Genomic DNA, 1,153,433 nt, shown 5'->3' on the forward strand with positions numbered 1-1,153,433 from the left:
GAGAAATGGAAATAAAAACAAAAATCAACAAATGGGACCTAATGAAACTTAAAAGCTTTTGCACAGCAAAGGAAACCATAAACAAGACGAAAAGACAGCCCTCAGAATGGGAGAAAATATTTGCAAATGAAGCAACTGACAAAGGATTAATCTCCAAAATATACAAACAACTCATGCAGCTCAATATCAAAAAAACAAACAACCCAATCCAAAAATGGGCAGAAGACCTAAATCGACATTTCTCCAAAGAAGATATACAGATTGCCAACATACATACACATGAAAGGATGCTCAACATCACTAATCATTAGAGAAATGTAAATCAAAACTTCAGTGAAGTATCCCCTCACACCAGTCAGAATGGCCATCATCAAAAAATCTACAAACAATAAATGCTGGTGTGGGTGTGGAGAAAAGGGAACCATCTTGCACTGTTGGTGGAAACATAAATTGATACAGCCACTATGGAGAACAGTATGGGGGTTCCTTAAAAAACTAAAAATAGAACTACCATATGACCCAACAATACCACTACTGGGCATATATGATGAGAAAACCATAATTCAAAAAGAGTCATGTACCACAATGGTCATTGCAGCACTATTTACAATCACCAGGACATGGAAGCAACCTAAGTGTCCGTCAACAGATGAATGGATAAAGAAAATGTGGCACATATGTACAATGGAATATTACTCAGACATAAAAAAAATGAAATTAATTTATTTGTAGTGAGGTGGATGGACCTAGAGTCTGTGATACAGAATGAAGTAAGTCAGAAAGAGAAAAACAAATACTGTATGCTAATGCATATATATGGAATCTAAACACAAAAAGAAAAAATGGTTCTGATGAAACTAGGGGCAGGGTAGGAATAAAGACGCAGACGTAGAGAATGGGCTTGAGGACACGGGGAGGGGGTTGTGTAAGCTGGGACGAAGTTAGAGAGTAGCATTGACATATATACAGTACCAAATGTAAAATAGATACCTAGTGGGAAGGAGCTGCACTGCACAGGGACATCAGCTGGGTGCTGTGTGACCACCTAGAGGTGTGGGGTAGAGAGGGTTTGGGGGAGATGCAAAAGGGAGGGCATATTTAGATATATGTACACATATAGCTATTTCGCTTTTTTATACAGCAGAAACTAACAAAACATTGTAAAGCAATTGTACTCCAATAAAGATGATAAAAAAAAATAAATGTCCTAAAGGCTTTTGCAGTGTTTTTTCAGAAAAGACTAGACAAGGGGAGAATCCTCATGAGATGCGGTACAAGTGGGGGTCAGGCGGGTCCAGAAAAGAGCAGCTGGGGCTGTCAGTGAACTGTGCTCCCAAGCAGGAGACGTGAACAAAGCATATTCTTGGCTGCCACAGTCCATCCTGAGAAACGCCCGCAACTACTTCCACAAATTATCTCTTCCCTTGTGTTTCTTGTGGGCTTCTTTTCCTGAGCAGTCTTAGAAGAGAGCAGTTACTGGGATGAACTACCAGTCTCATCAATGGCCTTGGTCTCAGAGCACAAATGGTACTCTTTCTCCCACTATCCATTCTAAATGCCCTCAAGCTTTGCCATCACCTTGGCAGGTCTTGATGCCTTCCCTGGTGACGTGATCCAAACTGTCATCCCTACAGAGTCTGAGGCCTCAGTAATAATGAGCTTTGCAAGTTGGAGTTTCTGCATGTATCAATTCACAGTTACAATGCTGCAAAGATTTACCAGAGTCTCTCAGTGGACCACCTGTGATCCACACATCCTCTCCCTACTCTGTAGTGTACCAGCAGCCCTAGATTCTCTGCTCATCAGGGCCAACTACCCCTGAGAAGATGGTGATTCTTCTTTATATCTGCTGATCCCTGGACACGAGAAATCCAGATTACTCTGGGGGCAGGTCAATAAATTATAGTTCTTACAGTTCTTAGGGCACCAGGACTTTTAGCCATGAGAGCCCAGAGTTAGAAGATGGGGTGCAATAGTACTTTTGAGTTCTCTTTTGGCCAAGGGGATTAGGGTAGTTTAAGAGGTTTCCACTTGGCTTTCCCTACCATATAAATGTGAAGGACATGATGCAGAGGTTATTCTGACTGTCTAATACGGCAATACCAGTTATAAATGACAACTGGTGAGTCCACACATGTGATTTGGATTTGGAAATGGCTCAGCCCTGGGAAATGAAAGGGGAAAAGGCGTCATGACTTTTTACTGGGGAGACATTCCTGGGGCCCCTGCTCCTCCTTCTTCTGGCTCTAAAACCTCAGTGGTGATCTTTCCTGCTGCCTGTCCACTTCACCCTGAGGCACACCATGCTCTCTTAATCCTCTGCACAATGCCATGCTGCTCGGGCCCCTGGGTGTCCCTCTGATCTTGCCAGTTGTCCTAGTACTTCCGGGCCCTGTGTGCATCGGTGAGGGGAATGATTACCCCTGCCCTCTGTGACTGGGCGATGGGAGAGGGGAGTGATCATCATTTCCCTGCCTATTATGAGCCTAGCTGTGTGATCCTCTCTCCTACTATTATCCCTGGCCCGACCCATAGTGATACCCAGGCTGTTCTCACTAGCATGTGGCCTTGGTGAAAGGGGTGTAGTCTGAGCCCTTCACTGGAGAATAACCCTCCACTGCCCTTGTGGCCTTTCACAATCCATCCATTCCTGTGAGCCTCTTCCCTCAGCCCTCACTCCTTCCTCTGAGTCTACCAGGCAACTCAGGCACTCCTGCTTCAGCAGTGGCTCCTCATTCCTCCAGGCTTCTAAGAGCCACCTCTCAGCCAATTTGACCTCACCCTCTGGGGTATTTTCCAGAGTATCAAGTCCTATGTCCTGAGATGCACCCCTAAGTTAATGAATCCTCAAGTATCCAGTCTTACATCCCAGCCCCCTTGACCAAGTACCCTCAGTACCCCCCTGGTTCCTGCAGGTACATGCTTACCTATGAGGAGTACTTATAGCTCATTTGGTATATACTCTCCATTCCTTTTAGGCACGGCGACTTCTCAGCAAAGTTATGTAGGGATTTTACAGTAGTTATAGGTCTGTCATCTAGGAGAAGGGGAGGGGTCACCCCTAAAGCAGATGCCCATTAGCTTGCAGGGCCAAGGCCTCTGCAGTCTCCCAGCACGGGAAAGACTAACCCTATCCCTAACCCTAACACTAACCCTGCCAGCTCTGAGCAGGGAAGGGGGCTGATTCTGCAGCTCAGGGGCTTCCACATCAGTGTCCCCATCCTGTGGTTTACAGTCCTGGGTTTTCTTAGCAGAATGAGCTTTTAAATGTCATCAGAGCTTTGAGCCTAATTATTAGAACCCCAGTCCTGCTCAGGCATCAGATATTTCACTGTAGGAGATAAAGCCCTCTTCGTAAGCTACCAAAGACACATGAAAGAAATTTATTGAGGATGAAGGAAAAAATGGAGGAAGCCAGAGAAGGTAGGGCACCTTCAGATGTGTCTGTAAGAAGGTAAACCCCAGTGCAGTGCACAAGAAGCTTGCCTAGGACAGTGAGGAGATCCTCTAGCTGCAGTCATGTTTTTAAAAAGTCCCACATCTTGCAGAATGGGCCTGTGTTAGTACCTCTTCTGTGCCAGTTGGCTGGGTACAGCCCTCCAGAGATGTGGTTCAAACAGAGGGGTAGATCCAGAAGGGTAGCGTCTGAGGCCGTGAGCCTTGCCCTCCCTCCATCAGCAAGGCCACCACAAACACATTTTCCAGGCTCCCTATTCAGCCCCTGGAAAGCACTGGTGGGATACTGGTAGGAGACAGGGGTGCCAAGGGATTGTCCTCCCTTTCTTTTACTTTTGGCTGACTTTCCACCAGCAGCTGCAGCTCTTTTGTGGTTTCATTTCCCAGGAGACAGCCCCTCTGTCTGTGGCCCCAGAGATTTCTGGGTGGCCCCTGTCTGGTTCTGGGCTGCACGAGGGAACTCTGTCTTCTGTGCTTGCAATGGGCTTTGCTGTAAGGGTGTTGTGGGTTCCTGCCTCATTGTCTCCAGGTTCAGTCACTGTTCTCTCTTCGGCTTCACAGTTTTTCCATCATCTGAATAATCAGTTTCTTTTACTCAGTTTCTCATGATTTGAAGAGTTAAAGTGGTTTCTATTTGCCTACTTGAACCCTAACTGATAGAACTAGGAATAAATAATTTAAAAACCCACATCACTTTCATAAAATAATATCTTTTTTCTTTATATCTAGCTTTCAGAAAATATGAATATTATAATTTTCTTTTAAGACATTCCTAAATTAATATATTAAACTTATTATCAATTTCAAGGATATTATTTCCTTATAACTTATATTTCTAATTAACATGTTCTCAAAATCACAGCAAAAATGAGTTAAGAAAGAACAAAAATATTAACTTCCATAAAACATGTTTAATTACTTAGAGACATATAATTCTAATTCTATATTGCTGATCCTGACATTTAAAAAAATTGTTAATTAGTCTAAAACTAAATCAATACACATACATTACAAAATAGAAATGTGTATTAATTTAGATATTTTTCTTCCCTACTTATTGAATTTTCAAGCCAATAGGTATGGGTAATAAAAAGGTCAATGATGCATTTAAAATTGTTAATGCCTTTTTTAAGGGACTGTCCAGATACAGATTTATCTACCAGATAGACTCACGTTCACCACTTAGACTGAACTATAATGAACACATTTATCTGTATCTTGAACTCTACTGATACGTTTGACTAGACAAATAACCTTTCTCAGTGTCTCTGATCAGTCTGCATTTCGGGCTTTATCTGTTCAAGACTTGCACAGTTTAACCTCATCTGTGATAAAGAGTTTTTTCAACACACACAAGAAAAGGGAGGGGGGAGAGGAAAAAAAAGAAAATAGAGTCAGTGGACATGGAGATTTTCTTTGCAATTTTACCTTATAAACTTACTTATTTGATACATCAGGGAAAAGTTACATAAATAATTGATTTTACAAATTACCTCAACTCTGTGGTCTTGTCTCCAGGACCTTGGCATCCACCTTGGGGGTCCCTCCCCAGTTTTTTTTGGCCGTGCCTGAACCCATACCAAGACCTAATCATTTAAGCTCCCCATTGGATTCTAGAGAGAGTGTGTCCCAGTTGTCATCTAGCATCTAGTTGGGATGTTTCCCTACTCATATCCTTAATAAATTCTCTATTACAATTGATTCAATACATGGTAAACTGATTGGTTGTCCCCTGATACAGGATAAGAGGATAAGCATGAAAACCAAGAGGTCTTTGAAGACCTCAGAGAATTTCTACCTCTAAGATAATATTCACAGTCTTCTGATACATGAAGCATTTGGAAACTCTTGAATTTTTCTTAAATCAAAAAAGTCTAAAAGTTGTTGGGAATACCAACAACTTTTTATTAGGTAGAACCATATGAAATTGCAGATATTTGACAATTTGGGGCCTAAAAAATAGCAATTTCAAAAAGTTCAACAAAATCGTTTCCTAAAAGCTGAAACAAAATCACCTAAGAACATCTGTTGAGCAAGGGAAACTTTACAGACATATGAAATTACCTAATGTCATTTATAAAATAAAGACAGTCATCAGAAGTCTGTAATCTGTGTGAATTCATAGATTTCCCAAAGCATCAACATTTTCTCTCCACTCCCTGGTGACCTAGCAGGATTGCAGGGTCCACGTGCCTATAGAATTACAGCAGACCAACCCAAGTTCAGAGTCCTTTCATACTGACCACTCCGCTTATAGCAACAATGTACCAATTATGCAGAAAGAAGTCCGAGTACTTTTCCTGGGTTATCACCAGCCAGTCTACATTTTAACAATTCAGTTGTCAGAGCTAGCCTTTTGTTCACTTGGAAAGAAAAGGGTATTGACCTGACGATTTCTAAGGTAATTTTCATTCTATAAAAATGATTCATTGTATGATTCTATTCTTGAGAAGTGGCTTTCCTGGCAACTTGTAACCTGTTTCCACTTCTTGAAGCATTCTTCTGAACTAAATTCTTAACTTAATTAGAGTACAATCAATTTTGTATGTGATTCCCACAATTATATAAAACCTGTTAGTCTGACTTTGTTACTGTATCATTACAAAAGGTTTCTTTTGTGAATATGTAACCTTGAAATGCTTGTTCAAATCGTTTTTTTGCTAGATTTTATGCACTTAAATCATACATAAAAACTAGCACACCGATTTGAACAAACACTGCAGGGTTATAAATTTAAGTTTAAGCTGGCCGTCTTGGTCTGTTTCTCTATCCCTCTTATTTGCACAGTTCACTGAGGAACATGTTTCCACCTGCAGCCTATGAAGATGCTGTTCACGTGTCTACACTCACTGGCGGAAGCCTGAAGACCTGACCCACCTGCGACCAGCACTACCTCGGCCACGGCCAAAGCCCAGGGACTCTGCACTGCCGGGGTCGCTCTGGCCCTCCTGCCACTGTGACTAGGACTCCACTGCTCGAGAATGACCCAGAAATCCAGATGTGCTCATTGCTCCTGCTTCTCCTGGAGGCACACCAGAAGCAGAAAAAAATCGCTTTCACTTCAAACCTTTTGTACTCAGACCAGAACTTCCCACTAGCAGATGGTAACTGGGAGTCAGTTGTCAAGGGAATCTGGGTATGTGGTTTGCTGGCTTCCAGCCTCCTGTTCAGCAAAAAGAATGGAAGGATGGGAATGAATCTGAGAGCCAGTAAGGACCTGATGATTTAACTCTATATCTCTTGACCATTTATTTTTACCATTGTACCCATATTAATCTCTCATACACAGAATACAGAAGCACTTCATGCTTTTAACCTAATAAGGCAAGTATTCTTTGTACAAATTAATTTGCTCTCAGATAAAGGGGAAATACAAGGACACAGAAGTTTCCATACTCATCTCTGTGTGATGTTAATTTCTTTTCTAGTTCATTCAATATCCATCCTTTGTATTCAGCAAACTAAAGCTTACATTATACTATGAAATACAACCAACAGTCTTTACATAAAAGAGTAGGTGGATACCAAACGTAAAATAGATAGCTAGCGGGAAGCAACTGCATAGCACAGGGAGATCAGCTCTGTGCTTTGTGACCACCTAGAGGGGTGGGATAGGGAGGGTGGGAGGGAGGGAGATGCAAGAGGGAAGTGATATGGGAACATATGTATATGTATAACTGATTCACTTTGTTATAAAGCAGAAACTAACACACAATTGTAAAGCAATTATACTCCAATAAAGATGTTAAAAAAAAAGTGATATAAAACTCTATAAACTATGCAATAACAATTTCGTAGGTTAAAATTTCTTATATGCAAATTATCACAGGGAAAAATAACCAAAAGGAAATATGTGAAATATTAGCAGTGGTTATGATTCTTGATATGAGATTATTGGTGATTTTTATGTGTTTTCTTGTATATTCCTGCATTTCTGAAATTTTTATAATGGAATGTAAATAATAAAATCACTTATCTATTAAAAAAAAGAGTAGGTGGAAGTGAAAGAAAAAATAAATCAGTTAATGAATATTCAAGATGCATACATATAACATACATTAAAATTACGGATACATAAACAATATGCAAGCAAGAAAATGTGAATAGATGCTACTATTCTCTTTTCTACAAATGGTTACCTTGTCACACTTGACATTAATAACTATAAACATAGGTGCAGAGAGAGACAGACTGACAGAAATGGAAATGGATATGAGATGAAGACCAGAAAGCATAAACACTTAAACATTAAGAGGTATTTACTAATCAGTGGCTTGAGAGCCAGTGAACTTTTTTTTTTTTCCCTCCACAAACTAGTTTAAGAATCTGGACCAAAACGATGCATATGAGCAGATACATGCAGCATTTCTCACACTGTTTCAGAAGATTCACTGACCCTCTGACAGCCATCAACCCACTATACATTTTCTACGATGATCAGTTATTATTTTTCTAACAAGAGAAAACTAAGTAAGATCCTCTTAAGAAGAAAAGGAAAGGCAGCTTACTTGGTAATAGGGAAATTTTCTATACTTCTAGGAAAAGAAAACAACAAAATCTTTCTAAGATTAAAATAGCCACATAATCTCAAAATTATTTTATTTTAAAACCTCAGATTATTTAAAAAATGAGTAGATAGTCACTTCCTTTAAACAAGTTCAGGGGACCTATGATCTGTTCATGAGTACTACATCATCTTTGTAACATTGTGAATTTTGTTTCTTAGGTAGTGTAAAACCAAACTCAAATAATTCACTCAAAATACTTTATAATAACTCAAAAATATTCCATAAAGATATCGTATCTTCTTTAGTTTACTGGCTCATTTGGGAAACCATTTTGCATTGCAAGTTAGCAAATACATGGAGCCTCAGGTGTGGGAAGAATAAAAACAATTATTTTCTTGTGTATAGTAACATTTTAGTGATTAATATCTGATATATTTAGAAGTATAGTTTCAATTTTCTTTGAAAATGCAGATCAAGCTTTTTTGCCAGAGGAGTTTTCTATTCAATATTTCCCTTTTCTTCAGATTCTGTAGAAGGCTTTATCACTATGTATCTTCCCAGTATTTCTTCAGCTATGCTCCTTTAATCATCAAATAGGGATTGAATTTGTTCAAACTCATACATACTGTATGTAATTCAATTGACTGGTAATGATATTGATGCTACTTAAGAATATTCTATGTCACTAAATTAAGGGAGAAAAGTAATGACCTGAAAGTTAGTATCCAATGAAAAATTAATCACACATTATTTATTTGATTTAATATGCAATCTTGAATAAGTTAATTGCATTGGCTTTTTACTGTTTTCAAAATATTTCAGGAGGTAGAAAGGAAGATGGAGTGAAATAAAGTGAAGTAAAACTAAAATTTAATTAGTGTAGGTTTATACTAATTTTAACTTTAGTCAAATACCTAAAATTCAAATAAGAAAAACATCTAATTCAGATAATGCAATTAATTCCTTATAAACCTAGTTTAACAATTTTGTCATTATTAACGTTCAGCCTTTTTCCTCCTTGAGTTCTACCTCATTTTTTTTAGTCTATTACTTGCTTTTCAGGTGTCTGCTTTTAACCAGGAACTGATGTTTTCTCAGGTATCAGGACAGAAGCTGTTTGTGTTGGTAATAACTCAGTCCTCTTCTGGGGATCACTCAGGCACATGCATAATTCATGAGCAGAGCTTTACAGAAACAAATTCTGCAACAGTATTTCAGGGTCCCCAACATTTCCAATTATATTTCCTCCTTTTATTCCTGAGAATTCTAGAAGGTTACCTTTTGTAAGTTGAGAACCATGTTTCTATATTTTGACATTAGTTATGGAACCAAACATGACACGTTCCCCAGTGGGTGCCAAGCAAATATTTGCAAGTGTAAAAATTTGAGGAATCTCCATTTAGACCAGTTACCTCAGTGGACCTCTCCACGCAGAAATAATTTTATTGTTTATCTGCACGCATATCTGTTACTGTCTGTCCTTTCTTTGAATTATCTTAGTTGTTATACTGAAGTTCTGAATCTATCACATAGATTAGATTGTACAGCATTGTTAGAATCTTATATAAATTTCTTTCTGGTATGTTAGCCTTTTTTTCTCTAACACAATTACAGACAGGAATGTTAGCCATGCTCTTCAGTAACCTCCTATAGTACCTAAAACATATTTTCTCATTGAACATAAGGGGAGAAACTGAATAAGGAAGCCAAAGGCATAAGTGATCCCAGATATTTATTCAGCCCATGTTTATTGAACACCTACTTGATGTGAGACACTATGCTTTTGATGTTGGCCTTCAAAGCAGAATAAAACAGAAACACTGACCTCATGGAGCACTGTCTATAGATGCAGACAGGAATTCACACCAAAAGTCAACATTCCAGACAATCAGCTACAGGAGAGGGAAACACAAGATGCAATAGAAAGAACGGGTGATTGTGTGAAAGGCAGAGTAAGTAAGAACTTGACAGAGTATGAGGCTAGAGTCTGGACTTCAGTTCAATAGAGAGTTCATATGATTACTTTTACTTATATAAAATAATCCCTAGCTAATTGGTAATAAGTCCCATTTATGTACATTGTTTTACCAATGTGAAAGAATATTCATTGTTAAAGCTATATCTATACCAAATGCAACAACACAGTTGAGGACAATTAGAGAACTTTTACATATTAGTTTTCTCATGAAAAGAAAACCTAATAATATAGCTAAAATAGGAGTACATTCTTATTTCAAGAGCAAATTTATTTATCAATTTGTTTTTAATCCTACCCACAAAGCAGCACAAGGAGGACTATTTTCATGGCTGCCCAAACCTGGCTGCCTTAGAGACTTTTTCTGCTTCTTTTCACTAGTTTGCAGCTGTTGGCATCATCGATGAACTGTATATTCACTTAGTAACCTTATTCCCAAGCTGCTTTCACGTGGTGAGGAACAGTTGAATATCATCCCTGAAATAGTTCTGGGACACGTAAAATCTCATAATCAGGGACCTATTAGTTCCAGGTTATAAAGAGAAAAGGAAGCCCCCTACTTCAACCTACCACAGTTCCAAAAACCTATTTAATTAATTGTCCTAGAAATAACCCGCCCATAGCTGTCAATGGCAGCATAAATTCCCTTCAGTTGAAACCCAACTGCCCACACACAAGTTTTCCTATATCCTCAAGATAATCATGATAGAAACTGACATGCACACACTTCTTAAATGAAAAGTATCCATTCTCCTTAGTCTCTGTTTCCTTTATACTCATAATTATCATATCTTGACAAACTGGAATTATAACCTTGTGCCACAAAATTTAGTTCCTACTAAATTTTAAGCCACAAAAGTTTGAGATGGGATCAGTTGCACAGTTGACTTAAGCCACAAAATCTTAAGCCACAAAAATTTAGTTCCTACTCACCCAACAAAAGTGGGTCTTTCTTATATACACACTTATTCTTCTGTGTTTTCCATGATTTAAGAAGCTACCTATTTTTTAAAAACCTAAACACATTATCTAATGTTAAAATCAATTTTTGTTTCTATGAAAATTTTCACTTTGGTCTTTTACTGAGTTTATTTTAGATAAAATAATGTACTTTCTTTGTACATTGAATAGGACTATGATTCACTTACATACACAGCCACTTTCAGATTTTGACTCCTCAAAACCCGCAGATCATTTAGTTCACTTAATTAATGTGGTGCCTGGTACATTTAAATATTTACTATTTTACCTTTCCGATGGAATTGTTTTAAGATTTTATTTTTATTTATTGATATGTTAGCTACTCAGATCTTGATGCTGTATATGGAGTAAACCTAGTATACTTATTTATTTATTGTGATAGATTGAAGATGCTGACAGATGGATGCTAATTCCCCATCCCTTGAAACCAGGGTGCCTTGTGACTTACTTGTCAATAGAATGCAGAGAAAGTGGTGTCCTGGGAGTCTGGGGCCACATCACAAACAGACTTTTAGGAGCACTTGTTTTTTGTATATCATCTTGGAAGCCAGCTGTCATGAAGGAGCGCAATGACTCTAAACTACCGTGATGTGACAAGCACAAGTGGAGATTCTCTAAAGGATGAGACACCAAGTGGAGGGTGGGGGGTCAGAGAGGGAGAGAATGAGAGAGAGAGATTGAGAGAGAGAGAGAGAGAGAGAGAGAGAGAGAGAGAGAGAGAGAGAGAGATGCACACACACAGAAGCCAAAGAGTTCTGAGGCTCAGAGATGCGAGTGAAACAGCCATCTTGGGAGAGGACCCTACTGCCCCAGCTGATTCCTTCAGGATCAAAGGTCAACTGTGCAACTAATCCCATCTCAAACTTCTGACCCCTGAAACTGTAAACAAAATAAGATGGATGTTTCAAGCACTAAACATTGGGATGATTTGTTATTGAACAATAGAGGAATAATATATTCATTCATTCAATAAATACATTCAAAATATTACTGCATTCTGGGTAATACAAAAATGACCATGTCAAAATACAGCAAAATCCCTAGTCTTAAATGAAAATATTGACACCCTAGTACTGACAATAATGATAGGTAAAGAAATGGTTACACAGTTGTCTGCTAAGAGCAATATTAGAGAAATGTACAGAGTATAACAGGAGAAGAGATGAAAACAGATCTTGTAAGTGGGAGGTGGGGATGAGGTGAAGAATCAGAGAAAGAGACAGTCAAATTAGCCCTTGTGTGGTTTTTCTTTTCTGGTATGTTTCTGGTTTTGTTTTGTTTTGTTTTTTAATTCCTTCCAATTTTATTGAGATATAATTGCCATACAGCACTATATAAGTTTAAGGTGTGCAGCATAATGATTTGACTTGCACGCACCATGAAATGATTAGCACAGTAAGTTTAGTGAGCATCCATCATCTCATATACAAAAGTAAAGAAATAGAAAAAAATTATTTTCCTCGTGATAACTCTTAAGATTTACTCTCTTAACGACTTTCATATATAACATACACCAGTGTTAATTACATTTATCATGCTGCACGTTACATCCCTAGTACTTACTTATCTTATTTCAGGAAGTTTGTAACTTTTGATCAACTTCATCCAATTTCCCCTCCCCCCAGCTCCTGCCTCTGGTAACCACAAATCTGATCTCTTTTTCTATGAGTTTGTCTGTTTGTGTTTTTGAAGTATAATTGAACTACAACACTATGTTAATTCCTGGTACACAGCATAGTGATTCAATACTTCTATACATTTCAAAATGATCACAATGATAAGTCTAGTTATCATCTGTTGCCATACATAAATATTATGTAATTATTGATTATATTACCCACACTGTACATTTCACACTATGACTCATTTATTTTGTAACTTAAAGTTTGTACCTCTTAATCTCCCTCACATTTCTTTCACCCCTTATCCTCCTCCCCTCTGGCAATCACCTGTTTGTTCTTTGTACCTATAACTCTGTCTGTTTAGTTATGTTTGCTCATTTTTTCTTATTTTTCAGATTTCACATGTAAGTGAAATCATACAGTATTTGTCTTTCTCTGCCTTATTTCACTTATCAAAATACCTGCTAGGTCCATTCATGTTATTGTAAATGACAAGATTTCATTCTTTTTTATGGTTGAATAATATTCCATTGTGTATATCTTCTTTATACATTCACCTATTGATGGGCACTTAGGTTGCTTCCATATCTAGACTATTGTAAATAATGCTGCAATGAACATAAGGGTTCATATATCTTTTCTAATTAGTGTTTTTGTTTTTTTTTGAATAAATAACCAGGAGTGGAATTGCTGGAACTATTCTAATTTTTTGAGGAATTTCCATACTTTTTTCCATAGTGGTTGCATCAATTTACATTCCCACCAATGGTGCATGAAGATACTCTTTTCTCCACATTCTCATCAACATTTGTTATTTGTTGTCTTGTTGATGATAGCCATTCTAACAGATGTGATATCTCATTGTGGTTTTGATTTGCATTTCTCTGCTGATTAGCGATATTGAGCACTTTTAATGTGCCTGTTGGCCATCTGTATGTCTTCTTTGGAAAAATGTCTATTCAGATCCTCTGCTCATTTTTTAATTGTTTTTTTTTTGTTTTTTTTGGTGGTGGTTATTATTATTTTTTTTAATGTTGAGTGGTATAAGTTATTTGTATACTTTGGATATTAACCTCTTATCAGATATATTGTTTGCAAATATATTTTGCCATTCAGTAGGTGTTTTTTTTTTTGTTTTGTGGATAGTTTCCTTCCTGCAAAAAACCTTTTTAGCTTGATGTAGTCCCATTTGTTTATTTTCACTTTTGTTTCCCTTGCTTGAGGAGACAGATCCATAAAATATTACTGAGACAAATGTCAAAGAGCTACTGCCTATGTTTTATTCTAGGATTTTTATGGTTTCCAGTCTTACATTTAAGTCTTTAACCTACTTTAAGTATACCTTTGTATATGGTGTGAGAAAGTAGTCCAATATTGTTCTTTTATATGTGGCTGTCCAGTTTTCCCAACACCATTTATTGACATTGAAGAGACTGCCTTTTCCTCATTGTATATGCTAGTCTTTTTTGTTATAGATTAATGGACCATAAGTGTGTGGGTTCATTTCCGGGCTCTATCTGTTCCATTCATCTATGTGTCTGTTTTTTTGTGCCAGTGCCATACTGTTTTGATTACTGTAGCTTTGTAATATAGTTTAAAATCAGGATGCATGATACCTCCAAATGTGTTCTTTTCTCTTAAGATTATTTTGGCTATTCAGAGACTTCTGTGTTTCAATAAAAAGTTTAGAATTATTTGTTCTGTTTCTGTGAAAAATGCCACTGGTATTTTGCTAAAGATTGCATTGAATCTGTAGATTGCCTTGAATAGTATGGTCATCTTAACAATATTAATTCTTTCAATCTATGAACATGGTATATCTTTCCATCTGTGTTGTCTTCAATTTCTTTCATCAGTGTCTTGTGGGTTTCTGAGTACAGGTCTTTTACCTCCTTAGGTAGTTTTATTCCTAGGTATTATATTCTTTTTTATGAGATTATAAATGAGATTGTTTTCTTAATTTCTCTTTCTGATATTTTGTTTTTAGTGCATAGAAATGCAATTGATTTCTGTATATTAATTTTGTATCCTGCAACTTTACCAAATTTATTGATGAGTTCTGGTAGTGTTTTGGTGGCTTCTGGGCTCTTGTATATTAATGGGAATCCTTTATATAGATAAAGGAGGCAAGGGCACTTTAGGGATAGGGGATAGCCTAGAAAGGGAAAATAACACATGCTTCATTGTTGTATCAGTGAGATGGTTTAGTATATATACACAGCATTATGTGCACAGGGGGAATGGTGGGAGCAGAGTTTGAAGGAATAGAAAATGTGATAATTATGAAGGGCCTTGTGGACCATAAATAGAATCCTGTAGGTAACAGAGAGTTTTTAAAGGATTTTAAAAGCAGTCTAACCACTATAACAAATAGATCCCCAAATATTTGACAGTTCAACCACAAGTATATTTCTTGCTCACTTGAAAAGACCATTTCCTCCAAGGCAGAGCTAAATTAACTAGGATCGGAAAGCCAGCAGTGGGGTGGTGCTCTGCTCCACAGTCCTCACAGACCCACAGTGATGTAAATTCAATTTCCTGAACACATTATGTAAAGGTCAGTATCGGGGTCCAAACCTAGCAGTCAGAAAAGAAAGAGTATGGTGAATCAAATCTGCAATTCTTTGTGAGCCATGCCTGGAAAGGCACATATCACTTCTACCCACCACCCACATTTCCCTGGTTGGAGGTCAGTCGTAGGACCACCCGTAAACAAAGAGGGTCTGGAAAATGTAGTCTAGCCAGATGCCCTTTTATGATCAGCCTCTTTCATAAGGGTAAAATCAACTAGTTAAATGTGGAGAAGTATGACAGGAAAGATGTTCAGCATGACAGAGTCTCACTTGGGCAATTTTGTGGGTACTTATGTTTTTTAATTAGAATAAGAAATATAGAAAGGAAATATCATCTACAGGTTTTACTTTGAGTGGATGATGTTAACAACAACAAAAGGTTCTATCACAGCTCAATTTTTCTTTCAGGTAAAAAACCTCAAACTTTGAGGGGTAAAGTAAATTCTCTAAGATTATTAATGCTATTAAATGACAGGTCAGGGACCCAAGACATATTTCATTTTATAGCTCACATCTTTAACTGCAAACACAACCTCTAAGTTAGAATATTCAGAAAACAACTATAAATAGTATTATAAAGCTCAAGAAACTCTGGATATAAATTTGCATGTCATGAGAACCCAGAGAATATTTGAAACTGGGCTTATTTCTGACCTTGCTAATGGACAGTGTACAGATAAATAAGGTGACCAAAGAAAATCTGCTAAGATGAATCTCAGTCCTGGGCCTGGACCACAGCTACACCGTGGCCTGGGTGAAGAAGAAGTTGACAAGACACATAAGAACCACTGGCCTTTACGTAAATGAACCCATCTACGAAACAGAAACTGACTCACAGACATAGAGAACAGATTTGTGGTTGCCAAGGGGGAGAGGGAATGAGGGAGGGAAGTATTGGAAGTTAGGGATTAGCAGATGCAAACTATTTTGTATAGGATGGATAAACAACAAGGTTGTTGTATAGCACAGGGAACTATTGATATATTCAATTTCCTGAGATAAACCATAATGGAAAATAACATAAAAAAGGATGTATATAACTGAATCACTTTGCTGTATAGCAGAAATTAACACAATGTCATAAATCAACTATACTTCATTAAAAAAAATCACAGAAATTAAAAAAAAAAGAACCATTGGCCTTTGAAAGCTGAGAGAGGAGTCAGAGGAGCCTCTAAATTTGGGAAACCCAATGCTATCACTTCTAAACCAAGGGAGCTCTGGGAGGCGGGAGGCTAACAGTCTCCATAAACGTAGCTCTCAAATCCCCAAGTCAGAGTGTAAGTTAATGACCGACTAGGAATACTGAAAACAAAGAACTCAACTATTTCCACAAAAGTCATTCCTGTCCTAGCAAGGAGCTTTCCCCAAGCACTAAAACATGCCCATAAAATTTATGTCTTATTGCTTCATCTTACATCAGGTTAACTACCAAATAGTATCATGTTTGCCTTGTAAGCTTCCACTATCTTTCCATGTAGGTTATGACCGAGACCACTGTCTGTTCACAAAGCCTGTGTCCTCTCCTTCCCGAGCCCACAGTGTGGCTGTGTCCCCAGACTCCTTGCATGTGGCTGAGTGCCCTGTGAGCCAACATGATACAAGCCTGACCCATAAATACCTTCTACCTTTATGTGTGGTATCTCCCTTTGTGATCTTCCTCCATTCACTAACCTTACATATCTGATTCCAAGATCCTAGAGGATGTCAGAGCCCCAACATGAAAAGAGTTATGTAAACAAGTCTACTGAAATATAAACAAGAAACACACTCTTATGCAATGACATCGAGGGCTGTTTGTTACAACAACTAATGTTACCTTAATTAATCATAGAAAAGATGGTGAAAATTCTTACAGCACAGACATGAAGGCAGATGGGATTTTTAAATAAGATTGAACATGTCACATTGTAAGTTCTGTGGGCTTTAGCCATTTATTATATTCCCAAATTTAGGCATCTGCACTTACAATCTGCCCTCCTAGCCTAACTAACTCTGCAGAAAACATTGAAGTGGATAGCAGGGGAGCACAAAGCCATGGATAAGAGAAAGGAATATGAGAGGTGAGAAGAAAAAGGGGGGCAGTGGCACAAAAGCCAAGGAAGAGTAGGACTTGAAGGAGATAAGAGTAACCCCCAGAGTCAAATGCCACAGTGTAACAGGTAGGTAAAAAAACTTGATATTACCAGTTAAAGTCATGAGTGCCAAAACAATCAATGCAGAAAATACTTAGTACTTAGAGTGTGCCAGAGAGCTGAGGGAGATAAGGACTGAAATTCTTAGAGACTGCGGTTCTAGAGGAGTGGCTATTAATGAGAGCTTAGTTGAGGTAGATTACATTTGATTGTGGATTTATTGAGCACAAAAGATGTGAACACAGCAGGATAAAGGGATAAAGGGTGATGGGGTAGACAGAGTGTATAAACTGATAAAAAGCCAGGTACCCAGAGCACGCTGAAGGAAGAAGAGTGATATGAGGTGAGGTCAGAGATAAGAGATGGGCCAGATCACACAACACTCTGTAAATCAGGATAAGGATTGGGGGCATTTACAAGTATGATAAGAAACCATTAGAGGGCTTAAATTGTTCTTTTTTTCTTTAAGTACTTGTCTTTCTCTACTTTCACAGTTTTAAGTAATATTGGTCAGTTATTTTTAAGAAGTCTCTTGATTTGGGCTTATTTGATGTTTCCTCATGATTAAATTTAGGTTATTCATTTTTGGCAAGAACATTACAAAGTGATATGATTCCCTGAGAAGACAGAGGCAACAAATGGAAAGTCCATGAGGTCATAATGTCTTAGTGCTGGTGATGTCAGCTTTGATTACCTGTTTAGGTGGTGTCACAACCTAGTCGAAGCAAGAGACAGAAAATATATAATAATCTGATCAGGGAGAGTTTATTATGGAGGATTATTAACTAATGGCAAATTGGAGTAATTGGAGATTGCCAATAAGAGAGAATGCTAAAGAACAGAGGAACCACAGATACAGGGCAGCCATCACTCTTAGTACTTATGAAGTGCTCAGGATTCAGTGCTGATACAGAGCACCCAAGGGAGGAGCAGATCTGGCGAGGACCCTTTCCAGGGCTGAGACAGAGGCCTGTTTGGAGAAGATATGGTTGCGCCCTTACTAAGATCTGTACTGAAGGAGCACTCTGGAATATGCCTTTTGGAGTTCCAGAGGAAGCTGCCCATGGGGAGGTGCTACACGGTGGAACCTATGCAGAGCCACCTGAGAGGGTTTGGGAGACCCTACATGGGTCATGCCAGGCCAGTGACACTTAACAGAGAAACCAGTTGAGGGAGTAGAGGTGATGCTGGCCTCTGCAAGCTGCAGGAGCCATGCAGGGACACGCCAGAGGAAGGGCACCATGAGAACAGAGTCAGAAGAGCAGGCTTCCCATCCTGCCAGCCACCAAGGAGAAACATGATAGCATCCAGCTAGGATCTCAGGGCACCTGATGAAGGGCAGGTTTGGCGCTCAGATGTGATACATAGGCACTGGAAGAGGTTTCATCTCACAGTTTCTTCACTAGACAGTAACTATTTTTCTCTTTGTTATTAATAAATACCTTGTGGAAAGGTATGTTGAGATTATACAGATATGCATGTATGAATTTTAGCCTATGATTAAATTAGTGATTATTAGTGATTCTTGCCTGAATAATTGTTATGGTGCTAATTCCCAAATGTTTATGTATTACTTCCATAATCTTTTCTACATTTATTATTTTAAAAATTTTTGGTAAGGAAGAGCTGTCAGTCTCCCCCATTTGTTATTGTGTTTATTTATTTATTTATATGAATATGAAATCATGAATAATTATTTAATTATATGAGTTAAAATATATTGCTCTCATTTTATTTAGCTGCTCAGATTCTCTCGGATTTGACCACTGAGAGCTCCTTCAAGGAGACTCTGATTCCTCTGACATACTTCATTTTTCTGTTCTGCATCATCTTGCATTTTCCCTACCACAGCTCTGGCAACAGCCTTCTCCTCAAAGAACCTTGCATTACTTTTAGTAAAAAATCTTATTTAGAAACCAAAATCTGAGTGTGTCCTCACTGTTACTGAAGTGACATTTCCCAATAAGCACACAAACCTAAAAAATACTTTTATGTATATATAAATGTACACATATCTATATCTATTTATATATGTGTGTGTATATACAAATATGTATACAGACATATATATATATATCAAATATATGTATATATATCAAATCACTTTTGTTTGTTTAAATATTGGAAAGATATATGCAATTTTAAAGACAAAGGGGAAGGTCATTTAAAATGTAAATTTTAGGGATTTTGGCAGGGGCTTGAACCAAGATGGCAGAGTAAAAGGATGTGCTCTCACTCCCTCTTGTGAGAACACCAAAATCACAACTACTGCTGGACAATCATTGACAGGAAGATACTGGAACTCACCAAAAAAGATACTCCACATCCAAAGACAAAGGAGAAGCCAAAATGAGATGGTAGGAGGGGCACAATCACAGTAAAATCAAATCCCATAACTGCTGGGTGGGTGACTCACAGACTGGAGAACACTTATACCACAGAAGCCCACCCACTGGAGTGAAGGTTCTGAGCCTCATGTCAGGCTTCCCAACCTGGGGGTCCGGCAATGGGAGGAGGAATTCCTAGAGAATCAGACTTTGAAGGCTAGTGGGATTTGATTGCAGGACTTCAACAGAAGTGGGGGGAATAGAGACTCCACTCTTGGAGGGCACATACAAAATAGTGTGTGCATCGGGACACAGGAGAAGGAGCAGTGACCCCAGGGGAGACTGAACCAGACCTACCTGCTAGTGTTGGAGGGTCTCCTGCAGAGGCAGGGGGTGGCGGTGGCTCACCATGGGAACAAGGACACTGGCAGCAGAAGTTCTGAGAAGTACTCCTTGGTGTGAGCCCTCCCAGAGTCTACCATTAGCCCCACCAAAGAGCCCAGGTAGCCTCCAGTGTTGGGTTGCCTCAGACTAAACAACAAACAGGGAGGGAACCCAGCCCCACCCATCAGCAGTCAAGCAGATTAAAGTTTTACTGAGCTCTTCCCACCAGAGCCACAGTCAGCTCTACCCACCACCAGTCCCTCTCATCAGGAATCTTGCACAAGCCTCTTAGATAGCCTCATCCACCAGAGGGCAGACAGCAGAAGCAAGAAGAACTACAATCCTGCAGCCTGTGGAACAAAAACAACATTCACAGAAAGATAGACAAGAGGAAAAGGCAGAGGGCTATGTACCAGATGAAGGAACAAGAAAAAACCCCAGAAAAACAACTAAATGAAGTGGAGATAGGCAACATTCCAGAAAAAGAATTCTGAATGATGATAGTGAAGATGATACAGGACCTCGGAAAAACAATGGAGGCAAAGATCGAGAAGATGCAAGAAATGTTTAACAAAGACCTAGAAGAATTAAAGAACAAACAAACAGAGATGAACAATACAATAACTGAAATGTAAACTACACTACAAGGAATCAATAGTAGAATAACTGAGGCAGAAGAATGTATAAGTGACCTGGAAGACAGAATAGTGGAATTCCCTGCTGCGGAACAGAAAAAAGAAAAAAGAATGAAAAGAAATGAAGACAGCCTAAGAGACCTCTGGGACAACATTAAATGCAACAACATTCGCATTATGGCGGCCCCAGAAGGAGAAGAGAGAGAGAAAGGACCAGAGAAAATATTTCAAGAGATCATAGTTGAAAAATTCCCAAACATGGGAAAGGAAATAGCCACCCAAGTCCAGGAAACGCAGCAAGTCCCATACAGGATAAACCCAAGGAGAAACACACCAAGACACAAAGTAATCAAATTGGCAAAATTTAAAGACAAAGAAAAATTATTGAAAGCATCAAGGGAAAAATGACAAATAACATACAAGGGAACTCCCATAAGGTTAACAGCTGATTTCTCAGCAGAAACTCTGCAAGCCAGAAGGGAGTGGCAGGACATATTTGAAGTGATGAAAGGGAAGAACCTACAACCAAGATTACTCTACCTGGCAAGGATCTCATTCAGATTAAATGGAGAAATCAAAAGCTTTACAGACAAGCAAGAGTTAAGAGAATTCAGCACCACCAAACCGGCTTAACAACAAATGCTAAAGGAACTTCTTTAAGTGGGAAACACAAGAGAAGAAAAGGACCTACAAAAACAAACCCAAAACAATTAAGAAAATGGTCATAGGAACATACATATTGATAATTACGTTAAATGTGAATGGATTAAATGCTCCAACCAAAAGACACAGGCTTGCTGATTGGATACAAAAACAAGCCCCATATATATGCTGTCTAAACATAGGAAGAACACTCTTTGACATAAATCACAGCAAGATCTTTTTTGATCCACCTCCTAGAGTAATGGAAATAAAAACAAAAATAAACAAATGGGACCTAATGAAACTTCAAAGCTTTTGCAAAGCAAAGGAAACCATAAACAAGATGAAAAGACAGCCCTCAGAAAGGGAGAAAATATTTGCAAATGAATCATCTGACAAAGGATTAATCTCCAAAATATATAAACAGCTCATTCAGCTCAATATTAAAATAACAAACAACCCAATCCAAAAATGGGAAGACCTAAATAGACATTTCTCCAAAGAAGACATGCAGATGGCCAAGAAGCACATGAAAAGCTGCTCAACATCACTAATTATTAGAGAAATGCAAATCAAAACTACAATGAGGTATCACCTCTCACCAGTTAGAATGGACATCATCAGAAAATCTACAAACAACAAATGCTGGAGAGGGTGTGGGGAAAAGGGAACCCTCTTGCACTGTTGGTGAGAATGTAAGTTGATACAGCCACTATGGAGAACAGTATGGAGGTTCCTTAAAAAACTAAAAATAAAATTACCATATGATCCAGCAATCCCAATACTGGGCGTATACCCAGAGAAAACCATAATTCAAAAAGACACATGGTGAGAGAGTGGCATGGACATATATACACTACCAAACATAAAATAGATAGCTAGTGGGAAGCAACCGCATAGCACAGGGAGATCAGCTCTGTGCTTTGTGACCCTCTGGGGGGTGGGATGGGGAGGGTGGGAGAGAGGGAGATGCAGAAGGGAGGAGATGTGGGAACATATGTATATGTATGACTGATTCACTTTGTTATAGAGCAGAAACTAACACACCATTGTAAAGCAATTATACTCCAATAAAGATGTTAAAAAAAAAAAAAAAAAGACATACGCACCCCAGTGTTCATTGCAGCACTATTTACAATAGCCAGGTCATGGAAGCAACCTAAATGTCCATCAACAGACGAATGGGTAAAGAAGAAGTGGTACATATATACAATGGAATATTACTCAGCCATAAAAAGGAACAAAATTGGGTTATTTGTTGAGACGTGGATGGATATAGAGACTGTCATTCAGAGTGAAGTAAGTCAGAAAGAGAAAAACAATTATCATATATTAACGCATGTATGTGGAACCTAGAAAAATGGTACAGATGAACTGGTTTGCAGGGCAGAAGTTGAGACACAGATGTAGAGAACAAACGTATGGACATGAAGGGGGGAAAACCGCGGGGCGGTGGTTGTGGTGGTGTGATGAATTGGGCGATTGGGACTGATATGTATACACTGATGTGTATAAAACTGATGATGAATAAGAACCTGCTGTATAAAAAATTAAATTAAATTAAATTAAAAATTTTTTAAAAAACAGATTAATAACAATTTATCTTATATTAACTATCTACTCAATTAAAGTTTTTAAAAATGTATAGGAAAAATACTAAGGGAAGAAACTATCCCAACACTATGTAAAGTGTCCAAAATTAAAATTATTTTGTACATAATTTGTACAACTTTTGTTATATTTATATTTAAGCATTTAATAATTTTAAGGCTATTGAAAGTGATATATTTTATGATTTTATTTTTAATTACCTGTTGCTTATATATAGAAATACAATTGATTTTGTGTATATTGCTCATATATTCCACAACACTGCTAAACTCATTTTTGAGATCTAGTAGGATTTTTGTACTTTCTATAGGATTTTCTATATAACTGACTATGTTACCTGCAACAAAAGGCAGATTTACTTCTTACTTTCAAATTTAGATGCATTTTATTGAACTTACATATATACTGTATTTTATGGTAAATTATGTTGGTTTTTCAAATGTTAAACTGATTCTGAACTACTGTGATAAACCTCAAAAGATAGTATAATATATTAAGCTTTTGATATATTTTTAATATGATTTGCTAAGATTTTGCTTTACAATTACATCTATGAACATGAAAAATAAAATAAAAGAAAAGAAAATGTAAATTTTAAACTGTAAACTGTAAAACTAGCTTATATTGTGGGCATTGATTTTTAGCCTTTCACCATGAGCATAGCTCTTATTTTTAAAGTGTTTCGTGAGAATCAATGGACCAATGTCTACAAAGCCACCATAAAGCTGAGGACTTGTTTGTTGTTTACAGTGAGTTTGTGTTCTTTCCATGCATTCTCAACTATTTGGCTGTTCCTGGGAGGTTTCTGGATCAAAATCTGTGCAACCTGCTCTAAACTGTTTAGAGGTGAAACCTAATAGTTCATAGTAGGTGCTAAAGCAGTCATGGATGTTCCAAAAATCTCTCCATGGCAGACACCACTTCTTGCCTTGAAGAATTTCATGCAGGAAAAAGCCATAAACCAAACAACACCACCAATATAAAACCCTAATGCAGGGATGGCCCATGTGTGGCAGCCCCTCTCTCAGCTCTCCTCTGCCAGGAGACCTGCTGACACAGCGACCTGCTTCCTCACACTGAGTAGAGCTGTGATAGCAGAACCATTCTTGGTACAGCCGTCGCTACTATATTTTCCCACAACAACAGGATTGAATAAGTAATTTAAATGAAAGTAAATTTGCCAATCATGCTTGAGATCAATGGTTCTCAGTCTTGTCCACGTGCTAGAAGCACCTGACAGTCACCTGTCAACCTTGTCTGCCGGACTTCAGTGTTCCAGGCTGTGGCCTGGGCATCACTGTATTTTAGAACTCCCTGGGTGAGTCTAATATGTAGCCTGAAAAGCCTGAGATGGACTTCCCCAGTAAACACAGCCTGTGCTAACCTTCATTCAGAGAAGTTTAATTCTTCTCCCTACTGCCACTGCAGCTGCTCCTGCAGTGCAAAGACTTTGCTTCTCCCACAAGACATTGTTCCTGCCAGCAACCGTGACACCACCTCAGCAGACATGGAGCAGCCCACCCAGCTGTGAGGGCCCTCACAGAGGTGGGTGACAGAATGAAAACCTCCTGGCCTTTGCACTCACTGTTTCTAAAGTTATTTTTTACGTTAATTAGTCTATATTAGTGTCTCTTTACATACATAAAAATCTGGCTCCTTATTAACAGAAAGTAGAGATACCACCTAGTCTGTTTCCTTCATTTTACAGAAAAAAATATATTAAATATCAGAGCTATTGATGATTTTTCAAAGGTAACAAACTTGACAGTGGCAAAGCTTAGTTAAGAATTCAGTCCCCTTCTCTTAATCCCAGGATGGTGGTTTTCTAGGTTAAATATTTCTTTTCTTTTTTTCTTTTTTAAAATTTCTTTTCTTTTTTCCTTTTTTTAATTTAAATATTGTTGACATAAAATATTATGATAAGTTACAAGTGTATAATATAGTGATTCACAATTTTAAAGATTATAATCCATTTATAGTTATTATAAAATATTGGTATGTTCCATGTGTTATACAATATATCCCTGTAGCTTATTTTATATATAGTAGTTTGTACCTCTTAATCCTCTATCCCTATATCACCCCTCCCCTCTTTCCCTCTCTCCACTGGTAACCACTGGTTTGTTCTCTATATCTGTCTGTCTCTTTTTGTTATATTCACTAGTTTGTTGTATTTTTTAGATTTCACATATAAGTGATATCATACAGTATTTGCCTTTCTCTGTCTCATGTATTTCATTTAGCATGATACCCTCCAGTTCCATCCATGCTGGGTCAAATTTCAAATAGCCAAAACAATCTTGAGAAAGAAAAATGGAGCTAAAGGAATCAGGCTCCCTGACTTCAGACTATACTACCAAGCTACAGTAATCAAAACAGTATGGTACTGGCACAAAAACAGACACATAGATCAATGGAACAAGTTACAAAGCCCAGAAATAATCCCATGCACCAGGACTTCCCTGGTGACACAGTGGTTAAGAATCCATCTGCCAATGCAGCGAACATGGGTTTGATCCCTGTTCTGGGAAGATCCCACATGCTGCAGAGCAACTAAGCCCATGCACCACAACTACTGAGCCTGATCTCTAGAGCCCATGAGCCACAACTACTGAGCCTGCATGCCACAACTAATGAAGCCCGTGAGCCTAGACCCCATGCTCCTCAACAAGAGAAGCCACCACAATGAGAAGGCCACACACCGCAATGAAGAGTAGCCCCTGTTCGTCACAACTAGAGAAAACCCACATGCAGCAACGTAGACCCAATGCAACCAAAAATAAAAATAAAACCCACGCACCTATGGTCAATTAATCTATGACAAAGGAGACAAGAATATACAATGGAGAAAAGTCAGTCAGAAAAGTCAGTCTCTTCAGTAAGTGGTTCTGGGAAAACTGGACAGCTACATGTAAATGAATGGAATTAGAACATTCTCTAAACCAACATAAAACAAAAATAAACTCAAAATGGATTAAAGACCTAAATGTAAGCCCAGATACTATAAAACTCCTAGAAGAAAACACAGGCAGAACACTCTTTGACATAAATCATAGCAATGTTTTTTTGGATCTGTCTCTTAAAGCAAAAGAAATAAAAGCAAAAATAAACAAATGGGATCTAATTAAACTTAAAAGCTTTTGCACACCATAAGTTAAATATTTCTTAAAACTACATTAGCCATCATTGTTTATTGCAAATAGTAAAAACTAAACCATAGGCCACTTTTATTATAGTCTGATACAATCTTCAAACAAATAGTAACAAACACCACTTGCTAATTTAGCAAGAAGATCCTAAGTTAAAAAGTGATCTAGTCAGAAGGTTTATTTTCTTTCCCCAAAATACTAACTGACTTACAGTACTAATGAGAACAGGAAAGTTGTACCATTACCCTTGTTGTTAATTTCCCATGTCTCATTGAGACTCTTTCTTTTGAACTTTGACAAATTTCTCTGAACTTCTAAGTTTACTGAGACACAGTCTCATCTCCAGAATACATTGCCCTGGAAAATAATAATGATACTCTTGCTAATAATTGGCTGCATGAATTCAGCAAAGACTAGAGACGTGATAGATCTGAAAACAAAAGAAAACATAAAACAAGAATAAACCCAAACTTAGGGAACTAATGGGGATGGTACAACTTAACTAAGTATTTTATTAGTATTCAAATTAGAAGTGTATTTTCATGTAAAACCAAAACCACTGAAATAAATACCAAAAAATAATGGATTGATTTTTAAAAGGCATCCTTAGGAGAAATTTATTATAGTAAGACTTCCATGATGATATCACTTACAACCATACAGAGTCATATCACAAAGTTCAAATTATATTCAGAGATTAATATCAATGTACAACAAAAGCTTGACATAAAACAGTCAGTGCATGAGACACTAATAAATGTTAACCTTCTGTTAGATCATCATATTAAAATTGTCATTGTAGCCATAAATAAGTATTCTGTAAATAAGTATGCTTTCTGTACAAGGTTAGAATTCTTGTTTAAAACTGTTAACAATAACTTTATAGTGACAATATTAACACTGAAATAAAAATCTTTATTATTCTTCAGATGTTTCAAACCTAGATTTAGGCCCATCCATCCAGCATTGCTGATAGGCAGACAAAATATAAAAACATACATAAAAGATGGCAATAATATATAATAATAACAATAATATATATGATGTCAAAGGACCTGCCTTGGATATTTATTTTTAATGAAAATTTGTAGATAAATAGATGGAGAGGAGAAAAAAATGATTAAAATTAAATAAAAAAGAATAATGATTTCAATAAATTTTCATGTTTGGGAGGTAGTATGGTATAATCAAAGGAAAAACTTAGCTCTCTTATTAGCTAGCACTATAGTCTTAAGCAAATCTTAATATTTGGGAAGTATATGTACTTCATCAAGGATATGAAATGCAGCTTAATGCAGTATGAATTTGCAGGATGAATAGAAGGACTTCCTGTCCTTTCAAATATTGAAATATCAAGTTGTTGTAGTGTTTACTGTTTCAAAATGCTGTGTTTTCTCTTTTGCGTTAAACTTTGCCTTATCCTTGGCAGCCCTTCTTGAAAAAAGGAAAGTTCTCTGCATAAGCCAGGAATTCAACTGATGCGTGCTTCCAGACAGGAAGTGATTCCTGGGTGGAAAATTTCCTCAAGGAATACAGAATGAGAATACCACACCTCCAAAGAAGGAAAGAACATCTAACAATGGAAAAATATGTTAAAAAGAAGATGGAGAACATCTAAGACATCTCTAGTAAATTTGTCCAGGACACACTTATTCCTCAGAAAGCATGTTGCTTGAGGTAGAGAATATGTTCTTTGCTGTGGTTTAGTTGAGGTTGTTCTAGAATTGAGTTAAGCAGAAACCAGATCGTGTTCTGAACATATTTGAACATGTGATATTCAGCTCTATTAATTTCATTAAAATATATTGACTTTAAAATTAAAGCAACTGTATTTCAACTAAAGGAAAGATGTGTTTTGAATTTTATTTTATTTACTTATTATTTTATATATATATATATTTTTATACAGCAAGTTCTTATTAGTCATCCATTTTATACACATCAGTGTATACATGTCAATCCCAATCTCCTGGAAAGACATATTTTAAGAAGGAAGTAAAGCATACAAATATATATGGACAGATAAAAAAATAGTTAAAAGTAGAAACAGAAAAAAATGTCTACCTTGAAGCATTTTCTCACCACTTAAAAATCTTCTGCTATTACCATATTTCTGAGATAATAGATCTCCTCAGAATAGGATTTCAAAGAGATAAAAAGTCATTAACCCTTTATTATAACACTGCCAAGCTTCTTGAAACACATATCCTTATTTTAAATGAACTTGGCCCTATACATTTTCAACCTGTGAAATAATAGAGCAGCATGTAAAAGTGATGCAGCAGCATCTAAAAAGAAGCTGGAACCTGTGCTACCCAAGCTGGCAAGACAAGAATATCACCAACACCCACAGAAGCGTTGGGGGTAAGGTTGTGGAATATAGCACATCCCACTTCTGAAATTTTGATATAAATGGTATATTATTCCAAACAGAGAACCTCAGGAATCAAGACGTTTAGGTTGGAATATCTGCTCTAAAGGTCACTGTGGGGTCTGCAAATGTGAATATACATGAATGACATGATTTGGGGACCAGTACATAGGAGTTTGAAAATACTAATCATATGTGTGCACTTTGTAACAATTTACAACAGTAAGTCTTACCTGGAAAGTCTTGATAATGTAAGGATGCTGCCAAAATATCTACTTTGAATATTTGTTTTTAACAGAGATGGGTAGATTCAAAACAAGACAAAGAGGATAAATGAGTGGCTATTTCAATAAAAGTTCATGTTTCCAAGATAGTATGGTCCAAGTGAAAGAAAAAAGAAAAAGTCAGCTTTGTCATTATTTAACAGTGCAATATAAAGTGGAATGCCTCATTTGGGAAAATCTGTGCTGTAACCATGACATAAACAACTCAAAATGATTTAGCCATTCTCTGTGATCCCTCGCTCTGAAAAACTGGTTAAATGCCAACTTTTGATCTTTCAGTCCTACTGAATAGAAAAGTCTTCCATATCCCAGGAGTCAGTTTCACTTGTTCTGACCTAAAGATAAAAGAGTAGGTGTCCAGATGTCAAGGCTATGAGGATATTTTACACTTATATCAGGACCCGGCATTAAGTCAACCTGACCAGTCCAGAGTACCCGTCCTGCTTTCTCACAGCCTGAATAGTCCAGGTGACACAGTATATTGTCTCCTCCCTTGCCACTTCTTGAAACTGTTCATCACCTCTGATGATTGGGCAATAAAGGTACATCGTTCCGCTATTTGAGGTCCCCTCCAATTACAAACGTCTGCATGAAGAGGCACTCAAGCCACCATCCTAAATTACAGGTTGGCATTTGCATAAATTGTATTCTTTGCTTTTAGATTTTATCTAGTGACAAGGAACAAACATATATTCAAGTTTACTTTATTGCCTCTAATAAGAAGAGCACAATACGATGGTGCAGCTAAATGTAGAGAGATATAAGGTGAACTGACAGCTCTCAGGCCCCCAGATGCGGGATCTTCCTCGTCTGGTCTCTTAAGTCATCAGATCACAATGACTGATGCACCTGCCCCTGCTACATCAACTCTCTGAAGAGAGGGCTGAAGAGACTGCCTCTTTGGGCAAAATAGTCCAGGCTCTTCTTATTGAAGCCCAGGTGCTCAAGCATGTTATCTCAACATCCTGAGGACCAAATAATTAGTAAACAACCCATAATAAGAACAGAAGAGTGTGTTTTAATCAGTAAGCAATCTATATTAAGAATAGAAGAGCAAATTGAGGACTATAGCCTGAGAAGCAGCTTCTCTGTCTGAGGAACTGCTCCAAAGAGGGAGAGGAGGATCCAGTATATACATGATTTTTTTTTTGGCTAGGAAATACCTGTAGTCAAGCACACCTCTTGGTAAAATATTAGTGCTAGTCACAAAGAACAGACATCTCAAATTAATAATTTTAGTACATTTCTGTGTACAGGAAGATGCAAGGATCTGAGGTCACTGAAATTCTTCCTGAGGTATCCATCTTAACTAGCCAGGAGCTGTTTATTTCAAGAGCACAGAATGCCTCATCCTTTTTCTCGCCGGAATTCCCCTCACAGCACACTCTTGGTGGACTACTGCAGTGGGGTGCAACTTAATCCTTTGTATAATTGAATGGTGGGCAACGTTCTTTTCTTTATTGGTTAAAACAGATGTACAATACATGTTTGACCATCCATAGGATGGGCTGTTTTAGTGAGCATAAAGTTCATGCCAAATCATGTAAAAGCCAGAATGACTTCCCCTTACCTCAATATGTGAAAATTTCTTCCATCAACTCAATTACCTGAAAGCATTCTAATTTAATCCAGTTCTCAACATTGGAAAAAAATTCGGTTTTGGTGAGAGTTTACTAATTAGACAGGAGCCTCGCAATCATCTAAAAGGAGTTACATTGCCTGCTACTTCAAGCCCAGGAAAAGCCAAAGGCAAGAGAGATTTTCCCAGGATTTTGTGCAAGCTACAGAGTAAAGACATTAAATACTATTTTGTGTATGGCTTAAATAACTATAACTTTGACAACACCCACCCTGATCATGTCCTGGAAAAGTGACAGCTGGGATTTTATGATGCCATGTGAAGGAATGGAAGTGAAGTTGATCTTAGCGCATCAGAAGAGACCCCAGAGACGACCAAAGCTGGGGTGGGTGTCCTGGGTTGGGAAGGTGGGGCTGGAGGGTAGAGTGCAGAAGATGCAAAATATTGAATGGAGGAAAGACAGCTCTTAGCTACTGCCACACATATGTTTTCTCTTTATTCTCAACATTAATCTTGAAAAAAAAATCTAACTTAACCATTTTCTACAGGGAAAAAAATGGAGAAAACCCAAAACTCTGATATTAGAGGATTGATTAAAATAATACTGATGCATACACAATGAAATTGTATAGCTATTAAATACCTTTGTAGAGCCATACTTTACTATGAAAACATATTCATGATATATTCATTAGTCCATAAATGCAGATTATATAAGAGTAAATACAATATAATATTTTGGAAAATATTTTTAGGTATACACAACTTACAATTGTCTAAAAATATTTTAAAATGTACAGAACATATAGCAGTAATTTTTTTCATTGTGGAATTATACCTGTTTTTATCTTTTTTTTAGCTTCTTTAGACTCAAAGAACTTTTGATTTAAGGAAATAGACCTTTGTACAACTTGTTTTTATTGTAAGAGGCATATCAATTTTCCTATGGGAGCTCACAGTACTCTAGGGGAGTCTGTCAAACAATACGATCAGCATAGACTATAATAATAGAACAAGGTCAACAATGGAGCCCAGACAGTGTGCCCTTACAGAGGGGAGAACTAATTCTGGCTTGGTGGGTCAGAAATGGACTCACCTAGGAAGTGACTCCAAATTGAAACAAATGTAGAGGTGCTTTGCAAAAGATGTTTATACTGACAAAGTATTTAGAAAGAGCTTTCTGGTGGTCCTTCTTTGAACAAGACAAAATTAATAGATGATTAAAAGAACTGATTCTTATTCAAGGTAAACGCTACAGTTCATTAAAGCAATCCATTTATCACAACCACGTTAATATTATATTTAAATGCAAGGATGAATTCTTAAGCAATAATGATATACTAGACATAAAATGTAATATCACTTCAGTAAATTAGATGGTGGAATTTATCAGTTTGAGTTTATAAATACTATATATATCCAAGTGTAAACTGACAAATAGGCTGATGATAGGATCATTAAGTAATAAAACTGGGGATAAGAAAGACCTGAAAACCTGCAATGGAATTCAGAAATGACTGTTTCAAGACTGTATCTCTTAGTCCTACATATAATTTTTTTTTCTAGATTTTATTTATTTATTTATTTTTTAATCAGTCATCAATTTTATACACATCAGTGTATACATGTCAATCCCAATCGCCCAATTCAGCACACCACCATCCCCACCCCACTGCGGTTCTCCCCCCTTGGTGTCCATACGTCTGTTCTCTACATCTGTGTCTCAACTTCTGCCCTGCAAACTGGTTCATCTGTACCATTTTTCTAGGTTCCACATACATGCGTTAATATACGATATTTGTTTTTCATCTTTCTGACTTAACTTCACTCTGTATGACAGTCTCTGGATCCATCCACGTCTCAACAAATGACTCAATTTCGTTCCTTTTTATGGCTGAGTAATATTCCATTGTATATATGTACCACTTCATCTTTATCCATTCGTCTGTCGATGGGCATTTAGGTTGCTTCCATGACCTGGCTATTGTAAATAGTGCTGCAATGAACACTGGGGTGCATGTGTCTTTTTGAAATACGGTTTTCTCTGGGTATATGCCCAGTAGTGGGATGGCTGGATCATATGGTAATTCTATTTTTAGTTTTTTAAGGAACCTCCATATTGTTCTCCATAGTGGCTGTATCAATTTACATTCCCAGCAACAGTGCAAGAGGGTTCCCTTTTCCCCACACTCTCCAGCATTTGTTGTTTGTAGATTTTCTGATGGTGTCCATTCTAACTGGTGTGAGGTGATACCTCACTGTAGTTTTGATTTGCATTTCTCTAATAATTAGTGATGTTGAGCATCTTTTCATGAGCTTCTTGGCCATCTGTATGTCTTCTTTGGAGAAATGTCTATTTCAGTCTTCTGCCCATTTTTGGATTGGGTTGTTTCTTTCTTTAATATTGAGCTGCATGAGTTGTTTATATATTTTGGAGATTAATCCTTTGTTCGTTGATTCATTTGCAAATATTTTCTCCCATTCTGAGGGTTGTCTTTTCGTCTTGTTTATGGATTCCTTTGCTGTGCAAAAGCTTTGAAATTTCATTAGGTCTCATTTGTTTATTTTTGTTTTTATTTCCATTACTCTAGGAGGTGGATCAAAAAAGATCTTACTGTGATTTATGTCAAAGAGTGTTCTGCCTATGTTTTCCTCTAAGAGTTTTATAGTGTCTGGTCTTACATTTAGGTCTCGAATTCATTTTGAGTTTATTTTTGTGTATGGTGTTAGGGAGTATTCTAATTTCATTCTTTTACATGTAGCTGTCCAGTTTTCCCAGCATCACTTATTGAAGAGACTCTTTTCTCCATTGTATATCTTTGCCTCCTTTGTCATAGATTAGTTGACCATAGGTGTGTGGGTTTATCTCTGGGCTTTCTATCTCGTTCCATTGATCTATGTTTCTGTTTTTGTGCCAGTACCATACTGTCTTGGTTACTGTAGCTTTGTAGTATAGTCTGAAGTCAGGGAGCCTGATTCTGCAGCTTGTTTTTTTTTCCCTGAAGACTGCTTTGGCTATTCAGGGTCTTTTGTGTCTCCACACAAATTTTAAGATGATTTGTTCTAGTTCCGTAAAAAATTCCATTGGTAATTTGATAGGGATTGCATTGAATCTGTAGATTGCTTTGGGTAGTATAGTCATTTTCACAATATTGATTCTTCCAATCCAAGAACATGGTATGTCTCTCCATCTGTTGGTATCATCTGTAATTTCTTTCATCAGTGTCTTATAGTTTTCTGCATACAGCTCTTTTGTCTCCCTAGGTAGGTTTATTGCTAGGTATTTTATTCTTTTTATTGCAATGGTAAATGGGAGTGTTTCCATAATTTCTCTTTCAGATTTTTAATCATTAGTGTATAGGAATGCAAGAGATTTCTGTGCATTAATTTTGTAACCTGCAACTTTACCAAATTCATTGATTAGCTCTAGTAGTTTTCTGGTGGCATTTTTAGGATTCTCTATGTATAGTATCATGTCATCTGCAAACAGTGACAGTTTTACTTCTTCTTTTCCAATTTGTATTCCTTTTATTTCTTTTTCTTCTCTGATTGCCATGGCTAGGACTTCCAAAACTATGTTGAATAATAATGGTGAGAGTGGACATTCTTGTCTCGTTCCTGATCTTAGAGGAAATGATTTCAGTTTTTCACCGTTGAGAATGATGTTTGCTGTGGGTTTGGCGTATATGTCCTTTATTATGTTGAGGTAGTTTCCCTCTAGGCCCACTTTCTGGAGAGTTTTGATCATAAATCGGTGTTGAATTTTGTCAAAAGCTTTTTCTGCATCTATTGAGATGATCATATGGTTTTTATTCTTCAATTTGTTAATATGGTGTATCACATTGATTGATTTGCGTATATTGAAGAATCCTTGCATCCTTGGGATAAATCCCACATGATCGTGGTGTATGATCCTTTTAATGTGCTGTTGGATTCTGTTTGCTAGTATTTTGCTGAGGATTTTTGCATCTATATTCATCCGTGATATTGGTCTGTAATTTTCTTTTTTGTAGTATCTTTGTCTGGTTTTGGTATCAGGGTGATGGTGGCCTCAAGAATGAGTTTGGGAGTGTTCCTTTCTCTGCAATTTTTTGGAAGAGTTTGAGAAGGATGGGTGGTAGCTCTTCTCTAAATGTTTGATAGAATTCACCTGTGAAGCCATCTGGTCCTGGACTTTTGTTTGTTGGAAGGTTTTTAATCACAGTTTCAATTTCATTACTTGTGATTGGTCTGATCATATTTTCTGTTTCTTCCTGGTTCAGTCTTGGAAGGTTATACCTTTCTAAGAATTTGTCCATTTCTTCCACATTGTCCATTTTATTGGCAGAGAGTTGCTTGTAGTAGTCTCTTAGGATGCTTTGTATTTCTGCGGTGTCTATTGTAACTTCTCCCTTTTCATTTCTAATTTTATTGATTTGACTCCTCTCCCTCTTTTTTCTTGATGAGTCTGGCTAATGGCTTATCAATTTTGTTTATCTTCTCAAAGAACCAGCTTTTAGTTTTATTGATCTTTGCTATTGTTTTCTTTGTTTCTATTTCATTTATTTCTGCTCTGATCTTTATGATTTATCTCCTTCTGGTAACTTTGGGTTTTGTTTGTTCTTCTTTCTCTAGTTCCCTTAAGTGTAAGGTTAGATTGTTTATATGAGATTTTTCTTGTTTCTTTAGGTAGGCTTGTATACCTATAAACTTCCCTCTTGGAACTGCTTTTGCTGCATCCCGTAGGTTTTGGATCGTCGTGTTTTCATTGTCATTTGTCTCTAGGTATTTCTTTATTTCCTCTTTGATTTCTTCAGTGGTCTCTTGGTTATTTAGTAACGTATTGTTTAGCCTCCATGTGTTTGTGCTTTTCACATTTTTTTCCCTGTAATTCATTTCTAATCTCATAGCGTTGTGGTCAGAAAAGATGCTTGATATGATTTCAATTTTCTTAAATTTACTGAGGCTTGATTTGTGACCCAATATGTGATCTATCCTGGAGAATGTTCCATGCACACTTGAGAAGAAAGTGTAATCTGCTGTTTTTTTATGGAATGTCTAATAAATATCAACTAAATCTATCTGGTCTATTGTGCCATTTAAAGCTTCTGTTTCCTTATTTATTTTCATTTTGGATGATCTGCCCATTGGTGTAAGTGAGGTGTCAAAGTCCCCCACTATTATTGTGTTAATGTTGATTTCCTCTTTTATAGCTGTTAGCAGTTGCCTTATGTATTGAGGTGCTCCTATGTTGGGTGAATATATATTTATAATTGTTATATCTTCTTCTTGGATTGATCTCTTGATCATTATGTAGTGTCCTTCCTTATCTCCTGTAACATTCTTTATTTTAAAGTCTATTTTATCTGATATGAGTATAGCTACTCCAGCTTTCTTTTGATTTCCATTTGCATGGAATATCTTTTTCCATCCCCTCACGTTCAGTCTGTATGTGTCCCTAGGTCTGAAGTGGGTTTCTTGTAGACAGCATATATATGGGTCTTGTTTTTGTATCCAATCAGCAAGCCTGTGTCTTTTGGTTGGAGCATTTAATCCATTCACGTTTAAGGTAATTATCTATATGTATGTTCCTATGACCATTTTCTTAATTGTTTTGGGTTTGTTTTTGTAGGTCCTTTTCTTCTCTTGTGTTTCCCACTAAGAGAAGTTCCTTTAGTATTTGTTGTAGAGCTGGTTTGGTGGTGCTGAATTCTCTTAGCTTTTGCTTGTCTGTAAAGCGTTTGATTTCTCCATCAAATCTAAATGAGATCCTTGCCGGGTAGAGTAATCTTGGTTGTTGGTTCTTCCCTTTCATCCCTTTAAGTATATCATGCCACTCCCTTCTGGCTTGTAGAGTTTCTGCTGAGAAATCAGCTGTTAACCTTATGGGAGTTCCCTTGTATGTTATTTGTCATTTTTCCTTGCTGCTTTCAATAATTTTTCTTTGTCTTTAATTTTTGCCAATTTGATTACTATGGTTCTCGGTGTGTTTCTCCTTGGATTTATCCTGTATGGGACTTGCTGCATTTCCTGGACTTGGGTGGCTATTTCCTTTCCCATGTTAGGGAAGTTTTTGTCTATAATCTTTTCAAATATTTTCTCTGGTCCTTTCTCTCTCTCTTCTCCTTCTGAGACCCCTATAATGTGAATGTTGTTGCGTTTAATGTTGTCCCAGAGGTCTCTTAGGCTGTCTTCATTTCGTTTCATTCTTTTTTCTTTAGTCTGTTCCACAGCAGTGAATTCCACCATTCTGTCTTCCAGGTCACTTATCCGTTCTTCTGCCTCAGTTATTCTGCTATTGATTCCTTCTAGTGTAGTTTTCATTTCAGTTATTGTATTGTTCATCTCTGTTTGTTCTTTAATTCTTCTAGGTCTTTGTTAAACATTTCTTGCATCTTCTCGATCTTTGCCTCCATTCTTATTCCGAGGTCCTGGATCATCTTCACTATCATTATTCTGAATTCTTTTTCTGGAAGGCTGCCTATCTCCACTTCATTTAGTTGTTTTTCTAGGGTTTTATCTTGTTCCTTCATCTGGTATATAGCACTCTGCCTTTTCATCTTGTCTATCTTTCTGTGAATGTTTTTGTTCCACAGGCTGCAGGATTGTTGTTTTTCTTGCTTCTGCTGTCTGCCCTCTGGTGGTTGAGGCTATCTAAGAGGTTTAATGGGAGGCTCTGGTGGTGGGTAGAGCTGACCGCTGCTGTCATGGTCAGAGCTCAGTGAAACTTTAATCCACTTGACTGTTGATGGGTGGGGCTGGTTATTCCTACATACAATTTTACATATATGAACATATGTATTAACTTTAAAATTACTATTTTAAATTAACATTTCTTAAAATAAAGATGTCTATGAAATGTGCGGGTATAAGGTGAAAATTAAAGGCCCCTGATATCTAAGTTCTAGCTCTTGGAAGTACCATCACTGCCAATTTTAGGGGGTATTTTTAATATATTTTCTATGGATATACATATGCATGTACATATGAAACAGAAACACAAACACAGTTGCATAAATTCATCTAAACAAATAGGATTCTGTAGTACATGCATTCTGTCACATTTGTCAGTGATTAGCAGCTTCTTAACAATAAGTATTATAGAACACATTCTATAAGGATCCTTTGGATCTGTCTCCCTACTTTTTAATGGCAGTTTGTATGAATTTGCCAGGCCCCCTTCCCCTTGTTACCACAGGGCTTGTGCCCTGCCTCAAATATCTCCTCCTCAGAGTCCTTCCTTGGCTTCCCTGTCTAACACAGGCTACCCATCTCCCCGGCCATGCTCCTAAATTTTGTTTTCTTCATAGCATGTATTACAATCTGATATGTATGTGAACATGTACATAGATGTATTTACTCATTACTCATTCATTTTCCATGACCCCCACTAATGTATATTTTTATCTTGTTCACTTTGGATTACAAAGCCTGGCTAATAAGAACTAAACTTGGCATAAAACAGACAATAATTACTTACTGAGTAAATGACCAAATTCAGTTACCTTAAGTAAATATTCTTCCTCGTTTTCATGGGATTACAAATAATACCAGAATTAACATTTTTATTATTTCTACAATTCAAATACATGTGTAAAAAAATCCCCAGGAGTTAATTGACTAGATTAAAGAATAAGTACATTTTTTAAACATCTTTATTGGAGTAAAATTGCTTTACAATGGTGTGTTAGTTTCTGCTTTATAACAAAGTGAATCAGCTATACATATACATATATCCCCATGTCTCCTCCCTCTTGTGTCTCCCTCCCACCCTCCTTATCCCACCCCTCTAGGTGGTCACAAAACACTGAGCTGATCTCCCTGTGCTATGTAGCTGCTTCCCACTAGCTCTCTATTTTACATCTGGTAGTGTATATATGTCCATGCCATTCTCTCACTTAATCCCAGCTTACTTTTCCCCACAACTCTGTGTCCCCAAGTCCATTCTCTACATCTGCATCTTTATTCCTGCCCTGCTGTCCTGCCCCTAGGTTCTTCAGAACCTTTTTTTTTTTTTTAGATTCCATATATATGTGTTAGCATACAGTATTTATTTTTCTCTTTCTGACTTACTTCACTCTGTATGACAGACTCTAAGTCCATCCACCTCACTACAAATAACTCAATTTTGTTTCTTTTTATGGCTGAGTAATATTCCATTGTATTTATGTGCCACATCTTCTTTATCCAAGGAATAAGTACATTTTAAAATGGTGATAAACATTGCAGTCTGAAATTCACAACAGTATGTACTCTCACCAACAGCATGTGAGAGGGGTTATTTCTTGGTACCCTGGATGAAACTCATTACTATCAAATATCTTAATCTCTGCCTATCTGATAAATAAAAAATGATATCTCCTGGTTATTGATACTTATGTTGACTTTATTATCATAAACTTACACATTTTTCCATATATTTATTTTTCTGTGACCTCCATGTACACATTCTTTGACTATTTATCTTTTGAGTTATTAGTCTTTTTCTCACTAATTCACAAAAGCTGTTCATGCATTAAAGAAATTCTCCCTTAGTTAACCATGTGAATTGATTAATTTTACCAGATTTTTTCTTTTCATTTGAAAGTTCCTATGTGATTATTTTCCCATACACCTGTTTAAAATTTATGTATGCAAACATATCATTAGCCCCTAAGCTATTTTCTGTGTTTTGCTTTAAATTATTTTTTTAGGGTCAAACCAGATCCTATTAACTAAAAATGATACACATTTTTATGTGTATGAACAAATCCAGTCATATCCAGGAATAAAATAAAATAGACTTCATAAATGCAAATATGAAAATTAAAAGAAAAATGAGGTGAGAAAATAAGCCCTTGAAATAATAATTCATAATAAATTTAAAAGTCTTGGGTTTTTTGAGAGTGGTTTAGAATTAAGAGTATGAAATTTAGTAGTGTTTAAAATTTAAGTTCTTTTTTTCACAAGTAAAATTAGATAATCTGTATGTACGAATTTTTTAAGCTTACTATTTCCTCAAGAGAAATTTAGGAGAAAAAAATAGAACTTTAAAACCTGAGAGAAAAAAAAAAATATCCTAGAAGTCATGTGGCTTAGAGATGGTACAGAGAGTGCACTCAGGACAGTTTTGAGCAAGTAGCTTATTTATATCCTTAGTTAATCCACAAAGTTTTTACATGGCTTGTAAAAACACATCCAACAAAACAGTAAAACATAAATAAAATATCAGGACCAGGGAAACATAAAGTCCATAAATTTGTATCTAATATCCCAAAAAGTCAAAAAAAAAAAAGAAAAGGGAAATTTGTTAGTTACCTAGTTTTCATTATCATAATCATCAGGGAAATACAAATCAAAACCACAATGAGATATCACTTCAAACCCATCAGAATGGTTGCAGTAAAAAAAGGCAAGAAATAATAAGTGTTGTTGAGGATGTGGAAAAAAAGAAACACTGGTGCACTGTTGGTAGAAATATAAATTGTTGTAGCCACTATGGAAAACAAGATGGAGGATCCTCAAAAAATTAAAAATAGAGCTACTAAATGATCCAGCAATTCCACTGCTGGGTATTTATCTGAAGAAAATGAAAACACTGATTCTAAAAGATATATACACCCCAATGTTCATTGCAGTATTATTCACAATAGAGAAGAAATGGAAACAGTCTAAGTGTCCATCAACAGATTAACAGATAAAGAAGATGTGGTATAGATATACGAAGGAATATTACTCAGCCATAAAAATAGTGTTACCTTCCCATTTTCAATAACGTGGATGGACCTAGAGGTTATTATGCTAAGTGAAATAAGTCAGACAAAGACAAATATCATATGATTTTTCTTACATGGGGAATCTAAAAAACAAAACAAATGAAGAACCATAATAAAACAGAAACAGACTCATAGATACAGAGAACAAACTGATGGTTGCCAGAGGGGATAAGGAGGTGGATGGGTGAAATAGGTGAAAAGGATTAAGAGTCACAAACTTCCAGTTATAAAATAAATAATCATGGGGATTATATTAGTCAATATAGTCAATATATTATTGACTATATTCTCAGCATAGAGATAATGTCATGGCAAAAACACTAAAAAGATTTATGAGGACTACATCTTAAATGTAGAAAATACATGTACTACATTATATTCTCTATACTGAGAATATAGTCAATAATACTGTAATAACTTTGTATGGTGACAAATGGTAACTATACTTACAGTGGTGATTATTTTTTAATGTATAAAAATATTGAATCAATATGTTGTACACATGCAACTAATATAAGATTGTAAACCAATTATACTTTAATTTTAAAAGAAATAAAGTTTTTAAAATAAAAAATAAAAATAATTAAAACTTTTTTGGTAGATATGAAACGTGTAGTTTTTGAGTTGCAACTTAAACTTTTAACATTAGTCACACATGTAGTTGCCTCCAGTACTAGTTTAAGAATTTAGCTCTATCTATACCTGTGAGATGGCACGTCACCTCCCACATTGTTCAGTTCATCATTGATTCATGTTTTCCTTTATCCCTGACAGATGGCTGGCCACTGCTGCCCACATGGAGTTCATAGTCTAGTCAGGAACACAGAGTCCTCAGAGATGAGTAAAACATACAGGGGGAGCTTGGAGTTTAAACAGAACTGGAATAACAGGAAAGGTTTGCTTGCAAAATGGAATTTAAACTGACTCTGAAAAATGTGTACAAATTGTCAAGGTTAAAGAAAAAGGAAAGATGATTATTTCTCTGTATGATTATAAAATGAAGACAATTTCAATACACATTGAAAGCATGCAAATTCAAATAGGTTCATGTTTTGATCCAATAGGTAGAATCAGGCTTTTCTATAAGTTTTCTTATATTCAATAGACCCACAATATTTTCTAGATGTTTTTGATAAATTGAATTAGTATTTTTAAATAGAAAATTGCAACATATAAAATTCTACTTGTATAAAAGTCTCATTATTTTGATTGTTCTTCCTGTGAAGAGATTTAGTTGCTGACACTGAAGATCCTGAAGCCCAGACAGGACGCCCTGTGGAAACTCTGTCAGGTCACTGATTTCACGTCCTTCACTGCAGTTCTGACTCCTTGAAATCATCTTTATTAAGTTGATTATTTGTCTCCTACATAACACACAATTTAAAAAGGCAGAAATTTACAATGGTGTTCAGCATTGCTTAATATATGTCTGCTGACTAAATAGATGGATTCAGAGGTTCATGATATAAATTTAAGTAGATAATTTTAAGAAGGGAAAAAAGTCAAGGTCAGAACTTGGTATAGGAAAGGAAGATGTCATGTCCCCTGGCAGGTAATTAATCACTAAAACGTTATTTTTATGGCTGCTTCCGATAGTTGCAATATCACTGGCATGCATTTTTTTAATTGAAGTATAGTTAACTTCCAAAGTTATATTTGTTTTATGTATACAGATAGTAATTTGATATATTTATAGATTATACTCCATATAAAGTTATTATAAAATATTGACTATATTCCTTGTGTTGAACACTCCATCATTGTAACTTATTTATTTTATAGCTAGTAGTTTATACCTCTCCTTTACTTATTTTTCCCTTGTCTCACCCCTCTTCTCCCTGGTAATCACTAGTTCATTCTTTTTGTCTATGAGTCGGTTTCTGTTTTGTTATTTTGTTTGTATGCTATATTTTTCAAATTCCACATATGTGAAAACATACCATATTTGCCTTTTTCTGTCTGACTTATTTCACTAACATGATACCCTCCAGATTCATCCATGTTGCTGCAAATGGCTAAATTACATTCTTTTCTATGGCTGAGTAACATTGCATTGTGTGTGTGTGTGCGTGTGTGTGTAACATCTTTATCCATTCATCTGTTGATGGATGCTTAGGTTATTTCCATTTCTTTGCTATTGTAAATAATGCTGCAATGAACATTGGGGTGCATATATCATTTCAAATGAATGTTTTTGTTTTCTTCAGGTAAATATCCAGCAGTGGTTTTTATTGATTGCTGTGACTAGGACTTGTAATACTTTGTTAAATAGAAATGGTGTGAATTAGGCATCCTTGTCTTTTTCCCCATCTTAGAGGAAAAGTTTTCAGCTTTTCATCGCTGAGTGGGTTTTTCATAAATGGCCTTTATTATGCTGAGATATGTTCCCTATACACAAACTTTGTTGAAAGTTTTTATTATGAATTGATATTGAATTTTGTCAAATGCTTTTTCTGCATCTATTGAGATGATTATGTGATTTTTATCCTTTGTTTTGTTAATGTGGTGTTTCATGTTGATTAATTCGTAAATATAGCAACATCTTTCCATCCTTGGAATAAAGGCCACTTTACCATGATGTGTGATCTTTCTTTATATTGTTGAATTTGGTTTCTAATATTTCATTGAGGATTTTTCATCCTTGTTCATCAGGGGTATTCGTCTGTAATTTTCTTTTTTTATAGTGTCTTTGTCTGGTTTTGGTATCAGGGCAATGCTGGCCTCATAGTTTGAGCTTGGAAGTGTTCCCTCTTCTTTGATATTTTAACTCTTTTTTTAAATGTTTGGTAGAATTCCCCTGTGAAGCTATCTGTCCAGGACTTTTGTTGGTTGGGAGTTTTTGGATTACTGATTCAAGCTCAGTACAAGCAAAATGTCTGTTCATTTTTTTCACTTCTTCCTATTCAGTCTTGGAATATTGTATCTTTCTAAGAATTTATACATTTCTTCTATTTTGTCCAATTTGTTGGCATATAATAGCTTGTAGTATTCTCTTATGATTGCTTGTATTTTCGTGATATTGATTGTAACTTCTCTTTCATTTATAATTTTGTTTACTTGGGCCTTTTTTTTTTTTAAAGAGTCTGGCTAATGGTTTTTTCAATTTTGTTTATCTTATCAAAAAACGATCTCTTAGTTTCATTGATCTTTTCCTTTTTTTTTTTTGGTCTCTATTTTATTTATGTCTGCTCTATCTTTGTTATTTCCAAGTTTCTGCTGACCTAGGGCTTTGTTTGTTCTTCTTTTTCTAATGCCTTTAGATGGAAAATTAGATTGTTCATTTGAGGTTTTCCTTGTTTCTTGAGGAATGCCTGTATCACTATAAACTTCCCTCTTAGAACTGCTTTTGCTGTGTCCCATAGATTTTGTAAAGTTGTGTTTCTACTTTCATTTACCTCAATATATTTTCTGATTTCTTCATTTACCCATTGGTTGTTTTGTAGCATATTGTTTAGCCTCCATGTGTTTGTGTTTTTTGCAGTTTTTTTTTTCTTGTAATTGATTTCTAATCTCAGAAAAGATGCTTGATATGATTTCAATTTTCTTAAAGTTACTGAGACTTATTTCATGGCCTAGCATGAGATCTATCCTGGAGAAAGTTCCGTGTGCACTTGAAAAGGATGTGTATTCTGCTGGATGGAATCTACTGTATATATCTATTAAGTCCATCTGGTATAATGTGTCATTAGATCATGTTTCCTTTTTCATTTTTCTCTCTAGATTATCTATGCATTGATGTAAGTGGGGTGTTAACCCCTCCTATTATTGTATTACTCTCAATTTCTCCCTTTATGTCTGTTAATATTTGGTTTATGTGCTCCTATATTAGGTACATATATATTTACAAATGTTATTACAACATTTGTAAACATTACAAATGTTATATCCTCTTCTTGGATTGACCCCTTTATCATTATATAATGGCCTTCTTTGTCTTTTGTTGTAGATTTTGTTTTAAGGACTATTTTGTATTATATAAGTATTGAATGCAGATTTCTTTTCATTTCCATTTGCATGAATTATCTTTTTTTTTCTATCTCCTTCCTTTCAGTCTGTGGGTATCCTTAGAACTGAAGTGTCTTGTAGACAGCATATAGATGGGTCTTGTGTTTGTTTTTTTTTTTTTTTTAAATCCATTCAGCCACCTATGTCTTTTGATTGGAGCATTTAGTCCATTTACATTTAAAGTGATTATTGCTAGGTATCTACTTATTTGTTACTTGTTTTCTAGTTGTTTTTGTAGTTCTTCTCTCTTCATTTCTTTTGGTCTCTCCCCTTGTGCACTGATGACTTTCTTTGGTGTTATATTTAGGTTCCTTTCCTTTGTTTTTTGAGCATCTATTGTGGGCTTTTGATTTGTGGCTACCATGAGGTTCACATATATTGACCTATAACTATATCTACTTATTTTAAACTGTTAGACATTTAAGGTCAAACACATTCTAAAAGCTCTACATTTTTTTACTCCCCTTCCCCCCTGTTTTATGTTTTCTTGTCATATTTTACATCTTTATGTCTATCCCTTAACTATTTATTGTAATTATAGTTGATTTTACAATTTTTGTCTGTTAACCTTGTGCTAGCTTATTTAAATGCTTGATCCACTGCCTTTACTATATATTTACCTTTACCAGTGAGATTTTCCCCTTCATATATTTTCTTATTTCTTGTTATGGTCTTTTATTTTTCACTAAAAGAAAACCCTTGAACATTTCTAGTAAGACCAGTTTAGTGGTGATGAACTCTTTCAGTTTTGCGTATTTGGTAAACTCTTTATCTTTCTTTCAATTCTGAATGATGGTCTTGCCCTGTAAAGTATTCTTGGTTGTAGATTTTTTTCCTTTCAGCAATTTAAATATTTCATACCACTCCTTTCTGGCTTATAAAGGGTCTGCTAAAAAATCAGTTTATATCCTTATGAGTGTTCCCCTGTATGTGACTCTTTGTTTTTCTCTTGTTGCCTTTAAAATTCTCTCTTTAAACTTGCTGTTTTAATTATGACATGTCTTGTTGTGAATCTCTTTGGGCTCATCTTCTTGGGGACTTTCTGTGTTTCTTGGATGTGGATATCTGTTTCCTTTTTCAGGTTAGGGAAGTTTATAGTCATAATTTCATCAAATACATTTTCTGCCCCTTTCTCTCTCTTCTCCTTCTAGGACCCTTATAATGCAAATGTTAGTATTCTTTATGCTGTCCCAGAGGTCCCTTAAACTATTCTCGTTAATTTTTTTTTTCCTTTTGTTGTTTTGATTGGGTGATTTACACTATTCTATCTTCCAGGTCACTATGTATTCCTCTATATAATCTAATCTGCTATTAATTCCTTCTAGTGTAATTTTCATTTCAGTTATTGTATTCTTCAGCTCTTATTGGTTTTTTTATGGTTTTATAAAACTTTTATTTTAGTAATATGATTGCACGTTTGTGTGTATATATTTATGCATGTTACACATATGTTTGTAATGGGTCACAATGTGAAATAAATAAAATAACCATTACTGTAAATTGAGGTAAAAATTTTTGAAAGTTGCTTCTCCAAGCCCCCCCTCCTTCCAAATTACTGTCTTTTAGCTTCTCTTATAAAAAGTTCAGAAGCTACTAACAGATATGATCAAAAGCATTTAATTCCTTAAAATGGATCTGGGGAATTTCCCAGGGTTCTTGTGATGGAGAGTGTTTAAGGAAGTCATCAAGATCGCAGGTATAAAACATTTTCCTTCAAACGTGGTTAGGGCTCTCTCTGAAGTAAACAGTGTAGGGCTGTGGAACATTTTCTCAGGTACTGCACATTGGCAGTTACAGGGGAACTGTAAGTGTGTATATCATGAATGACATGTTCATGTTGAGCTCCACTTCCCAGTTATTGCAGTCAAGATATAGTTAGATGAGATATAAACCTTAAAGCATATACCTCAGTTTCCTGCTCTGATATCCTGGCTTACTGAAACAATAGATCATTGTGCATAAACATAATGAATCACACTTATCACGAGGATAAAGCAAAGTTGCTGAAGCAAAGGTAACCTCTGCTTCTTGTAGTGGATGAAATTGAAGATTTGAGGCTTGCAGGATAAACACCCAGTTTTCCCCTCCTTGCTCCCGTCATCGTCTTTCCCCCGCTCTTTACACAAGCAGAGTGGTAGTTTTGCTTCTTGACCCTGATTGGTTATTTTTTATATTTTCTAGATTTTTGTTGAAGTTCTCACTGTGTTCATCTATTCTTTTTCCTTGTCCAGTGAGCATTTTTATTACTGTTACTTCATCAGGTAAATTATTTATTTCCATTTTATTAGGATTTTTCTGGGGTTTTATCTTGTTCTTTCATTTGAAACATATTCCTCTGTCTTCTCATTTTGTTTGACTTTCTCTCTTTGTCTCTATGAAATTCGGTGAAACAGTTACTTATCCCAGTCTTGAAGGTGTGTCCTTGTGTGGGAGGGTCCCTATGCAGTCTGCTGTGCCCAGTGGTTTTGGTGGGAGAACTGGATCTGAAGTGAGCATTGGCCTCCTCTTCTCCCAGGATGAGCTGCCAGCCACTGCCTTGGTGGGAGGTTTGGTTGGAGTCGAGGAAATAGAGCTGGTGTCCAGTATGAGTGGGGGCTTCTTCTGGGCTTGATGGCAGTTGCTGCCCTGCAGGGGGCAGGCTGGGGCCCAAGGGGCTGGAGCAGGAGCCCTGAGGGTGTTGGCCTTCTCCCTGGCAAGATGTCTGTTTCCACCTTGGTTGGGAGAAGGAGAGGCCTGAGGGGCTGCAGCTGCAGTTCTGAGCCAGCTTTGCACGTGTCTGTGTAGACCTTGCAGGCAAGGATGGACAGCAGTCTAATCCAAGCCTTTGTGAAATACCCTATGATTTCTATGGAGCAAATAAAGATGAGGAGCTTGGTGAGACCTTGCCACAGGACTGATTCTCACAGGGCCACCTCCCTATCTTGGGGAAACTGCCACAAGGCTGTTTCCACTCAATGTCCCTAGTTTCAGTTGAGCACAGGACTTTCTACCATAACCTTCTTTATGGTAAAATTGTAGCTTTAACACCCCTTGGCTTGGAGTTTAGAGCTGATTCTTCAGTGACAGAGTGACCACTGCCTGTTTTCTGGCACCTTCAGTTTGATGTCTTCCTGTGGGACTTAGGACACAGGGAGTTGACACCATGCTGATCTTCCAGTCACTGTAAGTAATAAACAGTCTGGATGCATCTGGGACACCATATCCTTACTGGCCAGCTTCACTCAAGAGGGGAAAGGCAAACTAGCAGCTGAAGTAGTGGTTCTTGCAGCCCAGGTATCCATCACATTGCTGCCTAGGAACGGCTTCATCACTTCATAGTTTATAGTCAGCAAAAGAGTTACCCTAGGTCCAGCTCCTTCTGCCTGCTTGGACATGGTAACCAAGCTGTAGATTTTTAATGTCCTGGAATTTAAACTGGATGCTCCAACAATTAATATCCACTTCTGATGTGTCCCTTTTCCCCTTGGACATTACAGGGTGGCCCTCTGGTCTTGAGTTACACTTGGAGAGTAGGACAGTGTATTGTGGAAACCTCATCCTCCCCTGACATCTGGTTACTGCCTGAAGTACTCATGCATATATGCATAAAAATGACTTATCTCTGTTTTCCATTCTGCGCTCCATCTTGCATTAAACAAACTTTGCTATTGAGTTTTTTGTGTACATTGATTCCCTGGTCTCTCTTACTTTGGTATCATAATGAAATACACTATACATTTCAAAGATCTGCCTCTTCTAACAGTGTAGTGGTTCTTATATGTCTTTACAATTGTCACAGCATGAGAAATGTACAATTGTCACAGCATGAGAAATGTACAAATATACCACAGAATTTAAATTATCTAAAAATATATCATATATGCAAATATTAGAGCTTTCAGATTCTGTATTTTGACAAGGTTCAAAGACTAACATATCTTAATGGGTATTTCACTGTTCTTTCTAAATCCACTGAGTGTGCAAAAAGTATTAAAGATAACAATTTTGCTTCAATCACTACATTTGTAGTTTTCAACAAAAGAAGAGAAAGGACAGCATATCATGCCAGACAGGCTGTCCTGGCAGTACCTTGACAAGTGTGAAGAAGGAATATAACAAGATCCTAAGACTCTTGTTTATACCTAACACAAAATCACTCTTCTCTAAGAATATTGTCATGCATTTGTTTAAAAATATATGCATTCTGATTAAAATAGTTATATACTTTATATCTATTTACTGTTTATATATAAATAGAATAAGTAAAGATCATATTTAATCATTATATCAAGTATATAACATGGTTAGCTAAATTACATGATAGATGGTCAACCATTACATGACATGTACATCAAATAAGTAATTATATTGAAAAATGCTTATCTTATAAAGTGATAAAGAGTGATACTAAATACAGTATGATCCAAATATATAGATTTAATCCATAGATATAGATACACAAATATAGAGTAAAACCTGTACAGAAATTTATCTAGCTGTTACTAGCTGTTAATTGTGCTACCTTGAAGAAGGAGTACTAAGAAGTGAGTGATTTTTAAATTTCTTGTCTAATATTTTTCTTTCTAAAGAATACTTTCTAAAATTTCTAAACACTTTCTAAAATTTGCAAGCAATAAAATTATTCTCCCCTTCCCCCTTCTCCTTTTACTTCTTTTCTTCTTTTGATATAGTGCTCTATGAGTTTTAACACATACATAGATGCTGGTAAACACCATCACTAAAAGACTACAGAACAATTCCACACCCCAAAGAATTCCCTTTTCCTACCCCTTTGCACTCAGGCCTTCTTTCTACTTCTGATCCCTGATGACTACTAACCTGTTCTCTGCTCCTATAGCTTTGACTTTTCCAGAATGTCAAGGAAATGGGTAACATCATTTTTACTTCTATCTTAAGTTTTCTTATTGTTTCAAATTAAGAAATGAGGTTTCTGCAGAATTATTTATCTATGAAATGATTATTTTCTAATGAGTGATTACTGGATTCATAACTGTTTATTCAATGTGTATGTCTTTTAATTGTTTCATATGTATTTCAAATTTCTTTCCAGGAATTTAGCATCAACCTTTGCCTCTACCTTTAGTGTACAAGGATGCTCATCTAAAAAAAATGCTTTGTTATCATGGATTGAAAATGTGATAGGTAAAAATTACATTTTGTTCACTTGATTTTGTTTTTTTTTTTCATTATCAATTTGTTGGATTTTATTCTAAGCATGTTAATAGCCATGCACATTTTCTTTTGTATGACTCTTTGTTCGTGTCTTTTGCTCACACCTTCTAGGATATTAGTGATATTTTTAATTATTATCTTTTAGAAATTCCTTAAAAATAAGAGGATTAACTCTCTGCCAGTTCTCTTTATGGCAAAATGTTTCCGACTTTAAACCAATTGTTCTGGTTCTTTGTAAATCCTACTGATTTTATTTTAATGAATATCTTCCCTATCTCAACATCAGTTAAATATTCCTCTGTACTTTTATTTTGAAAAAAAAGCAATTATATATTTTCCTTAATAGATCAAAGGGTAGGTTACTGGATTTTGTTCCTTTTGGTTTAGTCAGTGTTCACTTGGCTGTTTGTAGATCTATATTACACCCCAGGTTAAAGTATCCGATTCCCAGTCCTCTGCAATTCACCCTCTGTACTAGGCCAGTTCTTAGAGCTGATGGAAAGTTCAGTCTAGCAGCCTCTGTCAGCCACTGTTAATTGCCTTCCCTCTCTCCCCTCACTTTTCTCGAAAAAATTATTTCTTTTTTTTCCAGACAGGCAATGTGATCGACCCTAAATAATGATGAATCATTAAGATAGTCATGATGGTATTAATTGATTTCCCAACTTCTCTTGGAATAATGTAGCTGTATGACCCAGTTAGAATTGCCAGGTGAAGTACAGGATGTCCAGTTAAATTTGAATCTAAGATAAACAATTACTAATTTTTATGTCCGTCCCAAATATTACATTGGACATACTTATAGTAAACATTGGTTGTAGTTAATATGAAATTCAAATTTAACTGGGACCCTTATAATTTTATTTGCAAGATCTGATGCAAACCTACACTCAGTTCTGGCTAGTGAAACCTAATGGAAAGTCTGTTGGGATTTCTGGGAAAGTCTTGCTTTTCTAATAAAAAGTTCACATAAGACTGGTTTTTCTTTTGCCCCATTCTTGAATGTAGATACAATGGATGTTTAATAGCCATCTTGTGAGGAATGTTACCACCACAAGCTTTAGGAATGAAAGCCACCAACTGAGGAGGCATTTTGGAAGCTACCTGAGGCTGGGTCTCTGGCATCAGAGGCACTAGACCCTGACTCCCAAATTTTTTTCTTCATAAGAAAAATAGCTCCTATTTAGTGAAACCATTGTAAGTTGGATTTTTTTGTATTTTAAGTTGAATGCAGTTCTAATGGTCACATACTCCTTGGGGACTATTTCTTTCTCTTTCTACACCAAGACTGCTTTGCTTGTATGATAATAAATACAATCATTCATTCATTCAGTGACCACATTGTAAGCACCAACTTTTTGTTTGGAAAGCACTGATTCACTCTACCACTCTCCCAACCTCTGCCAGTTATTTTCCAAGATGGTGCAAAGTATAGAAGGTTGATGAAGTTAAAAGCATACTTCAAATTCTTCAAAAAACATTAGCCACATACCAGATGCAATATTTGAGTCAGGGATCAGAGAATAGGGAATTTATAGTGTATCCTCCTACTTTTGTTCGAGACTTATTTTTGTTCATGATTCTTTGACATGAACTAAAATATATGTGGTCTCTGGTGAATTTTCCAGTTCAGTATTTTGCTCTTTAAAGGGGTGAAAATTTTTCCTTAATTCTGGGAACAGGCCCTCAGTCATGGCTTTTGGTAGTGTGACTTTTTGTCACTCACCATTTTGAGCATCATTTCACAAATTTAATGGGAACTCAAGATAGACTGTCTCAGGAGACACTAGGCAATGCTATTTAAGAATAGACATTCCTATTCTTGAAAAATTTGACATAGTAGTCCACCAGTCATGACTCTGTTGCTGAGAAATTTTGCATCCATGTTTTAGTGAAAGGTAACTCCTTCTAGGAAGTTTTTTGAGTGTCACAGGTTTTGGGCCCTGCTGTGTACTGAGGAAAGACGTGTAGGAAATCGTGAACAAAGCACAGCCAATTAACTTCAATCCCAACCAGATAATTTTCCAAAAACATAAATCTAAGTACTAATTTGATTAGTATTTTAAATACTATATTCAAAATACATTTTATATTTATCTTAAAAGTATATAAGAATGCCAACTACTTACAAGACGATCAATAAACTCTTTAGTAACTGAGAGAAATTTATGGCAAATTAATATACTGATATTTACATCATGTTGATTACTTGAAGAATTGGTTTCTGAGGAAATCTAATAATTATATGTCATACGTTTGGTGATTTCAAAGCTGTATTTAGCTTTTCAATTCCTACTCGTTAAAAAAAAAAATACATCTTTTTCAAGTGAGGTTACTCAAGCTTTATTGTTAATGGTAGTATAATGGCTTAAAAGCATAAACTGTGTGTGGTAGGCTGAATAATGGATCCCCTAAAATGTCCATTTGCCAATTCCTGGAACCTATGAGTGCTACCTTACATGGCAACAGAGACTTGGCAGATACGGTCAAGCTGAAGATCTTGAGTGAGGAGATTGTACTAGATTATGCAGGTAGACCTGATGTAATCACAGGGATGCTTATAAGAAGAAGGTGAAGGACCAAATGGATGGAGGTGATGTAAAGACAGAAGCAGAGATTTGAGATGCTACATTCCTAGCTTTGAAGATGGAGGAAGGGGCTACAGGCCAGGTAATGCAATGGATGTGGTTGCAAAAGCTAGAAAGACAAAGAAGCTTCTTTTCCCCTAGAACCTCCAAACAGAAAGAGTGTCACCAGGCTGACACCATAGATAAATCCCTGTCACATTTCTTACCCCCATAACTGTTCGATAATAAAGGTGTGTTGTATTAATCCACTGAGTTTGTGGTAATTTGTTATAGGAGCCACAGGAAACTAATAGGTGAAAATTGCTTCTATTGTATCACAATGTTTCAGGAAAAACAAAAGTGGGTGATTGGGACAGAAAGTCTGTGTGATAGAAACGAATCGCTAGGATGGGTATACAAAAGACATAAAAAGGGAATTAGTCTAGATGTTCATTTAACAAACCTTTTAGTACCCAGGAGAAAGAAAAACTAATAGCAGTGAGTAAAAAAAATGACATCATGAGTAAAAAAAATGACATCATGAGTAAAACTGTCTGATTTAATGTTAGTAACATAGGTTTTAAAGAAGAAATTTTTCCCCAATAAACACCCCCACCACCATTTTTCAGCCCCGCCTTTCCATTTCTCAGACTCCTGAGGTATCTAGTACAATACAGGTATTCAGGAAATGTTAGTCTCTTTCAACCCAGTTATAGATTCTGAAGATATTTCCTTGTTATAAGAAATATATCCTTAGTCTCAAAATAAATCTAAAATAATTTAACTAATGCATCTTGGATATGTTGAACACAACCCAATTGACATGTTGCTCATTATATATATATGAATAGTTTGCACTAGCAATTATTTAAAAGAGAAATACTACAACTGAAATTAGTGTTGCCAATGTATCTTATTTACAGAAATTCTCAAATTGTTTGCTTTTTCATTAAATTTAACTCTAGTATAAAATCGTGATGGGTACATGCTTATAATCTTTACAAAATAAACTCTCAAAGTTGTTTTAGAAGTCTTCCTAAATGTGTTTTTAAAAATAACCTTCAAATCATATCTTTCTGTCATATAATTCAAGACCAAATGAGCATTGGCAAACATTGCAAAAGAATACCATGCCAGCATCAGTGAAATGGAAGTGCCTTAAATCCAAACGCATTTGGCACTGATCATCCTAGGAGCTTTCTGCAGTTCACTGGTGCAACATTTCATTATGCAGTTCTAGAATATTTTATAACATTAAAATTTTTAAAATCCTCCCACCCAACCCTTGACATAGAGTGAGAACCAGTTTCAGTCTCTCCCCTTCCCCTAGGCATGGTGATTACATGAGGTTGATGACCTGGCCAATAGATCAGTCTATCACAGAGATTTACACATTAGATCTGATGGGGGCAGATTTCTATCTTTTTCTGTTGTTGCAAAATTGTTTGCTATTATAATTGCCTCTTTCCCCCCCATCTTTATTGAGATATACTTGACAAACAACATTGTTTAAGTTTAAGGTGTACAACATAATGATTTGGTACTTGTGTATATCTTTAAATGATTACCACAATACAATTACTTAACACATCCCTCACATCACTTGGTTACAATTAATTTCTTTGTAGTGAGAACTTTTAGGACCTACTCTCTTAGCAATTTTCAAATATACGATTCAGTATTGTTAACTCTAGGGATGTAATGTAACCATGCTGTACATTACATCCCCAGATTTAGTCATCTTATAACTGGAAGTTTGTACCCTTTGACTACCTTTACCCATTTCCCATATCCCCTCACCACCCCTGGCTCTCTGCTAATCTGGTAACCACTAATCTGCTCTCTGCTTCTTGTGACTTCTTGTTGTTATTGTTTGTTTGTTTGTTTGTTTAGATTTCACATATACATGTGATCATGCAGCATTTGTCTTTCTCTGACTTATTTCACTAAGCATAATGCCCTCAAAGTCCATCCATGTTGTCACAAATGGCAGGATTTCTTTCTCTTTTATGGCTGAACAATATCCATAATTTCTTCTTTACCTATTCATCCACTGATGGACATGTAGGTTGTTTCCATGCCTTGGTTATTGTAAACAATGATGCAATGAACTTGGAGGTGCAGATATCTCTGAGATAATAATTCATTTTCTTCAGATTTATACAAAGAAGTGGAATTGCTGGATCATATAGTAGTTCTATTTTTTATTTTCTGAGGAAACTCTATATTGTTTTTTATAGTAGTTTTACCAGTTTCCAATCCCACCAACAGTGCACAAGTATTCCCTCTTCTCCATATCTTCTCCAGCACTTTTCTCTTTCTGATGACAGCCATTCTGACAGGTGTGAGGTGACTGTGGGTTTGATTTGAATTTCCTTGATGATTAATTATGATTTGTTGACCTTTTCTTGTACCTGGTGATTTTCTTCAAACTTGGACATCAGAATGATTCTGCATTTTAATGCATACTATTCTCCAGAATCATATCCTTCTTTTCATGTATCTGTTGGCCATTTGAATATCTTCTTTGGAAAAATTATATTCAGGTCATTTACCCTTTTTTGAAAGTAGATTGGTTTTTTGGTTTGTTTGTTTGCTTGCTTGCTTGTGAACTGTATAAGTTTCTTATTTTGGACATTAATTATTCATCAGCTATGTGGTTTGCAAATATTTTCTCAGGCTGCCTTTTCATTTTGTTGATTGTTTCTTCTGCTGTGCAGAAGCTTTTAAGTTTGATGTAGTCCCACATGTCGATTTTTGCTTTTATTTTTTTTGCTTTTGGTGTCATAGCCATAAAACCATAACCAAGACCAGTGCCAAGGAATTTTTCCCTATGTTTTCTTCTAGGAGTTTAATGCCTTCAGATCTTACATTTAAGTCTTTAATCCATTTTGAGTTAATTTTTGTGTATGATGTAATATAGGGGTCCAGTTTCATTCTTTTGCATGTAAATATCCTGTTTTCCCAGTAGCATTTATTGAATAGATTATCTTTTCTTCACTGAGTATTCTTGGCTCACTTGTTGAATATTAGTTGACAATATATGTACAAGTTTCCTTCTGGACTATTGATTTTGTTCCATTGGTCTTTGTGTTAGTATTTATGCCAATGCCATACTGTTTTGATTACTATAGCTTTGTAAAAATAGTTTTAAATCAGATAGTGTCATGCTCTGGCTTTGTTCTTCTTTCTCAAGATTGCTTTGGCTATTTGAGGTCCTTTATGGTTCCATACAATTTTTAGAATTGTTTCTTCTATTTCTGTAAAAACTGCCATTGAAATCTTGATAGGAATTGCATTGAATCTATAGATGGTTTTGGGTAGTACATTTTAATAACATTAATTCTTCCAATCTACAAAATGGTATATCTTTCCATTTATTTGTGTTTTCTTCAATTTCTTTCATCAGTGTTTTATAGTTTTCAGTATACAGATCTTTCATTTCTTTGTTAGACTTATTCTGAATACTTTATTGTTTTGAATGCTATTGTAAGTGGGATTGCTTTCTTTCTTTTTCAGATAGATCATTGTTAGTGTACAGAAATGCAACTGTTTTTGTGTGTTGATTTTGTATTCTGCAACTTTACTGAATTCATTGATTAGTTCTAACAGGTTTTTGATGGAATCTTTAGGATTTTCTATATATAAAATCAGGTCATCTGCAAACAGTGTCTCTGTCTATTTTACTTTTTTGTCCATTTTATATGTCTTTCACATATTTTTCTTGCCTGGTGGCTCTGGCTGGAACTTCCAGTACCATGTATGTAGGAGGGGGCAGAGTGGGCACCCTTGTCTTGTCTTCCTGATCTTACGGAAGAAACTTTCAAACTTTATCATTAAATTTGATGTTAGCCATGGGCTTGCCATATGATCATCCTGCCTTTTAGATCCAAGAGACAACACATTCTCCTTTAAGAGTAACCTCATCTAAATTGAATTTCTGTGATTGACATTCAAAGTGTCTGTCTGATGAACCCATCCCTTTTATTATATTGTTTTTAGGCTACTCTGATTAATCACTTCATATTTTCAGTACTTCTGTGACTTAAAATTCACTTTCTTCAAATATGTCCCACTGCCTTAAAATATATAAACATCTTATGATACAATTTTAATATCAAAATATCATTTCTTACATGAAGTTATTCCTGATTCTTGTAGTTACAAACTAACCTTTCTAGGAACTCATGGCTGGTGATCCTCTTCAAACATGGACTTGCAGAAGTATACTTCGTCCTGCATCTTAATGTCTCCTATTCTCCAGAATCCATACCCTTCTTATTTATATTCAATTCCCTCTCAAAAATGCTTCTTAAAAACTTTATTAATATTAATGTGTGAGTAAATGATTGTCAGTTATAGTGTTATTAGTAAAGTGGTGTTTTTAGATTTAAAATGATCTGAATGATAAGCATAAGCTGTTAAGTTCTAAAAGTAGAAGTTTAGGTATTAGCAAAAAGTGACAGTGATGTCATGGGCTTCTAAGGTATAATGCCATGATTGGCTTTCTTAAATCACTTCTTGTGTGAAATACAAAAATTAAATAGTGTATTATAGGTGTCTTGTAACAGAATAGTCTTTAGATAAACTCAGAGATACCTGAAATATTTGTAGATGTTTAAATATCACAACTGAATTGGTATGTGTGGCAAAGATTTCATATTCTTACAGTTATCATTCTAAAACATAGTCATGTGTATGACAACCCTAAAACTTAAATCTTTAAATGGTCTTCTAGGTTTAAGATGAAAAAAATAAACACAACTCTTTTTTTCCGTAACTCTAACAGATAACAAGAGGAATGAAAAAGAGAAATAGAAATTATCTTAATAAAAGAAAAAACAGATATAGAATATATATATATATATCCTGTTGTAGTAAAAAACAACACAGGGATGAGGATGAGTGCCCAACAACATGTGTGCTGGTGCAGACGTCAGGCAGATATGCTGGGACACGCTTCTCAAAGGTAGAGGGCTATCCTGAGGGAAATGTCAGTGTTACCTTCCTTGGAAAAGCATAATCCTTTCAGAGATGAGAACTGCTGTGGAAACTTCCCTCACATAGATTACAAGGGGGACTGAGGTGACTAAGGAAATCCACCATCTTTACAACTGCATGTAAGTTTGCAAGGAAACCTGTGGGTGTGAAGCGACAAAAGAGTGTGTGGGGAAAAGGTGTATTACCTACAAATGAAAGTCAAGTAAGAAGCATATATGTGTTTGAATGCATGCAAACACTGTAGAAAAGCTGAGGATTATATAATTAACAGTGTGCTGTGGAGCTAAGGAATTAGAGGTGGAAGAAACCAGATGCCTCATGGGCAGTGGGAAATCGACAGGCACTGAGAAAGATTAATTTCACTAAACGAGGCACAATTATGAAGAACCACAATAACTTTTAAAATGTGTAAGCATTTTCAATATATATATATGTACATATCTAAAATAATTATATATACAAATATTTATTATTATTATACATAATGATTATATATTAATTATTCTATAATTATTAATATTATTCTAGATATTATTATTATGTATTAGTTACTCTATAATTATATATAATATGTAATATTATATAATATTATTTATAATAATATATAATAATTATAAAATAATACATTATATTATATATTATATGATAATTTATATAATATTATATAAAATAAAATATAAAAATATAATATATATTAGTATAGATTATATTATATATAATATTAAAGTATAGATTATATTATATATATTATTTCATAAATAATATATAGAATTTTATAGTACATATAATATATAGTATAACATATATTATACTAAACAAATCTTATGCAAATTTATGTTATATAAAAATAAAACATAATATGATGATATATTATATAATATATAATTATATAATAATATATATTAAATTTATATCATATAGTTATAAATATTTTTATAAATATATTATATAAATTATATTTATATAATTTATTTTTATATAAAAATTTATTTATATGTATAAATTTATATGTATAAATTTTAATATATTTATATATCATATATAAATATATATCTGTATAATATAATATATATTATAATATATTTTTATATATTTATATGAATATAAATTGTGTGTATTATTTATAAAATATATAATATTAATAATATATATTATATATTACATTACAGATAATATCAATTCTGTATATAAACGTATAATCATATACATAATTATTTATAAGTATTTATAATATGTAAATAGAAATATATATACTTATTTATATTTGTAAATATAAATAAATATATATATTTATGTACTATAAATATTTGGCATATTTTATATGCATAAATATATATAATACATATAATTATATACAATAATAATATATATTATATATAATTAATATAATTATATATTGTTATATTATATTATATAAAATATTATTATATAATATATTACATTATAATATCATGTAATATATAATATATGAAAAATATTATAATAATGTATTATAATATATAATATATTACATAAATAATATATAATATATATTATTTATAAAATTTTATTAATAACATATAATATTAATAACATATAATTACATTTATATGTAGCCTATATTATAATAAATGTAATACACAAAAATATTATGTAAAATAATATATAATTTAATAATTAGGTATATAATATATTATTATATAAAATAGATATTACATAATAACTATATATTATATATAATAATTTATATTGATTTATATTATATAACACAAATAAATATAATTATATATTATATATAATATGATATATTATACTTAATATATAAAAATAAAAATATAATCTATAATCTTTAATATATAATATATGATATATAGTATGTATTGTATATTATAAGTATTATATATTATAAAACATAATAATATTATAATAATATAATGTATGAATTTTATATATTTATTTTTTATATATTATATAATATATATTTTAATGTTTTATATAAGTACAAAATATACAATGTAATATGTAAATATATTATATATTATATTACTATATACATTATGTATGTTATATAATGTATTACATTCATATAATATATTACATTATAATTTATATTATATATAATATTATTATATAAAATATAAAAAATAACGTTATATATAATACAATTTTTTATATAATATTATATATAGTAATAATTATGAATTATATGTATATCTCTAAAATAATTGCATCAAAAATCATGCAGAGGACTAAGACCTCGCAAGCTGTGCGGCATGGTCAAATAAGAAAATAATATCGTGAAGCAAAAAGTTGTTTTTAAGGGCCTATAATAGACTGAATTAGAAAATAATAAAACCTAAATAACCCTATTGCTTATATTAAACTAATTGATGTAGTTCAACTAAGCATAGAATTTACATTTTCCAGGTATACATAAAAGAGTCAGAGTATTTGAGAAAAAAGTAAAAATTGAAAACATTAAAAATGCTATATGAGGTGCAGAGTCAAGGTGGCAGAGTGGGAATACATGGAGTTCATGTCTCCCTTCAGGTCGGGCATCTGCTGGACACTGGTTTGGGAACTCGATGCCCGAGGAAATGGGAGGAACCCCCAAGCAAACCAGTAGGACATGGGGGGACTGACATGGGAGAAGTGGAGGCCAGATAATACCTGCACCCCGGAGGGGTAGCTGGGGAGTGGAGGGGTTCCCACGCCTGGAGGGACCCTTGGGGGCTCACATCAGGAGGGAGTGCACCCTGCCCAATCAGCCAGGGAGGACTGCCAGGCTCTCAGGCCAGGTCCTAAACCCTCAGTGGCCCCCTCTGGGCCATGTTAATCCTGAGGGTGTAGGACGGAGGCTGGGGGAGAACAGGAGATGCAGACGGGAGGGACCCTCCAGGACCAGAGGAGAGGGAGAGGAGCAGAGGGCGTTTGCCCTGCTTGCTCAGGCCCAGGAAGCCTGCTGGGCTCCCAGGTGGAGCTCCCCACCCTCTGAGAACGGAGACACACCTGAGTCACTTCAGTTGAGCCTAAGCCCCAACCTCCAAATTCCCCAGGGCCTTTTCCATGTTTGTGGGTTCTAAGCGTAGGCTCCTCTCACCACACAAACCCTGTCCCTGCTTAGGCCCCACCCTCCAAAACCAAGGTCTTTTCCACCTTTTTTTTCCCCTTCTCCTCGTTTTTACTATTATGGTTCTGTTTTACCTTCCAGTTTGTTTTTTCATCTATATTTTTATTTTTATATACTTTCTAATGTATCTCTTAGTTTCCTAGTCTAATTTTATGTTTTACTCTTTGTTATTGTTCTCTCTCTTTTTTTTTGGCCACCCTGCATGGCTTGCAGGATCTTGGTTCATGAGCCGGGGGTTGGGTCGAAGCTCCTGCGGTGGGAGCTCCAAGTCCGAACCACTGGGCTAAAAGAGAACCTCAGACCCCAGGGAATATTCATCAGAGTGAGGTCTTCTGGAGGTCCTCATCTTGGCACCAAGACCTGGCTCTACCCAGCAGCCTACAAACTCCAGTGTTGGAAACCTCAGGCCAAACAACAAGTAAGACAGGAATACAATTCCACCCATCAAAAAAAGAAAAATGAGATGGCAAAAAAATATGTCACAGATGAAGGAGCAAGGTAAAAACCTACAAGACCAAATAAATGAAGAGGAAATAGACAATCTACCTGGAAAAGAATTCAGAGTAGTGATAGTAAAGATGATCCAGAATCTTGGAAATAAATGGAGGCACGGATTGAGAAAATAAAAGAAATGTTTAACAAAGATCTAGAAGAACTAAAGAACAAACAAACAGAGATGAACAACACAATAACTGAAATGAAAAATACACAAGAGGGAATCAATAACAGAATAACTGAGGAAGAATAACGAATAAGTGAGCTGGAAGACAAAATAGTGGAAATAACTGCTGAGGAGCAGAATAATAAAAAAAGAATGAAAAGAATTGAAGACAACTTCAGAGACTTCTGGGACAACACTAAGAACACCAACATTCAAATTATAAGAGTCGCAGAAAAAGAAGAGAAAAAGAGAAGGTCTGAGAAAATAGTTGAAGAGATTATAGTGGAAAACTTCCCTAACAAGGGAAAGGAAATAGTCACCCAAGTCCAGGAAGTGCAGAGAGTCCCATACAGGATAAACCCTAAGAGAAACACACCAAGACTCATATTAATCAAACTAATAGAAAATTAAATACAAATAAAAAATATTAAAAGCATCAAGGGAAAAATGGCAACATACAAAGGAATCCCTATAAGGTTATCAGCTGAATTTTCAGCAGAAACTCTGCAGGCCAGAAGGGAGTGGCAGGATATACTTAAAGTGATGAAGGAATAACCTACAACAAAGATTACTCTACCCAGCAAGGATCTCATTCAGATTTGGAAGAGAAATCAAAAGATTTTCAGACAAGCACAAGCTAAGAGAATTCTACACCACCAAACCAGCTTTACAACGAATGCTAAAGAAATTTCTCTAGGCAGGAAACACAAGAGAAGAAAAAGACCCACAAAATAAACACAAAACAATTAAGAAAATGGTGATAGGAAATATATATCGAAAATAACCTTGAATGTAAATGGATTAAATGCCCCAACCAAAAGAAACAAACTGCTGAATGATAAAAAAACAAGACACATATATATGCTGTCTACAAGAGACCCACTTCAGACCTAGGGACACATACAAACTGAAAGTGAAGGGATAGAAAAAGATATTCCATGCAAACGGAAATCAAATAAAGCTGGAGTAGCAATACTTGTATCAGATAAAGCAGACTTTAAAATAAAGACTGTTACAAAAGATGAGGAAGGACACTACATAATAATCAAGGGGGCTTCCCTGGTGGCGCAATGGTTGGGAGTCTGCCTGCTAATGCAGGGGACACGGGTTCGAGCCCTGGTCTGGGAGGATCCCACATGCTGCAGAGCAGCTGGGCCCGTGAGCCACAACTGCTGAGCCTGCACGTCTGGAGCCTGTGCTCCACAGCGGGAAAGGCTGCGACAATGAGAGGCCCACGCACCGTGATGAAGAGTGGCCCCCACTCGCCGCAACTAGAGAAAGCCCTTGCACAGAAACGAAGACCCAACACAGCCATAAATTAATTAATTAATTAAAAAAAATAATCAAGGGATCAATCCAAGGAGAAGATATAACAATTATAAATGTTTATGTACCCAATATAGGAGCACCTGAATACATAAGGAAAATGCTAACAACCATGAAAGGGGAAATCGACAGTAACACAATAATAGTAGGGGACTTTAACACCCCACTTACACCAATGGACAGATCATCCAAACAGAAAATAAATAAGGAAACACAAGCTTGAAATGACACAAGTGACCAGATAGATTTAATTGATATTTATAGAACACTCCACCTGAAATTGGCAGAATACACTTTCATCTCAAGTGCACATGGAACATTCTCCAGGATAGATCACATCTTGGGTCACAAATCAAGCCTTGGAAAATTTAAGAAAATTGAAATTTTATCAAGCATCTTTTCTGACCACAACGCTATGAGATTAGAAATCAATTACAGGAAAAAAAAAAAAAACCTGTAAAAAAGACACATACATGGCCTCGGAGAGAAGCTGGCGGAAGAGTAAGACGCGGAGATCACCTTCCTTCCCACAAATACAGTAGAAATACATCTACACGTGGAACTACTCCTACAGAACACCCACTGAATGCTGGCAGAAAACGTCAGACCTCCCAAAAGGCAAGAAACTCCCCCACGTACTTGGGTAGGGCAAAAGAAAAAAGAAATAACAGAGACAAAAGAATAGGGACGGGACCTGCACCAGTGGGAGGGAGCCGTGAAGGAGGAAAGGTTTCCATGCGCTAGGAATCCCCTTCGCGGGCAGAGACTGCGGGTGGCAGGGGGGGAAGCTTCGGAGCCACGGAGGAGAGCGCAGCCACAGGGGTGCGGAGGGCAAAGCAGAGAGACTCCCGCACAGAGGCTTGACGCTGAGCAGCACTCACCAGCCCAGGAGGCTTGTCTGCTCCCCCGCAGGGGCGGGTGGGGCTGGGAGCTGAGGCTCGGCTTCGGTCGCAGGGAGAGGACTGGGGTGGGCGGCGTGAACACAGCCTGAAGGGGTTAGCATACCACAGCTAGCCGGGAGGGAGTCCGGAAAAAGTCTGCAGCTGCCGAGGAGGCAAGAGACTTTTTCTTCCCTCTTTGTTTCCTGGTGCTCGAGGAGAGGGGATTCAGAGCGCTGCCTAAACGAGCTCCAGAGATGGGCGCAAGCCGCGGCTATCAACGCGGATCCCACAGCAACAGGGGCGCAGAGGAAAAAATGGAGAGATTCCCGCACAGAGGCTCGGCGCCGAGCAGCACTCAGCAGCCCAAGAGGCTTGTCTGCTCACCCGCTGGGGCGGGCAGGGCTGGGAGCTGAGGCTCGGGCTTCGGTCTGATCTCTGATCACAGGGAGAGGACTGGGGTTGGCTGCGTGAACACAGCCTGAAGGGGTTAGCGCACCACAGCTGGCTGGGAGGGAGACCGGGAAAAAGTCTGCAGCTGCCAAAGAGGCAAGAGACTTTTTCTTGCCTCATTGTTTTGCGGCGAGCAAGGAGAGGGGATTCAAAGCGCCGCCTAAACGAACTCCAGAGATGGGCGCGAGCCACGGTGATCAGCACGGGCCCCAGAGACGGGCGTGAGACACTAAGGCTGCTGCTGCCACCACCAAAAAGCCTGTGTGTGAGCACAGGTCACTCTCCACACCACCCCTCCCAGGAGCCAGTGCAGCCCGCCACTGCCAGGGTCCCGTGATCCAGGAACAACTTTCCCGGAAGAACGCACGGCATGCCTCAGGCTGGTGCAACGTCACGCAGGCCTCTGCTGCTGCAGGTTCGCCCCGCCTCCTATGCACCCCTCCCTCCCCCCTGCCTGAGTGAGCCAGAGCCCCCGAAGCAGCTGCTCCTTTAACCCCGTTCTGTCTGGGCAAGGAACAGACGCCCTCAGGCGACCTACACACAGAGGCGGGTCCAAATCCAAAGCTGAACCCCGGGAGCTGTGCGAACAAAGAGAAAGGGAAATCTCTCCTAGCAGGCTCAGAAGCAGCGGATTAAAACTCCACAAACAACTTGATGTGCCTGCATCTGTTGAATACCAGAATAGACAACGAATCATCCCAAATTCAAGAGGTGGACTTTGGGAGCAGGATATATTAATTTTTCCCCTTTTCTTTTTTTTTGTGAGTGTATATGTATATGCTTCTGGGTGAGATTTTGTCTGTATAGCTTTGCTTTATAATAGCTTTATTTTACTTCACTATATTATATCCCCTTTCTTTCTTTCTATTTTTTCTCCCTTTTACTCTGAGCCATGTGGATGAAAGGCTCTTGGTGCTCCAGCCAGGCATCAGGGCTGTGCCTCTGAGGTGGGAGAGCCAACTTCAGGACACTGGTCCACAAGAGACCTCCCAGCTCCACGTAATACCAAACGGCAAAAATCTATCAGAGATCTCCATCTCAACATCAAGACCCAGCTTCACTCAACGACCAGCAAGCTACAGTGCTGGACACCCTATACCAAACAACTAGCAAGACAGGAACACAGCCCCATCCATTAGCAGAGAGGCTGCCTAAAATCATAATAAGGCCACAGACACCCCAAAATACACCACCAGACGTGGACGTGCCCACCAGAAAGACAAGATCCAGCCTCATCCACCAGAACTCAGACACTAGTCCCCTCCACCAGGAAGCCTACACAACCCACTGAATCAACCTTAGCCACTGGGGACAGATACCAAAAACAATGGGAACTACGAACCTGCAGCCTGTGAAAAGGAGACCCCAAACACAGTAAGATAAGCAAAATGAGACGACAGAAAAACACACAGCAGATGAAGGAGCAGGGTCAAAACACACCAGACCTAACAAATGAAGAGGAAATAGGTAGTCTACCTGAAAAATAATTCAGAATAATGATAGTAAGGATGATCTAAAATCTTTGAAATAGAATAGACAAAATGCAAGAAACATTTAACAAGGACGTAGAAGAACTAAAGAGGAACCAAGCAATGATGAAAAACACAATAAATGAAATTAAAAATACTCTAGATGGGATCAATAGCAGAATAACTGAGGCAGAAGAACGGATAAGTGACCTGGAAGATAAAATGGTGGAAATAACTACTGCAGAGCAGAATAAAGAAAAAAGAATGAAAAGAACTGAGGACAGTCTCAAAGACCTCTGGGACAACATTAAATGCACCAACATTCGAATTATAGGGGTTCCAGAAGAAGAAGAGAAAAAGAAAGGGACTGAGAAAATATTTGAAGAGATTATAGTTGAAAACTTCCCTAATATGGGAAAGGAAATAGTTAATCAAGTCCTGGAAGCACAGAGAGTCCCATACAGGATAAACCCAAGGAGAAACACGCCAAGACACATATTAATCAAACTGTCAAAAATTAAATATAAGGAAAACATATTAAAGGCAGCAAGGGAAAAAAAACAAATAACACACAAGGGAATCCCCATAAGGTTAACATCTGATCTTTCAGCAGAAACTCTGCAAGCCAGAAGGGAGTGGCAGGATATACTTAAAGTCATGAAGGAGAAAAACCTACAACCAAGATTACTCTACCCAGCAAGGACCTCATTCAGATTTGATGGAGAAATTAAAATCTTTACAGACAAGCAAAAGCTAAGAGAGTTCAGCACCACCAAACCAGCTTTACAACAACTGCTAAAGGAAATTCTCTAGGCAAGAAACACAAGAGAAGGAAAACACCTACAATAACAAACCCAAAACATTTAAGAAAATGGGAATAGGAACATACATATCGATAATTACCTTGAATGTAAATGGATTAAATGCTCCCACCAAAAGATACAGACTGGCTGAATGGATACAAAAACAAGACCCATATATATGCTGTCTACAAGAGACCCACTTCAGACCTAGGGACACATACAGACTGAAAGTGAGGGGATGGAAAAAGATATTCCATGCAAATGGAAATCAAAAGAAAGCTGGAGTAGCAATTCTCATATCAGACAAAATAGACTTTAAAATAAAGACTATTACAAGAGACAAAGAAGGGCACTATATAATGATCAAGGGATCAATCCAAGAGGAAGGTAAAACAATTGTAAATATTTATGCATCCAACATAGGAGCACCTCAATACGTAAGGCAAATACTAACAGCCATAAAAGGGGAAATCGACAGCAACACAATCATAGTAGGGGACTTTAACACCCCACTTTCACCAATGGGCAGATCATCCAAAATGAAAATAAATAAAGAAACACAAGCTTTAAATAATACATTAAACACAATGGACTTAATTGATATTTATAGGACATTCCACCCAAAAACAACAGAATACACATTTTTCTCAAGTGCTCATGGAACATTCTCCAGGATAGATCATATCTTGGGTCACAAATCAAGCCTTGGTAAATTTAAGAAAATTGAAGTTGTATCAAGTATCTTTTCCGACCACAACGCTATGAGACTAGATATCAATTACAGGAAAAGATCTGTAAAAAATACAAACACATGGAGGCTACACAATACACTACTTAATAACGAAGTGATCACTGAAGAAATCAAAAGGGAAATCAAAAAATACCTAGAAACAAATGACAATGGAGACACGATGACCCAAAACCTATGGGACGCAGCCAAAGCAGTGCTAAGAGGGAAATTTATAGCAAACAAGCCTACCTCAAGAAACAGGAAACATCTCGAATAAACAACCTAACCTTGCACCTAAAGCAATTAGAGAAAGAAGAACAAAAAACCCCCAAAGTTAGCAGAAGGAAAGAAATCATAATGATCAGGTCAGAAATAAATGAAAAAGAAATTAAGGAGACAATAGCAAAAATCAATGAAACTAAAAGCTGGTTCTTTGAGAAGATAAACAAAATTGATAAACCATTAGCCAGACTCATCAAGAGAAAAAGGGAGAAGACTCAAATCAATAGAATTGGAAATGAAAAAGGAGAAGTAACCACTGACACTGCAGAAATACAAACAATCTTGAGAGAGATTACTACAAGCAACTCTATGCCAATAAAATGGAAAACCTGGAAGAAATGGACACATTCTTAGAAATGCACAACCTACCGAGACTGAACCAGGAAGAAATAGAAAATATGAACAGACCAATCACAAGCACTGAAATTGAAACTGTGATTAAAAACCTTCCAACAAACAAAAACCCAGGACCAGATGGCTTCACAGGTGAATTCTATCAAACATTTAGAGAAGAGCTAACACCTATCCTTCTCAACCTCTTCCAAAATATTGCAGAGGGAGGAACACTCCCAAACTCATTCTACGAGGCCACCATCACCCTGATACCAAAACCAGACAAAGATGTCACAAAGAAAGAAAACTACAGGCCAATATCACTGATGAACATAGATGCAAAAATCCTCAACAAAATACTAGCAAACAGAATCCTACAGCACATTAAAAGGATCATACACCATGATCAAGTGGGGTTTATCCCAGGAATGCAAGGATTCTTCAATATACGCAAATCAATCAATGTGATACACCATATTAACAAATTGAAGGAGAAAAACCATATGATCATCTCAATAGATGTAGAGAAAGCTTTCGACAAAATTAAACACCCATTTATGATAAAAGCCCTCCAGAAAGTAGGCATAGAGGGAACTTTCCTCAACATAATAAAGGCCATATATGACAAACCCACAGCCAACATTGTCCTCAATGATGAAAAACCATTTCCACTAAGATCAGGAACAAGACAAGGTTGCCCACTCTCACCACTATTATTCAACATAGATTTGGAAGTTTTAGCCACAGCAATCAGAGAAGAAAAAGAAATAAAAGGAATCCAAATTGGAAAAGAAGAAGTAAAGCTGTCACTGTTCACAGATGACATGATACTATACATAGAGAATCCTAAAGATGCTACCAGAAAACTCCTAGAGCTAATCAATGAATTTGGTAAAGTAGCAGGATACAAAATTAATGCACAGAAATCTCTTGCATTTCTATACACTAATGACGAAAAATCTGAAAGTGAAATTAAGAAAACTCTGCCGTTTACCATTGCAACAAAAAGAATAAAACATCTAGGAATAAACCTACCTAAGGAGACAAAAGATCTGTATGCAGAAAATTATGACACTGATGAAAGAAATTAAAGATGATACAAATAGATGGAGAGATATCCCATGTTCTTGGATTGGAAGAATCAACATTGTGAAAATGACTCTACTACCCAAAGCAATCTACAGATTCAATGCAATCCATATCAAACTACCACTGGCATTTTTCACAGAACTAGAACAAAAAATTTCACAATTTGTATGGAAACACAAAAGACCCCAAATAGCCAAAGCAATCTTGAGAACGAAAAATGGAGCTGGGGGAATCAGGCTCCCTGTCTTCAGACTATATTACAAAGCTACAGTAATCAAGACAGTTTGGTACTGGCACAAAAACAGAAATATAGATCAATGGAACAGGATAGAAAGCCCAGAGATAAACCCATGCACATATGGCCACCTTATCTTTGATAAAGGAGGCAAGCATATACAGTGGAGAAAAGACAGCCTCTTCAATAAGTGGTGCTGGGAAAATTGGACAGGTGCATGTAAAAGTATGAAATTAGAACACTCCCTGACACCATACACAAAAATAAACTCAAAATGGATTAAAGACCTAAGTGTAAGGCCAGACACTATCAAACTCTTAGAGGAAAACATAGGCAGAACACTCTATGACATACATCATAGCAAGATTCTTTTTGACCCAACTCCTAGAGAAATGGAAATAAGAACACAAATAAACAAATGGGACCTAATGAAACTTAAAAGCTTTTGCACAGCAAAGGAAACCATAAACAAGACCAAAAGACAACCATCAGAATGGGAGAAAATATTTGCAAATGAAGCAACTGACAAAGGATTAATCTCCAAGATTTACAAGCAGCTCATGCAGCTCAATAACAAAAAAACGAACAGCCCAATCCAAAAATGGGCAGAAGACCTAAATAGACATTTCTCCAAAGAAGATATACAGATTGCCAACAGACCCATGAAAGAATGCTCAACATCATTAATCATTAGAGAAATGCAAATCAAAACTACAATGAGATATCATCTCACACCGGTCAGAATGGCCATCATCAAAAAATCTAGAAACAATAAATGCTGGAGAGGGTGTGGAGAAAAGGGAACCCTCTTGCACTGTTGGTGGGAATGTAAATTGATACAGCCACTATGGAGAACAGTATGGAGGTTCCTTAAAAAACTACAAATAGAACTACCATACGACCCAGTAATCCCACTACTGGGCATATACCCTGAGAAAACCATAGTTCAAAAAGAGTCATGTACCAAAATGTTCATTGCAGCTCTATTTACAATAGCCAGGACATGGAAGCAACCTAAATGTCCATCGACAGATGAAGGGATAAAGAAGATGTGGCACATATATATAATGGAATATTACTCAGTCATAAAAAGAAATGAAATGGAGGTATTTGTAATGAGGTGGATGGAGTTAGAGTCTGTCATACAGAGTGAAGTAAGTCAGAAAGAGAAAAACAAATACCGTATGCTAACACATATATATGGAATCTAAGGAAAAAAAAAAAAAAGGCCATGAAGAACCTAGTGGCAAGATGGGAAAAAAGACACAGACCTACTAAGGAATGGACTTGAGGATATGGGGAGGGGTAGGGGTGAGATGTGACAGGGTGAGAGAATGTCATGGACATATATACACTACCAAATGTAAAATAGATAGCTAGTGGGAAGCAGCCGCATAGCACAGGGAGATCAGCTTGGTGCTTTGTGACCACCTAGAGGGGTGGGATGGGGAGGGTGGGGGGGAGGGAGATGCAAGAGGGAAGAGATATGGGAACATATGTATATGTATAACTGATTCACTTTGTTATAAAGCAGAAACTAACACACCATTGTAAAGCAAGTATACTTCAATAAAGATGTTTAAAAAAAAACACTAAAAATGCAAACCAATTAGAAGATACTATTTAAATATTCTCAACTTAATACTTCACTTTCTAAGAACATATCAATGGCTAAATTAAAAACAAACCAATATCCAGAAGCAGCTTTTCCCTGGAAAAGTATGACTTGCTTTCCTAAGGAGGCTAGAGACTTGGGCCTCTGGATGTAAAATATTATGAACAGGGATTTCCCTGGTGGCACAGTGGTTAAGAATCCGCCTGCCAGTGCAGGGGACATGGGTTCGATCCCTCCTCCAGGAAGATCCCAGATGCCATGGAGCAACAAAGCCTGTGCACCACAACTACTGAGCCTGTGCTCTAGAGCCCGCGAGCTACAACTACTGAAGCCCACACACCTAGAGCCCGTGCTCCACAACAAGAGAAGCCACCGCAAAGAGAAGTCCGTGCACCACAACAAAGAGTAGCCCCCACTCGCCGCAACTAGAGAAAGCCCACACACAGCAACGAAGACCCAACGCAGCCAAAACTTAATTAATTAATTAATTAAAAAAATTATAAACAAAAAGGATGATCTCAAGAAATTGGAACCCTCATGCATTGCTGGTGGGAATATAAAATGGTACAGCCACTGTGGAAAACATTTTGGCCAGTCCTTAAAATATTAAACATAGAGTTGCTGTATGACTAGAAGTTCCACTCCTAGGCATACACCCAAGAGAAATGAAAACATACATCCAACCAACAACTTGTATGTGAATGTTCACAGCATCATCCATAACAGCCAAAAAGTGGAAATTACCCAAATGTCCATCAATTGATGTAAAGATAAGTAAACAGAATCTTATTTGCTAGGAAAAGGACATATGCTATAACACAGATGAACCATCAAAATATTATGCTAAGCAAAAGAAGCCAGTCAGATGCACATATTATATGATTCCATTTACATGAAATGCCTGGGACAAGCAAATATATAGAGACAGAAAATAGATTAGTGGTTGCATAGGGATGGGAGGGCTGGGAAAGCGGGTGGGGGGGTGACTGCTAATAGATATGGAGTTTCTTTTTAGGGTGTCGAAAATGTTCTAAAATTGATTATGGTGATAGCTGTATAACTCAATATACTAAAACCCATTAAATTATACACTTTAAATGGGTGAATAATATGGTATGTGAATTATTTCTCAATAAAGGTATTTTTAGAAAGGGGGAAAAAAAAAACACACACACACATACATGGAGCCTAAACAGTGCACTATTAAATAACCAAGAGATCACTGAAGAAATCAAAGAAGAAATGAAAGAAGACAGAGAAACAAATGACAACAAAAACAAGACGACCAAAAACCTATGGAACTCAGCAAAAGCAATTCTAAGAGGGAAGCTTATAGCAATTCAATCTCACCTCAAGAAAAAGAAAAATCTCAAATAAAAATCTAACCCTACACTGAAAGCAACTAGAGAACGAAGAACAAAGAAAACCCAAGATCAGTAGAAGGAAAGAAATCACCAAGATCAGAGCAGAAATAAATGAAATATAAATGAAGGAAACAATAACAAAGATCAATAAAACTAAAAGATGGTTCTTTGAGAAGATAAACAAAATTGATAAATCCTTAGACAGACTCATCAAGAAAAAAAGGGAGAGGACATAAATCAATAATTTTATGAAATGAAAACGGAGAAATCGCAACTGACACCACACGAATACAAAGGATTATAAGAGACAACCACAAATGACTATATGCCAATAAAATGGACAACCACAAATAATGGACAAATTCTTGGAAAGGTACCATTTTCCAAGACTGAACCAGGAAGAATTAGAAAATATAAACAGACCTTTCACCAGTAATGAAATTGAAAATGTAATTAAAAATCTTCCAAAAAACAAAAGCCCAGGACCAGATGGCTTCACAGGCAAATTCTATCAAACATTTAGAGAAGAGCTAACACCCATCCTTCTCAAACTCTTCCAAAAAATTGCAGAGGGAGGAACACTCTCAAATTCATTCTATGAAGCCACCATCACCCTGATACCAAAACCAGAAAAATATATCACCAAAAAAGAATATTATAGACCAATTTCACTGATGAACTTAGATGCAAAAATCCTGAACAAAATAATAGCAAACAGAATCCAACAACATATTAAAAGGGTCATATGCCATCAAATGGGATTTATCCCAGGGATGCAAAGATTCATCAATATATGCGAATCAATGTGATACACTATATTAACAAATTAAGGAATAAAAACCATATGATCATCTCAATAGATGTGGAAGAATCTTTCAACAATATTCAAGACCAATTTATGATAAAGACTCTCCAGAAAATGGGCATAGAGGGAACCTATCTCAACATAATAAAGGCCATATATGAAAAACCCACAGCAAACGTCATACTCAACGGTGAAAAACTGAAAACATTTCCACTAAGATCAGGAACAAGATAAGGATGTCCACTCTCACCAGTATTATTCAACATAGTTTTGGAAGTCCTAGCCAATCAGAGAAGGAAAAGAAATAAAAGGAATACAAATGGAAAAGAAGAAGTAAAACTGTCACTGTTTGCAAATGACATGATACTATACATAGAAAATCCTAAAGATGCCACTAGAAAACTGCTTGAACCAATCAATGAATTTGGTAAGGTTTCAGGATACAAAATTAATGCACAGAAATCCCTGGCATTCCTATTCACTAACAAGGAAAAATCAGAAATAGAAATTAAAACAATTCCATTTACCATTGCAACAAAAAGAATAAAATACCTAGGAATAAACCTATCTAAGGAGGCAAAAGGCTTGTACTCAGAAAACTATAAAACACTGATGAAAGAAATCAAAAATGACATAAACAGATGGAGAAACATACCATGTTCTTGGATTAGAAGAATCAATATTGTGAAAATGACTATACTACCCAAAGCAATCTACAGATTCAATGCAATCTCTATCAAACTACCAATGGCATTCTTCACAGAAGTAGAACAAACAATTTTACAATTCATATGGAAACACACATACCCCAAATAGCCAAATCAATCTTGAGAAAGAAAAATGGAGCTGGAGGAATCAGGCCACCTGACTTTAAACTGTCCTACAAAGCTACAGTAATCAAGACAGTATGGTACTGGCACAAAAACAGAAATATAGATCAATGGTACAGGAGAGAAAGCCCAGAGATAAACCCACACACATATAGTCACCTAATTTATGACAGAGGAGGCAAGGACAAACAATGGCGAAAAGACAACCTCTTCAATAAGTGGTGCTGGGAAAACTGGACAGCTACATGTAAAAGAATGAGATTAGAATAGTCCCTATAAAACTCTTAGAAGAAAACATAGGAAAAAGACTCTTTGACATAACCACAGCAAGTTCTTTTTTGACCCACATTCTAGAGTAACGGAAATAAAAACAGAAATAAAAAAAGGGACCTAATGAAACTTAAAAGCTTTGGCACAGCAAAGGAAACCATAAACAAGATGAAAAGACAACACTCAGAATGGGAGAAGATATTTGCAAATGAAACAACAGACAAAGGATTAATCTCCAAAATATACAAACAGTTGATGGAGCTCAATATCAAAAAAACAAACAACCCAATTAAAAAATGGGTTGAAGATCTAAATAGATATTTCACCAAAGAAGATATACAGATGACCAAGAGGCCCATGAAAAGATGCTCAGCATCACTAATTATTAGAGAAATGCAAATCAAAACTACAATGAGGTATCACCTCACACCAGGCAGAATGGCCATTATCAAAACATCTACAAACAATAAATGCTGGAAAGGGTGTGGTGAAAAGAGAACCCTCCCACACTGTTGGTAGGAATGTAAATTGATACAACCACAATGGAGAACAGTATGGAGGTTCCTTAAAAAAGTATAAATAGAACTACCATATGACCCAGCGATCCCACTACTGGGCATATACCCTGAGAAAAGCATAATTCAAAAAGAGACATGTAGCAGCATGTTCATCACAGCACTATTTACAATAGACAGGACATGGAACCAACCTAAATGTCCATCGACAAATGAATGGATAAAGAAGATGTGGCACATGTATACAATGGAATATTAGTCAGCTATAAAAAGAAATGAAGTTGAGTTATTTGTAGTGAGTTGGATGGACCTAGAGTCTGTCATACAGAGTGAAGTCAGAAAGAGAAAAACAAATACCGTATGCTAATGCATATATATGGAATCTAAAAAAAAAAAAAAATGGTTCTGATGAACCTAGTGGCAAGGCAGGAATAAAGACATAGACATAGAGAATGGACTTGAGGACATGGAGGTTGGGGGAGGGGGAAGCTGGGGCGAAGTGAGAGAAGCATCGACATATACACACTACCAACTGGAAAATAGATAGCTAGTGGGAAGCAGCAGCATAGCACAGGGAGATCAGCTTGGTGCTTTGTGATGACCTAGAGGAGTGGGATAGGGAGGCTGGGAGGGAGGCTCAAGAGGGAGGGGATATAGGGATATATGTATGCATATTGCTGATCCACTTTGTTGTACAACAGAAACTAACACAGCATTGTGAAGCAAGTATACCCTAATAAAGAAGTATTTTTTAAAAAAAGAAAAAAATACTACAAATATGCTTTGCTTATAATGTAAAAAAAACCAACAAATTAGTCAGAAAATCAGTAAGACAAGGAAAAAATGAATAATTCATATGCTTATATTACTTCTCACTTCTCTCTACCTTTACTTCAAAATGTAAATTTTAATATTTAATACTTTTCAGGGGAAATTGTTGTGTGAGAAAACAAGGTGTAGTGTAGTGTTTTGCTTTACATGTTTATAATATGCTACAATATGTTTAAAAGGGGAACATAATTACATAGATATCCTTGTATATGCATAGCCATTTCTGAAATTATGTATCAGATTTGTAATTTGGGGACAATTAACTTGGCGAAGTGGGGAAATAGTAAGATGATACCTTTCTGTTGAATTTTTTACCATTTGCCTATGAAACCTATTACATATTTAACAAGTTCTAAAAGGTTGGTAGAACTATTTTATGATATGTTATAAGACGAACATATGTGGAAGGCATACAGGAAAGTGTTGGCTGTTGTTATCTGCTTAGTGGGATTTTAAACATTTATTTCTCATTTATGTTTTTTGGTATTTTATGTTTTAACCAAAAAGTATACATCACATTTACAATTAGAAAGACCAATTATAAATCTTCTTCCATTTTGGAAAACAGTAACAAGGCTATCTTGAGATGCTGTCCCATAGCCTCTGGGGACATTTTTAAATACCTGAATGTAGCATTCAAGGCCTTTCATAATGCCATCCCATTTTGTATGCCCAGCATTAATTCCTGCCTTATATGCCTCAGCACCCTATATTTAGCAAAGATTCCTGCCTCAACTCCTCATAGTTCATTTATAGCTTCATGCCATTTTTCATGTTTTTCTTTCTGCATAGAATAAATTAATAATTGTCTTTTCCTTTACTGATGATCAACTCCCCTCATTTTAAAGTTTCATTTAAATGTTACCTTAGTGATATTTACAGGTAAAACTAATTACTACCTCTGCTGATTTCCTTAATAATAGTAGAATTAAATCCATATATCTCATACGATACTGTGCAGTGTGTGTGTGTGTGTATGTATAGGAAAGAGAGAGAGAACAAAATAGATGAATGATCATTCCATTGAGTCCTTGTCCCCAGTCTAATAAAAAACATTGAGTTGAGACTGGACATACTCAAATTTAAACTTTCCCAAGTTATGAACAAATCTGTTTGCTCAAACAGTTAGATGAGATGGTAATAACCTGACTTCCTGACAGCCTGTTATTGAGTTTTTGACTGTGATGATGAAATTAGAAGTTTTCCTGAGATAAGCAGATGTGGAAATCTAGAGATGGTTTTTAACCAGATCCTATATTTGCTAGTATAGAGGGATTCACTCCAAAAGTCCAACAAAACTGTTTCTCAAATAAGCCACAATTACTTCTGAAAACTTTGATAGGAGTTAGCCTAAAAGCTGATTCATAATGAGTCAGCTCATTAATTTCTTCATTTGGACACCAATATTATAAGCATTAAAAAAGATGACAAATTGTGGGCTATATTTAGAAGAATAAAAACTCTATCATGAATTTAAATGAATAACTTACTTTTGGTCATTCATTTTAATGCCAAAGGATATTTCATATGGCTTCCATGGTGTTCTAATTTAAAAATTATATGTACAACATGATGAGTATAGCTAACACTGCTATATTATATACAGGAAAGTTAAGAGAGTAAATACTAAAACTTCTCTTCATGGTGAGAAATTGTTTTCCTTTCTTCTCTTCTTCATTTTTGTTGTAACTATGTGAAATGATAGAGGTTAACTGAACCTATTGGTAATCATTTTGTAATACATGTAAATCAAACCATCATGCTGTACACTTTAAACTTATACAGTGATGTATGTCAATTACTTTTCAGTAAAACTGGGAAAAACTACATCACTTCTTTATTAGTCAATAATAACTTTTTTGTTTGGAATTTCTAGGGGATTTCAGTTTTGAGATGTAGTTTTATTAAAATAAATAGAGCTCTATTTCCAAATATTTTTTTAATTGAAATTTTAGCATGTCTAGGTTATTCTGGAATTCTGAATGAATAATTTGGGTTAGAGTCTAGCAATCTTGTTACCCTGTGCAAGATATCGAAGTCCTGAACCTCAACTACTCATGATAAAATAATAGTAATCACCTCACATGGTGCTTGTTAATGATTTCAAAGTTGATGGTGCAATAATGATCCCTATATTGAGCTTCTATTTTACTTTACTCCTTTGGGCGGGGGAGTAAAAGGATTTAAGGCTTAATTATTTATGATTCAAATGCTGAGCTAAAATCTGTGCAAAATATTTACAGAATCAGTGTTCAGTGTCTCAAATGGTAATGCATGCACAATTGAAAACAAATTTGATTGATTACTTAATAACAAAGCAGTTCTACTTTTGATAATGGTGTAGTGACTTGTATGACACATCCATTTATAGACAGAAATTTAAAACTGTGGGAAAATATGAAAAAAATACCTCCTGAAAATATCTAAATATCTAAATCAAGCAGAACTGAAGGGTAGATGATTCTTGAAACAGGGATTTTCACTCGGTGATATTTGAATTTATGTGACTTTTCTCTTCATACAGTGTGGGGTAGCCTGAATATAAGCAGAAAGTCAGAGTCCAACTAGTTTGCAAAGGTTAGGCCAGAGTTCAGATTTATCAAAGGAATTAAAATATCAGGGGGCTATTGGCAAAAGAGTATCCACAGAAAGGACAGCCTCAAAACTTGTGTATACACTTTGTCTACCTCCTTGGTTTGTCCATAAACTATGTGTACAGAGCAGAGTATTAAAGGTGCTCTGCAGACAGCAATGGATGGAAGCTTAAAAGCACTGAACAGAGATTTTACCTGCTTCCTCACTGCAGAAGAGACAGAGTTTAGTTAAGTCCAGCCAAATTAACTACCTGATAGAATAAAACTCAACAGCCTTCAAAGGAAGCTAACTGAACTCAGAGTGTCTACAATTTACTATTCAGTGTCCAGTTACCAAAATAAAACAAACAAAACACGGAACATGTGAATTAGAAGGAATATAAGACAAGTAGATAAGAGAAAAAGTGATCAATAGTAACCAAAGTTGAAATTACACAAATATTGAAGTTGAAATTAAGAAACAAGACCTTCAAAGCAGCAATTATAAAAACATTTGAACTTAAAGAGAAATATTGTGGTAAAAAAATAAGCAGATTGAGAATCTCAGCAGAGAAATATAAACCATTAAAAAAAACTAATTGAAATTATAAAACTAAAAAGTAAAGTATATGAAATGGAACAAGACCTCCCTCAGTGGCCTTAAAAACCTCGTGGAGATGGAAACAAAAAGGGGTGAGTGAGCTTGGGAATACAGCAATAGAAATTATCCTTCCTGAAGGACAGAAAGGAAAACACAAGATTTCTAAGCAGTGAATAGAGCCTCAGTGACCTGTCAGGCAACAGCAAGCAGTAAAATATATGTGCAAAAATGATCCCCAAAATAAGAGAGAGACACAGAAAGAGAAGGGAGAGAAGAGAGGAGGGGAGGGGAGGAGAGAATATCAAATATGACAAAATGTAAGCAGTTGGTCAACTGGAGTTTAGGTTTTTTAGGATTTTTTTACCCTGTTCTTGCAATTTTTCCATAAGTTTGAAATTACATAAAAAGAAAAAACAACTACAAGCAAAAAATTTTTTTTCATGCTGCTTTTATTTCCTTCTTTTTAACTAAATTGCGGTTTAAAAATTTGATTCACCTCTATAGTAAGTCAACACCTTTGGGCTATGTAATGACACTTTAGAACAAATTAAATGAGAGTATTTATGGTAATGGTTAAAAATTCAATTAAGGAAAAGTCTAACATCTATATAATGCATTATGGCAAGCTAATGATTCACACTGATAATAATCTTAGAGCGAGACTAATCTTTCCATAACTTTATTTCCAAAGGAAGAGTAATATAGAAAACAAAGACAAAGGTTTAATTAAGTCTTAAAAATAGATTCTGAAAAAGTAACTGCATTTGCTAACTAATTTGTAATGCAGAAAGCTGTTCTATTGAGAGCAATATTAAATAAATATACTTTTAGTGGGTCAAGGGCCTAAGGCTTTATTTTTCCAGATTTAGACCTACATCTTGTGAGAGTTTGGCTAATTTTAAAGAAAATCAAGAATCTGAATTTGGGTCAGATTTCTCAAGGATATTGCAAAGCAGAGCCTTTGTTTTTCTTGTATACTTTATGCAGAGTCATACCCTCTCAAACGTGAATTCACACACATGCAACTGGAGGGCCAGAAATGTTAACCCATTCTGATACAGAAAAATGATTTTCTTGAAGTTAACAGATTTATTTCTCTGAGAGCATTTTAAAGCAAATGAAGACCTGCAAAGTGTTGAGAATAACAATTTTCTCTAATTTAGGCAGCCATGTTTTCAAAAGAATACTTTCTTATTGATATGTAAAGTATGTTTAAAATTATAGGTAATTTATAAATTTAAGATAGTGGTATGAAAACTATAGTAGTAGTATTGTACAGCATTAATGTTAATAGGTTTATTAGCTTAATTTATAAATATGATTATATATAAGTCAAAACAACAGTCTATACAAGTGTAAATGTGAAAATGAAGGAAATAATTTATAATGTAATAAAATGAGTTTTATCTAAATTTTCCAGTTTTTAATGTGTTTTGAATTATACAAATTATAGCTAAATATGTACTTTTTAAAAAATGTCAAATTATACAGAAAATATAGAACAGAAAGTCTGCCTTCACTGTAACCTACATGTACTTTATTTTTTCTCCAGATATAAACATTGCTAATGTGTTTGTTTTTGTTTTTACAGACCTAAATTATGTTAAGATTTTACTCATGAATATATATGCATATACATTTACATATTTTCCCTTAATGAAAACTACTAAATATTATTGTGAAACTTGTCTTTCAACTTATAATATACCCATGGCATATATATCCTAATATTCATAGAATAAGTCCATGTCTATATGCTTTTCTTTAAAATTATTGCTCAGTATTTCACTGTGCATATACTACATTTGTTATCATTCCTCAAAGAGGGAAATATAAGTTATATACAATTTTAACTACTACAAACGTGGATGCAATGAAGGTACTTGTTCATAAATTCATTGAGTCCAGGTGAATTGCATGATCAAAGGTTTTGATAGATATTGAAAAACTGACTTCAAAAGAATTATTGATTTACAATCCCAACAGTAGCATTGAAGGTGCCATTTGCCATTCCTTTTGCAACAATGATTATGTTAAAACTGTTCACTATCCTAAAAGATCAAATAATAATATCATATTGAAATAATTTGCATTTTCCTGTGATTGAGTATTATTATTATTATTTTTTTTAATTTTATTTATTTATTTATTTATTTATTTTTGGCTGTGTTGGGTCTTTGTTTCTGTGCGAGGGCTTTCTCCAGTTGCGGCGAGCGGGGGCCACTCTTCATCGTGGTGCGTGGGCCTCTCACCGCCGTGGCCTCTCTTGTTGTGGAGCACAGGCTCCAGACATGCAGGCTCAGTAGCTGTGGCTCACGGGCCCAGTTGCTCCGCGGCATGTGGGATCCTCCCAGACCAGGGCTCGAACCCGTGTCCCCCGCATTAGCAGGCAGACTCTCAACCACTGCACCACCAGGGAAGCCCTGATTGAGTATTATTAATACTGATTTTTTTCTTTCCCAAATTTTTGTTTTTCTTTTTAAGACATCTTTCTATAATACTCTTACTTTGTTCTCATTGCGTTTTAAAAGTTGTCTTTAGTCAGTCTTTAGTTAGAATTTATTTTCCTACACTATTGGTGGAGTTCATGATAGTCGATGATGAAAAAAAATAAAAGCCTAATATTTAAATATTGTCAGACATTAATAATAATGGCGAACTCTAGAAAATTGACCATGAGTTTACTTTTTTTTTTTAACATCTTTATTGGAGTATAATTGCTTTACAATGGTGTGCTAGTTTCTGCTGCATAACAAAGTGAACCAGCTATATGTATACATACATCCCCATATCTCCTCCCTCTTGCATCTTCCTCCCACACTCCCTATCCCACCCCTCTAGGTGGACACAAAGCACCGAGCTGATCACCCTGTGCTATGCGGCTGCTTCCCACTAGCTATCTATTTCAAATTTGGTAGTATATATATGTCCACGCCACTCTCTCACTTTGTCCCAGCTTACCATTTCCCCCTCCATGTCTTCAAGTCCATTCTTTATGTCTGCATCTTTATTCCTGTCCTGCACCTAGGTTCTTCAGAAACTTTTTTTGTTTGTTTGTTTTAGATTCCATATATATGTGTTAGCATACAGTATATATTTTTCTCTTTCTGACTTACTTCACTCTGTATGACAGTCTCTAGGTCTATCCACCTCACTACAAATAACTCAATTTCGTTTCCATTTATGGATGAGTAATATTCCATTATATATATGTGTCACATCTTCTTTATCCATTCATCTGTCGATAGACACCTAGGTTGCTTCCATGTCCTGGCTATTGTAAATAGAGCTGCAATGAACATTGTGGTACATGACTCTTTTTGAATTATGGCTTTCTCAGGGTATATGCCCAGTAGTGGGATTGCTGGGTCATATGGTAGTTCTAGTTTTAGTTTTTAAAGGAAACTCCATACTGTTCTCTACAGTGGTTCTATCAATTTACATTTCAACCAACAGAGCAAGAGGGTTCCCTTTTCTCCACACTCCCTCCAATATGTATTGTTTGTAGATTTTTTGATGATGACCATTCTGACCAGTGTGAGGTGATACCTCATTGTAGTTTTGATTTGCATTTCTCTAATGATTAGTGATGTTGAGCATACTTTCATGTGTTGGTTGGCAATCTGTATATCTTCTTTGGAGAAATGTCTATTTAGGTCTTCTGCCCATTTTTGGATTGGGTTTTTTGTTTTTTTGATATTGAGCTGCATGAGCTGCTTGTATATTTTGGAGACTAATCCTTTGTCAGTTGCTTCATTTGCTAATATTTTCTCCCATTCTCAGGGTTGTCTTTTTGTATTGTTATGGTTTCCTTTGCTATGCAAAAGCTTTTAAGTTTCATTAGATCCCATTTGTTAATTTTCGTTTTTATTTCCATTTCTCTAGGAGGTGGGTCAAAAAGGATCTTGCTATGATTTATGTCATGGAGTGTTCTACCTATGTTTTCCACTAAGAGTTTTATAGTGTCTGACCTTATATTTAGGTCTTTAATCCACTTTGAGTTTATTTTTATGTACAGAGTTAGGGAGTAGTCTAATTTCATTCTTTTATATGTAGCTGTCCAGTTTTCCCAGCACCATTTATTGAAGAGGCTGTCTTTTCTCCATTGTATATTCTTGCCTCCTTTGTCAAAAATAAGGTGACCATATGTGCATGGGTTTATCTCTGGGCTTTCTATCTTGTTCCATTGATCTATATTTCTGTTTTTGTGCTGGTACCATACTGTCTTGATTACTGTAACTTTGTAGTATAGTCTGAAGTCAGGGAGCCTGATTCCTCCAGCTCCATTTTTCTTTCTCAAGATTGCTTTGGCTATTTGGGGTCTTTTGTGTTGTCATACCAATTGTGAAATGTTTTGTTCTAGTTCTATGAAAAATGCAATTCGTAGTTTGATAGGGATTGCATTGAATCTGTAGATTTCTTTGGTAGTATAGTCATTTTCACAATGTTGATTCGTCCAATACATGAACATGGTATATCTCTCCATCTGTTTGTGTCATCTTTAATTTCTTTCATCAGTGTCTTATAGTTTTCTGCATACAGGTCTTTTGTCTCTTTAGGTAGGTTTATTCCTAGGTATGTTATTCTTTTTGTTGCAATGGTAAATTGGAGTGTTTCCTTAATTTCTCTTTCAGATTTTTCATCATTAGTGTATAAGAATGCAAGAGGTTTCTGTGCATTAATTTTGTATCCTGCTACTTTATCAAATTCATTGGTTAGCTCTAGTAGTTTTCTGGTGGCATCTTTAGGATTCTCTATGTATAGTATCATGTCATCTGCAAACAGTGACAGTTTTACTTCTTCTTTTCTGATTAGGATTCCTTTTATTTCTTTTCCTTCTCTGATTGCTGTGGCTAAAACTTCCAGAACTATGTTGAATAATACTGGTGAGAATGGGCAACTTTGTCTTGTTCCTGATCTTAGTGGAAATAGTTTCAGTTTTTCACCTTTGAGAACAATGTTGGCTGTGGGTTTGTCATATATGGCCTTTTTTATGTTGAGGTAAGTTCCCTCTATGCCTACTTTCTGGAGGGCTTTTTATCATAAATGGATGTTGAATTTTGTCAAAAGCTTTTTCTGCATCTATTGAGATGATCATATGGTTTTTCACCTTCAGTTTGTTAATATGGTTTATCACATTGATTGATTTGCATATATTGAAGAATCCTTGCATTCCTGGGATAAACCCCACTTAATCGTGGTGTATGATCCTTTTAATGTGCTGTTGGATTCTGTTTGCTAGTATTTTGTTGAAGATTTTTGTATCTATGTTCGTCACTGAAATTGGCCTGTAATTTTCTTTTTTTGTGTGGCATCTTTGTCTGGTTTTGGTATCAGGGTGATGATAACTCATAAAATGAGTTGGGGAGTGTTCTTCCTTCTGCTATTATTTGGAAGAGTTTGAGAAGATAGGTGTTAGCTCTTCTCTAAATGTTGGATAGAATTCTCCTGTGAAGCCATCTGGTCCTGGACTTTTGTTTGTTGGAAGATTTTTAATCACAGTTTCAATTTCAGTGATTGTGATTGGTCTGTTTATATTTTGTATTTCCTCCTGGTTCACTCTCAGAAGGTTGTGCTTTTCTAAGAATTTTTCCATTTCTTCCAGGTTGTCAATTTTATTGGCATAGAGTTTCTTGTAATAATCTTTCATGATCCTTTGTATTTCTGCAGTGTCAGTTGTTACTTCTCCTTTTTCATTTCTAATTCTATTGATTTGAGTCTTCTCCCTTTTTTTCTTCATGAGTCTGGCTAATGGTTTATGAATTTTGCTTATCTTATCAAAGAACCAGCTTTTAGTTTTATTGATCTTTGTGTTTGTTTCCTTCATTTCTTTTTCATTTATTTCTGCTCTGATCTTTATGATTTCTTTCCTTCTGCTAACTTTGGGCTTTTTTTGTTCCTCTTTCTCTAATTGCTTTAAGTGTAAGGTTAGGTTGTTTATTTGAGATGTTTTTTGTTTCCTGAGGTAGGATTGTATTGCTATAAACTTCCCTCTTATAAGTACTTTTGCTGCATCCCATAGGTTTTGGATTGTCATGTTTTCATTGTCATTTGTTTCTAGGTAATTTTTTATTTCCTCTTTCATTTCTTCAGTGATCTCTTGGTTATTTTGTAGTGTATTGTTTAACCTCCATATGTTGACATTTTTACAGTTTTTTTCCTGTAATTGTTATCTAATCTCATAGCGTTGTGGTTGGAAAAGATACTTGATACAATTTCAATTTTCTTAAATTTACCAAGGCTTGATTTGTGACCCAAGATATGATCTCTCCTGGAGAATGTTCCATGAGCACTTGAGAAGAAGTGTAATCTGCTGTTTTTGGATGGAATGTTGTATAAATATCAATTAAGTCTATCTGGTCTCTAGTGTCATTTAAAGCTTGTGTTTCCTTTTTTATTTTCATTTTGGATGATCTGTCCATTGGTGAAAGTAGGGTGTTAAAGTCCCCTACTATTACTGTGTTGCTGTTGATTTCCCCTTTTATGGCTGTTAGCATTTGCCTTATGTATTGAGGTGCTCCTATGTTGGGTGCATAAATATTTTCAATTGTTATATCTTCTTCTTTGATTGATCCCTTGGTCATTGTGTAGTGTCCTTCTTTTTCTCTTGTAATAGTCTTTATTTTAAAGTCTATTTTGTCTGATATGAGAATTGCTACTCCAGCTTTCTTTTGATTTCCATTTGCATGGAATATCTTTTTCCATCCCCTCACTTTCAGTCTGTATGTGTCCTTAGGTCTGAAGTGGGTCTCTAGTAGACAGCATATGTTCAGGTCTTGTTTTTGTATGCATTCAGCCTGTCTATGTCTTTTGGTGGGAGCATTTAATCCATTTACATTAAAGGTAGTTATCGATATGTATGTTCATATAACCATTTTCCTAATTGTTTGGGGTTTGTTATTGTAATTCATTTCCTTCTCTTGTGTTTCTTTTTTTTTTTTTTAAGAAATTCACGTTCTTTTTATTTATTTATTTGTTTATGGCTGTGTTGGGTCTTCGTTTCTGTGTGAGGGCTTTCTCTAGTTGTGGCAAGCGGGGACCACTCTTCATCGTGGTGCATGGGCCACTGACTATCGCAGCCTCTCTTGTTGCAGAGCACAGGCTCCAGACATGCAGGCTCAGTAATTGTGGGTCACGCACCCAGTTGCTCTGTGGCATGTGGGATCTTCCCAGAGCAGGGCTCGAACCCATGTCCCCTGCATTGGCAGGCAGACTCTCAACCACTGTGCCACCAAGGAAGCCCCTCTCTTGTGTTTCTTGCCTAGAGAAGTTCCTTTAACATTTGTTGTAGAGCTCGTTTGGTGGTACTGAATTCTAGCTTTTGCTTATCTGTAAAGGTTTTAATTCCTCCGTCGAATCTGAATGAGATCCTTGCTTGGTAGAGTAATCTTGGTTGTAGGTTTTTCCTTTTCATCACTTTAAATATGTCCTGCCACTCTCTTCTAGCTTGCAGAGTTGCTGCTGAATGATCAGCTGTTAACCTTATTGGGATTCCCTTGTATGTTAATTGTTGCTTTTCCCTTGGTGCTTTTAATATTTTTCCTTGTATTAATTTTTGATAGTTTGATTAATATGTATCTTGGCATGTTTCTCCTTGGATTTATCCTGTATGGGAACCTCTGAGTTTCCTGGACTTGATTGACTATTTCCTTACCCATATTATGGAAGTTTTGAACTATAATCTCTTCAAATATTTTCTCAGACCATTTCTTTTTCTCTTCTTCATCTGGGACCCCTATGATTCAAATGTTGGTGTGCTTCATGTTGTCCCAGAGGTCTCTGAGATTGCCCTCAATTCTTTTCATTCTTTTTTCTTTATTCTGCTCTGTGGTAGTTATTTCCACTAATTTATCTTCCAGGTCACTTATCTGTTCTTCTGCCTCAATTATTCTGCTATTGATTCCTTCTAGAGAATTTTTTTTTTTATAATCTAAGATTTTTTTTAAATTAATTAACCAGTTTATTTTTTTATGGCTGTGTTGGGTCCTCGTTTCTGTGCAAGGGCTTTCTCTAGTTGTGGCAAGTGGGGGGCACTCTTCATCGTGGTGCATGGGCCTCTTACTATCGCGGCCTCTCTTGTTGCGGAACACAGGCCCCAGACATACAGGCTCAGTAGTTTTGGCTCACGGGCCCAGTTGCCCCACGGCATGTGGGATCTTCCCAGACCAGGGCTCGAACCCATGTCCCCTGCATTGGCAGGCAGACTCTCAACCACTGCGCCACCAGGGAAGCACTAGAGAATTTTAAATTTTATTTATTGTTTTGTTCATCATTGTTTGTTTGCTCTTTGGTTCTTCTAGCTTCTTGTTAAACGTTTCTTGTACTTTCTCCATTCTATTTCCAAGATTTTGGATCATCTTTACTAACATTACTCTGAATTCTTTTTCAGGTAGACTGCCTATTTCCTCTTCATTTGTTTCGTCTCATGGGTTTTTACCTTGCTCCTTCATCTGCTGTGTATTTCTCTGTCTTCTCATTTTGCTTAACTTACTGTGTTTGGGGTCTCCATTTCACAGGCTGCAGTTTTGTAGTTCCCATTGTTTTTGGTGTCTGCTCCGAGTGAGTAAGGTTGGTTCAGCAGGTTGTGTAGGTTTTCTGGTGTAGGGGACTGGTGCTTCTGTTCTGGTGGATGAGGCTGGATCTTGTCTTTCTGGTGGACAGGACCACATCCGGTGGTGTGTTTTGGGGTGTCTGTGAATTTACTATGATTTTAGGCAGCTTCTCTGCTAATGGATGGGGTTGTGTTCCTGTCTTGCTAGTTGTTTGGCATAGGGTGTCCAGCACTGTAGCTTGCTCGTTGTTGAGTGGAGCTGGGTCTTAGCATTGAGATGGAGATCTCTGGGAGAGCTTTTGCTATGTGATATTACATGGGACCAGGAGGTCTCTGGTTGAGCAATGTCCTGAACTCAGCTCTCCCACCTCAGAGACTCAGGCCTGACACCCGGCCAGAGCACCAAGACCCTGTCAGCCACACGGCTCAAAAGAAAAGGGAGGGAAAAAAAAATGAAAGAAAAATAAGTAAATAAATAAAATAAAATTATTATGATATAAAAATTAAAAAAATTAAGAAAAAGAAAGAGAGAAAGAAAGAAGAGAGCAACCAAGCCAAAAAACAAATCCTCCAATGATAACAAGCACTAAATCTATACTAAAAAAAAAAACAAAACAAACAAACAAAAAAGGGAACCCTACGACAAATGGCAAAATCAAAGCTATACAGACAAATCACACAAAGAAGCATACATATGCACACACACAAAAAGAGAAAATGGAAAAAAAAAAACACATATATGTATAAAATAAAAAAAGGAGGCGAGCAACCAAATCAATAAACAAATCTACCAATGATAATAAACTCTAAATGCTAAACTAAGATAAACATAAAACCAGAAGCAGATTAGATACAGAAAGCAAACCCCTAATCTACAGTTGCTCCCAAAGTCCACTGCCTCAATTTTGTGATGATTCATTGTTTATTCAGGTATTCCAAAGATGCAGTGTACATCAAGTTGATTGTGAAGATTTAATCCATTGCTCCTAAGGGTGCTGGGAGAAATTTCCCTTTCTATTATTTTTTCACACAGCTCCTGGGGTTCACCTTTGGATTTGGCCCTGCCTCTGCATGTAGGTCACCTGAGGGCTTCTGTTCCCCACCCAGACAGGACGGGATTAAAGGAGCAGCTAATTAGGGAGCTCTTGCTCACTCAGGCTGGGGGGAGGGAAGGGTATGGAATGCGGGGCAAGCCTGCGGTGGTAGAGGCTGGCATTATGTTGCAACAGCCTGAGGCATGCCGTTTGTTCTCCCGGGGAAGTTGTCCTTGGATCACGGGACCCTGGCAGTGGTGGGCTGCACAAGCTCCCGGGAGGGGAGGTATGGATAGTGACCTGTGCTTGCACACAGGCTTCTTGTCGGCTATAACAGCAGCTTTAGTGTTTCATGCCTGTCTCTGATGCCCATGCTGATAGCTGCAGCTTATGCCCATCTCTGGAACTTGTTTAGGTGGTGCTCTGAATCCCCTCTCCTCACGCAGCCCAAAACAATGGCCTCTTGCCTCTTAGGCAGGCACAGAGTTTTTCCCAGACTCCCTCCCAGGTAGCTATGGTGCACTAGCCCCCTTCAGGCTGTGATCATGCAGCCCCCAGTCCTCTGCCTGGGATCTGAACTCTGAAGCCTGAGCCTCAGCACCCAGTCAGCACCTGCCCCAGCAGGTGAGCAGACAAGCCTCTCAGGCTGGTGAGTGCTGGTTGGCACCAATCCTCTGTGCAGGAATCTCTCTGCTTTGCCCTCTGCACCCCTGTTGCTGTGCTTTCCTCTGTGGTTCTGAAGCTTCCCCCTCACCCACCCACTGTCTCTGCCAGTGAAGGGCCTTCCTAGTGTGTGGAAACTTTTCCTTCACAGCTCCGTCCCCGAGATGCAGGTGCCATCCCTATTCTTTCGTCTCTGTTTTTCCTTTTTTCTTTTGCCTTACCCAGGTACATGGGGAGTTTCTTGCCTTTTGGGAATTCTGAGTTCTTCTGCCAGCGTTCAGTAGGTGTTCTGTAGGAGTTGTTCCACATGTAGGTGTAGTTTTGATGTATTTGTGGGGAGGAAGGTGATCTCCATGTCTTACTGCTCCACCATCTTGAAGACACCCCCCAAGTTTACTTTTATAATCCTGAACTGAGACACTGACCTAGGGATGTGATAGGCACCCTTAACCCTGAATGGAAAATCTCGAGCAGGGCAATAAACTCAGTATGTATGAAAGTAGTTGTGTTGGTTTCTGTGGTTTTCACTGGGCAAAGCATAGACAGGTTTCTTTTCTTTCTCTTTCTTTCTTTCTTTTTATTAGATTACCAGTTTATTATGTAAGGATACAACTCAGGGACTGCCAAATGGAAGAGATGCAGAGGGCAGAGTGTGTGGAGCTTCCCTGCCCTTTCTGGGTGTGACACTCTCTTGCACCTCCACATGGTCACCAACCAGGAAGCTCCAGAGAGATTTCATCAGACTCTCCAAGGGGCTCCAAATCACAGAAGCTTATCACTGTTTGGAATCAAATATGCAAATATTCTCACAGTTTATAATATGTGACTCATCTAACCTTGATTCTAAACCAGACAAAATGATACAAAAAAGAAAAATTATAGAAAAATATGACTCATGAACATAAACACAAAAACCTTAAAATATCTTTATACAGAACCCACCCATACCTTAGAGACAGTGTACCATGATAAAGTTCAATTAATCCCGGAATTCAGTAGTTGAGTAGTGGGAAATTAGGAAATGTCATTCCCACACTAATAGGCAAATATGGTAACATGAATATACTAGAAACCTTTGGAAATATTATCAATCAAATGACAAAAGTCTACTATTTCCACTTTTATTCAACCTGGGAAGTCTTAGTCAGTACAGTAAAACAAGGAGGAAAAAAAGGATTGATGCTCAAGATTATCATTATTTGCAGATGTTTTGGTTATTTGCATATAAAACATGACAAAAAGCTCTAAATAAATTATTGGAATTAATAATTGAGCAACTAATAACTGAGTAAGTTTACTGGAGGAAAAATTAAGTATACAAAACTAGTGTTTTTATTTACTAGAATCAAATGGGAAATATAATTATACAGGATGTCATTTTTAATAGAATATCTGAGAAAAATCTAGTTTCTACACAAGCATAATTACATTCTTATAATATTTTGAAAATGTGAAAAAAAGACTATTTAAAAGATCTCATCAAAGAAATTACATGTGTCATGATGAAGTTGATGCCTATGATTATACACATAAATATCTACATAAAATAGTGCTGATCAACAAGTTAATGGCAGTTATCTCTCGTTACTAAGATTTCAAGTGATTTTTACTTTATTACTCATATTACTATCTATTCAATTTTCTCATAAATTTACTTTTACTATATATATAATTAAAAACTAAAAATAGGTATAATATCATTATTAAAAAAGCAAAATTCAAAAACCTGCAAGGTGCACGAAAATATGTTTGTCATCATGTTACAGTGATTTTTTTTTAACTAAAGCAGTTACTGTGGTTAAATGATTGTTTATGACAAACACTGCAGTTTACATCATTCTGAAAATAAATTTGTTCCCAAGAAAATGAGCTAATTCTCCTCATCTTACTTTAAATTTGATCTGTTCCAGAAATCACTTCAGAGAATGGCATACATAAGAGAAACAGAGCAAAGTCCTTTGTAAGCCAAAAACAGTGAGTTCACTGATGAGGGGAGAGTGAATATCAGAGGAACTGTCATGAAGGTAGTGGCATTTAAGCTGGGATGTGGATAGAATTTGAGGAGTCATCTGTGAGGAATAGGTAATTGATGCTTTTAGGGTCCTGTCAAGGAAGAGTAAAGAAAAGATAGCCCAGCATGGAAACCTAGATAATATCAAATTTAAGAAGACCTAAAGAAGATATATATAGAGAGAGAAGATTAGTAAAAGAGTCCTCTGTGGAAGAAAAACATGTCATGAACAGGGAGTGGTGTCAGTTGCAGATGTAAGAAGACTTATGGGGCCCCATCCATACTTTTAGCCACAGTCCCTTCAGTGTCCGCTGGGGAATTTCCAGTGCCAAAGCCTTTTGCTCAAGCCATTCGACATGTGTTCATGACAGGCTGAAGTGTTCGTGAATTAACATCTGGACTGGTCCTTCCATTAGTCCTCACTTCATACCTGTTGGGGGGTTGGTGTATATATACCTCAGTTCTCTCCCCTCTTGGGTGAATAATTCCAAGACATGCATTCTACACTACCTCCCCAAATTTCTCCATGTGTGAATTCTCATTGCCAGTGTTGGATGGTTTAATGATTCACACTTTAGTGGCTCCCTTCCCTTCCTTGTCTTAGGTTCCCATTCCCCTGCCAGGGTTTCTTCCTCTTCCCACGTAAACCACTTGCACTTGAATCCTTGTCTCAAGATCTTCTTCTGGGGGAACCCACACCAAATCAGCAAAAAGTTGGCAAATAAACAGTAAGGACTGACTTAGGAGAGGTGCAAAAGTTGACAATTTGCAGGTAGTTATTTGCCAGAAGAGAGCTTTTTCAGATGTCAATTTTTAAGTCTAGTGTTGAACTGTAAACTATTCAAGTGAGTAAGTGGGAAGGAAGTGGTGGAAACACAATAGAGCAGGGGTCCCCAACCCCGGGGGCTATGGACTGATACTGGTCCATGGCCTGTTAGGAACCTGGCTGCACAGCAGTAGGTGAGTGGCAGGCAAGCGAGTGAAGCTTCATCTGTATTTACAGCCACTCCCCATTGCTCGCATTACCTCCTGAGCTCTGCCTCTTGTCAGATCAGAGGTGGCATTAGATTCTCATAGGAGCATGACCCCTACTGTGAACTGTGCATGCAAGGGATCTAGGTTGTGTGGTCCTTATGAGAATCTAATGCCTGATGATAGAGGTGGAGCTCAGGCTGTGATGCTAGCACTAGGGAGTGGCTTCAAATACAGATTATCACTAGCAGAGAGGTTTGACTGCATAGAGACCATAATAAATCAATTGCTTGCAGACTCATATCAAAACCCTATCAATGAGTGGCAAGTGAAAACAAGCTCAGGTTTCCCACTGATTCTGCATTATGGTGAGTTGTATAATTATTTCATTATATATTACAATGTAATAATAATAGAAATAAAGTGCACAATAAATGTAATGCGCTTGAATCATCCTGAAACCATCCCCAACCCCCACCACGCCCCAGTCCATGGAAAAAGTGTCTTCCATGAAACCGGTTCCTGGTGCCAAAAGGGTTGGGGACTGCTGCAATAGAGGATATCTTGGAAAAGTCTGTGAGTGAAAAGAGGAAAATATTGGGAAAACTACCTTGCCACTCAAGACTCTGTGTTGAATGTGACAGACATAGCTGACTCCACATCAGACCACGTGACCCTCCTCTGTAGTGCATGTAAATAACAAAATATATCCAGTTCTCAACTGAATTTACAGTTGGTGACTGAGGCCAATTTGTTTTCAGATACTAGTACTACAAGCCCATGAAACAAGGAGGATGTGGACAGTGAGTGTGGACAGAAAGTGCTGGGAGAACACACAAAATCATTCTCAAAGCCTCGGAATAGAGTGTGGGTGTTAGAAATGGTGGGTCAATTTTAAAGTGTAATGTTAACCAGAGATTTTGTAACAGAAATTCTTTTGTAAGCCAGAGATGCTGCAGGTAAGGCACACTCAAAACTGGTTGAAATAGTAGCTATGGAAAATCTGAAAAGAAGCAACTTACCTTTTTGACATAAACCAGTACACTAGTGGTCCTGTGTGTGGTAGGGAGGGTTTGCTTCTCACAATTAATATTTTAAGACACACCTATATCTTAGACTCTTAGGAAAAATACACAGGAAATGGCTCATTGTATATGAAGATAAATGTAGATAAATGAAGTAACTGGATTCTGACAGATGGCTTATCCTCCTCCCTGTCTTACAGCTTCAAATGTGCTTGTTGAAAAGAAATTACCTGAAATAGTACAATCCACAATTTGCATAATGCAATGCATTGAAGCCATGGCTCATTGCTAATGTCTCTTCCACATCACTCTTAGAATCGTGGCTCTGGTGTCGCTATTTCCTTTTTGACGACTGATATTTATCCAGGGTAGTCCACTGCTATGCAATCTGGTTGGCTTAACCTTATCCCATCAGCAGTAATTTGGACTAAGTGTGTGGGAAATGAGGTCACACTTACAGGGGTCTCAGAGGTAAGGAGTCTGCTTTAAAGTATGTAAAAATAATGTGAGATGAAATAAGCCTTTTCAAGATACACTTTAATAAGCTCCATCCTTTGAAATATCCATGAGGGACTTACACTCCTGAAAATTGCCTGTCTGGAATAGAGCAGTGTAGCCTCTTAACACTGTCCTTTTGTGATAGGTAATTTCAGATTATTGCCTCTGTATAATCACGAGGATTCTCTAGGAGAAAATGAATATTCTGTAATCATGCAGCAGGGCTGAATGAAGCAGAATTTTTTACCTTTGTGAAATGAACCACTTCAAGTAAGTTTTCTCTAAATCCTTGACATAGTCAAAGTGAATAGCGAAATATTATTTTCAATGGCTTCAAACTCTGTAAAGGATAACATTACACCAGAAATGATTGAGTGTGACTTACCAACTCTGAGAAACAGCTGAAAAAAAATATAAGGACACATTTAAAGCTGGTTTCAGTCCTGGCTCCTCATTTGCTTTGATGTTGGGGCTGAGTTTAAAAGCCTTTTAAAGGAGACTCTGGTTTGTGCCTTAAGGGCACAGCAAGGATGAAAATGGAGACAACTAGAGAAAATGAACAGACTTCAAAGAAAATGAAATACTCTTGTCACTTTAAAATGTCACTTGATTTCAGGGATCCTATTTACCATCATTTAACACCCAGAAAAGAGTATGACTTATTAAAATATTACCAGCTTAAGCAGAAATCTTGTAAATTGACAAGAGATCTTACTTAACCACATAGCCTAGAGTGCAGTGCTTTTTACATACTAGTTGATGCCTTATTTTGGCAATAACATTCAATCCTAGATTGCTTTAAGAAGAACTACAAAAATGTAAATTACCGAGACTTGATTTGGTCTTATTGCCTTAGCTAAGTTACAACACTTAAACTTAAAATATATAGCTGCTGGAGCAAATTAATACTGTTAATTTGCATATCCAAGAGCCTTTGCATAGTACTCCTCTCTTAACTAATAGATTAGCCTGTCAAACTCGTGAGGCTGTTTAAATAGTGAACTGGATTGAAATTGGTGCCTTCAAAAACGTTTCAAATTTTTCTTGAGCACCATATCCAGTTTGAATTCTGTCTTTTATCCTTTACTAGTTTCCCTCCCTAATGAACAGAAGACAAGGACTATTTGGTATCATATGACACAATTTAAATAGAAAGTAATGTCTTAAATTGGCATAATAAAATTTTAGAAGTGATTGTATACTCATAAAATGATTCTATCATGTATTTAAATACAGCAGAAAGCAAGCCTAGAATACATATTTGCAAAGAGGGTATAAGAAAATATCTACCAGAGAAGATTCATAGCACATTATATAGTTGGAATAAAAGAAAAGGTATTATTTACTTGATACCAATATTAATTTTCCTAAACTTCAAGTTTTTGATTTTGATTTTGATATTACTTGGTTTTTCAAATAAATAACAAGAATAGTTAATACTGAAAAAATGAATAGTTTATTACAAATTATGAAATGATACTAGCTGGATATACAATTATATACGGCTTACAAAATTAAAGGCAAATGTAGGTATATGTGCAATCGATGCAGAAAAAGAAAGAAAAAAGCATGAGGATAACCAACATAAAATGCACAATCTGGTAACCCAAATTTAATCTTCTGTAATATTTATTTAACTTTTCTTCATAAAACCTATCAATATTAAGGTTCTTATTTTTCTTTTGAAAACTTGAAAAATTACCTCAGGATTTGTTATTTTACAAATTTAGTATTAGCATTTACACAGGACATTACTCCCCTTCTATTAACACCACCAATATATAGGAGGGAAATTTGAGGACAATGTCATTATTATTGAAATAAGTGTATGGCCATACCTGGTGACTCCTTTGTGAGGAAGAATGCAATATCCATGAGAGCTTATTGTCATGCACTATCTGTAAATGGTTATTTAGAGATATGTAGCAGAATCAACCTTGACACAGGTAAGATGTTGAACTTCATTTTAGAGTTCCAATGATTTTAGTACCCAAACCAGCTGAGTTCACCTTAAACAAATTCTAACAAGATAAGAGGGAAAAGTGAGACAATTGGTCCTTCACTGAGAGGCTTTACATATAGTTGCAAGCTCCAGTTTTAAAATATGTTATCTAATGCACCTGGGTCTCCAAAGTGTAATTATTTCTTATAGTTACCTTCTTCTTGAAGGGCAAAATGGCCATTGAACTTTTTATCCTTCAACTAATTATTCTCCTCATCGTTTTTGGTGCTAACTTATCTCTTTGAACACTATTTCATGTCTATAATCAAACACCTGGATCCTCGCGAGGCTAGGATATCTCAACTCCTATTTTTAATTGAATATCAACATGTTTTCTGCTGTGGGAAGGGTGTACAGTTTCAGTAGAAATGATTTAAGAATGAAAGAGGGTATTTACCTTTTTTTTTTTTTTTTTTTAACATCACTCCTGTCCTCCTGCCAGAGTTGCATATTCCTTATTCAAAGGCATGACTGGGAAATTCAACTAATGAGACACTGTGGTATATTCTCAAAGTAAAAATCAAGTAAGATTATCAGAGTGCATCAACCCATGACTGTTTGTATAGGCTCTTATTGCCTTTAGTGAGAACTTCTACTCTCAGCAATGGGAAACTTGATTCTAGAAGAAATGTCACCACCTGTACTGCCTGCCTCTCTTGCTTCTGCTCTACCCTGAATGTACATGTGAGATTGTTGAAATAACACCAACTGAAGACACACCCGGAAACTCTGAGAACCCCACTTTCCCTGCACTTTCAGAAAACACTAGTAAAAGAAGTCAAGGATGAATGCTTGATACCACATGCAATATCCAGCATCAATAGTGGCTGGAAATGAGCCTGGTGTCTCTTGAAAGCTGGATATCATGGTTAGGGTACTGGTTTATGTCATCACCTAAAACAGTCTATTTGCATAAACAAATTTATAGTGGTAACCATTGATAAAACACTGACTGCTCATATATTTATTTATAATTTTCAAAATAAGCTATATGTTAGTTTATTTCAACTTTATAGCCTGTGTGTAAATTACTTATGAGCAAACTGAAACCCAATAAAACTAGGTAATGTGTTCAATTCACAACCCTTAGGAAGTACCAGAACAAGGTGGGCTCCCAGGTCTCACGGACCCTCAAAAGAGGCCTGGCCAGCTTCCCAGAAGCATCACTTCAGGGACCTGATGGCAGGTTGGTTCTGCCTCTGCTTCTGCAGGACAGCCAGGAGACAAAGCTGAGGGGTGGGAGTGCATGCAATGGCAGGGCCAAGAAAACAGAAACAAGGGCCTTTCTATCACAGCTTGATCTTTCTCTAGACACCTGACACTTTCAGGGACAGAGATTTCTTTCCTTTGAAAAGCAATAATCCCATTGTTGAAAAGTCTAATTATGAGAAAATTTTTCTTTTTACTGAGCAGAAATATTATCTAAATGAGCAAGTCTTATATTGACTATTATTAAAGAATTAAGAACATAATGTTTAATGTGAATTCAATAATGAATTCCTTTGCTATTCAAGATACAACAGTATTGGTACTTCACTGTGATGTCTTAACTAAAAGTAGGGGTTCAATTCAATGAAATAAACACTATCCATGTCTTTGTAAAAAGTGCTTTGAAATATGCAAAAATAAACTAAGAGTAAACGGTAAGAAAAGAAACAATCAGTTAGTGTTTTCCCTCAATTATTATCTAACTTAAACAAACCTTGAAGAGACATAAGATGACAGTAAAAATTGTGGCTGCAAATTTAACAAATGTCCATATATGCTGTTGGTTAATTTTAGATATCCAACTGTAAAAATTAATAATCATTAACTCAATTAAAATAGAGTCAAGAGGACAGAAAGGGGACCTCTCTTGCCCTAAGATGACAGCAGAGACCAACAGGATGAAGAAAGACTCCTCTCCTTGCCTGGGAAGAGTTCAGCCAATGGGAGACAGTCCTGACAGAAACAATTTTGAGGGTTCCAAACCTCATCAGGACCCTAAAATTGCCTCTCTGCAAGGTAACATTTTAAGATTAACTGAGGCAAACAAATGATTAAAGATAAAATAGCTTCCAAGAGATTGTTACAAATCTGAGTACTTCAGGCACCTTGAACCAGGTTTTCCAATGTCCACCCAGTTCTCAGTGATGGGGCTCTGAGGAACCACAGGGATTCTCCCCAACCCTCCCTCTTACTTGGCCCAGAGAAACATTTTTCCAGATTGAGGATGAATCTCTTCCAGTCCTGACACCAGAGCCGCACTCTCAGGGTTCAACCCCCCTACTGTCCAGCAGCCCCTACCTTGGAGAACTAAAACAGTTGAAATAGTGGAGATCTCTAAAGAACCTCAAGAGGTTTCTGTTTCTCAACTTAGTCTCTTTTGTTTAGGTCCTTTTCTTCTTGGTTCCTATCCATTTCTTAGGCCGAGATGTAGAAAATTATCATGCCAGAATGTCTTTCTCCCAAAAGCAGGAGGTAATTCTAGAAGTTGACAGTAGTCATCAAGTAACCAACCAGGTGAATTAAATGATACTTTGACACATTTTATTTGCTCTGTCTCTGACAATACTACAGCAGATTCTGGAGACTCTTGTCATTTGTCCTTCTTGAATCAGCTACCACCCTCCTAAGGGAAAAAAATCTCCAAATGATGTTGGCAAATTTTACAGAGCACCTCCCATCAAGATTCAAATAGATCCTCAAAACCTCTCCCCAGAATTAATCAATACCCTATAGTCAAGTTAAATTAAAGAATCTCTTCAAGGTATAAATTCCATAATAGAAGACTACAAGGCTCAAGGTCTCATTGTCCCTTGTACTATTTCCTGTATTTCTCCTGTTTTACTGGTGACAAAACCTAAAACCTAAGGGCTGATGTTGGAGGTTTGTCCAGTACCTGCAAGAAATAGACAAACACTGTTATCCCTCGACACCCTGTAGTCCCTAACCCTCATATGTTATTAACATCCATTCCCACCCGAAGTAAATTCCTTACTGTAATTGATTTATCCAGTGTGTTCCTTAGTATTCCAGTTGATGAAGCTAGCCAGTACCTTTTTGCCTTCACTTGGGAAGGAAAAAATATTCACCTGGACCATAATGTCTCAGGGTTTTACTGAGAGTTATTTCTCATAAATCCTGAAGACTGATCTGGGTGACATAAAGTTCCCTAGAGTTTCCACTGTGTTGCAGTATGTGGGTGATTTGCTTCTTTGTTTTCATTCTCAAGCCCCCTCACAGGAAGATGACATCCACTTGCTAAAGATCTTAGCCTTAAAGGGACATAAGCTTGCCAAGGAAAAATTGCAGTTTGCCCAAACCCAAGTTTGATATTTAAGGCATCTGATATCATAGCAAGGACTACATGTAGGTTCAGATAGGCTTCATGGTGTCCTAAGTTTTCCAAAACCCCAAAACAAGTGCCAACCATGAGGTTTTCTTGGGTTAGTGGGTTATTGCTGAAATTGGATTCCAAATTTCACTCTTATGGCCAAACCTCTGCATGTTTCACTAAAGAACAATACTCCCAGCTGAGTTTTACGAGAAGAACCAGATAATGTACCATGTAAGACCTTAGAGAAGTGTTCGATGAACCTGTCTGCCCTTGGCCATCCTAGTTATCAGATTCTCTTTTCTCCTTTGTATATGAAAAGGAAGGGAATGCCCTTGGGGTACTCAACCCAAAACTTGAGGAGTACCATCAACTCATAGGGTTTAATAGCCAGCAGCTGGAGCCTGTGGCACAGGGATCCCCTTTGCCTTGGATCCATGCTTTTTGGTTAAGGCTGCCAAGAAAATCTTTGAGGGATGTTTTTTAACCATTTTTGTACCTCATACAGTAGAAGCTCTCCTGAATTCTCATTACGCTGAACATTTCTCAGTCAGCCACCTCACCTCCTATGAAGTCTTTTTGTTAACTGGTCCTTACATAACTTTTTTACATTACAATAACCTTAACCCTAACACTCTTCTCCCTTCTGTCACCAAGTCAGTACCTAACCACTGCTTAACACTGATACATCATCTCTTGACTCCTTGTGATGATCTGCAGGAAATGCCTTCAGGTAATGCTGACTTCTGGTTCACTGATGGTTCTTATTTAAAATGTGACAATGGCACATATCCTGGACATGCTTGTTCAACTCCCTTTGATGTTGTTGAGGCAGCACCTTTAACTATGGTTACTTTGGCCCAACAGGCTCAATTATACACTGTTACATGGGTTTGTAGTTTAGCCAAGTGCAAAACTGCCAATATATTAAGTATGCTTTCAAGAGTAACTCATGATTTTGGATGTTACTGAAGCAATGTGGCTTCCTTACTTTCAGCAGAAATAAAACTTTAAATGGCTCTTATGTTCAGGAATTAATGGGTGAAATACTTTTACTTGTCACTTAAACTATTATTAAGATTCCAGGGCATTCTAAATTTGAATTTCTTGAAGCTAAGGGAAATCAACTTGCTGACATTTCCACAATGAATATTACCCTTAAAGTAACCAACAGCAGCTAAATCTCTGTCATGGTCCAAAAAGATATTTCCCCAAAGGACAACTTAGGAAAAAACTGGCTAAAGAATCCAACAATTGACCTCAGAAAAGGAAAAACAAGAATAAAAATTCAACAACTGCTGACTTGTTAAAGAGAGAAAGTTCTGGTTTGGACAAAATAGCAACCCAGTTTTCCCAGAGATTCTAAAATTCCCACTCCTCACTGCCTTACATGCATTAAACCATTGGTCTACTGACAAAATGACAGCCTTCATGAATCAGTGCTGATGGGGAAACATTAACAAGGCCACAAAAACTGCCTACATCATTTGTCCCACTCGTCCAAAATATAATGAAGGGAAGCCTGTTAGTACTGCTCCCTGAAATTTTAAGCTACCTAATGGACCATTCAAAGTCTGGCAAATGGATTTAATATAACTTCCTCCTATCATAGATATAAAAAATTTTAGTCATGGTCTGTATGTTTACACACTTGAGTGAAGCTTTTTCTGTTCTGTGGCTACTGCCTATTTTGTGGTTAAAGTCCTTTTGGAAACGGTTTTCCCTACCTGGGAAACTCCTCTCAAACTTCATATGACAGAGACTCCATTTTACTGGTCAGGTACTTTGACAAGTCTGTGCTATTTGGCTGGTTTTACAACACTTTCACTGCACTTACCACACTCAATCTCTGGTTTAGTTGAATGCAATGACAACATTTTCAAGACTCAGTTGGCAAAGTTTGTAGAGGCCCTCCAAATTCTTTGGCCGAAAGCATTGCCATTGGTCCTTCTAAATCTCAGATCCATCCCTTTTGAAACTCATAAACTCTCAGCCTTTGAGATAGTGACAGGATATCTAATGCACTTGGCTCCTGCCTCTTTTGACCCACAACTGATAAAAGGAGAGATACTCCAACATTGCAAAGGCCTAATTGCTTCTATTAAAAATAATCTTGTTTTGGCAGAGCAATCTTTCCACAGTGTGTTCTCAGGAGAATAAGACCTTAATCATCACACCTTGGAGATTTCATCTATTGGAAAAGATACACACCTCCATTAGAACTCTCTTCAACCTCACTGTCAAATATTGCTAACAAACCTTTTTGTTGCCAAACTCCAGTGAATAGACTCTTGGATTCACACAACCCATCTATAGAAAGCACCAAATCCTGACTGGACCTGCACATCATTTGGTCATCTGAAAATAAAATTTTTCTAGAATTGAAGCAGACAACATCTGATGAGACAGCTTTCCCAAGATGTCCAGACCAGGCTTGTTGGAAGTTTGTCATCAAAGTTTTGATGATGTCATAATGCTTTAGAGAACCTCCAATGTCTATGAACTTGATGACATATGAACTTTAGATTAAAAGTACCTAAGAACTCTCCCTTCTACTCCTTCTTGTTACTTAAATGTAGTCTCAATATGTTTCCAATTGAGGGGAAAAAAACAATTGAAACTGGAAAACCAGGCTCTTGATCAGAAATGCCTTCAGAGAAAGATCTAGATCAAAAGGCAGAAATGTAAACATTAATAAACAGAAACCGCAATTAAAATAGAGTTGGGAGTGCAGAAAGGGGAGCTCTCACGCCCTACAATGTTAGCAGAGCCCAACAGGAAGAAGAAAAACTTCCTCTTCTTCCTTGGACTGGCAAGAGCTCAACCAATAAGAGACTGTCACAACTTAGCCAGTGAAAAGCCACTGTAGTTTGGACTCTCAAGTCTTCTAATTGACTCTTTGTTTACTATAGCCCTCCCAACTTCCTTTTTTTCTCTATTTAAAAAAGTTCCCTTTCCCCTTCTGCGCAGGCACTTACATGTAGCTTGCCATGGTTGCAGACCCATTTTTGCTGGAGAAATAACTGGCAGTCTATTTGTTTTAGGTCAACATAACACAAAGATGTCAAATAGTCACTTTCTTGTCAAAGAATAAGTGTCATTACCTACTCCCAAACAGAAAGTCAATACAATTTAGTCTGAAGTCATTTGGAGAATATTGGGTAGATTACAAACCACAGGATGTCTGTACTTTAGGCTAAAGCAAATCTTTATATATATCTTTAATCTGCTTTTTATTTTTAGAAACCCTGTTCTATTGATTAGCTCTTCACTCACTTGAATCTACAGACTCTACTCATTTCTTCCTGTCAAAGCAAAAAATGCACTCACAAAGATAAACAGGTAAGGAAAATTTTCATCAAGGCTAATGCAATAGAGAAAAGAGATCAAAACACACTGTTAACTCTGCTGAAACAATGAACATGATAGTTTTTAGGAACTGGGATAGGAGGATTATAGGCCATCTACATTTGCTAATTGAACTTACCCAAAGGAAAAGTAAAGTTTCTGATATCATCAGGATAGAAAGTACTTTTATAACTTGAAGCAGGACCCATCAGTTATCTTCCAAACCTCCCTCAGAGACTGGGAAACAGGGTGCTATCTTCCCTGGTGATTACATTTCAAAAGGATTGTTCCCAGGTCCTTGAGAGACAGTCCTGGGTTATAAAACTAGCAGGAGGCTTTTAAAAATATTTATATGTCAAAGGGGCAGAGAAAAAATGTGCAATTACAACTTTTCTCAAATAAATGCACTAAGAAAAGGGAGACCTAGAAACAAGAAGAAACCTCTCTAAGTTTTAGTCAAGCTGAGGTGAATACTATGGCTAACTACAGATGCATGTGTTTTCCTTCTTATAACAGCAAATAAACAAATAAAACAAATCATAAATCCTTATTTAATTCCTCATCTTCCTTTTCCTATGCGAATGTGTAGTGTAACTAAGTGGTCTGCTCTGACAGAAAGGTTTAGTCAATTTTACTATTGTTCACAGTTCTCTACAGACAATGCAAAATCATAGCCAGAATGCCTTCTCCACCAACTACCTCTTTACATCTATTCTATTCCCCTATTTCTTGCTTTTCCTTCCCAGCCAAACACCTTGAAAGTATTTTCTATGATCAGTGTATTTGCTTCTTCATTGAAATTATACTATCCTACTGAATTTGCTTTTTTCAGTCACCAAAAATTGAATTATTTGTAAATCCAGTTGGTATTTTATAGTTCTTATCTTGTGTATTCTCTTAGATGCATTTGGCAGTCTGATATCATACATCTCTGGCTCTCCTGTTACTCTTGTCTACATCTTATCCTCTTTGGTGATCCCTTTTTCCTCTGTCAGGTCTTTAAATGCCCTTGTTTCTCTTTCAAAATCTCTTGTCTTTCACCTTGAAATATTCTCTGGGCAACCATAGTCCTCCTCATAGACTTATGTACATCCATATTATGACGACTGCAAACTGTAATTCTAGCCCATGTCTCTTTTATAAGCTTTAGGCTCATACCCCTAACTCCATTCTAAATATCTCCCTTAGCTATCCCAAGGAAATCTTAAAGTCAATAAAACAGAAAAAGTCAACTTGTTCCAATTCTACTATTTTCCCAAGCTGAAAACCCAAGAGCCAACCTCAATTTATTTTATCTCTCATTTCAGATTTAGTTAACTAGAAACTTTTACATCATTTCAGTTATACATATCTTGGACCTATCCACTTCTTTCAATCTCCCATGTTATTTTCTATCAAATTCAGGGCACCACATATCTCATGTGAGTTATCATAATCTCCAAAGCCAGCAGCTCTGTGTAGGCAGTAAAATTATCCTTTTTCAATCAAGGCTGTGTTCTGTTCTTAGCACATTGCCCAGGACAAAATAAGAATTTCATAGATATTTATTAACTAAGTGACTGAAGGTAAACCTGATATTTTCTTGTTTTAATCAAAAGGAAACATGGATTTTGAATCTTTTCAATGATTACTTGAATGGTTTATTTAGAATCCAAAGTTACATGCCATATGTATTGAATAGATAACTAGTAACTAACTTCTGAATCAACTGCACACTTATCTGTTTCACATTACACCAAAACATGTAATAAGTTAATAAGTCCACACCCTCACCAGCAAGTAGGTCTGAGCCATACTGTGCTCCATACTTCAATTATCTGTGTGACACACCACCTTAACTTATTAAAACAAAAACTATTTTATTATATTATGTGATTTTATGAATTGACTGGGCTCGCTTGGGAAGTTCTTCTTCTCCACAAATTGTCACCTGGGTTGCAGTCATCTGGAAGCAATGCTGGGCCAGAATATCCAAGGTAGATTACTCACAATAGCTGTTGGCTATTGACTGGGAGTTCAGCTGGGGCTGCCTGGGGCTATTCCTACATTACATCACGACAGTGGTTTCCAAGTGCATAAAAGTAGAAGCTCCCAGACCTTATTAAGCTTTATGCTCAGAATTGGCTGAGCATTACTTACTCCCCATACTGTATTGATTAAAACAGGTCACGTGGCCAGCACAGACTTAAGAGAAAAAAACTATACAATTATGTGTATACTGAGAGGCTTAGTTTATTGGGTGTTACCAAAGTAGCAGGCTAGCACAATTTATTGACTTGGAGCAAGTCCAGTGTTTATGAAGGGCCAACAAACCACAGCTTCCTTGCATCTCCACATTTGACCACAATACGCAATTGATTTTCTGTCTTCTATACCATTTAACATAATAGTTTCCTATAAAAGCTTGTATTCAGATTACTGGGATACTGACACTCTCCAGAAACCTTACCAGATTTTTCTTCTTAGGGGCAAGAATCTTCTCTATTATTGTTGTCTTAAATATCTTTATTGAGATCTAATTCACATATAATAAAATTCACCTATCAAAAGTGTACAGTTAGATAATTTTATTATTTTCACACAACTGTGTTACCATCACCACAATCTATATCTAGAATATTTTCATCACCCTACAAATGTACCTTTTAGCAGTCACTCTTCATTCCTTTGCCTTTTAGTCCTAGGCAACCACTAATCTACATTCTCTTTCTATAGGTTTCCCTGTTCAATACATTTCATATAAGTGGAATCATAAAATATGTTGGTGTTTTAACTCGTTTCTTTAAATTAAAATATTTTTTCAATGTTGACCTATGTTATAGCATGTATTAAAACTCTATTCCTTTTTATTGCCAAGTAAAACTCTCTTTTGTATTGTTGTTTATCCATTCATGAGTTGATAGTCATTTTGGTTGTTTCCACATTTTAGTTGTTATGAATAATGCTGTTTTAAACGTTCATGCATACATATTTGTGTGGACATGTGTTTTTTTCTTTTTCTTGGATGAATACCTAAGAGTACTTGGTCATATGTTAAACTAATGTGTAACTTTTGAGGAAATGCCAAACTTTTTTTTTTTTCCAAAGTGGCTGTACTCTTTTACAATTCCACCAGCAATGAACGAGGGTCCTTGTTTCTCCACGTCCTCAATAAGATGTGTTATTGCTTATCTTTTATTTTTTTTTAATTATGCCCATCTAAATGGGTATGGAGTTGTATCTCATTGTGGTTTTCATTTGCATTTCCCTAATGACTAAAGATGTTGAACTTCTTTTCATGTGCTTACTGGTCATTTGTATATATTCTTTGAAGCAATATTTGTTCAAATCCTTTGCCCATAGTGAATTGGATGACATATTTTTATTACTGAAAAGTAAGAGTTTTTTATATAATCTGGATACAGTTGTTATCAGACATAGGAGTTGCAAATATATTCTCCCATTGCATGGGTTACCTTTTCATTAGTCCTAACCATTCATTTTATTTTATTTTATTAATTTTACTAAGGGATAGTTGATATACAAAAAAACACACAATTTAATGTATACCTCTTGCTGAGTTTGAACATATGGATACTTCCATGATACCATCACCACAACCATCTATTCAAAAGATCATGTGGATTTTATTTTTTATTCTTTAATATGGTGTATTACATAGGTTGATTTTCAGATGTTAAAACAATATTGCATTTCTGGGACAAATTCTATTTAGTAGTGGTGTTTAATCCTCTTTAGATGTTCATTACTTTGGTTTACTGATATTTTGTTGAGGATGTTTGCATCTATATTCATAAGAGATATTCATCTTTAGTTTTCATTTCTTGTGATGTCTTTTTCTGGTTTTAGTGTCAAAATAAAACTGGCTTCATATAATGAATTTGAAAGTCTTTCCTCCTCTTTTATTTTTTGAAAAGGTTTGTGAGTAATTGTTATTAATTCTTCTTTACATGTTTGGTAGAATTCATGAATAAAGTCACCTGGACCTGTGACTTTTCTTTGTGGAAAGATTTTTAAATCACCAATTCAGCTTCTTTACTTGTTATAAGTCTATTCATATTTTCTATCTCTTCTTAAGTCAGTTTTGGTAGTGTCTTTCTAGGAATTTTTCCATTTTATCTCAATTACTTAATTTAAAAAAGTTGTTCATGGCATTCCCTTAGAATTCTTATTTCTTTAATGTCAGTATGGCTTTCACTCCTTTAATCCTTGTTTTAGTAATTTGAGTTCTTTCTCTCTCTTACTCTCTCTCTCTTTCTCCTTCAGTCTAGCTAAAGTTTTTAAATTTGGTTGATCTTTTCTAAAACTAAACACTGATTTGGTTGATTTTTTTCTTTTTTTAGTCTCATTTATTCTCACTCCAATTTAATTATTTCTTCCCTTCTTTCTGTTTCATTTCGTTATTATTTGTTCTTTTCCTAGTTTCTTAAGGTGGAAATTTATGTTACTGATATGAAATTTTCTAAATAGCCATCTACAACTACAAATTTCCTTCTGAGCACTGCTTTAGCTGCATCTCATAAGTTTTGGTGTATTGTATTTGAGTTTTCTTTCATCTCAAAATTATTTCTATTTTCCCTTGTGATTTATTCTTAGACATATTGATTATTTAGGAGACTGGTTTAATTTCTAAATAATTGTGAATTTCCAAAATTTCCTTCTGTATTTTTTTCTAATTTAATTTCACCGTGGTCATAAACATACTTTGTGTGATTCCCATTCTTTTAAAGTCTATCAAAGCATGTCTGATAGCCTGGTAAATGGTTTACCCTGGAGAATGTTCCATATGCACTTGAATATGGTATGCTTTTGTTGTGTTCTACAAATGTCTGTTAGGTCTAGTTTGTTTAAAATGTTGTTCAAATCCTTCATTTTCTTGTTGATTTTCTGTCTAGTTGTTCTATCCATTATTGAAAGTAGAATATTGAAGACTTCAACTCTTATTGTTAAATTATTTATTTTTCCCTTTCACTCTGTCAGTTTTTGCTTCATGTATCTTTGGCTCTATTTTTACATACATGCATGTTTGTAAGTGTTATATTTTCCTGCTGGAGTTATCCTTATTTCACATAAAATTTCACTCTTTATTTCCTGTAACATTTTTTTGTTTGAAAATTTATTTTGTCTCATATTAGTATAGCTATTCCAAATTTCTTGTGGCTTACTGTTTGTGTGATATCTTTTTCCATCTTTTTTCTATATGTGAGTCTATTATTGTATTCATTTATTTTGTTAATCTTATTTTAAATTTATTTTTTCTTGAAAGAAAGATTCTTTAAATTCTACAGCGCTTTACAATTTTCAAAAGTTTCACACACATGATTTCACATAATCTCATAATAACCCCTTTTTCTCTCCCCTACCCCTATCGTGCCTTTCCCCCTCCCTGTCCCCACTGGTAACCACTAGCTTGTTCTCTGCATCTGTGAATCCACTTCTTTGAATCTAAATTGTCTCCTGTAGGCAGCATATAGTTGGATCTTTATTTTTTCATTGTGTCTAATAATCTGTCCCTTTCGACTGGATTGTTTAGTCCATTCACAGTTAATGTTATTATTGATAAGATTGAATTTACATCTGCCATTTTGGGTTTTGTTTTCTATATATGTCTCAGGTCTTTTGTGTTCCTAGGTCCCTCCTTTACTATTTTATTTTGGATTAAGTGAATATTCTCTAGTGCAACATTTAGATTCCTTTGATGAGTTTTTCAATATATTAAAAAAATTATTTTTAGTGGTTTCTGCAGGACTTACAATATACACCTCAATTTATAAATATCAACTTAATATTTATATGAAATTAATTCTAGTGAAATATAGAAATTTTACTCTTATAATGCTCCAACTACTCTTTCTTGTTTTTTACTATTATTGTTACACAGTTGACCCTTGAACAACATGAGTTTGAACTGTGTGAGTCCACTTATACACAGGATTTTTTCAACAGTAAATAGTATGGTACTACACAATTGGCAGTTGTTAAACCCACGAATGCAGAACCACAGATACAGAGGCAGACTATAAGTTATATGTGACTTTTTGACTGCGTGGAGTGTCAGTGCCCCTAAGCACTGCATTTTACCCAATTACTTTTTCAATAAGTCAAAAAAGGAAAGTAAGGAAATATGTAGTTATACTATTCTCTGCAATTAGTCACATAATTTCCATTACCAGTACTCTTTTGTTTTTTTTTATATGGATTTCAATTACATGCAAAACATTAGTTTTAAAACTCAGTCATACTGATATTATTATTTAAATGGATACTATTTTGAAAAAATATTCAGCTTAATATCCTACTATATAATGGATAAAATTTTTCCTTTTCTAAAGGTCTAGTTGATTTTGGTTATGATCTATGTTTTTTACAAGAGAAGAATGTCTTATTTATTTTCATGTCTTATTTATTTTCAATTAGGTAGATAGTGGAAGAGAAATAGGGTTTGAAATGCCTGGAGCTTGAACTGATCTGCAGAAGGCCTCCCAAATTACATGTGAAAGTAATTTGATGACAGTTCTAAATATTTACCTGTTATGGCAACCAGTGAGCTGTTAAGGTGAAAGTAACTTTCTAAACTATCAATAGTAAGAAACAAATTTTGATCAATTATGCTAGAGAAAAATTACTTTTTATTCTTTCAACTTGTTACCTTAATGAACAAGCTGTCAAAGTCTGCAGCCAACAAATGTAGAAAAATTGAAATATTATTAAGAGGATAGATTAGGTGGTTAAATAATTAAAATGTTGGGGGATTTTTTTCTAGATTTTGTGATGATCTGGATGCTTATCAGCTTCAAAATTTGTATTTTGTGAAATATTTTCTCATTTTATATAAACATTCCATTTTGTGCCTATTGTGTTCTTTTGTGTAAGTAGGGTATGGGAAATCATATGAGCTTCACGCCCCATAAAACCTAGATCTGCTGCTTCCTGACCATCTTCCTTCACACCTTTTGCTTTAACCCTTCTTTGACCAACTTCCCCTACCCTGCCACCAACAACTCCCAAACAGAAACCCCTGGGGTGAAAGAGGATAATCTCAAAGCCAGAAGAATCTATTAACTCTGTAGTAACCCAAAAATGCTTAGATTATGAGGTTGTTTTTCTCTGGGCCCAGGAATGATTAACCAGGATAGACATTTGGGGGTCACCCTTGGTGTTTGCTATTAAATCCCACCGCATTCTAACATTTCTATTATAAATGCCTGGAATTGAAATGGAATTATTCAGATTAGTTATGGAGATTTTCTAAAATTAATCTCTTTCCCTTTATCTCAATTCCTCTAGCTAATCTAGGGGTCACTGACATCAGAGAGTCAATGTTCCCCTTCTCTAGCAAAGACAATTTAAGTCTATATGCTTGCAGTTCCATAAATTAAAATTTCTCCCAAAAAAGGCAAAATAAAAGGTGTGTTTTCAAATTCTTCTTGAGAAAACTCACCTTTCCCCTTTTTCATATTGTGCCCTATTTTCTTCTAGAAAAATAAATGAATCAGTGCTCATAAGAAGTTACTTATGCACTTTTTATACTATATTCGGCTTTCTATCTTCCATTTTAGTTATAAATCAAATTGACTAAATTTTCTAATTATTGTATAAATTAATTGAGGACAGAGAGGCTATCTAGATTCTTCAAAAATACTAAGAGGTCAGAAATATTTATTAAGATATGAATTATAAGTTGATTGTTCCCAATGTTCGTATGATCAGTCTGTGGGATTACTCTTTGGTTACTCAGTGTTGATTACATATTTACATTCAATGTGAGAAAATGTTGGTTCTTGGCTTTATTGAATTATTTCTCTTTTACTCTGAGAATATTCATTCTATTTTGAATTCGTTTTGATTTTAAGGATTTTTTTATCTTTATTTTTTAGTTATTTTGTTGATTTAAACATTATTAAATATATAGGGATTTTTTTTAAAAGACAAGCTAGAGGACAAAATAATAAATATGATCCAATATTTTTCTACCACAATTTTTACCAAAAGAAATGAAATCTTTGTAATAACTGTTTAATAACTTCATAAAACATTATTTATAAAATATATTAAAATATTATTTTATAAACAATTCTAGTTATATGTTTTGTTAAAATATAACAAAATAGCATATAACCTATATAATAAAAAAATTAACTTTAAAACAGCTAACAAAGTTATACTAGATACTAAAACTGTCAGATAATATGATATTTCTGTAAGTATATTACCAATTTAATGCACATTTCACCAGAGAATTAAATAAATGAGATTGATAATGTGTTCTTAGGACAATTTCCCAGTTGAAGTGTCATAGTGAACATAAATTTGGTCTCTGTTTGCTAACAATCAATTAGCCCTTAAGCCACATTGATGCTAAGTCTATTGTAAATACTACAAAGTCATCAAACTGACGGTGAAGTTTAGTTCCTGAGAAACTCAGGAAAATCTGATGTTTTGAATTGATAATTCTGTTGCATATTTTTAGAAATTAATTGGGTTTGAGTAAAATGCAGATAAAAATATTTGAAGAGCTTCTATTAAAATTTTATTAATCAATCAAAATGTTTTTAACTTAACAGCACTGCCCAAGCATCAAATTCTTGAATTCTGTCTTTAACAATGCTTCCTGCTTTATTTTTATATGTCTTTCAAGAATTTCTTTGCTTTAACAAAAACTTCAAGTCCTGCAAGTGCATGCTGTCACCACTTTCTTGCAATTCCAAGGAGAGGGGGAGATATTCTCTCAGTTTGTTCTTCTGCCTAAGTTAATTTTCAGTCTTTCTTTCCAGCTCAGGTATCTCTTTCTCCAAGATTGTGTCTTCTGACTTTCATTCCTTCTGACCACTTGCAACCCTTTAACCACTTATTTACAAATGAGTGGTGCACTGCTTCTTTAATATTCCTATGGCTCCATACTTCTCCATGTCTGAGTGAGGACACACATATTTTGCATCTTAATCACCATTTTCCGTATTGCAGGTTTCCTGCACCAGCACTAGCTCTGTCTCTGATTTTGACATCATCAAGATTTCCAAAACCTATTTCTTTTCCCTTAGTTTTTATCCACTTTGCCTCCCTACTCTCCCTCATGGCTTGGATCACTTTCACAAATCTTCACGCCTCAAACCCTGCCTACCTCACACATTTACCTTGCTGCATCCCCTGAAAAATCTCCCGATTAGCACTATGATCTGACTTCAATATATACAATACCTAAAAGATTGAGTAACTGCTGGGGGGAAAATAACATAACCGTGTAGGTCAGAACCATTGCAAATCTAGAGTCTTTAACCTCCGCCGAATCCTCTGTGTTCTTTGAAAATCCTTTTGTGTCTTACTGAGTCCACTATTTCATTCTTTCTCTTCGGTCATCTCCCCAGGCTTTGCCTTTTTCTTAAGTCTTTTCACAACTCACCCCACTTATTTTCGGTAGACTTCTTGGCTTTTTTCTCTAGCTCTAAATGCTTGGGTTAAATTGAATTCATTAGCCATGAACTCCTTTAAGTTCAAAATCATAATAACAAAGTTGACAAATTTGCTATAATATTCCTTCCTTTCATTTAGTCTCTGAGAAAAAGCACCCCTTCTCCTCTTCAATTCAACCAGTTCATCTCCAAAATATAGCTTCTTAATATCACTTTAATCCCTCTCATCTGCCCCATCTTCTCTTCTGCTACTTAGTGCATTATTTTTAGCCTTCTAAGTGCTTTTCTTGTACCTAGTGTCTCACCCCATCCTCTCAACCAATTCATTCTCTACATCACTGTCACAGAGATCTTTCTAAAATACAGATCTGATGTCATTCTTTGATCAAAATTCTTAATGTCTTCTCTTTAACTTTGTTCACAATCCAAATGTCTTAGCCTCACTAGTCAGTCCTGTCATGAGTTTGGCTCATCGCACAACTATCCTCCAGCTACACTCAACCTCTTGCATTTCTGATATGTTTTATATTCTCTTGTGTTTGTGTTTTTGGGTTTTATTTTGTTTCATTTCATGCCTTTGTCCATGTTGCTTCCTCTGCCTGGAAGGCTTTCTCCCTGAAAAAATTCTTTATGTAATTCAAAGTTTGCCTGATCTATAACATTTGACTGGACAACCTTTCTTCCAACAAACAATCCAGTCCACTATTTTTGGTGTCACACTCCTCTTTGTCCCCAATAACATTTTTCTTACATTCTGCCTTTTGTCTGTGTAGTGGGGGGTACAGACAGCCTCATTTGCCCAAGATCACACAAACATTACATACAAAAAGCTTTTCCCAAAATTAGTTTATTGATAACCATGAAACCACCTTACTTTTTTTTTAAACATCCTATACAAAACAATGCTAAAGTTGTCTTACTATGTCATTAACATTTAGGGCAAAATAAACAGTATCAGATAGCACATGCTACAGTGTCACATTTATTTTGTGTGATTGTTGTATTTTATTAAGTGGTAGACATTATTGAACAACATACCTAATACTATCAATCTTACCCTGGGTGTAAAGGACTGTGTTGAAATGTATTTAATCTGTTGGTATGTGGTTGTTAATGAGACCCTCTTTAAAGGATGATTTGAAAAGTATGTTTAGATATTTCATTATAGACACAGGAAAATGCTTATCATTTAAAATCATTTATCTTATTCTTGTTCATTCATTTATTCATTCCCTCAATATATACTTATGGAACATCCAGTAGGTGCTAGGCACTGTGTTAGTTGATGGTTACATGTTGGTTACATAAAATAATTATGGTTCTGGCTTCATGATATTTATAGTCCTTACTTTTGCCATTCCAGTTACAAATACAGTGACAAGATATACCAGATGAGTAGACAATAGGCATTTCTGATCTAATATAACCATTTACAAGTATATGATAGACAAAGACATACTAACTCATGTCAACACTTGACTGGAGTTGGAAGTAACACTTCCATTGGATTTCTCCACACACATCCATTTTGCTGATTAGGATCCTTATTATAAGCATATCCACCTTATAGAAAAATGAAACTTTTAGTCAATATCCTAGGTCAGAAAAAGTGTAGCCATCTTCTGTTTACAAACAAAGGAAGAAAATAACCATTTTCATACACTGTCATGAGTCAGTGTATTACCCGTTCTCATATGCTACCCCATTTCATAGAGCAGACTTGCTACTTGTATTCTTGCACTCGTTTTACAGACAAAGGTTCAAATATTCTGAAAAGATATATGTATGTTTCTGAACAGTACACGTCCAATAACTATTAGTGCCAGAATTTTAATTCAGGACAGAACCCTTTCTATTACCTAGCTGCTATATGATTACCAACATGAAGATTGAACAGGTTTTCATCTGACCAAGGACACATCACAATCAAACAATTTCTTCTGAAGAAGCATCTGTAGAGTAGTAAACCAGCACATCAAGGAATTAGTGTGAGAAAGCTTATTTTCCTTCAAGAAAACCACATTCTAGAGTTATCAAAAAATAAAATGTGTGCAAGTGTCAATATGAGTATCTCAGTCCTCAGTAGGTAGGACAACTGAGAAGGAATTGCACTTTGAACAGAAGAAGCAGTATTACCTAGTGGAGATGTCAATGGGAAAAGTGTAATAGATGAAGATGAATGTCCATCTGATAGATTCTCATGACTAGTTGCCAGGGAGGATTATTTCTGGAAAAAAATACTGCACTGGATGAATTAGCATCAAGATCTAGTCCTCATACTTTTAGAATTATTTTGTAGGCATTTAAGCCCTCAGACTTATCCATGAAGGTTTCTTTTCCTGCTTTAGAGCATGGATAAACTACCACAAGATCAACTTACATCATCTCTATGTTCCTAAAATGTTCTGTGAGTTTTAAATTGATCCTAATTGAAAAGTAACAGAGATTTCTTTTTGAAGACCTAGGATTGGCTTTTTTGGAATCCGTATTTGTATAAATATGCTTCTTAAAATGATTTCAAACTTAAACAACTTGTTTTTATTTCTTATAAGGGAAAGGGATTAGAAAGGTCTGTACATAGTTAGAAAATCCTTATGGTCATTCCTTGGTTTATTATTCAACAATTTTTGAGTATCTATTTTGTACCAGATTCTGGCATGTGCTAAGAATATATAAATGCACAAATGGTTCCTGCCTTCATGGAGTAGCAATCTAAGGGAAAATACACTTGACAATTAGTGTTTTAAAAATACCTTAAAAATGATACAAATGAATTTATATACAAAACAGAAATAGACCCACAGACATAGAAAATAAACTTATGATTACCAAAGGTGAAAGGGGAAGGAGGGATCAATTAGGAGTTTGGGATTAACAGATACACACTACTATATATAAAACAGATAAACAACAAGGACCTACCATATAGCACAGGGAACTATACTCAATATTTTGTAATAATCTATAAGGGAAAATAATCTGAAAAAGAATATATATATATTATAAAATATATAAATATTTTATATTATATATGTATTATATATATATATATATATATATATATATATAACTGAATCACTTTGCTGTACACTTGAAACTAACACAACATTGTAAACCAACTAGACTTCAATAAAGAAATAAAATTTAAAGAAAAAAATATTCAGGAAGAGCAAACAGCTAGTGCAAAGGCCCTAAGTAGCAATATGCATGGTGTTACCATTTGTGAACTATTCCTGAATTAGAAAATTTTAACCTTGAGAGCTTATCTCTTATGAAATTACTAGCACCTCTAGACCCTCTCCCAAATAAAGTAACTCAAACTCGTAAAAAAAAAAAAAATACAGATATGTGATCTTCTTCCAAAATATGTGCTGCCAATATAAATCTTAATAGAAGATTAATTAATTTGCTGTTGATTATTCTAAGGTGAGACTGACATTAAAGGGAATTTAAAACTTCTTGCAGATCTTCTGGAGCTGCTATTGTCAAACACTTGTTAGAAGTATAGAACTGTTTATTCTCTATACTGAAAATCTCTCAGTTTTGCTTTCATTGTACCCTGATCTGGTAATAGCACCTATATTTTCTGTAAGCAGTTTCTACTCTTGCATTCCACATAGGCTCAGTGGCTGTCAATCAAAATACCTATGTTCTTTTCCCAAGAAGTAGACAAGGGGCACAGACCAGAACAATTTAAGTCTCTTTTCAGAGCATTTTAATCTTGAATCAAAGGACATAAAAATACAGATTAGTTAGAGCTGATTTGTCTACTGCAACAGGACCATAAGGAAAAAGCCCATCTAAACTGCAGCTTATATTTTCCTGTTGTGGCTCTGGGTTCTGAACAGTAGTCTCCCCTTTAACTGTGGCTTCACTTTCCATGGTTTCAGTTACCCACTGTCACCAGCAGTCTGAAAATATTAAGTGGAAAATTCCAGAAATAAACAATTCATAAGTTTTAAATTCTGCCATTCTAAGTAGTGTAATAAAATCTCACACCATCCTGCTTCATCTCAGCCAGAATCTGAATCATCCTCTATTCAGTGTATCCACACTGTATACACTACCGGCCATTAGTCACTTAGTAGCAGGCTCATTTGTCAGACTGACTGTCAAGGTATCTCAGTGCTCGTGTTCAAGTAAACATTATTTTACTTAATACTGGCCCCAAAGTGCAAGAAGTGATGATGGCAATTTGAGTATTCCAAAAAGCAGCTGGAAAGTTCTTCCTTAAGTAAAAAGGTGAAAGTTCTTGACTTAATAGAGAGAGAAGAAAAATTGTATGTGGAGATTACTAAGATCTACAGTAAGAATGAATCTTCTATGTGTGAAATTGTGAAGGAAAAAGAAATTTGTGAAAGAAATTCTGCACCTCCTACTTCAAAGATTGTGGCCACAGTTTGAGATAAGTGCTTAACCATGGAAAAGGCATTAAATATGTACAATAAGATGTTTGGAGACAGGCCACATTCACATAATTTTTATTACAGTACATTGCCATAATTATTCTATTGTATCATTAGCTATTGTTGTTAATCTCTTACCATATCTAATTTATAAATTAAATTTTATCTTAGTTATGTATGTATAGGAAAAACATAGTTTATATGGCATTCAGTAGTATTCAGAGTTTCAGGCCTCCATTGGGGGTCTTGGAACTTATCCCCAGCAGATAAGGGGGAGTACTGTGTTTTCCTCAGTCAAGCCCTACCCTAGGTTCTGGGGGTAAAATGGTGAACAAACAGATGTGGTCTTTGCTTCATCATGCAGATGTTTATCAAAAAATCTCAAAAATGAATTAACCATAAACTGAGGTAAATAGAACCAAAAAAGGATTGGGATTGAGCATAGCAGTTAGGTGCTTGTTTTAGTCAATATTGTGTAAAACCTCAAGACTTTCCTCCCCATCTTTCTTGCTAAGTGGTATTTTTGAGATTTGTTGAGAATTATGGTTTAATTTAATTATATAGGTAGATACACATGAACTCAAATGTCCAACTGTGTTATATATTTCAGATACCTTAAAATAGTATATATGGAACAGGCATGGTCTGTTGCATCCTTGTGCTTTGAGTTCTCAGTGTGTATAAATGAATGACAGCAATTAAATCTCCTTCAAAATGATTTTGCAAGTGATAAAGACTCTCCCCTTGACCAACTTCAGACAGGCTTCTCTGAGCTCTCTTTTTGACTAAGCCGTGTCCTTGGGCCTGCCTAACCCATTTGTAGCAAAAATCCTGCTAAATCAGTTTAGTAAGAATCCCCCACTCTTGATATCTGAACACCTTCTGTATCTGATCACCCTTGATATCTGATCACAGAGGCTGGCCTTCAGCAAGAATCCTGTGAGGTCGGTTTAGCAAGAATCCCCCACCCTTGATGTCTCCTCTTGGTAACTTTCCACCCACTGACCCTCTCGCTCTACGCTCTGGTTGCATCCCATAGCAGTCTCTACTGAATTTGGAGTTGAGACCAAGCTCTCTCTCTCATTGTAATAGTCCTGGTAAAGTCTTTCTTACCAGAAGTGTCAGAATAGCTTTTTCTTTAACATGTGCCATTGACTTTAGGCAACTCATTCACCCACTGTTACTTTTCCACTCTTGCCCTTGAAAATAAAGATAATCTAATCATGCAAATCATGAGATTTGAAATTATGAAATATCTTTCTTTGTTTTAAATAGCATAGTTTGTACTTATTCTGAAAATTAATTTAACAAAAGGTTAATACTTAATGTAGATGCCTTTAACATATATCATGTATGACCTGTGTATAAATATTTAATCTGAATTCAACAATTTGTAGCAGATAAAGTATGAACTGAATCTAATCAATTCCATTTATATAGGCATCCTGAAACCAAATAGATAAATTATTTTTTAAAACATATCCTGACTAGTTTTCATTTATCTGACCATTATATAGACAGGGTTTATATAAGTGCCAACAATAATGAATTTATTATTGACCTTGAATAGAGTCTCATTTATTTTAACCTTTATTGATTTGTATATCAGCAACTATGTGGAATAATTTTAACATGTATTTTTCTATGCTTGTGTAAAAAGACACCTCAGAAACTATATATTATTATTTTACCTCATCTGAACTGTGTGTGCATATGTCAGACGAAGAACCTTTGATTTTTTTTGAAGTGTTGGCATTAGAATTATTATTTTATTATTTGACTTGTGCACATGTACACATGTAGACACTAATAAGGGAATCCTTAAGGTTAAAATAATCTATAAAAAACTTTTTAAAAAATTTAGATCATGGATTGAAAGCAAAACAATTGAAAATAAAATGCTATATTTATTTTTTCTGACAATCTGTGGCACTCTTTTCCAGCTCAGTGAATTTTTTAAAGGTGTATATATCATTTATGAAATAAAGTACAATTTTATCCATCTATTTCTGCTGAAGAACCCAGAGAAGCTTGTCTAAACATTATTTCATTTACCCAATTGTCAACTTACATTTTATTACCAAATTTTTATCATATGGCAAGGGTGACATTTTAACTCTTAGTTGATAAATTATTTAAAACATGTTTTTCTAGAATCATTACTTTTCAGGAATTTTAAAGTCAGTCATGGATAAAATGAAAGAAAACAATAATTACAAATTAACCAAACTCACCCTTTTGATAGATAAACACATGATTTGATAGATACATGTCCATTTTCACCAGCAGCTTACTTCATATCTAGACTCCACTTACAGGTCTCTAAGTCTGAATTCCTACCATGTAATTTATGTTCTCATTTAATATAAGTTCTCTCTAACTGATTCCTTGCACAACTTATGTTACCCCCTAAACCCCCACTTGTCCTTCTCCATTCTTATACTTATCACATATTTTGTCAAATAAAATCTTTGATAAAGTGTTAGAAGTGGACCACTGATGGTGTTCTCTCCAACTGACTTTTTTTCTTATAAGTTTGAGGGCTCTACCTCAGCCAAACAAAATTATTTGTTATGGACACAAAATTGCACTCTAAGTTTATGAAGTTATTAATCTACTTTCATTTATAATTCTAACTAATATTGACCCCCAAAGCATCTTTCCAGACTAGCCCCTGTGTGACTTTTGACTTGAATGAGCTCCTGAATCTCAGTGTACCTCCGTACCCCCAAGTGTGGTCCTCCAGAATGTGCAGCATTGAGAAAAAAGGAAACTAATAAGTACACTAATTTAAATTTAATTATGCACATGGTAAGAATAACATTTAATTTCAATCCTGAATTAAGAGAACAGATGACAGACATTCTCAAGAACATCTGTCATCCACTGTGATTTATTTTACTACAAAGTGTTTCTGCATTTATAAAGAGTGGCCACTGGGTGCTGCAGGTACCCACTCAAGTCTGAGTCCCTGCCCTGTGCAGATATTCCATCGGTGATAAAAACAATCAGGGAGATCAGCTTGGTGCTTTGTTACCATCTAGAGGGGTGGGATAGGGAGGGTGGGAGGAAGTCGCAAGAGGGAGGGGATATGGGGATATATGTATACATATAGATGATTCACTTTGTTATACAGCAGAAACCAATACAACATTGTAAAGCAATTATACTCCAATAAAGATGTTAACAATAAAATAAAATAAAAATAAATATGAATATTGATCATTTAAAAGCAGAAGAATAAAATATATTCTTTAGCAAATATCAAGAAAAGCACTTGCCTTAGCATCTATGTATCTTATTGTCTGTATTGTTTACTGATATTTACACTTGAATACTTTATATGAGATAACTTATTCCCTTTCTTAGGATGAGAAGTATGGGGTAGTGGTTATTTTCATTTTAAATATAAAGGAAATCAAGGCACAGAGTTTACTTCATGTATTAAACTAATGATAGAGACCACCCTGGAATTTCTATCTCCTGACTGAGAAGAGAACTATTTCCATTGTCTTTTTCTTTGTGATATAGTCTTAGACTTGACAAAACCTCTACATTCAATCAAATAATAAGTGACATAATTGTAGGTGCCACTACATACCAACTAAATAGAATCAGTGAGCTTCAGTTAAGCAAACGTATTTCAAATAAGACCAGAACTAGTATTCTCAACAAGTCAAATTAATAAACAAGAAATTAGATTCATTAAGACCCTACTTCTGTTCACTTGTCTCTGAGATTAGCAGATTGCCAGTTGGTGCCAGATTGAGCCAGTTGGTAAGACAGGCATTCATCTCTTCAATGAAGCTTCCCTCTGCTTGCAGGTGTCTAATCGGTTTTCCATGAAACTGGAGGAAAACTTGTAATTCCAGCCTCGTTTTCCTTAAGAATCCTTCATAAACCGTACCCCTGTAATTTATTTTCACCTGCCTCTATACTCATCATGCTTCTTATTCTGAAATATCCCTTTTCCAAGACAACTCCAATTTCTCTTCATTCATGATGCCTTCTACAAATCTCAAATTGGAAATAATTTCTTCCTTATTTGTAATCCCACAGGATTTTGTTTACAGATCTAATTATAATATTAAGGTATGTATTTCTTTCTGTTTCACAATTAGGCATTTTTTTTCCACATGTCTTTCTCTCCAACAATTGATATATTGAATTACTTATTCATTCATTTACAAGTGTCTGATGAGTACCTACTATGAGCTCAGGACTGCTCTAGGCCCTAAGAATAAAATAGTGAACAAAACAAAATCCCAACCTTCATGGAGTTTACGAGGATGTAGTTTAGGCAGAGAATACTACATTTGCCAGAGACACATGGTATGGAAAATGTAAAGGAGGCTAAAAGAATAGAAAGTGATTACAACCCAAGTAAACAGACTCTCTGTTGGGGAGAGAGGTGAGCAGAGGTCTGAGTGCCCAGAGCAGAGGGGTCATGTTCTATCTGAGAAAGGAGAGAGAGATCCCAACAGGGGAACAGTGCTGCAAAGTCTGGGGCAGAAGTGAACTTGGCCACCGGACTTGGAAGGAGGCAAGTTCAGAGAACGGGGGGAAATGATATCTTATCATAAGGCCTTATCTTCTCATATTGTTGGTGGGTTTTACACAGAGTAATACTCAAAGGTAATGCAATATAGTGATTTGGGGGATGCAAAATCTCTTTTGAATTGAATTTCATCTCCTTCTTCGTTTAATGACCTTGAGCATATTGCTTAGCCTGAGGCTTGGGGTCTTCCTTAAATCAAGGTTTTCATTTTCTATTTGAAAACTTTATATTAAGATCATCTATTAAGAAAAAAGAGATAAGTTAAAAAGGTAAATTCTCATAGAAAACAAATGTATATTTAGGATAAATTGTTGAGTAGAACTTTTTTCCTAAAATAAACATTATAAAGCACATTAATACTCAAAAATCAGACAGTTGTTTTCTTATTTTAACTGGTCAAACTCCTTAGAGAACCTAGCTCCTTTCTGCACTGAAAATCAGCTCCAACAGCAGCTTTCTCTGCTCTGAGGAGCAATGTTCTTGCCTCCATCAGGAAAAAAGGAACTCATTCATCTGGACTCTAATTTTTCCCCTTTCAATTTGATCGGCATTAAATTCTGAGGTTGACTCTTTCCACTTTAATTCTAAAGACAATTGAAGAAGATAAATTCATAGACTTTTTAATGATGGCCATTCTGACTGTTATGAGGTGGTACGTCATTGTAGTTTTGATTTGCATTTCTCTAATAATTAGCAATGTTGAGCATCATTTCATGTGCCTGTTGGCCATCCATATGTCTTCTTTAGAGAAATGTCTATTAAGATCTTCTGCCCATTTTTTTTTAATTGGGTTGTTTCTTTTTTGATATTGAGCTCTATGAGTTGTTTGTATATTTTGGAAATCAATCCCTTGTCGGTCACATTATTTACAAATATTTTTTCCCATTCTGTAGGTTGTCTTTTTATTTTGTTTATGGTTTCTTTTTCTGTGCAAAAGTTTTTAAGCTTAGTTAGGTCTCATTTGTTTATTTGTTTTTATTTCCATTACTCTGGCAGATCCAAAAATATATTGCTGCAAGTTATGTCAAAGAGTGTTCTGCCTATATTTTCATCCAGGAGTTTTATAGTATCCAGTCTTAATCTGTTATCCATTTTGAGTCTACTTTTGTGTGTGGTCTTAGAGAAAAAGTCTACAAATAATAAATGCTGGAGAGTGTGTGGAGAGAAGGGAACCCTCCTACACTGTTGGTGAGAATGTAAATTGATACAGCCACTATGGAGAACAATATGGAGGTTCCTTAAAAAACTAAAAGTAGAGCTACAATATGATCCAGCAATCCCACTCCTGAGCATACATCTGGAGGAAACCATAATTCAAAAAGATGCATGCACCCCATGTTCATTGCAGCACTGTTTATAATAGCCAGGGCATGGAAGAAACCTAGGTGTCCATTGACAGAGGAATGGATAAAGAAGATGTGGTACATATATACAATGGAATGTTATTCAGCCATGAAAAAGAATGAAATAATGCCATTTGCAACAACATGGATGGACCTAGAGATTATCATACTAAGTGAAGTAAGTAAGCCAAAGAAAGACAAATATCATATGATACCACTTATACGTGGAATCTAAAAAAAATGATACAAATGAACTTATTTACAAAACAGAAATAGACTCCTTGACATAGAAAACAAACTTATGGTTACCAAAGTGGAGCGGGAGAGAGGGATAAATGTGGAGTTTGGGATTAAAATATACACACTACCGTATGTAAAATAGATAACCAACAAGGACCTACTATATAGCACAGGGAACTATACACAATATCTTGTAATAACCTATAATGAGAGAGACTGTATAAAAAGCGTATATATATATTTACTATATATATGTATAACTGAATCACTTTACTGTACACCTGAAACTAACACAACATTATAAATCAACTATATTTCAATAAATTTTTTTTAAAAAAGCAAAAGTTTAATTCAAATGATGTAAACTACCAGTTGACAAACATGCTCTGAAACATTAACATTGCCTAATTAATTATGAGTTTGGGGATGAATTTCTAAATTCACCTCCTACTAACACCCTCTTTCTTCCCTTCCCTTGTGCCTCTCTACCCTGGAAAACATAGCTTGTTTCTTTATCCCTCTGTGGGTTTAGTTACTGTCCTTTGGCACTCTATTTTCCCTTTACCTCATCTCTTCTTTGAAAATTCCTAATGTCATTAATTTCAGAAAACAACATTACAACCTCTGTACAGTCTTCCCTCACCACTTCACCCCCCATTAGAATGAATCAGATATCAATATCTGCAATGTTCCCTTATCATTTTATAGAACATAATATTCTACTACTCCTTATGCCATGATAAAATTATTGGTTTACAGTTTACAACCCTCCACTGGATTGCAAAACTCTCAAAGACAGAAACAATGTGTTATTAAATTTTGTAACCCTGGAAGAGAACCCAGTGAGAGATACATGGTAGAGATGAAAATTATTATTGGATTAATTGTACCTTAAATAGAACAGTATTTCTTTTGGAACTAGAGAATTTCCCCTCTGTAAATTACTTAGGCAACTATCTCTATTCTCAAAAGCAAAAAAAAAAAAAAGTTTACCTATCTGTAATATGTTGGCAGATAATTCTGCCTTTCTTTACCTAGAGTTTATCTCACCTTCTTAATTCTCTACCATCTGCTTGTAAACATACTTCCATCCACTGAGTCAGCCAAAGGCACTCTATGTCATAAAAATACTTGCTAAGATGTCAGCAATCATCTCCTGAGGGGAATGGTCCTTATATATCTCTCAACTTTGGTAGTTGTCCCAAGTGGTCTTGTATTATAATTTTTTATGTAGAGTAGAACTCGAAACTTCTGATAGATTTTATGCCTCTTAAAGTTAGAAATTGTGTCATACTCTTTGTATCATTCCTTGTATCCAATACATGCTTTGCATAAGGAAGATAATTAATACATATATCTTGAATGAGTGAATAAGTATACATAGGTAAGGCTATATTACAAATAGATATTTATTACTATCTATTTATAACTATCATTTATTCTTTTTTTTGTTTGTTTTGGTCATGCCATGCGGCATGCGAGATCTTAGTCCCCTGACCAGGAATCGAACCCTTCAGTGGAAGCGAGGAGTCTTAACCACTGGACGGCCAGGAAAGTTCTTATTTATAACTATCTTTTAAAGTAGCTATTCGTTTGTAGTGACTTTACCCCAAAGCTGTGAGAAAGAAGGACACTAGTCTTCAGTAGCGTTGGGCAAAATATTCTCTGAAAGCCAGTTCCTGACTACTGCCTGATTTTTCACTGCCCACTGGCCAAGAACATTTTTTACATTTTTAAAATTGGTTTAAACATAATAAAAAAAAGAATGTTTTATGCCACATGAAAATTACATGAAATTAAAATTTCAGTGCCCATAAATAAAGTTTTATTGGATAACAGCTGCACTCATTTATTTGGACATTGTCTATGGCTGCATTCGTATTAGAACAACAAACTTGAGTAGTTGTAAATGTGTGGCCAATAAAGCCAAAAATATTTACTATCGTTCCCTTTATAGGAAAAGTTCGGTGACTCCCTTCACAAAAGAACAAAAGCAAAACAAACACAAATAAAGCAAAGTTGAATATGATAATATTTGCGATCTTCATTCACAGCCTACTTTTCTAATCATTTCTCTAACCTTTCAGTAATGTGACCCCATATTTTACAGAACTAGAGTTTTCTAATCCACATATACTGGTGATGTGTAGACTTTACTTACCAGGGATTAAAATGTACTTGTACATTAAAATATACTCAAATACACATATGTACACAATCAATGAAGAGTAGGAATTGGGAGAATCATGGGGCAATGTTTATGCTGGGATCTACTGACCTGGAGGGGTGTATCAAGCCAGCACAGAATTTAATAATTTTGATTATATGTACAAGTAAGAGCTAATATTTAAAATGCTGAAACATTGATTTTAATTATTATTGGATTAATTGTACCTTAATCCAATTAGCTTTATCAGAGCTAATGTGTTCATGCTCCTCTTGAATTTTGAATGAGAACACTTCTAAGTTCTATTTGATCATTTTAATAAAAGAAGTTACAAAGAATTTACTGTGCTTCTTAAAATCCAAAGTCCCTCATTTGTCTAAAACATATAATTCTGATTTTGTCCATTTCTTTGAAGACAAAGTCAATGAAGAAATTTTGATTGGTATTTAACAAGAATCTTACAATAAAATAAACTGAATTTCTCCTTTAAAACAATACGAAGTTAAATAAATGCACTCATTTTAGTGACTACTTTTCTTTTCCACAACAGGGGCATCTCCCAATAATTTCTTTGCTCAGAAGTCTAGGAGTCTAAGCAGCTAAATTTATGAACAAAAGGAAACACTTAAGCCACAGAGCTAAGTGGATCATTTCCTCTCTTAGCGATCACATTGCTAATGGAGTCTCAACTTCCAGTGATGAACTGTATAACTTTTGCCAAGTTAAAGATTGCATGTATCCTGGTTTGCACAGCTGATGTGTCAGGGAGGGTCTACCACTAGTCCATTTGTGTGTGTGTGTGTATTGAATGAAGAGGTTTACCAACATATTCACCTGAATTGATATTTTCTGTTGCCTTACAACAGGCATCAGTTAAAGGTAATTATTTCAAAGCTAGTGCATATGAAAGTATCAACAATACCACTCACTATTTGCCAACATTCAGACCCAGAGCATACTTTTAATGCAATCAGATTGATTTCAGACGCACACAGCAGCTTGCAGCAAGCAGCAGCGAGCAGTAGCTGGAAGCAAGATCTTGGTTCCCCAGACCGGGAGTCCTAACCACTAGACCACAGGGGACAGCAGCTAGGGCCTGGACCCCTAGTTCTTGCCTGCCTTGTCAGGAAAGAATTCAGGCGAGGAAGCAGAAGGTAAAGAGAAAAATAAAAAGTTTATTGGAAAAGCAAAGTACATGCAGAAAGATGCATGGGCAAACTCAGAGAGAGAGAGAGTTGCGTCTTTGGGAAGTTTAAATCCTTTATAAGGGGGCAGTTTTCTGGGTCTTTGTCTCCCTTCTGTCCAATCATCTTGCTTTGTGCCCCCTGGCTAATCTGTCTCAGGACCTTCCCTTTAGGTGCACACACACCTCTCAGCCACGATGGACCCTGACGTGAAGGCATCTGGGAGAAGCAAGAGTCACCATGGCCTGAAGTTGTCCCCTGACATTTGACTCCCAAGGAGAATTTCTGTTCATATGTAGTGTTTCCCTTGCCCCAATGAGGTGGGGAGTGGAGATCCCTTGATCCTTTACTCAAACAAGGTTTTGCCCCTCTTTGATCTGGCCATGACTCTTACCTTAAGGCCTCCACAAGAGACAAAACTTGGCTATTTACCATGTGGCTGTCATTGCTTCCATTTCAGAGAGCAAACAGGAGGCTGATTTTAAACATCTAACCTGAAGCCCACCTATCTCCTGTCTCAGGAAATGCAAACAGGAGGCTAGTTGTAAGTGTCCGGCCTGAAGTCCACTTTTTCCTGCCCCATGAAATGTAAACAGAAGGCCAGTTGTAAATGTCTAACCTGGAGCCCATCTATCTCCTACCTCAAGTTGTCTATGACAGTGTTAGCTTCCTTCTTGAACTTATATACATGTCCTACATTCTCTCAGTACCTCTGGTGTACCTGATGCAAACTTCTAGCTATCAAAGATATCTTTGATATTCTTCACCCCAGTTCATCTTGTGACAAAATACACCAGCCAAAAGTACTTTACCTTTTATTATGTGACAACACATACATTCATTTATTAAAATTTTCATACCATCAGATGGCTTTTGAGGAGGAATTAGAATGAATTATAGGCCATACCTACAATAGGTTAAAACACACAAGTATATTAAAATAGAACATGAGTAATCAGGATAAATCTGTAATAATTTATTAGGTAATGATGAGAAATTAAGAAGAATTACTTAACATTTCTGAAAATTCCAAGGTGTTACAATTAGAATTCTCACCTTATGATTGGTCACACTTTGTGAAAGTGGTGCCCTCAAAATTTATAAAGTTAGTTAATTTTGTGAGGCATTGTGGTTTAGAACAAATGGTGCCCTAGTATCAATCTCATTGTCAATTGAATCACTTGGAAAACACTCTACTCCTTTACCATTGTCTGACTCTCTCTATTTAATGAAGCTGGATAATTTAATTTTTAAGGTCCTATTCATCCACACCAAATAGTCTTAATATGTACAATGGTAGAATTACATATATTTTAATATTAAAAAAATAACTAAAGTTCAGTATCAGAAACAAAGTCTTTTTAAAAGTCTATTTATCCCATGTTACACTGATTAAATAGTATTATCAAAGAGATGTCTGTAATATTATATAAACCCATTCAAATTTTATTTTCTAAAATTCATCTTTAAGTATAATGTACCAAACAAGCACATTCTCTTTCCAAACAAATAAGTAAATAAATAAATAAAAACAAAAATTAACCAATCAAAACTAACAAAATGAAACAGACAAAAGAAAAAGTCTCTGGAGGAAGACCATTGAAGGGGAAGGAGGAAGAGGAGGAGATATCGATAATAGCCTGATATTGATAGATATTGCTCCTCATATTCTCTTTAAAATGTCTTAAGATGATGACCATACAGATTGGCAGTCTACACAGAAGTGTAAATTACCCAAACTGAGATGAGCAGAAGAACTGTCCAGATGAGCCCATCCCAAATTGCCATCCCACAGAATCATGAGCTAATAAATGGTTGTTGCTTTAAGCAGTTAAGTTTTTGGTGTGTCTTGTTACACAGAAAAGGCATAACTATAACACAAGCCCAGAGCTTTCTCTTTCTACCTATCCTCACTCCCAAGTAGAACAAGAGACAACATTGTCACAGGAATGTTTAACTTATTTACATTGACTCTAGCTAAATCGGGGAGCAATAAAATAAATAGATCTGCCTCCTTAACCTCTAAGTCTTAAAATTTTTCTGCTCATTTCAGGGTTTTTTTTTTTTATTTGTTTAGATCCCAAATGCATTTCTTCATCACCTAATTTATAGTTCACTGTACAATTTTTTTCCTAATGCCACCCCAATTCTGCTTCTATCTCATTTCTTCCTCCAAGTGGTTCTCTACCCATTATTTTCTTCATCATATTATTAATCTCACAAGGACCAGAACCTAATCAGTTGGACATTCCTAAGGGGTATTTGTATAGTTTTGTGTTAACTTGAATATCATGCCAAACTTTTTTATTTTGTTACCTTACTTTACTCTCTCATGCTCTTAAAAAAAAACCAACAACAACAAAGCATTCTTTAGTCCTCAGTTCTTTATGTTGTTAGAATCCTCCCAAACATTCCCTGAATTAGATTTTCAACTAATTAGTGTGAAAAATATTAATGTGTGCAAAATATCATTAACAACAATCAGTATGAAAAAGATTATTGAATATATGCAACCCAATAATTAGACTTTTTTCAAAACATCTAACCAGTTGCTCCAACACAAATTTTTTTTAAATCATCTTCTGTCAACTGAGAAAATGCTAACCTTATTATAAGGTAAATTCCCAAACTGACTTGAATTTGTTTCTGTATTTTCCCATTCAGTTCCTATCCACAACCCAACTAGTCCTATTAGATAGAAATTGTTTTAATTATTCTGTTGTTAAATCAATTTCAACATCTTCTAGAGTTTAATTGTCCCACTTGATTATGCTTCTTTTCCAGCATCTAAGTGACTCCTTTCATAAGTTAATTTTTTTTTTTTTTTTTTTTTAAAGATTTATTGATCGATTGATTGATTGATTACTATGTTGGGTCTTCGTTTCTGTGCTAGGGCTTTCTCTAGTTGTGGCAAGCGGGGGCCACTCTTCATCGCGGTGCGCGGGCCTCTCACTATCGCAGCCTCTCTTGTTGCGGAGCACAGGCTCCAGACGCGCAGGCTCAGTAGTTGTGGCTCACGGGCCTAGTTGCTCCGTGGCATGTGGGATCTTCCCAGACCAGGGCTCGAACCCGTGTCCCCTGCATTGGCAGGCAGATTCTCAACCACTGCGCCACCAGGGAAGCCCCATAAGTTAATTTTTTCTGAAAAATTTCTACTATTTGTCAAGTTCCACAATAATCATCTTGGCACTTTGATTGAGACTGTTTTGAATATTATAGAACAATTTAGGGAAACCAAATCATGGGATTATCTTCATAGATACTAGAAAAGGCATTTGATTAAAATCAACTCCCATTTATGTTGTCATGCATAAAATAGGATTTTATGGATATTCCCTTAACATAGTAAAATGTGCATCACTCAGTGTAGTTGCTAGCATGTTATTTAGTGAGGAAGTAACAGAAACTTTCTTGCTAAGTCAACAAAAAGATTTAAAAAAATCAATTCTCTGTCTTACTATTTAACATTTAGTTGAAGACTTTAGCCAATGGAATTAAACAAGAGGAAACAATTATAGATTACAGATTTTTAAATTATAAGGTTCAGGTTAAAAAGAGTTAAGAGGTATATTCCCTTATATCAGCCATCACAATTTGTGTATACTTGGTTGACAAAATCTAAAAAACATATAAGACAATCGTGGAAATGTGAACACTGATGATATTTAGAAAAGTATCTTAATACTTTGTGATAAAATAATTACAAATCTTTGAATTTAGAGATAGACTCTGAAATATTTTCAGATAAAATGATGTGATATCTCAAATGTCCTGCAAAGTAGTCTGGGATGAGGGAAGAGAAAGTGTGTACAGATAAGACATGACTGGCCAAGTGTTAATTGCCAGAGTTGGGTACTATACACTGAATATACTGTTCTCTCTAATGTTCCACATGTTTGAAGTCCATCATAAAAATATATGCATGTTTATTCATATTTTACTCAGCTTTTCTTTGCTTATAAAGATTTAACTCTTCTCAGAAAACAATATAGTCACCACTCTATCCCCTCTTTATGCACCTTCAGTGGTTTCCTTGCAGTTTGTTTTCTTGAAGTTTCTGTATTGATTGGCTATATAAAGATGACAGGAAGGGAGAAAGGTTAGAAGAGAGTAAACTAACAGAATCTGACAAGTTCACGGATCAGAGGGGCTGGGAAGACATAATAAATAAACATCTGCACAACTTTCTGGTTGAAATAGATCCAGTGATTCACAATTCAAAAGTTGACGGGTGTTTCTACCTTTTTCTCAGTTGGTCTCTACTCCTAAGTTGAATTCTGAAGGTACCACAGTGTGAAATTTGGAAGCAGAGACCTTTACAATGTTTAGTTTTATAACCAGCATATCAGTAACATATTGATATGTTACTAATATCATTCTGTTTGGGAAGTTGGCTCCTCTGTTGGCTCCATAAAAATACACTCTCAGTAAATTTGCTCACTTAGTAAATTTTCTGAAGGTTTTGAAATCATGAAAATCAAATTATAGAGCAAAATAATCTTCTGTGATATTACTGACTACACACTTCTCATATTTCCATCACACCCCTCATATTTGTGTCCTCTCTCCAGAAAAACTGATATTTTTTTTTCCTATCAGCAAAGTATTTCTTCCCATGTTCAGACCCTGGGGACTTATATTCTATCAAGAAGTCTTGCAAATAATCACTTAAACTGATTATTCTACACTACTGTATATAGAAGAATTATTTTTGATCAGATTGACCCAAAGTTACATCAGAATGAATTAGGGCAAATTCTGCTGATACAAAGTAGAAATGCAGAGGCAGACTGGTCCTGACATGAATAAATGAGTAAATTCATAGAGATAATGGGATTGGAGACAACATTTAATTAATTCCTCATCATTTATATGAAGACGACAAAGTTTATAAAAAAAAAAAAAAACTCTTGCCTATGGTCACAGAGTTGGTGACAAAGTCAAATCTAGAAGATTGCTGAAATCATGTTCCAAAATGCTTTCTACTGTGTTGCCTTTAGTATCAAAAGACATACCTTTCTCTGCTTGTGAAAAAGCCATATTTTATAAGGCAGAATATTTTCTCACTCAGGTACAACTTTCCTTGAAGTATGAATTAAATAGCTATTGAGAAACATAGCCAAGTCCAGTTTCCATACCAGAAATTACAGTTCCTCTTCTTTTCAGACTAGATAGATAATCAGGTTGAAAAGGCCCATGGATAGTGAAATTTGACAGAAGGCAGAAGGGAAATTTTGAAAGGTAAAATTGAAATGGCAGATTTTTTAGAAATGATGTGCAAAAATGTGCATGTGTATGTCTGTGTGTGTCTGTGTGTGTGTGTGTGTATGTGATGGAGCAGATTGATTTCTTTATTTAAGGTTATCTATATGTGAGGATTTACATGAGATAATAATTGAAAAGAAAATTATGGTAAGAGCAACAGAGCTTTTAGCTATATTGTCAATTACTATACTTGAATATATAATCAATAAGCTAAAAGTCATCTTATTTTAAAACATATGTAGTCATTAGAATGAAACAAATCCCCCATTGTTATATTTTTTTAAAAGGGGAACATAGAGGTAGTTTTCAGTAAGCAAATGTGGGTAATATCCTTAAGTCAGGTGTTCATAAATTGTGATGCATGTCAAAAGCCCCTTGGAAGGTTTTTAAAGCACCTATGCCTGCCACTCTGCATCTACTGTCTCAAAAGATCTGCAGTGAAGTCCAAGAAAGTTCCCCAGATGATTCGATGCACGATGCACAACTCACATTAAGACCAGTCCCTACTGCAATGTTCATGATGAGCTCTGTTGATCTACTGACCAGAGAAGATGTTTCAGGCCCCACTCACTCATTGTCGGCCACTTGATGACCGCTGGTGCCCACACAGCCACCTCTGCAGGTGCTGAGTGATACAGGACAGATGTCTACTAACAAAGTCCCAAAGCCTGGGGATTTTTCTCTTGAAGGAATTTTTCTTTATCTTCATATTAGGACTTTCAGATAATCTAGTTACTCCTTTGTGTTTATTCAGAGTAATCTGATCACTCCAAAGAAGTGTAAATAGAATTGATTGATTAAAGATGCTCAGGAAAAAGCTGATATGGTGAGGAAATAAAACAAATTGACCAAAAAATCTAACATTAAATAAATATGATCTAGGAAAACAAAAGAAAATTTATAGAAACTAACCGAAATCAACTAATGACAATTTCATAGTGCTTCACTTACGGTTGTTATCTATCAAAATACTGATTACTATCTTAAAGTAATAGCATGAGTAAATAAATAATAGTTCACTTAAATTTTGTGTTCATTTGGATCTTCCTAATACAAATGGTAAACTATGAACAATGAATTTTTAATTTTTTTATTATATAAAATTACCAAAGTACCAAAAATAAAGAATAGTACCTATCCCTGATTGATTAATTGATTGATTGCCCATAGGGTTGAACTCAGTCTCCAGCCCCCACTCCCTTCCCTGGAGGTCTGGCTGACATCAACCAGCACTGAGACTATGGAGCTTGCAGCATCTTTGCTGCTGCATTATACAATACACTGTGCAACCTACACAGCTCAGGTGGCAGGGGATGGGAGTCTTACAAGCTCTAGATGTCTGATCCTAGCCTCTTAGCCTCTATCCAAATCACTAGCTGACCAGTAAACTGAACTACGCAAAGGAAACCCCTCAAGGGACAAATATATAAAGTGGGAGTATATATATATATATATATATATACACACACATATATATAAGCTTATATATTATACATATATATATACATATACATATATGTATATATACACATGAATGATTATATATTGTAAAGGCGATAGTTTTACATTTAAGTTCAGACAAGTCAATAAAAATAAAATCCCTTGGAAGAATAACACAAAACCCATTGTAGATAAGACTGCTATGTCTTATCTATAATGTTCAGTTTTCAACCAAAAATAAGTAAGCCTATGAAGAAATAGGAAAGTGTAACCAAAATTCATGAAAATAAAAGGATTCAATAGAAATTGATTGGACTCCAGTGTTGATTTTAGCTCACAAAAGCATCAAAGCAGCTGTCATAAATATGTTCAGAGAATTAAATAATATGCTAATGACGAGATACAAATAATACATAACCATAGAGGAATGGAAACTATAATAAGAACAAATTGGAAATTATAGGGTTGAGAAGTATAACAATTTAAATGAAAAGTTTACTAGCTGGGACCTATATAAAGCAAACGGTGGCACACATGGCCCCCAGTCAGTGAGTCATGGATGGACGGATGAAATATAAAGTTTGCTTTTTGTAGGAAGGAAATTTATCATTCCTCTTCTTGAGGCAATGTTCCCTGTGGAAGAACCTTGGTATAATTCCTTATGTTGACCTTGTAATCATCTGTAACATATTTAACAGCTCTGTGCCCTTTTCCTTATCTCCTCAAAAAGTAAAGTGATAATATTATTAAACTGTCTTGTAATTTATTTGGTGAGAATAAAGAAATGATCTATACCAAACTCTTTGTTAGTATAATGAAGCATCTTAAAGTTAAGTACTGTGATAAATACTTCTGATTGTGATGAGAGAGTATATGAAAGTGTTAGTAAAAAGGTACAGCTCTCTAGAAAAATCCTACAGACAAAACTCTCTAAAAAATAAAGATTGCTGTTTATAACCATTACCTAACCATACCTTTAGTGTAAAAAACTGCTAAAATATTTTAATTTCACTCTTTCTCTATTCCAGGATTCCAGAGTCAAGTGTAGGTAGGATAATACTTAGACATGGGATAATTTCATCAACAGCACAACGTTTGGTCAAATCAGCTTCCTGAATTTTCTAACTCCCCCAACTCTTCCCATTCATACACACCAAGGGACATATACAACAGGTACATACGAAAAATTTTCATTTTTCTATAATGAACATACAAAGACATCATTATTAACACAAGGCTTTTAGTTCCATTCATTGTTCCTTATGGTAGAAACACTTAAGTTGTAACATACTAAACACATTTTTTCATAAATATGAGTTTTAAGGAAGTTTTACATATGCTGTTAAAAATGATAGTTACCAATTCAAGCTTAAAGTCTGGGGATATGTGTTTCTTCTTCATAATGAGAATTCAATATAATGACAGGGAGGTATAATTTTTAAAGATATATATTCATAACAAAAAGTAAATGAGAGATATTATTCAGTGAGATTTCTATCAAACTTCCAGAAAAAGAAAAGCTGATGGAAGAGTGTTGACTCGTGAAGCAAATGGAAAGAAATCGTATGTAGAACAATATGCAGAAGACAATACATCCAAAGAAGGGACAATCTGTAGCAGAAGCTGCTAATCTCCACCAGTATCCATTCTGCCTTTCTTCTTTTTTCTAACTGGAGACACTGACATTCAGCCTCCAATTCTTAGCAAGGAATGTGGCTCAGCTACAGTTACCCATCCCAGCTTCCCCTGAATACACCCAGGTGACTGGATTCAGACCAATGGGATGTGAGCAGAATCTGATGTGTAAAACTCCAGGGTCAAACTCTTGAAAAGAAAAATGATTGCATTCTATTTCCTCTTTCCCTTTTTAGATTGGCAGGCAAGTGGCAACAACTAAAGGAGTGCCTTGCCCCAAGACACAATTTACGTGGCAAGTGTAGCAAAGTCAGTCCAAAAGCTGGGGCGTCTATGGATAATGTGAGGATAGGCCTTGTGCTACCCACAGGCCCCTGGTCTTTATGTTAAGAAAGAAATTAATTTATCTTTATTTAAAAGAATGTATTTTGGAGAGTCTTTGTTAAAGCAGTTTAGTTTTTATCCTAACCAATATACCATTTTAACTGACACACTCACAGAGAGGCTCCAGACCATGAGCAGGTAATGAGAAACTGGGCTGAAAACAGAGTATTATTTTAAAATTTTTAAATAGAAAATTGTTCCCCCTCCCTTCACCTCAATAAAATCCCTTTTCCCATAGAAGAGAAAATGAAGTGCTACTCTCTTTGGAAAGCAGACCCTCTCTCAGGGAAGAAATAGGACAGTTTAGTTTAGATTTATCCAGGGCAAGAATTAAGGTGAGTTGAGTGAGAGTGAGTGTGTCCAACTAAGGCAAGTAAAGATTTGGATCCAGTCTTTATTAAAAATATTGATATTTTTCCATCATGGATTTTGGCTTAATTTTGATTTTAACAAATATTGCATTAAAATTATTTTGATTACTGAGTTTTTCGTCACCACCCTAAATTCTGAGCCAGAGGCAATGCCTCACTCATCCCACTCTAGTTCCAGCCAAGGTTTTATCAACCTGGTTCTCCCTATAAATCAGCAGGGAAGATGTCTTCCAGCGTTAAAAATGGCTTACTGACAGCTAACCTTCTGCATATTCTGATAGTTGACAAGCTCGATAAAAATGCACAAAGCTATCAATTTCCTAACTTTTTTGTTTTTAATCATTTTTTTATTTTTATCAGAATTGTGCAAATATTTTCAAAACCAGATACTACCAATAGTTTCTGTCTAAATAATTTAGATACGAATATTTCTTTTTTTAAATTAATTAGTTAATTAATTTCTTTTTCATTTATTTTTTTAACATCTTTATTGGAGTATAATTGCTTTACAATGGTGTGTTAGTTTTTGCTTTATAACAAAGTGAATCAGCTATACATATACATATATCCCCATATCCCTTCCCTCTTGCATCTCCCTCACTCCCACCCTCCCTATCCTACCCCTCTAGGTGGTCACAAAGCACCGAGCTGATCTCCTTGTGCTATACAGCTGCTTCCCACTAGCTATCGGTTTTACATTCGGTAGTGTGTATATGCCCATGCCACTCTCTCACTTTGTCCCAGCTTACCCTTCCCCATCCCCGTGTCCACAAGTCCATTCTCTAGTAGGTCTGCGTCTTTTTTCCCATCCTGCCCCTAGGTTCTTCAGAACCATTTTTTTTTAATTCCATATATATGTGTTAGCATACGGTATTTGTTTTTCTCTTTCTGACTTACTTCGCTCTGTATGACAGATTCTAGGTCCATCCACCTCACTACAAATAACTCAATTTTGTTTATTTTTATGGCTGAGTAATATTGCATTGTATATATGTGCCACATCTTCTTTATCCATTCATCTGTCAATGGACACTTAGGTTACTTCTATGTCCTGGCTATTGTAAATAGTGCTGCAGTGAACATTGTGGTATATGATTCTTTTTGAATTATGGTTTTCTCAGGGTATATGACCAGTAGTGGGATTGCTGGGTCATATGGTAGTTCTAGTTTTAGTTTTTTAAGGAACCTCCGTACTGTTCTCCATAGTGGCTATATCAATTTACATTCCCACCAGCAGTGCAAGAGGGTTCCCTTTTCTCCACACCCTCTCAAGCATTTATTGTTTGCAGATTTTTTGATGATGGCCATTCTGACTGGTGTGAGGTGATAGCTCATTGTAGTTTTGATTTGCATTTCTCTAATGATTAATGATGTTGAGCATTCTTTCATGTGTTTGTTGGCAATCTGTATATCTTCTTTGGAGAAATGTCTATTTAGGTCTTCTGCCCATTTTTGGATTGGGTTTTTTGTTTTTTTGATATTGAGCTGCATGAGTTTCTTGTATGTTTTGGAGATTAATCCTTTGTCAGTTGCTTCATTTGCAAATATTTTCTCCCATTATGAGAGGGTAGTCTTTCATCTTGCTTATGGTTTCCTTTGCTGTGCAAAAGCTTTTAAGTTTCATTAGGTTCCATTTGTTGATTTTTGTTGTTATTTCCATTTCTCTAGGAGGTGGGTCAAAAAGGATCTTGCTCTGATTTATGTCATAGAGTGTTCTGCCTATGTTTTCCTCTAAGAGTTTTATAGTGTCTGGTCTTACATTTATGTCTGTAATCCATTTTGAGTTTATTTTTGTGTATGGTGTTAGGGAGTGTTCTAATTTCATTCTTTTACATGTAGCTGTCCAGTTTTCCCAGCACCACTTATTGAAGAGGCTGTCTTTTCTCCATTGTATATTCTTGCCTCCTTTATCAAAAATAAGGTGACCATATGTGTATGGGTTTATCTCTGGGCTTTCAATCCTGTCCCATTGATCTATATTTCTGTTTTTGTGCCAGTACCATATTGTCTTGATTACTGTAGCTTTGTAGTATAGTCTGAAGTCAGGGAGCCTGATTCCTCCAGCTCTGTTTTTCCTTCTCAAGATTGCTTTTGCTATTTGGGGTCTTTTGTGTTTCCATACATATTGTGAAATTTTTTGTTCTAGTTCTGTGAAAAATGCCAGTCTTAGTTTGATAGGGATTGCATTGAATCTGTAGATTGCTTTGGGTAGTATAGTCATTTTCACAATGTTGATTCTTCCAATCCAAGAACATGGTATATCTCTCCATCTTGGATACCAATATTTCTTATTTATCAATTTTAGCTAGATTCTACTGATTTTTTTCTTCAATAATTATAGGAAATTCAGCTACCCTATACCCATTAAAACCCTTTGTTCTCTACCCTACATCCCAATACTCTAAATACAGTTGTACTATATTTTTGTTTAAATAGTCAATATTTATTATTTTACTGTATGAACATCTTTCATATAGTAAATTCAGTTGAATTTCAGTTGAACTGAATAACATAAAAAAATTTTGTTTCTTTTTCTTTAAAACCATGTATTTGTTTTTCTCTGTTTTTCATTTTCATAGTTTTCTCTGTCTTTACTGAATGGTAGGTGAAAGGCATATTTCTTGAGTTCTTGAATCTGTAGAATTTATTAATTTTAAATTCATATTTGAATAATGCTCTAACACATTATAGATTTCTAGAGTGAAAATTATTTTCCCACAGAATTTTGAGGGTAGTATCTCCCAATTTTTCACCCAAAGTATCTGTTGACAATGTAGATGCCATTCTTATTCCCATTTTTTTTTTTTATATTACCCAAACATTTTTCCTGCTTGGAGGTTTTAGATTTTCCTTTATTTTTTGCTATTGTTGTAAAATTTTATGATGATATGCCTTTGATGTGGATTTTCATTACTACTCTGTACATTTTAGGAACACTTTCAGTTCTGAAAAATGTCCTTGTACAATTTATTTTTTGATATTTTCCTACTCACCATTTTCTTATATGTCTTTTCTTATCACAACTAGTTTGATATTGAACTTCTTTTTATTTACCCCTAATTTTGTTTATTTTTATACTCAGTATTTTCTTTTGGGGACTACTTTTGGGGAGACTTCCTGGAAATTTTCTTGAAACTCTTCTATTTAATATTTAATTTTTAATATCTCAGGAATAACTTTCAAAAATACATTATTACCCTCTATTGTTCTCATTTTATATATTTTTCTTTTTTAGAGAAGTAATATTTCTCTAAGGATATTCACAATAGTATCTTTGAAGTTTTCTTCAACTCTGTGCATTGAATTTATATTTTCCAAATTTATTTTCTCTTACTGTTTATTTTGATTTTTGTGTGTGTGTGTTGAAGAACTTTCCAAATCTGGTGATCCTTGATTCTCTGCTTTTATTTCAGAGGGAAACACTAAAATTTTAAGTAGTATTTCTATTTATAGAGTATGTATAAATACAGAAAATGCTTCTTGATTGATAAATATGTTGGTTAGTGTGCCTTAGTTACAGAGTAATTAGAGCTTTTTCTTGAGCAAAAATATTCTTCTGGAACATATTCTTCTCCCCAAGAGAAAACTTTATTTTTTGGTAAGGTGGGTATGGGCTGAATAGTGGTTTATCAGGCTGCTTGAGTTTTAGAAGAAGAGCAAGAGAAGGGCCTTGTGAGTCTCACATTAATGTAATTTTTATTTATCTGTTTTTATTTCAGTCAGGTACTTCATCTTTATGCTTTTCTACACTGGTGTCTCCAAGTAGGGAGTTCTTCTGGTTTGTTTTGCAAGAGAATAAATTTCTTGTAGGAATTTTCAATTTCTTGCAGAAATTGAAAAGATAAATATTTAAAGTCTGATTACCACATAAAACTAGATTTTTTGTTAACTATTCTTAAGTGTGAATGGAGCTAAAGTATTATTACACATAGAATGGGAATCTATATGTTCCATAATCCCTGTTGCTTACTTTTAACATATCTATGCTTGTATACATATAAAGCGGAATTCATATAGACAGCAAACAGTTGGGTTTAGCTTATAAATTTGACAATCCTTGCCTTTCATTCAGTTAAGAGTTTCATATTTAATGAAACTATCAAAATAATGTCAATATTTTTCCTTTTAGTTGTCCAACCAGTTATTTTTCTTTCTATATTTCTTCTTTTCCTTCCTTAATTGACTTATTTTTAATTATTTTTCTTCAAATATTGGTTTATTGGTAATAATTTTTGGGAATTTTTAGTTTTGATCTAGGGTTCACAAAATATGTCTACAACTTACTGCAACCTCAGTGCGGGAGGAAGAAATTTTCCTCTACCTTCCTATGTTCTTCTGGCTGATCTAAGAATTAAACTGACATGAGACAAATAAGAAAAAATTCAAACAAAAGTTTAATAATATGTATACATGGGAGAGACCAGGAAAACTGAGTAACTTGTCAAAATAGCTGATATCCTCACCTTAAATACCATCTTCAGGCAAAGAGAAAGAAGATGTTGGGGTAGTGGTTTGAGACGTCAGAGGGGAAGAAGGCAATTCACATGGAGGTGGAAAAGCAAAGGTTTGGTAAACAAATGTCTGCTGGGCCCTGCAGAGACAATGGGGCACAGAAAGGAATTTTAACAAACAGACTTTGTTAGGTTCCTCCCTATCTACACACCTAGTTCATCTATGGTGATAGCTTCCTTCCTGTACAGGCCTTCTGTGTACATTCTTTAGGCAGTTAGTGGGAAGGTCAAAGTTTCTTTCTTTTGGGCCGTGATTGTTTTCAGCTCAAAATAATCCATATGCCAAAGAGATATTTCGGGGTTGAAATATTGTTCACCTAAACCTCCATTCAAGAAAATTTTTACCACTTTATATATAGTGTAAGAGCCTTTGAAGAGGATTTTACATTTCCTTTCTTCTATTCCTTTTGCTTCTGTTGTCAAACATTTTGTGTCTACATAGTTATAATCCCTATAATAAATTATTATTTTCATTTAGCTACTCAATTATCTTGTAAAGAGGTCAAAAATACAAAAATTTGAGGGTTTTGGTATATCACACATTTTTATCATACCCTGTGGTTATTTCTTACTGTGGATTAAAATTTCCATTTGGGAACATATTTCTTTTGTCTGAAAAAATTCCTTTAACGTTCCTTTTATTAAGGTCATATGATAATAAGTTCTTGTTTGCCTGAAAAATTTTTCATTACACCTTCATTTTGAAGGTGGTTTTGGTGACCATACACTTCTGGGTTGAAAAGAACCCCCTTCCCATTATCTTAAAGATGTTGCCCCATTTTCTATTGTTTTTCATAATTTCAGATGAGAGGTCTGCTCTCATAATGATATTTGTTGATTTTTTCTCTGGTTAACTTCAAGATTTTCTTCTATTCTCACCCTTTTCTTCCATATATGTTGGACTATTTGATACAGTTCCATGGTTTTTGTTTTTCTGTTCTGCTTTTTATCTCATTTATTTTCCATTTTGTGCTTCATTTTAGGTAATTTCCAAAATAACTAGAAATTTAAAAGAATTACCTGCTGTTTCCATTTGACTTTTTTATGGTTTCCCATATGTTAATTTATGTTGTCCAACTTTCCACTAGATCTCTTAACATATTAATCATACAGAATACAGCTCTCATGAGACTTATGAAAGAATATTTTTAGTTATTTGAAGAAATATTAAAAATGTGATTAAATATATGAATAAACATTTAAATGAATTAAGAAATAAATGAATAAACAATATGATTATCATATTCAGAGTAAAAGAAAGATAGGTGAAAATCAGTAAAATGGTTTTGATTTTGCAATGGTAATAATGCAAAAATACATGAAATAGCAAAAACTGAGCACAGAAAAAGGATTGAAATTACCAAATATAAGTTCCTGAAGTGTACATGCAAATGTGTATGTGTGTGTGTGTTTGTGTGTGTGTGTGTGTGTGTATCTCAGGTCACTTTTCTTTATGGATGTGAATTTTCTACCTTTTCAAGACCTAAAGTAAATCATTTTATTAAAATAGGCAAAGTGTAGTAGAGGGATGTACATGTTTTTAAAACAAAAGTACATGCTTTTCAAATAAATATGATTAAGTTATTCAAACTCTGATGTATAGTTTTCTCATTTGTAGAATGAAGGCAAAATGGTCATAGAGTTGTGTTTTGAGTCAGAGAGATAACAAATGCCAAGAACCTAAAAGAACCTGAAACATTGAAGCTACTCAACATGTTGTAGCTGTTTTTTTTTGGGGGGGGGGTGGGTTTACATTCTGTAGGTACATTGTAGGTATATTGAAAAATAATAAAATTTAAACTCATATGTTGATTTTATTTTATCAACCATTTTTTTAAACATCTTTATTGGAGTATAATTGCTTTACAATGGTGTGTTTCTGCTTTATAACAAAGTGAATCAGCTATAGATATACATATGTCATATCAACTAGTTTTGTAATCTTGAGATGCATATTTAATTTTAATGACTTTTTCATAAAATAAAATATATATATGTATTTTATCATGTTACTGTGGGTGTTAGAAAAATATACTTAAAAGGCCTAAAATGCCTATCAGTAAACAATTTTAAAAAGTGGTTATTGTTCTCATTAGTAAGTAGTACTGTAACTATCACTGCTTATTAAAACCATCTGTTCATATTCAGGAACCATTTCTTAAACATTAAACCAATGTTTACTTTTTTCCCTCATAAGGCTTCTAAAAGTTTTTCAAAAATATATGTTGTTTCTAATATTTTGCTCTTTGCACTAAAATTATTGTCAAACTGAAGTTTATGTGCCTGATGCACAAGGAAGACAAACAAAGCAAAAAGTCAGTTTGTAGCAAAAAAAAAAAATGTTTATTGTAAGAACCAAGCAAGGAGAATGGGTGGCTTGTGCTGAAAAGACCCAAACTCCCCAGTGGCTTCTAGACAAGGGTTTTTAGAGACACTGTTAGGGGAAAGGGTCATAGGATGTGTGAACAGCTCATGGACCTTCGTCTAATTGGTTGGTGGTGAGGTAATAGGGTGATGTTTCTGTAATCTCAACCTTCCAATTCCTACAATTCTGGGGTCTACATGCTTGTGGTCAGCATGTAGTCACCATCCTCCACTGGGTGGGGGTCTTAGTTTCTGCAGAACAACTCAAAGGTATGCATCAAGTTGTTATCTACCTCACTTCAGGAGGAACTAGGAGTCCTGTGATCATATTGTCATAATCATTCACTGTTTGAGCCTGTTCTTTGCAACTTGGGGAAGGCCTAGGAGACTGAAGACTTTTTTCTCTACTAGCAAGAAACAGGGGACATGGAGGGGCTTTTGTACCCAGGAGAGCCCTGCAGTGTCCTGCTCTGCTCAGTTTCAAAATTTCAGTAATTCATGTTTCATGTCATTCATTTTACTCCTAGCTATTGCTCTCTAATGTTGTAAGGGAGCAAAATTTTCCACTCCAAAATGTGTCTCTTTGTCATGATGACTTATTTAGGCTGATTATTTTTCAAAAACAGAAGACCCAAGAAGTCTTTTTTTTTTTTTAGCCTACCCCTTAGCTGCCTAACAGGATTTAGATAGAGGGTCTGTTCCTTGAATAGAGCTATTGCCAGAGATACATGAAAAGAATATGGGCTGGGTGTGGTAGGGGGAACTCTTCGAGATCAGAGTCCACTCTGGGTACCATTGTCTCTGTCTGACCCAGGGAATATTTGTCACCAAACATTTGCTTTTTCACCTTCATGTCAATTGTCTTCCTCTGCTCTGAAGTCCCAAACCACTACCCCAGCTTCCTCTTTCTCTTTAACTGAAGATGGTATTTAAGGTGAGGACTTCAGCCACTTTGGTGAGTTACCCAGTTTTCCTGGGTTTCTCCCACGTACGTGTGTTATTAAGTTTTTTTGGTATTTTTCTGTTAATCTGTCTCAATCAATTAATTCTTAGACCAGCCAGAAGAATGTATAAGGGTAGAGGAGAATTTCTTCCCTTCCCCACATATACATGTTATTAAATTTCTGGGTTTTTTCTCCTGTTAATCTATCTTTTATTACCAGGGGTGGGGAGTGAGCTCAGCCAAGAATCTAGAAGGGTAGAGAGAAGATTATTTTTCCTTCCCTACATACCTGTACCACACAGATTCTGTTGCTAATTGTCGACTGAAAGAAAAATGCACAACATAAAAGTTGTGAGTTAAATTTTATTCAAGGACCACACTGTGGAATATAGCCTGGGAATAAGCCTCTCAGATAGCTCTGAGGTGGTAAGGGAGGAGCCAGGATATATATATGAGTTTTTTGCTGGAAAAAAAAACATGTAGTTGAATACCAAAAGATTACTGCTAATCAGAAAGGACATACACCTCAGGTTAATGATTTTAGTGCTTTTCTATGTATGGGAAGATGCAAGAGTCTGGGCTCATTGAAATTATTCCTTAGATATGCATCTTATCTAGGGCCAGTATAGCTAAAGCACAGAATGTTTCCTGTTTTTTCTCCATCCTGAATTCCTCTCAGGGTGTACTGTCAGTGGGCAACTGCAGTAGCTGAAGGCTTGTTCCTTGTAGAACTTGAATGATGTGCAACATTCTTTGTTTACATAATCATGACAGCAAATACTGAGAGTTTCTTTTTATTAATTTTATTAATACATTTAACTCAAATCTTGTTTAGTTGTAAACTTTTTTACCAGTTATAAAAACATGTGCATAATTACAAACTTTATGTTCAGACAGGAAAAATAAGCTCAAATCATACCATATCACTATAGTTACAACTGCTTGTTATATGAGAAAATTAAAACAATGTGCATAAATTACTGCAAATTTATTTCCCTTTCCAGGGTCATGTTTTCACTACCAAACGGAGTGAGTATTCACTAGAATAGAATAGCCTTGGGGAAAATACATATAATTGTCCTAATTCTACTTCCAGGGATAAGTTTTAAACCTCCTAAAATATATAATGTTCATAATTATCTTGTGTTTTGTTTCATGTAAGTTTTTGAAGTTGAACTTTTTAAATGTGAAAATATTTCTGTAAACTACTTTACAAATAGCTTAACAAGATAAGAAATTAATGAGCATTAAAGCCACTTAAATTTATTTGAGCCATCTCTGGGGGTTTTTTTGGGGAGGGTCTAAATTTTTATTTTGATTTTTTCTGTATTAAGTAATTACTTATCACAAAAGCTTTTTAATATGCTTATATAAAATATAATTATATATAATAACAAATCAAAATTATATATTCAGATATGTTCTGATTAAAAGTAGAGCTGAATATTTTATGATGAGAAAGAACTAAACAGAACTTTTATTTACTAAAAACTCCTTACTGAAGTAGCTGCATTTTGGTTCTGTTGAAAGTAATCACTTGACCTTTTCTAAAACATCCAATTTTCCATGTGAACAAAGAGAAGAAAATGGATGTGTGCTCCTACTTCTCACTAGCAGTCCCTTAAAGCAATGTTATTTCTGACTCCAGAACTTGTGCTATGTATCTCCACAATGGTTCAACTGTTATTTCTTTGATTTTTTCCTAGAACGAATATTCAAGACCCTTTAATTCACATGAAACAACCAACCATTCAACATATATTTTTTATGAATAAGATATATATCTATATAAAAAATAAGCTCATCCTCAAAATGAATTATACTTCGCTATATTTTAACTTTGGAATTATCCCTAGTAATCATGTTTGAGATTTATTTTCTTCTAAAGGGCTATGGGATTGCAAAACACTTTTTATGTATAGATTATTTAATATCTCATTTTAATCAAACTAGTAGTTATCATAGACTCATAGATTTCCAATAAGTAATAAATTAACTTATATAAAAATTATATTTATTTGAAACTTCATTGGAAATAAGCTATGTCATCTTAAAATTTTAATTTTTTTTGTATTTTAACTGGCTAATGGTGAAATTCTTTTGACAGTGAAAGAACAGCATGTGATTAAATCAATATTCTTTGCCATCATCCATTTCCAGGACCTGTTTAATATGAAAATTAAAGATTGAATAATACATTTTCCCTTCATTTAGTTTTCTTTATGTGATCTTGTTACATATCCACCTGTATGATCCAAACATCATGAAGTGTGTGTGTGTGTGTGTGTGTGTGTGCTTGTGTGTCTGTGAAGAAGAAGATAAAGAAGAAGAAGGAGAAGGAGAGGGGAGGAGGAGGAGGAGAGGAAGGAAGGAAGGAAAGAAGGAAGGAAGGAAAAGATATAGATACAATGAAACAGAAAAATCAGAAACAGTGAGAAACACAGAGAGACAGAAACAAGAAAAATAAGAAGCTTTCACTAATGTTTCTCAGAATGTCTGTCTCTACAGAGTTTTCCCTTCCCTCTATGGGTATAAGGTCTTGGCAGTTGAAAAAGGCGGCACTATTCATAAAAGTTCAGAGGGTCGCCCTGGAGTCAGACTACCAGGTAGTAATCTCAATTCTGCCATGTATTAACCATACAACCTCGAATAAGCTTTTTTGCCATTCCAAACCTCGGGTTCATCATATGTAAAGCGGGCGAAATATGGTACCTGCTTTCTTTATGATAATAAATGGATATAGCTTGTAAAATGCTCAGCAGAACACCTGATATAAGGTAAGTGTTCAAAGACTATATTATTATTATTATTACAGCACATAAAAGGGATAAATATGAATCCTTGGTGTTTTAATCAAATGACAAATTTTATGTATAAGAAGTACACTTTTAACCAAAATAAATGGAAAACAATTCCACATCTACACTAATACATGGACAAGTAATTAATAAATATTATATCTGTAATTATTTGGACTTCACAAATTTTATGAAAGGTAATCCCAGCTTCCATTTAATGGTATTACAAACCATTATAGCTCCTGAAAAGTTTCAGTCTTCTTTTCATAGATTATCTTGAATTTAGAACTCTGTAAACCTACTAAAATGAGTAGTTGCAATAAACCCCAAATAAAAAAAGAAAGTTGATTTTTATATGTAGTTGTTGGATATATGTAAATATATATATATATATATATATATATATATATATATATATATATCAGTTTAGTTTTGAACAATATTTGTTAGAAACATACATTTAGTTTTGAAATATAAGGCATAAAATATTTTGTATAAAGTAGTTATATACCTGAAAAAAAGTTGAAGATTCTTTTGGTTTGTGATAATAAGATTCTTCCCATAACTTACAAAACTAAATTCAAGTAACTGAGCATAATTTCAAAAGAAGGAATACCATCCAATTATCCGCTCACTCACTCTCGCTGCTCTGACTCCACATTGCTGTTTAAATGCAGTGCTGTTTAAATGCAGTTTGCATAAGACCATCCAGACTGAAGTCTACATTAATTTCTGCATCTTGACCCACAAACACACTTGTCCATATCCTGAACTTGAATAGAAGCCAATGATCTGCCTACAATCTTTGTCCTTCTTCAAATAATAAAAAAAGGCTGAAGCAGAGATTATGAAAAGGATAAATATATTTCATGTCCACTTGCTCCCCATGCATAATATTGGATAGGACAACCCAGACTTAGGATTTTAACAGCATAAAATAAAGGTCACTAACTAAGCAGAACTCCAGAATAATACAATGAAAACACTCTGTCGATCTTTAAAATGGAATTGCCCATGTATTTTGAGTCTATTAGTTGAGGACAAATTTTGGAGTTAATTTGAAGAGTTTGCAAGAATCAGAATTAACACTCAGAAGAAATTTGGATGGTTTTTAGAGACAAAATTTCTATCTTTTGCTATGATTTGAATTTTTAACTGAATAAATGAAAACGATATTATTGGATATAAGCCAATGAGAGAAGAATTTAAGATGTATGAGTTTTAAATATTTTTATCTCCAGATTGAGTAGTTTAGAACTCATATGCAAGATATTGCTTTGCTTGCTCAACTCATGACCTACATTTTAGCCTACTTTTAAAGGTTTTATGCCCCACATAATATGTTTTGAGATCTGGGGTGGAATTTCTAACAGCCATCTATATTTTTTCACTTCCCTCACCTTTATCCCATCTCATGTTTGGGTTCTACACACCAATATTCTCTTCCACCGTAGATATTTAGGAAAATAGTTTTCCACAGGAATATAGGATGATTACTTTCCTTTCACCAACATACAGACAGGCTGAGAAAAATTATCCTTTTCTATTCTCACTATGCATTTCTTGCTTTTAGCACATTTTGTTACAATAATAGATTTTCTCATCTATTTTTCTTTACTAGTTCATGAGTTCATTGAAAGAAGGTATTGTTACTTGTCCATCTCACAATAGTCAGCACATAGCATTGTGTGTGGTATTGTACTAAGAATCCAATCTATATTTAAAATGATGAATAAGTGAATGAGTGAGGACATGACATGAGTATAAAGGGAGAAAATAATGGAAAGCCACATTTTTCACAGGAAGTATTTAGGAAGAGAATTTTAAGTACTGTTTGTGTCTTTAATTTTTGCAGAGACAAAAATAGACTAATTTACAGTTCACTCTTACCTCTTAAGATTTTCCCTGCCTTCACAAAATCTCTTGGAACTTGCCATATATTATGGCTTAGTATAATGGATGAGTTCCAATAATTGGATTGGTTAGAAAAATGGTGAATAAGTAGATGCCTTTACCAATAGTTCTTGTTAAGATAAATGGATTGCTATATTTTTTGTTGTTTCTGTCTTTTCGGGTTTCTTTCCCATTATCATATACAATATAGGACCTGTTTAATCAATGACATGTTTTTAAGGTTCAAGTCAATGGAGAAGCATAAGAAAATCAATTTTTAAATTTATAATTCATGACTCAGGCTGGAACACTGTTCTTGGTTACAGCTTTTTCTTTATGATGTTAACTAATTGGTACTATCAGAGGGCATGTAACAATTATTTTTGGTTTCTGTCTGTTGATTCCAATAAAATAGAAGTTGAGCACAGTGAAGTTTCACTATTTGGTTGTCAAAACATAGCGTAATGTTATTAAATAAGCTATGGTTAATTATGCATCATTTTAAATCAAACCCTTAATGTGACTAGAGCTTAGCTCACAGGCTTAGCCATGAGTATTGTTTGATATCAAAGCTCTAAATCATCAGGTAAATTTCTAAAGCTTCATTTGTTTGGGTACTTTAGGAGAGTACAGGAAAAATAAGATCAGCTGTGAGATACTCAAAATTCAGGCAACTTTTGAACTCATCACATGTTGACATTTTCTTATTTATTTAGGCATTAAGAAATCATAGTAGAAACCATGAATTAGTGTTGAAATTAGCCATATTCAATAGTTAATTTAAAACTTTGAGGGGATAACCAACTCTGTAGTGAGTTTACTTTTTTTTCACATTTGGTGTAATAAATAACACTTATACATATATTTAGTTTAACATTTTTATATACCTTAGTTTTTTTTTTTTCAAGTTAAAATCAATGATTATGTATTTTCTTAGTTCATGATCACTGAGTTGAAAGAATTGCTGAGAGCAGGGTTTCCAGATAAAATACAAGACACCCATTTAAATTTGATTTTCAGATGATCAAGGAATAATTTTTTAGGATAAGTATGTATGTAATATTTGGAAATACTTGTAAAAATTGATCATTTTTCTGAAATTCAAATTTAAATTGGAATCATATTTTTAATTGTTAAATCTGGCAACTCTAGGCATGAGTTATCTTAGAATGCATTATAACAGATAATTACTAGATCTTTTATTACCTTCAGAATAACCTACTCTCTTAAAACTATGAGCATCAAGCACCATCATACTCTTTCTGATGCCTAAGGGCAGTATATGAGAAGTTGTTCCATGATCTTCAGAATATTTGGAAATTATTGTGTCCTACAATTAGGCAGGAGGAGAAGGAAAAGAAGTGAATTGATGGTTAGGGTTGGGGTTATGCAGATATAGTACAGTGTGTTTATCTTTGAGGCAGCAGTTTAATAGAATGTATTGGAAAATTCTGCTAAAACGCTAAAACTAGAACACTCTTTGTATAGAAAAGAGTTTAACCTTTCCCCAAAGATGTCCTTGGCTTTTTTCCTTGGCTTTTGGGAAATAATCTCTAAGTCCCTGAAATGTCATGTCTGATAAGAGTATGTTTGCCTGGAGGCCTTGGGCCAACCAGATATTACCAATATGATTGTTGGTGTGGCTCAAATCCTAAACCCTAAATGTGACACAAGTTGGGAGCTATGGGTCTTGAGGGATCTGCTAACCTCCTAAGGAGCTGGAGACTGATTAGGTAAGACTGAAGTAAGCCACTTGGACAGTCAACCAGGCTTATGTAATGGAACCCCAATAAAAACTCTGGACATTACAACTTAGGTGAACTTCCCTGTCTGGAAGTACTCCATGTGTGTTGTCATATGTTGTTTCCAAGATCATTACCATTGTTTATACTCCATGAGGAAAGGACATTTGGAAGCTCCGTGTTTGGAACCCTCCTGGAGTTTACCTTTCTTCCCTTGGATGCCTTTAATCTGTATTCTTTTCCTGAAATACGTTGTAACCACAAGCATAACATCAGAGTTCTGTGAGTACTTCTAGCAAATTTTCAAAATTGAGAGTGCTTTTAAGAACTCCCGAACATGCACTTGAAGATGGTCTTATGTGGTCTGTACCCTCAAACTTTGTAGTTGGCTAATTCTTGCACCATTCATTTTGTTTTATCTATAAAATAATATCAATTAGTTTAGTAAAAAAAAAAAACTTTTCAAAAACAAAATAAATACCAAAAGGAGGTGAACTAATTTTATGCTAGTTATCTACTGCTGCATAATAAACCAGATCAAAATTTTGTGGCTTGAAACATTTTATTACCTCTCACAATTTTGTGGGTTGAGTGAACTCAGCTAGGAGTCTCCCTCTTTCCATGAGACCACCCTGGGCTCACGTACAGCATGGTGGCCAAGGTGGTCAGACCTCCTACAGTGGGCTGACATCCCCCCAGAGCAAGTGTTCTAAGACCTCAGCAGAAGTGGCTAGGCTTCTTATGACACAGCATCAATTGTTCTGCACTTTTTTGGTAAAAATTTAGTCATATTGCCAGTCCTAATTCAAAGGGAGTTGTCTACACAGGAGTATAAATACTGGAAGACATCATTCACTGGGTGACCATTTTTGAGACCATAACAAAGTATTCAGTGTTACATCAGGAAAACAACTGTCCACCTGTAATTAGCAAAACACCAAAATTATTTTTATTTCTTTTTCAAAATAATGGATGCAAGTTTACCAAATATTAGCAAATTGAATTTAGCTGTACATTGAAATAATAATATGACAGACACATAAGTCTTATTCAGAGAACACATGGATAGTTCAATTTTAAAATGTTAGACTCCATTGAGATTTGAGGGGGGGAAACATTGTAATCAACACAACAAATGCTCCTGTCTCCACAAAATTGATAAGGTTCAAAATTTGGAAAGGGAGGGCATTTAACAAGCTAGGAATAGGACAGAACTGTGATAGCCAGATAAAAATGCATAAATATCAAAAGATTTTCAATAAAATACAAATGTTTTCTACCAAATCAAAGATAGAAAAATAAACCTATACAATTTCAAGCAGAAACTTGAAAAGAATTTTTACGGATTAAAAAACAGAAATGGCCCACATAAAAGTTAAACGTTCAACCTCATAAGAAACGAAGGGAGATACAAAGTAAAACCCCATGTAAGTGCTATTTCTCATCTACTGCTTGACAAAATTTTTTAAATCGGAAAATATAAAACTTTGTTGAAGATATAGAATACCAGAAACACTCACCCACTGCCGCTGGAGTTGAAGAATGGAATATGACCGATTTGAAAAGCATTTTTGGCATCACCTCATAAAATTCACCCTTAGACTTGTGGCTCCCAAAGTGGTGCACGAAGGAATCATCCGGAGATCTTTATAAGCTTCTGGTTCCTGGCTCCACCTCTAGCCAGTCTGATTTAATTGATGAGATGTGGGCGTTGGGAGTTTTGGAAGCTCCCCAGGCGATTCTAAGGTGCAATGTTGTTTGGGAAGCACAGCCATTCTCTACAATGCAGGACCTACGCTATCGATCACGTAACTTAGAAAATCTCTCTCACATGTGTACCAGGACATTTACAAGAGTCAAGAGTAACAATGGTCATGATAGCAAAATACTGAAAACAATCAGAATGTACATCAATCTAGAATGGATAAATCATAGTGGAATATTCAATAAAACAGAAAAAAATAAAATAAAAGCTCATGCATATTAATGCATGATTGTCAGAAGCATAATTTGGAGTGAAGGAAGTCTGTCTTAGAAGATAAACACAACATGATTCCCAGTTATATGGTGTCTAAAGTACACAATACTTGATAGAGTTTTAGTTACGGATGCATAATTGGATACTGAAGGAGATAGAAAATGTGGGAGGAACGAGTATAGTTTTCAAGATGGTGGTTGATTTGAGGAGGAGGGAAAAAAGGAAGTGGTCAGGGAGTGGATGCTGGAAGCTGCATTTAATGTTCTATGCTGTGACTTGGTTGTAGGTACACAGCTGTTTATTTTATTGTTGCTCTTTACCTCTATTTCAGGTTTTATACACTTTAGTATGCTAGCTGTATTTTACAATAATTTAAAAATATATTAATGTAGAGATTTTAAACAAGAGAATGAATAACAGATTGTTCATGTAATAACCATCACTCAGGCTATTGAGAGAAGACTATGGGGGTGATGTGTCAAGTGTGAAGACAAATAATGAATAGAGAACTGTTGCAAAAGCTGATAAGGGATTGTGCCCTTAAGACGAGGACAATTATAGCGAGGTCTAAGAGTCATAGATGGATTAGGAGGTACTCAGGATTTAGTGATTCAGAAAATGGAGCAGAAGGGGATGGCAGGGAGGGAGAATGGAAAGTCAAGGTGTCTCTCAGGTTTCTAAGTTGAATCACAAGGACACTGATGTTCTTGTTAAGGTGGGAAACCACAGGTGGAATAAAGGTCTTCACCGTTAAGTGCAAAGGTCATGCTCTTGTGGGCACGTTCAGTTAGACCCGACTGACTCTCACCTACGTTCAGGTGTGAAAAGAGAGATATAAAGGCTAGGTCTCAGGAGAAAGTGCTGAGTCAGGTGCATTTTTGAGGGTCGTCAGTGTATAGATACTAAATGTATTTGTGGCTAAAAGAGAGATTTCATAGGATAATGTAAAGTGAGAAGACAAGTTCTAAGGAAGCAAATATAGAAGTCTGGGCAATGAACACTGAGAAGACATGCTAGAGAACTAAAAAGAAATAACCCCAATGAAGTGTTTGGATAATAAGGGGACAGTAAATACTGCCATGTATCATCAGAAATCACTTTTACCTATTACACATCAAGCTGGTTTAAAAAAATTAAAATCTATGTTAGCCTAGGGCTGATACAAGCCAGTGGTTAAAAAACAAGAAGCATTTTGTCATGATTTTTGTTTAAAATAAAGAACCCTGTCACTGACAATATGAAAATCTATAAACATACTTTATCAATGTATAAAACTAAGCATGAGCTATTTATTTACCAGTCAAGAATTTTAAGGAAATAAGAAAACATAGTGATTGCATAGCCCTTTTATGAATCCTTTAAGTATTTCCATGGCACATTTTTTAAAATTATCGAGTTTTATTGAAAGCACTAAAATTTCAACATACCTAGTCTGTCACTGACATTGTGGAATAAAAGCAGGACACCTATAGTCGTTTTCCTTTCAAATACGAATTCCCTAAATATTTGAAAGTGAAATGAAGGTAACCTCATAGTTCTGAAGGTCAGAAGTTCAATGGGTCTCACTGGGCTTAATAAAGGTATTTGGCAAGGCTGTGTTCTTTCCAGGAGGCACTAGGGAGAATCCTTTTCTTTGTCTTTTCCACCTTCTAGAGGCTGATCATATTCCTTGGCTTGTGGCTTCCTTCTTCAACTTCAAAGCCAGTAATGTTTCATCTGTCTGATCTCATTTCTTTTTTTTTTTTAATGTTTATTTATTTATTTATTTTCTTATTTGTCATCCAGTTTATACACATCAGTGTATACATGTCAATCCCAATCTCCCAATTCAACACACCCCCACCGCCTGCCACTTTCCCCCCTTAGTGTCCATACCTTTTTTCTCTACTTCCATGTCTCAATTTCTACTCTGCAAACCAGTTCATTTGTACCATTTTCTAGGTTCCACATATATGTGTTTCACATAAATACACAATATTTGTTTTTCTCTATCTGACTTACTTCACTCTGTATGACAGTCTCTACATGCATCCACATCTCTACAAATGACCCAATTTCGTTCCTTTTTATGGCTGAGTAATATTCCATTGTATATATGCACCACAACTTCTTTATCCATTCGTCTGTCGATGGGCATTTAGGTTGCTTCCATGACCTAGCTATTGTAAATAGTGCTGCAATGAACACTGGGGTGCTTGTGTCTTTTTGAATTATGGTTTTCTCTGGGTATATGCCCAGTACTGGGATTTTGGGGTCATACAATAATTCTATTTTTAGTTCTTTAAGGAACATCCCAAATGTTCTCCATAGTGGCTGTATCAATTTACATTCCCACCAACAGTGCAAGAGGGTTCCCTTTTCTCCACAACCTCTCCAGCATTTGTTATTTGTAGATTTTCTGATGATGTCCATTCTAACTGGTGTGAGGTGATATCTCATGGTAGTTTTGATTTGAATTTCTCTAATAATTAGTGATGTTGAGCAGCTTTTCATGTGCTTCTTGGCCATCTGTATGTCTTCTTTGGAGAAATGTCTATTTAGGTCTTCTGCTCTTTTTGGATTGGGTTGTTTGTTTTTTAATATTGAGCTGCATGAGCTGCTTACATATTTTGGAGATTAATCCTTTGTCCATTGATTCATTTGCAAATATTTTCTCCCATTCCTAGGGTTGTCTTTTCATCTTGTTTATGGTCTCCTTTACTGTGCAAAAGCTTTTAAGTTTCATCAGCTTCCATTTGTTTATTTTTGTCTTTATTTCCATTACTGTAGGAGGTGGACCAAAAAATATCTTGCTGTGATTTATGTCAAAGAGTGTTCTTCCTATGTTTTCCTCTAAGAGTTTTATAGTGCCTGGTCCTACATTTAGCTCTCTAATCCATTTTGAGTTTATTTTTGTGTATGGTGTTAGGGAGTGTTCTAATTTCATTCTTTTACATGTAGCTGTCCAGTTTTCCCAGCACCACTTATTGAAGAGATTGTCTTTCCTCCATTGTGTACCCTTGCCACCTTTGTCATAGATTAGTTGACCATAGGTGCGTGGGTTTATCTCTAGGCTTTCTATCCTATTCCATTGATCTATATTTCTGTTTTTGTGCCAGTACCATATTGTCGTGATTATTGTAGCTTTGTAGTATAGTCTGAAGTCAGGGAGTCTGATTCCTCCAGCTCCGTTTTTTCCCTCAATACTGCTTTGTCTATTCGGGTCTTTGTGTCTCCATACAAATTTGAAGATTTTTTGTTCTAGTTCTGTAAAAAATGCCTTTGGTAATTTGATACAGATTGCATTGAATCTGTAGATTACTTTGGGTAGTATAGTCATTTTCACAATATTGATTCTTCCAATCCAAGAACATGGGTTATCTCTCCATCTGTTGGTATCATCTTTAATTTCTTTCATCAGTATGTTATAGTTTTCTGCATACAGGTCTTTTGTCTCCCTAGGTAGGTTTATTCCTAGGTATTCTTTCCTTTTTGTTGCAACGGTAAATGGGAGTGTTTCCTTAATTTCTCTTTCAGATTTTTCATCATTAGTGTATAGGAATGCAAGAGATTTTTGTGCATTAATTTTGTATCCTGCTACTTTACCAAATCATTGATTAGCTCTAGTAGTTTTCTGGTGGCATCTTTAGGATTCTCTATGTATAGTGTCATGTCATCTGCAAACAGTGACAGTTTTACTTCTGCTTTTCCAATTTGTGTTCCTTTTGTTTCTTTTTCTTCTCTGATTGCTGTGGCTAGGACTTCCAAAATTATGTTGAATAATAGTGGTGAGAGTGGACATCTTTGTCTTGTTCCTGATCTTAGAGGAAATGCTTTCAGTTTTTCACCGTTGAGAATGATGTTTGCTGTAAGCTTGTCATATATGGCTTTTATTACGTTGAAATAGGTTCCCTCTACGCCTAGTTTCTGGAGAGTTTTGATGATAAATCGGTGTTGAATTTTGTCAAAAACTTTTTCTGCATCTATTGAGATGATCATACGGTTTTTATTCTTCAATTTGTTAATATAGTGTATCACATTGATTTATTTGTGTATATTGAAGAATCCTTGCATCTCTCAGATAAATCCCACATGATCATGTTGTATGATCCTTTTAATGTGCTGTTTGATTCTGTTTGCTAGTATTTCGTTGAGGATTTTTGCATCTATATTCATCAGTGATATTGGTCTGTAATTTTCTTTTTTTGTAGTATCTTTGTCTGGTTTTGTTATCAGGGTGGTTGTGGCCTCATAGAATGAGTTTGGGAGTGTTCCTTCCTCTGTAATTTGATAGAATTCACCTGTGAAGCCATCTGGTCCTGGATCTTTGTTTGTTGGAAGATTCTTAATCACAGTTTCAATTTCATTACTTGTGATTGGTCTGTTCATATTTTCTATTTCTTCCTTGTTCAGTCTTGGAAAGTTATACCTTTCTAAGAATTTGTCCATTTCTTCCAGGTTGTCTAGTTTATTGGCATGGAGTTGCTTGTAGTAGTCTCTTAGGATGCCTTGTGTTTCTGCAGTGTCTGTTGTCACTTCTCCTTTTTCATTTCTAATATTATTGATTTGAGTCCTCTCCCTCTTTTTCTTGATGAGTCTGGCTAATGGTTTATCAATTTTGTTTACCTTCTCAAAGAACCAGTTTTTAGTTTTATTGATATTTGCTCTTGTTTTCTTTGTTTCTATTTCATTTATTTCTTCTCTGATCTTTATGATTTCTTTCCTTCTGCTACCTTTGAGTTTTGTTTGTTCTTCTTTCTCTAGTTCCTTTAGGTGTAACGTTACATTGTTTATTTGGGGTTTTTCTTGTTTCTTGATGTAGTCTTTTATAGCTATAAACTTCCCTCTTAGAATTGCTTTTGCTGCATCCCATAGGTTTTGGATCATCATGTTTTCATTGTCATTTGTCTCTAGGTATTTTTTGATTTCCTCTTTGATTTCTTCAGTGATCTCTTGGTTATTTAGTAATGTGTTGTTTAGCCTCCCTGTGTTTGTGTTTTTTACATTTTTTTCCCTGTAATTGATTTCTAATCTCATAGCATTCTGGTCAGAAAAGAAGCTTGATATGATTTCAATTTTCTTAAATTTACTGAGGCTTGATTTGTGATGGAAGATGTGATCTATCCTGGAGAATGTTCTGTGCTCACTTGAGAAGAAAGTGTAATCTGCTGTTTTTGGATGAAATGTCCTATAAATATCAATTAAATCTATCTGGTCTATTGTGTCATTTAAAGCTTGTGTTTCCTTATTAATTATCTGTTGGGATGATCTGTCCATTGATGTAAGTGAGGTATTAAAGTCCCCCACTATTATTTTGTTACTGTCGATTTCCTCTTTTACAGCTGTTAGCATTTGCCTTATGTATTGATGTGCTCCTGTGTTGGGTGCATAAATATTTACAATTGTTATATCTTCTTCTTGGATTGATCCCTTGATCATTATGTAGTGTCCTTTCTTGTTCTTGTAACATTCTTTATTTTAAAATCTATTTTATCTGATATGGGTATTGCTACTCCAGCTTTCTTTTGATTTCCACTTGCATGGAATACCTTTTTCCATCCCCTCACTCAGTCTGTATGTGTCCCTAGGTCTGAAGTGGGTCTCTTGTAGACAGCATATATATGGGTCTTGTTTTTATATCCATTCAGAAAGCCTGTGTCTTTTTGTTAGAGTATTTAATCCATTCACGTTTAAAGTAATTATCGATATGTATGTTCCTATTACCATTTTCTAAATTGTTTTGGGTTTGTTTTTGTAGGTCCTTTACTTCTCTTGTGTTTCCCACTTAGAAAAGTTCCTTTAGCATTTGTTGCAGAGCTGGTTTGGTGGTGCTGAATTCTCTTAGCTTTTGCTTGTCTGTAAAGCTTTTGATTTCTCCATCAATTCTGAATTAGATCCTTGCTGGGTAGAGTAATCTTGGTTGTAGGTTCTTCCCTTTCATCACTTTAAGTATATCATGCCACTCCCTTCTGGCTTGTAGAGTTTCTGCTGAGAAATCAGCTGTTAACCTTATGGGAGTTCCCTTGTATGCTATTTGTCATTTTTCCCTTGCTGCTTTCAGTAATTTTTCTTTGTCTTTAATTTTTGCCAATTTGATTACTATGTGTCTCGGCATGTTTCTCCTTGGGTTTATTCTGTATGGGACTCGCTGCACTTCCTGGACTTGGGTGACTATTTCCTTTCCCATGTTAGGGAAGGTTTTGACTCTAATCTCTACAAATATTTTCTCGATTTCTCGAAATTGTTTACAGTATAACGAATGCATTTGTTTCCTTCATGAATTTTAAATACAAGCAGAATAATAATCACATTTTTTTCTGGCAACAGTAGCAGTTCAGTAGGTAAGTGGCTTGATCACATTTGTCTGTATTAGTAACGCATGCAAGCAGCTTCAATACCCGCCTCGGCACCCGGTCTGGCCTCGGGCTCCTACAAGGTCCCTGTGTACGGGTCCTCCGGTCTCCCCTCTGCGGCCGGCGTCGCGGGCCGGCTGCTGCTGGCGCTGCCCTGCTCAAAGGGCTGCGGGGGGCTCTGGCCCTCAGCGGGCAGCGGCTCGGGTGTGGCCACCTCCTGGACGACCAAGCTGGCGCCGTCAGCCTCCGAGCCAGCCTCGACGGTGGGGTTGGTGGAGGCGCCCAGGTCGACATTCACAGCGTCAGTTCTCAGAGCCACGATGCTGGCGGCATTGCCCCGCCGCTCAGCGTAGATGCGCTGCTCAAACACCTGCACAGTGGCGGGCAGGAACTTGGGGTCCAGGGGTGTGCTGGCGACTGAGGAGCCCATGACCATGCGGTACATCTCCACACCCTCGGGCAGCATGGACTTGATCTTGGGCAGCCAGCGCTTGCGGACGTGGCGGGCGTTGGTGCACATGTCTGCGGCGATCACGTTCATCTCACTCTCCTTGAAGCTGGGGGCGAAGTTCTGACAGTACAGTTTCACAGTGTTCAGGACACGGCTGTCCAGCGGCTTACGGCTCGGGTCACTGGTGGATGAGCGAATGCCCGTGCCACAGCTGTTGGCCAGCGTGTTCCTGTTGAAGAAGGTGGTGAGGAGGTGCCGCAGCAGAACCTTGTGCTTCACCCCTGCACAGAGGTGGCAGTTCATCAGTTGCCCACGCATGATGTAGATGCCAGAGCCTGCCACCAGCTCCAGCTTCTCGCCGGGGTCCCCCTTGGAGTAGAGCTTGGGGTTGCAGCGGTACCCGATCTGGCTGATGAGGCTGGCGGGCAGGGCCACCAGTTTGTGGCGGATGAAGACGCAGGAACGGCTTTCCAGCAGCACAGGCTCCGGCTTATCTTGCACTGCATAGCTGCCCGTGGCCTTGATGTACATCTGGCCGTACTGCTCCTCCACCATGGTGTCGTAGGCCTCGTCATCTTCTTCGTCCTCCTCGTTGTGGTAGGAGGTGGGGCTGTCGGTGGTGAGCAGGCTGCTGGCCCCTGGGCTGGTCCGCTCCCCCTGGGAGTACTGCGCCTGCTGGATGCTGGGGATGAGGGTGGCCAGGCTGGGCACCCCATAGTAGGAAACCCGGGGCAGCTTGAGAGGGGCCGTGCCTGCCGCCACTGCGGGGCCCATCGCCACCATCGCGCCATCCCAGGGCCCCATCTCCAGCGGGCGCTTGGGGGCCAGGCCTGGGCCTGCGGCCAGCGGCAGCTCCATGGCTTCGTGCTTGACACGGGTTAGCAGCGGGATGGGCACGGAGGGGGACACGACGTAGGGTGGCGCGGCGGTGACTGGCTGCAGCTGGTTGCAGGGGCTCTGGGGCTCGGAGCTGACGTCCTCAATCATAGCGGTCTGCGAGTCGCAGTGGGGTGAGCTCACCTTGAACATGAGGTCCGTGCCACACTCCATGATGTGCTGGATCTGCAGGAAGCCGGCCGTGTACATGACCACGAGCTGCTCGCTGGCCTCCATGGTCAGCCTGCCCGTGTAGCAGAAGGACAGGATCTGCTGGAAGCAGGCGGGCGGCACAGTGCCCGGCAGCTCGAAGGCGTTCTTGCTGTTGCCGCTGAACAGGTCACAGAAGTAGAGGCTGCTGGCAGCCAGGACGGCCCGATGGGCCTTGAAGGCCTGGCCCTTGACCACAATGGACACATCGCAGTAGAGGTCCAGCAGACGCTGCTCGTTGAGGCAGCCGAGCACGGTGTTCCCGAAGTTGGGGATCTCGATGTGCAGCATCTGCGACATGGCGGGCGGGGGTGGCGGGTGGGCCTCAGACTCTCAGTGCGGGAGCGGTCGAGCGGGGCACATCTGCGGGCACCGGCCTGGTCCGGCCTGCAGCAGGAAGTGCTCCAGCGGCCCGGCGCTCCGGCTCACATGGACTTTCTCTCTCTTCTCTTTCTGGGACCCCTATAATGCGAATGTTGTTGCATTTAATGTTGTCCGAGAGGTCTCTTAGGCTGTCTTTATTTCTTTTCATTCTTTTTTCTTTATTCTGTTCTGTAGCAGTGAATTCCACCATTCTGTCTTCCAGGTCACTTATCTGTTCTGCTTCAGTTATTCTGCTATTGATTCCTTCTAGTGTATTTTTCATTTCAGTTATTGTATTGTTCATCTCTGTTTGTTTATTCTTTAATTTTTCTATGTCTTTGTTAAACATTTCTTGCATCTTCTCGATCTTTGCCTCCATTCTTTTTCTGAGGTCCTAGATCATCTTCACTATCATTATTCAGAATTCTTTTTCTGGAACGTTGCCTATCTCCACTTCATTTAGTTGTTTTTCTGAGGTCTTATCTTGTTCCTTCATCTGGTACATAGCCCTCTGCCTTTTCCTCTTGTCTATCTTTCTGTGAATGTGGTTTTTGTTTCACAGGCTGCAGGATTGTAGTTCTTCTTGTTTCTGCTTTCTGCCCTCTGGTGTATGAGGCTATCTAAGAGGCTTGTGCAAGTTTCCTGATGGGCGGGACTGGTGGTGGGTGGAGCTGACTGTGGCTCTGGTGGGCAGAGCTCAGTAAAACTTTAATCCACTTGACTGCTGATGGGTGGGTCTGGGTTCCCTCCCTTTTGTTGTTTGGCCTGAGGGGACCCAAAACTGGAGCCTACCTGGGCTTTTTGGAGGTGCTAATGGCAGACTCTGGGAGGGCTCACGCCAAGGAGTACTTCCCAGAACTTCTGCCACCAGTGTCCGTGTCCCTTGTTGAGCCACAGCTGCCCCCCACCTCTTCAGGAGACCCTCCAACACTAGCAGGTTCAGTCTCCTATGGGGTCACTGCTCCTTCCCCTGGGTCCTGACGTGCACACTATTTTGTGTGTGCCCTCCAAGTGTGGAGTCTCTGTTTCCCCCAGTCCTGCCGAAGTCCTGCAATCAAATCCCACTAGCCTTCAAAGTCTGATTCTCTAGGAATTCCTCCTCCCATTGCCAGACCCCCAGGTTGGGAAGCCTGACATGTGGCTCAGAACCTTCACTCCAGTTACTTGACTTCTGTGGTATTAGTGTTCTTCAGTTTGTTAGTCACCCACCCGTCAGTTATTGGATTTGGTTTTATTGTGATAGTGCCCCTCCTACTGTCTCATTGCGGCTTCTCCTTTGTCTTTGCATGTGGGTATCTTTTTGGTGAGTTCCAGTGTCTTCCTGTTGATGATTGTTCAGCAGTTAGTTGTGATTCTGGTGTTCTCGAAAGAGGGAGTGAGAACATGTCCTTCTACTCCTCCATCTCGAGCCAGTCACCAAAATTAGTTTTAAATGAAGTTAAAATAAGGATTTTTTTACACACACACACAACCTGAGAGACTATGTAACTAGCAGAGTCTCACTGAAAGAATTTTAAAATGAGTAATTTGGCTAGAGAGAAAATAATCCCACATGGAGACACTGATCAGAAAGATTGATAAGTGTGTTGCCAAATTAAATAAGCATTGACTAAGACAATGAAAATAATGTCATATAGGTGAGATTCAAGTAACAAAAAACCAAGATAGATTTAAATACTGGAAAATGTTAGTATGTAATTTGGGATAGAGTATTTAGAATTAAAACATTCTAGGGTGATTATACTTTTCTAGAGAAGAAAGAGATATTAACTTCAATATTGATGTGTGCTAATCTAGCATAAAATCAATAAAAGAATAAGTGTATTATTTCCAAATATATGGAAAAGAGAAATAGAATGTGAAAATTTACTCAACTGATCCCAATGATGTTGAGAAAAGGAAAAAGAGAGATCCAAATAGAAAGTATGAGACAGAATAAGAGAGAGTATATATAAAGGTCTAAGTGTTCTAGCTAAAAGCAAAGATTTTCAGCCCAGCAATATGTTGTTTAAAAAAGACACACATAAAATATTAGTATTCCAAAATATTAATGAGATTTAAAATTCAAAAATTTAACCAACAAATGTAAACAATAAAAAAGTGTGTAACTATAATAATCTCAAATATGATAGACTTTAAAGAAAAGTCATTACTAAAGATGAAATAATCACCAAAAGTTTTTTTCAAAAATTTCAATTCAGCAGAAAATTATAACAAATCAAAATGTGTATGACTTATTAACATACCATATTATATAACACATAAAGAAAAACCTGAAAGAATTATGGGGAGAAGTAGCTAATTCACCAACATAGTGTGAGATTTTAACATACTTTCTAGGTAAGTGGCAGACTTGGTAAGTGGACAAAAATTAGTGAGAATTTAGGAGAATTATACAAGTTTGAGCTAAAGGACTAATGCAAAATTCCACTTAAAGAGTTGACAATACAAAGTATTTTCAAGAAAATACAAAAATTAAGAAAAATAATTTTTTTTAAATACAAAATATGATTATTTGAAATATGTTTGAAAGACAATATTTGGCCAGAATTGGAATGTAAGTATATAAATGCGAGAGTGTAGAGTACCATTATCTCATTTTTATGACCTTAAAAAATTAGTGCCACTCAGTGATCGTCTTTATCTCAAGAGTAGAAAAGTATAAAAGTATAACTTAACCCATATTCTGATGATGTAAAGCTGACTAAGAATAAACCAAGTAGGAATTTGTAAAATTCTGTGTAAATCAACAGCCATAGAAGACACTGAAAAAGTTAAGAAATCACCTCCTAAAATGGCTCTGGGACAGACATTTTTAAACTTTCTAGAAATAGAAAACTTACATGATACTCGTGGTAAAGCATCAAAAGAGGGAATATTATGCAAATTAGTGCTAAAACTGACAATGAGAACAGAAAAGACAAGCAGCACAGATTAATGACAGCAAGTTTCAGGTCTCACTCCAACTCTGATTTTTTTAGTAGTAGCTTCTGACAAGTATTATGTAAATAATGAATCATTACCCTCATTTGCTTTCTCCAATTAGAATATCTGCCATGTACACATGTGGCTCTACAGATGATGGCATTTCCCATTCTTGCTATAAAAAACTATTTGGAAATAACACATGGATGTAAATTTCCATATAACATCATCAGAATCAATTTCAGAAGAAAATAATCAACTACTATGATTAAGATGTGCTCACTCCAGGAATCAAAGAATGACATTATCTTGGGAAATCTATTAATATAATTTATCATATCAACAGATCCAAAAAGGAAACCATGTAAGTCTCTCAAATGATGGTATAAATTTAACAAATTTTCCTGATAAAGGCCACCTAAAATTAAATGTAATGGGAGAATCTTTCCTTAATATGATGAAAATTTTCTGCTATAACCTAACAGCCAGTGTTGTATTTTGTTGGGAAACTCTGCTGGTGTTACCACTACCAGCATCATATTTTATTTGTACGTGTTCTGTTTTGTTCCATTTTAGAAGTTCTATCCAATGCAATAGACATAAAATCGAATTAAGTGACAACTTTTGGAATCAAAGAAGGAACAAAATCATCATTCAAGTAGAAGTTATAATGCAAAAGTTTATTTTAGCAAGAGGAATCAAAACATGAAATAGCTAACAATAGCCCTAACTATAAATGTTTAGACTTCTTCTAGTTGTGCCGCAGAGAATGGGAAAGATATTGTCTCATGATAACAAAAAAAACATGAACAAATAATAACTATACTAGTTTATGTGGCCAGCAAGAGCAGGAGACACAAGAAAACCTTGAAGAATTTAATTGCAGAGAAAAAGAAGCCTTCCTGATGTGAGTAATAGGAGCTACAACTTCCACACCCAGGACAGACATTTGTGCTTCCAGGTTACTTGAGAGGTGGCCCTGCCCTGGAGCATCTTTGCAGGGACAAACAGAAACCAGCTGAGTCCTAGATGAGGTGTGGGTAGGCATAATGGAACACAATTAGGATAAGCCCAGATGCAAAAGCAAATCAAATGGCCAAACCATTCTTTCTCTACACACACACTCAGATTTTACCAAGAAAGGTCCATGGCAGGGTAGGGGTACAGGACAGCAGAGAGAAATTTCTTAATCCCACACATTCTCAGGGTGTTTGACTCCAGGGCTTGGCCAGAGTTGAAATGTAAGGTGAACAAAAACCATGTCACACTGCTGCCCCTGCACAGTCCAGCTGTACCACGAACACAGGTGAACTCACTCCAGCCTCAGCTCAGTTGAGGAAGAATCAGAATGATCAGCTGTCACCCTAACCACCTGACAGAGAAAAGAGCTTGTATTATTAGGAAAAGAAAACAAACAAAAAAATATTATCCCCAAATATTGCTGCATTGCACAAACTATTCCTAAATTTCATGGCTTAAAACACCAACAATTTTATTATATCTCACAATATATGAATATGAAGTTTTACATGAACTGGGCCTTGTAGGCAGATAAATGTAAAGAAACAAAAACAAAAACAAAAGAAATCTGCAAAAGAAAGCTCTAGATTTATGCACAAAGACGTGATGATAATTGCGCTTTTGCAAAATCGTTCAAAATTCCTAGCTGGAATATTAAAAATGTATTACCAGTTTAAATTAGGAGTCTCGATTCATTGATGAAAATAATTATGTTTAGTTTTTCTGCAAAGGCCACCACTAAGCTCTCTATAGCTGTCTCTTTCCTCTGTTTGGCATATCTTAGCCCAAGCCCGTAAAATTTAATTACTTTAGTTATGAAAAGAGTTTCATTTCAGTAATTAAAACTTGTGTCTTGTTCATTTAAATGCTTAAATTTCACATTTGACTCCAAACACTCCTTGTCCCCGTTGCCAGCCCTGTCAGGCTGAGCACCATGGGGCTGGAGAGGGCGTGGTCTTCCCCTTCCACCAGTGTCCCCAGTTCTCTTCCTCCTTGGGGCCGGGAGGAGGGGTGCACAGGCACTTCTTTGGGTGTTGGTGCCTGTTGACAGGACAATGTGCGTAGTCCCAGGCCTCACACGTGGAGGATGCTGAGGGTGTTGTGGTGACAATTCTGGTTGTTATTATTTCTCTGCCTACTAGTTACTGGTTCTTTGTTCCTTTCATATTTTGTGGTCCTAATGCCGTCTCCTGTGGGTGCATTTGCTGGTTCATCAACGGACTGGATCTTCCCACACATGATCTGCTGGCCTGGGAGAGCCTCTTGAAATGCAACCTCTTCTTTTCTCTCCCCCTCCAGGCCTTGCTGCAGGCCGTGTACCCCACAGTCTGGGACAGCTGAGGTCCTGTCCCAGGAGCTGGCCCTCTTGGAGATATTGGCAAGAATGTCTAAGACGCTGCAACCATGCAAAAGGTCCACTGGACCCATGGAAGGTATTTACCTTTGCTACGATAAGTGGAGGGGGTCTAGGCTCTAATTTCAGCTGTCTCCTCTCTCTGTGCACTAGTAGCAGAAGAAACTGAGCTATCTTCCTGACTCAGCAGTTTCCTAATAAGAGGGCATCACTTATTGGAGCTTAGGAAAAACATGCTTCAGGCATTTTCTAGTGAAGCAGTTGGAAGGAAAGGCATGGATGCTGGTTGATATATAACTATATTCTTATAAAGAACACATATCCTCGTTCCCGGTTTACTTTTTTTTTTTTAATTTTTAAAATTTATTTATATTGGAGTATAGTTGATTTACAATGTTGTGTTAGTTTCAGATGTACAGCAGAGTGATTCTTTTATACATATATACATTATTTTTCAGATTCTTTTCCCATATAGGTTATTACAGAGTACTGAGTAGAGTTCCCTGTGCTATACAATACAGGGATTGTTGTTGATTATCTATTTTATATATAGTAGTGTGTATATGTTAATCCCAACCTCCTAATTTATCCCTCCCCCAACCTTTCCCCTTTGGTAACTATAAAATTTTTTTCTATGTCTGTACTTACTGTATTTCTTCATAGTTCAACAAAAGAGTCTAATCTCTTTCCTATACCAGGGAGCACAAGACTTTTATATGAAGATCCAGGTATTCTTCTGATTCTGGAACTTCAGTATCTGTACATTAATCACTGCATGATTTGAGTTAGCCACCCTCCCACACCCACCGAAAACATGGATCTCAACCAGTACCACCTTACAACCACATATAAGTGTACCTTTGTGTTGGAGATTCCTGAAAATAGGGTTATGTTATCTATGGGATTTTCTATCCTCTGCAATAATCTATAACCACAAAATGTATGCAAACCTGTATCTTAGAGTATTTCATATTGTCAGGGATGATATGGGGCCATTCTACCCAAAGAGATGAATGGCTAGTGTTCCTTTGGGGTCATTTTCAGTTGCATAGTTGACATTTCAGCATAAATAAAATATTCAATGTAGCATGAAAGGTGCAAATTAGTATTGGTAATAGCTCTGGCATCAGTTATATTAATATCATTTTCTGAAGTTATTATCTCATACAAAATTCTCTTGAGAAAGACAAAGAGTGAGCTATATAATTACATAAAATATAGGCATCTTACAGTTGCTTCCTGTGATGGCTCTTAAAATGATTGCTCTCCATGTGAATATTTTAAGTTGTAACTATCTAGTTAGAAATACTCAGGTGTAGTAAATTTAAAAGTTTATTCCATCTACTGTAACTCAAACAAATCACACCAGCAGCTAAGCAAAGGAAAAGTATTCAGAAGTTTAAATCATAGTGAAGGAAAACATACCTTTTCAGTATGTTAGTGCTTTCTGAACTTCTCAGATTGACAGATTGTCATCACCACACCTATGTCTCTAAGGAACAGGGCTGGTTTTCTCATTGTCACAGAGAAGAAAAGTGGTTTTCTGGTAGTAACACTAGCATTTCTGCCATCTCTTAACACCAAATTTGAAACAAATGGAACACAACATCCTATAATTTTCCAAAAAACGTCACCAGAGATGCGACACCATCTTAAATTACTGTCAGCACTATTCCCGGAACTGATGGCTTACTGTGGAGGTGCGAGCTGGAGATGAAGTTCTCTCACCATGACGGCAACACTTGGGATTCTGGGAACTTTCAATATCCTGATTATCACTACATACCAAAAAAAAAAAAAAAGCAAAACCTAATAAGCAAACAAAACTTTTGAGTATTAAAGAAGGTTTATGTTTCTTTTCTTACAAAGGGAAATCTATAACATAATATATGTTATATTATTATCAATCACATCCTCATGGTTATAAGAATAGTTAGCTAACACTCCACTGTAATGAGATTATTTTCTTTATAAGTTGAATTCTATTATAGCAAACCTTACCTTTGTCTGACAGATAACTAATTACAGAGCACAGTGTCTCACACCATTCCATTCCCCAAATAATCTGTGAGACAAGGGGTTTTCCCATTCTATAAAGAAGGATTTCAAACATACAAATGTTATTCACCTTATTTCAGATCACGTAGTTAGTAACTCTTTGGCAGGTAACTTGAAATTAGGTCCACTTCAGAATTAGTATCAATACCTTTTCTCATGTACCACGGTTATATCCACAGCACGAAGGGACGAAGGATATACCTCTCAAGGTTTCAACCAAACACAGACAGAGGACTTGGACTTTGGAAAACATGTATATGCTGGCTTTTGAACAAATGTTTTTGAAAACATTGAAAAATCATGTGTTGGTTTCATTAGGGAAGCACCTGTATGAACTACTGGCCATCAAAAACAAAGGCAGAAATGTTGATGATGGATACACTTTCATTATTCATTGCCCAGAGCATGAGACTGAAACACAATCTGAAGCCAGGTTTCACATGTGTGACTGTCTCATTTAGGATAACTCTATTTCTGCTTTGTCATTGCTACTTATGGCCTGTAATATCTGATTACAATGTCTCAGAAAAAAAGAATCAAGAGAAATATACATTCTGCTTGCAGAGACTTGCAGATTTATTTTTCTTTAATTCAATAAGTAATTCAAGTTATATATAGAACTCCAAAAACCAGGCTCTTAGGAGTAACAAACTGTCTAAAATGGCAAATCAGAAAAGGGTGTTATTATTTGATTTACTATCTCATCAACACTTACAACACTGCACTGATTAATGAGGAAGCTAATAGGAACCAAGGAACTCAAGACAGGAAGATAATTCTGTCTAGAGTGCTGTTCCCAAGTATCACACCAGGAGATAGCAGCTTTGGTGTTTCAGTGGGCATTAGCTATCTGCTGTCTAACCAAGGAGGATGAAGACCAGCTTTGTGATCTCGAGTCACAACCACCCCTTAATTTCCTCTCTCTCTTATTATATTATGAGACCATAATAGAAAACAGATTTTTTAAGTAAATAAAATTTAAGCAATAGTGTCAGAGAGGAAATTGGCAACTACTTAACCATTTTCTTTCAGCCCTGAAATTATTTTAAGGGTACCTTCCAATTATAGTATAAACCTTACTTGGACAATAAAGCCATATGGTTCTTCTGAAAATAATTTGCCAGTGGCCCTGGATACTATAATCAGCACCAAATGTTAGGGAAATCTTGAAATAATGATGTCTTGGGAGGTAGTCAATATCCTGACATTGAACAAATAAATGCTTACTTCCATTTAGCTTTGCTTTCAAACCAATCTCAAGCCTGGCAGGCAAGATGAGGGCAAATGGCAAAAGGAAGTACATTTTGAGCAAATAATAACTGGGACATAACAACAGTGAGAGCCAGGACTAGAGGGTGCAGCCACTGGAAATGAGAAAGCTCAGTTTGAGCTAAATTATGTGGCCATCCATGGGACACATTAGGGCTCAGCCTTTGAAGATGAATCCCCATGAGTCACCATCAGCACCTCTGCGCACAGGTCCACCTTTGAGCAGATAGGGAAAGTGCAAGTCTTGTAAATACTCAATGAGAGTGGTGGCTGTTGGACTGTGAAACATGAATTGCAGTCAGTAAGCAGCTATGTGGATATGGTCCTGTACCTTTGAAACTGCAAATGGACCTCCATTACCATATTGGAACTTAAGATCATTTTTGAGAGCCAGGGCTTTGTGTGAACATTGAATCAAAGGGACCATAAATAAGCAATAATACCTTGTCTTAATGGAAGGTCAGGACTAAAAACCATATTATAAACTGTAATTATAGCATCCACTGAACATACCCATATTTTGTGACTCATTGCCCGACCCTTGTGATAGCCACATTTATTTAATAATGGTCTCTAGTTTATTGATGTTATGTTTTATTTGGATAATTATAGGGTTAGTTCATCTCATTATAAATTATGTGCAAATAGTCCTATCAAAGTACTCCAAACACTCTGGTGACAGATGGTATGTAAATGAACAAAGTAAAAAATAAATATTTTTCATTAACCTGGTAACAGGACAGGCATATTGTGTGGTAGGCATTCTGGAAAAACTCAGTTTGATTGGCCAAAAATGTTGTCACTTAACTTGAAAAGGAAAATTATAATAATGCATTTTTATTGCAGACGTTTACTCAAGAATAACAATTCCATATCTATTGAGGGTGTGGAGGTTTCTGTGATGAAGGTGGGACCTTCATTGTTACCTGTATTTATAGGGGGAAAAAAGTGGTTACATGGGAATTGCAAACCTCTCACATAGTGCTGTTGATTACAGTAAGGTATTAATGCTTTTATTTTACCTGTTGTAATATTTCTAATTCACAATGTAGCCAACTCTTTCAACAGAACTAAACTTGCAGTCAGAAGACCTCATGTACAAAATGGACATAATAATAATAAACACCTCCCAGTATAAAGATTAAACAAAATAATGCACATTAAAATGTTTTAAAATTATATGTATTACTTAGAAGTAAAGCTTTCTATGGACCACACCATATTTCAAGTCATTAAACCTGAACTTCTCTCCTTTTTTTTATCTGCATATAGCTGAAATATATTGAAGTGCAATTTATCTATGATGAAATACACATATTTTAAATGTATAGTACCCTGAGTTTTTAAAATGTATATCATTTAACCAACTTAAAAGTCAATATAAAGGAAATTATCATATAATAAATTTTCCTTGTTCCATTTTCTGACATTCTCCACCCACCTCCCCCTTTCAAGAGGCCACTGATGTTCTTATTTATATTACCAGAACTTAGTTTTTCTATTCTGGAACTTCATATAAATGCAGTTATATGGTATATGCCTGGCTTTTTTCACTTAGCATAATTTCTTGTTATCACTAGCACAATATGGAAGGAAAGCTGAAATATTCATTTTTTGAAATCCATGGAGTTTCAAACCTCCAGGAAACACTCTGGACTATGGTAAAATATTATTTGTATTTACTTTTCATTTTTATAGCATTTCTAATCTATGGTATAGCTAACTCTATACAGTGAACTGATCTTGAAGCCAAAGAACTAGGTTTTGTCATTTAGTAGCTAAATGGTATTGTGCAGTGATTTAAATTCTCTACAACTCAGTTTCCTTATATATAATATGGAGATGATAATAGTAAAAAAGGTTCAGTGCTTTAGTAAAGATTAATAACAATGTATATAAAATGCAAGACTTCTGGGTTTTGCTTAGCATATAGAAAACAGATAACCTACAAAAATCATAACTTTCCTTCAAACCATCAGAGGGGTCAGGTCGTAGGGAAATTAACCAGTCTGTTATCCAAGGCAGACAATTTCATGTGGAAGAAGGGCATGAGTGCTGGCTTATATAAGGCAGACCATGGAGGAAAGTGAAGCTTCCATACAAGGGGGGAAAGAATTCAGCTAAAACTTTTAATGAATACAAAAGGCTCTGTGTGGGCTCATGTCAGAGTTTAGAAGTTCTGTACACTGAAGACATACAGAAGTTTGCATTCATTCAGTGCCTCCTCTACATGAAAAAAGTGACAGTATGATGGTTGACCCAAGAAACTGCCCCGATTTTGAAGGTTTAGAGGAATAGAGTATTTGTCACCTTGGGAAACCCCACTTGGATCCTAATTTTCTACAGAACAAAGCCTTCATCTTCTGGGGGAAGGGCAGCAAACACTACCCTAAGACACATGTGAAGACCCATTGTTTCTGAAGAGGAGAATAGGGAAAACCTCCCTATCCTTGAGAAAGGAACAAGAAATCATCCTGAGCCCAGACCATCAGAAATTTTGTACAGCTGAAGGATGGACTATTATTTCAAAAGCCCCACCATGAAGACACACAGACACAGCACCTGCTTAAGACAGAGACTGGACCAGGACATCAGAGCAGATCCCTACTTTGCAATGCCAGGTTAGCAAGCACCAAGAAAGCTGGCATCAGCTGTTAGTTCCGGGAAGTAGCAAATGTTTGGAAAGAGTTCAGGAAGAGTGAAGATGAAATAGGAAGACAGAGCAAATTTTCCAGCAACCAAGTCCTCACTCTAAATATAAGGTAAAAGTGGAGGAATTTGAGGCTGGAAGTGCACTAAGAGTAACTATAGCAACAACAAAACCCCAAACCACTTCAACATATGACTAGATTGATTCTACCCTCATAGTTAGAAAGAGGTATGGCTGTTTCCAGATTAGAAAATAACTTATTTCTGTCACTATTATCACATACCCAATGGCTAAAATTCAACAACAACAACAAAAAAAATGATACACAAAATGGAAAGATAAACAACCCACTGGAAAGAAAAACAGATTGAGAGGTCACCCAGATGTTGGAAGCTTCGACAAAAAAATGTTAAATAAACATAATTATTGTGTTAAAGTATCTGGTGGAAAAGATATAGAATGTGCAATAGAAGATGTGTAATGTCAGGAGAAAGATGGAAACTACAAGAAAGAGTCCATTTGATATGCTAGGAAAAAATATGGTAACAGAGATGAATAATGCCCTCAACTAACTCATCAGTATATGGGACACAGACTTGGATTGGATAGAAACAGTGAACTTGAAGGAAGGTCAATAGGAATTGCTCAAACTGAAACACAAAGAGAGGTAAGAGAGACAGGCGGGGGTGAGGAGGGGATTAAGAGGGAACAGAGTATAATAAAGTTGTAGGACAATATGAAATGGTCTAACATATGTATAATTAGGATCTCAGAAGGAAAAGAGAAAGAGTAGAGAAAAAAATTTGAAGTGATAATGGAGAATAGTTGAAGTAATAATGACCAAGAATGATACAATAATAATGGAGGACACTAGCTATAGCTCTAACCTCAGAGAATTCCAAACAGGATGAGTATACACACACTCATATTCAAAGAACAGAAAACTAAAAGTAAAGACGAAATCTTGAAGGTATCCAGAGAAAATGAACACATTACATACAGAGAAACAACAAGATTAAATATATAGCAAACATTGTTTCAGAAAATATACAAGCAGGAAGAAAATTGTTTGGTATCTTTTAAAGAACAAAAAAGAAACAACTTTCAATACAGAAAAACAAACTTCAATATAGAATTGTAATCCAGGGACAACCTCTTTTCAAAGTAAAGGAGAAGTAAAAGAGTTTCTAAAAAATTAACAGCTGAGAGAATTTATTACAGGTATATCTGCATTGCAAGAAATGTTCAAAGTTCTGCAAGCGGAAGAAATATATGAAACAGAAACTTGAATCTGCATAAATGAACATCCAGAATATATAAAGACCTCTTACAACTCAATAAGATTAAAGTAAAACCCTCGTTAATAAAATAGACAAAAAGTTTAAAAAGACATTCAAATGTGTGAATGGCAAACAGGTACATGAAACGTCGTTAAGATTCATTAGCCATTAGGGTAATGGAAATTAATTTAAAGCACATGAGATACCACTACACACTAATGAAAATATCAAGTGTTGGAGAGGAGGTAGAATATTTGGAAATCTCAAATATAGCTGATGGGCTATATTTGGACACTTAAAAACATTTGGACGTTTCTTACATAAAGTCAAAATCAGACATTCCATATGATCCCGAGTTTACTTTAGGAAAATGAAAACATATGTTCACACAACGATTTGTATATGAATATTCATAGCAGTTTTATACATAAAAGTCCCCAACTGGAAACAACCCAAGTGTTCACCAACAAATAAATGGCTAAAAAATTTCTGGTATATTAGCCCAATAGGATATCTCTCAAAACCAAAAGAATGAATATTGATATATGCAACAGCCTTAATGAAATTCTAAATTATTTTGCAGAAAAACAGAAGCAACACACATAAGATTTCATACTGTGTGTAAACATATACATGAAACTGTAGGAAAGAAAAAGTCTGATCTATAGTGAAAGAAAGCATATTAATAGCTGCCTGGTGGTAGGTGGTGATCGTTTAGGAAATGGCATGAAATAACTATATATGGTGATAGAAATGTTCTATATCTTGACTGCCATGCTATTTATATTGGTATATAACTTGTCAAAACTCATCAAAATGTATACCTTATATAATGCATTTCATTGTATTTAAATTATGCTTCATAAAATTGGTTTTAAGAAAAGAATGCCAATTTTGGAAGAATTCAATTTAAGGGATAATTTTGATCTGATAAAGGAGGTTCTAAAAATCTGGGTTTCATGGAAATATGAGCTTAGGTATGACAATTATATTTTTAACTCCAATTTAAATATTGGAAAACTTCCTAAATTCTTTAAACATTAATTTCTCTAGGGTCACACAGCAGATGAAGTACAAGCAGTTCATCAAGTATTTAGAGGTTACTAAGAGTGATTGCAAGGAACCGATTGAAGATGTGAGAGAATGACATTTATTATTTTGGGATGTCTAGCTCAAATAATTTATCGCTATTTTAAAAGTCTTCTTAATCATCTACATTTAGGAAAACATTTCAATATCAATTGAATCAAAATAAATAAAAATATTTAATTAATCAAAACTCTGCCATATCTAATATTTTGTCACTTGATGTTTTGTGAGTAAACTACTGCTCATGGACCAAATCCAACTTATTCCCTGTTTTTGTAAGTAAAGTTTTATTGGATCACAGCCACACCCATTCATTTACATAGTGTTGATGTCTACTTTGCATTACGACAGTAGAGTTTAGTATGTGCAACAGAGATTATGTGATCCACAAAACTTAAAATATTCATTATCTCGCTCTTTACAGGAAAAGTTTGTCATATAGAATATATATTTTTATATAGTTATAACTATATAACTATTTGTTCTATCTATGATTTAAGACAAAATATTGTGTGATGGTTGACAATCTGATCTCTAGAATCATATAGCCTAATTTTGCTTCCCAGCTGCCCATAGACTATTTAACCTCTGTGACTTTCAGGTTTCCTCTCTATAGATGGTGAATATCATCGCACCTAACTCATAGAGATGTTGTGAAGCTTTACCTAGTTAATACATATTAGCTACTTAGAGCAGTGACTGGCAATAATGTCAAATAACTGTTAGCTAATGTCATCACCATTATCACCACCACCATCATCATCATTGAGAGTATGATACTGTCAAGAATAGGTCAACTAAATTTTCAAAAACTAAAGGTCTTATAAAATGTATGATAGTGATGATGATGATGAAGAGAAAACATAAAATTAAGATACTGCTTTTCATTTTGGAATATAATTATCAATTTAAAATTTACTATATTTTATTTTAGTTATTTATGTATATACTTTTTATTTCCTATTAGATTTTATGTTCCTTGATAACTGGAAAGTTTTTTAAACAGACTTTTTTTTTTTTTTAAGGAACTCCTTTATTTATTTATTTATTTATTTATTTATTTTTGGCTGTGTTGGGTCTTCGTTTCTGTGCGAGGGCTTTCTCTAGCTGTGGCAAGTGGGGGCCACTCTTCATCGCGGTGCGCGGGCCTCTCACTATCCCGGCCTCTCTTGTTGCGGAGCACAGGCTCCAGCCTCTCACTATCCCGGCCTCTCTTGTTGCGGAGCACAGGCTCCAGACGCGCAGGCTCAGTAGTTGTGGCTCACGGGCTTAATTGCTCCGCGGCATGTGGGATCTTCCCAGACCAGGGCTCGAACACATGTCCCCTGCATTGGCAGGCAGATTCTCAACCACTGCGCCACCAGGGAAGCCCAATAACTGGAAAGTTTTTAACTGCCAAAGTTGAGCAGTTCTATGCAAGTAGGTAGTGGTTATTCAGTATTTATTGGCTGACTAACAAATAAATGAAGTAATTGTCACTATTTATAGCACAGAACATTGGAAATGAAGCATCATTCATGTTTAACAGAAAGTTAATTGGAATAACTAGCTATTTTTAATTAAGCACATTTCTCAGTTACTTAAATCTTTTGGAAGCATTGAACTTAACTGTGATACAAAGGGATTACTTCTGTTGGGGACATGAATTAAGATATATTTGTTTGTGTTTAATTAGATGAGGACATTTACAAATAAGAACTTCACTGAATTCAAATTACAATCCTATTAAAAAGCAAACATTGAATTTTCTTCTTAGGATCATAAAAGAGTGATCATCCCATTGATCTCTAAGTTGAAAGGTATTTTCTTATCAGTGCAGTTCCTCATTTTGCTACTAATTTGGTGAGGTGAATAGAGTAAATTCAATAAATTTCCAAAAAGGGCTTTAAAACACTTTGTTAAAAATTTCTCCAAAGGATAAGAAAGTTACATTTTCTTCTTTTTTCTAGTAAAATACAATAGATGTCTTTCTGCTCTTCATTTTGATGATTTATGCTCAAAGATAGTGGAAGAGATATTTCCATAAAATATTCTGCATTAGTAGAAGATAGTAACTAGTTGATTCATATACTAATTCATATGAAGTTAGTCTTCTGCGGTGAAAATTTGTTCTGTACTTGCTGCCCACTTGGGAACACAATGTGCCACTCCTGATTGCACAGTAAGAGTATATACATATTGATTTGCAACAGTCAATACCATGGTAACATATGAGTGTTCACTCTTTCGTATAAAACAATTACACTTTGAAATAATCTTTTGAGAAAACTGGAAGGCATTGAAGTGAATGTATTTTTGAGTATAATGTTCTGTGCTAGTGAAAAAGGTAAGAGACCAATGCCTATAATCTCAAAAATATTCTGTGTAGTAAAATGAGAGACATCTTCAATATTCTGATATTTGCTAACTGATGGGAAAAAAAGGTAGTGTATATTTCTTACACAGACACTGAGAGCGTATGGAGATAACTGAAGTAAAGACCAAAATGGGTTCGGTTGTGACAGATGAGAATTCATTATTTGAAATACAAAGCAGATGAAAGAGAAACCTAACAGAGGTCTCATTGAACATTTAAAATTATAAAAATGACATCAACAATGCATAGGAACACAGTGATTCAAAAATTAACAAGCTAATTTAAAAGTAAGTGTCGGTTAGACCCTATCAGTCAGTAAGTGTCAGTTAGAGCCTATCAGTCATGGACATTGAGATACTTTGTATTTTTTATTTTATAAGAGGATATGAAAAATATTTCAGTAAAATGTTTTTAATAAGGAAATTATATCTGTACATCACTGCTGTGTTCTATTAATTAGAATAAAGTATTGAAGGAAAAATCATTAGTGAAATTGCTAGTAGAATAATAAGTTAAACCATCTATCTTATTAATTATCTTTCCAAAAATTTAACTTCCCACTAATTTATGATAAGAAATATCCTCATGTATATAGTGCATTTTGCATATATATATACATGTATATAATGCACATATACATACATATGAATGTGTCTGTGTATGTATGCATTACTATGAGAAGTGTGAGGTCTGTAAGCTGTACAGTATTTTTTTTTTTTTTTTGCTATACAGTAGGTTATTAGTTATCTATTTTATTTTTTTTGAATTTTATCTTATTTTATATTTTGTACAGCAGGTTCTTATTAGTTATCTATTTTATACATATTAGTGTATATGTATCAATCCCAATCTCGAAATTCATCCCCCCCTGCAGCTGTCCCCTGTTGGTGTCCACACGTTTGTTTTCTACATCTGTGCCTCTATTTCTGTCTTGCAAACTGGTTCATCTGTACCATTTTTCTAGATTCCACATATATGCGTTAATATACGATACTTGTTTTTCTCTTTCTGACATATTTCACTCTGTATGACACTCTCTAGGTCCATCCACGTCTCTTCAAATGACCCAATTTCGTTCCTTTTTATGGCTGAGAAATATTCTTTATATATATGTACCACATCTTCTTTATCCATTCGTCTGTCGATGGGCATCTAGGTTGCTTCCATGACTTGGCTATTGTAAATAGTGCTGCAATAAACATTGGGGTGCATGTGTCTTTTTGAATTATGGATTTCTCTCAGTATATGCCCAGTACTGGGATTTTGGGGTCATACAATAATCCTATTTTTAGTTTCTTAAGGAACCTCCATACTGTTCTCCATAGTGGCTGTATCAATTTACATTCCCACCAACAGTGCAAGAGGTTTCCCTTTTCTCCACACCCTCTCCAGCATATATTGTTTGTAGATTTTCAGATGATGCCCATTCTAACCAGTGTGAGGTGATACCTCATTGTAGTTTTGATTTGCATTTCTCTAATAATTAGTGAGGTTGAGCAGCTTTTCATGTGTCTCTTGGACATCTGTATGTCTTCTTTGGAGAAATGTCTATTTAGGTTTTCTGCCCATTTTTTGATTGGGTTGTTTGTTTTTTTGATATTGAACTGCATGAGTTGTTTATATATTTAGGAGATTAATCCTTTGTTTGTTGATTCATTTGCAAATATTTTCTCCCATTCTGAGGGTTTTCTTTTCGTCTTGTTTATATCTTCCTTTGCTGTGCAAAAGCTCTTAAGTTTCATTAGGTCCCATTTGTTTATTTTTGTTTTTATTTCCATTACTCTAAGAGGCGGGTCAAAAAATATCTTGCTGTGGTTTTTGTCAAAGAGTGTTCTTCCTATGTTTACCTCTAAGAGTTTGATAGTGTCTAGTATTACATTTAGGTCTTTAATCCATTTTGAGTTTATTTTTGTGTATGGAGTTAGGGAGTGTTCTAATTTCATTCTTTTATATGTAGCTGTCCAGTTTTCCCAGCACCACTTATTGAAGAGATTCTCTTTCCTCCATTGTATACCCTTGCCACCTTTGTCATAGATTAGTTGACCATAGGTGTGTGGGTTTATCTCTGAGCTTTCTATACTGTTCCATTGATCTATATTTCTGTTTTTGTGCCAGTACCATATTGTCATGATTATTGTAGCTTTGTAGTATAGTCTGAAGTCAGGGAGTCTGATTCTTCCAGCTCCGTTTTTTCCCTCAAGATAGTTTTGGCTATTCAGGGTCTTTTGTGTCTCCATACAAATTTTAAAATTTTTTCTTCTAGTTCTGTAAAAAATGCCATTGGTAATTTGATGGGGATTGCACTGAATCTGTAGATTGCTTTGGGTAGTACAGTCATTTTCACAATATTGATTCTTCCAATTCAAGAACATGGTATATCTCTCCAACTGTATGTATCATCTTTGATTTATTTCATCAAAGAAAGATGATGTTTTCTGAGTACAGGTCTTTTACCTCCTTAGGTAGATTTATTCCTAGGTATTTTATTCTTTTTGTTGCAATGGTAAATGGGAGTGTTTCCTTAATTTCTCTTTCTGATTTTCATTGTTAGTGTATAGAAATACCAGAGATCTGTGCATTAATTCTGTATCCTGCAACTTTAGCAAATTCATTGATGAGCTCTAGAAGTTTTCTGGTGGCAATGTTAGGTTTATCTATGTATAGTATCATTTCATCTGCAAACAGTGACACTTTTACTTCTTCTTTTCCAGTTCGTATTACTTTTATTTTTTTCCCTCTCTGATTCCCGTGGCTAGGACTTACAAAACTATGTTGAATGATATTGGTGAGACTGGACATCCTTGTCTTGTTCCTGATCTTAGAGGAAATGTTTTCAGTTTTCCACCATTGAGAATGAGGTTTGCTGTGGGTCTGTCATATATGGTCTTTATTATGTTGAGGTATGTTCCCTCTTTGCCCACTTTATGGAGAGTTTTTATCATAAATGGGTGTTGAATTTTGTCAAAAGCTTTTTCTTCACCTATTGAGATGATCATATGGATTTTATCCTTCAATTTGTTAATATGGTATATCACATTGATTGATTTGCATATATTGAAGGCTCCTTGCATCCATGGGATAAATCCACCTTGATCATGGTGGATGATCCTTTTAATGTGTTGTTGGATTCTGTTTGTTAGTATTTTGTTGAGGATTTTTGCATCTATATTCATCAGTGATATTGGTCTGTAGTTTTTTTTTGTAGTATCTTTGTCTGGGTTTGGTATCAGGGTGATGGTGGCCTTGTAGAAGGAGTTTGGGAATGTTCCTTCCTCTGCATGTTTTGGAAGAGTTTGAGAAGGATGGGTGTTAGCTCTTCTCTAAATGTTTGCTGGAATTCACCTGTGAAGCCATCTGATCCTGGACTTTTTTTTTATTGGAAGATTTTTAATCACAATTTCAAGTTCATTACTTGTGATTGGTCTGTTCATATTTTCTATTTCTTCCTGGTTCAGTCTTGGAAGGTTTCTAAGAATTTGTCCATTTCTTCCAGGTTGTCCATTTTATTGGCATAGAGTTGCTTGCAGTAGTCTCTTAGGATGCTTTGTATTTGTGCAGTGTCGGCTGTAATTTCTCCTTTTTCATTTCTAATTTTATTGATTTGAATCCTCTCCCTCTTTTTCTTGATGAGTCTGGCTGAAGGTTTATCAATTTTGTTTATCTTCTCAAAGAACCAGCTTTTAGTTGTATTGCTCTTTGCTCTTGTTTTCTTTGTTTCTGTTTCATTTATTTTTGTTCTGATCTTTATGATTTCTTTCCTTCTGCTACCTTTGGGTTTAGTTTGTTCTTCTTTCTCTAGTTCTTTTAGGTATAAGTTTAGAGTGTTTAGTTGAGATTTTTCTTGTTTCTTAAGGTAAGATTGCATTGCTATAAACTTCCGTCTTAGAACTGATTTTGCTGCAATCCCATAGGTTTTGGATTGTCATGTTTTCATTGTCATTTGTCTCTAGGTATTTTTTGATTTCCTCTTTGATTTCTTCAGCAATCTCTTGGTTATTTAGTACTATATTGTTTAGCCTCCATGTGTTTGTGTTTTTTACGTTTTATTCCCTGTAATTTATTTCTAATCTCATAACGTTTTGGTCAGAATACATGCCTGATATGATTTCAATTTTCTTAAATTTACCAAGGCTTGATCTGTGACGCAAGATGTGATCTATCCTGGAGAATGTTTCGTGTGTACTTGAGAGGAAAGTGCAATCTGCTGTTTTTGGATGGAATGTCCTATGAATAGCAATGAAATCTATCTGGTCTCTTGTGTCATTTAAAGCTTTCGTTTCCTTATTAATTTTCTGTCTGGATGATCTGTCCATTGGTGTAAGTCAGGTGTTAAAGTCCCCCACCAGTACTGTGTTACTGTAGTTTCCTCTTTTATAGCTGTTAGCATTTGCCTTATGTATTGAGGTGCTCCTATGTTGGGTGCATATATATTTACAATTGTTATATCTTCTTGGAATGATCCCCTTGATCATTCCTTGTCTCTTGTAACATTCCTTAAAGTCTATTTTATCTGATAATGAGTATTTCTACTCCAGCTTTCTTTTGATTTCCATTTGCATGGAATATCATTTTTCATTCCCTCACTTTCAGTCTGTATGTGTCCCTAGGCCTGAAGTGGGTCTCTTGTAGACAGCATATACATGGATCTTGCTTTTGTATCTATTCAGCAAGCCTGTGTCTTTTGGTTGGAGCATTTAATCCATTCACGTTTAAGGTAATTATCAATATGTATGTTCCTATTACCATTTCTTAATTGTTTTGGGTTTGTTTTTGTAGGTCCTTTTCTTCTCTTGTGTTTCCCACTTAAAGAAGTTCCTTTAGCCTTTGTTGTAGAGCTGGTTTGGTGGTGCTGAATTCTCTTAGCTTTTGCTTGTCTGTAAAGCTTTTGATTTCTCCATTGAATCTGAATGAGATCCTTGCTGGGTAGAGTAATCTTGGTTGTAGGTTCTTCCCTTTCATCACTTTAAGTATATCATGCCACTCCCTTCTGGCTTGTAGAGTTTCTGCTGAGAAATCAGCTGTTAACCTTATGGGAGTTCCCTTGTATGTTATTTGTCATTTTTCCCTTGCTACTTTCAATAATTTTTCTTTGTCTTTAATTTTTGCCACTTTGATTACTATGTGTCTCTGTGTGTTTCTCCTTGGGTTTATCCTATATGGGACTCACTGCACTTCCTGGACCTGGGTGGCTATTTCCTTTCCCATGTTAGGGAAATTTTTTTCTATAATCTCTTCAATTATTTTCTCAGGTCCTTTCCCTCTCTCTTCTCCTTCTGGTACCCCTATAATCTGAATGTTGCTGCATTTAATGTCCCAGAAGTCTCTTAGGCTGTCTTCTCTTCTTTTCATTCTTTTTTCTTTATTCTGTTCTGTGGCAGTAAATTCCGTCATTCTGTCTTTCAGGTCACTTATTCGTTCTTCTGCCTCATTATTCTGCTATTGATTCCTTCTAGTGTAGTTTTAATTTCAGTTATTGTATTGTTCATCTCTGTTTGTTTATTCTTTAATTCTTCTAGGTCTTTGTTAAACATTTCTTGCATCTTCTCCATCTTTGCCTCCATTCTTTTTCTGAGGTCCTGGATCATCTTCACTGTCCTTATTCTGAATTCTTTTTCTTGAAAGTTGCCTATCTCCACTTCATTTATTTGTTCTTCTGGGGTTTTATCTTGTTCCTTCATCTGGGGCATAGTCCTGTGCCTTTTCATGTTGTCTCTCTTTCTGTGAATGTGGTTTTTGTTCCACAGGCTGCAGGAATGTAGTTCTTCTTGCTTCTGCCATCTGCCCTCTGGTGGTTGAGGCTATCTAAGAGGTTTGTGCAAGCTTCCTGATGGGAGGGACTGGTGGTATGTAGAGCTGGGTGTTGCTCTGGCAGGCAGAGTTCAGTAAAACTTTAATCTGCTTGTCTGCTGATGGGTGGTGCTGGGTTCCCTCTGTGTTGGTTTTTTGGCCTGAGGAGATCCAGCACTGGAGTCCACAGGCTCCTTAGTGGGGCTAATGGTGGGCTCCGAGAGGGCTCATGCCAAGGAGTACTTCGCAGAACTTCTGCTGCCTGTGTCCTTGTCCCCATGGTGAGTTATAGCCACCCCCACCCCTGCAGGAGACCCTCCAATACTAGCAGGTAGGTCTGATTCATTCTCCTATGTGGTCACTGCTCCTTCCCCCTGGGTCCTGATGTACACACTACTTTGTGTGTGCCCTCCAAGAGTGGAGTCTCTGTTTCCTCCAGTTCTGTTGAAGTCCTGCAATCAAATCCTGCTAGCCTTCGAAGTCTGATTCTCTGGGAATTCCTCCTCCCATTGCCAGACCCCCAGGTTGGGAAGCCTGATGTGGGGCTCAGAACTTTCTCTCCAGTGGGTGGACTTCTGTGGTATAATTGTTCTCCAGTTTGTGAGTCACCCACCCAGCTTTTATGGGATTTGACTTTATTGTGATTGTGCCCTTCTTACTATCTCATTGTGGCTTCTCCTTTGTCTTTGGATGTGGGGTATCTTTTTGGTGAGTTCCAGTGTCTTCCTGTCATTGATTGTTCAGCAGGTAGTTGTGATTCTGGTGCTCTCGCAAGAGGGAATGAGTGCATGTCCTTCTACTCCACCATCTTGAACCAATCTCTGTAAAGTATAATATTATGTTATCATTATGTTAATTCTGAAATGTTCATTCCACTTGGATATCAGGTCCAGCTACACCTATGCCTATGGATGTTAGAATTGTTTTACTTCTAATATCTCCACTTTTACAATTCTGCTCTGAAGACAATATTCATAGCTCCACCTCTTAACTAACTGCCTACTTGATCTTTGACCAGCTATAAGCAGCATTTACCCTTCCCTATCCCTACTATTGTAATCTCTGAGCCTCTTCCAGACCTTGGCTTCTGTCCCTAGAACCTGGATTTCCCTGATCATCGTGTGTGTGTGTGTGTGTGTGTGTGTGTGTGTGTGTTGGGGTGTGTGTGGGGTTTGTCATCCTAAGCTCCCAAGCACTCTTAATATCACCATAAAATAATCTTCTTTGACTCAAGAAGAACCTGCTATTTTCTTAACCATCTTTAAATTGATCTCTACTTGATTTATTACATTGTTCACAATGTCTTTAAAGTCTTCTAAATAATAAAAATAATAACAGAAAACAGTTCCATATTGCCCACGATGGGCTAGACATAGTTGTAATCCCCTTACACATGTATTAACTCACTCAAAGCTCACAGAAACAGAGGTGCTTGAGTGGGAGGATTTTCTGGAAAAGGATCAAGTCTTATAAATGCTGGAAAAGAAAGTAATGATGTCTTTTAATGTGCCTTTCTGTCCCACTTTTCAATGAAATTTCTCTGTAAAGTCAATTATCTTCTCTCATCAACCCCATTCAATAGTTTTTAAATATATAATTCCTGAGTACCCTCAAAAATGTCATATTTGATCAGACTTCCTTCTGACATTCTTTCTTTGCTTTGCTTCTCTAACATTGCTTTGATTTAGCTCTTCCCATTTTCTTGTTATTCTCCTTCTCTCACACCCAACAGAAGGGCATTCTAGCATTTATGCTCTGATCCAGGGGATTGGCGTGGACTTCCCTCATGAATGTGTTCCCTGCCCTCAGCTCACCTCTCAGAGACAGTTCAGAGCATCTTCAGACTCATCCTGGCTGTTGCTGTCCCCTTCATGTGCCTGTCTTTCAGCATTCTGCCTCAGGCATTCCCAGAATTAGGTAGTTAACTCAGGAAGCAGCCCAGAAATTCAACAAGAGTTACCCTCTGGGAGCTATCCTCTACCAATGGTTTAGACGGTTATAGGAACTAGTAGCTAAATACTCTAGCCTCTGGCTTTTAGGTGGAGAATTCTAGGAGATAATTTTTATGTTTCTTGCAAGTCCTGGTGGAACTGAATCCTATTATTTACAACAATGACCTTGATAATGCTTTTCCTTCTTCCCTGCCCAACATTTCCTATTCCCTCTTTCCTGCTTCCTGGGCTCATCTTCCAAATAAATGACCTGCATTAGTCTTTGTCTTCTGCTCTCAAGAGAATGGAAACTAAGTTAAACAGATATATGTTTTGTAAGGTATGGCACATTGAGAATTGAGAAGGGGAGCCCTCTTTAAAGAAAAGAACAAAAAAGTTTAGTTTTACAAATTTTCCAAAAAATGTGACCATGTGAAGATATTCCTAGGGACCTGTCCATGGCCTTGGAAGGGGTCCATGCAAGTGATGAGCTCAAAATCTTAAGCATCACTAACTTCTTGGCATATGCCTGTCATCTTTGTCTATGACTTTTCCCTCTTGACGCTCTCCTCCTTCACAGGGTTAGCTGTTATTTCTGTGTGTCTTTTATCTCATTCTGAGCTAAAAATCTACACATATAATGCCATACTGGACACACTATCCTGATTATCATCTTGGGACTTCAAACATAATGTGCCCAAACTAAACACATTTTCTTTCTTAGGTTCTTTTGTACCAAATCTTAATATTTGGCCCCTCCCTCCTTATATGCATTTTTTATGCAAAAGTGTTCTTTAAATGACTCATCCCATTTCCAGTACTATCCTTACTAACATAAGTTCCTAATACCTCTTGTCTGAATTTTTAAATATTCCTTAGCATAGACTATATGCTAATTGAAGTCACCATTTAGAACATGGCCAGACACCAGTGCAGGCAGCACACTGCTTGCAGGTAAATGTTTCTTCTGTGTGATTCTAATCATATTATTTATTTTCTTATATATCTTTAGGTCTTCCCACTACTGAAATTTTAAATATCAATCTCCAGCTCTGTCATCTATCTATCTATCTATCTATCTAATCTATGAAAAGCTGAATTGGAAGAAAAAGAAGGAAAACATTTCTAAGGCCAGAAACAATAAGAAAAGGTAAAACCAGAAAAGTCAAGGGTTTGCCCCCAAATTGTGTGATTGGTAAACAGAAGATTTAGAATTTAATGCAACCATGTTGGCCTCAGAGATGTACTCTTCACTCTTACGCTACTACTTTAATTAAACACCATTGAAAGATAATTAGTTATTTGGAAGTTATATCTGAAGAAATTATACAGCACATAGGATATTGAGACAAAAGTACAGACATAAGAAAGAGATAATCAACAGTTTCGCCATGAGCTATCTAGCTATGTCTTTCTTTTTATTTTTCCTGATTGATATTTGTCGGGTTTCCTGAATCTGAGAAATGGTACTTTCATTTACTCTGTTTAAGAGTTTAATATGTGTTTGGAGAAGTTAGTGGGGCCAAGTGTACTGGTGCCTGATTCTGTCTAGGGCCTGATTGCAAATGTAAGAAGACTTGGTTGACTACAGAGTGAGGGAGGAGAGGGGAGATACTGCTGCACTGGAATTGCCTGGCTCCTGGAAATTGTCCAGAGAAAATACCTGAGAGTTTTCCATGGATCAGAGGCGAGTGAGGAAGGAAAGATAACCCGAGGCCAATTTCCACCCTCTAAGAAGGTTTCCAGAGAAGGAGCGGCAACTTAGGAAGGAGTGGAGTGAAATTATGAAGGAGGATGCAGGAAATGCATGCCCTGCATTCCATTATGTGCAGTCAGACATCACAAGCAGGGCCCTAAAGAAACTTTGAAAGTATCCACGAGGAAAAAAAGTCATCTTTAAATATACATCAGACTCAGAGAACACAAATCCATCTTAGAAACTTATCAACCTGTGTAAGAACATTCCTTCCCACTTAATTCAGCTCCCTCTTCCTTATGGGACCTGGTTTGAAACCACAGTTAGTGGGCTTAGAGGGAGAAGGAAAAGTGGGAGGCACCCTCCAACCCACATCAAAGGGCCAGCAGAGGAGTGAGGGAGGAAAGGAGTGAATTTATCTAACTGATAAAGTTAAATTTAAATTAAAGACTGTGCTGGGTCTTAAATAACTACTGGTTTTTCTATTGCCTAACATTAATTAGGAAGGTCATAGTATATGAGTGAAAGGATACTGGAAATAAAACAAAGTTCCTTTTACAAATCGATCCTATATGTTCATCTTATTCAACATACAAGATACATATAAGAAATTGATTTTTGGTCTAATATATTTAACCTTAATATTAAAAGAGACTCATTTATTTAACTGCCTAATCAACATACACAAGATATTCACACCTTGTGGAAGATGAATTTATTTTCTTATCTGAAAATGTCTTTTACTTTAGAATGATTGGACCAAATTTTGTCATGTGATCACATTAAAGGATCAATACCTTTAATCAGGAAAATGTCAAGTACTGGTTTGCTTAAAACTGGAATCCTGTATCTGGCAAGGAGTAAAGTGCTAACGTAATTGATTATGACTAATTGGTATCAGTCTTAAAGTGAAAGTGGAGCCAGCTTCCAGGATGTCAGATGGGCTAGCTGGGGAACAGAGAAATATAGGAATCAAAGCAGCATTATGACATCAGGAGGACCAGAGAAATGGATGCTATGAACAGTCGACAGGATTCACCTTACTCTTTTGTAAAATATTTTGGATCCATTAAAATTCTGCCCATTTCTCATCCAATATCTATCTCTAGTCTAAATACAGTTGACCCTTGAACAGTGCAGGGTTAGGGGTGGCCAACACTCTGCACAGCCAAAAATCTATGTATAACTTACAGCTAACCCTCCGTATACATGGTTTCCACATCCATTGTGTAGCACTGTAGTATTTACTATTGAAAAAATCCACAGATGAGTGGAACCGTGCAGTTCAAACCCATGTTCAAGGGTCAACTGTATATCTTCTCACTCTATGCACCATTAATATATTAGTCTAAGCCACCTTCAGCTCTGCCTCTCCTTAATTGCAATTCCTTGCCTTTTATCTCAAGCTGCTCTCTTCTATTTTTTTGTTGTTGTTACATTTAGTTGTTGCTGTTGTTGCAGTTGTAGGATCCATTCTTTATGGAAAATGTGCTGTGTGCTATTACATAAAAACTAAGGAGAACTATATTAACTAAATTCTTTCTCTTTCTCTTTCTCTTTAGATTTACCATATTCTTCACCTTAATTGTATTGATTTCCCATTCTCCATCCCTTGACTTTTAGTCATATCCATATAGATAGATATAGATAGATACAGATATAGATACATACATATTTATATATACATATGCCATGGTGGTTCCTTCCTTATTATTACCCATCTGTGACTCAAGTCAGCCACTTCCTGAACAGTAGTGTGGAGGGCAGACATCTGGTGACAGCCACGACTTTAGTTCAGGATTGTTGTCTGGAGCACTAAGTCTCTTCTGCCCATTATCCTTCAAGACATGGCCACTCTGGGTTGTTTATATTCAGCTGGTTGATATGACACATAACAAAGCCCCTTCGTTCATGTAGTCTTCATGTTATGATAACTGTTTTTTTTCCCTCCATTGTTGCAATTCATTTTGGCAGTCTCCTTCAGTAAATAACTGTCTCAAATTTTAAAATCTGATGACTGTTATAGTCTCTCCTTCAGTTCTAATTTCCGCTGCATTTATAATGTGCCAAACTGAGGCAAAACCCATATTTCCTCTATGACCACCCGTCTCTGTGTTAGAGCCACTGGACACACCTCTTAGAAACCTGATGTATATGATTAGGGACTTCTTAACCCCCTCTTGCCTCCTCATATCTAAGGAAGTACAGGTAAGCTCTTCATGTCCCTCTATATTTTGGTGTTAATTTCAGCATACTTGACAGTGTTTTTAATATAATTTATGCTTTGAGGTTATGATCTCTTTTCGATTTCATTAAAGAAAGTTTTCTTTGTTTATATTTTGTTCTTTTTATTTTATTTGAGAGGAGTCAATGGACACAAAGAAAGTAAAAATATCTTCATATTGTCAAGTTTAGATCTGCATTTATAATTACTTTTTAGTACCAGTTAAGATTTTTTAATAGTACTTTTTTAAATAGTGATTTTTTTAAACTAATATGATCAGGTTTTCACAAAATTTCTTTTATCCTGTTGGAAACAAGTATGGACTTAGCTGCAATTCATACAAATGCTCATCTTCAAAGGGATTTTCTATGTTATAGCAGAGAAAAGTGTCTCAAATAAAATACTATCTAGGGAGCTGTACTTAAAATTTGGCTTTAAAATCCCATTTTTTTCCTTCTTTAAAGGTCTTTCCTTAAAGATGTATTTACTTGGCTGAAATATGACTGGAGAGTTACAGCTAATTCATGCAGGAAAATGTGTAGTTCAGCTTTATAAATATTCAAGACAGTAATAATGGGAAGAAATATAGAGAACACCTTACATCTTATTAGTGGTACGTGGTTCTTTTTACCTTATGCTACATATTAGATACCTTTTAGTAGGTATCTAAGGAAAAGAAGAAAAGTAGAAAGTATTTTCCTTTGCAAAAATATAAAATGAATCCTAGTGTTTCCATTTTTGCATGTTTATATGTTCCTTGTGTTCTGAGGATTTATATGGAGAAAACGTTATGTTCCATTTTTGACAGAAGACTTACATTTTTGAATCTCCATGTTCCATTTGAAAAAGCTGTCGCTTATAGCACTTTTTGTACATCCTGAATTTCTAAATGTAGATCACCAAATAAAATTCTTTGCAATTTAACTTAGATGATATATATTAGAGCCTTGTTCTAGTATGCTTTATTATTGTTTTTGATAAAAAAAATATTTTTTCTCAAAGGGCATCCAAGAGGAATAAATTACTGAATTGCCAAAATTATTTCCTTATAAGGTAGTCCTGATACATGGATTCTAAAGGTATAGGAGGCTCCAGTATGATTCTTATTTAATGACAGTTCTAGTGTTGCTGTCATCTATTAGAATGTTGTAACTAACAAGGCTACTTTCCTTTCTACAAGAGAGAAAGTGTGCTCATTTTATGTTTACAGGCTTGATCCTGCTTTCAGTTCAGCTTCCTCCTTTCACAAGAACCATCCCAGCTCAGATCACTAACATGCCAGCTTGGTCTTACTGTTGCTATGGTTTCCCAGAAGCGATTGGCTATGCCCTGTTTCTTGAAATTATGCTTAGGCATGTCCTCATAGAATTTTATCTTTCTACCATGATTTTGGCTGTTCTCAGTTTTGCATAAAGCAGTAATCCATTTTTACACTGACTTTCTTTGACTGCAGCAGAATTGAATGTCCCAAAGATCTCACTGGCTCAGGATTTGTGGGGACTCGTCGTGTTTTTTTTTGTTGTTGTTGTTGTTTTTTAACATCTTTATTGGAGTATAATTGCTTTACAATGGTGTGTTAGTTTCTGCTTTATACACATTGCCAACAAACACATGAAAGAATGCTCAGCATCATTAATCATTAGAGAAATGCAAATCAAAACTACAATGAAATATCATCTCACACCAGTCAGAATGGCCATCATCAAAGAATCTACAAACAATAAATGCTGTAGAGGGTGTGGAGAAAAGGGAACCCTCTTGCACTGTTGGTGGAAATGTAAATTGATACAGCCACTATGAAGAACAGTATGGAGGTTCCTTAAAAAACTAAAAATAAAACTACCATTGACCCAGCAATCTCACTGCTGGGAATATACCCTGAGAAAACCATAATTCAAAAAGAGTCATGTACCACAATGTTCATTGCAGCTCTATTTACAATAGCCGGGACTCGTCTTGTTAATGGCAGACCCTAGGCTTGTGATACCCCTACTGCTCATTGACTTGAGCAAACGGCATGATCCCTGAATCTGTTTTAATGCGACATACTATTTACCTAAGATGCGTCTCAATGGTGACACAGCTGTTGGTTGCATCTAAGGGTTTACGCTGCTTTCACTGTGACCTGGTGGAAGAACTGACATTTCACATTTGCGAAAATCTACGCCTTACTGTCAAATTACAAATCGCACACTACAGCCGCGCTGGGGCCAGTAGCTCCGCCAAAGAGAATTTTGCTCTGTTAGTGTCGTACTTTGCCAGTTACCCTTTCTGGGAACATGCTGGCTTTATTCTGTTCTCTGTTTCTTGAATGGCATGCTGTTTAATGATATTTTGCCAAAATAATAACATTCAATAATCATTTTTTATTTTTTCATCTCCAATAAAGTTCTTAGGCTGTGATGCAATCTCTCACTTTGATGGACTTCAGACTCATTATTGAATAACAATCCCTAAACATTCATTAAAGTAAGATCCTTTTAAAGAGAAGTACAGAATCAAAGGAAAGAGGAGAGTTATGATTTTGACTTTTTAAATCAGATGATTTAATTCTTTAAATTATTTTTTTCTACCCAAAGTTAATTTTTACATGGTACTCTTGGCAACGGTGAAGAATAAAGGGAAAAAACAGTGAGGACACAGGGGAAGTAATAGGATAATTAGACATCATATGAATGTATATACTCACATTCTTTGCATATATACATTCAAATTGAAACCTTAAAAATAATTAGCTAAGACATTTTTCTTACTCTCAAATACATCTATCTCCAATTAATGCTCAACCACTCCTCAGGAGTATCTTAGAATTAAATTTAAGAGACTAGTTTCGGATGTGGAGAGACAGAATTACAATCCCTATGTTCTTTAATTTGGCCATGACTAGGAAGTATAACTTATCATTGGTTAATAAAATCCTTAAAAGAATAGTAGACTTTTGACATAGGTAATTTGAGTGGGCAACCCACAAGCTAGACAGTTAATTTTGTTGAAGAACGGTTTAAAAAGAGGTTAGATATATTTACTTTTACCTTAAATTTTAAGTTAAATTTAAATACATTCTGTATCTGGGAATCATAAATTTGAGTTTCCATGTAAGTCCATTTGTTAATCATGGCAAAGAATTTTCCTGGAATGTTGAAAACGTTAGTCTTAAAATTGTCAAGAATTATTGATTTGTAACCTGTAGAGGATGTTAATTATAAGAAATCACATTTATTAGGATATTTGTTATATAAAACTATATTTACTCACTTAAAGTTTTAAACCATGTTTCTATAAAGGGCACATTTTCACCACATCCTTGGTGATAAATTAGCTCAATTTAGCTGTAACAAAACCAATCTGTATAAAAAGACAGTACAGAATTTCTTTCAAGTAGAAACATGGTTAAAGTTTTATTTCTCTTCCTAGAATATAATTACTAGTAAAATAAAAAGATGAGTAAAATAAAGATGGCCTTGAAAATGACATAGATTTTCCATTTGTGATCATGTAGGGTTTTGAGAATATTCAACTGGACAAGGGCACCAACCAAGGACTGACTACCTCCTAAGACTCAAAATCTCAGCATCATTACTGTTACTGTTGATAAATTCCTGTCAATAATGTTGCTTTTATGGTGTACCACATTTTGTGTTATTTTATCCACACTTCCCTTCCTTTACAGTGTTGAGTCTATGTGGTGTATAACAAACAATTTGGAGTCGGAAGTATCAGACTATAGGCTCATTCTGCCACTTGCATACTCTGTGGCCTCACTTTAATTTTCTGATTTTCTGTTACCTCTGAAATGAAGAAGGATTTTGTAAGAATCAAATAGCGGAAATTTTTGACAAAGATTTTAAAAACCTGAGTGCTGTTAATTTAGTGGTAGGCTTATCTCATGGTTTCTGAGAACGGCATGAATTCTGAAGTTGAAACTATCTTCTTCAAGAACACAAGACCATATTTATTTTACTCTAGATATGAGAAACACTCCCTTAATCACTACAGAAAATGTATGAAATCAAGACAAATGAATATAACCATTTTAAGAGGAAAAATACATTTTTTCTTCAAAAAATTTTCTTTGTCCATTTGCAAGCCATTTTCTGCTTTTATTTCAAAGCTCTCAACATAACCCACTATTTTGTGAATTTTAATTGTTTTAGCTTAAACACATTTCTCTTCATCAGAGTAACCCACAGTCATTATAATGACATAAAATATAAATAAAATGTAAATAAGCTGAAAGACAACCTTTTATTTTGGAAAGACTATGGACTGGAGAGTCCAACAGATTTGGGCTCAAATATCAATATGTCTATTTTCTTACTCTGAACTGTGGGGAAAATTATTAAATGATTTTGTTTCACAATTTCCTAATTATATGATAAGGACAATAATATCTATTTTTCCAAAATATTCTGTGTGAGTGATATGAGATAACACATGTAAACTGTCTTCCATAGTGCATGGCACATAAATGTTTCATAAATGACAGCTTTTGTCATCAGAAGACCCCGATTCCTCATGGGATCACTGTTAATAATCTTATTTCTTTGCTTAACATTTTAAAGGTAATTTTTAGTTATAATAAAATCAGAAAATTTACCTTTGGGATAAAACCTAAAGGTTATCAATCCTCCAAACTTTCTTTTCATATTATGTGCCTGCTTAGTCTTTTAGTTTACAGTTTCACGTAACTATTGCTTAAAGAACAGTTCCTAGGCATTTTTACCTTCTAGATAAGATTTTGTCTCAATTTCATATTCAGAATGTGGAGCCCATGGTTAGATACACTATACCTTACGTGGTTGGACTCATGAACATTAGGATGGAACTAATCTCTCTGTTTCTATTAGTATAAGTTCTTTTTCACCTTCCACTTTCAACTTCACAACCACAAGAGAGTGACTTCTGGTTATGCTTAAATTCCACTGAAGCATCACCGGTTCTCACCTAATATCTATGTTTTAAATTACAAATATAAGTACAAAATTTTATACCTATTTTTTTTTAATACCTATTCTCAATAAACTTTATCTGCCCTGTTTAAGCTCATTATTCTAGCCTAATTTCATAGACTTTTCTTCTGATCCTGTCAGTGAATATTTTAACAATCCATCCTGTTTTGTAGCATTGACTGAATGCTTTATATATCTTTAGAAATATTTTTACTTTTAAAAAAGTTAAATAGAATAAAACTAGTACATAATCTTATAGTACACACCTTGAGCAATTTCTCCAGGTTGATAACATTGAATTAATAAATACTCTGAGTTGTACAATATATCCTTGTAGCTTATTTTATACATAGTAGTTTGTATCTTTTAATCCCCTACCGCTATATCACCACTCCCCCTTTCTCTCTCCCCACTGGTAACCACTGGTTTGTTCTCTATATCTTTGAGCCTGCTTCTTTTCTGTTATATTTACTAGTTTTATTGTATTTTTTAGATTCCACAGATAAGTGATATCATACAATATTTGTCTTTCTCTGTCTGACTTATTTCACTTAGTAAAATGCTGCCTAAGTCCATCCATGTTGCTGCAAATGGCAAAATTTCATTCTTTATTTTATGGCTGAGTAGTATTCCATTGTATATTTGTACCATATCTTCTATATCCATTCATCTGTTGATGGACACTTAGGTTGCTTCCATGTCTTGGCAATTGTAAATAATACTGCTATGAGCATTGGGGTCCATATATTTTTTTGAATTAATCTTTTTGTTTTCTTCGAGTATATACCCAGGAGTGGGATTGCTGGGAGTAATACTTTAGATTAAAAGGGGCCAAATGAAGAATCAGGAAAATAAATTTTAAGGCAGAGAAAACAATGCAAAGACCCTGGACAGAAAATATTTTATCTTTTCTGGAATGGGATAAAAACCCAGGTGACTAAGATGTGGTAAACAGGGAAAGAGCAGCATAAGGTGAAGTTGAAGATGTAGTCAGGAGTCAAATCACCAAGAGACTGAAGGCTTCTGAGGAGGAGATTATATTTTACTGTGTAAATTGGGCTCAATTAATGGGCAATGATATGGTGATCATAGCAATTTTTTTTATTGGAGTATAGTTGCTTTACAATATTGTGTTTATACTGTAAGCAAAGTGAATCATCTATATGTATACATATATCCCCTCTTTTTTGGATTTCCTTCTCATTTAGGTCACCAGAGAGTATTGAGAAGAGTTCCCTGTGCTATACAGTAGGTTCTCATTAGTTATCTATTTTATACATAGTATCAATAGTGTATATATGTCAATCCCAATCTCCCAATTCATCCCCCCCCCTTGGTATCCATACGTTTGTTCTCTACATCTGTGTCTCTATTTCTGCTTTGTAAATAAGATTGTATATACTAATTTTTTTCAGATTCCACACATATGTGTTAATATACAATATTTGTTTTTCTCTTTATAACTTACTTCACTCTGTGTGACAGTCTCTAGGTCCATCCATGGCCCAGTTTCATTCCTTTTTATGGCTGAGTAATATTCCATTGTATATATGTATTACCACATCATAGCATTTTAAAGTGATTGCCATAAACAGAGAGAACTGGTAGAATGCCCAGAAGAAGGAGGAGGAGGAGGAGGATGGTAGTAGAGGAGGGGGAAGGGAAGAGGGGAAGGAGAGGAGGAGGAGGAAAGACTAGTTAGGACCATTCATGTTATTCCAATGAAGGTATAATGAATGCATGATTTTAGTTCAATTTGCTCACGAGAAAACATGCATCAGTTACAAAATGACTGAATCTTTAAAAATAATTCATAAATATGCTGAATGATCAATATACTGAATGGTCAATTTGCCAAATTTACCAATTTACTGGAAAACATTACTTATTCATAAAGTTTAAAGATATTTTGTTGAAATGGATAGTTTTAATGAACTTTGAAGATTTCTGAGATGTTTTAGCCAAGCAATTTGTTTTGTTATTTTTATATTTATTTTATTCTTCATTTTTTATGAGCCATTTCACTCTGGCAGCCAAAATCTAGTGTTTTCCTGATTGTTTTACCAATCTCTGGTTTGGGAATGAGAAGTGTCTGTATTTTCAATGACCAGTCCTGGACATATATTCAATATTGGGACTTTCAAATGAAAGAGTGATTTTCTACTTTTCAATATATTTAGTCACAAATTCATTAATAAGCTCAATCAAGTTAATGTTTGAGAATTTCTTAAGGACTGAAATGTGAATCACTCTTAAAATAGACATTTAAATAAACGTATACAAATTCACTGCAAAACAAATGAAGTAAGATTTAGCAGTATTAAAACTACTGTGAATCAACTCAGAGACAATCTTAAAAATTCTCAAAATCTCTTGAAACCATCCATGCACTACAATATGTTGGAAACTATATAAATACTTAATATAAAAGTGCTTCAGTGAATTTGCATTTTTGATTACTGGATTTTTATGTATTGGCTTTCAGACAATTGATTTCATGTTAATTTGTTTATTTTAAAAAAAAACAAGGTTTTGGTGAATTGTTCATTTGACTTGAACTCTGATAGTGGCAGGTAAAGTAGAGGGGAGTGGATATGGATGCTCTGTTGGAGAGACAACGAGATTTGAACCTGGGCTGGATTTGAAGGACAAGAAGAGAGGAGAGGTCGATGATCTCTCTTGATGATCTCTGCAGGTTGGGATTTGGGGACAAGGTGAGTGCTAGCACTATTCACTGAACTGGGGAAGATTGGGTGCAGCCAGGTCTGCTGGCAAAGGGGAAGGAATATTTCTAAGCTAATATTTTTTATACTCTTAAAATGCTGATATAATAACCATGTAGGAGGATATGCCAGCCTGGGTCTAACAGGAGTTGTCAGAATATGAATGGTGATTATAACCAAGAATAGGAGGTGAAGAAAGAGACACCTAGGGTTCACTTCTGAGGCTTGCCAACATTTAGATTGTGTGTAGAAGTAACATAGCTGGAAAAGGAGTCTAAAAGGAGTAGCCAGTGTGATTTGCTGCTGCAAAAAATAAGAGAGTTTTATAAGAAGGGTAGAGTTGTCAAGTGTATCCTATAAAATAGGAGGGTTTTATCCACACCATCCCCTTTGACTCCCCACTTCCCTTTTTTAAAGTTTCCACTTTATTCTTCATGCTTTCTACACTTCGTTTTATAAATCCATACATTCATTAACCACATGTGTGCATACGTACACACACTGTGCACATGTGTGACTATGTCTATATTCTACTTCATTCTTAATAACGAGCTCTTTTACGGCAGGCATTCTGTCATTCATCTGTATATGCCCAGCACCATATCTGGAAAATACAAAGTGCTCAGAAATATTTGTTGAATTGCATCGAATTATTTCTAATAAGAACTTCATCTCAGTCACCATCAAGATATAAATATAAATACTGATGAAACATGTAAGTGTATCTTGCATATTCAAGCCAAATCCAAGAGTATAATTTAATCCTTACTGGGCATTTTAATCTCCACACTTGAAAACCAGTATAATTTGTTTTGATGGTGCACACATTATTTCTTTTTTGTTTATCTCTAAGTTTATTTCTTTGACTTTTTATGAACTTCACTTGAAACCAGACAGTTAACTCACAAATGCTTTTCTCAGAGCAGAAAATTTGCAAAAAGCCACGTCTGCTTGGTACACCAGCTACTGATCTAAAACTTCGACCTGTACCTGTTGGGCTAAAATTGATTTTACTCATCTTTGCATATGTCATCAAGATCAGCATGCATTTTGAACCATTACTTAAGATTTTGTTAAGAAATGTTGGAAATTGCAGCCTGTGAGAATGATTGGTTTTCTGAAAAGCTTCTCTGCTCATTTGCACATAGACAAAGGCCGTGTGTAAGCTCCTCAACAAAGCTATAAACCTGGTGTTATGCCATCATATAAGCAAAAATCCTAGAGATTTGTTTAGTCCTGAGATTGAAATAGTCACTGAAACAATGTAAATGGACATGAGTTCCATTCTGTGAACTAACATAATAAAATAATAGAAGAATGTAGCCTACTTTAAGTGAGAAAAATTTTTTAAATCAAAATAAAATGGAAATGTGTCGCCAAAATTAGTAAGCATATTCCAAAGGATCCGTGTTTAAATTGGCCTTAAATGTAAATCTACCTGCAATCAATTTTCTACCACTTCAACATCATTTTTCAGGGTTATATTATCATAAACTACAGAATATCAGCATTAAGATGAATCTTCAAAGTCCTATCTGACTCAAAGGAGGAAAGCCATAGGATGTGAGGCAATATTGGGGGAAGGGATTGGGGAAAGCTGTGTTCCTGTATCAACCTACATTTTTTTACTACGAAACCACAGGCTTTTCAAAGAAAAGATGAACATTTTCATCCCAAACTAGTTCAGTACCTTGAAGGTTCCCAATAGATAATAATATAATTGCTAGATGATACTCTGCTTTTAGTTAGACTCAAAATTCAGGTAACAACAACAAAAACTCCTTTGTCATGTATTATATGACTAGTAATAGCAGCATATCAACCTAATATTAAAATTGGCCTTCACTGCCTAACTGTGCCCTGGCAGAAATGAGGAAGTAGTCCAGGGGCATACTGCTGAGAATTCAAAAACTGGCATTTGAAATTGATCAACCAGAAAGAGCACCATTCACAGTTATTTTTGAGATATTTCAATTGTTGATGTTTATTCCTCATCTTTTCATATGAATTTTGCAAAACAAAAGGAGCAATTCATTCAAGGTGGGCAAAATAGAAACCAAATTTTATTTTATTATCTTTAAAGTATGAATCATCTATAATAACTCTCATTAGCGCTAATGGAAATTTGCACATAATAAATCCTTTAGGTGCCTGGAGAATGTACCACAGCTCTTTTAAACTGTTTGGTGCTTTTACCTCTGGGTCTCTCAGAAGTGATGAGCCATCACATACAGTGTTCCTGGAAAGGAATAGGAAGATAATTAGAGTATCTCCAGTTTTCTGCTTTTTCATGTAACTGTCATTTTTTCTCCCAGAAGTGCATGCATATGTATCCTCATACACCTACACAATTAGACTTTAGAAGAGCTCAGAAAAAAAAAATACACTGGATCACGTGAGGAAGACTATGGTTATTAGTTATGAAAATCTTACAAGAACTTTCTAAAAGTATAATTACAGTTGGTTATAAAAAAGTCTAGAGAATGTTATTTATACCTTTAAGTACATATGTCTGTTGAACTTCATTTTTTAAAATTTATTTATTTTATCTATTTAATTTTGTCTGTATTGGGTCTTTGTTGCTGCGCGCAGGCTTTCTCTAGTTGCGGCGAGTGGGGGTTACTCTTTGTTGTGGTGTGCGGGCTTCTCATTGCAGTGGCTTCTCCTATTGCAGAGCACGGGCTCTAGGCACGCGGGCTTCAGTATTTGTGGCACGTGGGCTCAGTAGTTGTGGTGCATGGGCTTAGTTGCTCCACGGCATGTGGGAATCTTCCCAGACCAGGGCTTGAACCTGTGTCCCCTGCAATGGCAGGCAGATTCTTAACCACTGTGACACCAGGGAAGCCCTGTCTGTTGAATTAAAAAGACCATTTTGCTTAATTAGCTTAAAATAGAAAAAAAAAAAATCTCCCACGATGAAAGTCATAATTTAGTGCATTCATTTTTTACTTTATAGGAAAATTCAATATAATCTAGTTTTTACTCACAAGTTAGGTCTGGGTCCATACACACAAATTGCTTTGGTTGATTTGTCAAGTGAGTGACAAAAAACTGATTCATAAGGAATGAATTTGATATGGCAAGAAATGTCTTGAGCCTGACAATGCTGAATTTCTTCATTTAGAACACACTACATTTTTTCCATTTCTTTTTTAGTATAATAGAATATACAAAACATAAAATTTACCGTTTAATCATTTTTAACTGTACAGTTCAGTGTCACTAAATACATTCATATTGTTATACAATGATCACTGCCGTCTACCTCAAAAACGCTTTTCATCTTATAAAACTAAAAACTCTATATCCATTAAAAACTAACTTCAAATTCCCACCTCCCCAGCACCTGGCAACCATCATTCTATAGGGTGGGCCAAAAAGTGCGTTTGGTTTTTTAAGTAAAAAAAGACACATTTTTCATTTTCACCAAGAACTTTATTGACCAACGTATTCACCCTTTTGTTCTACTACCTTCTGACATTTTTCAGGCAACTTCATAATTCCATCTCCCCAAACTTTTTATCTTTTTGAGCAAAGAACTCTTCCAGGTGCCTTTTACAGTCTTTCAGGGAATTGAAATTTTTTCCATTAAGAGAAATTTGTAAAGACTGAAATCAATGGAAATCCGAAGGTGCAATGTCTGGTGAACACAGTGAATGAATCAGAATTCCCAGCGAAGCTGTAGCAGTTTTTGCCTCGTCATGAAAGAAACATGTGGTCTTGTGTTATCCTGATGGAAGATTATGCATTTTCTGTTGACTAATTCTGGATGCTTTTCGTCGAGTGCCACTTTCAGTTGGTCTAATTGGCAGCAGTACTTATTGGAATTAATCGTTTGTTTTTTCCGGAAGGAACTCATAATACAGGACTCCCTTCCAATCTCACCATATACACAACACCACCTTCTTAGCATGAAGACCAGCCTTTGGTGTGGTTGGTGGTGGTTCATTTCGCTTGCCCCACGATCTCTTCCATTCCACATTATTGTACAGTATCCACTTTTCATCACCTGTTACAGTTTGTTTAAAAATGGAACGTTTTCATTACGTTTCAGTAGAGAATCGCATGAGGAAATATGGTCAAGAAGGTTTTTTTCACTTATGTGGAACCGAAACATCAAAGCGATTCACATAACCAAGCTGATGCAAATGATTTTCAGTGCTTGATTTGGATATTTTTGAGTACGTCGGCTATGTCCTGAGTGGTATGACATTGATTGTTCTCAATTATGGTTTCAGTTTGATAGCTATCAATTACAACTGGTCTACCGGACCGTGCAGCATCGTTCAGTGAGAAATCTCCAGCATGAAACTTTGCAAACCACATTTGACACGTTCGATCAGTCACAGCACCTTCTCCATACACTGCACAAATCTTTTATTGCATTTTCAATTGCGTTTTTACCTTTCTTGAAATAATAAACCACAATATGGCAAAAATGTTGCTTTTTTCTTCCATATTCAATATTAAAATGGTTACACAAAAATTCACCAATTTTGATGTCTTTTTTTAAATGCACACGGATATGACAGCTGTCACATACAATCTAATAAAATTGTTTTGAATGAAGTTAAAGACTACTAAGTGCTACTAGAGCCATCTTATGGAAAAAACTGAATGAAGCTTTTGGCCCACCCAATACTTTTGTCTCTATGAATGACTACTCTAGGGACCTCAAATAAGTGGAATCATATAGTATTTGTGTTTTTGTAACTGGCTTATTTCACTTACTATAATATCCTCAAGGTTCATTCACTTTCAACATGTGTCAAAATTTCCCTCTTTTTTATGGCTGAATGATATTCCATTGTATGTGTATATCACATTTTCTATATCTATTTATCCATTGACGGACATGTGGGTTGCTACCACCTTTGAGCTATTGTGAATAGTGATGCATGGATGATGTCAAATTATCTTGTTGAGACCCTGCTTTCAATTATTTTGAATGTATACTCAGAAGTCAAATTGCTGGATCATATGGAAATTCTATTTTCTAGTTGTTTGAGGAACAGCCATACTTTTCCACAGTGGCTGCACCATTTTATATTCCCACTAACAGTGCACAAGGGTTCTAATTCTTCAGCATCCTTGCTGACAATTCTTATTTTCTGTTTTTTTCATAGTAGCCATTAGTAGTCTTCCTAATGGGTATGGGGTGGTATCTCATTGTGTGTTTGATTTGTATTTCCCTAATAATTAGTCATGTTGAGCATCTTTTCATGAGGAGCCCCTAGATTTTTAAGCTCCTCTATTTCCCCAACAATTTTATACCTATAGGGTTTAAAAATTAACTGTGTTTAATTTTTCATCTTATTCATGGGTACTATGTCCTCCTCTTAACTCTTCATTGTTTGTACTGAGCACTCTCATTTCAGAGTTTGCTGTAGTCCATATGTAATTGTTTCAGCTTTTCCCATTGTCTAGAGGTTTTATTCTGTGATAAATTAAGTAAAAAGGTAATATTATAACTATGATCACATTATGGTATTCATTTTTATTGACAGAGTTTTTTCCTAATGGTTATAAAGGCCTTTATTCATAAACTTAATGAATCTAAATCTGAACTTCTGATCTTTCCTAATAAGCCTGCCCCGCCTACAATCTTCCTCAGTATAGCATCTCAGTTCCTCCAATGGAGATCTATTAAGTAACACGATTACAGAATATAGGATACGAGTCAGGGCTTTGAAATTAGAGTGATTTGTTTACAATCCTTGTCTCACATCTTAATAGAAATCGGACTGTGGAGAACTCATTAACTTCTTCAAGCTTAAGTCTCCTCAGGTGTAAATGGGGTAGGAACAGAACCTTCTAGGCCCTGCTCTGAACAGATATGCTGCACTAATACTGACTACAAGCTCGACATATTTTTCAAATATTTAAAGACAGCTCCCATAGCAGTTATTCCGTTGTCTGGATTAAAAAATGTTGATAAATTTCAAATTTTCTAAAATTTCAGAATGTGTATTTCCTCCTCAAGAGAAGACTTCAAGTGTTGAGGAGGTACAAAGATAATTAACCCATATATATATGGGTTATATATCCCAAGTTCATATATCCCAAGATTGTATCAGAAAATACAGCATCATATTTTTAACCAAGATAATGTTAAATATGAGAGACTAAGGAGAAAAAGAATGGAAGTGAAGATATCAGTCAGACAAGAAGTGGTAACAATATTTCAACTGAGAATTAATAAGTCCTACGCAAAAGAAATGGAGAAGTAGGGATGTATTTGAAGAAGAGGACTATACTGAACAGGACTTGCAGGCGACGTTACTTGGGGAATGGGGAGAGGCGGACTCACTGGGCGCGTCTGCGCATGCGTCTCGCTAGTGACGCTCTGAGCAGAAGAGAGAAGAAGGAGCCTTGACAGATTTGGGAAGCACCAAATGCCCTCGTTTTGCCCTCACCGAGTTTGACGTGCTGAAAAAACATCTGGGAAGAGGGCTGCACGGCTTTGAACCTGGGGGAGATACAGGGGTCAGAAGACAGACTTGGCAGGCGCGAATGTGCAGGGAAGATAGGAGAAAATGAGTAGGAAAGAAGCAAAAGATAAGCGAAGCAGAGATAAGCCCAGGATGAATTTAGTGATAAAGAAGAGACACTGGAAACAAGAAAAACAGTTGACAGAGAGGCCCCCAGGCATCAGGAGAAAACACTGTCACACAAGATGAGAGAGAAAAGAGTGTCAAGACAGAGGAAGTGGGGGAAAATGCAATGATATAAATACTGAGAGACATGAAGATTGATTAAAAGATATTTGAAATCAGTAACCAAATGCAGTAACTCTGCAACGAAGTTCAGTAGAGATAGAAGCCAAAGTGCTGGAATTTAAGAATGTCTTAATTTTTATATTTATATCCATCTTTATTGCTGACTGGGATACTGTAAATAATCCATGCCCTAGATAACACTAGACACATTTCAAAATTACATTTCTTCAAGACACTGAAATAATCCGCCAGATTTCTAATGTTTTGTTTGGGAATACTATGACTCTATAAATATCCCGTATATGTATGATCTCTCTGCCATGAGTATGTAAAATATGGGATAATCACCTTATTTTAAGCAAAAATGATCGCCAAATTGTTATGGTATAAGAAACTTTAAACATATACACACTACCATATATAAAATAGATAATCAATAAGGGCCTACTGTATAACACAGGGAACTATACTCAATACTCTGTAATAACCTATACTGGAAAAGAATCTGAAAAAGAATGGATATATGTATACGTATAGCTGAATCACTTAGCTGTACACCTGAAACTAACACAACATTGTAAATCAACTATACTCCAATAGAAAGTTAAAAATTTTTAAAAAGAAACTTTACTGGGAATGTTTCTATTGATTAAGAAGCATAGGATATTTAATAATATGTCCAATATACACACAAAAACTTGCTATGTTCCTTTTGTACATTGTATTCTTTTTTCCCAAAATAGCCAATTACAGTATAGAAAGTAAGCTTAGCAAAATCTCAGATCCTACTGGGCATAGAGATGAGATGCTGGTGCCTTGGGTTTAAAGAAGTGTTGCAGGCAGGTGCTTTTAGGATGAAAAGCTGACAAAGTACTGGGCTTTTAGAACACAGGGTGGGCAAGATTATTCCGGGATCCTACATGCAGTTCGATGCAACCCTGGGAGTCTTGGGAAACAAATGCCAGCTGTTATCATCACAGAGCGGACTGGACCTCAGACCATCTTTAGTCCTTGCCACATTATCTGGGACAATGATGACCTGGAATGGTCCATTTTGCAGGCTCTATTTTAGGCCTGACCTGCACTTTAGTTTATATCTTAAGAAACAACTGATTAGGTGGCTTTGGACACAATCAGTTCTGAAATGAGGATTTACCAGTTCTTGGAAAATAATGGACTTTTTGTAGGCCCAACTACAAACTTTCATAAAAATTCTAAAATCAAAGATAAGGTGGTAAAAATTGTGCTTTTATTTTTTTTAATTACTTAAAAAACTTTTTTTTATTGGAGTATAATTGCTTTACAATGTTGTGTTGGTCTCTGCTGTACAACAAAGTAAATCAGCTATATGTATACATATATCCCCTCCCTCTTGGACAAGTAACAATATCCATGACTACTTGACTATAAACAAAAAATTGTGGCATTGTCTCAGTCTGCTCAGCCTGCTATTACAAAATATCACACAATGGTTGATTTAAAAAACAGACATTTATCGTCTCACAATTCTGAGGCTCTTGAGGTCCAAGATGAAGGTGCCAGCAGGGCTGGTTTCTGGTGAGACCTCTCTTCCTGGCTTGAGGAGCTGCCTTCTTACTGTGCCTCACATGGCCTTTCCTCTGTGTGCTTGGAGAGAGAGATATTCCCAGGGTTGCTTCCTCTTCTTATAAGTACCCCAGTACAATCGGATTAGGACCCCATCCTTTTGACCTCATTTAACCTGAAATAATCCGTAAAGGCCCTATCTCCATACACAGTCACATTGGGGGCTTGGGTTTCTACATACGGATTTTGGGCGACACAGTTCAGTCCATAACAGGTGAGATCCATCTGATATAGAACTGCTTTCTGACAAGAATGGGAAGTTTCAAAGATTAGTAAGCTTTCTTCTACATGACTTGTTAAGTAAAAATCTGGATAAAAGAGAGGCTAATAATTAAAATATATTTATAAAAATATTCCATTGCCTTAGGCATACTGTCACCATGACCTAATTCATCTTTAGTCAAAACATATAAAATTACTGATTTGAATTGTTTCTGATACAAATGGTAAATAGATAATAGCAATGATAGATTGTAAACATTTAAATAGGATTTATGTATTAAGTGGGGGAGTTAACTTTCAAGTATTTGTAATTCAGTCTCTAGTTAAACAAGAAGTCAGATAAGAAAATCCGTGGTGTAGTGTAATGCTTCCCTGATAATAACGCATTCTCCCCACATTACAGATTAGTGTTTACTATATCCCTTTAAAAAGCATTACACACAGGAAAATTCCTTTTTATTAGTATGTCAGTTCAAATCCACCTGTAATTTTAATAGATATTTTAATGTTTACTTTTTAATAAAGCTATTTATTTCCCATTAAACTAGATAACTCAAAAGCTTAAAAATAAGATTACATGCATATTTCTTTCAAATATGTTCAATGACAATAAAATGATATTTAAATACACTAGTAATGCTTGCTAACAAATCTTTCGGTGGAAAAGTCATTAGTCAAAATGAGTAACTGGTTTGGAATTCCAGTGACCATGGCAGTTTTCTAGTAGCAAAAATTATTTTAAAAACAATATTTAATACTAAAAAAAAATATATATATATATATACACATATATGCACATATACAAAGTCATAAAAGGAAACAGCAAAATTATCTATAAACCCATCACCAGACAATTTATATTAATTTGTTAAAATGAAAGTTAAAAGTCCATAAAATTAGAAAATTTAGCAAATAACAGGTAAAACGCTCTCTATCTCAAAGCCACACCCATTTTCTCTTCCAGACATAGCCACTTTAAGAATTTCTTGTGTTATATTACATTTTGTTATACATAGGAGTATATTAATTTGAAATATGTGAATATGAAACATATTAATTTGAAACATTTGAAACATATGAAATAATTGTTGACCAGCAGTTTTATGTGACTCAAACTAATATGTGTGATTTATATCTTGTTTTTAATTTAATAATACATTTTAAAGTTTTTTATTTTAGAGTTCTTTCTATATTAGAAAATATACTCTGTTTAGATTAAAAATTATTATTCAGATACAATAGATTTAATTTGACTGATGCTTTTTGATGAAAATTTATGGTTCTTCTTGCTAATACTACCTTTATAGATGTATCTTATATATGCATACATACATGTCTATAATCAAACTCCTAGTAGTGAAACAGTTGTATCAAAATGATGCAAATTTTTAATTTTTATAGATACGCTCAAATTACCCCTGAAAGCTTTTATAGTACTTTACACTATAACAAACCCATAAAAATGTTCCCCCATCATACACACACACCTTTGCCAGAATCAGGTATTATTTATGATTGATAGAAACTAGTAGCTTGTTTCTTTAGTTATGAGATTTAACATTTTTTCATATTTATTCATTTAACATTTGTGTTTCTATTTCCCTTTCAGTGCATTATCTATACATTTACTTTGCTCCCTTTTGTTTTCTTATTGATTTGTATAACATTGATTTTCATAACTACTTGTAAACTCCCTTAAAAGGTAATTGTTGATTCATTTATCATGTATCTTATAATTTTTCTGATTTTGTTTTTCACCACTCTAACGTCACAAATAAATTTATCCAGACTTGCTTCTAGAAATCATGGGGTCATTATAATATTCAATCTTTGATCCATCTGGAATTTATTTGGTTATAGAGGTGAAGTTGATGTTTAGCTTTATATTTCTTTCCAAAAAGTCTGTCATCACTATTGTAAATGGCCCATCATTCTGTCAACACACACCTCACCAAATTCTCCCATTGTTTTACATAGCTTTTTTTAACTTGATGATCTTAGGTTTTCCAAGTAAACAAGTATATCACAAATGATGATAATCTTAGCAGAGAAACACTGACAGTATAAAAAAAAAGAAGTTTGAGAGATAAAAAATAGCATTAATTCCATGATGATGATTGAATTCTCCAGGAAAGAAAATTTATTAAATGTGTAGGTCTAAAGATTAACCTTTGGAGAATACCAAATATCATTTTATATTTAATATTTAAGGTCAGGTAAACAATTAACATAGAAGTTTCTCTCATAGGGGTAGGAAGAGAATCATGAGAGTATATTGTCCCATAAGTCAGAGAACTTTAAAAAGTGAAAATTGAGACAAAAACACTAAAACTGGCAAGAGAGCAATTTGGATTCAGTTACATGCACAAAATCCACATTAGAGAAGATCAAGGATGAAATGGTATGTGTAAAGGATGTCTGAGTTTTTAGATTATTCTTTCCAGAAGTTTGAGATGAAAAGAAAAAAGAGAAAAATAACACAAATCATCTGTGAGTCAAGCAAAGATATTTTAAATCTGAATTGAGACCTTGTGCAATTTTAAAGGCAAAAGAGAAACCAGAGGAAAGGCAGTGGGTGAATGAGAGAGTGTGAGAGCAGCCCCCAGAAGTCAGGAAAGATCAAAAGCCCTGGTGTCACTATGATTTTGAGGAAAATAGGGGCAAGCTAAGGACAGAACACCAAAATCAAATATGTTCTCCTATTACACAGGGTTAAGTCAGGCATTTGGAAGACTCTGAAACAACCAACCTGAAAATTAGCTGAATGACAACAAAAGTGATTCAAGTGTGAGTGTAAATAAATATTCTAACAAAGTCTAAAAAATATCAATATTACTTACTAATTATGCATAAATCTCATTGGAGAAATAGCAAAATTTTAAAAGAAAACATTTGAAGTGTTTCAAATGGGAATTTAGGCAAAATTAAGACCAAAATTTAAACATATGAGTGCTGTAAAAACACAGAGGGGAATGTCAATTAACCTACACCTGTGCGTATGAACTCTTTCCTCAGAAATCAAATTATGAAGAGTAAGGACCCTGCACTTATCTCTAGGCAACTGCCATTCATTTATAGGCTGTTAAGTCATAGATTTTGATAAAATTCCTTTTATCAGTAAATATATTCAGGCATCTACACCTATTAGAACATTTTCATATTCTTTGTGGACACTAACTTTGTGGACCTTTACTTCTTCCTAGTGTGCATGTGTGTGTGTGTGTGTACATAATATGTATATATGTATTATATGTATATATATTATATATATTACTTATATACAGTATATCAGAAAATAAAAATCCATCGTAAATATGTCCCAAAAGGGTCTTTTAGAAAATGTATTTTCTGAAATAATATGGCATTCCTCTTTTATGCAGAATAAACTTAAACATTAATGGTGACTTTCATGTAATCTTGGCAAAGCAATTTTAAATAAATATTTCTTTTTTTTGTTTGCAATCTTTGGATAAATAATTTAAATTTCCCTATATTCTATATTAGGTAATATTTATTGTACTTTGATTGGATTGAAAACTGATTTTATTGCTCTATTTCTTGATCATTTCAAAGTAATTTTCAGAGTCTAACTGAACAGACACATCTTATTAGTCTTTCCCTGAGCTGTAATAATTTAAACAATCCTATTTGTACTTAAATACAAAGGAAAATTCAATCTAAAAGAGAAATGTAGCAAGTCAAAAGGCCACTATATCTTAGGAATTATATTTCCCCAAATCTGAGTGGCATTTAATTAGAGGCAGAAAAAAAAAACAGACAATGAGAAACTTGGTAGCATTATCCCTTATATTTGGCAATACTTGCCATAAATTTAAGCTGTATCCTGAATTAAATTTGCTGTTGCTTTCAATTCTCCATAGATCAGTATAAGCTCTCCATTTGTTATAGTTTGTGAATCCCTTGAAGGAGACTAAGAGAAAACAGGGGACATTGATGTATCCAAGTATATGAACACGTCATCCTTCATAATTTTATATTTGAAATAAAATATACTACGTGTATTCTTGAGTGTGTCTTTATATCAAGTTCTTGAATGTAAAATAACTCTACTCTTGGTCTTTAACCACTTTCATGATGCTGGAATTTTGAAATGTAACAGAATGTACCCCCCCCCCCCACGATTAAAGCTTTATCCTGGGATTGCAGCAATTCAGTCACATCTTCAGGCTCCACTTCTAATTCTAGTTCTCATGCCATCTCCACCACATCTGCAGTTACCTCCTTCACTGAAGTCTTGAATCCCTTAAAGTCATCCATGAGGGCTGGAATCACCTTCTTCCAAACTCCTGTTAATGTTGATATTTTGACCTCCTCCCATGAATTATGAATGTTCTTCATGGCATCTAGAATAATGAATTCTTTCCAGAAGGTTTTCAATTTACTTTGCCCAAATCCATCAGAGGAATCACTGTCTATGGCAGCTGTAGCCTTAAAAAATGTATTTCTGAAATAATGAGACCTGAAAGTAAAAAATTACTCCTTGATCCAGGGGCTATGGAATGGATGTTGTGTTATTAGACAATAAAAACAACATGAATTTAGTTGTAGATCTCTATCAGAGCTCTTGGGTGACCAGGTTCATTTTCAATGAGCAGTAATATTTTGAAAACATTCTTTTTTCTGAGCAGTAGGTCTCAAGAGGGGGCTCAAAATATTCAGTAAACCATGTTGTAAACAGATGAGCTGTCCTCTATGCTTTGTTTTTCCATTTATAGAACAGAGGAAGAGTAGAATTAGCATAACTCTGAAGGGCCCTGGGATTTTCAGGATGGTAAATGAGCATTAGCTTCAACTTGAAGTCACCAGCTGCATTAGCCCCAGTGAGAGAATCAACCTGTCCTTTGAAGTTTTGAAGCCAGGCATTGATTTCTCCTCTCCAGTTATGAAAGTCCTAGATGGCATCTTCTTCCAACAGAAAGCTTTCTCACCTACATTGAAAATCTGTTGTTTAGTGGAGCCACCTTCATGAATTATCTTCACTAGATCTTCTGGATAACTTGCTGCATCTTCTACATCAGCACTTACTGCTTCACCTTGCACATTTATGTTATGGAGATGGCTTCTTTTTCTGCTCACTTCAAACTTCTGCAGTTTCCTCATCTCTCTCAACCTTCATAGAATTGAAGGCAGTTAGGGCCTTGCTCTGGGTTAGGCTTTGGCTTAAGGGAATATTGTGGCTGGTGTGATCTTCTATCTAGACACTAAAACTTTCCCCATATCAGCAATAAGGTTGTTTAATTTTCTTATCATTCATATGTTCACTGCAGTAGCACTTTTAATTTCCTTCAAGAACTTTTCCTTTGCATTCACAGCTTGGCTAACTCTTTGGTACAGGCCTAGCTTTCAGCCTGTCTTGGCTTTTAACATGCCTTCCTCACTAAGCTTAATTATTGCTAGCTTTTGATTTTAAGTGAGAAATGTGAAACTCTTCCTTTCATTTGAACACTTAGAGGCCATTGTAGGGTTATTAATTGGCCTGATTTTAATACTGTTGTGTCTTTGGGAATAGGGAGGCCCAAGGAGAGGGAGAAAGATGGGGGAATGGCCTGTTGGTGGAGCAGTCAGAACACACACAGCATTCCTTAAGTGCATTATCTTATATGGGTATTGTTCACGACATCCCAAAACAATTACACCAGTAACAACAAAGATCACTGATCACAGTGCACCATAACAAATATAATAATAATGAAAAAGCTTTAAATATTGGAAAAATTACCAAAATGTGACACAGAGACATGAAGTGAGAAATGCTGTTAGAAAAATGACACCAATAGACTTGCTTTAGGAAGGGTTGCCACAAACCTTCAACTTGTAAAAAAAAAAAAAAGCAGTATCTGCGAAGCCCAGTAAAACGAATTATGGCTGTACTAAAAGTAAAAACCCTTTGAGTAACGAATCATTTTGTACGTTTCATGTTTTGTTGGACACATTTCAAATTATGGAGGAACTGAAACTTTTACAAGTTTCAATTACCAACAAGAATAATTTTGGACAAAATAAAACATTATTGAAGCAAACTTTTATTTCATAAAGAATCAAAGGGTTATTTAATCCTAGGTACTTTTGTTTGATTATTACTGATTTTGGCTAATGAACGAGAAATTAGTAGAGAGAAAATAAAGGAGTACAAAGTGTATGCCAGACTTAAGAAATACCAAGATGAGAAAGACGCATGGTTTATCTAATCAAATGTTCCAAGCACACTTGATGGCAAGGATGTTTGCCTGGAGGGCAATATTCTTCATGAAAATAATATTTAAATAAATATATGCTACTTTATTCATTTCTTATAAGTCATTGTAAGTCATTCTTCTATGTATTTTTCAAATTCTCCTTGAACCTATTAATATTTTCAACTTGTATCACAGCTTTAACAGATTCCACACACTGATTCAAGCCAATCAAATCCAAATAATATTTACCAAGTGCTTATGATAAACCAGTCTCTATTCTGGGCAGTGTCATACACAGATATAACAGTAGCCTCTGCCTTAAGAAAGTAGACTGACATAAACACTGTTAAAAAGAGTGTGATGAAACATGGTAATTTTACACAAAATTGTCACAGGAGCCCTGAAGAGGAGCACTTACCTGTGACAGTAGGGCTAGAGATGGCTTTTAGTGAGAAAAGACTGTAAGAAAACAAGGGAAATCTAGGCAGTTAGAAGAGAGGGGAGATGCTGGAAGAATGGAAATTCCAAGCAGAGAAGAAAGCGTGATTAAAAAGCAGAGGGCAGCATGAATCAGCTGGGCTGAGCACAACTGACAGTCCAAGTTTGCTGAAAGAAAACCATTCTCAACCTGCACCAAGGAAAGAACAGTATTTCTAATCTCTTAGGATTTGATAACTAAAAAAACTATGGCTGCTTTTTCTTTTGAGTTAGACATCTTAAAAAAATATAACCTTTTAGAACAGCAGTCATGATAAGTATAATAATAATTACATATAATATAGACATATGTAATATAATATATAATAACATAAATATAACATAATATGTATATCATATTATATTATATATCATAATATGTAATACTATATAATAACATTTGTTGAAGTCTTGCACCAAGTACTTTGCATCTATCTTCCAATTTTACCCTCACCAAATCATTTGAATTAGCTAGTATTACCAGCCCCATTTTACAGAATGAAGAAGTAAAAACAAAGGAATAAACTTATTTGTCCAAGTTCTTATAGTTATGAAGTATTGGAATCTAGATCATTTTAGGTGCCTTCCCTGAACACTTGAACTTTCTCTGTACCATTCTGAGGTAATAATTAACCTTTCACTAATTGCATTTTCAAGCAAAGAACTTTTTAACAGATGAATTTTCAGTCTTAAGGAATTGCTTGTCATTTGCTCTGTTCTCCAGAATGACATGGAATTTTCTATGGAAAAAATAGCAACCCCATTTGTCACTGATTTTCTTTGAGGAAGAATGATTTGCTCCCCAAAGTTTTTTAACTCCCTAACTCACTTTTTATCACTTTCTAAACTACCATTATCTGTCAAGTCATGCATGAGTAGATCACAGTTATGATATTTTAAAATTTGTTCTGTCTTCCCTCTTTGAACTGGCAAGTTTCTCTCCAAAAGTGGATGCACTTTTTCTGATTTTTTGAAGATTATATATTATATACCTAGTCCTAAAACAACATCATTACTTACTCTTAACCTTGATTAAACTAAGCTTGTATTCTGAAACTACACTACATATTTTTCCCTTGAGCACAGACAAAATTAGTGTTAATTTGTATTGTTCTTAATTTGTTTTTCTACTTTTAGAATCTTTGAATTATATTCTGATATTTAAAGAGAGAACTATATCAACAACTTAAGAAACTTCCCTTTGATTTGTTATAATTAAATCCTACCCAGTCCCATCCAAATTCCTTTTTCCTTTTCTCAACTTTTCTCCATTAAATCAAAAACACTTATTGTGTGTGAGGCCTTTACCTTATGCTGTAAGCTTATATTGTATTATTTCATAAGGTATTTTCATTTTGAAACTTGAGAGAAATTTATTTTTATTATTGTGAAAAAAATATGATTTTCTTTAAATGTTTGACACAAATAATGGCATCATGTTATAAAAATGAAATCCTGGTTGAGCTTAAAAATATCCATTCTCCATTTATCCCTCATCCAAATCCTTAATGTCTGATGTCATTAACCTGAATTACCTATCTCTTTTGACCAGGGACTCATTTATAAATGATAGTGTGAAAAAATAATCACTTGAAGAACTCACTGAACTTAAACTTATCTAGCTCCAACCTAGAGTGCTGGGGTGGAGTACAAGAACATCTGTACCAAACTTCATTATAAAATACTAAAGAAGAGGGGTCCTTAGGCTACATTTAAGAATCACTGCATCAGATACTACAAAACACATTCACACAGCTATACTTTTGCTAGGGCAGTTCTCTGACACATCTTCCCTGGAAGCTCACAAAACTTATTTATTTTAAAATAATTTTATTGAGGTAAAAATTTACATACAGTAAGGTACATTCATTATAAGAATACTATTCAAGGTATTTTGGTAAATTTATTAAATCGTGGTAATCATTATCACCATCCAACTTTAGGATATGTCCATTACCCAAAAAGTTTCTTTATGCCCTTTTGAGTCTGCTATTTGCTTTCTGTCTCAATGTTTTTCCTTTCTCTGGGCATTTCATATAAATGGAATCATTCACTGTGTGATTTTTTTTGTCTGGTTTCTTTGACTCAGCATAAAGATTTGAGATCTACCTATGTTATATTATGTGTCCGTGGTTAGTTCCTTTTCATTGATGAATAGTATTCCATTGTGTGGATTTACTATATTTTAAAAACATATATTCACCAATAGACATTTGAATTGTTTCAAGTTTTTGGCTATCATGAACATGATGGTTTATATATGAGTCCATGTGGACATTATGTTTTTATTTTTCTTAGGTACCTTCACATAATTTGTTTTTAAAACCAGCTATCCAATATTCAAATATTTTATTTCCAGAATCAAAATGATAGTCACAATATTTTATTCTGCAGAGTTTATTTACATGTATAGTTTATGTTACATTATGTATACAGTAGTTCTCTAATCCAAACTTCATGTTTCCCTCTTTCTTAAGTAACAGAATTTTAATTTTTTACTAAGTACATTGTCACTGAATCAAGACTTCCCAAATTGCATTGCAGTTAAATGTGGCCATGTGATTTAAGTTCCAGCCAGAGTGGTAACTAGACATGCTGTTAGGAATTTGGGGGAAGATGCTTAGGGCAAGTTTACTTAAGCTTGGAGGGACAGCTACTTACAATTATACCTTTATGATCCTTTCAGTCTTCAATGATGATATAATTTCTGGGATACCAGCAGACATCTTGGTCCCTAAAGTAACCTAGAAGATAGAAGCCTTGTGTTTGGATAGAACAAAAAATAGGAGTTGGATCCCTGCCAAGTTGGAGAGACCAGACCACAAGAACACCATCACTTCCAACACCAGTTACAAATGCAGGGGTCTCCAAGATCACTCTTTGGCTAGATACTTTGCCAGAAGGAGTCCCAAACCTCACTGAAAGCTCATGGTTATGGCATATTACAGTTAAAGTGTACAGATTAAAATCAGCACAAGGAAGAGGCACACAGGACAGACCCCAGGCAAGTTCCAAACACCTGGGCTTCCAGCTGCCAGTATTTTGTCCTCTCCTGATGGAGTTGTAGATGGTATTGCCCTCCCAGGTGTGATGTGTGACAAGATGCATGGGGTATTCCAACCAGGAAGTTCACCAGAGCCTTGGTGTCAGAGTATTAACAAGGACTGGATGATGTAAACTTTGTTGAACACCCATGTGGCCGACTTCAGGCCCCAATTCTTTTGGAAGTCCACTGATAGCACATGACCCAATGCCCCCACATCACTGTGTTCATATCTGGTCTGACCCAAGGTCCCCAACCTAAATCATATCCTTATTTGTATGACACAAATATCTCAGTCTAAATCACATTATCACATATGACTGGTCCAAAATCCTGAGACAAACAAAGGCATTTCTATCAGGCAGAGTATTCTGACTGCTTAGAAATTACCTACCAGGAGCCAAAGAAAAAAGCCAGACCTCTCTCTTGCCAAATTCTTTACTACAGATACTGTCTACTACAGAGACTTTACTCTGATGTCAACATAAAGCTACCATAATATATCTGGACTGCCTATATCCAGGCTTTCTCAACATGAGAGATTTTCATCATATTTATGCCATTTTTGTGGAACAGATTTTTTTGCCTTATTCAGCCAAACTTCATACTGAACAACAAACATGGAAATATGTAACATTAGGTAAAACAGAGAATAGAATACACTCTATAACTTCTTCCTAAGAATATATAAAATAATTAAGAAGAATGAATAGCATATAAAAAACTATGTTTTATCAGAGGATATACAACTGTTGTGATTGCATGAAATTATATAATTACAGAATAGGTATCCAAATGTAAAAATGTTATGTAAAAAAAGAACTAAAGAATGTATAACAACAACATTATATAGAAGGGAGACAAAATGCAGTTACATATACCAATAAATAAACACTGTTAAGAAGTAGGTGATAATTTTGAAAATTTCCATGTCAAATGAAATTATTCTTTAACCAAGAGAAGGCACTGAAATGGCACAGGTGGTTTGTACGTGTTGGAGAGGAATTGCCACTATAGTTCTCAAATTACCAATCACAGTGAAAGATGCTACAAAACTTTTCCCTACCTTTTGGATGATCAAGAGATTCAATAACCAAATGGGCTATAATTTCAAACTAAGAATGAGAATACGATCTATAATAAATTTCTGGCACAGAAGATGGTATACAGGATGCATTTGCATGCAACAGAAATTTAACAATAGTATTTTGACAAAATAGTGGTTTATATTTATCAGTTATAAGAAATTTTCAAGTAGGCTGTCCAGAGTTGTATAAATTGCCTAAGTAAATAAGCAAAGATTCTGATTTATTCAAGCTTCTTGTTCCACTTTCCCAGACATGTGCATTTGTCTCAGTGATTCAAGATGACTGATCTACCTCGAGAACTTGGTTCAATGTCCCAGGCATAGAAAAGGGAAAAGGACAGAGAACAAAGGACACAGGATGGCTAAGACGTTCTTCTTTATTAAAGAAACTGTGTTCCTGGAATTTTGTTCTCAGTATACACCTGTTGCACATAGCAAAGTCCCAGACCCACCCCTTGCTCCAAGGCAGTCTAGAGTTGCAATCATTTTCATTAGTCATGTTGCCTTAAACAAGAAAAGCAGACAAAAGATATTAATTAGGAAACAAGTAAGGTCTTGTTTCTTCTGTCGCAAGAAAAGACAGAGGGTGGATGTAGAATCTGGTCTTAGTGAATTTAGAAGATAGTCAAACAGAAATGATTTTTCATCATGTCATTTATATACTATTTCTACATATTTTGGTAACATTATGAGTCAAATATGAAATGAACTGAGCCAAATCAATATTATTTAACCAAAAATGTGCTATTTTTCTTACTGTCTTATAAAGATATAAAATAAAAAGCAAATGTTCCAAAAATATATTTAGTTCCCTCATGGAACATAATATTTTGCCAATGCATGTTAAAATAGCAATGATATAAATGTAGAGACTACTATTTTATTAAATTTTATGCTTTTGTAACTTTATTTCAAATAACCTGTTTCTGATATCAAGATAGATATTTATTCTCAATATGTTGTAAGTAACCAAAACTTAACACAAATATGTAAAAAAATATCAGATTTGTTTATAGATCATTTTTGTTATTATGAATAATATAACAGTATTTATATGATCATTCATAAAATTTCTATTTAAAACTTATCTTACAGAGTAAAGTGAGATGAAATGAAAGCAGAAAAATCATATGATATTCTTCTCTGCGATTTTAATGTTTTTAGAATCTTTCTGCTAAAAGCTGAGAAATTATAACTCAGCTAATGTCAAATTTGTCTCTTATATGAAGGTTTTCCTCTCTGTATGCATATTGTAACTTTCATGATTATTAAACACTAGTGTCTTTCTTGTTAAATAACAATATTTTAACCTCTGAAAAAATTTCAAAACATTTATGTCAGAGATGCTTCTTAAGGGACTTCCCTGGTGGCACAGAGGATAAGACTCTGCGCTCCCACTGCAGGGGGCCTGGGTTCGATCCCTGGTCAGGGAACTAGATCCCACATGCATGCTGCAACTAAGAGTTCGCATACCACAACTAAAGAGCCAGCGGGCCACAACTAAGGGTGCACGTGCTGCAACTAAGGAGCCCACCTGCCGCAACTAAGACCTGGTGCAACCAAATAAATTTTAAAAATTAAAAATAAAAAAATAAAACAGCTAAAAAAAAGGAGGGCCTTCATAATTTAAAATAATATTTCTTAGAATTATTATATATTGTCCTGACTTAGGACACAGTGAATATAAGTAAATATTTTCTCTTTTTAAAGCAAATTTTTATTTTGGGATAATTTTAGATTTACAGAAAAGTTGCAAAGATAGTAAAATTAGTTCCTGTATACCTCACACCCACTGTCCCCCATTTTAACATCTTACATTTCTATGGTGCTTTTGTCAGAACTAAGAAACCATATTAGTACATTACTATTAAATAAACTCCAGACTTTATTTGGATTTTACCAGTTGTTTCATTAATGTCCTCTTTCTTTACCAGGATTAAATTCAAGGTAACGCAGTGCATTTAATTATTATATCTCCCCACTACCCTCTGGTCTGCGGCAAGGCTGTGGCAGTTTTGATGAGCCCTGTCTTTGTATCCTGTGGAATGTTCCCCAGTCTAGGTTTGTCTGATGTTTTTCCTATGCTTAGCTTGGGGTTATAGTCTTTGGGAAAAGAACAACACAGAGGTGAGGTGCTTTTCTTGTCACATTGCATTGGGGGTACCTGCTAACTACACGGTACCACTCATGGTGCTGGACTTCATCACTTGGTCGAGGCAGTGTCTGCGAGCTTTCCCCACTTTAAAGCCACTGCTCTTCCCTTTCCTTCCTCAATCGTTTGAAAGTGAGTTATTAAGTCCATCCCACCCTCCTGGAGGGGAGTGTATTTACACATATGATTTTGAATTCATATGTAAGAAAGATTTGTATTTTCTTTCCCCTTTATTTATTCAATGTAAGTATGATCTTGATGGCAAAATTTTTCTTCATATTATGTATTATACAATATGTTAATTTTAGAATATTACATGATCTATCAGTCAGGGTTCTCCAGGGAAGCAGAACAAGTAAGATAATAAATATACCTACACATATATATATATATGCTTATATACATATACACACATACCTATGCATAATGAGAGAGCATTAGTTCAAGGAATAGGCTCACGTAACTATGGGGGCTGGCAAGTCTGAAACAGGGTGGCAGGCAGGCTGTAATTTCTTGATCAGGAGTTGATGCTACAGCCTTGAGGCAGAATTTCATCTTTGGGAAAGCTTAGTTCTTGCTTTCAAATGATTGGATGAAGCCCACCCACATTGTCCAGAATAATCTCCTTTACTTGGGGTCAGCTGATTGTAGATGTTAACCATATTTGCAAAATACTTTCACAGCAACACCCAGACCTGTGTGCAGTTGTGTAACTGGGAACTATAACAACATGACACATAAAACTAACCATCACAGTGCATGATGGGTGAAATTTGTGTTCACAGAAAGGAAGACACTGGTGCTAGTTTTCAGTTTTCTCCTCCTAAAGTAAGCTTAAATTAACTTTATTTCCTATCATTTGCCGTTTTGAACAAACAGATAAACCAATCAGAGAAAATATGTAGTAAGGCTGTACATCTGGGCAAATAGACTTTGATCAGTTTCTGAAAAAGAAAAAAAATTGTTTTAACTATTACAACAAAGGCAGAAACAACTGTTGTCTCTTAGCCTAGGTCCCCACAAAGCAGAGCCTGAGAGAGTGGCCCATGTGTGGTTTATGGGGAATGTAATCTTAGCGGGAAGAGTGAGGGACAGGTGAGTAAAAGGGAAGCGGTGAGAATCCAAGCACATGTGCCCTGAGGAGGCAAATGCCTGGACTGACAGGTGGTCAATGCCGCAAGACCTTCTGAAGAATCCTATATTCTGAGTGCCTCAGAATTGACTTCCACTGCCTGTTGGTCTAGGGTGGCCATGCTGGCCAATGTCCCATGAGGGTTTCTACAGGCCAGGCAGGAGGTGAGAGGGTCTGTGCAGGCCTGGCCGGGTTTGGGAGGGCGCGTTGCCAGGCTGGGCTGCAAGAAACCAGACACACTCTTGGGTTTTGTGGTCATGGTCAAAAACTCATCCCCACTGTCCATCTACTTCAGTGTCGGTAGAAAACCTGTGTCATTAAAAATATTCTCTTTAAATCTCACAAGCAAACACGACCACTTCCTGATTAGCTCTGGTAGACTTTCAGGGCCAGAATAGACACGGACTGGCTGGAGAGATATATTTTTCAAGTGCTAAAATAATGAAGCCATTTTCTCCAGACATTTGAGGATTCATTATTTCAGCCCAGAGCATGGCTGCCCTGTTAAGTCTCCTGTCTCTAGGGTCCCTCTCTTCCAATACCTACTGTATCTTCTGTTTATTGCATTTATTTTGAACAAATTGATGCATCTTACTGTAGTGGTTTTGGTAACATTAGAACTAAGTTTGAGCCTCAGCACGCTGCTTTCAACATTTGGATAATTCCCAGAACTTATTTATCAACTTGTAGTGTTCCTCTCTGTGAGACATAAACTATTAATTTTATTTTTCTAATATCTTTGTTGATAATTCCCATGGTCTACTGAATCACAGGACCCCAATATAATAAAATTTCAAAACCACTTGCTTTAAAAATTAACTCCTCTTTCTTGGCTTGACATGTTGCCCGTGAGCCATTGGTCATGAATATGTCCTGCATACATTTTTTTCTTTTTAATTCAAGAAATTTAGAATTTCAACAAACATTTTAACAAATATTTTCTCTGAAAAATAATACTATAAATGAAAGACTCCTACACATATAATTACCAAGAAATGGCAATTAGAATGAAGAGGACTGAGTCAGCTTTAAACATACTGCAAAAGCATAAACTCAAGTTATGTACCTTTCTTATTTGTCCATCTCTTGTCAAGTGGGAAATTTTTTCCTTAATATATTTATAATTATGTTTTCTGGATTCCTCTGGTTCTCACCAAAATAACTCTGCAAATGTTTCAGGGAATTGTCAGTATTTCAGACAAATTGGCTGATTAATAATGGCAACAAAATCCGTTGTGTATCAGCCACATGCCTTTGTGCTATGTGCTTCACATCCACTACTTCACCCCCCTCACAAAGACCCAGTTAGCAGATGAGGACACTGAGTCTAGTCCAGTGACCTTGCTTGTCCAGGAGCACCGAGTCAATAAGAGTAAAGTAAAGTTTTGTCTCTCTCCATAATCAATGTGGCAAACCTAATTTCAGAGACTTCCAGAGATTGGCACAACCTAATGATATTTTCCATTTCGGCCTGATACACATAATCTTCTCCACTTTACTACTTTGTGCATTTCTCACATCAGGGTTTCTAAGCTTTACAGCCTTGACAAAAGCTTCTGTAACTTTCTCACAGCCTCAAGTCTCTCTTAATGGAAACACACATAGTCCCCTTTCTTGTTTAACCACGGTGGAGAATGTATCCTCTCTCCCTCTCTCTGTTGACCATCACCACCATGGCCACCCCCCACTTCTTTACTACTTCTGTCTCCTCTCCCACAGTCTCTCACCTGTAAGCTTAATTGCTTTCTTTTCTAGTTTCTCTCCGTTCTTCCACATAAAAACATGCTTAAATATCTCCTATTCTTTGCTTTATGCTGTTTTGAAACTGATGCAATTTAAACATTTGTTTAAAAAACACTCTTTTTAGGATTGGATCAGTGGTGAGAAGGAGACTGAGCCTTTCAATTAAGATACCTGTGGTCCCAGCTGCACGGAAGTAAGGATTGAGGCTGGGGAAGACCTGAACTGGCCAAAGTCATAAAAACAAAGTGGCGTTTAGACTGTAGAGGAAAGGACAGGGTTGTTTTAGATTGAGGAGATAGAATGGGCAGAGGAGGATTGGTTCTGGTGACATAGGAGGTAGATGAGCCCCTGGGCTGAGCAGCTGGAGTTCGTCAAGCAGAATAAATTGGAGCTTTGTTTTCCCTGGACACTCCAAGGACAAAGTTAATGGCAGGAGCTGAGCTCTGCTGGTGTAAAGAGATAAGATGACCACATCTGTCACTCCTGAAGTAAAGGAAACCTCCCAACTGGACACGTGCAGGAAGGCTCTTCAGAGGTTAGAAAAGGAGGGGGTGCTACCCCATAAAATGTGTTGTCTATCTCCCCTAGGCCTCTGTGCTGGAATCCATCTTGGCAAAAAGATGTGCACACATATCAGGTAGGGCCCTAGGACAGGTCAGGTGTGGGAAAGAAGCAAGATAATTGGCCAGAGGAGAACAAAGACCTGGAAGAACTGCCCCATATAAATGATTTAACCACCTCTTTACTGCACTTCTCCTCATTAGAGAGGATGCCCACACATTTTCTCTCCTGGTGTGTATTTCTGCCTTGCTCTGTCTTAAATAAATAAACTGTTTCTCTGTGTGCTCTCCCACATGTTGTGCTGTGTCTCTAATAATAAACTTTGTACCTGTTTTTACAGGTTTTACCTCCTTGAAACATTCTTGTTTTCAAATTGAGGCAAGATCCAGGGCAGCTTTGCTTCTAGCATCTCGCCCCTGGTGGTCTAGTGGCTAGGATTCCTGGTTTTCATCCAGGCTACCCAGGTTCAATTCCTGGGCAGGGAACTAAGATCCTACTTTAGGACTGTTTACTGCTATCTCTCCAAGGTCAATGGCAAGTCCAGCAGATGGTAAAGTCATTAACCTTTATTAGCAGAGAAAGAAAAATTGGGCTTAATTCACAGCAGAGCTTCAAATTCTATCCAAGGAAGAGCTAAGCTAGGCCCTTGATGATGAAGGAAAGCAATGAAATGATGTTTCTAAAAGATGTTTCAGCTGAGAGTGAGAGGAAGAGACTGTAGTGGAGAAAATCTAGAGACAGAAATACTGGCGGAAATATGTAGAAATCCAGCTGATGTGGGAGCTAGGCTGGTAGTTTTTGAAGTAAAGCTAAAAATGATTCAGCAAATATTGTGGTGGAAACAGAAGGAAAACCAAATACCTAAATTGATACTGGATGGAGAGGTGTACAGGCGGGATGCAATAAATATAATAAAAAATAATTCCAAAATCTCAAGGATGGATATTAATCCTGGATATTAAAAACCTGGATATTAATATCCTTGCAGGATGGAATAATTCTGTGGGAGGAGGTCAAAGAAAAGTATTCACCGTCACATTTCTGAAAGCTGGAGGACTTCTCAAGTTCTCAGAAAAAAACAAGATTTGGTATCCAAAGATCAGTTTCATTGTAGTTTATTTTTTAATTAAAATTCTAGGGGCATACACATTAAAATGTGGAAATCATTTCAGGTTGTAATGCATTTAAATGCACTTAATTTGTGTAAATCACTTCTGTATTCAAATAGTTGACCTTTTGTGACTAGATCAATAGTCTCAAGGTGATCTTTAAATATCAGCCTCATTTTCTGGATATCATTTTTTAACTTTCTAATCAACTTAATTTTTTTTAACTGTTACAAAATTAATCTAAGAAAATGCAGACCTGTTGTATCATGATCTCTGCTACTTACATATTTCTTTTTTTCCCGAACTTGTGTTTGGATCCTGATCCCAGTGACTGACCCTGACATGTGCATACAGGTAGAATCCAACATTGAAATATCTGATTAAGAGAGGAATATATCAACGCAAGCCATGGACTCAGCTATTCACTATTAGACTCACCAGGAATGTTTTCCTGTCTCTTATCTGGAATCCTGTACCACTTTTCCTTTTTATCACTTGCTATTCATTAGTGTATTATTTATTGAGCACTATTAACTCAGGAGTAACACAGTACTTTGGGAGATTATATCCTAGTGTCCAGAAACTGACAATAACTAAGAGGGTAAGTAAGCAAATTAATAGTGAATGAATGAAAGAATAAATGGTGTGATTTCTGATTATGGAAGCTGCTATGAAGACAACAATAATGGTTGTGATAGAGAAATATGTGGAGAGAGAAGTGGTCAGGGAATACCTTTCTGAAGACATGACTTTTGAGACAAGATTGAAGAATTAAAGAGCTGACTACAAGACAAGGGAAGAGTATCCCAGCAAGAGAAACTAAGAATTAAATGCTGAAACTATAAAACTCTCAGAACATAGGAACAAATCTGCATGACCTTGGATTTTGGCAAAGGGTTCCTAGGCATAACAACACACGTACAAACAACAAATGGAAAAAAAAATTAGATAAATTGAATTCCATCAAAATTAAAACTTTCATGCTGCAAAATGAGGTAGGATATAGATAGGCCTCGGGGTAACCTGCTGCAGCCGGTTTCATGCACTCCTTCTGAGATAAACTACCAAAAGAAATGATTTGCCCTGTTTGGATGAAGGACAAAAGCAGCCAACCGCAGTCCCTCATTTCTGTGGTGGAGAGGATTTCCCAGCCTGACACATGCGCAGAAGGGGTCTCGAGTTACCCACTAGTAACCTTGGCTACATTGTAATATCATTATAACATCATTAGCATTGCGGTTTTTGACCCCCACCCCTCGCCCCCATGGGTTTCTTAGGTGCTCACGGAAAAGATTCAAAACAGCACCTGGTGCCTGGTGGAAGCCCAAATAAGGAATACAGATGACTGGAAAGACTGAAATTTGGGTAATTTAGAAATATGCTATGAGCTAACTAGACTCAGACAAAATTATCTTGCAAGTTTAACCCCTTAGCTACTAATTCCAAAAGAGAGAGGATACAAAGGCAGACCTGAAGTGGATTGGCTTCTGCCATATATTTGTGGAGTGAGGACCAGTCATACTAAGAGAATAGAACGGATCCAAAGGCAGATCAGCACTGTTACTTCCATGATATGGCCCCGGGTTGGGGTATGGTGATGGCAGGGAGTGGGGCTTTTTAAAGGTACATTTCTTACCTCCCTACCTCAGCCCTGGAGATGCTGGCATACATCTTAGATGTAAAGGGTGGCTCAGCATATAGGTTGACAGGTTTTACTGCATTGCCAGGCTCCTATTATCTATATGATGTATAGTATTAGAGTGGAAATAAATGTAATGCAAGTTGTTACTAAAAGGTCTGCATTAATTTTTGTGGAGCACGTATTGAGACTATGGCTGAGGTAATATTAAATCAACACTAGCTACAAAGCACCAATGAGGTTTCCATGAGAAGAGAAATAATAATAAAGCTTTGCATTTGTATAACATTTGATAGATTTCCACCTGCAGTTACATAACTGAGCTCATTTAATCTTCACAACAGCCCTGTAATCTAGGCAAAATAGCTATTACACTATTTTAATATTTTGCAAGTTGGCTAATTCATCTGTCAAAGTTTACTAAGTAAATAAGCAATAACTTTTTGAGTACATGCCTTGTGATCTGTCCATGGTACCACAGTTGTTCCCTGTAGCAGGTAGAACAGGTTTGGAGGGAAATGTATGCTGTACCCATTACTGGCTGGCAAGACCCCCATACCTTCACTGCAACTGATATTTTCTGTTTCCATATCTTAGGGTTCTATTAAAGCAATAACCTAAGGAAAGATGTCCTAGGGCAACTATCAGAGGAGACACATAAATAACCAGAATATTATCAAGGCATGGAATTCCCTAATACCTCATTTAATTTTTTAAAATCCCCAGATACAGTCCTCTTTAAACTACTAATGCCAAAATCCAGCATTGATATTAGGCTTTCTGTAACTTGAAGAGATTTACTGTGATTATGGAACTGTCAATGATATACTGAAGTTTAGGGAGAGCTTCATAAGGTAACTTCAAGTGATTAGTTAATTAGTGTTCATGTTTTTTAACCTTTGTTGCTCTTTCACAGTTGAATATTAATAAGTGAGAGCTGCAGCACTCAACTGTAAGCTTCATTAATAATTAACTTATAGTCAATAAATAGATGACAATCTTTAGGGGCTCTAGTAATTTCTAAATCTGTTATTGAAATAAGTAAACTAAGTTAATTACATTTACAAAATTTATCACTATGGGTCTTTTTTCTTTGCCTACAATCTAATTGTAACAAACAATATGAATTTACTATTTTCACTGGGTCATTAAACATTATAAATTAAAATTTAATTTTAGCACTGTATTTTAGGATTGGCTAAATATTTATTACTGAAACCAATAACTCTTAGAAACATTTAGAAGGTCATGTACATATTAAATTGTTAGTTCCTTAAAAGTAAAATGCATGCCTTTGGTATATTTGTAGTCTCAGCACTGACTACGTGCCTGGCAGGTAGAAAGTGTTGAATAAATGTTTAGTAAATTGAATTGAAAGCAATGAATTACTAGATTCAAAAAGTTAGAGGTATGACTTTAGATTATAAAAAGTACAGTATTCCAACTAAAAATAAATTGAATCAGAAAATAAGTAACCATTAATGGTTAGCGATATGCAGCTATATATCTGTACAAATCTTTTCCTTTCCTTTAAAGTCATAATTGAAAATCATCTTGTAAATAGTAAAATCCTATTGAAAAGCTAAGTTTTATTCAACTTTTATTATGCATTGCTTTCCCTAGTGAACAGTGTGTTTCTTAATACTGAGAACTGTGATTGATCTATGGGTGTAGATTTGGCTTCTCTGGGCTAAGCTCCTATAGCAAAATTTACTTCCCTCCACAGATCACTCCACAGAATAAACGCACACAAGAATTGCACATTAGAATACCATTCCAAGAAGTCAAGGATTGATGTTTGTTTTTTCAGTATTGTATACTCAAGGCCTTGTAAATATCTGGCATAAAATAGACAATAAATATCTGTACAACATCAAAGTTATAAAAATATTAATACAGATAATTTTGCAGTTTATATCATCTCCTATATTAGTATGTATCAAGGGTATATCACTACATTATAGCATTTATTGAGTCACCATTCTGTGTAGAAAATTGAATTATACACTTGGAGACAAAAACAAAAGAAATATTTTATAATGAAGTTAAAATAAAGCTTATGAAATTACTTAAAAGTTTTATTTGACCAGATGTTTTGACATTTGCTAAACATAATGTAAATTGATTCTTTGTCTTTCACCCACTTCCAATAGAACTGACTATAAAAAATTTTTTTAAACCCTAAATCAAATATTTTTGGATTCCAAGGCTGTATCTGGTTTATACACAGTTGTGTGCTGTGATTCACTCCGCTACTCCTGGGGCGTTCTTTAGAGTCTGGAAAAACTTCTCCCTTTTCTTCTCCCTTAAATCTCAAGACAAGCAAACAGTACAATACAAGGAAAAGCTGGTATTGGTGCACAGAACTTTACTTACCGAAAGTGAACTAAGCACAACCCTGGCAGTGGTGCGTTGTGTCTTCCTGTGGTGTTTGCATCTATGGCTGAGGTTTGCGTGGAGCCGCAGGTGCTGGTGACCCTCTAGAGGTCGTTCTGTGCACAGGACCCTGAGCTCCGCATTCACAACACCCACGGCAAAGGGTGACCACATTCTACCCTTGGGTCAAATACCTCACTTTGGGGCTAGGAAGAAAATGAACCAAATGAACCAAATTTTTATTTAGTGTAGAAAAAAAGTTATGAGTTATGATTGTCAATACACCAACGTCTTCATATTCACACAAATGCTTGCTGGAATTGTATAAAGCAAAAATAACAAATTTATTAAATATAAGGAAAATTTTTAACCATGACTTGAATATCTCAGACAGATACCAAGGGGACGTGTAAAATCTCTGTTTGGGGTCCATCATATTTAGAAATAGCTAAGTAAATCTCTTAGAAATATAAGGTCCCAAAATATTAATTTTCTTGTGTCTTTTTTTTTTTTTTTAAGGTTTTCAGCCTCATATTACTGCTTTTGCCTCTCACCCAAGCTAAGACAGTTTGCAGCTGGTCTCTGAGTTGCTAATTTCTCAATTACAAAGAGTCCCAAATAGAGCTTCTGAAATAATGTTGCATTCAATTTCACAAACCACATTTATTGCAGAGGCTACTTCGAGGGCAGTAAACTAGACAGGAGGGGGCAGCCTGCAGTCCTGAGGAAACACCTCTGGGAACAAAAAAGAACAATCCTTAGACCTGGGCAGCTATGATGTCAAAATAAGTAATTTTTCAGAGTATGGAAGTGATCTGGGAGCTCAATCCCAGAAAGAAGAGTACGAAACAGGAAACAGAAAAAACTGGGAAAACTCCACTGGGCCCAGGATGTCTATTTGAATTGGTGAATTAAAAATTATAGTATGGACTTCAGAATCCCCTAGGAAAATATTCATCATAAGAAAAGAGGTTCTGCATATAGCACAGTCCATGTGAGTGACTTTCTGGTCCAATTCTGAGTGTCGGGGGTGGGGCAGTGAATCATGAGAGCGGGTCCATTGACATCGAATCAAGAAAGGCGTCCTCATTTCCTCCAAATGCTTTGTGCAAACACAGTCACGCAGATGCAGGTGGCTGGGGGTGTTGGCATTAAGAGAAAAATGACTTATGAATTAACAAACTAAAGTAGATGTGCAGACAGTGGTAGCCCCACCTCAGGGAAACCAAGAGGATTTGCTCACAAAACCTGTGTGAGCTCACAGTTCAGAGGGAAGACCCGGGGGTGGTTGAGGTGTGATTCCTTCGCTCCTGAAACTGTTATTTATTCTGGGAGAGGTTTTCTTCCCTCTCAAGATTTCAGCCTGTCTGTGCAATTCTAGGATTTGTATTTCTATCCCTGATTTGTAAAATGCATTTTCAACTGCATAATAACTGCTCTACCTGTGTGACCTACTTGTACCTTGAAATCAGCAGGAGCAAACCCAAATTTATTGCTTTGGCTACAAAAGCAGCAACTCCTGGTGACTTGTGTGTTTTGATTAATGGCATGAGCAGTCTCTGACTTATCCAGAATGAGACCTCTGAGACATCTCTGACTCTTTCCTATTTCCACTTGATAAGTTAAAAAATCCTCAGTTACCTCCAAAATGGCTTTTAGTTCTGCATTCTGCTTTTAGTTTCCCTCCTCCCACCATGGTTTAATTACACTGTTGGTGACGACAACAGCTGTGACTATTTGGTGAGTAAGGTGACTTACCATCTGCAATCCTCAACTAGTCCAAAAGGGAGGTACTGCGTGTGGTTTTTCTTTTCCATATGAGGAAAGTGGTCCTCAAAGAGATTTAATAATTTGCTTAAAGTAACCAAGTAATAAACAATGGAGTTGAGGTAGGAGGTAGATGGGCCCCTGGGCTGAGCAGCTGGAGTTTGTCAAGCGGAGCAAATTGGAGTTTATTTCCCCCAACACTTCAAGGATAAAGTTAATGGCAGGAGCATAGAGGAGCTGAGCTCTGCTGGAGTAAAAAGATAAGATGACCACATCTTCCATTCTTGAGGTCACAGAGACCTCCCCAACTACACATGTGCAAAAAGCCTCCTTGGAGGTCAAAAAGGGAGGGGACACTAGCTCATAATAAGTTCTGTCAATCTCCCAGAGGCCCCCTCTCTGGAATCCAGCTTGGCTAAAAGATGCGTGCGCATGTCGGAAAGGGCCCTGGGTCAGGTCAGATGTGTTAAGTGAAGCAAGATGATTGGCCAGAGGAAAACAAAGACCCAGAAAAACTGCCCCCATATAAGTGATTTAAATCACCTCTCTGGTGTGCCCTTCATTAGGGAGGACTCCTGCACTCTTCTCTGGGTGTGTATTGCTGCTTTGCTCCTGCTCTAAATAGACTGCTTTTTTGTTCTCTTTGCATGTACTGTGCTTCCAATAAACTCTGTGACTGCTTTATAATATCTCTTTGTGAAATTCTTTCCCCAAAGAAGACAAGGGCCGAGGTCTTCTCACCTGCTGACATCAGTGTCAGGAGTTGAGTGACAACAGCCCAGCTCCAGAGACCCAAATCTTACACATGTGCTCACCTGCCTTCCACAGAGACATTTAAACAGACTCCTGCCTGCATCCTGTCCTCTGGCACAGTCACTCTCAACACTGATTTATCCTAAACTTGCTGTCAGAAAAATTTTGTGATAATGTGAAACTCCAAGTATGTCAGCCTCACTTAGAAGTCATGACGGCTGTCTATTGCCTACACAGTTAGGTAAAACTCTCCTCTCTGCAATTCCAGAACTTTCATGTTTTGTCCATAATCTGCAGTTTTCTCCTTATTACTTTCTGTTTTTCCCACCTAACAATTCCTAAACAATCTCTGTAATTTTTCTGATACCATGGCTCAGTGCCTGTAGTTCCTTCTATCTTGATTGCCACCCTATTGATTTCCTCCTAAGTCTTTAAAGACATTTTGAAATGAAATCATAATGATTAATATGTTCCTGATAAAACCTTTGTAGGGGGACATTCTGTCTCTTGGGCCCCTGTTGTACTTGGTCTCTGCATCACTAAAATCCCTTAACTCAGTTTCATGGTAGTCACTTGTGCAGGGGTACTATTCAATTTATCAGAGAACAAATTCCTTAACACCAGAACTTGGCCTTACTAGTCATTTCCATCTTTATTTTACACAATGATTAATTAAACAGCTAATGAATGATATACTGAATCAGACTGAGCTGATAGAAGGGTGAGGGAAAGGTGTCTGATGTGGGAAATAACTGAGCGGAGGTGAAGAGCAGCAAGGCCAAGAGAAATGGTAACGTTTAAAGGAGGCTGGAGTCATAAGTGGCATAGAGGCTCCAAGGCAGGAAGGGCAGGGCAGTGATGCAGCCCTATCCTGGTACGGTCCTGGGCAATGTCAGTTGTAGGCTGGAGGAAAAGTGCAATTAGTGGGTGATGCTACCAGGATGTTCTGTGGCAGTACAAAGAGTGTTTGTTAGGCCGGAGATATTTTGAGGGAAAAACAGAAATATGTGAAACTCACACCAGATGGCTTAATTTTCCAATAAATTGCCAACAAAGCCATCTTCTGGGGTTAAAGAAGAAAGAGTAAGTTCATGACTGAGGGAGAAGGGAACACGTTTACAGTATCTTCTATGGGGAAGGAGATAAGAATCCAACAAAAATGAATGAAAATATTGATCTACAGCAATGAGACCCACCTGAAGGAAGGTACAGTCAATCCTAGTGAACCCAGTCAACATGATTTTCTTACTTTTATCCAAACACTTAGACATTACAACAGTTAAGAAACATTTTACCATATAACACTACAAAAAATTGCATAGAAACAGTTAATGTTGGATGTAGATTTTTAATAAATAAGGTGGAGGTGTGTGTGTGTGTGCATGTGTGTACACACACACAGTCAATTTTTGTACTATATTGTTAATTTTATTAAATAGTGTATTTTATAGAGGTAAGATTTTTATGTGCATACATATTAATTAAATATATAATACCATTAAATTATATATTTTAATTAGTATAAGCATATACATACAGTAATTAAATGCCAAATTGCAGATGAGAGGAGAAAGCAACTAATATAATGACAATTCTAAAAAATATTATGTTAATATTCAAATGCAGCTGCTTGTAATGAAAATAAGTCTATTTGACTAGGAAGGTAATGATTCAAATAGCTTAAAATGTTACCATTTTTTTACAATAAAAAGCTATCTTCTTACTTAATGATCACAACTTCCTCCTGAACATGAATTTGTTGTTTGTTTTCTATCTTCTACAAGCTTTCTTTCAATTTAACAATATACACTTTAATTTTTATAAAACTATTTTCTATATCATATGATTACATCTTTTTTGTAAATAATACCCACACCTGCATATAACAAACATTGATCAGACGGGTCAGTGAGTACTTCTCTTCACCAGCAAATCAACAAGATCTTTATACTATATAATATTTTTTGAAGGTCATTTATATTGAAATGAACTTCCAGGCTTTTAGCCCTTGCTCTCTTATTTTATCATGGCTCTAATTGGGGATAGCAATGCTTTGCCCCTTCCTATTTTAAGTAGGCAAATTAAGAAGTGTTCTAGCTCTGCAGCTCAGTAAGTCAGCCTAAAATCAACCATATATTAATCTTACTGACTTTAGGCCCAAGTTCTATTAACTAAATATCTGTCCTATTGCTTGTGACTAATCCTTTGTCTTTTGTATTAATTTTTTCAATCTTTCATTCATATTTGCTGGTACATACCCTATGACAGCCACTGAATTGAGCCCACACAGAGAAAAGATACATGGGATTCCCTGCCCTGAGAAGGAAACAGGAGAGACCAACCTGCAATTTTGTCAGGGCCCCTCCATTCCTGCCTTCAGGTGATAAACTTGGTTGCCCAGGTCCTTCTCAACCCAGGACCAGAATTTTGACAGTTGATGAGAGTGAGACACTGGATGAGGTGTAAATTGATGAGTAGCAAGAGCACAGATCAGGTTAACAGGTTGGCCTTAGAGAGGAGGAAGGACAGAGTTAGAATCTATATTTGATTTAATAATAATAACAACATTGCAGATTGCTTCCTAGATTCCAAACCCTGCTCTAAGCATTTAATGCATTAACTCAGTCATTTCTCACAAAATTGCCCTGAGGTAGGAGTTATTATTCACATTTTAAAGATGAGGAAACTGAGATCCAAAGAAGAATTGCTCAAGGTCACAATCAATAAGTGTAATAAGTGGTGGACTCAGATGAAAACCCTGACAGTCCAGAAATGACTAAACTTCAGAGGGAACAGAATGTAGAGATGAGAGTAGCGTTGCGAGGGGTGGAATTTTAGTGAAGAAGGAACTGCAATGGGGAGAGGTGATAAGAAGCTGGGCCTGTATGTTCACATTGCTTTTTACCATCGTTGTTCACCGAGTCCTCTGCTCCCTTCTGAACACGACAAATGGTTTCTACAGTCCTGGAATGATGTCGGTAAATGAAGTGTCATTGGAACAATATTCCTGGGTATTTATTTGAGATACAGAAAAATGGCTCAAATGTATTCTCTGCAGCCAAGATTTTAAAATGTTAAGGAACTATATAAAGTGTTTAATTGTGCACATAAAATAAAAATTGGATTAGAAACTGAATTAATTGATGGTTCACTAGTGAATTAAGTGAAATTGAATTAAAGTGAGTTAAGTATTGATTTTGAATACTTTAAGAATGAGAAACTAGTTCACATTTGAATTTGATATGAGGCATACCTTACATAAAAAGCAGTCTTTTATCAAGAGAAATAATATAAGATTAATAGAAGTAATTCTTAGTTTAATGAGCGCTAAAGAGGCATCACTTGGTTGAGATAGGACACCAGTTCACCACTGTGGAGAAATGGTAACATAGTAACAATTGTAACAAAATATTGATGACATTCAAAGGACAAGGAAATAGGGAATTAAGAGAAACCAAAGAGCTTTAATTTTTTTTTTAATTTTATTATGACTTCCTCTTGCTTAAGATGGTGACAATGATAGAAGCCAGAAAATGGATCGTTTGAAACCCACATTGAAAAGTTTGAACAACTGGAAAATGTAAAGGTGGGAAATGGCAGGTGATCAGATTTGAATTAAAATGAGAAAAACAATCCCATTATTTCTAAAGAATTGGATGGACTGACAGACAGAATAGAGCTGGGAAACAGGGAGTATTCAGGAGGTTATGACAAAGCATTAGGAAGCACAGTGACAGCATTAATTAAGACGGTGGCAGTAGTATGTTGAACAGGAAGCAATAAATATGTAACATATTAAATGTAGAATCTACAGAATCGGTGGCCACCTGGAACGGTGAGGTGAGAGACAGGAGAGTCAAACGCAGTCACCAGGGCTCACGTGGACCGAGGGATGCCTGTCAGCATCTCTGCTAGACTCTCTCAGTGCCCTTGCAAAGCCACTTCGCTCTGTACTCTGAGAAGCTGACCTGTGCAAACTGCTCCACACTCTCCCTTGCCTTTGGCCTCTGGTTTAGATTTATCCCATAGGCAGAAGAAAGGAGGATGGAAGAGAGTGAGGTCAGTGTATCTCCAGGAAGCCTTCTCAGCCAGATCCTCCCCCAAGGGACTAGGTTTAGTGACAGCTCTGCTGTTACTGGCCTAGGATTATTACACTGTTTATTGTGGCCTCCTCATATGCCACCAAATCTCTGTAAATAACCCCTTTGAATATAAACATTCTTTAAATTTTTCTAATTTGTTTGCCATCCACTTCTGTTGGGACACTGACTGAAATGGGTATATTCAGTTTTTTATTTTAAAATTTTAATTGTAGAATTCTGCTTTCCACCAAGATGAAGAAAGAGGGAGTAGATTTATCCTGCTGCTAAAACAATAAAAAATTGAAAAATGAAAAATCAGGTAGTGATGAACAATGACCCCCAAGAGATAGAAAACAGAAAAGGTGAATTCTGTGATTACTCCAACATTTTGACTCCTGTGACGGAGCTTCTAAGCCAAGGCACAGAGAGAGCAGCCACTGGAGATGGAGGTGACAGTGTGGAGACATCAAGGACACTAGAGTTCACAAGGCAGAACACTTAGAGGAGACCTGCAGAGGGTCCCCCTCAAGTCTTCAACAGAAAGCCGAATAACCCACACATGTGAGGAGAATACCCAGGGGCTGGGGAAAGAATCATCTGGAAGTATTAAAGGGACCAGTGCCCCACATCCAGGAGGACCAATAACAGTGCTCATTCCAACCAACCAGACTGAAAAAAAACCTCATAATTTATAGGATATTGGGTAGAGTACTCAGGAAGTCTCACCCCGGAAATGGAGAATAAGTAGTCCCAGATTTAGCAATGCTCCAGAACCACCTGACAAAGTGTAGAAGAAGAAAAAAATAAGCAGGGAAAGGAAAAAAAAAGAATATGGAAAAACAGAAAAGGACTAGCAAGAAGGTAGATATAAGCCCAAATATATTGATGATTAAATTAAACATAAATGGTGTAATTATTCCAATTGTCAGAGACAATAAAATCATAAGACCCAACTTTATGCTGTCTATAAGTAACCCAACTTTAAAATTAAGAAATGTTGAAAGTGAAACTATGAAAACCTTAATCATAAGACATCTATAGCAGCAACACTGCATTATCATTTCATAATGATAATGATAAAGGAGTCAACTTATCAACAGGCTATGAAAACCCTAAATGTGTATGAAATTGAACAATTGAACGTCGAAGTATCTGAAGAATAACTTATAGAGCTTAATGTATCACATTTCCTTCCCATTTATCTATCTATCTATCTATCATCTCATAGATATCCATTTATCATATCTGTATAGATAAATAGGTAGATAGATGATAGATAGATAGATAGATAGAGGATAGATATACATTTATCACACCTAGATGTAATATATATCTCCAATATCACATATATAGCACACATCCCAATCCACCCAACAACAACCCAGGGAATATTAACAGAAATAGAACTTATGCTTAGAAATAAAATGTGCCTCAACAAATTTAATATGATTTACATCATAGTACATTCTCTATCATAACAAAATCAATTTAGAAATCAATAGCAGAAAAATATCCCAATAATCTTCAAATATTTGGAATGTAAATAACACACTTCATTATAATTCATGAGTAGAATTTGAAGTAAGTTATAAATAATAGGAATTAAATGAAAATGACAGCTCAGTATACACAATTAGCAGTGATACTATTCAGTAAGATTCAATTAGAGCACTGCTTTGTAGTATTTATAACTTCAATGTTTATATTAGAAAAAATAAAGCTCTAAAATCAATAATATGAACAAAACTTTGAACACACACTTCACAAACAAAGGTACACAAGTGGCCTATAAACATATAAAAATGCTCAACCTCATTTGTTAACAGGAAATGTAAATTTAAATACATACAATGCTACTACCCTTTCATTAAAATGGCTAAGATTAAAAAGAATGACAATATCAAGTGTTGACAAGGATTTGGAGTACCTAGAATTCTCATACATAGCTGGCAGGAATGTAAAATTGTACAAACCACTTTATTAAATGCTTTGCCATTCTCTTACAAAGTTAAAAACTTACCATTTTATGAGAAATTCTACTTGTAGGAATATATCCTATAGAAATGAAAATACATGTTGACATAAAAACTTGTACATGGATCTCATACCAGCTTTATTCATAATAGTAAAGTACTGGAAATAACCCAAGCATCCTACAACAGGTGAATGGGAAACCAAATTGTGGTATAAGGAAGTAGGAGCAAAGAAAGGAATAAAGTACTGATATATCCAATTATATGAACAAATTCTATGTTGATCTGGAGAAATAAAATACAGTGAATTATGTAATTTATAATTCAATGCATATAAAATTTTAGAAAAGGCAATAAACTTATCAAACTACATTCAAAATGAGTGAATTTGCTTGTATGTAAATTTTACTTCAATAAAGTTGATGTAAAACAACAACAAAAACATTGAAATAACATATTTGAAGTGCCAGGGGAAAGAACCCCGCCAATGTTGAGTACCATATTCACTGACATATCTTTTAAGAATAAAGACAATAAATAGTTTCAAATAAACACATATAGATGATTTGCATTAAAAGAAATACTGATGGAATTTTTAGCTAGAGAAAAATAGTTCCACAAAGAAACATTTAAATGTGTGATAAGATACTATTGATCAATCAGGTAGATAAATAAATCATAAATTTATATTCATACAATAATTTAATAAGATTCAAAACATAGAGAAAAAATAGAACTAAAAATATAAAGGTAATTATCCACAATCTTAGTGAGAATTGTAACATAACTCTCCCAAGAGCTTATAGAACAAACTGATAAGAAAAATAGTAAGAATACAAATGACTTGAACAAAATTGACATAATATTTATAGAATACTGAAACCAACAATAAGCATTCACAAATTTTGTAAGAATACATGGAATCTTACCAAAGAACCATAAGCTAAGTAATGTTACCATAAATAAATTTCACAGGATTGGATTAATTCAGAGTGTGTGCCCATTTTTTATTTGTTTTTTATTTCTTCAGCTTTATTGAATTATACATGACACATAACATCATATAAGATAAAGGTGTGACAATTTCATACACATATATTTTGCACAGTGATGACCACAATAGCATTAGTTAACACATCTCTCACCTCACATAATTATTTTGTGTGTGGTGAGAACATTTACCATTTGCTCTCTCAGCAACTTTCAAATATATAACAGTATTGTTAACCATAGTCACACAGCTACTACATCCCCATAAATTATTCATCTTATAACTGGAAGTTTTTCCCTTTGATCAACATCTCCTAATTTTCCCTACCCCAAGCCCCTACCACCATTCTAGTCTCCTTTTCCATGCGTTTGGCTTCTTTTAGATTCTCTGTGTAAATGTGATCATACAGCATCTGTCTTTCCCTGTCGGACTTATCTCACTCAGCATAATGCCCTCAAGGCCCATCCATATTGTCTCAAATGGCAGGATTTCCTTCCTTAAAAAGCTGAATAGTATTAGATTATATATATTTTATATTTTAATATACAATTTAAATATATTTTATATTTAAGAAGACATTCTTTCCACGCCTTAACTAAGGTGAATAATGCTGAAATGAACGTGGGGGGTGTAGATATCTCTTCAATACACTATTTTTAACTGAGAAGTGGAATTGCTGGGTCTTATGATAGCTCTATTTTTAATGTTTTGGGGAACATCCATACTCTTTTTCACAGCGACTGCACCAACTTACATTCCCACCAACAGTGCATAGGGTTCCCTTTTCTCCACACCCTCACCAACACTGGTTGTTGAAACCAGTGTTGAAACTGGTAGTTGTGGGTTAAATCCATTCCACTTGCTTTCGCTAATCAAGGTTTTAAGACTTGCCTATCCACCAGGCTGCACGGAGCCTAAACAATAAGATCTTTGTCTAAGTTATTTTCTGGGAACTTGGCTTAGCTCTATCTAGTTTGAGCTGAGCCAGTTAAGACTGGATGGGATCGCCCACCCTCCAACTGGGCATGTGCTCCAGGACCTTTTGCCATCAGAGGCCTGTAGCTTAGTTACACCTGCACAAAATGACCATCACCACACCTGTTTCCAATCCCCTTTCCCCAGGCTCCCCACACTCCCGCTTCAGGCTGCCCTGATTCTTACTTGTCATCGCATAAATACCCTGAGCCCCTTGCCTTCAGGAAGCAGTTTTGAGATTTGTTCTCCAATCTCCTTGCTTGGCTGCCTTTCGAATATTCGAATGCTCTCTTTGTTGCAAACCTTGGTGTCTCAGCGTTTTGGCTTGCTGTGAGTCAGGCAACAAACATGGTTCAGTGACATTATTTCTTGTTTTGTGGTAATAGCCATTCTGACAGGTGTGAGGTGATGTCTCACTGTGGTTTTGATTGGCATTATCCTGATGATGAGTGATGTTGAGCATCTCTTCATGTACCTGTTGGCCATCTGTATGTCTTCTTTGAAAAAATGTCTATTTAGATCCTGTTTCCAGTTTTTAATCAGATTGTTTGTTTTTGCACTGAGTCATATGAGTTCCATATATATTTTGGGCCCTGGGCCTTGGATAAGCTGGGCTGGAAAACCCGGCCCTGGTTTCCACAGCCAGGACTAAGGTCTGCAGACTTGGCTCTGGAGGCATGGATGGATGTGTCTCCTGCCAGGTACCTGGGTGGGCTGGACTGCTCCTTGACCATGACTGGAGGGGTTGGAGCCTAGCGTAGAGCTCATCAGGGTCTCCTGAGGCGTAGGTGTGAGCATCCTCCACTGGGTCCCTGTGCTGGCAGGACTGCCCGTGGACTTGGCTGTGAGGGAGCAGGAGCCTGTTACAGGTCACTTTCAGGATCCCTGGGACATAGGTGGGAGTATCTCCTGACAAGTCCCCATGCCAGGAGGACTGTACGCAGACTGTGGCAGAGATTGGCTAGAACCCAGTACAGGGACTTTCCAGAAATACGTACATACATTCACCAAAAGACAATCAAAAGAATGGTAATAGCAGAACAATTTTTAGTAGCCTCAAGCTGAACTTCCCAAATATCCATCAAGAAGGGAACTTGGGGGGCTTCCCTGGTGGCGCAATGGTTGAGAATCTGCCTGCCAATGCAGGGGACACGGGTTCGAGCCCTGGTCTGGGAAGATCCCACATGCCGCGGAGCAACTAGGCCCGTGAGCCACAATTGCTGAGCCTGCGCATCTGGAGCCTGTGCTCTGCAAAGGGAGAGGCCGCGATAGTGAGAGGCCCGCGCACCGCGATGAAGAGTGGCCCCCACTTGCTGCAACTGGAGAAAGCCCTCACACAGAAACGAAGACCCAACACAGCCAAAAATAAATATAAAAAAAGGGAACTTGGCATATTTAAATAATGCAATATTATACAGAAATAAGAATGATTGATCAATTGTTACACAAAACATGGAGGACATTTAAAAACATAATATTAGAAACAATATTGTAAATATATTGCAAACATAAGGAACGAGATATAAAAATTGTTTGATTTAAATTTTTAAAACTCGCATACTACTCTATAATATTAGAAAAAAGAATTATGGTTGCCAGGAGCTGGGTGGGAGGGATGATTAGGCAGAGCACATAGGATTTTTAGGGCAGTGAAAACACTCCATGATACTATAATGATGGATTCATGTAGTTATACATTTGTCCAAACCCACAGAGTGTACAACACCAATACTGAACTGTAATGCAAACTATGGAATTTGGGTGATTATGATGTGTCAGCGTAGGTTCATCAATTGTAACAAAGGTAGCACTGTGATGGGGATGCTGATAATGGGGGAGGCTATACATGTGTGGGGGCACTGGGTGTATGGGAAATCTGTGTTCCCTCCTCTCAATTTTGTGAACTAAAACTGCTCTAAAAAAAATAAAAAATCGTTATTAAAAAAAAAAGAAATGGAGGCTCATTTGGAAATATCTCTCAATATTTTAAATATCTATTTTCTGCTGATAGGAAATTACGTTAGATATATGTTCATATACATAAAAAATGACTTAACGTACCCTGTTTATATTAATAAGATATTGAAAACATCCTAAATGTGCATCAGTAGGTGTGTGGCTAAGACACTCATATGTGCTCACCAATATCATTTTACTCTTGGTCACACTATTTTTTTATTCTCCCTATTATTAAACGAGGCATGTGGCTGAGTCTGTGGGTCAGCGGAATGTGGGCAGAGGTGATGTGCTGGATTCCTAAACGCTCCACCCCTCTATCTATATACAGGTATTTAAAACACAGTGCCCTGTGGGCAGGGGAAGTGGATAAATGAGGGTGTTGGAATAAATGACTATAAAATTACAACAACAATATTATATAAATCATTAAACTTTATATTCTCTCTCAAGTTAAGTAAATTAACTGTTGTTTTTTAAGTTTTCAGTAATAGGTATTGCATTTTATGTAATGCCTTTCCAGCTTATATTTGTTTATTTTTTCCAATGATACATTGTATTGAATTACTATTAATCCTTTTTCTAAAAATATAACTGTAGTAATCACTACTACTACTAATAATAAACAAATATTGAACTCTTACAATTTTCCAGACACTGTCTTAAGTGTTTAACCGTATTAACCAACCTAAATGTTCACAACACTTGTCTGAGATACATAACGTTAGCCCTATGTCATGGATCAGGAAAGTGAGGCATGGCAAGTTTCATTAACTTGACAGAGTTAAATATCCATTAAGTAGCTGAGCTAGTCTTCAAATCCTCTCTTAAACACAGATTTATATTTTCTCTTATTATACTACCTTTGCATGCCTGAGAATTAATCTCACTTGATGAATAGAAAATATTTTAATATAGTGATGAGTATATTTGCTTATGTTTAACTTATGATTTTTACATTTTTGTCTACAACTGGAATTGAGGTATTAAAAATAAAGTTTTGGTTCACTAATATTCTTAAAATGATGGCAGTCCCCTATTTCTTACTGTGAAATATGTGGTACAGAATATGAATAATGCTGCTCTAGGAAAGGGGATTGAACTCACTTGTATAACACCCTCAGACTGGAAATTTCAGGAGGTAATTCTTCAAATCATTTTCATCCTCTTACCTCACTATCCTTTGTTCAGATTGTGAAATTCCTTGTGCCACATTTGGTAAAATATATTTTCGCATAGAATTATTCTGAACTTATATTTTTGTAACTAGAAAAAGTAGAATTTGTTTGCTGATATTCTAGAAACTTTCTCTGTGAAATAATAATTTTTTTATCTGACCTGTAAATTGACCTTAACTTATTTGAAAGGGTATCCAGTGTGGGACTACAGTGTTCTGCTTTAATAAAGCTTTTATCTACCTTCATAGAGTAAACATAATTATTTTATATACTTAAGCCTCCCAGGATATTATGTTTTATATTAACACATAAGGATATATTACTATCAGTCTACTGTATTAAAATTTTAACTGTAAACTACATGTTGTATGCGATATAGGATTTAATTTTAAACTGAAAATTACTTTTTATTGAGATTTTAAAATGAATTTCTGTATTTCCAATTAGGAATATTTTCTTTAGAACTAAAAAGAAAATATATCTAAATGTCAGACAATTAGAAAAACATTTAAAAAATATCTATCAAACTTAAATAGCTGTCATACTTAAAAGGAATGCCTATGTACATTAATTGTATTTTTACAGGTGTCTCTCAAAGTTTCCTTTTATTCCCAATGCATTAAAATATACCAAAAGATAGCAGTGAACTCTAATTCTGTTTACTTGAAAAATATTGTAATTTCTGTTTTGATCAAAATAATAAGTTCCTGTAAGATGTACCTATTTTCAGAAAAAGCACCTCACCAGACACAAAATCTGCTGGCACCTTGATCTTAGAATTCCAGCCTCCAGAACTGTGGGAAATAAATGCTTGCTGTTTTTTTAAAAAAAAAAGTATTAATAAGATAAATTAATAGAAAAAATGAGAACATGGGGAAACAACTGTACTAAGAAAAAGACTACAATTATTACCAAACAGTAATGTAACTTCAAGTATACAAAATAAAAATGTCTATCTGGAAGTTTGGGGTCAACATTGGATAAATCAGGGGTTAAATTTGGGAGAGGGTAAGGGATGCTAAGTAACCTTTGTTCAAGAGGGAAATGCAGAATCCCCAGGTGTCAAGCCATGGGCCTCTCTTATTCCCTCAATACTAGCAAGAACGAAGCCTGGAACTTGCCTCTCAATTAATTAATATGGACACAGCAAGGAAGGTGCAGATGAAAAAAGGCTACCTGTCACAGAAAGTGTGTAGTTTCCTAATTTAAAATAGAGGGTAGAATAGGAGGGGGATGGCCTCATGGAACCCCAAATAAGTTAGAAAACATCATTGGGAAGGAAAAGTACAGAATGGGAGGAGGGTGGGTAAAGGGTTGCTCTAATTGTTCAGGAGTCCGCTGGACCAGGGTTCTTGGCCTCCTTAACCAATAGAAATTGATCAGAGGCCTGGCAAGAAATTCAGGCAAGGCTTTATTGGGGCGCCTGCTGCAACAGGGGGAAGTGAGAACAAGTTCGGGTTCCCTTGCTCACTCCCCAAGGGGAGCGAGCAGGTTCCTTACATGGGGTGAGGGTAGGGGTGTGTCCAGGGGTCGGGTCAGAGGGGTGGCTTAGGTGGTTTGCCCACCCCTTTGGTGGTGTTGAGTGCAGGGGGAATGTGCAGTACCCTGCTTTTGCTCCCAACACCCTGCTTTTGCTCCCAGCTCTTCAGAATTGGTAGTTGGGTCTGGGTTATTTTTTGGTCTCTTTGTATTTTGTTGTCCATAATTTGACCCAACTGAGCATGCATGCAGTCGTTTTGAGTCCCTTATAGTTTCTTTGTATTTTGTTGCTTGAGGACACTTTTGTCCAGGTGCAAACACTGCAGCAAAGTGTCCCAGGTCCCAGGTCCCAGCCTGTCTCAAAAAGACCTCATTTAGAGTTAAAATGATTGGGTTTTCAATATACAATGTACAAATATGCCAACTGAGTGCAATGTGAAGACCACATATAAAGATACATAATTTATTTGATATTAAATTTTTGTGTATTATTCTCACACAACCATTAGCAGTGAACTATATATCAAGTAAGTTCATGAACAGTGAAGCTTGTTTTTGTCGACTTAGAGATACAGCATACACATACTGACAGCCTTCACTTGAATACAGTTGTGTGTGTGTATGTTTATTACTTTCACTGGGATATGAACTCTTTAAAGTAACGAACAATTAATTTCTCTTTTGTATCCACTCATCACTTAGTGCAAATCCTTTCATATAATGAGTTTCCAACGACTGTAAGAGTGATATAGTTTGTGTTTTGATATAACCTCTTTACATTTGCATCTAATACTTAGGACAAGCAGTTTGCATGATGGTTTACACTATATATATATCGATATATCTATATATATATATATCTATATATATCTCACAATACCTGAACTCCAGGACACTGAGCAATTGACATGCTAAAGAAAAGCAGGACACTTTAAAAAGAAGGAATCTAGGGGAAAGAACTCTCTATATCACTAAATTATTATTTTTTCTATAAAAATGTATTACAGCCTCTCCCCGGGAGATGCACTGTCATCTCTCTTGGCTGGAATTGGCAGCGCCCTTTTATTTACTCCTCTTACTTCTCATTTAAATATCATGCACTAGAGTGTCACTCCTGATTTTACTACTTTGTACTGCTTATGGGCTTTTTTTCAACTCATTTAAAAGGCATTATGCTTCGATAATGGCCTGTTTAAAGATGGAATAAAATTATGATTTTTTTAAACTTCAATTTAATCAATGCCAGAGGCTACCAGAGATATAGGGCTTCTCATGAAAAGTTCTACTCTAGTTGAACTCTTTATATATTGTTCTTTATCAGAAACTTTGCAGAGTATATATACATGAATATGTGTGAATAAATATGTAAATATATTTGCAAAAGTAATTTTCATCATTATAGCTAATTGGCATTGATAGAATCTTGGAATTTGTTTGGCTTTATTTATAGGATTCACATACAAAAATGAAGCACTTTTTAGTAGTAAGGACTCAGGCCTTGGGATTTGGCAGATCTAGCTTCGAATTCTTGTTCTGCTTTTTTTCTGGCTATGTAACGTTGGTGACATTACTTAACTTCTCTGAGTTACCCATCTGGAAAATGATGATGACAGGCTCTATGACTAAGGTCTGAGTTAGATAACATTGTAAATCACTAGCCTTCAAAAACATTAGTATTCCCCTTAGAGAAAAATGAGAGAAGTTACTGGTCTAAATATAGGTCCTCTTGTCTTTTTTTTCCCTCTCTAGAATATATAACAACCAAAAGAAAATGACATGTTTGTACAGCAACTTAATCTACTTATGAGTGACATAAAGAGAAAAAACAAAAACAAAAACCCAGGTTCAGTGAGAATTCCTAAACTGGCTATAGATCTACTGGTAAAATTATAAATAATTATGAATTTTATAATGCATTTAACAAATATGTTCATTTCTGAAAGTATATGTATGTGTCTGTGTATTATATATATATATATATATATATATATAGCTTGATGAATTTAGCACAGATTTAAAATAAACATGAAGGAAGAACTTACTACTTCTGAAATGTATCCAAAGTGAAGTCTTTATTTGCCCCCCTCGCTTCATCCCCACTCAGGGATGGTGACACCATCTACCAAGTGGTTTCTCATGCACTTGTCTGTATTAGTGGTGACATTTCTAGTCCCCTCACCTTGCCGTATCCAGTCTACTGATAAGCCGTTTTGTTCTCTGCCTCCAGAATATACCTTGAATATTTCCTTTTCTCTCTGCATCCACTGCCATTATAGAACAAGCCACTGTCATCTCCCATTTGAACTGTTACATCAATCTCCTGGATGAGGTATTGGCTGCAAAACCAGAAACACCCAAAGTAACCAGTGTTTTTAAAAAGTCAGTTGTTTCCTCCCTAAGATAAAAGAAACATAGAGTTAAGTAGCCCAGAGCTGCCACAAGTTCTACGAAGCTGCCACAGAGCCCAGTTGCTTCCTGTGCACCATGTAGGTGCAATCCTCCAGCTCCTCATCCATGAGGAAGGCCAGAGCTCCAGCCAGGCTAGCAGCAGTGTGAGGACAGAGGGCAGAAGGACACCCCCCTTTTCTTTACGGACTACTTAAAAGTACACATGACACTTCAATTTGTGGCTACATTGGCCAGAAATTAATCCCACAGGTCACTAGTTCCAAGGGGGCCTGGAAAATGTCTTGAAGTCAATGTGATCAGCTAATAGCTGCGGTTGCTTCTATCTGGTTCTTGTCTCCCCCCCAACATAAGGCTGTAGGATGCTCCAACTATGCTCCCAGGTATCTAGGTATGTACTAAAGTACCTCCCACACAGTGTGCCTTAGCACAGGGGTCCCCAACCCCGGGCCTCAGTCGGGTATTGGTCTGCAGCCTGTTAGGAACTGTGCTGCATAGCAGGAGGTGAGCGCCGGGCAAGCCAGCAAAGCTTCATCTGCCGCTCCCCATCGCTCGCATTACCGCCTGAACCGTCCCCCACAACAACGTCCGTGGAAAAGTTGTCTACCGCTAAACCGGTCCCTGGTGCCAAAAAGGTTGGGGACTGCTGCCTTAGCACACACTGTGTTCTCTGCTCAGAGGCTTCTAATTCCATTCCTCCCCTGATAACGCCTTATCTTTCAGGCTTTACTCTAGTATCACTTCTTTGGATAGATTTTCTCTGAAAATCCAATTAAAGTTGCCTCCTTCTATCACCCCCTTGTTCCTCTCTCTCAGAGAACCCAGTTTTGTCCTTGATGACACTAATTACCAATGACATTTATGTATTTGTTATTTTTCTTGATTTCTCTCTACCTTATCCACTAGTCTAAAACAGTGGTCCCCAACCCTTTTGGCACCAGGGACCAGTTTCGTGGAAGACAATTTTTCCATGGACGGGAGGGGGCGGGGCGTGGGGGGGAAGGGAGGGATGGTTCAGGTGGTACTGTGAGCGATGGGGAGTGGTGGTGAGGTGAGCGGCAGATGGAGCTTCCTTCGATCTCCAGCCACTCACCTCCTGCTGTGTGGCCTGGTTCCTAACAGGCCGCAGACCCAGTACTGGTTTGCGTCCCCAGGGTTGGGGACCCCTGGTGTAAAAGATCTATAAGGGTGGAGACTATGTTTCTTTTTTCTCAGTGTACAATGCATGATACACAGTAGATGCCCAATAAGTATTAGCAAGAAAAAATGAAAAGGAAAAAAGGAAGGGATTAAGGAAAGAAGATAGAAAGTATAAGTTCTTTCAAAAACCCAGGGGTGCTAACCTTTATGGAATGCTTGCTGGTTTGCCTTTTATCTTCCTCTTAGTCATTTTTCCATTTTTTGGTCTCACAGTTACAGTTCAGAAAAAAGTACATTCAGTTCAATATTCACTGAGTGAATAATTTGCTCTTACCTGTGAAAACAATCAGAATTGATCTTAAAATATTGTTTTGAAATCCATATCCACTGGATTCAACTCTCCAAGTGAAAATGAAACAGGTAAATCGAAATTTTATAAATCATGTTTAGATACTGCCTCCCAAGAAAATACTCTGCATACCTTTTGGAATCATGCTTATGGGTCAAGACTAACAGACTTCTCTGCAAGTCCAAGAACAGAAATATAGGGATTAAATTCATGAATGTCTTATAAAGTGCCCTGTCTGCTACTATAATTGTTTGTAAGGAAGTAAAATACTTTAAAAGACCTTTTGCCTGTACAGTAATGAACGTGAAAGTATTCTGCTGAATATAAAATCACTTACTTTTCCTAGAAATCAATCCAATTGGTTGAATACCTGCATACCTTATGAAAGTTTGTCAATCCTAAACATCTCTCTTAAACTTGCTTTGTGTTCCATTGTCAATAGTCATGTTTTGCCTTTCACCAAATGACACTTTTATCTTCAGTAATGACTATAAAAAACTAATTGAAGCCAATATTCATCCTGAATAACATTAGATTGCTCTTAGTGCTCTTAGCTATCCCCGTCTTTAATTTTATTTAAAGATTTTTTTTCATATGATGTTGGTATACCATTTGGATTTTTATCAGTTTTTTTTGTTGCATTTATCAATCTGGTTTCACGTGTTCTTTTGGTTTGCCTTGCAGGAAATTTAAATTTATCCTCATTTTACTTTCTACAAGCTGTCTTTGAGACTTCAGTCCTTTTTCTTTTTAACCTATGCCAAAGAACACTTTATAGACATTGGTGAAACAGTGCATTGCCAATCCTTTTAGCTGAGTTATATTTTATTTTTAATGAAAGATTATTAGTATTCATGTGAGAATATTATATATTTTGAATTCAGTCACATTTCCATTTGGCTGCTTTGTAGAAATAATTTTTCTTTTTATGGAGGACTTATCAGAGAATTTTAAGACAGGAAAAAGCCTTTGAAAGCCATTACCCTGCCCCCAGGAAATGAATACTTTTTTGATGTAATGGTCATATCATACATAAAAATTATTTTCACCTAAAAAGAAGACAATTCTTCATTGACTAATTCTTTAAAAATGGCTAATTGTGTAGTAAATTTCTACAACTGCTATTTTAAAAGGAATAATTGAGCCAACATAATTATTGTATTACTTTTCTTTGGAAAGAAATAAGCGGGTAATTCACACATAAGTGTTTTGAACTTTTAGTGAGATTTGTAAAGTTGCTTAAAAAGTTTGGTAATTTGTGGCCAAATTAATTAATTCAATTCATGCTATGACAAAGGCTACATGATGTAAGTATGGCTGTCCATGGCTAGCTAGTAAACTGGGGTTTGCATAAGATACTTTGAGGTTATTTTTGGTCATATCTAGATTTTTTTTTTTTTAATTCCCACTATTTAGGGGTAATTTAATGATATTTTTTAATAAACTCATTTATTTTTATTTATTTATTTTTGGCTGCGTTGGGTCTTTGTTGCTGCACATGGGCTTTCTCTAGTTGCCGCGAGTGGGGGCTACTCTTCTTTGCAGAGCACGGGATCTAGGTGCATGGGCTTCAGTAGTTGTGGCTTGCGGGCTCTAGAGCGCAGGCTCAGTAGTTGTGGAGCATGGGCTTAGTTGCTCGACAGCATGTGGGGTCTTCCCGAACCAGGGATCAAACCCGTGTCCCCTGCATTGGCAGGTGGATTCTTAATCACTGCCCCATTAGGGAAGCCCCATATCTAGATTTTTCTGTTTTTTTAAAATTTTATTTTGAAGTAATTTCAGATTTCCAGAAAAGTGCTAAAATAATAGAGAAAATTCCAACATACCCTTCATCCAATTTCTTCAAATGTTAATATTTTACCTCATTTGCTCTATCACTTTATCATTTTTTCTCTATCTTTGTCTCTCCTTCTCCCTTTTTCTGTATATACATGTATGTACATATATTTTTCCTTAATTATTTGAAAGTTACATACACGATGCCCTTTTATCCCTTAAATACTTTATGTTCAAAACACAGACATTCACTTGTATAATCACAATACCATTAGCAAAATCTGTAAACTAAAAGAATAGACCTTATTCACATTTTGCCAATTATCCCATCACTGTCCTTTATGGTAAAAAATAAATATAAAATAAAAACAAAATCTTGTCCAGGATCCAATCTAGGATTACACTTTGTGTTTAGTTGCCATGTATCGAGATACTTTTCACAATACTTATTAGCTCCTTCCTGGTTGAGTGGTCATGATACCACCCAACATCTTACACAATGTCTGTGTCTTTGATTTTTTTATTTGTTGTCTCTCCTGTGTTGGGCTGATGAAATCTCGGCTCTGGAACTGTGTTTTCTAATTTCATTATCATTCTTTTCAAGTGGCTCACACCTGCTTTATAAGAACTATTTTATACAGTAGGATTTCATAATGAATGTTTCCTGTATGGTAATATCGTTTAATATGAGAGACCAGGATGATTTAAAAAATTACACCAAACAAGCATCTGCAGTATTTTAAAAACTTGAATGGAATGATATTCTCTTAAAGTACTATTTCAATATCCTTTCTATGACTGTTTTTTAAAAAATCCCTCCAACTGAAATTGAATCCACTCTTTTTTCCCTTGTTTTAATCATGATATAAAACAATTGCTTATACCTCTATGTCTGTGGCAGAAGTTTTAGTGTACTTAAAGACTGTTTTTATTAAATCATCTCTTAGTCTTCATCTATTTATTTTATACTAAATACAACAGACATCAGATCTTTATTTGCTGTGTATGAAAAATATTTTACTGATGTGATTTTTTTACCTTAATATATTGATCTCCAGAACTAATCAAAAATGAGCTACAATTCAACAATTCAAAGATTTAACTTTAAGAAGACAGTCAATAAATTTCACCTTGGAACAAAAGCTTCCTTTCCCTTCCCCAAAACACAGTGACTGCTCCTCGGGTGCTGTCAAGGCCAGCACAAGTGTGTCAGTGCAGTGACTGTCCACAGAGATACAACAAGATGAACTGGTCAGTTTTCCAAATAGAGATAATTTCAACATCAGAAATGGTTTGAATTGTTAGGTCACTTTAGAATTAAGAAGAGCTTACATTTTTGAGGATTCAGAATAGCAGTATTCCAAACACAGTAGTAAGCTTTCAACAAATATCAGTTCCTTTGTCTCTCTTCTTCTGCCCTTTAATTATACAGTTGTATCAGCTTAAATCCCATACAATATGCTAATTTTAAAGCTTTGCAATCAGAAAACACTTTTTTCATACACACACACACACACACACACACACACACACACAGATATATAGGCCAGCTTTGAATGGAGACTATTCATTTTGTGCTGTGGTATATTAGCATATAGCATCAGTTTTGGCTCTGAACACACTATATATGATAGATTTTTTATTGCACATGCTACTACTTCTTGGTTGTCAACAGAGCCAACTCTCCATTCCCTTCCCTCCTTGCAACCCTAAAACATATCATGGAAGTTATGACTGAAATTAATAGAAATATTAAAGCAGCAACTTCCATGTAATGGGCTCTGTCAAGCTCTTCAGTAGGTGAAAATGAGTCAGTATTTTGGTCCTTCATTATACGCTGTCCTAGAGTCATTACATAAATTATTGGACTGCTACAATTTTATTAACCCATAGTTCTCATTGTGAGTTCTACTAATCCTTGGAGTAAGTAGGTTAGTGTGGTATCCCTATAGTTGATGAGAACTCTGAAATAGAAACTGCATGTTTTACTTGATAATACAGTTTGGGTATTTTTTTATTAGGGTGCAAAGATAAGCCTGATTAAATGCCCTGCAGCATGGCCTTACCTATAAGTGTTTGTGAAAGTATTGAATTAACTACAGGACATATTCTACAGTGCATGCCTTATTCATCCTTCAAAACCAAATTTGGTTTGTGCAAAATTTTCCATAATATCCCGTTGTTGAAATTATAGTGCAGTAAATGGAATGTCATTGAAAAAAAGCCTTTCAGGACTAGAACTCATGATTAAAATAAGATAAATCTTTATCTAAGATATATGAATCAATTCAGTGGTGAGTTTGGTTAAGTTATTTACACCATTAGAAGAGGAGGTAGTCTTACCAGTAATTATAATTTATTCATGTATAGGCACATAATACTCTCAATTCAACATGATCTATAGAAGGCTCTCAATTTATTTATACTTATGTTTATTAAATTTTTGCATTATTAAGGTTGCTCTGAGAAAATCCACTAAACAGTTGTGGCAACTATTAAATATTTATATGTGAAGTAAATGGAGAACACACAGTGACATAGAGTCATCTACTGAAAACACATGAATTTGATGCTGGATAAGTGTATGTGTAGGGCACTTGGAGAATCTGCCTTTATTCAGCCATATCCTGTTTGGAAGTAAGCAATATTTGTGAGTCAGTTCTGAAGCATATTGATTATTAAGGGCCAATGTAGCTTCAATATTTTTATTCTATAATGTCCATCATGTGTTAAATATACAAACTATCCTAAAGATTAGATTAACATTCTTTTTCTTTTAATTTTTTAAAGATACATAAATGCACTTTTTTTTTTCCTGTTAGAATGCATTTTAGGCTTGCTGAGTGTTTACCTGAGAAAATAAAATTATAAATATTTCCTGATAATAAGTAAGAAAAGTAAAAGTTAGCTAGCTTACCATATTTATTAATGATCTGGATATCCAGAGACACTGTATGATAAAGTCACCCCTTGGACAGCTCTCCATGGTATCTCCTTAGTGCACCTTTAATCACTGGAAAACAGGACTGTGAATGGATAATGTAAATGCTGTTGCTGGACAGAACAAGAGTTACTGCATTTTTTGATTCATGAAACTGGATTTGTGCATGTCCCCCATCAGCACCGTATGCTTTAGATTAAAAGGCTTGGTAGGCTAGTCAGTTCCAGGAGTAAGCCAAGCTCTTTCAGATCACATGGCTTTTGCATGGGCAAACCCAGCTGCCTGGAATGCCTTTCTCTGTTCATTTTACACAGATAGCTCCTTCCTTTCCACTAGATTTTGCTTTAAATGCCAACTCCTGAGCAAGACTGCATGTCTATCCTGGCAAAAAAATGAGACCTTCCCTTATTCTCTTCCTTAACTCCTTGCTTGGTTCCCTCTTGGCCTTTATTGCAGCCAGCAATTACCTGTTATCTTGTGTATTTGGTTTTGTCTTTCCCCATTTGAAAATCATCTCTATGATGACAGAGCATGAATGTCTGTAGCTCATTCACCAATTTTTCTCCAATTTCTCCCTAGGCTCTTTTCAGCATTCAGTAAACATTATTGAATGCATACATGCATAAATAAATTAAATATTTAATGCACAAAAAGGTAGGCTAAAGCAGTGTAAATGGTACCTAACAGACTTGAATTTTAATATCAACTTTAGCATTAACTAGTTTAATGCTAAATTTTTTTCGTGTGATGAGAACTTAAGATCTCCTCTCTTATCAACTTTTAACTATGCAATACGGTATTACTAACTGTAGTCATCATGCTATATATGACATCCCTAGGACTTACGTATTTTATAACTGGAAGCTTGTACCTTTTGACCACGTTCACACATTTTGGCCACCCCCCATCACAAGGTACTCTTATAGGCCTAGGGTAACAACATTGTAGGGAACACAGATCATTTTAAAGTGTTATATTTTTTATATAGGAAAGCTCTTAATTAAAAAAAAATTCCTGAAGAAATGTGATTTTTTTCCTACAGTCAAAAAACAAAATTATCAATGAGTCGTGGTTCTCACAGCTTATTTCATGAACTTTTAACATTCCTATCACATGTGTTAGTGACATAGTCCCTTCCCATTGGTCACGCGGTAGCATATACTCAGCTTCTGGGTGGGGTGAAGGTGACTAGTGCCAAATGAGGTCATATTTGTTACTTCTGGGTCACTGAGCTTCTCTGTCTCTGTCTTAGTTTCCACAACTATAAAACAAAGAAAGTAATACTTATGCCTGTGTTTTTCAGACTGCTTCCGTAAGGACAAATTGAGATAATGGATGTCAAGGCATGTTAAATTTTTTAAAAAATATATAAGTAAGAGATAATCTCCAACCTTACCTTGAAAAATAAATAAGAAAAAAATTAATACAGTAAGAGAACTTGGAAAAGTTTCAGCATGCTTTATTTGTAGGAAAATTAGCCTCCATTTTTTCCACAAACAAAAATGGTGGGGGAGCGGTGAATTGGAAAATGATTGTTTATGAAAAGAGACGGTAGAAAGATTGTTCTGTAGTATCTGAAGCACGGAAGCTGCATTTTCATGCCCCATTTGTAAAAGAAGGATGGGCAGTGTTGGTGATACCGGAGGGTTTAACTATCCTTTAAAACAGAAGTGGAATAGATACAAAGTAGCCCAGCAGCAACACCTGGTGAAAGAGAATGTTACATCCTAAATAAAGGAGAAAGGGGGAAATTGGAGCAACCGTAGTTACCTGTTTTCTAGTCTCTTCCTTCTTCCACATGTTTTCCTAATTCCTTCACAAACTTATTGATTATGTTGCTTTTTAGTTTTAAAATTCAGCCCCCTCCCAGAATCCCTCCCATAGATAGGGATTGGGGGAGGAGGCATGGATGGAGGACAACCAGAACTACGTCAATACCCCAATGATTGTACAGGGGAGGCGTGTTGCTGTGCAACAATACAGCCCGGGAGCCGCTTTATTTGTTTATCAATGAACATTCTACTGCGTCCCTGCGATGTAGGACAGGCTCATTGGAAATACCAGCCGCCGATCACATGCAGTCTTCATTATATTTCCAGGCCGGATGCACAGCTGATTCCTGCACACTGGAGTGCGTCTGAGCTGCAGGACGGAGAGGAGACACCTGTGCCTTAGCGACGCAGGTAAAGTCCCATCTACCTTCCCGAGGCTTTCCCCGGTGCTCTCCCGTCCCCTGCGCGCGCCCTCCTCACCCCCATCGGCCCTCCCGTCTTGGACCCTAGCTTCTCTGTTCAACCGGTAATTTTCCCGCTCTCTCTCGGCACCTCAGCAGAAGACAAGGAGGGCTCCACACAACTGGGCATGCTTAATAACCAGGGAGGGCTCTGGCTGTGAGAAGAAAGCGCTTGCACCTTCCGCGCTCCCCTCCCCTCTCCTGCTGCCTCCTGCCACTCAGGCGACCCGACTTGCGGCGAGGTCCAGTGAGGGCCCGCGGTCTCGCGGGGTCCCACCTCTCGCGGTACCCTCTCCAATCAGCGTTGGGCAGAGGCGGGACGCGCCCTGTGCCCGCCTCTCCAGTTCAGGCTGCTGGTACGAGCCGGGCTGGGCGCGAGCGAGGGACTGAGGCAGTACGGGTCGGGAGGCGCGGGGCCGCGCAGCCCGACGGCGGGGGCGGGCGCGGCGCGGGACCGGAGAGGGCGCCAGACCCCGGGCCGCGGCGGAGGGAGGAGGGAGGCGGGAGGAGGAGGCGGGAGGAGGGAGGCGGGAGGAGGGAGGCGGGCGGCGGGCGGCGGGCGGCGGGCGAGCAGGGCTGCCGGCGACCTGCGTCCGAGCGCGCGGAGCCCTGCGCCTGGCCGGGGTCGGTCCGAAGTCCGCGCTATGGAAGAGGAGAAATACTTGCCTGAGCTGATGGCAGAAAAAGATAGCCTGGATCCATCTTTTGTGCACGCCTCGCGCCTGCTAGCCGAAGGTAGGACTTGCTCCCCAGGTGGACACAGACAGCTGGCCCCTGTCACCGCAGCGGGGTTCGGGGAGCGGAGTTGGGGAGGACGCCCGCCTCCTTCGCGGAGACTGTCCCCTACGGTGCTCGACCCAGAGCTGCGGACAGAGCAGGTCCCCGGGCGGCGGATGCTCCCTCTCTCCCTCCGCAGCTGAATTTGGGGAGCCCGGAGCTGCGAGCTCTGTGGCGATGGAGACGTGCCCGGTTAGGATCTTTGATGGAGAGACGTGAGGAGCTACGCGGTCCACTGGGATATCTTCACTCTGCAGAGGGAAGGGAAATCAATTTCGAGTGAATAGTGATCAATGTAGTGTTTTAAGAGCTTCTTAGCTACAAATCAGCATTTCATTTCTTTTTCTTTTTCTTTCTTTATTTCTTTCTGTCTTTCTTTCTTTTCTTTCTTTCCTTTTCTTTCTTTTTTGTTCTTTTTCTTTCTTCTGCTTGGTAAGCGATTTTGATGTTCTTTAGTCTAATTACAGTCTTTCCTATGGAAAGTCTTAGAATTAACCTAGATTAAATTCTGCGTGTTCTTTTATGTTTGTGAACGTGGAAGAGGCTAAAGTGCTTATCGGTTTATTTGAAGTGTGATGATTGCGTGCTCTGGGAGATGCTGATCCCTGGGAACGCTCCACAGTTGATCAACTGTTTTACCAAGTGTGCATTTTCTTTTGTGTACCTGTAATGTTAAAAGAGATTTCATTCCCAGAGGAACAGAAATGTCTTGTCTTTTGCGTTCTTTTGAAAGGTCGTTTAAACACACACACACACACACACACACACACGAACATGAACTTTTGTATGACAGAAGTATTAACCAAATTACTTCATTTATCTTCAAATAATGCTGTCTAACTGCTAAAGGTACTCAAGATATCTGTAGCAGTCTACACCTGTCTTTTTTAAAACAACTCTAGATTTTTTTTTTCTTGATGAATGCCTCATTAATAATAAACTGCTTCATCATCAAATTGACTACAATGCAGTTTTGTAGCTTAGGTTCTTATGAACTTACCTATAGTAAAACTAAAAGTAACAATTTTCTCTTCCTCAGCCCTTAAGCATTAAAGGAAATGTTTTCTTTTTCGAGATTTAGTTGTACATGGAAGGAAAAATTCTAATCCTCCATGTATGAGTCAAATAGTCATTAGGTTTATTTAAATGTTTTATTGATGGATTATTATTTAGAAAAATAAAGTGTCAGGTGTTTTTCTATTTTGTATACTAAGTAATTAAGAAAAGCTTTATAATTGAAATATTGAATGTGTGAAACAACTAAACTTTTTCAGGGAACAAGTTGGTTTTATAGAGGATTTAGGACAGAAAATGCAATCATGCTTACTACTTTCTTGGTTACTGAATGAAAAAAAAAAAAAAAATAGAACCTGAAGTTGAAAATGAAAGTCAATTAAAAAATTAAACTCTCCCTCTACTCTATTAAAAAATAAAGATAACTACATAAAAATAATAGGAATATTGTAAGTTACTGGGTAAATAAATGATTAAGATTGTTCAAAATGATTAAAAATGCGGTTAAAAGTCTTCTTAAATCATTTACTTCAATATATTTTCCAGAAGTGCCTTCATTTAGCTGATAATGCTTTAAAATGGAAAAAAGTTACACATTGATCATTTTCTCAGACCTGCTAATTGGACTTCTTTTGGGGACAGCAGACTTGATTAATTCATCAGTCATTAATGAGAGTTAGTGTACTGAAAACTGCCAAACTACAGCAATGTGTGTGAGGAGCCCTAAATAGAGAGTGCAAGTATTTCTGCAGCTGGTAAAACAGTCAGAGAAGGCGTTGCACCTGGTTCCTTAACATTTTTTTTTTCCTCAGGAACTTCATTTCTTGATACTTAGGAACATGTTCCTATGTACTTTGTAATTTAATTTTTTCCCAGTAGGGGGAAGCATGTTCTGCTTCTGTAAAGAATTAGGAGGAAAAAGCTCCTAAATAGAGAGAAAAACATCTAAGTAAGAAACAGAGAGAGGTGTCCAAATTTCAGAGGAATCATAATGAGGAAAAGAGGATGGAGGAGGTGATGATAATAATCTTGAGTATATAAAGAGATAGGCCAAAAGAGACACAAGACTTAAATTCTCTAATTGTACCTGAGGCTCTTTATATGTGCTTATTGAAGAGTGTCCTTTTGAATCTCTAATAAACCTTAACATACATTTTACATTATAGATCTTTCATTATCTTTTCAAAGGCCATCTGCCTAGATTCTTAAGTCTTGTTTCGGATCTCTATAGGAGAGTGTTGTTGAGATAATTTTATTTCTCACCCCTGGAAATGTACTGATTGAAGGCAGCAGCTATAAATAAACCTGACACAGATGTTCATTTGGAAAGAAGGTGCTCAGTGAAGTACATTTCAGCCAGCACTGTGCAGACCGTCTCAAGACTGAGTGAGTAATAAAAATGATCCAGATGCTTCAGTTCTTCGGAATGATTTTCTGGAAGCTAATACATACAAGGGCAGTGATGTAAACCAATGAGCTTTCACAGTGATTTATTTTGCTTTTTTGATTGGTGGTAGATGCAAATCAGTGCTCAATTGTGACTACTTCACTTAGAATTGAAGGCCATAGGGTTAAAAGTGCTAGTTTGTTGGTTATTTTGTTATTTTTGTTGTAGTTTGTTATTTCACTTGTTCCTGCTGTGTACTTTCAGTAGGAATGATTCTGAGAAAGTTAAAGGAAGAGCCCAAACATTTTATGTATTGTGTTGTTACTTAGAAAAATCTTGAATACTGTGGTTTGAAGAGTATAATATGTTTAAGTAGTTAAAATAATTTTCTTCTGTGATTATAATATTGTTTAATTACCTATTTGTATGGAAGGTGCTTTGGAGTATGATAAAACAGCAAATTCAGCATGATCCTTGAAGTTCCACTCAGCCTCTGAATTTGCTTGCCAGATGAAATTAGACGAGGTTATTTATATCTGTGATACTGCTGGGAAGTGCACTAAACTGTGAATCCAGATACCTGGATTTTAATTCCACTTTTGCCTAAACTGAATCTTGGTAAATTTCCCTTCCCTGGGCCAGTTTCCTTGTCTCTCAAATTGAGGAGTTGGACTAGATTTCTTTGTAATTCTAATGAAGTCTGCGACTACTGCTGATGCAAAGGAGTGGTGTTTGTGTATTCAGAATACCAAAATCAGTGGCTGAATATTTTGGAAACTTTTTTCATTCTTTCTTAGTTTAATGATTAATAATACATTTATTGCATTATAATGCAATTTGAAGCATAAACATTATTTTGGGCACTGGGGACAGATTTATGTTTTTACGTTTACTGAACCATTCTCAAGGCTTGGGAGCTAAAAATGTATATGCATGGAAATATTCTTGTTTGCAGTAAAGCATGCCTGTCTGCTGATATAGAGCTGTTCAAATTTATAGATTCAATTATGACGATTCCATACCTTTAAGAGGATTAATAAATTCTTGTCCAATTGAGAGTGTTTTGGGTTCTCTGGCTGGCAAGATTTCCTAACCTGAATTCTTCACAAATATTGGTAGATTCATCATTGTTTTGATTGACTGATCATATGATGAAGTCAAATATTGCCAAATATCCCAACAGTTCAAGGGATTTTTAAAAAACTCTGGGTGCTTTTTTCAAATTTTGGTGAAAAGCTTGCCCTTCCATCTAGGATTGGCCTGTTTGCAGGTGTGGATGAATGAGAGGAACATGGATTAATAATTTATCACAAATGCTGACTGTAGTGATTTAACTACATTTAAATTTTCAGTAAGGATCATTTTTAAACTCAGAATGTATTCCTTGAAATATTTTCCATAAAACATGGTGAGTTCTTAAGTTAAAGAAAGGTATTGGTATAATGTCTAAAACCAACTTCTGATAAAAAATAGTATTCATGTGACTTTTCCTTTGATTGATGTAATCTCTTTTCTCTCCCAATAAATTTGGGATAATCTTATTTATGTTTCTTAAATAAAAACAAAAATTGGCAAAAAAAAACCCTAAAACTAAGTTAAAGGTACCTTTGATCTGCAGTTAAAACACATTTATCATACAGTGGAGAAATTCTGCTTTAGCAAACAAAACACTTGGGATGGAGTGTTGACACCCCTGCCAACTGTGAAATAAAGGATATTTCATTTATTTCCTTTCTGATTCTCAGTTTCTTCACCTGTAAAACAGCAAAACGAATATCCACCAGCCAGGGTTCTTTTAAAGTTAAAAAATGCTGTTTGTGACTATGTAAGCTGTATTTTAAAATAGGAATTTTTGTACAACTAAAACAAAAACATAAGCAGAAATTCTACAAATATAAGATGATGCTTTTAAGACTTTCCTTAATGTTTTAATGGCATTGTGGACTTGACCTCAACTTGAAGCTTGATTTTGTAATAAAATGAGCACTGACTTAACTCTCTGAATCACTGCTGAGTGAAATTTGAACTCATACACCAAATTATGAAATAAATTATCAATCTTATAAAAGATGATTCCAACGAGAGATTTTAAAATATCGTGTTCCCTCCGTCAGTGGTCGGTCACTTGCCCGTGTCTGACTTGAGCCTGGTTAGCCCAGGACCTGGGTCTCTCGAGGCTCATTCCACACCTGCTTGGCCTCCTCATCAGGCCACATGTCCGTCACTCTGGGCAGCTGGCTTCATCCTCCTTTTCATCAAGGGAAGTGGATCTCTGTCTTCCGAAGTTCTTCAGCCTCCTACCACTTAAAAAATTCCATAGTCCTTTCATTCCCAGAGGGTGAAATTAATTGTTTTGTTCAAGGCTGACTTGTTCACAGCATCCTTAATCCCAGCACCCATCATCCCCTCCAGGTCTGGCCTATTATTGTATCCTTTCTTCAGTAGTTCCAACGTCTTCCTCCCCAGCTTTCCTTGGAGCAGCCTGTAAACATGATTCAATCGGAATCACTTAAAAAAAATAGAATACTTGTTTCACTTGCTGAAAGTAATAAAAATAACCTCTCTTGACAATTTTTCTCCTTTGTTTCCTTCAAGTTTCTGATGCCATGAGTCCATACAGCTGCTCACTTTCTCAATTTACCTTCCACAGGTCCTCCATCTCGCTGCAGTCCTCATCATTGTCTTGAAACCAGAGGCTCCTGTGAGAATCATCTAATTGCCAAATCCAGTAAAATGTGTCTGACCTCTCATCAGGGCACTTGGCTGCACTTTCCACTATTGTTCTTCTCCCAATTTCTTGGCTTCTCCCTTGGTTTACAAGCACTACACACTGTTGGTTTTTCTCTTCTGTCTCTATTACCAGTGCTCACCATCCTCCCTCTCTCTCCTCCCCACCCCAACACGTACACCCTGTCAGAGTGGTTCATTCAAGATCAGAGTATGACCATGTCACGCCTTTAAATGCTATTGTCATAGGCAGGCCACCTCTGACAGCAGGCCAGCAGAGGGAGGGGGTGCTGCCTGCCTGGATGCTTCTGGGGCAGGGAGAGTCCAGGCTCCCCCAGGCGCCTAGGGGAGGGAGGGAGGGGCCCCTTGTTGCTGTTCCTGTGTGGTCTTTAGTGACACCGAGAGGGGTGGGGAGGAGTTCCAGCAGGAGTGAAAGATTCTCTGACACCCCCTGGCTTGGAGGGGAGAGGATGCATTGGTCCTGCTCCTGAGGGTGGACATCCGGGTCTCCACGTGGCCTCTGTCCCCACTGCCGGTGGTATGGAAGCGCTGTTGCCTAGTCAGTCCCCCTGCCTCCCCCCAGAGGGAAGGGGTGCCCCTTCACAGTGGAGAGAGGCTGGACGCCCAGGCTCCCTATTTAATTTTTCTTGATGGGGGTGAGCGTGAGACACCGGTTTTTGGGTTTGGTTTTGTTTTCTGTGTTGTTTGGCTGGGGAAGGATGTTTGTTGTCTAAAAGTTTTCTGTCTTGCAAGGTTGCCCTCTTTCTAGTCCTGTGGCTGGGGAAGGATGTTTGTTGTCTAAAAGTTTTCTGTCTTGCAAGGTTGCCCTCTTTCTAGTCCTGTGGCTGGAGAGAGCAGGCTTTGCTTGAGCCTTTTTTTGGTCTCCTTCTGTTGATGTTCCTGGGTTTCCAACCTTTCCAGCTCCCACTTTGGCATATATGAAACACAAGAAAAACTAGCAAAACCACTGCCTGAGTCACATGGTACCCAGCCAGCCTGCCTTCTTCCTGCCCCCTTCCACAAAGTGTTCTGTGTTTATTTTATATATAATATCCAGTCTCCATTCATTTGTGTTTTAATTTATTTCTTTATAAGATTTTCTTTTGAAGGCAGGTTCAGTCTTGTACATTAATATTTCATTATGTAAGAATGAGCATGACCAGGATAAATCCATCTGGATAATGGACACAATATCTGATCAAAATTTTTGGTTTCTATTAAGTATACAATCTAGATTGGAGCTCTGTGTTCCCATGGCAGCTGTAGAAGGAGGGAAGTTTTAGAGATGGTTTTTAGAAACCCTTGGAGATGACTCTCTAGTGTCACCAGCCTTTCCTGTGTCCTTATTTGTTTGAACATTTGATTTGATCCCTTTTCTTGTCTGAATACAGATTATAAGAAATGTAGCTTAATCGGAATTATATCCTGACACCAGTTGGTTTCTTTAAATGGTGAATTTCAATAAAATAAGTATGATATAGAAATATATATATTTTTAAAAATAATAGAGTACTGGTTAATAGCTGATCTTCCAAAGGAATGTTAGCAGATACCCATGTTATATGACTTCTTCATTTTCTCCAGTGGAGAGTTCTGAAATAATTGCATGTTTTATTTGTCAAAAAGTTGAGAGGTCACAGCCAAGTATCTTGTTGCACAATTGTTTTTAACTGTTTTGGGAAGCAAATCATTTGTAGTGTGTCCTCCATTGCTTACCTTACCCTCAGGAGCACTACTTCCAAAAAATTTTTGCAGTAGAGAGAGATAATAAACATTCAAGAACACCTGAATGACAAAGTTTTCGGTCCTTTACTATAGATGCACTTATAGTTTAGCTACAGTTTGGGGGATGAGTCCTGTGGGGCAAGGACTCAATGACCCTTGACTATGTGATCGCACGTGCCCTTGAATGTGAGTTGGTAACACCGGTCCTCAGTATGTGTTATTGGTATATGAAGAGGTATCAGATGTTATAACAGTGCATGGTAAGAGCTGCTGGGGTTTACAGACTGCTGGTGTCACAGAGATTCCGAGGAAGTCACGGTGATTGTAGATCTTCATTCTCAGGGTCACTTTGTCAACATTGGTGAGGAGATACTCTTTGTCACGCAGTGTACTGGATGCTGACACGCCTACCACAATGCATCCACTCGCCAATCCTATGAGATAGTTACTAGCATTACCCTATCTTACAAATGAGAAAAATTAAGAATTAGAGAAGTTAATTTATCTCAGATCACACAGCAAATAAATTATAAAGCTGAAACCCAGGCTTTCTTACCCAGAGGCAGGTGTACTGGTTACAGCATCCTCTCTCCCGTGGGAGAGACACTGCTTCAGGCAAGCTTTGCAGGAAGGTCAGATATTAACATGCAAAGTACTTTGAGGAGATCAGCGTGGTGGTCATCATTCACTTCTGAAATATGTTCCTGAATGCAAGTATTGGATGAATTCTTCCACAGCGTCTTTAAATAAGTATAGTATATAAAAGGCAAATACATTTATAAATGGGGAAATTTACCTTAGTACAGAATTGGGTTCAGGATTATCGAGGGAGCCTACATTTTCAGTGTCTTGCATCGACTGTTGTTTCTGAGGGAGTTTAGTGGTGAGATGGTGAAGAGCAGGAGAACACTTTTTTTTCTTTTTTTGGATCCAAAAGAGGGATTGGAGAACTTTGTGTGATTTGCTGAGACTTTTTCTTTCCATGTTTTTTTTTAAGAGAACTGCTTACATTTGCCAAATTCTTCTAGGAAGGAAGAACAACCATAGGTCCTCTCTTGTGTCTTGAGGGAGTGTCGGTTTTGTTTAAAATTTGGGAGTTGAGTAGAGTTCACATGTGGTCAGAAACTGAGAACCGGTTTCACCAGCATGGCCTGAGTCAAATGTTATCTATAGGTAATGAGGCTTTAGGATTTAATGACTTTGAAACAGATTGGTCTGTATTATTACACTTTTATCAGGAATGGCACAGTTGATGCCCATTTCCTTCAAAACATTGAAGATTAGATTTTACCTTCTAATAGAAAAGCAGAATGAACATGTTTTCTCTCGGGTATAGCTATTTTTAGCAGGTTCATTGTATGTCAGAAAATGATAGACCCTGATGCAACTCAGGAGACAGAGCCTCAGTGATGGAAACTCAGTAGAGGCTGAAGGAGAAGAAATCTGTTCATTTTGAGAAGAAAGGGATGACTAGAGTAATAGCTGCTTTTCTTGAACATATACTGTGGGTCACGTCCTTACATTATATCCAAAAAGGCAGGTAATATTGTCCCTATATTATGGGAAAGATAAAGAGGCAGATTAGAGGATAACCTAATCCATTTGGATTTTTTAAGTAATAAATCAGAGGTTAAGTAAATGTCCAACTATAATGTGAAAGTCTCAGAAAGCAACCATTAAACATTGAAACACTAAACAGTATTGCAGAATATGACTTGTTTAAGGAAATACCAAGATCTTGCTTTGAACAACTTTTAGGAGAGTTAAATATCTGTTACTAGAGAATTTGTTTCCTTTAAAATAATTTTCTTTAGGAAATTTAAGGAATTTGATTTTTAGAAATTTGATTTACGTGTAGCAATATACTCATTGTATAAAAGAAGACTATAAAATGAAAACAATAACATGAATACAAAACAGAATACAGTTCTTACTGTATATTTAAGCATGTAAATGTGAGTGTTAAATTGAATTAAGTATCATCCATATCTCCACATAGTCTGTTTTTCTTCTTAGAAGCCAAAAACTAGAAGCTGCCTTTTTATCCATCTAAGATCTGGTGCAAGAGGGGGCCTTTAAGGAATTGTGTGAAGATGAAAGTCATTTGATGTGCTGAGGCAGATGGCAATTTATTATATGTGATTGTTTTGGAATGGACTTCTTGAGGATAGATGTCTCTGTAGTAAGCTAGTATTCTGAAATTAGTGAAAGATTGGAAATTATATCATATCCATATAAGGAAAATCTGGTAGAAGAAAGCGTTATGATAATTAAAAGCCATTTAATGGAATTAGATGAGGTGATACGTATTCAGAATGAAGTACAATAAGCCAAATGGTTTCTCTTTGAGTAAATGAGCAGACTGTATGTGTGTGTGTGTGTGTGTGTGTGTGTGTGTGTGTGTGTGAAGCATATACGAAACAGGTGATAAATAAGAAACAGTACAGACTTGGTCCAATTGGTTGCTATTATCTGTTCTCTGTATTACTATCTGAGACCTACTTTTAGGTGGAGGAGAGGACAGAGTTACAGGCAATTAAATATGCAATCTCCATAGGATCTGAGAAATGCAACGACAAGGCAAATAGTTGATGCTTTAGGAGCCCACAGAGATCATGGGCGGCCTCAGTGGGAAGGGCCATGTTAGTTGAGATCTAACACAGAAGTAGGATATGGTGGAGATTCAGTGAAGAAGGGGTTATAATCTGGGAGAATCATACATGGATACAGCAAACATCTCCAAAGCCTGAAAAGAAAGAGAACATTTTTTTGAATAGGTAGAAGTTAAGTGTGATATTATGATTTACAATAAGATATCTATCTATCTATCTATCTATCTATCTATCTATCTATCTATCTATCTATCTATCTATCTATCTATTTGATCATCTTACCTGTTTCTGGCCAGAGCTCCTAAAACTCTTGATATTTCCTAAGTGAAGAGAGCTGTAAAGGTGCCTTTTGTAATATAAATAAGGTGACTTTTTGAAAAGCCCCTAGGTAACTTAAAGATGGGGGCTGGTTGCCAGGAGACCCAACTGGTAATTAGAGGGTAGGAACTTTCAGTCCTACCTCTCCTTCCCACCCCCCAGACCTTTGGGGAGAGGGGCTAGAGCTTGAATCAGTTGCCAGTCGCCAGTGATTTAATCATCCGTGCCTATGTAATGAAACCTTGATAATAACATAGAAGGACTGGATTCAGATTTCTTCCAGATTGGTAGCACGTGGAGATCTAGGGAGAATGCTGAGCTCCGAAAAGGCTTGGAAGCACTGCGCTCTTTTCCAGACCTGCTCTGTGCATCTCTTCCACCCGGCTGTTCCTGAGTGTATCACTGTAATAAACAGATGTTCTAGTAAGATGCTTCTCTGAGTTCTGTGAGCTTCTCTAGCAAATTAATTGTCCCCAAGGAGAGGGGGGGCCATGCGAACCTCTGGTTTACAACCAGTAGGTTAGAAGTACAAGTAACAGCCTGGACTTGCAACTGTCATCTGAAGCACAAGAAAGGGGTCGTTGGAATTGGGTCGAGGAACCCAACAGATTAAATATGCTTGGAAAATACAGTAAAAGAGAAAGCATGTAGAAAAGTGGGTCTAAAGAGAATGGTAAACGCTTATCACACATGTCTTGTAAACTATGTTAAGAAGTTTAGAGTTGTCGACTGTAAAAACTGCACAATCTAAAAGAACATTTATATAAAGTTGAAGAAAAAAGTGATTTATGATAATAGAAATCAGAATAGTGGTTGCCAAAGGAATGCAGAGTCATGGTAAAGCTGTATAAGGAGAGTCTCTGGGCTGATGGAAATGTTCTCTATTCTTGTCAAGAGCCCTGCATATACAGCTTATACAGTTATCACAACTCATCAAATTGTAAACCTAAAAACTGCATTTCACGATTCATAAGATTTGCCTCAATTTTTTTTAAAAAAACAAAGTGGAGTAAAGAAAAGAATCTTCATTGATTTCTGCTGTTGGATAAATACTGCAGGTAAACTTGCAGAGGATTCATGAGATGATTGATGATTGATCCGTGGTATAGTTGACAAGAGCCTGTGTCATAGATGAGGAAGCAAAGGCTCAAACAGATTTAGAAATTGGCCCAGAGTCACAAAGCAGCCAAATGGCAGATCTAGGAATCAAACACTAGTGTTTTGACATCACCTACTGTGTTCTTTCTGTTATAACAGTAGCTCTCAAATAATTTTTATCACATTCCAGGGTAAGAAATACCACACACACACACATACACACACACACACACACACACACACACACACAAATAAGTGTTTCATAAAGTAATGCTTAACCTTAAAATAAATAATTAAAGTTTTGCATATGCAAATGTCTTCTTTCAGATCCAACATAGTTAAAATTTCCTCCAGTGCCAAAACAAATCTTGGAAAGATAATACATACATCTTTTCACACTACAATGTCAATTAGTTTGGAGAAATGCTCATAATACAAGCTTAAAGGATCTAAATGTCCAGCACATTCTGGTGCCCATCTCATGCTCACTGTGGATCACTGATCAGAATGGAGGCAGTAAATTTCTACATTGACTGTAGAATCACAAATTCATGGGGAAAATGTATCAAGAAGGTGGCAGTGGTCAACGAAGTCACATGTGACAACAAGTCCTAAGAACCCTCAAAGAAAAAAGTAGGTGCATGCGATAGATGCGGGATTAGGAAAGACTCAGAAGCTCAAAGAGTATGCACTCTTCCTTCTTCTTAAGTTCAGCATAGTCTTGAAAGTTATCCATGTTGCTACATTTATCAAGTTTATTTTTCCTTGCTGAGTAATGTTCCATTGTATCAATATCTCACAATTTGATTATCCAGTCTCTTGTGAATGGACATCTGGGCTGTTTTCAGGGATAGCTTATTATGCTTATTATGAATAGGCTGCTATGAATGTTCATGTGCAAGATTTTTGTGGACATGCATTCTCTTTACATAAAACAGAATTGCTGGGTCTTAGAATGTGTGTGTGTGTGTGTGTGTGTGTGTGTGTGTGTATGTGTATATATGGTAAACCTTATTTATATTATATGGGATTGCAAAATAATTTCCTAAAGTGGTTGCACTGTTTTATCTCTCAGCAGCATTGTATGAATACTCTGGTGGTTCTACTTGCTTGCCAGTACCTGAAGTTCTCAGTCTTAACAACAGCTATTCTAGTATTTCAAGTGGTAACTTATTGTAGTTTTTGTTTGTTTGTTTGTTTGAATCTTTTTTAAATTTTATTTTTTTATTGAGTTATAGTTGATTTACAATGTTGTGTTCGTTTCTGATGTACAGCAAAGTGTTTCAGTTATTTTTATATTTTTTTTTCAGATTTTTTTTCTATTATAGGTTATTACAAGATACTGAGTATAGTTCCCTGTGCTATACAGTAGGTCCTTGTTGGTTATCTATTTCATACATAGTAGTGTGTATATGTGAATCCCAAACTCCTAATTTATCCCCCCCTTTCCCCTTTTAATATGCAATTCCTTGATGATTAATGATGTTGAACATGTTTTCAAATGCTTTTTGGCCATTTGTATCTGTTATCTTACTTGAAACAATTGGTTAGAATACTGACAAACTTTTAATTGGATTGTTGGTCTTTTTATTGTTGGTGGAGTAATTTGTATATTCTGGATTTGCATCCTTTGTGAAGTATACATACTGCAAATATTTTCTCCCAATATGTGGCTTAGCTTTTCATTTTCTTAAGTGTCTTTTGAAGAGCAGAAGCTAATTTTTTTCTGAAGTCTAATTCATTGTTTTTTTTCTTATACTTTAGTGTTGTGTCCTCCCTAGGAAATCTTTGCCTACCTCAAAGTCACAAAGGGTCTTCTCAATATTTTTTTCTAGAGGCTTTATGGTTTTAGCTTTTAAGTATAGGTTTATGACACATCTTGAGGTAACTTTTGTATATGGTGTCAAGATAGGGTCAAAGTTCTTATTTTTTTTTAAGATTTAAATATCCAGTATCATTTACTGAAAAGATTTTCTTTTGCTCATTATCATGTTTAAAGTGTTAAAAGATATAGTATAGTGTTTAAGCACATAAAATCTAGAGAAATAAAGATCATAGTGTCTAAGTATATGTGAACTGTCTGCAATATTGACCCTCAGTATGTTTATTACAATACAAAGGGAACAATGGCTGCCTTAGAATGATTAAGCATGACATGTTTTTCGACTGTGCTTTAAAATTATATATAGCTATATGAATTTTTTGCCATTTCCTCAGAATTTAGAACATAATCTTTTAAGAACATTATGAATACCCTTTCCTTACTGTAACTGAGGAGGAGACTAGCCATCCCAGAGGCCTTGAAGTTTACTGACTCTGACAAGGACAGCATTCTTTCAATAAAGTAGTAAGGTACTTGCTGCTACTCAGCAGTAGTGATATCTAGTAAAATTTGAACAATTGCCCTGTCCTCACTAGCAAAGTAGGTTCTAGAATCACAAAATAGTGGGTAAAGTAGATGCATTAAACATTTTATTTAAAAAAAGACCATGTAATTTTAGATAGTAGGTTATATGCTTTTTCTATTTTTGCAGGTAAAAAATATATTGTACAGAAACAATACACTGTACAGAATTGACAGACCTACCCTGGGTAAAATAGGTACACCTGCAGATGAACAACTGGGACCAACATCTCCATCCACAGTGATAGCCCATTGATACCTCTTGATCATCAGTGGCATATTAAGAGCCAGCATCGCAATTACCCTGAAATGTGACATAGTTTTGGAAACTGCCCGAGGGCATAAGTGACTGGTGACTTTAGATTAATCCCTAAAGCACAGGTACCATACCACTATGATTTCGTAAACACGCAGGTGCCCATCGTGTCAACACTAATAGCCAAAAAGAAGATTTAACAATGATCCAGACTGACACAGTACATCAGTGCTGGATTCTGACAAGGTAATTCTTGGGGGAAGGCTACTCCCTGAAGGGAAATGGTTGTGCTCTGGGTTTTAGAAATAGGGATGTAGTGGACAATTTCTGTTTGGATCTGGACAAGAAGTAAAATGAATTTACATGCCATCAAGTGAGATAGCCTTGTGAAGTACTGAAGTCTGTTCCTATGGGGGTATTTAAAACCTCCTATAGAAAATTGAGAAAAGGAAAAATAACTATTTTGTTTTTCTCAAAAGATATATGTTGATACTTCCTTGGAAATGGAAGTTTGGATTAGATGATTTATGAATATCAATTTTATCCCATATTTTAAAAATTTCATAGTATCGGACAATATTTCTTTATTTACCATAAAGGAAAACTGCTTTTGAAATTTGTCTGAACATGAAATGTTAGAGTGTATGATTTATGTTAAATAATAGTTTATAGATATATTTAAATCCCTGAAAGAAAATGCCTTTTTTATATATGTATCAGACTTTCACAATATTAGTTTTAAGATCCACATTAGGTGAATAAGGAGAGAAAAAAAGTCTCTAAAGTGTCTGATGTTTACTGTTAGTAGCTCATTTTGACCACTTCCAATTAGAAATGAAAAAATAAGTACAACTTTCTTAGATGCAATTCACTTTCTAGTTCCTGATGACTGGTATCATATAATTGATGTTTCACAAGACTCCCTAAGTTTGTTTTGACCCATATTCTCTTAAAACCCTGACCCGCTTCTTCAGGGCACTGAATTACTCACCCTTGTTCACTTGGCTGCTGCCAAAGGGATCAGAGCAGCCACCCGACTTTTTCTGGTGAGAAATTGGCATTAAAGGAAAGAGGTCACCCAGTTTGGGTTGGTTCCTGGTACAGGGGAAAAGTAGACTCTAAGGTTGCAAGTCTGTTCTTCAGAACAAAACAGATACACAGACTGAGGCCATTCCAAGGAGGTCTTTCCAGGGCCCCAGCTAACCTTACTTCCTTGAGAAGCCCCAGGATTTTTCCAAGATACACACTTTTCTGATAATTATTTAAGGTGGCTCTGATTGTTTATGTTATTTGCAACCAAAATAACTTTGACTAAGGGAAAACAGAACTGATCTTAGGATAATAGCAATCTTTTTTTTTTCCTCCCTCCCTCCCTCCCTCCCTCCCTTCCTTCCTTCCTTCTTCCCTCCCTCCCTCCCTTCCTTCCTTATATAGCAGGTTCTTATTAGTTATCTATTTTATACATATTAGTGTATATATGTCAATCCCAATCTCCAAATTCATCCCACCACCATCACCCCCCTACCCTGCGCTTTCCCCCTTTGGTGTCCATACATTTGTTCTCTACGTCTGTGTCTCTGTTTTTGCCTTGTAAACTGGTTCATCTGTACCATTTTTCTAGATTCCACATATATGCGTTAATATACGATATTTGTTTATCTCTTTCTGACTTACTTCACTCTGTATGAAAGTCTCTAGGTCCGTCAACGTCTCTATAGATGACCCAATTTCATTCCTTTTTATGGCTGAGTAATATTCCATTGTATATATGTACCACATCTTCTTTATCCATTCGTCTGTCAGTGGGCATTTAGGTTGCTTCCATGACCTGGCTATTGTAAATAGTGCTGCAATGAACATTGGGGTGCATGACTCTTTTTTTTTTTTTTTTAATTTAACCTTACTTCCTATTTTAGAAAATATAGTTTTTACACATAATTTAAGCAAAATGATGTAAGCAAGCATAAAAATATGAAGTTCAGCGTGAGTATACTATTTTGTTGAACAAGTTGGGCGCACAGAAAATAATGAGAAAAGAACCTGAACCTTTTCTATCACTCTCCATTTATCTTATTCTGCAAGATGAATTTTTCCCTGTCTTTCTAGAAGAAAACTAGGGCACATTCTATATTCTTCTGATGATTCTCAAATAATAAAAGAGATTTTTAGGCACTTCTAGTGATAAAGACAACTTGAGTTCAATAATTAACATGCATCTTTATTCTGGCTTGTTGTTTTCAACTCCTTGGTTGATGCCTAGATATCTGGAGGTACACCTCTAGGTGCTTTCTATTGAGGTTTCTCCTCCCCTTAGCAAGCTGTCTTGAAGAGTTCTATGCAACCCATGCTAACTCCCTACAGTTCATAGCTCTTACCTGGTACATGGGGTATGTGTTCTAAGCAACCTTTAAATTAGCTTTATTTTGTTTTCAGAAAAGCATACACAACAAATTCTCATGATATTCATTAGGATAGGCTAAACTGCTATAAAAATGACTCAAAAGTATAATGGCTTAACACAAAATTAGTTTATTTCTTATTCACATAACCATTCAAGGTTTTGGGTTTTTTTTTAAGACTTGAGGATGACTCTTTTCCAATCATTCAGTCAAAACCCAGTCATTCCTTTGGGGGCTCCAACAGCATCATAGGGTGTTGCCATGGAGGGTGCCTTGTTGAGATTGGCTCACCACACCCAGGTTCTAGCAGGGAAAAAAGTGAAAGAGAATAAATAGGAAGGAGACTTTTTAAAGTCCTAGACCAGAAACACAACAAAGATCACTTTTTCTCATATTTCATTGTTAGGAATTTAATTATATGGGCATCCCTAAACTGCAGTAGGGCTGGAAAGCATAGTCTGTTGCTGAACCAAGAAGTGTAAGAACAGATACCTCTACTACCAACAATCTTAGTGCTTTATAAAGTATATTTCAGAAAAGTTCAAACATTGATACAAGTAAGGAATGTAGTATAATAAACCTTAATGTATACAGTTTGAAAACATACAGCATTGTGTCAATCTTATGTAATTTAGTCTCTGTCCACTTTTTAAACACAGATCTAACATTATCTCTTTTCACCCATAATACTTCTGTATCTGTCTCTAATCTTTCATGGATTTCCTTTTGAATATATCATTACTATGTAAATTCTCTCAAAAATTAATAATTTAATTATCAGCAACTAATAACAAACCCATATTTAAATTTATCTGATTGGGGAGACCAACTTTGGATATAGACTGTGAAATGGGGGTTGTTGCAGAAATTAACTCGGGATTGAGAAATATAGAAATGGTCACTTTGTGGCCACTTATAGAAGTTTATATATACTTTTGTATCTTGTATTCCTGCAAAGACAGACTAGCAGCATTCAGTAGACTAATGTCAAGATTCTTACAGGGAAACTGTAAGAAAAGCAGGTTCCCAGGTTCTAATTCTGGATATTTGCTTCTGTAAGTCTACGTTGAAGTCTGGGAATAATTAATTCTAACAAGTGCATGACTCTTTTTGAATTACGGTTTTCTCTGGGTGTATGCCCAGTAGTGGGATTGCTGGGTCATACTGTAGTTCTATTTTTAGTTTTTTAAGGAACTTCATACTGTTCTTCATAGTATCTGTATCAATTTACATTCCTACCAACAGTGCAAGAGGGTTCCTTTTCTCCACGCCCTCTCCAGCATTTGTTGTTTTTAGATTTTCTGATGATGCCCATTCTAACTGGTGTGAGGTGATACCTCATTGTAGTTTTGATTTGCATTTCTCTAATAATTAGTGATGATGAGCAGCTTTTCATGTGCCTCTTGGCCATCTGTATGTCTTCTTTGGAGAAATGTCTATTTAGGTCTTCTGTCCATTTTTGGATTGGGTTGTTCGTTTCTTTAATATTGAGCTGCATGAGCTGTTTATGTATTTTGGAGATTAATCCTTTGTCCATTGATTCATTTGCAAATATTTTCTCCCATTCTGAAGGTTGTCTTTTCATCTTGTTTATAGTTTCCTTTGCTGTGCAAAAGCTTTTAAGTTTCATTAGGTCCCATTTGTTTATTTTTGTTTTTATTTCCATTTCTAGAGGAAGTGGATCAAAAAAGATCTTGCTATGATTTATGTCCAAGAGTGTTCTTCCTATGTTTTCCTCTAAGAGTTTTATAGTGACCGGTGTTACATTTAGGTCTTTAATCCATTTTGAGTTTATTTTTGTGTATGGTGTTAAGGAGTGTTCTACTTTCATTCTTTTACATATAGCTGTCCAGTTATCCCAGCACCACTTATTGAAGAGACTGTCTTTTCTCCATGGTATATCTTCGCCACGTTTGTCATAGATTAGTTGACCATAGGTGCGTGGGTTTATCTCTGAGCTTTCTATCCTGTTCCATTTATCTATATTTCTGCTTTTGTGCCAGTACCATATTGTCTTGATCACTGTAGCTTTGTAGTATTGTCTGAAGTCAGGGAGTATTATTCCTCCAGCTCCGTTTTTTTCCCTCAAGATTGTTTTGGCTATTCAGGGTCTTTTTTGTCTCCATACAAATTTTAAGATTTTTTGTTCTAATTCTGTAAAAAATGCCATTGGTAATTTGATAGGGATTGCACTGAATCTGTAGATTGCTTTGGGTACTATAGTCATTTTCACAGTATTGAATCTTGCAATCCAAGAACATGGTATATCTCTACATCTGTTTGTGTCATCTTTGATTTCTTTCATCAGTGTCTTATAGTTTTCTGAGTACAGGTCTTTTGCCTCCTAAGGTAGGTTTATTCTTAGGTATTTTATTCTTTTTGATGCAATGGTAAATGGGATTGTTTCTTGAATTTCTCTTTCTGAGCTTTCATTGTTAGTGTATAGAAATGCACCAGATTTCTGTGTATTAATTTTGTATCCTGCAACTTTACCAAATTCATTGATGAGCTCTAGTAGTTTTCTGGTAGCATCTTTAGGCTTTTCTGTATACAATAGCATGTCATCTGCAAACAGTGACAGTTTAACTTCTTCTTTTCCAATTTGCGTTCCTTTTACTTCTTTTTCTTCTCTAATTGCCATATCTAGGACTTCCAAAAGTATGTTGAATAAAAGTGGCAAGAGTGGACATCCTTGTCTTGTTCCTGATCCTACAGGAAGTGCTTTCAGCTTTTCACCATTGAGTATGATGTTAGCTGTAGGTTTGTTTTATATGGCCTTTATTGTGTTAAGGTAGGTTCCCTCTATGCCTACTTTCTGGAGAGTTTTTATCATAAATAGGTGGTGAATTTTATCAAAAGCTTTTTCTGCAGCTATTGAGATGATTATATGGTTTTTATTTTTCAATTTATTGATGTAGTGTATCACACTGATTGATTTGTGGATATTGAATAATCCTTGCATCCTTGGGATAAATCCCACTTGATCATGGTATATGGTCCTTTTAATGTATTGTTGGATTCGGATTGCTAGTATTTTGTTGAGGATTTTTGCATGTATATTTGTCAGTGATATTGGCCTGTAATTTCTTTTTTTGTGTGGTATCTGTCTGGTTTTGGTGTCAGTGTGGTGGTTGGCCTCATAGAATGAATTTGGGAGTTTTCCTTCCTCTGCAATTTTTTTGAACAATTTCAGAAGAATGGGTGTTAGTTCTTCTCCAAATATTTAATAGAATTCACCTGTGAAGCCATTGGGTCCTGGACTTCTGTTTGTTGGAAGTTTTTAAATCACAGGTTCAATTTCAGTGCTTGTGATTGGTCTGTTCATATTTTCTATTTCTTCCTGGTTCAGTCTTTGGAGATTGTACCTTTCTAACAATCTGTCCATTTCTTCCAGGGCATCCATTTTATTGGCATACAGTTGCTTGTACTAGTCTCTTATGGTCCTTTGTATTTCTGTGGTGTCAGTTGTTACTTCTCCTTTTTCATTTCTAATTCCACTGATTTGAGTCTTCTCCCCCCCCCCCTTTTTTTTTAACATCTTCACTGAAGTATAATTGCTTTACAATGGTGTGTTAGTTTCTGCTTTATAACAAAGTGAATCAGTTATACATATACATATGTTCCCATATCTCTTCCCTCTTGCATCTCCCTCCCTCCCACCTTCCCTATCCCACCCCTCTAGGTGGTCACAAAGCACCGAGCTGATCTCCCTGTGCTATGCAGCTGCTTCCCACTAGCTATCTATTTTACATTTGGTAGTGTATATATGTCCATGACACTCTCTCACTCTGTCACATCTCACCCCTCCCCCTCCCCATATCCTCAAGTCCATTGTCTAGTAAGTCTGTGTCTTTATTCCCGTCTTGCGACTGGGTTCTTCATGGCCTTTTTTTTTTTTTTCTCCTTAGATTCCGTATATATGTGTTAGCATACTGTATTTGTTTTTCTCTTTCTAACTTACTTCACTCTGTATGACAGAATCTAACTCCATCCACCTCATTACAAATACCTCCATTTCATTTCTTTTTATGGCTGAGTAATATTGCATTGTATATATGTGCCACATCTTCTTTATCCATTCATCTGATGATGGACACTTAGGTTGCTTCCATGTCCTGGCTATTGTAAATAGAGCTGCAATGAACATTTTGGTACATGACTCTTTTTGAACTATGGTTTTCTCAGGGTATATGCCCAGTAGTGGGATTGCTGGGTCGTATGGTAGTTCTATTTGTAGTTTTTTAAGGAACCTCCATACTGTTCTCCATAGTGGCTGTATCAATTTACATTCCCACCAACAGTGCAAGAGGGTTCCCTTTTCTCCACACCCTCTCCAGCATTTATTGTTTCTAGATTTTTTGATGATGGCCATTCTGACCGGTGTGAGATGATATCTCATTGTAGTTTTGATTTGCATTTCTCTAATGATTAATGATGTTGAGCATTCTTTCATGTGTTTGTTGGCAATCTGTATATCTTCTTTGGAGAAATGTCTATTTAGGTCTTCTGCCCATTTTTGGATTGGGTTGTTCGTTTTTTTGTTATTGAGCTGCATGAGCTGCTTGTAAATCTTGGAGATTAATCCTTTGTCAGTTGTTTCATTTGCAAATATTTTCTCCCATTCTGAGGGTTGTCTTTTGGTCTTGTTTATAGTTTCCTTTGCTGTGCAAAAGCTTTTAAGTTTCATTAGGTCCCATTTGTTTATTTTTGTTTTTATTTCCATTTCTCTAGGAGCTGGGTCAAAAAGGATCTTGCTGTGATTTATGTCATAGAGTGATCTGCCTATGTTTTCCTCTAAGAGTTTGATAGTGTCTGGCCTTACACTTAGGTCTTTAATCCATTTTGAGTTTATTTTTGTGTATGGTGTCAGGGAGTGTTCTAATTTCATACTTTTACATGTAGCTGTCCAGTTTTCCCAGCACCACTTATTGAAGAGGCTGTCTTTTCTCCACTGTATATGCTTGCCTCCTTTATCAAAGATAAGGTGACCATATGTGTGTGGGTTTATCTCTGGGCTTTCTATCCTGTTCCATTGATCTATATTTCTGTTTTTGTGCCAGTACCAAACTGTCTTGATTACTGTAGCTTTGTAATATAGTCTGAGGTCAGGGAGCCTGATTCCTCCAGCTCCATTTTTCGTTCTCAAGATTGCTTTGGCTATTTGGGGTCTTTTGTGTTTCCATACAAATTGTGAAATTTTTTGTTCTAGTTCTGTGAAAAATGCCAGGGGTAGTTTGATAGGGATTGCATTGAATCTGTAGATTGCTTTGTGTAGTAGAGTCATTTTCACAATGTTGATTCTTCCAATCCAAGAACATGGTATATCTCTCCATCTATTTGTATCATCTTTAATTTCTTTTATCAGTGTCTTATAATTTTCTGCATACAGGTCTTTTGTCTCCTTAGGTAGGTTTATTCCTAGATATTTTATTCTTTTTGTTGCAATGGTAAATGGGAGTGTTTTCTTAATTTCACTTTCAGATTTTTCGTCATTAGTGTATAAAAATGCAAGAGATTTCTGTGCATTAATTTTGTATCCTGCTACTTTACCAAATTCATTGATTAGCTGTAGTAGTTTTCTGGTAGCATCTTTAGGATTCTCTATGTATAGTATCATGTCATCTGCAAACAGTGACAGCTTTACTTCTTCTTTTCGTATTTGGATTCCTTTTATTTCTTTTTTTCTCTGATTGCTGTGGCTAACACTTCCAAAACTATGTTGAATAATAGTGGTGAGAGTGGGCAACCTTGACTTGTTCCTGATCTTAGTGGAAATGGTTTCACTTTTTCACCATTGAGGACAATGTTGGCTGTGGGTTTGTCATATATGGCCTTTATTATGTTGAAGAAAGTTCCCTCTGTGCCTACTTTCTGCAGGGCTTTTATCATAAATGGGTGTTGAATTTTGTTGAAAGCTTTCTCTGCATCTATTGAGATGATCATATGGTTTTTCTCCTTCAATTTGTTAATATGGTGTATCACGTTGATTGATTTGCGTATATTGAAGAATCCTTGCATTCCTGGGGTAAACCCCACTTGATCATGGTGTATGATCCTTTTAATGTGCTGTTGGGTTCTGTTTGCTAGTATTTTGTTGAGGATTTTTGCATCGATGTTCATCAGTGATATTGGCCTGTAGTTTTCTTTCTTTGTGACATCTCTGTCTGGTGTTGGTATCAGGGTGATGGTGGCCTCGTAGAATGAGTTGGGGAGTGTTCCTCCCTCTGCAATATTTTGGAAGAGTTTGAGAAGGATAGGTGTTAGCTCTTCTCTAAATGTTTGAATAGAATTCGCCTGTGAAGCCATCTGGTCCTGGGCTTTTGTTTGCTGGAAGATTTTTAATCACAGTTTCAATTTCAGTGCTTGTGATTGGTCTGTTCATAGTTTCTATTTCTTCCTGGTTCAGTCTCGGCAGGTTGTGCATTTCTAAGAATCTGTCCATTTCTTCCAGGTTGTCCATTTTATTGGCATAGAGTTGCTTGTAGTAATCTCTCATGATCCTTTGTATTTCTGCAGTGTCAGTGGTTACTTCTCCTTTTTCATTTCTAATTCTATTGATTTGAGTCTTCTCCCTTTTTCTCTTGATGAGTCTGGCTAATGGTTTATCAATTTTGTTTATCTTCTCAAAGAACGATCTTTTAGTTTCATTGATTTTTGCTATTGTTTCCTTCATTTCTTTTTCATTTATTTCTGATGTGATCTTTACGATTTCTTTCCTTCTGCTAGCTTTGGGGTTTTTTTGTTCTTCTTTTTCTAATTGCTTCAGGTGCAAGTTTAGGTTGTTTATTAGAGATGTTTCCTGTTTCTTGAGGTAGGCTTGTATTGCTATAAACTTCCCTCTTAGCACTGCTTTTGCTGCGTCCCATAGGTTTTGGGTCGTTGTGTCTCCATTGTCATTTGTTTCTAGGTATTTTTTGATTTCCCCTTGGATTTCTTCAGTGATCACTTCGTTATTAAATAGTGTATTGTGTAGCCTCCATGTGTTTTATTTTTTACAGATCTTTTCCTGTAATTGATATCTAGTCTCATAGCGTTGTGGTCGGAAAAGATACTTGATACGATTTCAATTTTCTTAAATTTACCAAGGCTTGATTTGTGACCCAAGATATGATCTATCCTGGAGAATGTTCCATGAGCACTTGAGAAAAATGTGTATTCTGTTGTTTTTGGGTGGACTGTCCTATAAATATCAATTAAGTCCATCTTGTTTAATGTATCATTTAAAGCTTGTATTTCCTTATTTATTTTCATTTTGGATGATCTGTTCATTGGTGAAAGTGGGGTGTTAAAGTCCCCTACTATGATTGTGTTACTGTCGATTTCCCCTTTTATGGCTGTTAGTATTTGCCTTATGTATTGAGGTGCTCCTATGTTGGGTGCATAAATATTTACAATTGTTATACCTTCCTCTTGGATCGATCCCTTGATCATTATATAGTGTCCTTCTTTGTCTCTTGTAATAGTCTTTATTTTAAAGTCTATTTTGTCTGATATGAGAATTGCTACTCCAGCTTTCTTTAGATTTCCATTTGCATGGAATATCTTTTTCCATCCCCTCACTTTCAGTCTGTATGTGTCTCTAAGTCTGAAGTGGGTCTCTTGTAGACAGCATATATATGGGTCTTGTTTTTGTATCCATTCAGCCAGTCTGTGTCTTTTGGTGGGAGCATTTAATCCATTTACATTTAAGGTAATTATCGATATGTATGTTCCTCTTCCCATTTTCTTAAATGTTTTGGGTTTGTTATTGCAGTTGTTTTCCTTCTCTTGTGTTTCTTGCCTAGAGAAGTTCCTTTAGCATTTGTTGTAAATCTGGTTTGGTGGTGCTGAACTCTCAGCTTTTGCTTGTGTGTAAAGGTTTTAATTTCTCCATCAAATCTGAATGAGATCCTTGCTGGGTAGAGTAATCTTGGTTGTAGGTTTTTCTCCTTCATCACTTTAAGTATATCCTGCCACTCCCTTCTGGCTTGCAGAGTTTCTGCTGAAAGATCAGCTGTTAACCTTATGGGGATTCCCTTGTGTGTTATTTGTTGTTTTTCCCGTGCTGCTTTTAATATGTTTTCTTTATATTTAATTTTTGACAGTTTGATTAACATGTGTCTTGGCGTGTTTCTCCTTGGATTTATCCTGTATGGGACTCTCTGTGCTTCCAGGACTTGATTAACTATTTCCTTTCCCATATTAGGGAAGTTTTCAACTATAATCTCTTCCAATATTTTCTGAGTCCCTTTCTTTTTCTCTTCGTCTTCTGGGACCCCTATAATTCGAATGTTGGTGTGTTTAATGGTGTTCCAGAGGTCTCTGAGACTGTCATCAGTTCTTTTCATTCTTTTTTCTTTATTCTGCTCTGCAGTAGTTATTTCCACCATTTTATCTTCCAGGTCACTTATCCGTTCTTCTGCCTCAGTTATTCTGCTATTGATCCCATCTAGAGTATTTTTAATTTCATTTATTGTGTTTTTCATCATTGCTTGGTTCCTCTTTAGTTCTTCTACGTCCTTGTTAAATGTTTCTTGCATTTTGTCTATTCTATTTCCAAGATTTTGGATCATCCTTACTATCATTATTCTGAATTCTTTTTCAGGTAGACTGCCTATTTCCTCTTCATTTGTTACGTCTGGTGTGTTTTGACCCTGCTCCTTCATCTGCTGTGTGTTTTTCTGTCATCTCATTTTGCTTATCTTACTGTGTTTGGGATCTCCTTTTCACAGGCTGCAGGTTTGTAGTTTCCGTTGCTTTTGGTGTCTGTCCCCAGTGGGTAAGGTTGGTTCAGTGGGTTGTGTAGGCCTCCTGGTGGAGGGAACTAGTGCCTGTGTTCTGGTGGATGAGGCTGGATCTTGTCTTTCTCGTGGTCACGTCCACGTCTGGTGGTGTATTTTGGGGTGTCTGTGACCTTATTATGATTTTAGGCAGCCTCTCTGCTAATGGATGGGGCTGTGTTCCTGTCTTGCTAGTTGTTTGGCATAGGGTGTCCAGCACTGTAGCTTGCTGGTCGTTGAGTGAAGCTGGGTCTTAATGTTGAGATGGAGATCTCTGAGAGATTTTCGCCATTTGGTATTATGTGGAGTTGGGAGGTCTCTTGTGGACCAGTGTCCTGAAGTTGGCTCTCCCACCTCAGAGGCACAGCCCTGATTCCTGGCTGGGGCACCAAGAGCCTTTCATCCACACGGCTCAGAGTACAAGGGAGAAAAAATAGAAAGAAAGAAAGAAAGAGGATAAAATATAGTGAAGTAAAATAAAGCTATTATAAAGCAAAGCTATACAGACAAAATCTCACCCAGAAGCATATACATATACACTCACAAAAAAAGGAAAAGGGAAAAAATTAATATATCCTGCTCCCAAAGTCCACCTCCTGAATTTGGGATGATTTGTTGTCTATTCTGGTATTCAACAGATGCAGGCCCATCAAGTTGCTTGTGGAGTTTTAATCCGCTGCTTCTGAGGCTGCTGGGAGAGATTTCCCTTTCTCTTCTTTGTTCACACAGCTCCCGGGGTTCAGCTTTGGATTTGGACCTGCCTCTGCGTGTAGGTGGCCTGAGGGCATCTGTTCCCCGCCCAGACAGAACAGGGTTAAAGGAGCAGCTGCTTCGGGGGCTCTGGCTCCCTCAGGCCGGGGGAGGGAGGGGTACAGATGTGGGGTGAGCCTGCGGTGGCAGAGGCCGGCGTGACGTTGCACCAGCCCGAGGCGCGCCCTGTGTTCTCCCGGGGAAGTTGTCCCCGGATCACGGGAGCCTGGCCGTGGCGGGCTGCACCGGCTCCCGGGAGAGGCAGTGTGGATAGTGACCTGTGCTCGCACACAGGCTTTTTGGTGGTGGCAGCAGCAGCCTTAGCGTCTCATGCCCGTCTCTGGGGTCCGCGCTGATCGCCGTGGCTCGCGCCCGTCTCTGGAGTTCATTTAGGCGGCACTCTGAATCCCCTCTCCTTGCGCGCCGTGAAACAAAGAGGCAAGAAAAAGTCTCTTGCCTCTTCGGCAGCTGCAGACTTTTTCCCGGACTCCCTCCCAGCCAGCTGTGGTGCGCTAACCCCTTCAGGCTGTGTTCAAGCCGCCAACTCCAGTCCTCTCCCTGTGCTCCGACCGAAGCCGGAGCCTCAGCTGCCAGCCCCCGCCCGCCCCGGCGGGTGAGCAGACAAGTCTCTCGGGCTGGTGAGTGCTGGTCGGCACCGATCCTCTGTGTGGGAATCTCTCCGCTTTGCCCTCTGCGTCCCTGTTGCTGTGGGGTCCGCGCTGATAGCCGCGGCTCGTGCCTGTCTCTGGAGCTCGTTTAGACGGTGCTGTGAATCCCCTCTCTCGAGCACCAGGAAACAAAGAGGGAAGAAAAAGTCTCTTGCCTCTTTGGCAGCTGCAGACTTTTTCCCGGACTCCTTCCCAGCCAGCTGGGGTGCGCTAACCCCTTCAGGCTGTGTTCATGCCGCCTACCCCAGTCCTCTCCCTGCAATCCGACCGAAACCCGAGCCTCAGCTCCCAGCCCCCACCCGCCCCAGCGGATGAGCAGACAAGCCTCTTGGGCTGATGAGTGCTGCTCAGCGCAGAGCCGCTGTGCGGGAATCTCTCTGCTTTGCCCTCCGCACCCCTGTGGCTGCTCTCTCCTCTGTGGCTCCGAAGCTTCCCCCCTCTGCCACCCGCAGTCTCCGCCCACGAAGGGGCTTCCTAGTGTGTGGAAACCTTTCCTCCTTCACAGCTCCCTCCCACTGGTGCAGGTCCCATTCCTATTCTTTTGTCTCTGTTATTTCTTTTTTCGTTTGCCCTACCCAAGTACGTGGGGTATTTCTTGGCTTTTGGGAGGTCTGACGTTTTCTGCCAGGATTCAGTGGGTGTTCTGTAGGAGCAGTTCCACGTGTAGATGTATTTCTGATGTATCTGTGGGAAGGAAGGTGATCTCCGTGTGTTACTCTTCCGCCATCTTGCCCTATCCTCCCTTTTTTTCCTGATGAGTTTGGCTAATGGTTTATCAATTTTGTTTACCTTCTTAAAGAACCAGCTTTTAGCTTTATTGATCTTTGCTATTGTTTCCTTCATTTCTTTTTAATTTATTTCTGATCTGATCTTTATGATTTCTTTCCTTCTACTAACTTTAGGTTTGGTTTGTTCTTCTTTCTCTAGTTGCTTTAGGTGTAAGGTTAGGTTGTTTATTTGAGATTTTTCTTGTTTCCTGAGGTGAGATTGTATTGCTATAAACTTCCCTCTTAGAACTGCTTTTGCTGTGTCCCATACGTTTTGAATCATTGTGCTTTCATTTACATTTGTCTGTAGGTATTTTTTGATTTCCTCTTGATTTCTTCAGTGATCCATTTGTTGTTTAGTAGCATACTGTTTAGCCTCCACGTGTTTGTGTTTTTACAGTTTTTTTCTTATAGTTTATTTCTAATCTCATAGCATTGTGGTCAGGAAATATGCTTGATATTATTTCAATTTTCTTTAATTTACTGAGGCTTGCTTTGTGGCCCAGCATGTGGCCAGTCCTGAAGAAAGTTCCATATGCACTTGAGAAGAATGTGTATTCTGCTGCTTTTGGATGGATTGCTCTATAAATATCAGTTAAGTCCAGCTGGTCTAGTGTGTCATTTAATACCTGAATTTCCTTATTGATTTTCTGTCTGGATGATCTGCCCTTTGATGAAAATGGAGTGTTAAAATCCCCCACTGTTATTGTGTTTCTCCCTCTATGGTTGTTAGTATTTGCCTTATATATTGCGGTGCTCCTATGTTGGTACATATGTATTTACCATTGTTATATCTTCTTCTTGAATTGATTCCTTGATCATTATGTAGTGTCCTTCTTTGTCTCTTATAACAGCCTTTATTTTAAAGTCTATTGTCTGATTTGAGTATTGCTACTCCAGCTTTCTTTTGATTTCCATTTGCATGGAATACCTTCTTCCATCTCCTCACTTTTGGTCTATATGTGTCCCTACGTATGAAGTGGTTCCCTTGTAGACAACATATATATGGGTCTTGTTTTTGTATCCATTCAGCCAGTGTATATCTTTGGTTGGAGCATTTAATCCATTTACATTTAAGGTAATTATCGATATGTAAGTTCCTATTGCCGTTTTCTTAATTGGTTTGGGTTTGCTTTTGTAGGTCTTCTTCCTTCCCTTCCTCTTGTGTTCTCTTATCTTGTGGTTTGATGACCATCTTTAGCGTTGTGTGTGGGTTGCTTTTTGTTTTTTGTGTGTGTATCTATTGTAGTTTTTGGGTTTGCTGTTCCCATGAGTTTTTGATATAGTAGTCTATATATGTACAACGTTGTTTTACGTTGCTGTTCTCTTTCCCACTTAGAGGAGTTCCTTTAGTATTTGTCGCAATGCTGGTCTGGTGGTGCTGAATTCTTTTAGCTTTTGCTTGTCTGTAAAGCTTTTGATTTCTTCAAATCTGAATGAGAGCCTTGCTGGGTAGAGTATTCTTGGTTGCAGCTTCTTCCTTTTCATCACTTTAAATATATCATGCTTCTCCCTTCTGGCCTGCAGAGTTTCTGCTGAGAAATCAGTTGATAACCTTATGGGAGTTCCCTTGTACGTTATTTGTCATTTTTCCCTTGTTTCTTTTAATATTGTTTCTTTGTCTTTAATTTTTATCAGTTTGATTACTGTCTGTCTTTGTGTGTTCCTCCTTGGGTTTATCCTTCCTGGTTCTCTCTGCACTTCCTGGATTTGGGTGACAGGTTCCTTTCCCATGTTAGGGAAGTCTTCAGCTATTATCTCTCCAAATGTTTTCTCAGGTCCTTTCTCTGTCTCTTCTCCTTCTGGGACCCCTATAATGCAAATGTTGGTGAAGTTAATGCTGTCCCAGAGGTCTCTTAGACTGTCTTCATTTCTTTTCATTCTTTTTCCTTTAGTTTGTTCTGTGGCAGTGATTTCCACCATTCTGTCTTCCTGGTCACTTATCCATTCTTTTGCCTCAGTTATTCTGCTACTGATTCTTTCTAGAGTATTTTTCATTTCAGTTATTGTATTGTTCATTTCCATTTGTCTGTTCTTCAGTTCTTCTAGTTCTTTGTTAAACATTTCTTGCATCTTCTCAGCCCTTGTCTCCATTCTTTTTCTGAGATTCTGGATCATCTTCACTCTCATTATTCTGAATCCTTTTTCTGGAAGGTTGGCTATCTCCTCTTCACTTAGTTGTTTTTTGGGGTTTAATCTTGTTCCTTCATCTGGGACATAATCCTCTGCCATTTCATTTTGTCTACCTTTCTGTGATTTTGGTTTCCCTTCTGCAGGCTGCAAGATTGTAGTTCTTCTTGTTTCTGCTGTCTGCCCTTTGGTGGATGAGGCTATCTAAGAGGCTTCCTGATGGGAGGGACTGGTCGTGGGTAGAGCTGGGTCTTGTCTCTTTGGTGGGCAGGACCATGGTCAGTAAAACTTTAATCCACTTGTCTGGTCATGGGTGGGGCTGTGTTCCTTCCCTGTTAGTTGTTTGGCCTGAGGTGATCCAGCACTGGAACATACAGGCTGTTTTGTGGGGCTAATGGTGGCCTCCGGGAGGGCTCACTCCAATGAGTACTTCCCAGAACTGCTGCTGCCAGTGTCTTTGCCCCCCCCCAGTGAGCCACAGCTGCCCCCAGCCTCTGCAGGAGACCCTCCAACACTAGCAGGTAGGTCTGGCCCAGTCTCTTATGGGGTCACTGCTTTTTTCCTCTGGATCCTGGTGCGCACGAGACTTTGTGTGCACCCTTCAAGAGTGGAGTTTCTGTTTCCCCCAGTCCTGTGGAAGTCCTGTGAGCAAACCCCTCTGGCCTTCACAGCCAATTTCTCTGGGGACTTCTCCTCCCATTGCCGGACTCCCAGACTCGAAAGCCCAACATGGGGCTCAGAACGTCCACTTCAGTGGGAGAACTTCTGTGGTATAATTGTTTTCCAGTTTGTGGGTCACCCACACAGCAGGTATAGCATTTGATTTTATTGCTATTGTGCCCCTCCTACTGTCTCATTGTGGCTTCTCCTTTGTCTTTGGATGTAGGGTATCTTTTTTGGTAGGTTCCAGAATTTTTTTTTTGACGGTTGTTCAGCAGTTGGTTGTGATTCCAGTGTTCTCATAAGAAGGGGTGAACACACACCATTCTACACCCTGATTTTAGGTGATTTTAGAGAATACATATTGTTAACATCATTCCATTTCTTCATCTGGATATCCAATTAAGTTGTCATATGAAGTCAGGTTTACATTAAGTGAGGAATAATATCATGGTGATGTTTTCTGATTGCATTATGTATGTAACTATGTATCTGAGTGTACTTTTTGAGAAGAAAGCTTCCCTTGGTGCTTTTATATGTAGTAAGAAGGACAGTGATGTCCTGTGATTTTCATTCTGAGGGTTCAGATTATATCTCTGAAATTAATTTCCGACTTGAGCAGTTTTGAACAACTCAGCTTATTAGTGCATGAATTCATTATAAATGTTACTCTATAGGCAGGATGTAAAACCAATGAGGGAAGGCCATTTCACTCAAGGCTTGGTGCAAATCTTTTAAAGTATTGAATATGAGTGATAGTTAAGATAACAATAGATATTATTATTTAAAGAAATCTTGTTTCACAAGTTAAAGAAACCATTAGTTATATACATTTGTAAAGTTATGTTATAGAGAGTAGTTGAAAAAATTATGTGTGTATTTGCAGTGGTTTGAAAGATGCAGTTGTATTTTTAAATGCTAAAATATGAAAACAATTGGTATTAATTATTCTAGTTGGAATCAAGACATCATTTTGCTAAACAAAAATACATGTTGCTTTCACTGCAGTGGACCTTAGTCATGTGTGAGTAATGGTTGGTTGAGACAAAATGCAGCAACTCTTGTTTTAAAACATATTTTCAATAAATATAATTGATAATTTGTGTAATGGAAAAGAAGAGTTGATATTACAACAGCCTTCTAAATCCTAAAAATACCTAAAAGAGACTGTGCATTTTTAAGCATAAAAAACATTCTACATCTTGTGCTGAATTATACATTTGTAAGAAATGTTATAAAATTACTGTAGAAAGTAGATTAGATCTTTTTCCAATGGAAATTTCATTTCATTTAATGTGCTTTTAAAAATTAGGTTGAAGAAAATATACTTACCACAAGTGTTGTAGAAGATGCAGATATAAAATTCTGTTACTAATGAGCCCTTTCTTTGCAATTTCTTGGCAAATACAGTGTATGGCATTGTATGAGTATCAGGTTTCTTTCATATAATTTTTTTTTTTTTTGATGTGGACCGTTTTTTTAAAGTCTTTCTTTTTTTTTTTTTTTTTTTTTTTGGCTGTGTTGGGTCTTCGTTTCTGTGCGAGGGCTTTCTCTAGTTGCGGCGAGCGGGGGCCACTCTTCATCACGGTGCGCGGGCCTCTCACTGTCGTGGCCTCTCCCGTTGTGGAGCACAGGCTCCAGATGCGCAGGCTCAGTAGTTGTGGCTCACGGGCCTAGTTGCTCCGTGGCATGTGGGATCTTCCCAGACCAGGGCTCGAACCCGTGTCCCCTGCACTGGCAGGCGGATTCTCAACCACTGCACCACCAGAGAAGCCCTTAAAGTCTTTTTTGAATTTCTTACAATATTGCTTCCATTTTATGTTTTGGTTTTTTGGCCATGAGGCATGTGGGATCTTAGCTCCCTGACCAGGGATCAAGCCCACACCCCCTGCATTGGAAGGCAAAGTCTCAAACACTGGACTGCTAGGGAAGTCCCTCTTTCATATAATTTTTATGTTTACACTCATGGTCAAATTTTGATCTCTTTTTTTCCCCCTTGTTTTGTTGAGATATGATTGACATTCAGCACTGTATAAGTTTAAGGTGTACAGCATAATGATTTGACTTACATTCATCGTGAAATGATTATCACAGTTAGTTTAGTGAACGATCATCTCATATAAGTACAAAGATAAATAGAAAAAAAAAATTTTCTTTTCATGAGAACTCTTAGGATTTACTCTCAACAATTTTCATATATCACATACAGCAGTGTTATTTATATGTATCATGTTGTACATTACATCCCTAGTATTTATTTATCTTATAACTTTGATCACCTTTATCCAGTTCCCCCTCTCCCTACCCTGTTCCTCTGGTAACCACAAATTTGATCTCTTTTTCTGTGAGTTTGTTTGTTTGCTTTTGAAGTATAATTGACCTACAAGCTCCTGTTACATGATGTAGTGATTCAGTGTTTCTGTATATTTAAAAATGATGACCAAGGTGAGTCTAGTTACCATCTGTCACCATACGAAGGTATTAAGTAATTACTGACTATATTCCCCACTCTGTACATTTCATACCTGTGACTCATTTATTTTGTAACTGGAAGTTTGTGCCCCCTAATCTCCCTCACCAATTTCTCTCTTTCCCCACCTCCCTCCCCTCTTGCAGCTACCTGTTTGTTCTCTGTATCTATGACCTTGCTTCCATTTTGCTATATTCATTCATTTGTTGTTTTTTTTTTTTTAATTCCACATATAAATGAAATCATACAGTATTTGTCTTTCTCTGTCAGAACTTATTTCACATAGCATGATACCCTCTAGGTCCATCCATGTTGTCCCAAATGGCAAAATTACATATTTTTTATGAATAAATAATATTCCATTGTGTATTTATGCCACTTCTTCTTTATCCATTCATCTATTGACGGACACTTACGTTGCTTTCATATCTTGGCTATTGTAAATAATGCTACTATGAACATAGGGGTCCATATATCTTTTCAAATGAGTGTTTTTGATTTTTTCAGGTAAATATCCAGGAGTGGAATTTCTGGATCATATGGTAGTTCTATTTTTAATTTTTTGAAGACCCTCCATACTGTTTTCCACAGTGGCTGCACCAATTTACATTCCCACCATCAGTGCACAAGGGTTCCCTTTTCTCCACATCCTCGCCAACATTCGTTATCTGTAGACTTTTTGATGACGGCCATTATGAAAGGTGTGAGGTGGTATCTCATGGTGGTTTTGATTTGCATTTACCTGATGATTAGTGATGCTGAGCATCTTTTCATGTACCTGTTGACCATGTGTATGTCTTCTTTGGAAAAATCCCTTGCCTGAGGAGACAGAGCCAAAAAAAAAAATACTGCTAAGACCAAGGGAAAGAGTGTATTGCCTGTGTGTTCTTCTAGAAGTTTTATGGTTTCACGTTTTACATTTAAATCTTTAATCCATTTTGAGTTTATTTGTGTGCATGGTATGAGAGAGTAGTCCAGGTTGATTCTTTTGCATGTAGCTGTCCAATTTTCTCAACACTATTTATTGAAGAGGCTGCCTTTTCCCCATCATGTATTCTTGCCTCCTTTGTTGTAGATTAATTGACTCTTTTAGTGTGGCTTCATTTCTGGACTCTATTCGGTTCCATTGATTTATGTGTCTGTTGTTGTGCCAGTATCATACCGTTTTGATTACTGTAGCTCTGTGGTTTACTTTGAAATCAGGGAGCATGATACCTTCAGCTTTGTTCTTTTTTCTCAAGATTGCTTTGGCTGTTTAGGGGTAGAGAAAAATCTCATTGCCACATAAGCATTTTCAGAATTATCCAATTTATAAGCTATTTAGTACTCCATGTACAAGATAGCAATAAAGATCTTAGAATTAATATTTATTGGATTAAAATACTAAATCCAGACATTCTTATACTATTAGCCAATTACCTGTGGTGTAGATGGGTAATATATGATTTTAAAATGTTATTTCTTGCAGTCTCATCTGATTTATTTAAAATGGTAACAAAGAAAATTGCTTGCTTTCTGCTTTAAGAACACTTGCTGTCTAAATCTGCAGTAATGGAAAATGGTTCATTCATCTTTCTTCTTCTGAGGCCTCCTCACTTTTAGCTGCATTAGTAGCATTGTGTAGAACATACATACATTTCCTTAGTTGTAACTCATTGTGCATAATGACTTTTGGTATCATTTTAGTAACACGTTTCTAATACTGTAAAATGGAGCTAACTAGTTGCGACTCATTGAGACAGGTGGGCTTCTATCAAATGGAAAAACTGCTGCTGCTGCTAATTCTGATCTTCCAGCTTAGAACTGGTGAGCAGGTCTGTGGAGCTGGAGCATAGAGGCACCTGTGGAACAGGTGAGACCAGAGAAGCTGACAGGGACAAAGTCATGAAGAAATTTATGCCCTAATGAGTTGAACATTTATTCTTTTAGTAAAAAGGAGCAATTATAGATCTTAAGTCAAGAGCAAAATTATTAATGTGTTTAAATCTACTTAAACACTGCTACTTAAATAACTTTAGCACATTAATTTGGAATCTCTTCTATTTTTCACATGAAAAGCTAGCAGTATGGACTAATAAGAGCAAGTGTTTCTGTTTTTTTTTTTTTTTTTAAATTTATTTCTTTATTTATTTATTGGGTGCATTGGGTCTTCGTTCCTGTGCGAGGGCTTTCTCTAGTTGCGGCGAGCGGGGGGCCACTCTTCATCGCGGTGCGCGGGCCTCTCACTGTCGCGGCCTCTCTTGTTGCGGAGCACAGGCTCCAGACGTGCAGGCTCAGTAGTTGTGGCTCACGGGCCCAGTTGCTCCGCGGCATGTGGGATCTTCCCAGACCAGGGCTCGAACCCGTGTCCCCTGCATTGGCAGGCAGATTCTCAACCACTGCGCCACCAGGGAAGCCCCAGTGTTTCTGTTTTGTAGCCTAGAATTAGATGTATTGCCAGTGTCTAGCTTTCAGAAGGAGAGAACTCTGGTTGTGAGAAAAGGAAATAAACTCCTTAAAATAGGATACTGGAAAACAAAAGCTACACTAACTCTGTTATGAATTGTCACTAAATTACTTTTTCTCATAAAGTATTTCTTAATTTTGTCTGGTTCTGAAAAATTTATTTAGGTATTATGCTGACTCATTATAATTAAAATAAAGGTGGTAAAGCAATAGAAGTGGAAATGCTCAGACCTAAAAATTGAGGAGAACTTTTCACATGATCAGTTTTGCCACAGAGAGGTTGAGACTGTTCTTAAAATGAATTTCCTGTAGAATATAGTTTCCAAGTCAGTCTTAGAAGGGGTCGCTGGCCATTTCAGATGAAAAGGCCAGATACCTTTTCTCTGGACAGGAGAAGAGAAGCAGAGATTAAGGGCTGGGTGGATAACTGCGTGAGGGCAGGGTAGCATCTTCATTTTCTTTGAAGCACTGGAAATGACAGACAGTGTGGTTGGTGTGTCTTAGCAAGAGGCAGAAGGTGGCTACCACTGAGTTACATTCAGTCTAAACACACAGCTTATCTCAGGCTCCTCTGACAATCAGATTTGGGTAATGGGACCAAGAATTGTATTTGATGAGAAAGTCATTCTTCCCTTTTTTCCAGAAGCACAATGTATATAAATCTGAGTTTTTATAAGATTAAGGTTCATATTACTTTGAGCCTCAAACGGAGCTTTGCAAGATCCATAGCAGTGTTTGCATCTCATTGACGTTGGAGCCCAGGCCAGAGAGGCCACACTCGGCCTGCACCTCAGACCCTCTGGACAGTGCAGCCCCTGTTCCCTGCCAAGCACTGCAGGGTCTTCCTGAGGGCAGCTGAGCAGCCCGGTCACTCACCCACACTGACAGGTAGCAGACTCCCTTGTGTGATGTTGACCCCTTCGAGCTGCCTTGGAAATTAGACTTCATAGGCAGTGTGCCCCTGACATAAATATTGGACTGTGTACACCAGAAGTTCTCTCTGAATACTGGAATTATCCATGTTTACTTTCATTATATTTTTAGTAATTCCCAAATTTTCTAGTGACCGTGTATTTTTTTTAGAATCAGAAAAGTATTCTTAGATATTCAAGCTTTGAGCTGGTGCTTGAAACACATCCAGGTCCCCTTCCTCATCTGTTGGAGCAGAGACTGCTTCTCTCCTGGGCTGTGCTTTGGTACCTGGGACCTTGAAAAAAGATCCACTTCCCCATTGCTCCTTTTCTCCTCTGAAAGGAGACATTAAACCTGATCACCTAAGATCCATTTCTGCCCTCACACTGGTACCGTCCAGGATGCTGCCTTACCTGAGAGGTTACCCTGATGGGACGTGGGAGAGCAGAGCCACCTGCCCAGGGCCACCAGTGGGAACACCACTCATGTCCATAAATTATTTGCTAACCATTTAAACCTGCCTTAGGCTTGAGGCCAAGCCAGGTCATCCCAGGGATTACAGAGCAGAAAAGTTTCTTGTAATCAGGTAAAGACTAGGAGATGGGTGTGAGTTAAGCTTCTGGGAAGAAGCAAGATGCTTGCTCCATGGCTTAATTGTTTCAAAAAAAAAAGCTTGTTAGAGACCAGGTTGAGTAAGAGGTTTGAAACTCTTGAGCAGATCAGGAAAAGAGGGGGAATATGCTTGCTCATCAGCAAGAAAAATGTGGTCCTGATCTTATTTAGTGGGGAAATAAGCCAAGGGTTGAGGAGGATAAACTGCCTGAAGGTTTTCTGGCACTAACTTAATATTCACAGTGAGGTTTCAAAATAAATATGACTTATTAAAGGACAAATAAGAATTGGTAGTAACAGATTCAAATGTCTATTGTAGGAGGGTTAATTGCCTCACATTTCTATAAAATTTATCTGCTTTCATATTTATTTCAAATATTCTGACCTTTGATAGTTTTAATAGATCCAAACAGATAATACACTATTTGCAAAACAGAGAAGGCAATTAGCATATGAAACATTGGTTATGTGCAGGTCAGTGTTCTAGTGCTTCACATTTCCTTAAGCCATGTAATAGCCCGACAGGAGGGTTGGTGATGGGGAGATGCACTTTGTTGGTGCTCTTTGTGGAGGAGAGTGCTACACCTAGTGGTTAAGATTGGGACTGAGATCCAGACGCCGGTGTTCAGATCCCAGTGGCTCTGCTTACACTCTGTGTAACCTTGGAGAAAATTCTTATCATTCTGCATGTCTCATTTTCTCTTCTGTAAAATGGAAATTATACTTGACCTGACACTTGTGGTAGTTCTGAGGGTAGATCCGTCTGCATCACTGATAAAGCGCATGATGCATGGGACACGTCTGGTGAAGTAGCTGCTGCTTCCCCTCCCCACAACCTTGTTATTACTCATCTGTACAACAGCCTCGTTAGGTGGATACTTTCCTAGCCCCATTTGGAGAGACTGAGAGTTAAAGAACATAAATAACTAGGCTACAGTTGCCCAATTTATCTGAATCCAGTATGTTCCGTCCTTATATCCATATTGCTTCTCCTCTTGTGCATCCTGAGTGCACAGAAATGACTGCTTTGGCCCCTTCCCCTGACTGCTGGATTAGCATTGCTGCCCCTCTGGCAGTTGTGGAGAAAAAATAAATTAAGTTCTTCAAAAGTAGATGCAGGTAAGAAACTGGGCCAAACAGTAACAGACGGTTCCCTCTGGTTACCCAGCCAGAGGTGCCCCCTGTAGCTGCTGTTGAAAGTCTAAGAGTCTTCTTCAGTTTTTTAATCTGTCAGTGCAGGATTTTATTAAAGATTCAGTTTACCAATTTAATTTAACCATGTTGTATAAAAGTTTGTAGGATGGTTTTACCTGGGATAGTATAGTAGGATGCCCTGTATATACCAGGATATAGGAATACACTCCAAAAAGAGCTTGATAAGGATTCACAGGCAAACAATGATTGTTTCTACAGGATTTTTTTTTTAAAGCATGAGGAATAAGAGTAAATGAACTATGGCATGGTTGTTAAGAGGGTTTAAAAGAAAACAAGCTTGGCTTGAAGTGCCTGGTTTTGACTCCCTGCCCTGCAGTGGCTGAGTGCATGGCCTGGTTGTTGACCTGCCTTTCTTAGTGTCTTATCTGTAACATGGATACACAAATAGTATCTATTTCATGATGTTAAATAAGCTTATATCAATCACCAGTTAGAATAATGTTGGTACTCATTTAGCACCCAGGAAACGGTGGCCTTTTCTGCTTATTTTCCTCTTACATATCATATGGACCTCTGACTCCCAGACCAAAACTATAGCCTGGAAGTATTAACACCTTCTAGATTAAATAGAACTCTCTGGGCTACCTTGGAAAATAATTAACATTCATCATTTCTCTGAGAACGTGCATTCTAGGTTTCCAGTTATGGATGTATGAGAGGACTTGAAGATGATCCGTTTGCCATTTGGAAACTGCCTGTTTATTGTTCTTATTTTATAAAGCTGCCTTGTGCAGCAATTACATCTGCATGGCGTTGAGTGGAGTTGACCTTCGCTTTGAGTCTCAGGATTAGGTCATGACTCACTATGCAGACTTGAAAATTCGTGGGGAAAATAACAACAATAACTTTTTGTTATTGTTTTGTTATTGTAAGTCCTAACAGTTATTTAGGACTTACAGTACACCAAATAGTCTGTTAACACTTTATACGCATTATCAGTTTAACAATAATTTGATGGTAGTGTTATGACTGCCCTTTCATGGTCCCTCTGTAATCCAGCTGCTTTCAGAGTCTTCAGGCACGTGGCTGTGGAAGGAACTGCAGCAGCTGAGTCACAGCCTCTCTGGCCCTGTCCTCCTCTCGTCTAACTTTACACCACGTTTGTTCCACAGCTCATGATTGTCCAGCAGCACTGGTTTCCTTTCTCTTCCTTGAGCAGCTGTTGGTTCTTTCCTGTCTTAGGACCTTTGCCCTATTTACTTTTCTGGGGAGCTTTGCCCCCAGAGCTCTGCACTCCCTTTCCTCACTCTTGCCTCAGCTCAGAGTGGCTGTCCAGGGCCAGCTTAAATCAGGGAGTCTCCTGCCTGACCCTCCTCTGTCCCATTCCCATCTTTTCTGCTATTGAAAACATTTGTCATGAACTTAAACTATTAACTTATGTCTATCCTTACTGCCCTGTTGTCTCATTTGATGCATTGTAAATTCCATGACTGCAGAATTCTTTCTTGCTCTGTATCTGGGAAAGTACTTGGCATATGCTAAGCCTACGAATATTTGTGGAATGAATGATTGGATGCAGTTTCGAAAGGTTACAAAATGTGTTTGTCATCCTGGAGCTGGTGAAGAGGCAGAACTCAGTATATTTGAGTCTGAGCCCACTGCCCTCCAAGGTAACAGGACATCAAATGCCTGATCGGCAACTGGAACAAAACTGTAAAAGTTATAATGTAGTAGATTTTCCACATTTGTTTCATTTTCTCACCCTTTTGCAAGGAGGTAATGCCATGTTTGGGTTCCTCTTGCACCTCTTACCTCCCAGATGTGCGTTTCTGTGACAGTGGTGCTTTGGGTCAGTGCTTGTGTTGAGGGTTGGGCTTCTTACCTGTGCTGTTCTGCACAGGTGCTTACTGGTAGGAGGATGTGCCACGCGGAACCCTCTGGGATCCGGTCCCAGGACGATGTGTGTGCAGGAAAAAACATGCCCACAGTTAACCAGAAAGAACAAAGTTTTATTATCTCAGAAATATAATGCTAATTACAGTAGTTTATAAGTCTAGCTTTCAAGTCATTTAAAATAGTTTAAGAAAAGGTGAGAAGGCATTTGGGTGTCAGAATTGGGTGAAAATATGGACTCCAGGGACACAAACTACAATAATTACAAATTAGTACAAGATATCTTATTTGTAAGAATTACTACAAATAAATTAAGGTGATAATAGGATTATTCTTCTCTTCTTCCTCCTCCTCCTCCTCCTCTTCCTTTTCCTTCTTCTGTGTGTCAATTTTATTTATCCATATTATAGATAATTTTTTTAAGGAAATGGAACCTGAGTGTCAAACAGCTTTCAAGCTGTACATCCTGCAGTTTTATTCAAGAGGGAGAAAGAGAGAGAGAGACAGAGACAGAGACAGAGACAGAGAGAGAGAGAGAGAGAGAGAGATTACCTTAATAATTTTTCTGATCCCCAAAACAAAAAATTCCCAGAGAAGGGTACAATGACCCCACTTTGGCTCTGCCAGCTCTTTCCAGTGGAGGGGCAGGAGAACAATGGTAACTATCTCATATTTTTGTGTGTCCATTATTTTGTTTGAATGTGCATAAATGATGTACATTTCATGTGTAAGCATACATAAAGTAAAAAACCTCCTGGTTAAAATGTGAAGATAGTCTTGCTACTTGAAAGCAGTGCTGTGTGCCAAACAATCCTGGGAATGGTGTTGTGGAAAGAAAACTAGAATATATTCACTGGCCTCAAAAATCTCATAATGAATTTTGGGGTACATAAAACATACAAGAATCAACAGCCATTAAACCATTAATAAAAAGAGCATAATGTTATATATGCTGTTCATGGTGTATATATAAATATATATATATATATTTAATATTTTTAGATAAGGAGAGGAAGCCATGAAAATGTCCACAGACAGATGAATGGATAAAGATGTGGTACAAATATATACAATGGAATATTACTCAGCCATAAAAAAAGGAAATAATGTCATTTGCAGCAACATGGATGGACCTAGAGATTATCATATTAAATGAAGTAAGCCAGACAGAGAAAGACATATATCATATGATATCACTTATATGTGGAATCTAAAAAAAAAATGATACAAATGAACTTATTTACAAAACAGAAACAGATTTACAGACACGGAAAAGAAACTTATGGTTGCCAAAGAGGAAATGTTGGAGGGAGGGATAAATTAGGAGTTTGGGATTAACATATACACACTACTATATATAAAATAGAAAATCAACAAGGACCTACTGTATAGTACATGAAACTCTACTCAATATACTGTAATAACCTATATGGGAAAAGAATCTGAAAAAGAATGGATATATGTATAACTGAACCACTTTTCTCTACACCCGTAACTAACACAACATTGTAAATCAACTACACTCCAATATAAAATAAAAATTAAATTACAAAATTAAACAGGAGAAAAACCACCCAAGGTTCCATTTTAAGACTGTTACTCATAATATGTTTACATGTGCCATTCTAGTTGCTTTATCATTTTTTTTATAGTTGTGATCATATTTTATGTACACTTTTTGGTTTGTTGTTATTATTTCATACTTTAAGTATAGAGATTCAAAGTATCAACAGCCCAACCATGAGAAGACAAAAGGTAACTGGAACATTTTATTTTTTTTTATTTATATTTTCTAAAATTTTATTGAAGAAAGTGATTCAGTTATATATATATATATATATATATTCTTTTTCATATTCTTTTCCATTATGGTTTATCACAGGATATTGAATATAGTTCCCTGTGCTATACAGTAGGGCCTTGTTTATCCATCCTATATATAATAGTTTGTGTCTGCTAATCCCAAACTCCCAATCCATTCCTCCCCCACCCCTCCCCCTTGGAAACCGCAAGTTCATTCTTTATATCTGGAACATTTTATGAGGCCTTCCTTTGAACTGGGTTTTTAAGAAACTGAATATTTTAACCAGAGAGAAGAGGAACATTCTCGCCATTTGTTTTCTTTTAAGTCATCAGTAGTATTGTCAGTGTTTAAAGTCATTTTAACTTTCTATATGAAACTTTGGGACAAATCAAAAATAAAATCTGTGAATAAATATTGAATTGATTCATCCAGAGGATATTAGGCACTATGATTAATGCAAAGATATCTTACATAGGCCCTGGTCTCAAAGAGTTTATAATCAGTTTGGTTGGAAATGATAAAACTGGTAAAAAAAATTCCAATTTCTACAATAAGATTTAAATAATTTGTTCAAAGTAATGAGAAGGCATACTAGAAGTTGGTATTTATTAATAAATGAATGAAAGCATTTGAGTCTGAAATAGTCAGGAAAAGTTTTATTTAAAGAGGCGAGATTCTTTTAAGGGATGAGCAGAGAGGAGCAGCCATGTCTCTGGCTGGCATGGTGCTACGATGGGAGCAGAGTTGCCCTGAAAGCAGGAAGCGCAGCTGCGAACCCGACCCTGCGACACTCCCCAGAGGGTGTCTGGGGCTCAGCATTGTGTGGTGGCATCAAGCAATGAATATGATCTTTATTGTTTGTCAGAGCCTATTAGAAATATCAAAACCTGAGGGGATGAACACATTTCTAAGACATTTATTACACCTCTCCTCTTATGAATTCAGTTGATAAGTATTATTATGTGAGGTGCTGAGCCAAGAGTGTCCTCCTTGGTAACAGGTAAGCTATTCAGCGATGTTCACAATGTCCCACTTTGAGATATTATAAATGGTAATGGAATCGGAATTTAAATTACTTTGAATGTTTAGTCTTCCATAGGAATCTTAATATTCTCACAACTTTAAATATTTTTATTCTCTTCCCTTTTAAACTACATTTAATGTTTTCTTTCTTAATAATTGTGAATTTTAAGTAAAAAGGTGATGCCCTGCATGGGTGCAGGAAACATCTATTTTTTTTTTTTTTGAAAATGATTTCCATAATGTGTGATTTCATCAAATTTAAAGTGTTAAGTGTTTATGTAGGTAAGGGTTTTAGTACCTGGAGTTGTTATGAAGTAGGCATCCTCTAACCCATCTGTGAGGATTAATTGTATTTCTTCATTGGCATCTGTGTTTTTTAAAACCCCTGAGCTTCCTTGGCTATTTCTACTGACCTAATATTCTATTACTCAATGAAACATAGACTTGTCATAAGAGTAGGAACTTTGGACTCAAGACTCTCTAGGTTTGAATCTAGGCTTGTCACTTATGAGCTACATGGCAGTTGCAAGCCTGTCTGTGCCTTAGTTTCCTTATTTGTGAAAAGAAGGTACATATATCAAAGGTCTGTCTTAAGAATTAAATGAGCAAATAGTTATTAAGCTGGAGCACTTGGTAAATGCTTCTTTTGTTTGTTTAATGAAAAAAATAAATGCACAAAGCAAATGCCAATCCATGTGCCATGTGTTCTATTAACATTCTATTTTAAAATAATTTCAAACTTAATAGGGGAGTTGTAAAAATGAAAATAGTACAAGAAACACAAGTATACCCTTTATCCAAATTCACATGTTTTTAACATGTATCATGTCTCTTTACCCCTACATAGTTTACTGCATATTATCCTGGATTAGGGACATTCTGTTCCATAACTACAGTTCGGTTGTCAACCTCAATAATTGAAATTTGATGTAGTGCTCTTATGTCATCTGTCATTCTTTATATACTTGTCTCTGTGGACACAGTAATGTTCTTTATAGCCTTTCCTCCTCCAGGACAGGGTCCAGTTGAGGGTCAGGTGTTCAGTTGAAGAGGTCTGTCTCTTCAGTCTCCTTTATCCAGAACATTTCCATAGCCTGTCTTTGTCTTTTATGACTGACATTTTGAAGAATACAGTGCCACCAGCCCTGCCTTAAAAATGGAATCTTCCTTGTTTACTGTACAATTATTTTTTTCTCCCTTGCAGCCAATAAGCAGTCTGTGGCTGACACACTTCAGGGTCCCTCTAGATTTGACATCCATTGATAACTCACGTCTGATAAAATCTTTACTATGATGATTAAATAATGATCATTTTCCAAGTCTAGCAGTACCTCCACATATACCAGCCATGCTTCAGCATGCTACAGAAAGCCAGAGACCTCATCCTCCTTTTTTCTGTCTACCCTCCTATAGCCGAAATTCGGCCTCTGTATATCAGTACCGAATTGAATCTCAGAGACAGAGTTTTGGGCGAAGTAGAAAAGAATAGCTTTATTGCTTTGCCAGGCAAAGGAGGCCACAGTGGGCTAATGCCCTCAAGACTGTGTGTTCTGCCCCAGAGGGGTTAGTGAGGAGTCTTACAGTGTTCAAGGTACAGTGTTCAAGGTACAGGGCGTGGTCAGCTCGTGGACACTCTTCTGATTGGCTGGTGGTGAGGTAAGTGGGAGTCAGCATCATCAACCTTCTGGTTCCAGCCATCTGGGGTATTTGTGCTTGTGGGCAGCATAGTTAACTTCTCCCACCTGGTGGGGGTATCAGTATCTGCAAAACAGCTCAAAGATATTGTTACGTGTATCCCTTGAGGGGGAACCAGGACCCTGCCCCAAGGCTGCACTATTGTTTCTCTTAACTGTTCCTCCCTTTTCTCTGCATCCCCTCCCTTCCCTGATTAGCAACTGTTTGAACCTGCTCCTTGGACCTCAGGGAAGGTCATGGAGGCTGAATGAAACCTATTTCCTGTAATCAAGAAAATGGAGAACACAGAAAGGCTTTTGTGCCCAGGAGCCCCACAGGGTTCTGGTCGGTTTCCCTCCCTCCCTCCCTTCCTATATGAACTCTATTTTTCCACATTTGAAATCAGTTTTTATATATTTCCTAAATTAAGTTATAGAATTCCTCATTAGAAATTATCTATTTAAATGAAATTATAAGATACTTGTCTAATTATACTTAGATAAATTAAGGCTAGTTGTGTTCTGAAGTTTGCATTTTATGGTTTTGTTTACCGAGGGTATCACCAAGAGAGGACATTATGTACATGCCCAAACAAGTCTGAGTGTGCTTTATAATTACAGTGTTTCATCAACAGTGGCTGATCTAGAGGAAGTACTTTGGCCTCTTTTATAACTAAACCTTTATTCATCGGACAGGAGAATCAGTGTGCATTTTATATTCCCTGGGGTTGACTTTTGAAGGTTTTCTGGTGGCAGACCTTTGCCTCTGGAACCATTCCATTTATTATCTTAAGCAATAACAGAAGTATTTTCTTCTAATTTAATCCTAGTCCTCAGTGCAAGAATAGAGTGCTATAGTTAATAAAAAGGTCATTAAAAGACAACATGTGAGTAAACTTGGTACCTCAGTGGAACTTCTGAACATCAGAGGAGACTGCCTCTTTGAATGTGAACTTTAATTAAATAAATTTATCATATTATTTATTTGAGGCAAGGCTTTTTTATGGAAATGTGCAGCGTGGACATAATCATTAGTAGAGAGTGGAAGAGCATGTTCTTTTCATAAATTTGAAAGCTACATTTCTGAATTATTCCACATGGAAAATAAGCTCTTGATAGAGAAATAGAACATGTGTAATGTATTGGTTTGTACATGGACAACAAGATGGCAATTTTCAATTTGGGTTAAATGTCAGCCTGCTTCCCACAAACTGTAGGGGAGTGTGAAGTGAAAATGAAACTTTGGTTTTATTTTATTATAATATATATTTCCTAAATAGGTGATTGTCATATACTCTTATTTTTATAATATATTTATTTATAAGTTGAGGGATGAGAAAAATAGACAAATTAATATTTTTCCAATATTGCATGGTTGCTTTTGAAAAATTAAGAGTATCTGTTAACTATATCATTATTTAAATAAGATTTTAGTGCATTAATATGTGTGTTTTATGACAAATGTAATGTTCGGTGTATTTCCTTAGAAATTGACATTAAAAGTAAATTTCGAGGGGAAGATGGCGGCGCTGGGGGAGCACGCGTGTTGGGCCACGCGACCGTTGCTGCCGGTGGTGCAGGCTTGGGAACTCGACGCGCGGCGCAGCCCCGTGAAAGTGGTGTTTCCATTAGGTCAGGTCGTGGAACGGAAGCCCGGTCCCGGGAAGCAGCCTCGGAAGGCGGCGGCAGAGACCGGTCCCCGCGAGCAGCGACTGAAGTAGTCGCGTCAGGTGCCCCCATCCCAGACCCCCAGCACCTGAGAAGAGTCGGGGCTTCGCTATGATAAGGCTTTCCCTGGAGACAAAAGGCTGAGCAGTGTGATGACAGTAGTTAAGTCCAGGCCATTTCGGGAAAAGCAAGGGAAGATCCTGTTGGAAGGTCATAGGCTGATTGCAGATGCTCTCAAGGCTGGTGCTGTGCCCAAAGTTTTCTTCTTTAGCCATCTGGAATACATAAAGGAGCTGCCCATTGAGAAGCTGAAAGGTGTTAGGGTCATTAAGGTGAAATTTGAGGATATCAAGGATTGGTCCGACCTAGTAACACCACAAGGAATAATGGGGATTTTGCCAAACCTGACCACGTTAAGATGACATACCCAGAGACTCAGCTTCCCCACACACTGCCCATATTGTTGATTTGTGACAATCTCCGTGACCCTGGGAACCTGGGGACAATTCTGCGATCTGCTGCTGGCGTAGGCTGCAGCAAAGTGTTACTAACCAAAGGCTGTGTGGATGCCTGGGAACCCAAAGTGCTGCGGGCAGGTATGGGTGCACATTTCCAAGTGCCCATCATCAGCAGCCTGGACTGGGAAGCAGTGCCCAACTACCTGCCCACAGACACCCGCGTCTACGTGGCTGACAACTGTGGCCTTTACACGCAGGCCCAGGCCCAGATGTCTAATAAGGCCAGTAACTACGGCTGGGTATGTGACCGACGACCCCTAAAATTTCACAAGTATGAGGAGGAGGAAGCGAATCTAGAAAGTGCAGCCAATAAAGGCTGGCTCCCTGAACTTGAGGCCCAGAGTTACGACTCAGACTGGACAGAGGCACCTGCAGCTGTGGTGATAGGTGGGGAGACCAGCGGCATAAGCCTGGAGTCCCTGCAGTTGGCTGAGAGCACGGGAGGCAGGAGGCTGCTGATCCCTATCGTGCCCGGTGTGGACAGCCTGAACTCGGCCATGGCTGCGAGCATCCTGCTCTTTGAAGGGAAAAGACAACTGCGGGTGAGGGCGGAACACTTGAGCAGGGACGGGAGTTGCCACTGAGAGGGGACGTGGAAGCCAGTCCTCAGTTTTAGGTTGTCTCTGTGGTTATTGGAAAATTAAGAACTTCCCTGACTTTCTGCTTAGCCTCAAAAATAACAAAGGTCAAAATTCCTCCTGAGATTTCCATCTTCCCACCGACTTTTATATATGTGTGTATATGTACATGTGTGTGTGGGTGAGAGAGAGACAACATAAGTAAATGCTCCTCATGGCTGTATGTTTTTAAAAATTGTCCACCAGGGAGCATCTTTGTGCCCAGAAAGTTGCTGAGAGCATCACCTTGGGGAGGGAGGACCCCTCCCTCCACAGCTGGGGGTGCTCTGCAGTCATGGAGCACTGGTTAGAGGCCGGCCTTGGTCACTCACTCCTGTGATCATTGGTCAATGGAAATTAAACCCCTGTGAAGTGTAGACCAGCAGATTACATTAAAACGTTTTATTTCAGTGTGGTCAGTGGGTCTCAATGCCTGTCTTTTCATCTTTGGCCTAGTGATGAGGACATTGCTAAGAGATTAATGACCCAGGAAGCTGAGGGCTACAGGTGATGGCGTTCAGTAGCTGGCTCTTCTTTTGGCTTGGCTGTTTTAATCTCTGTGATTGTTAATTCAGACCATGACTTAAACACTGTTTATGTATGACACAATTTTTTTCCCCCATTTCTGGTGGAAGAGCTGAATTCATCAGGTGGTATTACACCTTCTTAGCACCTCTGCAGATATCTTTTTGAGAACTTGGTTCAGAAAAGGAGGAAACAGTTCTTAAATCTTCAGCTTAATCCTGCATCTGTCAGCAAAGCTGTACCCTTTTTACTAGCTTCCTGCTATTAGTCCTACTTTGTATAACACTTTTGGTTAAATGTAATGACTTAATTGTTTACATTAATCCCCCATCCTGCATAAACAGAACTGTTAGGAGAATGCCACTGTTCCCGGAGGCTGTGTGAACAAAGGCTCCTGTGAGGGGAGAGGCTGAGGTTCTGAGGATGAGAGCTTGGGGCCCTTGAGCCCACAACTCTGCAGCAAGACCCTGCTGGTCTTCTCTCAAACCCCCAGGGGACCAGGGCAAGCTGGATCCTTACTTACCAAGTGCCAGCGGGATGTAGCCAGGGACACGAGGGCAAAGGCAGATGGTAATCGCTGTGTGTGTAAGTCACTGTGTGTGTGTGAGGTGGGATGGTGGGAACTAGAGTATGGGACCTAGTTCAAGCAGTGCTTTCACAACCACAGTGAATATGGTTGGAGTTGAGGACAAAGACACTAGCAGTGTAGTGTCACCACGTCCCTTCCATATAGTGGCCCCTGTCATGTTTGGGGTTCCTTGGGAGCCCTTCAGCTGCTCATCACAGGGAGGTCCAATGAGTTGCAGCATGCCCAAGATGAACCATGGACCCCTCCCTCCCCCCTTGGCTCGCCCAGCTCCCTGGTAAGACCAAAAGGTCACGCATGACCGTGCCCCAAGTTGTGCCCCGGTGGGATTGCTTTGTTATGTTTGAGGGGAGGGGTTTTTAAAGGAACACTCTCTTTGCTTGGCTGTGCTTTCTCAGGCTGACTGGCCAGAAGCTGCTCTGGTGTCCCACTCTGGTCTGGGGCTGCCCAGGGCCCCACACAGATGTTGGGTGACAGTGGCCCCCAGAATGTTCTTGAGACTCTCCATCCCCCATCAGCTTTTAAAAAGTAGAAAAGCCCACAGCCTTTATGCTGTGTTGAGCCCACAAAGGCTGGGGCCCTCTGCCAGCTTCACAGCTATAATGCCCGTCACACCAGCAGGTGAAATTGGTGGCGGTGGACACCGGAGAACCATACTACTCTATTGACAGTCTCCCAACACGTTGGAAAAGTGCTAAAGAAACACGTCACTAAAAAGAGGCTCGCAGAAACTAACAAACACACCATTGTAAAGCAATTATACTCCAATAAAGATTTTAAAAAATCAAAAAATAAAAAGAGGCTCATGCCTTTTCAGCATAAAAAAAAAAAAAAAAGTAACTTTTAGGTTGAGGTGGCCCTCAGTGCTTTTCCCAATGTACTTTATGGTGTGCTTTACTGAATCTGCTGAGGGAGGCATCCAGGTTGAGATCTCCCTTAAGGATATATAGATGTCCTGTATTTTTGATCATTGTGACTACAAATAAATGTGTAGTGACATGTGCATATATAAATAATTATGGCAATTAAGTAATAGTGGAACATTTTCACTGAGAAATTTTATACATTTAACCTATCAGTTACTTTAGAAAATTTATATAAAAATGGCTGAATGGACATGTTTAAAGCTTTCTTCCTTTCTTTCTTCTTTCCTTCCTTCCCTCTTTTATTCTCTCTGACAGTGATGGGTGATGGGAAGCATTTGGGTTTGTTTGTTTTATTTTATGAAGCCTTTGATCTTTTTGCATATTTCACTTTTTATTATGAAAAATTTCCAGCATATACAAAGGTATAGAGAGCATCATGTACTGAATCTCTAACATCCGTTACCCAACTTCAGCAGTTATTAACCCTTGGCCACTCTTGATTCATCTATACCTCCACCTTTTAATCTTTTAAAACAGATTTTTCAGCACTGAGTTATAAAAGATTGATGTCTCAATTTTTCTACAAACATTTTCTGCTAAATGTACATGTTCAAATGTAAAGGATTATTTATCCAAAAATGTTACATTCACGAATGCCAGCAGTGAAGCTAGTTTTGTTCTGTCTTCTCTCTCTATCCCAAGTCCTCAAATTTACACACCCCCACTCTCTTCCGAACACTCCTTATGGTCTATTTAGTAGATTTCAGTTCTCCTGTGTTCGTTTCCCCTGTGGTACAGCGTGCTTACTTTGTGATTATTTTGTAGTATGTCTTTTGCCCTTTGGGGTTTTCCTCAAACTAAAATCAAGCAATTCAGTTGAGCTCTGTATCAGTTCCTTGAAGTTGAAGATATAATGCCATCAATAAAAATGAGACTGGAGCAAATATCTTGCTTGGTCCATGTTTAAAAAAATTTCCTTCTTTGTATTAGTAGTTTTAGCTAATTCTATTAATTACACATGCCCTTGTGTTAGTAACTACCTTTTTAAAAAAAAAAAATCATAGAGATAATGGAAGGTAGCATAGATGCAACCATAATTTATGGTAATCTGATTAACTTTGTCCTGTGACTACAAACCAGCTACAAAGTGAAGCTAACAGCTCTAATGCAGGCCAATAACTGAGAATTATTAATTTCGTGTAACTTATTTCCCAGTTAGCAGTTCTATCTGAAAATAATTTAGACACTGAGATTTGAAGTTGTGTATTCGTTTCAGGATAATATTCCATTAGAGAAAATATAACGGAAGACTCATTTTACAACACTGTAGGAAAGCTTTTCTTCATCTTCACTGAAACTTTACTGAATTTGAAAAATGGAGTTATTCTCTGTGGAGTTCTTCAAATAGGAATTAATACCTTACCTACAGCCTCTTTATTGACAAAAGGAATGATGGTATTGTAATTGACTACAATTATTTATTTAGTGGTATTAGCTAAAATTTTTTAAGCACTGATTTTGTACCAATTACTATGCATAGTGCTTATACCTTTTGTCTGTTTTCATAGTGAGAATTGTTCTGTGAAATAGGAATAATCCTTTGCTTTCTTTTTCAAATGAGGACTTTGAGTTATGGAGAACGTAGGGTAAAGTTAGTGAGTAGAACAGCAAGGTCTAGAATCCAGGCTTGCAGACCCCAGTAGTCTGCATTCTAAATAACTCCGTTATGCATAATATAATATTTGTAAAATATTTAATGCAGTTGATTTCTCTAAGATATTCCATATTATTTTAGTATAATTCTATAAAATTTTCTCTTTTCCCTTTCAAAGATAGAAATTTCTTGTTTGTGTTAATGATTTGAAATGTAAGCATATGCTCTTTTTGGTGTAATCAGTACTGTAATATTCATGGAAATAGAACCTAAACTTCATAGTAGAGTTTTGGCCCTAGTGGGTCGATTTTAAAATGTACCAGAAATGTTCAGCACAATGCTGCCGTGTGGCTGTTTCCTAAGCTTTTAGAGGAAATCTCTCTCCCTTCTCTCCCAGGAGATAGTTTCTGTGTATGAATGTGTTTGGCAATTGATAGCCAGCCTTCATCTTTATAAAGAGTTGGGTTTTTTTTGTTGTTGTTTTTTTTAGTTATCTCAACCAAATCTTTTGGCCTAGTACTCAGTGGTCTACAAATTTCCTCAGAAAAACTTAATTCTCCATCAGTCAATTATCTAGTGTTGCCACTTTTTATGACTTGCCTGATCAATTATGTTTCTTTTACTTAAAAAAAATGCTTTATATTTGATTAAAATTGAAATCATTTGAGGGGGCCATGACAGTATAATATTTTGCTTTACCAAACTAGGAACAATATTTCAAAAATCAGAAGTCACTAAGCTATGTATAGATATAGTTCCCCAGAAAGCTTCATTAAAGATACATGAGGGTTCATTTTTCTTTTCCTACTTTGTCAGCATTTGAAAATGGCTCTACATCTTTCTTCTGAAAGCTGACTTTGATTAAATGCCCTATGTACAATGCACTGAAAAGTTTCTTACTTTGTAAAACAGGATATATAAAGTTGTATGCTGTAGATTGCAAAGAACAAGAACAGAATTCCTGTTACACATCTTTCCAGTCCAGCTGATAAGAAAATCTGGGAAGCCACACTTGGAAAATGAACTGTTTAGGGTAGAAAAGAGAGGGGAGTAGAGGTTTTTCTTATACAGGTTTCTCCAGTTTATTTTAGCTGAGAGAGTACGTTTTTGAAGGTGCCAAATCACATCACTCCAGCTAGCTTATGTAACTTGCTGAATAATCAAAAAGTTCTTGTCCATATCATGGATCTGTTGAGCCTGGCAATGATTCTTTGTCCTGGTCCTCTGGGTGTTACACTCCCTTGTCCTCTTTTGCAGGCAGTTCACTATAACAAGAACCCGTTATTGTAATAGTCATTCCTCCACTTTGGTGAAACTTGTTTTTACAGATCAGATAGGTTAATAATAGCTTATGGTGGCAATTTTCACACTTATCTTTATGTATCAAATAATTAATTATACTAAGATTTGTAAAGTCTCCAATTACAGCATATTTTTTAGCCATGAGTCAGTCCATCTATGTGTATATGTGTATGTGAATGTTGTGACTGTCATATTTCTAGAAATTCTTCTCAACAGAGAGGTATTGGCACATAATTTCTAGTTTGTATTTAAAATATAGACTGACTCTTAAGATGTAAATAGACATTGAGCTGATTCTTGCCAGCAGTTATTTCAATAATCACATATATTTAGGACAGAGCTTTGCTTTCAACTGAAAGTGCTTAAAGTAGAACAGAAATGAAATCAAATGTAATTATTTGATGTTGAGTTTTCTAAAGAGTTTGGCCACAGTTTTGAATTGAGAGGAACTACACTGAAAACAATATTCAATAAAGTATCTTTTAGAGCAGTGAGGCTAAGATTTTCTTTGTGAAACCTGCATAGGATTAGAACATTCAATTAGAATTTCCTTTTTAAGATATCTGGGCCACAGAGATGACATTTATGAGATTAAAATGCTAGAAAATCAACAAAAAAAAATGTGTTTAAAAATAACCAAGAATGGCAAAAACAAAGAGAACACAGCCTTCTTGTAAACAGTAACAGGATGAGGAACATTTCTCAATTGCCCTTCCCACCCTGTGTTCAGATATTTGGTAATCAGTCCTCAGAAACCCTTCCAGCTGCATGAATATGTTGGCTGTTTTTAGTTTTCTAGTACATGAGGATCTTGGGAAGAAGCCTTAGAACTCATAAAATGCCATAATTCCCATCGCCTCCTGAGCAGAAAGCCACCTTTACTTCCTTGGTGTGAGCAAGGGTTGGACTGGGCCATGCGGCCCAGGGGACTGCAGACCCAAGGCTGTGAGGTGCAGATATTGTCTGGCTGGCTTTGCCCATTAGTCCACTGAATAGGCACAGACAGATCCAGATGCGAGGGCTGAAACATGGCAAGGCAAGTGCCAACTGCTGCGTTCCATAGAGATCACATTCAGAGACATGGGGTTTGTATGCAAGTAGGCCCAGTTCAGAGATCTGTAATGGAGATCTTCAGAAACAGATGAAATCTGTTGATTAGTCTATTTCTACTAATCAATCTACAGTGGGACACTGGATTGATAACATGGCCACTCAGTTCACCTACCCACTTAGATGTTGGCTGTCAGAAAAAAACATGTCTTTCTTTTTGAAAAAAAAAATATTAGAATACAGTTGACTTACAATATTATATTAGTTTCAGGTATACAACATGGTGATTCATTATTTTTATAGATTACACACCATGCAAAGTTATAAAATATTGACTATGTTTCCAGTGCAACATATTTCTTCTTTATACCTGAGCTATGCTTCCCCTGAGGTCTAGATCATTGTCTTTAATTTATTCTCAAAATAGTCTTTTAATCACCACTTAACAATGCCTCTGTGCTTCCTTTATTACCATAGTGTTGACATGTTACCCTTCCCTCACTGCTTTCTCTGCCTTTGATTTTTAAGACAGATTGAGTCTTTGCGGAGATGTATCAGGCAGCTGGATTTCAAATGCTTTTAAATTCTTTTTAAAAACCACAGCTGCTTAACAATGGAAGGAGCCATTTAAAAATAGACTAATCCAATCCAACTTTCCTTGAACTTATGCTCTTTATTTTATATATAGTATATATGTTTTATATTTTATATATATTATATTATATATATAAAATAAAGAGCAAAAGTTTGTATATAAAATAAAGCATAAGTTATATATATAAAGACATTCCTAACATAGAAAAGTATGGAAATATTTCAACTTGTATCTATGCTAGCTAGCAAAACCCAACACAAGAAACTGGTAAAGCAAACCAAAAGGATAATTTCATGTATAAATTTAGATGGAAAACCCATCTTTTTAAAAGTAGCAGGTGAGGGGATTCCTGGGACTTGAGATGACAGAGTAGGAGGATGTGGAGTTCACGTCTCCTCACAACTAGGACACCTACAAGGTGCTGGTGGGGGACCATGGACACCTAAGGGGATGGGAGGAATCCCCATGTGACCAGGTAGGGCATGGGGGGGAAAAGGAGGGGGTAGGAAAAGTGGAAGTGGGACGGGACCAGTGCCCCTGAGGGGTGGCTGGGGGGGGTGGGGTTTCCACACTGGGAGGGTCCCACTCACTGCGGGGGGATTGGCAGAGATGGAGAGGGACCTTCAGGGGATTGAGGGACCAGAGGGGAATGTGGCCAGATTCTCCCCCACCAGCTCGACCCCCAGTGAGCCTGCTGTGGTCCTGGGACTGAACCCCCACCCCTGGGCCCCCTCCAGCTGCGTGGGTCCTGGGCCTGAGCCCCAACCACCCCCCCAGGCCTCTTCCTGCTGTGTGGGTCCCCCAGCCTGAGCCCCGCACCCCCAGGGCCTCCTCTGGCCGAGTGGATCCAGACGGGCTGAGCGGCACTCCCCTCCAAGGCTTACTCTCGCTTTGCTGGCCCCTGCGGGCAAGCCTGCAGAGGCCTGCGCCCCAGCTGGCCTGCATGGGCACGTGTGCTCTGGGCCAGCTTCAGGAACAGACATTGGTGAAAGGAACACACACAGAGGTGAGGCTGACACAGTGGCTCCAGATACCTACCTAGAGGTATTGGAGGCCTACTGGGGAGGTGGGGGTAGGCTGTAGCTCACCATGGGGGCAAGGACACTGAGAGTGGAGGCACCAGGGAATTTTTTTTTTTAATTTTTTGATTTTTATTTATTTTCATTTTTTTAAACTTTAATTTTTATTCTCTTCTTTTTTCTTTTTTTATTTGCTGTGGTGATTGTGTTTTGTTGTTTCATTTTTCTTGTTATTTTTTCTAATATATTTTTATTTTTCTAATTTTATTTTGTTTATTTTTATTTGTTTTTTTAATTTTAAAATGTTGTTTTGATGTCATCTTTTATTTAAAGCAGCTTTCCCAAGCTAAAGGATACCTTCCCTGGGTCATGATTTGACATAGGATCAGACTCTTCTCTCAAATTGGTCATTATTAAGTGACTTGTAACCTTAATTACTGGAAAATTTCTCTCAGCAGCAATGATATTGTTCATGGTGTTTTTGTTGAACTAAATCAATTACAACCAAATTATTTCTAAGCCTTACAAAATATATGAGACTCATATTCAATGTCTAGTTATAGATAAAGGCACAAAAATTATTCAATGGAATGTAAGGTTTAATTAGGTGGAACTTTAGGACCAATGAGAGGCTGAGTATTATATTGGTTAACAGTGTGAGCTCTTCCAGGCATTTGGGGCTTGTATCCTGACTCTGCAAGGTTTTAAATAATCTTTTTGTCTACTTGTTAATCAGTACAGATGCATTCGCCATTTTAACAATCAGTATACAAGCTCAGAACATACCACTCTGTACTGGAAACCTTTACGTACATCTGGATTTGTAAAGCTTCTCCTCTGCAGGAGCTGCTTTCTTCATATTCCATCTCCTTGTCCAGGGCTTAGTCTCCACATGGCACTTACTTAGAGGTCAGTAAATATTTTTGGAATGAAGTCATGAATAAATGCTGAAGGTAAATAACTAATGGTTTCTCTTTTCTCTTAAAGTTGTATGTGGAGTAACTTCAGAAGTCAAGAGAGGAGTCTAAAGGAAAATAGAAAAGTCTTACCCATGTAAAAGAATGTGAAATAAAAGCTTGTCTTGCCTTTTAGCTTTTTTTTTTCTTTTAACATCTTTATTGGAGTATAATTGCTTTACAATGATGTGTTAGTTTCTGCTGTACAACAAAGTTAATCAGCTATATGTATACATATAACCCCATATCCCCTCCCTCTTGTGCCTCCCTCCCACCCTCCCTATCCCACCCTTCTAGGTGGTCACAAAGAACCGAGCTGATCTCCCTGTGATATGCAGCTGCTTACCACTCGCTAGCTATTTTACATTTGGTCGTGTATACATGTCAATGCTACTCTCTTACTTCATCCCAGCTTACCCTCCCACCCCTGCCCTGTGTCTTCAAGTCCATTCTCTATGTCTGCGTGTTTATTCCTGTCCTACCATTAGGTTCATCCGAACCTTTTTTTTTTTTTTTTTAGATTCCGTATATATGCTTTAGCGTACGGTATTTGTTTTTCCCTTTCTGACTTCACTCTGTATGACAGACTATACATCCATCCAACTCACTACAAATAACTCAATTTTGTTTCTTTTTGTGACTGAGTAATATTCCGTTGTATATATGTGCCACATATTCTTTATCCATTCATCTATTGTTGAACATTTAGGTTGCTTCCATGTCCTGGCTATTGTAAATAGTGCTGCAAAGAACATTGTGGTACATGTCTCTTTTTGAATTATGGTTTTCTCAGGGTATATGCCCAGTAGTGGGATTGCTGGGTCATATGGTAGTTTTAATTTTAGTTTTTTAAGGAATCTCAACACTGTTCTCCATAGTGGCAGTATCAATTTACATTCCCACCAACAGTGCAAGAGGGTTCCCTTTTCTCCACACTTTCTCCAGCATTTATTGTTTGTAGATTTTTTGATGATGTCCATTCTGACTGGTGTGAGGTGATACCTCATTGTAGTTTTGATTTGCATTTCTCTAATGATTAGTGAGGTTGAGCTTCCTTTCTTGTGTTTGTTGGCAATCTGTATATCTTCTTTGGAGAAATGTCTATTTAGGCCTGCCCATTTTTTGATTGGGTTCTTTGTTTTTTTGATATTGAGCTGCATGAGCTGCTTGAATACTTTGGAGATTAATCCTCCGTCAGTTGCTTTGTTTGCAAATATTTTCTCCCATTCTGAGTGTTTTCTTTTCGTCTTGTTTATGATTTCCTTTGCTGTGCAAAAGCTTTTAAGTTTCATTAGGTCCCATTTGTTTATTTGTGTTTTTATTTCCATTTCTCTAGGGGCTGGGTCAGAAAGGATCTTGCTGTGATTTATGTCGTAGAGTGTTCTGCCTATGTTTTCCTCTAAGAGTTTGACAGTGTCTGGCCTTACATTTAGGTCTTTAATCCATTTTGAGTTTATTTTTGTGTATGGTGTGAGGAAGGATTCTAATTTCATTCTTTTACATGTAGCTGTCCAGTTTTCCCAGCACCACTTATTGAAGAGGCTGTCTTTTCTCCATTGTATATTCTTGCCTCCTTTGTCAAAGATAAGGTGACCATATGTGCGTGGGTTTATCTCTGGGCTTTCTATCCTGTTCTGCTGATCTATATTTCTGTTTTTGTGCCAGTACCATACTGTCTTGATTACTGTAGCTCTGTAGTATAATCTGAAGTCAGGGAGCCTTATTCCTCCAGCTCCGTTTTTCCTTCTCAAGATTGCTTTGGGGTCTTTTGTGTTCCCATACAGAGTGTAAAATTTTTTGTTCTAGTTCTGTGAAAAATGCCATTGGTAGTTTGATAGGGACTGCACTGAATCTGTAGATTGCTTTGGGTAGTATAGTCATTTTCACAATGTTGATTCTTCCAATCCAAGAACATGGTATATCTCTCCATCTGTTTGTGTCATCTTTGATTTCTTTCATCAGCATCTTATAGTTTTCTGAGTACAGGTCTTTTGTGTCCTTAGGTAGGTTTATTCCTAGGTATTTTATTCTTTTTGTTGCAATGGTAAATGGGAGTGTTTGCTTAATTTCTTTTTCCGATTCTCCATTGTTAGTGTATAGGAATGCAAGAGATTTCTGTGCATTAATTTTGTATCCTGCTACTTTACCAAATTCATTGATATATTTTCTTCTTGGCTTGATCCTTTGATCATTATGTAGTGTCCTTCTTTGTCTCTTGTGTCCTATTTTGTCTAATATGAGAATTGGTACTCCAGCTTTCTTTTGATTTCCATTTACGTGGAATATCTTTTTCCATTCCCTCACTTTTAGTCTGTATGTGTTTCTAGGTCTGAAATGGGTCTCTTGTAGACAGCATATATATGGGTCTTGTTTTCATATTCCCTCAGCCAGTCTGTGTCTTTTGGTTGGAGCATTTAATCCATTTACATTTAAGGTAGTTATCAATATGTATGTTCCTATTACCATTTTCTTAATTGTTTTGGGTTTCTTTTTGTAGGTCTTTTTCTCCTCTTATGTTTTCTGCCTAGAGAAGTTCCTTCAGCATTTGTGGTAAAGCTGGTTTGGTGGTGCTGAATTCTCTTAATTTTTGCATGTCTGTAAAACTTGATTTCTCTGTCAAATCTGAATGAGATCCTTGCAGGGTAGAGTAATCTTGGTTGTAGGTTTTTCCCTTTCATAAGTTTAAATATGTCCTGCTACTCCTTTCTGGCTTGCTGAGTTTCTGCTGAAAGAGCAGCTGTTAACTTTCCGGGGATTCCCTTGTATGTTATTTGTTGATTTTCCCTTGCTGCTTTTAGTATTTTTTCTTTGTAGTTAAGTTTTGATAGTTTGATTAATATGTGTCTTGGCATGTTTCTCCTTGGGTTTATCCTATATGGTAGTCTCTGCACTTTCTGGACTCTATTGACTATTTCCTTTCCCAAGTTAGGGAAGTTTTTGAGCATAATCTCTTCAGTTATTTTCTCAGACCCTTTCTTTTTCTCTTCTTCTTCTGGGACCCCTATAATTTGAATGTTGGTATGCTTAATGTTGTCCCAGAGGTCTCTGAGACTGTCCTCAATTCTTCTCATTCTATTTTTTTTTATTCTGCTCTGTAGCAGTTATTTCCTTTCTGTCTTCCAGGTCACTTATTCCAGGTCACTTATTCTTCTGCCTGTTATTCTGCTATTGATTCCTTCTAGAGTATTTTTAATTTCATTTATTGTTTTGTTCATCATTGTTTGTTTGCTCTTTAGTTCTTCTAGGTCCTTGTTAAATATTTCTCGTATTTTCTCCATTCTATTTCCAATATTTTGGATCATCTTTACTATCATTACTCTTAATTCTTTTTCAGGTAGACTGCCTATTTCCTCTTCATTTGCTTGGTCTAGTGGGTTTTTACCTTGCTCGTTCATGTGCTGCATATTTCTCTGTCTTCCCATTTTGTTTAACTTACTGTGTTTGGGGTCTTCTTTTTGCAGGCTGCAGGTTCATAGTTCCTCTTACTTCTGGTGTCTGCGCCCAGTGGGTGAGGTTGATTTGGTGGCTTGTGTAGACTTCCTGGTGGGGGTGACTGGTGTGTGTGTTCTGGTGGGTGGGGCTGGATCTTGTCCCACTGGTGGGCAGGGCCACGTCTGTTGCTGTGTTTTGGGGTGTCTGTGAAATCAGTATGAGTTTAGGCATCCTGTCTGCTAATGCGTGGGGTTGTGTTCTTGTCTTGGTAGTTGTTGGCATGGGGCGTCCAGCACTGGAGGTTGCTGTCCTTTGGGTGGAGCTGGGTCTTAGTGTTGAGACAGAGATCTCTGGGAGAGCTCTTGCTGATTAATATTACGTGGGGTGGGTAGGCCTCTGGTGGTCCAACGTCCTGGACTCAGCTCTCCCACCTCGGGGGCTCAGGCCCTACACCCGGCTGGAGCACCAAGACCCTGCCAGCTGCACAACACAGAAGAAAAGGAAGAAAAAAAACGAACAGACAGAACCCTAAACCAAATGGTAAAAGCAAAACTGAACAGACAAAATCACACAAAGAAACAGACACACTCACAAAAAGAAAAAAAAAAAAAGGAAGAGAGCAACCAAACCAATAAAGAAACCCACAAATGAAAACAAACACTAAAAACTAAACTAAGATAAACATAAAACCAAAAACAAATCAAACACAGAAAGCGAACTCCAAGTCCACAGTTGCCCCCAAAGTCCACTGCCTCAACTTTGGGAACAATCGTTGTCTGTTCAGGTATTCCACAGATGCAGAGTTTACCAAGCCAACTTCAGGGATTTAATCCACTGCTCCTGAGGCTGCACGGAGACATTTCTCTTTCTCTTCTTTGTTCACACAGCTCCTGCGGTTCAGCTTTGGTTTTGGCCCCACCTCTGCTTGTAGACCGCCCTACAAGGCGTCTGTTCCCTAACCAGACAGGAAGGGTTTAAAACAATGGCTGATTAGGGCTTTCTTACTCAGGCCAGGGAGAGGGAGGGGTATGGTAGTCACAACTGGGAGTGTCTGCGGTGGCAGAGGCTGGCATGAAGTTGCAACAGCCTGAGACATGCTTTGTGTTCTCCTGGGGAAGTTGGCCCTGGATCACAAGACCCTGGCAGTAGCTTGCTGCACAAACTCCCAAGAGGGTGTGGATAGTGACCTGCACTTGCACACAGGACCCTTTGTGGCAGCGGTGGCAGTGGTAGCGGTAGAGATCCGTGCCTGCCTCTGGGGTCTGAGATGATAGCCGCAGCTTGCGCCCATCTCTGGAGCTTGCTTAGGTGGTGCTCTGCTGTCTGTGGGCAAATGGATCAGGAAGCACCTCTCATTGCACACCCCGAAACAATGGTCTCTTGCCTATTAGGCAGGTCCAGACTTTTTCCTGGACTCCCTCCCTGCTAGCTGTGGCACACTAGCCCCTTTCAGGCTGTCTTCATGTAGCCAACCCCAGTCCTCTCCCTGGGCTCTGACCTCTGAAGCCTGAGCCTCAGCTTGCAGCCTTCACCTGCCCTGGCAGGGGAGCAGACAAGCATCTCAGGCTGGTGAGTGCTGGTGAGCACTGATTCTCTGTGTGGGAATCTCTCTGCTTTCCCCTCTACACCCATATTGCTGCACTCTTTTCTGTGGCTCCAAAGCTCACCCCTCCCCTTCTGAGCCAGTGAGGGGGCTTCCTAGTGTATGGAAATTTACCTCCTTCATAGCTCCCCCCCAGAGGCACAGGTCTAGTCCCTATTCCTTTGTCTCTCTCTCTTTTTTTTTTTTTTTTTTTTTGCCCTACCCAGGTTCGTGGGGATTTTCTGGCCTATTTGGAAGTCTGAGGTCTTCTGCCAGCGTTCAGTAGGTGTCCTGTAGGAGTTGTTCCACATGCAGATGTATTCTTGATATACTTATGGGGAGGAAGGTGATCTCCACGTCTTACTCCTCCACCATCTTGAAGGTCGCTTCTTATTTTGTTTTCTATTGTTTGTTATTTTTCAGCTCTTTTCTGTTTGTTGCTTTTTTTAAATTTTGCTGTGTCATGTGGCTTGCCGGGTCTTGGTTCTCAGACCTGAGATTGCACCTGAGGTCCTGTGGTGGGAGCGCCGAGTCCAAGCTCCTGGACTAACAGAGAACTTCAGGTCCCAGGGAATATTAATATTCCTGGTATATGAAGTTCTCCCGGAGGTCCTCATCTCGATACCAAGACCTGGCTTCACCCAACTGCCTGCAAAATCCAGTGCTGGATGCCTATGCCCAAACAACTAGCGACACAACCCCACCAGTAACACAGCCCCTCCTATCAAAAAAAAAAAAAAAATGATGACAAAAAATACATTACAGATAAAGGAGCAAGGTACAAATCTAGAAGACCAAATAAATGAAGAGGAAATAGGCAACCTACCTGAAAAAGAATTCAGAGTAATGATAGTAAAGATGATCCAAAATATCAGAAATAGAATGGAGGCATAGAGCGAGAAAATATGAATAATGTTTAACAAGGACCTAGAAGAACTAAGGAACAAACAGTGTTGAACAGCAAAATAATAGAAACGAAAACTACACCAGAAGGAATCAATAGCAGAATATCTGAGGCAGAAGAACTAATAAGTGACCTGGAAGATAGAATGGTGGAAATAACTGCTGAGGAGCAGAATAAAGAAAAAAAAGAATGAAAAGAAATGAGGACAGTCTGAGAGACATCTGGGACAACATTAAGCACACCAACATTTGGATTATATGCATCCCAGAAGAAGAATTGAAAAAGAAAGGGTCTGAGAAAATATTTGAAGAGATTATACTTGAAAAGTTCCCTAACATGGGAAAGGAAATAGTCAATCAAGTCAGGAAGTGCAGAGAGTCCCATACAGAATAAATCCAAGGAGAAACATGCCGAGACACATATTAATCAAACTAACAAAAATTAAATTCAAAGAAAAAATGTTAAAAGCATCAAGGGAAACAAAAAATAACATACAAGGGAATCCCCATAAGGTCATTAGCTGATTTTTCAACAGAAACTCTGCAGGCCAGAAGGGAGTGGTAGGAAATATTTAAAGTAAGGAAATGGAAGAACCTACAACCAAGATTACCCATGAAGGATCTCATCCAGATTTGATGGAGAAATCAAAAGCTTTACAGACAAGCAAAATGTAAGAGAATTCAGCACTGCCAAACCAGCTTTACAACAAATGCTAAAGGAACTTCTTTAGGCAGGAACACAAGAGAAGAAAAAGACCTACAAAAACTAACCCAAAACAATAAGGAAGAAGGTAATAGGAACATACATATCGATAGCTACCTTAAATGTAAATGGATTAAATGTTCCAATCAAAAGACACAGACTGACTGAATGGATACAAAAACAAAACCCGTGTATATACTGTCTACAAGACACCCACTTCAGACCTAGAAACACATACAGACTGAGAGTGAGAGGACGGAAAAAGATATTCCATGCAAATGGAAATCAAAAGAAAGCTGGAGTAGCAATTCTCATATCAGATAAACTAGACTTTAAAGTAAAGACTTACAAGAGACAAGGAAGGACACTGCATAATGATCAAGGGATCAATCCAAGAAGAAGATATAACAACTGTAAATATTTATGCACCCAACATAGGAGCACTTCAGTACATGAGGCAAATGCTAACAGCCATAAAAGGGGAAATTGACAGTAACACAGTAACAATGAGGGACTTTAACACCCCACATACACCAATGGACAGATCATTCAGGCAGAAAAGAAATAAGGAAGCACAAGCTTTAAGTGACACAAAAGACCAATATACTTAATTGATATTTCTAGGACATTCCATCCAAAAACAACAGAATACACTTTCTTCTCAAGTGCACATGGAACATTCTCCAGGATAGATCACTTCTTGTTTCACAAATCGAACCTTGGTAAATTTAAGAAAATTGAAATTGTATCAAGTATCTTTTCTGACCACAACACTATAAGACTAGATATCAATTAATGAAAAAACAAACTGTAAAAAATACAAACACCTGGAGGCTAAACAATATGGTACTAAATAACCAAGAGATCACTGAAGAAATCAAAGAGGAAATGAAACAATACCTAGAAATGACAATGGAAACATGATGACCCAAAGCATATGGGATGCAGCAAAAGCAGTTCTAACAGGGAAGTTTATAGCAATACAATCCTACCTCAAGAAACAAGAAAAATCTCAAATAAACAACCTAATCTTACACCTAAAGCAACTAGAGAAAGAAGAACAAACAAAACCGAAAGTTAGTATATGGAAAGAAATCATAAAAATCGGAGGAGGATTAAATGAAATAGAAAGGAAGAAAACAATAGCAAAAATCAATTAAACTAAAAGCTGGTTCTTTGAGAAGATAAACAAAATTGATAAATCAGACTCATCAAGACAAAAAACGGGAGAATATTCAAATCAATAACATTAAAAGTGAAAAAGGAGAAATTACAATTGACACTGCAGAAATACAAAGGATCATAAGTGACTACTACAAGCAGCTATATGCCAATAAAATGGACAACCTGGAAGAAATGGACAAATTTTTAGAAAGCTACAACCTTCCAAGATTGAACTAGAAGAAATAGAAAATATGACCAGACCAGTCACAAGTAATGAAATTGAAACTGTGATTAAAAAACTCCTAACAAACAAAAGTCCAGGATGAAATGGCTTCACAGGTGAATTCTATCAAACATTTAGAGAGGAGCTAACACCCATCCTTCTCAAATTCTTCCAGAAACTTACAGAGCAAGGAACACTCCCAAGCTCATTCTACAAAGGCACAATCACCCTGATACCAAAACCAGACAAAGATGTCAGAAAAAAAGAAAATTACAGACCAATATCACTGATGAACATCGTTGCAGAAATCCTCAACGAAATTCTAGCAAACTGAATCCAACAACACATTAAAAGGATCATACAGCATGATCAAGTGAGACTTATCCCAGGCATGCAAGTATTCTTCAATATATGCAAATCAATCAATGTGATAACACCATATTGACAAATTAAAGAATAAAAGCTATATGATCATCTCAATAGATGCAGAAAAAGCTTTTGACAAAATTCAACACCCATTTATGATAAAAACTCTCCAGAATATGGGCATAGAGGAAACATACCTCAACATAATAAAGGCCATATAAAACAAACCTACAGCCAACAGGTCAATGGTGAAAAGCTGAAAGCATTATCTCTAAAATCAGGAATAAGACAAGGATGTCCACTCTCACCACTATTATTGAACATAGTTTTGGAAGTCCTAGCTATGGCAATCAGAGAAGAAAAAGAAAGAAAAGGAATCCAAATTGGAAAAAAAGTAAAACTGTCACTGTTTGCAGATGACATGATATTATACATAGAAGATCCTAAAGATGCTACCAGAAATTTTCTGTAGCCAATCAATGAATTTGGTAAAGTTGCAGGATACAAAATTAATGCAGAGCAATCTCATGAATTTCTATGCACTAACAACGAAAGATCAGAAAGAGAAATTCAAGAAACAATCCCATACACCACTGCAACAAAAAGAATAAAATACCTAGGAATAAACCTACCTAAGGAGGTAAAACACCTGTATTCAGAAAACTATAAAACACTGATGAAAGAAATAAAAATGACACAAACAGATGGAGAGATATACCACATTCTTGGATTGGAAGAATCGTGTATTATGAAAATGACTATACTACCCAAAGCAATCTACCGATTCAGGGCAGTCCCTATCAAATTACCAATGCCATTTTTCACAGAATTAGAAGGAAAATTTTTACAATTTATATGGAAACACAAAAGACCCCGAATAGCCAAAGCAATCTTGAGAAAGGAAAACAGAGCTGGAGGAATCGAGCTCCCTGACTTCAGACTATACTACAAAGCTACAGTCATCAAGACAGTATGGTACTGACACAGAAACAGAAATATAGATCAGTGGAACAGGATAGAAAGCCCAGGGATAAACCCATGCACATATGGTCACCTTATCTTTGATAAAGGAGGCAAGAATATACAATGAAGAAAAGACAGCCTCTTCAGTAAGTGGTGCTGCCAAAACTGGACAGCTCCATGTAAAAGAATGAAATTAGAATACTTCATAACACCATACACAAAAATAAACTCAAAATGGATTAAAGACCTAAATGTAAAATCAGACACTATAAAACAGAGGAAACATAGGAAGAGCACTCTTTGAGATAAATCACAGCAAGATCTTTTTTGACCCACCTCCTAAAGTAATGAAAATGAAAACAAAAATTAACAACTGGGACCTAATTAAACTTAATAGCTTTTGCACAGTAAAGAAAACCATAAATGAGAGGAAAAGAAAACCCTCAGAATGGGAGAAAATATTTGCAAATGCAGCAACTGATGAGAGATTAATGCCCAAAATATACATACAGCTCATGCAACTCAACATGAGAAAAACAAACAACCCAATCAAAAATGGTCAGAAGTCCTAAATAGTCATTTCACCAAAGAAGACATACAGATGGCAAAGTGGCACATCAAAAGATGCTCAACATTACTAATAATAAGAGAAATGCTAATCAAAACTACAGTGACGTCTTACCTCACACCAGTTAGAATGGGCATCATTAGAAAATCTATAAACATTAAATGTTGGAGACGGTGTGGCCAAAAGGGAATCCTCTTCCACTCTTTGTGGGAATGTAAATTGATAATGCCACTATAGAGAACAGTATGGCAGTTCCTTAGAAAACTAAAAATAGAACTACCATATGACACAGCAGTCCCAGTACTGGGTATATAACCAGAGAAAACCATAATTGAAAAGGACACATGCACCCCAATATTTTTGCAGCACTAATTAGAATAGCCAGGACATGGAAGCAACCTAAGTGTCCATCGACAGATGAACGGATAAAGAAGATGCGGTGCATATTGATATATACAATAGAATATTACTCAGCCATAAAAAGGAATGAAATTGGGTCACTTGTAGAGATGTGGATGGACCTACAATCTGTCACACAGAGTGAAGTAAGTCAGAAAGAGCAAAACTAATATTGTATATTAACGCATATATGCGGAATCTAGGGAAATGGTACAGATGAACCTATTTGTAGGGCAGGAATAGAGACACAGACGTAGAATATGGACATGCAGACAAGGTGGGGGGGAAGGGGAGGTGGGATGAGTTGGGAGATTGGGATTGAAATATATACACTACCATGTGTAATACAGATAGCCTTGGGAACCTGCTGTATAGCACAAGGAGCTCAGCTTGGTGCTCTCTGGTGACATAGATGGGTGGGATGGGGGTGGGAGGGAGGGGATATATGTATACATATAGCTGATTCTCTTCATTGTACAGCAGAACCTAAGACAACATTGTAAAGCAACTATACCCCAATTAAAAGAAAAATAGCAGGTGACAGGAACAAAGAATGTTTTGTTTCTGTTTTGTTCCAGGAATGACAGTGTGATTCATAAATTAGAAGTTAACGATTCATATAATTTATCACACTAATTGATTAAAGGGGAAAAGAATACATGGAATACTTTCAAAAACTCGAAAAAGGTATTCAAAAAACTGTAATGGATTCTTAGTGCACTGTGCATAGGAGACTTCCTTCATCTGCTAGACTCACAACTACCATTTGGTGAACGTCTGTTGTGTCAAGCATTTTACATACCTGGCATTTTGCTTACCTCCTAACCCATCCTCCCAGCAGTCTGGCGAGGTCAGCAATGGTATCTTTATTTTATATGCAAAGACCAAAAGGATTATGCATTGAGAGGTGAGGTCTGAACCCACAGAGTCTGACCCCAAAGTCCATACTTTGCCATTAGTCCCTTATTATAGCACTTCTGTTCCTGGTAGGTAAATTTTTTTCTATGCCATTAGAATGCGTGTTTTTTAAATTTTATTTTTCAGATAGTTATTATGTCTTATTTTCAAGTCTGCTGAACATTGTGCTTTTCTTACACTTCAGAGTAAAGGTGAAATCTAAGAAGACCACTCTGGAGGGTGGACCTCTCAGTATAATCACCTCTCACTTCTGCAGTTGGTTTTCAAGCCCGATTCGCAGCCGGATTGTCTTCACGTTAGGTTTCTATGTTGAGGCTACTGAGTCTTAGAGACTACTATATTGGAGTAATATTTACATATAAATTTGAAGTTGATCCACAAGTACATGTAACTGCATCATGTCAATCTTTACCAAGAATTCTCTGACCATTGTAGAAGCGCATAGAAACTGAATGTTTCCTACCTTAAAAAACACTAAAATTTTCTTAAAAAAACTAAGCTGTATATAGATGTGTATTGCTAGAGCCACTTGTCTGTGCCCATGCAGGTAGCACTGCATCTTGTATTTCGGCCACTGTGTCACTTCCCTTTACTTTCAGACTTGGGGACTGAACTGAGGCATAGCTCACAGAATGGAAAGGTGTTTCTGAAAAAATGATCTGAGTACACACACTGCTTCTTCCAGATCTTTCATCATTCTGTGAGGGTTACGGTTGTGGCACCTGACAGAGTGTATAAAAGCAAAGAAGCATGTCCTGTAAGCGAACATGCAGGCCGGCTTTGGATTGGATTTTAAATCGTGTCGATGCCATAAGGGCAGATGTCTTTAAAGAAACAAGAAAGGCACTGGTTCTGAGAGAGAGTGCACTGTTCGGTTCTCTACTTGTGAGGATGTGATTTATAAAAGAGACGTAGTTTTCTTTTTTCTTCAGTGCGATGGAGGTTGACTCTGTTTTGGAATAAAATTTAGTCTGTTAACTCCTAGAAAAAACGCTCTTTTTAACAGACTTTTCTTCTTTGCTCTATTATCTCCTATTTAAATTCAGTAACTACCATTCCTCTAGAGGTTTGGTTCTCAGCTGGGGGTGCTGTTCCCTCCAGGGGCCATTGACTGTGTCTGGAGACTTTTTATTTGTCCCAGCGGGGGTGGGCGGGTGGGGTGGGGTGGTTGCTACTGGCACCTGGTAGGTAGAGCCCAGGGATGCTGCTAAATATGCCAGAACCACAACAAAATACTACCGTCCCAGAACGTCAGGAGTGGAGAAGTCCTGCTCAAAAATGTATTCTGATTTTTAATTTCAGTAAGTGGGGAAGAAGGGATCATCAAGAAAAAAGAATAACGTGACTAAAAATTTTGGTAGTCAGGGCTGTTTTTGTCTTTCTGCTGCACTTGGCTCCCAAATCTGAGATTCTATTGATAAATAATCATGATAATGATTGCTAACAGTTTTTGAGCAATAACTACGTGCCAGACACCATAACAAACGTTTCATCATCCCCATTTGCAAGTAAAAATTAGACACACAGTATTTTAGTAATTTATCTAAAGTTACATTCTTAGTTAATGGTGGGACTGAGATTGTGCTCTTAACCACGATGGCATGCTGCCTCTCTGGTTACAGATACCTGCCTTCGACATTCATATTCGTGATAACAGCACTGTTAGAAGAAAATCACACAGAATTGTGTGTACTAGTACAGGTGTAAATATATTTTCCAACCTCAGCTGGTTTACTTAGTAACCAGTTTATTTTATTTTTTCCTTCTATTTTCAGATGAACTATTTAGTGCCTTCAGCACTTTCCTAAAATTTATGCAGAGCTTCTTAGTTCAGATATATGACCTTATACCTTTGTCATAGGGAAAAAAAAAAAAAAAAGGAAAAAAAAAAACAGTTATTGGGGTTTTCTATTAATTCTTGATGAGCATCTTCTTTTGCATCCTATGTGATGTGTAGTCTCATCTTCATCTTTAGTTTTTCCTCATAAAGTTACCATGAAGATACTAAGAAGTTAACAAAGCTTAAGCTTCAGGGTCTGTCTTTTATATGTTCTTTTCAAAGACTCTGGTAGGGCCCCTAGCAACATGTTCCTATGGTTTTATTATTTTATAAATTTTCTGAAATAAGATGATTTTACTTTATCCTTTCAACAATTTTTTATTCTGAAATATGTCAAACCTACAGAAAGACACAGCAAGAAAAACACCCATATAGGGGAAAAGGTGCTGATCTAAGTAACTGGACACAAGTGCAGCCTATAAGATCGAAGGCAGAAGCAACTGCACACGAGTGCTGTGTTCTCTTGATGAAGGTGTGTGATGGAGACAGGTTCACACTTCTGAAACCAGTCGTGTGCTGGGATCGGACTGTGGGGTCAGTCTGTGGGGGCGGGGATGGGACCATGATGCTCGCTGTTGGATGAGAGGCTGCAGACACGAGAGGGGAGATGGCCAGGATGATCCCAGGGCAACAGATTCAGGTGAAGCCATAGTATGAACGCATGTTTGGTATAGTATATATGATGTTACATTCTGTTAGATTACATAGATGGCTTTTAAAACATTTTTTATTGAACTATAGTTGATTTACAATGTTGTGCTAATTTCTGCTGCACAGCAGAGTGATTCAATCATACATATATATATTCTTTTCTAAATATTCTTTTCCATTATCGTTTCTCACAAGATATTGAATATAGTTTCTTGTGGTATACAGTAAGACCTTGTTATTTATCCATACTATATATAATAGTTTGCATCTGTTAATCCCAAACTCCCAATCCATCCCTACCCCCAGCCCCCTTCCCCTTGGCAACCACCAGTCTGTTCTCTATGACTGTGATTCTGTTTCTGTTTCATAAATAAGTTCCTTTGTGCCATATTTTAGATTCCACATATAAGTGACATTGTAGGGCACTTGTCTTTCTCTGTCTGACTTACTTCACTTAGTATGATAATCACTAGGTCCACCCATGTTGCTGCAGATGGCACTATTTTGTTCTTTTTTTGGCTGAGTAATATTCCATTGTATATGGCTTTATATGTGTTGTATATACACAATTAATATACACACATGTATTTCCTTGCTCTGTCTGCTGAGCCTAGAAGAAGTGACACCCCAAGAGTGTGAGCATACTCAGTACCCAGATTCTGCTTTTTAATACATTTCTGCTTATTATAAAAGAAACCAGGGTCCTTGGAGAAATTGCTTGTTGTAGGACTGGGGCAGGATATATAGCAGGTGAGCCTGATCATCTTGTAGTTCAAGAAAGTAAGGAAGTTCTTTTTAAAAAAAAGCCCACAATGACAGGAATATGTCAAAATGACACAGGAGCCCATTGAGGGAACTCCCAACAGCAATCTGGAGCAATTTGAGTAAAGAAATAAATGAAGCAGTGTTGGATTATAACCCCAAATATAAAATAAATATCTGTGAGTCCACACTGACATAATTGATAAATAATTAAATGGGGAAAACACACGAATGTCCTGTGCAAGAGAATTCCAAATAGTTTATGCAGATACTTGGCCCTCAAGGAGGAAAGAAGTGAAGCAAACTCCTCTCTTAAGTGTGGGCTGTGAATGATAACTTCCTTCCAAAGAGCACAGTATGGAGGGAGGAAAAGAGTAATTTCCCAGTGAAGAAATCTGACAGATGCTACCTCAGCTGGGTAATCAGGGTCAACATCAGTTGAGGTAAGTTCTGTTGATAGTATGTATTCTTGTTATAAGGTGATGAGAATGTCATTTCACCCTAACACATATCACCCCACTCTAATCATGAGGAAAACATCAGGCAAATGCCAACTGGGGGTATTTTACAAAACATCTGACTAGTACCTCTCAAAACTGTCAAGGTCATCAAGGAAAGAAAGAAAATCTGAGAAAATAGCACAACCAGGAGAAGCCTAAGGAGACCGACAACTAAATGTAATGTACTGTCCTGGATGGGATCCTGAAACAGAAAAAGGACATTAGGCAAAAACTAAGGAATCAAAGCATGGATTTTAGTTGATAATAGTGAATCAGTTTTGGTGCATTAATGGTGACAAATGTGTTATACTAATAGAAGAAGTTAGTTAAAAAAATGAGCGAAACTGGGTGTATGATATGTAGGAGCTGTCCTACCTTCACACCTTTTCTACACTAAATCTATTCTAAAATAATATGTTTAAAAAGTTGAAAAAATATACCTGTCATCTGGATTTGTGCTCTGAATATGTGTGTTAGAACGTGTGTGGGTATAAGTGTTTTTGTGAACTATTTGAAGGTAAGTTACTGACCTCAAGACAATTACCCTCCCCTCACCACTGCAGCATGTACTCCTGAGAGCAAGGACATTCTACATGGCAGTACCACTATCAACACAGAGAAACTCAACATTGATTCAATAGTATGTAATTCATACAGTTTATTTTAAAAGAGTAGGATGGAATCAAGGCTCATGTATTTCATTTGGTTGAAATGTCTCTTTAACCCCCTTTATTCTGAGTTCCCTTGCCTTCTTTGTCTTTCATAACACTGAATTTGTTTAACAGTTCATTTCAGTTATCTTATTGTATCCTTACGTTTTTTGGATGGTCTACTTATGATTAGATACAGGTTAAACTTTTTTGGCAAAATACTACATAGGAGATGTGAATTTCTCGTGGTGTCACAGTAGAAGGCACATGATTTCAATTCATCCCATTATTGCTTCTGCTAAGTTTCTTCACTTGATTAAGGTGCTGCAGGTATATTAATTTAAAATAATATTTCCCCACTGTAATTCATAAGTAATCTCTGGGACTGTAGTTTGGGACTGTATATATACATATCCTATTACTACAAATCGTTTACCCGATGGTCTTAGCATGCATTGATGATCATTGCATAAATCATTTATTACTTTGGCTCTTTTATAATTCTGTCATTTTTTTCTACATTTAGTAACTTGAAATCTTCTTTAAATAAGAGCTTTCCCTTCCCTCTTAAACTTGTATTTGGGTATTTTTGTGATTTCATGAATAATTTCTGTTTCCCATTTTATACTCAGTTCCTTCCATTGTTCTCTTTCTATTCAAGTCGTCCCGAGTTTGGCCAGTAGGAGCCATGTGCACTAGAAGACATTTGTGGCTCACTTTTTGTACTTTATCCACTAGAACCCTGGAATCAAACATTTCTCTAAAAATATTAGGATTTTCTCTAATTTATTTTAGAAATAAAATTCAGGGTGATGGGTCTGTTTATTGTTACTGGGGTGACTTTTAGGGTACATAGCTGTGAAATGCACACGTGTATACATGCACATGTCTGCATCAGACACATATTTGAATATATACATGTGTGTCTATGTGTATTAAAATAACAGGAGATCATTTTCACAGTTGTAATTCAAATCCAACAATTCAGAGTTCACACCCCATTCCCCCATTTCATGCCTGTGTCTGCCTCCTCCCACAGTGAAAGTTCTGCTTCCCCAAACATCAGTATATGTACTCATTTGCTCTGTACTTAAGTGTATATGAACTAGTTGCAGAATTTCTACACTGATGTCACTGTCTACTAATTTTAAAAGCCCTACTAGTCAAAGTTAAAATTACTTGTGTGACAATAAAGGAAAATACCCTTGAAGAAAGACCACATTGATAGAAAACCGGGCCCAGACCAAGATGCAGCCCTGCAACGAGGGCAGACCTGGGCTTCATCACTGCTCTGTGCCCTCAAAACAAAACAAAACAAAAAACCCCACAGAGGAAGCCACGGCAACTCTTGCCTCTGCCAGAATTCCTGCTTGGAAATCCCCAACAAAAAGCGGGGTAACAGCCCACCCTGAGGACTTGCGACCAGGCTGTAAAGGTCACCACCCACCCCCTTAGAGTCTTCCAGTGGTGGCTTCTGGGGTTTTGACTTTAAACGCCCCACCACCTCTTCACCTCCAGGGAGGTACTTACTACAGCCCAAGGCTATACATCCCCAGTTTGCAAACCTGCAAACAGTAAAGCTGCCCTTTTTGTTTCAAGACCACCCGGATTCATTTCCGGGTTTTATTTCTAATTTTAGGACGACCCTTGGCAGTTCTTTTTATTCCTACTGTATATCTAAGAAAGGCAGATTATGAGAACACTGTATCTAAAGTAGCTTGAATTATTTCTATGTGTGGTTATGTTTATGTTATTAAATTTGATATCCTATGAGGCATATTTGTTTCTTTGTATGAGATTTTAAATTTTTCATTTTTAATTGATTTTAAACCATGTAAAACACTGATTCCTATAGTTCTGTGTCATCGAGAATATCATCTAAGTTGAACATACAGCATTAGCTTTTGGGTTCTGGTTTCTTTCATTTAGAAAAACACATTTAAGTTCCATCCCTGTTTTGCATGAATCGGTAGTTTGTTCCTTTCTGTTGCTGAGTTGTGTTCCATGATATGGATGCATCACAGCCTGTTTATTCATTTGCCTACATTTTGTCCGGTTTTCTGCAATAGTGAATAAATCACTCTAGATATTTTCTTATAGGTGTTTGTTTGAACATAAGTTTTCATTTTACTTGGGTAAGTACCATGGAGTGTCTTTGTAACTTTAGAAGAAACTTCCAAACTTTCCAGACAATTTTTTTTTTGTAATTTAATCAACTTATTCATTTTGTTCCTTTCTTAGTTGATGACCTAAAAATATTATGTCTAATGAAGTGCTTTTCCTTTATAAAATGACACTATATCTTCTGAGAAAATATGTAAGAACTAAAATCAAGACACAAAAAATGACTTTTTTTGGAGTAGGTTGAAAATAACTGTGCTAACATATTCATTTGAGATTCATAACCAAAAAAGACTTTGTTCTTTTTTTTCTAAAGGCAAATCTATGACTTTTCTAAAAGTGAGAAATGAGAAAAAAAGGATAAAACAAAATAGACACAACATTCTTGTGTCAGGTCAGGGAAGGAGACAGTTGGTGCCAAAGGAGCATTGAAGATTTTGATGACATTAATGTCTATTTTTTCTATCGAACAGAATGTGGCTATTGAGTTAGACTTTAGAAACTAGCACTTTTCACTTTAACACAATGTTTTTAAATTAAAAAGCATTTCATTGTGTCCCCAGTACATGGCATATAAAAAGTGCTCAGTAAATATTTGTTTGCTGAATTAATACATTATTTGATTCACTTGTATTGACTTCTACATATGCAAGTTTCTTAGTCTTCACAAGAGAAATGTGTTGTAGTTAGTAATAAACCTATATTTCACGCAGGGAGAAATAGGACCTATGGGAAGTCCAATCTCTTGCCCAAGGTTACCCAATTAGTATGTAGCAAACTGGGATTCATATCCAGTCTGTATCTGGAACCTTTTTTCTCCAAACCATAGGAGCTAGTTTAGGAGATTGGTGACCTGGGACTCTAATCTTAATGTTGCTATTTATCAGTCAAACTATTTTGAGCCAGACATTTAACTTAACTGCGTTTTATGCATTATTTTATATTCATAAAATTAGAGATTTGGAATACATATATAATTTCTAAAAAAAACCCAACTGCCTCCAAAATTATGTAGTCATATAAGAGATAAACCTGTCTTTAAATATTTACAATGCTTACATGTATATGGTGTGAGTCATGATTGAATTCTTTGTTTTGTTCATTAGAACATAATCTAATCCACAGTGAATTCCTTATATATAAAATACTTATCTCCAACTTACTTTTTAAAAATTATATAAGTTTCAGGTGTACAGCATTATAATTTGACATGTTTCCAACTAAGTTTTTATCCTGGCGATCACTGCATAACAAAGTGCACACATGGTAGGGAACAGCTGTCGTTGCTGGTAGTCTGTGGTGTAACCCTGGACCTCTGTGGACTCCGCCTCTGGAAGTGGACTCACGGATCTTGTTCATGAACCTGTGAATGCTCAGCCCATCCACCCTTGTTTCATCCAGATCGATTTCCCATGGGATGGACCTCTTTGTGAAGCTCCATGTAGGTTAACAAGCACATTTAACTAACGGACTCAAACTGAATTCTCCAACCTGGCCCCATCAAAAAAGGTAGTATTTTGATCTTTTTTATCATCTTTATTTAGTGCTCCTCTTGATTGTAACTGAGCATGGAAGAAAGGTGCTGTGTTTTGAGGATCCCATGGAGATCCAACAGGACTTGACTTCATGATGATTATAGGCAGTTATCAACCTGGAAGCTAGATTCTGGTCATATGTCACTGCTGTTGACTAGATTTTTTAAAACAATGCTGTTCTTAAAGACACCATATATTAAGTTTCTTTTAAATGTTAAAAACTTAACAGCTAACTGTATTGATTGGATATGAAAAAGTGAATCTTCAGTTTCTGTGATATTGATAGCTTTTGGAGAAACTATTAAATTCCCATTTTAGACTTTCAGGAGTCTAGAAACATTGAGACAATAACAGGTGGAGGGACTGAGGAGGAGACTGTTGGGTGGGGATGTTGCCTCTAGCCCATTATGTCTTCTTTCCAGGAGAAGCCAGAACTTGCTCTGGTATATGAGCCTCTTTCACATAGTTCTGCGTTTATGAGGAAGCCACTCTTCTCACTAGCTTCAAGGCTGGATCTCAGTTAATCTAAATCAGTTATCATATGACACTTTCCTAGCAACTGTGGGCAACCTAATATATTCCAATAAAACTGAAAGGAAGGATTATGGTCATGGTTCCCAGAGGGGTTTCTTTCTCTTTATGTAAGATGTGGCAAGGAGCCAGGACTGTTAAGTGTTTCTCTTTGGTTTGGTGGCAAAGCAGGGAAAATTAAGTTCTCTGTGACCTAGTTCTGCTTTCTTGGTAGACTCTAGTCCCTGCTGGCTTGCTTTAATTCTTGATATCTTAATATATCAAATACTCAATTTCCTTATTGAAACTCAATTGAGTTTGTTTTCTGTTACTATAAGCTAAAACCAACCTAATTGATTCTTTTAATTTTTTTAGTTTCTTTTTTATTGAAGTATAGTTGATATACAAAATTGTGTTAGTTTAGGTGTACAGCAAAGTGATTCAGTTTATGTATATATACATATATATGTATATGTATAAAAGAATATTTTTCAGATTCTTTCCATTATAGGTTATTACAAGATATTGAATATAGTTCCCTGTGCTATACAGTAGGTCCTTGTTTATCTGTTTTATATATAGTAGTGTGTGTGTGTTAATCCCAAACTTCCAGTTTATCCCCCTCTTCCCCTTTGGTAACCGTAAGTTTGTTTTCTATGTCTGTGAGTCTATTTCTGTTTTGTAAATAAGTTCATTTGTACTATTTTTTAGATTCCACATATAAGTGATGTCATGTAATATTTGTCTTTGTCTGACTTACTTTACTTAGTATGATAGTCTCTAGATCCATCCATGTTGCTGCAAATAGCATTATTTCATTCTATTTTATGGCTGAGTAATATTGCATTGTGTGTGCATGTATACATATATATATACATATGTACACACATATATATATACATCTATCTTCTATCTATGTATCTATGTATCTATCTATGTATCTATCTATCTATCTAATCTATCTATCTCACATCTTCTTTAACAATTCATCTGTTGATGGACACTTAGGTTGCTTCCATATCTTGGCTATTGTAAATAGTGCTGCTATGATCATTCAGGTGCATGTATCTTCTCGAATTAGAGTTTTCTCCGGATATGTGCCCAGGAGTGGGATTGCTGGATCATATGCTAATTCCATGTTAGTTTTTAAGGAACCTCCATACTGTTCTCCATAGTGGCTGCATTCCCACCAACAATGTAGGAGGATTCCCTTTTCTCCACATCCTCTCCAGCATTTATTGTTTGTAGATTTTTTATGATGGCCATTCTGACTGGTATGAGGTGATACTTCATGGTAGTTTTGATTTGCATTGCTCTAATAATTAGCAATCCTAAACATCTCTTCATGCACCTGTTAGCCATCTGTATGGCTTTGGGAAAATGTGTATTTAGATCTTCTGCCCATTTTTTAATTGGGTTTGGTATTTTTTGATACTAAGCTATATGAGCTATTTGTATATTTTGGAAATTAATTCCTTATCAATTGCATGGTTTGCAAATATTTTCTTCCATTCTGTAGATTGTCTTTTTGTTTTGTTTATGGTTTCCTTTGCTGTGCAAAAACTTTTAAGTTTAATTAGGTCTCATTTGTTTATTTTTGCTTTTGTTTCCATTAATCTAGGAGATGACTCCAAAAAAAAATATTGCTGCAATTTGTATCAAAGAGCATTCTGTCTGTGTTTTTCTCTAGGAGTTTTATAGTTTTATAGTATCTGGTCTTACATTTAGGTCTTTAATCCATTTTGAGTTTATTTTTGTGTATGGTGTTAGAGAATATTCTAATCTCATTTTTTTACATGTAACTGTCCAGTTTTCCCAGCACCACTTATTGAAGAGGCTGTCTTTTCTCCATTGTATATTCTTGCCTCCTTTTACATAGATTAATGGACCATAGGTGCATAGGTTTGTTTCTGTTCTCTATCCTGTTCCATTGATCTATGTATCTGTTTTTGTGCCATACTGCTTTGATGACTGTAACCTTGTAGTATAGTCTGAAATCAGGGGACCTGATTCCTCCTCTCCATTTTTCTTTCTCAAGATTGCTTTGGCTATTTGGGATCTTTTGTGTTTACACACAAATTTAAAAATTATTTGTTCTAGTTCTGTGAAAATGCCATTGATAATTTGATAGGGATTGCACTGAATCTGTAGATTTCCTTGGGTAGTATGTTTTAATGACATAAATTCTTCCAACCTAACTGATTCTTATAAGACATTTTGATAGAAAAAGTTTCAGAATAAAAAACAGAGTAACAGAAAAAAAAAACAGAGCAAAAGAAAATAGGAATCTATTTTCCTGGCTCAGTCTGAGGAGGTACAATTAGATAAAATATTGAGCACAGTGTAGTCTTTGGGATTCTGGTGTGCAGGTTTCAGTTATGTGTGCCTGTTTCAAGTAAGTTTGTATAAATTTCAGGTGTGTGTGTGTGTGTGTGTGTTTCAGATTATGTTTTGTTTCAGTTCGAAAGTGACTGGTACATTCTCCTGTTTTGAACTCACTTTCCTTAATTGCATAATTGGGCAATGGCTTGGTCAAAAGAATATACCTGCATACCTTTGAGATACTGTGGGTTCAGATCCAGACTACCACAATAAAGCAAATATCACAGTAAAGTGTGTGAAATGAATGTTTTGGTTTCCTAGTGCAGATAAGTTATGTTTATACTATACTGTAGTCTATTAAGTGGGCAATAGTGTTATCTCTAAGAAAATGTACACTTAATTATAAAAAATACTTTACTGCTACCTGAGCCTTCAGCAAGTCCTAATCTTTTTGCTGGTGGAGGTTCTTGCCTCCATGTTGATGGCTGCTGACTGATTAGGGTGGTGCTTGCTGAAGGTTGGGCTGGTTGCTGCAATTTGTTAAAATAAGACAACAGTAAAGTTTGCCATATTGATTGCCTCTTCCTTTCATGAATGATTTCTCTGTAACATTTTACCCACAGTAGAAAATCTTTCAAAATTGGAGTAAATCTTCTCAAAACCTGCCACTGCTTTATCAACTAAGCTTATGTAATATTCCAAATCCTTTGTTGTCATTTCAGCAGTCTAAATGACGTCTTCACAGGAGTAGATTCCATCTTAAGAAATCACTTTCTTTGCTCATCCATAAGAAGCACCTCCTCATCTGTTCAAGTTTTATCACGAGATTGAAGCAATTAAGTTACAACTTCTGGCTCCACTTGGAATTCTAGTTCTCTTGCTGTTTCTACCACATCTGCAATTACTTCCTCCACTGAAGTCTTGAACCCCTCAAAGTCATCCATGAAGGCTGGAATCAACTTCTTCCAAACTCCTGTTAATGTTGATGTTTTGACCTCTTCCCATGAATCACGGATGTTCTTAATGGCTTCCATAGTGGTGAATCCTTTCCAGAAGGATGTCAATTCACTTTGCCCAGATCCATCAGAGGAATCACCATCTATGGCAGCTATAGCCTTATGAAATGTTTTTCTTAAATAATAAGACTTGACAGTTGAAATTAAACCTTGATTCATGGGCTGCAGGATAAATATTGCGTTAGCAGACATGAAAATGACATGAATGAATCTCACTACATCTCCATCAGAGCTCTTGAGTTCCCCGGTTCATTGTCAATGAGCACTAACATTTTGAAAGAATTCTTTTTTTTCTAAGCAGTAGGTCTAAACAGTGGGCTCAAAGTATTCAGTAAACCATGTTGTAAACAGATGTGCTGTCATGTAGGCTTTGTTGTTCCATTTATAAAACACAGAAAGAGTAGATTTAGCATAATTCTGAAGGGCCCTAGGATTTTTTAAATGAGCGTTGGCTTCAACTTGAAGTCACCAGCTGCATGAGCCCCTAACAAGAGATTCAGCCTGTCCTTTGAAGCTTTGAAGCTGGGCATTGACTTCTCCTCCCCAGCTATGAAAGTCCTAGATGGCATCTTCTTCCAAGAGAAACCTTTTTCATTTACATTGAAAATCTGTTGTTTGGTGCAGACACCTTCATGAATTCTCTTAGGAATTATCTTCTGGACAACTTGCTGCATCTTCTACATTAGTACTTGCTGCTTCACCTTGCACTTTTATGTCATGGGGACAGCTTCTCTCCTTAAACCACATGAACCAATCTCTGCTAGATTCAGACTTTTCTTCTGCAGCTTCCTCACCTCTCTCAGCCTTCACAGAATTGAGGAGAGTTAGGGCCTTGCTCTGGATTAGGCTTTGGCTTAAGGGAATGTTGTGACTGGTTTGATCTTCTACCTAGACTACTAAAACTTTCTCCGTATCAGCAGCAAGGCTGTTTCACTTCTTTATTATTCATGTGTTCACTGGAGTAGCACTTTAGTTTCCTGAAAGAACTTTTTTGCATTCACAGTTTGGCTAACTGTTTTCCCTAGCTTTTGGCCTATCTCTGCTTTCAACATGCCTTCCTCAATAAGCTTAGTTATAACTTTTCATTTAAAGTGAGTGACGTGCAACTATTCCTTTCACTTGAATACTTGGAGACCATTGTAGGGTTATTAATTGGCCTAATTGCAATATTGTTGTGTGTCTCAGAATAGGGAGGCCCGAGGAGAGGGAGAGAGACAGGGGGCCAGTCAGTGGTGCAGTCAGAACACACACAACATTTATCAATTAATTTCACCATCTTAAATGGACGTGGTTCCTGATGTCCCAAAACAATTAGACTAGTAATGTCAAAGACCACTGATTGCAGATCACCATAACAAATATAAAAATAAAGAAAAATTTGAAATATTGTGAGAATTACCAAAATGTGACTCAGAGGAAGTGAGTAAATACTGTTGGAAAAATGACATCAATAAACTTGCTGGACACGAAGCTCAATTAAAGGGGGTTTGCTTGTAATCCTTTCCCTCGATACATACTGAGATTTTGTCTGATGAAAATTCTTCTCAGTTACATGCAGACTGGACAATTAGACTTATTTACTTATTCAACAGCTACTTGTTAAGTGACAAAATTTACCGGGTACTATTTTGAGCACTGAAAATAGAGGTCTTAGCAAGATAGATACAGTTCTTTTCTTCATGGAACTTATAGTCTAGATCCACACAAATGCTCTGAATTACAATGTTATAGTTCCTGTACTGTTCATGTCAGTTTGAAATTTAAGTAAAAATCAAACCATTCTCTCCTTTCTAGGAATAATGATTTGACCCAATAATTTCTTTTCTTCATAAATAAAAATGACAGTGTAACCCACATTCAATAGTGTAATCACCTTCACAGAATACAGCAAAGGAATACATTAGAAAGACAAATTATTTAAAACATATGAATCTAGGGAACTGTGTATTAATTTGTTACTATGAACAATGATGGATTAATGTTTATAAGTAATATTTTAATGGTGCACCATAAGAGTCGATCAAGAGGCAATCAGGACGGATGGCATCCTGAGTCCATCAGCACTAGGTCAGCCATTCAATCCACCTTTTCTCAAAGAAACACAGCCAGGAAATGCTCCCAGAGAAAGCCAGTTCTTTAGAAAGCAAAAACAAAAGGAAAAGTGAAAGATATTAAAGGTGTTCCTTGGAAATTAAAATATACTACAAGCAATATTTTATAATATTTGCCAATTAGTTTCCAGGTGCACCTAGATATACATAATTTATTAGGCTGGATGCTAAATACAGTTGGTGATTTCATTTTTCTTACTGTTGAATATTCTTGGCATGTTTGATATTGGTGGGGAAATTTTTAATTTGTGCTTATGTTTGGACCTCCCAAACTGACTGGGCTATGAGCCTTTGTCCGTGTGGAGCCTGGATTATTCTGTGACTTAGAACAGCATTTTGATTTCCTTTGACACAACTCCCAGTCAATTACAGTCATCACACATTTGTATGAGCTGCTGATTGTATGGTGGTTAGGGTATTGGGCTACTCAGAGAAGCAAAATAATCAAACCTATCAGGCCCTTAACATGTATAGTTGTTAAATATCTGATTGTAGCAGTATTGCCTGATTTAGTCAAACTGAAATATAGTAGTTTGAGTTTTTAATTGATCTCTGGATTCTGAGTTGATCTTTCTTTTCCTTTATTTTCAGAAAGTTTTGGAGAATAGTGAATTGAGTAAATATAGTATTTATACACTGATTAAAATATAATGATCAGGAATTTCTTTTAAGTGCTAGGAGCTATTCTAATCACTTTCTTCATAGTAAATGTCCTTAATTTGCTTTAATGTGGCAGAGCTAGGATTTGATCTGGCTCTAAATTCAGTGATGGTCATTACAGTGCTATATGGCTATAGTTATTCAAAACGATCTTTCTTAAGAAGAAAGATAGTTGTCTATTACAAACTGGAAATCCCAGCTGAATCTTGGAGTTTCAGTTGTTTTTTTGTTTTTTTTTTTTTTTAACAATTTCCTTATGTTTTAATTCTAACAACTTTACCAATTTAGAGAGTCTGCGAGTCACTTAATGGTGTGTGAACTTTGCAGATATTTCATTCTTGGGCTTCTTTTATCTGCTGTTGTATTTGTCATTTAATTTCCTGCTAAATTAGCTTCAAAATTGACCAAAAACCATTTTATGTTGTCTTATGAAACATTTTGCTTTAATAATTTATAGACTTGCCAAAAATAAAAGGGGAATTGAAATTAATGTAATATATGAAGATAAAGCAAACTAGGCTCTTTCAGGTCTTCATATTGAAGGACACAGATGCATCCAGATTTTCAGCGAGGAGTGAGTTTGTCCTCTGCCAACATACCAATTTCAGAATCATGGTTTCTAGGCATACATAGAGGACATCTCCAGATCTCATGAAGATCATTAGGTTTCTAATGCCAATGTGTAAAATATGAAAAAAAAATTTAAATCCCTATTTAAATGAACATATTCCAAATTGACAGAATAATCATATTTCCTCTCCTAATCAAATATATGATTAAAAGATTCTTTCATGGAAGTGTGAATAGTAATTATAAAATTATATCATAAAATAAAATTGTATCTAAGTAAAATTATGTGAAGTCTACAGACAATAAGTATATCCTAATCTTTATACCTTAAAGTTTTGACAAATTTAAAATTTTAATTCCTTATTTAAGGATGATCTCCATCCAGTCTAGAAAACATGAACGAAAACAACACAATGAATGTCACACAGAGATCAGAGGGGTGAGAAAACCCTGCTGAATTGATCAGATTAGATGAGGGTTTCTCAGTGTGGTACTATTGACTTTTTGGGCTAGGTGAGTCTGTTCTATGTATTATAGAACATTTAGCAGGTTGCCTGTCTTCTACTGGATTTGGTGGCATCAGTCTCAGTTATGAAGGAAAAAATACCTCTGGGGGGGGGGGCGGTAAAATCACCCTCAACTGAGAATTACTAGATTTGCCAGTATTAAAGAGAGTATCAAAACCAAGAATAAGAATAGCCCAAATGGAGGTGATGGGCAAGCCACCAGGAAATGTTGTTTTTATAGTGATATATCAGATATGGGTATCTTTGAGTATGCAAATTTTTCTTCTGTTGATATTTGGGTAGTGAATTATTTTATCATTTCATTCTTTGGCGTTATAACTCAGATACTATGTCACAAAATGACACATAGCTGATTTTTAGACACTAACAGTAAAAACTTAAGCCATGCTTCCATTCCTAAACACTGCACACTTCAAAAATTTTTTTCTTTAGACACTATACTCTTTACTTCATATGTAATCTCAGAGATGGATTGGACTGACTCATGATTAAATATTATGTAGAGATAAATTCTAATGTCAGAATGTAAGGAGAAAATTGTGTATGTCAAAATAATTTTTAAAATCCATAGAATGGTGCCATGTTGAAAAATGATATTCAGTCTCTCAGTGAGTCCTACACTTTTCAACAATATTAGGGAACAGTTAGCCAATTCTTCATGTGAATACCAGATGAAAGAGTTATGTTTAGAAAGTCATATTCACATGCATACCTACACCCTTCACACACACACACACACACCAGAGTGTGCACACATGCATGCATACCACAGCCATGCATATTTGCAAAGTACTAATGTTATGAGAAGCAAACCCATTTCTACTACCTCTCACACAGTTTCAAATTTTACATTTTTTATTATTCAGTTGAAAATGTTTTCTAATCTCCATTGTGAAATCTTTAGGCAATGGCTTATGAAGTATATTTCTTAATTTCCAAATATGCAGGGATTTCTAGTTATTTTATTATTTTGTTATTTGTTTCTAACTTAATTATATTATAGTAATAGACTGCAAACTGTATTATTTCTATTTGTTAAAATTTGTAAAAATTAGTTGTTAGCCCAGTAAAGGGTCAATTTTGTAAATTTGTCAACTTTTAGTGTGTGGTTGAATAGAATATTCTTTTAGCAACATCAATATAAATTAGTGTTTTATATGCCCATAAGTTTAAATTTCTAACTATTTTGCTCAAAGTACTGATTCCCTTTTTTTTTTCTTATTGATCTGTCAGTTATTGAGATGAATCAAGTTTAACTGCAGCTGTGATAGTGGATTTTTCTGTTTTCTCTTATATATAGCACTATCAGTTTTTGCTTTGTCTATGTTGAGGCCATGCAATTAAGTGTTTATTAATTTAGGAGCTTTTTATCTTTCTGATTAAGCCTATCACAATGAAGTGACTTTTAATCTAGTTTTTCTTATGTGCCTTTGTGATATTAGCAAGGCTATTCCAGCTTTCTTTTCTTTTAGGGTGTGTGTAGTATGTCTTCATACATACATCTCTTTATTTCCACTGTTCTGTTTCCTTAATATGTGTTTTTTATAAACAGCAAATAATTGTGTTTCTTTCTAATCCAACAATCTTCTTCTTTAAATTGGAGCTTTAATTTCATTTCTATTAAAAGTAATCACCAATATATTTGCTTTGAAATCTATTATAATCTAAATGCTTTCTATATGTCTTACTTCTTTGAAGTCACTATATTTTTTCATGAATTATTTTTCCTTGATTATTTTATTATTCCCTTTTTACTGTGTTGGAAACCTATATATTCTTATGGTGTTCTTTCTTCCATTGCTCTAGAAACTGCAATATATAATTTTTAAAGTTGGATGATTAGCATAGTCTAATGTTAATTGCTAATTCCACTCTTCTCTTGAACATAAGTTTCTTAGAACACTTCAAATCCATTTATCCCTCTGGGCTTATATGCCACTTTTATTGTATGAGTTATTCATGTATGTATGCACACATGTATTTTACATATGTGTCTATATAAATAAGTGTATATAGATGTGTACATGTGTGTTTGTGTGTGTATATATTGCCTGTTTATATATGTGTATTCATGTCTACATATATTTATTTATGTTTATATAAAATCCACAGTAAAATCTTGTTATCATTTTGTAAAGATGATGAGTCATTTGGATTTCCCCCTGTAGCTACTATTTGTGCTGCTCTGCTTTTTGTCATTTCATGTTTGCACTTTCATCTGAGGTCATTTTTCTTCTGAAGAATACTCAATACTTCAGTTGCTTGTGTTTGCAAATACTCAGTTTGGTTTCGACTGATTGGTCTTTATGTTACCTTCATTTTTGGAGGATATATTTTTATTTGGTATAGACTTATAGGTTGCTAGTTATTTTCCTTCACATATTTGGAGACATCATTCAGCTGTGCTCTGACCTGCATTGCTGTTTTTGAGAACTTATCTGTCAGTTTATCTCATGATCCCCTCCAGTACATCTTTTTTTCTCTAATTACTTATACTATATTCTCTTTATCTTTAATTTTGCTACTTCATGTTGACATAATCAGACATAAGTTTATTTTTATTTATCTTTCTTGGGATTGATAGGAATATTGAATGTGTGGGTTGATGTGTATCATCTGTTTTGGAAACCTCTTAGCCATTATTTCTTCATTTTTTGCTTTTACTTCATTTTCTCTTTTCTCACTGGTACTTCAATTAAGTTTATATTAAACCCTTCCTTCTGCTTTTTATATCTCTTATACTCTCATATAATTTTTCTTTTTTTCCCTCATGCTTCCTTCTGTATTTTATTATTGAATATTTATATTCTGAATATTCTCTTTGAAATTTTTAAATATTACCAATTCTTGTCTGAATTTTTTAGTTCCAGATTTCATCTCCATAAATATGGATATTTATGACATATGACATAAATATGAATATTTGTCTTTTCTTATAATTTTCATTGCTGTACTTCTTATGAGTCTGTGCCTATTTCTATAGTTTGTGTTCTGTTCATATTGTCTTTATCTGTGTACATGATTTTATTTGTTGCTGGATGTTGTTATTTAAAAATTACTTGAAGAAATCAGTATTTTTCTAGGATGATGATGTCTTATTCCAAAGAAGATATTCCTTTTCTCTGTCAGGTGCCCAGGATACTAGATATTCAGAAATCACGTTAGTCATATTTTGGGGCCTGAGGTTTTTCTGGACTCCCCAGACGACTAGTGTCCTGGCTTCCACGCATTCTTTGAGTGTTCCCTTACTCCTTTTCCCCTTTACCCACCCTGATTCCACATTTTGTCCGTGTAGCTCAAGAGACAATCAGCCTGGTTCCTGTGTGGTCTCTTCTGTGTTGGCAGATGCCCCAAGGGCCAAAGCAAACCTAAATGCTAGACCGACCGCTTCAGATTTCACCCTTCTGTTGGATGTGGGCCTAGAAATTCTTCTCTCTCTCATTAGACTTTTAAGATTTTGTAAGTCTTAAATCCGGTAGGAGGATTGATTCAAGTTATCCAGTCTGCTATTTGTAAAAGCAGAATCCTTCTCCCAATACCAGTAAGTAATACATTTTAAAACTTCATTTACTTAAACTTTCCAGATTCTATATTTTGATACTTTATGCTTCTATGTTACTATATTTTTTTCCTTCGGCTTTTAAAAAATAAGTCCTTATGATTATGGGAAGCAAGTTATATTTCCATGTTACATATTTTGGACAATATGACACATTCTTTTAGAATCAAACTGTCTAATCAAGACATTAGTTGGTCACTCTTATAGAAAATGTAACTTAAATGTCATTTTACTTATGAGCCTATATCCAAATACTCTAGCTCATTTTTTGTTCTCTGCTCTCTTGGTACTTCACTAATTCCTCTTATCACATTTACCACATTGTATTACAATTATGTGTTTGGAAATAGCTCTTCAATAATAAAGACTGAATACTGTTAATATGTGTATCCACAGAGCCTACCACATCATCTGGGATTTAGTAAGTGCACGATAAATATTTAAATATATTAAAATTTTACTTCTAAGTCAGAAATATTAATTGAGAATAATGTGACATGACATCAAAAATTAAAAAAATCCTCTGAATATAAAAACCAGAAACCAGTTATTAAAGGCTCCTTTATTTTTTTAAGCATTATTTTTTTCTGCTCCTTTGAATATAGGGTTGATTGATCAAAAATAATCTCACTATCATTTAGCATGTGATGTTAGGTTTGTGAGAGAGTCTCACCTCTCTTTTGAAAAAGGCATAGAAACATTTCTTCTTCTGCATTATTTAAGTACGTGTATTATTCTCTTTGAATTGATTCCATGTTCAGAATAAATAACAGTGTAGGAGAGATGTTGAAGATAACAAGAACATAGTCTTAAATTTTGTTCTTTGACACCTTATTTTTTTTTAAATCAGATGATCTCTTTTTGAGAAGATATGAAGACCTTCAGGACATATAGTTTCCATAGTCTGTTAGTCCACCTACTCTTGATTTCAGCCCTTATAACCACTGTCACAGGTTTTAGGTCCCTGATTTTAATAATACCACTTGGCTCTCCAGGGACTAAAAACTAAAGCTGTCTGGACAAATGTGTCCAGGTGCAGACTTCAGGCTTCTTATATCCGGCCAAGGCTTAGGAATCCAGGCTTTAAGTCTACTCAGATATGCTTTGTTCTGCTTGAAATCTCCTCTTCTTCCACTGGGAGAAAAACTGCAAGTGCTGAATAAGAAAAAGGAAAGAAGGAAGAAAAAGAAATATGTTCAAATTCTTGGAAGAAAGTAGATCAAGCCTTAGCTATGTTACTTTTGCTTTGCTTCCCAAGACCACCATCATTGCACTGCATCATTATAGTAATTTACGGAACTTCAGTCTCCCAGAGACCTTTTGAGTAAATAGATTTTAAATGCTTAGGGTGTGTTTTCAGCCCTTTTAGTTTCCTAACCGTTAAATGATCTACTGCTTTTATTACATATAAACATTTCTGTGTATTTCATAAGAATTTTAAGTTTTATGATAAAACAGATTAGATATGTTGAGAGATTTTAAAGGTCCACAGAATAAATCATTGTGTCAATAGTTTTATTTAGAAGTATCACTCAACTTTATTCTTGATCACATTGTTCAACATTTTGTTGAATGATTCCAAATTGTCATTGAATATTTTATGTAGCAGTGTAGATGTTTTTATGTACAGTGATCCTAGTACTTGAAAGTCAGCTTTTCTGAAGGTTTTTGGTATTTAAAGGTAAAATAGTATTTGGGGGGTTGTTGATGAAAGTGATGAAAGCTTTAAGCCCTTCAAGTTTGGAAGAAATGGAACTGAATGAAAATAAGTGGAAATTGATTATTGTGATTTGTGAGGGGTGGGAGGAAAGTATATGTGACCAGTACCTATTGTCCAGCTAAATTTTGCTGCTGTGGGTGAAATCTGAGAGTGGCAGAGACTTGCTGCTCAGCCAGTTTTCTCTTTCTGGGCACTCAGACAAAAAGAGAAAACTACCTTTCTGCATCTCCCTTTCAGATAAGCTGCAGTCCTGTGAATGAATTCTGGTTAAAAGGATGTGAGTGAAAATGATGTCACCATTTCCAGGCGTGCTTCTGGCCCTTCTTCAGTGCCTTCAGTTAGCTGCTTCTCTTTGTTATGCTCAGGGTTAATTTTTTGTTACCTGAGGGAGGACTGTTCTGTATGACCTTATCCAACCATTACCACCAGTCAACATTTGTATAGGTTTATAATTTACCTAAGTTACCATTTTCAGAAAGTTTTAGTCTCTGAAATGTCCTATTATGACAGCTTTCTAGAGTGCCAGAATGAAATTGGAAATAGTCACGGCAAGGGCTGTTAATTTCAAATAATAAGGCACAGTTGTTTGTGGAACCATTGTTGGGGAGATGTTGCTGGAGGTCACAATCCTATTTGGTATGAAAAGATCCCATAATATATTAAATTTTCATACCTGCATTTCTATAATCATGAGTGATGCTGCTAATGTGATATATAATCCTTTTCTGCATGTGGCAGAATGGTATAAAATGTATATAGTGGAGTTAAAAAAATAAAGCATATCAACAGTCCAACAGTAGTATTTTTTGCACAAGGAAATTTTGCCATGGATGCATTTTCTGCAGTATAAATCAAATCTCAAAGTAAACAAGTGAAACATCAAAAGGCAAAAAACAGAATTTGAGCTTTCAGAGAGAAAGATCTGCAAGGGATAGAAGGCAAGGCTGTCCAGTTTGCTGTGGACAGAATCTCACAGTTGATACTTATTTTCTAAATACATTTTATTCTTATATTAAATACCAAAGTGTTTCATCATTACTCGTGTCTCTTGGACTAAAACCTATTTATGAAAACAAACACACATGCAGTAGAATAAGAAGTTTAAGGCATTTATTTTCTATTACAAAAAGGATATTATTTCCCAGTCTCGTTTCATCTCTGAAATATTATGACTACAATCTGGCTTCTTTTTTCTGTATGATTCTATTAAATCTGTTCTATCAAGGGTCAGTTCTTCCCTTGATAATTTTATATATTGGGTTGGCCAAAAAGTTTGTTCGTTTTTTTCCCGTAAGATGGCTCTTGTAGCACTTAGTTGTTTTTAACTTCATTCAAAACAATTTTGTTAGATTGTACGTGACAGCTGTCATATCAGCAAGCATATAAAAAGAGACTTATCAAAATTGGTGAATTTTTGTGTAGCCATTTTAATGTTGAAGATGGAAGAAAACATTTTCACCATATTATGCTTTATTATTTCAAGAAAGGTAAAAATGCAACTGAAATGCAAAAAAGGTTTGTGCAGTATATGGAGAAGGTGCTGTGACGGATCGAACATGTCAAAAGTGGTTTGCGAAGTTTCGTGCTGGAGATTTCTCGCTGAACGATGCTCCACAGTTGATAGTGATCAAATCGAGACATTAATTGAGAACAGTCAGCGTTATACCACGCAAGAGATAGCCAACATACTCAAAATGTACAAATCAAGCATTGAAAATCATTTGCACCAGCTTGGTTATGTGAATCGCTTTGATGTTTGGGTTCTACATAAGTTAAGCGAAAAAAAACTTCTTGACCATATTTCTGCATGTGATTCTCTACTTAAATGTAATGAAAACGTTCCGTTTTTAAAACAAATTATGACGGGTGATGAAAAGTGGATACTGTACAATAATGTGGAACAGAAGAGATCGTGGGGCAAGCAAAATGAACCACCACCAACCACACCAAAAGCCAGTCTTCATCCAAAGAAGGTGATGCTGTGTATATGGTTGGGTTGGAAGGGAGTCCTCTATTATGAGCTCCTTCAGGAAAATCAAACAATTAATTCCAACAAGTACTGCTCCCAGTTAGACCAACTGAAAGCAGCACGGGACAAAAAGCACCTGGAATTAGTCAACAGAAAATGCATAATCTTCCATCAGAATAACATAATACTGCATGTTTCTTTATGACCAAGCAAAAACTGTTACAGCTTGGCTGGGAAGTTCTGATGCATCTGCCATATTCACCAGACATTGCACCTTCGAATTTCCATTTATTTAGGTCTTTACAAAATTCTCTTAATCGAAAGAATTTCAATTCCCGGGAAGACTGTAAAAGGCAACTGGAACAGTTCTTTGCTCAAAAAGATAAAGAGTTTTGGGAAGATGGAATTATGAAGTTGCCTGAAAAATGGCAGAAGCTAGTGGAGCAAAAGGGTGAATACGCTGTTCAATAAAGTTCTTGGTGAAAATGAAAAATGTGTCTTTTATGTTTACTTTAGAACCAAAGGCACTTTTTGGCCAACCCAATATATAGTATTTTCTTTTAAAATAATTTAATGTTCCGGGATGATTTTATTTGATGAGGAATACACATTATCTGTTTTGATAACAACTAACTGATGTTTACAAGGATTCAGATGCTTAATTTATGACATAAGTTTGTTTTTTGGAGTTACCCCAATATAAGAGTTAAACTGAAGAGTATCTTTTAGAACTGTGTGTGTTTGTGCATATGTGTATTTAGAGAAAGAGAGAAAGAATTTAGTTTGGGTTTGAAATTTGCAAGTGTTTTTTTTGTTTGTTTTTTGTTTTTTTTGAGTATTCATTGTAGATGGAACTTGGTAGTGCTTGAGAGCAGCGGTCCCCAACCTTTTTTGGCACCAGGAACCAGTTTCATGGAAGACAATTTTTCCATGGACCGGGGAGGTGGGTGAATGGTTTGGGCGGTAATGCGAGTGATGGGAAGTGGGAGATGAAGCTTTGCTTGCTCTCCCACCGCTCACCTCCTGCTGTGTGGCCTGGTTCCTAACAGGCCGAGGACTGGTACCAGTCTGCGGACTGGGGTTTGGGGGACCCCTGCTTTAGAGTATTGTTAAGAAAAGTTCAGTGACTTTGTGACCTGTACCTGTTTCTGACTTTCTCCTCTGTCTTTATTTTAGAGACTAATTCTGGCAGAGTTTCTTAACCTCATCTTTAAAATCATTGAAAAAAAATCGGTGATTATGTTGTTGTTTGTGGATCAGTGTTAAGTTAACCATGCCTGTTCATGTTTCTCTGATAAAGTAATTTGTCTTGTGAATATTTCTTAATTGGAAGCACGTGAAGAAATATAACATTTCTAGAAAAGAGATAATCTATTCGCTGATGATTTTAAGAATACTAAAATAATATGCTTTAAGTTTTCTATAGTGACTAGCACCTGTTAAGTGTTTATCAGGAATTTATTATTTAACCAGAGAATTATTAGGAATATCATCTCTATTTTCTACTATTCCACCCAATAAAGTGGGTGGTCTGAGGTTCTTTGATAATAATTTTTCTTAACAGATAAATAAAAGCCAAACTATTTTCAATATTTCTTGCTTATGAGATATTAGCTCTAAATAGCACTTTGTATACTATTCTCAGTATCTGATGGTATGGTGGTAGTTAGTGAGTGTGTGAATGTGTGTATATGTACATGCATTCCATGTACATATGGGGTGTGTAAGACCTTATACCATACTTTGAGGAATGCTCTGTAAATCACCAAAAATGAAGCTCATCCACTTTCACAAAATACATGATCTGCCTCTGTCTTACTCTGTCTTTGACTCTTGTCTTCAAATCTTCCCTTTTAACTTTTTCTCACATATCAGGAAAGGAGAGTGGCAGGGGTGAGAGGTGTTGAAAACACTTTTTGCTCTTCCTACCCTGAGAGAGATGTTGAAAACACTTTTTGCCTTTTCTACTTCCTCCTGTCGAAACTCCAGTGTCTTTTACAATAATCTTTGCACGGAATGCTCCTCAGACTATAGAGATGGCATTATGTTTAGCCATTTAAAATAATTAAGTTTTTGTTATTAACGTGTTTATATATATATATATATATATATATATATATATATATATATATAAATTTAGATAGTCTAAATTTATAGTATGGCTTACAGAGTCCTTTAATTTGTTTTTATTCACTGATATGTCCCAATCACCTTGAACAACGTCTGTCACATAATAGATAGTCAATGTTTGTTGAATATACAAAATCTTGTTTGAAATGCGGATGCATAGATAAAAGTTTGACTGTAGCAACTGTGGGATTATTTAATCTTTTTCCATTCTGCTTTGCTTACTTGTATGTTATTCTTTTTCTACTGATAACATACTTATTACATATATAGTATAGATGTTTTATGTATGTGTGGGTAGGTGGATACATAGTTAAATATCATTAGGTGGAAGTTTATAGCCTTGACTTGTTAAATGGTGCATATGCCAACACACTGCCTTGCATGTCTGGATGTGGAGAAGACAGACCAACAGCAGTGTGTCTACATATGAAGTGAGGACAGGAAGTCAGTAGGGAAACAATGCCATCTGTCCATCCATCCATCCATCCATCTCTCTCTATTATGTGTCTGTGTATCAATCATATATCTATTTCTATGTATCTGTGATTGTATTATGTAGCATAACGCTTCTTATCTCATACTTGAATATGGATATATCATACTTGAATATACTTGCATGTATATTTGTATCCTGAAAATATTTTGAAAAGACACTGGAAAGACTGAGTAATGCCTTTCATATAAAGGGATAAAGAGATAAAAGATCAGGGGAGTTGCCACATTTCTATGCTTTTGAGGTACCCACAGATTATGAAGTTGAATTGAGTGGTCAATTATTAGTCAAAGTTGGTATGAGAATCTGAAGAACACAGTTTCTGAAAATTTAAGGGCAAAATTCTTATTCACTGATATTTGAGAAATGGTATAACTGTATTATAATAGTATTTCCAGCTATAATCAAATGCATGTACTAGTGTGAAGTGTATAATTGGAATAAACACAAGCCCTATACTACTTAGTATGGATTTATTTTTAAGTAAAGTTACTTTCACATATTGCTGGAAAACTACATCTTAAATAACAAATACTTATTGCATGTGCATTTAAGTAACTATGTAGAGTTTTTGACCCAAAGGGTTATTTAAAGATGACTTCTTGGATATCTATAAGAAAAAATATTTCTAAAATCAAGAAGATAGATTACACATCCTTGAAACATTTATGTCTTTAATTTTATGAAAGTGCATAACTTTGAAATGTGTGAACATTGATATTGCTGAACATTGGCTGTCTTTTATAGAAATAGTCTTCTCTCCACTAGCTTAAGGCGTTAAAGCACAAATGACTTTATAATAGTAACTAGTGTTTTAAGGTTATAGGATAAAATGTTTTATTCTTCTAATCCATTTGTCCAAAGCAAAAGTGAAAGTTTGATTCAAAAATTAATTCAGTTTTGTTAAAGGCATGAATTTTTCTACGTGTAGTTCATTGTGTTCTATTATTTATACTAGCTAGATGCCATTTATGTGGTGTCTTAAAGTATCTTGGACATTTTAATATGAACTGCACACTTTTGTTCTAAGCATCTTAACATTCACAACCCTTTCTTACAACTTTCAAAATGTCTTTCAACAGTCTGCCACATCTGCCACATTTTAATTATACCTTTTCTGTTCTATTTTTATATAAACTTCTTTCATCTGTTTATATAAGCTTTAGAAGTTTTATCTCTACTCTAAAATCTGTATTTATAAATTCATGTACTTTGTCCTTACTAGACACACTAGAGAGCTTTCTTTTCTTTTTTTTTTTTTTGAATTTTATTTTATTTATTTTTTATACAGCAGGTTCTTATTAGTTATCCATTTTATACATATTAGTGTATATATGTCAATCCCAATCTCCCAATTCATCACACCACCACCACCACCCCACTACTTTCCCCCCTTGGTGTCCATATGTTTGTTCTCTACATCTGTGTCTCTATTTCTGCCCTGCTTTCATGTTTATTAGTCTGAAAGACGGGGCTCAAGAAAGCTCATTTTTAATGCTTAGTGTGATAAATAGTCGAATTGGCTATACATGTCTTACTAGAATAGTAAACTCCTTCTGGACCCATTTTCTTAGAAGCAGTGTTCTCAGAGTAATATTAAGGAACAGTTCCTGTAAATGATTGGACATGTATTATGTATGATACCAGTTAGAATTCATGCTGATTTGACTGTACCACAGGAAAATACAGGTTTTTAGAAATACTGTTTGATCTATGTTCACAATAGAGTATATAAGTTGTAACTTGATATTATGGTGTATATCTTTATCACATTTGCCTCAAATTGTGATGGCATTTTAGGGAAAACATAAGACTGTCAATTTAGCTTACATATCCAAGGGACCTTGAAATTACCTGTATATGACAAATTCATTTATTATCATCTAATACCTTATTTTTGATTGAAATGTTCATGTTCTGAATCTTTGTTTTGAATTTTTCTCATAAGATTAAAAGCTTAAGTAGGTGCTCTAATTATTGTACAAATTCTTTTGTCATTGTGATTTTTATCCTGCTTGGTAAAATGCAAGAAGACAAAGTAGATTATAGAATGACCAACATGGTTCCATCTTAATTAACCCTGAGCCAGAGGGGCCCTGCTCTGAGTGCTTTGCTCTGTGGAAGCCCCCTGTGGTTCTCCTCTGGCTGTACCTCCCCCTGTGGCAAGGAGCCTCATAGGACCAAATTGTTGTGCCCATGTAGAGCTGACGCCCCCACCCCCATTTTCTAGAACATATTCTAGACACACCTGAAACACCCAAATCCCTGCCCATTTGACCCCATACCCACTTCTAGGGCCTATTTAAATATATTTCTTGGGACTGTCTTCCTGAGGGCAGACCTCATTGCTAGTGTATGAAAATCTAGCCTGAAGGTTTCCAAGGAATGGCTACATTCAGGGGATGTATGGCTGGAGCTTGGTAGTGTGGGCTGGGTGTCTCTCTTCCCATAGACAGACCACGCCACTGGGTGCATACCCCGAGCCTAAAGAGTGTGTGCAGAGGATGTATGGTGGAGCTTGGTGGTGTGGGCTGAGTGTCCATCTTTCTAAGGACAGACCATACCACAGATGTGCCCACCCCAGACCTAAAGAATTCTAAGATATGGCTCTGTGCAATTTGGTTGGGTGGGATGGATGTCCACACAGATGTGGGCTTCACCTTGTGGTACTGGATAGAGCAGAGAGTAACCTGGCTCTTCCCATGCCATCTGTTCTCGCACAGAACTTGAAGGAGTCTGAGGCATCTAAATTCCATCAGGTCTTTCACCTAAGTGTAAGTCTACTGATTAGGAACTAATGAATACTAATACCAATATTAAGTTGGAAGGCTATTTGTCATTGTAGAAGAATAGAACTTGTTTTATTTAACTCTTTGTTAACTTGGTTTATAACTTTTAAATATTTAGCCTTATGGTATAAGGGCTCCTATTTGCACAATTACTACAGGCCCTGCAAATGGTAAGAGTTGGTCTAGACAGACGTTCCAAATTTCATTTTATGAAAACAATATTCACTTTTCATTAAAGACTTGAGTTCTTTTTATTTACATAATTATAGATCCTACATGGAGCTTTGAGGTCACTTGGTCCACTCCCCTACCTAGAATGGAAGATCACTTTGTAGAATCCATGACAGATGCTTATTCGATCTCTGTTGTAATATTTTTAGACACAGTCAACAACATGCAAAGCATTGTTCCTAATTATTTCATTAATTTAAATTAAAAATAATTTCTAATGTTCAGTCCTGTTCTTTTTCCCCCCAATTTGTTCATATGAAATAGAGCTAAGTGGCTGTACTGTCCAGCCTAAACCAGGGAATCAGTGCTCAGGCACCCTTTTCTGTTCTAAGACTTTCCTCTGGGGATGAGAATTCATGGATTTTTCTTAGTTGGACTGTGCACACTTTATATATTTTTATACATGCCATTCATTTTTATATTCATTCAGTGAAGATTTATTGAATATCCATTGCCCAAGGGCATTTTTTCTTTCTTTAGCTCAGAAAAGATTTTCAGAGTGCTGTCATTATTTCACAATAATAATTTCAATTTTACTAGATAAAAATATAATATGTGCTCTATAACAAAATGTATTTATTTTTCTAGGGGAGAACTTTGGTGACTAAGAAATTTCTGATTCAGTCTTCTTTCTTAAATTTATTTTATTAAAAACGTTACTGATTTGGAAGAATAATGTAGTGATACTCTCTTCTAAAGAATGTGTGGTGGGAAACAAAGATTGTTAAGAGAATGTAAATATCAAAATGTAATTGATGTAGAAAATCCTGAGGCATCTACACGAAAATATTAGAACTGATTAAAAAAATACAGCAAGGTTACAGGACACAAGATTATACACAAATAAATTGTATTTCTGTGTCAGAGATGAATGATCCAAAATGAAATTAAGAAAATAATTCCATTTACAGAATAAATTATTTAGGATTGAGTTTGACAAAAGAAGTCTAAGGAATGTATGAAATTACAAAGCATTCTTGAAAGACATTAAAGGAGACCTAAACATAGGGAAATGCATCCCATGTCTGTGATTTGAAAGACTAAATATTATTAAGATGACAAAATTCCTTGATTGACATACAAATTCTTTGCAATTCCTATCAAAATTCCAGCTGCTTTCTTTCATACACTGGCAAACTAATCCAAAAATTCATATGGGAATCCAAGAGACCTAAATAGCCAAAACAGTCATGAAAAAGATGTACAAATTTGGAAAACTCATACTTCCTGATTTCAAAACTTACTACAAACTGATGAAATCAAGACAGCGTAGTATTGGCAATGTGGTATTGACATAAGGATAGACAGATAAATCAATAGAATAGATTTGAAAATGCAGAAATAGATCTTCACACTATAGATTCTTAAGAAGGGTGCCAAGAACATTCAGTGTGGAACAATAGTCCTTTTGATAAATGGTGGTGGGGCAAGTGGATATCTACATGCAGCAAAATGAAGTTGGACCCCTACCTCACAACATATACAGAAAATTAATTCAACATAGATCACAGACCTAAATGTAAGAACTGAAATTATAAAATTCTATGGGAATAAATCTTTTTGACCATTAGTTAGGCAATCGTTTCTTAGATATGACATAAAAGTTAGGTGACAAAAAAGGAGAAAAATTGGACTACATAAAAATTAAAACTTCTGTGGTACAAATGATACCATCAAGGAAGTGAAAAGAAAACACAGAATAGGAGAAAATATTTTCAAATTACTGTGTATCCAAGAATGTAAGGAAACCTTACAACTCAATATGAAAAGACTATTAATTTAATTAAAAATAGGCAATGGATTAGAGTACACATTTCTCCATAGAATATATGCAAATTACCAGTAATCACATTAAAAGATGTCAACATAGTTAGTTATTAAAAGTGCAAATCAAAATCAGAATGAGATACAACTTCATACACACTACGATGGCTAAAATAAGATAGACAATAACAAGTGTTGGATGTTAATATGATGCAGTAACTTTGGAAAGCAGTTTGGCGATTGTTCAGAATGTTAAGCATATAGAAACTGTATGACTGAGTTAATTCCACCCCTAGGAATCTATTCAAGAGAACTAAAAGCAAATATCCACACAAAAACTGGTACACAAATGCTCAAAACAACACTAGATATTTTATCAAAAATGTAGAAACAACCTAAATTCCCATCAGCTGATGAATGGGGTAAAAAAAGTAAGATGTATACATACAGTAGAATATTATTTGGCTGTAGAAAGGAATGAAGTACTGATACACGCTACAACATGAATGAACCTCAAGAATGATATGCTAAGTGAAACAAGCGAGGCACAACAGGCCGCATGGTGTGTGATTCCATTTGTGTGGAAAGTTCAGAAGAGGCAAGTCCATAGAGATAGAATTCTATAGTTTATCATGACAAGCTATGCCGTTTGTGAGACCTATGGAATCAAGCCTACCTTGAGATGAAATTCAGGCTGAGTAGCAACCAGACACTGGCCCCTTTCTTTTAGGTCCAGGGATGGTTTCATTCCTCAAGGATTTACTGCTTTATTTGCGAGGAGAGGCAGAGGAAGGCAGACTCAAAGAATAAAACTTTTCTCACTGCATCTAAAGAAGAGCAGCCAGAGACAGGCCTTTGTGTGAATTTGTTCAGCACCACGCCATGGTGATCAGAGGCCCTTCATAAGATATGGCCAGTCTGTTTTATCAGAGCTGCATGGGGATAACTAAAAAGAGGAATAGGAAGAACAAATGGAAAGTAGAATGGATCCAAGATGCTAAAAAAAAACATTATCTTTAACTACTGTAGAAATTTTATTTTCTAATATAGCCCTTGATTATTTACCCTTGATTCATTATAGGAGTTTCCCTCTTTATTAGTTGGGTAAAGATGACTGGGGTAAAGGGAAAAGGTTGGTAAAGTTTTGCTAAAGATTGGAAATCACCACAAACACCAAGCCCATAAATTATATCCTAGCTAATTTCAAAACAATCCAACAAGGTAGGGGTTTATATATATACATATATGTGTGTGTATATATATATATATTTATATATATATATTTATATATATGTATATACATATATATATTTATATATATGCATATATGGAATCTCGGAATTTCTTCTATATACCAGTGTCATAATTGGGTACCATTTGCATATATTATTCAGCAAGATCAATGCTCCTAAGGAAGATCGGTTCCCAGTTTATTATTTGTGCCATTCATAAATACTGCAAATGTATTTAATAAACTTCTGAATTTGGTTTACATAAGTATGGCTTATTGAAATATATAGGTAAGACATTAGGAATGGTATGAAAAACAATAAAATAAAATATTCACTGTGATACTTGGAATCATAAGCCATTGGATAGTTAGCACTTGAGCACAGAGTGTTACTTCTTCTCTCTCCCAGTGACTTACACACAGTAAGACACTCTCTGTAACATTTGCTAAGTGATGAAAGCATTGGATGAAGAAACTGTGCCCTGGAGCAGATGAATGTGAAGCAGGTCATACTCAGTTCTATTTAAATGCTTTTTTTCTGTCGACATGTTAGGAATTTTTAACTCCAGTGAATAATAGCCCACCTTTATTCAATTCAGGAAAATTAAACACAAGGAGTGCCTGATGTAATTAGGCTTTTAAACATCTTGAAAATAAATGAAAACCAATTTAAGCACACCTGGGTGTAGTATTTCTGTAAAATTAGTCAAAATGGTGAATATATTCTGATTTAGATAATTATCACAGTAAAAGTAGGCTCAGAAAAAGTATTTTAATTTGAACCAAACAGTGCAGCTTGAGCAGCTGATTTTAAATTTGTTGTTTTCTTTTTATTAAGATGGTGTATCCCAAGATACCTTTGGCAAGAGTAAAGTCTCTCATTTTTTCCCACAAACATAGGACATATGTTCTACTCAAGCTTTAGAAATATAGTTGAATATGAATATGAGAAAATCAGAAATAAATTATTAATGACTTCAGACTGCTCCCACATAACATTAGTAATTCACTGGAAAAAAATCAAATATATTGAGTAAAAAAGACCATCTTGAGAGCTTATTTTTCAATATTTTTTTATATGAAAAATTATATGCATTACATGTCAACTCAAAAGTTTCAGCCAACTTTCTAAACTACAACCAAAATTATAGCTAAACAGCAACATATAGTAACAAGATCATGTTTGGTTGTAAAATGCTTAAAATATCACCTAATGTTTACTACACAATAAGGGTGTAAAAAGTAGTTGTTTTGAATGCTCATCCCATCCTTTAGATGTCAGTCCCTTTTCCCTTAGGCTTTCAAACATGTACATTCAAACATGAGATTAAAACCACTCCAGATTATAAAAATTATTGTATTGCATTTTGTGGGAATAAATATGAATTATAAAATGTTGTGTTTTGTGGAAATAAATACGAGTTTTCCCATGTAAGCAATGATCTAAAAATCATTTTATTGACAGGCACATATACTGTATGAAGTTTTTGACTTAAATACCAAGAGACATTTTTTCTAGAAAAACTTATTTGGACAGTCTGATGAGTAGTTCAATTTTGAGTTTATAGTTGATCGTTTATTGTAATGGGTGCTGGGAATAAAAAATAATAATAAATGTTATATGGTCTCTGGCCTCAAGGAGGTCACAGTTTAATGGTGGCAAACAGTTGTAAATAGAACAGTACAAAGTGATTAAAAGTGCTGTATTTAAAAAGTACAAAGTGTTAAGGGAGACCCAGGATGGGATAGTCATGCAAGATGAGTGTTCAAGCTTTTAAAAACAAGAGAGTAGCCCTCCACCAATCAGAGGACACAGGAGGGATCAGGAGTGGCAAACTAACGACTTTGGAAGCATGCAGTCTGCTTAGGGTCTGAGCAAGGATGGAATGCTGTGAGACAACACTAGACTGTGGCCAGAGACAAGAAAGGAATGGCTGATTGATTACTAGTGACAGGAAAAAATTAAGAATTTAACTTTCAGGCAGCAAGAAGCAGGTACTTGTCAGTGCAGTGACACTCATTCAACCAACAAAGAAAATCTGAATGCTCAGTAGAGCCAGGGAATAAACATGACACAAATACCATACTGCTATACAAAAGGGGAATGTGTAAGGCTCAGATCTATGTTTTAAAAAGCTAGCTGGGATGTGAAAGATAAGTCATGCATGGTCTTCAAGGAAACTAGTTTAAAGTCTGCTGCCACAGGTGGAAGTGGATGGAAAGGGTCTGGAGTAGTGGAGAGCCCCTGAGTGGAGGCTGGGGTTGAGGGGCCCCAGTGGGACCAAGGGGACTCGGCGACTGTTGCCTGCACAGTGAGGAGGGCCAGGCAGCAGCTCATGGGTAATGGCTAAGATCCGTGTTCTTCTTGTTCTAGGGTGACCAGAAAGAATAGGCTTTAGAGTTAAGGTGAATTCAGTTAAAGTTTCAAGTGTCTTGGAAATTTTAGGGTGGAAATGTCAAGTCAGAAGTTTTAGAACTCAGAAAGGTAGTTTGGGCTCAATGTCTGAAAAAGTGAAAGGTGGTTGATGCGGATGGTCGTCAATGCAGATGGTGATTTTTTGTTGATGGCCATTCTGATCTGTGTGAGGTGATACTTCACTGTAGTTTTGATTTACATTTCTCTAATAATTAGTGATGTTGAGCATCTTTTCATGTGTTCTCCTTTTTTTATTTCCTTTAAGTGTAAAGATTGTTTTTTTGAGCTCTTTCTTGTTTTTTGAGGTAGGTCTGTATTGCTGTGAACTTCCCTCTTAGTACACCTTTTCTGTATTTCATAGATTTTTGTTATGTCACATTTTCATTTTCATTTGTCTCCAGGTACTTTTTAATTTCTCCTTTGATTTCTTCATTGACCCAGTAGTTGTACAGTAGCATGTTGTTCAGTCTCCACATATTTGTGATTTTTACAGTTTTCTTCTTGTAGTTGATTTGTACTTTCATAACATTTTCATTGGAAAAGAAGTTTGATCTGATTTCAGTCCTCCTTAATTTATTGAGACTTGTTTTGAGTCCCAGCATATGGTCTATCCTTGAGAAAGTTTCATGTGTCCTTGACAAGAGTGTGTATTCTGCTGTATTTGGATGGAATGTGCTGTACAAATCTACCAAATCCATGGGGTCTAATGTTTCATCTAAGGTCACTCTTTCCTTGTTGACTTTCCGTCTGGATGATCTATCCATTGATGTAAGTGGGGTGTTAAATTTCCTTACTATTATTGTGTTGCTGTCAATTTCTTCCTTTATGTCTGTTAATAATTGTTTATATATTTTGGTGCTCCTTTTTAGGTATATATATATATTTATCATTTTTATGTCTTCTTAATGAATTGTCTAGAGTTTTAGTTTTGTAAAATGAAGAAGTTATGGAGATCTGTTGCACAATAATGTGAATGTACTTATCATTACTGAGCTATACACTTAAAAATGATTAAAATGATAAATAATGTTATGTAGTTTTTACCATAATAAAGAGAATACCTTCTTACTATACCTTCCATCTGACTTAAACCAATGAGTGAAGTTGTGCAAGGTGCATACAGGCATACCAACATTTAACTCTCTTGTAATCTCCACATAATCCTATGGTGTACTGTGGTGATAGCCACTAAAACTAAGTTAGTGAATGCTAAAATAAATCCTTGAATCTATCTACCTATCTAAATATCTATCTGTCTATATCTTAACACATAAACAGTGAAAGAAAAACAAAAATATTAAAATCTTTGTAGTTTAACATTTTTTAACAAAATTAAGCTTTCTTTTATGTATTATGTTTTTCCAATAATATGGAAGCCAAATTTAAATAGAGACTGTATAAAAAAGTAACTATATAAAATGACTCAACATCTCTGTAAAAAACTGATCAGTTATTGCCGGATGATAATCAGTGCCTTTCCATCTTTATGGATACCTATATTGTCTGAACATTACAAAATGAATATGTATTAATTATGAAGTAAAAAAAGAATTACTTTAAAAATTTACAAAATGCATTATTTTCCATGGTTTTAAAACCAGGCAAGTTTGGTATATACCACTTTGTGACTATACAGTCGAGAAGTGCAATGACTGATCTATTAGTCATATATTAATAGATACATCAGGGAAGACAAGATAATTCCCTGAAAACTATCAGAAGGGCAAAATAAATATAAAAAATTTTAAGGAAAACATAAAGATGGCCAAGAGGCACATGAAAAGATGCTCAACATCATTAATTACTAGAGAAATGTAAATCAGAACTACAATGGCTTCACACTGGTCAGAATGGCCATCATCAAAATATTCACAAACAATAAATACTGGAGAGGATATGGAGAAAAGGGAACCCTCTTGCACTGTTGGTGGTAATGTAAATTGATATAGCCAATATGGAGAACAGTATGGAGGTTCCTTAAAAAACTAAAAATAGAACTACCATATGACCCAGCAATCCCACTACTGGGCATATACCCTGAGAAAACTATAATTCAAAAAGACACATGCACCCCAGTGTTCATTGCAGCACTATTTACAATAGGACATGGAAGCAACTTAAATGTCCATCCACAGATGAATGGATAAAGAAGATGTACATATATACAATGGAAAATTACTCAGCCATTAAAAGGAAGAAAATTGGGTCATTTGTAGAGACGTGGATGGACCTAGAGACTGTCATACAGAGTGAAGTAAGTCAGACACAAAAAGACAAATATTGTATATTAATGCATATATGTGAAATCTAGAAAAATGGCACAGATGAACGTGTTTGCAAAGCAGAAATAGAGACACAGACATAAAGAACAAATGTATGGACTCCAAGGGGGAAAAGGGGATGGGATGCATTGGGGGACTGGGATTGACATATATACACTACTATGTATAAATTAGATAACTAATGAGAATGATGCTGTATAGCATCGAACTCTACTCGATGTTCTGTGGTGACCTAAATGGGAAGGAAATCCAAAAAGGAGGGGATATATGTATGCATATAGCTGATTCACTTCGCTATACAGAAGAAACTAACAAAATATTGTCAAGCAACTATACCCCAATTAAAAGAAAAAAAAAGAAAAGAAGTTTTTAAAGGAAAGTATAGAAATTAACAGAAAAAGCAGTGGAAATGGTATTTCATCCAGCCCCATTTCTTGATGGAAAAGTTGTTGGAATTAATCATCAAGTGATCAAATTTCAAATGTCTAAAAATGCCTAAGTGGTAGTTTTGTAGAGAGCAAATAATGTCAGACAAATTTAATTTATTTCTATGACAGAGTGACAAAGATAAACCAATAGGGATTGCATTGAATCTGTACATTGCCTTGGCTATTATAGTCATTTTGACAATATAATAATACCATGTTCTTCCAATCCAAGAACATGGTATATCTTTTCATCTGTTTGTGTTGTCTTTTATTTCTTTCATCAGCATCTTATAGCTTTTGGAGTACAGGTCTTTTGTCTCCTTAGGTAGGTTTATTCCTAGGTATTTTTTGTTTTTGATTAGATGGTAAATGGGATTGTTTCTTGAATTTCTCTTTCTGATCTTTCATTGCTAGTGTATAGAAATGCAAAAGATTTCTGTGTATTAATTTTGTATCCTGCAACTTTACCAAATTCATTGATGAGTTCTAGTAGTTTTCTGGCAGCATCTTTAGGATTTTCTATTTATAGTATCATGTCATCTGCAAACAGTGACAGTTTCACTTCATCTTTTCCAATTTGGATTCTTTTTATTTCTTTTTCTTCTATTATTTCCATGGCTAGGATTTCCAAGACTATGTTGAATAAAAGTGACAAGAGTGGACATCCTTGTCTTGTTCCTGATCCTAAAAGAACTGCTTTCAGCTTTTCACCATTGAGTATGATGTTAGCTATAGGCTTGTCATATATGGCCTTTATTATGTTGAGGTATGTTCCCTGTATAACTTTCTAGAGAGTTTTTATCATAAATGGGTGTTGAATTTTTTCAAAAGTCTTGTTTGCATCTGTTGAAATGAACATATCATTTTTACTCTTCAGTTTCTTGATGTGGTGTATCACACTGATTGATTTGTGGATATTGAAAAATTCTCACATCCCCAGGATAAATCGCACTTGATCATGGTGTATGATCCTTTTAATGTTTTGTTGGATTCAGATTGCTAATATTTTGTTGATGAATTTTCATGTTCATCAGTAATATTGGCCTATAATTTTCTTTTTTTGTGGTATCTTTGTCTGGTTTTGGTACCACGGTGATGGAGCTTGGGAGTGTTCCTTCCTCTGCAGTTTTTTGGAATACTTTCAGAAGGATGGGTGTTAGCTCTTCTCTCAATATTTCATAGACTTCACCTGTGAAGCCATCTGGTCCTGGACTTTTGTTTGTCGAGAGTTTTTTAATCACGAATTCAATTTCTGTTCATTTTTTCTATTTCTTCTGGATTCAGTCTTGGGAGATTGTACCTTTCTAAGAATTTGTCCATTTCTTCCAGGTTGTTCATTTTATTAGCCTATAGTTGCTTGTAGTAGTCTCTTATGATCCTTTGTATTTCTGTGGCAAATAAATTAATTTTAAAAAGGAAGGAAGGATAAATAGTGTACATTTGCTTAAAAAATATTCAGGACTTCCCTGGTGGTGCAGTGGTTAAGAATCTGCCTGCCAGTGCAGGGGACATGGGTTAGAGCCCTCATCTGGGAAGATCCCACATGCCACAGAGCAACTAAGCCCATGCACCAGAACTACTGAGGCTGCACTCTAGAGCCAACAAGCCACAACTACTGAGCCTGTATGCCACAACTACTGAAGCCCACGCACCTAGAGCCCATGCTCCGCAACAAGAGAAGCCTGTGCACCACAAGAGAAGCCCATGAACCACAATGAAGAGTAGCCCCCATTCGCCACAACTAGAGAAAGCCCACACACAGCAATGAAGACCCAATGCAGACAAAAATTAATAACTAAATAAATAATATTCATTTTGGGAAGATTCTCATAAGGATAAATTAGTATTTCCTCTTAAACATCTATGTAGGTAATTTCATGTTGATGAATATGAATGATAGCATTTACAGATTTAATCCTTTATGTGACTTTTCTGTGACCCCCCTTTTTAATTGGATTTAAGTTTGTTAGAATATAAAATAGCATACTGTTTATCTCTACTACCCTGTTTTAGATAATGGATGATTTCTATTTTCAATTATTTTTCCTTAGGAACAATTCTGACTAAAAACAAAACATTTAACGTTAAAATATATTTGTTCTATTCATTGCTCCTAGGAAATTTATGTTTGCTTAGATATTTTAAATAATGAAAGGGAATATTCTTTCTCAGATTTTGCTTGAAGATGTTAAAAGTTAATTAAATGCATCCTTTGTTTCACAGAAGACAGTCGTATCTTCGGTCATTGCTTTTTGGTGTTAGTTGATATAGATCATTGTACAGACAGTACAGTAGCATAGCTTTCAGTCCTTTTATAAAGGTTCTTCAAAATCTTATTTAAGAAGGGGAGTGATAAGAATAGTTAGTGTATTTATGATGACTTCTCATTTCATTTAATGTTTTTCTTGTGAATTTTTTTCAGAAATTGAAAAATTTCAAGGTTCTGATGGAAAAAAGGAAGATGAAGAAAAGAAATATCTTGATGTCATCAGCAACAAAAACATAAAGCTCTCAGAAAGGGTATTGATTCCTGTCAAACAGTATCCAAAGGTACTGCAATATATGCTTTGTTCTCATAGAATTAAGAAAAAATTGATAAAAATAAGACGATGTTTTATTCATTGTCTTTCATGAAATAAATGTAAAGCTTCATTTTATTAATATATACAAATATATGATGCTGACATAGAAAAAGGAAAACACTTTGAAAGTACAATAATTTTCAACTGATGGCTGTATTTTTATTCTGTGAATATGGGAAGCATAACTAGATATTTTAATCATTTATTTAACATGTAAATAGTTCGACAATTTGATTTTTCAAATATGCACACTCAATAATGTTTTGGTTCATGTTAAAATGCATATTCTTATTACAAAAGGGAGTAGAATTAATGCTACTGTCAATATACAGCATTAGCCAAACAGCAGAGAATTATTATATTTAGGAAGGTAATATAGTCTTTATTAGACCCTTGGATTGTAATCTCTAGTCTTCTATATTCAGAGTCCATTTATATAATGATTATGATAGTATTTTCTTGAAAATACTTTTTCACTAGACACTTTGTCATCAAGTGATATTTTTATCAGCAGAATCATGATTATAAAATATAACATTTCAATAGCATGGTTTCATTACTTATATTCATAAATTCCAATGGTTGAAAGCAGTTTCTTTCTTTTTTTTTTTCCAAGTAAATTAACTAAGCAAAAAAAAAAAGGAAACTCAAAGATTTAAGCTGGTAATTAACTTTCTGAAGAGTGTATCCGAAGCAAAGACCATATAATTATCCTAATAATAAAGATTACAGAAATAAATGCTGTAGTTTACCAATTGTCTTCTAATATGATAAAGTTTAGTAAATACAATTAAGTAGAAGGTTGTGTTTATAATTATTTCAAACAGAATAAGCTGTTACAGCACATCAAACCATAAAATTTAACTTTCAGATGAGGTGTTTTGGGCATACACGTTTTGGGTTTCTGTGTTTATTTTGAGCTAGACTTACACTATTGCAAGATAGGTACATTCAATAGATATATATTTATAATTTAAGTTTCATGAAATTTACTTTACAATTATGTTTTAAAATATTAAATTGGGCTGTCATGGAAATGTACATGAAAAGTTTTACTTAGTAATGAAATATGGTAGAAATATGATGGGGTATTGTGTCTTTTTTAAGGAACCTGGTTAATTAAACCGTTAGAGTCTAGATGGAGTACAGGTTCCTTCTTTAAATCATATATTTAAATATTACATAACTTGATACTTTTTCTCAGAAAAATGCTTGTCTATTCTTTGGATATGAGAAAGCTCATGATAGACTCAGTATCTGCTTCTCAATAAAATGCAGCTCTATATCTCTGACCAAGTTGTGTTGGCAGTTCAAGTCCTGATAGCTCTCCAAGTGATGGTGTGAGTGATGTTATGCTGAATATTACAGTAGTAGTTTACACTTGATTCATAATGATGACTACTGAAACAAGAATATTTTATGGTGTCTAATTTTTGTGTGAGATTTAATTTCATAATTTATAGGAAGACTTTTAAACAACAAAACCACCTATTATTCATATTGAAATAAACCATGTCTCACTAGCAAATTATTGTACCCCCTTGAATTTTTAGAATCACAGAATGCTTAAGCTGAGACTAATCTTGGAAATCACAGAATACATAAAACTTCTATTTTACAGATGTGGTAACTAATTATGACTTGCTCATAAAAAATTCACAACTAATTGTGAATTGCTCAAAGAAATAATCTTTGCTCTAGATGGAATGCTTCACGAGGCTGCTGTTATTTTAAATTCTTCATTTTTTGTGAACCATTACATTTTTAACTTGACTAAAAATGCTCACATTTTGCATGACTTTTTCATGTAAAGTGTGGAAGAAAGTTAAAACCTATAGCTCCTAATGATTAATAGTTTTATGGAGTATTATCAAATAACAATTTATGCCTTATAAAATGTACCATTTTTATGAATATAGTGAATATAATGCCAAACTGCTTTATTTATTATGGTGATGTGCATTTCATACATCTAATTATCACACACAGAGAACTCTTAGAGCCCTTTTACAGAAAAAGAATACTGAGAAACACAATCATCTATCAAGTTGACCTACATTTATTTTTGCTTGTTTTTATACTATAACAATAAAATTAAAATCAACGTTTTGAAAACAATATTTAATTTCAAAAGTGTTTCTCTCCTGCTGACTGAATATCTGTGGTGTTAAGACTATAATCTCTAATCTTGAGCCGTATTTGCTGTGCATTTGTGAGCTGTAACACGTGTAGTGTGGTATGATCCTGTGAACTGTTGAGCAGGACACAACAGTATGGGTTCAAGGTTTACTCTTTTAAAATAAAAAGTGATGCACCCTTCAGGGGTCCATTGGGGAAAGGCCTGCCTCCCACGTGTTCTCCCACAGTTGTCCCGCCCTTGATGCCTGCTGTGTGGACTGACAGTCCATGTGGTGATGACATCATCCTCTCCAACAAAGAGTAATACAGAATTATGGGAATTCTTGAGGAAATGACCTCATCCCGATTTTATTACTTGACTTTTTTTTTTCTTTTTTAATTTTTATTTATTTATTTATTTATTTATGGCTGTGTTGGGTCTTCGTCTCTGTGCGAGGGCTTTCTCTAGTTGTGGCAAGTGGGGGCCACTCTTCATCGCGGTGCGCGGGCCTCTCACTATCACGGCCTCTCTTGTTGCGGAGCACAGGCCCCAGAGGCGCAAGCTCAGTAATTGTGGCTCACAGGCCCAGCTGCTCCGTGGCATGTGGGATCTTCCCAGACCAGGGCTCGAACCCGTGTCCCCTGCATTGGCAGGCAGATTCTCAACCACTGCGCCACCAGGGAAGCCCTATTACTTGACTTTTTTCAGACAGATTTTGTTTCAATTAGTCTCTAATTTAAGTTAATTTGCTGACTTAATTGAGTAATTCAAGGAACTGAGAGAAGTTTAAGATTTAAATTATAGAAAATATAAGAATACTTTTCACACACATTAGGAATGATTTATCTAGTGTTTTGTGGTTAATCACTTAATTTGGAGGGAAAAAGCCATATTAAATTATTTTAATGGACAGTTTTTGTTTTCATTTTTTTGTTTTTTTTTGTAACAAGATTAGTAAATAAATAGACTTTGTATATCTATTGTTTACATTTGCAAATGTTTTAGAATCAGAGCGATTATGTCTTGATGGTCAAATCTCTAAGGAGGCAACGTGGTCAGTATGTTCCTCTACAATCCTGAGATTAGTGTGGAAAACTCACCACCTTTAACATTAGTTCTTTCTCCCTGAATCCACACACATGGCACTTTATAGTCCAATATACATTTATTTTTTTCAAATTTGGATACTTCCAACTCTTATGCATATCATAATCAGAATCAGTTTACAGTCTCTAACAGGCCAGTGGTGGTTGTAACTCACTGTTTTTGTCTGTAAACTTTGCACATGTGAATTTGGTCATGGCTTCTTATATTGAGTTGTTTGTAGTGTTGGAAATATGTGTATTGAGTTTAGTTGCTTTTGAAAGTGTATTAGGGCATTATGATTTAGTGTTGACATGCTAGGAGATTACATATACAGAAAAAGAAGAGAACTGTAGCTTGGGGCATAAATTTGATATTAATGAAGACAGTTTTCTTCCTTGCAAGAAGCAGAACAAAGAATGCCAAAATTTCTTGGTCCTCGACAAACAAGTGCCTTACAGGACATAAGAAACTAAGATACTCATAATGTTGGCTGCTGTGTTCTGTTTTGTTCTGCTAGAAGGATGACTATCACAAGCAGGCATCCATGCAGAAGGATGCCCATCACAAGCATGGGCACAGTGAGGAGGGTCAGAGGATGGGGCTGTACTGCCTCCACCTGCTGGAGACCTGCCTGTTGCTATCATACCTATTTGTCCATCTGGGCAATTCAACCTCTTAGTGTCTTTTAAAAATACTTTTTTGATGTTGCCTTTAGAATCCTCTGAAATACATCAGACATTTTCTTCAATTAAATTTGCCCCAAGGCCCACTTTTTATTTCTCAACCCAAGTTACTGCCAACTTTTTAAAGCAATAAATTGCCGGGAGCATAAATCGGCCCCCCAAATTTGGCCCCTTTTAAGATCAAATGCAGCCATGTCCCCCTGTGCTGCTTTTGAAATCAATTCCTTATGTAGATTAATGCAGAAAATTAAAGTTCCAAAATATGTTCAAAAGCACCTTCTGTGCCTGGTTGGAAGCACTCTCCACAGCCTGGCATGTCCTCCCACAAATCTTGTTTCCTTCTCTGTACTTTGAAAGATGAAAACCAAAACCTGTTATTTTTTCTAACTTTGTAAGTAATTATCAGAGCATTTAAGAATGGTTAATAGGATGATGAGTTAAGATGGCAGAGGAGTAGGAGGAGGTGGAGTTCATCTCTCTCTCCACGGATGCATCAGGAATACAACTATAGATGCAACAGTTCTCACAGAACACTGGCTGAATGCTAGACCTTGGACAACAGAAAGGACTATAAATATCCTTGCATAACTGGATATGACAAAAAAAAGAAGGTAAAAGGAGGAGGAGAGGAATTGGGACAGGACCTGCACCCCGTGGTTGGGAAGCTGAAGCAGAGGAGAGATTCCCAGATTCGGGGAAACCCCTCTCTGACAGGGAAATCAATTGGGACAGAAGGGAAGCATTTAAGGCTGTTGGAAGAGGGTGAGCGGCTCATCTGTGGCAGATGGAACAGAGTCAGAACTACACAGAGAGTGCGTACTGCGGCCCTACGTGCCCCGGACTGGGACGTGTGTTCACAGGTGTGCAAGGGGGCTGGGAGCTGGAGCATGGGGATTAGAGAACAGGCCTGGGGCGAGAACTGCTGTTGGCTGTGGGAAGACAGACTGAGGGGACAGGAGGGAGGAAATCTGCAGCAGGGAATGCCTACAGAGGAAGACCGGACTGCCATGGAAGCAGGTGCTACTGCTGAGTCACACACAGGGGGAGGAGCCACTATTGTAGCCTCTCTCTCCCCTCATGCTGGCACCTGCTGGTGGACAATAAAAGAAGCCCTCTCAGGGCCGGCCCTCGCATGCCTGCTGCCGGGCACCAAAAATAGCCCGGCCAGGGTCAGCCCTCACGTGCCTTATGCCGGGTGCCAGAAAAGGCCCTCACTAGGGCCATATCTCTTGCGCCCATGGTCACTGGCTTCCCTGCACATTTGGCACCACTAGGGCTCCTGCCATCCAAGCAGTCATACCACCTCTGCACCTGGTCCTCACTGGGGCAGACCCACGAGCTCCAAGACATCCTCAAGACCAGACTCCTGTGGGTGGACTACACAGAGAGGTGGGGATAAAACCAAAGCTGAACCCCAGGGATGGGGCGACTAAGAAAGAGGATTGAAAATCTTTCCATGAGCTATACAAACTGCAGATTAAATCCCCATGATCAGCTAGACCCTACGTCTATCCAATATCTGAGTAGACAATGAGTGTTCCCACAAATGAAAACAGACTATCTCTGGCAGCTGTGGACATTGGGGACAAGCACACACAGGAATTGGGCCACATCAGAGTCTGAGTGGTCCCCACAGGGCCCACAGCAGGTCCAGAGACCAGCCCAGAGGCAGAGGAGGGCCTCCTGGGGAGGCAGAGGTGGGCTGTGGCTCATGGCGTGTGCAAGGACAATTAACAGCTGAGATCCCAGGGAAACATAATTATTACTATTACTTTTATTATGTTTTGATTAATTCTCTTCTTGGTTCTGGCTTTTTTTTTAGTTTATTTTGGGGGGTGGTCTTCACGTTTTATAACATTTAAAAAAAATTTTTTTTAATTAATTAACTTATTTATTTATTTTTGGCTGTGTTGGGTCTTCGTTTCTGTGCGAGGGCTTTCTCTAGTTGTGGCAAGCAGGGGCCACTCTTCATCGCGGTGCGCGGGTCTCTCACTATCGTGGCCTCTCTTGTTGTGGAGCACAGGCTCCAGACGCACAGGCTCAGTAGTTGTGGCTCACGGGCCTAGTTGCTCCGCGGCATGTGGGATCTTCCCAGACCAGGGCTCGAACCCGTGTCCCCTGCATTGGCAGGCAGATTCCCAACCACTGCGCCACCAAAGACGCCCCTAAATTTTTTTATATATTTCTGTTTTCACTTTTATGTTGTTCTGTGTTCTTTTCCCTCATTTTTTCCCTTCTTTTTCTTTCATATATTTTGTATTTTTAAAAAGAATTTCCATTTCTACTTTCCTTTTCTGTTGTTCTGTGTTTTTTCCCTTTTTTAAAAATTATTTTTATCGGTTTGTTCTGTTTCTTTGCTTTATTCTTCAGTTGGCACACTTCTTTGGTTTTGTTTTTAGGTTTTGTGTTTTTGTTAGTTTTGATTCTAATTGTTTGATTTCGTTTTTAGGTTCTTCAGTTTCTCTGATCTCTTGCTTTTTTTGTTTCTGTTTTGTTTTGTTTCTGTTTTTGTTTGGTTCTGATTTTGTTTCTTTTGCATGTGCGTGTGTTTCCTTGTTTCTGTTGTTGATTGTTTGATTCTGTTTTTACCATTTGTCTGGGGCCTTGTTTGTCTTTTTTTTTCCCCTTTCTTTTACTTTAATATATTTTTTATTTTATTTTTTTACATTTCTATTTCTATGTTGCTTTTCTGTTGTTCTGTCTTTCCCCTTTTTTTTTAAATCGTTTTTGTCGCTTTGTTTTGTTTCTTTGCTTCATTCTTCCATTGGCACTCTGCTCTGGTTTGGTTTTCTGGTTTTGTGTTTTTGTCACTTTTCTTTTTAATGGTTTGATTTCGTTCTTGGGTTCGTTTGTCTTGTTGTTCTCTTGCTTTTTGTTTTATTTGGCTCTGTTTCTTTTGTGTGTGTGTGTGTTTCCTTGTTTCTGTTTTTGTTTGTTTGATTTTACTTTTTACCATTTGTCTGGGGTTTTGTTAATCTTTTAAAAAATTTTTTTAATCACCTTTATTGCCAGGATGAGTGACTTGCAGGGTCTTGGTTCCCTGACTGGAAGTTGGGCCTGAGGCTCCAGGGTGAAAGCACTGAGTCCAGGACACTGGAACACGAGAGAATTCCCTGCCCTAGGGAAGATTAATCACCGAGTGCTTTTGCAGAGACCTCTATCTGAATCCAAGACCCAGCTCCACCCAACTGCCTGCAGCTCCCAGGGCTGGACGCCTCCCACCAAACAACAAACAAGACAGGAACACAAAACCATGCATCAGCATACAGACGACCTAAAGTCATACTAAGCTCACAGACACCCCAAAACATACCACCTGACACAGCCCTGCTCATCAGAGGGAAAAGGCTCAGCTCCATCCACTAGAATGCAGGCACCAGTCCCTCCCATCAGGAAGCCTAGGCAAGCCACTGGACCAACCTCACTACTGGGGGCAGAGAACAGAAGCAAGAGGAACTACAACCCTACAGCTGAGGGATAGTATACCTCAAATACTGTAAATTAGACGACATGAGAAGACAGGGAAATATCTTGCAGGCAAAGGAGCAAGATAAAAACCCACAACACCAAATAAATGCAGAGGAAATAGGCAAACTACTAAAGAGAGTAAATATGAACCAAAATCTCGGAAATAGACTAGAGAAAATACAAGAAACTTTTAACACGAACCAAGAAGAACTAAAGAGCGAACAAACAGTAATGAACAAAACAGTAACTGAAATTAAAAATACTCTAGAAGGAATCAATAGCAGAATAACTGAGGTAGAAGAATGGGTAAGTGAGCTGGAAGATAGAATGGTGGAAATCACTGCTGCAGAGCAGAATAAAGAAAAAAGAATGAAAAGAATTGAGGACAGTCTCAGAGACCTCTGGGACAATATTAAGCACACCAACCTTTAAATTATAGGCGTCCCAGAAGAATAATTTAAAAAGAAAGGGTCTGAGAAAATATTTGAAGAGATTATAGTTGAAAACTTTCCCAACACGGGAAAGGAAATAATCAGTCAAGTTCAGGAAGTGAAGAGAGTGCCATACAGGATAAACCCAAGGAGAAACACGCCAAGGCACATATTAATCAAACTAACAAAAATTAAACAAAATGAAAAAATACTGAAAGCAGCAAGGGAAAAGCAACAAATAATATACAAGGGAATCCGCATAAGGATAACAGCTGATCTTTCAGCAGAAGCTCTGCAGGCCAGAGGGGAGTGGAAGGATATATTTAAAGTGATGAAAGGGAAAAACCTATAACCAAGATTCCTCTACCCAGCAAGGATCTCATTCAGATTCGATGGAAAAATCAAAAGCTTTACAGACAAGCAAAAGCTAAGAGAATTCAGCACCACCAAACCAGCTTTACAACAAATGCTAAAGGAACTTCTCTAGGCAGGAAACACAAGAGAAGGAAAAATTCTACAAAAACAAACCCCAAAAATTAAGAAAATAAAAGGAACATATATATCAATAACTACCTTAAATGTAAATGGATTAAATGCTCCAACCAAAAGTCACAGACTGGCTGAATGGATACAAAAACAAGACCCATATATGTGCTGTCTACAAGAGACCCACTTCAGACCTAGGGACACGTACGAGCTGAAAGTGAGGTGATGGAAAAAGATACTCCATGAAAATGGAAACCAAAAGAAAGCTGGAGCAGCAATTATCATATCAGACAAAAGAGACTTTGAAATAAAGACTGTTACAAGAGACAACAAAGGACACTATGTAATGATCAAGGGATCAATCCAAGAAGAAGACATAACGATTGTAAATATTTATGCACCCAACATAAGAGCACCTCAATACATAAGGCAAATGCTAACAGCCATAAAAGGGGAAATCGACAGTAATACAATAATAGTAGGGGACTTTAACACCCCATTTACGCCAATGGACAAATCATCAAAAATGAAAACAAATACGGAAACAAAAGCTTTAAATGACACATTAGAACAAATGGACTTGATTGATATTTACAGGACATTCCATCCAAAAACAACAGAGTACACTTTCTTCTCAAATGCACATGGAACATTCTCCACGAGAGATCACATCTTGGGTCACAAATCAAGCCTTGGTATGTTTAAGAAAATTGAAATCGTATAAAGCATCTTTTCTGACCACAACACTATGAGACTAGATATCAGTTACAGGGAAAAAAACTGTGATAAATACAAGCACATGTAGGCTAAACAATACGATACTAAATAACCAAGAGATCATTGAAGAAATCAAAGAGGAAATCAAAAAATACCTAGAAACAAATGACAATGAAAACATGACTACCCCAAACCTATGGGATGCAGCAAAAGCCGTTCTAGTAGGGAAGTTTATAGCAATACAATCCTACCTCAAAAAAACAAGAAAAATCTCAAATAAACAGCCTAACCTTACACCTAAAGCAATTAGAGAAAGAAGAACAAAAAGAAAAAACCCCAAAATTAGCAGAAGGAAAGAAATCATAAAAATCAGATCAGAAATCAATGAAAAAGAAATGATGGAAACGATAGCAAAGATCAATAAAACCAGAAGCTGGTTCTTTGATAAGAAAACAAAATTGATAAACCATTTCAGACTCATCACAAAAACAAGGGAGAAGACTCAAATCAACAGAATGAGAAATGAAAAAGGAGAAGTAACAAATGACACTGCAGAAATACAAAGGATCATAAAAGATGACTACAAGCAACTATATGACAATAAAATGGACAACCTGGAATATATGGACAAATTCTTAGAAATGTACAAGCTTCAAGGACTGAACCAGGAAGAAATAGAAACTATGAACAGATCAATCAAAAGCACTGAAATTGAAACTGTGATTACAAATCTTCCAACAAACAAAAGCCCAGAGCCAGATGGCTTCACAGGTGAATTCTATCAAACATACAGTGAAGAGCTAACACTTATCCTTCTCAAACTCTTCCAAAATATAACAAGGGAGGAACACTCCCAAACTCATTCTATGAGGTCACCATCACCCTGATACCAAAACCAGACAAAGATGTCACGGAAAAAGAAAATTATAGACCAATATCACTGATGAAGAGAAATGCAAAAATCCTCAACAAAATACTAACAAACAGAATCCAACAGCACATTAAATAGATCATATACCATGATCAAGTGGGGTTTATCCCAGGAATGCAAGAATTCTTCAATATATGCAAATCAATCACTGTGATACACCATATTAACAAATTGAAGAATAAAAACCATTTGATCATCTCAATAGATGCAGAAAAAGCTTTCGACAAAATTCAACACCCATTTATGATAAAAACTCTCCAGAAAGTGGGCATAGAGGGAACCGACCTCAACATAATAAAAACCATATATGACAAAACCCACTGCCAACATCATTCTCAGTGGTGAAAAACTGAAAGCATTTCCTCTAAAATCAGGAACAAAACAAGGATGTCCACTCTCACCACTTTTATTCACGTAGTTTTGGAAGTCCTAGCTATGGCATTCAGAGAAGAAAAAGAAATAAAAGCAATCCAAACTGGAAAAGAAGCAGTAAAACTGTCACTGTTTGCAGATGACATGACACTATACTTAGAAAATCCTAAAGTGGCCACCAGAAAACTACTAGAGGTAATCAGTGAATTTGGTAAATTTTCAGGATACAAAATTAATGCACAGAAATCTCTTGCATTCCTATACATTAACAACAAAAAGTCAGAAATAAAAATTAAGGAAACACTCCCATTTACCATTGCAATAAAAAGAATAAAATACCTAGGAATAATCCTACCTAAGGAGGCAACAGACCTGTATGCAGAAAACTATGACACTGATGAAAGAAATTAAAGATGATGCAAGCAGATAGAGAGATATACCATGTTCTTGGATAGGAAGAATCAACATTGTGAAAATGACTATACTACCCAAAGCAATCTACAGATTCACTGCGGTCCCTATCAAACTACCAATGGCATTTCTCACAGAACTAGAACAAAAAAATTCACAATTTATAGGGAAACACAAAAGACCCCGAATAGCCAAACCAATATTGAGAAAGAAAAACGGAGCTGGAGGAATCAGGCTCCCTGACTTCAGAGTATACTACAAAGCTACAGTAATCAAGACAGTATGGTACTGGCAGAAAAACAGAAATATAGATCAATTGAAAAGGACAGAAAGCCCAGAGATAAACCCACATACATATGGTCACCTTATCTTTGATAAAGGAGGCAAGAATATACAATGGAGAAACGAAAGCCTCTTCACTAAGTGGTGCTGGGCAGCTACATGTAAAAGAATGAAATTAGAACACATCCTAACACCATACACAAAAATAAACTAAAAATGGATTAAAGACTTAAATGTAAGGTCAGACACCATAAAACTCTTAGAGGAAAACATAGACAGAACACTCTATGACATAAATCACAGCAAGATCCTTTTTGACCCACCTCCTAGAGTAATGGAAATAAAAACAAAAATAAGCAAATGGGACCTAATGAAACTTAAAATCTTTTGCACAGCAAGGGAACCATAAACAAGATGAAAAGAAAACCCTCAGAATGGAAGAAAATATTTGCAAACAAAGCAACTGACAAAGTATTAATCTCCAAAATATTCAAGCAGTTCATGCAGCTCAATATCAAAAAACAAACAACCCAATCCAAAAATGGGCAGAAGACCTAAATAGACATTTCTCCGAAGAAGATATACAGATTGCCAACAAACACATGAAAAGATGCTCAACATCACTAATCATTAGAGAAATGCAAATCAAAAGCACAATGTGGTATCACCTCACACCGGTCAGAATGACCATCATCAAAAAATCTACGAGCAATAAATGCTGGAAATGGTGGGGAGAAAAGGGAACCCTCCTGCACTCTTGGTCGAATATAAATTGATACAGCCACTATGGAGAACAGTATGGAGGTTCCTTAACGAACTAAAACTAGAACTACCATATGACCCAGCAATCCCACTACTGGGCATATACCCTGAGAAAACCATAATTCAAAAAGAATCATGTACCACAATGTTCATTGCAACAGTATTTACAATAGCCAGGACATGGAAGCAACCTAAGTGTCCATTGACAGATGAACAGATAAAGAGGAAGTGGCACATACATACAATGGAATATTACTCAGCCATAAAAGGAAATGAAATTGAGTTATTTATAGTGAGGTGGATGGACCTAGAGTCTGTCATACAGAGTGAAGTAAGTCAGAAAGAGAAAAACAAATACCATATGCTAACACTTATATGTGGAATCTAAAAAGAAAATTAAAAAAATTCTGAAGAACCTAGGGGCAGTACAGGAATAAAGACGCAGACATAGAGAATGGACTTGAGGACACGTGGAGGGGAAGGGTAAGCTGGGACGAAGTGAGAGAGTGGCATTGACATATATACACTACCAAATATAAAATAGATAGCAAGTGGGAAGCAACCACATAGCACAGGGATATCAGCTTGGTGCTTTATGACTACCTAGAGGGGTCGGATAGGGAGGGTGGGAGGGAGCTACAAGAGGGTGGGTATATGGTGTTATATGTATACGTAAAGCTGATTCACTTTGTTATACAGCAGAAACTAACACAGCATTGTAAAGCAATTATACTCCAACAAAGATGTTAAAAAAAAAAAAGAATGGTTAATAGAGACCCACGGTTACTAACTGTGGAAACTATGACACTTCAAAACCAGCATTACCACTTACAATCTTGGAAACATCTCTCTATTTTTCTAAGCAATGTGGTTTTCTAAAAGCCACTCTGTAGCTTATATATTAAGCTTGTTTTATCTTTACCAGAGACCACTTCATAGCATTGCTTGCTTTTTATTTTTCTAAAGGAAATGGAAAAGAGGATTTGATGGGCTTTGTGATTTCAGTTTCATTCATATCTGTTTCCTAATCTCTCACCTGTGAATTTAAATCTCAGTTGAGAAAATAATGACACTCCTAGAAATGTCACATTTTTTTATGAGAAAGAAAATAATTCCAAAGTGCTTGTACAATGCATTCTCTTTGATAGATTGGCACCTGAAATAACCATGTTTTCCAGAAAAATTTAGAAATTTGCCGAGGTATTCTGTCTAGTACTTATGTTTTCCAATGACTTTTTTTAAATTAATTAATTAATTTATTTATTTTTGGCTGTGTTGGGTCTTCATTTCTGTGCTAGGGCTTTCTCTAGTTGCCATGAGCGGGGGCCACTCTTCACTGCGGTGCGCAGGCCTCTCACTGTCATGGCCTCTCTTGTTGCGGAGCACAGGCTCCAGACGCGCAGGCTCAGTAGTTGTGGCTCATGGGCCCAGTTGCTCCGCAGCATGTGGGATCTTCCCAGACCAGGGCTCGAACCCATGTCCCCTGCATTGGCAGGCAGATTCTCAACCACTGCACCACCAGGGAAGCCCCCAATGACTTTTTTTATTAATGTCTATCCCATGTATTTAAATAGTATTTTTCCATTTAACACTTAAACTTTTTTTTGTCTCCAGTGACCCATATGTTCCTAATCCTGAATTGTATGTGTTTCTCTCCCCATCCTTTTTCAGGAGTTCAGCACACCCTTGCAAAATGTGTGTTCACACTTCCCCAAACGATCTAACCTTCTTTTCTAGGTCTAGACCCCCTAGGGGATCTTCAGTCTGTTTTAACGTGCTGTTTCTGTCCCACCAGTTTATTTCACACTCACCTTCAACTGAAATACTGGGAACTACTTCAAATGGATCATTAAAATGCTATTGCCTTTTGAAATGTGTCCAAACATGTATCCTTGCTCAAGGGTCCGTTGAGAGCCAAAAGATCTTCTACCTCATACCCCTTCTTTAATCTTGCCATTCTTTATTTACTTGTTTGTTCATTTGTTTGTTTAATTCAGTGAGCCTTCAATAAGTTTCTCTACACCCATTAGAGCATAGATGGCCCTTCTGCTGTTTATTTTGTTGTTGCAGTAGAAATGGATTTTTATATAGATAGATCTTCAAGAGAGTAGAGGAGAAAGATCACTATTAAAATCGAGAGGCACAACATTATCAGTTGAATGGATTCCCATATTATTACTGACCTCGAAGGACATATTGACATATGGAACCAAATTAATTTGATATAAATTCAAGCACTATAATATACCTTGAGAATAGCAGGAAAAAAACTTCCTCTGGAAAGGTTACAGGAAATAGAAATTAATGCATCTCCTCCCCACCTCCAGAAAGGTCTAGAGAAGGGATTATTGTTACTTATAATACTAAGTTAAGACCTGACTACAACCACCTTTTTGAAAGAAATTTAGAATCATGTAGAAAAATTGTGAGTGACTTTTATTTACTTTTTCAAATTTAAGTAATTGTTAAAAGAAATTTGTGTAACACATTTAGATTTCTACCATTTTATAAGTAATTTTCTTAAAATACATGGATTTCACAAGTATATCACAAAAATAAACACTACAATTCAATTATGAATATCAACGCAAAAACTTAAAAATATTACCAAATGTTGTGTATCAGTATTCAAAGCACCATTATTCACAATTGCCAAAATACAGAAACAACTCAGATGTCCTCAGCTGATGCACAGATAAACTAAATGTGGTGTATACACACAGTGGAATATTATTTGGCTGTAAGGAACAATGAAATTTGGATGCATGTTACAACATGGATGAATATTGAAAACATCATGTTAATAAGGATAATAAGCGAGACACAAAAGAACAAATATTTTATGATTTCACTTATGAAAGGTACTTAGAACAGGCACATTCATAGGTACAGAAAGTGGAATTGAGGTCACCCGGGGCTGTGGAGAGAGAAGAATGGAGAGTTATTGTTTAATAGATATAGAGTTTCTCTTTGGGATGATGAAAAATTCTGGAAATGGATGTGGTGATGGTTGCACATTGTGAATGTACTTAATGCCACTCAATTACACATTTAAAAATAGTTAAAATGGTAAATTTTATGTTGTATATATTTTATTGCAATAAAAATAATGTTACAAAAATATTACCAAACGAATTTCAATAGCACATTACAAGCAAAATAACTTACACACAAATGTAGTTTTATTACAGGAATGCAAGACTGGTTTAGTACTTTAAAACATTTTTTAAAAATTATCGAATTTCAGGATCAAATCAGGCATTTGGTAACATCAATTTTCCATTCCTCATGAAATGACATGAACATATATAATGAGTGTATATTTGAAATCATTGTGAAGAAATTGTTTATTCATTAATTGTTAGGGAACTAGTGAGGCACTTAGGGCAAAAGAAAATAAAGACTAAATCCCTAACCCATCTTTTGCACCAGCATAAATCTCAATGGGGTCTAAGATTAAATTTTTTTAAAAAGTACTGGAATAAATTATGAGAAATTTATTTTATAATATTTGAGGGGAAAACATTTCTAAGAAAGATGGAAAATACTTGAAGCCATAAGTAAATGATTAAAATATTTTACACCATAAAACTAAAACTTCTGTATAAGCAAAAATAATGATGATGATTACCAAAATAAAAAGTCACAATCAAAATGCTAAACTGGCATGGCTATTTGAGAAATATTTGAAACACATGACAGACAGTTCATTTTATTTTTATGTAATGGTCCTACTTTTTCTAATTGAAGAAGAAGCCAGTGATACCAACACAGTTGTCATACATATACTGTTTAAAGCAAATAGAAAAAACCCTGAACCTCACTTATCAGAAAAATCAAGTTAAGATGAATTTGAAATGCTTCTCTCCTCTAGCAGACTGACAAAAAAAGTTTGATTATAACCAATACTAATGGTGTTAGAGTATGGGGGAATAATACACTCTGTAAACTGCTGCTCAGAGCATGGAGATGCAGCCATTTTAGGGAGCAGTTTTGCAAAATCAATGAAAATCACAAAGGCATAGACTTTTGGAATCAGTTGGATATCTAGCAATTTATTTTAGAGTTAATATATTTGCACAGATATATGCTGTTAAGTGAAAGTATAAAAGATTTTAGTTTATTTCTCGAGCATAAAAAGGATATATTTATATTAAATATGTATACTTATGTATATAAGATGATAGACAGAGATAGATAATAAGGAAACAGTAGGAGGCCCTTTTCCATTGCAGGCTCTTTTGTGCTCTCTGAATTAGTTATACTAACGTGTTATTTTCCTAGTAAGAAAGATATTTTTAAAATAGTTTGGGCTAATTGAAAACATTTAAAATAGGAAAAACATTGTTTCTACTTAAAATCTTTTTCCTAGATAGAGAAACAAATAATAAAAACTAAGGATTATGGAATGTTTTTATATATATCAGACACTGTATATTTTTTACATATACTAAATCATTTGTCACAAAAATCCTAGTAATTCTATCCTTCCCATTTTACAGACAAACTGAGTTTCAGAAGCACTCATGTGCCAAAATCACATTATTAGGAAACAGCTGATCAGGATTCCTATCCAGCAACTCTGATTTCACGGCCTGTTGTCTTTACCTGTTTATACTGTGTGGTTCTATTATTACACTGTGAGCAAACGACATCTTAAAACATACAATAGAAAATTTGACCCCAAGCATGACTCATCGAAATCTAGTACAAACTTAAAAAACAGATGAAAATATTATTTTTATGAAAAAGATCATACACTCCTTTTTCTGGTTTATGTGTAGATATAGTGCTTAAATGAAGAGTATAGCCTAAAACTCAAGTTTAGAGGAATAACTAAAGCATCATAAGATAGTCCTTCAGTCTGGGACCTCACGCCTAGAGAATTAAGGTTTTTGTGTGTACCCACTGTATATGAAACACCCAGCAAAGCACAGTGAATGTTTTTATTCCCTCAAGAACACTGGGTGAGTTCTGAAGAAGAGACTATGGTTTAAAAACATTTAAGGAACTTTCCTAAAGCCACACAATATTTCAGTGATAGTGTTAAAGCTGGAGCTCAGGTCTGCTAGCACCAGAGCCTCTCTTCTTTGAATTAAACCATTGTTGTGATTCACTTTATTTTATATGAAGAGACATTGAGATAATTTTGGACACAGACAGCTAAGATTGCAAAGGTTCACAGATGGAAAAGCAGATGTCTTTTTCCTCTGGTGTTAAGTGAGGCAGAAATGATAGGCTCATTAGTTGGAGTATATCTCATAGTTTCTATGGTCTAATCTTCTACTCAATTTAGGAATCATTTCTACAATATCTGTGATACTCATCAGCCTGTCTACAAATACCTCTAGTTATTAAAAAGAAAGTTCACTGCATCATAATACAGTTGAATCTAATAATTAGACATTGCTGTTCAATTTCTTTTTCTCATTGAAATATGATCTTTATCCCTTAAAGTTGCTATTAGTCCTGGTTCTGCCTTCTGTGTCACTAGAGAACCCACTTGAAATACTTGAACCATGGTCTTGCTTGAACTATCATTGACACGTTGTCTTCGTTTGGTTTCTGGACACCATAATTTATATTTTTCTCCTGTTAGAAAAGTGGTTCCATTTCTCAGCCTCCTCTGCTGTTTTGTGCTTTTCCACACAACTTCATAATGTTGGAGTCCCTAGGATTGTCCACAGTGCTCTGCTCTGTCTGCACTCACAACCCCTTAGTCCTCTGTGGCATAGTTTTATGTGGGAATGGCTTTATATGGCCAACGATCCAGCCAGGACTGCTCTCCAAGACTTCTATATGGAGCTGCCTACTTGACATCACCACGTGGATGTCTAGAGAGCCCAGGTTCAGTTGGTATTCTTCTCACCCTGCGTGTCCTTCACCTGTCACCTACCTGTCTCAGTTGTTGGCAATACCATCCTTTTACTTGGTCAAGTCGGAAACTGTGGAGTCCTCCTTGACTCCTCTCTTTCTCCCACACATCCTCAAAATACATCGAGAGTCAAAGAGCTCACACCCTCTCCACTGCAATTACTCTGGCCTGGGTCCTCATCTTCTCTTGCCTGGACCACTGTGATGGCCTCCTAACTGATCTGCTTCTACACATGCCTTCACCTCTCCCTACCCAGAGACTCACAGTCCCTTTACCCTTCTCTAGCTTTTTTTCATAGCATGTATCACCTTCTAGTGTATTTCATAATTTTCTTAATTGTTATTTTTATGGTTTTTCCACACTAGAATGTCAACTGCAAAATGCCAAGTCTCGTCTTTCTCGATCAGTCATGTGTCCCAGTCACCTAGAACTATGCCTGGCACACAGTTAGGTAGGTGGTTAATAAATATTTGCCGAGTGGATATAGAGTAATTACACAGCTTCTGCTCGAAGACACTCTTACTGGAGGAAACGCAGTTACTGTAGAGTGATCCAGAACAAGGACCTCCCTGTTCTCACCTGTTGCCTCTTACAGAATTTTCAGGGGACCCATCACAATGGTTGCAGTGACATCACAAGTCCTCTGGAAGAGACTCCTGTATCACTGTTCTCATCCCAGCCTCAGTGCTAATCTTAGCAGAGAGTCCAAGTACAAGAAGAAAGCAATTACAGTGAAAATTTTACTCAATTCTAATGTCTAGATAATCGGTTACTTCACTTTAGCATATTTTCTAATTAAAATGAAGTTAAAAGGTTAACTCAAATTAGTTTCAAGTTATTTCTGAATATCATGTTTTATTAATTATCCATTTTTAGTAAGTGCAGTATATTAAACATTATTTGACCTTTTACAAAAGAGCCTACAAGGCCTCCACATCATTGTTCTAAATATTAATTCTTATCAATTCATTGTCGTTCAGGATATATGCATTGGATCTATGTGGTAGTCACTTACTTGACTCATAAATGTAAAATTAAAAAGATGCTTTCACTGGTCTCAGGGAGTCCTGAAATAGATTTAAACAGTTGTTCTAAAGTGGCTTCATACTAGGATGAATCCAGAAGTTTCGGGACTGTGTTAGATCGTCTTTAACAATTTTTGTTAAATTTTAAATATTTATTTATTTATTTTTATTTATTTATGGCTGTGTCGGGTCTTCGTTTCTGTGCGAGGGCTTTCTCTAGTTGCGGCAAGTGGGGACCACTCTTCATCGCGGTGCGCGGGCCTCTCACTATCGCGGCCTCTCTTGTTGGGAGCACAGGCTCCAGACGCGCAGGCTCAGTAGTTGTGGCGCACGGGCCCAGTTGCTCCGCGGCATGTGGGATCTTCCCAGACCAGAGCTCGAACCCGTGTCCCCTGCATTGGCAGGCAGATTCTCAACCACTGCGCCACCAGGGAAGCCCAATTTTTGTTAAATTTTAGAGGCTAAAGCATGAAAAGGAGGCAAGGTTATAGAAAAGCTAGACCATTATTTGAAAAACACAGCAGAGAAGAGAAAGAGAGCTTGGGTATTATTTGGGGTGTAGAGTTAAGTGGTGCAGAGGGTAGGATCAGGGTAATATTTATCTTACTGTCAAATCCTCTCAATAGAGAAACCTTTATTTATATGGTTGTTTTTTCATCTTGGTAATGTTCAGGCCTGGCTGCTTCTTCTGTAGGGTTTCTCTGTTTCTGGAAAGAAATCTGTATGGATATATTAAGATGTAGAATTTCTTGAGATGCTAAAGATTGCTGTGAGGAGACAGTATAATATAATGGGAAAATAATAGAATTTTGACCCAGATAGACCTAAGTGTGAATCACAGTTTTACTTTTATTCACCTATGACCATGCAAATCTCCATTAATGCTTTCATCATCAAAGTTTTTCAGCTGCAACATGAGTGTCATCATATGCTTGGAGGTTTCATCAGGAATACATGAGAATATGTGTTCATAGTTGGCATAATATCAGCACACAGTGGAAGCTTGTATAGGTATAACCACTGAGTAATTATCAGTTTCTTCTTTTGTTCCACTTAATAATACTCTTCTTTGGTGTGGAAGCACCTACCCTTTGCCAGGCTCTGTGTATGTGTGATAAAACAGAGAGATCGACTTATTTCCCTGAGAGTTCGGTAACTTCATTCCTGAAAGGGAGAACAATAAATACATTAATAAAAATAGAGATAAGGTGATTGGAAGGGGATTACAATTATATTGGTGGTAATACAAGTTTTTATTTGTTGACTTTACTATGTGTCAAACAGTATTTTCTGTGATTTATATTATTACCTGATTTATGCCACTTAATATTCTGTGGAATATGTACTATACAGAGGAGGAAATTTAGGCACAGATAAAATTAAATTGTTCAAAGTTACATAGACACTTAATAATGAACCAAGACTGAAGAAAAAGAGAAAGCTTAGGCATGAAAGTTATCTTCAATATCTACAATGTTTATTTACAAGGTAAATTTCATCCTTGCTTATTTAAATACAATTCTAAAGCATTCTTAATGTATATCCCTCCTCCTTATTCAGTGTTTGGGATTTGAGATTGAAATTTGTGAAATGTCATAAATTGAAAAATGAATATTTTATGTGTAATATTAAATTATCAAATGAATGTTTAAATAAACCATATTGTATTTTACATATTAGATTTTTTACTCATAGTTATATACCACATTGTGTTAAAACATGTGAGTACACCCCCGACAATATATTTTGTTTACTTCCTGTGTTGCCATCTGAAGACACATCTCTGAGAAGTAGAAATTAGAGCTAGAGCTGTTGCTAGTCTATTTTTAATTTCATGTACTAACTAACTGAGAGTGAAGAGCTCTGTGTTTCAGTTACTTGGATGTTTGGCACATGGTTCCAGAACTATGCAGCAAGTGCTGAAGCCTCACAGAATTCTTCATTATTACTTGTGCCAATAGTAACTTTGCTTCATTAGTATGATAGGCTGTATAATATGAAATTAGAAATCATAACCCGTGTTGGGCTTAGCTTACCTCATTTTTATTTTCTTCTTTTAGAGTAAGGTATTATATTTAACCTAATGGGAAAATTGTCAATTTCATGGTGTCATAAAAAGTTGCAAAATAAACATTTGGAAGAGTAACTCTCGTTGCCAAAAGAACTGATAACATTTTTTGTTTTGTTGTATGAATTCAGCAATAGAATCTAGCAAAATGCTTAGAAGAGTATTTCCCTTTCTACACTCTGATTTATTGCAATTCAAATAGAATACTAATGTTAGGTCAAAAGTGGAATTTATATTTTAAGGTAAAGTTGTAATGAGGAAAATTTAATTTATGAAGTGGCCCACCTGAATTTTCTCAAATTAAAAAAAAAATGCTCAGATTTATGAAAACTTCTGCAAGTTTTGGTTATCTTTTGGGGTCTAATTTCAAAGTCTTGAAATAGTTTTTTATTTTACAGTTTCATACTAATTGTGCAGTTGACTTTATTATCAACATTTGATCATGTACCCCATTATTTGATCTTGCTTTAGGTCAATCTGAATCTACTGAACTAGTTAAAGAAATGTTTTATTGTAAGATTCAATGTAGTCTTCAAAAATTCTCTCTGAAATTGACTATTAAAATGTGTAACTTTGGAGTTGATAAAAAAATTATAGTATAAGACTCAAAAAAAGCACATAGTTTATTGGAACTTGGGAAACATTTTTCAAATGTTTGTCATTTTTATATTCGTGTCACAGATGGTTTGAAATTATTAAAATCTTTACATGCAGTGATTCTGTACCTCAGCTGTCAGATATAATTGCGTTGATGGCATTATTAAGAACCTTTTATTGTTTAGTATGTATAGAATTGTTTCTGGCTATACCCTGGGAAAGGTATGGGGAAAGGCATTAAATTAACATACAACATTTTGCTGCCAACCAATATGTTGTCTAAGTAGACAGAGAAATTGCTGCAACCATATTTCACACGTGTGCAAAGAAGGTTGATCCCATTATGTCCTCTGAAATTATGACAGGATTTTCCTCCAATACACACCAGTGGGATACAGCACTCTAATCTTCACAAAAATGGAAATATTATGCAGAAACTATCTCTATTTTTCCCCATTTCCGTCCTTGCAAATGACTTACTTGAACTCTTGTCTTTCTGTAAATTGTGGAAGACAGATCTGGGAAGAGCTTGTTCTGTGCTTCTAAAAACAACCATATGAGGAAAATTGTTTTCTATTATGTGAACAGTGTTCATGCATTAAGGAAAAATAATAGCTTAACAATGAAGCTGAATAAAAAGATGCATGTGCATTTTGCTACTCTGGGCAGTGTAGGGAAGAGAGCCAGACCTAGTGGCCTTGAATTCTGCAAATGAGGCAGGACATGCAGACCTTGTGGTCTCCACCCAGGTCCCCTCTATGGCTCCATCCTGTTCTCTGACACTTTCCTGCCCCACGATCTTCAGGACCATGCTTTTACTGATGACTTTCAATCCTTAACTTCATCAGATATCTTTTCTTGATCTCCAGATTTATGTATTCATTATTTGACAGCTTCACCTGAATATTCCAGAGACAACCCAACCTCAGCAAGACAAAAACTAATGCTCTTTTCATTAGAATCTGCTCTCACTCTTTTGCTCCTGTTTCAAGAATGACACACCCATCCTCCTTGTTGCAAAGATAGAAATTTGGGTAGCATCTTCAACTCTTGCTTTGACTTTCCAGTCACCAAATCTTGTATATTCTTACCTCCTAAACACAGTTCAAATACATTCATGTTTCCCCAGCCCCACTGCCACCCCTTCTTTCAGGCTACCGTCAGCCTTGACATCCATTTCTACAAGAGTCTTCTGATGTGTTTTGCAGAATTCAGTCTTTCACTTTCTGATGCATTCTTCACAAAGGATTTTGAGTAAGTATTTTTAGACAATTTCATTCTCCTGCATAAGAACTTTCAGAGTTTCTCCACTGCCTAAATCCAGTCTCCATGCTACTTCTTGTATGATTTGAATAGTTCACTTTCCCTTGAATCCTGCCATCATCCTGCTTCTATCTCTTGTATATTTGTGGCAGGATTAATCCTCAAAACTCAAAGTTTGTGTGGTTATATAACCAAAATAGAAATAAAATAAAGATGTGTGGTCTTGTACTTTTGAAACAGTGAGCCTTCATTTGACATTCTTCTCCTCAACATTATTTGTGATACTCTTACCATTTTATGTTTTTTGTTCCCATGATCTTATTTTAACCCCTTTCCTATGAACCCTTAATTCTATTTTTTTGTCTTTGTTTTCCTTCACTTATTAAGATGGATAGGAGAAACTGAGGGGATACTAAGAAATGAACCTTCTACAAAGAGAAAATTAGCAGAGATTGAGAGAACATGTAAGTCAGAACCCTGCTTCTTTTTAATATACAGGCTAAACACCAGGGCTTGTATTTGCTATTTTTAAATTAAATTTTGATATATTCTCAAAATATTCTGGATAGAAGTCCTATAAGGTCACTTTGGTGAAATAGTTTCAGGGCTTTTCATTCCCCTTTTCTTCTATTCAGACCTAGGTTAGAAAGCAACGCAACAGATGAAATAAGGCAGGAGAAAATGGGACTGGAAGAGGGCAATAGCAGGAGATAACACGGGCAGAATTCCAGTGCTGTGAGGGGTGGCGTGTCCTGGAGCCCAGGCATGTATGTCCCACCTCTTTCTTGTCCAGGAAGTGCTGTAGTCATTTTACCACCAAGATGACCAACCCAGTGATAAAGGAAACTTCTGCTAGGGAAAAAAAGAAGCCAAATGCCCAGGACTCTTGTACCCCAAACTCCTTAAGAAAGGTCTGTTTTGTGACTTGAGGGTAGTTGGGTGGGAATATGATGAAGCAGGATGCCTGGGAGAAATTTGAGGTTGTTGCCTGTAAAGTTATGGTATCAATGCTTCAGGTACAGTCTGGATGGAGGATTTCTGGTGGTTGCAAAAGAATCTCCCTGAGCCTATCCTCATGGTTCAAGAGGACAGGTTGTAATTGTGCCAAAGGAGGGCTGAGTGGGTGTGACAGCAGCTGCTCTCAGTTCCCGGATGTTCTGCCCAGCACATTGTGATGTAAGTATGGCCCTTGGAGAAAACACCGATCATCTTTTATTAATTTCTCCCATGTTTTAAAATAATATTAACAAAAATAAATATTAGAATGAACATTTACATCATTTCTCTTTAATCGCATCCTCTTTAAAAAAGGGGAACTGTAATGTGTTCACTTATGTGTGGAATCTAAAAAATAAAACAAACAACTATAACAAAACAGAAACAGACTCACAAGATACAGAGAACAAACTAGTGGTTACCAGAGTGGGGCGGGGGGAGTGGTGGTGGAAATTGGTCAAGGGGATTAAGAAGGACAAACTACTGGGTGTAAGACAAATAAATTCCAAGAATGTAATGTTCAGCATGGGGAATGTAGTCAATATTTCATAGTAACTTTATATGCAGTATAATCTATAAGATATCAAATTACATGCTCTATACCCAAAACTAATATAATATTGTAACTAAACTATACTTCAATTAAAAAAAAAAGGGAGATTATCTATCTCATTGGCTGTTGTGAGGATTAAATAAGGTAAACACAAAATTGTGCGTGGTTCTTACCCTGTGCTTTTCTCAGAGCCTTGCATTACGATTTTATCACAGCACCAACCATAGCACAACGCAAAAAGAAAGTGCTCTTTTGCTATTTGAGATGAAATATACATGGACTCCCAAAATATGATTCTCTATACTCATTTTTTATTACTAAGCAGATTTTTTTTAAACAATAAACAAGCATTAAGGACTTTCATCATTTGCTCAGCTTTAGAATTGGACAAGCAAATTTGGATTTGAAATTTCATTGTGTTCTGTTTAAAACACTAAGCAGGTAATTCCCTAATGTTCAGTTCATTCATAGTTTGTGGTAATGAATTTAAGACTTGTAAGAGAGTGAAACTCATCTTTGAGACAGGACCTTAAAATGTGAAGTTTAATGTTTATCGTATCGAGTGAGCTATAAACAGTGAAATCCCGTTTCCCAGTCCAGGGTTTCCCTGTCAAGCCCTTCATTCACATACATAATCACTAGTGAGCCCAAGCCCCATGCTACTGGGTGGACCCAGGGCTTTTTACTTTTACCCTGCTATGTTCATGGGCTCTAAATATGCAGTTTAAATAACTTGTTGTGGGCTGAAGATATTAATTTGTTTATCTCAGATCTGAGTTACATTCCTTGAGGTTGCTTGTCATGCACATGTTACTTCTCAGTCATTCCCCAGAAGTAACATGTGGAGGACACCCCCGGTACCACTCACAGCCATTCTGTGCAAGCAGGCAGATGGCAAAGGAATCAGTGAATACAGAAAGGAACTGAGGTCAGGACTTGATTATGGATTTTCCATCATCATTTCTAATTATATTTTAGACAGTCTCCGATGAAAATGCTACATCTTTGACTTTTTAAATAACTTGATTAAGTGAGTAGTCGTATATCACACTAAGAAGAGTTTTTATGTCATTTATATATTTTCTTGGGAGTCAACAGATTATTAAGTAAATAAAATAATGCCTTTCTAAAGCAAGATACTCAACTCCATTTGTTTTAATATGCATGAGAACTAACATTTAGTGAATTCTTATTGAGTGCCAGGCACTGTGCTAACTGCTTTAACTTGTGTTGTCTCAATTAAGCCTCACAGAAATCCCATGTGGTAAGTCTTATTATTATTCCCATTCAACAGATGAGGACACAAGGCATAGAGAAGGAAAATATGTTGCCTAATCATATAGCTATCGAGATATGGATGTAGGTCTCAAACCCAGGCACTTGGCTCCAGTCCACATGTTTATATTAGCTGCTCTATACAGTTGTACACAGTTTTCATCTCTTCTTTTTATCCATATGATTAATATTTGTGGCATAAAATATATTTGATATATTTTAAATATGTGCATGCACATGCACAAACCATCTTCTTGTGCTAACTGGGACTTCAGTTCTCCCCCCATCAGCATGAGTGTCCTGCTGTCACTTTCTTCAGTGTTTGTTTAGATGACTTGTGTCTCCAAGATGTGTGTCATTGTCCATCTTAGATTATATAGGCCTGGAGAAGACCAAATAGCATTTTTCTTTTCTATAACCTTAGAAATCTTTTTCTTCTTGTTTAAGATAATTTCTAAAGGAAGCCCTGTTCATCACTGGAGAAGAAAATCTTAAATCTAGAAGCAACCCTATTGTTTATTTTTTTAAAAAGCAGTATTTCAGTAATATTCCCAGAGAGAAAAAGATTAATTCTGGGACTGTGATTGTGAAACATAGAAATAGATGGGTTTTATGAGGCAGTATGTGAATTCTATTTGTTTTTTGTGCTAGATGAAGGGAAAGTATCTATTGACTGTATAATAAGGGGCAAGTCTGACATAGTAAGTTCCATTTTTTTTAATTTTAGCTATTAGTATTTTTTTAATGGAAGTAGAGTTGATTTACAATGTTGTGTTAAGATAGTAAGTTCTTATACCCAATTTAGAGATGAGAAAACCCAGACTAAGGGAAATTAATTAAATATCTTGGGATTCCATCAATACTGTGTAGCTAAACCAGAATGTGAGGGCCTGAGTCCAGAGCCCATCTGTGCTCCCTCCCCTCCCCTGCTGCCTTGTAAGGAAAGATGCAGGTGAAATCACTGCAGGGGATGGGGGGTGGGGGCAGAATGAAAGTTACCCAGTGAAGCTGAAAAATTGTTCTAGGAAAATTGAGACCAAATTAAGATCAAGCATGAATGAATTATAAAGATGTATTATCTTTATCTGATGTAAGAATAAGATAGAGATCTGTCAGTTGCTTACAGAACTATAAATTAAAATCATTAACACACTGATTTGATGTCTCCTTTATTAAAAAAAAAAAACAAAAAAAACTGGGTTCTGGGAATAGAAAGACTTCTAAGACCAGCCCTAGATCCTAAAGGACTAACAAACTCCTTGTGAGAAAAGCAGCTTATACACTGAAGCAAAATACCCAAGTAAGTGAAGAGAGAGGAACCAGCATTTTTTATTTGGGTGCTTTGAAAATTGTTCATTTAGAGCAAATACTTTTCTAAATAATTCAGATTTCAATCTTTAGTGGAACATCATTTGGAAAGAAAGGGCAAATTATGGTTTGTTGTTTAGGTACTGAAATGGGACTGCTCTGAATGCAAATATTGCTCTAGCACAGATGCAGGCAAGGGGCTGCCCTTCCCATGTCAGTGACCTGTGCCCATCTCTAAGACAGGGAAAAAGTAGCACCAACCTCATAGGCTTTTCTTTTCTTTTCTTTAGTTATAAATTAAATGAGAAAATGCATATCAAACATTTAACACAACTTCTAGACTGGTAAGCAAGCTCCCAATGTGTGTTGTAATTTCTAAAGACATTTTAAACATCTTCCAAGCATGATCTCTGTATCAACTGCCACATGGTGGCAGCACACATATCACCAGGGCCATTGCTGACCAGCCACATTTACTCCCCTACATGTGAGCCTGGAAGGTGGCCTCAAATGAAGCAGCCCAGCATAGCTGGTTTGAATGTACTGTTTCCCCTTTTCTAGGCAGCGGTTGAAGATGCTGCCCCGACCCCAGGGGGGAGCTGTTTCTACCATGGATATGGAGTGGAGAAAGGAAGATTAGTGTGGATTCAGGATGGACTGCATGCCAGCCACAGAGCTAAATGCTTCTCATCTGTTGTCTCATTCAGTCTTTTTAACAATTTATGTTGTAAACACTATAACTTCACTTTACATGTGAAAGAGAAAAATTGAATTCAGTTGAGTTAGATAGATTGCTTACCATCAGTGCTAGGACATGTTAGATGTAAAAGGTTAGAACACAGCTTTATCTAACTTAACAAGCCTGTAGGGGTGAAAGTGCTGGTGGTAGGTTGCCTTTATCACAGTGTACCTTTAATGGAGGTTATTTTTTTAATCCTTTTTTTTCTTTTTTTACTATTACTTATTCAGTAAGTTCTTACATGCTGCACCATGTTATACTTAGCTTTACAAGAATCGATGTTTGTTGAATTCTTAGAAAGTGCTTTATTTGTATTATATCAGTTATATTTCCCATAAGTTAATGTATTTAATAAATATTTGTCAAGAAAATTATTTTTGCCATGTACTACGTTAGACAGTGGAACTACAAATACCAGTAGTAATACTTGTTTTTTAAATACGTTTCCTTGAAAGAGCTTTCTGCTTGGGAAATAGACAGGTAAGCAGACCCTACAGCACAGTGTGGACCACAGGTGAGCTGCAGGGGGTTGGAAACATGGAAGGTAGCCCCAGTGCAGGACTCCAGAGTAAGCAAAGGCTCCTCAGAGGGTCTGAAAGGGATTTAAGACATTGGTGAATTAACATGTGCAGAGGGAGGGACAGGGGAGAGGCAGTGATGAAGGGGTAAGATTCTTCTGGATGTCACAAGTGAACACCCAGAGGCCTGTTGGTGCTGTGATGTTAAAGCAACTTTGACTGAAAAGAGAGGATTTACCTTTTTTAGTTCTCACAATGGCCCCTGTGCTTACTTATGTTGTCACACTTACCACACTGCATGCACTGTGAACCTCTGTTAACGTACAGTTTCTTGTCTCCAGGACTTGTGGGCTTCTCAAGGCTAAGGATGCCCTTTACCTCCTTCCTCTTAGTGCTGAGCAGGGTCCATGCTCATAAGGGGCAGTGAGCTGTGCCTTGGTGGATTAATTTATGTCCATGTCATGGGCCTTGCTGTTTATATTGGTAAATGATAAGAACTAGAGGTTTAGTCTATGGTCAGAGAATAGACTGTTTAAAAAGAGGACACCAGGATATTGTTTTTTTTTTTTTTTGTATATTGGCTATAATCAAAAAATATGCCCCAAGATAATGCTGTTACAAACAACTTTTTATTAATTTCCAAAGTCAATTTATGAAGTCAGTCTGTTCTGTAAATGTTAATATAAAAAATGTATCTAAACCCATTTACCATGAATGAATAGTAATTACAATTCCAGTTTGCTTTCTTCAGAACATTTAACGTTTTCTTTATATGCTGTGGAGCCTGTCTGTCCTTGTTTATTTTCTCCTAGTTCCACAATGGTAACACTTGTAAGAACTTTTTGTTAGCCTTTCACATGCAGGCTTTTAGTGCTGAAATGAATTACTTAGTCACCAGATGTTTGACCTCCTCAGACACCAGGAATAGGGAAAAGCAAAGAACCCTTGGTGTAAAGAAAAAAGATGCTATCAGCATTATCACACACAGACACACCCCTTCTTAACAGGACACTGTAAGTGATTAATCATTACATTTATCATCCCCTCCAGACACTGCACTTTCCATATTATCCTGAGACCCTCTCAGAAACGTTGGCACTTCCTAGGGTTTGAGAATTATTTGAGTTCTTTGTTGTTATGCATCCCTCTTTTAACATAGTATTACTGTAAAAGACCTTTGAGTAGCAGCTTTTTTTGTGGTGTCCTGAAAGAGTCACAGCTACAGCCTTACCTAATTGAAAAAAGAAGAAACCCTGATGGAACTGAACAAAGTGAAATTAAGCAACATCCAATGACCAGTGACTTAAGGGAAGTGGGATATTTTCTCTTTCTCTCTCTTTTTAGAAAATACAATGTAATTTATAAGATAAGAAAATACTAGCTTACTAAACATACTGCTATTTTTGGCAGATTTAAGGAAGATCTTCTGCTTAGTACAATATTTCTGGGAAGAGGTAGAAAAAAAATCATGCTTACTTCAGATTGGGCCATCTCCAAAGTCTTTGAATCACTAGGATCGATTGTTCTTGGGAACTTGAGGCAACATAGTGCAAACCTCTAAACTCACGGGACTAGACAACTCCATAGGCAAGAATAACTGACAGATGCCCGAAGTGTAATCGCTGAGGAGGAACCAATCTGAGGGCTAGATAAGTGTGCATATGGTCTTGTGACTGTCCTTTTGTAGGTCTTATGTTGTAAAGCATTTTTAATAGGAAGAGATCTCAGTAGTCGAGTGTAAATATAACTGCTTGGGGTGTGCACTTGTGCATAAAAATGTAGCCTTTTACGGTGGGAACATGCCCAAATTCACTACTAAAAGGCTGGGGGCCCTTAACCAGTGGAGAACACTATGCTTAATCATTATACAAAAAATTTTGTATCTGCATTTGAATTTGTCTACTGATATTTGAAAAAGTTAGCATTGTCATAGATGTGTAGACATGTCATTTTTCTTAACCCTTGAATAGGGGCTGGTACAGAGGAGATAAATTGTGCTTCTCTGCTACAGGGGCACAGTGCTGTGCTCAGTCCCGTGCTGAATTACAGTAATCAATTTGGAAATACTTGTGAAAGGTGTAATTATGATTTAGCAGACAGCTTTCTTTTGGTCACTTCACACATGTTGACACATAAATGGAGTTTTTGTGCATGTGCCCCCTTTACTTTTTTTTAAGGATAACAATTGATTACTCTGTGGATAAGAGACATTGGCAGTAAAATGAAAGCATTGTAATAGAGGATATATTTTAAAGGAATGTGAATCAAGTCTGTAGAAACTTATGTATAAGCCGTACTTCCAAGTTGAATAAAACATGTAAGGGAAGCTTTAAACCTTTTTATTTTCTTCTTTTAAAATCTATTTATAAAGTAGTTACTTAAAGGCAAGACTTAATGAAGTAAGGAATAGCTGAGAAAACAGGCAGTAAGCAGTGATTTCTTCAAAGTTTTGTTTTGTTTAGGTGATTTGGGACACTGGTCATCCAAGGTACAACTTTGGATGACCTAAGAATTTAGGGAGAGATTTTGGAAACTGTGAGATAATGAGGAAAGTTTAAAAACTTCAGAGGACTATTTTCTTTTTCTGGGAAGTATTAATTCATAACAATCAATGACTCTCTGAGGGTAGTAGCCATACAATTTTGCCTTGTGGGTCAAATAAAGGAGAAGTTACATGATAATTTTCAAGGGGAGAAGTATGCATATGGAATATCTGAGAACAGAGATGTGGTAGAGACCCAGAAAAAACAGGCACCGGTTTCATTATTTCATCAACATAATTACTACCAAACCCCATTTGAGTATCCTTTTCTGGCTTAAAAATATGGAAACTGAAGGGAAGATGAGTTTCTGAATAGGATGGAAGAAATAATGCAAAATTGACTCTCCAAAACCAAAAGCAGTACAGTGAGAGGAAGGTCCCAGATGTGAGAGCCTGGAGAGGGAAAGGATAAACTAGGAAGGGAAAAAAGAGAGAACACTGCACCATAGATGCTGCATGGTAAGTAGGAGTTTCCTTTTTTCTAATTTTAATTTTTATTGGAGTATAGTTGATTTACAATGTTGTGTTAGTTTCAGATGTACAACAAAGTGAATCAGTTATACATATACATATATCCACTCTTTTTTAGATTCTTTTCCCATATAGGCCATTACAGTGTGTTGAGTTCCCTGTGCTATACTGTAGGACCTTGTTAGTTATCTATTTTTTATATAGTAGTGTCTATATGTCAACCCCAATCTCCCAATTTATCTCTCCCCCCTCACACACTGGTAACCATAAGTTTGTTTTCTACATCTGTGATTCTACTTCTGTTTTGTAAATAAGTTCAGTTGTACCCTTTTTGTAGATTCTACGTATAAGGGATATCATATGATATTTGTCTTTCTCTGTCTGACTTACTTCACTCTATGAAAGTCTCTAGGTCCACCCATGTTGATGCAAATGGCATTATTTTGTTCTTTTTTATGACTGAGTAATATTCCATTGTATATATGTACCACAACTTCTTTATCCATTCCTCTGTTGATAGACATTTATTGTTTCCATGTCTTGGCTATTGTAAATAGTGCTACAGTGAACATTGGGGTGCATGCATATTTTCAAATTATGGTTTTCTCTGGGTATATGCTGAGGAGTGGGATTGCTGTGTCAAATGGTAGTTTTATTTTTAGTTTTTTGAGGAACCTCCATACTGTCCTCTACAGTGGTTGTACCAATTTACATTCCCACCAAAAGTGTAGGCGGGTTCCCTTTTCGCCACACCCTCTCCAGCATTTACTGTTTGTAGATTTTTTGATGATGGCCATTCTGACTGGTGTGAGGTGACACCTCATTGTAGTTTTTTGTTTTTTTAAATTTATTTATTTATTTATTTATTATTTTTGGCTGTGTTGGGTCTTTGTTTCTGTGCGAGGGCTTTCTCTAGTTGTGGCAAGCGGGGGCCACTCTTCATCGTGGTGTGCGGGCCTCTCACTATCGCAGCCTCTCTTGTTGCAGAGCACAGACTCCAGACACGCAGGCTCAGTAGTTGTGGCTCACGGGCCCAGTTGCCCCGCAGCATGTGAGATCTTCCCAGACCAGGGCTTGAACCCGTGTCCCCTGCATTGGCAGGCAGATTCTCAACCACTGAGCCACCAGGGAAGCCCCTCATAGTAGTTTTGATTTGAATTTCTTTAATAATTAGTGATGTTGAGCATCTTTTCATGTGCTGTTTGGCCATCTGTATGTCTTCTTCAGAGAAATGTCTATTTAGATCTCCCACCCATTTTTTGATTGGGTTGTATATTTTTTGATATTGAGTGGCATGAGCTGTTTCTATATTTTGGAGATTAATCCCTTGTCAGTTGCTTCATTTGCAAATATTTTCTCCCATTCTCAGGGTTGTCTTTTTGTTTTGTTTATGGTTTCCATTGCTATGCAAAAGCTTTTAAGTTTAATTAGACCCATTTATTTATTTTTGTTATTTTCATTACTCTAGGAGGTAGATCAAAAAAGATCTTGCTGAAATTTATATCAAATAGTGTTCTGCCTATGTTTTCTTCTAAGAGTTTCTGGCCTTACATTTATGTCTTTAATACATTTTGAGTTTTTTTGTGTGTACGGTGTTAGGAGGTGTTCTAATTTCACTCTTTTACATGTAGCTGTCCAGTTTTCCCAGCATCACTTATTGAAGAGACTGTCTTTTCTCCATTGTATATTCGTACCTCCTTTGTCATAGATTAGGTGACCATAGGTGCGTGCGTTTATCTCTGGACTTTCTATCCTGTTCCATTGATCTATATTTCCCTTTTTGTTCCAGTACCATACTGTTTTGATTACTGTAGCTTTGTAATATAATCTGATGTCAGGGAGCCTGATTCCTCTTGCTGCGTATTTTCTTTCTCAAGGTTGCTTTGGCTATTTTGGGTCTTTTGTGGTTCCATACAATTTGTGAAATTTTTTGTTCTAGTTCTGTAAAAAATGCCATTGGTAATTTGATAGGGATTGCATTGAATCTTTAGATTGCTTTGGGTAGTATAGTCATTTTCACAATATTGATTCTTCCTATCCAAGAATGTGGTATATCTCTCCATCTGTTTGTGTCAACTTTGTTTATTTTCATCAGTATCTTATAGTTTTCTGAGTACAGGTTTTTGCGTCCTTAGGTAGGTTTATTCCTATCTATTTTATTTTATTTTTTGATGCAATGATAAATGGGATTGTTTCCTTAATTTCTCTTTCTGATCTTTTGTTGTTAGTATATAGGAATGCAAGAGCTTTCTGTAAATTAATTTTTTATCCTGCAACTTTACCTAATTCATTGGTAAGCTCTAGTAGTTTTCTGGTAGCATCTTTAGGATTTTTTATGTGTAGCATCATGTCATCTGCAAACAGTGACAGTTTTTTTGTTTTTTTGTTTTTTTAACATCTTTATTGGAGTATAATTGCTTTACAATGGTGTGTTAGTTTCTACTTGATAACAAAGTGAATCAGTTATACATAAACATATATCCCCATATCGCTTCTCTCTTGCAACTCCCTCCCTCCCACCCTCCCTATCCCACCTCTCTAGGTGGTCACAAAGAACCGAGCTAATCTGCCTGTCCTATGCGGCTGCTTCCCACTAGCTGTCTATTTTACATTTGGTAGTGTATATATGTCCATGCCACTCTCACTTAGTCCCAGCTTACCCTTCCCCCTCCCCATATCCTCAAGTCCATTCTCTAGTAGTTCTGCGTCTTTATACTTGTCTTGCCCCTAGGTTCTTCAGGACCTTTTTTTTTTTTTTTCTTAGATTCCATATATATGTGTTAGCATACAGTATTTGTTTTTCTCTTTCTGACTTACTTCACTCTGTATGACAGATTCTCTGTCCATCCACCTCACTACAAATAACTCAATTTCGTTTCTTTTTATGGCTGAGTAATATTCCATTGTACAATGTGCCACATCTTCTTTATCCATTCATCCATTGATGGACACTTAGGATGCTTCCATGTCCTGGCTATTGTAAATAGAGCTGCAATGAACATTTTGGTACATGACTCTTTTTGAATTATGGTTTTCTCAGGGTATATACCCAGTAGTGGGATTGCTGGGTTGTATGGTAGTTCCATTTTTGGTTTTTTAAGGAACCTCCATACTGTTCTCCATAGTGGCTGTATCAATTTACATTCCCACCAACAACACAAGAGGGTTCCCTTTTCTCCACACCCTCTCCCGCTTTATTATTTGTAGATTTTTTGATGATGGCCATTCTGACCGATGTGAGATGATATCTCATTGTAGTTTTCTAATGATTAATGTTGTTGAGCATTCTTTCATGTGTTTGTTGGCAATCTGTATATCTTCTTTGGAGAAATGTCTATTTAGGTCTTCTGCCCATTTTTGGATTGGGTTGTTTGTTTTTATGATATTGAGCTGCATGAGCTGTTTGTAAATTTTGGAGATTAAGCCTTTGTCAGTTGCTTCATTTGCAAATATTTTCTCCCATTCTGAGGGTTGTCTTTTGGTCTTATTTATGGTTTCCTTTGCTGTGTAAAAGATTTTAAGTTTCATTAGGTCCTATTTGTTTATTTTTTTTTTAATTTCCATTTCTCTAGGAGGTGGGTCAAAAAGGATCTTGCTGTGATTTATGTCATGGAGTGTTCTGCCTATGTTTTCCTCTAAGACTTTAATAGTGTCTGGCCTTACATTTAGGTCTTTAATCCATTTTGAGTTTATTTTTGTGTATGGTGTTAGGGAGTGTTCTAATTTCTTTTACATGTAGCTGTCCAGTTTTCCCAGCACCACTTACTGAAGAGGCTGTCTTTTCTCCACTGTATATTCTTGCCTCCTTTATCAAAGGTAAGGTGAACATATGTGCGTGGGTTTATCTCTGGGCTTTGTATCCTGTTCTATTGATCTATATTTCTGCTTTTGTGCCAGTACCATACTGTCTTGATTACTGAACAGTGACAGTTTAACTTCTTCTTTCCAGTTTGTATTCCTTTTATTTCTTTTTCTTCTCTGATTGCCTAGGACTTCCAAGACTGTGTTGAATAATAGTGGCAAGAGTGGACATCCTTGTCTTCTTCCTGATCTTAGAGGAAATGTTTTCAGTTTTTTACCATTGAGTATGATGTTTGCTTGGGTTTGTCATATATGGCCTTTATTATCTTGAGTAGTAGAAGGTGTTTTGTTCAAAGGAAATAATATTTGTTGCTATGGGCTGAATTGTGTCTCCCCCAAATGTATATGTTGAAGCCCTAACCCTAATTATCTCAGATGTGACTACAGATCTTCCTCAACTTACAATGGGGTTACTTTCCAATAAACCAAACCATCATATGATGAATATATCATATGTTGAAAATGCATTTACTACATCTAACCTGCTGAACATCATAGCTTAACCCAGCCTGCCTTAAACATACTCAGAACACTTACATTAGCCTACACTTGGGTAAAAGCATCTAAGCAAAGCCTATTTTATAATAAAGTGTTGAATATCTCATGTTATTTATTGAATACTGTGCTGAAAGTAAAAAAAAAAAACAGAGTGGTTGTCTTGGTTCAGAATGGTTATAAAGTGTATCCGTTGTTTACCCTGACCATGTACCTGACTGGGAGCTCCAGCTCGCTGCCACTGCCCAGCATCATGAGAATATAAAATGGGTGGATTTTATATCAATAGCCTAGGAAAAGAGCAGAATTTAAAATCTGAAGTATGGTTTCTACTGAATGCATGTCACTTTCACAACATTGTAGAGTCAGAAAGTCATAAATTGAACCATTGTAAGTTGGGGGCTGTGTTTGGAGAGAGAACCCTAAAGAGGTGATTAAGTTACAAAGACCATTAGGGTGGGCTCTAATTCAGTCTGACTGGTGTCCCTATAAGAAGAGTAAATTTCAATTAACAAGAGTTGCCAGGGATTTATGCACATAGAGGTTTATTGGCCCTGTGAGGGCAGTGAGAATGCGGCTTACTGTAAACCAAAGACAGAGGCTTCAGAAGAAACCAATCCTGACAACAACATGATCTTGGACTTCTGGCCTCCAGAACTGTGAGAAGATAAATTTCTGTTGTTTAAACCACCAAGTCTGTGGTATTTTGTTATGGAAGCCCTAGCAAACTAATACATGTGTCCTCCACAAACCAATTTCATTTGGGAAGAATTAAATACTAGTTAGAAGAGTGCAGGGTGGAGTGATGGGATAAAGAGGAGAAGGAGAATGGTGATGATCACACAAGACTACAAATGTACTAGAAATGATTAAATTGTATACATTAAATGGGTGAATTTTATGATATGTAAATATACGTCAATAAACCTGTTTGGAAAAGATTATAACTAAGACTACAATCTCTTTCAGAAGATAGAAGCAGAGAGACTACTTCCTAACTCATTCTATGAGGCCAACATGACCTAATACAAAAGCCAGACAAAGACATTACAAGAAAGGAAAATTACAGACCAGTATCTGTTGTGAACATAGATGTAAAAATCCTTAACAAATTATTAGCAAATCAAATCTGAAAAAAAAAAAAAGGAATTATACACTATGGCCCAATGGGAGTTATCTTAGGTGTGCAAGGCTGGTTCAGCATTTGAAAATCAGTTAATGTAATCCATTACATCACCATACTAAAAATGAAAAATTACATGATCAAATTAATAAATGTAGAAAAAACGTTTGACAAAAGCCAATAACCACTCATGATTAAAAACTCAGTAAGATGAGGTACATGGTGAGGATGTCCCCTCCCATCACTCCTTTTCAAAGCTGTACTAGAAGCCCTTGTTAATGGACTAAGGCAAGAGAAGAAAATAGAAGGTATACAGATTGGGAAGAAAGACATAAAATTGTCTTTATTCACAGATATCATAATCATCTATTGGTGATTATGTAGAAAATCCAGAAGCATTGACAAAAAAAACTCTTTAACAAGCAATTAGAGGAAGATTGCAGGATACAAGATTAATATACAAAAGTCAGTTGCATACCTATCTACCAATAATGAACAAGTGGAATTTAGAATTAAAAATGCAATACCATTTACATTACCACCTCCCAAAAGTAAATACTTAGGTATAAATTTAACAAAATACAACATCTCTATGAGGAAAACTACAAGACTCTCATGAACAAAATCAAATAAGGTGAAATAAATAACTTGAAAGATAATCCACATTCATGGATAGGAAGACTCAATATTGTCAAGATGTCAGCCCTTCCCAACTCAATTTATAGGTTCAATACAATCTCAATCTAAATCCCAGCAAGTTATTTTATGGATATCTACAACTTTTTCTAAAGTTTATATGGAGAGGCAAAAGACTCAGAAAAGCCAACACAATATTGAAGGAGAAGAACAAAGTTGGAAGACTGATACTACCTGACTTCAAGACTTACTATAAAACTACAGTGATCAGGACAGTGTGGTATTGACAAAAGGTTAGACAAATAGGTCAACTGAATAGCATAGAGAACCCAGAAATAGATCCCCATAAATATAGTCAACTGACCTTTGACAGGAACAAAGGCAATACAATGGAGCAAAGATACTCTCTTCAACAAATGGTGCTGGTAAAACTGGATGTCCACATCCAGAAAAATCAATCTAGACACAGACCATACACCCTTCACAAAAATTAACTAAAAATATAAAATGCAGAACTATAAAAATCCTAGAAGATAACATAGGAAAAAATTTAGATGACCTTGGGTATGGTGATGACTTTTAAGAAAAGACACCAAAGCATGATCCATGAAAGAAATAATTAGTAAGCTGGACCTCAATAAAATTAAAAACTACTCTGTGAAAGACAGTATCAAGAGACTTAGAAGACAAGTTACAAAATGGGAGAAAATATTGTAAAAGACACATCTGATAAATCTGAAATATAAAAATAACACTTAAAACTTAAGAATAAGAAAGCAACCCATTTAAAACATGGACGAGGACCTTAAAGAGATCTCAACAGAGAAGATAAACAGGTGCCAAATAAACATATGAAAAAATGATTCACATCATACGTCATCATAGAAATGCAAATTAAAACAACAATTAAAAATACTACAACACATCTATTAGAATGGCCAGAATCAAGAACACTGACAACATGCACTGCTATAGAAGATGTGGAGCAACAGTATCACTCACTTGCTGATGGGAATGCAAAATGGTATGGCCACTTTGGAAGATAGTTTGGTGTTTTCTTACAAAACTAAATATAGTCTTACCGTATGCTCCAAGTGTCATGTTCCTTGATATTTACCCAAAGGAGCTGAAAACTTAAATCCACACAAAAACCTTCACACAGATGTTTATAGAAGTTTTATTCATAATTGACAAAACTTGGAAGTAACCAAGATGTTCTTTGGTAGATGAATGGATAAGCTGTGGTATGTCTAGACAATGGAATATTACTCAACACTACAAAGAAATAAGCTATCAAGTTATGAAAAGACATGGAGGAAACAAATGTATATTAGTGAAATAAACCAATCTGAAAAGGCTTCGTGCTGTATGATTCCAACTACATGACATCCTGAAAAATGCAAAACTGTGAAGATAGGAAAAAGATCAGTGGTTGAAGGAGCTGGGTGGGAGGGGTGATTAGGCAGAGTACAGAGGATTTTTAGCGCAGTGGAAGTACTCTATATTATACGCTAATGAGTGATTCATGTCATTTATGTTTGTCAGAACCCATAGAATGTATACAAGAGTGAACTGTAAACCGTGGACTTTGGGTGATTACGATGTGTAGGTTTATCTGTTGAAACAAGCATACCATCTGGTGGGAATGTTGACAATGGGAGAGGCTATGCATGTGTGAGGCAGGGGGTATATAGGAAATCTCTGTACCTCCCTCTCAATTCTATGGTAAATCTAATACACTCTAAAAAAAATAGTTAAAAATAAAAACCTATGGTCCTTGTTTCATGCACTGATGGATCAGTCTAGAAAAGTGGAGAAATAGACCCAAGTATGTGTGAGAATTTACAATGTGAGAATTTGGCATGTCAAATTCTTTGTAAGAAATATTTTATTTAACAAATAACGTAGCTGAAGTAGAAATAGTTATTTTGTCTCATACCTTATTCCAGTATAACTTAGTGTATTGAAAATTTAAATACAAAAAATTGTATATTTTCTAGTCTAGATTGAATATTTTAGTAGAGTGAAGGCCTCCAAGAATCTTAAGGTCAGATCTCATAATGAAAAAAGAATGTTTTGAGGATTTCTGCATTAAAATAGTAATGATATAAACAAAATAGAAATAAAAATACTTTAACATATGAAAGGAACTCTTACAAATCAGTAATAAAAATGAAATCCATAGTTGAAAACAGAAAGAAATACAAATTAATATAAACTACATTATGATGCAGGAATGAACAACTCCCTAATCCCAGTGTGATAATACATCGAAGCTTATTTTTCTTCCTATTACCTATCTATTATTGGTAGGCCAGTGGGGGGGTGGGGGTTGAGGTTGCTTATTATGGTCACTCATGAACTCAAACTGACAGAGGTTCCATGTGACCCACAATCCCATGATCACCAGGGCAGGAGGAAGGCAACACAGTGAATCACACACTGGATCTAAAAGCTTCTGCCTGGTAGTGACATTTCTTCTGTTCATAGTTAATTGACTAAAGTGCCACACAAGGCCCAGCCTAGCTACCCAGGAATCAGTGTGTACAGTGTATGCCTAGAAGGAGCTAGACTATTTCTTAGCACCTCTAATGACCACTACAAGAGCCATTCAGGCAATTGGAAAACATACTAATACCTATAAGTAGATGAAACAAGTGCTTAGCCTTATTAATAATGAAAGTAATGCAAACTAAAGAGAACTCAAATGTTAATTAAGTTGGCAACAGTAAAATGAAAGTTAAAACCCAGGTTTGGTAAAATATGTACAGTAGTATATTTATGTATGGTTGGTAGAAATGCTAATTGGAACACTTTTTGATGGGCCACACTGATACATTTAAAAGATTTTTAATGAGAAAAAGAACATAATTAAACAATGGCAAATAGGTGGATGTATAAAGGTGTTCATCACAATCTTTTTTAAAATAAAAAATATGAATAGCCAAGATGTTTAGGAAATTTGATAAATTATGATATAGCTCTCAAAAGAAAAATTATAAACTTATCAAAATAATACTATAGTTCTGTATTTATTGACAGAGAAAGTTCATGACAATGTATTTTTAAATGTAAACAGTAGGTTACACAGTACCTTACATGGAACTTCTTGTAAACATTCAGGCAGCCACATTATCACATTTAGGCTGTAACAGTAGATACCAAAAAGATAACTGATTTTCATTTTGTTATTTAAAAACTGCATATGGATTTTTATATTCAGTATTATGTCATTAATTAACATTAGTGATATAATTAATATGTCCTTCACTGTAATAATTATTCCGTGTAATTGAACATCCCTGTTGAAACCCTTGAAGTTCAACTTTTTTCTGTCTCTGCTCTCTCCAACACATCACATTATGTTTATTGTCATGGCCAAAAATACCACTTGCATAGACTATAGAAAAATTGATTCTATTGTTTGAGTCTCATCTCTTTTTGTATGTCCCTCATTATCTCAAACACAATATGCGCAGCCCTACCCTACACAAATAGCCTTCCTCCATATTTATTACTTCTGGTTATGGCACTTCTAGCCTTCCTGTTGCATGATCCAGATATTTGGATTTTATTCTTGACACCCTCTTCTTTCTGAACCCTCGCAGTGGGTTCTTCAATATAGTTAAATTATACTTCTTCAATATAGTTAAATTTATCCATTTCTCTCCACCCATTCTGAGATCTTATTTGTACTAATCTTCTAATTTTTACTAATGCAACAGCTGTGCTCCCAGCTTCCAGTCTTGCTCCCGTTCTCATCCAATTTTCAGGTAGTATTCAGGTGATCTTTTAAAAATATAAATCCAATCATGAATACTGCTTAAAACAATCTGATGGCTTCCCATCAGATAGGAAATATCCTTAGTGCTCCACAAGGTATATTACCTGGTCTCCCTTCCTAACTTCACAGACATGCCGCTTCCCTTACATTGTTCTTCATGCACTGCACATTCGGTTACATGCAATCTCATCTCAGAGCCTAACATACCCTGCATCTTCTTATTGGCATATTCTTTTCATGTTGCTTACCATACCTAAAAACTGCTTATCCGTGAGATATTAGGTTAAATGGTATTTTTCCAAAGAACCTGTTCTTAAATCCTCCAAACTAAATCAGGTAGTGTCTTTCAAAAAAATGAGAGTAAATATTGATTGGTAAGATGAAACTCAGATCCAAATAACAGTAAATCTTAAAGAGCATGTAGCCATTTCACATGAACATTGTCCCCTAGAACATAGAAAATACATATCCAGATATCAGGGAAGCTTGCAGATAAGACTGCTGAGCCACCATCAGTGTTTGTTGGAGAAAAGAGACATAAGTATTAAGAGTTCTGAGGGATTCAAGATGGGTAAATGCCTACTAATTTTCATAAAACATTAGAGTATGCTTTTTATAAAACTACTAACTGGTTGACCTGAATGCTACTTTGAAAGGATTTATTGTTTAAAAATGCATATTTTGCTAATAACTAAAACAGGAAAAAAGTATAATTAGAAATAACCAGCATGGGTTTCTAAATGTAAATCATGTCAAGCTAACTTTTTAGGCAGGAAAATATGGTAGACTTAACATTCTTGTTTTATGAGAGGCATTTTACTAATTCCTTCATGATATAATAGAGAAATATAGAACACAGGTAAAAGTAACTAAGAGGATTGGTACCTGGTTGAAATAATGTACCTGGTTATTTTTTTTTTAAAGATTTATTGATTGATTGATTGATTGCTATGTTTGGTCTTCGTTTCTGTGCTAGGGCTTTCTCTAGTTGCAGCAAGCGAGGGCCACTCTTCATCGCGGTGCGCGGGCCTCTCACTATTGTGGCCTCTCTTGTTGCGGAGCACAGGCTCCAGACGCGCAGGCTCAGTAGTTGTGGCTCACGGGCCCAGTTGCTCCGCGTGGCATGTGGGATCCTCCCAGACCAGGGCTCGAACCCATGTCCCCTGCATTAGCAGGCAGATTCTCAACCACTGCACCACTAGCAAAGCCCCTGTACCTGTTTTTTTTGTTTTTTGTTTTTTGTTTTAATGATGCTAGAGTCGATTCCACATCTCACTCTTGTTTTTTGGTTTTTTTAAAATTTTATTTATTTATTTATTTATTTTTGGCTGTGTTGGGTCCTCGTTTCTGTGCGAGGGCTTCCTCTAGTTGCGGCAAGTGGGGGCCACTCTTCATCGCAGTGCGCGGGCCTCTCACTATCGCGGCCTCTCTTGTTGTGGAGCACAGGCTCCAGACGCGCAGGCTCAGCAATTGTGGCTCACCGGCCCAGTTGCTCCACGGCATGTGGGATCCTCCCAGGCCAGGGCTCGAACCTCTGTCCCCTGCATTGGCAGGCGGACTCTCAACCACTGCGCCACCAGGGAAGCCCCTGTACCTGGTTTTAATTGTCAGTTTTGAAAGACATGTTTAGTGGTGTGCGGTGGACATACGGGTGTTAACTTTATCACTGGTTCATATGAGGCACTAAGAGTAGGCTCACCACACTTTGTTGTTGGCTTTTTCGATGGCAGTTGTATTGACTAATTGAATTTAGATCTATGTTTTGTATCTTAAAAAGGGATAACTATAAGGACATGTATTTTGTTCCCAATAGAGTTTTCAGAAGTACTGTCTATATAAATCCATATTGTGTGACAGCTTTAAAAGCAGCAAGCTATTCAGAATAAGTGAGACAGTAATTCTATTCTGCATTAATCAGACTCTTAGAATATTACATTCTGTTCTAAACCTGTCGTTCGAAAATAGAGGGAAAAGAATAGTACCCTGAAACTTACCAGACGAAAATGACTGTTATACGATTGAGAATTGCTCAAAATCACCTCCTAAGAAGAAAGTGCATTGGAACTGGGAATTTACCCTCTCTGTCTCTCTGTCTCTGTCTCTATCTCTCTCTATATATAACGTTTTCCTAGATGCATTTCACCACCTGCTTGTTTGTAATATGTAGATATTTCGTTACAGAACTTCAGAATACAGTTCTTTTAAAAATTATAAACATACAGCTGATAGAAGCTTTAGCATCCATCTATTACTTCCTAAGTTCATGGGCATAGTTTATCCTGACCTAAAGTAGTCCTATTTCCTCTTAACTTGAAATTTCTTCAAACATTCTTGTTGCTTATTCCATTGTGGTGTTCTAGATGTTTACTTAAGTTTACAGCGGTACTGATATTTACTTAAAAATAATCATATTCCACATTTTTGATGGAAAATACACCCATATTTATATATAAAACAAACACCTTGGTTAGGTACTTAGAAGAGCTAATAGTGTTTATGGACAGTAGTATTAAAGAGTTCACTCTACCAAAAATTTCTTTGGAATGAGCCTACTTCCTGAGACTTGTATCCTCTAAATTAATCTGGATTCTTGTAGAGCATATGCAGGTTTAGATGATTGGAATTTAAATCAAAGAATAATTTTAGGTCAATTAGAACAGATATGTTCAGAGACATATTTTTGGATGTTTTAAAATACAGATAGAATTGCCTTTGCAATTTGAGGCTAAGATCTGAGGTCTAAAGTTTGAAATTAATATTTTAAGCACAACTTAGCTTACCCCCATATGATAGTAATAATGGTAATAAAATATAATCACTACCTACTCTACAAAAAGGGTGAACTTTTACTGTCTCTGTTCCAGGTGGAATATTTTTTCTTGTTTTGAAAGCTGAACCTTTGTAATGTTCATAGTTAAAAAAAAAAAAAAAAAAAAAAAGCTTATCTGTATGGAAAACACCAAATAAACAATAGTATAAACTTTTGACTACCTGACTAGCTAAAACTACATGACTACATAGATAGACTGGTAAAATGTAAGAATGAGATCATAATACCTGCCATACAACACCAAACATTTCAGATATATGACTATCCAAGAGCAGATGATTACACTCCATCCAGTACGTTGCAACGTTGTCCTACTTGAAGAATCTTCAAATAGCTACTTGAGGCCTTTCTCTCAGTCCAGACACAGATCATGTCAGAGGTGCCAAGGGATTAATGACTTTGGTAGCAGCCCCTTGCCAATGACAAAAGGTGTTGGGGACAATTACCGAGTTTCTTCACTTCTTGGGTGGATAACCCTGAGGGATGGTCTACACTGTTTCACAGAAGTCCCAAGGGGATTGAGCCGCAGTTGCTCACAGCAGTAACCTGATGAGTTAGGCCTTTTCTTGGCCTTCTTCACTTCCTTTTCTCACTTCCTCACTTCCCTAGTTCATCCTGGAATTCCCTCCCAGATGGCCCACTCACACTGCACCTTTTGTCTCAGAGTCGGCATTTAGGGCAGGCCAGCCTGAGACAGCTGCTTATTGATGTTCTCATGGAAATCCAGGTAAATAGATCCCAAGAGATGCAAGGTTGCAAAATTGTACATTCAGGGAATGTTAACCAGCAATCTTTCAGGCAACAAGACACATTTTACCCATCAAAGCACAAATAGAAGCGTAAAACAAAACAACAACTAAACAGGAGGAAGGCAGCAGTTTTTAAAAAAAATCATATTCCAATTTTATATCCTCTTTGTGTAGACCTTGGCCTTTGCCAACTGGAAACCTAGCTACATTTACCCACTGCTATCTTACAATATCTTGACAGATCAACCCCTCTTGCTTGCCCTCATCCATACTATTCTTTCTGTAATTCCTGCAAATTGAGTACAATCAGAAGAAAAGTGTAGAAGTTCTACAGAAGAGGAAGGTAGTCGAGATGCAAAAAGCCCTAGGATTGGTGGTTGTCATTTTTCTTTCTCTACTTTTGATGAGTTAAATATGGACTATGTAAAATTACTCAGGGGTATTTCCCACTCCATGTATTGTTTGATAAAGCATCAGGAAAGGCAAAAATTTTAGCCCAGGGAAATCACACTGGAAAATATGCTTCAGATACAATAAATTTAACTAAGAGCTTTGCACATCAGCTTTGCTTCTAACTTAAGATCTAAGGGTAGAATTATTTTAGTACCCACGTAAATGAAAGGCACCAAAGGAAATCCACCTACCCTATCTGTTAACATGTGCCAGAGTAATGCATGGGATTATGTTTTATGTGCTCATAAAACAAACAGATAAGTAAATAAAAAATTAGAGATTGTTTGCATATTTATATCAAGACTGGCTATATAAAATACGATTATCATGAAGCCTATGATACAGTTCTTTAAAAATACTAAAAATGGTTATGCATAAGAAAAAGATATTTTGGGGAAAAGGAGACTTGCAACAGTAAATAGAAGAAACATTAGAAGCATCCACTGCACTGAACTTCAGTCCTGTTTTGTTGAGAAAGCCAGTGCCATCAGGCAGGATCTTCCTCATCTACCCCCTTCTCTAAAACCTAAGGCCGACTCCTTCCTCTGTCACATAGGGTGAAGTTTATTCTTCCCTGCCTAATTTCAAATCACAATTTTTTTTTTTTTTTTTTGCCAATTCTCACATCATCCGTTAATCTCCTCTAGAGCCTTGTTTTGTTATTATTATTTGTCAGTATCACATTTTCTATGGGCCTTTCCCTTTTAGTCAATATAGATATCTAATCTCTTCCATTTTAAAAAGGAAGTATACACCTAACTGTTGTCTAATATCTTTCCCCTCTTTCTTGTTTAGCTTTACAAAATAATTCTATTCCCACTGTGTTCAGTTCTATACTGCCATTAATTTCCCTGTTCACTTCATTTTGACTTTCATGCTCATTTCTGCCTTATTCAAGACTGTTCCACACTTTTGAAAATGTTTTGCATTCCTTGATCCTGTGAATTAAACTTCAGTAGTTCTGACAATCAGAAAACACTGATTTTCAAATTCAAATTTCCAATGTCCCCGATGTAACAGTATCTTCCCTGATTGTAAATCACTGTTCTTTCAAAACTGTTCCCTTAGATCGTCAGCATCATTCTAATTTTAAACACCAATAGAATTTCTTCCTATGCAAGACTTCCATGCTCCATCATACACAGTTAAGCTCAATCTACTTTTTAAAACTTTATATTTCCTTCAATTCTAAAACACTGCATTTACCAGTTTCTCCTTAATACTTTTATGGGTTTCCTGTTTGCCTTTTTTCCCTCTATCTGGCCCTTAAATATCAGTGTTCATCAGAGTTTCATTCTTAATCTGTAGCATCTGACACTTTACACTACTAGTGGTCCTTAATGTTTTTGGTTTTAATTTGTACATCTGTTTGAGATTCTATTGATATATATGGACATTTTGTCCTGACAAGATAAATGAGTGGATGGTAACGTGTATATTACAGAAGCACAAGGAGTTATACATATATTTCAGAAGGCTTGTGAATTCTATGAGTCCCATTAATGGACTTTTGATGAAGAACTCTTAACTACCCAGAATTTTCTGTCATTTCTTTCCATGTTTATTAAAGAAGTCTCCCAACTGTCCCTGCTTCTAGTCTTGCCCCACAAATGTATTCTCTGCTCAGCTGCCAGAATTATTTATCTAAAATGGAAATCTGCTTGCAATATCTGAGCTTCTTCATATCATGTAGGATGTTTCCCATTATTTGTATGCTACCCATCTTTCCTACCTCATCCCTTTTCATTTCCTGCATATAAATATTTTTCATTGTGTGACTGCTACAGACCAGAAACTATATCAATTATTTCACCTTATTTCTAAATATTGTATCATTTTTACATATTATTAAGAGATTGGGAATTCTTCATGGAAACTACAGAAAGCTAGGAGCTTAAGAAAAATATGGAAGAAAAGATTTAAAGAAAAAGATTTTCTGGAAATTTTGTGTGTTTATAATTATGGAATAAGATGAATAGACCATGGAGTTTGGGTTATTTTTTATTTATATCCAGACACTTAAAATATTCTAAATGAATATTTGAAAGTAAATATGATGAGCCAGGGGAAGATAGCTGTTGCAAAGGTGAAATCCCACATGGCAAAGTTGAGAGGTGGAACTAGCATTAGGGGCAGAGGCAGAGCATAAACCATCCGCAGGGGAGCTGGGCTAATGGCAGCTCTCACTGTGATTGCTATTTAGTGAGTGGTTTGACGTGTGTCATGTTACTCTAATGGTTTAAAAGTCATTCATTTGTAATAATCTATAATGGAATATTATCTGCAAAAATATTGAATCACTATGCTGTACACCTGAAACTAATGCAATATTATAAATCAATTAACTTTAATAAAAAATAAATAAATAAAAGTCAATGACCTTGTCATTGTTCTCATCAGTTTCTAATCACTCTGATTAAGTGTACATTGTACTGTAGAATGAGAACTACGTAGATTGAATCAATCTTAGGAGATGGGGCAATAAAGTGTAGCCTCAGAATTTAGTTATATTTCTTCCAGACTTGTCAATATATATAAATGATAAAAAACTTTTAAACTCAAATTAACAAAGTCATTTTTATAAAGTAATATATATTCTCTTTATTGCCTTTCTAGTGGCATCTAGTGAAACATTGTTTTTGAAAATTCTTGTCAAGGATTTTTTAAAAGTAATAAAATCTAAAGATTTTAAATACTAAGTTTTCAAATTGTTGTCCATCTTTTAAAAAAGTCAATTTGTTTTTAGCACTGTCTTTTTCAGGATTAAAAGAGCAGCATTGCATTTTCTGAGGGAAAAGTGCACAGCAAACAGTTACTTATGACTTGCCAGTGGCCATTTTATGCACTGCCTTGGAATAATTTAATATCAATTTTGCACTCTTCTTGTAAAAACATGCTTTCAGGTTGTTAAGATAAAACATTAACTATGCAGGTTTGTTTATATTTGACCTTATACTTTGTTGTAATGGCAACACATATAGTTTTTGATGACATATCTCCATTTTCCTTAAATTTTTCTTGAGGGAGTAATCTGTATCAGTAATATCTGCAAAGTATAATGGGTTCGTAAATTCTAGTTTACAGTCAATTTCACACAGAACCATTTCTAGGTTTAATCAACCTCCTAGATGGTCTTGACAAGCTTCAGTTATCCTGTTATTTCTTTTGTTTGGCAACAGACTGCTATTTTAGGATTAAGTGAAAATGCAATATGAGCAACTCACTCTAGAATCACTTTTTTTTTATTAGCCTTTGAATTGGTGAAAGTAGTAAGAGGTAATATTTTTGGTTGAATTTTGCATAAGTAGAAATTTAGAGGCCCACTTGCTTTACAAATAACAAGAATTTCACATAAATCACAGTTGATAGTCTAATTTTCTCCTGAAATATGGATCTTTTAATATTGGTTTTATTGCAGGCTCTTATCAATATTGGTTTTATTGCAGAAGTGGCGCTGCATCTTCTAGTTATCTGATTAGTCAAAAGAGCAAATTCATTCCAAGGGCATAACTGTTGAAAAACGGATGCAATTACAGAATAATTGGAGCTTGTCAAAATCACCTAGATGGCTGGAGAAGAGGCTCCGATAACCTTTATGCATACAGTATTTGGAGTCAAGCAGACAGAAGGTTATTGAGTGCCTTTGCATGCTATTGCTTTGGCTCTAAGTCTTATTCAGAACATGGTGATCAATCATGGTTGTGCTCCTGGGTCATAGAAGTGTCAGCCCACAAGTCTGTCAACTGTGGGCCTGGCCAGTGAGGGAACAGGACATGAGCAGGTGAACATGGCAGCAAAACCAGCATGCAGGGTGACAAACATGGCAGGACAACACATTGTAGATATTCAATGTGATTTGAAGATCCCAGCTGAATAAATCCCATTGAACAACAATTGTACTGCTTAGAGGAAACTGCACATTTAGCTATGGGAACATCAGGATATGAATCCAAACATTTAAAATACTTTATTAAACCTTAGGTCCACGTTTCTAAAGTGGCAGCTCATGAAGTGCATGTTCAATCCTCATAGTATTTAAGAAACAGGAATTAGTGGGCAGCATTTCAACCTGGGTATTTCACATAGAAAACCTATTGAATTAAAATTTTATTTTATGAAAAAATTGGAAAAGAGAATACTACTGGGCTTTTGTAGCCTGAGGTTACTAATCAGTTGGTGAGACATAGTGACTCTTTCCTTAGATAGGCTGTGCCCCCTCCGGTCTGCCCAAGTCTCCATCACTCTCTGTTGTTCACTGACTCTGAGGCCAAATATCAGTTGTCATTTAATATAAATCTTGCAGTGCTTTTTGATTTATACCTGGCTAACATGCTTACCATGAGTTAATCCCCGGAAGATTGTCTGCTTTAGATGCCAGAAATCTAGAAGATGAAACAATCAGTCACAAAATCTGAGCATTACATTGATTTTAGAAAGACCTGAAAGTCTATCAGGTGAGGTTTAGCATCCAGGGGCTCCAGCCAGACAGTGGGGAAGGAGAGGAGCACATTTCAAATAGGAAGGCCAGGCCGACTTTGCCGGTGCCATTAGTAAGTTCTTACACGTGTCACCAAAGAGCTATGAGCTTTGCCTCAGGGAACAGACTAAAAGACTCTGTGTCTATATTGCTGTGCTTTTAAAGTGACTGGCAACCATTTGCCAGGCAGGAACAAGAAATCTCACATGATTGTGGTTTTTCACTGTGGTAACCACTCAATGACATTTTAACATTAGTGATAGTCTTACACTGTAATTGTTTTTCTAATTTTTTTTCCTAGGGGAGAAAAAAATCAAAGCCTTAACATCATCAAATCAATTCTACTACCTAAGCAAAAGCAAACGCTATTACTTATGCAGTACTCATACAAAATTAAGGTAATCTTGAATACATTATAATGGATTAAACATATTTATATAGTAATGGAATGGTGCTGAATATTTAGTTATAATGAGTTCCTCATACTTAAAGGAGCATATCTCCTAATTGGGAATCATTTAGTGAAACTCCCTCTTATTAAGCTATATGATTTGAATAAAATCTTTCAGCTGCCTTAGTTCCATTTTCACGTATTGTCATGAGATTTAGTCCACAAGCATTGACAAACTATGGCCCATGTATCAAATTCATGGCCTGTTTTGGTAAAGTTTTATTAGAGTATAACCATACCCATTTGTTTATGTATTGTCTACAGTTATTTTGTGTTACAACAAGAGTTGAGTAATTCCAAGAGACCATGTGATCTGAAAAGCCCCAAATATTTGCTGTCTGGCCCTTTACAGAAAATAAAATGTTGATCCATACCTTAGATACTCAATTACTTTTCATGAGCAAATCAGACCAAAGCAGGCCATGCTAATCTGGTTCAAAACTATTTTCATCTCATGTTAAGATGCATGATTTCTGGTCTTGATGCAGGAATTTATGGGAAATCTCTAAAACCCATTAGAAGGGAAGAGAATAAGAAACTTGGTCCTTTTTAAACACATTACAATAGTTGGCATAATGAAAATAATACTACTGTGTTTTATGTTTCTACTAGTTATCTTTCTTGAAACATAAACATAACGTTGAATAAGTTAACATGGTGACAGATTTAGCATCTTAAATCGGGCTAAAACTGTAGAAGAGTCCCCATTAGTACCTTCTGGATTTTTCAGATACTCAGGTTTCAACTATGGTGGCTGCCTGCAGTTGATTTAAAGTACTCCATTGAAAGAGTTGCTCTCAGACTAGCTGCATCAGAACCACCTGGGGAGCTTGGACAGATGCCTGGGCTCCACCCTCAGAATTTCTGATTCAGTAGGGCTGGGGGAGGGCCAAGAATGTGCATTTCTAACAAGTTCCCCAGTGACGCTGATTCAGCAGCTTGGTTTAGGGGCCATACTTTGATAATCACAACATTAAGATATTTGCTCAGTGATGAGAAAATAAGGAATGTTCTACTTGATATATTCACTTGTATATTTTGTTATAAGAATGCTTTTAGATGACAAATAGATTAATCATTTAAAGCAAAGGAAAGAAGCTTTAAAGCAACAGTGAAAACTTGAGTCTGAATCCTGGCTCTCTCATGTATTCATCAGCCAATTAAAATCTCAGTTTTCTCATAATTAAATAGTGGAGATGAATTTCTACCTACCTTAAAGGGTTATTTTGAACAATTATTGATTATTTAGTGATATGAAAATTACTGTTAAAAAGGTAAGACTTTTACAAACATTTCAAGAATATTAGCTAGTTATTAGAAATGTCATTCACCAAAATAAGCTGGATCATTTCACTGATTTCTATTCACATCTGTCTACTTCAGCTTATCCCCAGTGTCTCATTAATGAACAGGTGTGATTTGCATCATTAGAATCTTCCAAGCACTCATTCAGAACACAATCCACCTTAAAAAGAGTAAGCTGTTTATAGAAGCTGAGATAATGTACTGGACATCTTGTATGTATGACATAGGTCTCCTGTTTAACTTCTCCATCCCCACTCTTGACTGGTCTCCTCCCTCTTCTCTGCTATGAAAGACTGGTGGACATAGACCACATCAACAGCCTTCTATGGCTTCTGGCTTCCTGTTGGTTTCCACCATTCAGGACCCCAGCAGGAAATCAGAAGCAGGGGGAGGATGGAGAAGAAGGTGAGGATCACTACTGCCTTGGTTTTTCTCTGTGACATTTCCTCAGGATGGCTTTGCTCCTCTCATGGAAGCCTGGTCTGCAGCCCTCCCTCTCCTGCTCAACTCTGCTCCCTCCTCCCTTCAGACCTGATGGAGGTAGAGCTTCCAGGGTACTACAGGCTCCATGCAGAGACTCACTTGTGCCACCCCTATATGCTACTTTTATCTTTTTAAATAGCACTTTTGCAAGTAAGCCCTCTTTGAATTATCACAATTTCAGTGGATCTTGTTAGGATCCTAAGTAATAATAACCCCTCATGATGATCTAATGAAGTAAATATTATTCTAACATTTTACAGATGAGGAAACTGAGGCTTCAGGAAAAGGCAGTGTCTAGATTCAAACTCCGAAGTGTGCATCACCCTGATACCAAAACCAGACAACTCTTAACTCCAAAGTGTGCAGTCTTTCTGGTCTTAAAGTTTCTCAAATGTTGGTATATAGGAGGATTACTTGGTGAATTTGTAAAACATATTGATTAGTAAGCTCTGTCAGACTCCCTCTTGAGAAAGAACTGGAATCACAACTAACTGCTGAACAATCATCAACAGGAAGACACTGGAACTCACCAAAAAAGATACCCCACATCCAAAGACAAAAGAGAAGCCACAGTGAGATGGTAGGAGGGGTGTGATCACAATAAAATCAAATCCCATACCTGCTGGGTGGGTGACTCACAAACTGGAGAACAATTATACCACAGAAGTCCACTCACTGGAGTGAAGGTCTACCCACTGGAGTGAAGGCTCTGAGCCCCACATCAGGCTTCCTAACCTGGGGGTCCAGCAACAGGAGGAGGAATCCCCAAAGAATCAGACTTTAAGGCCAGCAGGATTTGATTGCAGGACTTGAACAAGACTGGGGGAAACAGAAACTCCACACTTGGAGGTCACACACAAAGTAGTGTGCACACCAGGACCCAGGAGGAAGGAGCAGTGACCCCATAGGAGACTGAACCAGACCTACCTGCTAGTGTTAGAGGGTCTCCTGCAGAGGCAAGGGGTGGCTGTGGCTCACCATGGGGACAAGAACACTGGCAGCAGAAGTTCTGGGAAGCACTCATCAGCCCTCCCAGAGTCCACCATTAGCCCCACCAAAGAGCATGTAAGCTCCACTGCTGGGTTGCCTAAAGCCAAACAACCAACAGGGATGGAACTTATCACCACCCATCAACAGACAAGTGGATTAAAGTTTTACTGAGCTCTGCCCACCAGAGCAACACCCAGCTCTACCCACTACCAGTCCCTCCCATCAGGAAGCTTGCACAAGCCTTTTAGGTAGCCTCATCCACCAGAGGGAAGACAGCAGAAGCAAGAAGAACTACAATCCTGCAGCCTGTGGAACAAAAACCACAATCGCAGAAAGATAGACAAAATGAAAAGGCAGAGGACTATGTCCCAGATGAAGGAACAAGATAAAACCTCAGAAAAATAACTAAACAAAGTGGAGATAGGCAACCTGCCAGAAAAAGAATTCAGAATAATTATAGTGAAGATGATCCAGAACCTCAGAAAAAGAATGGAGGCAAAGATGTCAGAAATGTTTAACAAAGACCTAGAACAATTAAAGAACAAACAAACAGATAGGAACAATACAATAACTGAAATGAAAAATACACAAGAAGGAATCAATAGCAGGATAACTGAGTCAGAAGAACGGATAAGTGACCTGGAAGACAGAATGGTGGCAATCACTGCCACAGAACAGAATAAAGAAAAAAGAATGAAAAGGCATGAAGACAGCCTAAGAGACCTCGAGGACAACATTCAACGCACCAACATTTACATTATAGGGGTCCCAGAAGGAGAAGAGAGCGAGAAAGGAGCTGAGAAAATATTTGAAGAGACTAAAGTTGAAATCTTCCCTGACATGGGAAAGGAAATAGCTATCCAAATCCAGGAAATGCAGAGACTTCCAGGCAGGATAAACCCAAGGAGAAACACGCCAAGACACATAGTAATCAAATTGACAAAAATTAAAGACAAAGAAAAATTATTAAAAGCAACAAGGGTAAAACGACAAATAACATACAAGGGAACTCTCTTAAGATTAACAGCTGATTTCTCCACAGGAACTCTGCAAGCCAGAAGGGAGTGGCACAATGTATTTAAAGTGATGAAAGGGAAGAAGCTACAACCAAGTATACTCTACCCAACAAGGATCACCTTCAGATTCGACAGAGAAATCAAAAGCTTTACAAAAAAAGCAAAAACTAAGAGAATTTAGCACCACCAAACCATCTCTACAACAAATGCTAAGGGAACTTCTCTAAGTGTGAAACACAAGAAAAGAAAAAGACCTACAAAAACAAACCCAAAACAATTAAGAAAATGGTGATAGGAACATACATATCGATAATTACCTTAAATGTGACTGGATTAAACACTCCAACCAAAATACACAGACTGGCTGAATGGGTACAAAAACAAGACCCATATATATGCTGTCTACAAGAGACCCACTTCAGACCTAGGGACACATACAAATTGAAAGTGAGGGGATGGAAAAAGATATTCCATGCAAATGGAAATCAAAAAAAAGCTGGAGTAGCAATACTCATATCAGATAAAATAGATTTTAAAATAAAGAATGTTACAAGAGACAAGGACACTACATAATGATCAAGGGATCAATCCAAGAGGAAGATATAACAATTATGGATATATATGCTCCCAACATAGGATCACCTCAATACATATGGCAAATACTAACAGCTATAAAAGAGGAAATCGACAGTAACCCAGTAATAATGTGGGACTTTAACACTTCACTTGCTCCAATGGACAGATCATCCAGACAAAAAATTAATAAGGAAACAAAAGCTTTAAATGACACAATAGATCAGATGGATTTAATTGATATTTATAGGACATTCCATCCATAAACAGCAGATTACACTTTCTTCTCAAGTGCACATGGAACTTTCTCCAGGATAGATCACATCTTGGGTCACAAATCAAGCCTCAGTAAATTTAAGAAAATTGAAATTGTATCAAACATCTTTTCTGACCACAACGCTATGAGATTAGAAATAAATTACACACACGAAAAACATAAAAACATAAACACATGGAGGCTAAACAATACATTACTGAATAACCAAGAGATCACTGAAGAAATCAAAGAGGAAATCAAAAAAATACCTTGAGACAAATGACAAAAAAACCCTACAATGATGCAAAACCTATGGGATGCAGCAAAAGCACTTCTAAGAGGAAAGTTTTTTTTTTCTTTAATTGGAGTATAATTGCTTTACAATGGTGTGTTAGTTTCTGCTTTATAACAAAGTGAATCAGCTATACATATACATATATTCCCATATCTCTTCCCTATTGTGTCTCCCTCCCTCCCACCATCCCTATCCCACCCCTCTAGGTGGTCACAAAGCACAGAGCTGATCTCCCTGTGCTATGCGGCTGCTTCCCACTAGCTATCAATTTTACATTTGGTAGTGTATATATGTCCATGCCACTCTCTCTATAGGATGCAGCAAAAGCTCTTCTAAGAGAAGATTTTAACAATACAGTCCTACCTCAAAAAACAAGAAAAATCTCAAATAAACAATCTAAGCTTACATGTAAAGGAACTAGAGAAAGAAGAACAAACAAAACCCAAAGTTAGTAAAAAGAAAGAAATCATAAAGATCAGAGCAGAAATAAATGAAATAGAAATAAAGAAAACAATAGCTATGATCAGTAAAACTAATAGCTGGTTCTTTGAGAAGATAAACAAAATTGATAAACCTTTAGCCAGACTCATCAAGTAAAAGAGAGAGAAGAGTCAAATCAATAAAATTAGAAGTGAATAAGAAGTTACAATGGACACCACAGAAATACAAAGCATCATAAGAGACTACTAAAAGCAACTATATGCCAATAAAATGGGCAACCTGGAAGAAATGGACAAATTCTTAGAAAGGTATAACCTTCCAAGAATGAACCAAGAAGAAATAGAAAATATGAACAGACAAATCACAGGCACTGAAATTGAAACTGTGATTAAAAACCTTCCAACAAACAAAAGTCCAGGACCAGATGGCTTCACAGGTGAATTCTATCAAACATTTAGAGAAGAGCTAACACCCATCCTTCTCAAACTCTTACAAAAAATTGCCAAGGAAGCAACACTCCCAAACTCATTCTACAAGGCCACCATCACCCTGATACCAAAACCAGACAAACATACTATAAAAAAGAAAAATACAGACCAACATCACTGATGAATATAGATGCAAAAATTCTCAACAAAATACTAGCAAACCCGATCCAACAACACATTAAAAGGATCATGCACCATGATCAAGTGGGATTTACCCCAGGGATGCAAGGATTCTTCAATATACGCAAATCAATCAATGTGATATAACATATTAAGAAATTGAAAAATAAAAACCATATGATCATCTCAATAGATGCAGAAAAAGCTTTAGGCAAAATTCAACACCGATTTATGATAAAAACTCTCCAGAAAGTCGGCATAGAGGGAACCTACCTCAACATAATAAGTCCATATATGACAAACCCACAGCAAACATCATTCTTAATGGTGAAAATCTGACAGCATTTCCTCTAAGATCAGGAACAAGACAAGGCTGTCCACTCTTGCTACTATTATTCAACATAGTTTTGGAAGTCCTAGCCTTGGCAATCAGAGAAGAAAATGAAATAAAACCAATATGAATTGGAAAAGAAGAAATAAAACCGTCACTGTTTGCAGATGACATGATACTATACATAGAAAGTCCTAAAGATGCCACCAGAAAACGACTAGAGCTAATCAATGAATTTGGTAAAGTTACAGGATACAAAATTAATTCAGAGATATCTCTTGCATTCCTGTATATTAACAATGAAAGCTCAGAAAGAGAAATTAAGGAAACAATCCCATTCACCATTGCAACAAAACGAATAAAATACCTAGGAATAAATCTACTTAAGGAGGTAAAAGACCTGTACTCAGAAAACTGTAAGACACTGATGAAAGAAATCAAAGATGACACAAACAGATGGAGAGATATACCATGTTCTTGGATTGGAAGAATCAATATTGTGAAAATGACTGTACTACTCCAAGCAATCTACAGAGTCAGTGCAATCTCTCTCAAATTACCAATGGCATTTTTTACAGAACTAGAACAAAAAATCTTAAAATTTTCATGGAGACACAAAAGATACCAAATAGCCAAAGTAATCTTGAAAAAAAAAAAAAAAAAAGGAACTGGAGGAATCAGACTCCCTGACTTCAGACTATACTACAAAGCTACAGTAATGAAGACAATATAATACTGGCACAAAAACAGAAATATATATCAATGGAACAGGATAAAAAGCCCAGAGAGAAACCCATGCACCTATAGTCAACTAATCTATGACAAAGGAGGCATGGATATACAATGGAGTAAAGACAGTCTCTTCAATAAGTGGTGCTGTGAAACCTGGACAGCTACATGTAAAAGACTGAAATCAGAACACTCCCTAACACCATACTCAAAAATAAACTCAAAATGGATTAAAGACCTAAATGTAAGACTGGACACTATAAAACTCTTAAAGGAAAACATAGGAAGAACACTCTTTGACATAATCCCAGCAAGAATTTTTTTGACCCACCTGCTAGAGAAATGGAAATAAAAACAAAAATAAACAAATGGGACCTAATGAAACTTAAAAACTTTTGCACAGCAACGGAAACCATTAGTGAGACAAAAAGGCAACCCTCAGAATGGAAAAAAATATTTGCAAATGACAAGAGATTTATCTCCAAAATATACAAACAGCTCATGCAGCTCAATGTCAAAAAAAAACAAACAACCCAATCAAAAAATGGGTGGAAGACCTAAACATTTCTGCAAAGAAGACACACATATGGCCAAGAGGCACATGAAAAGCTGCTCAACATCACTAATTATTAGAGAAATGCAAATCAAAACTACAGTGAGGTGTCACCTCCCACCAGTTAGAATGGGAATCATCAGAAAATCTACAAACAATAAATGCTGGAGAGGGTGTGGAGGAAAGGGAACCCTCTTGCACTGTTGGTAGGAATGTAAATTGATACAGCCACTGTAAAGGACAGTATGGAGGTTCCTTAAAAAGCTAAAAATAGTATTACCCTATGACCCAGCAATCCCAGTACTGGGCATATACCCAGAGAAAACCATAATTCCAAAAGAGACATGCACCCCAGTGTTCACTGCAGCACTGTTTACAATAGCCAGGTCATGGAAGCAACCTAAATGGCCATCGACAGATGAATGGATAAAGAAGATTTGGTACATAGATACAATACAATATTACTCAGCCATAAAAATGAACTGAACTGGGTCATTTGTAGAGACATGGATGGACCTAAAGACTGTCATATAGAGTGAAGTATGTCAGAAAGAGAAAAAAACAAATATCATATATTAATGCATATATGTGGAATCTAGAAAAATGGTACAGATGAACCAGTTTGCAAGGCAAAAATAGAGACACTGATGTAGAGAACAAAGTATGGACACCAAGCGGAGAAAGTGGGGGGTGGGGATGAATTGGGAGATTGGGATTAACCTATATACACTAATATGTATAAAATAGATAACTAATAAGAGCCTGCTGCATAGCACAGGTTACTCCACTTCACTGTACAGTAGAAACTAACACAACTTTGTAAAACAACTATACCCCAATAAAAAAAAATTAAAAAAATGAAATAAAAAATTAATTAATTAAAGTAAACTGCATCAACAAGAATTTTGATTCTAGTATATAGGATAAATTTTAGAAACCTGTATCTTAAAACAAGCCCAGGTCTTTTTCTGTAAATGATAATATTAATAATATTAATCTCATTATATTTATAAATACCACTAGTAATTAACATTTGTTATGTCCTCAATTAGCTGGTATCTTCATAAAAGTCATAATGAAGAATATATCATTGTTACCCTCTTTTTACAGATCAAGAACTGATGAATAGAGAATTTAAGTAACTTGCCTCAAATTATATACCTCAGTGCATGGATCAGGTATCTGGTTATGAGCCCAGGCTCTAGAATACCTCACTATGCAACTGACCTTTGACCATTCTTAGTGAACTGCAGCAAACTACCAATAGGTTCCCAACCTCACTGCCTCTCAGTTTTCTCACTAATCACATATGTCTAGTTATATAAAGGGAATGATTTCACCATGGTTATGGCCCTGTATTCCTAGTTTACCTCTTCATGCCAAGGGCTGTGAAAGGAATAATACCACGTGCTTTTGGTTTTTTGTTTGTTAATTTTAATGGACAGAGTTGTAACTCTTCTAAGCATTTTGGCATTAAACAATGATGAGCATAAGTGATGAAGCTAGTTTCTTTATACCTGGATTTAGTAGTTATGGACAGATGTGTCCAGTATTAAAATGGACAGGTGTTTTTTCAACTAATTACATACAAAGAATCTCAGCTAATTTTTCTGTTTTGAAATATCATAGTAAACATCTGGAACATTGACTTCAGGTGATAATAATAATTTAGTTCTATATTCCCAACTTTCCAGGGTAGTGTTTCCCTAAAACTCTAGAATGCCCATTGTCCAATAGAACTTCCTGTGATTATGGAAATGTTCTGTCTGTGCTGTCACATTTATTAGTCACTAGCTATGGGTGGCTTTTGAGCACTTGAAATATGGCTAGTGTAAATGAGGAACTGAATTTCTAATGTTACTTAATTTCAATGAATTTAAATTTAAATAGTCACATGTGACTAGTGGCCATCATATTGGGTAGCACAGTTCTAGAAAGCTCATTTAACAGCATTCTTTGTTCACTGCTTCTTTAGTTGACATATTTAAATAATATTTTTAATTGAGTTGTGTTCTTTTTAAATTTGGAAGAGGTTAAGATATCTAATTCATTAACAAGATTTAGACCTTCTTCATTAATGGCTCTCTTTTACTGCTATTTAAACTTAACCCAGTGCAGCAAAAATGTAGTTGGTTTATGTATTCAGTGTCTAATGACTTATTATTTTTTTGATCCTGTGTTATATTTTTTATGACTACATTTTTTTTCCACATTGGAACTTTCCTTTCTGTAGCTGTGATGGATGCTGTCACAGTACTTCAATATTTGAGCAGTCCCCCATGAAATTGTGACAGTTGCCTATTAAGAATGCAGTGCAATGTGTCTTCCATAAATCTTTAATCAAGTATATAACTTGTTGTGGGGTTTTAATAAAGTTGTAAACATAGGAAATTTAAAGCCATCATTTCAAACTATTTTAATCCATAAAACATAGAAAAGTGGTTGTTATTTTATCCATCTGCAGCAAAGTAGAGTAATTTTAACAGGCCTTGGAATAAATACATTGAATATGACACACATTTTTCAGTTGAGTTTGACATCCAACTTCATGAATAAAAAAAAAGCCCTATTTATCATGAAGTGATAGTCACACACATCATATTTATCATATCTATAAAGGAATAAGTTATTTTCTGAAACTCTTGTCTCATTATGTAATAATTATATAAAGTAATTATAATCTTGTTAGGTATATAAGCAGACTATAACTACTTCAAATTTGTCTTTAATTTTATATTAAGTTTTATATTATATTTATATAATTGTTGGCTGGGATGTGGTTTTAAAACATTGATGTTCTTAATGTGTCCTTATAATTATTTTCATCTGGAGGAAGTTATTAATTCTGTCATGCTGATAAAAATCTACATTAGAGATATATTTAGAAAGATATAAATCTTAAATTTATCAAGCTGATTGAAAAAATTAATGCAGTTCATTTATCAAACAAATTTGAAAGGTAGTTATTATTTTAATAAACTATGATACTTCATTCTTTATGAAGGGCAATATTTAAGAGAAATTTGCAGTCTTTGCCTTAAGTAGTGTCTAACTCCTAAAAATCATCTCTCCTGCATTTCCAGTAAAATAGTCCATAAAACACATCACTAAAGAGACAGTCTTACACAGTGAATAATTGGTCTCATAATCCATCTATATCCAGAATCACAGAAATCTTTTTACCAACTACAAGGACAAAGGAAGTAGATTGAAATGTGCAGTAACAGGAATCCCCACGCAGCCCTGTGAAGCACTGATCACATCCCCATTTAACAGCTGGGGAGATGGGAGCACAGGGTTGTTTGCCCAGGGTCCTTCAGGGAGTAGGGAGCAGAGCATGATTTGAACCTAGTTTGGCTATGAGTTCGTCCCCTTAACCACAACTCAATGTAAATACTTAACTGTCTACAGTGTCCCTACCCTGAGGGAAACTGTAGACTAACAGGAGAGAATAGATTTGTAAGCATTTAAATGCAGAGAAGTTACTGGTTATAGGTCAGACTTATGTAAGCTGATATAAAAGAATCAAAGAAAAAGTTGCTAATTTTATAAAAGGTGGGGAGGAGATAAGAGAGAAACTTTTTTTTTGTTTTTGTTTTTTTGCTTTTTAAAAAAATGTTAGTGATTAACTATTTTCAGTGGCTTCTCAGTACAACCCATGGGGCCTGGCAGAGCCTAGGCATGTAATAATTTCAGATTGAATAAATGAATTAATCAGTCAATGAATCGATTAGTGAATGAGAGACTTTACAGAAAATCATAACCAGAGTGTTCAAGGGGTCTTGAAATGTTATGAGGAAACTGGAAATATTAGGCTTAAAATAAAAATAACCTTCTTACTAGTAAAAAACTTTTAGATAATTGAAAACAGGGTAGATTTGTCTTGTATGACCTCAGAGGGCAAAAGCAGGACAAATTAGTAGAAATTACAACACAGCAAATTTGACATAAAATAAAAGAGACTTACCTAAGAGTCATTCCCATTTGCATCTTAATTTATGAAATGGAAGAAACCTTAGTAAAATAAAACTTCAGTTCTTTTCAAATTGCATATATTTTAGACCATCAGTTTGTAACCTACTAATATATTAGTGAGGTTTTAGAGTAAGAATTTTTATTTGACCATTCAGAGATAAATTGGTCAGTTTTAAGTGCTTCGTTTGTCTCTCAAGTGCTTAAAAATGTTTTAATGCATAAGGGTGAGTTTAATAATGTTAGAGAACACAGTCACTTTGGAAGACAGTTTGGCAATCTTTCAAAACTGAACATCCTCCTACCATACAATCCAGCAATCACACTCCTTGTCATTTACCTAAAGGGGTTGAAAACTTATGTCCACAGAAAAACCTGCACATGGAGGTTGGTAGCAGCTTTATTCATAATTGTCAAAATGTGGAAGCAACCAGGATGTCCTTCAGTAAGTAAATGGATAAATAAATTGTGGTACAGGTAGACAATTGAATACTATTTAGTGCTAAAAAAAAAAAGAGCTATCAAGCCATGAAAAAAATTGGAAGAAACGTAAATACATGTTACTAAGTGAAAGAATCCAATCTGACATCTGTATGATTCCAGCTATATGACATTCTGGAAAAGGCAAAACTATGGAGGCAACAACAAGATCAATAGTTTCCAGGAGTTGGTGGAGGAGAGGGAAGGATGAATAGGTGGAGCACAGAGGATTTTTAGGACTGAAAATACTCCATATAATACTATAATGATGGATACCTGTCATTATATATTTGCTAAAATTCATAGAATGTGCAAGACCCCAACTAGCCAAAGCAATCTTGAGAAAGAACAAAGCTAGAGGCATCATACTTCCAGATTTCAAACTGTATTACAAAGCTATAGTAATCAAAATAATGTGGTATTGACATGTAAACAGACATGTCACTCAAAGGAACAGAATAAAGATCTCAGAAATAAACCCATGGATATATGGTCAGTTAATTTATGACAAAGATGCCAAGAATTTGTAATGAGGAAAGAAGTTTCTTCAATAAATGAATGGTGTTGGGAAAACTGGATAACCATATGCAAAAGAATGAAACTGGACCTCTATCTCACACCATAAACAAAAATCAACTCAAATGGGATTAATGACTTGAACATAAAACCTGAAACCATAAAACTCCTAGAAGAAAACATATGGGGTAAGCAACTTGACATCTATCTTGGCAATAACTTTCTGGATTTGACACCAAAAAGAAAGGTAACCAAGGAAACATATATAAGTGGGACTACATCAAGCTAAGAAGCTCTGTAAAGCAAAGAAAATAATTTTAAAAAATGAAAAATGAAAAGAAAAACTGGGTAGAGCATCTGAATAGACATTTTTTTCTAAAGGAGATATGCATATGGCCAACAGGTACATGAAAGATGCTCAACATCACTAATCACCAAAGAAATGCAAATCAAACCACAGTGAGATATCAGCTCACAGTTGTTTTAGAAGGGCTATCATGAAAAAGCCAAGAGATAACAAGTGTTGGTGAGGATGTGGAAAAAAAGGAACACTTGTGCATTGTTGGTGGGAATGTAAATTGGTTCTGCCGATATGGAAAGCAGTATGGAGTGTCCTTAAAAAGTTACAAATAGAACTACTATATGATCCAGCAATTCCACTTCTGGATGTTTATTCAAAGGGAATGAAATCAGGATATGTAAGAGATAGCTGCCTTCCCACATTGCAGCATTTATTCACAATAGCCAACATATGAAAACAGCCTAAGTATCTGTATAAGGATGAATGAATAAAGAAGATGTGGTATATGTACACAATTGAATATTATTCAACCATGAGAAAGTAGAAAATCCTCCTATGTGCAACAATATGAATGGACCTCAAGGGCATCATGCTAAGTGAAATTAGCCAGACAGAGAAAAACAAATACTGCATGGTATCACTTCTAGGTGGAACCTTAAAAAAAAAGTCAAACTCATAGATACAGAGAGTAGTAAAGTGGTTGCCAGAGGCTGGTGGGTGGGGGAAATAAGGGAGAAATTGGTAAAAGGATACAAACTTTCAGCTATAAGTAAGTTCTGAGGATCTAATGCAAAGCCTAGTGATTAGTTGCTAACACTGTATTAGATAATTGAAATTTGCTAAAAGTAGAACTGACATGTTCTCACACTCCAAAAAAAGATTACAAAAAGTAAAAATAAAAACAAATAATGTTAAAGGTTTGTTTTTTATTTCTTTTGAAAAACCATGTTCCAAGGGGAGGTTCAATACACAAGTCACTGGTACACAGGAACACTGGTAGCACGAATATTTCTATTTTAGAAATATTTCCAGCATATACATGTCATTATGCATATGTTTTCATTCTGTTTCAGTACCTTAGGTTTTGCATCTTTAATTGCATCAGAATAAGGTGACTCCCTTCTTACCCTCCCTCTACTCTAAACCCCACCAAATGAAACCCCTCTGTTTAGAGTTAATAGGTCCCCAATTAACATACATCTCCTCACCATATTGTGAAAGATGCCCCAGCACTATTTCATGACTCGCTCATTCAGTCATGCAGAGGAAGGCTAATTTGCCAAAAGGGACAAAAGGGAAGGGATAGGAACAGGGAACTCAAGGTGTAAAGGCTGTGCATATTCCCTAGTTGTTAGGCCAGGGAAACCCATTTATAAAGTTAAAGAAATCAGGGTTCCAAAGCTAGTTTGGCAGATTTTCTCTTTGATGGAAGAAATAGCAAAAGAGCAACCTCAGGGATTCCAAAAAAGATAAGAGAAAGCGAGGGAATCTGTTTAGCTCCATGAAGAATGGAAAACTTTGTGATGTGGGAGAAGAGAAGAGTTTTTCATAGAAGAGGTATTATTCTTAGAAAGGAGGCAAAATATGCCAGAGGTCTGTAAATAGTGACTGGTTTATCAAAGTACCTTATGTGATTGTTGTCAAAGTTAGGGTAATATTAAATACTCTTGAACTGTGAATAGACAGTTTATGAATCAGAGGAGAGGAGTGATGCAAAATAAACTATAAAGACAAATGCATTTATGGCTAACAGACGACTTACACAAAACCATTTTTAACCAAATCAAATCCTTTATGGATATCAAAGCTTATGTGGATATCACATATCAAATGTCAGTGCTAGATTTAAACACAGTGACCATTATTCTTTATAATTACTGAACATCTATATGTAATACTGAAAAACATGCTCTGAGAGAAAAAAAAGTCCAATCCCTGACCTTAAAGAGTTGCCTGCTTTGAAACAAGGGGGCACATACAGACTTACAGTGCAGTCCGGTGTGGTGGCTGCCAGGCACAGAAGAGACCATGATGAGGCGTAGGGGTCAGGAAAGATTTTGTAATAGAATTGATCCTTAAATTGAGCAAGTTTTTATGGAATTAAGAGAAGGACATTCCAGGAAAAAGGAAAGATGTGAATAAGGCATGATACAGGTTTGCATACTGAGAAACTCCAAGTGTTTTTTGGCTCACAGCACAGAGTTCCAAGTGGTGTAAGTTCAGAGAAATACTTGAGAGAGTGGGGGATGACCACCAAGTCACACAAGAGCCATGTATTCATCTCTAAAAAGCTTGGACTTTCTCTTACAGGTAATGCGGAGTCATGGGCAACTTCTATCTTATAGGAAGTTGCAAATTGCTTGATATTGGTGCTCAGGATTGAGGTTCCAGGTAAACACTTACTGTGTGACACTTGAAGCCAAGGAAGTGAACAAAGTCACTCAGGTGGCCATGCTCATCCCTGGAGATACTGATATTTAGAATCTCCAACTCTTTACAAACAATCAGGTAAGATGAGAACAGAAAAGTGTCCATCAAATTTAGCAATTTGGAAATCACTTGTAACCTTTGCCAAAGCAGTTTAAACACACACACACTCCAAAGGGCACGTACAAAAATCAATGAATTCGTGTGATATTTTATCTACCCCGCATCTTATCAAGACTCAAAAGGGCAATTGTTTTACAAAGAACATAATGTCTTGGTTTGTATTTTAATTAATAAATGCAAATCTGCCAACGAAATAGAACATAACAACAATAACAAAAGGAACAGTGTTTATAAATGCCCACAGGATGGAGACTACGGGGTGTTGTCAAATAACACCGTGGGATTTGCATGCCTGAACGCAAGCGTATAAAATGCAGGGCATTGGGAGGTGCTATCATTGATAAGGTTCAAATGTTCTTTTTTGTGGCCTAATGCTCCTTAAAGAGTTAAACACAACTTTGAGCAAATGTAATTTATTGAGTGGTGTGCAATGTAAAAAATATTATGGCATCAATAATTCTAAGGCATTAGGGGTCTGGCTATACTGTTTTTCTAAAAAGAAAGAATTTAAAGGTTCAGGATAAATCCGTAGCATGTTTTAGAAAACTTAAAAATTTAGAGTTTATCCTCAGATAGTTTGATGATGCTGATGAAGCTGCCCTTACTTAAAATGTGTGCCATTCACCGGTAGTGGACGCTGGTGTTTTAAGAGAATAAAGGGTAAGGACAGATGGACTGTATCATTGGAGCCTGGAAATAGCCTCACAAAATACGAAATTTGCTAATTAAAAAAATAATTTCTCTGCAGTTTTGAAAGTTGACCAGTCACTTGCAGAAAGCAAGCCAATACATATATAAACAGGTAGCTTCTTTTACCTCTGGCTGATTCTGCTATTCTATTTTTAGTGAAAGACTATTTCACAACTGTAAGATTAACTAGGCTCACGGGGGTGCTTAAGACTGTGTAGTTTGGCTTTCATCTTACCTTTGCCATTTGGCTTTCTGACCTTGGAGAAGTTGCTTACCCTCTCTAAGCTTCAATAAATCTGTCTGAAAATCGAGATAACAGTAGCAGCTGCACCCAGCAGCACATTCTAATTATGACATTGGGAGTAGTAAGCCTGGTGTGAGTGGGACCATTTGTGTGTCAGGTGCTCAGCAGAATATCAACATGGTAGCCTTTGACCCTCTTCTCCGTGACCTCATGTTGTGGATACCCTTAACATAAAAATTAATTGTGTTTTTTTATTCAAACTCATTCTTACTTGGAGTAAAACAGACTTTTGAAGTAAATCAGACTGCAGTCAGAACATTAATTTTGGAATGCAAAATTTACATCTATTTGTGGATATTTTTAAAACAAGGGAGAAACTGTGGTAATTCAGAATTATTTTAATACTCTGATGGAACCACTCCCATACTTAATGATTGCAAATAGATTGACAATTGAGAAATATTTTCAAAAGGCATATATGAATATTTTCTATTAAACATTTATCTATGTAAAAGGATTATAGATCTGGAAATTGCTAAATATTGAATGCAGTGTTTCCTCAATATTAAATTTTTTCAAATTTTAAATTTTTTTCAAAAAATTAATATAATTACATGTTACAATCATGATGGACTTATTGTAGGTTTTTTGTTTGTTTAATTAAGATTAGTAAGATTGAAGTGGTTGAGAATTCAGATTCTGAATCCAATGTGCAGTAGTTCAACTCCCTTCATTCCTTGTCTGAAAATTGACATAATAAGATTGTTAATGAGTTAAAATGGTAAAATGCTTAGAACAATGACTGATATATGATGATAATGCATATTAAATGTAAGGTGTCATTGTCATTATCAATAATACCAAGACTTACAACTTGCATCATTTAGATCATAATATAATTAGGTGATGAATAATATTTATACAGAGTTGTAGGCTTTTAATTTAATACACTTTATGATTGATACTATTGCCATCTTATTTCTCAAATAAAGAAAAAAATAGGCTCAGAAATGTTTAGTGACATGCTCATCATCACAAAACTATTACATTGTAGAAGTAGGTCGTGAAAACATGCTATTTTTCACTTTAGTCAACTCACAATGGAAGAAAAAAAGTCTTACTAACTCATTATTTATTTTCCTTTATGGAAAGTAAATGCTTCTTGCAAGTAACATTTGATTTGGTCACTGAAGCACTTTATGGGCCCTCATTAATTCCACAGAGTTGGAATCTTTACAAGTTTTTTTCATTTGTTTTTTATCCAGATTTATTTAGATATATATGACATATAACATTGTGTAAGTTTAAGGTGTACAACATTTTGATTTGATGCACTTATGTTTTTCAAAATGATTACCACGGTAGCATTGGTTAACACTTCCATCACTTCACGCAATTATTGTTTCTTTTTTGTGGTGAGAAAATTTAAGATCTACACTCTTTGGCAACTTTCAGATATTTAATACAGTATTGTTAATTATAAGCACCATGCTGAACATTAAATCCCCAGAACTTATTCTTTTATAACTGGAAGTTTGTGCCCTTTGACTGACATCTCCCCATTTCTGCACCCCCAGCCCCTGGCAACCACCATTCTCCTCTGTTTTTATGAGTTGAGCTTCTTTAGATTCCACATATAATTGATGTCATACAGTTCTTGTCTTTCTCTGTCTCACTTATTTCACTTAACATAATGCCCTCCAGGTTCATCCATGCTGTCACAAATGGCAGGGTTTCCTTATTTCTCATGGCTGAATAATATTCAGTTGTGTGTTTGTGTATGCATGTGTGTGTATCACATCTTTATCTAATCATTCCTGAATGGACACTTAGCTTGTTTCTATATCTTGGCTATTGTGAATAATGCTACAATGAACATGGGAGTGCAGATATCTCTTAAATATCCTGGTTTCATTTCCTTTGGATATACAGCCAGAGTTAGATCACTAGTTCTATTTTTATTTTTTGAGGAACATCCATACTGTTTTTCGTGTCTGCACCAATTTACACTCCCATCAACAGTGCACAAGTGTTTCTTTTCTCCATACCCTTATCAATACTTTCTATTTCTTGCCTTTTTGTGATAAATCATTCTAACAGGTGTGAGATGGTATCTCACAGTGGCTTTGATTAGCATTTCTTTGATGATTAGTGATGTTGAGCATCTTTTCATATACCTGTTGGCCATTTGGATGTCTTCTTTGGAAAAATGTCTGTTTAGGTCCTCTGCCCATTTTTTTAAATAGAATTCTTTTCTGTTGTTTTTTTGCTGTTGAGTTGGATGAGTTCTTTATACAATTTGAATATTAATCCCTTAAAAGATATATGATTTGCAAATATTTTCTCCCGTTCTGTAGGTTCCCTTTTCACTTTGTTGATTATTTCTTTTGCTGTGCATAAGCCTTGTAGTTTGATATAGTCCCACTTGTTTATTTTTGCTTTTGTTGCCTTTACTTTTGGTGTCAGTTCAAAAAATAATTGCCAAGATCAAAATCAAGTTGTTTACCCTGTATGTTTTCTTCAGGAGTTTTATGGTTTCAGGTTGTATGTTAAGACTTTAATACATTTTTTAGTTAATTTTTGTGTATGATGTAAGGTACGGGTCCAACTTCATTCTTCTGCATGTAATTATCCAATTTTTTCATCATCATTTATTGAAGAGACTAACCTTTCCTCACTGAGTATTTTTGGCTCCTCTGTCAAATATTAGTTGACCGTTTATGGAAGGGTTTATTTCTGGGCGTTTGGTTCTGTTCCATTGGTCTTTGTGTGTATTTTTATGCCAGTCCCATAATCTTCATTACTACAGCTTTGTGGTATAGTTTGATATCAGGGATTGTGATGCATCCAGCTTTGTTCTTTCTTAAGGTTGCTTTGGCTATTCAGGGTCTTTAGTAATTCCATACCAACTTTAGGATTGTTTACTCCAGTTTTGTCAAAAATGCCATTGGTAATTTGATAGGGATTGCATTAAATCTGTAGATTGATTTGGGTAGTATGGACATATTAACATTATTATTTTTTCCAATCCATGAAAACAGTATCTCTTTCCACCTGTTTGTTATCTTCAGTTTCTTTCATCTGCATCTTATAGTTTTCATAATACAGGTCTTTCACCTCCTTCATTAAAGTTTATTACTAGGTATTTTATTCTTTTTGATGCAATTGTAAATGAGATTGTTTTCTTAATTTCTCTTTCTGATAGTTTCTTATTAGTGTATAGAAACAACAGATTTCTGTATATTGATTTTTGTAGGCTTCAACTTTACTGAATTCATTTATTAGTTTTAACAGTTGTTTTGGTGGAGTCTTTAGCGTTTTCCATATATGAGATCATGTCCTATACTAACAGAGACAGTTTTATTTCTTCCTTTCAAATTTGGATGTCTTTTATTTCTTTTTCTTGCCTAATTGCTCTGTCTAGTACTTCCAGTACTATGTTGAATAGAAGTGTTAAGAGTGGGTATCCTTGTCATGTTCCTGATCCTAGAGGAAAAGCTTTCAACCTTTCATTGTTGAGTATGATGTTAGCTGTGAGCTTGTCATATGTGGCCTTTATTATGTTGAGGTACATTCCCTTTATACCCATTTTGTTGAGAGTGTTTATCACAAATGAATGTTGAGTTTCAGCAAAAGATTTTTCTGCATCTATTGAGATGATCATATATTTTTATCCTTTAATCCTTTATTTTGTTAATGTGGTGCATCATATTGATTGATTTGCATATGCTGAACCACCCTTGCATACCAGGGATAAATCCAATTTGATCATGGTGTATGATCCTTTTAATTTAATGCTGAAATCAGTTTGCTTATATTTTTGAGAATTTTTGAATTTATATTCACCAGGTGTATTGGGCTGTAATTTTCTTTTTCTCTAATGTCTTACCTGAAGTGAGTTTGGAAGTGTTCCCTCCTCTTCAAATTTTTGGAAGAGTTGAGAAGGATTGACATTAATTCTTCTTTAAATGTGTGGTAGAATTCACCAGAGAAACCATCTGGTCCTGGGATTTTCTGTGTTGAGAGGTTTTTGATTGCTGAATCAATATCCTTACTAGTAATTGTTTTTTTAGATTTTCTATTTTTTCATGATTCAATTTGGTAGCTTGTATTTTTCTAGGAATTTGTCCATTTCTTCTAGGTTATCCATTTTGTTGGTGTATCATTGTCATAGTAGTCTCTTATGATCGTTAGTGTTTCTGTGGGTAAGGTTATAATATTGATATATCTTGTATGTTTTCATATCTGTTTTTATTTCAGTATTCTTCCTTTTCTTGCTTAATCTAGCTAAAAGTTGGTCAAAATTTTTTATCTTAAAAAAAATAGCTCTTAGTTTTATCAATCTTATCTATTAGTTTTCTGCTCTCTATTTCATTTATTTCTGCTTTGATGTTTGCTATTTCCTTTCTTCTGGTCTTTTTGAGATTTTTGTTGTTGTTCTTTTTCTAGTTTCTTTGGATATAAAGTTAGGGACTTTTCTGAGATCTTTCCTTTTTCTTAATGTAGGTGTTTATTGCTATAACCTTATTTCTTAGAACTGCTTTTGCTACATCCCATTGGTATGTTGTGTTTTCATTGTCATTTATTTCTAGATATTTTTGATTTCCCTTTTGATTTCTTCTCTTACCTATCTATTGTTCAGATGTGTGTGTGTGTGTGTTAATTTCCATGTATTTGTGAATTTTTAGCTTTTCCTCTATTATTAATTTCTAGTTTATAATATTGTGGTCAGAAAACATACTTGGTATGATTTCAGTCTTCTTAAATTTGCTAAGACTTATTTTGTTACCTATCATTGATCTATTCTGCAGGATGTTTCCTGTGGACTTGAAAAGAATGTATATTCTGCAGCTGCTGGATGGAATGTTCTGTATACATTGTTAGGGCCATTTGGTTAAAAGTCTGGTTCAAACCCATTGTTTCCTTGTGGATTTTGTGCCTGGATGGCCCAGGCACTGTTCAAATTGGTATATTAAAGTCTCCTACTCTTATTTTATTGTTGTTTATTTCTCCCTTCAGATCTGTTAGTATTTGATTAATATGTTTAGGTACTTTGATGTTGGGTACATATATATTGATATTTATAGTTGTAAAAGCTTCTTGATTATTGACCCTATTTTCAGTATATAATGACCTTCTTTGTCTCTTGTTATTGTTTTTGGCTTAAAGTCTGTTTTACCTTATATAAGTATAGCTACTTTTGCACTCTTTTAACTTCCACTTGCTTAGAATATGTTTTTTCACACATTCATTTTGATCCTATGTGTTCCTTAAAGTTGAAGTGAGTCCTTGGTAGACTTCATATAATCATGTCTTTTTAAAAATATCCATCCAGCCACTCTATGCTTTTTGATCTGGGAATTCAATCCATTTATATTCAGAGTATTTATTGATATGCTATGGACTTACTAATGTCATATCATTGTTCTCTGGCCATTTTATAACTCCCTTGTTCCTTCTTTTCTCTCTTGCTGCCTTTCTTTGTGAACTGATAATTTTCCATAGTGGTATTCTTGGAGTACCTTCTTTTGGTCATTTGTATGTCTACTGTAAATTTTTGCTTTGTGGTTACCATGAGGCTTATATAAACAATTTATAGATATTACAGTCTATTTTATGCTGATAACATCTTAATTTAACTACTCTTTTACTCCCCCCTTTATGTTTTTAATGTCACAATTTACCTTTTGAAAAATATTTTGTATTCATTAACAAATTATTGTAGCTGTGGGTATATTTAATACTCTTTTCCTTCAAACTTTATACTAGATTTAAGTGGTTAACACTACCATATTACAATATATTGTATTCTGAATTTTGCTACTTAGTTACCTTTATCAGTGTGTCATATTTTCCCTATATTTTCATGTTACTAATTTGCATCCTTTCCTTTCATCTTGAAGAACTCCTTTTTAGCATTTTTTGTAATGCATGTCTAGTGGTGATGAACTCTCTCAGCTTTTCTCTGGGAAAGTCTTTATCTCTTCTTCATTTCTGAAGGATAACTTTGCTGGATAAAGTATTCTTGGATGGCAGTTTTTCCTTTCAGCACTTTGAATATATTATCCTACATTCTCCAGGTCTGTAAGTTTTCTGCTCAGACATCTACTGATAGCCTTATTGTGGTCCTTTTTAAATTACAAGCTTCTTTTCTTTTGCTGTTTTTAAGATTCTCTCTTTGTCTTTGATTTTTTACAATTCTTATTTGAATGCTTCTTAGAGAGGATGTCTTTCAGTTGATTTCATTTGTTGACCTATGAGCTTCATGAACTTGGGTGTCTAAATTTCTCCTCAGATTTGGGAAGTTCTCAGCCATTATTTCATTAGATAATCTTTCTGCACTCCCCGGCCTCTATTCTTCTGGACGTCCAACAATTCTCAAATTCTTTGTATACCATAGTTCATATAGGCTTTGTTTACTCTTTTTCATTCTTATTCCTTTGTTCTCCTCTGGCTGGATAATTTCAAAGTTTCTATCCTCTAAATCATAGATTCTTTCTTCTGCTTCATCCATTATGATGTTGATGTTCTCTATTGTATTTTTTTTATTGGTTAGATGGGAAAATTCTTTTTTTTTCCCACTTTTATTAAGATATAATTGCCATACAGTACTGTATAAATTTGTGTGTGGCATAATGACTTTATTAACATACATCATAAAATGATTATCACAGTAAGTTTAGTGAAAAGCTATCATTTCATATAGATACAAAATTCAGGAAATAGAAAAAATTTTCCTTGTGATGAGAGCTCTTAGGATAACAACTGTCATATCTAACATAAAACTGTTTATATTTATCATGTTGTACATTGCGTCCCTAGGAGTTATTTATCTATAACTGGAAGTCTGTACCTTTTGACCACCTTCCTCTAGTTCCCCCTCCCCTACCACCCTCTCTGTTGCATTTTTCATTTCATTCATTGTGTTCTTCAGCTCCAAAATTTCTATTTGGTTCTTTTTTATGATTTCTATCTTTCTGTTAAACATCTCATTTTGTGCATGTATTGTTTTCCTGTTTTTGTTAGCTAATTGAGTTTTGTTAAACAGCTATTTTAAATTCATTATCAGGTAAATTGCAGATATCTATGTCTTTCAGATTGGTTACTAGAGGATTATTGTGTTCCTTTGGTGTGTCATGTTTCCTTGATTTTTTTTATGTTTCTCGAAATCTTGCATTGCTGGCTTTTCATTTGAAGTAGTAGTCACCTCCCTCCTAATCTTTACTAACAGCCTTTCAGGAGAGAAATTTCTTCCATCAATCTTGCCAGAGATTCTGAGGCTTTCTCAGTTGTTCTATGGATACACTTGTTCCACTTTTCTTGCTCCCTTTGTGGTAGAATTCTTTAGCTTGTATGTCTTCTGTTGATCCTGCAATACAACAGACCAGGTGCTGATGGCCTCCTTTTCTTTTCCCACAGGTGGTGCTAGAGTTCAAGTCTGTGGTGTCTCCCTGGCCTGCAGATCCAGGCCGGCTTTCTGCACTTCTTCACTAGTCATCTGTCAAATCTCTCTGACCACCACTGCTGGGAGTGGGTACAGGGAGCCGGCCATGATGTGGGTGTGTGTGTGGGCAAGATGTGCAGAGGGCCATTTAGGGGGCTCTGCAAGTGAAGCATCCCCAGTGACCTGTGGGCAGAGTCTTGATGGAATCCATGACACAGTTGATAGGATCCACATCCCTTTAATACCCTCCTAGAGCCCTTCTGTCACTCTCTCAGCTTCATTCTGCCCCCAGTAATCCAGCTCATAGTTCAGTACTCTGGATGAGGTAAGAGAAATGGGCTTCTCTGGCAGCATCCTGCACAGCTGGAGAAGTCAGCTGCTCACTCACACTCTGTCATTTCCCTTCATGGGAGAAATCATGGGGTAATAAGTTCTCTCTTGGTCCTGAGCTGTGCCGCCTTGGAGGGGTGATGCAGGTAAATTCAAACTGTTTCTCCTACCCACTCCAGTGCAATAGAATTGTATTTCTTTTCTTCAGTGGTGTGCTGGAACTTCTCTGCTGAAACACCTGTACTTCCACAAAGGCTCTTTCGTCTGTGGGTTTGTCTAAAACAGTGTTTTCCAGAGGCTCCTGCACCATGGCTGAGAAGGGTTAGAGTCAGTTCAGGGGCCACTGCAGAATCTCCAGTGGGAGCCAAGGTCTGTATGCCTATACAGGGAGGGGAAGGGGACCCTTGGCATATGGCACTAAATCCACAGCTCCCACAATGGAGGACAGGATGAACGATGTCTTATTCAGGCATGATGCTCCACAGAGTAGGAGTCATTACCAGTTGTTTAAACTGTGATCATGTTGGAGTTTGGGATTTGCAAATTCCCTGTTAGTGAATATATTTTGCCAGATCTCTGATCCTTTGTCAGGTAGCTTTTCTCAGCTGTTAAATACCAAATATCTAAAGTGTTTCACACATTTTAAAAAGTCTCTAGAGAGGGTCAAATGTCTACAATATTACTCAGTTATGAGCACAGAAGCTGTGTAATCTTTTTTAAAAACAGCATTTGCAGAAATATGAAAGGATGGCTATATTTTTTATCTCCACATAAAAACAACTTGCCATGATGATCTGAAAGAGTTTAGAGCAAAATGAAGCAAAATTTTTATTATACACTTTTAATATTTAACATTAAGCTTAAATGTATATCCCTAAAACCATTTTTCCAAATTAATATTTTGTAATTCAGGTTGCTCAGGGATTCATTATGTATTAGATCTTGGCTGCCCTGAGTTTATATAGAAGTTAATGTATTCCATGAAGCATTTGTTCAAACAGAGCTTGAATATTGCATGTGCTTAAAAAATGTCCATTCCTAATTTAAGGATTCTCCTAGATTTAGTGTGTAAGGTACCATTCTTGTAGTGGCACAATTCTCTTGTATTAAATCCCAAATGATATATTTGGGGCAATCCATCCACTGGACAGCTTTGTTGACTGTAACCAAATAATCTCAAAGCATTTTTATATGCCATGCATAAGAAATAAATAGTACTTAAGAAGAACTGATAACTAACTGTATAGGTAGGTGGGTGTTTGGATAGATGGACGAATGGATGGATATAGAGATAGCCATCACAACTTTGGCTCATGTTTTAGTTTTTCTGTGAAATATTTCCACTTATATCAGAATTCCAGAGAAGATCTCTGGCTAAAGATAATTTTGAAGCACGAGCTGCTCTGTTATTCTAAAAATATATTGCACTACTTTGCTAAAGGCATAGAATCTGCTGATTTTTCTGGTGGTCAGTCATTCTTGTTTGTCACCACAAAGTAGTTCTATATGAGTGAGATAAAATACACAGGAAGCTTACAGAGTAATTTAGCATATTGTTAGGTTTTGCTACCATCCTTTCATTATACAATTCTTTTCATTTTTGGAAAGGATCATTGTGTAAGACATGGAGTTGATTTTATTACCTTTTTCTATTTAAGTTCCTGCCTTCTATTTAAGTTCCTCTCCTCCTCATGGGGACTCAGTGAACAGATCTGCTGATGTATAAATCCCAGTGGAGATGCCCTGTTTATTTAGTGTTGCCTGAATCTTTTGTGTCCAAAGGGTTTCTTCTGGTTCTGTTGCACCACTGTGATATTTTAATATTCTTAGGTAGAGATAGAGATGACTCAAGCCACAAAAATGATCAAACATACAGTAAAATTATTTGACCCATCAAAGTTTCTATAATTTATTTCTCCCATTATGGGGAAATCTATCAGATTTGGGAATTATAGAATTTTTTCCCCAATATTGTGAAGAAATATTGGAAGTGTAAATGACAAAATTTGGTAGTGCTGGCTCAGTTTTAACTAAAGTCTCTCACATTTATAATCATGATACAATATATGAGATGAGATTTAAAGTGAATAATAGGTCTATCGAGGCACCTAGCCTTTATTACTCCACAGGTTTAAACTGTATACTTAATTATTCACATGGCAATTATAAAGTAATTTCTGATAAATCAGTGTGTCTCAAAGTATGGTTCCTGGGCCAGTAGCATCAGCTTCACCTGGAAACGTATTAGAAATGCAAGTACCCTATAAACTCAGGCCTCCAAAGTCAGAATCTCCGTGGTTGACCTCCAGAACTCTGTTTATGAACAAACTCTCCAGTTGAGAACCACTGTAATAAATCATCTAATTTACCAAAGGAAAATTAGGTATGATATCTGAAGTGTCTAAATTTCTTAAGCACACTGTCCAATTTAACAGAATACATGTGGGACCTCACCATTAAATGATTTTATATAAGTTATACCATGACAGAGGCAACACATAGAACAGACATTCAAAAATATTTAATGAATGAATGAACTAATTCTATGCAGACCTAGTTCATGTAGGTTTGATAGTAGTATACTAATTTCAGAATCTAAAAAAGGATCCAATAGTCTGCATATTTAAATGCTATTATCTATATTTAAAGGAAGTGTTCATACATTACATATTTTTTACTAAAATGGCAATAAACATAGATCTGTCTGTAAATTCTAGATGTGTAAATAGATGCTTTAACTTCTAAAAGAAGCATAAAATATCCACAAATTATACTGTATGAAAATACAATAGAATTAAATTGCAACAGCTGATCTGATCCTGAACTTGGTCTTCCCAAGTTGTAAGCAATTGCTACAGTTCTTTAGCATCACAGAAGTAAAAAATTACTTCATATATTTAATGGTGTTATTATAAAGATCTACTATATTAGAAGCAAGTTCTAAATTTTATCATAAAAATATTAGTTCAGTAAGCTGTTAAAATGTGCTTTACATTTTTCTCTTTTATTTTTAACAGTTTTATTGAGGTAAAATTGACATACCTACAATAAACTGTACATGTATAACATGTACAACTTGTTCAGTTTTTACATATGTATACACCAGTGAAACCATCACTAAAATCAAGATAATGACCTTCAACCCCCACATTCTCTTGTTCATAACATTCCATTGTGGCCCTTCACGCCCACCCCTCACTGCTCACTTTGTCTGTAGGCAACTCCTGTTCTGTTTTCAGTTGCTCTGCATTAGTTAGTACATCCTCAAAATGTATATACACGGAATCATACGGTATGTGAACTTTGGGGTGGGAAGTCTTCTTTTTGACTTCTTTCACTCAAAATAATTATTTTGAAATTCATCCATCTTCTATTATGTAATAGTAAGTCATGACTTATTGATGAACATCTGGGCTGTCCAGGTTTGGCTATTACAAATACAGCTGCTTTGAACATTAGTGTGCAATCTTTGTATGGGCACAGACATTGATTTCTTTTGGGTAATTAACTAAGATTTGAATGCCTGAGTTGTATGGAAGCTATACGTTGGCATTTTAAGAAACCATTAAATTATTTTCCAGAGTGATTGTATCATTTTATATTTCCATCAGCAGTATACAGGAGTTCCTCCACATCATCACCAACACTTGGTATGGTCATTCCTTTTAATTTTAACCATTCTACTCAGTGAGTAGTGGCATCACACTGTGGGTTTAATTTACAATTCCACAGTGACTGATGATATAGAACATCTTTTCACATGCTAATTTGTCATCTGTATATCTTTTAGATGGCCATCTGTTCAGATTTTTTTCCTGTTATTTAAATTGTATTGCTTTCTTATTATTGAATATTGAACTTTCTTTACATATACTGTATATAAGTTCTTTATTAGATATATGCTTTGAATATATTTTCTCTCAGTCTCTGACTTATCTTTTTATCCTCTTACATTAGTTTCTTCTGAAGAGCAGAAATTTTAATTTTGATGAAATCTAATTTATCTATGCATCATTGTTTTGTTTTGGTTTTATATCTAAGAAATATTTTCTCAACCCAAGGTCACAGATTTTCTCATTATGTTTTCCTCTAAAAGTTTTAAAGTCTTAAGTTTAACATCAGGTATATGATCCATTTTTAGTTAATTCCTATATGTGATATAAAGTTTAGATAGAAATTCTTTTTTCTTCTCTTTTCCTTTCTTCCTTTCTCCCTTGCTTCCCTCCTCCTTACTTTCCTCCCTCCCTCCTTCCCCCCATTTTTTTGCAAATAGATATCAAATGTTTCCAGCACCTTTTGTTGAAAAGACTATCCTTGCTCCACTAAATTGACCTTAAACCTTTTTGAAAAAGCAGTTGTCTATATATGTGTAGATTTGTTCCTAAACTCTCTATTTTGTTCTCTTGATTTGTCTATCTTGGCATCTATATCGTAAGCCTCAAAATAAATAGTCTTTTCTGTCTGACTTTGTTCTTCCTTTTCAAAGTTGTTTTGGATATTCCAGTTCCTTTGAATTTCCAGAAAAAAAAGCTTGCTGGGGTTTTTATTGGGATTATGTTGAATCTGTAGATGAATGTAGATGATATAGATTTGGGAAAATTAACATCTTAAAAATATTAAGTCGGGCTTCCCTGGTGGCACAGTGGTTGAGAATCTGCCTGCCAATGCAGGGGACACGGGTTCGAGCCCTGGTCTGGGAGGATCCCACATGCTGCGGAGCAACTAGGCCCGTGAGCCACAATTACTGAGCCTGCGCGTCTGGAGCCTGTGCTCTGCAACAAGAAAGGCCACGCTAGTGAGAGGCCCGCGCACCGCGATGAAGAGTGGCCCCCGCTTGCCGCAACTAGAGAAAGCCCTTGCACAGAAACGAAGACCCAACTCAGCCAAAAAAAATAAATAAATAAATAATAAAAATAAAGGTGTTCCTTAAAAAAAAAATTGGGTCTTCTGAGTTTTGAACACAATACATCTTTCCATTTATGTAAACCTTCTTTATTTTTCCTCAGCAATATTTTGTAGTTCTCTATGTATTTTGTCAAATTTACATCTTAGTATTTATTATTTTGGATGCAATTTTAAGTGATATTTTTAATTTCAGTTTTCTATTGTTCATTGCCACTATACAAATGCAAATTTTTGTATAATGATCTTAAATCCTGTAACCTTGCTAATCTCACCTATTGGTAGCTATTTTGTAGATTCCATTGGATTTTCTACACAATTGGCCATATCATCTCTGTATAAAAAGTTTTACTTCTGTTTTCCAATCTGAATGTCTTTCTTTTTATTAACCTGATCTCACTGGCTAGAACCTCCAGGACAAGATAGAGTAGAAGTGGTGAAATCAGACATCCTGTACATTACCTCTTACTCCACTAAGTGTTATATTAGCTGTAGAATTTTGGAAGATTCCCTTTAGATGACTGAGGAATTTTCTCCTCTTCCTAATTTGGTGATCATTATTTTACCAGGAATGGATGTTGGATTTACTCAAATATTTTTTCATCTTGATGAGATGATTGGAATGATTACATAGTTTCTCTTTTTTAGATTATTACTATGATTAATTACATTGATTCATTTTCAAATGTTAAAACAGCCTTGCATTTCTGGGGTAAAAAGCCCTTAGTTATTTTTAAAAATATATTGTTGGTTCCTATTAGCTAAAATATTGTTTACAAGTTTTGAATTTATGTTCATGAGGCATATTGATCTGAGTTTTCTTATAATATTGTTGTCTATTTATGGGATCAGGGTAATGCTGGCCTGATGGAATGAGTTGGAAATATTTTTGCCCTTCTTCAATTTTCTGGAAGAGTTTGTGTATAATCAGTATTATTTCCTCCATAAATGTTTGATAGAATTCTCCAGTGAAGCCATCTTGACTTAGGGTTTTATTTTTTATAAAAAAAAATTAGCTAAAAAATACTATTCTTCAGTTGATAGAAGACTATACAAATTATCACGTTCTTCTTGATGAGATTATTTGAAAGGAATTTGTCCATTTCTTCTACATTGTCAAATTTATAGGCACAACATTGTTTATAATATTTCTTTATTTTCCTTTAAATATCTCTAGATTCTGTAATGATGTTACTTCTTTTATTCCTTCAATTTATAATTTGTACCTACTTCCTTTTTTCCTGACCAGTGTATCTGTAGGTTTATCACTTTTATTGTTCTTCAAACAGAACCACATCTTTGTTTCATTGATTTTTTTCTATTATTATGATCTTTTCCTTTTTATTTTATTTAATTCCACTCTGACATTTTTCCTGCTGTTTACTTTGGGTGTAATTTGTTCTTTTTCCAGTTTCTTAACCTGGAACCTGAGGTTGTTGCTTTGAGACCTTTCTGTTTTACTATAGGCACATACTGACATCACTTCCCCTGAAGGGTTGCTTTGGTGAGACCCCACAGATCTAGATTTGTTGAGTTTTTATTTTCATTTCATTTAGTTAGGAATACTTTCTTTTTTCTCTTTGGATTATATTTTGACCCATATGTTATATAGAAATGTGTTATTTATTTTTCAAATATTGGGGATAATCAAAATGTCTTTCTGGTACTGATAAACAGTTTAATTCCATTGTGGTTAGAGAACATACTTTGAATGACTTGAATCATTTTAAGTTTAATGAGACTTGAAAAATGGTCACACCATGGTCTATCTTGGTAAATTTTCCATGTATACTTGGAAAGAATATGTGCTGTTGTTGGATAGAGTGTTCAAAAGACGTCAGTTAGGTTGGAGTGGTTGGTAGCTTTGTTCAAGTCTTCTAGTTTCTTACTGATTTTTGAACCATTAGTATTTTTGTTTAAGCAATCAATTTTTTTTTTAAGTTATTTAAATAATAAAGATCTTCTGTATTTTCCCATATGGATACAATCCCCAATGCTCCTCATTTCTTTATGTAGACCTATATTTCCCCATGGTACCATTTTTCTTTTGCCTGGAGGCCATCCTTTATAGCTCTGGTAATATCAACATTTCTGTTGATGAACATTTTCAGTATGTCAGAAATGACTTTATTTCACCTACATTCTTAGGAAATACTTCACTTTGTATAGAATTCTAGATTGTCAGTTTTGTTTTTATTCAAGACTTTGAAAGTCTTGTTTCATTTTCTCCTCACTTGATGTATTTCTGATGAGAAATGTGCTGTTATCCTTATTGTTTGCTGCAACATTTTTTAATTGTCTGACTGCTTTAAAATTTTCTCTTTATCACTGGTTTGAGCAATTCAATTTTGTTGTACCTTGGTGTAGTTTTCTCCATGTTTCTGGTGTTTGGTGAGCAATGAACTTCTTGCCTTTTGGGCTTATACTTTTAACGGATTTGGAAAAATAATACCTTCAAAATTTTTTTGTCCACCTTGGGTACTTCAGTTACATAAATATTTGGGCTCTTGAAGTTATCTCATAGTTCACTGATACTCTTTTAATTTATTTTTAATTTTTTCTTGCTGTGTTTCATTTTAGATACAGTAGCCCTCCTTTATCTGCCAGGTGGAAACATTCCAAGATGCCCTGTGGATGCCTGAAACTGCATAGGTACATACATACCTATGATACAGTTTAATTTATAAATTAGACATAGAGATTAACAATAAAAACTATAATAAAATAGAACAGTTATAAAAATATGTTGTAATGAAAGTTATGTGAGGGTGGTCTCTCTCTCAAAAATCTTTTTGTACATATTTAAGACCTTTTCCATCTTAATTTAAGCACTTGTGCACTGTGGCCATAACTTCTGCAGTTTGAGGTATGACAGCAAAAATAGCATGAATTCTTTTTCCTTCTTCACAAATTCACAGATAGAGGATACATTCTTACCATAGATCTTAGAAACTTTAGCATACGACTTTTTTTTTTTTTTCCTTATTAAGTTGATTTTCACCTTTTCACTTAAAGGAAGTACTTTAAGGCTTCTCTTGCATATTTGGATTACTAGCATCACTACTCTTGTGCTTTGAGGTCATTATTAAGTAAAATAAGTCTTACTTGAACACAAGCACTGCAGTATCATGACAGTCAATCTGATAACCAAGATGACTACTAAGTAATTAAAGGGCAGGTAGTGTATACAGCTTGGATATGCTGGACAAAGAGATGATTCACATCATGGGTAGGATGGAGTAATTACACTACTCAGAATGACATGCAATTTAATGCTTATGAATTGTTTATTTCTGTAATTTTCCATTTAATTTTCAGACTGCATTTGACTGCAGGTAACTGAAACTGGAGAAAGTGAAACCGTGAAAAATGGAGGATTACTGTCATTTCTATTGCTATGTCTTCAAGTTCACTAATTTCTTGCTCTGCAGTGTTTAATCTGTCACTCATCCCATCCAGTGTATTTTTCATCCCAAGTATTTTAGCTTTCATCTCTCAAAGTTCTTTGGGTCTTCTTAAAATCTTCTATATCTAAATTTTTGGACATGTGGACTAACTGTTTTCATGTCCTTGTCTGTTGATTCCATCATCTGTATTAGTTTTGGGTCCATTTCATTTGATTGATAGTTCTCCTAATAATGGATCATGTTTTCTTGCTTCTTTGCATGCTTGGTAATTTTTGGTTGGATGCCAGATTATAAATTTAATTTTGTTGGGTTTTGGATATTTTTATATTGCTATAAATATCCTGGAGCTTTTTTTCTGAGCTGCAGTTGAGCTATTTGGAGACAGTCTGATTCTTTCAGGTTTTGCTTTAATGGTGTGTCTTGGAGCAGTGCTCAGTTTAGGGCTAATTATTCTCCACTGCTGAGGCACAATCTTCCTGGGTACTATACCCAATACATGTGAATTTTTAGTTTTTCCAAGCTGACTCATGGCAACAAGCACTATTCCCAGCCCTGTGTCAGTGTTGGGCACTGTTCCCTTTAATCCTTTCAGGTGTTTGTTTTCCTCACCTTAGGTGATTTCCTGGCATTCATTTGCTAATCAGTATTATGCTGAATCTTGAGGGGATGCTCTGCAGAGCTTAATGCTCTCTTGTAGTACAGCCTTCTCTTCTCCAGCACTCTCCTGTGAATTCTAGCTGCTTTGGTCTCCCTGGACTCTCAGCTTTGTCTCTTACACTCAGGGAATGCATTACATTCTGCCTGGATTCCCTTCTTACCTCACTCCCTAAGACCCTGGCAAGCAGTAAACTGGGAAATAATTGGGCTTCACCTAATTTATTTCTTATTTCTCAGGGATCTTTCCTTTATTACCCAATAAATGATATCTTAAAAAGTGTTTTTTTCCCCCTTCATATACTTTTTCTAATTTATTTTTGGTAGTTTCAGTCAGGAGAGTAAATCCAATCCTGGTTTCTCTGTCTTGCCTGGAACTTGAAAAGCCACCTTCTTTAACTTTAATTTTTCACGGGGCTTTCCCATCTAAAATCATCTTGTTTGATATGTAAGAAAACTCCTATTTGAGACACCAAAACCTGTATAGCATTTTTATTTGCATAGCTCATTTTGATGTATCGTATATTACGCAACCGCTCAAAGTTTGCTCAGTTTTACTGGTTTAAGTTGACCTTACATGGCATATTTCAAAATTACATTTCTTTCAATGGTTGGAAGTGAGTAGTTTTGGATTTTTTTCTCATAGAAGACCAGACACTATTATTAGTAGTTTATCTCTGTGTACAATCTCATTAAATTATACTAGAAAAGGTTAAAATTATTGGCTGAATAAATTTAGTTCAAATGAGCAAGTATTATTTTGCACTTGTGTTATCTCTGCATTTGTGTTTGGTTGTTATTCTGTTAACTGATATCTTTATATTACTATTTGTTTCAATTATTTTATTTATTTTAGAAACATTCGAATCAAACCAAGATATACTTATTTTTAAATAATCTATTGTTTAATGATGTAATCTCTAAAAATAAAAATTAAATAGGATCATATATAACATATTAACCACTCAATTATAGGTATTTAAATATTGCAATGGGTTTTGGAGAATCCCTTTAATTATATTCAAAATTTGTGGATTTATTAATTGATAAGGTTAAAGGATCCTACATTTTTAGGACCTATTAAATAATTACTATTAGAATATAGTGCTTTACTATTATTTTATAAACGTAATTAGAAAATTAAGTGTAGGCAACATTAGATTTAGTTATTTTAATGTTGCTGAGAACCTGGGACAATGACATCACTAGTGCATTTGCTCGTATTTCAGGCCTTTTGGACTCAGGGAAAACGTTCCATTAACATGAGTAAACCTCATGGCAGGGTTGTAATGCTTGTGTGTGCCTTTAAGGAGTGTAAGAATATCAAGTTATATCAATATGATTGTTTCTTTGACTTTTTAAAGATACGTGGAATAAAAAGTAATATAGAAACAAAAAAGAAAAGCCATGTGGCCCTTGCATTGAGTTTTAGGTCCTTAATGTATGAAATGTATGAATTTTTTATACATTTTTATGTGTGAAAATGAACATCCCCTCAGTTAATATGTCCAAAACTGAATTCACGATCTTCTACTCAACCCCAAAATTTCCTTTACTCTTTATTCTTACATTTGCTCAGCCTGGAACAACTTTGATCACTCTTTCTCTCACATCCCACATTGGTCAGTCCAGAAATCCCACTAGCTCTACCTTTAGTCCACATGAGGAATCTGACCATTTCCCTATGGCCACCAGCCTTGTCTGAACTCTCTGCTCCTCGTCAGGATTCTTGCAATGGTCTCTTAATTCATCTCCTTGCTCTTTTCCTGTACGTCTACATTTATTCACAACACAGCAGTCAAAGTGATCTTTTAGAGTGGAGTGTTTCTTTCCTCTGCTCAAAACCTGCAGAAGTCTCTGATTCACTTCATAAAAGCCCAAGACCTCACAATTGTCTAGAAAGCCCGTGAGGTCTGCTTCAAGTTCACTCCCTTCCTCTGAGTCCATTGCCTTGCAAGGCATGTGCTTGTTGGCATTTTGTAGTATTACCTGAACTGGTCATTGAATCTGGGTAGGGTGATAACTTTTAGGACAGGGTTATATTAGGTATAAATTTGGTGATTTTGATTGTGGGAACTTAAGTTTTCATACCTTGTATGTTTTTCTTTTTTTTTTAATTAATAGCTACTTTATTTATTTATTTATTTACTTACTTATTTTTAGCTGTGTTGGGTCTTCGTTTCATGCGAGGGCTTTCTCTAGTTGCGAAAGCGGGGGCCACTCTTCATCGTGGTGCGGGAGACACTCTTCATCGTGGTGCGCGGGCCTCTCACTATTGCGGCCCCTCCCATTGCGGGGCACAGGCTCCAGACGCGCAGGCTCAGCAGTTGTGGCTCACGGGCCCAGTTGCTCTGCGGCATGTAGGATCCTCCCAGACCAGGGCTCGAACCCGTGTCCCCTGCATTAGCAGGCAGATTCTCAACCACTGCGCCACCAGGGAAGCCCCATACCTTGTATTTTTTATTTTTCCTACATTATAAATAAAAATCAACTGCCTGATCAACTACCTGAAACTTTCAAGCTCAAGGCCACATTATGAATGAGCTGTAGTTCTCTTTTTGCTGTAAAAATGATTTTTAAATCCATACTCTTCCAGGCACTAGAGATAGATTTTCCGCCTGTGAGCCTAATTAGAAGACTGCTCTGAGTGGTACATTCCCATCCTCATCAATATGTTAGTCTTTTAAAAAATCTACGGCTGTGACACAAGAGCCTTCATCTGTTTCTTTAGAGGACAAATATTTATTTTGCACCTGTTATGCAACAGAGGTAGATGGCTGGGTGAGCAAAATAAAATTCATGCCCTCAGATATTTTATATTCTTATAGGCTATAATGACAGTAGTCAAATTGTTATAGAAATATTTAGCTATAGGGGTTTTGATGGATTTTATCACCAGGACCTAGTCTCATCTAGAAAGTCAGATAGAACTTCTGTGGGAAAGTGAGATTTGAACTGAGGTCTGAAATGTGAGAATGATATAAGCCTGCAAAGCCTAGGAGGGGTGAGGTGGCCAGATAGAAACAGCAGTGGGGGTCCTGAAACTAGAAGGTGCGTGGGAACTGGAAATGGCTAGTGTGGCTGGAGAGCAAAGAGCAGTGAAGGGCGAGAGGTTAGAGACAGATGAGGGGGACTGTGACCCTCGTAGGTGGGATTAAGGATTGAAGTCTCCATTCTTATACTTTTGGAGATTTTTTGTAGGGGAGTGATATTTATTCTTTAAAAGGTAGTAACACTGAAAGCCATGTGTGTTACAGATTTTAAAAGGGAGAGAATGAACGTGATAAAACTGGCTAGCAGGCCAATCCAGTGTGCCAGGAAGAGATGGTGGTTCTTGGGTTAGGGCGGTGATGGTGGAGATGGATAAAAGTGAAAGGGGCTTAGACGTATATGAGAAAAAATCAGCAGGATTGAATATTGCTGCAAAATAGATATTTCAGGAAGGATTTGTAGGTTTGGACCTTCACAACTACATGGTATGTGGGTTGTAAGACATTTTACTGCATTATAGATTATTGGAAAAGAAGCATTTTCAGCTGCTTATGAGTTCTGGTTTAGATATGCTGAATTTAGACTCTTGAAAATGAAAGTTGGAGATGGCCATTGGCAAAGGGAAATTCATACCTGGAGTTCAGAATAGAAGATTCTACTGAAAATGTAAGTTTGTGGTCATCAGCACATAGATGGTAATTTAAAATCATTGACATAGACAAAATGACCTGTTATTGAGTGTTTTCACTCAATAGAATGAAAGAATGTCCAGACTAATGGTTTATTCTGTTGTAAATATGAAAATTCTCTAAACTGCTCTTCCTACAAATTCTGAGCTTATTGTATTAATTCATATTCCATTTTATGAGTGTAAACTTCTTTCAATGTTTTGTAAATCTGGACTTTTGAGATAATATCTTATGTGAGGAACAGGCAAGCATTGAGCATGTCTGTTCTGTTATTGATGGTATAATACACATGATGACCCTGAGGAGGAGTCTTTTAGGAAAAGTATACACTTGTTTGTGATATTCACTAACTTTTCCTAGGCTTTTAAAAGGTATTGAAGCAATAATTAATATTTGCCTATGTGGAAACTTAGTATAAACCTTTGTTTTTTCTAGAATCTTAAATAATAATTCTCTTTAGTGTCATGATCTGTATGAAGAGTTTTGTTTTGTTTTGGTGTGGAGGAAGGAGGAGTAGTGCAGATGAAATTATAATTTTCAGATGGGCAAAGCAGAAGTGTTTAGCTTATCTTCTTTTGAATTTGAACTTTAATGACTGGACTCTGTTTCTGATGATTTGAACAGGTACCCTTTCTCCCCCTACCACACCCAATACCCACATACACTACATACACTGTAGATACCAGATACATATTCATTTTCTTGTATTCCTATTATATCTTTGTTGTTTTGTTGACAGAAATTTAGTAGGGACCTTAAGAGAAAATTGTATAATTGGCCCAATTCTCTCCTGGCAGAAAGAGTCATGTAAACATAATTTTTCCATTTATTTCTCCTCATCATCCATGGTGATGGCTGGGGTACCTTGGAGAAAACCAGGACTCTATGGCCTAGAATTTCAGAGTGTCAGTTGTGGTATTGAAATGTAGTATTTACTTTCTTTCTCCATCAACTTCCATATAGAAGTTAGCTGGTCATCTCTTCAGACTTGGGTCCTTATCAACGTATTCATTTTTCTGTCTTTAAATAAGAGAATATCAGTTTATTCTCAGCTTTAAAAAATGTGGATCTGCCCTTAGCAACCTAGACTACTTGAATTCCAGGGTTCTGTCAGATAGTAAAACCTCAAACTTATTGATATTTAATGGTTATTGAAAGCTTAGATGGGAGGAATGGTGTTTATAGAGAATTTCCTGAAGCTTATCCATTCATGTAGAAACTCCGACTCTCCAAATGGTGCCATCAATCCTTTCAAAATTAACCTGCCTGATGGTCCCAAGTGGTTTTATCTAAACTAATACCTGAATGAAAACTAGAGGGAGGAAAGGGGGCATTCTTCATTTTATCCTTATCCAGCATTCATATGTCTTACATATTAACTGCTAATTGGTCCTAAAAGTAGAATTTCTTTTTCTGCAATGGAAATTAAATGATTGTCTTGCCCTTCCAATGCATTTTTCACTTTTGTCTATAAATTACAGTCAGAGAAGAGTGATTAAGATAAAGGTCATTTATAAATTCATATCTATTCCAGAGAAAGAAGGTTTTAGGAAAACACATAATAAGAGAGGCAGAATTGCAATGTAATATTATGTTCCCTTGAATCAGGTAGATAATTTTTTAAATTAATAAACCTTATGTTTTAGAACAATTTTAGGTTCACAGTAAAACTGAACAGAAAGTACAGATAATTCCTCTATACCCCCTGTCAGGTAAGCATTTTTGATTAGCATGAACTATCTGTTTTTCCCATGGGCAGAAGCCAGAGGGGAAATAAAACAAAATAAATAACATACATTAGTTCTTACCATACCAACTTTATAGGAAACTTTAGTATCTAGTGAAGTTGCTTTGTGTAACATTTTGACTCAGTCATGACCATACTTTCCAATGTCAGTGAGATGAAATAAAACACTGGAAGCTGATCACCTATTCGGAGATGTTTAATTTCCTTTAAGTTATTATCTATTTCCAGGTTGTGTTCATCAAATCATTCTCAAGAATATGATTCTACAGCCCTTTTTGTGGTTACAAATGCCATTTGGGTGAGTTATGCAGTGAGGTGTCAAGGGCCAAACCCCAAATCCACTGAGTCTGACCTGTGGGGAATGAACAAGGCAGCCTCAGGTCCTGGGAGCAGTACAGGACTGTTGGAATCAGAGTGGGCCCCGCAAAAAAGAAAACAAACAAATGAAAAGCAAAAATCCCCAGAGAACACAGGAAGCAAGACTTTAGGAATGTGTGATTGGACGTGACCTGAGGGCAGCAACCACAGGCCTTGCCATCAAGGAGGGTAATTTAATGCTGTCTTTGCAGTGGGCTCTCTACACAACTTTCCCCTGCACATACCTAGGGGCTTCTTGATTTACTGAGATTTCATTAATCCAGAACCTAGATAACAATTATAATTAATATGCAGTGTGCATTGGAAAGCACTGTTCTTAATTTTTTACATCTAATCCTCATAACAAACCACAGTGTTATTATTAACCTTGAGTTCTGGGTGAAGAAATGGCTGTGTGTGTGTGTGTGTGTGTGTGTGTGTTGGGGGCATAAGTGATTTGTTCAAGGACTAAAGAAGCAGAGTTAGAATTGGACCCAAGTCATCTGGCTCCAGCATGTGTAATTTTCACCTCTGTACTCTGAGATGATGTGTAAATCTTGGTACTTTTTCTGATGAAAAATTAGTATCAATTATTAATTGGTAATTCTGACAGCTGACTTGCAACCATGAATTGCAATCATATGGGCTATTAAGTAATTTTAGAAAGACATAGTATGCTGGAAAGAAAATGAAAAATGTCAATAACTTCTATTACCATGGAATGAGTGACTTATCTAAGTAAATTAATTTGATAACTTTCTATTAAATGCCGAGGGAATTACACTTTCGAATTCTATTACTTTTATTTCTCTTTTGAGTAGCAGCAAGGTGATTAAATAATTATTGATGTTTCATGCTAAAATTATTAGAAAAATTATAATTCTTTATGTGTGTTATACAACCTAACTAAAAAGTGTAGAGTGTTATGATACAATTACATGATTAGCATCTATGTGTATGAACTCAGTGACCGCTGAGTTCAATTCTAGCTCCAAGGTTTTACAAACACACTTATAAGGTCCCCACCCCAATAGTAAACTTAACTGCACTGGTCAATGAGATCAGGGCTAAGGTCGTGCCTGTCCTTTTAGATGGTGCTGGGCTCTCCACGCACCCAAACAGGTACCCACATGTTTCTGCAGCTACTTTCCCCCGGCAGTGCAGCAGCTGGGTTGCAGTGAAGGAAGTGACATGTCTGCCATCCCCAATTACTGTGTCACCTGTAGGTTATGGGAATGATATTATGCCTGTGGTAACTTTATTTCTCATAGGAGAACCTGCCATTCTAACCCTACTGAGTGATACTTAAAGTGCTCATTGGTCAGCATTCTTTGTGACACTTGCTAAAATCATGTACCTGATGTTTTCCCCTTCATTTATGTGAGTTTGAAATAAAATTGAAGTCAGTAACCTAGAACTTTGAGTTCCTTGGAGAAAATGTCCATTTAAATGCAGGCTAACATTTGTAATGTGCATTCTATTTTAGTAACTTCTATTTCTTTTCAAATCAGACTCTTGGTTAATAAAACTGGTGCCTCTCTTCTCTCTGGCACAAAAACATATTCAGGTCTCTTTGGAGCATCACGCAGGGCCGGACTGGCACTCAGTAAATGTTGAGCAGTAGCTTTCCTGCATCCATGGGGTTCACTCGCAGACACAGTCTTGCTCATTATACAATTTATGCACCAAAAGGAGGTGTGCTTTGCCATCGAATTATCTGCCAATGTAATGCGCTCACACTGCCAAGCACAGAGTTGTTGACTAATATCTATTAGTTGATAATGATTGTAAACTTCTTTTGCTTTCTTGAGATAAATGAACAATAACTATCTTTAGAACCAACCACACTTGAGGCCTTAGAATTAGCAACTATGAGAAGTATATGATCTCATTAACAATCCTAACCTTCTCAGAACCCTCCTACACTGTTAGTGGGAATGTAAATTGATACAAACACTATGGAGAAAAGTATGGAGGTTCCTTAAAAAACTAAATATAGAGCTACCATATGATCCTGCAATCCCACTCCTGGACATATACCTGGAGAAAACCATAATGTGAAAATTTACATGCACCCCAATGTTCATTGCAGCACTATTCACAATAGCCAAGACATGGAAGCAACCTAAGTGTCCATTGACAGATGAATGGATAAAGATGTGGTATATTTATACAATGGAATATTATTCAGCCATAAAAAGAATGAAATAATGCCATTTGCAGCAAGATGGATGCATCTAGAGATTAACATACTAAGTGAAGTAAGTCAGAGAAAGACAAATATTATATAATATCACTTATATGTGGAATCTAAAAAAATGATACAAATTAAGTTATTTACAAAACAGAAACAGTCTCATAGACTTCAAAAAGAAACTTATGGTTACCAAAGGGGAAACATGGGAGGGGAGGGATAAATTAGAAGTTTGGAATTAACATATACACACTACTATATATAAAATAGATAATTGACAAGGAGCTACTGTATAGCACAGGGAACTATACTCAATATTCTGTAATGCCTATATGGGAAAAGAATCTGAAAAAGAATGGATATATGTATACATATAACTGAATCACTTTGCTGTACACCTGCAACTAACACAACATTGTAAATCAACTATAAGCCAATATAAAATAAAAAAGTAAAGTAGAAAAGTAGATAAACAACAAGGTCTTACTGTATAGCACAGGGAACTATATCCAATATCCTGTAGTGGGCCATGATGGAAGGGATTATGAAAAAGAACATGTATATATGTATATAATTGAATCACTTTTCTGTACCCCAGAAACTAATACAACATTGTAAATCAACTATACTTCATTTAAAAAAAATTTTAAATCTCTAACTTTTTCAAGGATTAATTTCTTGAGTACAGTTAAGGAGATATTTCTTTAAATAGTTCCTCTTGATATCCGCTCAAATCTCAAAGTATTCAAAAAAGGATTTTCTGGTTGTTCTTGTTTTGCTGTTGTTTTTGTTGTTGTCTTTGATTGACTGTCACTTCTTCACCTCTTATACCATCACCTCCTAACACCAGACGTCTCCCATGTTTCCCCCTAGAGGAGTTCTGTCCTGGCCACCACAGGCTTCCACTATTCTGGGAGCCGTTTCCATCCACATGGCACTTCAGCCAACAGGAGGCTGCCAGGTTCCTTGATCACTCCTGTTTATTCTACCCCAGAACTCATGGCTAAACCTGTAACTGCTCCCCATCTTTTTTATTGAACTCATATATACACATTCACAAACATAATCACTGTAAAGAGTTAAATAAAATGTAGACACGGAAAACTACACAAAACAAATATATTGCTCTGTGAATTATTGTTACTGAAACCTTGTACTTACCACTCAGCTTGAGAAATAGAATTTTGCTAGAATCTGTTCACGTATCACATTCCAATCAAAATCGCCTACCTTCCACCAAATTAACCACTATTCTGAATTTTGTAGTAATTTTTCTTTATTTTATACTTATTACTTTCTTGTAATTCTTTATAGTTTTATTACTCAAATTAATGGGCAAGGTTTTCTCCCTGTCTTTTTCTTATAATTTAATTGTTGAGGAGGACTATTTCATCTGCAGTTTCTCACAGCTGAGTTTTGTTGCTTACATGCTTCTGGTACAGTCTACACATTCCTCTGACTTCCTTACTTTTGCTCATTGATGGTTAGATGTAGGAATTTTACCAGACTCAGGTGTAAGCCCTTCGGCAGGTCAGTACCTGCTGTGCAGTGTGGTGGTATGGCTCCTTGTTTTTGTGATGTCAGCAGTTGTTGGTACCCAATGCCTGAATCTATTAATTCACTGGGGAATGCAAATAGGTAATTTGTTAAATCTATCAATGCTTTTTATTATTAACTGGAATTATATTATAAATAAATGATTCTACTTATCCACAATTTTACAGAATAAGTGCTTCATTCTTTCATTTTTATAACAGTTTTCAAGATAAGGAATTGATTCCCTATCATTTGTCAAAGTCGGCAAATTCATTTATTTTAAAATATCTTTATGGACTCTTGGATTAAAATATACTTGAAGGGTTTCAATACATTACAGTTTTCACCCCACTGAAGCTCAGATTATTCCATTTTAGGCCAGGGAGAGTTTTGTTTGGTTTATAAGTTGCTTTCTGAGTTCTTTGGACATCACCTTAGTAGCTGTTGTTAACTTCCCCATTATCTACTATTACAAGAATTACAGTGTTCTCTACCCATCTTGTTGATTTTCCACCCCAAAACATGCTATTTGTCCAATAAGCTCTGATTTATTTTAGTGGAAGATGGTGTACAACACAACATTCTTGGTGCCGGGGATACCCATATGTTGGTTATCATTTCTGGGACTTTTTAATAGACAAACACTGAACACTGGACAGAGCACAGACTACCTAGTGTGAACATCTCATGAGTTTCCACTGATACCCTCAACTCAAGCCAGGACTGTGGGATCTTTGCTTAACTTCTATGTTACATCAAGATAATATCCACACACAAAGCTTGATTCTTCAGGAGCATCCCGTATGGTGGACAGATTTTAACATGACCCCCAGTGACCCTGCCTTCTGCTGTGCATCCTCTTTGCCTTGACTGTGAGACTTGTTTGTAATCAATATAAACAGCAAAGGTGGTGGGGCTTCACTTCTGCGATTGCGTCTTGTAACGTAAGATGCAGTCTTCTTAGCAGGCTTGCTTTAGAGACTCTCTTACAGGCTTGATTAAATAAGTGACCATGATGAGGAAGCCAGGAGGCAGGGAACACTGGGTGGTTTCTAGGAACTGAGGTGTCCTCTAGAAGCAGAGGGTGCCTTCTGGCTGACAGCAAAAAAAAAAAAACTTACCAGTTTTATAGCTGCAAAGAATTGACTGCTGCTGCTGACCACGGGACTGTGTAAGAGGCTCCTTCCCTAGTCAAGCCTTCAAGATTAGAGCCCAGCTGTGGCCAAATAATTGTAGTCTTATGAGCCACTAAACAGAGGATCCAGTTGTCATGCCTGGACTTCTGTCCACAGAAACTGAGATAATAGAGGCTTTGTTTTAAGCCTCTATACTTCTGTGGTAGTTTGTTATGTAGCAGTGCAAGACTAATACATCCCCAGACGGACTTACTTGCTTTATCCCAAATGACATATCCAATAGTCTTAGGATAACAATTCTAATACTACCTGCCAGTTTGATTATTGCAAATAGTAACAAATAAATAAAAAGAAATCATATGCTCTTTCCTGATCCCAACATATTTTGAAATAGTTGTACTATACCTACATCGTCAGAGGATATAGCCATTACACAGTTTACTTTCTGCTCTCTTAACTCTTGTGGAGAACCAAGTTCTACATGTAACTATCTATTTAATACTCACTACCAATTCTTATCAATGACTCATTCTTCATTTTGGTTATCCAAAATTACTTCGCCATGGGTTTTTCAGGAAGTGCTTACATGTTAAGTTCTTACATTTTGATAACCTGTGATAATGGCCTTTATGCTTGAAAATTTTGCTAGATATTAAATCCTTGGCTCATTTTTTTAAGTATATTAAATATGTTACTATATTGTCTTCTGGTATAAAGTGTTGCTGTTGAAAAGCCTCATGATAATCTCATTGTCCTTCCCTTATACATTGCTCTTGACTGGATGGCCAAAGGACTTTTTTTAAAGTTCTGTAATTTTATTAAGACATTTTAATATTGATTGTTTTGGGTTGATATTCTCAGGTACATGGCATGCACTTCTAATATGTAGTAGCTTTACTTGCTTTTATCTTAGAAAAATTTTCTAGAATTACAATTTTTAATATTTACTCCATTCTATTGTTTTGGTTTTGTTCTTCAAGGAACCTTATCATTCCATTTGAATCTTTATGTATCTTCAATATTTACCACTTTCTGTTGTTTTATTTTATCTCATTTTTCAATTCTTTGTGATCTATTTTAAGTGTTTCATCTTTACCTTTTATTTTTCTTAAGGCATTATCTATTGTGTTAATTCATCTTTTTGTTCTTTCAAGATTAGTACAAATATAAAATTTTTCTCTTTTATTTCTAATTCTTTATTCTTTTCTTATTTTTGAATTTTTCTAATTCTGATTTATTGTCAACTCTAATATGATTTTATTAAGGTCTTTTAGGTTATTTGAAATAGTAGAATACAATTTTGATATGTTTTGTGGCCATATGTTTTTGGCATGCTTTTATCATTTGTAGGAACCTTATATGGATCTGTATTCTCTTTTTGAGTCATAATAACTGCATGAGATTTGACTCTGGTCCTTTTCTGTTGCTCATTTACATGTGAATTCATATTTTTCTCATCTTTTAGAGAGAGACATGGTTCATGCATGTTTTCTAAATTCACAGTCCCTATTCTGTTTTTTTTTACCCAGTAAAACAATATGATATATTGCTTTTGTGATTTCCTAGCTTTCATTCCTTCTCTATCTTTTAACTTTTCTTTTTTGGTTTGTACTGTCACTTTTCTGTTCTAATGCTGATTCCATTCTTGGTAATTTTTCCTCAGTGTGATACTCTCTCCTGAAAGGAATCCCTGACTGGTCAATTTTGAGAGGTTATAGGGGCTACAAATACTCCTCAGAACTTACAGTGGATGCCCTATACCCACCTGCTATTGGACTGGGAAAAGCTCATTTTTGACTCGATCTCAAATTGGCCTGCCATGTTTTCCACCTGTATTTTGACCATTTGACTATTTGGGGGTTCTCCTGTTTTCAGGGTTGCTCCTCTCTTCCTCATCCTGAACAGATGCTGACCCCAGACAGGTCACAGACATTTATGTGCTGTGGTTCTTGGAGAATTTATGTTACCTAGTTTTGCTGTGAGTGTTTCCTAGTGTTTTAAGATTTGCATCTAGTTGTCCAGTGTGTATTTAGCAGAGCATCAAAGGAGATTTCAACACTAGGCCACCACCACTGCCTCCACCTCCTCAAAATTCTCTGCTTTATCTCTTATATCTAAAACCCAAATTTCTCAATTTTCTCCTACACATTCTCTATAACTTTACATCTCCCGTTGTTTCACTTCATTAAATATTTTCTTCAGCTAGATCAAATCTTCAAGTCTCTCCACTCCTTTCTATTTTTTATTTCTCAAACTCCCTTTCTATGTAGTCAGAATCCTGGGATTAATCCATCACTTTGAAATATGCAGTAGTGCTGTTGTTTCTCTAGTTTCTTGCCCTTTTTTTCTGAACAATCCCTATCAAAGTTCCATTTGTATTTTAAGCTAATGTTCATGCTTCTTTATCTATGTATCTGTCTATATTTATATCTATATCTATCAAGCATCACTGAAAATTGGCAAATGTGGTTGACAGACACCATTAGAGACATAATTTCCAAACTCTTTCAAACATCAAGGGTTGAGTTTTTAATGTGTGTTGATAATTCTTCTATTTATCTCCATTTAGCATCTTTTCAAATTATCCATAGCAAATTCTAAATCATCATGAGTCTTCAAAAGCTCTGTAACCACTCCTTTCAACTATTAATGGATCACATTTTTCACTAATTCCCAAAGAAAATAGACACTATCAGATTTTATTTCTTTTCATTATTTCTGACCCAAACTTTATTAAAATATATTCTTTTTTCCTTCACGACCCTCCTTTTCAATGTTCCCCTTGCATGCATTTTCAATATGTAATACCATTCCATGACCATGCAGCCTTAGGGTAACCCTAACTCTAACTCTACCCCTCATTTTCTATTTATATCCAACTCATTGCCATACTCAAGGCCTTTACCTCTCATTATTCTACTGAAAGTACATTCCTCAGTATCTACCTTAGTTTCCTAAGAGCTAGGTTCAGTGGGCTTCACAGCACTTTGATTGTGTTTAATATGAGATTTTACTTCACTTATTATATTAAATCCTTTATTTTTAAAAAAAGTCAAAGTGTAGTTCATTTACAGTATTGTTAGTTTCAGGTGTACAGCAAAATGATTCAGTTATATATATTTATATATTTTTTCAGATTATTTCCATTATAGGTTATTACAAGATATTGAATATATTTCCCTGTGCTATACAGTAAATCCTTGTTGCTTATCTATTTTATGCTTGTTAATCCCATATTCCATACTCCTAATTTACCCCTTCAATCCTTCCTTTCCCCTTTGGTAAACATAAGTTTGTTTACTTCTATAGATTCAGTAATTTTAATTGTGTATTAAATGTAAAGGAACTGGGATTTTCTGTAGCATGTATTTCCATTAACTTTCCCCCTTTTTGAAACTCTTTTTGTTTACGTAGCATAACTCTTCCCCTCCTTCCTATTCCTTTTCAATTCCCTTTGATACCACTTTCTCTTCCACTTTTACCCCTATCCCACAGCACTGTGATGATCCTCAGTCTTCTTTCTTGTGCCTTTTATGTTCTCTCTTGTTCATCCACTGAATGTGTGCCATTTTTTCCTATCCACATTCTTCATTGCCTTATTTCAGAGCTTCATCATATCTGGCTAACACAGTTTTCCCTAACAAGCCTCATGACCTTTTGTGTCTCAAATAAATAATATGACTATTTCTTAAGCACCATAATATTTTTACTATATCACACCTAATAGGTCTTTAATACAGGATGGCTAGGTACTGGAGAGTACTTCAGAATCCTAAAGAATAGAGTAATACCTAAATTTTAAATTTCTAGAAACTTCATAATATGCAGATCATTTTATGACCCCATTTTATTGTTAGTTGTTTGAGCTTCATGTGTATGTACTTAAATGTTTTGCTGTAGTGATTTTTATATCACTTTACACGTGATAAAAGAATTCAGAACTCACTGAATCAGTTATCTTTCTTGAATGAAAAGGGAAAATAGTTGTAGTTTAATTTGTCATAAAAATCATGTTTCTGTGATGTATGAAATAAATTTAATGAGCCATTTAATAGGAGTGCTTTTCTCAGTTGAAGGATATTTTGAGAAATATGAGAAATCATGATAAATCCACATAATACTTCATTAATACTATTTATAGAAAACATATTTGTCATTAATGATGCAACATGAATAATTTCATGCACTTTTTCAGTCTTTGTTATTAGCCCAGAATAATTATGAATTAGCCCAGAATAATTATGTTGATTCCAGAGAAACCTTTAAGTGAATACTACCCCTTCTATTTCTTGCCATTTTAATCATGTGTTGGAGACACTCGTATAAACATCTTTCATATTTCCAGAATTGGGCTCTGAGTTCAGATCTGAAAATTCTCCTGTCTCTCTGTTGTTTCTCCGGGAAAATGTTACTCACCACAGGGTTCTCTCCTGGGTGCATGCGGCAAGGTGTCGTGACTTTTTTCTTTACTGACTCCATCATGGAGCTCTGCTTTATTCCATCCAGATGTGGGAAAATGTCTGTCACCACATCTGGTGGAGCTTTATCACCAGAACTCTCCAGCATCGTTGGGTAATGTTGATTCTCCAAAAATCTCGGTTTTTTGTATGTGGTCTCTTGTTCTTCAAAAGCTAAAAGCCAGTCCATGAGGGTGAGCAGACCTCAAATCATCTGCTTCATTTTCCTCCTCTTTTTCACAAATCATCCTCCCCACTCTTTCAGCCAAGCATTATTTAAATAGATACCAGAAGTAGATAGGAAGCCTTTGCAGCTCCCATTGTCCAGTCTCTTTAGATTTGCACCGTATGGGACCATATAGCCACACAGAAATCTGTACTACCTGGGGAAGTACAAGAAAGGAATAGCAAAATATTTGCTTTATATCCTTCTCTAACATATGACAAATAAGAATGAGTTCTATTTAGCATGGAATTTGGTCCATGATTACATTATTATTTCTACATCTTTCTTGATGATATCCATTTTTATCTTCCTAATAGTCTCCAATAGGGCAATGTTAAATTTGGCAAACAACTAATGTGTGAAGCACTTTGGTGACAGACCATTTCAAGCCTATAAAATATAAGCCTCTGTATAATAAATAGTTTACCACTGGGAATCTACATTTTTTTCTGGCTTCTTTTGATTTCAAGTGACAGAAATTCAACTTGGACTAGCTTCATCATAAGGAGATTTAATAGGAGGATTCTGAGGGTGTCTTGCCTACTTGAGGGAAGATTGAACATTCAAATTTTAGGACATGGAAGGATCAAGCTGGGCCTCAGGAACACCTAGTAGGCAGGACTCAAGCAGCATGAGGGTTCACTGTTCTTCTACCTTGGCTACTCTTAGCTCTGAGTTTCATATTTAGAACTCTCACTAGAGGATCTCCTACCCAACTTCAGCCTAAAAAAAATCCCAAGAAAGAGCCATGACTGGCATGGATTAGGTCAAGTGCTTACCCCTGTATAATTCAAATGTGCAAAGGTAGATGTGGTAACGACATAATATGAAATAGTCCCCCCAAAGGAGTTTCCGACATAGAGTAAAGAGGGAGAAGTGTATTCACCAGAAATTGTTAATGTTTATCCTTTATCTTTCTTTTTTTTTTTTTCTAACCCAGACCAGGACAGACACGCTTCTTATAATTAAAAATGCAAAATATCCCTAGCAGTGTTTCTTCTATATGCAGTAAATTGGGTTATTAACACACACACACACACACACACATTATATTAACTTCCTCAATAAACTAGAGATATTTTTTCCCTTTTCTTTGCCTGAAGATTGATTTTAACAATCTTTCATGGTTTATTTAGTAACTTTTCTTAGAGAAGAAGTCAGATTGACAGGCAGCAATCCAGCTCCAGTCCTGGAATTCCATTATCTTCCGCTTAAGGGATGAGTCTGACTTTGATTCAGTCACCTCCTTTAGTAGCTGTTTTAATGGTAAATGATTAATTCACATTGGTCATAGAACTATTTTATTTCATTCTAAATTATTAGATGAACACCCTCTGGTGTTTGTGATTTATGGAAATATTGAAATTTAATTTCTTGAGTTATTTATTTCCAACAATGGCAATAGCAGTTTCTATTTATTCTTGACATTTTGCTTATACTAGATACTTATATCTGATTCTACATAAAAAAGGAGAAATTATAAGTAACTTTAAATATATAATCTAAAATTTATTTTTCTTCATTTCCTCCTAAAAAGTATATGAAAATTTATAAACATCTAAAATCTTAGCAATAAACATCCTGATAGTAGCTACAAATAAGAAGAGATAAATGAAAAAAACAAAGGAACACTTTGATTGTATGGTCTTGCATTATTAGTAATGATGATATTTCTATAAAAATATGTTCCAGCTTGAATAACTTGTTGAAACACTTTACCATTTAATACATTTAGCTGATTTTGTAAAGTCTTTCCTTTCCTTGATCTCTAATTTCATTCCCAATTTCATTCTTTCTCACTCAGTTCTAGTTTTACATAGTTCCATTTAAGAAGCTTCAGTAAATTTTTGTTCCCTCGAATTTCTCTCTTTGATAGCTTATGTTTTTCAAAATTTTAAAATTTACTGTTTAGATACAATTTCAATATACAAGAAAAATATTTTTGCTCATTGTACAATATTAGGAAAACATTTTAATCCTCCCTGCTCTTCAAGCATGAAGCCTTACGTTTTTCTAGAATCTTTTCCAAACCTCTCCAACTGGATATGATCTCATTTAAGTTCTTCTTTTGCCCTAGGGAACTCTATTTTTACATTCCTTTTTCAATTATTTTGCTTTATTCCTTAGCACATCTCTGGATAAATGTGACGTAGTCGTCTATTAACTGAAAGCCTTGTTTAGGCATAGGTTTGAAAAATACATCAACTTTACATTTGGTCAGATTCTCAAAAGAAGCACACTCAAAGGTGCACACTTAAAGGTGGTGGTTGACAGGAGATTATTGAAGGGGATGTTTACAAAGTGTGGTCCGTGTTAAGGGAAGCTAACAAGGAATGGTGAGATGTCCAGGGATAGTAACAGTGAGGAGCCTTGCTACTCCCAAAACTAAAGGGCTAAGGAAAGAGACATTCAGCTACAGAGGAGCCACCAGACAGGAGCTGTGTCCAATAACAGAGGAACAGAGTCACTGCCAAACCAATGCGCAGCAAGGAGGAAACCAGGAAAGTAAGCCCTCCAATTTCTCTGTCCTACCCTGCAGTTACTTGAGTTGTATCTTATTGAGCAAATCTAACCAGATGCCAAAGGGAAGGAGCATGGAGACACCTGGCTCCACAGAGAATCTTGAGGGCACAGCGCAGGATAGAAAAGGAGAGGCAGGGGATCTGAATGGACACGTGCAGAACATCCAGAACAATAGGTAATGGACAGCATCTCAGTACAGGTTATTGCAACAAAGTATAACCATCAAGTCACTGCTTAAGATTTATTCCATACTTGATTGAAAGAAACAATATCTTGGATGCTACATTACAGGACTTTTGGCTCAGTTATACATCTATAAAATCTATATGCTATCTCTAAATTAATGCCCATAATTACAAAGACCATATTTTCTTGAACCCTCATGCCAATAGAATAAATGTCCTTGAAATGTTCTTTGATATTATTCCACCAGAGCCTGGGTTCATTACTTAACAACTCCATGCCAGCACTGTCTGTAAAATAAAACTTCCTCAGAGTTTTGGCCTAAAAATTAAATAAGATAATTAATATAAAGCATTTAGCATGCCTACAAGATTTCTAACTCTTATTCTGGTGATTATTGATTTAAATAAAGCCATCCTTTTTTGCATGTTCCTTTTTTCTATTCAGCATTCAACTTTGGCACTTTAACATTTGCATATTCAAGTGGGAAACCTTTACAAGCTAGTAATAAACCAATATAAGAAAATATAATCACACAAAGTAATTAAGGAAAAATGTAAAATTATATGCATTTTAGTCTTATCAATTTAGGAATTTTTATCCTTATTTATTTATATTATTTATTTTTTTCCATTTTTTTATTGAAATATAATTGATGTTCAATATTTTATGTTACAGGTATACAATACAGTGATGCACAATTTTTAAAGGTTATATTCCATTTATAGTTGTTACAAAATATTGGCTGTATTCCCTGTGTTGTACAATATATCCTTGTAGCTTATTTTATACATAGTTGTTTGCACCTCTTAATCCCCTGCCCCTATATTTCCCCTCCTGCCTTCCCTCTCCCACTGGTAACCACTGGTTCATTCTCTATATCTGTGAGTCTGCTTCTTTTTTGTTACATTCACTAGTTTGTTGTATTTTTTAGATTCCACATATAAGTCAAGTCATACAATATTTGTCTTTCTCTGACTTACTTCACTTAGCATAACACCCTCCAAGTCCATCCATGTTGCTGCAAGTGGCAAAATGTCATTCTTTTTTATGGCTGAGTAGTATTCCATTGTATATATATATATATATATATATATATAGCACATCTTCTTTATCCATTCATCTGTTGATGGGCACTTAGGTTGCTTCCATATCTTGGCTGTTGTAAATTATCCTACTATGAACATTGGGGTGCATGTATCCTTTCAAATTAGTGTTTCAGTTTTTTTTTTTTTTTTGATATATACCAAGGAGTGGAATTGCTGAGTCATACGGTGCTTCTATTTTTAGGTTTTTGAGAAAACTCCATACTGTTTTCCGAAGTGGCTGCACCATTTACATTCCCACCAGCAGTGTACAGGGGTTCCCTTTTCTCCATATTTTCACCAACATTTGTTATTTGTCTTCTTTTAGATGATGGCCATTCTGACAGATGTGAGGTGATATCTCATTGCAGTTTTGATTTGCATTGCCCTGATGATTAGTGATGTTAAGCATCTTCTCATGTGCCTGTTGGCCATCGGCATTTCCTCTTTGGAAAAATATCTATTCAGTTCTTCTGTCCATTTTTAATTGGGTTGTTTGTTTTTTTGATGTTGAGTTGTATGAGCTGTTTATCTATGCTGAATATTTAACCCCTTATTGGTCATATCATTTGCAAATATTTTCTCCCGTTCAGTAGGTTGTCTCTTCGTTTTGCTTATCATTTCCTTTGCTGTGCAAAAGCTTTTAAGTTTAATGAGATCTCATTTGTTTATTTTTGCTTTTATTTCATTTGCTTTAGGAGATGGATCCAAAAACATATTGCTACAATTTATGTCAAAGAGTGTTCTGCCTATGCTTTCCTCTAGGAGTTTTACGGTTTCTGGTCTTATACTTAGGTCTTTAACTCATTTTGAATTTATTTTTGTATATGGTGTTAGAGAATGTTCTAAGTTCATTCTTTTACATGTAGTTGTCCAGTTTTCCCAGCACCACTTATTGAAGAGTAAAGCCATCCTTTTTTAATGGTCATATTCTACATGAATGGTTAATGGGTTAATCTGTAAATAATAGTATATCAAATGTATTAAAATATCCACCTTCTATTTAAAACAAGAGAGAAAAAACATAGCATACTAAATAAAAGTATAGTGAAACATATATCCTTACACAGGAAAACCCAAGATCTACTTTCTTCACAGTGGACAGACTGTTCTGGATTGTAGAGAATCACTGCTTGTGCTTATTAGTTCATGATTTAAAGCAATTATGTTCAGATGTGCTGGGCAGAATTTTACTACAGACTTTGCCACATGGATTATCATCCTCTTGCAAGTCAGTTGAGAATGCAGTTTGCCTATGGGGAAGTAAGATGTGATGATAAAGATTTTGAGAAGAAATTGGTTAAAAAATATAGCTGGCTTTTTCTCCATGAGCTAGTCTCTCAACAATGACATACAAAAATGTTCCCCTTTAGTAGCAAATGCAAAAAATATTGACTGCTTCTAAAGTATGTCATTTGCCATTTTGCATCAAAGCACTTTAAAACCTTTTAATACCATGGAAGTAGAAACTAAAGTACATTAAATATATTTTCCGTGGTATAATTTTCTTCAAAATATTAGATCTTAGGTATAGAATAATTATTACATCTCATGCACACTTTCATGAATTTAGTAAACTTTCCTTTCAATTCCTGTCATGACTTCTATGGTATAAATGATAACTTTTTAAGAAATGTTAAATCTCTTATGGTATAAATTATAACATTTTAAGAAATGTTAAATCATAAGAAATGATCCTTTTTTTGTTTCCTCTGATAAAGAGTAAATTATAAATTAAGATACTTTACTTTTAAAAGTCAAATAATCATCAGTTTTAATCTTTGTTTTGGAGAAAATTGTTAAAAAATTTTCACCTACATAGGGATGAAATCATATTTGTGGGTTTTAAAACTTGATAATTTAAGTAATCAAAACCACTTTACATGTTTAATAATATAAATAAGCTCTAAATCTCTGATAAACCTGTGAACCTCTGATAAATATGTTAAGAAACTTGACAAAAGAAACCACACACATACTCCTCAAAATAACATTTTTTATAACATTGTTCATTACTTGTATATTATTTTATTGTTGTCATTGGATTCAAAAGCATGGTCAATTTCTAAACTTCAGTCACTTGGAATTCACATTTAGGCTGCTTTATGTTCATAAAATATGCCAAGGCATTATGTGGTCAGAGTGAATTGCAAAACTGCTGTAGACTACTTTAGGTAATTTTACAAAGGAGGCATCATGTAAATATTCTTCCAGCATTTACTGAGTAATTTTGTTGAAAACAACAAAAAATGCCATTGTAATTATTTTAGACATAATTATGTATGCATGGTCAAATGCTTTATCCCTTATGTTGTAAAAGTATTGATACTTAGAGAAACAAACATTTTATTATTATTTTTAATCAGAGGAGGCACTATACCTATTGATATTGTGCCTTCCTCATGTATTCCATTTGTGCCCCAATCTTACATTGCTTTATGATGTATTATTTCTCTTGCTAGATTATCACTTATTCACTCAACAATTCATTTCTTCCTTCAATTTATTTAATAGAGTACCTACTATGTATTGAGCTGCCAGACATCAATTTGGTCAATTAGGACAATTCTGAAGGTAACTGAGTCAAACTGAAGGTAACAATCATGTCTGTATGGTGTTTAAAGGGGAAGAACAAAGAAGCTGGGATTACTCATCATCTTGTGACCTTTCTGTTTCATTTTATTTATTTATTTATTTATTTATTTATTTATTTATTTATGGCTGAGTTGAGTTTTTGTTGCTCTGTGTGGGCTTTCTCTAGTTGTGGCGAGTGGGGCATACTCTTCTTTGTGTTGCGCAGGCTTCTCATTGTGGTAGCTTCTCTTTGTTGTGGAGCATGGGCTCTAGGTGCGTGGGCTTCAGTAGTTGTGGTACTCGGGCCCAGTAGTTGTGGTTCACAGGCTCTAGAGCGCAGGCTCAGGGCTTGTGGCACACTGGCTTAGCTGCTCCGAGGCAGGTGGGATCTTCCTGGCGAGGGCTTGAACCGGTGTACCCTGCGTTGGCAGGCGGATTCTTAACCACTGTGCCACCAGCAAAGTCCCATCTGTTTCATTTCTTAATAACTTAATCTCAGTTTCAAGAGTCAGGATATCTCTGATATATGATTCTCTGGCCAGGTGGTCCATGGTCTGGGGGTCTGTGAGCTCATCTTGCCCTGGAGAAGCAACCCGAGTTTGTACATGAATGATGAAATGTGATGATACAACAGCAATTTTAGTCACCTGATGCTGGATGATTAGTGGTCATTGAGCACAGGACTGAGGTCAGAGGGGACAAGCAAGGAAATAAAGTTTTGGATGGAGATTAATCACAAACTCGGTAAGGGAACTCAGTTTTAGGGGGACTCCTTTGAGGGTACACCCTGAGGAGTCTGCTCACAGCACCCAATCCTTTAACTAATGTTGATCAAAGTGATGGTATTTAATGAGTAAATGAAAAAAAAATTAACATTTTTCTTCACTCTACTACTGAATTAATATCTAACCTTAGGAATTAAGGCATATCCTTTTAGGATGGTTGGAATTATGTTGTATACAGTAAAATACTAAGCAATACAATAGGTGATTTTTAGGCAGCCTAAACCTTGAAAAAACTAGATACCAGCCCAGAAACTGAAAAACAGTTGGCTATTTAACTATATTTAAGTTGAAAATAAATGTATAATTAGAATGGAATGTAGGCTTCATAGGGTCAAGGAACTTTGTTTTATGCCCTTCTCCATTCCTCGTGCCTGGCACATAGTAGATGTTCAATAAAGTCTTCTTGAATGATTATGTCCTCATCAATCATAAGCTCATATACTGACTTCATGACATTGTGTGGAGAAGAAGAAGACTTGTAAAGAACAAACATCACTACTTTGGACATGTAAATGCAGTTTGTAAGAGACATATGTGACACTTTCAGGATTCTATACAATGGCGCCACTGTGGTTTATTTAAAGATTTTTTAAATTCTGAAATATAAGAATATAGCAAGTATTAAGCTTTTATTTCTGTGACTATTTAAAAGGCCAAAGAAGTATCTGTTAAGTAATTAAATGTGCAAAGATTTGGATGAGAGAAGAATTATGTACCTATGTGTCACTGTGCTGAGAAAACATTTAGTCATCATGACTCTATGGCAGTCTCATCTGTGTGATGCTCTAGAAACAGTTTTTATTGGCAGTTGTACACGCTGAACAAATTAGGGTTTGGGTTTGAATCGTAGTAGTGATTATGATTAGGGCTATTAATGTTGATACTTTTCACTAAATAATAAGAGTTTTAAATGAATCTTTTCAAATAAAAATACCTTGAGCTTGGGGAAGGTGCCCTTAGAGTTGTATAAATATGGGAAAGATGGGCTCAGGAGACATTTCCAGACACTCCACACAGGATGAAAAACATTTAAAACATTACCAAATGCACTTTAGTTGTCTATGAAAGGAGACTATGATTTGCACATACAAGTGCTCAAACATATTGAAGGATTATTTATAGCAGAACTAATGGGACATTAATTGTATGTGTTTACATTTTAAAAATTCATGTTCAATTTTTATCAGCATGTTCTCAAGTTTTTTTGCCATTTCTATGAAACCCAAACCATTATGTAAACTATGGTGTGACTTTAACATACATCATGTTATTTTGAAACTTGAGACAAATACTGATTAAGCACAAGGTAAACCCCACCAACACATATTAAAGGACCCACATGTTTATAGTTGATATAGATGGATTCCTTTTCTCCAGCTGTGTATGCTTCCTTCAAATTCAAGTACTTCCTTCTGAAATAGGATTGTTTGATCTTATGACAAGCAAGAGTAATTGAATATGAAAAAGAATGTATACGTGTATATATTCTCTATCATATTCTTTTCCGTTATGGTTTATCACAGGATTTTGAATATAGTTCCCTGTGCTATACAGTAGGACCTTATTGTTTATCCATTCTATAATACCAGTTTGCATTTGCTAATCCCAAACTCCCACTCCTACCTCTCCCACCCTCTCCCCCTTGGCAACCACCAGTCTATTCTCTTTGTCGCTGATTCTGTTTCTGTTTCATAAATAGGTTCATTTGTGTCATATTTTAGATTCCACATATAAGTGATATCATATGGTATTTATCTTTCTCTTTCTGACTTACTCCACTTAGTATGATAATCTCTAGTTGCATCCATGTTGCTGCAAATAGCATTATTTCCTTCTTTTTTATGGCTGAGTAGTATTCCATTTTACATATGTACCCCATCTTCTTTATCCATTCATCTGTTGATGTACATTTAGTTTGTTTCCAAATGTCTTGGCTATTGTGAATAGTGCTGCTATGAACATAGGGGTGCATGTATCTTTTTGAATTATAGTTTTGTCTGGATATGCACAGGAGTGGGATTGCTGGATCATATGGTAATTCTATTTTTAGTCTTCTGAGGAACATCCAGACTGTTTTCCACAGTGGCTGTACCAACTTACACTCCCACCAACAGTGTAGGAGGGTCACCTTTTCTCTACACCCTCTCCAGCATTTGCTGTTTGTAGACTTTTTAATGATGGCCATTCTGAATGGTGTTAGGTGGTACCTCATTGTAGTTTTCATTTGCATTTCTCTAACAATTAATGATGTTGAGCATCTTTTCGTGTGCCTATTGGACGTCTGTATTTCTTCTTTGGAGAAATGTCTCTTTAGGTCTTCTGCCCATTTTTTTATTGGGTTGTTTGTTTTTTTGTTGTCTACTCGTATGAGCTGTTTGTATATTTTGGAAATTAAGCCTTTGTCAGTTGCATCATTTGCAAATATTTTCTCCCATTCTTTAGGTTGTCTTTTCACTTTGTTTATGGTTTCTTTTGCTGTGCAGAAGCTTGTAAGTTGATTAGGTGCCATTTGTTTATTTTTGGTTTTATTTCTATTGCCTTGGGAGACTGACCTAAGAAACCATTTGTACTATTTATGTCAGAGAATGTTATGCCTATGTTCTCTTCTAAGAGTTTAATGGTGTCATGTCTTATGTTTAAATCTTTAAGCCATTTTGAGTTTATTTTTGTGTATGGTGAGAGGGCATGTTCTAACTTCATTGATTTACATGCAGCTGTCCAACTTTCCCAACACCACTTGCTGAAGAGACTTTTTCCCATTGTATATTCTTGCCTCCTTTGTCAAATATTAATTGACTGTAGGTGTGTGGGTTTATTTCTGGGCTCTCTATTCTGTTCCATTGATCTGTATGTCTGTTTCTGTGCCAATACCACACCGTTTTGATTACTGTAGCTTTGTAGTATTGTCTGAAGTCTGTAATAGCTATGCCTCCTGCTTTGTTCTTTTTCTACAGGATTGCCTTAGCAATTCTGGGTCTTTTATAGTTCCATATGAACTTTAGTATTATTTGTTCTAGTTCTGTGAAAAAGGTCATGGATAATTTGATAGGGCTCATATTAAATCTGTAGATAGCTTTGGGTAGTATGGCCATTTTAACAATATTAATTCTTCTAATCCAAGAGCATGTCATATATTTTCATTTCTTTGAATCATCTTCAGTTTCCTTTATTAATGTTTTTTAGTTCTCAGTGTATAAGTCTTTCACTTCCTTGGGGAGGTTTATTCCTGACTATTTTATTTTTTGTGTTGCAATTTTAAAATGTATTGTTTTTTACATTCCCTTTCTGATATTTCATTGTTAGTGTAAATCAACGCAAATGATTTCTGTATGTTAACCTTGTATCCTGCTACCTTGCTGAATTCGTTTATCAGTTCTAGTAGTTTTTGTGTGGAGTCTTTAGGGTTTTCTATATATAGTATCATACCATTTCATATAATGACAATTTTACCTCTTCCCTTCCAATTTGGATACCTTTTATTTGTTCTTCTTGTCTGATAAATATGATTGACAAGCCTCTGGCCAGGCTCACCAAGAAGAAAAGAGAGAGAACACAAACAAAATAAGAAACGAAAAAGGAGACATAACAACTGATAACACAGAATTACAAAAAAATAAGGGAATACTATGAACAATTATATGCCAACAAATTTGACAACCTAGAAGAAATGGACAAGTTGCCAGAAACATACAGCCCAACAAAATTGAATCAAGAAGAAATAGATAATTTGAACAGAACAGTCACTAGAACTGAAATAGAATCTGTAATTTTAAAAATCCCTACAAACAAAAGTCCAAGACCAGACAGCTTCACAGATGAATTCTACCAAACATACAAAGAAGAACTTATACTGATCCTTCTCAAACTCTTCCAGAAAGTTGAATAGGAGGGAGCACTCCCAAGGACATTCTGTGAAGCCACCATCACCCTGATACCAAAACCAGACAAAGACACCACCAAAAAAGAAAATTACAGGCCAATATCTTTGATGACTATAGATGGAAAAATTCTCAACAAAATATTAGCAAACCAAATCCAACAACACAAAAAAAAGTCATACACCATGACCACGTGTTATTCATCCCAAGTTCACAAGGACAGTTCAACATACGCAGATCAATCAATGTGATACACCACATTAACAAAAGAAAAGTCAAAAACCACATGATCATCTTAATAGATGCAGAAAAACATTTGACAGAATTCAACATCCATTCATGACAAAAACTCTTACCAAAGTGGGGATAGAGGGAACATATCTCAAAATAATAAAAGCTATTTATGACAAACCCACTGCCAATATAATACTCAATGGTGAAAAGTTGAAAGCCTTTCCGCTAAAATCTGGAACAAGACAAGGATGCCCACTCTCACCACTTCTATAAAACATTCTTATTTTTCTTCCCTATATTCTTGAATACTCATCATTGTCTATTTTGTTAAATTGAAAGTAGTTTTCTTTGATAGAGTCCTCTGTAAATTCCAAATGGTGTTATTTAATTCTACAGACATAGTTTGATATTTTTGTGATTGAATAAATCTCTATTCCCTTGATTACCAATGTTCTTTGATGATTGCTGTGGTGAGTACCTGAAATGTTGTCTCTTCCTGTCTATTTATACAAGAAGGCTATTTTTTGATCTGCAACTCTTATCTCTCTTTGTGCAGTCTGCCCCCAATTGCTTTACTTTTTTTTAACAGCAGCAAGCACAAGGATGGACTACTAAACACTGATTTAATGCTGAGTTCCCAAAGCGCAGAACAGCAGCTCTGTGAAGTCTTATCAGTTAAGAAGGGGATTCATCCCCAAATCAGGATTAGGATGGAGATAAAAATAGTGTTGAGGTATGAACAGATGAGGACAAGAGGAATTTGAGGATCAGGAGGTGAGGGCATTCGAGTCCAGCTGTGTCCTATGAAAGAAGAAGAAGGAGCAGGGGTGGCATCAGGAGACTCTTCACAAGTGGCCAGATGGCCAGCACTGCCCTTTGTAACAAAGCAGGTGTAGGCATGGTGCCCACAAAGGGGAAAACTAGATGAGGTGCAACACCTCTCCTAGTTGAGAAGGAATAGAGTTGCTGGAATTAGTTTATAAACAGGTGACTAGAAAAATGCCACTTGTGAACAGGTTTATTTCATCCAAGTATTGGTCAGATATTATTAATCATGAGGAAACATATTAATAATAAGGAAAGAGTAAATGGGAGTCTATAGATAAGACATTCTAGGGTATCCTGGTTGAATTAGTAAATTTTGAAATATGTATGCCCAATATTATTAAATTTATATTCACCTGATTTAAAACTGTTCTTGGATTCACTCTGTTAAAAATGTTCCTAAAATATTTTTCTTAAAGTGTCCCTAGTTTTATGATAAACACTTGCTTTGCCCCAAATTATGTTCTTTCTATTAATTTTACTCGACACAGTTTAAATTTTTGCTTTTGGAAAAAAAAATAAAAATCTGATTAAAATGCTCAAAAGAATTTTTGAATATAAAATTATTACAAAACAACAGCTTAATGACTTCAACATTAATCATAAATGAATATTACATACACAAATTTAATTTTCTTAAAACACATGTGGATAAAATACTTTGAAATTATTTGAAGATTTTTTTTTTTAATAAATTTATTTATTTATTTATTTATTTTTGGCTATGTTGGGTCTTCATTTCTGTGTGAGGGCTTTCTCCAGTTGTGGCAAGCGGGAGTCACTCTTCATTGCGGTGCACGGGCCACTCACTATCGCAGCCTCTCTTGTTGCGGAGCACAGGCTCCAGACGCGCAGGCTCAGTAGTTGTGGCTCACGGGCCTAGCCTCTGCGCGGCATGTGGGATCTTCCCGGACCAGGGCACGAACCCGTGTCCCCTGCATTGGCAGGTGGATTCCTAACCACTGCACCACCAGGGAAGCCCATTTGAAGATATTTTACATACTGAAAACACTATTGAGTGTTCACTCTATTGAGTCTTAAGACTCTAGAGATTCCCAAGTTACCAAATTGCAGCTAAATATTGAAGGCACTGTTGTGTAGTTCTTGAGTTATTTTCTGTGTATAAAAGAGATTTGCTCTAACAAAAAGGTTAGGACCAACTGTTGTCAGCGAACTGACCATACACCTGTCATGATTATGTCACTTGGCTTTGTGTGAAGGGGGACTGCACATAGACTGAAAGCAGAGGAATGACAATGTCTTGTCAGAACACAACTCTTCTACTGGCTATTTTCAGAACTAATGTAAAAATAAATTTCCAAAACCTAAGCGCAAGTTCAAAAATATGTGATCAGCTTCACGATTACTTCTGATGTGTTAAAATCTCGAACAGAAATGGTGTCCAGTCTTTCCTGAAAACAAGTCCACTTGAGCGAGGAAGAGGGAGAGATGTGGGCTGGCAGTGTTCTTTGTGGGAGTTTGGAGGGAGGCGCCCTGGTTGTGGTGTAGGCAGCCCCTTCTTGCCACCCCACGTGCATGCGCTATGAGCTCATCCACGTGGGGGACTCAGCAGAGTGTGCTTGGTACATGGTGAACCTTCAAAAAAGATTGATTGTAGCAAGTAATAGAGATCAATAGTTAAAACAATATAATACATAATAAATACAAAAAATAAAATATTAACAATATAAAAATAATAAAAGAATTAAGGATTACCAAAGTCAAACTTCACTAGAGGTGTCAGGTACAATTACAATCTACTGAAACAATAATAATGTAATAATAGCCTATATTTGTCGAGCTCTTATTGTGCATGTATTATTATTTTTATTATCTCTATTTACAGATAAGAAAAATGAAGCTTAGGGGAATGTAAGCAATATAGCCAAATTGGTACAGCTAGTGAATTTACAAACCCACGAAATCGGGCTTCAGAACCACGCTCGTAAGCATTGTGCTCTACATATTCACTGATGTTGGGGCATTTTTACTTATCCAAATAATAGTTGTGTATTAGAAAAAGTCCTCTGAGCCAGTCCCCAGTGTTGGCTCTAAAAACCCCAGATATTAGGGAAGAGATGAAATCACTTCAGGAAATTTCAACTATGATTAAAAAAAAAAAAATACTTTTTACCAAAAGCAAATGGTAGATTGTACATTTATAAATTATAAAAACACATTAAAAGAAGAACTGATTGCTTTAAACAGTTACATAATTAATGTTAATCAAGAAACATATTTTCTGTTAGTTTGTGAAATTAAATCCCTGATTATACAACATATTCATTCTGTTGGATGTTTGTGTTCTATTCCAAAAAGTAGAGTTTGTGAAAGAATTAAAGGGGATGTCTCTCTTACAGCTTCAGGACAATTTGGTTTCAAATTGGACATTGGTTAAAAATAAAGCTACTGTATTGAAAGAGATGTTGAAAAATGTGTCACAATAATCAATGCAGAGGACAAACTTCTGAGAGTTGGGACTATGTATATATTTTGTCAATAACCTGTCTTCAGCCAAGACTGCCTGAAATGCTACCTCTTCCTTTCAGGTCAAAAGCATCCCAATGGAGACATCACTTTGAGTGCTTTGGTATTTTTGAATTTGAAGTTTTGCTACTACCTGCAAAGGGACAAGAAGGTTCTGTAACAGAGTACTAGAAGTTCGATCAAATTTTACTCAACTGGATTGCTCTATTTGATTTCATTTAAAAGTTATACAATAGTCAACGGATTCAAAGTATATGTATAATTTTCGAGTAGAGTGTGAAAAAATAAAATGAACACTCATGAACCTCTAAGTTACAGTCTAAAATATTACCTATTGCTTTGACACGACCTGTTTGTTTCCCTTTGATCACATTCCCTACTATCCATTCCCAGAGTTACTAAGATCTTGAAGTTTGTGTTTATTATTACACCTGTTATTTAAAAATTGGATGTACAACTCATGCATATATTCATAATTAAAATATTATTGAACTTTGCTTGTTGAGTTTTATAAAAACAGTGTCATATGTCTAGAGCTTGAATTTTTCACTCAAAGTTTTATTTCTAGAATTTGTTCATGAGATTTCATATAGTTATGGGTAATTTGTGTTCACTGCTGTAAATATTCCACTATGGGTATGTGACAATGTACTTATTCATTTGTATCAGTCATTGTTCTGATGGGAAAATAGAATCCACTCTCTACATAATAGTTATAATGTGTAATTCAGGACTGACATGACTCTTGGAAGATGAGGGAAGGGACATTAGGAAGGCTGCCACCAGGGGACGTGAAGATCTGAGCCCCACGCCTGCCAGGACCTGGAACTGGGCCTGTGCAGCAGTCTGTGGGGCTGCCGTATCAACAGAGTAGGACTCATGTGGAGGTCAGTAAGCAGCCATGTCTGACCGCCATGATTTGCCAGGAGTAATGGACTGCAGTTCATGTTCACCTTCTAAATCTCATGCAACCTTCTGTCATTGGCAGAATCCAGCACCAAAGGAAGCACATCGTAAGGAATCCTATGCACGTGTCTGAGGTGTGGACACGTGTTGGTGTGGTGTCCAGGTGAGGGCACATCACCACTGAATTGATGTTTTTCCCCAGTTATTTTTGTTCCTACAAGCCTTGAGACTTTGAACATTCTTGTACACATGCTAAGATTTCTCTAGAGAATATACCTGGGAATGGGTATGCTGAGGCATGGGTTAAATGCATTTACAGATTTACAGGATGATGCCAGCAGGGTTGTACTTACTCACAGTCCTACAAGCAGTGTATATGTGTCTCTGTGGCTCCACATTCTGGTCAGTGTTTGGTTTCTGACTCCTTATTTCTACCACCATAGTGTGTGTAAAATGGGATTTCACTGTGGTCTTAATTTGATTTTTGTTTAACTGTTAATAAGGTTGAATATTCACACTTTTTCTTTGGCCGTTCTCTTCCTTCTTCATGATTATATCTATTATCTTTTGTTTGTCTTTTCCTTACAGTTTTATACTTAGGATTGTAAACTAATGATTTATTGTTAACATATAATGTAAATAGTCTCCAAATTTGTGACATATTTTTTGCCTTTCTTATGGTATATTTTAATGAACAGATATTCTTAATTTAATCAAGCTTTTATTTTACTCTTAGCATATATTTACATCTTGTTTTAGAACTCTTAGACATTATTTCCTTATAATGTCTCTTATAAGGAAATTCTAAAATTTGCCTTTCAGGCCTAAGTCTATAATCCATCTGTATTTATTTTTTTGCTATGGTGTACAAAGCAATTTCACTATTCTTGTTATGGAGAGGCTGTTATGCTCTACATTAGACAGTTTCTTCTTTCCTTAGTATATTAGTTTTCTACTGTTGCTGTAACAATTACCACAAACTTAGTGGCTTAAACCACCACAGAGTTGTGTACAATCTCCCAAGACTGAACCAGGAAGAATGCAATGGTAAATGGGATTGTTCCCTTAATTTCTCTTTCTGATATTTCATTGTTAGTGCATAGAAATGCAAAGATTTCTGTATATTAATTTTGTTGCCCTTTAACTTTATGGAATTCATTGTTGAGCTCTAGTAGTTTTCTGGTGGCATCTTTAGGATTTTCTATGTATAGTATCATGTCATCTGGAAACAGTGACAGTTTTACTTTTTCCTTTCCAATTTGGATTCTTTCTATTTCCTTTTCTTCTCTGGTTGCTGTGGCTGGGACTTCCAAAACTAGGTTGAATAAAAGTGGTGAGAGTGGGCATCCTGATCTTAGAGGGAATGATTTCAGCTTTTCACCTTTAAATATGATGTTATTAGGTGTGGGTTTGTCATATGTGGCCTTTTATTATGTATGTGGCACTTTTGTTGAAAATCAGTTTGACCATCTAAGCATGGTCTTTCTGAACTTTATATTGTTCTGTTTACCTTACTTGCCTATAGATATGGCAATCCACACTCCAGTACAGCACTGAATAGATGTGGTAAGAACAGGTATCTTGACTTTATCCTGGATTTAGGGGAAAAGCATTTAATCTTTTACCATTAAATGTGGTTTATTTCTTACTCTGGGATCACGGGCTTAAAAAATAGAATAACTCTGATTTAGAAGACAGTTACCTAATTTTACTTTTCTCTGTTTCATGTGCCCAACATAGTTTTTAGTGCAATTTAAGCCTTTTGTATTTTTAAAATTAATGAGTGAGTGATTGCCTGAGTCATTTGGTGTGGTGCTGTTCCTTTAGTAGCTGGCAACATACTCTGATAATTGTTTTTAGTTCCCTTGTTTTTAACCATATTTTGGGATTATTAAACAAATTAGATACGTTCCCCCACCCCCAGAATTTTCCATTTAGGCAAACAGTTTTGTATATATACTCTATCTAGCATTTTAAACTTTTCTGTATGTGTTCACATCTTTTATTTGCTGATGCTTAGAACAACTCTTTAACATAGAGAAGGTAAGATTGAAGAACAGTTGAATCTCTTTATTTCCCATCATGAAATTTGGAATGGAATGTTATGGGCATAGACAATACTTATCAAACATAAAAATTAAATTTTACTTTTAAAAAAATTTAAAATATTAACTTTTGCAATTTTGAATGTGCATAGACATGTTAAAATTGTTTTTTATTTCAGTAATCTGATTGGAGAGAAAAAGCCTTTAAAAATTTTGTAAACCCTAGTGCTTCTCCCTAATTTCATTCTTGAGTAATTTATTTATCTATGTGATTATATGAGTAAATGATATGTTCAAAATATTGCTGACTTTGGCATTCCTTTGGAAAGAAACGTCTTTTTTTAAATTTATTTATTTATTTATTTTTGGCTGTGTTGGGTCTTCGTTTCTGTGCGAGGGCTTTCTTTGGTTGTGGCGAGCGGGGGCCACTCTTCATCGCGGTGTGCGGGCCTCTCACTGTCGTGGCCTGTCTTGTTGGGGAGCACAGGCTCCAGACGCGCAGGCTCAGTAGTTGTGGCTCACGGGCCCAGTTGCTCCGCGGCATGTGGGATCTTCCCAGACCAGGGCTCGAACCCGTGTGCCCTGCATTGGCAGGCAGATTCTCAACCACTGCGCCACCAGGGAAGCCCAAGAAACGTCTTTTTAAAAGTGGATCTGATCTTAGAGGTCTGAGATGGTTTTCTCTGTGTGTGTGTGTGTTTGGGTATGTGAATGCCATAACTCTCTTCTCCATGGTAAAGACTGAAAAACCCATAGCCCATCAGTTATGCTTCGTGTAAATTATTACTTTTCTCTACTTAAAACAGACATTCTATTGATTTTGTTTCCTAGTTCAATTTTGTGGGGAAATTGCTTGGACCAAGAGGAAACTCCTTGAAGAGGCTACAGGAAGAAACAGGTGCTAAAATGTCTATCCTGGGCAAAGGATCAATGAGAGATAAAGCAAAGGTATGAACTTTGAATTTGATACTTAACACACACAGGGAGTTACCTGTAACAGGAGGGCCACATTTACAAGCACATATGAGCTGTCCTCCAATTATTTCCCATGAATTTTACCCTTTGGGACTACTCTGTTGCACTTTCTGATGTCTCCTCTATTTTCATAAAAATCAATTACTGGTCTTTTTCTCCCAAAACATGTAATTCTGTATTTTTATTCTTTTCAGTCCTCTGTGTAGGTTGCTGTCAAATCTTTTCATTTTTTTCTGTGTCCTCCGTAGGATGTTTCTATATGTGTGTGCTCATTTTCCTTAATTCCTTGACTGGATTCTTGTTCTTTCTTCAGCTGTATCGCCTGATCCCATCCACTGTATCATTCCCTCATTTTATCCCTCTACTCTATTTCATTCAGATCCTCTTACCTAAAGCAATTTCAAATACTTATCTGAAAATCTAAGAGAATTTCACTTATTTTTTGAAATGCTTCAGTGATATTAAACAACTCACCTAATCCCCAAAGAAAAATAAGCTAAAAATTATTATCAACTTGGATATTTGAAGTGATTTATTTTGCATCTGAACTATATCATTTTCCCATTTTCTAAAGTGATAGCAATTTTCTCTGTGTTAGTATTCTGTGTTAAAATAACTATTTATAGAGATTTATTCAAAAAATATCTATGTCTGTACTTTCATATATGCTTTAATTTTTTTTTTTTTTTGTTATATGTTCTCCAGATATCTCAAAGACTTACAACAGAAACTTCATTTTTCATGCTTTTATTCTCTCACACATTCTTTAAGATTTAGATTAGGCAGGGTCTTCTGAACCCTTGTGATAGGCTTACTTAACCATAAAACATAAAACATATTTTACTGAAATTTGCTGTTTCTCTCATTAAACTGTTAGCTTCCATGGGCCAGAGAAATATCCTAGTCAGCTTTGCATACCCAGAGTCACTGTGTAGTCTCTCCATATTTTTTTTTAAAGCAAATAGGTGTATATTTTTCATTCCCATGTATTTGGACATTTTTTCCTGTTGATATTGGATTCTTTTTTTCCTGTGAGCATGTTAGGTACCAGCATAAGTATTTGAAAATCTAGCAAGAAAAAAATTTGGTTCTATTAAGTTTCCATTAGGTTTAATTTACTGATATTACCCGTTAATTAAAGTCCTGTTTCTATATTGATTACTTTTTGGGTGATCCATCGTGTTTGTTTCTGCTTTGAGTATTTTCATTGCTCCTTTAAAAAATGAAAACATTTAATAGCAACAACATCAAAAATAATGTATTCCACTATAAAATATGCTTTTTAGAATGTAGATAAGACTTTAACTGCTAAGGACAACATGGCTGAAATAAAACCACAGACACGGGTGTGAAAAAATTTACCTTAGTAAACACTTGCTTAAAATAAAAATAAATCCTAGGTAAAACTTTTATTGCTATGCTGCTATTTTGCTTCTCTGCCACGTGACCTGAACAGAAAGGAATATTTTATGTGATTTTATATTTCTAGCAAATAAGTAAAACTCATCTGATTCTGCAGTGGAAGTGTATATGTGTGTCTGTGTGTATTTATAGAGTGACACAGGCATATATTCCTGCATTAATTACAAAAATATTTGTAATTATTTACAAATAATACATTATGTATCACACTATGTGTCACTGCAGTTCTAGTTCACAGTAATGATTGTGAGAAAAAAATTTCCTCCTGGAGTTTGCATTCCAGTGGGAGAGACAGACAATAAATAAGTGAATAAATAAATTTTCTACTTTCAGGAGTTGATAATTGTTATGGATTAAAATAAAACAGAGGAAGGGAAAATAGGTTAATGATGGGAGTAGTGGTTTGGTATGATGATTAAGTAGAGAACTGGATTATGAGAAGGAACCAACCCAAGAAAAATCAGAATGAGAGAGAATGCAAGTGTGATGGCTCTGAAGGAGAATCTGTGTCTTTATAACTATCCTGGCAACTGTAACCATATTTTTGTTTATAACCATACTTATTCCCATTTAGTTACCACCCAATTTCTTTGCTGGCCTTCATAGAAAAATTATTTGAGAATGTTATTTGCAATCAGTTGCTCTCATCCATCCTTTTTTAAAATTTAAAATTTTAATTTATTAATAACGTTGACTGTTGCATGCATTTATTGGCTAATTGTATCACTTCTTTTTAAAGTCTCCTAATCTTGCCTTTTTTTTTCCCCTTTCAGTTTTATTGAGATACAATTGACATACAAGACTGTATAAGTTTAAGTTGTACAGGATAATGATTTGACTTACATACATCATGAAATAATGATCACAATAAGTTAAGTGAGCATTCATCATCTCATAGATATAAAAGGAGATAAAGAAAAATTATTTTTTCCTTGTGGTGAGAACTCTTAGGATTAATGCTCTTCGCATTCCTGTGTATCATACAGCAGTGTTATTAGCTACAGTCATCATGTTGAACATTTCATCCTGAGTACTTATTTGTCTTACAACTGGGAGTCTGTACCTATGACCACCTTCCTACAGTTCTCCCTCCCCCAACCCCGTGCCTCTGGTAACCACAAATCTGATCTATTTTTCTAGGTGTTTGTTTTGTTTGTTTTTGAAGTATAATTGACCTGAAACACTGTTAGTTCCTGGGACACAACATAGAAATTCCATATTTCTATATATTTCAAAATGATCACAACAATAAGTTACCATCTGTCACCACACAAAGATGTGACATAATTATTGACTATATTCCCCACACTGTACATTTCATACCTGTGACTCATTTATTTTATAACTGGGAGTTTGTGCCTCTTTATCTCCCTCACCTATTTCTCTCCACTCTCCCCTCCCTGCTCTCTGGCATCTGCCTGTTTGTTCTCTGTATCTATGACTCTGTTTCTGTTTGTTATGTTTGTTCATTTGTTTTGATTTTTAGATTCCATATGTAAGTGAAATCATATGGTATTTGTCTATCTCTATTTTACTTAGCATAATACCCTCTAGGTCCATCCATGTTGTTACAAATGGCAAGATTTCATTTTTTTAATAGCTGAGTAATATTACACTATATATCTATATCTATATCTATATACCACATCTTTATCTATTCATCTATTGATGAGCACTTAGGTTGCTTCCCATATCTTGGCTGTTGCTCAATAATGCTGCTATGAACATTAAGGTGCATGTATATTTTTGAATTAGTGTTTTTGTTTTCTTTGGAAAAATACCCAGGAGTGGAATTCCTGCATCATATGATAGTTCTATTTTTAATGTTTTGAAGAAACACCATACTGTTTTCCATAGTGGCTGCACCAATTTACATTCCCACCAACAGTGCAGGTCCACTCTCATTCATTCTTCATTGTCTCCTCCTCAGTTCCTGTGACTGGATCCTCTTCTTCCTGCAGACCTCCAAGCCCAGGACTTGGTCTTCAGACTTCTTTCTTCCCTTCATGATCTCATTCAATCTGTGTACATCCAGCTCCCAGTCTCTCCCGCAGGTTCTAGATTCATGTGTTCAACTACACACTCAACATGTCTATGTGAATGTCTAATAGGCATTGAAATATAGTTGTCCAAACACACATGTACAAATATGTAAATGTATGTGTATATTTATACACACAGGTGTGTATATATATATGAATGAAATATATATGTATTAATTATTTACCTACATGTATGGCATTTATATACTTACCTATATATGAAGTACAATATAAACACATATACAGAGAAAGAGAGAGAGAGAGAGATTGAAAGAATAAGAGAGATACCTTTGCTGACTTTTAGGGCCCCAGTGAATACGCTATGAGCCATGGAGTCTCAAGATTTAAGGATACCTTCTCTTTTTGTCTTGTGTTTGTTCAAAAGCAAATCTCATAGAAATAGGAAATGAAAAACAGCACATATTCAATTGAGTGGTACTTGGTAGCTCAAGCCTACAAAGGTTAGTTGTGTTTATTTAAAGTTTATATCAGCAGGCATTAAGGAGATCAACACAAAACTGCAAGTCTGTTTTTCACATTCTATTGAATGAAAAAATAAATAAATGCCTGAAGCATCACTAGGTGCCCCTTCTGCACCCACCAGCAAAGCCTGGGCCCACAACCTGCCCCTCAGGCCCAGCGTCAGGCACCTGCCTTTGTAGACAAATGTGTTTGTTTAATAGCCTTGTTTGCAGTGACTAGCTTGCCTCAACTTTCTAGGAAATAATGCAGATCATTTTTCTGTATTGGTTATGCTGTTAAGGTGCTACACAATGTATGTCTTAAACTTGAGCTTTTCTTTATGATAAAAGGAGATATTTGGATAGTTACCTAAGTCAGGACAAAATAACTATGCAAGAATATTTCTTCCATCTCTGCTGCACGCTCAACTACAGGTGAAATATTAGGCTTCATAGAAGATATTATTAGACATGACTCAAGCCTTCACAGAACTTTTAATTAAATTAAACATCCTGATCTAACACTTCCTTAAAAAAAAAAATAACTTAAGAAAGTATAAATCTTTGAATTAGTAGGTGGAAAGAATGATATGGAAAACAGTTCTTGTGGTCTAGTGTAGTAAGAATATTCTAACAAGTTTAATGTTTTTATTTGTGTTATTTTGTTTTTGACTCTGGCAGAGAAACACTCATTTTAGTTTAGTTACACCTAGCCAATAACTCTATAAGCAGAGGAAGGAAACAAAAACCAAAACAAAACAAAATGCAGTAATATCCAGTAGCAAAACCCTACCTTATATTTCATTCCCATACTGGTCAGATCCCAGAATATGTCAACTCACATTATAAAAAAAAAAAAAAAATCCAGGAATTCTTGAATAGAAGATAACTTTTCAATTGTGATGATAAAAGGTATTCTCAGAGAAATCTAGAAAGTAAAAATATACAGTGTGTTTGCAATATTTCAAAATACTTCAGGAAATTAACTGGCAGTTCAGAAATTTCTTTGAAGTCTGAGTCCTCCAAGCAGCATATGGCCTGTTCTCAGTAACCGCACGGCTTCCAGCCTCACCAGCAGTTGCTTCTGTGAAATCTTGAGGGGAACCATGGTGCTTTGGATAAAGTGCTGCTATTTTTAGTGATACTGATGGCAGAGATTGTTGAGGGAGAACAGAGGAGGCAGTGGTTCTAAACGCTTATCTTTGAAAAGAGTGAGAAACAAACATGTTATCGCCAGGAAAAACGGTTAGGAGAGGTTAAGGAAAATCAAAGCCTGAACACATGCAGGTAAGTGAGGAAACAGGAGGAAAGCAAATTTCTTGCATAGGTATTCAGTGTCCTTAAGTGGAAATCACAAATGACCAGGTTGCCAATAAATTTTGTTGTAATGAAAGATATTTTGGCATTTTTATTAATAAGCTTTGTTGAAATTACGGGGTGTGGTCTTAAAACATGCAAGTGATTATATTTTTAAAGTGAAGTGCTGTTTGGTAGAGTTTTATTTGAAAATGTGTGATCATTCTGAAGGCAAACCTTTCTCTCTTTGATGTGCTAATACCATGAGCAGTTTCTATTTTATACTCTATCTTCTGTGTTTGGTGATGGCTACTTTAGTAAATCCTTTTGGATTTCACGGCAAGATTGATTTTCATCAACAATAAAATCAACTAAAACCTTCAAAGTGGTGCTGCTTGCCTGGTGGGCAATGTGGGTGCAAACCCCGGGCCCAGTGTCCTTCCCCTGTTTGGCTTCTGGGCTGAGACTCACATCAAACCTCAAATCCTACAGTACAGGGGTGACACCATGCTCACTGCTTGTCAGCCAGGCTGGGACTGTAAACTCCTCTTTCAACTTGGTAATATCCCCAACAACAAAGCAGTTTGTAATCCCACAAAATCAAGAGTCTGGACACTCTGACTTTAATTTTAGCTCTGCCCCCACTCTGATTTTAATTTTAGCTCTGCCCCTAATAAACTGCACAGTAAATCAACAACATTTCTTTCTCAGCCTCCTTCCTGCAGAAAAGAATGCCTAGCCCATCTTGGCTTCCGAACAGAGATAGAGGAATATGCATACTTTGCTTAAATATCACTTGAGTGTGTGAAGGACAAGGAATGTATCATAAGTTATAGATAGGTGCAATTTTATTTTGTATTTATTCTCTGCATTCTTCTGTTTCTCTGATCTGAATTCTGAGAAGTTGGAGAACCAGACTAAAAGCCTCCCCTTAACAGTAGCATATGTGAGAAGGAACATTGTATTACAAATACCTATTTTGTGAGGACGCAATGAAACTTGTGTTTCAATGGTAACCAATACAAGGTTATTTCAACCTATTTTGGATTCCAAGTGACCAAACAATTAAAATAGTTAGATTTGAGTTGAAGAGTGAACTGTATCATGATGTTAGTGAGAAATGATATTTTCATATTAACATCTTCAACTCTCTTATATATAAATAGTCTGTCATTCACTGTACTGTGCTTTGACCTTGGAATGAAAAACAAAGCCATAAATCTGTCCAGGTTCAATTCTTCATAAGCTGGTATTGACTGAAAAAAAAAATTGCACAACCTAAAAGTTGAGAATTATGCTTTATTCAGTGGACAAACTGAGGACTTAAGCCCAAGAGTCAGCCTTTCAGACATCTCTGAGGGACCATTCTGAAGAGGTAAGGGAGGAGCCAGGCTATGTGGGAGTTTTTGCAACAAAAACCAGGTAGTTGGAACATCAAAAGATTACTGTTAACTAAAGTAAAACCAGACCTCTCAAGTTAATGAATTTATCAATCGTCTATGTATGGAAAGATACAAGAGTCTGGGCTCAATGAAATTATTCCTTTGATATGCACCTTAACTATCTAGGGCCAATATCCTGTTTTTTCCATCCTGAGTCCCATCAGGATGCACAGTCGGGAGCGGCTGCAGTGGCTGATGGCTTGATGGCCGCACATCCTTTGTTTACTGATATGGCAGGTGACATTCTTTGTCCACCCTGGAATGACAGAGCCTGATGTGGTGATGTTTTATGTACTGTGAATCAAAGTTATATATTATTTTGAATTGTTAATTTCATCTAGGCTAACTTTATTCACAACTAGACCAATTTATAGATTTATTTTATAATTTTTGTAGTTAAGACCTGCTATTTGAAAACTTTCAAGGACCTAATGTCTCAGCCATAAACCAAGGATTATACATTTTTAATGTTACTAGTGCAGTCATTTTCCCTCCATTGTCACTTGTCGCTTGTTATTGGGACAACACTTGCTTCCCACGAGGAGTGAAATGAGGGAATCACAGAATCAAAATTTCTCACACCATGCTGCAGGATTTTTAAAAATGTATTAAGCTATTTAAAAATAGAATGTATGAAGATGGAGAAATTTCTAGACATTTCACATTTTATAAACCAGAATTATAATGATATGTATGTTTTCTACTACTGAGGAAGGCCTATCTTTTTGTCTTGAGCTGTACTCTCCACCTCAAAATATTACAACCAAAATTCAAATGAGATTTACTCCATATAGAAAGGGAATATTTAAAATTCCACATTCTGTGGCTCTTCTAAAGATGGCTGCAAAATCTTTGACACTGCTTTTAGAGAGAGATGCATAGGGTCTAATTTGCTTCCCCTTGAGTCTGGGTGTTTTAGTGACCTGCTTGTAACCACAGAGGAGGGGTTGTACCCGGATTTCTGAGCGGAAGGGGATTCAGTGCTCCTCCCGCCTCATTTGCAAGAACACCCCCTCTTGGAGCTCTAAGCTGCCTGGTGAGGATGCTGACAATCCTGAGTCTGCCTTGCAGGTGCCAGTGGGAAGTCCCAGAGGAGCTCAGCCTTTGCCTCATCGTGGTCCAGGCCCTGGAGGTGCACATAAGGCGCCCAACAGATGATGGCAGCGGTCACTGCGGCCCGAGTCCTCCTGTCTGCAGCCCCAGAATCTGGAAGCAGATACAAGTTATCCCCGTTGTGCTCTGTCTAAATCCCTCATCCACAGAATCCATGCACAAAAATAGAATGGTTAGTTATGCAACACTAGATAACTGCAACACATTCGTACTACTTTATATATAAAATTAAATGATTTTCAACTCTGTTAGCCATTTTCCAAATACTAGATTTGTTCTCTTGTTGTGTTTCTACTGTCCTCTCATGGCAATTATTACAGACTTTGATAATTTCTGAGTTTTTGTGTGGGTTTGTTTGTTTGGTTTTTCGCCTGTTTGTTTGTTTTTTTTTTTATCTTTTTCTTTGTTCTGTTTGCTTTTACTTGCAATTTATTTTGAATTTGTTCAAGCATATTAGTGTTTTATCTCAAAGTTGCCAGTAAAGGAAAAGGCTTCCAAGAAAGCCAATTTAGTGATTTCTTCTTGGTAGGGGCATTTTATGAGGGACCAGACACAAAAACAGAATGTTCTAGTTAAAAAGTATTAGGCTAGTCATAAAGCTGGTTTAAGGCCTTTGCACTTTTGAATATCTGGTTTAATAAAACCAGATAAAGTTAATTGGGTAGGTAATTCTAATTTCTCTGTAAGCCTTCTTAATTTTATTACAACCTGACAAAGCAAGTGCTCTGGCATTTTATCAGTGATGCTAGATGGTTCTCAGAAGGGGAAGTAAATTGCACCCTACTGAAAGTATTGCCCCAGACCAAGATTGGGACAGTTTTCTTTCTTAGTCCCTCTTTTTGACCAAGTTGAATCATTGAAGATTTGTCTTAGCCAAGAAAGGGACCATTGACATTTTTTGTGCTGAGAACCTTAACCGAGTTTGTTGCTTTCTCATTCATTTCCTATATTTTTTATAAATGGTAGAATTTAGACATGGGATCAAGTTATGCAAATGGATGCATCATTATGCATCATTATGATTATCTGCAATATCTGTACCCTTTGATGTTATTTCTTTTTTACTAATTTCCTATATTAGATAAGAATTTCTCAGCAGAATCCTAGGGTGATTCTGTGTACTGGTATACATTTATATATTATTAGTATACTTTATATCATTTAGTGCTATATATATATTATATATTTAGTGATCTATCTCCCTGTATGGTGAGAAATGGGTAAACTGGGTTTTTTGTTATATGTATAAATATATTTTAAATATCAATATTCACTTTACTTTTTCACATTGGACCCTATCTTTGCTTTGCCCACATACCTAGTAACCAAGGTAGTAGACCCAGATGAATATATCACTGCTTTAATAAAACTGGATATAAGAAAGAAAAATTTCCTAAATAGTTTTATTTTGCTCATTGTAAGACATAACACATTTTTAATTTTATGTATTTAACCTCTTAGAAAAGCCTTTGATGAAAAGGTTGTTGTTGTTATTTGCATGTTTTTAGAAAGATGCTGTTAAATGTTTGTTTTAAGTTATTGAAACTTGACCCCAATACAAGCCATTTTCTTTGAAGAGAAACTTGGACAACTTGTTCTAGCACAGCTTGGGGAATCTGGAGATAGAGTTGAGAGGATAATGGGCCCAGAGTGGGCATGCTAGAGAGACATGCTGCACTTAAGTGCACTATTGGCACTAATTCAGGTTCTGAATTTCATTAGTTGCTGTGATGTTTATTTGACTTAGTATTCTTTCTCCTTGTTAGTTTTTGAACTTCCTAAGTCATTCAAAAGTTGAACAGTAATTTTATCAGTCATAAATATCTGAGTATTCCTTATCTGAGTAGAATTGTCATGAATACCAGAAAACTTGTTTGAACAATAAAATAGTAGAGAGCTCTGTTTTCTGGCTGTAGTTACTGATGCGATAGAGCCCACAGAAAGACAAAGAAGTCAACAGCTCCTCAGTCTAACGAATAACAACATTTCTGAGCTCACTTTTGTCTCCTGTGTGTATCGGTTCAAAAAGTCTAAGGAAGTCAAAAGGACTAAGGAAAATGAAATGCCAAGGATACAAAAGAAATTATATATTGTTGATGAAAAATTAATCAATCAATATAAGAAAGAAATGGAAAATTTTATTAGTGCCAAATTGAGAATTATAACCCAGGGACAGCACCTCAGAAAGCTCCAAGAACTGTTCCGCCCATTCGAGGTCAAAACACAGTTATATTAGGTTTCTGAGACAGAGGGCTGTACATTAAATGACGTATTATTGACAGAGTACACACAATTCAGGTCTAAGCATTATTGTGGTGGGTCACACCACAAACCTAAGAAGGAATATTATATTTTCAGTTGTCTCTTTGGTGCTGGGAAAATGTTGTTCTTTATGGTTGAGCAGGTATTTCTGCTGATGGGGGAGATCTGGTCAATGCCTAATGTAGATATACAATGCACAGTACAGGGGAGAGAGGAGACCAAAGGGCAGAGAACATTTTTTATGTTTAAATTTTTCTTGTCTTGCCATAAAATATGAATTTTATTTCACAATATTTTGCTATGAACATAATCAATTGTACCATGGACTTTTTGCAGCCAAGACAATGTTTTGTACACTTGCAGGGATGCAGTCACAAGACATTCTCTGTCACCAGCACTTAAGCTAGTTTCAGGAGCAAGCATACCTAATGTCAATAAATGAAACACTTTCATGTAATTTTTCTTAATATCTAATTATCACAAATCACCTACGCTCCTTATAAATATATTTATTTTTTAAATGTTATCTGCAAAGATATGTTTTGCTTTGTATATTTTTTGTTCAAATGGAGCATTTGCTTTGAAAATACTAATGTTTAATTTTGTTGCTTTTTGAGGTCAGAGTTTTGAGATAGACTGTAAACTGGTGTGCCCGTGTTCTTCCCTGTGGTTTACACCAGAGGAGGCACCCCTAACCTATATGAATATAATTGTTAACATCTACATCTACAATTCTAGCATTGCTACTGGGTTAAAAAAAAAAGGAAACAAAACATGGCCCATGATTAAGAGAATTTGGAATGTCTCCAAAAGCTTTAATATTTACATTTCTAAGCTTATAATGCCCTCTATTTCCTGCTTCCTCTTTCTCAATAGTAGGCTTATTGTTTTCTCTTTTTCTCTTCCCTTTTTTATGTTTGCATATTTTGAAAAATATTTTATTTCCATCATTTGGCACTTCTAAAGCATTTTGAATGTTTTCCCCAGTCTTTCTTAATTTTCTTATTTTCATTTAACTACCTTTAAAAATCATTTTTAAGCCAAAATAATTGAAAAGTCAGAATAATTTCTCCAGCATTTGAATCCTGAACAACTCTCATTTCTGTTTTCTTGAATATTACTAAAATGTGTGAGAGATGTTTACTTCCTCAGCACCACCACCATTATAGCATTTACTTAAATAAAACTATTTAAATTAACTGTGTAATTTGTAGTCACCCCTACAATCCAGGAGTACAAATGGGAAAGAATAAGATAGTAGCCATCAACTGAGCAGATATAGATTAACTCATTGTGCTGAGTTAATATTTTCAAGATTCTGATTCTATACGTTTTAGATTAAAACTTTTTATCCACACTTTATTTAATAATAATAATAGCAATAATAATCCAAAAGAAAGTATGTGGAAACTTTTACTATGATTTTCATTTATCTTAAGGAAGATTCATAAAATGAGTAAGGCAAAACGATGTTTTGCTGGTAATTCTATGGCTTTAACATAATAATTTGGGACAAAATAATTAAACCTGATCAACCCTTAAAAATGTAATGATGACTGTGAGGCCGTGTTAGTTCCATTCAGCAGGTCGGAGGTATAACCGGTCTTCCGTGTCGTAGGTGCACATGCACATGGTACATCAGCTCATTGAGTCTTAAAGTTGGCAGTGAAGATACAGATACTAGTTTAACTCACTCATTTTTATAGCCTAGATATATCATTGCCCAAGAGACAGTAATTTGCCTGAGACTGCTGGAAAATTACAAGGAAATATTTAATTACTAGATGTAAAAAAGAGAACATAAACGTGAGGACCAATTTCATTAATATATCTTGCTGTAACTAGCATGTTAGTATCAAGGAACCATATCATTGGAAAAAATGGACTTTACTATGTTTTCTTAAACTATTACATCCAAAATAAATAAGTAGAAAATATATCCGAATTACTTTAAATAACATAAAATTACCTGTAGGATATAGGTGATTGATTTGAACATGGTTCTTTCTCAGGATCTGGCCTCTATAAAATTGAGTAGTTTCGATATACTTTATTTATGAAAACGCCACGATCCATCCTCTGTCCTGTTTATCACTCCCTGTGTGCATTCCAGTGCAAAGGAGAGAGGAACACGCTGTGCTTGGGATGCCGAGTCAGCAGCCTGTACCCTGGGGTTTGGTGGGTCGTCTGCATTTAGTGACAACACGTGCAAAAAGTGAGGTCACCACTGGGAAGCTCTAGCCCCGTCCTCAGGGGAGGATGAGGGGCAGTCTGGGCTCCCCTGGGAAATCTTCCAGAATCTGGCGCCCAGAGCTTCCTTTTTAGGAGGAGAGAGTGTTTCTCATTTCTTCATTCTTACAGAGTTTTATAGGTTAGGAAATTGATCACAATGTATTTTACTGCCCATGTAATGGAGAATTTCTTCCACATTCCTATAAATTATTGTTAAAATTATAAGCCAAAACTGTCATTTTAGTTCAGACATTTTCCTTAACCATTGGTTTTATTAAAACCACCAGGGCTAGATCATTATACTTTTTCTGCCTTACTTTTATGAAGATGTAACTTATGTACATGGAAATCTACTACTTTTAAGCATACAAATGTATATGTAGTCACGCTTGTATTATCACAGTCAAGATAAAGAACATTTTTGTCACACCAAAAATTTCCTTTGGGCCCCACTGCACCTCTGGTCTCTGGTCACCAATGATCTGCTTTCTGTTACTATCAGCTTGCCTTTTCCTAGAATTTCATGAATTGATTTATACAGTATATAGACTTGCTCCCGCATTCTTTCACTGAAAATAATGCTTTTTGAGGATTATCCATGTTGTTGCCTGTATCAAGAATTTGCTCTTTTACATCACTGAAAATTTTCCATTGTGTGGCTACACCAATTTGTTTATCCATTCTTTTTTTGATGGTAATTTAGATTGTTCATAGTTTGGGGTATTATAAATAAGGCTGATATGAAGATTCCCATATAAGTCTTTGCATGGATATATAATGTCACAGTAGAAAATTTGGGAATTATTCATCAAAACTTAAAGCACAGGACTCTAATATCATCTTTTTCATTAATGTAGTACAGTATATTTTTCACAGGATTATACATTTTTTAGAAAATTAGAAGTACTCCTAATATATTGGTTGTATATTTACTCTTTGATTTTTTGGTGTGGTTTACATGCCATTAGTAACAACAATTATTTCTATGAAAGAATTTTTTTATTATTCATTTTTTGTTCTGGAAATAATCATTTCTAAATTAAGTTTTGAGAGAATATTTTTCCAGCAATGCCCTGTTAGGATACCAAATTTCAGAAGCAAATTGGAGATTCTGATTCCCTAGCCAGAGAGATTAGATTTGTTAGATAAATGAAGCCATCTGCATCAGTTTAAATAGTTCTACCAAATTGATTCATGAAGTGTCTAATATTTCCATGTAATTAGCAGTGGCATTTTCAAAATTCGATAACTCAGAAGAAAATTTAACCTTCTCTGAAGAATTGCACTCTAGGGTTGATACTTTAGAAAATTATATTGTTCTAAGGGAATACTCACCAAAGGATTACATCAGACTTTGAACAGATACTGCAAGATCCCTGTTTCATTGATGGTGCAGCAGAGTGGGGATATGGAAAGGCTTCTTTCCTCCCACCCATCTGATGTGAGAGCAGATTTCCCATTTCTCAGCTGACAGGTTAGTAGTGGATCTCTTGTGGCTGTTCCAGAAAAAATTCTGCCTTCCCTTTTCTCCTCTGCTGTAAAATTAACTCTAGTCCTTAAGTTCAATGTTTATTTTTTTCTTGTGACTCCAAGGAGTATTTTCCTCTAATGGAAATTGAAGGATTTATTCCAGAAGATAATATCTGTGTTTCTCTCTCACTCAAAGAATTTTCTTACTAAAGTATTTTATATCTACATATACATATTCACCTAGAAATAAATAAAAATGCAAAATCTATGTATAATATTAATAGAATTTTATCTATGTCATTGTAATCTATTAGTTTAATATCTCATATGATTGCTTTACTAGGGAAAACCCAGGAGATTGATTTATTATGAAAATGCACAAGTCTGTTAATATGCCATACTCACTTCTGTTTTATCTTTGCTGCTTAGAGTTCTGATTTTTTTCTCCCTTGTGCTGTGTTTGTTGTTCTGATGCAGATTAACAACTCAGCTCTTTTATGTGATGGAGGACAGATGTACTTAGATAGTTAATCGGGGGAGTGTTTGTCTTCTATGGCATATTGCATGGAGTTACAAGTTAATTTCTAAATCTAGTTATGTTTCCTTATAATGTTACTTATTCATGAAATTGGGGGACATTATAGTAGATGACAGCATAGTTTATTTGATTAGAAAATATTTGCTACATTTTGTAAATCAGTTTCATAGAGGATGTTAGATAAATTGGGTGTATCTTAAAAGTTATTTGAAGGTTTTCTTCAGTGCTATACATCATCGTGTTAAAATATAACAACAAAAAAACTCCTCTTCCCCAAATGTCGAGTAATGCATGCCAGTTGATCATATTAATGTTGGAAAATGAGTATTATCACTATCCCTAATATTTTATTGCACCTGTTACTAAAATTTGGTTATGTATTTTTATATTTTTAACATTATTCAATTAGGTGTTATCAAAAATTATGTTTGGTTAATATATAAAATTTCTAAAATATATGGGACTATTATGCATACTTAGTGGAATTATACTATTAGTGACTATGGTTAACTTTTTAGGATTTTCTAACTCATTGGTTTAAGGACATTATTTGACAGATCCATATGCACATAAAAATCTTACAATTTTTATTGTTTGTCCAAATATTTTAACAGAATTCTAGTTGTAGTTCAGAAAAAGTAACTTCAAAACACAAGAGAAAAATAAAAAGTCATCATTTCTCAATCTTAGTTATCTTGAAGACATGCTGTTAGTACCCTAAGACAAAGGATCTTGTGGATTTGTGGATTGTCCCATGTGTGTGTGACAAGCAAATTTTCACATCTGCCAAACTGATTAGTTGAGAGTTGAACATTGATTTATTTAAGCAGGTTATTTGCTGATGCCTTTAAGAAAATAAGTTGCCAATAAGCATTACTAGTTTGACATTGTGCACGCATACCCACAAGCATTCAAATGTGCTCTGATATTTTTTAAAAAGTATGTTAAAAGTATGTGACTGGAAGATTTGACCAAAGATATATGGTGAATCTAAACATATATGGAAATTAGTGGCTCTAGAGTAAATGTAGATTTTTACATTGCATAACTAATCATATAATAACCAAAAGAATATTACAGTTACTACATAAGTAGGCACATAGAGTCCACATAAAACAAGCAGTTCATTTTCAGATTAACCGTACAGTCAGCAAAGGGTCAAATCTGTCCACATACATACAGATTACACTTTAAGGTATTGGGTTCTCAAATATTTTCATTGAAATACCCTGTTCAAAGAAGAATTGAAAATAGATTTAAGTCTTATCCAGATTTTGCCATGCACAGCTCAGTTTTGTTTCAAATTTGCAGTTTTGTACAGTATTTTAAAAAATAAAATATATATTACATTTACATCATATTTCTCTGATTACTTAATTTTAAGATAGGTACTTATCGAATATAATTGGCACTAAAAATACAAGCTACAGTTTTTCCTATGGTTTTATGAACTTAATAATGTTCTTCAACACATTCTACCTACACAGACCACTGCAGTCAGCTTTGAATCCTCACTGCATTCATATTGCAAGAGAAAAAAAAGTATTCAGTGGGCTACTTATTTCCAAAGCAAGTAGTTATTTCTTAAGCTCTAGTGTACTAGACTTTTCTGTGGTATCTGGTATTCTAGGCTAGTCACTATTTTATTTTCACTTTATATATATATATAAAGTGAAAATAAAATAGAGAGAGAGAGAGCGTACTTCTGATATGGAAAGACTTTTCATATGTGCTGGTCATTCAGCAGTTAATTTTAGAAGAAGACAAAAATACACACTAAAAGTTTAAATTCTTCTTGAGGTATGTGGATATTAAAGGAAATAAGTAATATATGTAAAGAGAAAACAAAACAAAAAAAAGAGGTCAAATAAGGTAGAAAAACCAAAATACTCACAAACAAATGACCATCTATACCAAAACTGACAGTTACCCTTCACAAACCCCAAAATACAAGTGGATGGGGATAAATCAATGAAAGCTTCCAGATCCTTGTGCTATCAACATTTGTGTGGGAAAAGCAGAAAAAAGGCAGTGTGGTATCTGATGGCACAAGAACAGGAACATCCCAAAATAATAGTATTACTTCAGGTAAATCTAAGAACAGAAGCTGAAACCACGCCATGTTCTTAGACCTCAATTTATGGGTAAAATCACTGGGTTCACTTCAAGATCTGAACAACCTGGAAAAGTCTAGGTCCTATGAACTCTTGAAATTCTAAGGCAGAGCTAGACAATGAAACTTCTGGGAATTACCCCAAACTGAGCCAGGGAGAAAAAACCGGGGCAAAATAAATGGAATATTGAAATTAAAGGGGTCATTGAGAGAGAAGGCATATCTCAGAAAGCAAGAGGCTATATTTATTATCCCTTTGGAAAAGTAACAAAAGGGGGAGTGGTCGTCCTTACCCCACTTACTAAAAAGTAAAGAAAGACTCATTTCACTTAAAAATTAGCAACAGAAAAAGACTTGGCTAAATTTCATATGAAGTTATTTTAAGGAAAGGATGATGAAGCTTCAAAATGAAAGTGAAACAGAAAGACATGCACACAAAACAAAACATGTAATCTCATATTTAATGGCAAGCTAAAAAAAAGAAGTATGAAATAACTCAGAAATAGAAAACCTCAAATTGATTTAATTGGGGAAAATAGAAATTCAAAAAGAAAGGTAATAGGACCAATGAAAGAAATATAAATAAACATAAAATGAATTTCAGAAATAAAGAGTAAATTAAGAGAAATAAAAATGCAACTAAAGACAAATGGTAATGTCTTAAATTCAAATATAAGTGGAGAAAGAGATGATTAGAATTTGAGAGGATGATGTGTATAGAATACAAGCAAGGAAATCCACCATATGTATAATAGGAGTTCTCAAAGACAAATAAACAAACAAAACAAAGGAACAGAGTAAAAAGCTATAATGGAATAAAATTTTAAAATTTCCCAGAACTTAAAGCAAGACTTGAGCCTACATATATAGAAAGTGCTCACCATGTACTTAGGAAAATTGACCATAAGGTATTAGACATATTCTAATAAAAACAAACTTAACATAAAGTCTTTGAGCATGCAGGTAAAAATACCAAATAACTTATAAGGGGGCAAAAAAAAAAAAAAAATCAGACTATCTCAGCAATGGTTTTTGCCAGAGAGAATCAAATAATTTATATAAGATACTTAAAGAAAGATAATGTGAACCAGGAATTTTTGTTCAGCCATACTGACCTTTATACATAAAAGCCTTCAATTGTTAGTAATAAGCAAGAACCATGGGAATATTTTTCCCATAAGTCATTTCTGAGTAATTTACTACAGAGGCCAAATGTAATGTGTTTATTGAGTTATCTCCATGGCACATTGCTAAGTGGTAAAGCACAGTTGAAAAAAGTCTGTATGCATTTCTATCATTTACATAAGAAAGGTGGAGTGTAAATATAAATAATTAAATATAAATTTTGAGCTCAAAACACTAGTCATAATAGAAATTAGGAAATCTGTTTTCTTCAGGGTTAGGTCTGTAGGTCTCAGGAGCCAACTTCAATGGTTCCCTCTGCACAATTTGAGCATCATTAAGGACAATAATTCCAGTGAATTGAAATACATCAAATATTCTTCATTCCATGGTAGAAGCATACAATGCCACCTAATGAAAAATACTAGCTAGAAAGTTGAGTCTGTTTTTTATCTAGGCTTTCGATATAATTTTAATGGAAAGTACAGGAGAGGAAAAAACATGTTAAGCAGCACAACAGTGATATAATAAAAGCTGTACTGTCACAAGCCTGCAGGGAAGAAGTGTCTTGGCATCTCCTACAAGAACAGAAGTGTGAGGAAGTAAAAGAGCTTGAGAGGCAACCTAGAAATGAAAGAGACTTAGGAAACATTTGAACCAATCACAATGCATGCACCTAATTTCAATCCTCATATTAAGGAACAAAGTATAGAAAATTATAGTTGGATAAATGAATACTAACTTGATACTTGTTAAATAAAAGCTTTATTGATGATTTTTATAGATGATAACAGTATTGGGGTTATGTTTTTTGTTAAGTTTCTATTCTTTAGGAATATGTACTAAAATAGAGATATACTTTTTAAGAAAAGTAATGTAGCTATATGGAAGAACAATTTTTCTTTATCCCAAAATAAGGTTATAAGCAATTTCTAAGTTAAAAAATAGTTAAAAAGAGTATTTCATAAAATACTCTCAGAGATGAAAAGACACCAATATCTTTAAAGGCACTTTCATGGTATATTAAAAGTTAGGAAGAGCAAACTTGTAAACAATTGATAATATTTAATTTGAGAAAATAGTGATTGAGGGAAACACGCAAAATTGAAAAATGATGTCTGAGACAGTATTTTAGAAAAATTGTATGCCATTGACAGACTGTCTCTTAGAATGTAAGACTGAGACAAGCACCCATCAAATTTAATTCCAGTTTCACTAAGTACATGATATTGACAATATTGGCAAATTTAGAGAAATTTGCTCATTAGATTGATTTTCTTCTGATTATTAGATATGAATATGGTTAATTTTTAATACTTCATTGTTATTTGTAAAATAAATTTTTATTTATTCTTTAGTTTAATTGTTATTTTTCTGGCTTTCTTTACATCTAGACGGATGGAGAGAGAGTTTCTGAATTATTTGTACTGATAGTGTCCCAGGTTTCTATTTGTTGTGTTATTGGTCCTTGTGAGGATCATGATAAATACTTTTAACATACTTTAGTGGGTTACTATTACAAGAAATTTTACATTGCCACAATTGAGACAGCATTTACTTTAAATTACATTACAGGGCTACAATCAAATAGAATGATGAAAAAATAAAAGTTCCAAGCAGCAGTTCTTTAGAGCCCAGAGAAATTAGATTCTTTGATAATCCAAAAAGAAGATGAACAGGATTTAGATAACTAAGCAAGATCTTTTTGACTGTAATATCATTGTTAAAGATTAATGATATATCTTTTTAAAAGACTGATGTCTATAAATTATTTTATCTTGATAAATTTCTATAGTAGTATATTTTACTTTCAACATGTATCTATAGTGAATCATTTTAATTTTAAAGTTATGAACTTGGCATAGAAATGACAAAATTGTAATAATTTATGGTTTCCTTAAAAAATTATTCAGAGGAATTTTCAGTCTGTGCTTCAGCTACCTTGCATGTGCTCAGAAATTGAATGGAAAACGATGTTATAAAAAAATAAAACGCATATTTTCCAAGTAAATGTTTAAGAATAGTGTTGATAAATTGTTAATAATATTCATTTTGTTGTCCTAGAACATTAAGATCTAGTTCCTTTGTGCATTACAATCACATGTCAATACTATAATTACTACTACTACTACTACTACTACTACTACTACTACTACTACTACTACTACTACTACACTAATATTCATGGTCTCTGTACAGACCTTAACATTTAAATGAGATGATCAACGGGTGGAGTGGAAGGTAAATACTATAAATTCTGTTTTGAATTTTTATGAGGATGACATTAATTTTTTCTAAAATAATATGTTAATTCAAATTATATACATGCATAGCATCTTTGTATTTTCTTACATAAAGAGTGCATGTTCAACAAATTAGAGAGGTATGTGATCAAAAAACTTTAGAAAATAATGGTCTGATGCCTTAAAGATGCAAACAACTACATAGATGCTAAAAAAGTAATGGTATATTTTAAAGTACAATAGAATGTAAGGTGAAAAAATCTTGTTCTTTGTTTTTAGCCATATTTATATTTTAAGAATTTAAAAATTCGGATATGCAAATAATAATAATTGTATAAAATATTCTCAAACTTACTAGGATTGTAGTCTTACTCCCTTCATTCACATTGTAAATATTGCTGATGAAAACTTAGTTTACATAATGGTGCAAAATGTTGTGGAAACCATAAATTTATTTCCTTTGACAGTTTTTGTTGTTACTTTACTGTAGTGGTAAATATATTATAATAAACATAATATCTCTTTAGTCTCTTAAAAACATCAAATCTTTACTTATTTAGGACCATACGTTTGTTTTCTATGTCTGTGAGTCTGTTTCTGTTTTGTAAATAAGTTCAATTGTACTATTTTTCTAGATTCCACATATAAATGATATCATATGATATTTGTCTTTCTCTTTCTGATTTGTTTCACTTAGTATGATAATCTCCAGGTCCATCCATGTTGCTGCATATGGCATTATCTTATTCTTCTTTATGGCTGAGTAATATTCCATTGTATAAACATACCACATCTTCTTTATCGATGGACATTTAAGTTCTTTCCGTGTCTTGGCTATTGTAAATAGTGCTGCTGTGAACATCAGTGTGCATGTATTTTTTCATCTTCTTTGGATATATGCCCAGGAGTGGGATTGCTGGATCATATGGTAACTATTTTTAGTTTCTTATGAAACCTCCATACTGTTTTCCATAGTGTCTGCACCAATTTACACTCCTACCAACAGTGTAGGAGGGTTCACTTTTATCCACACCCTCTCCAGCATTTATTATTTGTAGACTTTTTAATGATGGCCATTCTGACTGGTGTGAGGTGATACCTCACTGTAATTTTGATATGCGTTTCTCTAATAATTATCAATGATGAGCATCTTTTCATGTGCTTGTTGGCCATCTGTATGTCTTCTTTGGAGAAATGTCTATTTAGGTCTTCTGCCTATTTTTTGATTTGATTGTTTGGGTTTTGTTTTTGTTTGTTTATTTGCTTTTTGATATTGAGCTGTATGAGCTGTTTGTATATTTTGGAAATTAATCCCTTATTTGTATCATAGTTTGGAGATATTTCCCCCCAATTCATAGGTTAACATATTTTGTTGTTGTTGTTATCATATGACATGATGAGATGACAGAAAAACAAGAAAAACCAAAAAACTTGATTTCTACAATAAAACAAGCATTATCTCATAGGATAAATTTTTATATCATGCATATACTATAGAAAGATTACATTGATGAAGGAAGAAGCCATAAATTTCTTGAATTGGACTTTCTGTTGAAGTTTGGTTGTTGCTTATGTTGAATTAGAAATTAGAAGCTGAGGTAATAATCCAAAGAAGATAATAAAATTAATTAACATAGCAAATAGTTAAAATAGCAAAAAATTCTAATGAAAAATTACAACTGAAAATAAAGAAAGCAACATGTAAAAAATAATTTAAGTTGTCTTTATAATCTTAATTATTATTATTTTTTTTTGATACAGTATACAAATAATTCACCCAGAATTTCTTCACCTACTAACATGATCAATAAACTGTGCTAACTTGTGGTTACCTAGAAATTGAAACACAGCAAAATAAACATATTCTCTAAATTTACTATTTGAATACAGACAGATTGATTAAATCAAATAGGCCTTTTGCCTTTGGCAAACCTGAGGATATTTTAGAATACAATAAATTCCCACTGCAGTTGGCTAATTAAACATTTTTATTTCAGGAAGAGAAATTTCTTTACCAACCCCAATGGGAAATCTGTTTCCAAGGTGAAACCCTAACAAATTGATTGAGAATTTTTTCAGACCTGATGTAGCACATGAATAAATTTTGGTTTTCCTCATAGAGTATTTGTCTTACTCTTTTCTGAGTATCATTTATCTGTTTCCTTCAAGAGCCCTCCCTTCTTCAGAAAATTTTATTGTTATTTCCCTTAAATCCATTTGAAAATCTTCCTTTTCCTTCCAGAGACTCTAATTTTATCTCTGTACTATCAATAGGACTAAAATGACTCTTAAAGGAATTATATGATGTGCTATGTTAACCCATTTTAGAATTTCACTTGTTTGCATCTACATTTTAACCTTCAAAATGAAAGGGTAGTATAGTAATGCATTTAAGGTGACATCATTTTGGTCACATTAATAAGTATGACTTTGGTTGGCAAGTAGATGACTGCTATTCGTCATGACTCATTTTCCTGTCACACACATGCTATTTCAATAGATTGAGAACCTCACATCTTCTATATATACAGTGTAAATCATAAATTCTTCAGTGCTGCATTTTATTTTCTTATAAGTTGTGGGATACTATTCTTCATAGAGAAATTATGGGTGAACTTTCTGGGTCTTCTTATTTCAGTGTTGGCAAGGTGCATTTTTATCTTTCAAATTAAATTATTTTAAAATAATTGGTAATATTGAGGTGAATTGTATATTTTTCTAGTATTCTTGTTTTCCTTAATGCATATATTCTCTTTTAATTTTGAAAAAGCACATTAAATTTCTTTACAAATTAATTAGTATCAGTAGTCAGTAGAACAATATATGATATAAAGTTTTTTCTTTTTTAAAGAGGGAGTTTGCAAACATGAAAGATTATTCTTTAATTTCACATGACTTTAGTTATAAATCCAAATTTGACAATGCTATTGAAGTATCTTTGATTTTCCTGAGAAAATTGGAAGGGCAAAATTTCATTTTAAGAATATGATTAAGAAAGACCAGAAGACAATATAAGCAAATGGTCATTTTGATGTCTATAAACAGTGTTCTAAATTAGACAGTGAAATAAGCACTGGCTCAAGGGATTCATTTTCCCAGAACAGATAAAGTAAATTCTCATATGTTAACTGGACATAGCATCTGACAGTTCAACAAAAACAACTTGTCAGTTTAAAAATAGAATGTACAGGAGGAAGAAGGTATCTGCGACCACTTTGGCTTATGCAGTGAATAGCCATTAAATTTGATTTAAATAAAATGAACTTATCTTCATATTCAGAATTATCCAAACCTTTTGACTGCATTATCCACTTTCAGTCAGCTCCTATGTAAACGAGTAGCTCTATCTTTATTTAAAGTGACAGTACACTCATGTAATCATATTTGTATACACTACTGAGACCATGACTAAAAAAGAGAATAAATATATAGAGGTAGAGAGTGATAAATCCCTTCAATAAAGTTTTTCAGTCCACTGACCAGAAGTAATTAATAAAGAAGTTTTGCTAAGGAAAAATATAATTATATGACCCTTAATATACCACTAAATCAATTTTATATAATATTTTGTGTTTTAGGAATTATCCTTCTGATTATATGCACTTACTCAAGCTCCAATCTACTTCAATCCATATAACAACATCCAAGGAATGAGTGAAAAATTTAAACAAAGTTTGCAAATCATTTCACTGAAATAATACATGAGATGATTTAGTAAGCAAACAGCACTCTAGATAGTAGCACATATTGGTGTGACATGCTCAAGAAGTCATGGAATGTATAATGTAACTCAAGAGCAGATTCTGATAAGTTAAAGATGTTTACTGTATACCCCAAAACAACCACAAAAGTAATAAAATAGAGTTAGGTCCAATAAGCCAACCAAAGATGTGAGATAGAATCAAAAACAAATAATCAATTAATCCTAATGTAGGAAGAAAAAGAAGTGAAAGGGAACAAATAACAGATGGGATAAATAGAAAACTAATAATATGATAGATTTAAACCTAAACATATCAATACTCACACTAATGTAAATGGTCTAAACACCCCAATTAAAAGGTAGAGATTGTCAAGTTGGATAAAAACACAGGTCCCAACTATATAATTTTTACAAGAAACACACTTTAAAAATGAAAAACAAATAGTTAAAAGTAAAAGAACGGGGAAAGATATGCTAACATCAATCAAAAGGAGGCTGGAGTGGCTATGTTAATATCAGATAACTTAGATTTCATATAAAATAATATTATCAAGGATAAAGGTAGTCATTTTTTTAATAATAAAGGGGTCAATTCATCAAGAGGACATAACAATTCTAAACTTTATGCACCTAATCACACACTTTCAAAAATACATAAAGCAAAAACTGTTGCTAGTTCAATGAGAAATGGACAAATCCACAGTTGAGAAATACCCTTTCAGTAATTTACAGAATATATTAGTATGCTAGAACATACAGTCAGAAAGAATTGACCTAATTAACATTTATAGAAATATTTCTCCCTACTAACAGCAGAATATACATTCTTCTCTCAAGTATACACAGGATATTTACCAAAAAATAAATAAATAATACACCATATTCTGCTCAAAAAACAATTCTCAATAAACTTACAAAGATTCAAGTGTTAAAAGGATGTTATTTGACCAAAATGGAATTAAGTTAGAAATCAATAATGAAAAATCTCTGTAAAAAGTCCCAAATATTTGACCATTAAATACACACCTTTGAATGCTGCATGGGTTAAAGAAGGAAGAAAAGGACTTTACCTATGACATTTTTCACAGATCTAGAACAAATAATCCTAAAATTTATATGGAACCACAATAGACCCCAAATTGCCAAAGCAATCTTGAGAAAAAAGAGCAAAGCTGGATGTATCATGCTTTCTGGCTTCAGACTATGCTACAAACCAGAAATAAACCCACACACTTATGGCCCATTAGTCTACAACAAAGTAGGCAAGAATATACAGTAGAGAAAAGACAGGTTTCTTCAATAAGTGGTGCTGGAAAAACTGGACAGCTACATGTAAAAGAATGAAAGTAGAACATTTTCTCACACTGTGTGCAAAAATAAACTCAAAATGAAAGGCAACCTATTGAATCTGAGAAGGTATTTGCAAACAATATAAGGGGTTGATGTCCAAAATATATAAAAATCTCATATAACTCCATATCAAAATGGGCAGAGGACATGAATAGACATTTTTCCAAAGAAGACATCTAGATGGCCAACAGGCACATAAAAAGATGCTCAACATTACTAATCATCAGGGAAATGCAAATCAAAACCACAATGAGATACAACTTCACACCTGTTGGGATGGCTGTTATCAAAAAGACAAGAAAGGACAAGTGTTGGTGAGGATGTGGAGAAAAGGGAATCCTCCCTCGTGGACTCTTCTTGGGATTGTAAATTGATTCAGCCACTATGGAAAACGGTATGGAGTTTTCTCAAAAAATTAAAAACAGAACTACCATATGATCCAGGAATTCAAATTCTGGGTGTGTATCCAAAGGAGAGAAAATCTGTATCTTTAAGTGATATTTGCACCTCCATGTTCATTGCCACATTATTTACAATATCCAAGATTAGGAAACAGCATTAAGTGTCTATGGATGGATGAATGGATAAAGAAAATGCAACATATATACATATATAACATATATATGTATACTTGAATATTATTCAGCCACAAAAAAAGAAGGAAATCCTGCCATTTGCAACATGGATAACCCTTGAGGGCATTATGCTAAGTGAAATAAGTCAGACAGAGGAAAACAAAAACCATATGATTTCACTTATATGTGAGATCTAAAGAACTAAACAAGTGAACACTTGAAACAAAAGAGAAACAGATTCATAGATACAGAGAACAAACTGGAAGTTGTCAGAGTGGAGGGGGTGGGGGGATGAATAAAATAGTTGAAAGGAATTAATAGGTACAATCTTCCATCAACAAAATAAATGTCACAGGGATGTAATGTACATAGAGGGAATACAGTCAATAATATCATACCAACTTTGTATGGTGATGTACAGTAACTGGTCTTATTGTGGTGATCATTTCATAATGTAAAAAAATATCAATTCACTATGTTGTACACCTGGAACTAATATATTATTGTATGTTGATTATAATGCAATAAAAAAGTTAGATAACCTGATAGCCCTTTATCAACGAAGGAATTTTACTTTTTACTAAAAAGCTTTCCCCCAAAACTCTATGCCCAAATGGCTTCACTGGTGAATTCTACTAATCAAATAAGAAAAAATATAATATCAATTCTACACTAACTCTGTCAGAATATTGAAGATAAAGGAATATTTCCCTATCCATGCTATGAGGCCAGCATTACCCTGATACTAAAACCAGAAAAAGACATTAATAGGACACATACATATGATAATCTCAATAGATCCATAAAAAGCATTGACAAAATCCAACACTCATTCCTTCTAAAAATACTTCTATTCCTACTAAAAGTTGGAATAGAAGCAAACATTCTCAAACTTATGAAAGACTTCTATCTAAAACCTGGAGTTAACATTATACTTAATCCTGAAAGACTGAATACTTTCTACCAAGTTAGGAACAAGATAGGATGTCTGCTCCCACCACTTCTATTCAACATTGTGTAGGAGGTTCTGGCCAATGCAGTAGGTCAAGACTATTGAATTAAAGGCATCCAGATTGGAAAGGAAGAAGTAAAACTGTCTTTATTTAAGGACAACATGATTGATTGGCTTCGAGAAAATCTATTGGAATATTTTTTTTTTAAATCAACTAAAACAAATAAGTTAGCAAGATTTCAAGATATACAATATACAAAAGTCATTTTCTGTATTCTTGCAAAAAACAATTCAGATATTTAACTTAGGAAACATATTTTTTACAATAGTATCATAAATTAAAAATACTTAGGACTAAATCTTGAAGGAGCTGTATATTGAAAATTACATTGCTCAGATAAATTAAGGAAAACATAAATAAATAAAAAAATATACTGTCTGCGGGTAAAAAAACTCAATATTGTTAAGAGATCAATGTCCCAAAAATGATCTGTAAAATATTAAGCTACTGAGTTATAATTTTTGGACCATCTATATATTATTTTTTAAATATCAATTATATATAAGTTCCTTCCACCAATTGACAAAATTTTTATCTCTGACACTACTGAACTTTAAGGATGAAGACACAAAAAGTTAATTTATAGTAAATAGACAGTAACAAATAATCCATTTTAATATATATAACATTATAGTCATTGAAGATGCTGATTTGTAGTGGTATTTATTTTCAGTTGTTGTAACCATGATGTTTCTAGTGGAAATGAGCACTAGACTTATATAGATTCATTTTTAGGATTAATAAGTACTAGAATAAAATCATGCCTTTTCATAACTTGCAGTAGAGAAGTTTTAATGTCATATTTGTAAGAAGCAAATTGGCGTATTAAAAATAGCTATGATTTTGCCCTCTATAATTATATAACTCAAATCAAATTAATGTTCTGAACATTCTAACACTTAGGAAGTGTTTGCTATTTTTCCACTTATTTACTTTGTAGAAGAAAAATGTTATACTCTACACAAAGCAGATTTTAATACTGATTTATATGGATTTTCCTTCTGGTAAAAATAAAAATCCCATTTGATAGTGATTTTTCAGTTTGTGCCACTCTTGTTGCTAGATAGAGATACCACCTATCCGAATATAACATTTTTCTATGACATTTCCTCTCATTAGTCTCTATTTCAGAGTTTTTTAAGAGGTAGTTCCGAGAAAATAAATGGGTAGTTTTTTTTTCCCCTCATATAACAGTCTTGTTTGAATTTTGAGGATTGTGGAAGAAGATTTTAAAATTCCATTTCAGATTTACATTTCCACTATGAAATGTTGTGCTCATAGTTAAAACGTTTTAATACTTCTTATAGACTGTGTCATGTTTTGGTGGCAAATCTTGGGGGATCATTCTTTTTTGTCATGTAATCAGTTTCTGTCTAGAGCAGTTTGTACCCTCCTGTAAGTTTCCAAGGTGTTGCTGACAATCACCACTGTCATGTGACTTTGGGCAGAACTTCTAGGTGTGGTCCATCAATTGCAAGATTAGGGAAAGGCTTTGCTGTTGGCTTTGCTTTTGTGTGTTAGTTTGGTTCATTTGCTGTACCTTATAAAAAAGAAATCAGTGTTAGAAAGTGAGATGAGATTAGAGAATGAAAATTATTTGATAGAGAAATACAGGTAAATTGGTTCCACCAATATACAGTTGTTTTCACATGATTGTTTTGTTGTGATTTGTTGAATATTTCTTATTGCGACAAATTCTTTCAAGTAGTAAAATGTGAGTAAGAGAAAGGAAGGCTCTACTCTGAATTCATATAATGTTGGGGTCAGAGACACTGCCTTAGACCAAGGCTGACATTTACTGAGAACACACTTCTGGCCACCGTTTATGGCCAGAGTGTCTGGATTACTCAGTGTCCAGGAGCATTTAGTGAGTACACATCACTGATTGCTCATTACCCATGCTCTACTGGCCCTTAAGTACTTTAAATGTTGCTCTTGATCAGACATTCCCTGTTAGGTATAATATATATGTTTATAGTGTGAACATTCTATATATATAATTATATATAAATATATATCTTCTTCTCACCTAGGTAGTTTATTGGGCCTTTGCCAAAGCCATCAGTTACAAGTATTTTCTAAACCCTTAGTATATAGGCAACAATATGTTCAATGCTCTTATATTTCTGCTAGTATGACCAGGAGTAAGTTTTCTACAGCAGCACATGGATACAAATAACTGAGCCGCCCAAATTATTTCCAGAAATTATTAATGTGATGAAATGTTTAAAAATAGTTGAATTTGATCACCTCTACTTCATTCTACCATTAAATATACCCTTGTGTTGTAAGTTGAAATTCCCCAGTATAAGCCAGTAGAACCACTGGAAACTAAAATATCTGGGGGTGGAGGAAGGGGGAAAGAAAAAGAAAAGATCCTTTTTGAGAAAGACTCTTGAGTTGTCACTATTTGTGTTCTTCCTTTCTGGGTCTGGCTATTTATATTAATGATTGACTTACAGACATACTTGAAAGTCTAAACCTGATTGAGGGGTGACCACCTTGGGGGACTTTGGCTAATGACTAAGCATAAATGGCACTGTCAACCTTTGCTGCCACAGGAATGAAATCATTGAAATCATCAGGGCAAGAGAGAAAGCCTAACAGTTTAGCCTGTGTGATTCAAGAGGGTAGGCAGAGGGGGAGGGACAGATTGGGAGTTTGGGATTGACATGTACCCACTGCTATATTTAAAATAGATAACCAACAAGCACTCACTGTATAGCACAGGGAACTCTGCTCAATATTCTGTAATAAGGTTATTATTAAAGAAAAGAATTTGAAAAAGAATAGATACATGTATATGTATAACTGAATCCAATATAAAATTAAAATTTAGAAAAAGAAGGAATGCTAATTGTACTTGCCTTAAGAGAAACTCAGAAATGACATGAAATCCATCTAATTTTCTGACCTATGGATAATAGTTCTGGCTGTCATCAGGAGGGTTGAAAAATATAAAGGCTTTCCCTATGTTTTCAAGCATTTTAAAACTAGATGGAACTGATGTTTTTGCCATCTGTGTGGGCTCCTCTGTGTGTGTCCGAGTACCTGACCATGAAGCTGGAGGTGTGGCAGGTGAGTGGGGACACAAAGCTTTCTAGGTTTTGTCTGCAGCTCTGGAAATTGTCACTGCATTAGAAGGGAGATCACAGGACCTTTGGATGAAAGACTGATTATGAACTATCCTGATTTTGATAAGATGTTTTTTACCAGAAGAATGTGGACTACATAGGGCTGGTTAAAATAAAGTGGGGCAGGGCATGAAAACACTGCAACCGACATAATCCATGTGCCCAAGCCTGCATCACTTTTCCTTTACATCTTGCAAAGCTAAGTGGACCAAGATGTGGGTTCTAGGTGAACTCTAGAGATTTCAAGTTGCGTGACTTTAAAAATATTTTTTAAACCACTAGGCCTCAGTGACTTTGTATACATCCAATTGCATAAACAGGACTATTTTCTAACTCTGTAATGTTCTCATAGGCATTCTATGTGTGTACTAATCTATAATTTTAGCAGCTTAAATATCATTGAATTAGTTACATAATAATTAGTCAATTATGTAAGTTTGAAAGACACAGAAAACGGAAAAGAATCACTTAAATGTGCCCTTGTTGAGTCTGTGTCTAGCATGGTCCACCCTGCGTGCGTCTCATGGCTGTGATGATGTGTTGTCATAAACATTTCTAGCCTTCGTGGAGTACATTCTAGGTGTGTTCTGCCAAAACAGAAGTTCACAGTAAGAAAACTGAGATTGGGAGACTAAAGGAGAGTAGATTTGCAGATACATCTTTGTGTATTATTAAGAATCTTCCTAAATGAAACCAGATTCTCATTATTTTCTTGTACCATGTGATTTATATAATTCATTAAACGTATGACAGTCTTATGACCAGGTACCAAAAATAGTTACATTCAAATGAAAATATTTCATGTATTGTATGACTAGACAGAATTAAAATCTAAGATTTTTCCATTCAGGAAAGAAGTAATTTTAGAATCCAAATTAAGTACTGAATATCATTTAAGAATAAGGGATTATTCAGTTCACCTTTGTTATGCTAGTAAAATTAGTTAGATTTCATGTTACATAAATTACAATTTTAGGTCTTTCAATTACCATATGAATTAAATTATCTTTTTTTCCCTTTTATTCTGTCACTCGTGCTCTCTCTAGCCAATAATATTATAAATGTTCAAAAGGAAACAGTCTAGACATCCAGGAAACTTAACTGTCATATAGTTATTCACAGAACTATTTGGAGCTTGCATTTTGACAAATTGTAGGCTTCCCTTGATAAAATTAAAACCCCAATTAAAAGATTGAATAAAAAAGCCTATCCAGAAGGAAAACCCCCTTCTATCCCTACAAGGACATGAAGCAAGATCTTCTAGTACATTTATCCTTTATTCATGAGAAACTATAAGGAAGAAATTAAGTATAATTGATCCTTATTAAACATACTGGAAATGAATATATTGAAAACTGGGAAAAAAAACTGTATAGAACTCATTGAGAGTGGAGATATCACCTAAGAATTATATGGAGATATAAGTAATACTTGTTTTATTAAAGTACATTTGCAATTAGTACACACACCATGCATTTAATCCCATGTTTTAACAGTATTTTCTTTAAAGTATTAATCATCAGTTTCATTTATATCTCACTGCAACAATCCACTTATTTTTCCAGATCTTTCAATCAAAACTCTGTAGTGCGGCTCTGGGCCCACGTGACAGCTCTGTAACCTGGGCAGTAGGCCAGCCATGGAGTCCTTTATTCCTTCTCATGGGACCTGCTGCCTCCCTGGACTGCTCCTGGTTTTGAAACCTTACTCTGCCACTTGCTGCATCAGTGAGCTTTGGTGGCATCTTTAGTATTTTGTGCTCATGCAAATGGGGGCGGTTCCAGCTTGGTGATACCGTGGGAAGGTGCCCAGCGATAAGCAGAGCACTGCCAGCAGAGACTGCCAACCGCACTGAGTTACTATAGGGTGTAGACAAGATAACATTTGTAAAAGTGCTTAGAACAACGTCTATCTGAGGGTCAGTTCATAATAAAAGTCGTGTCATCATTGTCGTTGTTAGAATCCTGAGAAGTTCGGACATTTGAAGTAGCTGGGGCAACACACGAGGCCCCTGTCATCAGAGACGGGGTAAAAATGACTCCAAGCAGCTTCTTCTGTGGTTACTTTGAACTTCAAACATTGGTTAAAAATGTAATGCATTTCTTGAATCTCAGAAATATTTTGGTAAGGAAAGAGGAAGACAGATTTTATTGGAGGAGTCTCAGGTGTTTTGTAGGTGTTAAGTATAGGCTAACAGGAGTTTGGCTTCTTGCTGTTAATGTTAAAAAATTTTTTAAAGACACGGATTGTCAAAATATGACAGGTGACATGTTGACTCACTCTACACCCTATTCAAGACCCTTCTGTCTGGAGGCTTAAAAGTCAACCAGTCTTTCACAGACTCCCTTGCAGCAGTGAGCTCAGTTCTTCCAGTCAGATCCACCCTGGAGCTAGGCATGGGGGCAGCTGTGGGCAGGAGGTGGATGTCCTGCAGGGGTGGGGTGAGGGCTCTGACCTGGGGGTTGGCTGTGGAAGGACTCTGGCGATCCCTTGTGAGTGTGGTCAGGGCTGGGTGGTGGACAGCAGTGGCAGTTTCACCAGGACAGTCCTGCAGTGAGCTGGGCGTTGTTCTGGCTGCTTGCTCCTCACTGGGGTAGCTGACCCTTCTAGAGAACCAGTGATGTAGCTACCACCTGCTTAAGAACCACTTTGCAGTAAACCATCTGGAATGCTGATAATGAAGCTGCTGAAATTTGCCATCTATGTGTGTATCTATCTATCAGTCATCTATCTATAAATATAGATGGGGTCCTATTGACAATTTAAAATTAAGATATGTATGTGATAAAAGTAATTTTCACTCAAAATAAACACTTGATTCTATTATGGCTTTAATTAATTGAAACTATTATTAACATTCACTATATGAGCTATAGCTTTTTAATTATATTCAAAACTAGAACCCTTCCCTAAACAAATCAATGTGTTTTAAAAATACTTTCAATTGCTGAATGTTTAGATCATGTTTTTTATTTCTCTTTAAAATAGTTCTATTATGAAATTGATGTTTTAACCTGAATTATCCAGATTATTTAAGTATCTACTTTGAGTTGAAAACTAACCAATATATCTTTAAATGAAAACAATTCATCTTTAAGATACAAATTTTTGGCCCCAAATTTTTCTCTTTTTTGCTTCCTTGGTATGCTTTCAACCTGTCCTCCCATCCTAAACCCCGTTTCTACACCCCATCATTACAACATTCTTCTTTGGTTATCTCTACATCTACGCAGATCTGTTTTCTATTTTAGTCCACTACTATTCATCAAATGTTTCATTTGTAATGTTTAAATTAATTCCTTCTAAACTATATTAATATGTTATATTTTACAAAACAAGTTTATTAAATTAATCTTTAAGTCTACTCCTTAAATACTGTAATAATAACAGTAACTAATGTCTATCATTTGTTTTTTCTGTGTCAGGGACTATGCTATGTGTGTATAATCCAGTTTAATCCTCAGAACCCTGTATGAAATGTTCCCATTACACAACATGTGAAAATTGAGCCTTAGAAAGGTTTAGAAAGTTAGCCATGGCCACCAACTAGTAAGTGGTAGAACTATACTATTTTTTATAATACTACTACTAAATTATTAATAACATAGATAAATAGGCTTTGCTCTGATTTTAAATTGTACTAAATGCATCATTTTGGGATCCTTCTTCCACAACACCATCCTACATTTCTTTAGTGGATACTTATAGAGAACTTACTGTGTTCCACTAATACTCTGGAATGTAGATGCTGGAGACATTACCAGGACAGAACAAACAACTTCCCTGCTTTCACTGAACTTACTTCTATTTAGAGGTGTTGGAAGCAAAAGAAAATAGACAAGCAAGCAAATGGACTAGAAAGCACACCAAGTTGTAGTAAGTGCTCATGTAGGTAATGGAAGTCAGGTGATGTGATAGGGATGCTCTATTTAGGGGAAAGGTCTTTAGGAAAGACCTCTCTGAGGTTTGGCACTGAAGGGTGAGATACCAGCCTGACTCATAAGAAGGAGTCAGCACCTGAGGGTCAGGAACAGACCATTCCAGGTAGAGGAAGAGCTAAAGCAAAGACCAAAAAGGAAGGTACATGCTTGGTGTGTCTGGGACACTTAAACTTTCCTTGAATGTAGTGGATAAAGAGGGAAGTGTTACAAGATGAGGTCAGGACATTAGCAAGGCTGAGGTCAAGTAGGATGTTTAAGCCAGAAAGAAGAGTTTGGAATAAAAATGTTATATGAGCCCAAAGATCTGGGGACAAGTCAGTTCCTTGTTCAAGTCAAGAAACATTTATTAGATGTCATTTTCTATTTTCTTATTTTATGTGAATATCCCCTACCACTTTCTTCCTTTATGTTTATGTAAATATTGTCCTAAATCTGTTGCTACATCCTTTTAAATCTGTGCTACTCTTAGAAACAGTTCTAACAACTTTATATTTGCTGAACTCATTTTCTCATAATACATTTGAGAAAGTTTATGAAGGGAATGCAAATAATAAACTAAAACAAATAGTAATAAATGATATATAACTAACATTTACTGAGCACTTAATATGTGTCAGGCATTGCTACAAGTGCTTGGGAAGTCTGTTACCAAATTTAGTCATTACAACAGTCTTAAAATGTAACTTCTAATAAAAATAAGAAATCAAGACCAGGAAGCTAAAGGAGCAAGTGTGTGAGTCAAGAGTATTATTGGTGTCACTGTCACTGGACCAAATGTGGAACTGAGTATCCAGTAATATATTTGGCATAATTCTTCCGGTCAAAAAGGAGAAAACAGTTCTTCAAGGGGGACAAATACTTTCCTAGTACTATATAATAAAAGGATTTTCCCACATGAAGTATTATTTAGGGAGTATTGTATCACCATATTTCATTGATTTTTAACATGCATATTCACATTTCCACATTTCTAATTGATGAATATTACAGTCATGAAAAAGCAAGCAGCAGTCATGATATAGTTGTTATTATCCATGGGCTTCAAAACTTGCAGAATGTGTGTTTGGAAGAAAGCCCTGGGGACAGCAGCGAAGCAGTCTTTTAGGAAATGCTGAGTCATCAAACATTCCTGATGGCACAATGAGCACACCATGTGGTGGGATAGACACATCGATGGCCCCTGTTCTTCCCCTTCTCTACATGCACTCCGTCTGTGATGTCACTCTGCAGTGCCTTCCCATGGTGGGGGTGTTAGCCTGCCCCCACCTTAGCACTGGACCCTTGTTTTGACTAGTGGAGAATTAGTGTACATGATGCAAACAGAGGCTTGAGAAGGAGCTGTTCTCTTTTTTTTTTTTTTGTCGAATTTATTTTTTTTTTTTAACACCTTTATCTTTATTGGAGTATAATTGCTTTACAATGGTGTGTTAGTTTTTGCTGTATAACAAAGTGAATCAGCTGTACATATACATATATCCCCATATCTCCTCCCTCTTGCATCTCCCTCCAACCCTCCCTATCCCACCCCTCTAGGTAGTCACAAAGCACCGAGCTGATCTCCCTGTGCTATGCAGCTGCTTCCCACTAGTTATCTATTTTACATTTGGTAGTGTATATATGTCCATGCCACTCTCTCACTTTGTCCCAGCTTACCCTTCCCCCTCCCCGTGTCCTCAAGTCCATTCTCTAGTAGGTCTGCGTCTTTATTCCCGTCCTGCCCCTAGGTTCTTCATGACCTTTTTTTTTTACACTCCATATATATATGTGTCAGCATACGGTATTTGTTTTTCTCTTTCTGACTTACTTCACTCTGTATGACAGACTCTAGGTCCATCCACCTCACTACAAATAAGAGGAGCTGTTCTCTTGCATATACACCAGCAATGTGAGAACTTTCCTAGTGTAGCCTGAGGGAAGATGAGACATGTGGAGATGACACACACACACACTCAAAGCCAATCTCTACCAGCCAGTAGCCAGCTGACCCCAGACATCTAAGTAAACCTAACCAATATCAGCCAAGTCAACTAGCCAGCACCCAGCTGACTACAGATGCACAAGCAGCAAAGGTTTACTGTTGTATGCCTTTGAGTTTTGTGCAGTTTGTTATTCAGCAAAAGCTAACTGATACTTATGGGGAAAAAAACAGAGTACAATGATTCTGAGTTGAAAAGTTATTCACAAAATTCATCTCTGAATGTGAAAAAGTTTTGGGAATACCTTAACCACTTTATTTTGTTAATATTGAAATTTTTGCATTTGTACAAATCTGATTAAAACAAATCTGTCTAAATAAATCTAAAAGGGCTCTGTCAATAATATAAAATAAAAATTCTGAGGAGGAAGAAAGCAATGTTTTGAGGTTCAACTGCAGCATTTTTTTCTTTTTTAGTGGTGCATTAAACATAGGTGGACCTTACAATTGATAGTACCCTTATATTATTATATGTAAGAGTGTGATTGTGTCACATATGTTTCTTACCCTGAAAAGTAGGGGCCATCTCATATGTATTATTGGATTAATCAGACCTAGCCTTGTGACTAGCACATAATTTAGTGAATAAATATTATCCATTTGTTTCTAGAGGACAAGAACCTTACTTATAGATTAATTAGCGAGCTCTCCTCACTGTCACTATCCCTTTCCACACGATTGAATGGACTTCAGTGTTAAAGTAAAAAGTTATCAATTATCTCATCTCCTATTAATACAGCAGGATGATATGAGTCATAGGAAGATTTTGGAGATTGACAGAAAAATTAATTTTAATTATTTCAAGATATAGTTTATTGGATATTAATTTTAATATGAATAGAAATAAGTTTACTTTGTATCTGGAAAATCACTAAAAAAGCACTATCATGAAATGCTTGTTACTGGTTGAATGTCACTAGGCTACATAATTGTTTACTTTCAGTGTTTATTTTCATGTGTATTGTGTCATTGCTTTGTAATGTTGATTCTTAGTATAGTGTCTGTGTTTGTCAACAGTGTCACTTGATTTTTCATGACAGGTTTGGTCAGCATTGAAGGAAGATAAATCCATTTCCACCTGACTCGTTCTGCATTCTAGGTGCTCCTTGAGTTCGGCATCCTGTTACGATCAATTGTAATCATTTCCTTCACACCAGCCTAGTTGCACATTTTTAGGAGGAACTGTAAATTATCAAAACATTACTTTCCTTATATGCTGGCTTATTATCTAATAATGAGCTCTTGACTGGAAGCCACAAAGTGAAGAACCGCATGGGTAAATCAAAAACACAGAACTTTAAAGTGAGAATCTATAATAACAGGGGCAGGTGGATTTATTTTTGGAACACTGGAGGTGGAGTTAAATACTCCATTTTCTTTGTTTATAGGTTTTTCTTCATTATTTTTAAACAGGTGAATTTCAAAAATACAGTTATTTGTGATACGTGCTGTGTAATAGTTTAACAGAACTCATGTATTAATACTTAATGAAAACTAGTAAAAATATTTGTTCATCTTTGTCCTTTGTCATGTCTTCCTATGTGTTGATTTACAATTATCAATCAAATTTTATATATACATTTGTTAATAAAATATTTCACTTTTTTGCATAAGCTTAAGAATCAGCTATATTAGATACATATTAATTTTCAAGAAGGACTTTGATTACTTTTTAAAAGAGGTCTAGAGACTGTTAGATTTAATATAAAGTTAATTACACATAAGATTAAGAAAATTCTACTTTCTCATTCTATGAGGTCATGAGTTCTATTGTAACGCACAATGATTGATGCAATTGATCTGGACTGCTTTTAGGGAAAAATTATGTGAAGTCAAAAGTCTCCAAAATGACAGCTTTGCAGGTGATGGTTTAGGAAGTGATATTCCTGACCTTCACTGTCCCAATGCTCACCATACCAGGCCTTCCAGACCATTGCAATTCCTAATGTCTCCATTAAGCCTTGTACAGCATTCTACCTACTTTGATTTTTACCTCCTATACATTTCTGTTCACTTAAAGGTACTGTCACATAGTAGTTTCCTTGTTATAATTTTATTTTGTCACTCATTCATTTTACATAATTTTTAAAGTAAAGCTGTAAGCTTCTAGATGACAAAGGTTATGTTTTAGATGTATGTATTATATAGCAACTCGTCAGAAAGAAGCAGCTGTATTTAATGTGTGAAAGAAGAGAGATATATACCCTTTTTTAGGCTTGGCCTTATGGGATAGGTGGCTGCTAGTCAGAGAATGTTAACTCTGCAGTTTTATTACAGAGGTCTTCCAATTTTATCTACTTTCCCAGGTTGTGAATAATTATGATAACGAATCTTTAATATTGCACTTAGGTAATTGTGTAGGCGTATCCTTTACTCCTTACAAGAGTGTGATGAGGTGGGAATCATTGCACTATTTTACAGAGAAGGAATTTGAGGATTTTTGAAACGTTAACTTGTCACATGTCAAGTTATAACTACTGGATGGCAGATCTGGGACTTAAAATCAGGTGTGTTTAAGTGCAGAGGTGTGTTCTTAATCCACTATAAGTCTTGTCAGTATAGCCCTCTATGCTGATACAAAAAGTTTGGTAAATCAGAATGGAAATTCATTACTTTAAACTGGGAAATTTAAACTTTCAAGTTTTCAGTATTGTATTTTGTGTAGCATGTACATTTTATGATTGCATCTGAGGGAAAAGGAAAGTTTTCAGCAAAACACTCCATAGGAGGTAGACTCGTTTTTATCAGTTTCAATTTTAGGGGCTTAACATTTGATGATTCCATTCCTAAGTCAAGCACCATATGCTATTTAGAAATGCAATTCCGCTCTGTATTGATTATAGTTCAAATTTATAGACTTGTAATAAAGATAAGGATAACCATAACAGTTAATTATTGAGCACTATTGTAAATTCTGTACACATATTTCTTTTACTCCTTACAAAATTTCTAGTGAGATAGTTACTATAACTATACTCATTTCCAATAAGCAAGTTAGTCTAAAATATATAAGGTAAGTTACTCAAGCTTAAAAAACATTCCTTTTAAGTGGAAAAACTGAAGCATTTGACACGTTTTATTATACCTTGCTAAGGCAAGTGCAATAAAAATCTAGCTAAAAATCTATATTTTATTTGCTTTAGGTGACCCTAAATGTAAGCAATATTGTCTTAAATGAGAACTTTTGTGATGAAACAAATAGTAAAATTGTATGATATTTCAATCAGAATGTATAATTTTTTCAACTATCTCATTTGAAGAGCTCCGTGTCTATTTATAGTCAATGCTTGGCATTTGTTAATGCAAAATTAGGAATTTATTTCTGCCTGGTATTTACTTTTGCAGGTATTCTCTACTGGATTTTGTCATTGCACGGTAGAGTTAGCACAACATGTATATTTTAGTTTCATTGTTTCTCCAGCATCAAATATGTTTTTAGGAATATGATAAATATATGAAGACATAAATTGGCAAATTTTTTATTTTTAATGTATGATATTAAAGGTTTGACTTAAAGAAAAGCGTCACCACTGATTGAGCATTCAGTTTTCAGCCGCTAAACTTACCTGCAATGAATTTTAGTTGATATTCCCTAAAGAGTTGAAGATGTAGTGTGTGTTTGTTCCTTATTAACATAGCTGTATGTTTTAATGGTTTTCTACAGAATGTTAATTATATGTTTCACTTTCTATTTTTGAAAGGTAATAAATAATTCAACAAGTTAAAATTTCATGAGACCATAAGCATACATAAAATGTGGTCTGTGGCATCAATTTTCATACAACTGATGAGTTAGGCAGAGAAGAAAATTTATGAATTTTTTAAAAACATGTAAAGTATGTACATGACAAAAAAAATTAGAGTTGTAAACAACAAAACAATCTTCCTCTGACTCTTTGAATCTACCTGTCCTGCAGATATAATTATAAAATCTGGACAAAATACTAAAAGAGAAACTATAGTAGTTCCCCCTTATCTGTAGGGGATACACTCCAAGACCCCCAGTGGAGGCCTGAAACTGTACCAAACTCTGTATATACTATGTTTTTTCCAACACACACATGCCTATGGTAAAGTTTAGTTTATAAAGCAGGAACAGTAAGAGATTAACAACAATAACTAATAATAAAATAGAACAATTATGACAGTATACTGTAAAGAATGTTATGTGAATGTAGTCTCTCTCTCTTAAAATATCTTATTGTACAAATTTAATGCCTTTTTCATCTTTCTTGGTAAGGAGGTTCCCAATTCCCATGGCTACAGTGGAGGAAATGGCAGCAGAAAATTAGCCTATCTATCAAAGAAATAACCTCTATTTTGTCTTATATTCCTATAGATATACAAGTTTTATTTTGATTAACATTGCCTTTCATAACCCTTTCCATGTTTTTTTTTTCTTTCAATGTTATTGTATTGTAATATTTTGGTTGGGTTTCTTGTAATATCACAAAGCTGGATTTTTTTTTATTTAACACAATCTGACAATTCCTGCCTTGTAATTTGGGGTTTTATATTATTTATGTTCATTGTATGTTTAAACCCTTCTATCATTATTCTTAGTTATCTTGATTTGTTTTCCCTTATTTCACTTCATTCCTTTTTTGTCTTCTTTTAAATTTCAACTAGGAATTTTTTATTATTCAATTTTTCCAAAGTGTATTTGAAAATTATATACTCTATATCAAACTCTATTAGTTACCTTTGAAATGCTTATTATGCCCACTTAACAGATAAAGTTAATATTTTAACTCCATTCATAAACAATAAAAGGAATTAAGGACACTTCAATATTGCCTGCTGAATCTATATTTTACAGGTTCCAGTATTTTAGTTCTGTGGGGGGGGGGGGGGCGGCGGGGGAGGGTGTTCTAAACCATCTTTTAGGCATTATTATTATTGTTGTCATTGTTGTAATGTTTGATTAGATTTACCAATATGTTTACATATTTCTGCTCATTCCTCCTTGCATCTCTGGCCTTCATTTTAAGATCATTTCCTACTTCTTGAAGTATATTTTCAGCAATTCCTTGGAAACATTATTGGTGGAGGCTTAGTTTTCATTCACCTGAAAATGTTTATCTTGATTACCTTTATGCAAGATAATTTTTTGCGTGCATAATTTTAGATTGACCACTTTTTACTCTCAGAATTTCAAAGTTGTTATTATATTTCTCTCTGGCTTATATCGTTGCCTTTAAGAAGTATGTGTTGATCTAGCTGTATTTTGTGCAGAAGTAATAATCTTTTATCCCACTCTGGCTACTTTCCAGAAGCTTTTTTTCTCTCTTCTTTAGTTTCACTACTGTATATTTAGAGTGGACATCTTTTATTTATCTTGCATATGATTCATTTTGACTCCTGAATTATATCTAAGATATTATCAACCTTTTGAATGTTTCTTCTTCCTCATTCTGTTTTCTCCTTTGGACACTACAATCAGACGTGGGCTAGACTGTCTCACTCTGTACTCCATCTCTCTTAATCCTGCTTTCAAATTTTTCATCTCTGTGTTGTATTTGGGATAATTTCTTCGGTGTCTGGTTATTTCTTAAGATGTGTCTCATCGGTTTTTTTTTAATTGAAGTGTAATTAACATATAGCATTATATTAGCTTCAGGTGTACAACCTAATGATTCAATATTTGCATATATTGTGAAATGATCACCACAATAAATATAGTTAACATCCATCACTACACATAGTTGCAGATTATTTTTCTTGTTATAAGAACTTCTAAGCTGTACTCTCTTAGCAACTTTCAAATATTCAATACAGTATTAATAACTATAGTCACCATGCTGCACATCATATCCCCATGATTTATTTATTTTACAACTGAAAGTTTGTACCTTTTGATTCCCTTCACACATTTGGCCCATTCCTTCACCTCTGGCAACCTGTTCCTTGTATCTATTAGGTTTTTTTTTTTTTTTCACATATAAGTGAGAGCATATGTTGTCTTTCATATTGTTTTATCCATTCATTCTTGCTTCCATATATATTGGTTATTGTAAATAATGCTGTAATGAACATAGGGGTGCATATATTGCACCCCTATGCAATAACTTTTCACTTTAGTATTTTTAGTTTTGTCAGAAAAATACCCAGCAGTGAAAGTACTGGATCATATTGTGGTTACATTTTTAATTTTTTGAGAAAACTCCTTATTGTTGTCCACAGTGGCTGCACCAATTTACATTCCCACCAACAGTGCACAAGGATTCCCTTTTCTCCACATCCTCATCAAGACTTGTTATTTCTTGTCTTTTTGATAAGAGCCATTCTGACAGGTGTGAAATGTTGCTCCTCTGTGGTATTTATTTGCACTTTCTTGATGATTAGTAATGTTGAGCATCTTTTCATATACCCGTAGCCATCTATATATCCTCTTTGGAAAAATATCTGTTCAGATCTTCTGCCCATTTTTAAGTTGTATTGTTTGGTTTATTGTTATTGAGTTCTATGAGTAATTTATATAATCTGGATATTAATCCCTTATCACCTATATGATTTGCGAATATTTTCTCCCATTTGGTAGGTTATTTTTTTTATTTTGCTGATGGGTTTCTTTGCTGTGCAGAAGATTTTTAGTTTGATGTAGTCCCACTTCAATTTATTTTTGCTTCTGTTGCCTTTGCGTTTGGAATCAGATCCAAAATATCATTGCAAAGACTGATGTAAAGGAGCATACTCCCTATGTTTTCCTCTAGGAGTTTTATGATTTCAGGTTTCATATTCAAGTCTTTAATCCATTTGTTTTAATTTTTGTGTGTGGTATAAGATAGTGCTTTAGTTTCATTCATTTGCATGTGGTTGTCTAGTTTTCCCAACACCATTTATTGAAGAGACTGTCTTCTCATTGTATATACTTGGCTCCTGTGTCATAAGTTAATATGGGGACTTATTTCTGGGCTCTATATTCTGTTCCATTGATCTGTGTGTCTATTTTTATGTCAATACCATACTTTTATGATTAATATAGCTTTGTAATATTGTTTGAAATAAAGGAACATGATACCTTCAGCTTTATTCTTCTTTCTCAAGATTGCTTTGCTTATTTGGGGTTTTTGTCTTCCACACAAATTTTAGGATTTTTGGTTCTATTTCTGTGGAAAATGCCATTGGAATTTTCATTAGGGATTGCATTGAATCTGCAGATTGCTTTGGGTAGGAAAGCAGTATTACAATAGTAATATTATAACAATATTAACTCTTCCAATTCATGAGCATAGAATATCTTTCCACTTATTTATGTCTCCTTCAGTTTTTTTCATCAGTGTCTTATAGTTTTCAGGATTTGGATCTTTCACCTCCTTAGTTTAAAGTTATTCCCAGATATTTTATTCTTTTTGATATAATTATAAATGGGATTGTTTTCTTGATTTATCTTTCTGATAGTTTGTTATTAGTGTATAGAAATGCAACAGATTTCTGTATACTGATTTTGTATCCTGCAATTTTACTGAATTCATTTATTAATTCTAATAGTTTTCTGGTGGAGTCTTTAGGGTTTTCTCTATATATTATGTCATCTGCAAATAATGATAGTTTTATTTCTTCTTTTCAAATTTGGATGCCTGTCTTGTCTAATTCCTGAGGCTAGGACTTCAATACTATGTTGACTGAAAATGGCAAGCATGGGCATCCTTATCTTATTCTGGATCTTAGAGGGAAAGCTTTTAGCTTTTCACCTTTGAGGATGTTATCTGTGAGCTTGTCGTATATGGCCTTTTTCATGTTGAGGTACATTTCTTGTATCCCCGGAATAAATCAAACTTGATCATGGTTTATGATCCTGTTAATGGTGAATTCAACTTGCTAATATTTTCTTGAGGAATTTTGCATCCATGTTCTCAGGAATATTAGCCTATAATCTTATTTTCTTGTGGTGTCCTTGTCTAATTTTGGTATCAGGGTAATGCTGGCCTCCTAAAGTGAGTTTGGAAGTGTTTTCCCTCCTTGTCTGTTTTTTGAAAGTGTTTGAGAAAGATTGATATTAACTCTTCTTTGAACATTTGGTAGAGGTCTCCAGTGAAACTCTCTGGTACCAGACTTCTCTGTTTGTTGGGAGGTTTTTGATTACTGATTTAATCTCCTTACTGGTAATCAGTCTGTTCAGATTTTCTGTTTCTTCATGATTCAGTCTTTGATGGTTATATATTTCTAGGAATTTATCCATTTCTTTCAGGTTGTCCAATTTGTTGTAAAATTGTTCATAATAGTCTATAATGATCCTTTGTATTTATGCAATGTCAGTTGTAATGTCTCCTCTTTCATTTCTGATTTTATTTATTTGAGTCCTCTCTCTCTCTCTCTCTCTCTTTCTGCTTCTGGCTAAAGGTTTGTTGATTCATTGATATTTTCAGGGAACCAGATCTTAGTTTCATTGATCTTTTCTATGTCTTTTTAGTCTGTATTTCATTTACTTCTGCTCTGCTTTTTGTTATTTCCTTCCTTCTACTGACTTTGGGCTTTGTTTATTCATCTTTTTCTAATTCCTTGAGGTATAGAGTTAGGTTGTTATTTGAGATTTTTCTTGTTTCTTGAGGTAGGCATTTATTGCTATGAACTTTCCTCTTAGTTGGTATGTAGTATTTCCATTTTCATTTGTCTCAAGGTATTTTTTTATTTCTCTTTTGATTTCTTCATTGAGCCATTTGTTTGTTCAGTAGCATTTTGCTTAATCTTTACATATTTGTGAAATGTTTCAGTTTTCTTCTTGTAATTGATTTCTAGTTTCATACTGCTTTTGTTGGAAAAGAGTATTGATATGATCTCAATCTTCGTAAATTTGTTAAGGCTTGTTTTGTGGCATGACTATGATCTATCCTGGAGAACCTTCCATGTGCACTTGAGAAGAATGTGTATTCTGTTGCTTTTGGACAAAATGCTCTGTGTATGTCAGTTAAGTTCATCTGTTCTAACATGTCATTTAAGGCCAGTGTTTCATATTGATTTTACGTCTGGACATCCACTGATATAAGTGGAATATTAAGGTAACCTAATAGCATTACGTTGCTGTCTATTTCTCCTTTAGGTCTGTTAATATTTGCTTCATACATTTTGGTGCTTCTATGTTGGGTGCATAAATATTTACAAATCTTTTGTTGGATTGACCCCTTTATCACAATGTAATGCCCTTCTTTGTCTCTCATTAAAGTCTTTGTTTTAAAGTCTACTTTTATATAAATATAACCATCACAGATTTCTTTTGCTTTCCATTTGCATGGAATATCTTTTTTCATCCCTTCTCTTTCAGTCTATATGTGTTCTTATGTGTGAAGTGAATCTCTTGTAGGCAGCATAATATCTGCATCTTGTTTGGTTTTTTTTTTAACCTATTCAGCCATTCTATGTCTTCAGATTAGAGAATTAGTCCATTTACATGTAAAGTAATTATTGATAGGTGTGTACTTATTGCCATTTTGTTAAATGTTTTCTGGCAGTTTTGTATGTCCTCTTTTCCTTTCTTATTCTCTTGCTCTTTTTGTGTTTTGATGACTTTCTTTATTGGAATGCTTAGATTCCTTTCTCATTATCTTAGTGTTTGCCTTGTGGTTACCACAAAGCTTTTATATATTATAAACTTATATTTATAATGGTCTTATATGTATATTGTCCATACTCAGTCTAAAGCTCTACAGTTTTCTCTCCCCCCCCATTTTATGTTTTTGATGTTACTTTTTTTTATCTTGATACTCTTTAACTTATTATTGTAATTAGAGATATTTTTACTACTTTAACTATATATTTACCTTTTTCAGTGGGATTTATACTTCCATATGTTTTCTTGTTACTAATTAGCCCCTTTTCTTTTCAACCTAAAAAAGTTTCTTTAACACTTCTTGTAAGACTAGTTTAATGGTGATGAACTCCTTCAGGTTTTGCTTGTCAAGAAAACTATCTTTCCTTCAAATCTGAGTAACTTTGTCAAGTAGAGTATTTTTTGGTTGGAAGTTTTTTGTTTTGTTTTGTTTCCTGTTGGCACTTTCCATATATCATGCCACTTCTATCTGGCTTCAAAGCTTTTGCTAAAAAATCTGCTGGTAGTATGATGGGGGTTCTCTTGTATGCAACAAGTTGCTTTTTCTTGCAACTTTTAAGATTTTTCTCCTTGTCTTTAACTTTTGAGATTTTTTTAATAATGTGTCTTGATGTGGACCTGTTTGGATTCATCTTGTTTAGAACTCTCTGGGCTTCCTGGATCTAGATGTCTGTTTTCTTCCCCAGTTTAGGGAAGTTTTCAGACATTATTTCTTTAAATAAGTTTTCTGCCCCTTTCTCTCTCTCTTTTCCCTCTAGGACTCCTATAATGCAAATGTTAGTTTACTTGACGTTGTCCCATAAGTCTCTTAAGTTATCTTTACTTTAAAAAATATACCTTTTCTTTTTGCTGCTCTAATTGGGTGAGTTCTTCTGCCCTGCCTTTTAGTTCATTGATCCCTTCTCTTGCTTCATCTAGTCTGCTGTTGACACCTCTAGTGTATTTTTCATTTCAGTAATTGTATTCTTTAGCTCTGTGACTTCTGTCTGCTACTTTCTTGTATTTTTAATCTCTTTGTTAAAGTTCTCACTGTGTTCATCTCCCAATTTCATGAGCATCTTTATGACTATTCCTTTTAATTTTTTATGAGGTAAATTACTTGTCTCCATTTAATTAAGGCTTTTTTGAGGTTTTATCTTATTCTTTCATTTGGAACATATCTTCTTTCTTTATATTTATTGACTTCATGTGTTTGTTTCTATGCATTAAATGAAACAGCCAGGTTTGTAGGATTGGTCTTGTATAGAAGATGAAGCTTATCATTCAACCCTGCTTTAGCTCTTGGTTGTCTCTCAAACCTATGTGATTATCCAAACAGCCTATTTAAGTGTAATATCTCCCAGTAGTTGAGGGTATGCTAAGACAGTCAGTGTGCCAAAGCATAGGATCTCAGTCAGCACCCAGATTTAAGCTGATTGGAAGCCAGATCCTCAGGCAGCAGCTTTTAAAGAATGCAAATATTTGATATCCCCTGGGTGACAGTCAGTAAAATTGGGGCAGCAGACAAGTGTGTGAGCTCCTTTTTGGAAGATACTACTTAGCTGTAGTGAGGCAGACGGAGAGCACAAAGATGGCATCCTCTGGCCTGTGTTCCTGGAGGACACCCCCTTAGCCTCTAGATGTGTGTTAAAGCTGAAGCCTGCCCTTCAGACCTAAGCTCCAGGACAGGCAAGTAGTTCTCTTTCACAGAAAGGCTGGGGGTGTGTTTCAGGCTGCTGTCTGTGCAGTGCCCTGGGGTGGCAGCCAACCAAGAACTGTCTCTTCAATTGTTATAGTCCTGTGGGACCCAAGATCATAGGGACCCCTGACCACTAGAGCCAGGCAATCAAGAGGTATTCCCTGGGAAGCAGCTACAAAAAAAACACACACCATTCATAAAATCTGGGGCTCCAGACATGTGTAAGAGCTTCCCTCTAAGAGATTCTGGTACTCGTGTGTAGCAGAGGGAAAGCACAAAGAGAGTACCTCCACTCTGAGGTCTCAGGAAAGTTTACAGTCAGCCCTTAGGTGTGTGTTTAATTGAAAGCCTGTCCCTCGGGCTGCAGCTATGATAAAAAGCTCTTCTTTTTTCATCTCCTTGTGTCTCTGTGCTGCATTTGGGTTAATTTCTTCAGTATCTACTTATCTCTTAAACTATGTCTCATCTTTTTTTGTTTTTAAAGGAACATTTATGTATTTATTTATTGGCTGCATTGGGTCTTTGTTGCTGTACACGGGCTTTCTCTAGTTGCGGCAACTGGGGACTACTCGTCATTGTGGTGCACGGGCTCCTCATTGTAGTGGCTTCTCTTGTTATGGAACAAAGACTCTAGGCACACAGGCTTCAGTAGTTGTGGCACATGGGCTCAGTAGTTGTGGCTCATGGGCTCAGTAGTTGTGGTTCGTGGGCTCTAGAGGGCAGGCTCAGTAGTTGTGGCACACGGGCTTAGTTGCTGTGTGGCATGTGAGATCTTCCCGGACCATGGCTCAAACCGATGTCCCCTGCATTGGCAGGCAGATTCTTAACTACTGCGCCACCAGGGAAGTCTGCTGTGTCTCATCTTTAGATTGCTTTATCAATTGAGTTTTAAATTTCAGCAATTTTACTTTTTTATTTCTAAAAGTTCTATTTTGTGATTTTTAAATCTGCTTTATCATTGTTTATTTTTTAACCCATATGTATGGTTTTCTTTTTATCTTCATATTTTATATTTAGGATATTACAAAATATAGTTATTTTATATTCTTATTGATAATAGATCTAAAAACTGTTGTTTTTATATGTATTTTTTCAAACTCACTTGCAATAGCTTATTTTTTGTATGTTTTCAATATTTAATTGAATTAAGTTCTTGGTAATTAAAGAGTTTCCCTCCTTTCTACTAAGCATATAAATGTATTGAAAATTATGACTGTTGTTATTTCTATGAGGACAATTCATGTTTTAGGGAGACAGTTCTTCAAAATAACTAACCCTTCATACTGCCAAAGCGTATTAGGATGATTTGGTTTTATTTTTTCATAGTAGAAGTAAATTATAATGTTCCCTTTTATAAAAAGTGTAGATTATTGTAGTCGCTTCAAAATGATAATGGTAGTAGTAGAAATAGTAATACAAATGAAAACGTTAATAATAACAATAATGTCAATGTGTGGAAATTATATTTGAATATATAACTTATTATCTTCATTGATGTAGCCCTTTTTACAAATGTAACTTTTGTTAATTAGGAAGAAGAGTGGATTCAAAAACAATTTACTTGATGTTTCAGCTGAGGACACATAGTTGAAAAAAGTGATGTCTTGTAATCCCCCCCACCTCCGCCCAGTTTTAATATAAGTAACTAAATTGTTCATGAAGAATCTCCAAAGTGATTTTACCACCCTTAAGTCATTTTCAAACTCGATATAAAGGAGGTGAGAAATCAATAAACAAGATATTTGCTTTAAAAAAAATTTACTATATTTGCAGACAAAGCCCTACTGATTAATCCCCATTACTATCAGATTTATGCACCAATAACATTAAGAAATTGTAATCAGACCTTCAAATCTCTTAAGTGAATTTTGAAAATGAAAGTGTTTTGCCTTTGCTTAAATTAAAGAAAAAGACAGACACAATTCTCAACCATGGATGTGAAAGACTTTCTACTCAAACTGTTTTGATTTAACTAATAAGAATTATATTTTAATTGGATAAGTGATTTTTTTTCCTTTTCCACCATATAAACTCCATTTATGTGGTTACAAAGTTTATTAATTGTGTTAGAAGTAGCTCGATGTTGTCTAATATTCATAATAATTCTACATTGGTAATGTTGACTTAACTAAAAAAATTATAAAAGGGTGGTATTGTAGGAACAAAGAGTGATATATTTTGCTACGAACACATCCTACATATAACAACTGATAGATTGTTGTAAATTGGGAAGAACATCAGCAAACATCAATTCCATCAACATTTACTAAGTTGTGCTTTTCTTATTGTTGATTTTAAATCAATGCTCTCCATTACATCTATTTCCATAGTTACATGAAAAAAATTAATATAATTTTTTATAGAGAAGTCAGGTCAGAGGCGAATATGGCTAGCACTATGAATGTTGCATTGTAGATAATCCATATTAATAGATATACATGTTAGCTCAGTGAACCTACCTGAATGACTATTATTTTATTCACTGACAACATCTGGAATAATTACTCTCTCCAGAGTGGTATTTTATTTTAAATTAGTATGTTATCCTTCATATCGTCAAAGTAAGCAAGTTTCTAACATCCAAAGACTATTTAGAATGATAATATGATGGGTAAGAGGGCTAGTACCCTAGTAAAACTATCAAGTGTTCCATCACATTCATTTTCTTAATTTTTTAATTCCTTTTGGATTGGGGGAATTTCTTTTTTAACATGATTTTGCTTTGTTGTTATCATCTTTATGTTTTAATACATTTGATTTTTTTTTTTTTTTAATTCACAAATACTTGGAGGAAACCCCCACTTGGAGACAGTGTTATTAAGATAGGCAAGGACTCTTGTCTTAATTTACAGTATGACTACATACAATGGAAAATAAGTTAGAAAATCAGTGAAAAATGAGTGTAATTTAGCCAAAAAGTAAAGGGAGAAGATTTTGTATACTTTAGGTTTATCCGTGAAAACGTTTACATGTGAGTAGGTGATAGGATGTAGCACACACACTAAATTCTCAAAATGGTTTTGTTACAAAATTTTACTTGTCTCGATTTTTCTTCTTACATAAGTCATTATCTTGAAAATATTTTATAGAATCTCATATTTTAATATAATATATAGGATATAAAAAAACTAACAGGAAAATTAAATTATAAGAAATTTTATTTATAATGTAATTTCTTTGTGTCTGACTAAAGTATTATATAACACACAAAAAGAACATAAATTAAATGAGACTTTTATAATAGCAATTTATATTTCCTTCTTTGCAATTGTTACTGAATCAATACAATTTTAAAATAATTTTAATGATTGTTACATTGTTTAACTATATATTATAATTTAAATTTTCAGATAAATAATTTATTTCAAAATAAAATAAAAGATGTATTATTTAATAGGTTAAAATAGAGATGTTTCTATAAAAGAGGAAATTAGATAAAGCTAATTTTATAACCCCTATTATCATAGTAATTATTATAGACAGAAATGGTAGAAAAGACAGGTATTTATGGTATTTAATTAGTATATTTGAAGATACATTTTTATCAGAAAAATTCACCAATGCCAACTGAGTAACAGATATTTTAAAATATCTTAGTTCTTACTTTATTCATTATTTCTAGTAATAGCAATGAACAAAGAAGAGCACTCACACCCGATAGAATCATTTCCTTTTACACATGATCCATCTTTTAATACTAGAAAATTTGGGGGACTCATGAAGAAAAATATCAAACATCTTCAGTTAAATTAAAAAAAAAAAATCACTGTGGTGACTAAGCTTCTTAATGCCAATAAAGGAAACTTAGTAGCAAAAATGAACGGTTTCCATAGTCTTCATTTTCTGATTACTGAAGGCAAATGTTCTGTTGGGTAAACACCTTACAGAGGTCAGGGAGCATTACACCTCCTATGCTTCCTCTAAAGTTAGTACAGTGCCATAACGTGGTAAAATTTAATTTTCTTTTTGTTCTACTTCACAAGTTCACTTGCTTCTTTTAAATAATTTCTCAAGCCATCTCTCTTCAACCTAAGGATGAAATAGACGTGTTAACAATCCAAAAACTTTTCACCTCTGACATTTGTTCACCCCAGTGTCATTTTAGTTCATCTTCGGTATGTGTCATTAATGTTTGCATGGATCCCAATGGCCATGTTTCATGGAAAGGCCAAATTTTAAAGTAATGTGAAGAGAGTTTATGAATGACTTGCATTACATTCAGAAGTGAACGTATTCACCAAAATTTAATTGCTACTACTGAATCTTGCTTTGTTGTTACTGTTGGGAATCTCGGTTTCCTGTAATTTTTTTCCACTCTGGGCAATTTCAAGTTTGCCTTTTTGTACTACTCTCTCAAAATTATGTGTTATTTTGAAATGTGTTTAATTTTTTCTAATATATTCAGTGTTTCTAACCATACCTCACAGTAAGAGGAGCCCCAATATATAAAAAAAAAATTTATATCCTCAACTTAAGAAATAGATTTCCTTAGTGATCCTCCATTCATAGAAAATAGTGTGTTTATCTACTTTGTTGAAACTCTGGGTACCTCTGGTTGTTTTTATACTTTAAATCAGAGGTTACTGACCCATTAACTTCACTAATTAGGCTGAAGCCTAATTTTCATGTTCTTTAAGGAATTTGCCCTTGAGTTGCTCATCTACTTTTACATTTCACTGATCATTTAAATTGTCCTTCTCAAGTATGGTGACCAAAACAAAAATAAAGCCAAAATGGATTAAAGACCTAAATGTAAGGCCAGACACTATAAAACTTTTAGAGGAAAACATAGACAGAACACTCTATGACATAATCACAGCAAGATCCTTTTTGACCCACCTCCTAGAGAAATGGAAATAAAAACAAAAGTAAACAAATGGGACCTAATGAAACTTAAAAGCTTTTGCACAGCAAAGGAAACCATAAACAAGACGAAAAGACAACCCTCAGAATGGGAGAAAATATTTGCAAATGAAGCAACTGACAAAGGATTAATCTCCAAAACATACAAGCAGCTCACGCAGCTCAATATCAAAAAAACAAACAACCCAATCCAAAAATGAGCAGAAGACCTAAATAGACATTTCTCCAAAGAAGATATACAGATTGCCAACAAACACATGAAAGAATGCTCAGCATCACTAATCATTAGAGAAATGCAAATCAATACTACAATGAGGTATCACCTCACACGGGTCAGAATGGCCATCATCAAAAAATCTAGAAACAATAAATGCTGGAGAGGGTGTGGAGAAAAGGGAACACTCTTGCACTGTTAGTGGGAATGTAAATTGACACAGCCACTATGGAGAACAGTGTGGAGGTTCCTTAAAAAACTAAAAACAGAACTACCATACGACCCAGCAATCCCACTACTGGGCATATACCCTGAGAAAACCATAATTCAAAAAGAGTCATGTACCACAATGTTCATTGCAGCTCTATTTACAATAGACAGGACCTGGAAGCAACCTAAGTGTCCATTGACAGATGAATGGATAAAGAAGATGTGGCACATATATACAATGGAATATTACTCAGCCATAAAAAGAAATGACATTGAGTTATTTGTAGTGAGGTGAATGGACCTAGAGTCTGTCATACAGAGTGAAGTAAGTCAGAAAGAGAAAAACAAATACCGTATGCTAACACATATATATGGAATCTAAAAAAAAAAAAAAATGCTTCTGAAGAACTTAGGGGCAGGACAAGAATAAAGACGCAGACATTGAGAATGGCCTTGAGGACACGGGGAAGGGGAAGGGTAAGCTGGGACGAAGTGAGAGAGTGGCATGGACTTACATATGCTACCAAATGTAAAATAGATAGCTAGTGGGAAGCAGCCGCATAGCACAGGGAGATCATCTCGGTGCTTTGTGACCACCTAGATGGGTGGGATAGGGAGGGTGGGAGGGAGATGTAAGAGGGAGGAGATATGGGGATATATGTATATGTATAGCTGATTCAATTTGTTATAAAGCAGAAACTAACACGCCAGTGTAAAGCAATTATACTCCAATAAAGATGTTAAAAAAACACACACAATAAACTACTCCAATTGTATTCTGACTGAAACCAAAAAGAAAGTTTGCCTCTCAAACACCATATATCATTCTTCATGCATAGATGTTACTTCTCCAGTCAAAATTCCCCTTGATTTTTTTCTTTTTAAAAAAATGTATTCCTCTTATGTCAATTGAATATGCTTCCACTGAAGTTTAGACAGATTTAATGGTACCAGTTTCATACTAGTCAAATTTACTTTTATTTTTGCTATTGAAAGACCATGCTTTCCCAAACTTGAACCACTTGAAAATTGTTAGACTTATATTTGACCTTTTACAAAGACACTGATTAAATCTCATAAATCTGTAGGATGCTTGATTTGATACTTTCCTCTTCCTTTCCTATCATTCCATTGTTCAATATCAAATTTGTAGTAAGTAGCCTTTCCATTTAATTCTAGAGCCCACTGTTGCTCATTCTTTTAGCAATAGTGTAATTATGGGGAATGGTAAAAGGTTTTGCACCTCCATTCCAAATCTAATGAAGCTAATACTTTTTTGAAATCTGTGTTGAGAAGGATTCTGAGGTTGCATCTGAGCTTAGCAGGAAAAATTGAGATCAATTAATGAAGTTTATGATGGCTGGGTAACTGGGGAAATGGTAGCAAATGCTTCCCAAAGATGTCCACATCTTAATCCCAGAAACTGTAAACATGTTACCTTACATTTTAAAGGAGACTTTGCAAATATAATTAAAGATCTTGAGATGATGGGAATATGCTAGATATCCAAGTGGACCCAGTGTAATCACAAGGGTCCAAATAAGGGAGAGATAGGGGACTAAGAGTTAACAAAAGTGAATTTAGACGTGGAATGAAGACGTGAAGATAGAATCAGAGGTCGGAGTGATACGCTTTAAAGACAGAAGAAGGAGACAAGCCAAGGAAAGCAAGCAGCCTCTAGAACATGGGAAAGGCAGGAAAACATTTCTCCCCTGAAGTCTCCAGAAGGAATGCAGCCCTGCTGACACATTAATTTAAGATTTCTGGCATCAAGAACCTTATGAGAATAAATTTGTATTGTTTTAAGCCACTAAGTTTGTGGTAATGTGTTACACAAGTCATAAGAAACTAATATAATAATATATAATTGAAACAAGTTTTATCAAATTATACTAAGTGTATGTGTGTGTGTGTACTTTTTTTTAACTTATCAAACTTTATCAAATCTGGCATGCTCTTTGATATTATTATTCGATTGTACTTCATTCTATTTCATTTTTAAAGTGTCAATTGAAACCCAATAAGTTGATGTCATTTATTGCAGTTTGATAAAACTAAGTTTATTTTCTTAAATTTAGTTTTTTGTTATAAGTCATACTGAATCTTAAGATTTGTTAGGTATTTAATCTCAGATCCATAAGTCCTACTATTTTCTAAAAATGGCACATTTTTTAAAAATTCTTAATTCTTAATATTCAGTATTTATGCCAGTAAAAGTGGACTTTCAAAGTTGCATATCTCATTTTGCAAGCACATCTTCCATAAATGTAACTTTTCTGGACTGAGTCATAAGGTCCAAATGATGTATTTACTTACTAAAAATATTTTAAAGTATTAATTTGCACAGAAGCCATGCTATACAATGACTAAATAGGTGTGGAATAAAATGGTCATGAACCTTATAATCATAGAACATATATTTTAGTGAGAATTAAAAACTGCTTCCTTTATAGATATTTTAAATTTTTTAGCTTTTATTTGCATTTTACCTCTATTACAACTTAGATTTATATCATCTCTCCATTAGCTAAAGTTTTATTGGTGTTCATCTTGCTTTTGTGTTTGTCATTTATGAGAAAATAATTACTTAATGTCCTTTGATTTCTACCATAATATAAGGGACATCTAATTTTTAATTTTGTTTTTAATAATAAAGATCTAATATTTTTTATTTTATTGGTATAGAGTTTTTGTCAAATAGACACCACAGTGAAGTCAATGGGCAGAAAAAAAAAAACAAAAATCAAACAAAAAGGGCTTCCCTGGTGGCGCAGTGGTTAGGAATCCGCCTGCCAATGCAGGGGACACGGGTTCATGCCCCGGTCCGGGAAGATCCCACATGCCACGGAGCAGCTAGGCCCGTGAGCCACAACTACTGAGCTGGCGCGTCTGGAGCCTGTGCTCCGCAACAAGAGAGGCCGCGGCAGTGATAGGCCCGTGCACCGCGATGAAGAGTGGCCCCCGCTTGCCGCAACTGGAGAAAGCCCTCGCACAGAAATGAAGACCCAACACAGCCAAAAATAAATAAATAACTTTAAAAAAAAAAAAAAAATCAAACAAAAAAAAAACAACTCTGAAAAGAAAATGTAGCTTTCATTGATTTAATAGGTTTATTGTTTTTAACTGGCTTTAAAATTCAGTTTGTTCTAGTATTACCAAAGCCTTCTTGGGCTAATGATTTATTACCTGATTTGAGTTGGTTGACTGAAATCCATGTAATATATGGTATAATAAAAAAAAATGTAATTTTGAGCACTTTAGAGACCAGTAGTAAGATTTAGAAGGGCCATTCCTTTGGGCTCATAAACACAACATGTGTATAAAGGAAAGGGTTATACTGAAAATATCTTTAAATTATATCAACATTGTTGCTCATAATAATGGTGCTTGGCCACATTTTAAGTTATAGAAGAGGTTCCACACATAACAAATGTCAATTCCAGTAACTATGCAAATTTAATTGGAATCTTTATGAGAGTGCTTGTTTGCTAATACAGAAAGAAAATATTGCATTTCTGGAGGCACTTTTTAAAAAATCACTTAAGAATGCTTTTATTTGGCTGGGAGGTGGTTGATCTAGATATAATAGAAAAGTTAACTATGGAAATTGGTGGCCAGACATTTATACTAATGTAAAGGTGTCAGATCACTTACCAGGTCAAGTTATAAGATTAGTTTAGTTTTTTTTTTTTTAATTTAATGAATACTTTCAAATTGATCTATAATTTGCCTTAGGCAAGAAAGAATTTTAGTCAGTACAAATGCATAAATGTAAGTTCAGAAACAAAATAGATGAGAAGATGTAGTAAAAAAAACATAGATTCTGGAAATATGACTAAGCCTAAAGCTGGTTAGATGCAGTTAAAAAATACATATGTACACACATATGTTTATATATGATATAGTTATACTTAGATGAACATATAGAAATTGATATGAATTTGAGGTGAATTTTGAAGTAGGAAAGTTCAAGAGAAGGAAAATGGTGTCCATTTTATCCTGTAGTCTGCAGATCAATTTTGAATGGACCTAAATTTTTATTTTTATATTTTTATAATCAAGGTGGACTGTTTAATTCTTGGCATAAATTTTGAAAGCACAAAAGTGAAGACAAACATAATATATTTTAAAAACATGCCAGAAAAGAATACCAAAACTGTGTTTTCTGGAAATTCTATAAATGTAGTTTGGTTTGATACCATGACCTCAAAAAATAAAGGTCAATAAAGAAATTTGTTTTTCATTCTGGGAAGGAAACCCTCTGTCAAATTTGGCATGTTTGGCCAATTTGGTTTTGTCCATAACGTAGAGAAGAAATTGAGTATTATTTAAAACAAAAATATAGATCCTCTGACCAAAAAAAATCAATATTTGCTGGAGGAAATTGGAAGTCTTCCAGAAACTTTTGACTAGAATCTTTCAGGAGTGTAAGAAATAGTGATGCCAAAAATCTTGGCTGTCTGTGCACCAATGCCAAATAGAAATATGGAGATATGGAGACAGAGTTTTGGAGGAAAAGAGAGAATAGCTTTATATTTTACCAGGCAAAGAGGGAATACAGTAGGCTAGCACCTCAAGAACTGTGCCCCCTTCCCTGGGGAATCAGGAGAGGTCTTAGAGGTGGAGCTCAAAATCTGGGGTAGGTGATACGTATCAAAGTAGTGAAGGTCTTGCATTTTTCTTCCTCTTGCATGTTTTCAAAACAGTCACAGCTGGTGTCAGACAGCCAGGTAATTGGGCCTGGCAGCCTGGTATTTGGGTCCATTCATCTCTGGGTTATCGGCCTGCGACCTTCTTTCTGAAATGCAGAGCACTACAAAGGGTGATTTGCTACAAGGGATTACAGGGAGTGTAAACACGAGGTGCAGGATGTAATTCACATGGGATCAGAGAATGTTAGGGGCAGGATGTAATTGACACAGAGTTAGGGAGTGGTAGGTGCATGATGTAATTCACATAGTGTTACAGAGTGTTAGAGGTTAGCTTTGTGAAGGACAAATCTAGTTACAGACACTACAGACTAGTAACAGTTAAAACAAATCTAGGATTTATTAACTCGTTCAGGCCAGTTTATGTTGTTTCCATAGCCTGCCCATGGTTCCTTTATTTTCCTTGTTTGTCAGAAAAGAAAAAAACCAAAAACCTTATTTCTGTTTGCTGCAACATGACAAGGACAGAGGGGCTTGTACACTGTTTCAATAGCAACAATATATTATAGGTAAAAGTTGTCAATGAAGTATGATTACAAAATGGTTGATTGAAGTACTTATTCAATGAATTAACCCAATTGCTTTTCATTCTTTAAAACTGTTAAACTGCTTTAATGACTTATTTCACTCGTGCGTGATCTTTCAGAATACTTTGAAGTTTTCAATGAGTCTCTTCACGCAAGTTTTTAATTTAACTAAATATATTGAAGAGTAAATATGTTTTGTTTCTAGTACCACTGTGTACACAATAAATTGTTTTATGTTAATTTATACCTATAATTCAGTTTTTAAATTAATTATGATTACTGTATCTCCAAACTGAGTTACTCTGTCAAACATGATCCTAGTCGATTTGGGGCTCCAACTTCTATGTCCAGAGGATTCTTCTTACATATTTTTAGGAACAGTTAATGCTTTCTGAATGTGCTATCATCATTTGTCTCTTCTGTAATTCTGAGCTAATCTTGTGGAAGAATGCTGTCCATATTTGGAACATGACTGTCATTGTAGCTTAGGAAAAGAACATATACCCTGCTCTGGGAGTTAGTGAGGAGAAGGCCTTGAGAGAATATTCTCCAGAGTCAGTGATATATGTTGCCTCTCATTATACCTTGAAGGGCTTTGTTGAGGGTTAAGAGGATTCATAGATTGTTGAACCCTCAAAGTGCTAATCTAATGGATTGGTGTTAAATTGGAAGAAGTCCTAAACTGAGGCAAGATAATTTCATCAGAGGACTTAGATGGGAATGTCAATATCATGCTCACCAAACGTGCAAGAGATAGAACTTGCAGAGAAATGTTTGGGACAGACATGTGCAGATAAAACTTGAATAATGGGCTGTATTTGACTGATTCTTTTGATTAAAATTTTTTACAGCTAATTTCAAAATGTCAATGATGTTACTTGTGACCATTCAGCAACACATGTGAGATTGTTCTGGAGGTCTCTGTTAACTACAAGTTAAAGAGGGGTCAATGGTAGGACTACCTGTCTTATCTGGTATTTACATACCTTTTCACCCAGAGCCAATAGAATGATAATTATTTTCCCTCTACTGCAAAAAATAACACTTTTTAAAAACAACTTTATTGGAGTAAAATTGCTTTACAATGTTGTGTTAGTTTCTGCTGTATAAGAAAGTAAATCAGCTATATGTATACATATATCCTCATATTCCCTCCCTCTTGCGTCTCCCTCCCACCCTCCCTATCCCACCCATCTAGGTGGTCACAAAGCACCGAGATGATCTCCCTGTGCTATGCAGCTGCTTCCCACTAGCTATGTATTTTACATTTGGTAGTGTATATATGTCAATGGTACTCTCTTACTTCGTCCCAGCTTACATTTCCCCCTCCCTGTGTTCTCAAGTCCATTCTCTATGTCTGTGTCTTTATCCCTGTCCTGCCCCTAGGTTCATCAGAACCATTTTTTTTTTTTTTTAGATTCCATATATATGAGTTAGCATACGGTACCTGTTTTTCTCTTTCTGAGTTACTTCACTCTGTATGACAGAATCTAGGTCCATCCATCTCACTACAAATAACTCAATATCGTTTCTTTTTATAGCTGAGTAATATTCCATTGTATATACGTGCAACATCTTCTTTATCCATTCATCTATTGATGGACACCTAGGTTGCTTCCATGTCTTGGCAATTATAAATAGTGCTGCAATGAACATTATGTTACATGAATCTTTTTGAATTATGGTTATCTCAGGGTATATGCCCAGTAGTGGGATTGCTGTGTCATATAGTAGATCTATTTTTAGTTTTTTAAGGAACTACCATACTGTTTTCCATAGTGGCTGTATCAATTTACATTCCCACCAACAGTGCAAGAGGATTCCCTTTTCCCCGCACCCTCTCCACCATTTAATTTTGTAGATTTTTTGATGATGACCATTCTGACTGGTGTGAGGTGATAACTCATTGTAGTTTTGACTTGCATTTCTCTAATGATTAGTGATGTTGAGCATCCTTTCATGTGTTTGTTGGCAATCTGTATATGTTCTTTGAAGAAATGTCTGTTTAGGTCTTCTGCCCATTTTTAGATTGGGTCGTTTGTTTTTTTGATATTGAGCTGCGTGAGCTGCTTGTATATTTTGGAGATTAATCCTTTGTCGGTTGCTTCGTTTGCAAATACTTTCTCCCGTTCTGAGGGTTGTCTTTTCATCTTGTTTATGGTTTCCTTTGCTATGCAAAAGCTTTTAAGTTTCATTAAGTCCCATTTGTGTATTTTTGTTTTTATTTCCATTTCTCTAGGAGGTGGGTCAAAAAGGATCTTTCTGTAATTTATGTCATAGAGTGTTCTGCCTATGTTTTCCTCTAAGAGTTTGATAGTGTCTGGCTTTACATTTAGGTATTTAATCCATTTTGAGTTTATTTTTGTGTATTGTGTTAAGGAGTGTTCTAATTTCATTCTTTTACATATAGCTGTCCAGTTTTCCCAACACCACCTATTGAAGAGGCTGTCTTTTCTCCATTGTATATTCTTGCCTCCTTTATCAAAGATAAGGTGACCATATGTACATGGATTTATCTCTGGGCTTTCTATCCTATTCCATTTATCTATATTTCTGTTTTTGTGCCAGTACCATACTGTCTTGATTACTGTACCTTTGTAGGGTAGCCTGAAGTCAGGAAGCCTGATTCCTCCAGCTCCATTTTTCTTTCTCAAGATTGTTTTGACTATTCGGGGTCTTTTGTGTTTCCATACAAATTGTGTAATTTTTTGTTCTAGTTCTGTGAAAAATACCATTGGTAGTTTGATTGGGATTGCGTTGAATCTGTAGATTGCTTTAGGTAGTATAGTCATTTTCACAATGTTGATTCTTCCTATCCAAGAACATGGTATATCTCTCCAACTGTTTGTATCATCTTTAATTTCATTCATCACTGTCTTATAATTTTCTGCTTACAGGTCTTTTGTCTCCTTAGGTAGGGTTATTACTAGGTATTTTATTCTTTTTGTTGCAATGGTAAATGAGAGTGTTTCCTTAATTTCTCTTCCAGATTTTTCATCATTAGTGTATAAAAATGCAAGAGATTTCTGTGCATTAATTTTGTATCCTGCTACTTTACCAGATTCATTGATTAGCTCTAGCAGTTTTTTGGTAGCATCTTCAGGATACTCTATGTATAGTATCATGTCATCTGCAAACAGTGACAACTTTTCTTCTTTTCTGATTTGGATTCCTTTTATTTCTTTTTCTTCTCTGATTGCTGTGGTAACACTTCCAAAACTATGTTGAATAATATGGTGAGAGTGGGCAACTTTGTCTTGCTCTTGGTCTTAGTGGAAATGGTTTCAGTTTTTCACCATTGAGAACGATGTTGGCTGTGGGTTTATCATATACGGCCTTTATTATGTTGAGGTAGGTTCCCTGTATGCCTACCTTCTGGAGAGTTTTTTATCATAAATGGGTGTGGAATTGTGTCGAAAGCTTTCTATGCATCTATTGAGATTATCATATGGTTTTTATCCCTCAATTTGTTAATATGGTGTATAACACTGATTGATTTGTGTATATTGAAGAATCCTTACATTCCTGGGATAAACCCCACTTGATCATGGTGTATGATCCTTTAATGTGTTGTTGGATTCTGTTTGCTAGTATTATGTTGAGGATTTTTGCATCTGTGTTCACCAGTGATATTGGCCTGTAGGTTTTTTTTTTTTGTGACATCTTTCTCTGGTTTTGGTATCAGGGTGATGATGGTCTTGTCAAATGAGTTTGGGAGTGTTCCTCCCTCTGCTATATTTTGGAAGAGTTTGAGAAAAATAGGTGTTATCTCTTCTCTAAATGTTTGATAAAATTCGCCTGTGAAGCCATCTGGTCCTGGGCTTTTGTTTGATGGAAGATTTTTAACCACAGTTTCAATTTCAGTGCTTGTGATTGGTCTGTTTATATTTTCTATTTCTTCCTGGTTCAGTCTCGGAAGGTTGTGCTTTTCTGAGAATTTTTCCATATATTCCAGGTTGTCCAACTTATTGGCATAGAGTTGCTTGTAGTAATATGTCATGATCCTTTGTGTTTCTGCAGTGTCAGTTGTTACTTCTCCTTTTTCATTTCTAATTCTGTTGATTTGAGTCTTCTCCCTTTTTTTCCTGATGAGTCTGGCTAATGGTTTATCAATTTTGTTTATCTTCTCAAAGAACCATGTTTTAGTTTTATTGCTCGTGCTATTGTTTCCTTCATTTCTTTTTCATTTATTTCTGATCTCATCTTTATGATTTCTTTCCTTCTGCTAACTTTGGGGTTTTTTATTCTTCTTTCTCTAATTGCTTTAGGTGTAAGGTTAGGTTGTTTACTTGAGTGTTTTCTTGTTCCTTGAGGTAGGATCATATTACTATAAACTTCCCTCTTAACACTGCTTTTGCTGTATCCCATAGGCTTTGGGTCGTCGTGTTTTCATTGTCGTTTGTTTCTAGGTATTTTTTAATTTCCTCTTTGATTTCTTCAGTGATCTCTTGGTTATTTAGTAGTGTACTATTTAGCTTCCATGTGTTTGTATTTTTTTACAGATTTTTTCCTGTAATTGACATCTTGTCTCATAGTGCTGTGGTTGGAAAAGATACTTGACACAATTTCAATTTTCTTAAGTTTATCAAGGCTTGATTTGTGACCTGGAGAATATTCCATGAGCACTTGAGAATAAAGTGTATTCTGTTGTCTCTGGAGGGAATGTTGTATAAATATCAATTAAGTCCACCTTGTTCAATGTGTCATTTAAAGCTTTTGTTTCCTTATTTATTTTCATTTTGGATGATCTGTCCACTGGTCAAAGTGGGGTGTTAAAGTCCCCTACTATGATTGTGTTACTGTCAATTTCCTCTTTTATGGCTGTTAGCATTTGCTTTATATATTGAGGTGCTCCTATGTTGGGTGCATAAATATTTTCAATTATTATATCTTCTTCTTTGATTTATCCTTTGGTCATTATGTAGTGTCCTTCTTTTTCTCTTGTAATAGTCTTTATTTTAAAGTCTATTTTGTCTGATATGAGAATTGCTACTCCAGTTTTCTTTTGATTTCGATTTGCATGGAATATCTTTTTCCATCCCCTCATTTTCAGTCTGTATGTGTCCCTAGGTCTGAAGTGGGTCTCTGGTAGACAGCATATGTACAGGTTTTATTTTTGTATCCATTCAGCCATTCTATGTTTTTTAGTTGGAGCATTTAATCCATTTACGTTTGAGATAATTATCAATATGTATGTTCATATTTCCATTTTATTACTTGTTTGGGGTTTGTTTTTGTAGGTATTTTCCTCCTCTTGTGTTTACTGCCTAGAGAAGTTCCTTTAGCATTTGTTGTAAAGCTGGTTTGGTGGTGCTGAACTCTCTCAGCTTTTGCTTGTCTCTAAAGGTTTTAATTTCTCCGTCAATTCTGAATGAGATCCTTGCTGGGTAGAGTACTCTTGGTTGTAGGTTTCTCTCTTTCATCACTTTAAATATGTCCTGCCACTCCCTTCTGGCTTGCAGAGTTTCTGCTGAAAGATCAGCTGTTAACCTAATGGAGATTCCCTTATATGTTATTTGTTGCTTTTCCCTTGCTCTTTTAATATTTTCTCTTTTTTTCTCTGTGATAAAATAACACTTTTTAAAAAATGTAGACAGTTTTACAAGCTACACTTTAGGAAGAATATTAGCAATAAAATAAAATTTTATTTACTTAATAATTCAAAGGCTACATAATAAAGAGATACTAAATTCTGTGTGACTCAAGAGAGCAAAAATAGCAGTAGATAGAAGTTTAAAATTCTAGCTTTCCACTTGATCTAGAGAACTTGTTAAGAAACAGGGGTGCCCTGAATTGAATAATTTGCTTTTACAGAGGTCAAGCATTTCCATTTTGCTCCCTACTAACCGTTCCTTGATATAATACAATCCAAAACATAAAGTGAATACCTAGTTTTCTAATATGAAACTCCGGGGGAGGAGGGGGAAGATATTTAGCAAACTTGATTATAAAAACTTAGGAATATACCTTAAAATAGCCAAATATTCACTTGTAGCATAAAACTAAATTGCATACAGAGACATAGTTCCTACTCATTTTATATGTTTAAAGTCTTTAATCAGAGTTTTGACATCAGTATGTTAAAACTGCTTTCCTTAGCTCATCATTTTCATTCTCATGTAAATTATTTGTGATACAACACTTTTTGAATTTCTATATGATGCTCTAATAGGAAATTTTATCCCAAATGACAGATAGCCTTTTATAACGCATTAAAACATTTTTTACCTTTGCCCTCTAAGGAAATTAAACATGATAGCATTGCATTTAAACATGATAGCATTGCATTTAAACACGATCTTTTTTTTTTTTTTGAAAATAATAATTTTTTACTGCAGCCTGAAAACTTAATTTTGAAACTAAAAATGTTTACAATACAGAAATGACACATTTTTTTAAAACATCTTTATTGAAGTATAATTGCCTTACAATGGTGTGTTAGCTTCTGCTTTATAACAAAGTGAATCAGTTATACATATACAATATGTTCCCATTTCTCTTCCCTCTTGCATCTCCCTCCCTCCCACCCTCCCCGTCCCACCCCTCTAGGTGGTCACAAAGCGCGGCTGCTTCCCACTAGCTATCTATTTTACATTTGGTAGTGTATATATGTCCATGACACTCTCTTACCCTGTCACATCTCACCCCACCCCCTCCCCATATCCTCAAGTCCATTCTCTAGTAGGTCTGTGTCTTTATTCCCATTTTGCCACTAGGTTCTTCATGGCCTTTTTTTTTTTTTTTTCCTTAGATTCCGTATATATGTGTTAGCATACTGTATTTGTTTTTCTCTTTCTGACTTACTTCACATAGTCAACTGTGAGATCATATCTCCAGAAATAATTACACGTGTGCTCGATTTCTTTGTCTCCTTTATTTTTTGACCCTTATTGTTAGGTGACCTATAAGTATCTCAAGCTAGCATGCATTGATGGAAGTCTTTATAGAGTAATGTATCTTCCACAGACAATTTTATTTTAAATAAAGCAACTTATAAAGCCCCATGTAACATGAGAGCTTGAAAGACGTGAATTGAAGGCACCCCTCTATTTACAGATTGTTAATTGTTGGGGAGAAGGATTATAAGTCAACTTAAAACCAGGCAGATCCAGCATTTCATAAACTGCCTGCTGAATTTTTTCCTCCAAAACGCGGCACTAACTGACATGACCCTCCTCACATACCCTCATGTCCCAGCCTGGATGAGAGAAGTGAAGTCCAGTCCCCGGCCATGACCACAGGGCCTGACTCTCCACATCAGGTCACGCTGCCTCCTTGCACACCTGCCTCCAGGCCTTTGCTGTGAGTCCTAAGGTAGACCATCTAATCTAATGTATCGCCCAAACTTGAATGCTCTGGAGAGTGAAAGGAGGTGCTATAAATTATTGGGTGAAGACAGTGGTGAGCCTGGGCTTTCTAAGGCAAACAGGTATGTGAGATCACATTCATGACACTCCTTCCCCTTGGGTCTGTGAGCCCTTCTCATTTTCAAATCCCAGCCATCCTTTAAAACACAGCTCAATCAATGGCTGTTCTATAATGCTTTGTAGGCTATGAAAGTAGACATTAAATATGTTGAAAAGTAAAGCAAAACTAGTCACTTCTAGTCTGAAGTCCTCTTTTTCTAATGTTTTTAAATGTTATATTAGCAATTTTATCACTTGAAAACTGAAAAGACTTTACTGTTCTAATCTTCTCAATGAATTGCAGCTTTTGCAATATATCTGGCTACTTTCACAAAATTCAGAGACAAAGCCTCTCCTTCCCTAAAGAGACAACACACACATATCCACTGCAAAAACATCTCTCCTTGTTTAGATGCTTTCCCCATAGTCTCTGAGGCCCTGTATTTTTTGCTTAAATCTTCTACCTCAGACCTCGTTTGCCTTTACTTTCCACTTCATTCTCTACATTCAGGCTACCCTGGCTCTCTCTCTGCGCCTCAGATGTGCCAACATTTCCTGCCTGCAGCACTTGCTCTGGCTCTTCACTTTGCTCCTATACCCCACACCCCCTCCAGCTCTGTGCCATCAGCACCAAGCTTGGAGAAGTCCCCTGACCACCTGACCCAGATAATACTCTACCCTTCCTGACTCCTCCCACCCTTCTCTTTTGTTTCTTTTATTGCATTTATAATGTGAGATATACATATACATTTTTCATCCTTTCATTTTCTGTCCCCTTCCACTAGAATGTGAGCAGATTGGCTTTGGTTACTTCTGTGTCCCAACGTTGGACTAGAGCTCCCACGGTGGAAGGCCAGTAAACATTGTTGAATGAATCCCCATGTCCAGGAATAAACTCCTATAACTTTTCTTCTATCTCTGTCGCTTACCAGAATTTATTAAGTGTAGATGCCTTCTCTCTCCATGGAAACAGTGAACTCTCTGAGATTGGGATCTGCCCCCAAACTCTTAGCACAGAGCCTTCACATAAAGATGTATTTTAAATATTTATTACTTAAATAAATGAATATGTATGTTAGTGACTATTTAGAGCAGAACCACCAATGCAATCTTTCTTGATATTTATTTTTCAGAAAAATCCAGTTTGTCTCAAAAGGGGAATAATAAAGTATTCTTAAATGAGTGATTCGATTTCCTCTTGCCAGAGTCAGCCTCTGTCGTGCTTTGAGAGGTGAATTCTATCTCAGTGTCCACTCTCATCCTAAACAGGGCCTTGAAGATTGGGGTGACTGAACCCTTTCATTGTCCCTCTTGGCAGAAATCTTCCTTTGAGAATTGAGGTCTTATTAGAATTCTGGTGACTGCTGAGAGCAGGGAACTTGTAACTGACCTGGTACCTTTCCTTGAGTTCCCGAAGAAGAGTTTCTTGCTGCACCCAAAGCCTCTGCATTCCTGCTGGCTAGTTCCTCTAACAGCTGGCAGTGAGGTAAACAGCAAAAGAATCCAGGTCAGAATCCAGCCTTATTTTTGTGATATGGGATAAGATGATCATCAGCTGTGGGCTTGACAGTGATGATGGAGCCAAGTGTCTGAGTCAATCCATTTTCTTAAATGTTGTCTGCCTAATTGAAATAGTCCTTCGTTTCCTTATAAGTTGAGATGCTGGTAATGTTAACCTATAATGAGCCTTAAATAGATCACAGGTCGGGAAATCCCTGGTATAGTCCCAGCATCTTGTGGATAGTCAATATATGTTCTTCTTTCCCCCCCCCCAAAGATTCTTAACTAGCAATGTTAGCACCAAGGGCAAGACGGCTAAATATATACTCTCACTTCACACTATATATATGTATATACTCTGTGTGTGTGTGTGTGTTTGTGTGTGTGTGTGTGTGTGTGTGTGGTTGAAAGAGTGGAGTGCCATTGTAGCCCCCCTGCCCTTGACCTGTGTTCTCTAGATGTTTTCATCCTTGCTGACTCCACAACCATGGACATGCTTGCTCTTGGGCTAGCAGGGGCAGGGAGGGGTCTGCACTGAGAAGAGATTGCAATAAAACTTTGCAGATTCTATTCATTTTTTTTTTTTTTTTTTTAGAAATTCAAGTTCTTTTATTTATTTATTTATTTATTTATTTATTTATGACTGTATTGAGTCTTCGTTTTTGTGCGAGGGCTTTCTCTAGTTGCGGCAAGTGGGGACCACTCTTCATCGCGGTGCGCGGGCCTCTCACCATCGCAGCCTCTCTTGTTGCGGAGCACAAGCTCCAGACGCGCAGGCTCAGTAATTGTGGCTCACGGGCCCAGTTGCTCCGTGGCATGTGGGATCTTCCCAGACCAGGGCTCGAACCCGTGTCCCCTGCATTGGCAGGAAGATTCTCAACCACTGCGCCACCAGGGAAGCCCTATTCATATTTTTATATCCATCCTCTATCAGTGCTATAGGACAAACACTAGTTCTTCAAACTGTTATAATTCCACTTTTCTGTTTATGCAGCATCCAAAGATGCTTGTTGCCCTGAGGTAAAGAAAGAGTGAGTCTAAAGCCACTTAAACTTAGGTAGGTAGTTCTGAAAGGTTTTCAGATGTTACCTTGAAAATAACAATTATCAGGGTTTGTGAGGGAAAAGTTCCTCTCCATGAAATGGTATTTTCTGGGTGATATGAAGCAGAATATGCACTGATCAATATAAAGTGTCATGAGCAGTCCAAGTCCAGGTCCTTAGCTCCTTACTCTTCTTTATAATTTTTCCAAAAACATCAATTTCACAGACTTTAAGAAAAAAATTGCAAAAAGGTTTTCCACATCCAAGAGAAGTTTGGTAGTAGCTCCAGTGCCATATGCTCAAGTTCAAATTCCTGGTTAACAGCAGCACTTGGAAGTTAGTTGCAGAGGGCACATGTACACCCTCCCTCCACTGTGCTCTGACTCTTACATCTTCCAGGAGGCTCTGGTAGTGGGTTTGTATTTTCCAGTACTGACAGAACATTCTGTAAGTCTATAAAAATGAAACAGAGATGAACTCATCAGGAAAAAGGTTTATACAGTTAGCATTCACTTACTACAAGTGTAGTCTTTCCATGTAATTGAATTCTTTGAAGAATATAAAAATATCCCTACTCTTCCCATCCTTTTGTCAAGAGTATAAAAGCAACTTTCCTCTTAGACATTATGAAGTACATTTTTGCTAAAACAATGTGAAGGACAGAAAGGGAAAATGAAGGTATGATAAGACATTACAACATCTAAAAGATCAAATTCTTATGTCCCCTACCCGCCTTGGAAAGTATTTATTATCAGGTAACAGAAAAGAAAACTTAACCGTTTATTTGACTAAAACAATTAATATAAAAGTATATAGAGATTATACATTTTATTAAGATTTAGATATGATCTAAGAAGCACACTTATGTATACTCTGCCCTAATCCATCCCCCCACCTACAATCACACACACACACACATACACACACACGATGCCTACAGAAAAACACTTTGTGTTAGAGGAACCATGAAACCAAATGTTCTGATGGAGGATACTATCAATATTAGTAATATAATACCAAATATTTATGATATAATCATATTTAGAAGGTGTCACAATTAAGGTTCTGTTGAGCAATCATTTCCGTGTTGCCGTCTGTGTGGAGTCTGGATGAATACGTTTGTTCTGAACCTTGAAAGAAGAACAAAGGTCCACAGGGGTTTGAAAGCAGGTGATGATTTCAAAGAAAGGTGAGGATTTTCTAGTGAGTGGAAAACAATGTCTGCAGAGGGCATGCAGAAGATGAAGCTGGTGAGCGCAGCCAGCACCAGACTAAAAAGCCCTGCAATGCCATGTTGAAATTGTTGAATTTTAAGTAAATAAGTTATCAGCAGAGGCTTGTAAGCAGGAACTAGTATGATCTGGAAAACTTTTTTAGTGGCAACAATATATATTCTTCTGTTCATGGCATTCACTGACCTTGAGACCATGTTGTAAATTTGGATGCCCTTTCACACTGATACCAGGTGTATTCTAGTTGCTGGTTAGCCACTTTATAGGTCCTAGTGGTGTTTGCTTCTCAGTCTGGCTGCTTGATGAACAGCATAATGCATTTGTCCAAAGTAAAGCCTTCCATACCCTATCTTCAAGGGCCAAGTTGGCCTGTGTGCTGCCTTGCCTTCCAGGGAGTTGGGGGGGAGGGCAGCATCTCTAGAGTCTGCTGAACGTCTTCAGCAGCTTTCATGGCCTTTCTGTTGTTGTTGTTATTATTTTTTTCTCCTCTGGCTTCAGCACCCTTGTCAGAGCTGTTTGGTATCCTATTACTGTCTCCTCTACAAACATGAATGGTTGTGTATGATGACCTCCCCCAAATTGATAATACCCCTCTGGTTTCTTTCAGAACCAGGCATTTGGCTTGTTGCTCCCTGCCAACTGGGATTCACTAGTACTTGCTTTTTCATCATTGGCTGGCAGTGAAGACTTGCCCTTTCAGCATCATAAGGCTCAGAAGCATCTCTGGCCCTATCTACCGGGTGAAAGGTGACTGTACTGAGATCACCTTACCAGCTCACTAGTTGTCTTCACTTCTTAATTTATTCATAGGTTTCTTTTCAGCACACTTTTCTTCCAGGGCCCTATTCCAATTCAAAAGATGCTTGTCCAGGTTTTATTTAAGCCTTGTCATCCTTGAGGATGCCTCTTCTTAAAATGGGAAACAGGATACAGGTATCCTAAGAATCCACATGCCAAGTAAAGTGATTTGTACAATACTTTCCATCTTTACCCATGTCTTGCTAAGAATCCTTTGTTTTGCTTTTTGCTTTAGTCAGCATACACTCAGGAGAGTTTAAGTTCTCATGAATTCTAGACTACTGAGCCTTCTTGGAAATAGGCCTTGTCTTTTTCAATGGTGAAAAATTTTAAACAGACCAATTCCAGGTAGTCTAAACATTTTATTTTTTGGAAGAGCATAATAAATCCCATAATTTATAGTGGAATAGTTAAAATAATGAATTGTCACCTTATGACATCATCAGCATCCATGGCCCTGGGAGCTGTAAAGTCAGGCAGTTCTTGGTGTTCCAGAAGGGCTCCAGAAGGCCCTGGATCATTTCTGGGGTAGTAATCAAAAAGATGCGCTTGGCACAGGGCCTGGTACATACTTGTTGGCAAACATATTATCCTTGTTTCTACTGATAAATTTGAAACATTATAGATGAGAAGTTCATTGCCAGTTGTGTTTTTTCCCTTTGTAGATCAAGTTCTAGAGGCTTGTAAGAGTTTTTTGTTGTTGTTCATTTGTTCACTTGCTTGCTTTTGTTTTGTTAAAATTCAGGGATTTTCCTGAGATATACCTCAGTATGGCTCTTTTTCTCTTCAGTTCAGGACAGAATTAGGTGAGCTCTTATGCAGGCTACAAAATTTTTTCTTCTATTATTTGTTTACTTTTGTACCTTATGTTCTGTTTTCTCCTTTTGCAATTCTTATTATTTACATATCAGCTTTCCTGGATCTATCCTCCATGTTGTTGATATTTCCTTCATGATCTTTATCTATTCTTGTACTTTTCTTTGCATTTAATCTTTTTGTACAAAAGTTCTGATTTCAATCATTCTCTCCTTAATTTATTCTACTGAATTGTTGTTTTGCTTTGAGTTCCCCTGGAAGAGGATGCTTTGGAAAGATTTAGTTATGTGAAGTTTATGTGGAAGGTAATCTCTGGAAACCTTGGTAGAGGAGTGAGGAAGTAAAATAAGAAAATGAAGGAAACCCATATAACATTCATTCTCAAACAGGTTAAAGGCATATCTCTGCTTATGCACAGAGCAGTTGCTTTAGTGCAACTGATAAGCTTCGTTTGAAGCAGCTGAAGCCCAGCAGTTGATCTTAAGCAACTGAACTTAAGCAACTCTAAGAAAGGAGAACATGCCTGTCACCCCATCTAAGGATGGAGTAGGCTGGGGTGTTTATAAGCCAACTCTCCCCAGTCACTAGTTGAGAACTGCTCCTTAGAGGGTTGACTCCCTGGTATTTCCTCCCTGCTCTGTGCTTAAGCAGTGCTATCCCTCAAGATCAGACCAAGCCTCTGGCAAGAAGATAAATAAATGCTGGTTGCATGAAGATAATAAAGCAAGTGGATATGGGCAGAGTATCAACAACATCTGTTACAAGGAGTATTGGGGGAATATAATTAATAACAAAAAATCTTCTCCCAGCCCAGAATCGTTCTACAAAAAGGATTCTTTTTCTAGAGAAGAAGATAGTTTTGTTATTGAATAAGCATTAAATCTGAATGTGATGGACATCATGGACCATTCACTAAGAGATGAAAAGACAGGAAGAAATGTCACCCTTTAATAGACAAGCAGATACAAACTATTACATACTTGTTCTCAAAGTAAACAATAAGTAACCCTCAAGTAAGAGGTCTTGCTCAACAGCACTGTCACACAGAGTGAAACCTAACTTCACCTGGTTGGCTTCATCCAAGGAGAAAACAAACTTCATATATCTTTATGACAGGAGGTAATTTTGCAACTTGGAGCAAGGCCCCCACCAAAGTTAGGCTCCTACCCCCCAACAGAAACTGGGAGGTAGAGGTGTTATCTATCTTTTATTATATATACATTTATTTAATTTATTTATTATTTTTGGGGGGGCTGCATTGGGTCTTCGTTGCTGCATGTGGGCTTTCTCTAGTTGCAGCGAGCAGGCGCTACTCTTCATTGTGGTGCACGGGCTTCTCATTGCAGTGGTTTCTCTTGTTGTGGAGCATGGGCTCTAGGCACACGGGCTTCAGAAATTGTGTCACGTGGGCTCAATAGTTGTGGCTCACAGGCTGTAGAGCACAGGCTCAGTAGTTGTGACGCACTGGCTTAGTTGCTCTGCGGCATGTGGGATCTCCCTGTACCAGGGCTTGAACCCGTGTCCCCTGCATTGGCAGACAGATTCTTAACCACTGTGCCACCAGGGAAGTCCCGGGTGTTATCTGTCTTGAGCTTTGCGTTTCAAAGGTGCATCCACATCCTTGAGAAAGACATTCCTAGATCATAAAGCGTACAAAAGGCCTATCTTATGTCTTCCAAAGAATTTATGTACTTTTTCAAAGAGAGGAGAAAGTACTTACAAGTTTTCAAAAGTAAATGCTCTGAAAAACTAATAAATAAATAAATAAAGCAAATGCTCTGAGAAAAAGGAATGAGGGAAATCTCTTCCCTTATTTTCAATGGGAAGAATTGTCTCACTTTTAATTTGTATTTGTTTTTACCTTGGAAATCACGTCTTTTTAAACCATGAAATATTTGTGCCTGCATTTTATTTCCTCAACTGTTGACCAAAATGTGTTTATTCAAGTGTTCTGCTTTCTCTTCCTGCAATTCAGTTGACTTGTGTTCAGTGACATGTGTTCAGATGTTCTGCCTGACTTTCCTGTCTATGGCTGCGAGTATTGCATGTTATTTTTATTTGTCAACTTAGATATGGTTGTCAAAATCAGACAGTGATGAAGTCCTTTAAATAGTGAGTGGAAGACAAAGTGATTACCACCCCTGTGGGCCTCTGATCCCTGGTTTCCAGGATTTCTTCCAGCCTCAAAGCAAAGCATGCGGAACCTACTTCTTGGTTACTTCTCTGCTGTTGAGGTCAGGGAGAACCATTACACTCACAAGTCCTTCCTCCACGAAGTCCAGATCTCTGACACCAGGCTCTTCCCCGGCATCCACTCCCCTCTTTCTGTGTCTCACCACTGGTCTCCAACGCCGCTCTACAAGTGCTTTCATGTCCCCGTAACAGTGGATTTGGAAAGGCAGATGCTAAAGAAGCATATTTAGGTAACTGTGTTCCCAGATCATTCTATGCCCATAAAATAAATGTTTGTATCTTAGTTATTAAGCAAATGGCTTTTAAATTAAATGTCCTTTATTTGTAAATTCAGGAGTTTGACCTGTGATCAAGCCTTCTTATAGGTTTCATTACATCAAGATTGATGACCTTTATTCCCTTGAATAGTGAAATAGCCCTTTTATTGTATTGAGACACTCCTCATTGTTTTGGACAAAACCTCTTCAGAGTTTGAAAAGTCAGACCATCCTTGATATTCCCTAGAGTAATGATTTGATTGTCCTGAACTGAGAGTCATACCCTCTAGTAAAACCTCAACTTCCAAATTCAAGCATAAAGAATCTTCTCTTTGGCACTATCTACCTCTCTGATTTCAAAATCCTGAACTACTTTTTAAAATACTATTCTTAGTCCCATTGATGCTTCTGGTTCTTCACTCTTCATGAATCTAGAAAGTGTTACATTGGGTGTGGAGCTCTGACAAGATTACCCTCCAGAGCAGACTCTTTGGGGCATGGATTCTGTAACCTGGGAGAGTTCTTGCCCATTCAGCCCAGTAGAGCAGGGAGTTGCAGGTGAAGGCGACAGGAACCTGAGAGGCTCTTCGGGATCAGCCGTTGCTTCTCTACCACATACTTATGTAGATGCATTTGTACAAAATCCCTTTGTGAGGATAAATTTTGGACAAAAGAATGTACATAAAAAGAATTCCCACATATGTGTATTTAAAAATGCTTTTAAATTCGTGATTCAGACAAATCCCATTCAGTCCAAGGTACAAATAATAAATGTGTTTCTATTTGAATTTCTTGATCGAGAAAGCTGTGCAGACAATAGACTTTTTTTTTTTTTTTTCTGAAGAGGATTTATGTTAAAAGAAAGTTCCCTGGGACATTAAGAGGAAAAAACCTGCAAAAAGCACTCTAATAAAGTATAACTCTTAGGATAAAATATGACAAGAATAATTGTTAAAGTAAAAACCAAAGTGTAAAACTTGCATGTACTCTCTATTATGTGTTTTCAACATTTCTTTTTATTATTTAGCTTATTCATGGCACTGGAAGAGCTCCTGGGAGAATAATTGGGATCTCTGAATACATTGAATTTTTTAATTCATATTTAATTTTTACATTGCTTTGAACCTTAGATATTTAGCGTAATAATATTTGGCAATAGTCATGTTTGACTAGTGTTATTATTGTTATTAGTATCATCATTTTACCACTGAGGAATCAGAAGCTCAAAATAGTGAGGTCACTTGCCCAAATTTATACAGTATTGAGGGGAAGAGCTGGGATTTTAATCCTGGTCATCACAATCAGAATCTGGCCTGTCAAAGCTAATATTAAATGTGCCCTTTAAAGGTTATATGGTCTATCTGACAATAAATTTATGATTCATTTGAAAGTTAAAATTCAAGAAAGTACACATGGTGATTTTAATTTTTTCTTCTTCTGAAACACGTGAGCTCTTTGGCTTAGAGTAATTTTCAAATATACGATCTCTTGGAGCAAAGTTGTACATTTAAACTAACTTAATAATAAGTAAACCACCATCGAACTGATGCACTGTTGGTTATATCAAAGTAATATGTAATTTGAAACTTTTGTAATTATATTCTGTCAAGTGAATTTAATGTTCACAATAAATATCAATTAATGTGAGAGTGTGGCTTTGGAGTTGACACAGCAAATTTAAATCCCTTACTTAACTGCAGCCAAGTTCCTTTGCTCCTTTGAGAGAAGAGCTTTAGCTTTTTGAGTGTTTATAGTGCGTCAGGCACTGTACAGGTAATTTATACACACTACCTCATTTCCTCTTTACATGAGAGATCTAGAGTTCCCTTTTTTGTAAACTGAGAAACTGAATCTCAAAAAATGAGTAACTTTCTTCAAATACTGCAGATAATGAATATCAGGGCTGTTAAATCTAGATCTCTCTGACTCTAAGACCCTTTTTCACTTTTCACTGCTCTCTGCTGCTTCCAACGCCCACCTAAGGAACCTATGAAGAGTAAATGACATAATATGTGTAAAATACACAGTAGTAGCCCGTTGTAGATGTTCAGAGATTAAAATGAATAGTTGCCATTTTGAATTTTGAGTTTTCTTAATAATATACTTTAGAAGACACTCTTTTGGAAAGTAACATTTTCTGATACCAAAGTTATGACTGGCAGGATGAGGACGCCTGTGAAGGGAAGTCACGTGACATTTTAAAGCCATGAGAAACCTCACGTGGCATCACATCTAATGTCCTCTGTTGTTTTTGGTTTGGTGAGCTTGTGGAACATTCTCATATCTGTAATTTCTGTACATAAACAGGTCTAAGTTGAGCTGATGTGGTTGAATGAGGTGGGAGAGGTCCAAGGTGGTCCATGAGACCCCAAAGAAACTGGGGCCACAAGAGCAAACTGCTGAGTTTGCAGTTAGGAGTGGAGCCATGACTAGAAGAGCCATTACACTCAACACCTTCTACAACCTGGTCCAAGGTGTTTTCCTGGACCCAGGGCTACAGAAGAGTATGTACAGGAAAGCACTGGATGGTATTTGTTCATAGGATTCTTGAAATATTTTCCCCTATACATAGAGGGTAATACAAAAAAATATCCCAGTCTCTAAGATGGTGGCAGTTGTTGTCTGGACTCCACTTTAAAGGTTGCTAAGGTTGAGTCCTGGGTGGGTGCAAAGAGTTGGAATAGCCTAATAATAACAAATGCAACTGCTAATCACATTATCCAATAAGGTGGCAAGCCACAGGAGGGACTAGATAGGATGGGTCACTGTCAAAAATGTAGCTTATTCTACCTTGTTCATGAGCAGCACTGAGTTACAAGCTTTTGTTGTTTTACTTATACAGACTGTGTTGGTTCTTATAATCACAGAACAAATACTGGATGTGGTGCAAACTGCAATTGCATAATTATTTGATTACAAAATAAATTATCACTGAATACTCATATATATGATCTATACATTGTTATTCATTTAATGAGACATATTGAATGTAATAATAATTTGGAGACATTTTTCCTAAGCTAAAAAGAAAATCATATTAGTTCATTCCAATCCAAGGTCTCAGGACAGTAAATGGCTGATCATTAAAAAAAAAACCTTAGCACGACAGTAGAGTAAAGATATGGTGCTATGATAGAAGAAAAATGCAGCGTGACTTTCACCCTTGGGTAATTCATTCATCAAGAGTTTATTCAGTATCTTCCACACGTCCTATCTGATATACTTGTATATAAAAAATAATTTTGGGGGATGAGAAAATGATAAAACAGACATGCATAAGGATAAATTATGAAATAGAATGATGATGCTATAATGGATCAAGGGACAAAATATTGTGAAAAAAACATAATGAAGGAATTAATGTAATTACACAAGCAATTTATGATACAGTAAAATCTCTCTTAACCTACATGTTTTTGGTCTGGAAGTTTTTTGATAATGAAAATAAAGGTTAAAGGGAAATTACAAAAAATATTATAAAGTGCAATAACAGTAACGAATACAACAGTTATGAACAACCTTGGGAACAAATACCACTGGATAACAGTCAGGTTATCTTGGACATTATCTTAAATATTTATCTGGGAGTAAATATTTTATAAATCTAGTGAGTCAGTTAAGTGGGTGAGAGTAAAGACTACTTCTCCTGTAATTAGCTATTTAAGAAAAAACAACATGTATATAGCATCACTTACTATGTATACATTAAGATGAACACATAGGGGTGCTTACAAAATGATGAGTAGAGAACTCAGGTCAAGATGGGGGAGTAAGAAGATGCAAAGCTCACCTCCCCCGACAAACACATGAAAGATATATCTACATGTGAAACAATTCTCACTGAAAACTGGCATAAATACTGCTATACAAATAAGGCTGTAAGAAAGATAGATACATAATTGGCTAGGAAGGGAAAAGAAGTAATCAGGTCAGGACTGGTGCTGCTGGGAGGGGACTCAGAGGAAAATGGAGATAACACGGGTGGACACCTGCCCTGGGGAGTGACTGGTAAGAGCCACAGACTGGGCATCCCAGCCCAGGAGTCTGACACAGGGAAGATAAGTACCTTGGTTGATTGGAGGGCTGGTGGGACTAAGGATGGCTGAGGGAAGCCTGGACTCTGTTCTTGAGGAGGACGGGAATGGTTGCTTGCTCCCAGAGCAGGGCAGAGAGGGCAAATCAAAACCTTGAATCATGACTGCCCTGGTGTGCACCCCAGGATGAGCCAAGTGAACACTCCAGCACTGTTTGCTTCACATTACAGCTCCACACTGGAACAAGGCTGCCATGACTGAGGTTAAGCTTGGCCATGAGATGCTGTAGCAGATAAAACCCTAAGAAGCATCTGAGCAGGGAGGGGCCAACCATTACTGGAGATTGCACACATGGTGCATCAGAGGCAGATAAGAGCTCTGGTGGTCAGACCACCACACCTTGTGCTCCCGCCTTTGCCAAATACCCACACCAGTGCCTCTTGCTTCAGCACCGTTCCCCTCTGGGGTGAGGGTACTGATGCTGGGAAGGGGAAGAGCAAACACTTAAAGGGAACTGAGCTGGCCTGGACTTGACCCTCAGGGTTTCTGCTCCAGTAGCTTGGGATATGACCATGCCCACAATAGGGCAAAGATAGCCACTAAGCAGAGGGGAAGTCTCAGTTCACACCTGGCTCTGGCCCTAGCCCTTCCATCTCCAGGCCCACCTCCTACCAAGGTCATAGCTGCCAGCACTACCCAAGGAAAGACGTGACTTGTATTCATGTCAAACCCAGCTCTCCTAAGAAAGTCACTGGGCACAAACAAGACTGTATAGGGACACTCCCACTTAAGGACACCCCTTCAAGACCACAATAGGTAACTGTTTCACCTGAATTCATAGAGATAGAGAAAGATAAACAAAATGAGAAGACAGAGGAATTTGTCTCAATTGAAAGGGCAAGAGAAAACCCCTGGAAAATAACTAAAGAAACAGAAATAAAAGATTTATCTTTTATGAAGATAAAGAGTTCAAAGTATTAGTAATAAGAATAATAACTGAATTAAAGAAAAGAATAGATAAACACAGCGAGAATTTTAACAGGGAACTAGAACATATAAAAAAGAACAAGTCAGAACTGAAGAATATAATAACTGAAATGAAAAACACAGTAGAAGGCATGAATAGCAGACTAGGTGACACGGAAGAATGCATAAGTGATCTGGAATATAAAATAATGGAAATCACCCAATCAGAACAGTAAAAGACAAATTTTTAAAAATGAAAAAAAATTTAAAGGATCTTTGAGATAATAAAATGTGTACCAGCATTTGCATCATGTGAGTCCCAGAAAGAGAAGAGAGAAGGGGTTCGAAAATGTGTTTAATGAAATTATGGCTGAAAACTTCCGAAGTCTAAAGGAGACAGATATCCAGGTACAGGAAGCACAGAGAGTCCCAAACAAGATGAACCCAAACAGATCCACACCAAGACATAGGGTGGCTCATTGGATAAAAAAAGCAACATAATCCATTTACATGCTTCTTACAAGAGGCTCATTTCAGATTTAAAGACACATACTGACTGAAAGTGAGGGAGTTTACATGAAAGATATTCCATGAAAAATGAAACAATAAGAAAGTGGAGGTAGCAATACTCATACCAGACAAAATAGACTTTAAAACAAAGTCTATACAAAATACAAAGACGGTCATTATATTTAGAATGATGAAGGGATCAATACAGGAAAAGGGTATTATACTCATTAACACATATGCACTCAATACAGGAGCACCTAAATATATAAAGCAATCATTAACAGACATGAAGTGAGAAATTGGCAACAATGCAATAATAGTAGGGGACTTAATCACCCCACTTATATTGATGTACAGATCATCTAGACATAAAATCAATAAGGCAACACTGGTGTTAAATAACACAACAAACCAGTTGGACTTAATAGATACCTATAGGACATTCCATCCAAAAACAGCAGAATATACATTCTTTTCAAGTGCACGTGGAACACTCTCCAGTATAGATCACATGCTAGGCCAAAAAGTGAGTCTCAACAAATTTAAGAAGATAGAAATTATATAAAGCCTTTTTTTTTTTTTTTACCACAATGGTATGAAATTAAAGATCAATTATTGGAAGAAAAATGGGAAAAGCACAAACACAAAGAGACTAAACAACATGCTACTAAAAACCAGTGGGTCAATGAAGAAATTAAAGCGATAATCAGAAACTACCTGGAGACAAATGCAAATGTAAACACAACTTTCCAAAATCTATGGGATACAACAAAGGCAGTTCTAAGAGGGACATTCATAGAGATACAGGCTTACCTCAAGAAACAAGAAAAATCTGAAATAAACAACCTAAACTTCCTTAAAGGGATTAGTAAAAGAACAAAAAAAAAAGTCCCAAATCAGCAGAAGGAAAGAAAAAATAAAGATCAGAGAGGAAATCATTAAAATAGAGACTAAAAAACAATTAAAAAAATCAGTGAAACCAAGAGCTGTTTCTTTGAAAAGATAAACAATTTATAAACCTCTAGCCAGTCTCACCAAGAAGAAGAGAGAGGACTCAAATAAATAAAATATGAAAGAGGAGAAATAACAACTGATATCATAGAGATACCAAAAAAAAATCATAAGAGAATACTGCAAACAGTTATATGCCAACAAATTGGACAACCTAGAAGAAATGGACACATTTCTAGACACATACAACCTTCCAAGACTGAATCACGAAGAAATAATAGACAATCTGAACAGAACAGTCACTTAGTAGTGAAATCGATTTTGTAATAAAAAAAATTCCAGCAAACAAAAGCCCAGGACTGATGGCTTCACAGGGGAATTCTACCAAACATATAAATAAGAGCTAATATCTATCTTTCTCAAACTATTCCAAAAAACTGAAGAAGATGGAGCACTCCCAAATTCATTCTACAAGGCCACCATTACCCTGATACCAAAACCAGATACACTACAAAAATTAAAGAAAATTACAAGCCAGTATCTCTGATGAATATAGAAGCAAAAATCCTCAACAAAATGTTAGCAACCCAACTCCAACACTATATAAAAAGGATCATACACCATAATCATGTGGGATTTATTCCAGGGATACAAGGATGGTTCATTATTTACAAATCAATCAGTGTGATACACCACATTAACGAAAGGAAGGATAAAAATCACATCATCTCAGTAGACAAGAAAAAAGCATTTGACAAAATTCAACATCCAATCATGATAAAATCTGTAATCAAAGTTGGTATAGAGTGAACATATCTCAACATAATAAAAACCATTTTTAACAAACCCATAGCTAACATCACACTCAATGGTGAAAAGCTGAAAACTTTCCTCTAAAATCAGGCACAAGACAAGACAAGGAACAAGTGATGAGAGTGGCCCACTCTCACCACTTGTATTTAACATAGCATTGGAATTCTAGTCACAGCAGTCAGACAAGAAAAAGAAATAAGAGGCATTCAGATTGGAAGGGAAGAAGTAAAAATGTCACTATTTGCAGATGACATGATGCTATATATAGAAAAACTCTAAAGTCTCCACCAAAAAACTATTAGATCTAATAAATGAATTCACTAAGGTTGCAGGATAAAATATACACGTCTGTTGCTTTTTTGTACACTAAAAATGAACTTTCAGAAAGAGAAATTAAGGAAATAGTCCGATTTACAGTCACAGTATAAAGAATAAAATACCTGAGAATATACTTAATGAAAAAAGTGAAATACCTATACTCTGAAAATTATAAAATATTGATGAAGGAATTTGAAAATAATACAAAGAAATGTAAAGATACCACATCTTCTTGGATCGGAAGACTTAATATTGTTGAAATGTCCATACTACCCAAAGCAATCTACAGATTTAATGAAATCCCTATCAAAATACCCATGGCATTTTTCACAGATCTAGAACAAATAATCCTAAAATTTATATGGAACCATAAAACCAAATTGCCATAGCAAACTTGAGAAAAAAGAACCGGCTAGAGGTATTATGTTTCCTGACTTCAGACTATGCCATGAAGCTATAGTAATCAAAACAACATAGTACCGGCACAAAACCAGACACAGAGCAATGGAACAGAATAGAGAGCCCAGGACTAAACCCATGCACTTATGATCTAGTAATCTACAACAAAAGAAGCAAGAATATACAATGGAGAAAGGACAGCCTCTTCAATAAGTGATGCCAAGAAAACTGGACAGCTTCATACATAAAATTGAAATTAGGACAATTCCTCGCACCATATACAAAAATAAACTCAAAATGGACTAAAAACCTAAATATAATATCAGAACCCATAAAACTCCCAGAAGAGAACATAGGCAGAACACTCTTTGACATAAATTGTAGCAATAGTTTTTGGATCTGTCTCCTAAGGTAAAAGAAATAAAAGCAAAATGAAACAAATGGGACTTAATCAAACTTAAAACTTTTGTACAGCAAAGGAACCCACTGTCAATTGAAAAGACAATCTACTGAATGGGAGAAAATATTTGCAAATGATATGATGGATAAGAGGTTAATATCCAAAATTTATAACCAGTTCACACAACTCAATATAAAAAAAAAAAAAAAAAAACCCAAAGAACTCAATTAAAAATGGCAGAAGATCTGAATAGACACTTTTCCAAAGAAGATATACAGATGGCCTATAGGCACATGAAAAAATGCTCAATATCACCAATCATCAGAGAAATTCAAATCAAAACCACCATGAGATATCACTTCACACCTGTCAGAATGGCTATCATCAAAAAGTCAACAAATAATGAATGTTGGTGAAGATGACAAAGTAGAACCCTTGTACACTGTTGGTATGACTATAAATTGGTGCAACCACTATGGAAAACAGTATGAAGTTTCCTCAGAAAGTTAAAAATAAAACTACCATATGATTCAGCAATTCCACTCCTGGGTATATATCAAAAGAAAATGGAAACACTAATTAGAAAAGATACATGTACCCCAGTGTTCATAGCAGCATTATTTACAATAGCCAAGACATGGAAGCAACCTAAATGTCATCAACAGATGAATGGATAAAGAAGATGTGGTATATATAATGGAATATTACATGGCCATAAAAATAATGCAACTGCCTTTTGCAACACTGTGGATGACCCTAGAGAGTACCATGCTTAATGAAATAAGTCAGGCAGAGAAAGCCAAATACTCATATCACTTATATGTGGAACCTAAAAAATGAAACACATGAATGTAGATACGAATGTATATAACAAAACAGAAACATACAGATATAGAGAATAAACTAGTGGCTACAATTGGGGGAAGGGACAGGGGCAGGGGTGAGATAGGGGTATAGGATAAAGAGACACAAACTACTATGTATAAAATAAATAAGCAATAAGGATATATTGTACACAACAGGAAAATATAACTATTATTTTGTAATAACTTTAAATGGAGTATAACCTATAAAAATATTAAATCACTATATTGTACACCTGAAAATATAATATTTTCAATTAACTATACTTCAATTAAAGAAATGGTGAGTAGGACATCAACTCACTTACTTAGGTGTTCTCTCTGCTGTTGGTGTTGGTGACTTTCAGGAGACTATGGAAGGACAAAACAAAATCTGGAGTAGCACAAAGGAGGAATACATGGTCTACATCAAATTATGAACAATTTATAGCATATTCTAAAAAAATTACCCAAAGCAGGTGACTGTTCTTCTTAATTTGACAAAATGTAAACATTTTCTTTCACTAAAATCCCACTTTAAACAGCACTCTATTTGTGTGTGTGTTTATGTGATTTTAAAGGGTCATTCCAAGTAACAAATAATGATCACCACTGAGACTTCTAAGGATAGTAGGGCCAAATAACTGTCGTCCCCTTTATTTCATTGAGCTCCATAATGAACTGGACATATAAGCTTGGGAATTAGCACTCAGTAACTAAATTACTCTGTTTAATAGAGGTGAAAATAACTTGAAATTCCCTAGGAAATTCCAGGTCGGAGGACAGAGTAATAACAAAAATTAGAGACAGAAGAGAAAAAATTAAAATTGTGTAATGAAGCAGGGAAGGGCTTGGGGAGAAGAGAAGGAGGATTTTTTTTTGAGCTGTCTGTAATGAGATTATCATAACAATGATACAATGTGACCTCTTTGCTTTCTGCCCCTCTGATATTTTAAATGAAGTCAGTGTCACCCATAAATGATTTTTAGAGTGGATCTTATAGGATGTTTTAAGAAATTTTGAGTGTTATGTTAAAATTTGCAGTTGGCAAATCCAGGAACCAAATGGCTTCACCAAAGTGCAAGAGGACATCTAATCCTGTGTCCTATTTTGGGGAATTTGTCTTGAATCATCTGAACTAAGATAAACTACCTAGTTGTGAGCTGACTTGAGTGTCTACCTCAGAATAGAATTCGGGGTGGCGGGTCCTAACCATCCTGCCCTTGCTGTTGGGCAAACTGTTCAAGAAAATAGAAAATAACCCATCCTGAAGCACATCTGTTTTAAGGATACAACATCAATATCCATGCGAAATTGTGTAAACTAATCTGAGCTCAACCTTCAAATTTTAGATGAATGCCTTCTTTGGAACTGGCAGTTACAGACACAGAGTTAGGGAGTTACAGACACAGAGTTAGTGATGTGAGATCACTAGCATTTTTAGGTAAGCTCTTCATAAAATAGGAGGTGAGTGAGAACCTTGAAAATAATAGTTTCGCCCAGCACTAATGACACACAGTTACCAAGGAAGCAGAATCTTTGCGGGAGGGAAAGGAAATTCACGGCATATGTGCTTGGTGGATCAAGACCTGTAAACTGGGGCTTCCCTGGTGGCTCAGTGGTTGAGAATCTGCCTTCCAATGCAGGGGCCACGGGTTCAAGCCCTGGTCTGGGAAGATCCCACGTGCCATGGAGCAGCTGGGCCCGTGAGCCACAATTACTGAGCCTGAGCGTCTGGAGCCTGTGCTCTGCAGCAAGAGAGGTGGCGATAGTGAGTGGCCCACGCACCGCGATGAAGAGTGGCCCCCGCTTGCCACAACTAGAGAAAGCCCTCGCACAGAAACGAAGACCCAACACAGCCATAAGTAAATAAATAAACAAATACTTAAAAAAAAATAATAAAGACCTGTAACCTGCTCTAGGGCACAGTGCAGGGCACAGTGCTACATAGGACTGGATACCAGGAAAGTGTAGTGTCTTCTAGAAACTAGAGATATCCATGGTATATGGATGTATAAAATGTTTACTTACACTTAAGTACCTGTACAGGCAATACACCTATACTGATTAAGAACTTGACCTTCGTTATGAGATTAACTGGATCCTATTCTCTGATTAATAGTCTGTATAACTCTGGATAAGTTTCTCTCTCTGTGCCATAGTCCCCTCATCAGTAAGATGAGGGGAACAATATTATCTAGCATATAATTATGCAGATAAAATTAGATAATCCATGGAAAGTACTCTGCGTACCTATAACCTAAGAAGTAATACCAAAATTATGACTTCTATTCCATTACTGGTATTGTTTTAAAAAGTGACTTGAAGAAAATATACTAAAAATGCTAACAGTATATCTTGAATTGTATGATTGTTGAGTAAAAAAATACATTTGTAATTGTTGAGATTTTTTTCGAAGTTTTCTTCATTGAACATGCTATTTTGAATTAAGAGGAAATTTCCCTAGCTGTCAAATTATTTCCAAGTCAGAAATATTCTTTTGTAGAAGACAAAATACAAATGATAATTCCTAAGAGAAAATTTCCTTTAAAATCCTTTTAACAATTAAATACATGAATGCAATTCAAATTAGACTCTCTTTAGTGCTGTGCTATTCTCTAAAAAATAAGTGATAAAAACTGATATGTTTTGCTTATAGTTTACCTTAAGGTTAGCATGGGTTAGAGTACTTGGGGATATGTAACACCAGATTTGTTATTCCCTAATGACCTTGTGTAAACAATTTCTAATGTTTAGCAACTAATAATTTTACTTAAAATAATTAGCTTGTGATTCCTTTGTAATAGCTAAACATCACGAATTATCCTCTGAAGGTCAGTGGCTAAAGTAAATGCCCTCAGTGGAATACATATGCCTTATACATGGAAGACTAAATAAAATTGACTGAGTGTCCAGTCTTTTAAAATGGAATTTTGAATCACGTCAAGTAGATTCACATTCTGGTGTGTGCATCTTACATTCTTTTGATTTATTCTCTCTTCCCTTTTCCATGTCTTTATTAGATGGAGATCCAATGTTCCTAGTGTTAAATTTGGAATGATTCATTTCAGTTTACACCTAAGATTTTTCTAGCATTTCTAAATTCTTAATCTTTTTCTTTACTCTTCTTGCTATTGTGTGCCTGTTCTAACTAGTGTAAGCTTCCAGGGCACATGATCTTTGTTACGAAACATGCAAGATATGATGGGGCAGAAACATGAAAACACTACCACTCAGTTCATAATTGACTTACTAGGTAATGTGTTTATTACAAAGATAAACATTTTTCCAATAATATATTTGGAACTCTTGTTCAAGAAATACCTCAAGAGACTATTAAATTACTATAAATATACTTACTGGTGTCCAGGCCCTTGTGCTTTTCAGGATGGCTGTGATGTCTGCTTATATTCAAATGCAACTTGGAGCTTTATATTATAAATCCAACCAGGGTGTAAAGTATTGTTTTTGAAAATAAAATCTGAACATTCTGGCAGACACTGGCTAGCTATTCATCAAAATTAGATATAATAATCAAGTGTCATTTTAACTCGCCCTGAATGAGTACTGAATGACAAAGACAGCTCGTAATCAAGCAATATCCATTCTCACTGTTTTCTGTCATAAACGAAGCCCTCTCATTTTAGGTGGCCTCATGGCTGCTCGGTCTGAATCCACATACAGAGCCTCCATTGCATCCAGGGCCACCATGTGACCATGCTCTTGCCAAAGACACGTCAGCAGAGTTGATATATGAAGCCTCTGGTACATGTCCTTGAAAGGAAACTTTTTGCTGTCCACACTTTCTTTTTTCCACGGAGTGGAATCCAGAAGTTGTGATAAACAGCCTCCTTCATCAACACATATGAGAGGAACATCTTAGGGGCTGGAGAAGGGTGCGGAGAAAGACCACCTGCTCCTCCAGCCACCTGTAGCCACAGACTCTTACGTTAAAGAGAAATAACTCTTCTTCTTGTTTGAGCCACATTTATTTTGGTCCCTGTTGAAAAAGACAAACATTATTTTATTTTATTTATTTATTTTTCTTTTTTAAAAAAATATTTATTTATTGTTAGTTGCACCGGGTCTTAGTTGCAGCACATGGGCTCCTTAGTTGTGGCAGGTGGGCTCCTTAGTTGCAGCTCCAGGGTTCCTTTAGTTGCAGCTCACCAGCTCCTTTGTTGAGGCACGTGGGCTCCTTAGTTGTGGCATGCAAACTCTTAGTTGCGGCATGCATGTGGGATCTAGTTCCCTGACCAGGGATCGAACCCGGGCCCCCTGCATTGGGAGTGTGGAGTCTTATCCACTGTGCCACCAAGGAAGTCCCTCTCTTTCTTTTTTACAGGATATTTTTACTGGGTATAGAATTCTTGGTTGACATTTTTTTCATTCAGCACTTTGAAATGTGAATCCACTGCCTTCTGACCTCCACGGTATCTGATGGGAAATCAGCTGTTAATCTTATTGAGTATCACTTGTATGTGATGAGTCACTTTTCTCTTGATGCTTTCAAGTTTCTTTTTTTTTTTTTTTGACAGTTTCAATGTGATATGCCTAGGTGTGAATCTCCCTGCATTTATCCCACTTGGAGTTTGTTGTGCTTCTTGGATGTGTAGATTAATGTTTTTCAGTAAATTTGGGTAGGTTTGGGCCATTATTTCTTCATATATTCCTTCTGCTATTTTCTCTCTCCTCTCACTCTTCCTATTATGCATATGTGGGTACACTTGGTGTCCCACATGTCTCTAAGGCTCTGTTCAATTTTCTTCATCCTTTTTTCTTTCTATTCCTCACACTGAATAATTTCAACTGACCTATCTTGAAGTTTGCTGATCCTTTCTCTGCTTGTTCAAATCTGTTATAGAGACCCTCTAGTGAATTTTTCATTTTCATTGTGGTACTTCATCGTTTCTAGTTGGTTCTTTTGTTAAATAATTTCTTCTCTTTGATATTCTGTATTTGGTGAAGCATTCTTATGCCCTCCTTTAGTTCTTTAGATACAGCTTCCTGAAAGTCTTTGAACATATTTAAAATAGTGGATTTAAATCTTTATGTAGTAAATTCAATGTCTCAGCTTCTTCAGGGACAGTTTCTACTGCTTTTTCTTGTGTATGGGTCAGATTTTCTACTTTATTTGCATGTCTCTAAATTTTTATTGAAAAAACAGACATGTTAGATAATACTGATATAACATGGCAACTCTAGAAATCAGATCCTCTCTCCTCCCCAGGGTTTGTTATTGCTGCTTGTTGCTATTGTTTGTCTAATTATTTTTCAGAGTTACTAAACCTGTACTAATTAGTTTCTGAACCAACTCTGTAGTTTATATTCTTTGTTGTGTATAGCCACTGAAACCTTTACTTGGTTAGCTTAGTGATTAGCTAATGACTGGACAAGGATCTCCTTAAATATCTAGAACTAATAAATCTCTTAGTATTTACTGAGGAGCTGTGTGTGTGTGTGTGTGTGTGTGTGTGTGTGTGTGTGTGTTGGGGCATACCTTAAACACTCAGCCAGGAGGTTTACAACTCTCCCTTAACCTTCACTTCCTGCCTGCACTGAGCCTGAAGTAAGCCAGAAGTGAGAGCTTAGGACATTCTCATGTCTTTCTTTCTTTCTTTTCTTTTCTTTTTTAATAAATTTATTTTATTTATTTATTTATTTTTGGCTGTGTTGGGTCTTCATTGCTGTGCACAGGCTTTCTCTAGTTGCAGCGAGTGGGAGTTACTCTTTGTTGTGGTGCGCGGGCTTCTCATTGAGGTGGCTTCTCTTTGTTGCTGAGCACAGGCTCCAGGGTGCACGGACACAGTAGCTGTGGCTCGCAGGCTCCAGAGTGCAGCCTCAGTAGTTGGGGCGCACGGGCTTAGTTGCTCCGCGGCATGTGGGATCTTCCCAGACCAGGGCTTGAACCCGTGTCCCCTGCACTGGCAGGTGGATTTTTTTAAAAATTATTTTATTTTATTTTTGGCTGCATTGGGTCTTCATTGCTGTATGTGGGCTTTTCTCTGGTTGTGGCGAGAGGGGGCTACTCTTCGTTGTGGTGCACAGGCTTCTCACTGTGGTGGCTTTTCTTGTTGGGAGCACGGGCTCTAGGCATGTGGGCTTCAGTAGTGGTGGCACACGGGCTCAGTAGTTGTGGCTCCTGGGCTCTAGAGTGCAGGCTCAGTAGTTGTGGCACACGGGCTTTGTTGCTCTGCGGCATGTGGGATCTTCCTGGATCAGGGCTCAAACCTGTGTCTCCTGCATTGGCAGGTGGATTCTTAACCACTGTGCCACCAGGGAAGCCCTGACAGGTGCATTCTTAACCACTGCGCCACCAGGGAAGTCCCTCAGGTCTTTCTTAAGTATGTGTACTACCCTACACATTTGTGGCCTTCAAGATTCCTAATAATGTGTCAGAGCTTGTCAAAGCCCCTAGGGACATCTCATTCCTCAGCTTTTCCTTTTAAGCTTTTGGGTTAGTACTGTTGTTTGCCCAAGTGTTATCTATCACTTCAGACAGACACAACATTTGCCTGTAATTGTTTTTGACAAACAACTCTGGTGAGAGACTTTTAGCACTGGGTGACCTCCAGGTCAAGACAAACCTATGGGGTGGACTGTTTTAGGAAACCACCAGATAGGTTAAATAATGACAATTCTTTGGGCATGAGGCTTTGAAAGAACTCCAGCTTTGTTCTGCTCCCTCCAGTATTAGGAGTATGGGCTATTTTTCAAGGCTACTGCTAAGCTGGAGAGGAAATGGTGGGGCTAGGACAAGCTAAAATACCATAGGATTCATTATTTTTACCACGATTCAGCTCTTTTTCTTGAATAAATGCTCCTCTGATTGCTGTACACCTTTGGTTACTTTCCAGAGTTCTAAGAAATCTTATTCTAACCATTTTGGCCAGTTTTAGGGTTGCTTTTATGGAGGGGATATTTTCAAATGCACTTACTCCACTATTTTTGCTGATGTCACTCTGGATGCCAGGGCTGTTTTTGTAAATGAGTTTTGCTGGAATACAGCCATGCTCATTCATTTATACTGTCTTTAGTTGCTTTCATGATAATGGCAGAGATGAGTAGTTGTGACAGAAACCAGATGGCCCACAAAGCCTAAAATATTTACTTTTTGGTCTTTTCAGAAAAACCTGTGGCTGAGATGAACTTGTTGTAGTTCTCATAGACCAGGGTCTGCATGTTGCTGTCTAGAGCCCGGATCTGCCACACCATGTCCGTCTCACTGTCCATCAGCTGGGCCAGTGGGCACTCTCTTCGCAGCTTGTCCAGATACACTTCCGGGTCGAAGTGCACCCCATTGAGATCTGTAGGGTCCAAGGGGTTCGGCCCCGCAGGGCGCCCCGCCGCCTCTACCTCCGAGAGGCCGTAATAAAGCTTCAGCATCCCGTGCACCTTCTGCCGACGCTCCGGAGCCTCCGCTTCGGGCCGCTCTGAGGAGTCCCCAGGTCCAGAGCCCGGGCCACGTCCTGCGGCTGCCACCGCCATGGCTCCAAGTGCAGCCCACAGGCGTGAGCACAAACATTATTTTAAAATACTACTTGAGAAATTGGAAATAATATTTATTACCATTATTATATTAAATTCATATGGCATTTTTTAGTATACAAAATATTCTTCAATTTTATCAAAACTCACAAAATTCTTTGAGGTACATACTATTATCTTAACTTCACATATGAAGAAACTAAAGCTTGGGAAATTTTGCTTTGTCAGAAGTCATCCCCAGGAGCAAGGGCAAATATAGCACCTTTGAAGTTATGAGTCTGGTTTTGAAAATAACCAGCAGTAGCTCATGGGAGGTTCCGCTGTGGTAACTTTGGTTCTCTGAAGTCTTTATCAGAGCTGTCCCCTACTGCACTGAGTCCTGGCTCCAGTCCTGACTCACTCTTGACCTTAAAGAAGTTGATTAATCTCTGAAGACTTCAGTTTCCTCATACGCTTATATAAAGTTTGATTGGGGGGGGTGGATGTTGGGAAAAAGGAAAATGTGTTTTTAAATAGAAAGCTGCATTTTTCATGAACAACAGCCTATTGGTTCTACTGCAAAGATATCTCATCTGGCTCATTTTGAGAGTCTGAAGTCAAGTGTTATAATTCTGATCTCAACGCCACACCTCCAGTGGCAGACCTTATTAAATTTGGCTGGTAAGTAGCCCTTAATAACCAGCAGAAAACCAGCTGAGGAAGTATTGAGAAGTATCAGAATTGGACATTAAGAGAAACCTTTTTAATAAAAGTAAATACTCTAGTTAGGTAGAGAATGTATGCCTAGGAAAGTAAGAGTGTATTCCCGGGCTGACAAGTATTGCTGTGAGAGAGATTTGAGTAGGTGAGGGAGGCACAGCAAAACAAGCAGGCCTTTCCATCTCTTTTATGGATCCTCCATGTGTTGAAATGATGGGCATTTCTAATCAGATAAACACTTTAACATGGGTCATACAGTTAACTCATATGAAATAGATAGCAAATTTGCTTTTGTTTATGCAGTTTAGGTGTATTCATGTTACACTTCCAATTTCATCCACACATAAAACTAAAAATTACTTTAAAAATTTTTATCCTTTGAAATTTAGTGAAACAATTGCTAGTTTGGGAGGAGGAGAGTCAAGAAAGATAAAATATAATTAATATTATTTATATTAATTTTAAACTGAATTTGCTTCCTTGAAATCCAAATGCAAATCTTGTTGCAAAATGAGCTGGGTTTGAACCCCAACTTTGCTGAGGTTACTTAAAGTCTTTTAAACTCAATTTCCTAATCTGAATTATGTGAATACTGTTCAAGGTTATTGTGAGATTGGAGATGTGTGTAAAACACCTAACACACGTGAGCAAAGTACATGGATCAGACGCTGATCTGCTCAGCATCTGAACTGAATTAATCAGGCCTCAGTAATGACTTGGGTGCAGTACTAACAAAAAATCTGAGGGTATGTAGCTCACGCAGAATCAAGGCCAACATAATGCTTAACAGCCATGCCTTTAATATACTCCTCTATACTGACCAAAGTGAGGCAGCCAAGATAGCGAAGTGGTGGGTAGGAGCCGGATGATGACCTATGCCCGTGGGCACGAGGCTGGGAGAGAAGCCTCGGTTTTGCTCACTTTCATGGGGAATGAGTAACCTTTTCACCACTTCTCAAAAAGTATCTAGAAAATCCTGGTTCTCTTAAAGAGCAGTGGTCATCTTAGTTTTATTATCTGCAAATGATTACTTGTCTGGCACAAAAACAATCCTTTCCTTCCAGTGGAGTCCACTGAGAAGTTAATGGCATTTCTGGCACTTCTTTTCAGGGATTTAGCATTTTTATTTAGCTGATTAAAATGTGGTGTAGATGATAATCATGCCAGATTTTTTTTTAACATCTTTATTGGAGTATAATTGCTTTACAACGTTGTGTTAGTTTCTGCTGTATAACAAAGTGGATCAGCTATACATATACTTATATCCCCATATCCCCACCTCTAGGTTGTCACAAAGCACTGAGCTGATCTCCCTGTGCTATGCAGTTGCTTCCCACTAGCTATCTATTTTACGTTTGGTAGTGTATATATGTCAATGCTACTCTCTCACTTCGTCCCAGCTTACACTGCCCCCTCCCTGTGTCCTCAAGTCCGTTCTCTACATCTGTGTCTTTATTCCTGTCCTGCCCCTATGTCCATCAGAACCTTTTTTTTTTTTTTTTCGATTCCATATATATGTGTTAGCATACGGTAATTGTTACAATGGAATATTACTCAGCCATAAAAAGAAACAAAATTGAGTTATTTGTAGTGAGGTGGATGGACCCAGAGTCTGTCATACAGAGTGAAGTAAGTCAGAAAGAGAAAAACAAATGCCAGATTTTTTTTTAAAGAATCATTCAAACACTCAAAAATGGCTTGTACCAGATTTTTATTTCTCAAAGGGTTTCTACTAAGGGAAGATTTGCTTAGATTATGCCCTCTGTCATCTTCTCAGTAAATGTTAAATCAATGCAAAATGAGTGGATTTGTATTTCTAAAAATAACCTTTTTCACAGGAAGAAGAACTAAGGAAGAGTGGGGAAGCCAAATATGCACACTTGAGTGATGAACTTCATGTATTAATTGAAGTGTTTGCTCCACCTGGGGAAGCTTATTCACGTATGAGTCATGCATTGGAAGAGATCAAAAAATTTCTGGTTCCCGTAAGTGCTTTTCATTTTTACAAAGACGTTTCTCATCAGTTTCTATTAAAAAATGTGCCTTTGATTTTCACTGACTTTTTAGAAAAGAAACATATTGCAGACTAATTATCTGTAGAGTTGATATGAAGGTAAAAATTAAAAAGAATACAAAAGCACTTAGCACAGGACCTGGTGCCACATAATGGTGGTTTGGAAGCAGCATTTGTCTTCAGTACACTGCATGCCATGCACCCACTTGTAGCCATGAAGAATAAGACAGTTAACACATAAACACAAATACGTAACTGAAGATGTATACTTTTCTCTTGTGTCTTATTTACTTGGTAGTTGACATGTATTGTTCATAATTTTTAATTAGTAGAGAATATCTTCAGGTAGAGTGGACGGGGAAAAAGATTAAACATAATATGTGTAACAAGACAACAATAGTGTTTGAAAAATATCAAATGTATTTTATGCAATAGTATGTCAGGTGCTGGCTCATTATAAAACATAATGTAAAATAATCAATACTAATAAAACTAGACATTTGTTGACATCACACAAAAATTGGAAAAATAAACTCATTGCACTATATGAGGGAAACAGAGAACGCTCATATAGAAAGGGAGCAAATTCAGAGTTGCATACTGAATGGAATTCTCTACTGATTTTCTAAGAAATAGAGGAAGGTTAAATGAATGAAGCTTTCCTAAAGGTCGACAATTTAGCATTCCAGGAAGAGGTTATTCGAATAAAAATCTTGGCATCAGCCCTGGAGCTGGGAATAAGATAATTAGAAGAGAATGCTGAGTAAAGTTTTCTGGATTGCCCTGGCAGGAGTCTTCAGTGGACAGAGAAAGAGAGAATAGCTAAGATTAATCTGTGCAATGAAGAAACACTGTACATTTCTAAACTAAGCAATAAACTCAGAGGAAATGGTGGGTAAGATTCATTGATTGGCAGTGATTTTGAGAATGGGGAAAACACCCAGAGAATTTCAGAATGGAAAAGCGTCAAAATCTAACCACATAATCTATTTATATGCCCAGTTTTAAAATTTCTGTCGAGACAAGGTTATAGAATAATCCCATACCACTCTGATTATTCCATAACTTTATATGCACACAGAATTTCTGCACAATTTATTATCTGGTACTTATCTGAACACTTCCCTAAATAGATCCCATGTTTCTTAAGAATGAGAATGCTATGTTCTCTCTTCCTTTTGCTTCTGAACTAAATGCCTGGTGCTGTTGGGTAAACCGTTTTACTATGTTTAGCTCAGACCAGACCTCTGGTGATCTAGGTGGTATAGAAAAAGGCTAGGACTGCCTACATTACTAACTCATTTTGTGATTATAGACAAGTCAGTTAAATTCTCAGAACTTTAGCTTATTCATCTTTAAAAAGAAGGTAATAATAATAGACTGACCTCTGTCATAAGTATTGTGAATATTAGATGGGGTAAGGCATATGAAAGGACATAGAAAATTATAAAGCACTATATATATTTTTTATTTTATATATTATATATAAGTAAATTGGTGTTTTAAATCTATCTTATTATTATAGTAGATAAAATCTTGGAATGACTTTTTGAGGTGAAATACGTAAGATGAAATACTATCTCACTACATAGATTTTAGACCTAGGCTGTACGCTAGGTTAACCTTATTTTATTATAAATACCAGTAATACATCTCGCTTACTTCTTAGACCCCTTGATACTTGTAATCATTTCATTTGTATCTTCTCCACTGAAATATATGCTCTATGAGGGCAGGGCTGGCAGTGTCTCTCGTATTCCCATCATTTAGAGTCATACCTGGCACAATAAGCATTTGTTTGATAGACTGACTGAGGGAGTGTCTGGGGGTGATGCAGGGCATTAAAACCTCATCTGGGTGAGGTCTGGGGAATAGTACCCTACAATCAAGATGCTCTCCCTAAACAGATATAGATGGAGACAGAAAATGGAAAACCTTCCTTTGACCAGTGTGACCTGTTCCTGTTGCCTCTTGGCTTTATCTCTGCCCATCCAACAGCTCCTCACTATGCATCAAACACCCCAGGCTCCTTCTTCACTAAGGGCCTTTGAAGATTCTTCTCCAAAATATTGACACAGCCATCTCCTTGTCATTCAGGTCTCAACTTACATGGTAACATTGCAGGAAATTCTTCCCTCACTGCACAGTCTAAAGTAACCTCCTTATATTTGTACAGCCCTACTATATTTTGCCCACGATACCACCAGACACCCGATTTAACACTGTGATTCACTGTCCCATCATGCCCTGACCATCTTCACTTATTTATTTTCCTCATAGCTCTTAACAGCTTCATATGTACTATATATATATATATATATATATATATATATATGTATTTACTTATTTATTGTTGGTTTCCCTGTAAAATATGTGTCATGAGGACAGGGATTGTTGTATCATTTCACTGCTTTATTCTCCCACTTTGAACTATGCCAAGCACATAGGAAGCATTTAATAAATATTTTTTGCTATGAATGAATAAGTTTTTTAAAAATAAATACTCTGATAACTCTCAATGTTGAATTAGTAAATTTTACAGTCAATGAATGCCATTCTACTTGGTAAATTTTTCCCATTTGCCTTGCTGGCCTCAGCACCAAGCAAAGGATGGCAGCTTCATTCATCACCAGAACCACAAGGGGCAAAAATTAACTGTCAGTTCTTTTTCTTTTATATGAAATCACTTGGTAATTCAGGTTTATTTTGACATTTATATTGAAGTCCATAGAAATGCTCACATATCAGGATATTAATATTTACAAACATCACAGGTGAAGAACTATACCAAGTAAGAGGCAAACTAGAACAACATAGAAAGCTAATGTCGAATAGTACGGAGGTCCACTGACATCTAATTCCTCTACACAATGAAGCGTCTTTCCATGGTTAGAACATTCATCTTCCTCTATGTTATCCACCATCTACCCAACTTGTCCTACAATGGGCTGTGATCGTCTAAGACTGCCGACAGTAGAACATACAACTCCTCATGAAATGTCTGAATGATGTCAGATGTTGGAAAACAATACAGTTTTAGTACTTCAAGTGATTTGTTAAGACAAATGAATGATTATTGCCATGGGAAAAATTTCCAGCTTGGTGGTTTCCATTCAGTCCTATCAAAACAAGTAGAGTGGCAGGTCAATAAAACATCAATAACTTGAACCCTGCTAATTTAATTTAATTTAATTTAATTTAATTTAATTTAATTTAAACATCTTTATTGGAGTATAATTGCTTTACAATGGTGTGTTAGTTTCTGCTTTATAACAAAGTGAATCAGCTATACGTATACATATATCCCCATATCTCCTCCCTCTTGCGTCTCCCTCCCACCCTCCCTATCCCACCCCTCTAGGTGGTCACAAAGCACCGAGCTGATCTCCCTGTGCTATGTGGCTGCTTCCCACTAGCTATCGGTTTTACATTTGGTAGTGTATATATGTCCATGCCACTCTCTCACTTCGTCCCAGCTTACCCTTCCCCCTCCCCATGTCCTCAAGTCCATTCTCTACGTCTACATCTTTATTCCTGTCCTGCCCTTAGGTTCTTCAGAACCTTTTTTTTTTTTTTTTTTTTTTAGATTCCATATATATGTGTTAGCATACGGTATTTGTTTTACTCTTTCTGACTTACTTTACTCTGTATGACAGACTCTGGGTCCTTCCACCTCACTACAAATAACTCAATTTCGTTTCTTTTTATGGCCGAGTAATATTCCATTGTATATATGTGCCACATCTTCTTTATCCATTCACCTGTCGATGGACACTTAGGTTGCTTCCATGTCCTGGCTATTGTAAATAGAGCTGCAATGAACATTGTGGTACATGACTCTTTTTGAATTATGGTTTTCTCAGGGTATATGCCCAGTAGTGGGATTGCTGGTGAATGCTGTTAATTTTAAATCTTTAATGCTTTGAGAAGGTGCTATATTAAAGTTTTCCTTATATTAGCTAATTTGTCTTGCAAATACAGATTAGAAGTGTCAAATAAATTATTTGACAAATAATGACAAAAGAGCTATAAAATCCTAAACTAATAATGTGAATGCCCTTCTCTTCCCTTTATAAGCTGTGAAGGTAAACAAGTATTGTCATTATTATATTTTGTAACACTCCTTTTTTTATAGTTCAAGCACTAGGACTGCCACAGAAGGCTTTGCAGACTGTGCCTTGCACAATGTTAGGGGCGACATTTATTAATACATCATAGTTTGTGAATGGGACTCCCTGGTATCCCCAAATACAACTTCCCTTTTTCCAACCCTAGTCAGCAGATTACCTTAAAATAATGGCTATATTGAATTTTCCTAAATTGGCTGACTCTCACCTGCAATTAAGTTGAATTAGTAAGTTTTACTAATGCTGAATGATTAAATCATGATTAAAACAAAATACACTATCTCATAATCAGGACTTATGAAGCCTTCAGCAAAATTCTGCCCATTGAATGTGAATTTGTACATCCTTTAGTAAAAAAAGATGAAAAGAGGAGTTTCCACACAAACAAGAAATTAGATTTAGGTCACAGTAACACATAGATTACTTTGTTACCTCCTTAAGAGTTAGTTACTGACAGAATTAAGAGATCACAACACTCATTTCTACCAACTCTGCCATGGATGGCCTCAGACTTTCCCAGGGGGGCATGTGACCCAGCACTGTGGGATTATCAGAGTCTATTGAACGGGAAAAGTAGTATTTGTCCTGCCTGAGTTGTCTCTAATGATCATCACTAAAGGTCTGTACCATTTAAAGAAAAGATGTGTGTGTGCGTGTATCAGATCTCAACAAAAACACTTTCCTATAGAAAACTAGCCAATCCAGAGGGACAGTCCCAACCCCCCATGTTTAGTTCCTCCTAAATGCCAGAAAGGAAAACATGCTGTTTGAAGCATTTTTATGTCAATTATAGTAACACCAAAAGTGGCGTGGATACTCACACACACACACATATATATATAACTTTTATACTTATGTAAAGTTTTATATCTGTGTGTGTGTGTGTGTGTGTGTGTGTGTGTCAGTGTCTGTGTCCTTTGTTAGTCCTATCAGTCTCACGTACATGACTTTAAGTCAATTCAACACAGAAAATAATGGTTCATTCCAGGTTATTTCTCTCCTGCATTAGATTCGATAAATATCTTGGACACAGATGTGATTCTTGAAATGGGCCAGTTAGGGCATATTATATAATTTCAAGTTTGAAATATTAGAAACCTATATAAGAAACCTACCAAGAGTGTGACTACGGAGGAAAAGTAAAACTCTTTTCCTCCTTATGGTAAAAGCAAATAGAGGACATTCTTGCTTTCTGTTCTTCAAAGACTGTTCAAAGACTGTAATCCTAGCTTTGAAATGGGAAAATGACACTGACTGCTAACAGCAATCATACAGGAAAGTAAGTAGACATAAGGAAAATAGAAAAGAAAAGCAGGATATTTTCACTCTTGGAGATGGAAGAAGATCTAGACTTTCATGCACTGAAAACATTTTTATAATGTTTTAAAAGATTATAAACATAAGAATGTTTAGAAATAGATGTAATATAAATGTATAGAAATTCATGCTATGATTTGATTAAAAAGTGAAAATTTGGTCGGAGGCTTTTATGCAGGTGAAAAGAATATAAGGAAAACAATGTATTAAATAAAAACCCACCAGCCAGCAAAAGCAATATTGATAAGTGTCAAGACCACAAGTTACGCATGCCACAACTACTGAGCCCGCTCACCTAGAGCCCATGCTCCGAAACAAGAGAAGCCACCACAGTGAGAAGCCTGTGCACTGCAAAGAAGAGTAACCCCCACTCGTGGCAACTAGAGAAAGACTGCGCGCAGCAGTGAAGACCCAACACAGTCAAAATAAATAAATAAATAAATTTTTTAAAAATTAAAAAAAAAAAGACCACAAGTTGGGGCATGGCAGATACATTTTGTCTGGGGATGGAAGGAGTTCACAATGTAAGGCAACAACATCCGGCAGGCAAGAGAGTGATCAGGTACAGAGTAAAACAATAACATCCAGTGCAGAGGGGGAAACAGAACCTGGATGTCATTCCTTCATTGTTGTGGTGGTTGTTAAAATGTTGTCAAGATTTTCCTCGGATTTCTATCTTCAAAACTAGTGAATTCCCTTTTCTTTCCCATAATTAACTATAGTCTAATAGTGTGTTAGCTAAGAGCACTAAGCACAAGCCATGCATTTGTGTAATTATTACTTGCACAGAAATGTTTCCTGTATTGCTATAGCACTATGATCATATTCTGATTTTACTTGCAAAATTTTATAATCATCTAATATTGAGTATTTCTTCTTATCTGATAAGTTGTAATAGATAATACAGGGCAATGACTTTAAAAGAATTAAAATTATTACTAGTTCTTAGAATAGAGCTAATAATAATAATTAGTAACAATATGACATTATTATTATTATTATTATTATTATTATTATTATTATTGACACCCAAGGCCACTTTAGCATTGTTAATTGATTGACATAACCTGAAAGACAGAAGAAAGAAACAGTGGATTCTGTGAGTGTGATTTTTCTACAAACCCTAATAAAAGTGTTGTCTTACTCCTCTCCAGTACAGATAATCAAAAGTTCACTTTATGAATCTAGGGTCAGGATGTGATCATCTGCTTTCTATTTAAGAAACAATTTATCATTAATTATCTCTGGTCTCATTTGATGCCACTGTTCTGAATTCTCTAAGGCTACTCTTCATGAGCCTTGATTGCTTTTTAGATGCTGAGCATTATTCTCCCATTTCTACTAGCACCTTGATTTCATTTTGATGAGTTACTTCTTCTGCATTAACTGACGTTATAATCAAAAGAACTGCTTTTGCAATTCCATATGTAGTCATTAACATGAAGGTTTAGTAGCATTCCTAAAAAGTTATCTTTGTTGTTACAGATTGTAGTTCCTAAGGATACAGTTTTGATCTCCAAGGGGAGAATCTCACCTCTTAATTTTATAGGATTTTAGTGTTAAGGAAAGTCTTAGAGGATCAATAGAATGTATATTATATTCAAAACTTTACTGAATGCTAATCCTGCCAAATGCATAAGTACATAATAAACACATGTCAACACTGACCCTGAAAATACTTTTATAGATGGACAAAAAGAATCATGATTACTGAAGAATTTGGTCCAAAGAAAGGGAACAAGGCAGAAAAGTAGCTCAATAATCAGAATCTGTTAAACAAAATATATAAATTTTAACTGAGCAAATCATTCAAATAAGTAAAATAAATGGTGCTAATTAATGAAAGATGAAAGGTTTGTTTAAATAAGTAACATAAATGGTACAAGGCAAACAGTTTGTTTAAATTCAAGGAATATTTCTGAGCAACAAATGTATGCCAAGCACAATTTTAGCAATTTGTATTACATCAGCCACTGCCCTTGTAGAATTTAAGAACCAGAAAATTGTTTTCAAGATTTGAAAGATAAATATTATGGAGAAATATTGCAGAGAGAGTTGGAAATGGGAGACCAAATTGGAGAATGAGGACAGTATGGACAATAGTGATGATAGATCAGGCAACACTGATCAAACAGAAAGTTATTTCTAGAGTCAAGAAAAATCAACTGTTGACAAAGACTACTGCCATACAGACAATGGTGAGTTATTCACTGAGACAGAAAGTGAAAAGAGAGAAGTTGGTGGGGAGGCAGAGAAAGAGAGTGTTTTGATTAGCTTCTTGACAGTGTTGATGACCCACTATTTCATATTGAAAACATATATTTTCACGCAACAAGAAAAACTTACAGAGAATACCATATTTTAAAACTGATTATTTTTGCAAAATTATGTATTCCTGAAATGTGTCTTCAACTTCTGTTTTTACAATTAGTTCTTACTTTTTAAAGAGCTTATCTTGCAGCTCCACAAGATACAATGTAAGCTTATTTTGAATTGCTCTTCCTTGATTAACTGATCTCAGTTTGCTGTTCTGAAGCTTCTTTCAGCAAGCTACAATGGGAAATGTTTGATTCCTCCAGACAGTATTCAACCTAGATATCCAGGGAACTTGGAAGAGTCCTCATTCCTCCAAGAAATGTATCTTCTATCTCATCTCTAATTCTTGCTTTTTGTCCCTTTCTCAGCCTATTCTACCCAATCACTCTACGTAGTGTATGTAAGGATGCATATATAATTCCTTAAAATACAAGTACAAATGGCTTACTAGATAGTCTGTACTCAATATGGTACAAACTGGAATTGGTTTTATTTTTCTATAACCACTGTCCTTCTCCCTTATTCATTGCCAACAGTTTGAGCAAATCACATAGCTTTATGCTCATTCTCCTTTAAGAAGAGTCTTAATTTACACAATGTAGGTTTTAAGTCCAGTCAGTTCCAATTTATGATTTCAAGGTCAAATCCAGTTCAAAGCTCCCCTCATCCCTGAATGTATGGCTTGGGGTGTAGCGGTGGTGAAGGAGCTGTGAGCTGCTCATTCAGCTCCTGCCACTGTCTCCACCCCTCAGGGTCTGGTACTCCTGGAACTTTGTGGATGGTCTTGGCAGGTGGGGTAGAAGATGTTAAGAAATTGGAGAAAGATGGGCTGTAAAACTCGCCCTGTAATAACCTGGTTAGTTCGGTTGGTTGGTTGGAGTTGTACTTCACATACTTTCCTCTGATGGGCTATTTGGATGATAGGCTACGGAATTGTTGTTGATCATCAAATATTACTTGTCTTCCTCTCAGCCAAATGAGCTCAGGGAGCAGTTCAGCTTCTCACAGCGCAGTGCTTTCCCTTCTCTCAGTACCTCTGGCTGCAGGTCTGCCTTCCTCCTGCTCCCAGCACTGCAGGTGAGCTTTGTCCTTTCTCTCTGAGCACCTGTAAGTTTACTGCACCTGTCCCTAGCGTTGAAGGATTTCACCAGGATCCGCGCAGGCCTCGCCCTTTCCTCATTTGCCCACGGGGCCGTTGGTGAGCTCTTTCCACTGGCAGTGTTAGGTCTTTCTTTCAGGAAAATCCTCTCCCCATTATTTGTATATTTTCTCTATATGTTTTCCTTTTTTTCTTCTTTGGTAACTCCTATTACTTCCGGCAAGTCTCCTGGATCTTTCTTCAAATAATCTTTTTCTAATAGTTTCTATCTTCTTATCATTTTAGTCATGTGTTCCAGGCCACCAAAAACGTGGTGAGAACCTAAAAAATGTCATTTTGTTCTCCAGTCTCCCATCACTTTCACGGACTTGAAGGCTTACCCATTCTGGTCCTTCTTGGCCTCCCCACCAGAGAGAATAGACATACTCCAGTGGGTCTGTAGCAGCTTTCCACTTGGATGAAGTTTAGATCTGTGCAAGCCAAACTCTTTCCCAAATATCCACTCCACCATGACCATTCTGAGTTTTCCAACACCGGGTTTCACGTACTCACTCAGCCCACAGGCGATAAAAGGCCAGTCCAGTCAATTCTGTTAGCTAAGCCTCTCAGAGGTTTCAAGGCCTGACGTACACATAAGCTTCTGAGGATGTCAGCATTTATTTCCCCCAAAATGCACTGCTACTTTAAAGCTGGTAAAGAAAGAGAAGGGAGCTGCATTTAAGTCACTATCTTCCCAGAATTACTGTCTTCCACAGTTAGTTTAGTTTAATGAAATCACTTTTTACTTAGCATGTGGAAAAAAGCATCCAAAGTAAGTTTATAGATACCATAGCTTTTAAATTTTAACTTTGTGTATCATGCAACACTTCTAAGATAAGTACTTTATTTTGTGACAAATTATGTATTTAAAATAAAATAATAGAACTTTCCACAGAGAAAAAGCATAACATTCCATGAACATCTACCTCTGTAAAGACTAGATACACAGTTGTTTCCATATGTTTTGTATAGATGTTGCCAATTTGATATGCACAAGTTCTAATGGAGGTGTTTCCCTAATGGCAGAATTATTATGATAACCTATTTGGGAATTCAGAGCATTCATGTAAGTGATAAATTTCTCAGTAACAATTCCTATTTGCCATTAATAGCCAATTCTGAGGGTAAAATTAACTTTAATATGTTTTTCACTAGAAAAGTTAGAATGCTAGTGGTTTATTTCTGCTCTCTTTGTATACCTTCCACCTGTAGATTTTTCTTTAGGGAAGGGACAGTGTGTTGGTTTAGAATCTCTGACCCGCTAGGCAATATGGTGGGTGGCTTATAGGCATTACCTTTTGGTACCCTCACAAGTCTGGGAAGGATGTGCAGTGCTCATCACATAGATGAGGATACCAAGGCTGAGCACCAGCTGTAGCTACACAAGCATCCAGTGCAGCAAGGCCCACCTGATGTGACAGCCCAGGGCTTTCTCACTTTGGATAATAAAAGCAGAATAGAATGTCTAAGATTTGATCTGGTTAAACATCTGTATTTAATTACAAATCTGTTGATAAGTGACATAAACTAGATTTAAATAAAACATAGGAAATACTACCTTTGCATATTTTCATTTGGTATTTACCATTTGGTATTTACCAAGATCAATATGATAAATAATTACCAGAAGCTAATAATTTGCTGTTGTAAAAATGCTAATATTACATGGCAATTTTTAAGTCTATCTTCAAATCCTGATGTTTGGCAGAGATTTCTCTTAATAATGATCTCTTTCCCTATTTTGTTTAGAGTTTCCCTTAGGGACTGCCAAAATAATGAATATATACCACTGGTTATTCTCAGGAATAAAAACAAAGTGCTGTTTGAAATTACCATTCTGCTGCTTCATGAAGGGACCTCTTACCTGAGTAAACGAAGTTACAGATTTAACCAGTGTTCACTATGGGGAGGGCTGTTCTTTTTAATTTAGACCCTTTGAGAAGTGATTCATTTAGATTAGATCATAAAACCATTTACAAATAAGTAAACAAATGGGGGTGGGGGAGAGAGAGATGGAGAGTCAGAGATTCAGGCTGGAGGCAGATTCTTGAGGAAATCCTAATCAGGAAAAACAGTGATAAGGCCTCACAAAGAACTGCATCCTGTGTGGTCCCGGGCACCGAAGGGAATCCCAGAAGTACTTCGAACATGAAAACGCCCTGCCTCTCTGTGTGCCTGGCCACTTCTCCATGTCTCATTTACCAACCACGCCCCTCCTCCCCCCACTTCTGCTCCCACAGGCTTCCTGACCCCCTCCCAAGCTTGTTTTTCCTTCAGGATGACGCTCCCTCTCTCTCTGCCCCTTGGATCTCCTTTCCGCTGTGACTCTCACTGTGCCCCTTATTCTCATTCTGCATGTATCTGTGATTACTGATTCAAAGAGCACAGCTTTGAAAATTGACTTAAATATCAAAGCACTTTCAAATAAAAGGTAATCTTTTTCTGCCTCATATTTCACTGATACACTGTTACCATAAGGTATTTCTTTCTTCACTTTTTTCTCCCTTTCTTCCTTCTTTCTTAAATTTCAGTGGAGGCATTTATCTATTGATTTCTTGTAAACATAGGGGAGACAAATCCTACAGTAGTCTAATAATTCAAACATAGCACAAAATTACAATTATAACTTCATATATGTTGCTATATTTGTATGACTTTAACTGAACAGGATAGTTCTTTTTTTTTTATAACATCGTTATTGAAGTAAAATTGCTTTACAATGGTGTGTTAGTTTCTGCTTTATAACAAAGTGAATCAGTTATACATATACATATGTTCCCATATCTCTGCCTTCTTGTGTCTCCCTCCCTCCCACCCTCCCTATCCCACCCCTCTAGGTGGTCACAAAGCACCGAGCTGATCACCCTGTGCTATGCGACTGCTTCCCACTAGCTATCTATTTTACATTTAGTAGTGTATATATGTCCATGCCACTCTCTCACCCTGTCACATCTTACCCTTCCCCCTCCCCATATCCCCAAGTCCATTCTCTAGTAGGTCTGTGTCTTTTTTCCAGTCTTGCCACTAGGTTCTTCATGACCTTTTTTTTTTTTTTTCTTAGAATCCATATATATGTGTCAGAATACTGTATTTGTTTTTCTCTTTCTGACTTACTTCACTCTGTATGACAGACTCTAACTCCATCCACCTCACTACAAATACCTCCATTTCGTTTCTTTGTATGGCTGAGTAATATTCCATTGTATATATGTGCCACATCTTCTTTATCCATTCATCCGATGATGGACACTTAGGTTGCTTCCATGTCCTGGCTATTGTAAATAGAGCTGCAATGAACATTTTGGTACATAACTCTTTTTGAATTATGGTTTTCTCAGGGTATCATATACCCAGTAGTGGGATTGCTGGGTCGTATGGTAATTCTATTTTTAGTTTTTTAAGGAACCTCCATACTGTTCTCCATAGTGGCTGTATCAATTTACATTCCCACTAACAGTGCAAGAGTGTTCCCTTTTCTCCACACCCTCTCCAGCATTTATTGTTTCTAGATTTTTTGATGATGGCCATTCTGACTGGTGTGAGACGATATCTCATTGTAGTTTTGATTTGCATTTCTCTAATGATTAATGATGTTGAGCATTCTTTCATGTGTCTGTTGGCAGTCTGTATATCTTCTCTGGAGAAATGTCTATTTAGGTCTTCTGCCCATTTTTGGATTGGGTTGTGTGTTTTTTTGTTACTGAGCTGCATGAGCTGCTTGTAAATCTTGGAGATTAATCCTTTGTCAGTTGCTTCATTTGCAAATATTTTCTCCCATTCTGAGGGTTGTCTTTTGGTTTTGTTTATGGTTTCCTTTGCTGTGCAAAAGCTTTTAAGTTTCATTAGGTCCCATTTGTTTATTTGTGTTTTTATTTCCATTTCTCTAGGAGCTGGGTCAAAAAGGATCTTGCTGTGATTTATGTCATAGAGTATTCTGCCTATGTTTTCCTATAAGAGTTTGATAGTGTCTGACCTTACATTTAGGTCTTTAATCCATTTTGAGTTTATTTTTGTATATGGTGTTAGGGAGTGTTCTAATTTCATACTTTTACATGTACCTGTCCAGTTTTCCCAACACCACTTATTGAAGAGGCTGTCTTTTCTCCACTGTTTATGCTTGCCTCCTTTATCAAAGATAAGGTGACCATATGTGTGTGGGTTTATCTCTGGGCTTTCTATCCTGTTCCATTGATCTATGTTTCTGTTTTTGTGCCAGTACCAAACTGTCTTGATTACTGTAGCTTTGTAATATAGTCTGAAGTCAGGGAGCCTGATTCCTCCAGCTCCATTTTTCATTCTCAAGATTGCTTTGGCTATTCGGGGTCTTTTGTGTTTCCATACAAATTGTGAAATTTTTTGTTCTAGATCTGTGATAAATGCCAGTGGTAGTTTGATAGGGATTGCATTGAATCTGTAGATTGCTTTGGGTAGTAGAGTCATTTTCACAATGTTGATTCTTCCAATCCAAGAACATGGCATATCTCTCCATCTATTTGTTTCATCTTTAATTTCTTTCATCAGTGTCTTATACTTTTCTGCATACAGGTCTTTTGTCTCCTTACGTAGGTTTATTCCTAGATATTTTATTCTTTTTGTTGCAATGGTAAACGGGAGTGTTTTCTTAATTTCAATTTCAGAATTTTCACCATTAATGTATAGGAATGCAAGATACTTCTGTGCATTAATTTTGTATCCTGCTACTTTACCAAATTCATTGATTAGCTCTAGGAGTTTTCTGGTAGCATCTTTAGGATTCTCTATGTATAGTATCATGTCATCTGCAAACAGTGACAGCTTTACTTCTTCTTTTCTGATTTGGATTCCTTTTATTTCTTTTTCTTCTCTGATTGTTGTGGCTAACACTTCCAAAACTATGTTGAATAATAGTGGTGAGAGTGGGCAACCTTGTCTTGTTCCTGATCTTAGTGGAAATGGTTTCAGTTTTTCACCATTGAGAATAATGTTGGCTGTGGGTTTGTTATATATGGCCTTTATTATGTTGAAAAAGTTCCCTCTATGCCTACTTTCTGCAGGGCTTTTATCATAAATGGGTGTTGAATTTTGTCAAAAGTTTTTTCTGCATCTATTGAGATGATCATATGGTTTTTCTTCTTCAATTTGTTAATATGATGTATCATGTTGATTAATTTGCGTATATTGAAGAATCCTTGCATTCCTGGAATAAACCCCACGTGATCATGGTGTATGATCCTTTTAATGTGCTGTTGGATTCTGTTTGCTAGTATTTTGTTGAGGATTTTTGCATCTATGTTCATCAGTGATATTGGCCTATAGTTTTCTTTCTTTGGGACATCTTTGTCTGGTTTTGGTATCAGGGTGATGGTGGCCTCGTAGAATGAGTTGGGGAGTGTTCCTCTCTCTGCAATATTTTGGAAGAGTTTGAGAAGGATAGGTGTTAGTTCTTCTCTAAATGTTTGATAGAATTCGCCTGTGAAGCCATCTGGTCCTGGGCTTTTGTTTGTTGGAAGATTTTTAATCACAGTTTCAATTTCAATCCTTGTGATTGGTCTGTTCATATTTTCTATTTCTTCCTGGTTCAGTCTTGGCAGTTTGTGCATATCTAAGAATTTGTCCATTTCTTCCAGGTTGTCCATTTTATTGGCATATAGTTGCTTGTAGTAATATCTCATGATCGTTTGTATTTCTGCAGTATCAGTGGTTACTTCTCCTTTTTCATTTCTAATTCTATTGATTTGAGTCTTCTCCCTTTTTCTCTTGATGAATCTGGCTAATGGTTTATGAATTTTGTTTATCTTCTCAAAGAACCAGCTTTTAGTTTTATTGATCTTTGCTATTGTCTCCCTCATTTCTTTTTCATTTATTTCTGATCTGATCTTTATGATTTTTTTACTTCTGCTAGCTTTGGGGTTTTTTTGTTCTTCTTTCTCTAATTGCTTTAGGTGCAAGGTTAGGTTGTTTATTCGAGATGTTTCCTGTCTCTTGATGTAGGCTTCTATTGCTATAAACTTCCCTCTTAGAACTGTTTTGCTGCATCCCATAGGTTTTGGGTCGTCGTGTCTCCATTGTCATTTGTTTCTAGGTATTTTTTGATTTCCCCTAGGATTTCTTCAGTGATCACTTCGTTATTAAGTAGTGTACTGTGTAGCCTCCATGTGTTTGTATTTTTTACAGATCTTTTCCTGTAATTGATAACTAGTCTCATAGCATTGTGGTTGGGAAAGATACTTGATACGATTTCAATTTTCTTATATTTACCAAGGCTTGATTTGTGACCCAAGATATGATCTATCCTGGAGAATGTTCTATGAGCACTTGAGAAAAATGTGTATTCTGTTGTTTTTGGGTGGAATGTCCTATAAATATCAATTAAGTCCATCTTGTTTAATGTATCATTTAAAGCTTGTGTTTCCTTATTTATTTTCATTTTGGATGATCTGTCCATTGGTGAAAGTGGGGTGTTAAAGTCCCCCACTATGATTGTGTTACTGTTGATTTCCCCTTTTATGGCTGTTAGTATTTGCCTTATGTATTGAGGTGCTCCTATGTTGGGTGCATAAGTATTTACAATTGTTATACCTTCATCTTGGATCGATCCCTTGATCATTATATAGTGTCCTTCTTTGTCTCTTGTAATAGTCTTTATTTTAAAGTCTATTTTGTCTGATATGAGAATTGCTACTCCAGCTTTCTTTTGATTTCCATTTGCATGGAATATCTTTTTCCATCCCCTCACTTTCAGTCTGTATGTGTCCCTAGGTCTGAAGTGGGTCTCTTGTAGACAGCATATATATGGGTCTTGTTTTTGTTTCCATTCATCCAGTCTGTGTCTTTTGGTGGGAGCATTTAATCCATTTACATTTAAGGTAATTATCGATATGTATGTTCCTATTCCCATTTTCTTAAATGTTTTGGGTTTCTTATTGTAGGTGTTTTCCTTCTCTTGTGTTTCTTGCCTAGAGAAGTTTCTTTAGCATTTGTTGTAAAGCTGGTTTGGTGGTGCTGAACTCTCTCAGCTTTCGCCTTCTGTAAAGGTTTTAATTTCTCCATCAAATCTGAATGAGATTCTTGCTGGGTAGAGTAATCTTGGTTGTAGGTTTTTCTCCTCCATCACTTTAAGTATATCCTGCCACTCCCTTCTGGCTTGCAGAGTTTCTGCTGAAAGATCAGATGTTAACCTTATGGGGATTCCCTTGTGTGTTATTTGTTGTTTTTCCCTTGCTGCTTTTAATATGTTTTCTTTATATTTAATTTTTGATAGTTTGATTAATATGTGTCTTGGCGTGTTTCTCCTTGGATTTATCCTGTATGGGACTCTCTGTGCTTTCAGGACTTGATTAACTATTTCCTTTCCCATAATAGGGAAGTTTTCAACTATAATCTCTTCAAATATTTTCTCAGTCCCTTTCTTTTTCTCTTCTTCTGGGACCCCTATAATTCGAATGTTGGTGTGTTTAATGTTGTCCCAGAGGTCTCTGAGACTGTCCTCAGTTCTTTTCATTCTTTTTTCTTTATTCTGCTCTGCACTAGTTATTTCCACTATTTTATCTTCCAGGTCACTTATCCGTTCTGCCTCCTTTATTCTGCTATTGATCCCTTCTAGAGTATTTTTAATTTCATTTATTGTATTTTTCATCATTGCTTGGTTCCTCTTTAGTTCTTCTACATCCTTGTTAAATGTTTCTTTTATTTTGTCTATTCTATTTCCAAGATTTTGGGTCTTTACTCTCATTATTCTGAATTCTTTTTCAGGTAGACTGCCTATTTCCTCTTCATTTGTTAGGTCTGGTGTGTTTTGACCCCTGCTCCTTCATCTGCTGTGTGTTTTTCTGTCATCTCATTTTGCTTATCTTACTGTGTTTGGGGTCTCCTTTTCACTGGCTGCAGGTTCGTAGTTCCTTTTGTTTTTGGTATCTGTCCCCAGTGGGTAAGGTTGGTTCAGTGGGTTGTGTAGGCTTCCTGGTGGAGGGGACTATTGCCTGTGTTCTGGTGGATGAGGCTGGATCTTGTCTTTCTTGTGGGCACGTCCACGTCTGGTGGTATGTTTTGGGGGGTCTGTGGCCTTATTATAATTTTAGGCAGCCTCTCTTCTAATGTATGGTGCTGTGTTCCTGTCTTTCTAGTTGTTTGGCATAGGGTATCCAGCACTGTAGCTTGCTGGTCATTGAGTGAAGCTGGGTCTTGATGTTGAGATGGAGATCTCTGAGAGATTTTCACCGTTTGGTATTACATGGAGCTGGGAGGTCTCTTGTGGACCAGTGTCCTGAAGTTGGCTCTCCCACCTCAGAGGCACAGCCCTGATGCCTGGCTGGAGCATCAAGAGCCTTTCATCCACACTGCTCAGAATAAAAGGGAGAAAAATTAGAAAGAAAGAAAGAGGATAAAATAAAATAAAATAAAGCTATTATAATAAAAAATAAGAAAAAAAATATTAGAAAAAGTTTATTAGAAATAAATATTTTTTACTTTTTTAAAATAAATTTATTATTTTTTTATAATAAAAAGTAAGAAAAAAATTAAGAAAAAATTTATTAAGAAAAAAAATTAATTTTTTAAAATAAAAATAAAAAACTTATTAAGAAAAAATTTTTAATTTTTTAAAATAAAAAATAAGGAAAAAATTATTAAGAGAAAAGTTTGTAATAAAAAAATTTTTTTAAGTTAAAAAAAAAACAAGAAAAAAACGGACGGACCGAACCCTAGGATAAATAGTGAAAGCAAAGCTATACAGACAAAATCTCCCCCAGAAGCATATACATATACAGTCACAAAAAAAGGAAAAGGGGAAAAATTAATATATCCTGCTCCCAAAGTCCACCTCCTGAATTTGGGATGATTCGTTGTCTATTCAGGTATTTAACAGATGCAGGTACATTAAGTTGTTTGTGGAGCTTTAATCCGCTGCTTCTGAGTCTGCTGGGAGATATTTCCCTTTCTCTTCTTTGTTCGTACAGCTCCGGGGGTTCAGCTTTGGATTTGGACCCTCCTCTGCGTGTAGGTCGCCTGAGAGCGTCTGTTCTTCGCTCACACAGGATGGGGTTAAAGGAGCATATGATTCGGGGGCTGTGGCTCACTCAGGCCAGGGGGAGGGAGGGGTACGGATGCGGGGAGAGCCTGCGGCGGCAGAGGCCAGTGTGATGTTGCAGCAGCCTGAGGTGTGCCATGCGTTCTCCCGGGGAAGTTGTCCCTGGATCACGGGAGCCTGGCAGTGGCGGGCTGCACAGGCTCCCGGGAGGGGCGGTGTGGATAGTGACCTGTGCTTGCACACAGGCTTCTTGGTGGTGGCAGCAGCAGCCTTAGCGTCTCATGCCCGTCTCTGGGGTCCACGCTGATAGCCGCGTCTCGCGCCCGTCTCTGGAGCTCATTTAGGCGGCGCTCTGTATCCCCTCTCCTTGCGCACCGCGAAACAAAGAGGCAAGAAAAAGTCTCTTGCCTCTTCGGCAGCTGCAGACTTTTTCCCAGACTCTCTCCCGGCTAGCTGTGGTGTGCTAACCCCTTCAGGCTGTGTTCACGCCGCCAACCCCAGTCCTCTCCCTGCGATCCGACCAAAGCCCAAGCCTCAGCTCCCAGCCCCGCCCGCCCCGGCGGGTGAGCAGACAAGCCTCTCGGGCTGGTGAGTGCTGGTCGGCACCAATCCTCTGTGCGGGAGTCTCTCCGCTTTGCCCTCCGCACCCCTGTGGCTGTGCTCTCCTCCGTGGTTCCGAAGCTTCCCCCCTCTGCCACCCACAGTCTCTGCCCGCAAAGGGGCTTCCTAGTGCCTGGAAACCTTTCCTCCTTCACGGCTCCCTCCCACTGGCGCAGGTCCCATCCCTATTCTTTTGTCTCTGTTATTTCTTTTTTCTTTTGCCCTACCCAAGTACGGGGGGAGTTTCTTGCCTTTTGGGAGGTCTGACGTCTTCTGCCAGCGTTCAGTGGGTGTTCTGTAGGAGCAGTTCCACGTGTAGATGTATTTCTACTGTATCTCTGGGAAGGAAGGTGATCTCCGCGTCTTACTCTTCTGCCATCTTGCCCCTACTCTCTATCTTCTTAAATGAATGAATATTTTACCTTATGATGAGGTAATTTTACGACCAAACTGTAATTCATTACATTTCAGCATAATTCTCACTTCCAAATTTCATTTTAAGCAGGATACAAATGCTATATCAAGTTATTACATTTAGAAAGTACTTTATCCAGAGATTTATTTTCCCTCAATATCAATCATAAGACTTTGAGCAGGAGTAAAATTCTGTATACGCTGCATAAATGTGAAGTTTTACTGACTGTTGCCAACTGACCCTAAACTTCTTATCTAAGTAATAAAATCAGGAAATGTAGTTCACTATAAAAATATACACGAGTGAAGAAACTTGACTGTGGGTCGTCTATTACACTTTAGATTACTTTATTGCAGTCACTCAAACCTCCACATCATTGGAAGTGATTCTCTAAACATTATCCCTCAGAATATTGGGAGCCCCATTGCTCTCTAATCTCCTCCCAAGAAAATGCCTTAACATTCTCTATAATAGGAAAGTTTTCCTGCAGTCCAGAACATCCATAATTTAAATTGTACCTGTTACTTATTTCTGGTTCTTTGGGAATAAAAATAATTGTATAATATTATAATGAAAGAAATGCTTCCATGTATTGGTGATCGGAGTGACTGTTTTTAGGATATTATTAGGATATTAGATTTTCCACAACTCACATCCAACCAATCTGGAAAACATCCATCCCCCCTTGCTTTGTGGCCTCTACTTACATGAATCAAGGATGGGGTTACAGGGGCAAAGGTAACTGCAGAAAATAATGTTGACCTGAAAACTAAACATCTCTCCAAATCCCTCTTGACTTTTATTATCTGAGTGTAAATACTCAGAAATAGGAAAAGAGCAGGAGGCCTGATGTCCTCCTGTGCTCCTCCCAAGCCTGGCTCCAGGCCACACTGCAGCAGCCTGGAATCTGGGCCCTCTTGCCTCCTCTTAAGCCCTTCAAGGCTCCACAGGCATAAGGGCATGATTGGTCTGGGGGCAGATGTTTCAAGGGCCGTGGACCTGAACCTGGCTGCTTGCATATGGTGAACCCTAAGCCCTCACAGAAGGGTATGGAAAAACCCTCTGAGCTCTTATCATTTGATTTCAGCATTTTCCCTATATTTTTTTCCATCTCAGCTCTAGGTAGTAAACATCAAACTCCCCTTTACCAAAGAGCAACAAGTCTTAACTTACACTCCTCAGCCAAGTGCTGCAATTAACAAATTCTCTGCAGTTATCCATTGATATTCCTGAATTACTTATAATATAATGCAATATAAGTTAAACATTAAAATATCTAAATATGTCTAGGTATCCAGATGTTTACTCATGTGTAGAACAAAATGTACACATATTTGACTAAAGATTTTTTTATCCTGTTGACAGACTCTATTTTTGCCTAAACACCTGTGTAGAAATCTGCTCAAGTGGTTTTCTTTTGAAGCATTTTTCTGCCACTGCTATGTAGCTCATTCATCTGTTATTTATGTCAAAATCACTTGAAAGCTGGACCAACACAATGATTGCTTAATTTATTTTTTTAGGTAACACAATGTCTATAAATCACATTAGCTAATTGTTCCTCAGAAGTTACTTTTAAAAAATTTCAAAAATCCAATCACAACAACTAATAATAGGTTGTTAATTTCAAGGAAGAAAAAAATTTTATCTTTTAGAAATAGTCAGTCTACTTTCAGAATCAAATTAAAATTTGATCAATATGCTAGTGCAGGTCTAATATGCTGGAGAGAAGTGCAAGTGACAGTGGATGTATTATTTGCACATGTATATGTCCCCTTTCCCCTGGAAACCCAGCTCCCTGAAGTCAGAAATCAGAGTTAGATTATACTTTACAAGCCCCGTGCTGCCTGATACACCTACATGCACTGTCTGCCTCAGTAAATATTGATTGATGGAAGTAGCCTCTTGCAATGTGAAAGGTTAAAAATGTTTAACTGAATTTTTATGTTTACCAGAAATTCTTGTACAACAACATATGTATATATGATATGTGTGGGTTTCTAAAGAGCAGTGTTACCCCTCTATAACACCAATTTTGATACAGTGAACCCTAAGTAATAGACTTTTCAGGTTCACTCTTGATTTTTTTCTATAAATGGATCCATGTGGTAATGAACTGCAGTACAAGGAGGTTTGGCATTTTGTGTTGCAGTGTGTTCAGAGGGAAAGGAGTACATTTCTGGATCTGAATCATAGTCTGTCTTTAGATAACATTACATTTCATAAAGTCAACTGAAAAAAATAAAATTGGCCATTCCATAGGGCAAAGTATGAGATTCTTAAAAGCTGTCTGGAGGAAACAAAGTTTTCTCAGGCTTACTTTTTAACATATTGCTAAAAAATTATTCTAACTTATAGATCACAAGTGTGGTTATCAAGAAGAAACCTTTCACTTGGATTTATCAAGGCTCATATACAGGCTTTCACTTCAAAATGTGGAGGATGAGGGGGGGCCTGTAAAATTCTGCAGACTGTGTGCCCCAATCAGACTACATTAGGGAACTCTCTTAATTTAAGAGGTTAGAAGACCATTTTGCAAAATATTTCGTGAAACATTCATTCTACACAGTGGTATATGGGAAAAGAAAAGGTTAGAAGGGCCCTTTGGTCACTTAAGTTTAGAAAATGCTGCCTTCAGTATTTCTTTTTAGAGATTCACACCCAAATTACTATTTTAAAGGCTCTGAGGGGTCCCGAAGCTTCACTAACTTTTTAACCCTATTTGCAATATTTATTTGACCAAGTATCCCTTTGTTTAGGAAATTATCTCGCTTATTCTCAGCACACTTCAGAAAATATTATATAAGTATCTTTGCTTATGGAAAGTGAGTCCTTACAAAAATTGTATTTCTCTCATCCTGAAATTTCTGTATTCTCAGGTGTTCTCTTAGATTCATAACATATTACATAACACTAAGTGCCATAATTTAGCATCAACTTAGACCATCTCATCTCATGCTCAGAACATAGTCTTAGGTAAAACAGATTGACATGGGACATTCTCTACTTGTGCACATATTTGACTGCATCAGTGTCCCCTTCAAGCATCTTTACTGCCATGCTTTATTTCACTATTAAGTAGCAACCAACTCAAGTGGTATTTGATAATCAACGAGTCTGCTGCTATCTTTGTGAGAAATAAGAACAGATTGATTAACAAATATGTTTACCATTGAGAATCTTTTCTCTTTAATCATACCTGTCTCCAAAACAACAGTTATGCATCTGATTTTCATAAAATTAGCATGTTATTTTATTGTCACAACCTAAGAGTTACCTGGCCTAAATAACTGGCATTATTTTTTGTCATAAAACAGAGATGAACATCAATAATTTTTGGCATATATCCATAATATTTATCATAAATAACATTATTTTCTGATGATAAAAATAGACCCCCCCATATCATAAACATATTTAACTGTGGGTAATTTACTAGATTTTCCCAATGTAGTAGTTGTACTTTTACAGTAATTGAAAACTAAAATTCACAAGCAAATGTAGATAAACAGACACCTTTGCAAAAGCTTGACACCTCCCACAAAAAATCTGACCTCCTGGGGCCTGCAGCCCATGGATTAGGAACGACTGCAGTGGTGCACAGAACTGGGGGCATGCGTGTTATGTCGTCTGTGTTATAACAGCAGTTTCCTGAGGATAGTCTTGGAGGTGCCCGCAGTTACTGCCTCCTCACAAGCTGATTGAGACTTGAGGTCATGTTTCTTTCTACCAAGACAGGCATCCTAAGGAGACCCCTTATTTCTTTTACTGCCATTTATCATCCCTATTAATTCTTCTGTAAATCAGTGATAACCCAAACTAGCCCTCCGTCAGTACATAGACCAGCTTTTTTGAACTTAACTGTAAACTTTCAAAACATATGGTTATACCTTTGACTGGCAACACAACAGACCTGCCCTTCAGATTCTGCCTGATCCTGCCCAATTCCTATCAAAGCTTAGTTGTGAGACATAATGTTTACTGAAGATTGTCTATAAGGTATAGACAATCTGGCCTTTAGATCATAAATAAAGTCATAAATTACTATTCCTGGAGTGATTTCCATGGATCAGAGACCCTAGTAGGTTCTCAGCAAAGAATACACACACACACACACACACACATATGTATATATGTATATACATATACACACATATTTGTGTATGATCACAGAGTAATATTTTATAAGAAAGCCCTATAAAATTGCTATTGTAGTTATTGTATTTATTCTATGGCCTCCACATAATCTATTTGCAACATAGCAGCCAGAATGATCCATTTTAAACTGTCAGCAGTTAATATGAATCCTGCGCTCAAAGCCCTACAATGGCCCCTGCTTCGAGCCGAGTCAAAGAATTTATTATGGCCTTCAGGACCCTCTTGACCTCATGCTCTGTGATTTCCCCATTCCCTCTGCCTCAGCCACTCTAACTTTTGCTCTTTACCTTTGTTCAGGCTGTTCTTCTTTTTGAAACCCACTCCCCTTATTTCAGCATCATAGACTTCCTCATGTTTTGCAAATCTGTGTTCAGATGTTTTACTTTTTCCAATGAATCTTCCCAAAACCCTTCTTGAAACTTCATCTTTCTTCCCCTGCTGGCTCTCCTGATCCCCTTACCCTGCTATATTGTCTTATCTTTTTATAAAGAACTCGTCACCTTCTAAACCACCTTATAATTTGCTTAATTATTGGGTCTATTGTTTATTATCTGTCTTCCTTTACTAGAATGCAAGATCCAGTGATCCCTGTCTGTTTTATTTATTGACTGTCACCAGAGACAAGAGAAATGCCTGGCTCATGATATGCACTCAGTAAATAATTGCCAAAGAATCATTGAATGAAAATTTATTGTAGGGCTGTTGATGCAGCATTAATATAATGTTCACCTGCTTCAGAACCCATAAGGAAAATTCCCCTCAGGTTTCTCTTTAACCATGACAGTGGCCACTTCCAAGTTATGGACTGACTTGAGTCCAGGCTGGGGAATAATGGAAGGTTAAAAAAGCAGAAAACTCCCCCACCAGTTCAGTGTCATTTCACATTCTCCCCCAACATTCATGACGCTTTCTGGAGTCCTTAAATAACTGCTTCACACACGGCACAGGGAGAGACAATGGAGAGCCTGCTGATCCCATCTGACTTGAGCCAGAATCTCTCAACGTGTTTTTTCTGCTCTTTACCTCATTGAGATCAAGTCTTTTGACTCAAAATTTGCTCTCAAATATATATAACACTTATCAAAAATAAACTTCTATAGAAGGAAGAAAATTGGTCATTTTCATACAGCAAATTTATTTAAATGTTTAGAATAGTTTACCTGTAGCTGAATTTTGCTGTTGTGATTTTATGGAGGCATAATGCTTCTTGCTGAACTGTTGCAGCTCTGACCTTTTATATTTACTTTATAAAACGCATCAGTGTAAGCTAGTCATGTTTTTATTGGTCTGAGGTTCAATGTGTATATTGCTTCTGAATTATCCCACTTAATTTGACCACAGCAATGCTGTTGAAAACCTCAAACTGCACATAATTGTGATTATTAGCAATCAGTTACTTGATTATAAAAACTCCCTGCTTAAATGCAATTTTCCCCATGCTGCTTCACAAATATAAATTAGAAAAGCATCTTAATATGCTTATTTGTAATTTTTCCAAAAACGAATAGAATGTGATCAATGCTTATGGTCTTTTTAATATCCTTTAGATAATTATGCTTTAACATTTTGTAATAGTGAACCACAACCAATTTCCAAAGATTTCACTTTTCCTTTTATAGGGTATTCTTTCACGACATAACAATTATCATGGTGTGCAGATGATTTTTTTCAGGAAACACTGGCTTATAAAGATCTTAAGTTTTTTAGCAAATATTTATTTGTTTCTTTTTAAAAACACATATTCAGTGGAAGTTTACCCACATTATTCTGACTCTGAATTTTACTTATAATAAACAGTCAAACTACTTTCAAAATTATAAAGACCATCTCTAAGAATGTTGCCCAATGTTATATGTCCAATATATATATTAATATGTTCTTCTTCTAAATTAGCATTTTCAGCATGAAATAATAATTGACAGATTAATAGAATCAGTTGTATTAGTTTGAATGCATGCACCATTTGCCCAGTTGTAAATGAACTGAAAGTATAACTTTAAGTTACAGATTTTTTTGTCTTACCCCGATATAGAATTTAGTTGGTGTCTGCTGATTATCCTGAGCTATTGCAATAGTTTTTGAGTGACGCTACCATAAACCCTTTCTGGAATGGGTAGTTCTTGCTAGTTGTTCCAGTATCAGTAGAAAGATACAGGTCTGAAGAGACCGGGGCAGAAGAACTGGAAGATATCCAGGGTTTATAGAGTTAAGGGCCACCGATGGTCAGGAAAGATAACCAGACTAAGTGAGAGAGAATAGGAACTCTAGATCCAAGCAGGAAAGTAGGTTTCAGAGACCAGGAGATCAGCTTAGACAAAAAAATGCGTTAATGGAGGCTATAAAGAGGATGCTTCTGAGCCCTGGGATCATCACAGAGAGCCGTGAAGCCAAGTCAGGGGCCTGCATGGTGCAGAAAAACACTTGATAACAGAGTCACAAAATTAAGCATTCATTCTGTTCTCTACATTTATCAACCAATCTTGATAGTGACATAGTGTTTTCTGAGACAAGGGATTCTAATGTTTGGTGTTTTTTAAATGAAATGGGAACTAAGTCTTGAATCAACTGAAAAGGCAAAACCTATACCAAGCTGGAATATGTGAGCCCAGAGGTGGGGAGTCGAGAAGTTCCTAACCGTGACATTTACACATAGTTTTTTATTATAGAGCTAAGGTTTACTTTTTTATTTTAATTTTCCTACTATTAAAGCTGCCATTGAAAGCAGACTTGATTTCTGCGGTGAATCTTATACTGTACTACATTTGACCTAACCCATAACTGTCCTCACATTTTTGTTTGCACTTGGCAGAGTCTACTTTCTGTTACATTTTATTCTTAATTCTGTTATATAAGAATAGTAGAAATATCAAGAAAATAGACTGTATAATCTCATGAAACCCTTATTGACTTTCCCATTGACTTTTCCAATTTCCCTGCAGAAATTGTTTCTATCGGTATTTTAATTTTATGTGAGCTGAATGACAGGAAGTAAAGAGATTTCAGCAGATGGTTGCCACAAACTACATACCACATTTCAGAAATGGTCTACAGAACTCTGCAGCTTGGCAGTGTGTGGTGGATCATTTTACTGCCTGTTAATGCCAAAAGAAATCTGTGTTTTTCCATTTCATTTATTGTCTGACTTTATTAAGAGCTACCAAATTTGATTTACTTATTTTTGATGTATCCATAATATTTAAATTCAAGAAGTTTTGCAAGTCAATATTTCTTATTTGCATTAACTGAAATTTCGTGACATTTAAGATTAAATATTTAAAGAAACTAGTGATAGCTTTAAATATGATTTTCAATAGGCAGTCCTTAAATGCAGGTAGTTGAAAGCATTGGCAAGTGATGTGGTTACTAACAGTATGCTGTTATATTTTTAATCTAAATCAATATTTCCATTCTTAAGGATCTCATCCAATAACTCCCTGTGAAGTAGGAGGCAGTGTGTATTACCTGTTAAGTGTAAAGGCAGAGATGTTGGGTCAGAAGACTGCGGAGATGTAAAAAACTTGAAATACTTGTGGACAGTAGGAGATACTAGGAAAACCCTAAAACATTTGAAGAACCAGATGCTGTTGGGTGGCATTAGGTGAGGTTATTGTGGCACCATTGATGTTGAAGTGTGTCTTCCTGTAGCTCTGTCTGTCCTTCCAGCTGCCACATCAACCTGAGTGTGGATGCTAAGGGATAGAGATTTGTACTGGCCCAGAGTTGGGTTTGTGTTAGGTGGATTTGAGGTAGAGACAAGAGCCAAGAAAGTTGAAAGCATTGTCAAGGTCATGGTTTGAGTTACAGATCATGGGGTCAAAGCTCAACAGAGGAGGGATGTAAAGCAGAAGGCAGGAGCGTTACAATAAAGAGAAGAAATTAGAATAGGGTTTTAAATTTTAAGAAAAGAACAATGCTGTAGAAGTAAGAACACCTAAGACAGGATAGGAACAAACTTGTAAACAAGAATGATGGAGCTTAAATGGAGTGTTTAACAAGTGAATGGAGTAATACAAGGTCAAGTGTTTAACCATAAGAATGTGTGTTGAAGTGGAACAGAAGTAGAGAGCACTGTGGTCAGATTGTCATATGGCTATTTGAAATCTTTTGTATTAGTGAATGTTTTGTTGGAATAGGCCAAACTTTAAAGTCACAAATGAAAGAATACATCTACAAGGCTTATGAAAACAGCATATGAAAAAATGTTGCCAAATGGCCTTCTCCTTAAGAGTGTGGGCGTTTTTAACCCACCAAACAGCAACCTAATTGTTGGATGCAACACTGCTGAGGATGGAGGACACCTACTCCTCTTTGTGACCCTGACAGATGCAACATGTGCAGAAATATCCTACACTAACTGGATTGCAGAGAAAGGGAGCCAGGTTTCAGTTAAGAAAATGGAACTTTTGTCCAAGAGAATACAGGGTATTTTGTTCAGTTGTGGCTTTTTTTGCACATGGAAACTGTATACAGAGAACAAGACAAAATGACTTAGGTGTGAATACAGAAGTCAGAGGCTGAATTAGGGACAAAAACCATAAAAACATCAGGAGTGAGGGTGGGGGCTGGGGTAGTTTACAGTAATAATGACGACGGCAAAAAGATCTAACAGCTCCTGAATGCTTGCTCTGTGTAATGTGCTTAACTCAGACCTCACAACAATCAGATGACGTGTTGTTTTGAACTGTAAAATGTGTTGAACTGAGACCAGAGAGTTATAGAGGTTTCTGCACACAGCTAATGTGTGAAGAAGCAGGAGATTGGTGGAGTGGACTTCTGTTTGCAATCAAAGACACAGGGGTGTGTGGACCATGGTGGACTTAATGGTCCCATGATTTTTTTGATGTTTTTAAATGCTACCCTTATTAACCCTTGGTGGACTTCCCTTGGTGTATGTGTGAAGAGAGTGGAAAGGGCTGGGTAGAGTGCTATGGTCTGTCCCTGAGCCCTTTCTGTGGCTCTAATAATGGTTGTAGTGCTGCGCAGCCTAGAGAAAGTGCAGGAGTGCTGGTGGGGTGTGGGGGGGGGGGGGCGACTGCACACCATGTCACTACTCTGCCCCTGAGATCAACCAAGTGCAAGAGACAAGCTCTTCTGATTCCAATTTGGTCAGTGAATCATATGTTCCACAGTTTACATCCTATGATGGCCTCTAAATGTACTAGTTAATGTTACACAGTAAAAGTCATTAACGTAGATTCATGAGAATCAGAATTACATATACTGGAAAAATTTACATATAATGTGGGCTATTCTTTTGTTTTTATTGGAGTATAGTTGATTTACAATATTGTGTTAGTTTCAGGTGTACAGCAAAGAGATTCAGTTATAAGTATATGTGTATATCTGTTCTTTTCCAGATTCTTTTCCCTTATAGGTCATTACAAAATATAGTTCTCTGTGTTATACAGTAGGTCCTTGTTGGTTATCTATTTTATATATAGTAGTGTGTATATGTTAATCCCAAACTCCTAATTTATCCCTCCCCTGCTTCCCCTTTGATAACCATAGTTTGTTTTATATGTCTGTGGGTCTATTTCTGTTTTGTAAATAAGTTCATTTGTATCATTTTTTTAGATTCATATAACGATATCATATGATGTTTATCTGGATTACTTCACTTAATATGATCATCTCTAGGTCCATCCATGTTGCTGCAAATGGCATTATTTTATTCTTTTGTTATGTCTGAGCAATATTCCATTGTATGTATATACCACATCTTCTTTATCCATTCATCTGTCTATTTTTAGTTTTTTAACTAAAAGTGGAATTACTATATGATCCAGCAATCCCACTCCTGGGCACATGACCAGACAAAACTATAATTCAAAAAGATACATGCACCCCTATGTTCATAGCAGTACTATTCACAGTAGCCAAGACATGGAAACAGCCTAAATTGTCCATCCATGTTGCTGCCATTTGCAGCAACTGGTGGTTAACAAGCAGGAGGGAGTTGGGGGAGGGTTGGAGTGGGAGGTTGGGTTTAGCAGATGTAAGCTATTATATATAGGATGGATAAACAAAAGGTCCTACTGTATAGCACAGGGAATTATATTCAATATCTTATGATAAATCATAATCGAAAAGAATATATAAAAAGAATGTATATATATGTATAACTGAATTGCTTTGCTGTACAGCAGAAATTAACACAACATTGTAAATCATCTATACTTCAATTTTAAAATAGATAAATAAATAAATAAATAAATAAATATTTAAAGTTTTTTACAGAACCTCCATACTGTTCTCCATAGTAGATGCACCAATTTATATTCCCACCAACAGTGGAGGAGGGTTCCCTTTTCTCCACACCCTCTCCAGCAGTTACTATTTGTATACATTTTGATAATGGTCTTTCTGACCGTGTGAGGTGATACCTCATTGTAGTTTTGATTTGCATTTCTCTAATAATTAGTGACGCTGAACACCCTTTCATGTGCCTTCTGGTTATCTGTATGTCTTCTCTGGAGGAATGTCTAGGTCTTCTGCCCATTTTTTGATTGGGTTTTTTGTTTTTTGATATTGAGTTGTGTGAGCTGTTTGTATATTTAGGAGAGTAATCCCTTTCGGTCACATCATTTGCAATTATTTTCTCCCATTCTGTAGGTTATCTTTTTGTTTTGTTTATGGTTTCCTTTGCTATGCAAAAGCTTTTAAGTTTAGTTAGGTAGGTCCCATTCGTTTGTTTTTGTTTTTATTTCCATTACTCTAGAAGATGGATCAAAAAAGATATTGCTGCAATTTGTGTCAAAGAGTGTTCTGCCTATGTTTTCCTCTAGGAATTTTATAGTATCCAGTTTTACATTTATGTCTTTAACCCATTTTGAGTTTATTTTTGTGTATGGTGTTAGAGATTGTTTTAATTTCATCCTTTTACATGTAGCTGTGCAGTTTTCCCAGCACCACTTATTGAAGAGATTGTCTCTTCTCCATTGTATATTCTTGCTTCCTTTGTTATAGATTAATTGACCATAGGTACATGGGTCTATTTCTGGGCTTTCTGTCCTGTTCCATTGATCTATATTTCTGTTTCTGTGCCAGTACCATACTGTTTTGATATACTGTAGCTTTGTAGTATAGTCTGAAGTCAGGGAGCCTGATTCTTCCAGCTCTGTTTTTCTTTCTCAAGATTGCTTTGTTTATTCAGGGTCTTTTGTGTTCCCATACATGTGTGCTATGCTTTCAACATATAATAAGAGCATGTTAAGAGCATGAATTCTGGACTGCCCACCTTCAAACCCTTGCTCCTTTGCTTACTGGCAATGACTGTGGGTGAAGCTAACTTCATGATTGTGGGTGAAGGATAACTGTTCTTCATCTTCTGTAAATTGAGGATAATTATAGGGCTGACCTCATAGGATCTTTCTGAGCATTTAGATAGGTGTTGGGCATGTAAAAGTATTCAGTAAATACTAGTGCTTATTATTTACATTATTATTTATATATCTATCTATTCACACACATGCACACATGCACACACACACTCCCCTATGGGCTGAGTTCTCAAACTAAAATTAAAAGTGATCACTTAAGACAGTGCCAGAACTTGGCAGGTATTTCTGAAAACAGTGATGCACCACTGAAGTCTTTCTCAGTGTTTTGTCTGATGGCACTCACTCTCTCTAAATGCTTGTGGATCCTCTCTCTACCAGAATATTTCTCTGTTACTGTTCGACAGACCTTGATTTTGTGGCAACTTTGTCCTGATGTCTTGTTTATTCACTGTGGTGTTTCCATCACCATCTGTTTCCTTTCCTGGCCCATTTTTTTCAGTCTAGAAACTTGTTGTAGGCCTTCTTTAAGTTAGTTGTTCAGAGCTTTCTTTCCTCTCTGCTAGCTGTAGAGTTAACTGTGGTATCTTGCTTGGGTTTTATTTGCTTGTGGCCCATGCCCTTCCCCTCACTCTTCCTGACTCAGCCTTTAAATTTGTTCTATCTCTACCAGCACTTGTATCTTATAAGAAGGCAGAGAGTTTGTGTCACTATATCTCTCCAATAATATCCATAATATGTTTTGATTTCTAGAACCTGGGTGGGTCAGGTCATATGCCTTTCGTATTCCTATAGAAGAATGAATTTCATGAACACAAAGAGGGAGCTTCATTTTTTACAATTTTATGGCTGAGAACAGTACTTAATTGTTCTAGTAGCCTGTTTTTTCTGTTGGCAGCTGAAGGGCATCATTGTCATCAGACACAAAAGCAGCTCTGTCAAAAAGCTAGCAATATTAAGTGAAATTCTACACTTTCTGTCAAAGCTGAGCTGGCATAACACAATTTTTTAAATTGTAATGATATCCCAAACTTTCAATGGACCTTTTTAAATTTAGATGGTTCTATGTCAGCATGTATTAGTGCATGTGTAGAGGAGGGATAGGGACAATTGCAAAAATACTTGCATCCCAACTTTTATTTTTCTAATGCTTCTCAGTATGTATACCAAGCATTTACTGTATTTTTTAAAACCCACAAAATTGTTTGAAAAGTCACACTGGATTGGTCAAAGTAAGAATATATGGAGTCTGAATGGTATCACTTAAGCTGTGATTTCCTCACCTTTAAAACAGAAGTGATGTGTAACAGGAACTAACATAGTGTTGTATGTCAATTATACTTCATAAGGAAACAAACAAAGACTCATACACAAAGAGACTATATTTGTGTCTACCAGAGGCAGGGAAGTAGGGGGAGGGGAAATTGGGTGAAAGCGGTCAAAGGTACAATCTTCCAGTTATGAGATAAATATGTACTAGGGGTATAATATACAACATGATAATTAACATTGCTCTATGTTATATATGAAAGTTAGGAGAGTAAATCCTAAGACTTCTCATCACAAGAAAAATAAATTGCTTCTATTTCTTTAATGTTGTACCTATATAAGATGATGGATTTTCACTAAACTTACTGTGATAATCATTTCATGATGCATGTAGTCAAATTATGTTGTACACCTTAGACTTACACAGTGTTGTATGTCAACTATATCTCAATAAAACTGGAAGAATAAAACAGAAATGATAATAACTTTCCTACCTTTCATTGAGCCATTGTGAATCTCCAGTTACCTAATATATACGAAAATATTTTGAAAATACTAGATAAATATAAGATTTCATATTGAATGAAATATATAACACATTTTGGAAATTTGCTAAGTTATAATACCAGATATGAACAGGTTTTTTTTTAACTTTGAGTCTATGTCATTATTTATTTTATTTTATACTGAGGTAACATTGGTTTACAACATTATATGTTTCATGTATACATTATAAATCTGCTTCTGTATACACTACAGTGTGCTCACCACTAAAAATTTAGTTTCCATCTGTCACCATACTGTTGATCATTTTACCCATTTTGTCCTCCACGCTGCCCCTTCCCCTCTAGTAACCACTACTACTCTCTACTCTGTATCTACATGCTTGTTTTGGTTTGTTTTATTTTATTCATTTACTTTGTTTTTTGGTTTGTTTTTGATAGTCCATGTATGAGTGAAATCATATGGCATTAGTCTTTCTAGTTCAGACTTTTTTCACTTACCACAATACCCTCAAGGTCCATACATGTTGTAGCAAATGGAAGATTTCATCTTTTTATGGCTGAGTAATATTCAATTATATATATCATATCTTCTTGATCTATTCATCTGTTGATAGACATATAGGTTGTTTCCATATCTTGACTACTGTAAAGAATGCAGCATAGGAGTGCATACATCTTTTTGAATTAGTGTTTAAGTATTCTTCAGATAAATACCCAGAAGTGGGATATCTGGGTCATAGAGTAGTTTTATTCTTAATTTTTTGAGGAACCTCCATACTGTTTTCCACAATGGAACAGAAATGGGAACCAAGAAATAAACTTACACATACATGGACAATTAATTTATGACAGTGGAGCAAAGACCATACAATGGAGAATAGATAGTCTCTTCAATAAATGGTGTTGGGAAAACTGAATAACTACATGCAAAAAAAAAGAAAAAAAAAGGAAAAGGAACTAGAAGACTATCTCATACCATACACAGAAATCAACCCAAAATGGATTAAATGTTTGAATATGAGACCTAAAGCCATAAAATTCCTAGAAAAAAACATGTGCAGTATGTTCTTTGACATTGGTCTTAACAATATCTTTCAAGGTATGTCTCCTCAGGCAAAGGAACAAAAACAAAAATGAACAAATGGGATGACATCAAGCTAAAAGCTTTTGCAAAGCAAAGGAAACCATCAAGAAAATGAAAAGACAACCAAATGAATGAGGAGATATTTGCAAATCATATATCCAATAAAGGGTCAATATCCAAAATAGATAAAGAATTCATGCAGGAGGGAGCTTCAAGATGGCAGAAAAGTAAGATGTGGAGATCACCTTCCTCCCCACAAATACATCAGAAATACATCTACATGCTGAACAACCCCTACAGAACACCTACTGTATGCTGGCAGAAGACCTCAGACCTCCCAAAAGGCAAGAATCTCCCCACGTACCTGGGTAGGGCAAAAGAAAAAGGAAAAAACAGAGACGAAAGAATAGGGACAGGACCTGCACCAGTGGGAGGGAGCTGTGAAGGGGGAAAGGTTTCCACACAATAGGAAGCCCCTTCACAGGCAGAGACTGCAGGTGGACGAGGGGGGAAGCTTTGGAGCTATGGAGGAGAGCACAGCAAAAGGGGTTCGGAGGGCAAAGCGGAGAGATTCCCGCACAGAGGATCGGTGCTGACCAGCACTCACCAGCCCGAGAGGCTTGTCTGCTCACCCACCGGGACGGGTTGGGGCTAGGAGCTGAGGCTCTGGCTTCAGAGGTCGGATCCCAGGGAGAGGACTGGGGTTGACTGTGTGAACACAGCCTGAAGGGGGCTAGTGCACCACAGCTAGCCAGGAGTGTGTCTAGAAAATGATCTGGAGCTGCCGAAGAGGCAAAAGACTTTTTCTTGCCTCTTTGTTTTGCAGTACGCAAGGAGAGGGAATTAAGAGAGGCGCTTAAACGAGCTCAAGAGATGGGTGTGAGCCACGGCTATCAGCGCGGACCCCAGAGATGGGCATGAAATGCTAAGGCTGCTGCTACAGCCACCAAGAAGCCTGTGTGCAAGCACAGGTCACTATCTGCACCTCCCCTCCTGGGAGCTGTGCAGCCCGCCACTGCCAGGGTCCTGTGATTCAGGGACAACTTCCCAGGGAGAACACATGGTGCCTCAGGCTGTTGCAATGTCATGCGGTCCTCTGCTGCCACAGGCTCACCCCGCATTCCGTACCCCTCCCTCCACCCAGCCTGAATGAGCCAGAGCCCCCTAATCAACTGCTCCTTTAGCCCCGTCCTTTCTGAGCGGGAACAGATGCCCTCAGGCAACCTACACACAGAAGCGGGGCCAAATCCAAAACTGAACACCAGCTTCTTCCAAAGCTGTGGGAACAAAAAAGAGAAAGGGAAATCTCTCCCAGCAGCCTCAGAAGCAGCGGATTAAATTTCCACAATCAACTTGATATACCCTGCATCTGTGGAATACCTGAATAGACAACGAATCATCCCAAATTGAGGTGGTGGACTTTGGGAGCAACGATATATATTTTTTCCCCCGTTTTCTCTTTTTCCGTGTGGATGACAGGGTCTTGGTGCTCCAGCCGTGAGTCAGGGCTGTGCCTCTGAGGGGGGGAGAACCGAGATCAAGACATTGGTACACCAGAGACCTTCCAGCTCCATGTAATATCAAACTGTGAAAATCTCCAAGAGATCTCCATCTCAATGCCAAGACCCAGCTTCACTCAATGACCAGCAAGCTACAGTGCTAGACACCCTATGCCAAACAACTAGCAAGACAGGAACACGACCCCACCCATTAACAGAGAGGCTGCCTAAAGTCATAATAAGGTCACAGACACCCCAAAACACACCACCAGATGTGAAACTGTCCACCAGAAAGACAAGATCCAGCCTCATTCACCAGAACATAGGCACTAGTCCCCTCCACCAGGAAGCCTACACAACACACTGAACAAACCTTAGCCACTGGGGACAGACACCAAAAACAATGGGAACTAGAAACCTGCAGCCTGCAAAAAGGAGACCCCAAACACAGTAATTTAAGCAAAATGAGAAGACAGAGAAACACACAGCAGATGAAGGAGCAAGGTAAAAAATGCACCAGACCTAACAAATGAAGAGGAAATAAGCAGTCTACTTGAAAAAGAATTCAGAATAATGATAGTAAAGATGATCCAAAATCTTGGAAACAGAATGGAGAAAATACAAGAAACATTTAACAAGGACCTAGAAGAACTAAAGAGCAAACAAACAATGATGAACAACACAATAAATGAAATTAAAAATTCTCTAGAAGGAATCGAGAGCAGAATAACTGAGGCAGAAGAACAGATAAGTGACCTGGAAGATAAAATAGTGGAAATAACTACTACAGAGGAGAATAAAGAAAAAAGAATGAACAGATTTGAGGACAGCCTGAGAGACCTCTAGGACAATATTAAATGCACCAACATTTGAATTATTGGGGTCACAGAAGATAAAGAGAAAAAGAAAGGGACAGAGAAAATATTAATAATTACCTTGAATGTAAACGGATTATATTCTCCAACCAAAAGACATAGACTGGCTGAATGGATACAAAAATAAGACCCGTATATATGCAGTCTACAAGAGACTCACTTCAGACCTTGGGACACATACAGACTGAAAGTGAGGGCATGGAAAAAGATATTCCATGCAAATGGAAATCAAAAGAAAGCTGGAGTAGCAATTCTCATAACAGACAAAAGAGACTTTACAACAAAGACTATTACAGGAGACAAAGAAGGACGCTACATAATGATCAAGGGATTAATCCAAGAAGAAGATGTAACAGTTGTAAATATTTATGCACCCAACACAGGACCACCTCAATACATAAGGCAAATACTAACAGCCATAAAAGGGGAAATCGAGAGTAACACAATCATTGTAGGGGACTTTAACACCCCACTTTCAACAATGGACAGATCATCCAAAATGAAAATAAAAAAGGAAACACAAGCTTTAAATGATACATTAAACAAGATGGACTTAATTGATATTTATAGCACATTCCATCCAAACACAACAGAATACACTTTCTTCTCAAGTGCTCATGGAACATTTTCCAGTATAGATCATATCTTGGGTCACAAATCAAGCCTCGGTAAATTTAAGGAAAGTGAAATTGTACCAAGTATCTTTTCCGACCACAACACTATGAGCCTAGATATCAATTACATGAAAAAATCTGTAAAAAATACAAACGCTTGGAGGCTAAACAATACACTACTTAATAACAAAGAGATCACTGAAGAAATCAAAGAGGAAATAAAAAAATACCTAGAAACAAATGACAATGAAAACACGATGGCCCAAAACCTCTGGGATGCAGCAAAAGCAGTTCTAAGAGGGAAGATTATGGCAATACAAGCCTACCTTAAGAAAGAAGAAACATCTCAAATAAACAACCTAAATTTACACCTAAAGCAGTTAAAGAAAGAAGAACAAAAAAACCCGAAAGTTAGCAGAAGGAAAGAAATCATAAATATCAGACCAGAAATAAATGAAAAAGAAATGATGGAAACAATAGCAAAGATCAATAAAACTAAAAGCTGGTTCTTTGAGATGATAGGCAAAATTGATAAACCATTAGCCAGACTCATCAAGAAAAAAGGGAGAAGACTCAAATCAATAGAATTAGAAATGAAAAAGGAGAAGTAACAACTGACACTGCAGAAATACAAAGGATCATGAGAGATTACTACAAGCAACTATACGCCAATAAAATGGACAACCTGGAAGAAATGGACAAATTCTTAGAAAAGCACAACGTTCTGAGACTGAACCAGGAACATGTAGAAAATATAAACAGACAAATCACAAACACTGAAATTGAGACTGTGATTAAAATCTTCCAACAAAAAAAAGCCCAGGACCAGATAGCTTTACAGGTGAATTCTATCAAACATTAAGAGAAGAGCTAACACCTATCCTTCTCAAACTCTTCCAAAATATTGCAGAGGGAGGAACACTCCCAAACTCATTCTACGAGGCCACCATCACCCTGATACCAAAACCAGACAAAGATGTCACAAAGAAAGAAAACTACAGGCCAATATCACTGATGAACATAGATGCAAAAATCCTCAACAAAATACTAGCAAACAGAATCCAACAGCACATTAAAAGGATCATACACCATGATCAAGTGGGGTTTATACCAGGAATGCAAGGATTCTTCAATATACACAAATCAATCAATGTGATACACCATATTAACAAATTGAAGAATAAAAACCATATGATCATCTCAATAGATGCAGAGAAAGCTTTTGACAAAATTCAACACCGATTTATGATAAAAGCCCTGCCGAAAGTAGGCATAGAGGGAACTTACCTCAACATAATAAAGACCATATATGACAAACCCACAGCAAACATCATCCTCAATGGTGAAAAACTGAAACCATTTCCACTAAGATCAGGAAAAAGACAAGGTTGCCCACTCTCACCACTATTATTCAACACTGTTTTGGAAGTTTTAGCCACATCAATCAGAGAAGAAAAAGAAATAAAAAGAATCCAAATCGGGAAAGGAGAAGTAAAGCTGTCACTCTTTGCAGATGACATGATACTATGCATAGATAATCCTAAAGACTGTACCAGAAAAGTACTAGAACTAAACAATGAATTTGATAAAGTAGCAGGATACAAAATTAATGCACAGAAATCTCTTGCATTCTTATACACTAATGATGAAAAATCTGAAAGTGAAATTAAGGAAACACTCCTATTTACCACTGCAATAAAAATAATAAAATACCTAGGAATAAACCTACCTAAGGAGACAAAAGACCTGTATGCGGAGAAATATAAGACACTGATGAAAGAAATTAAAGATGATACAAAAATGTGGAGAGATTTACCATGTTCTTGGATTGGAAGAATCAACATTGTGAAAATGACTATACTATCCAAAGCAACCTATACATTCAGTGCAATCCCTATCAAACTACCAATGGCATTTTTCTCAGAACTAGAACAAAATATTTCACAATGTATGGAAACACAAAAAATCCCAAATAGCCAAAGCAATCTTGAGAAAGAACAACGGAGCTGGAGGAATCAGGATCCCTGACTTCAGACTATACTACAAATCTATAGTAATCAAAACAGTATGGTACTGGCACAAAAACAGAAATATAGATCAATGGAACAGGAGAGAAAACCCAGAGATGAACCCAAGCACATATGGTCACCTTATTTTTGATAATGGAGGCAAGAATATACAATGGAGAAGAGACAGCCTCTTCAATAAGTGGTGCTGGGAAAACTGGACAGCTACATGTAAAAGAATGAAATTAGAACACTTCCTAACACCATACAGAAAAATAAACTCAAAATGGATTAAAGACCTAAATGTAAGGCCAGACACTATCAAACTCTTAGAGGAAAACATAGGCAGAACACTCTATGATGTAAATCACAGCAAGAATCTTTTTGACCCACCTCCTAGAGAAATGGAAATAAAAACAAAAATAAACAAATGGGACCTAATAAAACTTAAAAGCTTTTTCACAGCAACGGAAATCATAAACAAGACTAACAGACAACCCTCAGAATGGGAGAAAATATTTGCAAATGAAGCAACTGACAAAGGATTAATCTCCAAAATATACAAGTAGCTCATGCACCTCAATATCAAAAAATCAAACAAGCCAATCCAAAAATGGGCAGAAGATGTAAATAGACATTTCTCCAAAGAAGATATACAGATTACCAACAAACACATGAAAGAATGCTCAACCTCATTAATCACTAGAGAAATGCAAATCAAAACTACAATGAGGGCTTCTCTGGTGGTGCAGTGGTTGAGAATCTGCCTGCTAATGCAGGGGACACGGGCTCGAGCCCTGGTCTGGGAAGATCCCACATGTCACGGAGCAACGAGGCCCATGAGCCACAACTACTGAGCCTGCGCATCTGGAGCCTGTGCTCTGCAACAAGAGAGGCCATGATAGTGAGAGGCCCGCACACCGCAATGAAGAGTGGCCCCCGCTTGCTGCAACTAGAGGAAGGCCTCACACAGAAACGAAGACCCAACACAGCCAAAGTAAAAAAATAAAATAAAATAAATAATAATTAAAGGTGCTAATAATTAAAAAAAAAACCTTTAAAAAAAAAAACTACAATGAGATATCATCTCACACCAGTCAGAATGGCCATCATCAAAAAATCTACAAACAATAAATGCTGGAGAGGGTGTGGAGAAAAGGGAACACTCTTGCACTGTTGGTGGGAATGTAAATTGATACAGCCACTATGGAGAACAGTATGGAGGTTCCTTAAAAAACTAAAAATAGAACTACCATACGACCCAGCAATCCCACTACTGGGCATATACCTTGAGAAAACCATAATTCAAAAAAGTCATGTATCAAAATGTTCATTGCAGCTCTATTCATTGCAGCTTCCTATTTACAGTTAGGAAGCAACCTAATTGTCCATCGACAGATGAATGGATAAAGAGATGTGGCACATATATACAGTGAAATATTACTCATCCATAAAAAGAAATGAAATTGAGTTATTTGTAGTGAGGTGGATGAACCTATAATCTGTCATACAGAGTGAAGTAAGTCAGAAAAAGAAAAACAAATACCATATGCTGACACATATATATGGAATTTAAAAAAAAAAGTTCATGAAGAACCCAGGGGCAGGGCGGGAATAAAGACACAGACCTACTGGAGAATGGACTTGAGGACACAAGAGGGGGAAGGGTAAGCTGGGACAAAGTGAGAGAGTGGCATGGACATATATACACTACCAAATGTAAAACCGATAGCTGGTGGGAAGCAGCTGCATAGCACAGGGAGATCAGCTCAGTGCGTTGTGACCATGTAGAGGGGTGGGATAAGGAATGTGGGAAGGAGGGAGATGCAAGAGGGAAAAGATATGGAGATATATGTGTAAGTATAGCTGATTCAGTTTGTTATTAGACAGAAACTAACACAGCATTGTAAAGCAATTATACTCCAATAAAGATGTTAAAAAATTTAAAAAAATTCATACAATTCAACAACAACAAAAAACAAACAACCTGTTTAAAAAATGGGCAGAGGAGCACTCTCAGTACTTCTACTCAACCTAATATTGGAAGTCCTAGCCACAGCAATCAGACAAGAAAAAGAAGTGAAGGGCATCCAAATTGGAAGGCAAGAGGTAAAACTGTCACTATTTGCAGATGACATGATACTTTATGTAGAGAACTCTAAAACCTCCACACAAAAATGATTAGAATAAATGAATTCAGCAAGGTAGCAGGATACAAGATTAATATACAGAAATCTGTTGCATTTCTTTACACTAATAATGAAACATCAGAAGAGAGTAAAAAAAAAATCTCATGGAATAGTCTATGAACTTATAAAAATAATATTGAAACAGTAATTACTAACTTTGAATTTGTGTTCAGTGCATGCAATGAATAGTCTTGAAAGTCCAAATTGAGAAAATTAAAAAAATATATTATCATAGCAAGATGATAGAAAAAAGATTAGGTAGAAAATTCAGAAATGTTTTATGATTCCTGTCTTCAATGTATTGACCCCATTGTCCCTAGTCAGGTAACCCTCACTGTGCTTCTGACTTGTGTATCTCCCAGTTTGCCTCTGCAATACAGTGTTTTTAACTGAAAAGCTCTCATAATTAATGCTTTAAAAATAATTTAAGTCATCACTCAAAGGTGAAAAGATGGAACAAATGCTCTGCTTATATATTTTTATGATTAGTTGTTAATAAAAATGAACTGGAAAATGTTTATGGAGTCTTATGAATTTTGCCTTAGTCATAATCATCAAAAACATTGATGGCAGTCAATTATACTATTATACTATAATTACACCATTATAGTATAATATAGCATTGTTGGAACTCTCCAATGCAATGTGTTGGGTATAATTACAGAATTCTGGTAAACAGAATTGGTCTAAGGAGCAGTTTTCTTTGATTATAGAGGTAATGTTTTACTTCACTTTAGCAAGGCTGTTTGAACTGCAAAAACTATAATTATAGAGCCTCTCTAATGTGTGTTTTAAACTTCTCTGATGGTATGCCAAAAAAAAAAAAATCCTCAATAAGGGAGTGAAGGATTACTCATATAGACACTGATGTGGTAAACACCTTTTATTCACTTCAGGTTAAACTGTGCATTTTAAACATGGCTATAGATAGCTCTGTAAAGGTCACTTTATGGCCACTAACCCAAGATTGGTGCATCCTGTAAAGGTATTCAGTAATTTACGCTGTATGCTGATTTTCTAATCCTACCTTTGAATGTCTTAAAGTACCCTCCTCAGAAGCTAATACAGTGAAGGAACTGGTGAGTGGGCATGGAAGGATGTTGTACAAATGCCCTGTATTCTTGACCATTATGTTAGGAAGCAAGTTTTCAAGTATCTTCTTAAGAAATGCCTTGATGAAAAAAAAAAGCAATATTAGACCATTTTTAGTACAATGCTAGTACAGAAAAAAAAAGTTAATTTTTAAAAACTAAAATGTGCTGTTTTGCATGTCAATTAAAGTGATTGGTAGATTGATAACTATAAATTATCCAGTCACTCCCTCACCCCCCAATATTTTGGAGATCCTTGTTAAAGTCCCTCCAAAGCCCTCTTCTCCAAAGGGATTTACTTCCTGTTTGCACATGGAACCATTTTTCAATTTCAAGTCTACATTTTTAGGGCATCAAAGACACTTTGTCTACAGTAATTTTCTTAGTATGAAAAACTGCCCCCAGTACAGGTTAATTGATATAAAACAAAGTTTCTCTTACTCACTTTTGCCCATTTTTGAATAATGCTTACAGTTTTGTACTTTCAGATAAAAAAGCATAGAACAAAGCAGAAATAGCATGAATTTGCTACAAATCTCCATGCCACCTCATGCCTTATGCTTGTCTGGGGGAAAAACCCAAAAGACATGGACAGCTTACCTCTGGGCCTTCGTGTATGCCTGTGATAATTGTTACTTCAGTCATCCCAAATTTGTGCCTGGCAATATTAGTGAGATTTCATTACAAACATCACTAGAATTAACCTGAGTACCCAGCATATTTAAGCGTATATATCTATAAACAAAGAACTACAATGGTACAAAAAAAATGACAGTGGAACTCAGATTCCTTCCCTTCTCTAAGGAGCAGTGACATTCAGCCTCACCTCAAGGGAAAATCAACTTAAAGGAAATATCACTTAAAATCCTCAAGGGATGTCTTGTCTTATATACTTTAAGTCTTGTAAAGACAAATGATCCTATCCCAGAGAGGGGAATAAACCAAAAGCTGAAATAAATAAAGATGAGACAGCTTCATAGAGAATATGCACTTTCCTAACAGTGTGAAGTATATTAACACAGAATTCAGAACTGCATCAACATCATTGATTGATCAGGGGAACAGACAGTAGCTCTATCTATATGGAGAAAAATATCTAGGATTAAGAGTTTTGGAACATCTGGATGTAAACTTTTACTGAGCGTTTAAACACTCTACTACCTTAATTCTGTAAATTCATTTCCTAACATCTGTTTCAGAAGGAAGTTGATGATATCAGTAGTGATTACTATACGATCATTTACACCAGAGCAATATATTGAATTTTCAACATCAGCATTTACTGTTAAATAGCAAGCCATTCAACACTTGGAGATGTACTGCATCCAAGGGAAGAGAATTAAGATACAACAAAATAGAATTTTCACACAGAGAGTCTTTCCTGACAGTATATCAGCTGTCATCCAATGAGCTTGCCAAAGACAGCTATTCTCCAAGATACGAGAGTTTTCAGTCACACAGCCACCCACCTTCCTGCTGATTCTGTTACTAGGCTTCTTATTTTGAAAGAAATAGCAACATTAACAACCACCAGTGTGTTTGATTCCTTTCTGGATGTTCAACTGTAATAGAACACTACATTTTGGTTTTGAATATTGTGTTGATAAACCTTCTGCTAACTCAAGAAATTGAGTTTTTTTTTTAACAATTCAAGAAATTGTCCTTTTAAACAATTAAACTAGCTATAGGGCTTCCCTGGTGGTGCAGTGGTTAAGAATCCGCCTACCAATGCAGGGGACATGGGTTCAAGCCCTGGTCTGGGAAGATCCCACATAGTGCGGAGCAACTAAGCCCATTCATCACAACTACTGAGCCTGCGCTCTAGACCCCGCAAGCCACAACTACTGAACCTGTGTGCCACAACTACTGAAGCCTACATACCTAGAGCACATGCTCTGCAACAAAAGAAGCCACTGCAATGAGAAGACTGCACATCGCAATGAAGAGTAGCCCCAGCTTGCCACAACTACAGAAATATCGTGCAGCTACAAAGACCCAGTGCAGCCAAAAATAAATTAATTAAAAAAAAAAAGCTAGCTATAGGTAATATTGCCATTTCTATTTCAAGTTTAAAACATGAGGTAGAAGAATGGTTGATAAAACAATTTATAGGCATTTTTGCCTTTAGAAAGATATAGTTAAACCTGAAAAATATTTATACCTGAGAATGTAAATAAATTGTTGGGGGTATGGATTATTCTTTTAAGATGTAGTCTAAATAATTTAATATAAATATACAAAAACATTGGACTGCATAATTGTGAAATATTACCTATAGATTCCTAACAGATTGATCTCAACTTTCCTATCTGAGACAATGTCTTTCACTAAGGGAAGGTCATTCCGTGTGTCCACCTTTTTTTTTTCTTTTTGGAGGTCAAAAGAAATTTATTTGGAATTTGACATGGGGAAGTTTGTCAAACATATCAAAATGTTTAAAACACATAGTCAAATAGAATTATAGGTCAATGTGAAACAATACTTATTCATTCAACCATCATGACAATAGAAGATTTTTAAGGCAAGACAGATCATTAGAAGGCAAAGAAACTCACAACCTATTATGAAAAGTAATTCAACTTTCCAAAACTTTGTTCTCTTAAAAGAGAGAGAACAATAAAATACAGAGCTGCAGCAGCCCACCCTCAATAACAAAGTTCATTTACTTAATTAAATGTGTGTGTGTCCACTTTTAAAAACATAAAATATATAGTACAAAGAACACAGGAATATTAATCAATGTGACTTTTAGGGATATAGGGGACAAATAAACCTCCCTCTCTCCTCCTCCTGAGTTCAAAACAGATTGAGAATCAAGTTGCAAGTTAAAATACCACCAGCTTTATTTAAGACAAATTGTGTGGCTTGAAATCTTCAGCCGAAAGGGCTTGATAATATTCACCCCTAATTGAACAGAATTACCACCTATTCTGTGCGGCAGTAGAACAATCCCATACTTCCCCTGAGGAATATGCTTCTGGCCATGTGGAGAGGTGAGGCTGTCCCCTGGAGGAAGGCTGGCTCTCAACAGAGGGAAAGAAGAAAGGGCTGAGCCACAGTCTAGCTCTATCTCACAAATCAGCTAAGTCACTGTACCTCTCAAGGTGGTGGAGGGTGGAAAGACCAGGAATTTTCTTCTTACTGAGGACGTTCCTCATGGAACCATGAAAAGTGGGGCATGAGGGCTTGCTGCACTGTTATTCTCACCACCACTATCAACACTAACACCAAAACCACCTTTTTGTGAGGGCTTATAATGTGTGATATATGAACTGCTTATCATGCATTATCTCTAACTTAATCCTCACAGTGACACTTTATGGCAAGAATTAGAATCTCCATTTTACAAAAAAATTAATTGGATGACAAAGTGGGAAATTGCTCAGAGATGCATAGATGGTTGGATATGCTAGACTCATCCCTTCTATTCTTTAATTGCCAGGATGACACTTCTGTAACTTAAAGAAATGGCAATCAAATGGCAAAAGTATAAATATATTTTTAACATTGACTAGTATTTTCTTCAGCTAAAAAAGAGAACTATGGATTTTAAATCACTCTTTCAATGTTACTGGTTATAAAAATACAATGTTACAGGGGCTTCCCTCATGGCGCAGTGGTTGAGAATCTGCCTGCCAATGCAGGGGACACGGGTTTGAGCCCTGGTATGGAAAGATCCCACATACAGCGGAGCAACTGGGCCCGTGAGCCACAACTACTGAGCCTGCGCATATGAAGCCTGTGCTCCGCAACAAGAGAGGCCGCGATAGTGAGAGGCCCGCGCACCGCGATGAAGAGTAGCCCCCGCTTGCCGCAACTAGAGAAAGTCCGCGCACAGAAATGAAGACCCAACACAGCTAAAAATAAATAAATAAATAAATAAAATTTAAAAAAAAATACAATGATACAAATCACACAGATAGAATAATGAATAAATATCTTTTAAAAGTTGTCTCAAAGACTATTTAACTAGCTACATATATCATTTATCTGTACAAATGTCCTGATACTTGCTTGCATTTTATATAATTAGTGTTTCTTATAGACATTTGCCTTCCCAGAATAGTTTCTTCCCAAGTATCTTTGCAGTATAAAATTTAACTAAGTGCAAGCCTTCAGAGCCTTTGTTTTCTTTAATATTGTTCTTAGGTGAATTACTAGAAAATTATTTTCTCTGCATTTCTATGCAATATGCATTACATATTGTGATTTAGGATACTCATGTATACTAACATGAAATAAAATTTCCATAATACATATGCTTACTGTTTGCACTGTACACCAAAAATTCACATTTTCCTTCTTCATTCTTTATTTCATTCTTTATTTAAAATGCTTGTCAAAACTCACCAGTTTGGATTTCTGATTAGCTCTTGATGTATGACCCACACTGTCCTGGACTGCAATGTTTTTTTGTCCATTAGGGACTCTTGGCTGCAAAGTCAAATGTCACATTCTCCCTTCACTTTCCACTCATGTTTTGCCCCCTACCGAAAAACTCATTTGTTCATTCACAATCTCTCTGCCTCATACTACAGAACTCAATTCAACCAGTATTTTGTGAGCTTTTCACTTTTTCTGGGACTGTGTCAGGAACTGAATCCATCAGAAGAATTGTCGATGTCTGTGTCCTGGGAGTGAGAAATGAATTGTGCAGTGTTGCTAATAGTGAGATTGGGTTACCTTGTGCAGCCTTTTCCAAATTGAGTTCTGTCGATATTTCCTTTGCCAATCCCCATTAACTGACACGAGAGCACCTAACTCAATTTTGCAGATGTCTTATATTAGATTGTAGTAGGAAATAGATGACTGTCAACTGTCTAATGTCAGTGGGTAAGTTTTAACCAACAAAGACTGACATAGAGTTTTAGCTTGAAGTTTTGGTGAAATCATCCTTGATTTTTCTTTTTCTTTATAACATCTTTATTGGAATATAATTGCTTTACAATAGTGTGTTAGTTTCTGCTTTATAACAAAGTGAATCAGTTATACATATACATATGTTCCCATATCTCTTCCCTTTTGCATCTCCCTCCCTCCCACCCACCCTATCCCACCCCTCTAGGTGGTCACAAAGCACGAGCTGATCTCCCTGTGCTATGCAGCTGCTTCTCACTAGCTATCTATTTTACGTTTGGTAGTGTATACATGTCCATGCCACTCTCTCACTTTGTCACAGCTTACCCTCCCCCCTCCCCATATCCTCAAGTCCATTATCTAGTAGGACTGTGTCTTTACTCCTGTTTGGCCCCTAGGTTCTTCATGACCTTTTCTTTTTTTTTTTTTCTTAGATTCCATATATATGTGTTAGCATACAGTATTTGTTTTTCTCTTTCTGACTTACTTCACTCTGTATGACAGACTCTAGGTCAATCCACCTCACTGCAAATAACTCCATTTCATTTCTTTTTATGGCTGAGTAATATTCCATTGTATATATGTGCCACATCTTCTTTATCCATTCCTCTGTTGATGGACACTTAGGTTGCTTCTATGTCCTGGCTATTGTAAATAGAGCTGCAATGAACATTTTGGTACATGACTCTTTTTGAATTATGGTTTTCTCAGGGTATATGCCCAGTAGTGGGATTGCTGGGTCGTATGGTAGTTCTATTTTTAGTTTCTTAGGGAACCTCCATACTGTTCTCCATAGTGGCTGTATCAATTTACATTCCCACCAACAGTGCAAGAGGGTTCCCTTTCCTCCACATCCTCTCCAGCATTTATTGTTTGTAGATTTTTTGATGATGGCCATTCTGACCGGTGTGAGACGATATCTCATTGTAGTTTTGATTTGCGTTTCTCTAATGATTAATGATGTTGAGCATTCTTTCATGTATTTGTTGGCAATCGGTATACCTTCTTTGGAGAAATGTCTATTTACATCTTCTGCCTATTTTTGGATTGGCTTGTTTGATTTTTTGATATTGAGCTGCATGAGCTGCTTGTAAATTTTGGAGATTAATCCTTTGTCAGTTGCTTCACTTGCAAAAATTTTCTCCCGTTCTGAGGGGAAAAGAAGAAGTAAAGCTTTCACTGTTTGCAGATGACACGATACTATACATAGAGAATCCTAAAGATGCTACCAGAAAACTACTAGAGCTAATCAATGAATTTGGTAAAGTAGCAGGATACAAAATTAATGCACAGAAATCTCTGGCATTCCTATACACTAATGATGAAAAATCTGTAAGTGAAATTAAGAAAACACTCCCATTTACCATTGCAACAAAAAGAATAAAATATCTAGGAATAAACCTACCTAAGGAGCCAAAGACCTGTATGCAGAAAATTATAGGACGCTGATGAAAGAAATTAAAGATGATACAGATAGATGGAGAGATGTACCATGTTCTTGGATTGGAAGAATCAACATTGTGAAAATGAGTCTACTACCCAAAGCAATCTACAGATTCAATGCAATCTTTATCAAACTACCACTAGCATTTTTCACAGAACTAGAACAAAAAATTTCACAATTTGTATGGAAATGCAAAAGACCCCAAATAGCCAAAGCAATGATGAGAAAGAAAAACGGAGCTGGAAGAATCAGGATCCCTGACTTCAGACTATACTGCAAAGCTACAGTAATCAAGACAGTATGGTACCAGCACAAAAACAGAAATATAGATCAATGGAACAGGATAGAAAGCCCAGAGATAAACCCACGCACATATGGTCACTTTATCTTTGATAAAGTAGGCAGGAATATATAGTGGAGAAAAGACAGCCTCTTCAATAAGTGGTGCTGGGAAAACTGGACAGGTACATGTAAAAGTATGAAATTAGAACACTCCCTAACACCATACACAAAAATAAACTCAAAACGGATTAAAGACCTAAATGTAAGGCCAGACACTATCAAACTCTTAGAGGAAAACATAGGCAGAACACTCTATGACATAAATCACAGCAAGATCCTTTTTGACCCACCTCCTAGAGAATTGGAAATAAAAACACAAATAAAGAAATGGGACCTAATGAAACTTAAAAGCTTTTGCACAGCAAAGGAAACCATAAACATCCTTGATTTTTGATCCCCTTTAATTTGGTTTGATATATAATTCTAGGGTGAAAATGGAACACAATTTTAAAAGACTGGGTATCTCTGTTGGATTTTTATCCATTTGCCCACTCCATATCCATTCACCTTTCTTTTCTTCTCTGTTCTAAGACTAGGAAGGCTGAATCTTGTACCTATCTAACTTCCTAGCTCTCTGGCTTAGGTGGGGTGCCCGAGTTTGGCCAGGGAGAGGCAATAGCAGGGGTGCAGAAGGTGGCAGTGAGAGGTCTGGATGTTTCACCCATTTGTCCTCCTTGCTCTGGAGCTATGTGTCTACTAGTACCTACATACCCCCAGGACTAAATATCCACTGGGAAGTACCCGCTCCATGGTTTCAACATCCCTGTAGCTACTTCCTCCCCTGTTCCTTCAGTACCAGAGATGGTCATGTCTTGCCATGTTGCTGGATTCAGAATGGCTTATCCTTTCCAGCCCATGCATCTCCAAATAGCCTTTTCATTAAAATCTCTTCATGTGAACCATCTAAGTGAATGTTTTGTTCTTGTTAGGGTTTGATTCACACAGTATTTATTTTTTTTCTCTTTAAGTTAAAAAAATTGGCTTAAAGCATTTTAGGATAGGCTTGACTTTAGTACAATCTTCTGCGCTATTTGAAAGCAACTGAGAAAGAATTAGTCCTAGATGGCATCATGGGTGATCTGAGGCTTTACCTCATTTTGCTCTTAAGAACCAGTTTTTATCTTTACTGTTCTATCTTAAAACATGAAAGGAGAGGGGCAAAGAGGTAATTCTTAAAATGTGGAGTCCATGCATTTTTATATGTGATATTTTTCTATTATGATAATGTTAATGGAATTTAAGCTAAGTGGTTAATCTAATGGACATCAGTGTGCACCTAAGTTATAATAAGTACAGAGGTGTTGTATAAACATGTTTATAATGTCTAGTTGTTTTAAATGTAGTAGAGAGCATTGATTCTGTGATCTGTAAGTATATTTCTGAATTGTGTCTGATAATCTATGTCTGGTTATTTTATCTGCCTAACTTGTTTCCTAGTACCTTTGTAAAAGGATTAGCCAGCATCATCTCTCCTCTCTCTCTCTGTCTCTTTCTCTCTGTTGGTGTGTACCTGTATGCTTAAGCACTCACACACATATAAAGCATTAATGTGATTTCTACAGGCAGATTTACCAGTTCTTTAATTACCTACATTGTACCATTCCGCATGCAATTTTAGTCCTTTTCTAAGTGAAAAGTCATTTTTGTATAAATAACTGGTTATTATTATGGATCATAAATGGATTGCATGTATTATGTTAACGATTCTAGGAATCCTATCTTGTCTTTTCATGTTTTATGCTTGATAGTATCAATTCTTTTTATTTACACCTAACATATTTCTGTTTATTTTGAAAGGTATTATTTGGCTTAATTTTTTTTAATAGATCTTTATTGAAGTATAATTGCTTCACAATACTGTGTTAATTTCTGTTGCACAACAAAGCAAATCAGCCATATGCATAAACATGTCCTCATATCCCCTCCCTCTTGAGCATCCCTCCCATCCTCCCTATCCCACCCCTCTAGGTCACTGCAAAGCGCTGAGCTGATCTCCCTGTGCTATGCTGCTGCTTCCCACCATCCAACTATATTACATTCAGTAGTGTATATATGTTGATGCTACTCTCACTTACCACCAACTTCCCCCTCCCATCCCATGTCCTCAAGTCCATTCTCTATGTCTACCTCTTTATTCCTGCCCTGCAACTAGGTTCATCAGTACCTTTTTTTTTTTAGATTCCATATATATGTGTTAGCATATGGTATTTGTTTTTCTCTTTCTGACTTCACTCTGTATGACAGACTCTAGGTCCACCCACCTCACTACAAATAACTCAATTTCATTTCTTTTTATGGCTGAGTAATATTCCATTATATATATGTGCCACATCTTCTTTATCCATTCATCTGTGGATGGACATTTAGGTTGGTTCCACATCCTGGCTATTGTAAATAGTTCTGCAATGAACATTGTGTTACATGTCTCTTCTTGAATTATGGTTTTCTCAGGGTATATGCCCAGTAATGGAATTGCTGGGTCATATGGTAGTTCTATTTTTATTTTTTTTAAAGGAACCTCCATACTGTTTTCCATAGTGGTTGTATCAATTTACATTCCCACCAACAGGGCAGGAGGGTTCCCTTTTCACCACACCCTTTCCATCATTTATTGTTTCTAGATTTTTTGATAATGGTCATTCTAACCAGCGTGAGGTGATACCTCATTGTAGTTTTGATTTGCATTTCTCTAATAATTACTGATGTCGAGCATCTTTTCATGTACCTCTTAGCCATCTGTATGTCTTCCTTGGTGAAGTGTCTCTTTAGGTCTTGCACCCATTTTTTAACTGGATTGTTTTTTTGTTATTGAGAAAGAAAATTAAAATCAAGGAAAGACATTTAAAATTAAATCCATGGAAATTAGGTATCCAAGGAACAAAGAGAAACACATTGCAAAGAAAATGCTTCTAAATAAATAAAATTTAACTTGCAAATATTTCTGTGTGTACTTGGGTATGCAATCAAAAATATGTGGTATCTTGCTACAAAATATAAACAAAGCTTGAAGGAATGGAGAAGCTGACAGGGAACAAGAAGTGGTGTACATTCTGTCTTCTGGCTAGTTTAGCACATTATTCAGTACAATAAATATTTGAACATAATTATTTCTTGTGAAAATAATGTTTGTAAAATTTTAGCAAAGAATATTCCAAATAAGGCAATCCTGTTTTATTTTCATGAAATATACTCATTTAAAAAATATGGTTTTATAGTTTTGAGATGTTTAGTGAAAGTTATTCATAATTAATAAACTATTACTATTAAAAATAAACTTTAGCAAGAAAATTTTCTTGTGTGCATTTTTATGATCTATATTGTTCCATATAGGTGTTTCATATGGGTAATACATTCATCTTGGGGGAACATTTACTTATCAATACACTATTATCACAGACCTTTCTATTACCGTCTTATAATATCAAACATTTTTCACAGTTATATTGAGATGTAATTGACATACAACACTGTATAAGTTTAAGGCATACAGTATAACTATTTGACCTACATACATCATGAAATGATTACCACAATAGGTTTAATTAAGATCCATCATCTATAATCTATAATCTGCCTCACATATTTCTTTCCTCCCAATCCCCCTCCCCTCTGACAATCACCTGTTTGTTCTCTGTATCTATGACTCTATTTCTGTTTAGTTATGTTTGTTCACTTGCTTGATTTTTAGAGTCCATGTGTAAGTGAAATCATACAATATTTGTCTTTCTCTGTCTGACTTATTTTACTTAGCAAAATACCCTCTAGGTCCGTCCATGTTGTTACAAATGCCAAGATTTCATTCTTTTTTATGGCTGAGTAATATTCCATTATATATATATATATATATATATATATATATATATATATATATATATATTTAACTTCCTTTATCCAACCATCTATTGATAGGAACTAAGACTGCTTCCATACCTTGGCTCTTGTAAATAATGCTGCAATGAATATAAGGGTGCATATATCTTTTTGAATTAGTGTTTTTGTTTTCTTTGGTTAAATACCCAGGAGTGGAATTGCTGGATCATGTGGCAGTTCTATTTTTAATTTTTTGAGGACCCTCCATACTGTTTTCTATAGTGGCTGCACTACTTACTTTCCCACCAACAGTGAAGGAGGTTTCCTTTTCTCTATATCCTCACCAACACTTATATTTGTCTTTTTGATAATAGCCATTCTGACAGGGGTGAGTTAATATTTTATCGTGATTTTTATATGCATTTTCCTAATAATGAGTGATGTTGAGCATCTTTTCATGTGCCTGTTGGCCATCTCTATGTCTTCTTTGGAAAAATATCTATGTAAGTCCTCTACCCATATTCTAATCAGATTGTTTTTTGATGATGAGTTGTATGATTTCCTTATATATTCTGGATACTAATCCCTTATTGGGTATATCATTTGCAAATATGTTTTCTCATTCATAGGCAGCCTTTTTGTTTCATTGATTGTTTCCTGCGATGGTCCAGCCACCGCAGGGAGTCTTCCAGGTCCCGACGGAGAGGGGTAAGGGACTGAATAGCACCACGAGTATGTGTTCAGAAGGACCAAGACAACTGATAGTTGCAAGGCACTTTATTTAGAATTTACTGAATCTAATATAGACAGAAGAGGAACTCATTATTAAACAATGAACCCATAGAATTTCTTATCGTCTCAGTTCAGTCACCATCGTGGACGTCAACAAGTTTACAATAACTATCCTTGAACATTATCTTCCCTTAACCAGGCACACACACAGCCCCCAGCCATAAGGAACAACCAGGACTCTCAGCTCCCTGAGGTCTCCTGGCTTGAGATAGCTTTGCTAATCTCTTTTACATTCCTCAGGCCTGGGGAAAAGAGTGCATTCCAAGTCAAGGGTAAAGGCTTTGCTTTCTGTGAGAAACATACTGTCTCCTCCAGGAGTTACCTCTGGCTAAGACTGCATGCTTCCCACAGTTTCCTTCACTGTGCAAAAGCTTTTTAGTTTGATTAGGTCCCATTTGCTTATTTTTGCTTTTGTTTCCCTTGCCTGAGGAGACAGAGCGAAAAAAATATTGTTAAGACTAATGTCAGAGTGCCTACTGCCTATGTTTTCTCCTTGTAGTTCTATATTTTCAGGTCTTACATTCAAGTTTCTAATCCATCTTGAGTTTACTTTTGCATATGGTGTAAGATAGTGATTCAGATTCATTCTTTTGCATGTAGCTGTCCAGTTTTCCCAACACCATTTTCTGAAGAAACTTTCTTTTCCCCATTGTATTGTATAGTCTTGCCTCCTTTGTCATAGATTAATTGTCCATATGAGCCTGGGTTTATGTCTGGGCTCTCTATTCACCATTGATATATGTATCTGTTTTGTGCCAGTCCCATACTGTTTTGATTACTATATAGCTTTGTAGTATAGTTTGAAGTCAAGGAGTGTGACACCTCCAGTTTTGTTCTTTCTCAAGATTGCTTTGGCCATTTGGGGTCTTTGGTGATTCCATACAAATTTTAGGATTAGTTTTTCCAGTTCTGTGAAAAATGCCATTGGTATTTTGATAGGGATGGCATTGAATCTGTATATTGCTTTGGGTAGTATGGACATTTTAACAATGCTAATTTTTCTATCCATGAACATGGTATAACTTTCTGTTTATTTTTGTTGTCTTTAATTTCTTTAATCAATTTCTTAGTTTTCATACTATAAGCCTTACACCTCCTTGATTAAATTTATTCCTAGTTATTTTATTCTTACTGATGCAATTATAAATGGGATTATTTTCTTAATCTCTCTTTCTGACAGTTTGTTATTAGTGTATATAAATGCAACAGATTGTATATTAGTTTTGTGTCCTGCAAATTTGCTGAATTCATTTATTAGTTCTAGTAGCTTTTTTGGTGCAATCTTTAAGGTTTCTCATATATGTAGTATCATCTGCTAATAGTGACAGTTTTACTTCTTCCTTTCCAATTTGGATGACTTTTATTTCTTTTCTCATCTAATTACCATGGCTAGGACTGCCAATACTATGTTGAATAGAAACAGTAAGAGTGGACATCTTTGTCTTGTGCTGGATCTTAAAGGAAGAGCTTTAGGTTTTCACCACTGAGTATGATGTTAGCTGTGGGTTTGTCATATATGGCCTTTATTGTGTTAAACATAATTATATGTTCCCTCTATACACACTTTATTGAGAGTTTTTATCATAAATGGGTGTTGAATTTTGTCAAATGCTCTTTCTGTATATATTGAGATATCATATTGATTTTATCCTCTGTTTTTTTAATGTGGTGTATCATGGTTCATTCAATCTTAATGCATTGTTCAGAATATGAATAATATTGAGGATTTAGCAACATTGAAGCAAACAATTTTACTCAGGGAATTTGTCCTCACTTTGCAGAATAATGTGCTAATTACTATTATGGTATTGTAAAACCTCAAGTATCATATTCTGTGAATGTATATTTTTAGGTAATAAAATATTAATCATTCCTGGCTATTCTGACAGTCTCCAACACAATGTGTTGTGCAAGAACAGCCTCTGAAGAACTCCCTGTTTAGACATATAATCTCCCTTTCTCCAGTTGCCCCTGCACTTTCTCTCACCTTTTTTCTTTGCTGATCCCCACAGAGTTAATCTTCTACTACCTGGATACTTCTCAACCATTATCTCCCTTCCTCTCTTGTCCTATTGCTAGCTGAGAACAAAATTGACAGAGGTGAGACTGACAATGGCAATAGGAAAAAGAAGGATAAATAAACTTTATAAACATCTCTCATTCAAAATCCACTGATTTTTGCTTAGTTCCAGGGATCATGAATCTTAGGCAACATTTATTATCTCATGTCCTCTCTTCAGAGGTCTGTTCATTAACCTCAGTTTTCAAGAGTCTACCTAAATTCCTTTAATGAAAAAATATGGTCTTAGGAAACAAAAGAAAAAGAGATATGACATGCCCATGAGAGTTTACTCAATCTTCTATGCTTTTTCTCAATCTCCTGAATCTTTGCTGCAGTAAATCTGAAAGAATTTCTGAATTCCAAGTTTCTATCACCCAATTTGGGAATTCTGAGGGTATTTCCATATATATGTATATATGGAAACACAGCGTTTGGCAACTTGAAATTAAAATTATTTTATTTTCCAAGACAATAAATTCTGGGATTCTTAATCAGCTTTCTATTAATCAAGAAAAATTACCTTTGTAAAGTCAAGAAGAAATTTCAATAAATAGGTCCATTCTATGCAGGACTGCACAATTTATAGAGAAAAGAGAATCTTCCTCTTTCATTAGGTGGTACTTGTTAGATATGTTTCTGTATGTCCTTGAGAAGCAATTGTGACCAGTATATATTCTATGATGGCTTATACCGATGGGATATCTCACTTCTTTGTAAGATTCAAGAATTGGTTAGTCTGCAATGCTCCCTCAAAAGCATGAAATTTTAATATTTAAAACGATTACTAGAAAGGTGAGCATATAAAAATGCTTGAATCAACTTCTTTGATTTTATATAAAATCTATGTATCTATTTATATATATATCCTCATAGATATATAGATACTTGTCCAAATAAAAGTTTTTAAGTCTGACATTCAGATTTTTTTTGTTTTTTTGGGTAGTATTATTATTTTGGCCTTTATAAAACTTTCAACCTTTATAAAAAGTTCAGTTACTTGAAAGTTTCAACAAATGACTATCAAAGGCTTATGTATCTGTGATCATAAGCTTTATGTCAAACTTTACCCCTGTTATATGATAATATATAAAGGAATCAAACCATATTTTCTTATAGTGATTTCCAATGAAGATCCATATGGGTGGTATTTTAGGCAAAACTTTTAGTAATTTTTAGAGTATATTTTTACCATTATAAAGAAAAATATTTTTTTGTTTGTGTGCAGTAGGATTGAATTCTTTGGTGATTCATATTATTATGTAAAATTGAGAGGTATGTATTTCAGATATGCAAAAGAGTAGCTTCTTTGAAACAAAAGTTGTCAGAAGATTATTTCCATCCACCTGAGAAAATTGCATGTATTAATTTTGAATGATCTTTCTTTGATCTTTTTAAGTTTAACACTGAACTGAAGCAAAACTACTGAAGCCTGGTACTTAGCTTCCTCCAGGCAACTCATGAAATAACTTGCTTAAATTAACTCCCCCTTTACTTGCTTTCATTATGATTCTCCTTTTTTTTCTCTCTATACATATTCTCATTAAACTTACAGTCACTAGTCATCTTCCTTTAAGTGTTTTATGGAGTCCATTATCACCTGCCAATTCATTCAGAAAGTCCACGTTGGTACACAATGTTGAAATTACTTTCTTTTAGCATTTCCTATAAGAATTGCCAATTATAAGAACCTGGCTGTTTCTCAACACTTCTGTGTTCATTGTCTTTACAAATAAAAATGTCAAGCTATAGGATGTTAGATTTGGGGAGGAGAGGGTTAAGAAATCAAATAATCTTGATCTTTGTTTAGTGGATGAGAAGACCAAAAAACCCAGAGAAATGATGTTTAAATTCATGCAAAAAGTTAATACAAATAACAGCTTCATCCAACAATTTTGAAGATATATCTATTTATAGTAAATGTAGGTTAATGTGTTTAAATATTTGTTAAAGGACAGTTATATTATTTTTAGACTGTTAGTTTTCTGCTTGTCAACAAATTTGTATTCACAGTGTGGTTTTGTTATATTTCATGATAACCTGCAAGAACTTAGCAACATCAAGGAGTCTTGACAAATTAATCGATTTTGAGTGAGTAATTTTCTCTCTCCTTGTGACGCATTCCAACTTGCTGAAATCTTCCCCGTACCTCACTCTCAATAAGTTGAATGTGAATGATTGAGGGGGTGTTAATAACCCTCAGGTATCCAGATGGTAGAAAATGGCCTTTGGGCAGACTCTTGCTATATTGCTATTAACATGACTAAGTGATAGAAATTAGGTAAAATGTTTTCTAAGCCAAATTCATGCAGGTAGAAAAACTGATGTTAGCTTTTGATATTGGCCTAGAGCCACACATGTTAAAGACAGCTATGAGGAATCAATCTGAAGGACTTGCTTGTAAGCTATAACTACAGTAAAATTAGAATCTTCTCTCAAAGTTGTTTTTCTGATAATTACTTGAAAGAAAAAACTTTACAATCACTCGAGTCAGATAAAATATGACATCAATAGGGTACATATTTTTAACATTTAAGATTAATTTTAAAACTTACTTTCAACACTTTTAAAAATAACAAATACAATTGGATATTGCAAAATGATGTATAAGGCATCCAAACCACAACAGAAATTAAATGTTATTGGCACTTAGAATTTACATTACTTTGTAAAAATTTGATTTAGTGAGGATGGCCAAAATACGATTATTCTAGAATATTTAAAAAATAATACCTCCTAGATATAAACAAACAGACAGAAAGAATAATGTTGGCCAATACTTAAATTTGTATATTAACTATTAAAACTACATATGATAAAACATCAACATTCACTAAGGTATAATTTGATGACAGATGGGAAAGTTGTTACATACTTAAGCACAGAGCTGACACATGTTATTATAATAAAATGATAAACTCCTGAGCTCTAATTTCTAACCCCCTATAATTATTTTCTTTATGGCTTCCTATATTAGCACTTCTTCCCACTCTATTTTCTGGTGACATAGAGAACCACACAGGAGCAAAAATGCACTGTATCCAACCTTCCCATAGATTGAAAAAGGATCATTGCCTTATTTGGATCCTTTTTCAGCCATCTTTAGAGGAAATATATTTGCTTGTAGCAGACTTGTAATTTTTATGCAATTGTTAAAATACAATATTTTGTAATAAGTAGTACTATTTACTTTCACATTTCACTACCAAAGAGTTGCCAGTAGTCTTTAAAAATAGTGGTAACATGGAAAAGAGAATCAGACAGAAAATCGATTTTATGGCCCAACAAACAATCTTAGTTTTATAATCTTTCTAAAGCATCATGAAATCTATTTTTCAGTTATAAATATGGTATAGATCATAAATTACCTTTGCCATAAAATATGGGTAGAAATATCAAGTATGATAGAAACTAACAAAAATATATGTGCCTGTTTGAATAATTGTTCTTCCTACAGTACAAAAATATAATGACCTGCATGTAGCCCTCTGTTAAATCCATGTCATATTGTAGCCCCCCACTAAAATGCATATTTATTATGTTTATATGATCTTAAGATATGCTAGAAAGTATATTGTGAGTAAAGTCAGATTAAATAAAATAAATGAAGTAATTGTATGAGATATTTGGCCATTGTGAAGAACAGTATGAATAGTTCAGAATTTAAAATACTCATGCCTCAACAGATAGAGAATTATACAAATAGCAGACTCATATTTCCTCTTCACTAACCTGTCTCCACATAGCAATTTTATATTTTTAAAATAAATTTACTTACTTATTTATTTATTTATTTATTGGCTGCGTTGGGTCTTCATTGCTGTGTGCGGGCTTTCTGTAGTTGTGGCAAGTGGGGGCTACTTTTCGTTGCAGTGCACAGGCTTCTCACTGCAGTGTCTTCTCTTGTTGCGGATCATGGGCTCAAGGCTCACGGGCTTCAGTAGTTGTAGCATGCGGGCTCAGTAGTTGTGGATCCCAGGCTCCAGAGCGCAGGCTCAGTAGTTGTGGCACATGGTCTTAGTTGCACCGTGGCATGTGGGATCTTCCCAGAACAGGGCTCGAACCCGCGTCCCCTGAATTGACAGGTGGATTCTTAACCACTGTGCCACCAGGGAAGTCCAGAGAATTCATTCAGCTTTGCTTGACACTTTACACTAAATAAGTTCCAGAGACTACAATTACTAAGTATAAATTTGAATATAGAAGCCAAAAAGAATTGCTGTATTATATACTGAATTTGAATAGGCAATCAAAATGTAAATTGGTAACAATCACATTGTTTACTATAGGAAACTTCCATTTTTATGTGGAAATTTTCGCATTTTATACACTGAGATAAACACAAGAACATGGTTTGCTCACTTGTGCAAGCAATGAGTAGAACCCTGCCAGCATCTCCTTTGATACTGGAAAGCACTTGGTGTAGGGAGTATCCAAGATTGGGCAGAGCTCAGAGGGGAAAGGTCAGTGGTGTCAATCTCTACATCTGTGAAACGAATCCTAATAATTATTTGCTCTCATAGCCTATTTTATTTGTAGATACAGAACTATCACATGCTACAATTTTATAGCTAATTGCAAAACTCAGCTGTAATATAGGAAATAAATATCTCATCCTTGTGTTATTCCATATCTGAGCAACAGATGCACATCATACAGTTTATGCTTTACAGCATATTTTCATCTATTTATTGTGAGTTGAATCAACCTGTGTTTTCGAAGTGATGGATTATGAATGCGGTCACCCTTGGACCACCAAATTGTTAGAGTGTTAACAGGACAGATTGGGCAGTTTGGGCAAACAATTCTTAACTTTTGCTTTTGAGGTGGGAGAATGTCATAATTCTATTTATTTTTAAATGCGATAGCCCTGAGATAGTTGGCTTGGAGACTTAAAAGAAGGAGATGTTTTCTATTCTTTATAATACTCTGAGTAACAGGCAGTACTCTTCTAAAGTTGTCAGTACCCAGTTGAGTATAATTCTCAAATTTTAATGAGTAAAATTGATATAACTTCTTTAATGTTTTGTAAAGCAGCTTATAATTGAGATTTTTATGTTTCTTAGGGGTAAAAAAGGTGACTTGTTTGTAACTATAACCTCAATATTTAGCATATAGTAGTTATTCTATGCTTACTGTAAAGTAAGTCTACAGACCTTTCATGTGCCTACTTAGTGCTTTATGTTTATTATTACTTATCTTCCTAAAGACTCTATAAGGTAGGCTATATTTTTATTATTTTTGTTGTTCTTTTTCTTGTTGTTTTCTCTAAACTTTAAGCACATTTTCCTGTTTGCCCAGTTATTCATGACAAAGTCAGTAATGTAAAGTCTATCATATTCCAAATCTTAGGCAGCTTCTTTTGAGCTACATTGGGTCAAGTAGATACTGCTCCTGGAAAAAGATGATGAATGCTAAGGATGAAGGAGGTGATGAATGAAGTCAGGAAGCCAGAGACTGGCTTGAAATTCTGTCCCACAACTTTCCATTATACAGACATGGGAGATGACTTTAAAAAATAATAAGAAGAATCCAGCTGTTTTTCCTGTACAACATTCTTCACTCTCCTGACTGATCCCACCAGTTTGCTGATGACACCAAAACATCTTGCTTCGAACTCTCTCCTGAGTTTCAAACTCACAGACTCAGTGCCCATCCACCTTTAACCAAGAATTTCCATGACCAATAATCCCAAATCCTGGCTGCCTCATGAGACCCCTCAAAGATGGTCTCTGGCCCAGATCATACCAGAGTTTGCTGCAGCCCTTGAGTGCACAGATCTGGACTTGAGCCTTTGTCTGGTGGCATCAGTCTCCTGGTTTGTGTTTCCAAACTTGTTCTCCAAACTTTCCCTTGTTTGCTTTCCACTGTCATCATATTATACAGTTACTAACTCAGGAGAGGATTCTATGCCCTTTCACTGCACTGTCTTTCTAAAGCACTTGTATTCTACTTTAAAACTCTTAGAAATTCCCCTGTCTACACGATCAGTTTCAAATTCCTAAGAAAGGTACTTTCACAATCTGCTTTCAAACTACTTACCAAACTCAGGCCCTGTTCCTCCTAAGCTTACCCACCCCCATACCAGCAAAGATTAATGCCTCTCACACAGTTCTTTTTTAAAAAAAAATACATGTCCCTTTGCATTTATGGTTCTTTTTGTCACGTGGCCTCTTTTCTGTCACCCAGAATCAGAACCACACATTACTTTCTTTTTCTGCTATGCTTCCCGCATACCCTTGGACCTCCATCTATAAACCCACAGTACATTTTTATAACACCAAAACACTTTTTATAATTATTTCTATATGAAAAAAAAATTCATAATTATTTATACTCCCTGTGTGTATAGACATGTCATTTAATCTGTGTCAGTTTTCTCATTCTTAAAATGGCAATAACATTACTGCCTACTTTATAGGTATGTAAAATTGAAGATATAATACATGCAAAACAAAATGCCCAGCACACAGTGAGTGCTCACTAAATATTCTGAGTAATATTCATGTGCTTATCCCTATTAGAAATTTTATTACTCCACAAAACTATGAATTCCTTGAAGAAAAGATAATATTTATCTTTGTAACTGCAAGAAATCTCATCACTACTGGCACATAATACATGCTCAATACATTTTTACAAATTAGTTATTATTCCTTAACACTTCAATGGCACTAATTTTTAATCCTGTTTCTCTTTTCAGAAAGTATGGATTGTACAAATAACAATGTAAATTGGATGACATAATCACTGTTAAGTAGTTATTTAAAGCATGTTGCAAACGACTGCATACAACACATACCTGTGAAGCAGCACCATTCAACTGTTCTACCTTTAGTTGGAAATCTTAGTGGTCACTCTTCTACCGAACTAATTTTGCAAGTATTTATTAATATCAACCAACTCAATTACAAGCCTGAATGTTGTTTGAGGCATCATTTTATAAAAAAGATGTTAATTTAAGTGAAAGGATTAAATGGCTTAATGTTACTATTAGCAGTTTTAAACCCAAGCCCCTATTATGGCCGTGGTTTATTTAGTCCATTCTATTAATGACCACCCTACCCAGTTACCAGTATGGAGGTCAGCAGAGTGGTCTAATTGCGATTATACAGAAAAACACTGAGTGCTATTGAACACATGGAAAGAGGTGTTCCTCCTTGTTTGGCTTCTTTCCCATGTGCCTGATTTTTCTGGGTACCATATTGCTAGGCTACAGTAAACAAGCCTCTAACTGCTCTGCCAAGTCCTCTGTGGGCCTCCATCCCACTTATCACCTATTCTCAGCACAGCACATCTAGTGATCCTTTTGAATCATATGTCATGTCTTGGCACTCTTCTGTTTAAAAATCCCCAATGACTCCTAGCTTACTGAGAGCTCTAGCCACACTGGCTTTACTGACGTTCACAAACAGGGCAGGCATACACCCACCACAAAACCTCTGCCTTTGCTCTCTCCACTTCCCTAAAGCTCTTCCCCCAGATCTCTCCATTCACCCCCGTAAGTCTTAGCTCACAAGTAACTTCACAAGACTTTTCCTGAGTTGACCCTGTTTAAATATTGAGATCACTACCACCTTCTCCAGCATTTTCTAGTTCTTTTTCTTGTTATATTTTTTCATATAGCACATATCATCACATATTCTTTTTTTTTTTTTAATTAATTAATTAATTTATTTATTTTTGGCTGTGTTAGGTCTTCGTTTCTGTGCGAGGGCTTTCTCCAGTTGTGGCAAGCGGGGGCCAATCTTCATTGCGGTGCATGGGCCTCTCACTGTCGCAGCCTCTCCACATATTCTTAATATAGCAATATCATCACATATTTAATATTTAATACAGCACTTCATCAAATATTGTTTTTTTACTTTTTTATTTTTTGCCCATCACTCCCCAACACCAAAATTTTAGCTCACTTCAGGCGAAGATTTTTGTCAATTTAGTTCACTCCTGAATTCCTATACTGATACATTAGAGCCTCTCAATAAATACTGAATAAATGATTTAATTGATTAAAAAAAAAAGAAGTATAAGGATAATTAAGCTTAACTATTATGTTCCACGTTTTAAGTTAACATGTATTTCTGTGCAACCATTACTTATAATAAATGATGTATAATTAACATATCTTTATCTACTTAGAATTAATAAATTAATAAACTAATAAATTCTAAATTGAATAAAATCTAAATTAACATAAAAATATTAAATAGAATATAAGATAATATTTACATAACCTAGTTTTTGACATTTTAATACAACTTGAGTCCTAGATTTTATGAATAAAAGATGCTTATCTGACTAGAAATATTTATCTATATAACAATAAAATAAAAGATGTCATAAATAAAATCTGAAGACCATTGTTAGACTTCAAAAATTATAATGTTCATTACAGTTTAAGGATTAAAATTCATAATAAAAAAGAAATAGCTAAAATTTTTATCAAATATTATATGATTGTTAAAAAATTTGTACCTACTTAAAGTGGACAATTTGATATTTTGGCATATGTATACATCTGTGAAACAATCACTGCACTCAAAATAATTAATATCTCCATCACTCCAAAGGTTTCCTTACGGCTCTTTGTAAAAAATCTCTTCCTCCCACCTATCCCCATGGCCCACTTACTGTCCCCAGAATGACATTATAAATTAGATCTCATTAAAGAAATAAGCCAATTTGAGGAGAATTGACCATGTAACACTATTGAGCCTTCCAACCCATGACATGGTTTATCTCTCCATTTATTTAGATTTTCCTTAATTTCTCTCATCAGCTTTATAAATTTCAATGTAAAGGTCTTTTCCATCTTTTACAAGAGTATCTCTATTTCATATTTTGATGCTATTAAAAAAGATATGTTTTTATATTTTTAATTTCTAATTATTCATTGTGAGTACATAAAATATAATTTATTTTACATGTATTTTATATCTTACAGAATTCCTGAGTTTGTTCATTAATGGCTTCTACTAACTTTTTAGTAAATTCCATTAGATTCCTTACATAGACAAATATGTCATCTGTGAACAAAAGCATTTTATCCAATTTGGATGCCTTTTTTTTTTTTCCTTGTCCTGTTTCATTTGCCAGAACTTCCAGTATTGTGTTAGGTAGTAGTGATGCGAGCAGACTTGCCTTTTCCCTCATCTGTGGCAGAATAATTCAGTCTTTCATCATTAATATGATATTAGTTTTAGGTTTTACAGAGATCTTTTTTATCAGGTTAAGAAAGTTTGCTTCTATTCTTATTTTGCTGAGGTTTACTTTATTTTTTGGTCAGACAAATATCCCATGCTCTTCAAATTTCTGAAAGACTTTGGGGAAAACTAGTAATATTTCTTTCATAAACACTTGGTTAATTTCATCAATGATGTCATCCAAGAATGAATTTTTCTTTGTGAGAAGAAAAATTATTATCTGTATTACCTATATCATCTTGAGTGAACTTTGGAAGCTTTTGTCTTTCAAAGAATTTATCCACTTTATCTAGGTTGTTGAATTTATTGCCATAAAGTTGGTCATAATATTTCCTTATTATGTTTAATATCTGTAAGATCTATACTGATATTACCTCTCTTGATTCTGATATTAGTAACTCATGTTTTCTCTTTTTCTGTTCATTTTTTTCTAATTCTTATTTATCTCTGGTGTTTATTTTAGACAGTTTCTGTTGCTATGTTTTCAAGTTCATTCATTTTTTTCTGCATGATCTAATCTCTTATGATCCTATCCAGTGTAGTTGTCATTTCACCCATTGTGATTTTCATCTCTAGAAATTCAATTTAGGCCTCCCTACTAGGTCTACTTAACTGTTTCATTAAATGGGATAGTTTTAATAACTATTTTAATACCTTTGACAGCTAATTCTAACATTTGTAACAGTTCTGGATCAGTTTCAATTAATTGATTTTTCTCCTGATTATTGATCATATCTTATTGCTTCTTTGCTTGCCTGGTAATTTTAGATTGTTGCTAGACATTGTGAATTTTTATGTTTTTATTACTATATATTGTTGAACTTTATTCTGGAATGTGGTTGTTACTTGCAAACAGATTGATCTTACTGTGTCTTGCTTTTAAGATTTGTCAGACAACGACAGAGAGTTGTTTAATCCAGGGCTAGTCATTCCCCACACTGATGACAGACCCTCTGAGCACCCGACCCAGCATCCCCATGTTTAGAAGCTTTCCAGTGTAGTTGATCGGTCTCCACTTCTGGTCCCCTGTGAGCAACATTGACAGCTTCTTCTAGTCTTTTCTGGTGTTGCTTTTTTCTTGGTCCTGGGTAGTTTCCTCTCACACAAGCAATGAAAAAGACTCTGTTGCATGTTCAAAATGGATCCTCTTTAGATTTGCAGAGTTGTCTAATTTTGCAGCTCTTCATTACTCTTTCCTGGGAACTCTGTCTAACCACCTTGGTCTCTGTGGACCCTCAACAATGTCTCTGCAACTCAGGACGTTTTCTGGGCTCTGCCTGAATTTTTCTTCCCTATGTCATGGCTTGGAGACTTTCTCAAGGCAGTAAATCAAAGGGCTTACCTCATTTGTTTCCCATCACTCAAAGATGATGATCCTGAGCTGCCTTCATTCCACAACTTTGAAAATGGTGGAGTTTTAGAAAATTATTTCCCACTTTTTTGTTTTTGTCAGACAGGAGGGTAAATTTGCTCCCAGCTATCCCATCATGCTTTGAAACAGAAGTTCTTACAAATAGAGTCTTAAAATTTACAAATAAACTGATAGAAAAGTGAAGAGGGTATTCAGAAAGGAGATCCAGATGACTAATAAGAAGATATTCACCGTGAGATACAATTTTTTATCCATATAGATGGCAAATTAAAAAATGATGACTTACTATTGTTAGCAAAGTTATGGGGAATAAGCACTTTAATATCCTGTTAGTAGAACTGTGAATTAATACAAACCATTTTGGAAAGTCTGGCAATAAAAATAAATCCACATCATTTGACACAATAATCCTTTTCAGAGAATCTAACTTCAGCATAAAGACCATGTAATAAAATAATAATCATAGTTGTAGTCACAAAGCAGCAGTCTGCTTTTAAACTTCCATAAATAGAAAGGTCAACTGTATCAGTAAATTATACATATTCTATGGAAAAATAATTAGCTACTAGAAAGAGTGAGTTCTGTCTCAATGACCATGAGGACTGGCCATGATATATTGTTCAGTTAAAAGAGGAGCTAGCCAAGCAACATGAATACTATAATCCTTTTTTTAATAGAAAAAATAAAAGAACAGTGAAAAAAGTGAAAGAATAAACACCATCCTATTTTTTTAACCTTCAGGAGGGTGTGCTGGAGAGATGTCATGAAAAGGTTATTAACTTTTTCATTACTTATCTTTGTATCATATTACTTTTTGTACTAAGCAAGTATTGCTTTCAAAATTAAAAAAAAATTAAGAACAATTTGAAAATCCCAAGAATGTTGCCAATCAGTGTCCAATATAATTTGCTAAAATATTTACACACATATTGAAAGAAAATCAATAAGGAAGTCCACTTTAATATGTATGTAATGAAACTTGGGAAGTTTATAGAATATACTGTTATATAGAATTGCAAGAGAAGTTACTTAGTAGATAAATGATATAAGAACACTTGCAGATGGGTACAATTTAATGTTTGTTATGAAAGTAAGGCAATAGAAATGGCAGGGACATTTAGAAGAACCTCAACATATCCTCTAACTTTGACCTGTGTTGCTCACTGACCAAGTATATTACCATGTAATTTAAAGTGAGACTACTGATTTGAACTAATGAACTGATATCTTATGTTTTCTTTATTTATACATCTCTTCTAAATGAATTGAATTTAAAACGTTTGTCTTAAGTATTTGTTTTCTTTAAAATTTTTTGGCCTTTTTAGTTTTCTTTTATATTAAAAATTATCTGATTTTAAGATGGGTAATGTCCCTCCTCACACTCCCTGAATAAAATGTTGATATTTTATTAATTTTTACTTTTATGGAGTGATTTACATGAGTATTCTATTTCGTCACAAGCATTTTACTTTTCTCTTTCCAGTTGCTTTTCTACCAAATCTTCTTTTAAAAGTCAGTATTTTGGTTTTATTGTTCTTCCATAGACCTTCATTTCATACCAATGATATTATGATCACTAAGTCTAAATATGCTCTAGCTGTAGACTTTTTAGGATTATATCTTTTCCAGATATTCAGTCAAAGCTGGCTTCAGACTTGACTGCTGGTTAAATGTACTGTACAAATAAAGCAGCCCAACACTGATCCATGGTCCTGAATCTTCCTTAATTCATCAAATCAGAGTTTTCCTGTAACACATTTTCACCCAAGGCCTTAACATTTCAAGGATAAATAGTCAATAGCGAGTTTTTCATATTTCATAATTTAGTATTTTCCTGAGAGTCTTTACTACTTTAGAAAACTATGGGATAAAATGTATTCATGTACATTTAACACTTGAAGATTTCTCTTTTAACTAAAATTCTTCAAAGAAAATAAGGTGGATATAACAGACTTGCCTGATGATTTCAAATAGGTAATATATCAGAATTGGAGATCCTGTAATCTGCATGGGAAAAACAATAGCTAACATTTAACCTGTGCTCCCTGTGTGTGAGACATTATCTTAAGCAATTTACATATGTTTATTTATTTAATCATCTAACCAGCCATACTGTTTTGTTTATTACTATTGTTAATTTCATTTTATCAATAAGAAAATTCATGACCTTGAACTCTTACATTAAGCCACACAGATAATAAGCACCAATGCCTGAATCTGACCCAGGCAATGGGACTACACATTCACATTCATAATTGCTACATGACATAGTGTCTCCAGAGTTCTATACAGATAATTTTATTCTTTGCTCACAGTTTTAAAACTTAACTCTTCAGAAAATTGGCATGGCCCCTAAATTTTTTTTAATCATGAAATTAAACAACCTAAATCCTACCATTGTACAGTAATGCCACAATCATGTGTTATATCTCCTTTAAGCTCTTGATATCTTGTATTATTTTTTTAAAGTAGGAAATTATTTTTATTCCAAGTCAAATACATAAAAATAGATTTTCTCACACTACTCTTAGAATTGTAAAAGGGGAGAAAAAGGTACTAAAGTGATATTTCACCCCTTATCCTCTGAAACAGCCAGTGCTGGGCCCCATGTGAAAGTACTGGATCTTACAGCTCCTGCAGACAGAGGGTAGGTCTTTTCTTCTTATCTTATACGTAAGCCAGTGGTTTTCAAACTTTGGAAAGGTGTGACTATTTGATGGTTATTCTTTGTTAGATTTTAAGCCAGTGAACATGGCTGGAAATAATTTGAAATGAGGAAATTAGACAAAAGACTACCTTTCAGAAGGGTGACATTAATAAAAGATCATGTTGTAGTCATGATTTTACAAATAGAAGTTATGCCAAAACTAGCCAGTTCGTAAGAATTGATAAAAAAAGATCTTATGAGCTAGGTGGTTTACATGAATAGTTTTGACATAACAGTTTTATCTATTCACACTGTGAACTTAGATCTCATCAAGCTTTGTAAGTCAATTTCCAACATACCGACAATGACTATGCTGTCATTTATCGCCCATTTTGTTATAATGTGAGCTACTCAACCCCATTTCTCTGTGCCCTGAGTCACACTTCTGTTGCTTTTGCTAACCCTCTCCTGACTCCTTTAGATGTCTTCTGTATGTTTTAAATTTTCTGCACAATAACATATTTCATATGAATACCAGGTTGCTCTATGTTCTGCTTTTCCCTTTACCTGATCCTTTGCCCTCAGTTTTTGTTCTCTTTCTAATGTACACATAACAGACATAACAGACACACATGCATGTAAATGTGGTTACCTAGAGGCTCACTACCTAGAGTAGTTTGAGTTTTCTTCAGATCTCCAGAAGTGGTGTCAGGTTTTCTGTTACTCCACTTAGGGATAAAAAAATAGGTAGTAGACAGAGGAAAATTGATTTTTGTAATTCCACACAGACAGAATCCAAACTAGAGCTCAGAATGCCTGTCTTTAGGCCTAGAAAGCTGCCTATCTGATGCCTACATTTATCTAAACATTTGCTTCCCTAGTCTCAATTCCTTAATCAGACAGCTACCAGTGACACACTTTACACACATGTCAAAAACTCAACTTCATCACCACCACCAACAGCAACAGCAATAATACCAGTTTAGCAACAAGGGCAGAATGATATTCTTTGACTGCCTTTTCTGTTTTCTAAAAGAACACATGGATTTGGAAGGGCATCCCCCATACAGCCTATAATAATGTATGTAGACTAAGGGACTTGGAGCTCTGATTCAGAAATCTGTGCTCGTTTGATTCCAGCACGCTTAATTTCTGAGTAGGCCTAGTCTGACAGGATCTCAGACAAGAGGAAAATAAAAAAGGAGTAATTAACTGGGATAAAGATGAGAAATATGAGGCATTTAAAATGTTTTCTACCACTAAATTCCTGCTTGTGGTTTGCCTCACATTCATCACTTAACCCGTGAGTCTATAAATGGGGGTAATAGAGCTTCCACCCTCATCACTCACTGGGGAGCCTTGATTAGGACCAGGCAGCCCAGACAGAGGAGGTTTTATCAACTTCCTACCTCTGATGAGCAAAGACATACTTATCTAGCACCAGAATTTGTTAAGCTTGCGTGAGCTGTTTCAATTTGATAAAAATGGTCTTTATTTCATAGCATCATGCCATATCCTGGTTGCCTTTGTAAATAAACTTTATTTTTTACAGCAGTTTTAGGTTCACAACAAAAGTGAGAGGAAGGTACACAGATTTCCCATACACCTTCTGCCCCCACCCCCCAAGCATAGCCTCACCCATTGTCACCCTCCCCCACCAGATGTTACAATTAATGAACCTACATTGAAGCATCATTATCACACAAATTCTATAGTTTATATTAGGGCTCACTTTTGGTGGGGGATATTTTCTAAGAGTTTTGACAAAGTCATAATGACATGTACTCCTATAGAGTCCCCCTAAAATCCATATGTTGAAATCCTAACCACCAAGGTGATGGTATTAGGAGGTAGGGGACTTTGATGTGATTAAATCTTGAGGGTGGAGCCCTCATAAAATGAAATTTGAGCCCTTATTTGAGACCTCAGAGAGATCCCTTACCCCTTCTGCCATCTGAGGACACAGAAAAAGAAGCTTATCTATGAACCAAGAAGTAGGCCCTCACCAGATATTGAATATGCCAGCTCCTTGATCTTGGACTTAACTTATAGAACTGTGAAAAATAAATTTCTGTTGTTTATAGGCCACTCAGTATTCTGTGATAGCAGCCTGAATGAGTAAGACATGTATCCACCATTATTGTTTCATACAGAACAGTTTCACTGCCCTAAAAATCCTCTGTGCTCCATCTATTCATCCTTCCCTCCCCACTGCCTTTGGCTACAATTGATTCTTTTACCGTCTCCATAGTTTTGCATTTTTCAGAATGTCATATAATTGGAATCATATACTATCTATTTAGATTGGTTTGTCTCACTTAGTAATATATATTTAAGTTTACTCCATGTCTATTCATGGATTGATAGCGCACAGTTTTTTTTGTTTGTTTTTTTTAACATCTTTCTTGGAGTATAATTGCTTTACAATGGTGTATTAGTTTCTGCTTTATAACAAAGTGAATCAGTTATACATATACATATGTTCCCATATCTCTTCCCTCTTGTATCTCCCTCCCTCCCACTCTCCCTATGCCACCCCTCTAGGTGGTCACAAAGCACAGAGCTGATCTCCCTGCGCTATGCGGTTGCTTCCCACTGGCTATCTATTTTACGTTTGGTAGTGTATATATGTCCATGCCGCTCTCTCACTTTGTCACAGCTTACCCTTCCCCCTCCTCATATCCTCAAGTCCATTCTCTAGTAAGTCTGTGTCTTTATTCCCGTCTTGCCACTAGGTTCTTCATGACCTTTTTTTTTTTTTTCCTTAGATTCCATATATATGTGTTAGCATACTGTATTTGTTTTTCTCTTTCTGACTTACTTCACTCTGTATGACAGACTCTAACTCCATCCACCTCACTACAAATAACTCCATTTCATTTCTTTTTATGGCTGAGTAATATTCCATTGTATATATGTGCCACATCTTTATCCATTCATCCGATGATGGACACTTAGGTTGCTTCCATGTCCTGGCTATTGTAAATAGAGCTGCAATGAACATTTTGGTACATGACTCTTTTTGAATTATGGTTTTCTCAGGGTATATGCTCAGTAGTGGGATTGCTGGGTCTTATGGCAGTTCTATTTTTAGTTTTTAAAGGAACCTCCATTTTTAATTGCTGAATAATATTCGACTGTCAGGATATACCAGTTTATTTACCCATTCACCCACTGAAGGACTTCTTTGTTGCCTCCAAATTTTGGTAATTATGAATACAGCTTCTCTAAACATTTGTACTAATTTTCAACCTCTTTGGGTAAATACCAAGGAGCATGATTGCTGGATTGTACGATGAGTATATTTAGTTTTGTAAGGTACTACCAAACTGTCTTCTGAAGTGGCTGTACCATATTTTGCATTCCCACCAACAATAAATAAGAGTTTCTGCTGCTTCATAGCCTTGCTATCATTTGGTGTTGTCAGTGTTTTGAATTTTTGCCTTTCTAATCAGTGTGTGGTCATATATCATTATTTTACTTTCCATTTGCTTAATGGCACAGGTTGTTGGTCACCTTTTCATATGCTTCTTTGCAACCTGTATATCTTCTTTTGTGTAGTGTCTTTCATATATTTTGTCCATTTTTTAATCAAGTTGTTCATTTTCCACAAGTTGGATTGCAACTACCTATTCATTTTCCAGATGTGAAAACAAGGCCAGGAATGACTTGTTAAAAGGGACAAAAACTAGCTAAAAGCAAAAGTTGAATTCTGCCCTCATTCAACCTTTCTTGTCTCACGTCTGGACTATGAAAGATCTTACCGTGATCAGGTTTTAGTAGAACAGCTAAGTAGCATCCCCCTGACTCCGATCCCTCGTCCACATACCTGAGTGTCTCTCCAAAGCCGATGCTTGGTGAGGTCATTCTGTGAGTGTTCACTGTCTTGAGAACACAAGCCCTGCGTCCCAATCTGCGTTCCATCCACACACTGTCTACTGTCCACCTCAGACGTGATGCTTTAGGAAAACTGGATTATTAGCTGTTCCCTAACCCTATCAATTTTCTGTCATGGCTTCATCACTTTATACATGGAAATCTTCCTGGATTGTTCTCTTTCACCTCAAACTAACAAATTTCTACCTCTCCATTTTTGATCCCTAGGTACCTTCATGTAAAGGTATTTATTTTCCTTTTTATGATTGTCTTTGTCCTTTGTCTTTTTAAATTTTTTCTTAAGCAGGGTGCTTTCCTTTTTAAGAACAGAGACAAGAAGGAAACTCACATTCACTATCTTTCCCATCTCAGTGATGACACCACGATTAAATCCTTTGCACAGTCAGAAATCTAGGCATCACCCTTGAGTCCATGCTCACTCTCCTCCCCTCTCACTGTGACAGCACAGACGACAACACTGGTACGTGCACTGCTCAACACTGTCCCAACCCTGTCCCGTTTCCAGTCTAGTTCCATTTTAATCTATTTTCCTTATTATGTCCCTAATATTCCCTTTAAGATATAAAACTGGTTATTTCACTGTCCAGATAAATACTACCTAGGCCTTCTATTATGTTTAGAATAAAGCCAAGAAGAACCACTATGATTCAGCCCCTGCCTGCTTATCTGACCTAATATCACTCTTTCTGCTGTTCACTAAAGTCATGATATATATGCACTGACATTGTCTCTGACCCTTAAAAAGTCTCAACTCCTTCCTGGCTCATTGCCTTATGTTCTGGCTCCTGGAAGACCAGTGCTCCAGGCTCCTTCTCATTCAGATCTCAGTCCTTTGTTAACTCTTCAGAGAGACTGTGGCTGACGTCCCCTCTAAACCTGCTTCCCCAGGCCCTCAGTGCTGTTGCCCTGATTCCTTTCTTCATAGCATATTACTGTCTGAAATGAGCTTGTTTATTCCTTTCTTTGCTTTTTTTTTTTTTTTTTTAATCTCTTTCTGCTTAATGAGGGCTCTCTTGTTTACTGTATTCTTAGAACCTGGAACAAATATATAACAAATAAGCATATTTGATTATTTAATCTATATAATGTTAACATATTTAATAATAATCTATTTCTTCACCGAGAAAAGCAGTAAGAGAGTGCCAAATGCTCTCTTCCTGGCCCTGGCCATATTATGTTTGTACAGTTTCAGTAGAAACAACCGCCTTCTGTCCCCAGCACTGAGTGCTATGAGCCTTGCTGGTACTCTGGATCTTTAGAACAAAGTAAAAAGCCCATTTTCAGGCAAAGGACAGGAGCATTGTAGATAGTATCCAGGTGTTGCCTTACCCTGCATTTCATAGGTACTAAAGGAAAACTGAAGTTCCTTTGGCTGATCTCCACCTCTTGAGAGCCTACAATTTCTCTCATTGGGATAAAAACAAATCAAAGGATAACCTTCATCACAGAGAACAGACTTAATGCTAATGGATCCTAGAGCATTTTCTTATAGGACAATTAAATGTTTACCTTCTCCCAACCAGCGTTTGCAGAATAAATGTTTTAAATGAGTGGTGAAGGGGGCTGGGGAAAAATTATGACCTGAAAGCCAATTCTTGATACTACTGGGTTGGCCAAAAGTTCATTTGGGTTTTTCCCTGAGATGTTACGGAAAAACCCAAATGAACTTTTTGGCCAACCCAATGCTTCTTCCATGTTTTTGTTGAAAGGACTTGACAGACACAAGCATCTTGGTAGGGAGGCTGAAGGGTCTTAAGCTACCTGATGTTGGACGTGATTCCAAGAAAGTAGGCAATACTTTTAACTTTTGAGATGCAGCGTTAGGGAGGGTGGAAATCCAAGCACTGAAAGGAGCCTTAGAAAAGGACCATCAATGCCCTGATGGCTGAGAGGATCTGGTGGCTTCCTGCAGTGAATCCCTTCAGCAACATGCAGAATTGGATTGACTCTGACTACTTGCTGTGTATGTTCATTTTGTGGAGGAAGGAGAGAGGGGCTGCCTGATGCAGTTGACTCTAGTGCCCTTGAGGATAGCTATACAGATGTCCTGTGGGATTGAGTCCTGGGGGAAGCCTGAGAACAGAGAGATGTCCCGTTCCCCCTTCAAAGGGTCAGCCCAGCCTGCCACCCACTGCATGCCCACCAGAGCAATCCAAGTCTTCCTTGCTTAGAGGTTTGCCCCTGACAAAGAGGCTCCAGCACAAGAACTTCTTGAATGCTGAAAAAAATCCACCTTGCAGATAAGCAAACACCATTTACCATCCATTTGAAAGACCTTACCAAATTGAGAAAGGGAAACCCAGCTGAACAATCCAACAGGCAGTTCCCATTGAGGCAAAAACAATGAAGCAAGGAAAGGAATATAGGACAGCACCCAGGTCTTCAAACTCTAAATCTGTGTTCTTTCACTTTGCAATTCTGATTTATTTCACGAGGCTACTTAGAAACTTTCACATCATATTTTGACATATTTTTTTCAAATACTTCTTTTACTGTGTTGCACTCATATACCACAACAAGTCCATTTCTTCAGTTACTGACCACGGAACTAAAGTTTTTTATCAACTGTCTCTTCTTTTCCTTTCTTAAGTATTCAGTAGCTGGAATTTTCACTCAGCATCCTTCACCGTAGCTGGATACTCTCATTCCAGCTTACCTTTGCTCATCTTCTGTGCCAGATTCACCTTTCCCATCTGGCAAACAATTCTGCTCGCCTCTAATACAGTGTTTGAAAAAGTAGCACTTTAATTATGTTTAAGGACTACTCTATTCTAATATGATTAAATATTCAGGAAGAATACTATGCAACGAGTTTTTGTGATTATAGTGGAGGTAGCTAGAAGCTGAAAGCCCAATAAAAGTATAACATTTTTTCAAAAGGCAGGCAAAGCATATTTTATACTCTTTTCAAATAACTTTTAAAAAATTATCATGACTGAGTGGGTTGTTGTTTCCTGACTAAAAGATAACTCGGAAGAAATCATCACAGCATTTTCATTTGGGAGAAAACAAAGGAGAAGTTCTAGGAGAGATTTTCTCATGAGATATTTACATAGCTTTCCTCAGTTAATATTTTTTTTCATTTTAGAGTTCAACTTTTTTTAATAAAACAAAATTTTAAAGTAGCAGCCACAAAAACAAAAACCTACTGAATGGTAGAAAATATTTGCAAATGATATGACAAATAAAGGGTTAATATCCAAAATACTTAAACAACTCATACAACTCTACAACAAGAAAACAAACAACCAGATTAAAAAATGGGCAGAAGAACTGAATAGACATTTTTCCAAAGAAGACATACAGATGGTCAACAGGCACATGAAAAGATAATCAACATCATTCATCTTCAGGGAAATGCAAATCAAAACCACCATGAGATATAACCTCACACCTGTCAGAATGGCTATCATCAGAAAGAACACAAATAACAAATGTTGGCGATGATGTGGAGAAAAGGGAACCCTTGTACACTGTTGGTGGGAATGTAAATTGGTGCAGCCACTGTGGAAAAAACAGTATGGAGGTTTCTCAAAAAACTAAAAATAGAGCTACCATATGATCTAGCAATTCCACTCCTGGGCACATATCCAAAAGTAACAAAAACACTAGTTGAAAATATACATGCAACGTGGATGGACTTGGACAGTATTACGTTTAGTGAGATAAGTCAGACAGAGAAAGACAAATACTGTATGATATCACTTATATGCAGAATATAAAAATGAAACAAACTAGTAAATATAACAAAAGAGAAGCAGCCACTAAAACATTAGCATAATATTGGCAATAAACATTTTTTTAAACCAACAGAAGGAATCAAAGTTGAATTGGGTGAACAGTGACTCAGAGGGTTTTAAGAAGGCCTCTGTCCTTGCCCAGGTATGTTGCTGAAAGTTGCTTGCTCTATCTAACATTTCCTGAACAAGTATAGGGATGCAGTATCTACACTCACTTATGCTCCACTGGTTCGGGCCTTTTCTGTACTGTGTCCTCAGCACTTACCTCAGTGCCTGGCACTACTTGCTGCTCAAAAATACATTGAATAGCCCTCTCCACCCCATCTCCCATCTGCATCTGTGCCTCGTCCCCTTCTCTCTGTCTCTTTCTTCCCCATCACTTCCCCAGACACTGACACCCAGTTACTCCAGTTTCCCCGGTTTCAGCTTTGGTCTTCAGCCCCATTCACCCGAGGATTTGCCTGAAGGCCACCCCCAACTCTGCACCTGCCCCTTTAGGGCCACCAAGGACCATGACTAAGACAGGTCCCACCCCCATGGCCCCACAGCTCAGGGCGGAGGAAGAAGACGAGGAGGACTATGAGCCTGTCCCAGAGCCCCCCAGCCCCACCCAGGAGCGCTGGCAGAAGCCTACTCCTCAGCACCAGCCCCCCACCCCCAGGACTACGCCTTCACCTTCTTTGACCCCAACGACCCTGCCTTTCAAGAGATTCTGTTTGACCCGCAGACCACCATTGCTGAGTTGTTCGCCACTGTGCACCAGTGGGTGCCCCAAGTCCAGTACAAGATCGATGTCATTGGCAATGAGATTCTGCGACGAGGCTGACACCTGATGGGTTGACCTAACATGACATTGCTCCATTATACGTGCAAGGCTGGGGCCCACGGAGTCGAGCTCCCCGCGGTGGCTGTGCGCCTCTTGCAGCAGCTGCTGGCGCTGGGCGCAGACGTGACCCTGCGCAGCTGCTGGACCAACATGAACATACTTCACTACTCAGCCTATTTCGACGTGCCCGGTCTCGTGCACATGCTACTGAAGGGTGTACGGCCCCGAGTGGTGAGCTCCAAGTGCAGTGACTTCAGCCACGGCTCAGCCCTGCACATCGCTGCTTCCAACCCATGCCTGGGTGCGGCCAAATAATTTGTTGGAACATGGCGCCAACCCGGTGCTTCAGAACCGAAAGGGACCCGTGCCAGCGGAGGTGGTCCCAGAGGAGTTGTCCCATGGACATATCCCTGGACAAGGCCGAGGGGCGCTGGTGGCCAAGGAGCTGTGCACGCTACTGGAGGAGGCTGTGCCATTCTCCTGTGCCCTCCCTAGGGTCACGCTACCTAACTATGACAACGTCCCAGGCAATGCCATGCTCAGCACACTGGGCCTGCACCTGGGAGACTGCGTGCTACTGGATGGCCAGAAGACCCGCAGCTGCGGTTCTGCGGGACCTCAGAGTTCGCCAATGGCCAGTGGGTGGGCATGCAGCTTGATGAACCTGAGGGCAAGAATGATGGCAGTGTTGGGAGTGTCTGGTACTTCATCTGCCCTCCCAAGCAGGGTCTCTTTGCCTCTTTGTCCAATATCTCCAATGCAGTGGGCGCACCTTCCTCATCCATCACCTCCACACCTCGGACTCCCTGGATGGACTTCTCCCAAGTCACTGGCAAAGACCTCAGGGAACACAAAAGTAAGAAGAGGCCCCCATCAGCCCTGAGTCTGGATGGCCTGCAGCAGCGTGAGGGAGCCAAGGCTGAGGCTGGAGACCAAGTCCTCATCACAGGCCAGAAGCAAGGGATTGTGCGCTTCTGCAGGAAGCCAGACTTTGTCCCAGGTTACTGGTATGGCATCCAGCTAGACCATCAGCAAGCACGATGGCTCTGTCTTCGTTGTCTGGTACTTCACCTGCCCCCCTCAGCATAGAGTCTTTGCACCAGCATCTGGAATTCAGAGGACTGGTGGATCCACTGATCCCCCGGGCATAGTGTCGGAACCAAAAGTGAATCAAATGACAATGATGCAGACCAAAACACCTTCACAACAGTCTGGACTCCAAAGGACATCGCATCAGAGAGCTCCATCTCCAGGTTGCTCTTCTGCTGCTGGTTTCCCTGGATCCTGAGGGCAGAGATGCAATCTTAGAGGCTCTGGACATTCCACAGAGACACAGAGCCCCCTCTAGCATCTCCTGACACAAGGAGCCCCCTAGTCACTTGAGATAGAGTTTCCCAGTAACATATCCAGAAGGGAGACCCCATTAGCCAGCCCTCGATCACTAAGGCCCCATTATTAACAGATTCCCCCATGATAACCCCCCAAATATAGACCCTATGTTACCCAGAAAGGGATTCCCTGAGTGTAGTACCTTTAGGCTAGTCCCAACCCCTCAGATCAGACCCCCCAATAACAGATTTCCACATCACCCCAAATGATGGTAACTTTCTCTACATAATGCTCTACAGCAGAACATTCCTGAGTCACTGGATCAGAACACTTCCCTATAAACAAGGCTTCCCCCCACGCCCCCATCAAGTACCCTTGAAAGAAACACCCCCAGAGCAACAGAGTAACAGACCCACATTTAACATTAGTCCCCTCAAGATATTTTGACCCCCACAGTCACCCCCAAACCCTTACACTTCAATCAGAGACTCCCTCCATTAACAAAACACCCTGCTCTTACCCCTCAAGAAGAGACCTACATTAACCAGCCCACTGTCACCTCCAATTTACAGGCACCAAAACAGCCCCTGGAAGTGCTAATTACAGGACTCCCAAGTCTTCCTGTCCTCTGCACCCTCAAGAAACCCCCAGTACCTTGTATGAAGTCCACCCCATGCAGCCCACAGCACCTGTGCTGGCCAGGCTCCCAGAAAATTCTCTATTTTTTAAGTAATTATTTCCCCCTTTGGGGGACCCCAAAATTTGGAGACCCCATTCTAGGACTCTGAGGATCCCAAACCCCAGAGTACATGTCCCAGACTTTTCTGTGTCCCCAGGTCCTACAGCCCCTAGGAGACTCCAAAACCCTAATTCCCAGGACCCCCAAATCATGGAAACCCCAAATCCCCCAGGAATCCCAAATTTTAAAAAATCCAAGCCTCTAGGAAACCCCAGTCATGGAGGTCCTTGTGCCTGGGATGGAGGAGACTGTGGTCCGGTTATGCATCCCGGGCCCCCGGGGCACCTCAAACCCTATTCATAGGCACTAGGGGACAACAAAAAGGAATTCTCATCCCTGGAAACTAGAGGACTTCAATGCCGTGAGTCCATGGATCTTTAGACACCAAAATTCCAAGAGCCCCAGCCGCAATGCCCCCGATCTTCAAGCCTACGTCTTTAATACATGAGGGGCACCAAGGCCTTGAGGGGATCCCAAATCCTGGGCCCCCCATTTCAATGTACATTCTGGTCACAGGTCCAAAACACCAAACCTAAGTTACTGGCCCTGAAGCACCTCACAGCACCCTGGCCAGACTAAGAGCCTGATGGAGATCCTGAAGACCTAGGGGGTCCAGGGCAGACCCTGAAACCAAGGACAGCTCACGACTGTCCCTTCACGCATGTCTCCAAACTCAGCATGACCCCTACTCTCTTCAATAAAGACGTTTCTGTGGCAAAAAATAAATAAATAAATAAAATACATTTAATAAGTAAATGGGTGATTTATTTTAAGAAAACTTCTTTAGGCACTTTTAAAACTCCAGCTGGTTAGATGCTTTACTCTCTTGAATATATAAATTTTTCATGTCCAGGGAAGGACTGGAATTGCAAGATTATTGATAAAAATCACCCATGTAGTCCATGCTCTATCAACCTTATTCATGCACAGAATTTGCACTCTCCTTTAAACATATCCTTATCATGATGATTTCTTTGTTAAGAATTTGGGCCCCTTAGGTCAATGTATCAGTACCAATAACTATCATCAGTTCTGTGTTAACCAAGAGTTCATTTTTCATACTTGTAAATTAAGGTATATATTATATGCCAAAGTATTAAATTACAGTAAGTTCCCTACATATGAACCAGTTCCACTCTGAAAGTGTAAGTCCAATTTGTTTATAAGTCCAATAAATTTAGCCTAGGTACCCAGCTAACACAGTCAGCTATATAGTACTGTACTGTGACAGGTTTATAATATTTTCACACAAATAATATGTAAACAAACAAACATAAAATAAAACATTTTCAATCTTACAGTATAGTACCTTAAAAAGTTCAGTAGATAGTACAATAGCTGGCATACAGGGGCTGGCATCCAGTGAACAGGCAAGAAGAGTTACTGAATGGAAGAGGGAGAGGAGGTGGGAGATGGTAGAGCTGAAGGATCATCAGCAATAGGAGATGGAGGACAAGCTGCAATTTCACTCATGGCTGATGTTGATGGCACAGGTTCTGGTTCCTTGCTGGATTCAATTCTATCTGCCCTCTTGAAAAAATGACGTAATGATAGTAGTAGCTATCACTGGGTAGTAGCTCTTTTTTTCTCCTCATAGATGACACTGTAGCACTGGATGGTGTTCTGAATGGCTGCTGCAACCTTCGTGTACCATTCTACGTTCAGGTCCTGTGCCTCAAAAACTAACAGTGCCTCCTCAAATAAAGAAAATCCCCTTGCCATTTCCTGTGTTGTGAATCTCTTCAGTTCTTCAGTTACTTCTTCTACCTGTTGTCTCTCTTCATCCTTTCTGTCGACCTCCAATTCCATCAGGTCTTCATTAGTAACCTCCTCATGTTGCACAGCAAGGAGTTCAGTGAAGTCATCCTCTTGCAGATCTAGCTCCAGCTTCTCTCTGAGGGTCACTGAATTGCTGAAGACCTCTTTGGAATCCTTATCCATCTTCTCAAATCCACGATAATCATGAACAAACTGTGGTCAAATGTTCTTCCAAACCCCATTCATGGTGATGACTGTAACCTCACGTCAAGCAATGTCAATGTTTTTTATGGCCTTGTAGATGTTATAGTCCTTCCATAATTGTTGCAAGGTTGTTCCTGATTCATCACTTGCCTTTACTGCTTGACAAAAAGTGTGATGTAAATCATATTTCTTGAAAGTCGCTCTAACTCCCTGGTCCATAGTTGGATGAGCGATGTAGTATTAGGTGGCAGATGCACTACTTTGACGTTGGAATGAAAGTTGTCCATGAATGGGGGGTGGCCCGGAGCACCGTCAAGCAACAAAAGAATGTTGAATGGGACATCCTTCTCCAAGCAATATTTCTCTACCTCCAGGATAAATTGGTGGAAAAACCAGTCCTGGGAAATGGCCTGTGTAACCCAGGCTTTGGGGTTACTCTTCCACACAACAGGAAGAGAGCAATTGGGTATGTTTTTAAGGGCTCTTGGGTTCTCTGAATGGTAAACTAAGAGAGGCTTCAGCTTCATATCGCCAGAAGCATTGCCACCAAACAACAGAGTTAGCCTATCCTTCGCTGCTTTATAGCCTGGCATCAACTTTTCTTCCTTAACAGATGTAACTTTCATCTGGCATCCTCTTCCAGTACAGTCGTGTGTCATCACTTTAAGAACCTGCTGGGGTAAATATGCACCTTCATCAATAATTTCTCAAAGCGTTTCAGGAAATTCCTGGGCATCTACCATATATGTACCTGCTCCCTCACCACTTACTTATACGTTGTGAAGGTTGGTTCTAGCCTTGAATCAATGAAACCAGCCATGACTAGTATTAAAAGATGTACCTCTGATTCTTTGCCATGTTTCTTTTTCAAGTCTTCATAAAGGCTTTCAGCTTTCTCTTGAATCATCATTAAGCTGAGCAGGACTGGATGCTGATCCTGATCCTGCATCCACACACTGAGAAGTTTCTCCATCTCCTCCAACATTTTTCCACACTTCTTCAATATTATTGTCGACATCATCGGCACAGCAGATTTCTCATGTTCCATGATGTTGTTCTTGTTCTTTAGAATTATGCTGATGGTTGAATGATTCATGTTATGAGAAGAAGCGACACTTACTTTTCACCTCACTCCACTCTCTCAATTATTTTAACTTTTGTTTCCATCATTATCACTTGGCGCTTCTTAGAAGTAACAGCTACATCACTGCTGTTTTTACGCTTACTTCCAGACATCCTGGGCTTGAAATAAAGATACTGTACTACTGTACTCTGTACAGTACCGTACAGTAAAGTACACAAAAGCACAACCACTTGTAGAGGATGCATACACGTGACAATGTACACCAGACACGTGACTTAACTTACGTGATCGGACATGCGAACGTACATTCAAATCTTTGAAGGTTCACAACTTGAATGTTCGTATGTAGGGGACTTACTGTAATGCCTATTTCAACTTAAAATGCAGATAGTGCTCTTATGTCATGTGCACAGTAAGTTGCCAAGAAAATTTCCTGAAGAAAATTTATTCACTTTGACTCTACCTAAACAAATGGAACTTGGTATTTTTAGAATAACAGCCAAAGTCTCTCATTTAGTTTTATATAAATATTTATCTAACACCCTAAATCTAACCTGAGGTAGTGGCTGACTTTATAAGCTAGGATTGGCAAAGGCATAAGACTAAACACATGAGTCTTTCATGCTCATTCAAAAGGTCTTGGTTCCTAGACCTCATGTATCAGTGGCTAATGTTTACTAAGGTAAAATAGAACAAGATAGAATATACACCCTCCCAATAATCCTGCAGAATATCTACATAAAATCTATATAGTTGCTATCTTATTCTTTGGTGATTTTTACATAGTGTGCAATATGACTTTAATAATGGTTAAAGAAGAGAAAACAGTCTGGAGTAACAAGTCACCATCACTAGTAGTTCAAGTCCACAACATTTCTACTTCGTGATATTCAATCTCCTTTGATAAATATGCTTTATAAAGCCTTTATACAGACCTTATGCAGAGTAATACATTGAGCAGATTTTTAGTAAATATTAATTAACTGTTCTTTGACCACATTTTCTTAATGAATTTTTCTGGTCCCTACCCTGGGCTGGTTAAAACTCACCTTGTGTTTGCTAAGAGCTGTTATCTAATAGCCTAAGATGTTTTGCTAAATAATAGCGTGTCTAGCACAGCACTAGTTGTTTTCTGAAATAGCTTCCTACCCTTTCCAACTCGGCTACAGATTTGATATTGGCACAAGACCCATTACCTTCCATACTTTCTTGTTTATTATGCTGGTCAAAGTGTCCTAACCTAACTATTTGTAGGGGCTGAGGAAGTCCCAGGACTTTTTGTCCAGATGGGTTACAGTCTGCATTTCATTCTCCCCTGATGTCGTCTGACAGCCCTGGCATTTGTAGAGCCAAATACAGGTTCACATGTTACCAGTGGTTATAATCACAGTTTTAAATGTGCAGCACCAGTGCCCATCAGAGTCTCCAAGGAAGGAATTTGGCAGGAAAATGGTCCCTTGCTGTGCCCCCAGGTAACCTATCTCATCTGTCATTACCTGGCATGGTGTAGATAGGCTATATCTACACAAGTGAAATGTAGGTGTAGATAGGCTATATCTATACACAAGTGAAATAATCGTCCCAATTTGTATTTGGGCAAAATGCCATCATAACAGATGGACATGAGTGTATACAACTGGGGAATTATGCATATACATTAAACATGCAGACTATGAGCATGAGTCCTTTCTAGGAACATCCAAACATCTGTCTGCTCTGAGATTTTGTGTATACTGTTTACACCATATGCTGGCACAGTGGGAGAGCCTTGTTGGAGGTGCAAAAAGGAGCACTCATGAATTTCATGGAAATTGTTTCATAGGGACAATTTGCATCACCCTGAGCAAAAGGAACATATAACAGTGCTGTGAATATCTTTGTTGTTATTTCAAGATAGCAAATTTTAAAAACTGATTTTGGTAGCAAAAAAGACAATTTTCGGACATCACAGGAAAATCAAAATTAAAATTTCGATTAATTCTTAAAACATCTTTGTATGATGTGCATGTGTTATTTAAGCGTTGATAAACTCCTATAAGATTCACTGTTAATTATTTGAATCCTTCTATCTGAAGCCAAACCTGCAGATCAAACCAATCAGCACTTCTAACATAAATTTATAACTCAACTTGCAATGTAAGGAGTAAATTAATGTGTGTATGTCTTATTCACTGCAAATATACCCCAAAGTAGTAAAGCATTCTTTATTATTTGAAGTGCAGAATCCCAGTAATTTCAAATCCTATCTAAAATAATATTAAAATTTATGTGTAAGTGTAACTTATTTTTTTGACAAGAACATTGTCTTCATACTATGGATTGGCCTTATTATAAAAACTTTGGAATAATCCAGTTTTGCATACAAATTAAACATGTATATTAAGTTGTCTTTTATTATTTATTTACTTTAAATGACTGGAATTTAATTTTTTCACATTTATTCACCCTGAATTGTTATAACTTTACCTGTCTTTGTCCCTTATGAAAGTTTTCACAAGCTTATGTGATTATTTCTCTATCTGCATCTCTTTATCCCTCAAGGATCTTTTAACATTAAAGTGGTAAATAAAATAATAATAAAATAGTATCAGAAAAATACAAATGATTATTATTACTACTTCTGAACTTATATTTTTACTTCTCAGTGAATATCTTCTGTTTTAGTAAATTAAGCATAAAAATTATAAATGCTATAAAACTATAACTACCCATTCATATGCATAATTATTTTATGACTCCAAAATCTTAGAACTCAGTAGTACTCAAGTCAACTAATATGTAGTATATATTTATTTTCAAGTTTTATTTTATATTGGAGTATAGTTGATTCACAATGTTGTGTTCATTTCAGGTGTACAGAAAAGTGATTCAGTTATACATATATGTATATCTGTTCTTTTTCAGGTTCTTTTCCCATTTAGGTTATTACAGAATATTGAATAGAGTTCCCTATGCTATACAGCAGGTCTTTGTTGATTATCAATTTTATGTATAGTAGTGTGTATATGTTAACCCCAAACCCCTAATTTATCCCTCCCCCACTACCTTTCCCCTTTGGTAACCATAAGTTTGTGTTCTGCATCTGTGAGTCTCATCTGTTTCATAAATAATTCATTTGTGCCATTTTTTTAGAATCCACATATAAGGGATATCATGTGATATTTGTCTTTCTCTGTCTGACTTAGTTCACTTAGTATGATAATCTCTAGGTCCATCCATGTTGCTGCAAATGACATTATTTCATTCTTTTTATGGCTGAGTAATATTCCACTGTATATATGTACCATATCTTTTTTATCCATTCATCTGCTGACAGACATTTAGGTTGCTTCCATGTCTTGGTTATTGTAACAAGTGCTGCAATGAACATCAGGGTGCATGTATCTTTTAAAAGTATGGTTTTCTCCGGATATATACTCAGGAGTGGAATTCCTGGATCATATGATAGCTCTATTTTTAGTTTTTTAAGGAACCACCATACTGTTCTCCATAGTGGATGTACCAATTTATATTACCACCAACAGTGTAGGAGGATTACTTTTTTTCCACACCCTTTCCAGCAGTTCTCGTTTGTAGATTTAAAAAAAAAAATTTAATGGCGTATAATTGCTTTACAATGTTGTGTTAGTTTCTTCTGTACAATGAAGTGAATCAGCTATATGTATACCTATATCCCCTCCCTCTTGAACCTCCCTCCCACCGCCCCCATCCCACCCATCTATGTCATCACAGAGCACAGAGCTCCCTGTTCTATACGGCAGGTTCCCACTAGCTACCTTTTTCACACATTGTTGTGTATTTATGTCAAACCTAATCTCTCAGTTCATCCCACCCTCCCCTTCACTCTCTGTGTCCACATGTCCGTTCTCTACATCTATGTCTCTATTCCTGCCCAGCAAATAGGTTCATCTGTACTATTTTTCTAGATTCTACATATATGCATTAATATATGATATTTGTTTTTCTTTTTCTGGCTTACTTCACTCTGTATGACAGACTCTAGGCCCATCCTCATCTCTACAGATGACCCAGTTTAGTTCCTTTTTATGGCTGAGTAATATTCCATTGGATATATATATCACATCTTCTTTATACATTCATCTCTCCTTGGACATTTAGTTGTTTTCATGTCCTGGCTATTGTAAATAGTGCTACTCTTTGTTGCAGTCTGAGGGCTTCTCATTATAGTGGCTTCTCTTGTTGTGGAGCACAGGCTCTAGGTGCATGGGCTTCAGCAGTTGTGGCAGGCGGGCTCAGTAGTTGTGGCACACAGGCTTTGTTGCTTTGCAGCATGTTGGAACTTCCCGGAACAGGGATCAAACCCATGTCCCCTGCATTGGCAGGAGGATTCTTAACCACTGCACCACCAGGGAAGTCCTAGGATTTTCTATGCATAGTATCATGTCATCTGCAAATAGTGACAGTTTTACTTCTTCTTTTCCAATTTATATTCGTTTTATTTCTTTTTCTTCTCTGATTGCCACGGCTAGGACTTCCAAACCTATGTTGAAGAAGAGTGGTGAGAGTGGACATCCTTCTCTTCTTCCTGATCTTAGTGGAAATGCTTTCAGTTTTTCATCATTGAGAAAGATATTTGCTGTAGCTTTGTCATATATGGGCACAGGTTCCCTCTATGCACATTTTCTGGAGTGATTTTATTAAATGGCTGTTGAATTTTGTAAAAAGCTTTTTCTGCATCTATTGAGATGATCATATGGTTTTCATTGCTTAATTTGTTAATATGGTGTATCATATTGATTGATTTGTGTATATTGAAGATTCCTTGCATTCCTGGTATAAATCCCACTTGATCATGGTGTATGATCCTTTTAATGTGTTATTGGATTTTGTTTGCTAGTATTTTGTTGAGAATTTTTGCATCTATGTTCATCAGTGATATTGGTCTGTAATTTTCTTTTCTTTGTGGTATCTTTGGCTGCTTTTGGTATCAGGGTGATGGTGGCCTCATAGAATGAATTTGGGAGTGTTCCTCCCTCTGCTATTTTATGGAAGGGTTTGAGAAGGACAGGTGTTAGCTCTTCTCTAAATGGTTGTTAGAATTCTCCTGTGAAGCCATCTGGTCCTGGACTTTCGTTTGTTGGAAGATTTTAAATTAGAGTTTCAATTTCATTACTTGTGATAGTTCCATTTATATTTTCTAATTCTTCCTGGTTCAGTCTTGGAAAATTGTACCTTCCCAAGAACTTGTCTGTTTCTTCGTGGTTGTCCATTTTACTGGCAGATAGTAGTTTGTACTAGTCTCTTAAAATCATTTGTATTTCTGCTGTGTCAATTGTGATTTCTCCTTTTTCATTTCTAATTTTATTGATTTACATCCTCTCCCTTTTTTTCTTGATAAGTCTGGCTAAAGGTTTATAAATTTTGTTTATCTTCTCAAAGAACCAACTTTTAGTTTTATTGATCTTTGCTATTGTTTTCTTTGCTTCTATTTCATTTACTTCTGCTCTGATCTTTATGATTCCTTTCCTTTAACTGAGTTTGGGTTTTCTTTGTTTTTCTTTCTCTAGTTGCTTTAGGCATAAATTTAGATTGTTTTTTTGAGATTTTTCTTGTTTCTTGAAGTGAGATTGAATTGCTATAAACTTCCCTCTTAGAACTACTTTTGCTGTGTCCCATATGTTTTTGATCATTGGGTTTTCACTGTCAAGTGTTTCCATGTATTTTAAAAATTTCTTCTTTGATATCTTAAGTGATCTCTTGGTTATTTAGTAGCACACTGTTTAGCCTCCATGTATTTGTGTTTTTTACAGTTTTTTTCCTGTTATTGATTTCTAATCTCATAGCGTTCTGATCAGAAAAGATTCTTGATAAAAATTCAATTTTCTTAAATTTTCTGAGGCTTGATTTGTGACCCAAGATGTGATCTATCCTGGAGAATGTTCCATGTGCACTTGAGAAGAAAGTGTATTCCACCACTTTCAGGTGGAATGCCCTATAAGTATCAATTAAATCTGTTTGCTCTATTGTGTCATTTAAAGCTTATTTTTCCCTATTTATTTTCTGTTTGGATGATCTGTCCATTACTGTAAGTGGGGTGTTAAACCCCCTACTATTATTGTGTTACTGTTGATTTCCCCTTTCATGGTTGTTAGCATTTGCCTCATGTATTGAGCTGCTCCTATGCTAGGTGCATAAATATTTACAATTGTTATATCTTCTCCTTAGGTTGATCCCTGCATCATTATGTAGTGTCCTTCCTTATCTCTTGTAACATTCTTTATTTCAAAGTCGATTTTATCTGATATGAGTATTGCTACTCCAGCTTTCTTTTGATTTCCTTTTGCATGGAATATCTTTTTCTATCCCTTCACTTTCAGTCTGTAGGTCTGAAGTGGGTCTCTTGTAGACAACATATATATGAGTCTTGTTTTTGTATCCATTCAGCCAGTCTGTGTCTTTGGGTTGGAGCATTTAATCCATTTACATTTAAGGTAATTATTGGTATGTATGTTCCTATTAGCATTTTCTTAATTGTTTTGAGTTTGTTTTCATTGGTCTTTTCCTTCTCTTGTGTTTCCAGCCTAGACAAGTTCCTTCAGCATTTGTTGTAAAGCTGGTTTGTTGGTGCTGAATTCTCTTAGCTTTTGCTTGTCTGTAAAGCTTTTGATTTCTCTGTTGAATCTGAATTAGATCCTTGTTGGGTAGAGTAATCTTGGTTGTAGGTTTTTCCTCTTTCATCACTTTTAATATATCCTGCTGCTCCCTACTGGCCTGCAGTTTCTTCTGAAAAATCAGCTGATAACCTTTTAGAGATTCTTTTGTATGTTATTTTTTGCTTTTCCCTTGCTGCTTTTAATATTTTTTCTTTAAACTTAATTTTTGTTAGTTTGATTAATATGTATCTTGGTGTGTTTCTCCTAGGGTTTATCCTGGGGACTCTCTGCACTTCCTGGACTTGGGTGGCTATTTCCTTTCCCATGTTAAGAAAGTTTTCAACTATAATCTCTTTGAATATTTTTTCAGAATATTTCTTTTTCTCTTCTTTTTCTGGGACCCCTATAATTCAAATGTTGGTGCATTTAGTGTTGTCCCAGAGGTCTCTGAGATTGTCTTCAACTCTTTTCATTTTTTTTTTTTATTATGTTCCTTGACAGGTATTTCCACCATTTTGTCTTCCAGCTCACTTATTCGTTCTTCTGCCTCAGTTATTCTCTTATTGATTTCTTCTAGTGTATTTTTCATTTCAGTTATTGTGTTGTTCATCTCCGTTTGTTTGTTCTTTAGGTCTTCTAGATCTTTGTTAAACATTTCTTGTATTTTCTTAATCCATGCCTCTATTCTATTTCTGAGATTCTGGATCATCTTTACTATCATTACTCTGAATTCTTTTTCAGATAGGTTGCCTATTTCTTCTTCATTTATTTGGTCTTGTAGGTTTTTTCCTTGCTCCTTCATCTGTAACATATTTTTTGTCATCTCATTTTTTTTTTTTTTGATGGTGAGGTTGTGTTCCTGTGTTACTAGTTGTTTGGACTGAGGCTTCCAGCACTGGAGTTTGTAGGCTGTTGTGTAGAGCTGGGTCTTGGTGTTGAGGTGAGAACCTCCAGGAAACCTCACTCCAATGAATATTCCCTGGGGTCTGAGTTTCTCTGTTAATCCAGTGCTTCAGACTCAGAACTCCCACCACAGGAGCTCTGGCCCAACCCCTGGTTCGCAAACCAAGATCCCACAAGCCACACACAGTGGCAATAAAAAAAAAAAAAAGAAATAAAGGAGCAGAACAATAACAAAGAGTAAAAAATAAAATAAGATTAGAAAACTAACAGCTATGTTAGAAAAAATAAAAATACAGATGAAACAACAACTGGAAGAATTGGAAGTTAAAACAGAACCACAGTAGCAAAAATGAGAAAACAAAACAAAACAAAACAAAAAGCTGGAAAAGGCCTTGGCAGTGGGGAGCAGGGCTGAGGCAGGGTGGGGTTTAAGTGGTGGGCAGGGTCTAGGCTTAGGACCCATGTGGATGGAAAAGGACCTTGGGAGGGTGGGGTGCAGGGCTTAGTCTCAGCATGGCCAGAGTGGCCCAGGGTGCCTCTGGCCTTGAAGGGCAGAGGACAGGCTCAGGACCCCAGCAGGCTCCCTGGGACTGAGTGGGTGGGGGAAATGCTAGGCATGTTTCCCCAGATCCTCCAGTTCTGGAGGGTCCCTCCCCATTCACCTCTCCTCTTCTCCCCCTGCTTCCCTCCTCCTACTCACCTAGGACCCACACAGACAGAGGGGGCTCCGGAAGGTGGGGCACAAGGCCCAGAAACCCAGCAGGCTTCTTAGAGTCCAAGTGGGTGGGGGAAATGCCAGCCTTACCTCCCCTGATCCTCTGGTCCTATAGGGACCCTCCCCATCTGCCTCTCTTCTTCTCCCCACCCCCCACGCCCTCAGGACCAACGCAGCTGGAGGGGGCCTTGGAGGGTGGAGGACCCAACCTGGGAGCCCAGCAGGCTTCCTGGGGCCCAAGTGGGTGGGGGAAATGCCAGCTGTGCTTCCCCTGATCCTCCAGTCCTGGAGGGTCCCTGTCCATTCACCTCTGCCCCTCTTCCTCCCTCCTCCCTCCCTCCTATGCCCCTAGGTCCTAAGTGGCTGGAGGGGTCCTCAGAGGTCAGAGGACCCAGCATGGGAGCCCAGCAAGATCCCCAGGACCCAAGTGGGCAGGGGAAATGCTAGTTGTGTTCTCCCTGATCCTCCAATCCCAGAGGGCCCCTCCCCATTAGCCTCTCCTCTTCTTCCCCCCTCTTACACCTCTAGGGCAAATGCGGCTGGAGGGGGTCCTGGAAGGTGGAGGACCCGGCCTGGTATCCCAGCAGGCTTTCCGGGGCCTGATTGGGCAGGGGAAATGCTAGCTGTTCTCCTTCCGATCCTCTGTGCCCCAGGGTGTCCCTCTAGGCATGGGAAAATGTCCCCTCTCCCAGCCATCCCTCAGAGGCACTGGTCCCATCCGACCTCCACTTCTCCTCTCCCCTAACTACCCCCTATGTCCTACCCAGTTGCTCTGGGGTTCCTCCTGTCTCCTTGGGTGTCAAGGTTCCCCACCAGCGTCTGGTAGGTGCCCTAATGGTGGGGAGACACAAGCTCTGTGTCCTCCACTCCACCATCTTGACCCATACTCTTTTGATGACTGTAGCTTTGTATTATATCTGAAGTCAGGGAGCCTGATTCCTCCAGCTCTGTTTTTCTTTCTCAAGATTGCTTTAGCTATTCAGGGTCTTTTGAGTTTCCATACAAATTTTAAGATTTTTTTTCTAAATCAACAATATTGCCATTGGTAATTTGATGGGGATTGCATTGAATATGTAGACTGCCTTAGGTAGCATGGTCATTTGGACAATATTGATTCTTCCAATCCAGGAATATAGTATATCTTTCCACCTGTTTCTGTCATCTTTGATTTCTTTCATTAGCATCTTATAGTTTTCAGAATAAAGGTCTTTTGCCTCCTTAAGTAATTTTATTCCTAGGTATTTTATTCTTTTTGATGCAATGATGAATGGGATTGTTTCATTAATTTCTCTTTCTGATCTTTCATTGTTAGTGTATAGAAATGCAACAGATTTCTGTGTATTAATTTTGTATCCTGCAACTTTACCAAATTCATTGATGAGCTTTCATTTTCTGGTGGTATCTTTAGGATTTTCTAATGTATTGTATCATGTCATCTGCAAACAGTGACAGTTTTACTTCTTCTTTTCCAATATGGATTCCCTTTATTTCTTTTTCTTCTCTGATTGGCAGGGCTAGGACTTCCAAAACTATGTTGAATAAAAGTGGTAAGAGTGGACATCCTTGTCTTGTACTTGATCTTAGAGGAAATGCTTCCAGCTTTCCACCATTGAGCATGATGTTAGCTGTAAGTTTGTCATATATGGCCTTTATTATGTTGATGTAGGATACCCTTATGTCTTCTTTCTCGAGTTTTTATTATAAATGGGTGTTGAATTTTATCAAAAGCCTTTTGTGCCTCTATTGAGATGATCATATGTTTTTTATTTTTCCGTTTGTTGATGTGGTGTATCACACTGATTGATTTGCGGTTATTGAAAAATCCTTGCATCCCTGAGATAAATCCTTCTTGATCATGATGTATCATCTTTTTAATGTATTGTTAGATTTGGTTTGCTAGTATTTTGTTGAGGATTTTTGCTATTGGTCTGTAAATTTCTTTTTTGTGGTACCTTTGTATGGTTTTGGTATCAGGTTGATTGTGGCCTCATAGAATGAGTTTGGGAATGTTTCTTCCTCTGTGATTTTTTGGAACAGTTACAGAAGGATAGATGTTAACTCTTCTCTAAATGTTTGATAGAATTCGCCTGTGAAGTCACCTGGTCCTGGACTTTTGTTTGTTGGGAGTTTTTAAATCACAGTTTCAATTTCAGTACTGGTGATTCATCTGTTCACATTATCTATTTCTTCCTAGTTCAGTCTTGGGAAATTGTAACTTTCTAAGAATTGGTCCATTTCTTCTAGGTTGTCCATTTTATTGGCATACAGTTGCTTGTAGTAGTCTCATGATCCTTCATATTTCTGTGGTGTCAGTTGTAACTTCTTTTTTGTTTGTTTGTTTTTAAATTTTTATTATGGGATACTTCAAACATACATCAAAATAAGAGCATATAATAAAACTTACCCCATTGTATTTATCACCTGGTCATAATATCTTCCAGCTATTTGGCCACTCTTATTTTCATCTATATCCTTCTTCCTTCACATTATTTTGAAGCAAATCCAGTAACAGGATAGATTTGTTTTTGTAAGTATTGTTAGATACTCCCTCAACCACCTATTTATATACATATAAATAAGTTCATATATGTATATATATTTCCAGAACTTTTATCTGAGTTAGAAGATGGATTCTAGCTTGTTGTCTGAAATTCGGTAGTTACACGAAGTGCAACTTTTTGGGAATCATTTTTTTTTTTATTATTTTTTTTCACACACGCACACTGTATTTTATTTTTACAAGAGATAAATAAACTGACACCAAGCATTGTAAATGGATGACCACAACAAAAGCAACAATGATTGCAATTACCAAACATGAAACACACTCATACGATGTCATAATATTGACATTCAGTCCAGTAATCCTCCACTGTAACAGCTCCTTTACTTTGCAGTGAAAATTGATTTGTATATTTTTTGCCTCTGAGCCCTTGTGGGATTTTTTTTTTATTCAAACAGAAAGTCACAAAAATTTTAATCATCCTCATCAGTTCACTCAGTCCCATGTAATTAATTTTTTTTTCATCTTGATCTTTTGTTAGCACTTTTATGAATTCATCAGTTTTCCATTAGAGTTCTGAAAATGCTTATTCATTCAGTTCAGCAGTATAGTCAGTTACCAGAAACCTGTACTTGTCAGAGTCTTTTCCATGAATTCCTTGAAGATGAAACCCTTTCACAGGAACATTTTTGCAAAAGCATCAGAGTACACCCAGAACTGTCTGTAAATGACAAAAGACTTAAAAATGACCACGGTTAAAGATTTGATGAAAGTTCATAATAATGCAATTGACAAGGAAATTTAGTTATTTCTGAGATATACATTTTAAAGTAATAAATAGATTTATGACGTATAACATTATACCAGAACATATAAGATTTTTAGAAATTTCATGTAATGTCTGAAACATTTATATTAACATATTTCCATACAAATAACCCAAAGAAAGTTTAGTATTAGTTTTTGTTTGTTTGTTTTTTTATACTGCAGGTTCTTATTAGTCATCAATTTTATACACATCAGTGTATACATGTCAGTCCCAATTGCCCAATTCAGCACACAACCATCCCCAAACCACCATGGTTTTCCCCCCTTGGTGTCCATACGTTTGTTCCCTACACCTGTGTCTCAACTTCTGCCCTGCAAACCGGTTCATCTGTACCATTTTTCTAGGTTCCACATACATGCGTTAATATACGGTATTTGTTTTTCTCTTTCTGACTTACTTCACTCTGTATGACAGTCCTTAGATCCATCCACGTCTCAACAAATGACTCAATTTCATTCCTTTTTATGGCTGAGTAATATTCCATTGTATGTATGTACCACAACTTCTTTATCCATTCATCTGTCGATGGGCATTTATGTTGCTTCCATGATCTGGCTATTGTAAATAGTGCTGCAATGAACACTGGGGTGCATGTGTCTTTTTGAATTACGGTTTTCTCTGCGTATATGCCCAGTAGTGAGATTGCTGGGGAGTATGGTAGTTCTATTTTTAGTTTTTTAAGGAACCTCTATACTGTTCTCCATAGTGGCTGTATCAATTTACATTCCCACCAACAGTGCAAGAGGGTTCCCTTTTCTCCACACCCTCTCCAGCATTTGTTGTTTTTTAGATTTTCTGATGATGCCCATTCTAACTGGTGTGAGATGATGCCTCATTGTAGTTTTGATTTGCATTTCTCTAATAATTAGTAATGTTGATCAGCTTTTCATGTGTTTCTTGGCCATCTGTATGTCTTCTTTGGAGAAATGTCTATTTAGGTCTTCTGCCCATTTTTGGATTGGTTTTATTTCTAATTTTATTGATTTTAGCCCTCTCCCTTTTTTTCGTGCTGGCTTTGGCTAAAGGTTTATCAATTTTGTTTATCTTTTCAAAGAACCCACTTTTAATTTCATTGATCTTTTCTACTGTTTTCTTCATCTCTACTTCTTTTATATCTGATCAGATCTTTACGATTTCTTTCCTTCTACTAACTATGGGTTTTGCTTGTTCTTCTTTCTCTAGTTGCTTTAGGTGTAAGGTTAGGTTATTTACTTGAAATTTATCTTGTTTCCTAAGGTAAGCTTGTATTGCTATAAACTTCCCTCTTAGAACTGCTTTTGCTGTGTCTCATAGGTTTCGTATCAACTTGTTTTTGTTATCACTTGTCTCTAGGTATTTTTAAATATCCTCTTTGATTTCTTATGTGATCCATTGGTTATTTAGTAGCATATTGTTTAGCCTCCACGTGTTTGTGCTTCATAAAGTTTAATTCCTGTAGTTGCTTTCTAAAATCATAGTGCTGTTGTCAGAAAAGATGATTGATACGATTTCAGTTGTCTTAAATTTTAAAAGGCTTGCTTTGTGACCCAGCATGTGATCTATCCTGGAGAATGTTCCATGTGCACTCTAGAAGAATGTGTATTCTGCTGCTTTTGAATGAATGTTCTATAAATAACAATTAAGTCCATCCAATCTAATGTGTCATTTAAGACCTCTGTTTCCTTATTGATTTTCTGTCTGGATGATCTGTCCATTGATGTAAGTGGGGTGTTAAAGTCTCCCACTATTATTGTGTTACTGCCAGTTTCTCCTTTTATGGCTGTTAGCATTCGCCTTATATATTGAGGTGTTCCTATGCTGGGTGCATATATATTTACACTTGTTATATCTTCTTCTTGGATTGATCCCTTGATCATTATTTAGTGTTCATTTTTGTCTCTTGTAACAGTCTTTATTTTAAAGTCTATTTTGTCTGATATGAGCATTGCTATTGCAGCTTTCTTTTGATTTCCACTTGCATGGAATAGCTCTTTTCCATTCCTTCACTTTCAGTCTGTATGTGTCCCTAGATCTGTAGTGGGTCTCTTGTAGACAGCATATATATGGGTCTTGTTTTTGTATCAATTCAGCCAGCTTGTGTCTTTTGGTGGGAGCATTTAATCCATTTACATTTAAGGTAATTATCAATATGTATGTTCCTATTTCCACTTACTTAATTGTTTTGAATTTGTTTTTATGCGTCTTTTTTCTTTCCTTCCTCTTTTGTTCTCTTCTCTTGTGATTTGATGACTATCTTTAGTGTTGTGTTTAGGTTGCCTTTTTTCTTTTTTTCTGTGTGTATCTATTGTAGTTTTTTGGTTTGCAGTTTCCATAAGGTTTTTATATAACAGTATATATAAAAGATTGCTTTACAAAATTGTTATAAGTTGCTGGTCTCTTAATTTCCAATGATTTCCAATATCCTGAATTTGTACTCTCCTTTTCTCACTATTGCTGGTTTTGATATCATATTTGTGTATGGTTGATTTCCTACCTTTACTTTATATTTGCCTTTACTGGTGAGTTTTCCTATTCATAATTTTCTTGATTCTAGTTGTGGCCTTTTCTTTTCAGCTTAGAGAATTTCCTTTAGGATTTGTTGTAAAGCTTGTTTGGTGGTGCTGAATTCTCTTAACTTTTGTTCATTGTAAAGCTTTTGATTTCTCCATCAAATCTGAACAAAAGCCTTGCTGGGTCGAGTATTCTTGGTTGTAGGTTTTTCCCTTTCATCACTTTAAATATATCATGCCACTCCTCTCTGGCCTGCAGAGTTTCTGCTGAACAATCAGCTGATAACCCTTGTATGTTATTTATTACTTTTCCCTTGTTGCTTTTAATATTTTCTCTTTGTCTTTAATTTTTGTCAATTTGATTAATATGTGTCTTGGTGTGTTCCTCCTTGTGTTTATCCTGTATGGGACTCTCTGCGCTTCCCGGACCTGATTGACTATTTCCTTTCCCATGTTAGGGAAGTTTTTGACTATAATCTCTTCAAATATTTTCTCAGGTCTTTTTTCTCTCTCTTCTCCTTCTGGGACCCCTACAATGCAAGTGTTGTTGCATTTAATGTTGTCCCAGAGGTCTCTTAGGCTGTCTCCATTTCTTTTCATTCTTTTTTCTTTATTCTGTTCTGTAGCAGTGAATTCCACCATTCTGTCTTCCAAGTCACTTATCTGCTCTTCTGCCTCATTTATTCTGCTACTGATTCCTTCTAGTGTATATTTCATTTCAGTTATTGTATTGTTTTTTTAAAATGTTTATTTATTTATTTATCTTTGGCTGCATTGGGTCTTCACTGCTGCATGTGGGCTTTCTCTAGTTGCGGCAAGTGGGGGTTACTCTTCATTGCGGCACGTGGGCTTCTCATTGCAGTGGCTTCTCTTGTTGTGGAGCGTGGACTCTAGGCATGTGAGTTTCAGTAGTGGTGGCATGCAGGCTCTAGAATGTAGGCTCAGTAGTTGTGGCACACATACTTAGTTGCTCCATGGCATGTGGGATCTTCCTGGACCAGGGCTTGAACCCACGTCCCCTGCATTTACAGGCGGATTCTTAACCACTGCACCACCAGGGAAGTCCCAGTTATTGTATTCTTCAACACTGTTTGTTCTTTATATCCTCTAGGTCTTTTTTAAACATTTCTTCATCTTCTCAGTCTGTGCCACCATTCTTTTTCCAAGATCTTGGGTCATCTTTGCTTTCATTACTCTGAATTATTTTTCAGGTAATTGCCTATCTCCATTTCATTTAGTTGTTCTTCTGGGGTTTTATTTTGTTCCTTCGTCTGGAACATATTTCTCTGCTGTCTCATTTTGCCTGTGTTCATGGTCTCTGTTCCACAGGATGCAGGGCTCTAGTTTCTCTTGCTTCTGCTATCCGCCCCTGGTGGGTGAGGCTGGTCTAGATGCTTGTGAAGGCTTCCTTCCTTCCTCCACTCACTTGTACCTGCCCACTGGTGAGTGGAGCTGGGTCTTGTCCCTCTGGTGGGCAGGGCTGTGTCAAGTGGTGTGTTTACAGGCAGCTGTGGGATCAGTAAGACTTTCAGCAGCCTGTCTGATGATGGGTGGGGCTGTGTTTCTGCCCTGTTGGTTGTTTGGCCTGAGGCATCCCAGGACTGGAGCCTACAGTCTGTTGGGTGAGTCCAGATCTTGGCATCAAAATGGCAGCCTCCAGAAGGGCTCATGCCAATTAGTACTCCCTGGCACCTCTGCCACTAGTGTCCTTGTTCCTACAGTGAGCCACAGCTGCTCCCCCCACCTCCCCAGGAGACCCTTCAAGACCAGCAGGTAGATCTGGCCCAGGTTCCTATGAATTCACTGCTTTTTCCCTGGGTAGTGTGCACGAGAACTTGTGTGGGCCCTCCAAGAGTGGAGTCCCTGTTTCCACAATTCCGGTGGAGCTCCTGAGATCAAGCCCTGCTGGCCTTCAAAGCCAAATGCTCTGGGAGCTCCTTCTCCTAATGCCAGACCCCCAGGCTGGGGAGCCTGATGTGGGGCTCAGAATGCTCACTACTGTGGGAGAACCTCTGTGATATAATTATTTTTCAGTTTGTGAATCACCCACCCAGTGGATATTGGATTTGATTATATTGCACATGTGCCTCTCCTACCATCTCATTGTGGCTTCTTCTTTGTTTTTGGATGTAGAATATCTTTTTTTGGTAGGTTCCAGTCTTCTTTGTCAATGGTTGTTCAGCATTTAGTTGTGATGTTGGTGTTTTCTTGAGAGGAGGTGAGCTCAAGTCATTCTACTCCACCATCTAGTCTCCAACTCAGGCTGTATTATATTTCTAATAAGATCACATTTACAAGGCAATCTTGGAATATTTTGTTTACGAGTATTTTTAAGATTCTATGTAACTGAAGCATCAGCAACATATGCCACAATTAAATGTTCAACAGGATGTTCGAGTTTCATCTGGACTCATGTCCTAGTGATGAAAGATTAATTCAAAGTTAGATCTGTGCTTAATGAAGAGCTGGATATAAGCATATAATATGCAATTAAAAATTTGGGGGTTAAGAAAATTATATTTATATCATAAAAATAATACACAGGATGTACTCAGTCTAGAGAATACTTAGAGTTTCAGTATTTCTACATTTGGGCATTTAAAATTCTTTTGTATTTATTTGAGACAGTTAGATTCTTCATTACTATAAATACAGTGGTATATATTTTTTAGTTGTCTAATCAGAAAAACTTGAGTTTATTAAAGACCTGGTCATTTAATGATCATAATATTGTAATAAGTCAACTGATTTTCTTCAGTGATATAAATTTGCATTAAAAGTATGAAGTATGATTAGAAAATGTTTGTCACTACATTATTTTACTATTCTCTTAGGCAATCTCCATGTTTCATTTATCACAAGTGTGTGCAAATGACATTCAGATTTACTCCCCTGACCTAGATTGGAATTTCTAAGATAAACTTTAATGTCTCCTTGGCATTTTAAACTTAAGATTATCAAGACAAAATATAAATTCTCTACCTCTAAACTTTTTTCATTCCTTTCTTTCTTTGGTTAATGGTGTCATTATACTTCTAGCCATTTCTGCATTTAAAACTTCTTTTATTCCTACCTTCCCAAGTCATACAGTATAACTTCCACTAAGGCACTCTTGAACAGCTTGTGGTTGCCCAACCTCTCTTTCTCTCTCTCACTTCACCACACACATGTACACACTAGCCAGCCTTCTCCCTCTTTCCACAATTCATCTATGTCAGCCAAAGCCCAAAACATGCCTTGTGTTTGTTCACTCTATGTCTGACTCTTTCATACATGTTTATTAAGTGAAGTGATTTAGAAAATTGGGCAACATACAATTTACTTTCTTAAAATAAACATTGATTACTACCCTTTTTGCTAGTCAGTAATCAGTTCCATGTTTAATCTGTATGTAACCATTTTAAAGTAAAAGAATGGCAAATACTCCAATTAATCAGAGTATAAAGTATGTTGAACAGAATAGGTTCCACCAGCATTAACATCAATGGATTTACAAAAGCTCTCAGCTTGTAATTTTAGGAACTTGATTTTGTCAACATTCTGTGTGTTAGTTTGGGTCCTCCCAGAAACAGGATTAATTGAGATTAAACATGCAAGGAGTTCATTAGGAAAAATGATCCTGTGACAAAAAACTAAATAAATAAATAAATAAAATAAGGAGGGAGCCAAGGAAGACTGGAGAGCCTTCACACTAGAATATCTGAGCCAAAGGAAAGAGAAGTCATAGACAGCCCAGAAGCAATGGTATTAAAGGGAAATTCATCCCAGCTGTCTAGGAATCCTTGAGGCACAGGCAGAGGAGAACTGTGACCCCCAAGAATGGGCCTATTTTAGCATTTCAACCACATTTGGTCATTGACTGGGAGTTGCTCTTGGGTACCATGCCCTTGGGAGCAATATGATTTCAGAACAGAGCAACTCATATTCTAAGTCAGTTACACCTGCATTTAGAGCTCTGCATTCACTTCACCACCACAACCCTGGAAGATGATCCAGTTCTTAAAACAGAGTATATCTAGCTGAGCTCATAAGAAACTTGATTATATACTAACAGTAGTGTTTTGCTTACAGTAAGAACTAACTTAATCTGTAGTGTCAAATATTCATGTTAATATCCACAATAATATATTTTCTAATTCTGGCATAAAGATATTCTCTAAAGTAAATTTTACATGTATGAATTAATCTGCTATTTGTTAATTTATATCTCAACCCTCAATGTTGCCAAAAATGAGAATCTATCTCTTTTTATAATTCATAAAGACCTTTGGGAGTCCATAGATTTTTCTTAGATAAGAAGCTGCAAAGATCTGCTTTCAAATTAGGAATATTACATGGGAAAATTATGGAATTAATTTTTCATTTTGATGGCGGCTGCTCAGTTCAGTCAGAAGTAGCAATTCATCACATTCCCTGTACCTAATAAAATAGTAGACATGCTTATTCTTCAGTTTGGTTGTTGCTTGAATGTGAAAATTAAGAGGTATAAATTGAGTAATTGTTAAAAAGTATCATTTTCTACTATAGCTCTTCTGTCAATCAACTGTCTTGAGCCCATTACCACTATAATCAGGTGCGGAACACGATAAATGTGAAAGCAACATGTTAAAAATAAAAAGTAAGTGCTTTGGAGTGACTAGTACTTTTGCTTGTGAACAGTTTTTGGACCACGAGGTAAAGCTTTGCTTTAGAAATGCTTGTAGGCTGGAGCATCCCCTCCATCTTCTAGACTGGGCTCTGCAGGTGAGTGCACGGTTTCCATGTGCTGTTACTATAACTCACAAGTGCAGAGCTAACCTGGCTCAAGTGTCCACTACCAGACCTCAGACATCATTTATGTTAACCCAGATATTTCTACAAATATTTCTCGTCTCAACTCCTAGACAGCTCATGGCTTTCACATAAACACATCTTTACTGAAAAAGAATTTACTTGGATTGCCCATTAGGCAAAAATACCAATTACTCAGTTTTGTACTGTTCTACCAGGGTGTGTGTGTGTGCATTCATGTGTGTGTTAGTAAAAAGAGAAACAGGTAAGACTGACACCTGTTTTTTGAAGATAGCATTCATCTTCAGTGACTCAGATCCACTCTTTGGTCCTATTGAAATGACTGATACATTTCCACTGATGAAGGATAGAGATCGTCTCTTTGACTTTGACCAAATCTCTGGCTGTTACTGTGAAGTTTGTCTTCTGCTATGGCTATCATTCTCCATCAGCCCAATGCTAGAACACACAGAAAATTATTTATTTTTAAACATTGCCCCTCAAGTTTTTTAGTTGGATTGCATAGCTTCCCAGTTGTCTGAAACTGATATTTATTCGCACTTTTTAATTATTTTAACACAGTATCTACTTTGGTCCTTGGGATTGCCCCTTTTCAGTTTATGCATCAGGGACTATTTGAGTATTATGCAGTCATTAACAATCTACACATACTTACACCAGTAAAGTTGTTTTTCAGTAATCCTCTTATTAACAACCATGACCTTGGTACCTTCCAAGATCTTGTTCTATATTGTTATCTTTCCTTTTCTAGCTAACATATAAAGTGATATCCCGGCAAATCTCATCTGATTTCCTGCTGAGTACTTCCTTGGTAAAAGAAGCAACTTCAGGTTCTCTGTATAAAACTAGGAACTTAAAGTATATTTACTTTTACCTCATTTTAGATTTTTGTATACCAGAAAATAAGTGAAAAATTTCCTTTCTTACTGTGTTTGTTCAGTTCTAAGAAATCCATGCTCCATTTAGCTCATCAGGTCATGTTTTTTTCTTCTAGGACTACAATGATGAAATTCGTCAAGAACAACTACGTGAATTATCTTACTTAAATGGCTCAGAGGACTCTGGTCGTGGCAGAGGTATTAGAGGCAGAGGGATCAGAATAGCTCCCACAACTCCTTCAAGGTACATTTGTTCTTACTTTAAATAAATTAACAGCCAATAAGGATGGCAATACTTTGCTGGCCTGTTCTGTGTCATGATCACAGCTAGGAATAAACAACAACAATATCAGCAACAATAACCACCACCACCACAAAAGCAATAACAATAGATGCTTATATAGCTCGTAAGAGCTTTATATAAATTATTAACTCATCAAGTCCTCCATAGTAGGGTTAAGCATTATTTACAGGTGAGCAACTGATAAATATGTAAGCAATATGCCTGAGGACACACAGGCAGTCTGACTCTAGACTTCAGAGTTTGAGCTCTTAACAACTTCCTAAGAAAATAAGAGGAGCAAACCTAAGAGTTTCTACTTTTTGGTTTTGTCCCCAGGATTAGGGCATGCAGATGATTCAATCGTATGCATCTTTGAACCAGGATGACCTTGAATGAAGAGAAAATTACAAATATTATCTATGCCTTAAATGGCCCATGAATTGATACAGTCTTGCCAGATAGGTAGACAGATAGATGAGGATAATGATAGATATATGTAGGTAGGTAGATATATAGATATTTATATAGATAAGTAGATTATATATATATTATGTGTGTGTGTATTATATATATACACACACACATAATATATATACATATATATACACACCACCAGGCCAGAAAGCCAGAAGTACATTTCTTACATGGATGATAGTAAGAATATTTAAAGCTTAGTTATATTTGACTCTGCAATGTCATCAGAGAAGATTTTATTTGATATTGTTCAATTTGCAAAGAAATTGGAATTTTTCTGCAACAGAATTTGTTTTGTAGGATTCTACATTTGCCAAGCTTTCAACAGAAAGCATTGTTTTGCAAAGAGGTAAAGTGAAAAATACTCCCAGCCTTCACACGCAGACTGTGTAATTCTGTCATTCTCTTTATCCTGTTATAGTTGGCCTTCAAATCTCTAAATGGCTTAGATTTAGAATACTATTTCATATATTGCATAGAAACCATCTTAAGAGATTCTAAGATACTTTGTGGATTCAATTTGTTTTTAAAATTACTCCCCAAATATTTTCACCACCTTTCAAAACATTACTGTTTTTAACATTTAAGTCACAGACACCTCAAAAAATTTTACACTATCAGAAAAGAAGTTAAGAATGATCAATTTCCAAATAAAATATCAAGGAAATAATTGATTATCTAAAGGTAAAATGTGGCAATTATAGAAATTACTTTGATTAAAGGAAGAACTTCTGAAAATGTGTCAGTGATTTTTTTCACATTTTTTTCTTTAAAAATTTTTTTTATATGAGCTTTCTAATGCTACCTAGCAACATTAGTTTATTGCTAAAAATTAATGTGACATAACATTTTTTATGGACTTTTTTAATGGAATCAGCCTTTTACAAAACATTTATATTAACTTCATCATGATGGGTTGTGAAATGACATCATTGCAGGCAATCTTAAATTGATTAAATCATAGGGTTTTAATAATGAAATTGTCACTTTTGTAGTTCAAAAAATGATAATTTTGGCAGTTTTATATGGTGTAACCTAAGTATGTATTGAATGACTATAGAGGCAACAAGTTTTTTCTATTCTATATTCTTTGGAATAGGGACCATTTAAAAAAATAATGCATTAACCTGCTTTTGAGACTACAAAATCATCATATTAAAGGACTTTGTTTTGTTATTGGTGTTCCTTAAGGTAATAATACATTTGTCATATTTGAGTGGACCATATAAGATTTCAATTTCATGAAGTTTTAATGTAAAATATTAATCTCTTTAATTATTTAATAAAGAATAGTGCATTATGATCTAGATTTTTAAATATCTTAGAAGAAAAATTTGATTGAAAGCTTTTGCTTTTTAACATTCCATATATCATACAATCTGATATTGCATATGTTAAAAAAAATTAATATTGAAAATTAAACCTCACTTTCAATGCTATCTTGATGTAATTAATGTATTAACATTAATAAAAGTAAATGTAGCAGAACTCTGTTGTCTTCTGTTTCAAACCACATGATGAAATATATCTGCAATTAAATAAGAATAAGAAAATAGCTTCACAAAACAGAAGATCATATTGATCAGAAAGTTCTTGAACACATGGGTTAATGGATGCTGATTTGTACATATTTATGAAATTGTGACTTTTTAAAGTTATTCAGTTACACTTAAATTCAAAAAGAACAGTACCTGGTATATTTTTAAAACTTTAATTTGTTGAAAATTTCTTTAATTAAAGGAATTTATGTTTCAACAAGCATATTTATGAAAACTATCTAATCTTCCAATAATAATGCATACCAGAAAACAAAGCATTACCTCTATATATTATAATAATTTATATTACGTAATTGAAGAATTAAGATCTTCACACACATCACTGCTACATGTTGAATGAGAGTAAACAGTGGAAAATAAAACATTTGAGGCAGATTGTGAAGGTTTTGTTTACTACAATGAGAACTAATACGTAGATAGAATCTAATGGATCTTGTTAAAGAGGGGACTAATCATATTTGTTTCCAAGAAAGACTACTCAGTCACCACTGTGAGCGATAGAGAAGAATTAGAACAAAGCAAGAAAGACAGAGAGGTGTGTGGCAAGGAAGCCAGGGATAATACAAGTTCATTATCCAACCCGGAAATGAATACCACTTGGAGTGTTAGAGAGATAAAGGACTAGATTAGAAATTAGAATTTATACAAATTAGTGCCCAATTAGATGTTGGAGACAAGAGAGTGGTCCTAGACAGTATAACTCTCTGATGTCTGCCCTGGTTAGAGATTAATGACATCATCCACTAAAATTAGGTGAAGGACCAAATTTAATGAAGAATATAATTAATCCTAGGTCTATGGATTGCCAGTGTGACCTTGGGAAGGTGACTTGTACTTTCCGTGACATGGTTCTCAACCTTTAAAATAGCTTAGAAATGGCTACATGACAAGGTTGTCAAGATTTTTAAGTTAGATGACACATGTAAGGCAGTGGTTCCCAAACTGGTCTGCACATTGGAGTCACTGAAAGCTCACTGCTGCTAGAGACTGTGACTTGATCGGCCTGGGGTATGGTCTGGAGTCTGGAGGTTTTCAAAGGTCTTTAGGTGACTCTAACATGCAGACCAGTTAAGGAGACATGATCCAGGGTATGGTGTGTGGTAGGAAGGAAAGAGATAACAGCCATCAGAGTTAGAGACTGCAGGGGTGCACTGTGAGGCACAGAAGGAGGGTGGGGGGCAGAAAATGGGGATAGCCACATTCCAAGGAGGGCCCAGAAGTAGATGTCAGTGAATGAGCCTGAAGAATATAAAGGAGGGAGGAAGAAATATGGAGAAAAGCAGAGTCATAAAAGTTAGGCATTTTCCAGATAGCAACCCATAGTGATAAATATAACAGTTACAGTGGAATGGGGACTGATTTCCAGTGGATTTAGAAACCAGTGGGCTTCTGGTGATACCAGTCAAGAGTATTTTCAATAAAGAGGAGAAAGCAATAACTAGATTGCATTTGATTCAGGAATGAGCAGGAGGTGAAGAATTAAGGATAGAAAACTTTCAAGAAGTCAGAAAAATAAAGGAAAGAACATTGTAGTGTGGATTCAGCCAGGGACACTATGTTCTAAATAGGTGATGTGAATCTTGAGTTGAATTGAGGACTTGAGTTGAAGAGAGATATAGGGTTAATATTCCAGGGAAGGGATGTAATGTGTAGGAGGTAATGAGTCAGATTCAAGAGACAGATTTTCCAGGGCTCTGTCTGGGAGACAGTTTACGAAGGAATGGGATGAGAAATTAGATTTGATTTGAGCATGATATAATTTTAAAGCAGGAAGAATTGCTATAGATTCAGAGATCTTATTTTACCCATTAGAAAAATAATCTACCTTAGGCTCAGGGAGTTATAACACTTACCTGTGATTATTCAGTGGTATGGATATAACTTGTGAATATAGTTTAAAGTAAGGTGACATATAATTTACCACCCACACAGGGACACTTTTGAAAGTATTAAAATGCTAAACTAGGACAACAGTTGTAATTCTGAACTATTCTGGGCAAACCTGGATGTATGCACACCCTGTATATAAGGTGCTTGGAGGTCCAGTGAAGGTAAAATTACTCTTTATATCCATCTTATAGATCAACTTTTATATTATCATGCTAATGTAGAATATTGTGGTCTCAGTTATATTGTGCTTGAAGTGGGCACTGGGCCTTCTAAGGTCTCCCAGTGCAGGAGAGCATTCTCTGTACATTAGACTCACAGTAAGTTCTCTAATGATTTCTCTATTCATCAGCTCTATAATCTATTTAAAAATTTTAAAAGCTTTACCAGCATTCTTATTGTTCACTCGTCAAGCTCATTTTCTGCAAGAGCCAGCTGACTGCTCCTCATAGCAGAAAGCATAACCTACAACCCCATCTGTGGGTGCAGCCAAACAGTGTGATGGTTCACATCCCGTGATCATTATTTCCCCCAAAGCTTTAGCGTTCTTGCTGAAAGCAGTGCTTTCTAGAGGCCAAACTTTCAGACATAATAAAAAGTGAAATAACCATGCTTTTGCCCAAAAACTTTAGACAAACACTCAACCTTTCCAAAGGCCTCAGAATACCATAAGAGTTTACTGCAACCATTTGATCTTACACTTTTAGTACAAGTTACTTTTGTGTCAAGCACTGCAGTACCAAGTACTCAGTGTGTTATTTTTATTGCACAGCCCTCATGTATTTCACTAGCACCATAGTTACCATAGGAAATAAATTATATCAGGGACTGTACCAGTTCAGGGAGTTACACGTATAATGATAAATCAGTGACAATGACCTCAAACTTAAGCTACTATAAGCAGAATGATATCATGATGGTTAGAGTTCCACATTTTATCGAAGTGCTGACAGATTTTTTTTTTTTTGTAAGTGAAAAATTGCCCATCACTGTCAATAACCTCCAGCATGGAGGAGACATTGACAATTAGCAGCTATGGATGGTACAGTGAGTCATGTACTAGACACTGCTCTCATTTGAGACTTTTTTGGTAAATTTGGAATAAAAATCAGAGTGGGTTGATTTCTGTTTGCTTTGCTTTGAATTTTTAGTGCTATAAAAGAAAATATCAAATTATTTTACATGGTTTTTATGATAACTAAGTCATAACCGATATTTACAAAACTTATTCTGTGGAGGTCAAAATGCTATATACCCTAAAGAATCTCCATTAAACACACACACTCACAACACTCAGACATGCAGAAATAAATGTGGTTTTCTTCCCATTGTATAGAAGCTGTAAGATGAGAGCTTTGCCTGCTCTCATCACTTGTTCCTCATCTGTATGTGACCTGTTTCTCCTAGGGGCCGTGGGGGTGCCATTCCTCCTCCCCCACCACCTGGACGAGGCGTTCTCACCCCTCGAGGGACCACTGTGACCCGTGGTGCTCTTCCAGTGCCCCCTGTAGCGAGAGGCGTCCCTACCCCACGAGCACGGGGTTCACCCACTGTGCCAGGATACAGGGCACCCCCTCCTCCAGCCCACGAGGGGTATGAAGAGTATGTAAGTACTCTTGAGAAATCAGTTATTAGGAGGAGTTAAGTTTGTTGGGGAATAAGCTAAACTTCAAAGACATTCATATACCAGAATATAGCAGATAATGTTTGCTGCAGAAAACAAATGTCATTTGCAACAGAATTTAGCAGTGCATTTAAATGAGGGCATTTTGAGAAAAGTTTTCATCGTACAGGTGCCATCATTGTTGTTAGTATCAGTTAAATAGCTTAGATTTTAAGAAACAAACTATCCTGAGGTTTTCTTATCTTTAGAAGACTCAATCAATTTCAAAATGGAAATAATTATGAACATAATGTGAATAGTCATGTATTTAGACGATTACCCTGGGACATGATAAAGATTAACATAACTCAGAAGTATTTGACAAATATAATGTGATTATATTATAAATTTTGTTAATAATTTAAGGCCATGTGGTTGGTTTTTCATTTAAATATCCTACTCTCTCACTATATGAAAGATATGGAATTGGCAGGTAAGAATTCAGAACTCAAAAAATATAGAATGAACAGAAGTGCAGTGTCTCTAAGCACCTCCTCCCTTTCCAGTCCTCTGTATCACATTATCCTCCTTTTGACCTCTTTCATCCAGGTTGTTAGCTTTCCACTGGTCATATATTCTCGTGTCTGTATCCATTTCTCCTACTAGATTGTGAAAATTGTAAAAAGGGGCAGTTTTCTATTCACTTGTACAACCATACTAAGTCCACTCTAAATGTTCAATTGAATTGATGCAAGCCAGATCATTGTCCTATATGAAACAGATTCATTTTGCCTTTAACCTCTCCAGGGTGCCCGTCCCCTAATCTAGGTGTTTGTTTCATTCAACCATCCATAGACATGCTGTCCTCTCAAATGTCCTCTGTGAATGATTACTAATATAAACTCTTCAAGGACAGTTACTGTCACATTCTGTGCATTCAAAACATATAAATGTTTTATGGACTGGTTAATAACCAAGGAAAAGGTAATCTTAAAGTGAAAATGGTTGATAGGTGTCACTAAGAACACATTAATGCTTAAAGCATGTTAGTTTTTAGGAATGTTACTGATTAAATATGAAACACTGACATATCTGTAAGAGTGAAGAAAAAATATTAAGTTTAATCTTGCTCGCGCGGAAGCGGCGCGGCTGGGTGGGAGTCGGGCAGCGGGAGTCGCGGACTGTGCGGCAGCCGCCATGCCGTCGTCGCCGCTGCGGGTGGCGGTGGTGCGCTCGGAGCATGGAGGCGCACAACATCCTCATGTAGTTGGGGCCTCCACCCTGGTCCAGCGCGCCCCGCGGACGCCAGCCGACCGGCCGTCCCTCCGGCCTTCCCGGCCCGTGCTGGGCGGTTCCGGCTCCCGGCCCGTCCTGGGTGGCGGCGGCCGCAGTTCCCGGCCCCGGTTCTCCCCGACTCGTGCTCGGTGGCCCAGGTTCCCAGGCGGGCGGTGCGCTGCGGCCCCCGAAGGACGGCCGAGAGGCCTCGCCGCGTCCGGACTCGTTGGCTCCAGGGCCGAGCCCAGCGAGGAATCGACAAAACTCGGTCCGCCGCGCGGTCCCCCACGTGTACTTAGCGTCGCGAAAAATTCACATTCTGAGCCGAAATGCTTCCGGGTCGCCAAAACCTCAAAGCTGCTAGTAAACCTGAAAGGCTGATGCTGTTCGCGTCTACTTCGTACGCACGTCTGTGTATCTGAAAATCATGGCCTCTGTAAAATGATCAGCAGTGAGGCGGTAAGTTCCAAGACCAAGGTTAGGGTCCACGAGAGGATAGGCCGGTTGTGTCCAGGGCGTGTCGCCTTTTTATCAAATATGGAAAACTTGCGCGACAGAATCTCAGGATAGCACAAGTCGTAAAAACACGGAAATGGCCTGTTTTAACTTCATGCATTTGTGTATTTGCTCCTATCTACATTTTTCAAGTCTCATGCAAAAAAATCCTTTCTTCTCCCTTGGAAAATCTCCAGTCGATAATTTCTGAACCACACGTGAGTTTGGTTTCATGCTTCTAGTTTATATTTCAGTGCTAACTCCCGTTTTGTGACCCTGGTGTTGTATATGTTTAATACAAGTTTATTCCCGTTTGATAAAAAAAAAAAAAAAAAAAAAGTTTAAAAATCCATTTCTGTGGGAAAAGGGGGAACATGTTTATCTCACATATCTTGTACAACATCAGGTATCAGTATTTAAAATCTTAGTCTGAAAATTGCAACATCTGCAGCAGAAAACATATTCTACCCTCTGAACAAGGCCTCAGATCTGAAAACACAGATCCTGGTCCTGGTTCTACCATCTCTTCGTGAGACGTACGTGTAGGAAATAAGTGCTTGTTAAATGAATGAATGAATAATCCACAACAGGGATGGTGGGATTGTTTTTCGTTTTTCTTTTTGTTTTTTATCTCTGAGGAACTAGGTCTACCATCTTTATGTGCTTTACCAGTATGGTGTATTTGTCTTCCAAACAGAAGCCTAAACAGTCAAATCTTTATTTCAAAAATTAAAAGAGAGAGAAATAGCAGTCAACATTGTTATTGATCAAAGAATTTACAGGGCTTATAGGGCACAGTGAAAAAGAACAAGATTGGGAAAACATTGTAGTTTTTCATGTAGCTCCAAAAACATTGTAATCTTTCACATGCATTCCAATTTATAATGAATAGATCAAGGACTGCAAGGCAAAAAACAGTAAGCTACAAAGGAATAAAGAGTTTATGGAAGTATGGGTATATTCTGAAAAAGGGTATATTCTGAATGGGAAAATTTAAGAGGAGCATGGTTCTTATAGTAAGTAAAAGAAAATGTAAAGCCATGTAAATCTGATTTTTAAAACTTAGATTTAAAGTATCCAATCCCTTTAATTCATTCACTCAGTCCTTTACTGAGCCTCTATCTTATTTCAGGCACTGCTCTGATGGTCCTAGAGATGTAGCTGTGAACAAAACAGATCAAATATTTACTTTCATAATGCTTACATTTTAGTGGGAGAAGACAGGAACAAATATATATAAAGAAATGAATAAAGTAACATTAGGTAGAGATAAGGGCTCCAGAGGGAGGTGGCAGGAGGGCACCACTATCAAAAGCGCTGCTAGGGAAGGTCTTTCTGACTTAGAGGCTCCAGCAAGTGTCTAACTAAAGGTAGAATCTAGGCCAAGGGGCTGCCTCTTTACAAAGGCATCCCTGGTTAAGGAAACAGCAAGCAGAAAATCACTGAGGAGGGACATGCTTGAAGTGTTTGGGGATCAGCAAGGAAGACATCAGGGCTGGAGAGAGTGTGTGAGGGGGACCAGATGAGGTCAAGGGATGGACAGGCCAATTCATGTTGCTATTGGAGAGTTTGGAGCAGGAAAGTGACATGAGCAGATTTATTTTTTAAAAGGTTTCTTCTGCATACATTGCAGAGAACAGAATATGTGGTAAGGTGGGCACAAGAATTGAAATAAGGAGACTGGCGGTATCCCCATCGACAAAACGAGCCTTAGAGGGGTAAGAAGAGGTCTATTCTGAGTGAACAGTGGAAATGATCTAGTAGGATTTGATGATGGGATAGATGGAGGAGGTAGGAAAAAAGAAAAGAGTAAAAGATAATTTTGTGAAGTTTTTGTGAAGCGAAGGTTAAACTGAACCTTGGACTGAACAACCAGGTAAAACTGAGGTGCTATTTGTTGAAATGAGTACAGAGTGACGCAGACGGGGGGGTGGAAAGTTTGGCCTTCAGGAAAGTCTGTTGTGTTGCTGGGTGGACACCACCTGACTTTCGAAACAGAAAGCAGCACCCCACAGTTTGAAATGTGTCACTAGCTGTGTAATTTATAACACTCTGCTGCTTGGATTTCCTCTTCTATATAATGGCGATAATCATTTCAGCCTCACAAGACTTCAATGAATGTTAGAAATAAGCATCCATAAGCACTTAAAACATAAGCATGCATAAGTACCCCGAACATTATAGACTGTCAATAAGAAATAACTATTACACAAAATTTCATCATGTATTATACTCTTAAATTTCTCCCTGGGATAGGCTATGGACCCATTGAAGTCACAGACATTTAGCTACTTTTTGTGAATTAATTGGGCATCATTATTTGCAAATAGGAGAAGCTAGGTCATCTTCTTTTAGCAGTAAATAAATAAGTAAACAAACCTGGGGGTGGGAGCTCTGTCAATGAAAATCAATAAACAATCTATAACAGGAATAGAAAAGAGTTTTATTTGAGCCAAACAGGACTATAACCCAGAAGCCAGCTTCCCAGATTACTCTGAGAAACTGCTCCAGAGAAGCAGGGTTTTCAGCACAGTTTTATGCATTGTCAGAGCAAAGAACATCAAACAAGTCAGGGATACTTTCCTTCAAGGTTTCAGAAAAACAGATCAGCATGTACACAGCAAGTCAATATGGCCCTGGCACCTGGGAAGGGAGTCTTATCATTAAAGGAGGACCAGCACTGGCGTCCCAGGAAGGGAGGCATTTAGTCTTTATTTTTAACATGGACATTCTTTACTTCTGGTCAGTGCACCCTTTTCTTTAATAATAAAAGCAGATATACAATGTATGTTTGATAGGCCACAAACAGGCTGTTCTAGTTAGAATATAATTCAAGTTAACTCATGTGTAAGCCAGAATGACTTCCCCACATCTCAACATGTAAAAATTTCCTTTATTAGGCATCATGAAGTCCAGTAATAGGAATGCCATCAGGCCTTAAGAAATAGCTAAACTGAGGCACTAGCATCCCTCCCCACATTTCCTCTCTGGGTTTTTGCATATGGTTTCATTCCACTTTAACATACAGACTGGATATTTGGCTTCGCTGATCAACATGACTCAGCATGTGGTGCTGCCAAGTTTACACATCCAAGTCCAGTTCTCCTCTCCTACAGATACTGACTGGCTGGCCATCTCTCAGCCCTAATCTGGATCCCCAGGTGGGAGAATTGTGTTCATTCGGGCTTGCCAGGTGTCTATGACTGTAGAGCAGGAGTCTCTAGAAATCAGATCTGGGATCTACAGACTCATCAGCTACCAGTGATGTGGGTGGTGTAGGCGTGACATTCACACAACATAAGCATGGTTCCTGGGTACCCAGCCCCAAGGACCATATGCAGAGGCATTAGCTTCTAGAGAAGGAGAAAAATATTATGAACTTGACAGAGATCCTAAATATACCTACAATAACATACTGTTGGTAACAGGAAAAAGTAGATACTGTCTTTTAAAAACTTATGCCTTATTTTATTAAAACCTGTCATATTTTAATTTTTTTCTATAAACAATCCAATAAGTACATACAAAGTTGGACATGTGGCTGGTAAGTTCTGACAGCAGTCTTTGAAGTCACCATCCAAACCCAGATGAACACTAGGGCCACTGCTCTCTGCTCTAATTTTAAACAATTCATTCCTCTGTAAGGGGTAAGAAAAACAAATGTTTAAGTGTCTCAGTAGCAAAATAACAGCACCATGCTGAGTTGATTGTGAAAATATCAAGGGGTTCTTAACTTTCAGATAAAATTACTTAGACAAGATTCCCTTTATTATAAATGACACTACGGGGCAATTTACTCTTCAGACTTTTCTTCCTTCCCTGCTGAGGCTCTGACCACGTGGACTGTCTACAGGTGATCAGATCTTCTCGTGGCTGCTTGCCCGACCTAAAGCAGCTCACCGTCAATGAGACTGCTGTTTAAAACCATCTTTAGCGTTAGTTGAATCTTTTAAAAAATGTGAAGTTTAGTTTGTTACATGTCCTAATCCAGACTTTAAGTGTTTTAAAGCTTCTCTTCACTGACTTTCTGCTAAGAAGAGTACATTTACTTTTTTCAGCTCCATCATCATGATTGAAGTAGAGTTGGGGAAGATATTTTAAAAAAGCTCCCACACAACAAAATATAAAGCTCTATCAGTGGATAATATGTAAAGTAAACTTAAAGTTTTGAATACCTACTAGGTTCCCGTCGCTAATCTCATGATAACACTACCAACCAGTTGTAGTAGATTGAGGCTTGTACCCAGTTTTATATTCTACATAGTACTTGTCTCACAAAGAACTCAAACACATGTATACAGGTCATTTGTACTTCATACCTTAAATCCAGATCATCAGTCAGTGTTTGAATCCCCTCAGCAATATTTAGGACATCTCCCAGCCCCTACACGAGCATCTATAACTATAGAGAACTCAATACATCTAGAAACTAGGTGCCGGAAAAATAAAAACTGTGATTAAAGAGACGCTGCCTCTACTTTCAAAAGCATGGTGTCTAGTGGGAGGGTCAAAGAGTCTAACAATTAACATATAATATGTAATTGCTGTGTGGGGCTCTTATCTTACTCTATTATAATTAATTGTCACTCTTATCTTCTCCCACTTACAAGATTTAGACACTATCGGATGTGTCTAAATCGTGTAAGTGGGAGAAGAAACTGTTTCTTACATTTATCTTATGTTTGCAGTTCTAAGTAATGTGCTTGGTAATAGCAAATAAACCTATGATATTGTTGGAAAGATGTTATACACATGCACAGTTCCATACATATACACATTCTACATAAACAATAACTGAATGAAGGTACAACATAGCATATATTGTGTCAAATAGAGACTATACCTTCTCCAGCAAAGATAATTATTTTCACAACTATGGGTATTTAGAAAAACCTCTAAGACGGTAAGCAAAACAACAGCAGGCCAAGATGAATAAGTATTACTTTGAGAAGTAGAGAGAAGAAGAAGGATGCTCCATGCAAAAAGGAATGATAAAGGGGAAGGCAAGAAGAGGGACTTTTCAAAGCAAACCCAAAGAATACAGGAAGATAATTTGGGGAAAGAGAGTTCATTTAAAATAGCAGGGGAAATGATTGAGGTTACAGATGAGCTCGAAGGCTGAGGTTATAATGCCACTGATTGTATAATAAAGGGCCACCTGAAGGTTTTTAAGCAGAGGATAAACTAAGGTTTGGGGGAATTTTATAATTCTCAGTTGGTTAGGGTGGATTTAGGGATTCGACGACAATGGTGAAACTTAGTGAGAGGTGGCCTTGGCAATGAGCACAGGAAAGTGACTGGAAGAATCAAGGCAAAGGTAACACTGAAAATGGAAACACTAAGGTCTGCTGTCAAGTGGATGAGGGAGGAGTAGGGACAGGAAGCCCAGGCTCAGGCAGAGGTGTGTCGTGTGGGGGTGGGTGCGCGGGGGACAGGAAGAGGGAGGGCTGTGCTGGAAGCACTGACCTTCCAGGCGCGGGGAAGTGCTCACACAGTCATGTTCCTTTGTTGCAAAAGTAAGGTGTTTTACGTGCTATCAGTTGCGATCACTTGCCTACCTGTCACACTTTCCCACGGGTGGGGTCGTGTTGGAGTGGATAAGGCTGTTTGTGAGAGCGTGCCAAGTGGAGTTTGTGTTGGAGATTCTTTAAGTTTGGGTTTAGTCGACTAGTTTTACTTGTATGAGTTAGGTACCGCTAACATTGCGTTGTAGAAGTAACTCCGGGGATACTCTTCCCGGCTCATCCGATGTATTCATGGATGGAGATCTGAGTCTGCTGTTTAGTTGTGCCCTCGGCACTGGTGCTGGGACGCGTGCTTAGTGTTGGAGGAACCAGAACTGAATGGTTTTGGGCTGGAAATGTTCTGTCAAAAACTCTTCTATGTCATTTAGGTCAACTGTGAAAGAAATTTGATAGGGGCTTCCCCAAATGTGACAATTCTAACAGTCTATAACTAACCAGCAATGAGATGTGAAACTGAAAGAAATGTTTCAAAACTATCAGTGTTAACAATGTTTTTCTATCAACCATGCTAGAGGGAAAAAACTGAATTTCTTCACCTCTCTATAGAAGATATTATAAAATCACTGTCATATTAGAGGTGATAAAAAACTGTGCTTCAAAAAGTAGGGAAAAGTTCTTTAGGGGTGTATCAGGCAGTTAATAAAAATACTATATTATTCTCTGGAATTTGTGATATTTGTAGTATTTTCAGCTTTTAAAATTTTGCAATTGGTCATGATTGCTTTTCTCTTTCAAAATAAATATTCACTCTCATGCTTAACTTATATTAATAATTTTGTAACCTTTTTCTTAAAGATAGAATGCAAAATTATATAATCTTCAAACCCATAAACTCTGGATCCCGTAGAGGAAAACAATGGGAACATTTATAGGAAAGTGTATATATAGGGCTGGAGGGGTCCAGTGGGGTATTGCTTAAAGAAAGAACTGTGTAACCTTAGTTTCTAGTACCGCAAGTCTGTTCTGCTGTCCTTAGTTACAACCATGCTGGTACTGTTGATAAGTATGCTGTTCCTTTGTGGAAATTCTGTCCTTTTAACAAAAGTTTTGTGGGAGAATTGAATGTGCAAGTAAAGGCACACAACTTCTGGAAGTGCCCACCAGAACATCACACTGTATGAAAACATACTGACAACATCATAAATACTCTCTTGCATCTTATGTGTTGGTATAGCATGAAAACAAACGAACCAACCAAAAACAAAACCCTCAGACACGCAAAATAGTTTCTAGTTTCGAAAGACATAGGTCTAATTTATTTTTAAATTACCTTGTGGTTTTTCCAACAGTTCATACCCAGACAGGGACTCGTATGGGGGCAAACAAAGCAAAGAGAGATGTCAGCTCAGTTCTACAGGAGAGGTGCTGGTCATGTATAATCAGTCATGTTAACCTAATTTATAAAATTCATTTTGACAAATTGTTGAGAAGCTTTTCTTCCCATCGGTCTTACTAAGCCTGTTGGCACTGTAGCACATCCTACCATATATTTCAGACTCTGAGGCATCCTTCCAGTAACAATGAGAGAACTAGAAAATTCACTGTAATTCAATAGTCCTTAAAAGTTCCATAAATGAATTCAGGCTGCCAACCTTCAGTTTCATGTGTATGGAACATTTTTTTGACAGGAGATGGAAATAAGTATTAAATGATAATTGAAATCAATTCTTGTGCCATTTTTGTGGAAGGAAAGATTATGAGCCTGATCTATAATGCATTTCGAGGGGTGCCACATGTGGTGGTTTTCTGTGTAAAAGCTAAGAGCCTTCACCCAGCGAAGGGAGATTTTTATTAGAGTTTCTAGATTGATATTTGTATTCCATTAAATGTTCTTATTTAAGTTTCATGCTCAAGTCTCTTCTTAGCAGAGACTAATTTACCAGAATGCGTTGTAGGATTTTGTTTTGTGAAATGTAACTAATATTTACAATAACCAAAACATGTAAGGGTAATGAAATACTTTTTGAAACTATAGAATGGGCATAATACTACTGTGGTTCAAATGTTCATAGAAAGTTAGCGGTATTTAAAAACTATTAAAATATTAAATTATGTGCCCAAATAATATAAGATGCTGTCTTTTAAAATTGTGTGTATTTTTCTTCTAAAGTTGAAGCTTGATTAAGCCATCCTTCTTCTAGCATCATGTTTTACTTGACTAAGCCATTTTAGAACAGATGCAGTTTCTCCTGTTGGCCACACACTTAGATTGTATCCAAACCTGTACCTTATAATTACCATGATGACTAAGGTCTTTTTTAACACTTACAAGGATGAACATAGGTTTTCTCTCTGAAGCTTTTTTAAGGTGAATTTTAGCTGATGGAAAATATTATATCACAATGTATTCTGAAGTTTCCTCCAGGCTCTGCAGCTGTGATCTTTTTGTAGTGTCTGCTATAGACAAGGGGGAAGAGAGCAAAAACTGCCACCTCAGCCTTAAGGAGATCTACCATTCTCTTGCTTTTTACATTATTAGTATATATTATGTTTTTTTATCTATGGTTTATATACAGCATGGCCTAAGGATTAATAATGAAAGTGAGTTGAGCATTACTTTATTTCTATAAGTATGTTCTTAAAAGGCTGATCTGGGTACAAGTTAATAGTTTCTATATCATTTTTTTCTTCTGAGTTGATTATGAGTTTGCCTATTATATGCCCACTGAAAAATTAAGACCCAGTATAGGGTGACAAATACCTACGCATACCTAAGAATCCCAAAATTATTTTTTCTTTTGCTTTTTTCTTTACCTAAGAATCCCAAAATTATTATTTCTTTTCTTTTTGCTGGTTGAAAAGCATTGTTTTATGTGTTTTGCCAATACCTCTCTCATAATTTTCTGTCAAAGAAAACTTAACTAAATATGACTTGCATGGGTAGTTTGATTATCAATGGCTTTTCCAAATAATGGTTTTTTGGATGTAACATTTTTCCAATGTAACCATTCCTATTATATTCCAAATAGGAATGGTTACATTGCATTAAGTCCTTGTCCATATTTTGGCTATCTTCCATTATGGATTCTCCATTCAGTGGAAAATAGTGGCTGCTAAATCTTTCCATCAGTTACAGATTTTTGTGATTATTTTTTGTCATATGAGCTAAAGGCTTTTACTGGGGAAGCTACAAATGTTCTTTGCAATAACTTATAATAATCTCATTATTTGAAATAAGGTAATTTCTCTTCATTATTGAAGATGGGAAACTATTTCCCTTTAAATGAAACCATATTGTATGATAGTTTTCATACGTAACTTAGGCAGCAAATATCATTCCAAACTAAATCTACCAAAGCCCCTTCCTCCATTAAAAGAATCTCCATTAAAATTTCTTCCTAAACTACCAAGTTTCATCTAGCTGTATTCCCCTTTTTCTATTCTAAGCGCCTTACAAGGCTATAATAACATCACATTTTCAATTTTCATCTCCAAAACTATCTTAAACCTTGACTGTCACTATGGACCTACTTGTTTGAGAGGCTCCAACTATTTGTGGACTTTTCCATTCAGACATTACCTCTCTTCCTACACCCACACATCTAAACCATTCATCAGTGTCTCCCCAGTTAGGGTTCCTCCTGATTTGTCTCCTTCTATTTAGTTGAACATCAAAAAATATACACTCATCTTTTGTTTCTTGGTTTTGTTTTAAATGCTAAATTCAGGTTTGTTTTCCTAAAATACTAAATTCATCATGTCACTTCTTTGTTAGAAAACATCAATCTCTCCCTGTTGCCTGAAGAATAAAATTCCAACTTCCTAATTTTATTAGAAGATGAAGTACTTTAATTTTATGAGCTTACTTGCTATTAACTGTGTTTCATTTTCAAATGAGATTTTGACCATGAATAAAATAAATGAACAAGCAAGAGAGAAAAATTCTAAATTTATGTAACCAATCCAGTTATCAGCATCTTTATAATTCTTAGTCTATTAAAATGTATTGTGCTATTTGATTCAATTTAACTTATCATTTATTGAATGCCCATTTTATATTATGTGAATTTCCACAGGAAGAGGCAATGAGAGATAAAAAAATATAGTTACCTTTAATAGGTAGCTGTTGTATTTTAGGACTTTTAGATACATAATCTCACAACAATAATAAAGGGTAAGAGGTATAATCCTTGCTTTTCCATTAGGGAATTGTGGGATCAGAGGATTAGAGAAATCCATCAGTCACCTGACAGCAGAGCCAGACAGCTCTGTCTTCAAAATTAACATATTTTTTGGATATGAATATGTAAAAGGCAAAGCTTCTGGCTTTAAAAGGGCAACAGATAACACACCTGGACAAAAAAACACCCAAAACTCACAGGTTCAGGGCAGAGTATAATTTGTGAGAGTGGACTCAAGACTTCATTGTGAGAAATATGCTAATATTTTCCTGACTTACTTCACAAACTGGGTTTAAAGTAGTTATGACACCTGCTGGAAATCCCATTAACTAAACATACCTGTAATTTTTTATTTGCTTTTCTTCCACTCAGAAAGTTTGAAGAACTGATTAGTTCTAATGCTATCTATTTGATATAGTGCAAATTAAAAAATTTAGGGGGGAACATGACCAATAATCTTCAACTTTATAGTAGTAGGATAGAAAAGACTAGGGCAGTTAGGCACATCCTCAAGTTCTTTGGAACTATAGCACATTAAAAGTAGCAAAAAAGCCCAATGATGGCAATAAATAATGATGATACTCATAGTAGAAACAGCTAATATAATTAAGTACTTATTATGAGCCAGACACTACGCAAAATTTTTCATCTTCAACATTGAATTTTTACAACAATCTTATTAGGTTGGTATTATTCCCATTTTACAGTTGAGGAAACCAAGGTTTAAAGAGGGTGAGTAGTATTCCCAAAGTTACATGGCCAGTAAGCAACAGTGCAAGGGTTCATAGAAGTCCAAGGGTAGTGCTCATACTCTCCAAGCTATAACATAGTACTTAATACACAGCAGGTGCTTGCCTAAGTACTCTACATGCATAGACTCAAGTTACCCTCTTTGCACCTCTATGAGTTAGGTACTATTACTTAGAAATAAAAGCTTACATGCAGGGAGAGATTGAGTAGCTGGACCAACATCATCCAGGTAATCAGAAACAGAGCTGGGATTTCAAACCTTCTGGCTCCAATCCACCTCACCTTGCTCTGATGTCTCTGGGTAAGCTAGCAAAAAAAAAAAATCATTTGAAAAATTAGTTACAAATGATACCAATGGAAAAGAAATGAGTGAAATACTTCAAAAAACCACCTAGTAAATCCACCTGGACTATAGTGAACAAATAAAATAAAGGACTTGTGGGGGATGGGGCGAGGAGGGAAGGCTTGATCGTGAGTTGGAGCAAAATAATAAAATGAGTTGTGAGAAAAATGCCTGGAAGAAAATGTAGTATTTAAGTTGATTGTTAGTGGGGACTGGTTGACCATTTCTGAGACATCCGAGAATTAATGTGGCTGTGCACATCGGCAGGGACTGAGGCAGGCAGACACCAGAGGCAGGAAGCACCATGAAAAGCTTTATGTCATGATCTCAACAGGAGTGGAATAGAAAAGAGGGGACAATGAAAGACATAGTAAATTAATTAGGAACTCTGGAACTAATTCCAGAATTTCAGTCTTGCAAACCATTTTAGGTAATCCAAAAATAAAATGTTATTCAATATTATTTCTCTTTTCCTTTTTTCACTTTGAAAATAGTTTATTATAGAAAATGTCTCTTCAAAATTTATAAATATGGCAATTAGTTTCTCTTCCAGCCTTATTGAGATATTATTGCCATAAAACATATGCAAGTATAAGGTGTACAATGTGATGATTAGATACAGTATATATTGCAAAATAATTACCACAATAAGGTTAGATAACACTTCTATACTCTCACATAATTACAATATTTCTATGTGTATGGTGATAACATTTAAGATCTACTTTCTTAACAGCTTTCAAGTATATAACACAGTATTGTTAATTATAGTGACCATAAATCTTATTTATCTTCTAGGTGGGAGTTTATTCCCTTTGACCAACATCTTCCCATTTCCCCACCCTCAATATTATTTTTTGTCACCCTTTTTTACTGTAAATCTTGCCTTCCAATTTATCTACATTGTGATAAAAGCTTCAGTTAGGACACATTTTAGACAGTTGTTTATGAAAACCACAATCTTTAAATGATATTTAGAAAAGAGATTTAGAAAAGAAAAATGATGTTCATTCTTTTTACTATAAGTAAAATAATATAATGTAGTCCTATAATGACTACAGATTTCATTTCAGCCAAATGCTTGAACCACTTTCTAAAGTGATGTTTTAAACATAACATTACTATAACACCACGGTTTTTACACTAATTCTTTTTAGAGCACCCATCTGTCAAAGGCAATTTTAGCCCTTGCTCTGGTTGCATAACAGTGGGGAAAGAGTTTTCTGTTTTGTTTAGTTCTGTTTAGTAGTTTAATCTTTATTATGTGTCAGAGGTCACTTCTCTGCAGAGCCTCTGCAGCCCCTCTGGGGGTGGTGTGGGCTGGCGAGCAGTGACCTCTGAGGGGAGGAACAGGGCTCAGTCTGAGGGAGGAAGTGATGTGGGTGAGGAAGGGGAGGGAAGGAAAGCCAAGACTTTCTGATGACTAATAAAGACCCCCTTCCTCTTCCACATCACCTCCATTAAATTTTGTTTCTATTCTACTCTGAGGAGAACATTTCAATGTTTAGGGATTGTGGAACTGTCTTTATCCCAGTGTATTTTCTAGGCATTTGCATTCCTTCTGGCTCCCTACCTTTCTTTCTGTTCCTTCAGGTCTTTCAGCCAGAACCACTGGGACATCTAGACAGTACACAACAGAGCTGGTCCAACTCAGGGGTCAGCAAGCTCTAATTATAAAGGGCCAGAAAGTAACCATTTTTGGGTTGCGAGAAACACAGTATCTGTCACAACTACTCAATTTTGCTGTTGTAGCACAAAAGCAGCCATGCACAGCACATAAATGAGTGAGAGTGACTTCTGTGTTCCAATAAAACTTACAAAAATAGGTGGCGGGTCTGATTTGGCCCATGGGCTTAATGTATAGCATCCAATGCATTTTGTATTTATCCCATGACAAATGTCAGAACCAAATTTACAAGAAACATATTTCTGCAATGGTGGCAAAAAGAAGATCCTGGAGTTTTAGTTTATGTGAATTACCTGAGGCCACTCCTGTTCTCATAGGAGCTGCACGCCAAAGAGGAGGTGTAAGATATTACATCAAACCATATAGAATTTACTCCATCAGTTCTCAGAGATGGTGGTTTGCATAAAATTAATTTCATTTCAAGCCCCTCCTGCCCTTTTAAAGATGCAAGTGTGATGTAGCACTCTGCCAAAAAGCTCACAACAACAGCTAAATACCACTAAAGAAAAAAATCTCATTTTCAGCAGAGTTTCTGAAGGTGGGGACATGGAGACACTGTGCAGGTGAGTGTCTTGTTAAATGATAAATGAGCTTCGATCCAAATATTTTTTAGAAGAATGTAGGTACAGTAATACCAATATTCTATAAAGCTACCTACTCCTGATGATAAATTCTCCTGTGTCACCTCACTGGTGGTGCTATGTCCCTGCCATTTGTAATAATCCAGTATTGTAAGCTGCAGTCAGATAAATATTCACACAAGTGCACTACTTGTTTTATCCTGAAAGAACCTGTTCGCCATCGTACCTCAGACAGACTCAAATTTAATGCATCCTTTAAAAAATGTATTTGGCAATAAAAATGTTGTGGAAATTGATCTTGTTATAAAATTTAGAACCTTAGATTTGACATTAAGGCCACTTAGAGACTTCAGCAATCAGTAAGGCAGAGAGGGGACAACTGAATTTCAAGGTAATAGTTCTGAGGCCATAAAGTGAGAAATTGGAACAGCTTACAAACCTAATCTTTCACGTTGGTCATTTGTTTGTCACCTGCTTCTGCTCTAGGGTACTCCACATGTACAAACAAAAAAATAAACAATGTCTTCCTTTCTGGCATTTTTTTAAATCTGAGCGGAATAGACCTGAGTCTTTTAAGATTATTCCATCTTAACAGAGGATCAGCAGGAAAACACAGAATCATGCAGCAAACGATTTTTAAAAGAATATAATAACCTAATAAATAAGCACAATAAGATGATTATAGTTAAATTTAAATTTGGAGAGTTATAACAAAATAGGCTAGTTTGACTTCAGAAATAAAGTAATATAGAATCTATTATGGGCGTGGAGATTAAAAAAATTATCAAGTTGACAAGAGAGGGTGAAAAATTCATATTTGTACTTGATGCCTGTTAGAAGCTTGATTTTATGGCACATGTAATATTCATGACACAATTCAATGGAAGGAGAGATGTAATACTTTGTGGAAAAGTGGAAAGTTCCTTGTTCAAGGCTCCCTGTGGTCTGTGAAGGACAGGCAGCTATAGAGATGTAATTGCAACCAATTTCTCAAAGTTAAGCCTGAATCAGTCCTGACAGTGTAGATTGCAAATTTCTGAAGAGCATCACCTTCAAGCAAGAGTGGGGTCTGAGTGAAACAGATTGGAAGGACTTTACTTATTGGCACCTGTTACAGGCTTATATGATAAGGTGTTTTTGTTTACCCTGGATCTGGGATTTCATTGTAAGATTGACTTCCTGCTTCATTTTCCCCTGCATCTTGATTCTATAAACCCTAGCTTCAGCCCGATCTATTTACTATCCCAGAACACAATATGCATTTTCACACCTCCTGTATTTACTCTGTATGTAATTCTTTCTACCTTTCAAACACACACACAAACACACACACACATACACACACACAAACATCTACACATGACACAGTCTACTCAAACTTTCAGGTTCTCAACTCAGAATTCACACCAGCATTCCTTTAACCAGCACCTTAAAAAGTGATGCTTGTTTCGATCTGCCTTTAATATAATTAATTACATACTTGCACATCTCTTCTGCTACATTGTAAGCCCCATTGAGGACAGTGTAGGGCTTATTCTCATTTATTTCCTACACTACTTGCAAATACTAAGTGGTCAATAAAAAAAATCAATTAAACGAATGACTTTTATCAATCTAGCCAGTCAGTTGAAAAGAGATGTGAAATCCCAGAGAAGGGATAAAATAATGTAAAAAATACCAAGAGACTTTTAAACTGTGGCATCAGGAGTTCTAACTGGACTCTAGGACTGACTTGGGGATAGGTGTGGTGGAAAAGGCTGGGCCATATACATCTAGGCTGCCCTCTACCAAGTTTCTTCGATTGTTCAGAGGGTGTTTGACTCTCATCCCTGAGATCTTCAGATGCATGTAGATGAGGTGCCCATCCTGTCACTGGTGTTGAGCTATATATTCTTCTAAGACACCGCTTTCTCTAGCAGGGTCAATGTTGTGGTGCAGGTATAAATAATAAAGAGGCAACCGAACAAATATTCAGACCAGTTACTGATTAGGTAAAGTATTTCTTAGTAGTAATTACTGGTTTGGGTGGAGAAGGAGGAAAATAAAAAGTATAGACATTTAGGTAGAAGGGGGCTAAATCACATCAATTAATTCCTGATGTAAATTAGAGACTACTTTTTTGTTTGTTCTGCCAGCTATTCTGTTTAATCAGTATGAATTCTTATATGGGATATTGACAAATGTTTTAAATGAAGCACTTTGTGGAAAAGGGTTCAATTATTAGATTTCTTAGAAAATATTACTTATCAGCATTTAGTTTTGGTGAAGACATTTATTTTTAAAGTTATGTTTCCTGTATACATGTAATGAATGTTAGTTACTATTTCTTTTTTTTTTTTTTTATAAATTTATTTATTTATTTATTTATTTTTGGCTGTGTTGGGTCCTCGTTTCTGTGCGAGGGCTTTCTGTAGTTGCGGCGAGCGGGGGCCACTCTTCATCGCGGTGCGCGGGCCTCTCACTGTCGCGGCCTCTCTTGTTGCAGAGCACAGGCTCCAGACGCGCAGGCTCAGTAGTTGTGGCTCATGGGCCCAGTTGCTCCGCAGCATGTGGGATCTTCCCAGACCAGGGCTCGAACCCGTGTCCCCTGCATTGGCAGGCAGATTCTCAACCACTGCGCCACCAGGGAAGCCCCACTATTTCTTATCTGAAAAAATATCACACAAATGAATCAATTCCTCTGGTATTTAATATAAAGACAGCGTTATAAAATCAAAGGCAGTTTTCAAAAATTAAAAATGCAATAATCCCATTATCCTAAACTGCTTTTATTTTTCTTTATTTCTGTGAAAATTTTTATGCATATAAGAGTTTATATCATTAATGTGTAGTTTAAAGAATAATATTATTCATAAAATAAATACACATAAAACACAGAGACTACAACAATGAAACATTACAAGCTCCACATGCATCTCTATCCAGTCATACCCCCTTCACATGTACTAGGCTGAACTGAATGATAATCATCACCTTGCTTTTCCTTTGTCACTTATTCATTTATGTATTAAAAAATGTATTGTTTAGTTTTGTTTCTTTTTAAACTTTATACACAGACTATGCATATTCTTAATTTTAAGTTATATTTATATTGATACAGGTTCATTTTCACTGATGAATATACCAGAATTTTAAAAATTCATTTTACCATGTACAAACATTTGGATAGTTTCTCATTTTTTGCTTTTATGAACATTCTTATGCTTGTTTCCTGGAGCTGTGGCATAGGGAACGTTCAACTTTTTGAGATAAATTACCCAGTATATTATTAGAGTCCTTATTACTCCACATTCTTGCCAGCTAATCAAAAATGAAATCAAATTTTATTATGGTTTTAATTTGCATTTTTATGACTACTAATGAGATTTGTTATATTTTTGTATATTTATTGACTTGCTATTTTCTCTTTTGGGTAATGTTTGCATGATTTTTGCCTCTCTTGGGTTGTCTTTTGCATTTATTTGTAAGAATTCTCTCTATATATATGTTAGTAACCTTTTGTCATTTATATTTATTCTTTAAATCATCCCCTAGTTTGTGGTTTATCTTTTCATTTTCTTTTATGATGTTTGGTGAATATAGGTTATTCTTTGAATGTGGTAGAATTTATTAGTTTTCCTTTTACAGAATATAATTTTTGTGTTTTATATAAGAAATCTTCTCCTACTCTGAGATAGTAAAAATCTTCCCATAAGGTTTCTTTTAAAAATGATATTGTTTTTCTTTCAAATTGATTGCCCAGCAACAGATTTTATGTATGGTATGTGAAGAAGTTTTTTTCCCCTTCATGATCACCAATTAAATCAGTGCAATATATTGAGCAGTCTGTTCTTTGCCTACATGTGTGCAATACTGACGCTATCATGTGTCAGGCTTGTATATACGTATGGGCAGATCCGTTTCCAAGTTCTCTGGTTCCTATTTTTCTTTCTTCAAGCCTATACAACACCAATTTATTTTCGTAACTTTTTCATTGAGTTCTAACATGTAGTCATCCAAGTCCTCTTGTTCCTTCTTCAGGACCATCTTAGATTCCTTTGAGCCTGTTTTCCTTCATATAAGTAGGATTGATATATTATTTGGGAAAGAATTAACATCTTTATGAGATTGAGTTTCCTATCTTGGTACGTGGCATATCTCTCCATTTATTTAACTTTGCCCTAATTTCCTTCAAAAAGTTTTATGTTTTTCTATATTAGTCTTTACTATCTTTTAGGCTTATATAATACATGTTAAATTTTTAAAATTTAAATTATTCTCAATGATTTTTTATTGTATAGCAATTTAATTAAATCTTGTATATTAACATAATTTCTAGCAATATTACAAAACTTTTTCCTATTTCTAATAATTTGTCTGAAGAGTCTTTGGGCCTAGAAATTTGGAGCTGTGTGCATTACATTTAACTTAACAAACTATGCAGTCTCTCAATGTTTTAAAACTCTTCCTGAATAACACAAGGAATGCAGAATTAACTAATTCCAATGTCCCTCTCAAATCCTATGTTACTTTCCAGTAATTTCTCAGTTTACTTCTGAATTTTTCATGTTTTCTTGATCTCAAACCTTCTTTGGATAAATTTCCTTCTGTCTAAAATATATTCTTTAGAAGCTAATTTTGTCAGCCTATTAGTAGTAATTCTCTCAGTTTTTAATCTGTCTAAAATGTTTTCATTTTACCCTTGTTCACTGAAAGATACTTTCACTTGACATAGAATTCTGTGTCGCCAAATATTTTCTCTCATTATGTTGAAGATATTCAGCTTGCTTCCATAGTTGTTATTCAGAAGTCAGCCTTGACTGGTAAGGAATCTGTTTCTCTCTGGTTGCTTTTAAGATGTTCTCTTCATTTCTGATGTACTACTGTTTTTACCCTGCAGTGTCTAAATGTGGATTTATTTTTATGTATTCTACTTTAGATTTTTTAGACTTACTAAATTTGTGGGCTAGATTTTTTCAACAATTCTAGAAGCTCTTGTAATTTCAAAAATGTCCTTTTCTTATTCCATTTGTTATGTCATTTTCAAACACTGATTATAATATATGGAATTTTCTCATTCTTTTTTACTGTGGCTCTTAAATATTGTCCCTTATTCCTCTCATTTGCATGAATCTGTGTAAGTTCACAGATATTTCTTTGAGTTTACTTCATTTAATGTTATTTGATTTATTTTAATAATTATATCTTTAACTTATAAACATTCTATATTTCAATCCAGTCAGATTCTATTGCCTTCTACTTCTCAGTTACCCTCTTCTATCTATGTAAACGTATTGAACACACATACACCCTTTCTGCAATTCTGATACCTGAAGTCTTTCAGAAGGTCATCTGCGCTTTGATGTCTGTGTTGATTCATACTCACGATAGCTTGTTCTCTCATGCGTTTGATGAAGTGTGAGCTCAGAACCCTTGGAACTACACTGAGGCCAAAGATGCTTCCCAGGCTTCTGGGAGCACTCCCAAACAGGACGAGTTAACCAAATTTTTGGATTGAAGGGCTTTGGGCCAATTGATATTATGAATATAGTCCCAAATCCCATATGAATGGGAAATTTTTTTTTCACTTTCACTCAGAGATAACATCATTTCAGGAAGGTATTTGCATTGGTTTTCTCTGTTAGATGATTTCTTTTTCCCTTACTTACCAACTAATGTGTCATCCTAAAAGGAGTCCTAAATTTTTTTCAGTTTTTTTACCTGATTTTTACCTTTCTAGTCCTAAAAGGTACTATATCTCCTACCCCAGGCATGCATGCAGGCTTTTAAAAATCAAGCATTAGGCAGCATGTGTAAGTAGATTGTCCAAGGAAAAAGTTTGGCCATAGTGGTTTGTTTGTTTGTTTTTAATATGAATGAAAGAGTCTTTAAATTCTTTTGTGCTTTACAATTTTCAAAAGTTTCACACACATGATTTCATATAATCCCATAATAAAACCTTTTTCCCCCCTACCCCTAAATTGCCCTGATCCCCTTCCCTCCCCCACTGGTAACCATCAGGTTTGTTCTGTATATCTGTGAGTTTGCATCTTTTATTTTTTGCTCACTAGTTTGTTATATTTTTTTAGATTCCACATATAAGTGATGTCATACACTATTTGCCTTTCTCTGTCTGACTTATTTCACTCAACATAATGCCCTCCAAGTCCATCCATGTGGCTGCAAATGGCAAAATTTCATTATTTTTTATGGCTGAGAAGTATTCCATTGCATATATATACCACATCTTCTTTATTCATTCACCTGTTGATGGGCACTTTGGTTGCCTCCATACCTTTGGCCACAGAGCTTTTTAACTTTTCTGAAATCACATTTTCTAACCATTTGAGGCTCCTTTATTTTCATATCCACTCACCTATATAATTTTAAAATATATTAAAATATATTTTGTCCCTCATGTTTAGGCCTAATATATTAAAAAGTTTTTACTGAATTTCTCATCCATAGTATCCAGTATCCAGAAGGAAATAACTTTCATTTTTCCTTTTTTTAAAGTCTTTATCCACATCTATACATAATTTTAAAAGTATACATTACAATATATATGATGAGTTGAGTATTGATCAAATAGATTATGTCACTTGCATAGGTTCTTAGAGAATCTGGTCAATATACAGCTCTTATGTAGAAACTAGCCATTACATATAATATTACAAAGTTAGTAATTTTTACAAAACTGATAAAAATAGAAAATGAAATAATAAGACTCAATATTGAATCTTATATTCCCTTATGAGTAAATTTAGCCTTTACAGATTATAAAGAAACAAAACTGTTGTATTACATCATATCTTTTTTTGTTTTTTTAATGGAAAGGAAGATTCTTGGAAGTGAAATATTAAGTTTCTCAAATACAAATGTCTATTAAGGGAATGTAAAATACCAAGTAGGAATAAATGCTTCTAAAGTGCGCATTCGGTTGTTTCAGAGATAGAAAAATCAACAAAATAAGTCTGGTTATTTGGCAATATGGCTAATTTAAACCCATGCCATGATGCCAATCTTGAGTGCATTTAATTCTGCACAGTCAGTACATGTTACTTGACCTATGAGTACTGGTCAACTCTGGAATTTTTCAGATTTATACAACTATAATATAATATGGTATGATATGATTCGATATATTAAAATATGACATACTGTGTCATAATGTCTTAACATAGTATAAATTTAAATAATACATTTAGCAAGTTGAATAGAATTGTCATATACATAGACGTGTGCTATTTTCTGACAGTAAAATCTCCATGTCATGTTGTACTATTTTTAATAAAAGAGGTTATCAGACACCAAGAATTTCAAAGTATTACAGAGAGCAGGAGTTGCCACAAATGATTTATAATCTCAACAGCATTGCCCTGCTTGAGGTTTATGAGATCATACTGTTCAATCAATTCCAAAAGCTATGAAGGGAAGCTCCATGTATATAAGTTGCTGGGGTTCACTTTGGTATTGGGTAAACTACCTGCAGTATGTTACTAACATGGCTTTTTCTTAAAGGTGCTGTGACAATTTCAATTGTTATTTATTTTAAATGTGTAATAAATGGTTGTATTTTCCTTTATCCATGGAAACATTGATTATAGATTCTGTCAGGCTCCAGAGGAAAATCAGATTGTTATGCCAACCTTGATTTTTTTTTTCTTTCTTCACTATGAGTGCCTATTCTTTATCATGAATGCTAGTTGATCATTTGTGACAATTTTTAAGCTATAGTTATAGTTAAATGATGACATACAAAAAGGGACACCATGAAAAAGTGATGGAAATTTAAGAGAAAATTTTAATCATTCTTTTAACCTATACAGTGAAAGTTATATTTTCAAATTCTTTTTAGTCAATTTATGTATTTCACTTCATAAGTTGAAATGAGTGTGCTATTATATCCAAGACTCATCTAGCATACATTTTCCATGTATTTCTGAGAGACATAATTAGAAAGTTACTGGAATCCATGAGTCTTAAAGAAAAATAAGGTGGGGAAGTCAACTCCAGGAAGGGTAGTCACTTAATGAAAGTCTATTTGACAATATTATCATTACTAAATTGTATTATTAAATGTGTCCCAAAGCAAGATTAGAGCTGTGCTCATCAGCACAATATTTGAAGGAGACCAGGTTATTGCCTCTCATGATTGTTCTCATATTATGGACAGAAGAACTGCAAAAACACAGAAGGATGAAGAAACACTGCATTGTACTGCTGGCCTCACTCAGAAATCCCAGGAGTGTGCTTGGACCTCTTCAAGCACCTGCAAGTCTTAAAAGTCACTGCTCTTGAAGTATCAGCAGAAAATACACGTATACACCTAGGGAAAAGCACAAGGAAAAAAATGATGGTTTCACAAAACAACACACTAACTCAATAACCTGGGAAGGAATCTTCTAGATCGATCTTCTAACATAAGAAGGAAAGGAAACTCTTCCAAATAAAACTTACCTCTAAAATAAGAAATAGTTCACAATTATCTGTCAAAATAAAGTGACTGTAACATGGGCTTTTCATCATACCCCACAGTATACTTCTATTTTCAGGTAAATTAAAACTAGGAGGCATTTAAAAAGATTTATAAAGATTGGGGAACTTCCTTCAGACTCAGTCCTCTGCCCTTTATGACGATCACAAAGAAGTAAAAATGAAGGTGGCTTTGTCTCTGTTATTGGCAGGGCAATACGTCAACCACCAGGTTTCGGTTGACTCAGCGTCATCTGCTCTTCACCGCACTAGCGGTGAAGATCAGACACTAAAGTGTGAACATGAGTGTCAGGTATCCCAGCGTGGATCATGAGTGTAATAAAGGGGCAGGAAGGAGAGGCACAGAGAAATTAAAATGCTAAATGGAGAGTTAAAATACAAAGTGAATATTTAACATCAAACATGAGAGAGATGGGAAAAATTAACTGGGTAAAAACTCACTATACACAAGAGAAGGGAAAAGACAGTGAGACTGGAAGGTGGTGGACAGAAACCTCAGATGTAGCTCAGACTGAACACGAGAATGGTAATATTGCTCTTAATTTTTGTTCTGACAAAACCAGAGCTGGAAACAAGGAGTTGGCTACAGATGGTTTATTTACGAGGATATAGGTGCACGTAGTTTACCCAATAACCAAAATTTAAGGAATAGGCTGATTGAAAGAAAAGAGGACACAAAGCCATAAAAGGTGTGTTGCGAACTGGTTACTACTGTGGCTCATTCTCACTGGCGCCCTCTACAGGGCCACGTGGAAGACACCTCAGGGACATCCCACCAAAGGAAAGGGGGGTTGGGACAATGTATGAAATGCTGTCCCCAGAGTCCTGAGTGCCTGTGTGGACCAAGTGCTTTCCCCAGGTTTCAGGAGAAAACAGCAACAACCAAAACTCAGGCATGTATGTCTGGTTCTGAGCAAATATTTAAGTTACAAAAGGCATACTTTAAAGAAGGAGAAAAGAAAATGAATAAAATTCTAAAATAATTAACAAATTCAAATCAAGATGCTATAAGCCAAAGGTGATATTAATAGAATAAGGAGGCAGAAGAAAAATTAGAGTAGGTAGTAAAATTGCCATGGAGAGAAGAAAATTCCACAACTTGAATTCAACAATTATATTTTGAAATTTGCAGAATTATTGAGACTGTGCCAGAAATGCTGAGTTTTCTTTTCAATAACTCTTCTCTATGTTTCATAGAAGAGATAGCCATCTGGGACCGTGGACATCCTTGCAGGTAGGGGGAGACCTGTGAATAGGTTCTGGCCAATATAGAATGTTCTATGGGAGTTTCTAAAAATCTTTCTTAAGACAGTATATGAGATCTTTTTTCTCTTCTTCTCCATTTCATTCAGCCAGCTCTCAGAGAAGCAGATGCCACCCCTAGTAGACCTTGGGGTCAAAGTCCTGCAGCAATAATAGAAGGGGCTGACATTTAGAAAACCACATCAAACCTAAACCATCCACCTTGACTTTTAGGCAAAAGAGCAATATTTAAAATATCTCTGGGGCTTAATGTTTCCTGCCGCTGAACCTAATCCTACTGGATTTTCAGACAAAATTCAGCTAATATGAAGTGTTGCTACTGTTGCTGCAGATTTATATCAATTAGCATTTATATATATACACACACATATATTTGATGTATATTTGATATATAGATCAGTGTATATATTGGTTTACATTTGAGATATATATACACATATATATGTATATGAAGTTCCCTGAGTAGCCATTGCTTTTCAAGACATTTTTGTATTCCCAACTGATGCAGGATGAAAGAAGGTAGGAGACAAAAATCATTGTTACTATTTTAGTTTATTTCCTTTGAGTCTTTTTTTCCAATGACTAGGCTTTTAGTCACACAATTGTTATTATATTTATGCAACTTTTAAATTATTTTTCTATGGTATTACATAGTCTTAACACATAGATTTTAATGGCTATAAGTTGTTAAAATATATGGGAAGTAAATGTAAAGGTTATAAAGTGTGAAGTTGTAAGAATAGCTTTGTTAGGCAACAAACTCAGTGACCAGATATGGGGATAGACTAGATGGCTGTAGTAAGAACTCACTGGAACAACATACAGCCTGAGGAGCAGAGGATATGAAGGCTGAATCTATAGAGGAGGGCAGAACCCACAGCCAAAGAACATAAAACCATCAAACACTACCAGCTCTGTAAAGGCCAACGGCAGGGCAAGATGTGGGCACAGCCAGGAGCTCACAACTCAAGGGCAGGATCCTAACAGATAAGTACCCCCAAAAATGTGTGTGCCTGTGTGTGTGTGTGCGCACATGTGCATGGGTACAAGGATGGAGGGAACAGGGCCTTGGCATTTCAGTAGGTTTTTGCTTAAGTGATTAGGTGTGGCAGGCAGAGTTAAGATGAAAGTGATCCTTAATATACCATGGTCACATTTGTGAGTGGCTTTTAATTTTTCTTTCTAAATGATATTTCAATAAAGAAAAGTAAACATAACCCCATACACACACACACACACACACACACACACACACACATTCGATTTCTGAGATTACTTCCATGAATCATTTAGGAGAAATGGAATTGCTGGGCCACAGTCCATTTTATGTTTTTTTAAATCTCTTTATAAAATTTTCTCAATCACTTTCCATAAAAGTTCTAGCAAATAAGACTTCTACCAGTAATGGATTTGACCTTCTTCTTTAATCACACTGGGTATTATCAGAAATAATTAAAAGGAAAACAATCTTTGTTTGATGGGTGACAAAATCAATGTTATTCTGATTTACATTTCTTTGATTAATACAGAAAGTAGATATTTTCTTACAATTATGTACTAATTTCAGTTCTTCTTCACTAAATTGTGTATTAATATCCTTTGCCTATCTGTCAAACACATACTGCAATCCAATTCATTTATGCAGTAGTACATACGGGACAAAACTTAGTGAATATTTTTTAAGGCATGTGTATTAGTTTGCTTAGGGTTTCCCTAACAAAATACCACAGACTGGGTGGCTTAAACAACAGGAATTTTATTTTCTCACAGTTCTGGAGGCTGAAAATCTAAGACTGAGTTGTCAGCAGGTTTGACTTTCTCTGAGGCCTCTCTCCTTGGCTTGTAGATGGTCACCTCTTCTCCATGTCCTCACATGTTCACCCCTCAATCTGGGTGTTGTCTGTGTCCTAATCTTTTCTTATAAGATCACCAGTCATATTGGATAAGGGTCACACACATGACCTTGTTTCACCTTAATTACCTCTTGAAATGCCCTGTCTCCAAAAACATTCACATTCTGAGGTATTGGGCCAGGTTAGGACTTCAACATATGAATTTTGTGGAGACACAATTCAGCTTATAATATCCAAATGCTGAAAGATGGGTTTTACATTGTAAAGCAAGTAGGGGATACTTTTTGCTCAGTTTTCTTGAAGAGGTTTCTAGACAAGGAAGTTAAAATAATATTTGTTTTATGGATAGTTAATCCTAACAACATTGTTGAAGGTAGGCTGGATTAGAGAAAAAATGGAAATGAGTGACCAGCTGGAAGACTCTCGGAACAGCCTAGGAAGGGAACATTGAGGTTCTCAACCATGTTGTAGCCAGCGGACAGGGCAAGAGGACTATTCAGGAAGCATTTTCTGATTCTTAGACAAGTTATTTACAACCTTCTCCAACAAGAACAGGCCTGGAGGATATAACAAAACCCTTTGGCTATGGTGGCTGTGACAACAATGATATGGTGGAAGGGCAAAGTTCTAAAGCATCCCTGCTGTCCTGGGTCCTCTTAGCTCCCCCCCTCCAGAGCCCCCACACTCCCTTAAGGAGCATTGCCTCAGCCTGCCCTCAGCAACTGCATAAGCTAGACTGACAGGAGCTCTGTGCTAGGGAGTTGATGATATGAAATGCAGGTTTGTATCTGCCTCCTTCCTGTTAGGAGACTGAGGCTCTCCATGGTACTCAAGGATGAAGAGTTAGTAAGTGTCAAGGCCTAGATTTGACCGAGGTCTCTGGGTGACAAAGCCTACCCTGCCCTGCTGATGAGCTTTGATTTTAGGAAGCATTCATATCTGAACATTCTTTTGTTTTTCAAAGTTCAGACAGACTAAGTTAACTGAGATGCTAGTAAATTTATTTACATTAAGATGGCCCGTGGGTACCAGCACTACCACCTCAGCCAGTGAGTCGTGGGTCCTACCACAGCGAAAGCATTGCAGCATGCTGGTCCCTGTTTCTGCCGTAAGGTTAAGATTAGTTCTAATAAACCTTTAAGCACAAGGGGGAGCTTAAGATATCTTTATCCACTATAAAATTCTGAAGATGATAATCATGGTCTATGATTCATATTTGCATTTTTTAGCTGAAGTATAGTTGATTTACAACGATGTGCCAACTAATAACATTTTATGAATCTCATTGAAAGCTCCTTATGTGTCTTTGGGAAAGGTTTAGTTTAAAAAAATACCTCATTTCTCTGAGGAACACTACTTGTCAGGCCATTGACGTCCAAAGTCAACGCTGAGGGCAGGTACGTTATCTTAGACTTGGCAATTTGATGATTAAAATAAGCCCATTATTGGTAATCCTAAGAAGGATGCTAAATTCTCTATTTTAGAGCACATTAAAGAGATTTTTAGTTTGAATAAAATTTAAGTTTGTATACTTTTTAGTTTATTTTTATAAGGAAATTATTTCAAAATAGCCTGATTTTATTAACATGTAAATAACTTCTAAGTGATGTTTGAAAACAGAAATAGTTCTTTTAGTAGAAAAAAGTATTACTGTTAAAGCTCAATTTTCAAAGAGGTAAAATCATTACTCTCAGGCAAATATTACAGAAATCTGTGTCAAAGGTTCTATTTAACCCATTAATTAATGAGGGAAGCAGTGATACTGTGCTTGGCTCAAGGAGCATTTAGGAAATTAGGGTACTTATAGGTAATTTAATGAAGAAATGTTAAGATAGCATACAAATGGTTAGTTAGATACAAACTGGTTAGTATCTAACAGGCCATCAATCATTATAGTTATCTGTTCCACCAGACAGAAATAATTTGCATCTCTACTGGAGGAAATCTATTGAATACAAATTAACAAGCAAAGTCTGGGACCTTTAATGAAGAGTAACAGTGAGAGGAACCAAATTCCTCCCTGGACAATCCTTGGGTAGCTGTTGCTCCTATGTGATATTTAAAGATGATGCTGCCCATCTCTTTGCTTTTTTTCTAAGTTTTGAATAATCTTTCTGGCAACGAAAGCTTAAATGCAAATTTGTGTGCAGATACCTTTATTTAAGTATTCAAAATTATATATGTGTGTCTACTTTTCATCTCAACATAGGCTGAAAATATAAATAAGAAAATTTCCCTGTCTGCAAATAGTTTACAGTATAAAAAGGAAACAAATAGGTATATAATGTATTATAATAAATGCAATAAAAGATATATGAATGAATGATGGTAGGATTCTGAAGTGGGCCAGGGATTTCAGGTCTTGGTGATCAGGGAAATTCCTTAAAGAGGTGACATTGAAGAACAGATAAGATATATGAGACTCATGGAATCTGGTCAAAAGAAAATATACCTCTATCTCTCTCAGTATATAATTTTTGGTGGATTTCCTTCTGTCTTCATTTCTATATGGGGAGTTTTATACAATGTTGTACCTATAATATTGTGACATGCTTGTTCACTTGTATATATATTAAGCAATTTTCTATAGATATGTTAAGCTTTTGGAGTTTGGATGTGGAAGGAAATAGAGGCAGGGTAGTCAGTTTCAAAAATGGTGTTTCGTAAAGTGTGAGCTCCAGATCACCTGCATCAGAATTAAGAGGCTTGTTTAAAAGGCAGTTTCCTGAAGCCACTTCCCCATGACCACCTTGCCTTGTCTTGTACCCACAGTCCCTGTGTATAGTCAGGCACATAATGATATGTAAGCAATTACTTTCTAAACTGAACTTTAGGAGTTAGTATGGTAACAGATGTTTCGCTAAGGGATTAGAGATTACCAAAAGTGTGCCAGTGAGGAAACCAAGGAGAAGAGGAATGCAAAAGTATATAACAAATATCAATTATGGAAAGGCAGTGATTTCTCAGTTTAACAACAATAACATCAGTTTATAACATTAAGCAGAAGCAATCATTTTTAAAGAATTTTATCAAATATATTCTAACCTGTAAAATACAATTAATTGATTATATTCATTGCTCTGAAATAACATACCTATATATGTAAATAACTTACAGATTGTTGGGGAAATATAATTAAAAGCAAAATCTTCTCCCAATCCAGAAATCCTCTCCACAAACGTAGTAGAGAAAGAAAATAGTTTTATTATTGAATAAGCATTAAACAAGAATGATATGTGCAACACAGGCAAACCACTAAAAGAATATAAAACCAGAAAGTAATCTCACCCTTTTATGTACAACCAATACAACCCAGTCCACATACATTTTCAAGATGGACAATAGCTAGTCCTGAATTGAGAGGATTTGACAGAATCATTCATCAAACAGAGTTCATCCTAACTTTATCTGGTTATTGGGGTAACCATCTGTATTGGCTAATTGGCTTTATCCAGAGGAGAAAAAATATATTTAAAATATAAAATATATTTATGACAGGAAGTAGTTTTACAACCTGGAGCAAGGCCTCTACCAAAGTTAGGCTCCTACCTCCCAACAGAAACTGGGAGGTACGGGTGTTATCTATCTTGATGCTTACATTTCAAAGAGATGGCTTCCAAGTCTTTGAGAAAGACATCTTCAGGTCATAAAGCTGACAAAAGGCCTATCTAGTCTTCAAAAGGATTTATATACATTTCAAAGAGAGGAGAAAGTGCTTATAATCACAAGTTTTCTAAATTTTAGTCAGCCCTCCTTATCTGCAGTTTCCTCTTCTGGGGATTCAATCAACTGAGGATCGAAAATATTTGAAAAAAAGTAATTTCAGAAAGTTCCAAAAAGGAAAACTTGAATTTAGTATGCACTGGCAACTGTTTACGTAGCATTTACATTGTATTAGGTATTATAAGCAAACTAGAGATAATTTAAATTATATAGGAGGATGTGCCTTGGTTATATGCAAATACTACACCATTTTATATAAACGATTGAGCATACCCAGAATAAAATTAGAACCACTTTCTCCAGGTAGGTAAATGTTTGTGGTTTTTATTAAATGACCACAATACATTTTACATAAAATAAAATTTTTGCTCAGTAAATTTATGACAGAAGTACATTTCTCAGGAAAATTTATGATACTTATAATTTATTTATTCTCTGTCTTTACAACACTGAAAACCATCATACATGAATTGTCATAACTATCATTTTCTGGAACAAAATATAGGTACAGCTCAGAAATATTGTGGGTTTGGTTCCTGAACACCACAATAAAGCATATGCCACAAAAAAGGGAGTCACATGAAATTTTTGGTCTCCCAGCACATATAAAAGTTATGTTTATATTATAGTCTCTGAAGTGTGCAATAGAATTCTATCTAAGAAAACAATGTACAGACCTTAAATAAAAAATAATGTTGTTGGAAAAACGGTGCTGATAGACTTATGCAACGCAGGGTTGCCACAAACCTTCAATTTGTAAAATACACAATATCTGGAAAGATCAATAAAGCGAAACAATAAAATGAGATATACCTATAAAATTTGTTTCTATTTTTAAAAGGCACTGAAGGAAAATTTATTATAAATGCAATTTAAAAGATCTTTTACTGTTATTATGTAATAAATTATGCTTATCAGGTATATTTTCCTGCAAGGGCTCTATCTTATATTTTTAGAACCACCAGATTCTGTAGTGTTTATTTTTGGAGTCATTACTTCATGCAACAATTTAAAGCCTATAAGGAGTATCTTCTAATTTTCAGAATTGAATTATAAATTTCTGTAATTATTACAGGACTTCTTAATGGATAGAGAAAACTGTATTTGCAGATAATTTATTCTTAATATTTTAAAGTTTTAACTCTAGTTTCTCATATGGAAATATACTCAAATAGAGAAATATTTAAAATAGAGCAAACCCCAGCTCAGGTCAGGTTTTTCTGACCTCATTGCCAAGAGGTAGACACCAGTCATGCACTGTGACCAACCAGGAAGGCAGTACACATGTATGCAACATGTCTATATGACTTATTCTATGGAAATTGTAGCCACTTTGGGGTAAATAAGGGTAGCAACTGTGGCTTAGAGTCTCTATTATATCAGAAATTGACTTATAAATTGATATACAAAATATTCTTCAATCAGAATGTAATTTGATCCGTAGTCTGTAATTTGGTCTATATTGCCTTTGTCTAAAAATGGTAATTAAAGTAATAGTAGGGAAATGAGGGTGCACATCTTCTATGAAATACTACGTTTCTTTGAGAGATTGGTAGATAGAGATGCTTTCTCAGATTTAGTCTCCCCACGTCCACCATCATCACAACCTCTCAGTAGCAGTTAGTGAGAAATGTTTTAAAATTCCATTGGGATCAACTCTGATCTCAGAGGTGAATCAGAATTGGGAAATGATAATCTTTGACATCAGACTATTGGTAAAGTAGGAAAACGCTTTTAATATCCATGTTTGCCTTTAAAAGCCACAAGTGTTTTGAATGACTTTTATTTACATGGGCTCATATGTCAGTCATACTTATTTTTAAAAGGCACATTCTGGGAATTCCCTGGTGGTCCAGTGGTTAGGACTCTGAACTTTCACTGCCGAGGGCGCAGGTTCAATCTTGGGTTGGAGAACTAAGATCCCATAAGCCGTGTGGCTTGGCCAAAAATAAATAAATAAATAAAAATTAAAAATTAAAAAAAGACACATTATATAAAAATTCAAAATTTCTCCCCCAAAAATATCATAATGTGTATCATTTTAAATAAAAACTAAATAATTAAAATTCCAAGAATTTTCCTTGTTCATTGTTAAGTAAATTTTTTCTCTTTCTAAGCATGTAATATTTATGTAAACCAGCCTGCCAGGGAAAAATGCAAAGCAGCTATAGTTTCCAAAGTGGGGATATTGGGCTCTGTTGATTGATTTAATTCAGCCAGTATTGACTGAACAGAGACTAAGCTTTAAGGTGAGATATAATAAAATGCAGAAATGAATAAGAGACAAGGAATATAAAGATAAATACTCAAATAAATGTACAACAGGATATTGAGTACAATGAAAAAGTTTTACATGATTTTAGAAGGAGAGAGAATTGGAATATCAGGAAGGTATACAGAAGCTATTCATTCCTTCATTTAAGTGTAAATTTATTTGTACTTATTTGCTTATTTATTGTTTGAACTTCTACTTTGTGCAGGTAATGTTCTGGTCACCGAGGTTAAACTAGGGAACAAGACAAATTTCCTGCTTTTAGGAGATTTCCCTGTTATATGTGATTGATTATAGCCTTAAGAAGTGGATGGAGTATCAGTAAGGGTAAATGAAGTGAAATCGTTCCAGGCAGTGGGAAATCCAAGGATCCTGGCAAAAATGTGTGAGAAAATAGAAAATAGGAAGGAAACTATTTGGCTGGAGTGTAAGGTACATACAGGAATTAGTAGAATTTAAGGTGAGAAGAGGAGTTGAAACACCAGTAGGATCAATAGGAAAGTGGTATTTACTGAAGGTTTTAGAGGAGAGGAACACTGTAACAGAAGGTGCTTTGGTGAGGATTAAATGTGATGATAAATGAGAGGGGTGGGGCCAGAGTCCGCTGATACTAGTTGAGATCATTTTTATAGTCCAAGTGAAAGGTAATAAAGTGTCTGAAATCATGGAAAAGATTTTGATAAATATGGTGATTTGAAGCCTTTATTTATTTTTGTCTGAGGGATAGCACTCTATATCCAGTAGACTTTTAGAAATAGAATCACAAATTAGAAACGGCATCATTCCCTTCCTTCATCCCCTTACCCAAAGGCAATAGGAGAAATTCAAAAACAGCTGAGATTTTAAACCAGTGTGAATATTAACAATGGCTTAATTCCCATTATTTGAAACAGAAAAGATTGACACATTAAAGAAATTTTTTTAAAAAAAGAGAATTAGACAGGGGATTAACCAAGATGGCGGAGTAGAAGGACATTCTCTCACTCCCTCTTGTGAGAGCACCAGAATCACAACTGGCTGCTGGACAATCATTGACAGGAAGACCCTGGACTTCACCAAGGAGGATACCCCACATCCAAGGACAGAGGAGAAGCCACAGTGAGACGATAGGAGGGGCGCAATCAGAGTAAAATCAAATCCCATAACTGCTGGGTGGGTGACTCACAGACTGGCGAACACTTATACCACAGAAGTCCACCCACTGGAGTGAAGGTTCTGAGCCCCACGTCAGGCTTCCCAACCTGGGGGTTCGGCAACGGGAGGAGGAATTCCTAGAGAATCAGACTTTGAAGCCTAGTGGGAATTGATTGCAGGACTTTGACAGGACTGGGGGAAACAGAGACCCCACTCTTGGAGGGCACACACAAAGTAGTGTGTGCATCGGGACCCAGGGGAAGGAGCAGTGACCCTGGGGGAGACTGAACCAGACCTACCTGCTGGTGTTGGGGGGTCTCCTGCAGAGGCAGGGGGTGGCTCTGTTTCACCATGAGGACAAGGACACTGGCAGTGGACATTCTGGGAAGTGCTCCTTGGCTTGAGCCCTCCCAGAGTCTGCCATTAATCCCACCAAAGAGCCCAGGTAGGCTCCAGTGTTGGGTTGCCTCAGGCAAAACAACCAACAGGGAGGGAACCCAGCCCCACCTATCAACAGTCAAGTGGATTAAAGTTTTACTGAGCTCTGACCACCACAGCAACAGTCAGCTCTACCCACCACCAGAGCCTCCCATAAAGCCTCTTAGATAGCCTCAACCACCAGAGGGCAGACAGCAGAAGCAAGAAAAACTACAATCCTGCAGCCTGTGGACCAAAAACCACAGTTACAGAAAGATAGACAAGATGAAAAGGCAGAGGACTATGTACCAGATGAAGGAACAAGAAAAAACCCCAGAAATACAACTAAATGAAGTGGAGATAGGCAACCTTACAGAAAAAGAATTCAGAATAATGATAGTGAAGATGATCCAGGACCTCGGAATAAGAATGGAGGCAAAGATCGAGAAGATGCAAGAAATGATTAACAAAGACCTAGAAGAATTAAAGAACAAACAAACAGAGATGACCAATACAATAATTGAAACGAAAACTACACTAGAAGGAATCAATAGCAGAATAACTGAGGCAGAAGAATGGATAAGTGACCTGGAAGACAGAATGGTGGAATTTACTGCTGCGGAACAGACTAAAGAAAAAAGAATGAAAAGAAATGAAGACAGCCAAAGAGACCTCTGGGACAACATTAAACGCAACAACATTCGCATTAAAGGGGTCCCAGAAGGAGAAGAGAGAGAGAAAGGACCAGAGAAAATATTTGAAGAGATTATAGTCGAAAACTTCCCTATCATGGGAAAGGAAATAGCCACCCAAGTCCAGGAAGCGCAGAGAGTCCCATACAGGATAAACCCAAGTAAAAACACACCGAGACACATAGTAATCAAAGTGGCAAAAATTAAAGACAAAGAAAAATTATTGAAAGCAGCAAGGGAAAAACAACAAATAACATACAAGGGAACTCCCATAAGGTTAACAGCTGATTTCTCAGCAGAAACTCTGCAAGCCAGAAGGGAGTGGCATGATATACTTAAAGTGATGAAAGGGAAGAACCTACAACCAAGATTATTCTACCCGGCAAGGATCTCATTTAGATTTGATGGAGAAATCAAAAGCTTTACAGACATGCAAAAGCTAAGAGAATTCAGCATCACCAAACCAGCTCTACAACAAATGCTAAAGGAACTTCTATAAGTGGGAAACACAAGAGAAGAAAAGGACCTACAAAAACAAACCCAAAACAATTAAGAAAATGGTCATAGGAACATACATATCGATAATTACCTTAAACGTGAATGGATTAAATGCCCCAACCAAAAGACATAGACTGGCTGAATGGATACAAAAACAAGACCCATATATATGCTGTCTACAAGAGACCCACTTTAGACCTAGGGACACATACAGACTGAAAGTGAGGAGATGGAAAAAGATATTCCATGCAAATGGAAATCAAAAGAAAGCTGGAGTAGCTATACTCATATCAGATAAAATAGACTTTAAAATAAAGAATGTTACAAGAGACAAGGAAGGACACTACATAATGATCAAGGGATCAATCCAAGAAGAAGATATAACAATTATAAATATATATGCACCCAACATAGGAGCACCTCAATATATAAGGCAACTGCTAACAGCTATAAAAGAGGAAATCGACAGTAACACAATAATAGTGGGGGACTTTAACACCTCACTTACACCAATGGACAGATCATCCACAATGAAAATAAATAAGGAAACAGAAGCTTTAAATGACACAAGAGACCAGATAGATTTAATTGATATATATAGGACATTCCATCCAAAAACAGCAGATTGCACGTTCTTCTCAAGTGTGCACGGAACATTCTCCAGGATAGATCACATCTTGGGTCACAAATCAAGCCTCAGTAAATTTAAGAAAATTGAAATCATATCAAGCATCTTTTCTGACCACAACGCTATGAGATTAGAAATGAATTACAGGGAAAAAAAAACGTTAAAAACACAAACACATGGAGGCTAAACAATACGTTACTAAATAACCAAGAGATCACTGAAGAAATCAAAGAGGAAATCAAAAAATACCTAGAGACAAATGACAATGAAACCACGACGACCCAAAACCTATGGGATGCAGCAAAAGCAGTTCTAAGAGGGAAGTTTATAGCTATACAAGCCTACCTAAAGAAACAAGAAAAATCTCAAGTAAACAATCTAACCTTACACCTAAAGAAACTAGAGAAAGAAGAAAAAACAAAACCCAAAGTTAGCAGAAGGAAAGAAATCATAAAGATCAGAGCAGAAATAAATGAAATAGAAACAAAGAAAACAATAGCAAAGATCAATAAAACTAAAAGCTGGTTCTTTGAGAAGATAAAATTGATAAACCATTAGCCAGACTCATCAAGAAAAAGAGGGAGAGGACTCAAATCAATAAAATCAGAAATGAAAAAGGAGAAGTTACAACAGACACTGCAGAAATACAAAGCATCCTAAGAGACTACTACAAGCAACTTTATGCCAATAAAATGGACAACCTGGAAGAAATGGACAAATTTTTAGAAAGGTATAACCTTCCAAGACTGAACCAGGAAGAAACAGAAAATATGAACAGACCAATCACAAGTAATGAAATTGAAACTGTGATTAAAAATCTTTCAACAAACAAAAGTCCAGGACCAGATGGCTTCACAGGTGAATTCTATCAAACATTTAGAGAAGAGCTAACACCTATCCTTCTCAAACTCTTCCAAAAATTTGCAGAGGAAGGAACACTCCCAAACTCATTCTATGAGGCCACCATCACCCTGAGACCAAAACCAGACAAAGACACTACAAAAAAACAAAATTACAGACCAATATCACTGATGAATATAGATGCAAAAATCCTCAACAAAATACTAGTAAACAGAATCCAACAACACATTAAAAGGATCATACACCACAATCAAGTGGGATTTATCCCAGGGATGCAAGGATTCTTCAATATATGCAAATCAATCAATGTGATACACCATATTAACAAATTGAAGAATAAAAACCATATGATCATCTCAATTGATGCAGAAAAAGCTTTTGACAAAATTCAACACCCATTTATGATAAAATTCTCCAGAAAGTGCGCATAGAGGGAACCTACCTCAACATAATAAAGGCCATATATGACAAACCCACAGCAAACATCATTCTCAGTGGTGAAAAACTGAAAGCATTTCCTCTAAGATCAGGAACGAGACAAGGATGTCCACTCTCACCACTATTATTCAACATAGTTCTGGAAGTCCTAGCCATGGCAATCAGAGAAGAAAAAGAAATAAAAGGAATACAAATTGGAAAAGAAGAAGTAAAACTGTCACTGTTTGCGGATGACATGATACTATATATAGAGAATCCTAAAACTGCCACCAGAAAACTGCTAGAGCTAATTAATGAATATGGTAAAGTTGCAGGATACAAAATTAATGCACAGAAATCTCTTGCATTCCTATACACTAATGATGAAAAATCTGAAAGAGAAATTATGGAAACACTCCCATTTACCATTGCAACAAAAAGAATAAAATACCTAGGAATAAACCTACCTAGGGAGACAAAAGACCTGTATGCAGAAAACTATAAGACACTAATGAAAGAAATTAAAGATGATACCAACAGATGGAGAGATATACCATGTTCTTGGATTGGAAGAATCAACATTGTGAAAATGACTATACTACCCAAAGCAATCTACAGATTCAGTGCAATCCCTATCAAATTACCAATGGCATTTTTTACGGAGCTAGAGCAAATCATCTTAAAATTTGTCTGGAGACACAAAAGACCCTGAATAGCCAAAGCAGTCTTGAAGGAAAAAAATGGAGCTGGAGGAATCAGACTCCCTGACTTCAGACTATACTACAAAGCTACAGTAATCAAGACAATATGGTACTGGCACAAAAACAGAAACATAGATGAATGGAAAAAGATAGAAAGCCCAGAGATTAACCCACGCATGTACGGTCAAATAATTTATGACAAAGGAGGCAAAGATATACAATGGAGAAAAGACAGTCTCTTCAATAAGTGGTGCTGGGAAAACTGGACAGCTACATGTAAAAGAATGAAATTAGAATACTCCCTAACACCGTACACAAAAATAAACTCAAAATGGATTAGAGACCTAAATATAAGACTGGACACTATAAAACTCTTAGAGGAAAACATAAGAAGAACACTCTTTGACATAAATCACAGCAAGATCTTTTTTGATCCACCTCCTAGGGTAATGGAAATAAAAACAAAAATAAACAAATGGGACCTAATGAAACTTCAAAGCTTTTGCACAGCAAAGGAAACCATAAACAAGACGAAAAGACAACTCTCAGAATGGGAGAAAATATTTGCAAATGAATCAACTGACAAAGGATTAATCTCCAAAATATATATACAGCTCATTCAGCTCAATATTAAAGAAACAAACACCCCAATCCAAAAATGGGCAGAAGACCTAAATAGACATTTCTCCAAAGAAGACATACAGACGGCCACGAAGCACATGAAAAGATGCTCAACATCACTAATTATTAGAGAAATGCAAATCAAAACTACAATGAGGTATCACCTCACTCCTGTTAGAATGGGCATCATCAGAAAATCTACAAACAACAAATGCTGGAGAGGGTGTGGAGAAAAGGGAACCCTCTTGCACTGTTGGTGGGAATGTAAATTGATACAGCCACTATGGAGAACAATATGGAGGTTCCTTAAAAAACTAAAAATAAAATTACCATATGACCCAGCAATCCCAGTACTGGGCATATACCCAGAGAAAACCGTAATTCAAAAAGACACATGCACCCCAATGTTCATTGCAGCACTATTTACAATAGCCAGGTCATGGAAGCAACCTAAATGCCCATCAACAGACGAATGGATAAAGAAGAAGTGGTACATATATACAATGGAATATTACTCAGCCATAAAAAGGAACAAAATTGAGTCATTTGTTGAGACATGGATGGATCTAGAGACTGTCATACAGAGTGAAGTAAGTCAGAAAAAGAAAAACAAATATCGTATATTAATGCATGTATGTGGAACCTAGAAAAATGGTACAGATGAGCCGGTTTGCAGGGTAGAAGTTGAGACACAGATGTAGAGAATGGACATATGGACACCAAGGGGGGGAAACTGCGGTGGGGTGGGGATGGTGGTGTGCTGCATTGGGCGATTGGGATTGACATGTATACACTGATGTGTATAAAATTGATGCCTAATAAGAACCTGCAGTATAAAAAAACAAACAAACAAAACAACTAATACTAAACTTTCATTGGGTTATTTGTATGGAAATATGTTAATATAAATGTTTCAGACATTACATGAAATTTCTAAAAATCTTAAAAAAAAAAGAGAATTAAGGGTTCATTCAATGAAAAGAGAAGTGAAAATATTAAATGTGATAGGTCAAATGATAATTAGATACACTGACCAATTATATATTAAAAAATAAATCCTGGGCTTTCTGATAAAAATGTAGAACCGTGGTTATTATAATTGAAACTCTTCTTAAAAGAATGTCATCCAAATAAGCTTTCTATTTGCTTGTGGAGAATATAATGGCCTAATAATGTCTAATAAGAAGATGCATATCACATGGAAATGTCAATAATAATAAGTGAATTTTTTTAGATATAATACAAATGCCATACCTTTCATCCTTTTAAAGTGACGATTCAGTGGATGTTAGTATATTCACAGAGCTGTGCACAACCTCATTCCAGAACATTTTTCTTGCTACAAAAAGAAACTCTGTGCCTGATATTTGTCACTCTCCACCCACTCTTCCCCCGGCCCTTGGCCCACACTGATCTACTTTTTGTCTCTATGGATTTGCTGATTCTGAACATTTCATAACAATGGAATTATGTAATCTGTGGCCTTTCGTGTCTGGCTTTTTCACTCAGTATAGTGTTTTCAAGGTTCATGCTGTTTGTATTGTGTATCAGTAGTTTATTCCTTTTTATGTCTGAACAATATTTCATTGTAATGATATACCACAATTTGTTTATCCATTCTTCAGTTGATGGAAATTTGGGTTGTTTCCACTTTTCACATACTACGAATAAAGCTGCTATGAACATCTGTGTACAAATTTTTGTGTGAACATATGATTTCGATTATCTGGGTATATTCTGGGTCATATTGTAACTGTGTTTAACTCTTTTAAGCAGCTGCCAAACTGTTTTCCAAAGCAGCTGCACCATTTTATATTCCCACCAGCAATGTCTGCGGGTTCCAATTACCCCGCATCCTTGCCAGCACTGATATTGTCCAGCTAATATGTGTATTTTGTCAGCAAATTTGGAAGCATGCTTATGCTGTTTCACACTGTGGTCTTTTCAGCTCTTTAGACATGTAAGACACAATCACCAGGTCAATATCAGGAAGCATTCAGAATCTCTCCCCTCTTTACTCTGAAATTTGGGTCACACATGCAAAGGTAATGTAGACTGTCATTATTCAAAACAAGTGTTAAATGTGAATGTTTGTGTCTCATTGAATAACGAAACCATGCCTCACACAGCTGGAATGCCAGGCCCTGTCCCCCTGCACAGCAGTAACCAATTTTTCTTTTCAGTATGTATGTCACTAGAAAACTGCATAAGTAATAGCTGGTAGATTCCTATGCTAACCTGGTATTCTGACCTTGTTTTTTCATAGGTGGCAGCACGAAATACCTTAGCAGCTTTGATATTGGTGGCTAGGTAAACACTGCTTTTGGTTAAGATCAAGCAGGAAAGTAATAAGGCAGCAGTTTCAGATGTCATAGAAGCCAAGAACACATAGGGTGAGGCGAATTTTCTTTACACAGCCAAGAATATAAAGGATGGACATTCTTCACCTGCCAATGCACTGAGGAAGAAAGAAAAATGGCTTAGCACTGTTTAAAGCTCATAAACTGCAACCATAAATCAGCAAATTAGCTAATGATTGCTTCTGGGTAGTGATACATGATGAAAAACAAACGAGGAAAGGTACTCAAGCATTGCACTTGATAGCTGCTGAAAATATTAAAGTTCCATCTTCATAAAAAAACTGTTTAAGTGATTTTATAAAGGGTTGTGCCCTGGTAGCAGAATAATTACCACTTCAAATGAGTATGTTTTATAATAAATGCTACCACATCAACTGTGCTTTTCAGTGCTAACTGTTGTAAATGATTCATACTGTTCCCAGGAAGATGCAAGTGTGGGGCTCATTTGGAAAGATGCAGTCAATCCTGTCCCAGCAGAGTGCATGGAAATAGCAAGAGTTTAATCCATAGTACCAAGACCCGGGCCTGTCATCAGTAAGGACACAATAAATATTTATTAATGAGGTTGCTTACAAAATCAGAGAGCAACATTAATCTTTGTAAAGCCAAATTAATCTTCTTGATCTTGTTTACTATCTATAATCTGCTGCTTTATTTTAAACATAATAATGAAAATTTTAAAGGTTCAATTCTTTTGTGTTATAAATGTATTTAAGAAGTATTTAGTGAATAGTTTCCATATGAAAACCACCATTATAGGAAAAGAGATAAATTTAAAGACATGGATCCTGCTAGAAACCATGCAAAACGATGCCTGTGCATTTATTTTATTACCTATTTTCAGAGTTTTTAAATAGCAGTAAGGGAGAGTAAGCTAGAAAAAAAATTTTAAACTGAGACTGGTTAGTTCCAGTGAAAGCTTGTTTAGATGCTTGGTTTACCTTAAAAATAAGAAAACTACCATTTCTTGTGATTAGTACTAGCAGAACTCAGATGCCCTGAGATTTTGGACTGTAAGTTGTTTTTTTTTGTTTGTTTGTTTGTTTTTGTTTTTGGGTGGGTTACTTTTAATCTTTTTTAAAAAAAATCATATTCTAACACCCTTCCACCAAATAATTTAATATAACATAGAAATGGTTTCTTTAGCAATTTTTCTTAAAGTATACATTTAATTAAAGCACAACACATACAAGTGTGCAGCTTAAGGACTTCTTTTTATAAGTGAACATACCATGTAATCAGCATCCAGGTCAAAAAATAAAACATTACCAACACCTTCATGGTCTTCACAGGCAGTATCCTTCTAATGTTAACCACTATCCTTATATAACACATAGATGACTTTTTCTTGTTTTGTAATTAATATATAACTGGAATCATGCAGTATATACTGGATTTTTTGGTTCAATATTATATTTGTGAAAATCACACATTGTTGCACGTAGCCTTGTTTCACTGTTGTTGTATGAAAACACCATAATTTATATATTCATTCGATTAGATGTGCATTTGAGTTGGTTTCCTTGTCTTTTTCATTTTAGCCATTCATGTAATTGTGAATCGGTACTTAAATTGTTTTTAATTAGCATTTCCCTAATAACCTGTAAAGTTGAGCACCATTTCTTATGTTGATTGACCATTTGAGTATTTCCTTTTGAAAAGCATTTTTTCATGTCTTTTGTCCACTTTTTCCCATTACACTATTCACTTTTTTCCCTTTCTATGAGCTTTTAAAATATATGTATTCTGTATATGAACCCGTTTGTGATAACTGTTTTGGAGATATCTTCTCTTATTCTGAAGCTCGTCTTTTCACTAGTGATGTCTTTTGATGAACTGATATTTTAAATTATAATGTAGTCCAATGTATCTGTTTTTTTTTTTTTTTTTTATGGTCAGTGCTTTTTTGTGGGGGTGTCTGTGTTAGTTCCTGCTTTATAGCAAAGTGAATCAGTTATACATATACATATGTTCCCATATCTCTTCCCTTTTGCATCATCCTCCCTCTCACCCTCCCCATCCCACAACTCTAGGTGGTCACAAATCACCTAGCTGATCTCCCTGTGCTATGTGGCTGCTTCCCACTAGCTACATATTTTACATTTGGTAGTGTATATATGTCCATGCCACTCTCTCACCCTGTCACATCTCACCCCTCCCCCTCCCCATATCCTCAAGTCCATTCTCTAGTAGGTCTGTGTCTTTATTCCCATCTTGCCACTAGGTACTTCATGGTCTTTTTTTTTTTTTCTTAGATTCCATATATATATGTTAGCATACTGTATTTGTTTTTCTCTTTCTGACTTACTTCACTCTGTATGACAGACTCTAACTCCATCCACCTCACTACAAATACCTCCATTGCATTTCTTTTTATGGCTGAGTAATATTCCATTGTATATATGTGCCACCACTTCTTCATCCATTCATCCGATGATGGACACTTAGGTTGCTTCCATGTCCTGGCTATTGTAAATAGAGCTGCAATGAGCATTTTAGTACATGACTCTTTTTGAATTATGGTTTTCTCAGGGTATATGCCCAGTAGTGGGATTGCTGGGTCATATGGTAGTTCTATTTTTAGATTTTTAAGGAACCTCCATACTGTTCTCCATAGTGGCTCTATCAATTTACATTCCCACCAACAGTGCAAGAGTGTTCCCTTTCCTCCACACCCTCTCCAGCATTTATTGTTTCTACATTTTTTGATGATGGCCATTCTGACTGGTGTGAGATGATATCTCATTGTAGTTTTGATTTGCATTTCTCTAATGATTAATGATGTTGAGCATTCTTTCATGTGTCTCTTGGCAATCTGTATATCTTCTTTGGAGAAATGTCTATTAGGTCTTCTGCCCATTTTTGGATTGGGTTGTTCATTTTTTTGTTATTGAGCTGCATGAGCTCCTTGTAAATCTTGGAGATTAATCCTTTGTCAGTTGCTTCATTTGCAAATATTTTCTCCCATTCTGAGGGTTGTCTTTTGGTCTTGTTTATGGTTTCCTTTGCTGTGCAAAAGCTTTTAAGTTTCATTAGGTCCCATTCGTTTATTTGTGTTTTTATTTCCATTTCTCTAGGAGTTGGGTCAAAAAGAATCTTGCTGTGATTTATGTCATAGAGTGATCTGCCTATGTTTTCCTCTAAGAGTTTGATAGTGTCTGGCCTTACATTTAGGTCTTTAATCCATTTTGAGTTTATTTTTGTATATGGTGTTAGGGAGTGTTCTAATTTCATACTTTTACATGTACCTGTCCAGTTTTCCCAGCACCACTTATTGAAGAGGCTGTCTTTTCTCCACTGTTTATGCTTGCCTCCTTTATCAAAGATAAGGTGACCATATGTGCATGGGTTTATCCCTGGGCTTTCTATCCTGTTCCATTGATCTATATTTCTGTTTTTGTGCCAGTACCAAACTGTCTTGATTACTGTAGCTTTGTAATATAGTCTGAAGTCAGGGAGCCTGATTCCCCCAGCTCCATTTTTCGTTCTCAAGATTGCTTTGGCTATTCGGGGTCTTTTGTGTTTCCATACAAATTGTGAAATTTTTTGTTCTAGATCTGTGAAAAATGTCAGTGGTAGTTTGATAGGGATTGCATTGAATCTGTAGATTGCTTTGGGTAGTAGAGTCATTTTCACAATGTTGATTCTCCCAATCCAAGAACATGGTATATCTCTCCATCTGTTGGTATCATCTTTAATTTCTTTCATCAGTGTCTTATAATTTTCTGCATACAGGTCTTTTGTCTCCTTAGGTAGGTTTATTCCTAGATATTTTATTCTTTTTGTTGCAATGGTAAACGGGAGTGTTTTCTTAATTTCACTTTCAGATTTTTCATCATTAGTGTATAGGAATGCAAGAGAGTTCTGTGCATTAATTTTGTATCCTGCTACTTTACCAACTTCATTGATTAGCTCTAGTAGTTTTCTGGTAGCATCTTTAGGATTCTCTATGTATAGTACTGTGTCATCTGCAAACAGTGACAGCTTTACTTCTTCTTTTCTGATTTGGATTCCTTTTATTTCTTTGTCTTCTCTGATTGCTGTGGCTAACACTTCCAAAACTATGTTGAATAATAGTGGTGAGAGTGGGCAACCTTGTCTTGTTCCTGATCTTAGTGGAAATGGTTTCAGATTTCACCATTGAGGACAATGTTGGCTGTGGGTTTGTCATATATGGCCTTTATTATGTTGAGGAAATTTCCCTCTATGCCTACTTTCTGCAGGGCTTTTATCATAAATGGTTGTTGAATTTTGTTGAAAGCTTTCTCTGCATCTATTGAGATGATCCTATGGTTTTTCACCTTCAATTTGTTAATATGGTGTATCACGTTGATTGATTTGCATATATTGAAGAATCCTTGCATTCCTGGGATAAACCCCACTTGATCATGGTGTATGATCCTTTTAATGTGCTGTTGGATTCTATTTGCTAGTATTTTGTTGAGGATTTTTGCATCTATGTTCATCAGTGATATTGGCCTGTAGTTTTCTTTCTTTGTGACATCTTTGTCTGGTTTTGGTATCAGGGTGATGGTGGCCTCGTAGAATGAGTTGGGGAGTGTTCCTCCCTCTGCAATATTTTGGAAGAGTTTGAGAAGGATTGGTGTTAGCTCTTCTCTAAATGTTTGATAGAATTCGCCTGTGAAGCCATCTGGTCCTGGGCTTTTGTTTGTTGGAAGGTTTTTAATCACAGTTTCAATTTCAGTGCTTGTGATTGGTCTGTTCATATTTTGTATTTCTTCCTGGTTCAGGTCTCTGCAGGTTGTGCATTTCTAAGAATCTGTCCATTTCTTCCAGGTTGTCCATTTTATTGTCATAGAGTTGTTTGTAGTAATCTCTCATGATCTTTTGTATTTCTGCAGTGTCATTGGTTACTTCTCCTCTTTCATTTCTAATTCTATTGATTTGAGTCTTCTCCCTTTTTCTCTTGATGAGTCTGGCTAATGGTTTATCAATTTTGTTTATCTTCTCAAAGAACCAGCTTTTAGTTTCATTGATTTTTGCTATTGTTTCCTTCATTTCTTTTTCATTTATTTCTGATCTGATCTTTATGATTTCTTTCCTTCTGCTAGCTTTGGGGGTTTTTTGTTCTTCTTTCTCTAATTGCTTCAGGTGCAAGGTTAGGTTGTTTATTAGAGATGTTTCCTGTTTCTTGAAGTAGGCTTGTATTGCTATAAACTTCCCTCTTAGTACTGCTTTTGCTGCGTCCCATAGGTTTTGGGTCGTTGTGTCTCCATTGTCATTTGTTTCTAGGTATTTTTTGATTTGCCCTTGGATTTCTTCAGTGATCACTTCGTTATCAAGTAGTGTATTGTGTAGCCTCCATGTGTTTGTATTTTTTACAGATCTTTTCCTGTAATTGATATCTAGTCTCATAGCGTGGTCAGAAAAGATACTTGATACGATTTCAATTTTCTTAAATTTACCAAGGCTTGATTTGTGACCCAAGATATGATCTATTTTGGAGAATGTTCCATGAGCACTTGAGAAAATGTGTATTCTGTTGTTTTTGGGTGGAATGTCCTATAAATATCCATTAAGTCCATCTTGTTTAATGTATCATTTAAAGCTTGTGTTTCCTTTTTTATTTTCATTTTGGATGATCTGTCCATTGGTGAAAGTGGGGTGTTAAAGTCCCCTACTATGATTGTGTTGCTGTCCATTTCCCCTTTTATGGCTGTTAGTATTTGCCTTATGTATTGAGGTGCTCCTATGTTGGGTGCATAAATATTTACAATTGTTATACCTTCCTCTTGGATCGATCCCTTGATAATTATATAGTGTCCTTCTTTGTCTCTTGTAATAGTCTTTATTTTAAAGTCTATTTTGTCTGAGATGAGAATTGCTATTCCAGCTTTCTTTTGATTTCCATTTGCATGGAATATCTTTTTTCATCCCCTCACTTTCAGTCTGTATGTGTCCCTAGGTCTGAAGTGGGTCTCTTTTAGACAGCATATATATGGGTCTTGTTTTTGTATCCATTCAGCCAGTCTGTGTCTTTTGGTGGGAGCATTTAATCCATTTACATTTAAGGTAATTATCGATATGTATGTTCCTATTCCCATTTTCTTAAATGTTTTGTGTTTGTTATTGTAGGTGTTTTCCTTCTCTTGTGTTTCTTGCCTAGAGAAGTTCCTTTAGCATTTGTTGTAAATCTGGTTTAGTGATGCTGAATTCTCTCAGCTTTTGCTTGTCTGTAAAGGTTTTAATTTCTCCATCACATCTGAATGAGATCCTTGCTGGGTAGATTAATCTTGGTTTTAGGTTTTTCTCCTTCATGACTTTAAGTATATCCTGCCACTCCCTTCTGGCTTGCAGAGTTTCTGCTGAAAGATCAGCTGTTAACCTTATGGGGATTCTCTTATGTGCCATTTGTTGTTTTTCCCTTGCTGCTTTTAATATGTTTTCTTTATATTTAATTTTTGACAGTTTGATTAATATGTGTCTTGGCGTGTTTCTCCTTGGATTTATCCTGTATGGAACTCTCTGTGCTTCCAGGACTTGATTAACTATTTCCTTTCCCATATTAGGGAAGTTTTCAACTATAATCTCTTCAAATATTTTCTCAGTCCCTTTCTTTTTCTCTTCTTCTTCTGGGACCCCTATAATTCTAATGTTGTTGCGTTTAATGTTTTCCCACAGGTCTCTGAGACTGTCCTCAGTTCTTTTCATTCTTTTTTCTTTATTCTGCTCTGCAGTAGTTATTTATACCATTTTATCTTCCAGGTCACTTATCCGTTCTTCTGCATCAGTTATTCTGCTATTGATCCCATCTAGAGTATTTTTAATTTCATTTATTGTGTTTTTCATCATTGCTTGATTCCTCTTTAGTTCTTCTACGTCCTTGTTAAATGTTTCTTGCATTTTGTCTATTTTATTTCCAAGATTTTGGATCACCCTTACTATCATTATTCTGAATTCTTTTTCAGGTAGACTACCTATTTCCTCTACATTTGTTAGGTGTGGTGTGTTTTGACCCTGCTCCTTCATCTGCTGTGTGATTTTCTGTCATCTCATTTTGCTTATCTTACTGTGTTTGGGGTCTCCTTTTCACAGGCTGCTGGTTCATGGTTCCCGTTGTTTTTGGTATCTGTCCCCAGTGGCTAAGGTTGGTTCAGTGGGTTGTGTAGGCTTCCTGGTGGAGGGGACTAGTGCCTGTGTTCTGGTGGTTGAGGCTGGATCTTGTATTTCTGGTGGGCACGTCCACGTCTGGTGGTGTGTTTTGGGGTGTCTGTGGCCTTATTATGATTTTAGGCAACCTCTCTGCTAATGGATGGGGCTGTGTTCCTGTCTTGCTAGTTGTTTGGCATAGGGTGTCCCGCACTGTAGCTTGCTGGTCGTTGAGTGAAGCTGGGTCTTGATGTTGAGATGGGGATCTCTGAGAGATTTTCACCGTTTGGTATTACGTGGAGCTGGGAGGTCTCTTGTGGACCAGTGTCCTGAAGTTGGCTCTCCCACCTCAGAGACACAGCCCTGATGCCTGGCTGGAGCACCAAGAGCCTTTCATCCACACGGCCAAGTACGTGGGGAGTTTCTTGCCTTTTGGGAGGTCTGATGTTTTCTGCCAGCGTTCAGTGGGTGTTCTGTGGGAGCAGTTCCACGTGTAGATGTCTTTCTAATGTATCTGTGGGAAGGAAGATGATCTCCACATCTTACTCTTCCACCATCTTCTCTTCAGCTGTAAGTTGTTTTAAGGGCTACTATAAGGCACAAATTCAGGTTTATTTTGATAAAAATTTTAACTCTCAAATTTAATTCTGGAATATAATAAATCCATATGAAACAGATGGTCCCCAAGAGTCACTGAGGCCTATTGTTTGGGCTGCATGTCTGTTTCAGTTTATAAAGATCATTTTCTCTGTCATCAGGCAATGAAAGATGGGAGCTTAGACAGAGTTAGCTGTTTTTCTTCTCCTGCAAAGAAGCAGGATGAGAATTTCATTTCTCCCTGGGTCAAACCTCTGAGCTTAATGAGCTCAGCTGGGGCACCAACGCTGAGGGTTCACGATGGAATGAGGTGGGAGCAGAAGCTGCCAGTATGACCAGACCAGCCTTGCCACCTTGGATGAGAAGGTGACTTCTCCCTCCGTCTCTGTGAGCATCCATCTTTGTTTTTGTCTCTCTTGGTGCCCAGGACTTCTGCAAGAAAGCCAGCTCAGCATAAACCGGTTAGAATCAGCTCATGTATTTATCATTATCTATTAGCTCCTTTTTTTTGTTGCAGAGGATTTTAAGCTTCAAACTGTTCCCCCTTTCCTTTTTTTTTTTTTGTGTGTGTTTGTTTTTAGGAAGCACATGTCCAAAGAACTGATGGTAGCTTTAACTATTTTTTGCTACGTCAATTTTTAACAGAATATTGCTTTTATTTAAAGGTACTGGACTGTGTGTTACAGTTGAATCTTGGACTACGTGAACTGAGATATTGCAAGCAACCAAACAAAATCATTTGTATTGTCTACTTTTATGATGTCAAAAGTCATTATTTGTAATACTGTAGGAAAAAATAAGATCCCTTGCTACTAGCTTGACATAGCAAACATTATATACTTAAATATAAGCTCTTTTAATGTCATTTTGCAATGTAAATTTAGGTTTTTTTGTTCAAGTTTCTACCGATTTGAATTGAAAACAGTGTTGCAACACTCATTTGAAAGTTCTGTGAAAATGGCCCTTTGTTTCTACTCACGATGTTTGTTTTTTCTTGCCCTAGTAATAATTGAGGACAAATATTACTATGTAAAGATAACACAAACCTGGATAGATTTTTTTCACTGATAATATTTGTTTAAAATTAATGCACAAACAATATGTGGATATTTTCATTCTTAAATAAATATTCTTTCCAGCGGAGGAGAAATGGCAAAACTAGAAGCGCCAGTAATTAACTTCTACACTTCTTTCCTTCTCCATGTTTCTTCATCATCCACACTTACCTCCTTCTTTCAAGATCCATATGATATGCTGTGTCCTCCTTTCAGGCAATGTTTTTACTTCTTTCTACTGTAAGACTATCCAAACACCTGTGTTCTTGATCTTTCACTGACTTTCAGTAACTTACTAATATATCAGTTTTTTCTATATCTTTGTCACTTTTATCTCTTGGCTAACTTTCTCATTCAACAAATCATTTCAATTTTACTATCATAGTAAATCCAAAATCATAAACTAAAAAAAAAAAAAAAAGACTTAGAAAGTTTATTAACTTGTCCAATCTCACAAAGAAAATAAATAGCTAAGCTGGGATTTATTTATTTATTTTTATTGGAGTATAATTGCTTTACAATGTTGTGTTAGTTTCTGCTGTACAATGAAGTGAATCAGCTATATGTATACCTATATCACCTCCCTCTTGGACCTCGCTCCCACCCCCCCCATCCCACCCATCTAGGTCATCACAGAGCACTGAGCTGATCTCCCTGTGCTATACAGCACATTCCCACTAGCTATCTATTTTACACATTGTAGTGTATTTATGTCAAACCTAATCTCCCAATTCCTCCCACCCTCCCCTTACTGCCCTGTGTCCAATGTCCATTATCTACATTTATGTCTTTATTCCTGCCCTACAAATAGGTTAATCTGTACCATTTTTCTAGATCCACATATATGCATTAACATATGATATTTGTTTTTCTCTTTCTGGCTTACTTCACTCTGTATGACAGACTCTAGGTCCATCCACATCTCTACAAATGCCCCAATTTCGTTCCTTTTTATGGCTGAGTAATATTCCATTGTATATATGTACCACATCTTCTATATCCATTCATCTATCATTGGACATATAGGTTGTTTCCATGTCCTGGCTATTGTAAATAGTGCTGCAATGAGCACTGGGGTGCATGTGTCCTTTTGAACTATGGTTTTCTTAGGGTATATGCCCAGTAGTGGGATTGCTGTGTCATATGGTAGTTCTATTTTTAGTTTATTAAAGAACCTCCATACTGTTCTCCATAGTGGCTGTATCAATTTACATTCCCACCAACACTGCAAAAGGGTTCCCTTTTCTCCACATCCTCTCCAGCATTTACTGTTTGTAGATTTTTTGATAATGGCCATTCTGACCGGTGTCAGGTGATACCTCACTGTAGTTTTGATTTGCATTTCTCTAATAATTAGTGATGTTGAGCATCTTTTGACATGCCTCCTGGCCATCTGTATGTCTTCTTTCATTGAAATGTCTACTTAGGTCTTCTGCCCTTATTTTAATTGGGTTGTTTGTTTTTTTGGTATTCAGCTCCATGAGCTGTTTGTATATATTTGAGAATAATCCTTTGTCCATTTCTTCATTTACAAATATTTTCTCCCATTCTAAGGGTTGTCTTTTTGTCTTGTTTATGGATTCCTTTGCTATGCAAAAACTTCTAAGTTTCATTAGGTCCCATTTGTTTATTTTTGTTTTTATTTTCATTACTCTAGGAGGTGTGTCAAAAAAGATCTTGCTGTAGTTGATGTCAAAGAGTGTTTTTCCTATGTTTTCCTCTAAGAGTTTTATAGTGTCTGGTCTTACATTTAGGTCTTTAATCCATTTTGAGTTTATTTTTGTATATGGTGTTAGGGAGTATTCTAATTTCATTCTTTTACATGTAGCTGTCCAGTTTTCCCAGCACCACTTTGAAGAGGCTGCCTTTTCTCCATTGTATGTTCTTGCCTCCTTTGTCATAAATTAAGTGACCATATGTGTGTGGGTTTATCTCTGGGCTTTCTATCCTGTTCCATTTATCTATATTTCTGTTTTTGTGCCAGTACCACACTGTCTAGATTGCTGTACTTTGTAGTATAGTTTGAAGTCAGGGAGCCTGATTCCTCCAGCCCCATTTTTCTTTCTCAAGATTGCTTTGGGAGAAAAACAAATACTGTATGCTAACACATATATATGGAATCTAAAAAAAAGTCATGAAGAACCTAGGGGCAGGACAGGAATAAAGACGCAGACCTATTAGAGAATGGACTTGAGTACACGGGGAGGGGGCAGGGTAAGCTGGGACAAAGTGAGAGAGTGACATGTTCATATATACACTACCAAATGTAAAACTGATAGCTAGTGGGAAGCAGCCGCATAGCACAGGGAACAGCTTGGTGCTTTGTGACCACCTAGAAGGGTGAGATAGAGAGGGTAGGAGGGAGGGAGACGCAAGAGGGAAGAGATATGGGGATATATGTATATGTATAGCTGATTCACTTTGTTATAAAGCAGAAACTAACACACCATTGTAAAGCAATTATACTCCAATAAAGATGTTAAAAAAAAAAAGAAAAAAGAAAATATGGTATAAACTTACAATGGAATACTATACAAACTTAAAAAAGAAAATCTGCAGTATGCAACAACATGGATGAACCTTGAAGACATTATGCTAAGTAAAATAAACCAGTCACAGGAAGACAAAAAAAAAAAAAAAAAAAAAAGACTGCTTTGGTGATTCAGAGTCTTTTGTGTTTCCATACAAATTGTGAAATTTTTTATTCTAATTCTGTGAAGAATGCCATTGGTAGTTTGATAGGGATTGCATTTAACCTGTAGATTGCTTTGGGTAGCATGATCATTTTCACAATATTGATTCTTCCAATCCAAGAACATGGTATATTTCTCCATCTGTTTATGTCATCTTTGATTTCTTTCATCAGTGTTTTATAGTTTTCTGAGTACAAGTCTTTTGCCTCCTTAGGTAGGTTTATTCCTAGGTATTTTATTCTTTTTGTTGTGATGGTAAATGGGATTGTTTCCTTAATTTCTCTTTCTGATTTTGCATTGTTAGTGTATAGGAATGCAAGAGATATCTGTGCATTAATTTTGTATCCTGTAACCTTACAAAATTCATTGATTAGTTCTAATAGTTTTCTGGTGGTATCTTTAGGATTTTCTATGTATAGTATCATGTTTTCTGCAAGCAGTGGTAGTTCTACTTCTTCTTTTCCAAATTGTATTCTTTTTATTTCTTTTTCTTCTCTGATTGCTGTGGCTAGGCCTTCCAAAACTATGCTGAATAAGAGTGGAGAGACTGGACATCCTTGTCTTGTTCCTGATCTTAGTGGAAAAGCTTTCAGGTTTTTACCATTGAGTATGATGTTTGATGTGGGTTTGTCATATATGGCCTTTATTATGTTGAAGTAAGTTCCCTCTATGCTCATTTTTTGGAGAGTTTTTATAATAAATGGGTGTTGAATTTTGTCAAAAGCTTTTTCTGCATCTATGAGATGATCATATGGTTTTATACCTTAATTTGTTAATATGTTGTATCACATTGATTAATTTTCATATATTGATGAATCTTTGCATTCCTGGGGTAAATCCCACTTGATCATGGTTTATGATTCTTTAATGTGTTGTTGCATTCTGTTTGCTAGTATTTTGTTGAGGATTTTTGCATCTATGTTCATCAGTGATATTGATCTGTAATTTTCTTTTTTGGCAGTGTCTGTGTCTGGTTTTGGTATCAGGGTGATGGTGGCTTCATAAAACAGACTTGGGAGTGTTCCTCCCTCTGCAACTTTTTGGAAGAGTTTGAGAAGGATAGATGTTAGCTCTTCTCTAAATGTTTGATAGAATTCGCCTGTGAAGCCATCTCATCCTGGACTTTGTTGGAAGATTTTTAATTACAGTTTCCATTTCATTATTGTGATAGGTCTGTTTATATTTTCTAATTCTTCCAGTTTCAGTCTTGGAAAATTGTACCTTTCCAAGAATTTGTCCATTTCTTCGTGGTTGTCCATTTTATTGACATATAGTTGTTCGTACTAGTCTCTTATAATCCCTTGTATTTCTGCAGTGTCAGCTGTGATTTCTCCTTTTTCATTTCTAATTTGATTGATATGCATCCTCTCCCTTTTTTTCTTGATGAGTCTGGCTAAATGTTTCTCAATTTTGTTTATATTCTCAAAGAACCAACTTTTAGGTTTATTGATCTTTGCTATTGTTTTCTTTGTTTCTATTTCATTTACTTCTGCTCTGATCTTTATGATTCCTTTCCTTCTACTGAGTTTGGGTTTTCTTTGTTCTTCTTTCTCTAGTTGCTTTAGGCATAAGGTTAGATTGTTTATTTGAGATTTTTCTTGTTCCTTGAGGTGAGACTGAATTGCTATAAACTTCCCTCTTAGAACTGCTTTTGCTGTGTCCCATATGTTTTGGGTTGTTGGGTTTTCACTGTCATTTGTTTCTATATAATTTTTTATTTCTTTTTTGATTTCTTCAGTGATCTCTTGTTTATATAGTAGCACACTGTTTAGCCTCCATGTATTTGTGTTTTTTACTGTTTTTTTTCCTATAACTGATTTCCAATCTCATAGTGTGTGGTCAGAAAAGATGCTTGATATGATTTCAATTTTCTTAAATCTTCTGAGGCTTGATTTGTGACCCAGGATGTTTTCTATCCTGGAGAATGTTCCATGTGCACTTGAGAAGAAAGTGTATTGTGCCACTTTCGGGTGGAATGACTTTTAAATATCTATTAAATCTATCTGGTCTGTTGTGTCATTTAAAGCTTATTTTTCCCTATTTATTTTCTGTTTGGATGATCTGTCCATTGGTGTAAGGGGGGTGTTAAAGTCCCCCAGTATTATTGTGTTACCATCAATTTCACCTTTTATGGTTGTTAGCATTTGCCTTATGTATTGAGGTTCTCCTATGTTGCGTGCATATATATTTGCAACTGTTATATCTTCTTCTTGGGTTGATTCCTTGATTATTATGTAGTGTGCTTCCTTATCTCTTGTAACAGTCTTTATTTCAAAGTCTATTTTATCTGATATGAGTATTTCAACTCCAGGTTTCTTTTTTTTTCTTCTTTTTTTTTAACATCTTTATTGGAGTATAATTGCTTTACAATGGTGTGTTAGTTTCTGCTGTATAACAAAGTGAATCAGCTATACGTATACATATATCCCCATATCCCCTCCCTCTTGTGTCTCCCTCCCACCCTACTTATCCCACCAAAAACAGAAATATAGATCAATGGAACAGGATAGAAAGCCCAGAGATAAACCCATGCACATATGGTCAACTTATCTTTGATAAAGGAGGCAGGAATATACAATGGGGAAAAGAAAACCTCTTCAATAAGTGGTGCTGGGAAAACTGGATAGCTACATGTAAAAGAGTGAAATTAGAACACTTCCTAACACCATACACAAAAATAAACTCAAAATGGATTAAAGACCTAAATGTAAGGCCAGACACTATAAAACTCTCAGAGGAAAACATAGGAAGAACACTCTTATGGCATAAATCACAGCAAGATCCAGCTTTCTTTTTATTTCCATTTGCATGCAATATCTTTTTCCATCCCTTCACTTTCATTCTCTCTGTGTCCCTAGGTCTGAAGTGGGTCTCTGTAGACAGCATATATATGGATCTGGTTTTTGTATCCATTCAGCCAGTTTGTGTCTTTTGGTTGGAGCATTTAATCCATTTACATTCAAGGTTATAATTGATATGTAAGTTCCTGTTACAATTTTCTTAATTGTTTTGGGTTTGTTTTTGTGGGTCTTTTTCTTCTCTTGTGTTTCTCACCTAGAGAAGTGCCTTTAGCATTTTTTGTAAAGCTGGTTTGGTGGTGCTGAATTCTCTTAGCTTTTGCTTGTCTGTAAAGGTTTTGGCTTTTCCATCGAATCTAAATGATATCCTTGCTGGGTAGAGTAATCTTGGTCGTAGCTTTTTCTCTTTCATCACTTTAGTATATCCTGCCACTCCCTTCTGGCCTGTGGTTTCTGCTGAAAAATCAGCCGATAACTTTATGGGGATTTCATGGCATGTTGTTTTTTGCTTTTCCCTTGATGCTTTTAAATTTTCTTTTTTGAATTTAATTTTTATTTGTTTGATTAATATGTGTCCTGGTGTGTTTCTCCTAGGGTTTATCCTGTATGGGACTCTCTGCACTTCCTGGACTTGGGTGGCTATTTCCTTTTTCCATGTTAAGGAAGTTTTCAACTTTAATCTCTTCGAATATTTTCTCAGAACATTTCTTTTTCTTTTCTTCTTCTGGAACCCCTATAATTTGAATGTTGGTGCTTTTAGTGTTGTCCCAGAGGTCTCTGAGATTATCTTCAATTCTTTTCATTCTTTTTTCTTTATTCTGCTCCTTGGCAGTTATTTCCACCATTCTGTCTTCCAGCTCACTTATTCATTTTTCTGCCTCAGTTATTCTGTTATTGATTCCTTCTAGTGTATTTTTCATTTCAATTATTGTGTTGTTCATCTCCATTTGTTTGTTCTTTAGTTCTTCTAGATCTTTGTTAAACATTTTTGTATTTTCTCAACCCATGCCTCCATTCAATTTCCGAGATTCTGGATCATCTTTACTATCATTATTCTATTCAGGTAGGTTGCCTATTTCCTCTTCATTTATTTGGTCTTGTAGATTTTTACCTTGCTCCTTCATCTGTGTTATATTTTTTTGTTGTCATTTTTATTTTTTTTTGATGGGTGGGTTTGTGTTCCTGTCTTACTGATTGTTTGGCCTGAGGCTTCCAGCACTGGAGTTTGTAGGCTGTTGGGTAGAGCTGTGTCTTAGTGCTGAGATGAGGACCTCCGGGAGACGTCAGTCTGATGAATATTCCCTGGGGTCCAAGGTTCTCTGTTTGTCCAGTGGTACAGACTCAGAGCTCCTACCGCAGGAGCTCTGGCCTGACCCCTGGCTCAAGAACCAAGATCCCATAAGCCATGCAGGGTGGCAGAGAAAAAAAAAAGGAACAGAACAATAACAAAGAATAAAAAATAAAATAGGATTAGAAAACTAACAGATATGTTAGAAAGAATAAAAAAAAATAAAAATATAAATGAAACAACAATCGGAAGGTAAAACAGAACCACAAGGTAAAAAAGAGGAGAAAAAAAAGCTAGAAAAGGGCAGGGCTTAGGCAGGGACGGGTTTTAGGCTGTGGTTGTGGCCTATGCTTAGGACCCACAGGGCTTAAAAAGACCCTGGGGACATGAGGAATGGGGCTTAGGCTCAACAGGAGCTTAGGCTCCAGCAGGAGCAGCCCAGGAGTGCCTCTGGCCTTGGAGGGTGGAGGTCCAGGCCCAGGACCCCAGCAGGCTCACTGGACCCATGTGAGCAGGGGAAATGCTAGGTGCATTCCCCCCTGATCCTCTGATCCTGGAGGGTCCCCCCCTGCAGTCTGCCTCTCCTCTTCTTTTCCCCTCCTCCCTCTCTCCCACACTCCTAAGACCCACAAGGCTGGAGGGAGCCCCAGAGAATGAAGGACCAGGTCCAGGGTCTCAGCAAGTTTCCCGGGTCCCAAGTGGGCAGGGAAAACACCCTCCACACCTCCCCTGGTCCTCTGATCCCGGAGGGCCCCTCCCAACTGCCTCTCCTCTTCTCCCTCCCCACTGCCTCCTTCCTATGCCCCATGACCAACACAGCCTGTAGGGTGCCTCGGAGGGCAGAGGACCTGGTCCAGGAGCCCTGCAGGCTTCCTGGAGCTGATTGGGCAGGGGAAACACTAGGCACACTCCACCTTGATTCTCTAAGCCCCCCAGAAGGTCCCTCCAGGAGTGGGAAACCTGCCCCCTCCCAGCCACCTCTCAGGGGCACCAGTCCTGTCTGGCCCCCCACCTTCTCCTCCCCCCTCACTCCCCCCACGTCCTACCTGGTCACTTGGGGGTTCCTCCCATCTCCTTGGGCATTGAGGTCCCCCACCATTGTCTGGCAGGTGTCCTAGCTGTGGAGAGATGTGTACTCCATGTCCTCCCCCGCTGCCATCTTGACTCCACCTCAGAGCTGGGATTTAACCCTCAACAACAATGGACCATGTACACTTGATGATTAAACACTTTCACCTCCTTAGATGTTAGCCCTGGGCTCTGTCCATTCATCCACTTGTCCATCTCTTCAGTTATTTATTCACTCTCTTACAAATAGTTATATTTATTCCTTTGCTTCTAGCCATGCCCTTGCTAGGCACAGGGTATCCAATGCAAAGCAACTAGAAAATGGTCACAAAGTAAAGTGAGGTGATAGAGAAATCACATAGATAATCACAGAAATAAACACATAACTACAAATTATAATCCAATTGCTATGTAAGAAAGATAGATATTGCTATGAGACAATCTGAGTGACTCTTTTAGACTGGAAACTCAGTGAAGCTTTGTTTTTTTTTTTTTTTTTTCCTGAGGAAAGGGCTTTAAGATGAGATCTGGAGGATGTGAAAAATTAGCCATTTATAGCAATGGGAACACCATTCCAGATAAAGGAAAAGCATCTGCAAGATCCCTCAGGTTGGCAAGGGTTGGTCTATTAAAATAAATCTAGAGTTGCTGGAACATTGTAAGCCTGGAGGAGAGTGGTGAGAAATGACCCTGGGGAGGTAGGCAGAGCTAGATTAGTCAGCCACTTTTACTCACGTTTAAGTTTTTGTTGTTGCTGTTGTTTTTACCTTATGCAATAAGAAAACTTTGAATCAAGAGAATATATGAACACATTTGGATTTTTAAAAACCACCCTAATTGCAGCATAGAAAATGAATTGGAGGTAAGCAAGTGAAGAAATAGGGACAAGTTATGAACCCATGATAGTAGTCCAAGTGAAAGATGGTAGTAGCTTGGCTTGCTGTGGTGATGATGGAGATGGTGAAAAGTAGGTGGATTCAGGTATATTTCTATTTAAAAGCAATCACAGAAGCTTGAATAAATCACAAATCATTCTAGGTTTTAGTGTCTCCTTTATATCTTTCCTGCATTCTACACCATCTACAGATGAAGAAAGAAATATAAGTTAAATAGCTTAGAAGAAACAATAAGGTGTTTTCATTATTGTATTATGACAATGGTATATATAATTATTTTTGAGGTAAATTGTATATACAAGAAACATTTCAAAGATATATGAAATAATATTAAGAATAAGAAAAACATCATGTCCTTCATTTATGCGTCATATGATAGTCCTTTTCTTTAAGTTTTTGTATCTTTGACAGGCATTACTCAAATACAAATGTAACTTAATAGAAGCATTACATGTCAACACTGAACCAAGACCATCTGTCATTAATTCTTATGGAAAAAACCACATACAGGGAGAAAAAAATATGGTCAAATTAGTGTGATTCCTTTCTGCCTTTTGCAAATTGTTCTCCTTCCCTTTCCTTAGTTCTAAAGAAAAGTGTACTGTGTTTAAATTTTTTCTGACTCTTGTACCAGAAGCGGATCTTTTTGCCACTATATAAGATTAATGGGAGTTCTCCCCTCCATGGTCAACTGACAGGGCATCTGCTTCATTCTACTCCTAAAGGTGTCCAGGTTCTTCACCTGCATGTGTGGTTTGGATAGTAGACAGGTGCTATAGATTGTCTGAGTTGTTGAATGAGGGTTTTTCACAGAAAGTGGTCAGAATGGGTGTTCCTGTACATCAGGCAAGCTGTTAATTGTTGTCCAACCAGAAGAAAAAACTAGTTATAACTGGTCACTAACACAGTTTCCATATGATCTCTAGTGCTGGTGAAAAATGGCACGTGACCCTACTAATCATTGAGTCAGGAGTCATCCCTGCCAATATGGTCACTCCTCACATGTTCCCACCAATCATACGATCACAACATTGAAGGAAAGAGGAAACAGGGCAGGAATATTCACTCTTGTTTCTCTTACACTAAGTCTGGCTGCTTTCTTCACTCCAAAGTCATGGATTCATTGCCTTTGATTTTGGGTTTTATTGTGACCCTCTCCTCCACCGAAAGAGTAGCTAACTGGTGTCTTAGCTGTTGGTGCTTAAGGAAGGGGTGGTCTCTAGAGGAACAAAGTTTGATGACAACAGAGGCAGGAAAGCATGCAGAATCCTGTGTTAAAGTTATATTCCACACATTCCCTATTATTTCAGTAGCTACCAAAATGTGGAACAATATTGGGCATGTTGAATAGTTATGTGACACTCAAATACTAATGCTTTGTCTTTAGTTAGTGATAGAATAAAGCATGTTCTGATTTGTGAATTATATTTTCTTATTGCAACTTAAAAGTTACAATCCAATGATGCAAGCAGGTTTCAAAAATACTACGCTTGCCTTACGCAGAGTCTGTGCATGAGGAAAATCTGGGAATGTGTATGGGACACAAAAGTTCCTGCATTTAGGGTAAACCCAGAATGGTGCTCTCCATCCATCTGCTTTAGTCCACCTTATTATACATTTAAGATCTTTGTAAGACTCCTTATATCCCTGGTCTAGTGGGACTGTGTCATGGATGAATGCATTCTGCTACTACTGCTCAATAGGTAAATTCTTAAACTTCAATAATGTATTTTCTAATATATAAATACTTAAAGAAAAAATAGAAATCTATCTGCACAATATGATAGAAGAATTTTAAGCCTCTTGTCAACACCAACTAATTAAAGTATAAATACTTTGGTCTCCTAAAAGTAATATGGTGATTGCTTAAACTTTGGTGTTATTAATCTATTTTACGTATTTGTGTGTATATATGCACATTCCATCTTGAATTTCTATCTAATAGGTGTAACACTAAATATAGCTACAGCATCATTATTTTTAGCCAATTGACACTTCATCCTTACTAAATAATTGAAGAGAGGTCATAGACATCTATTTTATTTCTCTAGTTAGTTATAGCACTGATGTCTGAATATAAATCAGATTCATCTTTTACAAATAAGGCAGTCACAGGATTTTTCATGCTGCAGGCACATTTTTCTTATTTATTGGAAACATTAAAAATGTGTCCTACCTAATTTTATCTGAGTAGATAGATAATAAAACATGAAAAATTTCATAAAGTGAAAAAAAAGTCAGGCTCTGATCTTCCTGTCATTTTGTCAGCATGTGTAGTGCATGCTTCCATCCAAGATGCATCCAGGTCTCATGCAGAAAAAATACAAAACTTGGCCTTATGTGGACTCTGTGTGTAAGGGAAATCTGGGAATATGTATGGAATGCATGAGCTAAGATCCTACATTGCCTACCGAAACAGCCACACAGAGAGAAGAAGATTCCAGAGTAGTTTGAATTGCCACTGTGCATCAAACAAAATGGTGGCAGAGAATAGATGATGCTAGCTGATGTTATCGGGCAAACACCTAATCCCCTAAACAGTTCTGATTCCATATGGAAGATGGTGAAAAGGAAAAAGAAATTCAGAATCAGAAGACATTATCATTCCAGCTCTACTCTCACTGATTCAGGTGACCTTGTGTGTAGCATTTAATCCTTCATGAACCTCAGGATGACCACTTTAGAACTGGGCACAGATTAACATAGATGGTTGCTCACAATCAATGTTGGCATTCTGGGAAAAAATAATGAGATAAGTTCTCAGTATGTGCATGAAGGGCTTAGGAAATAAATGATGGTCATTAGATTTGCAAAACTGACTAATTCATTGATAAGGCTGCAGTATATTCTTAATTTTCTTAGTGCATTAACTGTTCCTAATAGGGTTTGTCTTAGAAGTATTATATATATTACGTGCAGTGACTGACATTTACATCTATATTTTTAGAACCTAGAAATGATGTCAATACAAATGTTATTTTATTCTAAGGGGGTATGTGGTTTACATGTACACATACAATCTACACACATGTATACTCTTATTGAAATAATAAGTCCTTGTCTTTCTACAGTTTGTTGTCCCGTTCAAAGCTTTTGCGTATTCATTATCTCAGTAGATCCTGGTAATGACACTGTGAGAGGACTTAGCTGATGCTAATGTCTCTGTGCCATGGGAGAAATGCAGCACGCTGATTAATGAGCTGTGTCCAGGGTTCACACCACAACTGATTAGTAAAAGACCCTGACACTTACTCAACGACTCTTCTTACACCTCACTGCTCTTGCATCTAAAACACTTTAATAAGAAACGTTTAATATGGAAGTAATATGCGGCATAAAAGGAGTGTTTTTAGAGAACTTTCTGCAACTGATACAGTCTGAAGTTGTTATCTCCATCTGCCTTAGACAAAATGTCAGCAGTATATTTTGGCTGTATCTCTACAGACTTAAAAGCTCAAATATTCAAAAGATGAAGCTCAAGCTTTTCTCACTTTCCTAATCAAATTGGCAAATTTAAAAATCTGATGAGAGTAAAATCTGTGATAGTGAAGGCATTATTCTGGCAGAAAGAATTCCAGTTAGAGGCCTTGTTAAATAAAGAGGCACTTTGCATCCCTTTGCTTTCCTTATTGTGGGAGCTTAATGTTTGAAAGAAAGAAAGGAAGACTGAAAAAAAGAGGGAGAGAGAGTGAGAGATGGAGGAAGGAAGGAAGGAAGGAATATGACTGTAGTAAGTAATTGTAATAAGTAAATATGAATAAAATTTATAAGTAAACATAGAATAGAATTGTACTTTTTCTATTAAATTTTTTTACAAAAAGACACATATGCACTGACATTGAATCAACTAGACTTGTTTTCAATATACTCTTCCTAATAAGAATAATTGAATGGTAAACTCTACTAACAATCCTGAGAAAGCAACTCTACCTTATGATTCTCATCTGCTAAGATATTAACATAGTAACATCTTTGTATTTGCATCTAGAGTAATAGACATAAAGAATGCAAATACAATAGACGCCCTTAAGCCAAAAGGAATTAACTTTGGAGAATATTCTTTACAGCAATTATGATAAAGAAAATTAAAACAGATTAAGAATTACCAAAGGTGAAAAAATCTCATCCTCTCTGCTGTTAATTAGTTTTATGATGCTAAGTGATTATATTTACATGTTCTCTTCATTATGTAGTTTCATTGTATCTTATATTTCATATGCTGATTAAGCACATATTTTTGTTTTTAAATAACAATATCAAAAAAACCTTTCAGTTCCAAAATCTAGGAGAATACATTTTGTTGCACATTATCTTTGTTTGATTAATTCTACCACAAGAGCATTTCTTTTTTCAAAGCTATTAATGTTTAGTAATATATACAGAAATAATATGATTGGTAAACAAAAGCAAAACAGAAATACTCCTGGGGTTAGTGGCAGTATAGGCAAAAGCTTGCTTGCATAGAAAAGTAAAATGATTTTCCATTTATAAAATCTACCAACAGGTATAGATCAAGTCATCGGTATTTATCAGACGTTTGTCCATTTCTATTTTATGTCCATGTATAATCTTCAGCCAAACAATGGTTGTTGTATAGAAACACTTGTAACAATCGTTTGAAAAAGTTCAAATGAAGAGTAGAGGAAAAGAGGGAGGTGAGAGAGAAAAATAGAGAGGGAGGGAGGGAGGCCAGAAGAAAGAGAGAGATGGAGAGAGAGTTTTATTTTTAATTTTAAAGAAATTGAGAGTTGCTCAGGATATTCTGTTCTTTTAATAGGTTTTCTCAAAAAGTCCCAGAAGTATATTTTACTGGAGAGAAACTGGGCACAAGTTCAGTGTAACCATAGTGTTTTTCACATCAAAATGTTTAGATCTGCACTTGCCCTTGGAAGAGCTTTTCAAGTCATTAAAGCCTGCCTTGTCCAACTACCTCCAATGACAAATGATGGAGAGCTGTATGCTGGGTCTCATTTAATTTGTATCTGGAAGGAATGTTATAGTTCACAACCAAATGTCTTCCAAATAAACACCTTGTTGATTGATATGACATATCATAAGGCAGTAGGTTTTTTGAATTGGGAATATATGATAGAAGCTGAACATATGGTATTATATAGAAAAAGAAGGTCTTCCAGAATGTGTGAATGAAATAGCATTTTCAAAGCTATTTCAGAAATATTACATTTTGGAGATGTTAGCAATTGCCTGGCCTAGAATTTAATCAACAGTAAGAGCTTTGAAAAGACTACAGGATAAAGAATGTAGATAATGTAAAAAATGTCTCTCAGGCCAGAAAGCATTGGTAACAAATTTTCGTGGCTGTGCTACAGGCATCATTCATACTAATGTCAATAATAGCCCCACAAACTGTAATTTCATAGGTATACTGAGATATCTAATACAAACAGCCTGCCCATTTTGTCCTTTAAGCATCTATTCTGGTAAATCCATTGAAATATTAAAGAAGAGATGGTGCTCTATTGGAAAGTGGTAACAAAAAGAAACTGTCAAGTTGTGACTAGTGTATACAAATGAGTATCAGCATATATTGCATATATCTGATCTAGATGTTTATAATTTATTATGAACAAAATTTAAGTTCAACTTACTATTTCCTAATTTACTAATTTTAAATTGCTATTCATTTCAAATTGCTATTTTAAAGATAAAAATATGGACCCTAAATCTGATCTTCAAAAACATTTAAGAATTATATTCTTTGCTATAGATTTAAATCCAAAAATGTTACGATTCAATCATACAAACCCATTTAGCTACAGAAGACTGTGGGACTCCCATTCTGTCCCACAGGTCTTTTAGGTTGCAAATATACCAGGGGTCAGCAGCAGCCAGTTCATGACTGTCTTTCTCGATTGGAATCATTCTGATGGAGCTTGGTTATCATCAGCTGCCCCTAATCTCTTACAAAGTGCTAGTTGCTGAACATGACACTTTGCAGTTTAAAACAGGCTCTTGTAAACATTTTCTCCTCTGTTCCTCCTAGCAATACTTTGAGATGAGTATTCTAATTATCTGGTTTGAGAAAAACAAAACTGGAGGTTTTCCAATGCAGAAATGGCAGCTGAATTCAGATTTCCTGATGTCAAATTGTAGCCATTATTTACTTTATCGGATTATTAACATTTTTGAAGCTATTTGAGGATTTGAGACACACAAAGAAGACAAGAGGGAGGATACTTTAAAATAAGAAGGCATTCATGCCACACTCCATATACTGATTTAAGTGGCCTTACTTAAGCCAGCCCTGAGTGAAGTATCTATTCATAATATTTAGAAATAATTAAAAACATTTAATATTTTCCCACTTTATTAGTGTACAAATATATTCACTTCATATAATGACTTATTATCCCTAATTATGCTTAGAATATGTTTATAGTTAATTATGATTAAGATTGCCCTTGGAAATTGTATGGAAAATGATTATGTAATTAAATTATTCCTTAAGTTATTTTATTCTGATGTATTTTTAATAGTTATAAAATTTCATTTGGGTTTGACAATAAGGAATTTTTTGTTAACAAAACTATATCAACACTATAAGATTTAAAAAGATATTTGAGAAATTATAGATAAATCTATTGACCATATTATATACATTTAATGTGCTCTGATCTATTAATTACATTCATAAAAATACAGGAATCTCCCAACTTTTAATTGAGTTATATTACAAAGTTTCTTGGATTAATCAATTGCTTGGAATTCAACTTCTCTTTGGAAAATATCAGAAATATTGGCTAGGATCTCAGGATACCCTTCAAGGGTCTCTTAAGTCAGTATAGATGAAGGAAACAAAATAATAATTGGTAGAAACCTATAATAATTTGTAAATTAAAACTAGGGGTACATTCTAATCCCTAATGTACACACACATATTTTTCCTTCTTTTTGCCTTCAGGAATTGCACAACTGGTGATAAGTTAAATGTAAATAGGTATGTCACTCTTGTTCATTATTTGTGTTTTTTTAGTCTGTAATGTAGTAAGATATTAATTACAAGCCAGTAATTTGATAATCTTCCAGAATTAAAACAGCAAAATGATATTGCTAGATGTTCTTTAAGGCTAAGAATTCATTCAGTATAGAAACTCCAGAACATGCCATACAACGGTTTAAGGAGCCTTAGGCTAATAAAAGAGGTTTACCAAATTTAAAAAGAGGGAAATCACTGAAACTCTGACCTGTCATTGTGTTCAGTGCATTTTTTAAGTATGTTAAGAAAAAAAATATCTGATCCAACTACAGTTTTGCTCAAATTTTCAGATGTATATTTTTCATGCTCTAATATCTCTGAAAAAGAGGTTCATCTTAGAGTCAAGAGTTGGAGCATTTTTTTCTTCCTTAATGGTACATAAAATTATGATCTATCTTATAACTACCTTAGATTTATTTAATGAAGTGAAACAAACTAATGAAATGAAATGAAACTAATAACAAGCCTTTAGAGTATACTGTCACCAATTAATAAGCATATATTTCAACTCCCATTTACCCTTTGGCTCAGAGGTTGAATAGCAAGCAAGCTTTAATGGGGACCCAGGTCATGACATTAGACCTGCAAATGAGAAGCCAGAGCCACAAGTGCTAAGTTAAAGCAGACAGACTGATGAGAAAAGGCTGTACTGCCAGCTTCTATGTCAACAAGAAGAGAGAGGAAGCAGAATTAAAAACTTCAAAAGATAAATTCTGTACAGGATACAGAAATGCAGAATTCAATAATAAATGGAGATTTCAGCATTCATATCTCTCTCCATCACTTTAGGGAAAAATTGCAGATAGGCTGCCAAAATTCTCTATTGCTCACCAATTATTCCTTTCAATTTCCTTTCAAAAAGTGAGTTGGGGAAGGACAAATTTGGAGAGGACTTGTATAGGTGTTAGAGCAGATCTCTAACAACAGCTCCTGAAATTAGTGCTCTCAGTATATCATTCCTGTACTTCACTGTGGACTTTCCCTAAGCAGGAAAAAAAAGAGAGAAACTACTCAAAACCTGACTAGGCTGAGGTGGAGTCCACATTCCTATATCCTAAGAACTGGCTCCACACTCACAAATATACACTCAATCTTCTTGTATTATCTGCTTCAAGAATTTAATTAGAAAGGACTTGGGAAGTATGGTTTCTCATTGCATATATTCCATATTTCTTGTGCTTCAAGCTTCTTAAGATGTTATCTATATGCAGCATAAACATGTCTTTTTTTTCCCCACTTACCCAGAGCAGATTCAGACTAGGTGTCAACTTAAGTAGAAATTTTAAGAAATCCTCTTGAAACTTCTCTGGAATTTGTGAGTGGGCATAGGAAATAAGAGATTAAAGCAGATGTTAAAATTTGGGTCCTAACTTCCACGTTGCTGCCCAGCTGGGCTCATCCAGTCCCAGCAGCTTTTCTTTCTTTCACTCTGGCTGAAATCTCTCTAAGATCCCAAACTACGGGTTGAATGTTTGCTCTGACCATTTTTAATTGAATTAAACATTGAGTATATCATGTATGACTCCAGTTGTAAATTGATGCATTGCTATGGACTCTTGCTAAAATGATTTGGTATGTAAGTTTATAGGGATCATTTTCTATTTTTGAATTTTAGTTGATTTACAATACTGTGTTAGTTTAAGGTGTATAGCAAAGTGCACACTTATAGATATATATATATATTTTCAGATTATTATAAAGTTATTTTAAGATATTGATTGGTTATTATAGCTTATTATAAGATATTTTAGGTTATAAGATATCGATATAATTTTGATATTGATATAATTGATATTGATATTGAATTGATATTGATATAATTTTAGGTTATTATAAGCTATTGATATAATTTCCTGTGATATACAGTAAATCACTGTTGTTTATTTATTTTATGAACAATAGCGTGTTTCTGTTAATCTCATACTCCTAATTTGTCCATACCCCCTTCCCTTTCCCCTTTGGTAACCATACGTTTTTTTTCTATGTCTGTGAGTCTGTTTCTGTTCTGTATATAGATTCATTTGTATTATTTTGTAGATAACACAGATAAATGATACCATATAATATTTGTCTTTGTCTGACTCACTTCACTAATATTCTCTAGGTCTATCAATGTTGCTGCAAATGGCAATATTTCATTATTTTTTATGACTGAATAATATTCCATTATATATATATATATATATATACCACTTATTTTTAAGCCAGTCGTCTATTGATGGGGACTTTGGTTGCTTCCATGTCTTGGCAATTGTAAATAATATGAACACTAGGATGCATGTATCTTTTCAAATTAGATTTTTCATTTTTTCTGGATGTACACCCAGGAGTGGGATTGCTGGATCATATGGTAGGTGTACTTTTAGTTTTTTGAAGAAACTCCATGCTGTTCTCCATAGTGGCTGCAACAATTTGCAGTCCCTGCAACAGTGTAAGAGGGTTCCCTTTTCTCCACACCCTCTCCAGCATTTATTATATTTAGACGATTTGATGATGGCCATTCTGACCAGTGTGAGGTGATACCTCATTGTAGTTTTGATTTGCATTTCTTTAATAATTAGCAATGCTAAACATCTTTTCATATGCCTGTTAGCCATCTATATGGCTTTGGGAAAATGTCTATTTAGGTCTTCTGCCCATTTTTTATTTTTTATTTTTGATACTGAGTTGTATGAGCTGTTTGTATAGTTTGGATATTAACCCCTTGTTGATTGCATCATTAGCACGTATTTTCTCTCAGTCCTTAAGTTGTCTTTTTGTTTTGTTGATGGTTTTCTTTGATGTGCAGAAGTTTTATGTTTGATTAGGTCCCATTTGTTTATTTTTGCTTTTCTTTCTTCTGCCTTGGGAGACTGATCTAAGAATATACTACTATGATTTATGTCAGAAAATGTTTTGCCTGTGTTCTCTTCCGGGAGTTTTATGGTGTCATGTCCTATATTTATGTCTTTAAACCATTTTGAGTTTACTTTCCTATATGATGTTACAGAGTATTCTAATTTCATTGATTTACATGCAGCTGCCAGCTTTCCCCACACCACTTGTTAAAGAGACTGTCTTTTCTCCATTGTATATTCTTCCACTTTTGTCATAGATTAATGGACTGTAGTTGTGTAAGTTTATTTCTGGGCTCTCTCTTCTATTCCATCAATCTATATGTCTGTTTTTGTGCCAGTTCTGTGTTGTTTTGATTGCTGTAGATTTGTAGTATAGTATGAAGTCTGGGAGTGTTATACCTCCAGGTTTGTTCTTTTTCCTCAGGATTGCTTTGGCAATTCTGGGTCTTTTGTTGTTCCATATAAATTTTAGGATTATTTGTTCTAGTTCTGTGAAAAATGTCATGGGTATTTTGCCAGGGATTGCATTAAATCTGTAATCTTTAAATCATTAAATTTTTAATTACATTAAATTTGGGTATTATGGTTATTTTAACAATATTAATTATTCCAATCCAAGAACATGAGATGTCTTTCCATTTCTTGGGATCATCTTCAATTTCCTTTATCAATATTTTAAAGTTTTCAGCATATAGGTCTTTCAACTCCTTGGTTAAGTTTATTCCTTGGTATTTTATTTTATTTTTTATGCAATTTTAAATGGGATTTTTTTTAACTTTCTCTTTCTATTTCATTATTAGTGTAAAATAATGCAACAGAGTTCTGCATATTAATCTTGTATCCTGTTACCTTGCTGAATTCATTTATTAGTTCTAATAGTTTTTTTGTGTGGAAACTTCAGGGTTCTCTACATAGACTATCCTGTCATCTGCAAATAGTGACAATTTTAACATCTCCCTTTCTAATTTGGATAACTTTTATTTCTTTCTGTTGTCTGATTGCTGTGCCTAGGACTTCCAAACTGTTTGAATAGAAGTGGTGAAAGTGGGCATCCTTGTCTTGTTCCTGAATTTAGTGGAAAGGCTTTCAGCTTTTTACCATTGAATAGTATGTTCTCTGTGGTACTATTGTAAATGGCTTTTATTATGTTGAGATATGTTCCCTCTATACCCACTTTGATGAGAAGTTTTTTATCATGAGTAGATGTTGAATTTTGTCAAATGCTTTTTCTGCATCTAACGAGATGATCATATGGTTTTTGTCTTTCCTTTTGTTAGTGTGGTGTATCACATTGATTGATTTGTGTACCTTGAACCATCCTTGTGACCCTGGGATGAATCCAACCAGATCATAATGTGTGATATTTTTTAGGCATTGTTGGATTCTGTTTGCTAATGATTCATTGAGAATTTTTGTATTTATATTCATCAAAGACATTTGCCTGTAATTTTCTTTTTTGGTAATGTCTTTTTCTGGTTTGGGTATCATGGTTATGGTGACTTCATAGAATGAATTTGAGAGTGTTCCCTCTTATTCACTTCTTTGGAATAATCTGAGCAGGATAGGTATTAGTTCTTTGTATGTTTGGTAGAATTCTTCAGTGAGGCCATCTACACCTGCACTTTTGTTTGGAGCAACTTTTTTTTTCTTTTTAATTAATTAATTTTTTATTACAGATTCTAGAGATCAGTCTGTTAAAAGTATCTGTTTCTTCTTGACTCAGTGTTGGCAAGCTGTATGTTTCTAGAAACTTCTCCATTACTTCTAGGTTGCCAATTTTTTTGGCACGTAAATGTTCATAGTATTCTCTAATGATTTTTTGTATTTCTGCAGTATTGATTGTTATTTCCTCTCTTTCATTTCTTATCTTATTTACTTGGGTCTTCTCTCTTTTTTTTCTGGTGAGCCTGGCTAGAGGTTTGTCTATTTTGCTTATCTTTTCAAAGAACCAGTTCTTGATTTTCTTGATCATTTCTATTGTAATTTTTGATCTCTATTTTATTTATTTCCTCTCTGATCTTTATTATTTCCCTACTGCTGACTCTGTGTTTTGTTTGTGCTTCCCTTTCTAATTCTTTTAGGTGGTAAGTTAGGTTGTTTATTTGAGGTTTTTCTTGTTTCTTGAAGAAGGGCTGTATTGCTATGAACTTCCCTTTTAGAACTGATTTGCTGTATCCCATAGATTTTGTAAGGTTGTGATTTCATTTTCGTTTGTCTTGAGGTATTTTCTGATTTCTTCTTTGATATCATCATTGAACCCCTGGTGTTTTAGTAGCAAGTTGTTTAGTCTTCAAGTGTTTGTTGTTTTCCAGTTTCTCTTTCTGTGGTTGATTTGCAGTTTCATACCATTGTGGTCAGAAAATTTGCTTGAAATAATTTCTATCTTCTTAAATTTTTTGAGAATTGGTTTGTGACCCTAGTATGTGGTCTTATCCTAGAGAATGTTCCATGTGGACCTGAAAATAATGTGCATGCTGAGGGTTTTTTTGGATGTAGTATCCTGTAAATATCAATTAAGTCCAACTGGCTTATTGTGTCATTTAGGACCTTGGTGACCATATTGATTTTCTGTCTGGAAGATCTGTCCATTGATGTCAGTGGGGTTTTAAAGTCTCCTATTATTATTGTACTATTGTCCATTTCTCCCTTTGCATCTGTTAGTATTTGTTTTATATATACTCAAGTACTCCTATATTGGGTGCATATATGCTAACGAGTGTAATATCCTCTTCTTTTATTGATCCCTTTATCATTATAAAATGTCCTTCTTTGTCTTCCTTTATGGCCTTTGTTTTAAAGTCTATTTTGTCTGATATGTGTGTTGCTATCCCCACTTTCTTCTCATTTCCATTTGCATGAAAAAATCTCTTTCCATCCCCACACTTTCAATCTGTGTGTGTCTTTTGCTCTGAAGTGAGTCTCTTGTAGGCAGAATATTGTAGCTTCTTGGTTTTTTTAATCCAATTTGCTACTCTATGTCTTTTGATTGGAGCATTTATTCCATTAGTCCACTGACATTTAAAGTAATTATTGATGGGTATGTCCTTATTGTCATTTTAAAGCTTGTTTTCCAGTTGTTTTTGTAGTTCTTCTTTGTTCATTTCTTCTGTTTTTCTTTTGTGGTCTGATAATTTTCTTTTGGAGTATGCTTGAATGCCTTTTTCTGGTTGTGTGTGTGTGTGTGTGTGTGTGTGTGTGTGTGTGTGTGACTCTCTTGTTGATTTTGATTTGTGGAGTCCAAGTATGTTGACCCATACTATATATACTTATTTTAAACTGATGGTCAGACAAGTTCAAACATATTCTAAATGACCTACGTTTTTATATTTCCTCCCCCACATTTTGTGATTTTGATGTCCTATTTTACATCCCTATGCTTATTCTTTTGCTGTTAATTGTACTTATAATCACTTTTACAATTTTTTATTGGTTTAATCTGTTTACTGGCTTTTTAAAGTGCTCTTCAATCCTTTTATATATTTGCCCTTCCTATTGAGATGTTCCCTTTCCTATAGATTCTTCTTTTCTATTGAGAGAAGATCCTTCAATATTTCATTTAAGGTAGGTTTAGTATTGCTAAATTCTTTTAGTTTTTCTTTGTCTGAAAAATTTTTTTCTCTCTCTATTTGAAATTATATTCTTTTTGGGTACCATACCCTAGGTTCCAGGTTTTTCCCTTTCACGACTATGAATACATCATGCCACTCCCTTCTAGCCTGCAAAGTTTTATGTGGACCATTTTCTACTTTGCTTCTGATCTTACCTATAATATAACTATATAACTTTGTTTGCCACAGTGCTTAATAGATCCATAGGTAAACACTTTTTAATAAATACGGTTACTGTATTTTCTTTCATCTGATCTTTTTGATTTCTAAGCTTCTTCAATTTATCTTTCCTTGATTCTGTTTATTTTTCTAAGTAAAGACTTTTAGAACTACTTTGGGTTCTGTGACTCACACTAGAAAAATTATGAAATTATTCTGCTTTCAAAACACTTTCCAAATTTTAAGTTAAATGTTGTAAAAAGGTAGAAAATATCACCACAAAGAACCACTGAATTTTTATGTAAATAAGCATTTTGATGCAGATTGTTCAATTACTTTGAAAATTCAACAAGAATTTCTTTAAAAGCTAGAAAGGGAAAATTTATAACTAATGTATGAATACTGCCTGTGTGGGCCAGGTTGCCAGTATTGGCCAGATGACACACTCACAGAGGTAATTCAAGAGAACACAATGAAGGGACTACTTCAACTAGGGATGGTGAAGCAGCCAAGGGTTCAGTGTGTAACAGCTTGAAGTCTTTAAAACCCTACTCTGAAGGGGCAAATAGAAGACACTGTGATGGAATCTATGAAAGCAGTCACACAATGTGAAAGGGGCTTCCTACAGGAGCCACTGTCAAACCTGTGTCCAGCAGAAGAGAGCAGGGTATGGGGATGAACATCCTCATTTCTTTCTCTTTCTGTCCTCTGATTTCTTGTGAGTGCCTCCCCTGGGCCTAACCCAAGAGAAAACCAGGTGGCAAGAAAGCCTGAGGGACACAGCCTGTAGAGGTCAGCCTCCTGGGGCACAGAACAGAATGAAGAAGGCAAAAGTAGTGGTATGGGAAGGCAAACAAAAATAACTGTCAGAATAACCCTAAAAATGCCAGAATTCTTTATATGAAGATTGGGGCCAAGTCTGAAGATAAGTTAGGATCATTTGGAAAAGGAGCAGAACATTTGGGAAAAAAATCCCTCTTTCATTGTTTGCATGCTTTTTACATTATTTTGTCAGGTTAAGGATGTCCTGTCTCCTATTTTTGGAAGGGAGAGAAATCTTTTAATTAGTGGCATCTTAATCTAGCACTATTCCTCTAAAAAAAAATCTAGCACTATTACAATTGATTTTACAGTGCTTATTATGTGACTGGTGCTGCTCTAAAATTTTTTGCAAAGACTGACTTATTTAATTTAATCCTCATATGGTAATGTGACGTGTCCTCATGCAGTATCTGAGGACACTAAGACCCAAAGAAATGAAGTGCTTGCCAAGTTCACACAGACAGGAGGTGGTGGAGCTGCCCCTTAAACAGCTCTGGGCTCCAGTGTCCATGCTCCTAAACCCCACAGTGTGTCACCACTTTTATGGGGGACTTGTGCCATGACCAAACTCCCAGTACAAATAAATTTTAAATGGATGACCATATCAACAGATCAGAGGTGGTGATTTTTTGACCATGAATTTTCACAACCCTCTCTACCATAATGACTTGTTTGTAGGAACTTTAGAGAAGATGCATTTTCTACTCACAGACAAACCAAGTACAAAAACTATTCAAGAATATTTTGATGTAAGTTCACACAAATTGGTTGCTGTTTGTCAGAGCTACAGATTTTAGAGGCACATTGGAGGATTAAGTGTGATTAGATGTGGGGGTATGGCAGCTTTTTGTTTTTAGCTTTCAAACTGTATTTTTTAATATTTTTTATTGAAGTATAATTGATTTACAATGTTGTGTTGGTTTCAAGTGTACAGTGAAGTGATTCAGTTATATATATATATATATATATATATATATATATATATATATTCTTTTTCAGTTTCTTTTCCCTTATAGGTTATTACAAAATATTGAGTATAGTTCCCTGTACTATAAAGTAGGTCCTTGTTGTTTATTTTATATATAGTAGTGTGTAAATGTTAAACCCAAACTCCTAAATTACCCCTTCCCCCCCTTTTCTCTTTACTAACTATAAATTTGTTTTCTAAGTCTGTGAGTTTATTTCCGTGTTGTAAGTAAGTTCATTTGTATTATTTTTTAGATTCCACTTATAAGTGATATCATGATATTTATCTTTCTCTGTCACTTAGTATGATAATTGCTAGGTCCATCCATGTTGCTGCAAGTGGCATTATTTCATTTTTTTTCATGACTGAGTAATAGTCCATTGTATATAGGTACCACATCTTCTTTATCCATTCATCTGTCAGTGGGCATTTGGGTTGCTTTCATGTCCTGGCTATTGCAAATAATGCTGCAATGAACACTGGAGTGCATGTATTTTTTCAAATTATGGTTTTTCCAAATATATGCCCAGGAGTGGGACTGCTGGATCATATGGTAGTTCTATTTTTAGTTATTAAAGAAACCCCCATACTGTTTTCCATAGTGGTGGTATCAATTTACATTCCTGCCAACAGTGTAGGAAGGTTCACTTTTCTCCACACCATCTCCAGTATATATTATTTGTAGACATTTTGATGATGGCCATTCTGACCACATGAGGTGATACCTCATTGTAGTTTTGATTGCATTTTTCTAGTAATTAGTCATGTTGAGCATTTTCTCATGTGCCTGTTGGCCACCTGAATGTTGTCTTTGGAGAGATGTATATTTAGATGTTCTGCCCATTTTTTGATTCTTTTTTTTTTTTTTTTTTTGATATTGAGCTGTATGAGCTGTTTTTATATTTTGGAAATCAATACCTTGGTGTTCGCATTATTTGCAATTATTTTCTCCCATTTCTTAGGTTGTCTTTTGGTTTTGTGGATGGTTTCTTTTGCAGTGCCAATGCTTTTAAAATTAAATAGGTCTTATTTTTTTAATTTTGTTTTTATTTTCATTACTCTAGGAGATGGATCCTAAAAAATATTGCTGCAATTTATGTCAAAGAGTGTTCTGCCCATGTTTTCATCTGGGAGTTTTATAATATCCAGTCTTGCATTTAGGTCCTTAATCCACTTTGAGTTTATTTTTGTATAAGGTGTTAGAGAATGTTCTAATTTTATTCTTTTACATGTAGCTGTCTACTTTTCCCAGCACCACTTATTGAAGAAACTATCTTTTCTCCATTATATAGTCTTACCTCCTTTTCATAGATTAATTGACCATAAGTCAGTGGGTTTATTTCAGGGCTTTCTATCCTGTTCCATTTATCTATAATTCTGTTTGTGTGCAGTACCATACTGTTTTGATGACTGTAGCTTTGTAGTATAGTCTGAAGTCAGGGAGCCTGACTCCTGCAGCTCCATTTTTCTTTCTCAAGATTGCTTTGGCTTTTCAGGGTCTTTTGTGTTTCCATTCAAATTTTAAGATTTTTGTTCTAGTTCTGTGAAAATGTCATTGGTAATTTGATAGGGATTGCATTGAATCTGTAGATTGCTTTGGGTGGTATGGTCATTTTAAAAATATTGATTCTTCCAGTTCAAGACCACTGTATATCTTTCCATCTGATTGTACGATATTCAATTTCTTTCATCAGCATCTTACAGTATTCAGAGTACAGTTCTTTTGCCTCCTTAGGTAGGTTTATTCCTAGGCATTTTATTCTTTTTTAATACAATGGTAAATGGGATTGTTTCATTAAATTCTCTTTCCGATATTTTGTTGTTAGAGTAGAGAAATGCAACAGATTTATGTGTATTAATTTTGTATCCTGCAACTTTACTGAATTACTTGATGACCTCTAGTATTTTCTGGTACCATCTTTAGGATTTTCTATGTATAGTATCATGTCTCCTGCAAACAGTGACTGTCTTACTACTTATTTTCCAAATTGGATTCCTATTATTTCTTTTTCTCCTTTTATTTATATGGCTAGGACTTCCAAATCTATGTTGAATAAAAGTAGTGAGAGTGGATATCCTTGTCTTGTTCCTGGTCTTAGAAGAAGTGATTTCAGGTTTTCACCATTGATTATGATGTTAGCTGTGGGTTTGTCATATATGGCCTTTATTATGTTGAGTTATGTTCTCTCTATGACCATTTTCTGGAGAGTTTTTATGATAAATGGATGTTGAATTATATCAAAAGCTATTTTTTTGTATCTACTGAGATGATCATAAGGTTTTTATTCTTCGGGGCTTCCCTGGTGGTGCAGTGGCTAAGAATCCACCTGCCAATGCAGGGGACATGGGTTTGAGCCCTGATCCAGGAAGATCCCACATGCCAAGGAGCAACTAAGTCTGTCCACCGCAACTACTGATCCTGCACTCTAGAGCCCGCAAGCCACAACTACTGAAGCCCATGAGCCTAGAGCCTGTGCTCTGCAACAAGAGAAGCCACCGCAGTGAGAAACCTGTACAGCAGAATGAAGAGCAACCCCTGCTTGACACAACTAGAGAAAGACTGTATGCAGCAACAAAGACCCAACACAGTCAAAAATAAATAAATAAATTAATTAATTAATAAGGTTTTTATTCTTCAGTTTGTTGATGTGTTGTATCACACTGGTTGATTTGCAAATATTGAAAAGTCTTTGCATACCTGGGATAAATCCCACTTGATCATGGTGTATGATACTTTTAATGTATTGTTGCAGTGAGTTTGCTAGTATTTTGTTGAGGATTTTTGCATCTATGTTCATCAGTGACATTGGCCTGTAATTTTCTTTCTTTTTTTTTTTTTGTAGTATCTTTTTCTAATTTTGATATCAGGGTGATGGTGACCTCATAGAATGAGTTGGGAACTGTTCCTTCCTCTGCAATTGCTTGGAATAGTTTCAGAAGGATAGGTGTTAACTCTTCTCTAAATGTTTGGTAGAATTCACCTGTGAAGCCATCTGGTCCTGGACTTTTGTTTGTTGGGGGTTTTTTAATTACTGATTCAATTTCAGTACTGGTAATTGGTCTGTTCATATTTTCTAATTCTTCCTGCTTCAGTCTTAGGAGATGGTTCCTTTCTAAGAATTTGTCCAATTCGTCTATGTTGTCCATTTTATTCACATATAGTTGCTCATAGTAGTCTCTCACAGTCCTTTGTATTTCTGTGGTGTCAGTTGGTAACTTTTCCTTTTTCATTTCGGATTTTGTTGATTTGGGCCCTCTCTCTTTTTTTCTTGATGAATCTGGCTAAAGGTTTATCAATTTTGTTTACCTTTTCAAGAACCAACTTTTAGTTTCATTGATCTTTTCTACTTTTTAATCTATATTTTATTTATTTTTGCTCTGATTTTTATGATTTCTTAACTTCTACTTTGGGGTTTTTTTTTGTTCTTCTTTCTCTAGTTGCTTTAGGTGTAAGGTTAGGTTGTTTATTGGAGATTTTTCTTGTTTCCTAAGGTAAGCTTGTATTGCTATAAACTTCTCTATTAGAACTGCTTTTGCTGCATCCCATAGCTTTGGGATCATCGTTTTCATTTTCATTTGTCTCTTGGTATTTTTGATTTCCTCTTTGATTTCTTCAGTGATCCATTGGTTGTTTAGTATCACATTGTTTGGCCTCCATGTGTTTGTGGTTTTTGCCTTTTTTTCCCCTTGTCGTTGATTTCTAATCTCATGACATTGTGGTCAGAAAAGATGCTTGATATGATTTCGGTTCCCTTAAATTTATTGAGGCTGCTTTGTGCCCAGCATATGATCTCTCCTGGATAATGTTCCATGTGCACTTGAGAAGAATGTGTGTTCAGTGCTTTTGGATGGAATGCTCTATAAATATCAATTAAGTCCATCTGGTCTAACGTATCATTTAAGGCTTGTGTGTCCTTATTTATTTATTTATTTTTTTGGCCTGGATGATCTGTCCATTGATGTAAGTGAGGTGTTAAAGTCCCCCACTATTATTGTGTCAATTTCTTATGTCTGTTAACATTTGCCTTATATATTGAGGTGCTCCTATGTTGGATGCATATATATTTACAATTGTTATATCTTCTTCTTGGATTCATCTCTTGATCATTATGTAGTGTCCTCTTTTTTTTTTTTTTTAAACATCTTTATAGAAGTATAATTGCTTCACAGTGGTGTGTTAGTTTCTGCTTTATAACAAAGTGAATCAGCTACACATATACACATGTTCCCATATCTCCTCCCTCCTGCATCTCCCTCCCTCCCACCCTCCCCATCCCACCCCCCCAGGTGGTCACAAAGCACTGAGCTGATCTCCCTGTGCTATGCGGCTGCTTCCCACTAGCTATCTATTTTACATTTGGTACTGTATATATGTCCAAGAAACTCTCTCACCCTGTCACATCTCACCCCTCCCCCTCCCCATATCCTCAAGTCCATTCTCTAGTAGGTCTGTGTCTTTATTCCCGTCTTGCCACTAGGTTCTTCATGGCCTTTTTTTTTTTTTTTTTCCTTAGATTCCGTATATATGTGTTAGCATACTGTATTTGTTTTTCTCTTTCTGACTTACTTCACTCTGTATGACAGACTCTAACTCCATCCAACTCATTACAAATACCTCCATTGCATTTCTTTTTATGGCTGAGTAATATTCCATTGTATATATGTGCCACATCTTCTTTATCCATTCGTCTGTCGATGGACATTTAGGTTGCTTCCAGGTCCTGGCTATTGTAAATAGAGCTGCAATGAACATTGTGGTACATGACACTTTTTGACCTATGGTTTTCTCAGGGTATATGCCCAGTAGTGGGATTGCTGGGTCGTATGGTAGTTCTATTTGTAGTTTTTTAAGGAACCTCCATACTGTTCTCCATAGTGGCTGTATCAATTTACATTCCCACCAACAGTGCAAGAGTGTTCCCTTTCCTCCACACCCTCTCCAGCATTTATTGTTTCTAGATTTTTTGATGATGGCCATTCTGACCGGTGTGAGATGATATCTCATTGTAGTTTTGATTTGCATTTCTCTAATGATTAATGATGTTGAGCATTCTTTCATGTGTCTGTTGGCCATCTATATATCTTCTTTGGAGAAATGTCTATTTAGGATTTCTGCCCATTTTTGGATTGGGTTGTTTGTTTTTTTGTTATTGAGCTGCATGAGCTGCTTGTAAATCTTGGAGATTAATCCTTTGTCAGTTGCTTCATTTGCAAATATTTTCTCCCATTCTGAGGGTTGTCTTTTGGTCTTGTTTATGGTTTCCTTTGCTGTGCAAAAGCTTTTAAGTTTCATTAGGTCCCATTTGTTTATTTGTGTTTTTATTTCCATTTCTCTAGAAGTTGGGTCAAAAAGGATCTTGCTGTGATTTATGTCATAGAGTGTTCTGCCTATATTTTCCTCTAAGAGTTTGATAGTGTCTGGCTTTACACTTAGGTCTTTAATCCATTTTGAGTTTATTTTTGTGTATGGTGTCAGGGAGTGTTCTCATTTCATACTTTTACATGTAGCTGTCCAATTTTCCCGGCACCACTTATTGAAGAGGCTGTCTTTTCTCCACTGTATATGCTTGCCTCCTTTATCAAAGATAAGGTGACCATATGTGCGTGGGTTTATCTCTGGGCTTTCTATCCTGTTCCATTGATCTATATTTCTGTTTTTGTGCCAGTACCAAACTGTCTTGATTACTCTAGCTTTGTAATATAGTCTGAAGTCAGGGAGCCTGATTCCTCCAGCTCCATTTTTCGTTTTCAAGATTGCTGTGGCTATTCAGGGTCTTTTGTGTCTCCATAGAAATTGTGAAATTTTTTGTTCTAGTTCTGTGAAAAATGCCAGTGGTAGTTTGATAGGGATTGCATTGAATCTGTAGATTGCTTTGGGTAGTAGAGTCGTTTTCACAATGTTGATTCTCCCAGTCCAAGAACATGGTATATCTCTCCATCTATTTGTATCATCTTTAATTTCTTTCATCAGTGTCCTATAATTTTCTGCATACAGGTCTTTTGTCTCCTTACGTAGGTTTATTCCTAGATATTTTAATCTTTTTGTTGCAATGGTAAACGGGAGTGTTTTCTTAATATCACTTTCAGATTTTTCATCATTAGTATATAGGAATGCAAGAGATTTCTGTGCATTAATTTTGTATCCTGCTACTTTACCAAATTCATTGATTAGCTCTAGTAGTTTTCTGGTGGCAGTTTTAGGATTCTCTATGTATAGTATCATGTCATCTGCAAACAGTGACAGCTTTACTTCTTCTTTTCCGATTTGGATTCCTTTTATTTCTTTGTCTTCTCTGATTGCTGTGGCTAACACTTCCAAAACTATGTTGAATAATAGTGGTGAGAGTGGGCAACCTTGTCTTGTTCCTGATCTTAGTGGAAATGGTTTCAGTTTTTCACCATTGAGGATGATGTTTGCTGTGGGTTTGCCATATATGGCCTTTATTATGTTGAGGAAAGTTCCCTCTATGCCTACTTTCTGCAGGGCTTTTATCATAAATGGGTGTTGAATTTTGTCGAAAGCTTTCTCTGCATCTATTGAGATGATCATATGCTTTTTCTCCTTCAATTTGTTAATATGATGTATCACGTTGATTGATTTGCGTATATTGAAGAATCCTTGCATTCCTGGAATAAACCCCAGTTGATCATGGTGTATGATCCTTTTAATGTGCTGTTGGATTCTGTTTGCTAGTATTTTGTTGAGGATTTTTGCATCTATGTTCATCAGTGATATTGGCCTGTAGTTTTCTTTCTTTGTGACATCTTTGTCTGGTTTTGGTATCAGGGTGATGGTGGCCTCATAGAATGAGTTGGGGAGTGTTCCTGCCTCTGCAATATTTTGGAAGAGTTTGAGAAGGATAGGTGTTAGCTCTTCTCTAAATGTTTGATAGAATTCGCCTGTGAAGCCATCTGGTCCTGGCCTTTTGTTTGTTGGAAGATTTTTAATCACAGTTTCAATTTCAGTGCTTGTGATTGGTCTGTTCATATTTTCTATTTCTTCCTGGTTCAGTCTCGGTAAGTTGTGCATTTCTAAGAATCTGTCCATTTCTTCCAGGTTGTCCATTTTATTGGCATAGAGTTGCTTGTAGTAATCTCTCATGATCGTTTGTGTTTCTGCAGTGTCAGTGGTTACTTCTCCTTTTTCATTTCTAATTCTATTGATTTGAGTCTTCTCCCTTTTTCTCTTGATGAGTCTGGCTAATGGTTTATCAATTTTGTTTATCTTCTCAAAGAACCAGCTTTTAGTTGCATTGATTTTTGCTATTGTTTCCTTCATTTCTTTTTCATTTATTTCTGATCTGATCTTTATGATTTCTTTCCTTCTGCTAGCTTTGGGGTTTTTTTGCTCTTCTTTCTCTAATTGCTTTAGGTGCAAGGTTAGGTTGTTTATTCGAGATGTTTCCTGTTTCTTGATGTAGGCTTATATTGCTATAAACTTCCCTCTTAGCACTGCTTTTGCTGCATCCCATAGGTTTTGGGTCGTCGTGTCTCCATTGTCATTTGTTTCTAGGTATTTTTTGATTTCCCCTTGGATTTCTTCAGTGATCACTTCGTTATTAAGTAGTGTATTGTGTAGCCTCCAAGTGTTTGTATTTTTTACAGATCTTTTCCTGTAATTGATATCTAGTTTCATAGCATTGTGGTCGGAAAAGATACTTGATACGATTTCAATTTTCTTAAATTTACCAAGGCTTGATTTGTGACCGAAGATATGATCTATCCTGGAGAATGTTCCATGAGCACTTGAGAAAATGTGTATTCTGTTGTTTTTGGGTGGAATGTCCTATAAATATCAATTAAGTCCATCTTGTTTAATGTATCATTTAAAGCTTGTGTTTTCTTATTTATTTTCATTTTGGATGATCTGTCCATTGGTGAATGTGGGGTGTTAAAGTTCCCCACTATGATTGTGTTACTGTCGATTTCCCCTTTTATGGCTGTTAGTATTTGCCTTATGTATTGAGGTGCTCCTATGTTGGGTGCATAAATATTTACAATTGTTATACCTTCCTCTTGGATCGATCCCTTGATCATTATATAGTGTCCTTCTTTGTCTCTTGTAATAGTCTTTATTTTAAAGTCTATTTTGTCTGATATGAGAATTGCTATTCCAGCTTTCTTTTGATTTCCATTTGCATGGAATATCTTTTTCCATCCCCTCACTTTCAGTCTGTATGTGTCTCTAGGTCTGAAGTGGGTCTCTTGTAGACAGCATATATATGGATTTTGCTTTTGTATCCATTCAGCCAGTCTGTGTCTTTTGGTGGGAGCATTTAATCCATTTACATTTAAGGTAATTATCGATATGTATGTTCCTATTCCCATTTTCTTAGATATTTTGTGTTTGTTATTGTAGGTGTTTTCCTTCTCTTGTGTTTCTTGCCTAGAGAAGTTCCTTTAGCATTTGTTGTAAAGCTGGTTTGGTGGTGCTGAACTCTCTCAGCTTTTGCTTGTCTGTAAAGGTTTTAATTTCTCCATCAAATCTGAATGAGATCCTTGCTAGGTAGAGTAACCTTGGTTGTAGGTTTTTCTCCTTCATGACTTTAAGTATATCCTGCCACTCCCTTCTGGCTTGCAGTGTTTCTGCTGAAAGTTCAGCTGTTAACCTTATGGGGATTCCCTTGTGTGTTATTTGTTGTTTTTCCCTTGCTGCTTTTAATATGTTTTCTTTATATTTAATTTTTGACAGTTTGATTAATATGTGTCTTGGCATGTTTCTCCTTGGGTTTATCCTGTATGGGACTCTCTGTGCTTCCAGGACTTGATTAACTATTTCCTTTCCTATATTAGGGAAGTTTTCAGCTATAATCTCTTCAAATATTTTCTCAGTCCCTTTCTTTTTCTCTTCTTCTTCTGGGACCCCTATAATTCGAATGTTGGTGCATTTAATGTTGTCCCACAGGTCTCTGAGACTGTCCTCAGTTCTTTTCATTCTTTTTTCTTTATTCTGCTCTGCAGTAGTTATTTCCAGTATTTTAGCTTCCAGGTCACTTATCCGTTCTTCTGCCTCAATTATTCTGCTATTGATCCCGTCTAGAGTATTTTTAATTTCATTTATTGTGTTTTTCATCGTTGCTTGGTTCCTCTTTAGTTCTTCTACATCCTTGTTAAATGTTTCTTGCATTTTGTCTATTCTATTTCCAAGATTTTGGATCATCTTTACTATCATTATTCTGAATTCTTTTTCGGGTAGACTGCCTATTTCCTCTTCATTTGTTAGGTCTGGTGTGTTTTGACCCTGCTCCTTCACCTGCTGTGTGGTTTTTTGTCTTCTCATTTTGCTTATCTTACTGTGTTTGGGGTCTCCTTTTCACAGGCTGCAGGTTCGTAGTTCCCGTTTTTTTTGGTATCTGTCCCCAGTGGCTAAAGTTGGTTCAGTGGGTTGTGTAGGCTTCCTGGTGGAGGGGACTAGTGCCTGTGTTCTGGTGGATGAGGTTGGACCTTGTCTTTCTGGTGGGCACGTCCACGTCTGGTGGTGTGTTTTGGGGTGTCTGTGGCCTTATTATGATTTTAGGCAGCCTCTCTGCTAATGGATGGGGCTGTGTTCCTGTCTTGCTAGTTGTTTGGCATAGGGTGTGCAGCACTGTAGCTTGCTGGTCATTGAGTGAAGCTGGGTCTTGATGTTGAGATGGAGATCTCTGAGTGCTTTTCACCGTTTGGTATTACGTGGAGCTGGGAGGTCTCTTGTGGACCAGTGTCCTGAAGTTGGTCTCCCACCTCAGAGGCACAGCCCTGATGCCTGGCTGGAGCACCAAGAGCCTTTCATCCACACGGCTCAGAATAAAAGGGAGAAAAAAATAGAAAGAAAGAAAGAAAGAAAGAGGATAAAATAAAATAAAATAAAGCTATTATAATAAAAAATAAGAAAAAAATTATTAAGAATAAATGTGTTCAGAAAAAAATTTTTTAATTTTTAAAAATAGATTTATTAATTTTTTATAGTAAAAAATAAGAAAAAATTATTAAGAAAAAAGAATTTATTAAGAAAAAAATTTTTAATTTTTTAAAATAAAAAATATGAAAAAACTTATTAAAATTTTTTTAATTTCTAAAAATAGAAAATAAGGAAAAAATTATTAAGAAAACATTTATTAGGAAAAAAAATTTTTTAATTTAAAAAAAAAAAAAAAAAACACGGACAGACCTAACCCTAGGACTAATGGTGAAAGCAAAGCTATACAGACAAAATCTCACCCAGAAGCATACACATATACACTCACAAAAAAAGGAAAAGTGGAAAAATTAATATATCCTGCTCCCAAAGTCCACCTCTTGAATTTGGGATGATTCGTTGTCTATTCAGGTATTCAACAGATGCAGGCACATCAAGTTGTTTGTGGAGCTTTAATCCACTGCTTCTGAGGCTGCTGGGAGAGATTTCCCTTTCTCTTCTTTGTTCGTACAGCTCCCGGGGTTCAGGTTTGGATTTGGACACTCTTCTGCATGTAGGTGGCCTGAGGGCGTCTGTTCCCCGCCCAGACAGAACGGGGTTAAAGGAACAGCTGCTTCGGGGGCTCTGGCTCACTCAGGACGGTGGGAGGGAGCGGTACGGAGGATGCGGGGCGAGCCTGCGGAGGCAGAGCCTGGCGTGATGTTGCAGCAGCTTGAGGCGCACCATGCGTTCTCCTGGAGAAGTTGTCCCTGGATCAAAGGACCCTGGCAGTGGCGGGCTTCACAGGCTCCTGAGACGGGTGGTGTGGAGAGTGACCTGTGCTCGCACACAGGCTTCTTGGTGGTGGCAGCAGCAGCCTTAGCGTCTCCTGCCCATCTCTGGGGTCCGCACAGGTAACCGCGGCTTGCGCCCGTCTCTGGAGCTCATTTAGGCGGCGCTCTGTATCCCCTCTCCTTGCGCACCGTGAAACAAAGAGGCAAGAAAAAGTCTCTTGCCTCTTCGGCAGCTGCAGACTTTTTCCCGGACTCCCTCCCGGCTAGCACCGAAGCCCGAGCCTCAGCTCCCAGCCCCCGCCTGCCCTGGCGGGTGAGCAGACAAGCCTCTCGGGCTGGTGAGTGCTGCTCGGCGCCGAGCCTCTGTGCGGGAATCTCTCCGTTTTTCCCTCTGCACCCTTGTTGCTGTGGGATCCGCGCTGATAGCCGTGGCTCGTCCCTGCCTCTGGGGTCCACGCTGATAGACGCGGCTCGCACCCGTCTCTGGAGTTCGTTTAGGCGGCGCTCTGAATCCCCTCTCCTTGCGCGCCGTGAAACAAAGCGGCAAGAAAAAGTCTCTTGCCTCTTCGGCAGCTGCAGACTTTTTCCCGGACTCCCTCCCGGCTAGCACTGAAGCCTGAGCCTCAGCTCCCAGCCCCCACCCGCCCCGGCGGCTGAGCAGACAAGCCTCTCGGGCTGGTGAGTGCTGGTCAGCACCGATCCTCTGTGCAGGAATCTCTCCGCTTTGCCCTCTGCACCCCTGTGGCTGCGCTCTCCTCCATGGCTCTGAAGCTTCCCCCCTCCGCCACCCGCAGTCTCCGCCCGCGAAGGGGCTTCCTAGTGTGTGGAAACCTTTCCTGCTTCACAGCTCCCTCCCACTGGTGCAGGTCCCGTCCCTATTCTTTTGTCTCTGTTATTTCTTTTTTCTTTAGCCCTACCCAAGTACGTGGGGATTTTCTTGCCTTTTGGGAGGTCTGACGTCTTCTGCCAGCGTTCAGTGGGTGTTCTTTAGGAGCAGTTCCACGTGTAGATGTATTTCTACTGTATCTGTGGGAAGGAAGGTGATCTCCGTGTCTTACTCTTCCACCATCTTGCCTAGTGTCCTCTTTTGTCTCTTGTAACAGTCTTTATTTTAAAGTCTACTTTTTTTCTGATATGTCTTACTACTTCAGCTTTCTTTTGATTTCCATTGTCATGGAATACCTTTTTCCATCCTCTCACTTTCAGTCTGTATGTGTCTCTAGATTTGAAGTGGGTCTCTTCTAGATAGTATATATACAAGTCTTGTTTTTGTATCTATTCAACCAGTGTATGCCTCTTGGCTGGAGCATTTAATCCATCTATATTTAAAGTAATTATCAATATGTATGTTCTTATTACCAATTTGTTAATTGTTTTGGAATTGTTTTTGTAGGTTTTTTCTTCCCTTCCCCTTTCGTTATCTCCTTTTGTGATTTGTTGACTTTCTTTAGTGTTCTGTTTGGATTCCTTTTTTTTATTTGCATGTGTATCTATTATAGATTTTTCATTTACAGTTACCATGAGGTTTTGATATAGCAGTATATACATATACATTATTGCTTTAAGTTGCTGGTCTCTTAATTTCAAATGCATTTTAAACATCCTCTACTCTCCTCCTCTCACAATTACTGGTTTTGATATCATATTTTACATTTAATTTTTTTGTGTATCCCCTGACTGATTATGGATACAGATGATTTTACTACTTTTGTCTTTTAACCTTCCTATTAGTTTGTATGTGGATGCTATTCTACCTTTATTGTTTTTGCCTTTACCAGTGAGCATTCCTCTTTTCATAATTTTCAGAGGTATAGAAGCTATTAATATGACCAAATCCAACATGTATGTCGTCAATCCCAAAGACTCATAATGTGTTTCCCACAATGGAAACACTATTTTAGGTTGATAATTCATTGATTTTCATAAGAAAGAAAACTCTAGCATTATCATATGAAAATTATTGACAAATATAATTTTTAAAGACCTCAATGACATTTTATAAAAATACCCTTTTAACATAAATTAATTCAATTTTCAGAAGGTAAGTTATATCCGTTTCCACATTCTCTTGGCTAATGAAATAATTTATCCATTGATTTCAACTAAAATAAAATGAATATTAAAGTGAACACTGATTTAAATTTATAATAAAATAATGAGTCTGTATGAATTTTTTCCAAATAAGAGCTATGAAATTATAGATTTAAAATCCCCAGCACAATAAATCTGCCCAGTTTTGATATTGGCAAAGTGGACAATCAACCATTTGAATGACATGACTATGATTAATGCATCAACCTCATTTTAAAAATAGGTAGTAAATTTATTTTTAGGAAGTGTAGGTTTCCAGTAAAAGTCTAGAAATTTACATAAGCAGTCATTTGCAGACAATCTAACAACTGAATTTGGACCACATCATAGTATCACTTAAAACAAACATAATAGATGGACCTAGAGACTGTCATACAGAGTGAAGTAAGTCAGAAAGAGAAAAACAAATATCGTCTATTAACGCATATATATGGAATCTAGAAAAATGGTACAGATCAACCAGTTTGCAAGGCAGAAATAGAGACACAGATGCAGAGAACAAACGTATGGAGATGAAGGGGGCAAAGCGGGGTGGTGGTGGTGGTGGTGGTGGGATGAATTGGGAGATTGGGATTGACATATATACACTAATATGTATAAAATAGATAACTAATAAGAAACTGCTGTATAAAAAAATAAATAAAATAAAATTCAAAGAAAAATGCATTAAATAATAGTGCCTATCTTATATGGTTATTGTGAGAATTAGATTAAATTATGAATATAAAGTACTTAGTGCTGGGCCTGGCATACCACTTAATATATGTTAGTAATAATTAGTAGTATTTTTATAATTATTATTGAAAGATGTCATGCATATTGTTCTTATCATTAGGGAGAAGCTACAAATCTAAAGATAATCAGCACCATTAAAACAATATATTTAAATCTTGCTTGCAGAGCTTTAGTAATGATTTGGCTCAAGGAAATACAATTGTTTTTATTAGCATTTTGCCATTTGTAGCACATAAATTACTATTTTATCCATTTGGAATGGTTTGATAATATATCTTGCAACTTTCAATACTTTATAATGTTTCCATTATTTTCATTAATGCATTTACAACATTGTACACAATAACAAACACTAATTTAAAAGCTATATATTAGGTTAGTTAAATTATAGAGATGTATTAGAGTTTGTCCATTTTTAATGTAATTGAACTGAAATTATCCCAATTGTTCCATTTAGTAATGATGTTAGAAAGCTATTTTTATCATAAAATGTGATTTTATTTGAATATAACTTTAAAGATATATATTGGTAAACAATCAAAATTTAAAGTATTTAATATTAATGAGAAAAAGAAAAAAAATAAAGGATTTAATGTCTTACTATTAAAACTCAAAATCAGATCTCCTTCCCAGTTACATCTGTTGTATGAATTTTCAGGCACCTTAATTTTCCATATATATTTGAAAGTAGAATTTCTAAAATGCATATATCTTCCAGTGCTCAGATTTTAGTATGAAGTGGAGTCCTATGCTTTCAATAGTTGCTTAGACAAGATAAGTAAAAATAGGAGCATAAGCTTTTCTCAATTCAGAACTTTATTGCCATAAACCCATGTGCTTGATGTTCTTAAAATACTGTTTGGACTTTTAAAGTCATGCATCTCTTGTATTATTAAAATAAGGAAGAAAAAAGCCTTCTGGGAAAACTTTGAAGATAAAACTAAATGCTTTTCATATCACCAAATTAAGACAGGATTGAAAGTAAACATATCTACATGATTTAAATTGGATCACAGATCTGAAATTTTGGAACACGTTATTTCAGGCACCATTTCTTCATTAAGAGACCCATATACATGTTTTCCTAACCCCAAATTTCTCAGTTTTAATTTGTAATCTGCAGATTTTGTAGTAGCCACTTATTTTTGTATTGGAACAGTTACATCCAACACGAAGTCAACTAAAGCACATATAAATACTCTGGAAGCAAACTGTGTCATGAGGAAGTGTCTTTTCATAGATACCTCTCATTAGTCAGGGAAAGAAGTAATGGAAAACCATTTTGACTCAATTACCCATTGATGAATACAATCATTTAATTAGTTTGCTTCTAATGTGCATCACATTCTGAGAGAAATACCTTTGTTAGGACAACATTTTGGAAGGGACATTCTGTTTCTGAGTTTGCTCTCTTGGGGCATTAGGCTGTTATGTGTAACCATCAGAGAAGTTCTAACCAATCTCTACATCTAGAAAAGTGTTTTTAAAATAAGAATTTTATAAAGAATAACAATGATGAAGACTGAACTCACATGCTTTATCAAAAATTATTTAAAATAGTTTAGATTAATATCAAAAGTTATATACAACTCATGGAGGATTCTTTTTTTTAAATATTTATTTGGTAGCACTGGGTGTTAGTTGTGGCAGGCGGGTTCCTTAGTTGTGGCAGGCAGTCTCCTTAGTTGTGGCATGTGAACTCTTAGTTGTGGCATGCATGTGGGATCTAGTTCCCTGACCAGGGATTGAAGCCGGACCCCCTGCATTGGGAGTGCAGAGTCTTATCCACTGCACCACCATGGAAGTCCCACTCATGGAGGATTCTAATATGAATTCCTAATTTCTTCTCCCTAGGGAGCTGGTAGGAACCCTTAGTGAGAGCTATGGGATGGCAACTGTGTGGTGTACGTCTCACTAGTGCTACCTTCTTATCCATGGCAGACATGGCTAATCCATCCTCATTGCCCCTTTGCCAACTGCAACTGCTGACTCATTAGAGGCTTAGACTCTACCTCAGCTCAGTAAACCCATTCAGCACATATATTCTAACTTAGTCATGATTTCAGGCACCAGAGATACAACAGTGAAAAAGTTAAAAAATAAATAGGAATAGTGCCTGTCCTCATGCAGCTGACCAACTGGTGGAATACAGAGTTACACAAACAGCTAATTATAGTAGACTGCTTCAAGGATTGCAATGGAAATAACACAAGCTCTCATGGGTACATAGAAAGAGATACTGATCTCTTAGATGATAGGAAAGGGAACATTGCAGGTTGGGATTAAAGCCCATGTCATAGCTTAGAGGATGAAGATAGAGTCTGAATGGGAGAGCAATTCTCTGTAAGAATTCATTACCAACTGGTACACTCAGAGAGCCAATTCAAAGAATTGGAAACATATCCCATGCTCTTGGATTGGAAGAATTAATGTTATTAAAATGGCCACACTACCCAAAACAATCTACAGACTTAATGCAATTTCTATCAAAATATCCATGACATTTTTTACAGTACTAGAACAAATAGTCTTAATATTTATATGGAACCACAAAATACCCAGAATTGCCAAAGAAATTCTGAGAAAAAAGAACAAACCTGGAGGTATAACGCTCCCAGACTTCAGACCATGCTACAAAGCTACAGTATTCAACACAGCATGATATTGGCCCAAAAACAGACATAGATCAATGGAACAGAATAGAGAGTCCAGAAATAAACCCATGCATCTGTGGTCAATTAATCTATGATAAAGGAGGCAAGAATATACAATGAAGAAAACACAGTCTCTTCAATAAGTGGTGCTGGGAAACCTGGCCAGCTACATGCAAAACAATGAGATTAGAACATTCCCTCCCACCATATACAAAAATAAACTCGAAGGGGTTTAAAGACCTAAATGTAAGAACTGAAACCATAAAACTCCTAGAAGAGAACATAGGCAGATCAGTCTTTGACATAAATTGTAGCAATATTATTTTGGATATGTCTCCTAAGGCAAAAGAAATAAGACCAAAAATAAACAAAAGGGGCTTAATTAAACTTAAAAACTATTACACAGCAAAGGAAACCATTAACAAAATGAAAAGACAACTCTATGGAATGGGAGAAAACTTTTGCAAATGATGCAATAGACAAGGGGTTAATATCCAAAATATACAAACGGCTCACACAACCCAATATCAAAAAACAAACAAACAAACAATCCAATCAAAAAAATGGGCAGAAGACTTGACTAGACATTTTCCCAAAGAAGACATACAGATGGCTAACAGGCACATGAAAAGATGCTCAGCATTGTTAATTCTTAGAGAAATGGAGATCAAAACTACAATGAGGTATCAACTTACATGGGTCAGAATGGCCATCATCAAAACATCTACAAAAAAAAAAAACTACAAAAAAATAAATGCTGGAGAGAGTGTGGAGAAAAAAGAACCCTTGTACACTGTGGTGAGACTGTAAATTTGTGCAGCCACTATGGAAAACATTATGGATTCTTTAAAAAGCTAAAAATGGAACTGCCATAATGTCCAGCAACTCCACAGCTGGGTCTATATCTGGACAAAATGAAACCTCTAATTTGAAAAGACACATGCCCCAATGTTCATAGCAGCACTGTTTACAATGGCCAAGACATAGGAGCAACCCAAGTGCCAATGAACAGGCAACTGGAATAAGAAGATGTGGAATATATATGCAAAGGATTATTATTCATCCGTTAAAAAAGAATGAAGTACTGCCATTTGCAGCAACATGGATGGACCTAGAGGTTATCATACTAAGTGAAATAAGCCAGACAAAGACAAATATATGATATCACTTGTATGTTGAATCTAAAAAGTAATACAAATAAATGAATATACAAAACAGAATTATACTCAGATATAGAACATAAACTTGTGGTTTCTAAAGGGAAAAAAGATGGGGGAGAAAAAAATTAAGAGTGTGGGATTAACATATACAAACTGCTATATATAAAAATAGATAAGCAACAATGATTTACTGTATAGCACAGGGAATTATACCCATTATCTTATAATAACCTATAATGGAATATTATCGCAGAAATACTGAACCACTATGCTGTGCACCTGAAACTAACACAACATTTTAAAGCAAGTATACTTCAATGAAGAAAGAAAGAAAGATCATCCCTCTGCATAAATGGATTGTATAAGTTTGTGATATACAAATTTCTACCCAAACAGTTACAGATACAAATGTGAATGCCAGAGAGTCCATAAGGGCAAAAATAACTCCTGACAGGAAGCATAGATTGGTTTGACCCTCTAAATAGTTTCTCTTTCATCAAACCTAAATTGATTTTCCAAAATTAAACACTCCCCAAGATCCAGATTTGTTACTCTAACTTCCTGGTCAAAATAGCTAATTTAGAATTTCTCTTCTACAACCTCAAGCCCTGTCAAACCTATCCCTTTTCCAGTATTCTTCATGTTCTATATAGTAACTTCATTCACCCATTTCTCAAGCCAAAAATGTAGTCTCCATATATTTTCTTTTTTTTCACCTCCCACATCAAATCTATCAGAAGGTTGTGTTGGTTACATTTACAAAACATCCTGAACCTCCCCATCTCCCTCCACACCCATCTGTGTAGCCTGATCTGAGCCATCATCATTTCTTGCCTACAATTCCATAAAAGTCTTCTAATGGCTTTCACAGAATCTAACCTGTTCCAATAATTAATTTTTCCCAGAAGCAGGAATCATTCTTCTCAAACCTAAATCAGATATAGCTCAATTGCTTATAACTCTTCAATGTCTTCCCCTTGCAATTCGAAAAAACAAACAAACAAAACACAACATCCTTTCCCAGCAAATCAAGGCTTCTGCTACCTTTCCTACAAGTGTCCATTAATTATCTTGCTTGCTCAGCCTATTAGCTGTATGTGTATTAATTGCAAGTTTCTGGAGGTGGATTGTTTAGGCTTGCATTTTCTAGGATTTACCACTTTCTAGCTTGGGCAAGTTAATGAGCCTTCCTTCACCTCACCTGAAAATAAATGATAAAATGGAATGTACTTCAGAGGGGTTTGGGAATGCTTTCTGTTTCTTAAAAAGCTCGCATTTGTTCATTCTTCAGGACTTTGGTCCCTGCTGTTTCCTTTACCATGAGTGTTCATTCCTAGATCTTAGCTTGGCCATCTCCTCCTTATCATTTGGTCTCAGTTGGAAGTCAGCCCCTCAGAAATATCTTCCCTCACCAGCCTGCTTATTTACCTCATCAGTAAATGTCATGTTCATTTGTTTATTTTCCTATATTTCTTCACCTAAGTCCTAGGGGAGTAGAAGCTTTGCTTTTCCTAATACCAAAAATAGTACTGACAGGCAGGAATCAAATTTACTGTGAAGTCCTACTTGAAATAAAGAAGAGTGTTTGTGGATCTCATTTAATTCACAGAAAAGCAGTGCCCTCAGTTACTAATCAGGAAAACCAAAACAAAATGTTGAAAACACAATGTTGATATTATTTATAGATATATCTGTATCTAGCATAAACATGGAAAAGGAGACTTATCAAACCCAGAATTTTGGATATCTCTCAAGAAGGAGAGAGAAAGAGGATGAAAATCACAGTAGGGACAAAGTGAACTCCGGGATTTTGTTTTATTTGCTTAAGTTACACTGTATTAGACAATATTTTGAAGAATTAATATTTAAAAGTTTTTATTTAAATTATCCATGAAAACAGGATGAGAAAAGTCTGCCTTCAATTCCTTATTACCTTATGCCCTCTAATGGCCTCATCAATCACATTTGTTTCCCTCAGATCATTTGTATGAATAAAACCATCATTTTACAAATTAAATACTGCCTGGCTTAGAAAAGGGCTAAAGGTTTCTCACTTGTTAAAATGCATTAAAATATTAGAGCTAAAATAAACATTTTTAAAAGAAAAAGATATTGGGAAAAATTAAGGTAGAAATTTAGAGGAAGTAGTTAATTCAATTATGTACTAAATTTACTATGAAGGATATTATAGATTTTCCCAAACCTTATGGGGTTCAGTAAAGGAATTCATAGTAACATATATAACGATGTATATTTTCTTTGAGACTATAGGGACATTATCTCAGACAACAATTGCTAAAACAAACAGGAAAAATTATTAGAAGGAGACAACACTGCATGGTACAATGTTTTATGCTTATTTTGCTCACTTTGTGCATCTAGAAGCCCAGTTTTACTACCCTTCTATTACTTCCCAGGTTCTAGAGAAGTAGCTAAGAGTAACAAAACCCACAATAAAGGACTGAACATATAAGTGTCAATTTAGTACTTTACAAAAGGAGGCACACATTTTCAATGATCATCACATCATTTCCATTGTCCAGTGTCAAAATCGTCTGGTGAAGATGGAACACCAGCAAAATTAGGTATACAGTCTTGAAGTGTATTTCTTCTAGACCCTGATAAAACCATATGCATTTAGCCCAAGCCATATACACCCATCCAGAGACTGTGGTCCTCCATCTGCTGGTTGCTGGTTACTCACACTCTCAAGAGCAGTGCAGAGTTCACATTCCCTGATTCTTACTGTTGGAACTTCCACTTCTCTGTTTAGTCATCCTTCTCCTTCTCATCTTATGCCAATTTTTAACACCTTCTTAAGTGTCCCCCAAATCCTTCTTTCTTTCATCCTTTTCTTCATCCCTTATCTTTCTGTTGCCTGCTGTCTCATTCTTTTACTTCAACATGCTTTCCCTGCCTAATATTCTGATTTTAACAATGGGAGTGTCTTTTAAACCAGGCAGCGAAATGTCATTTCTGAATTGGTACTGATATGAGAATAGTTGCACCTTAATTATCACAGTAGATATTATCTTGGCAAGATGATTATGAAATAGTAAGTGAAATTCCTGCTGTAAATTGTGTGGCATTTATAGGAATTTTCTTTTCCTGTAATTCAGGTCTCTGGGTTCCAAGATGGAGCATAGCAGCAGTGTATTTAAAAAAAATTAATACCTTTAGTCTGTGGAAGGTGTCAATCAAAATATAGAACTCCAGCCTTAGGCATATCAACAATCTAATTACAGAAAGTCTGGTTCATCACCAATGTTTTAACACTTGATTTATTTCCTATTCAATTTGTTCAATAGAGCTAGAGTTAATTGGTTTTCCAAATGAGTGTTAAAAATATAAAGATCTAGCTTCATTAAGTGGAGGCCATACTTATTATGCACCAGTGTCTTGTAGTGTATGTAAAGGTTAGTAGTGTGAGCTTTCAAGGTGTTGTGCACAAAACCACAGCTTTGACTTGATACTAGTATATATGGAAAGCCACAGTTCCTGGTAAAAATAAAGAGGTTTTCTAAACTGAAATTTCCCCCAAACAATATGTATTTATTATTATCTAAAAACATAGTTTTTTATTTTTCAAATCAGATGTATTTTTTTCTTCCAGAAGACCTATTTAGATTTTTTCTATAGCAAAAAAAAAAAAAAAATAGTCTATATACCAGTGGATATTTGACACACTGTGAAATTTTTAATATAGTGCTTAGAATTTCTGTAATTGTCATTCTTCTGTGCTATCACAATGCATTTAATGCAATATTTGACAACAGAAGTGACAAGTAGGGGATAAAGAAGGCTAATGTGCATGAAGATAGTTCTGGGTTGCTACGCAGGCATGAGAAAACCATAAAACCCTGATTTTCATCTTATCGTTCACCAAAATAAGTGTATTTTTAAAAAACTTGACCACCATCATCAGTAATGCTGGTTTTCGTTACGTTAAATGTAATTCTCAAGAAATATCTTCATGACTTTGCAGTAGCGTCAACATTAAGGGGGCAACATTTACATTCTTTGTAGAGAAACAAGTGAACTCATGTTTAGTACATTTTGTCAGAAAAGCTGCATATTATCCACAGGGATAAATACTTTTTTCATACCCCTATGCCTCTACTTAGCATCTCAGAAGCCACCTCCATGATCCTTGTTTCTGGAGACCATGATAGAAATATCAGGTAAATTGTCTTAAGTAGTAGCATGAAAATTGAAGTCTACTAACTTCTAGCTATGATATCAGTTGTAGAAAATATGTGATTAAATTAGGACAACTTCCATAGATTGAAGAAGAATATTTGCACATAAAAATATTAGTATTAAAAATTCATGTGGGAAGATTCTAAATGTTTTTGCTTATGAATATGGTGAGTTAATTATATTTCATTAAATAAGATCATGGCATTCCACATTTTAATAGATTTATTCTTCAAGAGCAAACTAGTCTTTCTTTGGCAAATTTGATTATACCACAAACTGGGTGCCCTATACAATAGAAATTTATTCTCTCATAGTTCTGGAGTCTAGAAGTCTGAAATCAAGGTGTCAGCAGGGCTGTGCTTCCTCTGAGACTCTGGCAAGAATCCTTCCTCACCTCTTCCTAGCTTCTGGCGGTGCCTGTAAGTCCTTGTCTTTCCTTGGCTTGCAGCCACATCACTTCTATCTCTTCTTCTGTGGACACATGGAATTCTCCCTGTGGATTCTCTTATAACCATATTGGAATAGTTCCTACCCTAATGACTTCATCTTACGTTGATGACATCTGCAAAGACCCTGTTTCCAAATAAGGTCACATTTACAGGTTCCAGGGATGAGATTTTCAACATATCTTTTGAGGGAACAAAATTCAACCCACAACAACTGTTTTGTGGGAGTGTTTTCCAAATCAGAAGCTTTAAGTATAATTATTTAACTGAAATTCATTTATTGTTACGGCAAGTGATAAGAAGTCTGAAAGATACATTATTTCATCATCTTGAATTTAAGTGGGGGAAGGTGAGATTTTGGTTCACTGAGGAAGTTTCATTATTTGTGAGAGCTCTGCTTAATTGAAGAGCATGGTTGAAAAGTCCTTCCTATAATAAAATCTGTGTTTGGTTTATTGATTCTGATGAACAAATATTCTGCTAGAACATATTAAAAATACATTTAGCAGGAATTTTCAAGGTGCTGGTTATCATCAGATAAGGTTTCAGGGTGGGTATCCAGGGCAAGTCTTACAAAGCCTAGAATTTATGTAAACTGGCCAAGGACAAAGAAGGCCCCTAAAGTGAGAGTGCAGAACTCATTTACATGTTGAGTAGATTGATTTCACGTTTTCTCATTAAAAGCAAGAGAAAAAAATTTCCCTCAATAATTATTTCAGAGACAGAAGTGTTTATGGATATCAAGTCCACACCAGTCTTCTAGTAATACCAAGGTCATGGAATTGGTCACCCTGGGGACCAGATACTTTCTCTCATGTCCATGGCCATTGACCCTGGGGATAATCCCAGGCAACCTCTTGCAAATGCAGAATAAGTCATGAGGCCAATGTAAATATATGAATATATCAGCAAGAATCCATAACCTTTGTTAAAATTACAAGTTAAAGTAATTAGCTACTTACAGGCAACTAATGGCACTTGGAGGCTTCATCATGTTATTTATGATCACTCTCCACCACAGTCTCTTGAACAAATACTTATAATTCCAAATTTTAGGTAAGGCTAAATTGTACTAGCCTTATGCATACAATTTTTAATAGTTCTCATTTATTTTAGCCTATGGACTGGAGGGTAGTCATTTATTTTAATTTCAATCATGGTGGATTGTTATATTATTATAGAAAGCAATAGCAGTTCAAAGTTCTGATTTTTGTTGAATAAGTAAACAACAGTTTCACCCTGAAGAATCCATTTGACATATTTTGCCACAGGCTTCAAAGAATCATAGAAACTCTCATTTGAGTGGAACTTGAAGGTCTGCTCATGTAAATTTTCAGCCAGATCTCCAGAGAAAATTAAATAAATTCAGTGCTTTCTTTCATTAATAAAGTAAAAGCAGTTCTGCTTGTAGCTAGGTGATGAGCAGGGGACTAAGAATTCAAATAGAAACCACCTTGAAAGATTGAATTATGATTTTCAAAACAGATTAAAATGTACCAAATAATGACATGGAAGACAAACTATACTAGATCAAATTCTTTTAAATCAGCTCATTCAGATATAAAAACGACTGAAAACTAACTTCTCACACTCATGTAGTTTTATTAATTCCTTAGTTTACAAATTCTAATACTTGCCAGTTCAGTGGTTTGCCTAGTTATGTAGTGACCCTTGCAACAACAAGCTTAATGAACCTAATTTTGCTTGACTACAGTTGAATGCTTACTGATCATAGGCTTTCATAATATAATGGCAAGGATAATTATAAGCAAAATATTGTCACACAGTGAAAGAGTATTTCATCTGAGTAGTATCTGCCTCATTAAGTTGTAACTCCAGCCTACTCATCTTGAATCATCTTTTGTTTCCTCCTTTATGCCATTCTCAAAATATCACGTCTTTTCGGTTCTAAATTCTTCATTTATTTCCGGATTTTATTTTCACTTCTTTCTCATTTCCTTTTACATTAACATTGGATTATAAACAAAATTCACCCAAGTACATTTATATGCACATATGATATTTGATGATAGGCATAAAATGTTTTACCAGGGATTTAAACCCTATTGATTGCAAACAATGTCAGATTTTTTTTTAACATTTTTATTGGAGTATAATTGCTTTACAATGGTGTCATAGTTTCTGCTTTATAACAAAGTGAATAAGCTATACATCTACATATATCCCCATATCTCCTCCCTCTGTGTCTCCCTCCCACCCTCCCTATCCCACCCCTCTAGGTGGTCAACAAACACCGAGCTGATCTCCCTGTACGATGCGGCTGCTTCCCACAAGCTATCTATTTTATATTTGGTAGTATATATAAGTCCATGCCACTCTCACTTCATCCCAGCTTGCCCTTCACCCTCCCCGTGTCCTCAAGTCCATTCTCTACCTCTGCATCTTTATTCTGGTCCTGCCCCTAGGTTTTTCAGAACCTTTTTTTTTTTTTTAAGATTCCATATATATGTGTTAACATACGATACTTGTTTTTCTGTTTCTGATTTACTTCACTCTGTATGACAGACTCCAAGTCCATCCACCTCACTACAAATAACTCAATTTCGTTTCTTTTTATGGCTGAGTAATATTCCATTGTATATATGTGCCACATCTTCTTTATCCATTCATCTGTCGATGGACATTTAGGTTGCTTCCATGTCCTGGCTATTGTAAATAGAGCTGCAATGAACATTGTGGTACATGACTCTTTTTAAGTTATGGTTTTCTCAGGGTATATGCCCAGTAGTGGGATGTCTGGGTCGTATGGTAGTTCTATTTTTAGTTTTTTAAGGACCCTCCATACTGTTTTTCACAGTGGCTGTATCAATTTACATTCCCACCAACAGTGCAAGAGTGTTCCCTGTTCTCCACACTCTCTCTAGCATTTATTTTTTGTAGATTGTTTGATGATGGCCATTCTGACTGGTGTGAGGTGATACTTCATTGTAGTTTTGATTTGCATTTCTCTAATGATTGCTGATGTTGAGCATCATTTCATGTGTTTGTTGGCAATCTGTATATCTTCTTTGGAGAAATGTCTATTTAGGTCTTCAGACCATTTTTGGATCGGGTTGTTTGTCTTTTTCACATTGAGCTGCATGAGCTGCTTGTAAATTTTGGAGATTCTTTGTCAGTTGCTTCATTTGCAAATATTTTCTCCCATTCTGAGGGTTGTCTTTTCATCTTGTTTATTGTTTCCTTTTCTGTGCAAAAGCTTTTAAGTTTCATTAGGTCCCATTTGTTTATTTTTGTTTTTATTTCCATTTCTCTAGGAGGTGGGTCAAAAAGGATCTTGCTGTGATTTATGTCATAGAGTCTTCTGCCTATGTTTTCCTCTAAGAGTTTTACAGTGTCTGGCCTTACATTTAGTTCTTTAATCCATTTTCACTTTATTTTTGTGTATGGTGTTAAGGAGTGCTCTAATTTCATTCTTTTACATGTAGCTGTCCAGTGTTCCCATCACTACTTATTGAAGAGGCTGTCTTTTCTCCATTGTATATTCTTGCCTCCTTTATCAAAAATAAGGTGACCATATGTGCGTGTGTTTATCTCTGGGCTTTCTATCCTCTTCCATTGATCTATATTTCTGTTTTTGTGCAACTACCCTGTTGTCTTGATTACTGTAGCTTTGTAGTAAAATCTGAAGTCTGGGAGCCTGATTCCTCCAGCTCTGTTTTTCTTTCTCAAGATTGCTTTGGCTATTCAGGGTCTTTTTTGTTTCCATACAAACTGTGAAATATTTTGTTCTAGCTCTGTGAAAAATGCCATTGGTAGTTTGACAGGGATTGCATTGAATCTGTAGACTGCTGTGGGGTAGTATTGTCATTTTCACAATGTTGATTCTTCCAATTCAAGAACATGGTTTATCTCGCCATCTGTTTGTACCATCTTTAATTTCTTTCATCAGTGTCTTATAGTTTACTGCATACAGATCTTTTCTCTCCGTAGGTAAGTTTATTCCTAGGTATTTTATTCTTTTTGTTGCAATGGTAAATGGGAGTGTTTCCTTAATTTCTCTTTCAGATTTTTCATTTTTAGTGTATAGGAATGCAAGGGATTTCTGTGCATTAATTTTGTATCCTGCTACTTTACCAAATTCCCTCATTAGCTCTAGGAGTTTTCTGGTAGCGTCTTTAGGATGCTCTATGTATAGTATCATGTCATTTGCAAACAGTAACATCTGTACTTCTTCTTTTCTGATATGGATTCCTTTTATTTCTTTTTCTTCTCTGATTGCTCTGGCTACAACTTCCAAAACTATGTTGAATAATAGTGATGAGAGTGGGCAACATTGACTTCTTCCTGATCTCAGAGGAAATTGTTTCAGTTTTTCACCATTAAGAACGATGTCTGTGGTTTTGTCATGTATGGCTTTTATTATGATGAGGTAGGTTCCCTCTATGCCCACTTTCTGCAGCGTCTATATAATAAATGGGTGTTGAATTTTCTCAAAAGCTTTTTCTGCATCTATTGAGATGATCATATGGTTTTTATCCTTCAGTGTGTTAATATGGTGTATCACATTGATTGATTTGTGTATATTGAAGAAATCTTGCATTCCTGGGATTAACCCCACTTGATCATGGTGCATGATCCTTTTAATGTGCTGTTGGATTTTGTTTGCTAGTATTTTGTTGAGGATTTTTGCATCTATGTTCATCAGTGATATTGACCTGTAATTTACTTTTTTTGTGACAACTTTGTCTGGTTTTGGTGTCAGGGTGAATGTGGCCTCGTAGAATGAGTTTGGGAGTGTTCCTCCCTCTGCTATATTTTGGAAGAGTTTGAGAAGGATAGGTATTAGCTCTTCCCTAACTGTTTGATAGAATTCGCCTGTGAAGACATCTTGCCCTGGGCTTTTTTTTGTTGGAAGATTTTTAATCACAGTTTCAATTTCAGTGCTTGTGATTGGTCTGTTCACATTTTCTATTTCTTTCTAATTCAGTATTGGAGATTGTATTTTTCTTAGAATTTTTCCATTTCTTCCTGGTTGTCCATGTTTTTGGCATATAGTTGCTTGTAGTAGTCTCTCATGATCCTTTGCATTTCTGCAGTGCCAGTTTTTACTTCTCCTTTTTCATTTCTAATTCTGTTGATTTGAGTCTTCTCCCTTTTTTCCTGATGAGTCTGGTTAATAGTTTATCAATTTTGTTTACCTTTTCAAGGAACCAGCTTTTAGTTTTATTGATCATTGGTATTATTTTCTTCATTTCTTTTTCATTTATTTCTCATTTCATCTTTGTGATTTCTTTCCTCCTGCTAACTCTAGGAATTTGGTTCTTCTTTCTCTAATTGCTTTAAGCATAATGTTACGTTGTTTATTTGAGATTTTTCTTGCTTCTTGAGGTAGGATTGTATTGCTATAATCTTCCCTCTTAGAACTGCTTTTGCTGCATCTCATAGGTTTTGGGTGGTCATGTTTTCATTGTCATTTGTTTCTAGGTATTTTTTGATTTCCTCTTTGATATCTTCAGTGATCTCTTGGTTATTTAGTAGCATATTGTTTAGCTTCCATTTGTTTGTATTTTTTACAGTTTTTTTCCTGTAACTGATATCTAGTCTCATAGCATTGTGGTCGAAAAAGATACTTGATATGATTTCAATTTTCTTAAATTTACTGAGGCTTGATTTGTGACCCAAGATATGATCTATCCTGGAGAATGTTCCATGAACACTTGAGAAGAAAGTTATTCTGTTGTTTTTGGTTGGAATGTCCTATAAATATCAATTAAGTCTATCTGGTCTATTGCATCATTTAAAGCTTGTGTTTCTTTATTTATTTTCGTTTTGAATGATCTGTCTATTGGTGAAAGTGAGGTGTTAAAGTCCCCTACTATTATTTTGTTACTGTCAATTTTCCCTTTTATGGCTGTTAGCATTTGCCTATGCACTGAGGTGCTCCTGTGTTGTGTACATAAATATTTACAATTGTTATATCTTCTTCTTTGATTGATCCCTTGATCACTTTGTAGTGTCCTTCTTTATCTCTTGTAACCGTCTTTATTTAAAACCTATTTTGTCTGATATGAATATTGCTAGTAAAGCTCTCTTTTGATTTGCATGCATGGAATACCTTTTTCCATCCCCTCACTTTCAGTCTGTATGTGTCCCTAGGTCTGAAGTGGGTCTCTTGTAGACAGCATATAAACGGGTCTTATGTTTGTATCCATTCAGCCAGTCTGTGTCTTTTGGATGGAGCATTTAGTCCATTTACATTTAAGCTAATTATCAATATATATGTTCCAATTACCATTTTCTTATTTGTTTTTGGTTTGTTTTTGTGGGTCTTTTTCTTCTCTTGTGTTTCTCACCTAGAGAACTTCCTTTAACATTTGTTGTAAATCTGGTTTGGTGGTGCTGAATTCTCTTAACTTTTGCCTGCTTGTAAAGCTTTTGATTTCTCTGTCAAATCTGAATGAAATCCTTGCTAGGAAGAGTAATCTTGGTTGTAGGTTTTTCCCTTTCATCACTTTAAATACGCCTTGTCACTCCCTTCTGGCTTGCATTGTTTCTGCAGAAAGTTCACCTCTTAACCTTCTGAGCATTCCTTTGTATGTTACTTGTTGCTTTTCACTTGCTGCTTTTAGTATTTTTTCTTTGTATTTAATTTTTGATCATTTGATTAATATGTGTTTTGGCATGTTTCTCCCTGGATTTATCCTGTATGGGACTCTCTGTGCTTCCTGGACTTGACTGACTATTTCCTTTCTCATGTTAGGGAAGTTTTTGACTATAATCCCTTCAAATATTTTCTCAGTCTCTTTCTTTTTATCTTCTTCTTCTGAGACCCCTATAATTTGAATGTTGGTGCATTTAATGTTGTCCCAGAAGTCTCTGAGTCTGTCCTCAATTCTTTTCATTCTTTTTTCTTTATTCGGCTCTGCAGCAGTTGTTTCCACTATTTTATCTTCCAGGTCACTTATCCGTTCTTCTGCCTCAGTTATTCTATTGATTCCTTCTAGAGTATTTTTAAATTTCATTTATTGTCTTTTTCATCATTGTTTGCTCTTTAGTTCTTCTAGGTCCTTGTTAAACATTTCTTATACTTTCTCCATTCTATTTCTGAGATTTGGGATCATCTTTACTATCATTACTCTGAATTCTTTTTCAAGTAGACTGCTCATTTCCTCTTCATTTGTTTGGTCTGGTGGGTTTTTACCTTGCTCCTTCATCTGCTGCTTATTTCTCTGTCTTCTCATTTTGTTTAACTTACTGTGTTTGGGGTCTCCTTTTCATAGGCTGCACGTTTGTAGTTCCCATTATATTTGGTGTCTGCACCTGGTGGGTGAGGTTGGTTCAGTTGCTTTTGTAGGCTTCCTATTGGAAGGAGCTGGTGCCTGTTGTCTGGTGGTGGGGCTGGATCCTGTCCTTCTGGTGTGAAGGGCCACCTCTGGTGCTGTGTTCGGGGTGTCTGTGGACTTATTATGGCTTTAGGCAGCCTCTCTGCTAATGGGTGGGTTGTGTTCCTGTCTTGCTAGTTGTTTGACATGGGGCATCTGGCACTGGACCTTCCTGGCCATTGAGTGGAGCTGGATCTTAGTGTTGAGACAGAGATGTCTGGAGAGCTCTTGCTGATTGATATTCTTTGGAGCTGTGATGTCTCTGATTGTCCAAAGTTGTGGACTCGGCTCCACCACCTCAGAGCCTCAGGCCCGACACCCAGCCAGAGCACCAAGACCCTGCCAGCCACACGGCTTGGAAGAAAAAGAAGGGAAAAAAAAGACAGATAGAACCCCAAACCAAATGGCAAAAGCAAAGCTAAACAGACAAAATCACACAATGAAACATACATGCACTCATAAAAAGAAAAAACAAACAACCAACAACACCAACAAAAACACGAACAAACAGAACCCTACCACAAATGGTAAAAGCAAACCTAAGCAGACAAAATCACACAAAGAAACATACACATACACACTCACAAAAAGAGAAAAAGGAAAAAATTATATATATCTATACATTAAAAAAAGGAAGAGAGCAACCAAATCAATAAACAAATATACCAATGATAATAAACTCTAAATACTAAACTAAGATAAACATAAGATCAGAAACAAATTAGATACAGAAAGCAAACCCCAATTCTACAATTGCTCCCAAAGTCCACCATCTCAATTTTGGGAACATTTGTTTTCTGTTCAGATAGTCCACAGCTGCAGGGTTTATCAAGTTGATTGTGGGGATTTAATCTGCTGCTCCTGAGGCTGCAAGGAGAAATTTACCTTTCTCTTCTTTGTTCGCACAGCTTCTGGGGTTGAGCTTTGGTTTTGGCCCCACCTCTGCATGTTGGCCACCCTCAGGCATCTGTTCCCCACCCAGACAGGCGGGGGTTAAAGTAGCAGCTTATTAGGGCTCCCTTGCTCACTCACACTGGGGAGAGGTAGGGGTATGGTAGTCAGAATTGGAATGTGGGTCAAGCCTGCAGCTTCAGAGGCCAGCATGACATTGCAAGAGCCTGACGTGGGCCGTGTGTTCTCCCGGGGAAGTTGTCCCTGGATCACAGGACCCTGGCAGTGGTGTGCTGCACAGGCTCCCAGGGGGTGTGGGTAGTGACCTGCGTTTGCACACAGGATTCTTGGTGGCAGCAGCAGCAGCATTAACAGTTCATGCCCATCTCTGGGGTCTGAGCTGATAGACATGGCTCACTCCTGTCTCTGGAGCTTGCTTAGGTGGTGTTCTGTCTTCTGTGGGCACACGGAGCAGGAATCCCCTCTCTTCGAGCACCCTGAAACAATATTCTCTTGCATCTCCAGTGAGTCCAAATGTTTTCCCAGACTCCCTCCTGACTAGCTGTGGCACACTAGCCCCCTTCGGGCTGTCTTCACGAAGCCAACCCCAGACCTCTCCCTGTGGTCTGACCTCTGAAGCCTGAGCCTCAGCTCCCAGCCCCCACCCACTCCGGTGGGTGAGCAGACAAGCTTCTCAGGTTGGTGAGCACTGGTCAGCACCAATCCTCTGTGTGGGAATCTCTCCACTTTTCCCTCTGCACCCCTGTTGCTGTGCTCTCCTCCATGGCTCCAAAGCTTCCCTTCCACCCACCCCCTGCTCCCTAGTGTGTCAAAACTTTTCGTCCTTCACAGCTCCCTCCCAGAGATGCAGGTCCCATCCCTATTCTTTTGTCTCTGTTTTTTTTTTCCTTTGCCCTACCCATGTACATGGGGAGTTTCTTGCCTTTTGGGAAGTCTGAGGTCTTCTGCCAGCATTCAGTAGGTGTTCTGTAGGATTTGTTCCACATGTAGATGTATTTTTGATGTATTTGTGGGGAGGAAGATGATCTCCACGTCTTACTCCTCCACCATCTTGAAGGTCTCTCAGTAATATAAATTTAGATGGTAAAATTATTTACCATATGAGAGGTAAAATAAGAAGGCAGAGCATCACCTTGTTCAACCTCAGCTGGAAACATCCATGTCAGGCTACTCAAATTTTTTGTTGCTCTGCATGTCTGGTCTTCCTAAAGCCAACCTGCCTGCAGCAGCAACTTCTTCCAGCCCCTCTTCCACAAAGCAACCTCTGAAGTAGCTTATTTTATCTAACTCTCAAACACTCTAAATGTTTTAGAAGGTTTTTTCTTCTTTAGTCAGTATTTTTGCCATGTCTTTATGTTTTATTTAAATTTGTAATAAACAGTATCTTTTTAATAATCTATCTAAAATCTCATGTATATGAGCATTAATATTCATTTTAGCATGATTTTTTGAGATCCATAAGTTATAGATTTTTCTCTATGATATTTTACAAAATTTCTTTACATTACAAATCTTTCTTTATAATGATAAAACTAAAAGTATTCAATGACCAACACACCAGGATTTCCCCCATGATTTATACAGCTAAAATCCTAGTTACAGAATAAAAATTGATACAATTATTTGGAAAGATGCAGGTATCAGAGTAGGGTCTTTATGAGAATGTGTCAAAGAAGCTCCATCACATTTGTCAGACAATGTTTTGAGGCTGACATTTTCTGGGTACAAAAGTTTAACCTGAGATTGGTTTGTAAAGCTTAATAATTTTTTTTTTTGCAAACCTTATTAGTTCAGATATCAATATAACATTGGCTTTAAGTTTCTTTACTCATTTGACATCAGCTCAGAAGAAAGTGGAGTTTGATGGTCAATGTTTTCTTAAGATATTTTGCAGGTAGTTATTCTATAACTGGCTCAAACATTAGAATAGCTAAGTATTTCAGGCTTATGTGTAGTAATATTCTTTTGCATGAAAAGTTATCCAAGTTTCTAGCTAAGCAAATGTCAAAGCATATACTTGGGCAGTAAACTAATTGGTAGCAAACTTCATTAAAAATTCTGGATGCAGTAATAGCTTTTCTTCAATTGCCACTGTCTTTAATGAAAAGCAGAACAACAGAAACCACATTACCTCTGTGACAATTTATTCTATTGATTTATTATGCCTGCTCTGCCACCAACTACATGAAGGGACTACAGAACATTTGTCTGTTATTAGTACATTTTGACTTCTGCAAATATAGTAAATGGAGGCTAGTGATTAAATGTGACACAGTTGCTTGATAGTTTACCTTTTTTTCCCAGTGGAATCTAGTAGCTATAACTTAGATAAGAAACATATTCAGGAAATCATTATTAAAAGGTTATTTTTATTTCAGTCCTGGAAATGAAGAAATAGATGTTGCATTTAACAAGTTGTTTTTATGCTAAATTTAATTAAATTTTATTTAATTTTCTACTTTTTCTTTCCTTCATTTATTTTAGAAAAGAGGAATTTGTAATGTTGCTTGAATCTATATAGATAACATCAAAAGAGAAAAAATAGAATTTAATTAGAAAAAGAGCTTAAAATGGCAGTCTGGATATTTTTTCACATTCCTGTAATCTCTTACCTCATTTCAAACCCTAAAATATCCTATTTTTCCTCTAGTTAGAGTTACACTAACTGAAATATAGAAATTTAGACTGTAATTCATATCCAACATAATCTTGCAAAGAATGCATTTCTCATTTATGTTTGTTCAGTGTTTTATCCTTAATGAGCACACACACTCCAAAGATCTGAATCTGACAATGGCTCCTTTGGTGCCATTTTACAGTTACATTTAGGAGAAAATAGATCATGTCACTGAGAGAAATCACATTTGCCCTTTTGTCAGTACTTCTTTAGAAACATAATGCTGAAGTTCCATTTCATTGTAATTACATTGACTTCTAGTATAAAAAACTTGTTTAATGGAACTAGAACTAGAATTCTGGATGTTGTTTCATGTTTATAACTAACATCATGTAAAATGTCAGTGGTATATTTTATTTTAGGGCCCATTAGAATACTCCAAGTTCATATTAATGTATTAATATCACTCTCTGTATCTTTCTACCAGGCATACACCAAAACTAGGTACTTAATGTGATTGTCCCCTGGAAAGATTTCTATCCTCAAATATTTAAGATGAATCAAACTACTCATGTTCCCACAATTTACTTGACATATATATTTAAAGTCATGAAGTAAATAGGTTTGCCAGTGGGATATTCCTTCTCAAATAAGATGCCCACAGAGTGATGTGATGATGCTTACTGGGTGAGCATTCAAGCAGTTTCTTTATTTGAGTGACTGAATGGGAATTTAATTTGTTCTTCATATCTCCCCTTAATAGGACACTTGATTTAATATTGTTATCCAGTAGGAGTCTTCTGGCTGGATTATTTATAGTGATCTGTGGTATCTTATTCATAAAATAGAATATGTTTCACAAAAAAGAGATATTTTTCAGGTATATAGAGTACTTTCATCCTGAATAAATGATTTGACATAGGAAAGCGAGTAGGTAAATTATATTTATTTTAAAATTTGGAACTGTTAGAATCTAGCTACTATAGATGACAAAACAAAACTGGAAATTAGATCAAACCAACTTTTGAGTTTCAAATGATATCATATCCCTCCCACCCACCTTTCCCCTTTGGTCTGTGAGTCTGTTTCTGTTTTATAAATAAATTCATTTGTATCTTTTTTTTTTTAGATTCTGCATATAAGCAATATCATATTTGTCTTTCTCTGTATGACTTACTTCACTAAGTACGATAATCTCCAGGTCCATCCATGTTGCTGCAAATGGCATTATTTCATTCTTTTTTTATGGCTGATTAATATTCCACTGCATATATGTACCACATCTATTTTATCCATTCCTCCATTGATGGACATTTAGGTTGTTTCCACGTCTTGGCTATTGTAAATAGTGCTGCTATGAACATTGGGGTGCACGTATCCTTTTGAACCATGTTTTTCTCCAGATATATGCCCAGGAGTGGGATTGCTAGATCATATGGTACCTCTATTTTAGTTTCTTAAGGAAACTCCATCATGGCTTTACCAAGTCACATTCCCACCAACAGTGTAGGAAGTTTCCTCTTTCTCCACACCCTCTCCAGCATTTATTGTTTGTAGACTTTTTGATAATGGTAATTCTGACCCGTGTGAGGTGATATCTCATTGTAGTTTTTTTTTTTTTTCTAATAATTAGCAATGTTGAGCATCTTTTCATGTGCCTGTTGGCCAACGGTATGTCTTCTTTGGAGAAATGTCTATTTAAGCCTTCTGCCCATTTTTTGATTGGTTTTTTTAATACATATATATATTGAACTGCATAAGCTGTTTGTAAATTTTGGATATTAATCCCTTGTCAGTCACATCCAAATATCTTCTCCCATTCTGTGGGTTGTCTTTTCATTTTTTTTATGGTTGCCTTTTCCATGCAAAAAGATTCTGAGTTTAATTGGGTCCTATTTGTTTATTTTTGTTTTTATTTCCTCTACTCTAGGAGACGGATTGAAAAAGGTGTTGCTGCAGTTTATGTCAAAGTGTGATCTGCCTATGTTTTCCTCTAAGAGTTTTATAGTATCAGGTCTTACATTTAGGTGTTTAATCTATTTTGAGTTTATTTTTGTGTATGGTGTTAGGGAGTGTTCTAATTTTATTCTTTCACATGTAGCTGTCCAGTTTTCCCAGCACCATTTATTGAAGAGACTGTCTTTTCTCCATTGTATATTATTGTCTCCTTTGTCATAGATTAATTAACCGTAGGTGCATGTGTAATTTCTGGGCTTTCTATCCTGTCCTGATTTATATTTATGTTTTTGTGCCCATACCATACTGTTCTGATGACTATAGCTTTGTAGTATAGTCTGAAGTTAGGGAGCCTGATTCCTCCAACTCCATTTTTCTTTCTCAAGATTGTTTTTGGCTACTCAGGGTATCTTGTGTCTCCACACAAGTTTTACACACTACTTATACCAGCAAGGACCTACTGTATAGCACAGGAAACTCTGCTCAATATTCTGTAACAACCTAAATGGGAAAAGAATTTGAAAAAGAATAGATACATGTATGTGTATAACTGAATTACTTTGCTGTACACCCGAAACTAACATAACATTGTTAATCAAGTATACTCCAATATAAAATAAAAATTTTTAATACTATTAATTTAAAATTGATATCATAGTAAGACTACTTCTATTTGAGAAACCAGTACATATACCAAGATGTAAACTTACAATTAAAACACATTTTTAAGTAGTATATATAGTAATTACAGGTGCTTCATTTTTAACTGAGTCCACTTGTCTTCTATAGAAAGGGTGTTTCAGTCATTACTGATATATAACAAGTCACCCTAAATGTTATGTCTTCAAACAACAATTGTTTCATTGTCTCAGGCTTTTGGGGTCAGAAATTTGGGAATGGTTGGGCCAGGCAGTTCTGCCTCAGGCCTCACATATGTTTGAATTCAGATGGTGGCCGGAGCCACAGTAATGCAGATACTGAAGCCACTGGAGGCTTCCTGGGCATCTCTCCATCTTCATGAAGACTCAGGGCCTCTCCATGGTCTCTCATCTTGATGAAATTGGGCTTCTTCACACCGTGTTTACCCCAGGGATGTCAGACTGTTTACATGGCAGCTCAGGGCTCCAAAAGTGTATAGCTCAATAGAGAATCAGGAAAACTTTATTACATGGCCTTGAATATTATAGTGTCATTTCTAAATTAGCCCCAAACTTGCTCAGATTTAAGAAAAAGTAGCATAGGCTAAGGGGAAGTATGCCAATAGTGCTTTGTAAGAAAAATAACTTGTATATGGAATATTGTTGCAAACAACTTTGGAAAATAAATTCTGTCAGCATCAGTGGTTAGAGCACAGTTTCTGAAGCCTGACTACTTGGGTTTGTGTTCCCAGCTCCAGCACTAACTACCAGAGTGACCATGCACAAATTGAACCACACTGCCTCATTATCTAAAACGGGATGTAGTTATGCCTATGCAATAATGTTGTTATGAAGAATAAATGAGATGATACGTGTACAATTACCATGAGCAGGTGCCTGGCATATAGTAAGCACAATTATGTGGCTGCTATTATAATTATTCAGCTTTATTTGTCCAAGCTTGAAAGTATAAACATATATGAGTCTGTAGTATTTTTTTAAATTGGGGTATAGTTGTTTTAAAATGTTGTTTGTTTCTACTGTACAGCAAAGTGGAGTCCCCTGTGCTATACAGCAGGTTCTCATTAGTTATCTATTTTACACATATTAGTGTTTGTATATCAATCCCAATCTCTCAGTTCATCCCACCCCCCTTTTCCCCCTTGGTGTCCATACATTTGTTCTCTAAATCTGTGTCTCTATTTCTGCCTTGCAAACAGGTTCATCTGTACCATTTTCTATATTCCACATATATGCATTAATATACAATATTTGTTTTTCTCTTTCTGACTTACTTCACTCTGTATGACAGTCTCTAGGTCCATCAACGTCTCTACAAATGACCCAAATTCATTCCTTTTTATGGCTGAGTAATATTCCAATGTATATAAGTACCACATCTTCTTTATCCATTCATCTGTTGATGGGCATTTAGTTTGCTTCCATGACCTGGCTATTGTAAATAGTGCTGCAATGAACATTGGGATGCATGTGTCTTTGTGAGTTATGGTTTTCTCTGAGTATATACCCGGTAGTGGGATTGCTGGATCATATGGTAATTCTATTTTTAGTTTTCTAAGGAACCTCCACACTGTTCTCCATAGTGGCTGTATCAAATTTACTTTCCCACCAACAGTGCAAGAGGGTTCCCTTTTCTCCACACCCTTTCAAGCATTTATTGTCTGTAGTATTTTTGATAATAGGTAGTGTGTCTAAATCAGCACTGTAGCTCCAGGGTTAGCAGGTTTTTAATATTGTTCCTTGCAAGGATGTTTTAGGTATTCAGGGCCTCTCTGGAAGGGGTGATGGGAATAACCTTGATTCTTTTGTTTTCTAACATCTTTATTGGAGTATAATTGCTTTACAATGTTGTGTTAGTTGCTGCTGTATAACAAACTGAATCAGCTGTATCTATACATATATCCCCATATCTCCTCCCTCTTGAGTCTCCCTCCTGCCCTCCCTATCCCACTTCCTTAGGTGGACACAAAGCACCAAGCTGATCTCCCTGTGCTGTGCAGCTGCTTCCCACTAGCTATTTTACATTTGGTAGTGTATATATGTCCATGCCACCCTCTCACTTCGTCCCAGCTTACCCATCCCCCTCCCTGTGTCCTCAAGTCCATTCTCTATGTTGGCATCTTATTCCTGTCTTGACCCCAGGTTCTTCAGAACCATATTTTTCTTTTTTTAGATTCCATATATATGTGTTAGCATACAGTATTTGTTTTCCTCTTTCTGACTTACTTCACTCTGTGTGACAGTCTCTAGGTCCATCCACCTCACTACAAATAACTCAATTTCATTTCTTTGCATGGCTGAGTAATATTCCATTGCATATATGTGCCACATCTTCTTTATCCATTCATCTGTCGATGGACACTTAGGTTGCTTCCATGTCCTGGTTATTGTAAATAGAGCTGCAATGAACATTGTGGTACATGAATCTTTTGAATTATGGTTTCCTAGGGTAATATGCCCAGTACTGGGATTGCTGGGTTGTGTGGTAGTTCTATTTTTAGATTTTAAGAAACTCCATACTGTTTCCATAGTGACTGTATCAATATACATTCCCACCAACAGTGCAAGAGGGTTTCCTTTTCTCCACAACCACTCCAGCATTTATTTTTTGTAGATTTTTTGATGATGGCCATTCTGACTGGTGTGAGGGGATACCTCAATGTAGATTTGATTTGAATTTCTTTAATGATTAGTGATGTTGAGCATTCTTTCATGTGTTTGTTGCCAATCTGTATATCTTCTTTGGAGAAATGTTTATTTAGGTCTTCTGTCCATTTTTGGATTCTGTTGTTTGTTTTTTTGATACTGACCTGCACGAGCTGTTTGTATATTTTGGAGATTAATCCTTTGTCAGTTGCTTCATTTGCAAATATTTTCTCCTATTCTGAGGGTTGTCTTTTCATCTTGTTTATGGTTTCCTTTGCTCTGCAAAAACTTTTATGTTTCATTGGGTTATGTCCCATTTGTTTATTTTGTTTTTATTTCCATTTCTCTATGAGGTGGGTCAAAAAGGATCTTGCTGTGATTTATGTCAAAGAGTGCTTTCCCTATAGTTTCCTCTAAGAATTTTATAGTGTCTGGCCTTACATTTAGTTCTTTAATCCATTTTCACTTTATTTTTGTGTATGGTGTTAAGGAGCACTCTAATTTCACTCTTTTACATGTAGCTGTCCAGTTTTCCCAGCACCACTTGTTGAAGAGGCTGTCTTTTCTACACTGTATATTCTTGCCTCCTTTATCAAAGATACGGTGACCATATGTGCATGGGTATATCTCTGGGCTTTCTATCCTGTTCCATTGATCGATATTTCTGTTTTTGTGTGAGTACCATACTATCTAGATTACTGTAGCTTTGTAGTATAGTCTGACGTGAGGGAGTCTGATTCCTCCAGCTCCGGTTTTCTTTCTCAATATTGCCTTGGCTATTCGGGGTCTTTTGTGTTTCCATACAAACTGTGAAATTTTTTGTTCTACTTCTGTGATAAACGCCTTTGGTAGTTTGATAGGGATTGCATTGAATGTATAGATGCTTTGGGTAGTAAAGTCATTTTCACAATGTTGATTCTTCCAATCCAAGGACATGGAATATCTCTCTGTTTGTATCATCTTTAATTTCTTTCATCAGTGTCTTATAGTTTTCTGCATACAGATTTTCTGTCTCCTTAGGAGGTTTATTCCTAGGTATTTTATCCTTTTTGATGCAGTGGTAAATGGGAGTGTTTTGTTAATTTCTCTTTCATATTTTTCATTTTTAGTGTATAGGAATGCAAGAGATTTCTGTGCATTAATTATGTATCCTGCTACTTTACCAAATTCATTGATTAGCTGTAGAAGTTTTCTGCTAGCATGTTTAGGGCTCTCTATATATAGTATCATGTCATATGCAAACAGTGACAGTTTTAATTCTTCTTTTCTGATTTGTATTCCTTTCATTTGTTTTTCTTATCTGAGTGCCATAGCTAAAACTTCCAAAACTATGTTGAATAATAGTGGTGAGAGTAGGCCACCTTGTCTTGTTCCTGATCTTAGTGGAAATGGTTTCATTTTTTCACCTTTCAGAACGATGTTGGTGGTGGGTTTGTCATATGTGACTTTTACTATGTTGAGGTAGGTTTCCTCTATGCCTACTTTCTGGAATGTTTTTATCATAAATTGGTGTTGAATTTAGTCAAAAGCTTTTTCTGCATATCTTAAGATGATCATATGGTTCTTATCCTTCAGTTTGTTTATATGGTCTATCACATTGACTGATTTGTGTATATTGAAGAAAACTTGCATTCCTGGGAAAAACCCCACTTGATCATGGTGTCTGATCCTTTTAATGTGCTGTTGGATTCTGTTTGCTAGTATTTTGTTGAGGATTTTTGCATCTTTGCTCATCAATGATATTGGCATCTTGTTTTCTCTTTGACATCTTTGTCTGGTTTTGGTATCAGGGTGATGGTGGCCTCATAGATTGAGTGAGGGAGTTTTCCTTCATCTGCTATATTTTGGAAGAGTTTGAGAAGAATAGGTGTTAGCTCTCCTCTAAATGTTTGATAGAATTCGGCTGTGAAGCCATCTGGCCCTGGGCTTTTGTTTGTTGGAAGATTTTAAACCACAGTTTCAATTTCAGTGCTTGTGATTGGTCTGTTTATATTTTCTATTTCTTCCTGTTTCAGTCTAGGAAGGTTGTGCTTTTCTAAGAATTTGTCCATTTCTTCCACGTTGTCCATTTTATTGGCATATGGTGGCTTGTAATCATCTCTCATGATCCTTTGTATTTTTGCAGTGTAAGTTGTTACTTCTCCGTTTTCATTTCTAATTCTGGTGATTTGAGTCTTTTCCCTTTTTTTCTTGATGTGTCTGGCTAATGGTTTATCAATATGGTATCTTCTCAAAGGACCAGCTTTTCATTTTATTGATCTTTGCTATTGTTTCCTTCATTTTTTATCATTTATTTCTGATCTGAACTTTATGATTTCTTTCTTTCTGCTAACTTTGGGTTTTTTGTTCTTCTTTCTATAATTACTTTAGGTGTAAGGCTAGGTTGTTTACTTGAGATGTTTCTTGTTTCTTGAGGTAGGATTGTATTGCTATAAACTTCCCTCTTAAAACTGCTTTTGCTGCATCCCATAGGTTTTGAGTCATCGTGTTTTCATTGTCATTTGTTTCTATGGATTTTTTTATTTCCTCGGTGATTTCTTCAGTGATCTCTTGGTTGTTTAGTAGTGTATTGTTTAGCCTCCATGTGTTTGTATTTTTTACAGATTTTATCCTGTATTTGATATCTAGTCCCACAGCATTGTGGTCGGAAAAAGATACTCAATACAATTTCAATTTTCTTAAATTTACCAAGGCTTGATTTGTGACCCTAGATATGATCTATCCTGGAGAATGTTCCATGAGCACTTGAGAAGAAAGTGTATTCTGCTGTTTTTGGATGGAATGTCCTATAAATATCAATTAAGTCTATCTGTTCTAGTGTGTCATTTAAACCTCGTGTTTCCTTTTTTCTTTTCTGTTTGAATGATCTGTCCATTGGTGTAAATGGGTGTTTAATTACACTACTATGATGTGTTACTGTCAACTTTCCCTTTTTTGGCTGTTAGCATTTGCCTTATGTATTGAGGTGCTCCTATGTTGCGTGCATAAATATTTACAATTGTTATATCTTCTTCTTGGATTCATCCCTTGATCATTATGTTGTATCCTTCTTTGTCTCTTGTAATAGTCCTTTTTTAAGTCTATTTTGCCTGATATGAGAATTGCTACTCCAGCTTTCTTTTGATTTCCATTTGCATGGGATAACTTTTTCCATCCCCTCACTTTCTTTCTGTATGTGTCCCTAGGTCTGAAGTGGGTCTCTTGTAGACAGCATATATACGGGTCTTGTTTTCGTATCCATTCAGCCAGTCTATGTCTTTTGGTTGGAGCATTTAATCCATTTACAGTTAAGGCAGTTATCGATATGTATGTTCCTATTACCATTTTGCTAATTGTTCTGGGTTTGTTATTGTAGGTCTTTTCCTTCTCTTGTGTTTCCTGCCTACAGAAGTTACTTTAGTATTTGTTGTAAAGCTGGTTTGGTGGTGCTGAATTCTCTTAGCTTTTGCTTCTCTGTAAAGTTTTAATTTCTCCATCAAATTTGAATGAGATTCTTGCTGGGAAGAGTAATCTTGGTTGTAGGTTTTTCTCTTTCATCCACTTTAAATATGTCCTACCACTCCCTTCTGGCTTGCAGAGTTTCTGCTGAAAGATCAGCTGTTAAGCTTATTGGGATTCCATTGTTTGTTATTTGTTGCTTTTTTCTTGCTGCTTTTACTATTTTTCTTTGTATTTAATTTTTGATAGTTTGATTAATATGTGTCTTGGTGTGTTTCTCCTTGGATTTATCCTGTATGGGACTCTCTGTGCTTCCTGGAATTGATTGACTATTTCCTTTCCCATATTAGGGAAGTTTTCAACTATAATCTCTTCAAATATTCTCTCAGACACTTTCTTTTTCTCTTCTTATTCAGGGACCCCTATAATTCGAATGTTGGTGTGTTTAATGTTGTCCCAGAAGTCTCTGAGACTGTCCTTAATTCTTTTAATTCTTTTTTCTTTTTTCTGCTCTGCGGTAGTTATTTCCACTATTTTATCTTCCAGGTCACTTATCCGTTCTTCTGCCTCAGTTATTCTGCTATTGATTCCTTCTAGAGAGTTTAAAATTTCATTTATTGTGTTGTTCATCATTGTTTGTTTTTTGCTCTTTAGTTCTTCTTGGTCCTTGTTAAATGTTTCTTGTATTCTCTCCATTCTATTTCCAAAATTTTAAATCTTGTTTACTATCATTACTCTGAATTCTTTTTCAGGTAGACTGCCTATTTACTCTTCACTTGTTTGGTCTGGTGGGTTTTTACCTTGCTCCTTCAACTGCTGCATGTTTCTTTGTCTTCTCATTTTGTTTAACTTACTGTGTATGTGGTCTCCTTTTTGCAGGCTGGAAGTTCGTAGTTTCCATTGTTTTTGGTGTCTGCCCACAGTGGGTAAGGTTGTTTCAGTGTGTTGTGTAGGCTTCCTGGTGGAGGGGACTGGTGCCTGTGTTCTGGTGGTTGAGGCTGGATCTTTTCTTTTCGTGAGCAGGACCACATCCAATTGTGTGTTTTGGGATGTCTGTGAACTTATTATGATTTTAGGCAGCCTCTCTGCTAATACGTGGGGTTGTGTTCCTGTCTTGCTAGTTGTTTGGCATAGTGTGTCCAGCACTGTAGCTTGCTGGTCATTGAGTGCTGCTGAGTCTTAGCATTGAGATGGAGATCTCTGGGGGAGCTTTCACCATTTGATATTACCTGGGGCCGGGTGGTCTCTGTTGGAGCAATGTCCTGAACTCGGCTTTCCCACCTCAGAGGCTCATGTCTGACACCTGGCTGGAGCACCATGACACTGTCAACCACACATATCTGAAGAAAAGGGAGGGGACTGGTGCCTGTGTTCTGGTGGTTGAGGCTGGATCTTGTCTTTCTGGTGGGCAGGACCACATCAGTGGTGTATTTTGGGGTGTCTGTGAAGTTAATATGATTTTAGGCAGCCTATCTGTTAATAGGTGGGGTTGTGTTCCTGTCTTGCTAGTTGTTTGGCATAGGGTGTCCAGCACTGTAGCTTGCTGTTCATTGAGTGGTGCTGGGTCGTAGCATTGAGATAGAGATCTCTGGGAGAGCTTTCACCATTTGACATTATGTGGGGCCAGGAGGTCTCTGGTGGACCAGTGTACTGAACTTGGCTCTCCCACCTCAGAGGATCAGGCCTGACACCCGCCCAGAGCAGCAAGACCCTGTCAGCCACACAGCTCTGAAGAAAAGGGAGAAAAAAAAAAAGAAGGAAAGAAAAAAGAAATAAATTAAATAAAGTTATTAAAATAAAAAATTTATAAAATATTATTAAAAATTAAAAATTAAAAAAAAGAAAGAAAGAAGAGAGCAACCAAACCAAAAATCAAATCCACTAATGATAACAAGCGCTAAAAACTATACCAAAAAAAAAAAAATGAACAGACAGAACACTAGTTCAAATGGTAAAAGCAAGTCTATACAGACAAAAATCACAAAAAGAAACATACATTTACACACTCACCAAAAGATAAAAAAGGAAAAAGATATATTTTTTTTAAAAAAAGGAAGAGAGCAACCAAATCAATAAACAAATCTACCAATGATAATAAGCTCTAAATACTAAACTAAGATAAACATAAAACTAGAAACAAATTAAATGCAGAAGGTAAATCCCAAGTCTACAGTTGCTCCCAAAGTCCAGCACCTCAATTTTGGGATGATTCATTGTCTATTCTTGTATTCCACAGATGCAGGGTACATCAAGTTGATTGTGGAGATTTAATCCGCTCCTCCTGAGGCTGCTGGGAGAAATTTCCCTTTCTCTTCTTTGTTCACACAGCTCCTGGGATTCAGTTTTGGATTTGGCCCCACCTGTGTGTGTAGGTCACCTGGGGGTTTCCCACCCATAGGGGATGGGGTTAAAGTAGCAGCTGATTAAGGGGCTCTGGCTCACTCAGGCCAGGGGGAGGGAGGGGTATGGCAGTTATAATTGGAATGCAGGGTGGGCTTGTGGCGGCAGAAGCCAGCATGATGTTGCAACAGCCTGAGGAGTGCCGTGTGTTCTCCTGGGGAAATTGTCCCTGGATCACAGTACCCTGGCAGTGATGGGCTGCACAGCCTCCTGGGAGGGGAGGTGTGGATAGTGACCTGTGCTTGCACATAGGGTCCTTGGTACAGCAGCCATAGCAGCAGCAGCAGCCTTAGCATCTCATGCCCGTCTCTGGTGTCCACGCTTATAGCTGCCCACACCAGTCTCTGGAGCTAGTTTAGGCAGTGTTCTGAATCCCCTCTCCTCGTGCACCCTGAAACAATGGTCTCTTGCCTCTTAGGCAGTTCCAGACTTTTTCCCGGACTCCCTCCCAGCTAGCTTGGCACACTAGCCCCCTTCAGGCTGTGTTCACACAGCCAACCCCAGTCTTCTCCCTGGGATCTGACCTCTGAAGAAGCCGGAGCCTCAGCTCCTAACCCCCACCCGCCCCAGCAGGTGAGCAGACAAGCATCTCAGGCTGGTGAGTGCTGGTCAGCACTGATCCTCTGTGCAGGAATCTTCCCACTTTGCCCTCTGCACCCCTGTTGCTGCACTCTCCTCCGTGGCTCTGAAGCTTCCCCCCCCCCACGCAACCCCCTGTCTCCTCCAGTGAAGGGGCTTCCTAATGTGTGGAAACTTTTCCTCCTTCATAGCTCCCTCCCAGAGGTGCAGGTCCCATCCTTATTCTTTTGTTTCTGTTTTTCTTTTGTCCTACCCAGGTACATGGGAAGTTTCTTGCCTTTTGGGAAGTCTGAGGTCTTCTGCCAGCGTTCAGTAGGTGTTCTGTAAGAGTTGTTCCACATGTAGATATATTTCTGATGTATTTGTATGGAGGAAGGTGATCTCCACATCTTACTCCTCTGCCATCTTGAAGGTCTCCCCAACCTTGATTCTTATGCTTCTTAATAAATATCGTTTCCATAGGCAACAGGACTACCTGTAAAAGAATTTTGTCTTTGTGTCTGCAAACAATTGACAAATTGTTTTGTTTTCAGTTCCCATTGTATAGAACAACTAAAGAATGAGGAGAAGGAGGAGGAGGAGGTGGAAGCAGAGAAGCATGATTCAGTCCATAATTCAAAAAATATATTTTAAGTTTGTGAAAACAAAGTCAGGATTTAAATAATCAGTGTTGTAGTCAAAAGAGCTCAAACCAAGAAACCTCTCTAATTTCCCTTTTTACCCTTATATGTTTTTGAGATAATTGCCTTAAATCTTTACATGTCCTCTTTATCATGATGTGGAGAGCCATAACTTTCTGTCTCTGCCATTTCTCTCTCTCTCTGTCTCTCGCTTTCTCATACACACACACACACACACACACACACACACACACACACACACACACACACGTAATTCATCCTGCCATCTGTTCCTCATTCTTCTGACATTCTAAGATGGAGGAGGGTGAAGGCATGAACATAGCTCTCTTTAGGCTTCTCTTCCATGACTCATCCAGGCCTTAGTTAAGGAGAAAGATCTTCCTGAATCCTGTGGCTACAAACTGTACCTGAAATAATGTGTAAAATTATAGATGAAATACTGAAGAAAGGACATTTCCTCACCTTAAATAAAATTCGGAGCATTTTCTAAATACTGCTTCTGCATTTAAGGACATAAAAGTCATTTCAGACTTCTTTGTCCATGTTTGGAACTAGGCTTAGGGTGAAGAGATTGTAATTTCTTGTGCATATATTTAGCAGGCAAAAATTCTTAGTCATAACATCAAAATAAAACCAGTGTAATTTGAAAATATTATCTTCACAATATTGTAGTTCTGTGTTTTGCATTATCAGCCATTCTGATACATGGTAAATATGAGCAAAGCAGGTAAAGTCTTAAAATTTCACTTTTCTCATCTTAAAATGAGTAAGATGATGCTACTAATCTATTGGTTAGGACAATTGTATCTGTTTTCTATTTTTTCATGACAAACTTAGTAGCCAAAGCAATATCCAGTGGACATTGTCGTGCATGTGTCTTTGCAGCACTATTTACAATAGCCAGGTCATGGAAGCAACCACAATGTGCATCGACAGATGAATGAATAAAGAAGATGTGGTACATATATACAATGGAATATTACTCAGCCATAAAAAGGAATGAAATTGGGTCATTTGTAGAGACATGGATTGTACATGTGGACCTAGAGGTTGTCATACAGAATGAAGTAAGTCAGAAAGAGAAAAACAAATATCATATTAATGAATATAAGTGGAATCTAGAAAAATGGTACAGGTGAACCTGTTTGCAAGGCAGAAATAGAGACACAGATGTAGAGAACAAATATATGGACACCAAGGTGGGAAAGAGGGGGTGGAATGAATTGGGAGATTGGGATTGACATACATACACTAATATGCATAAAATAGATAACTAATGAGAACCTGTTGTAGAGCACAGGGAACTCTACTTTACTTTTCTGTACATAGAAACTATCACAAAATTGTAAAACAGCTATACCCTAATAAAAAATAAAAAACAAACAAACAATACCCATTTCTTATCTCACAGTTCTGTAGGTCAGAAACCTGGATGGGCTCAACTATGTTTTTTGTTCAGAGTCTCACAAGTCTAAAACCATGGTATCAGCCAGGCTCTGATCTCATTTGGAGCTCAGAGTCCTCTTTCAAGCTCATGAGGTCATGGAAGAATTTAGTTTTTCAGTAGAGTAGAGTCTGAGGCCATTGATTCCTTGCTGATAGTCATCCAGGAGTCACTCTCAGATCCTGGAGGCCACCCACTTCCTTACCATGTGGCTCCTCAAAGCCAGCAGTGAATCCTCTTCATGCTTTGGATCTCTCTGGCTTCCTGTGTCTGTGATCAGATTTAAAAAGGACTCATATGATTAATTCAGGCCCACCTGAATAACACCCCTATCTTAATGTCAGCTGATTTGAAACCTTAATTACAGCTGCAAAATCCCTTCATGGCAGTACCAAGATTAGTGTTTGATTGAATATTGGGAGAAGTTGTGTGTACACCAGCAGCCGGGAATCAGGGGCCATCTTAAAGTCCTACCCACTACAAGGACCAAATGGGAACTGGTATGCAAGGCTATAAAGCCATTTAGCAAACTTCTTGGAATACACGAACACTCATCATCATCACCATTGTTGTCATCACAGTTATCATCACCAAGAGAAGAGGGGGAGCAGTGACACCTTAAATCAATTTTGGCTGAAATGCAGCCAAATTGAATAAGACTAAAGAGCTGCTCATTGGTGTTCTTTCTTTATCAGATATAATGTCTCTGAATTATCAGTGTGAGTAGAGAAAAATGGAGGCAGATATAATTCCACTGGACATTGTTTTAAATAATAATCATTAATGGTCAACATAAGTGCGGTCACCTCCTCTAGCAAGCTCTACTGCCATTTCCTCCTTTCTTCTATCCCATCTTAATTCGGGAACACTTGTATTCTTTTAGGACCATCTGCTTTTAACATATTTTGTTCTCCAAGTAGCATTTGGACTCCTTAAGGATAAAAAAAAAAATGCCTATCATTCCCAGGAAATGTCCTGGCAGAGCAAACATGCTCTGAAATTATTAAATTATTAAATATATGCACTCCTGCAGACAAGTAGTTGACATGAAGGAAATCCAGCACATGTACCCAGGATGTCCTAACAGGCAGTTGAGTGTGCTATGGCAACACAGAATCTAGGAGCTCATGATATTTAGATATCCATGAAAGCAATCTGCATCAGGAAGCAGGACCATAGTCACAGGTGTTTAGAAGCAGGAGTGCTGTCCAAATGTGAGGGACTGGCAAGAAAAAGATGGTGTCTCAATCCTAAGGGTGAATAATTTAAAAAATGAACTTCCATACCAGGATATGAGACAGAGATGCCTAGGTCAGCAACAAGGGTGGACACATGAGAGCTCTGTCCCCTACCTACAGCCAGAACGGGCCCCATATCTGAAGAAAGTAGTAGATCCAGTTGTTAAGTTGAGAAAGGTCCAGAATCAGGAGGGTCCTGAAAGCAGCACATCAGAGTAAGATTTTTTCCAATTAAAACTAATGTTAAAGGAGGGAAATGCAGTACAGCCTACACTACTATTCCATAACTGTCCAGTGTAGAACCAGGTTAATTTTGAACATAAGGATTCTGAAACACAGGTAGCATTTACTTTGCTGCTCATGGGGAAGGAACTGGGGAAGAAAGGCCCAGTGGGAAGGAGCAGTTGTGACCACCTCACTGAAGTTCCTTGTGTTAATGGTGAGAGAAACTGCCTTTAAAACATATTTTTAGACAAGATCACTTGACTTTCTATTCTAACAATACAATATGTAGTTGTGTGCAGTTCATCTGAATAGGATTTGAATCACAAAAACATTAAATTAACCTCTTAATCATTCCCTTTGTAAAAGGTTTATGCCAAGGTTAATCAGGGACCAAGAACTCTGTTTCTTATCTCAAAGGATAAAGAACTTAGAGACTTAGGATAAAGAACTTGTCCTAGTTCTTTAGGACAAGTCCAAGCGGCATCAGCACAATTCTGAACTTGAGTTCAGGATATTAAAAATGACCTTTTGCCGTCGTTCTTATAGGTATATTATAGGAAATCTTATTACTTGGAGATGTGTTTGTATATATTGACATACACATAACTTAGATACTCATATGTTTTGATTAATACACATAACTTACTACTTTATAACTTCCACAGGCAATAATCAACACTCATAAATAACATTTTCATAGTAGTATTGAGCCACAACGGAATTATAAAGTGTTGAAAGGAGAAGGAGATGGAAGTAGAGGGATGAACAAAATAAGGATTATATACTAAAACCATCTTTACTGCCTATTCAACTATTTTTTCCTTCTAAGATTATATTAGTACATTCCATGCCTGAATGGATATAAAAGTATAAAGAAATAGAATAATAGTAGTGCTGATGAACACTTTGGATTTATATGTCAAGAGATTTATTTGAGAAACTCTAACTGGAAGGGAATTAATGGAAAGATAATCAACCAAAAGAGGTTTTGTGATTATATGACTTAAAAAATGTTTGATTTCATGTTAGAAATTCTAAGTCATTGCTTTGTTTCTTTAAGGTGTCGTAATGATAGTACTCTCTCTTGATTATCTTATTTAATATATACATTATTCACAAAACCATGAACCATGAAAAAGAAAAATACTTAGTAAGCTTAGAAATAAAAGTATTTATTTTTATGTTAGAGCAGTGGGAATCTGCAATGAAAATCCTTCAAGATATTCAAAATGTTGAAAAGAAAGGAAAAAGGAACATTTCTATAGCTTATATCTATGACTCCTTATATCTCCGACTGCTTATTTAATGCTTTTTAAAAAAATGTATAGTGTCTTAGAAAAGATACTTTGGGAACAAAATACTGTAGTGTTAAAAACTTACTGTACCATAATTCATGATTGATGCTGCAAAGCCCAGTAAAAGAATACCAAGTCTTATAGAAAACGTTTCAAGTACAGATTAGTTTTACACTTTGTCCTTTGACTCTATTTTTGATGGCTTCAAATATTCCACAAAAATTGAGAGTAGTGTATCAGTCTTCATCGTCAATTCATCCTTCTATTCATTTTCAGTGAATTTTAACAGTTTAACATTATAACTATTGACTATTAAACAAATATATTGAATACCTTTTTTTTGGTCTTATACATACATTAGTATATGTCTATATACACTGCAGGTATATAATACTACAAAATGTATAGAGTTTTTTGTTTAAGATAAAACTATGGAATAATAACTGAAAACCATAAAAGTATAGTTTCCAATTTTATCTTTTAAATATTAAATAAGCTAAAATGCTTCATTTCCCAAGACATTAACATAATAAGAAAGAAAAGATAATTATTTGCTTTTATCATGATTGCAGTACCAAGTAGAAGAACTGTAAAATTTACAATGTAGAACTCATTCTAATATCATAAAGTCCTGTAGTTTTTTTAAGATTACTGTAACAGACAATATAAAATACATTCATACTGAAAAACATTTATGTTTTATACTTATGGACTAACTATACTATTCTCTGACCAAACTAACCATATATAATTAATCACTCTTTTCTAATGATGTTACATGGCTTTAAACAAATTTCAGTGGTACAAAGTGTGGTCTTGTATCTTCTTTGCTGTTTTGGTAATAAGAGAACAGATTAAGCACCTTCATGCTCGAAAACATAAAGATGAAATAATTCACATTGTACAGGGATCTTTGTTTCTGCATTTGTATGTTTCTACTCATATGCAAAATGAGCTGTGCACATAGGCTTGTAATAGTGTGGTAGGGATGTGTCAGAATGACCACTCTGGAGAATGACATTAGCATCATGGCAATATATCATGACACTTTTCCTTTTTATCCCCCTTTTTTTAACAACAAAATAGACATCCACCCACGAACAAAAGTGTCCTTGTGGGTGCTGTGGGATCTAGAATCATATATATACCAAGGGACCTGGTAGGAGTCTCACTCACCTATGCATCCAGTAATAAGCAGACAGACCTCAGTACAAAGTGTGGAACCAGGGAAGAGAGTGAACATGTCCGGAGCCCTCTCATCCAGGTTGGGAAAAAAAAACCTGGAGCGTGCTGACCTGAGCAGATACCCACACATGATGGAGAATTTGCAGAAATCCAGCCTTCCTTAGGGGAGATTCCAGCACACCCCTGGAGGAAATAATATGTGAGTTTGGTCACAGGGGTGGCAGTAGTAAGAGAAACGTTCCCAGTGCTGCCCTCACCCAGGGAAACTGCACTGGACTGCTCTCTAGCAGCACTGACCTCTCCGGCAGAGGAAGAGGAGAGCAGTCAGTGATTGCCTGGCTATTGCAGTGTGCAGGACACAGCTGGAGAAAACCACTTCCTTCCAGCAACACCAAGAGTATTGAGGTGGGACCTCCATGACTGGGGGGAGGGAGGAGATCTGGAAAGAGGCAGATAAGGGATTTGCTTCCTGCTGACTGTACTCAGCAAGACATCCACCCATGAGCCTCTGGAAGTACCATGCCTGGTACCACCCCACTGACTCCACAGGCCTGTGGGCAAGGTTCAGATGGCTAACCCTGCCCTTCCCCCTATTCAGCTGCTTGCTCTTAGCGTACTTTCCTGAGTGCAGCAGCAAAAGAGCTCCTGTAGACAGAGGGTGCAACCGGAAACAGACCATGGTCTGTGGGCAAGGGAGAAACTATCTTCTGAAACATAAGAGAGGTCACAGTAGCCTGCCTGGTGACTTGTAAGAACTCGAAAAGTTATAAAAACTTAAGGATCTTGCCAAAAGAGAGAGAAAGTATAGTAGAACAGGTGTACCAACACCCTATATAATACAGTACAACCCCATATAATAAAGACACCACCAAATAGAATACCCCATCTGAAGGCAATAAGCAAAGATTTAAGAGGGGGTCAGCTCCTTCAGATGTGAAAGTAGCAGCACAAAACTATGAAGAATGTTTAAAATTAAGGAAACATGCCATCACAAAGAGAAAATAATATTTTTCCAATAACCAAACTCAAAGATGCTAACTTTGTAATGTCACTGATAGAATTCAAAATAACTGTTTTGTAGAAACTCAATGAGCTATGAGAAAACTCAGAAAGACAGTACAATGAAATCTTGGGGGAAAATACATGATTGAAATGAGATTTTCCCAAAGATATAGAAATCATAAAAAAGAACCAGAGATTCTGGAGTTGAAGAACTCAATGAATAAAGTAAAATATGCAATAAAGAGAATATGAAGTAGAGTGGAGGAAAGGGTAGAAATAATAAGTGAAATAGAGGGCAGGGGTTTTGAAATAATCCAGTTAGAAGAGAAAAAGAGAAAAAAGAATGAAAAAGGATAAAAAAGCCTAAATGATCTATGGAATTTCATCAAAATTAAAAACATTAGAATAATTGGGATTTCAGAAGGAGAAAAGATGGAGAAGTGAACAGAAATGTGTTTAAAGAAATCATACCTGTTAAATTCCTAAACCTGGGAAGAGAATTGGACATCTTAATTTACAAAGCCAGTAGATCACCCTATTATCTCAATGCAGAAAGACCTTCTCCAAGACAGGTTATAATGAAACTGTCAAAAATCAAGGATAAATGTAAAATACTAAAAAAAAATCTTGTAACCTACAAAGGAGCCCCCATTAGGCTATCAGTGGATTTCTCAACAGAAACCCTACAGGCCTGGAGAAAGAGGAATAACATATTCAAAGTACGGAAAAAAAGAAAAAAAATTTACCAGCCAAGAATACACTATTTCACTAAATTATCCTTCACATATGAAGGAGAAATAAAGTATTTTCTAGATAAACAAAAGCCGAGGGAGTTCATCACCACTAGACCTGCCTGCAAAACATGCTAAAAGGAGTCATTCAAGCTGAAATCGAACGATGCTAATATGCAACATGAAAATATAAGAAAGTTTATAACACACAGGTAAAGATAAACATACAGTCAGATGTAGAAAACGTTAAATCTGTAATACAATGGCCACTTAACTGTAGTATAACGTCAAACGAAAAGAGTATTCAAAGTTACTATAGCTACTATAATGTGTTAATGAATACACAATATAAAAGAGGTAAATAAGACATCAAAAAAAGGGGGGGACAGAGTAAAAGGGTGAAAAGGGTGAAGATTTTTTTTTATTTTGTGGAAAGACAAGCCAAAGCAACCTGAAAAGAGCAGTCTGGGGGTCTACAACCACAAACTTGTAGAAGGGAGTACAGTTACATGTCCATTTGACAGAGTGTCAGTCAAGAGGCTTACTCAATACTTGCTCAGTTTCCTCTTCAGGTTGAAACTAAAAAGGTAGACTTCAGGATGCCTGTGATGTCTTTGATATCCAAACACACTTATTTCAGGAAGGAGGGCACCTGGAGTCAACTTAATTGAGGGAATCCACTTAATTATTAAAATAAATATTTATGCTGAGAGCCACAGATATTCCATTCACGTTCTAAGCAGTTGAGTTGGTAAAGATCTTGTTCCCATTTCATAGGAAATAGATTACATTCAATTACTCCTCATAACAGCCAACTGGAAGATTATTCCATTGCTTTTGAAGCACTGGTTGGATTGGCATCTGTGATGATAGCCAAATAAATGAGGTTTCTGTGTAACACACACTGGTACTGGACACACTCATTCACCAGACCCTTGTTCTGATACTCCATGATACAGCAGATCATGATACAGCTAGTATCATGATACAGCTAGTCATTCTCCTCCAGGAGCTGCTGGATTGTCTCCTGATTAACTTCTGCCTTGCCTCTCAGCCAGTCCAGTATGAAGGTCACTGACAGGTTAGAACCTGGCCTCAGGCCCTGCAGACCTGTGAGCATCTAGACCAGAGCTGACCAGCAGCTAAAAGGGTAAAGCTTTTATAGACAGTCGAAGTTAAGTTGCTACCAGCTTACAATGGACTGTTTAATCTGTAAGATATCTTCTGTAAGCCTCATGGTAACACAAAGCAAAAACCTAGAACAGATGAATAGAAGATAAATGAAGAAAAAACATCATACCAGCACAGAAAATCACCCATTTACAAAGACAGGCAGAAACAGAGGGAAAATATGAAACAATGAAAATACAAAACAATTAATAAAATGGCATTTGTAAGTCCTCCCATATCAATAGAAACTCAATGTAAATGGATTGAATTCACCAATCAAAATGCACAAAGCAGCTGGATGAAATAATAAACAAAACCCAAATATAAAATTCCTACAAAAGACTCACTTATAGGCTCAAAGAAATGGGTGAAAAAAAAATTCCATGCAAGTGAAAACCCAAAGAAAGCAGGGATAGTAGTACGTATATCAGAAAAATTAAACTTTAAGCCAAAAACTGTAAAAAGAGACAAAGAACGTCATCATATAATATAAAGGGGTCAATCCATCAAGAAGATATAACAGTTGTAAATATATATACATCCAACATAGGAGCACCTAAACATGCTAAGTAAACACTAACAGATGTGAAGGGAGAAAAAAACAAAGATATGTAAGAGTAGGGGACTTTAATACCCATTATCAACAATGGATACATCACTTTCCAGACAAAAAATCAACAAGGAAACGATGGTCTTGAATCATACATTGGACCAAATGGATTCAACAGACATTTTTAGAACAATCCATCCGACAAAAGCAGAATACAGTTTTTTCTCAAGTGCACTTGGAACATTCCCCAGGATTGACCATAAAATAGGGCATGAAACAAGTCTTACAAAATTAAAGAAAATTGAAATCATATCAAGTATCTTTTCCAGTTACAATAGATTGAAACTAGAAATCAACAAGAAGAAAGATGGAACATCTATAAATATGTTGAAATTAACACTCTCCTGAACAACCAATGAATTAAGGAAAAAAATCAAAACCAAAAATTTAAAAATCTCAAAATCAATGAAAGTGGAAACACAGCATACAAAACCCGTAAGTTTTTGTCTCAAACAGCAGTTTTGAGAGGGAAGTATACAGTGATAAATGCATGTAATTAGAAAATAGATCTCAGATTAAAAAACCTAACTTTACACCTCAAGGAACTAGAAACAAAAGAACAAACGAACCCCTAAGTTAGCAGACGGAATAAAATAACAAATATCTGAGCAGAAATACATGAAATAGAGACCAGAAAAAGCAATAGAAAAAAATCAACAAATCTAAGAGCTGTTGTTTTTTTTAAAATAAAATCAAAATTGACAAACATTTAGCTAAACTAAGAAAAAAAGAGAAGACTCAAATAAAATCAGAAATGAAAGAGGAGGCATTACAACTGTTACTACAGAAACACATAGAATCTTTTTTTAAAAACATCTTTATTGCAGTATAATTGATTTACAATGGTGTGTTAGTTTCTGCTGTATAAAAAAGTGAATCAGCTATACATAAACATATATCCCCATATCACCTCCCTCTTGCGTCTCCCTCCCACCCTCCCTATCCCACTCCTCTAGGTGGACACAAAGCACAAGGTGATCTCCCTGTGCTATGTGGCTGCTTCCCACTAGCTATCTATTTTACATTTGGTAGTGTATATATGTCCATCCCACTCTATCACTTCGTCCCAGCTTAACCTTCCCCCTCCCCATGTCCTCAAGTCCATTTTCTACGTATGCAGCTTTACTCCTGTCCTACCCCTAGGTTCTTCAGGAAAAAAAAAATTTTTTAAAGATTCCATATATATGTGTTAACATACGGTACTTGTTTTTCTCTTTCTGATTTACTTCACTCTGTATGACAGACTCCAAGTCCATCCACCTCACTACAAATAACTCAATTTCGTTTCTTTTTATGGCTGAGTAATATTTCATTGTATATATGTGCCACATCTTCTTTATCCATTCAACTGTCGATAGACACATAAATTGCTTCCATGTCCTGGCTATTGTAAATAGAGCTGCAATGAACATTGTAGTACATGACTCTTTTTGAATTATGGTTTTCTCAGGGTATATGTCAAGTAGTGGGATGGCTGGGTCATATGTTTGTTCTATTTTTAGTTTTTTAAGGACCCTCCATACTGTTTTCCATAGTGGCTGTATCAATTTATATTCCCACCAACAGTGCAAGAGGGTTCCCTTTTCTCTACACCCACTCCAGCCTTTATTGTTTCTAGATTTTTTAATGATGGCCATTCTGAATTGTGTGAGGTGATACCTCATTGTAGTTTTGATTTGCCTTTCTCTAATGATTAGTGATGTTGAGCATTCTTTCATGTGTTTGTTGGCAATCTGTATATCTTCTTTGGAGAAATGTCTATTTAGGTCTTCTGCTCATTTTTGGATTGGGTTGTTTGTTTTTTTGATATTGAGCTGCATGAACAGCTAGTATATTTTGGAGATTAATCCCTTATCACTTGCTACGTTTGCAAATATTTTATCCCATTCTGAGGGTTGTCTTTTTTTCTTGTTTATGGTTTCCTTTGTTGTGCAAAAGGGTTTAAGTTTCATTAGGTCCATTTGTTTATTTTAATTTTTATTTCCATTTCTCTAGGAGGTGGGTCAAAAAGGATCTTGCTGTGATGTATGTCATAGAGTGTTCTCCCAAGGTGTTCCTGTAAGAGTTTTATAGTGTCTGGCCTTGCATTTAGGTCTTAATCCATTTTGAGTTTATTTTTGTGTATGGTGTTAGGAAGTGTTCTAATTTCATTCTTTTACATGTAGCTGTCTAGTTTTCCCAGCACCACTTATTGAAGAGGCTGTCTTTTCTACACTGCATATTCTTGCCTCCTTTCTCAAAGATACAGTGAACATATGTGTGTGGGTTTATCTGTGGGCTTTCTATCGTAATCTCTTGATCTATATTTCTGTTTTTGTGCCAGTACCATAATGTCTTGATTACTGTAGCTTTATAGTATAGTCTGAAGTGTGGTATCCTGATTCCTCAAGCTCCTTTTTTCTTTCTCAAGAGTGCTTTGGCTATTCGGGGTCTTTTGTGTTTCCATACAAATTGTGAAAATTTTTGTTCTACTTCTGTGAAAAATGCCATTGGTAGTTTGATAGGGATTGCATTGAATGTATAGATGCTTTGGGTAGTAAAGTCATTTTCACAATGTTGATTCTTCCAATCCAAGAAAATGGAATATCTCTCCATCTGTTTGTATCACCTTTAATTTCTTTCATCAGTGTCCTATACTTTTCTGCATTCAGGTCTTTTGGCTGCTTAGGTAGGTTTATTCCTAGGTCTTTTACTCTTTTTGTTGCAGTGGTAAATGGGAGTGACTCCTTACTTTCTTTTTCAGATTTTTCATCATTAGTGTATAGGAATGCAAAAGATTTCTGCGCATCAATTTGGTATCCTGTTACTTTACCAAATTCATTGATTAGCTCTAGTAGTTTTCAGGTAGCATCTTGGCATTTTCTATGTATAGTATTTTGTCATCTGAAAACAGTTACAGCTTTAGTTCTTCCTTCCAATTTGGATTCCTTTTATTTCTTTTTCTTCTCTGATTGCTGTGGCTAAAAATTCCAAAACTATGTTGAATGAGTGGGCAACTTTGTCTTGTTCCTGATCTTAGTGGAAATGATTTCAGTTTTTCACCATTGAGTACCATGTTGGCTGTGGGTTTGTCATATATGGCCTTTATTATGTTGAGGAAAGTTCCCTCTATGCTTACTTTCTGCAGGGCTTTTATCATAAATTGGTGTTGAATTTTGTCGAAAGCTTTCTCTGCATCTATTGAGATGATCACATGGTTTTTCTCCTTCAACTTGTTAACATGGTGTATCACATTGATTGATTTGTATGTATTGAAGAATCCTTGCAGTCCTGGGAAAAACCCGAATTGATCATGCTGTATGATCCTTTTAATGTGCTGTTGGATTCTGTTTGCTACTGTTTTCTTGTGCTGTTGGATTTTTGCATCTATGTTCATCAGTGATATTGGTCTGTAGTTTTCTTTTTTTGTGACATCTTTGTCTGATATTGGTATCAGGGTGATGGTGTCCTTGTTGAATGAGTTTGGGAGTTTTCCTTCGTCTGCTATATTTTGGAAGAATTTGAGGAGGATAGGTGTTAGCTCTTCTCTAAATTCTTGATAGAATTTGCTATGAAGCCATCTGGTCCTGGGCTTTATTTTTTGGAAGATTTTTAAACACAGTCTCAATTTCAGTGCTTGTGACTGGTCTGTTTATATTTTCTATTTCTTCCTGTTTCAGTCTTGGGAGGTTGTGCTTTTCCACGAATTTGTCCATTTCTTCCAAGTTGTGCATTTTATAGGCATATAGTGCTTGTAGTAATCTCTCATGATCCTTTGTATTTCTGCAGTGTCAGTTGTTAGTTCTACTTTTTCATTTCTAATTCTATTGATTTGAGTCTTCTCCCTTATTTTCTTGATGTGTCTGACTAGTGCTTTATCAGTTTTGTTTATGTTCTCAAAGAACAAGCTTTTAGATTTATTGATCTTTTCTCTTGTTTCCTTCATTTCTTTCTAATTTTTTCTTTTTTATAACATCTTTATTGGAATATAATTGCTTTACAATGGTGTGTTAGTTTCTGCTTTATAACAAAGTGAATCAGTTATACATATACATAAGTTCCCATATCTCTTCTCTCTTGCGTCTCCCTCCCTCCCACCCTCCCTAGCCCACCCCTCTAGGTGGTCACAAAGCACCGAGCTGATCTCCCTGTGTTATGCCACTGCTTCCCCCTAGCTATCTATTTTACATCTGGTAGTATATATATGTCCATGCCACTCTCTCACCCTGTCACATCTTACCCCTCCCCCTCCCCATATCCTCAAGTCCATTCTCTACTAGGTCTGTGTCTCTATTCCCATCTTGCCACTAGGTTCTTCATGACCTTATTTTTTTCCCTTAGATTCCATATATATGTGTTAGCATACTGTATTTGTTTTTCTCTTTCTGACTTACCTCACTCTGTATGACAGACTCTAACTCCATCCACCTCACTACAAATACCTCCATTTCGTTTCTTTTTATGGCTGAGTAATATTCCATTGTATATCTGTGCCACATCTTCTTTATCCATTCATCTGATGATGGACACTTAGGTTGCTTCCATGTCCTGGCTATTGTAAATAGAGCTGCAATGAACATTTTGGTACATGACTCTTTTTGAATTATGGTTTTCTCAGGGTATATGGCCAGTAGTGGGATTGTGCACCATGAAACAAAGAGGCAAGAAAAAGTCTCTTGCCTCTTCGGCAGCTGCAGACATTTTCCTGGACTCCCTCCCGCCTAGCTGTGATGCACTAACCCCTTCAGGCTGTGTTCACGCAGCCAACCCCAGTCCTCTCCCTGGGATCCAACCGAATCCCAAACCTCAGCTCCCAGCCCCCGCATGCCCCGGCGGGTGAGCAGACAAGCCTCTCAGGCTGGTGAGTGCTGCTCGGCGCTGATCCTCTGTGCAGGAATCTCTCCGCTTTGCCCTCCACACCCCTGTGGCTGCACTCTCCTCCGTGGCTCTGAAGCTTCCCCCCTCTGCCACCTGCAGTCTCTGCCCGTGAAGAGGCTTCCTAGTGTGTGGAAACCTTTCCTCCTTCACAGCTCCCTCCCACTGGTGCAGGTCCCATCCTTATTCTTTTGTCTCTGTTATTTCTTTTTCTTTTGTCCTACCCAGGTACGTGGTGAGTTTCTTGCCTTTTGGGAGGTCTGAGGTCTTCTGCCAGCGTTCAGTGGGTGTTCTATACGAGCAGTTCCACGTGTAGATGTATTTCTGATGTATCTGTGGGAAGGAAGGTGATCTCTGTGTCTTACTCTTCCGCCATCTTGCCCCTTCTGCTCTCATTTATTTCTGATCTGATCTTTTTGAGTTCTTTCCTTCTGCTAACTCTGGGTTCTTTTGTTCTTTCTCCAATTGCTTTAGGTTTAAAGTTAGGTTGTTTATTTGAGATGTTTCTTGTTTCTTGAGGTAGGATTGTATTGCTATAAGCTTCCCTCTTAGAACTGCTTTTGCTGCATCACATAGGTTTTGAGTTGTTGTTTTTTCATTGTCATTTTTTTCTAGGTATTTCTTGATTTCCTCTTTGATTTCTTCAGTGGTCTCTTGGTTATTTAGTAGTGTATTATTTAGCCTCCACGTGTTTGTATATTTCACAGGTTTTTTTCCCTGTAATTGATATCTAGTCTCATAGCATTGTGGTTACAAAAGATACTTGATGTGATTTCAATTTTCTTAAATTTACCAAGGCTTGATTTGTGACCCAAAGTATGATCTATCCTGGAGAATGTCCCATGAGCACCTGAGTAGAGAGTGTATTCTGTTGTTTTTGGATGGAATATCCTATAAATATCAATTAAACCCATCTTATATAATGTGTCATTTAAAGCTTTTGTTTCGTTTTTATATTTTCATTTTGAATGATCTCTCCATTGATGAAATTGGGGTGTTAAAGTCCCCTACTATGATTGTGTTACTGTCTATTTCCCCTTTTATGGCTGTTAACATTTGCCTTATGTATTGACGCACTCCTATGTTGTGTACATAAATATTTACAATTGTTATATCTTCTTGGATTGATCCCTTGATCATTATGTAGTGTCCTTCTTAGTCTCTTGTAGTCTTTATTTTAAAGTCTATTTTGTCTGATATGAGAATTGCTACTCCAGCTTTCTTTTGATTTCCATTTGTATGGAATATCTTTTTCCATCCCCTCACTTTCAGTCTGTATGTGTCCCTAGGTCTGAAATGGGTCTCTTGTAGACAGCATATATATGGGTCTTGTTTTTTTACTCATTCGGCCAGTCTGTGTCTTTTGGTTGGAGCATTTAATCCATTTACATTTAAGGCAGTTATCAATATGTGTGTTCCTATGAACATTTTCCCAATTGTTTGGGGTTTGTTATTGTAGGTATTTTCCTTCTCTTGTGTTTCCCACCTACAGAAGTTCCTTTAGCATTTGTTGTAAAGCTGGTTGGGTAGTGCTGATTTCTCTTAGCTTTTGCTTGTCTGTAAATGTTTTCATTTCTCCATTGAATCTGACTGAGATCCTTGCTGTTTAGAGTAGTCTTCATTGTAATATTTTCCCTTTCATCACTTTAAATATGTCTTGCCACTCCCTTCTGGATTGCAGAGTTTCTTCTGAAAAGTCAGCTGTTAACCTTATGGGGATTCCCTTGTAGGTTATTTATTGCTTTCCCCTTGCTGCTTTTATTATTTTTCTTTGTATTTAATTTTTGATAGTTTGATTAATATGCATCTTGTTATGTTTCTCCTTGGATTTACCCTGTCTGGGACTCTCTGCACTTCCTGGACTTGATTGACTATTTCCTTTCCCATATTAGGGGCGTTTTCAAGTATAATCTCTTCAAGTATTTTCTCAGACCCTTTTCTTTTTCTGGGACCCCTATAATTCAAATGTTGGTGCATTTAATGTTGTCCCAGAGGTCTCTGAGACTGTCCTCAATTCTTTTAATTCTTTTTCATTTATTCTGCCCTGCATTAGTTATTTCCACTATTTTATCTTCCAGGTCACTTATCCCTTCTTCTGCCTCAGTTATTCTGCTATTGATTCCTTATAGCGAATTTTTAATTTCATTTATTGTGTTGTTCATCATTGTTCGTTTGCTTTTTAGTTCTTTTAGGTCCTTGTTAAACATTTCTTGTATTTTCTCCATTCTATTTCTGAGATTTTAGATTATCTTTACTATCATTACTCTGAATTCTTTTCAGGTAGACTGCCTATTTCCTCTTCATTTGTTTGGTCTGATGGGTTTTACCTTGCTCCTTCATCTGCTGTGTGTTTTTCTGTCTTCTCATTTTGCTTAACTTACTGTGTTTGGTGTCTCCTTTCTGCAGGCTGCACGTTCGTAATTCCTGTTGTTTTTGGTGTCTGCCCCCAGTGGGTATGGTTGATTCAGTGGGTTGTGTATGATTCCTGCTCGAGGGGACTGGTGCCTGTGTTCTGGTGGATGAGGCTGCATCTTGTCTTTGTGGTGGGCAGGACCACGTCTGGTGGTGTGTTTTGGGCTGTCTGTGAACTTATTATGATTTTAGTCAGCCACTCTGCTGATGGGTGGGGTTGTGTTCCTGTCTTGCTAGTTGTTTGGCATAGGGTGTCCAGCACTGTAGCTTGCTGGTCATTGAGTGAGCCTGGTCTTAGCTTTGAGAATGGGATCTCTTAGAGAGTTTTTGCCATTTGATATTATGTGGTGTTGGGAGGTCTCTGGTGGACCAATGTCCTCAACTCGGCTCTGCCACCTCAGAGGCTCAGGCCTGACACCCAGCTGGAGAACCAAGACTCTGTCTGCTACCTGCAGGTCTTCCTAAAGCCAGGCCGCCTGCAGCAGCCTGACCAATGGAATATTCAAATTGGAAATGTTGCCTTAGCACTGGGTGCTAGAGGAGATCTCCTTTGCTCCATACCAGAAATACAAAAGCATGGACAGCTCCCTTATATGTTCTAAAGACTTCTGACAAGGGCAAAAATTCAATTCAATGGGGGGAAGGAAAGTCTTTTCAACTAACAGCAGAGAAATAATTGGCTATTCATATGGAGAATCTTGATCTTTACCTCTAATGTGTGGTTTTTATTAATCTGAAGTGACTCCTCCACTGTCTCTTTCCCTTTCTGTCAACTGAAGCAGAAGACTCTGAACCTTTAGAACTGGGTAGTACTCCTCAACATTGTCGAGGTTTTCAAAAATGAGGAAAGTGTGAGAAATTGTCACAACCAAGAGGAGCCTATGGAGACATGAAGACTAAATGTAATGCTTTATCCTTGGCTTCCTGCAGCCGCCTGGGCCCACATCCCTTGCAAGCATTGGCTCCTGGGCCCAAGGTTTCCAGATACCCAGAATGGGGAGGGGGCAGAAATACATAGAATCTTAAGAGACTATTGTGAATATTTATATGCCAAAAAATTGGATAACCTAGAAGAAATGGATAAATTTCTAGAAATATACAACCTACCAAGACTGAATCAAGAAGAAAAGGAAAAGCACAATAAGCAAATAATAAGAAGGGGATTGAATCAGTAGTCAAATACCTCTCAACACAGAAAAGCCTAGGTCCAGATAGCTTAACTGGTGAATTCTACCAAGTGTTTAAAGAAGAATTAACACCAATCCCTCTCAACCCTTTCCAAAATTGAAGAGGAAGGAACACTTCCAAACTAATTTTCTGAGGCCAGATTATCCTGATACCAAATCCAGATAAGGACACTACAATAAAAATATAGACCAATATCCCTGATGAATATAGATGTAAACATTCTAAGAAATATTAGCAGACCTAATTCAACAACACATTAAAAGGGTTATACATCATGGCCAAGGGAGACTTATCCCTGGATGCAAGGATGGTTCAAAATATGCAAATCAATCAATATGATATACCACATTAATAATAAAGGATAAAAGCCATATGATCATCTCCACAGATACAGAAAAAAAAAAACATTTGGCAAAATAAAATATTCTTTCTTGATTAAGACCCTCAACAAATTGGGTATAGAAAGAACATACCTCAACATAATAAAGGCCATATATGACAAATCTACAGCTAGCATATTCAATGGTGAAAAATTCAAATCTTTTTCTCTAGGATCAGGAATGAGATCAGGATGCCCACTCTTATTCAACATAGTACTGGAAGTCTTAGGTAGAGCAGTTAGGGGGAAAAAAGAAATAAAAGGAATCCAAATTGAAAAGCAAGAAGTAAAATTGTGATTATTTGCAATGATGTGATCTTATATATGGAAAATCCTAAAGACTCAACTAGAACACTTGGAATTAATCAATGAATCAGTAAAGTTGCTGGATATAAAAATCAACATACAGAAATCAGTGGTGGTTTTATACACTAACAAAGGAACAGCAAAAATTAAATAAATAAATGTATCTCATCGATCATTCACAACAGCATCAAAAGCAATAAAATACTTAGGATCTAATTTAACCAATGAATAAAAGATCTATACAATAAAATCTACAAGACCTTGATGTAAGAAATTGAAAAGATGCAAACAAATGGAAAAAATATACCATGTTCATGGATCAGAAGATTTAATATTGTAAAGTGTCCATTCCACCCAAAACCATCTATTGATTTGATACAATCCCTATCAAAATTCCAATAGCATTTTTCACAGATATAGAAAACACAATCCTAAATTTTGTATAGAAACACAAAAGATCCCAAATAAGCCAAAGCAATCCTGAGAAAAAACAAGGCCAGAGGCATCATACTTCCTGATTTCAAACTAGTATACTAGAAATCTATAGTAATTAAAACAATATGGTACAGGATAAAAGTAGACCTTAAGGCCAATGGAACAGAATAATGAGCTCAGAATTAAACCCCCACATGTATGTTCAACAAATGAAAAGCCAAAAAAACAGTCAGTGGGGAAAGGAGAGTCTCTTCAACAAATGGTGTTGGGAAAACTGGATAACCACATCCAAAAAAATGAAATTGGACCCCCATCTTACACCACTCACAAAAAAATAACTCAAAATGGATTAAAGACTTGAACATAAGACCTGATACCATGAAACTCCTAGAAGAAAACAGGGAAGAAAATCCTTGACATTGGACTGGCAGTTATTTTTCAGATATGACACCGAAAACTCAGGCAACAAAAGCAAAACTCAACAAGTGAGACTTCATCAAAATTAAAAACTTCTTCATAACAAAAGGCACTATGAAGAAGCAGCAACCTGCAGAAATGAAACAGCAACCTACAGAATGGGAGAAAATATTTGCAAAACGTTTATTGGATAAAGGGTTAATATAGAAAGTATATAAAGATCTCATACCATTCAATAACAATAAAATAAACAATCTAGTTTTAAAAAATGGGCAGAGGAACTAAACAGGCATTTTTCCAAAGAAGACATCCACATGGCCAACATGTAACCTGAAACACACCTGTTAGAATGGCAGTCATCAAGAAGAGAAGAGTTAACAAGTGTTGGCAAGGATGTGGAGAAAAGGGAACACTTGGGCAACATTGCTGGTGGGAATGTAAATTGGTTCAGCCACTATGGAAAACAGTATACAGATTCCTCAAAAAAATTAAAAATAAAACTACCATATGATCCAACAGTTCCACTTCTGGCTATATATCCAAAGGAAATGAAAACAGAAGTTTGAAGAGCTATATACACTCCCTTGTTTATTGCAGCATTATTTACCATAAAGACATGAAAATAACCTAAGTGTCCATCAATGAATGAATGGATTAGAAAGTTGTGGTATATTTACACAATGGAATATTATTCAGTCACAAGAAAAAAGGAAATCCTACCACTTTTAACAACATGGATAGACCTTGAGGACTTCATGTTAAGTGAGATGTCAGACAGAGAAAGACATATACTGTATGATATCACTTAATATGTATAATCAAGAGAGCCAAACTCATAAGAACAGAGAGCTGAATGGTGGTTACCAAAGGCTGGGGGTGGGGGAATTGAGGATGGGTTGTTTAAGGGGACAAACTGAGAAGTAGTAGATAAGTAAGTCCTGGGGAGCCAATGCAGAGCATAATAATCATAGTCAACAGTACTCTGTTATAAACTTCAAAGTTGCTAAGAGACTAGACATTAATTTTTCCCACCACAAAAAAGAAATGATAATTATTTGATGATATGGGTGTGCCAACTAATGCTAAGGAGGTGATCATACTGCAATATATAAATGTATCAAATCAACATGTTGCACACCCTAAACTTACACAATGCTATATTTCAATTTTACAAAATGAACACTTTGCCTGGAGATATTTTCCCTACTCAAGGCATGAGATATTTCTTATTTCAGGGAAAAGACTGAAATCTCCTCTACCAATTTAGGCACTTTTATCTTAAGTAGTTACCTGTGTGTGTGTGTATGTGTGTGTGTGTGTGTGTGTGTGTGTCCATTACTGACATGCTATCATCAGGTTATTTTGTGAGGTCATTGAGCTGCTCTTACTTAGGAAAAAATTATGTTAAAACGGGGCAATGTTTGATAATGCATATGAAGTTTAACAAATGAGGGAGGGACTTGGCATTTCCTAAAATGAACCAGACAGTTCAGAGAGCAGCAGTGGAAAGGAAAGAGCACAGTATATTTTGGGAACATGTCCAGTGCTTGCCAAGTGCCTTAATATGTGTGTGGAAGGAACACGATTGAACCTTAAATATCAGTTACCATTTTTCTTTATAAAGAGGCATGCTCATGCTTCTTTCATTTCTTGCAATAAAAGGCACTGAGCCTATAGGTGGACACAAAGTACCGAGCTGATGTCACTATGCTATGTGGCTGCTTCCCACTAGCTATCTATTTTACATTTGGTAGTGTATATATGTCCATGCCACTCTCTCACTTCCTCCCAGCTTACCCTTCCCCCTCCCCAGGTCCTCAAGTCCATTCTCTATGTTGGCATCTTATTCCTGTCCTGCCCCTAAGCTCTTCAGAACAATTTTTTTTCTTTTTCTATATTCCATATAAATGTGTTACCATATGGTATATATTTTAATTTTTCTAACTTAATTCACTCTGTATGACAGTCTCTAGGTCCATCCACCTCGCTACAAATAACTCAATTTCATTTCTTTTAAAGGTGAGGTGATATTCTATTGTGTATATGTGCCACATCTTCTTTATCCATTCATCTGTCGATGGACACTTAGGTTGCTTCCATGTCCTGGCTATTGTAAATAGAGCTGCAATGAACATTGTGGTGAATGATTCTTTCTGAATTATGGCTTTCTCAGGGTATATGCCCAGTAGTGGGATTGCTGGCTCGTGTAGTAGTTCTATTTTAGTTTTTTAAGGACCCTCCATACTGTTCTCCACAGTGGCTGTATCAATTTACATTCCTACAAACTGTGCAAGAGGGTTCCCCTTTCTCCACACCCTCTACAGCATTTATTGTTTCTAGATTTTTTGATGATGGCCTTCTAACTGGTATGAGGTGATAACTCATTCTACTTTTGATTTGCATTTCTTTAATGATTAGTGATGTTGAGGATCCTTTCATGTGTTTGTTGGCAATCTGTATATTTTCTTTGGAGAAATGTCTATTTAGGTCTTCTGCCCATTTTTGCATTGGGTTGTTTATTTTTTTGATAGTCAGCTGTATGAGCTACTTGTACATTTTGGAGATTAATCCTTTGTCAGTTGCTTCATTTGCAAATACTTTCTCCCATTCTGAGGGTTGTCTTGTTTATGGTTTCCTTTGTTGTGCAGAAGATTTTAAGTTTCATTAGGTTCCATTTCTTTATTTTTGTTTTTATTTCCATTTCTCTATGAGGTGGGTCAAAAAAGATCTTGCTGTGATTTATGTCAAAGAGTGTTCTTCCTGTAGTTTCCTCTAAGAATTGTATACTGCCTGGCCTTACATTTAGGTCTTTAATCCATTTCGAGTTTCTTTTTGTGTATGGTGTTGGGAACTGTTCTAATTTCATTCTTTTACATGTAGCTTTGCAGTTTTCCCAGCACCACTTATAGAAGAGGCTGTTTTTTCTCCATTGTATATTCTTCCCTCCTTTATCAAAGATAAGGTGGCCATATGTGTGTAGGTTTATCTCTCGGCTTTCTATCCTGTTCCATTGATCTATATTTCTGTTTTTGTGCCAGTACCATATCATCTTGATGACTGTAGCTTTGTAGTATAGTCTGAAGTCAGGGAGTCTGATTCCTCCAGCTCCGTTTTTTTCCCTCAAGACTGCCTTGGCTATTCGGGGTCTTTTGTGTCTCCATACAAATTTTAAGATGATTTGTTCTAGTTCTGTAAAAAATGCCATTGGTAATTTGATAGGGATTGCATTGAATCTGTAGATTGCTTTGGGTAATATAGTCATTTTCACAATATTGATTCTTCCAATCCAAGAACATGGTATATCTCTCCATCTCTTGGTATCATCTTTAATTTCTTTCATCAGTATCTTACCGTTCTCTGCATATAGGTCTTTTGTCTCCTTATGTAGGTTTAATCCTAGGTCTTTTATTCTTTTTGTTGCAGTGGTAAATGGGAGTGTTTCCTTAATTTGTCTTTCAGATTTTTCATTATTAGTGCATAGGAATGCAAGAGATTTCTGTGCATTAATTTTGTATCCTTCTACTTTATCAAATTCATTGATTAGCTCTAGTAGTTTTCTGGTGGCATCTTTAGGATTCTCTATGTATAGTATCATGTCATCGGCAAACAGTGACAGTTTTACTTCTTCTTTTCCAATTTGTATTCCTTTTATTTCTTTTTCTTCTCTGAGTGCTGTGGATAGGACTTCCAAAACTATGTTGAATAATAATGTTGAGAGTGGGCATGCTTATCTTGTTCTTGATCTTAGAGGAAATGCTTTCAGTTTTTCACCATTGAGAATGATGTTTGCTGTGTGTGTGTCATATATGGCCTTTATTATGTTGAGGTTAGTTCCCTCTATGCCTACTTCCTTGAGGATTTTAATCATAAATCAGTGTTGAATTTTGTTGAAAGCTCTTTCTGCATCTATTGAGATGATCATGTTTTTTATCCTTCAGTTTGTTAATATGGTTTATCAATTTGATTGACTTATGTAAATTGGGGAATCCTTGCATTCCTGGGATAAACCCCACTTGAGCATAGTATTTGTTGAGGATTTTTGCATGTGTGTTCATCAGTGATTTTGGCCTGTAGTTTTCTTTTTTTGTGACATCCTTGTCTGGTTTTCATATAACGGTGATGGTGGCCTCATAGAATGTGTTTGGGAGTGTTCTTCCCTCTGTTATATTTTGGAAGAGTTTGAGAAGGATAGGTGTTAGTTCTTCTCTAATTGCTTGGTAGAATTCGCCCGTGAAGCCATCTGCTCCTGGGCTTTTGTTTGTTGGAAAATTTTTGGTCACAGTTTCAATTTCAGTGCTGTGATTGGTCTGTTTATATTTCCTATTTCTTCCTGGTTCAGTTTCGGAAGTTGGTGCTTTTCTAAGATTTTTTCCATTTCTTCCAGGTTGTCCATTTTATTGGCATATATAGGTGCTTGTAGTAGTGCCTCATGATCCTTTGTATTTCTGCAGTGTCAGTTGTTACTTCTCCTTTTGCATTTCTAATTCTGTTGATTTGAGTCTCTCCCTTTTTTTCTTCATGAGTCTGGCTAATGGTCTATCAGTTTTGTTTATTTTCTCAAAGAACCAGCTTTTAGTTTTATTGATCTTTGCTATTGTTTCCTTCATTTCTTCTTCATTTATTTCTGATCTGATGTTTATGCTTTCTTTCCTTCTGCTAACTTTGTGTTTTATTTGTTCTTCTTCCTCTAATTGCTTTAGGTGTAAGGTTAGGTTGTTTTTTTGAGATTTTTCCTGTTTCTTGAGGTAGGATTGTATTGCTATAAACTTCCCTCATAGAACTGCTTTTGCTGCATCCCATAGGTTTTGAGTCATCATATTTTCACTATCATTTGTTTCTAGGTATTTTTTTTTATTTCTTCTTTGGTTTCTTCAGGGATCTCTTGGTTATTTAGTAGAGTATCATTTAACCTCCACGTGTTTGTATTTTTTACAGTTTTTTTCCTGTTATTGATATCTAGTCTCATAGCCTTGAGGTCAGAAAAATACTTGCTACGATTTCAATTTTCTTAAATTTACCAAGGCTTAATTTGTGACCCAAGATATGATCTATGCTGGAGAATGTTCCATGAGCACTTGATAATAAAGTGTATTCTGGTTTTTTTGGATGGAATGTCCCATAAATATCAATTAAGTCCATTTTGTTTAATGTGTCATTTAAAGCTTGTGTTTCCTTATTTATTTTCATTTAGGATGATCTGTCCATCTGTGAAAGTGGGGAGTTAAAGTCCCCTACTATGATTGTGTTACTGTCAATTTCCCCTTTTATGGCTGTTAACATTTGCCTTATGTATTTAGGTGCTCCTCTGTTGCATGCATAAATATTTACAATTGTTATATCTTCTTCTTTGATTGATCCTTTGATCATTATGTAGTGTCCTTTGTCTCTTGTCTTTATTTTAAAGTCTATTTTGTCTGATATGAGAATTACTACTCAAGCTTTTTTTGATTTCCATTTGCATAAAATATCTTTTTCCATCCCCTCACTTTCAGTCTGTATATGTCCCTAGGTCTGAAGTGGGTCCGTTGTAGACAGCATATATATGGATCTTGTTTTTGTATCCATCCAGCCAGTCTATGCCTTTTGGTTGGAGCATTTAATCCATTTACATTTAAGGTAGTTATCAATATGTGTGTTCCTCTTACCATTTTATTAATTGTTTTGGGTTTGTTATTGTAAATCTTTTCCTTCTGTTTTTTTCCTGCCTAGAGAAGTTCCTTTAGGATTTGTTGAAAGCTGGTTTGGTGGAGTTGAATTTTCTTAGCTTTTCCTTGTCTGTAAAGGTTTTAATTTCTCTGTCGAATCTGAATGAGATCCTTGCTGGGTATAGTAATCTTGGTTGTAGGTTTTTCCCTTTCATCACTTTAAATATATCCTGCCACTTCCTTCTGGCTTGCAGAGTTTCTTTTGAAAGATCAGCTGTTAGCCTTATGGGGTTTCCATTGTATGTTATTTGTTGCTTTTCCTTTGCTGCTTTTATTAGTTTTTTCTTTGTATTCAATTTTTGATAGTTTGATTAACATGTCTTTGCATGTTTCTCCTTTGATTTATCCTGTATAGGTCTCTCTGCACTTCCTGGATTTGATTGACTATTTCCTTTCCCATGTTAGGGAAGTTTTCAACTATAATGTCTTCAAATATTTTCTCAGTCCCTTCTTTTTCTCTTCTTCTCTGGGACCACTTTAATTCAAATGTTGGTGCATTTAATTTTGTCCCAGAGGTCTCTGAGACTGTCCACAATACTTTTCATTCTTTTTTCATTATACTGCTCTGTGGCAGTCATTTCCACTACCTTATTTTCCAGGTCACTTATACTTTTTCTGCCACAGTTATTCTGCTATTGATTCCTTCTAGAGAATTTTAAATTTCTTTTATTGTGTTGTTCATGATTGTTTGTTTGCTCTTTAGTTCTTCTCGCTCCTTGTTAAACGTTTCTTGTATTTTCTCCATTTTATTTCTAAGATTTTGGTTCATCTTTACTATCATTACTCTGAATTATTTTCAGGTAGACTGCCTATTTCTTCTTCATTTGTTTGGTCTTGTGTGTTTTTACCTTGCTTCTTGATCTGTTACATATTTCTCTGTCTTCTCATTTTTTTTTAACTTACTGTGTTTGGGGTCTCCTTTTTGCAGGCTGCAGTTTTGTAGTTCCTGTTGCTTTTGGTGTCTGCCCCTAGTGGGTGACGTTAGTTCAGTGGCTTGTGCAGGCTTCCTTCTGGAGGGGACTGGTGCCTCTGTTCTGTTAGGTGGGACTTGATCTTCTCTTTCTGGTAGGCAGGACTGAGTCCAGTGGTGTGTTTTGGGGTGTCTGTGACCTTATTATGATTTTATGCAGCCTCTCTACTATTGGGTTGGGTTGTGTTCCTGTCTTACTAGTTGTTTGGCATGTGGCTTCCAGCACTGTATCTTGCTGGTCATTGGGTGGAGCTGGGTCTTAGCATTGAGATGGAGATGTCTGGGAGAACTCTCGCCTACTGATATTATGTGGGGCCAGGAGGTCTCTGGTGGTCCAATGTCCTGAATTCGACTCTCCTACCTCAGAACTCAGGCCTGACACCCCACCAGAGTAACCAAGACCCTGTCAGCCGCACAGCTCAGAAGAAAAGGGAGAGATAAAGAAAGAAAAAATAATTATAAATAAAAATTAATTTTAAAAATATTAAAATATATTATTAAAATAAGAAAATAAAAATTATTAATAATTAAAACAAAAGAAGAGAGCCATCAAATCAATAAACAAATCCACCAATGTAACAAGCACTAGAAACTACACGGAAATAAACATACAAATCAGAAATAAATCAGTTGCAGACAGCAAAACCCAAGTCTACAATTGCTTCCAAATTCCACCACCTCAATTTTTGGATGATTTGTTGTCTATTCAGGTATTCCACAGATGCAGGGTACATCAAGTTGATTGTGGGGATTTAATTCCATGTTCCTGAGGCTGCACAGAGAAATTTCCCTTTTTCTTATTTGTTCTCACAGCTCCTGGGGTTCAGATTTGGTTTGGGCCCCACCCCTGCATGTAGGTTGCCCTAGGTATCTGTTCTCAACCCAGACAGAAGGTGGTTAAAGCAGCATCTGATTAGGGGCCTCTGGCTTACTCAGGCCGCAGGGAGGGAGGGTTATGGTAGTTATAATTGGAATGTGGTCAAGCCTGTTGTGGTAGAGGTTGGTCTGAAGTTTCAACAGCCTGAGGAGCACATGTGTTCTCCTGATGAAGTTGTCCCTGGGTCATGGGACCCTGGCAGTGGTGGGCTGCACAAGCTCCTGGGGGCAAGGGGGTGTGTACATAGTGATCTGTTCTTGCACACAGGATTCTTGGTGGCTGCAGCAGCAGCTTTAGGGTTTCATGCCCCTCTCTGTGTCTGAGCTGAGAGCTGTTGCTTGTGCCCATCTCTGGAGCTTGTTTAGGCGGTGCTCTGCCTTCTGTGGGCAGACAGGGAAGGAATCCCCTCTCCTCGTGCACCCTGAAACAATGGTCTCTTGCCTCTAAGGCAGGTCCAGAGTTTTTCCTGGACTCCCTCCCGGCTAGCTGTGGTGCACTAGCCCCCTTCAGGCTGTCTTCACGCAGCCAACCCCAGTCCTCTCCCTGGGATCTGACCTCTGAAGCCTGAGCCTCAGCTCCCAGCCCCCACTCACCTTGGTGGGTGAGCAGAAAAGCATCTCAGGCTGGTGAGTGCTGGTCAGCACCGATCCTCTGTGTGGGAATCTCTCCACTTTGCCCTCTGCACCCCTGTTTCTGAGCTCTCCTCCATGGCTCTGAAGCTTCCCCCCTCCCCCACCCACCCCCTGTCTCTGCCAGTGAAGGGGCTTCCTAGTGTGTGGAAACTTTTCCTCCTTCACAGCTCCCTCCCAGAGGTACAGGTCCCGTCCCTATTCTTTGGTCTCTGATTTTTCTTTTTTCTTTTGCCCTACTCAGTTATGTAGGGATTTTCTTGCCTTTTGGGAAGTCAGAGGTCTTCTGCCAACATACAGTAGGTGTTCTGTAGGAGTTGTTCCACATGTAGATGTATTTTTGATGTATTTGTGGGGAGGAAGGTGATCTCCATGTCTTACTCCTCTTCCATCTTGAAGGTCCCCCCTTGTGCTATTTTTAATTTTCTCTTACTTTACAGTTTATGAATTCATCTGATGTTATATTAAAGCAGTAGCTTCTTTCTATAAAAACCAACTTCTTAGTTTTATTCTTTATTATCACTTATATAATTTAGAAAGCTTCAGTGATTTTCTTCTGCATATTTATATTGCATATATGTTTATATGGAAACATAAAATATAGGTAGTTTGGAAATTCAAGGTCATTATCTGCATTTTATAGGGTAATGAAGAATTCTCATTAAATAATGGGCAGTCCTCATACTCCATGACATATTTTCAAATGTGACCATCTGTTCTTATAAACTATTACTGCAGCATACAATATATGATGTTAAGGCACACTTTTAAGAAGTCTATGGAAATTGATTATATTGGCCCCTTTTAAATAAAACCAATATGCTTTCTAAGTATAAAGGTAATCTTGTACATAACCCAAACTATAGCCATGCTATGTATTAAAATTTTTTCAAATTCCTTAAGCATTTGTCTGGATTCTTTTGTCATTATACACAATATTATTTTTTAAATTATATAACTATTTTACTTGTGTATATAAAACTGCTCACTAATAACTTCTATTTTTTTAAATTTTATCGGAGTATAGTTGATTTACAATGTTGTGTTAGTTTCAGGTGTACAGCAAAGTGATTCAGTTACACAGATAGGTATATTCATTCTTTTTCAGATTCTTTTCCCATGTAGGTTATACAGCATATTGAGTAGACTTCCCTATGTTACACAGTAGGTCCTTATTGGTTATCTATTTTATATATAGCCATGGGTGTATGGTAATCTCAAGCTCCTAATTTATCCCCCACTCCATGTTTCCCCTTTGGTAACCATAAGTTTGTTTTCAAAATCTGTGAGTCTTTCTGTTTTGTAAATGAGTTCATTTATATCATTTTTAAAAATTAGATTCCACAGATGAATGATATCAAATGGCATTATTTCATTTTTTTATAGCTGAGTAGTATTTCATTAAAATATATACCAATTCATCTTCTTTTTTAAAATTTTTATTGGAGTATAGTTGATTTACAATGTTGTTTTAACAACAAGTTCCCAGAAAAGTATAATGTGACAAAATTGGCTCAAGAACTAAAAATAGGGACTTCCCTGGTGGTCCAGTGTTGATCCCTGGTCCAGGTTGGGGAACTAAGATCCCACATGCCATGCGACCAAAAAAAAAAAAAAAAAAAAAGCATTGCAAGAGCACCAGTTGGTAGAAAACTGCTGAGAAAATTCTCTAATATAATGCCTCCTCTGGTGTTTTATATGAAACATTCAAAGAACAAATGTCAATGTTTACACAAACTATTCCAGAATATAGAAATTCAGAAACTATTCAAGAATTTATCTTTTGAAGCTGCATAACTTGGACACCAAAACCTGAAAAGGGCAATGCATGAAAGGTAAATTACTGAAGACTGTTGACATGAGGAGCACAGATGCAAAAAATCCTAAACAAAATATCAGTAACTATGTAGCAATGATAATATTAACTTAAAATAAAATGTACCATGGAAAAATTAGGTTTATCCCAAGAACACAGAATAGTTTAATTTAAAAATCAATGAATGAACTCATCTGAAGAAGAGATTAAAGGAAAAAATTCAAATTATTAATTTGGAGTTATTTTGAGGACTAGGTGGAACAGTACAGAAGAAGAGTTTTTTTTTTAAGTTGAATTGCTGTTGAAGAATTATTTTTGGGACTTCCCTGGGTGTCCAGTGGTTAAGACTTTGCCTTCCAATGCAGGGGGTGCAGGTTCGATCCCTGGTCAGGAAGCTGAGATCCCACATGCCTCCTGGACAAAAAACCAAAACATAAAACAGAAGCAATATTGTAACAAATTCAATAAAGACTTTAAAAATGGTCAACATCAAAAAAATCTTTAAAAAAATATTCTTGCTGGTTCAGGGTGTTGTTGTCTGTTTCTGCCTTTTTTTTTTTTTTCTTAGCACAAGTAAGGGGTATTATGAGAGCTTTGATTAATTTCTTTAGCAATTGCTGCTTTACATTTCACTCACCTAAGCATTTTTCAAATATAATGGATTAGAAATCTTGATGAAACTAAAGGGCAAAAAACTTCAAAATAATAAGAGGAAAAGATAAAGAGCACCTAGTGAGGAAATCCTGGTAGTATTTTACTTTTACAAGTATTTCTATTTTGTTTCTAATAAAGATATTTTTTGAAAGCACCCTTAATATGGAAAGTGCATTACTCACTTTGGTCAGTAAAATCTATAGTCTTGTTCTGAATATGAAATGCCATTGATTTTACAAGAGGTATTGATATAGGCCTGAATCAATTCAGTAATACCCAGACCAACATGAATAATAGATAATTATTCATATTCCCTCTTTCTAAAATATCATTTCTCAAGAATTTCAATTAACTTTGTAATAATCTTATGGAAGTTTACAACTCCTAATTAACAATGGGACCTACTCTTTTTGTTTTATGGAAGTGGATGATGACTAAAATATTTTGTTGGCTGCATTTTTTGTTTATTTGTTTTAACACTCTCCTTCTCTCTTCAGAGTTTCAAAAAAAATGTGCCTCCACCACCTGCTTTTTTATCTATGCATTTGTTTCAAATGAACACTGTTTATAAAATCGTCAATGTTTTCCTTTTCCCTTTCCTTTCTAATTCCCTATGATATCTATGCTATCCAATGTCTTCCCTCAAGTTTTATAGAGACAGTGTGATTTCCAGAGAAAAAGGATCAACTTAGAAGTTGGACAGGATTTCAGAATATTTCTTTTGCCACTTTGGGGCTTTGAGCACATGAAGAAAATAAGTTTGTTTCCTCCACAATAAAATAAGAATAATGGTGCCTTTATCGGATACATGTGAGATAAATGTGTTTAAGTAAATTTTCACTGGTTACTGATGTAGATGTGATCATGCATCCATTAACTAAGTAAACTGAAACTCTAACCCCAAAGAACTATCTTGAAAATTATTCTCCTCATCACATTTAAGAGTAAAGAAATTATAGCAAACCAACACCATTCCTATAAGAGCAGTCCAAAAGCCTGCCTTTGTGTGTCAAAATAAAATGTTAGAAACATAATTTCCAGGGTCTCTAATTTATTTGATTCTTCTGAGTTTTCTTTTGTCTAATCATCACACATAGGTCTTCAAAACATATGTTACCTGCCTATACAGATAATTCCTTTCAAAATACTAAGACACTGTATTTTCCTTCTTTCCATGTTTGTGTGCTTAGCAGTTTCACTTTTTAAATTCATTTCCTTAATCTTTCATATTTAATAAAATGCCTGTGTTATATAATTTTGAATTTTGCCTTCACTGACGGTTGCTTTAATAACTTTATCTACTTTCTCACTATGCCCATGCGTTTCTCCTACTACCCTTTTCAATCTTACATACTCAAGATTTGCCTTTTCAGTGTATCTTTGTAAATTGCTGATATCTACAATACTCTATACTTTGGGTTTTCAACAAATATTAACTAATAACTGAATATGCAACTTTTCAAAATAAGTTACTACTAATATGGTAACATAATTTATTGAAGATTATTAGACACCCAGCACTGTTCTGTTTATATAACTTACAAAAAAAACAAAAACAAAAACAAAAAAACTACTCCCTAACCACTTTGCAGCTAAGAAGACTGAGGCATAGAGAGATTAAGAACTTGCTGAGTAACTAAGTGGTATCTGTGACTTGAACCAAGAATTCTGAGTTTAGAAACACCACTCTTAAATTCAACTTGCTGCATCTCTAATTTATCTTCACAAATTTTACATGTATATTGTGTTTAATATGTAAAAATATATTTAAGGGAAAATTTCACGTGCATCTTTTCAAACATCATGATATATGATTTCTACAGATATAATCTATGAACATTTTGCTTATTAGGAATGGGATATTTTGTATAAACTCCAGGCAATTTGATTTTAGTAAAACTTCTAACTGAAAATTATTCTCCTAGAATCAGCATGCAAGGTTATGAAAAAAAATAAATTGGGATATTTAAATTTAAATAAAATTATCCCATCTGAATTTAATCTATAATAGAGTTTTACTTAATTAGATATGTACTGTCTATTTTTTAGAACAAGGGAATATTGTATTTGCATAAAGTATGCAAGACTCTTTTACAAAAGCAAAATAGAAATGTGTTTGAGATACTACTTAAATATCACACAGATGTCAAATGTATACAAAAAATTGTTCTCATGCTGATATTTTTCACAGTAAAATAAAGCAACATTTGAGCTCCAGCATAGGAAAAAAAAAAAAAAAAACTATTCTCCCACTCTCGTTAAAATACAAAGGTATTAGGCAAAAGATTTGTTTCAAATGATAATAATGACTAGAAATAATACTTGAATCTCATCTAACAGCTATAAGTAGTAGGATTTTACTGTTTTATTTTTAATTGATGTATAATTGTTTTACAATACTGAGTAAGTTTCAGGAGCACAGCAAAGTGATTAAGTTTTATATATGTATAAAACTTTTTATATCAAGTTTTAGAGAGAGAGAGAAAGAGATTACTTTCCATTATAGGTTAATATAAGATATTGAATGTAGTTATTCTAATTGTAATAGTTTTTACCTGTTAATCCAATACTCCTAACTTATTCCTCCCCCACTTTCCCCTTTGGTAATCATAAGTTTGTTTTCTATGTCTGTGAGTCCATTTCTGTTTTGTATATAGATTCATTTATATTATTTTTTAGATTCCATATATAAGTGATATCATATAATATTTGTCTTTCTCTGACATACTTCAGTAAGTATAATATTCTCTAGGTCCATCAATGTTGCTGCAAAAGGCAATATTTCATTCTTATTTTATGGCTGAGTAATATTCTATAGTATACATATACCACTTTTTCTTAAAACAATTATCTCTTGACGGGCACTCGGTTACTTCCTTGTCTTGGCTATTGTAAAGAGTGCTGCTATGAACATCGGGGTGCATGTATCTTTTCAAATTAGATTTTTATTTTTTCTGGATACATACACAGGAGTGGGATTGCTGAATCTTATGGTAGCTTTATTTTAAGTTTTTTAAAGGAACCTCCATACTGTTTTCCATAGTGGATGCACCAACTTACATTCCCACCAAAACACTTGGAGGGTTCCCTTTTCTCCACATCCTCTCCAGCATTTATTATTTGTAGATTGTTTTGATGATGGCCATTCTGACCAGTGTGAGGTGATACCTCATTGTGGTTTTGATTTGCATGTCTCTAATAATTAGTGATGTTGACCATACTTTCATGTGCCTGTTGTCCATCTGTATGTCTTTGGAAAAATGTCTATTTAGTTCTTCTGCCCATTTTTTGATTGGGTTCCTTTTTTTTTCTTTTTCTTTTTTTGATATCAAGATGTATGAGGTCTTTGTATAGTTTGGATATTAACCCCTAGTCAGGTGCATCACTTGCAAATATTTTCTCTCTTTCTGTATATTGGCTTTTCATTTTGTTTATGGTTTCCTTTGCTGTGCACAAGCTTTTGTGTTGATTAGCTCCCATTTGTTTATTTTTGCTTTTCTTCCTTTTGCCTTGGGAGAGTGATCTAAGAAAATATTGAAATGATTTATGTCAAAGAATATTATAATGACAATCTCTTCAACAAGGTGTGTTGGGAAAGGTGGACACCTACATATAAACCAATGAAATTAGAACACTCCCTCATATATACAAAAGTAAACTCAAAATGTTTTATAGACCTAAATATAAGGTATGACACCATTTTCCATTGAATATTCTTGCCTTCTTTGTAGTAGATTAATTGACTGTAGGAGTGTGAGTTTATTTCTGGGCTCTCTATTCTGTTCCATAGATCTATATGCTTGTTTTCATGCCAATTCTGTGCAGTTTTGATAACTGTAACTTTGTGGTATAGTCTGAAGTCTGGAAGGTTAATGCCTCCAGATTTGTTCTTTTTCCTCAGGATTGCTTTGGTAATTCTGTTTTTTGTAGTTCCATATAAATGTTAAGATTATTTGTTCTACTTCTGTGAAAATTGTCATGGGTATTTTGATAGAGATTGCATTAAATCTGTAGATTGTTTTGGGTATTATGGTTATTTTAAAGTATGAATTCTTCAAATACAAGAGCATGGGATATATTTCAATTTCTTTGAATCATCTTCCATTTCCTTTATCTGTGTTTTATATTGGGCTGGCCAAAAAGTTCGTTCAGGTTTTTCCATATGATGTTAAGTTCTGTAAGTTTTCAGGGTACAGGTCTTTCACTTTAGTTATGTTTACTCCTAGGTATTTTCTTTTGTGTGTGTGGTTTTAAATGAGATTTTTTTGGTTTACTTTCTCTTTCCAATATTTTGTTATTAGTGTAAAGATATGAAACAAATTTCTACATATTAATCTTGTATCCTACTATCTTGCTGAATTTATTTATTAGTTCTAATAATTTTTGCCTGGAGACTTTGGGACTCTCTATATAGAGTATCATGTCATCTGCAAATAGTGACCATTTTAATATCTTCCCTTCCAGTTTGGATAACTTTTATTTCATTTTCTTGTCTGATTGCTGTGGCTAGGATTTCCATTACTATTTGAATAGAAGTGGTAAGAGTGGGCATCCTTGTCTTGTTCCTGAATTTAGTGGAAGGGCTTTCAGATTTTCACTGTTGCATATCATGTTGACTTGTGGATTTGTTGTAAATGCCTTTTATTATGTTAAGATATGTTCCCTCTGTACCCACTTTGGTGAGAGTTTTTATCATGAATAAGTGATGAATTTTGTCAAATGCTTTTTCTGCATCTAACGAGATCATCATATGGTTTCTGCCTTTCCTTTTTTTAGTGTGGTGGATCACTGTGATTGATTTGCATATGTTGAACCATCCTTCTGACCCTGGAATGAATCCAACATGATCATGGTGTATGATAGTTTTTATGTGTTGTTGGATTCTGTTTGCTAATATTTTTTGAGAATTTTGGCATCTTTATTCATCAATATATTGGTCTGTAATTTTCTTATTGGTAGTGTCCTTGTCTGGCTTTTGTATCATGGTGATGATGGCTTTATAGAATGAATTTGGGAGTGTTCCCTCTTCTTCAATTCTTTGGAATAGTTTGAGCAGGATCAGTATTAGTTCTTCTTTGAAAGTTTGGTAGAATTCCCCACTGAAGCCATCTGGTACCACACTTTTGTATGCAGGGAACTTTTTAAAAAAATACAGATTTAATTTCACTTCTAGTGATAAGTCTGTTGAAATTATCTGTTTCACCTTGACTCAGTTTTAGCAGGCTGTATGTTTCTAGAAACTTCTCCATTCTTCTAGGTTCTCCAATTTTTTTGGCATATAACAGTTCAAAGTATTCTCCAATGCTTTTAAAAAAAAATTCTGCAGCATTAGTTGTTATTTCCCCTCTTTCATTTCTTATCTTGTTTACTTGGGTCTTCTGTCTTTTCTTCCTGGTGAGCCTGGCCAAAGGTTTGTCAATTTCATTTTTTTCCAACTCTTGGATTTCTTGATTATTTATTTTGTTATTTTTCATCTCTTTTATATTTCCTCTCTGATATTTATTATTTTCTTCCTTCTGCTGACTTTGGGTGTGTTTGATCTTCTCTTTCTAATTCTTTTTTTTCTTTTTTTTTTAGCTTCATAAAATACCTCTTTATTTTATTTTTTTTACATCTTGCCTGGAGTATAATTGCTTTACAATGTTGTGTTAGTTTCTGCTGTACAACAAAGTGAATCAGCTATATGTTTACATATATCCACATATCCCCTCCCCCTTGAACCTCCCTCCCACACTCCCTATCCCACCCCTCAAGGCTGTCACAAAGTATGGAGCTGATCTCCATGTGCTATGCAACAGCTTCCCACTAGCCATTCATTTAACATTTGGTAGTGTATATATGTCAATGTTACTCTCTCACTCCATCCCAGCTTTCCCTTCCCTGCTGTGTCATCAAGTCCATTCTCTATGTCTGTGTCTTTATTTCTGCCCTGCCACTACATTCATCAATACCGTTTTTTGATTCCATACATATACATTAGCATATGGTTCTTGACTTACTTCACTCTGTATGACAGACTCTAGGTACATCCACCTCACTACAAATAACTCAATTATATATCTTTTTATGGCTGAGTAATATTCCATGGTATATGGAATATGCCACATCTTCTTTATCCATTCATCTGTCAATGGACATTTAGGTTGCTTCCATATCCTGGCTATTGTAACTAGAGCTGCAATGAACAGTGTGGTACATGAATCTTTTAGAATTATGGTTTTCTCAGGGTATATGTCCGGTAGTGGGATTGCTGGGTCGTATGGTAGTGCTATTTTAGTTTTTTAAAAAACCTCCATACTGTTCTTCACAGTGGCTGTATCAATATACATTCCCACCAACACTGCAAAAGGGTTCCCTTTTCTCTACACCCTCTCTAACATTTACTGCTTGTAGATATTTTGATGATGGCCATTCTGAGTGGTATGAGGTGATACCTCATTGCAGTTTTGATTTGCATTTCTCTAATGATTGGTCATGTTGAGTGTATTTTCATGTGTTTCTTGGCAATCTGTGTATCTTCTTTGGAGAAATGTCTATTTAGGTCTTCTGCCCATTTTTGGATTAGGTTGTTTGTTTTTTGATATTGAGCTGCATGAGCTGCTTGCATATTTTGGAAATTAATCCTTTGTTAGTTGCTTCGTTTGCAAAAATTTTCTCCCATTCTGAGGGTTGTCTTTTCATCTTGTGTATGGTTTCCTTTGCTGTGCAAAAGCTTTTAAGTTCCATTAGGTCCCATTTGTTTCCTTTTGCTTTTATTTCCATTACTCTAGGAGGTGGGTCAAAAAGGATCTTGTGATTTATGTCATAGAGTGTTCTGCTATGTTTTCCTCTAAGAGTTTTATAGTGTCTGACCTTACATTTAGGTCTTTAATCCATTTTGAGTTTCTTTTTGTGTATGGTGTGTAGGGAGTGTTCTAATTTCATTCTTTTACATGCAGCTCTCCAGTTTTCCCAGGACCACTTATTGAAGACACTGTCTTCATTGTATATTCTTGCCTCCTTTGTCAAAGACAAGGTGGCCACATATGTGTGGGTTTATCTCTTGGCTTTCTATCCTGTTCCATTGATCTATATTTCTGTTTTTGTGTGAGTATGATACTGTTCCAACTACTGTAACTTCATAGTATAGTCTGATGTCCGGGAGACTGATTCCTCCAGCTGCGTTTTTCTTTCTCAAGATTGCTTTGGCTATTTGGGGTCTTTTGTGTTTCCATACAAATTGTAAAATTTCTTGTTCTAGTTCTGTGAAAAATGCCATTGGTAGTTTGATAGGGATTACATTGAACCTGTAGATTGCTTTGGGTAGTATAACCATTTTCACAGTGTTGATTCATACTATCCAAGAACATGGTATATTTCTCCATCTGTTTGTATCGTCTTTGATTTCTTTCATCAGTGTCTTATAGTTTTCTGCATACAGGACTGTGGCCTCCTTAGGTAGGTTTAATCCTAAGTATTTTATTCTTTTTGTTGCAGTGGTAAATGGGAGTGTTTCCTTCATTTCTCTTTCTGATAGTTCCTTGTAAGTGTACAGATGTAAGAGATTTCTGTATATTAATTTTGTATCCTGTTACTTTACCAAAGTCATTGATTAACCTTCATAGTTTTCTGGTGGTATCTTTAGGATTTTCCATGTATAGTATCATGTCATCTGGAAACAGTGACAGTTTTACTTCTTTTCCAATTTGGATTCTTTTTATTTCTTTTTCTTCTATGATTGCCATGGCTAAAACTTCCAAAACTAGGTTGAATAATAGTGGTGAGAGTGGGCACCCTTGTCTTGTTCCTGATCTTAGAGGAAATGCTTTCAGTTTTTTACCATTGAGAATGATGTCTGTGGTTTTGTCATGTATGGCTTTTATTATGTTGAGGTAAGTTCCCTCTATGCTCACTTTCTGCAGAGTCTATATAATAAATGGGTGTTGAATTTTCTCAAAAGCTTTTTCTGCATCTATTGAGATGATCATATGGTTTTTATCCTTCAATGTGTTAATATGGTGTATCACATTGATTGATTTGTGTATATTGAAGAAATCTTGCATTCCTGGGATTAACCCCACTTGATCATGGTGCATGATCCTTTTAATGTGCTGTTGGATTTTGTTTGCTAGTATTTTGTTGAGGATTTTTGCATCTATGTTCATCAGTGATATTGGTCTGTAATTTTCTTTTTTTGTGAAATCTTTGTCTGGTTTTGGTGTCAGGGTGATGGTGTCCTCATAGAATGAGTTTGGGAGTATTCCCCCCTCTGCTATATTTTGGAAGAGTTTGAGAAGGATAGGTATTAGCTCTTCCTTAACTGTTTGATAGAATTCGCCTGTGAAGACATCTGGCCGTGGGCTTTTGTTTGTTGGAAGATTTGTAATCACAGTTTCAATTTCAGTGCTTATGATTGGTCTGTTCAAACTTTATATTTCTTTCTGGTTCACTTTTGGAAGGTTGTACTTTTCTAAGAATTTGTCCATTTCTTCTAGGTTGTCCTTTTTTTGGCATATAGTTGCTTGTAGTAGTCTCATGATCCTTTGTATTTCCGCAGTGCCAGTTGTTACGTCTACTTTTTCATTTCTAATTCTGTTGGATTGGGTGTTCTTCCTTTTTTTTCCTAATGAGTTTGGCTAATGGTTTATCAATTTTGTTAACCTTCTCAAATAACCAGATTTTTGTTTTACTGATCTTTGCTACTGTTTCCTTCATTTCTTTTTCATTTATTTCTCATCTGATCTTTATGAGTTCTTTCCTTCTGCTAACTTTGGGTTTTTTGTTCTTCTTCTCTAATTGCTTTAGGTGTAAGGTTAGGTTGTTTTTTTGAGATGTTTCTTGTTTCTTGAGGTAGGATTGTGTTGCTATAAACTTCCCTCTTAGAACTGCTTTTGCTGTATCCCATAGGTTTTGGGTCATCGTGTTTTCATTGGCATTTTTTTCTAGGTATTTTTTGATTTCCTCTTTGATTTGTTCAGTGATCTCTTGGTTATTTAGTAGTGTATTGTTTTGCCTCCATGTGTTTATATTTTTTACAGTTTTTTTCCTGTAATTGATATCTAGTCTCATAGTGTTGTGGTTGGAAAAGAAGCTTGATACAATTTCAATTTTCTTAAATTTACTGAGGCTTAATTTGTGACCAAAGATGTGATCTATCTTGAAGAATATTCCATGTGCACTTGAGAATAAATTGTATTCTGTTGTTATTGGAAGGAATGCCCTATAAATATCAATTAAGTCTGTCTGGTCTAATGTGTCTTTTAAAGCTTTTGTTTCCTTATTTCTTTTCTGTTTGGATGATCTGTCCATTGGTCTAAATGGGGTGTTTATTTCCCCTAGTATTATTGTGTTATTCTCTATTTTCCCTTTTATGACTGTTAGCATTGCCTCATGTATTGAGGTGCTCTTATGTTGGGTGCATAGATATTTACAATTGTTATATCTTCTTGGATTGATCCCTTGATTATTATGTAGTATCCTTCCTTGTCTCTTGTTATAGTCTTTATTTTAAAGTCTATTTTTTCTGGTATGAGTATTGCTACTCCAGCTTTCTTTTGATTTCCATTAGCATGGTATATATTTTTCCATCCCTTCACTTTCTGCCTGTATGTGTCTCTAGGACTGAAGTGGGTTTCTTGTAGACAGAATATGTATGGGTCTTGTGTTTGTAACCATTCAGCCAGTCTGTGTCTTTTGGTTGGAGCATTTAATCCATTTACATTTCAGGTAATTATTGATATGTATGTTCCTATTTGCATTTTCTTAATTGTTTTGTGGTTGTTTTTATAGGTCTTTCCTTTCTCTTGTGTTTCCTGCCTAGAGAAGGTTCCTTTAGCATTTGTTGTAAAGCTGGTTTGGTATTGTTGAATTCTCTTAATTTTTCCTTGTCTGTAAAGCTTTTGATTTCTATTTCAACACTGAATCTAAATGAGATCATTGCTGGTTAGAGTAATCGTGGTTGTAAGTTTTTCACTTTCATCACTTTAAATATATCCTGCCACTCCCCTCTGGCCTGAAAAGTTTCTGCTGAAAGATCAGCTGTTAACCTTATGGTGATTTCCTTGTATGTTATTTGTTGCTTTTCCCTTGCTGCTTTTAATATTTTTCTTTGTTTTTAATTTTTGTTAGTTTGATTAATATGTGTCTCAGTGTGTTTCTCCTAGGGTTTATCCTGTATGCAACTCTCTTCACTTCCTGTACTTGATTGACTAGTTCCTTTCCCATAATGGGGAACTTTTCGACTAGAATCTCTTGACATATTTTCTCAGACCCTTTCTTTTTTTCTTCTTCTTCTGGGACACCTATAATTTGAATGCTGGTGCACTTATTGTTGTCCCGGAGGTCTCTGAGACTCTCCTCCATTCTTTTCATTCTTTTTTCTTTATTCTTCTCTGTGGCAGTAACTTCGACCATTCTATCTTCCAGCTCACTTATCCTTTTTTCTGCCTCAGTTATTCTGCAATGATTCTTTCTAGAGTATTTTTAATTTCAGTTATGTGTTGTTCATTACTGTTTGTTTGCTCTTTAGTTCTTTAGGTCGTTGTGAAACATTTTTTGTATTTTCTCTATTCTATTTCTGAGATTTTAGATCATCTTTACTATCATTTCTCTGAATTCTTTTTAAGGTAGTTTGCCTATTTCCTCTTCAGTTATTTGGTCTTGTGGGTTTTTATCTTGCTTCTTTGCCTGCAAGATATTTCTCTGTCTTCTCATTTTGTTTAATTTACAGTATTTGAGGTCTCCTTTCCCTAGGCTGGAGGGTTGTAGTTCCTCTTGCATCTGTTCTCCGCCCCTGGTGGTGAGGTTAGTCCAGTGGCTTGCATAGGCTTCCTGATGGGAGGGACTGGTGCCTGTTTTCTAGTGGGTTGAGCTGAGTCTTTTCCCTATGATGAGCAGGGCTGTGTCAGGTGGTTTGTTTTGGGATGTCTGTGAGCTTAGTATGACTTTAGGTATTCTGTGTGCTCATGGTTGGGTTTTGTTCCTGTCTTATTTGTTGTTTGGTGTGAGGTGTCCAGTGCTGGGAGCTGCAGGCATTTGTGTGGACCCAGGTCTAGGATTCAGGTAGAGGCCTCCATGAGAGCTCTCAGCAATTAATCTTCCCTGGGGTCAGGAATTCTCTAGAGGTCCAGCATCCTGGACTTGGTGCTCCCACCCCAGAGCCTCAGGCCCAACTTTCAGTTGAGGAACCAAGACCCCACAAGTCACTTGTCCCAGCAATAAAGGGGATTAAAAAAAAAAGACTAACAAAACCCCAGAAAAATGGTAAAAAGTAAAATCAGACAAACAAAAACAGAAACAAGGAAACACACACACATGCAAAATAAAAAAAAAAGCTGAACCAAATAAAACAAAAAGCAAGAGAACAACCAGACAAACAGAAGAACGCAAAAATGAAATCAAACAATTGGAATCAAAACTAACAGAGACACAAAACCTAAAAACAAAACCAAAGCAGTGTGGCAACTGAAGAATAAAGCAGGGAAACAGAACAACTGATATAAATGATTAAAAAAATAAAATAAAAAGCGAAATAACACAGACCAACAGAAAAGCAAATTAGAAATGGAAATATAAAAGAATTTTAAAATATGTTCAAGAAAAAATAAGGGAAAAGAATACAGAAAAACAATGTAAAAAGAGAAATATATAAAAAAAGAATAAAAAATGTGATAAAACATGAACATCCCAAAAGACCAAATAAAAAAAAATACTAAACAACAAAAAACAAAATAAACAAAAAGCCAGAACCAACAACAAAATGAATCAAAACACAATAAAATTAATAGTTATAATTATGTTTCCCTGGGGTCTCAGCTGTAAGTGTCTTTGCACATGCCTTGAGCCACAGCCCACCTCTGCCTCCCCAAGTGGTCTTCCTCTGCTTCTGGGCTAGTCTCTGGACCTGCTGTGGGCCCTGGGGCACCACTCAGACTCTGATGTGGCCCAATTCCTGCATGTGCTTGCCCCCAAAGTCCACAGCTGCCAAAGCAAGACCATATTCATTTGTGGGAACACTCATTGTCTACTCAGATATTCCATAGACTCAGTGTCTAGCTGATCACAGGGATTTAATCTGGAGCTTGTGCAGCTGATGGAAAGATTTTCAATCCTCTTCCTTAGTCTCCCTGTTACCGGGGTTCAGCTTTGGTTTTATCCCCACCTCTCCGTGTGGTCCACCCACAGGAGTCTAGTCCTGAGGCTGCCTTGGAGCTCTTGAGTTTGCCCCAGTGAGGACAGGGCTCAGAGGTGGCATGACTGCTTGGATGGTGGGAGCCCTGGTGGCACCAAATGCACAGGGAAACCAGCAGCCTTGGATGTAAGAGATATGGCCCTAGTGAGGTCCTTTTTTGGTGCCTGGTGTAAGGTGCATAAGGGCCAGCCCTGGCTGGGCTGTTTCTAGCACCCAGCAACAGGCATGTGAGCACCAGCCCTGAGAGGGCTTTTTCTATTGTTGGGTGACTGGCGTGTGAGAGCCAGCCCTGAGGGGGCTTTTTCTATTGCTTGGCAGCTGGCACATGAAAGCCAGCCATGAGAGGGCTTCTTTTATTGTCATTGGCAGGTGCCGACGTGTGGGGAGAGAGAGGCTACAATAGTGGCTCCTCTCCCTGTGTGTGACTCAGCAATAGAGCCTGCTTCCATGGCAGTCAGGTCTTCCTCTATAGGCATTCCCTGCTACAGATTTCCACCTTCCTGTCCCCTCGGTTCCTTTCCCCACAGCCAAAAGCAGTTTTTACTGCAGGCCTGTTCTCAAATCCCCACACTCCATCTCCCAGCTCCCTTGCAAACCTGTGAACACACGTCCCAGTCTGGGGCATGTAGGGCCACAGTACAGACCATCTGTGTATTTCTCACTCTGCCCCATCTCCCACAGATCGGCTGCTTCACCCTCTTCTGACTACCTCAAATACATCCCTTCTGTCCCAATCGATTTCCCTGACAGAGAGGGGGTTTCCACAAATTGGCGAATCCCTCCTCTGCTTCACCTTCCCTGCCCTGGGGTGTAGGTCCCATCCCTCTTCCTCACCTACACCTTCTACCTTCTTTTTTTCATCCTAACCCAGTTATGCAGGGATCTTTATAGTCCTTTCTGGTGTCCAAGGTCTTCAGCTAGTGTTCAGCCAATGTTCTGTGAGAATTGTTACATCTGTAGATGTATTCTTGATGGATGTGTGGAGAGAGATGAATTCTACATCCTCCTACACCTCCACTGTGTTAACTCCTCTCTTTCTTATTCTCTTAGGTGGTAGTTTAGGTTGTTCATTTGACATTCTTCTTGTTTCTTGAGGAAGGTCTGTATTGCTATGAACTTCCCTTTTAGAACGGATTTGCTGTATCCCATAGATTTTTTTTTAACTTCTTTTTTAGAGTATAATTGCTTTATAATGTTGTATCAGTTTCTGCTGTATAACAAAGTGAAGCAGATATACGTATACATATATCCTCATATTCCCTCTCTCTTACAGCTCCCTCCCACCCTCCCTATCCCCCCCTCTAGGTGGACACAAAGCACTGAGCTGATCTCATAGCAGTGCTATGGGACTGTTTCCCACTATCTATCTATTTTACATTTGGTAGTGTATATATGTCCATGCCACTCTCTCACTTCATCCCAGCTTACACTTCCCCCTCCTGTGTCCTTAAGTCCATTCTCTATATCTGCGTCTTTATTCCTGTCCTGCCCCTGGTTTGTTCAGAACCTCTTTTTTTTTTTTTTAGATTCCATATATATGTAGTAGCATATGGTATATATTTTAGTTTTTCTGACTTACTTTACTATGTATGTCAAGTCTCTAGGTCCATCCACCTCACTGCCAATAACTCAATTTAATTTCTTTTTATGGCTGAGCAATATTCCATTGTATATATGTGCCACATCTTCTTTATCCATTCATCTGTCGTTGGACACTTAGGTTGCTTCCATATCCTGGCTACTGTAAATGGAGCTGCATTGAACATTGTGGTACATGACTTTTTTTGAATTATGGTTTTCCCAGCGTATAAGCCCAGTAGTGGGATTGCTGGGACATATGGTGGCTCTTTTTTAGTTTTTTAAGGAACCTCCAAACTGTTCTCCACAGTGGCTGTATCAATTTACATTCCCACCAACAGTGCAAGAGGGTTCCCTTTTCTCCGCACCATCTCCAGCACTTATTGTTTGTAGATTTTTTGATGATGGCCATTCTGACCAGTGTGAGGTGATACCTCACTGTAGTTTTGATTTGCATTTCTCTAATGATTAGTGATGCTGAGCATCCTTTCATGTGTTTGTTGGCAATCTGGGTATCTTCTTTGGAGAAATGTCTATTTAGGTCTTTGCCCATTTTTTTGATTGGGTTCTTTGTTTTTTTGATATTGAGCTGCATGAGCTGCTTGTATATTTTGGAGGTTAATCCTTTGTCAGTTGCTTTGTTTGCAAATTTTTTCTCCCATTCTCAGGGTTGTGTTTTCGTCTTGTTTATGGTTTCCTTTGCTATACAAAAGCTTTTAAGTTTCATTAGGTCCCATTTGTTTATTTTTGTTTATATTTCCATTTCTCTAGGATGTGGGTCCAAAAGGATCTTGCTGTGATGTATGTCATAGAGTGTTCTGCCTATGTTTTCCTCTAAGAGTTTTAGAGTGTCTGGTCTTACATTTAGGTCTTTAATCCATTTTGAGCTTATTTTTGTGTACGGTGACAGGTAGTGTTCTAACTTCATTCTTTTACATGCAACTCTCCAGTTTTCCCAGCACTAATCATTGAAGAAGTTATCTTTTCACCATTGTATATTCTTTCCTCCTTTATCAAAGATAAGGTGACCATATGTGTGTGGGTTTATCTCTGGGCTTTGTATCCTGTTCCATTGATCTATATTTCTGTTTTTGTGCAAATACCATACTGTCTTGATTACTGTAGCTTTGTAGCATAGTCCAAAGACAGGGAGCTTGATTGCTCCAGCTCCATTTTTCTTTCTCAAGATTTCTTTGACTATTCGGGATCTTTTGTGTTACCATACAAATTGTGAAATTTTTTGTTCTAGTTCTGTGAAAAATGTCATTGGTGGTTTGATAGGGATTGCATTGTATCTAGACTGCTTTGGGTAGTATAGTCATTTTCAGAATGTTGATTCTTCCAATCCAAGAACATGGTATATCTCTTCAACTATTTGTATCATTTTAAACTTCTTTCATCAATGTCTTGTAGTTTTCTGCATACAGGTCTTTTGTCTAATTAGGTAGGTTTATTCCTAGGTATTTTATTCTTTTTGTTGCAATGGTAAATGGGAGTGTTTCCTTAATTTCTCTTTCAGATATTTCATCATTAGTGTATAGGAATTCAAGATATTTCTGTGCATGTATTTTGTATCCTGCTACTTTACCAAATTCACTGATTAGCTCTAGTTGTTTTCTGGTAGAGTCTTTAGGATTCTCTATGTATAGCATCATGTCATCTGCAAACAGTGACAGTTTTCTTACTTCTTTTCTGATTTAGATTCCTTTTATTTCTTTTCCTTCTCTGATGGTTGTGGCTAAAACTTCCAAAACTATGTTGAATAATAGTGGTGAGAGTGGGCAACCTTGTCTTGTTCCTCATCTCAGTGGAAATGGTTTCAGTTTTTCACCATTTAGAACGATGTTGGCCTTTATTATATTGAGGTAAGTTCCCTATACGCCAATTTTCTGGGGGGTTTTATCATAAATGTGTGTTGAATTTTGTTCAAAGATTTTTCTGCATCTATTGAGATTATCATATGGTTTTTATCTTTCAATTTGTCAATATGGCTTATCACATTGATTGATTTGTGTATATTGAAGAAATCTTGCATTCCTGGGATTAACCCCACTTGATCATGGTGCATGATCCTTTTAATGTGCTGTTGGATTTTGTTTGCTAGTATTTTGTTGAGGATTTTTGCATCTATGTTCATCAGTGATATTGGTCTGTAATTTTCTTTTTTTGTGAAATCTTTGTCTGGTTTTGGTGTCAGGGTGATGGTGGCCTCGTAGAATTTTTTTGGGAGTGTTCCACCCTCTGCTATATTTTGGAAGAGTTTGATAAGGATAGGTGTTAACCCATCTCTAAATGTTTGATAGAATTCACCTGTGAAGCCATCTGGTCCTGGGCTTTTTTTGTTGGAAGGTTTTTAATCACAGTTTCAATTTCAGTGCTTGTGATTGGTCTGTTTATATTTTCTATTTTTTCCTGGTTCAGTCTCGGAAGGTTGTGTTTTTCTAAGAAAGTGTCCATTTCTTCCAAGTTGTCCATTTTGTTTTATAAAGTTGCTTATAGTAATCTCTCATGATCCTTTGTATTTCTGCAGTGTCAGTTGTTACTTCTACTTTTTCATTTCTAATTCTATTGATTTGAGTCTTCTCCCATTTTTTCTTGATTAGTCTGGTTAGTGGTTTATCAATTCTGTTAATCTTCTCCAAGGACCAGCTTTTAGTTTTATTGATCTTATATATTGTTTCCTTCATTTCTTTTTCATTTATTTCTGATCTGATCTTTATGATTTCTTTCCTTCTGCTAAATTTTGTGTTTTTTTTTTTGTTATTCTTTCTCTAATTGCTTTGGGTGTAAGGTTAGGTTGTTTATTTGAGATATTTCTTGTTTCCTGAGGTAGGATTGTATTGCTATAAGCTTCCCTCTTAGAAATGCTTTTGTTGCATTGCAAAAGTTTTAGGTCATGGTGTTTTCATTGTCATTTGTTTCTAAGTATTTTTTTATTTCCTCTTTGATTTCTTCAGTGTTCTCTTGGTTATTTAATAGCGTTTTGTTTAGCCTCCATGCGTTTGTATTTTTTAGAGACTTTTTCCTGTAATTGATATCTAGTCTCATAGTGCTGTGGTCAGAAAATATACTTGATACAATTTCAATTTTCTTAAATTTACCAAGGCTTGATTTGTGACCCAAGATATGATCTATCCTGGAAAATATTCCATGAGCACTTGAGAAGAAAGTATATTCTGTTGATTTTGGATGTAATGTCCTATAAATATCAATTATCTCCATCTTTTTTAATGTGTCATTTACAGCTTGTGTTTACTTGTTTATTTTTATTTTGGATGATCTGTCCATTGGTGAAAGTAGGGAGTTAAAGTCCCCAACTAATATTGTCGTACTGTCGATTTCCCCTTTTATGGCTGTTAGCATTTGCCTTGTGTATTGAGGTGCACCTCTGTTGTGTGCATAAATATTTACAATTGTTCTATCTTCTTCTTGGATTGATCCTTTTATCATTATGTAGTGTCTTTCTTTGCCTCTTGTCTTTATTTTGAAGTCTATTTTGTCTGATATGAGAACTACTACTCAAGCTTTTTTTGATTTCCATTTGCATAAAATATCTTTTTTCGTCCCCTCACTTTCAGTCTGTATATGTCCCTAGGTCTGAAGTGGATCCCTTGTATACAGCATATATACGGTCTTGTTTTTCTATCCATCCAGCTAGTCTATGCCTTTTGGTTGGAGCATTTAATCCATTTACATTTAAGATAGTTATCGATATGTCTGTTCATATTACCTTTTTCTTAATTGCTTTGGGTTTGTTATTGTTGGTCTTTTCCTTCTCTTGTGTTTCCTCCCTAAAGAAATTCCTTAAGATTTGTTGTAAATGTGGTTTGGTGGTGCTGAGTTCTCTTAGCTTTTTCTTGTATGTAAAGTTTTAATTTCTCCATCGAATCTGAATGAGATCCTTTCTGGGTAGTGTAATCTTGGTTTTAGATTTTGCACTTTCATCACATTAAATATGTCCTGCCACACCCGTCTGGGTTGTAGAGTTTCTGCTGAAAGTTTAACTTTTAACCTTATTGGGACTCCCTTGTAGGTTATTTGTTGCTTTTCCCTTGCTGCTTTTACTGTTTTTTCTTTGTATTTAATATTTGATAGTTTGATTAATATGTGTCATGGCGTTTTCTCCTTTGGTTTATCCTGTATAGGACTCTCTGCACTTCCTGGTATTGAATGATTATTTCCTTTCCCAAGTTAGGGAAGTTTTCAACTATAATCTCTTCAAATATTTTCTCAGTCCCTTTCTTTTTTTCTTCTTCTGGGACCATTAAAATTCAAATGTTGGTGCATTTAATGTTTTCCCAGAGCTTTCTGAGACTGTCCTCAATTCTTTTCATAATTTTTTTATTTATTCTGCTCTGCTGTAGTTATTTCCACTATTTTATCTTCCAGGTCACTTATCCCTTGTTCTGCCTCATTTATTCTGCTATTGATTCCTTCTAGAGAGTTTTTAATTTCATTTATTATGTTGTTCATCATTGTTTGTTTTATCTTTAGTTCTTTTAGGTCCTTGTTAAACATTTCTTTTATTTTCTCCATTCTATTTCCTAGATTTTAAATCATCTTTACCATCATTACTCTGAATTCTTTTTCAGGTAGACTGCCTATTTCCTCTTCATTTGTTTGGTCAGGTGGGTTTTTCCTTGCTCCTTCATCTGCTGTGTATTTCTCTGTCTTTTCATTTTGCTTAAATTACTGTGTTTTGGGTCTCCTTTTCACAGGTTGCAGGTTCATAGTTCCCATTGTTTTGGGTGTCTGTCCCCAGTGGGTAAGGTTGGTTCAGTCACTTGTGTAGGCTTCCTGGTGGAGGGAACTGGTGTTTGTGTTCTGGTGGATGAGCCTCCACCTTGTCTTTATGGTGGGCAAGACTGTGTCTGGTGTTGTGTTTTGGGGTTTCTGTTAACTTATTATGATTTTAGGCAGCCTCTCTGCTAATGGGTGGGGTTGTGTTCCCATCTTACTGGTTGTTTGACATGGCATTTCCAGCACTGGAGCTTGCTGGTCATTGAGTGGAGCTGGGTATTAGTGCTGAGATGGAGTTCCTCTAGGAGAGCACTCACCAATTGTTATCATGTGGGGTCGGGAGGTCTCTGATAGACCAATGTCAGAACTCAGCTCTTGCTCTTCAGAGGCTCAGACCTGACACCCAGCCAGAGCACCAAGACCCTGTCAGCCGCACAGCTCAGAAGAAAAGGGAGAAAATAAAAAGAGAGAAAGAAAGAAAAATAAAATAAAGTTATTAAAATAAAAAAGTATTATTAAAAATAAAAAAAATAATTTAAAAAAGGAAGGAAGAAGGGAGGAACCAAACCAATAAACAAATCCACCAATTATAACAAGCACTATAAAGCTATACTAAAAAAAGACAGTAAAAGGACATACAGAACTCTAGGACAAATGGTAAAAGCAAACCTATATAGACAAAATCGCACAAAGACGCATGAACACACACACTCACAAAAAGAAATAAATGAAAAACTATATATATATATAAATAGAGCAACAAAATCAATAAACAATTCTATCAATTATAATAAGCTCTAAATACTAAGCAAAGATAAACATAAAACCAGAAACAAATATATGCAGAAAGCAAACCCCATGTCTACAGTTGCTCTCAAAGTCTACTGCCTTAATTTTGGGATGATTCGTTGTCTATTTAGGTATTCCACACATGCAGGATACATCAAATTTATTGTGAAGATTTAATCTGCAGCTCCTGAGGCTGCTCGGAGAAATTTCCCTTTCTTTTCTTTGTGTGCACAGCTCCTGGGGTCCAGCTTTGTATTGGGCCCTGCCTCTGCATGTAGGTCACCCTCTGGTGTATATTCTTCGCCCAGACAGGAGGGGGGTTAAAGGAGAGACTGATTAAGGGGCTCTGGCTCACTTAGGCCAGTGGGAGGGAGGGCTACTTAATGCAGGACGAGCCTGAGGTAGCAGAGGCTGACATGACATTGCAACAGCCTGAGGTGCACCTTGTGTTCTCCTGGGTAAGTTGTCCCTGGATCACAGGACCCTGGCAGTGGTGGGATGCACAGGCTCCTGGAAGGGGAGATGTGGTGTAACCTGTGCTTGCACACAGGCCTCTTGGTGGCTGCAGCAACAGCCTTAGTATCTTATGCACATTTCTGGTGCCCGTGCTGATAGCTGTGGCTCACGCCCATCTCTGGATGTTTAAATCTCTGCTTGTTTAAGCAGTTCTCTGATACCCTTCTCCTCGTGCACCCCGAAACAATGCTCTCTTGCCTCTTAGGCAGTTCCAGACTTTTTCCTGGACTCCCTCCTGGCTAGCTGTAGCGCACTAGCCCTCTTCAGGCTTGTTCATGCAGCCCACCCCAGTCCTCTCCCTGGGATCTGACCTCCAAAGCCCGAGCCTCAGTTCCCAACCCCCACTCTCCCCAGTGGATGAGTAGACAAGCCTCTCAGGCTGGTGAGTGCTGGTCAGCACCGATCCTCTGTGTGGGAATCTCTCCACTTTGTCCTCTGCATCCCTGTTGCTGCACTCTCCTCCATGGCTCTGAAGCTTCCCCCCACCCACCCCCATCTCCACCAGTGAAGGGGCTTCCTAGTGTGGAAAGCCTTCACGGCTCCCTCCCCAAAGTGCAGGTCCCATCCCTACTCTTCTGCCTCTGTTTTTTTCTTTTTTCTTTTGCTCTACCCAGGTAGGTGGGGAGTTTTTTGCCTTTTGGGGAGTCTGAGGTCTTCTGCCAGCATTCAGTAGGTATTCTGTAGGAGTTGTTCCACATGTAGATGTATTTTTGATCTCTATGTCTTACTCCTCCGTCATCTTGAAAGTCCCCCACTGTATCCCATAAATTTTGTAAGGTTGTGTTTTCATTTTCATTTGTCTTGAGGTATTTTCTGATTTCTTCTTTGATTTCATCATTGACTCCTTGGTGTTTTAATAAAGTATTGTTTAGTCTACATGGGTTTGTTCTTTTCCTGTTTTTCTTTCTGTGGTTGTTTTACAGTTTCATAACATTGTGGTCAGAAAAGATGCTTGAAATAATTTCTATCCTCTTAAATTTGTTGAGGTTTGGTTTGTGACATAGTATGTGGTCTATCTTAGAAAATGTTCCATGTGCACTTGAAAATAATGTGTATTCTATGGGGTTTTTTTTGGATATAGCATCCTATAGATGTCAATTAAGTCCAACTGGTCTATTGAGTCATTTAGGACCTTTGTTGCCATATTTATTTTCTGTCTGGAAGATCTGCCCATTGATGTCAGTGGGGTGTTAAAGTCTCCTATTATTATTGTACTCTTGTCCATTTCTCCCTTTGTGTATGTTAGTATTTGTTTTACATATTCAGGTGCTCCTATATTGTGTGCATATATGCTAGGGAGTGTAATATCCTCTTCTTGTATTGATCCCCTTATCATTATACAATGTCCTTCTTTGTCTTTCTTTACGGTCATTGTTTTAAAGTCTATTTTGTCTGATATGTGTGTTGCTATCCCTGCTTTCTTCTCATTTACATTTGCATGAAAAAAAAAATCTCTTTCCATCCCCACACTTTCAATCTGTGTGTTTCTTTCATCCTGAAGTGAGTCTCTTGTAGGCAGAATATTGTAACTTTTTGTTTTTTTAAATCCAATCTGCCACTCTATGTCTTTTGATTGGAGCATTTATTCCATAAGTCCTTTGACATTTAAAGTAATCATTGATGGGTATGTACTTATTGTCATTTTAAAGCTTGTTTTCCAGTTGTTTTGTAGTTCTTTTTGCTTCATTTCTTCTTTTTTTTAATGGTCTGATAATTTTTATGTGTGTGTGTGGCTCTATTGCTGTTTTTGATTTGTGGAGTCCAAAAATGTTGACCCATAATTATATCTACTTGCTTTAAACTGATAATCAGACAAGTTCAAACACATTCTAAATGACCTACATTTTTATATTCCCTCCCCCACATTTTGTGATATTGATGTCCTATTTCACATCCTCATGCTTATCTTTTGCTATTAATTTTACTTATAATCGCTTTTACAATTTTTATTGTGTTTTAATCTGTTTACTGGCTTTTTAAAGTGCTCTTCAGTCCTTTTATATGTTTGCCTTTCTTACTAAGATGTTCCCTTTCCTATGGATTGTTGCTTCTTTTCTATTCAGAGAAGATCCTTCAATATTTCTTTAAAGGTAGGCTTAGTATTGCTGAATTGTTTTAATTTTTGCTTGTCTGAGAAATTCTTTATCTGTCCTTCTATTCTGATAATCTAACTGAGTAGAATATCCCAGGTTGCAGATTTTTCCCTTTCATGACTTTGAATCAACAGGCCACTCCTGAAAATCTCCTGGCCTGAAAATCTCTGCAGAGGAAATAGCTGTAGCCTTATGGGAGTTGCCTTGTGACTGAGTCTTTGTTTTTCTCTTGCTGCCTTTAGAATCTTCTCTTTATTTTTAAGATTTGCCATTTTCATTATGATATTTCTTGGTGTGGGTCTTTTGGGGTTCATCTTGTTTGGGGCCTTTTGTGCTTCCTGTACCTGAATATCTGTTTCCTGATTTAGGTTTGGGAAGTTTTCATCCATAATTTCTTCAAATACATTTTGAATCCCCTTTTCTCTCCCTTTTCCTTCTGGAGCCTCTTATTATGTGTCAGTTGGAACAATATATATTATCCCATAGATCTTGAATGTTGTTTTCTTTTTTTTTTCTTTTATTGGTATTTTTGCATGCTTTTCTGTGTGGGTGATTTCCTTTATTCTACATTCCAGATGAGTTCATTGTTCTTCTGTGTGATTTAGTCTGCCATTCATTGTTTCTAGTTTGGTTTTTATCTCAGCAATTAAATTGTGTCATTTTGATTGGCTCATCTTTATAATTTCTAGTTCCTTGTTACAGTGATCTGCATTTCTATAGATAATCTTTCCTAATTCCTTTAGCATTATTATTACCTCCTTTTTAAACTTGTGGTCAAGTAAACTGGTGAGGTCTGTTTCATTATTTGTTTTTTCAGAGGATTTTTCTTGTTCTTTAATTGGAAGTAGTTCTTCTGCTTTTTCATTTTACTTAACTTTCTCTGTCTCTATGAATTTAGGAGGAACAGTTATCGACTGTGGTCTTGAAATGGTGATTTTACGGGGGAACATCCCTGTGTAGACTGTGTGTATCCAATATTTTTAGTGTGAGGGCTGGTTTGGTTTTGGATGCCAGCCATGTTTTTCCTCAGAGTGTAGTAGCCATTATCCCCTTGAGAGGGAGTGTGATTGATGTTGTGGTGTCCAGAGCCTGTGCTGGATGTGAGATGGGCTTTTCCCTTTGATCCATGGCTGTCACAGCCCTGTTGGGGTCAGGGTCTTCTCTCCAGTTGTTGGAGTAGAAGCCCCAAGAGTTGGGTTCATCAAACTCCATTGTCACTGAGTGCATGCCCTGTCCCTAAGGAAGTGACAGCTGAAACAAGTGAAGCACATGCAGATACAGTGAACCTATGTGCCATCCATGCGGGCATCCACAGTTCCACCCAGAAGCAACACAACGTTGCATCCATTCTCCTTTGTGTTCATCCCAAACCTACTGCAAGGCTCAGGTTGGGGATGAGGCACAATGGCTACAGGAATCAAGGTGGCTATGCTGCTGCTTGGGACCTGGACTGCCTCTGTGGCAAACTTCTCCCATGACCTGTCTGCCACAGAGCCAGCACTAAGCTCTGATGTGGAGTGGATGGATCTGGGGTGTTCCCACTGGGAAATGATTCACCACACTCTCCCACCCAGGGCCTGTCTACCAGAGACACACCTCTGACATGTGCAAGCTTACAATGGGCTCCATGGCTAGAGCTGCCACTGTTATGTGCACACTGATGGGCTTCATAACTCCCTCTGACCACACACTCCCAGGCTGTCTCCATGCAGCTAGACCAAGTCTTCTCCCAGGGCCTGTCTGCCTGAGATTCATTGCTTATCCACTGAACATTCTTGTGGTTCTGCCCACTTTTCTCATGGATAATGTCTGTCTGGTTCAATTCTCTGCCCCCATGCATGTGCTGACAATGGTTTCTGTGGTTCCACCCTGATCACACTCCAGGTGCCCCAGTCTGTCTTCATAGCTAGACCAAATCTCTGCCCTGATCTTGGGTCAGGCTGTGGTGTGGAGTGAGCAGGGCTGGGGTGTTAACCCCTTCAGATTGGGAAGTGCAGCAAGGTAGCAGGCACCAGCACAGGTCTCCCCGCCCTGATTGAGATAGCAAGCTGGCACCCACACACTCCTCAGGAGTAGAATCTAGGTTTCTCCAGCCCCTCAATCTGCCCCAGCAGATTTCCCAGCAGGCAAGTGGGCTCCCCAGATGAGGGTCTGCCCATATGGACCTTCTCCTCTTTATAGATCCCTCCCAGGGATGCTGGTCCTGACCTTATGCCCTTTTTGTTTTCCTTTCTACCCATTTACGTGGAGATCTTTCTTGCAGCTTTAGTTGTATAGGAGGTCTTCTATTAGATTCCAGTTAGTTTTCTGTGAGAATTTTTCCAAATGTAGATGTATTTTTGATGTGTTTGTTGGGACAGGTGAGCTCCATGTCCTCCTATTCTGCCATCTTGATCCCTCTCTTCAAGTTTACAGTAGGTTGTGTTCCCCAATATTTTTTCTTTGGTCATACATGACATAAGCCAGAGTCAAAAGCAACAAATATATCAGAACATGAAAGTCAGTAAGGTTTTCTTTCCCAACAATATTTAGTATAAGATTTTGTTTTAATATATGTTATGAGTTCACTATTTTGCTTATAACTGTAAATAGAAAACTACACAAATTTTTAGCCAGCATTGATTTGGAATACACCTGGAAAAATATCCAACAAATATATGAATGCAATATTACTAAAATACTGTACTTGGATAATAGATTAGAGTGTCTCTAACAATGTTAAAATATGAGGTACTGTGCACACCAATGTTTTGTTATTCAGAGCTATACAAAAAGCAACTTCTTAGAGGTATGCAGTTTTAGGGGACAAAAGTACTTTGCCAGATTCCTGAACTGAGCTCAGATTATGGTAAACCTTTACATCCTAAAATCTAGTCTGCTTTAAAAAACTCATACTCTTACAGAAAAAGTAGCATTACACTGGAAATTTCTGGAATATATGAGTAAATTTCCCAAATGAAACTGATTGGAAGAAAGCCTGGCATCAGTCCAGAATACAGGTTAAAACTTTGACATTCGTGAAGAATTTGAGCTTTTTGGATTGATAATACATCAGACCAATTTACAAAATAAGCAAATCAATAAAACAAAACCCAAAATCTTTAATAAGAGGGAGGATGTAGTGCTTAATATACTATCTTTGTCTTTTTTTTTAATGAGAGGCATATAAAAGCTGAATAATCACTTTCTAAAGAAAATCCATGTTTTTCATCTGTAATGAAAAAATGACAAGAACTAAAATGGGTAAATTATTCATTGTCTGTAATAACATCTGTCATGTACTATTCTCAAAAATTACAAGAGATTTGAAACTATGATCATGGTATCACATATAATTTCAGTCATAATTTTATACTAAATCCACTCTTTGACAATTAATTTCATTTGTAGAAATCTATCCTAAGGAGATAATGAGAGGTAAGATCAAAGATTTATATTCACAGATGTTCTTTATAGAATTATTATAATAACCAAATGTTGAAAACAAACTAAATGTTTAATAAAAAAGGCCTGGTAAAATAAATCATTGTACATTCCTAATTACACCACAACTATATGCACTAAAATAGTATATTTTTAGGAATATTTAAGAATAATTATAACAGGGAAGGAGTGGCCAAGATGGCAGAGTAGGAAGACCATCAGTTCAACTCCTCTCATGTGCACACCAAATTTTCTATTTACAGAGCAACTATTGATGAGACAGACCAGAAGACTAGCAGAAAAAATGTTCTGCAACTAATGATATAAATAAGGAACCACAATGAGATGGTAGGAGGGGCAGATTCATGGTATAGTCAAGATCCATACTCCCAGGTGGGAGACCCACAAATAGGAGGATAATTAGAATTGCACAGGTTCTCCCCTAGGAATGAGGAGTCTCAGCCCCACCTTGGGCTCTGCAACCTGGGGGTCCTGTACTGGGAAGTCAGGCCCCCAGAATGTTTGGCTTTGAAGGCCAGGGAGTTCAACTTCCTGAAGAACCAGAGAGCTGTGGGAAATAGAGACTCTACTCTTAAAGGGTGCATACATAATCCCATGCATGCTCCAGGACCCAGGGTAAAACACACCTGCTGATCTTGGAGAGTCTCCTGCAGAGGCAAGAGGCAATAGAGCTCACTGTGGGGACACAGACACTGGCGGGAACTATTTTGTAGATCTCATTCTGCCACAAGGACACTGGTGCTGGCAAGCACCATTTTGGAATCCTCCTTCTAGCTCATTGGTGCCAGGACCGATGTCCTCCCACCATTCTGTCAGAACAAGTACTGGGATGACTCAGGCTAAGGAATGAGACAGGTGGAGAGACAGCCCCACCCACTAGCAGGCCTACTATCTTAAACACCTCCAAGCCTACCTCCTCATGACCTGGCCCTGCCCATCAGTGGCCAGCAACATGCACACAAGGCAAGGGCTGTTAACCAACCAGACTGGGGACAAGCCACTCCTAGCAGACTGCCCATAGTAGTCTGTCTGCCAAAACTAAAGGACACACACAGCCCTCACAGGGGGCACCCCTAGAGCTTACAGTTTCGGTGACCAGAGGGGAGTGCACTGCTGGGAAACATAGGGTGTCTCCCATAAAAGGCCTCTTCTCTAAGGTCAGAAAACATAACCAACTTACCAAACACATAGAAATAAAAAAAGCAATTTAGGAAAAATGAGGCCACAGAGGAATATCTTCCAAACAAAGGAACAAGATAAAACCCCAGAAGAAGAACTAAGTGAAGTGGAGATAGAAAGCTACCTGACATAGAGTTCAGGGTAATGATCATAAAGATGTTACAACCAACAGGACAGAAATACAAAGATCATAAGATATTACTACAAACAGTTATACATCAATAAAGTAGATAACCTAGAAGCAAAGGACAAATTCTTTGAAATGTACAACCTCACAAGATTAACCAGGAAGAACTAGAAAATATGAACACACCAATTACCAGTAACAAAATTGAATCAGTAATTAAAAAAAAAAAAAAAACTCCCAACAAACAAAATCCAGAACCAGATGGCTTCACATGTGAATTCTACCAAACATTTACACAAGAGTTAACATCTATTTTTCTCAAATTATTCCAAAATATTTCAGAGGCAGGAATACTTTTGAATTCTTTCTATGAGACAAACATCACCCTGATATTAAAACCAGACAAAGATATCACAAAAAAGTAAATTATAGGCCAATATCACTGATGAACATGGATGCAAAAATCAGCAAAATATTAACAAACTGACTCCAACAATACATTAAAGGATCATACAGCATGATGAAGTGGGATTTATCCCAGGGATGCAAGGATGGGTCAATATGTGCAAATCAATGAATGTTACACATCACGTTAACAAATTGAAGAATAAAAATCATATGATCATCTTAATAGATGTACAGAAAGCTTTTGACAAAATTCAACATCCATTTATGATAAAAACTCTCAACAAGTAGGTATAGATGGAATATACCTCAATGAAATAAAGGCCATATATATCAAACCCACAGCTAACATCATACTCAATGGTGAAAAGCTGAAAGCATTTCCTCTAAGATTAGGAGAAAGACAAGTTTGCCAAATCTCATCAGTTTTATTCAACATAGTATTAGTAGGCCTAGCCACAGCAATTAGATAAGAAAAAGGAATAAATTTTATCCAATTGGAAAGGAAGAAGTAAAACTGTCACTGTTTGCAGTTGATGTGATACTATACATAGAAAAGCATAAAGACACTACCAAAAATCTACTAGAACTCAATAAATTCAGTAAATCCGTAGGATACAAAAGTGAAATAAAGAAATCTGTTGCATTTCTATACACCAACAATGAACTGACAGAAAGAGAAATTAAGTAAGCAATCCCATTTACAATTAAATCAAAAAGAACAAAATACTTAGAAATAAATCTAACTAATGAGGTAAAATTCCTGTAGTCAGAAAACTATAAGACATTGATGAAGGAAATTGAAGATGACATAAACAGTTGGAAATATATACCATGGATTGTTCATGGATTGGAAGAATTATATTGTTAAAATGTCCATACTGTCCAAGGCAATCTACAGATTCGATGCAAGCCCCATCAAATTACAATGGCATTTTTGCTGATCTAGAGCAAAAAAATCTTAAAATTTGTATAGCACACAGAAACCTTGAAAAGCCAAAGCAATCTTGAGAAAGAAGAACAAAGCTGGATTTACCATGCTCCCAGATTTCAGACTATACTACAAAGCAAAAGTAATCCACACATCATGCCACTGGAACAAAGGCACATAGGTTAATGGAACAGAATTGAGAGCCAAGAAATGTATCCACACTTATTTGGGTAATTAATCTAAAACAAAGGAGGCAAGAATATACAATCAGGATAAGAGAGACTCTTCAATAAATGGTGTTGGGGAAACTAGACAGCTACATACAAAAGAATGAAACTGGAGTGCTCTCTCACACCATACACAAAAGTATACTCAGAATGGATTAAAGGCTTAAAAGTAAGACCTGAAACCATGTAACTTCTAGAAGTAAACATAAGCAGAAAACTCTTTGACTTCAGTATTAGTAATATTGTTTTTTGTATGTCTCAGGCAATGGAAACAAAAGCAAAAATAAACAAATGAGACTAAATCAAACTAAAAAGCTTTTGCACACTGAAGGAAACTATCAGCAAAATGAGAAGGCCACCTACTAAATTGGAAAATATATTTACAGTTGATATATCTGATAAGGGGTTAATATTCAAAATATACAAAGAACTCATACAAGTTAACATAAAAAAAAGACCTGATTGATTAAAAAATAGGCATAGGTTCTGAATAGACATATTTTTCCAAAGAAGACATACAGATGGTCAACAGGCACATGAAAAGATGCTCTCCATCTCTAATCATCAGGAAAATTCTAATCAAAAGCACAAGAGATATCATCTCACACCTGTCAGAATGGCTATTATCAAAAATACATAAAATAACAAGTGTTTGTGAGGATGTGGAGAAAATGAACCCTCATGCACTGTTGGTGGGAAAGTAAATTGGTGTAGCCACTGTGGAATACAGTATGAAGGTTCCTCAAAATATTAAAAAAAAAAAAAAAAAAGCCTACCATTCTGTCTATTCTTTCCACTCCTGAAAATGCTAGTTTGAAAAGATATATGCACTCCTATGTTCATTGCAGCATTATTTATAATAGTCAAGATACAGAAGCAACCTAAGTGCCCATCAGTAGATGAATGGATAAAGAAAATGTTGTATAGATATGCAATGAAATATTAGCCATTATAAATGAAATCTTGCCATTGCAAAAACATGGATGGACCTAGAGGACACTATGCTAAGTAAAATAAGTCAGATGGAGAAAGACAAATACAAGACAAAACAGATGAACAAACATAGGAGAAACAGTGTCACAGGCACAGAGAAGCAACAGGTGTTGTCAGAGGGGAGGGGGATGGGAGGAAGAAAGAAATAGGTGAGGAAGATTTCAGAGGTACAAACTTCCAGTTGCAAAATAAGTGAGTCATGGGTATAAATGTACAGTGTGGAGAATATAGATAGTCAATAACTATGTAATAACTTTGTATTGTGACATATCATAACTAGAGTTATCGTTGTGGTCATTTTGAAATGTATAGAAATATTGACTCACTATGCTGTGTATCAAGAAGTAACCTAGTGTTGTAGGTCAATTATACTTCAAAGACAGACAAACAAACAAACTCATAGGAGAAGTGACCAGATTTGTGGTTACTAGAAGCAAGAGGTGGCTGGATGGGGAATTTGAGGAAAGTAGTCAAAAAGTATAAACCTCCATTTAAAAGATAAATAAGTACTCAGGATGTAATGTACAAGATGATACATATAATTAACACTGCTGTGTGTTATATATGAGAGTTGTTAAGAGAGCAAATGCTAGGAGTTCTCATCACGAGGAAAATTTTTTTTCTATCTATTTAATCTTGCATCTATATTTGATGTTGAATGCTCACTAGACAATGCATTTGATGATGTATGTAAGTCTAATCATCATGCTGCACACCTTAAACTTAAAAAGTACTGTATGTCAATTATATCTCAATAACACTGAAAGAAAAACAATGCCAAGGACACTCAAGAACACCTGCAACTTGTCACAGTACTGGAATTCCACCTCCCTCTAGTGATAGCATTTAGCAACCAACCATATACAGATAAACATAGCTTTGGCTTGCCAGCACCAACTTTTAAAAGAAGATTTGCAGTGTTGCAGTTTTTTGCCTTTATAAACTCCTGACATATCTCTCCTCCTTGGAATACATTTTTGACTCCAACTTGAATTGAATTTATCAGACCCCAATTAAACCTTTATTTCTTTGCAAAAAAAAAAAAAGGAAAGTAGCTTGTTTGATATATATATATACATATATACCCATTATACATAAATGTATACAGATTTATGTAAAGAAAATGTGGGTAATGAAATTTGTTTAAAATTTTTATTGGGACCAGAGGGCAGAGAGCAGAAGCAAGAAGAACTACAATCCTGCAGCCTGTGGAACAAAAACCACATTCACAGAAAGATAGACAAGATGAAAAGGCAGAGGGCTATGTACCAGATGAAGGAACAAGATAAAACCCAGAAAAACAACTAAATGAAGTGGAGATAGTCAACCTTACAGAAAAAGAATTCAGAATAATGATAGTGAAGATGATCCAGGACCCCGGAAAAACAATGGAGGCAAAGATCAAGAAGATGGAAGAAATGTTTAACAAAGACCTAAGAGAATTAAAGAACAAACAGAGATGAACAATACCATAACTGAAATGAAAACTACACTAGAAGGAATCAATAGCAGAATAACTGAGGCAGAAGAACGGATAAGTGACCTGGAAGACAGAATGGTGGAATTCACTGATGCAGAACAGACTAAAGAAAAAAGAATGAAAAGAAATGAAGACAGCTTAAGAGACCTCTGGGACAACATTAAACTCAACAACATTCACATTATAGGGGTCCCAGAAGGAGAAGAGAGAGAGAAAGGACCAGAGAAAATATTTGAAGAGATTATAGTTGAAAACTTCCCACACATGGGAAAGGAAATAGCCACCCAAGTCCAGGAAACGCAGCTAGTCCCATACAGGATAAACACAAGGAGAAACATGCCGAGACACATAGTAATCAAATTGGCAAAAATTAAAGAAAAAGAAAAATGATTGAAAGCAGCAAGGGAAAAATGACAAATAACATACAAGGGAACTCCCATAAGGTTAACAACTGCTTTCTCAGCAGAAACTCTACAAGCCAGAGGGAAGTGGCATGATATACTTAAAGTGATGAAAGGGAAGAAACTACAACCAAGATTACGCTACCCAGCAAGGATCTCATTCAGATTCGATGAAGAAATCAAAATCTTTACAGACAAGCAAACGCTAAGAGAATTCAGCACCATCAAACCATCTCTACAACAAATGCTAAAGGGACTTCTCTAAGTGGGAGACACAAGAGAAGAAAAGGATCTACAAAAACAAACCCAAAACAATTAACAAAATGATCATAGGAACATACATATCGATAATTACCTTAAATGTGAATGGATTAAAAGCTCCAACCAAAAGACACAGGCTAGCTGAATGGATACAAAAACAAGACCCATATATATGCTGTCTACAACGGACCCACTTCAGAACTAGGGACACATACAGACTGAAAGTGAGGGGATGGAAAAAGATATTTTATGCAAATGGAAATCAATAAAAGCTTGAGTAGAAATTCTCACATCAGACAAAATAGACTTTAAAATAAAGACGAGACACAAAGGACACTACATAATGATCAAAGGATCAATCAAAGAAGAAGATATAACAATTGTAAATATTTATGCATGCAACAGAGGAGCACCTAAATACATAAGGCAAATGCTAACAGCCATAAAAGGGGAAATTGACAGTAACACAATCATAGTAGGGGACTTTAATTCCCCACTTTCACAGATGGACAGATCATCCTAAATGAAAATAAATAAGGAAACACAAGCTTTAAATGACACATTAAACAAAATGGACTTAATTGATATTTATGGGACATTCCATCCAAAAAAACCAAAATACACTTTATTCTCAAGTACTCATGGAACATTCTCCAGCATAGATCATATCTTGGGTCACAAATTAAGCCTTGGTAAATTTCAGAAAAATGAAATCGTAGCAAGTATTTTTCTGACCTCAAGGCTATGAGACTAGATATCAATTACAGGAAAAAAAAACTGTAAAATATACAAACACATGGAGGCTAAATGATACTCTACTAAATAACCAAGAGATCCCTGAAGAAACCAAAGAAGAAATAAAAAAATGCCTAGAAACAAATGACAGTGAAAATATGATGACTCAAAACCTATGGGATGCAGCAAAAGCAGTTCTAAGAGGTAAGTTTATAGCAATACGATCCTACCTCAAGAAACAAGAAAAATCTCAAAAAAACAACCTAACCTTACACCTAAAGCAATTAGAGGAAGAAGAACAAATAAAACACAAAGTTAGCAGAAGGAAAGAAAGCATAAACATCAGATCAGAAATAAATGAAGAAGAACTGAAGGAAACAATAGCAAAGATCAATAAAACTAATAGCTGGTTCTTTGAGAAAATAAACAAAACTGATAGACCATTAGCCAGACTCATCAAGAAAAAAAGGGAGAAGACTCAAATCAACAGAATTAGAAATGCAAAAGGAGAAGTAACAACTGACACTGCAGAAATACAAAGGATCATGAGGCACTACTACAAGCAACTATATGCCAATAAAATGGACAACCTGGAAGAAATGGAAAAAATCTTAGAAAAGCACCAACTTCCGAAACTGAACCAGGAAGAAATAGGAAATATAAACAGACCAATCACAGCACTGAAATTGAAACTGTGACTAAAAATTTTCCAACAAACAAAAGCCCAGGAGCAGATGACTTCACAGGCAAATTCTACCAAGCAATTAGAGAAGAGCTAACACCTATCCTTCTCAAACTCTTCCAAAATATAACAGAGGGAAGAACACTCCCAAACACATTCTATGAGGCCACCATCACCGTGATACAAAAACCAGACAAGGATGTCACAAAAAAAGAAAACTACAGGCCAAAATCACTGATAAATACACATGCAAAAATCCTCAAATACTATGCTCAAGTGGCATTTATCCCAGGAATGCAAGGATTCCCCAATTTACATAAGTCAATCAAATTGATAAACCATATTAACAAACTGAAGGATAAAAAACATATGATCATCTCAATAGATGCAGAAAGAGCTTTCAACAAAATTCAACACTGATTTATGATTAAAATCCTCAAGGAAGTAGGCATAGAGGGAACTAACCTCAACATAATAAAGGCCATATACGACACACACACAGCAAACATCATTCTCAATGGTGAAAAACTGAAAGCATTTCCTCTAAGATCAAGAACAAGATAAGCATGCCCACTCTCAACATTATTATTCAACATAGTTTTGGAAGTCCTATCCACAGCACTCAGAGAAGAAAAAGAAATAAAAGGAATACAAATTGGAAAAGAAGAAGTAAAACTGTCACTGTTTGCCGATGACATGATACTATACATAGAGAATCCTAAAGATGCCACCAGAAAACTACTAGAGCTAATCAATGAATTTGGTAAAGTAGCAGGATACAAAATTAATGCACAGAAATCTCTTGCATTCCTATACACTAATAATGAAAAATCTGAAAGACAAATTAAGGAAACACTCCCATTTACCACTGCAACAAAAAGAATAAAAGACCTAGGATTAAATCTACATAAGGAGACAAAAGACCTATATGCAGAGAACGGTAAGATACGGATGAAATAAATTAAAGATGATACCAAGAGATGGAGAGATATACCATGTTCTTGGATTGGAAGAATCAACATTGTGAAAATGACTATATTACCCAAAGCAATCTACAGATTCAATGCAATCCCTATCAAATTACCAATGGCATTTTTTACAGAACTAGAACAAATCATCTTAAAATTTGTATGGAGACACAAAAGACCCCAAATAGCCAAGGCAGTCTTGAGGGAAAAAAACGGAGCTGGAGGAATCAGACTCCCTGACTTCAGACTATACTACAAAGCTACAGTCATCAAGATGATATGGTACTGGCACAAAAACAGAAACATAGATCAATGGAGCAAGATAGAGAGCCCAGAGATAAACCCACGCACCTATGGTCAACTAATCTATGCCAAAGGTGGCAAGGATATACTATGGAGAAAAGACAGTCTCTTCAATAAGTGGTGCTGGGAAAACTGGACAGCTACATGTAAAAAAATGAAATTAGAACACTCCCTACACACCATACACAAAAATAAACTCAAAATGCATTAGAGACCTAAATGTAAGACCGGACACTATAAAACTCTTAGAGGAAAACATAGGAAAGACACTATTTGACATAAATCACAGCAAGATCTTTTTTGATCCACCTCCTAGAGTAATGGAAATAACAGAAATAAAAAAATGGGACCTAATGAAAGTTCAAAGTTTTTGCACAGCAAAGGAAACCAAAAACAAGATGAAAAGACAACCCTCAGAATGGGAGAAAATATTCTCAAACAAATCAACGGACAAAGGATTAATCTCCAAAATATATAAACAGCTCGTGCAGTTCAATATTAAAGAAGCAAACAACCCAATCCAAAAATGAGCAGAAGACCTAAATAGACATTTCTCCAAAGAAGACATACAGATGGCCAAGAAGCACATGAAAAGCTGCTCAATATCACTAATTATTCGAGATATGCAAATCAAAACTGCAATGAGGTATCACCTCACACCAGGTAGAATGGGTATCATCAGTAAATGTACAAACAACAAATGCTGGAGAGGGTGTGGAGAAAAGGGAACCCTCTTGCACTGTTGGTGGGAATATAAATTGATACAGCCACTATGGAGAATGGTATGGAAGTTCCTTTAAAAACTAAAAATAGAATTACCATATGATCCTGCAATCCCACTACTGGGCATATACCCAGAGAAAACCATAATTCAAAAAGACACATGCATCCCAATGTTCATTGCAGCACTATTTATAATAGCCAGGTCATGGAAGCAACCTTAATGCCCATCGACAGATGAATGGATAAAGAAGAAGTGGTACATATATACAATGGAATATTACTCAACCATAAAAAGGAAAAAATTGAGTCATTTTTTGAGACGTGGATGGATCTAGAGACTGTCATACAGAGTGAGGTAAGTCAGAAAGAGAAAAACAGATATCATATATTAACACATGTATTTGGAACCTAGAAAAATGGTACAGATGAACCAGTTTGCAGGGCAGAAGTTGAGACACAGATGTAGAGAACAAACATATGGACACCAAGGGGGGAAAACCTTGGTGGGGTGGGGACGGTGGTGCACTGAATTGGGCGATTGGGATTGACATGTATACACTGATGTGTATAAAATTGATGACTAATAAGAACCTGCAGTATAAAAAAACAAACAAAGAAACAAAAAAAAGAACTAATACTAAACTTTCTTTGGGTTATTTATATGGAAATATGTTAATATAAATGTTTCAGACTTTAAAAAATAAAAAAAAATTTATTGGGATTTTTTTTATTGTGGAATTAATATAAATCAAAATAATTTCCTATTTCTGTGCTAAACAATTCTGTGGCAAAGTACACATTCCAAATGTGTGTGTGTGTGTGTGTGTGTGTGTGTGTGCCTTTGTTTGATTTTATCAATACAGCCAGCAGGAGAACAAATATAAGTAATTAGTGGTTGTATCTACCTGAATATGTTCAACTGAATAAAATTGAGAGAAGAGAAACAGTTTCAACACATCAGATAATGGAAGCTCAGTCCATACTGTTACTGCTATTATATAGTCACAAAATATATACCCTTCTTTTCCCTTTTTGCCTATGAAGCTGGTGGATGGGTAAAATTTTTTTAATGTTCTAACACAATTTCAATATAGACAACTTTTTTTAAACATACACAGAAAAGTAAGAAGCTAAATGATCCTAATATTTTCTCTTTTGGTTGGAATATATAATTTAAAAAAGAAAATTTCTTCCCTATACAAATGCCATAGAACATTAGTTTTAACAGTTTTTACATCTTTCTGATTTTTGTATGTATACACATATACACAAATTTTATTTTTCCAAAAAAGTGTCCAATTGTACTTTCACCTTAATAAAAGTTGTGAAATAGATATATCTAGGTGTATATATGCCTAGGGTATGCACAATATTAAATTTTGATAAATGTTGCCAAACAACTCTTTAAAATGGTTATACAAATTTGTACTTCCACAATCGAAGAAAAGGAATATTACTTTTCCTACATCGTGAATAGTAAAAGCTGTTTGCAATTTTTGTTGATGTGAAAGACAAATAAAAATGATTTCTCATTTTTTAAAATTTGTCTTTCTCTGAATATTAGATTTAGAGTAGCATCTCTTACATGCATTTATAGTTTATTTTCTTTGATTGCCTGTTGATGCATATATTTTTAAAGCTTATAAAATTTATAATAACTTAAAAATCCTGATATTGGTAATAATTAAAAAATGAAACAGTAACATTCCTGTATGGATATACATACATGTATAGTGTTCTGTTAATAATACACATTTTTATAGCTTAAACCATGTAAAATTGTCATTTTTGTAGGTGAAAAAACTCAACAGATACTGTCAACTTCATATGGTTCAACCTAATATATTCAACAAAACAGTATTAATGTGAAACAGTTAATATATACTCATTTAATTGTGTTAAATACTCACACCATTTATTACCTGAAAGATGTACCACACACACCATGCTAAATTCTAGATTAAATCAATTCATAAAACAAAATTGGTATGTGATGAAAGGAATCACATTCTAATAAAAAAAACTCACTTATATTTTGAGTTATTTTTCACACATGTATACTCTTGGTATAGATTTTTAAAATTTTATTACTTCAAAATAATTGAACAGAAATAATCTTCATAGAATTACTTGAATGACAATGTGCATTTGTTGATAAAGTCATTAAATGAAATAGATAATTTTAAAGTTATTATTTGATTACTATAATGATTAAAGTAATAAATACTTTTCAAATTCTTAATAAGAAGCTATGACAAAGAACATGAAGCTAAGATTGCTAAAACACTGAAAATCTTTAGGGTTACATATATATGGTTTTAAATTACATGATTCATTTTTTTTTTATAAGCAATGTACTCATTTTAATGACCTTTAAAACAAAGAGCAATACACATTTGGTATGACTACACTGGGGTAAATTCAAGATTCTTAGGAGAAAAGAACAATTGAAATATAATACCTAAAGACATAGTTTTAATTATGGTAAATCAGAGGCATCACCATGGTTAAAGGTTTGTTCTGAAATGTTAAGCATTTTCTAACAAATCTTTCCTTCCTATTCAGCACAATTTTCTCTCCCAATGTGGCCAATGGTATTTAATTTTTATGGCTCAGGTATTGTGAGGGTTAATTGTATGTGTCAACTTGGCTAGGCCACAGTATCCAGGTATTTGGTCAAACATATCTGGATGGTGCTGTGAAAGTATTTTTATGTTTATTTATTTTTAATTTTTTAAATTATTTTTTTCTCCATATAAATTTTATTTATTTATTTTTAACATCTTTATTGAACTATAACTGCTTAATAATGGTGTGTTAGTTTCTGCTTTAGAACAAAGTGAGTCAGCTATACATATACATATATCCCCATATCTCCTCCCCCTTGCATCTCCCTCCTACCCTCTCTATCCCACCCCTGTAGGTGGTCACGTAGCACTGAGCTGATCTCCCTGTGCTATGTGGCTGTTTCCCACTAGCTATCTATTTCACATTTGGTAGTGTATAAATGTACATGCCACTCTCTCACTTTGTCACAGCTTACCCTTCCCCCTCCCCGTGTCCTCCAGTCTGTTCTCTACATCTGCGTCTTTATTTCTGCCCAGGCCCTAGGTTCTTCAGAACCATTTCTTTTTTTTCAGATTCCATATATATGTGTGAGCATATGGTATTTGTTTTTCAGTTTTTGACTTACTTCACTCTGTATGACTCTAGGTCCATCCACCTCACTACAAATAACTCAATTTTGTTTCTTTTTATGGTTGAGAAATATTCCATTGTATATACGTGCCACATTTTCTTTATCCATTCATCTGTCAATGAATGGATAAAGCAACTTAGGTTGCTTCCATGTCCTGGCTATTGTAAACAGAGATGCAATGAACATTGTGGTACAAGACTCTTTTTGAATTACAGTTTTCTCAGGGTATATACCCAGTAGTAGGATTGCTGGGTCTTATGGTGGTTCTAGTTTTAGTTTTTTAAGGAACCTTGCAAGAGGTTCTTGTAGCATCTTTAGGATTCTCTATGTGTAGTATCCTCTCATCAGCAAACAGTGACAGCTTTACTTCTTTGTTTCTGATCTGGATTCCTTTTATTTCTTTTTCTTCTCTGATTCCTGTGGCTAAAACTTTGAAAACTATATTGAATAATAGTGGTGAGAGTGGACAAACTTGTCTTGTTCCTGATCTTAGAGGAAATGGTTTCAGTTTTTCACCATTGAGAATGATGTTGGCTGTGGGTTTGTCATATATGGCCTTTATTATGTTGAGGTAGGTTCCCTCTATGCCTACTTTTGGAGGGTTTTTTACCATAAATTGGTGTTGAATTTTGTCAAAAGCTTTTTCTGCATATAGTGAGATGATCATATGGTTTTATCTTTCAGTTTGTTAATGTGGTCTACCACATTGATTGATTTATGTATTTTGAAGAATCCTTCCATATGTGAGATAAATCCCACTTGATCATGGTGTATGATCCTTTTAATGTGCTGTTGGATTCTGTTTGCAAGCATTTTGCTTAGGATTTTTGCAGCTATGTTCATCAGTAATATTGGCCTCTAGTTTTCTTTTGTTGTGACATCTCTGTCTGGTTTTGGTATCAGGGTGATGGGGGCCTCGTAGAATGAGTTTCGGAGTGTTCCTCCCTCTGTTATATTTTGGAAGAGTTTGAGAAGGATAGGTGTTAACCCCTCTCTAAATGTTTGATAGAATTCACCTGTGAAGCCATCTGGTCCTGGGCTTTTTTTGTTGGAAGATTTTAAATCATAGTTTCAATTTCCATGCTTGTGATTGGTCTGTTTATATTTTCTATTTCTTTCTGGTTCTGTCTCAGAAGGTTGTGCTTTTCTCAGAATTTGTCCATTTCTTCCAGGTTGTGCATTTTATTGGCATATAGTTGCTTGTAGTAATCTTTCATGATCCTTTGTATTTCTGCAGTGTCAATTGTTACTTCTCCTTTTTCATTTCTATTTCTATTGATTTGAGTCTTCTTCCTTTTTTTCTTGATGAGTCTGGCTAATGGTTTATCAATTTTGTTTATCTTCTGAAAGAACCAGCTTTTAGTTGTATTGATCTTTGCTATTGTTTCCTTCATTAACGTTTCATTTATTTCCGATCTGCTCTTTATGATTTCTTTCCTTCTGCTAACTTCTGGGTTTTACTGTTCTTCTTTCTCTAATTGCTTTAGGTGTAAGGTTAGGTTGTTTATTTGAGATGTTTCTTGTTTCTTGAGGGAGGACTATATTGCTATAAACTTCCCTCTTAGAACTGCTTTTGCTGCATCCCATAGGTTTTGGGTTGTCATGTTTTTATTGTCATTTGTTTCTAGGTAGTTTTTTATTTCCTCTTTGATTTCTTCAGTGATCTCTTGGTTATTTAGTAGTATATGGTATAGCCTCCATGTGTTTGTATTTTTTACAGATTTTTTCCTGTAATTGATATCTGGTCTCATAGTGTTGTGGTCTCAAAAGATACTTCATAAAATTTCATTTTTCTTAAATTTACCAAGGCTTGATTTGTGACCCAAGATATGATCTATCCTGGAGAATTTCCCATGAGCACTTGAGAAGAAGAGTTATTCTGTTGTTTTGGGTGGAGTGTCCTATAAATATCAATTAAGTCCATCATGTTTAATGTGTCATTTAAAGCTTGTGTTTCCTTATTTATTTTCATTTTGGATGATCTGTCCATTGGTGAAATTGGGGTGTTAAAGTCCCCCACTATTATTGTGTTACTGTCGATTTCCCCTTTTATGGCTGTTAGCATTTGCCTTATGTATTGAGGTGCTCCTCTGTTGCATGCATAAATATTTACAATTGTTATATCTTCTTCTTGGATTGATCCCTTGATCGTTATGTAGTGTCCTTCTTTGTCTCTTGTAATAATCTTTATTTTAAAGTCTATTTTGCCTGATATGAGACTTGCTACTCCAGCTTTGTTTTGATTTCCATTTGCATGGAATATCTTTTTCCACCCCCTTACTTTCAGTCTGTATGTGTCTCTAGGTCTGAAGTGGGTCTCTTGTAGACAGCATATATGTGGATCTTGTTTTTGTATCCATCCAGCCAGTCTATGTCTTTTGCTTGGAGCATTTAATCCATTTACATTTAACGTAGTTATCGATATGTATATTCCTATTACCATTTTCTTAATTGTTTTTGGTTTGTTATTGTAGATCTTTTCCTTCTCTTGTTTTTCCTGCCTAGGGAAGTTCTTTTAGCATTTGTTGTAAAGCTGGTTTGGTGTTGTTGAATTCTCTTAGCTTTTGGTTGTCTCTAAAGGTTTTAATTTCTCTGTTGAACTTGAATGAGATTCTTACTGGGTAGAATAATCTTGGTTGTAGCTTGTTCTCTTTCATCACTTTAAATATGTCCTGTCACTCCCTTTTAGCTTGCAGAGTTTCTGCTGAATGATCAGCTGTTAACCTTATGGGGATTCCCTTGTATGTTATTTGTTGTTTTTCCCTTGCTGCTTTTAATATTTTTTACTTGTATTTAATTTTTGGTAGTTTGATTAATATGTCTTGGCTTGTTTCTCCTTGGATTTATTCTCTATGGGACTCTCTGCACTTCCTGGACTTGACTATTTCCTTTCCCATATTAGGGAAGTTTTCAACTATAATCTCTTCAAATGTTTTCTCCATCCCTTTCTTTTTCTCTTCTTCTTCTGGGACCCCTATAATTCGAATGTTGGTGCGTTTAATGTTGTCCCAGAGGTCTCTGAGACTGTCCTCAATTCTTTTCATTCTTTTTTCTTTATTCTACTCTGCAGTAGTTATTTCCACTAGTTTATCTTCCAGTTTACTTATCCGTTCTTCTGCCTCAGTTATTCTGCTATTGATTCCTTCTAGAGAATTTTTAATTTCTTTTATTGTGTTGTTCATCATTGTTTGTTTGCTCTCTAGTTCTTCTAGGTCCTTATTAAGTGTTTCTTGTATTTTCTCCACTCTATTTCCAAGGTTTTGAATCATCTTTACTATCATTACTCTGAATTCTTTTTCAGGTAGACTGCCTATTTCCTCTTCATTTATTTGGCCTCGTGGGTTTTTCCTTGCTCCTTCATCTGCTATATGTTTCTCTGTCTTCTCATCTTGCTCAACGTACTGTGTATGGGGTCTCCTTTTTGCAGGCTGCAAGTTCGTAGTTCCCATTGTTTTCGGTGTCTGCCCCCAGTGGTAAGGTTGATTCAGTGGGTTGTGTAGGTTTCCTGGTTGAGGGGACTAGTGCCTGTGTTCTGGTGGATTAGGCTGGATCTTGTCTTTCTGGTGGACAGGACCACATCTGGTGATGTGTGTTGGGGTGTCTATGACCTTATTATGATTTTAGGCAGCCTCTCTGCTAATTGGTGAGGTTTTGTTCCTGTGTTGCTATTTGTTTGGCATAGGGTGTCCAGCACTGTAGCTTGCTGATAGTTGAGTGGAGCTGGGTCTTAGCATTGAGATGGAAATATCTGGGATAGCATTAGCCATTTGATATTACTTGGAACTGGGAAGTGTCTGGTGGTCCAATATCCTGAAGTCAGCTCTCCCACCTCAGGGGCACAGGCCTGACATGGCTGGAGGACCAAGACCCTGCCAGCCACAAGGCTCAGAAGAAAAGAGAGAAAAAAAGAAAAAGAATGAAAGAAAGAAAGAAAAAGAAAGAAAGATGGAAAGTAATAAAATAAAATAGTTATTAAAATAAAAAATAAAATAATTATTAAAAAAAATTAAGCAGTAATAAAAAAGAAAGAAGGAAGAGAGCAACTAAACCAAAAAACAAGTCCATCAATGATAACAAGCACTAAAAACTATACTAAAAAAACAACAAAAAAAAGACGGACAGGCTGAACGCTAGGACAAATGATAAAAGCAAAGCTATACAAAATCACACAAAGAAGCATAGACATTCACTCTCACAAAAAAAGGGGAAAAAATATATCTTTTGGGAAGTCTGAAGTATTCTGCCAGTGTTCAGTAGGTGTTCTGTAGGAGTTGTTCAACATGTAGATGTATTTGTGATGTATTTTTGGTGAAGACGTTGATCTCCTGCCTTACTCCTTCACCATCTTGAATGTCTCCAGACCGACGTTCACACCTGGTGCCATTACTTCCCTCCCATGATTCATATTTTAGTAAATCTCTGGGACTAAATACTAACGTAATTCTGGTTCAGGTAACTATTTTCAAAAATTATTCCTAGCTGGGAAATCTATACTTATTGCTAGATTTAATATCAGGTTTTGTTTTGTTTTGTTTTTGTTTACTGAATAAAAGAAACTTACTTGATAGAGTCATTCTAAGGTTTGTTTTCATACTTCTTTAATGAGTTTTGAGTACTTTGATTTAATTGCTTCAATGATTCCCATTTTGTAATTTAAAAGAGTGATGCCTGATATTATCAAGTAGTCCTTAACAGCCACTCATAATAATTAAATGTTGTATTTTCTTTCCAGTGTAGCAATTCAATTGTTTGCATATGATTAGCAACCAAGTCCAAACTTGTATACATAATGCCTACTCCTATTGATCTCTTACACATAGTTGTATGTACAACAAAAATGCAATTAGTTTTAGAGAATAAATACATGTTGCATTGTTTAAAAGGTGATAACAGTAAATGGAATGTAATAGTTATGTTACTTCATTTCAGCAAGAATATAAGTTTCTGAAATCAAATTCACTTGCATAAAACTATTGAGAAAATATGTATTTTTAGAGCATAGGACAGAAGTTTGAAGGCAGAGACTCGTTTAGTCTTTTCTTCTTTTGTTTTCATTTTTTGTCTTCATTCAATAAATGTATAATGAGCTCTTGCTACGTCCTAGATGCAATGTTAGAATCAAAAGATTTAAAGGAGCTCTCAGCCTTCTGGGGAGTCTGACATATGTATCATCACGGTGCAGCATGGTAAGTGCTGTGCTGGGGAGCATGCATGTGTACCTGACCTCAACCAGAACAGTCAGAATTTACTTGCTAATAAAGAATGATGCATATGTTGAGCTTAAAAAATGAGTAAAAATATATCAAATTAAGAAGAGGAAGCAAAACATTCTAGGAGAAAGAGCCAGGTGTCAGAATGAACAGGAAATGAGTGATAGGAAGCAGTTGATTACAAACAAATTGTATGATGATGAAGGTTGAGGATCTTTATTCTCTCCAACAAAGTTATTTTTGTTTTGTAGAAATTTCATTTCTCTCTCAAGTTATGTATTCAATCTTCACTCACCTGTAGTAGCATTATACATCCATATTTTTGCCACAGTGTAGAGGACAGAGTATACTTCTCCATCTTTTGACTATGGCCCTGGCCATGTGACTTGCTTTGGCCAATGTGATATAGTGGAAATATAGTAAGAAAAGGCATGCAATGTGCTTACCTTCTCTTATGCTTCTGCCATTTCCATGAGAAGAATATGGCCTGAATAGCCCTCTGGGCCAAGGAAGATGAGAGACATGTGGACACAAACCTCAGCTTGGGGTAAACCCAGCCATGCCCACCAGAGCAGCCCACATGCAGACAGCTTATGGACACTGAGTGAAACACGTGATTATTGTTGTATCTACTGAAATTCTGTGGTGTTTATAATGCAGCAATATCTACTAATACACAATTTTGAGTGCCAGTGCTGCCATGTTGGTGGTCAACATGAATTTTCTGAATGGAGGAAAGAACTTTATCTGAACTTTAAATAATATCTTTTTGAGAATTGGATTTATCTAAATTTTTATAAATTATATTAAACTCTCACATAATTCCCCTGGCACTAAAAAAACAAAGATTCTAGTGCAGAAAGCTTATACTGGGGCTCTTCAGAAATGGCCTTTCATAGTATATAACAGAATAAAACTAGCAACTAAAATCAGTTGATTGATCTGAAACTCATGAGGTGAAAAATTCTGGCATGGCCACCCAACCTGATGACAGGGGTACAAATCTGAATCCTGCCAAAACAGTGATTAATTGATGCTTTGTTTAGACAGCAAGACCACTTCCTGGAAAAAAACAAGCAGAGGCAGCTTGTTGCCTATACAATACCCAACCCAACTGGCCCAAATATTATCAGACAAACAGCACAACCAATAGTAGCCAGAGACTTTGATTTCCTAATATGTGATAGAGACTCTGTATTTTCAACTCTAAAAAATTAAACAAAGAAAAACAAAACAAAAAACCAGGCAAACCAACCAACCAACCAACCAAAAAACACTTTCTAATTTCCCTTCCTGGAGATACATCCTTCAATGTACCCCTCTCAACATTGGTCCAAAATTCTTAAATTAGGCACACAGGAATTCTTAGTGCTCAGTATCATGTATGTGTTCCCTGGATAAAATTAATTTTTTTCCCTGATGTGAAAAAGTTTCCATAGTGAGACACTAAGAGGATTTAAAGTCAGTTTATAACAGGTTCCATCACATTGATTAAATAAATTTCTCTATTTTATAGATTAAAATGGGCTGAGGCTACATCATGCATTTAAAAACACCTCTAACATGTTGCCTCTTATTATAAGATGTACAGGGAGTAAGTGTACTGAAATGTAACCCAGGAGAGGAAATAAAGTTCTACAATTTGGTGAGTTTCTTCTCAATAGAATTTTATAATTGGGTTTTGTCTATGAACACTAAGCAATCAGCTTTAGAGTCAGACAGACATGGATTTAATTCCTAGCTTGGACACATTCTAGTTGTGTAGCTTTGGACTTTGTTGCCTCAGTTTTATGATGAGTAAAATGGGGATGTACCTACATCTTGGGGTTACAGTCAAAATAAATTATGATAGTTAATGTAAAATATGATAGTTAAACAATGGGCCTGGAACATCATATATATTGAATGTTAGTTTTTATTAGTATTAATATAAATTTTATGTCTAATTCACTTGTCATTTGCACTGCCATTGTGTGGTTTAAAAAATAAAGAATTTTACAAACTTTTTGGTAAAATGTTGTTGTCAATTACTCTTTAATTTATTTCCCAATTTAATCCATTCAAGATAAGTATTGTTTGGAGACTTCCCTGGTGGTCCAGTGGTTAAGACTCTGCGCTCCCAATGCTGGGGGCCTGGGTTCGATTCCTGGTCAGGGAACTAGATCCCACATGCATGGTGCAACTAAGAGTCTGCATGCCACAACTAAAGATCCCATGTGCTGCAACTAAGACCTGAACTGGCACAGTCAAATATGTAATAAATAAATAAACATACAAATAAATAAATAAATAAATGTTAAAAAAAAAAAGTATTGTTTGCCACTATCTTCTATAGATTACCCTGTTTTTTTCTTTTTGTGATGCTAGTTAAAATTGTCTCATCTAAAATTCAGCACTTTTAATTCAGGTGTTCCCATACTGTCTTCATCCTTATATTATTGCTACATTTATTTTATTTTATTTTATAAATTTATATATTTTTTGGCTGCATTGGGTCTTCGTTGCTGTGCAGGGGCTATTCTTTGTTGCAGTGCGTGGGCTTCTCATTGAGGTGGCTTCTCTTGTTGCAGAGAACGGGCTCTAGGCAGGTGGGCTTCAGTAGTTGTGGCTCATGGGCTCTAGAGTGCAGGCTCAGTAACTGTGGTGCATGGGCTTAGCTGCTCTGCGGTATGTGGGATCTTCCTGGACCAAGGATTGAACCCGTGTCCCTGCATTGACAGGTGGATTCTTAACCACTGGGCCACCAGGGAAGTCCCTATTGCTACATATTTATTAAGACAAACTTCTAGCTTTTACTATTATATTATGCCACACCATAGTCTAATTCTTATGGTCCCCATGGAGGAGAGTTCTGAGTTGGGGGATTTTAGATATTAGTGAGATATTAGTGGGTGGGGTGCTAGGAAGTGAACTCAAGAAAGATTATATAAATATTTTTCGTGTCACTAAAATAAAATATTCTCAATTAACACAACATTGTAAATCAACTATACTTCAATAAAAAATAAATTAAAAAGAATTCTCATATTACATTTACATATGTAAATTAGTGTTGTTAAACAGAGGAATTTGTTCTACTCTTGTTGATGGATGGGTAGATATTTTTAGATGCTGAAGTTGTGCTTGAGAATATGTCTACCAATATCCCAACTGCCAAGTAAACTAAGCACCCCCTTTCTCCTTCTTAAAGCGGTTAGAACCTGGAGCACATGTGGGCAATGAGCTTAACAGGGGGAATGGAAACATCAATGTGGAAATGAATATGATACTAATAAGAGTTAGTCAGGAAATGAGTGGTAGATTGTTGGTGAGCAGAGCACTGGGAAGTGCAGTTACAAAAATAAGTGGAACCAAACTGCTAAAGGTCTGAAATCAAGGCAGAAATTTTGGGCTTCCAGTGAATAGCCAATCTTTCTGACATCTTGTCCTTTAAACTGATTGAACAAAGAGATCAAAAATATAATCTAATGCCTCTTGACATGAGGGGGTGGAGTGTTTCATTTAGGACTGACAGTGGAGTGAAGGAACACACAGAAAAGCAACTTGTTGCAGGTAGGGCTGTGTTTCGGCAAAGAGGAGTCACCTGTGCTGTGTCTGACTTTAGAAAACTGTCCTTTAGAGATATGACACCTCCAACCATAGAATCTGGCTTTTCGTGTTTTATTTTTAGCTGCCCATTTTATTTTATAATATTCTCTTCTGTAAGTCATATTCTCTCTGTTTGGAGAGACATATTTGAATTCACTGTCAGATTACCAAGCTGTGTGGTCTGGGGTAAATTATCACCACCTCTCTAAATTTCTTCAGCTGTAATTTGAGGGAAGAAATAACTTGTTTCATCAAGTTATGATAGGACGTTACACATGAGATGAAGGATGAGAAACCACCTCGCATTGTCCCAGGCACAATAGGCAGTACCAACTTGACCCAGCTGCCTTAGTGCCAGGCCCTGTGCCCATGAAGTTAAAGAAATCTTCAAAATTCTGACTTTTGGAGCCGGTGTTAGTATATTCAGTATGTTAATAGTTGTTCATTGTCTCAAAGACATACACTGGCAAATGACTTGTATTAAACAATATGGCAGTTGATATAAAATTTAAATACAATCTTTCTTTTTACAGCTGTGTGTTATTATATTTCATTCCCTTAATATAAGAAAGCTGAAATCTCAGAAAGATACAAAACATATGTTGTGATGCTCTTTCCCAAATTGAATAGGGTATTTCCTTTGAGGTTTCTATCACCAGAAAGCATAGACATCTTAGGTAATTTCTTTTCCTCTGCACATGTATCTCTCTGGATACTTTCATTGTGTGTCACTTTATAATTCCATTCTGTTCTTTCCCAATTGAGTAAGTAATAGAATAAACTTTAAAAAATATTTTCCCATGGTTTCTCAGCATTCTCTGCTTCAGTGTTTATTTGCAAAAAAAGCAAAACAACTTCATTACTCTCTTTCTGTGTTGTCAACAGCTTCTAACCCATCTTTGTCAGTGGGTTAACAGTGTAGCATGGCAAAATACACACTTCCTCCCTTTATTCAGGTCCTCTTCTAAAAATAAAGCTAGAAATTTGTATTTTATCAAACCCAGTATAGTTTTTAAATCATAAATATTTTAGGTTGACCTCCATTTAACATCAACCTAAAATGAAATATATCAAACTATAAAAATGGTTACATATAGCATGCTCTTTATAGGAGCATTTATCTTCGTTATAAATAAAAACCACCAAAGACACTGAAGAAAGGAGAGTTTCAGCCTTTCACTTTCAGAGGAGAATGAAACATATATACTTTGAATTAAAAAGAAATTAGATTCCTTCTAAATTCTCTTTAGTTCAGTCAAATTTTAAAACCAATGAGTTCACCATTTTAAATTCTCTGTACTCTGGTTGACAACTGAGAAATAACTTTTGTAATTTAAAAAAGTTAAATTACAAACTTTAAAAAAAGTTAAATTACTCTTTTTATTAATTATATTTAATGTAGTGTTTTGAAAATTAAATTTAATGTAGGTTTTAAGTTTTTAAAATTTTTTAAGCAAACCAAGGCACACCTGGACTATGATGTAGAAGTATGAACAAAAAGATAGTCTCTATCCACCCAGTTGTGCATAGAAATTCTAATCTGCACTTATCTTGGAAGGATAATCATAAAATGGTGTAAGGTTTCCACCTAAATCTAAAAAGTAGTGAGTGAGGTCCCCCCACCAAAATATAATGTATCACCATTTGGCAAAATGGAACCATGTTACAACCAAAATTCAAACAGTTAATCTGCCTTTAAAGTCATAGTTTTCTACTGCATCATGCTAATCTTCCAAACTTTTTGTAATCTGCATGTGCGATGATAGTTCCATTTAAATATGCATTTATTTCATAGAATTTCCATCAGCAGGTTGAAAGAATCTGTGCTAGGTGATCTTTATTTGACACTTATAGTGTTAGTCTTCAGACAAATAGTTCCAAATACCTTAATGTAATGATTTGAAAAATTGTTTTTTAGGTATTCAGGGACACTTTTATATATACCACTTAGTTGGAATATACAAAATCTTACAGATTAAAATGAACCATTAGAATTTTATAAGCTGGTATCACCAGCATGTTATTATTATAACAGAAACATAAACAAGTACTGTTGTGTCAGTGGCACAAAAGTCAAATAGGTTTTTATAGGAATTGCTAAGCAGACATGTACTTGTTTTCTAAAATATGTAACAGTCAAAATGTCAGTTAAATTCAAACCTAACCAGCCTGATTAATCCCAAAGCAGGCCAGCCACTGTGATTGACAACATCTTTCTCTAATCTGCATCCTTATTGCATCATACAGACATTTCATCTTTTCACTGGCCACACATTTTAAAGCTTAAAAGCAGTTTCTCTGGAAAGCCTTCCCTAAAAGACAACAGAAGTAGCTATTCTCTGACAGCATATGAAACTGGTCCACTGTAAAAATACACTTAGGAAAAATATTCTGAAAGCAAAGCTGCTGCAAATTTCATTTCTTGCACCTTTCAACCCCATTTGTCTGAATCTCACCACCAAATTATCTTTAATATTAACAATAAATAACATATGATCCAAAACAATAATCTTTGCTCCTCAATTATCAAAGAAAATTTTAAAACTACTCAAGCGTTTCTCCATGGCACTTCCCAAGGTGTCACTTGGTAAGTATTTGTGTTATATCTGTCAACATATTTAGATTTTATACTTATTGTGGAGGTGCTCTGCCAAATTATTGCTTTTCCATAAATTTCCGTGATTCCTTATTTCCATATCAAATAAGTTAAAACCAGGAGTGTCATAAGATAGTCCTAAAAGTTATGATTTTGTATTCTGTGAGTAATGACTTTTCCTTCAGAAATCGTCCTCTCCAGAGTACTGGTTTACTGGTATCAAGAACAGTTTGAGGCCTTATTCTCTGTTGTTTCCACACTTGTTTACAAACTTTTTCTAAGGGAACAATACAAATGCCTTCAGAAAAGCAAGTATAAATTTATTGAGTTTCTCTCACCTATAATAACTTCAGAATGTTTAAGCAAACCATGTATAATTGAATTTTCCAATTAAAAATAATATAACATGCATTTTAAATAGCTCATCTTTTTTTTAGATGAAGTTCAACATTAGGACTTTTTAAAAATTTATGTGCATGTTATTTTTTTTCAACTTATTTTCTGAATAAGTAAACAAGTACAAGTGAACTGAAATTTTCTCCAGTAAATCAGGTTTGCCATTTAGAGCCAGCCCAAGGCTTCACACCTTTAAAAGAGTTTGGCCAGGTTTAAAAGACAGCATGATCTGTGTGAAGACAAAGTTAATTAAAGCTGAAATGACAATCCTTTGCACACATTCTGCTTCCTTTAGGCTGCTTGTGTTCATTTAATTTTTGTTGATTAGCCAAATCCTAACATTATGATGCCCATTAATTTGTTGTCTGCCTGTTTATCATAACTTGAGGCTGAAGTGTACTACCAGGGGAAATGAAAGAGCTCTTATACTTTCCAAAATAGTTTGGTGTTTTAGAAATGCCAAAGTTACTACCTTGGAGCAAGTGGCTTAGTGACTTCATCTGTACTTAGAAGGAGAGCTGGCTAACTTTTGGGGTACCTGTAAATACTAGCAGACTAAACAAAATTCTTATCTATTTCTAAAAAAAAAAAAAAACCTGAAAAAAGAGAATTAGGACAGTAAGTCCATTTTAATAATATTTTTATAATATTTTAAATTATGAACTGAAAGAAGGTAAGAATTATTATTAAAACTGCTTTTTTTGTGATGTATTTAGAAAAGTACTATATGAGAGGAATGGGCATAGCATTTTAACTTTTGTGTTTTTAAGAAGGACATAACGGATGGAGTTACACACAAAAAATGGATACAGCAGTGTGGGAATATGAGTCTTTTGGGGTAGCAATGTTAGCTGTGCTGGTTATATCATCATCATAGTTATGAACATTGCTGACCTGCATATACAGCAGATATTTAGTTAAGAAAGTTGTGTTTTCCATTTGAACAAGAAATAGTGACTATTCTCTTATGTTTTTTCCTTTGAATTCTTTGAAAGCATTTGAATCCTTTGCTCAAACTATTTATATGCAAAATTATTGTTTTCATTAATATTTTAGAAAGTTGCTGAGGGTACTCTATTACCCACAAACTGAGTCTTCATCTTAGCCACACAACAGTCATTTATTTACAGCCACTATTATTATATCCATTTTATAGATGGATGTAAACCATCCACCACAGGCTGATTAAGTAATTTTCTTAAAGTCAAACACAGGACTACATTTTATGTTGGACTCTAAGTAGTATTAGAAAGGATATTAACCCTTGTGGGCCATATCTGCCATAGTTATAAAATGAGGCTAAGGGGTGGGGGAAGCTAAATTTCCATCTTTCTAATTTATGGAACCATGTACAACATTCAACAAATCCCAATTTGGAGTTTTGTTTAGCTGTTCAAAAGTCAGCAAATATTAATTAAATGCTTAATATATACAAAACACTGTGTTAACAATGAGGGGCAGAGATTAAGATGAAAACCCACAAAGAATCTACCTGCCAAAACTCATGACCTTGTGAAAGAGAGAGATACAAGATTCTACTTACAAGCAGAATGTAGTTCAGATAGGACATGCTCATGGCCAGCTGGAGTGCACATGAACTGCATTTACTTTTTCATCTAAAACAACAAAAAGCACACAAAATATATGAAACAACAGTTTCATGACACTGGACATTAGGGAGTGAAGGACAGTGATCTTTGAGAAATAGGGAAAAAAATAAGCTGAGTCCTGACTTGCCCTGGTTCACAGCTTCAAGAGTGTTTCCAGGCTGTGACACGGTGAGAAGGGACTCAGGGGAACTCAGAAAACTCCCTGAACTGAGAAGACAGAGGTGAAAGTCTGGAGGGACCAAGGCAGCCAGAGATTGTAGTAGTACTGGACAGGAGAGAGATGCACAGAGAATTCTAGAATCTGCAGGATATTTATTAGCATGTGTGTGTGAAGAAATACCTGAGTTTGGGAAGAAGATCACCACCTAAAAGCATCAGTGATCGGGAATTCCTTGGCAGTCCAGTGGTTCGTACTCCATGCTTTCACTGCTGAGGTCCTGGGTTTGTGTTCAACCTCTGGTCAGGGAACTAAGATCCCGCATGGCATGCAATGTGGACAAAAAGAAAAAAAAAAAGCATCAGTGGTAATAGTGCCAACATTGAAACAGGACAAGAATAGTGCCTGTTCCCAATTTGCATACTGGAAAACATCGTTTATTATTCGTGGGACATTGAGTAGAGTACATGCAAAGATCTTACTTAGTAATGTGGAATAATGAGCACTATGCTGAGCACTTCTCTGGTCCCACCTAACAAATACTAGAAGCAAGAGGAAAGAAAAAGAAATGGTTTTAATATAGTTAAAATCCCAGAACAAAGCTCTAGAATATTTATATAAAAACAAAAATACATAATATCTAAAAATGTGAAATTCACAATGCATGGCATCCAATCAAAATACCAAGTATGCAAAGAAGTAGGAAAACATGACACATAATAAAAGAGAATAACTAATCAAAACTTACCCATAATTGACACATTAGAATTGTAAATAAGGACACTAAAACAATTGTTATAACTAAACTATAGTTGTTTAAAATGTAAGGTGGAGACATGAAAGATACAAGAAAAGACATAAATCAAACTTCTAGATATGATAATTACAAAATGTAAGATGAAAAATAAACTGTATGGGATTATTAACAACAGGTGAGACATTGAAGAAAAGAGTCTTCCAATGATCAGTTACAAAGATTTGTAAAAACCATGAGCAATGTCCTGTGGAAGGTAGTTTGTTGATTTGGTGTTTTCAAACAATAGGACTTCATTCTCTTAGAGTTCTAGAGGCCAGAAGTCTGCAGGGTTTCATTTCCTCTAGAAACTCTGGGAAGGAATCTTTCCTTGCTTCTTCCAACTTCTGGTGGACACCAGCATTCCTCAGTCTGTGACTGCATCACTCCAGTCTCTGCATCCTTGCTCACATCATATTCTGCTTTGTGTGTGTGTGTTTGTGATTTCCCTCTGTCTCTATCAAGCACTTGTGATGGTATTTAGGGTCCACTCAGGTAATGAAGGACAATCTCCTGATCTCAAAGATACTTAATTACTTCTGCAAAGTCCTCTTTCCAAATGAAGGAACATGTACAGATTCCTGGGATTAGGACATGGACATCTCTCTGGGCATTAGCAGCCTACCACACCATTTTACAACATGTTAAGTGTAGGGCTAGATCACAGACTGGAAGCCTTTTCTGCATGTCTGCTCTATCACCATCCTCCCTCCTGTCTCCATACTTTCTTCTCTTTCCATATAACCCTGGGGAAGAAAATAAAGGTCCCAACACTACACACATATAAGCAAAAAATCCACAGTTTGTTTAGCATGACCATTATTGACTGTGGGGCTGACCATGAGTTACAATTTTTTCTCTGCTTAAAGATGTTTATATCCATTTTACTGGACAGTTTTACCTGTCCAAAATATCACCCTCTTCTTTCTGAGAAGTGCTCATGTAGTTTGCGGGGTGTCAAATCATTCAATTCATGATCCCTTACCCCCTCCCCCTGAAATAATGAAAGGTACAAAGAGGACCATGTGATGTATGCTGGTCACAGTTCTTCTTTGGGAGTTTGAAAGCTGAAGCTGAGAGAAAAACTTTCTTCTCTCTTTGGTTAGCCAATTAGCTAAGTAATGTGACCATAGAGCAGCTGGTGGGTATGTTCTCTGCTGAGTGGAGATGCCTGAAAGACAAAGAGAGATGAGAAATTGAAAGAGTAGAAGACAAAGGAAGAGACAGAGAGAGACAGGGGGACAGAGTGAAGAAGAAGGACATGAATGGTGTGTTTATTGCATCTTTAGGGCTGCTTCCTAACAATAAATGGAATAATCTATGTAAAGTGTTTGCACAGGTCCCAGAATATGTCACTCAAAATTAGTTTACTATACTATGACATAATGTAAAATTATATATTTGTATATTTTGGGTTGTATATGGTTATAATAGCAAAACCATTATAATTAATATCATTGTTTACCTTGTTCTTGATACAGACGTATTATTACACAATTTATATGCAATGCTACTCAAGATAAAATCAGAAACATAAGAATTTGACCTTGGAAAGAATTATAACATTTGGCAAATTGGACTATCCCTGTGATGATTTATTGCCTCTTGGTTTTTATTTTTTCCTCTTTTGATCATAAATGAGAAGAAGAGACGCAGTTACTTTTTGGTGAACAAGGAAATATGAGAGAGGGAAATACCGAAACATTAACAGCTTAGAAAGGAGCGATAGAGCTAGAATCACAAGAGGGATTTGTCTGGGGATACTTGATTGCTTTCCAAAGAGGTGAGGTAGAGATGGTGAGCAGAATACCACTGGTGGATTAGCAAGGTGAGTGGCGTAACTGACAGTGAAGAGCAGCATAAGTTCAGAAAGACAAAGCCCACAGTGTACTGCATGCTAGAAGAGTCTTAACCAAGGAAGGTTAATGGAAATCCAAGCAGAAAGAGCCTGAACATGTAGACTGTGGCTTGTTCCCCTTGTGCTTCTCTGTATTGACTGATTGTGTATAAGCCTCACCACCATCATTCTGCTCCTTTCTTTTCTGTTAGCATTTGTCACTGGAACAAAAGTAAGTCTTTATTCATTGACCTCAGATTTAAGGATACCACAGACTTTGAAACACTGACCTTTCATCTCTTGTGAGGCTTTTTTAAGTCCCTCTTTTCTTCTTCCTATATTTAAGTTAGTCCTTGTGACAATAACGTTGTATGTTGTTGTTGTTCTTTAAAAAAAAAAAGAATAAAATCACACATAAAATGTTTCTGGTGTCTTCTACCCTTTTCCACACAGCAATCTTGTATATTCTTAAAATAACTCTTCATGATCAATTTTTGTGAGTGTTGAAAGCCTCCTTAAGCATAAAGCCCAGAGGTCACTTGTTAGTTTATAAAAAAACAATAAGGAATAGAGCAGAACTGACAACATAAGATTCTACTTTAAAATAGCAGTTTTTAAATCATCAAAGATTCCGGCATATGGGTCCTTTGTTGATTCTTTAAAATGATAGTAAGTAGGATAAGTGCGGAGTCAAGAAGTATTTTTTATTTTACCTAATTTCATTGTTCATTACTGTTGTTTGGAGGTTTGCGTATTGGAATTTTCTCAGAACTGTTAAAGCTTATTGTGACATTAATGGTTTCTTCATTGTATTTTCAAATACTCTCAAGGAAGTAGTCTACAGAAAATGCCTTTCAGGCTCCCAGTCCATCCCATTTATTGGAAAGCAACATCACTCAAAATCACAAAAGAGAAAATCAAAGGTAATTTCCACAAGGGGACAAAGATAAAGGGGGAGTGGATGGCAGATTCAAAATACATATTCCTTTTGCTCTCAAAATGACATCATTTATGAAATCTAAGTCCTTTGTTTTTTTTCTCCATCTATGGTTAAGTTATGAACTTGATACCGATCAGGGTTCTTGGCCTTCCCCAATCAATAGAAATTGACTAGAGGCCAGACAAGAAATTCAGACAAGTCTTTATTGGGGCCCCTGCTGCATCAGGGGGAGTGACAACAAACAATAAGTTCCCCTGCTTTCTTGCTCCCTGAGGGGGCGAGCTTGTCCCTTATATGGGGTGAAGGTAGGGGTGTGTTCAGGGGTCGGCCCGGAGGGGTAGCTTAGGTGGTTTTCCCACCCCTTAGGTAGTGTTGTGTGCAGAGGGCATGTGCTGTACCCTGCTTTTGCTCTCAACCCCCTGCTTTTGCTCCAGGCTCTTCAAAAGTGGCAGTTGGGTTTTTTGGTCTCTTTGTATCTTTTGTCTAGAATTTGTCCCAACTGCACAGGGACACAGTTATTTTTAGTCCCATACAGTTTCTTTGTATTTTGTTGCTCGAGGAGAGGTGTGTCCAGGTGCAAGCACTGCAGCAAAGGGTGCCAGGTCCCAGACTGTCTCATTCCCCCATGAGAGGCTCTACACCCATATTCTTAAGGAGTAAGGGGCTGAAGGTCTCTTCTTCTGACACTTCTTCCTGCTGGACAAGGGCCATAGACCCTAGCCTGCCCCAGAGGTGTAGAAGTACCTTGCTGACTGTCCCAAGGACCTGTAGGTACCTGGGCCACTCTCCGCTGGAATGGGCTGAATTCCTTGAGTCATCACGAGCCTTACTTCAAACTTTTGGAGCCTAGAACACACAAACTCAATAAAAAGGTTAAAAACAATGGCTAGAAAGGAGAAGAACAGCAACAGCCATTAAAGGGACTTCCCTGGCAGTCCTGTGGTTAGGATTCCTTGCTTCCACTGCAGGGAGCCCGGGTTCTATACTTGATTGGGGAACTAAGATCCCACAAGCTGTGCCGCACAGCCAAAAAAAAAAAAAAAGACTAACAACAATAGCCATTAAAGGGCCTAGAAAGGGAAGGAACCAGGTTAACTTTGCGAGGGCTTCCTTAACTGTTGACAAGACAGGGGAAGCGATGTTACTCCTGCCAAGAAGCCATTCTGCTTGGGTATATATTTTTGTTCATCTCAGTGTTAAAGTTTAATATGTTTCTCTATTTTCAGAATGAAAGGTCTGGACCTATTGGTCCCAGGTCTCCTTCTTGGACCAAAAAGTCTTATCACAAGTTTACAACAGTAGGGAAGACAATGCAGTATTAGAAAAATATATGGCATAAATCAGTATGACTGAAAAGAAAAGGGTAAAAAGAAAATGAAAACCTCCTGTCAGAAAGTTTTTAAACCTTGTGGGTTCCAAGAGAACAAACTAGAGAACCATTTTCAATTTCCCTGCCCATATTGATTAGTGAGGATTGGTGATTAATTGTCTGCTGAAGTCAAGTGGCTTGTTGTTGAATTTTGTCAATGTTGGTTTCTACATGGTATGTGCATCAGGGCTACTTTCTTTGCCTCTCCATCTGCCCTGTTGTTCTCTTGGGTAATTTGAGAATTTTCCTTTTGGTGCCCATGGCAGTGAATGACTGCTACTAGTTCTGGTTTTTGAGCTGCTTCTATGAGATGTAAAATCTCAGCCCCATATTTTAAAGGGGAATTTTTGCATTTTAAGGTCCTCTTTCTTTCCAGACAGCTCCATGGGCATGTAAAACAAGGAAGGCATATTTTGAGTCTATATATATATTTATAATTTTCCTTTCCCTAATGTTAAGGCTCAAGTTAGGGCTGTTAGCTCAACCCTCTAGGCTGAAGTGTTGGGTGGCAAAGGTTTTGCTTCCATAACACTATGAACACTCACAATAGCACACCCTGCCCTCCTGACTCCATCTTTAACAAAACTACTGCCATCTCTTCCTCAGTGAGGAAAACCCACTGGTCTGTTTGATCAGGCCTGCAGGCATAAACCAGGTCAAGGGTTTCAAGACAGGAATGTGTTAGTTCTGGGCTTTCTGTGGGCATTACTATAGCTGGGTTGAGGGTGTGGCAAGTTTTGAGGGTTACCTCTGGACAGTCAAGGAGTAAAGCCTAGTACTTAGTAAGGCAGCCTCCAGTTAACCAGTGGTGGCCTTTAATCTCCAAATCCCTTGTACTTGATGAGGGGTCTGGACTTCAGCAGCTATTTAAAGGTAAGCTTGTTAGCTTCTTCCACTAATAAAGCAGTGGCAGCTACTGCCCAGAGGCAACCAGGTCAACCTCAGGCCACGGAATCTAGTTGTTTGGGAAAATAGACTATAGGCTGAGGAACTTCTCCTAGCTTTTGTACAAGGACCCCCAGAACTGTTCCCTGTTCTTCAGCTATGTACAACACAAATGGCTTTTTTTTAAATTGGGGAGACCCAGAGCAGGAGCTCTGGTGAGGGCCTGTTTGATATTATTAAAAACCTTTTCTTGTTTTCCAGTCCAAAGTAATTGTTCTGTATTTGGGCCTTTAGTGGCTTTGTATAGAAGCTTAGCCATTAGTCTGAATCCTGGAATCCAAATTCTGCAAAATCCTGCCATGCCTAAGAAAGTACAAAGTTTTCTTTTGTCTTTGGGGGGCTTAAGCCTAATATAGCTTGTTTTCTATCTGGCGATAACTGTCTACTTCCAGGGTTTATAATATATCCCAGATATATAACTTGTTTTGAGATTTGTGCTTTTTTTTTTTTTTTTTTTTCTGGGAGACCCTGTAGCCCTGGGCCCCAAGGAAATTAAGGACTTCAATGGTATTCTGATCTGAGGCCTCCATGGTGGGACTACATATTAATATGTCTACATATTGTAGAATGGCCCTTCTTTTAGGTGTATTTCCCTTAGCTATTTTCCTAGGGCCTGGACGAACAAGTGTGGGCTGTCTTAAAACACCTGGGGGCAATACCATCCAGGTATATTGTTGCATTTGGCCATAGCAGGGGTTAGTCCACTCGAAGGCAAACAGATACTGTGATGAGTGATGAACTGGGATGCAAAAGAAGGCATCCTGAGGTGAAGCACAGTAAAACATTTGGCATCTCCAGGAATCTGGACTAATATATTATAAGGACTGACCACAAGGGTATGTATAGGGACCACTGCATCATTTACTGATTTAAGGTCTTGTACCATTCGATATTTCCCATTTGGCTTAATAACCGGCAGAATAGGGGTTATTGCATGGAGACTGACAGGGCACTAAGAAGCCATGTTTTACGAATTTATCTATGAGAGGTTGCAAACTTTTTTCCTTCCAACCTTATGGGGTACTGTCTCTTGCTAGGATAAGTGACTTCTGGCTTAAGGCTAATTTTTACAGGTTAGGCATTTATAGCCTTCCCAGGGATTCCTTTGTCCCAAACTGCCCGGTTTACTGTGTGTAGAATATGGTTGGGAATAGACCATTGTTCTTCCAGCTGATTTGTCTTGGTCAGAGTCAAGAAAAGGGACTTCTTGGGGCCTCCTAATTGTAATGTGGTTCCAAGGGAGCCCAGAAGGTCTCTCCCCAGTAGTGGGATAGGACACTCAGGCACAACCAAAAAGCCATGTGGGATCAAACGCTGTTCAAATTGGCAAGTGAGAGGCACAGTGAGGAAATGGCTGCGAGGCTTTCTGTTGACACCAGTCACAGTACAGCTTATGGAGAAAAGAGGCCCAGCATGAGAGACCAGGAAAGAGTAAGTGGCTCCCATATCAATTAAAAAAATGGTTTTCTTACCTGCCACGTCAAGGACCATGCAGGGCTCCTTGATGAAGATAGACATCTCATGGGGGGGAGCCACCAGAATACCCTAGCCACCTCAGTCATCCAACATGGCCATCTCGGAATCGGGAGCCCCCCTTCCCCTTTAGGACGGAGGGCATTCCCACTTCCAATGAGCAGTTTGTTTGCAGACTGGGCATGGGCCAGAGGGCTCTTTTTGGCACATTTGGGCCCAGTGGCCAGTTGACTTACATTTTTTTTTTTTTTTAATGAGCAATAAAACCTTTTTATTTATTGAATTACTTCTATCTGGGTTTTTTTTTTTTTAACATCTTTATTGAAGTATAATTGCTTTACAGTGGTGTGTTAGTTTCTGCTTTATAACAAAGTGAATCAGTTATACATATACATATGTTCCCATATCTCTTCCCTCTTGCATCTCCCTCCCTCCCACCCTCCCAATCCCACCCCTCTAGGTGGTCACAAAGCACAGAGCTGATCTCCCTGTGCTATGCGGCTGCTTCCCACTAGCTTTCTATTTTATATTTGGTAGTGTATATATGTCCATGACACTCTCTCACCCTATCACATCTCACCCCTCCCCCTCCCCATATCCTCAAGTCCATTCTTTAGTAGGTGTGTGTCTTTATTCCGATCTTGCCACTAGGTGCTTCATGATTTTTTTTTTTCCTTAGATTCCATATATATGTGTTAGCATACTGTATTTGTTTTTCTCTTTCTGACTTACCTCACTCTGTATGACAGACTCTAACTCCATCCACCTCACTACAAATACCTCCATTTCATTTCTTTTTATGGCTGAGTAATATCCTATTGTATATATGTGCCACATCTTCTTTATCCATTCATCCGATGATGGACACTTAGGTTGCTTCCATGTCCTGGCTATTGTAAATAGAGCTGCAATGAACATTTTGGTACATGACTCTTTTTGAATTATGGTTTTCTCAGGGTATATGCCCAGTAGTGGGATTGCTGGGTCGTATGGTAATTCTATTTTTAGTTTTTTAAGGAACTTCCATACTGTTCTCCATAGTGGCTGTATCAATTTACATTCCCACCAACAGTGCAAGAGGGTTCCCTTTTCTCCACACCCTCTCCAGCATTTATTGTTTCTAGATTTTTTGATGATGGCCATTCTGACCGGTGTGAGATGATACCTCATTGTAGTTTTGATTTGCATTTGTCTAATGATTAATGATGTTGAGCATTCTTTCATGTGTCTGTTGGCCATCTGTATATCTTCTTTGGAGAAATGTCTATTTAGGTCTTCTGCCCATTTTTGGATTGCGTTGTTTGATTTTTGTTATTGAGCTGCATGAGCTGCTTGTAAATCTTGGAGATTAATCCTTTGTCAGTTGCTTCATTTGCAAATATTTTCTCCCATTCTGAGGGTTGTCTTTTGGTCTTGTTTATGGTTTCATTTGCTGTGCAAAAGCTTTTAAGTTTCATTAGGTCCCATTTGTTTATTTGTGTTTTTATTTCCATTTCTCTAGGAGCTGGGTCAAAAAGGATCTTGCTGTGATTTATGTCATAGAGTGTTCTGCCTATGTTTTCCTATAAGAGTTTGATAGTGTCTGACCTTACATTTAGGTCTTTAATCCATTTTGAGTTTATTTTTGTGTATGGTGTTAGGGAGTGTTCTAATTTCATACTTTTACATGTAGCTGTCCAATTTTCCCAGCACCATTTATTGAAGAGGCTGTCTTTTCTCCACTGTATATGCTTGCCTCCTTTATCAAAGATAAGGTGACCATATGTGCATGGGTTTATCTCTGGGCTTTCTATCCTGTTCCATTGATCTATATTTCTGTTTTTGTGCCAGTACCAAACTGTCTTGATTACTCTAGCTTTGTAATATAGTCTGAAGTCAGGGAGCCTGATTCCTCCAGCCCCATTTTTCGTTCTCAAGATTGCTGTGGCTATTCAGGGTCTTTTGTGTCTCCATACAAATTGTGAAATTTTTTGTTCTAGTTCTGTGAAAAATGCCAGTGGTAGTTTGATAGGGATTGCATTGAATCTGTAGATTGCTTTGGGTAGTAGAGTCGTTTTCACAATGTTGATTCTTCCAATCCAAGAACATGGTATATCTCTCCATCTATCTGTATCATCGTTAATTTCTTTCATCAGTGTCCTGTAATTTTCTGCATACAGGTCTTTTGTCTCCTTACGTAGGTTTATTCCTAGATATTTTATTCTTTTTGTTGCAATGGTAAACGGGAGTGTTTTCTTAATTTCACTTTCAGATTTTTCATCATTAGTATGTAGGAATTCAAAAGATTTCTGTGCATTAATTTTGTATCCTGCTACTTTACCAAATTCATTGATTAGCTCTAGGAGTTTTCTGGTGGCAGTTTTAGGATTCTCTATGTATAGTATCATGTCATCTGCAAACAGTGACAGCTTTACTTCTTCTTTTCCGATTTGGATTCCTTTTATTTCTTTGTCTTCTCTGATTGCTGTGGTTAACACTTCCAAAACTATGTTGAATAATAGTGGTGAGAGTGGGCAACCTTGTCTTGTTCCTGATCTTAGTGGAAATGGTTTCAGTTGTTCACCATTGAGGACAATGTTGGCTGTGGGTTTGTCATATATGGCCTTTATTCTGTTGAGGAAAGTTCCCTCTATGCCTACTTTCTGCAGGGCTTTTATCATAAATGGGTGTTGAATTTTGTCAAAAGCTTTCTCTGCATCTATTGAGATGATCATATGGTTTTTCTCCTTCAATTTGTTAATATGATGTATCACATTGATTGATTTGCGTATATTGAAGAATCCTTGCATTCCTGGAATAAACCCCACTTGATAATGTTGTATAATCCTTTTAATGTGCTGTTGGATTCTGTTTGCTAGTATTTTGTTGAGGATTTTTGCATCTATGTTCATCAGTGATATTGGCCTGTAGTTTTCTTTCTTTGTGACATCTTTGTCTGGTTTTGGTATCAGGGTGATGGTGGCCTTGTAGAATGAGATGGGGAGTGTTCCTCCCTCTGCAATATTTTGGAAGAGTTTGAGAAGGATAGGTGTTAGCGCTTCTCTAAATGTTTGATAGAATTCGCCTGTGAAGCCATCTGGTCCTGGGCTTTTGTTTGTTGGAAGATTTTTAATCACAGTTTCAATTTCAGTCCTTGTGATTGGTCTGTTCATATTTTCTATTTCTTCCTGGTTCAGTCTCGGCAGGTTGTGCATTTCTAAGAATCTGTCCATTTCTTCCAGGTTGTCCATTTTATTGTCATAGAGTTGTTTGTAGTAATCTCTCATGATCGTTTGTATTTCTGCAGTGTCAGTGGTTACTTCTCCTCTTTCATTTCTAATTCTATGGATTTGAGTCTTCTCCCTTCTTCTCTTGATGAGTCTGGCTAATGGTTTATCAATTTTGTTTATCTTCTCAAATAACCAGCTTTTAGTTTCATGGATTTTTGCTATTGTTTCCTTCATTTCTTTTTCATTTATTTCTGATCTAATCTTTATGATTTCTTTCCTTCTGCTAGCTTTGGGGTTTTTTTGTTCTTCTTTCTCTAATTGTTTCAGGTGCAAGGTTAGGTTGTTTATTCGAGATGTTTCCTGTTTCTTGAGGTAGGCTTGTATTGCTATAAACTTCCCTCTTAGCACTGCTTTTGCTGCGTCCCATAGGTTTTGAGTCATCGTGTCTCCATTGTCATTTGTTTCTAGGTATTTTTTAATTTCCCCTTGTAGTTCTTCAGTGATCTCTTCCTTATTAAGTAGTGTATTGTGTAGCCTCCATGTGTTTGTATTTTTTACAGATCTTTTCCTGTAATTGATATCTAGTCTCATAGCGTTGTGGTCAGAAAAGATACTTGATACGATTTCAATTTTCTTAAATTTACCAAAGCTTGATTTGTGACCCAAGATATGATCTATCCTGGAGAATATTCCATGAACACTTGAGAAAAATGTGTATTCTGTTGTTTTTGGGTGGAATGTCCTATAAATATCAATTAAGTCCATCTTGTTTAATGTATCATTTAAAGCTTGTGTTTCCTTATTTATTTTCATTTTGGATGATCTGTCCATTGGGGAAAGTGGGGTGTTAAAGTCCCCCACTGTGATTGTGTTGCTGTCGATTTCCCCTTTTATGGCTGTTAGTATTTGCCTTATGTATTGAGGTGTTCCTATGTTGGATGCATAAATATTTACAATTGTTATACCTTCCTCTTGGATCGACCCCTTGATCATTATATAGTGTCCTTCTTTGTCTCTTGTAATAGTCTTTATTTTAAAGTCTATTTTGTCTGATATGAGAATTGCTACTCCAGCTTTCTTTTGATTTCCATTTGCATGGAATATCTTTTTCCATCCCCTCACTTTCAGTCTGTATGTGTCTCTAGGTCTGAAGTGGGTCTCTTGTAGACAGCATATATATGGGTCTTGTTTTTGTATCCATTCAGCCAGTCTGTGTCTTTTGGTGGATGCATTTAATCCATTTACATTTAAGGTAATTATCGATATGTATGTTCCTATTCCCATTTTCTTAAATATTTTGTGTTTGTTATTGTAGGTGTTTTCCTTCTCTTGTGTTTCTTGCCTAGAGAAGTTCCTTTAGCATTTGTTGTAAAGCTGGTTTGGTGGTGCTGAACTCCCTCAGCTTTTGCTTGTCTGTAAAAGTTTTAATTTCTCCATCAAATCTGAATGAGATCCTTGCTGGGTAGAGTATCCTTGGTTGTAGGTTTTTCTACTTCATGACTTTAAGTATATCCTGCCACTCCCTTCTGGCTTGCAGAGTTTCTGCTGAAAGATCAGCTGTTAACCTTATGGGGATTCCCTTGTGTGTTATTTGTTGTTTTTCCCTTGCTGCTTTTAATATGTTTTCTTTATATTTAATTTTTGATAGTTTGATTAATATGTGTCTTGGCGTGTTTCTCCTTGGATTTATCCTGTATGGGACTCTCTGTGCTTCCAGGACTTGATTAACTATTTCCTTTCCCATATTAGGGAAGTTTTCAACTATAATCTCTTCAAATATTTTCTCAGTCCCTTTCTTTTTCTCTTCTTTCTCTGGGACCCCTATAATTCGAATGTGGTGCGTTTAATGTTGTCCCACATGTCTCTGAGACTGTCCTCAGTTCTTTTCATTCTTTTTTCTTTATCCTGCTCTGCAGTAGTTATTTCCACCATTTTATCTTTCAGGTCACTTATCCGTTCTTCTGCATCAGTTATTCTGCTATTGATCCCATCTAGAGTATTTTTAATTTCATTTATTGTGTTTTTCATCGTTGCTTGGTTCCTCTTTAGTTCTTCTACGTCCTTGTTAAATGTTTCTTGCATTTTGTCTATTTTATTTCCAAGATTTTGGATCATCCTTACTATCATTATTCTGAATTCTTTTTCAGGTAGGCTACCTATTTCCTCTTCATTTGTTAGGTCTGGTGTGTTTTGACCCTGCTCCTTCATCTGCTGTGTGATTTTCTGTCATCTCATTTTGCTTATCTTACTGTGTTTGGGGTCTCCTTTTCACTGGCTGCAGGTTCATAGTTCCCATTGTTTTTGGTATCTGTCCCCAGTGGCTAAGGTTGGTTCAGTGGGTTGTGTAGGCTTCCTGGTGGAGGGGACTAGTGCCTGTGTTCTGGTGGATGAGGCTGGATCTTGTCTTTCTGGTGGGCACGTCCACGTCTGGTGGTGTATTTTGGGGTGTCTGTGGCCTTATTATGATTTTAGGCAGCCTCTCTGCTAATGGATGGGGCTGTGTTCCTGTCTTGCTAGTTGTTTGGCATAGGGTGTCCAGCACTGTAGCTTGCTGGTCGTTGAGTGAAGCTGGGTCTTGATGTTGAGATGGAGATCTCTGAGAGATTTTCACCGTTTGGTATTACGTGGAGCTGGGAGGTCTCTTGTGGACCAGTGTCCTGAAGTTTGCTCTCCCACTTCAGAGGCACAGCCCTGATGCCTGGCTGGAGCACCAGGAGCCTTTCATCCACATGGCTCAGAATAAAAGGGAGAAAAAAATAGAACGAAAGAAAGAAAGAAAGAGGATAAAATAAAATAAAATAAAGCTATTATAATAAAAAATAAGAAAAAAATTATTAAGAGTAAATGTATTCAGAAAAATTTTTTTTTTAATTTTAAAAAATAGATTTAATTTTTTAAAATAAAAGATATGAAAAAACGTATTAAATTTTTTTTTAATTTTTAAAAAATAGAAAAAATTATTAAGAAAACATTTATTAGGAAAAAAATTTTTTAAGTAAAAAAAAAAAAAAAGCGGACAAACCTAACCTTAGGACTAATGGTGAAAGCAAAGCTATACAGACAAAATCTCACCCAGAAGCATACACATATACACTCACAAAGAAAGGAAAAGGGGAAAAATTAATATATCCTGCTCCCAAAGTCCACCTCTTGAATTTGGGGTGATTCGTTGTCTATTCAGGTATTCAACAGATGCAGGCACATCAAATTGTTTGTGGAGCTTTAATCTGCTGCTTCTGAGGCTGCTGAGAAAGATTTCCCTTTCTCTTCTTTGTTCGTACAGCTCCCGGGGTTCAGCTTTGGATTTGGACCCGCCTCTGCATGTAGGTTGCCTGAGGGCATCTCTTCCCTGCCCAGACAGGACAGGGTTAAAGGAGCAGCTGCTTCGGGGGCTCTGGCTCACTCAGGCCTGAGGGAGGGAGGGGCACGGATGCTGGACGAGCCTGCGGCGGCAGAGGCTGGCGTGACGTTACAGCAGCCTGAGGCGCGCCGTGTGTTCTCCCGGGGAAGTTGTCCCTGGATCACGGGACACCGGCAGTAGCGAGCTGCACCGGCTCCCGGGAGGGGCGGTGTGGAGAGTGACCTGTGCTCGCACACAGGCTTCTTGGTGGCGGCAGCAGCAGCCTTAGCATCTCATGCCCGTCTCTGTGGTCCACACTGATAACCGTGGCTCGCGCCCACCTCTGGGGTCCGCGTTGATAGCCGCAGCTCGCGCCCGTCTCTGGAGTTCCTTTAGGCGGCGCTCTGAATCCCCTCGCCCTGTGCGCCGTGATACAAAGAGGCAAGAAAAAGTCTCTTGCCTCTTCGGCAGCTGCAGACTTTTTCCCAGACTCCCTCCCGGCTAGCACCGAATCCCGAGCCTCAGCTCCCAGCCCCCGCCTGCCCCGGCGGCTGAGCAAACAAGCCTCTCGGCCTGGTGAGTGCTGGTCAGCACCGATCCTCTGTGCGGGAATCTCTCCGCTTTGCCCTCTGCACCCCTGTGGCTGCGCTCTCCTCCATGGCTCTGAAGCTTCCCCCCTCCGCCACCCGCAGTCTCCGCCCACGAAGGGGCTTCCTAGTGTGTGGAAACCTTTCCTGCTTCACAGCTCCCTCCCATTGGTGCAGGTCCTGTCCCTATTCTTTTGTCTCTGTTATTTCTTTTTTCTTTTGCCCTACCCAAGTACGTGGGGATTTTCTTGCCTTTTGGGAGGTCTGACGTCTTCTGCCAGTGTTCAGTGGGTGTTCTGTAGGAGCAGTTCCACGTGTAGATGTATTTCTACTGTATCTCTGGGAAGGAAGGTGATCTCTGCGTCTTACTCTTCCGCCATCTCACTGACACTCCTCCAGTTGACTTACATTTGAAGCATCCCCCCTTGCTGGCTTTACCTCCAGGCAGATGGTTAAACTTCCTTGGCCCCCTTGGGTTATCCTGAGGTTTCAAGGCATGGCTGACATCTATGGCCATGAGTTTAGCTTGGGCCCTGGCCTGCTTGTTTTCATGTCAGGTTCTCTCTTTCTCCTCAGATAGATCTCGATTATTAAATACCCCAAAGGCCACCTCTAGAAGTTGGGGCATTGGGATTTGTGAGCCTAATTGTAACTTTTGGAGTTTCCACCTAATATCAGGGGTAGACTGGCTGATAAAATGTTTTCCCAGCAGGGATTGACCCTGGGGAGTGGATGGTTCAATGTTAGTACATTTTCAAAAAGCCTGCACAAGCCATCCCTGAAAGAGGGCTGGATTTTCTTTTTCTTCTTGGATCACTCCTTTACCCTTTGGCTTTTTGATACACTTTCTCATCCCTTCTAATACACATTGGATCATGTGCTTCCTACCTTCTGTTCCATCCCAGGAATTATAATTACAACAAGGTTGCTGATTTGGGACTGCATCTCCACCCTTAACAAAATGTTGAGATTGGCAAGCTGGCTACCATGCCCCTGGGCTGCTGCCCCAAATCTGTTTTTCCTCAGGGTTACAGCAAGTAGACAGGACTATTTGGACATCCTTCCAAGTTAAATCAAAGGCCTGAGTTAAGGCCTGAAACCCTTCAGCAAACATACCACAGTCTTCAGAAAATTGGCCCAGTCTCTTTTGCTTTGGGCTAAATCAGTTAAAGAGAAGGGTGCATGTACTCTAATTGTCCCTTCACCATTTGCCACTTCCCTAAGAGGGCCTATTTTCCCTGATCCTGGGTGATAGGAAGTTCCACTATGAGTTACCCTGGAGATACCTGTGTCTCCCTCCTAGGGTAATGGAGGGTATAATGGGACATAGGGAGGTGGAGTTTGGGATTGGTCAGAGGGATCTGAAGAAGTAGGTGCCTCCAGGGAAGTAGGTGGCTCTGGAGAATCAGGTTTCTCTGGAGAAGCAGGGGAAACTTGATTTGCCCCCTCCCTGAAAATTGGGGAAGATTAGCAGGAGATCATCTAAAATGTTCGGAGTGTTTTCTGATTACCCTGGCTTTTGATTACAGGAGCCTCATAGAGTGGGGTTTTGGTAAAGGACTGTGAAGGCTTGGACATAGGGAACCTCAGTCAATTTTCCCATCTTGTGAGAGTAAAGATCCAATTTCAAGATGGTATTGTAATTTAGAGACCCATTTTCAGGCCATTTTTCTCTATCCCCCAACTTATATAAAGGCCAGGCAGTGTTAGAGTAGAGTTAAAATTTTTCCCTTTTCAGCCCTTCTATTTTTTAAAATTTCCAATTTTTAAGAATATATTCCAGAGGCGTTTCTTCTGGCTTAGAAGAGGATCCTCCTATGTTGAGTAACCTGCAACCAAGAGCACTCCTAGAAATGAAGTCTGTCATCCCAGAGACATTTACTAGGAGGCCTTTGTCAGAAGGGGATTAGAGTGTCCTCCGAATTCTCATCTTACCTAATGGGATTTTGAGGGCCCTCTATTCTCCCATCGCCTAACCAGACATCTCTGGTTGACCCAGTCCCTCACACAAGGGGGCCCAGATAGGGGATGTTTGAACCAGTGCCAGTGCATTGACAGGACTCTCTTTGACGGAGATCTGGTGTCCATAAAGCTTATGTCCTATAACAATTTTTCCTATGTTGGGGTGTATTCCTTGAGATTGAGCATCTGTGAAGCCTAGGATGTGGGCTGCTTGGAAGTGGCCAGCCCAATAGGTAGTCTGTAATGAGGTATGGGCTGCCAAGGCCTAGAGTGAAGGGGGTCCTAGAGGTGCAAAAAGGAACTCCTGGAGGAATTGGAGTTGGGCACAATGGAAAATGCCACAGGGGCCAGGACCTGAGGGCCTAGAGGTAGGAGTATTCCCACAGGGGATTTTTTGTGCATAGAGTAAGGTGAGAGGCTAGACAGCAGAAGAACCCAAAACCCTATCTCCTATTTGTTTGGTGGCTGTGATAAAAATTGGGGAGAGCCTTGTGATTCCATCTGACACAAGGAACAGTGAGTTTGGACAATGTTCCCCATGTAATTTAACATACAAAATGAACTCAATTAGTTTAGGATTCTCTTTGGGATTCTCCAAGGGCCCTTTGAAGCACCCCAAAGTTAGTTGGGGGGGTCAAAAGAACTTTAATTAGAATTTGATATTTGGGATGTCTGTCAAAAATTTCAAAAAGCTTTACAAACACCTGGTCAGATAGAATCATAGGTGGCTGTGAAACAATTATTCCTAGACTAAGGTGAAAAAAAAAGATTTCAAAAATAAATACAGATCACTTAAAGGCACAGAAACTCATACAATCTGTTATCAAAAACAGCATTCCAGGAAAACTTTGTTCTCTTTTAAGAGAAAGAAACCAAATCCAGTCCTATATCAGCCTACTCATAATAAAATCCATTTACCTAATTAAATTTAATCCAACCTTAGAAAGTCCTGACCACATACAAAATTCTTTTCTCAATGTTCCTCTTCCACAAACCTTCTGCAACTTTCTGTAGCCAGAAAGTTCCTTATTCATTCCATTCAGAAATAACCAGCTTTGGAACAAACTCACCCTTTTTCCATTAACAAAATATATTTCCATTCCTCATACATTTCTTTCTGAAAACACACATCCTACTTTCCTTAAGCAACCATGAACTGTCATTTACATTAGCATTCTATAAATTGGTAGAGAACATCTCAAGGTGACACCAAACAGCTTTAGTTTCTCTCTCACAAGAAGACAAAAGTAGGTAAATTTAGACCTGTTTAGCAATTAATGTTCCCAATATTTTATCTTATTTGAAATGGCCTGGATATTCAATGAATTCCTATCATTTAACTTAATTTAGTTTTAAGTTACCAAAATTTGGAGAGACTATTTAAATGGACATTTCCAAAACATAATTATTCCTATAGAGTTTACCAAAATTCTCTTATCTCAGTAACATTTACTTAAAAGTTTAATCATATCAGGTTATTTTCCATATTAACAGATTTTATAACTGAAACAATATGCACTTATTGACTTTCAGTAACCATATGTACAATAAAAGTATTATACTTAATGTTGATGACTCTAAAGACAGGTTTGCATTAATTAAACTCACAAGCTTAAGCTATCTCTAATACCAGAGATTAATTAGATATGGCATATTTCCCAGACCACATTAACCCAAAATGTATTCTGGTGAGCCTCCTTTATATTTCTGAGAATGTGTATAAGCACTCCATCTCCTTAAGCCAATTAAATACAGATCATTTACAAGTTAATTTTTCCATAAAGACAGACAGAACCAGACACTTCATAGTTTCCCACTTGAATTTAAAATGGCCCCGTTTTTTCCTTGGTCTGGGAGACTACAGATGAATCAGGTAGTTCCTGAGAGCCCAGGCAGAATAGTTACACTGCAAAGGCAGAAGAGACAGATGCAAGACCCTAGAGCTCAGGCAGAAAGAAAATGCAAGCTCCTTTCTTTTCTTTTTTGTTCTTTAAAATTCCACCAAGTAAGCCAAGCCTGGAATCTCAGGGAAAGTGCGCTGCATTTGTATTTCAAGGTTTAAATGCTCCACCATGCCCACAATTTTGGCAGAAACTTCAGGTATAAGGATCCAGGGAGGGAGAAGGGGGGGAGGGACATAAAAGACTGAAAAAGAGAAAGAGACAGAAGGAAAATACAGGTGAGAATACTGGGATGATAGGACATCCAGCCAGTTCATGATATGAGGTTTAACCCTCTATCACTCTCATAAATCTCCTGTCAGGGAGAGGCTGCTGGACCAGGGTCTGCACGGTGTGAGGCACGCCTCTCCCACCTCTGTCACCTATCAAGGGGAGCCATTGCCGGCCAGAGGGAGCATGGTCTCACAAGCTGAGAGGAGTGAGGCTTTAGCTGCCAATGTCCAGTCTCTCAGAAGGAGAGGACAGAGGTAAGAGAGGACAGAAAGAGGAGAAGTGGAGAGATTTCAGGAGAGGGAAAAGACAAGGGGGAGGGGAAAGTGTTGTCTGAATGAGGGTACTGAGGTCCCCAGGGAGCAGGAAGGCAGACTTACCAAGTCCCGTGACACTGAAACAAGAGGTTCAGGTGGTCACTTGTCACCCATGGGGAAGCTGTATTTGGTGGTCCTGGAGGTACCCAGATCCTCTCCCAAGAACGGACAACTGCCCCACATTGGGTGCCATAAATCTGATACCAAACAGGGTTGTTGGCCTTCCCCAATCAATAGAAATTGGTTAGAAGTCAGACAAGAAATTCAGACAAGGCTTTATTGGGGGCCCTCCTGCAGAAGGGGGAAGCAAGAACAAACAACAGGTTCCCTTGCTTGTTCACTTGCTGGGCGGGGCAGTGAGCTTGTTCTTTATATGGGGTGAGGGTAGGGGTGTGTCCAGGGGTTGAGCTGGAGGGATTGCTTAGGTGGTTTGCCCACCCCTTAGGTGGTGTTGTGTGCAGGGGGCATGTGCAGTACCCTGCTTTTGCTCCCAACACCCTTTTATTTTCTCCTGGCTCTTCAGAAGTGGCAGTTGAGTATTTTTAGTCTTTTTGTATCTTTTTGTCCATAATTTGCCCCAACTGCACATGCATGCAGTTACTTTTAGTCCCATACAGTTTCTTTGTATTTTGTTGCTTGAGGAGAGGTTTGTCCAGGAGCAAACAAAGGGTCCCAGGTCCCAGCCTGTCTCAAACTGAAAAAAAAGACATGTAAAAAATCTGAGTATTTCATATATGTTTATTCACGAGTGCTTCAGCATCCATGTAGCCAACAGCCACATGTGGCTACTTAAATTTAAATTTAAATCAATTAAATTAAATTAAAAATTCAGTTCCTCAGTTACCGTAACCACATTTAAGTGCTCAAAAGCCACGTCTGACCAGTGACAGCACAGAACATGGAAACTTCCATCATCACAGAAAGATCTATCGGACTGCACGGCCCTAGTAAGTATGAAGCCTCCACGTAGGAAATACAATAGGAGCTATAACATTATAAGCCAACACAATATTAAATTTGGAAAGAAATGAATCACCACAGAGAAAATGAATAGTTAATAGAATAATATGGCAATTTGAATGATCTTTTGATGGAAATTTGGGGTTTTATATGGCAAACTGATATTTTTGTCCTCAATAGCTTACATTTGGTAGTTTTAATAATAGAACATGTAAAATTTTTTAATAATGCCGAATGCTGTACACCAACACATTTATAACATTTTTAGACTAAAGTTTTCAAATAAGTCTCATGTAAACTTAAACTATAGCTTGTGTGGTTGCAGTAGAGATGAAGGACCCCTCCCTGCTCATACGGTCTGCCTCCAGGGCTGCTGGTTTCGGAGGAAGCCCTGAGTCACCAGCCCCACGGGAGAGCCTGAGCTATGTGAAAACAAACAAACAAACAAATAAAGCAGGCCCTGACTAGAGTAGGAGAGAATAATTTCAAAAGAAGAATATTAAAAATCAGAACTAAACCTAATTTAGCAATGAGACCCCCTTCCTATTCAAACAATGTTAACGCCATTATTAATGACATAGTTAACTGGAATACTTACATTTTCTCCATGAAACTAAGCACTACTGAAATAAAACATTCCAGAAAAATAAAATTAGTAATGCTGTCATGACTCAGTGCAGTACCAAGTTTTAAAAGACAACTCATGTTTTTCACTTGTAAGTCAAAAGGTTAAAGGTGAATAAAGGGCATTGTCATATCTTAGTATTTTCTAATCATAGAAATTGCAAAGAGATCAGAAATGCCTTCCTCTCAGGACAATAAAGGAATTTTTTTTATATATGGTACCATATAACAGGGAAAAAAAACATTGTAAGAATGAAGATTACTCAACTGGTTTATATGAAATTATTATTTCATTTTGATATGCATTTGCCTGATGCATAATTTATTAGAAAATGATAATTATGTAAAACAAAATGCCAAAATTGTTTTATTCATGAATGTAAATGATGGATTCTTAAACTGACTTCTAACTGAAAAATGTCACTAAAGATACTTTGGGAAAGAAATATTGAAAAATATTAAATAGATACATCATGCCATCATAGTCTTGCGCAAACTATAAAATCCCTGTTTCAGCAACAAAAATAATATTACCAAGAAGTGTGGCAGGAGTCATTATGGGAAGTTGAATTATTGGATTCTTTTTTATTTTGTTTTGTTTTGTTTTGTTTTTCTAATTTATCCCTGCCATGCACAGGTTGAATGAGATACCTATGATGATGTTAACAACTTTTCATGCTTTGGTTTCTTGTAGCCTAAAATAGCAATATAAAACATATATCTGCAACCTCATAGCAGATGAAGCTATAATAGAATACATTCCCTATTTATTAGAGACTTATTTATTGTTTTCCATATAAAACTTTCAGAAAATTAAGTATTGCCACATTGTAAAGCTAGACTATTAGGTGTAGTGTTTCCCCATTCGCTGTGTGGACACATTCAGGCTTAGGATGGTTTTGAACAGATAATGATTTCCCACAGAGAGTGAGCAAGCTGCATCAGTAACAAAAGCTGTGGTGGGGGGGGGGGGCGGTTATCCATTGCCACACTGTTCCACACAAGCCAGCAATCCATAATAGGAAGCTATTCTTTTAGTGGAAAAAAGAGATGGGAGATACTATTAAAATCATTCTATTTTATAAGAAACTCATCCATATATCAAGCAGAGAATGTATGATAAAAATGTAGGGTGATATTCACATAAAAATAAAACCTTTAAGAAAAGAAACATGGGAAAGTATAAAAATCCATGATCAATCAGATACGTGTCATAAACACTGATCATTTACATCCTAAGAGAATATTGACTATTAAAATATTGGCATTTCATGTATAGTTTTTATTTTAATATTTCATGATATGTTTTTTAATTTGAATTATTACCATGAAGTGCTTTTGTAGTAACAAGAAATATATATGAAGTGGACATGCTATGCATTTTATGGTTTAACTCATCCAGAAAGGAACATATGCTTATAAGAATTAACCACACTTCATAAAGAAAGTTAAATGTCAAGTTCTCATATGACCTGTTAATTATATTCAATAACATTAAAGGGCAGCATTTGCAAATTGCTTCTGTGCCTAGAATTTTAGAGTTTGGTGACAAATTTATGATCTTGACCCTCATAATTAAATTACTTAATTCTGGAATATTTTATGGTTCTTGATTGCATGTTCGGCTTTATTTTCTTTTTCTCTCAATTATATTAGAAAATTTCACATTATTTTCATTTATTTTCTTTTAATACCCACTGAATTCTCAATTTTATTAGAAAATTCCACATTATTTTCGTTTATTTTCTTTTAATACCCGCTGACCTTTTACAGAAATAAAGCCCAAAATGAAAATAAGGACCAAATTCTAAACCTGTCACCAAGGCCTATTAAATTGAAAAGTCTTTGAAGAAACTGTGGGCACAAAGCAGAGTCAGGATGACATTTCATATTATTTAAATTTCAAAAAAGATTTTCTTCTGAAAGCCACAATAACTTATTAGCATCACAAGATATTTTTGCTTCTCTTTAGTTGACAAAAACATGTCAGTTTTATAGTTTCTAGTGTTAGCATTAGGTTAACTATAGTTCAAATACATATTTTTTGTACTTACAAAAATGACAATTTTATATGATCCAACTTAACTTTTAATATAGGTAAATCCAGTACAATAGCAGTTAGCCAAACTCTCAGTAATATAATATTTTGGAAACGTGCATTTTCCAAAATATATGGTAAGAAATGTTCTGAACTATTTTGTGTGATGATTCTCTTAGTTACATGAAATCTTCAAAAACTTTATAAATGCATATTGATTAGAAAAACTCTGTATCTAGAGGAAATTTAATACATATTCTGTTTATTTTTCCATTTTTGGAAGAATTTTTGATTGGTATCTCTGGGGTGGTAATGTATACCCAGGAACAGCCAGAGATTCTTACAGGTTAATGTTCAAAACATACACTGGCATGGGGATTTTACAACAGGCCTTTAGAGAAATAACATCTTTTTATAAATTCAAGATTGATTTTCTTTTTAAGTGGGATCTTCTTGAAGAAAACAGGATTATATTTATTACAGCTTGTGCCTTCATTTCCTAGTGAGATAAAGGCCAATTAAACATGGGAAGGGGGGCTCTCGTAACACTGGCTTCATGTAGAGCATGGTGTAGCCTAAATTTCTCTTCTCAGTAGACACCCTGAACAGTGGTTGTAATTTCAACTGTCATCTTTATGTTGATCACTTCCAGAGCTATATCTCTAGCCCAGACTGCCTACGCTTCAAACTTCTCTATCCAATTGCCTAAAACCATCTCTCCATGACATCAAGGTTATCTGTTGCTATCCTAACTGCCTGCCAGGGGAACACTTAATCCTCTTTGGAAGAAAATATTATAAGGCAAAACCCTTCACAAATTTCCATAGACAATATCAAGAATTCAGTAAATAAAATTATAAGGCATGAGGAAACCAAGAGGAAAAATAAAGACACAAGTGATTCAGATATTGGCGTTATCATCCAGGGGTTTTATAGTAACTATGATTAACCTAGTCAAGAAAGTAGAGGGGAAAAATGTAGCCTAGTCCCAAAAGACTTGGAATTTTTTAAGAGTCAAATGAATGTAACAAAATGCAGATAGATCTATGTATTGTCATTCCACTGATTGAAATCTTTCTATGGCTTTCTTACCTATAGGATAAAAATAAAATCCTTACTGTGTCATAGGAAGCACTTCAGACCTGATTCCTACCTACTTCTTAAGCCCAACTGCCTACCATTTCTTAGGCATTTGTGTTTTAGTTAGATCCAACTGTTAGTGGTTCACCAAACAGTGTTTCCTTTCATGTTGCCATGCATTCACACTTGGAAATTGGAATGCTCTGACACTAACCACTTGTCCCTCTAGAAAATATATTTATCCACAAATAACCATATCAAATAAGGCCTTCCCTGAGAATTTCCACCTAAAATCCTGACAGATTTATGCATTCCTTCCAATGTGATCTCATAGCCCCTATTATATAATCTATTGAAGCACTTTCCACTTCTATTTCAATTTTTTTTATATACCTGTTGATCTCCTCTAGTAAGCCGAGAGCAGTGGTGTGCTAGAGCTGACTTGTGCTGGCTCACAAGATCCTTTGTAAAATTTCCAGGAATTTCATGAATTAGTTGTTAAACACAGCCATTATTAAAAATTAAATTTTATAAACTTAAAATTAAAAAAATTATATTAAAGAAAAAGGGTTAATATTTAAAAACTCATTATTATCTAATTGTTTCATTACACTCTATGCTTAAGGTTATGTCTGTTGCTCTGTATGGCAGAAATAATATATGGTGTGCTACTGTTTACCTCTTCCCAAATTTGTTTTTAAGGATATCATGTTGCTATCTTGAAATCAGCCATAGAAAGAGTATTTACACCACAGATATTGGCAAATGCTAAAAGCCAGGACTTGATTTTTTGTTATAGTGATTATGTAGACAAGAAAACAATGGAGAAAATGTTAATAAAGCAGATTTAACTTAAAAGTCTGTTATGTCTGTAGCCTTTATGTTGTGACCAGAACACAAAATTGAGGAAATATTCTTCTAGTGTGTAAAAACCATTGTCCAATTCAGAACAAAGCTGCTCACAAAAATGGCAAATGAGTAAAGTTCTGACATGTGTATTTGAGGTTTCCTTTTCATTTTGCTTGTCAACATAAATGAAAATTTCAAGTGACATTAATGTCAGATTTATACGTGTTCATCAATACAGGGCTGTCTTTGATGAATCAAAGAGTAATCAACTATTTATCTTATCTGTGCTGTGATTTATAGTGGTGTTATTGTAACAACAGAATTATAAAAATTGATAGTGAATTTTTCAAGAAACAGCAAGTCACACTGAAGTTATATGTGTACAGAAGTTACAATAAATTCTATATTTTATCTTTAAATTGAGTGCTATAAATTTTATTTTTAATGTAAATGAAATATAAATTTTATTTAAATATAAAATAAATGCATTTGTTTTTATTTGTAAATACTGTGCTTTATGTCACTAAAATTTATAACATTATACACACACACACACATACATACACGTGCATACAATTTTTTCAAACATCACTGGTTGAGAATGTCTAAAAGACAGGAATTATGTCTTATTCTTCTTTTGTCTCTATTGCTAGGAATAATAGGTAATTCAGTGGTTAATATTTATAAAGTCTGATGAATTACTATTATTTTAAGCTTATTGTTGAGCCAATATTATTTACTTTTGAAAACCCAAAATTTGTGCAGAAATTATAGTTCAGGAAGGGATGTTTAGATCAAAATGACCTCCTTAAATTAAAAAAATTAGTAGGCATATTTGCGCCTAGAAATACATTTTCCAAAGTAGCTTTGAAAAGGGCTGGATTTGTAAAACATGTGTTTATAGTAATATGCATGTATCCTGTATGTTGCTGTGCCCAGTACTCAGATGTATAAAGTGATCTAAAATTCACAGGACAGTGCAGAGAACTTGTCCTCTTCTTTCATTATTTCTCACGCCTTCATGTCAGGTCTGCATTTTATATTGTACCTTATGTAAATTGCACAGGACCTGGTGAAGATCTAGAAGATAACCAAGATTGTGTTTCCTAAAGAATCCAATGAGGATCTGCTTTTATTTGGCTCAAATATAGAAAACTAAAGAATTTATAACTTCACAAATATGAAGAAATTCTAGGTAAAAGGGATATTCTTCATGTCCCCAAAAGAAATGAATCTTATCTCCTTGAGCATTTTCTTTTTTGTGAGAGATGCCAAATCATCTGTCTTCAGCTAGAAGGAAATAGAGTTAAAACTTTTAGTTGTAGAGGGAGGTTTTTCCTTTACTGGGACATCAGATGTACCCTTTATTCTTTAGGAAATTCTACTTTGAGACTGTGATAGGATAAGTAACTTCTAAAAGAGTCTTAATTTATTAGTACAAATGTGTTAATAGGCTGGGTAATTTCTTCAAAAGAAACAATGGAGCAAAAGTGGGAAAAATTTTTAGAATTTTTGATCTTTTGTGTTTTGAGATTTTAGTTGAATACCCTTATTTAATTTGAATCTCTTGCAGATACTGACTGGTCATTTTGGAAGCATATCTATTTTAGTGATTTACCTTAGAACATCACCAGCATGATCTATATTTTTACCTGTCCTAAGAAAACTGCATAAATATTTACATCAACTGGTAGTAAACAATAATAGATTAAGTATAAGTATCCACATTTACTTTCTCTTTTACAAAAGTACAAGTATTTATGGACAACTTCACTATATGCTTCAGGAAATTATGGGTTGTCAGGAAAGATTTCTATCTATTCTGTGGATTTTCTGTGTTAATATTTTTGAAAAGTGAAAGTGTAAATGAGGAAAGAAAATATAATAGTCTTCTACAGACCAAACGGTAAAGCTATTCTTCATAAATAGAGATAATACTATTCTCTACTCATCATTTGTAATATTCCCCTTTTAGTGGTGATTGATTTGAGTCAATCCATATCTACACTGGATGAGAATAGTCTCCTTTGTACTAATTTAACAATTCAATACATATTTATTGAATGAATACTCTATGGAATACACTATGCTAAGCACCACAAGGCACCAAAAAGGGACTAACTTGCTTTTCAGGAGCATACATTTAAAAAGAGAAAATTATAGAAAAATAAATATGGTATATGTTTAGACATTCTGGGTAACAGTGAGAAGAAAACAACAGGCTATTAAATTCAGAGGGCAGAGGGTTACCTTATGCTTGGTAGAAGCAGGAATATCTTCCTGAAATCATGTAATGTAAATGGCCTTTAGAAATCAGTAGTATTTTAACAGCTAGAAATAGGAGAAAGGAAGGGAATTCAGGAGGCTGAAGGTCTCAAAGACCTGCACCTGCCACCCCATGGCTATTCTATCCCTTTGCTATAGAACACAAACACACAGCAAAAAAAAAAAAAAAAAGGAAGAAGACAAAACAAAACTTGCTTGCCTCCTGTTGGAAGTTAGAGCTCTTGAGTCCTGAGTAGGACGTGGAGATGAATGAAGCTAAATTTTTACAAACTTGGAAGAGGAACAATAGCCTGGGTGTTAGAAAAGAGACACGTGTGGCAAATATCATTAATCCCCCAGTTACAGAGCCAGGTGGACGACCAGGAAAGAGAGCTGGGAACAGGCGCTGCCAGTTGCAGCACTGAGAATTCTAACTGCGATAACTCTTATTCTACCCGAGAGGAGATGAGGCCTTGGGATGAGGATAGGATGCTGATACAAGGAAATCTCCTCTCCACACCCTAATAGTTATTAGAACATATGTGTGGCTATTTTATAGAATGGTTGGAAGATGAATTTATAGAATTCTCCCATTAGTAAAATAAAAAATAAGAGATATCACATAGGACATAAAGATAAAATTAATGCACCAATCCAGAAGATCCAACATCTCACTAGTGAGAGTTCTAGAAAGTGAGAAGAAAAATGAAGCACTTCCCAGAAATGGAGAGTATAAGCTTCCAGATGGAGAGAGCTTATTAAGTACCCAGCACAAGGAATAAAAGGAAATGCACACACATGGGCACAGCATTGGGAAATTTCAAAACATCAGAGAAAAAATGTAAAAACATCTAGAAACGGAAAAAATAAAATGAGACAAAACAAAACTAGGTCACATACAAGTAGCAGGAATTCTCAAGACCACAGGTATGTAATGATAGAAAACATTGAATCAAAGCCCTCAAAATTTTGATTGAAAATAATTTTCAGCCTAAACTGTTATACTCAACCAATCAGTCGTGTGGAGCTAGAATTTTAAAATTTGTAAATGTTCAGCACAATATCACATATGTAGTGTTCTTTCAAAACTATTCAGTGGGAATGTAATTATGAGAATAATCAGACAAATTCAGAATGTGGGACAGTCTGCAAAAAGACTGGTACAGACTACTCAAAAAGTTAGTGTTATGAAAAGCAATAAAAGGCTGGAATACTATGCTAGTTTCAAAAAGACTAAACAGATATAATGATTAAATGCAATTCATGAATCTTGATTGGATTCTGATTAAAAAAAAATAGGGGCTTCCCTGGTGGTTCAGTGGTTAAGAATCCGCCTGCCAATGCAGGGGACACGGGCTTGAGCCCTGGTCCAGGAAGATCCCATATGCCACAGAGCAACGAAGCCCTTCACCACAACTACTGAGCCTGTGCTCTAGAGCCCACGAGCCACAACCACTGAAGCCCGTGCACCTAGAGCCCGTGGTCCGCAACAAGAGAAGCCACTGCAGTGAGAAGTATATGCACTGCAACCAAGAGTAGCCCCCACTCACCACAACCAGAGAAAGCCAGCATGCAGCAACGAAGACCCAACAAGGCCAAAAATAAATAAATTAATTAATTTAAAAAAATAGCTATAAAAGTCCTGTTTTTGACAATAACAGAACTTTAACTATGGACTTCACAGTAAATGATATTATGAAATTATTGTGAGCTTTTTTGAGGGAGTAATAATATTGTATCTATGTAGGAGCATATCCTTATACTCAGGAGATGCAAGCTGAGCTATTTAGTGATGAAATATATTTCTGGAGCAGACTTACACACGGCTTAGAATATATATACATACACACACACACATATATATATACATACATATATATAGTGAGATAATGTAGGTGGGACAAAATTGGCATATGTAGATGAAGAGTAGATGAATTCATTGTACTATTATTTAACTTTTCCATATAATATAAATTCTTCACCCATAAAGGTAAAATATAAAAGCTAGGTATGGTGGGAGAGTGTAGCTAAAGAGGAGAGAGAGAGAGAGAGAGAGAGAGAGAGAGAGAATGTAAATATTTCTCTCCAATATACCTCTTAATAGAGTTTACTGGAAGAGATGTTTCAGGAAGAAATGAGAACAAGCAGAAGATGGAATTTGGTAAAAGGGAATTCCACGCAAACAGTGGTGGGTGGGAGGTTGGAGAAAAACTACTCTGCCTTCAGGCTTAGGAGTTCAGCAGTCTAGACCAGTCTAGACCAACTCCTGTGGGAGTTGGTCTCTGTGAAGCACAAAAGGAAGTGAGAGATTATCTGATGTTTTGGAATATTTGGAAATATTATTGATAGATTAGGATAACTATTGGGACAATAGAAGACAAATAATTCTAATATAGAAAACCAAGAAAATAATAAAGTGAATGAGCAATTACTAACTTTAGGAGAAACAAAAAGATATGAAAATAAAACAGAATTATACTAATCTATTTTGATCATTTATGAATAATAATTATTTATTACTCAGTAACAAGGTAGACATCTACTAGTTAATGAAAAATTATGATGAAACTATATTAGGAAGACAGTTATAGGGAGACATATTGAGAGGAGTCTACAATAGAACTAAATCCTTCACAACATGAATGGCCAGTCAATAGAAAGACCACTAAAATTCATAAATCAAACAACATAAATTTAAACATATTACTTAATAACACAAAAATAAATGCTAAAATACTACTAAAATAATAGATAAAAATGCTAAATGAAAACTGGAATTTGGAGAGGGACAAGACAAGTAGCTGCTGATTTTTGTACATAAACCTTTCAGTACTATTTTAAAATAATCTGTATCCAATATTTTCATATACAAAAATTAACTTTAGATTATTTTTTTTAAAAATCAATAGAAACTTAATTAGAACATTCAAAGATCAAATGGAGAAACTGTTCCATACTGCAGAGCAAAAATATGATGAAATGGAAATCATTAATGGAAAAATACAAGAAAATGAGGTTGGACAGAAAATCTCAAAATAGCATTATATAACAGGTAAACCAGATGTGGAAGTAATGAAGAAGTAATATTTTTAAAACTTCCTTAAGTTGATGAAAAATATTTGTCTTCAGATTAAATGGACTCAAAAGTCTTAGTCAAAATTAATGTGGAAACTTTCACATCTGCACTTTTTTCTGTTTAAATTTCTGAACACAATAAGGAGAGCGATTTGCAAGCCTCCAGACTGAAATGGAGTTATAGAATTGGTAGGGTGGGATGGAAGTACATTCCAAGGAAAGTGATACAGCAGCAAAGGTCCAGAAGCAGAAAAGCTAAAGGTTTTCTCAGAAGGTGAGAGTAATCAAGATGGATGGCTATGATGTAGAATAAAGTTTATGACCACAAAGGGAAATAAAACTAAATCACTCGTAGAGCAATGTATAACTGGAATGTATATTTGCTACCTTGCTTGCACATTCTAGAATCACAAATCTGCTTTAACTTTGTTAGCATGAATTTAGTCAGATAATTAAACCACCACACAACATAATTTTACTCATGAGATTTAAAAGCCATAGAATGCACAACAAAGTAAAAAGTCTTTATTTCAGTTCTTTTTCCTTTTCCTTCCTCTCTTCCTTCCTTTTCCCTTTTCTTTCTTTCTTCCTTCTTTTCTTCTTTACTTTTTCCCTTTCTTTTTTTCAAACAATAATTACTACATCTTCTTTACTGAGGAATCCAGATTTTAGTTACAATCTTAATTATGATTATGATTATTATTAAGGAAGAAAAAAATCCCAGTAGGGTTGTAACAAATAGATTAGTATCACCATTAGGTTATCATAATTATTCTTATCTACTCATAGTTTTTCAAAAAAATATATTTTGAAATTTTAAAATTGTTTTCATTAATATTGCTCAAAATTCTAAATAAATCCAGGAGTAGGTATTGCTACTTCAATGATATGCTGAGTTTAATGATTAAATATTAAAATCTGATAGATTTATTCAGTGTTGTATGGAAATTGTTAATCTAGTAAAATATGATGCAGAATAACCACACGTAAAAACTAAATTAAGGTCACCTTATATAAAATCTCATTAATCAAAAACAGATCATAGTTACTTAAATTGATTGCTAATCCATCTTTCTACCATTTTCTGCCTCAGGGTTATGATGATGGCTATGGGGGTGAATACGATGACCAGACATATGAGACTTATGACAATAGCTATGCCACCCAAGCACAAAGGTAAGCTATACATTGTTTTACACATCCTTCTCAGGATGATTTCTAATTCTGCTATTTTGTTTCTTGTATCTGAATATCAGTTACATTATGTGAAAGTTTCTAGCACTGGGTTTATTCATTGCCCTCCTGAATTATTCAGTTGCTTACTAGACTGTGAGAGGTAAAATATAATAATCTTGCAATTGCTAATAATGAAATAGTAGTGTGTTCTTTTAAGACTAGATGATTATCATAACCAATCAACTCATTGAACAAGCTTGTATTTAATAAAAATACTGTTATTTTTAGAGATTATTTTAGTGAATTCATCATTAAGATAACAATAAAAACAAGGCACTTGTTCAGTGTGGATTTTTTCCCCAGAAACATAATTTTCATTTTTAAAACAAAAGCTAGGGAAATGTTATTGGTGCTCTGAAAAGAAAATTCTTAAAACATATGGAATCAAGAATTCCTTTCCTTTCTTAACTGTGATTTAAAAACTTCCAACAAACAAAAGTCCAGGACCAGACAGCTTCACAGGCAAATTCTATCAAACATTTAGAGAACAGTTAACACCTATCCTTCTGAAACTATTCCAAAAAATCTCAGAGGAAGGATCACTCCCAAGCTCATTCTGGAGGCCACCATCACTCTGATACCAAAACCAGACAAAGATACCACAAAAAAAGAAAATTACAGGCCAATATCACTGATGGACATAGATGCAAAAATCCTCTACAAAATACTAGCAAAGCAAATCCAACAATACATTAAAAGAATCATACACCATGATCAAGTGGGATATATCCCAGGAATGCAAGGAATTTTCAGTATACACAAATCAATCAATGTGATACACCATATTAACAAATTAAGGAATAAAAACCATATGATCCTCTCAACAGATGCAGAAAAAGCTTTTGACAAAATTCAACATCCATTTATGATAATAACTCTCCAGAACGTGGGCATAGAAGGAACCTACCTCAACACAATAAAGGCCATATATGACAAACCTACATACTCAAAGGGGAAAAGCTGAAAGCATTTCCTCCAAGATCAGGAACAAGACAAGAATGTCCACTCCTACCACTTTTATTCAACATAGTTTTGGAAGTCCTAGCCCTGGCAATCAGAGAAGAAACGGAAATAAAGGGAATCCAAACTGGAAAAGAAGTAAAACTGTCACTGTTTGCAGATGACATCATCAGATATATAGAAAATCCTAAAGACGCTACCAGTAAACTACTAGAGCTCATCAATGAATTTGGTAATGTTGCAGGATACAAAATTAATACACAGAAATCTGTTGCATTTCTATACACTAAGAATGAAAGATCAGAAAGAGAAATTAAAGAAACAATCCCACTTATCACTGAATCAAAAAGAATAAAATGCCTAGGAATAAACCTACCAAAGGAGGCAAAAGACCTGTACTCAGAAAACTATAAGAGGCTGATGAAAGAAATTGATGATGACACAAACAGATGGAAAGATATACCATGTTCTTGGATTGGAAGAATCAATATTAAAAAAAATCTTAAAATTTGTATGGAGACACAAAAGACCTCAAATAGCCAAAGCAATCTTGAGAAAGAAAAATCGAGCTGGAGGAATCATGTTGTGTGACTTCAGATTATACTACAAAGCTACAGTCATCAAAAGAGGATAGTACTGGCACAAAAACTGAAACATAGATCAATAGAACAGGATAGAAAGCCCAGAAATAAATCCATGCACCTATGGTCAATTAATCTACAACTAAGGAGGCAAGACTATGGAGAAAATGGAGAAAAGACAGTCTCTTCAGTAAATGGTGCTGGGAAAACTGGACAGCTACATGTAAAAGAATGAAATTAGAACATTCTTTAACACCATACACAAAAATAAACTCAAAATGGATCAAAGACATAAATGTAAGACCAGATACTATAAAACTCTTAGAGGAAAATATAGGCAGAACACTATATGACATAAATCACAGCAATATCTTTTTCCATCTATTTCCTAGCGTAAGGGAAATAAAAACAAGAATAAACAAATGGTACCTAATGAAACTTAAAAGCTTTTACACAGCAAAAGAAACCATAAACAAAATGAAACAACAACCCACAGAATGGGAGAAAATATTTGTAAATGAAGTGAGCAACAAGGGATTAAGCTCCAAAATTTACAAACCGCTCATGCAGCTCAATATCAAAAAAACAAACAACCCAATTAAAAAATGGGCAGAAGACCTAAATAGACATTTCTCCAATGAAGACATACAAATGGCCAACAGGCAAATGAAAAGATGCTCAACATCACTAATTATTAGAGAAATGCATATCAAAACTACAATGAGTGGGTTTCCCTGGTGGCACAGTGGTTGAGAATCTGCCTGCCAATGCAGGGGACATGGGTTCAAGCCCTGGTCTGGGAAGATCCCACATGCCGTTGAGCAACTAGGCCCATGAACCACAACTACTGAGCCTGTGCGTCTGGAGCCTGTGCTCCGCAACAAGAGAGGCCACAATAGTGAGAGACCCACACACTACGATGAAGAATGGCCCCCACTTGCCACAACTAGAGAAAACCCTCACACAGAAAAATGAGGACCCAACACAGCCAAAAATAAATAAATAAATAAATTAATTAATTAAAAAAAATACTACAATGAGGTATCACTTCACACAGGTCAGAATGGCCATCATCAAAAAGTCTACAAGCAATAAATGCTGGAGAGGGTGTGGAGAAAATGGAACCCTCCTACACTTGTGGTGGGAATGTAAATTGGTGAAGCCACTATAACATTACGGAAGTTCCTTAAGAAACTAAAAATAGAGCTACCATATGATCCAGCAACACTCCTCGGCATATATCTAGTGAAAACCATGGTTTGAAAGGATACTTGCAACCCAATATTCATGGCAGCACTGTTTACAATAGCCAAGACATGGAGTCAACCTAAATGTCCAATGACAGATGAACGGATAAAGAAGGTATGGTACATATACACAATGGAATATTACTCAGCCATTAAGAAGAAAGAAATAATGTCATTTGCATCAACATGGATAGACCTGGAGATTATCATACTAAGTGAAGTATGTCAGACAGAGAAAGACAAATATCATATGATATCGCTTATATGCAGAATCTAAAAAAAGTGATACAAACAAACTTATTTACAAAACTTAGAAACAGACTCACAGACTTAGAGAATGAACTTATGGTTACCAGGGGGGACGGGTGGGAGGGACAAATTGGGAGTTTGGGGTTGACATGTATACACTGTTATATTTAAAATGGATAACTAACAAGGCTGTATAGCACAGGGAACTCTGCTTAATATTCTGCAATAACCTAAATGAGAAAAGAATTTGAAAAAGAATAGATATAAGTATATGTATAACTGAATCACTTTGCTGTACACCTGAAAATAACACAATGTTGTTAATCAACTCTACTCCAGTAGAAAATAAAAAAAAAAATTAAAGTGAACTACAAACTCAATATATGAAATTTGGGAGGACACAAACATTCAGTCTATAAAATCATATTTCTCCAAGCCCTTCTTCCTCACTTTTGAGTTCAAACCACCTGCAATCCTTATATAGAAAAAAAATGTTTTCATAAAATATGGTATGAAGGAAATGGTGGGGGAGGATCATCAAAGATAAAAGTGAATTACAAATGAAAAAAGCAAAAAAAATTTTCTTTCCTTTCTTGATGGATCTCAGAGATTATTGAATAAATTTATATAGACTCAGAATTTGTGATATTAATGAATTTTTACTTTTTAAAAGTTAGATTTATTGAAGTATAATTTACATATGGTAAAATTTGCCCATTTAGGATACAGTTGTATAAGTTTGGCCAATACAAACTATCATGTAACCACCACCAAAATTATGATATAGGGCTATTTAATCAGCCCCAAATGTTTCCTTATTGCCCTTTAGAGTCAACTTTTTCTCCACCCCAGGCCCTGGGAAACATGATTCACTTTTTGTCACTGCAGTTTTGCCTTTTCTAGAATGTCATATAAGTAGAAGCATTGCAAAATGTAACATTCTCAGTCTGGCTTCTTATGCATTCCATATCTATTCATGTTGATGTGTGTATTAGTACTCTGTTCCTTTTTATTATGGTGTAGCATTTCATTGTATGGAGGTACCACAATTTCCTCATTCACCGGTTGAAGGACATTTGAGTTATTCCTATATTGTGTTATTATGAATAAAGTTGGTATATACATCTTTAGAAAAATCAATTGCCTAAGTATTTTTTCTGAAAATAAGTTACACATTTCATAGGAAAGGAATCCATGTGATAATTAGTTAAATGATTCTCCCCTATATGTGATTCTCAGAAACCAATAGGACTAATTGTCACAAAAACAAAATCATAGCATTGACCATTTACTGATCAACTTATTGCCACCCAAAGAGATTTGAATGCATTAAGTAATATTTGGAGGAGGAAACTGGCAAAGAAAGAAACACTTTAAGGTCATTATGGAGTGTAGGACATCTACACATCATATTGCATGAGTGTGATTTTTTCATGGCCTGAGGGACAGCATAGTGAAAGGGGTGAAAGGGAATTCTATTTAGGGAAACGTAGGCAATTAGAAAAAAAAAAAAAAAAGTCATGTGAACAGATACCTTTAAAGCTCAGCATAAATTAAGATATCATTATGGAAATGAACATTTTACTTTGAGTCTTTGGTTACTTTGTAGTAGGGTAAATAAAAAAGACATCATAAGCCAAGAGCTTCTGCTCTCTTAAGTGTTCCAGTTACATATTGGAACACAGCACAGTTACTTAGGATGCAGGAAAGTTTTGCATCACATCACAGACACTAATAGAGTACTGTATGCAAATTGGCTATGTATTTAAAACATTTGCTAATATTTTCAATCAAATTTCTATCTCATCATTATATATTAGTGCATAAAAATAGTGATAATAAAGTTTTGTAACTTGCTTCAGAAACTATTTGGCAGAAACACAATTATCACACTCTACAAGCACTGCTAGAATAGAGTCAAATCATTTCTTGATGTAGCTTTAGAGCTACATTCAATTTGTAGAGATTTGGGAATAATTTTCTGAAAGTGAGGAATTTTCTGCATCTTTATTCTGGTTAGATTTAATTGGGTTTGATCCACCCTAAGAAAAAATTGGGGATTACAATAACTTATTTTGAATATTTGAAAAGTGAATACTAGGATAATTGAACATAATTATGTATAAAATTTAATGGTGATGTAGAATAATCTGGAAAACCCATTTTATCTTGATTTAATGAAGTATAATTTATATGTAAAATTATATTTTCTATGCACTCTGCTACCTTCTCTTTTCCCTTTCTTATCCATTCAATTTTCTGTAGCTAAATTCTTCCCATCCTCCTAAACCCATCTTAAAAACCAACTCTTCTGAAAGTCTTTCCTTAATCCTATATTTGTGAATAATCTGTTTCCACCCTGAATTCCAACAGCATCATATCTTTATTTCTCTATGGCACTTTCTTTTTCTGCCTTGTGTTGGGATCATTTGTGTATATGTCCCTTGTCATCCTTAACTTGCCCAGAATCCTAGTCTGATACACCCTCATGTCCCTCACAGCACATAACATTGAGGCTTTCATAGGGTATGCGCTGAACAGATGATCATTGACTGCATGAATGTCGGACCTAATATGTACCTACATGATGGGGATAAAAAAATAAGTGCCTCATCGCTCAAAGAGAATACAATATTCAGAATTTTATGTATCATTTTTACTGACAAAATATATATTTATTTCTGAGGTATCTTAGTGCTAAAGCAGAAGGGATAAAGAAAGAAGGTCATGAAGTTAGTTACAATAATACTAATACTCTATATTATAATAATTATAAGATGCCTATTTTGGTAAAAGCATATACTCAATACTAGGATACTGTCTGGTATGCAATAGGTTCTCAATATTTATTGAATAAATGAATAAAAAATAAATGAATGCATTAATGAATGAATGAAGTTAGCACTATTATTTCAGAAAACTCTGTGAGGAAAAATGTTTAAATATAATACTGATTTGTAATAGAAATGGATAAACACTGAGAAAATTTATTATATAATGAATTAAATATCTACTTTTAGATTACTTCTATTGATCCAACTATGACAACAGAAGATAAAAATAACAGTTTAGTTAAATAAGCACTGATTAAATGATTACTTGTGCCAGAGAGTATGCTCACCATACAGTCACAATACATATTTTTCAATTTTTAAATATATTTTAACATTTTCTCCTAATAATTTGTTGGTGGAGGAGTCATATATGCAAGCTGCATTTATATTTAAATTAAGTAAAACAACTACTATAGAGTAATCAAGTATTAGGAATTAGAAGTGAGAGAAAGTTTATTTTCTACAAGAATCAGTATGGAATTTTTTCTTTTTCAAGTGATGGTTCTTTAATTGTACTTTTTAAAGTATTATTTGGACTTATGGAGGGAAATGGAGAAAGCTTTTAAAGAAGTGAAATAAAGAGAAATGTGTGAACATAAAACTTCTCCATCATTTACAAACAATGTGAGTATTATTTCGACATTGAAGTGGTCAAATCAGAAGAAATGCTGATTTAGAAACTTGAAGGTAAAACAATAGGTTTTGTGTGACTTAGCAGAACTGAGATAAAAGGAAAAAGGTTTAGATAAAAGGGCCTTTAAGTGACTAGTTTGTCAACACAAGTGAATACAGAATTTGTGGAAATTATAAAGTAGGATCTGACAGGTGCCTAAATGGAATAATTATTTCATCTTTAATAGAGAGTCTAAAGGAAGTTCACAAGGTAACAACCCTACAAAGGTTCACGTAGAGTTCAGAAAGTATAACAACTTTAATTAATCCCCAGTTGTCTTGTAAGGTGTTGATAGTTGTGGAAAATTTCAAATGGATCAGAAAAGGAATTTTGCTAAAAATTCCTTAGGAGGCAGCTCAACTAAATGACACATTAAGGACTGGTAAAGATGACAATGATATGAGGTGTCTCTGACCATCTTTTTCTCTTGCTCTGTGTCTATGAGGAGAAAAAGTAAAGAAATAGACTGATGAGTTTATTATGCAACTTTCAAATTGCAGGGCAGTCTTTGGCTTATGAAGAGTTACATCCTGTGATCAACACCTTTAATTGGACCAAATATTAAATTCTGTTCATGTTCTGATATCCTATTTTTTTATGTACTGCTCAAAGTCATTAACATTTTCAGAGATCAATCTTCTAAAATCACATAAATTCTCAAGCCTTTACCAACAAATTGTTTCTTTTCAATGCAAGACTCTACACCAATCCAAATCATAAACGTAGAAAAAAGTGACTTTCATGTACTTAGAGACAAATAGTAATATTGCAAATTAAAGTCAAAAGACCAATTCTGATCTTTGATTCTTACAGGATTTTAACTTGGATGTGAAATATTATGAATTTGTAATTTTCCAAAGTAAATTTCTAACTGCAGATTTGTAATAGGCAAATATCAAAAAGGAAGGTTTCACTTCCCTCAAAACATGAATCAGGTGTGTGACTCACACAACCTGGAAAATAATCCTGTCTTCTCTAGGTTAATGGAGGAATGTGCTAGGGGAGGAAAGATAAAGGTCCGTCTCGTATATAAGGCAGTAGTTCCCAAAGTTTTCTAGAATGAAGACTCTCTTGGAATATCTGTAATTGTCAGGGTCTACACAGCAGGTGAAAAATGAGACTCTTAAATTAAGATAATTTGAAGAGAGTTTAATAATTGAACTCTTTTCAGAGTATAAGGAAACCACAAGGGAAAATGTAGTGCGCAGGGCTAGTATCCCTGGGGCAATGTGTTTATCACCAAAAACTAGGAATGGAAGGAAGATAGAAAGCTGTCAGAGAGGCCTTCTGATAAAGAAAGAGGCCTCTCCTTTGAAACAGAATCGTAGCGGAGGCCAACCCACAAAGAGGAATTTCAGGAGTTAATACCCTGACCTCACTTTGTTCCCATTGGTTGAACCCATTAGGAGGCAAAGGACAAGAAACTGAGTAGATGGAGTTGCCATTAGTCATCCCAGGTACAGAGTAGGCTGGAGAGAAGGGTGGAAGTGGGAAGGCAAATGGAAAGAGGTCCTGCACAACATCCAAAATAATTATCAAACCTCAGCGACCAGTCATTGTACATATTAGTGTCAGTTGCTTGAAGATATAAAAAATGACATACATTTGCTATGGAAACAGCAGTGCTTTTAAATTAATTTGTATTTTATTAATGAGAAAACATTTATACTAAAAAGAGTTACAATATACATGAAAATATAAATATATATTTGTGAAGAGATAACTTCTTGGACACCCTGGCACAAATTAGCTCCTTGAGGGTCAGAGCCCCCACAGTGGGGACCACTGCTCTGTTGTTCAGAGGCTGCTTGGCCCTAATGATTTCATGGTAACTAGCATTAGTTTTGTGCTGGCTGCTATGCTAATTGTTTAGGATATTTATCTCATTTAATCCTTGCAATAACATTTGAGGCAGAGAAAAATTGAAGCTTAAAAATATTAAATGACTTTCTCATGTTCATTCAAGTAGTAAACATTGGCTTCAAAATCACATTTGTTAACTCCAGAGACCTCAGACTTAAAGACTAATAAATACTGTCTGAAAAATCTAAATAGATTTATTGATTCAACAGACTTGTTATATACCTGAACAATCCAGAGGGAATATAATATAATGTAACAGGAATGTAGTGAGTTATCTGCATGCTTTTCAAAGGGCTCTGACAAAAGGATACGTCTAGGCAGGAAAAAAAAAAAAAGAAATTACTTAACTATTTATTTTAGGCGATAAGTTTAATGTGAGCCCTTGTATTTGATACTAAGATTCTACAAAAACACTTCTAATGAAAACTTACATATAAGGCACTGCAGTTACCCAGTAATTTAATAAAAGTTGTAATAAAACATCTTGTCCTATTCATTTAAGTGTCACAACTTGCTATAACGTGATTCACCCTCATTTTGTAATTCAATTCTCTTATGTCTCAAGCTATAGTCAATGATGAGATTGAATTTACAGATGGTTATTGGATGTGAGATATTTTCCCACAGTTAATCTAGTAGTTCAGTTTGTGGCTTTCTCACACATCCACAGACCTCTGCACAAATAGTGGATTTGGTATTGTTTGAAGATACCTTAACAGAGTGGGAATTCAGCTCTTGATACACACTATTCTTTTGTTATTCTCATTTGACATACTTGTTTTAAGTATCTAAGATAACTGTTAGTTTTAGAAAGAAACAATGGGTTTCTTCAAATTATTCATTAGGCATTCATTGTATTTGTTGATTCTTTGTTAATTTAAGGTTAATTTTGATGACATCTTAACTGCTTGCCTAAATAGTCAACTTGTATTTAAAAATATACATTAAGGGGAGACCTTCATGATGACTGAGGAGTAAGAGGTGGAGATCACTTTTCTTCCCACAAATACATCAGAAATACATCTACATGTGGAACAAATCCTACAGAACACCTACTGAATGCTGGCAGAAGACCTCAGACTTCCCAAAAAGCAAGAAACTGCCCACGTACCTGGGTAGGGCAAAAGAAAAAAGAAAATACAGAAACAAAAGAATAGGGATGGGACCTACACCTCTGGGAGGAAGCTGTGAAGGAGGAAAAATTTCCACACACTAGGAAGCCCCTTCACTGGTGGACATGGGGGGTGGTGGAGGGGGAGCCATGGAGGAGAGTGCAGCAACAGGGGTGCAGAGAGCAAAGTGGAGAGATTCCCACACAGAGGATCAGTGCTTACCAGCACTCACCAGCCTGAGAGACTTGTCTGCTCACCTGCCAGGGCAGGTGGGGGCTGGGAGCTGGGGATCTGGCTTCGGAGGTCAGATCCCAGGGAGAGGACTGGGGTTGGCTGCATGAACACAGCCTGAAGGGGGCTAGTACACCACACCTAGCCAGGAGGGAGTCCGGGAAAAAGTTTGGAACTGCCTAAGAGGCAAGAGACCATTGTTTCAGGGTGCGTGTGGAGAGGGGATTCAGAGCACTGCCTAAACTAGCTCCAGAGATGGACGGGAGCCACGGCTACCAGGACAGACATCAGAGACAGACATGGAATGCTAAGGCTGCTGCTGCAGCCACCAAGAAGCCTGTGTGCAAGGACAGGTCACTATCCACACACCCCCTCCTGGGAGCCTGTGTAGCCCGCCACCATCAGGGTCCCATGATCCAGGGACAACTTCCCCGGGAGAACACACAGCACACCTCAGGCTGCTGCAATGTCACACTGGCCTGTGCCACAGCAGGCTAGCCCTGCATTCCGTGCCCCTCCCTCCCCCTGGGGCATGAGTGACCCAGAGCCCCCTAATCAGCTGCTCCTTTAAATGCGTCCTGTCTGGGTGGGAACAGACACCCTCAGGTGACCTACACGCATAGGTGGGGCCAAATCCAAAGCTGAATCATAGGAGCTGTGCGAACAAATAAGAGAAAGGGAAATTTCTCCCAGCAGCCTCAGGAGAAGTGGATTAAATCTCCACAGTCAACTTAATTAATGTACCCTGCATCTCTGGAATACCCGAATAAACAACGAATCGCCCCAAAATCAAGACGGTGGGCTCTGGGAGCAATTGTAGACTTGGGGTTTGCTTTCTGCATGTAATTTGTTCTGGTTTTAAGTTTATCTTAGTTTAGTATTTAGAGTTTATTAACATTGGTAGATTTGTTTATTGATTTGGTTGCTCTCCTTTTTTATATATATATATAGATAAATACATTTTTTTCCTTTTTCTATTTTTTGTGAGGGTGTATGTGTCTGCTTCTTTGTGGGATTTTGTCTGTATAGCTTTGTTTTAGCATTTGTCCTAGGGTGCTGTCTGTCCGTTTTTTTGTTTGGTTTTTTTGTTTGTTTTAGTAAATTTTTTAGCACTTTTTATCATTGGTGGATTTGTTTACTGGTTTGGTTGTTCCCTACTTTCTTTCTTTCTGTCTTTTAATTTTTTTTATTTTTAATAATTTTTAAATTTTTATTTTAATAAGTTTATTTTACTTTATTTTATTTTTTTCTTTGTTTCTTTTTTTCACCCTTTCCTTCTGAGCCATGTGGCTGACAGGGTCTTGGTGCTCCAGCCAGGTGTCAGACCTGTGCCTCTGAGGTGGGAGAGCCGAGTTCAGGACATTGGTCCACCAGAGACCTCCTAACTCCACAAAATATCAAATGGCAAAAGGTCTCCCAGAGACCTCCATCTCAATGTTAAGACCCAACTCCACTCAACGACCAGCAAGCTATAGTGCTGGACATCCTATACCAAACAATGAGCAAGACAGGAGCACAACCACACCCATTAACAGAGAGGCTGCCTAAAATCATAATAAGGTCACAGGCACCCCAAAACACACCACTGGATGCAGTGTGGCCCACCAGAAAGACAAGATCCAGCCTCATCCACCAGAACACAGGCACCAGTCCCCTCAACAAGGAAACCTACACAACTTACTGAACCAACCATAGCCACTAGGGGCAGACACCAAAAACAACGGGAACTACTAACCTGCAGCTGTGAAACGGAGACCCCAAACACAGTAAGTTAAGCAAAATGAGATGAGTAAGAAACACACAGCAGATGAAGGAGCAAGGTAAAAACCCATCACACTAAACAAATGAAGAGTAAATAGGCAGTCTACCTGACAAAGAATTCAGAGTAATGATAGTAAAGATGATCCAAATCTTGGAAATAGAATGAAGAAAATGCAAGAAATGTTTAACAAGGACCTAGAAGAACTAAAGAGCAAACAAACAATGATGAACAACACAATAAAAGAAATTTAAAATTCTCTAGAAGGAATCAAGAGCAGAATAACTGAGGCAGACGACCAGATAAGTGACCTGGAAGATAAAATAGTGGAAATAACTACCACAGGGCAGAATAAAGAAATAAGAAGGAAAAGAATTAACTACAGTCTCAGAGACTTCTGGGACTACATTAAACACACTAACATTTGAATTACAGGGGTCCCAGAAGAAGAGAAAAAAAGAAAGGGACTGAGAAAATATTTGAAGAGATTATAGTTAAAACTTCCCTAATATGGGTAAGGAAATAGTCAATCAAGTCCAGGAAGCACAGACAGTCCCATACAGGATAAATCCAAGGAGAAACACACCAAGACACATATTAATCAAATTATCAAAAATTAAATACAAAGAAAAATAGTAAAAGCAGCAAGGAAAAAGCAACAAATAACAAACAATGGAATCCCAATAAGCTTAACAGCTGATCTTTCAGCAGAAACTCTGCAAGCCAGAAGGGAGTGGCAGGACATATTTAAAGTGGATGAAAGAGAAAAACCTACAACCAAGATTACTCTTCCCAGCAAGAATCTCATTCAGATTTGATGGAGAAATTGAAACCTTTACAGAGAAGCAAAAGCTAAGAGAATTCAGCACCACCAAACCAGCTTTACAACAAATCCTAAAGTAACTTCTGTAGGCAGGAAACACAAGAGAAGGAAAAGACCTACAATAACAAACCCAGAACAATTAAGAAAATGGTAATAGGAACATACATATCGATAACTACCTTAACTGTAAATAGATTAAATGCTCCAAGCAAAGGACATAGACTGGTTGGATGGATACAAAAAAAGACCCATATATATTCTGTCTACAAGAGACCCACTTGAGACCTAGGGAGACATACACACTGAAAGTGAGGGGATGGAAAAAGATATTCCATGCTAAAGGAAATCAAAGAAAGCTGGAGTACTAATTCTCATATCAGACAAAATAGATTTAAAATAAAGACTATTACAAGAGACAAAGAAGGATACTACATAATGATCAAGGGATCAATCCAAGATGAAGATATCACACTTGTAAATATTTATACACCCAACATATGACCACCTCAATATATAAGGCAAATGCTAACAGTCATAAAGGGAAATTGACAGTAATACAATCATAGTAGGGGAACTTTAATACCCCACTTTCACCAATGGACAGATAATCCAAAATGAAAATAAATAAGGAAACACAAGCTTTAAATGACACATTAAGCAAGATGGACTTAATTGATATTTATAGGACATTTCATCTATAAACAACAGAATACACTTTCTTCTCAAGTGCTCATGGAACATTCTCCAGGATAGATGATCATATCTTAGGTCACAAATCAAGCCTTTGAAAATTTAAGAAAATAGAAATTGTATCAAGTATCTTTTCCAACCACAATGCTATGGGACTAGATACAATTACAGGAAAAAAATCTGTAAAAAATACAAACACATGGATGTTAAACAATACACTACTAAATAACCAAGAGATCACTGAAGAAATAAAGAGGAAATCAAAAGATGCCTAGAAAAAAATGACAATGGAAACACAACAACACAAAACCTATGGGATGCAATAAAAGCAGTTCTAACAGGGAAGTTTATAGCAATACAATCCTACCTCAAGAAACAAGAAACATCTCAAATAGATAACCTAGCCTTACACCTAAAGCAACTAGAGAAATAAGAACAATAAAACCCCGAAGTTAGCAAAAGGAAAGAAATCATAAAGAGCAGATCAGAAATAAATGAAACAGAAATGAAGGAAACAAATAACAAAGATCAAAAAAACTAAAAGGTGGTTCTTTGAGAAGATAAACAAAATTGATAAACCATCAGCCAGACTCATCAAGAAAAAAAGATAGAAGACTCATATCAATAGGATTAGAAATGAAAAAGGAAAAGTAAAAACTGACACTACAGAAGAACAAAGGATCATGAGAGATTACTACAAGCAATTATACGCCAATAAAATGGACAATATGGAAGACATGAACAAATTCTTAGAAAAACACAAACTTCCAAGACTGAACCAGGAAGAAATAGAAAATATAAACAGACCAATCATAAGCACTGAAACTGAGACTGTGATTGAAAATCTTTCAACAAACAAAAGCCCAGGACCAGATAGCTTCAAAGGCAAATTCTATCATACATTTAGTGAAGATTAACACCTATCCTTCTCAAACTCTTCCAAAATATAGAAGGGAGAGGAATACTCCCAAGCTCCTTCTACGAGGCCAACATCACCCTAATATGAAAACCAGACAAAGATGCCACGAAGAAAGAAAACTACAGGTCAATATCACTAATGAACATAGACGCAAAACTCCTCAACCAAATACTAGCAAACAGAATCCAACAGCACATTAAAAGGATCATACACCAAGATCAAGTGGGGTTTATCTCAGGAATACAAGGATTCTTCAATATATGGAAATCAATCAATGTGATGCACATATTAACAAATTGAAGGAGAAAAACCATATGATCATGTCAATAGATGCAGAACAAGCTTTTGACACAATTCAACACCACTTATGATAAAAACCCTTCAGAAAGTAAGCATAGAGGGTACTTACCTCAACATAATAAAGGCCATGTATGACAAACCCACAGCCAACATCGTCCTCAATGGTGAAAAACTGAAACCATTTCCTCTAAGATCAGGAACAAGACAAGGTTGCCCACTCTCACCACTATTATTCAACATAGTTTTGGAAGTGTTAGCCACAGCAATCAGAGAAGAAAAAGAAATAAAAGGAATCCAAGTCGGAAAAGAAGAAGTAAAGCTGTCACTGTTTGTAGATGACATGATACTATATATAGAGAATCCTAAAGTTGCTACCAGAAAACTACTAGAGCTAATCAATGAATTTGGTAAACTAGCAGGATACAAAATTAATGCACAGAAATCTCTTGCATTCCTATACCCTAATGATGAAAAATCTGAAAGAGAAATTAAGGAAACTCCCATTTACCATTGCAACAAAAAGAATAAAATACCTAGGAATAAACCTACCTAAGGAGACAAAAGACCTGTACGCAGAAAAGTATAAGACACGAATGAAAGAAATTTAAGATAATACAAACAGATGGAGAGATTTACCATGTTCTTGGATTGGAAGAATCAACATTGTGAAAATGACTCTACTACCCAAAGCAATCTACAGATTCAATGCAATCCCTATCAAACTACCAATGGCATTTTTCACAGAACTAGAACAAAAAATTGCACAATTTGTATGGAAACACAAAAGACCCCTAATAACCAAAGCAATCTTGCAAAAGAAAGACAGAGCTGGAGGAATCAGGCTCCCAGACTTCAGACTATAATATAAAGCTACAGTATTCAAGACAGTATGGTACTGGCACAAAAACAGACAGATAGATCAATGGAACAGCATAGAAAGCCCAGAGATAATCCCAGACACATATGGTCACCACATTTTTTTTTTTAAACAAGCTACTTAAAAAAAAAATATTTATTTATTTATTTATTTACTTATTTATTTATGGCTGTGTTGGGTCTTCGTTTCTGTGTGAGGGCTTTCTCTAGTTGTGGCAAGAGGGGACCACTCTTCATTGCGGTCTGCGGGACTCTCACTATCATGGCCTCTCCTGCTGCGGAGCACAGGCTACAGATGTGCAGGCTCAGTAATTGTGGCTCACGGGCCAGATTGCTCCATGGCATGTGGGATCTTCCCAGACCAGGGCTTGAATCCATGTCCCCTGCATTGGCAGGCAGATTCTCAACCACCGTGCCACCAGGGAAGCCCGGTCACCTCATTTTTGATAAAAGAGGCAAGAATATACAATGGAGAAAAGACAGCCTCTTCAATAAGTGGTGCTGGGAAAACTGGACAGCTACATGTAAAAGAATGAAATTAGAACACTCCCTAACACCATACACAAAAGTAAACTCAAAATGGATTAAAGACTTAAATGTAAAGCCAGACACTGTAAAACTCTTAGAAGAAAAATAGGCAGAACACTCCATGACGTGAATCACAGCAAGATCCTTTTGACCCACCTCCTAGAGAAATGGAAATAAAAATAAAAATAAACAAATGGGACCTAATGAAACTTAAAAGTTTTTGCACAGCAAAGGAAAACATAAACAATATGAAAAGACAACCCTCAGAATGGTAAAAAATATTTGCAAATGAAGCAACTGACAAAAGATTAATCTCCTGAATGGATAAAGAAGATGTGGCACATATATACAATGCAACATTACTCAGCCATAAACAGAAACGAAATTGAATTATTTGTAGTGAGGTGGATGGACCTAGAGTCTGTCATACTGAGTGAAGTAAGTCAGAAAGAAAAAAACAAATACCATATGCTAATACATTTTTATGGAATCTAAAAAAAATAATAATAATGCTTCTGTTGAACCTAGGGGCAGGACAGGAATAAAGACGCAGACGTAGAGAATGGACTTGAGGACATGGGGAGTGGGAAGGGTAAACTGGGATGAAGTGATAAAGTGGCATGGAGATATATACACTATCCAATGTAAAATAGATAGCTAGTGGGGAACAGCCATTGAGCCGCATAGCTGCATAGAACAGGGAGATCAGCTCTGTGCTTTGTGACCACTTAAGTGGGTGGGATAGGGAGGGTGGGAGGGACACTCAAGAGGGAGGAGATATGGGTTTATATGTATATGTATAGTTGATTCACTCTGTGAGAAACTAAGACACCATTGTAAAACAATTACACTCCAATAAAGATGTTAAAAATAAATAAATAAAAAATAAAAATATACATTAAGGTATATTTTGTAAGACTCTAATAAGAAGAGTTAGAAAAATCATTTTCCCTGGTCATTTGAATGACAAATTTCCCAATAGAACTTAAGGGAGACTTCCCTGGTGGTTCAGTGGTTAAGACTTCACCTTCCAATGCAGGGGGTGCAGGTTCCATCCCTGATCGGGGAGCTAAGGTCCCACATACCTCACAGCAAAAAACTAAAACATAAAGCAGAAGCAATATTGTAACAAATTCGATAAAGAATTTTTTTTAATACATTAAAAAAAGAACTTAAAGAAGTGTCCAGTTAGTAACTGAAACCTGCTCAATCATTTACTGAGATCAGGACATGACAGCATTTCTCCTCAGTAAATTCATTTAGATCTGTAGACACCCCTCAACAGGAAACAGGAAAGTATTAGGCAAATCACATACAATCAGAGCTTCAGAAATGAGTAGTATTAGATCACCTTAGACTCTTGAAGGACCTGACGTGTGGCAAAAGGCCTAGTGTTAAGGTGAGTTAAAGACCCCAACATGAAATTCTGACTTCCATGGTAGATAAAGAAGTTTAGTTCCACCAAAAGAAAGAAATATATTTAACAGATAGTTAATCAACATACTTCAGGGGTCATAAATATTCATGAATGTATGTAACTATCAAGGTATTACAATAAGCCTGCGGTAAACTGGAAAGTGTGTGCTCTGCCTAAAGCAACTATCTTCTGCTCAACTTTAGGATATTGTAGCCATGTAGTCCATGTACGGTAAAGGGCCTAGTAGTGTTCTTTTTTTTCCCCCAAAGGAAATCTGGAAATCTAGCTTTTCTTGTTACTATTCCTGCATAACAAACCACCTCAAAACCAAGTGGTACAAGTTAACCATCTTCATTATGCTTGAGGATTTTACGTGTCAGGAATGTTAACAAAGCACAATAAGCGTGACCTTTTCTACTTTCCTATGTCTGGGGCCTCAGCTGGGAAGTCTAAAAAGGTAAGGTTAATTCAATGGCTGGGAGCTGGAATCATCTGGAGGTTCTTCTCCTAGCAGTTGATGCTAGATGTCAGTTGATATCTTAATTGGAACTGCTATTTGGAATACTCATGTTTAGTGCTCTCCATGTCACGTAGGCTTCCTCATAGCATGGCAGTTCAGAGCAGCATATATGAGTATCCCAAAGAACAAAATAGAAGTTACATTGCCTTTTATGACTTAGCCTCATCATTGTTTGCTAATTGTTAGTTACAAGCAAGTCACAAGTCCAGCCAGATTCAAGAGAAGGGGTATTAGACATCACCATACAATGGTTACTGGCATGGTTCAAGGATGAAAAATTTTATTGTGGCCATTTTCAGAAAATATAGCTTGACACATCATTTTTTCCTAATTTTTACATGCTGACAATTAATGTTTTTAAATTAAACACTTTAGAGACTAGTGTTAGGTAGCCATGGCCATGTTTTCTAAATTCTGCTCTATGCTAAATAATCAAGATAGAGAAGAAGTCATATCCAGAAAATGCTTCCAAGGGCACAGTAACATGGAGTCCTTCAGAACGGCTATCTGAGAGCACTATATGGTCTGTTCACAGATGTTCTAAAATCCAGGAGTGGTCTATTTGGAGACAATTAGGGAAGACAGACATGCAAATAAATGCATAACATGTAATGAGTACTATGCTAGAAGGATGTGCCAGAGGGTTTGAGAGTACATAGGAGGCCATCTAAGTGTAGGGTTAGAAAAAGTATCAAAAATCTTCTCAGAAGAACTGAAACCAAGCTGCCATTTAACCAGGGAAATAAATTTTATCCAGGCAAGTGTATCCTTGTGTGCAAAGACAAAGAAATGAAAATATGATTTATTAGTAAAGGATCACATGTCCTTCAGGTGAGATTATAAAATAGTTGGGAGTGGCAGGGCATTTAGCTAATATGATAGAAAGGGAACAGGAAAGCCTGGATATGGCACATAGAAATAAGAAAAGAATTGTATTTGGATAGAATTTGAGGTTGTCATCAAATCTAGAAGTTAGTCATCTTTGGAGAAAATTATGATCATCCTTTTTCCGCATCAGGCTGATTTGGTCGTTTGTGGTCAGTAGGTTCTCCATTTGTTGCTATTTTGTCCCTTTCCTGAAAAACCTTTGTGTTCTTTCATTGCTTTCTTTGGTTTCTTAGTCAATTTGCACTTAAAAAAAAACAAAAACAAAAACCTTCCAGGTCTTGATCTTTTGCACTTGCACACTAGTAATGAAAGAAGGGAGATATTTTTCTTGTAATACCATGGTCAAGATAAAAAAATGTGGATCTGTGAACTTTAAGTTATAAGGGTGGGAACACCAAAAACAAAACACTTTTGATCCTGGGAGGACTTCAGAAAAGGGAATAGAATTTATCTCAGATGCATGTGAAATAGAGTTAAAATAAGATATAGATATTATTCATTCTTCATAATTAGTATAGTATTTGCAATATCTTATTTTACTGTTTCATTAAATTAGTGTTTATTACAGACTTGCTGTTTTCTAGGTGCTGGAAGTAGAATAGTAAATAATTTGGTGCACCTAAATACAGGTTCACAATCCTATAGTTGCAATACTGTGAACTAGATGTTTCACATTCAGAATTGTTTGTATTTTAAAAAGGCAATACAGTGCATGTACTATATATTTCATATCACCCCCAGTGACATCTAGGCCCAAAATATATTATTGTATTGAAATATGAATAACTAAACTTAGCAGGATATAAATGACTATAAATAGCTTCTTATTTTAGGTCAGATTTTTGTTACCTAATGATTTCACACACCCAATTAAAGAAAAAAAATTCTGATGTCAAAGCTCTTGGATTTAGAATTCAAGTGTAATTGTGGACTTGTATTCTTATGTTGTATAATATTTAGTAATGTTGAATTATAGGAGATGTGGGAAAGAGGCAAGAGAGGAGTCCGGAGGGCTAGTCAAGGAACACTTGACCATTTCTAAAGATAGTAAGACTCTAATAATAATAATAATAGCCACAGTACAGAGCAGTTGCTATATGCAGATGCCTATATTACGTACTTCATAAATATTAGTGAATGAGGTGGATAGTTTTATCTTCATGTTGTAAATAAAGAAACTAGACTCAGAATGTTTACCTTTCCCAGGACTTTATAGCTTAATAGTCAAAAGATCCAAGTTTTGAACTGATTCCTGTCCAATTCCAAAGACTGGGCCCTTATACTAATGCCATATTGTTTCCCTTTAACTCCATGTTTTTAAACATTTCAGCTTATTAGGAAACTCTTAAACTGAAGTAACATCTCCTATCCTGTAATCTCTATTTATATTCATTGATCACTAATTGGCTTTGTGAAGCTACACATAGTCAATCTAGCTTTCTTCCACATTTCAGCCTTTCTTTATGAAGATAATGTTCCTCTAATGATATCCAATCCAGGGTGTAGCAGAGTGCATTCTTGACTACAGTTCTTCACACCTCCTGTGTTCACACGCTTTGCTGTGTGATTTTTCAGGCCTTCTCAAAAAAGTGGCAGAATATGTTTTCCTGATTCCTCACCATCATGTATCTCACTTTGACTAATAGAATAATGACCTTTCTAAGCCTAGACCTTAAGAGGACTGTGTGTTTCCCACTTGCCCTCTTGTTGTTGCGATAGAAGAGCTTCCCCAGGTAACTGCTGTGCCCTTAGTCTGAGCTCCAGAGTGAACACACACAGCCCAGACCTCAGGGAGGCAAAGCCCAGCCCCACACACAACTTGGAACAGAGCCCCCAAAAAGCCCAGCCTAGGGGCAGCAAACCTCCAGCCAAGCCAAAACACAAGAGCTAAATAATTGCTTATTTTTGTGTAAAGCTAACATTTTGTGATTGTTTGTTAAGCAATATTACTGTACCAGTAACATGCCAGTATCCAGGGTGAATGTCCACCACAGGCATGGTTTCCTCAATTGTTCTTTGTGTATCATGATTCTCATTTCACCAAATACCCTAGTTGTTCTCTTCTGAAAACATTCTTGTTGTCCAAGTGTTCATCTTAAAGTGTGGCACAGTGATCTTGAGGTACATTTTATTAGATGAGAGTTGACTGGTACAAAGAAATGATGTTATTATATCCTGTGCTTCTTGCTTTAAAGTTCTTCAACATCGTCTGACCATGTGGCTTTCTTAAGTGGCTATGTCACATTACTGGGTTTCATTGAATTTGTTTTCAACTAAAAACCTAGGTTCTTTCTAAATGAACTGTTGTTGAGCCAGTTCTAACACCATCCTGCATCTTTGGAATTAATTTTTTTAAATAAATGCAGAAATGTACATTGATCTCTGAGACTGTTCACCTTGCTTTTAGCCTTCTGTTGTTGATTTTTAGCTACTTTTTTGAATACTAATTCTTAAAACCAGCATATTAGTTATACTTCCTAGCACACCTTGTATTTCTTTATTAAGTAGTTTTCAAAAAAATTTGGAAAAACATACGGTGCCAAGGACAAAAATTCAGTAACACACTTTAAGTTGACATTGACCACTAATTAAAACTCCATGAGAACAATTGTAGACATAGCCACGAAACTACATGGCTGTATTGTCAAGTACCTTACAAATTATTCACAAAGAAATTATGTAGTATTTTAAAACTACTCATTCATTTATTCAATGCACAGTCATTAAACATTACTCTTCTGGAACTATGTATTCAGAACAAATAACATTGCTCAGACGTTGATTTATTCACAATTAGTGTAGTTTTTTTTGTTTGTTTCTTTGTTTGTTTACAAAGTGTGACCCTGGATTTCTGCATCAGAAACACCTATAAGTGAAATAACAGATTTCTGGGCCCCTGCTGAGGCCAGCTGATTCAGAATATGAAGAACGGGGCTCATAATATGCTCATACTGTACATTTTTAGCACAGTATCCTTGTCATGCTTATGCACACTAGATATTGAGAACCATAGTGCTAGAGGAAGAAACAGAGAGATTTGAAAAAAAAAAAAGGAGTTCTGGCACAATGAGAGTTATTCTACATGAAGATGTGAGCAAGGTCTTACAGAAGGCAATTGGAGAGGGCTGACACCTTGCCTGGGAGTTTGAGTAAAGCTTTAATAAGATGCTGACTGTTGAACTGGATCCCAGGAAGAGGATGAATACCTTCCTATGTGAAGAAGTAGAGGAATTTTCATCTAGATAGAAGGATAATCCTGGTCAGGGGCATGGAGTCCTGAAAAGATTTGTGACTTTGGGAGACACTCCACCATGTCAGATTATGGGACATGGTAATAGGGAACAGGCTGCATAGATCATTAGAACATAGATAGAAAATGGACTTGTGTGCTGTGCTAAGGAATTACCATTCACACACAGTCTAAGAATTAGAGAATAGGAAGACATGAAAATACATAATTACAATTTAACTTAAAGCATGCCACACTGATGGTGCATGGAGACAGCACCTGACTTATGTTATATGCTTAGAGTTTCTGGATTAATGTGGCCTTGCTTCCTCATGTAAAGAAAAGACTTGTAAAAGTAGAATCCTTGTTATCAATTCATATAGTCTTTCCCCAGACTCTTTTACTTATTTGAATTTCCAAGGTCTGGTGCATGAAAATAACCCTTTAATAAGTAACAAGTTGTCCTGGAATATTACACAAAGCAAGTACTATTTCATTTGTGATTTGAGTGGAGAAGAATATAAATCACCGTTAATGCATAACCATAGTGCAGCTTACACCAATGAATTCAGTCTCAGTCAACTAGATTAAGAATTGAAATAATTAGAAATTATACTGATTTTTACAGGACTGAAATCTTACTGATATTCACAAATTATGATTCAACCAAAAAATACATGTATACAGTGAAAATTATGTCCATTTCAAGCTAGGGTTCCATAGCTTCTGTGTACTTGTACCAGAAGAATATAACAGTTCATTTATTAATATCATGTACCACTGAGCCTAATTAATTAGTCAGTTGAAGTCTTAGTTATAGAAAATAATTGCTATGTTCTAATGATAATTCCACACAATAAAACAGAAGATTAATGTTTTTTTTACAAAATTTCTCACCCTTCATTTATGTAATAAAGGGTCAAAGTAAGCAAAAATATAAGCTGAATTAGAAAAAAAATGATTAAAGAGTGTTTATAAAAAAGACCATTTGCACAAATCTATGCACAGAGCTGAATCATGAAAATAAAAGAATATCTAAATGTTTTTCTCTCTCATTTGGGGCATGAGGCTGCATTCTCAAAAGATCCATTTTCTATAAAGGATCTATAAAGGATCTATAAAGATCCATTTTCTATAAAGGATCATTGCAAAGCTGATCATAATTCTACACTAGATGCCTTAGATATATCATCTATCTTAACCTACGAGCAGAACAAATACGTCACTTCCCTCATGAATAATCATCCTATGTTTTACTCTGTGAACATTAAATACCATCAATTGAAACTTAAGAGGGTATATGTGGCTATTTCATGTTTCAGCATATTTGAAGAAGATGGAATCTCTATCAGCAGTGTAACATTTATGAATATGAAAAAGAGGAGCTTTATGTCTATGCCTTCATTGATTGGACAACCACCCAGTATTAGTATTTACTGAGCACCTGCTATGTACTAGGCACTTATCATGGGGCTGTCACAGGTTCTTATTAATACTTGAGGTAAATATCGTTATTGCCATAAAGGTGAAAAAACTGGAGTTCAAAGAGATTAACTGACTTGTCCAATATGACACACTCAATAGGAACGAAAAATAGCAGCTCTCAGTTTGAAGTTCAAATATCTTATTTTTCTGTATTCTGTATCATTTTTGATAAGACATACTGACTTTCCTCCAAATGGATCAGAGAATGGATACCTTACTCTTCTATACTCTTGAAATGGTGACTTTTTCTGTCTCATGATGGGTTACCTTTGAGTGGCATACTTATAGCTTTGACTTTCTTAAAACAAACTGGTCAGAAAACAACTGCAGAGCTTTTTTGTGTTATCTATCTATGTGTTATACATCTATGTTTAATGTATTTAGTTTACTGATTAATTTTAGAAGACACAAATTTATACTATATTTATACACAAACATGGCTGCTTTATAACAGTGCTTTCTGTGTAACACTATTGGTTGAATGTAATGAATAAACAAATAAATAACACAATGGAAATTTCAAAGATACTTAAAACTATTTATGGAATCTTGATGGATTTTCAAAGATATTTTAGAAATATAGTATCTAAGACATTGATCTTTCCCCATGTTAGAAATCTGTGAAAATTAGAATGATATTAGAATGTGGAAAAGGGTATTTGCATTTTAGCTGAAACACAGATGTACAAAAAGGAACATATTTCATTTAATATTTTTGAGCACACACACAAAATGATCAACATGTTTCAATTTTTGAACAAAAATATTTTGAATTTCATTGAAAAATCTTTTTTGATTATTTCTGTACTAGAAATATATGAAATAAAAGTTATGCAGAAGAGTTTAAGGGTTTGATATGGTTTATATTTATACCAAGTTTTGATAGTGAATTCGCAACAAAGAAAAGAGTCATATTTGTGAACACAAATTTCTAGTATCAGAAAGGTTAATTTGTATGTTTTAATTCTCCTGTTGTCCTCAGAATGAAGGCGAATTTCTAAGTCAAAAAATTCTTGAATGGAAAATGAAATGTATAAAATATGTACACATAATGGTGGCTAAATAATTTAAACTCTACAATTTTCATATTTAAATCTCTTACTAACTCCAATGATATTGGTACCTGTGATTTTAATTCTAAAAATATGAGATTAAGAGTTTTGAACTATATATGAATTCACTCATAATTTTCAGTTGCATGTGGTGTATGTTTTCTTTTCTATGCTTTCTTTTGCCTTATGACTGAAGGTATCAAACTGTGTTTTATATACATATGTTCTAATAATTAAGAGTATTTCATTTTTTTTAAACATCTTTATTGAAGTATAATTGCTTTACAATGGTGTGTTAGTTTCTGCTTTATAACAAAGTGAATCAGTTATACATATATATATGTTCCCATATCTCTTCCCTCTTGCATCTCCCTCCCTCCCACCCTCCCCATCCCACCCCTCTAGGTGGTCACAAAGCACCGAGCTGATCTCCCTGTGCTATGTGGCTGCTTCCCACTAGCTATCTATTTTACATTTGGTAGTGTATATATGTCCATGACAAGGAGTATTTCATTTTTAAACTCTTGAAATTAGTTGGTAGCAATGCAATAAATATTATGTCTTCACTCCTATTTACTTATAGTATTACTAATGACAGTGAGTTCCAAGACCACAACTCGTTTATACAGTTTGTTATCAAAATTCAAGCACATTTGGTTGCTTTCAAATAATGCCTTCTCTAAATCACTATGTTACTTTACATATAAATTAAATATTTAGCTTATAATATTAGGATGAAAATGTACATCTTAACCTTTACAATATTATAACTAATACTTTAAAACAGTCATGCTACTTGATGTTAATGTGGAGATTCTAACAATTGCTGTTTTTATATTAGGAATTTCTTTATAGACATTATTTAGTTTGTGATCAGTGGAGTCCTGGGAATGGATCTGAAGTAAAAGTGAAGAATGTAGAAAGCGAGGAAGTGAGCTCAGGAGACAGCCTTAGGAAGGACCACATATAGGGGCGGGTATGAACCTCTTCCTTCCCACCTCATCTCCTAAAACTTGCCTCTGCCCTGACACACTGGCTGCCTTGTCATTCCTCAAATGCCCTAAGCACACACCTACTTCATGGTCTTTATATTTGCCTGTTGTTTGAGATGCTCTTCCCCTAAATTTCTGTCTTGCTCCTTTATCTCCTTCAGGTGTTTGTTCAATGTTGATGTATCAGTAAAGCCTTTTTTGACCACTTTAACTATAATTCTACCCCCTATTCAAATACTTGATGTTCTTCTTCCACTTTAGTCTTTTCTCCTTGGCACTTGTAATTATTTAACTTAGCCTTTATTTTACTTCTGAACTCCATGAGGGCAGCCTCTTTGTCTATTTTGTTCACTGCTGTATTCCTTAGCACTTAGAACAGCACCTGGTACATGATAGGTTCTCAGTAGATTTTTTTGGATAAATGGAGAGAAAGTAGGTTGAAAATATCCACAGTGTTGATCTATTCATACTTTCTTGCAGTGCTTATATTTATTATTCCAACATATCTAAGTAATTTATTAATGTAACTTTCCTCTTTGTATCCCCAGGATGGTACTGGTACTCAATAAATATTTATTGAATGATTTCATGTAGTCACAATTTTCTAGGTAAATAGAAGGCAAAGTTTTTGATCCTCAGTCCCATGAGAAGTTGAAAAGAAGAATAATAAACTCAAAATCTCTATGCTTTAAAACCCCAGGCTCATACTGACTAGCATGGCTTAAAGTCATCATATCTAAGGCCCCCTGACCTGTGTTCTATTCTTTTGTAGGTGAGTAGAATCTTTTATTCTGCTACCTAGAAGTTTTCTAAGTAAACACCAAATCTACTTTTCCTGATACAAACCTCTCAAAACCTTTAGGTATATAGATAGATAATAGATAGATAGATAGATAGATAGATAGATAGATAAACTCTGATCGAAGTTATGTCAAAGAAGGACCACGGAAATTGGTAAAGGAAGTTGGAGACCTTGTTCTAAATAGAGCTGAATTCTAAGGGCTCAGTAGAATATGATAGCATTAGGTTCTCCAAATAGAAAGGGGAGTCAAGGGGTGAGTACACAGGGAATGATTGATAGTAACCAATGCAATGGATTGTTGGATGATGCCTACCTGTTAGAAGGTAGCTGTTTAAATTGGAATGAAGATAAAGCTCATCAGTTCCAAGACATCAATTCACTCATTTGGCCAACATTTCTAGAGCATTTACTATGAGTCAGGCACTGGGTTACTCCCTGTAAATACATAACATTCCAAATAGCCCTGAATATTGGAAATCATATCTTAATTGGGAAGACAGACAAGTAAATAAAAGCACATATAAAAGTAAAATTGCAAAAATGACAGTGCTATATGTGAGAGGTAAATAGAGTTGTGAGAACACATCATAGGGTTATTTGGGATCTGAGAAGGCTTCTTAGAGGAGGAAATAATTGAGGAGGGGATGAAGAGAGCATCAAGAATTTAGTGTGCCTGGGTCAGGCTCTTGTTCTTGACCATAGCTGGGATTTTTCTGAGAATAAGGAGGACAGATAAATGTAGAGGGGTGCTCATAGCTCATCTGATCTTCCTAATCACAGTTAGTTCAAGATCAAAATGATGTTAAGTAAATTATTTCCTTTCTTTTTGTCTGGTATTATGTAGATAAAGTTGATCATGATTATTTGAATAGATATAATGGACATGAGATCTGTCATCAGATACACCAAGTTTCAAATTCCAACTTTACCACCAAACACCTGGTTAGCTTAGGACAAGTAACTTAATCAGATAAACCTAGATTTCCTATTCTGTATTTTGCCCAATACCACCAACTCAAAAATTGTTGTGATGATTAAATATGACAAGGTATGTAAACTCTTAGCAGTATTTGGAATGTATTAAGTGTTACAAAAGTATTAGATGTATGTTTTTATGGTTATTAGAGTCATTATTGCTTCTGGGAGGGAGAGGTAGGAGGAGAATTTCAAAGAGACAAATGATCTAATTTCTTGTTTAAGGTCCCTTTCCATTTTAAATGTTTCAGTTCTAAAAATCAGGTGATGGAAGCGGTGAGGAAGTAGAAAAGAAGATTTAAATCAATAAAGAAATATTGATAGCATTTAATGGATGCTGATCCTGTCTTTCACTGCAAATGTTATTAAAACATTAGCAAAAAAGGGAATTAAGCAAATCATGCTACTTTATAATCTATGCATTTGAGTTTGGGCCTCCAAAACGTCCAATTTAATTTATGTATTGCTCTCAAGATCCATCAAATCTTCCAAAATACTTTTTTAAACTGCTGACTGAAGTTAACCTGTAATTATCCTCTTTTCTTTCCTTTTAATCTCTACAAAGTTGTAAGAAAAAAAAAAAACAACTAGGCATTTAGCAGTTCACACTGCAGATACTGAATGTGACATCTAATGAAATGAAATAAATTGTGAATTATGTTCAAATAATTTATCCTAATATCTGAATTTTCTCACACATGTTTTAATGTAACAAAAAAGCCCAAGCTCGTGGATATAAAGGAAATAGAGATGGAAAAACACAAGGGAGACAGCAATTGTGAAGAGAAATATCCATTCTACAGGCATTCATTTATCCAATAATTATTTGTTGAGTACCTACTATGTGCTTGATACTGTAGGTGGTGCTGATGATACTGCAACTAAAACAAAAGACACCACCAACAGAAGGATTTGTTTAAGGCAAAATATACTTATGTATGTCTTTTTTCTTTTTTTTCTTAACATTTTTATTGGAGTATAATTGCTTTACAATGGTGTGTTAGTTTCTGCTTTATAACAAAGTGAATCAGTTATACATATACATATATCCGCATATCTCTTCCCTCTTCGTCTCCCTCCCTCCCACCCTCCCTATCCCACCCTTCTAGCTGGTCACAAAGCACCAAGCTGATTTCCCTGTGCTATGCAACTTCTTCCCATTAGCTATCTATTTTACACTTGGTAGTGTATATATGTCCATATATACACTACCACTCTCTCACTTTGTCCCAGCTTACACTTCCCCCTCGCCGGGTGCTCAAGTCCATTCTCTAGTAGGTCTGCATCTTTATTCCCGTCTTCTCCCTAGGTTCTTCATGAACTTTTTTTTTTGTTTTTAAGATTCCATATATATGTGTTAGCGTACAGTATTTGTTTTCCTCTTTCTGACTTACTTCACTCTGTATGACAGACTCTAGGTCCATCCACCTCACTACAAATAACTCAATTTCGTTTCTTTTTATGGCTGAGTAATATTGCGTTGTATATATGTGCCACATCTACTTTATCCATTCATCTGTCTATGGACACTAAAGTTGCTTCCATGTCCTGGCTATTGTAAATAGAGCTGCAATGAACATTTTGGTACATGACTCTTTTTGAATTATGGTTTTCTCAGGGTATATGCTCAGTAGTGGGATTGCTGGGTCGTATGGTAGTTCTATTTTTATTTTTTTAAGGAACCTCCATACTGTTCTCCATAGTGGCTGTATCAATTTACATTCCCACCAACAGGGTATGAGGGTTCCCTTTTCTCCACACCCTCTCCAGCATTTATTGTTTGTAGATATTTAAATGATGGCCATTCTGACTGGTGTGAGATGATACCGCATTGTAGTTTTGATTTGCATTTCTCTAATGATTAATGATGTTGAGCATTCTTTCATGTGTTTTTTGGCAATCTGTATATCTTCTTTGGAGAAATGTCTATTTAGGTCTTCTGCCCATTTTCGGATTGGGTTGTTTGTGTTTTTGATATTGAGCTGCATGAGCTGCTTGTAAATTTTGGAGATTAATCCTTTGTCAGTTGTTTCATTTGCAAATATTTTTCCTATCCTGAGGGTTGTCTTTTCATCTTGTTTATGGTTTCCTTTGCTGTGCAAAAGCTTTTAAGTTTCGTTAGGTCCCATTTGTTTATTTGTGTATTTATTTCCATTTGTCTAGGAGCTGGGTCAAAAAGGATTTGCTGTGATTTATGTCATAGAGTGTTCTGCCTATGTTTTCCTCTAAGAGTTTTATAGTGTCTGGTCTTACATTTAGGTCTTTAGTACATTTTGAGTTTATTTTTGTGTATGGTATTAGGGAGTGTTCTATTTCACACTTTTACATGTACTTGTCCAGTTTTCCCAGCACCACTTATAGAAGACATTGTCTTTTCTTTATTGTATATGCTTGCCTCCTTTATCAAAGATAGGTCACCATATGTGTGTGGGTTTATCTCTCGGCTTTCTATCGTGTTCCATTGATCTATAGTTCTGTTTTTGTGCCAGTACCATACTGTCTTGATTACTGTAGCTTTGTAGTATAGTTTGAAGTCTGGGAGCCTGATTCCTCCAGCTCCATTTTTCTTTCTCAAGACTGCTTTGGCTATTCGGGGTCTTTTGTGTTTCCATACAAATTGTGAAATTTTCTGTTCTAGTTCTGTGAAAAATGCCAGTGTTGTTTGATAGGGATTGCATTAAATCTGTAGATTGCTTTGGGTAGTAGAGTCATTTTCACAATGTTGATTCTTCCAACCCAAGAACATGGTATATCTCTCCATCTATCTGTATCATCGTTAATTTCTTTCATCAGTGTCCTGTAATTTTCTGCATACAGGTCTTTTGTCTCCTTACGTAGGTTTATTCCTAGATATTTTATTCTTTTTGTTGCAATGGTAAACGGGAGTGTTTTCTTAATTTCACTTTCAGATTTTTCATCATTAGTATGTAGGAATTCAAAAGATTTCTGTGCATTAATTTTGTATCCTGCTACTTTACCAAATTCATTGATTAGCTCTAGGAGTTTTCTGGTGGCAGTTTTAGGATTCTCTATGTATAGTATCATGTCATCTGCAAACAGTGACAGCTTTACTTCTTCTTTTCCGATTTGGATTCCTTTTATTTCTTTGTCTTCTCTGATTGCTGTGGTTAACACTTCCAAAACTATGTTGAATAATAGTGGTGAGAGTGGGCAACCTTGTCTTGTTCCTGATCTTAGTGGAAATGGTTTCAGTTTTTCACCATTGAGGACGATGTTGGCTGTGGGTTTGTCATATATGGCCTTTATTGTGTTGAGGTAAGTTCCCTCTATGCCTACTTTCTGGAGGGTTTTTATCATAAATGGGTGTTGAATTTTGTTGAAAGCTTTCTCTGCATCTATTGAGAGGATCATATGGTTTTTCTCCTTCAATTTGTTAATATGGTGTATCACATTGATTGATTTGCATATATTGAAGAATACTTGCATACCTGGAATAAACCCCACTTGATCATGGTGTATGATCCTTTTAATGTGTTGTTGGATTTTGTTTCCTACTATTTTGTTGAGGATTTTTGTATGTATGTTCATCAGTGTTATTGGTCTGTAGTTTTCTTTTTTTGTGACATCTTTGTCTTGTTTTGGTATCAGGGTGATGGTGGCCTCGCAGAATGAGTTTGGGAGTGTTCCTCCCTCTGCTATATTTTGGAAGAGTTTGAGAAGGATAGGTGTTAACTTTTCTCTAAATGTTTGATAGAATTCGCCTTTGAAGCCATCTGGTCCTGGCCTTTTGTTTGTTGGAAGATTTTTAATCACAGTTTCAATTTCAGTGCTTGTGATTGGTCTGTTCATATTTTCTATTTCTTCCTGGTTCAGTCTCGGCAGGTTGTGCATTTCTAAGAATCTGTCCATTTCTTCCAGGTTGTCCATTATTGGCATATAGTTGCTTGTAGTAATCTCTCATGGTTCTTTGTATTTCTGCAGTGTCAGTTGTTACTTCTCCTTTTTCGTTTCTAATTCTATTGATTTGAGTCTTCTCCCATTTTTTCTTGATGAGTCTGGCTGATGGTTTATCAATTTTGTTTATCTTCTCAAAGAATCATCTTTTGGTTTTATTGATCTTTGCTATCATTTCCTTCATTTCTTTTTCATTTATTTCTGATCTGATCTTCATGATTTCTTTCCTTCTGGTAACTTTGGGATTTTTTTGTTCTTCTTTCTCTAGTTGATTTAGGTGTAAGTTTAGGTTGTTTATTTGAGATGTTTCTTATTTCTTAAGGTAGGATTGTATTGCTTTAAACTTCCCTCTTAGAACTGATTTTGCTGCGTGCCATAGGTTTTGGTTCATCATGTTTTCATTGTCATTTGTTTCTAGGTAGTTTTGGATTTTCCCTTTAATTTCTTCAGTGATCTCTTGGTTATTAAGTAGTGTATTGTTTAGCCTCCACGTGTTTTTATTTTTTACAGATTTTTTCCTGTAATTGATATCTAGTCTCATAGCATTGTGTTCAGAAAAGATACTTGATATGACTTAAATTTTCTTAAATTTACCAAGGCTTTATATGTGACCCAAGATATGTTCTATCCTGGAGAATGTTCCATGAGCACTTGAGAAGAAATTGTATTCTGTTGTTTTTGGATGGAATGTCCTATAAATATCAATTAAGTCCATCTTGTTTAATGTGTCATTTACATCTTGTGTTTCCTTTTTTCTTTTCATTTTGGATGATCTGTCCATTGATGAAAGTGGGGCTTTAAAGTCCCCTTCTATGATTTTGTTACTGTCGATTTCCCCTTTTATGGCTGTTAGTATTTGCCTTATGTATTTAAGTGTTCCTATGTTGGGTGCATAAATATTTACAATTTTTATATCTTCTTCTTGTCTTGATCCCTTGATCATTATATAGTGTCCTTCTTTGTCTCTTGTAATAGTCTTTGTTTTAAAGTCTATTTTATCTGATAAGAGAATTGCTACTCCAGCTTTCTTTTGATTTCCATTTGCATGGAATATCTTGTTCTATTCCCTCACTTTCAGTCTGTATGTGTCCCTAGGTCTGAAGTAGGTCTCTTGTAGACAGCATATATACAGGTCTTGTTTTTGTATCCATTCAGCCAGTCGATGTCTTTTGGTTGGAGCGTTCAATCCATTTACATTTAAGGTAATTATCAATATGTATGTTCCTATTACCATTTTCTTAATTGTTTTGGGTTTGTTATTGTAGGTCTTTTCCTTCTCTTGTGTTTCCTGCCTAGAGAAGTTCCTTTAGCATTTGTTGTAAAGCTGGTTTGGTTATGCTGAATTCTCTTAGGTTTTCCTTGTCTGTAAAGGTTTTAATTTCTCTGTCAAATCTGAATGAGATCCTTGTTTTGTAGAGTAATCTTGGTTGTAGGTTTTTCCCTTTCATCACTTTAAATATGTCCTACCAGGCCCTTCTGGCTTGCAGAGTTTCTGCTGAAAGATCAGCTGTTAAGCTTATTGGGATTCCATTGTTTGTTATTTGTTGCTTTTTCCTTGCTGCTTTTACTATTTTTTCTTTGTATTTAATTTTTGATAGTTTGATTAATATGTGTCTTGGTGTGTTTCTCCTTGGATTTATCCTGTAAGGGACTCTTTATGCTTTTTGGACCTGATTAACTATTTCCTTTCCCATATTAGGGAAGTTTTCAACTATAATCTCTTCAAATATTTTCTCAGTTCCTTTCTTTTTCTCTTCTTCTTCTGGGACCCCTATAATTCGAATGTTGGTGCATTTAATATTGTCCCAGAGTTCTCTGAGACTGTCCTCAATTCTTTTCATTCTTTTTCTTTATTCTGCTCTGCAGTAGTTATTTCCACTATTTTATCTTCCAGCTCACTTATCCGTTCGTCTGCCTCAGTTATTCTGTTATTGATCCCTTTTAGAGAATTTTTAATTTCATTTATTGTGTTGTTAATGATTGCTTGTTTGCTCTTTAGTTCTTCTAGGTCCTTGTTAAACGTTCCTTGTATTTTCTCCACTCTATTTCCAAGATTTTTGATCATCTTTACTAACATTATTCTGAATCATTTTTCAGGTAGACTGCCTATTTCCTCTTCATTTGTTAGGTCTCATGGGTTTTTACCTGCTCTTTCATCTGCTGTGTGTTTCTCTGTCTTCTCACTTTGCTTAACTTACTGTGTTTGGGGTCTCGTTTTTGCAGGCTGCAGGTTCGTAGTTCCCATTGTTTTTCGTGTCTGACCCTAGTGGCTAAGGTTAGTTCAGTGGGTTGTGTAGGCTTCCTGGTGGAGGAGAGTAGTGCCTGTGTTTTGGCAGATAAGGCTAGATCTTGTCTTTCTGGTGGGCAGATCCACGTCTGGTGGTGTGTTTTGGGGTGTCTGTGACCTTAAGATGATTTTAGGCAGCCTCTGTGCTCACAGGTTGGGTTGTGTTCCTGTCTTGCTAGTTGTTTGGCATAGGGTGTCCAGCGCTGTAGCTTGCTGGTCGTTGAGTGGAGCTGGGTCTTGGCATTGAGATGGAGATCTCTGGGAGATTTTCTCCGTTTGATATTACCTGGAGCTGTGAGGTTTCTGGTGGACCAATGTCCTGAGCTTGGCTCTCTCACCTCAGAGGCACAGCCCTGATGCCTGGCTGGAGCACCAAAAGCCTGTCATCCACATAGCTCAGAATAAAAGGAACAAAAAAGAAAAAGAAAAAGATAAAATAAAATAAAATAGAAAAGTTATTAAAATAAAAAACAAAAAATAATTATTAAAAAATATTGTTTTCAGTAATTTAAAAAAAAGAAAGAAAGAAAGAAAGAAGAGAACAACCAAACCACAAAACAAATCCACCAATGATAACAGGCACTGAAAACTATACTAAAATAAAAAACAAAACGGACAGACAGAACCCTAGGACAAATGGTAAAAGCAAAGCTATAGACAAAATCACACACAGAAGCATACGCATACACACTCACAAAGAGGGAAAACGGGAAAATATATATATATATTGTTGGTCCCAAAGTCTACCTCCTCAATTTGGGATGATTCGTTGTCTATTCACGTATTCCACAGATGCAGCATACATCAAGTTGACTGTGGAGATTTAATCCACTGTTTCTGAGGCTGCTGGGAGAGATTTCCCTTTCTCTTCTTTGTTCACACTGTTCCTGAGATTCAGCCTTGGATTTGGCGTTGCCTCTGCTTGTAGGTCGCCTGAGGGCATCTGTTCTTCGCTCAGACAGGATGAGGTTAAAGAAGCATCTGGTTTGGGGGCTCTGGCTCACTCAGGCCGGGGAGAAGGAGGGTTATGGAGTGTGGGGTGAGCCTGTGATGGCAGAGGCTGGCATGATGTTGCACCAGCCTGAGGTGCGCTGTGTGTTCTCCCAAGGAAGTTGTCACTGGATCATGCGACCCTGGCATTGGCAGGTTCCACAGGCTCCCGGGAGAAGACGTGTGGATAGTGACCTGTGCTTGCACACAGGCTTTTTGGTGGCTGCAGCAGCAGCCTTAGCATCTCATGCCCGTCTCTGTGGTCTGCACTGATAGCTGCGGCTTGCTCCCATCTCTGGAGCTCCTTTAAGCAGCACTCTTAATCCCTTCTCCTAGCGCACCAGGAAACAAAGAGGGAAGAAGAAGTCTCTTGCCTCTTCGGCAGTTCCAGACCTTTTCCCAGACTCCTTCCTGGCTAGCCGTGGTGCACTAGCTCCCTTCAGGCTGTGTTCACTCAGCCAACCCCAGTCCTCTCGCTGGGATCTGACCTCCAAAGCCCGAGCCTCAGCTCCCAGCTCCAACTCGTCCTGGCGGGTGAGCAGACTAGCCTCTCGGGCTGGTGAGTGCTGGTCAGCACTGATCCTCTGTGTGGGAATCTCTCGGCTTTGCCCTCTGCACCCTTGTTGCTGCCCTCTGTTCCATGGCTCCGGAGCTTCCCCCCTCCTCCACCCACAGTCTCCACCCACAAAGGGGCTTCCTAGTGTGTGGAAAACTTTCCTCCTTTACAGCTCCCTCCCAATGGTGCAGGTCCAATCCTTATTATTTTGTCTCTGTTTTTTCTTTTTTCTTTTGCCCTACCCAGGTACGTGGGGAGTTTCTTGCCTTTTGGGAGGTCTGACGTCTTCTGCCAGTGTTCAGTAGATGTTCTGTAGGAGTTGTTCCGCATGTAGATGTATTTGTGGGGAGGAAGGTGATCTCCTCTGCCATCTTGAAGCTCCTCCTGTCTCCTTCTTAAATCATTCCTTGTCTTCAATGCCTTGTAAGATAAAATCCAAACTCCTGACCATGACTAATAAAGGTCCTTCAAGATGTGACCCCTGCCTTTTTCTCAAATCTGTTGTTGAGCCCTGTCTCGCTCACACTCACCCCCTCCTGCTCTGAAGGAGTAGCTGCTCAGGCCATGCTTTTTCTTGCCTCTGAGCCTTGATTGGTGCTGATGCCATACCTGTCAGTCTTCTTCATTCCATTTCACTTGAGTAGTTAATTTCTCTTTCTTTTCTAGGTTTGATGAATGAAAAAAAATTAATGAGTCACTCCTTATCTCTTGTTTAATTGCTTTTCTGCTTGATTGTAATTTCCATGAGGGCTGCTTCAGTGCCACCTGTTTGATTTTTAGTGTTTTACAAAATAGACTGAATATCTATATGTAGCTGCTGCGTTTTTTAATGGTTATCGTACTGTTACATGTGTAGCCAGGAATAATGAAAATGAAAGAATATATTGAGAAGTGAGAGAGGAAAGACAATGCAGCTAGTTTCTGTGGGAAGGTAAGGTTTGTTCTAGAAAATATGGACAAATGAAAATCATTTTTAGAACATATTTGCAAATAGGTCATATTCTCTAATGAAAGCATAAAGTTGATCCTATTTTGGCAAGCTTCACCTTCAGTGCTGGAAATAATAGGAGATGTCCCCCGCCCTACCCCACCCCAGGGAAGATCTGGGAGCAGCTATGAGAATTAGTATGTAACATGACATTGAAGAAAACTGTGGAGTCTTGAGCTGTTTGGTGAAGGGTCTCTCATGCTTCCTTCCCACCAATGTTTGGTTAATGTCCTGAATAACACTGAAGGGGGTTGTCATTGGTGGTGAGAACTGATTCATGAACCTGTGTGATGCCCTCATTAATCTACACACTAGATTCCCAGCTTTGTAAATGGAACTTTCATGAAGATTTATGAAATTTAACAGAAGGATTTGATCATCATATAAATGAATTTTTAAAATGAACTATCAATTTGCAATTTGAGGGTGGGGGCTGGGCTGTAAATTTATCTTTACTTAACAAATACCTCTGGAAATACAGTGTAAATGCACAATATAACAAAGTTGCAGAGTAAATGCTTAAGAGAACAAGCATTAAGAGAACCCACTTAAGTGCTAAGAATAGTTGGGTAGTTATGTTTCCTTCATATTAATACCTTAATTAAATCCCTTTATCCTTTCATCTGAAATATTATTTTGTAGTTTTTACTTCTCCTCAATTCAGAAAATAATCAATAAAGCTTTAATTGAAACTCACACTCATCTATTTGTCCTACTTTCATACCCCAAAATCTACAGCTTAGTCAAGAATCAGAAAAAGGTTGAAATGAAGGACACAATGCGTAAACAAAATAAACTGGGAACTATGAATGTGAGAGTTTTAATCTTACCAGGCCAAAGCCATCTCTGGTGTATTTGTAAAGTGTTCAATCATCTCTGATAATTTTTATATCCTACCAAAGTGGATAGTTAAAAAAATTAAGCAAAGTGTTGCTTTTTAACAAATTGCCTCCTCTGTTTCCCCCCCACTTTACAGGTCTAACTGGTTTGATTATATGAACACATCCTATGGAACAGAGATCTCATTTATATTACTGCCAATATCTCTTTTTGCAATAAGTGAACATCTAAAAGGTTTCATTTACAAACTTGGTTAGTCTGACTGACCTGTGAATAGGTCTGTCCCAGCATCAGTGCTCTGACCACAGGAACATGAGCACCAAGCGCTGGATGAGAAGCATGATGGAAATGACAGTGTCAACATGGCACAGGTGGACTCACTTGCTTCAAAAATAGCTTGATTATGGTGAAGGTATTATTTGGTTTCCTAGAAACCAAATTTCATCCTAATTTTTTCTATTGTGTTCATTTCCATTTAATTAGTTGTCTTAGTAAACTGCTAACATAACCTATTTAAGGTAAAATGCTCTTCTTCCAAAAAAGAACTGAAAATTTCCATCTCTGATTTTTTCAAATTTTACAATCAACCATTAATTAATTAATCTGGTATTTTTTTCTGCCAAAACTTTTATTTATTTTTTCCAAATGTTTATTAGTGTCTAAATCTTGATGTCAAAAAGCCAAAATGTTGTGTAGAATTTTTTACGAATAACTAGACATGGATTAATGAGTTAATGCAGCTAACGTGTTCTATCCTGATTTTATATATATATACACCAGTTCCTAGGAAAATTATATCCATTCTAACTACCAAAGTAATTATATTCCAAACCACCAATAATTGTCATAATTTTAATTAACACCTCCTTAATTGTAACAGTGTGTTTACAAACCTTGATTGCTATAGTTTCTAAAATATAAGATGGAATAATAATGTCCATTCAGATTAAATAACCTTGTTGTGTTTGAATTCATTTGTCCACTTTTAACTTGTATGTAACATAATTAAATAACATGATAAATTAAAACAAAAGTAATGCAATATGGCTTTCTGAAATAATGAAATGAAAGTCATAGAGCTAATACCATAGTTTACTTTTTCTAGCCAAGTCATATGTGCTTTTAAAATTGAAAAATAATATAATATAAAAATTACACATGCATAGGTCAGTTACAATATTTTTAAACTTTTAACCTGAATTTCATTCATATCAGAAAATAAGAGTGATTATTTTTGTTTTTTTATTGAATTATATTTGACTTACAATATTATATTAATTTCAATTTATATATAGCATAGTAATTCAATATTTTAATAGATTATACTCCATTTAAGTTGTTATAAAATATTGACTGTATTCCATCTTCTGAACACTACATTCTTGTAACTTATTTTACATCTGTTTGTACCTCTTAATCATCTTCACTGATGTTGCCTATACCCCTATGCTTCTCCTCTCTGGTAACCACTAGATTGTTCTCTGTATCTGTGAGTATGTTCATGTTTTGTTGTATTTGTTTGTTTTTTTAAAAAAAAATTTAAGAGTCCACATATAAGTGAAAACATAGCATTTGTCTTTGTCCGACTTATTTCACTAAGCATAATACCCTCCAGGTCCATTCATGTTGTTGCAAATGGCAAAATTTCATTCTTTTCTATGGCTGAGTAGTATTTCATTGCATAGATATACCACATCTTCTTTATCTATTCATCTGTTTATGGACATTTAGGTTGCTTCCATATCTTGGCTATTGTACCTGTGGCTTGCTTTTCTTCTTTACTGTTCCCATTGTTGTTGATGTAAGTAGACATCACTTCTGAAGCATACACAAAATTTTATAATGATATTTTAGCAAAATGTTCTATTATTTTGAATTCTTTTATTTAATCATTTATTCATTGGACAAATATTTACTGAATAACTGTTCATCTTCAAGGGATTGCTTTAATTGCCAACTCTATTATTTGGGATATGGGCTAAGCTTCCATTATAAAGAGATCCACAATTCAGTGGCCCAAGCAAGAGAAACATTTATCTCCTTCACACATAATAAAGCAAGGCAGGTAGGTGGGCTTTGCTCCATGACACTGTTCAGGCTTCCAGGCTAGTGGAATGCCACCTGTCTTAGTTCAGGCTGCTATAACATGATACCATAGACTGGGTGGCTTATAAAGAAGAGAAATTTATTTCCTATAGTTCTGGAGGCTGGGAGTCCCAGGTCAGGTGCCAGCATGGTTGGGTTCTGGTGAAGCCTTCTTCTGGGTTGCAGACTGCTGTCTTCTTGTATCTTCACATGGTAGAAAGAGAGCAAGAGAACTCTCTGGGGGGTCCCCCTTTTTAAGAACACTAATCCATTCATTAGGGCTCCACCCTCAAGATCTAATTTAATTCCCAAATGTCTCATCTCTTAATACCATCACAATGGGGATTGAGATTTCAACAAATAAATTTTGGAAAATACTAAGATACCATCCATTACACCATCGTTAACGTCTTCCAAAGTGGCTCCAATCATTGATGTTTGCAGCCAGTTACATGAAAGCTGAAAAGAAGTAGAGGACAGTGAATTTAATTTTATGCAAATCACGAAGAATTTGTATACATAACTCTGCACATGACCACACTCAAATGTAAGGAAGACTAGGAAATGTAGTCTTGAGATTGTCAGTCTCTCTTTTTGAAAGAAGAGCCAAATGGATTTTGGAACAGCTTGAAGTCTTCTGTGGCCCAGCCGTCTCATCATCCAAATATGAGTGAATACCCGTCTTCTCATTCAAACAAACATAAAAAAAATACCTACCTTCTGCCTAAGAGAGAAAATCCAAGTTCAATTCCAATTACTGCAACCAGATCAAAATCTGGAGTCTGGGAAGATTAGGTCTTCATATGGTTCTTTGAAGTCTCACAACCTATAAAATGATAGACAGAATATCTTTCTTGTTCTTGACCTTCTTTCCCATACAAAATATGCAATATAAATTAGTGTAAAAGGAACAGAATAACTACAATAGAAAGGTCCTTTGGGAAACACTCCACAGGCAATAACAATTACAAAATCCTGCTAAGCAGAGGTTAAGAGGCATCTAAGCAACAGCATTGAAATAAATTTTTTGGTGAGTGCATCTGGCAACCTTGGTTCTCTTTTCTGGGAGTTAAGCCAGATTTAGCAGAAGGTCCTTCCTTATCCCTATGGATAAATGGTCTTATCTCTGGGCATAACTGAAATGATTAAAGTAGAGCATGCCCTCATTGGGACTTCACAATTTTTGCAACATGCTTCCATACATGTCTGAGGACCCGAGGGTTGCCCCTGGATTGTATATGGTAGCAAAGTCTAATGGGAAGATGTAAGGGCATCTTTGAACAACACTCATTGTCTCTTGCTATTGGAATACAGAAACAGTTGACTTCTCTAATCCTGTTAAGCCCTAAATTTCTTAACCTTCTCTCATTTTTAAATTATAGAACTAACACATAAATTAGGCAGAGATAACTTCCCTTAGCAAAGCTCTACTCAATTTTGTTTCTTCTGGAAAAATGGCCCATTCTTATTTGATCTCATAACTTCTTTAAACCTTTTAAAAAAGCAGCAAGGATTATCAACAGTTGGGCTTTGTCCAGCTTTTTCCCATAGTGCCAAAATATATCTAGGTTTATAGCCTGCCATTCAGGTTTTCACTGGTGATGGCATAACAAGGGTCATCAGCTTTCCATCCTACAGTACTTTTTTTCCTTACACTTTCCACCCTCTCAGTGAACTAATAGCCCATATTTTGAGATTTTTAATGGCAGTTCTACACTTCTACATACTTATTTTTATTTTTGACTATATTGTTGTAACAGAGATTCAAAAATCAGTGGCTCAAAAAAGAGAAAAAGTTATTTTTTCCCTCATAACAATCCCTGAGGTAGGCAGTGATTTAGAGTAAGTGTGTTCCAATGTGATCATTTAGACACAAGTTCCTCCCGTGCTGCAGTGCAGGACTTCCTAGCATTATCTGTATTTGCATGGTAGATACTAAATCATCACTTTGAGTGCATTTTACCATCTGAGGAGGTGACTGTGAACAAGTCCAAGATGAGGAGCTTGTTCTTCATTTGGAAATGAACTCAAGGTTGATACCTTCACTTCTGTGCACATCCCGTGTTTCCTGACACAGCCACAAGGGCACAGCTAGCTGCAAGAGTGGCTGAGGAGTATATTTCACTCACTGTGTGGCCATTTGTCCACGTAAATATTTTCTTCTGGGAGAAATGAGAAGTAATATTTGGATAAGCAAAGGTATGGACTCTGGAAGAGTCCATTAAGATTGTTATCCATTATTCTTCCATTATTTTGCATTATCCATTATTTTACAAATGTCTTGTATGTTTCATTTTCCCCTTTTAGAGTTTTGAAAGTTAAAATTCCCTCTTGGTGTGTATGTATCATTTATGGTAGACAATAACTCAGCTTCTTTGTCATGGTCTCTGTCACTACTGTTCTTTTTCCCTCTCAGCTTCATCAATTGAAATCAAAATTGAAATCCATTTAGAAACATAGTAATGCTACTAGATAGTGCTTGTTGCTACTGATCTTCATACAACACACTTTGGGAAACATAATCAGGCTTACTCATGAGAAATTTACTGATTGTGAGGAAGACAGGGAACAGCTGCTCTCAGTGCCCTCATTTTCTCTTCATCCTGATACATGGGAATGCTGCTTGTTAATCACATTCTCATGATGGCCAATTCTTGATCATCCCGGAAATCAGTGAAAAAACTTTCAGGACTTTGCTATACATATGTGAGGGTTCTCAACTGAGTTGCATCATTTCTATTAAGATAAACATCCAGCCACCAGCCAATGACTTTAGACTTCTACAATCTCAAGTCTTAGAAAGATGGGGAGAAAAACTTACTACCACATTTTTCTTAGAGAATTTGTATATAATTATCCTAGGCAATGAAATCTAAGTTATCTTTTTTTATCGCAGCTACATTACACTGAAATTGAATTAGTGCATTATCAATTGCCTCCCAGAAAGATAAAAATAACCAAACTTCTGTCCATCTCTCTTTTCATCTCTAATATACAGACTTTTATTTTATTTTTTGCTTCTCCTTCCTTACTATCAATGAAATCTCAAGTATTTAATATAATGAGACCTATGGGATTGTCTTGAAGGATAATAACAACCAAATAATTTTAGGCCTTTCTTTCTTCCTTCCAACCTAACGCTTTGTCATCTATCACCCACCCTCAGCCCTTATGAAATTTGGTATTTGATATTAAGCCATTTTCTTGCCACACTTTTATATACTTAGACGAATTAGTATATCTTGATATAATTTATAAATTTATATATACAAATTATATATGTAAATATATATGTATAAATACATAGCTTATAAATTAAGGTTCAGGCAGAGAACTTTATTTTTCTATGTTAATTAGCTTAATTTTGGTAATCATCTCACAACATATATATGTATATATAATCAAAACATCATGATGTAAAACTTACATTTAGAAAACTATTTAGTTGTCAATTATACCTCAATAAACCTAGAAAAAAATAAAAGTAAAGTAAAAGAAGAATGTATGTGAAATTTAACTAAACATCTTTTCATCTTATTTTCAGATAGTCCAGTGAACTCAATAATATGATCAGTTTCTGATTTGAACCATCCTTTTCTTTTTTTGCAGTTTTGTCAGGTTTTGATTCATTGTTTTAATTACTTTGTAAAAGAATTTGAACATTTTCTTTTTATTCCATTGGAGGCATCTCCTTTTTTTAACATCTTTATTGGAGTATAATTGCTTTACAATGTTGTGTTAGTTTCTGCTGTACAACAAAGTGAATCAGCTAAATGTATACATATATCCCCATATCCCCTCCCTCTTGCATCTCCCTCTCACCCTCCTTATCCCACCCCTCTAGGTGGTCACAAAGCACCAAGTTGATCTCTTCATGTGATGCAGCTGCTTCCCACTAGCTATCTATTTTACATTTGGTAGTGTATATATATCAGTGCTACTCTCTCACTTCGTCCCAGCTTACCCTTTCCCTTCCGCATGTCCTCAAGTCCATTCTCTGCGTCTGAGTCTTTATTCCTGTCCTGCCCCTAGGTTCATCAAAACATTTTTTGTTTGTTTGTTTTAGATTCCATATATATGTATTAGCATATGGTATATGTTTTCCTCTTTCTGACTTACTTCACTCTGTATGACAGACTCTAGGTCCATCCACCTCACTACAAATAACTCAATTTCATTTCTTTTTATGGCTGAGTAATATTCCATTGTATAGATGAGGCAGAGAACTTTAAATGAATGAGCTTATTTGAGTGAAAAATACAGTGTATCACAAATATTTGTAGATCCCTAAATAAAGTTAAAATATGCATTAATTATCCAAATTCTAAGCTAAATTAATTTCCACTTTTTGTATAGTGTTAAAAATTATGACTTGGTAACATTAGGCTAAGCATCTAGCAAGATATTAAGTGAGAAGAAATAGCTTATGTATTTGAGAAGCCTAGGGACATACTGTGGAAGAGTTGGAAGGCAGTATAAATATAATTTCAGTGTTTGGAAGTGAAGATGAAATTGTATATTTCTTAAGGTAATTGCATTAAAACCCACACCAAATTGACCAGATTGTCATCTTGTGTAGCACTTTTCTTGGAAATAGGCCTTTTATAACTCTTCTCTTGAAGTATCATACTTGTGCTTTGGAGGAAATTTGATTTATGTAATGGAGGATAAAGATAAGGTACTGAGGTGGGGTGAGAAAATCATAGCACTCTTTGTCAATAACCTGTATTTTTCTTACTGAATATTCTTCTTTGAATTCTATTATTTGATGAATATTATTCTACTATTATTTATGTTCAAATATGTGATTTATGCCTAGAGATTCTTGGGATATTACCTTAGCACACATTTTGCATTCAAATTCCATATGAGTTTTTGGGTTGATTCCTCCTGAATACAGTAACATTGATCTCTGTCTAAATCTATTGCAGTGTGCCTGAGTACTATGACTATGGTCATGGAGTAAGTGAGGATGCCTATGACAGCTACGGTAAGACCTTTACTTTACTAAAACTTTGAAATCAAAACATCCATCAGTCACTGACAACTCAGAAATTACTTCTATCTTTCTCCCCCCCAGTTTTTACAGAAGTCCAGACTACATTGATTTATGTAATTCCAGGGTGAGATTTGATGTAGAGAGCCAGTGCCAGAAAATTGGACAGATCCATTTTGATCAAAATTTCAAAAGTAATTATCACAATCATAGAAAACCTTCAACAGCAACAGTGAACATTAAGAATAGTGTCTTTCTTACATGTTTCACTGTGTCCATTGTCTGACTCATTGATATGACAGCAATGCTGTCTTTCTGCTATCACGATGATCATTAGAATAATATACAGTTAAAAGATTTTAAAACTTTGAAGGGCAGAAACTGTAACTTTTAAGTTATTTTTATAGCATGTGTAGTTCCTGAAAGTGCCAAATAATGATTGACTCATAAGAATTAATAGTCAATAAAAATATCAGTCTATAAAATTAATTTCAAAATTACATTGTTTAATTTAAAAACCACTTAAAGTTAACGATTCAGTAAGATTTGTTGAGTGCCTATGATATATCAATATAGTACATCACTTAGAAGTGTAGTTTCTGGTTCCTGAAAATATATGTTCAGCATCACCAGTTGACTGCCTTGAAAAATAACACTCATTTAAATGTTCCCAGTCCTGGATTTTTATTAAAATAATACCAAGGCCACTCTGTTCCTCTTTATGAGGAGCAGTAAAGGAGATGATGAACATTGCCTGTGTTCAGGGCTCCACATGATGAAGGTGCAGTGCTCCATCAGGACAGGGAAGGGAAGGTCCAGACATCAGAGAAAAAGAAGTGCACCCTCCTTGGAACCAGAGGTACCAAATCAAGTCACTTTTCTGGTGACTCTCATGAGGCCAACTCAGAAGTAGGAGCATAAAAATAAGCCACCATCACAATCGCTGCTATCCATGAGCTGAGTACCTACATATATTTTCTTATTTTTTTCTTTATAATATATTGAAATTTGAAGTATTTTATCTCCATTTTATAGTAAAAATGCACATTTGTCTTTTGTGCACAAAGGTATTGTCAGTCTCCAGGAATATGATGGTGTACACGATAGATATTGTCCCTCCCTACTTCCTGCTGTCTACTGTTGAGAAACGTATTCCTACATATAAAAATTGTGCCAGACTATAAACCATGTGATTCAGTAGAAGGTCAGAGAACATTACTCACATAACAGATATTTATTTAATGGCTAACACATGTAAGTCATTGTTCTCAATCCTGGAGATACTGCAGTGAACAATCACTTAAAGCTTACATTCTAATGAGAAGATATATTATTATTTATAAATCACTTTTTTAAATGGAATTTTTATTTGCAAAATACAGTCATTGTTTTTTACACATGGCACATAAATTTGAGGAAAAATCCCCTATGAGCTTTACTTCACAGAATTACATGCACTGAAATCAATGGCAGGGATGAGTTTGATGATATCTGACTGCATAGTTGGTAATAGGGTATGAGATTTCTTTTTTTATTTTTTTAACTAAACTCCAGAGTTTATTTAGATTTTACTACTTTTCCCATCAATATTTTCTTTCTGTCCCACGGTTCAATCCAGAGTACCACATTGCATTTAGTTGTCATATTTCTTTATTCTTTCTTGTTTTTTTAAAAAAAATTTTATTGGAGTATAGTTGATTTACAATGTTTTATTAGTTTCAGGTGTACAGCAAAGTGAATCAGTTATACATATACATATATCCACTTTTTTTTTTTTAGATTCTTTTCCCATGTAAGCCATCTATTTCTCAATTATTTACATTTAAAATGTTAATGCCATGTAATTAAGGCAATAGGGAAAAATGTGTGAATACAAACTATTACTTCTCAGACCTTCTAATGGAGATGCAGGAGTCATCGTAAGGAGAGCTTGGCTCACTTCTGTCACCTATTGTGTGCTTTCCTGGGTGTTTAGCTCTTCTGCTGCTGCCAAGTCTAGAGACAAACAAGCTCTATCACTTTATAAGCTACACTTGCTCATAAGCACTAGCTTTCATTCTGGGTTAAATTAAAATTTACCAACAAGCAATTCTCTGCACACAGAAAGCAGTTGATAAATCTTTTCAATAAAGTAACGAATAAAATGTGGATAGTGGTTTGACTGTCTGGACAGAGTAAGAATTATATTAGGCAGGAATTTTTAAGTAATAACTTTTATTACCTAAAATTTCAGCCAAATTGGCCATATTCTTAATGTTGAAAGATTAGACACATTTATGCCTACAAGTAGACTTCGCTTTAGGGTCTTGACTTTTTCTTTGGCCACCAGGACCTGTGGCCATTTTCTGGCATCATTGAGCAAGCATTAATTCAAGAATACACTTCACATTCAAGATGATTTCATTTTGTAAGTGTTGATATATCAGCCCTCTATGCATTCTGATTTGGAAAGCGCTTCTTGATTTTCATGTCAGAAGGGTAATTATTCAAGAAAGAATTTATTTATTTATTTTGTTGGGGTCAGGAGGTGACATTCCAGGGACAGAGGCAAATAAATCTAAACAACACGTTGCAACATTTTTTCGTGGTGCAGCTCATAGAAAACAGTGGAGTTCAGCAAGGAGGCTGCTCACAAGTCAGGGCCCCTTCCACCAGCAGCCCAGGGCCCCTTCCATTGCCCCATAATCCTCTCTGCTCACTGTGACTCATCTCTGCTACACTGGGCCACAGAATGCAGTCAGGAACTCTGAACAAAAGTGACTGTTTTAAATGATGCACATGTGAAAGTAATTATATATTTTTAGAATTTTTTTTTATTTTTTTTTGCCACAGGTGTTAAGAAATACAAGTGGATACATAGGTATGATTAATCTAAAAATAAGTTATTTTTTTCTTACTCTAAAAATAATACACATACACTATAGAAAATTTAGGTTAAAAAAGGAAATTTAAATTACACTCCTATATTTACTCATTCTTTACTGTTATATATTTTACCAATTTTTAAATCTATCATGATACACATCTTATTTAAAAAGAAAACACAATATAGACTGCTTTATAAAAAATTCCTATAAGATTTTTCCACCATAAAATAAAAGTTTCTTTTTTCAGTTCTTAATCCTTAGGATAATACCTTGACAAAATGCAGAATTTAATATATTTTCATATGTGCCATTATAATTAACCATAAATATGTATATTTGAAAAGGGACACTCCTTTTATATGACCAGAAAATAAAGAAACTGCTTGCATGTCAATCCATATAGTCATGAGGTTTAAATTTGGGGAGGGTCCATGTTCCCATATTCTATACAGAAAATAGAAAAAGGACTAAGTCAAATGATGAGAAATAGTAAGAGCTCAGCATCATAAAGCCTAATTAAATTAATATGCATTATATGCCCTCAGATTTTAGTACTAGGTGATTATGTAAAGGGAACTTTAAGTTCAGGATTCTTGCTCCATAGGTTGCTCAGCCTGTCACGTCCAAATGGGCAGATGATAACATTTAAATATGCATGTGGAGCAGTGATTTGAGGACCCACTCATGTCAATTACAGATTGATGTTTTTCACTAATTTTCCATACCTCACATGTTAACAAGTATCCATTTGTAGCTTATCTTTAATGAACTGTGCACAATCTTTTAAATTAATAACATTTACTCCAAAATGTAAATCTTGCATCTCTGCTTATTCACTTATATTTTGAATTACTAATTCCTCTCTGTTACATTTTGGTTGTGTCATGGATACAGATCTGTATTTTTATAAAACAAACAGCCCCAATTCTCAGTTTCTTGGCAACACCCAGACTTAGACAGTATGTGAGGAGGCTCACAATCAGCTGCCCCAGAACCTCCTCTGCTGCTCAGGCTTGAGGAAAGAGCTGTGGGAGAGGAACAGGGAATGCTCTCCAGAAGAACGGTATCCTGCATTCAAAAGACTCATGGATGGAATCTCTCATTCAGGATTCCTTCAAAAATAGTTTGAAATAAACCAGTAGAAGTAAAAATCCAGTCATTCAGTGTGACACTTCAATCTGAATCTTTATACATCATGTTTCATGTGTCACCAGATTGAAACTGTATTTGTCTCTTTTGGGCCCATAATTCATGGTAAAGTAACAAATACGCTGACTTCTGTGAATATCATGTATCCCTTTGGGCTTCATTGCAATTAAATTATTCAAATTATTTTTGTACAATTTAATATTGAATATTAAACCATTTTCTTACAATGATGTAAATATAAAATTTTAAATATTAAGTATTTTAAATAAATATTAGTATGAAAATATGATACAATTATATTTACTTCATATATACAATATAATATAAAATAATTTACTTATATTATTTAATGTATTATGAATATTAAACATTTCATTGATGTTAAATTATTATTAAATTAATATTTAAGAATTAAATTTCTGATAACTTAAACTTCATTTTGGAACATGAATATTTGACTTACAGAAATCCCAAATCAGTTTTTGCCGTTTTAAAATATTTCCTACCTTATCAGAGTCATTATAATTGTTTTGGATAAGTCTGAATAGCTCATAATTCAATAAGGGTGCACAGATCAGCATGTCTTATCAATACTTCAAATAAGAAACACCCTCTAATCTGAGATTGATAGCTAAGAATGGACAGTAATATTCTCTTCTCAGAGAAGAGAGCTGTTTATTAAAATGTATTTAATGTATGAACTGAAGAGCTAATTATAGGTCTATTCTGTAGTGACATTTTAGATGACAGGTGTGTGGAATCAAGGAGGGTAATATTAATACACTGTCTTGAAATGAATGAAAGCAAAAAGAATTTTTGTACCCTATTCTAGGGCATTTGAGTGCCTCACTTCAAGTTGATTGCAGAACACAAATGCATTCATTTTGTGATGAGGAACTGGAATGATTATTATCCCCATGTGAAAATAAGCCCTGCTTTGATTAAGCTGTGAAAACAGCAAAGGAAAATGAAGCTACCTGGCAATCATGCCACCATGTTATTCAAGAGCAAACACAGTTCATTTGCAATAGTAAATAGAAATAGAAATTTGAGGAAATTGATTTTACAAATGGAGATGAGTTTTCTTAATATGGGCAAGAATTTATCAGTCATTTTTAATAGTAGTGTATACAAAGTATTTATCATAGGATTAATATCGAAGTTGTTATTGAGAAATATTGAGAAAAATATCACTGTGATTGATTCAATTTAACTTTTAATATAGATTTTTAAACTTTATTTTTTAATTTTTTTAATGTAATCTTATTTATTTATTTATCTATTTTTGGCTGTGTTGGGTCTTCATTTCTGTGAGAGGGCTTTCTCTAGTTGCAGCGAGCGGGGGCCACTCTTCATCGCGGTGCGTGGGCCTCTCACTATCGCGGCCTCTCTTGTTGCGGAGCACAAGCTCCAGACGCACAGGCTCAGTAGTTGTGGCTCACGGGCCTAGTTGCTCCGCGGCATGTGAGATCTTCCCAGACCAGGGTGAGAACCCATGTCCCTGCATTAGCAGGCAGATTCTCAACCACTGCGCCACCAGGGAAGCCCTAAACTTTATTTTTAATGAAAGAAGAACTAAAGAAATTGTGCTTCTGAAGTATTTTAATATCCAGTTGTAAACTTACCTTAAGGAGAAGCTAATTTTCTGCTCTTTACTATTTCAGAGGTTGCAATGAAATGGATATCTAATCCTGCTAGTTTTGATAATAAATTCAGATTATCTTGCTTCAGCAAGAAACAGCCAAAATGAGCAAGGCACCACCACTTCACTGCTTGCATTGCTCATTTGAAGTTAGATGTACTTAACAGTGGTTTCAATTTTATTTTGAATCATGCACTCCTGAGTTCAACAATTTTAGGTAATACTGGAATCGGCATTTCAGTATTTTAGATCAGAGATTCTTAACCTTAATTATACATTTTCAAATCACCTGGTGAATTTCGAAGAAATACCAGTGTCCAGTTACCATCCCAATTCAGCTCTATCATAATCTTTGAAGATGAGAGCTAGGCACCAGTTAAAAGTTCCTGGGTGGTCTTCCTGGATGCTCTGGTTGAGAATAAGTTTTAGATGGATACATGGGAGCATGCTGATAAGCGGCCTACAGTCTTAATATGAAAGGTCAAAACTGTGCCAGCCATCTGCATTCTTGAAGGCAACACACAAGTTATGTACAGTGTACTTTTAGAACAGTGGAGATTTTATAAATAAACATTGTGTTATAGAACCAGGCATTTTAAATTCATTAAAAAAAACAACTATAAGTTTAAATAATGGAAAATAAAATATAGCCCTTTTTTGAACAAACTTAGTGCCTTTTTGAACAAGTGTGTTTAAACAGTTAAATCTCAAATTTGATTTTGTCTAAAATTCACCCAATCGAAAGTCCACAAAAAATTATAATCCACATGCATTTAACAACTCTCTTGAGCCAATAACTCAAGTCATAGGAAAGTTCTTTCATTACTTAACTTTCTGCTGAGTTAATAATACAATCATTTTAACTGAATGGGAGGCAAAAGTTGAGTGATTTATTGTCAGAATCTTGGAATGAACTGATCATGTACAAAAAATATATTCAATATGATATAGATTTGTATTTTGAATGTACAAAAATATTTTTTTTAAGAAACACAAAGTATAGAGTACAAAATTAAAAGCTGGGAGAACATTTTCTTGCCAACGTGGAAATACACCAACTAGGAAGATATATATACAGGAGCTATGCCACCTTAGTGTACCTTCATAGAATTTCCAGAGTTTAGGGAGATTTTATGTTTATTAAAAGAGGGCATGGATTAAAAAAAATAAAGACTAAGATACATTGTTCTGAAATAAATGTGCTACACTTCATTTATCAAATATGTTATAATTTATTGAATGACTCAATGGGAACTGATATATATGAATTGCTGAAAAACTATGCCAGTTGAAAATGTAATTATAATTATTGATGACTAATAACTGATGTCTTTTTGTATTGAACAAATTACTTATACTGGTACCTTATCAAACATTTAGCTCAGTTGTAAGACGTGCCAAGAAGAAGAAAAAAAAAATTAGGTCAATCTCTCTGGTGTCTGGTCATTGTCAAGGAAGATTTCAGGGGCAGCCCCCTCAGTCTCAGGGGACTGACAGACACCCAGGAGGCTTTCAGCGTTTGGAAGTTCCAGCAGGGATAGGTCCAGTCATGGGCAGAGAGCTAAGATTCAGGTTGTTGAGAAGACCAGGAAGAGCAAACAAAGAGACTAGAGTGGGTGCCCAGAGTCAGGCCAAACTTCGCCAGTTAAGGGCACAGTTCTCCACAAAAGTGTCCTTACTTTACACACAGACACAAGTTTGGGTTACCCCAGGTCACCCTTACTTCTGACGAGCTGGCTACAAATTTGGAGGTTCCCACTACCTACTTAGGTTTGATAATTTGCCAGAATAACTCATAGAACTAAGGAAAGTGATATACTTACAGTTAACTTTATTATAACAATAAGATAGAGAGCAAAACCAGCAAAGGGAGAGACACGTAGGGCAAGGTCTGGAAGGATCCCAAATGTGAAGCTTTCAAAACCTTCAGGGCAGTGTTATCCTCCAGGCAACATTGATGTGTAGCAATCAAAAGTATTGCCAACCAGGGAAGTTTATGTAAATCTCAGTGCCCAGAGTTTTTTTATCATTGTTTTATTATGTAGGCATGAATGATTAGATCATCTTATCTCCAGCCTTCTATCCTCCCCAGGGTGGGCTGGTATCACATGGTAAAAGCCCAAACCCTCTAATCTCATAGTTGGTCTTTCTAGCATGACCACCCCCCATCCTGAGTCATCTTGTTAGCATAAACTATCAGGTCAGGTGTGGTCAGAGGGGTCCACCATTCATAACCAAGACACTCCAATTACTCTAGGAAATTCCAGAGTTTAAAGGTTACCTTGTGGTAACCAGGGACAAAGGTGGCCAAAATTGTTTTCACACAGGTGTTGAGATGAGGGTACCAATCTGAGAAAGCAGGCAGAGGCTTGTGGGGCAAAATCAGAGGGAGCCAGAGCTGGTCAAGCAGCCAAGGTAGCATTCTGCTGAGTTTAAAGTCTGATTTGTATTTTTAACTCCCAAAACTTGTAGTTGGTCTGAGAATACAATCTGGGCTCATTTCTATTATCAAGTATAGAAATGACAGATGTTGTGAGTGGGGGTGGGGGTGGCGTGTGTAAGGAAATCCAGAAACTACAGGTTCAGTCTCTGTCTACAAAGGTATGCCACCAAGCCCACTGTCTTCACTGAATTAAAGACGTTATTGGACTTCTTTGAGAAGAGGATCATAAAATATTATTTTATATCATCATTCTTATTCTTCCTTGCATTATTTCTCATAAAGCCCTTACATGCATTTCAAAAGAAAAGGTCTATGACCGAATTCTGCAGGTTTTGATCAATTCAGAATTTTATTCAACAATAATTGAAGTATTGTTTTTGGCGCACGTCAGAGAAGCTTCTACATTGTGTCCAATTATCATTTGCCATTTTTTTTTTTGGAAATCTTTCTAACTGGGTTATTTATTTCCTTTTTATTTAGATGGGATCTTTACTCCAAAGAGAGAAGAAAGTTACATACTTAATTTAAAATATTAAGAGCTTACCTTTATTTGTCTACAGCAGCAAGATATTGTACAGCAGAGTCAAGAATAAAATATAAGTTTAAATTTCAAACTACATATGCAATTTGTAAGGGATGATAATCAAAGGGTGATAATTAGAAATTCAATAGTACACATAGAATCAAGCTATTATTAAATATGATAACATGTAAAATGTGCAGGGTAGGGGTTAAACAGACTAGACAGTTTAAAAATAAATAGCACCAGCTGATTAGCTCAAGATGGTGGGGTAGAAGGATGTGAGCTTACCCTCTTCTGACAAAAACACCAAAATCACAACTAACTGATGAACAACCATTGACAAAAAAAAAATGCTGGAACCTACCAAAAAAAGACACCTTACATCCAAAGATAAATAAGAAGCCACAACAAGATGATAGGAGGGGCACAATCACGATAAGATCAAATCCCATACCCACTGCTTGGGCAACCCACAAACTAGAAAACAAATATACCACAGAAGTTATCCCACAGGAGTGAAAGTTCTGAGCCCCACATCAGTCTTCCCAGCCTGGGGGTCCAGCAACAGGAGGAGGAGTCCCCAGAGAATCTGGCTTTGAAAGCCAGTGGGGTTTGATTTCAGGACTTTCACAGGACTGGGGGAAACAGAAACTCCATTCTTGGAGGGCACACACAAAGTCTTGTGTGCACCAGGACCCAGGGGAAGAAAGCAGTGACCCCATAAGACACTGGGCCAGACCTACCAGCTAGTGTTGGAAGGTCTCCTGCAGAAGTGGGGGTGGTGGCTGTGGCTCACTGCAGGGACAAAGACACTGGCAGCAACAGATCTGGGAAGTACTCATTGGTGTGAGCCCTCCTGGAGATCACCATTAACCTCACCAAAGAGCCTGCATGCTCCAGTGCTGGATTGCCTCAGGCCAAACAACTATCAGGGAGGGAACACAGCCCCATCCATGAGCAGACAAGTGGATTAAAGTTTTACTGAGCAGGGCCCTGCCACCAGAGGGACAAGACCCAATTCTACCCACTCCCAGTCCCTCCTATCAGGAAGCTTGCACAAGCCTCTTAACAGCCTCATCCACCAAAGGGCAGACTATAGAAGCAAGAAGAAATATAATCCTGCAGCCAGCAGAATGGAAACCACAATCAGAGAAAGTTAGAAAAAATGAAATAGCAGAGGAATATGTTCCAGATGAAGGAACAAGATAAAACCCCAGAAAAACAACTAAGTGAAGAGGAGATAGGCAAACTTCCAGAAAAAGATTTCAGAATGATGATAGTGAAGATGATCCAGGATCTCAGAAAAAGAATGGAGGCAAGGATCTAGAAGATGCAAGAAATATTTAACAAAGACCAAGAAGAACTAAAGAACAGACAAACAGAGATGAACAATACAATAATTGAAATGAAAAATACACTAGAAAGAATCAATAGGAGGATAACTTAGGCAGAAGAACGGATAAGTGAATAGGAAGACAGAATGGTGGAAATCACTACCATGGAAGAGAATAAAGGAGAAGGAATGAAAAGAAATGAAGACAGTCTAAGAGACCTCTGGGACAACAATAAACACACCAATATTCACATTATAGGGGTCCCAGAAGGAAAAGAGAGAGACAAAGGTCCTGAGAAAATACTTGAAGAGATAATAGCTGAAAATGTACCTAACATGGGAAAGGAAACTGTCACTCAAGTCCAGGAAGCAGAGAGTCCCAGGAAGGGTAAACCCAAGAAGGAACAAGCCAAGACACATAGCAATCAAATTGACAAAAATTAAAGACATAGAAAAATATTAAAAGCAACAAGGGAAAAACAACAAATAACATATAAGGGAACTCCCATGAGGTTATTGGCTGATTTCTCCGCAGAAACTCTGCAGACAAGAAGGGAGTGGGGTGATATATTTAAAGTGATGAAAGGGAAGAACCTACAACCAAGAATACTCTAGCCAGCAAGGCTCTAATTCAAATTTGATGGCAAAATCAAAAGCTCCACAGATAAGCAAAAGCTAAGAGAATTCAGCACCACCAGACCAACATTGAAGCAAATGCTAAAGGAAATTCTCTAGGTGGGAAAGAGACCAGCAACTTTAAAAAACTTTGTACATATATAGACTGCTATGTCAAAACCTCATGGGAACAGCAAACCCCAAAACTACAATAGATACACACAGACAAATAAAAAGTAACCCAAACACAACAATAAAGATGGTCATCAAACCACAAGAGAGGAGAGGAAGGAAAGAAAAAAGACCTACAGAAACAAACCCAGAACAATTAAAATGGCAATAGGAACATACATATTGATAATTACCTTAAATATAAATGGATTAAATTCTTCGACCAAAAGACAAAGACTGGCTGAATGGATACAAAAATAAGACATGTGTATATGCTGTCTACAAGAGATCCAACTTCAGGCCTAGGGACACATACAGACTGAAAGTGAGGGGATGGAAAAATGTATACCATGCAAATAGAAATCTAAAGAAAGCTGGACTAGCAATACTCATATCAGACAAAATAGACTTTAAAATAAAGACTATTACAAGAGACAAAGAAGGACACTACATAATGATCAAGGATCAATGAAAGAAGAAGATATAACAATTGTAAATATCTATTCACCCAACATAAGAGCATCTCAATATATAATGCAAATACTAACAGCCATAAAAGGAGAAATTGACAATAACACAGTAATAGTGGGGGACTTTAACACCCAACTTACAACAATGGACAGATTATCCAGACAGAAAGTCAGTAAGGAAGCACAGACCTTAAATGACACATTAGACCAGATGGACTTAACTTATAGAACATTCCATCCAAAAGCAGCAGAATACACATTCATCTCACATGCACATGGAACATTCTCCAGGATTGACCACATGCTTGGTCACAAAGCAAGCCTTGGTAAATTTAAGAAAATTGAAATCATATCAAGCAACTTTTCTGACCACAATGCTATAAGATTAGAAATAAACTACAAGAAAAAAATGTAAAAATCACAAGCACGTGGAGGTTAAACAATATGCTACTAAACAACAATGTATCACTGAAGAAATCAAAGAGGAAATCAAAAAGTACCTGGCGACAAATGAAAATGAAAGTACAACAATCCAAAGCCTTTGGGATGCAGCAAAAGCAGTTCTAAGAGGGAAGTTTATAGCAATAAAATCTTACCTCAGGAAAGAAGAAAAATCTCAAATAAACAACCTAAACTTACACCTAAAGCAACTAGAGAAAGAAGAACAAACAAAAACTAAAGTTAGTAGAAGGAAAGAAATCATAAAGGTCAGAGCAGAAATAAATGAGGTGAAGAAAACGGTAACAAAGATCAGTGAAACTAAAAGCTGGTTCTTTGAAAAGATAAAGAAAATTGATAAACTTTTAGCTAGACTCATCAAGAAAAAAGGGAGAGGACTCAAATCAATAAAATTAGAAATGAAATAAGAGAAGTTACTACAGACACCACAGAAATACAAAGGATTATAAGAGAATACTATGAGCAACTGTATGCCAATAAAACAGACAACCTGGAAGAAATGGACAGATTCTTGGAAAGGTACAATCTCACAAGACTGAACCAGGAAGAAAGAGAATATATGAACAGACAATTCACAAGCACTGAAATTGAAACTGTGATTTAAAAACTCCCAACAAACAAAAGTCCAGGACCAGATGGCTTCACAGGGGAATTCTATCAAATTTTTAGAGAAGAGTTAACACCCATCCTTCTGAAACTGTTCCAAAAAATTGCAGAGGAAGGAAAACTCCCAAACTCATTCTATGAGCCACCTTTACCCTGATACCAAAGCCAGACAAATGTACCACAAAAAAAGAAAATTACGTGCCAATATCACTGATGAACATACACACAAAAATCCTCAACAAAATACTAACAGTCTGAATCCAACAATACATTAAAAGGGTCATACACCATGATAAAATGAGATTTATCTCAGTGATGCAAGAATTTTACAATAACCAGAAATCAGTGTGATACACCGTATCAACAAATCAAAGAATCAAAACCATATGATCATCTTAATAGATGCAGAAAAAGCTTTTGGCAAAATTCAACACTCATGTATGATAAAAACTCTCCAGAAAGTGGACAGAGAGGGGACCTACCTCAATGTAATAAAGGTCACATATGACAAACCTACAGCTAACATCATACTCAACAGTGAAAAGCTGAAAGCATTTCCTCCAAGATCAGGAACAAGACAAGGATGTCCACTCTCACCACTTTTATTCAACATAGTTTTGGAAGTCCTAGCCCTGGCAATCAGAGAAGAAAAGGAAATAAAGGGAATCCAAATTGGAAAAGAAGTAAAACTGTCACTGTGTGCAGGTGACATGATCCGATACATAGAAAACCCTAAAGATGCTACCAGTAAACTACTAGAGCTCATCAATGAATTTGGTAATGTTGCAGGATACAAAATTAATATGCAAAAATCTGTTGCATTTCTGTACAAAAGCAATAAAAGATCAGAAAGAGAAATTCAAGAAACAATTCTATTGTTTGTTTCAATAGGAAACAAAAGAATCACATCAAAAAGAATAAAATACCTAGGAATAAACTTGCCTAAGGAGACAAAAGACCTGTACTCCAAAAACTATAAGACACTGATGAAAGAAATCGAAGATGGCACAAACAGATGGAAAGATACACCATGTTTTTGGATTGGAAGAACCAGTATTGTCAAAATGACTATTCGACCCAAGGCAGTCTACAGATTCAATGCAATCCATATCAAATTACCGATGACATTTTCTCACAGAACTAGAACAAAAAATCTTAAAATTTGTATGGAGACACAAAAGACCCCGAATAGCCAAAGCAATCTTGAGAAAGAAAAATGGAGCTGCATGAATCTGGTTCCCTGACTTCAGACTATACTACAAAGCTATAGTCATCAAAACAGTATGGTACTGGCACAAAAATGGAAAAGGAAAGAAAGCCCAGAAATAAACTCATGCCCTATGGTAAATTAATCTACAACAAAGGAAGCAAGACTATACAATGGAGGAAAGACAGTCTCTTCAATAAATGGTGCTGGGAGAACTGGACAGCTATATGTAAAAAATGAAATTAGAACATTCTTTAACACCATACACAAAAATAAACTCAAAATGGATTAAAGACCTAAATGTGAGACCGGATACTGTAAAACTCTTAGAGGAAAATATTGGAAAAACACTCTCTGACATAAATCGCAGCAATATCTTTTTTGATCTGTCTCCCAGAGTAACGGAAATAAAAACAAAAATAAACAAATGGGACCTAAGTAAACTCAAAAGCTTTTGCACAGCAAAGGAAACCATAAACAAAACAAAAAGACAACCCACAGAATGGGAGAAAATATTTGCAAATGATGTGACCGACAAGGGATTTGTCTCCAAAATTTACAAACAGCTCATGCAGCTTAATATCATAAAAACAAACAACTCAATCAAAAACTGGCAGAAGACCTAAATAGACATTTCTCCAAAGAAGACATACAGAGGGCCTAGAGGCAAATGAAAAGATGTTCAATATCACTAATTATTAGAGAAATGCAAATCAAAACTGCAATGAGATATCACCTCACCCCAGCAGAATGGGTATCATCAAAAGATCCACAAACAACAAATGCTGGAGAGGGTGTGGAGAGAAGAGGACCCTCCTACACTGTTGGTAGGAATGTAAATTGATGCAGCCACTATGGAAAACAGTATGGAGGTTCCTTAAGCAACTAAAAATACAACTACCATATGACCCTGCAATCCCACTCCTGGACATGTATCCAGAGGAAAACATGGTCTGAAAGGATATATGCACCACAATGTTCACTGCAGCACTCTTTACAATAGCCAAGACATGGAAGCAACTGAAATATCCATCAACAGAGAAATGGATAAAGAAGATGTGGTATATATATTCAATGGAATATTACTCAGCCATTAAAAACAATGACATAATGCCATTTGCAGCAACATGGATGGACCTAGAGATTGTCACATTGAGTGAAGTAAGTCCAGCAGAGAAAGAGAAATATCGTATGATATCACTTATATGCAGAATCTAAAAAAATGATAAAAATGAATTTTTTACAAAATAGAAACAGACTCATAGACTTAGAGAGTGAACTTATGGTTACCATAGGGATGGGTGAGGGGGAGGGATAGTTAGGGCGTTTGGGATTAATATGTACACATTGCTATATTTTAAATGGATGACCAATAAGGACATAGTGTATAGCAAAGAGAACTCTGATCAATATTATGTAGCAACCTAAATGGGAAAAGAATTTGAAAAATAATAGATATATGTATACATTTAACTGAATCACTTTGCTGTACACCTGAAACTAACACAATATTGTAAATCATCTATAGTCCAATATAAAATAAAAAGTAAAAAAATAAATTAAAAAATAAAATAAAAATAAATAGCACCACCACCAAAGAGAGGAGAGTTATACTAATCACAGCATATTTAAATTACAGTGTGAGTCTTATTTCAAATCGTGGTGGCCTCACTGGGGAATATACAAGCTTGTAAAAAACACTCACTGCATGTTAAACTACTTGGAATGCTTTCTTGGCACAGCCTTAAGTTTGTTGGGCATTTTTTTAACCCTCCTGGAGCTTACAGAATAGCAATAATTCAAATAACTTAATCTTAGTCACAGAAGATAAAATTGCAAAACCACACTGTTATTTGGAAATTAGGTATATACATGAAGTAAGTTTGGGGGTACTAAACAAGGGTATGTATAAAAATGCAGTAAAGTTAAGAAAAATGGCCCCAGGATTTCCAAATCTAGACTGAAAAAAGAAACTGGAAGAGGATTTAATTCTCATATTATAAAAACCAGCCATGGCCACAGACACACATTCCATTGTGCTGAATTTAAGTTAATCGAGAAATATCAAGCACGAACTATTGGGCCACAAATGTATTTCAGAATTTTTTCTCAAAGTTTCTACAATGTTCCTCATTATAGATTATTCATATATTTATCAACTGTCTTTCTGAATTTACCCATTTATATTTTCAATATGTACCACATTTTAAACATTCATATTTGTTGTTTATGTTAAGATTGGACTTTGGAGATAGATTTTATTTGTTTCATGGTCCAGATAGCCAATTGGAAATACATACTTTCAAAAGCCGCTTAGGGACTTCACCTAAGAATATCTTCAAGGACTAAAATGGATCTCACCACTTCTGAGGAAAATTTTGGTATTTAGGACAAGTTCCCCAGTAACCAAGAGAAGCACTTCAAAAGTCCCAAAGACCCAACCCATCTCTGGCTTGTGGGAGCACTACCAGAAATCATCATCATTCTTAAAATGAATCAAAATAGTGAGTAATCAAAAAATCTAATCAATAAGCATTTACTCATTGTTAGGGAAAATGTAACCTTTTTCTCAGTATATTAAACGAAGTGAAATCATTCATTTGCCAAAATTTAACAGGTATCTAAAGTTTGGGTCTTTTGTACTTGAAACCTTAAACTGGTTTGTTTTACTGGTACCTTCTCCTAATTGGTCCATTTCCATGCAAAAATAAGATGACCTTCCTTTTGAGAAAAAGATTTTAAAGTCTTAAATTTATCAGCAACATTACTTGTATTTTGAAACACAAGAATTTTTTTTTTCAATAAGCAACATAGAATACTTGTACTTTAGATGATCACCAAAGTCATCAACTCTAATTGTCTAAAATGAAGTCAAGGTTCAGACCATGTTAGGCCTTGTGTGGAATTCCTTGTTAAAAAATTTGGACTTGATCTTGAGTATGCTACAAGAGCAACTGAACAGGCCTAATCAATTGTATTTGGACAAGTTCCTCTCTCAAGAAGGTGGAGAAGAGTAGGGAATGTATACATACACACATATGTATATACACACACACAGTAGGGAATATATATATACTCATGTATGCATATGTACAATAGAACACATATACATTATGGCATATATATACATATATACATACATATATATGTATATATGATTAAAATCAGGGAAAAACACAAAAGATAGCAAGGTAGCTGAGTACTCTGGGCAAAGAGGATAATGGCTTGCCATGGAATAGGATTAGTGGAGATAGGAAGAAATGGGTGAGTGAAACATATTAAGGAAGAAAAGAAAAAGCTTGATGATCGCTTATATCTATTGAGCAAAACTGAGAAGATGTCAAGGGTTTTTGATGTATAACTAGGTAAGTTGTATGTAATAGCATTATTCACTGAAATAGGAAACTTAGAGAATTAAGTAGCATGGAGGAAAAGATGTTTAGTTTTGAAAAAAGTTGAGTTTGAGACACTTGAGGAAATGTCTCACAGGGATTTAGATATGCATGTCAGAAGCTCAGAATGGTTTCTGACAATTAAAATGTGCCATCAGTATGTAGATGAAGAGACTTGCTGACTTGCCAAAGAGGCCTTTCAACAAGAAAGAGGCAGAACTAGAACTCAAAAGCATGCCTGGCTATAGGACTCATGGGACTTCCATTCAAACTGAAGGGATCCATCTGAGGGAGGTCTATGTTTTCTTTCTGGGTACAAAATGAAGATGTAAAATATTTAAATTTAATTAATTTATTCAATAAGTAATTACTGAGTACCTGTCATGTGTGTCTTAAAACTCCAGAGTTGGGAATGGAGTATAGTCCTTTATTATTCTCTAAATGGGTTATCTCAAGTGTTACTTGTTTCTAACAGGGAATGTCTAATTAAAAATTTGTGACAGTGATAATAGCTGTAATTGCTTCCCAGATGCTGCCTGAATTTCCAGAGAGCATAAATGATAGAGAACTGAAATTTCACTCTTCTTAGAACATAACTCATTATGTTCATCTCTGAAAAGAAATGTTGATCATCCATATTTCTCCTTCAGTACTATTCTGTTTTACCCTTTGCATCTTAAAACAATAAACTCTGCAATTACATATAGTGACAATACAAATTGTGTGGATGAAATTGTTGAACAATTAGGTTCTAATATTCCATTAATATCTGAAAATGCTTAGAGCAGATCAGTTAACCCTGCCTTCCACTTTAAACACCTAGATTTACACCTTAGCAAATTCACTTCAAGCAGCCTACATTTTTACTAACAAAATTAAAGCTACAATCTCCTCATTTAGCTAATCAATTGTTTGTTGTTGGAATCACCAATTATTATTATTATTTTTTTAAGATTTAATTTTATTTATTTTTGGCTGTGTTGGATCTTCGTTGTGGTGCTCGGGCTTCTCCTTACGGTGGCTTCTCTTGTGGAGCACAGGCTCCAGGCGCGCAGGCTCAGTAGTTGTGGTGCACAGGCTTAGTATCTCTGTGGCACGTGGGATCTTCCAGGACCAGGGATCGAACACATGTCCCCTGCATTGGTAAGCAGATTCTTATCCACTGCCCCACCAGAGAAGTCCTGGAATCACCAATTATTATATAATCAGAAGGGAGTAAAATAATTTGTCTTATTTTCTATCCAAGAAAAGAAAAGGAAAATGAGAGTGGAAATCAGGAGCTTCTTTCAGATAAAAAGGGTAGTGGAAAGATGGTGAGACAATTACAAATAAAAATTCTGGGTTTTCCCAACAACTAAACTTTCTGAGCTATAGTTTTCTCATCTTTAAAAGGAAGACAACGTTAACACCCATCGTGGAAGAAAATTTTATTAGCTAATAATACACATAAAATGCCTAGCACTATGCTTGACACCTAGAAGGTGTAATGGTAGTAAGTATCTTCATTTTTTTAGTAGGATAAGTATTTTAAAATTAAAGAAAATGGACATTGTTATTTTAGTGAGTTACAACAGCAACTACAAAACATCTAACCTAACATATTCTCTTTGGGAATAAATAGCCATAAAGCAACATGTACTTAAATATTTGAAATATGCTTTTAAATAGAAAGATATCCCTCTAAGAAATGAGAAACCTAACTGAGCCCAACAAACTGAGTGGCTCAGAGCCAGTGTGAACTTTAATCAACCTGCTGTAATGCTCTTAAGTGATTAAAACCAAAGACACTAGTGGATTGTAATAGTAGAGATTAATTTAGATTTCTTACAATAGTTGTGTTTTTTGCAAATTGGTTTACAGTATACAAAAAATAAATAGCAAGAGCTGTCCTTTTTTGTTGTAGTGTGATTAAAAATTTTCTTTGAGATTCTTTTTCAGATCTCAGAAATATAAACAACTAGCTATTTAGGTCTAGCAAAGTGTGAGCATAAGAGCTATGTCCTCAGTAATCTTTATGACACCCTATGTCCTTTCTGAACTATCTCTAAAGTTAGTTTATTTTGAAGGTGGCATGTTAAACCTACTTCCAGAGAGACAGATAAGCACTAAAAGTTTACTTTCCAGATAAATAATGCCGACTTTTCATAAATTGGTGCCTTGTTCTTGTGCTTCATTTTTTTCCCTCCAACAACCTCAATGTTTATAGTATCTCTGGGGCACTCAGAAAACACCATTTTGCAAGTTTAAAAATCATCAAGATTTTTCTTTCCCACTCTGAATACTCCCCAAAGTACCTAGTCCCATGGCAGGAATGAGAGAACATTGAGAAATAAATGCCACTTAATAGTCCTGATTCTGCTGAGAACAGAGTATTTGAGATGCAATAGTTTTATAAGTCACTAGAGTAACATTTAATGCACAAGAAGAGTTACCTGGGTAATTTACACCCTTTTATCAAAGTAAAATGTTCCTCAATGATGCTTATTAACATGTAATGGAGATTACACACTATGCATTCTGTAAAACTTGAACTGGGTAAAAAAAATCAGTCTGAGTTTAAAAAACCAGAGATGGGATAATTTTTTAAAAGAAATATTGATATATTTCAAATATATAAAACACTATAACCTAATTCTAACAATGTGTTTCTGAATGAGTCCTGTTTTACTTATTTTGCATAACTGATTTTTAAATTCCTTTTTAGTTAATAGCATCATTTATTTATATGTAGCTTACAGATATTTATGGTGTCCTTACTACTTCTTTGTCACTGTAGAAAGTCTTTCGTTTCATAGATCTTAGAATCCAGTTTAAAAAACCAGGCCAGATGATACAAAATAATTAATACAGGAAAGTTTTTAAAGAATGTGAGTTCTCTTAAATAGGTTAAACAGTACCTGAATTCTTAGTTATGCCATATGTTTGCTCAGAAAATTACTTCTTTGAAATGATTCAGTATTAGAGTTCTATCCAAGTTCAACTGAATGATGGAAGTTAGTAGCTCCCTTCTCTACGCTTTCCTCAGCATTTTCTTCAAATATCAATTACAATTGTGCTGTAATCTATGACATTTCATGTTAGTGTTGTCCTGTGATCTCCTTAAGGCTCCTTAAACTATCTTCATATGCAGGGTTTAATACAAGGACTGGCATATAGGAGATCTTTAGTGAAGAAAAAACAAGAAAATGTTATCTAATGAATGCTTTATTTGACCCCTTTCCTTCCTATTCATATACCATATGGTACATTAAAATCTGGATTGGGAAACCCAGAAATGGAAATTCAATCAAGTCAGTTGAACTCTATTTTTCATATCTTCATTTGCTTTTTCCAGATCCACAATTCTGTAAACCATTCCAGTAATGTCCAACTTGACAGACATTTATTTTGCACCTTCTCTAAGGAATAATGTATTTATTTGCTCTGTTTACATGCATAGACTACCTAGTGCCTCTCAGATGACAATCATCCTGATATTGAGAGAATCTTACTTCCTTTATCATTTCCCAAAAGTAAAAAAGAAAGATCTCTAAACCTTATTGTTTGTAATGATTTTTTTAATGACATCCTTCATGGGAAAAGAAACACTTGGCCAGGACTCCAAAATTTGTATGAAGTCCTAAAACATTTAAATCTACTTTATCTGCTGAATAGTCGAAGCCCAAGAAGACAGATAAATTCTAAGTCCATTCCTGGGCCTTTATAACTTCACATTTTAGAGAATTCCCATCATTAAGACTTTATAATGATTTGTCTATTCCTATGTACAGGGTTCCATGATGGACTCAAGTTAGAATCCCTCTGGATTTCTAAGAATCACTTCTATCTCAGAAGTAATCCAAGAGCTTCTGGTGAGCAGAAGCTGACCACACAAGGCTCAATGGCACACTATATGATTCATGACAAAGGAAAAACATTCAAGTCAGTGCTCTCCAGTCCAGACACAAAGACCATAACTTCACTGAGAGAAGCTGGCTTGTATTGTAATGTGGTGACTAAATGTGTGTCTAAATATAAACATTATGATATTAGGAAAAATATAGACCAAGGAAATTTGGCACAAATAGAAATAGTATTTCCCTGATCTCAATTATTATTGAGAACATGTAAGCAATGGGCCCAAGATCTGAATTAAGTGAAATTAATCCTTGATTTCCTCTGCTAATGGTAAGGAATCTTAGAAAATCTAAAACTTACTTTTCCTGGTTAGGAATTCATTTTAGCTGCCTTTCTGGTTACTACTGAAGCTGAATCCAGCCTCTGTACCCCAACATCAAATTAAATCTCAGAGACAGAGTTTTGGGTGAAGTAGAAAAGAATAGCTTTATCACTTTGCCAGGCAAAGGGGGCAACAGCTAGCTGATGCCCTCAAAACTGTGTGTACTAACTTGGAGAGGGTAATGAGAAGTTTTATAGTAATGGTTCCAAGAGGGAGTGATCAGCTTGTGGACATACTTCTGATTGGTTGGTGGTGAGGTAAGTAGGAGTCAACATCATCAACCTTCAGGTTCCAACTGGTCTGGGGTCTATGTACTTGTGGGCAGCATACCATCTTTAACCATTAACTTCTTCCACCTAGTGGGGGTTTCAGTATCTGCAAAACAGCTCAAATATATTGTAGTGTGTATTCCTTGATGGGGACCTAGGACCTTGCCCCAAAGCTGCACTATTGTTTCTCTTGACTATTTCACCCTTGTCTCTGCATCCTCTCCCTTCCCTAATTAACAACTGCTTGAATCTGCCCTTTGGAACTCAGTGAAGGCCATGAGGCTGAATGAAGCCTATTTCTTGTAGTCAAAGAAATGGGGGACACAAAAGGCTTTTGTGCACAGGAGCCCCACAGGGCCCTGCTCAGTATCACTATTATGCTGGGCTAATAGTATTTCCCATTTTCCTAGCCTTCAGCAAGGAGGAAAGAGCATAGTATTAGTTCACATACCAGTAGAGAATTATGAAAGAGCATATTTTTGTGCAATGAAAAAAGTTTTAACACTTTTTTGTAATAGGACTCCGCTATGATTGTTTCATTGAATCTAATAGTGAAATACTTTTGATACTTAGCTAACTAACCCTAGTGAGTAAGAAGTCTGAATTTATAACAAGTATATAAGATTCCTATTTATAGAGCTTTTAAAATTAATGTTGAATTTCTTCAGCTCAACTGTTAGTGTTTTTAAGGTTGTCATTGGAAGCTCTTTATGCCTCCTAGTTCCCACATTTAGTGGATTATGTGATTCGCTATGCACTGCATATTTTTCCAGGTGCTGGGGATACAGCAGTGAACAGTGTCACTCCCCATTTTAATGTTGGTCAACAGTTAAAAGATGTAAGGTTTTAGTCCATCAATTTGCTGCCCTGGAGTTTTAGATAAAGTCAAATAAAACCAAGTCAGTGAGTTTTCATTAAACACATTTGCTCTGTGGCAAGTCCCCAAGATTATGCCAGTTTAAAAGTTCCGACAAATCTGGGGGTAGATGTGGCAGGTATGGCTGTCACTCTGCCTGCTGTTGTTTCACTGTTTTGCAGGAACATTCAGCATCTAAGAAACAATCCAGGACTTCCATCCCCTGGGAAAACTTGAAACCTATATTATTGCAGCTCCTAAAGCCCATAGATTGCAACCCAGGGATCTTTAACACTCTAGAACAAATGAAGCAAAAAGTGGTGCATTCCCTTTGCTAAAAAAAGTAATAAAATGGGGTAGATTTTACTTCCAGAGGATGAGGGCACTGACATATTCTTGATTATTCATAGACAAAGTGTAAAATTCATATTCTATAAGGCTGACAAGGCACTTTCTAGCTTGCAAACAAGATCCATTTTCCTTTCCAGTACATCAAAGAAACTTTTCTTTATTTCCAGTCAAGTACATACATAAAATTCTTCTCCAAAATGTCTCTGTTGAGAAAGTCTAGCAGCTTGGTGGTAAACTGCTCTCTTCAAGAGATCACATGAAAAAGACCAACATCTACAATCTCCCACCAAGAAAGACAACATGATCTAGAGCGGGTCCTGTAAAACTTTCTTGTAAAAGCCCAGTGTGTAAGTACTTTAGGCTTTGCACGCAGTATGGTCTCTGTTACAATTACTCAAGTCTTCCTTTGTAGAGTGAAGGCAGCCACATACAATATGTTAATAAGTAAGCATACCTGTAGTCCAGTAAAACTTCATTTACAAAAACAGGCAGCTGGCCAAATTTGGCTCAAAGGCCTTAGTTTGCCAACCCCTGATCTAGGTAAATCTGTATTCTGACCAAAGGTAACACTTCTCATATTTATTTAGGATCTCACTTCTATTTTGTGTCCTATCATATATTGAAATAATCATAAGCATGTACCTTAAATAGTGAAAGAGATGTAATTTTTCATTTATCATCAGATATCATTTGTAATAAAGGTATCCTAATGAAGGATATCCTCAGAAACCTAATGTTCACCCCTTTAATGCTATTTTCCCCTATATTGATCCAACTTTTGTTCATTTTTCTATATTATAGATGATTATTCCTTTCCTTATAGTATAGTAAGTACAATTTAAATTTTTCTTATTGTTTTTGCTAAAAACATTCTTAGAGGCACTTGAGCTATCCAGGGGCATATGCCCTACATCAGTGGCCTCAATCTGAAGTGATTTTCCAGTTATTTCCATTACCACCATCTTGTATATCAGCTGTCAATGTCAGTGTGTCTATTTCTAGTAATCCCTTTTCTTATATCCATACTTCCTCCCTCCATAGCCCAATGCATAAAATCTGCTTTCTAATGAAGAACTGAATTCTTTCTGATTGAAAGACCCAGATAACCTAGTTTCTGGAACCACTTAAGCCACCATAAACCCCTTGGCCCTTTGAAGGAGCACTACATTTCCCTTTTGGGTACATAGACTTTAAAAAAGCTATTTTCCACAACACTCAAAAGGTTGGCTGCTTGCTTCTTGTCTGTTGGCCAGGTCCCAGAGCATTGAGGTTACTGGAAGTCAGATTAACAGATAAATGAAGAATTTTCCTAGAGTACTAATACCTCTTTATTTTTCAACTTGTTTTTCGAAAAACTGATAGAAGATTTTTCTTTACTGATTTGCTACTGAAAATTTACGCCATATCTTCTTCTCTCTCACTGACTTGGATAGTTTAGCACAATGAACCTCAACGTTGGACCCTGAGTCATCTAGGGAAGCACTGAAAAAATACCAAATCCTAGGTCTCACCCTGTAGAGTTTTTAATCATTTGGTTTGGGAGATAGAGAATAGGCATTAGTCATTTTTGGTTTGGTTTGGTTTGGGTTCAAGATTCCCAGGTGAATCCTATGTTAATCAAGGGCTAAGAACCACTGGTTTCCTATATCCAGTTTCTTTTAGGAGTCTGTGCAAAGGATTAGGGAGGGGCGGTTTACCTTGATGCTCCTCTTTCTACTTAACACATAATAAATGGACTTTAACTTTCTCTCCTTTGAAAAATGCCCTGCAAGTTTAATTCCAAGTGGCTGTATTTCACCATATGATCTCACCATATGGAAAATGTAGTAAGTCTAGAGCCTTCAGTGTTAAGATCCTTTATTCTCTTTTCGGCTATTGCATCTTAAATAACTGTTTTTGATAACTGTGAAGCCAAGTGAATGCTACTGTCTTTCTCTTGTTCATAGCACCAGAAGAATGGGCCATGACCCGCTCCAGCCTGAAGGCACCACCACCAAGGTCAGCCCGAGGGGGATACAGGGAGCACCCCTATAGTAGATACTGAGGGTTCTCCTCGCCTGTGACCTCACCTCAAAGACAATTCATAGCCTGTGGTCTCCACATAAACAGCAACATGACAAGTAATAGTCCTTTTCTTTGTTCCTATTCTAGGGATAACTGCTCATGATTGCTCCCATATATTTCTTGTATTGCCCTGATACTGTTGGCGTGACACTGACATTAGTATTATTTTATAAAACAGACTAAAAAAAACATTGACAAGCATTGTCTATAAACCATTCAGTAGGATGATATTCTCTTGGTTGTTTTCATTGTTGTGTGTAATCTTTTTTTTTTTTCCTTTCTTTCTTTTTAAAGAAAGAGCATGAATCTGTTAACAGATTTTGAGTCTCAATCAACTAGCAAAAACTTTGTTTAGGGTTGCTAAAAAACTGTAACATGATATTTGAACTAGCTATAATAAAGTTGTAGATAAGATGTTTTAACCTGTCTTTTAATATCTGTTAGTTAGATGAAGCTGTTCGATATTAAGTTTGTAAATTTAATTTTAAATGCTGTTTTAATGGGGTTGAAAACAAGCAGCTACTGTATGTATGTAGCTAACTGAATTTGTTTAGTGTTTTAACCTGTATTTGTTAAAAAAGAAAAACACACACACATAAAGTTCCATGTGTAAGCTTCTCTAAATAGGAAACCACAATTTGTCAAATATGTTTGCCATAATTTGTCAATAAAGCTGAAAACTTTTGTAAAAACTAAATTTGGAATTACTTGTTTTCTAGCTTTAAATGCCTGCTTTATTTCTTTTTCAAGAGATGCCTAAAATGTTTTCTATTTAAAAATTACAAAAATGAACCCAAGCCTGTTTTAAGATATTTGTGTAATACTTTAAAAGTGTATTAATAACTTATGGTTGTTAAATAATTTAAAAGTTAACAAACTAAACTGTTACATGAATCATGGTTAGTAAACACTAATGTATAACATGTTAATGGAAAAAAATGGATTTAGAATAATAAATGGATTTTAAACTATCCTCTAAGCTTTATCTTGCTAAACACAAATTCTGGTTGACTTGTTTGCATTAGCATGTCTCTCGTGAGAAAGAGTAATGGAGTATAAAGAGGTAAGATTACCACTTACCACTGTCTAAATGCCTAGTTCTTCAAACTTTGAGTTTCCCGCACATTAAATATCCCATCCAACATGTAAGCATTGCGTAGATTCACTTTATTTTCACTCAAAGGAGTGTGTGGACTTCATTTGCGTAGTTTATAACAATTTGTTTTGACAAACAAATCATCAGTGTCACTGGCCAGTTGTTGCTATTCAACCTCAAAAACTTTATTTGTAATTTTCAGTGCTAAATATCACCGCCCTTGAAGGCAGTTTAGAGGGCTGATAATTCTTTTGAGACTATCAGACTTGATGGCTGATGATTGTTAAGGAAATATGTCGCAGGACTCAAAGGATGACTAAACGTTAAACAGGTAACACTAATAGTAACTCTGTAATTTTGCCTATGCAACAGTAATGTTAAATATTCTCAGTTATTAAGTTCCTGATAGTTAAAAAAGTAAACCTACAAAAACATAACAAATAGGTCTATAGGTTATTAAAAGAACTAATTAACATTAACTAGAGGCACCAAAATTATTTTACAATATATAACCCTCAAGGTAATAAACAGAACTAAAATTAGCAATAATAGTAATGCAATTCTTGCTAACATCAAACGTGAGCTAAATTTTGATGGAAAAAAGAAAGTGAAAAACTCGATGGTAGGGATGAATGCCAAAACTGTTCATCTTTTAAATACAGTTTTTTTGTTTATGGTGGCTTTTGTCAATGTAATTGGTTTACTTTTTTGCTGCTAACCAGTTTAGGCATATTGTTGTTCAGTTTTTGCAGCTGGAGTTGCATGCTAATAGTTTTATGAAGTGTGTGTCTGTCATCTATTAAATTTGTAATATTTGCCTTTCACAAAATGCTATTGAGTTATATTTAATTTGTTTTCTATTCTTTCTTACTATTTCAGGTACCCACAAGCAAAGAGCACATAATTGAATAGCAGGTGTGATGGGCTAAGAATGAGAGAGGTAAGTTTATTTTTATCTTGACATAGATAGATAATCTTTAGCAACATGAAGCTATGTAGTAAGCTAAAACACCAAATGCCACTTGTTGAAATACTAAAAAGGTTTAGATTGTTGTCTAGAAACTGAGTTATTTGTATCTTCTTTTAAAGAAAGTGATCTAACTTGGTGTTTACCTGGCAAGGCTTTCTGAGCTTATTCAGAAAGGTGAATTCATAGTTAATCTGCAGCCCTTTTCCTTGCAATGAACTACTATATTACCTATATTACTACTATATATTACCTCTTCTTAATTGTGCAGAGAAAGAGTCAAAACTTTTATTCTGCAGACATAAGAAAAGGAAATCACAATTGTTGACTGAGATGGAGGGGATGGGAAAGGGAGCCCCATAACCAACCCCTTGCCTACCCTCTGTCAGTAAGATGATATTTACTTAGTCAACTAAAATAAACTTACCATTATTTTCCCCATTTATCCCATTAGATTTATCAGTAAATTCTTTGTTTCTCATCTGCCATTCTATTTGATTCAGCAAATATTTACTAAGTACAAAGCACTATTGGAAATTGAGACTTGATTTCTATACACAAGGAGTTGAAAACTTTAGCCAATAAACCTCAGACTGAAAACAATGCAAGGGCAGTTATGAGATCCACAGACAGGCTTGAGAATTGAAATGGTCTTGCCACGATGTTTGAAACAGAGATAAAATCCAAGTTTTCTCCTTCTAGGTTTGGTCCTCTTATCACTACACAGATATCCCTGATACAGTGTAGAGTTAAACAAATGCCATAGGAGAGAGATGAGAGAGCCTGGATATTCCTCATGACTAGAGGGAGGCCAGAGACTGAGGGAACCATGGACTGAGAGGGGCAGCCTATGCATGGAGGTGGAGGGGAGGGCTGCCTGGGGAAGAGAACAGGCTGAGTCAGGTCTTGGAGTCCAGACAGTTCAGGAAGCAGGCTCCAAGGGGAGAAAGAACTTGTAATCCAGGTATCCTGCTTACTATTCTCCTTTGATCCTTTTTAAACAATAAGCTTGATCTTGTATAGCAATGACAGAGAAATCAGTCGCAGTTTGTTACTATTTTGATATATTAATCTATATGTTTTTGTGTCCATTGTAATTATTTTATCATTGCTGTTATTGTTGCTTTATAACCTATGGGTCTCTCACCATTCAGACTTGATCTTTCAATGCATTAACTCAGGGCAGGGCTATCACAGCAGAAACACCAGTGCTGAATAAGAGAAGAGAAAATTATTGGCTATTGAGTTTAAATTAAGAGTTTTTGAAGTTCAATAACAACGATTTGTGAGAAAGGGGATTTTGAGTTTCAAAAGCTTGTATTTTGAGCAGGTTCTGAGTAGGACATAAAACAGTAGATTTAAAAGACTCCTATCCAAAAATCAATAAATAAAGACTCCTGTCCACGTGCCTCCATACAAGATAAACATTGTTCAGGCTGAGAAGAAAGCTCAAGAGGTAACAATATCTAAGATATTAGTGTAAGACATTAGTGTGGTCTTGAGTCTGAGTCTGTACACTAAATCGATTATCCAATAAGAGCCTCCCATAGGTTTAGAACACAGAGGGAATATTTGTCTAAAGTGGAGCCTGGGGAGGCCTCACTGAATTCCCCCACCTCAGTGTGTTCTAGGTGCAATCCTGTAGAAAAATGCTTCTATAGAATGTTTTCCCATGCTGGCACGAGTGGAGTAGATGTGGCAGAGAGCCACTCACAGTCACCTCTGCAGGAAGGCAGGGAAAGGAGCAGTAGCATCAGCTTGGACCAACACTGACCAGAATGCAGATGTATATGTGGAGAGGTGAGAAGATCAGCTGCTCCCTGCTACAAACACCTCCAAATTTAAATCCAACCCAGAAAAAAAGAGAGGAGGAAAATAAATTCCTGAGTTGACAAGGGAACCCGTGACCAAAATTAATCTGAACTGGTTGAGATAATTTTTCTCCACTGGCAGTATGGGAACTTGAGATTGAAATCAAGTTGAGGTATAGAAAAATATAATTATGTATACATTGCAGTCATTTATTACATAACTTTCCCAACTCATAAAATAATCAGAAGTGAATACAGTAGGTTTCTCTAGCAACAGGGAATGAGAATTTCCCTAAGTTAGTGGCCTCTCAGCAGAAACCTTTGATAGGATGAAAACTGTTCAGTGTGGCCCCAACAGTGAACATTTGCCCAGCTGGAGGGAGCTTTCTTCTCTTGTCAGTGACACTGGTCCCATTGGATCCCTTCATGAAATCATGTCCCCTCTAACTAATTTCAAAATGCTGGCTCCCAAAGATGGCAGAAACAGGTACCATGCCAGTTCTAGAGCCAGTGTCTGTATAGTTATTCTCATGTCTGACATTCATCTGTGCAAGTTACATGGTATAAGGTTTTTAAATTATAGTTGACGTTATTCGTGTGCATACTCCAGACATTCTTTCAGATAATGCTGTAGCTCTTGGTATACTATAATGATCCTATGACAACAGGGAACTCAACAAAGGTTGCTAGTTTGGACAGTAGACATTAATGAGTAAGAAAGTCTTTATACCTGCTTATATATGTCCAAAAAAGTTTTACTACACTCCAGTATGATTAAATCAGAATCAGTTTGATGCCATTTACGAGACCAAATAGTACTTTTAAGTACTTTTAGGTCTTATTTTTAATATTTAGATGATTTTCACTTTCAGTATATTAATGGAACTAAGGCCATTTAGCTTAATAACAATTGAAGCACTAACAGTTTTTAAATAAATTTGTCACAGAATGACATGTTAAAGGTTTTCATGAATTCCTTTAAAGGAAATTGCTTTTTAAACTATATTATTAAAATATTACATTTGTTTCTTTAGTTTTTCACTTAAAAGTATATAGGCTTGTACTTTGAAACCACAAATGTCTCTTAAAAATGTAACCATTTAATTATATAGCATTTTCTTTATCTCTTTGTCTCTTGGCTAATATAATATAGAAGTTTGTCTACTTTTGGGGGTTTTAAAGGGAATAGAAAAGAGTGATCAGTAATCTGTCAAGTTGGTTGAATATCAAGTATTTTTTCAATATCAAAAAACTGTTAACTGAAAACTTCATCTGTTTGCCACTCCTGCAGTTTCCATTGAAAGGTTTAATTTTTACTGCAAAAAATTATGCAGTGAATAATTGCAAATATCCAATTGAATGGTAATTTACAAAACTGATTACATTATTTGTGTTCTGTATGAGGCCAAAGAATAATAACAACAATAATAATAATGAAGCCATCAGTTTTCTGAGCATACATACCAGGCAAGGTACTAGAATTTTCACATAAAGACATACATGAAACCCCTGTAATCCTTACAATAAGCTTTCAAAGGAAGCACAGTTAACCCTGTTTTACAGAAGAAGAAGTTGAAGTTCAGAGGCTTAGCTAATGTCACACTACTAGTATATAGGAAAACCAATGTTTAAAACAAAATTTTATAACCCATACATTTTCCAAAATGCTATCATGATTTCCAACTTTTAATGAATTTGACTCATAGCACAGGGAGATCAGCTCGGTGCTTTGCAACAACCTAGAGGGGTGGGATAGGGAGGGTGGGAGGGAGGCTCAAGAGGGAGGGGATATGGGGATATATGAATGCATGTGGCTGATTCACTTTGTTGTACAACAGAAATTAACATAGCACTGTGAAGCAATTATACTCCAATAAAGATGTATTTAAAAAAAAAAAGTGAATCTAAAATCTCAGGTAGCCGTAACATAATTTCTGTTCTGTAGCAACTTGATGAATCTTAACTAAAAAAATAAAAAAAAAGATAAAATATTTTAGTTTGAAGTTCATCTACTTTGATCTTTCCTCAAATTTGTCATTCTGTCAAAAGTTCCATCATAGAAAATAGAGGTGAATGCTACAGTCTTTTGTAGAACAAATGGATTCATTTATAATCTAAGTTATATTTTAACATTAAAAAAACCCTCACGTGGTTAAATAAGCATAAAAGAAATTTCATGCTTTTATTCTTCAGTCTGTAAATCAGAACTCTGCTTTAAAGTATGAGAGAGTCAATTCAAATCAGAAACATCTTTGTATAAACCATGCAGTCATGTGTTAAGAACACAGAGTGAAGCTATCACTCAATGTTAAATATTTTAAAACAAAGCATTTCCTGTTGTCAATATAATGTGTGGCATTTGCCTGGACATTCTAGTTTTCTATTAAAATATCTGAGTTAACAGTAAGATAGTTGTTCTTGTTGACTGGCAGGCACGGGTCTTCAATATCCATCATGAAGATTAATTTTCTAGTCTCTTTACTTAGAATTGATTAATTGGTACTCAAAAGATTATTTACAGTGGGTAATAAGGTCACTCTGCTTGATATGCTGTTTTATATCTCAGTCTCTTACACTTTACTGTGAGAGAAATTGAGAAAATAGGAGAGGAAGTTGTCTGAGTCATACACCACTGGATGCCTTAACAACAGCTAGCTTCTCGGCCTTTACCAAAAACAAGTACAGAACGAGCCATCTTAAAAATTGGTAACAAACTGCTAAACACTTATTTTATTCAAGTTTCTGTTTCACCATATTTTATACTTCACAGTGGGATATAGAGAATGATCTATTTCCAAGAGAAATTTGGAGACTCTTGGATCCTCCTCTTAGAACCTCTCTGGAAGCAAATGTCACCACTACACACAGGTTTCCTGTCACCTTGATGCCTCTCAGGATGACTTCCACCAGCAGGAAAATGTTCCCTCCCTCCTGTCTCAGTCTCTGTCTGCCCTCACAAAGGGGCACCACATTTCCTGTATTCTGACCTTACAGCCTGCCTTTTTTGACATCAGGACATTTTTCAACCTTTTCTGATATCATCTCACCCCTTCCTTCTCAAAGTCTCTGTCATTTTCCCAACGGTACATGGGATGTGAGAAGACAAAGAGAAAAACAATTAATTGATGACTCTAAGGAAGGGAGTGCTGTCCAATCTATACAACAGGGCCCCCACATTAAAAAATGTTGTGTTAATTATTAAACCAATGCATGCTCATTGTAAACCATAAAGTATGAAAAGAAAACAAAATCACATTTAATTAAAACAGAAAAATAATAACATTTATGTATAACCTACTGGTCACAAAATCTTGATTTCTTAGCTGTAATGTATAAGGCGATGCAATAGGTAAGAAAATGTCTTAAATTAGTCTAAGTTCTCTATTCCAAAATATAAACCTTAAAATAATAAATAAATAATCCTCTTAATGGAATTCACAAAGATCAGTTCATAGTGTCTATGACTGGAAGGAAGCCAGTTTTAAATGTCCTTAAGCAGGGAAGATTATAATTACATGTTGCATAAAGATAATCTTCATAATGGAATTAATGCTGAATTTTTAAACTGTTTCTTTCCACTTTCTTCTTGGAGGTTTAAGAATATAAATGTATTTATTGGCCAATACTTATTTAGAACAAATATTAGGTATGTTGCCTTCTTTTAAGGCAATAGTTTTTAAAATAAGTAATCCATCAGGTAAACTTCTATGAAACCCTTTAATTACTGATAACCTCAAACAAAGTACAAATTGGTTTAACTTCTTAAAAACCTTTCTTCATTTCTTGTGAGTAAATCATTCAGGTACAAATAATGGTTGTCTTACAATATGGCAGAATTGCCAGTGAATTGGTAATTTGGGGGAAGGGGTTCTTTTTTTTCTTTTTAATTTTTTTTATAGACTTTTACTTTTTTTTAAAGTATTTGTTTATTTATTTATTTATGGCTGTGTTGGGTCTTCGTTTCTGTGCGAGGGCTTTCTCTAGTTGCGGCAAGCGGGGGCCACTCTTCATCGCGGTGCGCGGGCCTCTCACTATCGCTGCCCCTCTTGTTGCAGAGCACAGGCTCCAGACGCGCAGGCTCAGTAATTGTGGCTCACGGGCCCAGCTGCTCCGCGGCACGTGGGATCCTCCCAGACCAGGGCTCGAACCTGTGTCCCCTGCATTGGCAGGCAGACTCCCAACCACTGCGCCACCAGGGAAGCCCAGAAGGGGTTCTTTTTTTTAAAATACTGTCTCCTTTTTTAAGTTACAAAATTAATCCATATTCAGGGTTAAAAAATTATACTGTATAATGTAAATATGTAATGTAAAAATCAAAATTCTATAATCCTACTCTTCAGAGATAACTCTGTTAATACGTTGGTTTGTATTCCTTCTGATTTTTTTCAACTTCTTTCCCTTCTCTCCTTCCTCCATTCCTCAACTGCTTGTTACTTATTTATTCATTTGCAGTGAGATTCTGCTTTATCCAGAAGTGCCATTTTTTTTTTTTTTAATTTACTTATTTATGGCTGTGTTGGGTCTCCGTTTCTGTGCGAGGGCTTTCTCCAGTTGTGGCAGGTGGGGGCCACTCCTCATCGCCGTGCACAGGCCTCTCACTATCGCGGCCTCTCCTGTTGCGGAGCACAGGCTCCAGACACGCAGGCTCAGCAGTTGTGGCTCACGGGCCCAGTCGCTCCGCGGCATGTGGGATCTTCCCAGACCAGGGCTCGAACCCGTGTCCCCTGCACTGGCAGGCAGACTCTCAACCACTGCGCCACCAGGGAAGCCCCAGAAGTGCCATTTTAATTTTCAGAGGTGAGATGAATTTTGTTCTTTTGTGAAAAAGTGACCCATTTCCATAAGGCTGATTTGTGTGGAGAATTAAAGTTGTATTGTTACACTATGAAATGTTAACCCACAGCACATGCTCTAGAGTGTAAGCAAACTTACTTTCACTTTTTGAGTTTCAGTTTTCTTGTAGGTAAAATGGGTAAAAAATAATAATAATAATAGTACATAGTCATAGAACTGTGAGGCATGTAAAGAAAAATCATACGTATATCTTCCCCAAATTTAGTTAATATTCTTTCCCAAGGTATTTTTCCTTGACTAAAAATTTTAACTTTAAAGTATCTTCATGGTATGTATCAAATGTGTAAATAGAAGCTAGTTTAATCCATAAATACATTCATATTACTGAAATCAATTTGCAGCTTAGACATTTTAAAAATATTCTTTACTGAAACCAGATAATGTAGGCTTTAGAGCACAGTTTTAAAAATGCTCATCATTATAGTCATAAGGAAGCATGTATTGGGTATCTTCATAACATGTATTACATGTTTATACACAAGAATCTTATAATAATGTTGCACATATATTGCTCACATTGAAATACAGCAAAAAACAAAAGACTAGCCATGTTTGTATAACTAGTAATAAATAGTAAGAATAATGTGAATAAAGAGGTATTTGCAAAAGTGGAATGGATACATAATACACGTCAAACACTGTATCTTTAGTATTTACTTCATATATTTTCTCAACAGCCCTATGACATGAGTTCTAGGGCATTCTCATTTTCTGAATGAGGACACTGAGCCTGAGAGGCAAAGTAACCCACCCAAGGTCACACTGGCCAGTGGCTTGGACTCTAAACCCAGAGACTTCATCCTCAACTCCTACACTCTACTGTCCCTTCTGACTTTGATCACATTTTATGTAGTAAACTAAATTTTAGAGGAAACCAAAATGCAAATATGTAGTTCATTCATCAAACTAGTAAAAAGGAATTAGAATAAACCCTTTTACTATGAATACTGCCAAGATCAGTATTAAATTTGAAGTCTGATGATAAATTTCTGAATACCTCTATATGCATAAGCCAAAATATTCAGAATATCTATTTTTCCTGAATAATCTAGAAAATGTGTCTTGCATAATAACCTTGACTATAGGTTGTGCCTGACTATATTTATCTGCACATCTTACCATTGATTAAATGGAAGTTATGTGTATCTAAGTATAGAATGTAGCCTTCATGGAGGTTGACATAAAACTTCAATGAAAAATGAAAACAAACTGGAAAAATATATGTCTAGAAAAATAGTCATGGTCACTTACTTGTTTACTAACAGCATGCTCTATTGTATTGATTTGTCTCAATCTGTGTGACTGCAAAAATAAAATGTAGTTTTCCTTTACTATGTCTTGTCCTATATAGAGGATATATACCATTTAAATGTATAATGTATTTATATTTTATTAAACTTAATAATAGGTTACCAAAATGAAAGTGAACATGAGAATAAGGAAAAAATAGATTTAGAAAGAAATGTAGCTGAAAGGCTGAGAAAGACCCATTAGAAGTGCTATGACAAAACAGGTAGCAACATGAAAAACAAAAGATAACTCACCCCTTATAACCTTAAAGAATGGAGTGTCTTGACATCTGAAAATTCTCATAAGTCACAATCATGTGCAATTTATCACATAAGGCAATAACTTTAGAAATTAAAAACATGCTTTGCTTCTACAGCAAATACAGAATACTTAGCTATTGCATGTGTCTGAAATGTCTGTTATCTGTCTCAGAACAGTCACTCTTGTGGACCATTGCATTTTCCCTTCACTTCCACCAGCAGAGTTTCTTTTTTTACCACTTCAAGAAAATTTCTACATGTCCAATGTTGAGTAAAGAACAAAAATTTGTACCAGTTTGTGCTTTTAGAAAATTACAAATTACATACATGGAGCTTTAGAATTGTTCAGAGATATTTAAAAAATAGGACTACTAAATCTATAATTCAAGGGTATGACAAAATAGTTTTATCACATTGCTCTCAAACATATTGATGTTTGAGAGATACTGTCTTTCAACCTATATTTTAAGAAATCTGTAGTTTGGTATACCATACTATGAGTAAAACAATAGACCCTGTTGGAAGCATATGTTTTCTCAATAAGAATTGTTTGTTTCTTGTGCTGAGATTATTAGGGAGATATCTAAAATAGGGCATCATAAACATTAACTACTAATAAGTAAAACTTGGTCATGAGTTGATTTGATTGCTCAGAAGTAGGAGAAGACCATTAATTAATTCTTTCAGGATTTAAGTCCAAGGTGTTTTTGTATTTTTAGTAATATCCAAATGACTTACCAAATCCACATAGTTTTCCATTTCTAAATCTACCAGTTAATTATATCCTTCAAGGAAACACTTTTACCTGAAAATGAGACTAGAAATGAGAGCCTGTGACTAAATGAAACAGGTTCAAAAGAAAGTGGCCTTATGACAATTTACGGCTAAAACATATTCAGTGAATGCCAAATAGTCCACTGAGCTAAGTGCATTGCTAGCTGCCACATAAAGAAAAACTGTCATCAAGTGCAGCATCCTGGTTTGAAGATGTTCAAGAAATGTTTTGGGAAAGAACAGTCAGGCTTTACCTCTCTTGTAGCAAAAATTGGAGCCCTCGTAGGAAAAGGCTTAACTTTTTAATCTTTGGATCAATCTAGTATATTGATCCAAAATAGATGGGAGGCATTTAGCAAATACAACTAAATGAATAAATATCAATTTGCCTCCATATTTTTCTAATCATATTTCTTATGTACTATTTATGATATATGGAAATTATATTGATTTATTTGTAAAATGCTAATATTGTGTATGACATTATATGTACATACATACATATGCATATCTATCTACCTTTATATGCATTGCTACTTTAAAAAATTTAAGATAATATTGATTTAATTATCACAACAGCTCTATGAAGAAAACAGGCCAAATTTTCCTATTCTTATTTTAAATATAAGGTAATAAAACTTCGACGGGTTAAGAGGTTTGTGCAAAACCACACGACTTGATCTGAGATATTAACCTCTCCAAAATAACTAACCATCTCATTTTTGTAAGTGGTTGTGTCCAGTGGTGGAAGAGAGATCGGGTTGTATGAGAGAGGACACTGCTCATGTGAAGTAATTATTAAGCATCTTTTAATAAAACACATTCTAACTTAACCAAAATTTTTGAGATTTACTTTTACATATATATAAATATTTACTCAGAACTTTAATAATTAACAGTTAGATGCCTTCTCCTAAAAACATGCCATAATATTAAATAATTTAAAAAACAGCATATTGGTGTGTGATGCATATGAAATTACTCAAAATCAAGATCCTAATGGATAAAAAAGGGTACAGTAAATTGGTAATATTGAAATGAAGTAATGATTTTTCTGATTTTAGTTGGAAGAGGATAGATTGAAATTAAGAAAAATCAGTAGAAGCATTCTAATTTTTATTTATAATACATCAAGATTGTGACTCTAGTTCCTTAGCATCTCTGATTCTAAGAACTTGAATACAAAAAAATGGGTAATTATTCCACCACTAGAGAAGAATTAGCATATTATCATCCATCCATCTTAATTTTTTTTTAAAATGGACTTTATGAATATTGGATAATTGAGATTTTTAAATGCCATGCGAGCTTCAAAATCTAATTTTGGCTTGGTTTGCAAAGACCAAAAGAGTCACTGAAATTTCCTAATTTGACACCAAGCACCTTGTTTTGAGGAAAAGATTCCAGACGATCTGAATCTAAATTAAACAGATCAGCAGTTGATCTTTCTTTTTTTTTAAACAACTTTATTGGAGTATAATTGCTTTACAATGATGTGTTAGTTTCTGCTTTATAACAAAGTGAATCAGCTATACGTATACATATATCCCCATATCTCCTCCCTCTTGCATCTCCCTCCCACCCTCCCTATGCCACCCCTCTAGGTGGTCACAAAGCACCGAGCTGACCTCCCTGTGCTATGCGGCTGCTTCCCACTAGCTATCTATTTTACATTTGGTAGTGTATATATGTCCATGCCACTCTCACTTTGTCCCAGCTTACCATTCCCACTTCCCGTGTCCTCAAGTCCATTCTCTACATATGCATCTTTATTCTTGTCTTGCTCTTATGTTCTTCAGAAACTTTTTTTTTTGTCTCCATTTATATGTGTTAGCATACGGTATTTGCTTTTCTCTTTCTGACTTACTTCACTCTGTATGACAGTCTATAGGTCTATCCACCTCACTACAAATAATTCAGTTTCGTTTCTTTTTATGGCTGAGTAATATTCCATTGTATATATGTGCCACATCTTCTTTATCCGTTCATCTGTCAGTGAACACTTAGGTTGCTTACATCTCCTGGCTATTGTAAATGGAGCTGCAATGAACATTGTGGTACATGACTCTTTCTGAATTATGTTGCTCAGGATATATGCCCAGTAGTGGGATTGCTAGGTCGTATGGTAGTTCTATTTTTAGTTTTTTAAGGAATCTCCATACTGTTTTCCAGAGTGGCTGTATCAATTTACATTCCCACCAACAGTGCAAGAGGGTTCCCTTTTCTCCACACCCTCTCCAGAATTTATTGTTTGTAGAATTTTTGATGCTGGACATTCTGACCAATGTGAGGTGATACTTTATTGTAGTTTTCATTTGCATTTCTCTAATGATTAGTGACATTGAGCATCCTTACATGTGTTTGTAGGCAATCTGTATATCTTCTTTGGAGAAATGTCTATTTAGGTCTTCTGCTCATTTTTGGATTGGGTTGTTTGTGTTTTTGATATTGAGCTGCATGAGCTGCTTGTAGATTTTGGAGATTAATCCTTTGTCAGTTGCTTCATTTGCAAATATTTTCTCCCATTCTGAGAGTTGTCTTTTTGTCTGGTTAATGGTTTCCTTTGCTGTGCAAAAGCTTTTAAGTTTCATTAGGTCCCATTTATTTATTTTTGTTTTTATTTCCATTCCTCTAGGAGGTGGATCAAAAATGATCTTGCTGTGATTGATGTCACAGAGTGTTCTGCCTGTGTTTTCCTCTAAGAGTTTGATAGTGTCTGGCCTTACATTTAGGTCTTTAATCCATTTTGAGTTTATTTTTGTGTATGGTGTTAGGGAGTGTTCTAATTTCATTCCTTTACATGTAGCTATCCAGTTATCCCAGCACCACTTATTGAAGACACTGTCTTTTCTCCATTGTATATACTTGCCTCCTTTATCAAAAATAAGGTGACTATATGTGTGTGGGTTTATCTCTGGGCTTTCTATCCTGTTCCATTGATCTACCTGTCTGTTTTTGTGCCAGTACCATACTGTCTTGATTACTGTAGTTGTGTAGTATAGTCTGATGTCTGGGAGCCTGATTCCTCCAGATCCATTTTTCTTTCTGAAGATTGTTTTGGTATTCATGGTCTTTTGTGTTTCCATACAAATTGTAAAATTTTTTGTTCGAGTTCTGTGAAAAATGTCATTGGTAGTTTCATAGGGATGGCATTGAATCTGTAGATTGCTTTGGGTAGTATAGTCATTTTCACAATGTTGATTCTTCCAATCTAAGAACATGGTAATTCTCTCCATCTGTTTGTATCATCTTAAATTTCTTTCATCAGTGTCTTATAGTTTTCTGCATACAGGTCTTTTGTGTCCTTAGGTAGGTTTATTCCTAGGTATTTTATTCTCTTGGTTGCAATGGTAAATGGGAGTGTTTGCTTAATTTCTCTTTCAGATTTTTCATCATTAGGGTATAGGAATGCAGGAGATTTCTGTGCATTAATTTCGTATCCTGCTACTTTACAAATTCATTTATTAGCTCTAGTAGTTTTCTGGTATCATTTTTAGGATTCTCTATGTATAGTATCCTGTCATCTGCAAACAGTGACAGCTTTACTTCTTCTTTTCTGATTTGAATGTCTTTTATTTATTTTTCTTCTCTGATTGCTGTGACTAGAACTTCCAAAACTATGTTGACTAATAGTTATGAGAGTGGACAACCTTTACTTGTTCTTGATCTTAGAGTAAATAGTTTCAGTATTTCACTATTGAGAATGATGTTGGCTGTGGGTTTGTCATATATGGCCTTTATTATGTTGATGTAAGTTCCATCTATGCCTACTTTCTGGAGGGTTTTTATCATAAATTTGTGTTGAATTTTGTCAAAAGCTTATTCTGCATCTATTGAGATGATCATATGGTTTCTCTCCTTCAATTTGTTAATATGGTTTATCCCATTGTTTTGCATATATTGAAGAATCCTTGCATTCCTGAGATAAACCCCACTTGATCATGGTGTATGATCCTTTTAATGTGATGTTGGATTCTGTTTGCTTGTATTTTGCTGAGGATTTTTGCATTTATGTTCATTAGTGATATTGGGCTGTAGTCTCTTTCTTTGTGACATCTTTGTCTGGTTTTGGTATCAGGGTGATGGTGGCCTCGTAGTATGAGTTTGGGTGTGTTCCTCCCTCTGCTATATTTTGGAAGAGTTTGAGAAGGATAGGTGTTAGCTCTTCTCTAAATGTTTGATAGTATTCGCCTGTGAAGCCATCTGGTCCTGGGCTTTTGTATGTTAGAAGATTTTTAATCACAGTATCAACTTCAGTGCTTGTGATTGGTCTGTTCATATTTTCTATTTTTTCCTGGTTTAGTCTCGGAAGGTTGTGCTTTTCTAAGAATTTGTCCATTTCTCCAGGTTGTCCATTTTACTGGCATATGGTTGCTTGTAGTAATCTCTCATGATCCTTTGTATTTGTGCAGTGTCAGTTGTTACTTCTCTTTTTCATTTCTGATTCTACTGATTTGAGTCTTCTCTCTTTTTTTCTTGATGAGTCTGACTAATGGTTTATCAATTTTGTTTATCTTCTCAAAGAACCAGCTTTTAGCTTTATTGATCTTTGCTACTGTTTTCTTCATTCTTTTTCATTTATTTCTGATCTGAACTTTATGATGTCTTTCCTTCTGATAATTTTGGGTTTTTTGTTCTTCTTTCTCTAATTGCTTTAGGTGTAAGGTTAGGTTGTTTATTTGAGATGCTTCTTGTTTCTTGAGGTAGGATTATATTGCTGTAACCTCCCTCTTAGAACTGTTTGGCTACATCCATAGGTTTTGGGTCATCATGTTTTCATTGTCATTTGTTTCTAGGTATTTTTTGATTTCCTCAGTGATCGCTTGGTTATTTAGTAGCATATTGTTTAGCCTCCATGTGTTTGTCTTTTTTACAGATTTTTCCTGTAATTGATATCTAGTCTCATAGCGTTGTGGTAACAAAAGATACTTGATACGATTTCAATTGTCTTAAATTTACCAAGGCTTGATTTGTGACCCAAGATATGATCTATCCTGGAGAATGTTCCATGCGCACTTGAGAAGAAAGTGTATTCTGCTGTTTTTGGATGGAGTGTCCTATTAATATCAATTAAGGCCATCTAGTTTACTGTATCATTTAAAGCTTGTTTTTCCTTATTTATTTTCATTTTAGGTGATCTGTCCACTGGTGAAAGTGGGGTGTTAAAGTTCCCTACTATAATTGTGTTACTGTCGATTTCCCCTTCTATGGCTGTTAGCATTTGCCATAGGTATTTAGGTGCTCCTAAGTTGGGTGCATAAATATTTCCAATTGTTATATCTTCTTCTTGGATTGATCCCTTGATCATTATGTAGTGTCCTTCTTGGTCTCTGGTAATAGTCTTTATTTTAAAGTCTATTTTTTCTGATATGAGAACTGCTACTCCAGCTTTCTTTTGATTTCCATTTGCATGGTATATCTTTTTCCATCCTCTCACTTTCAGTCTGTATGTGTCTCTAGGTCTGAAGTGGGTCTGTTGTAGACAGTATATATACGGGTCTTGTTTTTGTATCCATTCAGCCAGTCTATCTCTTTTGGTTGGAGCATTTAATACATTTACATTTAAGGTAATTATTGATATGTATGTTCCTATTTTCATTTTCTTAATTGTTGTGGGTTTGTTATTATAGGTCTTTTCTTTGTCTTGTGCTTCCTGCCTAGAGAAGTTCCTTTAACATGTGTTGTAAAGTTGGTTTGGTTGTGCTGAATTCTCTTAGCTTTTGCTTATCTCTAAAGGTTTTAAATTCTCTGTTGAGTCTCAATGAGATCCTTGCTGGGTACAGTAATCTTGGTTCTAGGTTTTTCCCTTTCTTCACTTTAAATATGTCCTGCCACTCACTTCTGGCTTGCAGAATTTCTGCTGAAAGATCAGCTGTTCACCTTATTTGGATTCCCTTGTATGTTATTTGCTGTTTTTCCCTTCCTGCTTTTAGTATTTTTTCTTTGTATTTAATTTTTGATAGTTTAATTAATATGTGTCTTGGCATGTTTCTCCTTGGATTTATCCTGTATGGGACTCTCTGCACTTCCTGGACTTGATTGACTATTTCCTTTCCCATATTAGGGAAGTTTTCAAGTATAATCTCTTCAAGTATTTTCTCAGTCTATTTCTTTTTCTTTTCTTCTGGGACCCCTATAATTCGAATGTTGGTACATTTCATGTTGTCCCAGGGATCTCTGAGACTGTCCTCAATTCTTTTCATTCTTTTTTCTTCTGCTCTGTGGTAGTTATTTCCACTGTTTTCTCTTCCAGGTCACTTATCCATTCTTCTGCCTCAGTTATTCTGCTATTGATTCCTTCTAAAGAATTTTAAATTTCATTTATTGTGTTGTTCATCATTGTTTGTTTGCCCTTTAGTTCTTCTAGGTCTTTGTTAAACGTTTCTTGTGTTTTCTCCATTCTATTTCCAAGAGTTTTGATCATCTTTACTATTATTACTCTGAATTCTTTTTCAGGTAGACTGCCTATTTCGTCTTCATTTGTTTTGTCTGGTGGGTGTTTACTTTGCTTCTTCATCTGCTGTGTGTTTCTCTGCATTCTCGTTTTGTTTAACTTACTGTGTTTGGGGTCTCCTTTTTGCAGGCTGCAGGTTTGTATTTCCCATTGTTTTTGGTATCTGCCCCCAGTGGCTAAGGTTGGTTCATTGGCTTGTGTCGTCTTCCTGTTTGAGGGGACTGGTGCCTGTGTTCTGGTGGATGAGGCTGGATCTTGTCTTTCTGGTGGGCAGGAAAGTGTCCTGTGGTGTGCTTTGGTGTGTCTGTGACCTTATTATGATTTTAGGCAGTCTCTCTGTTGATGGGTGGGGTTGTGTTCCTGTCTTTCTAGTTGTTTGGCAAAGGGTGTGCAGCACTGTAGCTTGGTGGTCATTGAGTGGACCTGGGTCTTAGCACTGAGATGGAGATCTCTGGGAGAGCTTTTGCTGTTTGATATTATGTAGATCCTGGAGGTCTCTGGTGGACCAATGTCCTGAGCTCGGCTCTCCCACCTCAGAGACACAGGCTTGACACCCAGCCAGAGCACAAAAACCCTGTCAGCCTCATGGCTCCAAAGAAAAGGGAGGAAGAAAAGAAAGAAAGAAAGAAAGAAAGAAAGAAAGAAAGAAAGATTAAAATAAAGTAAAGTTATTAAAATAAAAAGTTAAAAAATTATTAAAAATTAAAAAATTAAAAAGTAATAAATGAAAAGAAAGAAGGAAAGAAGAGAGCAACCAAACCTAAAAAAAATCCACTAATGATAACAAGTGCTAAAAACTATACTAAAAAAAAAAAAAAAAAGGACAGACAGAACCCTAGGACAAATGGTAAAAGCAAAGCTATACAGAGAAAAGCACACAAAGAAGCATACATATACACACTCACAAAAAGAGAAAAAGGAAAAAAATATATATATATCTATATATTAAAAAAAGGAAGAGAGAACCCAAATCAATAAACAAATCTACCAATGATAATAAACTCTAAATACTAAACTAAGATAAAGATAAAACCAGAAACAAATTGGAGGCAGAAAACAAACCCCAAGTCTACAGTTGCTCCCAAAGTCAACCGCCTTGATTTTGGGATGATTCATTGTCTGTACAGTATTTCAGAGATGCAGGGTACATCAAGTTGATTGTGGAGATTTAATCCACTGCTCCTGAGCCTGCTGGGAGAAATTTCCCTTTTTCTTCTTTGTTCAAACAGCTCCTGGGGTTCAGCTTTGGATTTGGCACCACCTGTGTGTGTAGGTCACCTGAGGGTGCAGGCTCTTCACTCAGACAAGTTTAAGTTAAAGTAGCAGGTGGTTAGGGGTCTCTGGCTCACTCAGGCTGGTGGAGAGCAACGGGTACGGAATGCAGGGCAAGCCTACGGTGGCAGAGGCCAGCATGACGTTGGAACAGCCTGAGGTACACCATGTGTTCTCCTGGGGAAGTTGTCCCTGGATCATGGGACCCTGGCAGCGGGGGGCTGCACAGACTCCTGGGAGGGGAGGTGTAGATAGTGACCTGTACTTGCACACAGGCTTCTTGGTGGCTGCAGCAACAGCCTTAGCGTTTTGTGCCTGTCTCTGGTGTCCGCACTGATGGCCGCAGCTCGCACCCATCTCTGGAGCTCATTTATGGGGTGCTCTGAGTCGCCTCTCCTCGCACACCCTGAAGCAATGGTTTCTTGCCACTTAGGCAGGTCCAGACTTTTCCTGGACACACTCCCAGCCAGCTGTGGTGCACTAGCCCCCTCCAGGCTGTGTTCACGCAGCCAACCCCAGTCCTCACCCTGGGATATTTCCTTGGAAGCCTGAGCCTCAGCTCCCAGCTCCCACCCGCCCTGGAGGGTGAGCAGACAAGCCTGTCAGGCTGGTGAGTGCTGGTTGGCACCCATCCTCTGTGTGGGAATCTCTCTGCTTTGCCCTCTGCACCCCTGTTGCTGCACTCTCCTCCGTGGCTCTGAAGCTTCCCCCACCACCACCCCCCATGTCTGCAAGTAAAGGGGCTTCCTAGTGTGTGGAAATTTTTCCTCCTTCACAGTTCCCTCCCTGAGGTGCATGTCCTGTCCCTACTCTTTTGTCTTTGTTTTTCCTTTTTTCTTTTGCCCTACCCAGGTAAGTGGGAAGTTTCTTGCCTTTAGGGAAGTGTGAGGTCTTCTGCCCGCTTTCAGTAGGTGTTCTGTAGGAGTTGTTCCACTGGTAGATGTATTTCTGATGTATTTGTGGGGAGGAAGGTGACCTCTACGTCTTACTCCTCCACCATCTTGAAGGTCTCCCTCAGCAGTTATCTTGATTTAATTTAAAGAAACAATTTCATTTAACTGTGCAAAGAGTTGGGATTCTTCCATAGAATGTAGTCATCTAGAAGGATTCTGCTATTTCGTCCAATTTATCTCTGTCCACCTTTACTATTAAAATGTATTGAATGGACCCAGGAATATCTCTTTGTCACAGACCCACTGTTGAAGCAATGCATGGCCAGTCAACACAGATTTTACTGTTTTTCAATTAATCTGCTGCATTACACTGTATAGAAAATATTCTAACTACTTTTCCAATAAAATACCAGCATATTTGAGAGTCTTAGGCTTACTCTGTTTCAGGTCAAACCTCATTTTTGAATTTGATATGAGTTACTGAAATCTTGTTTCTGTGGTCAGATAGCTGGCCTGTGTTATACACTTCCTGTAGTGGTGTGCTCAGACATCGCAGATTTCTGGTGCACTGCTGAGATCAGGAAACGCACCTTTTTATTAAGCATAAGTGACTAATTAAAATATTAGTGCACATTATATACATGAGATATGGCACCAAAGTTGCAAACAGTGAAATGAATACATATATTTGTGATGAGATGATCCTTGCTGCCTCCCTCCCCCAATGTAAAAGAAAGAAGGGTCTAGAAATGCAGAATAAATGAGTGATGACTTTAATTATTTCTGCATTGCCCACACCAAAAAAAGTAAAATTACGCTATGTTGCAGCTTTTCTAAGACAAGTATTTATTTATACACATAGATTATTTGATAATGATATTTAGTAGATATCAATTGGGCATTATTTCCTTCTCTTCTTTGGCTGAATTTGATTTTAGCTTGTTAAAATATACTATAAATGCTTCATTTTATTTATTTTCTAATTAGACTTCATTATTGCTACAGTAGAAATATACCTTATCACTCAAAGTAACCATGATTGTTAGCATTAATATATCACTGCTGTATTTAGTCAATTTTATAGAAATTTTATAGAAATGACACATACCTCAATTCTTAAATGATTTGTATTTATAACTAATATTTTTATTCTTAGTAAGACCACAGACAACACAAAAATTTAATTAATTTATCAGATTATTTGTTCCTAAATATAGTAGTTGTTTTATTTATTTTTAATTGCCTTCAATGTACAAATGAAACCCAGCAGGACCCTATGGGGCTCCTGGGCACAAAAGCCTTTCTGTGTCCCCCATTTCTTTGATTACAGGAAATAGGCTTCATTCAGCTTCCATGACCTTCCCTGAGTACTAACAGACAGGTTTAAACACTTGCTAATGAGGAAGGGAAGGGGATGCAGAGACAAGGGAGGAGCAGCTGAAAAACAATAGTGCAGCCTTGGGGCAGGGTCCTGGTTCTCCCTCAAGAGATACACATAACAATATCTGAGCTCTTTTGCACATCTAAAGCCCCCACCAAATGGAAGATGTTAACTACTTGATGAAGCACTCTTCATTCCAGAGGTCACAGTTTGCCCATCATCACCTGACACCAGATGATCTCTGGATTGAAGTAATGTGGGTCCTACATGCAACCTGATCCTCATCAGCAACCCTGCCCCTTGACTATAAAACCCCTCACAATCCCCACTGGGTTGGGACACAGTTTTGAGGGCATTAGCCTGCTGTGGCCCCCTTTACCTGGCAAAGGAATAAAGCTATTCTTTACTACATCACCCAAAACTCTGTCTCTGAGATTTTATTCAGTGTAGGGGTACAGAGGTTGGATTTGGCTTCAGATTTTGGCACCCAACATGGGGCTGACTTAGGGATGGCTCCAGAAGGGTCCCCTGGCTTGACTGGATGCCCCAAGGTTTTCTCCACACCAGTCCCTTTTGAAGGAGTGGAGAGTAGGAGAATTCCTTTAGAGGGCAGATCACCTGAGACCCTTGCCTGGAAAGGCTAAGTCCTGGTCATACCCGATCCTGGTAGTCAGAACTCTGAGGCGGGAGTGAGCAGCAGAAGAGGGAATATCCTTGCAGCTGCCAAGGCCACCTTTGGCTTGAGGACATGCCCTTCTTCCTCCTGTCTCAGCCAGCCTGAAATTCCTACTCTGAGGAATTATCTTGGGGAAGGAGAAAGATAGTGTCTGATGTTGCAACACTGCTACCAGAACCTGGGTAAATCCTCTGGCATATAGTCTGAGACCCCTTGGACCTTGTCCCTCTGAGAAACTTTTGGTTCCATCTGGGGAAAATTCAGTTCCTGTCTGGGGATTTTCTGTTTTGGAAATCCCACCTATCCTATAAGGCACCACTTGGATTAAGGTCACTGGCTTAGTGGGACTTGGAATTGACCACTCTGAGCTTTGTGCTGTCTGTGTGATTTGGGTGTAAGGCTTCCACCTGCTGGTGAGGGTTCTGGTTTGTTCTCAGTCCACATGGGAGTGTTTTTCAATCAGATATGTGAAGTGCTTCTTCAGTTCCATCTGATATCCCCTTAAGGAACATTCTGACAGACTGGTACACCTATAGCTATGAACCTATGAATAAGGAACACTGTGTGACCACAGAATTCTTTAGACTCTGGAGAAAATAGGTTGAGATGAAACAATGATTTATGGATTTATGTATGTCTTAGTATGTACCTTTGCTTTGGATAATATTGCTGAGGTTAGTTTGTAAATGAACTCTATTTAATTGACTTAAAAGTGGTTACAAATTTAATATAATTATTTAGGAAACTTGCTGAAATGAGTTTCAAGCCCACATGATCTGGGAAATATTCAGTACTGAATTGATATCTGCTGTTAAAAGGTGTCTTGTTAGTTGATTTAATTAATATATATTGTACCTAGGTTTACTGAAGTTCAATAAGTTTATGTTACTCCTGTTGCAGAGTTTGTCAGCAGAAAGAAAAACTAATAATTAACTTGATATGATGAAATTCTTATTGGTAAATTACATGCAAATGAGATAAGTACTTTTGGGTGAACTCTTTAGGAATAACTATTTTAGGAATGTCTACTTAAGAATAATCTACCCAGATATTTGGTAACTTAAAATTTAGAGTTGTTAAATTAAGTTAAATGATGGAAGTTTATTAAATACGTAGGTCATTTCCAAATAAAATAAGATACTGAAACATTAATTACTGAACATTGGCTTCCCTTTGCAGAGAAATTAAGGGTATTTAGGGCTATTGATGAATATGTTCGGTGCCACCCTAAGATGTTCTTTATGAGAAAGAACATATTTTTTAGAAATTATTGGTATTTATGTTCACCAATCTACAGAGTGTTGATACAGAAGACAGTTCATGGTTTCTTAAGGAAAGTAGGATGCATATTTTCAGTAAAAGAAGGTATGAGGAATGGAACTGTATTGCATTTAGGAAAAAGAAAGTGAGTCTGTCTTGGAGTTGGTTGTTTTAGGGTGGAAAAATGGGGGACAGGCTACTATGGATGCAGAATGTGATGGAAGATTTGTGGGAAGTGGACCCTGAGAAAAGAGTTTTGTGTACTGTTGAGACTGGCTAAGTTTAGAATAAATTTAATTGAGTAAATGAATTTTAAAAGTAATCTGGTGCAAAACTTGTATTTGGCTTTTATCAGTTAAGAAGACAAGTTTTCTTACAATGTTGAGCAGTCCCTGATAACAGATGTTAAGTTTCTTTGCCTTTAAGTGACTTGTATTTGTTTTTGATATCCTTTCATGGATTCTAACAGTTCTTTTGACCTCCAGCTAACTTTGAGTTGCTTTAGAAGTCCCCTGAGGCACCTCAAAGAGAAATATTTAATTAGCATGTTAAATTACATGGAATTCCTAAAAGTCTAGCATGTTCTGATAAGATGTTATCAGTCATAATTGTAGTTATTTTAAAATGTATGTCACAGCAATAACTAAGTTTCTTTTGTCAATTACATTGTGATCAAATGTTTAACTGTGACCTTTGAAGTCTTTCTGTGATTTATAGGCAATTATCGTTGCACTCTGATAAATCTCAGATTATACTGGGGAACTGAGTAAGAAATTAAAGCATCCTAAGGGAAAACCTGATGGCTTCATTAAAAGTTAACAAAAGATTTGGTTACTGAGTGAACTGGTGAATATGGTTATAATGTTTATGGGTTTTGTCTGGAATGTTACTGGTTTTGATCTGTGTTCTCCAGATATAGGGAAGCCCTTCCCCTCAAGTTGGTTATGATTTATAGCAATTTGGCAAACTACACCTGTGGGTAAGATTAAAGCATTTTTCTTTTCTCTCTACCTGGGCTCTCCAGAAATTGGGGGCTCTTGGGTTTCAAGAAGCCTTATCAGTTGAATGGGAAAGACTGTCTCCTGGCATGTGCAGGAATCTCGATATTTGGGGGACCTCTAGAAAAAATCCACCAAGGCAGAGCCTGATGGCAGGTCTTTGGCATGGCTTTCATGGCCTTGAGAGGCCTATTGGTAATTCAGTCTGAGACTCCTCAGGAATTCCACCACAGCCAATGTGGACGAGCCCATATGGGCAATTAACCAGAGTTATTTTGCAAACAAATTAGGTTTGATTAGCTGTGATTGGTGGAGATGAGGGTAATTTTAGAGAGAACAATATTATGTTTCAGTGGATGTTAAATTCTAATTCTGTTTATTGAGGTCTGTATTCACTAAGACTTACTTCCCAGATAGTTCCTTGCTGTTATGTTATATTGTTGCAAAGTTTAATTGAATTATTGAAAGGACACTCTAAAATTGTATCTGAAACTTAACTCAGCAATCTATCTATGGATGAAGGTCAGATGCTCCATGATCTGCAACCAGGAGATTAACACTTGTCTATGATCATTTAAATTTAAAGGCTCCCTTATGTTGGGAACAGTTAAACCATACTAGGGATAACCAGCCTAATAACAGTATGAAAGCAAGCTGGGTGCCTTATGGACAATGCCAATACATAATTTCCCTTAAAGATAAGGACTGGTATAGAACAGACTAAGTCAGATGACCTGGAATATACTGGGCTGCACCTAATGTAAGTTCTTGACTTAAATTCTTTCTTATGACCTTACTAACACTGCTAGTTATATTATTTTTTATATTGCCTGTTTCACAAAATTGCTGTTTTTTGCATTACCAAATGTGTGCTGAGCCCCTGATAAAATGATGATATATAGTTCCATATGAGATCAGTGACTGTAATAGTGTAACTCTAAATATGGAAAGAAGCAACAAGAGGGAATATTTTCCTGGACCATAAGAGACTAGTAAAACAGGTGGTCTGGAGACTTTTGGCTACTGTTAAAAAGGCCTAGTCCAGTAATAGCACATTGAGTGACCTATCAACAAAATCTTTGTCAGACCTGGGAATGAGCATTCCTAGCACCATGGGACAAAATGGCCGTGAAATGCCTCCCACACCATGGTCAAATTTATGACCCTGAAGGGGTCCTGCTAACTGAAAATTAGCACTTGCCATCTACCTCTGCAAGGATTAAGTCAGTGGTCACTGCAGCCACTGACCAACACCCCCTGAAAGGAGTTCAGGGTGGAGATCAGGAAGGAGGCACTCTGTGCTTTGGGAAAAACTGGAACAACAGGCCTTCAGGTAGTTAGAAACTTTCAGGAAAAGATTTTATGAACCCAAATTCTTGCATCTTCTCATACCCAGAAAAGCACTGAAATCATTAACATTGACATCTGCTTTGGCCATTCAGGAGAGAAATGCAGTTAAAACTCAAAAATGGAGTTAACTGTGGTTCAGACATCCAAGGTAAAACTAAGTGGCCATTGTGGGTTTTCAGACACGTTCCTGTATTGCTGAGAACTCGAATTTTCTGAGCTGTGTCAGGCCAGGGAAGAGCACCAGCCATTCTCAAAGCAGTGTCTGCTGGCGATGGCAGCTGCAACCTTACATTTTCAAGGTCTCCTCTAAGCTATTAAATTTTTAGACAATAAAATTGCTTTAGATCAGATATTAACAAAAAGAGGAGATGTGTAGTGGCCAATAGCTCCTGTTATACATGTTGATACCACATCAGAAGTTAAAAACTTCTCAGGTAAAATTAAACAACTGGCTACCTGGCTGCAAGTCTACTTTGAAATGCCAGGTCCAGACTAGGTTTCAGGCTTATTCTCTTGAATTACTAAGGGAATGAGACCTATTTTGTCTCTTAAAGTTCCAGTTGTCATTCCTCCAACCACTTCTAACTGGATCTGCTGCATCAAAATTGGTGGACCAAGAGATTAAGACCTTAATCATATAAGACTCAGATCCAGGACTTGGAATTAAAATATTTCTAATTCAGTATCCATTCCCCCAAATTTAGCCAGGATTATGTCCCATTTCAGCAGGAAATAACCAGAGCAAGCACTACCCGATTCCCTGAAAGATGTGAGCAGGTTAAAAAAAAAATGGGAAATTTAAACTATGTCCACTGAAACCAAGTTCCTCTGTTGAGTTTATGATTAATGTCTCTATCCAAAATGATTATTCCTTTTCTTGTCCAACACTTTTTCTCCTTAAGATTGAGGAGTATCAGAGAAAAGAGGGTATTGAAACAGAGCAGGACCCTGTGAAGCTCCTGGGCACAAAAGCCTTTCTGTGTCCCCTTCCCTGAGTTCCAAAGGGCAGGTTCAAACAGTTGCTAAGTAGGGAAGAGAGGGGATGTGGAGAAAAGGGAGGAGCAGTCAAGAAACAATAGTGCAGTCTTGGGGACAGGGTCCTGGTTCCCCCCTCAAGGGATATACATAACAGTATGTTTGAGCTCTTCTGCAGAATTAAAACCCCCACCAAATGGAAGATGTTAACTATTTGATGAAGCACTCTTCATTCCAGAGAAGGTCATAGTTTGCCCATCACCACCTGATGCCAGATATCTCTGGATTGAAGGAATGTGGGCCCTTCATGCATCCTGTTCCTTATCAGCAACCCCGCCCCTTGACTATAAAATTCCTCACAAACCCCCCTGGGTTGGGACACAGTTTTGAGGGCATTAGTCTGCTGTGGTCCCCTTTACCTGACAAAGCAATAAACCTATTCTTGTCTACTTCACCCAAAACTCTGTCTCTGATATTTAATTCAGTGTCGGGTACAGAGGCCAGATTTAGCTTCACAAATAGACAAGAAGAATTTAAGAGCAGAACTTTAGGACAAGCACAGTCTGTTAATTTTTCAATGACTATGTATTATGATGAAATTAAATTTCAAAATCAAATTACTGGAGTACAAAATAAGCTATGAATCATCTTTAAGATTTTTAAAAATAACAAAATAAAGTCTTGCTTATATTGTATAAAATATCAGTTTTACAATATCTTTAATTCTGGGTATACTTGTTCCTTCAAAAGATATTCAGATCTTATCAGAACTTAAGTAACTAGATGAGTCTTATTTCAGACTTTAATTGAATTTGCGTACATTTTTTATTTTCCATATTGTATACTTACCCAGCCTCCAGTTTTATTAATTGAGCAATTCAGAATGTTTATTCTATTTTCTGCTTTAAAACAATGAAGTTTAGAAATACGTATCATCTGTTGAACTGATAAGCCATCCAAAATAGGACTTTTGCCAAAATTACCCAACAAGTTGTCAACTCTCTTCTCCACTTAGCATTTGTGGAGAATGTAAGCATTATTTATAAGTGATGTAATTCCTCTCACATTTCAAAATATACCCTTATAATGGAGTTAACAGAAAATATGTATAACACAAAACACTTAAGTATCATGTAATAGTTCTGACTGCACTTAACACCAATGATTTATGTCTTATATTAACATACTAACACCCAAGACTTTTTCCTACTGCTCTATTTCCAAAAATATTTTCCTCTACTCAAATTTTTGACATATGAAAATCAGCTATAAAATAACTGGGAAAAATACCATATGGATTTTTAATTGGAAGTAAAATTTGGGATTTATTATTTCATTCCTAATCATTTATCTACCCATCCAACACATTCAAATTTTTACATCACATGTTACTTCTGTCACATGCTCAGTAGCTTCAAAATTAAACTAGACATTAATTAGAATATTAGTTAGTATCTAACAATATGTAGAATTAGAAAAATGTATCCAGTTAAGTTGCAATAAATGTGGTTACATTATCAAGTACTGATACATTTTTAAATGATAATGAAAGTAAATCGATTGCTCTGCTAAAATGTTTCTTAATGTGCTTTTACACCATAGAGCCACCTTTATTTATTACCAATAATAATCAAGTTCAAACCAATTCAATTACATACATTTCAGTGAAGGAGTGTTTAAGAATCACAAGCTAAAAAATCAAAGATTCATCACCTTACAATCGAAAACAGTGAGCTTTAAACTTCAACCAACCAGGTGGCAAGTTTGTCGTGTCTCACTTGTTCTTAATGGGAAGTTGTCAAGAACAGTTGACATTTTTTAAACTTACTATCTCATTTATCCCTACTTATGAACCTCATGTTGATATGTTAAACTGTAGGACAGGAAGAAGAGGACAGCCACAGCTCTATTAAAATATATACATCAGCATTTGCAAATATCATGCATGGAATAAAAGGACCCTTAATTTCCAATAGGAAATGTGCAATGTCTCTCATTTCCTCAATTCTTTTTTTTTTTTGAATCTTTCTTTTTCTTGTGTCTAGCGGTACCCAACTAATTTGGGACAATAAGGGACACTACTAATTAATTGCCCTTGTGTCAGAGACATCAGGGCTCTTATATTAGAATGAAAAATAGTGAAGGAATATAATACTGCTATATTCAAATAACTACAAAGGCCAGAAGTCATTTTTTTCTCAAAAATTCAAAAATGACAATCCTTCAGTGAAAATATATTTTCAGTAATTTTACAAAACTTCTACCAAAGGAAGGGTGTTGAATTAGTACATTCAATCAAATAGTGTTTTCTGCTAAGTCTTATATGATAGGTGTGAAGTTAAAAGTTAAGAAAGCAATTGAAATACAAAAGCTGAGCCTTTCTAGTATAACAAAGTTTCACCTTTTGACTTGGTTTGACTGGGTCATTTCTATTCTAACCCTATTTTGATCTTCAATTTGAAGGCAGCAAGGCTCAAGCTACATGGATCATTTCCTTCCAAACATTTGACTTGTCATTCTTATAGGAGAATAGAAGATTTTTGAATATCTATGTATGTTCTATATTCCCTAGTTGATAGTTTGAGCTACTCTAGAACCTGGAAATTTTTAATAATAATTGAGGTTCCATTAAACCTAGTTTTCAAATAGCTTCTTAGAATTTATCCATCAAATAATTCAGCGTGTAAAAGTAGCACATAAAATTAATTCAACAACCACTAAGCAGTAAGATTGTTTGGTTTTGGCTGATAGAGGACCCTGTGGTCGAAAACAATTAGGCCTTATGATGAATATGCCATCAACTGTGTTCCTACCAGACTGAGCCCAGATGCACACTTCACAGAATAGCAGACAGCTGTGCTCAGAAGCCTGCCTGGGGTATAGGAAGTCATATTTTGACTGTCGTGGCTTAGCTGCTTATTAATATTGTAGTGTGCCTCATGCCTTATGCTAATGGCAGTGACTGATGTTTGTCATTATCTTCATCAATCTCATAAAATACTTCCTCAGGAGAGACCAATCATAGCTAGAATACTACTTAAACTGGTTTTCTAAGCCAGAATATAGAAAGCACTTAGTACAAGAAGTTGGATGAATAATTTATTTTCTTTTGAGTATGTTTGACAACTGCTACTCTTGTCAAATTTGCCATGAACCTAATTGATATTCCACATGGGAATAGATGCCTGTATGTGTGATTGCATGATGCTTTAAAGTTGTTCTGCTCATCTGGGAATATAGGTGAAGATGTGTGATAGAAAAACCAAAAGCTGGAATAAATCTGACACTAACTGTTTGGAGGTTCAATGTTTTTGACAGTGGAGGTGAGTCCCCTTATCACTTTGTGATTTCAGGTATGTTCTCTGTTTACAAGACAGGTACTGAACACTTCATTGTGGACCCAAAAAGAAATGCTTAAATGGATGAAGCATCTCTTTATATCTGATAGAAGACAAATGGGACATTAAATTAATGTCAAACAAGTGAGAAACGTTTAGTTTTATTCTACACTGTAGCAACATGGCAGTAATGTATTGATTCTTATATGCACATGATTTCATATGCCTTAATCACAAGAACTTGAGGTTATGAATTTCTGTATTAAAGTAAAAACAAAAAAAATAATAAGAATATATTTTTGATAGAATCTGATGAATATTCACACTATTTCTGATAATAAGGGGTGGTAGGAGACAAAATTTTCCTGAAGAGAGGAAATTTCATCCACCATACCTGATAGATATTCATGGAGCCTTTGTCTAAAAAGTTATTACAGTCATCCTTCCCAGTATGCCATTTTTGTATTAGAGGGAAAGCTTAGTTTTATTGGAGAGAGGGTCAATATATAGTGTGCTTCCAAATATATGTTTGTAGAATTAAATGGGTTGGAATGGAGCAGAGTGGAAAAGAACATGATAGATGAGGACCATGCATATTTGTTCCCTCCTAAAAGCCTAATTTGTTCTAAAAATTAATAAGGAAAAATAAATAGATAGTTGGATGAGTGGTCAGTGATACAGATGATTCAAAATAGAAGTTTCTGTTTCCTTTTTATACATATTTTTATTAAAAAAAAGAACTTATTTAGAAAGTATAAATTATAGTAAGTTTGTTTAGTGAGGCAGGAAATTGTAAAGAAGATTTCAGAAATTTTCATTGAAAGTACTTAATTTTTTAAAAATTAAAGTGTATCTCCCAAGACCTGACCTTTAAAGATACCCTAGGAAAGACTAAGCTATAAAAAGGAAAGGCTAAGTTATAAATACTATAGAACTATCCCCACTCCTTCCATTATGTCTCAGAGGAGTTTGGAAGGAGGTAGCACCATATTTTGTGCCCATCTTGAATCTGACCCAGACATAACATCTTTCTAAAGAGTCTCATGTAAATTTTCCTGCATAATATAACACTCTTTTAGAAGTTTGTTTTGAGCTAGAAAATATATTGTAGATAAGGTGACCATGCATCCTGTCCCAGTGTAATTATTAATAACACCACCTTTCAATCTCAGAGGTATCCCAGTAGAGATGACAAATTAGGGTAACTTTATCTATAAATAATAATGAAATGTTAATAAAATAACCTTTATTGGAAGCTTGCTATTTGTCAGACTAAAATGCTTTCATGTGTAATGAATTCTTTGAAATAACCCAGTAAAAGAGGTTTTCACAGTTGAGGAAACAATGAGATAAAGCATGGATAGAGTTAAATAACATGGCTTCTTCCCATAGCAGGACACCAGACGAAGGTCTGATTCTATAACAACATATGCCAGAAGATGATATACTATCTTCTTATTTGCTGGTTGATATGATTAATTTGGTTTTACTTAATATATTCAAAGATTACCAATACCTCTAATTTGTTATACTTCCTAGCTGTTATGAACATACTTTATAACTACTGTTCATTTTAAGAGGCAGAAAAAGAGTACCAAACTGAACTAAAAGTCAGCTGGATTGTAGTTCAGTATACTACTATTACTAAGTTAGTGATAATAATAATGGTTTGTTATGTAACTAGTTTATGCCAGGCACTGTACATGGGGTTTTCCCTGTGTTCTCTCACTGACCCTTAAAACAGCTCTGTGAGGCAGAACATCTGTACCCCATGAATGTGTATGAATTGCTTTAGCCCAAAATTGGTTTGGAGATTTAAAATGAAGTCTGGGGGATTAAATAATTTCAGCAGGCCTCTCCAACTCTAACTAGATTAGATTCTCTGGGAGTAACTGATTATCAGTATATAAGGCATAAAATTTGGATGCTGAGGAATATTCTTGGGAGCAGAGACACCTTATATTTATATTAGCTATCATGTATTGAGTGCTTACTAGGGGAATGCATTTTACAAACTTTTATTTTTTCTTTTGTTTTTCTCCTCACCATAAGCCAAATAAGAGAATCTGAATTTGAACCAATGTAAATTTAACTCCACTATGCTAGAGAAAGTATCCTTCTCTGACTCTCTAGTATTTGCCCTAATTTAGGAACCTTTCTGAAAATCAATATTAAATGTAAATGAATAAATAGTGTTTGCTCATGATATAATTTGTTCCACCACTGCATAAATAGCATGCATAGAAAAACAGATGTGATAGTATCATATAGAGGTTGTTGAAAGGAAATTCTTGGCTACTTTTTCAAAGTAGTGTGGAAATTCTCACTAGTGCAGAGTAAGTTCTGTGTGCTGCAGAGAAGAAAGCAAATATGAGTCTGTGCTTGTACCCAAACAATGGTCACAGTTCAGTGGGGATGTAAGAATATAAATGCACAAATATAGATTAGGTACTATTATAAAATGCCAAATAGTAGAGTGTAATTTGAACAGTGCTTTTTAACTGAGAATATGTTATGTGTGGTGTGTTTTTAAAATATAGATGCCAGGACCATACATGTATTGACCAAATAAGTTTCTAAGGTTGGAGCCTGGAAATGTATAATTTTAAACTCCACAGGTGATTCCAAAATGCACTATGAATAACAACCACTGGATTAACATTAATATGTTAATTATGCAGATTAAAAAAGAAGAGGTTCATTTGGGCTGGGTTTTAAAAGATGGCTTCATAGAAGAGATGAGATTTGAATGAAAGATGAGATATGACAGAAGGTAGGTGATACAGATGTTTTTCTTTTACTTTTTAGCTCAAAATAAAAAAGTGCCTTTAAGGATTTTTTCTACATTTCAGATTCCTAATTGGATTGATCTAGAATAGATAATAAAACTTATAACAATAAATACCTGGAAATGTTCAATTATCTTGTAATATATCCATGATATGGTTACATGAAACTCAGGTAAAAGTCTTGCTTAAAAGCTCATAAATTTCTACAGATTAGCATTAATATCTTAATTTCAAAAATTTTATCACAATTAGTAAATGCATTTTAGACTACAAGTTGCCTTTTGGTGTTTTATTCAAATTTGGTTTCTTAGATCTTTAACAAAGGGATTGGTATCTAGAAGATGAATAACATATATTTGTTGAATGAATTAAATATTTGGATTTACTCGGTTTATTCATTCCACCTTGTTTGTGGGGCAGATTTCAACAGCCTCCATTTGAAAGATCAAGAATTTTACCTATAAAGGTTTTGCTTTCTTTGTTTCTTTCTTGATCCAGAACCAATGAGCTGGCAAAGACTTTCAACAACCATTAGCTTTTAGGCTTTTTCTTTCCCAATGAAAAGACTGAAGAGAAAGAAGAAAAGTGGAAAAGGCAAAAGAGTTCCAAGCATCCTAACACCAGGGGAGTTCTCTGTCCATGTGTATGCCTACACCAGCTGGCAAAACCCTCTCCTCAGACCAGTCTCTCCAGGGGGAGGAGCAAGCAAAGTCACCAACCTGTCAATGGGAAGGAGCAAGGCCTCCCCAGCTTGCCCAATTTTGTCATTGTTTTGGTTTGGATTGTTAATAGAATTGTAAAGGCATGACAGCCAGAAAGGTCACTAAGAATATCTTGCTGCATTACATCTCCTTGGTGCCATTGTTGTTATAGAAAAAAATGTCAGAAGATATTCATATTTCCTCAGTGTAATTTTATAAGTGATTTTGGAAACAATTTCATAGGGGGAAAAATAAGAAGAAGAAGAAAGAATGGACAGAAAACAAAACACAGATAGGAAAAGAGTATGGTAAGCTGTTGACAGAAGACTTTGATTCATGTTTTGGAGAATAAAGGGGAAGAAAATGGAAGGCATCATACAGTGTTTAGTTATGGACATGTATTTGTAAAATATGTTTAGTGTGAGACAGCTTTAATAATAAGGATAGACACTCATGCTGGTATTAGAGAAAGCAGGAATAGCATCCAGAAGAGGGAGCTTGGGCAGAAGCAGCTCTCACAATACAGGATGCCTGTGAGCTCAGCCTTGGTGACATTCAGGAGAAGTCCAGGTTGTCCCATTGACTGGTTATGGTTCAGTTGACATGGCTCTAAGCTGGAGGTGCTTAAACAAATGGCCACTTTTCCCTAAAGAACTATTGAATGAACTCTTGATGTGACTACATTCTATCAATATAACAAACACGTGGAATTCTTAGTTGGACCAAAACTCAAGACTTCCAAATTACTAACTGGACTCTTAGTAACTATACTGGCTGCAAAATGAACTCAGGAACTATGATTTTGAAAATGTCTGGTACCTGGCTCAAGTCATATAGCTACTGGCCATCATACTGTTGCACTTTTTTGGCCCCTCCAGCTGCCTCATGATCACCTCATCCCAGACAAGCCTGATTGTCATCAGTGAAAAACACACCAAAAATAAATATGATTACATAATTATTTATAAGGATTGAAACTGAATATATCTTAAACTGTTTAATTCACATTTAGTTGCACAAAACAGCTGAAAGTAAAATGAATTTATGTTTAATAATATTTCAAGGGTGGCTCATCACATTCATGGCCTACATGTCATCTTGAGTACACCAGTAATTTTCATTAGACAGGGGTGTGCTGGAGCCACAGGTCCATGACATCCAAATACATGCATTTTTCCTCAACCAGACCTTCAGTCACCTCACTTTGGTAGCTTGAAGTGGACCCTGGTGGAATTTTATACCACAGAAATTGGCAAATGGGATGTCTTGGTCCCTTTGGGCTGTTACAACAAAATAGCAGAGACTAGGTGGCTTATCAACAACAGAAATTTATTTCTCACAGTTCTGGAGGCTGGACAACTGAGATCAGGTGCCAGTATGGTCAGGTGCTGGCCCTCTTCCAGGTTGCAAACTTCTTGTATCCTCATGTGGTGGAAGGGGCTAAGGAGCCCTGTGGGACCTCTAATCCCATTCAAGAAGGTACAACCATCATGACCAAATTACCTCCCACAGGCCCCACCTTCTAACACCATCAGATTGTGCATTAGAATTCCAATAAGTAAACTTAGCAGGGGTGGGACACAAATATTCAGACCATAGCATTCTGCAAATCAGGGCTTTCTATTTTTCTTTTGTAGAGAGCCACTGAGACAGTTAACCAGCAAACCACTGAGTTACATGCACATTTTAGAAGAGACCTAATATAAACACACGTTTTTGTAATTAAGAATATTGCTTGCTGGGTAAATATTTAAAGACACTGCCTAAAAGAGATGGTATTTTGTTAGACTGCCAAGGCTCACGTTGCTATTAGCCGTCAATTAACCTCCTTGTGTCTTAGTCTTCCTACCCTTAAAATGAGAACATTATAATACCTACTTCATAGAATTGTTCTGCTGATTAAATGAGTTAATATATGTGATGCACTTTAGAAAGTGCCCAGCACAGAGAAGGTGCTCAATAAGTATTTTCTATTAGTATTAACAGGAGATGAGACTATATGATTGTTTACAGTCCTCGCATAAAAGGCTGTCTAAATTGTGTTATTTTCTTTGTTGAGCTTTTATATCTTTTAGAAGCCCATACCCACCTTCTAAATATTTCGTGAGGATCAGTTAAATGAAAGCACATCAAATCACTTTGAAATGCATAAAGCACTATGCAATGAAAGGTGGAATAATTATGTAAAAGGCATCATCTTGAATTTTGTTTATACTGCATCTTTGAAATGAGCATCAGATTTTTCTCTAGGCTGTTACTGCTCCTAGAGAAACAAACACAGATGGTGCCCAAACCTCCTACTGAATAGTTTTAGGCAACGGCATTTATCAAAATACCGCAGGTCACTAAATGTACAAAGACTCAAATCAAATCAAATCACATCTCAGTGTCAAGCCAGCATGGTAATTTAGGCAAATAAGCCTTTGTTTGGTAATTCAAGGATCTTCTGATTTGTAGAATGCACTAGCACAACAAACAGAAAATCTTACATGTAGGCTAAGTTTTGCAAAATAGAATATTAAAATGCAATTTCTTTTAGAGAAAAAAATTAGTTTGTCTTTTCTGATGATTGTTTCCAGCCAAATTAAAACTAATTTTGGGGTGTACATGCAGATGTTCCCATTTTATGTTGACCTTCTAGCCAAGCACTGCAGAAAAAGAGAAGAAACGTGTTTTAAATATATTTTCTTACACTCAAAACTTCTAAGAAACCCAGTCTTTGGAGTGCAGGCTTCCTTTCTTCAGCCACATAGTCCTGTGATCTCTCTTCATTGAGTCTTGGGTGGGTTTGCACTTGGATCCCCTGGTTCAATGATGGGGAGGGAGATCTGATCCCTGAGGCTTCCTCTCCCCCAAAACTGGCTCTGCTGATGGGGGCTGGGGGTTGGGACGATGGTGCAAGGCTAAAGGCTGGGGGGAAGGGGGAGCCAGGCTGTTTCTCCCAACAGCCAGCTTGCCTCCTGTGCCTTCTCAGGCAGCAGCTATGTCTCTTCCATGCTCTACTTCCCACTGCTGGAGCCTGCCACGGTTGCAGCTCTCATCAGGTAACCCAAGGCTCCTGTTTTGCGGTAGCACCTCCTGGTCCTTGTGTCCCTGCAGCTTGGGGTTGGTTATGGCCTGCCCCTGTTGCTAATTTCTGGGTTGCCTCACTTTTCTCTGGTTGGCTTCATCTATCCCTTTCAGCACATTTTGTGCTTTAATCAGTTCCCTGCATGAGAAGCCAACATTTAAGTATTCCAGGTGAATCCTGTTCACCTTGGCTGGACCCTGATTGGCCCAAGATCTAACACAGGCCACCTGCTCAACTGAATTCTAAGGTATGTGACACTGTTGAAAGTGCAGTTCCTCTGTACCCATCACAAAGGTCTCAAAGGCCCTTCTGGAGCATGAAATCCTGCAATCACTGTTCCCTTTGTAGCTCTTCCCCTTTAGTTAAATGACCGCTCTACTTCGAGCCTGCTCTGGGCCAGATCTCTGAGATGGAGGCAGAGAAAAAGTAATTTTCTTTGTTTCTGCTAACATCAGAGTCACAAGACCCTCAGCCATTACACTTGTTAGCCTAGCCTGCCCCTTCTTCAGGCCACACCCCTCAAATTCTCTTACTGGTGGCGGTTCTCTCAGATATTAGTACCCCTCCTAGAAAGTCACAAAGGATGACAGAGTCTCCAGATAGTTTCCATGTATGTGATGATAGGACTAGAATATGGATCTGTGAGTTGTTACCATTCTAAAATTATATCCCTTCTGCTTTCTTTTCAAGGAAGTAAATTTGGGTCACAAAACAACTCCATAACTTAAATTGGTCTTAGGGAGTTCAAATTAGCTCTATAAATATACGCTTAATCCAAAAGTATCAAGCTAGGGTTATATGCCCATGCATTTGTTTAACTTATTTTGGACTCTGAAACATACTTTAATGCTGAATTTCTAAAAATAATATTTTATAAAGATTTTTTGCATGTTTCCCTACACTCCATCTTAATGCATTGCCTGTGCTGCTCCCCCTTCCTGAAATGATCTTCTTTTTCCTTCTATTTTCTTTTGTTTTTCTATGAATTCTCAATCAAATAACCATCTTTCCAGGAGTGTTCTCTGAACTTTCCTACTCACTTGACCCCTGTTCATGCCCCAAAAGGATCTGTGTGAAATATATTTAATGTCTCTATCTCCAGTTAGACTTTAAGCTCTATAATGAAAGGACTATGTTTCATCTTTGTAGACCTAGTGCTCTGTAACTTCCTTGGTACTTAGGAGTTATTCAAAATATATTTAACCATTTTTGAACAACACCCTAAAAGTTCCAAGGTTTCTCATGCTGGACAAAAAATTAATATTTGGATCTTGGAATGGAAGGTTTGCTTTGTTTTTTATACTAGGAATATTTTACTAACACGAAACAGCCAGGGGTTATTTCACAAGATGCCTAGTGTTTGTGCCCCACATATGGAAGTACTTACACTTTTGTTGAACAACTTTGATAGCTAGGGAAATGATTTGAATTCTCCAAGAAGAGAATGCTAAGAATATTATGGATATATATAAATCGGAAAAGGAGATTGAGGAATTGTCTAAAACTGAGACAAAGGACCAAATGCAGTTACACATGTATGAGAACACTTAATAAAGATGCAAGTTTGTAGGAGGTTGGTACTGTTTCTTCCCATGAAGTCCAACATAGCACTTTAACAAATTTAGAACAAAACTTCTCAACTCTTTCTCTTGTTTATGTTCTCCTTCACTAGAAGTTGCATCCTCTTTCTGTGTCTGTCTTCCTAAATTTAAGCCCTTATTTTCAGTGTCCATCTAAGTATATTCCCATTGCCTCCATTGTCAGTTAAGTAAATACCATGTCTCTAATTTCCTTTGAAAAGGAGCTCAACTGTGCTCTGTTTATTCAATTTATAGTGGTTCTCTTTGCACATTTTGGTCCATTGACTCTGGTGTCTTTTCTCAGGCAGCTGTGTATTCTACCCAATTAGACTCAGAGCTTGGCAGAGGGAGGTACTTTTTCTTTTCCATCTCCTCACAGCATGTTCACAGTGTAGGCTTGTGGACTAAATGTCTTCCTGATTTCATCAATATCTGTGCTAATATTTTTAGCTCCTCATTGAATGAAAACACTGGTGTGCTCACTGTGTGGCTGGACTCATGGGCATTTAGTCACCCACATAGGACACAGCTCTGAATGGCTCCTTCATTCCATACCAGAATCTGTGGGCTGGGCACACAAAGACCTCAAGATCCTTTGCCACTTTTCTTTAGACCAGGAACCAGGAATGTTCCTAAGCTACTTCTCCCACCATTCATAGTTTGTTCTCTGTCGCTGAACTTGTTCATTTCCTTCATGGTACTTGTGATAATTAGTACAATAGGAAGTATGTGTAGAATAAGCACACGAGGTAAATAAAGTTAAATTTACATAAATTTGGAAAATATATAGTAGATATAAAATATATGCATATATATGTATAAGTAATATATACAAAAACACCCATGTTTGTGAGTGTACATACATGTGTGTTTTGTATTTTCATTTTTTCTTACCCCCACAGATTTTCTTCTCCATGACTTGCTTCACCGCTTAACACCCAAATGTAACACAAAACCTGACATATCTCGTAGGTACTCATAAATATTTGTTGAATAAATAATATGTGAATGTTCATTTCCAAATGAAGATATGAAAGCAAATAATTATTTCCAATCTTAGTCACATCAGATCTTAAGTTTACTGACCACAAAGTGAAAAGAGGAGAGAACTAAGTCAATATTCTTGTCTCTACTCCAAAATTTCATAGGTTTATAATGTCTCCTATGAGAAAGAGGCTCTCAGATTTCTCAGTTTGTTTTTATCTACAGAGGAAAAAAGAGGAAAGCAAGACATTTTCTGCTGTCCATTGTTTTTGTTTTTGTTTTTTTTAAAGATTTATTTATTGATTGATTGATTGATTGCTATGTTGGGTCTTCGTTTCTGTGCTAGGGCTTTCTCTAGTTGCGGCAAGTGGGGGCCACTCTTCATCACGGTGCGCGGGCCTGTCACTATCGTGGCCTCTCTTGTTGCGGAGCACAGGCTCCAGACGCTCAGGCTCAGTAGTTGTGGCTCACGGGCCTAGTTGCTCTGCGGCATGTGGGATCTTCCCAGACCAGGGCTCGAACCCATGTCCCCTGCATTAGCAGGCAGATTCTCAACCACTGCGCCACCAGGGAAGCCCTGCTGTCCATTGTTGATGCTACTCACTAATAAAAACTACTGATATTTTAACAAAAAGCTAATGATTTCCAAATAATGTAGCAATAAATGAATTGGATGCTTTACTATTTACTTTTATTTATTCTCTATGAGCAGAAACATATTATCTTTAGAATACATTTATAGCATGTGCATGTCTTTCTCTTAAATAAAAATTCTGATGTCTACAAAGAAAGAGTGGGACATAACTATAGAAGTAGCTGCAGAATGCAGGAATTGACAAGGACTGTGAGCCGGACTGCCTGGTTTCAAGCCCTGGCTCTACAGTTTTCTAGCATTGAGATCACAGGAGAGTTAGGTCATCTTGCTTTGTTTCTATTTCTTCATTTGTAAAAAGGAAATGATAATAGTACCTAACTCATTGAACTTATTAGGATTAAATTAGTTAGAACATGTAAAGTCCTTAGCATAATGCCTCACACATAAAAAACACTCATAAATGTTAACTAATCATATTCTTATTCTTTGTATTATTATTTTTGCCACCATATCCAAATTAAGACAGTTTTGCTTCTAATGTAGAATGGATAAATTCTCATTAAGACTGAGCAAGGGAAAAATAGAGAATGTACACATAAATAACATTAAGTATGAAAGGGGAATATAGTCATAGGTGCATTAGAAAAAACAAAAGTCATAGTAGAAAGTCAAGATTCTAGGATTTTGTTATGTCCTCTTAATAAAGTTTTTCTTTAATTCTTACCCCAATAGATGTTTCCTTCCTATACCTTTTAAATACCTAATGATGAAGATCATGCTTATTCCATCTTCTTTGCTCTAAAAGAGCCACAAAGACACCAAGACACTGCTGCCCTCTGAGCTCTCTGACTGAGAGAGACTGCCTGCAGCGCTGCTGGGTGACACCACCCACACACAGAAGCACCTCTCCAGCACCCTGTCTCCTGGGATTTCCCTTGACTCCATTTCCTCTGAGTAGCAGCCCTGAGCCTTCTTCTCTGGACAGACTCCTGCTGTGAAGGACTTCCTCACCTGTGAAACTGTCAGAGCAGCTCCCAGTAAAGTTTATGTGTGCTAATGCCACCTTGTCCTATCTCTCTTGTCATATCTATCATCTCCTTGCAAAATCACCTGCAACCCCCTAGAGAAGCTCAAAGGGAAGATCTGCCTTCAGAAGTCTACCTGGAAATAATTAGCATAGACATGGCATTAAGGCCATGAGACTCAATGATACTATTACAAGAGGAGTATATAGAAATAAGGCAGGAGGGCCCAGAACTAAATCTGAAGTTACAAAATATGAGATCTGGTAAAGGGGAGGAAACATACAAATGTAACCACTTGGTCAATTCCTTCTTGTATTCTGTCACTCAAGCTGTAGCAGAAACTAGTTGAGACACTGCCATTATGTTAGCCCTTATTCAGCCCTTATTCTTTCCGCCCATTCAACTGGTCTCCTACAGATGTTTTCTCCCCCTTTCTTTCTTGCTTGATTGCACTCTGAAAATGATTGCCCTCTAGCTAACTAAGCACACTCCTTAACACTCCTGTCCTTTGTGAGCATTCTTCATTCCAGAAAGAAGATCTTGGAACAATAACCTCAGGGACCACCAGAACCTGTTCTGGAACCACCTGATGCCAGCCCTGGCGATCTCAATGTCTCCAGGAGGAAAGAAGAATGCAAGACTACATCAGCCCTGATCCTTATCTACAGCCCTATTTTCCACCCTGAAACTACAAGACCCCTTCCTATTTCCCAGGAAGGGGGCACAGTCTTGAGGGTGTTAGCCTGCCATGGCCCCATTTGCCTGGCAAAGCAATAAAGCTACTCTTTTCTACTCCTCCAAAGCCCTGTCTCTGCGTTTCTATTGGGCAGCGGTTAACAGAGGCTGGGCTTTCAGCAACAAGGCCAGAAACTGGTTCCTCTAGGACAAAATCCTGCCTCCTCCCTTGCTAAGCCACGCTGCGCTAGAATGACTGACTTCTTTCTGCTCCTGTGGTTTTTCTATATTATTGCTATACCACACGTTATTGAATGTATCTGGTTATTATTCGTCTGTCTCCACAGGGGGCTGTCCTTGAAGGCAGAACATGTGTTCATCTCTAAATTCCATGGATCTACCACAGCACCTGACATAGAGCAATAAATATGTTCTAAATAATGACTGAACAAAGGAACAAATCACATAATCTGACTGTATTAGAGTGAAAAGGGTGATGCTCATGTTGTGGTGACAGAGGACTTCCCGTGCCTGGTGTCTTTCATTTCATGATGATGATATTGCTGTCTGTTCCTGTTTCTCCATCTGAAGTTAATTGAACTCTTACCCTAAGTAAAGACATAGGGCTCATATGTATTGTATCGTAGGACCCATATGTAGACATAAAGGAGTAATGTGAAAACATTTCAAGTAATTAGAAATGCAGGTAGTTCCATTAAAAACTCAAGATGGCACAATATTTTGGGCCAGTTTAAAGTATATCCTATAATACCATTATATTAATTTGGTTTTACTTCTTTAGAGAAACTTAAAGAAATACTGGCATTTTAGGTCACGTTGTATAAGATCTGAATCTGAGTCACCTCTGAGACAATTTTCCATTCTCATTAAATTCTCTTTTTGTGATTTCAGTGCTTTAGCTTTTCATTCATTTAAGGGCACAAGGCTGGTTCAAGAATGTATGGAGTTGTTAGATCATTGTTTCCATATATTTTTTTACTAAGATACATATTCATCATTCACAATTTGGCCTTTGGAAAGAAAGACTAACTAGTATTAGAAATGTCTGTGACCTCTACATCACAGAACTTAATAACCAAGGTAGAATAAGCATTCATAAATACTTCATAGAAAAAATAAATAGACTGTATAAAAGATCACAGAGTAATATAAAATTACATCCACAAAAGTCCTCTAGATGTGGTGGTACAACATCCTCTACTTCTTTAACTACGAAACAAAATTCATGAAAGCTTTTCAGTATAAAAGAGAAACAGCAGCAATTTTTGGACATTGATTATGAGAAGCACCCTGACTTCAAAATTTTAAATTGAATAAGTATGTCTTAGAACGGTTTTTCATTGAAGCACTATTTACAATAGCCAGGATATGGAAGCAACCTAAGTGTCCATTGACAGATGAATGGATAAAGAAGATGTGGCACATATATACAATGGAACATTACTCAGCCATAAAAAGAAAAGAAATTGAGTTATTTGTAGTGAGGTGGATGGACCTAGAGTCTGTCATACAGAGTGAAGTAAATCAGAAAGAGAAAAACAAATACTGAATGCTAACACATATATATGGAATCTAAAAAAAAAAAATGGTTCTGATGAATCTAGGGGCAGGACAGGAATCAGGAATAAAGACACAGACATAGAAGATGGAATTGAGGACACGATGAGGGGGAAGGGTAAGCTGGGATGAAGTGAGAGAGTAGCATTGACATATATACACTACCAAATGTAAAATAGATAGCTAGTGGGAAGTAGCTGCATAGCACAGGGAGATGAGCTCAGTGATTTGTGGCCACATAGAGGGGTGGGATAGGGAGGGTGGGAGGGAGGCACAAGAGGGAAGGGATACGGGGATATATGTATACATATAGCTGATTCACTTTGTTATACAGCAGAAACTAACACAACATTGTAAAGCAATTATACTCCAATAAAGATGTTAAAAAAAAAAAACCCAAAAAAAACCCTTGTGAGTCACAACTGACTACTGAACTGAATTCATTTCTATGGAAGGAAGCAATGGTTAAAAATGTTTCAGAATTCTGTATTTATGTTATGTAATTATCTATGATTATATATAACTGTAAGTAATTACATATTAACTTACATAAACATTATGTTTTATTTACTTATTGATATCTGTTTGTGAAAATACCGACTGAGGTTGATCCCTCCTTTGATAAAAAAAAGGAAAATTATAGACCTAAGTAGGAAAATCCCCACAAGTAAAATTAAAGACTTAAGTAGGAAAATCCCCACACACTAATTATTATTGTTGCTATCAGTAAACACATTTCATAATGATTTTCCATTTACAGAATACTTTTGCAATCATTTCTCAGCCTTCTTATTTTATCCTTAGATCCAAAACTATACAGGTTATAAAGGCAATAGAGGTTGCACATTTTAATACTCATTTTCTACTTGTTCTTTCCTGATAAAAAATTTAAAAAGAGTCCAAATACCTAATAAATCTTTCGGTTGCATAGGTAAATGAAGTGTGTTTTTCTGGAAAGTGAAGGTGGAATTATGGTTGCCAAGGAACCTCGGGGACTTTTCTGAATGTATGTGAATGTCAGATTACAAAGGCCACAACGTTATAAATTCAAGAAAGCAGAATAATTATCTTCTTAATAATGGGCAAATCAATAATACGTTTTGCATTATTTCTCTGTAATTTTTCAAATACTATAGTTTTTGCATACCCAGAATAATGCCCACATAAATTTCTTGTTTTCTTGAGTAATAAATGACCTTCCAGAGGTGAGAAGAAGTTCATGTATTTTTCTTAACCCACAGAAAGGAGAAAAAGGATAGTCGTCCTCTGAGGCACAGACACTGTGCACTTCTGGCCCTGAAGACACCTGCCTTCTCCTCTAAATAAAAACTGTTTCAAGGCACTTGATGCCCTAGGAGCTTATTCAGTGTGCATTGTAGGAAATAATACCTCTATTTACAGCTCTGTGTGCTCATTTACGTAGCATTCCTGTAACTGGAAACTACCGAAAGGAAAGATTGCGACTGTATGGAATTACTGTTTCCTAGCTGGTCTACAGGAATCACCCAATATCATTGCCATTATTGAGTGACTGAACATGGTGCTAAGCACTTTGCAGGGACTGACTCATTCAGTCCTCTCAAAACCTTTTCAATAGGTCAGGTATTATGATATAGGTACTATGCTATCTCTATTTTACCAATAAGGAGACTGAGGCTCAGAGAGATCAAATAACTTTCCATAATCTTACAACTTGTAAATATTAAGCTGAATAAAAACACAGGAAATTGTTCAAGGCACAAAAACATGTATGTTTATTGGAAGGAATATCACAATCTTCAGCTGAAGTAGCTCAGTTCTGCTTACATGGGATATTGGGGGTGTTATCAAAGGTTATATAAGAAAATATGGGTGATGCATTATCAAATGAATTGGAAACAAAAAGTTAGACATTTTTTCCTGACAAGTGTTTCTGAACCTTTGATACACTCCATCAGTCTCCAGGAGGGGATGTAGTTTTCCCAACACATTTGATCACAGCTCTCCCTTCTGCCACCCTCTGCATGTAATAGCATCTTAAGGGGAGAGCATTCCAGGAGATGCTTTGGAAAACTTTAACTTTGGAATATCCTAAGGTTATTCATCCACCTATGCCAAAGCTCCATTGCCTACTCAAGTACCACATTTCCTTTATGAAAACATTCCTGTTTCCCTTATGCCAAGAAGAAATTTCCTTTTTCAAACCATTTTTTAAATTTCTGATGTAAAATAGTCAGTTGATATTTATGATATAACTGTAACTGGGGAAATATGAACTTTTAAAAATATTATATATTTTTCAAATATATATATACACATATATACATATGTACATATGTATACATATCAGAATACACACACACACACCAGGATTTACACATTCAAATGAAATCTCTTTTAAGTGGCCACCAATGAGGAGCCATGCATCACCCAAATAATTTTTAAAATTTCTTTTTGGAGTTGGATTTAAAGTTTAAGTTTAAAGAACTATATTTTACATAGCTATGATTTTTTTATTGTGATGAGAACGTTTAAGATCTACTCTCTTAGCAAATTTCAAATATGCAACACAGTATTATTAATTATAGTTACCATGCTGTGATCATTTTGCAATATATACAAATATTGAATACTAAGTTGTCTACCTGATTCTAATATGTCATATGTCAATTATATCTCAAATAAAATAAATAAATAAGAAATACGTTTTAAGAATCCTCATGATGCTCTCATCCTTTTAGGGTTGAAGAATTTCTGGAATGTATCAAAACACTTTGAAGCAAGTTGAAATTGAGACTATCAAGTAATAAAATTGATTTTCTTAAGAGACTTAGAAACTGGTTCTGAGAACAGTTGCGAAAGTGGATTAGAACATATGTATTAGAATATGATGGAGTTAAATATGCATGTAGGCTCATGACTTGCCTACTTTGGGGAAGTAAATACAACTTGTTACATTAAGTGAGGGTTATATATTTAATGCCTTCAAGCAAATTAAATATGTAAAATCCTTGGGTATAAGAAAAACAGATAATAATGAAAATAAGAAAGTGAGTGTCCCACCTTGTAGGTAAAAATAAAAAAATAAAAACATTCACTGCAAAAACAAAAAGCCAGAGAAGCTTCTGATATTGAAGGAGGGAATGGGGAAGGGGAGTATCATCTGTTTGAGTCTGTTTTTCGTCTCTTGAGGTGTCCTTGGGTTATGTATTCTAAACCTTAGAGTTTCCCAGAAACATTTAATAATAGAAAGGTGATGAGGTTTAACTGCAAGTAGACCTGAATTTGAACCAGAAAAATCATGTACAAAGAAGTTACCAAATCTCTTTAAGTCTCACTTTCCTCGTCTAGAAAGTTATTGAATTGAGACAATGTGACAATGTAAAGAAATGCACTAGCCTAATGCCTAATTAAATGCTGATAATTTATTTAATAACTAGAATTTAAAAACCATAATGTTTTGGAGATTGGTTCAAGACGATGGAGTAGAAGGATGAGCGCTCACTCCCTATTGCGAGAGCACTGGAATCACAACTAAGTGATGAACAATCATCAACAGGAAGACACTGGAAATCATCAAGAAAGATACCCCATATCCAAAGACAAAGGAGAAGCCACAAAGAGATGGTAGGAGGGGCGCAATCACAATAAAATCAAATCCCATGACCGCTGGGTGGGTGACTCACAAACTGGAGAACAATTATACCACAGAAGTCCACTCACTGGAGTGAACATTCTGAGCCCCACGTCAGGCTTCCCAACCTGGGGGTCTGGCAACAGGAGGAGGAATTCCCAGAGACAGACTTTGAAGCCTAGAAGGATGTGATTGCAGGACTTTGACTGGATGGGGGAAACAGAGACTCCACTCTTGGAGGGCACACACAAAGTACTGTGCACATAAAGACCAAGGGGGAAGGAACAGTGAACACATAGGAGACTGAACCAGACCTACCTGCTAGTGTTGGAGGGTCTCCTGCAGAAGAAGGGGGTGGCTGTGGGTCACCAGAGGGACAAGTACACTGGCAGCAGAAGTTCTGGGAAGTATTTCTTGGTGTGAGCCCTCCCAGAGCCCGCCATTAGCTTCATCAAAAAGGCTGCAGGCACCAGTGCTGGGTCACCTCAGGCCAAACAAACAACAGGGAGGGAACTCAGCCCCACCCATCAGCAGACAAGCAGATTAATGTTTTACTGAGCTCTGCCCACCAGAGCAACACCAAGCTCTACCTACCACCAGTTCCTCCCATGAGGAAGCTTGCACAAGCCTCTTAGATAGCCACATCCACCAGAGGGCAGACAGCAGGAGCAAGAAGAACTACAGTCCTGCAGCCTGTGGAACAAAAACCACAGTCACAGAAAGACAGACAAGATGAAAAGGCAGAGGGCTATGTACCAGATGAAGGAACAAGATAAAACCCCAGAAAAACAAATAAATGAAGTGGAGATAGGAAACTTCCAGAAAAAAAACTCAGAATAATGATAGTGAAGATGATCCAGGACCTCAGAAGAAGAATGGAGGCAACAATTAAGAAGATGCAAGAAATGTTTAACAAAGACCTAGAAGAATTAAAGAACAAACACCTAGAAGAATTAAAGAACAAACAAACAGAGATGAACAACACAATAAATGAAATGAAAAATACACTAGAAGGAATCAATAGCAGAATAACTGAGGCAAAAAACAGATTAGCAACCTGGAAGACAGAATGGTGGAATTCACTGCTGCAGAAGAGAATAAAGAAAAAAAAATGAAAAGAAAGGAAGACAGCCTAAGAGACCTCTGGGACAACATTAAGCACACCAACATTCTCATTATAGCGGTCCCAGAAGGAGAAGAGAGAGAGAAAGGACCCGAGAAAATATTTGAAGAGATTATAGTCAAAAACTTCCTTAACATGGGAAAGGAAATAGCCACCCAAGTCCAGGAAGTGCAGAGAGTCCCAGGCAGGAAAAAACCAAGGAGAAACACACCGAGACACATAGTAATCAAATTGACAAAAATTAAAGACAAAGAAAAATTATTAAAAGCAACAAGGGAAAAACAACAAATAACATACAAGGGAACTCCCATAAGGTTAACAGCTGATTTCTCAGCAGAAACTCTACAAGCCAGAAGGGAGTGGCATGATATATTTAAACCAATGAAAGGGAAGAACCTACAACCAAGATTACTCTACCTGGCAAGGATCTCATTCAGATTTGACAGAGAAATCAAAAGCTTTACAGACCAGCAAGAGCTAAGAGAATTCAGCACCACAAAACCAGCTCTACAACAAATGTTAAAGGAACTTCTTTAAGTAGGAAACACAAGTGAAGAAAAGGACCTACAAAAACAAACACAAAACAATTAAGAAAATGGTCATAGGAACATACATATCGATAATTACCTTAAATGTGAATGGATTAAAAGCTCCAACCAAAAGACACGGGCTCGCTGAATGGATACAAAAACAAGACCCATATATATGCTGTCTACAAGAGACCCACTTCAGACCTAAGGACACATACAGACTGAAAGTGAGGGGACAGGAAAAGATATTCCATGCAAATGGAAATCAAAAGAAAGCTGGAGCAACAATACTCATATCAGATAAAATAGACTTTAAAATAAAGAATGTTACAAGATACAAGGAAGCACACTGCATAATGATCAAGGTTTCATTCCAAGAAGAAGATGTAACAATTATAAATATATATGCACCCAACATAGGAGCACCTCAATACATAAGGCAACTGCTAACAGCTATAAAAGAGGAAATGGACAGTAACACAGTAATAATGGGGGACTTTAACACCTCACTTACACCAATAGGCAGATCATCCAGACAGAAAATTAATATGGAAACACAAGCTTTAAATGACACAATAGACCAGATAGATTTAATTGATATTTATAGGACATTCCATCCAAAAACAGCAGATTACCCTTGCTTCTCAATTGCACATGGAACATTCACCAGGATACATGATATCTTGGGTCACAAATCAAGCCTTGGTAAATTTAAGAAATTAGAAACCATATCAAGCATCTTTGCCAACCACAACAGTATGAGATTAGAAATAAACTACAGGGAAAAAATGTAAAAAACACAAACACATGGAGGCTAAACAATACGTTATTAAATAATGAAGAGATCACTGAAGAAATCAAAGAGGAAATCAAAACATACCTTGAGACAAATGACAAGGAAAACACAACAATCCAAAACCTATGAGTTGCAGCAAAAGCAGTTCTAAGAGGGACGTTTATAGGAATACAATGTTATCTCAAGAAACAAGAAAAATCTCAAATAAACAATCTAAACTTACACCTAAAGGAACTAGAGAAAGAAGAACAAACAATACCCAATGTTAGTAGAAGGAAAGAAATCATAACGATCAGATCAGAAATAAATGAAATAGAGACAAAGAAAACAATAGCAAAGATCAGTAAAATGAAAAGATGGTTCTTTGAGAAGATAAACAAAATTGATAAGCCATTAGCCAGACTCATCGAGAAAAAGAGGGAGAGGACTCAAATAAATAAAATTAGAAATGAAAAAGGAGAAGTTATAACAGACACCGCAGAAATACAAAGCATCCTAAGAGACTACTACAAGCCACTCTATGCCAATAAAATGGACATCCTTGAAGAAATGGACAAATTCTTAGAAGGGTATAACCTTCCAAGGCTGAACCAGGAAGAAAAAGAAAATATGAACAGACCAATCACAGTAATGAAATTGAAACTGTGATTAAAAATCGTCCAACAAACAAAAGTCCAGGACCAGATGGCTTCACAGGTGAATTCTATCAAACATTTAGAGAAGAGCTAACACCCATCCTTCTCAAACTCTTCCAAAATATTGCAGTGGAAGGAACATTCCCAAACTCATTCTATGAGGCCACCATCACCCTCATACTAAAACCAGACAAAGATACTACAAAAAAGAAAATTACAGACCAATATCACTAATGAATATAGATGCAAAAATCCTCAAGAAAATACTAGTGAACATAATCCAACAACACATTAAAAGGATCATACACCACGATCAAGTGGGATTTATCCCAGAGATGCAAGGATTCTTTATCATATGCAAATCAATCAATGTGATACACCATATTAGGAAACTGAGGAATAAAAACCATATGATTATCTCAATAAATGCAGAAAAAGCTTTTGACAAAATTCAACACCCATTTATGCTAAAAACTCTCCAGAAAGTGCGCATAGAGGGAACCTACCTCAACATAATAAAGGTCATATATGAGAAACCCACAGCAAACATCATTCTCAATGGTGAAAAACTGAAAGCATTTCCTCTAAGATCAGGAAAAAGACAAGGATGTCCACTCTCACCACTTTTATTCAACGTAGTTTTGGAAGTCCTTGCCATGGCAATCAGAGAAGAAAAAGAAATAAAAGGAATACAAATTGGAAAAGAAAAAGTAAAACTCTCACTGTTTGCAGATGACATGATACTATACATAGAAAATCCTAAACATGCCACCAGAAAGCTACTAGAGTGAATCAATGAATTTGGTAAAGTTGCAGAATACAAAATTAATGCACAGAAATCTCTTGCATTCCTATACACTAGCAACAAAATATCAGAAAGAGAAATTAAGGAAACACTCCTATTCCCCACTGCAACAAAAAGAATAAAATACCTAGGAATAAACCTACCTAAGGAGGTAAAAGACCTGTACTCAGAAAACTATAAGACACTGATGAAAGATATCCAAGATGACACAAATAGTTGGAGAGATATACCATGTTGTTGGATTGGAAGAATCAATATTGTGAAAATGACTATTCTATCCAAAGCAATCTACAGATTCAAAGCAATCCCTATCAAACTACCAATGGCATTTTTTACAGAACTAGAACAAAAAATCTTAAAATTTGTATGGAAACACAAAAGATCCCAAATAACAAAAGCAATATTGAGGGAAAAAAATGGAGCTGGAGGAATCAGACTCCCTGACTTCAGATTATACTACAAAGCTACAGTAATCAAGACAATATGGTACTGGCACAAAAATGGAAATATAAATCAATGGAACAGGATAGAAGGCCAGAGATAAACTCATGCACCTATGGTCAACTAATCTATGACAAACTAGGCAAGGATATACAATGGAAAAAAGAAAGTCTCTTCATTAAGTGGTGCTGTGAAAACCTGACAGCTACATGTAAAAGAATGAAATTAGAACACTCCCTAACACTATACACAAAAATAAACTAAAGATGGATTAAAGACCTAAATGTAAGATTGGACACTATAAAACTCATAGAGGAAAACATAGGAAGAACAGTCTTTGACTTAAATTACAGCAAGATCTTTTTTGACTCACTTCCTGGAGTAATGGAAATTAAAAAATAATAAACAAATGGGACCTAATGAAACTTAAAAAAGCTTTTGCACAGCAAAGGAAACTATAAACAAGATGAAAAGACAATCCTCAGAATGGGAGAAAATGTTTGCAAATGAATCAACAGATAAAAGATTAATATCCAAAATATATCAATAGCTCATGCAGCAACAACCCAACCAAAGAATGGGCAGAAGTTTTAAGTAGGCATTTCTCCAAAGAAGACATACAGATGGCCAAGAGGCACATGAAAAGCTGCTCAACATCACTAATTATTAGAGAAATGCAAATCGAAACTACAGTGAGGTATCACCTCACACTGGATTAGAATGGGCATCATCAGAAAATTGACAACAGCAAATGCTGGAGAGGATGTAGGGAAAAGGGAACCCTCTTACACTGTTGGTGAGAAAATAAACTGATATAGCCACTGTGGTTAGCAGTATGGAGGTTCCTTAAAAAACTAAAAATAGAATTACCATATGATCCAACAATCCCACTACTGGACACATACACAGAGAAAACCATAATTCAAAAAGACACATGCACCCCAATGTTCATTGCAGCACTATTTACAATAGCCAGGTCATGGAATCAACCTAGATGCCCATCGACAGATGAATGGATGAAGAAGATGTGGTACATATATACAATGGAATATCACTCAGCCATAAAAAGGAATGAAATTGGGTCATTTGTAGAGATCTGGATGGACCTAGAGACTGTCATACAGAGTGAAGTAAGTCAGAAAGAGAAAAACAAGTATCATATATTAATGCATATATGTGGAATCTAGAAAAATGGCACAGATGAATGGGTTTGCAGGGCAGAAATAGAGACACAGATGTAGAGAACAAAAGTATGGACACCAAGGCGAGAAAGTGGGGGGTAGGGGTGGTGGTGGGATGAATTTGGAATTTGGGATTGACAAATATACACTAATATGTATAAATAGATAACTAATAAGAACTTGCTGTATAAAAATAAATAAATAAATAAAAATTTAAAAAAAAGAAGTTCCTAATAAAAATGAGAAAAAAAAAATTTTAAATAAAAAATGTAATGTTTTAAATTTGTGAAAGCACTGTTTGGCTTGATCTCTAATTGTCTCTGCATAGAGCTTTAGTATGATTTCTACCAACACTTTAACCAATGTATACTAAACATATCCTAAGTACAGAGATTAGGGAGCCAAAGATTAGGGATGCAAAGATGAAATAGATAAGTTGTGTCCTCAAAAGCTATGGTTGATTGGATAAATGGAGCTCATACCATGTTGCAAAATTGGTGAGAGGAAACATCTCAAGAAAGATACACATGAAGCACTGCCAAACCTTACAGAGAAAGAGGTTGATTCTAACAAGGACCAGGAAAGACTTTATGCTAAGGGATGATGAAAGAGGAATTGGAGGGGTTTCAAGTAGAAATGTATGTAAAGAGATGCTTGAAAATAATAGGAACATTAATAAGTTAAAAGAATGGAGATCCAAAAGTATAGAGTGTTTTCAGGAAAGTGAAATTAGATCCATTGGTTTATACTTTCAAGGGCTTAAAAGAAGTCACAATTAGAATGTAAACTCCAGACAGACTGTGAGGCCTGAAATGCTGAGTGAATAAGAATGGACTTTATTTGATAGGAAGTAGTGAGCCACTGAAAACTTGAACATGGGAGTGGTATGATAAGTGCCATATTTTAGGAAACCTAATCTGGAAACACCTTTATTGGAGAAAGAAAAAAATAGAAGAAAAAGAGCAATAGGAAAGCTGTTGAAGTAACCCACAGGGAAATGAAAGTGCACCTTTGACAATGGAAGGCGGGGTGATTGAAAGCTGGGATGGGAGAGGACTTCTTTGGAGGTTGTGTCACTTTAACACGCACAAGAATATAACTTAGATTTTATGCTTTTGGGGGTGGTTTTGGGCATGCTAATGGAGGTAACCAAGGTCAGAAGTTTTGAATCATCACATGAAGGAGTTGTAAAGAGAAGCCTGTTTAAGAAAATGGCAACAAAGATGGAAAAACAAGAAAAAGTATGAGAGAAAGATGACAATGACAAAGTCTAGTATTAAAATCACCAATCCATCTGTTTTCTGTCTATGACTGCCACCTTTCTTTGGTATTTATGACTTGGTCATGCCCACAATTTCTATATCTACTTACCTAATACCTAGTATGTCTATTAAAGGAAAGTTTTCTTCACTTATTTCTCTTCCATGACATTGAGAATGAGTGGATCCAGTTCAGTTGGCAAAGAAAACAAAAAGTATTCTTTGCCTTTTACAGATTTGTTGGCCATTCTCAGGATAAGAGAGTAAGATATTTTGGTCAGTGGCTGCTATTATGCTGACTCTAACTTCCTTCAAGCTAGATAGTTATGAATAATAAAAAATGGGTTCTTAGAGAAGTCGAAAAAGCCAGACTCACTAAGCACCCAATAGTCTTCTGTGCAATACAAGGGGGTAGGACATTGTACAACTAAAGTGATATTTTACATGTTGAATTGTTTCTAAGTGTTGAGTTAAACACTGTAAAATGAAAATTTATTTAAGTGAATAGAGTCTCTTATAGTTAATATATTAAATCACTGAAAGATTACTTTCCTACTGTAAGAATGACTGAAAGGTTATTTCCGTATAGCACTTTATATGTCTTCAAACTTATTATTTAAAAAAAAAAAAGACTTCCACTGAATATCTCTTTATATAATATGTATAATGAACACTATGTATCCATCACTCTACTTCAATCATGATCAGTGTTTTTCCAAATTTTGCCAACATTTTAAATTATCTCATACTTTTTATTAGAGTATTTAAAATCAAATATCAAACATGCCATTTGTAAATAATTCAGTATGCATTTCTAACTGATAGCAATTTTTGACATAATGAGCATACTTTTGTCATACTCTAGATCCTTAATATCATCTATTACCCATTCCATAGACACATTTCTCCAATTATGTCAAAGATATTCCTCTACAGTATGTTTGTTCAAATCAGTATCCAGTATCCAAACAAGGTCCACACATCACTTTTGGTTATCATGTCTTTAACAGTCCTCCTTTCATTTTCTTGACACTTATTTATTGGAAAAACAAATTTCATATTTTATAACCAGGTGGCCACAATATTTTCTGCTTCTAAAGCAAAACCACAGTTCATTCAACATTTGTTCAACTACTGTATAATGAACAATTACTATGTACAGGACAGTGTGCTGGTGCTGAGTGTGATTCAAAGATGTCAGTAAATCATGGTCTCTACTGCTAAAACTGCAATCTGGAGGAAAAAGAAAAATAATAATACACAACAACATTGCAAAAGAAGTTAATTAAGTGGTATAAAATGCTATAGTTTTAAAGGCAGAGGTATGGTTTGGAAGATGAAGGGAGTGTTTTTAGAGAAGTTGGCATGTGAGATGGATGGTTTGCAGTGACAAGTGATTCAAGAGGCAGTTGAGTTGGGAAAGGGGTAAAGAAAGAGAGTACATTATATAATAGAAAAACTTGGAAAAAAATAACATAAACCTTAGAGGTGAGGAAAGTAAGAGATACGTTCAAGGGATTATAAGTGAAATAACTCAATTGAAGAAGCACATTTGTGAGACAGATTCAGGTAAGTAGGGACAGCTTTGGAAGGATTTTGAATGGTAGACTGAGTAGCTTGAACACTGTCCTCAGAGCAGGGAGCTACTAACTAACTCCATTCATTTTTTCACATATAGGAGACTGTTGAACATGACGTAAACATAGATATTCTACTAGTAAGCAAAATGCATCAGCTCACTTCATAAGAAAACTTAACTGTTTATATATTTCAATAACAATCATTTTCAAATATTTATAGTAAGTTGGCAAGATAATCTAATGTTTCATTTTGCCCAAAAATTAGATGCTCCACTTAGAGGAACATAAACAAATTGGAGCTTATTTAACCAACACACAATACTCAGCAACTGAGAGACCTTCATAACCCAAGAATAATTGTTTGTAGCATAGTATAAAACAATAACCACAACTCAACAAATCTACCATAGGAGAGATAGAAGATGACTCTATTAAAGATATATATATATATATATATATACATGTACATGTACATGTGTGTATATCCATGTTTTTCATCTACTATGAAAATATACTTCATAATATGTCTGTTTTGTTGCCTATCAACAATAAATGTATATTGACACATACATTTTCTGTCTACCAGCACAATGCTAATTGATTTTCATCATTAAAAATCCTCACATGAGAGCTGAATTACCAAACCCTTCCAAGAAAGTATACATCAAACTTAATGCAGTTTGATTGGTAAGTATTTTCTTCTTGCATACTTATTATTTAATAAATGGTGATCCAGGTATTCCATAGCATAGATATTTTTAAATACTTTTGAGTGCCCACATATACCAGACCTTGTACTAAACCTTTGAGGGAATATGATTTTGCATAAAATGTGGTCTTGGTATTGCAGAGTCTTATATTCTAGTACAGATAATTAAATATATACATATACAAGTAAAATAATAGGCAGGATTAGAATAGAGGTGTCAAAGTGGATTAAGTTAGCGTTTTCCAACAACAGCACTATTGACATTTTGTATCAGATAATTCTTAATGGTAAGGAGTCATCCTGTTATTGCGGGATGTTTAGCAGCATCCCTGACCTCTACTCACTAAGTGCCAATAGCACCACCCCAGTTGTGACAACCAAAAATATCTCCACATATTGCCAAATGTCCCTTGAGGACTCAGTGAAAAATCACCTGCAATTTTGAACCAATGTATTAGATGGACAGTCCCATGTGCATTTTGCTAGTGAAAATAACTTCTAGTTGGAGAAACCAAAGTAAGTCCACAGAGGGGCAGGCAGCTAATATGAGTAAGTGCAGAAGAGGAGAGTACTTCAGGGATAGAGAAGACAATGAGAAAGGGGCTAACCTGGAGATGGAAAGCCAAGAATATAAGTATAAATTATGTTCAAGGGTCACATAGCATGTGGTGATCAGGAGATGGTTAGTAGAGAAAAAACTGATAAAGTAAAAAGCAATCAAATTATAGAGGTCCTTGAATATAAAATAAAGAGAATGTTTTTCATTTCATAGAGATGCCATTTTAACATGTAGGTGAAATGTAAAAAGTATCAGTTTGGAAATGTTAATATGACAGTTCTGAGAAGAATGACTTGGGCAAATGAGATAGTCTATTTTTGGTCTGGTTCTAGGTTAAGGACATAATTTGGCAGAAATTGGAGAAAATATTTGTGAGATATGTTTTTCCCAACATGGGATGAAAGAGGAAAATCAAGAAAAGAAGTAAACTCTATAACTTGTTTCTGTGTTTGTTCTCATAAATTTCTGTTGAAATTGTTTTCTCATAGTAGAGTGGACACTTCATAATAGAGCTGATTGGCAGATGTGCCCCCATTCTCTGGAATCCTTGAACTGGAAAGTTGTAACTGATATTGCAGAGTTGTGAAGACAAAGATGATATTCTCAAAATAACTACAGTGACATATAAACTATGAATCAAGGAATTTAAATAATTTTGCTGAAGAAAAGTAGTCAACTTAAATTCCAAGCCCTGGCACAGAGAAAGTGTTCACTACTTATCTGCTGAATGACTTTTATCCACATTGAGGTTCTCATCACACAAGTAGACTTCAAATGTCTTTTCACCTTTCCTATAACTTTTGAGAGTTTTGATCTAATGTTATCTCCATTTGGAACATATAATGTTAGGACAGAACATAATTCAATTTCATGTGATATACAAATGTAATACTAAAACCCCTGAAAACACCATCTAAAGGGTTAAAATATGTACTCTTGAACTACACTGTTCATTTGCTCTGAAAAGATTTACTATCTCTTTGAACATTAAAATCTTGCATGCACAGATGATATGGTATTAAAAATAGGGAGAAAAGGAAGTAACGTCAGAGAGATCTGTTCACACCCACATCTTCTTCCATTCTTGCCCAAAGTCACCCCTGACCTGGATCCAAGAAAGGGGCATTTTCTGAAGTCACAGAGACCTTCTATTCTTTGTTTGCCAACAGGCTAGTATATTTGTCTCAGAAATACTTAAACTTACATTTCTAAGATAACTACACTTGGTAGGCAATTAAAATGTATTTTTTGAAAAATACAGATGCAGTGAAGTAAAAAGAGATTAACTGGTTCTGAATAAATGAGAACCTTGGGAAATTGATGGAGAAAATATAATCTCAGGCATACAAGAATTTTGATTTCATTAAATGATCAAACTCTAGTTTTTTATAAAAGGGAATTAAATATGGTGGAAATTAAAAAGAGGGTTTTTTCTTTCAGCAATTAGATATAAAATGGATAATAATCAAAAGAAACTTGAATAAGTGAGACAAGTTAAGAGACTGCTACAATAATCCAGATCTTCATTTATCAAAAGGTAAGCTGGGACGAAGTGAGAGTGGCATGGACATATATACACTACCAAAGGTAAGCTGGGACAAAGTGAGAGAGTGTTTTATCATCTGTTAGGTGATAAAAATGAGTTTTATATAAGTTCTTTTTGGAAAGATATTTAAACATAATCAGTGACCATATTCATCTATGTTAAACACTTGATTAATTTAAAAGTATCTCAATCTATACATTAATATATACTCTTTAAAGACTTGACCATGGGCTCCAATTTTTTTTTCCTCATTTTTACATTTGGCAACATTTGTTGATACATTATGTGTTAAGTGCAGTGCAAGGGACTGGGCACATGAGGGTGTATAAGAGAGAGTTCCCCATTTTCCAGGAGTTGACAGTCTAGGAGAATACATAAGCCAGAATAGGGGTTTTGTATTGTAATGTTGTCTATTCTTTTCCCAGTATATTTAAAATCCTGATAAAAATCTTAGAAGTTTCCTATGAAAAGTGCAAGGTGAACATGAGGCTTTTATAAACTGTTCAGTATCCTCACAGCATCTAAAGTGCCTGAAGCATCTGCACTAATTACTAGTTTCCTTTACATAAATTCATAAAATATTTCCCATATTTTGACATTCCTATGAAATCTTTTAAAACCCACCACATTTTATTTAGGGAGTATTTTTCTCAATCAAAGTTATTGTTTTTTTTCTGTTTCTTTCCCACTTTTCCCCTAAATAAGTAAGTTTAGAAGCAGTTCTGTTCTTTGGCTGGTAAATATGATTTATCTGCTTTTGGAAGAAATAAAAAGAAACACCGAAGAACCTGGGGTGCATTTTCTGCTTCAGAAAATTGGTCACACTTTGTCCAATGCTGAATATATTAAACTTTTGTGAAGTTCTGTTTTTCTGAAATACTAGATTTCTGCACTGGATATCAAAGGGTAATTTATTTTGTTCTAAGTAAGCTTTTGCTTAGTTCTTTTTTTTTTTTTTTTACACCAAATCATGATTAGTTCAAAAAAAGGTAACTCAGATATAAATTAGAATGTCTAAAGAAGAAGAATATTGCTTTTTACTTATATTTGTGCAATTGCACGTTGCCCTTCATATATGGAGATGATTATTGTAAGGTATCTGATTTGTTCACTTTCTTGTGGCAACGATGAATTTGGAATGTTCGATCCCTTAGAAAAATGGCCCTGTCAGAAAAATGGTCCCTCTACCAACAGGGAGAACAAAATTTCACATCCTCATAAACTAAGGTAAAAAATTGGTATAGTCAAGAATATGCCATTCAGAATCAATTGCCTAAAAGTTTTCAATTTGATCTGAACATTTACATTTGACTTTAAACTATTTTTCAGAATTGTTTATGCTATAATCTTATTTATTAGTGTAAACTAATGTCATTCCATTAACTTTCCCAACTAAAAATATAAAATATGATATATACACATTCTAATTCAAGAAATAGTTTGTTGCAGTAGAGCAGCTAGCACAAAGTCTGGAATATCATAAGTACTCATTAAGTATTTTCTTCCTCCTTTCCTCCCTATTTATCATGATAGATTATTTTGACTTGGCTTAATTTGCATACTAGGACTATCCTTAGTGCCACATAACACACTTTTCTTCTAAAGGTCATTTGGTATTAAAATAATGTCTACCAGTTACTAGGTATATTAAATTTTATTTTAACTGACAAATTTCTATCGGCCATACTCACATTATTTGGTGCCAGGTTTTAAGAAACATAGTTATTCCTATTTTCTTTTAGAAAATTATTTTCATAATGCTCAAACAAACAAACAAACAAACAAAAACTGCAGCGGCACTGTTAAAGGAGTAAATGGGCATGTAAGTTGACACATACCTGCATCTGGGAACCAATTTTTGTCTTCTTCTCTATTTAGATCTATTTCCATGTTTCTTTCAAATTCTGTGTTTACCACTCAAGAGAGTTTCATAGACTTTGAACCAGTTAGCAGTTGGGTGTTCCTGTTGATTGATTTATGGCTTTCTTCTCTCCTCTAGTTTCAATCAAATGACTATTCATGAGGAAAAACATTTGAGACAATCTCAGAATCCAGATTCACATTCTGACAATGTGTGTTTTCCCCATAACCACCATCCTAGATTCAGGCCATATCCTCACACATAAGTTGTTGACAAAACAAGTTACCAGCTTACCTCCTTACCTCCACTCCCCTTTCACTTAATTACCCTATTGGCAGAAAGCCTTAAAAGAATTTCTGCCATATTTTTGCTCCCAGCTTTAAAACTTAAATGATCTTCTATTTCTATCAAATCAGATTTCCCCAGTTTGACATTCAAGGCCTAATACTAACTCATCTTTGAATACTATTGATATAATTACTTGTTACAACTCAACTGATAGCCCTCTACACAAAGAAGGTCACAAGCATATATATTCGATAATTAAACTTGGCTCAGCCACTCCTTTTTAAAAAATACTTTTAACTCTTCTCCGTTGTCCCTGATGTGGGTTGGTTAGGTACACCTCCCCTTCCAGAGTACCTCCAGCAAATTCATCAGAGAAAGGAGCATACTGTACTGTCATTTTTTGCTTATTTGTCCATATCCCCAATTAGGATATAAGTTTCTTGTGGGCAGAAACATGTTCTATTCACCTTTATAGCTCAAATGTCTACCAGAGTATTGACATGTAGGAAATGCTCAAAAATGACTGTTGAATGAAAGGCATTTACTGAATTAGGTATTTACTGAATTATTGTGCTTCTGATGCCAAAAATGCTGCCTTTCCCTCCTTCTCTTTCTTTGTCTTTTGTCCCACCTCAAATTTAACTTCAGATATTCTTCAAAGAAAGGAAGAGATGTGACTTGGGGATCCCAACATGAATCAAAATAATTTGTTTCTAAAACAATACTGCCTCTCCTTAAAGAGTCTAAAAAGCCACAGAATCAAAAGAGATAAATAGGCAGTATATGCAGAATCCTGACATAAGACTTCATCACTCAGCTCAGCCCTAGAAACATGCACCAAACTCCAAAATGTCATTCTTTGGGACAGTTTTATTCCCCATATATAGAGCTCCAGCTCTTCCCTCTTGGTGATATGATGAAATCTGTTTCCTACTCACCACTCTTACCACTGTCTCCTGGCCACTTTGTTCTCTCACCTGATGCCCAAGGACCCCCTAAGACAGAAAACACACTGCATTGGAATCTATTCTACACTTCCTCACTTTAGATGTCATTTCCGAATTTACTCTGACCCGTAAGCATACACAGCACTGTTGCCACAATTCAACCCTTTATTGCATGTGAGAAATTTCCCAAAAAGCCTTTCTCAATCACGTACTTCTGGTTTGATTCCAGGTACTTTCTTCTAAAGACAATCATGTTTACCATGGAAGACACTGGAACCTTCAGTAGTTGGAGCTGGGGACCTTCACCAGAAAGCAGTCATTCACCTTTGTTTTGGCTCTGTCTTTTACTGTTAAAATTAACTTTTGTCCACGTATGATCTTTATTTACCAGACAGTATCATACATCTGTAAAATTTGAAAATAAACACGTTTTTAAAATATGTACATGTCTATGTTTCTTTCTACTAGTCTGATTTCTTACCAGCTCAATATAATGCTTAACACTAATTCAAGGGGCAAGATTAAGAAAGTAAAAATAACTGAATGTTTCAGTCACCATCTCATTTTATAGATCATTATATCACTACATGGTTTTGCTATCCCTTTGAGTTGATGGAAGTTAATTTTTTAAAATCCTGCTGAGTGATTTTTAATGTGTATTGACTCATAGACCTATACATGAAAGTACTATTTGAGAGAAATCATTAACCCAGGTTTAGAAATATGGAACCACTACAAGACTATATTTGACAAAGCAAGATCTGTAAAATTGTATTTCTATTGACTGTGAGTAAGAATAATATGGAATCTTATATAAAAATTTGAAATTTATTAGATAATACTTTTCAGAGAAGTAAGTTTTCACTATTCCTTTATCTTTATTTTCAAGCATATTCATCTTTATTCACAAGTTTTATGTGCTGTACTTTAAAATTCAGCTTTATAACAACCAAGTTTTGCAGTATTGTCTCAGAACATACAAACCTCTTTAAAATAAATGTAGACCTAATGTCTCAGAACCCATTTGCCCAAAAGGCTTAGAAAGCTGCCTGCAGTCACTTCTAGGATTTGATGTTTCTTAAGGTTTTTTTTTTTCCTCACAAAATTGCTATTTCTTCCCAAAGCCATTTTCTTCTCTGTTAAATGAATGCTGAATTGTGTATAATTTTTCATTACTGAGATAGGAATCTTGTTTTTCTTCTCTTTGCCACAAAATAAGAAACTTAAAGAATGCCAATATTTAGTTTTCAATTATATATGGGCACAGGGTAAGATAAGAAGATATGCCAAATTAAGGATTGTAAACTGCCTAAAATGTTCTATTGCTTAAATAATGTTTGAGACATGGTTCTTTCCCTGTTTAGAAACAGTGAGGGCTGCCCTGTTATGCTTGCAAGTGCACTTTTGGCTTAGTTGCACAGTGGGAAATGTGAGCCTTTGCTGACTTTGGAGATTCAGGTGCGAAAATTTGGATTCAAACAAATAAGTGAAAAATCACACATACCCTGTTGAAGAATGTGTCTTCTGCTTTTTTAGGATGGAATGTCCTGAGATATCTATTAAATCTAACTGGTCTATTATGTCGTTTAAGACCAGTGTTGCCTTATTGATTTTCTATCTGGATGATCTGTCAATTGATGTAAGTGGGGTGTCAAAGTCCCCTACTATTTTTGTGTTATGGACAATATCTCCCTTTATGGCTGTTAATATTTGCTTTGTGTATTTAGGTGCTCCTGTATTGGGTGCATATTTGTTAACGAGTAAAAAGTCCCTCATTTCTCTTTTACTATGGACTTCCTTTTAAAGTCTTCTTTGTCTGTTATGAGTATTGCTACTCCAGCTTTCTTTTCATTTCCATTTGCATGGAATATCTTTTTTCATACCCTCACTTTCAGTCTATGCGTATCTTTTGCTCTGAAGTGAGTCTCTAGTATGCAACACCTAGATGGGTCTTGTTTTTTATTCTCTCAGCCACCATATATCTTTTTGATGGGATAATTTAGTCCACTGATATTTAAAGTGATTATTGATAGTTATGTACTTATTGCCATTTAAAAATTTGTTTTCTGGTTGTTTTTCATAATTCTTCTCCATTCTTTTTTTCTTCTTTTACTCTCTTCCCTTGTGGTTTTCAATAAGTTTTGCCATTTTAATTATGACATGTCTTGCTGTGAGTCTCTTTTGGTTCATTTTGTTTGGGACTCTGTGCTTTTTGTACCTTGATATCTGTTTCCTTTTTCAAGTTTAGGAGTTTTTCAGCCATAATTTCATCAAATACATTTTTGATTCCCTTCTCTCTCTCTTCTCCTTCTGGGACCCCTATAATGTGAATGTTAGTATGCTTGATGTTGTCCTAAAGGTTCCTGAAAGTGTTCTTATTTTTTAATTGTTCTTTTTGCTTTCCTGATTGGGTAATTTCCATTATTCTATATTCCAGATCAGTTATACATTCTTCTGTATCACCTAGTCTACTGTTATTTACTTCTAGTGTATTTCTTTTTTTTTTTTTTTTTATTTTCTTTCTTTCTTTCTTTCTTTCTCGCACCATGCAGCATGAGGGATCTTAGTTCCTTGACCAGGGATCTAACCTGTGTCCCTTGCAGTGGAAGGGCAGAGTCTTAACCACTGGACCACCAGGGAGTCCCCTTCTAGTGTATTTTCAATTTCAGTTATTGTATTCTTCAGCTCTGACTGGTTCTTTTTGTATTTTCTAATTTCTTGTTAAAATCTCACTGTATTTATATATTCTTTCCCCAGATTCAGTTAGCATTCTTACTACTAATGTTTTGAACTCTTTATCTGGTAAATTATTTATCTGTTTTATTAGTTGTTTTTTCAGGGTTTTTCATTGTTGTTGTTTTTGTTCTTTTGTTTGAAGGAAATCCTCTGTTTTCTCATTTTATGTTACTCTATGAAATTAGGTGAAGCAGTTACCTCTCCCAGCCATGAAGGCATGTCCTTGTATGGGAGCATCCCTATGTCATTTTCATGTCTCAGTGGCTTTGCTGGGAGAGCTGGATCTGAAGCACACACAGTCTGCATCTTTCCCTGGTTGTGCTAGCAGCCACTGCCTTTGTGGAAGGTAGGGCTGGAGGTGGAAGGGCTAGAGCCACAGTCAGGTAGAAGCTGGGGCTTCTCCTGTGCTCAATGCCTGTCACCGTCCTATTGAGGGTGAGGGTGGGGGTGGGGCAAAGGGCTAGAACATATGCCTTGAGGGAGTTGAGTTTCTCCTAAGCATGATGGCAGTCTCCACCTTGGTTTGGTATGTGAACAGGGCCTTAGAGCTTGGTACTGCACTTCTGTGCTATTTTCACTTTTTCCCTGGTGTGTTCATCTTGGTTAGAGGCTGGGTCTGGGACAGAGGGTTTGGTGCCACACCACCACTGAGCTGGCACCATTCTCTCCCAAATGTGCACAGGGACCTGTCCTCTGGTAATGGTAATCTCCACCCTGGAGCTACCTTCAGTCCCTCTGGAGGGTGTGCAGGGATGCATGAGCTGGCAATACTTGCCACTGCCCTTTGTCAAGGGCAGGGCCTGGGTCTAAGCCAGTCCTGTTTTATCCAAGTGTACACACTCTCATTGGTAACAGCAGCCTCTGCCTTGGTGGGGAGCAGTACAGGAGCTAGAGGACCTGGATCAGGGTCCCTATGCACGCTGGGGGCCATGCGGGGGCAGCCCTGGCAAGCCAGCCAGAGCCCAAGGCCGTTTTCAATCTGCTGCTTCTGCACTGTGACTGAGAGTAAGCAAGTGTACGCATGTGTTCTTCAAGAGGGCGTCTGATTTCTTACAGTTCTCCAGTAAGCCCCACTGGTGTTCAAACCAGTTAAGGGTGCTCACCCTCCCAGTGTCAGGTCCCAAGGCTGGGGTGCCTAAGTTGTGACTCAAACATCTCATTCCCCAGGGAGAATCGCTACGCCTGTGATATTCAATAGTGGTGTGGGCCCTGACCAGTTCTAAGAGGGACGTTTATTGCAATACAATCCTACCTCAGGAAACAAGAAATATCTCAAATAAACAACCTAACCTTACACCTAAAGCAATTAGAGAAAGAAGAACAAAAAAACTCCAGAGTTAGCAGAAGGAAAGAAATCATAAAGATCAGATCAGAAATAAATAAAAAAGAAATGAAAGAAACTATAGCAAAGATCAATCAAACTAAAAGCTTGTTCTTTGAGAAGATAAACAAAATTGATAAACCATTAGCCAGACTCATCAAGAAAAAAAGTAAGAAGACTCAAATCTATAGAATTAGAAATGAAAAAGGAGAAATAACAACTGACACTGCAGAAATACAAAGGATCATGAGAGATTACTACAAGCAACTCTATGCCAATAAAATGGACAACCTGGAGAAATGGACACATTCTTGGAAAAGCACACCCTTCTGAGACTTAACCAGGAGGAAATAGAAAATATAAACAGACCAAACACAAGCACTGAAATTGAGACTGTGATTTAAAATCTTCCAATAAACAAAATCCCAGGCCCAGATGGCTTCACAGGTGAATTCTATCAAACATTTAGAGAAGAGCTAACACCTATCCTTCTCAAACTCTTCCAGAATATAGCAGAGGAAGAAGCACTCCCAAACTCATTCCATGAGGCCACCATCATCACCCTCATACCAAAAGCAGACAAAGATGTCACAAAGAAAGAAAACTAGAGGCCAATATCACTGATGAACACAGACACAAAATTCCTCAACAAAATACTAGCAAACAGAATCCAACAGCACATTAAAAGGACCATAAACCATGATCAAATGGGGTTTATCCCAGGAATGCAAGGATTCTTCAATATATGCAAATCAGTCAATGTGGTAGACCATATTAACAAACTGAAGGAGAAAAACCATATGATCATCTCAATAGATGCAGAAAAAGCTTTCAAGAAAATTCAACACCCATTTATGAAAAAAACCCTCCAGAAACTAGGCAGAGAGGGAACTTACCTCAAGAAAATAAAGGCCACATACGACAAACTCACAGTCAACATCATTCTCAATGGTGAAAAACTGAAACCATTTCCCCACTATTTCTTCTAAGATCAGGAACAAGACAAGGTTTTCCACTCTCACCACTATTATTTAACACAGTTTTGGAAGTTTTAGCCACAACAATCAGAGATGAAAAAGAAATAAAATAATCCAAATCGGAAAAGAAGAAGTAAAGCTGTCACTGTTTGCAGATGACATGGTACTATACATAGAGAATACTAAAGATCCTACCAGAAAACTACTAGAGCTAATCAATGAATTTGGTAAAGTAGCAGGATACACAATTAATGCACAAAAATCTCTTGCATTCCTATACACTAATGATGAAAAATCTGAAAGAGAAATTAAGGAAACACTTCCATTTACCATTGCAACAAAAACAATAAAATGCCTAGGAATAAACCTACCTAAGGAGATAAAAGACCTGTATGCAGAAAACTACAAGACACTGATGAAAGAATTTTAAGATGATACAAACAGATGGAGAGATTTACCGCGTTCTTGGATTGGAAGAATCAACATTGTGAAAATGACTATACTACTCAAAGCAATCTACAGATTCAATGCAATCCCTATCAAACTACCAATGGCATTTTTCACAGAACTAGAACAAAAAATTGCACAATTTGTATGGAAACACAAAAGACCCTGAAGAGCCAAAGCAATCTTGAGAAAGAAAAATGGAGCTGGAGGAATCAGGTTCCCAGTCTTATACTACAAAGCTAGTCCCCTAGCTTTGTAATCAAGACAGTATGGTACTGGCACAAAAACAGAAATATAGATCAATACAACAGGATAGAAAGTCCAGAGATAATCCCACACTCATATGGTCACCTTATTTTTGATAAAGGAGGCAAGAGTATACAATGGAGAAAAGACAGCCTCTTCAATACGTGGTGCTGGGAAAACTGGACAGCTACATGAAAAAGAATGAAATTAGAACACTCCCTGACACCATACACAAAAATAAACTCAAAATGGATTAAAGACCTAAATGTAAGGCCAGACTCTGTAAAAGTCTTAGAGGAAAACTTAGGTAGAACACTGTATGACATAAATCAAAGCAAGATCTTTTTGACCCACCTCCTAGATAAATGGAATTAAAAACAAAGATAAACAAATGGGACCTACTGAAACTTAAAAGCTTTTGCACAGCAAAGGAAACTGTAAACAAGATGAAAAGACAACCCTCAGAATTGGCAAAAATATTTGCAAGTGAAGCAACTGACAAAATATTTATAATATTTACAAGCAGCTCATGCAGCTGAATATCAAAAAAACAGGGCTTCCCTGGTGGCGCAGTGGTTGAGAATCTGCCTGTTAACGCAGGGGACACGGGTTCGAGCCCTGGTCTGGGAAGATCCCACATGCCACGGAGCAACTAGGCCCATGAGCCACAACTACTGAGCCTGCGCGTCTGGAGCCTGTGCTCCACAACAAGAGAGGCCGCGATGGTGAGAGGCCCACCCACGCACCGCGATGAAGAGTGGCCCCCGCTTGCAGCAACTAGAGAAAGCCCTCATACAGAAACGAAGACCCAACACAGCCAAAAATAAATAAATAAACTAATTAATTAAAATGAATAATGTTTTAAAAAAAACAAAAAACAAACAGCCAATCCAAATGTGCGCAGAAGACCTAAATAGACATTTCTCCAAAGAAGATATACAGATTGCCAACTAACACATGAAAGATTGCTCAACACCACTAATCATTAGAGAAATGCAAATCAAAACTACCATGAGGTATCACCTCACACTAGTCAGAATGGCCATCATCAAAAAATCTACAAACAATAAATGCTGGAGAGGGTGTGGAGAAAAGGGAACCCTCTTGCACTGTTGGTGGGAATGTAAATTGATACAGCCCCTATGGAGAGCAGTATGGAGGTTCCTTAAAAAACTAAAAACAGACTTACCATATGACCCAGCAATCCCACTACTGGGCATATATCCTGAGAAAACCATATTTCAAAAAGAGTCATGTACCACAATGTTCACTGCAGCTCTATTTACAATAGCCAGGACATGGGAGCAACCTAAGTGTCCATCGACAGATGAATGGATAAAGAAGATGTGGGATATATATAGAATGGAATATTACTCAGCCATAAAAAGAAATGAAACTGAGTTATTTTTAGTGAGGTGGATGGACCTAGAGTCTGTCATGCAGAGTGAAGCAAATCAGAAAGAGAAAAACAAATACCATATGCTAACACATATATATGGAATGTAAAAAAAAAAGACAAGTTTAGGGGCAGGAGAGAAATAAAGACGCAGACATAGAGAATCAACTTGAGGACACGGGGAGGGGGAAGGGTAAGCTGGGCCGAAGTGAGAGAGTGGCATGGACTTATGTATACTACCAAATGTAAAATAGTTAACTAGTGGGAAGCAGCTGCATAGCACATGGAGATTAGCTCGGTGCTTTTGACCACCTAGAGGGGAGTGATAGAGAGGATGGGAGGGAGACATGAGAGGGAGGAGATATGGGGATATATGTATATGTATATCTGATTCGCTTCATTATAAAGCAGAAACTAACACACCATTGTAAGGCAATTATATCCCAATAAAGATGTTTAACATAACAAAAGACTTGTAAAAAATGTTTTTAGAATATAATTGCTAACTGCATTCTGCACAGGTTTTTTTTTCTTTTTAAGTGAATGCAAGTAACACACTCTAAGATATGTGTAAGTGAAGTGTTTAACCCATTTGTTAATATATATATATATTATATATATATAATATATATATATCTTACAAGCAGGTTGCAAACTGCATAACACACAGGCTTCTTTCTGTGAATGCAGGCATTACTCATTCTATGGTGGGTGTACTGAAGTGTGAACTGGACTTCTATGAAAATGTTTCTTACAAGGTAGTTGTAAAATGATTCAACATTGGGTTCTATTAGTAAATCTAAGAGATAACCATTCCTTGATGCCTGTAATGAAATGTTTATCAGACTTGTAAAAAAATGTTTCTTATAATCTATTTGTAAACTGCATACAGCATTGTATTCTTTTAGTGAATCCAAGTCATACCGATACTTATTTTTTGATACATGTTTTTGAAATTTTAACATGACTTGTAAGCTAATGTTTTTTAGAAACTCATTGCTAATTGTATTCTATACAATGGTACTTCTGTGAATGCAGGTGATACAATACCCATTCTGTGATGCGCCAGAGTAATTTAACTAGTCTTGTAGGAAAATGTTTCTCACAAGCTAGTTGCAAACAGCACTCTGCACAATGTCCTTTCAGAGAATCCAAGAAATACCCATTTTTGATGCATGTAATGAAGTGATTAAGGAGATTTCTAATAAAATATTTTAAAAGGTAGTTGCAAACCGTTGCACACATATTCTTTCAATCTATTAAAGTGACATCCATTGTGCAATGCATGTAGTGACATGTTTAACAAGTCCTCTTATAAGATGTTTTTAGAAGCTGAGTTTTACACAGTGTTCTCTCTATGGATGCAAGTTATACCCATTTTGTGATGTATGAATTGAAGTGTTTGACAAGACTTCTAATAAAATGTTTTTACAAGCTAGTTGCAAATTATGTTCTGCACAAAGTTCAATCATTGAATCCAAGCTATACCCATTCTGTGATCCCTCTAATTAAGGGTTTGAAAAAACTTTTAATAAAATGTTTCTTACAATGTACTTGCAAACTGCATTCTACACTGTGTTTTTAAATGAATCTAGGTAATGCCCATTCTGTGATTGTGTAGTACAGTAACAAGACATGTGGGAAAATGTTTCTAACAACGTAGTTGCAAAATGCATCCTGCACAGCATTTTTACAGTGAGTTTAAGTGATGCCCATTCTCAAATATATGTAATATTTAACAAGACTGGTTGGATTATGTTTCTTACCAGGAAGTTGCAAATTTCATTCTTCACAAGGTACTTTTAGTGAATCCAAACAGTACTCAATCTATAAACCATGTAATGAAGAATTTTACGAGACTTTTAATAACTTTTTTAGAAGCTAGTTGTTAACTGTATTTTACAGTCTTCTCTCTGCAAGTAATACCCATCCTCTGATGCATGTAGTGATGTGTTTGCCAAGACTTCTAATAAAATGTTTTTTTACAAGGTAGTTGAAAACTGCATTCTGCACAGGCTTTATTCAATGAAACCAAGTGATATTTATTCTGTGACGTGTGCAGGGAAGTGTTTAACATACTTTGTAACAAAATGTTTCTTACAAGCGAGTTTCCTCCTGCATTCTCCCCAATATATTTTCAGTGAATCCAACCAATACCCATTCTGTGACTCATGTGTTCATTAGGACTCTTTATAAAATGTTTCTTACAGGCTAGTTGCAAACTGCATTATATAGATAATTCTTAATGTGAAACCAATATATTTCCCATTCAGTGATGCATGTAGTGAAGTGATTAAGAAGATTTCTAATAAAATGGTTTTAGTTTCTGGTGGCTAAATGCATTTTATAAATATTTTGCCTATTAATGCAAGTAATGCCCTTTCTGTGATGCAAGTAATAAAGTCTTTTTAAAAGGCTTCTAATAAAATGTTTTAGAAGCTAGTTGTTAACTGCATTTTACACAGTGAAGGCAAGTGATACTTCTTTTTTGATGCGTATAGTAAAGTGCTGGACAAGACTTCTAATAAAATGTTTCTTACAAGCTAATTGCAAAGTGTGTTTTACATAAAGTTCTATCATTGAATGTAAGCAATATTCATTCTGTGACTCCTGTAGTTAAGTGTTTAAAAAACTTTTATAAAATGTTTTAATTATCTGAATTTTACACTGTGTTAAGTGAATCCAAGTCATATCCATTCTGTGACACATGTAGTGAAGTAACAACACTTACAAAAAATGTTTCTCAAAAGCTACCTGCAAACTACATTCAGCACTCTGTCCTTTCAGGGAATGCAAATGGTACCCATTTGTGATACATGTAGTGAAGTGTTTCAAAAGTCTTCTAATTAAGTTCTTCCTGCAAAGTATTTGGAAACTGCATTATAAAGTGCTTTCTTAAAATGAAAGCAAGTGTTACTGATTGTGTAATGCAGGTAATTAAATGTTTAAAAGACTTCAAATAAAATGTTTTAACACAATTGCTGTGTTTTATACAGTGTTCTATCTGTGAATGCAAGTAATAACTCTTCTGTGATTCATGTAGTGAAGTGCATGACCAGACTTCTAATAAACTGTTTCTTAGAAGCTAGGTATAAACTGCATTCCGTGCAGAGGTCTTTTATTGAATCCAAGTGATGCTCATTCTATGATGCCTGCAGTTAAAGGTTTAACAAAACATAATAAAATATGTTTACAGTCTATATACAAACTGCATTCTACACTGTGTTCTTTTTTAACTTTTTGTTTTATATTGGAGTATAGTTGATTAACAGTGTTGTATTAGTTTCAGAGGTACAGCAAGTGATTTAGTTATACATATACATGTACCTATTCTTTTTCAAATTCTTTTCCCATTTAGGTTGTTACAAAATATTGAGCAGACTCCCCTGTGCTCTACAGTAGGTCCTTGTTGGTTATCCATTTTTAATAAATATGGCATTGTGTACATGTCAATCCCAAACTCCCTAAATATCCCTTCCCTCCACTCTTCCCCACTGGTAACCATAAGGTCATTCTCTAAGTCTGTGAGTCTATTTCTGTTCTGTAAATAAGTTCATTTGGATCATTCTTTTTTAGATTTTGCATGTAAGCAATATCACACGATACTTGTCTTTCTCTGTCTGACCTACTTCACTCAGTATGGCAACCTCTAGGTCCATCCATGTTGCTGCAAATGGCATTATTTCATTGTTTTTAATGGCTGAGTAATATTCCATTGTATATATGTATCACATCTTCTTTATCCATTTCTCTGTCAATGGACATTTAAGTTGCTTCCATGTGTTGGCTATTGCAAAGAGTGCTGCAATGAACATTGGGGTGCATGTATCCTTTTGAACCATGTTTTTCTCTGGATATATGTCCAGGAGTGGGATTCCTGGATCATATGGTAGCTCTATTTTTAGTTTCTTAGAGAACATTTGCACTGTTCTCCACAGTGGCTGTAGCAGTTTACATTCCCACCAAAAGCATAAGAGGTTTCCCCTCTCTCTATACTCTCTCCAGCATTTATTGTTTGTGGATCTTTTGATGATAGCCATTTGACTGGTGTGGGGTGATATCTCATTGCAGTTTTGATTTGCATTTCTCTAATAATTAGTGATGTTGAACATCATTTCATATGACTCTTGGCCATCTGTATGTCTTCTTTGGAGAAATGTCTATTTAGCTCTTCTGCCCAGTTTTTGTTTGGGTTGTTTGTTTTGATGATATTAAGCTTCATGAGCTGTTTGTAAATTTTGGAGACTGATCCCTTGTTGGTCACATCATTTGCAAATATTTTCTCCCATTCTGTGGGCTGTCTTTCCATTTTGTTGATGGTTTCTTTTGCTGTGCAAAAGCTTTTGAGTTTAATTAGGTCCCACTTGTTTAGTTTTGTTTTTATTTCTATTATTCTGGGCAACAGATCAAAAAGATACTGCAGGGATTTATGTCAGAGAGTGTTCTGCTTATGTTTTCCTCGAAGAGATTTATAGTGTCCAGTCTCACATTTAGGTCTTTAATCCATTTTGAGTTTATTTTTGTGTATGGTATTAAAGAATGTTCTAATTTCATTTTTTACATGAAGCTGTCCAGTATTCCTAGCATCATTTATTGAAGAGACTGTCTTTCCTCCATTGTACAATCTTGCCTCCTTTGTCATAGATTAATTGACCATAGCTGTGTGGGTTTATTTCTGGGCTTCTATCCTGTTCCATTGATTTACTTTTCTATTTTTGTGCCAGTACCATACAATTTTGATGACTATAGCTTTGTAGTATAGTCTGAAGTAAGGGAGCCAGATTCATCCAGTTCCGTTTTTCTTTCTCAAGATTGCTTTGGCTATTCGGGGTCTTTTGTGTCTCCATACAAATTTTTAGATTTTTTTTACACTGTGTTCTTAAATGAGTGCTCAATAACCATTCTATGATGTGCATAAAGTAAAGAGACTTGAAAGAAAATATTTCTTACAAGATAGTTATTCTGCACAGGGTTTTTACAGTGAATCCAAAGGATACTCGTACTGAAATATATGTAGTACATAACAAGTCTTTTAGGAAAACCTTTCTTACAGGCATTACACAGTAGCCATTCAGTGAAGGGGATAGTCAACTCTTTAGAAAGACTTGCAGTAAAATTTATTTTAGAAACCTGTCAAAATACATTCTGCACTGTGTTAAGTGATTCCAAGTCATACCACTTCTGTGATATTTGTAATGAAGTGTTAAGCAGGACTTGTAAACAAAGGTTTATTAGAAGAGAATTGCTGTTTTCTACACAGTGTTATTTCTGTGAATACCAGTGATATCAGTTCTGTGATGCATGCAATGAAGTGTTTAACAGGACTTCTAATAAAATGTTTCTTACAAGATAGTCAAAAACTGTGTTCTATGCAGGGTCTTTCAGTGAATGCAATTGATGATCATTCTGTGTTGTGCATAGTGATGTTTTACTAAGTCATCTAATTAAATGTTTTCTACAATTTATTGGCAAAGTACAATAAACACTGTGTTCTTAAAGTAAAACCAAATGTTACCCATTGTGTGATGTGGGTAATAAAGTGTTTAATAAAGCTAGAAGAAAGGTTAAAAGAAAAAATGGAGTCAAATCATCTATATCCAAAATAGGCAGTTAAGGTACACACAAAACAAAAAGATGTAAAATATGATGTCAAAAACAGTAAACATTGTAGGGGGTGTAAAAATGCAAGATTGTTGAAAGGTATTTGAGTTTAAGAGATCAGCAAATTAAAATAACCAAATATACATTATATATACATATTATATGTAGGTGTGTGTATATATATATATATATATAAATATTGCTGTATATAAAACTCACAGTGGCCACAAATCAAAATCTATTATAGATAAACAAAAAAAAAAAGTAAAAAAGAAAAAAAGAGAGAGAGAGAAAGGAATCAAAACATAATAGCAAACATACTCATCAAATCACAAGGGAATAGAGCAAAAGAAGAAGAAAGAAAGAAAAAAGAACAACAAAAACAACCCTCAAACCATTAACAAAATGGCCATGAGAACATACTTATCAATAATTACTTTAAATGTAAATGGACTAAATGCTCCAATCAAAAGACATAGAATAGTTGAATGGATTACAAAAAAAAGTCTATATACTGCCTACAAGAGACTCACTTCAGATCTAAAGACACACACAGACTAAAAATGAGGGGATGTAAAAGATATTCCATATGAAACTTTACAGACTTTAAAATAAAGACTATAACAAGATATCAAAAAGTAATTACATAATGATAAAGGGACTAATCAAAGAGGAAGATATAACAATTGTAAATATGTATGCACCCAATATAGGAACACCTAAATACATAAAGCAAATATTAATAGACATAAAAGGAGAAATTGACAGTAACACAATAACAATAGGGGACTTTAATATACAATATACAATTGGGAAAAGACAGCCTCTTCAATAAATGGTGTTGTGAAAACTGGACAGTTACATGCAAAAGATCAAACAGAACTACTCTCTCACAACAGGCACAAAAATAAATTCAAAATGGATTAAAGACTTAAAAGTAAGAACTGAAACCATAAACATCTAGAAGAAAACATAGGCAGCTGGTTGCCAGAAGGGCAGGGGGTAGGGGGAGGAAAGAAATAGGGGGGAAAAAAGACTTCTAACAAAATGTTTTAGAAGTTAGTTGCTAAATGTGTTTTACAGTGTTCTGTCCTTTAATGCAAATGATACCAATTCCGTAATGAGTGCAGTGAAGTAAGAAGTCTTGTAAGTAACAAAATATTTATTACTAGTTGCAAAGTGTTTTCTACACAGGGTTCTTTCAGTGAATCCAAACAGTACTGATTCTGAGATACATGTTGTGTTTAACAAGACTTGTAAAAATGTATTTCTTAAGCTAGTTGCAATCATAATTCTGCACCATGTCCTTTTGTTAATCCAAGGGATACCCATTCTGTGATGGGTATATTAAAGATTTAGCAGAATTTCTAATATAATATTTCTTACAAGCTAGTTCAAACTGCATTCTGCACAGGGTGCTTCAATTCAATCTAAGGGATATTTATTCTGTGATGCATGTTAAGAAGTGTTTACCAGAACTTCTTATAAAATGTTTCTTACAATCTACTTACAAACTGCATTCTACGCTGGGTTTTTTAAGTGAATCTAAGTCATTCCCATTCTATGATATGTGTAGCAAAATGTTTAACAAGTTTGTAAATAAATATTTCTTACAAGTGTTGGGAGAAATTTTCTTCTACACTCTAGGTTCTTCTTCCTGGCGTAAGAATAAAATTGACATGAGACAGGTAAGCAGGAGAAAATCAAACAAATTTAATAACATGGGAGAGACCCAGGAAAGCTCAGCAATAGTTTGGTAAAAAAATGTTTGCTGGGCCATATGAAGATAATGAGACTTTTAACAAACAGACTTTACTACGTTCCTCCCTGTTCACAAACCTTGTTCATACTATAGTTATCTGTGGTGATAGTTCTCTTCTTGGAAAAAATCCTCTATCTACAAACTGGTCACAGTTTCTTCCTGAATCTTTTGGACTTTGACTGTTTTCAGCTTGAAATAATCCACATGCCAAGGAAATATTTTGGGATGGCAAATTTTGTTCCCCTACACAAGTTAGTTGCAAGCTGCATTCTGCACATTGTACTTTTAGTGAATCCAAGTGTTCCCATTCCTTGAGACATGTAGTGAAGTTAAAAAAAAAAAACTTCTTAATAAAATGTTTTTACAAGCTGGTTGCTTCCTGTGTTCTATACGCTGTTGTTTTAGCCAATGCTAGGGATATCCATTTTGTGAAGTGTGCTGCGAAGTGTTTAACAAAACCTTTAAGCAAATGTTTTTTTAGAAGCTGATTGTTAACCTTGATCTATGCAGTGTTCTTTCTATCAGTGAAACTGAAACTATTTTGATATGTGAGTAGTGAAGGGTTTAACAAGACTTCTAATGAAATATTCCCTATAAGCTAGTTGCAAAACGTGTTCTGCACAGTCTTTCAGTGAATCTAAGGGTAACCCATTCAGTGATTCCTGTAGTGAAGTGCTTAATAGGACTTGTAATAAAATGTTACTTAAATCTTCTTGCAGATAGTATTCTATACTGTGTACTTTAAGTGAATCCAAGCAACATCCATTCTGCTAATTGGTAGTAAAATGATTAGCAGAACTTGTAATAAAATATTTCTTACAACGTGCACTTTAAATGAATCCAACTGGTAATCTTTCTGTGTAAGTAAAGTGATTAATGGCACTTGTAATAAAAAGTTTCTTACAGTGGACTTACAAACTGCATTCTACACTGTTCTTCATGTAAATCTATTTAATACTCATTCTGTGTAAGTAAGCTGTCAAAAAACAAACAACAAAACACAAAAAAAAAACCAAAAAACTTCTAACAAAATGTTTTTAAAAGCTATTGCAAACTGGGTTCTGAACAGGGTACTTTCAGTGAATCCAAGCAATAATCCCTCTGTGAAGCATGTGGTGAAGTTTAACAACACTCCTGATAAAGTGTTCCTCACAATCTAGTACTTGCAAATTCCATTCTACACTGTGTTATTTAAGTGAATAATAGTGATACCCATTCTGTGATGTGTATACAGTGAAGAGTTTAAGACCACTTCTAATGAAATGTTTTCAAGCTAGTTACTAAGTGCATTTTTTACATTTTTTTTTCAGTGAACACATGTAATACCTATCTGTGAAGCATGTAATAGAAGGTTTAACAAGACATTTAAGAAAAGGTTTTAAAAGCTGATTCCTGAAGATTTTCAACAGTTTTCTTTTTGTGAATGCAAGTGATTTTCATTCTGTAATGCATGTACTGAAGTGTTTAATATCACTTGCAATATAATTTTCTGTACTAGTTGAAAACTGCATTCTACTCTGTTCTTAAGGTGAAATCAAATGAAACCCATTGTGTGATGCTTGTAGTGTAGTGTTTAAAAGGTCTCTAATCAAATTTTTTTGAAGCTAGTTATTAAATGCTTTCTACACAGTGTTCTTTCAGTGAATGCAAATGATACATACTCTGCGAAGTGTGTAGTTAACACTTTTACAGGACATATATAAAATAGTTTCCTACAGACTAAGTGCAAACTCTGTTGTCAACTGGCTTCTTTCAGTGAATCCAAGTGATACATATTCTGAGATGCTTGAAGTATTTAACAAGACCTTTAAGAAATTGTTTCTTACATAACACTTTCAAACTGCATTCAGCATAATGTCTTTTCAGTGACTCCAAGTGCGTGCCTTTCTGTGATGTGTAGTAAAGTTTTAATAAGACTGCAAATATTTCATAAGCCAAATTCTGTGTTCTACACAGTGTTCTTTCTAAGAATGCAAGTGATACCCATTCTATGGTGAGTGTATTGTAGAAAAAGAAGAAATTTTCCTCTGTCCTTCTAGGTTCTTCCGGCTCGTCTTAGAATTTAATTGACATGAGACAGATTAACAGTAGAAAATGAAACCAAAGTTTAATAACCTGTATATATGGGAGAGACCCAGGAAAACTAGGTAAATTTCCAAAATGGCTGAAACCCTAACCTTAGATATCATCTTCAGCTGAAGACAAAAGAAGATGTTAGTTGTAGTGGTTTAACATCACAAAGGGGAGGAAGGCAGTTGACGAGAGCTGGAAAAGAAAATATTTGGCAAACACTTTTTTTTTGCTGGGTCATGAAGAGACAATGGAACGCAGAAGAATTTTAATACAGACTTTGCTAGGTTCCTCCCTGTCTATATATCTAATTCAACTATTGTTAATTATGGTGATACGTCCCTTCCTGGAAAAGGTCCTATATCTAAATTCTTTAGGCAGATGGGGGATGGTAAAAATGTCTTTTTGATTTGATGGCCCTGATTATTTTCAGCTCAAAATGATCCACATGCTAAAAAGATATTTAGGGGTGGCAAATTTTGCTCCCCTAGTATAGTGAAGTGTTTAAAAAAACTTTGAATAGAGAGTTTCTTAAAAGGTGTTTGCAAACTGCATTCTGCACAATATCCTTGCAATGAGTCCAAGAGATACCCATTTTGTGTGAAGTGTACCTATTGCATTTAGTAAAGTTTTTTTAAAACCTCTAATATAAAGTTTTTACAAATAAATTCCTCACTGTGTTCTACATATAATCTCTCTGTGAATGCAATTGATACCCATTCTGTGATGTGTTTATGGAAGTGTTTAATAAGCTTGTAAGCAGATGATTTTTAGAAGCTAATTGCTGAGTTCTACACGTGTTCTTTCTGACTGCAACTGTAACCATTCTGTGATTGGAGTAGCAAAATAACAATACTTGTAAGAAACTGTTTCTTAGAATCTACAAGCAAATGGAATAGTACACTGTGTTCTTTAAGTGAATGCAAGTGCTATTCATTGTTATGTGTAAAATGAAGTGTTTCACAGGACCACTAATAAAATGATTTTAGAAGCTAGTTGCTAACTGCATTTTACAGTGTTTTATCTGTGAATGCAAGTGTTATATATACATACTGTGATGCATGTAGTGAAGTGTTGGAAAACTTCTATAAAAAGTCTTTTACAAGGTAGTTGCAAACTGCCTCCTGCAGTCAATCCAAGTGATGTCCATTTTGAGATGTGTGTAGTAAAGTGTTTAACAAGATTTGTAACAAAATGTATCTTACAAGTTGGTTGCTAAATGAATTCTGCACAATGTCCTTTCAGTGAATCCAAGAGATACCCATTCTGTGAGGCATGTAATTAAGAGTTTAACAAACTTTTGAATAAATTTTCCTTACAATATAGGTGCAAAGTGAATTTTATACTGATTCCTATTCTTAGGGATAGGAATCAGAATGAGAATCACTGATGCTTATTCTGTGTTACTTGTAATGAGATATTTAAGAAGACCTACAGTAAAATGTTTCTTAATATACTTAACTGAATACTAAATTTTGTGTCTTCAAATGAATGCAAGCGATACACACTCTGTTATGTGTGTAGTGAAAAACCATATATGATATAAAATGTCTTACATTCTAGTTGCACACTGCATTCTACTCTGTGTTTTTAAGTGAATCCAAGTCATAGACATTATGTGATGCATGTAGTGAAATGTTAAAAAGATTTGAAATAAAATATTTCTAAAAATCTGTTCTTTAAGTGAATTTAAACCGTAATAATTCTGTGATACGTGTAAGTGAAGTATTTAACAAGACTTGCAAGCAAATGTTTTTAGAAGCTGATTGCTAACTACATTTTGCACAGACCTCTCTGGGAATGCAAGTGATACACATTGTGTGATGTGAATAGTGAAGTTTTTCTCAAGAGTGTAAGAAAATATTTCTTACATGCTAGTTGCAAACTGCATTCAATACAGTCTTCTTTCAATGAATGCAGCCTTTATCTATTCTGCAACACATGTAGTTAACTGTTAACAGGACTTCTAATTAAATGTTTCTTACAAAGTAGTTGCAAACTGTATTGAGTGAACCCAAGGGTAACCATTCTGTGATGATGGTAGTAAAATGTTTATCAAGACGTAATAAATAAGATGTTTCTTTTAATCTATCTTTAAACAGGATGCTACACTGTGTTCTATAAGTGAATCTAAATCATACCCATTCTGTGATATGTGTAAGTGAAGTGCTTAACAAGATGTGAAAAAGGTATTTTAAAGGCAAATTGCTGACGGCATTGTACGCAGTGCTCTTTCTGTGAATGCATCAATACCCATCTGTGACGGGCCTAGTAAAGTGTTAACAAAACTTGAAGTAAAATGGTTTTATAGTCTACTTGCAAACTGCATACTACACTGTGGTCTACAAGTGAAAACATGCAATACCTATTCTGAAATACATGGAACCAAAGTGTCTAGCAAGACTTGTAATCAAATAATTTTTAATAGCTAATTTCTAACTGCATCCTATACTGTTTTCTCTGTAAATGCAGGGAATACCCATCCTGTGATGTACCTAGTAATATTTAAAAAAAATAAACTGTTATGCACCTAGAGAAGTGTTTAACCATACTAGTAAGCAAATGTTATTCAGAACCTAACTGCTAACTGTATTCTATACAGTACTTTTTCTGTGACTACAGGCAATACCCAGTCTGTGATGGTCCAGGTCATGTTAACAAAACTTGAAGTAAAATATTTCTTACAATCCACTTGTGAGTGTCATACTATACTGTGTTGTATAAGTGAATCCAAGCCATACCCAGTTTTATTTTACATGGAAGTAAAGTGTTTAACAAGAATTTTAAGCAAAATTATTTTGCAAGGTAATGGCTAATGCTGTAGGAGAGCAAAACTTTCCATCTCACTCACTTGTAATACCTATAGATTTGGGTTAATTCCTTTTTTCTTGAGTTCTCCAAAATATCCTGAGTTTTATTGCATTTACCAAGAAGCGACCTTTACAAATCACCTGACAAGGCTGCTGGGAACGCTGTAAACAAATACCAGCCTATGTTTCCAAGGGGTTTTTTGGCTCCATAACATCAACCCTAGTTCCTTAACCTGACTCTGCATGTTCCTCTCAAATATGACATTCAAGTCAAGACCACAGTAACATAATCAATGTTTCCAATTGTGTCCTGTTACAAGGAAAACAGGTTCTTAGTGAACTTATGTAAATATATTGCCATGAAAATAAGAATACTCACTAAAATTTCCAAAGGCTGGAGGGATCAGGTAGGGGGGAAAAAAGATAAGTGTTTCAATTATGCTTACAAAGGTATAATTTACCAAATTGCTGTAAATGATAGCTTAAGAGTAAAGTATTTTAAAAATATATTTTAATATTTAGAAAACAAAGGTTAAATTGCCAGTATCTCATACAAAATGTCATAAAAATTATAATCATATTTATCAGTTCCTTCCATCCCATGTAATTAGTTTGTTGAACCTGATCTTTTGTTAGAAGTCTTATGAAGTCTCCAGGTTTTCCATTAGAGTTCTGTCATTTCTTACCCATTTCAGTGGTATAATCTGAAAGTTATCAGAATTCTGTACTTGTCAAAATGTCCTTTCTATGAATCTTCTTGAAGACGAAGCATTTTTGCAAAAGCATCAGAGTAAAACAATAACTTTCCATAAATGAAAAAAAACTTAAAATGGCATGGTTAAGGATCTAATTACAGTGCAATTAACAAATAAATTTGGTTATTTCTGTGATTTACAAGTTTTTAAGATTATAACTAGAATTATGACTGATAACATTATGTCAGGACATATCCACATTGTAAGAATTTCATATAATTTCCAGAACACTTATAGTAATACTATTTACCCATACAATGTAACCTAAGGTTTATCATTACTCATTTGACAATGCATACTGTATAATTTAAAATACCAAATAGCCTAATTAGCTTGATATCTCTCTTTGAGATAACTTGAACTTATTTGATTTTTGGTAAAAGTAGGTAGAATAAAAGTTTTATATTTAATGCTGATAACTCTAAAGACATGCTTATTTTAATTTAATCAATAAATTTATTTATTTTATCTTTTTATTATTATTATTATTATTGGCTGCATTGGGTCTTCATTGCTGTGTGCAGGCTTTTTCTAGTTGTGGCGAGTGGGGGCTACTCTTCATTGTGGTGTGCAGGCTTCTCACTGCAGTGGCTTCCCTTGTTGCAGAGCATGGGCCCTAGAATACGCAGGCCTCAATAGTTGTGGCACATGGGCTCAATAGTTGTGGCTCGCAGGCTCTAGAGCATAGACTCAATAGTTGTGGCACAGGGGCTTAGTTGCTCTGCAGCATGTGGGATCTTCCCAGCCCAGAGATCAAACCCGCATCCCCTGAATTGGCAGGCAGATTCTTAACCACTGTGCCACTAGGGAAGTCCCTAACCAATAAATTTAAATTTACTTTTATTTACTGAATATTAATCCTACATCACATGAACTTGAGAAATATTTGAGTTAGTTTCTATTATGTTTCAAAATATTTAATTCATAAGCATGTACTCTTTTTTTTTTTTTTTTTTTTTTTTAGCATGTACTCTTAAATCAATTAAACAGAGCTCTTTTACAAATTAATTTTGGTAATATTATCCAGAGGTAGAAAAATATGATATCTATAATGTACATACATACATACAGATAAACATAACCTGAGATCTCACAGCTTTCATTTTAAAACTTGTCATGAACCAGGTATTGCAATAGAGAACTCACTAGCTTATAAGTAACAGTTGGAATAAGTTACGTTTACCAACTGAGATGGCTAAGGAATTTTACTATTTGTGGAAAACACTTTTAAGATTTGTATTTGTCCCTGATAAACCCTTAAGGAATCTTTGAATTGTATTTTGGGTGAAGGAGACTTTCCAGCAGTTGTTCTTTTAAAAATACCTCTTTCTGTCCTTTTTTTCCACTTGGTTTCATGTTCCACCTGTCTCAGTCTTAGGCCATCGTGGGCTCTGTTTACATTTCTGATTTTGCAGAGATTTGGAAGACAAAGACAGTTGCTTTCAATTCTCCAAAGAACTGGGCTGCCAACTAAATAATATCAAAAGATTGATCTGCCCAACTACACTTTCTTTAATTTGTTTCTTTATGTCAGGGAGATTTCCAACTAGATTTCTGTGTTCTAGAACTTCACGGGTTCAATGTATCATGCCTTCAAAAAATTTGCACGTGGCATTCAACAAAGGCCCTCTTTCTTTTTTTTTTTTTAACATTTTTATTGGAATATAATTGCTTTACAATGGTGTGTTAGTCTGCTTTATAACAAAGTGAATCAGTTATACATATACATATATCCCCATATCTCTTCTCTCTTGCATCTCCCTCCCTCCCACCCTCCCTATCCCACCCCTCTAGGTGGTCACAAAGCACGGAGCTGATCTCCCTATGCTATGTGGTTGCTTCCCACTAGCTATCTATTTTACATTTGGTAGTGTATATATGTACATGCCACTCTCTCACTTTGTTCCAGCTTACCATTCCCCCTCCCCATATCCTCAAGTCCATTCTCTAGTAGGTCTGCATCTTTATTCCCATCTTGCCCCTACGTTCTTCATGAACATTTTTTTTGTTTGTTTTTTAGATTCCATATATATGTGTTAGCATACGGTATTTGTTTTTCTCTTTCTGACTTAATTCACTCTGTATGACAGACTCTAGGTCCATCCACCTCACTAAAAACAACTCAATTTCGTTTCCTTTCAAGGCTGAGTAATATTCCATTGTATATATGTGCCACGTCTCCTTTATCCATTCTTCTGTTGATGGACACTTAGGTTGCTTCCATGTCTTGGTGAGAATGTAAACTGATACAGCCACTATGGAGAACAGTATGGAGGTTCCTTAAAAAAGTAAAAATAGAACTACCATATGACCCAGCAATCCCACTACTGGGAATATACCCTGAGAAAACCATAATTCAAAAAGAGTCATGTACCACAATGTTCATTGCAGCTCTATTTACAATAGCCAGGACATGGAGACCCTCTTTCTGAGCACACACAGTAACTCTACACCAATTCAACTTAAGGACAAAAAATTTCCACTCTTGTCCATATTAGCCCCCAACTTTTACATTTGCCTGGGTTCAGGCAACCCTATTTGCTTCCTTTAGCATGTTCAATTAATGGTGCCTGAAGGTAGAATTTGCATACTCTGTCTTACAATACATGCAGGGGAAATATTCCCCAATGTAAAACAATGTCCATTTCCACAATACAATCAGGAAAAAGAGATGCAATCATTTATAAAGCCCATTCAAATACATCAAGTTTCTTATAAATTTTCACTTAAATTCTATTAACTCTTTTACCTCTTAACGATCACGTCCATTAAGGCCACATCAACAAGTTTTAGTCTTATAAGGAGTTCCAGAATCTTATTCTTTTAATCTCCTGGCCCTTTTACCCAGTCCTGTGTAAAAGGCTTTGGGTCCCAGGTGAGGTGTCAAGCCAAGGGACCCAGATCTCTGTCAATCCTTAACTTGATTAATTTGCCTACATGTTGCAACTGTGTAATTGCTGGTCAGATTTCCCAATGTAATTTTTCCTTTTGACTTTAAAATTTTTTTCTAAACTGGGGTAAACAGAGCAGACTTATCTGGGACCTTTTAACGTTAGAGGGACAAATGATGGCTCACCCCATCGTAGGTATGGCTGTATTAAAACTATTGTTTTAACCTTATAAATGTCTGTTTTATTTATCTCATTTCTTAACTATCTGAATATTTCCATCCTTTTGGGATAAGTTCTGTGATTCTTCCCTTTTCGATTCCTCTTAATTTTGCCACTTTTAATATTTGCTTTATTTACCTTTTTTTAAAATAACCCTTTGGAACTTCCACTTTTGGGGAAGAATCTCTTGACTTTCCACTCTTTCTTCCTATTTTCTTGTTAATTAACCTAATGGTTTTATTAGCACCCATAGACCCATTGAGGGGAAACTGAGACCACAAATTCAATAAACTTTCCCAAACTTCTTTTTTTTTTTTTTAATTTACAGACAAGGTAAGCTGTTACCTTGTTTAAGGTAAGCTGTTATATTTCTCTGTATCTACCTTTTAATTTGATCTTTCCATCAGTACTAGTAAAACAGCTGTTTATGATGAGTGCTTTCTAAAATTGTTACCAATTTAGAAGTTTTTTCAATTCAAAGGACCCATTGTCTGGCCATTGACCAGTAGGATATTAATAGTGACTCAAACCAATAAACCTACTTATGGAAAGACCCAGAGGTAAGTTTCCAGGCTTAGTACCATGGACCCAAGAAGCATCCCTGGTGAGGGCACAGATGATATAGCCCCCATGATCCAAAGGCTCATTTCCAAAAATAGTGTAAGAAAGTAAAGACTTTGTTGCATAACTAATAAAGCAAGAAAAGTTGAGACAATGAAGATCCCTTAGGACTGAGACCCCTTATAACATATTTCCTTAAGAGTTGGCATGGCCAGAAAAATTGACTGCTCTGAATTCCAGTCTATTTGACTGGCTGTAAAATTTACATTAGTATGTGTACCTTCTGGATGGCAGAGACTAGAGAGACTGGTTAACAAGTCAGGCTCTCAAGATATAGAACAAGACAAAAGGAAAAACAATCAGACCAATGGTTTCCCTCCTTATGACAATGGACACAAAAGACAGAGATAAAGAAAAACAGTGAGCATCTCTGGGAGAAAAAAGATCAACAAACCAAGAGTCTCCAAGTTCAAGGAGCTAGTACCACAAATATTTTCTCCTGATGATATAATTTTAGAAAAGAAAAAAATATGTCTTGCCACTTTCATTTTTGACAAACCTTGCAGGCGGAGGTTCTGGAGACTGACTGACATGGTAAGAATTATCACCTGCTGGGACTTCCCTGGTGGTCCTGTGGTTAAGACTCTGTGCTTCCACTTCAGGGGGCACAGGCTCGATCCCTGGTCGGGGAACTAATATCCCCCTCAAACATAGTGCATCCAAAAAAAAAAAAAGAAGAATTATCACCTCCTGAAGGCTTTTATAAGGTGTCCCAGGATCTCTTAACTGCAGCAGCTTTGGTGCAAGTAGTGTCTAGCTAGTAATGATGGGTCCCACCAGAGTAACTATAAAGGATATTCTTCTGGCTGGTCTAAGAATTAAATTGACATGAGACATTGACAGGAGAAAAATCACACAAAAGTTTAATAACATGTATACATGGGAGAGAGAGATCCACGAAAACTGAGAATAACTCACCAAAATGGCTGAAAAAATGTATCTTAAATACCATTTTCAGCTAAAGAAAAAAGAAGATGTTGGGGGTCAGTGTCTAGGACCTCAAAGAGGAAGGAAGGCAACTAATATGGAAGCGAAAAGCAAATGTTTGATAAATAAATGTTTGCTGGGCCAAACAGAGACAATGGGACACAGTGGACTCTAATCTATAGGCCCTGTTGAGTTTCCTCCACTATACCTAATCCATATTCTTTGCAGATATCTCTGGTGATATCTCTATTCCAGGAACATGTTCTCTATGTAAATTCTTTTGGCAATTGGGGGAAAGTCAGTTTCTTTTTTAGTTTTTTAGGCCTTGATAGTTTCAGCTCAAAATAATCCACATGCAAAGAGACATTTGGGGGAGGCAAGTTTCACTCTCCTCCACGGCATCCCATACAGTGTTCTTTCTGTGAATGCAAGCAATACCCATCTGTGATACTCCTGGAGAAGCATTTAATATGATTTGTAAGCAAATGTGCTTTAGAAGCTAATTGCTAACTGAGTTCTATGTAGTGTTCCTTCTGTGAATGCAGGTGGTAAACATTTTGTGATGTGCCTAATGTAGTGTTAAGAAAACTGTAAGAAAGTCTTTCTTACATTCTTCCTGTAAACTGCATACCACACTGTATTTTTAAGTGATCTCAAGTCATATCAATTTTGTGATGCATGCAATTCTAGTGGTTAACAGACTTGCAAGCCAAAGAACTTTGAGGGCAAACTTCCATTGTCCCACTTGAGTCATTTATCTTTGGACCATCGTTTTGATAATGGTCTTTTAGGGGGATGCAACGTGGGACAACTAGAAGTTATTTTGACCAAGGGTGAAAGACACTTTAGTGGGTTTGTCTGTAAACTTATTTTTATTTTAAATGGTTACTGTGTAGTAATAGCCTCTTCACAGTAGAAAAGAATTTCAGACAGAGACTTGGTAAAACATGGGTATTCAGGTTAAAAGGGAAGAGGGAAGCAGTAGCGGTCAAGTCAGACCTATCATTTTATCATTTTTTCTTTAACTTTTTACTAGCTTTTTGCAGTAACTCTTTTAATGAAGCTATTTTGGATTCTTGAAGGTTATGTCAATGATGTTAACAATAAAAACATTGACTGACCACTTTCTATGAGACAGCTATGCCATGTGCTAAATTAGATCATTTAATCTGTGAACTATATTATTTTATCAGAAATTAAATGTATCTCAATACTGAATTGTTATTGAATGCAAGTCTGTGTGTCCAATGCCCAGGGAGGTTAAACAACACCAAAGTGTTGAGTTTGGAGCAGAGAAGGTTTATTGCTGGGCCATGCAAGGAGAGAGGTGGCTTATGCCTTAAAAAGCCTGAATTCCTTGAAGGCTTTCAGCAAAGCCTTTCAAAGGCAAGTTGAAGGAGGGGTGTAGTTAGCTGTTTCAAACTTATTAGTGTAAAATTCTTTGTTCTTGCAGTTGTCTATGTGGATCAGGTCACGGTCAGGTCATGACATTCCTGTGTAAACCTCCAACAAGACAAATGATGTTCTCTGTTCAGGTCAGGTCACGTTCAGGTCATGATGTTCCTGTATATTTCAAGCTATAGGCAACATTCTTTTACAAAAGGTACAGAGCCAGCATGGCTAAGCACAGGCAACAGAGCACAAAGGTTAAAGTAAGGTTAAAGTAAAAGGAACAGATCTAATATGGAGTCAGATTTCTTCCCTATTACAATGCCTCTTTTTCTTTTATACTCCCCAATCTTGAGGAGAACAGGTGTTGGACAAAAAGGGGAATAATGTTTCGGATAGAGAGGTTAATCATAAACTTGGCAGAGGAACTTGGTTTTAGAGGGACTCAGTTTCAACTTCCAATCCTGTTTCATCCTTCCCCAACTCTTTCAGGGAATGGGGTAACAACTGCTCTGGCTACTTCCTGTTGAAGTGAGGGTGTAGTCCTACCTCAATTTGGTGAGTGGACACCAAGTGGGAAATATTTTCAAGTTCCAAATCCTGGTTCTGAGTTTTGTATAATAAAGATTTCATCCCCTGAGGAATTCAGGAGAATAAGCCTGAAAACCAGTCTGGACCTTGCACTTTGAAGGAGACTTGTTGCCAGGTAGCTAGTTGTCTACTTTAATCTAAGTAGGTTTTAACTTCTGATTTGGTATTAACATATGGATAACAGGAGCTATTGGACACAACACATCTTTTTCTGCTGACATCTAATCTAAAACAACTTTATTGTTTAAAATTTTAATTGTTACAAGAGGAGACCTTGAGGTCATAAGGTCGCAGCTGCCATCTGCCAGCAGACATTGCTTTGAGAATGGCTGGTGGCATCCAAAGTATGACACAGCTCAGAAAACTCAAGTTCTCGGAAATACAGGAATGTATCGGAAATCACATCTACAATGACCACCTAGTTTTACCTTGGATGTCTGAACCACAGCTATTCCATTTTTGACTTTCAAATGTAATACCCTCTTCAGTGGCCAAGGCAGATGGAAAATGCATGTTCAAACAGTCATAAAAAAGCCACTCTGGTCAGTAAAATTCAAGTTAAACCATGTATCAGCCAGAACGACTTCACCATTCCTCAAAATATATGCAGATTTTTCCATCATTTTCCCTTTTGATTAAAAATCCTTTAACAGATCAAAACATTCCCTTCAATGCCAGGGTATTTTAGCTGGTTGCCCTGGGTCTAGATCTTGTCCCTTGGTGCTAGACCTCCCTTATATTTGCCTAGATATTCACATTGGGGAAAACTGATCAGATAGTGTCAAGAGGCTCAGAGGTATGTTAATGGGGAAACAGTTTGTAAGTCATACATTTTACCACTTATACCTAATTGTCACACAAGCATTGTACATGTGCTTTTAGCAATAGACTTAAAGAAGGCAGTGATACATCATGAGTAGTTACACTCTGTGACAACTCCACTAGATAATTTTCCTTTCCTACTGAATATCAGGGTAAAAATGTGGCTAACACAATAATTTTCATAAATACAGACTTCCAGAAACTGGAGAACTAGAATTCAATGTCTATTAAAACATAATCTTTTTTCTCTAAAACATTACCTTCATCTCCACAAACACGGCACATCAAGACTAATTTGTTTGTAAAATAAATCTGGTCAATTGACTACATAGGCTTCTCCAAACTGGCTGTGGTGGAACTTCTCAGACGTCTCAGACCAAATTCCCAGAAGGCCTCTCAAGGCCAGGAAATCCATGCCAAAAGCCTTCCATTAGATTCTGCCACAGTGGAATTCTCAGTTCCCCAAATATTGAGATGCCAGGAGACAGTCTTCCCCATTCACCTGATAAGGCTGCTCAGAACCCAAGAGTCTCCAGTTTCTGGAGGGACCAGCCAGAGAGAAGAGAAAAATATTTCAAGTTTACTCACAGAGGTATAATTTATCAAATTGCTGTAAGTCATGTGTAACTTGAGGAGAAGAGCTTCCCTATAGTTCGAAAACACAGATCAAAACCAGTAATATTCCAGACAAAAACCATAAACATTATAACCATATTCACCACTTCACTCAGTAACCAACCCTTTTGTTAACCTTTTAGGAAGCCATCAGGTTTCCATTAGGATGTTTACTTACCCAGTTTAGTGATATAATCTGAAATTTATCAGAGACATGCACTTGTCAAAAAGTCCTTCCTATGAATCTTCTTGAAGATGAAGCACTTGCAAAGCATCAGCTTAACCGTCTATTAAAGACTCAAAAAGGTAAGGTTAAAGAACTGATTACAATGTGTTGACAAAGAGGCTTGATCAAGTTGCTGTGATATACAACATTTTAAGATGACAACCAAATTTATGACTGATACCATTATACTAGGACATACCAACATTTCATAAATTTTATATAATTTCTAGAATACCTATAGTAGTGACATTTATCTATACCATATAATTTGAAGAGGCTTATCACTCATTTGACAATGCTTTCTGTGTGATTCAACATACCAAATAATACTAGTTAAGTATTACTCTCTGAGATGCCTCAGGGGCCCTCTAAAGCATCCCGAAGACACCCAGGGGTCAAAAGAACTTTAATTAAAATTTGACATTTGGGAAATGTGTCAAGAACTTTCAAAAACTTGGTAAAATAGGATCATAAGTCACTGTAAGATACTTATTTCTTAACCAATGTGAGAAGAGATCTCAAAAGGAAATACAGATCACTTAAAGGCAAGGAAGTTCACATAATCTGTTATCAAAAGCAGAATTTTAAGTAAACTTGTTCTCATAGCAGAGAGGGATCAAATCAAGCCTACTTTTAATAACAAAATCCATTTACCTAATTAAGTTTAATCTAATCTCACCCCGACCATGTATAAAACTCCTTTTTTTAAAAAAAATTCAAAACATATGTCCTACTTTCCTGCTGTATACTGAAATATTTCCTTTATTATTTTAGTAGCCTTAATTACATATTTAGATTACAATCCTCAACTCTTAAAAGCCTTAATTTCTAGTGAAAAACAGAGTAAGCAATTATAAACTGTCTATTAACATTCTTTACATTGGCAAATAAATACCAGTAATGATTTCTAAAAACATGTGCTTTTTAAAGAAAACATCACAGTGTGGTACCAAACATAGCCCCAGACACCTTTAGCTTCTTTGAAAAAGAAAGTCAATGTTCAGTACTTAATATTTCAGTATCCTACTATACCAGGAAATGATTTAGATATTAAAAAGAACCCACATCATCCAACCCACCCTAGCACAACTCTAAAAATTCAAGTTACCAAATATCTGGAAAGAACACTCTTAAGTGTAAGTAGTTTCACTACAAGTGCATAGCAATGCAGTGAACATTAGACAGAAACAACTGTACTTTAAAGGTAGATTTGACACTGGGATATTCTAGCTTTGAAAATAAAATCTATGAATTGACCGGTCTATCCACGTTTAAACACTTGATCACAAAGCATATTTCTCTAGATGTTTCTTACAAGGCACAGGAAACACAGTTGATACATTGTGTGCTTCCAGGGGGAGGAAGTCATACTCAGTGAATCAGGCACATAAGGAACACTAGTACAGTGTTTTACCACTGAATTTTCTCAGGCTCCAATGAATGGTTAAAACATCTAGCTTTAAAAGAGGGAAAAACTGTACCATTATTTCAGGCTAGAGGTAAAGTCTTTAGATATATAGAAGTTTGGAACAAGCTCCTAGAAAGATGGAGTAGGCACAAGTTTTAATAGTACATGTAGTTCCAGTTAGAGACTATCAAATGCAGTGAAAGTAAGACTGGCAACAATTGTGTTTGAAAGGCATCTTTGAGGATGTGAAAATCTAAGCTTTAAAAATGGGCATGTTGGCCTTGTCTTTTCTGTCTGCTTGTAAAGAAATGACACACAGCATCTGTAATTCAACGTTCCTTACTAGGTATAAGAAAGACATTGATTACACAAGGTTTTTGAGACAAAAAAAAAAAAAAAAAAAAGAACGTACTCAATAAGTCATGCCACCGATGAATAGTATAACTGGTTTAGCACTGGATTTTCTAAAGACATGTTGAATCAGCAAAGTGCCTAGCTTTATAACAGAAAACCAGAACCTTTTTATCATGGTAGAGGTAAAGTTTTGTTTCCCCATTAGATACTTCAACTTTGGTAGAAGCTCCAGACCAAAATAGTAAGGGCACAGATTTTTCTGTGAAAGTAAGTTTTGCTCATTGTCTGCTGCATGCAGTTAAGGTAAGAAAGTCAACAACTGTGTCTATAAGGCAGATTGAAATGGGAAATACATAGCTTTAAAAAGACTGTAGTATATAGCTTTTCATCTCTCTGTGTCTCAAAGACTTTGGGTACTCCATGGTCTATGACTGAAGGAACTGATACTCAGTTAGTCATGCTAGTGGTGAACTGTATAACGGTGTTTTGGCACTGAATTTCCTCAGGCTCCAGTGACTCAGCAAAAGGGCTACCTCATTGAACACAGACAAAAACTTCACCACTGGTTCAGGCTAGAGGTAAAGTCTGGTTTCCCATTAGAAGGATGGTCTTTTGGTACAAGTTACTGGAAAGACATAATATGGCATAATATATTCTCACTAAAATTAGTTTCACTCCCAGAGTATAGTCATGCAGGGAACATAAGAAAGGAACAACCTTGTTTAAAGGCAGCTTTGCTGCTGGAAAACTCTAGTATTAAAATAGAATCTATGAATTTGCTTTTCTGTATGCATGTAAAGACTTCATTCCACAGAACCTTCCTCTAGATGTTCTTACAAGTCGTAGGAAACACATATGCTACAATGTGAAGCATTGTGAAGAAAAAGAAAGTTATAAGCAGTGACTCAGACACACAGGGAACTCTAGTGCAGTGTTGTACCACTGAATTTTCTCAGGCTCCAATGAATGGTTAAAATGCCTGCTTTGGGTAGAGAGACCTTCAAGATGGTGGAGAAGTAAGACATGGAGATCACCTTCCTCCACACAAATACATCAGAAATACATCTACATGTGGAACAACTTCTACAGAACACCTACTGAACTCTGGGAGAAGACCTCAGGCTTCCCAAAAAGAAAGAAACTCCCCACATACCTGGGTAGGGCAAAAGAAAAAAGAAAAAACAGAGACAAAAGAATAGGGATGGGACCTGCACTTCAGGGAGGGAGCTGTGAAGGAGGAAAAGTTTCCACACACGAGGAAGCCCCTTCACTGGCAGAGACTGGAGGCGGGGGGTAAGCTTCAGAGCCATGGAGGAGAGCACAGCAACAGGGGTGCAGAGGGCAAAGCAGAGAGATTCCTGCACAGAGGATTGGTGCCGACTGGCACTCACCAGCCTGAGAGGCTTGTCTGCTCATGCACTGGGGTGGGTGGGGGCTGGGAGCTGAGGCTCCAGCTTTGGAGTCAGATCCCAGGGAGAGGACTGGGGTTGACTGTGTGAACACAGCCTGAAGGGGGCTAATGCACTACAACTAGCCAGGAGGGATTCCGGGAAAATCTCTGGACCTGCCTAAGAGGAAAGAGACCATTGTTTCAGGGTGCATGAGGAGAGGGGAATCAGAGAACCACCTAAATGAGCTCCAGAGATGGGCGTGAGCCCCAGGTATTAGCACCACATCAGAGACGGGCATGAAATGCTAAGGTTGCAGCTGCAGGCACGAAGAAGCCTGTGTACAAGCACAGGCCACTATCCACACCTCCCATCCTGGGAGCCTGTGAAGCCCCCCAATGCCAGGGTCCCATGATCCAGGGACAACTTCCCTGGGAGAAAACACGGCACACCTCAGGCTGTTGCAACTTCATGGTGGCCTCTGCTGCCACAGGCTTGCCCAGCATTCCATACCGCTCCTGCCCCTCTGGCCTGAGTGAGCCAGAGCCCCCTAATCAGCTGCTCCTTTAACCCCATACTGTCTGGGCAGGAACAGACACCCTCAGGCGACCTACACACAGAGGCAGGGCGAAATCCAAAGCTGAACCCCAGGAGCTGTGCGAACAAAGAGGAGAAAGGGAAATTTCTCCCAGCAGCCTTAGGAGAAGTGGATTAAATCTCCACAATCAACTTGATGTACCCTACATCTGTGGAATACCTGAATAGAAAATGAATCATCCCAAAATTGAGGTGGTAGACTTTGGGAGCAACTGTACACTTGGGGGTTGCTGTATGCAACTGACTGGTTTCTGGTTTTAGGTTTATATTAATTTAGTATTTAGAGTTTATTATCATTGGTAGATTTATATATTGATTTGGTTGCTCTCTTCTCTTTTTTTTTTTAAATATATAGACTTTTTTTTGGTTTTTCTCTTTTTGTGAGTGTGTATGTGTATGCTTCTTTTGTGATTTTTGTCTGTATACCTTTGCTTTTACCATTTGTTCTAGGGTTCTGTCTGTCTGTATATTTTCCTTTTTTTTTTTTAGTATAGTTTTTAGCACTTGCAATCATTGGTGGATTTGCTTTTTTGATTCATTGCTCTCTTCTTTCTTTCATTCTTTTTTCTTTCTTTTTTATTACTTTAAATTTTTTAAAAATAATTTAAAAAATATTTTTAATAACTTTATTTTATTTCATTTTATTATTTTTTTCTTTCTTTGTTTTTTTCTCCATTTTCTTCTGAGCAGTGTGGGTGACAGGGTCTTGGTGCTGCGGTCGGGTGTCAGGCCTGTGCCTCACAGGTGGGAGAGCCGAGTTCAGGACATTGGTCCACCAGAAACCTCCCAGCTCCACATAATATCAAACGGTGAAAAATCTCCCAGAGATCTCCATCTCAATGCTAAGACCCAGCTCCACTCAATGACCACCAAGCTACAGTGATGGACACCCTAAGCCAAACAACTGGCAAGACAGGAACAAAACCCCACCCATTAGCAGAGAGACTGCCTAAAATCATAAGGTGACAGAAACCCAAAAACATATCACAAGACACAGTACTGTCCACCAGAAAGACAAGATCTAGCCTCATCCACCAGAACACAGGCAACAGTCCCCTCCACCAGGAAGCCTACACAACCCACTGAACCAACATTAGCCACTGGGGGCAGACAGCAAAAACAACGGGAACTATGACCATGCAGCCTGTAAAAAGGTGACACCAAACACAGTAAGTTAAGCAAAACGAAAATACAGAGAAACACAGAGCAGATAAAGGAGCAAGGTAAACACACAGCAGATGAAGGAGCAAGGTAAACACCCACCAGACAAAACAAATGAAGAAGAAATAGGCAGTCTACCTGAAAAAGAATTCAGAGTAATGATAGTAAAGATGATCCAAAATCTTGGAAATAAAATGGAGAAAATACAAGAAATGTTTAACAAGGACTGAGAAGAACTAAAGAGCAAACAAACAATGATGAACAACACAATAAATGAAATTAAAAATTCTCCAGAAGGAATCAAGAGCAGAATAACTGAGGCAGAAGAACGGATGAGTGACCTGGAAGATAAAATAGTGGAAATAACTACCACAGAGCAGAATAAAGAAAAAAGAATGAAAAGAATTGAGGACAGTCTCAGAGACCTCTGAGACAACAAGAAACACAACAACATTCAAATTATAGGGGTTCCAGAAGAAGAAGAGAAAAAGAAAGGGACTGAGAAAATATTTGAAGAGATTATAGTTGAAACCTCCCTAATACAGGAAAAGAAATAGTCAGTAAAGTCCAGGAATCACAGAGAGTCTCATACAGGATAAATCCAAGGAAAAACACACCAAGACACATATAAATAAAACTACCAAAAATAAAATACGAAGAAAAAAATATTAAAAACAGCAAGGGAGAAACAACAAATAACACACAAGGGAATCCCCATAAGGTTAACAGCTAATCTTTCAGCAGAAACTCTGCAAGCCAGAAAGGAGTGGCAGGACATATTTAAAGTGATGAAAGGGAAAAATCTACAACCAAGATTACTCTACCCAGCAAGGATCTCATTGAGATTCAATGGACAAAATAAAACCTTTACAGACAAGCAAAAGCTAACAGAATTCAGCACCACCAAACCAGCTTTACAACAAATGCTAAAAGAACTTCTCTGGGTGGGAAACACAAGAGAAGGAAAAGACCTACAATAACAAACCCAAAACAATTAAGAAAATGGTAATAGGAACATACATATCGATAATTACCTTAAAAGTAAATGGAATAAATGCTCCCACCAAAAGATATAGACTGGCTGAATGGACACAAAAACAAGACCTGCATATATGCTGTTTGCAAGAGACCCACTTCAGACCTAGGGACACATACAGATGGAAATTGAGGGGATGGAAAAAGGTATTCCATGCAAATGGAAATCAAAAGAAAGCTGGAGTAGCAATTCTAATATCAGACAAAATAGACTTTAAAATAAAGACCATTACAAGAGACAAAGAAGGACAGTACATAATGATCAGGGGATCAATCCAAGAAGAAGATACAACAGTTATAAAAATTTATGCACCCAACATAGGAACAGCTCAATACATAAGGCAAATGCTAACAGCCATAAAAGGGGAAATCGACAGTAATACTATCATAGTAGGGGACTTTAACAATCCATTTTCACCACTGGACAGATCATCCAAAATGAAAATAAATAAGGAAACACAAGCTTTAAATGATACATTAAACAAGATGGACTTAATTGATATTTATAGGACATTCCATCCAAAAACAACAGAACACACTTTCTTCTCAAGTGTTCATGGAACATTCTCCAGGATAGATCATATCTTGGGTCACAAAGCAAGCCTTGGTAAATTTAAGAAATTTGAAATCATATCAAGCATCTTTCCCACCACAATGTTATGAGATTAGATATCAATTACAGGAAAAAATCTGTAGAAAATACCAACACATGGAGGCTAAACAATACAATACTAATAACCAAGAGATCACTGAAGGAATCAAAGAGGAAATCAAAAAATACCTGGAAACAAATGACAATGAAAACACAATGACCCAAAACCTATGGGATGCAGCAAAAGAAGTTCTAAGAGGGAAGTTTATAGCAATATAATGTTACTTCAAGAAACAAGAAACATCTCAAATAAACAACCTAACCTTTCACCTAAAGCAGTTAGGAAAGAAGAACAAAAAACCCCCAAAGTTAGCAGAAGGAAAGAAATCATAAAGATCAGATCAGACATAAATGAAAAAGAAATGAAGGAAACAATAGCAAAGATCAATAAAACTAAAAGCTGGTTGTTTGAGAAGATAAACAAAATTGATAAACCATTAGCCAGACTCATCAAGAAAAAAAGGGAGACGACTCAAATCAGTAGAATTGGAAATGAAAAAAAGAGAAGTAACAACTGACACTGCAGAAATACAATGGATCATGAGAGATTACTACAAGCTACTGTACGCCAATAAAATGGACAACCTGGAAGAAATGGACACATTCTTAGAAAAGCACAACTTTCCGAGACTGTACCAGGAAGAAATAGAAAATACAAACAGACCAATCACAAGCACTGAAACTGAGACTGTGATTAAAAATCTTCCAACACACAAAATCCCAGGCCCAGATGGCTTCACAGCCCAATTCTATCAAATATTTAGAGAAAAGCTAACACCTATACTTCTCAAACTCTTCCAAAATATAGCAGAGTGAGGAACACTCCCAAACTCATTCCACGAGGCCACCATTACCCTGATACCAAAACAAGACAAAGATGTTACAAAGAAAGAAAATAACAGGCCAATATCACTGATGAACATAGATGCAAAACTCCTCAACAAAACACTAGCAAACAGAATCCAACAGCACATTAAAAGGATCATACACCATGATCAAGTGGAGTTTATCCCAGGAATGCCAGGATTCTTCAATATACGCAAATCAATCAATGTCATAAACCATGTTAACAATTTGAAGGAGAAAAACATATGATCATCTCAATAGATGAAGAAAAAGCTTTTGACAAAATTCAACACCCATTTATGACAAAAACCCTCCAGAAAGTAGGCATAGAGGAAACCTACCTCAACATAATAAAGGCCATATATGGCAAACCCACAGCCAACATCATTCTCAATGGTGAAAATCTGAAACCGTTTCCTCACCATTTCCTCTAAGATCTGGAAGAAGACAAGGTTGCCCACTCTCACCACTATTATTCAACATAATTTTGGAAGTTTTTCCACAGCAGTCAGAGAAGAAAAAGAAATAAAAAGAATCCAAATTGGAAAAGAAGAAGTAAAACTGTCACTGTTTGCAAATGACATGATACTATATAGAGAGAATCCTACCAGATGCTACCAGAAAACTACTAGAGCTAATCAATGGATTTGGTAAAGTAGCAGGGTACACAATTATTGCACAGAAATCTCTTGCATTCCTATACACTAATGATAAACAATCTGAAAGAGAAATTAAAAAACAGTCCCATTGACCATTGCAACAAAAAGAATAAAATATCTCGGAATAAACCTACCTAAGGAGACAAAAGACCTGTATGCAGAAAACTATAAGACACTGATGAAAGAAATTAAAGATGATACAAACAGATGTAGAAATATACCATGTTCTTGGATTGGGAGAATCAACATTGTGAAAATGACTATACTACCCAAAGCTATTTACAGATCCAATGCAGTCCCTATCAAACTACCAATGGAATTTTTCACAGAACCAGAACAAAATATTTCACAATTTGTATGGAAACACAAAAGACCCCGAATAGCCAAAGCAACCTTGAGAAAGAAAAACAGATCTGGGAGAATCAGGGTCCCTGAGTTCAGACTATACTACAAAGTTACAGTAATCAAGGCAGTATGGTATTGGCACAAAAACAGAAATATAGATCATTGCAACAGGATATAAAGCCCAGAGATAAACCCACACTGATATGCTCACCTTATTTTTGATAAAGGAGGCAAGAATGTACAATGGCGAAAAGACAGCCTCTTCAATAAGTTGTGCTGGGAAAACTGGACAGCTACATGTAAAAGAATGAAATGAGAACACTCCCTAACACCATGCACAAATATAAACTCAAAATGGATTAAAGACCTAAATGTAAGGCCAGACACTGTAAAACTCTTAGAAGAAAACATAGGCAGAACACTCCATGAAATAAATCACAGCAAGATCCTTTTTGACACACCTCCGTGAGAAATGGAAATAAAAACAAAAATAAACAATGGAACCTAATGGAACCTAAAAGCTTTTGCACAGCAAAGGAAACCATAAACAAGACAAAAAGACAACCCTCAGAATAGGAGAAAACATTTGCAATGAAGTAACTGACAAAGGATTAATCTCCAAAATATATAAGTAAATCATGCAGCTCAATATCAAAAAAACACACAACCCAATCCAAAAATGGCGAGAAGACTGAAATAGACATTTCTCCAAAGAAGATATACAGATTGCCAACAAACACATGAAAGGATGCTCAATGTCCCTAATCATTAGAGAAATGCAAATCAAAACTACAATGTGGTATCTCCTCACACCAGTAAGAATGGCCATCATCAAAAAATCTACAAACAGTAAATGCTTGAAAGGGTGTGGAGAAAAGGGAACCCTCTTGCACTGTTGGTAGGAATGTAAATTGATACAGCCACTATGGAGAACAGTATGGAGGTTCCTTAAAAAAGTAAAAATAGAACTACCATATGACCCAGCAATCCCACTACTGGGAATATACCCTGAGAACACCATAATTCAAAAAGAGTCATGTACCACAATGTTCATTGCAACTCTATTTACTTTACAATAGCCAGGACGTGGAAGTAACTTAAGTGTCCATCGACAGATGAATGGAGAAAGAAGATGTGGCACATATATACAACAGAATATTACTCAGCCAGAAAAAGAAACAAACCTGAGTTATTTTTAGTGAGGTGGGTGGACCTAGAGTCTGTCATACAGAGTGAGTAAGTCAGAAAGAGAAAAAGAAATACCATCTGCTAACACATATATATGGAATTAAAAAAAAAAAATTCTGAAGAACCTAGGGGCCAGGCAGGAATAAAGATGCAGATGTAGAGAATGGACCTGAGGACATGAGGAGGGGGAAGTGTAAGCTGGGATGAAGTGAGAGAGTGGCATGGACATATATACACTGCCAAATGTAAAATAGATAGCTAGTGGGAAACAGCTGCATAGCACAGGGTGATCAGCTTGGTGCTTTGTGACCACCTAGCAGGATAGGATAGGGAGGGTGGGAGGGAGGTGCAAGAGGGAGGGGTATGGTGATATATGTATAAGTGTAGCTGAGTCACTTTGTTATACAGTAGAAACTAACACACCATTGTAAAGCAACTGTACTCAAAATAAGGTGTTAAAAAAAAGAAAAAGAATTAAAAAGATGAAATGTTGAACATATTTCTTCTGTTACTGGCAATAACAAAAGTTTGCTTACTGTCACCGCTACTATTCAGTGGTATACTGGAGGTATTAAGTAATGCAGATTAAATTCTATGTCCATATCTACATCTGTATATAAAGATAAATTATAAGATTAAAGCCCAGAAATGATACTAATATTACATATAGATGACTGTGTATAGGAAATCCAATAAGAATTCATATTAATTATTAGAATCAAAAGTTATTTGCTTATCAAAGTGGTTTGATTAAAGCTCAATATATCGAAATGAATTTCATTTCTGTATACAAGCAAGAAACAGAAAGAGAATTTTTTTGGTCACACTCCTGGGTATATATTCAGAGAAAATCATAATTCAAAAAGATACATGTACCCCTATTTTCATTGCAGCACTATTTACAATAGCCTGGACAAGGAAGCAACCTAAATGTGCATTGATGAAGAAATGGATAAAGATGTGATTGTGTATATCAATACAGTGGAATACTACTCAGACATAAAAAAACAAAAAACAAAATGATGCCACTTGCAGTGACACGGATAGACCTAGAGATTGTCATACTGAGTAAAATTAGATAAAGACAGATATCATATGATATTGCTTATATGTGGAACCTAAAAATAAATGGTACAGATGAACCTATTTACAAAACAGAAATAGCGTCACAGATGTAGAAAACAAACTTATGCTTACCAAGGGTGAATGGTGGGGGGAGGGATAAATTGGGAGACTGGGATAGACATATACGCACTATATAAAATATATATAATATATATATAAAAATATATAAAATATATATAAAATAGATAACTAATAAGACCTTACTGTATTGCACAGGGAACTCTACCCAATAATCTGTAACGACCTATATGGGAATAGAATCTAAAAAAGAGTGGATATTTATATATATATGTATAGTTGATTCACTTTGCTGTACAGCAGAAACTAACAAAACATTGTAAATCAACTATACTCCAATAAAAATTTATTTTAAAAATGTATTTTCAGAAGTGTCAAAAATACCAAATATCAAGGGGAAAGTCTAACAAATGCAATACTTTTATATAGAAAACATTAAAATGTAGCTAAGAGAAATTAAATAATACTTGAATAAATGAATAAACATACCAAGTTCATGCGTTAGTATTTTTAATATTGTAATATGTCAATTCTCTACAAACTGATGTGTAGATTCAAGTAATCCTAACCATAATTCCAATTATTTAGTGGAATTTTTCTAGTGGATTCTATCATGTTTATGGATATTTGGAGGGTGAAGAATATTCAAGACACACTTGGAAAAGAATAAGATAGCAAGACTTCATCCAGGTTACCAAGCCTTATGATAAAACTACAATAATCAAAATATTATGGTCTTCATTGCAAGGATGAACCAATATATCAGTGAAATAGAACATAATATGAAAATTCAGTGTATCTGAATACTTTGTGATAAAGATGGTATTTCACAGGCATGAAGGAATAGCAGTCTTGTTAATAAACAGTATTAGTATATTTGGGTTTGCATAAAGAAAAAAATGGAGCTAACTCCTATCTCACACTGTTGACAAGAACTTAATTCCACTATTCTGAAACTATAGGTGGAAAACAAATCAAAATTTTTTCTTAGAAATTAATGTCCCTCATATGAGCTCATTGACACACTCCACATTTACCTCTTTGCCTACTTGCCTACCATCCCCAAGGTGCTCTCCCATGCAGTGACCAATCACTTAACAGCCAAATCAAAGATTCCTTTCTGTCCATTTCTTACTTAATCTTCTCCCCTTCACTATTCTCTGAGCTCCCTGAGAACAGAAACCACGTCTTCGTCATTGTCAGGTATCCATTTCCCAGCAGAGAGCAGGAACATAAAAAGGGCTCAGTTTTGTCTTTTTACTGAGCTGGTCTGAAATCCTCAGTTTCCATGACAGCATTTCCCTCATCTTAGCTCCTTATTATTGTACTACGTGAGTTTATCATAATTTTCTTCTCCTTAAAAGTCAGGGTCTTCGCATGACCTTTGCTTCATATTCTTATTCTCCACTCACTCTGCATTATTTCAACGGAGGTCAGAAACTCAGTTATTACCTATATTGCTTGTAATGCCACACATCATTTTCTCTTTTGCAGACATCCATGGACTTCTGATCATTTTACCATGTTTAAAACTAAACTCACCATAACCACACCACTCCTAAAACTTCCTCCACTTCTAGTATTCCCAGACTCTGTGATATCACTCTCTACTTGGTTACTCAAGTCAGAACCAGGGGGCATACCTTTTCAATAGGTCTCTTGATTTCGTCTACATTATTTCCTTCCTGGAATACTGCAGCTGGTTTTCCTGTTTCTGGTCATGCTCTGTTCTTACCCATTACTGTCACCACTTCTAAGGTGCTTATTTCTCAATGTGAGATTAATTGGCTCACTGCTCTGTGTCAATTTCTCCCGTTGCTTACAGAATCAGTTGTGACCTTCTCAGCAACTCATACCTAATCTTCTTCATAATCTCAAACTGCTTGTTCGTCTAGCATAGTTCCTTGTCAGTTCTACAAGTTCATTCTGTGAAATAGCCTCACTAAACTCTATGCACTTCCCTCATGCAATACTTTAATTTTCCTCTTCTCTTTACCCATATGCCTTGCTACTCTTGACTCACCCTCCGACTCAAGATGGCTGTCATCATGTCCTCTGTGAATGGATCCCATGAGGAAGTTAGAAGCTCCCTTCTTTGCTGCATATTATATTACAGATGTCCCTTCATCATAGCAATTGCTGCATTGTTTTATAACAATTTATATGTCAACATCACCTTATTACCTGTGACCTTTCAAGGAAAGCAAGTTTATCTTCTATGTCTTCGTTTGAGAAGTAGTATGATGTAGTTGAGGACCTTTTGAGGGAAACATGATAATTTAGTTACCTGTTCTGCAAGTAGATTTGAATATTTGTATTAGATACTTAATTTATCTAAGCATATGGTAAAGTTTTCAAGTAAAAAATGGGATAAAACAAGATGGAATATATTCATACAGTGTCTGACACAGAGAAGGCTCTCAACAAATGATAGCTGTATCATTACTAGTATTGTCACTATTGTTATTTTTAATTCCCCAGTGCCTGTCTCAATCTGGTAGCTATTAGATATTAAGCTTAGAGTTTGACGATTTATACATAAAATTAAAGTGACTGCATTGTTGCCATTGATTTACCTAATAAACATTGGAATCCAAACAACTTCTAAAATGATTCTTTCCCAATAGCAGGCATTCATTAAATCTTTATTGAGTAGATTTTTCTGTGGTCTTTGCCTTTGGAAAGAAAGCAGATTTTATTTCTTCAGGTACTGCCATTCACAATTTTTTAGACAGTAATAAATTTATAGGGTTTACATTTGGATTCAATTAAAGATTCTATTTAACAGATTTTCAAGAAGAAGTTAAAGTTTAGGCTTTTGAAGATAAGCTTGGTTTAATACACTCAATTCTCATGACCAGCTTTTTTCCCCCCAGCACTTGTTATTTGTAGACTTTAAAAAAAAAAAAATTATTTTATGTTGGAGTATAGCCAATTAACAATGTTGTGATTGTTTCAGGTGCACAGCAAAGGAACTCAGCCGTACATATACATGTATCCATGACCAGACTTTTAACCTCTTGAGAAACCATGTTAAAATATTATATACTGTGCACAGGCTAAGATTACAGCTCTCCTGTTTAATACTTGATTGTGTACGAATTATAAAACATTGAGGATAGATTAAAGAATATATGTGGCATGTTTGTAGATTTAGTTTTTTTAAGGTTTAAAAGAAATCCCGGTGTGGTAGGACTGGTTTTTGCCTTATTTAAATATAATAAAGTAAATACAATGTTGTCTAAGCTATTGAAGACAGATATTTAGCATTATCTCTGTGGTTTTATGGCATTCATCATTATGCTTGGTGGCCAATATGGCAATGATGCTTGCTGTAGCTACTTTGGGTTCTAATGATGACCTCATTATGAATGTTAGTAAATGCATATTACAAATCATTAGATATTCTGTAAAATATCACTAAACACATTAAAAATGTCCACTTCTACATCATGAAGTTTCCAAGTAAAACCAGCTAAACAATGCAGAAAGACCTCTACTTACTTTAAAAAAAAAAACACACACAAAAATTTTCAATTTAGGCAAAAATTGAGACCAACAGTTACAATCCCCATAATTTTTAAAAACTGATATACTTTATTTTTTAGAGAAGTTTTAAGTTTACAGAAATTAAGAAGATAATACAGAGAGTCACCATATACCTCCTTTCTCCTATGTTCATTTTCTACTGTTATTAAGGTCTTGCATTACCATGGTGCATTTATTACCATAGATGAACTAATGTTAATACATTGCTGCTAATTAGACTGCATAGTTTACATTAGGTTTCACTCTGTTGTACAGAAAATTCTATGTTTTTGACAAATATATAATTACAGGGATCCACCATCACAGCATCATGAAGAATTGTTCACCGTGCTAAAAATTACCTCATCTACCTATTCATTCCTCTCTCTCCTGACAGAGTAGTCTTTTTAATATCTCTATAGTTTTATCTTTTCCAGAATGTCATATAGCTGGGATTATATAGTATGCAGGCTTTACAGACTGGATTCTTTCACTAAGCAATATGCCTTTTAGGTTCCTGAATGTCTTTTGTGTCTTGATAGTTTATTTCTTTTTAGTGCCTATTAATATTCCATGTTATGGAGGTACTATAATTTATTTATCCTTTCACACTGAAGAACATCTTAGTTACTTCTAATTTTTGCCAATTCTGAGTAAAGCTACTATGAACATTTATGTGAGGGTTTTTGTGTGGGCATGTTTTCAGTTCATTTGAGTAAACACTTAGGAGCATGATTACTGAATCATGTGGTAAGAGTGTATTTAGTTTAGTTTAGTTTAGTTTTTTTTTTTTTTTGACTACCAAATACTGTCTTTCAAAGTGGCTGTAACATTTTGCATTCCCACCATCAGCGAATGAGTGTTCCTGTAGCTTCACTTCCTCACCAGTTGTCAATGTTTGTAGATGTTCTTTATCAAATTGAGAAAGTGACCCTCTATTACTAGTTTGCTAACATTTTGTATAATAGATGGATGTTGCATTTTGTCAAATGCTTTTTCTTCATCAATAGATATAATCATATGATCATATGATTTTTCTTCTTTATCTTGTTCACATGATGGATTACAGTAATTGATGTTTGAATATTGAATCAACTTTGCATACTAGAAATAAATCCCACTTGGCCATAATGTATAATTCTTTTATTCACAGTTGGATTTGATTCACTAATATTTTTTGAATATTTTTGCATATGTTTATGAGATATTGGTCTGTAATTTTATTTTTTTATAAAATTGTTGCCTGCTTTAGGTATTAGGGTAGTGCTGGCCTCATAAAATGAATTGGAAAGTGTCATTCACCACTGCTGGAAAGGCAACATATCTATAATTCTATGGAGTGAAAGCCACAGGAGTCCCATATTTAGTAAATTTTCTGGATTCTGTCCTAGGTGCTTCCTCTCTTAGCTTATTTGAATCCATATCCTTTCCTTGTAATGAACTACATAATAAAATTATAACCATGATTTTTAACAGCTTTCCGTGATTTTTGTGAGTTCCTCCAGTGAATTATAAAACCTGAGGGTGATTTAGGGAATCCACTGAACTTGCACTTGGTGTCAGAAGTGAGGGCAACCTTAGAGACTGTTCTTTCTAACTTTGCAGTGGGTCTAAACTCTACAAAACCTTTTCTTTTGCATGTAAAACAGTGTTTCATTTTGTCTTTTTTTTTAATAGTTTTAACAAAATATATATATTTAAGGTGTACAGCATGTTGATTTTATATGTATAGTGACATGATTAGTACAGTCAAACTAAATATCATATCTTCTTCTCACATAGTTAAAATTTATTGTGTGTATGTGTGATGAGAGAACCTGAAATCTACTCTCATAGCAAATTTCCAGTATTCAACTCAGTATTATTAACCACAGTCATCATGCTGTGCATTAGATCTCTTGACATTCATCTTGCATAGTTGTTACTTTGTACCCTTTGACCAACATCTCCCTATTTCCTCCACCTCCCCTCCCATGATAACCACTGTTCTACTCTCTGCTTCTATGTATTTGACTTTTTAAAATTCCACATATAAGTGGGAACATATCATTTTTCCTTTCTGTCTGGCTTATTTCACTTAACGTAATATTCATTTTTTCCTCTTTTGGCTTAAACAACAAACATTTACTTCTCAAAATTCTTGTCAATTTTCATTATAGATGATACAAAAGACTTAAAAGCAACTCCAGAACCTTTATGTAAGTTTCCTCTATTTCTCAACTCAGTTCATTTTTTTCTTTATTAAATGAAAGATTCTTTAAATTCTATAGTGCTTTACAATTTTCAAAATTTCACACATATAATTTCATATAATCCCACAATAACCCTTTTTCCCTCTACCCCTATATTGTCCCTCCCCCTTCCTTCTCCCCACTGGTAACCACTACTTTGTTCTCTATATCTGTGAGTCTGCTTCTTTTTTGCTTTATTCACTAGTTTGTTGTATTTTTTTAAAATTCTACATGTAAGTGATATCGTACAGTATTTGTCTTTCTCTTTCTGCAATTTCACTTACCATGATGCCCTTCAACTCCATCCATGTTCTTGAAAATGGCAAAATTCCATTCTTTTTTATGGCTGAGTTATACATATATATATATATATGTGTGTGTGTATACACACACACACACACACACATATATATATATATATATATATATGTATGCTACACTTTCTTTATCCATACATTTTTTGATGGACATTTAGGTTGCTTCCATGTCTTGACTATGGTAAATACTGCTGCTATGAACATTGGGACTTACATATTTGTTTGAATTAGTGTTTTTATTTAGAGTATATACTCAGGACTGGAATTGCTGGGTGTTATGGTAATTCAATTTTTAGTTTTTTGATTAACCTTCATATTGTTTTCCACAGTGACTGCACCAATTTACATTTCCATGAAAAGTGTAAAAGGGTTCCCTTTTCTCTACATCTCATCAGTGTTTGTTTTTTGTGTTCTTTATGATGATAGCTGTTCTGACAGGTGTGAGATGATATAGAGACTGCCATCAGCAACTACATGCTGGTAAAATGGACAACCTAGAAGAAATGGAAAAATTCCTAGAGAGGCACAATATCCCAAGACTGAACCAGGAAGAAATAGAAAATATGGACAGAACAATTAAATTGATTCAGCAATTTAAATACTGGCAACAAACAAAAGTTCAGGACCAGATGGCTTCATAGGTGAATTCTACCAAACATTTAGAGAAGAGATGACACCTATCCTTCTAAAACTATTCCAAAACTTGCAGAGGAAGGAACACACTTCCAGACTCATTCTATGTGGCCAGCATCACCTTGATACCAAAAACGAGACAAAGATATCACAAAAGAGAAAATTATAGGCCAGTATCATGATGAATATAGATGCAAAAATTCTCAGCAAAATTTTAGCAAATTGAATCCAACAATAAACCAAAAGATCATACACTATGATCAAGTGGGTTTTATCCTAGGGAAGCAAGAATTTTTCAATATTTTCAAATGAAGCAGTGTAATACAGCACATTAAATAAATTGAAGAATAAAAACCATATGATCATATCAGTAGATGAAAAAAAAGCTTTTGACAAAATTCAACTTTCATTTATGATAAAAACTCTCCAAAAGGGGTCATAGAGGGAACATACCTCAACATAATAAAAGCCATATATGAAAAACACACAGCTCACATTATACTCAATGGTGAAAAGCTGAAAGTATTTTCTCTAAGATCAGGAACAAGACAAGGATGGTCCTCTCACCACTTTTATTCAACATAGTTTTGGAAATCCTAGCTACAGCAATCAGAGAAGAAAAATAAATAAAAGGAATCCAAATTTGAAAGGAAGAATTAAACCTGTCACTGTTTGCAGATGACATGATACTATGCATAAAAAATCCTAAAAACACTACCAGAAAACTACTGGAGCTCATCAAGGAATTTGGTAAAGTTGCAGGATACTGACTTAATACACAGAAATCTCTTGCATTTCTGTACACTGACAATGAACTATCAGAAAGAGAAATTAAGGAAACAATCCCATTTACCATCACATCAAAAAGAATAAAATATCTAGGAATAAATCTACCTAAAGAGGTAAGAGACCTGTACTAGGAAAATTAATAGACTCTGATGAAAGAAATTGTAGGTGACAAAAACAGATGGAAGGATATTTTGTATTCTTGGATTGGAAGAATCAATATTGTTAAAATGACCATACTACCCAAGGCCATCTACAGATTTGATGCAATCGCTATCAAAACACCAAGGGTATTTTTCACAGAACTAGAACATTACTTTAAAATTTGTATGGAAACACAAAAGACCCTGAATAGCCCAAACAATCTTGAGAAAGAAAGACAGAGCTGGAGGTATCTTGTTTCCTGACTTCAAACTATACTACAATGCCACAGTAATCTAAACAGTGTGGTACTAGCACAAAAACAGACACACACATCATTGGAACAGAATAGAGAGCCCAGAAATAAACCCACACACTTATGGTGAATTAATCTATGACAAAGGAGACAAGAATATACAATGGAGAAAAGGCAGTCTCTTCAATAAGTGGTGCTGGGGAAAATGGACAACTACTTGTAAAAGGTTGAATTAGTACAGTCTATAGCACCATACACAAAAATAAACTCAAAATGGAGCAAAGACCTAAATGTAACACTGGCTACTATAAAACTCCTAGAGGAAAACATAGGCAGACAGTCTTTGACATAAATCACACGATATTTTTTGGAGGGTCCATCCCCTAAATTAAAGGAAACAGAGCAAATATAAATAAATGGGACCTAATTAAATGTAAAAGCTTTAGCACAGCAAAGGAAACCATTGGCAAAACAAAAAGACAACTTACTGAACTAGAGAAGATATTTGCAAATGACATGACTAATGAGGGGTTAATATCCAACATATATAAACAGCTCATATGTTATACATTGATTTTACTGAAGGATCTGCAGAAATTAATGCATGAATTTTAAAAACAAACTCAGTGTCAGAGAGCTTTCATTGTACTGTACTTCCATATTTATTCCAATTATTCTGTACAGCAACAGCATCATATAGGTAATTATTAGTTACTAATAATTAATAATAATCAGATGGGCAATTATTTGTTACCTGTTAAAGGTAGAAAGCCATTATTTGGGGGAAAGGGAAGGGTCATACAAACACCACATGAGCAAAACTTGGATCCATCCGTTAGACCTTGGACATTTTCAGAATAAGCAGGTCCAGTTGAGGTATGCTTTCTATTTTCCATTTGTCTAGATTCTCTGGCAAATTGTCTGAAATTTGAGCCCATGAGTGGGAGGTCAGAAGGGCAGAAAAGATGCTGCTACTGGCCACCAGCTCATGAGAAGACCCAGCTCAAGAGAGGCTAAAATGTGATGGTTAGAGCAATTATCACTTAGAACAAGAAGGAACCAAAAGTGGGTAACAGCTATTTCCAGAAAGGTCATGTTCCCAAGATTATGGAATAAATGCTTGTCTCCATCAGGATTCAGATCTCTTAACAATAGCCCTAACAGATTTGCCATGTGGAACATGTGTCTTCACTTCTCTGCGTCTCAGTTTTCTCATCTGTAAAATGAGATACTTGGATCAGATTATCATTCAGATCTTTGCGACAAAAACACTAAGTGGTTCTATGACAAATTATAGTATCTACTCTGAGCACATTACGTTTTGAGACTTGAATGGACACATAAGCCATAAAGTGAGTCCTTCACATTGCTTTAATTAACCACATTTAATTATCACTGGAATTGTTTAATATCCTGGTTTTCACAATTTTTTTCTACAAACATAAAATATCTTAGACTGGAGAAAAGAGTACAATGAGGGGTGTTACCACTTTCCGTGGTTAGTAGAAGATCTGGGGAAGGAATAACACAATATTTACAAAATAATGGACCTCTTTGACTTAGCCAACCTCTAGTCAGCTGAATTTCTGGTCATCAGGAAAGGGGAAGATCAGGGCAGATTTGGAACAGCAAGGACAAACAAAATGGTAAAACGGGAAAGAAAATAAAGGAAAGACAGGGAAAAAAAGAAGAGAAGATATTCAAATCTTAGCACTAAGTTTCTTAACATCTAATAATATCAGTGCACCCTCGGGATAGGTATGGATGCCCCCCACATTTATACATGGAAGAACTAAACTGCTGAGAGATTTGTAACTTGCCCAGGGTCATTCAGCAAGAAAACAGGTGAAGCAGAACATGAACCCAGACTGTCTGACTAAACCTCACTCATCCAACTGTGTTCTTGTCACAGTTTTGTAAATTTGGCTTGTGTCAGTTGCAATACACATTATTTGTTATGCATTGTTTTATGCTGTAATTCTTTGAAAGCTTTTACAATTGAAATAATAAAAAAACGTGATGTTTTAAAACATACTATATAAAGTTATTTTCATGGAGGTTTTCCAAGTTCCTCTGTAAAGTAGATTTCCCTAATAACTATAGTGGGAAAAGTTGTTGTAAATTTCCATAATACTCTATATTTGGAAAACAAAGTTTATTGTTTTTTTCTGGATATTTGTGGATATTTTTTTTTCTTTGGGATGGGGTAGGGAAACAATCTCTTACATTCATTTCCATTTTTTTACTTTGTAATACTCTCCATTATCTATGGAAAGTCACACCTCCCTCATTTCCAATCCATCTTCAGTGCCATGGTTGGTGTGTGCCTCATGTCTGCCCTGCATTTGTCTGCTCATAGGATGGTTTCAGGAATAGGTATGTGATCCAATCATGGTCAGTCAACTGCACAGGCTTGCTCTGAAAGTACTGTAAAAGAAGCATGTTTTCCCATCTACTAGAATGAGAATATATGAGCTCAGGACTGTTGAGAGCCACCACTTGAAATCTGAGAATAAATGAGATGGGAGGCAGAGGCAAGAAATGGGAAAACAAAAACAAAGAACCTTGAACCCTGAAGAAATCATTTGAGAACATAGATCAAGGAATGGTTGAAGCTATATATTTTCCTTTTTGCCATTTTTCATCGTGATTAAAAGAGAAAAAAATTGGTCCAATTTAATTTGATGGTCTAGATTAATAAAGGTTTTGGTAAAGCAGGTTTAGTGTGAAGATATTTATAAAATTTGCTAGAACAAAATACTGAAGCAGAAATCTCATGGGTTGTTTCATAACATAACTTGGTTTCTCTGGTAAGTTCCATATAAGAAAAAAAAAGTCAGGCACAAATTATTTGAATTATTTTGCCATTGATATATCTTGAGCTGTACAACAAAATACCAATACATTTACTATTCAGATTAAGTTTTTCTCAACACTAACTTTTCTTTTGTGAGAATATCTTTCTTCCCTGAAAAATGAAAACCTTCCCTGGGTCTCCTCAGATCCAAGAGCCAATCCTAGTTGCTGTCTCCCCAAGGAAAGAAAATGAGAAGCATACTCAGTGCCTGAGGATCACATGCTCTTAGTTGTACGATTGTCCACATTGGTGCTGGCAGTTTCAGGAGCTAGAGTGACTCTAAGTATCTGGGCAATTTCTAGCGTGGCAAGAGTTTCTCTAGATGCAGGATAAAGAACAAAGCTCTTCTTCTTCAACGTGATGCTTAAATATTATCACTGCATGTCAATTCACGCATGGTCTAAGAAGGTCAAAATGTTTTAGAAGCACAATACGGTTGTGTGAAGTTACACGATTACAAGATTTACAGCATTATAAGAATTACAAGATTGGGTGTCCCCAAGAGCACTTTTAGGTTCAATGATTTGTTAGGACTCACAGACCTCAGTGAAAGCTGTTATACTTAAGTACATGTTATTATAGTAGAAGAATCCAGATTAATGTCATCAAAAGGAAGACAGATATGGGGCAGAGACCAGGAGCATTCCAAATACAGAGCTTCTAGTTGTTCTCTTCCCAGCTGAGTTGCTAACAACATAAACTTTCCCAGTATTGATGTGTGGCAACACACACAGAATATTGCCAACCAAAAAGTCCAAATGGACCTTGCTGTTTAGAGTTGGAACTTCATCAGAAATACATGGTCAAACATCAACCATATGGCTGAACTTTTATTTCTATCCCCACTGAAGGTGGAGCAGATACCTCATGATCCAAGGCCCTCTACCATAAATCACATCGTTAGACTACCTGGCATGGCCAAAGGCCCCCAGATAAAAAAAGACATTCTTATCAGACAGGACAGAGATTACCTCCCAGGTGGCAAAAGCAAAGACCATACCTCTCTTTGGGTAAGGCTAAATTCTTTACCAGATGTATTGGCTTAATGCACACACACACAACATTCTTGAGGTGTGCCCAACATGTCAAGATGATTGGACGACAGTGGATTTAGCCATGAACCACATACTCTGTTCACAGATAATCCTTCCTTAAGATCATAGAGGGAGAGCCTTTCTTAGGTCCAAGAGTTCAGTTCAGGTTTCTCTCATTGATCACTGACAAACCTGGAATTCTTAGCAAACATGTGGGTATGAAGGAACATGTGGGTAGCGGAAGGCTCAGAGGGTCTGGGCAGTCAAAATAATATTCACCCTGCCCAATCCACATAGTTCCCACTAGGCCATTACACATAGTCATAACAGTCAGACATAGATATTTACCAAGGCAATAGATTTCAGAGCTAGTTCAAGTTTTCCTGATAACATTCAGAGCAGGATATATTTTCTTTTTTCTTTATTATACTGGAATATAGTTGATTTACAATGTTTTGTTAGTTTTGGGTGTACAGCAAGTGACTTAGCTATACATATACATATATCTATTATTTTTCAAATTCTTTTCCCATTTAGGTTATTACAGAATATTAAGTAGAGTTCCCTGTGTTATACAGTAGGTACTTTTTGGTTATCTATTTTAAATATAGTAGTGTGTATATGTCAATCCCAAACTCCCAGTTTATCCCTCCCCCTCCCCACCTTTCTCCTTTGGTAACCATAAATTTGTTTTCTAAGTCTGTGACTGTTTCTGTTTTATAAATCAGTTCATTTGTACCATTTTTTTAAAGATTCCACGTATAAGTGATATCATATGATATTTATCTTTCTCTGTCTGACTTATTTTACTTAATATGAAAATTTCCAGGTCCATTGATGTTGCTGCAAATAGAATTATTTCATTCTTTTTAGCGACTGAGTAATATTCCATTGTATATATGTACCACACCTTCTTTATCCATTCATCTTTTGATGGACATTTAGGTTGCTTCCATGTCTTGGCTTTTGTAAATAGTGCTGCAATGAACATTGGGATGCATGTATCCTTTTGAACCATGGTTTTCTCTGAATATATGCCCAAGAAGTGGGGTTACTGAATCATATTGTAGCTCTATTTTTAGCTTTTTAAGGAACCTCCATACTGTTCTCCATAGTGGCTGTACCAATTAACATTCTGACCAACAGTGTAGGAGGTTTCCCTTTTATCCACAACCTCTCCAGCATTTATTGTTTGTAGACTTTTTTTTTAGATGATTACATTATTTTTTTAATTGAAGTTAATAAAATAAATAGCTAATTTACAATATTGTATTAGTTTCTGATGTACAGCAAAGTGATTCAGAATACAGTACATGTATTCTTTTTCCATATACTTTTCCATTACAGTTTATTACAAGGTATTGAATATAGTTCCCTGTGCTATACAGAAGGACTTTGTTGTTACCTATTTTGTGTATAGTAGTTTATATCTGCTAATTCCAAACTCCTAATTTATCCCTCCCTGCCTTTCCCCTTTGGCAACCATAAATTTGTTTTCTATGTCCGTGGGTCTGTTTCTATTTTGTAAATAAGTTCATTTGTATCATATTTTAGATTCCACATGTGATATATGATATTTGACTTTCTCTTTCTGACTTACTTCACTTGGTATGATAATCTCTAGATCCGGGACTTCCCTGGTGGTCCAGGGGTTAAGACTTTGCCTTCCAATGCAGGAGGTGTGGGTGAAATCCCTGGTTGGGGAGTTAAGATTCCACATGCCTCACAGCCAAAAAACCAAAACATAAAACAGAAGCAATATTGTAACAAATTCAATAAAGAATTTGAAAATAGTCCACATCAAAAAAAAAAAAAATCTTAGAAAAACAATCTCTAGGTCCATTCATGTTGCTGTAAATGACATCTTCCATTATTTTTCTCTTTTTTTAATTTTTGAATTTTATTTCATTTATATTTTAAACAGCAGGTTCTTATTAGTCATCAATTATATACGCATCAGTGTATAAATGTCAACCCCAAACGCCCAATTCATCACACCACCACCACCCGCCCCCCCCACAGCTTTCCCCCCTTGGTGTCCATACATTTGTTCTGTACATCTGTGTCTCAATTTCTGCCCTGCAAACTGGTTCATCTGTACCATTTTTCTAGGTTCCACATATATGTGTTAATATACCATATTTGTTTTTCTCTTTCTGACTTACTTCACTCTGTATGACAGTCTCTAGATCCATCCACGTCTCAACAAATGACCCAATTTTGTTCCTTTTTATGGCTGAGTAATATTCCATTGTATATATGTACCACATCTTCTTTATCCTTTCGTCTGTCAATGGGCATTTAGGTTGCTGCCATGACCTGGTTATTGTAAATCGTGCTAAAATGAACATTGGGGTGCATGTGTATTTTTGAATTATTGTTTTCTCTGGGTATACGCCCAGCAGTGGGATTGCTGGATCATATGGTAATTCTATTTTTAGTTTTTAAAGGAACCTCCATACTGTTCTCTATAGTGGTTGTATCAACTTACATTCCCACCAACAGTGCAAGAGGGTTCCCTTTTCTCCACACCCTCTCCAGCATTTGTTGTTTGTAGATTTTCTGATGATTCCCATCTAACTGGTGTGAGGTGATACCTCATTGCAGTTTTGATTTGCATTTCTCTAATAATTAGTGATGTTGAGCAGCTTTTCATGTGCTTCACAGCCATCTGTATGTCTTCTTTGGAGAAATGTCTATTTAAGTCTTCTGCCCATTTTGGATTGGGTTGTTTTTTTTTTTAATATTGAGCTGCATGAGCTGTTTATATATTTTGGAAATTAATCCTTTGTCCGTTGATTAATTTGCAAATATTTTCTCCTATTCTGAGGATTGTCTTTTCATCTTGTTTATGGTTTCCTTTGCTTTGCAAAAGCTTTGAAGTTTCATTAGGTCCCATTTGTTTATTTTTGTTTTTATTTCCATTACTCTAAGAGGTGGATCAAAAAACATCTTGCTGTGATTTATGTCAAAGAGTGTTCTTCCTATGTTTTCCTCTAAGAGTTTTATAGTGTCTGGTCTTACATTTAGGTCTCTAATCCATTTTGAGTTTATTTTTGTGTATGGTGTTAGGGAGTGTTCTCATTTCATTCTTTTACATGTAGCTGTCAGGTTTTCACAGCACCACTCATTGAAGAGACTGTCTTTTCTCCATGGTATATCTTTGCCTCCTTTGTCATAGATTAGTTGACCATAGGTGTGTGGGTTTATCTCTGGGTTTCTATCTTGTTCCATTGATCTATGTTTCTGTTTTTGGGCCAGTACCATATTGTCTTGATTACTGTAGCTTTATAGTATAGTCTGAAGTCAGGGAGACTGATTCCTCCAGCTCTGTTTTTTTCCCTCAAGACTGCTTTGGCTATTCAGGGTCTTTTGTGTCTCCATACAAATTTTAAGGTTTTTTGTTCTAGTTCCATAAAAAATGCCATTGGCAATTTGATTAGGATTGCATTGAATCTGTAGATTGCTTTGGGTAGTATAGTCATTTTCACAATATTGGTTCTTCCAATCCAAGAACATGGTATATCTCTCCATCTGTTGGTATCATCTTTAATTTCTTTCATCAGTGTCTTATAGTTTTCTGAATACAGTTCTTTTGTCTCCCTTGGTAGGTTTATCCCTAGGCATTTTATTGTTTTTGTTGCAATGTTAAATGGGAGTGTTTCCTTAATTTCTCTTTCAGATTTCTCATCATTAGGGTATAGGAATGCAAGAGATTTCTGTGCATTAATTTTGTATCCTGCAACTTTACCAAATTCATTGAGTAGCTCTAGTAGTTTTCTGGTGGCTTCTTTGGAATTCTCTATGTATAGTATCATGTCATCTGCAAACAGTGACAGTGTTAGTTCTTCTTTTCCAATTTGTATTCCTTTTATTTATTTTTCTTCTCTGATTGCCATGGCCAGGACTTCCAAAACTATGTTGAATAATAGAGGTGAGAGTAGACATCCTCGTGTTGTTCCTGATCTTAGAGGAAATGCTTTCTCTTTTTCGCCATTGAGAATGATGCTTGCTGTGGGTTTGTCGTATATGGCCTTTATTATGTTGAGGTAGGTTTCCCCTGTGCCCACTTTCTGGAGAGTTTTTATCATAAATAGGTGTTGAATTTTGTCAAAAGCTTCTTCTGCATCTATTGAAATGATCATATGGTTTTTATTCTTCAATTTGTTATTATGGTGTATCACATTGATTCATTTGCATATATTGAAGAATACTTGCATCCCTGGGATAAATCCCACTTGATCATGGTATACAATCTTTGTAATGTGTTGTTGGATTCTGTTTGCTAGTATTTTGTTCAGGATTTTTGCATCTATATTCATGATTGATATTGGTCTGTAATTTTCTTTTTTTGTAGTATCTTTCTCTGGTTTTGGTATCAGGGTGATGGTGGCCTCATAGAATGAGTTTGGGAGTGTTCCTTCCTCTGCAATTTTTTGGAAGAATTTGAGAAGGATTGGTGTTAGCTCTTCTCTAAATGTTTGATAGAATTCACCTGTGAAGGCATCTGGTCCTGGACTTTTGTTTGTTGGAAGCTTTTTAATCACAGTGTCAATTTCATTAATTGTGATTGGTCTGTTCAAATTTTCTATTTCTTACTGGTTCAGTCTTGGAGGGTTATACCTTTCTAAGAATTTGTCCATTTCTTCCAGGTTATCCATTTTATTGGCATAGAGTTTCTTGTAGTAATCTCTTAGGATGCTATGTACTTCTGCAGTGTCTGTTGTAACTTCCCCTTTTTCATTTCTAATTTTATTGATTTGAGTCCTCTCCCTCTTTTTCTTGATGAATCTGGCTAATGGTTTATCAATTTTGTTTATTTTCTCAAAGAACCAGCTTTTAGTTTTACTGATCTTTGCCATTGTTTTCTTTGTCTCTATTTCATTTATTTCTGCTCTGATCTTTATGATTTCTTTCCTTCTGCTAACTCTGTATTTTGTTTGTTCTCCTTTCTCTAGTTCCTTTAGGTGTAAGGTTAGATTGTTTATTTGAGATTTTTCTTGTTTCTTGAGGTAGGCTTGTATAGCTATAAACTTCCCTCTCAGAACTGCTTTTGGTGCATCCCATAGGTTTTGGATCATCGTGTTTTCATTGTCATTTGTGTCTAGGTATTTTTTGATTTCCTCTTTGACTTCTTCAGTGATCTCTTGGTTATTTAGAAATGTATTGTTTAGCCTCCATATATTTGTGTGTTTTACGTTTTTTTCCCTGTAATTCATTTCTAATCTCATAACATTGTGGTCAGAACAGATGCTTGATATGATTTCAATTTTCTTGAATTTACTGAGGCTTGATTTGTGACCCTAGATGTGATCTATCTTGGAGAATGTTCCGTGTGCACTTGAGAAGTAAGTGTAACCTGATATTTTGGGATGGAATGTTGTATAAATATCAATTAAATCTATCTGGTCTATTGTGTCATTTAAAGCTTGTGTTTCCATATTAATTTTCATTTTGCATGATCTGTCCATTGGTGTAAGTGAGGTGTTGATGTCCCCCACTATTATTGTGTTACTGTTGATTTCCTCTTTTATAGCTGTTAGCAGTTGCCTTATGTATTGATGTGCTCCAAAGTTGGGTGCATATATATTTATAATTGTTATATCTTCTTCTTGGATTGATCCCTTGATCATTATGTAGTGTCCTTTCTTGTCTCTTGTAACATTCTTTATTTTAAAGTCTATTTTATCTGATATGAGCATTGCTATTCCAGCTCTCTTTTGATTTCCGTTTCCATGGAATATCTTTTTCCATCCCCTCACTTTCAGTCTGTATGTGTCCCTAGGCCTGAAGTGGGTCTCTTGTAGACAGCATATATATGGGTCTTGTTTTTGTATCCTTTCAGGCAGCCTGTGTCTTTTGGTTGGAGCATTTAGTCCATTCACATTTAAGGTAATTATTGATATGTATGTTCCTATGACCATTTTCTTGTTTTGGGTTTGTTTTTGTAGGTCCTTTTCTTCTCTTGTGCTTCCCACTTAGAGAAGTTCCTTTAGCATTTGTTTTAGAGCTGGTTTGGTGGTGCTGAATTCTTTTAGCTTTTGCTTGTCTGTAAAGGTTTTGATATCTCCATCGAATCTGAATGAAATCCTTACCGGATACAGTAATCTTGGTTGTAGGCTCGTCCCGTTCATCACTTTAAGTATATTATGCCACTCTCTTCTGGCTTGTAGAATTTCTGCTGAGAAATCAGTTATTAACCTTATGGGAGTTCCCTTGTATGTTATTTGTTGTTTTTCCCTTGCTGCTTTCAATAATTTTTCTTTGTCTTTAATTTTTGCCAATTTGATTACTATGTGTCTCGGCATGTTTCTCCTTGGGTTTATCCTGTATGGGACTCTCTGAGCTTCTTGGACTTGGGTGGCTATTTCTTTTCCCATGTTAGGGAAGTTTTCAAGTATAATCTCTTCAAGTATTTCTCTGGACCTTTCTCTCTCTCTTCTCCTTCTGGGACCCCTACAATGCAAATGTTGTTGCATTTAATGTTGTCCCAGAGGTCTCTTAGGCTGTCTTCATTTCTTTTCATTCTTTTTTCTTTATTCTATTCCACAGCAGTGAATTCCACCATTCTGTCTTCCAGGTCACTTATCCGTTCTTCTCCCTCAGTTATTCTGCTATTGATTCCTTCTAGTGTAGTTCTCATTTTGGTTATCGTATTGTTCATCTCTGTTTATTTGTTCTTTAATTCTTCTAGGTCTTTGTTAAACATTCCTTGCATCTTCTCGATCTTTGCCTCCATTCTTATTCCGAGGTCCTGGATCATCTTCACTATCATTAATCTGAATTCTTTGTCTGGAAGTCTGCCTATCTCCACTTCATTTAGTTGTTTTTCTGGGTTTTATCTTGTTCCTTTATCTGGTACATAGCCCTCTGCCTTTTCATCTTGTCTATCTTTCTGTGAATGTGGATTTGTTCCACAGGCTGCAGGATTGTCATTCTTCTTGATTCTGCTCTCTGCCCTCTGGTGGATGAGGCTATCTAAGAAGCGTGATGGGAGGGACTGGTGGTGGGTAGAGCTAACTGTTACTCTGGTGGACAGAGCTCAGAAAAACTTTAATCCACTTGACTGTTAATGGGTGGGGTTGGGTTCCCTTCCTGTTGATTGTTTGGCCTGAGGCAACTCAACAGTGAAGCCTACCTGGGCTCTTTGGTGTGGCTAATGGCAGACTCTGGGAGGGCTTATGCCAAGGAATACTTCCCAGAACTTCTGCTGCCAGTGTCCTTGTTCCCCAGTGACCCGCAGTCACCCCCCACCTCTGCAGGAGACCCTTCAACACTGACACATAGGTCTGGTTCAGTCTCCCCTGGGGTCACTGCTCTTTCTCGTGTGTCTTGATGCACACACTATTTTGTGTGTGCCCTCCAAGAGTGGAGTCTCTGTTTCCCCAGTCCTGTCGAAGTCCTGCAAACCAATCCCACTAGACTTCAAAGTCTGATTCTCTAGGAATTCCTCCTCCCATTGCCAGACCCCCAGTTTGGGAATCCTGACATGGGGCTCAGAACCTTCACTCCAGTTGGTGGACTTCTGTGGTATAAGTGTTCTCCAGTCTGTGAGTCACACACCCAGCCGTTACGGGATTTGATTTTACTGTGATCGCACCCCTCCTACCATCTCATTGTGGTTTCTCCTTTGTCTTTGGATGTAGGGTATCTTTTTTGGTGAGTTCCAGTGTCTTCTTGTCGATGATTGTCCAGCAGCTAGTTGTGATTCTGGTGTTCTCACAAGAGGGAGTGAGAGCACATCCTTCTACTCTACCATCTTGGTTCAGGGCCTCCTGTTTGTAAACTTTTTGATGATGGCCATTCTGACTGTTGTGAAGTGATATCTCATTGTACTTTTGCATTACATTTCTCTAATAATTAGTGATGCTGAGCATTTTTTCTTGTGCCTCTTGGCCCTCTGTATGTTTTCTTTGGAGACATGTCTAGGTCTTCTGTCCATTTTTTTATTGGATTGTTTGTTTTTTAATATTCAGCTGCATGAGCTGTTTGTAAATTTTGGAGATTAATCCCTTGTCTGTCACACCATTTGCAAATATTTTCACCCATTCTGTGGGTTGTCTTCTGGTTTTGTTTATGGTTTCCTTTGCAGTGCAAAAGCTTTTGAGTTTAATTAGATCCCATTTGTTTTTTTTTTGTTTTTATTAAAACCCACTTTACTCCTTACTCTAGGAGGTGGGTCATAAAAGATCTTGCTGTGGTTTATGTCAAAGAGTGTTTTTCCTATGTTTTCCTCTAAGAGTTTTATAATATCTGGTCTTACATTTAGGTTTTTAATCCATGTTGAGTTTGATTTTGTGTATGGTGCTAAAGAATGTTCTAATTTCATTATTTTACATGTAACTGTCCAGTTTTCCCAAAATGCTTATTGAAGAGATTGTCTTTTCTTCATTGTATATTCTTGCCTGTTTTGTCATAGATTAGTTGACCATTGGTGCGTGTGTTCAGGTCTAAATTTTCTTTCTGTTCCATTGATCTATATTTCTGTATTTGTGCCAGTACCATACTGTTTTGATTACTGTAGCTTTGTAGTATAGTTTGAAGCCAGGAAGCCTAATTTCTCCAACTCCAATTTTCTTTTTCAAGATTGCTTTTGCTATTTGGGGTCTTTGGTGTCTCCATGCAAATTTTTTAAAGTTTTGTTCTAGTTCTGTGAAAAATGCCATTGGTAATTTGATAGGAGTTTCATTGAATCTGTAGATTGCTTTGGGTAGTATAGTCATTTTGACAATATTGATTCTTCCAATCCAAAAGCATGGTATATCTTTTCATCTGTTTGTGTCATCTTTGATTTCTTTCATCAGCATCTTATAGTTTTCTAAGTACAGGTCTTTTGCCACCTTAGCTAGGTATTTTATTCTTTTTGATGCAATGATAAATGGGATTGTTTCCTTAATTTCTATGTCTAATCTTTTTTTGTTAGTATATAGAAATGCAAGAGAGTTCTGCATAATTTTGTATCATGCAACTTTACCAGAATCATTGATGAGCTCTAGTAGTTTTCTAGTAGCATCTTTAGGATTTTCTATGTATAGTATCATGTTATCTGCAAACAGTGACAGTTTTACTTCTTCTTTTCCAGTTTGGATTTCTTTTACTTCTATTTTTCCTCTGAGTGCCATGGCTAGGACTTCCAAATCTATGTTGAATAAAAGTGGCAAGGGTCGACATCCCTGCCTTGTTTCTGACCTTAGAGGAAATGTTTTCAGCTTTTCACCATTGAATACGATATTAGCTGTAGGTTTGTCATATATGGCCTTTATTATGTTGAGGTATGCTCCCTCTATGACCACTTTCTGGAGAGTTTTTATCATAAATGGGAGTTGAATTTTGTCAAAAGATTTTTTTGCTTCTATTGAGATTATCATGTGTTTTTTATTCTTCAATTTGTTAATGTGGTGTATCACACTGATTGATTTCCAGATATTGAAAAATCCTTGAAGGACTTCCCTGGTGGTGCAGTGGTTAAGGATCCACCTGCCAATGCAGGGCACACTGGTTCGATCCTTGATCCAGGAAGATCCCACATGCTGCTGAGCAACAAAGCCCATGCACTACAACTACTGAGCCTGTGCTCTAGAGCCCATGAGCCACAACTACTGAAGCCTGTGCACCTAGAGCCTCCACAACAAAAGAAGCCACTGCAATGAGAAGCCCATGCACCACAGTGAAGGGTAGCCCCCGCTCACCCCAACAAGAGAAAGCCCATGCACAGCAACGAAGACCCAATGCAGCCAAAAATAAATAAATTAAAAAAAGAAAAAGAAAAACCCTTGCATCCCTGGGATAAATCCCACTTGATTGTGTTGTATGATCCTTTAAATGTATTGTTGGGTTCTGTTTGTTAGTATGTTTTTGAGGATATTTATACCTATGTTCATCAGTGATATTGGCTGGTAATTTTCTTTTTTATGGTATTCTGGTCTGGTTTTGGTATCAAGGTGATGCTGGCCTCATCAAATTAGTTTGGGATTGTTCCTTCCTCTGCAAATTTTGAAATAGTTTGAGAAGGATGGGTGTTAACACTTCTCAAAATGTTTGATAGAATTCACCTGTGAAGCCACCTGGTTGGGAGTTTCTGAATCACAGTTTCAACTGTGATTTGTCTCTTCATATTTTCTATTTCTTCCTGGCTCAGTCTTGTGAGATTGTACTTTTCTAAGAATTTGCCTTCTTCTAGGTTGTCCATTTTATTGGCATATAGTTGCTTGTAGTAGTCTCTTATGATCCTCTGTATTTCTGCAGTGTCAGTTGTAACTTCTCCTTCCTCATTTCTAATTTTATTGATTTGAGCCCTCTCCCCTTTTTTTCCTGATGAGTCTGGCTAAAGGTTTATCAATTCTGTTTATCTTTTCAAAGAACAAACTTCAATTTCATTGATCCCTATTGTTTTCTTCATCTCTATTTCATTTATTTTTGCTCTGATCTTTATGATTTCTTTCCTTCTACTAACGTTGGGTTTTGTTCTTCTTTCTCTAGTTGCTTTAGATGTAAGGTTAGGTTGTTTTTTGAGATTTTTTTGTTTCTTGAGGTAAGATTTTATTGCTACAAACTTCCCTCTTAGAACTGCTTTTGCTGCATCCCATAGGTTTTGGATCATCATGCCTTCATTTTCACCTGTTTCTAGGTATTTTTAATTTTCTCCTTGATTTCTTCACTGATTGAGTTGTTGTTTAGTAGCATATTGTTTAGCCTCCACGTGTTTGTGTTTTTATAGGTTTTATTTTCCTGTAATTTATTTCTAATCTCTTAGTTTTGTGGTCAGCAAAGATGCTTGATATGACTTCAATTTTCTTAAATTTACCAAGACTCATTCTGTGGCCCAGCATGTGATCAATCCTGGAGAATGTTCCATGTGCACTTGAAAAGAATGTGTGTTCTGCTGCTTTTGGTTGCTCTATAAATATCAATTAAGTCCACCTGGTCTAATGTGTCATTTAAGGCTTGTGTTTACTTATTGATTTTCTGTCTGGATGATCTGTCCATTGATGAAAGTGGGGTGTTAAATTCCCCCAATATTATTGTGTTACTGTTGATTTCTCCTTTTATGGCCTTATATATTGAGGTGCCCCTATGTTGAGTGCATATATATTTACAATTGTTATATCTTCTTCTTGGATTGATCCCTTGATCATTATGTAGTGTCCTTCTTTGTCTCTTGTAATAGTCTTTATTTTAAAGTCCTTTTTGTCTGATATGAGTATTGCTACTCCAGCTTTCTTTTGATTTCCATTTGCATGGAATACCTTTTTCCATCCCCTCACTTTCATTTGTATGTGCCCATATATCAGAAGTAGGTCTCTTATAGACAGCATATATATGGGTCTTGTTTTTGTGTCCATTCAGCCAGTGTATGTCTTTTGGTGGAAGCATTTAATCCATTTACATTTTTTTTCCATTCAAGCAACAGGAAACATATTTTATTTACAACATTACTAATAAATCCTTCCTACTGCATTTTAAGATCCCTCTCTTCAAGTAGATAGTATGAAATCTCATAAAGGGGGTGTATATATGGCATCACCAAACATGGCTGTCTAGGAGACACACCTCAGCCAGACACCTGGGGAAAAATGCAGCCTAAATGAAGCTGGAGGATTCTCACCACAATATGACCTGCCATGGTTTTTCTGTCTCCCATGTCCTTTTAAATTTCTTTATTTAGTTAAAGAAATACGATGTTGCCTAACAAGCACAGAGCAAATACCCCCATGAATATATTAGTTTCTTTCTCCTTTTCTCTTAACCTTTCCTTTCTTCTTCCTTCCCTCTGATGCTTCTCATCCTTCTCAATTTTTTGCTTCTTTTCTAACTCTTCTTTTTTTTTTAACATCTTTATTAGAGTATAATTGCTTTACAGTGTTGTGTTAGTTTCTGCTTTATAACAAAGTGAATCAGTTATACATATACATATATCCCCATATCTCCTCCCTCTTGCGTCTCCCTCCCACCGTCCCTATCCCACCCCTCTAGGTGGTCACAAGGTACCGAGCTGACCTCCCTGTGCTATGTGGCTGCTTCCCACTAGCTATCTATTTTACATTTGGCAGTGTAAATATGTCCGTGCCACTCTCTCACTTCGTCCCAGCTTACCCTTCCCCCTTCCCATGTCCTCAAGTCCATTCTCTACAGCTGTGTCTTTATTCCTGTCCTGCCCCTAGGTTCTTCATAATCTTTTTTTCTTTTTTCAGATTCCATATATATGTGTTAGCATATGGTATTTGTTTTTCTCTTTCTGACTTACATCACTCTGTATGACAGACTCTAAGTCCAACCACTTCATTACAAATAACTCAATTTCATTTCTTTTTATAATCCATTTACATTTAAGGTAATTATCAATTTGCACGTTCTTATTGCCATTTTGTTAATTGTTTTGGATTTGTTTTTGTAATGCAGAATGCATTTTCTATGAAGAGTCAGCTCTTTATTACATTTTACACTATCCCAGGTAGCATTAACCTCTGCATCTTGTACTATTTTATTCTTCATCACAAACAGTGCTTTTTATTTTAGAGTAACATTAACATTTAGTATGTGCATTAAAATGCACCTACCTCACTTTTCACCCCATGTTATATGTGGAAATAATGCACCTGATAACCATTCTAGGATATTAATAACAAATCAAAATATTATCCCTGTTTGCCACCTGAGGCATGCTATTTACCATAAAATAGGTGTTGAACATTTTACAGACCACACTTCTCCACTGCCAGGGAAGGATTGGCCCCACCACAAATCACTCTGATTCTATGTTAGAAGCATTGAACCCAGAGCATCAAGCTTTACTAACAGGCAACCTTGATCAAAATAAATTGTGAAAACTGAAAGCTCTAAAATGAGGACAGTGAAAGCCACCTCCTGCCTATGTGTATTTTTTAAGCTACCAGACTAACCAACATTTCTGGTTCCATATTTTGGAAGCAAATTGAGAATGTGGCCATGGAATCCAGGCATTCACCAGCCATCAGTGCATTCCTACTGTCATAGAGCCCTTGTTCCTGAGGAACAGCAGAGCATGACAAGTGTGAGGAGAATGAAAGGAGACTGAGCTGAACTGGGCACAGATATGAGAAATTAAGAAAAGAAAATAGACTTCAGAAGGAAATCTGAGAAGAGAACTGGCCATCTGTCTCAATCCAGCAGCTGCAGTAGCTCCACAGAAGGGGCAGAATGCCAAGACCAGGCAAAGATGTGAAACCTGCAGGTACAGAAACACATCTCACCACAGAGATTTCTCTCTGAGTGTCCAATGTGTTGTCAAGACTCTGGTGAACAGGACTGTGGTTTGTGCCAACCTGAAAAATTCGAGTTCAAGGTGGCAGTGGTCACACAACGAAGAGAAAGGGGCTGTTTGTATTCTCATATAAATGCTGGGCTTGAAGAAGCTCTTTGGTATGTGTTTGTTGAGTGAATGACTGAGAAAATGAGGGGGCTCACAGGTTCTGGTGATGGCTGGACAAAACAATTATGTATCCCTGTGGTGTCTGCCAAAAAAAAAAAGATCCTAAAAAGAGGAGAGGCCTTTAGACTGGCTGATGGGTTGGGGTTGGGGTCTATGAGGGCAGATAGTAGCTTTGTTTTTAATTTGGGGGTTTTTGTTTGTTTTTATTAAAACTGTCAATTCTGAGAGAGGCTGTGAGAGAAGTGGAATGCATATTCCAGATGAGACAGTAGGAATGCACTCAGGACAGAAGATGTGGGTACATGAGCAGAAGAAACCAGGTGGAAACTGGTGCAGGGTAGGAAAGAGATGGAGGGTGAGGAAAGGCCAATGCTGGGCATCACTGGAGCAAATAGAAATGGAGAAGATGTCTTTGTGAACAGCAAAACACCAGCTGAGGATTGTATTTGACTCACAGCCCAGAAGGGGTTAATTTCAGGCCCTAAGAGGGAAGAAATCTTGCCAGTAATACAGATTGGTCAGTGTAGGTCAGAAATTGAAAGTTGGATAATTACCAGAATCAAGAGTGGTTCTAAACTCCTTATTCACAGGTGGTTAGAGTTAGAGATTAATATGAATAAGAATTCTCTTGGTTTCCTTACTGAGTGTTGGTGGGTTTTGATGTTTTATATAAGCATTAGCACTATTCCAAACTTTCTCAAAAACTTATTTTTTGAGTACCTCTGGACTTAGTAGTAGGAAATTTTGGAGGCTTTCTTCAGAAGTGAAAATCAGACATTATTCAAACTTGTCCCCTATAATGTAGAGTCATGACAAAGATTCTCTCCTTGATCAAACTCTAACCAAACCTTTATGAGCCCAGTTCTCTACTACACCTCAACCTTGGTCTATAAAACTTGAACACCAACAGAGTTTCTAACAGCTGAAGACTGCATCCCTAAGAAAACCCTAGCTGCCCCTTAAATTACCTACCTCACAAAACTCAAGTCTGCCAAAAGAGTTTGCAGTTTGTTCCAGTCAATGCCTGAGGGTAGGGCCCCTGTCTTCCAGCCTCTGTGGGGTAGTAGGAGCGTAACTTTAGTAAGCCTGTTGACTGAAATAAAATGTGCAACCCAAAAGTTGAGAATTATGTTTTACTTGGAAGACAAACTGAGGACTTAGGCCCAGAAGACAGCCTCTCAGATAGCTCTGAGGGACTCCTCCCAAAAGGGAAAGGAGGAGCCGGGATATATAGGAGGTTTTGCGGCAAAAAACAGATAGAACATCAAAATATTACTGTTAATTAAAGAAAAACAGACATCTGAAGCTAATGAATTTAGTGCTTTTCTATGTATGGGAAGATGAAAGAGTTTGATCTCATTGAAACCGTTTCTTTGATATGCACCCTAACTACCTAGGGTCAGTATCCTGCTTTTCTTCATCCTGAATCCCCTCAGGATGCACTGTCAAGGGCAGCTGCAGTGACTTATGGCTTGATGGCTGCAAAATCCTTTGTTTACTGATATGGCAGGAAACATTTTTCATCCAGAAGCCCCAGTTAATAAACCCAGATGGTGTCACATGGACTAATTCCTCTTCCCATTTTTTGTAATATTTCTGTTCTCTGACTCTACTGAGCCCCCACTCACCCCTCTCTATTCCCTTATTCTCCCTTTAAAAGGCCAAAGTGAAGTTGAGTTCATTTCATGCTGGACACCTTTCCCCATTGCAATAGTTATTACTGTTTAAAATCTGTCCTAACCACTTTAATGAGTGTCTGACTTTATAAGTCTTTGACACTCATAAGAGGAGCAAAGGGAAAAATATAATTTTACAAACATATATTAAATTTAGAATATAGTGTTTTAATTTTTACTATACTAGAACATATTTGAATGCAAATGTTACAATTAAGAAATATGGACCACAGCTACAAAAGAAAGAAATTAATATACAAAAGACAAAAATCCATTGAGACAAAAATTACCTAAGTAAATTTTAAAGAATTAAAAATGTCATTACTTAGGATTGACTTTTCAAGGGAGGTGGTGGACTAGGAAGAAAGACTTTGAGGATGGATGCTGGAGTCAACCATCTTTCTTTCACTGATAATAAAATATGATTAAAATGAAAGCTGAGTGAGTTAACAATTTGGCAGTTGAATTAGTTTAATTCTCATTTTATCTAACAAGATGTAGATGAACTGTAACTACAAGAGATTTTTACAGAATAAAAAAAAAAAAACTTCCCTCAAATACGTAATTTTACTTGTGGACTGTGCTAAACACATACAAAATAAAAAAAAAAAAAATCCAAACCAAAGCAAAACACATTGGAATAATTTAAATCCTGTAATAAAGTATAACAACTTTAAAATAATAGGGAAACAACTCTTAAATAGCAGGGAAAAAATGACTCTTTTAAAAATAGTTCATTAGCAAGTGTAACAAAGAAGATACAATTAGAAACTAAAGAATTTGAAATTGCTATTTACAAAGAAAACTGAGAAAATGCTTGGAAATATGGAAACACATATTAAGCAATTGATCTGAATGACAAACATCCTAGGATAGTAAATAAACCAGTCAAGAAAATTAACTTGCAATGATTTCTCAAAACTCTTATAACTGGCCTCTTACCTTCCAAGATGGCCCACAATCTATCTGTGGAGTGTATTTCTCCCAAGGCCTCTTGCCTTCTGAGGTGACTCACACTCCATCTGTGGAGTGTGTTTCTCTCTAAATAAACCCACTTCTTACCAAAAAACAGAAACCAAACCAAAAAACAAAAACTCTTATAACTGACTGAATCCTGACAACATAATTTCCATCATCAGAAAAAGGTGAAGAAGAATAAACTCAGAAATTACCATGTGTTGATTTCTTCACTAATAATATTAATCTTTAATGAAATCAATAAGCATAGAAATTCAGTGCATAACAAAAAATCATGACATAAGATCTGTAATGATCACTAGTATATTTAAAATTTTAAAAAGCATACATAAAATAATCTTCATTATTTTTATGTCAACATTTCTGAAACAAAATTAGAGGAAAAGAAAATTAAATATACATTGGCTGTTGAACATTTTAAAAAATAATTTTGGAATGTGAGAACTCAAAACTTCTCTGCCAAACTATTTTTATTTGACTTGTTTAGTTCAGTTATATAAATAGAAACTTGTCCTTGGCAAGGGAAGACTAAGTATCATCACACCAAAAAACTCTCTAATGAAGGGTCTTAATAGTTGACCAGGAGGTTAATTTCCATTTGTTTATACCCTAAACTAATGATGTCAATACGAAACTTTATGACATTGAGTCATGTTTCAATAGTGAGAGTAATTTAAAGAGTAAAACTTTTATTGCAATAGGAATTTGTGGTCAGCATTGGCATGTGTAGAGAAAGAATGCATCTAAAACTTCAAAGCCAGGGGAAAGTAACTTACAAAGGGAAAATTGGAGACAAGTGTTTGAGAGGAAATAAAATCATTAATGAAGATATATGGGTGCATAAAAGTAAATAATCAGTGGAAGGAAGTTCCCAAGCTAGTCAATTATTCACTAGAATCATCCTAGTCAGTTACTCACTAGAATCATGCACAGGGAGTGTTGAGAACCATCTCCTCCTATACTCTGCATTTACTGGTAAAGGCAATGGCTATGCCAAACTTCATACATGCAGGGCTGAGCCTTTAGGGAGTCAGAGTATGACAGATTTGGGGGAACTAGCTTCATACTGTTGAAAACCACCAGTAGTCTATGTAACACACTTGGGCAGTAAATTAGAAATGATGTGGAAAGTTACAATCAGTGCCACCTTGTATATTGCAAATTACAATCTTTTGAGACTGTTGTTGAGTCTTGAACCCAAGACTCATAGCTGTTTTTTTCTCACATTCAAAGAGTTGAAGGTAGAAGATTTTTTTCTTTGCCAAAAAAAAAATTTTGAAATGTATTGCTGCCAACTTATCCTCTAATCTCAGGCTAACCTTTTAATTTCATTGAGTGTCTGCTTTCAGACTTAAATCATTTTATTACACTTGTAACTTTCACATTTGAAAACATTGAACATTTTCAATGGAAACATTTTGAAAAAATTTATTTTAGCATTTTATGTGTATGAGATTCTCTCTTATCACTTATTTCTGTTCTATAATAAATGTATTGTAAGCAAAAGAAAAACCCCAAATTGCAAACTAATATAGAAATAGAAATAGAAAAAAATCTGAACATTTTATAGAAAAATTATTTAGTTATGCTCAGTATCACAGGGATTACATAAGTAAAATTATAAAGCTGAATTACTAATGGAACATCCTCAAAGTCCTACAGAATTTTGTTGGTATTTATCTATACCTCATCAATCTGGAAAAAACTACAATGAAATTTCCTAAACTTGAACTAAATGTAGGTGAAAATGTTTTAGGTTAGGTTTCCAACTCTTCTGAACTCCACCAAATATGGAAAAAAATATTGAGATATTCCACATCACATTTGAACTAATCCAGGTGTGCACACTGTTTAGGAACAAGTGCAACAGTTAATAGTGTGCCTCTGAAAATCACTCTTTCATCTTTACAGCTTCTCTCATCCTAGCCAATGATGAAAGCAGTGTCTGTATTAATTGAATGAGATAATGTATTACTGCACTCAGCAAATCACCTAACACATAGGCATGCTCGATATGTTTGTTACTGTTATTTAACATGAGATCACCAAATTAACAGTTTTTTTCTGTAAATAATACATTTAAAATCGACTTAAAATCAAATTATAATCAATTATTTGCATACCTGTATTAAACAACCATAAGATATATGACCCAAGTTATTATGTGTAGAGAGATTAGTCAAGCTATAAACACTGAATGAATATTTGCTACCAGCAGTGATCTGTACTGAGTATTGGAAACTTCAGATAGGATGTCTCACTGCACTTGAGTGGCTCCCAATGGATCTGAGAAAGTAGAAATATACATGACTAATGAATAGAACAAAAAGCTATAGGAAACAGAATAAATTTACTTGGCAGGGGATAATGGAGGGGGCACCTCAGAGAGGTTGGAGCAAGTCTGAATGATGAACAGAACTTTTCCAGAAAGAGACCAGGGGAACGACTTTCTGGACAGAGAAGTATGAGTAAGCAGAAGTGAGCATGTGAAAGGTCATGGCACACCCAGGGGAGGGTGTATGTGGTCCAAAGTTCCTGCAGCACATATAAGGTGTGTGCTACAGAATGGCAGGACATAAAATTGTGAAGATAAGTTGAGACAGATTTGAAGTACAGCAATGCCAGGCCAAAATGTAAACTGCATCCTGTAGGCACAGGAAAGTCACTGAAAATGTTTAGGGAGAGTTGAGTCATGACAGATATATGTTGTAGTAAATCACTCTGGAAGATGTATGGAACCATCAGGGGAAGATATATATATGTATATATAGCTTAAGTGTAGAAATTGTAGGTTAGACATGCTGATATCAAATAAGAAAAGATTTTGTTCAATTTAGGACAAAATGAAAGATAAAAATATAGCAAAATAGCAGAATTTGAAGAAGCAACTTTATTTAGTTAATTGAACTATGAATTAAATGGAAAATGTAATTAAATGGAAAAGGAGGGGGCCAATTATTCATCAAACATTTCATATGCAAGTCTTGTTGAAACAATTAGGTGTCATTCTAATTTTTCCTAGTATATTGTATATATTTGTATATTGAAGTAGTAACATCTTCTAAGTGACATTATGACCCATATTATATGGATAAATATTTGATTTTCAAGAAATATTTTCATTTTAGATCATTAAAATGCATTTCACTTGTAGTTACCCAATCTTAGAAAGCCTTTTAAAAGAGAACAGCTTCTAGCTCACTGTTACAGAGGCATTTGAACTTTCACGTATCTCACCTTTACTGGTAGCAGCACTGAGATTAGGCAGATAAGGACTCAGATTACGTTATCTTAATTCCATTAGAAACCATAGACAGAATTCAACAACATTGAGAAGTGATGCTGGAAATAAAAATTTATGTTGGAAATATAGAGGGAATTAAAGAGTGATCCTGTCTTCAAGGAATTTGTAGTGTAGAGGCATTATACTATAATTAGGTACCTACAATAATATCCAAAAGAGGTTTTTATGGGAACCCAGAGGAACACCCTATTCAACCTGGGGTGCCCAGGATGCTCTTTAGAGGATGTGATAACTGAGCTGAGCTTTGAGAAAAGCAGAAAAGAGGTGAGTATACAGTGGTGGGAATGAATGTAAACTGAGTCTGGCACAACAAATCGAGTGACAGATTACTGCAAGGGAAAGGTGATAAATTTTAACTATGACAATTGTATCAGGGATAACGATAAAGGAGGAAACTGAAGACATACTTAGAAGACAAAAATTACCAAGATGTAAAATCTGTAATTATATATGGTCTCAGTTGTTGACCAGACTTATGGTGATCATTTTGCAATATATACAAATTACATCATTCTGTTGTACACCTGAAACTAATAAAATGTTGCATGTTAATTGTAACTCAATTTAAACATAAAAAAAGAGATTAGAGCACAGATGCACACATGTAGGACCATTAGAAGATACAGAGAGCAAACAGCCATCTGCAAGTCAAGGAGAGAGATCTCAGAAGAAACTAACTCTGCTGAGACCTTGATTGTGGGTTTCTAGCCTCCAGAATTGTGAGGTTATTTCTGTTGTTTAAAAAAATTACTGAGAGAAATATTACTCAGCCATAAAAAGAAACGAAATTGAGTTATTTGTAGTGAGGTGGATGGAGTTAGAGTCTGTCATACAGAGTGAAGTAAGTCAGGAAAAGAAAAACAAATGCAGTATGCTAAACATATACATGGACTCTAAGGAAAAAAAAAAGTCATGAAGAACCTAGTGGCAAGACAAGAATAAAGACACAGACCTACTAGAGAATGGACTTGAGGATGTGGGGAGGGTGAAGGGTAAGATGTGACAAAGTAAGAGAGTGGCATGGACATATATACACTACCAAACGTAAAATAGATAGCTAGTGGGAAGCAACCGCATAGCACAGGGAGATCAGCTCTGTGCTTTGTGACCACCTAGAGGGGTGGGATAGGGAGGGTGGGAGGGAGGGAGATGCAAGAGGGAAGAGATATGGGAACATATGTATATGTATAACTGATTCACTTTGTTAAAAAGCAGAAACTAACACACCATTGTAAAGCAATTATACTCCAATAAAGATGTTAAAAAAAAATTACTGAGACATGGAGACTAGTCAGCTGTGTGGGATAGAAGAAAGAGAACTGTGCTATTTTGAAGCCTACAGTACAGTCTATACTCTTTTGAAGTTTACAGTAATGTGAAAAACAAAGACACACACTATAAACATCAGAGAAAGTTTTAAAACAATCTCTTCAGAAAAACATTAGTCTTTATTCAGTAGGAAACCAATGATGGATTGACTTTAGATATTGCCCAAGAGAGAAAAAAACACATTTTGTAATTGAAAGCCTGAAGTGGAATTAAAGGTAAGCAGTTTTTCCTAATCAGGTAGCTTAAGCCATGTATTAAATTAGTCTTGGGATGGCAAGCCTTTTAATTCAATTATTTTTAGATTCCTTCCATACTACAGTGGACTGTGAATTGATAGAATGGTAGGCAGTATGTAAATATGAATAAATTAGAATATTATCAGATAAATTAGCCTGGCAGATTGGTTCATTTTACATATATATATGTAAAATTAGCCATATATATAGGGCTAAGTTTGGCGCAATATTGTCTCCAATTTATCTTGTTAAATTGTGTTTAATAATTTTCTTGAGCTACGTGGTCCTATCTCAGTCAAGTAACCCTAACAACAACCAGTCATCATAGTTTTACTGCTGCCTCCAGCATCATCAGGGGCTAGCATGGTTGATACAATAAGCAAATTATGAAATCATCAGGGCAATAACTACATTCAGGAAGTACGATTTAACAGTGGGGTGATCTCTCTAAAAATGGGCGAGGGAAAGATGGGATCCAAACTAAGATATCCCTTTTAGAAAACAATGTAACCTCAATATATTATGCAATTAAACATCAATAACAGCTGGACAATGGAGCAGAATCTAGGAATCTATTACAATCTAAATACTCTTCAGGACTGAAGCCTGAGAGCCCCTAAAATAGCTGTAGCATAATTAACATGATGTGTCCTTCTGGTCAAGATTCATGCCATCACTCATCCTCTGTATTTACTATGCATGACCTATTTTTTTGAATAGGTGCCTTGATTGAAAAAGTGACTCATCTCTCAGGGAGATAAAATGGAAATTTATTCATTTATTCATGCAACAAATATTTGTTTGATTAAATTAAATGAACATATATTGAGGTTTCCTTTGTTATCTTCGAGGAGCTGACAGTTTGTTGGGGAAGGCAGGCTTATAGAGAAACAAAGTCATGATAATATATTAAGTGCAGAGCTCTATATATGCATAAGGTTCTGTGTGAGAGCCGGAGAGATATCCTTGGTGTGGTGGCCCCCAAGCTGTAAGCTTATTCAGCTTTCTGCTTTGCGGAGAACTGCTTGTCTCTTTCTTGGTATGCACTCCTGACGCTGCGGTATTGAGCGTAAAAAAGGAAAATGGCTTGCGGCCAGTTTCGTTCCAGGTGCCTGCTCTGGATCTAAGAGCCCCTGGTTGTTCCCCAGAAGAAGGACGTGCTGCCCTGAGGGGGAAGTCTGTATCTCCAAAGAATGGCCCATAAGGCATGCTGACGCATAGATAGTGATGCATAGATAGTGATGCATAGATAGTGATGCATAGATAGTGGCGCATAGATAATGGCGCATAGATAGTGGCGACAGAATTATGTGGAAATACAAGGTTTGCTGATTTGTTGTCTGGTATTCGTTCCGTACTAAACCTATATATACATTCATGCTCTTTGAATAAACTAGCCTTGCAACCATCAGTTGTCTTGGCCCTTCTGACCCCATACTGGTGCTTTTCAGTTCCTTACCCCTCACCACCAGGAACTTCTAGCTTTCTGCAGCCGGTCTGCGGCAAGTGGAGCCCGAACAGGGACCTGAGTGCGTGAGGCATTTCGGAAGATTTCAGGTAAGTAGAACTCTCGAGTGAGATAGTGTGGCCACAAGAAATAATTTCGTTTTTAGGACGGTAACTCGAGAAAGAGTCAGAAGTAAAATAATATGGGACAAAAGGGCTCTAAGGAGCGTGATTTATTTGCTCAGGTTTTGCTTTCAATGTTAAAAGCCCGTGGAACTAAGGTAACTACCTCACAACTTCTGGAATTTTTGCAATTAGTATATGATGCTTGTCCTTGGTTCCCTGAAGGAGGATCAGTGGACTTAGCAATTTGGACTCGTGTAGGAGATGAATTATCTAAATATCATGAAGCTCATGGACCATCTTCTGTTTCAGTTTCCATTTTTAGCTTGTGGAATTTAATAAGAGATTGTTTTAATCCAATTTATGATTCAGTTCCAAAATTAACAGCTAAATCTGTAGAACATGTTGCTGCAGTAGATACTGCTCCTCCGTTGCCACCGAGGATAAAAAGTGTTAATTCACTTGATGATGATGACTTTTCTTTTGATTTAGAGGGTGAAGAAGCCAAATATGAGGCTGAAAAATATCCTGATGAAAATATTCTTCCGCGGTTACAGCAATTACATGTCTCTGTCCCTATCCCTCCTAAGCTTAGTCCTTTACAACAAGCAGTACAGGGAGCTCTTAATAGAGGGGAGGATCCTTTATTCTGCTGCCCGGTGGTGGAACGACCCAATCCTCAAAATCCACAACAAAATAATCGGGAATATCAGCCTCTCTCCTTTAAGGTTTTAAAAGATTTAAAAGCAGCCTGTGCACAATATGGGCCTACAGCCCCTTTCACTATTACTATGTTGGATACTATTGCAACAGAAGCATTGCCTCCAGCAGACTGGAAATCTATTGCTCGTGCTTGTCTCACTGGTGGCGACTATTTACTTTGGAAATCAGAATATTATGAAAAGGCTGCTGAACAAGCTGAAAGAAATACTGCACATAATGTGCTAGTAAATTATGAGATGTTGATTGGGGAAGGACAACATCAGTTATTACAGGATCAATTAGCTTTCCCTTTTGTGGCTTATGCTCAGATCAATCATATAGCTCTACATGCATGGAAACATTTACCTGCCTCCACTAGGACTGAAGACCTTGCTAAAATAAGGCAAGGGGCAGATGAACCTTATGCTGATTTTGTGGATAGATTATTACAGGCTGTTAATAGAATTATTTCTGATGGTCCTTCTGGAGCAATTATCGTCAAACAATTGGCTTTCGAAAATGCTAATAATATTTGTCAAGCAGCTATACGTCCATGGAAAAGGAAAGGAAATTTAGAGGATTATATTCGAGTTTGTTCTGATATTGGATCATCTTACTTACAGGGAGCAGCTATAGCTGCAGCCCTAACTAAGGCAGGATTTGGGCCAAATGCTAAAAGTAAAAACTGTTTTAAATGTGGGAAGCCAGGTCATTTTGCAAAAAATTGTACTGTTGATACTCCTAATATGCCTATCGTAAGTTCTGTGCCTCAAGGTAAATCTCCTCCTCCCACAATTTGTCCCCGATGCAAAAGAGGACGGCATTGGGCTAAAGAATGTCGATCAGTGACTCATAAAGATGGAACTCCCTTGTCGGGAAACTTCCGGAGGGGCCTGCTCCGGCCCCATCAAACAATTGGAGCAATGTCAATAATCCCCTCACAACCTGCTCCACCGCCTCCAGCTCAGACCTTTGTTCCTCAGGGAATGGAATCTCCTCCCTTCAAAGGGCCACGCCAAATAGTGCAGGACTGGACCTCTGTGCCTCCACCCAATTCTTATTAACCTCGGATATGGGACCCCAAGCCCTTCCTACGGGAACTTTTGGGCCTTTACCCCAGGGAACGGTTGGTATAATCCTTGGAAGAAGTAGTATGTCTATGAAAGGCTTAACTATTATTCCTGGGGTGATTGATGCTGATTATGAAGGGGAATTAAAGGTTATGGTTCAAACATCAAAAGGATCTTTTCTTATCACACCCGGTATGCGAATAGCTCAGCTTCTATTAATTCCATTCATACCAGAAGGAAAAATTTTACAACATAACAAAAGAGGAACTGGGGCTTTCGGTTCCTCTGATGCAGTTTACTGGATTCAACAAATTGGTAGGGAAAGACCACAATTGGTATTAAAAATAAATGGAAGGCCTTTTTCTGGGTTATTAGATACTGGTGCTGATGTTTCTGTTATTTCGTTTATACATTGGCCAAAAAATTGGCCCGTGCACCAAACCATTACACAGTTGCAAGGTATTGGCCAATCTAATTCTCCACAACAAAGTTCGCAATACCTACATTGGCAGGATGCTGAAGGTAATCAAGGAATATTCAAACCCTACGTATTGCCCGGATTGCCAGTTAACCTTTGGGGAAGAGATATATTACAACAAATGGGAATCCTATTGCTTAGTCCCAACCCTACTGTAACTAATATATTGTTAAATCAAGGTTATGATCCTAGGAATGGTTTGGGAAAAAATCAACAGGGAAATAAATTACCCTTACAGACTGATAATAAACGGGATAAAACAGGCTTGGGTTTTTTCTAGGGGCCTTGGATTCTCCTCCACCACATGCTGACCCTATAACTTGGATTTCTGATAATCCTGTCTGGGTGGACCAATGGCCCCTTTCTAAGGAGAAATTAATGGCGGCTCATAATATAATTAATGAACAGCTTGCTTTGGGCAGACTAGAAAAGTCTAATAGCCCTTGGAATACTCCTATATTTGTTATAAAGAAAAAATCGGGAAAATATCGTTTATTGCAAGATTTACGTGCTGTTAATCAAACTATGGTAATTATGGGAGCTCTGCAACCAGGTTTGCCTTCTCCTGCAGCCATACCTAAAAATTATATGATTATTATTATTGATCTTAAGGATTGCTTTTTTACTATTCCTCTATTTCCGGCTGATAAGTTGCGATTTGCTTTTAGCTTACCCTCTTTAAATTTTACAGAACCTATGCAACGTTATCAATGGAAAATGCTGCCTCAGGGTATGGCTAATAGTCCTACTTTATGTCAACAGTTTGTAGCTCAAGTTATTGCCCCTGTTCGTAAACAGTTTCCTCAGATATATTTTATTCATTATATGGATGACTTATTACTTGCTTATTCTGATAAACATATTTTACTTAAGGCTTATAATTCCCTTCAAAGTCATTTGTCACGATCAGGACTAGTCATTGCTGCTGACAAAGTACAGATGAACCCACCTTTCTCATATCTTGGTAAGTATATCACAAATTATAATATTACACCTCAGAAGATAGAGATACGGACTGACGTTCTTAAAACTTTAAATGATTTTCAAAAGTTATTAGGAGATATTAATTGGCTGTGACCTTCTTTAAAATTAACTACGGGTCAGTTACAGCCTCTTTTTAATATCCTAAAGGGAAGTCCTGATCCTTCTTCCCCTCGTATTTTAACTTCTGAAGCTCAACAAGCACTCAAGCTTGTAAACAAAGCAATACAATCTGCTCAGCTAACTAGAATTGAGCCTTCTTTACCTATACTATTAATAATCTGTGCTACGTCACATACCCCTACCGCCTTATTATGGCAAGAAACAGGAATTCTTGAATGGATTCATATGAAAAATACGCCTAATAAAGTCATTACACCTTATTATGAGTTAATAGCAACCCTTGTTCAATTGGGTCGTAGAAGAAATATTCAGTTGGTAGGATATGAACCAAATTCTATTATTATACCTTATACTACTTATCAATATTCTTGGCTATTATTTGTCTCTGATTTTTGGGCTCTTGCTTTTGCTGGATATTCAGGAATTATTGATAATCATTATCCTTCTAATAAGCTCCTTCATTTTGCTACTCAACATCTATTTATTTTTTCCTAAAACTATCTGTTCAACTCCTATTCTCAATGCCCCAAATGTTTTTACTGATGGTTCTGCCAATGGCATCGCTGTGGTTATTTCTGATGACTTACTTCATAAAGAACAAACAGATCATACCTCTGCCCAACGAGTCGAATTACATGCGATTTCCTTGGCTTTTCAAATCTTTTCACATTGTTCTTTTAATCTCTATACAGATAGCCATTATTTGGTTACTATTTTGCGTAACATAGAAACTGCTATAATTGGCAATACTGTTGATTCTCAATTGTTTCAGACTTTCTTTCAATTACAAAAGATTATTCGTCAGCATGAGTTTCCTGTAGCCATATTACATATTCGAGCCCATTCAGGTCTCCCTGGCCCATTGTCTTTGGGAAATCAATTGGCTGACGAAAATACAAAGATTATAGGCTTAAGTTTATCTCAACCTCAGGATCTTGCTACTCAATCACATAATTTACATCATCAATCTGCTGCTATGCTTCAAAAACAATTCTCTATTTCTAGAGAAACAGCCCGATACATTGTTAAGTCCTGCTCTAAATGTTTACCCCACCTTCCTGTTCCACAATTTGGAGTCAATCCTCGGGGTTTACTCCCTCATCATCTTTGGCAAATGGATGTTACTCATATTCCCTCTTTTGGTAAATTACAATTTGTTCATGTAACTGTTGATACTTACTCTAATTTTATATGTGCTACGCCTTTGGCTGGGGAATCTACTAAATATGTAATTACTCATTTATTTCATTGTTTTGCATCTATGGGAATTCCTAAAGCTTTAAAAACAGATAATGCTCCAGGATATACGAGTAAAGCTTTTGCCAATTTTTGTGCAACTTTCCATATTTCACATAAAACAGGCATTCCCTACAATCCTCAGGGTCAAGGTATTGTAGAACGTGCCAACCAACAATTAAAAATTACATTACAAAAAATAAAAAAGGGGGAATATGATAGATCTCCTCAGATTATGCTTAATCATGCTTTATTTATTTTAAATTTTTTAACTTTAGATGCATTTAGTCACACGCCTTATGAACAATTGTTTACAGGTCTTTCGGGAACCCCTACTGAAAAAGCGCTTGTTAAATGGAAAGATCCCATGACTAACCTTTGGCATGGACCAGACCCTGTTTTAGTATGGGGCCGAGGCCATGTTTGTGTTTTCCCTAGGGAGGCAGACTCTCCGCGGTGGCTCCCGGAGCGCTTGGTTCGACATTATCATGCCATCACCAATAAACACCCTGACTCGAAGAATGCGTCGCCTGAGGCTCTCGCAATCGACCACAGCACACCCCAACCGGTTCCCCCGGCGGACGAGAAGAATGCGGCGACGGAGTAGGAGAGAACTTGTCAGGGAGGCGAGGGGAGATCGAAATCAAATTACTTGGTATCAATTGCAATGTTTAGTATTTCAAGCACGTAGGATTATGGAGGAGAGTGCTCATCCTCGCTCTCCTCTTACCTTTTTTTTAGCCATGATAGCTGTATTGGCAGCCCCACCTATAGAGGCTAAATCTTATTGGGCTTATGTACCCGATCCTCCTTTATTACAACCTGTTACATGGTCTGAAGCTGACCTTCCAATTTTCTATAATGATTCTACTTTTGGAAGAGTGCTAGGAAATTTGCCTATTACTAATACTTCTGTTAATTACTCTAATTGGTTTAATACTCCCCCTGTTTGTTTAGGTCCTATGAGTACCAATTCTGGTTGTGTTAAGGCTGTTGCTTTAGAACATGCTATTTCTTACCAAACCACTGTAAATTCTCAATTTTTTACTCATTTACGTAAAAATTATAAAGCTGTGGGATCTAATATTTGTCTTCCTTGCAAACAGACTGTTCCTAGACGAGAAGATTTATCCACCTTTGTATTTTGGTATAAGGATAACGTTCCCATTCACATGAATGCTAGAGTAACTAAGCTTGCTTCTAATACTTCGTTGGATCATTCTCTATGCATATATCGCTTGAGGATTGAAGATACTGGACATTATTTGTGTATTGAAACTACCATAGGTAATCAAGGGACGTTATTAGCTGGACATCAAATTACGGTCGTAAAGACTGTCACAGGACTACAATTTCCTGCTTTTATGGCTTCTGAATTCCCGCAGTTTGATTTTCCTGTTTGTAATGATACATGGACTAAAGCCTCTGTCTGGTGTACTTTAGATTATGATAATGGCACCATACTAGTTTCTTCTGTCCCCGTTAATAATAACAGCCTTGTTTTTTACAAGCAATGGGAATTCTGGAAACTTGCCTTATCCTTTTCTTATAGACCGGTGATTACTTGCGTCGCTCCTCCTTATGCTTTATTGATTGGAGATTTAATTGTAGAAAACACTATGAATCCTATAGGTTATAATATTACTTGTGTTAATTGTATCTTTAGTAGTTGTGTTTTGCCCGTTAAAGGATCTACATCTGTTATGATTATGAAGCAACCTTCTTATGTAATGTTACCTGTTAATTTGTCTGAACCATGGTATCATAACACTGGCATGCAAGCCTGGCTGGAATTGACTGAAGCATTAAAACGACCAAAGAGATTTATAGGTGTTCTAATATGTGCAATCCTAGCCTTAGCAGCTTTAACTGCTACTGCGGCCACTGCTGGGATTGCTCTTTCACAAACTATTCACCAGGCTCATTATGTTAATCAGTTATCTAAAAATACTAGTGTAGCATTAGCCCTACAAAGTCATATTGATACCCAACTAAAAACGGAAGTAGATGAATTAAAAAATGTTCTAATAGGAATAGGGGATCAAGTTATGGCTTTAAAATTAAAAATGCGTTTGATTTGTCATGCCAAATATACCTGGATTTGTGTAACTCAACATTTATATAATGATTCACAATGGGATTGGGAAAAAGTAAAAATGCATATATTAAGTGTATGGACTGATGGACACATTAGCCTTGATATTCAAAAGTTAAATGCCGAAATACAAGCTATTCAAGAGGCCCACCTGGACGAAGATGGACCCCAGAATTTGATTCAAGGATTATTAGATCAACTACAAGGGCTAAATCCGATACAATGGATTCATGGAGGGCTCTCAGGCCTGATATCAATTGGTGTACTACTTTTATTGGTGATCGGTTTATTACCTTGTATTGTTAGATTTGTAATGGGGCGCTTCGCTATCTTGCGTCAGGATGTTCATGGCTTAAAACTACATTATCAAGCTTTAAAAAATAATAAAAAAGGGGGAAATGTGGTGGCCCCCAAGCTGTAAGCTTATTCAGCTTTCTGCTTTGCGGAGAACTGCTTGTCTCTTTCTTGGTATGCACTCCTGACGCTGCGGTATTGAGCGTAAAAAAGGAAAATGGCTTGCGGCCAGTTTCGTTCCAGGTGCCTGCTCTGGATCTAAGAGCCCCTGGTTGTTCCCCAGAAGAAGGACGTGCTGCCCTGAGGGGGAAGTCTGTATCTCCAAAGAATGGCCCATAAGGCATGCTGACGCATAGATAGTGATGCATAGATAGTGATGCATAGATAGTGATGCATAGATAGTGGCGCATAGATAATGGCGCATAGATAGTGGCGACAGAATTATGTGGAAATACAAGGTTTGCTGATTTGTTGTCTGGTATTCGTTCCGTACTAAACCTATATATACATTCATGCTCTTTGAATAAACTAGCCTTGCAACCATCAGTTGTCTTGGCCCTTCTGACCCCATACTGGTGCTTTTCAGTTCCTTACCCCTCACCACCAGGAACTTCTAGCTTTCTGCAGCCGGTCTGCGGCACCTTGGCCCAGCTGAGTCTCAGAAAAGTCTTCCTAGAGAAGATAAAGTCTAAGCTGAATTTTGAACTAGGTATGGTAATTTGCTAATGTATCAGTTAACTATGTCCATGGTAATGCTGAATACAAGACACCCCAAAATATGGTGGCCTAAAACAATAATTTCTGAACTTACAAAAATGTTTGTTTTCATCCTCTTTACCACTGTCCTGAGACCCCCAAGGGTCCCAGTCTACCAACCTGCATTGCTCTGGGAAAGGATGTAGATGTGGAATAATGAGACCTCCATTAAGCTGGTTCTCTCAAGTCTCATCTCTGCCTCTCACTAGCTTTGTGCCTTTGATAAAGTTTCACATCATTTTCTCTGAGTCTGATGTTCCTTCATGATAAAGTGGGCTCAACAATACCTAACTTACAGGGAAATTGTGAGGTCCAAATGTGATCATAACTGTAACAGTGGTTTATAAACTCTAAAAATATTATACAATGTTAGTTCCTACACATATATTTTTATTCCTTACCTCCCAGTCTATAATGTTGTAAGAGCATATCAAGTAATATCTCTGCAGGCCTATGACACATTTCTTAGACTTTATCTTGGGATAAACATATAGGATTTTTATCCCCTTTTCAGAGGTGCAAAACTAGAAATACAGAGCAGGTGAGTGTACCCTCAGTGAAAGGTTGGGACTGGACTAGGATTAGATTTTAACATACTTCTTTGCCAGTTATGTATCCTTTCATACAACTAAGTTTTTCACTAAGTTTTCCTTTTATAAGGCTCTCTCATTTAATCCTCCAAATGACCTTGTAAGACAATTTTGTTATTCTATGCATCTCATGGACAAGGAAACTCTGGCTAAGCTAAGTGCTAAGTGACCGTTCAAGGGCAAACAAGCAATAAGTAGCACAGCCAAGAACGGAGCCTTCTCTTGTATCCTGACATCTGTTTGTGAAGGAACTGGAGACCCAAAAATTTCACTTTCTAGTATCACACAGCTAATTGGAGGCAGAACCATAGTCATCCTGCAGGCTTCCCAGATTCTCATTCTTTGTTACCAAAATCAGGTTCAGCTCTTTGCCACTCAAAAGCCAATAATCTAGAGCCAAGTGTTGGTTGGAAAAGAAAGATTAGTTTATTTAGGAGGCAGGCAACCTGGGCAGAAGGCAAGCTCATGTCCAAGAACAAACTCTGAAGATTCTGCTAGACAGTGAAAATTTTTTAATGGAGAAAGGGAAAGTTAATCACAGTTAATCATTTGGGAAGGGGATCAGAGTCTTTGTTATCTTTCACTGTGTGCAGACTGGCCAGCAACATTGTTCTTTTCTGATGCTATCTTGGTCACAGAGCTTACTCACAAGACTGCTAGAGGGAAGGTCTGGTTATCCTCTAATCGCATACTTGCCATTTTCCCTTCCTTTAGTCTATGAAAAGAATCAACACGTTAAGCAAAGCAGAATAAAGGCCTTGGAAAGTATACAGAAGCCTAAGGTTCCTGGAATTTAGCTAGGGTAGAGGTTAGAGGTTAAAGTATAACTAGGCTCTAGGGCCAAAGGAGGAAAGGGTTATGTGCTGGGGAGGGGGTGATCTGCCATTTTCACAGATGATTGTCTTGATCACAGGGTTGCAAGTAGCCATCAGGTCTCGCTTGTGGTCAGAATATTATCTGAGCCATAAATTTCTGGTCAACTGTGTGGACGGAGGGCATAGAGTTCTGCTAGGTTTCATTTTGATGTCCACTGTGTGGAACCACGATGATGCTAATGGATGATGGGGTAAACTTGTACACTCAAGCATCTGCCATTGACTCTAGGTCTTTTTCCCAATTCACAATGCATTCTTGAAGAAACCTGAGACGTTAGGGATTTTTATATAAAATCCTTGAGATTTTATATACTGGTTTATTCATCTCTAGTATGTTGAGGAAAGAGAGAAGAATTTCAACTCATTAAGCTCTTAATTGAAGGAATTTACTCATTCTTCATGCATTTGCATGCCAATCTAGTGAAAATATATTTTTCACACTTAAAATTTCAAGTAAAAACTTTTGAATTCAGATTCTCAAAGTATAAAAATAATTAGCACTTAAAAATTTTAGAATATGCTAAATAATTTATGTCAACTATAAATTGGCAGTTGTCATGGGTATTTGCCATCCACCTCTACAAGGATTAAATCAGGTGCCACTACAGCTGCTGACCTTCAACATCCCCTGAAAGGAATTCAGGGTGGAGATCAGGAATGAGGCACTCGGTGCTCTGAGAAAATCTGGCAGAATAATTCTTCAGATAGCTAGATATTTTCAGGAGCTGATTTTATGAGCCCAATTCTTGCATCTGCTCATATCTAGAAAAGCACTAAATTCCTCCATAGTGATGTCTGTTCCTCATGACTAGCAGTAACCCTCATGAGACCTTCTGCAAAAATATGTGCTTGATTGCATGTACTCCCCCTTCACCAAAATCACATATATATTGACCTTCCCCCCTACCTCTTTGGAGCAGTTTCCCAGAGGTACCTGAAATGCTGTCTCCCAGGCTGAAGTCCTCATTTTACCCCAAATAAAACTTAACTCACAACTCTCATGTTGTGCAATTTTTTTTTTAAGCCAACAGTTTTATGGTGACCGACAAAGTGACCCAGAGTGGACTTCTCTCCTTCGCCTGAACTCCACGAGGAACCGGAGCCTTGGTACCAGCAGAGGTACATCGTGCCCACCCGCCTCCTCAGGGAGTCCAGCAAATTTGGGTAAGTCTCTCCTGGTTCTCGGATCTCCCATCTTGGTTCATAATCCTGAGTTTTATTTGGCGGTGTATAACAGGTACCTGCCCTTCCAGTTGAAAGATACTTGGGGCGGGGGTGGTTGAAAGATACCAGAGAACACCCACCCAGTTGAAAGATACTGAAAGGGGGTTAGTTGAAAGATACCAGGGAAATACCAACCCAGGTGAAAGATACTTGGGGGGGGGGGATTGTTGGAAGGTACCAGGGTTTGCTCAGTTGTAGGAGACTGAGTGGTCTTCGCTGAGTGATTAGGTAAAAGGCTGATCTGATGCTTGTCCTCAATTCGCCTGCCTTAATAGAATTTGTCGGGATAAAAGTGAAGATATTACATGAGAGCTTTGCTCCGAAGAAAAGGGACAAGACTCCTCCCTCCTCCTGGCTGGTTAAGGCTTTCTCAGGTGACTGGGAAATTTAGGGAGTGGCAGAGGCAGAGTCCTCATGCCGTGCCGTGGTCCCATACAGAAACCCCCTCATTAATTAAAACACTTGCTCATCCAGGGGTCGTGGATAAGAATTGCTCATTCAGTGATCTGAGCACCCGTGGTGGTCGTAGACCACCAAGGGGAGAAACTGAGACAAGAGACCTGAAATGACTCTGGGGTGACGCCTAGAGGAGGTGAGCTCACAAGCAGCACACTGGCCCACCACACAACTTCACTAGTAAATTTTATCCCTGAAAAATTCAACTCAAAAATGGGAAATAAAATCTCTCAAACACGGAACGAGGGGCGTCAGAAAACCAACCTTCGACTAACACCCCAGCCAGATTCATGTACAGTACGTACGGAGCTCATACTAGCAAGGACCTACTTAATTGGTAAATTATACTAAAGGAGAGCTCAACCTAAAATGGCCAAATTGGGGTTCTTTTGACATTCCAAAATTGATATTTTGTGTGCACAGCTAGAAAAAGCCTGCTGTAAGATCAAACAGACTGAGTGGAATGCTTACTTTGATTGGTATTCAGAAGTTTCTAAAAGAGGAAATGATAGAGTAACTTTGCAGGAAATGAACAAAAAAATGTTTGGAACTATATCAGAACTAAAAAAGGTCACTAGCACTGACTCTGTCTCTCCCTCTACTCCTCCCACATATTCTCTTCTATCTGAATTGCCTGGCCCTGATGCTATCTCTTTTTCTCTTCCAACTCTCCCACCTCCTGCTGCTCCCCTTTCCCCAACAAAGGGGAATAAAAAATAGAAGCGATTATAGCTCCCTTTAAGGAGAAACCTATTACAGGGAGAGGTGAACCCTCCTCGGTGCTTACGTACACACCCTGGACCCTAGTGAGACTTAGAGCCGTAGCTTAGGAATTTACTGATCCAAGTCAGGATCCATTGGGATTTGTTAAGGAATTTGAGTTAACCATCCGTACATACAAGCCCGGGTTTTCAGATCTATAACTAATACAGCTATTAGTTTCTGAAAGCAAAACAAGGGAATGGACAGAGAAAGCAGGATGGAAGCACCCCTTAATGGATTTTGAATCACATAGTCCACAGCCTAGCACTGAATGCAAGGAATTAGCTCAGAAATTACTCAAACTTATCCCAGAGCTTTTTCCAAAAACTGTCGACTGGACAAAGATTCAACAGTGGAAGCAAAGATTGGGTGAATCAATTCTGGACTATTATGAGAGATTTGAAAAAAAACTTTTAAGCAATATTCTGGCTTGACACCTGAATCATTCTCTAACCACTAAAATGATCCTTTACTTAACTCTGCCTTTTTAGAAGGCTTAGATAAGGATTTGGCCACTCTGGTCAAAAGACACAATCTAGGTTGGTCCACGTTACACACAAACGCCCTCGTTACACTGGTTGACCAACTTTTCAAAAACGTTAAAAAGAAAGAAAAAGGTATATCTACAAAAATCATGAACCTTCAGCTGCGCCAATTAGGTACTCAACACCAGTTGAAGATGAACCGATCCCCATTTAATTCTCAACTGAGAGAAAAACAAAAAGTTTGCTTCCATTGCAGAAAACCAGGGCATCAGAAAATGAACTGTAAGAAAAGAAAGAGAAGACTAGAAGGAAAACTGGATTTTAGACTGGAATTTTGAGTTAAACAAGAATAGGGCTGCTCTGAGAGAACACGGGGAATCTTTCCTCTTCTCCTCTCTAATACCCTGGGAGAAGTAGAAATGATTATACAAGGAGAAACAATTAAAGTCCTAATAGACACAAGGGCCACCTTTTCAGTTTTGAACCCTAACAAAATTAAGGTCTCTCTTCCTCAGAATAATACTTCTGTGCATATGGTAGGGGTTTCTAATGTGCCTATTAAGGCTTTTAAATAATTACCTTTAGAACTCACCTTAGGGGGAACTTAAAGGAAGACAATCTTTTTTTCTAGTAGAAAGTGCTCCTGTTCACCTGATAGGTAGAGACCTATTAGAAGCTTATGAAGGCCATATCTCCTTTACTCCTAAGGGAGAAATGTTTCTAGCTCTAAAGGATCAATCAGACTTCCTTCATCATATAATGTTTGTGACTCATGATGAGGATGACACTGAACAAGACAAACTGATAGGCTTAGTACCTGAAGGAATTATGGGCACCTGATTCTACTGACATTGGAAGAATACATTCTGCATCCCCCATGAAAATTACTATAGATAAGGATAAGTCCCTGCCCAATATTCATCAATATCCATTAAGGCAGGAGGCCATAGAAGGAATAAAAACCTTTCATATCAGCTTACATTGAGAAAGGGCTTATTGTGCCTTGCACCAGCCCTTGTAACATTCCCATTTTGCTGGTTAAAAAACCAAATGGCAAGGGTTGGAGATTTGTACAGGACTTGAGATCTATCAATGCTATTATTATCCTTCGACATTCTGTAGTGTCAAACCCCTATAACTTGCTGTCCTATATTCCTAAAAACAGTGAATTCGCTGTGACAGACCTCTGTAGCACATTTTTTAGTATGCCTGTACATCCTGATGATCAGTATCTTTTTGCCTTTACTTGGAATGAACGGCAATATACATGGACTATAATGCCACAGGGCTATACTGAAAGCCCCACTTACGTCTCCCACATACTAAAAGCTGATCTAGATGACCTTGATTTTCCTCATAAGTCAATTTTGATACAATATGTAGATGATTTGCCGCTGTGTTCAAATTGTTTGAAAAACAGCCAGCAGGACACCATGTATTTATTTCAGAAACTAGTCTTAAAGGGACATAGAGTGTCCAAAGAAAAATTGCAATTCTGTATGACTAGTGTAAAATATTTAGGACACAGGATATTTATAGAAGGACTTTTTAAAATATATATACAACACATTCTTATTAGTTATCCATTTTATACATATTAGTGTATATATGTCAATCCCAATCTCCCAATTCATCACACCACCACCACCACCACCACTGCCACTTTCCCCCCTTGGTGACCATATGTTTGTTCTCTACATCTGTGTCTCAATTTCTGCCCTGCAAACCGGTTCATCTGTACCATTTTTCTAGGTTCCACATATATGTGTTAATCTATGATATTTGTTTTTCTCTTTCTGACTTACTTCACTCTGTATGACAGTCTCTAGGTCCATCCACGTCTCTACAAATGACCCAATTTCATTCCTTTATATGGCTGAGTAATATTTTATTCTATATATGTATCACACCTTCATTATCCATTCGTCTGTCAATGGGTATTAGGTTGCTTCCATGTCCTGGCTTGTAAATAGTGCTGCAATGAACAATGGGGTTCATGTGTCTTTTTGAATTATGGTTTTCTCTGGGGATATGCCCAGTAGTGGGATTGCAAGGTCATATGGTAATACTATTTTTAGTTTTTTAAGGAACATCCATACTGTTGTCCATAGTGGCTGTATCAATTTACATTCCCACCAACAGTGCAAGAGGGTTCCCTTTTCTCCACACCCTCTCCAGCATTGATTGTTTCTAGATTTTTTGAGGATGGCCATTCTGACTGGTGTGAGGTGATACCTCATTGTAGTTTTGATTTGCATTTCTCTGATGATTAGTGATGTTAAGCAGCTTTTCATGAGCTTCTTGGCTATCTGTATGTCTTCTTTGGAGAAATGTTTATTTAGATCTTCTGCTCATTTTTGGATTGAGTTGTTTGTTTTTTTTAATATTGAGCTGCATGAACTGTTTATATATTTAGGAAATTAATCCTTTGTCCGTTGATTCCTTTGCAAATATTTTCTCCCATTCTGAGGGTTGTCTTTTCGTCTTGTTTGTAGTTTCCTTTGCTGTGCAGAGGCTAAGTTTCAGTAGGTCTCATTTGTTTATTTTTGTTTTTATTTCCATTTCTCTAGGAGGTGGGTCCAAAAGGATATTGCTGTGATTCATGTCATAGAGTGCTCTGCCTATGTTTTCCTCTAAGACTTTTACAGTTTCTGGCCTTACATTTAGGTCTTTAATCCATTTTGAGTTTATTTTTGTGTATGGTGTTAGGGAGTGTTCTAATTTCATTCTTTTGCATGTAGCTGTCCAGTTTTCCCAGCACCACTTATTGAAGAGGCTGTCTTTCTCCATTTTATATTCTCACCTCTTTTATCAAAAATAAGGTGACCATATGTGCCTGGGTTTATCTCTGGGCTTTCTATCTGGTTCTATTGATCTATATTCCTGTTTTTGTGCCAGTACCATACTGTGTTGACTACTGTAGCTTTGTAGTATAGTCTAAAGTCTGGGAGCCTGATTCCTCCAGCTCTATTTTTCTTTCTCAAGATAGCTTTGGCTATTAGGGGTCTTTCGTGTTTCTACAAAATGTGCAATTTTTTGTTCTAATTCTGTGAAAAATGCCATTGGTAGTTTGATAGGGATTGCATTGAATCTGTAGATTGCTTTGGGTAGTCATCTTCACAATGTTGATTCTTCCAATCCAAGAACATGATATATCTCTCCATCTGTTTGTATCATTTTTAATTTCTTTCATCAGTGTCTTATAGTTTTCTGCATACAGGTCTTTTGTCTCTCTAGGTAGGTTTATTCCTAGGTATTTTATTCTTTTTGTTGCAATGGTAAATGGTAGTGTTTCCTTAATTTCACTTTCAGATTTTTCATCATTAGTGTATAGGAATGCAAGAGTTTCTGTGCGTTAATTTTGTATCCTGCAACTTTACCAAATTCATTGATTAGCTCTAGTAGTTTTCTGGTGGCATCTTTAGGATTCTCTATGTATAGTATCATGTCATCTGCAAACAGTGACAGTGTTACTTCTTTTTTTACAATTTCTATTCCTTTTATTTCTTTTTCTTCTCTGATTGCTGCAGTAGGACATCAAAAACTATGTTGAATACTACTGGTGAGAGTGGGCATCCTTGTCTTGTTCTTGCTCTTAGAATGATGTTTGCTGTGGGTTTGTCATATATGGCCTTTATTATGTTGAGGTAGGTTCCTGCTATGCCCACTTTCTGGAGAGTTTTTATCATAAACGGGTGTTCAATTTTGTCAAAAGCTTTTTCTGCACCTATTGAAGTGATCATATGGGTTTCCTTCTTCAATTTGTTAATATGGTGTATCACATTGATTGATTTGCATATATTGAAGAATCCTTGCATCCCTGCGATAAATCCCACTTGATCATGGTATACGATCCTTTTAATGTGTTGTTGGATTCTGTTTGCTAGTATTTTGTTCAGGATTTTTGCATCTATATTCATTAGTGATATTGGTCTGTAATTTTCTTTTTTTGTAGTGTCTTTGTGTGGTTTTGGTATCAGGGTGATGGTGGCCTCATAGAATGAGTTTGGGAGTGTTCCTTCCTCTGCAATTTTTTGGAAGAGTTTGAGAAGGATGGGTGTTAGCTCTTCTCTAAATGTTTAATAGAATTCACCTGTGAAGGCATCTGGTACTGGACTTTTGTTTGTTGCAAGATTTTTAATCACAGTTTCAATTTCATTACTTGTGATTAGTCTGTTAATATTTTCTATTTCTTCCTGGTTCAGTCTTGGAAGGTTATACCTTTCTAAGAATTTGTCCATTTCTTCCAGGTTGTCCATTTTATTAGCATAGAGTTGTTTGTAGTAGTCTCTTAGAATGCTTTGTACTTCTGTGGTGTCTGTTGTAACTTCTCCTTTTTCATTTCTAATTTTATTCATTTGAGGCATCTCCCTCTTTTTCTTGATGAGTCTGGCCAAAGGTTTATCAATTTTGTTTATCTTCTCAAAGAACCAGAGTTTAGTTTTATTGATCTTTGTTGTTGTTTTCTTTGTTTCTATGTTGTTTATTTCTGATCTGATCATTATGATTTCTTTTCTTTTACTAACTTTGGGTTTTGTTTGTTCTTCTTTCTCTAGTTCCTTTAGGTGTAAGGTTAGATTGTTTATTTGAGACGTTTGTTGTTTCTTGAGGTAGGCTTGTATTGCTATAAACTTTCCTCTTACAACTGCCTTTGCTGCATCCCATAAGGATCCAAAGATCGTCATGTTTTCGTTGTCATTTGTCTCTTGGTATTTTTTCATTTCCTCTTTGATTTCTTCAGCGATCTCTTGGTTATTCAGTAATGTATTGTTTAGCCTCCATATGTTTGTGTTTTTTATGTTTTTTTCCCTTTAATTGATTTCTAATCTCATAGCATTGTGGGCAGAAAAGATGCTTGATATGATTTCAATTTTCTTAAATTTACCGAGGCTTGATTTGTGACCCAAGATGTGATCTATCCTGGAGAATGTTCCATGCGCACTTGAGAAGAAAGTGTAATCTGCTGTATTTGGATCGAATGTCCTATAAATATCAATTAAATCTATCTGGTCTATTATGTCATTTAAAGCTTGTGTTTCCATATTAATTTTCTGTTTGGATGATCTGTCCATTGGTGTAAGTGAGGTTTTAAAGTCACCCACTATTGTTGTGTTAATCTCAATTTCCTCTTTCATAGCTGTTAGCAGTTGCCTTATGTATTGAGGTGCTCCTATGTTGGGTGCATATATATTTATAATTGTTATGTCTTCTTCCTGGATTGATCCCTTGATCATTATGTAGTGTCCTTCCTTGTCTCTTGTAACATTCTTTATTTTAAAGTCTATTTTACCTGATATGAGTCTTGCTACTCCAGCTTTCTTTTAATTTCCATTTGCATGGAATATCTTTTTCCATCCCCTCACTTTCAGACTGTATGTGTCCCTAGGTCTGAAGTAGGTCTCTTGTAGACAACATATATATGGGTCTTGTTTTTGTATCCATTCAGCCAGCCTGTGTCTTTTGGTTGGAGCATTTAGTCCATTCACATTTAAGGTAATTATCGATATGTATGTTCCTATTACCATTTTCTTAATTGTTTTTTGTTTGTTTTTGTAGGTCCTTTTCTTCTCTTGTGTTTCCCACTTAGAGAAGTTCCTTTAGCATTTGTTTTAGAGCTGGTTTGGTGATGCTGAATTCTTTTAGCTTTTGCTTGTCTGTAAAGGTTTTAATTTCTCCATCGAATCTGAATGAGATCCTTTCCGGGTAGAGTAATCTTGGTTATAAGTTCTTCTCTTTCGTCAGTTTAAATATGTCATGCCTCTCCCTTCTGGCTTGTAGAATTTCTGCTGAGAAATCAGCTATTAACCTTATGGGAGTTCCCTTGTATGTTATTTGTCATTTTTCCCTTGCTGCTTTCAATAATTTTTCTTTGTTTTTGATTTTTGCCAATTTGATTACTATGCGTCTCAGCATGTTTCTCCTTGGGTTTATCCTGTATGGGACTCTCTACACTTCCTGGACTTAGGTGGCTATTTCCTTTCCCATGTTAGGGAAGTTTTCAACTATAATCCCTTCAAATATTTTCTCACATCCTTTCTCTCTCTCTTCTCCTTCTGGGACCCCTATTATGTGAATGTTGTTGTCCCAGAGGTCTCTTATGCTGTCTTCATTTCTTTTCATTCTTTTTTCTTTATTCTGTTCCACAGAAGTGAATCCACCACTTTCTCTTCCTAGTCATTTATCCATTTTTCTGCCTCAGGTATTTTGCTATTGATTCCTTCTAGTGTATTTTTAATTTCAGTTATTGTATTTTTCATCTCTCTTTGTTTGTTCTTTAATTCTTCTAGTTCTTTGTTAAACATTTCTTGCATCTTCTGGATCTTTGCCTCCATTGTTTTTCCGAGGTCCTGGATCATCTTCACTATCATTATTCTGAATTGTTTTTCTGGAAGTTTGCATATCTCCACTTCAGTTAGTTGTTTTTCTGGGTTTTATCTTTTTTCTTCATGTGGTACATAGCCCTCTGCCTTTTCATCTTGTCTCTCTGTCTCTGAATGTGGTTTTTGTTCCACAGGCTGCAGGTTTGTTGTTCTTCTTGGTTCTGCTGTGTGCCCTCTGGTGGATCTATAGAAGGATTTTTAATTGATCTGGATAGAGTGAAAGGCATTCTAGCCTTCCCTGCCCCGAAGACAAAAAGAGAATTGGGATTTTTAGGACTTGCAGGCTACTGTAGGAACTGGGTTCCAAATTTTTCCTTAATAGCTCAACCACTGTATAATCTACTAAAACAAGACCAACCTGAACCTCTTTGCTGGAATGTAGAACATTCTGAAGCTGTAGAGACCATAAAAAACTTCTGGCCAAGGCCCCAGCCCCGGTGCATCCAAATTATGATCTACCTTTCTTCCACTTTGTTCATGAAAACAAGGAGACTGCATTAGGTGTACTAACCCAGCAACATGGTGGTTACTATCAGCTGATAGGATATTATAGCCCACAGCTAGATTCGGTAGCCAGGGGCTTCCCCCCTTGCCTCCACACTGTCACAGCGACAGCTGTGTTATGTCAGAAGAGATAGTCATGAGTCACCCTCTTACTATCTTTGTTTCTCATTCTTTGGAAGCCTTACTAAACTCTCATCACACACAACATTATTCTGCAAGTCAATTAACTTCCCATGAGGTGGTCTTGCTCTTGCCAAACATAACTCTTCACAGATGCAACAAGCTTAATCCAGCCACATCACTACCAGAAGTATCAGATGTCAATAATGAAAAACATGATTGTATTGTTTTAACTGACAATCTTTTATCTCCCAGGACTGACCTCCGAGAAAACTCTATGGATAATCCTGATTTTATATTATTCATATCTGTGAGGACCTCATGGAAAGTATCAAGCTGGTTATGCTGACTTTTCTCCAATATCAACCCTTGAGAATAGTCCCTTACCTAATGTCTCTTCTGCCCAACAAGCTGAATTAATAGTGCTAACAAGAGCCTGCCAGTTGGCAGAAGGGAAATCTGCTAACATTTACACTGAGAGCCACTATGCTTTTAGTGTAGCACATGATTTTTGACACACTCTGGAAATAAAGAGGATTTTTAACATCCTGAGGACAACCTATTAAAAATACGAGACAAGTTGCAAAATTATTGGATGCAATTCTACTTCAAAGTGTGTTAGCTATCATTAAGGTATCAGGTCATTCAAAGGCTGACACCACTTAAGCAAAAAGGAACTCTTTAGCTGATCACACCTCCAAAACAGCAGCTCTGCAGAATGATAATAGTCAACTAACAGCTGTTTTCTCTTTTCAGCCTCCCAGTAACCTTACTGACACCCTGTCAATTTTACAGGAAATGGCACCAAAAGGAGAAAAGGATAGTTGGAAACAAAAAGGAGGAAGGTTTGACTCCAGTAAAGGGCTCTGGATAGGCCCAAATGGAAAACATATCCTTCCTTTTGGAGCTCAATACCTCATTTTACAATATATTGATGAGTTAACTCATTGGAACCCAGATAAGATCATATTGTGGGGTAAATAATTTTTTTGGAAGCCTTCTTTCACTATAGGTCAGAAAGTTTATTCTAGATGTACCACGTGTCCAAAATACAACCCAGGTAAGCCATTACATAGTTCTCAGGGAAGCTTTCCATTACCTGCTGCCCTTTTGAAAGTTGGCAGATTGATTTTATCCAAATGCCCCCCTCTCAATGTTACCAGTACATACTTGTTATGGTTTGTATGTTTTCACATTGGGTTGAGGCATTCCCTTGCAGAAGGGGCACTGTGCAGATGGTAGGCAAATTAATATTAGAAAGGGTGATTCTCATTTTGGGAGTCCATGAAGAAATACATAGTGATAGGGGAACCCATTTTACTGGACAAATTGTCAAGGAAATTCGCAAAATCTGGCCAATTATGCAGCATTTCCATTGTGCTTATCACCCCCAGTCCTCTGGGCTAGTAGAAAGAACAAAGGGAACAATTAAAAATCAATTCGCTAAAATTATAGATGCTTATTCCTTACCCTGGCCAAAGGCCCTTCCATTGGTCCTCCTCAACCTAAGATCTACTCCCTTTGGAAACATCATTTGTCTCCTTTTGAAATTACCACTGGGAGCCCAATGAGACTAAATGAAGGATTGTATGAACCTACATTATTAAAAGGGGACATGTTACATTACTGTAAAAGCTTAATTGAGCTCCTAAAAGAGCATTCTAATCTTGTTTCTAAAGCTTATCATAGTAATCTATCTTTGAATGAATATCAGATATCCCATGACCTGCAACCAGGACATTATGTACATTGGAAAAGACATCATTTAAATGACTCACTACAACCCAGATGGAAAGGCCCTCACCAGGTACTCTTAACTAGCTCCTGTGCAACAGAATTAAAGGGAATTGACTCTTGGATTCATAATTCCCACTTAAAAAGGGGAAAAAGTCCCCTGCACTGGCTGGTGTGTAGAGAGGACTGCTGACTTCAAACTCACCTTAAAATGATGCTCAAGTAGAGGAGAAACTACACTCACAGCAGGATGAGAAGAAGATGACATCAGAAGTAGACAGCTTACCCAAGATGCTGGACCTGACTTGTATGATCATTTATAATGTTTTCCTGACATCTTGGACCTTTGCATATGAATCAAATGTTTTCATATCATGGGCACCATCCTATGCTAATTTAAAAAATCAATCCAATTGTTGGGTTTCTGGCCAATTACCTGTGTCTAATACTTTTATGTTGCCTTGGTAGATTTCTGCCCTCCAAGGCTCAGATTGGGTAGCCCTTAGGAAATTTATTTTAGAAGAAAGAAAATTCAGGCCTGTTCAGGCTACTCCTGATATTACTAGGTGGGATCCTCTCACCTGGACAATTAATAATACCTGCTCTGACCCTGGCCATAGATACAAACTTTCTTTTAGGGTCACTCAAGCTCAATAAAAACGATGAGCTAAGCCTCAATCAAAAACTGTTACCTCTCATCTATTAAAAGGAAACCTCCCACAATTATGGTATGAATTTTTTTGGGTTAACATCAGGCTATGGTCATTTAAGTTTAAAAGCTCCTCTATGTTGGGAACAATTAAATCATACTAAGGATGACCAGCCTAGTAACATTAGGAATTTAGGCTGGGTGTCTTATGAACAATGGCTACATATTATTACCCTTAGAGAGAGTGATTGGTATGGAACCAACTGGGTCAGACTACCAGAGATTCACTGGGCTGCACCTAATGGAACTCAGTGGATTTGTGGTGCTAATTTATGGCCCTGGTTTCCACCAGGATGGATAGGAAGATGTACCCTGGGATTCCCATGGACTCAAGGTCATATACATAACAGTTTAGGGATGACCCCAGCCAATCTACCATTGGTACAAGCCCGATGGGTCAAGAGATCTGTATTCCACTGGTATGACCATTTAGTAGCCATTTTTGTGCCTTCAATAGGATTGGAGAATGTAATCGGCCATATGGAAGCCTTAACAAAATTCACTCAACAGGCTTTAAATGATAGTAACCAGGCTATTAGCCTATTGAATTCTTTGGTCTCTATGATGAGGAAAGTGGTGCTACAAAACCGCATGGACCTCAACATCCTTACAGCATTTCAGGGAGGCACCTGTGCCATAATTCAAACTGAATACTGTGTTTTCATACCTGATGAATCCTCTAATGTAACACATTTAATGAAGCATATGAAAAATCAGATCTCTGCCTTAAAGGACTCACTCCCTAGTCTTGACGACCTCTTCAAAACCTGGTTTGGTGTGGAAAGCTCTTGGCTTAAATATTTACTTACAACTCTATTAACCTTATTAGTTATATTATTTGCACTTTTTGCCGTTTTATAAGATTATAATTTCTTGTATTACCAAATGTGCAACTGAGCCTCCAACACAAATAATGATGACTAGGCGACTTGAAGCAGTTGATCAAATATATAGTTCTGTATGCAGTCAATGATTGTAATAGTAACTCTAGATATGGGAAGATGAAATAAGAGGGATTTTTTTCCTGGACGATTACAGGCTAGTAAGGAGAGGTGGTCCAGAGATCTTTGACTATTAAGACCTAGTCCAGTAATAGCACATTGAGTGGCCTATCAGCAAAATCTTTCCCAGACCTAGGAATGAGCCTTCCTAGCACTGTGGGATGAAATGGTCATAAAATGCCTCCCAAAGCATGGTCGAATTTATGACCATGAGGGGTCTCTCTCAACTGCAAATTGGCACTTGCCATGGACACTTGCCATTTACCTCTACAAGGATTAAATCAGGTGCAGCTACAGCTGCTGACCTTCAACATCCCCTGAAATGAATTCAAGGTGGAGATCAGGAATGAGGCACTCGGTGCTCTGAGAAAATCTGGCAGAACAGGTCTTCAGATAGTTAGATATTTTCAGGAGCTGATTTTATGAGCCCAGTTCTTCCATCTCCTCATATCTAGAAAAGCACTAAATTCCTCCATGGTGACGTCTGCTCCTTGTGACTAGCAGTAACCCTCATGAGACATTCTGCAAAAATATGTGCTTGATTGCATGTATTCCCCCTTCACCAAAATCACATATATATTGACCTTCCCCCCCCGAACCCTTTCTTTGGAGTAGTTTCTCAGAGCTATCTGAAATGCTGTCTCCCGTGTTGCAGTCCTCATTTTACCCCAAATAAAACTTAACTGGCAACTCTCACATTGTACAAATTTTTTAAGCCAACATTTACAAATACTATAATGTACACTCAGTTATCTAATACAAGAAGAGGAAATACTTATGGGTAGCAGAATTGGTTAGCACAAACTTATTAGAAACTAAATGCTAATCTACATTTGAGTTGCAAACATTAATCTTTATACTTAATCATAAGGACTTATTTATCTTATAACTGGAAGTTTGTATCTTTTGACCCCCTTTACCCATTTTCCCTCACTACCACCTGCTGCCTCTGGAAACCACTAGCCGTTTTCTGTATCTATAAGTTTGTTGTTGTTTTATTTTATTTATTTATTTATTTACTTACTTACTTATTTTTAACATCTTTATTAGAGTATAATTGCTTTACAATGGTGTGTTAGTTTCTGCTTTATAACAAAATGAATCAGTTATACATATACATATGTCCCCATATCTCTTCCTTCTTGCATCTCCCTCCTTCCCACCCTACCTATCCCACCCCTCTAGGAGGTCACAAAACACCGAGCTGATCTCCCTGTGCTATGCGGCTGCTTCCCACTAGCTATCTATTTTACGTTTGGTATTGCACATATGTCCATGCCACTCTCTCACTTTGTCCCAGCTTACCCTTCCCCCTCCCCGTATTTTCAAGTCCATTCTCTAGTAGGTCTGCAGCTTTACTCCGATCTTGCCCCTAGGTTCTTCTGACCATTTTTTTTTTTTTGCTTTTTTAAGATTCCATATATATGTTAGCATATGGTATTTGTTTTTCTCTTTCTGACTTACTTCACTCTGTATGACAGTTTCTAGGTCCATCCACCTCACTACAAATAACTCAGTTTTGTTCCTTTTTATGGCTGAGTAATATTCCGTTATATATATGTGCCACATCTTCTTTATCCATTCATCTGTTGATGGACACTTAGGTTGCTTACATGTCCTGACTATTGTAAATAGAGCTGAAATGAACATTTTGGTACATGACTCTTTTTGAATTATGGTTTTCTCAGGGTATATGCCCAGTAGTGGGACTGCTGGGTCGTATGGTAGTTCTATTATTAGTTTTTTAGGAACCTCCATATTGTTCTCCATAGTGGCTGTATCAATTTACATTCCCACCAACAGTGCAAGAGGGCTCCCTTTTCTCCACACCCTCTCCAGCATTTATTCTTTGTAGAGTTTTTGATGATGGCCATTCTGACTGGTGTGAGATGATATCTCATTGTAGTTTTGATTTGCATTTCTCTAATGATTAATGATGTTGAGCATTCTTTCATGTGTTTGTTGGGAATCTGGATATCTTCTTTGGAGAAATGTCTATTTAGGCCTTTTGCCCATTTTTGGATTGGGTTGTTCGTATTTTTGATATTGAGCTGCATGTGTTGCTTGTATGTTTTGGAGATTAATTCTTTGTCAGTTGCTTAATTTGAAAATATTTTCTCCCATTCTGAGGGTTGTCTTTTCGTCTTGTTTATGGTTTCCTTTGCTGTGCAAAAGCTTTTAAGTTTCATTAGGTCCCACTTTTTTATTTTTGTTTTTATTTCCATTTCTCTAGGAGGTGGGTCAAAAAGGATCTTGCTGTGATTTATGTCATAGAGTATCCTACCTATGTTTTCCTCTAAGAGATTGATAGTGTCTGGCCTTACACTTAGGTCTTTCATCCATTTTGAGTTTATTTTTGTGTATGGTGTTAGGGAGTGTCCTAATTTCATTCTTTTAAATGTAGCTGTCCAGTTTTCCCAGCACCACTTATTGAAGAGGCTGTCTTTTCTCCACTGTATATTCTTGCCTCCTTTATCAAAGATAAGGTTACCATATGTGGGCGGGTTTATCTCTGGGCTTTCTATTTTGTTCCATTGATCTGTATTTCTGTTTTTGTGCCAGTACCATACTGTCTTGATTACTGTAGCTTCGTAGAATAGTCTGAAGTCAGGGTGCCTGATTCCTCCAGGTCCGTTTTTCTTTCTCAAGATTGCTTTGGCTATTCAGGGTCTGTTGTGTTTCCATACAAATTGTAAAATTTTTTGTTCTAGTTCTGTGAAAAATGCCAGTGGTAGTTTGATAGGGATTGCATAGAATCTGTAGATTGCTTTGGGTAGTATAGTCATTTTCAAAATGTTGATTCTTCCAACCCAAGAACATGGTATATCTTTCCATCTATTTGTATCATCTTTAATTTCTTTCATCAGTGTCTTATAATTTTCTGCATACAGGTCTTTTGTATCCTTAGGTAGGTTTATTCCTGGATATTTTGTTCTTTTTGTTGCAGTGGTAAATGGGACTGTTTTCTTAATTTCACTTTCAGATTTTTCATCATTAGTATATAGGAATGCAGGATTTCTGTGCATTAATTTTGTATCCTGCTACTTTACCAAATTCATTGATTAGCTCTAGTAGTTTTCTGGTAGCATCTTTAGGATTCTCTATGTATAGTATCATGCCATCTGCAAACAGTGACAGCTTTACTTCTTCTATTTGTATTTGGATTCCTTTTATTTCTTTTTCCTCTCTGTTTGCTGTGCCTAGAACTTCCAAAACTATGTTGAATACTACTGGTGAGAGTGGGCAACCTTGTCTTTCTCCTGATCTTAGTGGAAATGGTTTCAGTTCTGCACCATTGTGGAGGATGTTGGCTGTGGGTTTGTCATATATGGCCTTTATTATGTTGAGGAAAGTTCCCTCTATGCCTACCTTCTGGAGGGTTTTTATCATAAATGGGCGTTGAATTTTGCTGAAAGCTTTCTCTGCATTGTTTGAGATGATCATATGATTTTTCTCCTTCAATTTGTTAATATGGTGTATCACGTTGATTGATTTGCATATATTGAAGAATCCTTGCATTCCTGGGATAAACCCCACTTAATCATTTTGTATGATCCTTTTAATGTGCTGTTGGATTTTGTTTGCTAGTATTTTGTTGAGGATGTTTGCATCTATGTTCATCAGTGATATTGGCCTGTAGTTTTCTTTCTTTGTGACATCTTTGTTTGGTTTTGGTATCAGGGTGATGGTGGCCTCGTAGAATGATTTTGGGAGTTTTCCTCCCTCTGCTATATTTTGGAAGATTTTTAGAAGGATAGGTATTAGCTCTTCTCTAAATGTTTGACAGAATTCGCCTGTGAAGCCATCTGGTCCTGGGCTTTTGTTTGTTGGAAGATTTTTAATCACAGTTTCAATTTCAGTGCTTGTGATTGGTCTGTTCATATTTTCTATTTCCTCCTGCTTCAATCTCAGAAGGTTGTGCATTACTAAGAGTTTATCCATTTCTTCCAGTTTGTCCATTTTATTGGCATAGAGTTGCTTGTAGTGATCTCTCATGATCGTTTGTATTTCTGCAGTGTCAGTGGTTACTTCTCCTTTTTCATTTCTAATTCTATTGATTTGAGTCTTCTCCCTTTTTCTCTTGATAAGTCTGGCTAATGGTTTGTCAATTTTGTTTATCTTCTCAAAGAACCAGCTTTTAGTTTTATTGATTTTTGCTATCATTTCCTTCATTTCTTTTTCATTTATTTCTGATCTGATCTTTATGATTTCTTTCCTTCTGCTAACTTTGGGGTTTTTTTGTTCTTCTTTCCTAACTGCTTTAGGTGAAAGGTTAGGTTGTTTATTTGAGATGTTTCTTGTTTCTTTTTTTTTTGTTGTTGTTGTTTTTTTTTGTTTGTTTTTTAAACATCTTTATTGAAGTATAATTGCCTTACAATGGTGTGTTAGCTTCTGCTTTATAACAAAGTTTATCAGTTATACAGATACAATATGTTCCCATATCTCTTCCCTCTTGCATCTCCCTCCCTCCAACCCTCCCTATCCCACCCCTCTAGGTGGTCACAGAGCACCGAGCTGATCTCCCTGCGCTATGTGGCTGCTTCCCACTAGCTACATATTTTACATTTGGTAGTGTATATATGTCCATGACACTCTCTCACCCTGTCACATCTCACCCCACCCCCTCCCCATATCCTCAAGTCCATTCTCTAGTAGGACTGTGTCTTTATTCCCGTCTTGCCACTAGGCTCTTCATGGCCTTTTTTTTTTTTTTCCTTAGATTCTGTATATATGTGTTAGCATACTGTATTTGTTTTTCTCTTTCTGACTTACTTCACTCTGTATGACCGACTCTAACTCCATCCACCTCATTACAAATACCTCCATTTCATTTCTTTTTATGGCTGAGTAATATTCCATTATATATATGTGCCACATCTTCTTTATCCATTCATCTGTCGATGGACATTTAGGTTGCTTCCATGTCCTGGCTATTGTAAATAGAGCTGCAATGAACATTTTGGTACATGACTCTTTTTGAACTATGGTTTTCTCAGGGTATATGCCCAGTAGTGGGATTGCTGGATCGTATGGTAGTTCTATTTGTAGTTTTTTAAGGAACCTCCATACTGTTCTCCATAGTGGCTGTATCAATTTACATTCCCACCAACAATGCAAGAGAGTTCCCTTTCCTCCACACCCTCTCCAGCATTTATTGTTTCTAGATTTTTTGAAGATGGCCATTCTGACCGGTGTGAGATGATATCTCATTGTAGTTTTGATTTGCATTTCTCTAATGATTAATGATGTTGAGCATTCTTTCATGTGTCTGTAGGCCATCTGTATATCTTCTTTGGAGAAATGTCTATTTAGGTCTTCTGCCCATTTTTGGATTGGGTTGTTCGTTTTTTTGTTATTGAGCTGCTTGTAAATCTTGGAGATTAATCCTTTGTCAGTTGCTTCATTTGCAAATATTTTCTCCCATTCTGATGGTTGTCTTTTGGTCTTGTTTATGGTTTCCTTTGCTGTGCAAAAGCTTTTAAGTTTCATTAGGTCCCATTTGTTTATTTGTGTTCTTATTTCCATTTCTCTGGGAGCTGGGTCAAAAAGAATCTTGCTGTGATGTATGTCATAGAGTGTTCTGCCTATGTTTTCCTCTAAGAGTTTGATAGTGTCTGGCCTTACACTTAGGTCTTTAATCCATTTTGAGTTTATTTTTGTGCATGGTGTCAGGGAGTGTTCTAATTTCATACTTTTACATGTATCTGTCCAATTTTCCCAACACCACTTATTGAAGAGGCTGTCTTTTCTCCACTGTATATGCTTGCCTCCTTTATCAAAGATAAGGTGACCATAGGTGTGTGGGTTTATCTCTGGGCTTTCTATCCTATTCCATTGATCTATATTTCTGTTTTTGTGCCAGTACCAAACTGTCTTGATTACTGTAGCTTTGTAATATAGTCTGAAGTCAGGGAGCCTGATTCCCTCAGCTCCATTTTTCGTTCTCAAGATTGCTTTGGCTATTCGGGGTCTTTTGTGTCTCCATACAAATTGTGAAATTTTTTGTTCTAGTTCTGTGAAAAATGCCAGTGGTAGTTTGATAGGGATTGCATTGAATCTGTAGATTGCTTTGGGTAGTAGAGTCATTTTCACAATGTTGATTCTTCCAATCCAGGAACATGGTATATCTTTCCATCTATTTGTATCATCTTTAATTTCTTTCATCAGTGTCTTATAATTTTCTGCATACAGGTCTTTTGTCTCCTTAGGTAGGTTTATTCCTAGATATTTTATTCTTTTTGTTGCAATGGTAAACGGGAGTGTTTTCTTAATTTCACTTTCAGATTTTTCATCATTCGTGTATAGAAATGCAAGAGATTTCTGTACATTAATTTTGTATCCTGCTACTTTACCAAATTCATTGATTAGCTCTAGGAGTTTTCTGGTAGCCTCTTTAGGATTCTCTATGTATAGTATCATGTCATCTGCAAACAGTGACAGCTTTACTTCTTCTTTTCCGATTTGGATTCCTTTTATTTCTTTGTCTTCTCTGATTGCTGTGGCTAACACTTCCAAAACTATGTTGAATACTACTGGTGAGAGTGGGCAACCTTGTCTTGTTCCTGATCTTAGTGGAAATGGTTTCAGTTTTTCACCATTGAGGACAATGTTGGCTGTGGGTTTGTCATATATGGCCTTTATTATGTTGAGGAAATTTCCCTCTATGCCTACTTTCTGCAGGGCTTTTATCATAAATGGGTGTTGAATTTTGTCGAAAGCTTTCTCTGCATCTATTGAGATGATCATATGGTTTTTCTCCTTCAATTTGTTAATATGGTGTATCACATTGATTGACTTGCGTATATTGAAGAATCCTTGCATTCCTGGGATAAACCCCACTTGCTCATGGTGTATGATCCTTTTAATGTGCTGTTGGATTCTGTTTGCGAGTATTTTGTTGAGGATTTTTGCATCTATGTTCATCAGTGGTATTGGCCTGTAGTTTTCTTTCTTTGTGACATCTTTTTCTGGTTTTGGTATCAGGGTGATGGTGGCCTCATAGAATGAGTTGGGGAGTGTTCCTCCCTCTGCAATATTTTGGAAGAGTTTGAGAAGGGTAGGTGTTAGCTCTTCTCTAAATGTTTGATAGAATTCACCTGTGAAGCCATCTGGTCCTGGGCTTTTGTTTGTTGGAAGGTTTTTAATCACAGTTTCAATTTCAGTGCTTGTGATTGGTCTGTTCATATTTTCTATTTCTTCCTGGTTCAGTCTCGGCAGTTTGTGCATTTCTAAGAATCTGTCCATTTCTTCCAGGTTGTCCATTTTATTGGCATAGAGTTGCTTGTAGTAATCTCTCATGATCTTTTGTATTTCTGCAGTGTCAGTGGTTACTTCTCCTTTTTCATTTCTAATTCTATTGATTTGAATCTTCTCCCTTTTTCTCTTGATGAGTCTGGCTAATGGTTTATCAATTTTGTTTATCTTCTCAAAGAACCAGCTTTTAGTTTTATTGATTTGTGCTATTGTTTCCTTCATTTGTTTTTCATTTATTTCTGACCTGATCTTTATGATTTCTTTCCTTCTGCTAGCTTTGGGGTTTTTTTGTTCTTCTTTCTCTAATTGCTTTAGGTGCAAGGTTAGGTTGTTTATTCGAGATGTTTCCTGTTTCTTGGGGTAGGCTTGTATTGCTATAAACTTCCCTCTTAACACTGCTTTTGCTGCGTCCCATAGGTTTTGGGTCTTCGTATCTCCATTGTCATTTGTTTCTAGGTATTTTTTGATTTGCCCTTGGATTTCTTCAGTGATCACTTCGTTATCAAGTAGTGTATTGTGTAGCCTCCATGTGTTTGTATTTTTTACAGATCTTTTCCTGTAATTGATATCTAGTCTCATAGCTTTGTGGTCGGAAAAGATACTTGATACGATTTCAATTTTCTTAAATTTACCACGGCTTGATTTGTGACCCAAGATATGATCTATCCTGGAGAATGTTCCATGCACACTTGAGAAAAATGTGTATTCTGTTGTTTTTGGGTGGAATGTCCTATAAATATCAATTAAGTCCATCTTGTTTAATGTATCATTTAAAGCTTGTGTTTCCTTATTTATTTTCATTTTGGATGATCTGTCCATTGGTGAAAGTGGGGTGTTAAAGTCCCCTACTATGATTGTGTTGCTGTCGATTTCCCCTTTTATGGCTGTTAGTATTTGCCTTATGTATTGAGGTGCTCCTATGTTGGGTGCATAAATATTTACAATTGTTATACCTTCCTCTTGGATCGATCCCTTGATCAGTATATAGTGTCCTTCTTTGTCTCTTATAATATTCTTTATTTTAAAGTCTATTTTGTCTGATATGAGAATTGCTACTCCAGCTTTCTTTTGATTTCCATTTGCATGGAATATCTTTTTCCATCCCCTCACTTTCAGTCTGTATGTGTCTCTAGGTCTGAAGTGGGTCTCTTGTAGACAGCATATATATGGGTCTTGTTTTTGTATCCATTCAGCCAGTCTGTGTCTTTTGGTGGGAGCATTTAATCCATTTACATTCAAGGTAATTATCGATATGTATGTTCCTATTCCCATTTTCTTAAATGTTTTGGGTTTGTTATTGTAGGTGTTTTCCTTCTCTTGTGTTTCTTGCCTAGAGAAGTTCCTTTAGCATTTGTTGTAAAGCTGGTTTGGTGGTGCTGAACTCTCTCAGCTTTTGCTTGTCTGTAAAGGTTTTAATTTCTCCATCACATCTGAATGAGATCCTTGCTGGGTAGAGTAATCTTGGTTGTAGGTTTTTGTTCTTCTTCACTTTAAGTATATCCTGCCACTCCCTTCTGGCTTGCAGAGTTTCTGCTGAAAGATCAGATGTTAACCTTATGGGGATTCCCTTTTGTGTTATTTGTTGTTTTTCCCTTGCTGCTTTTAATATGTTTTCTTTATATTTAATTTTTGACAGTTTGATTAATATGTGTCTTGGCGTGTTTCTCCTTGGGTTTACCCCGTATGGGACTCTCTGTGCTTCCTGGACTTGATTAACTATTTCCTTTCCCATATTAGGGAAGTTTTCAACTATAATCTGTCCAAATATTTTCTCAGTCCCTTTCTTTTTCTCTTCTTCTTCTGGGACCCCTATAATTCGAATGTTGGTGCGTTTAATGTTTTCCCACAGGTCTCTGAGACTGTCCTCAGTTCTTTTCATTCTTTTTTCTTTATTCTGCTCTGCAGTAGTTATTTATACCATTTTATCTTCCAGGTCACTTATCCGTTCTTCTGCATCAGTTATTCTGCTATTGATCCCATCTAGAGTATTTTTAATTTCATTTATTGTGTTTTTCATCATTGCTTGATTCCTCTTTAGTTCTTCTACGTCCTTGTTAAATGTTTCTTGCATTTTGTCTATTCTATTTCCAAGATTTTGGATCATCCTTACTATCATTATTCTGAATTCTTTTTCAGGTAGACTACCTATTTCCTCTTCATTTGTTAGGTCTGGTGTGTTTTGACCCTGCTCCTTCATCTGCTGTGTGTTTTTCTGTCGTCTCATTTTGCTTATCTTACTGTGTTTGGGGTCTCCTTTTCACAGGCTGCAGGTTCGTAGTTCCCGTTGTTTTTGGTATCTGTCCCCAGTGGGTAAGGTTGGTTCAGTGGGTTGTGTAGGCTTCCTGGTGGAGGGGACTAGTGCCTGTGTTCTGGTGGATGAGGTTGAATCTTGTCTTTCTGGTGGGCACGTCCACTTCTGGTGGTGTGTTTTGGGGTGTCTGTGGCCTTATGATTCTAGGCAGCCTCCCTGCTAATGGATGGGGCTGTGTTCCTGTCTTGCTAGTTGTTTGGCATAGGGTGTCCAGCCCTGTAGCTTGCTGGTCGTTGAGTGAAGCTGGGTCTTGATGTTGAGATGGAGATCTCTGAGAGATTTTTGCCGTTTGGTATTACGTGGAGCTGGGAGGTCTCTTGTCGACCAGTGTCCTGAAGTTGGCTCTCCCACCTCAGAGGCACAGCCCTGATGCCTGGCTGGAGCACCAAGAGCCTTTCATCCACACAGCTCAGAATATAAGGGAGAAAAAAATAGAAAGAAAGAAAGAGGATAAAATAAAGTAAAATAAAGCTATTATAATAAAAAATAAGAAAAAAATTATTGAGTAAATGTATTCAGAAAAAATTTTTTTTTAATTTTTAAAAATAGATTTATTAATTTTTTATAGTAAAAAATAAGAAAAAAATTTTTAAGAAAAAATTTATTAAGAAAAAAAATTTTAATTTTTTAAAATAAAAAATACGAAAAAACTTATTAAAAAGTTTTTTAATTTCTAAAAATAGAAAATATGGAAAAAATTATTAAGAAAACATATATTAGGAAAAAAAATTTTTTTAATTAAAAAAAAAAAAAAATGGACGGACCTAACCCTAGGTCTAATGGTGAAAGCTAAGCTATACAGACAAAATCTCACCCAGAAGCATACACATATACACTCACAAAAAAAAGGAAAAGGGGAAATTAATATATCCTGCTCCTAAAGTCCACCTTTTGAATTTGGGATGATTCGTTGTCTATTCAGGTATTCAACAGATGCAGGCACATCAAGTTGTTTGTGGAGCTTTAATCCACTGCTTCTGAGGCTGCTGAGAGAGATTTCCCTTTCTCTTCTTTGTTCGTACAGCTCCCAGCGTTCAGCTTTGGATTTGGACCCGCCTCTGCATGTACGTCGCCTGAGGGCGTCCGTTCCCCGCCCAGACAGAACGGGGTTAAAGGAGCAGCTGCTTCGGGGGCTCTGGCTCACTCAGGCCGGGGGAGGGAGCGGTACGGAGGAGGCGGGGCGAACGTTCGGCATCAGAGGCGTCGTGACGTTGCAGCAGCCTGAGGCGCGCTGTGTGTTCACCGGGGGAAGTTGTCCCCGGATCACGGGAGCCTGGCAGTGGCGAGCTGCACTGGCTCCCGGGAGGGGCGGTGTGGAGAGTGACATGTGCTCGCACACAGGCTTCTTGGTGGTGGCAGCAGCAGCCTTAGCGTCTCCTACCAGTCTCTGGGGTCCGCGCTGATGACCGCAGCTTGCGCCCGTCTCTGGGGTCCGCGCTGTTAGCCGCGGCTCGCGCCCGCCTCTGGAGTTCGTCTAGGCGGCGCTCTGAATCCCCTCTCCTTGCGCACCACGAAACAAAGAGGCAAGAAAAAGTCTCTTGCCTCTTCGGCAGCTGCAGACCTCCTCTCCGGCTCCCTCCCGGCTCGCCGCGGCACGCCAACCCCTTCAGGCTGTGTTCACGCCGCCAACCCCAGTCCTCTCCCTGCGATCCGACCGAAGCCCGCGCGCGCCTCAGCTCCCAGCCCCGCCTGCCCCAGCGGGTGAGCAGACAAGCCTCTTGGGCTGGTGAGCGCTGCTCGGCGCCGAGCCTCTGTGCAGGAATCTCTCCGTTTTTCCCTCTGCGCCCCTGTTGCTGTGGGATCCGCGCTGATAGCTGCGGCTCGCACCCGTCTCTGGATTTTGTTTAGGCAGTGCTCTGAATCCCCTCTCCTTGTGCGCCGCGAAACAAAGAGGCAAGAAAAAGTCTCTTGCCTCTTCGGCAGCTGCAGACTTTTTCCCGGACTCCCTCCCGGCTAGCACCAAAGCCCGAGCCTCAGCTCCCAGCCCCCGCCCGCCCCGGCCGGTGAGCAGACAAGCCTCTCGGGCTGGTGAGCGCTGGTTGGCGCCGAGCCTCTGTGCGGGAGTCTCTCTGTTTTGCCCTCCGCACCCCTGTGGCTGCGCTCTCCTCCGTGGCTCCGAAGCTTCCCCCCTCTGCCACCCGCAGTCTCTGCCCGCAAAGGGGCTTCCTAGTGCCTGGAAACCTTTCCTCCTTCACGGCTCCCTCCCACTGGCGCAGGTCCCGTCCCTATTCTTTTGTCTCTGTTATTTCTTTTTTCTTTTACCCTACCCAAGTACGTGGGGATTTTCTTGCCTTTTGGGAGGTCTGACGTCTTCTGCCAGCGTTCAGTGGGTGTTCTGTAGGAGCAGTTCCACGTGTAGATGTATTTCTACTGTATCTGTGGGAAGGAAGGTGATCTCTGCGTCTTACTCTTCCACCATCTTGCCCCTACTCCCTGTTTCTTGTTTCTTGAAGTAACATTATATTGCTATAAACTTCCCTCTTAGAACTGCTTTTACTGCATCCCATAGGTTTTGAGTTGTTGTGTTTTCATTGTCTTTTTTTTCTAGGTATTTTTTTATTTCCCCTTTGATTTCTTCAGTGATCTCTTTGTTATCAAGTAGTGTGTTGTTTAGCCTCCATGTGTTTGTATTTCTTACATATTTTTTCCTGTAATTGGTATCTAGTCTCATAGTGTTGTGGTCGGAAAAGATACTTGATACAATTTCAATTTTCTTAAATTTACCAAGGCTTGATTTGTGACCCAAGATATGATCTATCCTAGAGAATGTTCCATGAGCACTTGAGAAGAAAATGTATTCTGTTGTTTTTGGATGGAATGTCCTTTAAATATCAATTAAGTCCATCTTTTTTAATGTATCATTTAAAGCTTGTGTTTCCTTATTTATTTTCATTTTGGATGATCTGTCCATTGGTGAAAGTGGGGTGTTAAAGTCCCCTTCTATGATTGTGTTACTGTCAATTTCCCCTTTTATGGCTGTTAGTATTTGCCTTATGTATTGAGGTGCTCCTATGTAGGGTGCATAAATATTTACAATTGTTATATCTTCTTCTTGCATTGATCCCTTGATCATTATGTAGTGTCCTTCTTTGTCTCTTGTAATAGTCTTTATTTTAAAATCTATTTTGTCTGCTAAGAGAATTGCTACTCCAGCTTTCTTTTGATTTCCATTTGCATGGAATATCTTGTTCCATCCCCTCACTTTCAGTCTGTATGTGTCCCTAGGTCTGAAGTGGGTCTCTTGTAGACAGCATATATATGGGTCTTGTTTTTGTATCCATTCAGCCAGTCTGTGTCTTTCGGTTGGAGCATTTAATCCATTTACATTTGAGGTAATTATTGATATGTATGTTTCTATTACCATTTTCTCAACTGTTTTGTGTTTATTATTGTAGATCTTTTCCTTCCCTTGTGTTTCCTGCCTAGAGAAGTTCCTTTAGCATTTGTTGTAAAACTGCTTACTTGGTGCTGAATTCTCTTACCTTTTGCCTGTCTGTAAATCTTCTAATTTCTCCATCAAATCTGAATGAGATCCTTGCTGGGTAGAGTAACCTTGGTTGTAGGATTTTCTCCTTCGTCATTTCAAGTATGTCCTGCCACTCCCTTCTGTCTTGCAGAGTTTCTGCTGAAAGATCAGCCGTTAACCTTATGGGGATTCCATTATGTATTATTTGTTGTTTTTCCCTTGCTGCTTTTAATATTTTTCTGTGTATTTAATTTTTGATAGCTTGATTAATATGTGTCTTGGTGTGTTTTTCCTTGGATTTATCCTGTATGAGACTCTCTGTGCTCCCTGGACTTGATTAACTATTTTCTTTCCCATATTAGGGAAGTTTTCATCTATAATCTCTTCAAATATTTTCTCAGTCTCTTTCTTTTTCTCTTCTTCTTCTGGGACCCCTATAATTCGAATGTTGGTGCATGTAATGTTGTCCCAGAGGTGTCTGAGACTGTCCTCAATTCTTTTCAATCTTTTTTTTTTTTTTCCTGCTCTGCAGTAGTTATTTCCACTATTTTATCTTCCAGGTCACTTATCCATTCTTCTGCCTCAGTTATTCTGCTACTGATCCCTTCTAGAGAATTTTTAATTCCATTTATTGTGTTGTTCATCACAGTTTCTTTGCTCTTTATTCTTCTAGGTCCTTGTTAAACGTTTCTTGTATTTTCTCCATTCTATTTCCAAGATTTTGGATCATCTTTACTATCATTATTCTGAATTCTTTTTCAGGTAGACTGCTTATTTCCTCTTCATTTGTTAGGTCTGGTGGGTTTTTGCCTTGCTCCTTCATCTGCTGTGTGTTTCTCTTTCTTCTCATTTTGCTTAACTTACTGTGTTTGGGGTCTCCTTTTTTCTGGCTGCAGGTTTGTAGTTTCCATAGTTTTTGTTGTCTTTCCCCAGTGGTTAAGGTTGTTTCAGTGGGTTGTGTAGGCTTCCTGGTGGAGGGGACTAGTGCCTGTGTTTTGGTGGATGAGGCTGGATCTTGTCTTTCTGGTGGGCAGGTCCACGTCTGGTGGTATGTTTTGGGGTATCTGTGGCCTTATTATGATTTTAGGCAGCCTCTGTGCTAATGGATGGGGTTGTGTTCCTGACTTGCTAGTTGTTTGGCATAGGGTGTCCTGCACTGTAGCTTGCTGGTCGTTGAGTGGAGCTGGGTTTTGGCATTGAGATGGAGATCTCTGGGAGATTTTCACCATTTGATATTACGTGGAGCTGGGAGGTCTCTTGTGGACCAGTCCCCTGAACGTGGCTCTCCCACCTCAGCGGCACAGCCCTGAGGATCACTGGCTGGAGCACTGGCTGGAGCCCTGGCTGGAGCACCAAGATCCTCTCCTCCACACAGCTCAGAATAAAAGGGAGAAAAAAAGAAGGAATGAAAGAAGAAGATAAAATAAAATAAAATGAAGTAAAATAAAATTATTAAAATAAAAAATAAATATTAAGAAAAAAATATTTTTAAGTAAAAAAAGAAATGGACAGACAGAACCCTAGGACAAATGGTAAAAGCAAAGCTACACAGACAAAATCACACACAGAATCATACACATACACACTCACAATAAGAGAAAAAGGGAAAAATATATATATATCATTGCTCCCAAAGTCCACCTCTTCAATTTGGGATGATTTGTTGTCTATTCGGGTATTCCACAGATGCAGGGTACATCAAGTTGATTGTGGAGATTTAATCCGCTGCTCCTGAGGCTGCTGGGAGAAATTTCCCTTTCTTTTCTTTGTTCACACAGCTCCCGGGGTTCAGCTTTGGATTTGGACCCGCCTCTGCATGTACGTTGCCTGAGGGCGTCTGTTCTTCGCTCAGACAGGACGTAGTTAAAGGAGCAGCTGATTCAGGGCCTCTGGCTCACTCAGGCCGGGGGGAGGGAGGGGTATGGGTGCGGGTTGAGCTTGTGGGAGCAGAGGCCAGTGTGATGTTGCACCAGCCTGAGATGCACTGTGCTTTCTCCCAGGGAAGTTGTCCCTGGATCACGGGACCCTGGCAGTAGTGGGCTGCACAGGCCCCCAGGAGGGGAGGTGTGGATAGTGACCTGTGCTTGCACACAGGTTTCTCGGTGGTTGCAGGAGCAGCCTTAGTGTCTCATGCCCGTTTCTGGGGTCCATGCTGATAGTCGCGGCTCACGCCCATCTCTGGAGCTCCTTTAAGCGGCGCTCTTAATCCCCTCTCCTCACGCACCAGGAAACAAAGAGGCAAGAAAAAGTCTCTTGCGTCTTTGGCAGCTCCAGACTTTCCCAGACTCCCTCCCGGCTAGCTGTGGCACACTAGTCCCTTCAGGTTGTGTTCACACAGCCAAACCCAGTACTCTCCCTGGGATCCGACTGAAGTCCGAGTTTCAGCTCCCAGCCCCCACCCGTCCCGGCGGGTGAGGAGACAAGCCGCTTGGGCTGGTGAGTGCTGGTAGGCACCGATCCTCTGTGCGGGAATCTCTCCGCTTTGCCCTCTGAACCCCTTTTGCTGCGCTCTCCTCTCCTCCGTGGCTCCAAAGCTTCCCACCTCCGCCACCCGCAGTCTCCGCCCATGAAGGGGCTTCTAGTCCGTGTAAACCTTTCCTCCTTCACAGCTCCCTCCCTCTGGTGCAGGTCCAATCCCTATTCTTTTGTCTGTGTTTTTTCTTTTTTCTTTTGCCTTACCCAGGTACGTGGGAAGTTTCTTGCCTTTTGGGAGGTCTGAGGTCTTCTGCCAGCATTCAGTAGGTGTCCTGTACGAGTTATTCCACATGTAGATGTATTTCTCATGTAGATGTATTTCTCATGTAGATGTATTTGTGGGGTGGAAGGTGATCTCCACGTCTTACTCTTCCTCCATCTTGAAGCTCCTCCTCTGTTGTTGTTTTAGATTCCACATATAAGTGAGATTTCATGGTATTTGTATTTCTCTGTCTGACTTATTTCACTTAGCATAATGTCTTCAGGGTTTATCTATGTTTGTTGCAAATGGCAGAATTTCCTTCTTTTTTACAGCTGAATAATATTTCTTTGTACTTGTATACCACATTTTCTTTCCCCATTCATCTATTGATGAATACTTAGACTGTTTCCATGTCTTTACTATTGTAAATAATGGTGCAACGCACATGGGGGTGTAGATATCTTTTTGAGATAGTGATTTCAATTTCTTCACGTAAGTACTTAGTAGTGGAATTGATCATATGGTAGTTCTATTTTTATCTTTTTGAGGAACCTCCATACTGTTTTCCATGATAGCTGCATCAATTTACATTCTCACCAACTGTGTGCAAGTGTTCTTTTTTGTCCACACCCTTGTCCACACGTTATTTTTCAAGAAATCTTCTTGATAATAGCCATTCTGACAGTTGTTAAATGATACCTCTTTGTGGTTTGGGATTTGCGTTTTCCTAACGATTAGTGATTTTGAGCCCGTTTTCATGTACCTGTTGGCCATTTGTATGTCTTTTTGAAAAATGTCTATTTGGTTCCTCTGCCCATTTTTAATTGGATTTTTTCTATTAAGTTGTATAAGTTCTTTACATATTATGATTTTAACACTTTTTCATATATACATAATATAATATATATGTTAAAATCTTTGAATGATTCCTAATTATGTGATTATACTTCATTTCATGCTCAAAAAAACACACTCACAATTGTGCTTGAGACATACTTCTTTTTCTAGACCAGCAATATCCAATATGTTTCTATGATAGAAATGTTCAATATTCTCCACTGTCAACACAAAAACCCTTAGTCACGTGTGTCTATTGAGCACTTGAAATGCATCTAGTGCAACTGAGGAACTGATTTTTAAGTGTTACTCATTTTTTATTAATTTCAATTTAATAATCACATGTGGTGAATAGATGTTATATTGGACAGTACAGCTCTAGACTTATTTATAGTTACTTTTCTATTCTATGTCAGTCTGCTGAGTGATAATGTCCTTAAGATTCCTAGAAGCTCTTTTATCTGGCTTACAGGATCTACCAAAAAAAATTCTACTAGGTCTTATCAAAGAGTCTTCCAGCCACACCTTAATTTGATCTTTACCTTTAAACTTCATTGTATTTTGAGGAATTTTACTATCTTTGGAGACTGGAGAAGAGAAACAATTTTATCTTACAACCCAGGTCCTGCCACCTGACATTTTCAACATTCTGAAGATCTGAGTATTTCTTTGGCCAAATCCAAAAATGTATATATTCTCCATCTTCTAAATTATTTTATACAGCATTTTTGCCAGTTGTTTCGTACTACAAAATGTGTGTCACCTATTTTCTACAGTCTTCAATATCAATTATTTTTCCATCCCTTAATCACAGTTTACTTGCTTTTTTTTTTAATGTTTTTGCTATCAATTTCCCCACCACTTTTCCATACTTAACCTGCAGCTTGGTCCTAAAGCCAATGGCACATATTTTAGACTTTTGTTATGGCAGCATCCAACCTCTAGTTATCAGTTTGTTATTGCTAAGCAGCAAAAAATAAAAATCTCTAAACATTATTGGAATAAAACAACAACATTTATTTAGTTTATGGTGCTGTGAGTTGGTGTTTTCAGCTAGACTCAGCTGGTCAGTCCTCCTATCTTTACTGATACATTCACACAAACTTATAAGCTGTGGGTCAGCAGAGGTGATTCTGCTTCAGAGGATTGGCTAATTGTCATCTGGAGCAACAGGGAATGACAAACCCATCTCCCTCATCATCCAGCTGATAACCCAGGTTTGTTCTCCTGGTGTCTAGACAGGGTCTCAAAAACAAGAGAAACAGCACATGGCTCTCTGGAAGCTATTAAAAAACAAAATTTAACTGAGTAAATTTGAAGATCTAATTGGCTTTATTAAGAAATTCATGAATTAGACAGCATCCCATCTAGCAATTTCATGGGTTCTCTGAGGGGTTGTACATAATGGAAGATTTTTATATGAAGAAGGTTGGGTCAAGGAAACTATTAGCAAAAGAAAAGAAAGAATTGTTTATAGGCCAGGACATCTTCTTTGGGGAAGGGAATGGGGTGGGTTTTATCATGCAGATTTCATTTTCTTCCTTTGGGAGATGGAGAGAGACAAGTAACAGATTAACTCAGTGTTGCTGGCTAGAAAATTTCAGACTGGTTGATTAAGATTACATTTCTAAGGAAGGTGAAAACTGCCATTAGTTTAGGTATTAAAACTAGGTTTTAAGTCAAGAAGGAAGGGGGCAGGGCGCAACCCTTAAAAGAATGACACAGCCATGGAGGAAAAGAAGAAGTACACAACAAAAATTTTAGAACCAACTAAGCCCAAGATGGTGGAAGATTTGATTTCTGTAGACCTTGAGCCTCATTATATACTCATTGTACTACATTAGCATGCTAAATGGTACAACCACAGGCACCATGACAGTTCCGAGGCTGACCATAAAGGGCCAAAATTGGGCAGTGGCCCAATACCTTGGAAATCCCACCCCTTCCCCAAAATAGTTTGAATAATTCTCCTGTAACAGGGTAGAGCAAAATCTGACTCCATGTTGGATATGTTTCTTTTACTTTAATCTTTGCTTTTCATTGCTTTTGTTATTATAATCACTAAAAGGATGCTGTCTACAGCTGTAAGCATACATAGTGGCCTGCTTCAGGGAACCCTGCCCCTCTGCCTGAATGTTAAACTTAAGTGCCTTTGTTCAACTCACAGGGAGACCATCTGACCCTGCACATCTGTAAATGGCTGCAGAAAAGAAGAAATTAACACACCCCCTCCCCAATGCATGTCAAGCCAGGAGATATTTTGCAAGACTCATGGTCTTTTTACTTTACTTCCTCATCTCCTACCCCTCTCTGTTTTATAAAAGAAACTGGCATCCAGACCCCGATAAGATGGTACTCTGGGATATTAGTCCATCATCTTCTCAGACACCTGGCTTTCTGAATAAAGTCGCTATTCTTGCCTCAACACCTTGTCTCCCAATTATTGGCCTGTCATATGGCGAGCAGACCAAGCTTGGATTTGGTCGCAAATTTGGCGAGCCAGCCACGAGGCTTGCTGTTTGAGGCTAACTGGCCACGATGAGGGAACTTGGGGGCAAGCCTTTAGCAGCTGCCAGGACCATTTGTCCTGAGGATCTTCCCTTCAAATTTCCCTGAAGTGGCACCAGCTACCCCAGTGTTTGGCAGTTGAAGCAAGGAACTGACAAACTTCTGCGAGTCGATGGACTCAATTAGTAGGGTAATTCGCTCTGGCATGTACAACCAGGAACAAATTCCCCCCCTCATTTTGGGCTTTCCCTTTATGGGACCAGCCAGTTTGTTTGATTGGGGTGTCCTGTTGGAGAGGGGAATTGTTGTTGTACTCTACCTGATTTGGGAACCAGGTTGTTGGTTTCTGTTTTGTGTGCATCAATGTTGGAATTTGTGCTTTTTGTGTAGGAATTTGTTTGAGTCTTTTGTGTTTCAGTGTTATACAAACTTATAAAAATGGGAAATACTTCATCTATCCTAAAGGAAAGCCCTTTGGGGCATATATTAGATAAATGGGCAAAACGTAGCCAGGAGCCTATGACTAAGAAAAAGATAGTGTACTATTGTAATAGGGTGTGGAATCAGTATATGTTAGGATCAGAACAGCAATGACCCCTGAATGGCTCACTCAATTATTATACGATCTCACAATTAGAAGTGTTTTGCAAAAGAGCAGGGGAAAGAGATGAGATTCCATATGTAGAAGCATTTATGCTATTGCATCAGGAGTAAAAGAAGTCAGAGGGCTGCCATGTTATGGTGCAGCAGTCTGAAAGGAAACCCAAGGGGGAACCTGTTCTACAAGGGGAAGAGGGATAAAATGAGAGTGGGGACATGTTACTTCAAAACTTAAACCCCCCTCTGGCTTATCCAACTCTCCCACTGGCCAAACATGCTGCACCAGCCATTGTTCCAATATCCCCCCACTACACCGCCAACATATTCACTCATTTCACCACCTCCTGTTTCCCTTACCCACGGGGATCGAATAGAAGTTTCTCTGTTAAACCACAGGGCTCAGGGACCTGGTTTAGTATCACCATCTAAGACCTGACAAGGCACCCAGTTTGGACTGGGAGCCCCTTCCCACAGCAGGGCAATTTCCCTTGTACTGATATCCTGTACGAAGCCTTAATGCAAATGGCCAACCAACTGGGTTTCTATGGATGCACAATCCATTCTCAAATTTAGATTTGCTTACCTGGAAAAACCACAACCCTGCTTACCAAGAGGACCCACTCCATATGACTGAACTTTTCACCTCTATATTTGCCACTCACCATCCCACTTGGGCAGACATTCACACTCATGAATATAATGCTTACTGGGTATGAAAGGAGGATGGTCATTGAGAAGGCTAGAGAGGAAGTGCACCAGCTCCATCTAGTGGGTCCAAATGGAACTCCAGAAACAAATCTGGCAATCCTCATTGCTGAGCCTAACGGAGATCCTAATAATGGATGCAGGCCACTTTTAGAACATTATAGGAGATCTGTCTTAGTGGGTCTTCAAAAGGGGGTACCTAGACAAAAGAGCTTAAACAAAATTTAGGAGATAAAAGAAAAACCAAATGAGAATCCATCAGAGTTTCTAGAAAGGATTTATCAAGCTTATAGGTGCTACACAGATGCAGACCCTGGGGCCCCTGAGAACATAAGGATGGTAAATATGACCATAATTGGGCAAAGTGCCCCAGATATAAGTATAAATTTACAGAAGTTAGATTGTGCATTTGGAATGAACCCTTCGCAAGTGCTTTTACATGTTGCTTAAGTATTCAGAAACAGGGAACAACAACAGAAGCAAGAAGATGCAAAATGGAAGGCAGCTTTTCGGGCAGCAGCATTGAATTCCTGGAAAGCGAGTAACCTAAAGGAAAGTAAGTCACCATTGGGGAAGGAACAATGTCCTTACTGCAAGGAGGAAGGGCATTGGAAGAAAGATTGCCTTACAGTAAAAATAGGAAATAGAATAATAGAAGGAAGACAGGAACCTCTCATTTGGTAGAAAGAGAGGAACACTCTGATAATGAATGAAGAGGCCCAGGAACTCTCTTGGACTTGAGGCGTCCAATTCTAATTTCCCCACAGGAGCCCTGGGTAACTTTGACAATGGAGAACAAGTTGATTGACTTTCTAATAGATACGGGTGCCACATATTGTGGTAAATACCAAGGTGGCATAGAAACTATCATCTCAGTCTATCCTGGTCACAGGAGTTTCTGAAGAAGTAGAAAACTGTTCATTCTTACAACCTCTAGAATGCCAACTAGGGGACCTCACCCTGAAACATAGCTTCTTATATATGCCAGAGTGTCCAGTCCCCCTTTTGAGATGAGATCTCCTTTGTAAATTAAATGTTCAAGTAACTTTTTCACTAGAACAGCTTGACATCAGGGTCCCACCGGAGCACACTTTAAGCCTACAAATGGTGCTCATGGAAACCCCAGAAAAGGAGACAGAGCTCTTTCCCACTGAGGTCTACAAAAAGGTAAGGCCCGAAGTGTGGGCTGACAGCACTCCGGGGAAGGCCAAAAATGAAAGACCAATACAAATCCCATTAAAAAGGGATACTGGGACACCTAATCTAAAACAATATCCTCTGAGACAAGAGGCCGAAAAGTGAATTCAGCCAATTCTGGAGAAGTTTTTGAAAATAGGACTGATTAAACCTTGCAGGTCCCCATATAACACCCCTATCCTCCCAGTCAAAAAGTCAAACTCAGCAGAGTATTGTTTTGTCCAAATTTGAGGACTATTAATGAAGTAACCCAAGAGTACACCCTGTGGTGTCTAATCCATACACTCTGTTCACAACTATTCCAGAATACAGCTAGTTCTCAGTCCTGGACTTGAAAGATGTTTTTTTCTGCATTCCTATTGCAGAAGAAACACAGCAGCTATTTGCTTTTGAATGGCAGGACCCAGAAACACAGGCAGTCCAACAGTATTGTTGGACAGTCCTGCCTCAAGGATTTAAGAATTCCCCTACCTTGTTTGGGGAGATGTTGGCTAGAGATCTTAGAAAGTTAATATTGGGCAAAGGACTTTTGGTCCAATATGTGGACGACTTGATCATAGTGAGCCCTGCATATGATAAATGTCTACAAAATACAATCAGAACCTTGAACTATTTGGCCAATTGTGGATATAAGGTCTCCCAGGAAAAAGTTCAGATTTACAAACAGCAAGTCATGTATCTAGGCTTTGTCCTCTCCCAAGGACAGCAGGATCTTTTGCCTAAAATAAAGCAGGCAATTGCAGGTTTGGGAGCACCCAGGACCCACAGACAACTGAGAGGTTTTCTGGGGATGGCAGGGTTCTCTCGGGTTTTGATCCCAAACTGTGGGCTCATAGTAAAGCTCCTCTATGAGGCACTGAAGGGACACAATCTTGAGCCCCTTACTTGGACTAAAGAGGGCCAAACAGCCTTTGAAACAATAAAAATGAAGTTAGTTTCATCCCCAGATTTGGGGACTACTGGACTTAAAGAAACCTTTCAAAATGTATGTACATGAGAGACAATGCATAAGTCTTGGGGTGTTAATTCAAACTCTGGGTAATATCCCTCGACTTGTTGCCTACTTCTCAAAACAACTAGAACAGACTGTTAAGGGGTGACCCCCTTGCCTTTGAGCTGTAGCAGCTACTAGTGATGTACTTCAGGAAGCTGAGAAGTTTACCCTGGGGCAACCCACCTGTGTGTATATTCCTCACCATGTCCTTTCTTTGCTGGAACAGAAAGGGGACTATTGGCTGACTTCCAGCACAATGGGAAAGTACCAAGTCATTCTCCTAGACAATCCCAATGCAAGACTTCAAGTCACTTCAGCCCTAAATCCAGCCACGTTGCTCCCAATTGATGCTGCACAATCCCCAGAGCACGACTGCCTACACATCATTGAGCTAGTGTACTCTAGCAGAGGAGACTTAAAGGACCAACCCTTGGCAGAGCCAGATATGGAATTTTCACTGATGGAAGCAGCTTCATGGACCAAGGTAGGCAACGTGCTGGGTATGCAGTGGTAACACTTAAAAGAATTTTTGAAGCAAAAACCCTGGCTCCAGGGAGCTCAGCTCAGAAGGCAGAAATCATTGGTCTGACAAGAGCCCTGCTCCTTGCTGAAGGGAAGTGAGTAAATATACACACAGACTCCCTCTATGCATTCTCTGTGATACATGCTCTTGGGGCAATCTGGAAAGAAAGGGGAATTCTCACTTCAAAATAAAGATATAAAACATGCTTCTGAAATCCTGTCACTATTAGAAGCAGTCCATAAGCCCTCACAAGTGGCCATAATGCACTGCTCAGGCCACCAGAAAGGAGAGACTCATATAATAAAGGGCAATCTGTTAGCTGACCAAGCTGCAAAGAAAGCAGCAAAGGAAGGTGATTATCAAGCCATGATAGGGTCACTTCTCCTGCAGATTGACTTGTCAAAATATCAGCCAGTGTTTTCAGAAAAGGACAAGGAGAGGGCCAAAGAGTGGGATTTCACTCTTGATCATAACTCACCTGGCTGGAAATGTAAAGTACAAGGAACTGTTTTGATTCTTAAGGTCCTCTTGGACACTGTGCTGAAGCACATTCATGACAGTACCCATTACTGGAGAGATGCCACCCTGCAATGGATTCAGAAGTATATAATGGGACCTCACCTACAAAAGACCATCCAGTGAGTCACTCAGAATTGCATGATTTGTGTTAAAAATAACCACCAAACTGCTGTCAGGCTTCCCCAGATGGAGACTCTGCAAAAAGGCCCCTGTCCCAAAGAGGATGGACAAATAGGCCTTAACTCAAATGCCTCGTGTTGCAGGAAAATTCAGATACCTGCTGGTGTGTGTGGACACTTTTTCAGGATGGGTAGAAGCATATCTCACCTGGACAGAAAAAGCCTCCAAAGTGGTTAAAGTCCTCCTATGGAAATTATTCCCCTGTCTGGACTATCTAACAACACCCTTCAGAGTGATAACAGACCTGCTTTTTTCTCTAGCATAACACAACAAGTGGCTAAAGCACTGCAAATTAATTGGAAGTTACATTCATCCTTGAAACCACAATCAGCAGGAAGAAATGAGAAAATGAATCATACATTGAAAAGGAGCATTGCTAAAGTATTTCAAGAAACTAATTTAACTTGGGATAAGGCCTTGCCAATTGCCTTGCTACAGATCAGAGTGGCTCCCAGAAGTAGGATTAAATTAAGTCACTTTGAAATATAGTATGGTAGGCCAATCCAGGTGTCTGCCTGAACAGGTAAATCAGTAAATGCTCTGAAAGACCTAGCTGTTGCTAATTATGTTAAAGATTTGGGCACTATACTAACCTTTGTTAATGAGTTTGCTTCCAGAGGGTCTGTCTGTCCAACTGAAGTAAACTTACATCCTTTCCGACCTGGAGATTGAGTCCTCCTTAAAACCTGGAGAGGGCTTCCCTGGTGGTGCAGTAGTTGAGAATCTGCCTGCCAATGCAGAGGACACGGGTTTGAGCCCTGGTCTGGGAGGATCTCACATGCCGTGGAGCAACTGGGCCTGTGAGCCACAACTACTGAGCCTGCATGTCTGGAGCCTGTGCTCTGCAACAAAAGAGGCCGCGATAGTGAGAGGACCGCACACCGCGATGAATAGTGGCCCCCACTTGCTGCAACTAGAGAGGGCCCTTGCACAGAGGTGAAGACCCAACACAGCCAAAAATAAAAATAAATAAATAAATAAAATTTATAAAAAAGAACACCTGAACACTGATTTAAAAAAAAAAAAAAAAAAAAACCTGGCGAGATCAAGGACCTGAGCACCAGCTGACTGCAAGGTGGACAGGACCACATGTGGTATTACTCAGCACACATTCATCTGTCAAATTGGCTGGGATAAAACCTTGTATTCATCACACTCAGATTAAAGCTGCACCATCATAAAAAAACGACCCAACTCCTGAGAGTCCTAGGGAGCAGTGGGTTTGTGAACCCTTAGAAGGCTTAAGGTTGCTCTTCAAAAAGGATAAGTGTTGAGATTGCAATTTCCTTACAGCTGGAGAAGAGTGGGTCAATCTACTTTAATCCTGTTCTACTGAACAACACAGCAACAGGTTCAAATAATTGAGAGCTGCACTATTTACTAAAAATTCTAAGAATTATTCCCTGCCCAAGGCTGATCAATTCCATTCCATGATCACCCCTCATCGCCCCTACACAGCAGGAAGCAGTTAGAGTGGTCTCTGCCCCTTTTCCCACAAGATTGTGAAATGGATATTGAGAGTGGGGAATTGTAACAAGGAAGAGCAAAATCTGACTCCATGTTGGATCTGTTTCTTTTACTTTAATCTTTTCTTTTCATTGTTTTTTTTTATTATAATCACTAAAAGGATGTTGTCTATAGTCATAGCATACATAATGGCCTGCCTCAGGGAAGCCTGAGCATACATAATGGCCTGAATGTTAAACTAAAATGCCTTTGTTCAGCTCACAGGGAGATAATCTGACCCTGTCCATCTGTGAATGGCTGCAGAAAAGAAGAAATGAACACATCCCCTCCCTGATGCAGGTCAAGCCATGAGATATTTTGCAAGATTAATGGCCTTTTTTACTTTTCTTCCTCATCTCCTCCCACTCTCTGTTTTGTAAAAGAAACTGGCATCCAGACCCCGATAAGATGGTACTCTGGGACATTAGTCTGCCACCTTCTTGGATGCCTAGCTTTCTGAATTAAGTCACTATTCCTTGCCTCAACACCTTGTCTCCCAATTATTGGCCTGTTGTGCAGCAAGCAGACTGAGCTTGGATTCTGTAACACTCCCACTCATTAGGAAAAATGAATCTGTCTCCTCTCTTGGGACAGGGTGTTTTGTGTCATTCTCCATCCTCTTTCCTCCTATTGCTTGGTAGTTTATCAATGTGCTACTATTCTGTTGGAGTCCCATCATTCCTATTTTCTAGGGCCTTGTGTAAATTTCAACTCTTTCAAATTGAAAAAATTGCCTTTCAAAACAACCATTTCTAATCTGGACTCAAAAATTCTATTTTGAAAATATTAAAAAAACAGAACACCAGATTGTTTTTATTTGCATTCTTATGATAACAACCTAACTCTCTACAAGCTAACATGGATACCTCTTACTAACTAGAGGAAGGCTCATATTGAAGGAAATGCTAAAATGAAAAACAGAGAAAATTAGTGTATGATATCTCACTATAACTTTTTACAATCCATTGTAAACAAGGGAGTCCACACAAAGTGTATGTAATCTCTAAATACAACTTTTTACTTTGAGAGACTAGGATTAAACCCATTGGAGCATTTCCAGTGTGTGCTTCTTTATAAATTATGCATTAAGAAAAAAATCCTGGTAAACATGACAATTCAGAATTGAGTAATGAATAAAACTTGCCCACATTCTATCAGCCTGGGAGATTTTTTTGATCACTCATGT

The 1,153,433-nt window shown here is 36.4% G+C and overlaps 3 protein-coding genes and 3 pseudogenes across 3 annotated transcripts; 4 read left to right on the forward strand and 2 right to left on the reverse strand.

The window, feature by feature from the left end:
- Positions 1 to 155,943: 155,943 nt before the first annotated feature.
- Positions 155,944 to 157,828, reverse strand: LOC132374053 (nucleus accumbens-associated protein 2-like). Its single transcript, XM_059937547.1, has one exon. The coding sequence runs from the start codon at positions 157,702 to 157,704 to the stop codon at positions 155,944 to 155,946; it is 1,761 nt and encodes a 586-aa protein (XP_059793530.1). The 5' UTR covers positions 157,705 to 157,828.
- A 91,880-nt stretch (positions 157,829 to 249,708) lies between these two features.
- KHDRBS2 (KH RNA binding domain containing, signal transduction associated 2) lies at positions 249,709 to 970,448 on the forward strand. The gene is made up of 9 exons (XM_059937548.1): positions 249,709 to 249,874; positions 355,364 to 355,491; positions 472,120 to 472,236; positions 563,962 to 564,108; positions 665,564 to 665,691; positions 671,058 to 671,256; positions 901,955 to 902,037; positions 945,695 to 945,753; positions 970,278 to 970,448. The coding sequence occupies exons 1-9, from the start codon at positions 249,784 to 249,786 to the stop codon at positions 970,373 to 970,375; spliced, it is 1,050 nt and encodes a 349-aa protein (XP_059793531.1). The 5' UTR covers positions 249,709 to 249,783; the 3' UTR covers positions 970,376 to 970,448.
- Positions 295,098 to 296,364, forward strand: LOC132374054 (rRNA methyltransferase 3, mitochondrial-like; annotated as a pseudogene).
- On the forward strand, positions 640,298 to 641,919 carry LOC132374055 (CAP-Gly domain-containing linker protein 3-like; annotated as a pseudogene).
- LOC132374232 (SS18-like protein 2) lies at positions 797,929 to 798,225 on the reverse strand (annotated as a pseudogene).
- Positions 970,449 to 1,104,361: 133,913 nt separating the features above from the next.
- Positions 1,104,362 to 1,111,701, forward strand: LOC132374058 (endogenous retrovirus group K member 13-1 Env polyprotein-like). The gene is made up of 3 exons (XM_059937549.1): positions 1,104,362 to 1,104,383; positions 1,109,424 to 1,109,640; positions 1,110,092 to 1,111,701. The coding sequence occupies exon 3, from the start codon at positions 1,110,158 to 1,110,160 to the stop codon at positions 1,111,499 to 1,111,501; it is 1,344 nt and encodes a 447-aa protein (XP_059793532.1). The 5' UTR covers positions 1,104,362 to 1,104,383; positions 1,109,424 to 1,109,640; positions 1,110,092 to 1,110,157; the 3' UTR covers positions 1,111,502 to 1,111,701.
- Positions 1,111,702 to 1,153,433: the final 41,732 nt, after the last annotated feature.

This window comes from Balaenoptera ricei, chromosome 11, assembly GCF_028023285.1.
Source record: "Balaenoptera ricei isolate mBalRic1 chromosome 11, mBalRic1.hap2, whole genome shotgun sequence".
Taxonomy (NCBI): Eukaryota; Metazoa; Chordata; class Mammalia; order Artiodactyla; family Balaenopteridae; genus Balaenoptera; species Balaenoptera ricei.

Coding starts and splice junctions, on each gene's coding strand:
- LOC132374053 (XM_059937547.1), bottom strand. CDS start 157,704: ATGTCGCAGATGCTGCACATCGAGATCCCCAACTTCGGGAACACCGTG.
- KHDRBS2 (XM_059937548.1), top strand. CDS start 249,784: ATGGAAGAGGAGAAATACTTGCCTGAGCTGATGGCAGAAAAAGATAGC. Junction 249,875..355,363: donor CTCGCGCCTGCTAGCCGAAG/GTAGGACTTGCT, acceptor AATTTTTTTCAG/AAATTGAAAAATTTCAAGGT. Junction 902,038..945,694: donor TATGCCACCCAAGCACAAAG/GTAAGCTATACA, acceptor AATCTATTGCAG/TGTGCCTGAGTACTATGACT.
- LOC132374058 (XM_059937549.1), top strand. CDS start 1,110,158: ATGAATGCTAGAGTAACTAAGCTTGCTTCTAATACTTCGTTGGATCAT.